Source organism: Bos grunniens, chromosome X, assembly GCF_055505025.1.
Source record: "Bos grunniens cultivar Pamir isolate PY7600 chromosome X, Bosgru_T2T1.0, whole genome shotgun sequence".
NCBI lineage: Eukaryota > Metazoa > Chordata > Mammalia > Artiodactyla > Bovidae > Bos > Bos grunniens.
The window spans coordinates 21,715,548-22,763,782 of record NC_141194.1 but is presented as its reverse complement, the minus strand read 5'-3'; the positions used below and the strand labels follow the sequence as shown (position 1 = coordinate 22,763,782).

Below are 1,048,235 nucleotides of genomic sequence, written 5' to 3'. Positions count from 1 at the left end.
ATGGCACCAGTCAGCTCCCACATTGGAGAAAGTAAGTGGGTAAACAATAGCTTTAAATGAAATAAATAGTTGGGGCTATGAGAAATTCAAGATGACCCCTTGGTTTCTCCCAGCTTTCTAGCAACTCTTTCCCTGACCATCATTTAAGATGACTCAAATTATAGACACTGGTAGGAAGATTTTTATAAAATTGTGCAAAGTCTACCAGCAATGTCTATCCTGCCAGGTCCATAACTCTGGAAAGGAAAGGAAAACAGATTTTTGCCCCAGAGGCCTCAGACCTCCTTTCCCTGGACACTTTGAACACCTGCAACAAAATTTCATTTATTTGCCGCTTAGTATGAGTCACAAATATTTGCCACTTCGTATGAGTCACTTAGTATTGCCACAGCCAGTCCCTCCCATCAGGAAGCTTCCACAAGCCTCTTAACCTTATCCATCAAAGGGCAGACAGAATGAAAACCACAATCAGAAAACTAACCAAGCTGATCACATGGATCACAGCCTTGTCTAACTCAGTGAAGCCATGTAGGGGCACCCAAGACAGACAGGTCATGGTGGAGAGTTCTGACAAAACATGGTCCACTGGAGAAGGGAAAAGCCAAGCACTTCAGTATTCTTGCCTTGAGAACCCCATGGACAGTATGAAAAGACACAAAGATATGACACTGAAAGAGGAACACCCCAGGTCAGTAGGTGCCCAATATGCTACTGGAGAAGAGTGGAGAAATAATTCCAGAAACAATGAAGAGACAGAGCCAAAGTGAAAGCAACACCCAGTGGTGGATGTGACTGGTGATGAAAGTAAACTCTGATGCTGTAAAGAACAGTATTGCATAGGAACCTGGAATGTTAGGTCCATGAATCAAAGTAAGTTGGAAGTGGTCGAACAGGAGATGGCAAGAGTGAACATGAACATTTTAGTAATCAGTGAACTAAAATGGATGGGAATGAGCAAATTTAATTCAGGTGACCATTATATTTACTACTGTGGGCAAGAATCTTAAAGAAGAAATGGAATAGCCTCATAGTCAACAAAAGAGTCCAAAATGTAGTACTTGGGTGCAATCTCAAAAAGTACAGAATGATCTCTGTTCGTTTCCAAGGCAAACCATTGAATACAACAGTAATCCAAGTCTATGCCCCAAAAATTAATGCCAAAGAAACTGAAGTTGAACAGTTCTGTGATGACCTACGAGACCATCTAGAACTAAAACCAAGAAAATATGTCCTTTTCATCATAGAGGCTTGGAATGCGAAAGTAGGAAGTCAAGTGATACCTGCCTGGAGTAAGAGCAAGTTTGGGTACCAGGCCCAAGGACAGTGTCAAATGCCACCCAAGTGTTCTTTGGGTATGCACAGCCTGGGCATACTCCTTGCAGCTCTTATGACACAGTGAGCTGATCCAGATCTTGCCCTGTGGGTCATGGAAAGAGAACAAAGCAGAGAGTGACAGCAAGCAAGTTTTCATGGGAGAGATAGGGTGAAAGTCAGGGGTCTCCAGCCAGCAGTTTGGGCAAGACCACTGGAGTTCACCATGGCAGCAATCCTAGTCACGGTACCAAATATGTCACTGGTAAAAAGAGATTTCCTCAGTGCTTGCCCTTGCAAAGAAAGGGAAGGACTCTGGACTAGTGCACATCAGGGGACTTGTCTGATGAAGGTCACTTTATCAGTCTTGTGAACTTGAGAAGACTGCAAGTTATCCATCTATAAATGGAGTCTGCTAAATCCCATCCTGCATGAATGCTGGAATTCATGTATACATATAAAGCAGTCATACTGATTAAGAAACACTGGTCTTTAATTTAATGGTGGTTATGATTATTATGAACCTCCAAAATACCACCTTCCTATCTGAGGTTATTTTTATCCAGTAGATAGCAGAGACTATGCAGTGCATTGGGACAAAAAAATAAATATTCTTAAAAGAGCTAAATTAAGGCAAAGTATATTTTATTTTTACCAAAAAAAAAAAATAGAGGAAATAAGGCAAACTACAAATTAAAAGCTTTTTCCTTTATATTTGCCTAATTGTTTTTTGGTTTTTCAATATTTTCTGTGGTCATGTTTCACATTACCATGAAAATCTCTCTTTCAGCGACATATTCAGTTCAGTTCAGTTCAGTCAGTCAGTCGTGTCCGACTCTTTGTGATCCCATGAATCGCAGCACGCCAGGCCTCCCTGTCCATCACCAACTCCCGGAGTTCACTCAGACTCACATCCATCGACTCAGTTATGCCATTCAGCAATCTCATCCTCTGTCATCCCCTTCTCCTCCTGCCCCCAATCCCTCCCAGCATCAGATCTTTTCCAATGAGTCAACTCTTTGCATGAGGTGGCCAAAGTACTGGAGTTTCAGCTTTAGCATCATTCCTTCCAAAGAAATCCCACTTCCAGGTAATAAAGACAATACAGATGGTTCATGAATTTCTTTTACATCTACCAAAACTGTAACTTTAAAAATCCTAAAACAGCAATAAATAAAACTGGAAAATCATTACCAAATCAATATTCTGAAGAAAAAGAATCTGGTAGAAGTAAAAGTATTCGATAAAAATGAAATAAATAACATGCAGAAGTTACTGGTTTAAGTCAGGAAGAAAATAGAGACCAAAACATGGTTTGCTCGACCCCTACTAACCTGCACTATCTAGGAGCTTGACTACTCTTTGAGAAAACTCTATTCCAGTGTCATCTTACCTTGTGTAGATGGTGAACAACATATTCAATACATTCAATGTGTTTTACATATACCCAGCGTATGGCTTATAAAACTTTAAAACAGCAAACAATGTGATTTATATGATTAATGCATTTGTATTCTGAAGCACAATAAACCTTATGAAAAGTAATTAATATTTGAAAATACTAGACTCCTCCCTCGTTGCCTTAATCTAATTTAAATCAACTTTCAATAGATATTTCTCCTATGGATAAAGGAAAAAAAGATATATATTTTGTTAAAATGAGTTGTACCTAAACTCCCTTACTACATAAAACTGTAAAAAACATACAAGTTTTGTTCCCTCCACCCTATTACTCTCTACTATTTAGAAGCTTGACAGCTCTGTTCCAACACAAAAGGGAAGAAAGTGTCCGGGCATCCTTCCCTAGATGTGAGAGGAGCTGTAGGACTTCGCCCTGGAAGGGGCACTGGCTTTAGCCGTTGTTGGAGCCCTGGCCACACCTCTCAGCCCTGCTCTCTCCGCCTGATCTCTCAGACCCTCATCATAGAGGTCTGGGAAGGAAGTCCGGACGGTATCTTGGATCTTCGCCAGCACCTCCAACACCTTCATCTTATTAGTTTCAAACAAGCTCTCGGGCCCCACAGGAACTCGTAGTATGGAAGATTGACATTGGGTACCTGTCGGTACCTCAGGTACTTTTTCTGCACCAGATGTTTGGTGATGAGCCTTCTGGGCTCCCCAAAGATCCAGTGCCTCCTCCCAGTATAGACCCCCAACACACTGAGGAATTCCCAGACCTCCTCCCTGGGGGCACGGTTACCCTTCATGAAGATAATGCCCAGGAGCACCATGAGGAATCCGGACTCGGGCAGACCCCCCTCATCACTCGGACCTTCATCACCCCCGAGGTTGAGCTTGTTGATGAGGGCATAGATGTTCCTCCTATGGTCGACTTCCGTCAGCTCCAGGCCAAATACCAGCTCCATATGCTTAGTTAGAGGCTCTCCTGAGGATTTCAGGGATGTGCTGCCTATACTTGCTGCAAACGACCTTCAGCAGGGCCTGCTGCGAGATGGGCTCCTTCTTGGTATACTTCTCCAGCAGGAATTCCATAAGCATGCTGGCCTTCCTGGTCAGAGGATCTTTTCAAGGGCTCTGAGTGGCAGGGGCTGCCTGGGAGGCACCTGCACTTTCCTCCCCTGGGCCCTGGGCACCTTCATCAGATCCTGCACAGGAAGGCCCTGCATCAGGAGAGCTAGGGACCATGGCTCCCTGAAGCTCTTGGTGATCTCCAGTAGCAGGGGAGCCTGGGGGAGAACCCTGAGGGACAGATGAGGGGGAAGAGGGGCACTCCTCTTTGGGGGCTGCAGCAGCACTGGCCAGGGCCTCTTGGGGACACTGAATGTCCCCCTGGACCTTTTGGCATTTCACACGGGCATGGTACTTGTTCCTGTGCCTCTGAGGCATGGTGACACAGGTTATGGATGACAGGCGCATGCAGGCTGGGTGGCAGGCAAAGAGGGCACCTAGAGGAGGGACAAGCAGATGTTGTGAGCAACTGCAGTGAGGAGATTCCTCCCTGGCTTGAACCAAAGCCGCCTCTGAGGGGTCCTTGAGGCCACTGCTCTAGGACCCACAAGTCTCCTGTTCTCCTGGTGAGCCCCGCCCTTGAGACCGCTGAGTAGGAAGTGAGAGTGATCTCTGGGGCACAGCCAGACAGCCCTCCCTGGGCATTAGAGGGAGGCCTGTGGGGCTGGCAGGGGAGGCAGGTCCTTTCAGTTCACATTTCAGAGTCATGATGAAAAATGGGGTAAGACTCCCTCATATCCCTCCCATCCCCAAACCACCCACCCTGTTCCCTCTCTTGCTTTGAAGTTGATGCTGCCACCTTCCCTGTCACCCCAGACGATGAGAGCAGGGAATGTACAGGCCTCCAATGAAGGGATCTGGGACCCGCCCTTCTGCTGTCTGGAGGCTGCCCCTTCACAAGCAAGCTGCAACCTCCCGTGGCAGACCACCGCCCCCGTCCCCGTTTTTGGCTGGGAGGAAGTGCTGGCCACAGGGGAGGGTCCTGAGTCAGCCATGTGATGCGGAGGATGGTCATTACCCTGACTCCCCCTGAGCCCTGACATCCTCCCTCTGCTGACCTGCTGCCAGCCCTTCTGAACGAGGTCCCCTCTTCCCCGAGTGTCCCGTGTCAGTGATCGCAGGCAGGGAGCCCTCAGACTTTAGAACTGCCAAGACGCTGACCAGTTGCTCTCCGGCCAAGTAACACTGGGTAAGGGATTAGGCGTTGCCACCAATCTGGGGTATGGAGACACAGTCCCCCAGCGGGTCCCTCCTTCACTCCACAGAATCCCGGATTTCCCTCTACTGAACAAAGCCAGGGTCCAGCAACCCCTGGACCCAGGTTATGTCCTGAGAACCTGTGTGCATAGCCGATGGACACTGCACCTGGCCCGAGCCTCCAGGCGTAGAGCAGGTGGGGGTTTGCCGGGGGCTGTGAAGTCCCCTCTTTTAGATGGAAAAGGTGTTGGGAATGCCAGGGCGTATCTTTGTAACTATCCAGTGCATTTGTAACTCATGTCACCTCCGACTTGGACCCCTGATGAGACCTCGGACTCATCCCTCTGGTCACAGCTACAGCAGCTCTCAAAGACAGCAGCCCTCTCAAAGATGGCATCGCACCCCAGCGTGGATAGGGTGCAGTCACTTCCTATCATGTGCATCTGGGCTCCAAGAGGACAGCAGGGGCGGGGCCTGGGTGGGCGGGGTTCTGGGCGAGTTTCCGGCAAGAGGGGGGATGTGTTCCCTTCTTCGACTCATAGTGGCTCCTGGGACGTCCCTGCTGATCTCAGTCAACTGGCCTCACTCCTTGCCTCTCACTTCTCTCAGTAGATCAAGCAGGAAGAATTTGTGAGCCCGAGCCTGAAAGCCTTCCTGGAGCTGCTGAGACAGACAGTGAGGACACTCTGGGGCTTCTTGTGTGCTGAGTGATGCTCTCTGTCCTCTATCCCTGTCTTCCCCTGAATGTAATGCTACGTTACGTCCCATCTGCAGACCTGAGGGTAATGCCTCACCTGGAAGATGTCAAATCCCCAGACTCCTGGTGAGAAGTGTACCAGCATCTCATCTGGACGCTTCTGCCTAAGGCTGCTGCAGGTAAGATAAGCGAGAGGCAATGATGGGAGAATACCTTCTGTGGTGTGGAACCCCTCACACTCACTCAGGATCTTCATATTGACTGCAGGCAGAGCCTGGAAACCCTTCCCTTTCTGGTATAAAATCACCCCTGTCCCCAACCATGCCCCACACAATCCCAGCAGAGAAAGTGAAGGGGCTCCTTAGCCTGACGGTTCTCACTATGGGCTCTTAGTCGACTGCAGGGGCATTGCTCAAAAGTCCTGAGATGAATTTCTGTCCTTTTGTACAATTACTGTGATACAAGCTTTTCTCTTTTAGTCCATGTGTGACAGTCTCTTAAGCTGGTCATTTACAAGAGCCAGTTGTCATCCACTAACAAAGTTTCTGCTGGTTATTGCATGACCTCTGGGCCATACTGCCATGTCCATCCCAAACTTTGGTGCCCCATGATCCTGGCATGGGGCTCTGAGATGCTGCCTCAGGTTCCTTCAGTGAAGCAGTAGAGGTTCATGGTCCCACGGCCCAGTGGAAGAATCAACCACTCTAGTTTAAAGCCTTTTCCAGCTGATCCTGTTGTCTGTTTCCTTTGTGGCCTGCACGCCTGTGTCAGCCTCAGAGTACTCCCCCACCTGGGTACTCATAGGGTCAAGTTCAATGGAGACTTATTGTTCCTCAGGGATTATTTAGTTTTGTGTTCTTGCTTTTGTTAGTAGTTGTCTTTATTCCTTGTGTAAGTTTTCCATGGTTTGTTCTGGGTACAGGAAACAGCCGCCCACGTGTGACTGTGGTCTCAGCTACTCTGGATGTGGTACTAAATCTGTAAAGGATTTAAGGAAAATGGACAGTCTTAAAATTTGTCCTCATGAAAACACATAACATAGTATTCTGTTTGAGATTTCTTTTTCCTAAGGCACTCAGGAAATTCTTCTTGTTGCCTTCGTGTAGAGTGCATACATTTTTCTAAGGTTGTTGCTTTTGTGTATGGTATGTTTTCTATTACATGGTCTAAGCATTGTCGATTCTTCCAGACCAGTCTCTTGATTTTGCTGTGTTGATCTTTTTTGTGCCAGATTTCTGAAGTTAGTTATATGTGGCAATGTTTTCTGTGCCTGTTTCCTAAGAATTTTAATTCGAGGATCAAATTCTTACCATGATAATTTGCTTTTCATTATTGCTGACATTTTTTCATTTTGCATTGGTGCATGTAACTCTATTTTGGCTCTGTGTTCTTATGATATTTTTTGTAGTTTTTAAATTAGTAGACTTTTAAAAAGTTGTTTTAATCGACAGATCCTTGCTTTATAATGTTGTGTTGTTTCTGCTATACAACAGGATGAATCAGCTCTACCTATACATATTCCTCCTGCCTGATGAGACTTCCTCCCACCCCCTCATCTCACCCCTCTAGGCTGTCACACAGCACCAAGCTGAGCTCCCTGTATTATATAGCAATTTCCCACCAGCTATCTTTTGTACACATGGGACTCGATATATGTCAGTGCCACGCTCTCAATTCGTCCTACCCATGCCTTCCCTTGCTGTGTCCACAGGTCCATTCTCCACATCTGAGTCACTATTCTTGCCCTTCAAATAGGTTCGTGAGTACCATTCGAACTTTCCATGTATATTCGTTAATGTATGTTACTTTTCTGTTTCTAACTTAGTTCGCTCTGTAAACAGGCTCTAGGTGCATCCACCTCACTACAAGTGACTTAAATTAGTTCCTTTTTATGGCTAATATTCCACTGTATGTGGCTACCACAACTTCGTTATCCAGTCATCGGTCAGTTGAAGTCTACTTTGCTTGCATGTCCTGTCTATTGTAAGCAGTGCTGCAGTGAACACTGGATACAGGTGTCTTTTCAATGATTCTTTTCTCAGTGTATATGCGCAGTATTTCTATTGCTGGGTCATATGTAGTTTTAATTCTAGTTTTAAAGGAATCTGCCCAGTGTTCTCCATCGTGGCTATATCAATTTCCAGTCCCACCTTTTCTCTAAACTCTCCCGAGCATTTACTGCTTGTACAAATTTTGATGATGACCATTCTGACCTGTATGAGGTGCCACCTCATTGTAATTTTGATGTGCATTTCTTTCATCATGAGCGATGTAGCTCCTCTTTTCATGTGTTTATGTGTTTGTTGCCCCTCTGTATTTCTTTTTGAAAGCACACATTTAAGATTGGAGAAAATTCAGCAGATAGTATAGAGAGGTCCCATACAGCCACTCTCTTCCTCCACTTGGTATCTTCTATTATTAACATCTTGTATTGGTTCAATGGATACAGGTTCGTTTTTTACAATTGACCAACTAATGTCAATACGTTATTATTCACTACTGTCCATTGCTTACAATACATTTTACTTTTTGTGTTTTACAGTTCTTTAGTGTTTGACAGATGCATGATAGTATCAACTCAGCCAACATGGTGTCTTGCAGAGGAGTGTGAATGCCCTATGGATCTCCCATGCTCCATCTGTTCATCCCTCAAAACCTCACTTGGAACCCCTGATGACTACTGACCATTTTACTCTTTCTAAAGATTTGCATTTTCCAGAATGTAACACTGATGGAATCATACAGTATGTAGGTTTTTTATACTGGCTCCTTCTGCTAATCAATATACATTGAATTTTCTCTGTATCTTTTTATGGTTTGAAATGTTTTCTTCTAGAACTGAATAGTATTCCATGTAGCTTTCCAATATTTTGTTTACCCACTCATCTACTGAAGGTCATCTTTGGTGATTTCGGTTTTTGGCAGCTATGACTCATTCTGCTGTTAAAATTTGGTTGAAGGTTTTTGGATGGGCTTAAGGTTTTGGCTCTTTTGAGTAAATACCTTAACGTTCATTTGCTAGATCATATGAAAAGACTATATTTAGCTGAAAAGAATTTGCCAGACAGTTTCCAAAGTATCAGTATCACTGCCTTCCCTTTAGCAGTGAATTCGTTTTCAGGTAGTTTGCCTGTTTCCTCTTCATTGATTTGGACTTCTGTGTTTCTGGTTTGTTCCTTCATTTGTGTAGTATTTCTCTGCCTTTTCCATTATTATTATTATTTTAGTTATCGTGTTTGAGGTCTCCTTTTCCCAGGCTTCAGGGTTGAATTTTTTCTTCCTTTTTGTTTCTGCCCTCTAAGGTTGGTCCAGTGGTTTGTGTAAGCTTCTTATAGAATGAGATTTGTGCTGAGGTTTTGTTTGTTTGTTTGTTTGCTTTTTCCTCTGAGGGGCAAGGCTGAGTAAGGTGGTAATTCTGTCTGCCGATGATCGGGTTTGCATTTTTGTTTTCTTTGTGGTTTAGATGAGGCGTCCTGCAGAGGGTGCTATCAGTGGTTTGGTGATGCCGAGTCTTGTATTCCAGTGGTTTCCTTTGTGTCAGTTCTCACTATTTGATATCCTAGGATTAGTTCTCTGGTAGTCTAGGATCTTGGAGCCAGTGCACCCACTCTAAAGGCTCAGGGCTTGACATTGAGTTTTGCATGGGTCTATATATTCTTTTCTGCTGGTCATGTACTCCTGTCCACTCTCAGCTGGTATTCTGCATGCACTTCTGTGTCTGAAGGTGTATTCCAGATGTATCCTTGGAGAGAGATGTATTCTAGAATGTCCACCAACTCCTCTTGCCATCTTGTTCCTCCTGGGCAAGATTCGTGAGAGTCCCTTGGACTGCAAGGAGATCTAACCAGTCAGTTCTAAAGGATATCAGTCCTGAATATGCATTGGAAGGACTGATGCTGAATCTGAAGCCCCAGTACTTTGGCGACCTGATGTGAAGAACTGACTCATTGGAAAAAACCCCAATGCTGGGAAAGATTGAAGGCAGGAAGAGAAGGGGATGACAGAGGATGAAATGGTGGGATGGCATCACCTACTCAATGGACATGAGTCTGAGCAAGCTCTAGGAATTGGTGATGGACATGGAAGCCTGGTGTGCTGCAGTCCATGGGGTTGCGAAGAGTCAGACACGACCGAGAGACTGAACAGAACAGATGAGTCATCAAAATATTCTTGTCATTCCTATATTTTCTGGACGAGTTGAAGCCTTACCTTGCTGCAAGGCTGATTCCCTTACGGTGGCAAAGAAAGTGTGAGAAAATGTGTTCTCTGCTTGGTTTATCAAGTGTGATCCAGGCACACATTTCTCTGGGCAAATTATACAAGCTTTAACCAAAACCTTGAAGGCTTCTTGAAATTAACCATTGTCCATATGAGCCACAAACTTGAGGGAGGATTGACAGAAACAATACAAAAACTGGACTCTGGCAATTTAAGAATTAGGAACACGGGGCTTTCAGTTCAGTCTCTCAGTCGTGTCCGACTCTTTGCAACTCCAAGAATCGCAGCACGCCACGCCTTCCTGTCCATCACCAACTCCTGGAGTTCACTCAGACTCAGGTCCCTTGAGTCAGTGATGCCATCCAGCCATCTCATCCTCTGTGGCCCCCTTCTCCTCCTGCCCCCAATCCCAGCATCAGAGTTTTTTCCAATGAGTCAACACTTTGCATGAGGTGGCCAAAGTACTGGAGTTTCAGCTTTAGCATCATTCCTTCCAAAGAAATCCCAGGGCTGATCTCCTTCAGAATGGACTGGTTGAATCTCCTTTCAGTCCAAGGGACTCTCAAGAGTCTTCCCCAACACTACAGTTCAAAAGCATCAATTCTTCAGCACTCAGCTTTCTTCACAGTCCAACTCTCACATCCATACATGACCACTGGAAAAACCATATACTTGATTAGACGGACCTTTGTTGGCAAAGTACTGTCTCTTCTTTTCAATATGCTATGTAGGTTGGTCATAACTTTTCTTCCAAGGAGTAAGCATCTTTTAATTTCATGGCTGAAGTCACCATCTGAAGTGATTTTGGATCCCCCCAAAATAAAGTCTGACACCGTTTCCACTGTTTCCCCATCTGTTTCTCATTAAGTGATGGGACCAGATGCCATGATCTTTGTTTTCTGAATGTTGAGCTTTAAGCCAACTTTTTCACTCTCCCCTTTCACTTTCATCAAGAGGCTTTTTAGTTCCTCTTCACTTTCTGCCATCAGGGTGGTGTCCTCTGCATATGAGAGGTTATTGATATTTCTCCCAGCAATCTTGATTCCAGCTTGTGCTTCTTCCAGCCCAGCATTCCTCATGATGTACTCTGCATATAAGTTAAATAAGCAGGGTGACAATATACAGCCTTGATGTACACCTTTTCCTATTTGGAACCAGTCTGTTGGGCTAACATGGGGCTTAATGAATTACAAATATAATGATAATTTTCCTGATTTTTTAAAAGAGTACTGTCTTTTAAAAATCTTTAATTTTCTAGATATAAGGAAATTTTTTAACACAGAAATTTGATAAATTGTACATTTGTCATTAGAATTGAAACACTAATTTTTCTCTCCCTACCGTACCACTCCAGAAATCAGAAACTCTCAGTGTTCTTATTTCCTTAGGGAAATAGTTATTTTTCAAAAGTTCAGTAAGAATCTGTTCTTATAGTGGGACACAAGTGGAAACATTGATTACACTACAGAGACTTTGACTGGAATGTCATATTTGACACACACAGGTGGACTTGGATATGACCAGATAACTTCAGGAAACTAAGGTTAACCATCAGTTCAGTTCAGTTCAGTCACTCGGTTATGTCCGGCTCTTTGTGACCCCATGAATTGCAGCATGCCAGGCCTCCATGTTCATCACCAATTCCCAGAGTTCACTGAAATTCAGGTCCATTGAGCTGGTGATGCCATTCAGCCATCTCATCCTCTGTCGTCCCCTTCTCCTCCTGCCCCCAATCCCAGTATCAGAGTCTTTTCCAATGGGTCAACTCTTCGCGTGAGCTGGCCAAAGTATTGGAGTTACAGCTTTAGCATCAGACCTTCCAAAAAACACCCAGTTCTGATCTCCTTTAGAATGGACTGGTTGGATCTCCTTGCAGTCCAAGGGACTCTCAAGTGTCTTCTCCAACACCACAGTGCAAAAGCATCAATTCTTCGGTGCTCAGCTTTCTTCACAGTCTAACTCACACATCCATACATGACCACTGGAACAACCATAGCCTTGACTAGACGGACCTTTGTTGGCAAAGTAATATCTATGCCTTTGAATATGCTATCTAGGTTGGTCATAACTTTCCTTCCAGAGAGTAGGCGTCTTTTAATTTCATGGCTGCAATCACCATCTGCAGTGATTTTGGAGCCCCCCAAAATGAAGTCTGACACCGTTTCCACTGTTTCCCCATCTATTTCCCATGAAGTGATGGGACCAGATGCCATGATCTTAATTTTGTGAATGGTGAGCTTTAAACCAGCTTTTTCACTCTTGTCTTTCACTTTCATCAAGAGGCTTTTTAGTTCCTCTTAACTTTCTGCCATCAGAGTGGTGTCATCTGCATATGTGAGGTTATTGATATTTCTTCCAGCAATCTTGATTCCAGCTTGTGCTTCTTGCAGCCCAGCATTTCTCATGATGTACTCTGCATATAATTTAAATGAGCAGCATGACAATATACAGCCTTGATGTACACCTTTTCCTATTTGGAATCAGTCTGTTGTTCCATGTCCAGTTCTAACTGTTGCTTCCTAACCTGCTTATAGGTTTCTCAAGAGGTAGGTAAGGTGGTCTGGTATTCCCATCTCTTTCAGAATTTTCCACAGTTTATTGTGATCCACACAGTCAAAGGCTTTGGCATAGTCAAGAAAGCAGAAAGAGATATTTTTCTGGAACTCTTGCTTTTTCCATGGAGCCATAAAAACCCATTGGAAAAACAGCCTGGGACCTTGCTGACAGAATTCCCATCAGCCTTACCAGGTGAGTTAGGATGATCACTTCTGGCAGGCACAGGAACTTTAGGATGTTTTGGGGACTTCAGGAAGAGAGGAATTCATCCAGATCTCTAGGTTTGACAACAAGTTTTTGCTGTGGCTTCCTAGCCTCAAGAGGCTATTAAAATGTCTTTCTGGAGACTCCTTATGAACTGTTCCAGCAAAGCAGATTTAAAAGCGCCTATTGGCAAATTGTTATTCTTACTGTACTCAGATAAATAATCAGGCCAAGTTTATTGAATTTAGACTTCCTTTGCAAACATATTAGGTCTTAGTTTTCCTGTCTACAGTAGAAATAAGGGAGATGATAGAAAAAATTGGTTCAATAGAAAGTGTACTACACATGTGTGGGTATTAGGTTCTAGTGGTATTACGTTTCCTTGAAGTTTTATTATTTACCTGCAAACTGGGTTCGATCCTGAATTTTTCTAGTGTCCACCCGTATCTAGCTGGACTACGGAATTTTCTTACTAAAATTCCCAATTTCTCCCATCCTTTTGATGTGTCTGTGGGAAGATGGTAAGCTCCAAGTGATACACCTCTGCCATCTTGATCCAGTCACTCTCCCATTCTTTTGACTTGAATCACTGAGAACTAACATTGCCATTTTCCTGAAGTCCTGCAAGGTGAAGCTAGATGACTTGATGCAAAGATCAGAGAAATTGTCACAACAGCTCATTTTTTTGTCATTGTTGTTTTGTTTTGTTTTGTTTTTTAATTTTATTTTATTTTTAAACTTTAGAATATTGTATTAGTTTTGCCAAATATCGAAATGAATCTGCCACAGGTATACCCGCGTTCCCCATCCTGAACCCTCCACCCTTCTCCCTCCCCTACCCTCCCTCTGGGTCGTCCCAGTGCACCAGCCCCAAGCATCCAGTACCGTGCATCGAAACTGGACTGGCGACTCGTTTCATACATGATATTATACATGTTTCAATGCTAATCTCCCAAATGTCCCCACCCTCTCCCTCTCCCACAGAGTCCATAAGACTGATCTATACATCGGTGTCTCTTTTGCTGTCTCGTACACAGGGTTATTGTTACCATCTTTCTAAATTCCATATATATGCGTTAGTATACTGTATTGGTGCTTTTCTTCCTGGCTTACTTCACTCTGTATAATCGGCTCCAGTTTCATCCACCTCATTAGAACTGATTCAAATGTATTCTTTTTAATGGCTGAGTAATACTCCATTGTGTATATGTACCACAGCTTTCTTATCCATTCATCTGCTGATGGACATCTAGGTTGCTTCCATATCCTGGCTATTATAAACAGTGCTGCGATGAACACTGGGGTACAACAGCTCATTTTGAAATAGACTTCATGACTGTTGCTATACGAGCCACTCAGAAAGTTAACCTGATCACCCAGAAATATTGCTAACTGTGATAGAGACATTTCAAACTACAATAGTTGCTTCGATCCTGACACCTAGAAAACTTCTTGACTGACTACCCCCTGGGCTCAGAAACTGGTTTATAACCAGCTCCAATCATTAATGTCTGCTTTTTTTTTGTTTCCATAGAAATGCCTCTTATTAATAACTACCTGATACCGCTTGCACCCTAGACCTAGCTTTGGGAGCCAACCTGCACCACCACCTATTGAAATGAGATACCACTGTTCAAATAAACTGACCTGTTCTCAGAATGATGCAACTGCTGCCATGAAATGGAGGACTCCACTAATCCATTCTCTCTCTCCACAGTGACCAGGTCAGCTTTTACCATGTGAGACTTGCAGGCAAGTTTCAGAGGAGGCACCTGTCAAGGCTTAGGGCACTCTGCCCCCAAATATACCACAGTGGCATATTGATTATTTTGATTTCAAGTAACTTAAGAAACAGCCAACAGAGGAGGGACATTCCACTGCCCCCCGATATCTGCCTCCCTGAGAGCAGGAAATGCATCTCATATGAAGGATGTACTGCCTGTATCTGGAGGCAGAGGGAAACCCTTCTAACCAGAAGTAGGCAGTTCAAGCAGAGAAGCCTGTATACACAAACCTTGTTAAGTCTTTCATTTACTACCCTGGGTACAGATTCTGTTTAGATTCCTTACTAGTTGAGTACCTAAAACCTAAGTTGATTTGTCCTGTCGATTCCTCACAAATTGTTTTGTTGTCTACAAAATAAAGAAGCTGCCTGCTTTGCCCACTTCTTAGGTCCCATTTCTATGACACTTCTTGTGCACATGAATTGCAATTTGTCTCTTTTTCTTCTGTTACCCTGTCTTGTGTCAAGTTTACTAGTAGTCTAACCACAAGAATTCAAAAGGGATAAAGGGAGGAATGTCCTTCTTCCCTAAACACCTCAAGGGAGTTCACCCTTACATCTCAGAAACTCCCTGGAGATGATGTGCATAGAATACCAGTCTGTGCCCTGGAATCTCCTGCATTGAGATAAGAGCAGAGACACCTTAGATTTCTGTCTGTTAGGGGCCAAATTGTGTCCCCTCCACAAATGCATATTGAAGGCATAACTCAGAGTACTTGAGAATGGAACTGTAGTTAGAAATAAGGTCTTTAAAGATATGGTTGATTTAAATATTTTTTTTAATTTTAATTGAAGGCTAATTAGTTTACAATATTGTATTGGTTTTGCCATACATCAGCATGAAGCTGCCATGGGTGTACACGTGTTTATAATCCTGAACCCCCATCCCACCTGCCTCCCCATACCAGCCCTCTGGGTCATCCCAGTGATCAAAAAAACCCAAAATAAACAAAAAAAAAGATAAATAAATAAAGATCAATGAGCACAATATAATAAACAAAAAATAAAGAGATCGTAGAGTTAAAATGAGGTCATTAGGATGGGCCATACCCCAATGTGACTATAAGAAGAAATGGAGACACAAAAGGAGACACCAGGGATATATGCATTCAAAAGGAATGCCAAGTGAAGAGGTGGCCACCTGGCAGCCAAGAGGAGAAGCCTCAGGATAAACCAGCCCTTATCTTGGACTTGTAGCCTCTAGCACTCTGAGAAAATAAATTTCTGTTGTTTCAGCCATCCATTCTGTGGGGTTTTGTTGTGGAAAGCCCAACAAATCAGTATGTTACCCCAGGTAGAGATTTCCTCCTGGATAGTCTTTCTAGTTTTCTGTCATTCCTAAAGGCTATCTCAAGATCTTGCTTATGTGATTGCAGCTCCTTGTTTCTAAAGTTGTATGGGCATAGGCTAGGTCTTGATCTTAGCCTCACCAGAACTGGCATAGAGCCTTTCAAAGAGCAGATGCTCAAAAAATAAATGAAGACAGTAAGAGGTCTAACTTGTTAAGGTTTAATAGCTCCTGCATTTTTCAAGAAGCATATCGAGGTATAAATTATTTAATTTTACAAAACAGAACACAGAAAAGATGGAGAACAATCATGGTTGATCATGTTTTGAAATTTTTTTCATTTTATTTTTTCATTCCATTGTCCCAGCAGTGTTATTGTGGGATTGCTTCCCGTTTTGGCAAAAGTCCCTATTTTGATGTCAAATTTTCTTATCTGGATGATTTTTTAAAAGTCTTGGTCTTCAATAGGGGTGGGAGAAGCTGCTGGACGTGGCCGTGGAACATGCCTGGAAGTGACAGTGGTGCCAGGCCTGGCTGGAACTGTGGCTCGAGCTCTCTCCTCTTCATCTCGCAAAGATTCTTCATATTGTGATGAGAAGGCACTGGGGACCGTATCATTGACTTTTGCCAAAAACTCCAAGACTTTCATTTTGCTGGTTTCCGCATGGGCTCGTGGGCCCCACAGGAACTCCTAACGTGGAGGATCGCTGTTGGCAACCTGGCGGTACTCCAGGTACTTCATCGTCACAAAGTCTTTGGTGATGAGCTTCCTGGGCTCTCCGTAGATGAAGTGTTTTCTCCCAGCATATACTCGCACCATATACAAGAATTTCCAGATGTCTTCCTCAGCAGGACAATTGCCCTTCACGAAGATCACACCCAGAACTGTCATCAAGAGACCAATCTTAGGTAAGCCCCTACCATCCCACACCCTCCCACTGTTGGGCAGGTTCAGTTTTCTGACAAGGTCATAGGAGTGGATGGTTGAATCAACTTCCTTCAAGTCAACTGCATAGACAGCCTTGCTGTGTTCAGAGGCTCTCTTGAGAATCTCGGCAAATCGGTTATGGTATCTTGGGTGGATAATCTTCAGTATGCTTTCCTTCATAATGGGCTGCTTCATTTTATATTTATGCAGAAGGAACTCTTCCAACAAACTTGTCATGCTGTTCAGAGTATCACTGTAGGTGTTCTCAGTAGAAGATGAGACATCGGAGGAACATGGATCTTCCTCATCTTGACTGGTATCTTCTTCCTCAGATGTTGTGTCAGAAGTAGTTGAAAAAGTGCTGGTAGTAGATGGGGCTTCCGAAGACCCCTGGGAAGTGCTATTTGACCCAGTAGCTGAGGAGCTCTGTGAATTATCTTCTAAAAGAGAAGAGGTAGAGGGAAGCTCTTCCATTACTGCAGCGGGCTGAACTCCCCTGTGACTCTGGGGCTCATATTGGGCCTGGTGGCGTTTCTCACGGATGCAGAGCTTATGATTCTGACGCCGAGGCATGATGCCTGAGCTGGGGGACAATGATTAGAAGTGTGAGTAGGAGGGCAGGTGATAAGGGCCCACAGGAAGACGAAGGTTGAGTGTACAGCTGCAGCAGGGAAATACCACCTTGGTTATCACGAAGGCTACATTTGTGGTGTTCTTGAGGGCACTGTTCTGAAAACCCCCAGGGTTCCTATTCTCCTAATCAGCCTGTCCTTTGGGAAACATATTGAAGGAAATTAGAGTGATCTTCAGGCTTCATCCTGCTACCCCTGCCTCAGGCATGCTGGGGTGACAGAAGGGGCTGGTAGTCTCCTACACAGAGGCATCTGTTATTTCACATTCAAGACCACCACCCAACTAGGGACCAGTCATAGGACCCATTCCCTCTGCTGTCCTCTAGTTGTCATCACAAATTTCCCTGGGATTTCTGAGAAGTGAAGATGTCCTCAGCTTATGACCCGTGTCAGTAGTTATCACCCAGTACTGAGTGCTCAGTGGGAAGTTTTCTGTGTGGCCTCTGGAGTCCTCAACACGAATTAAGAGTGCTTCCTTTGGTTCCCCCATAGGGCCTGGTGTCCCCACCCCTTTCGTGGAATAGTATTTGCACCTTCATACTAAGGGGTTTACCTCCTACACACCTGATGTAAATAAATGCTGATGGAACTTCAGCTTGATAGCTCTGCCCTGGTTCTTCAAGGGCTATAAGGAACAGGGCTGGTTTCATTATCACTTCTTTTTATTGGTAGATGATCCCTCAGTCCTTGCTTTGACCTCTGTTGTGGCCTGAAATTCTACACTCCCTTCCACTTAGGTCCACCCCGTCTACTACTATACTTTCTTACAGTAGGGCAAGCATCCCTGTGAGACCCCTAAGAGAAAGTAAGATTCTCCTCATCCGTCCATACCTGTCCTTGGTTTTCTGAGGCGAGGGTGGATGAGATGAATCATATGGTTATGGGCTGTGTGGTTCCCTTCGTCTTCAGGGTATTCAGTTGGTTTCTGGAAAACCTGGAAATAATCCCACTGCTGGCCCTAGGCTATACCCCTTGGACCATGTCCCAACCCCTCTTGTGACATCATAGAAGGAAATGGGCATGTCATGTCAACAATAAGCAGGTATCCCAGGGATGCCAGGAAGGGCAGGGTTCTGTGTGGTTTCCTCAGAGTTCTGAGATCAGGGGGTTTTGTAAGTCCAAAGCTGGACTCCTGGAAGCATTTGGGGCTCCTTTCTCTGTTTACATAAGGGAGCTCTCCTCAGGCCAAGGTCCTCACTCCCTGTGGTGCCAGAGAGGGAAAGTCTGGGAATGCCACATGAGGCTACTCTTACCTGTGCCTTCAGGGATGACATCAGGATTCAGGCTTCTTGGGGCTCTCTGTGTTCAGTGTAGGGGTATGCCCTCACTCAGGTACCTCACCTTGACTCCTGGGGGACTCTGGATTTCCTCTTTCAACCTAAGGTGACCCATGTAGACCAAAGACCATGTCCTTGCAAGCCCTGAAAAGAAGTGAGCGAACGTGCAGCCTGGCAACCCTCTCTTGGCCTTCTGAGAGCCGACACAGGCCAGTCTCTCTGTGACTTCAGTTCCTCATTCATCTGTCTTTACCTTGACTCCTGTCTCTTCTATGAAAGAGTTCTTGGTAAAAGCCACATCTTTGAAAAGTCTTAGTCTGCCTGCAACAAATCTCACAGAGAGTGGACTGAGTCCCAGGAGTGATAGGGAGGCTACAGTCTGGGAGGGGGCCCCAGCATAGGTGGTGTGCTATCAGAGAAAACACGCTGATCTCTTCCTTCTCTTCACTGACCAGACACAGCCTCTTGTAGAACCTTCACTCTTAACAGATTTACTCTCTGAAAGGAAGGGGCTGAATTAAATGATTTCCTGCACCCCTGATCTATTGCAGTTTACTGACATTTCCTTTGTAGATAAATTGTCACTGAATGCAGTCTCCTTCCTTATTTGTACTTCACTTTTATTTTCATTTTTTGTTACTTATTTCTGGGGCTTTTTATTCCAAAACTGTGTTTGGGGTATGAAATTCTGCTATTTCACATGTGAAATACCTTTTGGACTAATGTTCAGAAAGAGGAAGTGACCCAAGGTTAGCCTCATCCTGGAGGAGTGGCACAGTATGGGCTCTGGAGGAATTCAGTGCCGGGGTTCAGTCCAGCTCCTATCATTTATGAGCTTTGAGTCTGAGCTTCTTTTTTCCAGCTTCTTTATCTGCAAATTGTGTTTGAAAAAGTCTATAGTGTAGGACCACAGACATGTGTGATGTATGTAAATCACCTGGCACAGTATGAGGCAAGCTTTGGTACTTTGAATGAATAGCCGTTATTACGAAGGTGATTTTCACCCCAAATGATAACAAACTTCCATCACATAGTTTTATTTCCAGGCTATACTAGATAATATGCAACTCCAAACAATAATCAAATTGACATCAGCACTAATGCTCCCAAGCAAGTAAAAACTAAGCAGTATTTCCCTATTTGAGCACTTGTTTTAATAGGTGTTTGGGGTTATCTTCTCCACATGGATGCAAGGACAAGTTCATTTGTCTCAAGGACCAGCAACTTCCCTCTCAGATGCTTTTTTTTTGTCCAAACCACCCCTAATTTAATCCCACTGACAGTAAAAATTGAGCCCTCCCTTAAAGTTTGCCAAATTACACTAAACATAACCTAATTAAACTGTTTAACAGAGCAAGTTCTGGTGCTCCCATCCCAGAAAAAGAGAGACAGTCCAGTGACGTCTTGGCATCTCGCTTCAATGGGTATCACCTTTATTTCTCAGAAACTCTCTGGACAGCTTTTGATGAAAACACGTAGTGTCAGTGTTCACTTGCCCTGGCTCAAGTGCACAGGGCCCCTTCCATTCCCTATGGTTTTCGGATATCTCCAAATAATGGTGAATATATGGTTTAGATATATTCCAGGTTTACAGCCTCACCTCTGAGAACCATCATATGAGTGTCTGGCATCACTCCCACAGCTTCATCTAGCCCATCATGCATCTGGACTGAACAGGACCTCCCACCGAGGAACTAGACTTTTCCCAAGACCCAATGCCACCTTAATCAGGTAACTTTGCCCTCCTTGCTCTCATCTAGAACCTCCTCTTCCACACCTCCCCCATTTAAATTTATGATTTGTTTATTCCTTAGAGTTAGCTCACCACCTTCCTTATATGGTCCCTGCTGCTAGACTCAAAATTCCATGGGCAGTGGCTTGGGCTTCATTTTCTTATCAACCCAGTACTATAAAAAAGCCTTCTAAACACAAGATGGTCAATTAATTTGGGAGAAAAAAGGAATAATGAGCAAAGACTCTCTTTTATTATGATTTAAATGTCATACAGTTTGAATAAGCTAAACAAATCTAAGTCCATGTTATTAACTTTTACAAGGAAAAAAGAGGACAGATAAGAAGACAAAGAATAAACCAGCGTTTACTCTGAAAGCTTTGTGATTCCCAAATACTTATCTCTAAGATTCTTACACATTTCCAAGTAAAATTCTATTCCAATGTTATGTTACCTTGTTCTGGACCATAAGGAAAATATTGAAGTCTTTTCGACTTGTTTACAATGAACTCCTAGTCTTAAACCTAACAGCAGTAAACATGACATCCATGACATTAATTAACCGATACTCTGAAGCATAATAAACCTTATGAAGAGTAGTGACATTTAAAAATACAAAAAACCTCTACCTCCCTACCTAAATCATCTATTTTTGACTAGATATTATTCATATGGATAAAAAGAAAACATGTGTATTTTGTTAAACCTGCACCTAAACTCCCTTACTACTTAAAACTGTGAAGAACATATGGGTTTTGTTCCCCCCACCCCTACTACCCTCAACTATTTAAGAGGTGGACTGTTCTCTTCCAACACGAAGGGAACAAAGTGCCCTGATCCCTCTCTAGATATGGGAGGAGCTGTAGGACTTGGCCCGGGTAGGGGCACTGGCTTCAGCCATTGTTGGAGCCCTGGCCGCGCCTCTCAGCGCTGCTCTCTCCACCTGATCTCTCAGAGCCTCATCATAGAGGTCTGGGAAGGAACTTGGGACCTTATCCTGGATCTTGGCCAGAACTTCCAACACCTTCATCTTAGTGGTCTCAGCATAAGCTCGCGGACCCCACAGGAACTCATAGCCCGGAGGATCACTATTGGGCACCTGGCGGTAGATGAGGTACCCCTTCTGCACCAGATCTTTGGTGATGAGCTTTCTGGGCTCCCCAAAGATGGAGTGCTTCTTCCCAGCATGGATCCCCAACACATTGAGGAAATCCCAGATCTCCTCCTCACTGGCGCGGTTACCCTTCGTAAAGATGATGCCCAGGAGCGCCATGAGGAGACCAGACTTGGGCAGCTCCTCCTCATCACTTGAACCTTCCTCAACCCCGAGACTGAACTTGTTGACGAGGGTGTAGATGTTCCTGCTGCAGTCGACTTCCTTCAGCTCCAGGCCAAACACCAGCTCCACGCGCTCAGAGGCTCTGCTCAGGATCTCAGGGAAGTGCTGCTTGTACTTCCTGCCGATGACATTCAGCATGCCGTTCTGTGTGATGGGCTCCTTCTTGGTGTACCTCTCCAGCAGGAAATCCATCACCAAGCTGGCCTTCCTCATCAGAGGATCTTTGCGAATGCTCCGAGCGAGCAGGGCTGCCCGGGCGGCATCTGCACTTTCCTCCTCGGGGCCCTGGGCACCTTCCTCAGATCCTGCCCAGGAAGCCTCTGCAACAGGAGAGCTAGGGGCCATGGCTCCCTGAAGCTCCTGGCGATCGCCAGCAGCAGGGGAGCTCGGGGGAGAACCCTGAGGGGCAGAAGAGGGGGAGGATGGGCATTCCTCTCCTGGGACTGCAGCAGCACTGGCCTGGGCCTCCTGAGTGTCCCCCTGGACCTGGTGGCGTTTCCCATGGGCATGTTGCTTGTTTTTGTGCTTCCGAGGCATGATGACACAGGTCAGGGACTGCAGGCGGGCGTGCAGTTACGAAGGCAGGCTTTGAGTGGCCTTGAGGAAGGAAAAAGAAATGTTAGCACCTACACCAGAGAGGGTTGTCCCCGGTTTAAACCAAGCCTGCTTCATAGGTGGCCTTGAGTCCACTGCTCTAGGACCCACAAGTCTCCTGTTCTCCTAGTCAGACTGTTCCCTGAGAACCCTGAGGAAGAAGTGAGAGTGAGCCCTGGGGCACAGCCAGACATCCCTGCCTGGGCGTTAGAGGGGGGCCTGTGGAGGCTGGCAGGGGAGGCATGTCCTTTCAGTTCACATTCATAGTTAGGATGAAAAATGGGGAATGACTCCCTAGCACCCATCCCGATCCCTCTTCTGCTCTGAAGGCTGATGCTGCCACCTTCCCTGTGACTCTGGAGAAGGAGAGGAGGGAGTGCTCAGCCTCCCACCTAAGGGTCCCGGGACCCGCCCTTCTGTATGCAAGCTCTAACCTCCCCACTCAGACCGCAGCCTCCCTTCCCTGTGCTTGGCCGGGAGTAAGCACTGACTACAGAGGAGGGTCCTGATTCGTCCGTGTGTCCGCGAGGATGGTCCTCACCCTGGCTCCTCTTGAGCCCTGACATCCTCCCTGTACTGACCAGCTACCAATCCCTCGGACCGAGGTGCCCTCCTCCCTCAGTGTCCCGCATCCGAGATCGCAATGAGGGTGATCTGCAGCCGTTAGTTAGAGCTGCCCAGATCCTACCCGGATGCTCTGAGGCCAAGTTCGGGGGGTGGGGGTTTCGCGTGGCTGCTGTTCTAGGGTGAGGAGGCCCTCAGTACTCCCCGATGGTCCCTCCTTTAGCTACAGGGCTCGGGGCTTTCCCTCTAATGAGCAGAACTGGAGTCCACCAGCCCCGGACCGAAGCCTTCCTCTCGGAGACCACCTGGGTGAAGTGGATGGACTTGGGGCTTAAGATGCAGGCCCGAATCTTCCAGGGGAGAGCAGGGGCAGAATGGCCGGGGGTTGTCCGGCCCTCTCTTTTCAGAGGGAAAGGCTTGGGCGTGCTGGACGTGTGTCCCACACTTGTAACTCACGTCACCTCACACTCAGACACCTGTTGAGACCTGGGAGTCCTCCGTCTGGGCACCCTACACGGCAGTTCTCTAAGACGGCAGCAGCTCTCAAAGATGGCTTCGCAGCCTCAGCGTGGTGCGTTGTCGTCACTTCCGGTCATGTGGATCTGTGTTCCAGGCGGACAGCAGAGGCAGGGCCAGGGCGGGCGGGGTTCCGGGGGAGCTTCCCGGAGGATTGGCATGTGCACTTCTCCTTGCATCGTCGCGGATCCTGAGACCTTCCCTGTACCGAGCAGAGTCTACGGGCCTCCCTCCCAGGCTCTAGGTTCCATCAGCACCCCAGCAGGAATTGTTTCTGGCCTGGCCGAACGGGCTTCCTGGAGCTCCTGAGAATGACAGTGGGGGCACTTTCGGGCCCCGTCTTCCGGGCTGAGTGATGCTCTGTCCGCTCTCCGTGTCTTCCCTTAACCCCTGTAGGTGGTGCGCTACGTCCCATCTGCTGACCTGAGGCCAAGGCCTCCCATCGAAGATATCAAATCCCGAGACTCCTGCTGAGAAGTGCACGTACATCTCCTCTGGACCCTTCTGCCTGAGGCTTCCAGGAAATGGCTGTCGCAGGTAAGATGAGCTGAGAGGGAAGGATGGGAGACTGCTTTCTGTGGTGTGGAACCCCTCACATCTCACTCAGGATCTACATATTGACTGCTGGCAGGGCCTGGAAATCCTTCCCTTTCTGGTATGAATCCACCCCTGTCCCCCACCATGCCCCACACCATCCCAGCAGAGTAAGTGAAGGGGCTCCTTAGCCTGACGATTCTCACTGTGGGCTCTTAGTCGACTGCAGGGGCATTGCTCGAAAGTTGTGAGGTGAATTTCTGTCCTTTGGTATAATTTTTGGGGTACTAAGTTTTCTCTTTTAGTCCCTGGGTGATAGTCTATTAAGGTGATCACTTAAAAGGGCCAGTTGTCATGCACTAACAAAGTTTGTGCTGGTTATTTCATGACGTCTGGGCCATGCTGCCACATCCAACTCAGACTGGTTCCCCATGGTCTTGGCATGGGAGCTCTGAGATGCTACCTCAGATTCCTTCAGTGAGGCTGTAGGGATACATGGCCCCAGGGCACAGTGGAAAAATCAAGGGCTGCACTTTAAAGCCTTTTCCGGCTGATCCTGTTGCCTTCTTCCCTTGTAGCCTGCACAGCCCTTGTCCGTCTCTGAGTACTCCCTCATGTGGACACTCATAGGGTCAAGTTCATTAGAGACTTACTTTGCCTCGGGGATTATTTAGTTTTGTGCTTTTGCTTTTGTTAATACTTGTCTTTATTCCTTGTGTAAGTTTTCCGTGGTTTATTCTGGGTACAGAAAACAGCAGCCCATGTTTGATTGTGGTCTCAGCTGGTCTGACTGGAGTAGATCTGCAAAGGAGTTAAGCAATATTAACAGTCTTACAATATCTGCTCCTCATGAATACACATAACATACTATTCTGTTTGAGACTTCTTTGTCCTAAGGCTGTCAAGAAATTCTTCTTGTTGCCTCTATGTGGAACCTATACATTGTTCTGAGGATTCTTTGTAGGTATGTTTTTTTGGTATGGTTGCTTTTATTTGTGCTGGATTTTCTATTACGTGGTCTAAGTAATTGTTGATTCTTCCAGGCCAGACTCTTGGTTTTGCTATGGTGATCTATTTTATACGAGATAGCTGAAGTTATTTATATGTTTGAATACTTTCTGTGCCTGTTTCCTCAGATTTTTAATTCGAGGATAAATTCCTACATTATCTTTTGTTCTTCATTGTTCCTGTCTCTTATTCATTTGGCATTGTTGTATATAACTCTGTACTGGCTATGTGCTCTTGTCCAGATTTTTTCTACATTTTAAATCAGTAGAGAGTTTATGAAAAATTTTATTTGGAGGAGAATTGCTTTATAGTGTGTTAGTTTCTGTTGTACAACAGTATGAAGCAGCTGTAAGTATGCATATATCCCCTCCATGAGCATCCCTCACGCCACCCCCATCTCAGTCCTCCAGGTTATCACGGAACAGCAGTCTGAGCTCCCTCTGTTGTAGAGCACCTCCCCACTAGCTCTCTCTTGTACACATGGTAGTGCATATATGTCATAGCCACTCTCAGTTTGTCCCTCTCTCTCCATCCCTTGCTGTGTACATGTCTTTTCTCTACATGTGTCTCTATTCCTACCCTGCAAATAGATTCATCAGTGCTATTTTCTAGATTCCATATAAATGTGTTACTGCGCAATACTTTTTGTTCTCTTTCTGACTTACTTCACTCCATGAAACAGACTCTAGGTGCATCCACCTCACTGCCACTGACTTAAATTTGTTACTTTTATGGTTGAAGAATATTCCACTGTATATATCTACACAACTTCTGTATCTATTCATCTGTTAGTGGAAGTTGAGATGGTTGCTTCCATGTGCTAGCTATTGTAAATAGTACTGCAATAAACAGTGCAGTCCGTGAATCTTTTCACACATGGCTTTCTCAGTGTGTATGCCCAGTAGTGGGATTGCTGAGTCATTGGGTAGTTTTATTTCTAGTTTTTAAAGGACTCTCCATACTGTTCTCCATAGTGGCTATATCAATTTACATTCCCCCTCAAAGTGCAAGAGGGTTCTCTTTTCTCCATGCCACTTCAGCACTGATTGTTTCTAGATTTTTTTATGATAGCCTTTCTGGCAAGTGTGAGATGATGCATCATTGTAGCTTTGGTTTGCATTTCTTTCATAATGAGTGGTCAACATCTTGTCTTGTGAGCCTCTCTATTTTTCTAAAGAACAGATTTAGGATTATAGAAAATTTAGCAGATAGTGTACAGAGTTCCTATAGAGCCAGTCTCTTCCTCCACTTAGCATCTTCTGTTATTAACATCTTGGAATGGTTCAACTGATACAAGTTCGTTTATTAAAAATGAGCAACTAATATCAATATGGTGTTATTACTTATTGTCCATTGCTTACAGTATATTTTACTTTTGTTGTTTTGCAGTTCTGTGTTGTTGCTTTTGTTCAGTTGCTCAGTCATCTCTGACTGTGACCCCATGATCCGTAGCACGCCAGGCTCCCTATTCTTCACAAACTCTTGGAGTTGGCTCAGACTCTTATCCATCCAGTTAGTGATGCCATCCAACCATCTCATCCTCTGCTGCCTCCTTTTCTTTTTCCCTTCAATCTTTCCCAACATCAGGGTCTTTACCAATGAATCAGCTCTTCCCATCAGGTGGCCAAAAGTTTGGAGCTTCAACTTCAGCATCAGATATTCCCATGAATATTCAGCATTGATTCCCTTCAGAAATGACTGGTTTGGTCCCCTTTCTGTCCAGGGGACTCTCAAGAGTCTTCTCCAGCACCACAATTCAACAGCATCAATTTGTCAGCGCTCAGCCTTCTTTACAGTCCAGCGCTCACTCACATCCACACATGATCCCTGGGAAAATCATAGCTTTGACTAGTCACACCTCTTTTACTAATGTGATGTCTCTACTGTGTATTATGTGATCTACGTTTGTCATAGCTTCTCTTTCAAGGAAACAGCGTTTTTTAATTTCATGGCAACTTTTAATTTGGGGCTTCCCTCGTAGCTCAGTTGGTAAAGAATGTGCCTGCAGTGCAGGATATCTGGGGTCAATTCCTGGGTCAGATAGATCCCCTGGAGAAGGAAATGGCAACCCACTTCAGTATTCATGCCTACAGAATCTCATGAACAGAAGAGGTTGGGAGGCTACAGCCCATGGGGTCACAAGAGTCTGACACGACTTAGTCACTAAACCACCACCACCACCGTCGTGGCTGCATCCACCATCCACAGTGATTTTGGAGAAGAAAATTAAATCTTCCATTGTTTCTACTTTTTCCTCATCTGTTTGCCATGAAGTGTTGGGACCAGATGCCATGATCTTAATTTCTTGAATGTTGAGTTTTAAGCTAGCTTTTTCATTCTCTTCTTTCACTCTCATCAAGAGTCTCTTTAGTTCCACTTCACTTTATGCCATAAGGGTGGTATCATATGCATGTCTGAAGGTATTGATATTTCTCCCGGCAATTTTATTCCAGCTTGTGTTCATCCATCCGGGAATTTTCATGATGTACTGTGCATATAACTTAAATAATCAGGGTGACAATATGCAACCTAATGTACCCATATCCCAATTTTGAACCTGTCTGTTGTTCCTTGTCCACTTCTAACTGTTCCTTCTTGACCTGTACACCGGTTTCTCAGAAGGCAGGAAAGGTGGTCGGGTATTCCCAACTCTTTAATAATTTTGCAGTTTCCTGTGATACACACAGGCAAAGGCTTTTGCATAGTCAAACAAGTAGAAGTTTTTCTGGAATTCACTTGCTTTGCCTATGACCCAGTGGAGATTACCAATTTGATATCTCATTCTTCTGCCTTTTCTGAATCCAGCTTGTACATATTGAAGTTCTCTTTTCAGATACTGTTGAAGTGTAGCTCGAAGGATTTTGAGCATTCCCTTGCTTGCATGTGAAATGAGCGCAATTATATGATAGTTTAAACATTCGTTGGCATTGCACTTCTTTGGGATTGGAATGAAAGCTTACCTTTTCCAGTCCTGTGTCCTCTGCTGAGTGGTCCAAATTTGCTGGCATATTGAGTGCAGTACTTTAACAACATCATCATTTAGGGTTTGAAATAGCTCAGTTGAAATTCCGTCACCTCCACTAGCTTTGTTCTTAGGAATGCTTGCTAAGGCCCACTTGACTTCACACTCCTGGATGTCTGGCTCTAAGTGAGTGATCACAACATCACTGTTATCTGGGTCATAAAGACCTTTGTTGAACAGTCCTTCTGTATATCCTTGCCACCTCTTCTTAAAATCTTTTGCTTCTGTTGTGTCCCTATAGTTTCTGTCCTTTATTGTGCCCATCTTTGCATGAAATGTTCTCTTGGTATCTCTAATTTTCTTGAAGAGAACTCTAGTCTTTCCCATTCTATTTTTCCCCTCTATTTCTTTGCATTGTTCACTTGAAAATGCTATCTTATTACTCCTTGCTGCTCTTTGGAAATCTGCATTCAGATTTGTACACCTTTCCTTTGCCTTTTGCTTCCCTTTGTTGTCAGGTATTCGTAAGGCCTCAGACAACCATTTAGCGTTTTTCATTTCTTTTTCTTGTGGATGATTTTGGTTACCACCTATACCTTGTTCTGAACCTTCATATTTAGTTTTTCAGGCAGTCTTCCTACCAGATCATATCCCTTGAAACTATTTCTCACCTCCACTGTATAATCATAAGGAACTTGATTTAGGTCATATTTCAATGGCCTAGTGCTTTTCTCTACTTTCTTCAACGTAAGTCTGTATTTTGCAGTAAGGAACTTATGATCTGAGCCAGAGTGAGCTCCGGGTCATGTTTATGTAGACTATATAGAGCTTCTCCATCTTCAGCTGCAAGTTATTCCTTTAGTTCCTACTTTTCCATTCCAGTCCCCTATTATGAAAAGCACATTTTTTAGGGATGTTAGTTCTAGGCTGTGATGTACATCTTCATAGCACCACTGGACTCTACCTTCCTTGGCATCAGTGGTTGGAGCATAGACTTGGATTACTGTGATGCTGAATGCTTTGCCTTAGAAATAAACCAAGATCATTCTGTCCTTATAGACACTGCACCCAGTACCTGCAGTTTGCACTCTTTTTTTGACTATGATATACTCCCTTTCTTCTAATGGATTTTTGCCCACAGATACAATGGTAATCTCAATTAAATTCACCCATTCCTGTCCATGTTAGTTGTCTGATTTCTTAAATGTTGATGGTCACTCTTGCCATCGCCTGCTTGACCAATTTCCATTGATTCATGGACCTAACATTCAAGGTTCCTATGTAGTACTATTCTTTACAGCATCAGACTTTACTTTTACCACCAGACACATCCACAACTAAGTGTCGTTTTGACTTGGCCCAGTCTCTTCATTCTTTCTGGAGCTGTTTCTGGGCTCTTCCCCAATAGCATATTAGACATCTACTGACCTGGGGTGCGCAGGTATCTCCCCCTGGTATGATCTCTTGGTATCATATTTTTTGCCTTTTCATGATGTTCATGGGGTTCTCGAGGCAAGGATAGTGAAGTGATTTGCTATTCTCCTCTCCAGTGGACTGCATTTTGTTAGAATTCTCCACCAGGAGCCATCCACCTTGGGTGGCCATGCAAAGCCTGGCCCGTAGCTTTTGAGTTACACAAAGGTGTGATCCATGTGATCATTTAGGTTAGCTTTGTGTGACTGTGGTTTTCATTCTAGAGAATAGGGCATTGTAGTTCTTCTGTCTCCCCTCTGACAAAATGAGTTTAAGAGGCTTTTGGAAGCTTGTTGGTGGGAGGGACTGGCTATGAGGAAACCTGGCTCTTGCTCTATTGGGCGGGGTAATGCTCAGTAAATAAATAAATAAAAATTACAAAAGCATAAAGAAATATGTAATTATATCAATATAAGTAAAATCCTTAATGACATTCGTAGCCATTAGTTTGTTACTGAATACCTCATTAGGGATTTTGATCACAGAGAGAAATATGTGAGATGTAGCTAATATGGAGGAGCATGATACTTCCCTCTGCCCTTCTGCAGGTTTTTGCAGGTGGTCGAAGAATTAAACTGATGTGAGACAGATTAATAGGATAAAATAAATGTATAATAACACATAGACATGAGAGAGACCCAGGAAAACTGAATAGCTCATCAACATGGCCAAAGCCCAGAGCCAAAGAGAAAAGAAAATTTTAATGGTAGTTCTTTGGGACCTGAAATAATAAGAAGGAAGTTCACATGGAGATGGGAAAGGGAATGTTGGTAAAAGAATGTTTTCTGTGCCAGGCAGAGACCCCGGGCCACAGAGTGGACTCTCATCTCTAGGCCCTGCCAAGATTTCGCCACCACACCTTGCCCATAATCTTTGCAGCTATCTCTGGTCATAGTTCTCTTCAGGGAACAGGACCTTTGCCTAAGTTCTTTCAGCAGTTAGGCCAAAGGTCATGTTCCTTTCTGAGTATTTTGGCCTTGATTGTTTTCAGTTAGAATAATCTGTGTATCAAAAGAGACAGTTTGAGATGGCATGTTTTGCTCTCCCATACTAACTAGGAAAGTAAAAACAATTACAGTAAAGAAGAGAAATTTAAAAAGTTATTAACCCTAGTTTCCTTTGTATGACATTTACATTTTGAAAGATACATGTTAACATAAAAAAACACTGTGTGAAATAACAGCCTGTGAAGGAAAAATCTGATTTACTTTGCATTGTTCTTTGGAAAACCATGGAATGTTTAAATAAAAGTACATTTACAGTCACTGTTTTGAGTCAATGGCAGCAAATATTTCTTGCAGTATGTTGCTTTACAATGTTGTGTTAACTTCTATTCCATGCTAAAAATAATCAGACATACATATACATATATCCTCTCACTTTGGATTTCCCTCACATTGAGGGCATCCCAGTGAATTAAGGAGAGTTCCCTGTGCTATACAATATATTCCCAACAGTTGTCTATTTTATACATAGTATCAATAGTGTGTATGTGTCAATCCCAATATTTTAATTCCTCCCACCCTTACCCTTTCCCCCTTGGTACCATACATTAGTTCTCTATATCACTGTCTTTATTTCTGCTTTGCAAATAGGGTCACCTGTGCCATTCTTCTTGATCCCACATATATACATTAATTTTCAATCTTTGTTTTTCTCTTTCTGACTTCCTTCTCGGTATAACACTCTCTAGGTCCATCCATCTCTCTAACAATGACACAATTTTGTTCATTTTTATGACTGAGTAATATTCCACTGGGTTACCCTTGTGAGTCAATGGTAAATAATCTGCCTGCCAAGGCAGGAACTGTGACCAATCTCTAGGTCAGGAAGACTCCCTGAAGAAGGAAATGGCAACACACCCCAGTATTTTTACCTGGGAAATCCCAAGGACAGAGCATTCTGGTGAGCTACAGTCCTTGGGGTCTCAGAAGAATCACATACAACTTAGTGACAAAATAACAAGAGCAATATTCCATTGCATGTGCCTTCCACAGCTTCTTTATACTTGCATCTGTCGATGTACATCTACGTTTCTTCCATGTGCTGGTTGTTGTAAACAGTTCTGCAGTGAACATTAGAGTGCTTGCCTCTCTTTGAATTATGGGTCTGTGGTCTCTATGGCAGAGTTAATGCTGACTTGTAGGAAGGCTTACGCCAAGGAGGACCTCTAGGACTGCTTCTGCCAGTGCCCGCATCCCTGTGTTGAGCCCCAGCTGACCCATGAATCCACAGGAGACTTTCGAACACTTGGAGGTAGGTTTGATTCAGTCTCCTGTGGAGTAAATGCTCCTTTTCTCTGGGTCTTGGTGCATGCGAGACTTTGTTTGTGCCCTCCAAGAGTGGTGTGCCTGTTTCCCCTACTTCTGTGGGAGTCCTATAATCAAATCCCATTGCCCTTGAAGGTCAGATGACCAGGGAATTCCAAGTCTCTTTGTCAGAACCACAGGCTGCGTTCCTTGATGTGAGGTGCAGAGCTTTCACAATCGTGGGAGAACTTCTTTGGTATTTTTGTTCTCCAGTTACCTACTCAGAGGGTATGGGATTTGAATTCATTGTGATTGTACCCCTCCTATTATCTTGTTGCGACTTCCACTTATTCTTTGAATTTGGGGTATCATTTTTGGTGTGTTCCAGCGTCCTCCTGTTGATAGTTGTTCAACAGCTAGTTGCAGTTATGGTGCAGGAGGAGATGAACAGACATCCTCCTACACCGCTGTCTTGAAACAGAAGCCTCTGAAATACAGTTTGGAGTAGGGAGATGACAGGAGAACTGAAGGACACTAGGTCTGCCTCAGGCTGGGAAGAGTGGAACAGTGTGGCCTCTCGACAGATGCAGACCAAATGTCTATTTCCAGCTCTGTCACAAGTCTTATGAACTTGAGAATATTACCAAATTTGTAATCTGCAAAGTGAGTGTTCTAAACTCTATTTTGTAGAACTATTGTAATATATGTGATTTTTTTAAAAATTTTATTTTATTTAACTTTACAATATTGTATTGGTTTTGCCATATATCAAAATGAATCTGCCACAGGTATACATGTGTTCCCCATCCTGAACCGTCCTCCCTCCTCCCTCCCAATACCATCCTTCTGGGTCATCCCAGTGCACCAGCCCCAAACATCTAGTATCGTGCATCGAACCTGGACTGGTGACTCATTTCATATATGATATACATATTTCAATGCCATTCTCCCAAATCATCCCACCATCTCCCTCTCCCTCTCCCACAGAGTCCAAAAGACTGTTCTATACATCAGTGTCTCTTTTGCTGTCTCGTATACAGGGTTATTGTTACCATCTTTCTAAATTCTATATATATGCGTTAGTATACTGTATTGGTGTTTTTCTTTCTGGCTTACTTCACTCTGTATAATAGGCTCCAGTTTCATCCACCTCATTAGAACTGATTCAAATGTATTCTTTTTAATGGCTGAGTAATATTCAATTGTGTACATGTACCACCGCTTTCTTATCCATTCATCTGCTAATGGACATCTAGGTTGCTTCCATGTCCTGGCTATTATAAACAGTGCTGTGATGAACATTGGGGTACATGTGTCTCTTTCACTTATGGTTTCCTCCGTGTGTATGCCCAGCAGTGGGATTGCTGGATCATAAGGCAGTTCTATTTCCAGTTTTTTAAGGAATCTCCACACTGTTCTCCATAGTGGCCGTACTAGTTTGCATTCCCACCAGCAGTGTAAGAGGGTTCCCTTTTCTCCACACCCTCTCCAGCATTTATTGCTTGTAGACTTTTGGATCGCAGCCATTCTGACTGGCGTGAAATGGTACTTCATAGTGGTTTTGATTTGCATTTCTCTGATAATGAGTGATGTTGAGCATCTTTTCATGTGTTTGTTAGCCATCTGTATGTCTTCTTTGGAGAAATGTCTATTTAGTTCTTTGGCCCATTTTTTGATTGCGTCATTTATTTTTCTGGAATTGAGCTGTAGGAGTTGCTTGTATATTTTTGAGATTAGTTGTTTGTCAGTTGCTTCATTTGCTATTATTTTCTCCCATTCTGAAGGCTGTCTTTTCACGTTGCTTATAGTTTCCTTGTTGTGCAGAAGCTTTTAAGTTTAATTAGGTCCAATTTGTTTATTTTTGCTTTTATTTCCAATATTCTGGGAGGTGGGTCATAGAGGATCCTGCTGTGATGTATGTCGGAGAGTGTTTTGTCTATGTTCTCCTCGAGGAGTTTTATAGTTTCTGGTCTTAAGTTTAGATCTTTGATCCATTTTGAGTTTATTTTTGTGTATGGTGTTAGAAAGTGCTCTAGTTTCATTCTTTTACAAGTGGTTGACCAGTTTTCCCAGCACCACTTGTTAAAGAGATTGTCTTTAATTCATTGTATATTCTTGCCTCCTTCGTCAAAGATAAGTTGTCCATATGTGCGTGGATTTATCTCTGGGCTTTCTATTTTGTTCCATTGATCTATATTTATGTCTTTGTGCCAGTACCATACTGTCTTGATGACTGTGGCTTTGTAGTAGAGCCTGAAGTCAGGCAGGTTGATTCCTCCAGTTCCATTCTTCTTTCTCAAGATAGCTTTGGCTCTTCGAGGTTTTTTGTATTTCCATACAAATTGTGAAATTATTTGTTCTAACTCTATGAAGAATACGTTGGTAGCTTGATAGGGATTGCATTGAATCTATAAATTGCTTTGGGTAGTATACTCATTTTCACTATATTGATTCTTCCAATCCATGAACATGGTATATTTCTCCATCTATTAGTGTCCTCTTTTATTTCTTTTACCAGTGTTTAATAGTTTTCTATATATAGGTCTTTAGTTTCTTTAGGTAGATATATTCCTAAGTATTTTATTCTTTTCGTTGCAATGGTGAATGGAATTGTTTCCTGAATTTCTCTTTCTATTTTCTCATTATTAGTGTATAGGAATTCAAGGGATTTCTGTGTGTTGATTTTATATCCTGCAACTTTACTGTATTCCTTGATTAGTTATAGTAATTTTCTGGTGGAGTCTTTAGGGTTTTCTATGTAGAGGATCTAAAGCTCTTGCAAAAGTGCATTTCAAAGAATGACATTTATTCCTCTGATAATGACTACAGACCATAGTTTGTGAATTTTGTTTTTTTAGTTGCATGAGATATCAGAAATATGTGGCACTTTCAGAATGAACACAGTTCTGCTTAGTAAAACTAAATAAAATTTCCCCATTTGTAAATATGCCATTTGAATGTAGAGGAATCTCCCCTGCCTGGATGCTACTCAGAACTTCTAGAATTTGTGTCAAGGACAAAGATCTTCCCTTCCAGTTGCCTTTTCATCCATACCAACACCCCCCATTTTCATTAATTTTACCAGCACCAAAAGTGTAGCTTTCATTTGAAGTTCCCCCAAATTATGCTTAAAATAGGTAGTAGAACATTTCTGTAACATAGTGGCCTCTGACCCAAGTGTGGAGACTGCTGTTACAGTGAGTATCAGATATCTCAGTTCAAGGAAATACCATCCTTCTTTCCGGCAAACACCCTGGAGGCAGTGGGGTTAAATCCCCAGTTTGTGCACTGTGTTTCTCCATACTAGGGCAGGAGCACAGAACCCATTTTATTCCTGTCCGAGGTGGAGAGTCTCTCTGTTTTACCCACAGTCTCAAAGTAAGAATCAAGGATAATCTTCCATTCCGTTCTTCAACTTCTCAACTTAAACCCCCCATTTCAGGGTCACCCACTGCCCTCAATTCACTCAGCCTCATTTAGCCCACCAACCCACGTAACTTCAAATTACATCCTCAAGGGAACTGCAGTGTTCCAAAGCACCCACATGCCTCGCCTCAGAGCATTTACTTTTGACTTGCTCTAATCTGCAACCTCCTCTCGTTCTCATCCCTGGTTTCAACTTGTCACATGTTTAGGTCTCAAAGGGTATCTCTCCATCTGCTTGATATGGCAGCAACTTATAGACACTTAACTTCTATGGACAGTGGCTCAGGCTTCTTTTTATTACCATCCCCAGTTCTGCCATGGAGCATTCCAAGGAGTACTCAATTACTGGTTGGAAATAAGAGTGACAATGATAAAGTTGTCTACTTTATTACTACGTAATTTCTCCCACAATCTTGAATAAACTCAGGAAATACTTTTACTAAAAAGGAGTATTAAAAGAATTTCACCAAAAACTTACCAAAATTGACTTTTTCTTTTCTTTTTTACTTGACCTAAGTTATTTTACCTCAGAGTCTCTTCAAATTTGCATGAAAATCCCTCTTCCATTGCTGTGTTTTCTTGTTCTAGATCACACAGCAATCAAAAGTTTCTAAATTTGTGTTATAAAATATAAAAACTTTAACTGGAACCTGATGAACAGTAATAAATATGTGATCCATATTTTCACCAGCGGAATGCTGATTTCCTGTTTTTGTCCTCCCAAAGAGAAAGAATTTATTGGAGAAACAGAGCAGTTTTAAGTAGCAGTTTTATGAAGCAGAGCAAAATTACACTCCTGAGAAGGAGGAGAGCAGGCTGTCTGGAAACCAGAAGTGGTCCTGCCATGTGGTAGGGTCATGTATGTCCTGTGTCATTTGACTGGCAAGTTGATGGACAGCTTTAGGTTATATAACTTTTCTCCTAGTGTGCAGGCAGTTACCCATAAGTACCCACGCAAAATCCATGAAATGGGAAGAAAGACAGAAACCACAGTGCTATTTTTTATAAATATGGTATCATGAACCTTGGGTTACAGTAGTCACCGTTTAGGTCTTGGTGCACCTGTGACACTCCTTGCTGGCACTTTGTCTTGCTTGGTCCTGACATGGCTGGAAACCTAGTGGTGGTCATTGGCCAGAACAGGGAGCCTCTCTGGGTGTGCTCTGACCACCAGTGTTCAGGTGGGGAAGAGGAAGACAAAGCATCCCTGGCTGCTAACCTGGCTCAAGTATTATACTCCCAATTAGATTCTGAGCAGGGAACAGCCATCATTCCCATGGGAAATGGTTGGGACTTTGCCATGTGATAGCTGTCTCCCGGCTGAGTGCAGAATCTGTATATAGTTGTCCTTTCTGCCTGAGAGAGTGTCTGAGCAAGGATGATATAAATGTCCTTCTGGGTTAATTCAAAAGTCATAGATGTCTAAACTTGTCTAGATATTTTTTGGGGTCATCTGAGAATTTTCCCTAATCTTGTTTTATCCAACTGAGATCCTGCATGGAGAGGGGAACTTGGATTCTTATGGAAGTCTGGTGGGCCCTATGACTTCCTGAGGTGGATAGAGTTTAAGGAGTTCTGGAGCCCCAGGTTAGATGAGGGCCGGGAATAGTGGTGTTCAATGCTGAGTACAAATGAAGAAGAGGTCTGTGGTCCAAGAGGCTCCTTCTTTTGTCCAAAAAGAGTTCCTGTGAACAGGGCTCAGTGGCTGGCTGATGGTTAGTACCATCTGGAGAAGGGGAAGGGCTTTTGTAGGCAAATTAAGCATTGCCAAGCCAGCAGAGTCTACCTGGCAAGTCTTTCAAAGTTCAGAGTTTTTCCTAAAGGCAAGGAAGACTTGGACATAAGGGACCTCGCTGGAATCCTAAGGGCAAGTCTTCAACAATGGGCAGTCAGTTACCCATCTGAAAAGGAAATGACGAATGCTCATAAGGGGCTTTTGGTGTCACTGAATTCCCTTATGGACTTTTCATGGCTGTGGCATCCCTCACCTGTAATCTTGCTGGGCAGAATATGGTTCAGTTCTCACCCCAGGGGCCGTTGTGGCTTCCCTGAGTATTTTTTTTTAAGAAATTATTTATGTATTTCATTTTGGTTGGGCTGGCTCTTTCTGCTGCGTGTGTGTTCTCTAGTTTCGAGGAGCAGGGGCTACCCTTCATTGGGGTGCACTGGCTTCTCATTGTGGTGGCTTCTCTTACTGTGGAGCACAGGCTCTAGGACGCATGGGCTTCACTAGTTGCAGCAAGAAGTGGTAAAGTAGAAGAAGGTTTAGAAGACTGCTGTTGTTGTTCAGTCTCTAAGTCATGTCTGACTCATTGTGGCCCCATGGATTGTAGCCCTCCGGATCCCTGTCCATGGGATTCTCTGGGCAGGAATACTGGAGTGGGTTGCCATTCCCAACTTCAGGGGAGCTTCCCAATCCAGGGATCGAACCCCGATCTCCTGCCATTTCAGGTAGATTCTTTACCATCTGAGGCACCAGGACAGCCATATTTCAGAAGGTAGCCAGAAAATGTTTAGCTCAATTTCTTTTCTTTTCTTTTTTTGTCCATTCTCACCTTATCCTTTAGACACTCTCAGCTTGAATTTTATAAACACAAAGTGGAGGCATTCATGGCATACAGTGTCTGGATTTGGACACCCAAAGGCAAAGATATTGGGAGTCTACGTGCAGAGACATGCAGAAGAAAGTGACTTTCATACTAGCCCTATGAGCCAGTTTAACAGGCCGTAGTTTAAATTTTCGAAGGGGTGGCATGGAGACTTCCTCTAGATGAAACCTATCACACCAGGTTTTGACTCAAATCCACATGGCCAGGACTCCAACCCCCCAAAAATCCAGATTGGAACTTGAACCGTGGTTTTTTAATTAGAATCACTCACCTGGTAGCTGGACTTAGGGCAGCTCAGGTTGTTTGTGTCTCAGCACAGAAGGAATTCAGCAAGAGGCAAAGTGTTAGGCAAGAAATAGATTAATGTATATAGGATGCTTGTAAGAGATGCAAGCAGTCAGGTGTTGGAGCTCTGCCTGGAGGATTAAGTGGAATACATTCTATAGTCAATGGAAAGTGGAGGACTAGGAAAGACTGCCTTCTTTGAGTACAGGTCAGGCTTACATCACTGCCTCCCAATTCATTTGGAGCAGGAGAGTGTCTGACCTTATGAGGTCAAACTTGGATTATTGTAGAACTTCTTCAAATGGATAGAAGGGTCGTGACATTCCTCTTTTACCTAAAGGCCTGGGGAACATCTCATGTATTATTTATGCCTTTATATTTAAACAAACCTGCCTTCTTCCACTACATTCTGATGCCTTTCTTGAACAATGTTAACTTACAATGGTCTACCAATTGTTCCTATGTTTCTCTACCTCTATTCCCCTCCTAGACTTCTAGATCTACCAGTCTGACTGTCTGTGCTCAAGCCCTCATTCATGTCTGACTCTTTGCAACCCCATGAACTGCAGCACTCCAGGCTCTCTGTCCATGGGATTCTCCAGGCAGGAATACTGGAATGGGTAGCCACTTCCTCCTCCAGGAGATATTTCAGAACAGCGATCAAACCTTCATCTCCTGCATTGCACGAGGATTCTTTTCCACAGAATCACCTGGGACAGCTACCTGTATCCTATGCTATTCTATCCCTGTCATATGGAGGCAGGCTCCCCGAGCCAAGAGCTGTCGTTTCTCTTGGTGGGAGCCTTCTAATGAAGGTCTCCAGCTTGGACTATTGTCTGGCTTTTAGTGAGCAATTTTCTTCCCAAAAAGTGAAAGGGGCAGTCATACATGTGCAGAAACATCAAAGGTAAACTTGCCTAGCAAGGACTTTAGGGGAGGAGCACGCCACTTGGTTTGAAGCCTAACTTCAATTCCCTTTATCATGGAGGATTGGAAGGACAAAGGCCCAGGGAAATCAGTCTGCACAGAGTAGCTGACCCAGGTATGAAAGAACTATCCTCCCTGCCACATCAAGGGTTACCTGAAGCTCCTCTGGGGAAATGACCAGGGGTCCTCTGGGAACTGTTGGGAGGTCTTGCAGCTCCTATCTATTTACCTGAGGACATGTCCTCAGAGTAAGGCCCACAACTCTCTGAGACCCAATAGAAGAAAGCAGAGGTTGCTTAACTTACCACATCTACCCGTTGTCTCTCAGGACAGAAAGCTGTGACTGGAAATTGAGGCCTTCTGATGGCTGGCTGCACCTGTCCTCAGTCAGGCTCCTAGGAAGACCTGTATTTCTTCCCTCTCTTCATTATTAATGTCCTCTCTCCAGGTCCTCACACTGACTTCCCATCTCCTAACGAGACCTGTCCTCTCATGCGACAGCCTTAAATTCCCTGAGACCTCTTCGGAGGATGTGAGGGCTGCCAACCTGTGGTCACTCATGGCTGACCCTAGGGGAGGGATTCTATAAAAGTGGTATAGTGTGAGTGGTTCCTTTAGTCCTCATGGTCCTCTACGTGACTCTTGGCATGAACTGAAATTCATCCTGAGGTTGACCCCTGAGCCCCAGCACCTCACCTCCTGAGATTCTCTTAAAAAGAAATGTGTGGGGTGCATCATGCCTGTGTTCCCAAATGTGCCAGTGCGAGGTGTAGAGGGGCAGGGCTGTGTTCTAGGTGCAGTCCCTTTATTCTCATTTGGAGTCACTAGCTTCCACTCTGTACTGAAGTGAGGCTTCTCCCAGTAGACCAAGGCTCTCACCTCCCTGAGACCACTCCAGTGGAAAGAGAAGCTCTTCAGCCAGAAAGCTTTCTCCTGGGTCTCATAGGGCTGGCATCAGGGCTGGGCCTCCACAGTCTCCCCTGTTCTGGGCTGAGTGGTCCTCTTGCACCCCGTTCAGGGACCTCATCCTCACTCCTGACCAGACCCAGACTGCAGCCTCCACTCACCTGAGGCTGTGCTCCTCAGAACAAAGGCATTACTTTCTTGGAAGTTCTGGATTGGAAGACAGGATGAACCAGATGTGTGCAAAGCTACTGGGGCCTTCTGAGGAGGAGAACATTCTAGGGCTCCACTCTCTTCTGGAGTCAGTGGTCCCCCAGTCTTAGATCAGGTTTCTTACCTTGACTTCCAGTAGCATATGGGAATCCACCCTCTCTATTGGCTGAATTAGCTGGCCTGTGGCCAAGGCTTTTGCCTTCTTGAGACAACAGAAGGGGAGGTGAGAGAGCTACTCCCTGGCTACCCTTGCCTGTTCCTCCGTGCCATCCCCCTTGCTATGGGCCGGGGGGTCCACTCATCAGCCCCCAGTGTCCTCACTGTAAATCCTATGAAGGCCTCTTAGGATCTCCTACTTGGGCAGAATTGGAGATGCTGTCACAAGACCAAGGCACTCAACTCCCTGCGAACCCCTCCACCCTTGCCTTGCAGGAAAGGAAGGCACACCTCAGACAGACTGCTCTCCCCATGGCCACACAAGGCAAGAAGCAGGGTATAGTTTGTGGGACCCCTAGTGTTCTAAAATCTTCCCCTTGATAAGTATCAGAGACTGGGACTCTTCCATCCATTGACCTGAGGACACAGTGCTTAAGCTAAGGCTTTTATGTCCCTGAGAATCAAGAAGGATAAATGAGGGCATATTGATCTTTTCAGGATATCTGACATTGCATGTGTTCATGACCACATTGTCCCTGAGTAGTTTTGTCTTCTTTCATACCATTCATTTATCAGCATTTTTTAAACTTTATTCCAAAACAGTTCTTTGGGACAGGGCCCCATGTATCCAACCAGACACATTTTTTGGAGTGTTTAGAGGAAAAATGAATGAAAAGACATGATGTCTGGCTTAGGCTGGGAGAAGTGGCACATTGTGGGCTCTGCACTAATCCAGATCGGGGGACTAGTCCTTGGAAGGTCACTTCATCAGTTCGTGAACTTGAGAAATTTGCAAGTTATCCATCCATAAATGGAGTGCTAAATCTGATCCTGCATGAATGCTGGAATGCATGTTCTACATATAAAGCAGTGGCATACTGATTAAGTATTGGTTTGTAATAAGTGGAAGTTACGATTACTATGAACCCCTCAAATACCACCTTCCCATCTGAGTTAACTTTTAATCCAGGAGAGAACAGAGAATATGCAGTGAATTGGGACAAAAGAAACAAATATTCTTAAATGAGCTAAATAAGTCAAAGTATTTTTTTATTTTTCCTAAAAGAAAGTTTAAAAGAAAGAAGGTAAACCACAACTTAAAGACTTTTTACTCTATTCTTTTCTCCATTTTCTTTATGATTCTCAAAAGTTTCTGTAGTCTTCTTTCAAATTAACATGAAAATCACTCTTGCAGTGCTATGTTACCTACTTTCAGATCATAAAGACAATATAGATGGCTCCTGAATTTCTTTTATATCTACCAAAACTGTACCTTTAAAACTTTTCAAACAGCAATGAACATAACAGCAGTATCATTACCAAATTAATACTCTGAGGAAAAACAACCTCTTAGAAGTAAAAATATTTGAAAAAAAAAATGAAACAAATAATATGTAGAAGTTACTCGTGTGAAACAGAAAGAGAAACGTGATGGAAAGAAATGTGATGTAACCCCCACCACCATGCACTCTTTAGAAGCTTGACTAGTCTTCAAGAAAAATTCTCTTCTAATGTCATGTTATCTTGTTTTCATTGTGAACAATATATTCAGTACTTTCAGTGTGATTTACAAATACACAAACTTTTAAAACATTAAAACAGCTGAAAACTATGATTTATATGATTCATACATTTGAACTCTGAAGCACAATACACCTTATCAGAAGTAAGAACATTTGAAAATACTAAACACCTCCTTCACCTCTTTACATTTCTAATTTAAATCATCGTTCATTAGGTATTTCTCATGTGAATACAAGAAAACAGATATATATTTTGTTAAAACAAACTAGACCTAAACTCGCTTACCACTTAAACTGTAAGAAGATATGGGTTTTGTTCCCTCCACCCCTACTACTCTGCACTATTTAGGAGCTTCTCTGCTCTCTTCCAACACAAAGGGAACAAAGTGCCCTGCCCCCCTCCCTAGATGTGGGAGGAGGCCCTGGAAGGGGCACTGGCCTCAGCCTTGCTTCGAGCCCCGGCCGCACCTCTCAGCCCTGCTCTCTCCGCCTGATCTCTCAGAGCCTCGTCATAGAGGTCTGGGAAGGAACTAGGGACCCTACCGTGGAACTTGGCTAGAGCCTCCAGCACCTTCATCTTACTGGTCTCAACACAAGCTCTCGGGCCCCACAGGAACTCGTAGCGCGGAGGATCACTATTGGGTACCCGGTGGTAGTTCAGGTACTCCTTCCGCACCAGATCTTTGGTGATGAGCCTTCTGGGCTCCCCAAAGATGCAGTGCCTCCTCCCAGCATAGACCCCCAACATACTGAGGAATTCCCAGATCTTCTCCTCAGTGGCGCGGTTACCATTCATGAAGATGACCCCCAGCAGCACCATGAGGAGACGGGACTTGGGCAGCGCTCCCTCATCACGCGGACAATCGTTTCCCCCGAGGTTGAGCTTCCTGATCAGGGTGTAGATGTTCCCTCTACCGTCGACTTCCTTCATCTCCAGGCCAAAGACCAGCTCCATGCGCTCACGGACTGTACTGAGGATCTCAGAGAAGTGCTGCCTGTACTTCCTGCTGACGATTTTCATCAGGGCGTTCTGCGTGATGGGCTCCTTCTTGGTGTACTTCTCCAGCAGGAACTCCACGAGTATCCTGGCCTTCCTGGCCAGAAGATCTTTGCGAGGGGCTGCCTGGGAGGCACCTGCACTTCCCTCCTCGGGGCCCTGGGCACCTGCATCAGATCCTGCACATGAAGGCCCTGCATCAGAAGAGCTAGGGACCATGGCTCCCTGAAGCTGCTGGTGATTGCCAGCAGCAGGGGAGCTCGGGAGAGAACCCTGAGGGGCAGTAGAGTGGGAGGAGGGGCACTCCTCCTTTGGGGCTTCAGCAGCACTGGCCTGGGCCTCCTGAGTGTCCCTCCGGACCTGGTGGCGTTTCCCACGGGCATGGGACTTGCTCTTGTGCCTCCGAGGCATGGTGACAGCAGGTCAGGGACCGCAGGTGGGAGTGCGGGCAGGAAAGCAGGCAGGAAGGCACCTGGAGGAGGGACAAGGACATGCTGTGAGAACCTTCAGCGAGGAGAGTGGTAGCCACCTCTGAGGGGTCCTCGAGGCCAGTTCTCTAGGACCCACAAGGCTCCTGTTCTCCTGGTCCGCCTGTCCCCTGAGACCACTGAGTAGCAACGGAGAGTGAGCCCTGGGGCACTGCAGACAGTCCTGCCTGGGTGTTAAAAGGGGGACCAGTGGGGGCTGGCAGGAGAGGCAGGTCCTCTCAGCTGACATTCAGAGTCAGGATGAAAACTGGTGCGAGACACCCCCATATCCGACGCCCCCTCTCCCGGACCCAGCCTGTTCCCTCTCCTGTCTGAAATTGACGCTGCCACCTTCCCTGTCACCCCAAACGAGGAGAGGAGGGCATACTCAGCCCCTCACTGAAGGGTCCCAGGACCTTCCCTTCTGCTGTCTCTTGTCTGCCTCTTCACAACAAGGCTCCAAGCTCCCCTCTCAGACCGCCATCCCCCTTCCCGATGTTTGGCCGGGGAGAAGCGCTGAGCAGAGGGGAGGTTCCTGAGTCGCCCATTTGTCGGGGAGGATGGCCCTCATCCTGACTCTTCCTGAACCCTCACATCCTCACTCTACTGACCAGCTGCCAGCCCCTCAGACCAAAGTCCCCTCTTCTCCGAGTGTCCCGTGTCCGAGGTGGCAGTGAGGAAGCCCCTCAGCCGGATAATCCGCAGCCAAATTGCGGTGAGTGGGGGTTACACATGGCTGCCGTTCTGGTGTATGGAGGCCCTCAGTCCCCCCGAGGGTCCCTCCTTCACTCGACAGGGCTCGTGGCTCTTCCTCTACCGAGCAGAGCTGGGGTCCAGCAGAGCCTGACCGAGGCATTCTTTCCCGAGACCCCCCAGGGGTTAGTGGATGGTCTTGGGGCCTAAGAGCTAGCCTGGATCCTCTGGTCTGAGTGCAGGGGTAGGGTGGCCGGAGGCTGTGCGGCCCACTCTTTTCAGAGGGAAAAGAAAATGGGGGTACAGAGACGTGTCCCTGCACTCGTAACTCACGTCACCTCCGATCTTCACACCCGATGACACTTCGGACTGCTCCCTCTGGCAACCGTCAACGGCAGTTCTCAGAGATAGCGGCACTGTCAAGGATGGCGTCGCTCCCCCAGCGTGCTTAGGAGGACGTCACTTCCTGTCATGCGCATCTGGGCTCCTGGAGGACAGCAAGGGCGGGACCTGGACAGGCAGGGTTCTGGGCGAGCTTCTCACAGGATTGGCACGTGGACTTTACCTTGACTCTTAAGGGGTCCTGGGACGTCCCTGTCCTGAACTGTCAGCTGGCTCACTCCATGCCTCTCACTTGTGTCAGCACTCCCAACAGGAAGAATTGGGGAGCCCAAGCCTAACAGCCTTCCTGGAGCCCATGAGACCAACACCGAAGGCTCTCTTGGGCTCTCTTTGCTATTATAGTAAGCGATGCTCTGTCGTTTTCCATGCCTTTCCTTAACCCCTGTAGATGCTGGGCTACATCCCATCTGCTGACCTGAGGCCAAGGCTTCATATCGAAGATGTGAACCCCCAAGTCTCCTGGTATGAAGTGTACATACATCTCATCTCGCCATTTATACTGGAGGCTTCCTGGAAATGGCTGCTACAGGTAAGATGAGCTGAGAGGGAAGGATGAGAGACTGTCTTCTGTGGTGTGGAACCCCTCACATCTCACTCAGAAACTTCATTCATATTGACTGCTGACAGGGCCTGGAAATCCTTCCCTTTCTGGTATAAGTCCACCCCTGTCCACAACCATGCTCATACAATTCCAGAAAAGCAAGTGAAGGGCCTCCTTAGCCTGACAGTTCTCACTGTGGGCTGTCAGTCGACTGCAGGGTCATTGATCAAAAGTTCTGAGATGATGTTTGTCGTTTTGTACAATTACTGTGATACTAACTTTTCTCTTTTAGTCCCTGGGTGATAGGCTATTAAGGTGATCGTTTAAAGGGCCAGTTCTCATCCACTAGCATTCCCTGGTGGCTCAGACAGTAAAGAATCTGCCTGCGGCCTGGGAGACCTGGGTTCAATCCGTGGGTTGGAAAGATCCCCTGAAGGAGGGCATGGCAACCGAAGCTGGTAGTCTTGCCTGGAGTTTCCCCTTGGACAGAGGAGCCTGGTGGGCTACAGTCCATGGGGTCGCAAAGAGTCGGACACAACTGAGTGACTAAGCACACACACAACAAACTTTGTGTTGGTTATTTTATGATCTGGGCCATGCTGCCACATCCAAGCCAAACTTTGGTGCCCCATGGTCCTGGCATGGGGCCTTGGAGATGCTGCCTCAGATTCCTTCAGTGAAGCAGTGGAGATTCATGATCCCAGGGCAGAGTGGAAGAATCCAGGGCTCAAGTTTAAAGCCTTTTGCAGCTGATCCTGTTGTCTGCTTCCCTTGCAGCCTGCACATCTGTGCCAGTCTCTTAAGTACTCCCCAACTTGGGCACACATAGGGTAAGTTCAGTGGAGACTTACTGTCCATCACGGATTATTTAATTTTATATTTTCACTTTTGTTAATAGTTTTCTTCATTCTTTCCATAAGATTTCTGTGGTTACTTCTGAGTACAAAAAGCAGCACACCGTGTTTCACTGTGGTCTCAGCTACCCTGAATGTGGTACTAAATCTGTAAAAGAGTTACAGAAAATTGACAGTCTTACAAGATCTGTTCTTCATGAATATACATAACATACTATTCTGTTCGAGCCTTATTTTTCCTGAGACTCTCAGGAAATTCTTGTTGCCTACATGAAGACTGTATACATTTTTCTAAAGTTTCTTTGTAGGTAAATTTTTTCTATGGTGCTTCTGTTTATGGTGTATTTTCTGTTACTTGGTGTAAGTAATTGTTGATTCTTCCAGACCAACTGGATGATTTTGCTGCCGTGATCTTTGTTTATTCCAGATTTTTGAAGTCTCTTACATGTTTGAATATTTCCTGTCCTGTTTTCTAAGATTTGTAATTCGAGAATCAAATTGTTACTGTGATCCTTTGCTTTTTATCACTTCTGACTTTTATTCATTTGGCATTGTTGTATATAACTCTAGTGGCTATATGTACTTCTCCAGATTTTTTTTCTAGTTTTTAAATTCATAGATTTTTTAACAATTATTTTTAATTAGAAGATAATTAAATGGTGTGTCAGGCTTCTTGTATGAAACAGCTATAAGTATACATATATCTCCTCCCTCATGAACCTCCCTCCCACCCCCGACCTCACCCCTCTAGGTCATCACTGAGCTGATTCCTTGTGTCACCCAGCAACTTCCCCCTCATGCCTGTTGTCCACATGGTAGTGCATATTTGTCCACGCCACTCTCTCAATTTGTCTCACTGTCTGCTTCCCCCGATGTGTCCACATGCCCGTTCTCTACATCTGTGTCTCCATTCTTGCCCTGCAAATAGATAGAAGTTTTTAATATTAACAAGGTTCAGCTTATTATTTTCTTTCATGGACTGTGCTTTTGGTGTTGAGCATAACATCTCATTACCAAACTTATGTTTTGCCCCCGTGTTATCTTCTAGATTTTCTTGCCTATTGCATATGGCATGTAGAATCCTAGTACCTGACCAGCGATCAAACCTCTTCCCCCAGCAGTGCAAGTGTTGAGTCTTAAACACTGGACTGCCAGGGATGTCCCTGCAATTTCTTTTAAATTGTGAGTTTTTCATTCAGGTCTGTGATTCCCTTTGAGTTAATTATTTTGAAAGGTTTAGAGTTTGTATGTGGATTCACATTTCTTAGATATGGATGTCTAGTTATCCCAGGACTGTAAGTTTAAAAGACTGTCGTTTTCCATTGAATTGCCTTTGCGCCTTTGTTAAAAGTCGGTTGAGTGTTTGGGGTGTCTGTTTCTAGATTTTCTGTTCTGTGCCATTGATCTGTCTATTGTTCTGTTAATAGCATACAGTCTTGAGTATTGTAGCTTTAAAGCAAGTTTTGAAATCCCGTAATATCAATTCTCTAACTTTGACCTTTCATATTGACTTCAGTGGGTATTATGGATCATTTCATTTTTGACGTAAAATTTAAGTTGGTGGCTGCTATCTACAAGCTATCTTGCTGGAATTTTAAACAGAATTGCATTAAGTATCTAGGTTAAGTTGGAAATAAGTGACATCTCAACAATACAGCATCTCCCTATCTATAAACATGGTGTGTCTACTTATATAGATCTTCTTTAATTTTTTTCAGTGCAGTTTATGAGTTTTACTCATGTAAATCTTATACATATTTTTGAAGAATTATTTCTAATATATTTTGGTGCTAATGTGAATGGTATTAGGTTTTTATTTGCAATTTCCATCTCTTTATTGGAAAAGAATTGACTATTATGTATTAACCTTATTAATGTATTAATTATATAGTAGTTATATATTGATAATATATTAACCTTATTAACATATAGTCCTGGCTTACTAATGCCAGGAGTTTTCTTATTGTTGATGATTATAATTCCATTTTTCCCTTCCAAATATCTGTATCTTTTGCTTCCTTCTCTTATCTCACTGCATTGGCTAGGACTTTCACTACAGTGTTGAATAGGCATGGTGAGAAGGGATATCCTCGCCTTGTTCCTCACCTTAGTGTGACAGCATCTGTCTTCTCACTATAAAGTATGATGTTTTACCTGTAGTTTCAGATGTTGTATACGAAACTGAGGAAATGCCTGTCTGTATCTAGTTTGCTGAGATTTTTTATGATGAATGGGTGTTGGATTTTATCAGATGATTTTTTCCTTCATCTGTTGATCTCATCTTGTGATTATCTTCCTTAGACTATTGTTATTATGATTTGTGATTACCGATTTTCAAATGTTGCACATCTAAAATGCATCCTACTTAGCTATAGTATGTAATTCCTTCTATGAATTGTTAGGTTTCTTTTCTTATATTTTGTTGGGGATTTTGCTTCTATGTTCATGAGAGGCATTTGTGTTCAATTTTTTTCTCTTAATTTCATCTGATTTTGATATTCGAGTGTAATACTCACCTCACAGAAAAGGAATTAGGAGGTGTTCCTTTTCTTCTATTTTCTGGGAGAGATTGTAGAGAATTGTTATCATTTCTTCCTTAAATTTTTGTTAGAATTCATCAGTGGAAACATCTGGGTCTGTTAGTGTCTTTATTGGAAGCTTATTAGTTATAGATTAATTCTCTTTAATAGATACAGACCAATTCAGAGTATCTATTTTTCTTTGTGAAAGTGGTGCTAAGTTATACCTTCAAGCAGTTTCTCAATGGAACCTTTCCTTTTTGTAGGCGCAGAGTTGTTTATAATATTCACTCATTATCCTTTTAAAGTCTATGGAATCAGTAGTAATGGCCCCTCCTTCATTTCTACTATTAGTAATGTAATTTGTGTTTTTTCTCTTTGTTCTTCTTTAGCCTGGGGAGAATTTTATGTTCTTTTTATTTTGTATCTTTAAAGAAACTTCTTTGGGTTTTGTTTTTTTCTGCATTGCCTTCCTTTTTTCAGTGTCATTGGTTTCCACTTTGATTTATTCTTCCTCTGCTTTTTCTTTTCTTTCACAGGTTTACTAGTATAGAAGCTTAAGTTATTAATTGTAGGTTTTTTTGTTATAGGCACTCAATACTGTGTATACCTCTTTACTGATTTTGCTGTTATCATACACCTTCTGATAAGTTGTAATTTTGTTTTCATTTTGTAAAAATATTTTAAACTTTCTCATTAGATTTTATCTTTGGCCCATGTGTTATTTAGATGTTTATTGTTTAGTCTGCAAATTATCTTTAATTTTCCTGCTGACTTTTTGTTATCAATTTCTAGTTTATTTCCATCACACTTTTCTTGTAATCATGAGGGTTTTTTCTTTTTCTTTTTTTTTTTTTTGGTCTTTGTTTTAAATAGACAGTCTCAATAAAGGAAGATGAGGGGCTTATGTCAGATGTTGGCTGGAACTGATTCCTTTGGCAGCCTTGAAATTTTCTAAACAGGAACTCAGGGGTAGCTGAATTGTCCTAGAACGTGGCCTTGGGTTGCTGCTAGAAACCATGCTAGAGGTCAGTCAAGGTTCTTAATGTAAATGTTTGGACAGAGTTGTTCATGCCAATAGTTTTTGCAGTTCTCTGTTCCTAAGCTCAGCTTGCAGTTCCAGGACACATTGCCCTTTTTATAGGTAAAGTCTGCTTGAGATCCCCAGAAGGGAGGTGATCGCCCACAGTGTAAGGTTGGGGTGTGGTGAGTTATGCCAAAAATCTAGAGAAGGATGCAGACTCCCCCAGTTTTGGCCCCTGATGCAGTTCTGGTCCTGGAACCACACTGGGATTAAGAATGTGTGGGAGGGAATTGGGCTCGAGGACTTACAGAGAAGAAACTCACCCAGTCAAGTCCGTGATTATTTGTCCAGTCTTAATTTGAACATCATGCAGTCTTCTCGGTTAAACTTCTCACCTCAAAATGGGTAGAGCCATAGAGGAAATGACAAAGACTGAGAGGAGAAAAGTCTTGGCCTCAGTGGGCGCCTTCATCATTGGAAATTCTGTGTCTTCCAGGCCTAAGACAGTGTCAGCTGCCACCCAAGTGTTATTTGGGTATGTACAGCCTGGGTGTACTCCTTGCAGCTCTTAATTGAGGGGAGCCATGACACAGTGGGCTGACCCAGATCTTGCCCTGTGGGTCATGGAAAAAGAACAAAGCAGAGAGTGACAGCAAGCAAATTTTCATGGGAGAGATAGAGCAAAAGTCAGGGGTCTCCAGCCAGCAGTTTGGGCAAGACAACTGCAGTTCACCGTGGCCACAATCCTAGTTATGGTACCAAATATGTCACGGTGAAAAGAGATTTCCTCAGTGCTTGCTCTTGCAAAGAAAGGGAAGGACTCTGGACTAGAGCACATCAGGGGACTTGTCTGATGAAGGTCACTTTATCAGTCTTGTGAACTTGAGACAATTGCAAGTTATCCATCTATAAATGGAGTCTGCTAAATCCTATCCTGCATGAATGCTGGAATGCATGTACTACATATAAAGCAGAGTCATACTGATTAAGAAACACTGGTCTTTAATTTAACAGAAGTTATGATTATTATGAACCTCCAAAATACCACCTTCCTATCTGCGGTTATTTTTATCCAGTGGATAGCACAGACTATGCAGTGCACTGGGACAAAAGAAATGAATATTCTTAAATGAGCCAAATTAAGGCAAAATATATATATTTTTTAACCAAAAAAAAAAAGAGGTTAGAGAAAATAAGGCATGCTACAAATTAACAGCTTTTTCCTTTATATTTGCTTAATTGCTTTTTGGTTTCTCAATAATTTCTGTGGTCACATTTCACATTACCATGAAAATCTCTCTTTCAGCGACATATTACCTACTTCCAGATCATAAAGACAATACAGATGGTTCATGAATTTCTTTTCAGTTCATTTCAGTTCAGTTCAGTCACTCAGTCGTGTACCACTCTTTGAGACTCCATGAATCGAAGCACACCAGGCCTCCCTGTCCATCACCAACTCCCGGAGTTCACTGAGACTCATGTCGATCGAGTCAGTGATGCCATCCAGCCATCTCATCCTCTGTCATCCCTTTCTCCTCCTGCCCCCAATCCCTCCCAGCATCAGAGTCTTTTCCAGTGAGTCAACTCTTCGCGTGAGGTGGCCAAAGTACTGGAGTTTCAGCTTTAGCATCATTCCTTCCAAAGAAATCCCAGGTCTGATCTCCTTCAGAATGGACTGGTTGGATCTCCATGCAGTCCTAGGGACTCTCAAGAGTCTTCTCCAACACCACAGTTCAAAAGCATCAGTTCTTCAGCGCTCAGCTTTCTTCACAGTCCAACTCTCACATCCATACATGACCACTGGAAAAACCATACCCTTGACTAGATGGACCTTTGTTGGCAAAGTAATGTCTCTGGTTTTCAATATGCTATCTAGGTTGGTCATAACTTTTCTTCCAAAGAGTAAGTGTCTTTTAATTTCATGGCTGCTAGTCACCATCTGCAGTGATTTTGGATCCCAGAAAAATAAAGTCTGACACTGTTTCCACTGTTTCCCCATCTATTTCCCATGAAGTGATGGGACCAGATGCCATGATTTTCATTTTCTGAATGTTCAGTTTTAAGTCAAAGTTGACTTTGACTTAAAGTTTGACTTCACTCTCCTCTTTCACCTTCAGCAAGAGGCTTTTTAGTTCCTCTTCACTTTCTGCCATCAGGGTGGTGTCATCTGCATATCTGAGGTTATTGATATTTCTCCCGGCAATCTTGATTCCAGCTTGTGCTTCTTCCAGCCAAGCGTTTCTCATGACATACTCTGCATATAAGTTAATAAGTAAATAAGCAGGGTGACAATATACAGCCTTGACGTACTCCTTTTCCTATTTGGAACCAGTCTGTTGTTCCATGTCCAGTTCTAACGCTTGCTTCCTGACCTGCATACAAATTTCTCAAGAGGCATGTCAGGTTTCTTTTACATCTACCAAAACTGTAACTTGAAAATCCTAAAACAGCAATAAATAAAACTGGAATATCATTACCAAATCAGTATTCTAAAGAAATGGAATCTTGTAGAAGTAAAAATATTCAATAAAAATGAAATAGATAATATGCAGAAGTTACTAGTTTAAATCAGGAAGAAAATAGAGATCTAAACTTGGTTTTCTCGACCCCTACTAACCTGCACTATCTAGGAGCTTGACTACCCTTTGAGAAAATTCTGTTCCAGTGTCATCTTACCTTGTTTAGATGGTGAACAACATATTCAACATGTTCAGTGTGTTTTACATATACCCAACCTGTGGCTTTCAAAACTTTAAAACAGCAAACAATGTGATTTATATAATTAATCCATTTGTATTCTGAAGCACAAGAAACCTTATGAAAAGTAATTAACATTTGAAAATACTGAACTCCTCCCTCATCTCCTTAATCTAATTTAAATCAACTTTCACTAGATATTTCTCCTATGGATAAAGGAAAAATGATATATATTTTTAAAAATGAGTTGCACTTAAACTCCCTTACTACATAAAACACTAAAGAACATACCAGTTTTGTTCCCTCCACCCTAGTACTCTCTACTCTTTAGGATCTTGACAGCTCTGTTCCAACACAAAAGGGAAGAAAGTGTCTGGGCCTCCCTCCCTAGATGTGGGAGGAGCTGTAGGACTTGGCCCTGGAAGGGGCACTGGCTTCAGCCGTTGTTGGAGCCCTGGCCACACCTCTCAGCCCTGCTCTCTCCGCCTGATCTCTCAGACCCTCATCATAGAGGTCTGGGAAGGAAGTCCGGACGGTATCTTGGATCTTCACCAGCACCTCCAACACCTTCATCTTATTAGTTTCAAACAAGCTCTCGGGCCCCACAGGAACTCGTAGTATGGAAGATTGACATTGTGTACCTCTCGGTACCTCAGGTACTTTTTCTGCACCAGATGTTTGGTGATGAGCCTTCTGGGCTCCCCAAAGATCCAGTGCCTCCTCCCAATATAGACCCCAAAAGCACTGAGGAATTCCCAGACCTCCTCCCTTGTGGTGCGGTTACCCTTCATGAAGATAATGCCCAGGAGCATCATGAGAAAATCAGATTTGGGCAGACTCCCCTCATCACTCAGACCTTCATCGCCCCCGAGGTTGAGCTTGTTGATGAGGGCATAGATGTTCCTGCTATGGTCGACTTCCGTCAGCTCCAGGCCAAATACCAGCTCCATGTGCTTAGAGGCTCTCCTGAGGATCTCAGGGATGTGCTGCCTATACTTGCTGCCAACGACCTTCAGCAGGGCGTGCTGGGAGATGGGCTCCTTCTTGGTGTACTTCTCCAGGAGGAACTCCACCAGCATGCTGGCCTTCCTGGTCAGAGGATCTATGCGAGGGCTCTGAGTGGCAGGGGCTACCTGGGAGGCACCTGCACTTTCCTCCTCTGAGCCCTGGGCACCTTCATCAGATCCTGCACAGGAAGGCCCTGCATCAGGAGAGCTACAGGCCATAGCTCCCTGAAGCTCCTGGTGATCTCCAGTAGCAGGGGAGCTCGGGGGAGAACCCTGAGGGACAGATGAGGGGGAGGAGGGGAACTCCTCTTTGGGGGCTGCAGCAGCACTGGACTGGGCCTCCTGGGGACAATGAATGTCCCCCTGGACCTGGTGGCATTTCACACAGGCATGATACTTGTTTTTGTGCCTCCGAGGCATGGTGACACAGGTTATGGATCACAGGCACATGCGGGCTGGGTGGCAGGCAAGGAGGGCACCTAGATGAAGGACAAGCAGATGTTGTGAGCAACTGCAGTGAGGAGATTCCTCCCTGGCTTGAACCAAAGCCACCTCTGAGGGGTCCTTGAGGCCAGTGCTCTAGGACCCACAAGTCTTATGTTCTCCTGGTGCGCTTCTCCCTGAGACGTCTGAGTAGGAAGTGAGAATGATCACTGGGGCACAGTCAGACAGACCTCCTGGGCTTTAGAGGGAGGCCTGTGGGGGCTGTCAGGGGAGGCAGGTCCTTTCAGTTCACATTTCAGAGTCATGATGAAAACTGGGGCAAGTCTCCCTCATATCCCCCTGTCCCTAAATACACCCAACCTATTCCCTCTCTTGCTTTGAAGTTGACGCTGCCACCTTCCCTGTCACCCCAGACGATGAGAGGAGGGAATGTTCAGGACTCCAATGAAGGGAGCTGGGACCCGCTTTCTACTGTCTCAAGGCTGCCCCTTCACCACCAAGCTGCAACCTCCCCTGACAGACCACCGCCCCCGTCCCCGTGTTTGGCTCGAAGGAAGTGCTGGCCTCGGGGGAGGGTCCTGAGTCAGCCGTGTGATGCGGAGGATGGTCATTACCCTGACTCCCATCGAGCCCTGACATCCTCCCTCTGCTGACTGGCTGCCAGTCCTTCGGAACGAGGTCCCCTCTTCCCCTAGTGTCCCGTGTCAGTGATTGCAGTCAGGGAGCCCCTAAGCCTTTAGAACTGCCCAGATGCTGACCAGTTGCTTTCTGGCCAAGTCATGCTGGGTAAGGGGTTAGGCATGGCCGCCAATCTGGGGTGTGGAGACACTCAGTCCCCCCTGCGGGTCCCTCCTTCACTCCACAGTATCCCGGACTTCCCTCTACTGAACAGAGCCAGGGTCCAGCAACCCCGCACCCAGGTCCACCACCCCTGGACCCAGGTTATGTCCCGAGAACCCACGTGCGTAGCCAATGGACATTGGACCTAAGAGCCAGGTCTGAGCCTCCAGGCGTAGAGCAGGTGCCGGGTTGCCGGGGGGCTTTAAATCCCCTCTTTTTGGATGGAAAAGCTGTTGGGAGTGCCAGGGCATATCTTTGTAACTATCCAGTGCACTTGTAACTCATGTCACTTCCAACTTGGACCCCTGATGAGACCTCAGACTCCTCCCTCTGGTCACAGCTACAGCTGCTTTCAAAGATAGCAGCCTTCTCAAAGATGGCATGGCACCCCAGCATGGATAGGGGGCCGTCACTTCCTATCATGTGCATCTGGGCTCCAGGAGGACAGCAGGGGCGGGGCCTGGGTGGGCGGGGTTCTGGGGGAGTTTCAGGCAAGAGGGGGGATGTGTTCCCTTCTTCGACTCATAGTGGCTCCTCGGATTTCCCTGCTGATCTCAGTCAGCTGGCCTCCCTCCTTGCCTCTCACTTCTCTCAGTAAACCAAGCAGGAAGAAGCCCCCTTTCTAAAGGTAGCCAGACAATTTTTAGACCATTTTTTTCCTTCTTTTTTTTTTTCCATTCCAACCCTGCAGGCACCATCGAATTGAATTTTATAAGCACACAAAGTGCAGGCATTCGTGGCATACAGTGTCTGAATTTGTACACAAAAAGGGAAAGATACTGGGAGACTAGGTGCACAGAAATGCAGAAGAAAGTGACTTTAGTTCTAGCACTGTGAACCAGTTTAATGGCCAAAGTTGAAAAATTTGGGCAGGGTGGCATGGAGACCTCCTCTGTTTGAAAATATTCACCTCAGGCTGGGACTTGAGCCCACAAGGCTGGGACTGAAACCCACCTGGCCTGGACTTGAATCCAGCCAAAATCCTGTTTGGGACTTGAACCATGGTCTTTAAATTAGCATCACTCACCTGGTACCTGGACTTACTGATGCTCTGGTTCTTTGTGTCTCAGCACAGAAGGAATTCAGAAAGGCAAAGTGTTAGACAGGAAATAGATGTATTAATATAGGACGCTTGTAAGAAAGGCAAGCAGGCAGGTAATGGAGCTCTGCCCTGAGGATTAAGTGGGCTGCATTTTATAATCAAAGGAAAGTGAACGAGGGGGAAAGACTGCCTTCTTTGAAGAGGTCAGGCTTACATAACTCCCTCCTGCTTATATTCAAGCAAACCTGATACATTTCACGACCTTCTGATACATTTCTTGAGCGATCAGTAACTTATACTGGTCTCCCAAATGTTCCTAGGTTTCTCTATCTCTAGGCCCCTACTGAATGGTCTAGTGGTTTTCCCTACTTTCTTCAATTTCAGTCTGAATTTGGCAATAAGGAGTTCATGATCTGAGCCAGAGTCAGCTCTTGGTCTTGTTTTTGCTCACTGTATAGAGCTTCTCTATCTTTGGCTGCAAAGAATATAAGCAATCTGATTTTGATGTTGACCATCTGGTGATGTCCATGTGTACAGTCCTGTCTTGTGTTGTTGGGAGAGGGTGTTTGCTATGACCAGTGCATTTTCTTGGCAAAACTCTATTAGTCTTTGCCCTGCTTCATTCCCTATTCCATGGGCAAATTTGACTGTTACTCCAGGTGTTTCTTGACTTCCTACTTTTGCATTCCAGTCCCCTATAATGAAAAGGACATCTTTTTTGGGTGTTAGTTCTAAAAGGTCTTGTAGGTCTTCATAGGACCTTTCAACTTTAGCTTCTTCAGCATTACTGGTTGGGGCATAGACTTGGATTACTGTGATATTGACTGGTTTGCCTTGGAAACGAATAGAGATCATTCTGTCGTTTTTGAGATTGCATCCAAGTACTGCATTTTGGACTCTTTTGTTGACCATGATGGCTACTCCATTTCTTCTGAGGGATTCCAGTAGTAGATATAATGGTCATCCGAGTTAAATTCACCCATTCCAGTCCATTTTAGTTCGCTAATTCCTAGAATGTCGACATTCACTCTTGCCATCTCTTGTTTGACCACTTCCAATTTGCCTTGATTCATGGACCTAACATTCCAGGTTCCTATGCAATATTGCTCTTTACAGCATCAGACCTTGTGTCTATCACCAGTCACATCCACAGCTGGGTATTGTTTTTGCTTTGGCTCCATCCCTTCATTTTTTCTGGAGTTATTTCTCCACTGATCTCCAGTAGCATATTGGGCACCTACTGACCTGGGGAGTTCCTCTTTCAGTATCCTATCATTTTGCCTTTTCATACTGTTCATGGGGTTCTCAAGGCAAGAATATTGAAGTGGTTTCCCATTCCCTTCTCCAGTGGACCACATTCTGTCAGACTGCTCCACAATGGCTTGCCCGTCTTGGGTGGCCCCACGGGCATGGCTTAGTTTCATTGAGTTAGACAAGGCTGTGGTCCTAGTGTGATTAGATTGACTAGTTTTCTGTGAGTATGGTTTCAGTGTGTCTGCCCTCTGATGCCCTCTTGCAACACTTACCATTTTTCTTGGGTTTCTCTTACCTTGGATGTGGGGTATCTCTTCACGGCTGCTCCAGCAAAGCACAGCCGCTGCTCCTTACCTTGGACAAAACAAGACAAGGAGCTGACTGTGGCTCAGATCATGAACTCCTTATTGCCAAATTCAGACTTAAATTGAAAAAAGTAGGGAAAACCACTAGATCATTCAGGTATGACCTAAATCAAATCCCTTATGATTATACAGTGGAAGTGAGAAATAGATTTAAGGTCCTAGATCTGATAGAGTGCCTGATGAACTATGGAATGAGGTTCATGACATTGTACAGGAGACAGGGATCAAGACCATCCCCATGGAAAAGAAAGGCAAAAAAAGCAAAATGGCTGTCTGGGAAGGCCTTACAAATAGCTGTGAAAAGAAGAGAAGCGAAAAGCAAAGGAGAAAAGGAAAGATATAAGCATCTGAATGCAGAGTTCCAAAGAATAGCAAGAAGAGAGAAGAAAGCCTTCCTTAGTGATCAATGCAAAGAAATAGAGGAAAACAACAGAATGGGAAAGACTAGAGATCTCTTCAAGAAAATTAGAGATACCAAGGGAACTTTTCATGCAAAGATGGGCTCGATAAAGGACAGAAATTGTATGGACCTAAAAGAAGCAGAAGATATTAAGAAGTGGCAAGAATATACAGAAGAACTGAACAAAAAAGATCTTCACGACCCAGATAATCACAATGCTGTGATCACTGACCTAGAGCCAGACATCCTGGAAAGTGAAGTCAAGTGGGCCTTAAAAAGCATCACAATGAACAAAGCTAGTGGAGGTGATGGAATTCCAGTTGAGCTATTCCAAATCCTGAAAGATGATACTGTGAAAGTGCTGCACTCAATATGCCAGCAAATTTGGAAAACTCAGTAGTGGCCACAGGACTGGAAAAGGGCAGTTTTCATTCCAATCCCAAAGAAAAGCAATGCCAAAGAATGCTCAAACTACTGCACAATTGCACTCATCTCACACACTAGTAAAGTAATGCTCAAAATTCTCCAAGCCAGGCTTCTGCAATATGTGAACTGTAAACTTCCAGATGTTCAAGCTGGTTTTAGAAAAGGCAGAGGAACCAGAGATCAAATTGCCAAAATCCACTGGATCATTGAAAAAGCAAGAGAGTTCCAGAAAAACATCTATTTTTTTTTGCTTTATTGACTATGCCAAAGCCTTTGACTGTGTGGATCACAGTAAACTGTGGAAAATTCTGACAGAGATGGGAATACCAGACCACCTAACCTGCCTTTTCAGAAATTTGTATGCAGGTCAGGAAGCAACAGTTAGAACTGGACATGGAAAAACAGACTCGTTCCAAATAGGAAAAGGAGTACATCAAGGCTGTATATTGTCACCTTGTTTATTTAACTTATATGCGGAGTACATCATGAGAAATGCTGGGCTGGAAGAAGCACAAGCTGGAATCAAGATTGCCAGGAGAAATATCAATAACCTCAGATATGCAGATGACACCACCTTTATGGCAAAAAGTGAAGAGGAACTTAAAAGACTCTTGCTGAAGGTGAAAGAGGAGACTGAAAAAGTTGGCTTAAAACTGAACATTTAGAAAACGAAGATCATGGCATCTGGTCCCATCACTTCATGGGAAATAGATGGAGAACAGTAGAAACAGTGTCAGACTTTATTTTTTGGGGCTCCAAAATCACTGCAGATGGTGACTGCAGCAATGAAATTAAAAGACGCTTACTCCTTTGAAGGAAGGTTATGAACAACCTAGAGAGCATATTGAAAACCAGAGACATTACTTTGCCAACAAAGGTCCATCTAGTCAAGGGTATGGTTTTTCCAGTGGTCATGTATGGATGTGAGAGTTGGACTGTGAAGAAAGCTGAGCGCTGAAGAACCGATGCTTTTGAACTGTGGTGTTGGAGAAGACTCTTGAGAGTCCCTTGGACTGCAAGGAGATCCAACCAGTCCATTCTGAAGGAGATCAGCCCTGGGATTTCTTTGGAAGGAATGATGCTAAAGCTGAAACTCCAGTACTTTGGCCACCTCACGCGAAGAGTTGACTCACTGGAAAAGACTGTGATGCCGGGAGGAATTGGGGGCAGGAGGAGAAGGGGACGACAGAGGATGAGATGGCTGGATGTCATCACTGACTCAATGGACGTGAGTCTGAGTGAACTCCGGGAGTTGGTGATGGACAGGGAGGCCTGGTGTGGTGCAATTCATGGGATCGCAGAGTCGGACATGACTGAGCGACTAAACTGAACTGAACTGAACTGAGGCCCCTAATAGACTTCTACAGCTACCCGTCTCTCTGTCTATCTGTGCTCAGGCCCTCATTCATGGGTCTGACTCTGCAACCCCATGAACTGCAGCAGTCCAGGCTCTCTGTCCACGGGGTTCTCCAGGCATGAATACTGGAATGGGTAGCCATTTCCTCCTCCAGGGGATGTTCCACACCCAGGGATTGAACCTTCGTCTCCCGCATTGCAGGTGCTTACTTCTCCACTGAGTCACCTAGGACAGCTACCTGTATCCTATTCTATTCTATCCCTGTCATATGGAGGCAGGCCTCCCAGCCAAGAGCAATCATTTCTCTTGCTGGGTGTCTTCTCCATGAGGGTCTCCAGCTTGGACTCTTATCTGGAATTTAGTGAGCAAGTTTCTTCCCAAGAAGAGGAGGGGGCAGTCATACATGATCAGAAATTGATGATCAAAGGTAAACTTTCCTAGCAAGGACTTGAAGGGAGGGGTAGGTCACTTGGTTTGGGACCTTCCTTCCATCCCCATTATCATGGAGGATTGGAGGGCTGAGGGTCAAGGGAAATCAGCACCAGGTAGCTGCCCCACATATAAAATAACTGTCCTCCCTGCCACATCGAGGGTTACCTGAAGCTCCTCTGGGGAAATGAGCAGGTGTCCTTTGGGAGCCATGGAGGTTCCTGGGCTCCATCAGTCTTCGGTCCCCTCGGCTAGCTTGCTTTGGCAGCCTCGAGTCTCCTATAGGACTGGAGGGACTGTGGTCATGCTTCTGGAGGCCCTCTCATTTGTACATCTGTCGGGTAGGGTACTGGTAGACTTTTCCCAAACAGGGAACATTCGTCCTTCAGTCACCCCCCTGGCTGTAGGAAGATCCATGCTTTGTGCACAAGACAGTGGCTCTGATCCAGGCTTCCTGGATTCTGTCCCTGCCGTTGGTTTTGTTAAGGGAGAGTAACCCTAAGGTGGTGCAGGGGTTTGAGCTGTCACTTTGTGTAATTATGCTTTTTGCTGTTGTCCCTGAATCCTTTTTGCCTCCTCAACCCTACCTCTCTATCATTAAGTATGCCAAAGGCAGAATCCATGAGTTGATTTGTGGGGGCCTTGGGTCTCCTGCTGCCTAGATGGTACATTAGAGGAGGATGGTCTGGCAGACTGTTCCTCCCTCAGAACTGGGGAGGTAGCAGTTCCAGGTTGTGGTTCTTGGGGAAGTGGACTAATAAGCTGATCATATAAAATATTGGTCTCCTGTTGGAGAAGGAGGCACTTTGAAAGGGGTGTGAGTGCTTTCACAGGAGTTAAAAGGAGTTCTTTAGACATGGATTTTGGAATAGGGTCATGAGCATTTGGATGCATGGGACTTCCACCCTCGCCTCCCATTTTTGGGTTAGGGTGTCACAAGACAGGGACCAATGGGAGTTATTTGTTCTGGTGCACTCCCAGTGTCAACAGTGGGTTCCCTGTGAGCACCTGAAATCTACCTGATTGGTGAGCCTGAGGCGGCCCCTTGGGTTAGTCTTGAAAAGGAACAGAAGCCAGTGGGAGGAAAAATTACCAGCGTCCAAGAGCCTAAAGTCTTCAGAGAGGGAGGAACGAGACCTAGGCTCTGAGCCAACTAAAAAGTTTACCGTTATCACTGAAGTAAAAGAAAAAGACACAGAGCCGAAAGGTAGGACTGGAGTACCACAAGGCAGTGATAACAATACTAGGCAAAAGTTCCCCTCAGGGTATTGTCATTGTGATATTGAAGAGGGCTCCTCTTTGGACTCCTGAAGTGGCTCCTTGCTAAGAATCCACCTGCAAAGCAGGAGATGTGGGTTCAATCACAGGATTGGGAAGGTACCCTAAAGAAGGCAATGGTAATCCACTCAAGTATTGTTGCCTGGGAAATCCCGTGGACAGAGGATCCAGGTGGGCTTCAGTCCAAGGGGCCACAAAGGGTTGGACATGCCGTAGCAACTGACCACATTACTTTATAGAAGTGAAAGAAGCAACACCTAACCAGCAAGGAGGCTCAAGGATCAAGAGACAGTCTGAGAAGTCTGCAGAGCAGGATAGAAGAGAAATCAAGGATACGAGGGAAGGTGTAGAGCTATGAAGTGGAGGAGGTTGGAGTTCCTAATTGTTGATCCTGGGATAAGTGGACTGTCTCCTAGGCAGAAAGTCCTAAGCCTGCTGAGAAAGGTGCTCACTTACTGCCTCTGCTCTGGGGTTCATAAAGTCTGCTTGAGACCCCCAGAAGGGAGGAGATCGCCCACAGTGTAAGGTCGAGATGCAGCGAGGTAGGCCAAAAATCTATAGAGAAGAATGAAGAGTCCCCCAGTTTTGGCCCCTGATGCAACTCTGGTCCCAGAAGACCAGTGTGGACTGGGATTAAGAGCGTGTAGAGAGGGAAATGGGCTCGAGGACTTACAGAGAAGAAACTCACCCAATCAAGTCCCTGATTATTTGTTCAGTCTTTATTTGAACATCATGCAGTCTTCTCAGTTAAACTTCTCACCTCAAAAATGGAAAGAGCCATAGAGGAAATGACAAAGACTGAGAGGAGAAAAGTCTTGGCCTCAGTGGGCTCCTTCACCATTGGAAATTCTGTGTCTACCAGGCCCAAGGACAGTGTCAGCTGCCACCCAAGGGTTCTTTGGGTATGCACAGCCTGGGCGTACTCCTTGCAGCTCTTAATTGGGGGGAGACATGACACAGTGGGCTGACCCAAATCTTGCCCTGTGGGTCATGGAAAGAGAACAAAGCAGGGAGTGACAGCAAGCAAGTTTTCATGGGAGAGATAGAGCAAAATTCAGGAGTCTCCAGCCAGCAGTTTGGGCAAGACCACTGGAGTTCACTGTGGCAGCAATCCTAGTCACAGTACCAAATATGCCACTGGTGAAGAGATTTCCTCAGTTCTTGCTCTTGCAAAGAAAAGGAAAGACTGTGGACTAGTGCACATCAGGGGACATGTCTGATGAAGGTCACTTTATCAGTCTTGTGAACTTGAGACAATTGCAAGTTATCCATCTATAAATGGAGTCTGCTAAATCCTATCCTGCATGAATGCTGGAACGCATGTACTACATATACAGCAGAGTCATACTGATTAAGAAACACTGGTCTTTAATTTAATGGAAGTTATGATTATTATGAACCTCCAAAATACCACCTTCTTATCTGAGGTTATTTTTATCCAGTAGATAGCAGAGACTATGCAGTACATTGGGACAAAAGAAATGAATATTCTTAAATGAGCTAAATTAAGGCAAAGTATATTTTATTTTTTCCAAAAAACAAATGGTTAGAGGAAATAAGGCAAACTACAAATTAAAAGATTTTTCCTTTATATATGCTTAATTGCTTTTTGGTTTCTCAATATTTTCTGTGGTCACGTTTCACATTACCGTGAAAATCTCTCTTTCAGCGACATATTGCCTACTTCCAGATCATAAAGACAATACAGATGGTTCATGAATTTCTTTTACATCTTCCAAAACTGTAACTTTAAAAATCTTAAAACAGTAATAAATAAAACTGGAAAATCATTACCAAATCAGTATTCTGAAGAAAAAGAATCTGTTAGAAGTAAAAATATTCAATAAAAATGAAACAAACAATTTGAAGAAGTTACTGGTTTAAATCAGGAAGAAAATAGAGACCAAAACTTGGTTTGCTCAACCCCTACTAACCTGCACTATCTAGGTGCTTGACTACTGTTTGAGAAAACTCTGTTCCAGTGTCATCTTACCTTGTTTAGATGGTGAACAACATATTCAATACGTTCAATGTGTTTTACATATACCCAACGTATGGCTTTCAAAACTTTAAAACAGCAAACAATGTGATTTATATGATTAATCCATTTGTATTCTGAAGCACAAGAAACCTTATGAAAAGTAATTAACATTTGAAAATACTGAACTCCTTCCTAATCTCCTTAATCTAATTTAAATCAACTTTCACTAGATATTTCTCCTATGGATAAAGGAAAAATGATATATATTTTTAAAAATGAGTTGCACTTAAACTCCTTTACTACATAAAACAGTAAAGAACATACCAGTTTTGTTCCCTCCACCCTAGTACTCTCTACTGTTTAAGATCTTGACAGCTCTGTTCCAAAACAAAAGGGAAGAAAGTGTCTGGGCCTCCCTCCCTAGATGTGGGAGGAGCTGTAGGACTTGGCCCTGGAAGGGGCACTGGCTTCAGCCGTTGTTGGAGCCCTGGCCACACCTCTCAGCCCTGCTCTCTCCACCTGATTTCTCAGACCCTTGTCACAGAGGTCTGGGAAGGAAATTGGGAGGGTATCGTGGATCTTGGCCTGCACCTCCAACACCTTCATCTTATTGGTCTGAACACAGGCTCTCGGGCCCCATAGGAACTCGTAGTGTGGAGGATCGCCACTGGGCACCTGTCCGTACTTCAGGTACTTTTTCTGCACCAGATCTTTGGTGATGAGCCTTCTGGACTCCCCAAAGATCCAATGCCTCCTCCCCATATAGACCCCCAACACACTGAGCATTTCCCAGACCTCCTACCCGGTAGCTCGGTTACCCTTCATGAAGATAATGCCCAGGAGCACCATGAGAAAACCAGACTTGGGCAGACCCCACTCATCACTCAGACCTTCATCGCCCCCGAGGTTGAGCTTGTTGATGCGGGCATAGATGTTCCTGCTACAGTCGACTTCCGTCAGCTCCAGGCAAAATACCAGCTCCATGTGCTTACAGGCTCTCCTGAGGAACTCAGGGAAGTGCTGCCTATACTTGCTGCCAACGACCTTCAGCAGGGCGTGCTGGGAGATGGGTTCCTTCCTGGTGTACTTCTCCAGCAGGAATTCCACCAGCATGCTGGCCTTCTTGGTCAGAGGATCTATGGGAGGGCTCTGAGTGGCAGGGCCTGCCTGGGAGGCACATGCACTTTCCTCCTCTGGGCCCTGGGCACCTTCATCACATCCTGAGCAGGAAGGCCCTGCATCAAGAGAGCTAGAGGCCATGGCTCCCTGAAGCTCCTGGTGATCTCCAATAGCAGGGGAGCTTGGGGGAGAACCCTGAGGGACAGACAAGGGGGAGGAGGGGCACTCCTCTTTGGGGGCTGCAACAGCACTGGTCTGGGCTTCCTGGGGACACTGAGTGTCCCCCTGGACCTGGTGGCATTTCACACGGGCATGATACTTGTTTTTGTGCCTCCGAGGCATGGTGACACAGGTTATGGATCACAGGCACATGTGGGCAGGGTGGCAGGCAAGGAGGGCACCTAGAGGAAGGACAAGCAGATGTTGTGAACAACTGCACTGGGGAGATTCCTCCCTGGCTTGAACCAAAGCCGCCTCTGAGCAGTCCTTGAGCCCAGTGCTCTAGGACCCACAAGTCTGTTCTCCTGGTGATCCCCTCCCTTGAGACTGCTGAGTAGAAAATGAGAGTGATCGCTGGGGCACAGCCAGACAGCCCTGCCTCGGTGTTAAGAGGGAGGCCTGTGGGAGCTGGCAGGGGAGGCAGTCCTTTCAATTCACATTTCAGAGTCATGATGAAACCTGGGGCAAGACTCCCTCATATCCCCCCCCGCCCCCAAACCCACCCACCCTGTTCCCTCTCTTGCTTTGAAGTTGACGCTGCCACCTTCCCTGTCACCCCAGATGATGAGAGGAGGGAATGTTCAGGCCCCCAGTGAAGGGAGCCGGGACCCGCCCTTCTGCTGTCTCGAAGCTGCCCGTTCACAACCAAGCTGCAACCTCCCCTGACAGACCACCGCCCCCGTCCCCATGTTTGGCTGGGAGGAAGTGCTGGCCACAGGGGAGGGTCCTGAGTCGGCTGTGTGATGCGGAAGATGGTCATTACCCTGACTCCACCCGAGCCCTGACATCCTCCCTCTGCTGATCTGCTGCCAGCCCTTCAGAGCGAGGTCCCATCTTCCCCGAGTGTCCTGTGTTGGTGATTGCAGTCAGGGAGCCCTCAGCCTTTAGAACTCCCCAGATGCTGACCGGTTGCTCCCCAGCCAAGTCACGCTGGGTAAAGGGTTAGGTGTGGCCAATCTGGGGTGTTGAGAAACTCAGTCCCCCTGCAGATCCCTCCTTCATTCCACAGAATCCTGGACTTCCCTCTACTGAACAGAGCCAGGGTCCACCAACCCTGCACCCAGATCCACCACCCCCAGATCCAGGCATTTCTTACAGAGACCCCACGTGTGAAGTCAATGGACTTGGGACCTAAGAGCCAGGCCCTAGCCTCTGGGCTGAGAGCAGGGTTGGCTGGGGCTGTGTGGCCCCCTTTCTTGGAGGGAAAATGGATTGGGGGTTCCAGGGTATATCCCTGCACTGGTAACTCATGTCACCTCACACATTTACACCTGATTGAAACTTGGACCTCCTCCCTCTGGTCACCATGTACTGCAGCTCCCAGAGATAGCAGTACTATCAAAGATGGTGTAGTACCCCCAGTGTGATTAGGGGGATGTCACTTCCTATCATGTGCATCTGGGCTCCAGGAGGACAGCAAGGGTGGGACCTGGGTGAGGGGGGGTGGGTTCTGGGGGGGCTTCCTGCTGGATGAGATGTGGTCCTTTCATTGACTGTTAAGGGGTCCCTGTGCTGAGCTCAGTGAACTGGCCTCATCCCTCCATACTCACTTCTGTCTGCACACCCAGCAGGAAGTATTTGTGAGCCCAAACCTAACAGCCATCCTGGAGCCCCTGAGACCAACAGTGAGGCCTCTCTTGGGTTCCCTCTTCTGTGGTGAGTGATGCTCTTTTCTCTTTCCATATTTTCCTTGACCCGTGTAGGTGCTGGGCTACATCCCATCTGCTGACCTGAGGCTAAGGCCTCACATTGAAGACATCAGCTCCTGAGACCCCTGGTGTGAAGTGCATGTACATCTCACCTGGACACTTATATACCTGAGACTTCCTGGAAATTCCTGCAGGAGGTGAGAAATCTGTGGGTTTCAGTGTTCCCAGTTAGGGAACTTGCATCGAGTTCTAGGAATCCTGGAATCCTTTCCTTTTCTAACTTCAGACCCCTAACTGCACCAGGGTCCTCAAGAACCCATGGAGAAATAGAGGCAACTCCTTAGACTGACAGCTCTCTGTGGGTTCTTTCTTCACTGATACCAGTGTCATTAATGAAATTTTCTGATATGAAATTTTGTCCTTGTGTGCAATTACTGTGTTACTTGCTATTCTATTTTGATATTTTTCTTTATATTTTGACAAATGTATACTGTTTTATATATATATATATATATATATATATATATATATATATATTACAGTGTTTTTGATATTTGCATACATTGTGAAATTAGTGCCAGGATCTAACTACGTAACTTAAATCCTCCCATAGTTACCATATTTTTGTGTATGTTGAGAACTCCCATCATTTTTAACTAGGTAAATGATCGTAGGAGGACTTTATGCTAAATGAAATGTCAGACACAGAGAGACAAGTATTAATGATCTAACTTATATGTAGAATCTAAAAAACAAAGTTGAATTCCTAATAATAGAGAATAAAACAGTGGTTACCGGAGGCTGAGCGGTTAGTGAGTAGGGGTATACTGGTCAAGGGGTACAACTTTCAGTCATAAGATGAATAAGTTCTGGAAATCAACTATACAGCATGGTGACAGCAGTTAGTTATAATGTATTATATATTTGAAATTTGCTTAAAGAGTAGAGCTCAAGTGTTCTTACTATTCTGATTCATGCTTTATAGTCTTTTTAAGAGAACCATTAAAAAAAGCCCCATCCTCACCAATGAAAGAAGATTCAGGTGGTTTTTAGGACAATCTCTGGACTCATATTGTCTCAACAAACCAACCTTTGGCGCTGTCCTGATATCACCCCATTGTCCTGGCATAACCCAATAGTCCTGGCATACAGGCTCTGAGATGCTGCCTGAAGTTCCCTTAAGTGCTATGAGGCAGTAGAAATTCGTTTACTCAGGACACAACAAAAGATACAAGGGCCAAACTTTAAAACCTTTCCTTCAACTGATCCTTGTCTTACCTAGACCTCTCTTACCTGCCATCACACAAGCACTTAACAGTACAGACTTGTTATCCTCAGTTTTCTTTTTATCCTCAGGTTTCTCACTATTATTTCACTCTTATTGTTGATATCATTTGATTTATTCCTTCTTTAGTTTTTCCAGGGTTGACTTGGGGCACAGGAGATAGCACCCCAAGTTTGATTGTCATCTTGGAAGCTACATGTACAGCACTACAACTGTAAATAAGTTAGGGAGAACTGATATCTTTGCAGTATTCTGTTCCCCTGAATAAAAATATTATAGTGCTCTATTCAGGACATTTTTTTCCTCTATCAGTAAATGTTTGTAGTTACTTCCATAAAGATCTTCTACAATTTTATTAGTTTTCATTTTCGTTGTTGTTGGTCAGTCACTAAGTCATGTCTGGCTCTTTTGTGACCCCATGGACTGTAGTCCTCCAGGCCCCTCTGTCCATGAAGTTTTCCAGGCAAGCACGCTGGAGTGGGTTGCCATTTCCTTCTCCAGGGGATCTTCCTGACCCAGATACCGAACCTGCATCTCCTGCATTGGCAGGTGGATTCACCGAGCCACCAGGGAAGCACTTAATTTCAGGTATATTTTAGATATTGTTGCTGCTGTGAATGGTATTGATTAGCTATCAATTTTGTGTGACCAGGCTGCTGATTTTGCTGTATGATTTTCAATATGCTAGAGTTTTTATGCTCCTTATATATTGAAATATCATGTTTGCCTATTAGTTTAGGCATTTTACTTATAAAATCATCTCGGTATTATAATTTTTTAACGATTTTATTTATTATTTATTTGTTTTAATTTTGACTGTGCTGGGTCTTTGTTGCTGTGCGGGCTTTTCTCTAGTTGCGGCGAGAGGGGCTCCTCTCTAGTTGCAGTGCAGGAGCTTCTCATTGTGGTGGCTTCCCTTTTGTGGAGCACGGGCTCTAGGGCACTTGGGCTTTAGTAGTTGCAGAATGTCAGCTCAATATTTGTGGTTCCCAGGCTCTGGAGTACAGGCTCAATAGTTGTGGCCCTTGGGCTTAGTTGTCCAGTGACATGTGGGATCTTCCTGGACCAGGGGTCAAACCCATGTCTCCTTCATTGGCAGGTGGATTCTTTACCATGGAATCACAGGGAAGCCCATCTTGGTATTATTATTATGTTCTTTTTCATTATTCATATTGTGGTACCATACCTCTGTGTATTTTTCCAGACTTTATTTGGAATGTTTCTAATATTCCACATTTATGTATATTTGCTGACAACTTGATGATAATGGATATTCCATTCTTATAAGCTTTCTCAAAGTTATTACCATTAATTTATGCTGTTTTTTAATCAAAGCTTTTTCTTCACCCCTGCACATGAGCAAATGCTTTTTTTCTCCCTATAGTTAGTATAGTGACTTCCAATTCATGTTTTCTAATATAGTATCCTTTGCATTTCTTTGACAGTGTCTGTTTTTTTATTAGTACACCACTACATTGCATGAGCTATGAGGTTATTTAAGACTCATCTCTACATGAATTAGCTTGACTCAAGTGTTCTTTCTTCAGGGTAGGCTTACCTGGTCTTTGTATCAAGGAGCATTAGCCCATTAGAGTGGATGAGTCATTTCCCATTTTTTGGTATGATTTGCAACAGTTCATTTCTCTTTCATTTAGTGTAAGAAGCTTCCAGGAACATTTTGAGGATGCTGTGATTTTCACTACAATTTTAGTTTTTATTCTTATACTAATTTTCTGTTTCTTTATGGACCTATTTAGTCATTTATATTTTGCTAAAAAACCTTTAATTTCAATTGTATTTTTTTTTTCAAAATTTTGGCTGTTCTTGTTTCTTTTTTATTTATTTATTTATTTTTTACTTTACAATATTGTATTGATTTTGCCATACATTAACGTGAATCCACCATGGGTGTACACGTGTTCCCAATCCTGATTTAAAGACATGCTACTTACAATGAAATCATGTTATTAAAATTCTCAGACTTACAGGAGTACAGAGAATAGAATAATAAACCCAACATATCTGGTATTCAACATCAACAATCCTCAGTTGTAATAGGAAAAAGTTTGAACATGAAGGTTTAATTACTAGTAAATAACCTACTCCTAAGGTGACACTGTGCATTTCCATCAGGGAACACATTGTGTCTGTTATCTCCTTTGTGGTGATGTTGCCAGTCACTGAGGAACATTACCCTCAACCGTTAATCCATTAGGGGCTGCAGAATGGTCATTCTAGCATTCTTTTGTGATTATTAGCTAAAAAATGCTTTAGGTGGAATTTTTTTCCATATCCACCATTTGGTATCCTGAAAAGTATTTATAGTGTTCTATTATAGCCTTTAAATCTCTCCTCTGCAAGTGCATGTGTGCTCAGTAGTGCCCAACTCTTTGCAACCCTCTTTACGACGACTCTTTGCCAGGCTCCCCTGTTCGTGAGATTTCCCAGGCAAGAATATTGAAGTGAGTTGCCATTTCCTCCTCCAGGGAATATTCCCAACCCAGGGATCGAATCTGTGTCTCTTGTGTCTCCTGCATTGGCAGGCAGATTCTTTACCACTGCACCACCCGGGAAGCCCCAAATCTCTCCTGTAGGTATATCTTATAGAATTCTATTGACTAATAGCACTTTCATGCTTCTTTATTTTGTAATTGATAATACCTACAGAAAGTGTTACAGAAATAATTTCAAAGAACTGGCTTTCATTAGTTTGTTCTACTGTCTTCTAATTCATCACTTCTGCATTTATCTTCATCAATTCCTACCTTCTAATTACTTGAGTGTAATGTACTATTGTTTCTATAGCTCTTGAATTAGAAGGTTTTAAATATTTTAAAGGTTTTAAATATTTTTTGATAGATCTATTTAAGACTATAATATCCAAGTACCACTTGAACTGTTTCTCACAGGCTGTACTGTAGAGCTTTATGTGTAGTGCTCAAAATTTTTAAATATTGGATAAATCTCTCCCTTATACTGTTAGTGTTTTTTAATATGGGCTTCCCTGATGGCTCAGACAATAAAGAATCTGCCTGCAGCAGGAGACCTGGGTTCAAATTCCTGGGTCAGAAAGTTCCACTGGAGAAGGGAATGGTAACACACTCCAGTATTCTTGCCTGGAAGATTCCATGGACAGAGGAGCCTGCCAAATTTTTTTATGTGTGTGTTGGTGTATATACACATATGTGATAGAGTTAAGTTTTTCTTAGGACTGAAAGAAGGCTTTCACAGGAAAAAATAAATGGGAGAATTTAGTATAGGAGATTGGTTATTTCAAAAGCCTATTGGAGAGAGTTGAGCAAAACAATACAACTTGAAATAAGCACTCCCGTCTCTAGGCTAGGGGAACGAAGAGGAAAAGTATTGTTACTGAGGGAAATTGGAGCCATGGACATTACGTAGCCATTGAATGGAAACCACCTGCTTCAGAGAGTAAGAAGGTGACAAATTCTAGGCATGTTGATCCTCCTGGACTCTAATCTCTAGCTGTCACTCCTTGTTTATCTGAGCTGGCATCCAGGTGTTGGACAGCACAGAGCATGAGAAATGGGAGTCAGGCATTTTACACTAAAGAGCAGAGCAGAAGAGTAAGGAATTGATCTGACAGACGATAAATCCATGGCTGGCATATCTCGTGGATAGACTAAATGAGAGAAAAATCACATCTAAATTAATACAGAATAGTGTTTTATAAGATTTATTTTTTCTTTCATTCATGATAAAAGAAGTTATGCTATCAAGCAAGTAAAGGATATCTATGAAAACAATAAGTAAGAATAACCTATGAAATCAATAAAATTAGTTTTAAAAGCTGGTGAGTATAAAGTCAGTATATAAACATGCATTCTGCTTCTGCAGTAACAAACATGTCATCATGAAATTAAACAAAATGCAACTTGTAAATTACTAAATAAAATACCCATGCCTCATATATATATATGTATGTGTATATATATATATATATATATATATATATATGCATAATAAAATTTTCAAATGGCCAAGAAGTGTCAGTTTCCTCTTGATAAAGAAAGAAATATGAGGGTGTACTCTACTAGATAATGAGAATTACTTTAAAAAAAAGCACTTATTTTTGTTGTTCTGTCGTGAAGCCATACCCAACTCTTTACGACCCAATGTACTGTAGCCCACCAGGCTCAATGGGAGCCTGTCCATGTGGATTGTCCAGGCAAGAATACTGGAGTGAGTTTCCATTTCCTTCTCCAGGGGATCTTTGTGACCCAGGGTTTGAACTCAAGTCTCTTGGGTCTCCTGCATTGGCAGGCAGGTTCTTTACCACTGTGCCACGTGGACAGGCCCGTAAGTTGGACATCGCATATCAACTCCAATAATTAAAAAAAAAATTTTTTTTACAGTATGTCCTTGTTGGTGATCTACTTAAATATAGCAATGTGTACATGTCAATCAGATGGCTCAGTGATAAAGAATCCTGCCAGTGCAGGAGACGCAAAAGATGCAGGTTCAGTCCCTGGGTCGAGAAGATCCCCTGGAGCAGGGCATAGCAATCCTCTCCAGTATTCTTGCCTTGAAAATCCCATCGACAGAGGAGCCTGATGGGCTGTCATGGGGTCACAAAGTTCAGACGTGACTGAGCATGCATGGATGTGTCAATCCCAAACTCTCAATCTGCACTATTTGCAATGATTCCCTCCACCCAGTCTGTAAAATGCATACACACCAGGGGCCAACTGTCTACCCAAGAGAGTATCTGGTGTCAACAGACCACTGAAAAGACGTCTGCCTTATGGCTGCAAAGAACTCAGGAATCTAGGGAGGCAGTGGATAGCATCTATAAAACAAGGAGGTGCTCACTAAGTGTCTATCTTCATGTTTTCAGGCTGCTGCTGGATGGCTATCTTCCTTAACAAGTGGGAAAAAACTCGGGCTATATAGAACCTCCCAATGTTTGGAGGTAGCATTTTTGTTCATTTCCATTTGTCTCAGTTTCCAAAATGCCAGGGTATGGATGGTCCAGAACTCACTACCATTCCTCTTCTGACTCATCTTATTCAACCGAAAGAAAATGCGTGGTTGTAGTCTCCCAACTGAACTCTGGGGAGGAGGGCCCTGCTCGGGTTTCAGACTCTGCTTTACCCAACCATGGTGATCTTGCTTATTGTGGATACAATTTCATAATTGCTTCTCTCCCTTAGATCTACACTAGAATTTTTGATGTTGTTCAGTCCCTAACTCATGTCCAACTCTTTGCAACTCTATGGACTGCAGCATTCCAGGATACTCTGTTCTCTGTCTCTCAGAGTTTGCTCAAATTCATGCCCCTTGAGTCGGTGATGCCATCCAAATATCTCATCCCCTGACACCACCTTCTTTTGCCTTCAGTGTTTCCCAGCATCATGGTCTTTTCGAGTGAGTTGGCTCTTCATATCAGGTGGTCAAAGTATTGGAGCTTCAGCTTCAGCATCAGTCCTTCCAATGAATATTCAAGGTTGATTTCCTTAAGGATTGACTGGTTTGATCTCCTTGCAGTCCAAGGGACTCTCAAGAGTCTTCTCCAGCACCACAGTTCAAAAATATCAATTCTTCAGCACTCAGCCTTCTTTATGGTCTAACTCTCACATCCATACATGTCTACTGGAAAAACCATAGCTTTGAGTATATGCACTTTTGTCGACAAAGTGAAAAAATGAAAGGGTGCTCAGTCATGTCTCTTAAAGTAATGTCTCTGCTTTGTAATATGCTGTCTGCATTTGTCATAGCTTTCCTTCAAAGGAGCAAGTGTCTTTTAATTTCGTAGCTGCAGTCACTGTTGCAGTGATTTTGGAGCCCAAGAAAATAAAATCTGTCATTGTTTATGATTTTTCCCCTTCTATTGCCATGAAGTGATGGGACCAGATGCCTTGATCATAGTTTATTGAATGTTGAGTTTTAAGCCAGCTTTTTCACTCTCCTCTTTCACTCTCAGCAAGAGGCTTTTTGGTTCCTCTTCAATTTCTGCCATTACAGTGGTATTATCTGCGTACCTGAGGTTGTTGATATTTTTCCCGGCCGTCTTGATTCCAGTTTGTGAGTCATCCAGCCCAACATTTCACATGATGTACTCTGCATGTAAGTCAAATAAGCAGGGTAACAATATCCAGCCTTGACAGACTCCTTTCCCAATTTTGAACCAGTCTGTTGTTCCATGTCCAGCTCTAACTGTTGCTTTTTGACCCACATACTGGTTTCTCAGGAGGCAAGTAAAGTGGTCTGGTATTCCCATTTCCTTAAGAACTTTCCACAGTTTGCTGTGATCCACACAAAGGCTTTCACATAGTCAGTGAATCAGAAATAGATGTTTTTCTGGAATTCTCTTGCTTTCTCCATGATTCAATTTGATATCTGGTTCCTCTCCTTTTCTAAATCCAGCTTATACATCTGGAAGTTCTCAGTTCACTTACTTCTGAAGCCTAGCTTGAAGGATTTTGAGCATTACCTTGCTAGCATGTGAAATGAGTGCAATTATGCCTTAGTTTGAACATTCTTTGACATTGCCTTTCTTTGGGATTAGAATGCAAATGAACCTTTTCCAGTCCTGTGGCCACTGGTGAGTTTTACAAATTTGCTGATGTATTGAGTGCAGCATTTTAACAACATCGTCTTTTAGGATTTGAAATAGCTCAGCTGGAATCCATCACCTCCACTAGCTTTGTTGGTAACAATTCTTCCTAAGGCCCATTTGACTTCATACTCCAGTATGTCCAGGTCTAGATTAGGGACAGAATATTGTGGATATCTGAGTCATTAAGACCTTTCTTATATAGTTCTTCTGTGTATTCTTGCCTCCTCTTCTTAATATCTTCTGCTTCTGTTAGGTCCTTAGGTTTCTGTTCTTTATTGGCCAGTTGTTGCATGAAATGTTCCCTTGATATCTCCAGTTTTCTGGAAGAGTGATATCTCCAGTTTTCTGGAAGAGATCTCCAGTTTTTCCCATTTGATTGTTTTCCTCTATTTCTTTCCATTGTTTATTTATCTCTCCTTGCTGTTCTCTGGAACTCTTGCATTCAGTTGGGTATATCTTTTCCTGTCTAGTGTAAAAGTGAAGTCTGATGCTGTAAAGAGCAATATTGCATAGGATCCTTGAATGTTAGGTCCATGAATCAAGGTAAATTAATGTGGTCAAGCCAGAGATGGCAAGAATGAACATCGACATCTTTAGGAATCAGTGAACTAAAATGTACAGGAATGGGCAAATTTAATTCAGATGACTATTATATCTACTACTGTTGGCAAGAATACCTTAAAAGAAATGGAGTAGCCCCCCCCCCCCCCAAAGAGTCTGAAACACAGTCCTTGGGTACAGTCTCAAAAACAACAGAATGATCTTGGTTCATTTCCAAGGCAAACCATTCAACATCATAGTAATCCAAGTGTATGTCCCAATAACTAATGCCAAAGAAGCTAAAGCTGACAGGTTCTATGAAGACCTATAAGACCTTTTAGAACTAACAGCTAAAAAGATGCCCTTTTCATCATAGGGGACTGGAATGCAGAAGTAGGAAATCAAGAGATAGCTGGAGTAATAAGCAAGTTTGGCCTTGGAATACAAAATGAAGCAGAGTGAAGGCTAACAGAGTTTGCCAATAGAATGCACTGGTCATAGCAAATGCTGTTTTCCAACAACGCAATAGATTACTATACACATGGACCTCACCAGATGGTTAATACTGAAATCAGATTGTTTATGTTCTTTGAAGCCAAAGATGGAGAAGCTCTGTATAATCAGTAAAAATAAGACCTGGAGCTGAATATGGCTCAGATCATGAGCACCTTATTCCAAAATTCAGGTTTAATAGAAGAAAGTATGGAAAATAACTATGCCATTCAGGTATGACCTAAATGAAATCCCTTATAATTATACAATGGAGGTGACAAACAGATTCAAAGGATTAGATCTGATAGAGTGCCTGAAAAACTATGGATGGAGGTTCATAACATTGTGCAGGAGTCAGTAACCAAAATCATCCCAAGGAAGAAGCAATGCAAAAAGGCAAAGTGGTTGCCTGAGGAGGCCTTACAAACATCTGAGGAAAGAAGAGAAGCAAAAGACAAAAGAGAAAGGGAAAGATATACCCAACTGAAGGCAGAGTTCCAGAGGAAAAAACACTGCAGTTATTAAAAATTTGTGTTGCATATGTCAATATAAGCAAATAGACCAATAGAACTGAATGGAATGTCGTAAAAGACCCACTTGCATGTGAACCTCTAATTATTAAAACTGCCATTGCAGAGAAGTGGAGCAAGAACAGCCTTTTTACTAAGGTGTGATAATGGAACAACTGTATGTCCTCATTGAAAAATAATGCAGGAGCTTCCCTAGTGGTCCATTGGCTGCAACTCTGTGCTCCCAATACAGGGGGCCCAGGTTCGATCCCTGGTTGGGGAACTAGATCCCACATACTGCACCTGAGAGTTCATGTGCTGCACCTACAAATCTTTCATGCCTCAACGAAGATGGAAGACCTTGCATGCTACAAGTCAGACCTGGCACAGCCAAATAAATAAATATTAATATAACAAAAAAAATGCAACTCAAACACTCCCTCACATTAGACGCAAAATTCAGTTCTTTGGGGACTAAGAACCTTTTACATATATTAGGGTAATTTTCAAAGTTACATCCAGTGGAGATGTGCAAAAAGAATGTGTGTTTTCCATCAACTAGGGAGATACCAGCATTGTTCAGGTAGGGCATCTGGAAGGAAAAGGCTGGAAGGAAATGAGTACATTAGTCAACTGAGTAACAGAACTGAAGAGGAAGAGGAAATGGCAGCACCTTCAGTTCCCTCGTTTCCTGCATAGTTGGTCTGGGTACCATCTTGGGCTTTAACTTTCAAAGAAAAGTGCATGGGAATTTAGCAGTGCCTTGGGAGAACACTTCCTGGACCAATGATCTGTTCATTCCATCTACCTCTGCACCAGTCTCCCCACTGAGCTGTCAATCACTGGACTTTAAGGAAGCATAACCTGGATGATAGTGATAGACATAGTGGCTAGGGGATATGGTTCTGATTATAGACACACTGAGGAGAACCAAGATGTTACTGACTTAGAGGCTGTCCCAGCTCTCTCTGTTTCCCTGCTTCTCCTCATCTTTCCCAAACTCAAATCAGTTTCTGGAGAAGAGGAGGCAGTGACCTTTTGGATGCATAGTTCCTTTCATGAGTGATTCCTTTGCACAGAGGGACTAAGGCATAACTTTTTAACTGCTAAGAAGTTATTATTATCTGCCCTGTTGGAGGACACAGGTGTGTGTACTTCATGCCCTAGCCTGAGTCCACTTCATGTCTTAGCCTAATTTTACCTATAAGATTCCAGTATCCTCCCCACCAGGTTGGTAGGAGAACAGAAATATTAAAGCAACAGGATCATGTAATAATTGAAAATGTGGATAAAAGATTGTGTCCCCATCTGAAGGAAACAGGGTGAAAAGTAATTCCACTAGGCACTTGAAGCAAAGCAAACAAAAAAAGAGGTGTTGTGTTACACTAATAAATGTCAACATGGGAAGATTAGACAAAAGACCACATAATTTACATTTTTCTTGTTTCAGTATGAGAACAACAACCTCTTCCTATTGGATCACCAGCAATGCCAAGTGCCGAGGAGCCACCTAGGCCTCCGAGGGCATCTGCTTGCCTTTCTAACAAGCCGATGTGACTCATTTAAAGACTTTCTTTCACTGTATCCTAGAAATACTTTGCAGTGTGTTTTCAGTTGACAGCCCCCTGTGTGGGGATATGCACTGATTGGTGTGTGGAATTTTTCAACCAGCTGTCTTGGTGTGTTTGATGGAACAAGCATGTCAAGGTCCAGAAAATTCATGCATCAAGGTGTATGGTGGCCAAAGGAAACCTCTGCCCCCCTCCACTCCCCCTCACACAAGTATGAAAGAACCAAGGACATTAAAGACCTGCAGGAAGGGTTACTAATAGCCGTGCTTGAAGCCTTTCTGCTAAAGGTGAGCTGAGAGACATTGCAGAGGTGTAACCAGAAAACTGGTGAGTCCCCCCCCCCACAACTGATTTCAATTGGCTCTTTACTGAGGCAGTCTCAAAATCTATTGGCTCAGGCCCAAAGGCAGATCAGAATCACTGTCTGGCCTTCAGCACCTTTGTCTGGGCACTCTTGATGACTATCCATACTCAAGTTAGGCAGAAGCGGGAAGGATGGTAAGGACAGATTGTTACTGAAATCTTGGCAGCAGCCACCTCATTTTCTGCCTATCAAAAGAAAGATGAAGGAAAGAAGAAATTAAAAATCATTGTCTTAGCTGCTCAGTTAAAAATATTTAGTAGAGGACTAACCCCTAATCTGACCAACTTGTGAAAAGAGTGAAGAAGGGAAATTGTGTGTCATTTTTACAAGAAGCCAGGACATTGGAAGAGGAACTGAAGAGAAATTCCAAATGCCAAAGTTGCCAGAATCAGGGTATCAGGAAAGCCCAGGGAGATTGAGGGATAATTAGCAAAATAGCTAAAAATGGACAGATACTGGAATCTTGCAGGTGGGAATTGGTGGTACTGGTGCTGCTTATTCTGAAATTTCCTCAGGATTTTTTTTTTTTTGCTTTTTCATTTGGTGATAGATCAATACAGGTTTCTGGCATTTGGGGTCAGCCTTCTTCTTGTCCCTTTTCATCCATGATTCCCATACAGATAGTCCCATGACTAAAGAAAATCCTTTCTTACTTTCTCTTGATCCTCCTGTAAACCCACTGGAGAGAGACATGCCTTGGAAATTAAAGGTTACCTACTGCATTCTATACACTGGACAGACTATCTGTGGAGCACGCAAGGGGGAGAAAAGAACCTGATTGGGTTCATTGTGCCTTATGAATGAAATGGGGTGTAGCAGAAAGTGGCAGTGTCATACCATGCTGGAAAAGCACCCTAAGCTGAAATGAACTATGCATCACTTTGGACCCTAGGGAATAATGATACTGGGAATGGAACCAGTATCGTTATTGGATGTGGAGACATATGGAACCAATAAAAATAGCTCATGGAAGGGATGTCATGGCCATATGTAAAACAATATTCCTTGTTGAGAGGTCAGTTAGAAGGAATAAAACTTGTTATAAAAGAATTAGAGAAAAGGGGAGACAATAAAAAAGATGAACATGATACTTGCCCTGTAATACTCCCATACTTATAGTAAAGAAGGAAGGGAAATTTTAGGAAGATGTTTAACCACTAAATCATTTTGTGCAAGATCTTAGAGAAGTAAGTAAACCTGTTGTCCATTAATTCCTGTAGTCCCTAAGCCTCCCACTGTTCTCACTCATGACTTTCATACCTGCATCTGCAGTGTTTTTTCTTTGTAGTTGATCTGCATCCTGGTTTTGTTTCTCCTTCTCTGTTCCTCTAGCATACCGATCTATATTCTTATGTGTGTTTGCTTAAAAAAGAGTACAGCATTTATGGCAAAGGATTCCTCAAATGTTTTAGGACTCTCCCACTATTTTCTCTTATCATTTACAGGAAAATGTAGAGAAATTCGTGCCACTAGTAGAGGGATAATCATGCAACATGCAGATGATTTGCTGGCCCACTCAAAAACTAAAGAACAATGCAGAGATGACACTTTGTTAAAATTCCTCTCTTCACAGGGCCATAAGGCCTCCCTAGGCAAAGTGCAATATTGGCAAACTGAGGGAAAACAGTTAGGGCATCTGTTGTCAGAGGAAGGTGGCAAAGTGTTATGAGTGAGGAGCCAGCCAATTTTGCAGATAAAATCGCCAACTACAGAAAAATATCTTAGATAATTTGGGAACTAGTAGGATATTGGGGACAGGGGATTCTAGTTTTTTATAGGACAGTCGTAACTTCTGACAAAACAACTACATGGTTGTTCTCTAGATCCTCTGGGGTTTATCCCTAGAGTCTGAAGAGGCTTTTGAATAATTGAAATTGGCTACAGCTTCTCTCTCACCCTAAGCTTTGGAGTCTAAATTTTGAAAAATCTGGCATAATTTATTTGATATTTCTGTTTAAAAGGCAAATTTGTTAATGTTTACTGCTGAGTCATGTACTCAAGATAAAAGTGGCCGACTTAAGGCTTCCTCTGCAGCAGTGACATGAAATCTTAGATGTTTTGTCTGGAGTTAGGTCTGCAGAAGCACATGAGTTAACAGTTCCTAGAGCTTCAATTCTTGGTCCTAGACTTAAAATGGATACATATACTACTAATAAATATCTGGTTCGGCCATACGTGTATTCAGTTGCTCAGTTGTGTCTGACTCTTTTTGAATCCATGGACTGTAGCCCCCCAGGCTCTTCTGTCCATGAGATTTTCCAGGCAAGAATACTGGAATGGGTTGCCATGCCCTCCTCCAGCTTGGTTCTGCCATGCCACAGGGTAAATTTGGAGAAGGGGAATTTTTACTTTGATGAGAAAAAATTTTCTTTTGGAAAAGTGATAGCTAGTTTGTTAGAGGCTTTCCAACTGTCTACTCAGATAGCAGTAATTCAGGGTAGAACTCAGGGCAGAAGGATGAAGTTTCTAAAGGTAGTAAGAACTTTGCTGATAGAGCTATAAAATTTGCTCTTCAAACCTAGCAGACTCACTTATTTTTGCTTTTGTTGCTTGTGCTTTTGCTGTCATATCCAGGAAACCACTGCCAAGACCAATGTCAAGGAGCTTTTCCTAGTTTTCTTCTAGGAGTTTTACAGTTTCAGGTTTTAAATTTAAGTTTTTACACTATTTTCAGTTCATTTTTGTCACCAGTATAACATAGGAGTATAACATAGGGCATGAACCTCATTCCTCTGCATGTGGTTATTCAGTTTTTCCAACAGCTTTTTTTTTTTTTTTGATGACACATTGCTTTCTCCCATTGGGTCACATGTTATTGTTGGCATCTTGTCATATGTTGTTGTAGTTGCTTAGCTGCTAAGTCATGTCCAGCTCTTTGCAACCCCATGGACTGCAGCACACCAGGCTTCCTATCCTTCACAATCTCCCAGGCTTTGCTCAAACTCATGTCCATTGAGTCAGTGATGCCATCCAACCATCTCATCCTCTGTTGCCCCCCTTCTCCTGCCCTCAGTGTTTTCCAACATCAGGGTCTTTTCCATTGAGTCAGCTCTTCACATCAGGTGGCCAAAGTATTGGAGCTTCAGCTTCAGCATCAGTCCTTCCAATGAATATTCAAGACTGATTTCCTTTAGGATAGGTTGGTTTGATCTCCTTGCAGTCCAAGGGACTCTCAAGAGTTTTCTCCAACACTACAGCTCAAAAGGATCACTTCTTCAGTGCTCAGCCTTTTTTATGGTCCAAGTCTCATATCCAGACATACTGCAGGAAAAACCATAGCTTTAACTATACGGACCTTGCTGGCAAAGTGAAGTCTTTGCTTTTTAATGAGCTGTCTAGGTTTATCGTAGCTTTTCTTCTAAGGAGAAAGCATCTTTTAATTTCATGGCTGAAGTCACTGTCCCCAGTGATTTTGGAGACCAAGAAAATAAAATCTGTTACTGTTGCCACTTTCCTCCCTTATGTTTGTCATGAAGTGATGGGACAAGATGCCATAATCTTGGTTTTTTGAATGTTGAGTTTTAAGCCAGCCTTTTTGCTCTCCTCTTCACTTTCATCAGGAGCCTCTTCAGTTGCTCTTCACTTTCTGCCTTTAGAGTGGTATCATCTGAATATCTTAGACTGTTGATATTTCTCCCAGCAATCTTGATTCCATCTTGTGCTTCATCCAGCCCGACACTTTGCATGATGTACTCTGCTGCTGCTGCTGCTAAGTCGCGTCAGTCGTGTCCAACTCTGTGCAACCCCATAGATGGCAGCCCACGAGGCTCCCCCACTCCCTGGGATTCTCCAGGCAAGAACACTGGAGTGGGTTGCCGTTTCCTTCTCCAATGCATGAAAGTGAAAAGTGAAAGTGAAGTCACTCAGTCGTGTCTGACTCTTAGTGACCCCATGGACTGCAGCCTACCAGGCTCCTCCGTCCATGGGATTTTCCAGGCAAAAGTACTGGAGTGGGTTGCTATTGCCTTCTCTGATGATGTACTCTGCATATACATTAAACAAGCAAGGTGACAATATACAGCCTTGAGGTACTCCTTTCCCAATTTTGAACCAGTCTGTTTCTCCATGTAAATTTCTAACTGTTGCTTCTTGACCTGCATACAGATTTCTCAGGATGTAGGTAAGGTGGTCTGGTATTCCCATCTCTTTAAGAATTTTCCACAGTTTGTTGTGATCCACACAGTCAAAGGCTTTAGCATTGTCAGTGAAGCAGAAATAGATGTTTTCCTGTAATCCCCTTGCTTTCTCTATGATCCAATGGATGTTGGCAATTTGACCTCTGGTTCCTGTGCCTTTTCTCAATCCAGCATGTACATCTGGAATTTCTTGGTTCATGTACTGCTGAAGCCTAGCCTAAAGGAGTTTGAGCATAACCTAGTTAGCGTGTGAAATGAGCACAACTGTACAGTAGTTTGAACATTTTTTGATATTGCCTTTCTTTGGGATTCCCAGGTGGCTTAGTGGTAAATAACCTGCCTACCAATGCAGGAGACATAAAGAGACATGGGCTCAATCCTTGGGTCAAGAAGATCTCCAGGAGAAGGAAATGGCAACCCACTCCAATATTCTGGACTGGAGAATCCTTTGGACAGAGGAGCCTGGCAGGCTACAGCCATAGGGTCGCAAAGAGTCAGACACAAATGAAGCAACTTAGCATGAATGTATGCATTCTTTGGGATTGAAATGAAAACTGACCTTATCCAGTCCTGTGGCCACTGCTGAGTTTTCCAAATTTGCTAAAGTATTGAGTGCAACACTTCAACAGCATCATCTTTTAGGATTTTAAATAGCTTATCTGGAATTCCATCACCCCCATTAGTTTTGTTTGTAGTAATGCTTCCTAAGGCCCATTTCATTTCATACTATAGGATGTCTGGCTTTAGGTGAGTGACCACACCACTGTGATTATCCAGGTCATTAAGACCCTTTTGGCATAGTTCTTCTGTGTATTCTTGCCACCTCTTCTTAATCTCTTCTACTTCTGTTAGGTCCTTGATATTTCTGTCCTTCATTGTGCCCATCCTTGTATGAAATGTTCTCTTGATATCTCCAGTTATTTTGGAAGAGATCTCTAGTCTTTCCCATTCTGTTGTTTTCCTCTACTTCTTTGCATTGTTCATTTAAGAAGGTCTTCTTATCTCTCTTTGCTATTTTCTGGAACTCTACATTAAGTTGGGTATATCTTTCCCTTTCTCCCTTGCTTTTCACTTCTCTTCTTTCCTCAGCTCTTTGTAAAGCCTCCTCAGAAAACCACTTTGCCTTCTTGTATTTCTTTTTCTTTGGAATAGTTTTGGTCACCACCTCCTGTGAAGTGTTACAAACTTCCATCTATAGTTCTTCAGGCACTCTGTCTACCAGATATAATCCCTTGAATCTATTGGTCACTGGATCTAATCACTTGAATCTGTTGTATAATTATAAGGGATTTGACTTAGGTCATACCCTAATGGCCTAGTTGTTTTCCCTGCTTTCTTCAATTTAAGCCTGAATTTTGCAATAAGAAGCTCATGATCTGAGCCACAGTCAGCTCCAGGTCTTCTTTTTTGCTGACTCTATAGAGTTTCTCCAACTTTGGCTGCAAAGAATATAATCAGTCTGATTTCATTACTGACCATTTGGTGATGTCCACATGTAATGTCATTTCTTGTATTGTTGGAAGAGAGTTTTTGCTATGACCAGTGTGTTCTCTTTATAAAACTCTGTTAGGCTTTGTTCTGCTTCATTTTTTGCTCCAAAGTCAAACTTGCCCATTACCCCAGGTATCCCTCAACTTCCTACTTTTGTATTCCAGTCCCCCATGATGAAAAGGACATCTTTTCTTGATGTTAGTTCTAGAAAGTCTTATAGGTCATCATAAAACTGGTAGACTTCAGCTTCTTCAGAATCAGTGGTTGGGGCATAGACTTGGATTACTGTGATATTGAATGATTTTCCTTGGAAACTAACTGAGAATATTCTGTCATTTTTGAGATTGCACCCAAGTACTGCATTTCGGACTCTTTTGTTGACTGGTAGGGCTAGTCCATTTCTTCTAAGGGATTCTTGCCCACAGTAGTAGATATAAAGGTCATATGAATTAAATTCAGTCATTCCTGTCCAGTTTTGTTCACTGATTCGTAAAGATATCAGTGTTCATCTTGCAATCTCCTGTTTTACCATGTCTAATTTACCTTGATTCATGGACCTAATACTCCAGGTTCATATGCAATATTGTTCTTTATAGCATTGGACTTTACTTTCATCACAGACATATCCACAACTGAGTGTCATTTCTGCTTTGGCCTATCTACTTTGTTATTTCTGGAGCTATTAATAATATCTCTCCACTCTCTCCCAGTAGCATATTAGACATCTTGAGACCTGGGGAGCTCATCTTCTGGTGTCATATTTTTCCCCTTTTTATACTGTTTATGGGGTTCTCATGGCAAGAATACTGGAGTGTTTTTCCATTCCCTCCTCCAGTGGACCACGTTTTGTCAGAACTCTCCAACCTGACCCGTCTGTCTTGAGTGGCCCTATATGCATTGCTTCATTGAGTTATGCAAGCCTCTTCACCATGACAAGGCAGTGATCCATGAAGGGGTGTCAAATGTGAGTTGATCATATATGAGGGGGTTTATTTCTGGGCTACTGATTCCATTTCATTAGTCTATGTGTCTGTTTTTATATCAATACCATACTATTTTGATTACTACAGCTGTGTATTATGGTTTGTTATTCAGAAGTATCATGCCTCTGGCTTTGTTCTTCTTTCTCAAGATTTCTTGGCTATTTGGTTCCTTTCTAATAAAATACATGTAGCAAATCATACAGCAGTCCTACTTCTGGATATCAAAAAGAAATGGAAACAGAATATAAAAAAGATGTCTGCACCTCTTTTTTTATTGCAGCATTATTCATAGTTGCCAAGATAAAGAAACAATCCAAGTGTCCATCAAAGATGAATGGATAAAGAAGATGTAGTGTGTGTGTGTGTGTGTGTGTATATATATATATGTATATATATATACACAATGGAATATTATTCTTCCATGAGAAAGAAGGAAATGGTATCATTTTCAATAATTTGGGTGGACCTTGGAGACACTATGCTAAGTGAAATAACTCAGAGAAAGGCAAATACTGGATGATATCATTTATATGTGGAATCTAAAAAGGATAAACTCAAACAGATTCATACTTCCATGTGAAGCCAGCACTACAGAAGGACTAGGACTGTGATTCTCTAGAGGACATGAAACTTACATTTTCTAGAGTAACTAAATTGATTCTTAATACAACTGAAAGGAGACATCCTAGCAAACTTACTATTCTCACAGACCACCTTGCTGTCCTGTTCACAGTAGTGGCTATTTCAAGTTCTTTAAGAGTCATGTTTTACTATTTCAAGTTCTTTAAGAGTCATGTTTTACTGGAAAATAGACAGGTTAGTTGTTAAAATTTGTAAACATACCACTTGGACTATTTCATCCTGGAACAACAACAACTGCACAAAACTCTCAAGGCACTCACTCCAAGATATAATCACATGTTCAAAATTACAGGAATGTTCATATTTAAGATGACAGTTAAGTATGGGGACTATGACTATCCTGAAAGAAACAGAAGGATAATGTAAAAAAGCAAAGCATCAAATTAGTAGATAAATCTGTTACTTGCTGATAGAGACTTCAGAGGACAGGTCTGCTGTCACTTTGTTTAATTTGGGATACAGTCCCAATATATGGAGATAAACAAAAGTCATTGTTTGTGGACGTTTAATTGACTGCTATAATAATATAACTACTGATTTGGATGGATGCTAAAAAGAGCTTGGGTGTGTCCTCAAGGCTTAAAAAAATTAGAGCCATGTACATTCAGATGGTAGAGTAGAAGGACGTTTGCTCAACTCCTTTGAGAACACCAATATCTCAACTAGCTGCTGAACAATCATTGACAGGAGGATGTTGGAACCCACAGAAGAAAGATACTCCATGTCCAAGGATAAAGGAAGCCACAACAAGGTGGTAGGAGGGGGTCAATCACATGAAAATCAAACCATATACCTGCTGGGTGGGTGACTCATGAACTGGAGGACAATAATACCAAACAAGTTTTCATACTGTTGCAAACATTCTAGGGCACACCTCAGACTTCCCAACCTGGGTATACAGCAAAAGGACTGAGTCCCCAGGGAATCTGACTTTGAAGGACAGTGGGATATGATTACAGAGCTTCCATAGAACTGGGGGAAGCGAGATTCCTGGAAGGCACAAAAAAACCTTGTGCACACCAGAATACAGGCAAAAGGAGCAGTAGCCCCACAAGACACTAAGCCAGACCTGCCTATTAGTGTTTGAGGGTCTACTGCAGAGGTGTGGGTCAGCAGTGGCCTGCAGCAGGAGCAGGGGCACTGGCAGCAACAGTCCTGGGAGGTACTTGTTGGCATAAGTCCTTTTGGAGGTTGCCTTTAGTCCTACCATAGAGCCTATAGACTCTAGGACTAGAAATCCTCAGGCCAAACAACAAACAGTGAGGGAGCACAGCCCCAACCATCAGCAGACAGTTGGATTAAAGATTTACTGAGCATTGTGCTGCCCACCAGAGTAAGACCCAGGTTTCCCCACAGCCAGTCTGTCCCATCAGAAAGCTTGCACAAGCCTCTTATCCTCATCCATCAGAAGGCAAACAGAAAAAGAAAGGACTGTAATCCCACTCCCTCAAAAAGAAAACCACAATCACAGAAAGCTAGCCAATATGATCACATGGATCACAGCCTTCTGTAACTCAATGACGTTATCAGTCATGCTGTGCAGGGCCACACAAGAAGGACAGGTCATGGTAGAGAGTTCTGACAAAACGTGGTCCACTGGAGAAGAAATTGGCAAACCACTTCAGTATTCTTGCCTCGAGAACCCCATGAACAGTCAGTCAGTCAGTTCAGTCACTCAGTCATGTCCAACTCTTTGTGACCCCATGAACTGCGGTACACCAGGCCTCCCTGTCCATCACCAACTTCCAGAGCTTACTCAAACTCATGTCCATTGAGTCAGTGATGCCATCCAATCATCTCATCCTCTGTCGTCCCCTTCTCCTCCCACCTTCATTGTTTCCCAGCATTAGGGTCTTTTCAAATGAATCAGTTCTTCGCATCAGGTGACCAAAGTATTGGAGTTTCAGCCTCAGTATCAGTCCTTCCAATGAATATTCAGGACTAATTTCCTTTAGGATGAACTGGTTGGATGTCCTTGCAGTCCAAGGGACTCTCAAGAGTCTTCTCCAGCACTACAGTTCAAAAGCATCAATTCTTTGGTGCTCAGCTTTCTTTATAGTCCAACTCTCACATCCATACATGACTACTGGAAAAACCATACCTTTGACTAGACGGACCTTTGTTGGCAAATTAATGTCTCTGCTTTTTAGTATGCTGTCTAGGTTGGTCATAACTTTTCTTCCAAGGAGCAAGCATCTTTTAATTTCATGGCTGCATTTGCCATCTGCAGTGATTTTGGCGCCCCCTCAAAATAAAGTCTGTCACTGTTTCCACTGTTTCCCCCTCTATTTGCCATGAAGTAATGGGACCAGATGCCATGATGTTAGTTTTCTGAATGTTGAGCTTTAAGCCAACTTTTTCACTCTCCTCTTTCACTTTCATCAAGAGGCTCTTTAGGTCTTCTTTGCTTACTGACATAAGGGTGGTGTCATCTGCATATCTGAGGTTATTGATATTTCTCAATAATATGAAAAGGCAAAAAGATATGACATCAGAAGATGAGCCCCCTTGTTCGTAGGTGTCCAATATGTTACTGGGGAAGTGTTGAGGTCCTTTAATGGACTGGAACTTGGTGGTCTGGAGTCGATGATAAGAAAGTAAAGGAGAGAAAGAGGTTGATATTTTTTGGTTTACGCAGAAAGCCAATAAAGCCCCTGACATGGGACTTGTTCTGTTCACGGAGGCCTCAGGTGCCCTCTCAATGGGGTGAAGACACAGAGCGCCTTCTCGAGAGGGTCTTAGAATCCCGGGCAGGAAAGTGAACTCAGAGGGCCTCTGCACTCCAGGGGATCAGCCTGAAAAAGAGAGGGGGGGAGAGAGAGAGAGAGAGAGAGAGAAAGAGAAAAAGAGAGAGAAAGAAAGAAAGACACTGGGACCAGTGCTCTCATGGAGCAAAGGTGTTTTAATCAACATGGTGTGGGCATATATACTGTCTTACAAGGTAGCTATTTTCAGCAGAGATAAAATCAAAACTTAAAAATTATCAAGAAAGCATGAGGTCATCCATATGAAAGAGAGAGTTGTAAATAACCACTTTCACCATATGGTTCATAAAAAGGAAGAGGGTACTTATCACCGTATAGAAAAACTAATGAAGGAAATGTCTGGATTCCTCAGTCCCGGGGGAGGCTTGCCTCTCCTCTTAAAACCTGAATATTCAGGAATTAATAAGGAGCAGAGAATTCCTGACAGATCCAAAACAGCACACAGGAAGCCTGCTGTTAAATGCTTCCTAACAATTCCCCCTATTTTATTATATTTGTAAAAAAGGTCTTGACCAAATGAGTTTGGTTAGTATTAACCATCCTTATAGAAAGGCGATGGTAAACAACAAATATAATTATCAAGACAATTACCAAAGTTACATTTCCAGACCTGATACTGTGGGTAATACTTTGAAACTATCTTCGAGGGTCTAGCCCGGATAATTTGTTTAGCTAAAGTTATTAAATTAGGGGAAGAGGGCAGATTTTTAGAAAAAGTTTTAAAGATTTTCTTTTGTAGTAATTGTACATTCAGAGAGGCATTATCATGTATATTTTGTAAATGAAATTTGATTTGTTCCCAGTTGTAGGCACTATGATTGAATTGAACAGGAGTAACACAAAATTGAGTAGCTTAAAGAAATAGAGGAATTAAGACAAGTATATAGTTTGTAATTAATACAAGTTACAGAATGTAAAAGTCTTATTAAATTGTAAATTTTTTTATGGCTATAACAAAAGGAAGTGGAACACAGGCCTGTATAAAATATCACTGATTATAGCGAAAAAAATAGTTATTATGACCACAACTGGTTCCTATGAAATGTCCAGTCCAAGTCTCAAGTTTTTTCGTGCTCTGGTGTTCGCAGCAAGCTTTCAAATGTCCCATTGTTCAGGCCCACTCTGTTTATCAAGGATGATCCTAGGACGAGGTGGGGCTAATCCACCTTTAAGCCACTCAAGAAGTCTTTTGTCATAGTAATGTTTCATCGTAGTGTCAGTGACCTTCCATATCACACACAGTGTTGTTAATATATTCTGAGTAGTCAGATAACCACATACCTTGGGTTCCCCAATCAACAATTGTATAATTAGCCACAAACATTTATTTTTTTTGATTTGGTTTGATTGACATTTGTCTCAACGAACAGGAGTATAAATAAAGTTTTTATAAGTGAACACTTTGCATAATGTTCTTTGTTTTTTTCCTAACTTTTTTTCTAACTCTTTCCCTAAAGTCTCAGTAGTATAAACATGGTTTATAGACAAAGAAAGGGCAGTAAATAATCTAAGCAATATCTGAAAGTCTTTTTTTGGAGGCAGGACAAAAGCCCAAGTTTGTTAGCTGATGTTTATGTACAATTTTGTTAGGCCCATGCACAAGGGAAGGACTTCATAGCCTAGAGAAATGTTAATTAGTTTTCTTTTTTGCCCAGGGTGTGAGGGCCCTTTCCTCTACTAGGGAGAAGGCGTATGTATAGAGTCATTAGTTGAAACGATTGGTCCTCTCTCTGTCTATTCGACCACCTGTAATAGAGGGGGGGTTGGGTATTAGTCCGAGCTCGAGCATGGGGGAGGTACAGGTCAAAAGACTGAGTATTGTCAGGACAATGTATTCAGGACTCGGAGGCAATCTCTGTTGAAAGACCAAATTTTCAGCTTGATTAGTAAGGGTTTTTATTTGTCCCCAACTGGGGAGATCATAGGGGTGATGCCCCCAAAGGCGGTGTTTTTTGGAGATCTTTAGAGCAGACATAGCCCGTTTTTGAATTTTTCTTTTCTGGGGTTTTTGTTTCATCTCCATTTTGAATGCTGAGGGCCCCCTTGGGTCGAATCTTAAGAAGAGGTTAAAAAATTTAAAACAAGCAAAGCTGTATTAACAATAGTTATAGGTTTAGAAAATATGTTGGAATCTAGTAAAGTCTGTTTTAGATAAGGAAGACAGTAGTGTACCTGTGTATTCTCCCTTTTAAAATTTTTTTATTTGTAACTTTAGTGTGTGATGTGTTTGTTTGACTATGTCTTGTGTCTGTGGATTATAAAGAATACTTGTAATGTGTATAATAGGAAAAGATTGTAAAAATTGTTTAAAGTTTCTAGAAATATAGGAGAGGGGAGTGTAAACAATTTTAGAGGTAAATCTAGTTTGATGTGAGTAAGAAATTGTTTTTGTAATTTATTTTGCACCAAACAGAGTTCCTCTCATGCCTCTTAAGGAAGTGAACGAGGGCTATTTAAATCAGGATCTCCTTTTAAAGTATTAAATAGGTTATTCAGTTGATAATTTGGAGAAGGCAATGGCACCCCACTCCAGTACTCTTGCCTGGAGGATCCTATGGACGGAGGAGCCTGGTGGGCTGCAGTCCATGGGGTCGCGGAGACTCGGACACGACTGATCGACTTCACTTTCACTTTTCACTTTCATGCTTTGGAGAGGGAAATGGCAACCCACTCCAGTGTTCTTGCCTGGAGAATCCCAGGGACGGGGGAGCCTGGTGGGCTGCCGTCTCTGGGGTTGCACAGAGTCGGACACAACTGAAGCAACTTAGCAGCGGCAGCAAAGGTCTCCCGGAGAAGGTGATGGCAGCCCACTCCAGTACTCTTGCCTGGAAAATCCCATGGACGGAGGAGCCTGGTGGGCTGCAGTCCATGGGGTTGTGAAGAGTCGGGCACAACTGAGCGACTTCACTTTCATGCATTGGAGAAGGAGGTGGCAACCTCCTGTGTTCTTGCCTGGAGAATCCCAGGGACGGGGGAGCCTGGTGGGCTTCCTTCTATGGGGTCGCACAGAGTCAGACACCACTGAAGTGACTTAGCAGCAGCAGCAAAGAAGGTCTAATCCAATTAATATCACCTAAGAGCTTTTGAAAATCATATAAGGTTGATAATTTATCAGTACGGATCTGAGTTAGTTGGGGAGTAATGTGTTGCCTATTAACAACAAACCCCAAGTAATGGTAAGGTGTAGAGGTTTGAATTCTTTTTAGGGGTAATGATTAATCCAGAGTTTTTTAAGCATATTTGAGCTATATCAAACATGTGTTGAGTTTTTAAGATAGATGGAGCCGAAAACAATACATCATCCATATAGTTAATAACAAGAAAATTAGGAAATTGTTTTCTCACAGGCTCAAGGGCTTTGGCTACATAGTACTGACACATGGAGAATTCATCATCCCTATCAGCCCTGGGATTTCTTTGGAAGGAATGATGCTAAAGCTGAAACTCCAGTACTTTGGCCACCTCATGAGAACAGTTGACTCATTGGAAAAGACTCTGATGCTGGGAGGGATTGGGGGCAGGAGGAGAAGGGGACGACAGAGGATGAGATGGCTGGATGGCATCACTGACTCGATGGATGTGAGTCTGAGTGAACTCCGGGAGTTGGTGATAGACAGGGAGGCCTGGCGTGCTGCGATTCATGGGGTCACAAAGAGTCGGACACAACTGAGTGACTGAACTGAACTGAACTGTGGCAGTACAGTTCATTGGTACCATTTATAAGGTCTAATACGATTAAGATAAGGGAGAGAGAAAGTGAATCTCTCTTGGTCTAAAGAGTGTAAAGGTATATTAAAAAAGCAATCTTGTAAATCAGTAATAATAATATGCCCATTTTAAGGAATAGTGGTAGGTGATAGGATTTCTGGTAGTAATGTACCCATAGGTTTCATAGATGCATTAACTTTTCTAAGGTCTGTTAGGAGATGCCATTTGTTAGACTATTTTTTTAATTACAAAAATAAGAGAGTTCCAAGGAGAAAAAGATTTCTCAATATGCTTTAATTTTAGTTGTGTATCTATAAGTTCTTTAGTCGACTGTAATTTCTCTTTTGTGAGGGGCCACTGCTCTGTCCAAATAGGCTTGTCATATTTCCAGGTTATTTTAATAATTGTATTGTTTGTTAAATAAGCAGTGGCCCCAAGGAAAAGTGTGGAATATATATCTGAGTTTGTCATATCTTATATCTTTTTATTAAAAGCATATATCTTACTTTTCCTTAGCAACTATGAAGTGTCTTGTATATTAGCATTTTATAGATTGGTGAACATATTTATTATATCATAATATATATTATATATAAATATATGTCTATATTTATATATATCAATATATTATGCATTATATAATATATTTATTAATAGTTTAAAATCTCTTTAGTTTTTCTGTAAGAAAAACTTTTTGTAAGAGGAAGTTAATGTTTAGTAATTAATGTTTTAAAAACTTATTTTATTTGGAAATGACCTACCTATTTAATAAACTTTTATTGTTTAGTTTAGTACAACTCTAGAAATTTAAGTTATCTCAATCTTAAGAGATTATTTTAGATTATAATAACAGATTATAATAATAGATTATTCTATTAAAATATAATTATTTTTAATAGAGTTTATCTAAAAGTTTTTATCTCATTTATATATTTATATATACATATAGTTACCTTTTTGTTGACAAATTTAGTTTACCTTAAACCTAGGCATAATAATGGCACCCCACTCCAGTACTCTTGCCTGGAAAATCCCATGGGTGGAGGAGCCTGGTGGGCTGCAGTCCATGGGGTCGCTGAGGGTCAGACACGACTTAACAACTTCACTTTCACTTCTCACTTTCCTGCATTGGAGAAGGAAATTGCAACCCATTCCAGTGTTCTTGCCTGGAGAATCCCAGGGATGGGGGGGCCTGATGGGCTGCCATCTATGGGGTCACACAGAGTCAGACATGACTGAAGTGACTTAGCAGCAGCAGCAGGCATAATAAAAGTATTATATAATGTTGATGACTTAAGACATGTCTTAATTAGATTAGCAAACAATTATATTCAAATTATATTTAAATAAACATTATATATATATTTAATATTTTTCAGTTCAAGTGAATTTGAATTTAAATAGAGCTCATTAACTTCATATTATATAAAAACAAAGCTGGTATATTGATGGCAGCACTGCCAGATGTTGAGGGTTTTAGGTAAAAGATGGAATTTGCCCCAGGTTTTTGTTGAAGGGGATCTGGGGGGTCCCTGCTTGGAGTTTTCCAGAATAGGTTTTCTTCAATGTCAAATTTAGACTTACAATCTTTGGCCCAATGAATTCCTCTACGGTAGCGAGGGCAGATTTTTGGAGGTTTTTATTTTTATGTATTTTTTCTTTTTTTTTTTTTTTTTTAGCTTTCTTAGGGCCATCCCGTTTTAAATGGTTCTTATTTCCACATGTAAAGCATCCTTTATTTCCCTTTCTTAAGGCTGCAGCTATTGTTTCAGCTGCCATTTGCATCTTTTGAGTTTCTAATCCTAGACTGCAACAAGCCTTCAAATAATCAATAATAGTCCCTGTCTCACCAATTGGAGCTATAGCTTTTTGACATTCCTGAATTGCATTTTCATAAGCAAGTAATTTCTCTAGTTGCCTTTTGGCTTCTTTTCCAATTACAGTACGGGAAATAGCAGTTTATAATCTAGCTAAAAAATCAGCATACGTTTCATTAGATCACTGAACTTTAAATAAGTGATGAAGTAAAGTAGAAAAGTGATGGGGCTTTCCAGCCATTTTACCCATGTCTTAGTACTTACCGGCCTCAATAGGCCCTGGGGTCACTCCGTCCAAGAATCTGCCTATGTGTACCAAGTTCTTGTTCTGGGCGCCACTTGTTGAATTCCTTTAATGGACCGGAACTTGGTGGTCTGGAGTCGACAATAAGAAAGTAAAGGAGAGAAAGAGGCTGATATTCCTTGGTTTACGCAGAAAGCCAATAAAGCCCCTGACACAGGACTTGCTTTGTCCACGGAGGCCTCAGGCGCCCTCTCGATGGGGTGAAAATGCAGAGTGCCTTCTCGAGAGGCTCTTAGAAGCCCGGGCAGGAAAGTGAACTCAGAGGGCCTCTGTGCTCCAGGGGATCAGCCTGAAAAAAGAGAGGGAGAAAGAGAGAGAAAGGAAGAAAGACATGGGCACCAGAGCCCTGACGGAGCAAAGGGTTTTAATCAACATGGTGTGGGCATATATATACTGTCTTACAAGGTAGCTATTTTCAGCAGAGATAAAATCAAAACTTACAAGTTATCAAGAAAGCATGAGGTCATCCACATGAAAGAGAGAGTTGTAAATAACCACTTTTACCATATGGTTCATAAAAAGGAAGAGGGTACTTATCACCGTATAGAAAAACTAATGAAGGAAATGTCTGGATTCCTCAGTCCTGGGAGAGGCTTGCCTCTCCTCTTGATTCCTGAATTAATAAGGAGCAGAAAATTCCTGACAGATCCAAAACAGCACACAGGAAGCCTGCTGTTAAATGCTTCCTGACAGGGAAGAATAGAGAAATAGCTCCAGAAAGAATGACGAGGATGGGCCAAGGCTGAAACAGTGCTCCGCTGTGGATGTGTTTGGTGGTGAAAGTAAAGTCCAATGGAATAAAGAATAGTACTGCATAGGAGCATAAAGTATTAAGTCCATGAATCAAGGTAAACTAGACGTGGTCAAGCAGGAGGTGGCAAGAGTGAACATTGATATTTTAGAAATCAGTGAACTAAAATGGATGAGAATGAGTGGATTTAATTCAGATGACCATTATGTCTACTACTGTGGGCAAGAATCCCTTAGAAGAACTGTAATAGCCCTCATAGTCAACAAAAGAGTCTGAAATGCAATACTTGGGTATAATCTCCAAGACAAAAGAATGATCTTGGTTCATTTCTAAGGCCAGCCATTAAACATCACAGTAATCCAAGTCTGTGCCCCAACAACTAAGTCAAAAGATTCTATGAAGACAGACAATACCTTCTAGAACTAACACCAAAAAAAAAAAAAAGGATGTCCTTTTAATCATATGGGACTGGGATGCAGAAATAGGAAGTTAAGAGATACCTAGAGTAACAGGCAAGTTGGGCATGGAGTACAAAATGAAGCAGGACAAAGCCTAACAGAGTTTTTCCAAGAGTAGACACACTGGTCATAGCAAACACCCTCATAGACATCATCAGATGGTCAATACCAAAATTAGATTGATTATATTCTTTGCAGCCAAAGATGGAGAAGCTCTACACAGTCAGCAAAAACAAGACCTGGAGCTGACTGTCGCTCAGATCATGAGCTCCTTATTGCAAAATTAAGGGCTTAAATTGAAGAAAGTAGAGGAAACTACTAAGCTATTCAGGTATGACTTAAGTCATATCCCTTGTAATTATACAGTGAAGTGAAGTTTCTCAGTCGTCTCTGACTCTTTGTGACCCCGTGAACTGTAGCCTGCCAGGCTCCTCTGTCCATGGGATTTTCCAGGCAAGAATATTGGAATTGGTTGCCATTTACTTCTCCAGATTATCTTCCCAACCCAGGTATCAAACCCAGGCCTCCTGCATTGCAGGCAGACTCCTTATAGGTTGAGACATGAGGGAAGTCAGTTATACAGTGGAGGTGACCAATAGATTCAAGGGATTAGATCTGGTAGACAGAGTGCCTAAAGAACTATGGACCAAGGTTTGTAACATTATACAGGAGGCAGTGATCAAAACCATCCCCAAGAAAAGAAAATGCAAGGAGGCAAAATGGTTGTCTGAGGAGGCTTTAAAAATAGCTGAGAAAAGAAGAGAAGCAAAAGGAAAAGGAAAAAGGGAAGGATATACCCAACTGAATTGAGAGTTTCAGAGAATAGCAGAGAGAGATAAGAAAGCCTTCCTAAGTGAATAATGCAAAACAAACAAAAAAAAATAGAGGAAAATAGTAGAATGGAAAAGACTTATAGAGATCTCTTCAAGAAAATTGGATATCCCAAGGGAACATTTCATGGAAAGATGAGCACAAGAAAGGGCAGAAAGTGCAAGGATCTAATAGAAGCAGAAGAGATTAAGAAAAGGTGGCAGGAATACACAGAAGAACTGTACTAAAAATTTCTTAATAACCTGGATAACCACGATGATGTGGTCACTCACCTAAAGTCAGACATCCTGGAGAGAGAGGTCACATGGGCATTAGGAAACATTACTAGGAACAAAGCAAGTGGAGGTGATGGAATTCCAGCTGAACTATTTTAAAATCCCAAAAGATGATGGTGTTAGACTGCTGCACTCAATATGCCGCTAATTTGGAAAACTCATCATGGTCACAGGACTGGAAAAGGTCAGTTTTCACTTCCAATCCCAAAGAAAGGCAGTGCTAAACAATGTTCAAACTACTTTACAATTGCATTCATTTCACATGCTATTAAAGTAATGTTCAAAATCCCTTCAGCGAAACTTCAGCAATACATGAACCAAGAACTTCCAGATGTAGAAGCTAGATTTAGAAAAGGCAGAGGGACCAGAGATCAAATTGCCAACATCCGTTGGGTCATAGAAAAAGCAAGGAAATTCCAGAAACATACCTACTTCTGCTTCATTGACTACGCTAAATCCTTTGACTGTGCAGATCACAACAAACTGTGGAAAATTCTTAAAGACATGGAAATACCAGACCACTTTACCTACTTCCTGAGAAACTGTATGTGGGTCAGGAAGCAACAGTTAGAACCGGACAGACTGGTTCAAACTGGGAAAGGAGTATATCAAGGCTCTATATTGTAACCCTGCTTATTTAACTTATGCACAGAGTACATTATGCAAAATGTTACGCTGGATGAATAATAAGCTGGAATCAAGATTCCTGAGAGAAATAACAACCTCAGACATGTAGATGACAAAAATCTAATGGCAAAAAGCAAAGAAAACCAAAGAGCCTATTCATGAAGGTGAAGAGGGAAGTAGGAAAAGCTGGCTTAAAACTCAGGGAGGGGAGTTCAGGATGGGGAACACATGTACACCTGTGGCAGATTCATGCCAATGTATGGCAAAACCAATACAATATTGTAAAGTAATTAGCCTCAAAAAAATAAATAAATAAATAATTTTTTTAAAGGAAAAATAAACTCAGCATTCAGAAAACTAAGATCATGACATCTGGTCCCATCACTTTGTGGCAAATAGTTGGTGAAACAATGGAAACAGTGACAGACTTTATTTTTGTGGGCTCCAAAATGACTGCAGATGTTGACTGCATCCATGAAATTGAAATAACTTGCTCCTTTGAAGGAAAGTCAGTATACTAAAAAGCAGAAGGATCACTTTGTCAACAAAGGTCCATCTAGTCAAGGCTGTGGTTTTTCCAGTGGTCATATATGGATGTGAGAGTTGGACCATGAAGAAAGCTGAGCACCGAAGAATTGATGCTTTTGAACTGTGGTGTTGGAGAAGACTCTTGAGAGTCCCTTGGACTGCAAGGAGATCCAACCAGTCCATTCTAAAGTAGATCAGTTCTGGGTGTTCTTTGGAAGGACTGATGCTAAAGCTGGAACTCCAATACTTTGGCCACCTGATGTGAAGAGTTGACTCATTGGAAAAGACTCTGATGCTTGGAAAGATTGAATGAAGGAGGAGAAGGGGACGACAGAGGATGAGATGGTTGGATGGCATCACCAACTCAATGGTCATGAGTTTGAGCAAACTCTGGGAGATAGTGAAGGACAGGGAAGCCTGGTGTGCTGCATCCAGTCCATGGGGTCAAAAATAATTGGACACGACTTAGCACCTGAACAACAACAACCCATTAAACACTGGAAATTCAAACTTTGCCTTTCAACAGGTGCCTTGTAATAAAATCTTGTTACTAGATAATGGCCAAATGTCTTTGTGCTTCACATCTGGGAAGAACTATGTGGTGAGATAGAGCACTTATTTAAGAGTTCTAAGTGATCATATAAATATTATTTTACTTATGTTATTAAGGGAAACTCAGAAATTTATTGGCCCTTGCAAGAGAAACTCCTAATTAAAATTTTAGATTCTCAGACTCTGGAGTTAAGTTTAGGCTTAGAATGGGTACTGTTTTACAAGGCACTACTAAAGAATACTCAACTAGTTAATCATTTGGAAGCTTGAGCAACAAAGCATCACAACAGTTTTTGAAATTAATGTATGATGGAGAACTTTTGTACATTGCTAACCAAGAATTTGCTTTAACCATTCTCCTTTAGTGTGACATATTGAAAAGTTTTCCCCTCTGGGCAAATAATGTACTGAATTTTTCAATCCACCCTACTTTATTTTTATATTTTCATTGCTTTTGTAATTTACCATAGATTTATTGGTTATTTAGATGGTTATAATTTGCCCAGTGAAAGGTAGAAATGGCAGTGGAAATAAAAGTTAAAACTGTAGTGTTACTATTCTGTAGCAAGAAAGGGAGGGTATTGGAAAGAAAAATATAAATTAAAAAAATAAAAAATAATTCTTTTGGTGCCCCAAAAAAGGCATGAGACTTTCTCTTTTTAGAGCATTTACTTTAGAAAACTTGTAAATAGAAAACCATTCTCTTTTCAATATTCTTGCCAATTTTTCCACCTATGAATGTTTTCCTTTGGATAAAGGCTAATACATTGTACCACCCCACTTACCACATGCATTCAGGAAGAATTGTCTAACACATGGTGATTGTTGTTCAGTCACTAAGTCACGTCCAACTCTTTGTGACCCTATGGACTGCAACACACCAGGCTTCCCTGTCCTTCACTATCTCCCGGCCTTTGCGCAAACTCATGTCCATTAAGTCGGTGATGCCATCCAACTGTCTCATCCTCTGCCGTTCTCTTCTTTTGCCTTCAATCTTTCCCTGCATCAAGGTCTTTTACAATGAGTCAGCTCTTTGCATCAGGTGGCCAAAGTATTGGAGCTTCAGCCTCAGCATCAGTCCTTCTAATGAATATTCAGGACTGATTTCCTTTAGGAGTGATTGGTTTCATCTCCTTGGAGTCCAAGGGACTCTCAAGAGTCTTCTCCGGCACCCCAATTTGAAAGTATCAATTCTTGAGCACTCAGCTTTCCTTGGTTCAACTCTCACATCCATACATGACTACTGGAAGAACCATAGCTTTGACTATACTGACTTTTGTCTGCAAAGTGATGTCTCTGCTTTTTAATATGCTGTCTAGCATATTAAAAAAAATCTAGGTGTGAGTCGGACATGACTAAAGAGACTTAGCAAAGCACCAACGGTGATATTGAGTCCTCTTTCTTGAGGTCTAGCTATCTTTTATCTCGAGAATGTGAATGTAATGGGTTATATCTGCTTGGCTATATAAAAGGGTGAGATTTCTTGTTGACTTTGATATCTCTTTAGTTGCTTGCTTGTGATGCACCTCATATCCCAGTTTATGTTTATTTAATATTAAAATTATTTTCTTGCCTATATGATAATATTTTACCTGAACCCTGTGATTCTGGAAAACAGTGAAGGTTAAGAGATCCTCCTGCTTTGTGTTTCAGGAAATTGCTTACCTGAAAGAACCATTCTTCCCCATATAATTTAAATAAGACTCATGGATGTTCCTTTGTTTACCTATGACAAGGTCAGATACGGATACTCAGAAATACCACTTTTTGTTTCATAAGTGATCAGTTGAAACAAAATGCTTGTTATCCAAACTTGGGTTAAGCTTCTCTTTTTCTTCCAGTCTCCTGAATTTTGGCCTCCTCTCACCAGACCTAGCAAACAACCTGTCTTGAAAATAGGCAGGCCTCAGGGTAAAACATTCTCTGATTCAGTATCCAGTCACGCTACCCACTTCATGCCCTCTCCCCACACCCAGTCTTTCTAGTGTTGTTTACTCCCATTTAGAAAAGAAAAACCCTTTTTGCCTAATACTTGAGATTCTTGGAGATCTTATGGTTACAGCTTTTCTCTACTGCAATATTTCCCCTCCCCCTATTTCAAAATTCCCTTTGTACCTTGGTAATAATTTTTTCAAGAAAGATATTTCCTTAATAATCTATATTTGTTTTTTATTTTATGCATAATATGTGGAGAGGAATTTTTGAATCAGCAGGATGGTTTGTTTTTCTAATTATTTCTGTAACACATATAATGTAATGTCATCATAGAGGTGACATCTCATCACCTTTGTCATAATATATTAATTAGAAGCAAGTCAGAGGCCCCACCCTAAACCAATATACAAAGGCATGATCACCAGGAATTGGTGATCAGGGGGGTCACATGAGGTTCTGCCTGCCACAGTTTACTCTCCAGGCTTCAATATTTCCTGCCCCTACCTTATACAAAATTCATTCACCCTCTCTCAAGATCCCTCAGAGTTTTGCCTCATTACACAATTGACTTAAAATCCAAGTCTCATCATCTAAACCAGGTCCAACTGCAGATGATGAGACTCTTGGGTGGAAGTTCATTAAGCATACCACTTGGGCAGAATGAATCTCCGAAGGCAATGGCACCCCACTCCAGTATTCCTGCCTGGAAAATCCCATGGATGGAGGAGCCTGGTAGGCTGCAATCCATGGGGTCGCTGAGTATGTAACCAAAGATTTGACTAGTAAACTTATATTCTGAAGCTATTTAAATCTCCTGTTAAAAGACACATTTAGGAATTAATTAGAAAGAAGAAAGAAATTTAAAAAGAATGAAAATTTTATTTTATAAAAAGAAGGAAGAAGGAAGGAAGGGAAATCTCCAAGGTATCACATAAAACAGGAAGACAAAATGATAAACGTTGTTTCTTCTAGCCCAGCACCAATTCTCCATTAGTTGAAACATTCACTGCTCTCTTCAACAACAAATTAAAGAAACCAGCGCAGACTCATTGTGGGTAGGAGAAGAAACTGGACATGACCCTGGAACATGTGCTGTCTGTGTCAGTAGTGCTTACCCTCATTACAACTTGGTCAGGTTCTCTTTTCCTCATTTCTAAAAGCTTCCTCATATTGGTGTGGGAAGGAACTGTGGATAGTGTAAGTGACCTTGCCAAACCTCCAGGATGTTCATCTTGTTGGTTTCTGAATGGGCCCTTGGACCCCATAGGAATTCATACTATGGAGGATCACTGTTGGCACCTGCTGGCACTCCAGTTACTTTTCCTGCATAAATCTTGAGTGATAGGCTTTCTGGGCTCTTAACGATGAAGTGTTTTCTCCGTCTCACCCTCATTATATTCAAGAATTCCTTGATCTCCTCCTTAGTAGGGCAGTTACCTTTCATGAAAGGAGACTCATCAGAAGACTCTCTTGGGAAGCCCCTGCCACCATTTAGACTCCCAACGTTAGTGACATCCAGTTTGCTGACAAGGCCATGAAGTGCTTGATAGATTCTACTTCTTTCAACCTAAGGTAAAAGAGCAGCTCCATGTATTCAGAGGCTTTTCAGAAGATCATGAGGATGTGGTCCCTTTATTCTTTATTGACTTTTTTCAGTGTATTTGCCTTTGTAATGGGCATTCATTTTATAATTGAGCAAAAGGAACTATACAAACAAAGTCACCTTCTGGGTTAAGTCTCTGCATGGGTGCTCACACAGAAACAACTACCAATTGTGTGTATTTGTTAGTATAAGTGTTGTTATTGTTGTTCAGTCACTAAGTCATGTACAACTCTTTACCACCCCATAGACTGCAGCACGCTAGGCTTCCCAGTCCTTCCCTTCTCCCAGAGTTTGCTCAAACTCACGTCCACTGAGTCAGTGATACCATCCAACCATCTCATCCTCTACCACCCCCTTCTGCTCTTGCCCCTAGTCTTTCCTAGCATCAAGTATTGGAGCTTCAGCTTTTTTGTATAGTATGAGTATGACTATATAGGAATGTATATGTGTGTGTATGTATATATGCCTATATATTCCAACCAGAATGCTATGAGATTAGAAATCAACTACAAGGAAAAAAGCTAAAAAAAAAAAAACCCACAAGCACATGGAGGCTAGACAATATTTTGCTAAATAACCAATAGATCACTGAAGAAATCAAAGAAGAAATAAAAAATTACCTAGAGACAAATTAAAATGAAAACATGATGATCCAAAACCTATGGAACATAGAAGTTCTGAGAGGGAAGTTTATAGCAATACAATCTTACCTCAGGAAACAATAAAAATCTCAAACAGCCTAACCTTATACCTAAAACAACTAGAGAAGAACAAACAAAATCTAAAGTTAGTAGAAGGAAATAAATCATAAAGATCAGAGCAGAAATAAATGATATAGGATGAAGAAAACAATAGAAAAGATCAATGAACCTAAAAGCTGATTCTTCTAAAATATAAACAAAATTGATAACTTTCAGCCAGACTCATGAACAAAAAACAAGGGAGAGGACTCAAATTAATAAAATTAGAAGTGAAAGAGGAGAAATTAAAACGGAAACCACAGAAATACAAAGGAACCTAAGAGACTACTATAAGCAACTGTATGCCAATAAAATGGAAAACTTAGAAGAAATAGACAATTTCTTAGAAATGTACAGTCTCCCAAGAAAGAAGCAGGAAATACGAACAGACCAATCTTAAGTACTAACATTGAAACTGTGATTTAAAAAATTCTAACAGACAATAGCCCACATGCAGATGGCTTCCCAGGCAAATTCTATCAAACATTTAGGGAAATGTTAACACCTATCCATCTGAAACTATTCCAAAAAATTGCAGAGGAAGGAACACTCCCAAACTTATCCTGTGAGGCCACTATCACATGGATATCAAAACCAGCCAAAGATACCAAAAAAAAAAAAAAAAAAGAAAACAACCCCACAAACAAACAGTTATTTGGATACATGGGAATACTTAATACATAATTACATAATTACAATTAGGTTTATAATTTTGCTTTGATAGGTGAAAAAATAACATTATTTTTTCATGTTTAACATATTCCTATGTTTATTATTCATTTGGATTTATGTTTACTGTTTATTGTTCATGATTTTTGCCAATATTTGGTGAATTAGGATTTTAATGAAATTTTTATGTATAAAAATTAAAATCTGTTCTGAACATTTAAAGTAAATAAATGTCACAGTTGTTAAATCAAGAAATAGGTATAACTATTTTACACAGTTATTGAGAAGAAATAGAACTGAAAAGAATTGGGAAAAAAAAGAATTCAGGAACCATGTGGGACAGTCTGAGTTGGAGATGTCATCTAGATTATTTTTTCCAGACTCAGCTGGAAAAAAAAAAAAAAATTTATTTTTTCACACTCAGCTCTTTATATGCAGTCATTATGGTAATTAGCCTCAGGAGATCTCCCGCCAGTTTCTCTTTCTCTGCAGTTTTAGGTCCTCTTTCACTACTTACTGGTATTTGTGTTCTGTCTCAACTGTCACCACTTCCCGAGCCTTCCCACTCATACTGCCCCAAATTCAGTGGAGGAGGGCCTGTACACAGGGTGAAAATACCAGTCTCCAGCAGCCATTAGCACAGCTCCCAGCCAGGAACACTAGCAAGGATGCAGTGAACCACCAGAATAGCCAAGAGATATAGCGCTCTCCCAGCATCTAGAATCACTGGGTGACACAGAAAAGCTCCCTATACTCTGCCTGATGGTAGGCACAGAGAATTCAAAGGCATGTGAGATGTTTGGCATGCCTCTCTATGCCTTTCATCTAGTAGATATGCCCAGAGACTTCTCAACTTCCAGCTGCTGGTGGTAATTCAGAGATTTCCCAAGTTGATTAACAGAAGTGATCTTTAACCCTCTGCCCAGATTTTCTACCTTCTCCCCTTATAGTCCCTTCTCTCCCTTCTGCTAAACTCTAAATCCAGAATGCTGCCTGCCAGCCTGCCATGGGCTCTCTGGATGAGGTTTTTCATGTGGCCTCTCATGACCTCTGGCAATTTTTCTGATCACACATCTTCACTACCTAAGGGCGTCCTGCCCAGTTCTCTTGCCCAGCAACTGATCGTTCTCATTGAGTTCTTGCATTTCAAAGTAAAGGAAGAATGTCTTGTTGATATTTCAGAATGTAAAGTACGCCTAGGAGAATCCTGGCATTCAAGACATTAATGCTGAAGTCCAGCTCCATATGGGTGAGAGTTTAATTTTATACTCAACCTATTTGAAAATAAGGAACTAAAATAACAATGAGACAGTAACTTTCATCCCAAAATTTGGCCAAAATTTAAAAGACTAATGAAATAAAATGTCTGTGAGAATGTAAAGCATTCACACACATGAATCTGAGAGACTATAAATTGGTATGGCATTTTTGGAACAGAAGTTCAGCAATATTTGTAAAAATTTTAAGTCTTCACACTCTTCCCAGTTTAATCAAGTTTGCATGTTACTATGTTTTTCCTGAGAGAAAGTATGCATATCTGTCTAAGATTTCATATTCAAAGATACTGATTTCAGTCCTATTACTCATAGCAACAAATCTCAAACAGTTTTTAATGTCCATCAGGAGGAAAACGGTTAATTATCACACAAACAGAAGTAAGATAATCCTTACCTGTCTTTTTCTTGGAATGAAGGTTGGAACATGATGACTGGAGTTCCCATGATGTGCAATTAACATCTGTGCATAATGAATACTTGTAACACCTTGATTGCTCCTATCATATTCTTCCTGATGATCTTCCCTTCAAATGGCCAAAAGGTATGAAAAGATGTTCAATATCACTAATTATCAAGAAAATGAAAGTCAAAGCCACAATGAGATAATACTTCACACCAGTTAGGATGGTTATACTTTTTAAAAAGGATGATTAAGTGTTAGCTAGGATGTTGAGAAATTAAGCTTTTGTGTATTGTTTCTGCACTGCGTGCTTGCATAGTCATGTCCAACTCTTGGGACCCCATGGACTGTAGCCGGCCAGGCTTCTCTGTTCATGGGGTTTCCCAGGCAAGAATACTGGAGTAGGTTGCCATTTCCTCATTCAGGGTTTCTTTCCTCACCCAGGGATCGAACCCACATCTCCTATGTCTCCTGCATTGCAAGAGGATTCTTTACCTGCTGAGCCATCAGGGAAGCCCTGTATACTATTGTTGGACATGTAAAATGGTGCAGCCACTATAGAAAACAGTATGAAAGTTTCTTTAAAAAGTTAAATGTAGAACTACCATATAATTCAGCAATCTCATTTCTAGATATGTATTCAAAAGAATGGAAATCAAGATCTTGAAAAGATGTCTGCATTCATGTTCCTTGTAGCACTATTCAGCGAAGATATGTAAACAACCCAAATGTCCATCAAAGGTAAATGAAGAAAGAAAATGTGATTCATACACATACATACACTCACATACACAATGGAATATTATTCAGTCTTAAAAGAGGAAATCCTGCCATTTGCAACAATATGATGGACTTGAAGGACATTATGCTAAGTGAAATAAGCCAATCACAGAAGGACAAATACTTCATGGTTCTGCTTAAGGGAGGTACCTAAAATTATCAAACTCATAGAAGCAGAGAATTAAGTGTAGTTACTAGGGGCTGGGGTGAGTGGAAAATGAGGAGTTGCTCAATGGGCTTCCCTAGTGGCTCAGACAGTAAAGAATCTGCCTGCAATGCAGGAGACACAGGTTTGATCCCTGGGTCAGGAAGATCCCTTGGAGAAGCGAATGGCAACCCACTCCAGTATTCTTGCCTGGGAAATCCCATGGACAGAGGAACCTGGCAGGCTATAGCAAAAAGTCAGACATGACTAAGTGACTAACACTTTCACTTTTTTTTTCTTTCAATTGTTATACTGGTTCAGATACACAAAATGAATTAGTTCTAGAGATCTGCTGTACAACATAGTACCCACAGGTAACAATACTGAAAAAGTTTGAAAGAGCATAGATCTCATGTCAGGTGTTTTCACTCTGAAAGAAAAAAACAAAGGGACATGAGGACACTTTTGGAGGAGATGGATATGTCTGTTACAATGACTGTGGTGATGATTTCACAGGTGTATGTGCTGTGCTGTGCTTAGTCTCTCAGTTATGTCCGACTCTTTGCAACCCCATAGACTATAGCCTTCCAGGCTCCTCTGTCAATGGGGATTCTCCAGGCAAGAATACTGGAGTGGGTTGCCAAGCCCTCCTCCAGGAGATCTACCCAATCCAGGGATTGAACCCAGAACTCCCTCATTGCAGGCGGATTCTTTACCATCTCTGCCACCAGGGAAGCCCAAGAATACTGGAGTGGTTAGCCTATCCCTTCTCCAGGGGATCTTCCTGCCCCAGGAATTGAACTGGGTCTCCTGCATTGCAGGTGGATTCTTTACCAGCTGAGCTACCAGGGAAACCCTCACAGGGGTATGCAAATGTCCAAACTCATCCAATTGTACATTTTAAAATTGCAGTTTTTTATTAACTATATCTCAGTAAAGATTTGTTTTTTATTTTTTTTAAAGAAAAATAACCCTAGAGAGTAGTTAAAAGAGTATGGTGGATCTATGTGTGCTGTCATGGAAATATCCTGCATTCATTTTGTTAAGTGACAGGGTCAAGAAGCAGAACAATATGTACGTTGTTGATCATGTATGCTAAATTCAACATATATTTCTAAAATTGATTAATTTTTGGCTGCACTGGGTCTTTGTTGCTGTGTGTGGGCTTTCTCTCATTGCAGTGAGTGGGGGCTACTCTTCAGTTGTGGTGCTCAGGCTTCTCATTGTGGTGGCTTCTTTTGTTGCAGAGCACAGACTCCAGGTACATGGGCTCCGTAGTTGCAGCTCACAGGCTCTAGAGCGTGGGCTAAGTAGTTGTGGTGCATGGGCTTAGTTGCTCTGCGGTATGTGGGATTTTCCTGGAAGATTCCTGGGATGGAACCCATGTCTCCTGCATTGGCAGGCGGACTCTCATCCACTATATTACCAGAGTCCTCAGTATATTTTTATAGTGCATCTACATATGAGAAAGCCTCAGATTAGCTTTAAAGTGACACACATCAGGTTGTTGGGCTTCCCTTGTGGCTTAGCTGGTAAAGAATCCACCTGCAATGTGGGAGGCCTGGGTTCGATACCTGGGTTGGGAAGATCCCCTGGAGAAGGGAAAGGCTACCCACTCCAGTATTCTGGCCTGGAGAATTCCATGGGCTCTATAGTCCATGGGGTCGCAAAGAGTCAGACATGACTGAGCAACTTTCACTTTCACTTTTCATTTTCACGTTGTTAATTGTGGTTGCCTCTGAGGAGGGGGCTGGATTTTGAGGGAAGGGGGAAACTGTAATATATTTGTATTGTTAGAATTTTTGAAAGAAAAATACATGTACTATTTATTACCTTTGTAATTATAATATTTAAATACATCTGACTACCAAAATAGTAGGTATGCATTAATCCGATAAAGTAACTGATGCAACAGACAAAACCTGTGGACCTACAATGGCTTAAAGCAACAGTTTATTCCTATACATATGAAGTCTGATGTGGGTAGACAGGGGCCTCCACTGTCATACAACCCAGGGATCAGCTCCCATCAGTGCTTCCACTTCTCAACGAGCAGTCTCCATGTTTGCTGCTGAATGGAACAGAAAGCCTGGAGGTGGCGTACTTGCTTTCAAATACCTTGGCCCGGGGGGTGACAAACAATGTTTCTGTTCATATTTCAGTGTCTCTGTAGTCACATGGGTCTTCCCAAGTACAAGTGGATTGGAACGAACGTGTAGAACACATTTATAGGTGACATTAGGCACAAAGGAAAACTAGGATTTTTCTCTGGGGCATGAACTGAGATAAGAGGTGTATGAAAGATGGTGAATTCTTTTGATCTTTATTGTTCAAAGGCAGAATGTTTGCCAAGAAATCATTTTCCTCTCCTAGAAGGACTGTGGTTCTGAGGAATTCAGCCTCAGTAGATGTTCACTTGAGAGTGATTTCCATGGTCTTTTCTCATCCTCAACTTATAAGGGAGGCTTTTGTAAGCTCACTCACTGGTGTATGTATTCAGTGTTAGTGTTAGTCAGTGGTGTCTGACTCTTTGTGACCCCATGGACTGTAGCCCACCAGGCTCCTCTGTCCATAGAATTCTCCAGGCAAGAATACTGGAGTGGTGGCCAGTATCAAATAACACATCCCTGCAGAATCCTACCAACAATATTTGGGTCACTTACAAAAATCCCCCATGTGCCTTCAAACTGGTACCAAGAACCAGTATTCTGTAAGAAATAAGATTGTGATCACCAGCTTATTTGAAATACACGTTGATATTTGTGGGCTTGGAGTGGGGCTGTGGTAACCAGGTATCTAGACTTCATAATCAGGGTTCCACTGGCAGGGATGGGACCTTCATGTACAGAGAGTTGGAATGCTCTAATCAAGGGAGGGCAGGTGACTCTGGACTGCTTGTGTCACAGGGAGCTTGATGCAGCTCGAGGTCACAGTAGAGAGCTCGTCAGCATATGAAGTTTTATCTGGGCAAGAGGGCACACTGGGGAAGACCCGGGGGGAACAAGCTATAATGCAGGGAAGTGCTGGAACAGGACTTATGCCCGTATGTGAGCAGAGTCAGCTACCACAGATCCCTGGGGCTAGTTAGTGACAAGAGGATTCTCAGCAAATGAAACCCACAGACAAGCCCCAAACTGTGCTTCATTCTCATATTCACCTTCCTTCATCAGGATTGCTTTTTGTACTTTGATTAGAGCGTCTTATTTTTTAATCATATGTGATATATCTTGTAGTAGTGAGAATAACAGAGAATGAAGAGACAGGTCTGCCTCGGGCTGGAGGAGTGGACAACTGTGGGCTCTAGAAAAATGTGGACCAAGGGTCTAGTCCCAGCTGTTTTCACTTATCAGCTATGTGAGCTTGAGAAAACTACAAGTTCTTCATCTGCAATGTCTGATAAGCCCTACCTTGTAGGACTGTTGGAATATATGCAATGGATATGAAGCACTTGACTGAGTAACATCTTTAATGAATGGCAGGTATATGATTTTTTTTTTTTTTTTTTTACTGCAGATGGTACCACCCTCCCCTCTGCAAAGATTTTTGTTATATTAATTTGGATGGTATCACCAAATATGCAGTTTTCCACCTAATGATCCCATAATTCTGCTTAGCAAAAAAAGCAAAATAAATTCCCCCAATTGAGGACTACTTAATTTGTGTGTGTGGCTGTCTATCCCAGTTGGATGCCAACTCCAAGGTCCTAGAATTTGTGTCAAGGACCAACAACTTCCCCTTGGGTGCCTTTCCATCCAAATTGCCTGTATTTTTATTCATTTCTTCACCACAAGACATGGAGCCCTCCCTTAGAGTTTGCAAAATTATACCTAAGATAACCTAATTAAAATGCCTTTCTAATGCCTTAGGAGCTGGTTCTCAGCATTCCACCTCAAGGGAGTATCACCTTTATTTCTCAGAAATTCCTTGGAGATGATGTGCATAAAACAGCTAGGTTGTGCTCTGTGTTCAGCTGCACCTGAACAAGAGCACCAGACACCTTCCATTTCTGCCCAGGAGAAGCTTTTCCTCTGGTATATTGATACTAAAGTAACTTACAAGCAGGTTTGCCTTCCAGGGTTTTGTCCTCCAGCACTGAGAAAACACCATTTGTATACCTGGCCTCTGTTCTTCAGTCCCACAGCCTCATCTAGCCTACCACCCAGCTTAACTGAACAGGATAGCCCACTGAGAGACTTATATTTTCCCCAAACCCCAAACTACTATTCCCCAGGAAATTTGCACTCTATTGTTTTCAGCCAAACACCTTCCCCCTCCCACTTCTCCCAATCCCATATTTGTCCCCTCGCCTCTTTTACTCCTTTAAATCTTAAAGAGTATTTCACCATGTTCTGTATATAATTACTGCTCCTTAACTGTACAATTCTAAAGGCAGGGGTGTTTTGTATCCCCCTAGAAATGGTTTCACCATTTCTAACACAATAGTTTTCAAAGAGCAGATGCTCAATTAATATTTGGGGAATGAATGAGACAGACAGCATGAGTTCCAGTTTATAAACATTTTATTTCTCTTATGTTCCTTAACAAGCTAAGCAAAGCCAGGTATGTATCTTTTATTTTTATAGAATAACAGATTAAAATGATTAAGGGAAAGCAAGAACTGTATATTTTTTAAGATTTTACCCCCCTGCATGTTTTCATCCCAGTAATTTTGCTGTTGAATTTTTTCACATGGTCCAAAGTACCATGCCATGTTGTGTTGTTCTAGTTCAATATATACTAAAGGTTTCCCCATTTATGTTGCAAAATAATGAAACTCTTATATCTATTGAGTTAAATCTAACATGCAACCAAAATCACTAGTAAGTTTAGATTCTGAAATGTATATCTTCTTTAAAAGAAAACCTTTGAAATATAACAAAAGGAAAGAAAGGAAGGGAGAGAAAGAGAGAGGAAAAAATAGAAAGAAAAAGAAAAGAGAAAAGATTAAACTCTAAGTTTGCCATATAGAACAGCAACACAAAGATGATATTATAGTTTTCCCTGTGGGCCCACCCTGGTCATCCACAGCTTAGAACGTTACTGCTCTTTTTCAACCTAAAAAAGAAAAAAAAAGAGAAAGGTAAAATTTCAAGTTAGCAATATATACCAGGAACTCCAGGATGGTATACACTTCTCCAGTCCCACCCTGGCCCTCCACTGTTAGAATGCTGACACACCTTTTTGAATTTCACTTAGCCTGGGAGGAGGTGCTGGCTCTGGCTCTGGAGCGGGCACTGGCCAGGGCAGCAGTACGAGCCCTGGCTGCAGCTCTGGCTCGGGCTCTCTCTTCCTCATCTCTCAAAGCCTCTTGATACCAGGATGGGAAGGCAGTGGGGATGGTATCGTGAACCTTGGCTAAAAACTCCAGGACTTTCATTTTGCTTGTTTCAGCATGGGCTCTCGGGCCCCACAGGAACTCATAGCGTGGAGGCTCACTGTTGGCCACCTGGCGGTACTCCAGGTACTTGAGCTGCACCAGATCTTCTGTGAGGACCTTCTTGGGATCCCCATAGATGAAGTGCTTCCTTTCAGCATATACGCCCATCATATTCAGCACTTCCCAGATTGCCTCTTCAGGGGCGCAGTTGCCTCTCATGAAGATCACACCAAGCACAATCATCAGGATGCCGGTCTTTGGCATGTGCTCATATTCATTCAGAGCTGAATCATAGGAGAGGTCTAGTTTGTTGACAAGGGTGTAGCAGTGCCTGGTAGGATCTACTTCCTTCAAATCAACACCAAAAGCCAGCTCCATATGATCAGAAGCTCTCTTAAGGATCTCATTGAAATGATTCTTGTACTGTTTGATAACAAACTTCAGCATGTCTGCCTTCTTAATTGGCTCTCTCTTTTGATACTTCTGCAGCAGAAACTGCACCAACAAAACCACTTTCTTATTTAAAATCTCACTGAGTGAGCTCTCAGCGCCCCTGGGGAAGCTTGCGCTTTCCGCCTTTGGGCTATTGATATTTTCAGCTGAGTTGGTGCCTGAACTAGCTGCAGTAGCACCGGTGGCTCCCTCACGTGCCTCAGGAGTGCTGGGTGTCCCAGCAGCAGGCAGATTCTCAGGTCTGTCCCCAAAGACCGGGGAATGGGGCTTTCCTGCTGCTGCTGCCCCAGTGGCCTTAGCAACCTCTAGGCCCTGGGTCTCAGTACGGGCCTGGCGGCGTTTCTCACGGGCACGGAGCTTACTCTTCTGACCCCGAGGCATGATGACTGGTCAGGGACCGCAGGCAATTGCTCAAGCTGCCAAGGTTGATGAAGAGCTCACCCTAGAAGACAGAGGAAAAGAAGGCGTGTATAGCCTCCGTAGGGAGATTCTTCTATCTTGGCTCCAAGAAAACTGCCTTTGTTGATCCCCTTAAGGGTACCGTTTTAGGAACCCACAAGACAGAGGCCAACGGAACTCTGTGGGCCTCCTTTGTTCATCAGGGGCTTGTCACCTTAATTCTAACCCGGAATACTGAACTTGACTCCTGACCAGTCCTTTTACGACTCCCTCTGCTGACTTGAGGCTGCCCCTTCAGACCACGGCTTCCTATCCCACAAATTCTCCTGGTGGAAGTAGGGGGTGTTGGGCCTAACAGTCACTTTTGAGACACTCAGGGGTTGAGGGTCGGGATGGCGCAAGTTAGGATAGGGAGGGGCTCTACGGGACCACCTGAGTTCTAAGATTGTTCACCTGGACACTTGTCCAATCCTGGAACTCGTCCCTCTATAGATACACGACACCACACCTCTCCAACTGAAGCCTCAAGCTCCAAAGCTGCCGTGGCGGAAGGCAGGGAGAGCACTTCCGGTATCGCCCAACTGGGTTTGCCAGCATTGAGGGCGGGGGGGAACCGGTTCTGGAAGGGCCTCCCTGTCTGTCCTGGCAGGTGGAGAAATCGTGCAGAACTCACATGAGGGAGTCTTACCTGACTCATGACAGGGCCTGGGACTTCTTCCTCTGCTGAGCTAAGTCAGCTGGCCACAGACCAGGGTTCTCATTTCCCTCGGAACCCCCAGTAGGAAGTAAGGGGTAGCCTGAGCCTAGCAACCATGTCTAGGGCCTCCCAAGACTGATAGTGGGGGGGGAGTGGCTCTTTGTGGACTTTTATTTTGGAATGGGCTCTCCCCTCAGTCCTCACTCAGTTTCTTACCTTGATGTTTTGCAAGTGAGCTACTAATCTGATAGGGTGCCAGACCAATCAAGCAAGGCATAAATCTGTAAATTTAAGGAGAATTGACTACTGTACAATACTCTACTCACTATGAGTAAACATAAGATATGTTGCTCTATTTGAGATTTCTTTTACCTAAGTCTGTCAGTAATTTTTTTTACATTTACTTCCATAAACATCATGTGCATTGTTGTTAGTTTTCTTTTGAGGTATCTTTTGGATAGCACTGCTGTTTTAAGATGTATTTACCATTATATATCCTAGTTACTTGTTTTGTGATAAGCGTCCTCCTATTGGGACTTCCCTGGGAGTCCAGTGGATAAGACTCCGAGCTCCTAATGCAGGGGCATGGATTCAGTCCCTGCAGGGGATCTAAGATCCACATGCTACGAGGTACAGCCTTTAAAAAAAAAATCTTCCTTTTGATATAGTGATCTGCACCAGCTTTTGAAGTTTCTTATAAATTTGAATCTTTGGCAGCCAATTTCCTTGGGGTTTTTAATTAGAGAATCATATTACCTTTTTTCATTATTCATAACTTTGTTTTGGTATTGCTGTGTATGGCTGTATACTGGTTATGCAGTCCAGTCCAGGTTTGAACAGTAGAGTTGGTATCGTACCTCCATGCCCTCTTCTGGACTTTACTGGAAATGTTTCTAAAAGTTTCACACTTATATATGTTTGCTATTGATTTAACAATATGGAAATTGCATTCTAATGTAAGTTTTCTAAAAGTTATTACCATGAACTGGTGTTGAACTTTTATCAAAGGTTTTTTCTTTACTCCTACACTTGATCAAATGCTTTCTCTTTTCTGTCTGATAATATAGTGAATTCCAATACGCTTTGTTGGCAAAGCCATTCCAGAGGTGACACTGAAATTCTGTTTGGAGATCCATACCGTCTGTAGTTTCCATTGTGGTGATGTTGTCAATCATTGAGGATCATCACTGTCATCCATTAATCCACTAGAAGCTGCTGAGTTGTAATTCTCTAATTCTATCATTCTTTCTCAAGACTATTACCTGAAATATATGTATAGGTAGAACCCTCTGTTATCCTCTCTTTTTTTTTTTTTTTTTTTTTGAGGTGAGCCTTCAATAGCCCTATTTTACTGCCTAGATAGACTGATAAAGAAAGCTAAATCTCTCTGTCTAATCAATATCAGAACACTCTTTAGCTCAAAATTGTTTTGTTTTTTGTAATTTTAAATAGCAAAAAAATCTTGCTTGAGAACTAAACCAGTTAATAACTGGTTGAATAATTCATCTGCTATTAATTACTATTAACAAGCAGCATTGGGGTAATCAGTGTTTAGGCCCTAGAGTTTGTTACATGATATAGTATTTGTGCTTACAAATAGTTATGATTTTGGAAGACATAGAAAATATTCCTATGATTTATTCAAAGTCAGCATTCTTTGAAGGGGTATAATTTCTCTATTCTTTCTATATAGCTATACAATCATTATGCTAGTTGAGTTTTATTATTTTCTTTATAAATTCTAACATGGATTATGGCAAGTATTGTAAGTGTTATTACTACTTTAGTTTATACACATTTAGACATAAAAACAAATTGTGGCACTCTGTCCTCTGGGTTCACAATTTATTTAATATAGGCCTGTCCTAATGAACTTCATATTAGAACTCCATTAATGTGGTCAGTGCAAACTTATCTGCTTTTTTGAATTAATATGCTCTCTCAATTTATTAAAAATAATTTTTCCAACTTCTCAATTCACTCGTTAGTAATTTAAATATTTAGATTTTTTAATGAATATTTACTTCTTGAGTAGGTGACATTTTTGGTTGTTTCTAAGGTAATAAGTCTGGATATATAGAATGTTCTGGAGCAAAGAGACTCAAACTGTGAGTAAGGAGTCTTAAGTAAGAAACAAACTGTTAGAACTATTTTAGAGTTCTTTACTTTTTATAACCTCCCTCTCCCTCTGTGCTTCTGCCCATGCTGCTTCTCCCTGAATGGTATAATAATGCCTTCTCAAGCACAAGGCATTTAGAGTGATTCTGCCCCTGATAACAAGTGCAGCCTTTCAGTAGTTGAGGACTTTGTTCACCTTTACTTTCTGTTTCAGTTCAGTTTGAACAAATTGTCCACACTTAGGTCTGCTGCATCCAATACCATTTCAGCCATTTTAATGGCCACACTGCCCATGGAGGACTGAATTTCTGGAGTCTTCCTTATCCCTATACCTCATCCTCTAAAACATCCGCTCCAGCCAAGATAATGATATTAAGGAGGAACAAGACCATTTTAGATAGAGGCCATTTTAGAGGAATGGATGCACTGTCTTCAGTGAGCCAAATACCTATGACAGCATGCTCAGAATGACATAGCCAGGAGTCACTTTGTCAGCTTAAGTGAACTCTGTTTTTGAACACATAAGTTTGCTACTTGCCAGGCAACCAAAATAACAGTAGAGAGTTTATTTCAGAAATAGAATATGTTAATATGGCTTAGTAAATGGAAGATAAGGAAATGTTCTAAGGGTACATGTTACTGAGTCAGGACTAGAACTAAGGTGGAGGTGAGTGATAAAAACATTGTCTTTATTTTAAATAATTAAATAAATAAATACAAAGTTATACATAAAGACAGGATCTGAGCCTGCACTTGTATGACCCTGAGAGTGAGTGCTTCAGTTGTCTAACCCTGTTTTCAGCCAGTGAATGTTTTTTTTTTTATGTATGGTATTTTCTTATCATGGGTTTTGGCAATTATTTTGATTTTTTAAAATACTGAATTGAGACATAATTTATCTTGATTAATGAGATTTTTTGATCCTCCCTCATCCTCAAATTTTGAACTCAAAGTGAATGCCTGACTTTTCTCATCCTGGTCCTGGTGAGTCTTTAGTGTTTAATATTGATCATGGCCTCACACTTTTGAGCATTATTACTTATCACTTGCCTTGTTTTGAATTTTAGGTATCATTTCACTGTCTGCTTTTGTGATCTTGACCAATAAAATTACCCTATAAGAGACTCTGTTAAAAAAAATGTTTAGAGACTACAGATACTCTTTTTACTGAGTTGGTGGGATGATTAAATAAAAGTATATGTGAGAAAATACTTTGCAAACTTTACAAATTGTTAGTTGCTTAGAAATATTTATTGGGTTGAAACTTTGAGAAAGTCCTAAATTCAGTCTTGATCCATTCTTTGAGATACCCAGTGGCTTAACTTTCCATTGCTACATAGTAAGTTATCACAGACTCAGTGGCTTAAGATAACCCACTTATTATCTCCCAGTTCTGTTGGTCAGTTGTCTTGGTACAGTTCATTTGTGTTCTCTGCTCAGGTCCTCACTCTCAAAGTGTCTTGTTGGCTGAGCTGTGTTCTTATCAGGAGTCTCTGGGCAAGGATCCAGTTCAAGGGTTAAGGTTGTTGGCAGAATCAAGTTACTAAGTAGAACTGAGGTCTCCTTTTTATTGCTGGCTGTCAGACAGGGGCCATTCTTAATTCCTAGAAGTTGATTGCATTCCTTGCCATGTGGCCCTTTCCATTTTCAAAGTCCACCATGAAAAATCTCCTTCATGTAGAAGAATTTCTGACCATAATGGTAGCTGAAACTCCCAAGTTGCATATACTATACTAAATTTAGAATGAAAGGTTTTAAAGTCTCTAATGCTATGGGTCCTGTTTTTGCTTTTTACTTTTTTTTCAAAAAAACAATTGTGCCTGATGACTGTTAGCAAATATCAAATACTGGGTTATTTGACGCTTTTAAAATCTGATCAGTTGGGAGGTTTTGGTTTGTTGCTCATCTGTTTTATTATTTTCACTCTTAGTGGAATGTTAGAACTAACTCTCTCAGTATATGTATGTGCACTCATGGGGCAGATAAGAAGTCATGGGAAGACAAGTTATCAACTACTATAAAATAAGTGAGAAGTGCTCCAAGAAAGAAGCAATTGTGACTGGGAAAATGTAATTATCCTAGTGTCCCAGACTGTTTTAAATCTAAAGTGTGGCTGAACTATGGAATGGGACACACAGGTTTCCCCACCCCATTCTCTAAAACATCTGTTTGTTATTGAGTTACAGAGATATGAAGAGAAAGAGTAAGGAGGGAGGACAAATATTTTAAAGTAAAAATAATAATAACTATGTATCTGTTGAGGACCTATTATATTCAAGGAAGTGTGCTGTGTCTGTTTTACTTCACCTGTGGCATGGGTTTCACTTATTGGATCATACAGGCAAAGAAAGTGAGGCTCATAAGATTAAAAAGCTTTCTTTCATCCATTAGTTTTTATTTACTAAACCAGGATCTTGACCAAAGTCGTGAAGATACCAAAGGCTTAGACTGAAAAAGAGATAGAGAAGAAAGGTGTCAGAGAAGTTTTTTTTCCTGGTCAGAAGTGGCAGTTTCCTTGACAGTAGATAAGCAACTTTATACAGTTTTATTATTGAATTCAACCCTGTTCATTACTTTCTGTTTTAGCCTTTTCATTTTTTTTGTTTATACTATCACTTATAATTTTGATAAGCAAAATAATAGTTAAACATTGGTCTCAACTATAAATTAGTATTAAAGTCATTATAAAGAAAAAATTAACATGATATTTATTACAGGAACACTTAATGATAGGACATTATTCATGATAAAATTATCTTAAACATTCAGTTGAAGACCTTTAGGAAATATGCTCTTAATTTAGCTCTTTTTAAAAGAAACCATGTTATTTTTAATCTGGTAGACAATTAGATGTCTTTTTTACTCAAGTCAAAAGTGGAGTCTCAAGGTCAGATTTATGTATTCTTAGAGCAAGTGAAAATGTTATTATTCTATACACTTTGAATACCAGCTTGACTTCATGTATTTTGTTCCCACTTTAATATTTTTCTGAATGCAAGACATTATAATCCTTAATTCAACAGTATTGTATTGATAAGGAATTCAACCATGCAGTGTGCTGGGAGCTGAGATAAAATGATAAGCAAAATGTGGACAGACATTATATTGAATTATATATAATATATATAATTCAATATAATTATATTATATAAGGGTTATATTACATAATTATATATATATATATATGTATATATATATAAAACAGGGAAGCAAAGGAAGACAAACAAAAACCACATAGGAAAAAGAATTCCAGATACTTGAACCATATTCCAGGGTTGTGGCATCAGAGATGGAGAAATTTGGATAGATTAGAAAGCTGTGTGTAGGTACAATTTGCAGGACTCATGTGCTTGTTGGCACATGGCTCATGTAGGAGAACATAGTGTCAAAAATACCGGCTTACATCCAGGGTCTGCACAGCTACATTCATGACTGCAGTGTCTACTGAGATTGGGAATTCTGTGAGTGTACAATTTACCACAAGTGGGAGTCATAAAAATGGATGTAATTTGGAATTTTGGTTGTGCGTTCAGTTTAAAGAAGGTTGTGTTTGAGGCACTTTTGATAAATATTCAAGTGAAGATGTCAGATAAGCAGAAATATATATATGAAGCTGAATATTAGAGAAGAGATCTGGGCTTGAGATGTATATCTGAAGTCAGAAGAGGCATTTGAAAATGGAAGCATTGAACACGAATGGACATGACAAAGAAGAGAGTACAGAGTGAAATAAAAAGTATGAAGGCAACCCAACATTTTAAAAATGGATAGAGAAGCATACTCTTTGTAGAAGACTTAGAACATATAGAAAGCTATTTGATCACCCATAATTCTGTTGCATATATACATATATAGATATACATACAATAATTTGGTGCCACAGCTTGCAATTCCTATGAATATCCAATAAACATTTTACTTTTAATCAGCAGAGATAGTAATTTCTTATTCAATGTTGATGAACAAATTAATCCACCCAAAATCTTGTTAAGCTACAAGCATATGAAAGTAATGAATAAAGAAATAAATATGTCCTATATAAGGGCTTCCCTGGTGCCTCAGTGGTAAAGAACCACCTGGTAATGCAGAAGATAAGGGAGACTTGGGTCCAATCCCTGGGTCAGGAACATCCCCTGCAGAAGGAAATGGCAACCCACTCCAATATTCTTGTCTGGGAAATCCCATGGACAGAAGAGCCTGGACTGGCTCCAGTCCATGGGGTCTCAAAGAGTCTGACACGATTTAATGACTGAACAACAACAACAACATAAAGAGTTAAATCTATTAATATATACTCAATTACTCTAGTTATGGCATCTATAGAATTTGGTGAAATTCAGTTGTGTACTGTATTTGCTTCAGAAAAACTCATTATCACCATTTGAAAAATAGCATAAAGCATATGTTCTATTGATGATGGCATCATGTTGCTATGTGAAGGACAACACATTAGATTTACATTAAATGTATAAAATACAGCAACTCATCATTGGCTTTTCCTAGACTGAGTCATCTGTGTTCCTATTAAAATGAATATTAACTTTTTTTTCTAATTTGATTTCAGTTTGAACAGCTTTTAAAAATGCCAATATCTGCAAGCATAATACATTTTTAATGCACCTAAAATTTATTTAAAAGAAAATGATTATGTGCATTGTACTTATATATAAATGTGAAACTGATGGCAAAGCATATTGTGATTAATGTGTGATATTTTATATTTACATTATAATTGTTTTCTATTTTCAGTGATACATAGTTGATGGGTCTGTTGCAGTTGTATTATGTATAATGTAAGACACCAACTGAACCTTAGGATGACTAAGATATTTAAAAATTTATGTTTTCAGAATGAATCAATAAGCTTTGAAGTAATTAACTTCTTAATGGCTTAGAGTCATGTTTTTTCAAAACTTAAGAAACTCTCCAGAATTATTAAATTTCATGTTCCATTGCATCTACATTTAATATTGTGATGGTTATTGAGACATATGTACATTTATTGTCCTTTTAAGGAAGTTATGTGTAGAGGACACTGAGCTTTTAAATAAAAATAAGTAATCCCTATTAAACTTTAGTTTTAATCTAGGTCTTTAAATATGGGTTTTATCTTAGTGACTGGATAGTTTTTTTTTTAACTCAGTTTTTATGATTTGACACTTTTAAAGGTGTAGAGGATTTCACTAAACAATAAAAAATCTCTGAGATATTCATGGCAGTGAAGTGTAGGATATATAGATAATAAAATATAACCATTGTTGAGATTTTCATATATTGTCTCTGTACAGAGATAATATATGAAAATCTCAACAATGGTTTTAACCAACTCTTCCCTTTTATAATTCCATGCCAAACCATTTCCTGTTTGAATGAAACTAGTTTTTGTTTCCTTTTCCTGATTCTTGGACTGATGACTGGATAAATAATCCAAAGACAAACACCAAAAGAGAAGTCATGTAGCAGTGACCGAGCCATAGCTGAACTAAACACATCAACATCAAACAAAAACACTATGAAGAAATAAAACAGAACAAAACCAAATAAAGCAAAACAACATACATATTTTGTGAAACACTTATAACCCTGGTGCAGACATGTCAATCACAATAGCAATCTGTTCTTTGACACAGTGTATTCTGAACCATTTGCACCACTGTGTAGCAATAAACTCATGATCAAGTATATACATAATAGCCATGTTACAACAGAAATTTAGAAAAAAAAAGTTTTACATGTAAAATTTTTTTTGGCATTTTTATTTTTTTATTTTTGGCTTTTCCAGTAGTCATGTATTTTTTTTAATTTAATTTAATTTTTAAGCTTTACAGTATTGTATTGGTTTTGCCAAATATCGAAATGAATTCGCCACAGGTATACATGTGTTCCCCATCCTGTAAAATTTTTATCTGGCTTTTGTAAAGACGAAATACCTAGCAGAAGACTCTTTAAAGAGGTATATTATTGAAATAGTGAAAGGCTGCTTTTTTTGTAAGAAGAGAATTTGATATGGCTGAAAGCTGCTTTTAAATAAAGAAGAAAAAATGACATATTACTTCAGTGTTTTCAGACACAACATTTGATCATCTCAATACTAAAACGTGTGGTTATATATTGTTCTTTTTCCCAGAGCATGGATGAGAAAGGAAACTGAGGCACGGTTAAGCTAAGTGATTTGTTTGAATTGTGTAAAAAATACATTTCACAGAGTGTGAAAATGAAAGTCACTCAGTTGTGTCCGACTGTTTGTTACCCCATGGACTGTAGCCTGCCAGACTCCTCTGTCCATGGAATTCTCCAGGCAAGAATACTAGCCTTTCCCTTCTCCAGGGGATCTTCCCAATCCAGGGATCGAACCCAGGCCTCCCGGCTTGCAGACCGATTCTTTACCCTCTGAGCCACCAGGGAAGCCCTTCAGTATTTGAATATTTTACCATTCAATACTTCAATATTTGAATATTTTACCATTCTTTCCTTCTATTCCCAGGAACTAATTGCTCTAAATTAGAAAGATAGCTGTTCTGGGAGAATTTTCTTCATGGTGATACTTTGTTTAAAATGCTGTGGGGAAAAAAAAAAAAAGGAAAGAAAAAGAAAGTAGGAGGAAAGAGGTAGAGAAATGTAGTGAACAGTAATAGTAGTAAAACTGCTAGAATTAGCCAAGTCAGTGGTAAAGACTATAGTAAACAACTCAAGACACCATGAGATAAATGTGACAAGGAGAATGTGTCAGAAAGTTCCTAGATGGATCTTCTTTCCTGTGCTTATTGAACTGTTGACCAGTCCTTGTGCATACCTGGTTAGGGGTCTAAATGATGCTTGAATGTGCCTGATAACTTATGATAGACATTTTAACATATTTGCTGAATGTCAGGATGAACATATTGTTGATGGTACAAAAAAATTGAAAGTTATAAATATTTTAAAAAGAATGCTTAGTCATTTTGCATGAATTTTTGTAGGGAATGTCATTTTCAAGTAATTTCATGTTGTTTAAAGTCTCAGTTTAACAATTCTAGCAATGAATCTAATGTACCTTGCCTGAGTAGATATGGAACCAGATTTTGCCCTGGAAGAGCTACACTTGTTTAGTTCTTTGAATTATTTGTTGAATCAGTTAGCTTTTGTCACAATTGTGTTGTATTTTTAAAAAGCCCAAATTCAATGCACGCAGCAAGTGTTTATTTCTCTCTCATGCTTATGCAAGTTGGCTGAAATTTTGTGATTTTGGCTGAGTTTGTTTGGGCTTGGATCCAAATTGAAGCTAGGATCCAAGTCCGCTACATGTGTCTCTCACTGTCTTTGCTCCAGGGGCTACTTTGTAGCCTCTTCTCATGGCAGTGAGACAATATGCATGTATGAGAGCAAGTTGTAGGCCACAATCATATAAGCACATTTCCAGTCTCAGTTTGTCATGTCCACTAACATCCTGTTGGCAAAATCAAGTCATGGCCAACCCCAGCATCGGTGGATCATAGATACGTACTTTTCTCATCCAGGTCAGTGTGGAGAAGGTGGGGAGTGACTGTTTTAACAATAGCCTAATCTATCATCCATATCTTAATCAGAATGGAATCTGCCATTGAGTTTTTATTATGGATCCCCAGAACACAGACTATTTTCTTCTTGTTTCACAAAGAAAATAGCATAGTAGCTAAGTGTTTTAAGGTCAGAAAATCTTTAAGACATTATTTGTTCATAATGCAAAAACTTGAGGGCATTTTGCACCACAGGCCTATGTAATCAAAGCTCTCTCACATATATACAGATATTTTGCTCATTCTTAGCTTTTTGAAATTGTTTGTCAACATTTTTAAAAAGTGGGGAGGACTCTCTAGATGATTGGACTATCATATTAATATTTAGAAACAAGAAGGCATAAAATATAATCCACTGCCTCAGTAAGATAGTAAAAATTATTGTATTTTTAATTAGAGCTTTGTTAGGGAGGTGCAAAAATAGAATTCAAACTGCAGATTTGTTGATTGGGCTTAATAAAGGCTTGGGACTTTTGAATGTGCTAAAGATTGGCAATTTTCTTACCAGGGCTATCATTAGTTAGAAGCAAACATTTGCTAATCCCACTTCTATGATGGAGACTGAGTTATGATATTTCTGTGAGGACACAATGAAATTTGATTTACTAGTTTGTATTTTGAAAGCCATTGGAAACTATGAGGCCTCCCTCACTATCATGGCCTTTATTAAGTTGCTTAATTTGACAACTTATATTTTATCTTTTTAAGTTTCAAAATATGAAAATTTCTGAAAATCACCCAATGTTTTATATCAGAATGTTTCTACAGAAAGGAATTACTCTTGTTCATTAACCAAAGGAATTCTGAAACCACATACATAAAAAATAAGAGAATTTCATCATTCCTAAAGTTTATCATACTGTTATTAATATTATACTTAATTTTACTTGTAAAAAGAGAAAAAAGAGCTGCTGTTTTATGTCATGAAGATTGCCTTTGGCAGTTGAATCACTATATTCTACATGATGAACATTATTTTTCTGACGGTAAAAGTACTACCCTTGACTGCGTACGTGGAGAACTGAACAGGCCATGAGAGACACCTCTGGGTTGATACTTAGGGAAAAAGTGTCTACACGTCACTGGTCCTCTACCGAATAGTTAATGAGGAGCTTTCAAGTAACATCTGTTGGAACATTTGTCTTAGGAATCACACAACTTCTTGATCATTCTCTCTTCCTGAGAAAAAATATGTAAAATAATATACCAATAAAAAATGAAGTAATATATCCTTAATATAGGTATAAATCTGCCCTCAGTAGTTATTTGTTGAATGGCTGAATGACATTTTGTCTATAGGATACAAAATACATTGTGTCTATTGAATACTTTATGCATGTATTGGTTTACTCATAAGCACATATAAATAAATATATTAAAATTTCTCATCAGGATTATATGAATCTATAGTTAACAGTATATTGAAGTGAGGATCAGCTAAGTAATTTTCCAGGCCCAGTGAAAAATGAAAATGTAGGGCCCTTGTTCAGAAATTACTAAGGATTTCAAGATGGTGACAGCAGAGCCTTGAAGTAAGCATGGGGATTTCTAAGCATGGTCCCCTTTTCAATTGCAGCGGTAGCATGTCCATAAAGCTGGTTCTGATTGAGTATGTGCTGTGTATAGAATGCACTTTCTTTCATATAACAAAAATAATAAATCATTGTCTTTGGGAAGCTTAACAGAGTGAATTTCTTTTAGCATATGTATACATATTTGCATATATATGTAATAGATATGAATAAACACATATTTATTGTATAGTATGCCATATAATTTCAACATGGAGAGTCTACTTTATATACTTACTATTATTTATTTGAGCTATGTAGTCAAAGCATTGATAGAAGGTCTGTAGTATCCTAAATACATCTTTCAGGATCTTATCTGATTCCTATGTTGAAGAGGGGTGAAGATCAACAGTCTCCACAACTTTCAGGGTTGAACTAAAATTCTGAGTGTGTGACTTATCCTTCATTCTTTCAGATTTCCTCCCGTTTAAGAGGCTTCTGATGTTTGGAGGCCAGAGTGCTTCTGTGATTTGAGATGTCTCAGAAGAGCTTCACAGTTGTTTTTCACTTCCCCTTCTTAATAATAAGGATTCTAGGTAGAAGTATGCTAGAGAGCTATTCCCCATCAATCATCTAACAACAACAACAACAACAAACATTTATGAGCACCTGATATATGCCAGTCTCTATATTTGTCTCTAATTCTTATAACTATCCAAGGTAATAGCATTATCCCAATTTCATAGATTTTGAAAACAATGTTCAGATGGGCATTTATTACACTGCATTACTTAACTCAGAAGAGATGGAACCACAATGAAACTCTAGATCTGTTGCACATTGCTCTCTACTTGTTTATACCACATTGCCGGAGGACGTGCAAAGGTCAGTGAGCTCCTCTGGGAACAGAAGGAAGGCCAGTCTGGGACTCTGAGTAACCAACATAGAGATGCAGTGTTCAATTTGTTTTCAAAGTTGACCACTATCACTTCTTTATTGTATCCATACCATCAAGAGCTGGGGTCCTCTCTTCCTGAATCTGAGCTGGCTTTGTGATACTCTGACCAATAGGATTTGGCAGGTGTGACACCGGGTAAGTTCCAGGTCTAACTTTGACGAGGCATCTACTGTTTTCTCTTTATTAGGAGCTAGCCTCCATGATGTAAAGAAGCTTAGACCGGAAAACTGAAATATGAGACAGCATATGAGGATAGAGAGAACCAGCCCTCTGAATGAAGCCTTTCTGTATCTCCCAGACTAGCTCAACCACCAGTCAAATGCAGCTGAGAAAGTGACTGCAGCCAAGCCCTGCCGGAATTCCTCACCTAGAAAATTGTAAGAAATGATTCATTGCTGTTTTTTAAGCAACTGGTGGATTTATTTCATAGCAATAGATACTGAAACACAGGGAAACTTGGGGACTATCCTGTTTTAGCCTGGCTTGCAATTTCTACGGCTACAAAGCCCTGGCTGACTATCATGAATAGAGTTGTGCTTGGGCTAAAATTAAAATGTGTTCTAAGACTCCAATGGGGATTGCACTGTTATTGCTTAGGTCTCCTTTGGGAGAAAGTCTATCTGCAGAAGTTTTGATGTCACTTTAATTTTGCATCAGAGCAGCCCATGAATAGCTTTAATTGTTGAAGGAATGAAACACATAAGGAAGGATACTCTGCTTGCCTTAGGGTTAAATTCATCAATGCCATTTCCTTTCCAAGATGTCAAAGTCATTACATCTCTGTATTCTGTTCTCTTTGCCGTAGTTTCTGCTCTCGTAAGGAAAAAAAAAAAAAAAAGATTTAAGGTAATTTATATTAAAAAATGAACTTCTGTGGAGATACTTCTGAAATTCAATCCTATTCATGACGTTTTTCAGTTTCTAGGCATACTTAGTTGTGAGTCCTCTTTGATCATATTTTGCATCTACAATAGAGCACTTGGGGATAAGTACTTGATAACTTTAATATGGCCTCAAACTTTGACATAAAAGGCACAAGAAAAATCATCTTGAAAAACTTTTAAATATTAATTTCATTTGGTAGGGAATTATGTGATGAAGGCAGGCACATTTGATCAAAATTTAACCATTTTCAGTAGAATGTAATCAACTTTTTCTGTTGCATAAAGATGAGCACCTCATTCAGAAGATACAATTAGAAGCCTCACTTATCTAAATCATGATTATAAGGAAACTAACAGCTAAGTACAAGGTTGCTACCTACATGGAAAATGTATAACAGGAGTTTTAAAGAGTCTTTTCTCTTATATATTTGATTTGATAACTAAAGTTTCACTAGTATAAGAAAAAAAAAAACTTCTTTGAAACTGAGAGTATTTGTTCTGCAGTACATCATATATTGTTATCCAAAAATAGTTGCCTCTCCACTTAAATAGGTATTATTTGACATTAACAACAACAGTACCTTGATTTTCTCACTTAGCACAGCTGACCTTGATAGCCATGAGGGATTAGTTCCAGGATCCCTGTGGATACTGAAATTCTCAGATACTTAAGTTCTTTATGTAAAATGGTATGCTGCTGCTACTGCTGCTAAGTCACTTCAGTTGTGTCCAACTCTGTGCGACCCCATAGATGGCAGCCCACCAGGCTCCGCCATCCCTGGGATTCTCCAGGCAAGAACACTGGAGCGGGTTGCCATTTCCTTCTCCAATGCATGAAAGTGAAAAGTGAAAGGGAAGTCACTCAGTCGTGTCTGACTCTTCGCGACCCCATGGACTGCAGCCTACCAGGCTCCTCCGTCCATGGGATTTTCCAGGCAAGAGTACTGGAGTGGGTTGCCATTGCCTTCTCTGGTAAAATGGTATAGTGCTTGCATATAGCCTACGTGTCAGTTCAGTTCGGTTCGGTCGCTCAGTCGTGTCCGACTCTTTGCGACCCCATGAATCACAGCACGCCAGGCCTCCCTGTCCATCCCCAACTCCCTGAACCTACTCAAACTCATGTCCATCAAGTCAGTGATGCCATCCAACCATCTCATCCTCTGTCATCCCCTTCTCCTCCCACCTTCAGTTTTTCCCAGCATCAAGGTCTTCTCCAATGAGTTGGTTCTGTATCCTGCTGTAAACTCTAACTCATCTCTAGACTACTTACAATGTCTAATACAATGTAAATGTTATGTAAATAGTTGCTAGTGTGCCACAAATTTACATTTTGCTTTTTGAAACTTTCTGGAATCTAGAAAAAAAATTATTTTCATCTGAAGTTGGTTGAATCCATGGATGCAGAACACAGAGGGCTGACTGCATCTTTATGCATTGCTAAAGCATAAACAGTGGTTGCAAGCTTATGTCTTATAAGGTTTTTCAATTACCAAAGTTTTTCTCTGGCTTTAAATGCTTGTACAACAGTCAGTAGGATCATAATAATTTTATTTAATATCCCTAACAGTTCTGTCCAAAGGAGCCATATTAATTATGTCACACAGAACAAGACCAGAAAGAAATCACAGCATAACGCTCTCAGGAAAAATCCACAAGAATATCAAGACTCAGCAACTTCAATGAAAACTTTAAAACCTCCTTTGGCCTCCGGATTATAATAGCACTGGCACCCCTTTTTGCCTAGTGCATCAAAAACCAACTGCTCTATTTGCTATTTAAGGCCTTAAGTATCCCCATTCCTATGAAATCTCCCTCTGGCCAGCATAATCTCATAGCTCCACATATTTCTTCCTCATCCCACCCTGTGCCTGGTCTCAGACTGCTTCCTCTCCACTAAGTCAGGCCAGTTTATTTGTTGGGTTCAGATCAAACCTTACATTCCTTATAGCCTTTTCTGCCCTTTGTACCTTTTACTAAAGTCTAGTTCTAGTTCATTTACTTCTCTCTCTAGTCATCAAATACATAGCAAGCCCTCCAAGCTGCCAGGCATTCTGCTCAGTGCTGAAGGTATAGAAATGGAATACAGTCTTCCCTTCCACTTCTCAGGTTACTCATAGTCTCTCTGTGAGGGTAGGCAAGTAAACAGAAAGAAGAATGCCTGGGGAGAGTGACTTGATGGAGATGTTTACAAAGAACTAAAGCAGTACATTTTAGAAATACCTAACTCACGAGGTGAGAAGAGGGGTAGGTATAACTTTAGGGAGACTGTTATTGTGAGAATTGAAAAATAAACCAAGCAGAGAAGATAGGTGAGGTCATTTTGGGAATAGGGAACAGCTTGAGCAAGAATGGTATTTCCTGCGTGCCTGTATCTGGCTGTATTTTAATTCAGAGATTGAATATTTTTCCATTGACCAGGTACAAATAACTTTCCTAGTCTTTTTACCTTATTATTTGAATCTATTATTTTATCTTGCAAACCATATAAGGGTTAAACGTAAGTAGGATGAAAGTTCAGTAATTGAAAGTGAAAATAAATAAGGGATAACCAGGTAACAGAAAAAGAAAAAGAAAACCCACAAAATAGAATTATAGACATTAAGCTACAGTTCTATGATAAATGTAACTGGACTTAAGTCTTCTAGATGGATAAAAAGCAAAACTAAGAATATTTTTAGTTTAATGAGACAAACTAAAACAAGATAGTATAATTAAGGAAATGTTTTAAGTTAGATTGTTCCAATTCAGTTGATCTCTTCTTTAGATAAGCTCTGAAGCCTGAATATAATCCATGTTTCATTAAATTATTTGAGTTCTTAGGGTGTGATAGGCACTACAGCAGACACTGGTGATTGTATTAGTTATTATTACTATATAACAAATAACCACATAGTTAGCAGCTTAAAACAACCTCTATTTTTTAATCTTATAGTTTCCATGGATCTGGAGTTTGGGCACAGATTAGCTGGATCCTCTGCTCAGGATTTCACAAAGCTAAATCAAAGCTGTCTTCCCTTCAGAAACCTGGCATTCTCTTCTCTGCCCTTGTGATTGTGGGTAGAATTCAGTTTATAGTGGTTGTGGGGCTGAGGACACCATTTTCTGGATGGCTATTAGCTGAGGCCTGTAATTATATCCTAGAAGGCTGCCTTCATAGGCCCTTTCAAAATATGAGAACTTATTTCTTCAAGGCCAGCAGGAGAATCCACCATTCCAGTGTAAAGACAGAGTCTTGTAGCATGGAGCTCCATCACAAGAATGCCTGTTCCTTCACCTTTGCCATATATTAGAAGGAAATGGCAACCCACTCCAGTGTTCTTGCCTGGAGAATCCCAGGGACGGCGGAGCCTGGTGGGCTGCCGTCTATGGGGTCACACAGAGTCGGACACGACTGAAGTGACTTAGCAGCAGCAGTGGCTAGTTCAAGTCATAAGTTCTTCTCACACTTCAGAGGAAGGCATTATACAAGGGCATGACCCACTAAGGATAACCTTAGAGTGTGTCTGCAACAGTGGGCAAAGCAAATCCAGATTTTCGGGGCCTAATACTTATATTTGGGAACTCTCTTGAAGAAAATAAAAATAAGATACATTTATGAGTATAGCTCAAGCAAGTGCTTCTGAAGCTTACACTTCACTGGTGTCATGGTCATTCAAACTACACTTGAGATACAGTAGCTTTATAGATTTTATATTCCAAAGAGAGCCACACAAATTAAACAAGTAAACAAATATTGAAAAATTATAAGTAATATGGGGGAAAAAGAATAATGGGGTGCATGTGTATGACAACACTCACTGAGTCAGAGAAAGACTCTCTCTAAATATTTGCCATTTAAGTTAAGACCTGAGAACAAGAAAGAGTTGGGCAGAAGCCTTCTAGGCACAGGAAGGGGGACAGGAGGGTGGGCAGGAAGGATGGGGTGGGAAGGAATAGTTAGGGTGTTTGGGATGGGCATGTACACACTGCTGTATTTAAAATGGATAATCAACAAGGATCTACTGTACAGCACATATAACTCTGCTGAATGTTATGTGGCAGCCTACATGGGAGGGGAGTTTGGGGGAGAATGAATATGATGTATATCAATGGCTGAATCCCTTCACTGTCTACCTGAAACTATCACAACATTGTTAATGGGCTATACTCCAATACAAAATAAAAAGTTTAAAAAAAAAAAAAAACCTTCCAGGCACAGGAAAAAGTGTTTGTAAAACTTCCTGAATCTGGAAGGGGCATGCAGTATTCAAGAAACAGAATAACCAGTTTGTGTTTTCCATTGTGTTTAAAAAGAAAGAAAATCAGTTCTTGAAGCTTTCTAGATAAGTAGTATGAGAACCTGTCTTTTTCTTCATTATTTGAGGTTTGTGAAAACTGTTCTGGGCTGCACACAAGCATGGCCATTCTAGTGAACACATCTATTTCCTGATTTGATGATGAATAAAATTTAATATAATAAGATCCCAGAAATATAATGGGCACCAACACCTACAATATTTCACCCACATTTAACCTTTTAATTAATAATGGTTATTTTTTGGGTGGAGTCTGATTATGTTAAGAACTATATTATTCAAATAATGGCTACATAGCTGCTCCTGGGCTTTCTCTAACCACAGTTATATCAAAGAGGATAAAAAATATAAAGATTCAGCTCTTTGCTCACTTTGAAGTATATTTTTAATTTCCCTTTTGATTCTTTTAGTTTTACCAGTGATTCATAAGCCAAGAAGTAAATCGATAACTCTTCAAGGAAGACTGAGTTTATGGGAAAATCTCTGCTCAAAAAAATAATTTGTTCATTCAGGCAAGAGTGTTCTTTTCTGCCAACACCGAATTTTCAAGAAAGATTCTCTGTTAAAACGATGCCTAACAGAAAACACTTCATAACTCACTTCCTATGTACAATAAATCTATTGTAATCCTCTTTATGATGAAATCTGGGAGTTTCTGAAGGTCTCTGGCTCCTCAGAAGAGCACTATAGCACCAGTAAAGTGTTATATATCCACTCAGAGCTTCACAGTAGAAAACACAGGATAAGTGAGAATTTAGAAACCAAGCTTTTCCTCCAAAAAACTCTATACTGCATTAAGTTATCAAGAGCTTGGAGGCAAGAGAATTGCTTTGGTGTCCTACTGAAAAGGAATTTCCAGGAGTTCCAGTTCTTGGATGACTCAGAAAATTTGCCATGGAAAAAGAACTTTGCGATTGAATGGTTATCTGTTATGCTTTTTGCCAAATCTCAGTTTATGTTGTCAGTTTCTCTTGGTGGGGCACCATGGGACTTGGCAAAAGTAAAAACACCAGATATTTATTGGAACACATTCGAATGTATATGGCCATGCTGCTGCTGCTGCTGTTAAGTCGCTTCAGTCGTGTCCGACTCTGTGTGACCCCATGCTAGCAATGTTTTAATGGGCTCGAGGTTATATTTCTCACTTACAGGATTGCTAAGGCAGATACAGTGGTGAACACATAGCTCCCATGATGTAATGGCACTGGTCTGGATCCCACAACTATTTGCGATCTATTGAATACTTAGCATTCACACTCTGGTTGATTAATTACTTTGTCTTGCTTGACTCCTCACTCTGAGAAGGCAACCTACTGCATAATTTGAGGCACTCCTCTTACAGGGAATCTAAGTTTTAGCATTTCAGAGCCAGAAAGTATTTGCAGGACCGTTGAGGAGGCAAGATGTTAATGGGGAGGGCATGGTCTTTTTAACCAGGAAACTTGGATTTAAGTTCAGGCTGGGAGACTCAGGAATAGTATGTTAGTCAATTCAGTCATATTCACAGAGTAAGAATCTTGATTTTATCATCTGTAAAATAACAATGGGCTTCCCTGGTGACTCAGTGGCAAAGAACCCATCTGTCAATGCAGGAGACACGGGTTCAATCCCTGGTTGGAGAAGATCCCCTGGAGAAGGAAACAGCAACCCACTCCAGTATTCTTGCTTGGGAAATCCCATGGACAGAGGAGCCTGGCAGGCTGTAGTCCATGGAGTTGCAAAAGAGTTAGACACCACTTATTGACTAAACAACATCAGTCAACAAAATAGCAATATCAATACCTGTTTAGGAAATACAAATTTTAAAAAGTTAAAAACATTTCTTCTTTATGTATGTAATTTGTGTGTATGTTCATGTACACATATGCATATGCTTAAGCATCCTTGTGTCTTTGTCCTTGTAAAGCAGGCAGGATTGTTCCAGTCTCCTCTGTCTATGGAATTTCCTAGGCAAGAATAATGGAGTAGGTTGCCATTTCCTTTCTCTAGGGACTCCATTCTGGGTGTGTAACATAATTCCCTTACCCATTCTCCCTTTGTTGATTATTTATATTGTTTCCTTTTTTTTTTTTTTTTACAATTTTAAGCAATGCTATGATAAGAACCTTCTGCCTATGTCTCTGTCTATATGTGTAAATACCCATACACATATATTATGAAATAATTCAAATATAATTTGACTATTATATCCAAAAAGTTGTCAGTGATTACAAAATGCCTATTTCCCAACATTCAAGTCAACATTGGCTATTCTTTTTCATTTATTGGCAGTTTGATCAGCTGAAGATTTATATTATATGATTGTTTTAATTTTCATTTATTTGGCTAAGTGTAAGACTGTATCTGTTTTTGACCTGGTTATTAACCACTGATATTATTCCTATTAAACTGTGAATCTCCTGTAAGTTTCTAATAAATTGTTCATTTCAGACCTTCTGCTCTATTCCTAATACATAACAATATACTAGGCAGAAAGTAATACTCAATAAATATCTTTGTTTGTTTTCTAAAAATCTTAGGTCATTTTTTCTATTGGATAATTAATAGTTTTTCATTAATTATCAAAAGATATTAACTAGGTGGTATTAGTGGTAAAAAATGTGTCTTCCAATGCAGGAGAAATGAGACATGGTTTTGATCCCTGTGGTGGGAAGATCCCCTGGAGGAGGGCATGGCAACCCACTCTAGTATTCTTGCCTGGAGAATCCCATGGACAGAGGAGCCTGGTGGGCCACAGTCCATGTGGTCACAAAGAGTTAGACATGACTGAAGTGACTTAGCACACACGCATTAGTATATTAACATATAAATATAATGTATATCATGTTTTCATATAATTAATATATTAACCCTTTACGCTGGTTTTAGAAAAGGCAGAGGAACCACAGATCAAATTGCCAACATCCGCTGGATCATGGAAAAAGCAAGAGAGTTCCAGAAAAACATCTATTTCTGCTTTATTGGCTATGCCGAAGCCTTTGACTGTGTGGATCACAGTAAACTGTGGAAAATTCTGAAAGAAATGGGCATACCAGACCACCTGACCTGCCTCTTGAGAAACCTGTATGCAGGTCAGGAAGCAACAGTTAGAACTGGACATGGAACAACAGACTGGTTCCAAATAGGAAAAGGAGTACCTCAAGACTGTATATTGTCACCCTGCTTATTTAACATATATGCAGAGTACATCATGAGAAACGCTGGGCTGAAGGAAGCACAAGTTGGAATGCAGATGACACCACCCTTATGGCAGAAAGTGAAGAAGAACTAAAGAGCCTCTTGATGAAAGTGAAAGAGGAGAGTGAAAAAGTTGGCTTAAAACTCAACATTCAGAAAACTAAGATCATGGCATCCGGTCCCATCACTGCATGGGAAATAGATGGGGAAACAGTGGAAACAGTGTCAGACTTTATTTTTCGGGGCTCCAAAATCACTGCAGATGGTGATTGCAGCCATAAAATTAAAAGACGCTTACTCCCTGGAAGGAAAGTTATGACCAACCTAGACAGTATATTAAAAAGCAGAGACATTACTTTGCCAACAAAGGTCCATCTAGTCAAGTCTATGGTTTTTCCACTGGTCATATATGGATGTGAGAGTTGGACTGTAAGGAAAGCTGAGTGCCAAAGAATTGATGCTTTTGAACTGTGTTGTTGGAGAAGACTCTTGAGAGTCCCTTGGACTGCAAGGAGATCCAACCAGTCCATCAGTCCTGGATGTTCATTGGAAGGACTGATGTTGAAGCTGAAGCTCCAATACTTTAGCCACCTGATGCAAAGAGCTGATTCATTGGAAAATACCCTGATGCTGGGAAAGATTGAGGGCAGGAGGAAAAGGGGACGACAGAAGATGAGATGGTTGGATGGCATCACTGACTCAATGGACATGAGTTTGAGTGAACTCCGGGAGTTGGTGATGGACAGGGAGGCCTGGCGTGCTGCGGTTCATGGGGTCACAAAGAGTTGGACACGACTGAGCAACTGAACTGAAACTGAAACCCTTTGTACTCTGTTAACTATAAAATACATAGTGGTTTTTCATTTGGCACTTGCCTTCTAATTTATACATTAGATTCTTGCCAAACTTTTTAATTTATTATTTAAAACTTTTTGAAAATACATCAATTATTTATGTTATTATAATGCTTTGAAAAGTTTTTTCGAACCCTAAATTATAAAATGTGTGTCTATGTTTTAGTCTAGTAATTGTACAGATTAACTTTTTATATCAGAAGAAATCCATCTAAGACTATTTTATATGAAGAGGGTTTTGAGTTAAAAAGAAACTCATCTTTTGTCTTTTTACTTCCCACAGAAAGAGCACACCTGCCCCTTGGTCCTGATGAGCAGGCAGCAATGAAGCTAGCTTGTTTTCACCAAAGGTAAGAAAAAATGTCCTGGAATTCACTCTAGGTCCTGGTGCAACAATGCTCACCAGCAACCCGGTCTCCTTGTTCTGTTTTGACTTCTTGTGACTGTCCGGCAATGAAGGACCATACTGTCGATGCTCATTATTTGTTGCCAGTTGGCTTTCTTCCCCCTCATTGTTATTTCATCTAAAGACACAGCACTGCTCATTAACACCACTGAATATTTGTTGCCCTCTAGTGGAATAATTTTGGAGAAGGAAATGGCAACCCACTCCAGTATTCTTGCCTGGAGAATCCCATGGACAGAGAAACCTTGCGGGCTGCAGTCCATGGGGTCACAAGAGTCGGACACTTCTGAGTGACTTTGACTTGACTTTGAGTGGAATAATAACCCCACCTGCTGCCCACAGCTAGTGAGCTAGTCTTGTCATCCCTCTGAATGCACCATGGGAAGACTGTCACCTCACATGTAAACTAGAAAATTGAGCTCTGTTAAGCCCTTTCGGAGTGTTTGTGGTTAGGAATGTGGCCCTCTATACCTGTTAATCAGCAGGTATGGCCACCTTTGGTCTGGCTTCTGTTCCCAAGATCAACAGAGAAGAGCCCAAGGGTGGTACTAGCAGATATTGGAAGGAAACATCCAGGAAAAGCCAAAACACTGAGCCAGATAAGAGACAATATTTGCTTGACCTTGGCCACATGCATTGTACTGCATTGTACTGTATGCTATGCTAAGTCGCTTCGGTCGTGTCTGACTCTGTGCGACCCCTGAGATGGCAGCCCACCAGGCTCCCCCGTCCCTGGGATTCTCCAGGCAAGAACACTGGAGTGGGTTGCCATTTCCTTCTCCAATGCATGAAAGTGAAAAGTGAAAGGGAAGTCGCTCAGTCGTGTCCAACCCTTAGCAACCCCATGGACTGCAGCCTACCAGGCTCCTCCGTCCATGGGATTTTCCAGGCAAGAGTACTGGAGTGGGTTGCCATTGCCTTCTCCCAATATTGGTTTTTATTAGCATTCTTGAAATGACAAAATCATAGAGATAGAAAACAGTGGTTGTCAGAGGTTAGGTATGGGGGCTATGCTACTATAAAGGAGTCACACAAGGGAGCTCTGTTTTTTCTTCTTCTAAAAGGTAAGTGACCTCCAACAGAACTTATTGGGATCAGACCCCTCCTGGCAGAGCTGCGGCATAGCTTGGGGTGCCACAGAGAGCCAAGGCATGAGCAACACCCTGCTGAGTCATGGGGTGATGTTGCTTTCCCAGCAGGTCTGAGGGCAGAGCACTGTGTCAAAGAGATTGTTCTCAAGCCTTAAGATCTCATGGAGTTTGCCTTGCTAAGTTTTAACATTGTGTGAGACCTGTCACTCCTTTATTCTTTACTATGTCTTCTTTTTGGAATGGAAAATATCTATCCTATGCCTGTTTCATTTAGAATCACATAACTTGTTTGGTTTTACAGGTCAGAGCGAGAGAGAAATTTTGCTCAGGATTAATTATAGGGAGTTCCTGTTTTTTAAAAAAAAAATTATTTTATTTATTTTTCGTTGCACTGGGTCTCCGTTGCTTTGCATGGGCTTTTTCTCCAGTTGCGGTGAGCAAGGCCTACACTTCGTTGTGGTGCTTGAGGATCTCATTGCAGCGGCTTGTCTAATTGTGGAGCACAGGCTCTAGGTGTGCGGGCTTCAGTAGTTGCAGCACGTGGGCTCAGTAGTTGTGACACACCGGCTTAGTTGCTCAGTGGCATGTGGAATCCTACCGGATCAGGGATCTAACCAGTGTCCCCTGCATTGGCAGGCATATTCTCATCCACTGTACCACCAAAGAAGTCTAGGAGTTCCTTTTTAATGATGGAACATTTTGGTGTCTTGATCATGGTTGTGGTAACATGAATCTATTTATGTAGTGAAATTGCATAGAACTGCACACACACATATACACAAACACATACAAGTTCTTGTAAAGACTGGTGACATCTAAATAAGCTGTGTAGTCCTGGATTTGATATTATACTATAGTTATATAAGATGTTACTATTGGAGGAAGCTGGATGAAGGGTACATGTGACATCTCTGTACTATTATATTTTTGTAACTTCCTGAGACCCTATGATTATTTCAAAATAACTTTTTGAAAATCTATGGAAAAGGTCCTTCTAATGAATAATGATATTTTTGAGTAGTGATTTCCAGCTTTGTAAATGAGAAGGGATAGTTTTTCTACAGTGTGATGCAGAAGATAAACCAGATACCACAGCATCTGCAGAATACAGAAAGCACTGAGCTTTCCCCAGTATCCCGAATGCCTGAAAAACAGGTTCAACTCCAAGACTAGAAGCCAGAGAACCTTAAGTATTCAGTTCACTTTTTTACATCATGTGGGTTATGAACTGAATAAGTGTCCCCCCCCCCATATTTGTATGTTAAAACTCTAACCCCCAATGTAATAGTATTTGGAAGTAGGGTCTTTGAGAGATAATTAGGTTAGATGAAGTCTTGAGGATGGAGCTCCCATAATGGGATTAATGTCTTTTTAGAAAGAAGAAGAGAAACCAGAGTGCTACCCAACCCCCTGCCATGTAAGGACACATCAGGAAGGCGGCCATCCACAAGCCAAGAAAAGGGACCTTGCTAAGGAATCCTATTGGCCAGCACCTTCACCTTGGACTTCACAGCCTCCAGACTGTGAGAAATAAATTCCTGTAGTTTAAGCCACTCAGTCTGTGGTATTTTGTTACAGCAGCCTGGGCAGACTAATACAATCTGGGAAACCCTCCTGAAATCCCTAGCATAAATAAGTGATTTTTTTCCTTACTTCTCCCATAAGACTGTGTTCTTTACTACCACATACACTGTGATGGGATTTCTTTCTTTACATGTCTAATATTCTGCTGGATTGAAAACAAGAGAGGATTCCACTCATCTTCCTCCCTCCATGATATAGCATGGCTGAAGAGTGTACGTCCTGTCTTAGTCCCTTCAGGCCACTGTAAGTAATACCACAGCCTGGGTGGCTTTATAAAGAACAGACATTTATTTCTTACGGTTGTGGAGGCTGGGAAGTTGAAGGTCAAGTGCCAGCAGAATCAGTGTCTGTTGGGAGCCCACTTCCCAGAAGGTTGTTTTTATGCTGTAACTTCACATAGCAGAAGGGATAAGGAGATCTCTGGGGCCTCTTTTATATCAGTACTAATCCCATCCATGAGGACTCCCTCCTCCTGGCCTAATCAATACCCAATGGCCCCATCTCCTAAGACAGTCACCTTGAGGGATAGGACTTTAACATGTGAATTTGGGAAGGGACACAAACATGTAGTCTATCAGTTCAGTTCAGATCAGTCGCTCAGTCGTGTCCGACTCTTTGCAACCCCATGAATCACAGCACGCCAGGCCTCACTGTCCATCACCAACTCCCGGAATTCACTCAGACTCACGTCCATCGAGTCAGTGATGCCATCCAGCCATCTCATCCTCTGTCGTCCCCTTCTCCTCCTGCCCCCAATCCCTCCCAGCATCAGAGTCTTTTCCAATGAGTCAACTCTTTGCATGAGGTGGCCAAAGTACTGGAGTTTCAGCTTTAGCATCATTCCTTCCAAATCCCAGGGCTGATCTCCTTCAAAGAATGGACTGGTTGGATCTCCTTGCAGTCCAAAGGACTCTCAAGAGTCTTCTCCAACACCACAGTTCAAAAGCATCAATTCTTCGGTGCTCAGCTTTCTTCACAGTCCAACTCTCACATCCATACATGACCACTGGAAAAAGCGTAGCCTTGACTAGACAGACCTTTGTTGGCAAAGTAATGTCTCTGCTTTTCAATATGCTATCTTCTGCTGCTGCTGCTAAGTCAGTTCAGTCGTGTCTGACTCTGTGCAACCCCAGAGACGGCAGCCCACCAGGCTCCGATGTTCCTGGAATTCTCCAGGCAAGAACGCTGGGGTGGGTTGCCATTTCCTTCTCCAATGCACGAAAGTGAAAAGTGAAAGTGAAGTCGCTTAGCAGTGTCAGACTCTTCCCAACCGCATGGACTGCAGCCCACCAAGCTCTTCGTCCATGGGATTCTCCAGGCAAGAACACTGGAGTGGGTTGCCATTTCCTTCTCCAAATATGCTATCTAGGTTGGTCATAACTTTCCTTCCAAGGAGTAAGTGTCTTTTAATTTCATGGCTACAGTCACCATCTGCAGTGATTTTGGAGCCCAAAAAAATAAAGTCTGACACTGTTTCCACTGTAGTCTACAGAAAGTACTAATAAAATCTGGAAGAAAGCAAAAGTCTAGGACAAGCTGCTTTACCTCTAAGGAGATAATATGGTTGGTTTAATACCATGTCTTGGGCCTACTGAGCTGAAAGGGAGTCTAGGAAATATAGTCTGTACCTGAGAGACATTAGTGTTGTTAGTTGCTCAGTTGTGTCTTTGTGACTCTTTGGGACTTTTTGTGATCCCGTGGACTGTAGCCCACCAGGCTCCTCTGTCCATGAGATTTCCCAAGCAAGAATACTAGAGTGGGTTGCCATTTCTTTTTCCAAGGGGATCTTTCTGACCCAGGGATTGAACGTGGGTCTCCTATATTGCAGGCTTTACCATCTGAGCCACCAGGGAAGAGAGGCATTATGTCCAGCTCAAATTTTATAGATTCTGTTCTAGATGAACATGTCATAACACATAACTATGCATTTCTCTACAACATTTGAAAAGCATCGAAGTATATTTACTCAGTAACATATTTAATTGTGAAAGTGAAAGTGAAGTAGCTCAGTCGTGTCCGACTCTTTGCGACCCCATGGACTGCAGCCTACCAGGCTTCTCCGTCCATGGGATTCTCCAGGCAAGAATACTGGAGTGGGTTGCCATTTCCTTCTCCAGGAGATCTTCCCAACCCAGGGAATGAACCCAGGTCTCCCGCATTGTAGGCAGACGCTTTACCGTCTGAGCCACCAGGGAAGTCCAAGTGTAAGCCTATGTTTGAATTCAGTTCCTAGCTCTACAACTTATACGTATGTTGATCTTGAATCTAAACTTCAGTTGTTTTTCATCTTCAAATGGTTATGCTGACCCCTTGCAGGACTGCTTTGTGACAATTGAGATAATTAAGTGTGATAATTAAATACATCATGACAATTACATGTGATGTAAGTTGCTTATCAGAGATTCTGTGCTCAGAAATGGTATTTATTATTGGTAGGGGGTCACATTTCACTGTAATCTTTTAAAATGTTAACTAGATTTCCTTATTTGTAAAACCATTCCTGTGGCAAACAGATAACCTGTGTTGATTGACAAAACTTGTATTTTTGGCTTGCGAGTTTTAGTAGAAGGTTGAGGGTTAAATCCCTCAAACCAATGCATAAAAAACAACTAATTCACATGTCAGTTATGGATGCAAAACCAAATATGCCAGCAATCACTATATTTCACATACAGTAAAGACAGCCACATTTGAGAAATATTTTCTGGTAATTTTCAAAGCCTAATATATTCTTAGATTTTATCTATTTGAATATATAAAAGAAGGAGAGAATATATTCTGGGAAATTTTTAAGCTCTGCATTAATCATGTTGATGACTTTGCATTCTGCACTTTTGTAAATATATGAGGTGGATTAAAAGGAAGGAAAAATATGTACATGTTTAGCATATAACCTATAAATCAGGAAACAAAGAACTGTTATAATATAGTAATGCACATGTGATTAGTGTTTTAGTTAAAATGTGTATTTCTAGATTTAAATAAGAACTCTGATTTTTTTTAAATAAAAAATCTGTTTTATTTATCACACTTAAGTAAGGTTAAAATCTGGCATATGTACAATGCAGTAGATAAGAGATGAGAAATAGGTTATATGCTGCATTCTGATCAATGGGTAGTTGTGACCTGTTGGGTTGTGTTGGTAATGATTCTGAAGTCATGTTTGGCATGAATGGGAAGGAGGTCTGGAATTAATTAGTGATGTCTGTTACGGGCATTGCAGGACAAGCATAGGCATTCATTTGGGTTCCTGTCACCTTGCATTATAATACAGGCTGGATCGCCAGTGATTGGTAGGGTGCCTAGAACAAATGTGCTGATTGTCAGTTTGATGAGTGAACAAATTAATGCTCTCTTAGTGATTTCATGCTTCCCAAATAACTTATTATGATTTGACTTTTTAAAAAAGACTATATCTTTGGAGAAGTATTAAGTTCATGGCAAAATTGAAAAGAAGATACAGAGATTTCTCATATACATTCTGCCCCCACACACATGCACGGTGTCCCTCTTTTGAATTCCTGAACCCAATTTCAACATGTGTGTGTGTGTGTGTAGGCTTTCTCACACCAACAAGCAGTTCTTGGATGCCAGCACAGGTCCAAGATTTCAACTCAATTCTAATGCCATCTACTTGGAGCTAAAACCAGATACCACAGGTAAAGGGCTCAATCCCCCAAGACTTCCCTCTACTTCAGACACCAGTCCCAAGTCCAAGTTGTTTTCTGTGCTTCTGGCCGACTGGCTATAAATCAGAGATTTCCACAACCCTCTCCTCAGCTGATTAATTTTCTTATTAAACTTATTAAACCACCTATTTATTATAAAAGGATATTAAAGGATACAAATCAACAGCTAGATGAAGAGGTGCATAGGGCAAGACATGGGAAAAGTGAAAGAATTCCCGTGTTTTCTCCAGCGTGCTACTCTTCACGTGTTCACCAACCAGGAAGCTCTCTGAACTCTATCCTTTTGGGTTTTTATGAAGGCTTCATTACATAGCCATGATTGAGTAAATCATTGGCCATCAGTGATTGATTCAACTTCCAGCCAGTGTTTTTCAAAGTGACCCTGTCATTTTGCATTCCTACCAGCAATGATTGAGAGTTCCTGTTGCTCCACAGCCTCACCAGTATTTGCTGTTGTCCATGTTCAGGGTTTTGGCCATTCTAATAGGTGATAATAGTATCATGTTGTTTTAATATGTATTTACCTGATCATGCATGATGTGGGACATCTTTTCATATGCTTATTTCTCATCTGTATATCTTCTTTAATGAGGTGTCTGTTCATATCTATGGCCCATTTATGATTGTGTTGTGAACTTTCTTGCTGAGTTTTAAGAAGATTTTTGTTGTTGTTGTTGTTGTTGGATAATAGTTCTTTATCAGATGTGCAAAATAACAAGTATTTTTAATTCTACACACTTTTCCTGGACCTGGTGCCATAGATTGAAATGCTATCTATGAAATTTTGGGGACTTATTTTATTGCATCACTAACCCAGCTACTATACTGATAATAGATCAGTCTCTTTATTCCCCGCCATCTCCCACTTTAAAGACAATGAACTGTAAGGGAAGTCTTCTAGGGAGCTTTCTGATAAAAATAAGGAAATCTTCTTGGGCCCATATCTTCTCTTCCCTTTTCATTCATCCTTTGAACTTAGACGTGATGTCTGGATCTATGGCAGCTAGTTAAAAGAGACATTAAAAAATGTCTTAAAGGAGACATTAAAAAACAAGCCATTTAGGAATAGGAGAACAGAAACCTAAAAAGAAGCAAGATTTTGATAGCATTTTTGAGCCACTAAACTAGTGCTTGAAGCTGCCACCTCTAATTGTTTTTCATGTAAGAAAAATAAACCTGTGTCTTACAAGCTACTATTAGTCATATTTTCTGTTATTTCAGTGTTAACAGCCTTCATAAGACATAAAATCCAGTGTTTATTACCTTGATTGTGGTGATGGTAACACAAGTGTGTACAATACATATGTTAAACTCACAAAAGTATGTATATTAACTATGTGCAGTTTTTGTGTACTAATTATACTTCAATAAAGCTAGGGAGGAAAATGATATAAAATCCCAGTTGCTCCCCTGAACTCTAGAACTCAGCTGTCTAACATCTGCACTTGGATGTCTCAGAAATACTTCAAATCCAGCAAGCCCAGGATGGGTGTCATCAATCTCTCCCTGTAAGACTGCTCTTCCTCTTGTATCCTCTTGGTAGTAATTGGCACTACCATCTCTGGAAACTTTGGTGCCATTTTTGCTGTCTGTCTCCCATTTCCTCACTCCTACATCAAGATGAATAAGAATTGCTGATACTACCTCCTAAATATCTTCAACATTTGTCACCTCATCCCTACTTCTGCTAGCTTATTTTAGAACTTTTTATTGTATTTTTAAAATGTGGAGTATAATGAATATACAGACAAGGGAATATCAACACATGTGCAATACATTCTTAAGAAGCAAATACCTGTTTCCCATTCCCTTCTCCAATGTATTGCATGTGTGATAGCCTGAGTACTATTTCATAACAATGAGAAAGGAAAAAAAGAGTAAGATTAAGCTGTTGCCTATTTTAATGTTTCACAAGCATCCCATTGTGCCCAGAATCAAATTAAAACTTTTTTTCAATAATAGAACTATTTTATTAAACATATGAACGTACAACATGCGTTTCTTTCTTTCCTCTGCCCCAGGAAGCCAGCGCTCTAGAACCCCGTGTTTATAAAAACACACTTTGGCAGCTACTATGACAAGGTGAAAAAAGTGCAATTCCGAAAGTAACAACACATAACCAAAGTGGGGAACAAAAAAAGGCAGAGTTGAGTGGGCCCAGTGCTGCTCATCTTCTCTCAAGAGGAAACAGTTTAAGAATAGAAACTCTTGAGCATTATTTAAGCAGTACTGCCCAACTCTCTTGGTAGCATCTCTGTTTCAATTCCATTTATCTTGATGTTGTAACTAACTAATCTGTTACTTCTTTAAGAAATTCTGCCCTGGTTTATATCCTTTTCGGTGGCCCATATCCCTTTGAACTTCAAAAACACAGAAGTTGCTCAGTCGTGTCTGACTCTTTGCGACCCCATGGATTGTAGCCCACCAGGCTCCTCAGTCCATGGGATTTTCCAGGCATGAATACTGGAGTGGGTTGCCGTTTCCTTCTCCAAAATTAAAAGTTTTAAACATTCCTTACAATGCAATTCTTGGACTCTGCTCTGGTCAATTTCTCCTGCCTTGTCTCTGAAGTGACTTTGCGATCTGCTTAGCACCTTTCACTTAGCTGTTTAACAAAAAGAACGTAACAAACTTGGCTTTATTTTATATCCTCCACCAGACTCTGACCTCCACCAGGCTGGGGATAATATCTAATCAACTACTATATACCTACTGCCTAGTACTGCCTTGCCCAGTTAATCATTCACAAAATATAGGGAGAATCTGAATGGGAATATTCCAACCTTCTGAACAATTAGGTCTCTATAAATGCCTTTATACTTTAAAATTGCTTATTAAATACTAAGCTAATGTAATAATTCATCCCCATTATACAAAAAAGTAAAATACAGAAGTATATAAAGAAAAAACATCATATTCACGGAATCTGGAAATTATAGCAAGATAGCTTCTTAGAACATATTAGACATTCTGTTTACCATAGACTCATTGGCTCACAATATATACCATTCTCCAAATTCCATTTTTCCCATTCACAAAATATCTTAAAGATACTCCTTTTTAATTGGCACAGAATATTTCATGTTTCATATGGACAATAGTCTAACTTAATTATTTTCTTGTTGATAAGAATTTGAGTTTCTAATTATGAATTATTGCACAAAGATAACACAGTTGTTAAAACAACAGACTCTAGTATAACAATATTAAAGTATACTGAAGCAAATACTGAAGTATTTGCTCCATAGAAATTTACATTGTAGCTAATTGTTTACATGTCTGACTAGCCTAATTGTTTACCTGAATATAAGTACTGTCTCATTTGTTTTTGTGGCCTTCAGAGCTTCTTTTACATAGAGAGTAAAATTGTGATATAGTGTTCAGAGACTGTAATCAGATGGTTGGGGCTTCCCTGGTGGCTTCATGGTAAATAATCCACCTGCCAATCCTAGAGACTCAGGTTCGATCCCTGATTGGGAAGATCCCCTGGAGAAGGAAATGGCAACCCACTCCAATATTTTTGCCTGGGAAATCCCATGGAGAGAGGAGCCTGGTGGGCTACAGTCCATGGAGCCACAAAACAAGTCGGACACAACTTAGTGACTAAACAACAACAATCAGATGGTTGGTCGCATGCAAATAACAGAATTTATTATTTTCAACTTATGTCTCTCTTAACTTATAGCTCCCTTTACCTGCCTTTAGGTATCTAAAGGATCATGACACTCCATGGACTTTTTCCTCCCACTGTTCCAAATAGGTCAACCACATACTAGTTCTGGGATATCAATAATTTTTTTTATTTAAAAAATGAATGTAGATTTACAAAAAAAGTTGAAAAAATAGTATATACAGAGTTCGTATATATCCTTCATCCAGCTTCCCCTAATACTGACATCATACATAATCATGATATATTTATAAAGAGTAAGAAATTGACCCTGGTACAGTATTCTTAACTCTAGACTTTAACTCATTTCACCAGTTTTCCACTAAGGGCCTTTTTTTATTTCATCACAAAAAAGGAGAGACAGCAGCCCATTATGATCATTAGTCAGCCTTAACATTATTTTTTCAAGAGATACCCTAAGATGCACATTAGTAAATGTTAATTATGGACCTTACTTCACAGAAGAAATATGTTATCTATTCTTCCTTCTAGTCATAACAATGAAATGAAAAAAAAAAAAAAACTATTTATGCACTGTGCTTAGTCATTCAGTTGTGTCCAACTCTGTGACTCCATGGACTGTAGCCCTCCAGGCTCCTGCCTCCATGGAGTTTTTCAGACAAGAAGACTGGAGTGGGTTGCCATTTCCTTCTCCAGGGGCTCATCCCAACCCAGGGATCGAACCTGAGTCTCCTCTATCTCCTTCCTGCTTGCAGATGGATTCTTTGACCTGCTGAGACATCAGGGACACTAAATGGATATAAACTTTAGATTATCTCTAAACAAAAGTATATTTTAAAATAGGCTACTCTTGCATATTTGTATGTATTAGTCTCTATGGATTATATACAAAGTTATTGTTTGCTTTCTTGAAACAGTGCTTTGCCATATGACAAATACTTGAATAATTGCATTGTGTAATGCTGAAAGTTTTTATAATCCACTGCAGCAGGTCTTTCTTTCATACAGTTGGTCATCAGTGTAAATAGTGCATGTTTTCTTCATTCTTCTAATTTGGACCCCCATCACTGTATTTCTTAGATAAATGAAAGAACTTATGGGGAGCAGAAGATTTCACTCTGAAGTATGCCTCTTTGGCATAAAGATGATCTTAGACTGATTATTTTCAAGAAATAGCACAGGAGAAATTCTGAAAATCAAGTAAAAATTACCCTTTTGTAAGAAGCACTTACATATATATATATAGGGAAAATCACCATTTGTAAACTTGTCTTCCTCTCTCTTCCAAGGAGAGGAAAGTGATTAAATCTTTCAAAACACTTAGCAATGGAGAAAGCAGCAATTTAATTCTGCATCACAACTTTATCCTTGTTTACTGTGCCTTTCCTGGTCACCTCCCAAAACTGACTTCCTACCCAACCGACAGTTTTTTATCTTTAATTTGAAATGGTATTGAAATGGTTGACTTGGGCCATTTGGGGAGTTACTCCATTTTTCCTGGGTATCTCCCATGTATATAGGAGATATACGTGTTATTAACCTTTTATTTCTTATTCTCCTTTTAAAATGTCTTTTGTTATAGGGGGCCTCAGCCTAGAAGGGTAGAGAGAAAATTATTTTTCCTCCCCTATGATCTTTACACATTTTAAAACTCATTTTCTCTGTGGCCTCTGTGATGTTTCATGCAGAGGTCAACTATGAAGTACTTATTGGAAATTTTAGTAAAACTAATGAGTCCATATTTATTTCTACTACTGTTAATTTAGTATTAATAGATTTGTTCCCTATATGTTTTACATTGCAGTAGTAGAAGTGAATTTTAATAATTCTTGTTGTTGTTCAGTCACTAAGTCATATCCGACTCTTTGCGACCCCATAGACTGCAGCATGCCAAGCTTCCCTGTCCTCCAGTATCTCTATCTCATATATATATATATATATATATATATATATATATATATATATATCAATGTGGAATTCTACCATTGAAAAAATGTCAGAAGCATGGGGAAAATGAAACTGGATATCTCACAGATCCAGGTGTCCCGGGTGGCACTAGCAGTAAAGAACCCGTCTGCCAATGCTGGAGTTATAAGAGGCACATGTGCAATACCTGGGTCGGGAAGATCCCCAGGAGGAGGGCATGGCACCCCACTCCAGTATTTTTGCCTGGAGAATCCCATGGACAGAGGAGCCTGGCGGGCTACAGTCTATGGGGTCACATAGAATCAGACACGACAGAAGCAACTGAGCATGCACGCACGCATCTCACAGATCAAGAAATGGGTTATATTTGATGGTAAGAGTTTGAGTTTATTTTTATGGTGAATCATTGTTGTTGTTCAGTCGCTAAGTCATCTTTGACTCTTTGTGACCACATGAACTACAGCACGCCAGACTTGCCTGTCCTTCACTTTCTCCTGGAGTTTGCTCAAACTCATGTCCATTGAGTCAGTAAATGCTATCTAACCATCTCATCCTCTATTGACCCCTTTCTCCTTTTGCTTTCAGTCTTTCCCAGCATCAGGGTCTCTTCCAAAGAGTCAGCTCTTCACATCAGGTGGCCACAGTATTGGAGCTTCAGCTTCAGCATCAGTCCTCCAATGAATATTCAGGACTGATTTCCTTTAGGATGGACTGGTTTGATCTCTTTGCAGCCCAAGGGACTCTCAAGAGTCTTCTCCAGCACCACAGTTCAAAAGCATGGGAATTCTTCAGCACTCAGCCTTCTTTGTGGTCCAGCTCTCATGGCTGCTGGAAAAACCATATCTTTGTACTTACTTTTGTCAGTAAAGTGATGCTTCTGTTTTTTAATATGCTGTCTAGGTTTGTCATAGTTTGTTTTTTAATATGCTGTCTAGGTTTGTCATAGTTTTCCTTACAAAGAGCAAGTGTCTTTTAATTTCATGGCTGTAGTCACCATCTGCTGTGATTTTGGAGCCTAAGAGAAGAAAATCTGTCACTGATTCCACTTTTTCCCCATCTATTTGCCATGAAGTGATGGGACTGGATGCCATGATCTTAGTTTTTTGAATGTTGAGTTTTAAGCCAACTTTTTCACTCTCCTCTTTGACCCTCATCAAGAGGCTCTTCAGTTCTTCTTCATTTTCTCCCATTAGAGTAGTATTATCTACATATCTGAGACTGTTGATATTTCTCCCGGCAATCTTGATTCTAGTTTGTTATTCCTTCCACCCAGCATTTCTCATGATGTACTCTGTATATAAGTTAAATAAGCAGGGCGACAGTATAGAACCTTGACGTATTCCTTTCTCAATTTTGAACCAGTCCATTGTTCCATGTCCAGTTCTAACTGCTGCTTCTTGACCTGCATACAGGTTTCTCAGAAGGCAGTTAAGGTGCTCTGGTATTTCCATCTCTTTAAGAACTTTCCAGTTGTTGTGATCCACACTGTCAAAGACTTTAGCATAGTCAATGAAGCAGAAGTAGATGTTTCTCTGGAACCCCCTTGCTTTCTTCATGATACAACGAATGTTCACAATTTGATCTCTGGTTCTTCTGCCTCTTTGAAACCCAGCTTGTACATCTGAAAGTTCTCAATTCACATACTGTTGAAGACTAGCTTGAAGGATTTTGAGCATTACCTTGTTAGCATGTGAAATGAGCACACTTGTACGATAGTTTGAATTCTTTGCCATTGCCTTCCTTTGACATTTGAATGAAAAGTGACCTTTTCCAGTCCTTTGGCCACTGCTGAGTTTTCCAAATTTGCTGACATATTGAGTGCAGCACTTTAGCAGTAGCATTTTTTTTTAAATAGCTCAACTGGAATTCCATCACCTGCACCAACTTTGTTGGTAGTAATGCTTCCTAAGGCCCACTTGACTTCACACTCCAGGATGCCTGGTTCTAGGTGAGTGACCATACCATCGTGGTTATCCAAGTCATGGTGATTGAAAAATTTAAATTGTTTTTAGATGAAGAGCAAGAGGAGCAGAGTATTTTTAAGAATCAACTCACCCTAAATTGAACTGGTAAATATATATATCATACCGTGTGTCAACTACAAATTGGCACTTGCCATGGGCACTTGCCATCTACAAGGATTAAGTCAGGTGCTGATGCAGCTGCTAACCTTCAAAACCCCCTGAAGGAGTTCAAGGTAGAGAGCAGAAATGAAGCACTCTGTGCTCCAGGAAAACTATCAGGACAAGTCTTCAGGTAGTCAGGTATTCTCAGGAGCTGATTTTATGAGCCCATCTCTTATATCTCCTCATATCTAGGAAAGCACTAACATCCTTCATGGTGACAGTTGTTTCTCGTGACTAGCAGAAGCTTCCCGAGACCAGTGGAAACCTTCTACTAAAAAATGTGTGCTTGATTGCATGTATTCTCCTTTTACCAAAATCACGTGTATACTATCCTTCCCCCCTTCTTCTTTGGAGCAGTCTCTCAGAGCCATCTGAGGTGCTGTCTCCCGGGCTGCAGTTCTCATTTTGCCCCAAATAAAACTTAACTCGCTACTCTTACATTGTGCAATTTTTTTTAATTCAATATATGTAATTCTAACAATTTACTTCATAATGGAGATACTGTTGCCCTCATGTTACAAATAAGGAACAGTACTAGAAGCTCAATATTCTGAGTCAAACAGAGTCAGTCTGTTACCAAAACCTGTCCCCTTTCCCTACCTCTAGGCCATTTAGGATTTATGGGGAAGATGCAGTGGAGGACAATGAAGCTAAATATGTAGAGAATCATTAGAGGCTATTTTCTGTAGATGCTGAGCTCCTGAACATAGGCTATAGAGGTAGCTATCAAGAGAACAGACCAGATCCAAGAAATACCTAAGAGAATAATATCAGCAGATATGCAGAATGTTTGGATATTGGAGAACAGTAAAAAAAGAAAAATGGCATCTAATTTCAATTTGAGTGATGGAAAACATGTGATTGTTATAAAGATTTTAAACAATGAAGAACGCCTACCCCCTATCCCCACTCCCCATGGCCGAGTGGTAAATGATGATTTGATTAATGTTCTTTGTGTTGAATTTGAAGTGCCCATCTGATAACCAGATAAAGATATCTACTATGAAAGTAGATCAAAGTACCTAAAGCTAATGTAAAAAGTTCTGATCCTTTACACTGGTGATAACAGATCACATGTGGTGTGTATATAGACTGAAATGATAAGAGGATTGTGGCAGTACCCTGAGAAACATGAGCATGTAAGGCAAGGACCACCTTGATTTTCTATTTAAGAATTTTTTAATGCAGCATAAGACAAAGTGATTATAGAATACAGGACAGTGATTAATCTTGAGCTGGGGATGAGTAGAAACTGGAAGGGGACAAGAAACTTCTGGGGTACTGGCATGGTACTCTTTCTTGATGTGTTAATCCCATGACTGTAAATCAGTTAGTGCAAATTAGAGTCAGATGTACTTATTTCCACCTTTACCATGTGTAGGCTATAATTTAGTAAAAAGCTAAAGTATATAAAAGGAAAGCATAAATGCCAGTCTCATTATCCCTACTAATTTGTATTAGTGAAATGTAATTGATGCATAGTTTGATCAGCTGGTGATGAATGCAGAAGCATGTATGCACTGAGTCAAAATTTGCATTTGCAATTTAACACTAAACAAATTTAATTTTCTAAATAGTGACTAAGCTAGACATTCATTAGAATTATGTTTACACTTGCATTTATTTTTGAAGTGAACATTTCTTGCTGGTGACAGTCATTACTGCATACCTGAGAGGTAAACTGATTCCATTTCCTAGGTCTGTTAGAATGGAATTGCACCCATCTTTCAATTTCCAGTAAACTCCTTAATTCAGTCTGTATTTTCACTCTGCAAACGTTTCTTAAAAGTTAATTTCTTGGCTGGTTTAAAGATTCTCTTCACTTCAGTGTTGTGAAAGGATATTAATTAATAGTTCTTATCTGTTCTTATCCATTAATTCCAACCTCAGTATGAATGTGTTGTTGCTGCACTCTAAGAAGGTGCCAAAAATAATTTTTAATAGGACACAGAAAAGTTCCCTGAGGGATGGTTTTCCTTTGTTATCTATGATTCTCACTTAGTTTGAACAATTTACAGGAAAGTCTCAACACATCTTCTTCAGGGCACATATATAGCTGTAAGTCTATGGCACTTACACAAATATGCTCCCCTGTTAAATATAACAAATATGTCATAATGAATAAGCTGAACGTGCTTAACACTTTCATGAATTTGCCAAAGGAGTGAGTGATTCATTTCAGTTATCTTCAGCATCAAGACTGGCTTCTTTACACCTCCATGTAAAGTAGAGCAAATATTTCCTAGTTTCTAACAAAATAAGCAGTAATGAAAGTAAAAACAACTCATTTAATGCCATAATAGTGAGATGTACTAAGAGCCATATTACTGGAAAAGTACTTAAGCAAACGGCAACTTTTCTCTTGCTTAACACCGGGAAAAGGCTTTAAAGAATAGCAGATGAATTATGTGAGTAGTATAGGACATTCTTGCCTGGCCATTCCCTTAGTTCATTGTCTAGTCTGGGAGGAGGCTATCTTAAAATAGTAAAATATTATAACTACTTTGACTGTGGTAAAGTGCCTTATTCTACAGTGTAACCACTACCAAGGACAATCATTCATACTTTCATATACTCCTTGTTTGCTTTGGAGTTTAAGCTGCATTAATCACTACTCCTTGAATTGGAAAACACATTAAAACCAGTGAAGAATGCCTCCTCGCAGTGATATTTACTAGCAGTAGGCTGTGATCTGAAACTTCAGTTAATCGGCACAGACACAAACACACAGAGACTCCGGTTTAGATTAAAAAGCAGTGTTAATAAATTTAAACAAGGGGACATCTGGGCAATGAGTTGGGGGAGAAAAGGAAAAAACACAGAGTTCAGTTTTGAAGGAGCTTTTAAGTTACTGAATTCCAGTAAGTCAATGATCTTCTCCATATCAGAGGCAGCTAATTAAAATTGCTATACAGCTTGGTGTCCTGGTGGTGTGAAATTTCACAGGTTGAAATAGCTAAAGTAATGGAGCAGAATTCTTGAATTAAACCAATTGGTATCAAGGGATTTACTCTCAAAAGACATGGAACGAGTTAATGGCTGAATCGGAGAAGCACACTTAGGGCATTTTGGGAAACTCTTGAAATTTCTGGGTTATGCAAGTTAAAGGAAACCCAGGAGGCTCTATGGGATAAAATGCCCACTCTTTACTTTTTATAATGCAGTCAGCTCTATAATTCTGAAATTAGCAAATCTTTTTTTTTTTTTAATTAAAAAAAATTTCAGGTAAAGATGCTCTGAAACAGTAGTCTTTAAATGTTTTTCATGCATCAGAATCCCCTGGAGAGCTTTTTAGAATCCCAATGGCTGGGTCCCATGCCCAGAGTTTCTCTTGTAGCAGGTCTGGGGCAGGGGCTGGGAACTCACATTTCTGATAAATTTCCCGTTGATGCTGATTCTGCTTACCCAGAGATCACACTTTGAGAGCTCTGGAAAACAGCAGTTTCCACTAATGTTCTCTGACTTTTATGTAGATCTGAATCTCCTGGTTATCTTACTAAAATATATAGAAATCCCATGGGGATCTTATGAAAATACAGATCCTTACTCAGTAGATAAGGTAATACCACTTTCTCTGCTCTGTGGAACACACTTTGAGAAACAAGAATTTCTAGTACCTTAGTGTGGATCTATTTATCATGCCATTCTTTCCTTACATGGAGAAACTGTGTAAAACATGAACCTGTTCATGAGGGAAGGCTTGTAAGAGAGAAAGAAGTGATTGCTCAAGTTGGGGTTAAGCTGAGAAGGAGAAAAGTGAAAGTGAAGTCGCTCAGTTGTGGCCTACTCTTTGCGACCCCATGGACTGTAGCCTATCAGGCTCCTCCATCCATGGGATTTTCAAGGCAAAAGTACTGGAGTGGGTTGCCATTTCCTACTCCAGGGGATCTTCCTGACCCAGGGATCAAACCCGGGCCTCCTGCATTGTAGGCAGATGCTTTTACTATCTGAGCCACCAGAGAAGGAAGGTGTCATGCTAAAGGCAAACCAAGCCAACTTTATAGTTTCTTTTTAGTCTGACACTTTTTTCCCAAGTTAGGATGAAAGATAGACTTTTAAATATTTTATATCATATTTGCCTGACTTTGAAAATTAGGTGTTCAGAGGCCAGTAGAGTTGAAATAGAACATTCTTGAGTTACTTATATTCTCGGTTTATATTTCTTTCTTTTTAGAATTTCAAAGGGAAACAATGGGAACTACATAATTATTCCTTCTTTTTACAGAAGACTTAGTTACCTTTTGTTGTCCTCTGTTTCACGCTTTACAGCCATTAACTCTCTAGAGTCAATACTCAGTCTTAAAAGTATCTAGTGATTATAGATGAACCAGTGTGTAACTACTGTAGAGGGTAATTAGGCATTTGAGACTATACTTTCTTTCAAAAAAAATCTTAAAATTATACTTGGCTAACAATAAAGAAAGAAAATAAGAACTCTTATTCCAAACCCCACTCTATTGTTTACTGTGGTCTCTATGTTGACATATGTTCCCAATCTCCATTGGAGAATTTCTTGTGCATGTAACAGTTTTTTGTATATTTTGGATAATAATCCTTTATCAGATATGTCTTTGCAAATATTTTTTTCTGAGTCTGTGATTGTCTTGTTCTCTTGACATTATTTTTCTCAAAGGTGTTTTTAATTTTAATGCAGTCCAGCTTATCAATTATTTCTTTCTTGGATCATGCTTTGGTGTTATATCTAAAAAGTCCTGACCTTAACCAAGGTCTTCTAGGTTTTCTCCTGTGTTATCTTCTAGGAGTTTTATACTTTTTCATTAGTTCTGTGTTCCATAAGGTGTAATTTTAACAGTTATAATAAAATCAGGCTCATAACTCACCTTAAACCAGTAGATTGCTATAGGGACATATTAGCAATAAATATTGAGCAGGATCCCTTACCAGGTCAGTGATCTATGTGTAAAATAATACAGCATAGGTAATGTACTTCATAACATAGTGGTGGGTTGGTTTGTATGCTCATAGTGATAGAAATTTTAATTGATATCTGAACAAAGTCCATATTCTAGAGAGAATAACTGATTATAATGGGTAAGAGAAAGGAAGAAAATTACAAGAGAGGGTAAATTTCTTGAACATGGTATACCATGCTTATTTATCTTCATGTCTCCAATGCGTTGCCTAATGCTTGGTGTCAGATGTAAATAAATGCTGACTTATGAATGTATGATGTAGTTAACAGCATTCATTTCTTCTCCTCTACTAGGTGACATCTGTGCTAGAGTAGAACACCATCCTGTTTTACCAGTATTATATCCTTTATGATATCTAGCAACATATCCTGTTTATAGTATGAAAAAGAGAAAACAAATTTACCTATACATTATGTACTATACATAGTTTGTATATATTATGTTTTGACATATTATTTCATTGGTGTTTCTTGAAGTGGCTTAAGGCAGGACTTTGGTTAAAAGCTTAAACTGACAAGGTACTATAGTAGCCATAACAAGTTCACAGAGTATTCATAAAGGGATATAATGGTCCTCCACAGAAGTTGGAAAGTAGGAATGATAGAACCACCAGGTCAGCCCTGCTATGTTAGGCCATGCCTAGGCCAGTCTGAATTTCTGTGAGCCCACTGTTATATTTATTGACTCTCTATACACTGCCATCCAACTGTATTTCCTCAGTGTTTTGGTCTTTGAGTAAGAAGTCCTTCCCACTCTGCTTCAGCCTACAGCCAATGGTCTGTAGACTGAGACTGTAGACTGCTCAGGTACACTGAGATTTTTATCCAGTCCCCTTAATTTATTGCCTAGAACAGATCAATTAGCGGGCAGACAGAAAGAGGTAAGCCCTGATTGCCCATATGAACACTAACCAAGCTAACAGCCTAGAATACATTCATAATTGTAATTGAAATTGGAGGTAATAATTGTTTAGTTTTTAGGAACTCATTAAAATTTAAGGAAAATTATATTGTTAAAGAGGATCATTATGAAAAATTCTTTCAAAACTGACGATAGCTAAGAATCCAGTTTGGGTTTATAATTGATTCACATTTGAAAATCATCTATTAAACAATTCTATTAAACATTTTCAAATACCTGTTTTATATAAAGGACTGTTATAGAAGTTCAAAGATGAATACTCGTATTTCAGTAATAATTGTTTTAACATAATACTATTAAGCATTTACTACCTGCAGGGCACTTTGTACATTCTCTGATACTTTAAAACAACCCTTCACTGAGGGGTTTTTTAGTCTCCTTTTGCAGATACCATTGCAGCTTCAGAGAAATGAACTGACCCAAGTCTCCAGAGCTAACAAGCAACAGCAGTTGGGAGTGAAATACTCCTCTTCCTGACCCTGAGGTATTGTCTGTTTTGCCATCCTGCCTTTGTGAATTCAATTCCCAATTCCTCCATTGTTTTGGATTAAAAAAATAAATAAAACCACATACAGTTAACACTCATATGGTATATCAACAGGATGACCATATATATTATCCTCTAACCCAGAATACTTTTTAGAGTAAAAGGAGAGTATTAAAAATTACTTCAGGGAGTTATTGGTCAATGAATATAAGGTTTCAGTTATACTAGATGAATATGTTCTAGATATCTGCTGTCTAACATACTGCCTATAGTTAACAATATGGTATTGTGCACCTCAGAATTTAAGACAGTAGATCTCATGTTAAGTGTTCTTACTACACACAAAAAATAAAATAAAATAATAAATAGAGACAAAGGGACAGGGGAAAACTTTGGAGGTCATGGATATATCTGTTACCTTGACTATGGTGATGCCATCATGGGTGTTTGCCTATGTCCAAACTCATCAAACATCAAATTGTACACATTAAATATGTGCAGTTCTTTGTATATCATTTTTACCTCAATAAAGCTGTTTAAAAACAGCCTTAAAAACTACTCCAGGCAGTAAGTATAACCTGTGGCAGATAGTCCCTTTTGTAACACGGGCCAATAAAACTAACCTCAATAAGAGATAATATATGAAATCTACTTATCAGGTACCTAACATATAGCCAGAGGTCAAGAAATAGCACTTACTGCTATTGCCATTAACATTATTAGTATCATTAATATAGTATTTAGTTATTATCCTAGAAAATACAGTACTACATTTTTCCAGCGTCTTGTTCTTGGACTGACTCCCTATTAGCCTACACATCAACCATAACATTGCCCTCTGCTCGCTTACTGGGATGTCCATTTTGACTTCTCTGGCACCCCAGGATGGCTCCATTTATAAGATCAGCCCCTCCCTCCAACAAGAATTAGGCTATCCCTCACATATACCTATGCTTATATGACAACCACTAAGAGAAATCAACAGTGAAAATGATGACAATATAATAGCATCCAACAACAGCAAAGAAGTAGGTAAAATCATGGTTTCATTCAACCCAATGATTTCTTATTACACCTACAATAATTTGTGATTAGCTTAGATTTCTCATTCAATGCCAGGTCCCTTCATGTCTAGGACTTAACTTTTTAATATCTGTGGGGTTCATTCAATATACTTCTTTATTCAAACTTAGGTTTAAGAAAAGTGTCTTTTAGAAGCACATAAAGCCATCTTCTTGAATAGCTAGACCACAGCAAAGGGACTGGGTAGACACATTGGGCTATCACTCAATTATGGTTTTAAGTGAAGTGGAGTGAGAGTCTGTCAGTCATGTCTGACTCTTTGTGACCCCATGGACTATTCAATCCATGGAACTCTCCAGGCCAGAATACTGGAGTGGGTAGCCTTTCCCTTCTCCAGAGGATCTTCCCAACCCAGGGATCAAACCCGGGTCTCCCACATTGCAGGTGGATTCTTTACCAGCTGAGCCATAAGGGAAGCCCAATTATGGCTTTAATGTGAATACATATTATTTATGTATTCATTAAGGTTCTTAAGGATAACCTAATACACATTTTTAAAGATGTTTTCTCTTCCTGTCATAGTTGAGAAAGAAAATCAGAATTCCCAAAATGTATCCTGGTCTATGAAAATCAAGATCTATTAATTGAACAGAACCACAAAAAATACGTTTTCTTTTCAATTTGCAGCAACTGTTACCTTGTTGTGTAGTATTTTATGGTATTGACTTTCATGTTATTTCTACCCAAATTCCTCAATCTCACGCAGCACCCAGCTCTCTAAAAGCATACCTGTTAAACCACTAAAACCACGGCATTAACTGGCAAGGAGATGTGTCTGTAATATTTTTTAAAAATTATTTATTTATTTGTTTATTTGGCTGCACCAGATCTTAGTTGATTGCTGTATGTGGGATCTTCGATCTTCATTGCAGCATCCAGGATTTTAGTTGCAGCATGTGAACTCTTAGTTAGGACATGTGCGATCTAGTTCCCTGACCAGGAATGAACCCCAGCCTCCTGCATCAGGATTGCAGAGCCTCAGCCACTGGACTGCCAAAGAAATCCCAATAATATTTAAATTGAGCATCATTTCCAAAAGCTCATGGTTTCCAGTCATCCCTGACTTCTTTTATTCCTTTTCCATATAGCAAATGCATTGTCAAGTAGAGATTTGATTGATTTGATTGTTGTATTTGACCTCTAGATATGCTTTAAGAGTGCTTCCCAAGTGGCTCAGTGGTAAAGAATCCACCTGCCAGTGCAGGAGCCACAGAAGATGTGGGTTCGGTCCCTGGGTCGGAAAGATACCCTGGAGAATGAAATGACAACCCACTCCAGTATTCTTGCCTGGAGAATCCTATGGACAGAGGAGTCTGGTAGGCTACAGTCCATGGGGTCACAGAGAGTTGGACACAACTGAGCATGCATGCTTTAAGAAAAGGATTCTATGGAGCCCAGGTTTTCAGGAATTAATATTCACATTGTGTGGTAGATCAGTTGTGCTTATGGCTATTAACTTTTCCTTTTATCTTTGTTCTTTTCCATAGAATTTCACAGTTCCTTCTCACTCTTTTGGGTCATTCTGTTTCCCTTCTTGATTCTAGACTCTTCCATGTGAGTTACGTTGATCAATAGAATGATAGCATACTTGACCCAAACAGAAGCTCTACAGAGTACTTACACATTTCCCTTTCATCTCTTGCTTATCTGTCCTTATCTTAAGACCAAAGTTATTGGACGTGTGTAAGAGACACATGGAAAGAATTAAGTTATCACTCAAGAAGAAGTGACATGGACATCAGGAAAGGCCTAAGAGAGGAAGTGATATGAATATTAAGCTGTCTCTTAAATATTAATAGGAATTTATCAGGTGAACAGTGGAGCAAAAGGATATTTTAGGTGGGAGAAATGTCATGTAAAAAAACTAGGAAGCATGAAAAACCTTGGCATGTTAAAAAAAAAAAAAACTCAGTTGTATGGAAACCATCTGATCACAAAGGTCATCGTATGGCATGCTGGGAGCTTGGATTATATGTTACAGTTTTGCCAATGGGTGTTATTGAAGAGATTTTTAGTACGTATTGGTTGTTACCACTTTCAACTGAATATTTTGGCAGCAGGCCAAAAGATGGACTAGAGACTTCAGAGACTGAAGGAAGAGAGCCTGACTGAGACATTATTGAAATTGTTCCAGTGAAAGATGGTGGCTGTCATTTTTAAACTGTGAAAGGGGGAAGTGAAAAGAGATTGAATTCAAGAAATATACATGTCAGTGTATGGCAAAAACCACTACAATATTGTAAAGTAATTAGCCTCCAATTAAAATAAATTAATTAATTAAAAAATGAAATACTTAGCAGTAGAATTGACAGGCCTGATGAATAATTAAATTTGGATAAAGAGTAAGAACAATTGGTCCCCAGGTTAGTGGGAGTTTTCATTGAGATAGATAACATATTCAAGAGGAAGCAAATTTTGGTTGAAGCAGGGAAGAGAAAATGGAAGGGTTGTGTCATGAATTCAGTTGCACATTAACAGAATATGAGGCTCATCTTAGATGTCATGATGACAGTGGTCAAAATTTATGGAAGAGCATCAATTCCATTAAATCTGAGTATTTCATTATGGTATCTTTTAAAATGTTTTATAGCTAGAAGTGTAAAATGATAAGTGAAAATGATAAGGTTATATTATTCTTTGATCAGATCTCTAATAAACAGAATTTGAGACATGGGTTAAAAGAGTTGATAATTTATTTGGGACATGGAAACCTAAGGCAGCATGCATGAGGAAAGGCAAATAAAATTGTGAAACAAAGCTTGTGTTACCCCATTGGCTACTATTTCATGGCAAGCCAAGAAGAGATACAAAAGGCTGCTCAGCAAGTGGATTCACTCAGGATCTAAGATTTCTCTGGATAGGCCATGAGGTGAAGTTGTACCTCAGAGTAGTCTCTGAGTCATTACTAATCTTATAGTATATTGTTCCATCCAAGTATGGAAGCAGTGTGAGGAACTAGAAATTGGGTTTAGGGTCGGTCAAATGGCTGTGTGATATGAACCAAGTAGGACGGTCTAGCAGAGGCAAATGTCCTGGCCCCTGTTCTGTGCAGTATAGTCAACAAGACTGGGACACAATTGGAAGGAAAGAGGCAGTGAAGGAAATGTGAAGAGGCTCCTAAGCCTTGTATCCAACATGATCTATCAACATGACACAGTCTTAGAAAACTTAATTTTGAGTCAAAAAATAAAGTTAGAAAACTAGATATGTAATACCACTTTAACAAAGTTTAATACAACAAAGTAATGAAACATTTTAAAGTCAGTGCATGCATATGCTGTTAAAGCATTAAATAAATAATAGGATGATAAACATTAATACCAGCAAAGAGATTACCTCTGGCAGGAAGAAAGGGACTGTAATAAGGGAAAACAATAAAAGAACCTTGAAGTATATTTATAATGGTTTGTTTCTAAACTGGATTGGAGGAAGCTGGGTGTTTTAAAATGATTTTTGTATAACATTTTAATAGTGAAATAGTTTATTAGATAAAACGAAATAATAAGCTCTAAGACTTAGGAGCATTCATGTGAGAAAATACAAAAAAGTAAAGAAAAACAAATGGAATGAAAGTAAAACTTGAATAAAACCAATGAATGGCAGGAAAGAAGCTAAAGAATAAGAAATCATGTAAAGCAGGAAAAAATAGAATGGTAAAAATACATCCAAACATATCAGTGATTACTCTAAATATGTATAAGCTAATTTGCCTATTTAAAAGATAGCTTTTCAGATTGGTATTTAAAACAAGCAAGACTCAGCTATATTCTATTTACAAAGATATGTTAGATAAAATGGTGGTAAAGATTGAAAATGAAGAGAGAATTATATATTAGACATATGATAAGAAGGAAGGAAAAGCAATAGCAACAATATAAATAGCAGACAAAACAGTACTCAAAGTCAAACAAGGACAGATTGATAAAAGTTTTTAAAAATTCCATGAGTATCTTAACATAAAGGGAAAAGAACTTCCATGATTATATCTACATCTAACTGAACAACTGCAAGTATAAAAAACCAGTATAAGGAACTCCTCCCAAATACAGAGAAATTTGGCATACAAATAATACCAACAAGGGGCATTATAGATGGTAAGAAGAGAATTGCCCCCAAGAAATTGACAATTGGTATTCTTAAAGAAAAGAAAATAGTAACCATCAGAAGCAAGATCGTATAAGCATTCAGCAGAAATATTAAGTTACATACAGAAAAAAACCAGCCTGAATACTTTCAGTATTCTTTTCCATCATGGTAAATACTAAAACCACTAAATTTTGAGAGAAAAATATTTGCGACTCTATTATTTCTTTTTTTTTTTTAAATTTTATTACATGTATACCTGTGGCGGATTCATTTTGATACATGGCAAAACCAATACAATATTGTAAAGACTCTATTATTTCTTATAAACAGGTAACAATTCACCAGATGTTAACCTGTTAAAAACTTCACTTTTGACACTTGGGGCTCAAGCATATATTCCCAGAACACTGTTCCTGACCAAAATACTCTAACACTGAGAATGAAGACTCAGATTCAGGAATGAAATTTTGGTTTTAAAAACAGCATATTGGTCCCCTTGGGTTGCCATAACAAAATACCATAGACTGGGTGGCTTAAACAACAGATATTTATTCCTTCACAATTCTGTAGGTTAGAAGATCAGGATCCAGGTGCCAGCCTGGTCAGTTCTTGGTGAAAGCCCTCTTTTTGGATTGCAGATAGACCCTGTCTCCAAAACAGTCATATTGGGGATTAGGACTTTAGCAAGAGTTTGGAGGGGAACACAAACATTCAATTCATAATAGATAGGAAATGATTATTAAATCATTTAAACATAAATCTGATTAGGATTGCATATAGTCAATCAAAAATCAGTATCTTAACTCTCAAAATATAAATATACCGAGTTATATAATGTAATTAATAGATTTAGAGTTCATGCTATATTAATTAAAAACCCAAACATGAAATATGTTGAAGTGTTATCGTTTTGTTATTTTTCTTTATCCATAATTACTTTTTCTAACTTGATACTAGTATGTTTAATAATTTTTGCTTTAATCTTTTCATGCTTTTCTATAATCTTCTACTTCTTATTATTTTATTATGCTAAAAGGTTTACTGTTTAAATGATGCAGGCACATTGTAATGCACTGTAAGCATCTGATAATTACTCATGTTTCCCTTTTTACAACTTGTCTCTTGTAACTCTAAATTCATTTACTAATAACATAAGAAATCTCTTCAATCAGCAGTTTCATTGAATTGCATTAGTTAAACTCCCAAAGTATTTGTGATATCATTTTGGTTATTCAGCAAGCTTTTTGCATGAAACTTCTTGGTGCTTTTGCATACTCTAGGAAAAATGACAATTACAGTTGAATACCCAGGAGCACTGAAATAAGAGCTTGCCTTCCCCCCCACCCCTGGATTTTCAACATAGTTTGTCTCTTTTATTGAAATTTAGTTTTGAAGCTAGTTATTAAGCATAATTTAGATAGGCTCAATACCACATGATTTTTAAAGCATAAAAGCATGCTTCTATTAGAGCTGAAAAATATAAAATAGGAATCTATGTCATAAGAATAATCTACAATTTAACTTATCACTGAATCCTTTTTTATTTTCATTTTCCTCTTTATACTGCAGCAAGATATCCAAAAATTATTTAGTTGATTACCACAAATTTTAAACTAAATTTCAAAATGTGACTGTATTATTTGTTTTTTAAGATCAATCAGTTGATCCATTTTATTTAGAGCAATTTTTTTTCTAAAATTCCTGCAGAATGCAGAGGCTGAACATTATTCTATAAAATGAAATAAGGCAAATTATTTATGTCTGCTTTTCTGATATGAACTATTAAAAGGCAAAAAGTATTCCTCACATTGACACTTAAGAAGAAGAAAGATTGATAAAAAACTGAATTTATTACAAGAAGATTATATGGGTAGGATTGAACAATTTAGATTTAAACATTCTATGTGAAGTGAGGTCTTCCCTGGTGGCTCAGGCGGTAAAGAATCTGAAAGGATAATGGAAATCATTATCTATTTTCTGAGCTATAACTTGACACTTGTTTTAAATAGAACTCTAAGAAATTTATATAAAAATATAATGTACATATATATATATGTTTAGTACACATATATATAACATGTACTTTAATTTTTATAGATATAAGTATTTTATGTGATAGTAAATTAGAACAGAAAAGTTATATGCTTGGAAATTTATTTATCCTTTGTTCATATATTCCTCTTAAGATGTTACAACCTTGGCTGTTAAACCCAGTGACAGCCAAAACTCTCTTTAATCCCATGATTTCATGTTTCAGTCACTCTTGGGCCTTGGAGGTATCTATTGTAGTCTCTGTATATGGCCAGTAAATAAAGTAAGAAAAAGCATGGAAATTTCTGCAGAAGTCTTAAAAACCAGTCTTTGAAGTAATGTGTATAACTTCTGTCCATATTTCACTGGCCAGAATACAACCATATGTCCCCACATAATTTCCAAAGGGTAAAGAATTATATGTGCCTCAAAAGCAGAGAAGAAACACGAATATTTGTGAGAAACAATATTTTTTGTCACAACATTAAAAAAGTTTTTCTCCCACAAGGATTTATACATTATTCTTAAGTCACTGGCCAAATTAAAAAATTGGACTTTGTCATCTTCCTCAGGAACATAATAAGATGAACAATGGTCCTTACTTAGGTAACTTAAATCTTATTGATACATAGTTAGACTTTGTGCCAATCCTTTCGTATACCAACCCTGAGTACATCTTTGTCCTAAATCTCTCCCACTGAAAATAGGGGAAAAAAATCTTTTACCATTGTCAATCCATGCGCCTTCTTTACAGTAATTTTTTTTCCTATGATAAACTTTGTACCATGCATTTAAATAGTACTTTTTTAAAATTTTAGAGTAACAGTTATTCATTGTGGAAATGCTTAATATTTTTGATGATTTGTTAGTTTTAATCTTATCTAGTTGCCAGTACCTAACTATCTTTGTGATACGAAGGTCTTGTGTTCAAAGGATGATGAAACAACAGAAAATAAAGGATAAGTGGTATTTATTCTTTCAGGTAACAGAATTCATTTAAATTAAGGGGTACAGAAGTGGTCAGTAATGATGTCACAGTTAATGGCTTTCAGATGTAGAATCGACACTCCTGGCTCAGGGCTCAACTTCAATGTCAAAAATATAGCCATTTTACTCTTGTGTACTTGCATTCTATGTTTAAAGTCAGGGGTCAGGACACTGCCTTTTTTTTGTAAATAAAGTGTCATTGGAACACAGTCATGTCCATTTGTTTATGTACAGTCTATGGCTATTTCAAGTTATGATGGCAGAGTTCAGTAGTTGTGACAGAGACTGCATGTGGTCCCCAAAGCTGAAAATATTTACTATCTGGACTTTTCCAAAAAACATTTGCCCATCCACCCCTGCTTTAGACCCATGAGAAGTGAACATTAAACTTCCTTTTTCATTAAAAACCTTCCATTTTTATCCCACAGAAAACTACTAAAAACTATTAAAATCCAACCGTAACACTTGGCTCTTTGAAACTAATCAAAAAAGTTCAAACTGAAAGTGAATTAAGGAACACTGGGAAATTTTATTGAACAGCATTTCTTTGTAATGATTTCCTGCCTGTGGAGGCCAGTTTTGAATGTATTTATAGTCATCTTTTGGAGAAGGAAATGGCAACCCACTCCAATATTCTTGCCTAGAGAATCCCAGGGACAGAGGAGCTTGGTGGGCTGCCGTCTGTGGCATCTCACAGTTAGACATGACTGAAGCGCCTTAGCAGCAGCAGCAGCAGCATAGTCATCTTTCATTTACAAATATATGAACACAAAGACAAATTGTCTATAAAATTATACTTTTTAGTTTCAGATATTTTTTAATTTAATTTTATTTTTTAACTTTACAATATTGTATTGGTTTTGCCATATATCAAAATGAATCCGCCACAGGTATACATGTGTTCCCCATCCTGAACCCTCCTCCCTCCTCCCTCCCCATACCATCCCTCTGGGTCGTCCTGGTGCACCAGCCCCAAGCATCCAGTATTGTGCATCGAAACTGGACTGGCGAGAATGGCATTGAAACATGTATAATATCATATATGAAATGAGTCGCCAGTCCAGTTTCAGATATTTTATATTGCAGTGATATAAGTTTTAACATTTGTAAATAGTTTTAAAAAATAGATGTAAAGGGGCTGTAAAATGTGGAATAAATCCTACAGCTACCTGGGGCATGTTTTAAATAGTAGGCCTGTAAGGAGTTGCTAAAATAAGGCTTTGCATCCTCAAACCTATTTTTGCAATAAATAATGCATCATGTATTCCAGTCTAAATGGAGGATACTAAGGTGCTTAATTTCCATTTTAATCATAAGTATTAAAATTGCATATGATTTTATTTTTTAGAAAATATCTAAAACAAGATATAATGGTATAAGCTATTATTGTAAAATGATTTTATAAAAACACAGATTATCCCCATAAAGGGCAAATGTGCTCTAGTTGCTGGGATCATTAAAAAATAGGAAATTATATTTCATTATTTAAGGTTTTCCCATCTAACTTAAAAATTAAAATAAAAAATCATAGATGATGATTGCTGATTTCAGGTTCAAAATTACAGTGGATTGTTTTTGCTTCACTCAGAGACACATATATTTCATAATGTACCACTTATCTACCCCAGGTTGTGATTTTCTTCTTTTTCTTTTTTTTTTAACTTTTTATTTTGTATTGGGGTATAGCCGATTAACAATGCTGTGATTGTTTCAGGTGAACAGCAAAGGGACTCAGCCATACATTTACATGTATCCATTCTTCCCTGAACTCCCTGATTTTTTTTTTCCCCATTTAGGTTATGGCTATTCCATGATACATTTCAGTGATACAGTGATGAAAACAGTAGACCCAATCTCTCTACTGTCTTAGAGCTATAACAACCAAGGATTAAAAACAGATACCAAACTAGTCTTCATAAATAAGAGTTTTGAAGAGCTGAATGCTACAGAAGGGGTGTGCCAAATGGCTTATACAATTTATTTTTCCAACTTTCACATGGAAGCCATGTGAAAACTTTTACAGGAATTTCTCAGACCCTTTATAGTAGCAATAACAATTAAAATGAATGAAGATGGAAATAAAAATTTGAATATGGGCGTAAAAATTGTATTTAAAGTATATTTTACAAACTGCTTTGTTAATAGGTTATACTTTGTAGCAGTTTATTTATTTATTTTTTACTTATATACATATTCTTACAGAGCTTAGATACCATGAGGGATGGTCACACAGTGTATAAAGGACACCATCAGAGGTCATTTGAGGTAAAAACTACAAAATAGATGATTTGCTCTCAAAGATACTGCTGCCTATCTCATAATCACTTTAACTATTTGAAGTTTCTCCCAGCTGTTTATTAACTTTGTTCAGATTTCTTAGGCAGCATTTCTAAAAATATTTTCCCAGACCAACCACAGTAGACTCAATAGGGATGCTTGTTACAATATACAGATTCCTCAGCTAAGTTTCAGTCTTACTACATGAGACTCTGAGGACAGTAGGCCTGGGAATGAGTCTAAACCTAATCATAGAAAGTAGGGTAATGGCAGACGTAATAATGTGTTATCCTTCTGAATTAGGTATTACCATTTTAACAGAGTTCCTTATAAGAAGATGACTTAACTTGGAGGAGAGTGTTAAGTTGGAAGGATTTCAGGTAAATATGGGCTTCCCCAGTGGCTCAGTGGTAAAGAATACACTTGCAATTCAAGAGACACAAAAGACTTGGGTTGGATCCCTGGGTCCGGAAGATCCCCTGAAGGAAGGCATGGCAACCCAGTCCAGTATTCTTGCCTGGAGAATCCCATGGACTGAGGAGCCTGGTGGGTTACAGCCCATTGAGTGGCAGAGAGTCAGACACGACTTAAGCAATTTAGCACAGCACAGGGAAGGTTGTATAGATAGGTGGGAGTTTATTTTTTTTATACTTCTCTACTTTATGGTGCAAGGTGGGAATCTGCAGGCTGCATGCTTGCTCCAGCTATACATGTAATTTTGACTTAGCTTAGATTCCTCTATTGGGTTGCCCAATAGAGACTACTCCTAGAAAGTTTCATGGTAGGTAATGGCATATTTCCCTACAAATATATGCAGGAATTTGAAGATTTTACACACTTTTCCATTTTTAGGAAAATCATGAATGTTAGATGAATAACATTTCATATGAAGTCAGACTGGATACCTGAATGACTGGTTTAAATATTTTTTATATTTGGAAACATGGGTCCTATGATTTGGATATTGTTATTTCCTTATGTAATTCTTATTTTCAACAGATATATAGTATCTCTTAAAACAAAATCTTCAACTGCTTTTTGTTTAGTATTTAAATCACCTGGAAATATAAGAAGTGATTATCTATTGTCATTTTTTGTTTGAAATCATTTTTTTAAGAAAACCACTTACAAGCTGGCAAGTACCTATTAAATCTGAAACCTAGATCAATGTATTTTATGAAGATTCAGAAACAACAAAAAGAGGAGAGCTTTATCATTTTGCTTACAAGAATAAGAAGAGGAAAATCCTACAGTAAATGAAAACGGGGGGATGTAGATTTGTAATGTTGCTTAGGCAAACTAGAAAAAAAAAACTGAATGGAACAACTATACACCAACAAACTAGACAACCTAGAAGAAATGAAAAAATTCTTAGAAACATATAACCTACCAAGACTGAATCAGGAAGCAATAGATAATCCGAACATACCAATTACTAGTAAGGAGACTGAATCACTAATCAAAAATCTCCCAACAAAGAAAACCCCAGAACTGTATGGCTTCATTGGTGAATTTTACTAAACATTTAAAGAAGAATTAGCGCCAGTCCTTCTTCAAACTCTTCCACGAAATAGAAGAGGATGTAACACTCCCGAAGTCATTTTACATGGCCAACATTGCTTTGATAAAGCCAGAAAAGAGAACTACAGAAAAAGAAAACTATAGACAACATCTCTGATGAATATAGATGGAAAATTTCTTAATAAAATACCAAATCCATTAACATATAAAAAGGATCATTCTCCATGATCAAGTGGGATTTGTCCCTGAGATGGAAGAATGGTTCAACGTACACAAACCAATAAATGTAATACAGCACATCAATGGAATGAAAAAAAGTTTTATGATGAGCTCAACTGACTCATGAAAAGCAATTGACAAAATTTAGCATCCATTCATGATAAAAATCCCTAGAAAATTAGGTATAGAAGGAACATATCTGAACATAATAAAGGCTGTATAAGCCTGCAGCTAACATACTCCATGTTAAAAAGATTGAAAGATTTTCCTCTAAGATCAGGAACAATACAAAGGTACCCACTTTTACTGCTCTTATTCAACATAATAATGGAAATTTTAACCAGAGCAATCAGTCAAGAAAGAGAAACAAAAAGCATCAGAATTGGAAAGGAAGAAGTAGAAAGAGAAGATTTACAAAGAGAATTAGTGAACTGGAAGATAGATCAGAAAAATTATCAGAATAAAGCACAGTGAAAGAAAAATTAAAGAATACAAAACAGAGGATAAAAGTCATAGAGGATACAGTAAGAAGCTTTAATACACAGTTAATATCAGTTAGAAGGAGAGGAGAAAAATAGACGTGAAGAGATAATATTTTAAGAGATAAGAGTTGAAAAAAAGTACTGAAATTGATGACAGATATCATGCCATAGGTTCAAGTAACCCCCCAAAAATGTCCATCAAGATGAATTATACATGCATATAAACATACAAATATATACACACAACTCATTAGGCACATCATAGTGAAGTGAATAAAAGGAAAATTATAAATCACTAATGAAAATAATATAGATAATCCTCAGAGGGGAGGCAGACTGTTACAGTAGAAATCAGAAGATAATAGAATAATTTATTGAATTTACTTTTTTAAAAGGTAAATTAAATCCTTTATCTATATCCAGGGGAAAACTTTTCCATAATTAATATTAAATAAGAGTAGTCTTAGGCAAAAGGAGACAAAAAATAAAGCTAAATTTAGAATTTGCCAGAAGCAGACTCAGTTTAAAGGAAATACTAAAAACTGTACTTCAGAGATAAAGAAAACTCTGAAAGGTAGAGATGCATGAAGGAATGAAAAGTAAAGAAACCACACAAAATTAATAATGTATGATTTTTAAAAAAAGCAAAATACATGATAAAATAAGTCAAAAGATATTTTATAATAAAGTGTTCTAGGCTTTTTTTTAGTTGTCTGGGAGAAGGATAAAGATATTGATGAACATTGTATTCTAATAATATTTTTAAAAGCAAGATAAACTCAGCATTTAGAATAGTGTTTAAATCTTGTAAGAGGGTTAGATGAAGATATAAAATAGGGGCTATAGATAGAAGCAAGATATTGTTATGTTCTAGTTCTAAGTTGGATGGTAGGTTCTTGGGTACTTATTATCATGCTTCGTAATTTAAACATAAAGTACATAATATGTACTAAATATATTTAGTGCATGCATGCATGCTCAGTCACTTTAGTCATGTCCGACTCTGTGACCTTGTGGACTGTAGCCCACCAGGCTCCTCTGCCCATGGGATTTCCCAGGCAAGAATACTGGAATGGGTTACCATTTCCTCCTCCAGGGGATATTCCTGCCCCAGGAATTGAACTTGCATCTTTACCACTGAACACCAGGGAAGCCCAATATTATAAGCAGAAAATTACAGTGTTTGGGGGAATAAAGTAACTATTAGGGATGCAGTCATAGCACCTCTCTGAGATAGATGATGATCTAACAGGGAAGACTTAAAGAGCCTTTAAAATGCAGCATCCACTTTGAACCAAAGAATATTTTTCATTTCAAAGACAAGAAAGGGAATTAAGCAAATCCTAAAATTGAAAACATAGGTAAATGGACTTAGCTCTATATAGGACAGATTATATAATCACATAGGAAAATTCTTTAAAAAAATTTCCAGGACTATGACTAAATATTTAGTGAATAATTTTTAAGGATAAAAATCTACAAAGAAATATTTAATCTTACACAGCAAGCTTGTTGTTAGTAATGATATTGGCATAGTGATTCTAAACTACATTGTGTACATCGTAGGATAGTGCAGATGATTAATTGATGTTATTATAAGCCAAGAGTCTCACTGTGAGAAAAGGAAGAAACAACTATAAGGTGGGGAAAAGTCAAAAACAACCTATAGGATTTCTTTTTTATTTGTTTGTTTTTCATTATTTCTTTCTTTCTTTCTTTCTTTTTGGCTGCACTGGGTCTTTGTTGCTGCATGGACTTTCTCTAGTTGTGGTGAGCAGGCACTACTCTTCATTGTGGTACATGGGCTTCTCACTCCAGTGGCTTCTCTTGTGGAGCATGGGCTCTGGGCACATGGACTCAGTAATTGTGGCTCCTGGGCCTAGTTGCCCTGTGGCATGTAGGGAACACGGATTCTGAGAGCAGGGATCAAACCTGTGTCCCCCACACTGGCAGAGGACTCAAGCACTGGACCACCCAGGGAGTCCCCATTATTTTTTTTTAATTGAAATATAGTTGGTCTACAGTGTTGTGCTAATTTCTGTTCTACAGCAAATTGATTCAGTTATATATATATATATATATTATCAAAAAAGCAAGAGAGTTCCAGACAAACATCTACTTCTGCTTTATTGACTATGTGAAAGCCTTTGACCATGTGGATCACAACAAATTGTGGAAAATTCTTGAAGAGATTGGAATACCAGACCACCTGACCTGCCTCCTGAGAAACCTGTATGCAGGTCAGGAAGCAACAGTTAGAACTAGACATGGAATGACAGACTGGTTCCAAATAAGGAAAGGAGTATGTCAAGGCTGTATATTGTTATCCTACTTATTTAAATTATATGCAGAGTACATCCTGAGAAATGCCAGGCTGGATGAAGCATAAGCTGGAATCAAGATCGCTGGGAGAAAATATCAATAACCTCAGATATGCAGATGATACCACCCTTATGGAAGAAAGTGAAGAAGAACTAAAGAGCCTCTTGATGAAAGTGAAAGAGGAGAGTGAAAAAGTTGGCTTAAAACTCAACATTCAGAAAACAAAAATCATGACATCTGGTCCCATCACTTCATGGCAAATAGTTGGGGAAACAATGGAAACAGTGACAGACTTTATTTTTGTGGGCTCCAAAATAACTGCAGATGGTGATTGCAGCCATGAAATTAAAAGACACTTGCTCCTTGAAAGAAAAGGTATGACCAACCTAGACAGCATATTAAAAAGCAGAGACATTACTTTTCCAACAAAGGTCCATCTAGTCAAAGCTATGGTTTTTCCAGTGGTCATGTATGGATGTGAGAGTTGGACTATAAAGATAGCTGAGTGCCAAAGAATTGATGCTTTTGAACTGTGGTGTTGGAGAAGACTCTTGAGAGTGCCTTGGACTACAAGGAGATCCAAGCAGTCCATCCTAAAGGAAATCAGTCCTAAATATTCATTGGAAGGACTAATGATGAAGCTGAAACTCCAGTACTTTGGCCACCTGATGTGAAGAACTGACTCGTTGGAAAAGACCCTGATGCTGAGAAGGATTGAAGGCAGTTGGAGAAGGAGACGACAGAGGATGAGATGGTTGGATGGCATCACCGACTCAATAGACATGAGTTTGAGTAAGCTCCAGGAGTTGGTGATGAACAAGGAGGCCTGACGTGCTGCAGTCCGTGGGGTCGCAAAGAGTCGGACACAACTGTGTGACTGAACTCAACTCTCTCTCTCTCTGTATATATATATATACATATATGCATTCCTTTTTTAAACTATTCTTTTCCATTATGCTTTATCATAGGGTACTGCATATGGGTCTCTCTGCTATACAGTAAGACCTTGTTGTTCATCCATTCCATATATAAAAGCTTATATGTGCTAACCCCAACCTCCCACTCCATTGCTTTCCCACCCCTCTCCTCCTTGGCAACCTGTGGTCTGTTCTCTATGTTTGTGAGTCTGTTTCTGTTTTGTAGATAGGTTCGTTTGTCATATTTTACATTCCATATGTAAGTGATATCATATGGCATTTGTCTGAGTTACTTAACTCAGTATGATAATTTCCAGATCTATCCATGTTGCTGCTGCTGCTGCCAAGTCACTTCAGTCGTGTCCGACTCTGTGTGATCCCATAGACAGCAGCCCACTGGGCTCCCCCGTCCCTGGGATTCTCCAGGCAAGAACACTGGAGTGGGTTGCCATTTCCTTCTCCAATGCATGAAAGTGAAAAGTGAAAGTGAAGTCGCTCAGTCGTGTCTGACCCTCAGTGACCCCTTTGGACTGCAGCCTTCCAGGCTCCTCCGTCCATGGGATTTTCCAGGCAAGAGTACTGGAGTGGGGCGCCATTGCCTTCTTCGATCCATGTTGCTACAAATGGCATTATTTCATTCCTTTTATGGCTGAGTAGTATTCCGTTTAATTGTGCTTTGCTTTACTGTGCTTCATAGACACTGCATATTTTACACATTGAAGCTTTGTGACACTCTGTGTTGAGCAAACGTATCGGTGACATTTTCCCAACAGCATTTGCTCACTTCGTGTCTCTGTGTCATATTTTGGTAATTCTCTCATCATTTAAAACTTTTTAATTATTATTTTATTTGTCATGGCAATCTGTGATCATTGATCTTTTGATGTTACTACTGCAAAAAATATGACTTACCTAAGGCTAAGGTGATGATTAGAATTGTTTAGCAATAAAGCATCTTAAGATTAAGGTATGTATATTTTTTTAGACATAAGGCTATTGCAAGCTAAATAGGCTGCACTATAGTGTAAACATGTTTATTATAAACATGCACTGGGAAACCAAAAAAATCGTGTGACTTGCTTTATTGCAATATTTGCTTTATTGTGATACTCTGGAACCAAACTCACAGTATCTCTGAGGTATGACTATATTTCCAACTCAGTGGCTAGGAGAAAAGAAAATTATATCTTTTAAAAGAATAATATACCTGTATTCTTTAAAAAATTACTACAAACTTTTCATTTAAAAAAAAAACAGAAATATGTAATCTTACAATTCTGTAATCAAGTGTGGCACAAGTTTCATTGGGCTAAAAATCAAGGTTTTTAGCAAGGCTGTGTTCCTTCTGGAGACTCAAGCAGAAAATATATTTCTTTCCCTTTTTCAGCTTTTAGAGACAATCCATATTTCTTGGCCTCTGTTTCCTTTCCTATATTTTCCAAGGCAACTGTGTCACACCTCTCTGATTCCTAATGTTTCCCTCTAGCTCTACTCTCTTGTCTTCCAATTTCACTTCTATGACCTTTGTGGGGCTTTCCTGGTGGCTCAGATGGCAAAGAATCTGCCTGCAGTGCAGAAGACCTGGTTCAATCCCTGGGTCAGGAAGATTGGAGAAGGGAATGTCAACCCTGTCCAGTATTCTTGCCTGGAGAATGCCATAGACAGAGGAGCCTGGCGGGCTACAGTCCATGGGGTCACAAAGAGTCAGACACAACTGGGTGATTAACACACACACACATACACGCACACAAGATCTTTGTGACACCATTGGGCCCACCTGGAAAATACAGGCTAATCTTCCTATCTTCTGGTCAGCTGATGAACAGTCTTAATTCCCTTCTCTCTTGTAACATGACACATTGACAGATTCTAGGGATTAGGACATGGATATTTACACATGCAGTGATTAACCCTAATTCTAATCACATGGAAACCATTATAAAATTTCAAAAAATATATCTGCACAGCAAGAATAGCATTTTTAGTGATATTAATAAATTTTACCCTTCAGACGTGTTTTCTGTTCTTTTATAATACATGAATTTAAAGTAAAACATCTGTAGAAATTTAATCCTAAATTTATTTTCTTTTTTTAAAATTATTTTCTTAAATGAAGGAACAAATAAAAGTAAATTACACGTTAAAGTACTTATTGTAGCAAATATTTTAGTGGCATATCTTAACTAGCTTGGGGCATTATCACATATCCCTTGGATAGGGGAGAAAATATCTATGTCTTGTTTTGAACAACATGCTATGGAGGTAAATAATTTGCTGAGAATTGGCTGGCAGAAAGCAAGTCATTTTTTATAATAATCTAAGCATTTTAATGGAGAGCTATTTATCATGCTTTCCTATTATCACTTGGTATTTGAACCATAAAGGTAATTAACTAGGAATAAGTGAACCAAATAATATGCCTACACCTGTCCACCCTTTTTTCAGCATAACTTTATGATGCACAGTGGTAGGAGAAATGTTTTAGCTGGGAGGCAAAAATAAAATATTAATGCTTTTAATATTGAATGCCTTTATGCCTTTGCAACAATGATTCAATAATGTGAGCCAGGCCTTGGGATTTAAAGGTGTTAGGGTCACACCTGAATAGCATAGCAGTTCCTTTGCCAGCCTCAAGCGTTCTGACTCAAAACTTCGACCTGAAACTATCTCTAAAATCCTTCATATGTTTAAATGATACCTAGGATTACTTAGCAGCATTTCCATGCCCACTGGCGGTGAGGATTGATAGCTAGAATTTTATTTTTAAGCTACTTTCTCTGAGACTCTTGCATATTTATCAGATCAGATCAGTCGCTGAAGTCTGTCCGACTCTTTGCGACCCCATGAACCGCAGCACGCCAGGCCTCCCTGTCCATCACCAACTCCCAGAGTTCACCCAGACTCATGTCCATCGAGTCAGTGATGCCATCCAGCCATCTCATCCTCTGTCGTCCCCTTCTCCTCCTGCCCCCAATCCCTCCCAGCATCAGAGTCTTTTCCAATGAGTCAACTCTTCGCATGAGGTGGCCAAAGTACTGGAGTTTCAGCTTTAGCATCATTCCCTCCAAAGAAATCCCAAGGCCAATCTCCTTCAGAATGGACTGGATGGATCTCCTTGCAGTCCAAGGGACTCTCAAGAGTCTTCTCCAACACCACAGTTCAAAAGCATCAATTCTTCGACGCTCACCCTTCTTCACAGTCCAACTCTCACATCCATACATGACCACAGGAAAAACCATAGCCTTGACTACATGAACCTTTGTTGGCAAAGTAATGTCTCTGCTTTTGAATATGCTGTCTAGGTTGGTCATAACTTTCCTTCCAAGGAGTAAGCATCTTTTAATTTCATGGCTGCAGTCACCATCTGTAGTGATTTTGGAGCCCAGAAAAATAAAGTCTGACACTGTTTCTACTGTTTCCCCATCTATTTCCCATGATGTGGTGGGACCGGATGCCATGATCTTAGTTTTCTGAATGTTGAGCTTTAAGCCAACTTTTTCACTCTCCACTTTCACTTTCATCAAGAGACTTTTGAGTTCCTCTTCACTTTCTGCCATAAGGGTGGTGTCATCTGCATATCTGAGGTTATTGATATTTCTCCCGGCAATCTTGATTCCAGTTTGTGTTTCTTCCAGTCCGGCATTTCTCATGATGTACTCTGCATATAAGTTAAATAAACAGGGTGACAATATACAGCCTTGATGAACTCCTTTTCCTATTTGGAACCAGTCTGTTGTTCCATTTCCAGTTCTAACTGTTGCTTCCTGACCTGCATACAAATTTCTCAAGAGGCAGATCAGGTGGTCTGGTATTCCCATCTCTTTCAGAATTTTCCACAGTTTATTGTGATCCACACAGTCAAAGCCTTTGGCATAGTCAATAAAGAAGAAATAGATGTTTTTCTGGAACTCTCTTGCTTTTTTGATGATCCAGCGGATGTTGGCAATTTGATCTCTGGTTCCTCTGCCTTTTCTAAAACCAGCTTGAACATCAGGAAGTTGATGGTTCACATATTGCTGAAGCCTGGCTTGGAGAATTTTGAGCATTACTTTACTAGTGTGTGAGATGAGTGCAATTGTGCGGTAGTTTGAGCATTCTTTGGCATTGCTTTTCTTTGGGATTGGAATGAAAACTGCCCTTTTCCAGTCCTGTGGCCACTGCTGAGTTTTCCCAATTTGCTGGCATATTGAGTGCAGCACTTTCACAGCATCATCTTTCAGGATTTGGAATAGCTCAACTGGAATTCCATCACCTCCACTAGCTTTGTTCATAGTGATGCTTTCTAAGGCCCACTTGACTTCACATTTCAGGATGTCTGGCTCTAGGTCAGTGATCACACCATCATGATTATCTGGGTCATGAAGATCTTTTTTGTACAGTTCTTCTGTGTATTCTTGCCACCTCTTCTTAATATCTTCTGCTTCTGTTAGGTCCATACAATTTCTGTCCTTTATCGAGCTCATCTTTGCATGAAATGTTCCTTTGGTATCTCCGATTTTCTTGAAGAGATCCCTAATCTTTCCCATTCTGTTGTTTTCCTCTATTTCTTTGCATTGATCGCTGAAGAAGGCTTTCTTATCTCTTCTTGCTATTCTTTGGAACTCTGCATTCAGATGTTTATATATTTCCTTTCCTCCTTTGCTTTTCACTTCTCTTCTTTTCACAGCTATTTGTAAGGCCTCCCTAGACAGCCATTTTGCTTTTTTGCATTTCTTTTCCATGGGGATGGTCTTGATCCCTGTCTCCTGTACAATGTCACGAACCTCATTCCATAGTTCATCTGGCACTCTAATTATAAATAATTAAAATAATAAACTTTCAATACAAATATCAAGCTTTTGTTTATTTGTTTTCCTGCTTTCTAGATGATAGAACATCCAGGGGATTATTTTATTTTGTGATGCAACAAAAAACCTGCGGAATGAAAGCTATTTTTTTTGGACATGGAAACTAGGCATTGGGAGAACAACAAACAGATGTGGGCCATGGAGAGAAAACAGAATCTAAAACCAAAATAAATTAACTAAATAATTTAACAAGGTCCAAACAAGTAAATAGTATACCCATCTAAACTCAGCGATATGTGACATAGCATCTGTATCTCAAGCTAAAGGCCAGATATCAGCAGAGAGGAAAGGGAACAACAAAAAGGTACAACTCTAGAGCCGTCTTTCTGTCATGAGCACACACAGAGGACATCTGTAGAGCTTTATACAGGGCCCCATGCCTTGATTTTCTCTCTTATATGTCAGGGGGCAACTCCAGCAGATGTGTTTCTTGTGATTCCAATGTGTAACATTGGAATCAAGGTTGAGAATTTTTCCACTAATCTATAATTTAAAATTTCAGAGTCCAAGTCACAGAATACACAAGTGAAGAACAAGGTGTATCAATCAGCATTCACAAGAGTCCAATGGACAAGGGCTGTATCACATAAACTACCTATGATTTTTCAGGCTCTCTCTCTCATGTTTCACCCAGGCCAGTTGTTGGGATGGTAGTATTTTGACGAAGAGGTGTACACCCAGTCAGAGGTGTCAGAAGCAAAGGAAGAATATCCTGAGGAGTCATTTAATAGAACATGATGTAGGTAAAATGCATTACTTGATGTCATGGAGAAAAATCAATAAGTTGGCAAATTGCCTTTTTTTCATTTAAAATCTTTGGCTTTGTCCGTATCTAGCACCTAAGAAAATACCTGGCATATCCAGAGTCAACTTAGCAAAATGAATACAGAAACAGCTGCTATGAATTGGAGGAGGGTGTGCTATACATAAAAAAAAAAAAATCAGGCCATCTGGTTGTTTATTCACACGTCTATAACAAATGCTATATGACTACAATGATAATATCATTTAGTTGTAATATATGTCATATAGTTGCAATATATAAATATAGATTGCCCCATTCTGTTAACTGCCTTAATGGTTTTATTCTAATCTTTTGTTATATAATGATGAATATGGACACATTAAAATATATGCTACACAAAAAATATAGATGAATTAGCAAAAAGCAAAACAATACTATGAATGTTTGTGTTGATGTAAAGAGTTATCTAGCACTTTAAATCCTATGGACGGAGGAGCCTGGTAGGCTGCAGTCTATGGGGTCCCTACGAGTTGGATAGGACTGAGTGACTTCACTTTCACTTTTCGCTTTCATGCATTGGAGAAGGAAATGGCAACCCACTCCAGTGTTCTTGCCTGGAGAATCCCAGGGACAGGGGAGCCTGGTGGGCTGCTGTTTATGGGGTCGCACAGAGTCGGACACGACTGAAGTGACTTAGCAGCAGCACTTTAAAAGGGAATTTTTAAAATCCCAAATCTGTAGATTATTATTAGGTGCTTATTCATGTTATAAGGCAGCAACATACCTTCTTTAAACTTTTTAGTTTATATTGAAGTATAACCAGTTAACAATGTTGTGATGGTTTCAGGAGGACAGCTTAGGGACTCAGCTATGTATTTACATGTATCTATTCTCCCCAAAACTCCCCTGCATCCAGGCTGCCACATACACTGAGTAGAGTTCCCAGGGCTATACAGTATTTCCTTGTTGGTTATCCATTTCAAGTATAGCAATGTGTACATGACCATCCCAGACTGCCTAACTGTCCTTTCCCCTGATCCATCCCCTCTGGCAACTGTAAGTTCATTCTTTAAGTCTGTGAGCCTGCTTCTGTTTTGTAAAGAAGTTCATTTGTGTCATTTCTTTTTAGATCCTGCATATAAAGGATGTCATATGATATTTCTCCTTCTCTGTTTGACTTACTTAACTCAGTCTAACAATCTCTAGGTCCATCCATGTAAAACAGCAATATACTTTTGAACAAATATAATAGGTGGTTCTTAAAAAGGTCTCCACGGATTTACTTAAAATATGATTTAATTCACACACACGCATACATGCACACACTTTTAATCACACACACCTTTCAGTCAATAGCTGATCTTTACAAAAGCAGTCATGTTGTTCACAATAAGGCTACTCCCTTGGTATTTGTCGAGAATTGCAAAGTTCTTTTTTGAAAAACTCCTTTAGTCTCTAGAGATGTTTTTCCTTTATAAAGTAAAGGTAGAGTGTTTACTATAATAGCATGATACAACTAAAAGTGCAAAGTAATTCTTCTACTTGGCAAGCATAATTACACTTTGTTTTTATATTCTCTTACCCCTTTAAGGTCACCAACAGTTTTGGTTTTCATCAGAGACATACATAAGAGAAGACAGAACTCATATTTATATTTTCTAATGTACAAGGAAGACATTATATGTACAACTATTCATCTATGTTTTTCATTGGTTAAATACTGTAATCTACATTTACTCGCTTTCTGTGTATTATTTGCTTTTTTCACGTTATAATCACTGCTTTCTGTTTTGCCATTATTTTGCATGCCAAATATCAGGATTTTCCATCCACTGTTATTATGTTGGGATTTTTGATGTTTTAATCACACTTAATTTAAAAACAAAGTGGTACACATTTTTACGTTTGTTGATTTTTATCACATCTCTCAGCATTTTCTGATGCTAGGAGAAAAAAAAATGTTGCTTTGTCAATACAGTCTGTTTTGATGTTTAAACAAAAGAGACAATTTTATTTAAAATATTTTTAGGTTTCAGCGGGACTACACATTTGTAAATATTCTTAAACTTTGCCCTATTATTTCACTCCACTGAAATGTGAAATTCTCTAATGCACCTAGCATAATGTGCTCTGCTTCTGACATTTTCTAACTTAACATAAGAGACATCATAGTATGTGGGAAAGCATGAGCCAGATAGATTTTGGTCAAGTCCTTGTCTCTGACAATGAATAGTTGTGTAAATTAGGGCAAGTTGATTGACCTTTCTAACCTGGGGGAAACATGAACACTCTCCCAGACTTTGTGAAATTTAAATGAGAGAATAATTATAAAGAACTGAGCAACAGTAAAGCTTTATCATAATGCAATGAGTAAGGTCCAAAAAAATCAATCCATAGCGGATCCACATGACCAAGTGACTGCAAATTTAAGGAAATAGAGACCAGTGCTAACCAGCACCCAGCTGGGTGGAGTTCCTGAATTTCAATTGCCAGATTCAAACCACCCCCTCCAGTCCTACTTACATGTCACTGGAAGGGGTTTGTATATTTGCCTTAAATATCCATGGGAATACTTCCTGATCCCATGACCAAGGTGGACAGGTAAAACATAGGATAGATACCTAGTTAAATCTGATTCCAGATAAACAAGTTTGTTTTTTTTTTTTTTTTGTAGTAAAATCTGTCCCTCAAGTACTGCATGGGGAGGGGAGACAGATCAATGATAAAGTGAAAAGATCTTTGACTAGTTCTACAACTTGAGTTTGAAAACTAAGGTAATGTGTCCTTGGGATCATTGTTTCCAGGCCTAGACTGAGGGATGCTGCCAAACTTCCATACAAGCCCTCCATCCTATATGGTGCCATATATGCCACATCTTGGAAAGGACAGCAGAGTGTAGTGGAAGATGTCAGAGGATCTTAAACTTATTTTGTGTCATGGAGACAGTCTGGTGCCAGTAGACTCCTTCTCAAAACAATGTTTTTAAATACATAAATATAATACATGGGACTACCAAGGAAATAAGTTGTATTTTAAACTACTGTTATAAAAATGATTGGAAGCATATTGTGACATTGTAATATATTTGCTTTCATTAAGACAGTAAATAATAAGAACTAGTAGAGGATGTGAATAGCTCTGTAATTTCAGAATCGTGATGGGTATAAACAATAATTCTAGTTAGGTGAAATAATTTTAATGTAATATAAAAATTAAATCTCTTGGTGAAAAACTCATAGGTACTGTTGAAGCTACTATAGGATGTTGCCTAAATTCATAACCAAAGAAAATGCCAAATTTCAGTTGGATATTTGTGAAAATAAAGATTTAGGATTTTTTTCTAATCCAAGTATACAGACTCCATGAATTCTAGCCGTGATCTCCTTAGGGTACTGCTGCTGCTAAGTCGCTTCAGTCATGTCTGACTCTGTGCGACCCCATAGACGGCAGCCCACCAGGCTCCCCCGTCCCTGGGATTCTCCAGGCAAGAACACTGGAGTGGGTTGCCATTTCCTTCTCCAATGCATGAAAGTGAAAAATGAAAGTAAAGTCGCTCAGTCGTGTCCAACCCTCAGCGACCCCCTTGGACTGCAGCCTTCCAGGCTCCTCCGTCCATGGGATTTTCCAGGCAAGAGTACTGGAGTGGGGTGCCATTGCCTTCTCCACCTTAGAGTACAGTTATCCTAAATTAAAAATCCCTGTGGATGATGGTATTGTATTATAATTAGGCAATGGGATAAATATCACTGCAGTGGCAACCATAATACAGCATATAAATGTTATCAAAGTAATGTGTGTATGTTCAATATACATAATATTATATGTAAAAATTATTCAATTAAAAAGCAATCCCTTGGATAATATACTCGCTCTCTATGGCAAAGCAGACCCTGTAACATTTTATTATGAAAATTTTCAAATTTAGGGCAAAATTGAAAGCATGCTCTGCTAAGTTGCTTCAGTTATGTCTGACTCTTTTATGACCCTATGAACTGTAGCCTGCCAGGCTCCTCTGTCCATGGGATTTTCCAGGCAAGTATACTGCAGTGGGTTGCCATGTCCTCCTCCAGGGGATCTTCCAGACCCAGGGATCAAACCTGCATCTCTTATGTTTTCTGCATTGGCAGGTGGGTCCTTTACCACTAGCACCATCTAGGAAGCCCCTAAAATTGAAAAGGTTTTTCTAAATACCTGCATACCTCTTCCATGGGTATATCATGAACATTTGTCTACATTTATTTATCATCTCTTCATTAATTTTTCCAACCATCAGCCCCCTTTTTTTCTGTTAATGCATTGCAGAGTTCTGTACATTTCTTCCCTGAATATTTCAACATAAATATCCTTATTTGTTTGAAATTCATATTTATTTGGTGGTAATAGTCATGCACAATGAAGTGTACAGATTTTAAGTGGACACTTACTAAATTTTGACAAATGCATACATTTGTGTAACCCAATTCTTCATCAACATAGAGCACCACTTCCTTTGTTTTTCTTCACAATTTCTGACATGGCTTATTTTTTAATATGTGGGTGATTTGGAGGCTCCTATGTGCCACCTTGGGCTTCCCAGGTGGCGCAGTGATAAAGAATCTGCCTGCCAATACAGGAGACACAAGAGATGAGGGTTCGATCCCTGGGTCAGGAAGATCCCCTGGAGAAGAGAATGGCAACCCACTCCAGTATTCTTGCCTGGAGAATCCCATGGATAGAATAGCCTGGTGGGCTACAGTCCATAGGGTTACAAAGAGTCGGACACGACTTAGTGACTAAACAACAGCAACAGTGTGCCACCTTGCCACCTAATATGAAACAACAGAAAGAATCTGAAAGGGTAGGTGGACCATCAGAAAGCTGGAGTTTTAAAGATAACTGGATCAAAACTGAAGGCCTGGCAACAGGACATGATCATAGGACTAGACGATAGGGTTTTCCCCAAAAGAAGGTGATTCCAGCCAGTTCAAGGAGAGCAAGGCATTACATATAAAGGCAGGCAGGTCAGTCTGATCCCCTTTCTGTGGCCAAAACAAGGCTAAGACTAATGTAAGTGGTAAGTCAGAGAACTCTGGCTAGTAATGTAGCTTAAGATATGCAGCTTTGAACTGAGTAAAACCAAGAAGGGCATGCAGTCCAGGCTGGAGCAAGTGAAAAGGACTTAATTCAGATCAAAGGGAGAAAGCTTTTAACCCAGGGGAAGCAAAGAAGCTGTTTCTAGGGTATGTCAGGCCTGTGGACCCATATCAACTGGATGTATCTCTTTAAAGGCTCTACTTTTACTTAGAGTCATAGTAAAATAAAAAAAGAAAAAGCTAGAAATGAAGAAATTTAAATTTGTGCTCCATCCAGAGTTGATAAGAGCATAGAAACATATTCTGAGTTCTCTGGATCTTTTCCCTCAGTTATCTAATGAGAGAGTTGGACTGGACAGCATCAAAGTATCATCAAATGATTCTATAGCATCATTGACATCAAAGAACAAAGGACACAAACAACATGCCATTTGGCAAACACACACAGGAGCAATTTTTAAAGGCTTTGATATTTTTGTTTGCTTTGTGTGTAAGACAAAGTTATGAGGATTAAAGTATTTCTAAGCTGCTAACATTGCTTCCAGCTATGGTGCTATTTCCTCAAATACTCCTTTAGTGCACTATATCTAATACAGGTAATGATGTTATCATATACATAATTTCTCAGCAATAAGCAAGAAACATGAAAAACTCTATAATACTGAGCCCACAAGGAAGGGAGGTGCTTCCACTCTAGGCCAAGTGAATTGTCTAGGTAACTCAAATTTACCTTTAATTATCAAAGTCTTAAATTAAAAAAAAAAACTTTCAAAGTGACATTTTAACAATACTATGTTGACTTAAAAATTATAGCAAAATTACTTATGAACTCTTTATAAAAAATGATGGTTATAAACAAGCACATCAATTATTTCACTATTGTGAAAAGCATTGCAAAAAAGCAGCTATAACCTGGGGAGGTCGGAGGCAGGGGGATAGTTGAAATACACGTGACTCATTATCCCCACCTGAAATTTACCCATATTGCCCTGCTATAATGTTTTTTTCTCAAAATATTAAAATTGTTTTCTGATCTCTAATGCACTTTCAGTTTAGCAGTTATTATTTCTGAGAGTCATCAGCGTGCTGATATTTGAGCTTTAGCTCCATGCTTTTCTAATCTTCCTAACTAAAATAATCTGAAAACCAAATATTATAGAAAAATATTTAAAGAAAAAAGAAGTTATGTGTGATAGCCTGAGAGGATTTTCTTTACGTTAAGGATATTGAAATGTATGACATTGATTTCAAATGCTCAGAAGCTTTAAAAATACTTTCATATTTCTAAACTATATTGTGGATACATGAGCCTCTTGAAAAAATAAGCCTTGCACAAGTTAAATGTAGTGTGCTATATGATGTCACTAGTACTTATTTCCTTTGGATTCAGTGATCAAATGGAATAGGAACTTTCTGGTTTATATTTTATATCATTTAAACATTAGATTATCTAAACCTGAAGATGGAGAACAGATATATTCTAAGTGAAAGGTCACAAAATCACTTAAGATTGCCAGCCGTTACAAAAATAAGAGTCAATAAGAATGAAGAAGAAGTTGAATTTAAGAGGATTGAAACTAAAGGCCAAAACCCCTTTCCACTCTTGTGACTTCTATGTCTGTGAAGTTCACTGATCAGTATGAATGAAATTCATCATATCAGTATGGTCTTGAGATTCTGAAGGATGGTTGAGAACACACACACAGAGACACAAACACACACACATATATATAATGTATATAATGTATAATGCTTATGTGTGTGTGTGTGTATATACATGTATCCAAATGTATATATCCATATATATATATATATATATATATATATATATCCAAATGATGCCCTAACTTTGGCAATAAAATCTTTAATTATACAAATGCAAACTGATAGATTGACTACAAATATTTTTGCTTCTCAATTTTTTTGTAAGAATTTGTGTCATTTGTTCTCGATTCTTCACTTCTGTCATCCTATTTATAACTTTCTGTGTGAGTGGGGGCAAAAAAAAATCTTTTATATATTAGTACTTGTGAGATACTGTGGAAACAGAATAGTTTCAAAATATCATTATGCTATAGTGATGACATGAAATAACTAATCCCTGTAATTCAAAGTTATGTCCCAGAATCCAATCTGTTATCATTTTTAGAAGTGATTTTTTTCAAGTTTCAGAGCAGTTTAATATGCAGCATATCAGAACTGTTATCACCAGGAAGTGTTTATTGTTTCCAAAATTTAAAATATAAAGAACAATTTTAATTCATTTATGTCTTTCTCTTTTGGTAAGATGAAACGATTTTAAGACAATTCTAAAAACCGTTGTTTTTTTATGCCAACATAGTTTTCTTGAACCTTTTGAGTGCAAGCTAGAAATTTATTGTGTATAGGAGTCTGTCTTCATGAAGTAAAACTTATTAGTAGTTACAGAAGTTTATTAGATGATTTTCAAGCCTTCTACTTTGATCCAAATACATTTCATTGTAATTCAAACTAATGAGGCAGAATTGTCCCATTCATGAAAATTGTATCTTGATATATCCAAGTCTCTAGGAGATACTTTAAAAGAAACTTTAAAAGTATATGACAGTAAAGAATATTAAAATGTAGGGGACTTCCCTGGTGGTCCAGTGGTTAAGGCTTTGCCTTCCAGTGCAGAGGGTGCAGGTTCAATCCCTGGTCAGGGAGCAAAGATCCCACATGCCTCAGGGCCAAAAAACCAAAACATAAAATGGAAGCAATATTGTAACAAATTCAATACAGACCTTTAAAAGGGTCCACATGAAAAAAAATTTAAAAAAAAAGAACATTAAAATGTAAATATTTCTATACCAGAAAGAAAGTTGAAATATGCAGAACATTAAGAGTTGAAGAGCTATAATAACTTGCCTCAAAATCGTAGATTTTGTTTCTGTCACAGCCACTTTTATCACAGTATTTCTTTGCATCTCTATTTTTTATTCTTGAGTTTTGAATGACTACACTTTTAGTTGTCCACTGACAGTGGAGGATAATAAGTAATAATAGTGTTAGGAGAAGTGCACTGACTGAAATTGCCCACCTTGGCCAGGCACTCATTTGCATGAGTTGTTTTATGACAGGAGATCTTGGTAAGGAAAACAGAACTAATAAGCCACCACCAACTGGAAGAGTCAGAAAACACCAAAAGGAGACACCACATGTCTGACCACCTCCCAGAATCCTTCTCGCTGGCATCTGTCTTGGCTGAACAAGGAATGCACCACCAGGAGGGACTCTGAGTCAGAAAGATTGGCTAAAGACAACCTGGAAACTAATCCCTTACCCTGCTGCTCTCTGCCAGCAGGCCCTTTCCCAATAAAATCTCTTGCTCTGTCGGCACATGTGTCTCCTCGGACAATTCATTTCTGAGTGTTAGACAAGAGCCCAGTTTCAGGCCCTGGAAGGGGTCCCCCTTCCTGCAACAATAGTAGCCATGATTTGTTTGATGCTTACTGTGTAATAGAAACAATTTCAATTGTTTTACAGTATTAATTCATTTAGCCAATATGACAACCTTATGGGATAAGCACTATATCAATTTTTCAGATAAAGAAGTTGATAAATAGAAAAGTTAAGGAATTTGCCCTAAGCCACATAGCTAATAAGCCATAGAAGTGAGTCTGAACCCAGATATTTGGCTCTGAAGTCTATACTGTTAACCATGGTATTATTACAATAATGTTGTGATTGAAGAGATTGAAATGGAAATGTTTTTCCATTTCGGCATAATCCAGTATTGCATGTTTAATTCAAATTGGAAAGGAATATAAGATAATTCCATTTTTTTAATATCAGAAAGGAGCATAAACATCTCACCTTTTTTTTTTTTCCAGCTTGGCCATTGAACAACTTAATTATCATGGTACAATTATAGCTATCAACATACTAAAACTGTTGACATTGGATGGCTTCAGTATTTAGATTTCTAGGTGAAACCAAATGTTCAAGGAGAAACATATATATATATATATATATGTATGTATGTATGTATATGTATACATATAAGGATTATTTGTTTGAAGGAATTTTTCATTTTTTGAATGTTAATCTTGGTGTGTATATAAATCATACCCAAACTGATAGATCATGGAGCTAAGAATAACTTGAAATTTTCTTTTCACTTGTGCATTCTCCAGATTTCTGAGATAGTTTCTTTTTTGCAAAATCAAGTTTATTGAAGTAAAATTTACAAAAGCTCTCATCAGTTTTAAGTGTACAATATATATAACCACAACCAAAATAATGGCAAAATAATTTTCCAGGATAGGAAAACTTGAACTGTAGTTGATGACTTGCTGGAGGTTCAGTGTTGAAAACACTGAGACTTAAAAACCCCAGATGGACCCAATATGCAAGGCTGGAACTACATTTGAAAATTAAGGAATAGAATTCACCACAGCAACAAGCTTAAATCACATTATCATATCAATAGTTGCAGAAAAAGCACTTGGCAAAATCCAACAACAACCATTCATGATTCATGATAAAAACTCAGTAAACTAGGAAGAGAGGGGGGAATTTCCTCAATGTGAGAAAGAATATCTATAAAAAACCTACAGGCAACATCATGGTTAATGGTGAGAAACTCAAAGCTCTCCCACTAAGATCAGGTACAAAGCAAGGGTATCTCCTTTCACCATCCTTCTCAACTTTGTATTAAGAAGCTCTAGTTAAGGGGGTAGACAGGAAAAGGCCGGAATGGGAGAACTATAACTATCTTTGCTCACAGATGACACAGTCATCTATGTAGAAAATCTGAAAGAATCAACCAAAAAATTCCTGGAACTAATAAGCAATTAATAGTAAGTTTGCAGGAAACAAGGTTAAAATACAAAAGTCAGTCATTTTTCTATATACCAGCAATGAACAAAGAAATATGAAATTAAAACAAAATACCACTGCTGCTGCTGCTAAGTTGCTTTAGTCATGTCTGACTCTTTGCGACCCCATGGACTGTCCTCTGTCCATGGGATTCTCCAGGTAAGAACACTGGAGTGGATTTCCATGCCCTCCTACAGGGGATCTTCCCGACCCAGGGATTGAACCTGTGTCTCTTATGTCTCCTGCATTGGCAAGCAGGTTCTTTACCACTAGCGCCACCTGGGAAGCCCACCATTTGCACTACTCTGCTGCTGCTGCTAAGTCGCTTCAGTCATGTCAGACTCTGTGTGACCCCATAGACGGCAGCCCACCAGGCTCCCTTGTCCCTGGGATTCTGCACTACTAGCATCCCACAAAATGAAGTACTTAGGTATAAATCTAACAAAATATAGATAGTATCTATATGAGGAAAACTATAAAACTGATGAACAAAATTTTAAAAACTTAATAAATGGACAGACATTCCCTGTTCAGGGATAGGAAGATGCAATACTGTCAAAATCTTAGGTCTTCCCAACTTAATCTATAGATTTAATGCAGTCTCAATCAAAATCCCAGCACATTATTCTGGAAATACTGACAAATTGATTGCAAAGTTTACATGGAAAATGAATGACCCAGACTAGCCAATGTGACACTGAAAGAGACCAACAAAGTTGGAAGTGAAATTTATTCTTCCACAGGCAGAGTTTTTTCTCTTGGGAAACTTCAGTTTTGCTTTAGAGACTTTCAACTGATTGGATGAGGCTCACCCAGATGATCAAAGATTATCTCCTTTACATAAAGTCAACTGATTGTAGATGTTATTCCCATCTATAAAATACCTTCACAGAACCACCTAGACAAGTATTTAATTAACTAGGTATTGTGTGTGTGTGTGTGTGTGCGTGCACGTACTCATGCTCTCAGTTGCTCAGTCATGCTGACTATTGGCAACCCCATGGACTGTAGCCCACCATGCTCCTCTGTCCATGGAATTTTCCAGTCAAGAATACTGGAGTGGGTTGCCATTTCCTACTGCAGGGGATATTCCTGATCCAGGGATTGAACCTTCATTTCTTGCACCTCCTGCATTGGCAGGTGGATTCTTTACCACTGTGCTACCCTCCAGGAAGCCCCAACTAGGTAGCCTAGTCAAATTAGCATATGAAACTGTCACAATCAGATACATATTTCCAAATATTTTCTCCTAGTTAGTAGCTTATTTTTAGATTTTCTCATAGGATCTCTCAGAAGAAATTTTTAATTAAAAAATTTAAAATGCAATTAACTTTTTTCATTTGATGTTTAAATTGTAGTTTAATTGTATAATTTAAAAGTCTAACTAATCTTTCTTTTTCTTTCATGGATTGTGCTTTTTGTGGTCTATCCAAGATTTCTTTGCCTAACTCAAAGTCATGATTGCTTTCTCTTATTCTTTCTTTGAAGAGCCTTATAGTTTTTAGTTTTACATTTGTACAAACCATTGATTTTGAGTTAATTTTTGTGTTTAATAAGAAGTAAAATTCAAAACAATTTTTTCTGCAAATGGATATGCAGTGATTCCAGAAGTATTACTGAAAAGACTATGTTTTTCCATTATATTGCCTTTGCACCTTTGTCAGAAAATAATTTACCTTATGTATGTAGATTCACTTTTAGACTCTGTTTCATTGACGTTTGTGTTTCTCTTTTAAAGTTCTTATTCACTGCAGTTTTGTTCTAGATCCTATTATCAGGGTGTATGATTCCTCCACATTTTGCATTTTTGAAGTCATTTCGGCATTTTGACGTCACTTGCTTTTTCAAATGCAGTTATCTGAACTATCTAGGGGCTTTCCTGGTGGATCAGACGGTAAAGCATCTGCCTGCAATGTGGGAGACCTGGGTTCGATTCCTGGGTCGGGAAGATCCCCTGGAGAAGGAAATGGCAATCCACTCCAGCACTCTTGCCTGGAAAAGCCCATGGACGGAGGAGCCTGATAGGATACAGTCCATGGGGTCGCAAAGAGTCAGACACGACTGAGCGACTTCACTTTCACTTTCACTATCTGAACTATCACCATCCTGTGCTCTCTGTTGTTTGAAAACTACTGTTTCATATAGGCGACTTGGATTTCTATTTCTATTTCTTTCTAGGTTTTCCTTATCTTCAAAGCATTCCTCTTTCCCTGTGATGATACTTAAGCTATGCTGATACTAGCATTTCAGTGATTAGCACACTTTATTAAGGGATGGAGGTAAAAGAGTAATTACAGAATGAAAGGCCAAGATATTTTATATATTAGATAATATTTCTGAAGTCTGGCATAGGAAATTCCAAACTGGTAGATGTGGGTTTGTTTTTTTTTCCCCTCCCTGAGCCTTGGCTTCCTGTACGAGAACTCTTAGGAATTTCCTAGGATTCAAGAGATAGCTAATCACTTCTTTCAGATCCTCTTTAATCCACTTCCAGATTCCTTCGATTAGCTGATCTCTCAGACACCAAGGAAAACTAAAGCTATCCTTAAAAAAATTCTTCAAATAAAATAACCATGTTGCATTAGTATTCAGATTCTTATATTGTTCTGAACTTTGCCAATTTGTATTTTTCTTTTGCTTGATCTGACTCAAGACCCTTTTAACTGTATGTTCCTAAAGGAAAGCATTTTATACTATCAAAAATGATTTCATGGTTCCATCTTTAGCAATACCCAAAGCATTTGAAATGGCAATTTTTCTTGCAGAGCCTCTCAGGTCTCTGATAAATTTCTTAGGCAAAATTGAGGGTCAAGGCCCTTGTGCTTCTTTCCTTAAATGTGTGTGTGTGTGTTGGCCAGGGGTGGAGAGGTTTATTTTCATCTTTCCTAAGCAAACACCAGCAATAGAAGTTGTTTTTTTCTCTCATAACATTATATTACATCAAGACTCCACTTAGATGGGGAAATAAAAAATAGAAATGTCCTTTGTATAAATAGGATATTAAAATAATAGGATATTATTACACTTCTGACAATTTGCCAAATAGGTTTGCTTAAAAACTAAATTACCTATTAAACAATAGGATATTTGGAGTAACAATGTAAATAGCATTATGTATACTATTTTCTTATTACGTGTTTTCTCTCCCACTGGGAGGAACTTTGTGTGTTTGAAAATAGACCCAGCTGTCAAATAATTAACTTTAACACAATTGAAAACCAAATAAGCATGCTGTTGTTTTACTCAAATTTATTTGTCTTTTCTGAGATTGTTACCATTTAGTCATTAATTCTAATTCCAGGAAGCTTTTAGAAAATTATATAAAATCTGTTTCTGTAGTTATTTTATACACAGATTTTGATCCAACATGTCTACAAACCTGCTGCTGCTGCTAGGTCACTTCAGTCATGTCCGACTCTGTGCGACCCCATAGATGGCAGCCCACCAGGCTCCCCCATCCCTGGGATTCTCCAGGCAAGAGCACTGGAGTGGGTTGCCATTTCCTTCTCCAATGCATGAAAGTGAAAAGCGAAAGTGAAGTCACTCAGTCTTGTCCGACCCTCAGCGAGCCCATGGACTATAGCCTACCAGGCTCCTCTGTCCATGGGATTTTCCAGGCAAGAGTACTGGAGTGGGTTGCCATTTATAAAAGAATTAGTTTGTGTATTGTGTAGTTTTTCTTAATATTAGAGTGTAACCAAAGGTTCTGTCTTCAGCCTAGATGTCCTTTCGTGATCTTATCTTATCCACTTTGACATCACCTATGACCTCTTTTTCTCTACAGATCTTGACTCAAGTTTCCCAAGGCTTATTTTATGTTCCTGCTTCTTGAACAGCATTTCAAATGTTAAAACTCAGTATCTTTCCTCCTACAGTTACTTTTCCTCTTGACTTTCCTACATAGAAGCAGACAGACAGACAGACAGACAGAAGAATCAGCCTTTTTGCTATTACTCAGGTTTAAAACTTGAGAATCAGTGGTGAGTTTTTCTTTGATCTTCACACTACTAATTATCTACTCGTGTAGAATCTACTTTCATTAGCTCTCTTCATACTACTCCCTTCTTTTCTCTCTTGTTCCTCCTTGTGCTGCAAGACATTATTCTCTTCTAGATTATTTTAAAAACCTGGTTTCCAGATTCCATCTATATTAAATCAACTTGGTAAGCTAATTGTCCTTTGCTGTGTCTCTTCTACTGTTATAAATATGTTCAGGAATTTTAAGGAATGTAGTGAGGAGGGAAATGGATGACATAAGGAAGATTCAAATTTATGGAAATAAAAATTACAACACTTAAAAATTTCACTGAATTGAATTACAACATAATAGACCTGCATAAGAAAAGATCAAAGGATTGCGTTGAATCTATAAATTGCTTTGGGTAGTATACTCATTTTCACTATATTGATTCTTCCAATCCATGAACATGGTATATTTCTCCATCTATTAGTGTCCTCTTTGATTTCTTTCACCAGTGTTTTATAGTTTTCTATATATAGGTCTTTAGTTTCTTTAGGTAGATATATTCCTAAGTATTTTATTCTTTCCGTTGCAATGGTGAATGGAATTGTTTCCTTAATTTCTCTTTCTGTTTTCTCATTATTAGTGTATAGGAATGCAAGGGATTTCTGTGTGTTGATTTTATATCCTGCAACTTTACTGTAGTCATTGATTATTTCTAGTAATTTTCTGGTGGATTCTTTAGGGTTTTCTATGTAGAGGATCATGTCATCTGCAAATAGTGAGAGTTTTACTTCTTCTTTTCCAATTTGGATTCCTTTTATTTCTTTTTCTGCTCTGATTGCTGTAGCCAAAACTTCCAAAACTATGTTGAATAGTAATGGTGAAAGTGGGCACCCTTGTCTTGTTCCTGACTTTAGAGGAAATGCTTTCAATTTTTCACCATTGAGGATAATGTTTGCTGTGGGTTTGTCATATATAGCTTTTATTATGTTGAGGTATGTTCCTTCTATTCCTGCTTTCTGGAGAGTTTTTATCATAAATGGATGTTGAATTTTGTCAAAGGCTTTCTCTGCATCTATTGAGATAATCATATGGTTTTTATTTTTCAATTTGTTAATGTGGTGTATTACATTGATTGATTTGCGGATATTGAAGAATCCTTGCATCCCTGGGATAAAGCCCACTTGATCATGGTGTATGATCTTTTTAATGTGTTGTTGGATTCTGATTGCTAGAATTTTGTTAAGGATTTTTGCATCTATGTTCATCAGTGATATTGGCCTGTAGTTTTCTTTTTTTGTGGGATCTTTGTCAGGTTTTGGTATTAGGGTGATGGTGGCCTCATAGAATGAGTTTGGAAGTTTACCTTCCTCTGCAATTTTCTGGAAGAGTTTGAGCAGGATAGGTGTCAGCTCTTCTCTAAATTTTTGGTAGAATTCAGCTGTGAAGCCGTCTGGACCGGGGCTTTTGTTTGCTGGAAGATTTTTGATTACAGTTTCAATTTCCATGCTTGTGATGGGTCTGTTAAGATTTTCTATTTCTTCCTGGTCCAGTTTTGGAAAGTTGTACTTTTCTAAGAATTTGTCCATTTCTTCCACGTTGTCCATTTTATTGGCATATAATTGTTGATAGTAGTCTCTTATGATCCTTTGTATTTCTGTGTTGTCTGTTGTGATCTCTCCATTTTCGTTTCTAATTTTGTTGATTTGATTTTTCTCCCTTTGTTTCTTGATGAGTCTGGCTAATGGTTTGTCAATTTTATTTATCCTTTCAAAGAACCAGCTTTTGGTTTTGTTGATTTTTGCTATGGTCTCCACTTGTAAAAGAATGAAACTGGACCACTTTCTAACACCATACACAAAAATAAACTCAAAATGGATTAAAGATCTAAACGTAAGACCAGAAACTATAAAACTCCTAGAGGAGAACATAGGCAAAACACTCTCCGACATACATCACAGCAGGATCCTCTATGACCCACCTCCCAGAATATTGGAAATAAAAGCAAAAATAAACAAATGGGACCTAATTAACCTTAAAAGCTTCTGCACATCAAAGGAAACTATTAGCAAGGTGAAAAGACAGCCTTCAGAATGGGAGAAAATAATAGCAAATGAAGCAACCGACAAACAACTAATCTCAAAAATATACAAGCAACTCCTACAGCTCAACTCCAGAAAAATAAACGACCCAATCAAAAAATGGGCCAAAGAACTAAATAGACATTTCTCCAAAAAAGACATACAGATGGCTAACAAACACATGAAAAGATGCTCAACATCACTCATTATCAGAGAAATGCAAATCAAAACCACTATGAGGTACCATTTCACACCAGTCAGAATGGCTGCGATCCAAAAGTCTACAAATAATAAATGCTGGAGAGGGTGTGGAGAAAAGGGAACCCTTTTACACTGTTGGTGGGAATGCAAACTAGTACAGCCACTATGGAGAACAGTGTGGAGATTCCTTAAAAAACTGGAAATAGAACTGCCTTATGATCCAGCAACCCCACTGCTGGGCATACACACTGAGGAAACCAGAAGGGAAAGAGACACGTGTACCCCAATGTTCATCGCAGCACTGTTTATAATAGCCAAGACATGGAAGCAACCTAGATGTCCATCAGCAGATGAATGGATAAGAAAGCTGTGGTACATATACACAATGGAGTATTACTCAGCCATTAAAAAGAATACATTTGAATCAGTTCTAATGAGGTGGATGAAACTGGAGCCTATTATACAGAGTGAAGTAAGCCAGAAGGAAAAACATAAATACAGTATACTAACGCATATATATGGAATTTAGAAAGATGGTAACAATAACCCGGTGTACGAGATAGCAAAAGAGACACTGATGTATAGAACAGTCTTATGGACTCTGTTGCAGAGGGAGAGGGTGGGAAGATTTGGGAGAATGGCAATGAAACATGTAAAATATCATGTAGGAAACGAGTTGCCAGTCCAGGTTCGATGCATGATGCTGGATGCTTGGGGCTGGTGCACTGGGACGGCCCAGAGGGATGGTATGGGGAGGGAGGAGGGAGGAGGGTTCGGGATGGGGAACACATGTATACCTGTGGCGGATTCATTTTGATATTTGGCAAAACTAATACAATTATGTAAAGTTTAAAAATAAAATAAAATTAGAGGGAAAAAAAAAAAAAAAAAGAAAAGATCAAAGGAGATGAAAACATAGTGATAAAAATTATTCAAAATGAACCACCTCAGTATACCACTAAGGTATACTGAATAAATGAACAGTGTACCTTAGTGGAACTTCCCTGGTGGCTTAGATGGTAAAGAATCTGCCTGTAATGCAGGAGACCCAGGTTTCATCCCTGGGTTGGGAAGATCCCCAGGAGGAAGAAATGGCAACCCACTCCAGTATTCTTGCCTGGAGAATCCCATGCATGGAGGAGCCTGACAGGCTCCAGTCCATGGGTTCGCAAAGAGTCAGACATGATTGAGAGACTAACACTTTGATACCTTAGTGAACTGTATGATATTTAAAAGTCTAAAATATACATGTATACACACACACACACACACACACATATATATATATAATAATTGGATTCCCAGATAAAAGAAGGCAAGGTAAGAGAGAAAAATAATTCAAGAAATAATTCCAAAACATTCACAGATTTGGGAGAGTATAAACTAAAAGATATAAGAACCTCAATGAATCAGGTAAACACGCAGACATCCACACACACACACAGTTTCATAAATGCAGTGATACAAAGGTAATTTTTTAAATAGCAATACCATAGGCATTTCCTCAAGATAATTAAGACAGGAAGTAATTTCACTTGTTAGGTCAAAATTGCCTAATACTGGGCTGATGGAGGCTCATAATTTCTTGACCTAAGGACGTAAAGAGATCTATTCTTTGAAACATAGGACAACTGGAAAGATTATAAGTATATGAATCCTGTTACTGGAAAAGAGACAGAAAATAGAAACCTGCTTTCAAGGGTCAGGCAACAATCCATACTAAAAGCCAGGTTGTTTTAATGTTAAGTCACCCAAGTATCAACCTAGATAGAGTCCCATAAATTCTTCCTAACATAAGAGTCAAATGGGAAATTAAGTATGTTGCGTTAGGTTTTACCTAAACTTTTCCTGTACTCCCTAGGTGGTGCAGTGGTAAAGAATCTGCCTGCCAATGCAGGAGATGGATTTTGGAATCTGAATTGCAAAATTTGGGGAAAAGAAAAGGAGTACTTGAACAGTTGAGAGCAGGATGATTACTCTGAGTTCTTTGAAGGTAAGAACAGTTTTTAGGTTATCTTGAGTCAACAGTTCCTAATGTGCTGCTGATACAGTATATATTTGAAGAGTACCAGAGATGTATGATTACTCATCTGGCTGCAGGGTTGATCAGAAGAACATAGGAAGTCAGTAGTCAATAGACCCACTGTCATTCTCCTAGGAACAGTTCTGCTCTGTATTTATAGAAGTTGGTTGGATAGAGAATATTGATATGCCTCAGGGGACCTTTTCAATATGAAAGAGGACTCCAGACAAGTAAGTGGAGGTATCATAAAGCAGGGTCCAATTACCTTTTAAAATAATTCCTTTATTTTAAAAGTTCTCTTCAAAAAATCCCAGAAAAATGAGCATAGCATCCCCTGACACAAAACTATTAAAAAAAGTCCTGCTAAATGAACAAGTAAAGTAAAGTGAGAGTTTAGCAACTGGAGTTTGGCCAGTGTGGTGTGGCTCAGAACCATATAACACCAGTTCGAGGACAGTAAAACTCACCCCAACTTGCTTCCCTGGTGTCTCAGCTGGTAAAGAATCTGCCTGCAATGCAGGAGACCTGGGTTCAATCCCTGGATTGGGAAGATCCCCTGGAGAAGGGAAAGGCTACCCACTCCAGTATCTGGCCTGGAGAATTCCATGGACTGTATAAGTCTGTGGGGTCACAAAGAGTCAGACACAAGTGACCGACTTTCACTTTCTTTCACTGATACCCTCAGCCAGGATTGACTCCAGACTGAGTAATGAAATTGAATCTCCAGATTGGAGGTCTATAGACCCTGCAGTGGAGAGTGGAGTCCAGAGAAGGATGGGATGGAACTGAAGAGGACGAGCTTTGCTATGATCTAGGGTAGGCAAGAAATATATGTATGTGTGTGTTTCAGATCTCACCTAAATGTGATATACTTTTTAAAATTTGACCTCACTAACTTTTGCTTTTCTTCATTAGTCCCTCTTATTTAATTGTGAAATGAGCTTTGGGTACCTATTCTTTGTAAAAGAAGCTGCCCTTAACCAGCTTCTCCCATCTCCTTTGGAAATTATGGAACTTTTGACTAATGACTCATCTTGATTAAATAATTTATATCTTGAGATTTGCTCAGTGGGTGTTTTACCACTAGTACCACCTGGGAAGCCCTAAAATGACACAGATTATCACTTTTCCCTCCTAAGTCTCAATATATGAAGCTTATGTTACCACCTAATGTCCGGTATGGCCAATTGGGCTTTATTTTGAAATCTCTGGAAATCTCACAAGCTCAAAGGATCTCTGCATCTTGTCACATATGTATGTGAGAAGTTTCCATGGCATACTTGGTATTTGTTCTCTGCTATAAGAAAGACATAACAGCTTAAGAGAGCTGTTATCAATTCACAGAGCAGGAACTATATCCATTCAGCCTCTTTTCAACATGTAATTTTTCCTAATGGAGTGTAAAATGTAACCATGTATAATTAATTCCAAGGTCTTCCTTTAGAAAAAGCAAGTTTTTCATTTAATATATTTTCAGTAATTTTTAATCTTCTCATTACAAATTTTATTTTCTTCTTCTTTGTTACTATCATGAATGAAGTAAATGGTTGTCTTAATCTGTCTGCATGTTTCTATACATGTAATGATATGTAGAAAAAAAACTCTAAGATACAGAATTCCAATGCAGGCCTAGATACATTTTTTTTTTACATTACAAAGCCTATGTTTGCCATAAGGATCAATTTATAGTTTGTTTAAAAGTTTCATGCAACTTGATAACAGCTGTGTTTTTCACAATACAGGGATATAGGAGCAGCAAGATTTAGTCATCTTGAAGTTTTAAGAGATGTGTAACTGTCTTACCTTTTTGCTGAAATGTTAGTGATTCACAGCTGTCTTAGGCTATATATTATTCCAATCAAGCTGTGCCTGACATTTCAGACTGATGGGTAAGAGTCAGGAGCCCTGTGGAGCTCTGTTCCCAACAGATATTTAAGTTTCAAGACAAGAATTGAATGTGTTTATAGGATCCAATGTTTAACAATCAGGACATTTGTCTGCATAGGGATGGTGGAGCCTGGTGAGCTGCCGTCTATGGGGTCGCACAGCGCTGGACACAACTGAAGCGACTTAGCAGCAGCAGCAGCAGGACTTTATAAACTTTACTCCTGGATCCTAAAATTATTTATGCAAACAGATGTTACCGTTATTCAGATCTCTTTTAAATATATGACAATAGTAGTAATATTGATAATAATAAGTTGCACAACACTTTTGCATAATGCTTTTTTGCCAAGTCAACACACACTACATGAATTACCTTATTAAACCCACACAATAGCCTTATGAAGAGCTATTATGATGATCTGCAGTTCATTAAAAAAAATATTAAATCCAGGCATGAAGTGTACAGCATGGCAGTTATAGTTAGCATACTGTATTGCATATTTAAAAGTTGCTAAGACAGTAAATCTTAAAAGTTCTCATCAAAGAAAAAATACACTGTAACTATATGATGATGGATGTAAACCAATTGTGCTGATCATTTCACAACATATCTAAATATTGAATCATTATCTTGTACACCTGAAACTAATATAAGGTTGTATATCAATTATACCCCCAATAAAAATCAGTTAAAACTCCAACAAAATAAATAATACCAATACTTGAAGTACAGAGGGATAAAGTAATTTGTCTAGGACACAAAGCCAGTCAGTGGCTGTTTCAGTATTCATTCAGGTTTTTCCAGTTCTGATCTTGAGTTCTCAAAAATGTCTTCATCACTTACAGCATATTCTCACTTAGGATTATGGCAAATGTGAAGATGATAAAGGAGATTTAAACAATCTCTTTTCAACTTAATTATATTAATTTTAAGGGGCAGTGTTTGTATTGGCTTAACAATAAAGATTTATTTTACCCTGGTAATGCCTGGTAAAGCTTTAGAGTATGATCATGAATAAGATGTAATATTGCTTTCAAAGAAATTCAATATAAAACATATTGTTTCCAGTTAAATAAATCACTAAACAGTCTTCAAAATACATTATTTAAACACTATTTAAACTGAAATAATTTAAAAATACTTGTTGGTAAAAATTCTGGTTTAGCCACTAAAATATAAATCCAGAAAAAGCATGCTCTCCTTAAGAAACTTAACTGAATGACAAAAAAATTAAAGACTTGTGTGAAAGTTCTTAGTGGTAGAAAATATAGCATAACCTCGACAGCAAATGGCAGTTATTACAAAGCAATGCTGAGAATTATAGAAATTGCAACTCTAACTTAATTGCAAACAACAAAATTTAATTGGGTATATGGACATGGACTGAACCTTGTTAAGAGTAAAGAAAGATGAAACTGAGCCTATTTTGATATGGTCAAACTTCAGAAGCACTTGAAAACTCAGAGAAAGTAGTGGAAATCACTATAAATTCCAACAGAAGTCTAAGATGAATATGAGGCTAAAATAAGTTTTTTATTATAATTCTAAATAATATCATAAGGAATTTTAAAAAATAACTACTGTGAATTTATATTGTAACTCAAAGATACACACAAAACTGGGGAAAAAAGAACATACACATATATGTGATTTTTTAAAGCTATAATTCTAAAGATTAATAATACCTTGCATATTTTTGCATACATTTTAGGAGGAAAGTATGATATTGCTAATAAATGACAAAAACATGATAGTAGTTCAGTAATTAAAAGAAATAAGCTACTGATACACACAACAATATGGATGAATTCTTAAAGGATTATTTTGAACCAAAGAAGGCAGTCAAATAAAAGCACTTATTGTGTGCTTCAATTTACCTGAAGTTGTAGAATAGGCAAAACTGGTACGTGGGGACAGAAGTGAGAACAGTGGTTTTGGAGGGAGAAAGTAGGGATAGACTAGAAAGAGTTACTTGAGAAATTTTTGAGATAATGAAAATTCTTTATGTCTTGATTGGGGCATGTATCATATGGGTGTATGCATTTACCAAAATTCATTGAACTGTATATTTAAGAATTGTGAAAAGTGAAAGTGTTAGTCACTCAGTCGTGTCTGACTCTGCGACGCTATGGACTATAGCCCACCAGGCTCCTCTGTCCATGGACTTCTCCAGGCAAGACTACTGGAGCGGGTTGCCATTCCCTTCTCCAGGGAATCTTCTGGACCCCAAAATCAAACCCAGGTCTCATTGACTGCAGGCAGATTAATACTGTCTGAGCCACCAGGAAAGAGATAGAATTTCTTCCTATTTAAATTACACTCACTGAAGTGCTTGCCACTCTTCTGGAACTCTGTTTGATATATGTTTTGTCATCTAATTTCAAGTCCTGCAGCAACTCTTTGAGAAAGAAACTATTATTTCTTTTAACAAATGAGAAAAAAGGACTCATCTCAGACTCAGAATTGAAATCTTGGATAAGCTGCCTGCTGAATGCAAATTGTTAATCACCACCCTGTTCTATTTTATTTTTGTCTTCTGTGAGACACAAGTTAATTGCAATTATATTGGTAAATGTATTATATTATGTGAAGCTGATTTCAGGAAACAGAATTTTTTTATATAATTATGTACTAGAATAATCAAATAAGTTTTAATTCAAAGTTAAAGATGATGAGCACCATTAGTATAAATGAAAAAAACAATTGTTAAGTGTAAATAAAATTATCCAGTAGGAAGAATTTTATTTACACACACACACACAAAAGAAAAAAAAAAAAACAACTTGGTGATTATGCTTAGTTTGTGACTCAGAGCCTGGGTAAATATGTTCAAAATAAAGGATGGGTTTAAAAGGGACACAAATCAAAGAGATAGTATCTTGTTCACTGCACTTGTATACTCAATAAAAATAAGTAATAAAAATAAATATCATGGTGAAAATTAAATATATTCGGAAGTCCCTGGAAGTTTGATGGAAGAACCCAGAGAAATAGAATGTGGAGTCAGACTCTACATAAAATGTGGCCTCACATTTTTAACTTTCTACATGAAGTTTAGCTTTCTGCAGTACTACCCAAAGAGTTGTTGCACCTCATGTTAAATATACGGAAAACAAAGGCAGGGGATTTTGTTACCACTTTGGTGTTCTGGGTTCAACAATACTTCTTTGAAGTGAACATGCTAAGGTAAAATAAGAATTTCCTACACTGGGATATACAACAAAGGATTTTCCAAATATTTTTGAATTACCTTAAGGTAAAGGCATTTGTGGAATATACTTTAGAAATTTAGATGAATTGGCTGCTCTTAAGTAACCACTCATAGTGACTAAGATAACTAAGAATAAAGAAAGACTGTCCTAAACCATCAAGCATTTCTACATTTATCTAAAAGAATAGCTAATGAATATTTGAACGCTAGATAAAGCTTAGTAATTCATCCTCAATTGCTCTCTTTCAAGAGCACTTGCCCACAAAGGTAACCTTTTGTGTTTATTTTTATTTAGTACTGATTTTATACTTTCTAATAATTAACATTACATTCAGTTAAGTTATGACAAATAATACAAACTCAAAATCAATAAAAGTCAAAGGACAATAAAAGTAGGATAACAACTACCTGCTGTAAATGAGATCAAACCTCAGCTTTCAGTAAATTATATTCTCAGATAATGAAAGTACATTAGATAAGCTCAGAGATACACATTAAACATTTTTTTGAAAAATGAGACAGCGGAGGTTATCCATGAGAGTGAAAGAGACACATATTCTGATTTTCAAAACAGGAAAAGCAGATAGGCAGGGGGAAGTTCATTGTACAATTTCAACATAACTGGTGCATAGATTAATAATTAGTTAATAACAAACAACTATGCTAGAAAAGGGCTTCCCTGGTGGCTCAGATGGTAATCTGGCTGCAGTGCAGGAGACCCAGGTTCAATCCCTGGGTCAGGAAGATCCCCTGGTGAAGGAAATGGCAACCCACTCCAGTATTCTTGCCTAGAAAATTATGTGGACTGAGGAGTCACAAAGAGTCGGACACGGCTGAGCCACTAACAGAACAGATGCTTGAAAAAATGGTAGTAAACAGGAACCAAATGGATTATGAAAAACATTCTTTTTTTGTAAATCTACTAGATTGATAGGTGTTACATTTTTATTTCAGTGCAGCAGATTGTAGGACATGTTCCATGTTTGTTTCCCTCAAGACATTCTGTTTGCCAAGGCATGGAAACATATTGATGGGATTTGGGACAAGCTACACCCAAATATGGCACCTTGAGATACTGAATATTTTAGCTGAAGGAGTTTGAGAAAACAGCAGAAACAGGAAAGTCACTGTGACTTCCTCCCTCCTGTATCTTCTGCAACAGGTCTCAAAATCATGATGTGAGAGGTGCCCACACCTGTACCCAAAGGAAAGGAGTATCCTTTATCTCTGAAGACAAAGGGACTCTGAAAAAAATTCAAACAGGCCATGCTGTGGATCCCTAGCTTCCTGCATTCACCTTATACTCTTTGACATATCACTTTTCTACATGACTATCCACTGTTCATCAAACCCAGCATAAAAATACTCAGGTTTAACTATTTCTTCAGGTCTCATTTCCTTATAGAGGCTCCCATGAGATATAAAACGTACATTAAATGCCTTTCATCTGTTACTCTGTCTTTATCAGTTTAATTTTCAGACCAGGGACCTTAAGAAGGTTGAGGAAAACTTTTTACTCCCCTACAATGTGAAACAACATTTAGGTATAATATGCTATAAGTAATAATAATAAAACTGGCAGCAGAAGCAACATTAAAAACATACCAAACATACTGGAATGGTATACCAAAGCCCCCAAAGTAAGTTTAACTGAGATTAATGCATTGGCCAGTAATTTGGTTTTCAAATAGTAATCAACATAGAAGATAAGAAAAACATGGATAATAAAAAATTCAAAGATTAAAGTTCAATTTGAAAAGGTTCAGTGTAACACAGTTAAGAAAAAAATCAAACCAAAAACTAAAAAGGAAGACAAAACCTAAAAACCTAACAGCATATCACAGCATAAGGCTATACTAGTAGAATTATAGTCTCAAGAGCAAGTTAGTTAGCTGGTATCTCTGTTTTATATTGGTCTGACTGTGTTCATTTCTGTTACTTTTTTTAAAAAATTGAAGTATACTTGATTTGCAGTGTTGTGATAGTTTCAGGTATATAGCAGAGCAATTCATTTATATATATAATACATATTCTCTCTCTATATATATATTCTTCAGATTCTCTTCCATTATAGGTTATTACAAAATATTAAGTATAGTTCCCTGTACTGTACAGTAGGTTCTTGTTAGTTATCTCTAGTTCAACATTTTAAAAGGGTCTTTGAAAAGCCATATTGATAGAAAAGAGACAGCATAAAACATTGAAAATACATGTGAAGATCATTTAAAAACTTCAAGATAGTGAATATGTAATGAATATAAGTACAAGTTATGAAGTGCCATGAAGAGAGGGCAGAAAGAATGCCAGTGATGGAATGACTCTTTTTTAAAAAAATTTTTATTGGAGTATAGTTGATTTACAATGTCGTGTTAATTTCTGCTGTACAGCAAAGTGAAATGGCTATATGTTTACATATATCCCCCTCTTTTTTGAATTTCTTTCCCATTTAGGAAATGACCCTCCTTTTTATAAATTAAGACATGTTGCCCTAGATACCTCATCAAAATCACAAGAAGCCCGTTTCATGCCCAGTTCATGACATTCAGAGCACTGATTCCTCTACAGCATACTTTGTTTCTGGGCTTCCCAGGTGGCCTGCCAATGCAGGAGACATAAGAGATGTGGATTCTATCCCTGGGTCAGGAAGGTCCCCTGGAGGGCATGGCAACCCACTCCAGTATTCTTGCCTGGAAAACCCCATGGACAGAGGAGCCTTATGGGCTACAGTCCATAGTGTTGCAAAGAGTCAGACACAACAGAAGCAACTTAGCATGCATGCACACATACTCTGTTTCCAAAGAGCTTACAAATTGTCTTTTGGAAGCAAAATTGGACAGATGTAACTGGTAGGTAAGAGACTGGCAAAAGAATACAGACGTTTTTCCTGAATAGTACACAAATGCTTTGATCTGGCAATTCAGTGGCCAACATTTTTATCTTATGGATGTATTTGCACAAGTGTCCAGTGGCACCAGGTGGTCAAAATTGTCTGACAAAATCATCATCATTGTGAAAATAAATGAAGGAAACCAGCTGACAGTTGAGGTATAGTAACACCTGTACTAATGGATTAATATTTGGTAGCTGGGAAGCCTTGGTTGGAGAATATGTAGCTTTTTGCAGAGAGAAAAGGAGATTAAGAAACATAATATCTCTAGTGAGAAAAACTGCCTGAGGGGTGGGGCAGGGGCTAAGAAAAGTTGTTGAAAGCATGGTTAAAATATGTGAGTCATATGGAAGCAAAATAAGGCTGTTCTCTTTGGCTCCAAAAGGTCAAAGGAAATGAAGAAATGGAACATATAGAAACATAACTTTCAGGTGAACAGTAAAAAAATTTTCTAATTCTTAAAACTTCCAAAATGCTTTGGTTGCATAAGAAACGAGTGTTCTCCCTCTGGGTGTACTTAAGCATAGGTTAATATGCCTATTATGAAACCAATATTATGGAGAAGCTTTAAGAATTTAGCTATGTGGTTAGAGTAAGAAATTTATTCTTATATGAATAGTATATCATTCTGCCTTGGTGACTTGATATTATCGCTAATCAGTCACATTATTTTCAGAAATTAAAATTTTCATTTCTCAAATGAGAGTTTAAAATAAAGGAGGTACAGAATTAACAGGAGATTGTTTTTGTCCTTTTTGGCAGTAAGGTTTATTTATTTATTTTTTTATGTCATTGTTCAGTGTTAAATTAGTGGTAGCTCAACTGATTCCATTTCCTTAATGCCTATTCTCGTACACATGGAGCTCAACTATTTGTGTCGAAAGAGACAAAGATTCAACTTAATACATTCACCCTGGAAGCAATATGACAGGAAATCATTTAGTTGCCAGCACAGCTGCAACAAACAGCTTTAGGACCCCGAGGGAAGGGTGTTGTTGTCAGTGAAACTCAGTAGGGGAGAAAAGATGCTTTAGGGCAAGCAGCAGACCCAGAAGTAAAGATGGCAAAATTGGCATCTCTCACCCTCCCAGCACCATTTTCATACAAGTCCAGGAGTCCTGGCTCTCCTGGTGTTTCAAAGTAGTTTTCCTCTGTTCCTGGCTTTCTGCTGGTGCATTCCTCTTGCTTCCTTTAGTTTTCCAGTGCCCCTACATTGTGTGAGAAAATTATTTCATAATGCCAGTGAGATTACTTGCTAATTGCTGTGAGTGGAAGCAGAACAGAAGAAAGTCTTCTTAGTGGTGGTGGTACAGTACTGATCACGGACATGGAAATGAGCCTTCTTAAAGAAGGAGTTGGGCTTCCCTGGTAGCTCAGCTGGTAAAGAACCTGCCTGCAATGCAGGAAACCCCGGTTCGATTCCTGGGTCGGGAAGATCCCCTAGAGAAGGGATAGGCTACCCACTCCAGTATTCTTGGGCTTCCCTGGTGGCTCAGACAGTAAAGAATCCACCTGCAATGCAGGAGACCTGGGTTCGATCTCTAGGTTGGGAAGAACGTTGGAGGAGGGCATGGCAACCCACTCCAGTATTCTTGCCTGCAGAATCCCCTTGGACAGAGGAACCTGGTGGGCTACAGACCATGGGGTTGCAAAGAGTTGGACATGACTGAGCAACTAAGCACAGCATAAAGAAGGAGTTACCAAAGTGGGCAGGAAGATCCTGGGTCTTTAACCATCCTGTGCCCTTGGTTGACTTGTGGCTCAGAGGGTATACTTTTCTGTAGTTCAGATCTGATGTATTGTGGTTTTGTAAAGAAAAACAGGGAAGAGGGGGGAATCAGTAGGAAAGAGAAAAATGCGAAAAGGCAGTGCCTCCTTGATGTGGTAGTTCCCTTAAAAGTCATTTCCTTGTTTTATGGGCTATAAAATCTTTGAATACTTCTCTCACCGATTGCTCTTTAGATTTAAGTGTGAGCTCATAACAATGAAATATTTAACAACACAATGTCTTTTAATGGATCAGCTCACTGGTGGGTCTGCCACATTGCATACTTAATTAGAAAATGGTAGAAGAGAGGAAAGATACTATGAGCAGAGGGCAAAGTGTTTAGTAAATGCCTGTGTTTCTCATCCAAAGTCAGAGGATCACTTCTGGGGCTTTTCTAGGTTTGGAGTACTGAATGCAAGTGGATGAGAAAGAATTACTCAGTTGCCTAGGTTGAGGATGGTAAGTGGGGAGGGTGGCGGAGTTGAGAGATTTTTATGGCATTTGTTGATTTTGTTTCTTAATATGTTTCGTGAGAACAGGCTCCAGTATCACAAAATGCAAATAACTTCTAATAAGAAGACATTGACCTTGACATATTTTTGTAGCAGTATGACAGTGATTCACACTCTATTTAGCATATGAGATGTGTAGAAAATAATCAGTTAATTCGTTCAGACTATATAAGCCCTTGCATGTGCTAACTACTTGAATAACTGGTATAATTTTGCAACTTTTTGGAGTCTGAATGTTTTTCTCAAATGATTTTCCCAAGCAACATGAATAATTGCCTTTATATTTCATTTCTCTTTGTGTGTTCTTTTTTCCTGGCTCTTAACAATATTGAAAACACTGATAATTCTTAGTTATTTGGGACAGATCTTAAATAAGCATGATAATTAAATGACCCTACTACTACTGCTGCTACTTATACCACTGCTCCTAACTTGTACAGAAATGTAACTGAAGTACATACTCTCTTCTTTGATAAGCAGAGGCCAAACTTTATTCAGTTAGTGTCCCAAGCTCCCAATATGACATTTCTGCTATTGGGATAGTATTTCAAGAAGAGCCTGATAAATGAAGCTGATGGTGGTTCTTCTTTATTTACAAAGCTCTTTTACATTCATTATTTAAATTCATAATTACTACAGCCCTGAAAATTACAAAATGGTGAGATTTAAAAGGATTCATCCACTTCCTAATACTAATCATCAATCTGTCTTTCCTGCCAACTGCTCATCTAATTTATTCCCAAACATCCACCATGGTGGGAGACTCCCAACTTCCTGAGATGGACAGTTCTCTTTGGGGGATTTTCATTTATTATTTTAGCAGCCATGAAATTTGGTCAAATAATTTAATCCCTCTGAACTTCTGTTTATTCCCCTGGAAAAAAAAATATGGAGTTGAAGCCCAGCTCGTGTGATTATTGAAGCAATCACATCAAAGAAAATTGCATAAAGAAATTTCTGCAAAAAGAAATATTTCATCATCAATAGCATCAAGTTTGGACAGCTTTAATGGCTTTATCACTTCAGTCATGTCCGACTCTTAGCGACCCCATGGACCAAAGCCTACCAGGCTCCTCCGTCCATGGGATTTTCCAGGCAAGAGTACTGGAGTGGGGTGCCATTGCCTTCTCCGAGGAAGTTATGCATACTGAAGCCCAATTGCAGGGTACAGATAATAAGTGAAACTGGAGATCTAAGGATAACCATTTTAAACCATGCAATATGTCCTTCTAAATGCTGATAACAGCAACAACAGTTCTATAATGGAGTGTCTACATTGGCACTGTAGATAGCAAAAGTCTGGAGCAAAATATTAGATGCCCACTTTTCTTCTCCTATACATCCTATAGTTGCCATCCAGATAAGAACACAATTTATTTCTTTGTTTAAATGTATAGCTTTATGATATGTGAATGTATTTGCAAATATATATGCTTGGTTCTGTTTTTATACCTTTTCATAAATGAAATGATACTTAAGCCCTTTCTGTCTTTTTTATTAGCTCAGTAAAGTTATGGAGATATAACCATATTAATTCATATGCCGTGTCTGAGGGCACTAAGGCTGTCACCAAGTATACCAGCTCCAAGTAAATATAATATGCCTAGCCGCTGTTAATGGAGAAGGCAATGGCACCCCACTCTACTCTTGCCTGGAAAATCCCATGGACGGAGGGCCTGGTGGGCTGTAGTCCATGGGGTCGCGAAGAGTTGGACACGACCGAGCGACTTCACAACTTCACTATAATTCATATATTTTACTACTCTATTATACTTAAACAATCTAAATTATACAAATGTAATTATATAAATGCAATTATATAAATGTAATGCAGATTATATTTTCATTTTATTAGCAGTGTTTCATTGAGTTTGTACTAGTAACAATCTGCACGGGAATCAGATGGCTAACTCAAACTTAGCACATTGATAGAGTTTAATAAAGGGGCTATTTTTCAAAAGTGTGATAGGGTTTCAGCAAACCAATAATGGATAGTGCAATAGTGGATAGCTCCTTCCAACCCTGGAGATCTAAAGGGAGAGAAAGCAGTTACAGAAACCTGGAGAAGGTACAACAGACACAGAGAAAGTATAGGGAGAGGACTGCCTGAAGAGAACTGTCGTCTCCACAGAGGTAAAATGCAGCCAATTCACAATGACCTTGCAGGGAGGTGATTCTGGAACAAATGCACAGACCTCACCCTCCTTCAAACCTCTCAGAGTCTTCTAGAGCCTCCCCTTGGCTGGAAGGCAAGGGGGCCAAGTGATGATGTCCAAACTGATCCCATCCAACTCCCAGAGTAAATGTGGCTACTGGACATTTCTTGTGTTTGTCTACTGTGGACTTTCTTGTGTTTGTCTCCTGGAGCAGAAGGTAAGAATTTATATATACCTAGGAGTTGGTCAGTTGTGTCATCATTATCTGTACTATCACAATTGCTTGATAATGCCATGTCATTTTTTTAAATGTTTGTATGATTGTGCCATCCAGTCAGCAGTGTATAATTCCTATTGTCTTCCATTCTTAATGTCATTTAATTTCTCAGACTTTTATTTATTCTTAAAAAGTCTTAGCAGCTTTTATTTTATTTTCTTGGTGTCTATGAGATTTTTTTCTTCTGAAAACTATTGTTCGTGAGATTTCGGAGGGTCTATTTTTTTTATTATTATTTATCTGTCTTTTGATAGATGATAGGTAAGTAGACAGCTATTCGTTTATCAGTTATACAAATTGGAAATGATTTCTCCAAGTATGTACCCTGAATTTTCATTTCTTCTCCAGTATCTCTTGTTAATCAAATGTTCTTAATTTTCAGATTACAATTTTTTTTCTTATGGCTATGCATTTTTAGTCCTGTTTAAGAAATTTTTCTCTACCCAGGGTTCATAAATTAGTTATCTATACTGTCCTCTAAAAGTTTTAATTTTTTATTTTTATAATGATTTAATCCAACTCAATGTTTATAGTAGTATAAGGGTAAGGATCTAATTTGCTTTTCCTTGTAGATTACAAGTTGTCTCAGTGCCTTGTTGAATAATCCACTGTTGCCCAATTTCTGCATTTTCCAATCTCTGAATCAGGTTGTATATCACAGACCCAGGGATCAAACCCAGGTCTCCCGCATTGCAGGCAGATGCTTTACCCTCTGAGCCACCAGGGAAGCAGTATATATCGCAGTACCAAATCTATATGCCTTAATTAACACTGCTTTTAATGTCCTGCTATCTGGTTGGACCAAATCTTGGTTCTGTTCTTCTTCAGACTATTGACCTTTGCTTTTACATAAGCATGGTAGAATCAGTTTATACATTACCTTGAGGATCACTATTAGGATTCTGATTAAAAGGATTGAGATCTAAAGATAATTTAGGTGTGTATTTAGATCTTAACTATATTGAACAGCTTTCTTGAGGTATAACATTCACACATGTGTGTTGAGTATTTTTTAATATTCATTATTTTCATTTTATCCATAGGTTATTTGAAAGTTTGTGTTTTGAATCTCCAGGGATATGGATATTTAACATTATTTTTATTAATTTAAAATTATAGTCAAAGAATATTATCTGTGTTATAGCATTTCCTTGAACTTTGGTGAAACCTGCTTTATGACCTAATACATGATCAGTTTCCTTAAGTATTTCATGTGTTCTTGAGGAGAAATGAGAATAAAATTTTTGGTTTAGCACCCCATATATCACAGACAAAGCTTGTTCGTCTCTTTTATTTTTACTGATTGATCTTTATAGCCTTTATCTATATATTATTGAAAGAAGTGTTTTAAAATCTTCCACTATGTCAATGTATATGTGTATTTCTCCTTTTATTTCTGTAATTTTTTGATGTAGTTGTTTTAATACTTGTGTGTATTATACACACAAATCTAAAGTTTGCATGTCTTCTGGTGAATTGAAATTTTTATCATATGACCAGATCCTCTTTATTTCAAGTAATACATACTTTTTTATGTGTTGTCGAGTCTATTTTGTTTGTTATTACCTTGTCTATACCAACTTTTTTTTTTTTGTTAGTATATATTGGAGAAGGAAATGGCAACCCACTCCAGTACTCTTGCCTGGAGAATCCCAGGGACAGGGGAGCCTGGTGGGCTGCCGTCTACTGGGTCGCACAGAGTCAAACACGACTGAAGCGACTTAGCAGCAGCAGCAGCAGCAGCAGCAGCAGCAGCAGCCTGGTATATATGATTCCTCTCTTTGATTTTCAAACTTCTATATCTTAATGTTTTAGGATTATTTGGATTTGTCTTAAATTGAAATACACTTGACATGCAACATTATATTAGTTTCAAGCATACAACATAATGACTTGATATTTGTATATACTGGAAAATGATCACCACAGTAAGTCTAGTTAACATCCATCACCATGTATAGTTACAGAATTACGTGTCCTAATGTTTTGAGGGTCCCTTTTATAAAAACATATTGCTAGATATAGTGAACTTAGGACTGAATTTCTTTTACTTTTAATTGAATGAGTGCATGCATGTGTGTGTGCTAGGTTGCTTTAGTCATGTCTAGCTCTTTGCAACACTATGGACTGCAGCCCACCAGGCTTCTCTGTCCATGGAATTCTCCAGGCAAGAATACTGGAGTGAGTTTCCATGCCATCCTCCAAGGGATCTTCCCAACCCAGAGATCGAACCCACATCTCTTAAGTCTCCCGTATTGGCAGGAGGGTTCTTTACCACTAGCACCACCTGGGAAGCCCTTTTAAAAATTGAACACATTTGTCCATATTTATGTATTATGATTATTTGCTCAATTTAATTTGTTTTGATTATAAATTATTATATATAATCCTTTAGTGTTTACCATAGATTTAAAAGATATCTGCATTTATTTATTTGGCTGCTCCAGGTCTTAGTTGTGGCACATGGGATCTTTTAGTTACAACTTGGAAACTCTCAGTTGTGGCATGAAATTCTTAGTTCAGCATGTGGGGTCTAGTTCCCTGGCTAGGGATCGAATCTGGGCCCCCTGCAATGGGAGTGTAGAGTCTTAGCCACTGGATTGCCAGGGAAGTCCCTACCATAGATACTTTAAGCACTCATGTCAAGTAGGTAATTTCCTTGCTGCTGTGTTTCCATCCTCTTCTGTGTGACAGGCTTATTTCTCTTTAACATCACAAGGAGGAGGTAGCCCTCTTTATAGACTCTCTGGTAAAGGCAAACCATAGCTTTTCCTCCTGTCTTGTAATCCTGATCAGAAAAAAAAGCCGGTGTACCAGACAGCAAAAGAGACACTGATGTATAGAACAGTCTTATGGACTCTGTGGGAGAGGGAGAGGGTGGGAAGATTTGGGAGAATGGCAATGAAGCATGTATAATATCATGTGTGAAACGAGTCGCCAGTCCAGGTTCGATGCACGATGCTGGATGCTTGGGGCTGGTGCACTGGGACGACCCAGAGGGATGGTATGGGGAGGGAGGAGGGAGGAGGGTTCGGGATGGGGAACACATGTATACCTGTGGCGGATTCATTTTGATATTTGGCAAAACTAATACAATTATGTAAAGTTTAAAAATAAAATAAAATTAGAAAAAAAAAAAGAAAAGAAAAAAAAGCTCAGATTCACCTTGCTTCTGCAGTTACCCTTACCTCAAAAATTTATGTCAACACTGATCTTCCACTTTTATCATTTCCACTTTATTTTGAAGTTGAAATGTTTTTTCCTTGCCAACTTGGGTATACATTTAATTATGTTCATGTATTTCATTCAATTTTTTTTTTTTTTTTTTTGCTTTGCAGAGTTGTTTAGGGTATCTAACCCATCATACCACCAGGAACTGAAATCCCTTAGAAGATTTTTTTAAATCTTTGTGTTTGTGAGAATGGGGGCAGATATGTTTAAAATTTCAAACATAGTCTCTTCAGTGTATCTACAGCTCTATTTTATATCAACTTTGAAATGCTAGCATTCACAAATTAAAATTTCTAAAAAGATCTATTATAAAATATTTGCTTTAAGCTGGCCCAGGACTGAGCAAGGTAATATATTTCTGAATCCTTAAGAAAACAGAATCTCCTGTTCAATTCTTCTTTGACTATGAATGCCCTTTCTGATTCCAGGGAGAATCAGAAAAATGAAAGAATTTTGTGGAAGTTAGAATTCAGAAAGTAAAAGTTGACAATCTAACAGGAACTACTGGAATTACCACAAGATAATGTTTCTTGACAAAACTGAAAATCAACCATGTGGCCTGAGGAGATTACAATAATGTATTTTGGACTGCCACTTGCTCTGAATTTAGGAGGCTTTTGTAGATCTGCCCAGTCTTTTGTGATTAAGGTCACCTCATTGCTAATCCCCTTCTACTCCTGAGCAGGGAATAAGGATTTAGTGTAAACTTTGTGCTAGAATAATAGGAAGGTGACATTTTGTTCTAGTTAATATTAGATATACAAAATGTATCCCATCCCTAACTCCTATTAACTAGAATGCCTGTTTCAATCTACAGGATTTTAAGTTTGAGACCCTATATTCTTAGAGAAAGTGATTCTGTGTTGCTGAAGAATTTTTGGAGGTAAGATCTGCTGAAGTCCTGGAAATCAGTCCTAAAGGACAGGTAGTTGGTCGTGAAATCTAGCTGCTTTGTGATTAATGAAACTGGTTGGCAATGAAGAGAGAAGATGCCGGAGATTTCTGTGCCCCATAAAAACTACTCATTAAATCAACCTTCTTATAAAATTGATTTTGACAAGAGTTTTCTTTGCAGGTATTTTGGCACTTTCTGATGGGAGAGTATTACAATTGTAAAAGTATATATATATTTTCACACATCTCTAAGCTTCCTTTCCTGTCAAAGATAGACATTTACATGGAAGACTAATTTTCCTGAGGATAGATCAGTTCCATTATGGTATAAAGTGAAAAACTCAAATTCTTGTTTCATTTAGGGCATGTAAGGATGTGCAGAAGGCTTCTCAAGTTCCTTATAAAAAATATTATAAAAAATTTAATTCAAAATAAGATATTTGAAAAATTATATTAGTTGTATATATAAAGAACTTCTGAAATAGCTTAAGGATTAGCAGCACCAAAAATACATAAATGTTTAATAAAGATGGACTGTTAGCTTTACTACATGTGAAAGTGTTAGTCGCTCGGTCATGTCTGACTCTGTGACCCCATGGACTGTAGCCTGCCAGGCTCCTCTGACCATTGGGATTCTCCAGGCAAGACTACTGGAGTGGGTTGCCCTCCTCCAGGAGATCCTCCCAACCCAGGGATCGAACCCAGGTCTCCTACATTGAAGGCAGGTTCTTTATCATCTGAGCCTGTAGACATTCAATATAAGGTGCTTAATTTGCTAAAAAAAAAACTCATTTAAAAATACCTAGATCCATATTACTAAACCAGTATAATCAGTAATACCTAAGGTAGGATCCTGACTACATTTTTCTCTGTATTTCAACTTCTCCATCTGTATGACTGAGATGTGTTCAAACATTTCTATGATCTTTCCATCTTGAATACTCCCTAAATCCATGAATTTGGGTTCTTTTTCACATGCTGTCAGGGTAATAAGTGGTCTCTCTATTACATAACTTAAATGATCACATAACCTTTTATTGAATATAATTCAGTGACACGCAGACAAACTTTGGTCCTCCCAAGGGAGAACAAGACTCAGTATCATAAATCTTTGATGAATTAAATGTTGAGACATTAATAAATAAAAAGTCACCAAGAAAGAACCTCATACCAAGACTTTTTCTTTGTTTTTATTTGCTTTTCCTTTTCCTGAAGTCACAACATATTCAATCTAAACCTTTTATAGTCATATTTCCATGTCACACAGTAAGCCTTTAACGTATGCTTATGAATTGACTGTAGAAATGTAAATAAATCCTATTTTTACAAATTTCAAGATTTCATGCAAAAAAGGGGAAAATCAATGAAGAAAACATTTAAAAGGATGAAAATTGGCAGAGAAAGAGATTCCCTTTTTAATCTATGATGATGCTGCAAGAGAGGACAAATGAAAATGAAAGATACAGGAGTAGTTGCTCAAGGATGATTCATTCATTTAAAAACAAGTTTTGCCTTCTGACATTTGTCTTTGCTCTTGTATATGCTGTGTATGTATTTGTGTATATCTAGATCTAGATAAATATTGTGTAAATGTATAGATATAGTAGAGGGCTTCCCTCATAGCTCAGTTGGTAAAGAATCCACCTGCAATGCAGGAGATCCCAGTTTGATTCCTGGGTCAGGAAAATCTCCTGGAGAAGGGATAGGTTACCCATTCCATTATTCTTGGGCTTCCCTTGTGGCTCTGCTGGTAAAGAATACGTCTGCAATGCAGGAGACCTGAGTTCAGTCCCTGGGTTGGGAAGATCCCCTAGAGAAGGGAAAGGCTACCCACTCCAGTATTCTGGCCGGGAGAATTCCGTGGACTGTATAGTCCATGGGGTCGCAAAGAGTCAGACATGACTGAGCAACCTTGACTTTCACTTTCATAGATATAATAAATACCCCTGTTAATACAACAATGACTCAGCATGTTTACATATATTACCATCTAAAACTATATTGTTTTTTAAATTTTTATTTATTACATTTTTTGACTGTGCTGGGTCTTCATTGCTTCACAAGGGTTCTGGGAACCCGGGGCTGCTGTGTAGTTGTGTGTGTGGCTTCTCATTGCAGTGGCTTCTCTTGTTGTGGAGCACAGGCTCTAGGTGCGTGGGCTTCAGTAGTTGCAGCATGGGCTTAGCTGCTTCATCGCATGTGAAATCTTTCTGGACCAGGGGTTGAACCCACGTCCCCTGCATTGGCAGGCGGATTCTCAACCACAGGACCACCAAAAAAGTCCTGTATTACTGTTTTCTGATTCTATATGCTCCGCTACCTTTATTTTGGTGTTTTTTGTTTTGTTTTGTTTTGTTTTTTGAGAGAACTTGATACATAACATAATCTTCATTACCTGTGTTTTTAATACTTTGAATTTGCTGATTTTCTCTTTTCTTACTGATAGGAGAGGTCTCAGCTAGAAAGGAAATATATTTCTCAAAACTCTAGCTCTTTGAAGCCTATGTCCATTTTCTTAGATAATCTCATCATCCTCCTCTGACCACACTTTGTCTTCTATTATGTATGTTTTGTATCATTGTTGTTGGTGCTTTTCTTTTTGCTAATTGGTGCTATTTTTCAAAGTAAGAAGAAGGTTCTATTCCTCAATGCATTGCTGAAGAGGGACTGAGGAGGGACTGAGGCAGGCTAAACTGAGAGAAGGAGAGATCAAGCATGGACCTCCCTTTTCTAAGCAGCTACTTCATGAATTGGAGCTTTGACTTGGTGATGTTACACCGTGGTCTGCTTTGCTTTCAGCTACATATGTAACTGCTTCTGAAGTGGTCTCTGATTGTGAAAATTATTTTCTGGTTAGATGATACCAATGGTAAATAATCATTGGATGGAACAAATGAAAACACATATGTATTTCTGAGAATTGGGGAAGCATTAGTGAAAACAGCACTGTGTTGTGTGCATTTTTACACTAAATCCATGGAGTTTTCCTCTGCCAAGTTAAGCAATTTATACCTTTTGCTCTAAAAAGATTTTTGTAAAAACAAATGTATGTTTTGTTTTTTTTTCCAAACAAGAAATGTTGGAAAGGAAAAATAATCTGCTAGATCTCTCTATGTATGCTGAGTAATTAGTAGTTAGGTAAGAGAGGGAAGTTTGGGGAGAATGGAGTCATTTTCTCATTTTGGTAAAAATTACCAAAACACCATCTTGTTCTTTCTGTACCTGGCTGATCTCTGAAAGGGTAAAGTCCAGAAAAGGTATGAGTATTCTACTAGCATGATCTATGGAAGAAAAAAAAAGGCTTTATGACGGTCATAAATCTCCCAGCCTCTGAGAAAAAGTCCAGAGCGGGCACGTGATGCCGTCCAACTGACATATATAAATGATGCATTTTCCACTAGAGCCACAGCTCATCTCCATAATCCACACAACTGCTGGGAAGACAAAGTGAGAAATGCTGTCTAGCCAACGCTCTGGCTAAAACAAAATAAGCTGCAGTTAATCATTTATCGACCACCCCAAATAATAAGCACAGAAAGTAAATACCAACAGTAGACTACGATGATGCAGAGAATTTTTGTGGGAAATCTTGCATTTATAAATAAAACTGTGGACAGTGACCAATACTGACCTCTGTGTGAAAGTGTCAGTAATGTGCACTCCTTTTATTTCACTAGAATTTCATCCTCAGAAATGAAGGTTCACTTTATATGGGAAACTGTTACAGCAGTAAAAGAAGTTTTACTTAACCCAGATTTTCTTGAAAGAAACACCCCCCCACCCCCACTAAACTCCCACTTTGATTAAATTTTGTAACCAGGGAAAAGATTTTTGTAGAATTATCAATCAATTTGCTTAGTCTGTTAAGTTAACAGTTTAGGGTGCATGTGTCAGAGGAGATGGGAGATCATTTGGGAGCCTGTGAAAATAGAGCCGCATATAGTAACCTATGGAAGAGGCGTCTATTAATATAACGTCCCATCATCTCCTCCTTCCTTCCAAAGTTTAACTCCCATGTAAGGTCTCTGAGAAAGTGAACACTTAGGAAGCCAGTGGGTAACTGGAAGTGGCAGTTCTCTGCTTTTCTTCTTACAGAGTATAGTGTTTTTGTCTGTCTGTCTGCTTTTCCCCACAACCCTGATCTTCATTTTCCTGCCTGTCATGTTCTTGTGCAAATCTAATTGTCCTCTTAGTCTACACTTTTGAGGAAATAAATGAAGGCTGAGAATGGAAACAAAGAAAAGTAGCTGACCTCCTTTTAGACGCTCATTAAGTATGTATTCAAATGGACAGAATTGTACAAAATGACTTTCTGATTTACCGGCCGTCCATAACTTTTAATTAACCTTTCCTCATTCTAAAACAATTTGTCATTTCAGAGGTCACAAATATTTATGTTTTTAATCCTCTGGTCCACACTAACCACAGGAATACATATTTGATATCATGGAAAATATGTAATATTTACATACACATAGGAATACAACGGAGAAGGCAATGGCACCCCATTCCAGTACTCTTGCCTGGAAAATCCCATGGATGGAGGAGCCTGGTAGGCTGTAGTCCATGGGATTGCAAAGAGTCGGACACGACTCAGCGACTTCACTTTCACTTTCACTTTCAAGTGGAGGGGGAGAACGAACTTGTTTGGTAACAGAATTGCTGAATCATATGGTAATTCTATATTTAACTTTTTGAGGGATCACCATACTGTTTTCCACACCAGCGACACAATATTCCCAACAGCAATGCATAGAGGTTGCATTTTCTCTACATCATCCCCAATATTTATTTTCTGCTTTTGGTAATAATCGTCCTAATGTGTGGAAAGTGGTATCACACTGTGGTATTGATTTGCATTTTTTAAATAATTACTGATGCTGAGCATCTTTTCAGGTGTCTATTAGTGTCTGTATGCATTTTGATGAAAAATGTCTATTCAGGTCCTTTTTTCAATTGGGTTGTTGGATTTTTGTTGACTTACAAAGAGTTCCTTAAATATCCTCGATATTAGTCCTTTATGAGATTCATGATTTGCAGTTTTGTTTTTTAACCATTCCATGAGTCCATAATGATAATGGTAGCTCTGTAGTAAGTTTTGAAATCAGAAAGTGTGAAACTGCCAACTTTGTTCTTCTTTTTCAAGATTGTTTTGGTTATTTGTGGTCCCTTGAGATGCCATATGAATTTCGTGTGTGTGTCACTCAGTCGTGTCCAACTCTTTGCAACCCCATGGACTGTAGCCTACAAGGCTCCTCTGTCTATGGAATTCTCAAGAATACTGGAGTGGGTTGCCATTTCCTTCTCCAGATATGAATTTTAGGGTGGATCTTCCTATTTTCACATGAAAAAATGTCATTGAGATAACTGATAAAGATTACATTAAATCTGTGATTATTTTGAGTAATATTGACATCTTAACATTACTTAGTCTTCCATTCCATGAACACAAGATGGTTTCACATCTATTTTTGTGTCTTTACTCTCTTTCAGCAGTGTTTTACAGTTTTAAGTACACAAGTCCTTCACTTTTTCTTTAAGTTTATTCTTGAATACTTTTTATTTCTTGGTGCTATTAAAAATAGTTATTTTCTTAATTTCTGTCTTGAATTTTTTATTGTTTTGTATAGAAAGGCTTGCCAGATGGTGCTAATGGTAAAGAACCTACCTTCCATGTAGGAGACATAAGAGACACAGGTTCAATCCCTGGGTCAGGAAGATCCCCTGGAGGAGGAAATGGCATGGCAACCCACTCCAGTATTCTTGCCTGGGAAACCCCATGGACAGAGGAGCCTGGCAGGCTACAGTCTGTAATATTGCAAAGAGTTGGACACAACTGAAGCAACAGCAAGTACAGCATGCATAGAAATGCAAAAAACAGGAATTTTGTATTTTTATCCAGCAACATGGTCGAATTCATTATCCTAACAAGGATGTGTGTGTAATCTTTTTAAAAAAAAATTAAAAAAAATTTTATTGGAGTATAGTTGATTTACAGTGTTGTGTTAATTTCTGTTGTACAGGTCATTACAGAATATTGAGTGGAGTTCCCTGTGCTGTACAGTAGGTTCTTATAAGTTATCTGTTTTATGTATGTGTGTAATCTTTAGGGTTTTCTACATATAAGATATTGTCTGCAAACAGAATTTTACATCTTCCTTCCCTATTTCAGTGACTTTTGTTCTTTTCCTTGCCTAATTGCTCCATCTATAACTCTGCATATGTTGTTATTGAATATAGTTGGTAAGAGCAGGCATCCTTGTCCAGTTTCTGGTCTTAGAGGAAAAGTTGTGGGTTTATCTATGTGCACCCTTTATTTTTTTCAAATAGATATTATTTCCCTAGTTGTTTTTATTGTGAAAGGATATTAAATTTTGTCAAATCTCTTTTGTGCATCAATGGAGATGATTGTGTGATTTTCCTTAATTCTGTGTATGTGATGGATTATATTGGTTGCTTTTCATATGTTGAAACATTCTTGCAATTATAAGAACAAATTCCACTTGGCCATAGTGTATAATTCTTTTAATGTGCTCTTAGCTTTGGCTTGCTAGTTTCCTGTGGATGATTTTTGCATCAAAATTCATAAGTGATATTGATCTATAGTTTTGTTGTCCTGTAGTATGTTTATCTGACTTTGAAATCAGGATAGTGCTGGCCTTAAATAGTTTTTTAAATACAGTTTGTCTAACTTATTTACAAATTACTTAGATTTATCTATTTATATATATTATGCCATTTTTATATCTTTTTTATATCTTATTATATTTTTAGTATGCTGTTTTACCAAAGTCTCTAGAAATTGTTTTTCATTAAATTGTCTTGTGTTCTTTGATCATGTTATCTTATTTTTTGAGTTTACATTATTAAAATGGCTCACATTCTTTTTTAAAAATTTTTGTTTATTTATTGGCTGCTCCAGTTCTAAGTTGCAGAGTGTAGGATCTAGTTCCCTAACCAGGGACTGAGCTCAGGCTCCCTTCATTAGGAGCACAGAGTCTTAGCCACTGAACCACAAGGGAAGTCGCTGGCTCAAATCCTTAACAATATTAAATAACAGTAGAATTGGGCATTCTTTTATTGGAGGAACTGATTTGAATGGAAATTTTTCTTGCTTTGTCACTTGTTTGATTTTTAATTTTTAGTTTGAAGAAAATACTGTCATGATTAGTTTCTTTCTTCATTGATGAGATTATCAAGAACCTTCCTTTCTTTCCCTTTTCTATCTTAAGAGCCATGATTATATTTTTAATTTCTTCATGATTCTTTTTACTACTTCCTTTAAACTACTTATGCAGTTGATTATATTAACAGAATGCCTACACTCCTGAAATGCCAGCTTGATGTGTTCTGCTGATACTGAAACTTCAAAATACATTTTACATAGTGTGTGTACTCTGTCTCTAAATCCTGTCCAACTCTTTGCCACCCCATGGGTTGTAGCCTGCCAGGCTTCTCTGTCCATGGAATTCTCCGGGCAAGAATACTAGAATGGGTTGCCATGCCCTTGTCCATGGGCTCTTTCTGACCAAAGGATTGAACCCACCTCTCCTGAATCGGCAGGAGGATTCTTTACCACTGAGCCAAGACGGAAGCCCCATATTTTTCCTAGAGCAGAATGCAAAGGTTTCCTATATAAGCTAATTAGCATTATTTAGGGAAGTGATTGGGAACAGTGCCATGAAGAGTATAAGCCTTACACTGTCTTCTAAATTCCAAAAATAATTCCATACCATATCAGGCCTTAAGGGTTTTGGATAAGTGCTTATAAGCCTTATCCAAGCCTATACTTTTACAGAAGAGAAAATATAATAAACTTTGTTACTTTTCTTGTGAAAAAATGTCAAGCTGAATTCCTTTATGTGCTCCTATTTCTGTGTTTTTCTGTTTTTTTTCCCCCTTTTAATATGTTTACTTTCTTTTTTAGTTTAATGGTCTATTTTGCTTTATTTTTATCCTCAAATAATTTGTAAGTTATGTTACTTATTTTTGTTTATATTATACTTTTAATTTCAGGAAATATTTTCTTTTTCTTTGAGATGTTAGTAAATATAGTTGGTATTCTTATACTTCATTTTCTCTTGTCAACTGTAGTACATTCTGGAATTTTTCAGTTTATTTTAGTTAAATTTTGTAACGTCTCTTTAGGTGTTTTAATATGAAATCTGATTTTACAATAAGTAAAATAGTAATTTGAATTTCATTATTTTTAACTGAATTCAGGACTCATCATCAGTACTTATATATTTCAGTAATTCAGTTAGGCTGACTTTTGAATTCCCCAAGTTTCTAAGGATTGTCTTTGTTGTTGGATCTTCTGAGTCCTTGCCTACTTGAAAACTTTAGAAAATATTACATATGAATGGAAAGTTGCCTAAGTATAGAGTTTCTGGGTCACAGCATTTTCCCTTCTAATTTATTTAGAATCTGCTCCTTTTTTACTGCATTGCCTTTGCAGTGCACACTGTGAGTTGCCTTCCTAGTATCCATTGCTGTCTCTTCTCTGACCCTGAACCTGATCATTTATCTCATCCTTCTTTTCTCTTTCCTCCTAGCCAAATGGCTGAGGGGATGTTGAGCCTATCCTGAGTTCCATATTCATCTATAAGGATCATACTGCTATTGCCAGGGATTGGTTCAGAATTCAGCATGGGAATCAATTCTAAAAATTCATAAATGGAATTTACTGGAGACTCTTGGGGAAGATATTTTTACTCCTAAGATAGAATGCCAATAAGAGATAGTCTTTTATATTCCTCTGAATATCATCTTGTCTATATATCCATTGACAGCCAGCCATTTTGCATGTAAATCAATAATCAAGCCAACACTGACAATAGCAAAGAAGATTTGAAATTATGTGGGTCTTCAGTGAGATGAGTGAATTAATGAATGAGCTAACTTATCTATGGACTTTCTATCATTTTATATATGTAACATTTATTGTTTATAACTTGTTAAGTCATAACTCCTGTAATTTGCAGGGAAAAATTATCAAAGCTAATACAGTCTTGTGCTATGTTCAGTTGCTAAGTCGTGTCCAACTCTGTGTGACCCCATGGACTGTAGCCTGCCAGGCTCCTCTGTCCATGGGATTCTCCAGGCAAGAATACTGGAGTGGATTGCCATTTCCTTCTCCAGGGGATTATACTGACCCAGGAATGGAACTGGTATCTCCTGTGGCTCCTGCACTGGCAGGCAGATTCTTCACCACTGAGCCACCTGGGAAGTCCTATAATACAATCTTCTTTGTCTTTTTTACCCCATGGGTATGGCTGTCAAGGACAGTCATAAGTGCTTGTATGTGGAGATGTGTGGGCCTGAGTATGAGGAAAATGTGTTCAGATTTGTCTCCTCAAGGGGAGGTTAATCAGAACTGTCTGCCATCTTGAAGCTGTCCAGCAGGGAAGAAGGGGCTGTCTGAGCAAACGCTCTGAGATTCTGAGGCCCAATTTATAAAAATAACCCTCCAAGTCCCTCATGGGACAGATGCAGTAACTTCCCACCTTTTCCTGCTCCTAACACCTCTAGTAAGATTAGACAAGCACAGTCATTAATTATTCCAGAAATAACCAAGGCAGCACTTGCCACCATAACAGTTGAGGCTACCATTGCCCACTTGGTTTTAATTATTTTTCAAGGAAATAGTTGCATCAGTCCTGGGTGTTCATTGGAAGGACTGATGTTGAAGCTGAAACTCCAATACTTTGGCCACCTGATGCGAAGAGCTGACTCATTTGAAAAGACTCTGATGCTGGGAAAGATTGAGGGCAGGAGGAGAAGGGGATGACAGAGGATGAGATGGTTGGATGGCATCACCAACACGATGGACATGGGTTTGGGTGAACTCTGGGAGTTGGTGATGGACAGGGAGGCCTGGTGTGCTGCTGTTCATGGGGTCGCAAAGAGTCGGACACAACTGAGCGACTGAACTGAACTGAACTAATCAATACAGAGCCATTCCACTGAGTGCTCAGTGGTGGGTTGAGTGAGGAAATGGTACATTGTTCTGCCCTCAGGGAGCTCTTGAGGTGGTTGGGAGGAGTAAGGAGAATGTGTTGTGTTATGGATTAATTTAGGGAAACCACCTGAGAGTAAATCTGCCCTCTGCCCTGAGGGGCTGAGTCAGGGCAGCTGAGCCTTTTCCCCTGGGTAGGAGGATGACAGGTGGGGGCAGAGCCTGCATTTGCAGCCAGGCACTTTACTTCTTAGCCATAACCTTGAACAAGGTCATACATCTTGTCTCTATTTCCTAATTCTAGGATATTGGTCAGGAACTTGGAAACATTATACTGTGGAAGCAGTGGGAATATTGGGAAGAAGAAACCATGACTCAGGGAGGTACAATGGCTGCCTGAGGCCACCCAGTGGTCATTGGCAAGTGGGACCCTCAAGGGTCCCAACCCAGGCTTGTTGGCCCCATGCCTCCCAAGGCCTTCTGTGGTTCCCTCCTTTTCCAGGTCATTTCCAGGGGCCAGATGTGCTTGATGGCTGCTCTCTTCCCACAGTCCCAGAAACAGGCCTGGCACATGCCCAGCTGACTGGGGTGTCCCATGATGCTCTTTCCTCTCCAGCTCTTTGTGCTGAACCTAGTCGCTCAGTCATGTCTGACTCTTTGCAACCCCATGGACTCTAGCCTGCCAGGCTCCTCTGGCCATGGGGCTTCTCCAAGCAAGAATACTGGAGTGGGTTGCCGTGCCCTCCTCCAGGGGATCTTCCAAGGATCAAACCCAGGTCTCCCACATTGCAGCTGGATTCTTTACTGTCTGAGCCACCAGGAAAGCCCTCCAGCTCTTTAGTTTTGTTAAATATTCTCTGCTTTTCAGAATTCTCAGGTCAGGCCCAGGTGGTGGCTCACCCGCAAAGTAAGGAGACAGGACAAGATGAGCTCCAACCCTGGGGAATGGAAGGGATTCTCTTTTTATCCAGGAGCCCCATCTGAATCCTGTGGATTTCTGATCTACAGTCTTTCTTGTCTCGATGAAACAGACATAATTCAAGGGTGAGCCTGACATTTCCCATTGCTTTTCTGAAAGTATGCTTGCAGAATTTGTTCCTTATCCTTCACTTGTGAACATTTTTATGGAGTATAGTTTTACTTTGATCTCTGTTAATTATTCCTGGAACACGAAACATGCTGATTGTTTTAAAATACAGACTTAGGTCTCCCTTTATTTCAGCATGTATATCCTCTACTCTATTAGAATTTATTTATGGTCTTTTCTTCACTATTGGGAATGTTGCATGTTTGCTCTGCATTGTCCTGTTGTTCGTGTTTGCCATGTTTTCTCACTTTAGGTCTGCTCTTTATGTTTTTGATTTTATTAAGTCTGCTTTTCAAATTCTTTATACTAATCACTTTTTTGTTTTTATTTTTTAAATTTATTTCTTTTTAATTGAAGAATAATTACTTTACAATATTGTGTTGCTTTCTGCCATATACTAGTCACTTTCAATGAATCTTCATATTAGTTATTATACCCTCTATATAAAGTAGATACTTATATGAGAACCATTTATGGAAAATTAAATTAAGGAATTAGTAGATCAAATGACTTTTCCAAAGGATATGTATTTGATTAGATACACAAGATTCGGAATCAAATCTGAGCATTAATCTAACATCTTAAATAGTTAGAATATGAAAAGCAGTTAAGTGTAAGAGAGTAGATTCTAAAATCATGCTGCCAGAATCAAATCGTAATCTTAATATAAAATGTATTTTATGATGCATGAATGATATAATTCATACCAAAATATACCCTAATGTAATGCTCCCCCTGGCAAACATGTACCAAATGGGAAGCTGGTAGATAAGGATATTTCTTGAATATCTGCTTCTGACAGTGGCCGATTATTGAATTATAATGACTAGCGTGGCTCACTGTCTTCATTTCTCCCCAGCGTCTTTGACTGATTGCCTCATATTTAGCCTTACTTCTCTCTAGTCTCTACTGTTAACCTGATAACTACCATCATTTGTTGAAAACTTCAAGTATTCTGGAGTTAAATGTCCGTGGGTTCAAATCCTGACTCAAAAACTTTGTAGTAATGATCTTGGATAAGTCATTTGCCTCGTTGAGCCTCAGTTCTCTGACCTGTTTTAGCAGATGCTATCTGCTACATATGCCCTGACTGCCAGATCATGTGCATGTCTTGCCTGTTTCAAGTGTCTAGAACTCTGACCTGAAGGCTTTGTTGGACTAGCAGAGAATGTTTGATCTGTGAGTAAAACAGGACAGAAGTGTTTGGTTGTTGATGTTCCTGGAAACAGACTTGAGGTTGTTGATATTCCTGGAAAAAAGAGGGAATGCAAGTTGGAGATTAAGACCTGGCTTCCTATTCCTTGGGTAAATTCCCCTTAAGACATGTTCACAGTGAGGTGAAGTTTACTTCATTATAATGATGACCTGCTTGTTAACATCATTTTTAGTGGTGTCCTTCCCTATTTGACTTCTCTGCTCTCTAGTTGGTTATTGGGTGGGATCACATCCCAAATAAGCTATTTACACTGGAACCCTTATTTGAAGCTCAAATTCTGGAGGAATGCAAACTGAGACACCTGTAACTAAGAATAATAGTACTAATAATTACAACATAATTAATTGAGCATTTAAAAGTACATGAGAACGTGTGGTGAGGCCTTTTTATGCGTTCTCATGAGCCAATTAAGAAGAGTCTATTATTATCCTAATGTAACAGATGGTATAAGTGAATCACAGAAGGAAGGAACTTGTCAAATCACCAGACTTGCACTAAGATGAACCAGAATTCTAATTCTAGAGCCTTGCACTCTGCAGTCATTACGTTATATTTTCAGTTGTCATAATGAAAACAAACAGGAGTCTAGGATGGAGGGGTTAGCAAAACAAGGCCCTAATAAACCTTTTAATGATTTTTTTTTTTTTGCCATAAAAAAAAAGGAGAACAATTAAATTTGGAGAAGGTAGGGGCCGTGATGGGGCTGAGATTAGGATCCTATTTCTTCTGTTGGAAGATCACATGAGGGAGGCAAGAGGAAACTAGTTAGAGGCTGTTGGAATAATTTTAGGAATTGTTAACTTTATATGGAGATGGCATTGGAAAAAAGTAGATGAGTTTCAGAGACATAGACAAGATAGTATTCAGTTCAGTCAGTTCAGTCACTCAGTCATGTCCGACTCTTTGACCCCATGAACCGCAGCACAGCAGGCCTCCCTGTCCATCACCAACTCCTGGAGTCCACCCAAACCCATGTGCATCAAGTCAGTGATGCCATCCAACCATCTCATCCTCTGTCATCCCCTTCTCCTCCTGCCCTCAGTCTTTCCCAGAATCAGGGTCTTTTCAAATGAATTAGCTCTTTGCATCAGGTGGCCAAAGTATTGGAGTTTCAGCTTCAATATCAGTCCTTCCAACGAACACCCAGGACTAGTCTCCTTTAGGATGGACTGGTTGGATCTCCTTGCAGTCCAAGGGACTCTCAAGAGTCTTCTCCAACACTACAGTTCAAAAGCATCGATTCTTCTGCACTCAGCTTTCTTTATAGTCCAACTCTCACATCCATACATGACCACTGGAAAAACCATAGCCTTGACTAGACGGACCTTTGTTGACAAAGTAACGTCTCTGCTTTTTAACGTGTTGTCTAGGTTGGTCATAACTTTCCCTCCAAGGAGTAAGCGTCTTTTAATTTCATGGCTGCAATCACCATCTGCAGTGACTTTGGAGCCCAGAAAAATAAAGTCTGACACTGTTTCCACTGTTTCCCCATCTATTTGCCATGAAGTGATGACAAGTAGTGGTGAGCAGAGAGAGGCCTCAGACCTTTCAGGCTTCTGACTTGAAGTGACCAGGCACTAAAAGTTACATTTACTGATATATAGAGAACGGGGTGGGGGTGCGGGGGGACTACTTTAGGAGAGGATATAGGTTTTCTTACAAATTTCAGGTAAATGATCAGTTACAATGTGGAATAAAATGCATTAAAATAGGGTAAATGCAGGGGTGCTGCAGATACATTTGGCATCTAACTAAATCCTGGGCCAAGAAGAGATACCTAAGCTCAGAAATGAATGATGAGGAGATGCTATCTACATCCATCCATAGCATACATATATCTGAACTACATTTACTATTCTCGGGACCTGGGTTTTCCTGCTGTGAGGGAAGTCTTTAAATGCCCCTGCGGATACCTAGTGACCATACCTGGATATGGTTAAGATGATAGACCAAGGTAACTGGGTCATGCCCACCACAGGATCAATTTCAGTCATGGGCAACCCTAGAAAGAACCACTTTTCAAAATTCACACCTCAGAAGTCATTATCATTCAATTCTTAGGCAATATGTTTATTATACTCGCGTGACCGACAGAGTGATGGTCCTCCAAAAGATATCTTAATACCTGGTGCCTGTGAATCTGGTACCTTAAATGGCAAGAAAAGAAGAGACTTTGAAAATGTGCTAAGAAAAACCAATACAATATTGTAAATTAATTAGCCACTAATTAAAATAAATAAATTTAAATTGAAAAAAAAAAGAATCTTGAGGTTATCATGTGGCTCAGTCTCACCAAAAGTATTCTTTATAAAGGGAGGCAGGTGAAACAGAGTCAGACAGTTTAGTCAAATATACACTGCAGATGAAACAGGTGAAACAGAGTCAGATAATGTAGTCAGAACTACACTGCTGGTTTTGAAGATGGAGGAAGGGGCCACAAGTCAAGTAAGTTTTCCCCTAGAGTTGCTAGAAGGTGTGCAGGTCCACTAACACTTTGATTTTAACCCAGGGAAACTCATTTCAGACTTCTGACTTTCAAAACTGTAGAAAGTAAATCTGTGTTGTTTCATCCCGCTAAATTTTTGGTGTTTGTTCCAGCAACAATAGTAAACTAATACCAGTAGTAAACTGTGTTATCGTTTATGACAGACATCAGTGTAGTTCAGTTATTTTGGAAGAAAAGTCATTCTGTCTGCATTGATGCATCCTGTCTTTGGGAGGCAATCAACCATATATTATCAGCAACCTTTAATCCACATAGTTTTTTTTAATGTTTTCAATTTATTTTTTGGATGAAGGAACTAAGTCATGCTGCAATAAAATGTAATAAAGCACCCAGTGAAGGTACACAAGAGTATCTGCTGGCCTTAGAGCTACAATGGTAGCCACTCATATTTAAATTAATTAAAACTAAATAAAATTAAAACTTCAGCTTCCCAGTTGCACTGCTACATTTCACGGGCTCATTAGCTATGTGTGGACAGTGGATACCATATTGGAAAGCACATACTACAGACTATTTCAATCCTTGTGTTGCTTTTGAACTTTGTTAAACTTTGGACTTAAAATTTCTAACAAGTTTCCTCTTGCAGAATTGATACTAAAATTTTTTAAATGACAACACATTTACACTGCTTATTTCATTTTGTAAAATTTGGAAAAGCCTAAAAAAAAATCAGAGTATAAATTGTAGTGACGTTTTACTTTAGCAAAAAAAAAAAGATATCTAGAAAGTCAGAAGTATAACACTTACGAGTAGAAAAACACTTTTGAAAATTCAAAACAGAAATGAGAAATGAAGAATCCAGTAAGAATCAAAAGCCCTGACTAGAAGCAGTCATTGTAAATTAAGGAACAAGAATAAACTCCCACAAGTGTGTGCACACACAGTCACACACACAGCTTTCCCTCCCTCCTTGGAGAAGAGGGCAGAGGATCATTAGAAAGCATATAAACAACTGTGAATTCTATTGCAAAGAGAAATCATTAGTTCAGCTTGCTCCGAAAAGATAGAAAAATCTGCCTGTAATTAATTAAGTGAAACCAGGATCTCAAGGTATAAAAGAATAAATGCTGACTCCTGAAATTATGCTCCCAGACTGTAAACGTGATACAGTGCTAGTTTTTTTTTTAATTGGAAGATAATTGCTTTACAATGTTGTGTTGGTTTCTGCCATTCAATGTGAATCACCTGTAAGCATACATATATCCCTTCCCTGGGTTTCCCTAGTGACTCAGACGGTGAAGAATCCACCTGCAATGCAGGAGACCTGGGTTCGATCTCTGGGTTGGAAAGATCCCCCAGAGAAGGAAATGGCAACCCACTCCAGTATTCTTGCCTGGAGAATCCCATGCACAGAGGAGCCTGGTCCATGGGATCACAAAGAGTAAGACACAACTGAATGACTTAACACTTTTCACTTTTCATCCCCTCCCTCTTGAGTCTCCCTCTCACCCCTACTCCCCATCCCACCCCGCGTGATCAACACAGAGCACCAAGCTGAGCTCCCTGTGCTGTACAACAATGCTAGTGTTTTTACACACAGAATTGATATTGAAACTAAGTAGAGGGGACTCCCATCATAATGAAGGGAATGTGGGCAGAGCTGATTCTAGACTTACAGGTTAGGTTTTTAGTAACACAGATAGTAAACAAGAACATGCATTTCAATAAGAGGGAAACCTTTTTACCAAAAGTTTGAGAGGATGTAAAGGAGGCATACAAAAATGCTTCAGGTTGTCAGCAAAGGTGTAAGATGATTACAGCATCTTAAGAAGGAAATGGGGTTTTGTGTTTGAGAGAGAGGATGCATAAAGTTGTACTGAGGCAGGGAAGAGAGAGAACTTTTGTGAGGGAAAAGATGAAGACTTGGAATCACTAAGACGGAAATGCTAAAAAGGACACTGAAAGACATAGTGCAGAAGCAGCCTGTCACGTGTACCGCATAGTTAAACTCCAAAGGTTTTCCAGAGCAACAAACAACCTAACTGCTTCCTTTGATAACCCACCTAGCTGCCCAAGGAACTAGAACAAGCCATTTCCCAAAAGAGCCCCAGTTCCTTTTCTCGGAAGAAAAGGTTTAGAAACCAAGATCCCAACACTGGGTAAACTTATTGCTACTGGGGTGTCATTGTTTAGGCCTCTCGGCTGACAAAGCAAGGGAATATACATGTGTTTTAATACATTAACCCATATATACACACATATCTAAACTTACCATGAGCTCACATTTATGTCTCCAACTCTCATTACTACATGAACCATACCGGCTTCTTCTCTTTCTTCTCTGTAATTTCCCATTGCACTCTGATTGATCTATCAATTATTAAAATCTGGCTCTCACTATCTATGATTCATTTATTTAGTTGTTCAGTTCCAGTATATGTGTATAGCTGTATGAGGATGGTTAACCTTAACCCCCATGGGAAACATTGTTATCAACTAGAGTACTACACTTATGTACAGTTTCTTTTGCCTCAGTTTTACATATTAGGCTTATTTCCAGAGGGACTTACATCACCACCTTTTGGCTTATTCTCTTCATTGTATTTTTTCATACATTTGTAATACAGTTAGATTGTTTGTCAGTTCTGGATTCCTATGGCTGCAAGCATTGCATATCTGGATTAAATTCCACTTGCTTATGGTTTATAACTCTTTCTGTACATTTTTTGGGTTAGATTTTCTACTATTTTGTGGAAGATATTGCATGTATATTCATGAGAAATGCTGGTCTATAGCTTATTTTTAAGCATCTTTATCTAGTTGTGGTAAGGGATAATGTGGGCCTCATGAAATGAGTTAGGAAGCATTCCTGCTGCTTCTGTTTCATGGAAAAGATTGTGGGAAATTGATATAATTTCTTAGAAGTTTGGTAGAATTCATCAGTAAAATCATCTGAGTCTGGTGTTTTCTTTTTTAGGTTATTAACTATTGATTTAGTTTTAATAGATATAGGCCTTCTTAGATAATTTTTCCTTGTGTAAGATTTGTTAGTTTGTGTCTTTCAATCTATTGGTTCATTTTGGCTATTTTATCAAATTTGTAGGCATAGAGTTGTTTGTAGTATTCTTTATTATTCTTTTAATCATCATGGTATCAGTAATGATGACCTTTCTTTAATTTTTGAAATTGTTAAATGGTCACTGTACACTAATTTAAAAAGATACATACACCCCACCATTTATAGCAGCATTATTTATGACAGCCAAGACAGGGAAGCTACCTAAATTCCCTTTATTAGATGAATGGTTAAAGAAGATGTGGTATGTACATATACAATGAGATATTACTCAGCCATAAGAATGACATTTTGCATTTGCAACAACATTGATGAACCTGGAGGACACGCTTAATGAAATAAGTCAAAAAGAGAAATATTGTATTTTTTATGTGGAATTTTAAAAATGAATGAATATAGCTAAAAAGAAAACACAGATTTGCAGATATAGAGAATAAATTAATGGTTACCAGTGTGGAGAGGTAAGGTGGGGACAAGATAGGGTTAGGGGATTAAGAGGTACAAACTGCTATGTGTGAAGTAAATAAGCTATAAGTATATATTGTACAGCACAAGGAGTATAACCAATATTTTATAGTAACTTTAAATGGAGACTAATCCACAAAAATATTGTATCACTCTGTTGTATACCTAAAACAACGATATTGTAAATCAACTGTATTTCAATTAAAATAAACATAAACACAAGTTATATATCTGAAAATGATATGTGCTATGGATAAAATGGGTGTCCCATGTGGCTCAGTAGTTAAGAACCCTCCTGCCAATGCAGGAGATTCAGGAGACGTGGGTTTGATCCCTAGCCTGGGATCATCCCCTGGAGAAGGAAATGGCAACCCACTCCAGTATTCTTGTCTAGGAAATCCCATAGAGAGAGGAGCCTGGTGGGCTGGTGGAGAGTCCATGTGGTCACAAAGAGTTGGACATGACTTAGTGACTAAACAACAAATGGATAAAATAGGAGGGTGATACTTCTCAAACTTGAAAGTACATACTAATGAACCGGGGATCTTTTAAGAATAGATCCTAATTTTAGTAGTTCCATGTGGTGGCCTCAGATTGTGCATTTTTAAGAAATCCCAAGTTATACCACCTGACATTACTCTCCATTGAAAGGGAATCCCGAGTATTAAGAATGGACTAAGATGAAAAGATAGTATATTAAAATAATACTCTGAGAAATTGAAATGTTGGTGAGGAAACTACAAAAGAAAGTGTAAAATTAAAACTCGCAATACAAGGTACAAATTAGGATTGGCAATACACAAAATTGATGTAGAGAATAATATATATAAATGTTCTCCTGAAAAGAGGTCAGAAAAGTGAAAGATGGGGAAAAAAGGGATTGATGTGAAAATTGGAGTATAAAGCACTAAAATTTGGAGTATAAAGCACTGCTGCTGCTGCTGCTGCTGCTAAGTCACTTCAGTCGTGTCCGACTCTGTGCGACCCCATAGACGGCAGCCCACCAGGCTCCCCTGCCCCTGGGATTCTCCAGGCAAGAACACCGGAGTGGGTTGCCATTTCCTTCTCCATATAAAGCACTATTCTATAAATAATTGGAATATCTAAAGAAGAAATGCAGAGAGAGGGAACAAAGGCAATAACCTTGTTTGAAATCCTAGAGTTTTTCCATTGTTCTCAGATCAAAGAGACAATGCTTACTGTCATCACCACTGCAAATGCCGTCAGTTGGAGAAAAAAAAAGCAAGAGAAATCTACGTTGGATAGAGAACCATGCACTAGTTATCAATCCCAAAGGTGTAGACCATCATGTATCAGTTAGCAGTTCTAGGGGAAATCTCTAAACACTTCTGCCCATTGCATATTGGTATCAGAGTTGCCAAGAGAAACAGCACAGTCAAGCACTGTATAGAATGACAATTTCACTTACTTAGAGAAGAGACAGCAAAATAAACTTCAGTGGTGAGCGTCAGTCCCCCACAGCCAGTGAGTTCCTCGCAGTGACCAGATACAGGACAATTCACTTGTGTGCACCTCTCTGGTGCTCCAGCAGAAGGAACCTTCTCTATTCTCTTCAGAGGACAGAGGTAACAGTGGGCTTGGTCAGGTGCCATGTGACTCACACACTTTCAGTAGAAACAAAAGAGTGCTCGTTACATCTGAAACAAGGAAAGATATTCCCCCACACGGTGATATAGTTCACACAGCCTCTGTCCAGTTTATCTCTTGCTAAGGAAGTGTTCCAGGCCCAAGGCCCATGCCCATGTGGCTGAGTGGAGGTAGAAAGACTGCATGCAGGAGACTGCCTTTCCCAATAGTTGAAATACTGGAGAAGAGAAGACAAAGAGACATCATATGTCTTCATTATGTACTCAGAATATTTATGAGAAACAAATGTAGAATGCTTGAAAAATTAGAAAATTAAACATGGCTGCTGGTTTTTAAATTGATATAAAAGCATTAACTTTGATACCTAACAAAAAGATCATTTGAAAATACCACTGAAAAGGTAATTTTAAATAGTAATCTATTGGTTGTTATGTTTACAATCCATTGGTGGTAATGGCTCAGTATACTTAATACCACTGAACTGCACACTTGAAAAAAGGATAAGATAGAGTTAGAATAAATAACTTCACAATTTGTATGGAAATACAAGAAATCTCGAATAGCCAAAGCAATCTTGAGATAGAAGAATGGAACTGGAGGAATCACCCTGCCTGACTTCAGGCTCTACTACAAAGCCATAGTCATCAAGACAGTGTGGTACTGGCACAAAGACAGAAATATAGATCAATGGAACAAAATAGAAAGCCCAGAGATAAATTCACGCACCTATGGACACCTTATCTTTGACAAAGGAGGCAAGAATATACAATGGATTAAAGACAATCTCTTTAACAAGTGGTGCTGGGAAAAGTGGTCAACCACTTGTAAAAGAATGAAACTAGAACACTTTCTAACACCATACACAAAAATAAACTCAAAATGGATTAAAGATCTAAACGTAAGACCAGAAACTATAAAACTCCTAGAGGAGAACATAGGCAAAACACTCTCTGACATAAATCACAACAGGATCCTCTATGACCCACCTCCAAGAATTTTGGAAATAAAAGCAAAAATAAACAAATGGGACCTAATTAAAATTAAAAGCTTCTGCACAACAAAGGAAACTATTACCAATGTGAAAAGACAGCCTTCAGAATGGGAGAAAATAATAGCAAATGAAGCAACTGACAAACAGCTAACCTCAAAAATATACAAGCAACTCCTGCAGCTCAATTCCAGAAAAATAAACGACCCAATCAAAAAATGGGCCAAAGAATGGGTGATGCCATTAAACCACCTCATCCTCCATCTCCTCCTTCTCTTGCCCTCAATCTTCCCTAGCATTAGGGTCTTTTCCAATGAGTCGACTCTCAGCATCAGGAGGCCAAAGTATTGGAGCCTCAGCGTCAGTCCTTCCAGTGAATATTCAGGGTTGATTTCCTTTAGGAAATCATATACCTAGGACCTTCTTTTCTCTCCAGCCTTCAAGTTTCCCTTTAAATAGGGAACTTTATCCTATGTACTTGTATTTTAACAATTCATGTTCTTAGAATTGTTCCTTTCATCTCACTTTATGTTGACAAATAATTTTATTTCTTTATTCTTTTCCTAACTTGTGCTGGATTCACTGCATTATCATTAATTCTGTCTCTTTCCTTTGGTAATTTTATGTTATATTGGCTCTTATCATTCTACTAGTATTATTTTCCTGCCTCTTGCACTGAGTCAAATATTTATCTATCTCTAACCAAAAGAAAATGCTGACCATGCTTCTTGACTTTACTTCCTCTTCCAGTAAGATGAAACATTTTGAGTATTTGTACTTTCTTTACTGCTGCATGTTCTCACAACTGGCTCAGAATGCCTTTACTTCACTCCTTTCCTGTTCCACTTATTCCAAGGTTTTAATGAGAAAGTTATGTATCAAAAGTACTGAACTAGGATTAGTCTTTTCTTTGCAGCATTTCTCTCTTGTAAGAATCATTATCCCTTAGTCTCATTAGTTAATATTTATATTTCAAAGCTTCATTCCCAATATCACAATACAATCAGATATAAAAATGGCTAGACCATACATTTTTACTCTTTGCATACTCCCCTTTATCTCACTCCCTCTTTTGAAGGTTCTGTATTGATTTACTTGTTGTTTGGCTAGAATAATCTCTCTAGTAGTTTTTTGAGATAAGGAAAATGGGTAATATGTTCCATAATTTTTGTAACTACAAATGTCCATTGCTCACCCTGAGAAGTGAATTTATATCAGGCTAAGTGTAAATTTTTTGAGTTGTGGTAATGTTTTTTCCTCAACATTCTGCACATACTATATTTCCCTGTCTGAAGTTTTCAGATTGCATATGAGAAGTCTGATGGATAATCTGATCCTTTTTCCTATTCAGTAACCTGTCTTTTTTTCTAGAAATTTGTAGATTTTAATTTTCTCACATTGATCTTAAGACTTCTACCTAAATGCCTGTCATTTTCCACCAATTCTCTACAATATTTGTGAGCCCCTTGAATATGCAAACATATTTTTTCATACCAAGGACATTTTTATTGACATTGTTCCTCTATTCCTTTTAATTTTTCAGAAAATCATATGTATTCATATTTTGTACTGTGTTTTGACCCTCTAATCTTTCAGGTTAATGGTAGCTTCTCAAGAATGGCCATCATCATCTTCAGTTTATCTACTGAATTTTAAAATGAAGAAGCAAATTGTTATTCTCTTTTAGTTCCAGGAATGTTTTTTCCTTTGGAATGCTACAATTGAATTTCCTTAACATGATTATTAGTTTGATGTTTAAGATGTCATCTGTCTAGTCAGCAGCTTTATTTACTTCAATGGGAGTCACCTCATTGGTGCCTTGTTTGTTCTTCCAATTTGATTGTGGGGTTCACCTAAGCCTATTAAGATATACTTTGGCTACACAATGCTCTGTTCATCCTGTGTTGTCACATTAAGCTTTTAAGCAAATATAGCTACCAGGCTGAAGGCAAGTTTCAGAACTAATTCTGATGATAACAAGAATATACTTTCAGAGGGGTTCAGGATGGGGAACACGTGTACACCTGTGGCGGATTCAGGTTGATGTATGGCAAAACCAATTTAATATTGTAAAGTAATCAGCCTCCAATTAAATAAATAAATTTATATTTAAAAAATAAAAAAATAAAACCAGCTTGAACATCTGGAAAATAAAAAGAATATACTTTCAAACTGCACATTATATCAATAGATAGCAAGAAGTGAATAGGATAAGAAACAGAAGTAAAAGAATCCAGGTTTGATGCAGGATACAGGAAGCTTGGGGCTGGTGCACTGGGATGACCCAGAGGGATGGTATGGGGAGGGAGGTGGGAGGGGGGTTCAGGATGGGGAACATGTGTACACCTGTGGCGGATGCATGTTGATATATGGCAAAACCAATACAATATTGTAAAGTTAAAAAAAATTAATTAATTAAAAAAGAAGAATATGGCATTTTTTGCTTAACAAAGGCCTAATCCCAGAGAAATCATTCATTTTAGGCTTTGATAATAAAAGATATATATTCAAGTATATTATTAAGCAATCATAATTGTACCAACTAGTATGATCAAACACAAAACTTTCAGGTCATTGTGAAAAATAAGAATAAACAAAGTCAATACAATTTCTGGCAGACATAAAACACAAAATTGAAATATATGATGTTTGACAAAAACAGTATATCATTATCATTTGCAGATGATAGTTTTGTACCTAGAAATACAATCTAATCAAGAAGAAATGCCAGCAAAGGGATTTGAATAAATCAATAGATTTCCACTTTAATTTCAATAATCTGTAAAATTGTAAAAAGGAAAAAAGACTCCCTTTGGCTTCCCTGGTAGCTCAGCTGGTAAAGAAGCTGCCTGCAATGCAGGAGACACTGGCTCAATTCCTGGGTGGGGAAGTTCCCCAGGAGAAGGGATAGGCTACCCACTCCAGTATTCTTGGGCTTCCCTGGTGGTTGAGATGGTAAATGATCTGCCTTCAGTGCAGGAGACCTGGGTTCGATCCCTGGGTTAGAAAGATCCCCTGGAGGAGGACGTGGCAACCCACTCCAGTATTCTTGCCTGGAGAATCCCCATGGACAGAGGAGCCTGGCAGGCTAGAGTCCATGGAGTCACAAGGAGTCGGACACGACTGAGCACAAAGTAGCAAATACAAAACCAAACATTATCAGAACAGTAACAGCAGCATCAATAACCACAAAAATAAATGCTATGCCAAAGAATTATTTTAACAGCAAAAGGAAACTTTTGAATAACAGGAATAAAATTTTGCTGATAGACCAGAAAAAAAAGAAACAAAAAACCTTGTTGCTCAGCGGAAAGATAGATTATTGCAATGAGTTCTTTATAAAATAATTTACTGACTTAAATTAATCCTCATCAAAATTCATTTAGGAAGGCTCTTGAAATAATGCAGATGGAAAAGTCCCAAAGTATTAGAAAATCATAGTGGCACTAATGGTAAAGAACATGCCTGCCAATGCAGGAAACATAAGAGACACAGGTTCAAACCCTGGGTAGGGGAGATCCCCTGGAGGAGGGCATGGCAACCCACTCCAGTATTCTTACCTGGAGAATCCCATGGACAGAGGAGCCTGACAGGCTACAGCCCATGGTGTCACAAACAGTTAGACACAACAGAAGCAACTTGGTTGCTTAAAATGGTTGTCTGAGGCAAAATGGTTTTTTGAGGCAAAATTGTTGTCTGAAGAGGCCTTACAAATAGCTGAGGAGAGAAGTGAAAGGCAAAAGAGAAAAACAAAGATATACCCATCTGAATGAAGAGTTCCAAAGAATAGGGAGGAGAGATAAGAAAGCCTTCCTAAGTGATCAATGCAAAGAAATAGAGGAAAACAATAGAATGGGAAAGACTAGAGATCTCTTCAAGAAAATTGGAGATACCAAAGGAACATTTCATGCAAAGATGAGCACAATAAAGGACAGAAATAGTATGGATCTAACAGAAGCAGATGATATTAAGAAGAGGTGGCAAGAATACAGAGAAGAACTATACAAAAAAGATCTTCATGACCCATATAACCACGATGATGGGATCACTCACCTAGAACCAGACATCTTGGAGTGTGAAGACAAGTGGGCCTTAGGAAGCATCACTATGAACAAAGCTACTGGAGGTGTTGGAATTCCAGTTGAGGTACTTCAAATCCTAAAAGATGATGCTGTGAAAGTGTTGCACTCAATAAGCCAGCAAATTTGGAGAACTCAGCAGTGGCCACAGGACTGGAAAAGGTCAGTTTTCATTGCAGTCCCAAAGAAAGGCAATGCCAAAGAATGTTCAAACTACTGCACAGTTGCACTCATCTCACACTCTAGCAGAGTAATGCTCAAAATTCTCCAAGCTAGGCTTTAAAAGTATGGGGACCGAGAACTTCCAGATGTTCAAGCTGGATATAGAAAAGGCAGAGGAACCAGAGATCAAATTGCCAACATCCTTTGGATCATAGGAAAAGCAAGAGAATTCCAGAAAAAAACAACTACTTCTGCTTCATTGACTACACTAAAGCCTTTGACTGTGTGGATCACAACCAACTGTGTAAAATTCTTCAAGAGATGGGAATACCAGACCGCCTTACCTGGCTCCCGAAAAATCTGTATGCAGGTCAAGAAGCAACAATTAATACCAGATATGAAACAATGCACTGATTCCAAATTGGGAAAGGAGTATGTCAAGGCTATATATTGTCATCCTGCTTATTTAACTTATATGCCATGTACATCGTGTGAAATGTTGAGCTGGATGAAGCACAAGCTGGAACCAAGATTTCCAGGAGAAATATCAGTAACCTCAGATATGCAGATGACACCACCCTTATGACAGAAAGTGAAAAGGAACTAAAGAACCTCTTGATGAAAGTGAAAGAGGAGAGTGAAAAATCTGGCTTAAAACTCAACATTCAAAAAAGGAAGATCATTGCCCAGTCCCATCACTTCGTGGCAAATAGATGGGGAAACAATGGAAACAGTGAGAGACTATTTTTGGAGGGGCTCCAAAATCACTGCAGATGGTGATTGCAGTGATGAAATTAAAAGATGCTTGCTCCTTGGAAGAAAAGCTATGACCAACCTAGATAGCATATTAAAAAGCAGAGATATTACTTTGCCAACAAAGGCCCATCTTGTCAAAGCTAAGGTTTTTCCAGTAGTCATGTATGGATGGGAGAGTTGGGCCGTAAAGAAAGCTGAGCGCCAAAGAATTCATGCTTTTGAACTGTGGTGTGGAGAAGACTCTTGAGAGTCCCTTGGACTGCAAGGAGATCCAACCAGTTCATCCTAAAGAAAATCAGTCCTGAATATTCATTGGAAGAACTGATGCTGAAACTCATCAATACTCTGGCCACCTGATGCGAAGAGCTGACTCATTGGAAAAGACCCTGATGCTGGGAAAGATTGAAGGCAGGAGAAGGGGATGATAGAGGATGAGATGGTTGGATGGCATCACCAACTCAATGGACATGAGTTTGAGCAAGCTCAGGGAGTTGGTGATGGACAGGGACGCCTGGTGTGCTACAGTCCATGGGGTTGCAAAGAGTCAGATACAACTGAGTGTCTGAGCTGAAGTGAATTGTCTTAGCATAGCACACATTGTATGGAGGTGAATTCATTATAATACAGTATAACAAAAATGAGTATACTGCAGGATTGCAGTGGTAGCTTAACATTAGAATATGTGTAAAAACCATTCTCCACAATAGGAGGTGAAAGGAGAAAAGCGATGTTTTTACTTCATAATGTAGAAAAATCTAATAAAATTCTTAGCAAACTAGGAATACTCAGTAAACTAGGAATATAAGTGAACCTTCTAAAACTGACAAACAGAAACAACCAAAAAAAAATGAACAAAGCCTCTCATAATGAAAACAACTAGAAGCCTTTTTTCATAACATTCAAGAAAGCCATTTAGCACGCAGCCAGTTATTTTTGGAGACCAACAAAATAAAATCTGTACTTTTTCCACTTTTTCCACATCTATTTGCCATGAAGTGATGGGACCAGATGTCATGATCTTAGTTTTTAGAATGTTGAGTTTTAAGCCAGATTTTACACTCTCCTCTTTCATCCTCATCAAGAAGGTCATGAGTTCTTTTTCGCTTTCTGCCATTAGAGTGATATGATCTGCATATCTGAGGTGGTTGATATTTCTCCAGATAATCTTGATTCCAACTTGTGATTCATCCAGCCTGGCATTTCTCATGATGTACTCCGTATATAAGTTAAGTAAGCAGGGTGACAGTATACAGCCTTGATGTACTCCTTTCCCAATTTCAAACCAGTCCATTGTTCCATGTCTGGTTCTAACTATTGCTTCTTAACCTACATACAGGTTTCTCAGGAGACAGGTAAGGTGGTCTGGTATTCCCATCTCTTGAAGAATTTTCCATAGTTTGTTGTGATCCACACAGTCAAAAGCTTTAGCATAGTCAATGAAGCAGAAGTAGATGTTTTTTCTGGAACTCTCTAGCTTTTTCTGTGTTCCAGTGGATGTTGACAATTTGATCTCTGGTTCCTCTGCCTTTTCTAAATCCAGCTTGCACATCTGGAAATCCTTGGTTCATGTACTATTGAAGCCTAGCTTGAAGGATTTTGAGCATTACCTTGCTAGCATGTGAGATGAGTGAAATTGTGCAGTAGTTTGAACATTGTTTGTCATTGCCTTTCTTTGGGATTGGAATGAAAACTGACCTTTTCCAGTCCTGTGGCCACTGCTGAGTTTTCCAAATTTGCTGACATATTGAGTGCAGCACTTTCACAGCATGATCTTTTAGGATTTGAAATAGCTCAGCTGGACTCCATCACCTCCACTAGCTTTGTGCATAGTGATGCTTCCTAAGGTCCACTTGTCTTCATACTCCAGGTTGTCTGGCTCTGGGTGAGTCATCACACCATCATGGTTATCTGGATCATTAAGACCTTTTTGGTACAGTTCTTCTGTGTATTCCTGCCACCTCTTCTTAATATCTTCTGCTTCTGTTAGGTCCTTGCCTTTTCTGTCTTTTGCTGTGCTCATCTTTGCATGAAATGTTCCCTTGATATCTCCTATTTTCTTGAAGAGATCTCTAGGCTTTCCTATTCTATTGTCTGTCTCTATTTTTTTGCATTGTTCACTTAGTAGGCAAACCATTTTAGTATTCTTGCCTCAGGAACCCCATGAAGAGTATGAAAAGGCAAAAATAATAAAATATACTATTTATAATTACAATAATGAGATTCATAAGAAATAACTTATAAAATATTTGTTAAAGATGTAAATGTGAAAAAAAAAACAAAGCTTGAAAATCTTCAGAAGAAAATAGAGTTATGTATTTCTGACCTTGGACTAATAAATAATGTACTCAGATAAATGCAAATAAATGTGTTCAACTCAACCAAATAAAAATTGAGTTTCTTCCAGTGAAAAGATGAAGGTGTCCATTAAATACAAACAGCAAACAGAAAAAGGAAACCATAATGGATAGTGTACTAGTCATTAGTCTTTAGAATGTTTAAACAAATCTTACAAATGCATGAGAAAACAACAAACATCTTCCCTTTCCTCAATAAAAATAAAACACAGGAACAGGCATTTTACACTTACGACCAGTACATAGTATGTAATCAACAAATTGAAAATTCAGACCGTATCTTAATTGGATTCCCCGGAAAGCTACTTATAAGAGACCACAACCCCAAGGAGCAGGAGTGAGGGATAAGCATAATGAAGTAGGGAGAGAGAGCCAAGATGAGGGTGTGTTAATGACCTGGTTGCAGCTCAGTGTGCCTGATTATCCTATAGGATTGTCTTCTGAGAAGTTGTTTAATTATGACTCACGTCAGTCTAACTTAGAGGAGAGAAATGAAGGGGGTAGAAAAATGTACTCCATTTCTCATATTCCCTAGTCAGGATTCATCCCATGAGGCATATGTGGGGCTGCAGAACAGAGTTTCATAGCATCCCACATCTTGGCCTCAGTTCAAATCCCCAAGCTTAGCAAGGGCATGAGACCAATTGCTGTTATTTTGTGCCTGCTTGAAAATTCTAGAAGTCTTCACTGGTTATGGTGCAACTGGAACAGGAGATGGGGAAGTTGAGACTTTGAACTGGTTCATAAGAAATATCTGATAAAGATGCTAGATACCTTTTTCTACCTGCTGTATTTGTGGAAATTAAGAAGTCTGGCTACATCAATTGTTGGCAAGGATATAAAACAATGATGTTACATAGTGCTGATAGATAGCATATATTTGTTTGGATAAATGCTAATCAGAAAAGAAATAATAATTTCCCCTGGTACTAAAAAGGAAAGAAACCTTTCAGAGCAATTTTTTTTTTTAAAAAAGAAAACTTATAAATTCTTTCTCTGTTTCTTTGAGATGTCCATAAATCTTTTTAAAACTGAAGTAAGCCTCTTTATAGCCTTACAACCCAGGAATCTTTTTCTCTAAGACTTGGGAGCCATATGTTTGAAATGTAATCATTCAAAGAAGAGAGCGTCCCTTGCTCGCATTTTCTGTGGGAGACTAGGAGCCTAACCTCAGCACAAGTCTTGCTGAAAAATTAAATTATGTAATAAAGATAGGATAAATTTATTTTTCTTTTGGATAAAGCCAGTTAGCTAGATGGTCAGCCCAACTACCAAGTGAATTTTAGGATGAAGCATGTGTGAGAAATGTTGCTGTCAAGTCCTTTTACCTGCAGACTGGTGGTTTTTTCTCTTGAGAACATAAGTGTAACAGGTTGTATCTCCTTGACTATAGAGAAGTGGAGGTTTCTTTCTATTTGTGCAGCATTTTTAGTGGATTGCCTGTGATGTACATCACATTCTGGTTTCATGTTTATTAAATAATAAAACTGTTTTGTCTTCTATCTTTGTTGGAGAGGTTTGCTAGATTGGCAGGAGTTTTTCTTTTTCTTTCTTTATTTATTTTAATTTAAATTTATTTATTTTAATTGGAGGCTAATTACTTTACAATATTGTATTGGTTTTGCCATACATCAACATGAATCCACCACGAGTGTACACGTGTTCCCCATCCTGAACCCCCCCCTCCCACCTCCCTCCCTGTACCATCCTTCTGGGTCATCCCAGTGCACCAGTCCCAAGCATCCTGTATCCTGCATTGAACCTGGACTGGTGATTCATTTCTTATATGATATTATACAAGATTCAATGCCATTCTCCCAAATCATCCCACCCTCGCCCTCTCCCACAGTGTCCAAAAGACTGTTCTCTACATCTGTGTCTCTTTTGCTGTCTTGCACACAGGGTACTTCCCCATCATGTTTTCATTTTGGGTTTAGGTTTTAAGTTCATAAATATTCATTATATAATTATGATTTATAGATTACAGACACACACATTCTTTTGAATGTATCAAATAATATTTTAAAATATGGTATATTAAATATTTTTACTCTATCCAAAAATTCCTTAAAAGGCACAGACACAAGTTAGTCTGCTATGTTGTCAGAAAAAAGATGTAGTAGCACCCCTCTCCCCCACCCCTCTTTAGAGCTGAAATATTCCTTTATCTAGTGGCTGGGAGTATAGGCAATTACAGTACACAACTAGGTTCCTCCCTCCCTGGGAACTGTCAGAGGACAAAGGTTGTTACATGACCTCCCACCAAGGTCATGTCCCAGTCAAAGACAGCCTAGTTTTACGTGTTAAATATTAACAAACTTTATGTATTAATGTTATCAAAACTTAATTTTCTAGCAGCAGACTAACTTGTGTCTGTGCCTCTCAAGTTCAACTCAGAAGATGCCACAGAAACAAGGGTAATGAGACAGAGACACTACATAAGAAGGGACATGTGAATAATTGTATAAAGCTGAAATTAAAAGCAAAGGAGAAAAGAAAAGTAATGCAAATAGAAAGAATTAAATAAAATGACAAAAAATCCAAATGTGACAGTATTTGAAAAAAAGTAAATATGTTTTTTGAGCATTTGTAAACTCAGAACCCTAAGATTGGAATTTTTTCTTTAAAGTTTCAAAAATGTCTAGCAGTATATACCCAGAAATTTTTAAAATAAAATGCAAATATGAAGAACTCTAGATGGATATAGGACCTAAATGTTAACTTCTCAAAAAAACAAAAGAAACTGAGAGAGTATCTATTTATCTGGGGGAATGCAGAAGATTTCTTAAATAAGATAAAAATAAAGCACTCATGATTATGTTAACATTGATTTAATTATCTAAAAAATAAAGATTTATCTCAAGAATGTCATATGTATTGATATGTATCAATATGAAGCTATTTACAATGCTTATCACATTGTAAATAAATAGTGAATCCCTGGATATCAACAGGAAGATGGAGAAAGGATAGATATTTTGTACATGAAAAGATGCTCATCATCACTATCAATCAATAAAAAAGCTAATTTATTATTTTTTAATCTATTTATTGAGATGAGATGGTTGGACGGCATCACCAACTCTATGGACATGAGTTTGAACAAGCTCCAGGAGTTGGTGATGGACAGGTAAGCCCGGTGTGCTGCTGTCCATGGGGTCGCAAAGAGTGGGACTCAATGGAGCTACTGAACTGAATTGGTTTATTTATTTATTTGGTTGTGCCAGGTCTTAGTTGTGGCACACAGGGTCTTTCAGTTGCAACATGTGAGACCTAGTTCCCTGACCAGGCATTGAACCCGGGCCTCCTACATTGGGAGCATGGAGTCTTAGCCACTGGACCACCAGGGAAATTCCCCAAAAATGCAAATTTAAAAAGGAGATACTACTCAACAATCATCAGATGCATAAAATTAGGAGCTGATAGTATAAAAAGTTTTCCAAGAATGAGGAGAAATAAATCTAAACTGGTAAAGGAATATAAGTTGGTAAAGGCTTTCTGGTGGAGAAGGCAATGGCACCCCACTCCAGTACTCTTGCCTGGAAAATCCCATGGATGGAGGAGCCTGGTGGGCTGCAGTCCATGGGGTCGCTAAGAGTCGGACACGACTGAGCGACTTCACTTTCACTTTTCACTTTCATGCATTGGAGAAGGAAATGGCAACCCACTCCAGTGTTCTTGACTGGAGAATCCCAGGGACGGGGGAGCCTGGTGGGCTGCCGTCTATGGGATCGCACAGAGTCGGACACGACTGAAACAACTTAGCAGCAGCAGCAGCAAAGACTTTCTGGAGAGTAATTTGGCAGAATGTAACAAAATTAAGTCTGAATATTTTCTATTGGGAAGAAATTTCCCTTCTGAAATAGGCAAATTGTTTTCCAGTTTGGTATTGTCTAGTCTTCTTTGAACTCTCTCCTGTCAACTTGGCAAAATCACCCTTTTGGCCTCTTTTCCATCACCCATTCTGTTTCAAGCTTATTTGTAGAAGTTTATAAGGAAATGTAGCTAATCAGTGTCACTTACAAAGAGTGATCATCTAGCTCTTTGTCTGAAGGCACATTTCCTTTTTTAAAAAATTTGTTTTTACTGAAGTATAGTTAATTTACAATATTGTATTAGTTTTGAGGTATGCAACATAGTGATTTAATATTTTTATAAATTATTCTCCACTTAGTTATTTTTAAATATTGGCTATACAATATCAAGGAGATCCAACCAGTCCATTCTAAAGGAGATCAGCCCTAGGATTTCTTTGGAAGGAATGATGCTAAAGCTGAAACTCCAGTCCTTTGGCCACCTCATGTGAAGAGTTGACTCATTGGAAAAGACTCTGATGCTGGGAGGGATTGGAGGCAGGAGGAGAAAGGGACGACAGAGGATGAGATGGCTGGATGGCATCACTGACTCGATGGACATGAGTCTGGGTGAACTCCGGGAGTTGGTGATGGACAGGGAGGCCTGGCGTGCTGCGATTCATGGGGTTGCAAAGAGTCGAACACGACTGAGCGACTGAACTGAACTGATACAATATCTTGCTGTACAGTAGAACTTGTAGCTTATTTATTTTATACATAGTAGTTTGTACCTCTTCATCCAATATACTTATCTTGCTCCTCCCCCATTTCATCTCCCCTCCGGTAGCCACTAGTTTGTTCCCTGTATCTGTAAGTCTGTTTCTCTTTTGTTATATTCATTCGTTTCATTTTTTAGATTCCACATAAAAATAATAACATACAGATTTGTCTTCCTCTGCCTGACCTATTTAACTGAGCATAATGCCCTCCAGGTTCATCCTTGTCATTACAAATGGCGAATTTCATTCTATTTTATGGCTAATGTTTCATTGTAGATATATAAACCACATCTTCTTTATCCATTCATCTGTTTGACACTTAGATTTCTTTCATATATTGACCATCATAAGTAATGCTGCCATCAACAGTGGAATGTATGTGTTTTTAGAATAAGTGTTTTCTTTTTTTTGATAGATACCCAGGAGTGGGATTGTGGATCCTATGATCTAATTTTAGTTTTTTGAAAATTTCTGTACTGTTTTCCATAGCAGTTGCACCAGTTTACCAACAATGTAGGGGGTTCCCTTTTCTCCATGTCCTCACCAACGTTTGTTATATATGTTCTTTTTGATGACAGTCATTCTAACAGGTGTAAAGTGATATATCTCAGTGTAGTTTTGATTTGCATTTCTCTCAATATTGGCAGTGTTGAAAATCTTTTGTATCTGTTGGGCATCTGTACATCTTTATTAAAATGTCTATTCAGGTCTTCTGCCCTGACCATTTTTAAAAATCAGGGTTTTGTTTTGTTTTTTGATACTGAGTTGTATGAGCTGTTATATATTTTGGATATTAACCCCTTATCAGTCGTATCATTTGCAAATACTTTCTCCCATTCAGTAAGTTGCCTTTTTGTTTTGTTGATGGTTTCTTTTGCTGTGCAGAAGATTTTAATTAGGTCCCATTTGTTTGTTTTTGCTTTTGTTTCTTTTGTCTTCAGACACATTTCTTATGTAAGTTTTTTTTTTTGTTTTTAGTTGTTTGTTTTAACAAGATATATGCCCCTCTTAAAAGCAGCTACTTAAGACACCTTAGCATTTTAATTTTATTATTATTTTTTTTTACTTTACAATATTGTATTGGTTTTGCCATACATCAACATGCATCCGCCACGGGTGTACAAGTGTTCCCCATCCAGCATCTTTATTTTGAACTCTGAGAAACATTTCTTCCCTATACAATTCGATACAAAAATTTGAAACTACAAATGATAAATATTGACAAGTCTATATTTTAGAGTTTTAAAATTTGCCAATATGTTATTAATACAAGCAATAAAACTGCATATATAGTTTATCTGAATTTATTTTAACTGGGTGAGGTAGGAAAGGAGATGGATTACTTGTTATGAATGAAATATTCATTGAAAGGCCAAAGCCACCTTTCCTTCAAAAAAGAGATATTTTGTCACACTTTCTGGGGGAAGTAGATAAAATCAGAATTTAGAGCAAGTTGTGGGTTAGGGCATCAAGGGGTTACTTGTAAGAAGACTGTGATTAGGCATTTTACAAGCAATTTGTAGTGAAATTATTAAATAAATCTCATTGATAAATTGAAAATTTCTCAGTCATTTTTTGTCCCTCTCTTCTAGCAACAAGCTGAGTTATTGAATAATTATGAATATTTTAACAGTTGAAATCAGTTCAGTCGCTCAGTCGTGTCTGACTCTTTGTGACCCCATGGAAATGTATGCATGCCGACACAGAATGAAAGTTAAAACTCAAGGCAATTTTACTTATATTTTATTATTTTTAGCACTAAATGTTATACCCTGTTCAAAGCATGCATTTCTCTTTTTTTTTAATTTAAATTTATTTATTTTAATTGGAGGCTAATTACTTTACAATATTGTATTGGTTTTGCCATACATCAACATGCATCCGCCACGGGTGTACACATGTTCCCCATCCTGAACCCCCCTCCCACCTTCTTACTTGATAATATATGGGTCTGTGTTTAGAATTACTGCTCTAAACCATTCTCCATTTTTCTCCTATATGGAACCAGAGCTCTTAAAAGTATTCTGAGTGTGAATTTCATACCTGTTTGTTGCTGATTAAATACATGGAAATTGGTTTTTCACTATCTCAAATGACAGCTTACATGTTGTCAACCAGATAGAAAAGAAAACCTGTCAATTGTTGAGCATTTCCCACATAATGAGATAAATGTTATAGTGTGGGTAAAATATTAGCACACTTTAAAAACAATTATTTACTTGTCATTTGGAGGATTTGGTGTCATGTAGTCAACAGTTGGAGAAGGCAATGGCATCCCACTCCAGTACTCTTGCCTGGAAAATCCATGGACAGAGGAGCCTGGTGGGCTGCAGTCCATGGGGTCGCTAAGGAACGACTGAGCGACTTCACTTTCACTTTTCATTTTCATGCACTGGAGAAGGAAATGGAAATCCACTCCAGTGTTCCTGCCTGGAGAATCCCAGGGACCAGGAAGCCTGGTGGGCTGCTGTCTCTGGGGTCGCACAGAGTCGGACATGACTGAAGTGACTTAGCAGCAGCAGCAGTCAACAGTGATCAATGAATAGAACATATGCCTCTTGACTCCCGGTTCAGGGCTACAAGAAATGGCAGTTAGTTAGCATTATATTGAAAATACATACTATAAATGATTTTGAAGAAGTACATAAAGGACATTCAATTCATGTCAGAAAAAAATAAATGAGGAATCTAAAAAGATAAGCAGTAGAATAAATCTGAAACTTATGAATTGCTTCATTTTAAAAATCACTTCCTACTTAAATATGTATGAAGTGGGCCATAAAGTGCAGCTAACCATCACTGGCAAAAATGTAGATTTTTTTTTTTCTCTTTTGATGGCTACAGAATGCAGAGTATGAGGATTTCTTGAGATGTCCCACTTTTCATTCACAAACCTTGCATTCCCTGTACTAGTGTTTTGAAATCAGATTCCAGAAGAAGATTTAATTTTGGTTACTCAAGCTTTAGAGTAAATTATGGCAATATGTTACTACTCATCCTGCTATTATCTGTTAAAATAGTGTTGCCTAATTGAAAGAGCACAAGCCTTAGAGTTATAAAGATATGCACTTTATTTTTTAATTTATTTTTTCTTCCAGTTTTATTGAGATATGATTGACATACAGCACTGTACATTTCTGTGAAACATAATGATCTGACATGTACATCATGAAACGATTACCAAAGTATAGTGAACAGTAATTCCCTCAAAGTTAAAGAAATAGAAGAAAATATCTTTTCCTTACAATGAGAACTCTTAGGGTTTATTCTCTTAACAACTTTCAGAAATACAAGAGTAAGGATGTATGGTTTAATTTCAATTGTGACAATAAATTAGCTGTGAGACCTCAAGAAAATATGTTTTTTTTTTCCCTTTGAACTTGTTTACTTTCTGGAAAGGACAAGTAATAAGATCTTTTTTAGAGCAGTATTATAATTAAATGTAAAACTGAACATTGAATTTTTGTATAAAAATTCAGTAAGTGGTAATCATTGATATAATTTTACTAATATAGTTAACTTTATTCTTATTATATATTTCTAATTTTAGTTATTACAACCCTGGGCAAGTTACATGTTCTCTATTGCCACTATCTACAAATGTGTAAAATGAGGATAGGTTTCGTATGTATTCTTCGGATAAAGTAATGATTTAATACATGTAACTCACATAGCAGAATACCTTGCACACTAAAAGTGCCATGTAAATGTTAATCATTATTATGATTTGTGTTAGAGGAATTTCTTGTTCTTGTTCAGTTGCTTGTTCAGTACAGTTCAGTTGCTCAGTCATGTCCGACTCTTTGCAACCCCATGGACTGCAGCATGCCAGACCACCCTGTCCATCACCAACTCCTGGAGTTTACTCAAACTCATGTACATTGAGTCAGTGATGCCATACAATCATCTCATCCTGTGTCATCCCATTCTCCTCCTGCCTTCAATCTTTCCCAGCATCAGGGTCTTTTCCAATGAGTCAGCTCTTTGCATCAGGTGGCCAAAGTATTGGAGTTTCAGCTTCAACGTAATCCCCAGGACTTATCTCCTTTAGAATGGACTGGTTGGATCTCCTTGCAGTCCAAGGGCCTCTCAAGAGTCTTCTCCAACACCACAGTTCAAAAGCATCAATTCTTCGGCACTCAGCTTTCTTCACAGTCCAGCTCTCACATCCATGCATGACTACTGGAAAAACCATAGCTTTGACTAGATGGACCTTTGTTGGCAAAGTAATGTCTCTGCTTTTTAATACACTGTATAGGTTGGTCATAACTTTTCTTCCAAGGAGCAAGCATCTTTTAATTTCGTGGCTGCAATCACCATCTGCAGTGATTTTGGAGCCCCCCAAAATAAATTCTCTCACTGTCTCCATTGTTTCCCCATCTATTTGCCATGAAGTGATGGGACCAGATGCCATGATGTTAGTTTTCTGAATGTTGAGTTTTAAGCCAACTTTTTCATTCTTCTCTTTCACTTTCATCAAGAGGCTCTTTAGTTCCTCTTCACTTTCTGCCATAAGGGTGGTGTCATCTGCATATCTGAGGTTATTGATATTTCTCTCAGCAAACTTGATTCCAGCTTGTGCTTCATCCAGCCCAGCGTTTCTCATGATGTACTCTAAATACAAGTTAAATAAGCAGGGTGCCATTATACAGCCTTGATGTACTCCTTTCCTGATTTGGAACCATTCTGTTGTTCCATGTCCAGTTCTAACTGTTGCTTCCTGACCTACATACAAATTTCTCAGGAGGCAAATCAGGTGGTCTGGTATTCCCATCTCTTTAAGAATTTTTCAGTTTGTTGTGATCCACAAAGTCAAAGACTTTAGCTAGTCAATGGAGCAGAAGTAGATGTTTTTCTGAAATTCCCTTGCTTTTTCTATGATACAACAAATGTTGGCAATTTGATCTCTTGTTCCTCTGCCTTTTCGAAACCTAACTTGTCCATCTGGAAATTCTCGGTTCACATACTTCTGAAGCCTGCTGCTACTGCTGCTAAGTCACTTCAGTCGTGTCCGACTCTGTGCGACTCCATAGATAGCAGCCCACCAGGCTCCCCCGTCCCTGGGATTCTCTAGGCAAGAACAATGGAGTGTGTTGCCATTTCCTTCTCCAATGCATGAAAGTGAAAAGTGAAAGTGAAGTCGCTCAGTCGTGTCTGACCCTCAGTGACCCCATGGACTGCAGTCTTCCTGGCTCCTCCGTCCATTGGATTTTCCAGGCAAAAGTAATGGAGTGGGGTGCCATTGCCTTCTCCACTTCTGAAGCCTAGCTTGAAGGATTTGAGCATAACCTTGCTATCATGTGAAATGAGTGCAACTGTACTGTAGTTTGAACATTCTTTGGCATATCTGTTCTTTGGGATTAGAATGAAAACTGACTTTTTCCAGTTCTGGGGCCACTGCTGAGTTTTCCTAATTTGCTAGCATATTGAATGCAGCACTTTAACAGCATCATCTTTTAGGATATTAAATAGCTCAGCTGGAATTCTGTCACCTCCAGTAGCCTTGTTTGTAATAATGTTTCCTAAGGCCCACTTGACTTCACACTCCAGGATGTCTGGCTCTAGTTGAATGACCACACCACGGTGGTTATCCAGGTCATTAAGACCTTTCTCTTTTTTTGAAGATTACAACATATTTTTCATTGAATGACAAGAATAATTGTACTTAGAAGAAAGTTTTATAGCTTTAAAAGCCTATATTAGAAAGGCACAGAAGGTTTTACTGACTTTTCCTCCAAACATTTATAACACGTCTTTTTTTTTTTTTTTATAACACCAGTCTTAAAATCTTTTAGACAATAGAAAAAGAACACTTTCCAGCTCATTTTATTAGAACAGCTTCACAGGGATATCATAGCATAACAAGGATATTACAAGGAAGAAAAATTACAGGCCAAGCTCCCATATAAATAGAAGCAGAAATTCTAAAAAGAAAAAGTTAGTAAATTGATCCAGTAATTTATAAGAAGGATAATCTATGACAAACATTCAGGTTTATTCCAGGAATGTATGAGTGTTTTACCACTCAAAAGTCAATCATTGGTAGTCACACTTTTTTAAAATTCCAATTTCCTTATTTTTTTTCTTTTTTAAGTTGTATCCAGATATAACTGACATATAACACTGTATAAGTTTCAAGTGTACAACATAATGATTTTATATAATTATGCGATTCATGGAGTTGCAAAGAGTTGGACACGACTGAGTGACTGAACTGAGCTGAACTGAAATTATGAGATGACTATCACAATAAATTTAGCAAACATCCATCACCTCACACAGTTATAAAGTTTTATCCTTGTGTTGAGAACTTTAAGATCCACTCCCTTAAAAGCTTTCAAATATACAATACAGTATTATTACCTATATTTACCATGCTATGCATTACATCTCAAGATTATAACTGGAAATTTGTACTGTTTGATCTTCTTCACCCAATTCTCCCTCTGTCTTCTCTACCCCCTCTCCTTCTAACCCCTGGAAGCCAGCAGAAATTTCTATGAGGGATTTTTGTTTTTGTTTTAAATTCTGCATAAAAGTGAAATCATAGAATATTTGTCTTTCTCTGTCTGATTTATTTCACTTAGCAGAGTGCCCTCAAGATTCATCTGTATTTTTGCAAATGGCAGGATTTCCTTATTTTTTCAATGAATTGTATTCCATTGTATATACTCAGACTTCTTCTTTCTTTTTTTAGAAACTTCTTTATTATGACTACTTTTTTTTTTCTCCCAGTTTTAGTGAGATATAACTGAGATACAGCACTGTATAATTTTAAATTATATAACATAGTGGTTTGACTTAAATATATTTTGAAATGCTTACACAAAACTTAGTTAACTTTAGTTGTCATCTCATATAAATACAAAATTTCTCCTTTCAATGAGAACTGTTAAGATTTACTCTCTCTTAACAATTTTCATGTATTACCTGCTACAGTGTGATATTCTCATTTATAGGTGCTGAGAGACTGCATATGTGGACAATAGACCTTGTGTAAAAATGGAACTCTGACCCACAATCTGCAAGAACTTGCCAAAGAAATCAACTGTCTTATCAATAATAAACAGCCCAGGAAGACAGCCTTGTGTAAGTCAGACTTGTAGGAAGACAGAATGTTAGCTTTGATAACAACCTAGGAAGCCAATCACTTCTGTAAAAATAGGCCCCAAATATCCAATACCTGACAGCTTCCCTAATTTTTGCCCCACTTCCAATTTAGGACCAATCAGAGAAAGCCAGATATTTACCCTACCAATCACCCTGCTCTTTTTATTCCCCCAGGTCTTCTTATCTGTTTTTTAATTAAATTTATTTTTAATTGAAAAATAATTGCTTTACAGTATTCTGTTGGTTTCTGCCAAACATCAGCATGAATAAGCCATAGTTTTACCTACATCCCCTCCCTCTCAAACATCCCTCCCACCTCCTTCCCCATCCCAACCCTCTAGATTGTTACAGAGCCCCACTTTGTGTTCCCTGAGTCATATAGCAAATTCCCATTGGCTATCTGTTTTACATACGGTAATGTATATTTCCATGTTACTCTCTCCATACATCCCACCTTCTCCTTCCTCCCCCCTCCCCCAGTGTCCATAAGTCTTTTCTCTATGTCTGTGTCTCCTTTGCTGCCCTGAAAATAGGTTCATCAGTATTGTCTTTCTAGATTTCATATGTGTACATTAATATTCAATATTTACTCTTTCTGACTTACTTTGTGTTATAGGCTCTAGATTTACCCACCTCACTAGGACTGACTCAAATGTGTTCCTTTTTATGGCTGAATAATATACCATTGTATATATGTACCACAGCTTCTTTATCCATTCATCTGTCGATGGACGTCTATGTTGCTTCCATGTCTAGCTATTGTAAATAGTGCTTCAGTGAACATTGGGGTACATGTGTCTTTTTCAGTCTTGGTTTCCTCAGGCTATATGCCTGGTAGTGGGATTGCTGTGTCATATGGTGATTTTATTCCTAGTTTTTTAAGGAATCTCCATACTGTCTTCCATAGCAGCTGTGTCAATTTACATACCCACCAACAGTACAAGAGGGTCCCCTTTTCTCCACACCATCTCCAGCATTTATTGTTAGTTGATTTTTTGATGATGGCCATTCTGACTGGTGTGAGGTGATAATTCATTGTGATTTAATTTGCATTTCTCTAATAATGAGGGGTGTTGAACATCTTTTTGTGTGTTTATTAGCCATCTGTATGCTGGCTTTGGAGAAATGTCTGTTTAAGTCTTTTTCCCACTTTTTGATTGGGTTGTTTGTTTTTCTGGTATTGATTTGTAGGAGCTGCTTATTTATTTTTGAAATTAATCCTTTGTCATTTGTTTCATTTGCTATTATTTTCTCCCATCTGAGGGTGTCTTTCCACCTTGTTTCCTTTGTTGTACAAAACCTTTTAAGTTTAATTAGGTCCCACTTGTTTATTTTTGTTTTTATTTCCATTACTCTAGGAGGTGGGTCATAGAGGATCTTCTGTGTTTTATGTCAGAGTGTTCTGCCTATGTATTCCTCTAAGAGTTCTGTAATTCCTAGTCTTACAGTTATGCCTTTAATCCATTTTGAGTTTATCCTTGTGTATGGTGTTAGGAAATGTTCTAATTTCATTTTTTTACATGTAGCTGTCCAGTTTTCCCAGCAGCACTTATCTTTGCCCCATTGCATATTCTTGCCTCCTTTGTCAAAAATGAGGTGCCCATAGGTGGATGAGTTTATTTCTGGGCTTTCTATCTTGTTCCATTGGTCTATATTTCTGGTTTTGTGCCAGTACCATACTCTCTTGATGACTGTAGCTTTGTAGTATAGTCTGAAATCAGGAAGGTTGATTCCTCCAGCTCCATTCTTCTTTCTCAAGATTGCTTTGGCTATAAGACCTTTCTTATATAGCTCTTCTGTGTATTCTTGCCACCTCTTCTTAATATCTTCTGCTTCTCTTAGGTCCTTACCATTTCTGTCCTTTATTGTGCCCATACTTGCATGAAACATTCCCTTGATATCTCCAGTTTTCTTGAAGAGATCTCTAGTCTTTCCCATTCAATTGTTTTTCTCTATTTCTTTGAACTATTTGTTTCCAAAGGCCTTCTTATCTCTTCTTGCTATTCTTTGGAACTTTGCATTCAGTTGGGTATATCTTTCCCTTTCTGCTTTGCCTTTCATTTCTCTTCTTTCCTCAGTTATTTGTAAAGTCTCCTCAGACAACCACTTTGCCTTCTTGCCATTGCTCTTTCTTCAGGATTGTTTTGGTAACTGCCTCGTGTACAATGCCACGAACCTCCATCCATTGTTCTTCAGGCACTCTGTCTACTAGATCTCATCCCCTTGAATCTATTTGTCACCTCCACTGTATAATCATAAGGGATTTGATTTAGGTCATACCTGAATGACTTAGTGATTTTCCCTACTTTCTTTAATTTAAGCCTGAATTTTGCAAAAAGGAGCTGTTGATCAGAGCCACAGTCAACTCCTGATCTTGTTTTTGGTGACTGTATAGAGATTCTCCATCTTTAGCTGCAAAGAATATGATCAATCTGATTTGGTATTGACCATCTGGTGATGTCCATGTGTAGAGTCATCTCTTGAATTGTTGGGAAAGAGTGTTTGCTGTGACCAGTGTGCTCTCTTGATAAAACTCGGTTAGCCTTTGCCCTGCTTCATTTTGTACTCCAAGGCCAAACTTGCCTGTTACTCCAGGTATCTCTTGACTTCCTACTTTTGCATTCCAATCCCCTATGATGAAAGGACATCTTTTTTTGGTGTTATTTCTAGAAGGCGTTATTGGTCTTCATAGAACCCTTCGACTTTAGCTTCTTCAGCATTAGTGGTTGGGACGTAGATTTGAATTACTGTGATGTTGAATGGTTTTCCTTGGAAACAAACAGAGATCATTCTGTACCCAAAGTACTGCATTTCAGACTCTTTTGTTGACTATGAGGGCTACTCTGTTTTTTCTAAGGGATTCTTGCCCACAGTAATAGATATAATGTTTATATGAATTAAATTTGCCCATTCCCATCCATTTTAGTTCACTGATTCCTAAGATGTCAATGTTCACTCTTGCCATCTTCTGCTTGACTATGTCCAGCTTACCTTGATTTGTGGACCTCATATTCCAGGTTCCTATGCAGTATTTTTCTTTATAGCATCAGATTTTACTTTCACCACCAGACACATCCACAACTGAGCATAGTTTCTGCTTTGACCCATCCTCTTCATTCTTTCTGTAGCTCTTAGTAATTGCCAGGGCACTCTTCCCCATTAGCATATTGGACACCTTCCAACCTGGGAGGCTCATCTTTTGGTGTCTTATCTTTTTGCCTTTTAATACTGTTCATGGATTCTCATGCCAAAAGTACTGGAGTATGTTGCCATTTCCTCCTCCTGTGGACCATGTTTATCAGAACTCTTCACTGTGACCCATCCATCTTGGGTGATCCTGCATGGCATGGCTCATAGCCTCATTGAGCTACACAAGCCCCTGGTTAGAAGAATTCCATTTTCTTTATTTAATTTCATAAGTCAATTGGGGAGTATTTGGAGTGTATAAATGGTCACTCACCACAAACACTAAACACTTAATTCCTGCAGCATTATAGAGAAATGTGCCATCTCTTAGATCATAGTGAAACAGCAACAACAAAAAATATTCAGAACTAGAGATGTGAGCAAATCTCATGACGTAAAATATAAATGTAAAACATGAACATCTAAATCAGTGTTACAGAATTGAAAATTATTTAAAACAATTTGAAGAGTTTGACAGTGCAGCCCAAATCCAACCTCCCAGGAGATCATGCCAGAAAACCCTAGTGACATATTTTAATCTGTACCTCCATAGGCATTCTGTTATACCCTCCCCAGGGAGCCTTGCAACTCCCTCTTCTTAGTCCCTGCCAAGTAACATAAATGCTGTGGTGAGTCATGGTTACTGGTAGAAGTTAACTACGGTACAGTCTGAGAATCCCTGGTTTGAAGTCAAGATTGTCTTTTCACATTTGGTAGACATTTTCTTCTTTCTCATCTGAATAATCATATACTAAATATATACATCCTTGTTAAGATAGAAACTTATTTATAAAACACTTGAAGTAATATTTTATGGAGATAGGGTTAAACTGACCTGTTTGCAGCTGAGATTTAATTTCAGAGTTTAATGAGACTTTTTGTCCACTAGGTGTGTAATTTTTTCTTTCAGATGAATAAGAAATTAAATATCTCACCACAATTGACATAGTAAGGGAATTGTATTTTTACAGTGATACAGCTAAGCTTTCACTAAATGAATAGTTGAGAGTATTGGCAGACTGTCACTATAAATTTCTAAAATTAATAGTAAATATTTAATAACTCAATATGAAATCCAGCCTGGGTGTGTGGAATCATAGATGGTGTTTGATTCTTTTTTATCTAAGTTTTCTTGGAGGAAATTAACTTGACTGTTTGTTGTTAAGTAAAGGAAGATGACTTGCACCCTTTTCTTCTTGAAGGGTTGTCTCAATTCTGTCTTCTTTGGAAAGGAATTTCCGTTCCCAAGTTTCTAAATTATATACTTAAAAATACAAAGATTATTTTTTCTAAGCATGATATATAGATGTCACTGAAGACAATATAAAAATGTAAGGTTTTAAAATTTTCATCAGTTAACAGTTTTGAAGTTTAAGATAAGCAGATATTAATGTGGTTATCTCACTTTATCCCCACAGCAACCTTGCTGTTGTTTCTGAAATGATATTATTTGCATTTTGCAGATTAAGAAACTAAGAGTACTTGAATTATGTGTTCATGGTCACTCAGGTGATAATCTTGGTAGAACTAGGGTTTGAACTATGATCTGCTTGCATTAGAACCTCCATTCTTAACCATCAGAGCACAGGTTATGTGAATACACCAGGTTGTTTAAAGAAATTGGAAAGGGCCATTGCGAGTCTGATTCAGCCACTGAGACTTGTAGAAAAAGGGCAGTGGAGAGAGTTCTTATTTGGTCAGAAGTTCTTTGTTTATGCTCTTTAATCTTTGTGGGTGTTGTTGTAATGGCCCAGATAGTCTTGTATCCTTCTCCGCATTTAAGGAAAGATGATATGGCCATTTATATAACTAAAAAATGCAACTAAGATGAAAACAGAACATAGCACATGTGACAGTTTATTCAAAATCAAAGTGTTTCTTTTCTAGAATATGTTGAAAGTCATTGCTAAAGGAAATATATATATTTGTTTAGAAATCAGAGGTACCCATAGTTGCTTCATGTATGGTAATTGTCTTAATATGCACAATCTGCTTTCAGGAACTAAGTAGATATTCACTGCCATGTTACTTACCCCACCGTGAACACAATCCTGGGATCACTCCTACTAATTTTGTAAGGTTGAAAATGCATCCAATCAATTTGCAATACTAATAATATTAATAATATTTTTGAACACTTGATGCACTCTTCTAAAATCTCTATGTGCTGTGAAAATATGAAGAATTTACCTATTCAGAAAATCTCTGTGGATCATAGAGAAGGAAATACATAGGGCAGCAAGATAAAGGGTTTATTTTGTAGCTAAGTGCTGTAAAGTTTCCCTATTGCCTCTAGGATCTCAAGCAACACAAATCAATTTTGTAAGTATTACCAACAGGCCAGCTTTCCTTGCAGTTTAATGCTTTATATTACAGGTTGCCCTTTTCTCTCAGTAATGTGAAATCCTCTTAAGCTGTGCTTGTTTAGCAAATTCTGTCAGCATGATGACAAGGTAGTGTGAATGTGCACCGAAAGAACCCTGCAGTTTTAAAATATTTAAGAGTTGGTCTAGGTATCATTTATTCTTTCTTGTGAAAAATCTATGGAAGAAGTTACCAAAACTGTGTATTTTTGTCTGCCATTTTCTTACAGTCATGTCCTAAAATAGCTTGTACTTGCTATGATCATTGGTAGAATATAACTTTTTTAAAATTTTATGACTGTCATAAAATGATGCAAGTTTTATTTCACATTCTTTGAAATATCCCAGAAATTTAGAGTCAGAAAGGCACAATTTTTCTGAACAGTGTAGATTTTCTTTAAGTTAGCAAATTTTAAAGTAAGGCAAATTTGAGAGTAAACTGCGAACTAGTATTCCTCGGGAGATGCATAGATGCATAGCTGAGAATCCCATGTCTGCAGGCATCATTCAGCTTGAAAGTCAGACTGACAAAGGAGTTAATTTCCATTCTATATGGGACCTCAAACCTTGAAACAGATATGGAAGTTTTTGTCCAGGTCTGCATAGTCATTCAGTCAGTCAGGAAACAAACTTTCGCATCTACTCTGTGCCATGGGTGGGTGATATGTAGCACATGGTCATGGTGTCCCACCTGTATCCCTTTAACATGTGACATTTCAGTGCATATTGGCAAGTTTCCAGCTGCCAGGAACCTGTGACTTTGAGGGCTCTCTCTTGCCCCAAAGCTTGCTCTGCAATAAGTACTGATAATCACCCACCCACCCTATAAGCAACATTTAGCACAGCTGCTGGGAACTGCTGGATAAATACTCCATTTCCATAACCTCTTTTGTAAGATAACTCTGAGGTGTTGCCCTGAACAGTCTCCCCGAGTTCTCCAGGTGACTAAACTTCATTTACATATCATGATAAGTAGCTTGAAAAACTACCTTTTAAAATTTTTACTTTCCTTTCATCTAAATCTAATGTTCTCACTTTGCTGCTGGTTACCGTCTCCCAAACAAACCACTTGTAATCAAATCCTTGTCTCTGGATCAGCTCCCAGGGGATCCTAAATTAAAGGATAAATAATATAAAAATGATGAAATCAGGATCTGTCATGAAGTAATTTGAAAGAAATAGTCTGAACAAGGAACAGTAGTGATTCTGAAGAGGAAGGAGAATGGAGCTTTATAAGGAGTTCAAATAAGTCCTGCAATAAATTCCCTGGATTTAGCACTTTGCTTTCTAGGTGATCATTGTAAAAGTACATGGCAACCATGAACACTGGCTGCTCAGATCTTACAAAGGAGAAGCTGCTAAAAAGAATATAGTTGGCTGACAGCCTCCAGTTGTTATCACTTGGGAATTATGCATGGCATTCATGCCAAGGTCACAGTCTCCCTGGGCAGCTCCCTGGTAGTGACTGAGCATGGCAGGTGTATCAGTCAGGCTTTAACCAGAGAAACAGAACCAGCAGGATCAGTTTACATGGTTGTAAGGGATGCCTCGTTGTCGTTATTTAATCACTCAGTCATGTCCGACTCTTCGTGACATCATGGACCATAGCCTGCCGAGTTCCTCTGTCCATGGGATTTCCCAGGCAAGAATACTAGAGTGGGTAGCCATCCCCTTCTCCAGGGGATATTCCAAGCCCACATTTCAGAGGGTTGGGAAGATTAGCGTCTCCTGCATTTCAGGGGGGTTCTTTACCACTGAGCTGCCAGTGAAGCCCGGGGAATGCCTAGACAAGTTTGAAAATCCATAGCCCAATACTTGGCCACCTGATGCAAAGAACCAACTCATTGGAAGAGACTCTGATCCTGGGAAAGACTGAAGGCAGGAGGAGAAGGGGATGACAGAGGATGAGATGGTTGGATGGCATCACTGACTCAATGGACATGAGTTTGAGCAAACTCCAGGAGATAGTGGAGGACAGGGGATCCTGGCATGCTGCAGTCTATGGAGTTGCAAAGAGTCGGACTGAGCAACTAAACAACACCAACAGCAGGGGCAAGTCAGGAAGGCTGGAGCTCATGGGCACTAGTTGAAGTGACAGTTCATTTAACAGGCGGAATTTCCTCTTCCTCAGAGAAACCTAAATTTTGCATTTAAAGCCTTTATTCTGATTAGATGAGGCCCACTCAGATTATTGAGGCTAATCTTTATAGAAAGTCAGCAGATTGTAGATGATAGGGACATCTCCAAATGTACCTTCACAGCAACACCTAGAGTAGTGTTGAATAATTAGACCAATTTATATACTGATCATAGAGGGTATTAGAAGTAAGAATGTGAGATTTTTCCAGCGGTGGTTAGTATCAGATAGGAAAAATTAATAAATTGGGACAATGACTCTAATAAGGAAAACAAGTGCTCAAATGAAGACCAACTCTTTGTTCTGAAAGTAGTTTTCTTATTTTTGTTTTTGTAATGCATTACTACATTGAAAATATCATCAAAAGTATTATCAATAGGTACATTTTTCTTTTCATTGATAATCTATTTTAATTTTTAATCTTCTATTAATAGATTTAGAATTAACCTTTTAAACACATCAAAATTTAAAATGTATTTGTAAATCAAGTATATTCCAATACAAAATTTTAAGTTTAATATGTATTAACAACACCTTGTGATAAATTCCACAAACCCTAGTAAATAATTCCTCTCTGTTAATTGCATAAAATGTGGTGCCTGCTTTTCCTTATACTTGTGACAATTACAAGTATAATTGATATTACTATAATAACTACACCATGGAAATACAGAGGAATAATTTCCAACATTTATAAGTACAACACTATTAATCAGTAATATTATTAAATGTGAATTTCTGAAAATTAACTTCTTTTAGGCATTTATACATTAAACACTGCAGAATCACATGTTAACATTTATAAGCCATTATTTGTGCACTTTATTAGCAATTAGGTTCAAAAATTGCTCCTGTTATTATTTTCTTCACAATGTAAACTAAATCTCACCCATCAATTTAACTTCAAGAAAACGCCTCACTGAGCAAGGCACCAACTCAAATGGCTTGTTTTAGCTCATTATTACTAAAATTTGTTAAGTATTTTTCATTTTTTGAAATGGTGGTTTTATTTTCAGTAGGCCAAAGTTGGTTCATCAATATATTTAGTTTTGAATCTGCAATGAACTACTCAGGGTATTCCAGTTCCTGCAAACAACCACCTTGGTTGTAGGGGATGAATTATGGCTCTAACAAGATCAGGGTGGCCTGTTTAGCTGTCCTTATAAGGCCAGTTTCAGCCTCCTGTGGAGAAAGAGTATATATCTGCCTAGAGAGCCACAACTGAAAATTTTCATAGTCTCCTCAGTTTCGAGTATTTTGTTCATCCATCTTCATGGAATAGCCTTGGTTTGATCTATCCAAAAGTTCTATCATTATTAAGGTAGTCATTGTTTAGATAACAAAAGCAAAGACATATTCTCTAGACCTGTATTAGACAATTGCAGTAGCACTAGCCACATCAATCTAATTAAGATTAATTAAACATAAAAATTCAGTTCTTTGGTTGTAGAAGAACCTATTTCAAGTGTTGAATATCCACATGTGGTTGGTGGCTACCATCCTGGACAATGCATTTTATTTCCATCACAATAGAAAGTTGTCTTGGACAGCACTGCGCTGAAAGGTCTATAAAGTATCTGGTTAATAACTTAGGTCTTGATTAAGATTCAGGTTACATTTACTGAGCGCCTCAGATATATCTAGCATTACATATTCATGGATGTTATTCTTTGTTAACTGTCACAACAGTCCTGATGGGTAGGTATTGTTCTTCACATTTTAGAGATGGGAAGACTGAGGCTGGAAGACTAAGGCTGTGTATGACACAAGAATGAATGACAAGTTGATTCATGCTCTTTCCACTGTAACTTGCTGCCTCGAAGAGAGAAACATACTCCAAGACAATCCTCAAGAGCTAGCATGAGAGTAAACAATGCCTGAAAGAGAGCTCAATTTGGAAGAGTTTCTTCCTTCAGGTGAGAGCACAAAAATAAGCATATTGATGACTGAGAGGAAGTTCATGGGGAATGGCGTAAGAAAAAAGGTAGACGAGAGGGCCCTATCAAGAAGGAACACGTGCTTTTTTTTTCCCTTTTACTGTTCAGAACATGGCAGTGTTCTAGCCTAAGGTAAAATGTAAAATATATAAAACCTTTATGCATTAACATAGATTTCATAATGTTATTAATAGAGTGGGAAAAACTACTTAAATATCTAATAATATAGTTAATGAAACTCAATAGAATATGATCCAGCCACTGGAAACAGTTGTTAGGAACCTGATATAATAACAGAGAGAAGCATTTGACATCCTCTTCAGTTCAGAAAGTATTGCTAAAATCAAAAACATATATAAAGATGTATACATATATAATAAACATATATAATATAAAACATATATAATATAATATAAAAACATATATAATAAAGATGCTGCTGCTGCTAAGTCGCTTCAGTCATGTCCGACTCTGCGTGACCCCATAGACGGCAGCCCACCAGGCTGCCCCGTCCCTGGGATTCTCCAGGCAAGAATACTGGAGCAGGTTGCCATTTCCTTCTTCAATGCATGAAAGTGAAAAGTGAAAGTGAAGTCACTCAGTCATGTCCGACTCTTAGCGACCCCATGGAACGCAGCCTACCAGGCTCCTCCGTCCATGGGATTTTCCAGGCAAGAGTACTGGAGTGGGGTGCCATTGCCTTCTCCAATAATAAAGATGACAACAGTATTAATGAAAAGTGCATCAAAATTTACATGGAGAGACATAATGCTAATAGTTTGAGCCACGGAGTAGTTAAAATTTACTCTTCCTTCTAAACTGTAATACTTGAAATTTACATGAATCATACAATTAAGACATGTCTAATAACCCTAAGCCACAGAACAATTTGGAAATAGTCACAAATTAAATGGGAAGAGGTAGTACGTTTGAAGAAGTTTGATTAAAGTTCACTGGTTATATAATAAAGCAGCTTTCCTTATGTGTTCACCACACCTACACACATCCCCCCACAACACATACACATAAACCATCTCCCAACTTAGGAATTAGTGTTATTTAAAAATTTACCTATTGAATTTAACCTACATATGGCAGTATTATTGTATTTGGATGATCTATCAAAGGAAAAATTGTTCTATTACTCATTTATGTGTGCATGGTGTCTAGATATTTTTACAGCTATTGTGTCTGTAACGAAGGTGTTGTTAGGAATTAGAATTAGGGCTAGAAAATGTCAGACCTGGGACTATTCGAGAATATAATATAAGGGCTATGTTCCCTATGTTCCCCAGAAGAAAATAATTGCATGAATGATTGTCTAGCTTCAATTTATTTAGGGCTTCCCATGGGTCACACAGAGTCAGACACGACTGAAGCAACTTAGCAGCAGCAGCAGCCGTAGGTGGTCTTAGTGATAAAGAACTCACCTGTGAATGCAGTAGACATAAGAGATGCAGGTTCAATCCCTGTGTTGGGAAGATTCCATGGAGAAGGAAATGGCAGCCCACTCCAGTATTCTTTCCTAGAGAGTCCCATGGACAGAGGAGTCAGTGGGCTACAGTCCATGGGGTCGCATAGAATCAGACACAAGTGAAGCGACTTAGCATGTACACACCTCAATTTATCCCACTCACCTGCAAATTTCACCATAGTTTGAACACATGCAGGGACATGAATGCATTGCAGTTTAGGTTTGATTTTAAAGATACTGAAATAAATGTTTCAACATCAATTGTATTGGGCCTTATACTTTATATTTAAAACAAGTGTCTTCTGAAGGAGCAATATTTCTCATCCCTATTAATACAGAGAAATTCTGCAAAAGCAGTTAAGGTTTATGAACTTCAGTAACACATTTCATGAAAAGAATGTAAGTGTACATTTATCTTTAATGGAAAATAGGGCTTTTTTTTTTTAATTAATGGTCTTGATTTAATTTCCTTGCTACAAAATGAGAGAAGTAAAATGATATTGAAAAACTATGGTGGTGGATCTTCACTAAGGAATTCCTCCTACATGCACAGTGGGAATATTTAACTCACTCTTATTATTTTTGTTCATTATTTTGTTTTATTTAAATGATACAAAAATTATATTTACAAGCTACCTAGATACATGAAAACAATTTCTGTAAAGAATTCTAGATGTCCATTTAACCTTCATGGGTTTCTAAAATGAATTATCAGCTACATAACAAGATGGAATTTTGTACTTGTGGAAGGAGAGGCCTATATCTGGGTAGTTTTCACACAACAGCACCTGTTTTCTCACGTCTAGTTTATTGCAAATATCCAGACATGGATATGATAGCTTACAGTGAACGATGTCAGATTCGTGATCTCTGAAGAAGATTTAGCTTTGAAATCAGGGACCAGGCTTGATTACTCAGAGCTTTTGTGTGGCAGAAGTTTTATTACAGTGAAAAAGGACAGGGACATCAGACATAGACATCAGAATGGGAATGGAGCATGCCCTGAGAGAGTCAATTCCTAGGCAGGTTGATAAGAAGTCTGGGGGTCCCCAAGGAGAGAGGGGTCTGGAATTCTCAAGGAGGCTGCTGCTGCTGCTGCTTCAGTTGTGTCCGACTCTGTGTGACTCCATGGACTGCAGCCTACCAGGCTCCCCAATCCATGGGATTTTCCAGGCAAGAGGACTGGAGTGGGTTGCCATTGCCTTCTCTGTTTCAAGGAGGAGGAAAGAACAAACTTTTTTTTTTTTCCCTCTACATTCCTTAGTCTTAGTCACATAAAACATTTTTATCTTTAAGCCAGGAACTGATGATTACACAAGGAACAACTCAGTTTAAACTCTGTACTAAGGATATATAACAACAATGTATCCTGCTTGAAGACAGTTTCTCCTTCCTGAAAACCTTCTGGCTAATCCTGTTATCTTAAAATGTAAATTATGAGAGTGGGTCTAGTAAGATCTTTACAACCTCCAGACATTCTTTCCATTCATTGTAATAACTAATCAAAAAGTATATAACTCCCTTGCTAACACTAGGGAGGGGGTACTCTTTCTGCCCACTTCTGATGTCAATGTTGGAAGCTTTATCTATCCCTTTTATACTTTAATAAAACTCTATTACACAAAAGCTCTGAGCAATCAAGCCTTGTTTCTGGCCCCGGATTGAATTCTTCTCCTCCAGAGGCCAAGAATCCCAGTGTCTTCTGTGGTTCAGCAACAACCTTTCAATGGCAACCCACTCCAGTACTCTTGCCTGGAAAATCCCATGGACGGAGGAGCCTGGTGGGCTGCAGTCCACGAGGTCGCTGAGAGTTGGACACGACTGAGCAACTTCACTTTCACTTTTCACTTTCATGCATTAGAGAAGGAAATGGCAACCCACTCCAGTGCTCTTGCTTGGAGAATCCCAGGGATGGGGGAGCCTGGTGGGCTGCCGTCTATGGGGTTGCACAGAGTCGGACACGACTGAAGCGACTTAGCAGCAGCAGCAGCAACAACCTTTCAGCCCCCTCACTAGTCTTAGCAAGGGAGCTATATACTTTTTCAATTGGTTATTACAGTAAATCAAAAGAATGTTTCAAGGTTGTAAAGTCTTACTAGACCCATTTCCACAATTAACATTTTAAGATAACAGCATTAGAACTAACAATAGAAAGGTCTTACCAGACCCACTCCCACAACTTACATCTTAAAATAACAAGATTAGTCAGAAGGATTTCTCCTTCTGCAAGATACACTGTTGTCCTCAAGCAAGATACATTGATGTCCTCAAGCAAGACACATTGATGTCCTCAAGCAAGATACATTGTTGTTAAATAATCATTGGTACAGAGTTGAAGGAAAAACATATCCTTGACCAAGATGAGTTGTTTTGTTCTGTAATCATTAACTCTGGGCTTAAAGAAAAAAACTTTTATGTGTCTAAGAATGTAGGAAAAATATTAAGGAATGTAGGGGGGAAAATGGTTGTCCATTTCTCCTCCTCCTCCGGGGCTTCTTATCAACCTACCTAAGAATTAACTCCCTCAGATATGAATACTCTATACTCATTTCCTGTCCCTGTGCCTCCCTTGAGGTTCAGCTATAAATTGTTACCCTTTGACAAAGTCCCAGAGATAGTCTTTGCTCTCTGTTCAAGTTGATTCAGCTTGACATATATTCACTGGATGATTATTATGGCTGGAGTGTTTCAGTAGATGACTTCTTTTTCTTTTCCTCTTTATACTTTTAAAATTTTTGTTGGAGTGTAGTTGATTTACAGTGTTGTATTAATTTCAAGTATATAACAAAGTGAATCAGTTATACATGTCATATACCACTCAATTTGGGGATTATTTTCCCATATAAGCCATTACAGAGTATTGAGTAGAGTTCCCTGTGCTATACAGTAAGTCTTTATTAGTTATCTATTTTATTTCTAGTAGTGTGTATATGTCGATCCCAATCTCCCAATTTATCTCTCCCATGCTTGCCCCCTGGTAACCATAAGTCTGTTTTATACATCTGTGAGTCTGTTTTTGTTTTGTAAATGAATTCATTTCTCCGTTATTTTTTAGATCCCACATATAAGTAATATGGCCATTCTGACTGGTGTGAGATGATACCTCATTGTAGATTTGTTTTGTATTTATCTAATAATTAGTGATGTTGAGCATCTTTTCCTGGACTTTTTGGTCATCTGTATGTCATCTTTGGAGAAATGTCTATTTAGGTCTACCACTCATTTTTTGATTGGGTTGTTTCTTTTTCTTATATTAAGTAGAATGAGCTGTTTGTGTATTTTAGAGATTAATTCCTTGTCGATTGCTTCATTTGCAAATATTTTCTCCCATTATCTGGGTTATCTGTTATGATTTCCTTTGCTGTGCAAAAGCTTTCAAGTTTAATTAGATCTCATTTATTTTTATTTTCATTACTCTAGAAAATGGGTCAGAAAAGATCTTGATGAGATTTGTGTCAGAGTGTTCCTCTAAGCATTTTGTAGTGTCTGGCTTTACATTTAGGTTTTTAATCCATTTTGAGTTTGTTTTTGTGGAAGTGTTAGGAAGTGTTCTAATTTCATTCATTTACATGCTACTGTCCACTTTTCCCAATTTTTGAAGAAACTGTCTTTTCTCCATTGTACATTTTGCCTCCTTTGTCATAGATTAAGTGATAGGTGCATAGGTTTATCTCTGGGCTTTCTATCCTGTTTCATTTATCTATATTTCTGATTTTTTTTGTCAGTACCATACTCCTTTGATTACTGTAACTTTGTAGTACAGTCCGAAGTCAGGGAGCCTGAGTCCTCCAGCTCCATTTTTCTTTCTCAAGGTTGCTTTTGCTGTTCAGAGACGCTCATATTTTCATATAAACTGTGAAGTTTTTTGTTCTAATTCTGTGAAAAGATTGCTTTGGGTAATATAGTAATTTTGTTGATATTGATTGTTCCAATCCAAGAACATAGTATATCTCTCCATCTTTCTGTGTCATCTTTGATTTCTGTCATCAGTATCTTAGAGTTTTCTGAGTACACATCTTTTGCCTCCTTTGATAGGTTAATTCCTAGGTGTTTTATTCTTTTTGATGCAATAGTAAATGGAACTGTTTCCTTAATTTCTCTTTCTGCTCTTTCTTTGTCAGTGTATAGGAATGCAAGAGATTTCTGTGTGTTAATTTTGTACCCTGCAGCTTTACCAAATTCATTGATGAACTCTGGTAGCATCTTTAGGATTTTCCATGTATAGTATCATGTCATATGCAAACAGTGACAGTTTTACTTCTTTTCCAATTTGGATCCTTTCTTTCTTTCTTTCTTATTTTAATCACTGACTGCCATGCCTAGGACTTCCAAGACTATGTTGAATGATAGTGGCAAGATTTGATGAACTCACTCTTATTAAAGGATTTTAGAAGGAACCTTAGAAGGCACAGAGTTTTCCACTGGAAAAAATAAATAGAAGAAAAGAAACTTGACTGAATATTTGTCTCCATTTTTAATCCAATGTTGAAGTGTAAGGGCATCTCACATGCATGCCACTTCCAAGATATCCACTTGCCACAGGGGAGAGTCTTGTAAATGGGGAAATGCTTCAGGCATGGCATAACTCATGTGGTTGCTTTTCTTCCTGTGAAGTTAAAAGGAGAAAAAAAAATCTGTTTCTCAAAGTGGATACTGTTAGTATCTCTATTCCAGTAGTAAGTAATGGAATCACCCTTCTTCTGAGCCCATTGAATCTGAAACAAAGTTCAGAGTATCTTAGTCATCTTAGTATTTAATACTGTTTCTTTCTTTATAATATCTGCAAGGAAAAATTACTATTTCTACATGTAGATATTGTTGGAAAGATAACTGGGCTCAAAGGATAGATTATCATTTATTCAAGAATGTGAATTCCAAATTGATCTTCTTTTTCTGTTCTTGGTCATTGTAGTTCTTTTTGAGTTAGTATTTATGAAATATAGCATATCCATCCATTAATTCAATTAGGCTTCCTTGAATTTATAGGCCTTTCTGATTTAAGTTGCTATTTTGTTAATATTCTATACCTGGTAATGAATTCAAGCGACACTGAAAACTTTTATTTCAAAGATATCAATAGTTTCTGAATACTAACTTAAAACTTTCCATCTAAAAATAGAAGTCCTCTTTTCTTTTATATATACAATCTTCACTGCTCATGGTATGATTTGATTTAGTAGTTGATATTTCACCTAGAAATATCAGTGTTCTTCTAGACACACAGAAATGACACTGCCCTCTAGGTGCTCTTGAAATTCACTGTAACATCACTGACTAGATCATAGAATGTAGACATTATACAATTTTGCTTAATCATTACATTAATTGTACTTGGAATTAGGTAAAACATTTTTTGCCATTGAGTTTGTTACAATTGCATAGATCTCATCTTTCAAAGCATTTAAAACACTTGCTAATATCCTCTTATATCATCACCAGAGCTTGTAAGGGTGACAAGAAACAAATGAAGGTATATACTTTCTTTCACAGAAATGGGGGAAAAAAGCAAGAGCTTGGTACCAGTAAGTATCCAAACTTAAAAGTTGAGGGCTGTGTTGGACAGATATGAATCTGGAGAACTCAGCATCGTATGCAGTGACATAATTTAGAATACTGATATGTAACCTGTTTGAGTCTACCAGAAAGTGTTTTGGTAGGAGAAACAAACATTCACAGAATAAATTAGATCTCATGGACCAGTTCCAAATCTGATAGATATTTGTGATACTTTTATATTATAATTCTTTTCCTTCCTGCCTCTGTTGATAAAAACCTCTTTGTTTTTAATATTGGTATTTCTTTAGTGATACAATGTTTTCATTTTTTATATCCAATGTAGCTAATTCAAGTTCTTAAAATAGTTAGAGTCATAAACAGGATATTCAAGTAACATTTATCCTTGTCTAAGAGAGTATCTTGGAGAAGGCAATGGCACCCCCCTCCAGTATTCTTGCCTGGAGAATCCCATGGATGGAGAAGCCTGGTAGGCTACAGTCCATGGGGTTGCAAAGAGTCGGACACGACTGAGTGACTTCACTTTCACTTTTCACTTTCATGCATTGGAGAAGGAAATGGAAACTCACTCCAGTGTTCTTGCCTAGAGAATCCCAGGGATGGAGGAGCCTGGTGGGCTGCCGTCTATGGGGTCACACAGAGTCGGACACAACTGAAGTGACTTAGCAGCAGCAGCAGCAAGAGAGTATCTATAAGAAATCATTTGGGTTGAAAAAATGAGTACTTCTAGAGTGAGGAGAGATTGTCCCCCAATACTAATAGTTGATAGTTGAACAGGGCTAACTACAGAGAAAGAATGTGTAGAATCCAACTAGAAAAGAAGTGTTCTTTAGCTTTTTAGCTACTAGATGGCTTGGCAAGAAAGAGGCTGATTCCAGAAAGTTCCAAAAAGAGAAGTAAATGCTTGGCAGAACCATACTTAGGAATTTGTCCTTCTTTCTCAGACACAAAAGCATAAAGTCAGAATAGGGGTTAGGGAATTGTTACAGAAGAAAAGAGACTAGAACACTTAAATGTATTATGTGGCCTTTGTTTGGATCCTGATTGAAACCAACTATAAAGAGACATCTTTGAAACAGTCACAGAAATTTTAAAAAAGTCCAGTATGAAATAAGTATTAAGGACTTACTGCTGAGGGTAGTAGATGTAATAATGCTCAATAATAATACAGAAACAAATGTATTTATTTGTGTATCAACCAGAAATGTGTGATAAAGTATTTATGGGTGAAATGATACGTCTGAGATTTCCCTTGAGGATCCAGAAAAATTAATAAAGAGGAGGGTAAATGAAGCAATGAGAAAGATCGGTATAATATTGAAATGTTGAAGTTGGTTGATGGATACATGAGGTTAATTATATTATTCTTAGTTTATGTTACAAAATTTCTATAATAAATGTCTTATTTAATGTGAACAGCTCAATCCAGTAGTCAGAGAACAATTCTGTCAGATACTAGAGGAACAAACAGAAACAAGTTGATTGTAGAGACTGCCACTCAGGCAGATAAATGCAGAATAATCAGCAGTTAACCTCAGATATGCAGATGACACCTTATGGCAGAAAGTGAAGAACAACTAAAGAGCCTCTTGATAAAAGTGAAAGGGGAGAGTGAAAAAGTTGGCTTAAAACTCAACATTCAGAAAACTTAAGATCTTGGCATCTGGTCCCATCACTTCATGGCAAATAGATGGGGAAACAATGGAAACAGTGAGAGACTTTATTTTCTTGGGCTCCAAAATCACTGCAAATGGTGACTGCAGCCATGAAATTAAAAGATGCTTGTTCCTTGGAAGAAAAGTTATGACCAACCTAGACAGCATATTGGAGAAGGAAACGGCAACCCACTCCATTACTCTTATCTGGAAAATCTCATAGACGGAGGAGCCTGGTAGGCTGCAGTCCATGGGATCACAAAGAGTCAGACACGACTGAGCAACTTCACTTTTTGACTTTGAGACAACATATTAAAAAGCAGAGACATTACTTTGCCAACAAAGGTCTGTCTAGTCAAAGCTATGGTTTTTCCAGTAGTCATGTATGGATGTGAGAGTTGGACTATAAAGAAAGAATTGATGCTTTTGTACTGTGGTGTTGGAAAAGATTCTTGAGAGTCCCTTGGACTGCAAGGAGATCCAACCAGTCCATCCTAAAGGAGATCAGTCCTGAATATTCATTGGAAGGACTGATGCTGAAGCTGAAACTCCAATATTTTGGCCACCTGATGTGAAGAGCTGACTCACTGGAAAAGACCCTGATGCTGGGAAAGATTGAAGGTGGGAGGAGAAGGGGACGACAGAGGATGAGATGACTGGATGGCATCACCGACCTGATGACATGAGTTTGAGTAAGCTCTGGGAGTTGGTGATGGACAGGGAGGCCTGGCATGCTGTAGTCCATGGGGTCACAAAGAGTTGGATACAACCGAGTGACTGAAATGAACTGAACAAATTTTTCAGCAAGGTCCAGAATTTTAGGATTCTAATTGTCCACAAAATTAGGAAAAGGAATAAAAGGAAAATTAGAAAAAGGAATCAAAACTCTGCTCAGAGTTAGAGCAGAGCCAGCTTTTCACTCTCCTCTTTCACTTTCATCAAGAGACTCTTAAGTTGTTCTTCGCTTTCTGCCATAAGAATGGTGTCATTTGCAGATCTGAGGTTATTGATATTTCTGCCGGCAATGTTGATTCCAGCTTGTGTTTCATCCAGTCTGGCATTCCGCGTGATGTACTCTGCATATAAGTTAAATAAGCAGGGTGACAATATACAGCCTTTTCATACTCCTTTCCCGATTGGGAACCAGTCTGTTGTTCCACGTCCAGTTCTAACTGTTGCTTCCTGACCTGCATACAGATTTCTCAAGAACTAGATCAGGTGGTCTGGTATTCCCATCTCTTGAAGAATTTTCCAGAGTTTATTGTGGTCCACACAGTCAAAGGCTTTGGCATAGTCAGTAAAGCAGAAGTAGCTGTTTTTCTGGAACTCTCTTGCTTTTTCGATGATAAACGGATGATTGCAATTTGACCTCTGGTCCCTCTGCCTTTTCTAAATCCAGCTTGAAATCTGGAAGTTTACACTTTACATACTGTTGAAACCTGATTTGGAGAATTTTGAACATTACTTTACTAGCATGTGAGATGAGTGCAATTGCATGGTAGTTTGAGCATTCTTTGGGATTGGAATGAAAGCTGACCTTTTCCAGTCCTGTGGCTATTGCTGAGTTTTCCAAACTTGCTGGCATATTGAGTGCAGCACTGTCAGACCATCACCTTTTAGGATTTGAAGTAGGCAAGAATCAGAATTAATGCTGGTAACAGATCAATTGGAGCCAGTATTTCTCACCACAGCTGCCTCCTTTTGATTCTCATTTAAAAAAATGATGGCATCCAGATATTGACAACACCTTTGCAACCCTTACTTACCTGGAAACTGTGAACATATCCCAGGAGCCCTGTGCAGGGAGGTTTAGTATGACAGTCAACTAGCATGTAAGTGAAGAATCAGTTTGTCCTAGAACAGAAGAGTAGAGGTCCGTGGATGGTGCAGAGAGTGGAATAGATGGAATAGACATTCAATTCAGTTCAGTCACTCAGTCGTGTCCAACTCTTTGTGACTCCGTGAACAGCAGCACGCCAGGCCTCCCTGTCCATCACCAACTCCCAGAGTTCACTCAAACTCACGTCCATTGAGTCAGTGATGCCATCCAGCCATCTCATCTTCTGTCGTCCCCTTCTCCTCCTGCCCCCGATCCCTCCCAGCATCAGAGTCTTTTCCAATGAGTCAACTCTTTGCATGAGGTGGCCAAAGTATTGGAGTTTCAGCTTTAGCATCAGTCCTTCCAATGAACACCCAGAACTGATCTCCTTTAGGATGGACTAGTTGGATCTCCTTGCAGTCCAAGGGCCTCTCAAGAGTCTTCTCCAACACCACAGTTCAAAAGCATCAATTCTTTGGCGCTCAGCTTTCTTCACAGTCCAACTCTTACATCCATACATGACCACTGGAAAAACCATAGCCTTGACTAGATGGACCTTTGTTGGCAAAGTAATATCTTGGCTTTTGAATATGCTATCTAGGTTGGTCATAACTTTCCTTCCAAGGAATAAGCGTCTTTTATTGGCTGCAGTCACCATCTGCAGTGATTTTGGAGCCCAAAAATATAAAGTCTGACACTGTTTCCACTCTTTTCCCATTTATTTCCCATGAAGTGATGGGACCAGATGCCATGATCTTCGTTTTCTGAATGTTGAGCTTTAAGCCAAATTTTTCATTCTCCTCTTTCACTTTCATCAAGAGGCTTTTGAGTTCCTCTTCACTTTCTGCCATAAGGGTGGTGTCATCTGCATATCTGAGGTTATTGATATTTCGGCCAGCAATCTTGATTCCAGCTTGTGCTTCTTCCAGCCCAGCATTTCTCATGATGTACTCTGCATATAAGTTAAATAAGCAGGGTGACAATATACAGCCTTGACATACTCCTTTTCCTATTTGGTACCAGTCTGTTGTTCCATGTCCACTTCTAACTGCTTCCTGACCTGCATATAGGTTTCTCAAGATGCAGGTCAGGTGGTCTGGTATTCCCATCTCTTTCAGAATTTTCCACAGTTTATTGTGATCCACACAATCAAGGCTTTGGCATAGTCAATAAAGCAGAGATAGATGTTTTTCTGGGACTCTCTTGCTTTTTCGATGATCCAGCAGATGTTGGCAATTCGATCTCTGGTTCCTCTGCCTTTTCTAAAACCATTACTGAAGCCTGGCTTGGAGAATTTTGAGGATTACTTCACTAGTGTGTGAAATGAGTGCAATTGTGTGGTAGTTTGAGCATTCTTTGGCATTGCCTTTCTTTGGGATTGGAATGAAAACTGACCTTTTCCAGTCCTGTGGCCACTGTGAGTTTTCCAAATTTGCTGGCATATTGAGTGCAACACTTTCACAGCATCATCTTTCAGGATATGAAATAGCTCAACTGGAATTCCATCACCTCCACTAGCTTTGTTCATAGTGATGCTTTCTAAGGCCCACTTGACTTCACATTCCAAGATGTCTGGCTCTAGGTGAGTGATCACACCATCATGATTATCTTGGTCGTGAAGATCTTTTTTGTACAGTTCTTCTGTTTATTCTTGCCACCTCTTCTTAACATCTTCTGCCTCTGTTAGGTCCATACCATTTCTGTCCTTTATCGAGCCCATCTTTGCATGAAATGTTCCCTTTGTATCTCTAATTTTCTTGAAGAGATCTCTAGTCTTTCCCATTCTGTTGTTTTCCTCTATTTCTTTGCATTGATCGCTGAGGAAGGCTTTCTTATCTCTCCTTGCTATTTTTTGTAACTCTGCATTCAGATGCTTATATCTTTCCTTTTCTCCTTTGCTTTTCACTTCTCTTCTTTTCACAGCTATTTCTAAGGCCTCCCCAGATAGCCATTTTGCTTTTTTGCATTTCTTTTCCATGGGGATGGTCTTGATCCCTGTCTCCTGTACAATGTAACTAACCTCCATCCATAGTTCATCCTGCACTCTGTCTATCAGATCTAGGACCTTAAATCTATTTCTCACTTCCACTGTATAATTATAAGGGATTTGATTTAGGTCATACCTGAATGGTGTAGTGGTTTTCCTCACTTTCTTCAATTTCAGTCTGAATTTGGCAATAAGGAGTTCATGATGAGCCATAGTCAGCTCCTGGTCTTGTTTTTGCTGACTGTATAGAGCTTCTCCATCTTTGGCTACAAAGAATATAATCAATCTGATTTTGGTGTTGACCATCTGGTGATGTCCATGTGTAGAGTCTTCTCTTGTGTTTTTGGAAGAGGGTGTTTTCTATGACCAGTGTGTTCTCTTGGCAAAACTCTATTAGCCTTTGCCCTACTTCATTCCATACTCCAAGGACAAATTTGCCTGTTACTCCAGGTGTTTCTTGACTTCCTACTTTTGCATTCCAGTCCCCTATAATGAAAAGGACATCTTTTTTGGGTGTTAGTTCTAAAATGTCTTGTAGGTCTTCAAAGAACCGTTCAACTTCAGCTTCTTCAGTGTTACTGGTTGGGGCATAGGCTTGGATTACCGTGATATTGAATGATTTGCCTTGGAAACGAACAGAGATCATTCTGTCATTTTTGAGATTGCATCCAAGTACTGCATTTCAGACTTTTGTTGACCATGATGGCTACTCCATTTCTTCTAAGGGATTCCTGCCTACAGTAGTAGATATAATGGTCATCTGAGTTAAAGTCACCCATTCCAGTCTGTTTTATTTCTCTGATTCCTAGAATGTCGATGCTCACTCTTGCCATCTCTTGTTTGATCACTTCCAATTTGCCTTGATTCATGGACCTGACATTCCAGGTTCCTATGCAATATTGCTCTTTCCAGCATCGGACCTTGCTTCTATCACCGGTCACATCCACAACTGGGTATTGTTTTTGCTTTGGCTCCATCCCTTCATTCTTTTTGGAGTTATTTCTGCACTGACCTCCAGTAGCATATTGGGCACCTACTGACTCGGGGAGTTCCTCTTTCAGTATCCTATCATTTTGCCTTTCATACTGTTCATGGGGTTCTCAAGGCAAGAATACTGAAGTGGTTTGCCATTCCCTTCTCAGTGGACCACATTCTGTCAGACCTCTCCACCATGACCCTCCCGTCTTGGGTGGCCCCACACAGCATGGCTTAGTTTTATTGAGTTAGACAAGGCTGTGGTCCGTGTGATCAGATTGGCTAGTTTTCTATGATTATGGTTTCAGTGTGCCTGCCCTCTGATGCCCTCTTGCAACACCTACCGTCTGACTTGGGTTTCGCTTACCTTGGATGTGGGGTATCTCTTCACGGCTGCTCCAGCAAAGTGCAGCCGCTGCTCCTTACCTTGGATGAGGGGAATCTCCTCACAGCAGCCCCTCCTGACCTTGAATGTGGAGTAGCTCTTCTACTAGAGGTAGGGTAAACAGTGTTTTTGGATTTAAAAAAAAAGACCCATTTGAATTTGACATTGAAAACTTCCCTCACTAAGCGTCATAGGGGCATATCATTAGAGCAGTTAGAGAAGGAAATATTACTCTAGAATATTGCTAGATCTGGTGGTAAATAATAATTAAACCAAATACTGTGTGTTTATTATGTGTCTATGGGTGCATAAGAAGTTATTCCTCCGAATCAGTGGTTACAACAATAAGAAACGTTATCTCTCACAGTTTCTATAGCTTAGGAATTTGGAAGCAGCCAGGTGAGAGGTCCTGTCTTGCTGTTTCTTACAAGGTTGCTGTCAAAATGTTGCCCAGGGTGCTGTGATTGGGTAGCTTGACTGGAACGGGAGGATCAAATTCAAAGATAGCTTGCTCACATGACTGGCAAGGTAGTGTGAGTGAGGGCTGGCAGCCTCAGTCCCTCTCCAGATGGGCCTATCTCCAGGGTTGCGTGACAGCCTTCTCTACGTGGTGCCTGCTGTCATGGTAATTTTTAGTGTCAACTTAAGTAGGTCTCAAGGTGCCCAGAAATTCTGTGAAACATTATTCTGGGTATGTCTATGAGGGTGATTCAGGATGAGATTAATATTTAAATCAGTGGACTGAGTAAAGTGGATTGCCCTCCACAATGTGGGTGCACCTCCTCCAATCTTGTGAAGTTTTGAAAGAACAAAAAGGCTGACCATCCCCCAAGTAAGAGACAATTCTTCCTGCTTGACAGCCTGTAAATTTGGACACGAACTGAAACATGAACTCCTCCTGGGTCTCAAACCTACGGGCCTTCAGAATGGAACCTATACTCATTGGCTCTCCCAGGTCTCCAGCTTGCCAACTCATGCTACAGACCTTGCAATTTGCCAGACCTGTGATGGCACAAGCTGATTCCTGATAATAAATCTCCTTAAATATATATATATAAATATATATATATATATATAATGTTATAATTTGTGTATTGTGTACACCCATTCACACACACACACACACACACACACACACATGCATACATATATACTGTTAGTTCTGTTTCTCTGGAGAATGCTGATTAATACAATAAGTTATCCAAAAATGCACTTAGAGTAATGGAACAAGAAATGGAGGTTTAAAATGTTTGACAGGAAGGAAAAGGTGCATGGAAGAATTGAGATTATTGATATAAAACTGATTTGGCAGAAGCAGAAAGAGATTATAAGATGTTGTTAATAAGCCAGTGGGTCATTATCAACTGAGAAAAGCATAGATAAATTGTAAAATTAATAAGTAAAAGTTATCATATAACAATAGTGTTTAGAAACAGGACACAAAATTCTGTAAAGCAATTATTCTTCAATTAAAAATTTTTAAAAAGAGTGAAAGCAGAAACTATTCAATTTTTTATTCCTTGGGGTGGTGGGGTGGGTAGTAATACAAAAGTGGGATGATTACAGAAAATTATTGATTATATTATACATTGTTCTGTATACTATTTGATTTTCAAACATGCATACGTATGACTTTGCCAAAATTACAAAAAGGTGATTTTTTTATGAGAATGAGTAAGATAGGTAAAGTATTTTTCAGAAAAACAAACTAAATGAAACAACAAATAAGGCTAAAAATCTTTGTCTTATTTCTTTATGCAAGATTTTGTTTCCTGTTATTAAACAACTGCTTTCTGGGTTTTCCTTTGCTTCCTGATACTGAATGAAAGTCATGTGTATCATCCACATGGGTTCATTCATAAAAATAACTAACTTGCTTCTTTGAATCAAGGTTTCATAAAATTAATAATGTTTATTGATTAGCCAAGAAAATTTATTTTTTATTAGTGAAGTACAGTTGCATTAAAATTTATATTAGTGTCAAGTTTTTACAACATAGTGATTTAATGTTTTATGGATTATTTCATTGAAGGTGATTATAAAATAATGGCTATATTTCCTTGTGCTGTATAATATATTTTTGTTGCTTATTAATTTTATACATAGTAGTTTTTCTCTTAATACCATACCCTTATCTCACCTTCCCTCTGTCCTTCTCCCCACTGGTAACTACTTATTTGTTCTCTACACCTGTGAGTCTGGTTCTATTTTATTATATACATTTTTTGTTTTTATTTTTTAGATTCCCCATAGAAGGGATATCATACAGTATTTGTCTTTTTCTGTGTCACTTATTTCATTTAGACAAATGCCCTCCAAGTAAGTCCACATTGCTGCAAATGACAAAATTTAATTCTTTTTATGACTAATATTCCATTGTGTGCATATATACATCATCTTCTTTATCCATTTTTTCTGTTGATGGACACTTAGGTTGCTTCCATTTCTTGGCTGTTGTAAATAATGTTGCTATGAACATTGGGGTACATGTATCTTTTCAAATTAGTATTTTTGAATTCTTTGGATATATACCTGGTAGTTGGAGAAGGAAATGGCACCCCACTCCAGTACTCTTGCCTGGAAAATCCCATGGATGGACGAGCCTGGTAGGCTGCAGTCCATGGGGTCGCTGAGGATCGGACACGACTGAGCGACTTCACTTTCACTTTTCACTTTCATGCATTAGAGAAGGAAATGGCAACCCACTCCAGTGTTCTTGCCTGGAGAATCCCAGGGATGGGGGAGCCTGGTGGGCTGCCATCTATGGGATCACAAAGAGTCGGACACAACTGAAGTGACTTAGCATAGCATAGCATAAGCTGTTTATATATTCTTGATATTAACCATTATCAGTCATATCATTTACAAATATTTTCTCCACTTAGTAGGTTGTCTTTTCATTTTGTTGACCATTTCCTTTGCTGTGCCAAAGACTTTTAAGTTTAATTAAGTCTCAGTTGTTTATATTTGCTTTTATTTCTTTTGCCTTAGGAGACAGATCTAAAACATTTTGCTACCATTTATGTCCAAGAGTGTTCTATATTCTCTTCCAGGACTTTTATGGTTTCCAGTCTTACACTTTGGTCTTTAATCCATTTTGAGTTTATTTTTGTATATGATGTGAGGAAATTTTCTGATCTCATTGTTTTGTAGGTAGTTGTTGAGTTGTCCCAGCACCACTTATTAAAGAGATGGTGTTTTCTCCATAGTATATCCTTGCCTCATTTGTTGTACGTTAATTGACCATAGCATATGGGTTTGAAGTATACTCTAAAGTCAGGAAGCATGATACCTTCAGCTTTGTTCTTTTTCCTCAAGATTACATTGGCTGTTTGGGTCTTCTCTGGTTCTGCATAAACTTTAGGATTATTTGTCTCATTCTGTGAAGAATGTCTTTGGTATTTTGATAGGGATTGCATTAACTAATCGGAGAAGGCAATGGCACCCCACTCCAGTACTCTTGCCTGGAAAATCCCATGGACGGAGGAGCCTGGTAGGCTACAGTCCAGGGGTGGCTAAGAGTCGGACACGAGGAGCGACTTCACTTTCACTTTTCACTTTCGTGCATTGGAGAAGGAAATGGCAATACACTCCAGTGTTCTTGCCTGGAGAATCCCAGGGACAGGGGAGCCTGGTGGGCTGCCGTCTCTGGGGTCGCACAGAGTCGGACACGACTGAAGCGACTTAGCAGCAGCAGCAGCAGCAGCAGCATTAACTAATGGAGAGTGCTTTGGATAGTATGACCATTTTAACAATATTAGTTCTTCCAATCCAGGAACATGAGATAGCTTTCCATTTCTTTGTATCATTTTGACATTCCTTCATAAGTGTTTTAAAATGTTCAGAGTATAGGTCACTGACCTCCTTGGTTATGTTTATTCCTAGGTATTTTATTCTTTTTGATACAGTTTAATGGGATTGCTTCCTTAATTTATCTTTCTGATAGTTCATTATTTATTATAGAACAACAGATTTTGTATATTAATTGTATATCTTGCAGCGATTGCTGAATTCATTTATGAGTTCTAATAGATTTTATTAGAGACTTTAGGGTTTTTTATAAATATTGTCATGTCATCTGTAAATAGTGACAGTTTCACTTCTTCCCTTCCAGTTTAGATGTCTTTTATTATTTTTGTTTGTTTGTGTGACTGCTATGCCTAGGGACTTCCAACACTATGCTAAATAGAAGTGTCAATAGTGGGCATCCTTGTCCTTTTAGATGAAAGGCTTTAGGCTTTACACCATTGAGTATGATATTAGCTGTGGGTTGTCATAATTGCAGTTTGTTATATTGAGGTATATTCCCTCTGCACCAACTTTGATGAGAATTTTTATCATGAATGGGTGTTGAATTTTGTCAGATGCTTTCTCTGCCTGTATTGAGATGATTGTGTGATTTTTTTATCTTTCTTTTGTTAATCTGATATATCTCATTGATTAATTTGCAAAATGTTGATTCATCCTTTCATCCCTGGAATAAATCCCACTTGATAATGGTGTAAGATCCTTTTTGTATTTTTGGATTCAGTTTGCTAATACTTTGTTGAGAATATTTGCACCTGTATTCATCAGAGTTATTGGCCTATAATTTTCTTTTTTTGTTGTTGTATCACCTTGTCTGGTTTTTGGTATCAAAGAAATGGTGGTCTCCTAGAATGAATTTCGGAGAGTTCTGTCCTCTACAAAAACTTGTTTAATAAGGATGCTGTGCTGTGCTTAGTTGTTCAGTCATGTCTGATTCTTTGCAACTCCATGGACTGTAGCCAGCCAGGCACCTCTGTCTGTGGGGATTCTCCAGGCAAAAATACTGGAGTGGGTTGCCATGCTCTCCTCCAGGGGATCTTCCCAATCCAGGGGTCAAACCCAGGTCTTCTACATTGCAGGTGGATTCTTTACTAGCTAAGTTATCAGGTAAGCCCAGATATTCAGCTTCTGAGTCCCTAAATATCCATCTCTTAACAAGAAAATTCCTAAACTTTTTTCACATTTCATGCTAGTTTGAGCATCAAGATATGACCAGGGATCGATCCCATGTCCCCTGAATTGACAGCTAGATTCTTAACCACGGACCACCAAAGAAGTCGGAGATTGTTTTAAAGTCTATTTTGTCCAACATGAGTATCATCATACCCCCCACTTTATTGTTTCCAATTGTGTGTAACATCTTTCTTCCATCCCTCACTTTCCATCTGGGTGTGTCTTTAATTCAGAAGTGAGTTTCTTGTAAGTAGCCTATAGATAGGGCTTGTTTTATTATCCAATCATCCACTCTATGTCTTTTCATTGGAGTATTTAAGCCACTGACATTTAACATAATTATTGATAGGTTTGTACTTATTTCCAATTTATTACTTGTTTTCCAGTTGTTTTTATAGTTCTTGCCTGTTAATTCCTCTTCTTTTAGTTCTTTTCCCTTGCAGTTTGATGGTTTTCTTTAGTGGTACCCTTGTGTTCCTGTCTATGTTCTGTGTGTCTGTTGTAGGTTTGTGCTTTGTGGCTGCAATGGGCTTCATATATGTTGCCCTATAACTATACATATTTGTCTTAAATAGGTAGTCCTTTAAGTTCAAACACATTCTAAAATATCTACATTTTTTATTCCCTTCCCCCACGTTTTGTTTTTGATGTCATATTTTACACCTTGATGTCTTTCTCTTCACTATTTATTGTAATTGTACTTATTTACATTATTTTTCTTTTAATTTTCATACTAGCTTATTTAAATGGTGGATCCTCAGACTTTACTGTATATTTGCCTTTACTAGTGGAATTTTTCCTTTCCTATAGATACTTTTAGATATAGCTTTTAGGACTTATTTAGTCTTGATGCACTCACAGTTTTTGTTTGAGAAATTTATTTTATCTATCCTTCAATTCTCAGTGTTAATCTTGCTGGGTGAAGTATTCTAGTTCCCAGGTTTTTCCCTTTCAGCACTTTAAATATATCATGTCACTCCCTTCTGACCTACAGTGTTTCTGCAGAACAATCAGCTGGTAGCCTTAAGGGGGTTCCTTTGTATATGGCTGTTTAGTTTTTCTTGCTGCCTGTAGAATCCTCTCTTTATCTTTGATTTTTCCCATTTTAATTTTGTTATGTCTTGATATGGGTCTGTTTGAGTTCGTCTTGTTTGGGACCCTCTGTGTTTCCTATCTGAATATCTGTTTCCTTCAGGTTTGGGGAAGTTTTCAGCCATCATTCCATTAAATACATTTTTGACCCCTTAGTCACTTTTTTCTTCTGTAACCCCTGTAATGCAAATATTGGTACTCTTGAGGTTATTCCAGAAGTTTCTATATTTTCTAGTTTCTTGCTATAACTCTGGTCATCTATTACTTTTGCTCATTTAGTTAGCATTCTTATTACTAATACTTTGAATTATTTATCTAGTAAATTTATTGCCATTTCATTAGTTGTTATTTTGGGCTTCCCAGGTGGTAAAGAACCTGCCTGCCTAGTGCAGGAGACTTTAAAGATGCAGGTTAGATCCCTGGGTTGGGAAGATCCCCTGGAGGAGAGCATGGCAACCCACTCAAATGTTCTTTCCTGAAGAATCCCATGGACAGGGGAGCTACTGGCAGGCTACAGTCCATAGGGTCACAAAAAGTTGGAACCAAGAGAAGTGACTTACCACGCATGCAGCAGTTTAGTTATTTGAGGAATTTTCTCTTTCAATTGAGACATTTCTCTGCCTTCTCAGTCTCTATGATATGAGGTGAAGCAGTTGTCTGTGGTGGTTACAAAGGGCTATCCTTATGTGGGAGCTCCCTGTACAGTCTATGTGTACCCAGTGGCTTGGGGACAGAACTGGATTTGACATGAACAAAAGTGTGTGGTGACATGAACAAAAGTCTCAGGGTGTGTTGGTAGCTATCACCTTGATAGGAACTGGGGCTTCAGGGAGGTGATAGTGCTGAAGCCAGGTGTGAGCTGGGGCTTCTCCTGTGATCATTGGCCATCCTCGCCCTATAAGGGGTGGAGGCAAGTCTCAAGCTATTGAAACAAAAGTCCTCAGGGTTGGGTCTGAGCTGATTCAGTTCCCTTCAGCTGTGAGATCTCCCTCCCAGCACTGGTATCCTCACCCCAGAGGAGAGCAGCCCTGGAATAAGAAGGGATGGCATGGGCACTCAGTGAGGGTGGAGCATGGGCTATGGCAGTCTGGCTGTCATCAGAGATCTGCACTACCTCCAATGTGCTACCATATTTTGCCAAGTAGTGGCTGTCTCCATCCTGCTCATGTACCACTTTGGATTTGAACTACCTCAGTGTCTCACAGCTGAGGTCTTTCCTGGGTTGTGGCAGCTTTCACTCCAGTCTGAGCTGCAATGTGAGTTAAGTGGGATTAGTTGGACACAACTGAAGCGACTTAGCAGCAGCAGCAGAACATTCACATGGCCCAGGCTGGGGTATGCACCAGGACAGTTACAGGAAACCAGTAAGCAACCTGTGCATTCTCATTCTGCCCATTCTACCTTGCTTTTGGAGGAAGCTAGCATTTGTATGATACTCACAAACAAAGTTTAGGCTTCCTGCAGCCCTCTGGTTAGCCCCACTGCCCTCCAACCCGCCAAGGTGACTTGCTTTCCCTTGGTTGGACCCCAGGACTAGGGCACCCAATATGTGGCTCGAACTACTAATCCCCAGGGAGGATGTTCACCTGTGTAATCTTCGTTTTCCTGAGTACCCTCCCACAAGAGACTGACCCAGACTTGTCTGTGAGTGTCCAGGAGTCTCTAGTGGAGGCGTGGGTTGGTGGTGGCCTGCTGCAGGGTTGGTGACACTAAGTGTAGCAGTACATGCATGGGATCTTTTGAAGGAGATCACCATTATCTTCATTACCTCCACCATAGTTTAAGTGAAATTGAAGTCGCTCAGTCATGTCCGACTCTTTGCAACCCCATGGACTGTAGCCTACCAGGGTCCTCCGTCCAAGGGATTTTCCAGGCAAGAATACTGGAGTGGGTTGCTATTTCTTTCTCCAGGAGATCTTCCCGACCCAAGGATTGAACCTAGGTCTCCTGCATTGTAGGCAGATGCCTTCCCATCTGAGCCACCAAGGAAGTCACCATAGTTTGGCTCCAGGTACCTAACAGGGAGGGAACACAGCTCCACTCCACAGAAAATTGGATTAAAGATTTACTGAGCATGACCCCACCCATCAGATCAAGACCCAGTTTCCCCCTCAGTCAGTCTCTCCCATCAGGAAGCTTCCATAAGCCTCTTACCCTTCTCCAGCAGAGGGCTGCTGCTGCTAAGTCACTTCAGTCATGTCTGACTCTGGGCAACGCCATAGACGGCAGCCCACCAGGCTCCCCCGTCCCTGGGATTCTCCAGGCAAGAACACTGGAGTGGGTTGCCATTTCCTTCTCCAATGCATGAAAGTGAAAAGTGAAAGTGAAGTCGATCAGTCGTGTCTGACCCTCAGTGACCCCATGGACTGCAGTCTTCCAGGCTCCTCTGTCCATGGGATTTTCCAGGCAAGAGTACGGGAGTGGGGTGCCATTGCCTTCTCCATTGTCATAGATTAGGTGACCGTAGATGTGTGGGTTTATCCCTAGACATTCTATGCTGTTCCATTGATCTGTATTTCCATTTTTGTTCCAGTACTAAGCTGTTTTGATGACTGCAGCTTTGTAGTAGAGTCTGAAGTCAGGGACCCTGATACCTCTAGCTCTGGTTTTCTTTCTCAAGATTGCTTTCTCTATTCAGGGTCTTTTGTGTTCCCACACAAATTGTAAAATTTTTTGTCCTAATTCTGTGAAAAATGCCATTGGTAATTTGATAGGTATTGCATTGAATCTGTAGATTGCATTGGGTGGTATAGTAATTTTGATAATACTGATTCTTATGACCAAGGAAAAAAATTACTATTTTAAGACTCCAGAGGCAGGCTCCCAGTATAATTCTGTGATGTTAAAAAAGGCTTATTTTGTAGACCAAAGGGGAAAATCCAACTTTAAAAATATATTCAAAGTGCGAAATTTGACTTTTTTTGTGATAAAAGTAGGTAAATATTAAATATTTAATAAGTAAATCTTTTAAAAGGGTGTGAATATTTAAAAAGATCATGGAAGTTTATAAGAAACTGAAGTAAGATAACATCAATAAAATTAATTTGAAACTCTCAAAAGGAAAAATGTAACATTTGTGGTATAGATAATAGGATTTAAAAGCATATGATTGACCAAGACATGGAATAATTCAGGTTGTTTGGGAAAGCAATGACTCCTTTAGTCACAGTGAAATTTTCACATTATGTTTAACCTATATATGAGTATGATATTAGTTTCAATATTAGAGTTCACCTAAATTGTGTATGTAAAGTTATATAATGTAATTACATTTCTCAAAAAGGTTCTTTAATTTTAAATGTGTTTGACTTTGTTTCCATTTACTAAGGAATTATCATAAAGTCTACTTTTCGGACTTCAAGCTGTTCACCCCTTCCTGATTGGAAAAACATGAATGTGGACAGTCATTAATATTCACTAAAGATGTCCTTTTCAACATAGTGGATTGAAATGCCAAAGTAGGAAGTCAAGAGATACCTAGAGTAACAGGCAAGGTTGGCCTTGGAGTACAAAATGAAGCAGGGCAAAGGCTAACAGAGTTTTGCCAAGAGAACATACTGGTCATAGCAAACACCCTCTTCCAACAACATAAGAGACGACTCCACACATGAACATCGCCAGGTGGTCAATATTGAAACCAGATTGATTATATTCTTTGCAGCCAAAGATGGAGAAGCTCTATAGAGTCAGCAAAAACAAGACTGGGAGCTGACTATGGCTCAGATCATGAACTCCTTATTGCAAAATTCAGGCTTAAATTGAAAAAAGTAGGGAAAACCACTATACCATTCAGGTATGACCTAAATAAAATCCCTAACGATTATACAATGGAAGTGACAAATAGATTCAAGGCATTAGATCTGATAGAGTCCCTAAAGAAGTATGGATGGATGTTTGTGACATTGTACAGGAGGTAGTGATCAAGACCATCCCCAAGAAAAAGAAATACAAAAAGGCAAAATGGTTGTCTGAGGAGGCCTTAAAAATGGCTGAGAAAAGAAGAGAAGTGAAAGGCAAAGGAGAAAAGGAAAGATATACCCATTTGAATGCAAAGCTCCAAAGAATAGCAAGGAGAGATAAGAAAGCCTTCCTCAGTGATCAGTGCAAAGAAATAGAGGAAAACAATAGAATGAGAAAGATTAGAGATCTCTTTAAGAAAATTAGAGATACCAAGGGAACTTTTCAAGCAAAAAAAAGTGAAAGTGAAGTCCCTCAGTCCTGTCCAACTCTTTGCAACCCTGTGGACTGTAGCCTACCAGGCTCCTCCCTCCATGGGATTCTCCAGGCAAGAATACTGAAGTGGGTTGCCATTTCCTTCTCCAGGTTATCTTCCTGACCCAGGGATCGAACCCAGGTCTCCCACGTTGCAGGCAGACGCTTTAACCTCTGAGTCACCAGGGAAGCTTTTCATGCAAAAATGGGCACAATAAAGGACAGAAACAGTATGGACCTAACAGAAGCAAAAGATATTAAGAACAGGTGGCAAGAATACATAGAAGAACTATACAGAAAAGATCTTCATGACCCAGATAACCACGATGGTGTGATCACTTACCTAGAGCCAGACATCCTGGAGTGTGAAGTCAAGTGGGCCATAGGAAACATCACTAAGAACAAAGCTAGTGGAGATGATGGAATTCCAGTTGAGCTATTTCAAATCCTAAAAGATGATGCTGTGAAAGTGCTGCACTCAATATGGCAGCAACTTTGGAAAACTCAGCAGTGGCCACAAAATTGGAAAAGGTCAGGTTTCATTCCAGTCCCTAAGAAAAGCAATTCCAAAGAATGTTCAAACTATTGCACAATTGCACTCATCTCACACACTAGCAAAGTAATGCTCAAAATTATCCAAGCAAGGCTTCAACAGTATGTCAATCAAGAACTTCCAGATGTTCAAGGTGGATTTAGAAAAGGCAGAGGAACCAGAGATCAAATTGCCAACATCCATTGGATCATCAAAAAAGCAAGAGTTCCAAGAAAACATCTACTTCTGCTTTATTTATTACACCAAAGCCTTTGACTGTATAGATCACAATAAACTGTGGGGAATTCTTAAAGAGATAGGAATAACAGACCACCTTACCTGCCTCCTGAGAAATCTGTATGCAGGTCAAGAAGCAACAGTTAGAACTGGACATGGAACAACATACTGGTTCAAAACTAGGAAAGGAGTACGTCAAAGATGTGTACATTGTCACACTGCTTATTTAGCTTATATGCAGAGTACCTCATGCAAAGGGCTGGGCTGGATGAAGCACAAGCTGGGATCAAGATTGCTGGGACAAATATCAGTAACTTCAGATACGCAGATGACACCCTTATGGCAGAAAGTGAAGAACAACTAAAGAGCCTCTTGATGAAAGTGAAAGAGGAGAGTGAAAAAGCTGGCTTAAAACTCAACATTCAAAAAAATGAAGATCATGGCATCCAGTCCCATCACTTCATGGCAAATAGACGGGAAAACAACAGAAAGAGTGACAGACTTTATTTTGGGGGGGCTCCACAATAACTGAAGATGATAACTGCAGCCATGAAATTAAAAGATGCTCTCTCCTTGGAAGAAATGTTATGACCAACCTAGACAGCATATTAAAAAGCAAAGACACTACTTTGCCGACAGAGGTCCATCTAGTCAAAGCTATTGTTTTTCCAGTAGTCATGTTTGGATGTGAGTTTTGGACCATAAAGAAAGCTGAGCAGCAAAGAATTGATGCTTTTGAACTGTGGTGTTGGAGAAGACTCTTGAGAGTCCCTTGGACTGCAAGGAGATCCAACCAGTCCATCCTAAAGGAAATCAGTCCTGAATATTCATTGGAAGGACTGATGATGCTAAAGCTGAAACTCCAATGCATTGGCTACCTGAAGAGCTAACTCATTGGAAAAGACTGTGATACTGGAAAAGATTGAAGGCAGGAGGAGAAAGGGATGACAGAGGATGAGATAATTGGATGGCATCACCGACTCGATGGACATGAGTTTGAGCAAGCTCCGAGAATTGGTAACGGACAGGGAAGCCTGGCATGTTGCAGTCCGTGGGTTCACAAAGAGGCAGATATGACTGAGCAACTGAACTGACCTGACCTTATATTTTTAAAGAGTTCCACGAAACATGAATACAGCTGGGTACATAGTTTACTCTGTGGACTTTGTCCAAAGATAGTTGTATTAATAAAAATGGGGGGAAAAAACCTTATAAACTGATCAAACCGGAAATTATTTCTTGTTAAACTGTATTTCCTGGAGTATAGAGAGAACCAAAGGACCTTACAAGCAAAATTCATTGCATACCAAGGTGGTACCAATGAAGCAAAATGGCATGTATATAGAAACCTCCATAGTTATTTGTTTCTGAATTGAATCAATGGTCTCACCTAAGGGAACACTGTCCAGTAAGTGTCCTGCCTCCTGAAGTCATGTTAAAATGGGATTTGTAGAGTCCTTGGTAACTGAAAAAAAAAAGTGCTTCTACCTTTTTAGTCTATTTAACCACTGATATTTAAGGATAATCTTTCTTTTTCTAATTCCTTTTCCCAATACTGAATACTTTTACTTGTGCCTGTATTATCATATTGGTTTATTTATTGCTTCTTTTTAATGTGAACTTCTCTACTTCTGAATTGTGAATTTACTGCCTCTGTACCTGGCATATCATGAATGCTAAATAAATGCTTATTGAGCAAGGATATCTTGGGCAATCTGAACCTAAACATAATTATTCTAATAATCTAACCAGCTTTTATGGAGTGCAAGCTATGCATAAAATGCATTGCTAGGCATTAAGACAGAAACAAAAAGGAGATAAACTCGCATCCTTACAATTTGGTTTGCGAAGCAGAAACATAAAAAAGCACCTTTTGTACAGCAGAGTGAGAGAAGGACTGAAATACTCCTAAGCTTTGTTTTAAATACCTTTTTATCGGGGAGATATATGATAGACTCAGGGAAGAGGAAGGAGGACACATGAGTGTTGCTCATGATATTCCCTAGAACATTCTGTCCTCCTTTAAGGAAAGACTAGTTCAATTCATCATTTTCAGCATTTCCTCTGAGTTAATTATATCCCAGAATGCCTTATGTCTTATGTCTGCCAAAATTCACACTATGTCTGTGGTTTTACAACTGCTCCCTCTTTTAGATTTTTGCATCCCTTTTCCCAGTTTTCTTTTCAAGGTTATTGACTCAAAGCCTCTGCTCAGATTTACACAGAAAGATATTTGACTCTTTAGTGTGTCATGTATGACCGGTAAGCCACGAGACCGTTTACATCCGAGTATGAAAGGGAGGGATAAATTGGGAGATTGGGATTGATATATACACACTACTATATATGATAGCAAATTAATAAGGACCTATGTATAGTACAGGGAATCCACTCAACACTCTGTAATGACATAATAAGGACCTACTGTATAGCACAGGGAATTCTACTAATAACTGTTAAGGACCTACTATATAGCACAGGGAATTCTACTCAATACTCTGTAATAACCTACATGGGAAAAGAATCTAAAAAAGAGGGGACATATGTATATGTATAACTGATTCACTTTGGTGTACAGCAGAAACTAACACAACATTGTAAATCAACTATACTCCAATAACAATGATTAAAAATAATAATAGTACCTTTACAACAGCTCTAATGGTCCCTTAGTAGAAGCACAGAACTGCTTAGAGTACTCTCCATCTTTTTCTCTTCTCCTTTCCCTAGTCATAATTCTAAGAAGGTATATGAAGTTTGGCTTCAGTGTACAGTACCCCCTGGTCCACCCACAAAGGTGAAATGATGATGAAATATTGTGATGGTGTTAGGACGTGCTATCCAAAATATGGTACCTTGGCATATTAAATATGTTAAGCTGAAGGGGTTTAAGAAAATGGCAGAAGTGGGAGCATCACTGTGACCTCACATCTCTTGCCCTTCTTCCCTGAAACAGGTCATAAAACTCCTTTGTGAAAGGTACGGTCTGTACCTATACCAGAGGGAAGGAAGACATTCTTATCACCAGAGACAGGGAATTAGAGGGCCCAGATATCTGTATAAAGAAATGTTGTTAGACAATCTCTTGTGTTCCTAGTTACTTCTTTACCATTTACTATCTCTAGCCCAAATCCCTTTGTCTTTTCAGTTCTTCACAAATTTGCTGTTTATCTAAAAGATGTAAAAGCTTCCTGCTCTGGGTCATTTCTTTCAGTCTTCATTCAATAAAACTTGTATGCTTTTCTCCTGCTAATCTGTCTTTGTCAGTTTAATTTTCAGGGCCAATCAGGGACCCTAAGACAGTCAGGAAAAACTTTTTCTTCCTCTGCAGTTACTAAGGGAAAAATTCTGAAAGGGACAGGAGAAGTTCAAGGATAGTAGAGAAAACTGTTCCCTGATCATTATAAAGTTGCATTCTAACAGATTCTAATCTGGTAAATTAGAAGTACAGAACTATATCTCAGAAAAATATTATCAAGGATGTTGATCAGTGTGTTTTCATGATGACTAATCTCATATTCTATTTCCATATATATCACCTGGACCTCTGAAATTCATACTCTTGTTATGCACCACTAGTCATCACTGAATATTTCATGCCATTTTCCATAATCAAACTTTGTCTTAATTCACTCAGTCCTTCTGGGAAGCCAAATATGTGAGAATAAGATCAGTAGTAGTTAATATATTATCAGTTCATTTGAACCATGTCATCTATCACTGAGCAGAGTTATAAAATGCCTACTATGTGCCAGGCACTATTATTGGTATTGCTGCAGACTCACAAATGTTTTATCATCAGAAATTTCTTTGGTGAAGAGAACTTTTTTAGGCTTTTATGTTTCATTTGAAGATATGGTGTTCACAAATATATAACAAGAACTGTTTTAGTGGAAAATCTTTAATAGGTTGGCATAAAAAATATTAGTGCATTCTAAAGCACTTAGGGTGGGACAAACTTATTTCTGGCACAAAAATTTCATGTTATAAAATGAACTGGTGAATTACAGGAAGATGTCACAGATTTCGAGATTTGCTTCTTTTAAAATATATATATATATATATATATATATATACACACACACACATATGTATTTTAATTGCCAGTATTAGAAAACATGTTAAATTTGAAATTGTATTTAAGTATGAGGGAAAGAAGCCTATGATTTACATAAACATTTGGAGAAATTGCCTGCAGATAGTTTTTCTATCCCCTTAGCCTGACTCCCTAAGGCTAAACCATCAAGCCTGACCAGATCATTTTAGCTACTGACAAGAGATGTGGAGAATTAAGAGATTTTCTGGGTGTCTAAAAATATTCCTTTCATAAAAGTCAGCACTACATTTCTAGGACAGAGACCTGGAAACTGCATTTCTTTGTTTCTCCTTTCTCTGTTTTCTCTGTCTCATTGGTGATTTGGTTAATTAACACTTCATCCAAGGATTACATCTCTTAGAGATTCAGGAGAGTGTGAAATTGCTCTCCTGGCAATGACAAGGATGAAGGAATATCCCACTCTCATAGCTATTACTGTACAGCTGGATTTAAAATTTAATATTTTAAAGAACACTTTCTCTGGGAAAAGAGAACTATTACTCTATGACAGTGGTTCTCAAATTGTGGTCCTCAGATCAGCAGCATCACTGTCCTTGAGGAACTTGTTAGAAATGCAAATTATCAAGCCCCATTCCAGATCTACTGAGTCAGAATCCCTTGGATCAGGGTCCCTGTAATCTGTGTTTTAACCCCCAGGCAATTCTGATGAATGATAAAGTTTGGGAACCATTGGTCTATGCAACTCCCTCACTATGTTGTATATGAATATATTATTTAGTGATACAAGAAGACTTGGGTTAAATTATTAATTAGTAATTTAAATCTTAAATCATTGCCTTTGAATTTGTTAAGCAGACTAGTTCAAGTCCACAGGGCTCCATCAATGTTTTATTGCAGTTCACAGCATGTAGGTCTATTGGCACAAAAACGACTAATTATCTTAGTAGATCTGAAAAGCAGGAAATGCCAGCTGAAAAGTGGCAATGCTTGTTTGAACAAAGTCTCCAAGCTGAAAAAGTGCTCTGCTGCTGCTAAGTTGGCTTCATTCGTGTCCGACTCTTTGCAACCCCTCGGACCATAGCCCGCCAGGCTCCTCTGTCCATGGGATTCTTTAGGCAAGGATACTGGAGTGGGCTGCCCATTTCCTTCTTCAGGGGACCTTCCCGACCCAGGGATCAAACCCACATCTCATGTCTCTTCACCACTAGTGCCACCTGGGAAGCCCTTCATATTTATCTAATGGCCCCTTTTCAGAGTGGTGGAGCCACAGGAGGAAGAACCCAGGGTTCACACCCAAGTCAGGCTCAGAGCCCACATGGCCCCGGGCTCTCCCAGATGCTCCCCATCACAGTACCCATGACACCCAGGGCCATATCTGGTGGACAACTGAAAGCCACACCACAGAAGCAGGGACAGCTGTACTGTCCAGAGAGCTGTCCTGACTCTGGCTGTGTACCATCCACCCATGGAGCCCATACAGGCACCGGTGCTTTCTCTGCACACTTGTACTGCACCTTTTCCTTTCGTGTCACCACACTGGGGAAATTCAGTGCTTCCCAAAGGCCGGCTGCCCGCCTGCACAGTCTCACCTCAGTGCCTGGAGGGCGGCTACGGTGGAAGCCTCCTGACCATGGATGGTGGAACACACGGATGCTTCTACTTGGCCTTGAGCCCCACCTTCTAGGGGAAGAAGTTCACCCGCCACCAGGCTCTGCAGCTTTGCCCCAGTGGCCCACAGGCACCAGGGCAGGCCACCTCCAGGCCTGGGGAGGCGGACGGCAGTGCCTGCAGGAAGCACCTCTCTGTTCCGAACTCAGATCTGTGCCTCGGGTGGTTTGACTAGGTCACATGATAGGTCTACTGAGGCTGTTCCAACTCCCTAACCATGTGGGGCAGGAGGGAAGTCCTGGGATGTCAGTATCTGGGGGACCAGTGCCTCACCATCAAGGGGGAAGTTAGGATTTTTAATGTCATCATATTCATTCTTGGGATACTGCCTTATCTTACAGAATTTGGTTTAAAGTGTTTTTTTGTTTTTTTTTTTTTTTTTCCTTTTCACTATCTTGTGTTACGGTAATTTCAGTCACCACACTTGCCATTGTGGTTTTACATTGGTGGTGTTATTTCTTCCAGGTAATGCTATTTGTCAGGAGAATTGTAGGTTTTGATGCCTAAGAAGTCTTTTGGTGAAGAAGTAGGAGCTCCTGGATGAAGATAAAGGTGGGATTTTATCTTTATTGCCCCATTTTCCAGTCCTTTTCCCTTTTATATCCACACCTGATCAATTTCAAGGTTCTACAAATCATTTCTCAATCACCTCAACCTATTCTCCTCATTTTAATTTTTTGCCACTGTTACAACTTGGCTGCTGATCATTTCTCAACTTGATGATTCAAATTCAGAGACACAGAAAGGATTCACAGCAGCTAATTATCATTCTAACTTCTAAGGTAAAGTTCAGGTATTTAATAATTGTTCCTGTAATACTAAGTGAATTGAATGGGAAAACCAACCAGTGGTCGTTTGTGATGGTTCTGTTCTTTTCAACCGACACTCCCTCCAACTCTATGTACCTATATAATGCTTGTACTAATTCATTCAGTCAACTTTTTTAGGCTGTTATATGTCAAGAGCTATTTTAAACAAAAAGGTAACAATAGTCAACAAATACAAAACCTGGAGACTTCACTTATAGAATTCATAATATAATAATGGTTATGTGTGATTGAAGACCTACCATTATATCTGTATCTATAGCCATAGCTACAGCTTTCTGTATGTGTATCTACTTATTTGTCTGTCTAGCTATTTTAATTATGATGGTAAGGAGGTCCTCTGATGTACTGACATTTAAACAAAGACATGAATGAAGTGATTGATGTTGCTATATGAGGATGAAGTGTTCTATTAGAGCAAACCAAGTAACCTGGGGTAAAAAAAGGAGACTGGTATAACTGGGCAGGGTGGTGGTGATGAGAAAGGTGCTGGATGGAAGAGGATAAACTCAGAGGTAGCCAGGGAATGGGTTGCCAGGGACCATTTACATTGTACTTCAAATGAAATGAGAAGTCCTTAAGAGGTTTTAAGAAGAGAGGTGACTGACACTGTGGCGATATTTTAGAAAGACCACCCTGATTACCAGCAACTGAAGCAAGAAAACCCTTTAGGAGACAATCTGCAATAAACCTGATGAGATTTGATGTTGTCGTGAGTATGTCATGAGTGATTGGGGTGGGAGTAGTGGTATTTCTTTTCACGCTGAATGTGGAGAATGAGAGAAAGGAAGGAGTCTAACAGCAACTCAAAAATTTTAGGCCCGAAGGAACTAAAAATTGAATTGCCTTTCACTGAGACAGGGAGATAGCAAACACCCTCTTCGAACAATACAAGAGAAGACTCTACACATGGATGTCACCAGATGGTCAATACTGAAATCAGATTGATTATATTCTTTGCAGCCAAAGATGGAGAAGCTCTATAGAGTCAGCAAAAACAAGACTGGGAGCTGACTGTGGCTCAGGTAATTAACTTCTTGCAAAATTCATGCTTAAATTGAAGAAAGTAGGGGAAACCACTAGACCATTCTGGTATGACCTAAATCAAATCCCTTATCATTATACAGTAGAAGTGACAAATAGATTCAAGGGATTAGATTTGGTAGACAGAGTGCCTGAAGAACTATGGACAGAGGTTTGTGACATTGTACAGCAGGCAGTGATCAAGACCATCCCCAAGAAAAATAAATGCAAAAAGGCAAAATGGTTATCTGAGGAGGCCTTACAAATACCTGAGAAAAGAAGAGAAGCAAAAGGCAAAAGAGAAAAGAAAAGATATACCCGTTTGAATGCAAAGTTCCAAAGAATAGCAAGGAGAAATAAGAAAGCCTTCCTCAGTGATCAGTGCAAGGAAATAGAGGAAAACAACAGAATGGGAAAGATTAGAGATCTCTTTAAGAAAATTAGAGATACCAAGGGACCTTTTCATGCAAAGATGGGCATAATAAAGGACATAAACAGTATGAACCTAACAGAAGCAAAAGATATTAAGAACAGGTGGCAAGAATACACAGAAGAACTATACAAAAAAGATCTTCATGACCCAGATAACCACAATGATGTGATCACTCACCTAAAGCCAGACATCCCGGAATGTGAAGTCAAGTGGGCTGTAGGAAACATCACTAAGAACAAAGCTAGTGGAGGTGATGGAATTTCAGTTGAGCTATTTCAAATCCTAAAAGATGATGCTGTGAAAGTGCTGCACTCAATATGGCAGCAAGTTTGGAAAACTCAGCAGTGGCCACAGGACTGGAAAAGATCAGTTTTCATTCCAATCTCAAAGAAAGGCAATGCCAAAAAATATTCCAACTACTGCACAATTGCACTCATCTCACACACTAGCAAAGTAATACTCAAAATTCTCCAAGAGAGGCTTCAACCGTATGTTAACCGTGAACTTCCAGACGTTCAAGCTGGTTTTAGAAAAGGCAGAGGAACCAGAGATCAAATTGCCAACATCCATTTGATCATCAAAAAAGCAAGACAGTTCCAGAAAAAAACATCTATTTCTGCTTTATTGACTATGCCAAAGCCTTTGACTGTGCAGATCACAACAAACTGTGGAAAATTCTTCAAGAGATGGGACTACCAGACCACCTTACCTGCCTCCTGAGAAATCTGTATGCAAGTCAAGAAACAACAGTTAGAACTGGACATGGAACAACAGACTGGTTCCAAGTCAGGAAAGGAGTACGTCAAGGCTGTATATTGTCACCCTGCTTATTTAACTTATATGCAGAGTACATCATTAGAAATGATGGACTGGATGAAGCACAAGCTGGAATCAACATTGCCAGGAGAAATATCAATAAACTCAGATATGCAGAAGACATCAGCCTTATGGCAGAAAGTGAAGAACAACTAAAGAGCCTCTTGATGAAAGTGAAAGAGGAGAGTGAAAAAGCTGGCTTAAAACTCAACATTCAGAAAACTAAGATCTTGGCATCTGGTCCCATCACTTCATGGCAAATAGATGGGGAAACAATGGAAACAGTGACAGACTTTTATTTTGGGGGGGCTCCAAAAGCACTGCACATGGTGACTGAAGCCATGAAATTAAAAGACACTTGCTCCTTGGAAGAAAAGCTGTGAGCAACCTAGACAGCATATTAAAAAGCAGAGATATTACTTTGCCAACAAAGATCCATCTAGTCAAAGCTATGGTTTTTCCAGTAGTCATGTATGGATGTGAGAGTTGGACTATAAAGAAAGCTGAGCACCAGAGAATTGATGCCTTTGAACTGTGGTGTTGGAGAAGACTCTTGAGAGTCCCTTGGACTGCAAGGAGATCCAACCAGTCCGTCCTAAAGGAGATCAGTCCTGGGTGTTCATTGGAAGGACTGATATTGAAGCTGAAACTCCAATACTTTGGCCACCTGATACGAAGAGCTGACTCATTGGAAAAGGCCCTGATACTGGGAAAGATTGAAGGCAGGAGGAGAAGGGGACAACAAAGGATGAGATGGTTGGATGGCATTACTGACTTGATGGACATGAGTTTAAGCATGCTCTGGGAATTTGAATGGACAGGGAAGCCTGGCGTGCTGTAGCCCATGGGATAGTAAAGAATTGGACACGACTGAGCAACTGAACTTAACTGAGAAAGGGAAAACCATTTTGTAGGGATAGGGGCCAAAGTTGGGGAAAATGAGTTTAGCTTTGGATACGTTATTTGAGATAGCAACTGTCAATCAAGTAAAAGGTCATAAATTGTTGGTTCCATCAATTCAGGTGGGAAGTTTAAAAACATATACCTCAGGTCACTCTTTTAAATATAATCACCCATTTTGTTGTTGTATAGTGTTGTCTGGTATTTTTGTCCATATTACAAATCATGCCTTCTCATTCCTCAATAATAAAATATACAGACGTATAAAAGAAAACCAAAAATCACTGTCATCTAATCTTTCCAAAGGTGATAACCATTATCAACTTCTCAATGTATAAGTTTCCAAATTGTGTGTTTGTCTACATATATTTAGATATATATTAGTGTATACCATGTGAAACTATTGCTATTCACTTTGATCTACAAAAATAATAATTTAACATATCAGCTTAATATATACATATAGATATGAACACTATAAAAATAGAAGCATGCAAAATCTATTTGTCTATGAAGTGAAAGTCATTCTTTGCAACACCATGGACTATACAGTCCATGGAATTCTCCAGGCCAGAATATTGGAATGGGTAGCCTTTCCCTTCTCCAGGCGATTTTCCCAACTCAGGGATCAAACCCAGGTCTCCTGCAATGCGGGCAGATTCTTTACCAGCTGAGCCACAAAGGAAGCCCAAGAATACTGGAGTCGGTAGCCTATCCCTTTTCCAGCGGATCTTCCTGATCCAGGAATCAAACGAGGGTCTCCTGCATTGCAGGCAGATTCTTTACCAACTGAGCTATCAGGGTAGCCCAATACAAATAGAAGCATGCAAAATATATTTGTCTATGCTTTTGTTAAATACTTTATTTTGGCTGAGTCTCTTACGTTGCACATGACAGGAAAAAGCTAGAATAACTGATGATGTATTTTAAAGAAAGGAAACAGGTAGTGTGTTAAACCTGACAAATCCTACAAAATACAATATAACTATACAACATTAAGGGTTCCAAAATGGTCCTGCTGCTGCTACTGCTGCTAAGTCGCTTCAGTCATGTCTGACTGAAAATGTCATGTGCGAAAATGGTCCTAGGCAGCACCAAAATTACCAGTAGACAAATATCATGTTTTTGGGTACTTCTTTATTTTTCTGTTGAGGATTATAGCATAAATATGGCAAAATTCTTTGATTTACTTTAAAGCATTTTAATCAGAGTAACTGAATTCTGTGAGATGTTGGTTGTTAAATTAGGCGTTCAGCTCAATGGTGTTTTTATAACATTTTGAAAGAACAACATTGAACAAATTAGTAGTCAACAGTGGCTTTAATGAGATTAAATTGAATTTATGGGTTTAATACCTCTCTGGGTCAATTTTGGGACCTAGTGAATAATCTTAGCTGTATTTATCATTGGTCTTGAAGAGAGATGGAAAAAATATGTGTAAGCTAGTACATCTCTGTTTCAGGAAAAATTACCCACAGTAGATACCTCAGAGTTATTTAAGGATCAAATGTACAATTACACATTGTGAAAGTACTTAACAAACCACAAAGCACTAAATAAATTCAATAGATTGTTACAGTGACAAGATAGAGCTAGCAAACACATAACGGAAGAACAGATTGTTCTTTCAACTTCAGTCTTTTGTTGTTTGCTTCTGAAGGTATTGTAGGTTTTATTTTGTTGTTCCTTTAGAAATGAAAAGAAAAAAAATTTTAAAAGAATGCACTGTAAGGCAAAGAGAAAACTAATAATTTCCCAAAAAAACGTTTTAGTCTTTTCTTGAAATGTTGCTTATCATGTGTAGAGCAAGAGGAAGATAGATAATGATGGGTTTTCTTCCTTTTCATTGGGTCAATTAAGAAAGATACTGAAAACTCCTTCCAACTGCAGTTTAAATTAGGAACGATAGCTTTTTGTTATTTCGTAAAAAGTCATTACAGTGTGATGAATTTTCATTAAAAAAAACATATCTTACAAGATTGGACTTTATTTTAAGATGCAATTCTCTTGGTTACAGATTTAAAAATACAGCTTTTTGATGAGTTAGATATAAATGAATAAAGAATTTAAATGATTTTCCCTGGTAATTCATATAAGGCAAAAATCAAGTAGTAAATTATATTATGGCATAAAAGCACCTTTTAAAAACTAAATATTAATCAATTTGATAATATACCTACCTTTAACTTAAAATTTAACATACTTTTTTCAGCGTTCATCGAGGAAAATAAATGTGTTGGGCATGTCAATTTATTCTACAAATGAATAAAATATCTGCACTGACGTGAGTAGGGAAGACAAGAACTAACCTAACCTAAGTTACTTTGGGAATCAATACTTTGACTGGAGACTGTAAATCAATAAAAAAGGAACTATAAGTATTAAAAAAAATTATTCTAAAGAACTAAAATTGCTGTTAACTTCCATAATCCAAGAAGCTTTAAACATGACGCTGGCTAGAAAAACACTGGCACAGAAATACAGTGAAGTGGAAGGAGCTAGAAACTGGGTAGAGACGAGGCTAAGAGACCACCCAAGATGGAGGAAAGGGCCAGAGATTGAATAGGACTGGAAATCCACTTCTAGGAGTTGGGTGAGGATTAGTTTCAGGACCAGGTACTGAGTCCTTCACTGATGCTGTGACAGTAATCTTCCTGATAAAATTAAAGCCAGAAGGGCACCTGTTGTCATTCTAATGGTAAAATGGTGGACCACTAGGCTCAGAAACTTGAAAAATGAAGTTTTGAGTCATCCCACCAGGAGAAGTACTGTGACCAGTTGAGGTTTTATCTGAAAGTAAAGGGAATATAAAATGTGTAACAGAAGCAGGAATTTATAAATACTGTATGCAAGCACATGACTAGTTGTAGAAAGAAAAACTATAGTTATTATGCATTCTATTTATTAAATAAATTTTTATCTTCTACAGTTTTATATATAAAGTATGTATTTGGTGACTTACCTTATTAATTGAAATGTTAGAGGATATCATTAAAGGATAGTGACTGAGATAATAGTAGAGCATTCATCACTCACAGGTGGAGATGTTTACGAGCAGGGTGGCCATATGATTTATTGTCCAAACTAGGAAGATGATAAAATCAAAGGGCATACTAAAATAGTAAAATATATACGTTTAAAAATATTTGATTAGTGTTTATGAACCTAAAAATAGTTTTATTCAAAAGTTATTTTCCAAAATAATTTCTGAAAAATCATGTATGTTACACCCTTTTAAACAATTTCTGTATTCATATTCTGAATATAAAACTTAATGGTGATAAGTATTCTGGTTACGTGTCCATATACTTCTGTCAGGTTTTAACTATATATGTTTTTAATACTGTATCACTTGTATTTCTCTAAAGAATATATTTTTCCAATGTATCTTCCTTTCTATTAAAAAATAATTCGTGGGACTTCCCTCGTGGTCCAGCGATTAAGATTTCACACTTTCATTGCAGGGGCTGTGGGTTCAATCCCTGGTCGGGAAACTGAGACCCCACATGCTGCAGGGTGCAGTCAAAACAAACAAACCAAAAAAAAATTTCCAAAACAAAAAAAAACTTGCACCTTCCTCAAAATTGCATTTGATGACTGACAAACTAAGTTGTTGACATCTTCTAATGTCTCTTTACTCTAGACTTTAATCATTTTAATTGAGAAAAGTGTATCTGTACAGGTGCCAAGGTACCTGGTAAACTGCACAATCCTACTAAATGGCAGACATTCTTAGGCCTATTTTTCATATTGAAAGGTGTTAATATATAATTCCAAATATTTTATTTTTTCTCCCATACTGAGTAACTTTTGTGAACAAATACTGTCCCAGGGCAAAACTTAACAAATAAGTTGCTTTTTTTTTTTTTTTTTTTTGCACATTCATTTAAAAAAAAATTTATTTGACTCTGCCGGGTCTTTGTTTCAGCACATAGAATCTTCATTGTTCAGTTGCAGCTTGTGGTATAGATGGTGTTTTTAAAGTATTTCATTGGATTGAGATGCTACACAATCATGTTCTTTCAACTTCTCTCCTTTTCAGGACAATATAAGTTTTTTCAATTAGAAATATGAGTGCCATCAAAACGCTCTTCCAAAACACCTAGATTTCTAGGCACAACTATAAAATTTCAAAATAAGATGTTGTAATTCTTTTTTTTTTTCCTTAACTTTTATTTATTTTTTAAATATAAATTTATTTATTTTAATTGGAGGCTAATTACTTTACAATATTTTATTGGTTTTGCCATACATTGACATGAATCCACCATGGGTGTACATGTGTTCTCCATCCTGAACCCCCCTCCCACCTCCCTCCCCATCTCATCCCTCTGGGTGATCCCAGTGCACCAGCCCCAAGCACCCTGTATCATGCATCAAACCTGGACTGGCGATTCATTTCACATATGATAATATACATGTTTCAATGCCATTCTCCCAAATCATCCCACCCTCGCCTTCTCCCACAGAGTCCAAAAGACTGTTCTATACATCTGTGTCTCTTTTGCTGTTTCGCATACAGAGTTATCGTTACCATCTTTCTAAATTCCATATATATGCGTTAGTATACTGTATTGGTGTTTTTCTTTCTGGCTTACTTCACTCTGTATAATAGGCTCAAGTTTCATCCAAGTCATTAAAATTGATTCAAATGTATTCTTTTTTAATGGGTGAGTAATATTCCATTGTGTATATGTACCACTGCTTTCTTATCCATTCTTCTTTCTCAAGATTGCTTTGGCTATTCGAGGTTTTTTTTTGTATTTCCACACAAATTGTGAAATTATTTGTTCTAGTTCTGTGAAAAATACTGTTGGTAGCTTGATAGGGATTGCATTGAATCTATAGATTGCTTTGGGTAGCATACTCATTCACTATATTGATTCTTCTTATGTGTGAACATGGTATATTTCTCCATCTATTTGTGTCCTCTTTGATTTCTTTCATCAGTGTTTTATAGTTTTCTATATATAGGTCTTTAGTTTTTTTAGGTAGATATATATTCCTATTTTTATTCTTTTCATTTCAATGGTGAATGGAATTTCTTCCTTAATTTCTCTTTCTGTTTTCTCATTGTTAGTGTATAGGAATGCAAGGGATTTTTGTGTGTTGATTTTATATCCTGCAACCTTACTATATTCATTGATTAGCTCTAGTAATTTTCTGGTGGAGTCTTTAGGGTTTTCTATGTAGAGGACCATGTCATCTGCAAACAGTGAGAGTTTTACTTCTTCTTTTCCAATCTGGATTCCTTTTATTTCTTTTTCTGCTCTGATTGCTGTGGCTAAAACTTCCAAAACTATGTTGAATAGTAGTGGTAAGAGTGGGCACCCTTGTATTGTTCCTGACTTTAGGGGAAATGCTTTCAATTTTTCACCACTGAGGATAATGTTTGTTGTGGGTTTGTCATATATAGCTTTTATTATGTTGAGGTATGTTCTTTCTAGTCCTGCTTTCTGGAGGGTTTTTATCATAAATGGATGTTGAATTTTGTCAAAGGCTTTCTCTGCATCTATTGAGATAATCATATGGTTTTTATTTTTCAATTTGTTAATGTGGTATATTATGTTGATTGATTTGTGGATATTGAAGAATCCTTGCATCCCTGGGGTAAAGCCCACTTGGTCATGATGTATGATCTTTCTAATATGTTGTTGGATTCTGTTTGCTAGAATTTTGTTAAGGACTTTTGCATCTATGTTCATCAGTGATATTGGCCTGTAGTTTTCTTTTTTTGTAACATCTTTGTCTGGTTTTGGGATTAGGGTGATGGTGGCCTCATAGAATGAGTTTGGAAGTTTACTTCCTCTGCACTTTTCTGGAAGAGTTTGAGTAGGATAGGTGTTAGCTCTTCTCTACATTTTTGGTAGAATCAGCTGTGAAGCCCTCTGGTCCTGGACTTTTGTTTGCTGGAAGATTTCTGATTACAGTTTCAATTTCCGTGCTTGTGATGGGTCTGTTAAGATTTTCTATTTCTTCCTGGTTCAGTTCTGGAAAGTTGTACATTTCTAAGAATTTGTCCATTTATTCCAAGATTTCATTTTATTGGCATATAGTTGCTGATAGTAGTCTCTTATGATCCTTTGTATCTCTGTGTTGTCTGTTGTGATCTCTCCATTTTCATTTCTAATTTTGTGATTTGATTTTTCTCCTTTTGTTTCTTGATGAGTCTGGCTAATGGTTTGCCAATTTTATTTATCTTCTCAAAGAACCAGCTTTTGGCTTTGTTGATTTTTGCTATGGTCTCTTTTGTTTCTTTTGCATTTATTTCTGCCCTAATTTTTAAGATTTCTTTCCTTGTACTAACCCTGGGGTTCTTCATTTCTTCCTTTTCTAGTTGCTTTAGGTGTAGAGTTAGGTTATTTATTTGACTTTTTTCTTGTTTCTTGAGGTAAGCCTGTATTGCTATGAACCTACCCCTTAGCACTGCTTTTACAGTGTCCCATAGGTTTTGGGTTGTTGTGTTTTCATTTTCATTCATTTATGTGCATATTTTGATTTCTTTTTTGATTTCTTCTGTGATTTATTGGTTATTCAGAAGCGTGTTGTTCAGCCTCCATATGTTGGAATTTTTTAATAGTTTTTCTCCTGTAATTGACATCTAATCTTACTGTATTGTGGTCAGAAAAGATGCTTGGAATGATTTCAATTTTTTTTGAATTTACCAAGGCTAGATTTATGGCCCAGGATGTGATCTATCCTGGAGAAGGTTCCATGCACACTTGAGAAAAAAGGTGAAATTCATTGTCTTGGGGTGAAATGTCCTATAGATATCAATTAGGTCTAACTGGTCTATTGTATCATTTAAAGTTTGTGTTTACTTGTTAATTTTCTGTTTAGTTTTTCTATCCATAGATGTAAGTGGGGTATTAAAGTCTCCCACTATTATTGTGTTATTGTTAATTTCCCCTTTCATACTTCTTAGCATTTGTCTTACATATTGTGATGCTCCTATGTTGGGTGCATATATATTTATAATTGTTATATCTTCTTCTTGAATTGATCCTTTGATCATTATGTATTGTCCTTCTTTGTCTCTTTTCACAGCCTTTGTTTTAAAGTCTATTTTATCTGATATGAGTATTGTGCTATTTGTGTTTTGGGAGTCCAGGTCTTTGCCTCATTAAGTAGGTTTATTTCTAGGTAGTTTATTCTTTTTGATGCAGTGGTAAATGGGATTGTTTCTTTAATTTCTCTTTCTCATGTTTCATTGTTAGTGTATGGAAATGCAACAGATTTCTTTGTATTAATTTTGTATCCTGCAGCTTTACTGAATTCATTGATGAACTATAGTAGTTCTCTTTTTTCCCAGTTGGTTGGCAATTTATTAAAGCAGTAAGTCTCAGGAGATTAGCACAGGAGATTAGCACACATAATATTATAAGACAAAATGTCAGTGTCACAAAACAAAGAAGTTAGTATGAATCAGAATGCATTTGAGCTTTTCAAGACATATATTTTATTATTGGAATATACTTACAGTATTAGTTTCTGTTGTACAACAAAGTGAATCAGCTATATGTATACCTAAATCCCCTCTCTTGAGCCTCCCTCCCACACCTCCCCCCACATCCCATTCCTCTAGGTCATCACAGGACCAAGTTGAGCTCCCTGTGCTTTATTGCAACTATACAGCACAGAACTCCCTGTGCTATACACTAGTGATCTGTTTTATATACAGTAGTGTATATATGTTAATGCTAATCTCCCAGTTTGTCCCACCCTCCCTTCCCCTTGTGTGCCCACATGTAAACTCTGTATGTCTACATTTATTCCTCCTTACATAGGTTCATCTGCACTATTTTTTTAGATTTCATATATATGCATTAATATATGATATTTTTCTCTTTCTGACTTCACTCTATATGACAGATGCTAGGTCCATCCACATCATTATTTACCTTCCTTGTTATGGGTGAGTAATATTCCCTTGTGCATGTGTATGTATATGTGTGTGTGTGTCCACATCTTCTTTATCCACTCATCTGTTGATGGACATTGAGGTTGCTTCCATGTCCTTGCTATTGTAAATAGTGCTTCAATGAACATTGGAGTACATGTGTCTTTTTGAATTCTGGTTTTCTCAGGGTATATGCCCCTGGTGGTATTTCTAGATCATATGGTAGTTCTATTTTTATTTTTTATTTCCATAGTGGCTGCACCCGGAGAAGGCAATGGCACCCCACTCCAGTACTTTTGCCTGGAAAATCCTATGGATGGAGAAGCCTGGTGGGCTGCAGTCCATGGGGTCGCTAAGAGTCGGATACGACTGAGCGACTTGACTTTCACTTTTCACTTTCATGCATTGGAGAAGGAAATGGCAACTCACTCCAGTGTTCTTGCCTGGAGAATCCCAGGGACGGGGGAGCCTTGTGGGCTGCCATCTATGGGGTCGCACAGAGTCGGACACGACTGAAGCGACTTAGCAGCAGCAGTGGCTGCACCAAGTTACATTCCCACCAACAGTACAAGATGGTTCCCTTTTATCCACACACTCTCTGGTATTTATTGTTTATAGATTTTTTGATGATGGCCATTCTGACTGGTGTGAGGTGATACCTTATTGTAGTTTTGATTTGCATTTCTTTATTAGTGATGTTGAGCATGTTTTTATGTGTTTGGCCATCTGTACATCTTCTTTGGAGAAATGTCTATTTAAAAGGTCTTCTGCCCAGTTTTTGATTGGGTCATTTGGTATGAGCTGCATGAGCTGCTTGTATATTTTGGAGATTAATCCTTTGTCAGTTGCTTAATTTGCAAATATTTTCTCCCATTCTGAGGGTTGTCTTTTTGTCTTTTTTAGGTTTTCTTTGCTGTGCAAAAAGCTTTTCAGTTTAACTAGGTTCCGTTTGTTGCCCTAGTGGTTTTCTGGTAACATCTTTAGGATCTTCTATGTATAGTATCACATCATCTGCAAACAGTGACAGTTTTACTTGCTTTCCAATTTAGAGTCCCTTTAGTCCTTTCTTTGCTGATTGCTGTAGTTGGGACTTCCAAAACTATGTTGAATAAGAGTGGTGAGAGTGGACATCCTTGTCTTGTTCCTGATCTTAGAGCAAATACTTTCAACTTTTCACCATTGTGGATGATGCTAGCTGTAAGTTTGTCATATGTGGCCTTTATTATGTTGAGGTATGTTCCCTCTAAGCTCACTTTCTGGAGAGTTTTTATTGTAAATGGGTGTTGAATTTTGTTGAAAGCTTTTTCTGCATCTATTGACATAATCATAAGGTTTTCTTCAATTTGTTGATGTTATATATCACACTGATTGATTTGCAGATATTGAAAAATCCTTGCATCTCTGGAATAAATCCCACTTGATTATGGCGTATGATCCTTTTAATGTAATATTGTTGGATTCAGTTTGCTAGTATTTTGAGGATTTTTGCATCTTTGTTCATCAGTGATATTGGCCTGTAATTTTGTTTTTTCGTAGTATCTTTTTCTGGTTTGGGTATCAGGGCTATGGTAGCCTTGTAGAATGAGTTTGGGAATATTCCTTCCTCTGCAATTTTTTGAAACAGTTTCAGGTGTTAATTCTTCTGTAAATGTTTGATATAATAATAATTCATCTATGAAGCCATCTCTTCCTGAAATTTTGTTTGTTGGGAGGTTTTAAGTCACAGTTTCAATGTCAGTACTTGGTCTGTTCCTATTTTCTATTTCTTCTGGTTCATTCTTGGGAGATTGTGCTTTTCTAAGAATTTGTCCATTTCTTCTAAATTGTCCATTTTATTGGCATATAGTTGCTTGTAGTAGTCTCTTATGATCCTTTGTATTTCTCTGGTGTCTGTTGTAACTTCTCCTTTTCCATTTCCGATTTTATTGATTTGAGCTCTCTCCCTCTTTTTCTTGATGAGTCTGGCTAAAGGCTTATCAATTTTGGTTATATTTTCAAAGAATTAAATTTTAGTTTCATTGATCTTTTTTCTATTCTGTTCTTCATCTCTATTTCATTTATTTTTGCCAGTGAGTACTCCCCAGAGCTGCTTCTGCCAGTGTCCTAGTCCACATAATGAGCCACACCCATCCCCTCCCTCCACAGGAGACCTTCTGATACCTGCAGATAAGTCTGGCCCAGTCTCTTAGGAGGTTATTGCTTTCACCTCTGGGTCCCAGTGCACACCAGACCCTGTGTGCTCCCTTCAAGAGTGGAATTCCTGTAGTGAAACTCCATTGGCCTTCAGAGCCATATTCTCCGGGTATTCCTCCTCCCATTGCCAGACCCCCCCAGGCTGGGGAGCCTGACGTGGGGTTCAGAACTTTCACTGCTGTGGGGGAACCTCTGTGGTATAATCATTTTCTAGTTTGTGGGTTGCCTACCAGGCACGTGGGCTCCCTAGGTGGCTCAGTGGTTAAAAAAAAAAAAAAATCTGCCTGCAGTGCAGGAGACCTGGGTTTGATCCCTAGATCATGAGGATCCCCTGAGAAGGGAGAAGAAAATGGCAGCCCACTCCAGTATTCTTGCCTGGAGAGCTCTATGGACAGAGGAGCCTAGTGGGCTACAGTCCATGGAGTCACAAAGGGTTGGGCATGACTGAGCAACTAACAGTTTTACTTTTTACCTGGCCTATATGGGACTTAAGTTTATCACGATTGCATCCCTCCTTCCATCTCATTGTGACTTCTTTGTCTTTGGATGTAGGGTATGATTTTTGGTAGGTTCTAGCATTTTGTTTTATTTTTGTCACTGGTTATTTAGAAGGTAGTTGTTATTTTGGTGTTTGCATAAGAAGAGGTGAGCTCATGTCCTTCTACTCTGTCATCTTACCTCTGGACTGGAACTACTGGAACTTGAATTGACTGCTGATAGGAGCATAAAACAGTACAACCACGTAGGAAAACTGTTTAGAAGGTTTATAGAAAGTTACAAATACACATACCATATGATCTAACCATTCCACTTTTAGAAGAGAAATTAAATATACATATAAAGACTTAAACATTAATGTTCATAACAGCTTTTAACTGTATCACCCTCAGACTGGAAATAATCCAAATCTCCTTTACTAGGTGAGTGAATAAACAAATTGGGACGTATCACCCAATAGAATAGTACTCAACAATAAAAAGCAGTAAACATTCAGATATGTTGATGATTTTCAAAATATTTATGATGAGTTAGAAGAAGTAGACCAAAAATAGTACTCTGATTCCATTTATAGAAAAATTCTGGAAAAGGCAAACTTATCTACAATGACAGAAAGCAGATCAGTACTTGCCTGGCAATGAGGGCATAGGAAGTGAGGGGCAGAAGGGAGGAAGTACAAAGAAACATTAAGTAACTTTTAGAGGTGATGTTCATTATCTTATTTATGGTGATGGTTTTATAGGCATATACTTATATCAAAACTCATTCAAATTTTATAATTTAAATATGTCATGTTTGTTGTATGCTAAGTTATACCACAGCAAAGGTATTGAAACTGCAGATTTAGTCATCAAAGGTACTGGAAAGATAGGTGATTTCTGAGGCCAAAATAACAAATGAATTTACTTCATACATTTGGTTACAGAAACATAAGAATGTGTACATCTGAAAATACACTTGCAAAAGAGTTGAAGGTTATTAGCAGTGTGATCAGAAGTATTTGAGATATTTATTTCACACAGTGTGTTAAGGTCTATAACATAAGAAAAGTGTTTAAAGTATGTAAATCTGATAAAAATGTATAAGTGTGCAAATCAGTAGAAATAAAGCAGAAATCATCAATAAGCATATTTTAAAACTGTACATTAATAGTTTTAAAAATCCATACATAAAAAATAAATCATTTCTCAAAACTGTCAAACATATAGAAAACAATGTTAATACCAAATCTTGTCTCCACAAAGAATACTTGGTTGCTCCCACATATTGTGAGGAAATTAGGGCAAACTCCTAAGCTCCAATTGTCAATATATTCAAAATCCTTAAAACAGGTCCTGATCAGCAACTCTAGTTCTATAAAATTACTAAAATAAAGTCATATGAATATGTCAAGGTACAAAGATTTAATAACAAATACATGCTGTTAATATTAGGAAACAAGTTATATATCCAAAAGTAAAAGATTGATTGGGACATCTGTGGTGCTTCTCTGATCTCGTTGTGACCCATAAGATGGAATACATTGCTGCCTTGTGTTTCTTGATCCTCAAATAATAGCAAAATGTTTGGAGTGCAAGTTTTGAATACAGACAATCTGTGACATCACTTACTACTTTCAATCTTCATTATGAGGCATCAGTTGGTTAGCATACCCAAGTCTCAGTTGCTCATTATGTAAAGATAGTGATAATTACAGCACTTATCTACAGGCTTCTACTGAATATTATATTTAAGATAATTGGTAGAATATTTGTAGTCTACTGCCTGGCCCTAGTAGGGATCATGAATGTCACCTATTATCATCAAGTGAAAATGCTTAAAACAATATTGTTTATTTTCATTAAAAAAGTATACACATATATTAACAGTAGTTAACTCTGAGTCTTGGACTTACACATAATTGTCATATTCTTCTTTCCTCTGTTACTCAATTTTACAATAAACAAAGTAATTTTTAACATCTATGTATTTTCAAATTTGCTACATTTATAAATAGAATTCAGTAGTAAATATAAAATTTCTTGATATTTCAAACATTTAACTTGAAAATGCATTTAATTGAAAAATTATCTTATTTCATTAAAGAGATAAATTAGTGGTTAATGAATGCAGTAAAAAAAAAGAAGCCATATTTATTAAATTCTCCAAAAGACTAAGTCACCTTCTTAAAGTTGTGAATTTTCATTCAATATGGTATTGTGAGTTGACTTTAATATATAGTAAGCAAACCATATTTCCTCTGAAGTTGTATAGTTTCCTGAGATAATTTGGAAAGATCAAGATCCAGTTGCCAATGTTGTTGTCTCCTTTTTAGTGAAATAGGCATAATGAATCATCTTAACTGCCACCACAGGATTCTTTTGACTCTCATATAATAAAATATGGAGAAAGGTCCTGATAAAAGAAATATCCTATGGAAATATAAAATATTTTTATTTTAGAAATCATCAAATATTTGTTTCACATTCTTTTAATAAGTTGAAAGCATACTAAAAATTATTAATCAATAACCCTATCTGGTAAATAGTAGCTTCAATAACAAAGATAAAAGCATACAATGAGTAAAAGTGAATGGAAGTATATTTCCTTCGCATGCAAGTTCGACATCCAGACTGGAGGTGTGGCTTAATGCCAACAAGATATTCAGTGGTGAAGGTGCTGTCAACATTGGTGCTTTGCCATCCCCTAGTATACAGCCCTCCTCTGCATGCTCATAGCTGTCCCCTGCCTCGATTGGCTTCTAGCTTATGTGAAGAGGAGATAGAGGAATCCAGATGAAGCAAAAATTGCTTGTGCTCATATTTTATTAGCAAGAATTTAGTTGAGCGACCACATGTAACTACAAAGGAGACTGGGTACTGTGGTCCCCAGTTGGGTTGCCCTGAGTAACCAGGGAGAAAAGTACAATAGATTTAGAAGGCACAAGTAACAGTCAAATGTACACCCTACACAAGACATCTGGTCACTTGGAACCACTTGATGTAGCAATAATACTTGAAGTAATTTCCTAGATTTCATGATTAAATTTGCTTTGTATCAAAGTCATGTTGTTTATCTCTTTCTATGTGTTCACTTCAGTTTAGTTCAGTCGCTCAGTCGTGTCCAACTCTTTGCAACCCCATGAATCGCAGCACACCAGGCCTCCCTGTCCATCACCAACTCCCGGAGTTCACTCAGACTCACGTCCATCAAGTCGGTGATGCCATCCAGCCATCTCATCCTCTGTCGTCCCCTTCTCCTCCTGCCTCCAATCCCTCCCAGCATCAGAGTCTTTTTCAATGAGTCAACTCTTCACATGAGGTGGCCAAAGTACTGGAGTTTCAGCTTTAGCATCATTCCTTCCAAAGAAATCCCAGGGCTGATCTCCTTCAGAATGGACTAGTTGGATCTCTTTGCAGTAGGTGTTCTTTATTCTAAAAACTATACTTTAGTATAAGACAAAAAGAACAGTTGTGGCAAGTTTTCTGCATTGTACAGGGATTTCATCTCTTCTAGTCACAAAAGAACTCTGCTTCATCATCAGATGTCTTGCTTGTCAATAGCTCCCTGTGTGAAACTTCACAAGAGCTATAGAAGTAGTTAATGTTTGAAGTTAGGTAACTTTGATGGTGTCTGTAAGGAATAGTGGGGAAAAAAAGAGAGAGGAGAGTGTTTGAACTGTTTCAGAGAAAAACATATTTTGTACAGAAAGCCTGTAATACAACTTAAAGATTTGGCAAAATGCCCACAAGGTAGCTTAATATGCTTTAGTAATGGGAGGTTGCTTTAATACTGCTCATGAGGAAGCAATTCCTTTGTTAAAGGGCTTTCCAAGTGAATGAGTATGCCCTGTGCTTACCTTCAGAGGCCTTCCATTCCTCTAGAACTCATGTTAATTGCTTAATGCATGCCTGGAGACAGACATAACCTTGATTTCCCAAAAAAAACAACTTCACCTTTGATTTGAAAAATGGACTTAATAGGTCAACCCATTAAGCCTTTCCTTGTTGTTTGGTAATATTGCCAGGATTAGGAATAACCTCACACTACTGAAAATTCCATCTGTTTCAAGAAGCATGTGGTTTGCAACAGAAGGTCTTCAATCTAATTTCAAAATGTCCATGGCTGCTATAAATTACTTTGGGCAGAAAGGTGGTAGCAGACAAAGTTCCTGTGAAATACATAATTTTAAATGTCATGGAGGGAATCAATAATCAAGGTTTGTGACATAAAGTTTTTTTTAGCAGATACAAGAATGAGAAAAGGCTCTATAAATTCCCTAAGGTCTTCTCTCTGAGCCCCAAAAAGGAATTAATAGTAAGTGAACTGGATGACAGACCCGAAAAGATTACAATAATTCCTTCATGATTTGAAGTATGAAAAATAATGGGAAGTTGTAAGACTGTGTCAGAGTCATTAAGCAACTCTTTCAGAAATTGTGAAAAAGAAGGATGGCAGGAAGTCATCATATTGAGAAAGCAGATGTACTTTTCTGAAAGTAAGTCTTTTACAAAAATATAACATTCAAAAAAAAGACACAAGAAAACATTGGGAGGTGTTACATAGGTCTATTACCTTGACTGGTGATGGTATCACAAGTGTTTCAGTTCAGTTCAGTTCTGTCACTCAGTCGTGTCTGACTCTTTGCAGCCCCATGGACTGCAGCACACCAGCCTTCCCTGTCCATCACCAACTCCTGGAGTTTGCTCAAACTCATGTCCATCTAGTCAGTGATGCCATCCAACCATCTCATCCTCTGTCTTCCCCTTATCCTCCTGCCTTCAGTCTTTCCCAGCATCAGGGTCTTTTCCAAGGAGTCAGTTCTTTGCATCAGGTGGCCAAAATATTGGAGTTTCAGCTTCATATCAGTCCTTCCAATGAATATTCAGGACTGATTTCCTTTAGGATGGACTGGTTTGATTTCTTTGCAGTTCAAGGGACTCTCAAGAGTTTTCTCCAACCCCACAGTTCAAAAGCATCAATTCTTCTGCACTCAGCTTTCTTTATAGTCCAACTGTGACATCCATACACAACTACTGGAAAAACAGTAGTTTTGACTAGACGGACCTTTGTTGGCAAAGTAACGTCTCTGCTTTTTAATATGCTGTCTAGGTTGGTCATGGCTTTTCTTCCAAACAAGTATTTCCCTATGTCCAGACTTGTGTGTATTGAATTATACACATGAAGTATGTGTAGTTTGTACATCAATTATACTTCAGTATGCTATTGAAAATGTAAGATGTGCAGAAAAGTGCCCAAAACTTAATGGAACAGCATGGTACATTTTCAGAGAGTAAATACCTACATATACCCACCAATCTGATAAAAAAATATAGCATTACCAATACCTTTGAGGCCCCACTCATGCTCACTTCCACTAAGTACCATCATGAAGTAACCATCCTGATTTCTAACACTTATATTAGTGTCGCCTTGTCTTGGACTTTATATAAATGTAATTATATGCTGTATACTCTGCCCAGTTATTTTTAAAAACTTTTTTTTATATTGTAGTAAGTTAACAATGTTGTGATATTTTCAGGTGGACAGCAAAGGGACTCAGCTATACATATACCTGTATCCATTCTCCCCCAGATTTCCCCCCCCATCTTGTCACATAACATTGACCAGGGTTCTATGTGCTATACAGTAGGACCTTGTTGGTTATCCATTGTAAATATAGTGGTGTGTACATGTCCATCCCAAACTCCCTATCCCTTCCACCTATCCTTCCCACTATCCTTCCCCCCAGCAACCATAAGTTTGTTCTCTAAGTCTATTTTGTAAATAAGTTCATTTGTACCATTTCTTTTTAGATTCCACATATAAGGGATGTAATACAATATTTTTCCTTTTCTAACTTCACTCAGCATTACTATCTCTAGGTCCATCCATGTTGCCACAGATGGCATTATTTCATTCTTTTTAATGGCTAGTAATATTTTTTGTATATATGTACCGCATCTTCTTTATCCATTCCTCTGTCAATCAACACATAGGTTGCTTCCATGTCTTTTGCTTGGCTTCTTTTGTTGAATATTATGTTGATGCTCATCTGTGTTATGGAACATGGCAGTAATTTAATCCTTCTCATTGCCATATAGAGTTCAGTTGTGAATATTCCTCATTTTGTTTATTCTCTAGAGTTGATATGCATTTAGATTGCTTCCAATTTGGAGATCATATGAATAATACTTCTCTGAATGCCTTTGTATACATCTTTTGATGGATGTACCTACAAACATTAGAGTTATATACTTAGTAGCTGAGTTCCTGTGTCACAGAGTGTACCTGTGTTCAGATTTAGAAGCTACTGCCAAGGAGATTTGCAAAGCAGTTATGCCAAAGTAAACTCCCACTGGCAGGATACGAAGGTTCCAGTTACTCTACAGCCTCAACAATCCTTTAAATTGTCAGGCATTTTAGTTTTCTGCATTCTGATTTCCATAGGCTTATAACTCCTGTTATAAGCCTGTTAAAAAGCCTGCTTACAGGCTTTTTCCTGTAAACTTGCATTTAAAGATATAATAATAGATATTATTTATTTATAAATGTATATTTAAATATGATTTAAACATAAGGACATAAGAATAGGTTAATCTGTATATGATTTAGGGGCAGTAAATTAATTGTATAAATATCAATCATTGCAAATTTCACACGGTTCACGTGTATATAGAGAGAGTGCAAAAGTGAGAGAGAGAAATCTAAATATACACATATTTTCCTCTCTCTCTTTTGATATATAGGAATAAAGATTGATTTTGGTTGGTGACTTATTTATATACTTTATCTTAATAGCAATTTGTTTTAGTAAACATTTAATGACTTTCATTATCCTTTATTTAGGAGCCAAATGAAACATTTTCTACATTTACAATCCAATGATTGGTTATATCATAAAATAAAATCATTGAGAAAAACAGTTTAAATTAATAACACATGCTGGGTCTCTATCACAAAGTTTGATTCAAGAAGTTTATTTTCTTTTTCATTTAAGGAGTTGGATCATTATGCTGCAACTAATGGGAAATAAATACATTTTTAAAGTTTTGCAATAATGATCTCACACTGCTGCATTATTCTTAATTATAAAATGTTACAGTTGATTTCATTCAGTGTTTATCTATACAACAAGGGTTTAATTTTAAATAGATGTAAACCCTTCATTAAAGCTCAAAAAATTCAGCTTATTCCCATTGTTCAGCAATTATATAAAGTCTGTCATTTAAGACCCACAGGTATACTGCTAAAGAAGTAATTGATATAAAAAAAAAAATGTCCTTTATTTTACTATAGGGCTTCCCAGGTGGTGCTAGTGGTAAAGAATCCACCTGCCAATGCAGGAGACATAAGAGACACTTGTTCAATCCCTGGATTGGGAAGATCCCCTGGAGGAAGGCATGGCAACCCACTCAAGTATTCTTCCTGGAGAATTCCATGGACAGAGGAGCCTGGCAGGCTATAGTCCATAGGGTCACACAGAGTCGGACATGATTAAAGTGACTTAGCATGCATATTTCACTATATTGAGCCTTCCTAGAGGGAAGGGAAAGTGTTAGTGTTAGTTGCTCAGTCGTGTCTGACTCTTTGCAACCCCATGGACTGGGGTCTGCCAGGCTCCTTTGTCCATGGAATTGTTCAGGCAAGAACAGTGGAGTGGGTTGCCATTCTCTTCTCCAGGGGATCTTCCCAACCCAGGGATTGAACCCAGTTCTCCTGCATGCAGGTGGATTCTTTATCATCTGAGCCATGAGGGAAGCCCCTGAGGGAAGAGCGATAGACATTAATTATCACTGTTTGCATATATCTAGAAAAGGATCTTAGAAATAATAACAAGGGCTTCTTGTGTTGTTTTTATTCTTTGTTATGATGTAGTCTGATAATAAGGTAGGCTAATCTATGCAGCCCTGAAAGGATCTAAGGTTAGAACCACTGAGTATGGAAAATGGACCCACAGATTAGTACCCAGTCATATTCATTTATCCTTTGAACAAATGGAGCAATTTGCCAGAAGTGCAATATTTTGTCTGCTTTGTCCAGATCTAAGCTCCAAAGTTCTTGGTGTAGACTTAGGTTTGGTCACCACTTTTCTCCTTGTATCATGTCTTTTTCCCTGTTGACATTGTAATTTCTGCCACTAAAGACAGAGTTTACTTTCTCTTTGACTTTGGGCTCAACCATGTGACTCGTTTTGGTCAGTATGTTTTAGTAGAGGTGATATAAACAGGCATGTAATCTACATCTTTGATAGGGCTTACACTCTTGCAGTTCTGCCATAATAATGAGAAGAGAATGGGTCTCAGAATGAACACATGTTAAGTAAAATGGGGCAAGGAACAATATCTAGCAGAACTTGCAATTTGAAACAGTGAAGAGAGATTACCCACTTAGCAATCAACCTGTATACCCATGAATGTGAAAATAAATGCCTGTGGTTGCATGACACCAAGTTGTCTAGGAAGCATTGTTGTAGCAGTAAATAAGTGATACAATTCTTAAAGGCAGGTACCATGTTGAATTCAAGTTTGTCCATAGTACCTATCCAAGTACATGTAGTAAGTAGTCTACAAAAGATTATGGAATGAATATATGAAAAGACCTATTTTCAAAAGCCCAATCTTTGAGTACTTTTCTTCTCAGTATTTTATTATGAAAAGTGAAAGATAAGTTGAAAGAATTGCATGGGGAACATCCATATACCCATCATCTGAATTTGCAAACTTAACATGAACTTTCAGATGGCATTTATAGTAATTAACTGAAACCAGTTAAACTAAAGAATCAAGTATCATCATTTGTTTGTTATATCAATATTTCAGAAAGGAAATAGATCAAGGCTAGTGTGCTGAAGGATCGCTGCTCCATATATCTCTATCAAGATTTTAGGGAGATTAATTGCAATGCCTAAGACAAACTCCATACCTGTTTCTCATATACATGATTCAGTTAAGTGTACAGATTGGTAAGGATAGTTTCTGTCATTCACTATCTGTCCCTGGCATAGTTTAAGAAATGCCCAAATTAATCATTTTAATGCAAGGAGGAGGGGATTCTCTTCAATGGAGTGGAACTGGGCTAGTCCAGCCTTTTCTGGGCTTCCCAGAAAGAGATTTAGGGTCTCTTTCTGGCCTGCACTAGAACTTAGCAGGGCTGTGATGAAGGGGAAAATGCTATTTACATTTCAGAGCTTACCACTTCACCCAATAGACAGATTTAGTAGTAAATACAGACCTTCACGTGTAGAAAGCAAATTAAATGACTATTAAGCTGGGGTTGGAGAAGGAAATGGCAATCCACTCCTGTACTCTTGCCTAGAAAATCCCATGGATGGAGGAGCCTGGTGGTCTGCAGTCCATAGGGTCACAAAGAGTTGGACATGACTGAACAACTTCACTTTCGCTTTTGCTTTCACTTTCACTTATGAAGCTGGGGCAGTACAATCCCTCAGCACTGTGTACATCTCTTCCATGCTATGTGTATTTGTCCTTATACTGTTGGAGCATAAAAAAACATGCATTTAACTCATACTAATTCAAATATGTACATTCAGGACAATTGAGGGATGAGAGAGAGAGAAAAAATATTGCCAGTGCTTCTGCTAGTAATTCTGTTCATCAGATGTTCCCCAGGTAAAAGGTACAGTGGGAGTTATAAAAATCACTGCAGTGGTGACTGCAGCCATGAAATTAAAAGACGCTTACTCCTTGGAAGGAAAGTTATGTCCAACCTGATAGCATATTCAAAAGCAGAGACATTACTTTGCCAACAAAGGTCCGGCTAGTCAAGGCTATGGTTTTTCCTGTGGTCACGTATGGATGTGAGAGTTGGACTGTGAAGAAGGCTGAGTATCAAAGAATTGATGCTTTTGAACTGTGGTGTTGGAGAAGACTCTTGAGAGTCCCTTGGACTGCAAGGAGATCCAACCAGTCCATTCTGAAGGAGATCAGCCCTGGGATTTCTTTGGAAGGAATGATGCTAAAGCTGAAACTCCAGTACTTTGGCCACCTCATGCGAAGAGTTGACTCATTGGAAAAGACTCTGATGCTGGGAGGGATTGGGGGCAGAAGGAGAAGGGGACGACAGAGGATGAGATGGCTGGATGGCATCACTAACTCGATGGACGTGAGTCTGAGTGAACTCCGGGAGTTGGTGATGGACAGGGAGGCCTGGCGTGCTGCGATTCATGGGGTCGCAAAGAGTCAGACATGACTGAGTGACTGAACTGAACTGACTTTTTGGATCCACCCACCCCACCTCTGATTTCTTTTACCTATGTAAGCTTCTTTTTGTTATGGGAGTGATTTCCAGTGTTTAAAAACACATATTATTCATACAATATGACTTTTAAATATAAGCCAACTGCTTAATCTGTTGTCAAACTGAGGAAAGAGAGAGCTCTTCTGAAACTGGATGAGGAACTGTCACTGAGATGGGGTGTTTAGAGAAAACCAACCCTTACAATCTGAAGCTTGATCAAAGGTAATTTTCACTTCAAATGATATCATGTGCACAGTTTAAAAATCTAACCCTCATGTTAAATTGATTTCAGCCCCCTGAGATGAGAATAAAACCTCTGTCTCCCAAACTGAATCATGGAATCTCCAGTCTGTCATGGAAATAAGACTTAGGTCCGTCTAGTCAAATCTATGGTTTTTCCAGTAGTCATGTATGGATATGAGAGTTGGACTATAAAGAAAGCTGAGCACCGAAGAACTGACGCTTTTGAACTGTGGTGTTGGAGAAGACTCTTGAGAGTCCCTTGGACTGCAAGGAGATCCAACCAGTCCATCCTAAAGGAAATCAGTCCTGAATATTCATTGGAAGGACTGATGCTGAACTGAAACTCCAATACTTTGGCCACCTGATGTGAAGAGCTGACTCACTGGAAAAGACCCTGATGTTGGGAAAGATTGAAGGCAGGAGGAGAAGGGGATGACAGAGGATGAGATGGTTGGGTGGCATCACTGACTCGATGGACATGAGTTTGAGTAAACTCTGGGAGTTGGTGATGGATGGGGAGGCCTGGCATGCTGCAGTCCATGGGGTCACAGTCAGACATGACTGAGTGACTGAACTCAAACTGAAATATTTATCAAGTGTCGCTACTAATATACACAAATCATAGCTTTACTATTTATCATCTGTAAAATAATTTAAGTAGTTATTTGCCTAATGTTATCTCTTTTTAGCTAGTAGGATTCTGGACATTTTTCTCTCTTTGCTTCACTCTGAGTGTTAGCACATTTCACTGCACAGTCTTATAGATAAATGAATATCTTAATTCAGACACCATCCATGACTGCTTTCCTACTGGATCATATTGACATCCAAAAGGACACTACATGCAAACAGATATGTGACATTTGTCAATATGAATACTTTTTTTTAATGGCGTATAATTGCTTTACAATGTTGCGTTGGTTTCTGCTGTACAACAATGTGAATCAGCTATAAGTATACATATATTCCCTCCTTCTTAAGCCTCCTTCCCACCCCGCCATCCCACCCCCTCTAGGTCATCACAGAGCATCAAGCTGAGCTCCCTGTGCTATACAGCAGCTTCCCACCAGCTAACTATTTTATACAGAGTAGTGTATATATGTCAGCGCTACTCTCTCAATTTGTCCCACCCTCTCCTTCCCTCCCTGTGTCCACAAGTCTGTTCCCTGCATCTGTGCTTCTATTCTTGCCTTGCAAATACGTTCATCAGTACCATTTTTGCCAGATTCCATTTGTATGTGTTAATATATGATATTTGTTTTTCTCTTTCTGACTTACTTCACACTGTATTACTGACTCTAGGTTCATCCACATCACTAAGATGACTCAATTTCATTCCTTTTTGTGGTTAATATTCCATTGCATATGTGTGCCACAACTTCTTTATTCATTCATCTGTCGATGCACATCAAATTGCTACCATGTCCTTGCTATTGTAAGTAGTTTTGCCATTAACATTGGGATGCATGTGTCTTTTTGAATTACAGTTTTCTCAGGGTATATGACCAGTAGTGAGATTTCTGGGTCATATGGTAGTTTTATTCCACATTTTTTAAGGAATCTCCGTACTGTTCTCCATAGTGGCTGTATCAATTTACATTCCCACTAACAGTGCAAGAGGGTTCCCTTTTCTCCACATTCGCTCCAGCATTTATTGTTTGTAGATTTTTTGATGATGACCAGTCTGACCAGTGTGGGGTGATATCTCATTGTAGTTTTGATTTGCATTTCTCTAATAATGAGTGATGTTGACCATCTTTTCATGTGTTTGTTGGCCATCTGTATGTATGCCTTCTTTGGAGAAATGTCTGTTTGGGTTATCTGGGGTATTTTTTGATATTTACTGAGCTGCCTAACGGAGAAGGCGATGGCACCCCACTCCAGTACTTTTGCCTGGAAAATCCCATGGACAAGGAGCCTGGGAGGCTGCAGTCCATGGGGTCGCTAAGAATCGGACATGAGTGAGCGACTTCCCTTTCACTTTTCACTTTCACACATTGGAGAAGGAAATGGCAACCCACTCCAGTGTTCTTGCCTGGAGAATCCCAGGGACGGGGGAGCCTGGTGGGCTTCCGTCTATGGGGTCACACAGAGTCAGACACGACTGAAGTGACTTAGCAGCAGAGCTGCATAAGCCGCTTGCATATTTTAGAGATCAATTAGCTTTGTTTGCAATATGAATACTTTTATATTATTCCAAATAAATGTAAAGTCATAGTATCCTACCTGAAAAACAAAACAGGGAAAGTAATATGATACAACAGCCATAACACAGAGGTGATCTAATCTGATGAGAAATAAATCTTTTCTTATTTAATCTATTGAATTTTAAGGATTGACTTAGAAAATACCATAGTACTATATAATGCTAACATGTATTGACTGCTTAAAACAAGCCTATGAGGCAGGTACTATTCTTATCCCGATTGTATAGATGAGAAAAATGTCATGAGAAGATAAGTAACTTTTCTAATGTCATATAGCTAGTCAGTGCTAGAATTTGAATCCAAGAAGAGACTGTATATATAACCTCTCTGTCATAGACCTAGTGCCAGGTATATGACACTAATAAGCGAAATCTATACAAATGATTTTCCTTTTTGCCCAGCTAGGAATAAGAATTCTTATATGCATGAATGAGATTCTGAATATCAACTACCCTTTTGTGAAATATATTCCCAAAGCAATATGATTGAACGTGAAATAATAATGGAAAAAAAGAAAAACCTTTAAAAGCATTTTTTCATCTAACACTACCTGAGGAAATAATGCACCAATCAGCAAAATAATGTTCCTTAGATGGATTATCGGCTGCAGAAGTAGCTTCCAAGGCAAGGCATAATTCCTTATCACTAACAATTCATCAGTAAAGGTTTTATGAGTAAAAAACAAAAGCACCCTTTATAGTATCATAACTGTTTTATTAAAGTCCAGATAAAAATCTGAAAATACTGATAATCATTCTAATCATGAATATCTCAAGCATACAATTGCTTCCTGAACCCACATTCTAACTACAGTTTATTGGAGGCATCATTGTCTATTATGGTTTAGCATCTTTAGGACCGGCATTTCTGGAACCCCTGAAAAGAATGAATACAGGGGTTATCTTGCCAATTACTTAGGAAAGACTGAATCTTTGTGTTTTCCTTACACCTGGAGATAGATGTGGTTCTACATTTTTCTGTGTTTTTTATTAAATTCTTAGTACTCAGGGCTCATTCTGATGCAAAGATGGGGCTGGCTATTCTCCGTTTTCTCCCTTTCTCAGGTCTGTTTTTGAACTTTGCTCTGATGTTACCCCCCTACTATTTGAGTACCTATAACTACTCAATAAATATTTGTTGAATAATGAATAGCATCACACACACAAAAACAAAACCAAATTAGTTTTTGCACACCGTCCATGACCACTTTCCTGATGGGTCAAATTGACATCCAGAAGGAAAATTTCAATCCAGCTTAAGCTCTGATTTTATTTGAGGCAATTTTGATGCAACCCAGAACTTTCAGTGGATTACACAGGTCCTGTAATAGCTTTAAGGCTATCACATGTAGCTGGAGTCTGATTCAGATTAACATAGGTGATAAAGTTCTGAGGTAAACAAACAGGGTGTTGGTTATATCCCCATAAATGTAGGTTGAATAATGTATTTTTTATTTTACTCTTCAGTTCAGTTCAGTCGCTGAGTCGTGTCCGACTCTGTGACCCCATGAATTGCAGCACGCCAGGCCTCCCTGTCCATCACCAACTCCTGGAGTCCACTCAAACTCAGGTCCTTCGAGTCACTGATGCCATCCAGCCATCTCATCCTCTGTCGTCCCCTTCTCCTCCTGCCTCCAATCCCTCCCAGCATCAGAGTCTTTTCCAGTGAGTCAACTCTTCCCATGAGGTGGCCAAAGTATTGGAGCTTCAGCTTCAGCATCAGTCCTTCTGAAGAACACCCAGGACTGATCTCCTTTAGGATGGACTGGTTGGATCTCCTTGCAGTCCAAGGGACTCTCAAGAGTCTTCTCCAACACCACAGTTCAAAAGCATCAATTCTGTGGCGCTCAGCTTTCTTCACAGTCCAACTCTCACATCCCTACATGACTACTGGAAAAACCATAGCCTTGACTAGATGGACCTTTGTCGGCAAAGTAATGTCTCTGCTTTTGAATATGCTATCTAGGTTGGTTATAACTTTCCTTCCAAGGAGTAAGTGTCTTTTACTCTTAGACCTTCTATTTAGACCCCTAATATTTGGATCTTCATGTTTATAAACATTACTTTTTTTTAACTTAAAAATCACAAAATGTTTGTTTCACCTTAATTACAATATACCGTTAGAACTCCTAAGTACAATTTGAATGTTAGGTAAAAGTACTATTTTAAAAGTTTGAATGTTATGTCCACCTCTTGCTTTTTGAATCATCAGTGCCTGAAATAGGCACCATCTATATCAGCAAAGACACACTTGACACACTTACATTGTAAAAAAAAGAGCTTTCACCATGAAAATACTCAACTTTCAAACTTCCAAGTGGATGGTTTCCAATTGGGGAGCACACAGTACTTTCGTAGGTAGTAAGAATAGGGCCTGACAAAGGATTCTAGCTAAGTCTATGTGGGTAGAAATTTCAGTCAAGAGGGAAAAAATATCTCATGAGAAAGATATTATAGAGAGGAACACATTTTAAGTAATGCTGTAGGAAGTAGAGATAGAGCACCTTCCCAAAATTTGGCATAAACAAATGCATGTCACCAGATAAGGAAACACCTTTTTACTAACAGCTCCCATTGATGTGACCTGTTAGTAAAATTCAAACCTCAGGATGACGTGATACTCTTTTCTCATACATAAGTGAGAAAAACTTGGTAACAACATGAGATCATCCCATAAAAGAGATTAAAGGGGATCTGGGGCAACTAAGCCAGCAAAGCATATTGGCTGAGGGTATAGAATCTTGGATTGGATTGTCTGGATGTGATCCTGTTTTTTTTTTTTTTTTACATTTACCTTTATATCTGTGAGTAAATGGTTCGGCCTTTCAGGTCTCAGCTTGCTCATCTCTAAATCATACCAAATAGAACTCTCCAAAAGGAGGACACAAAAAGTAGGGAAAGCTCTTGCAATGGTGTCTGTGCTACAGGACAGTTGGAGGTGCAGGTTTGAGATGGCAACAAGATTCATAAGAGAAACACTGGCTTCAAGCTGATGCTGCATTTTCATAGCTTAATAGATGTTACCTGTTACTGTTCCAGTTAGCAAATAGGTAATATTATATGTGAGTGAGTGTGTACCCTCACCACCAAGGAAGGTACGTTGTTAATACATGAAAGTGAAGACTGCCAGAAGAATCTAAATTATCCACTGAGACAGTAACTATGTTGAGACTACTAAGAATGCTATTTTTGCCTGATAAGTTATCCAGTTCCCCCTTATTCTAGTAAAATGTATTGCAGTTTTTCTTGGGAGGTTATTCTTGGGAGGTCTATTCAGCCAAATTTGCCTGTTACTCCAGGCATCTCTTGAATGCCTACTTTTGCATTCCAGTGCCCTATGATGAAAACGACATCTTTTGGGGGTGTTAGTTCTAAAAGGTCTTGTAGGTCTTCATAGAACCATTCAACTTCAGCTTCTTCAACATTACTGGTTGGGGCATAGACTTGGATTACCGTGATATTGAATGGTTTGCCTTGGAAACCAACAGAGATCATTCTGTCGCTTTTGAGATTGCACCCAATACTGGATTTCAGACTCTTTTGTTGACTATGAGAGCTACTCCATTTCTTCTAAGAGATTCTTGCCCACAGTAGTAGATATAATGGTCATCTGAATTAAAATCTCCCATTCCAGTCCATTTTAGTTCACTGATTCCTAAAATGTCAGTGTTCACTCTTGCTATCTCCTGTTTGACCAATTCTAATTTACCTTGATTCATAGACCTAACATTCCAGGTTCCTATTCAATATTGCTCTTTACAGCATTGGACTTTACTTCCGTTGGATCATAGAAAAAGCAAGAGAATTCCATAAAAACATCTACTTCTGCTTTATTGATGATGCCAAAGCCTTTGACTGTATGGATCACAACCAACTGGAAAATTCTTCAAGAGATGGGAATACTAGACCACCTGACCTGCCTCCTGAGAAATCTGTATGCAGGTCAAGAAGCAACAGTTAGAACTGGACATGGAACAACAGACTGGTTTCAAATTGAGAAAGGAATATGTCAAGGCTGTATATTGTCACCCTACTTATTTAACTTATATGCAGAGTACGTCATGGGAAATGCTGGGCTGGATGAAGCACAAGCTGGAATCAAGATTGCTGGGAGAAATATCAATAACCTCAGATACGCAGATGACACCACCCTTATGGCAGAAAGGGAAGAGGAACTAAAGAGTCCCTTGATGAAAGTGAAATAGGAGAGTGAAAAAGCTGGCTTAAAACTCAGCCTTCAAAAAATGAAGATCATGGCATCTGGTCCTATCACTTCATAGCAAATAGATGGGGAAACAATGGAAACAGTGACAGACTTTATTTTCTTGGGCTCCAAAATCACTGCAGATGATAACTGCAGCCATGAAATTAAAAGACACTTGCTCCTTGGAAGAAAAATTATAACCAACCTGGATAGCATATTAAAAAGCAGAGACGTTACTTTGCCAACAAAGGTCCGTCTAGTCAAAGCTATTGTTTTTCCAGTAGTGATGCATGCATGTGTGAGTTGGACTGTAAAGAAATCTGAGCGCTGAAGAATTGATGCTTTTGAACTGTGGTGTTGGAGAAGACTCTTGAGAGTCCCTTGGACTGCAAGGAGATTAAACCAGTCAATCCTAATGGAAATCAGTCCTGAATATTCATTGAAAGGACTGATGGTGAAGCTGAAACTCAAATACTTTGGCCACCAGATGTGAAGAACAGACTCATTGGAAAAGACCCTAATGCTTGGAAAGATTGAAGGCAGGAGGAGAAGGGGTTCACAGAAGCTGAGATGGTTGGATGGCATCACCAACTCGATGGACTGAGTTTGAACAAGCTCTGGGAGTTGGTGATGGACAGAGAAGCCTGGCATGCTGTAGTCCATGTTGTCTCAAAGAGTCAGACACGACTGAGCGACTGAACTGAACTGATTCCTTCCTCAGACTCATGCACTTCAGATGGGAATAACTCACCTTTCTATCTAAGGGTGGGATTTACTTTGCAGGCTTGTGCACTCATGTTTAATTCAAGAGGAATATGTAACTCGGCTTAGGCCAATGAAGGTGACCTTGGATTTTTTACCAGAGTTAACGACAACAGAGAAGTATTTGCTCAGCCATCAGTTTATCACACTTAAGGTTGAGTGTCAGTGGCCTGGTACCAAATGGATAAAGTCTGCCTGAGAACAAAGGATGCACATAAAAATGTAATGACGAAAGATGAAAAGAGGGTGAAAATGAAGTCTCCGGTTGTCTATTAATTGCAGTCTGTAAGATTCCAGACCAATATAGGAAATGAATTGAGAGGGGAGATGCAAATGAAAAGACAGGCTGCTTAACCAGAAAGAGCAAAATCCACAACAAATAGTCCTGAGAAGCATATGCCAAGGTGAACCAATGCCGAAAGTGGATTAATGGCTGGGAGAGCTGGTCTAAAGGATTTACGATGTCCCTGGCACATACAAACAGTCTATGGTAAGTAAAGATGAACTGCATCAGGCTGTATTCCTGGAAAAGATTGGCAGAACTTTTGAGCTCAGAACATATTCCAGTCTGCTGGCTGAGATGTGGGCTTGGCTGCTCTGAGGCATTAAAAACCCAGTGGGGATGGAGAAACCACCTGTTATCCAAGAGCCAGAAGCCAAAGGAGATCAGAGATCACATGGAAGATGAAACTGATGTTTAAAAAGACTATTTCCTGATTGTGCTGAAAAGTTCTCCTTGGATCCAGTCTGAGCAGCCTGGAGATGGAGGAGGACCATGGTCTATATCTGGGATGATAGAGGTCAGGTTTTGCCATTTAATGTTGTTAGGAAAATACAAGAGAACTACTCATATGCTTTCCCCAAACTACTGTCTAAGAAAAAAGGTCAGTACAGACCATTTTTCATAATGCTTGTCATTCAAATGATATAAACTTTTAAAGAATGGTAAAAATGGAATAATTTCTCTTATTAGTAGGTGAAAATCTTATTATTCGGGACTTGTCATGTGGCATTAGATATTTGCATGGAAAAAGAATTCAAAGCAGCAGCATTATATGTGATATTAAAATATTTCTCATTTTTCTGGTTAATAGAATAATATTAATGAGATGAAATACTCTGGAGATGGTTAATCATGGTTAGACTAATACAAGCAAACATTATAGGGTTATGTGATGCATTCTGGGTAGAGTTTTTCTATAAATTAGGTAAGGTGAAAAGTGTATATGCAAAAGTGTCAATATATAGAACATCATCCTTAAGAATTGTAGAAGATTGAAAGCTGCATATTTAGTCATTTGAATACTTAAACATGAAGCCATGTGCTTTAGCAGCCTACTGTAACTTCTTCACAATTTACTACATGATGTTAATAATAAGCATACAATATTTAATGGGTGCTTACTAGCAATATATCAAGTGGTTTCACATATGCTTTCTTATTATCAGACTTTCCTCAGAGCCCAGCACACCATGAGTTCAAATGGTATCATATTAGAAGTAAAAGCCTCAAGTTCAGTGACTCTTACCCCAGGTACTGATAAAGGATATCTACTTGCCTGCAGAAATCTCACTCAGATCTGAGAGTCTGCAGGTATTAATTGGTGTGTGCTCACATATGTGCCTATACTTGCTGAGTACCGCCATATCCACAGACAGTAGATATACATTAGAAACTGCAATTAATTTCCAGTCATCGCTGGACACTTCGTTACTCCTCCAGACATCCAGAGACCTCTCAGTCTCTGATAGTCATACCCTAAGTGCCAACATGTCCTCCTGTGAAAGCAGACACTTAGAGTCGTTGCTGAGCACTGCAGATGAAGCATGGGCCCCCTTCTGCTGGCAGAGCTGTCCGGAGGTGGTGTGGTGGAGTGAGTGGTATGCCAAGTGCTTTCCTCTTCTTCTGTCCCCAAGTGTCCTAGTGTGTCGCCATGCTGTACACAATTTCTAATGGAAGTGATCTTTCTGGTTTTTGTTTTTACCTGTAATCCCCTACCCCCGATATTTTTATCCTGATATTCCACAAGACTTCTACAGGGAGAGGGGAGGCAGGGTGGGGAGATGAAATCAGATGACAAATATCAAAAAGGGATGGCGTGTTTAATTTAGGATCAGCTGTTCTTTCTAGTAACCAAGGCTTTACTGTATCAAGTTCATCTTACTTAGCTCCTACCCTAGTGGCTCAGACAGTAAAGCGTCTGTCTGCAGTGCAGGAGAACCGGGTTTGATCCCTGGGTTGGGAAGATTCCCTGGAGAAGGAAATGGCAACCCACTCCAGTATTCTTGCCTGGAAAATCCCATCGACCGCGGAGCCTGGTAGGTTACCGTCCATGGGGTTGCAAAGAGTCGGACACGACCGAGCGACTTCACATTCACTTTTCCTCAGAATTAGCTCTACTAAAAGCCCTCTCATCCCCTAAATCAGAACTTTTTTTTCATGGTTGCTCGGGCCAGAATCTTTATTTTTGAAATTTTTTTTAGTTTTTTTAAAATTTTGAGTATACTCAAATTGCTTTACAGTGTTGTGTTAGTTTCTGCTGTATAGCAAAGTGAATCAGCCATACATATAAATATATTTCTTCTTTTTTGGATATCCCATGGCTCAGGTGGTAAGGAATCTGCCTGCAATGCAGGAGACCCGGGTTTGATCCCTGGGTTGGGAAGATCCATTGGAGAAGGAAACGGCAACCCACTCCAATATTCTTGCCTGGAGAATTTCATGGACAGAGGAGTCTGGCAGGCTATAGTCCATGGGGCCACAAAGAGTCAGACACAATTGAGTGACTAACACTTGTCACTTGTAAATATAGGGATAATGGAGATATTACATTACGTTCCAAGCGTGGTTTTATCTTTAGACACAGCTTTGTCCAAGGACTTCAATGATATATTCAAGGTTTATCTCTCTTTTTTTTTTTCCATCTCTCTGTTGTTCTTTGTATTGTCCCTGTCTCAGGCAAGCCAGAAGGGGGGAAAAATGATAGCAAGATAGCACTTCTTTATTCTTGGTTCCAGAAAATGTCATTGGGATGAATTTGATGGCTCCAAGTTGAGTAACTGGGCCCACACCTTAGCCAGCCACTGTGGCCAGGGAGACAGAGTATGCTGATTGCCAACTCTTGTTACTAGGCAGGGAAAGCCATGTAATTAACATCTCTATGAGTTAGGGGGAGGATAGTTTACCAAGAAGAAAAATAAGCTGGGCAGTCACAGTCATTTACTAGACCCCTGCTCTCAACAGATATCTGCAGGGCCAATTTGATCACAAAATAGTGTTGTTGTTCAGTCACCCAGTTTTGTCCAACTCTTCATGACCCCATGGACTGCAGTACCCCAGGCCTCCCTGTCCCTCACCATTTCCCCGCGTTTGCCGAAGTTCATGTCCATTGCATCAGTGATCCCATCCAGCCATCTCATCCACTGACGCCCTCTTCTCCTTATGCCCTGAATCTTTCCCAGCATCAGGGTCTTTTCCAAGGAGTTGGCTGGTGACCAACTCTGCATCAGGTGACCAAAATATCGGAGCTTCAGCTTCAGCATCAGTCCTTCCAATGAGTATTCAGGGTTGATTTCCTTTAAGATTGACTGGTTTGATCTCCCTGCTGCCCAAGGGACTCTCAGGAGTTTTCTCCAACACCACAGTTCAAAGGCATCCATTCTATGGCGTTCTGCCTTCTTTATGGTTCAGCTCTCACAACTGTGCATGACCCCTGGAAAGACCGTAGTCTTCACTACACATACTTTGGTCGGCAGTGATTTTGCTTTTCAACACATTGTCTAGGTTTTTCATAGCTTTCCTGCCAAGAAGCAGTTGTCTTCTGCTTTCATGGATGCAGTCACTGTTCACAATGATTTTAGATGCCAAGAAGAGGAAATCTGTCACTGCTTCTGCCTTTTCCCCTTCTATTTGCCATGAAGTGATGGGGCCAGATGCCATGATCTTAGTTTTTTTTAACATTTAGTTTTAAGCCAGTTTTTTCACTCCTCCTTCACCCTCATCAAGAGGTTCTTTAGTTCCTCTTTGCTTTTTACCATTAGAGTGGTATCATCTGCATATCTGAGGTTGTTAATATTTCTCCTGCCAATCTTGATTCCTGCTTGTGATTCATCTGGCCTGGAATTTCTTATGATGTGCTCAGTGTATAAGTTAAATAAACAGGGTGACAACAAACAGCCTTGTCATACTCTTCCTGAACCAGTCAGCCGTTCCATACAGGGTTCTAACTGTTGCTTCTTGACCTGCGTACAGGTTTCTCAGGAGACAGATAAGATGGTCTGGTATTCCCATCTCTTTACGAGTTTTCCACAGTTTGCTTCCCAGGAAGTACTAGTGGTAAAGAACCTGCCTGCCAATGCAGGGTACATGGGTTCAATCCTTGGGTTGGGAAGGTGCCCTGGAGAAGGGCATGACAACCCATTCTAGTATTTTGCTTGGAGAATCCCATGGACAGAGGAGCTTGGCAGGCTACAGTCCATAGGGTCACAAAGAGTCAGACATGACTGAAGTGACTTAGCACACACGCACAGTTGGTTATGATCCACACATTCAAAGGCTTTAGCATAGTGTGGATGTAACAGAAGTAGAAGTTTTTCTGGAATCCCCTTGCTTTCTCCATGATTCAGCAAATGTTGGCAATTTGATCTCTGGTTCCTCTGCCTTTTCTAAACCCAACTTGGACATCTAGAAGTTCTTGGTTCGCATAATAGTGAAGTTGCTCAGTCGTGTAGATTTTGAGCATGACCTTACTAGCATGGGAGATGAGTGCAATTGTCCAATGGTTAGCACATTCTTTAGTACTACACTTCTTGAGAATTGGGATGAGGATTGACCTTTTCCAGTCCTGTGGCCACTGCTGGGTCTTCCAGATTTGCTGACATATTGAGTGCAACACTTTGATAGCATCATCTTTTAGGGTTTTAAAAAGTTCTACTGGAATTCCATCACATCCACTAGCTTTATTGATAGCAGTGCTTCCTAAGGCCCAGTTGACTTCACACTCTAGAATGTTTGGCTCTGGGTGGCTGACCACACCATCATGGTTATCCTGTTCATTAAGATCTTTTTTGTACAGTTCTTCTGTGTATTCTTTCCATCTCTTCTTGATCTCTTCTGCTTCTTCTAGGTCTCTATCATTTCTGTCCTTTATTGTGCCCATCTTTGGGTGAAATGTTCCCTTGATATTTCCAGTTTTCCTGAAGAGATCCTAGTCTTTCCCCTTCTGCTATCCCCTACTTTTATGCACTGTTCATTGAAAAAGGGCCTTCTTGTGTCTCCTTGCTATTCTCTGGAACTCTGTGTTTAGTTGGGTGTACCTTTCCCTTTCTCCCTTGCTTGTCACTTCTCTTCTTTCTTCATTTTTTTGTAAAGCCTCCTCAGACAACCACTTTGCTTTTCTTGCTTTTCTTTTTTTGGGGGATGGATTTGTTTGCTGCCTCCTGTACAGTATTATGGACCTCCATCCATAGTTCTTCAGGTATACTCTTTACTAGATCTAATCCCTTGAACCTGTTCAGCACCACCACTGCATATTCATGTGTGTGTGAGCACACTCAGTCATGTCTGACTGTTTGCAATCCCATGGTTCCTCTGTTCATGGGATTTCCCAGGCAAGAATACTGGAGCGGGTTGTCATTACTTTCTCCAGGGAATCTTCCCAACCCAGGGATCAAACCTGGGTCTCTTGTGTCTCCTGCATTGGCAGGCAGATTCTTTACCAGCTGAGCCACCAGGGAAGCCAGCATATTCATAGGGGATTTGATTTAAGTCATACCTGTCTGGCCTAATGGTTTCCTCTGCTTTCTTTAGTTTAAGCCTGAATTTTTTTCTATGACAAGCTGATGATCTGATCCACAGTCAGCTCCAGGTCTTGCTTTTGCTGACTGTATACAGCTTCTCCATCTTCGGTTACAAAGAATGTAATCAATTTGATTTTGGTATCACAGAGTATATCCAGATAATTCAGAACCTCAGAAGTAGGAATGACGGTTTAAATTCTTCCCTTAGCTCATCACAAAGAGGGTTGAAAATTGGGTCTCACTGCTCCAATTCCTATGTTCCTTTGGCCAGACTCTCCTTTCCTAATTATAATGTGTTTTCACATTTCAAAACAGCATTCCTTGCTATAATTATTCAGGCACATCAAGAGAAAATACAACTTTGAAGAAGTCAGAAAAGCACATTTGGGGTTCACTTCTGAACTCTTAAAGCAGGATCTTCGGGGTTTCCTCCCATGCCTGCTTTGGCTTGTACTGGTCCATTGTCATTGGTATAGTCCAGAAGGGTGAACTGTCTGATAAAACATTGGCTTCCCTGCTATAATGAAAGTTTCCATTCAACCAGATATGTGCATTTTTGTTCACACCAACTTGCACAAAAAGAACAGACAGCTATGTCTTATCAGGGATTTAGTGAGCCATCAGTGGAGTGCTATGTTCTGAGGTGCTGCCAATTCTATGGCTCAGATTCCCTATATTTGACCCAACCTTCTAGCCAGGGTATTTCCAGAAAGAAATGTCAGCGGTGCTTATGTTTTTCTGTGCTGAACCAAACACAGCAGTAGTTTCACGTCAGAGTGAATACAACACAGAAGCAGTATGTCATTAGCTTCGGCATGGCCACCTCTTAAAGTCACCATACTTAGGAGGCTCCTCAGCTACCAGTGTGATTGAATATAAAGTTAAAAGCCAAAAGAAAAAGAAGGGATTGTTTCTATTCTTAAGAAATTTAAGGCCTTAAATGATATATTAAAATGGCTATGCTTTTTAGTATGGGAAAGCTGGCAAGGGCAAGATGAGGAACAGTCATGCATCCACAAAGGACTGCTTGCCGAAGGATCAGCATCCTTAATATTTATGCACAGTGAGATTTGAGAAACGATTTGAGGCAGTTGTCACCAACCTCTGCAGGATATCGGGATCCCCTGGGGAGGATTAATAAACAGTGTTGCCTGGATCCTAGCCCTGGAGATTCTGACATAATTGGTCTGGGGTGCAGTCTAGGTACTACTCCCCAAGTGATTCTAGTGCACAGCCAAGGTTGAACCCCACCTAGGCCAGGGAACTATCATAGTGTTTCATGAAAATGCCTACAAAAGTGTTTTCAAAGCATTTCTCTTAGGAGAACTGTGAAGAAAGTGTTCATCAGTATAGTAAAAAGAAATTGGGAATGCTTTTCTAGGGGAAATGATAGTACATATGAAAACTCAGAGGCAACCCCAAGATATGAATGCTCAAAAATAATTAGGTTTGGAATTCAGAGGGCTGTGAACATGGCAGAGTGGAAAATAGGAACTTTTAGGTAAAGGAGAATGAAGTGGAGAACTTTAGACCCTGGATCAGAAAATTGAATTCAGCTTGAGAGCCAGTTGAGAGCCACCATAGGTATCTGCAGATAGCAGTGGCATGATGAAAACCATGACTGAAAGAGAACATGAATAATAGCAAAGTGAGGTAGTTAATCTGGTGTATCTTGGAAAGAATCAACTCCAGGGAGCTTTATTTCTGTTTCTCCCTAACAGGCATTTTTAGCTACAAAGATGAAGTAATTACTCTGACATTAAAGAAACTGCATGTGGGATCATTAGTTAGCTACTATTTGCTACTCTGAGTTTACATTATCTGAAGAGCTAGGTCAGACCACCACTGTTAGTCTCCAGTTAAAGAGTGGTAAGAATGAAGATTTAGAGTTCAGGTTGTCTTGGTTCGGTTTACCACTTAACCTACAAGCAAGCCTCACAAGAGGGTACGTGTGAGTGATCACGTGAGAAGAGTTTACAATCATGAACCTGCTGCTTTTAAAACTATTTTATTTAGGCTTTTACGGATGCACTCGAGGATCCAGTCAATAAAATAGGACATTGCTGCCGCACCACTTCAGTAACATACTTCCTCAGTTTAATTCACCCTCTGTTGTTGGGGCAGGGGTTGGCATAAAGTCTGCCAACCATGCCAGGCAACTGGATATGATGGTGCTTGTTACCATGGCTGAGGACGTGCAGTTGACGGTAGGTTCTATGTAGGAAACATGAAGGTACAGGATGGACAGTTGAGGTCATTCAGTTGAGGTATTTCTACTCTAAATATAAGAAACTAAAATTCGTTAGTGCAGGAGACCATCAGATTGTGGTGGCCCTAGCACCTTGGTAGCCAAACGTAAGCAAACCTAAACCTAAGCAAGAGCCAACACACTCTTAACATGCATTGAATGGAAACTTTAGAACAACCAATCACAAACGACCCTCTGGGCTTTCTCAAATAAGGCAACCACCTAAGCTATACCAAATCAAATAATTGCTTTGCTTCGCTTCCTCCTCTTCTCTCTAAAATCCATGCCCTGGCTCCTGTTTGCAGAGTGCTCTTAACCATTTCTGGTTTGGTGCCGCCTGATTCAAAATGATGTTTGCTCAAATAAACACTTGAACATTTAATACAGCTTAGTTTATTTATTTTTTAACACTTGTAACCAACTTGGTAGTAGCTGTCAGATCCTGGCCAGTACCCCAGGATTATATTCCCCTCTCCCAACATATTGGACATTTTGCCTCCTATCTTATGCTTCAAACTGTAGGACATGGTTTATGTGGCATAGTTCCTCAAGGTGTGATCCTACACCATCTGTATTAAAATCTTGTAGGCTTCTTTCCCTCAAAATGTTATTCCTCAGTCCTACCAGAGACTTATAGAAACAGAATATGTGGTGTGCAGAATCTATGAATCTGAATTTGTATAGGCCATCCAAGCAGTGAAGTTTAAAGACTGCTCCTCAGGTTACTTTCAAACCCAGTGTTTCCTAAAATCAAGAAGTTGGATGCTAAACAGATTGGATACCAGCATCCTCAGGTGTACCTGCATGGCACCAGGTATCCCGTCCTCACTAGACAGAAATCCCCCCTGGTCCAGCTGACCATGTTTGGTCCCTTCCCAGAATCAGGGTCACCATCTCAGACTCCCATGTGCTTTGACCATCAGTAATCCCTCTGCTCAATTCTGATCCTAAATCTCAGTGATTCCTATGGCCTCCACTAGCTTATTATGAACTTCTATGTATTCTTCCTTTGCAGTCTGAGGTAGGAAAGTGATGAAATATTTCTAGCCTTTTGTGTGTGTGTGTGTGTGTGTGTGTGTGTTCTTAAAATCTCAGCCTTATGGTCTGACAGTAATGAGAGAAGATTAAGAAACTTCACAAAGTAGACATACATATTTGGACAGGGATGTTCTAGACGATACTCTGATCTCAAGTAGTAGCCTAGATAGCAAATCTAAGCCCAGGGAAAAGGGGAACCACAATGGAAATGCAGGGATGTTACTCCATAAGAGAATTCTTTATTGGGAGATCCAAAATCAAACTGTGCTGATTTCCTAATGAATGGCAATGTCAGTGGAGAAAACAACAGTCCATACTGGGAAGTCAGGATTGACAGATTTGGGTATAACAGTGCTCCAGATATTAGTCTTTGGTTTAAGGGCAAAATTTCACCCTGTTGGAGTAAAGGTAGTATTTTTCTTTTAGTTTTTATCTCTTAGGAAAGTTACCAAATCAGGAATTCACAAACAGGGAGCCTCACTTTGGTTTATGATGTGGGAACATATCATAGCACCTTCTAGGAGAAAGGGTGACTTGATGGGCTGGAGCCTCCTCAATCCCTCCTGCTTCTAGTTAAGTGGGGTCTCACCTAGGCTGCCTGTCAGAATCATCTTCAGAGCTTCTTCCTTGTTGTTATTTTGTTGGTATAGATCCAAGAACCATCTAATGAGAATCCTGGACAACTGTGCATTTTAAAATTGCTCAAGCAATTCATAGGAACTACGAGGTTAAGAGCTACAGTCCTCAGAATCAGAATTGGGCTGAACCTGAAAGGGGGTGGGGCATCAGGTAATGGGGGCGGGGTGAAAGTGGCAAGTGGATGGAACTACTGGTCCAATCAAAACAGGCTTCTGGCAAAGTGCTGTGAGGAAAGTGAACCCTTAGAAAGCATAAGAGTGCTTCCTCTTTTCGAGTGCACCTACTTCTTAAGATTGTAAAGTATGAATTAAAAGAGTTCTGCATTGTATTCCAAAATTATGGAAACCACTACTATCCCTTGAATGGGGAGCCTTATCTGCACCTTTGCCTTTTTCCTTCTCCACCAAATATAGGGTACCTTGACACACAGAGCATTTTTTTTTTTACAACCTGTGGACCATTAGGCATTTAGGTCTAGTATTCAAAAGAATTTCCTACTATAAGAAATCTCTGAAACATCTAAAGAAAGTAATTTTGGCACTTTTCTATCATTCAAAAATTGTTAACTGATTCGATTCTCACCTCTCAGGTATATTATTTTAGATAAAGGAATTTCAGTGGCAGCAATTCTTTCATAGCTGTTCAGAAAACCCATTACAAACAACCACAGGAAGGCAGCCATCATTTCTCCAAAAGTGAGAGTAAACACAAGGCTTAATCTGTTCATGTGCAGTAAACAGTTTAGTTTTGAAGGAAGAATCTTAAGTGAAGCTTTTATTTCTCTCTGGTCATTTAGATCTCTGTGGTTGAAAGATATTACTGAGATAAGGAAGCGTCAAAACGTAGTGCCAGGTAATCAGAGTTGACGGAATATAGCTGTGTTGGGGAATTATTGTCTTAAATCTTCCCTGGCTCAAGACAGTAAAGTTGGGACCCTTTACAGACTTTCTTCTGAGGTGGCTTGAGCTAAGAATCAAGCCTTTAGGGACTTGGTATATAGATTAACCCATACAACAGTATCAATTCCAAGTAGATTAAATACAGAAATGCAGTTAAAAAACAATACACACAACATAATTATAATAACATGAGGGTAAATATTAATTTGATCCCTGGTCAATGAAGGTCCTTATAAATATATTTTTAAATAGTATTTGTGACTATGTAAAGACTTAAAATTTTATCATAAAAATAAACATGAGACAAGTAGATACATTGGGAAAAATACTCTGAAATTATATAGCAAAGTAGGTCTTAATATTGTTACATAAAAACACTCAAAACTAATAAAAGAACATGAACTAGGAACTTTAAGTGAAAAGTAAACAAGAAACATTAATAAACCTACAGATTCATACAATATCCAAGAAAGTAAATTAAAGCAACAATGAAACTCCACTGACCAAAATTTTTGTTCATTTATTTGTACTATAATGACAATGAGTGTGTTGGCACACAACCATTCCATAAAACTGCTTTCCAGAATATATCAAAAATGCTCAGAGCCTAACTCGGCTATTTAACTTTGGAAAGTTATTTTTTAGAAATCAGAAATACTCAGAAAGATGTAATCATAAGGTTGAACACTACAGAAAGGTGTACATCATGAAACTGGTAGAATATACAATAATGGTAGGGAATAGATCAATTGCATTATTAATTATAATTGCAATGAATATTGAGCAACAATTAGATTGTCAAAGAATAATGAGGAAAATCTTACAGTATTACAAGTGGTTAAACATAAAATAACATCCACAGTAATCTATAATAGTTTAAATTATGAAGTTTAAATAAATGACTAGAGTTATATAGAATAAAACAAAAAGTTCTAGATATAATAGGGTGGTGAGATTTTTGTTTTATTCTTTGTAATTTTTAAAAGTTCCCAAATTTTCCAGAATGAAAACAAATACTGGAATAAGTACAATCCATGCTAATACGGAAAAAGTAAAAAAACAAAGTAGCAGTAGTATCAACAATATAAAACAAAGAATAAAGAAAATAAAGAAGGCAGAAAAAGTCATATTAGACAAGAGGCCCATGTGCAAAAGCACCAGAGTGGAAAAGAGTTTGAGATGTTCTGGGAACTCCGAGTAATTTCATGTGGCTAAGTCACAGGCTATATAAGGACTCAATTCTTATGTTTAGATTTTTATTTTATATTGGAATATAGTTGATTTACAATGTTGTGTTAGTTTCAGATGTACAGCAATGAGATTCAGATATATCTGTTCTTTTGCAAGTTCTTTCCCATTTATGTTATTACAGAATACTGCCTAGAGTTTCCCGTGCTATACAGTAGGTCCTTGATGGTTTTATGTGAGGATCCAGGATGGGGAACACATGTATACCTGTGGCGGATTCATGTTGATATATGGCAAAACCAATACAATATTGTAAAGTTAAAAAATAAAAAAAATTAAAAAAAAAAAGAATAACAAAAATAAATAAATAAATAAATAGAGCAGTGTATATGTGTCAGTCTCAAATTACCAATCTATCTCTATACCACCACCCCCAATCCTTCCCCTCTGGTAATCCTAAATTCCTTCTCTAAATCAGTGAGTCTGTTTCTGTTTTGTAAATAAGTTTGTGTGTGTTGTTTTTTTTAGGTTCTGCATATTAAATGATGTTTGTCTTTATCTGTCTTAACTTCACTCAGTATGACAATCCCTAGGTCCATCCATATTGCTGCAAATGGCATCATTTTATTCTTTTGAATAGCTGAGTAATATTCCATTGTGTATACGTACCACATCTTCTTTATCCATTCCTTTGTTGATGGACATTTAGGTTGCTTCCATGTCTTAACTATTGTAAACAGTGCTGCAATGAACACTGGGATACATGTATCTTTACAGGCCTTGTTTTTCCTCTGGATATAGGCTCAGGAGTGGGATTGCAAGGTCATATGGAGCTCTATTTTTAATTTTTTAAGGAACCTCTATGCTATTCTTCACAGTGCCTATACCAATTTACATTCCCATGAACACTGTAGAAGGGTTCCTTTTTCTCTGCAGCCTCATCAACATATGTCATTTGTAGACTTTAATGATTGCTATTCTGACTAGTGTGAGGTGATATTCATTGTAGTTTTGATTTGCATTTCTCTAATAATTAGCAGTGTTGATCATCTTTTCATATGCCTCTTGGCCATCTGTATGTCTTCTTTGGACAAGTATCTGTTTAGGTCTTCTGCCTTTTTTTTTGTGATTGGGTTATTTGTTTTTATGATATTAAGCCACAAGAGCTGTTTATAAATTTTGGAGACTAATCCCTTGCTGGTAGCATTGTTTGCAAATATTTTCTCCCATTCTGTGGGTTGTCTTTTTGTTTTGTTTATGGTTTCCTTTGCTGTGCAAAATCTTTTGAATTTAATTAGGTCCCATTGTTTATTTTTGTTTTCCATTACTCTGGGAGATAGATTAAAAAGATATTTCTGCAATTTATGTCAGAGACTGTTCAGCCAATGTTTTCCTCTAAGAATGTTATAGTATCTGATCTTACATTTAAGTCTGTAATTCATTATGAGTTTATTCTTTGTGTATGGTATTAAAGAGTGTTCTAATTTCATTTTTCTACATGTGGCTTTTTCAGCACCTTTTATTGAAGCAACTGTCTTTCCTTTGTAGTCTTGCCTCCTTTGTTGTAGATTAATTAACCATAGGTATTTTTTTTTTAATTTCGCTACATGGTATGACATGTGGGATCTTAGTTCCCCAACCAAGGTTTTTACATGCAACCCTTGCAGTGAAAGTATAGAGTCTTAACCACTGAACTGCCAGGGAAGTCTCCATGGGTTTATTTCCGGGCTTTCTATGCCATTCATTACATTGATCTGTATTTCTGGTTTTGTGCTCAAGTACCATATTGTTTGATGACTACAGCTTTGTAGTATAGTCTGGAGTCAGGGAACCTGATTCCTCCAACTCCATTTTTCTTTCTCAAGATTGCTTTGGCTTCCCAAGTGGCGCAATGATAAAGAATCTGCCTGCCATTGCAAAAGATGCAAAAGACATGGGTTTGAAAAGTAGTTCTGATAGAAGGATAAAAAATAGGGACAGAAAGTGGTACAGCCAAGGATGCAGACTGGGATAGTAGCATCATGGTGGACCTTGGATAAGGAATAAGAACTTTATCTTATGGACAAAAAACATGCACTGAAAGGATTTGAACAATGAGGGAAAGGATTTGCATTTTTCAGTTATAAAAACTCTACATGATCATTGTAAAAGAAATCAAATCAAATAAGGTTAAAGTAAAAAAGATCCCCTCCTGTTCTGGTCTTCAACCACAAAACTACTACTGTTGGTATTTTATTTCCTTACAAATAGACACATAGACAGACACATATGTGCATTAGTTTCCTTTATGCACATGTAAAACCATGCATTATATATGTATACACACACATATATACTTGATATATTTTGAGTATTTTTTCATATCAGTACATATATATCTACATCTAGTCTTAAAAGAATTTATTTCCTTCTAGCATGTATCTTTATTTAACTTCCCATCTCTTATTTGACATCAAGGTTGCTCCTTTTATTAAACCAGTGTTAAATAGATGTGAAAAATTATAAATCAAGTTGTAAAACCCTCTTCTCACTAATTTTTATTTTGTTTCAGAAAAATTATTTTTCATAAAATGTGTTATTTATGTTAATGTGAATGGGTTGGAAGACAATTAACTAGGGGTCTCTCATGTTTGTACACTTTCTGGTGAGAGGAGGCACTCACGCCCTTTGTTCTGGGCTACTTTTTCAGTTTATTTACTGAACAGCCTGGGAGACAGAGATAGTGTCTTTCTCAACTGCAAAGAGAAGTTATACATTTTTATAATTATAAAATGATTATTAAAAAATGTCAGGATCCTAAACTAAGGTTCCTCTCCTAGAATACGACTGACTGCATGTGCCCATGTAACCTGGTACTCTTCATTTTTCCCTGTGGGAAGTGGCATTCAGAATTGGTGAAAGACAATTACAATACTCTGACCACTATTAATGTAAGTTATTTCCTTTCTCATTTCTTTTGCAGCATCCACAAAACTGTGGCAGGCTAACTTGTAAAATCTCAGATGTATCACAGTTCTAAACAATTTATTAAACAGTATCTCAGTTTCAATTTTAATAGTGAACATATAAATAGATATAACACAAATAAATAAAGGCTTTTTATTCTTTCAACAAGTGTAAGGCCTGATACATTTTTTAACTTTTTATTTTATATTGGAGTATTAGAGATACCAAGGGAACATTTCATGCAAAGATGGGCTCGATAAAGGTCAGAAACGGTATATACCTAACAGAAGCAGAAGATATTAAGAAGAGATGGCAAGAATACACAGAAGAACTGTACAAAAAAGATCTTCACAACCAAGATAATCACAATGGTGTGATCACTCACCTAGAGCCAGACATCCTGGAATGTGAAGTCAAGTGGGCCTTAGAAAGCATCACTACAAACAAAGCTAGTGGAGGTGATGGAATTCCAGTTGAGCTATTTCAAATCCTGAAAGATGATGCTGTGAAAGTGCTGCACTCAATATGCCAGCAAATTTGGAAAACTCAGCAGTGGCCACAGGACTGGAAAATGTCAGTGTTCATTCCAATCCCAAAGAAAGGCAATGCCAAAGAATGCTCAAACTACCGCACAATTGCACTCATCTCACACGCTAGTAAAGTAATGCTCAAAATTCTCCAAGCCAGGCTTCTGCAATATGTGAACCGTGAACACCCAGATGTTCAAGTTGGTTTTAGAAAAGGCAGAGGAACCAGAGATCAAATTGCCAAAATCCACTGGATCATCGAAAAAGCAAGAGAGTTCCAGAAAAACATCTATTTCTGCTTTATTGACTATGCCAAAGCCTTTGACTGTGTGGATCACAATAAACTGTGGAAAATTCTGAAAGAGATGGGAATACCAGACCACCTGACCTGCATCTTGAGAAACCTATATGCAGGTCAGGAAGCAACAGTTAGAACTGGACATGGAACAACAGACTGGTTCCAAATAGGAAAAGGAGTACGTCAAGGCTGTATATTGTCACCCTGCTTATTTGACTTCTATGCAGAGTCCATCATGAGAAACGCTGGGCTGGAAGAAGCACAAGCTGGAATCAAGATTGCCGGGAGAAATATCAATAACCTCAGATATACAGATGACACCACCCTTATGGCAGAAAGTAAAGAGGAACTAAAGAGCCTCTTGATGAAAGTGAAAGTGGAGAGTGAAAAATTTGGCTTAAAGCTCAACATTCACAAAACGAAGATCATGGCATCTGGTCCCATCACTTCATGGGAAATAGATGGGAAGACAGTGGAAACAGTGGCAGACTTTATTTTGGGGGGCTCCAAAATCACTGCAGATGGTGACTGCAGCCATGAAATTAAAAGACGCTTACTCCTTGGAAGAAAAGTTATGACCAACCTAGATAGCATATTGAAAAGCAGAGACATTACTTTGCCAACAAAGGTCCGTCTAGTCAAGGCTATGGTTTTCCCAGTAGTCATGTATGGATGTGAGAGTTGGACTGTGAAGAAAGCTGAGCGCCAAAGAATTGATGCTTTTGAACTGTGGTGTTGGAGAAGACTCTAGAGAGTCCCTTGGACTGCAAGGAGATCCAACCAGTCCATTCTGAAGGAGATCAGCCCTGGGATTTCTTTGGAGGGAATGATGCTAAAGCTGAAACTCCAGTACTTTGGCCACCTCATGCAAAGAGTTGACTCATTGGAAAAGACTCTGATGCTGGGAGGGATTGGGGGCAGGAGGAGAAGGGGATGACAGAGGATGAGATGGCTGGATGGCATCACTGACTTGATGGATGTGAGTCTGAGTGAACTCTGGGAGTTGGTGATGGACAGGGAGGCCTGGTGTGCTGCTATTCATGGGGTTGCAAAGAGTTGGACACGACTGAGCGACTGAAATGAACTGAACTGATAGTTGATTAACAATGTTTTGTTATAGGTGTACAGCAAAGTGATTCAGTTACACATATATATGTATCTATTCTTTTTTAAATTCTTTTCCCATTTAGGAAATATTGAGTAGAGTTCCCTGTGCTATAGAGTAGAATATTGAGTAGAGTTCCTTGTGCTATAACTAGATCATTGTTTTAAATATTAGCAATGTATACATGTCAATGCCAACCTCCCAATCTATCTGTTCTCCCAAACATTCTACCCCACCTCATAACCATAAGGTCCTTCTCTTTGTGAATGTGTTACTGCTTTATAAATAAATTCATCTGTATAATGTTTTTAGATTCCATATGTAAGCAGTATTATGACACTTGTCCTTCTCTGTCTGACTTTACTCAGTATGATAATCTCCAGGTGTATCCATGTTGCCAAAAATAGCATTATTTTGTTCTTTTTTCATGCCTGAGTAATATTCCATTGTGTACATGTACCACATCTTCTTTATGCATTCTTCTAATGAGGGACATTTCGGTTGCTTCTATGTCTTAGATACTGTAAACAGCACTGTAATGAACTTTGGAGTGTTGTATCCTTTCTACCCATGTCTTTCTCTCGATATATGCCCAGGAGTGGGATTGCTAGATCATATGGTAGCTCTGTATTTAGTTTTTTAAAGAACCTCTGTACTGTTCTCCATAGTGGCTGTACCAATTTACATTCCCACCGGAAGTGTAGGAGGGCTCCCTTTTCTCCACAACGTCTCCACCATTAGCATTTATTGTTTGTAAACATTTATTTTTTATTTTATATAATTTATATAAATTTATTTTATATAATTTTATATAAATTATATATTTTAATATATATAAATATATATTATATATAAATATATTTTTATATAAATTTATTTTATATAATTTAATAAATATAAAATATAATTTATTTTATATTTAATATTTTAATTGGAGTGGGCTTCCCTGGAAGCTCAGTGGTAAAGAATCTGCCTGCAATGCAGGAGACCTGGGTTCAATCCCTGGGTCAGGAAGATTCACCTGGAGGAGGAGATGGTAACCCACTCCAATATTTTTGCTTGGAGAATCCCATAGACAAAGGAGCCTGGTGGGCTATAGTCCATGGGGTCACAATAGAGTGAGAGTCGAGTGAGCATGAGCTCCAATCGGATGTTACTAAAAAGATAACAATAATCATAATTGAAAATTTATTTCTTCTATTAAGATTTAATATAAAATTTTAACCCTTTTTCAATGTTTAATAATGGAGTAGAGGAGATGATCCAAAACCAACCATTCAGCAAACATTCAATAAAGTTATTACTTTGTTTTTGGATTAATTCTACCCATGGGTAGTTATAATATTGAAAGCAGTCAAATATTTCAAAGGAACATTAATGCTTTTTAAAAATGAATTGTAACAATTACTAAGTGATTTCATTGTAGTAAAGCATGCTTATATATTCCTAGGGATAGAATTGTAAAGTTTTTGTATTAGGGAAATGAGATGGAATAAGTGGCAAATTCCATGTTTCACTGAATTGATAAGGGAGAGGGAAAACTCATCTTTAAACTTTTTGTTCTACATTTCAAAGTGTGACTACAACTACAGTATTGTCTCTATCAGAATTTGAAAACTGAAATGTGTATTCAGGATAATGGGGAAAATATGTCATAGAAGAAAGGTTAGTCTCCATGACATCTTAAAATATAGAGTGCCCCTGGGATTCACAGGAGGGCCGTGGGGAGCCTGAAATTGAGTCGTGAGGAGCACAAGTGCCAGGAGAGAGGGCACCCTGAGGACTGGTCCAGCAGCGGCCAGATTTCCTGAGGTGAGTGGCTGTCCCAGCCCCGCTTCTAGCACTGGATCTAGAACCTCCAGGAGCAGAGAAAGAGTTCAACGGTGGGACTCAGTGGTGCCTTCCTCCCGGGGCAGAGTCTGAGTGGAGTGGTGGCCATTGTTAGTGTTGACTCAAATGTGATCTGTCAGAAGCAGCTGAGAACACAGACAGCAGCTGGTATCCTGGCTCACCCCCCACCCGCCTAGAGGAGCCAAATGTGCATGGGGCTAAGGGCTGCCCAGCTGTGTCAATCCACAACGGGGGGCGGTGGGGGAGAAACGGGGGTAGCAGAGGCTGTGAGGGACCAAACAGTGTTGCAGGTGAAGCTCTGTAGTGAGCAGGAACAGAGGCAGCTGCCACTTACCCCTCAGGATTTCTGCTCTAGCAACTTGGGCTCTGACCCTGCGCTGAACACAGCAGTGACAGCCACTGCTACAGTAAATCTTCCCTGAAGCACCTCACCCATGAGTAAGTATTACTCTTTGGAGAAAAGGATGGAGGTTCTAAAAAACCAGGAATAAATAAAGACAATTGAGTGTTGTTAAGAAAAGCAGAGCTAAGGAGACTTACTTGCCCTGAACGTGTAGTGTTCTTCTCAGCTCTCCTTAGAACACTTGCCTGGGGTAAGTAAGTCTCCTTATCTCTCTTTAGCTGTCCTTAGAACAATATATGTCAGAGTAAGTAAGTCTCCTTAGCCCACTTTAGTTCTCCTTAGAACACTACAGTTCAGAGTAAGAAAGTCTCCTTCCCTCTCCTTAGAACACTATAGTTCAGAGTAAGTTTATCTCCTTAGCTCTCCTTTGCTCTCTTTAGAACTCTATAGTTCAGAGTAAGTACATCTCATTAGCTCTCCTTAGCATACTACAAGTCAGAGTAAGTCTCCTAGCTCTCCTTAGAAAACTACAGGTCAGGGTAAGTAGGTCTCATTAGTTCTCCTTAGCCCTCCTTAGCTCTTGTTCTCTCTCCTTAAGTCTCCTTAGAACACTATAGTTCAGAGTAAGTAAGTCTCCTTAGCTCTCCTTAGCCCTCCTTAACTCTTGTTAGCTCTCCTTAGAACACTATAGGTCAGAGTAAGTAAATCTCCCTTACTCTGAACTGTAGTGTTCTATAGTGTTCTACGAGAGGTAAGGAGAGCTAAGGAGACCTACTTTCTCTGAACTATAGTGTTCTAAGGAGAGCTAAGGAGACTTACTTAACCCAAGAAAGTAAGTCTCCTTAGCTCTCCTTAGCTCTCTTATAACACTATAGCTCTGAGTAAATCTCCTTAGCCCTCCTTAGCTCTCCTCTCAGAATCACTTTGACCCATAGTGTTCTAATGAGAGCTAAGGAGACTTACTTTCTCTGAAGTAAAGTGTTCTAAGGAGAGGTATGGAGAGCTAAAGAGAGGTAAGGAGACTTACTGACTCTGACCTATCATGTTCTAAGGAGAGTAAAGTAAGTAAGTCTCTGTAGCTCTTCTCAGCTCTGGAATCAAACTTATTATCCCTGTACTGCCAAGCAATGGCCTAATCACTACTAGGAACTCTCAAACGCTTAGCTTTTGCTTCCCTCCTTACTCTGACAAATACCCTGACTTTACAGAGCATAGGAATGGTTCCGTGAAAAGTAGAAATCATGCTGAGTCATAAACAAGACAGTAGAGTCATAAACAAGACAGACTTATACACATACAGCTTTAGAGGACAATTTGTGAGAGCAAAGCATATTGAGCACAGCTCAATTATTTTCATATTCTAAATTTGAAACTCATCACAATCAAACCCAGCTATGGAAACCTGTTCAGCCATTTTCCATACAGTGAGCTCCTTCTGGCCAGAACGGTACAAGCTCCTGTGCTTGGCAGAAACAACTGCAGAGGGAAAAATTGGTGTTTCTTGCTTACCTTGAACCATTCTCCAAAACTTACCTAAAATACCCAGCAAGCACAGAGGGTCCCAAACTGACCCACACCAGTACGTGTCATAATTGAAATGGCCAAAGTCACAATTCTACAGGCAGCAAGAGAAAAAGTCACATACAAGATAATTTCCTTAAGATTTTCAACTCAATTTGCTGTGGAAATTTTACAGGGCAGAATGGAGTGGCAGGATGGATATTCTAAGTGCTGAAATGGACACACCAAGATGATCTGCACAGTGAGATTACCATTTAGAATGGAAGGAGAAAGAACTTAACAAAGAAGCAAAAAACTAAAGTCTATCACTGCTAAAATTACCCTAAAGTAAAGGGTGAAGGGTCTTTAAGTGGAAAAGTAAGAATCCATGGAAAAGGGAAACTCCCACTAGGAAATGCAGATGTAGTAAGGACTGAGGATCACCCACTTCATTAGCTAATATCTACCTTAAAAGATAAAAAAATCAGCCATACAATAGGACATCAGAAACACAAAATGGAGGGGGTACAAGTGTAGATCTTTTAAAGTGAGTGTAAGCTTAAATGACTACCAGTTTAGGAGAAGTAGATGGTTACACGTCAACATATATGAACCCCCTGGTAAGCACAAATCAAACATCTCCAACTCAGAAATGGAAAGCCAAGGAACATCATCAGCATACTACTGAAGAAAATCAAACCACAAAGAAAGAAGAACTACAAAAGCTTGGGTATTAAGAGAGAAACTATGTATAAAAGAGCAACAAGTGTGTATTGTACAGCACAGGAATTAAAGCCACTGTCTTGTCATAACCTGTCATGCTCTGTAATCTGTAAACATATTGAATCATTCTGTTGTTCTGTGCTTCATTACAACAGTATGTAACAGAAAACAGAAACAACAGAACTCAGAGCTGGTTTCTTGAGAGACACACAAAATGGATAAACCCTTAGCTACTTTAAGGAAAACACAAGACTGCTAGAGGAAAACCCAGGCAGAGCAGCCTGACATACACTGCAGCAATATCTTTGTGGATCCATTTCTCAGAGTAATGAAAAAAGAATGGAAATAAAAACAAATAAACAAAGGGAACCTCATTAAATTCAAAAGCTTCTGCATAGCAAAGGAAACCGTACACAACACGAAAAGAGACCACAGAATGTGAGAAACTCTTTCTCAATGACATGACTGACAAGGGGTTAGTCTCCAGAACTTCCAAGCAGCTCATGTGGCTTCATGTCATCACAACAAACAACCCAAAACTATCACCTCACACCAGTCCAAATGGCCATTATGAAAAAAAAAATCCACATTTCTGGAGAGGTGTGGACAAAAGAGAACCCTCCTACATTGCGGGTGAGAATGTAATTGGGTACAGCCACTATAGAGAACAGTATGGAGGCTCCTTAAAATCCTTACCTAAAAGCTGCATGCACCCCAGTGTTCGTTGCTCCACTGTTTACAATAGCCAAGACATGGAACTAGCCTTAATGTCCATCAGCAGAGCAATGGATAAAGAAGATGTGGTGTATACATACAACAGAATATTACTCAGCCATTAAAAAGAATGAAATACCATTTGCAACAACATGGGTAGACCGAGAGATTGCCACACTGAGTGAAATAAGAGAAAGAAAAATATAATGATATTGCTTATATGCAAATTTTAAAGAAATGATAAAAATAAACTTATTTACAACACAGACTCACAGACTTTGAGAATGAACTTGGGATTATGAGAGGGGAAGGGTTGGGTGTAAAGCACAGGTAAATGGGTAAAGAATTTTGAAAAGAATGGATACCTATATGTTTATAGCTGGATCACTTTTCTGAGCAAAAACAATATACAAAATATTCAAGTACCTCCTAAAACTCAATAGCAAAAAATCAACCTGATTAGAAAAAGGTTAAAGAACTTGAATAGACATTTTCCAAAGAAGACATACAAGATGGCCATTGGGTCCATGGAAAAATGCTCAGCATCACTATCCCAGAAATGCAAATCAAATCAGAATGAGATATTATCTCACACCTGTTAGTATGGCTATTATTTAAAATGATGATAATAAGTGTTGGTGATGATGTGGAAAAACTACAATCCTTTCACTGTGGGAACGTAAAATCTTGAGGCCACTCTGAAAAACAGAATGGAAATTTCTCAAAATTAAAAATACAACTAATATATGACTCAGCATTTCCACTTCTGGGTATGTATCCAAAAGTCTTGAACTCCATATCTCAAAAAAATATCTGCACTTCCATGTTCATTGCACTATTAACAATAACATAGAGGTAGGAATACCTTAAATGTCCATTGATGGATGAAGGCATAAATGAAAGCTAGTTATAGTCATACAATTAAGTATTAATCACTCCTAAAAAATGCAATCCTGCCATATGTGACAACATGGAGGAAACTAAAAGACATCATGGTGAAATAAGATAGTCATAGAAGGACAAATAGTGAATAGTTCCACTTATATAAGATATCTAACATGATCAAACTCATAGAAACAGAGTGAAATGCTGGTTGCCAGGGAGTGACAGCAGTGGGAAATTGGGAGTTGCTATTCAATGTATGTGAACTTTGATGTACAAGATAAGTTCAATCTGCTGTACAAGACTGAACCTATAGTGAATGCTACTTTATTGTGCACTTAAAAGTTTATTATGAGGTTAGCTCCATTTTAAGTGTTTTTCCCTCAATAAAATTTTTTTAATTTTTGAAAAAATAATGCGTTGATACTGATTCATTAATCATGAGACTATATAACACAATAATATATTAACCAGGAGTTAGGTTCTGTGGTATTGGGAACTCTAACATCTTTGCAACATTTTTGTGAACATAAATATATTCTAAAATAAGTTTATTTAAACAAACAAAATTCCACCAGCATAAATAATTTTAATGTTACAATTGAGGAATTTAAAAATTATTTCAACACTTCATTATATAAAGATTAAAATAATTTAAACCCCAACATTTGACCTAACAAAATGAGTATTTTATTTTTAAATTATAGAATAGAAATGTCTCCTCAATCTAAACAAAATGGTTAATGGAAATTTAATTGTAATTTCTGACATCACATAATAGGATAGCCTTTCTGTAAAAGTGTATGTCTATACATTTTAGTCTAATAAGCAAGGAGATATTGTTTCTATGTAACTGAATGCCAATTGTAAATTTAAAATAAAAATAATGGAAATTCAAGCTCATTCATCCAAACTAATCTGAATCCACTTTTGAAATCTAAGAACTGCTGAATGCTTAGAAGAAAAGTTAATCCACTGATTAATGGTCAAATGATTATACACTAGAAGTGACAAATAGATTCAAGGGATCAGATTTGATAGACAGAGTGCCTGAAGAACTATGGACAGAGGTTTGTAACATTGTATAGGAGGCAGTGATCAAAACCATCCCCAAGAAAAAGAAATGCAAAAAAGGCAAAATGGCTGTTTCAGGGGGCCTTACAAATGGCTGAGAAAAGAAGAGAGGCAACAGGCAAAGGAGAAAAGGAAAGATATACCCATTATAATGCAGAGTTCTAAAAAAATAGAAAGGAGAGACAAGAAAGCCTTCCTCAGTGATCAATGCAAAGAAATGGAAGAAAACAATAGAATGGGAAAGGCTAGAGATCTCTTTAAGAAAATTAGAGATACCAAGGGATTTCATGCAAAGATGGGCACAATAAAGAACAGAAACAGTATGAACCTAACAGAAGCAAAAGAAATTAAGAAAGAGGTGCCAAATATACAGAAGAACTGCATGAAAAAGATATTAATGAAAACAATAAACATGATAGTGTGATCACTCACCTAGAGCCAGACATCCTGGAGTGCAAAGTCAAGTGGGCCTTAGGAAGCGTCACTATGAACAAAGGTAGTGGAGGCGATGGAATTCCAGCTGAACTATTTCAAATCCTGAAAGATGTGCTGCACTCAATATGTCAGCAAATTTGGAAAATACAGCAGTGGCCACAGGAGGAAAAGGTCCGTTTTTATTCCAATTCCAAAGAAAGGCAATGCCAAAGAATGTTCAAACTACCACACAATTGCACTCATTTCACATGGTGGAAAAGTAATGCTCAATATCCTTCAAGCTAGGCTTCAACAGTATTTGAACCAAGAACTTCCAGGAGTACAAGCCAACATCCTTTGGAACATAGAAAAAGCTAGAGAGTTCCAGAAAAACATCTACTTCTGCTTCATTGACTATGCTAAAGCCTTTGACTGTGTGGATCACAACAAACTATGGAAAATTCTTCAAGAGATGGGACTACTAGACCATCTTACCTGCCTCCTGCGAAACCTGTATGCCAGTCAAGAACCAACAGTTCAAACTGGACATGGAACAATGGACTGGTTCCAAATTGGGAAAGGAGTATTTCAAGGTTGTATATTGTCACCCTGATCATTTAACTTATATGCAGACTACAGTATGCAAAATGCAAGGCTGGATGAAGCACAAGCTGGAATCAAGATTACGAGGAGAAATAATGATAACCTCACATAGGCAGATTACAACACCCTTATGGCAGAAAGCAAAGAGGAATTAAAGAGCCTCTTAGTGAAGGTGAAAGAGGAGAAAAATTGAAGGCAGGATGAGAAGGGGATGACAGAGGATGAGATGGCTGGATGGCATCACCAACTCAATGGACATGAGTTTGAGCAAACTCCAGGAGATTGTGAAGGACCGGGAAGCCTGGTGTGCTACAGTTCATGGGGCTGCAAAGAGTCAGACACAACTGACCGACTGAACAACAATGGTTAAATGACTCTAGATCTACATTATTCATCATATTTAAACAAGAAAACCATAGGACTTACTCCTGTAGAATCAAAATGTTTAAAACTTAACATTTTACTATAGGATTTAGAAATCTTGAACAGCCTTAGTATAGGAGAGTGACAAATGACTTAAGAATTGGAGGGAGATGAAGTTCTAAATACCTTATACATACGTGTTCAGCATTTACATCAAAGCAGTCCTGTGAAGTTGAAAGAGCAGGTCCTACCAGCAACTTACTGGGAGCTGGGAGACTGAATCACCTGTCCAGAATTCCCCAGCTATCAGTGGCTGAGTTAACAGTTAAAGCCCCTGTTCTGTACTTCTTAATCAGAGGTCTTTTCAAGATAACATTTACTTTATGGCGGTGGGTGGGGTAGGTAGGTGGCTTTGAAAAACATCAGATCAGATCAGATCAGATCAGTCGCTCAGTCGTGTCCGACTCTTTGCGACCCCATGAATCGCAGCACGCCAGGCCTCCCTGTCCATCACCAACTCCTGGAGTTCACTGAGACTCACGTCAATGGAAGAAATTTGTTCTGGCTGGTACAAAAGGGCCTAACTATATTTTTGAGCATAAATTAAGATTTTGATTGTTTTTAAGTGAGTTTAAAAATGTTTCAATTGAAAATATGTTTTGTTGTTTTAGACTTAAAACAATAACAGCTTTAAAAATCAAGAGAAAACGTTTGTTTTTTTTTAACTTGAAGTAAAATTGATGTACAATATTACAAATATCCAATATAGTGGGCTTCCCTGGTGGCTCAGGTGGTAAAGAATCTGTTTACAATGCAGCAAACCCGGGTTTGATCTCTGGGTTGGGAAGATCCCCTGGAGAAGGAAATGGCAACCCACCCCAGTATTCTTGCCTGGTAAGCTATAGTCCATGGGGTTGCAAAGAGTCAGACATGACTGAGCAACTTCTTTTCTTTTCTTTGACTGACTTATTTCACCTAGCAGAATGCCCTCCAAGTCTATCTATGTTGTTGCAAATGGCAAATTTTCACTCTTTTTAAGATAAATTAAGTCACCTTTTATGAGATAAAATTTATGATTTCATTTCCTTCCAAGAACCTCAACTACTGATATAAAAAGTGGGTATTGGTTGGTTCATTTTGACAGGGCACCCACTGTCCATCACTGCAGATCCGACTTCCTTCCTAAGAAAAGGTAGTCGTCCTTCTGGCCAGGAAGGTAGAAACCCCTGTTCTTGGCAGAAACAGCTATGAGGGGGAAATTGTTCTTTCAGAGCTCTTCTGGAAGAGCTTTTTTGCATCATACGCATTTCTGACTCTGCCTTTATGGCAGCTACTGTTCAGAAAAAAGTCCATCCATTCCATGTAAATCTGGCTGCTCCCTGCTCCAGTACCAGTGTTAGAAAACTCATTTTAAATCAAACCTAATCACTTCTGCCAGCTGTAGTGCACTTCCCAGCACTTCTCACCCTCCCGTACATTCTAGCGTGACTTTTTCTTCTTCCATCTTGCAGCCTTCCTCCAATTCAACCACCTTCTAATTGGCTGGCCGGGGATTCCACTGTCACTCATGCTAAACCCCAGTTTCACTGAGGAAATTGGAAGCTGAGTTTGCATTTTGACTTTGGTTCCCAGGGTACATATTTCCCTGCCTTTTTAAAAAAAAACCCTTATAAGTAGCCAGCTATTCATAGACAGTAAGACAGTGTGTGAAACTATACCTTAAAATACAGCACATCATTTTTCTGACACATATAAATGTTTACTTCAATGCCTGTGGTCAAGAATGGAACTAGAGGCTTGTCTCCACATTTTGCCACAAATAAGTGACCCATGCATTGCTGGAAAGCCTCTTTCAACAGCCTGTTGGTTACCACTTTTTAAGTGACTTCATGTGACCTAAAGATTATTTGGTTTTTGGAGGAAATTTAGCCAAGTTTTCTGTGGGTACCAATCCAAACAACTCAAGATTAACTTTTCTGCTTCTATACTTGGGCTGTGAGCATCAAATTACTGATGTTTTTAAAAAATCTCAAAATATTTCTGGATTGTTACTAATGTACCTGATGCTTGATAACACAAGAGGAAAATTTCCAGGTTGTGATGTACAAATAAAAGGGAGATATGATTACTTCTGAATCACCAATTATGGATTTCACTGAGAGTAAACAAAGAAGGAGCTGGTAGGATTTTTGGCTGTGTGGTGACTGTGGGAGGGTTACAAAATAACTAACACAAAGCCCTTGCCCTCAAGTAGTTTCCATCTTATGAAGGAGACATTCAGGTAAAAAATGCATAATGTTTTTCTAAGTTCAGTTCAGTTCAATCGCTCAGTTGTGTCCGACTCTTTGTGACCCCATGAACTGCAGCACGCCAGGCCTCCCTGTCCATCACCAACGCCCAGAGTCCACCCAAACCCATGTCCATTGAGTCAGTGATGCCATCCAACCATCTTATCCTCTGTCGTCCCCTTCTCCTCTTGCCCTCAATCTTTCCCAGCATCACGGTCTTTTCAAATGCGTCAGTTCTTCGTATCAGGGGGCCAAAATATTGGAGTTTCAGCTTCAACATCAGTCCTTCCAATGAACACCCAGGACTGATCTCCTTTAGGATGGACTGGTTGGATCTCCTTGCAGTCCAAGGGACTCTCAAGAGTCTTCTCCAACACCACAGTTCAAAAGCATCAATTCTTAGGCGCTCAGCCTTCTTCACAGTCCAACTCTCACATCCATACATGACCACTGGAAAAACCATAGCCTTGACTAGATGGACCTTTGTTGGCAAAGTAATGTCTCTGCTTTTCAATATGCTGTCTAGGTTGGTCATAACTTTGCTTCCAAGGAGTAAGCGTCTTTTAATTTCATGGCTGCAATTACCATCTGCAGTGATTTTGGAGCCCAGAAAAATAAAGTCAGCCACTGTTTCCCCATCTATTTGCCATGAAGTGATGGGACCAGATGCCATGATCTTAGTTTTCTGAATGTTGAGCTTTAAGCCAACTTTTTCACTCTCCTCTTTCACTTTCACTCCTCTTGATAGAGACTCTTTAGTTCTTCACTTTCTGCCATAAGGGTGGTGTCATCTGCATATCTGAGGTTATTGATATTTCTCCAGGCAATCTTGATTCCATCTTGTGCTTCCTCCAGCCTTCCTTGTTTTTCTAAACTATGTACCAAACTTGTAACAGACACAACTGATAAAGCATTTTAGAGGTGGGGAGAGATGAATTAGTTTTCTGAGAATTAGCTAATTAGAGAATTAGCATTATCTAATACCATTTGCAAAAATAAACTGAAAATGGATTTAATACCTCAATGTAAGACCAGATACTATAAAATTCTTAGAGGAAAACATAGGCAGAACACTTTCTAACATAGATCACTGCAAGACCTTTTTTGATCCAAGTCCTAGAGTAATGAAAAAAAAAAAAACACACAAATAGGACCTAAGTAAACTTAAGACTTTTTGCACATCGAAGGAAACCACAGACAAAATGAAAAGAGCCTATCAAATGGAAGGAAATATTTGCAAATAATATGAACAATAAGAGTATAACATAGAGATGCAAAACTTTTATACATTGTACTCCATTTAAACTTAATACAAAACAATTGCTATATTTCCCTGTGTGTATGTAACAAAAGAGAAACAGACTCACAGATAAGGAGAACAATCTAGTGGCTACCAGTGAGGAGGGGAAAGAGGGTGTATCAAGAAAGGGGTATGTAATTAAGAGGTGCAAACTGCTATCTATAAAGTACATAAGCAGCAAGGGTATATGGTACAGCACAGGGAAATACGGCAATTATTGTGTATTACATTTAAATGGAGTATAAAGTATAAAACTTTTGTATTACTATGTTACCTGAAACTAATACAATATTATAAATCAACTCCAATAATTCTTTTTAAGTAAACACACAGTATGTCTATTACACACCTCATTTGAATAATGAGTGAAATGCAAATCTGGTTTATCCTCAAACCACAAATTTGCCAAATTGATTTAAACAATGAAAAGAAAGCTATTGTCCATGGTGTATTTGTTACTTCTTTCTAAACATGGTTGAAGTATGAATAACAACTTTTTACCACAAGTTTAAATTTATCTTAACCAGAATCAGACTGGAGTTTATTCCTAGGGAACCAAAGTGTCTTATTTTTCTTTCTTGTTTGTTTTTGTCTTTGTATTTGGTGATAGCATTTACTGCCTAATAGCTCAGTTGGTAAAGAATCCGCCTGCAACGCAGGAGACCCTGGTTCGATTCCTGGGTAGGGAAGATCCTCTAGAGAAGGGATAGGCTACCCACTCCAGTATTCTGGCCTGGAGAATTCCAATTACTGTATAGTCCATGGGGTCACAAAGAGTCAGACATGACTAAGTGATTTTCACTTTCACCTTTCCTCTCTTAAAGAGTAAAGATGCTAAGTGTATGCATACACATGTGTCTTTTGGTCAAATATTCTTTAAACATTACCTGCTTTCTTCTGTAAATGCCTTGTTTTCATTCCTTTTACATATTCTCCTTATACTCACCTTTTATTTCCAGTCTTGGTCGATTAACTATTATATATTTTTCAGCTGTTGCCTAGCTTTCCCCTTTTCACAATTACTGTATTTTACCATATTCTTGACCTATTTTGATTCTAGTAGACAAAATTCAGGCAACCTTCCCTAATAAAGAGATATTTATTGTTGCTCAGAGAAAAATATCTTTAAATGGACATGAACTTTATCTAGTATGTTCTCACTTCTGAGGAGCGGTCACTGAGTTGGCTTTGATTCACACTAGGAATACAAATTAGTTATCCCTTTAAAATGGGATGTCCATCCAAACAGTGGTACAAAGTACCTACCCTACTCCTACCATCACATAAACCTAGTAAATGAAATAGGCACTCATAAAGACAGAAGAGTGGGTCTCATTCTCTCATCTCCTGTTACAGAAAATCATATTCTATCCCTTTGTATTTTTTTTCTTTTCAGAAAAAAGTTCCTCAGAATCTCTGTCTGAAACAAGATATCTTATGAAATACCCTAAACAACTTCCTACACTTTAATTCTTGGATGATGGTAATGTTGGATTTGGGGGCCATCTAGTCCCTAGATACATGTCTAAGCATGTTACAGGATAGAGACCTATCTAAGACTTGATTAGTGTTTCCAGATTTGTCCCTGTCTCAGAAAGCTGCTCTCATCTCTTACAGTTATCTTTCTGAGTGACAGTTACTACAACACTATAGCTCAGATGGGAAAAAAATCAGTTCTTAAGGAATGCAAATTTAATTAGCGAGTTATTGTTGGCAGGCTTCTTAAATTCCCTGAACCTCAATTTACTCATCTCTAAAGTGAAAAGCTTGAACAAGATATTTTTAAAGATATATATATATATATATATATATATGTATGTATGTATGTATGTATGTAATGGGAATATCATAGAAAGCGCTGCCACTACTTGAGAGCAAACACTTTTTCCTTGTTTACTAAGGTCATATGTAACCCAGACCATTAACTGACTTCATTCCCCAAGTCTCTTCCTCTTGTCCTCATGAATGCCCATCAGATTGAACCATCCAGTGGTCTTATTCCCTCTACTTTATTCCATCATATTCCTTGGGTCTTCTCAGATCCCTTCCATCCTCACAAGCCCAGCTTCCTTTTCTTGTTAATCTCTTGGTTCAATCTGATTTCCCAACTGGGGTAAGGGGCTTCAGATGTGAATGAGGAGGGATGGATGAACAAAAATGATATAATGAAAAAAATCACAAATATTTATCTTAGTAAAACTGATAAGGATATAACGCCAATATGTTGTCATTCTAATAGTGTCTGTCTCTTTTTCCCATCTTACCAGTCTACTGTGGTCCCATCTTTGTTTTGATTACAATCTAAGAAGAGCTACAGTGATGTATGTTAATATCCCATTTCAGGAAAGAGGATAGGAGGTAAATAACATGCCCTACCACATATGATCCTGTGGTAGTCTCTGCATGATTTGTCATTCCTTTCAAATCCCTAAGCCTTGGTACCAGGCTTGTCCTGGAAAAATCTGTTTCGTTTCTTTTTTTTAAAATATAAATTTATTTATTTTAATTCGAGGCTAATTACTTTACAATATTGTATTGGTTTTGCCATACATCAACATGTTTCCTTTCTTTCTTGCTGTTCTCAGTGACTAGCAAACCCCACTGTAGTAGGATATTCAAACTTTTACTCACTGGGGGAGCAGCACTTTATGAAACTGTTTCTTAGTGATTTCCAGCCCTAATCAAAAGGATGTCTATCCTCTGCCTTGACTATTTAGGTCTCTTTAAATATAATCACTAACCTTTTTTTAGATAATATGCTAAAGATTACTCATTACTGTGCTGTCCATACTAGTATTTAATTTTTAAACAATATCCAATGACTATACTAAAAGAATCCAAATACACAACCGTGTGAAAATCATAAATTCAGCTGAAGGACTGGCAGGGAAGAAATATTTGGGATGTAGATAGAGAAGACTGAATAATTATATATGCAGTTTTTTCAGTATGAATGTGTATATATGTATCAATTGAGATAAATATTCATCTGTACCCTATACTTCTAAATGTTTTCACCGATTTTGCAAAGTTTTGTTTCTCTCTTCTCCCGTAAACAACAACAAAAAAATGGAAGTGTAACAATATTCCGTAAGGTCAGATTTGCTCTTTGAAGAATTTTGCTATCACAAAATCCCTAGTTTATTTCCCCCCTTCCTTTTAAGGTACCTATTTCACATTTTAGAGTATTTAGTGCTGAAACTAAACATAAAGTAGCTCTTGCTTCAGTTGTCTATCTTAGAATAAGTTATTTAAATAGACATCCAGACTGCTTGAGGATTTTGTGAGGAAAAGATGAGTGAACAGTGAAGACAAGAACCCATACGAGATTTAGAGGAAAAGTAGCCATAACTAAGAGAGATACTCGAACATCTTGACATTTAATGAATATGTAATGCTTATGCAGATGAACATATACAATTTTTTCATTGAATCAGTAACTCTGGTTCTCCGACTCTGATACCATTAGCACTTAGTTTAAACAGAAATATTTTGAGTTATTCAGTAACAATTCGGCTATTTAAATATATTATGCAGGAAGCAGAGGAGTTGGTATAATATACCAATATCCATAAGTTAACACTACACATCTGAATTTCTTAAGCAGATTACAATGATAGGATAGGTCCCGCAGTATAAAACCACTGAAATACAAGATAATTGAACTGGATTCTTCCCTCTATGATCGTTTGCTGATATTATAATATTTAAATGACACTCCATTATACCAGTCCCATTAATGCTCCCTCTTCAACACTGGTGTATAAAGAAAGGCATCACAGCCATTAAAAGAGCAAAATATAACTTCTGATTCTTGCTGTGCCCACCTGTAATAATAAAGCCGACTACCCACCAAATCGTACTGAGTTTGACCAACTCAGTTTGAGTTTGATTCTCCCAGTTTGCCTAGGACTCAGGAGCCTCCCAGGACACAGAACTTTCAGTGTTAAAACCAAGAAAGTCCTAGGCCTACCAGAACAGGCACCTTAACCCATCATCCATGTAATTGGTGAAACTACCCCCTAAGAGTCAACCTTGAGTCTTCCTTACCCTTAATTTTCCAGGTCAAAATTTTCAGTATATCTTGAAACCTCTACCATGAAAACATCCCCTGGGCTCAACACTTCTTAGCTGTCACCTGTAGCAATAACAACCCAAACCAGCATGGCCCCGCACCTAGTGTACTGTGATGGCTACTGAAGTGTTCCCTTTCCAGCGCTGCCCATTTACAAAACTCCCTAGCTCTGAATTAAGGCCAGGCATGATCTTGTTTCCACCTACTTCTCCACTCTCATCTCCTGCTTCTCTTGAAACTTTCACTATGATTCAGCCTTCTGGCTTTTCTCCTTCTCCTTAAACATGCCAAGCTTAGTTCCATCAGGAGGTCTGTGTGCTGCTGTTCTCATTGCTTCCAGTGGTTTTTTTCCCCTGCTCTTTATGCAGCTGATCATAGCACTTGCCATATATTCTAACAGTACATAGCACCTCCACAGAGAGCCTTCTTTGACCACCCTGTCTAAAATTCCAATCAGATAGTGTTGTGTCAGTCACTCAGTCATGTCCAACTCTTTGCAACCCCATGGACTGTAGCCCACCAGGATCCTCTGTCCATGGGATTCCCCAGGCAAGAATACTGGAGTGTGTTGTCATTCACTTTTCCAGGGGATCTTCCCAACCCAGGGATCGAACCCAGGTCTCCTGCACTGCAGGCAGATTCTTTACCATTGAGCCACCAAGGACAGTTAAGACAGAGATATTCAGATAAGTCAGAGACAAATACTGTGCACTATCACCTATATATGTCTTCCCTGGTGGCTCAGAGGTTAAAGCACCTGCCTGCATTGCAGGAGACCTGGGTTCGATCCCTGGGTCGGGAAGATCACCTATACGTGGAATCTAAGAAATACAACAAACTAGTGAATATAATAAAAAAAAGAAGCAGACTCACAGATACAAAGAACAAAATACTGGTTTCCAGTGATGGGGGAAGGGGCTATTAAGGGAGTGGGAGGTACAATCTGTGGGTGTAAGATAGGGTCAAAAATGTATTGTACACCGTGGGGAATACAGCCAGTGATTTTGTAATAACAAAATGGAAAGTAACCTTTAAAAAATGTATAAAAAAATTGTATCAGGGCTTCCCTGATAGCTCAGGGTAAAGAATCTGCCTGCAATGCAGGAGACCCCAGTTCGATTCCTGCATTGGGGAGATCCCCTGGAGAAGGGATAGGCTACCCACTCCATTATTCTGGCCTGGATAATTCCATGGACTGTATAGTCTATGGGGTCGCAAAGAGTTGGACATGACTGAGCGACTTTCACTTCACTTACAAAAATTAAATAAACCTCAAGATAAATTTCCATTCAGTGACTTTCCATCATATCACCATGATCTAATTCTCTCCATAAACAGCACTATCTGCTATTTTCTTATTTGTACTTGTTTATTTTGCATTTTAAAGTTAAATTTACAAAATAATTCAAAACTATTTGTTCACAATAAGCACAACACCATTTAAAATCCCTGCCATGCCATGCCTTGCTTAATCGCTCAATCATGTCCGACTCTTTGCGATACCATGGACTATAGCCTCCCAGGCTCCTTTGGATTCTACAGGCAAGAATACTGGAGTGGATTGAAAATCTATGCAAAATATGCAAAGAAACATCTAAAACTAATACTAATATGTGGATTTACCTGGTAAAATTATGGGTTGTTCATATTTTATTATTCATGTTTTCTGCATCTTCCAGACTCTATTATTTATTGTGCTTTCATAATTTTGGAATCAAACAAACTAAAAATCAAATTTATCCTGGAAGAGTTGTAGCCTCGGGTCTGGCCTCTGCCTAGAAGCCTTGCTGCCTTCCCCATCGGGGTTTTAGAGGCCACACCCCCTACTTCACTTGTTTTCTTTGTATATGTCTATCATGTTACTTCTTGGGTCATTCAGGATATCTTCTTTCCCTGTTGGTCTCTCTGTCTAGAGTGTGAACTCCCCTGAGGAACAGAAATGAAGGTCTGTGTCTTTGAGGTTGTATTCCTGATACCTACAGTACATATATATAAACTCATTCTGCCTTTAAACATTTATATTCATATCTATGCTATGCTACTCTCTAATCATAATGAAAAAAAGCTTTCAACATGTCCAGTTCCTATCTACATGATTGTCTGCATCATTTTTCTCAAAAGAAGAACATGAACACAGGTCAACAAATTGTCCACACAAGTCACTCATAATTGCTCAATCTAATGATTCATGCCTCTCTTAAATTAGAACAATCATACACAGCAAACCTCCAGGGCAGGTTGGGATTTCCTGGATTCTGTTGCATTATTTACATAAACAGATCCTAAGTGGATTGATTATGTGTTTCAATATCTGCCCTCTTTACATTTTGAGGGTGTACTATTACGACCGCTGAGTTGAATGACTTCAAATGAAATTCACAAATGATCTCTGACAAATGACTTAACACAGAAAAGAATACCACGCAGGTGTCAAGCTTCAGAATAGCTTTTGATGGTACACTGGAGAGTCTTACTGGTTTAGAGAAGCAATTAGAATTGCAAGGGTCCTGTAGACCTTAAAAGTTATCCATAATTCTCCTAAGAGTTAAAAGTGCAAGAATAAGGAGGATCCTTAGGGAACAATATCAAATCGTAAAGCATTCAGACACAAAATAGGTAATAAAATAGACAAGTTTGTCATCAGCATTGTTCTTTGGATGGTTTCTAGTTGCTAGTGGAAAAATCAACATGAGATACATATGTTTACAAGGAACTTGATCTATAGAAGAGTAAAAATAGAATGTGATCATTTCAAGCAGTCTATTAACACAGACAACAAAAACCCACTTGCTTACTGACACCTCACATTCTTCTAAAAGGATGAAAGCCTTTAATTACATATTAATAGGTAAAGTTCTCTGCTCCTAAAGATTGTTACAAGTCCATATAAATTCACAGTTCAGTTCAGTTCAGTCGCTCAGTCGTGTCCGACTCTTTGCGACCCCATGAATCGCAGCATGCCAGGCCTCCCTGTCCATCACCAACTCCCAGAGTTCACTCAGACTCATGTCCATCAAGTCAGTGATGCCATCTAGCCATCTCATCCTCTGTCGTCCCCTTCTCCTCCTGCCCACAATCCCTCCCAGCATCAGAGTCTTTTCCAATGAGTCAACTCTTCACATGAGGTGGCCAAAGTACTGGAGTTTCAGCTTTAGCATCATTCCTTCCAAAGAAATCCCAGAGCTTATCTCCTTCAGAATGGACTGGTTGGATCTCCTTGCAGTCCAAGGGACTCTTGAGAGTCTTCTCCAACACCACAGTTCAAAAGCATCAATTCTTTGGTGCTCAGCCTTCTTCACAGTCCAACTCTCACATCCATACATGACCACAGGAAAAACCATAGCCGTGACTAGACGGACCTTTGTTGGCAAAGTAATGTCTCTGCTTTTCAATATGCTATCTAGGTTGGTCATAACTTTCCTTCCAAGGAGTAAGCGTCTTTTAATTCCAAATAACTGATATTATAGTATTATAGTCTTTTCTGTGAACAATTTATTTTTAAAAAATCATTGGCTTCCTGCTTACATTTTTTAAACATTAAGGTCCATAGCAGAAAGTTTAGGGGAAAAAAAGAAAATGATTTCTAATCCTATCACACAAGATTAAAAATTTTAAATCTTGGCAGTAATATTTCTGAAATTAATATATCTTTGTGTCTGTGGAATTGTCTTTCTCTTCACCAAGCATGCACAGAAAATAACACAAAAACTTATAAAAATCTAGTGATGTGAACAGATATAAATCTATCACAAGACAATATTGCAGATCCTATGATTGCAGTGTAAATCATTTGCCACTGACTTAACCATATAGGAAATGCTAAAAATATTAGCAATTCTAATTCTATCATTCTAATTTATACCAAGTGTTGTGAATATAAAAGAGAGGTGGATAACTAAACTTTTCTTGGAAAATTAGGCAAGGTAATCTGTGTGTTGGGGCATACAAATGAGTAGGAGGTTCCTGAGTAAAGAGTAGGATAAAGACGATTTAAAGGTAGCAACAGCAATATGAAATGTAGAAACTTGGGGAGAAGCTAGAACATAGGGTTTCAGATGAAAATGGTAGTAGAGAGGGTTACAGATAAAGATAGGAGAGAATTACACTGTGAAGAAATGCATTTCGGTGTGGAAGTGGAGGAGTGTATTTTTTTTTTTTTTAACCAGGAAACTGATAGCCATTTGAAGATAAGATTAGAAGTTTTTAGATGATTAATTTGGGAGAAAATTAGAAGGAAGTGGAGGAGTGTATTTTTTTTTTTTTTTAACCAGGAAACTGATAGCCATTTGAAGATAAGATTAGAAGTTTTTAGATGATTAATTTGGGAGAAAATTAGAAGGTGAACTAAATAAAGGGACTTAATGTTAAGAAGATCAGATAAGTATCTTACAATATACCTATAAAAATTACTGCTGAAATAGCTCTGAATTCTCTCTTTAACATTATTTATATTTATCAAGCCTTTTATTATCAAACCATTTCTTTCTCATTTCATTTTCTGTTTGGTTTGTTTTTCCTGCTACAAAATCATGACATATTTTTCCAATCAAGCATACATGAACTAAAATCATCTTTTAAGACAGTATGAAATATCTTATCCATTTAGTAGTGAAAAATACTAACATTAAAAAAGACTGATACCAAATAAAACTTAAGCCCTCTAAATTCATCCATTCTATGCAATTCTGATTACCATACTAAAATGGCTGCAATTTAACATTTGTGTCAGCTAGATTCAAAATGTTTTTTTTTCCACAATAGTGATTGTAATTTTCACACACATAAGGAGTATTTTAAAAAGCCACTCAAGATCTAATATTACCCCTTAACTTGCCATATTATTCTTTAGAACTTTGAGTGAAAGTAAATATGAGACATAAATACCATTTCCTTTATTTCTAGGTGAGGTTTTTAATCTTACTTGCAAAACAGGAATTGTACTTACGCCCGAAGGTAATTAGCTGTATTATTTTAGAATGACAATAATAAACATATGGAGGCAAACACATCTCTAGGTCACTCCTGAAGACACTGGGGAGATACCAAGGCAGTTAAGACCCCAAGGGTTAAGACACCAGAGAGAAGAAAATTCTGAGTAAGAAGCCTCAAATCCCATGCTGCATTTCCTAGCTGAGAAGCCAAGCAGGAAGCAGTGAGTGAGAGGATGAGCAGATGAGCAGAGCTTCTAGTGGTCTTAGATAGCCAACTGGGCAAAAAGTGAGGTTGTGGCCCTGATAATCACTCGATATACAGTTGTGATGGCCAGAGAACTCAGAGTGAAACAGAAATAGAGTAGCCTATACAAACATTAAAGCCCTGTGATGAATCAGCTCAATTCACAGTTGCTTGTTTACTTGCCTCAAACATTACATGTGCTAGAACCTAAAGCAAGTTCTCTCAGAAGTATATCATCCAGCCATTCAAATCATTGCTACTGCATTTTCTATGTAATGTTCAGCCATCAATAAAAAAGAAACAAGCATATGAAAATTAGACCAAATGAACAAAAAAGTAAGAGGACATATGAAGTAGAACCAAAGAGATCCAGGTACTGAGGTTGTCAGAGGTTGACTTTAAAATGACTGTAATTAATACTCAAGAAACAAAAAGTGAGTGGAATCATCTGTAGCAGATATGCAATGATAAAAATGTCCGGGGAAGTACTTAGGTAGATAAAAATGAACTCATACAGAAGCAGAAAGAAATAGTCACCAAAACAATACATGAATGTGGATGAATAGTGGCCATTTAAAAAATAAAATACTGTGATGTGTGGTCTAAATATATATATAAATTATAAAGTTACATAAAAAGTTAACAAAAACATGATAGGATAGTGAAAGGAGTTAGAGTATTGTATGGTGTTTGTGTCATTCTGGAAGTGGTTAACGTACTAATTTATAATAGACTCATGACTCAGTGATCAATATGGTAATCACTAAAATTAATACTCAAGAGAGTTTAAAATAATGTATATGCTGACACAGGGAAAACAGGCTATATTTTAAAAATCGAAAGAAGAAGAAATGAATGAAAAAAAGGTGGGGGAAATTAGAAATTACATTGTTTGGTAGCTGATTCAAGTGCAAATATATCAGTAATGACATTAAATATAGTGAGTGAGTGAATGTGGGTCAGGTTTGAATCAAGTTTGGAAGCAAGGACCAACTGTGATGGTATACAGAGAGAGACAGTATACCATGATGGCAGAAAATACTAAGGAAGAGACAGTTCTGAGATGTAAAGCAGAAAACAAATCAGTTAGGCAAATGAAGATTTGTATGGCTGGCTGGGGAGAGGATGGCAAGAACATAAAGTAGCTATAAGACGTTTAAACTACTTTAAGATTGTACATTAGTCTGCTTGGGCTGCCATAATCAAGTACCACAGACTGGGTGGCTTAAACAACTGAAATTTATTACAGCACCATTCTGGAGGCTGGAAGTTGAAATCAGGGAATCAGCAGGGTTTGTTCCTTCTGAAACTTTGAGGGAAGATTCTGCTCCAAGCCCTTCTCATTAGTTTGTCAATGGCTGTCTTCTGCCTGTCTTTTTTCACATCATTTCCCTCTATGCATGTCTGTGTCCAAATTGCCTCTTACTATAAAGGACACAGTCATCTCTGACTACAATCCACCAGAATATCCTCATTTTAACTTGCTTATTTTTGTAAAGCCACTTCATGGATCACAGCCTTGTGCATGGCAAAGGAGCTGGCATAACTCAATGAAGCTATGAACCATATGCTGCAGGGACACCCAAGATGGAAGGGTCATAGTGGAGAGTTCTGATAAAATGTGGTCCACGGTAGGAGGAAATGGCAACTCACTCCAGCATTCTGGGCGAAAGCAGAAACAATGCCCAGTTGTGGATGTGTCTGGTGGTGAAAGAAAAGTCCAGTGGTGGAAAGAACAATATTAAATAGGAACCTGGAATGTTAGGTCCATGAATCAAGATAAATTGGATGTGGTCAAACAGGAGATGGCAAGAGTGAGCATCAACATCTTAGGAATCAGTGAACTAAAATGGACGGGAATGAGTGAATTTAATTCAGATGACCATTATATCTACTACTGTAGGCAAGACTCCCTTAGAAGAAATGGAGTAGTCATCACAGTAAACAAAAGAGTCCAAAATACAATATGTGGGTGCACTCTCAAAAACAACAGAATGATCTCGGTTTATTTCCAAGGCAAACCATTCAACATCACAGAATCCAAGTCTATGCCCCATCCAGTGAGGCTGAAGAAGCTCAAGTTGGCAAGTTCTATGATGACCTACAAGACCTTCTAGAACTGACACCAAAAAATAGATATCCTTTTCATCATAGGGGATTAGAATGCACAAGTAGGAAGTCAAGAAATACCTGGAGTAACAGGCAAATTTGGCCTTGAAGTACAGAATGAAGCAGGGCAAAGGCAGATAGAGTTTTGCCAAAAGTACGCACTGGTCATTGCAAACACCCTCTTCCAACAACACAAGAGCAGACTCTACACATGGACATCACCAGATAGTCAACACTGAAATCAGATTGATTATATTCTTTGCAGCCAAAGATGGAGAAGCTCTATACAGTCAACAAAAACAAGACTGGGTGCTGACTGGCTCAGATCATGAACTCCTTATTGCAAAATTCAAACTTAAATTGCAGAAAGTAGGGAAAACCACTAGGCCATTCAGGTATGACCTAAATCAAATCCCTTACAATTATACAGTGGAGGTGACAAATAGATTCAAGGGATTCAATCTAATAGACAGAATGCCTGAAGAACTACGGACGGAGGTTCATAACACTGTACAGGAGGCAATGATCAAAACTATCCCCAAGAAAAAGATATGCAAGAAGGCAAAATGGTTGTCTGAGGAGGCCTTACAAATAGCTGAGAAAGGAAGAGAAGTGAAAGGCAAAGGAGAAAGGGAAACAGATACCAAACTGAATCCAGAGTTCCAAAGAATAGCATGGAGAGGTAAGAAACCCTTCTTAATTGAACAATGCAAAGAAATAGAGGAAAAAAACAGAAGGGGAAAAAGTGGAAGCTGTGGCTGATTTTCTTTTCTTGGGGTCCAAAATCACTGCATATGATGACTGCAACCATAAAATTAAAAGACGCTTGCTCCTTGGAAGAAAAGCTATGAGAAACCTAGACAGCATATGAAAAAGCAGAGACATCACTTTGCCAGCAAAGGTGTGTATAGTCAAAGCTACTTTTTTTCCAGTTCAGTTCAGTTCAGTTCAGTTGCTCAGTCGTGTCCAGGACTGCAAGCACGCCAAGCTTCTCTGTCCATCACCAACTCCCTGAGTTTGCTCAAACTCATGTCCATTGAGCTGGGGATGCAATCCAACCATCTCATTCTCTGTTGTCCCCTTCTCCTCCTGCCTTCAATCTTTCCCAGCATCAGGGTCTTTTCCAATGAATCAGCTCTTTGCATCAGGTGGCCAAAGTACTGGAGTTTCAGTTTCAGCATAAGTCCTTCCAATGAATATTCAGGACTGATTTCCTTTAGGATGGACTGGTTGGATCTCCTTGCAGACCAAGGGATTCTCAAGAGTCTTCTCCAACACCACAGTTCAAAAGCATTAATTCTTCGGTGCTCAGCTTGCTTTATGGTCCAATTCTCACATCTGTACATGACTACTGGAAAAACAATAGCTTTGACTAGATGGATCTTTGTCAGTAATGTCTCTGCTTTTTAATATGCTGTCTAGGTTGGTCGTAGCTTTTCTTCCAAGGAGTAAACGTCTTTTAATTTCATGGCTGCAGTCACCATCTGCAGTGATTTTGGAGCCAAGAAAATAAAGTCTGTCATGCTTTCCATTGTTTCCTCAGCTATTGCTGTGAAGTAATAGGACTGGTTGCCAGGATCTTCGATTTTTGAATTTTGAGTTTTAAGACAGCTTTTTCACTCCCCTCTTTTAATTTCATCAAGAGGCTCTTTAGTTCTTCACTTTCTGCCATAAGGGTGGTGTCATCTGTGTACCTGAGGTTATTGAAATTTCTCCCAGTGATCTTGATTCCAGTTTGTACTTCATCCAGCCCAGCATTTTTTTCCAGTACTCAGGTACAGATGTGAGAGTTGGACCATAAAAAAGGCTGAGTGCTGAAGAATTGATGCTTTCGAATTGTGGTGCTGGAAAAGACTCTTGAGAGTCCCTTGGACTGCAGGGAGATAAAACCCCAGTCAATCCTAAAGGAAATCAACCCTGAGTATTCATTGGAAGGACTAAAGCTGAAGGTCTAATACTTTGGCCACTTGATGTGAAGAGCCAACTCATTTGAAAAGACCCTGATGCTGGGAAAGATGGAGGGGAGCAGGAGAAGGGAGAGACAGAGGATGAGATGGTTAGATAGCATCACTGACTCAATGGACATGAATTTGAGCAAGCTCCAGGAGATAGTGAAGGACAGGGAAGCCTGGCGTGCTTCAGTCCATGGGCTCAGAGTAAGACATAACTTAGCAACGTAACGACAAGAAGCTTTGTAAAGACCATATCTCTAAATTAGGTCACAGTGTGAGGCACTAGAGGTTAGGACTTCAACATATAAATTTGTGGTGGGGCACAATTCAATCTATAACACAGTGTTTATCATTATCGTCGTGGTTTGAAAGTCAAATGTGTTTGGAATGCTTTACAAGGCAACAGAAAATGTTTTTAGAAACATAAACATGTTAATAGAGATATATAATTCCTGTTATACTTGAGTATGAGCAGAATCTGCTATCAGCAGCAGTGAATCACCTTAAGGATGTTTTATTTGTGTTCAATTCTGAGTTGCACACATAGGAAAGATTTCAAAATCTTAGGAAGGATAAGTGAAGAGCCCCTAAGTATTAGTGAACATCAGTTAATATCATTTTCAAAGAACAAAAGATATGAATTAGTTCAGTTGTTTGATGAATGACATTTACCACTCCCCGTGCCCAGAATATACCTCATACCCACCTCAAAAGTGTTGGCTATATTTTTACAGTCCCATCCCAGACATCTTACTCTTTGTGGCATTTTAAATACACAACAATTAGGCACACACTGATATATACTGATTTTTCCTAAGTTATATTTTTGTTAAATAGCTGCTCAAATAGCTTGCTCCGCTTGGATTGTCACACAACACCTTAATTCAGCCATGTGAAATTATACTTTTGTTCTCCAGAGTGTATTGTGTTTAATCCAAGAGGTTTGCAAGATTCTCAGTTTGTGAAGATGCAACTTATATATTGCTATTTAATTGTAAAAATAAAAGAGAAATGAAGATTTATTGATAATTTTACATTAAGATGAATAACTTTGTCTACCCCATATTGGTCACATGTCATAGTTGGTATGTGAACTACTTTGAGGGCAATGTTTAGAGTTCCATGAGAGGGCTTATAGGCCCTATGCCCCAACCCCCATCTCCATCCATCTATAGCATCATGAGATGATTTGTAGACTTTGTATGCCTAGTTAAGATTCTTTGATTATTTGTCTAGTTTTAACCAATCAAACCCTTTGAAAATGGATGTGACCTAATAAGATTTCTGAAAAGTAACATTAGAGTGAAGATACTATGAAAAATTCCAGCACAAGAGAAGAGCAATAAAGAGAGTGCACTGGCACTTCTAGCAAGGATTTCTCAGCTGGGACAGGAAGGAAAACTATGTCAACCTAATTATTTCTGCTCAAAGTTTAAAAAATACAAATCCTGGAGAATACTATTAGAAAACTGAGTTTGACCTTTGACCATCTTTCAAGCCATAAAACACTGTAAGACTCTAAAAACTAAGCTTCTAGAACATGAAAATAAATCTCAATAATTGGAAGTAAAAAGTTTTATATGTATATTAATGAGAAAATAATGTTAAATGTTAACTCAATAATTATCTTCTTTTTTGTGTCTATTTTGGTGTTTTAAAAATGCATATATTATTATATTATATGTATATATTAAACATAATGAAATAGGTATACATATATTGAGATGCTCTAAACCGTTTTGCTAGCATTAGGGTCTGATAAAACAATTGGGAGATTTATACTCTACATATGCTTTATTTGGAAGTAGATATATCAAGTGAATTTCCAACTGAAATTTCTCCATTTTAAAAAATCACACTTACTTTGACAAAGTGAAGCTAGAGAGTTCTGACTAGTAAGTTTCTGAAGTTCCAAGATCAATTCAGAAGCAAATTCTATACAAATATAACTAGCTCATTAAAATGGACATAGGCCACAATGTGCTTAGCTAAAAAAAAAAAATAACAGAGTTGAATATACTTTTCACTTAATCACAGTATGTACTGAATGTTTATTGTATGTCAGGGACTTGTTGGACTCCTTTCTGGTGGAAATGACAAAACAATAAATACATGATGTGTCAAATGTGATAAATGCTAGCTAGGGAGATACCTATATTAGGATGCACTGGCTAAAGAATGCTAGTGAAGGCGACTATTCATCAAAGATGATCAGCAAAACCCTGACTGATGAAATGAGTTGAACAGTGACTGCAAGAAGTGCAGCAGAAAGCCATGAGCTGGCTGGCTGTTCCAGGCAGAGGGAAATGCAGGACAAACTCCCTGCATGATGTGTTCCAGTAACAGCAAGGATGCCAGTGGAAGAAGTGGAGGCAGCAAGGTTGGTACTAGTAAGACAGTAACAGGCAGCAGAAGACTAGATCAAGAGCAAGCCTTCAGCCACTGGAAGAGGTCTGTATTTAGCTCTGAATGAAATGGCAAAGCCACTGGAGGATAAAGAGACAATAAGTGACATAACTGAAAAGGATGGACATGTTTTAGAAGTATGACTCTGGCCTGTTGAGTCATAGTCATCTGAGGATAGAGAACTTAGCAGAGAGACCATTTCTGAAAATGTAATAATCAAAGTGAGTGACAATGATGACTAGACCAGGATGGCAGCCATGGAAGGGTGGGAAAAGGTTGAATTCTGGACATATTTTGAAAGTAGAACAAAAAGTATTTGCTGAGGAGTTGGGAGAGAAAGACCAAAAAATCAAAGCTCCCTCTCAAGTTTGAGGCCAAAGCAACTAGAGATTGGGAGGAACACATGTTGGGGGAGGGGAAGTTGGTAGAAGGGTAGCCTGGAAGTGCTGGTAAGGAACAAGGAGGGTCCCCATCCCTAGGACCATGGCACAAGCAGGTGGAGGGGGGAGGCTATGAAATAATGGAGTAGTAAAGAAGGAAGCTGCAGAGGAAGTATTTTCTCAGTGGAAATTCAGGCTTGGGATAGAGTAAAAAGGTAAATGGACGGTTTTGGAAAGAAAATTAGTATAAATGATTCACTTTGCTATTCAGCAGAAACTAACACAACATTGTAAATAACTATACTCCAATAAAAAGTAATTAAAAAAAGAGAATTAGGCTATATGGAGTTATGACATATGGAATTTTTTCTGGTTCAAGAATAACAGGAGTTCTGGAGATCAGTGGAAGGGATTGGGGGAGGTGGGTTTTGGGACATGGGGACAGACTGAGGGTGTGCAGACTCATGTGGGGATGAGAGTCAGGGTAAGGAAGTCAGTCACTGATATAATGAAAATAAAAGGCATCATTTAGTAATCCTATCTATCTAATATTTTGGTAATTGATATTAGGATATCATTCAATTCAAATATAATATATTATGGTTTTTGAAACATAAATAAATTTCCAAAGAACCCTTGATCCAGAGGGATGGTATGGGGAGGGGGGTTCAGGATGGGGAACACATGTGCACCCGTGGCGGATTCATGTTGATGTATGGCAAAACCAATACAATATTGTAAGTAATTAGCCTCCAATTAAAATAAATTTAAAAAATTTTTTTAAAAAAGAACCCTTGAGGATGAACCATGTGAAAAATTGAATGCTAGGGATAAGAATAACAAAACACAAATTCTCACCTTCCATGAAATCTTAATTTAGTTGGGGATTTAAGCCAAATAACTGAGAATTTCTATAACCTACTATTTTATAAAAATGAAAAACAATACAATTCATATACGGCTATATTTATTTAAACAAGTACCACACAGGTGGTATATTTTAAAAACTTTAAGTTCAGAGGAGAGATACATAACTGTGGCCTGGGTCAAGAGGTGTCTTGACAAAGCGATAAAGAAGCAGTAAAAAGGGGAGGATGCATTCCAGGCAGAGAGAAAAGATCAAAATTTAAGGAACTTTTCTGAGTTTCTTGGTAGATGTTCTTCCTTCTATCTAAAGCATACATTCTCCATAAATATCTAAATATTTCACTAGTATGGTTATTAACTATTGGATGATTATATTTCAGGGATATTAACCAGCTTGTCTCTACTGACAAAGCTGTACATTTTTATTTTTAATTATGCTACTGACATCAAAAAAAATCTGAAAGCAAAGAGAGCAGATGTGTACTCCACGGGATTTAAAGAGTAGCCCATCGTCCATTGCACCCACTTAGGTTCAGGCAGGAAGAAAACTTGCTAATGAGTCAGATGATTAGCAGCATTGAGTTTATTTAGAGGAATTCCATGTGTGAGGGTGGGCCTGGAGTGAGTACACCCAGAAATAGAAATGTGAATGCCACCCTGTCAACATTATGAAAGTACAGATATACTGACTCAGCTTCGTACAACGGAAGTTTATCAATTGTTACTGTTCTAGGCTGAAGCTTAAATCTAGATGTTCTCCTAACATGGACTCAGCTTATAGGTGCTGTTTGGCTAGGCTGCCCACACGGCAGAGGTATATACTATAAAAAGCTGAACTGAGATAATGCCATGCACTTGGAAAGTCTATGACAAGAATTCTACTGCCATCAAGAGCATCTTTCCTTCATAGCAGGTCAAACAAGAATCTAATTCAATTTGTGGGATGCTAAAATCTTTGGTAGAGAAATAACCATACCAGCTCCCTCGAAGCAGCAGGAAATACTCCCTCTTCACCAAGCTGCAAATTATTTCACAATCACTATTTGATTTTAGACATAAACTGAACTATTCACTGCAATGATTGACACTATTAATCATTAACTGGCTCTAAGTGTTAAGGAGAATACACACACAGTAACTGTCTGCCACAAAAATAAAGAAAACCATCCTTTTTGGTTTCAAATTGTAATATCTGCTTAACTATTCTGTTTCAGTGAAATGTTGAGTACAAAGTCACTGTGTCTGTTTTCAAAATATGTGGGTTTCTTTTTACTCTGAATTTTTTTAAACTACATTTTAAAATGCTGTTTTAATTTCTGTCTTTTCTCCAAATGATTGTCTTGTCCCTCTTTAAGAAACCTGCTGATTTCCAAAAATGTTTGAGATATCTGATAATCTGAAAGGGATTCCCAAGGTCCATTTCTGTCAGCATTTAATTCTAGTCAATCTCAGGTAATACTTACTGTTGTGCAGTTACAGTGAAAAAATCATTAACCTTCCCAGAGTAAATCAAACATATCCTCAAACAAAAGCTTTACGCGGGGGACCATCTCCTTAAAGATTATCGCATCACAGAGCTCAAAGTACAGTTACTCTGTAGTTTATACCACTAGGTGATTCTGAGCATAATCACAGATATTGACATTTGTCTGAGGATGTAGATTCTTTAAAAATTTTTAGGTTAATGACTATGTATATCATAATTATGCAAATAGTTGAATCCATTAACAAAAAAGAGTTACCTACAAGATTTTTTTGTGGTCAAAACCTATAAATAAGCTCTATGCTCAAAAGGAAAGAAGGTTCGACACTGGAATCCAAATACCTAGGTTTGAATCCTATGTATTTTGTCTTTTTTAAAAAAATTAATTTACTTATTTTAATTGGAGGCTAATTACTTTACAGTATTGTGGTGGGTTTTGCCATACATAGACATGAATCAGCCATGGGTGTACAGGTACACCCACATACACCCATGGCTGAATCCTGTTTGTCTTTAGGAAAGCTAACTGACCTCTCTGAATCTATTTTCTTTCCTTTGTTTTTTTTTTTATTGTGTGTGGGGGGTAATCTTTATAACAGTGATCTTACCTTCTGTTTCATGGTTGTTGAAAAAATTAAATAATTGCCTGTTAAATATGTGATAGGTAGTGACTAAAGCTAACTGCCAGTTTTGGCTGTAACCTCAGCAAAATTATTTAAATCTATTACATAGCTACAAGAGACAAAGGAAGGGAAATACTTAGTATTAGGTAATAACCAGTATCTGGGAAAATAATTATTTTTACAAGCATCAATTCAATATTATATGCTCTCCATCCTCGACTGTTCCATGTACCACCACAGCCTCCACACTATCAGAAGGCACCCGGTTCCCATTTAAAGGCAACACCAGTATCTTCAAAAGAGAAATAAAATTAGGATTTGGCTGGAGGGGAGGCAAAGATCTAAAACTAGACAGCATGACAGTCAAGAGATTACGACTGGGAAAGGGGACCTTCAGGGCAGTGAATAACCAAACTCTTCGGATTCTGTCTTTAGCAATCTGTGGAACCTCTGGAAGAGGCAAAGCCAATAGACAGTGGCTATGGATATCTGGAACTCAGGGATGAATTCTAGATTAGAAGATTCATGAGGAATTCAACAGCATTTAGGAAGGAGCTGAAGCCATGTGTCAGGGGGAGGTAACCCAGGAAAAAAACACAGGATGAATACAGAGGATTTAGGCAGTATCTACAAGATAGGATTTGGCCGGAGGGATACTTAAAATTGAGCTTACTCAGAGGAAAAAAACTCACATTGGGAAATACAATCACTGGCAGATATATACAAAGAAAACCAAGATGAGTACTCTCACAGAAATCTGAGAAGGAAACTTTTAAAGAGGAAACAGTAGAAAAGTCATTGGATTCAGTGATGTGTTGGGACATATTTCTAAGAAACCTAAGAACAAAAGCCACCCTTCTTTGAGTGAGGAACAAATTAGTAACTGAGAAACTGCAAAGATAGTAAATGTAAAATATTTCATGAGGAAGCTTGGTTGAGAAGGGAGGAGAGAAGTTGGACACTGCTTATCATGGGACATGTGCTCCAGATGTAATAGTTTCTGAGTATGTTTTAGGCCAAGGAAACATTTAGTGCAGAGAAAAAAAGTAGACAAGGCAGAGGAGACCAGACCTGACAGAGGAACGGAGATGATTCTTGAAGAGAAGGAATGGACTGAAATCTAATCCTTAATGTGATTTCCCTTGACCTCCAAGTGGGAACAAAGACAGTCTGTCATTAATGCCCAATTTGAAACTGTCAAGGGACCCAACACAGCAGCAGCATCTGGTCATCTGCTAGAAGTCACATTCCGTTAAGTGGAGATTATACAATAAATTCATGACTTTCAGTGTTGATAATTCCATTGCTCTGCCAATTGAAGAGACAGCATGCAAACATGCTCATTTCCATTCACTAGAAAATTGAGGGTAAAGTAGAAGAGATAAAACTGGGAGAAAGCGATGGATCAGATGAAAATTTCCAACTGAAATTAAAGGAATGTACTGAGCCTGAAATAGGCTATGTGTGCTGCGTGCTAAGTCACTTCTGTCGTGTCTGACTCTCTGGACTGTAGCCCACCAGGCTCTTCTGTCCATGGGATTCTCTAGGCAAGAATACTCAAGTAGGTTGCCATGCCCTCCTCCAGCTGATTCCCAACCCAGGGATTGAGCCTGAGTCTCTTACATCTCCTGCATTGGCAGCGGGGTTCTTGACCACTAGCACCACCTGGGAAATGGGCTATAGGACATGAGAATAGTTTCTAGAAAATTCAGGGTAAAAGGCACTGTGATGTGTTGGCTGGAGATTACAAACAGAAGGTTCATCCTAAAGGATAAAAGCTATCTGGGAAAGTTAAAGCTCAAAATTTGTTCAACTTATAATACCTGGGGCAAGAAAGAAGACTCTATGAATCCAGAAAAAAGCGTGGTGTCTGGAAGTCAGTGGTTTTATCTGAGAATGCGGAACCTCTCAACATTTATTTTGATTGAATCTTTGCTATCAAGGACCATGATTTTCAAACTAAAAAGAATAAAACAAACATGGTCCAGAGATATTTGAAGTACACAAGAGGTGATAAGATAAGAGAGAATGAGTTCAATTCACACAGGATACATAAAAAATTCGCAGAGCACAGAAAGAACTGGCAAACCCCGCAAATGGAACTTTTTGAGACCTTTTTTTTTAAATTTTATTTTATTTTTAAACTTTACAATATTGTATTAGTTAAGAAAAAGAAAATCACCTTAATTTTCAGGAAAAAAAAGAGATAGAGATCATAGAATCTAGGAACCATACTGACAAAGGCAAAAATACTAGGTGCGTCATTATACAGATATACAGATCATTTGTCCATATGAGAGATCAAAGTAGGAAAAAGTGAACATACATAGCCTGTACAGACATCTGCAAAGGCTCTTTAGGAGAAATGGCTTTTGAAGATTGGGGACATTTTAACAGATGGAAAGGAGGAGGGAGTGGGACAGTGGGTGGGGCACGTCAGACAAATGGGAGCAGCATGACAGAGAAGGCAGCAAGACTGGCCTTGTTAGGTTTGGAAAAAATAAATGGTATAAATATGGTAGAGCAGAAAGGAAATCTGGTGCCTAAAAACTTACCACTTTTTAAGTGGGTATATTATGCCAGAGGCCCCCAACCTTTCTGGCACCCAGGATGGGTTTCGTGGAAGACAATTTTTCCATGGATGGGGATGGGGGGAGTGGTTTCAGGATGATTCAGGCACATTACATTTATTGTGCATTTATTATTATTACATCAGCTCCACCTCAGACCTTCAGGCATTAGATCCTGGAGGCTGGGGACCCCTGCATTATGCTCTTCCTGCTAACAATAACAGTAGCAAAAGATAGGAGAATGTGAATGCCAAGCTAAAGCACACTTCATATTGACCTTTGGTTTTTATGTAGAGACTGCCTTGGTAATTTTAAAGTCTGTCTCTACCTGAACTCAACCAATCCAAGAGGGAAGAAGAATGTCACTATGAAGACATTCTTGCAAATTCTCACACTTTATGGATTCTTTAATTTAAAGGAAGCTTCACACCTCTATACTATATCTGGCCCTCCAGGTCAGTGATCCAAAACTTCCCACACACTCTAAAGGTTTTCATTACTCATTTCTTAATATGCCACGGGTCTTCTGTGACACATCACTTCAGAGTGTAGGTGTTCTGATGTGGAACAGATGTCAGCCCGGCAGGCAGAGCTGTGAAAACAGGATGGAAACTATGGTATTTGACGTTTGTATGACCTAATTATCAATTTTTAATGGTGTGCATTTTGTTGATTTTAAGTAAAAAATTCAGTAAAAGTCCCATATTTCAAAGACAGTCACCCATCAATACTAATTCCCTTATTGTCAAGATGCTGTCACCTGCCAGCCTTCTTAAGACCAAATGTGGAATGCAGTATGGCAGTTTTATTTATGTGTAAATAAACTCACACCATTGCCTTAAGGTTCCAGAGTAAAGCAAACAATATATTTTTCTGAGCAGTTGGGAACAATACTAGTACATTCCAATGGCAACATTCCAGCAGGTGTCCTGGTAGATATTTTACCAGCTCTAGCAGTAAATTAAGCAATGACAGTGATCACAGAGATGGAAAATTCAATCAAGGCTGCACACTGACCTCAACTTTTAAATCATATAAACACATAAATTGGATTTAGGATACTAGCAAAGGCTGCATGGTAAAGACAGACATAAATGTGGACAAACATATACCTGGTTTGGATACTAAAGACAGTACCTGGGGTCGAACTAGGGATTCCCAAATTTGAATCAGATTCTGCTTTCGGGTTAATCATCTCTAAAATGGGAATAAGTTGCATGATTGGGATAGTTCAGACAGAGTTTTCACAGCAGGGAAATATGCCTGGTGCATGCACAGTAGGTGAGCATTAATTTTATTGTAACATTTGTATTTTCGTCTGTTAATATTTCTTGATCCACCTTTGATCCACAGGCCTATTGTCTAAGTGATGATTTAAATGATTTGAAGTTTTTGGAAAGCCTATTAAATATGAACTTCAAGTCTGTTAATATCATTTTGTTATGAAATACCAATTTTTCTCAAACAAATAATATTAATTATCTCACAAGGGCTTCTGTTTTGTCTTCAGTACAGCCCATTTCTGCACAAGTAACTCAGCTTCTACTTGCAGGGAATTTTTCACCTAATCAAGTATTGACATAGAAAATGTATTCCTGTCCTAACCCAAGCAATAAACAGCTGACACAAAGAGGTTCAATATTTGTGCACCAAGTGTTATACAGATGATTTGTGATGACACAAAAGTGTAGTTTTCATCTTCTGAAAGCATTTCCTTGGCTTTCTGCTGAAAGAAGGGGAAAAATCTGCCATCACTCCTTTCTATTTAGACACCTGAATTTCATTGAGAAGGAGACTTGGTGACAAGAGTGACATGATTATATGCTGCCTCGTGCCTTGCTGAGCAGGCGGGGGTACCAAGGCCAGTAGAGATAAGGGAGAATGTGAGAAATGAGGAGTGAGGTCATGCATCTGGTGTTTGTTGATTCTCTAATAATCAGAAAGATTATATTTAGTTAGAAAAGACGCTGCTGTGTTTTTCTGCATTTTTTACATGGCCATATTTTAACCCCTAATTAGCTGAAGTTGCCTTGGTTTTCCCTAATGGCCAGCCAGCTGGCTTCAGAGTATAATATGGCCTGATGCCAAAGCCTGGAGTATGAGGCACCTCTGGGTCTAATGACCGCCTGTGGCCTCAGGTCACCTCCATCCACCAAGCATGAGTGACAATCTGATTTGTATATCTCTTGTCATTACAATAAAGCAGACTCACATCGCTTATGGCATCCATTTCCTGTCATTCAGAAAAGGAAATGGTGCCTTTTTTCTCCCATGTCAGTGTACTTGCCAATGAAAACAGGTTTTCCTGAAAGAGCCAATAACCTCAAGGCACCTGTATGGGACAAATTCGTTCAAAATACGGACATACTTTCTTCTCAAGCTGTTGAATCAGTGCAGCCTCAGGCCAGAGGAAACTTGGAATGCAAGCCAATCACCAAAGACAGACTCAGGACATAACCCTGCAGTGTAGAGACCTCATTGTACAACACAGACTTCTCCCAGTTCTTTTAAGTATGTGGAACAGCTACAGTTTTGCCCATTTCATATATATCGTCTCATCTCTATAGTCCCCAGTTTTCCTTAAGAAATTGATAAAAGGGGAATACCCATCCCAACAAAATGCTCCCCACAGTCCACAGTATGGAAGAAATGGGCAGCAAAATACAGTCATCTATCACTAACAGCCACCACTGAGCTACTTTTAGCTTATTTGGAAGCCAGCAGCGAATCCCACTCAGAACTCCCACGTGCAGAGCCAGGCTCCTACCTACACAGTAAAATCAAGACACTTTTTCTCCTCAGCTGATCATTTAACATTTCTAAAGTCTTCTGAAGCCTATCAAAAAGTTGAATAAGTAACATTTTCATTAATGTCCTTGATCTACAACTCTAAACACAGACACTGAATAAATCAAACCCCAAAGTCCTTTAGCACCAAAGTAATGTTTTTCATTTGAAATATCTTACTCTTCTTTGAAAATGGAAATATCTCTTGAAATGAAACACAGATCTAAACTGCTAAGGGTTACAATTACTAAGAGAGAGAGAGAGAGATGTGCTATTTCCTCAGGAGAATATATTTCACTTTTTTTCTGGAATCTAAAGAAAAATGTTAAGTTTCATTTTACTTTTGGTTTTGACTCCCTTCTCAATGGTTCTTTATTAGTATATATCTTTAGGAATAAGGGACTTCAACATTATGTAGTTATTCGTGTTTCCCCAATATAACAGGACTTCAAGCAAGTTCAAGGTTAAAAGGGCATCAATCCCAACCTGAGAGTCATTCTATATTTAACACAGAAAAAAACTAGTATGAAGAGAGGCAAATGTCTGTTCTCCCATTTTGCCTGGTGAGGTGTGTGCATTTCCTGTTTCTGTTTCTCTCCTTGTTCAATCTCTTATATATTGTGGACCTTATCTCCCTGAACTTTAACAGACATAATTCAGACCCTGCAAAGAGTGACCCAATGCCTTGGGAATTGGCATCAGGCCAGGCTGACAGATGGCTATCAGTTCAACAAGAAATATGCTAGGTTAGAGCATTACCAGCCAAATTCTTCTTTGAAACCACTCAAAGGGAAGCCTGTGAACACGTGCATACTTTTATACACAGAGATTTTCCAATTAGGCTATTCTAGTGTTAGCTTAAATAGAGGACTTAGAAGTAAATTTAGTTGTCTGTTTTTGTGGATTTGTTTCCTGGATTTTGAATTTATGTGGTTATTCATACACAGCAGGGAATGGTTTTTATATTTCTGAAATTCATGGAAGACACTCAGAAACTGCATCCAAAAGGCTTCTTCCTCCTGTGCAAGCCTCCAGCCAAAGCAGGAAAACAACTGCTCAGGATCGTTTTTTTCTAGATGCTGAAGCTTGCTACGGAACTGCTCGTGTATTTTTACCCCATCTTAGACTCGACTGAATCTGCTACACAAACTAAATGAAGATGAAATATCACCTTCTTTGATTATCAGTAAATAGTTCACAAATTAACACTAAACTGCAAATGAGGGAATAATGTGTCTTTTTGAGAAAACCAGATGCTTTCTCTTCTGTAGTACGTGCGATAACAGGGTGGAATGGTTAATGTACAATGCATGCCATCTGCTGACTAATACAGAGTATTTACAAGCATAAATTCTCCCAATAACTGTGTTTGGTAAATGGTTATGTGAATTAATACAACTATATTTGAACCACAACTTGGATCTTGCCAATTTTGTTTCACTTTCCTAGTCAGGACTCGGCATTCTAATTAGAAAAAAATGATAATAAAAGGCAGGGGCTCTGAGGTTAAATCGATGGTAAGTTTTCAAATGCCTCTCAGATATGCAATTTTTTTTATTTTATTTTTAAACTTTACATAATTGTATTAGTTTTGCCAAACATCAAAATGAATCCATCACAGGTATACATGAATAATGAATAAATCTGAATGTTTCTCCCTTTATCCATGTCAATTAAAGGAATAAAATATGTTTCTTAAAACCCCATAGTAGAGCCATGAATCTCTGAGCTTTACCTGTTCCTGATATATGTGTTGTGCTGCTTTACACATCAATTTGAATTAGATGTAAACCATATCGCTGGAGAAATGTAATTTGTATTTTTGTTTGGACACAGCAAGTACTATAGATAATTATTAGATATTGTGTACAATTTATATTCAGTAGAAACAGTTCAAAAAAATAATAAAGATTACCGATCTCTGTTGTTAATTTAATAGTTCAATCAGTACAACTGAAATGTGTTCAAATGTACACCATTCACAGGTACTAATCTCATGTACATAATAATTTCCATCTTTAAAAATAAACAGAATAACAGAATATTAATTTTGTATTTTTCTAACCTAAAATTTCACCTGTAATGACAGCCTCTGATTTACTGCCACAGATAACTCACAGTTTGATTTTCTAAGTTCAAATATCATTTTCAGTGTCTTGGAAACTTTATCACAAACTTCATTTGACTGGCATATAAGTTAACAGATAACTAATCTCACCACCTCTATTTTTTTTCCATTAGCATTGCAAATACTCCCTTTTAAAGGATCATAGGGAGAGCAAGTATGCACCAGGCAGAAAGTGATGATAGTTTGGATCTTGAAACAAGGGACTCTCACATCTCACTTTGTGAACAATTAAGCACCTTTCTACCTAAGGGCACTTTTCAGTCTGTACAATGAAAATAGTCTTAACTGGCTTGAGGAGTCACAAGACAAAGTTTGAGGCTGCCTGGATGGCTGGAAATTAAAGAGAAAATTTCCAGAAAAGAAAGCCAAATAGAAGGGAGCTCCAAAATCTGCATGGAAACACCATTCAAATACTTGGCTGACCTTCAGACTATCATGTGCATGGGAGACTCGAGGAGCAACATATGGAAGGCTAAACTAATTGAACAAAGACTTCAGCTGCTGTCCATTTCAGGCAAGACAGGGTTTGAGTCCAACAAAGGTAACTGCCTGCTACAAGAAAATTGACACTGTTCTGGGAAAGAAAACACCCTTCAGAGTCTCTAATATATAACTCATGCTGTCTACTAATACAGGCTTTCCAGCTGGCACTAGCTTCCAGGAAACACAAAAGATGCAGGTTCGATCCCTGGGTTGGGAAGATCCCCTGGAGGAGGAAATGACAACCCACTCCAGTATTCTTGCGTGGGAAGTCCCATGGACAGAGGCACCTGGAAGGCTAGTCTATGAGGTCACAAAGAGTCAGACATGTCTGAACAGGTCTACTAAAGAATCAAAATTTATTAGATGTGAAACACTGAAATGTGACTCATGTTCAAGAAGAGAGGCAGTCAACAGAAATCAACCTGGAAATGACCCAGGTAATGGAATTAGCAAGCAAAGATCAGCTATTAGAAATACATTCAAATACTTAAAGAAAAACTATGGTCATAATGAGCACACTGATGAGAAATGTCAGGAGAGAAATTGAAGTTTGCTTTCTTTTTAAAGGACCAAATAGAAAGTCTGTAAGGGAAAACAATATCTTAAATGAAAAATTCAGTGGATGGGCTTAAAAAGAGATTGGAAAAGCAAAGAAGGATTCCGTAAACTTGAAGTTAGATCAATAGCAATCACCTAGTCAAGTAAACAGGAAGAAAATACACTGAAAAACCAAAAGAGACTCAGTGATTTGTGGGACAGTAGTAAATGGTCTAAGATATATGCAATTAGTATCTTAGAAAAGAATATTATGAGAGAATGAGGCAGAAAAAAAGTTTAAAATGGTCAATTTTTTATGAATTTTATGAGAAATATTCACTTATAAACTCAAGAGGCCCAGAAAACCCAAAGCAGGATAACACAAAGAAAAACATGCCAGTCAAACTTCTGAAAACCAAACATCAACAGAAAATTTTAATGCAGACAGAAAAGGAGCCAAAACATTACACATACAGGGGCACAATTAATATGAATGATGACTAAGTTCTCATTAATGGAGGCTAGATGTCATATTTAAATTGCCCTAGGAGGAAAACAAAATAACTTTTATTCCACAATTTTGTATACACTGAAAATACCCTTTAAAATGAAGGTGAAATAAAATCATTCTTTTAAAAAATTTTTAAAAGACCTGAATTATTTTAAAAAATGCTCAACAGTATTTCTTCAACCTAAAGAGAAAGTATATCGTAAAAACCGAAATGTAAAGGAAATAAAGGTAGCATCAGAGGTTAATATCTGGGCAAATACAAATGATAACTTGTTCGTGCCATTTTTCTTAAATTTATTTAATAGACCTATGAGTGTTTAAATCAAAATAGAAAAAGTAATTGTGAGTTTCATAGAAGTATCAGAAAAATATAAGACAACAAAACATTAGTAGGTGTAAATGGAGTTGCAAAGGTGTAGTACGGTCCTTAGACTTCTTGTGAAGTACTAAAATACTATTTGAATTTTGCCTGTGGTAACTTAAAGATGTATACTGTAATCTCTAGATCAGCCACTAAAATAGCTAAAGACATACTGTATATTTGAACAAGAATGTCTATACACCTTATCTATGATAGGTAAAATTGAGATAAAACCAAAATGTCCATCAACAAGAAAAACAAATTATGACATATCCATGAAATGGAGGTATGTAATTACAAAACAGTGAACTAGGGATATACAATAACAATAATGAATCTCAAGTAGGCTATGTTAAGTGAAAGAAGTCAGACACAACAGAGTATATTCTAAATGATTCCATTTCTAGGATGTTCAAGGAATAAGTAAAAGTAATGTATGGTGACAGAATTAAAAAAATTAGTTGCCAATGAAGTATTGTGTGACTTTGGTCACCTGATGTAAAGAACTGACTCATTGGAAAAGACCCTGATGCTGGGAAAGATTGAAGGCGGGAGAAGGGGACAACAGAGGATGAGATGGTTGGATGGCATCACCAACTCGATGGACATGAGTTTGAGCGAGCTCTGGGAGTTGTTGATGGACAGGGAAGCCTGGTGTGCTGCAGTCCATGGGGTCACAAAGAGTCAGACCCAACTGAGCAACTGAACTGAACTGAACTGAGCTGAAGTATTGTTGGTTGACTATAAGTGGGTACGAGGAAACTCTCTGGGATCAAGGAACTCTCCTATTTATTGAATAGGTGAATCATTACAGAATTGTATACATTCATACAAACTTACCCTTCATAACTGAACTATACCCTTCATAACTGAACATTTCACTGTGTGTAAATATAGCCTCAATGAGGAACTGTAAACAAGTGCTGAACTCTAGTTAGTAGGTTTTCTTTTTGTACTGGCTGCTGCTGCTGCTAAATCACTTCAGTCGTGTCCGACTCTGTGCGACCCCATAGATGGCATGGGTTAGCAATTCTGAAACAACTTTTGAATCTCAGGTGTGAACAAATAAGTATACTAAAGATATTAGGTGAAAGATTTTTCATTGTTGAGAAGAGAGATACAAAGATGGAAAGAGAAGACTGTTATAGGGAATTGAAGTTGTCAGGTAAATGTGTGTCTTTCCTAGTTCAGGCCACTGAAAAAGAAAATAGCTCTCCAGCAACAGGACCATCTAGCACCTAGATCTTGGTTTCTGAATACTGTTTTCCACTAAAAGGAAATATAACTCCTTAGAAAACTGGCTGACACCAGCACTGAGATTATGCCAAAAAATAATTCTTGTTGTTTAGTCACTAAGTCGTGTCAGACTCTTTGTGAACCTATAGACTGTAGCCCATCAGGCTCCTCTGTCCATGGGATTTCCCAGGCAAGAATACTGGAGTGGTTAGCCGTTTCCTCCTCCAGGGGATCTTCCTGACCCAGGGATCAAACCTGTGTTTCCTGCATTGGCAGGCAGATGTTGTTGTTGTTGTTGTTGTTTTTTATCACTGAGCCACCAAAGAGCCCCCCAGAATAATGAAATGCTTAAAAAATCATGAGAACACATTAAAGCACGCAATAGCCAACCAGAAGGTACTCACACAAGCCAAATCTGAGGAAATTTGAGCATTAAAATAAACAATAACAGTAAAAGATTATAACCCATTGAAGAAAATAAGAATCTATGTTTGCAAATTAATATAATGAATGAGCAAATAAACAAATGGAGAAGGAAAAGCTCTTCCTCATAGTACAATAGAATGCCAACTAATAGATGTAAAGGAATAATGCAGTTAGAATGTCATCAATGAGAAATGAAATTAATGGATATAACGTGATGAAAGAGAGGATATTTCTATAGCTTCAATGCATCACTCCACAAATTACTTATGAATTACAAAGAAAAATGCAGTTACTTTATATTTATGAATTCTGGGAGATAGCACTTTAACCAAATTCAGAAAATAACGCATACCTATACATATATGCATACACTTACAGAAAGAGGGAACGATAAAGTAAAGGGGGGCAAAATAAAACATAAACAATTGGTGACCTTGATGAGGGATAATGGAAGATCTGCCAAAGTATAATTCTTAAACAAAAAACATAGGAGAAACAGAAGGAAATTTAAAAATCAAATATCAAGTATGTAAATTTCATTATTGGGGCTTCCCAGGTGCCGCTAGTGGCAAAGAACCCACCTGCCAATGCAAGAGACATAAGAGATGCAGGTTCGATCCCTGGGTCAGGAAGATCCCCTGGAGAAGGAAATGGCAACCCACTCCAGTATTCTTGCCTAGAGAGAGTCCCATGGACAGAGGAGCCTGGTGGGCTACAGTCCATGGGATCACAAAGAGTTGGACACAACTGAAGCAAGAAACAGAAGTAAATTTAAAAATCAAGTATCAAGTATGTAAATTTCATTATAGGTATTATTATTATTGCTTGGTTTTTACTAAGCATCGTGATCATAATTTTCATTTAACTACAGCACTAAGGATCACTCTGAGAGGAGATCTTGAAAATGTGCTATTTTCTTTGGAAACATATCAAAGTGCTGAACCTGGAGAAAGCAGTTCCCTTCATTTCCTGTACATTAATAGAGAGCAAGCATTAAGATGCGTATCATTGTAAGAACTGATCATAAATTGTAACCAAAAGTCCCACCTGCTTGTGGGAAGAGGATATGAAGAACTGAGTGAGTCTTCTCATGACAAGATGGAGGACAGGTTAGAGCAGGTTAAGTTCTAAAGTGATGTTTCAAAATACCTACGCATTTTAACTAATCATCATTATAAATGCAACATGAGGAGCTAGTCTATATTTAATTTAGATATTCTCTAATACTTGAAAACTGCCTGTTGCTTGGACCCTATATAAGATGACCATGATGAAGACCATGTACAGCTATCCAACTTACTTTTTAAAATTGTTTCTGATCCATGATGCACTGAAAAACATGCCAGCTTCTCTGCTGAACTTGATTGACTTGATTTCTATTACTAAAAAGAGTAGTACTTTTTTATAAATATTATTTTTAATTTATATTTTAATTGAAGGATAATTGCTTTACAGAATTTTGTTTTCTGCCAAACCTCAGCATGAATCAGTCATAGGTGTACACATATTCCCTCCCTTTTGGACCTCCCTCCCATCTCCCTCCTCATCCCACCCCTCTAGGTTGATACAGAGCCCCTGTTCGAGTTTCCTGAGCCATACAGCAAATTCCCATTGGCTATCTATTTTACATATGGTCATGTAAGTTTCCATGTTACTAAAAGAGCAGTACTTTCTAAAATCTAATTTTTACATAATTCAACACCCCTTTCTTTTATATATTCCTTATAATGTGCCTTCAAAAAATAGTCATCAGTCATGAGTTGTTTCAAATTCATTTTTCTTCATTCCTTTCTGCCAAAATGCCCCAATCCTCTGAGTTCCAATACTTCTAGGTTTGCATTTGAAAACCTCAGTAGCCCAAGTCTCAACCCCTGTAACTTTTACTTCCTTGCAACCCTCATTTATTCTGCTTTCCCTGGTGTACTTTTTCTGATGCTGGTGCTTCATGTCTTTAAAGTGCAACTAGATTTTTAACCCTAGCTCATCCCTCCAGAGCCTCCCTCAGCAAAGACTTCTAGAGCCACCTGGGATTGGTACAGAAGACATTCTCATAATATAGAACAAGCTCAAGACTTTTCACTGGGGCTGCATCTAAAGAGGGCCTATGAGCCTTTATCAGAGAGATGCTCATGGGGAAAATGGAGTTAGAGTTCTAAGAAAAAAGGGGAAAAAACTGAGCCCCCTCCAAGTCAGGGAAATAGAAAATATTCAAAAGGGTGACACATGTAAGTTAGATTTGAAGAAAATACATAAATTATATTTGAACATAAAAGATGGCAGAAAATACTTTTTTCAATTTCAGGAATAGAGATGCAGATGTAGTGACAGACTTTAGATGTGGGGTGGGGGGAAGGGAAGGGTGGGACTTGAGGAAGGGAATTAAGAGAGTAGCACTGACGTATATTTACTACCATGTATAAGATAGAGAGCTAGTAGGAAGTTGCTATATAGCACAGGGAGCTCAGCTCTGTGCTCTGTGATGACCTAGAGGGTGGGTGGGGAGGGAGTGGGAGGGAGGTCTGAGAGGGAGGGGATATATGTACACATATAGCTGATAGTCAAAGCTATGGCTTTCCCAGTAGTCATGTAGGATGTGAGAGTTGGACCATAAAGTAGGCTGAGCGCTGACAAACTGATGCTTTCAAACTGTGGCATTAGAGAAGACTCTTTAGAGTCCCTTGGACTGCAAGGAGATCCAACCAGTCAATCCTGAAGGAAATCAACTCTGAATATTCATTGGAAGGACTGATGCTGAAGGTCCAATACTTTAGCCAATTGATGTGAGGAGCCGACTCATTGGAAAAGACCCTGATACTGGGAAAGATTGAGAGTAGGAGAAGGGGGCAACAGAGGATGAGATGGTTGGATGGCATCATCAACTCAATGGACATGAGTCTGAGCAAACTCTGGGAGACAGTGAACAACAAGGAAGGCTGGCGAGCTGCAGTTCATGGGGTTGCAAAGAGTTGGACACGACTGAGCAAATGAACAACAAAAACAATAGCTGATTCATGTTGTATAGCAGAAACTAACAGAACATTGTGAAGCAATTATACACCAATAAAAAAATGTTTTTCTATGCAATGCTGAAATAAGGGTTGAAAACAAAACATTCAGTAAAAACATTTACTTGGTCAATATGAGAAAAACTGTATTTTTGTATACATATGTGTGTACTTATATATATATCATACACACACACACACATACCTTTATCTATGGTTAGTATTTAAATGAGGCATAAAATATTTCCATATAAAATATTATAAATATAAAATAGATTAGTGCTGTTAGCCACAAAAAGTATCAAAACACAAACATTTCACAATTATGAGACTTTGATGGAATCCATCCAAGGACACACCTACACAGAGTCTGCTAAACCTCAAAAAAACCTTAACTAATCCTTAAATTGAAAGCTGACAATCAAATTGTATTCCAGTGATTGGGTGCTTTATTTGTATATAAACTTTAAATTTTTTAAAAACTTTCTGTACATATAAGATACTATTTTTACCCTCAGGCCTCGCTCAAAAACTTAGCCATTTGTTTAGAACAAAATCTGCAGCATTTAAAATTAATCTCTCTCATCCTTAAATAACATTTGCTAAAATAAATATTTCCTAAGTGAAATAAACTATTCATTCACTATAAAAGACATATACCTCATGGTTAAATAAAACACAACAATATCAAGCTACCAATCTGTTCGGGCAATGCATTATTGTAATGATAAACAAATTACTGTCTTTGATAAATTCAATGAATACCATTTAAAAGGAGGACTGAAGCCAAATAGAAAGTACTAATAGAGGTAAAGCAGGGAGTTAGCAATGTCCTTTGAAATTGAACATACGCATTTTAACAGGCATTATCGGCCTTCCATGTTTTAAAGAATGATACATTAGGCACCACTCAATGGTCCAAGGGAAAACCTTTAAGTTTTATTAAGCATGATTTGGTATGCCTAGTTTTAGTGTGAATACTTCTTATGAAGTGTTAACATTATGCTTTAAAGCAATTGCAACAATAGAATAAACCATATTGATTCAACAACACACATTTATTCAGCAACTATGTATAATGTGTAAGGTACCATCAAAGTCTGTTCTAGATCTCAATTCTAAAATTTGTTTTGTTTTCCTCTGAACAGGAAGTTCTTCATTATGTTTTAGGATATCAAAAGCTAGTGCACTGGGACGACCCAGAGGGATGGTATGGGGAGGGAGGAGGGAGGAGGGTTCAGGATGGGGAACACATGTATACCTGTGGCGGATTCATTTTGATATTTGGCAAAACTAATACAATTATGTAAAGTTTAAAAATAAAATAAAATTAGGGAAAAAAAATTTGTAAACTGGTGATCAAGAGATTTTCTCCTTCCTAAAATTTATACTGAAGTATATTATAATATGTAAAAGGACACATTTCATAAGTTTGCTGTGTTGTGTTTAGTCGTGTCCGACTCTTTGTGACCCCATGGACTGTAGCCCACTGGGCTCCTCTGTCCATAGAATTCTCCAGGCAAGTATACTGGAAAGGGTTGCCATGCCCTCCTCCAGGGGATCTTTCTGACTCAGGAATTGAACCCAGGTCTCCCACATTGCAGGCGGATTCTTTACTATCTGAGTCACTGGGGAAGCCCAAGAATACTGGAGTGAGTAGCCTATCCCTTCTCCAGGGAAACTTTTCGACCCAAGGATCGAACCCAGGTTCCCCACATTGCAGGCAGATTCTTTACCATCTGAGCCACCAGGGAAGCCTATGAAACTCAAGTTCATTCTCTGACTCTGTGCTGTCCTTTTTATTAATAATTACATATCTGTAATTAATAAAGGCAGAACAATTATGAAAAGGGACAGCACAGACTTAGAGAACAAACTCACAGTTCCTAGGGGGAAGGGATAGATAAGGAGTTTTGGATAGACATAGTAAATTGGATAACCAGCAAGGACCTACTTACTGTATGGCACATAGAACTCTGCTCCATGTTATGTGGCATCCAGGAGGGGATGGGGGTTAGGGGGAGAATGGATACATGTATATGTATGGCTGAGTCCCTTCCCTGTTCACCTGAAACTATCACAACACTGTTAATCAGCTATGCTGCTGCTGCTGCTAAGTCGCTTCAGTCGTGTCCGACTCTGTGCGACCCCATAGACGGCAGCCCACCAGGCTTCCCGTCCCTGGGATTCTCCAGGCAAGAACACTGGAGTGGGTTGCCATTTCCTTCTCCAGTGCATGAAAGTGAAAAGTGAAAGTGAAGTCGCTCAGTCATGTCCAACTCTAGCGACCCCATGGACTACAGCCTACCAGGCTCCTCCGCCCATGGGATTTTCTAGGCAAAAGTACTGGAGTGGGGCGCCATTGCCTACTCCATAATCAGCTATACTCCAATACAAAATAAAAAGTTCAAGATATTGTTTAAATAAATTGCATTCCAAACAGTCAGGAGTGAAATTCTACCATGTATTAAGTGAGAATATTAATTCATGTTTCAAAAAACCTCATCACCAAAATAACAGGCAATATTTCTGACCATATCATAATAACTGAGCTAAGAAGCATACACCATAAGATTGGGAGGCTATTGTTGTCTTCATCAGTAGATAGCCAACAGCTCAAGAAATGAGTTTAGTGACATTTTAAAGTGCTTTCAGTGATCTCATAATTTGAATTGCACTCAACTATGATCTCTGATGGCTAGAGCAAAGTTTTAGAGTTTATGGGTATTGTACAAGCATCTGAATGAAAGCACTTCCAGCTCAAATTCTAAGACACACATTACCAGAAAAAATAAACTTTAATTCATCATTTTTAATATTTAAATCGAAGTATTTGGCACTATCTCTTCATATAAAGAAAATATATCTATATGAACAACGAGATCCTTAAATACCCTTCCCTCAAAAAAAAAAAAAAAAAACCCACTTCCTTTCCTGATACACAAGTATTTTGAAATATTCCTACCACTTTAAATTTGCAATGACCTCATCATTCTCATCCTGGTTTCTTGCAGTTCTCTTTTTTCCCACTATTTAAATCTTGAATAAATAATAGGTCTTTGTTGAACCTCACTTGATTCTCTTATTCTTCTCTATTCTCTTTTTCTCTACTTTGAAGTTTTCTAAATATTTTTAAATATCACAAGAAAACAGAAGACAGTATCTTACTTTTCAATTTTAGACTAAAATTGCAGATATTTTCAAGCATCTTTGTGCTTTCAGATAAACAACTGTATTGATACAGTTCACCTTAGAACAATGTGGGTTTGAACTGCCCAGGGTCCACTTATACGTGGATATTTTTCAATAGTAAATACTACAGTACTACATGGTCCATAGTTGTTTGAACTGTGGATGCTGAGGAACCCTGATGTCGTAAGCCAACTGTAAGTTATACATGGATTATACATTGTTCAAGGGTCGCTGTGCTGTGAAGATGGTTAATTCCTCCAAAGTACCCTTAAAAGGGTCTCAGTGTCTAAGATCCCTGTCTCTTTTTCCTGAAGTTACCAATACATGCAACTCTAAAGTAAAATTAACATCTTAAGAGCTTTAAAAACAATTCCCATGGAAACCAAATTGAAAAATATTTTTAAGAAAAGTATATTTTCCTTTATATCCAAAATTTATTGAGTGCTTACATATACCATATCTAACCCAAGAAGTTTGTATGTATCATCTCATTTATTCCTCACCTCAAAAAGGGAAGAAACACTCTAAGATAAATTATATCAGTATTGTGGTTGATATTCTTGTTTAATAAATAAAATATAGTGAGGTTAAGTAACTTTCCAAAGACCATGCACTATCAAATGTTGGGGCCAAGATCTGATCCCATGCAGAGTGACAAAGAAGTTCACCTACTTAACCACCATGCCCTGTTGTTTTCCAGATTTGTACACCTGCCTGCATATTCCAAATACTTATAATTTATTCACTGCTCCATCACAGGACTCTCAAGAATAATAAGAACTTTCTTCAACACCCACAATCTAGAGTAATTACTTTTAGGAAGCTCCAACTTCTCTAAAGCCTGGTCTGTCAAAAAACTAAGTTGACATCATTGACATCAACCGAACATCTTAAGACTAATGGTCCATGGGCATATTCCAAAGGAAGATGGAACAGTTTAGGCATGCAAAGTCCAAGGAAAAAATCAGTAACTTGGAGATGTGTGGTAGTTACAAAGGAAGAACAAAATATGTCTAAGATTCAGGGAAAGCAGGTACAAGAAAACTAGAAGTTGGAGCATGGGAAGCAAATAAGGTACAGAACATATCATCAGCACTTAAAGCTTAGAAAGGATGTCTTTGAACCTACAAGACCATCCCCTTATTTCTACCTTTCCTACTCAACCCCCTAGAGTCAATGCCAAATAAGCCTGTGTGAAGGCTGGTGGGAGGTAATCACATACTCATAGTCTGCATGGGCAGGAGGCCAACATCATTTAAGAATAAGTTTTCCTCATGGCAAGCTAGCATGGGAGCCCTGGAAAACAGGCAGTGACAAATCAAACACTGTAATACACTTTCAGTGGGAAAAGGGTAAAATATCAGGTATCAGAGTCTCCACAGGTAAACTTTCCCTACTTACTAGTTTCATATTGGGCCAGCCCTGGGGAATACTCAGAATTAATGGGATCACAATATTAACAGGATTTCACACAGTCTAGGGATGAATATCTCTAATTAACTTGCTTACCCTCATATCCCCACTGCTTTTTCCTTCTCCTTTTCCAATCAGAAATCAACAGAGAAAGGTAAGTAAAGAGGTGTAAAGTTGGAGAGACTGAATTCCTTGGGAAGTCTAGAATAGCTTCAACCAAATGGCAGAATGGAAGAGGATGAGGGTATGGAGATTAGACATGTGCACTCAATAAAAGGGGTGTATTCAGACCAATTAAGCACTGTGTCCAAGCTGTGCAATGTTCTAGGGCAAATGACTTCATAATTGTGTGCCTCAATTTCCTTCGTTGGAAAAATAGGTATGACAATGCTTTCTTCATGGGGTTATGAGGAATTGAAGTAAGACATGTGACAGTATCTGGTATATCTTAGGCACTCAAAGAACTCTACTATTCTTTCTCTGAACAACCACACAGATATCTATGCCTCTCTTAAGGCATTAATTTACTTCCTACTTGCACTATAGTTATTTCTACACACATCCTATCTCTTGAACTAGTGTGTGAGCTCACTGACAGCAGGATATGTCTCTGATTTACGAGTATCTTTCTTAGTTGGAATTTAGTAAATGTTTATTTGGATGGATATGTTTAAAACAGAAAAGATCACTGAATGACAATAGAGTGCATAATAATCAGCCAAGTAAAGATTGGGAATAGAACCTGTCAAATTGCCCATTCACAGAACTAGAACAAATAATCCTAAAATTCATATGGGACCATAAAAGACTCAGAGTTTCCAGAGGAATCCTGAAGAAAAACAAAGAAGGAAACATAACCATCCCAGACTTCAGACAAAAATACAAAGCTACAGTAATCAAAACAGTGTGGTACTGGCACAAAAACAGACATAGAGATCAATGGAACAGAAAAGAAAACCCAGAAATAAAGCCACATACCTACAGTCAATTAATCCTTGACAAAGGAGGCAGGAATATATAGTACAATGGGAAAAAGACAATCTCTCAGTCAGTGGCATTGGGTAAGCTGAACAGCTGAATGTTAATCAATGAAGTCAGAACATACCTTTGAACCATACACAAAAATAAACTCAAAATGGCTTAAAGACTTAAACATAACACATAACACTATAAAACTCCTAGAAAAGAAAATAGGCAAAGCATTCTCTGACATAAACCGTACCAATGTTTTCTTAGGGCTGTCTTCCAAGGCAATAGAAATAAAAGTGACAACAAATGGGACCTAATTAAACTTACAAGTGTTTGCACAACAAAGGAACCATAAGTAAAATGAAAAGACAACCAACAGAATGGGAGAAAATACTTGCCAACAATGTGACCAAGAAGGGCTCAATTTCCAAAATATATAAACAGCTCATAAAACACAACAAGAACAACAACAACAACCCAATAGTAAAGTGGGCAGGAGACCTAATGACACATTTTACCAAAGAAGATACAGATGGCCAATAGACAAGGGAAAAGATGCTCACCATCACTAATTATTATAGAGAAATGCAAACCAAAACTACAGTGAGGTACCATCTCACACCAGTTAGAATGGTCATCATTAAAAAAAATCTACAAATAACAAATGCTGGGGAGGGTGTGGGGAAAAGTGAACCCTCCTACACTGTTCGTAGGAATCTAAGTTGGTGCAGCCACTGTGGAAAACAGCATGGAGGTTTCTCACAAAACTAAAAATAGAATTATAAAATGATCAAGCAATCCCACCCCTGGACATATATCCAGACAAAACTATAATTCAAAGAGATACCTGCACCCCTATGTTCACAGCAGCACTATTCATAATAACAAGCCATGGAAGCAACCTAAATGCCCATAAACAGACAAAGATAAACAGACAAAGAAGATGTGGTGCACGTATAAAATGGAATACTACTCCACCATAAAAAAGAATGAAACAATGCCATTTTCAGCAACATTGGTGGATCTAGAGATTATAATACCAAGTGAATTAAGTCAGAAAGATAAATACCATATGATATCACTTATATGTAGAATATAAAATATGATAAAATGAACCTATCTATGAAACAGAAGCGGTGGTGGTGGTTTAGGCGCTAAGTCATGTCCAACTCTTGCGACCCCATGAACTATAGCCCGGCATGCTCCTCTGTCCATGGGATTTTCCAGGCAAGAATGCTGGAGTGGATTGCCATTTCCTTCTCCAACAAAAGTAGAGACATAGAGAACAAATAAGTGATTGCCAGGGGGAAGCAAAGTGCAGCAGGTTGGATTTGAAGTTGGGGTTGAGAAAATGCAATCTAGTATATACAGAATAGATAAACAGCAAGGTCCTACTGTATACCACAGGGAACTCTATTTAATATCCTGTGATAAGCCATATTGGAAAAGAATATGAAAAAGAATGTATATACGTGTATAAGTGAGTCACTTTGCTGTACCACGTTAAGTTATACAACATTGTAGTTCAACTATTCTTCAATAAAAACAAAAAAAAGGTTGGAAAGGGAGATGTTCAAGGCAGGAGATATCTAAACATTCAATCCAGTGGATAAAGAGCTAGAAAATCCTTATAAGTGATGGAGGGACTCAGAAAATGGACTGTGCTCATGGGAAGCAAGCAAGATGCTACAGTGGGATACCTGACTGGGTCTTAAGCTTGTGACTTGAGTACAGTTGAACTAGTACAAATTTAAACAAAAAAAATTCTGAACAAAATCAAGTTACTGGGGGCAATGGGAGGAAATAAGTAAACATATATATAATTTTAATGTTAATAAAAATTTTTAGAAGCAATGACTGTGCTTCTGGAGTTAGTGAATTCTAGGTTTGACTCTTATGTCACTTATTAGCTATTTAATTGTGGGCATATTATGTAATTTCTTATGTACAATATATGCAGGTTAACAGTACCTATTTCAGGGAAATGATTAGGGGATTAAATGACATAATTCATCCTAAAGCACTTAGCACAGTGGAAGCAATATAGCAAGTACCCAATAAATGTCAGCTTTAACAACAATAATAATTATCATTGTTACTTTCATTTTACAGGTGAAAAATCTGGAAACATAAAGTAATTTTTCCAAAGTCATATAGCTAGTAAGTGTTAGAACCTGGAATTAAGCCCAGGTTGGACAGCCAGCACAGGCCATATTGTTTAGACTTACAGTGAAAGCAAGATGTTTGGACACATGAACAAAACAAAACAGTACTCCTTAGAAGAGGAGAGTTTGCACAGGGCTGACCCTGTTGGTGGTGTGTATTCTCTTGCTCCACTCTGTCCTAACATAAAGATTAGTCTCACAGTCAGCAGAAGGGTGGCTTGAACCTGAGGGCTCTGGTCCCTGACTCAACCATGGGGGCTGGGAAAGGTATAAATAGGGAGTTAGTTTGGTCATTTCAATCTCCCTAAAATGTGTCTGATAATTGGGAAATCCATCAGTTGGGAAAATACCAACATAACTATTTATTGTTGGGAGGTAGAATAAAAACCCGGTCCTTAAATTAATACAGACATCGTCTTAATAATTCAAACTATATGTGAGTCATTTAACATTTTACTGTTCAGTTTTATCATCTGGAAAGTGGCGATATTAAAAGCAGGTACAGAGACTTACCTGCTGGTCCAGCAGCTAAAACTCCATGCTCCCAATGCAGGGGACCTGGGTTCAATCCTCGGTCAGGGAACTAGATCCCACATATTGCAACTAAGAGTTCACATGCTGCAACAAAAAGATACCACATGTCCCAACTCAATAAAAAAATAAATATGTAATTTTTAAAAAGTAGGTACAATATAAGTAGCTTTGAAAATTACATGTAATAATGTACATGCTGTGTATTCAATAAATTTAGTTATTTTGGACACATTGTTAGTACTCACCCATAACTGGTTCTCCTCTCCTCCTTTGACTCCTGGGAGGCTGACTTCCCAGCTGTCTTGAAGTAGGTGTGGCCAGGGAAATAGCTCCAACCAATGAAGTGTAAGGTGACAAGAGGTAAGTTACTTAGTAAGAGAAAGTGTGACCTCCCAGCTCTCCCTCCCTCTGCTGTGGCAGTCTATCCTGTCCAATACAGGTATTATTATAATCACCCAATATCATTGTACTGTTCATTAGCATTTTCATGATATCTATCACTGTACTTAGTATATTTTATGTTATGAATTTTGCTCTATATTTTGCAGCATATTAAATGTGAACTATAAAAAGTATGATTTTGATCAACAATAAGTATGTTTAAATGTTTTGTCACCTTGACCTAACTTACGGGACATTGAAATTTCATACTATGGACAATTCAAGAGGTGAGAGTTAATTTTTTTTAAAAATTTGAGTACCTTTAAAAAGTATGTGACATGTACAATATGACAAAAGCTCAAATTCCAAATGAAGGAAATCTTTTGAAATACTGATTATATATATAGATAGATAGATAGATAGATAGATATATGTCTAGGAATCTATTCCTAAGATACAGAATAAACTTACTTAATTTTTAAAGTAGCTACTGAAAACTTATAATGAGTAATGAATTGTTTTGGGTGCTGAATGATAACAATGATAATTATAGTAAAGGCATAGATAAGTAGACAAACTTTGCATCGTTCTTGATAACAGTGAAGTTTGAAACCATGAGATGAGAAGAAATGAGATGCAAGTAAGACTATGTTAGATTTTTACGAGATTTTTTATCTAGTACTATTAAATGTCAGCATTATAGTAGATATTTTGGTATAATATCTGCATTAGTTAATGAACACCAATTGCTTTAGGAAGTAACCCCCAAATCTCAGTAGCTCACCCAATCAATGTTTATTTCTCTCATGCAAAGTCCTGGTCAGGAGGTTCTCCTACAGGTGGTGACTCATGGATCCAGTCTCCAACCATCTAATGGCTGTTCATCTGGCTGGCTGATAAACAAAGAGAAAGAACATGCAAAATGGTAAGGAAACTTAAGAGCACAGGCCTAGAAATGTCCAGAGTTAATCAAATATCTTCACCCATATTCAATTACGTTGAAATAAGAATATTCACTAATATGCAATGATTATATATACAGAATTAAGGATTTTACATGGTTAAATATTGAATTTAAACTCTAGAAAACAACACTCAGAGTCATCCAAAAATATACAGCAAGTGATAATGTACTAACAAGTATGGGGGAAAAAATGCTAAGTAGAACACAGAATGAATTCAGAGCCTTCAATGTCCATCTAGTGGGACTTCCAAAAAGACAAGAAAGAATTGTGAGAGAAAATACAATGCTTAGGAATTTCTCTGAGCTGAAAATATTTACTATACTTGGCATTGAAACAACCAAAACTTGCACTGTAAAGCAGGATTTTAAAACCCATTCTTAGGCACATTAGAGTGTAACTTCAGACACAAGTTACAAGGAAAAGCCAGATTACTTATAAAATGTTTAAAAAATGGACATCAAGCTTCTAATCAGAAGTATTTGAAACAAAAAGTCTGTGAAGAAAGCTTAAAATTTTAAGAGATAAAAAGAGAAAAACTTTGAACATGGCCATTAAAGAGTGAGAGAAAGAAAAACATTTTAATACATGCAAGAAGTCAAAATTGAACAGTCTGGAGGTGCCTTAAAAAACTAAAAAGAGACCTATCATATGATCCTACAATCCCATTCCTGGGCATATACCCAGAGAAAAACATGATCCAAAATGATACATGCATCCCAATGTTCATTGCAGCACTGTTTACAATAGCCAAGATATGAAAGCAACTTAAATGTCCATCGAGGAATGGATGAGGATGTGGTACATATATACAATGGAATATTAACTCAGACATTAAAAAGAATGAAATAATGCCATTTGCAGCAACATGGACGGACCTAGAGAATGTGATACTGAGTGAAGTAAGAGTCAGATAAGGAGAAATATCATATAACATCCCTTATATGTGGAATCTAAAAAGAAATTATACAAATCACCTTACTTACAAAACAGAAAGAACTCACAAACTTAGAAAATGAACTTATGGTTGCTGGGGAGAAGGGATAGTTAGGGATTTGGGGAAGGTCATATACACACTGCTATATTTATAATGGATAACCAACAAAGACCTATTGTATAGCACATCAAACTCTGCTCAGTGTTATGTCCCAGCCTGGATAGGACAGGGTTTGGGGGATTGGGGGGAGAATGGATACACATATATGTATGGCTGCGTCCCTTCACTGTCAACCTGAAACTACCACAACATTGTTAATCAGCTACACCCCAACACAAAAAGTTTTAAGTTACAAAAAAATAAAGAACTCAAAATTATTACCATTAAAGAACACATTCTGAAAGAGCAAATAAAAGATGTATTCCAACAAAAAAGAAAAGAAAATTAGAAATAAGGGATGAGGACAAGAAGTAATGGTAAACAAAGTAAAAAAAAAAAATCAGGAACTGTTAAATTTAAGAATTTATTGCAAAATATCATGCTTATAAAAATCCAGAACTTAAATTCTAAATAATGACTGCATTAGAATTTTAAATGGTAAGGGGGAAAAGTAGACAATAATTTAACCATGTTCTTTTTGTCTTGTTTGCTGTAAAGTTTTAAGTACAGATTTATTGGAAAATCATAAGTTAAATATTTGAAAACTTAAGAGCAAATCACAGAAATATAAAAATTAGAATATTAGAAAATTGGGATAGAATAAAAAATTAAAATTTGAAAACCCAGAAGAAGGAAAGAAACAAATTCAGTAAATCCAACAAAAATCCAAAAAGAGATAAAGGAGAAAATATAGAAAATATACCATGATACACACAAAAATAACAGAAGTTGTCAAAATTCAATTAAAATCATAGAATATGTGGAAGGTTCAAAACTGCCCCTTGACTCCTCATAATATATAGAAATATTTGAGAGCTTTATCCTTATTTTCAGTATACTTTATTAATCCTTAATTATTCAAGTCATTCATTTCTAAAGATTTTTTACAGTTGTTTTGAATTGTGATTTCAGTATATTTTTGAAGTTTATGACAGTGAGGGGAAGACTAACCTAAGAGACACTAGTGTTAAGCAGAGAAGGATTTGTGGGGTAAGAGACAATGGCATAACTCTCTTTTCACCAGTTTTGAGATATAATTGGCATATTGCACTATGCAAGTTGAAGATATAAAACATAACAATTTAATAGATGTATACATTTCTAAATTATTAGAACTGTCTATCCTTCTCAAACTCTTCAAAAAAAAAATAACTGAAGAGGAGGGAATACTCCCCAATGTATCATACCCTGATACCAAAGCCACATAAGAACACTACAGGAAAACATCACAAGCAACAACAAGAAAAACCTGACAAGCCAATATCCCTGGTGCATACAGATGCAAAGACTGTCAACAAACTACTAGCATATCTAATTTAAAAATATATTTAAAAGATTGTATATTATGATCAAGTAGGAGTCATCCTGGGATGCAAGGATGGTGTAATATATGCACATAAGTATATGTGCTCTAACACATTAATAGAATGAGATAAAAATCATATGATCATCTAATGCAGAAAAGGCATTTGACAAAACTCAACAGCTACTTGTGATAAAATCTCTCAACAATTGATATAGAAAGAATATACTTCAACATAATGAAGGCCATATATGTGTAATTCTTTATCCATTCGCAGATACTTTAATATTGCAATGACTTTTGTTTTTCTATAGAATACCTAAAGAGGAGCCTTTGATGATCAGCCCTCAGATAACTAAGACTCAGTATATTCAGTTACTGTTGGCACATGTATATGCTTGTGCTTTACTGACTATGCCAAAGCCTTTGACTGTGTGGATCACAATAAACTGTGGAAAATTCTGAAAGAGATGGGAATACCAGACCACCTGACCTGCCTCTTGAGAAACCTGTATGTAGGTCAGGAAGCAACAGTTAGAACTGGACATGGAAAAACAGACTGGTTCCAAAAGAAAAGGAGTACATCAAGGCTATATATTGTCACCCTGCTTATTTACTTTTATGCAGAGTACATCATGAGAAATGCTGGGTTGGAAGAAGCACAAGCTGGAATTAAGATTGCCGGGAGAAATATCAATAACCTCAGATATGCAGATGAGACCACCCTTATGGCAGAAAGTGAAGAGGAACTAAAAAGCCTCTTGATGAAAGTGAAAAAGGAGAGTGAAAAAGTTGGCGTAACGTTCAACATTCAGAAAACTAAGATCATGGCATCTGGTCCCATCACTTCATGGCAAATAGATGGGGAAACAGTGGAAACAGTGTCAGACTTTATTTTGGGGGGCTCCAAAATCACTGCAGATGGTGATTGCAGCCATGAAATTAAAAGACACTTACTCCTTGGAAGGAAAGTTATGACCAACCTAGATAGCATATTCAAAAGCAGAGTCATTACTTTGCCAACAAAGTTCCGTCTAGTCAAGGCTATGGTTTTTCCAGTGGTCATGTATGGATGAGAGAGTTGGACTGTGAAGAAAGCTGAGCACCGAGAATTGATGATTTTGAACTGTGGTGTTGAAGAAGACTCTTGAGAGTCCCTTGGACTGCAAGGAGGTCCAACCAGTCCATCCTAAAGGAGATCAGTCCTAGGTGTTCATTGGAAGTACTGATGCTAAAACTGAAACTCCACTGTTTTGGCCACCTCGTGCAAACAGTTGACTCATTGGAAAAGACTCTGATGCTGGGAAGGATTGAGGGCAGGAGGAAAAGGGGACGACAGAGGATGAGATGGCTGGATGGCATCACCGACTCGATGGACATGAGTTTGAGTGAATTCCAGGAGTTGGTGATGGACAGGGAGGCCTGGTATGCCGCAATTCATGGGGTCGCAAAGAGTCAGACACAACTGAGCGACTGAACTGAACTGAAAGGCATAGAATCAAGATTGGAATCAAAAGCTGGAATCAAGACTGCCAGAAGAAATATCAGTAACCTCAGATATGCAGATGATACCACCCTTATGGCAGAAAGTGAAGAATTAAAGAGCCTCTTGATGAAAGTGAAAGAGGAGAATGAAAAAGTTCGCTTGAAACTCAACATTCCAAAAACTAAGATCATGGCATCTGGTTCCATCACTTCACGGCAAATAGAGGGGGAAACAGTGGAAATAGTGGCTGACTTTATTTTTCTGGGCTCCAAAATCACTGCAGATGGTGATTGCAGCCATGAAATTAAAAAACACTTGCTCCTTGGAAGAAAAGGCTATGACAAACCTAGATAGCATATTAAAAAGCAGAGACATTACTTTGCTGACAAAGGTCTGTCTAGTCAAAGCTATGGTTTTTCCAGTAGTCATGTATGGTTGTGAGAGTTGGAATATAAAGAAACCTGAGCACCAAAGAATTGATGCTTTTGAACTGTGGTGTTGGAGAAGACTCTTGAGAGTCTCTTGGACTGCAAGGAAATCAAAACCAGTCCATCCTAAAGGAAACCAGTCCTGAATATTCATTGGAAGGACTGGTGCTGAAACTGAAACTCAAATACTTTGGCCACCTGATGCGAAGAATGGACTATTTGGAAAAGACCCTGATGCTGGGAAAGATTGAAGGCAGGAGGAGAAGGGGATGACAGAGAATGAGATGGTTGGATGGCATCACTGATTCAATGAACATGAATTTGAGTAAGCTCCGGGAATTGGTGATGGACAGAGAAGCCTGGTGTGCTGCAGTCCATGGGGTCGCAAAGAGTTGAACATAACTGAGTGACTGAACTGACTCACTGAAAGGCACAGAATGTCATCTAAAAGGACATCTACCAATCACATATATGTGCATACTAATATGGCAGATATCTGTGTCAATTTGGGGTCAGTTTTGATTTATCTCCTCATCATGGGTCTTATTTTCCTACCACTTTGCATGCTTGGTAAATTTTGATTGTATTATAGATATTTCGAGTTTTACCTTTTTGGGTGCTGGATATTCTTCTATACCTATAATATTTTTCATCTGTGCTATAGGATGCCATTAAGTTCTTGGAATAGTTTGATTTTTTTCAGATTTTCTTTTTAAGACTTGTTTGGCAGGACCAGAGCAGAGCTCCAGCTAGGTTTTCTTATTCCTCTTTATTAAGATAAGACTTCTCTGTTTTCTACCTAATTCCCCGTGAGTCACAAGGTTTCCCAGCCTCTTTGGTGCAGACAGCCACATTTCCCAGCCCTGTGTGCATATTGAGCACTTCCACCTCCCATGTGAAATAGATCAATTCACCTGTAGTAATATAATTTAGAAATTTGATCTGGTCCTGTTGTGGGTCCTGTTCTTCTCGGTTTTGATTCCTGTTTATCTTTTAGCCCTTTAACTTTCCTTTGCATTTGAAAAAAGATTTACTTTACTTGTATCATCCCTGTCTCCTTTAGCACTTCAAACTTATTTTCCCATCACTGGTTACCTTTGAATATACTTGGTATCAAGTAAAGTACTGGTAACAATTGAAGAATTTATTTTATTTAGCTTGCCTTTTCCCTAATCCATTAATAATTGCCTAGCAGGCCCATAAAATTGAAAAGTGAGAGACTGAATAGCACATTCTTATTTGTTTTATCCACAGAGAAATAAATCTACTTGTAAGATTTAATCCTACAATCTGTTAAAAAAAAAACTGGTCCAAGCGTCACTGACTTCCAACTGAGAAGTCAATGCTTTCAATTTAGGAAGATAATGCACCATCTTTCATGACAAAAATCTTTTTCACTTTTCAGTTTTTAAGAGTATTATCAATAAACATCAACTTAAAGCACACTTAATGTCAGAGTGTACAGAACAATCAGGAAGAGTTATTCATCCCAGGTTCATACTATATAAGCTTTTAGATGATATGCTTGCATGTGTATATATGTATGTGCGTCTTGGCTATTATTTACAGAGTAAATAAAATCATTATAAGAAGATCTTTTCTTTTTGATGGGTAGATGGATCAATGAATGGATGGCACTCAAAAAGGCCGTAACTTTCTCTATTACAAAAGGCACTACACAGAAAACTTTGTATAGATTTACAGCAAGCCAGATTCACAGCAAATCCTGTTTTTACCACAGTCTTTACTACTGGGGGCTTCTCTGATAGCTCAGTTGGTAAAGAATCCACATGCAGTGTGGGAGACCTGGGTTCAATCCCTGGGTTGGAAGGATCTCCTGGAGAAGAGAAAGGCTACCCACTCCAGTATTCTGGCCTGAAGAATTCCATGGACTGTGTAGTCCATAGGGTCACAAAGAGTCGAACATGACTGAGCGACTTTCACTTCACTTACTATTGATTGAAACGGTAAATTCTCACCTTTGGGAGGCTAGAATAAGGGAGGTAAGTGGCCAAGGAACAGGCCTGACAAACACTGAATCTATTAACATGATCTGGATTCTGGAAACAAAGAAAGAATTAAGACCTGGCTGGGTGTCAAAACAAGTTTGAAATTAGGGGAATAAGAAATCAAAAAGAGCCTAAAATTACATGTTGGAATCCTATAGTATTAATAGACAGGGAATAATGAGAAGGACACTTGAGGGAAATGTGTAAAATTCAATTCCCCAGAGAATCATGGTGAGACCCTTGGAAAAACAAACCCTTTCATGAAGATAGTATTGAAATCAGGGATATCCATTTACTTGAACTGATCTGAAAGCAGTTCTGCCAAGAATCAAGAAAGACTAACTGGAAAATACTTACAATATTTTATATGCTTATCTTGCCTTTTTTATTGAGGTATAATTGACTAATATAATATTATATTAGTTTCAGGTACACAATATAATGATTCGATTTATCTATATATTGCAAAATGATCACTACACTAAGTCTAATTAACATCTGTCACCATACAGTTACATTATGAGAAAATTTAAGGTCTACTTCTCTCATCTATTTTCAAATATACAATACAACATTATTAACTATAATCATCATGGTATACAATACATCTCTATTTATTTTATAACTGGAAGTTTGTTAAAATATTTTAAATCTTATAAGCCTAAGTCATAAGTCATAGGTGGAAAATTCATTTTACTTCATTTTTATTTTTTTCAACAAGAACTTCTTAATGGTTTAAGAGAGCCAATTTGTTCAGAATACAATACAAAAGAGAGGTGGCTCATGAAGTAAGGAACTTCCTTTCCTTCATCAAGGCAGCACTGGATAAATAGCTGTATTTCATATGGGTTTAGGTTTAAACCATGTAAAATGAAAAATGGCACTGTCACCACTGCTAGGACACACATCAAACCAATCTCAAGACATACACACCCATGTACCACTGTACATCCCACCAAAACCCCTAGCAATTGCGGTGCTACATTTCCCTCTGAGTTATTCAAATGGTGAGGAACATTTATACAGGTAATGAAACCCAGTCCATCTCTCTGGTACACAGTCCCCCTAGTGACCACAGCATGCTGTTCTGAAGGAAATACCTAAATGTAGTCAGAAGCTACAGGAGAATTTAATTCATTGGTTCACAAGAGCATTAAGCATACCCCTGGAATCATGAGAAACTCTTAACATAAAAGCTAGTGAAACAGAAAAAGAGATCAAACTAAATAAAGCCTTCAGAGTTGGAATGGTTAAAGATTTTTATCATGATTAGTGAGATAGTCTATTTCTAAGATGCCTATTTAACCCTAATAGTTTAATCTCTCCAAAATAGAAGAGGATAATCTCTCAAAAACAGCAGAGAAAAGAGGGGGAAATTAGAATATAAGCCCCAGCTGTGTGTATGACTGTGTGACCTTGTGTATGTGTACCTTAGAAAGTGGACATGAGATATAAAACTTACTCTAAGATTGCAATCTTGATCACCTAAGTTGTAGGCTGAAGGTTAGTTTCCATATATATTTAAATTATTCAGTGGACATTCTTATGAAAAGGATTGTGTGGTCCAAAGGAATTCCTGCTGCTTATATTAAAATGCTTGCTATGATTCTCTATGATATTTCCAGTGGCATTTTTTGTTTGTTTCTTGGTAAAATATCTATAAGAGGGTGACAAACTATTATCATTGTACACATATTTGTTTCACAGCTGTGAAAGAAAGTATAAAACAAACAGAATAAATAGGATCACACATGAAACTCTGAAATGTGTCACCACTATAAATGAAATATGTATTCAATGATTCCATAATTATCATGATTGAAAAGGTAATATACATAGAAAGCTTTAAAAGAAGAAGCTATTGCACATTCTCCAGAATAAATAACTGAGCTAATACAAAATTATTCACTTTTCCAGTAGAAAATTGTGGGGAAATTTTTTTATCAATATCAAATTTTTATCAATATCATTTTTTATCAATATCATCTTTCTTCTTTGTTTTATACATTGTCATAAATGGAAAAATTTGAGAGGGAGTGAATTTCCCACTTAGAGCACTGTTCAAGTGGGATTAGCTACTTTATTCTTAATGAACTCTTGGTAGAATCAATATCACAGAAGGCCAAAAAGCAGAATGATACAGTGCCCACCCTCAAGACACACCCAGCTACATACAGTCTAGCCCAAACTCCTTGCAATAGTAGTGGTAGGTCTCCCAGCAGGACGGTGCCTCGCTCAGGTCATTTTGATTAACGTATCTCCATTTCCAACACACAGTAGTGAAATTTTACACGCCCAGTATTCTAGTCTGTACCTCAGGCTTCCTAGTAGATGTTCCCTAAGCTTCCTTTCTGGCCTATGTGGATTGCTCCCAACAAATTTGAAGAAGTATCTACACTCTGATTCACCAAGTAAATAGTCTCTCCATCTTGCCCTCAAGTCTCTCACTTCCCATTTGCATTTAAATAGTTCAGAGGGGGCTCAAACAGCAGTTACGGTCTGCCACTGGGAAATTTCTAGAGAGCTAAATATTATTAATAACAATAGCTACTGTTTATTAGCAATTTCTAGCTGCCAGAGACTTTGCCGTTTCACATATTTTATCAACCAAATCTTAGAAGAAACAGAGGATTAGAAAGATTGAATACTTTATTCAAAATCACTGCGATAATAACCATGAAGCTGGAATTTGAACTCTGTGTATGTCCTACTCAAGATAACAAGCACTTAAATACTCCTTCACTGCCTATTGTCCAAACAATATAGTGGATGTAAGCCAATTCCTGATGGCCTAAGGCAAAACAGAATATACTGAAGATGACTCAGAAGACTTCTAGAATCACACACAACACCCTAGGACCTAATTCATTACCAGAGATTTCAAGCAAGGTTACTTAAGCTTCCATAGGTGGCACATGCAAGGGGTAAAAAATTCAGGTAAAGACCTATGTCAACAAGAATAACATTTGTGGAGCCCTAACAGACAGCTTGTTCAGTACATGGTTCATTGGACATATGATGGTGGCCCTTAGTCCGGTGTCAGTCATAAGTTCAATATATATCTGTGTGAAGTCAGGCAGTGAAATATTGTTAGACCACTGGAGACATTCTGATCATGGATATCTGCTCTCATGTCTAAGTACTTAGAGTGTTTCCTATAGATACAAGTTCAAGATCCGCATCATTCCCTCGCCTAACTTTAAACTCTGTGACATCTTTATATTAGCTATATTTTGAAAAATGCAAGAGTCCCCTTTTGTATATTACAACAAAATTCTTTCTTATTTTACTTAGAAAAATATTCTCTTTGGAGGAGCACTAACAGATTTTTATATGCTTCAGGGGCTTTCTTGAAGATGTGGGGATATGGAAGAAATAGCTCAATGGCTTTTTTCCCACTTCTAAAGCTGCACCTAAATGCAAGGAGCTGTAGTCATTTATCTTACCATCATCCCAGAGAGCAATGTGGCCATCAGGTGTGGCCATCAAAGTAGATTCAATTATGCACCTATAGAACTTTCTTGACTCAGAGCACAGAAACGTCACTTAGTACAGATTTTAAAATCTATGCAGTAGAATTATAGTATATTAGAAAACTTTCTTCAAACTGAGCAACTCTGAAAGCTGTGAAAACCTTCCTACTCCACATGTCTCACAGAATATAAATGGAACAGAGATGTCAGTAAGAAAAGTCAATTTTCTTTTTCTGCAGATTCATCAGCATATGTTTGCTTAAAGTCCATTGGCAAGATTAGAAGTTTGTTGCTATTCATTTTCTATCTTCTCAAGAGGGACTTTATTCATGGTTTCCATATCACTAAAACTTAATCATTTAATCTTCTACCAGGTCCCGAGAAAACACAAAGTAAATAATGCTTTACTGAACAACAAGAGGAAAGTTAATGAAAAGGTGAGGGTGGGGAAAGGAAAAGAGCAGGACCCCACAGAGGAAAAAGAGTTGCATTTCTTACATTTAGTCCTGATATATCATGAAAACTAATGATGTAACGCCCATGAGCTGCATGCAAATCAGAGCATTAATCTCTAGCAAAATGGTTTATGTTATAGGAACCCAAAAACAGATCTCCTTCAACTGCAGTAAATCAAATATGGTGGGTAGTTTCCGTTTGACTGATGAGTACACATGTCACTGGCAGGAGAGCGGTGACATATGGAAGAGCAATAAATATTTTCTCTGACACTCCAGCGGCCCTCATTCAACGACACTAAAGGAAGATAGAAGACTTCAGGAGAAAATGCAAGCTTGTCTCTATTAGCTGTCGGGCCAGTGCCGAGGCAGCAACTCCAAGGTGATTTGGTGTTCTGTGGTATAGCCTGCACATTTAGTCTTAAACAAATGCATTGCCTGAAAGCCAAGAATCAATAGTTCTCTCGGAACTGTGTCTCAGTGTTTCAGATTATGGCATTCTCCCAATAACTTAGATTTCCTTTAAGGTTAGTGATCTTGGGCATCTTCAGATTGTCTGACCCAGTGCCCAACCAAACCTTGTTAGAGATTTTATTTGTCCCCCTCAACACTACAGTTTATGTGCTGTCTGCATAAGTTCCTTTTTCTCAGTAGGAAGAACATCAGAGGCAAATGTGTTAGAATGTATTATGTTACAATCCATGTCCAAGAGATTTTGAGGTATTTTATTCCAAACCACTTGTACTAATTTTTCAATTATCTTAGTATTTCCTCAAACCCCCTCAAATATTATGATTTTGGCCCCTACTGAGCATGGTTATTGCTTCCTGGGTACTCAGTGGTAAAGAATCCGCCTGCCAATGCAGGAGACACAGGAGACTCGGGTTCAATCCCTGGGTTGGGAAGATCCCCTGGAGAAGGGCATGACAATGTAGTATTGTCCAATATAAAAAGAAGTGAAGAATTGGACTTAAAATTTTCTTCTACTATTAACTTACCTTTATGACTTTGGGTAAATCACTTATCATTTGCAAGTATTTATTTTAACGTCTCTTGGTTGTGCTAAATTCAACTGATGGATGTTCCAGCTCTGAAATCCTCACTTTTTAGTTCTACTAATTATTGAACAAATTTACAACCATATCTTTCTACTGAGCTGCTGTTACAATCACAATTCATAATTAATGAGGCATTCATGCTTATAAATTATGTTATGCAGTCTCAGTTTTACAAAAGATATTCATAGATTGAAAGTTGACATGAATTGCAAGCATCTCTTCAATATCAGTTCAGTTCAGTTGCTAGTGGTGTCTGGCTCTTTGAGACCCCATGAACCGCAGCACACCAGGCCTCCCTGTCCATCACCACTCCTGGAGTCCACCCAAAACCATGTCCATTGAGTTGGTGATGCCACCCAACCAACTCATCCTCTGTCATCCCCTTCTCCTGCCCCCAATCTTTCCCAGCATCAGGGTCTTTTCAAATGAGTCAGCTCTTCACATCAGGTGGCCAAAGTATTGGAGTTTCAGCTGCAACATCAGTCCTACCCAGGACTGATCTCATTTAGGATGGACTGGTTGGATCTCCTGGCAGTCCATGGGACTCTCAAGAGTCTTCTTCAATACCATAGTTCAAAAGCATCAGTCCTTCGGGGCTCAGCTTTCTTTATAGTCCAACTCTCACATTCATACATGACCATTGGAAAAACCATAGCCTTGACTAGATGGACCTTTGCCGGCAAAGTAATGTCTCTGCTTTTCAATATGCTGTCTAGGTTGGTTATAACTTTGCTTCCAAGGAGTAAGTGTCTTTTAATTTTATGGCTGTAATCACCATCTGCAGTGATTTTGGAGCCCCCAAAAATAAAGTCAGCCACTGTTTCCACTGTTTCCCATCTATTTTCCATGAAGCGATGGGACCAAATGCCATGATCTTAGTTTTCTGAATGTTGAGCTTTAAGCCAATTTTTTCACTCTCCTCTTTCACTTTCATCAGGAGCCTCTTTAGTTCCTCTTCACTTTCTACCATAGAGTGGTATCATCTGCATATCTGAGGTTATTGATATTTCTCCTGGCAATCTTGATTCCAGCTTGTGCTTCTTCCAGCCCAGCGTTTCTCATGATGGACTCTGCATAGAAGTCAAATAAGCAGGGTGACAATATACAGCCTTGATGAACTCCTTTTCCTATTTGGAACCAGTCTGTTGTTCCATGTCCAGTTCTAACTGTTGCTTCCTGACCTGCATACAGGTTTCTCAAGAGGCAGGTCAGGCGGTCTGGTATTCCCATGTCTTTCAGACTTTTCCACAGTTTATTGTGATCCACACAGTCAAAGTCTTTGGCATAGTCAATAAAGCAGAAATAGATGTTTTTCTGGAACTCTCTTCCTTTTTCCATGATCCAGCAGATGTTGGCAATTTGATCTCTGGCTCCTCTGCCTTTTCTAAAACCAGCTTGAACATCTGGAAGTTCATGATTCACGTATTGCTGAAGCCTGGCTTGGAGAATTTTAAGCATTACTTTACTAGCATGTGAGATGAGTGCAATTGTGTGGTAGTTTGAACATTCTTTGGCATTGCCTTTCTTTGGGATTATAATGAAAATGACCTTTTCCAGTCTGGTGGCCACTGCTGAGTTTTCCAGATTTGCTGGCATATTGAGTGCAGCACTTTCACAGCATCATCTTCCAGGATTTGAAATAGCTCAACTGGAATTCCATCACCTCCACTAGCTTTGTTTGTAGTGATGCTTTCTAAGGCCCACTTGACTTCACATTCTAGGATGTCTGGCTCTAGGTGAGTGATCACACCATCCTGATTATCTGGGTTATGAGGATTTTTTTTATACAGTTCTTCTGTGTATTCTTGCCACCTCTTCTTAATATCTTCTGCTTCTGTTAGGTCCATACCATTTCTGTCCTTTTTCGAGCCCATCTTTGCATGAAATGTTCCTTGGTATCTCTAATTTTCTTGAAGAGATCTCTAGTCTTTCCCATTCTATTGTTTTCCTCTATTTCTTTGCACTGATCACTGAGGAAGGCTTTCTTATCTCTCCTTGCTATTCTTTGGAACTCTGCATTCAAATGGGTATATCTTTCCTTTTCTCCTTTGCTTTTTGCTTCCCTTCTTTTCACCGCTATTTGTAAGGCCTCCTCAGACAGCCATTTTGCTTTTTTGCATTTCTTTTCCATGGGGATAGTCTTGATCCCTGTCTCCTGTACAACGTCACGAACCTCCGTCCTTAGTTCATCAGGTACTCTGTCTATCAGATCTAGGCCCTTAAATCTATTTCTCACGTCCACTGTATAGTCATAAGGGATTTAACTCTTTAATGTACCTAATATGCAAATATCCAAACAACTAGAAATTTTTTTAAAAACCTGCTATATGAAAGTTTTAAACCTTGACAAAACAGATAGACAATTCTGCGTATTAAAAGTTGATGAGTTTCAGTCATAAATTCACTCATTCATTCAACCATCATTTATTGAACAAATACCATAAGCCAGATGCTATATCAAGGGGCTAAGAATAGAGGAGTGAATAACAAAGATCAGGGTCTTATCTCCATAGATCCCGCATTTAGGGCGGGAGGAGTTGAAACCAACTAGAGAACAATAATATCGTTATTTACAAATGTCCTGTGTAGCACAGCCCTTCCCTCATGGAACCTTCAGTCCAGGTGGGAGAAGATGTTAAGTAAGCACATGAATATTTCACTTGGACAAGTGCTATGAAGAAGTATTGGCAGCAGGGAGAGCATACACAATGGAAAGAAACCCACTCTGGGGATCAAAGGATGCTTTTCCAAAGTGACTTCCTCCTATGATCAAATTTGTTTCTTAAAAGTGAGAAAAGAAACTAGAGGTGGAGAAGAATGTTTCCCATGGGGAACATTTGCCAAAGCCTGAGGCAGAATGGTTTGTGGAGCTTTGCAAATCAAACTAAGATTGGCGAAGAGTAAATGAGAGCTAGCATGGCAGGCATGTCAGTCAGTCTCCCAGGGACAAGGGCAGAGACCAGGTCGGCAAGGGCCAGGTGGTCAATTTTCATAGTTTTTTGACTTTATAGTAACAAATACATTTTAACGAGAAATCAACTTATTGAAAGTATTGAGTTAAAATAATTTCACATGTATCTCTTGTATCTCACATGTGAAGAAGAATGATCAAAATGACTGAAATATTGATGTCAACTTGACCTAAATTGTTTACACAGTATCATTTCAAGTATGTGTGTGTGTGTGGATTCTATTGCTGATAATCTCAGAATTATATAAGCCCTTTCTCCAAACACACAGACTTCTCCTATAACTATTCAAAATAAAATGCTATTTTGTGGGAAAGACATTCTTTTTTAATATTAGGATAGTTATGATCCTGATGGGGAGATGATATGAATTGTAAAAACATGACTTCCATGTTCTAGGGCAGTGCTAAACATCACATATACTTAGTTCACATGCTAAATGTCAAAGAAAGAAAACTAAAGTTACTAACCCAGATTCTGACTCACATATTTCATTTTTCCTCATGCAGAGGCTTAATCAGGCCAACTGAACACAATAATGAATTCAATCTTATTTTATATGAGTCATCTTGAACAATAATAAATTATTCATAGACATAAGGGAAAAAATTATGCTCCTTAGTCATTTTACCATGAAGATATATACCCTTTCTGTAAACAATTAGTAGGATTCACCCTAAAATTGACTTAGATATTCCAAGGTTTAAACTTTTAAAAAGGACACTAGCAAAGCTAGATTCATTGATGAAGACTGAAAGAAACCAATGCTCCATCAGAGTAGTAGGTAACCCCTAGATCATTCTATTTTCTAAGTTCTGAAAACTTAATGGTTATGACATGAATTTGCACCCATTCTTTACATTAAGTGCAAGCTAGGAACATGCGATCATAAATTGATGAGGAAAGCACTGCACTTTGAGTGTAAACATTTCTTTCTGAGGTTTTTAAGCCTCCTGTTTCAATTCCACTAAGTCTAGCTATATTTCCACTTCCTTTTTTCATAGTTTTTTCTGATTCATCCCCCTATCACATACTGACAAATGGATGAGATAAATAAATGCATTAGTTTATTTTTCTGCAGTATAATGTCAAACTGTATAAACTATGGGTTCTCATTCCAACTTTGCCTCTAACACTATTTTCATTCTTCTTTTTTTTTTCAGAATTTTCAGGGCAGGAAATTTAGACTTCAAATGAATAACAGTTAAACTCAATCTAGTACATATTTTAGATTCAGCCTGTAAACTTTCAGAATAAGGTTTTTTTCCTCCTATGTTTTATTCTCCTTATTTCAGAGGCAAGATTAGAGAAGAAAAATAAAACCCAATTTAGATCCCTTATATAACAACGTGTTAAAATTAAAGTGTAAACCAAGTCATCAATGCCCAGTAAATGTTAAATTCCAAAGTGAGGTGTCAGATTAGTATATGCAGAAATTATAAAGGAAAGAGAAGGGGTTGTCAACACTTGGATGCACATAGAAATCACCCAAGGACCTCAAGGAACCACTGATGCCTGGGTTTCAGCTCCAGGAATTTGTATTACATTACATATGGTCTGGGCATTGAAAGTTTTTAAAAGTTATCTAAGAGATTCTGGTTGAGAACCACTATTTTATCCAATAGTAATGGTGGCTCAGTGGTAAAAAGCCACTGCACGGGCTGCCAATTGCCAATTGCCACCTGCCAATGCACGGGTTCAATCCCTCGGTTGGGAAGATCCCCTGGAGAAGGGAATTGCAACCCACTCCAGTATTCCTGGCCTGGAAAACCCCATGGACAGAGGAGCCTTGTGGGTTACAGTCCATGGGGTTGCCAAGAGTTGGATATGACTAAGCGACTGAGTACACACGCACAAAATGATTTACAGAACACTGAAGGGTTACACTTTCCAGACAAACACTGTGACTGTTCAAGAGTATTTGTTGATTTAAACCAGTAACATGATGCTTCAATTCATTAAGTCTAGTGAAATATTCATGTAGGAATTACATTTAAACTATTGAAGTAGAGACTGAAGCACCCCTCAGCTGATACTGCTATGGACTTTCTAGGAATAAAGTTTAGATGTCTTTATGGAGTCCTTTTCCTACAGAGATTCTAAGACCATAGCTAGTCCTTCTGTTACTTCCTGAATCCTAATAGTTAGGTTTGTTAATGTCTACATTGGCTAAAATTTGTTCACGTATAGAAACTGTTTTTTAAGTTTAAAAATATTATTTTTGAAGTAAATGTTATCTAAAAGTTCCAGTTCCAACACAGATCCTGTCTATTAAATCTGTCATTATCATGATACACAGAAGTAAGAGGTATTTTCCTGCCTGGGATCACAAAATAAGTTTCAGGTCAGGATTTGAGAAAGAATTTGAAACTGTTAGAAATCCCTGTTATTTCCGTGGTTCTAATAAAATGAAATAAATTAAGTCTGTTTCCCTTCAAGCCTTCTACAGCTTACAATGTACCTTTAAATGTGTGTGTGTGCATGTGTGTTTTACTGTCATCTCTCACATTTTGGCACAACCAGATTTTGTTTTACTTAAATTCTATTTGCCTCTTTTTTATTTAATACTAGTCAACTTTATTCACTTCATATATTTTAAGCAACTTCAAAACATTAATCTGACAGATGCTGTATGGTAATGGGATGGACAGATGTATCAACAAGAAAGCTGTAAACACACACACACACACACACACATCCCTCTGGACATTTAGAAAAGAACAGGGAATCAGTGAATGTTAATACCACCCATGTAGCAGCTTTACTAGACAGATTTCGTGTAGATGTCCTGTTTTATAGCCAATAGCCATATAAGTTCTTTCAAGGATCCCTCTGCTTCCAATATTATAGCTATTTCATTGATAGGCTCTCAGATCTCTGAGACTAGAGGACTTTTGAATTAATTAGCAGTTAATTTTCACCTCTCAATAAGCAAAGTGAGGACTTTCTTAGCTGGTGGACATTTGACAAGACTGTACATTCTTTAATGACACTGGTTGAAGACCAGTTAAAGACTTCAGTATTTCCTTCAGTTAAGATAGATGTATTATTACTTGTGTTAAGAAATTCCTCAGGGCTTCCCTAGTAGCTCAGTGGTAAAGAATCTGCCTGCCAATGCAGGGGACACAGGTTTGATCCCTGGTCTGGAAGGATCCCACATGCCACTAGACAACTAAGCCCATGCACCACAACTACTAAGTCAGTGCTCTGGAGCCCGTGAACCACAACTCCTGAAGCCTGCATGCCCTAGAGCCCGTGCTCAACCAGAGAAGCCACCACAATGAGAAGCCCGTGCACCACGAGAGAGTAGCCCCCACTAAAGCAACTGAAGAAAGCCTGCGTGCAGCAGCAAAGACTCAGCACAGCCAAAAATAAAAAATCTTGAAAAATTCTTCTCTTTCTACTGAGGTGATAACCCTAGAAAACATGAAATATAATGGTGGGAAAGCACTATGTTGTAAACTTGGTTCAAATATCACTGTAACATTTTAACAATTATTTATTTAGAGTCTCTATTGTCAGCCTGCACTTCACCATAGCTTTGCTTGTTCATAAATAAGGGCAAGAGCAGGGGGGACAAGTAGTTAAAAAGATGTTTTCCTCCCTGCAGTGGCCTCCTGGGATCCAGGAGGAGTGAGAATCTGGCAGAACTAAGGCTAGGTGGACAGGATTGAAGACATGAGTGGGAATTTGCTTATTGATTCCATATGCTTCCATCCTGATCTGCCTGACGGATTTGGTCAAGCAAAGTTCAGGAACTCCTGAAGCTAAGCTAAAGAATGTCTTCATGGATCTGTTAGTTAAGTGTAGTCAACCAATAAAGGAACAGCCCCTGATAAGGAGGATGTCATTACCCCACCAGCAAACAATCTTGATACTAAATGCTAAGTCTACAAGTTACTAATAATTGAAGACATCTAAGCCGCAGATTATCATTAGCAAAATAGAGAGGAGCTGCTGAGAAGATTGAGAGGTATTTTGTTGGGTCAGAAGGTCAGACTGTTATTCCATGAATATTTATATTTACTGTACTTCAGGTATGACACAAGGGCTGAGAAGATGAAGATAAAAAGACAGACCCTGCAAACAAGGGGTCTGTCGGGTGGTAGGGACACAGACCTGTAAACCATTACAGTAGAATAGTAATCAGTGTAATTATAATATGTAGAGGGAAGAGAGGAGGAAGATGTTCAGAAATGCCTAGAGAAAAAACAAGGAACTCATCATAAGGAAGATAACCTTGGGCTGAGACTTTTAGGACTTAGATAAGTCTTTATATTAGAGATACTAATGTAAGGATGACATCTTAGGTGGAAAGAATAATGGTGTACATGACATGAAGGTATAAGAATGCTCTTGGGTAAGAGGTTTGTGAGAGGATATGAAAGAGCAGTTACAGAAAATTTGGTTGATCAGGTAGGTGAAGGCCAGAGGATGAAAAGAACAGTATGTCATGCCAAGCAATTTTTTTTTCTCTAAAGGTGATGAGAAGCCAATGACATAGTTTGAACAAAGAGCTGATGTCATATTTGTTCTCAAAAGGTCATTCTTGAGAGATGCTGGAGGATGGATTGAAAAAGGGTAAAATTAAGGAGGAGAGAACAGTGAATAGGATATTCAATACTGTGGGTAGGGTCTGCTGAGAATGGTAGCAGAAGGGATGGAGATCGATATGTCAAGAATTTATTGTGGAGCACAGTGAATAAATATGCAGACAAATTGCGTGTGGGAGATGAAGATCTACAAGAAGTTTTACAATTGGAACTTGCATAACTGAGTGGATGGTAGCTGTTGCTCACCAATATAAGGAATTTCAAAAGAAGCATGTAGAAATGGGAAGATGATGAGTTTGCTGATAAGCCTCCAGAATATGAGGGCTTCATAAGATATTCATTTAGAAATGCAAAGCATCAGGAAAAGAGCCTGGCACATAGTAGATGGTCAAGAAATTATGGTTCACTTTCCTTTTGAAACAAGAGTAACTGTCATTAAGCAATTGAATATATGTAAATAAAACCTGAAGAGAAATATTTGGTCTCTTTTCAGTTTCAAAACTGATTCTTCCCTACTATATATTTGCACATGCTATTCCCTTCACCTAGATGATCCTGCCTACACAGGCCTCCAGGCCCTTTTCATCCTTCCAGTATTGGCTGAACATCATCTAAGTCAGGCCTTTTGTAATCACGTTCAGAAACCGTTACCTCCCAACTCAGTACACATCACATGTTACTATTGATGACTTGCACAGAAAATTTCTCAATTTTCAAATATATGATTCATATTAGCTTATTTGCCTATCCCTTTAAGTTCTATTCTAAGGTGTGGAAAGAAAAAGAAAAGGGCAGGAGAAAGAAAGGAGGAAGGAAAAAGAGAAAGAGGGAAAGAACAGAAGGAAGAAAGCAATAGACTGTGCCTAACTTGGAAATTAATTATCCAATTTGTAGATATAAAAATGCCATTACCTGTTCTTATTACAAATATACGCAAAACCCACATTGTTTTCAGTTTTTATATATTTCACTCCTTAACATCTCAGAATAAGGCAGGGAATAAAGAGGAAGTTTACAAAGCACACACACGAAATTGTCGAACAGCCTCTTTTACAAGTAATGATTGCCTGAGGTTTGGGCCCCACACTATGGCAAGTGTATTGCTGATTAGAATTCTAACAAAAATGATCGGCCAGAAAGGAAATCACTCGACAATAACATCAGCCAGCTGAATGCATCTACAGCCATTGCTGTTGTTTACTTGCTAAGTCATGATGGATTCTTTTGCAGCCTCATGAACTGTAGCCCACCAGGCTTCTCTGTCCATGAGATTTCCCAGGCAAGAATACTGGAGTGGGTTGCCATCTCCTTCATCAGGGGATCTTCCCAACCAAGGAATCAAACCCATGTCTCCTGAATTAGCAGGAGGATTCTTTACCACTGAGCCATCCGGAAGCCCCATCTACAGCCATACAAGTCAAGAAAATCCTATTCAAACATCTATTACAGGCAAATCAGAGTGCCATTTTTGGCAGGTGATAGAAAATGATTTAAAGCACAGGATCTTCCTTAAATTAATTTACAATTTAGTAATGAGGGTGAGGAAATTATGAAGAACTAAACTATATGGCAGATTATGAAACAAGCTATAGAGATGCTCAAGCGCAACACCGTCAGAAGCCATAAAACTCCTTTTCCAAGTCAACAGTGTCCTTTCTTAAATGATAGTGGCATCATTTTTAATTCAAGAATAGACAAGGAAACAAACCAGAGTGCAGGGGAATAATGCAGGTCGTGGGAATGTGATATTCGTCTTGGAAATATAAAGTACAGAAAGGAGAACAATCACAGGGTCAGAAACCACAGAATAGGTTAATGGCAAACAGTACCTATTTGAAATCCATCTCCTCATCAATTTTTTGTGACTTTTTAAAGCATCTATATGAAACTGGTTTTCATAAAATCTAACAGTGACTTAACGTATTTTAAAGAATTCTGTATTATACGCACGTGATACTGTTATTACATATGTTACAATCCTCTGCTTGTTAGTTTTGACTCTCAAATACCCATAAAAGACCCATAATGTCTGTATCCTGAGAAATTACACTTGAGATTTTTATACTTTATAGTCTGTTTAATGCTTACCTTAACACTTAAAGAACTAGAACCTGAATTCAAAGGCCAGTTCATTTTCCTTAATGATATAAGAGCAAATAAAATCCACTCCAATTGTCCTGGTTCATAAGCAATGGGAAGGAGTTTTGTCAAAGTAAATAGGATGTGAATGCACTGAATGATGATATATTAAATAAGACTCCAATCATATAGTTATTTTCTCACTAATTTCATAATTATTAATTATGATCCTTGAATTTTCACACTGAATTTTAATACATCAAGAAAAAATTTTAAACCTAAGGAAGAAATTCCATAGTAAAATATTTAAATCTAACTTGTTTAATTACAAAGCTATTCTCAGGCAAATATTTTAATAATGCTTATAACTCCCTAAGAAAATGAAATGCAAAAAGGCAAAATGGTTGTCTGAGGAGGCCTTACACTTACCTGAGAAAAGAAGAGAAGCGTACGACAAAGGAGAAAAGGAAAGATATACCCATCTGAATGCAGAGTTCCAAAGAATAGCAAGGAGAGATAAGAAAGCCTTCTTAAGTGAACAATGCAAAGAAATAGAGGAAAACAACGAATGAGAAAGACTAGAGATCTCTTCAAGAAAATTAGAGATACCAAGGGAACATTTCATGCAAAGATGGGCACAATAAAGGACAGAAATGGTACGGACCTAATAGAAGTAGAAGATATTAAAAAAAGGTGGCAAGAATACACAGAAGAACTGTACCAAAAAAGTGTTAATGACTGATATAACCACAATGGTATGGTCACTCACCTAGAGCCAGACATCCTGGAGTGTGAAGTCAAGTGGGCCTTAGGAAGAATTACTACAAATAAAGCTAATGGAGGTGATAGAATTCCTGCTGAGGTATTTCAATTCCTAAAAGATGATGCTGTCAAAGTGCTACACTCAATATGCCAGAAAATTTGTAAAACACAGCAGTGGTCACAGGACTGGAAAAAGTCAGCTTTCATTACAATAGCAAAGAAGGGCAAGGCAAAAGAATATTCAAACTACTGCACAATTGAAATCATTTCACATGCTAGTAAGGTCATGATCAAATCCTTCAAGCTAAGCTTTAACAGTACATGAATCAAGAGCTTCCAGATGTACAAGCTGGATTTAGAAAAGGCAGAGGAACCAGAGATCAAATCACCAACATCAACTGGATCATGGAAAAAGCAAAAGAATTCCAGAAAAACATCTGCTACATTGACTACACCAAAGCCTTTGACTGTGTGGATCAAAACCAACTGTGGAAAAATCTGAAAGAGATGGGAATACCAGACCACCTTACCTGCCTTCTGGGAAACTTTTAAGTCAAGAAGCAACAGTTAGAACTGGACATGAAACAAGGGACTGGTTCAAAATTGGGACAGGAGTATGTCACCTGTCATATTTAGCATTGTCACCCTACATATTTAGCTTATATGCAGAGTACCTCGTCCGAAATTCTGGGCTGGATGAACCTCAAACTGGAATCAAGATTGCTAGGACAAAATCAACAACCTGAGATATGCAGATGACACCACCCTAATGGCAAAAGTAAAGAGGAACTAAAGAGTCTCTTGATGAAGGTGAAAAAGGAGAGTGCAAAAGCTGGCGTACAACTCAATGTTCAAAAACTAAGATCATGGCATCTGGTCCTATCACTTCGTGGCAAATAGATGAAGAACAAGTGGAAACAGTGACAGACTATTTTCTTGGGCTCCAAAGTCACTGAAGATTGTGACTGCAGCCATGAAATTAAAAGATGCTTGCTCCTTGGAAGAAAAGCTATGACAAACCTAGACAATGTATTCAAAAGCAGCAACATTATTTTGCCAACAAAGGTCTGTACAGTCAAAGCTATGGTTTTAATAGTCGTCATGTATGGATGTGAAAGTTGGAACATAAAGAAGGCTGAGCACCAAAGAACTGATGCTTTTGAACTCTAATGTTGGAGAAGACTCTTGAGAGTCCATTGAACAGCAAGGAGATCAAACCAGTCAATCCTAAAGGAAATCAGTCCTGAATATTCATTGGAAGGACTGCTGCTAAAGCTCCCATCCTTTGGCCACCCGATGGGAAGGGCCAACTCATTGGAAAGACCCTGATGTGGGGAATGACTGAACTGCTGTACGTTAGATAACTGGAAGTTGGTGCCCCTTTGACCAACATCTCCTTTCCCCCACACCAATTCAGTTGCTCAGTTCTGTCTGACTCTTTGAGACCCCATGGACTGCAGCACACCAGGTCTCCCTGTCCATCACCAACTCCCAGTTTACTCAAATTCATGTCCATTGAGTTGGTGATGCCATCCAACCATCTCATCCTATGTTGTCCCCTTCTCCTCCTGCCTTCAATCTTTCCCAGCATCAGGGTCTTTTCCAATGAGTCAGCTCTTTGCATCAGGTGGCCAAAGTATTGGAGTTTCAGCTTCAACATCAGCCCTTCCAATGAACATTCAGGACTGATTTCCTTTAGGATGAACTGGATGGATCTCCTTGCAGTCCAAGGGACTCTCAAGAGTCTTCTCCAACACCACAGTTCAAAAGCATCAATTCTTCAGTGCTCAACTTTCTTTATAGTCCAACTCTCACATGACTACTGGAAAAACCATAGTCTTGACTAGACAGACCTTTGTTGGCAAAGTAATGTCTCTGCTTGTTAATATGCTGTCTAGGTTGGTCATAAATTTTCTTCCAAGGAGTAAGTGTCTTTTAATTTCATGGCTGCAATCACCATCTGCAGTGATTTTGGAGCCCAGAAAAATAAAGTCTGCCACTGTTTTCACTGTTTCTCCATCTATTTGCCATGAAGTGATGGGACCAGATGCCATGATCTTCGTTTTCTGAATGTTGAGCTTTAAGCCAACTTTTATACTCTCCTCTTTCACTTTCATCAAGAGGCTCTTTAGTTCTTCTTCACTTTCTGCCATAAGGGTGGTCTCATCTGCATATCTAAGGTTATTGATATTTTTCCCAGCAATATTGATTTCAGTTTGTGCTCTCTCCAGTGCAGCATTTATCATGATGTATTCTACATATAAGTTAAATAAGCAGGGTGACAATATACAGCCTTGACGTACTCCTTTTCCTATTTGGAACCAATCTGTTGTTCCACGTCCAGTTCTAACTGTTGCTTCCTGACCTGCATATAGGTTTCTCAAGAGGCAGGTCAGGTGGTCTGGTATTACCATCTCTTTCAGAATTTTCCACAGTTTCTTGTGATCCACACAGTCAAAGACTTTGGCATAGTCAATAAAGCAGAAATAGATGTTTTTCTGGAACTCTCTTCCATTTTCGATGAGCCAGCGGATGTTGGCAATTTGATCTCTTGTGCCTCTGCCTTTTCTAAAACCAGCTTGAACGTCTGGAAGTTCATGGATCATGTATTGTTAAAATCTGGCTTTGAGAATTTTGAACATTACTTTGCTAGTGTGTGAGATGAGTGCAACTGTGCGGTAGTTTGAGCATTCTTTGGCATTGCCTTTCTTAGGGACTGGAATGAAAACTGACCTTTTCCAGTCCTGTGGACACAGCTGAGTTTTCCAAACTTGCTGGCATATTGAGTGCAGCACTTTCACAGCATCATCTTTCAGGATTTGAAATAGCTCAACTTGAACTCAATCACCTCCACTAGCTTTGTTTGTAGTGATGCTTCCTAAGGTCAACTTGACTTCACATTCCAGGATGTCTGGCTCTAGGTGAGTGATCATACCATCCTGATTATATGGGTCATGAAGATCTTTTTTTGTACAGTTCTTCTGTGTATTCTTGCCACCTCTTCTTAATATCTTCTGCTTCTGTTAGGTCCATACCATTTCTGTCCTTTTTCGAGCCCATCTTTGCATGAAATGTTCCCTTGGTATCTCTGATTTCTTTGACGAGATCTCTAGTCTTTCCCATTCTGTTGTTTTCCTCTATTTCTTTGCATTGATTGCTGAGGAAGGCTTTCTTATCTCTCCTTGCTATTCTTTGGAATTCTGCATTCAGATGCTTATATCTTTCCTTTTCTCCTTTGCTTTTTGCTTCTCTTCTTTTCACAGCTATTTGTGAGGCCTCCTTAGACAGCCATTTTGCCTTTTTGTATTTCTTTTTCTTGGGGATGGTCTTGCTCCCTCTCTCCTCTACAATGTCACAAGCCTCCATCCATAGTTCATCAGGCACTCTGTCTATCACATCTAGTCCCTTAAATCTATTTCTCACTTCCAGTGTATAATCACAAGGGATTTGATTTAGGTCATACCTGAATGGTCTAGTGGTTTTCCCTACTTTCTTCAATTTCAGTCTGAATTTGGGAATAAGGAGTTCATGATCTGAGCCACAGTCAGCTCCTGGTCTTATTTTTGCTGACTGTATAGAGCTTCTCCATCTTTGGCTGCAAAGAATATAATCAATCTGATTTTGGTGTTGACCATCTGGTGATGTCCATGTGTAGAGTCTTCTCTTGTGTTGTTGGAAGAGGGTGTTTGCTATGACCAGTGCATTCTCTTGGCAGAACTCTATTAGCCTTTGCCCTGTTTCATTCTGTACTCCAAGGCCAAATTTGCCTGTTACTCCAGGTGTTTCTTGACTTCCTACTTTTGCATTCCAGTCGCCTATAATGAAAAGGACATCTTTCTGGGGTGTTATTTCTAAAAGGTCTTGTAGATCTTCATAGAACCATTTAACTTCAGCTTCTTCAGCATCACTGGTCAGGGCATAGACTTGGATTACTATGATACTGAATGGTTTGCCTTGGAGATGAACAGAGATTATTCTGTCATTTTTGAGATTGCATCCAAGTACTGCATTTCGGACTCTTTTGTTGACTCTGATGGCTACTCCATTTCTTCTAAGGGAGTCTTGCCCACAGTAGTAGATATAATGGTCATCTGAGTTAAATTCAGCCATTCCAGTCCATTTTAGTTCGCTGATTCCTAAAATGTCAACATTCACTCTTGCCATCTCTTGTTTGATCACTTCCAATTTCTGGAGCGGCTGTGAGGAGCTACCCCATGTCCAAGGGCAAAGGAGAAGCCCCAGCAAGATGGTAGGAGAGGCGAATTCACGTTTAGAATCAAACCCTGTTCCCTCCAGAGACGCTCTGAGGGTTCAAACAAACCTTGCACACCAGGACCCAGGGACCCCAGAGAGACAGAGACAGAACTGTGTTCGAGCATCTCCTGTGGAGGTAGAGGTCGGCAGTGGTCTGCCGCAGGGACAGAGGCTCTGGGTGTGGGTATGGCGTAAGTGCTCTTGGAGGAAGTCACCATTAAACCCACTTACATAGGACTGGGAAATAGACTCTTGGAGGGCATAACAGAACCTTGTGCACCAGGACCCAGGAGAAAGGAACAGTGACCCCACAGGAAACTTGCCTGTGGGTGTCCGGGAGCCTCTAGCAAAGGTGTGCATTGGTGGTGGCCTGCTGCAAGGTTGGGGGCACGGACTGTAGCAGTACATGCATGGGATCTTTTGAGGGAGGTCACCACTATCTTCATTACCTCCACCATAGTTTGGCCCCAGGTAAATAGCAGGGAGGGAACACAGCTCCACCCATCAACAGAAAATTGGATTAAAGATTTACTGAGCAGGAGTACCCATCAGAACAAGACCTAGTATCCCCCTCAGTCAGTCTATCCCATCAGGAAGCTTTCATAACCTCTTATCCTTCTCCATCAGAGGGCAGACAGACTGAAAACCACCATCACAGCAAACTAACCAATCTAATTACATGGATCACAGCCTTGTCTAACTCAGTCAAACTATGTGCCATGCTGTGTAGGGCCACCCAAGACGGATGGGTCATGGTGGAGAGTTCTGAGAAAATGTGGTCCACTGGAGAAGGGAATGGCAAACCATTTCAGTATCCCTGCCTTGAAAACCCCATGAACAGTATGAAAAGGCAAAAAGATAGGACACCGAAAGATGAACTCCCCAGGTCGGTAGGTGCCCAATATGCTACTGGAGATCAGTGGAGAAATAACTCCAGAAAGAATGAAGAGATGGAGCCAAAGCAGAAACAACACCCCGTTGTGTGTGTGACTGGTGATGGAAGCAAGGTCCGATGCTGTAAAGAGCAATATTGCATAGGAACCTGGAATGTCAGGTCCATGAATCAAGGCAATGTACAGCAGGGTGAGTATAATTAATAATACTGATATATGTACTTGGAAGTTGGTAATCTCATAAATCTTAAATATTCTAACCTTAAAAAAATGGTAATTACATGACATCATGCAGGTGCTAGATAACCTACGGTGGTAATCATTTTATAATACATAAGTGTATCAAATCAACATGTACATCTTAAATTTACATAATGTTCTATGTCAACTGTATCTCAATCAAGTTGTTGGGGGAAGTCATAACCTTTGAGGAAGCAAGTTTAGCTAACACCTTTACCTCTTTTATTCCTGTTGAATTCAGATAAAATTTAATGATTTCAAATTTGCATGCACAGTATAAGTTTATTTTTATAAGAATATTCTCTATCCTTCCAGATATCCTTCTCTCCATATCTATTAATAAGATATTTGGAATGAAAAATGTTATAGTTTAATTCCATTTATTAAGAAAATTTTTATTTCTTTCTATTTTGGATGAGTCTTTTTTTGTACTTTTGTTCTAATTTTGAGCATGTATAATTTATTTAAAAATTAACATCATTAATATAAAAGGCATAGACAACACTTTATTTTAAACAATTATCTTCATGCTTAAAAATTTATTTGAAAGATGTTTTGATTTGTTTTGGCTCTTCTATATGTTTTCAGGGAGTTTTACTTTGTTGTTACTTTTCTGCATTTACTTTTTTTTAAATTTTATTTATTTTTTTAAATTTAAATTTATTTATTTTAATTGGAGGCTAATTACTTTACAATATTGTATTGGTTTTGCCATACATCAACATGAATCTGCCACGGGTGTACACGTGTTCCCAATCCTGAACCCCCCTCCCACCTCCCTCCCAATACCATCTCTCTGGGTCATCCCAGTGCACCAGCCCCAAGCATCCTGTATCCTGCATCGAAACTGGACTGGTGATTCGTTTCATATATGATATTATACATGTTTCAATGCCATTCTCCCAAATCATCCCACCCTCTCCTTCTCCCACAGAGTCCAAAAGACTGTTCTATTTTAATTGTACACCATTAATTTATTTTTTCAATTTTATTTTATTTTTAAACTTTACAATATTGTGTTAGTTTTGCCAAATATCGAAATGAATCCGCCACAGGTATACCCGTGTTCCCCATCCTGAACCCTCCTCCCTCCTCCCTCCCCTACCCTCCCTCTGGGTCGTCCCAGTGCACCAGCCCCAAGCATCCAGTACCGTGCATTGAACCTGGACTGGCGACTCGTTTCATAGATGATATTATACATGTTTCAATGCTATTCTCCCAAATCTCCCCACCCTCTCCCTCTCCCACAGAGTCCATAAGACTGATCTATACATCGGTGTCTCTTTTGCTGTCTCGTACACAGGGTTATTGTTACCATCTTTCTAAATTCCATATATATGTGTTAGTATACTGTATTGGTGTTTTTCTTTCTGGCTTACTTCACTCTGTATAATAGGTTCCAGTTTTATCCATCTCATTAGAACTGATTCAAATGTATTCTTTTTAATGGCTGAGTAATACTCCATTGTGTAATTGTACACCATTAATTTAAAAAGAAAGTGATTATTGTTAAAAACGGAGATGTGAGATGTTATGCATAGTACAGAAAATATTTCCATTCTTAAAAATGATGAAGATGTTAATGGTACCTAAACGTTATTTCTAAATATACCCACCATTTTATCATAATTTTCTAATACCTGCTAATTTCTTTACAAAAAGTAATCTAAGTTATGGTCACAATGACTCTTTTAATCCACTGTGATACTTAAGATTTGTGAAGGATATATTTTAATATTCCTTAGAACACTGACAGGATATAGATTTATTGTTAAAAAATAAGAATAAAGTAAAATCAGAAGAAAATGGAAAATCCTGAAGTTAAAACAGAATTTGACAACTGAAAGTGATCACTATGAGAGAAATGGAATAAAATGAGATACTCTTTTTTTTTTTTTTTTCTAAACGTCCTTGACTATGCTTAATGACTACATTATTATTATTTGGTCTCCTTGACTGTTTGCCTCTGTTTTCGTATGTTCTCATTTCCCTGATTAAACTTATTCTTTTTTTTTAATTTTATTTTATTTTTAAACTTAACATAATTGTATTAGTTTTGCCAAACATCAAAATGAATCCATCACAGGTATACATGTGCTCCCCCTCCTGAACCCTCCTCCCTCCTCCCTCCCCATACCATCCCTCCAGGTCTTCTCATTGTCATCCATACTGTTATGTGAGAAAGACCAGCAAGTGTGCAGATAAAAAAAAGAAAGAAAGAAAGAAAGAAAAGCAGAAGGAAATTCCACTTCTACTGATTTGTGAGTAACTCCATGAGCTTCCACTGAATCCAAATCTAAACAGCATGGCAGGAGAAGACGTCTAAACCATAGATGGCTAGGACAGTGGGCAAGCTTATAGCTCATCCACTCCTGTGGTCCAGCAAAGACCACTTGCCCTTTGACTATATTCTCAGACAACAAATTATCTCTTCCTGGGTCAAATGAAGCTATTAACACATTAGCAGTATATGTTTTCTTGAAGATGAACAGCATGTTAAACGGGTAAAAATCTATTTCGATTGCACAATTGCCTGGAGCAGAGTGAGAATGGAACTTTCCAACTCCCTAACCTCATGCAGTAACCATCTTGCCAAATGCTAGTTCTCTTTCTAGTTTTATGGCCCAGCAGCTATCCTAGCAGTAAAAAGTTCTTAAGAAACCTAGTAAAACATTCAGCTGCCATTTCAAATTTCTGAGGGAAAAATCAGCACGACTGGCAGCAAACAAATTTTGCAAAGACGAAAACCACTAGACTTTATAAAATTAATCAAACAACTGTTTGACAACATCACTAAACTCCATCTCACTAAAGCCAAGATGTAGCTACAAAAATTTATTTTGATGTTAGAAGATCTTCATGTAAGCATAGAATTAACATCAAATTTATTCATGTACTTAAAAATCATTAATAAAAAAAGATCTTAGACTATGAATGGAAAAGTAAAACTCTTCTAGATAGAATGTTTAATCTTTACATTTTCCCACTTATTCCTTGCCAAGCTGCAATGACAAGAAACAGAGGCACAGTGTAAATATGAGACAAAAATGTAGAAAAATGCACTCATTAGGATGAGGGCAAAGATGATTCTGGCTGTTAAAGTATGAAGAATAGTCTCCAAATTTTACTTATTTTTAAATGAGTGTAGTAAAAAATGCAAAGCAAGCTAGTAGATTTAACTCTTTCTGCCATCCAGCTGGTCTTGGTTAGGCATGATTTATGAGAAGTATACTAATTACATGTAAATGTATCCTTCCAAAAATGCTTTGGAAAGCTATGAAGGACTTTTAACACAGTCCTCAAAATTCTCAAAATCTCAATCACAGTCAAGAATCTGCTAAGCAGGGATTTCCCTGGTGGTCCAGTGGTTAAGAATCCACCTTGTACGGTGGTTCACCTGGTAAAGAATCTGCCTGCAATGCGGGAGGCCTGGGTTCGATCCCTGGGTTGGGAAGATCCCTTGGAGAAGGGAAAGGCTACCCACTCTAGTATTCTGGCCTGGAGAATTTCATGGATTGTATAGTCCATGGAGTTGCAAAGAGTCAGACACGACTGAGGGACTTTCACTTTGCAATGCAGGGGACATAGGTTTGATCCCTGGTCAGGGAACTAAGATCCCACATACCGTAGAGTAACTAAGCCCTTGCACCACAACTACTGAGCCCACAGGCTTTGGAGTCTGAATGACGCAATGAAAGATCCCACATGAGGCAACAAAGATCCCATGCACTGTAATTAAGACCTGACACAGCCAAATAAATAAATATGTTTTTTAAAGAGTCTTCCAAACAAATCCAGTTGGATTGCCTGAAACTTTCATTGTGTAAGCCTCAGGCACCTGTTGAAGAAAGTGGTCAGACTCTAAGTACCTTCAGGCCAAGCCTGTGCCTGCTTTTTGAGTTTCGTACCCATAGTAGACATTTTTAAATCTTTATCAAAGGAAGACCAAAATAAGGAAGTAAAGATGGAAAGCAGGGAGGGAAAGAAGGAGGAAGGAAGGAAAAAAGAAAGGAAGGGAAAGAAGGAAATTAAGGAATCTGAAGAGCAAAATCATGTTCAATTTCTTCTGAGAACTGCTCAAAAATGATGTCTTATTTACATACATCTAAATACAAACTGATACAATGAGAGGAAAGCAGGATGAACTACATCAATTACAGGGCTGTATAAAGTGGGAAGCTGATACTGCAGTGGATAAATCCTAAGTACAGAATTTCTGGGGCTTGCTACTTCTCCAAGTTGTGTCATCCTTATAGGAAACCTCAGTACTGCCAATGAAGACCCTGAAGCAAATGTTTCACTATGTCTCCATACTGAAAAATAAATCAAGTCTAAAATAAAAATAACTTCATCGACCCATCCAAATGCCACATGTTATAATGAAACTTGTAAACAAACTGTAGAGACTCAGTCTTGTCTTTCTGGTTCCAGGCTGTCACAATGTCTAAGGGATCTGCATGTAGAAGGGGTCATCTTAATTGGGAGAAATTTTTATTTACCAAAAATCACAAATATTAATTTAAATAGAATATTTAAAAAATGTAAATATTCCCAGAGGTAGAGAGAATATATGAAGAGATAAAACTATAGGAACCAGGAACTAAATTTGTGAGCAGGGAGATGGTAGACTAGATTTCTGCAGACTTGTATATGCTCTTAGAAATGCAATTCTCCATGTCAACTCTTCAGTTTCTTTATAATCATGTAATATTTGCCAAGCATATACCATCTGATAAGCTGGAAGAGAATGGTTACAACTTTGATAGCTGAAAGAAATCAACCTGAAGCAAAATGCCACTTAAAACACAACACAATAAAGTGAAAAATTCTCATTGAGACAAATTATCTTATATACCCCTTTTTCCTCAATGTATTTTGGAAAGAATATTCAATGTACACTCTACCAGTTACCTTCTTTACTAGGAACTCGCTTTATGGTGTTTGTAAACTTGTTAATTTAATCCAAAGCCATGGAAGTTTTTTAAAATGACATGAGTAGCACAAAATCTCACTGAAAATAACAATTTTGTTCAACCAGCAGATTATTTTTTTTCCCATTTCTATTCAGGTAGTTTATATAGTCGGAGAAGGCCATGGCACCCCACTCCAGTACTCTTGCCTGGAAAATCCCATGGATGGAGGAGCCTGGTGGGCTGCAGTCCACGGGGTTGCTAAGAGTCGGACACAACTGAGCGACTTCACTTTCACTTTTAACTTTCATGCACTGGAGAAGGAAATGGCAACCCACTCCAGTGTTCTTGCCTGGAGAATCCCAGGGATGGGGGAGCCTGGTGGGCTGCCGTCTATGGGGTTGCACAGAGTCGGACACGACTGAAGTGACTTAGCAGTAGTTTATATAGTACATGTGAAAATCAGTACCATTAGCAGGGATATGAGAATGGATTGATGAATGTGCTAAAAGACAAATGACTGATTTTTTTTTTTCCCCAACTAAGCACAGCAGGAGCAAGGCCATTTATGGCTATTAGGAAACTTGGGAGAAATAAATGATTATCACCTTCAGTGAAGACAATGAGAACCATGCTAATATCAATCCCGGTTCCCATCAGGCTAATAAAGCAGCACTGAGACCACAAACTCAGAAACTCTCCAGTTTGTCTCAAGGACTTGCGCAAGTGACCATTGTGAGCTTAAGATGTGACACTCAATCCTGGGGCCCATGACCAGACAGTGTAACTACTGCGGAGGGTGTTAAATTCAGAAATTTGTTCCAACTATTATCGTCTGAATAAATACCTTCAAATCATGCTGAACCCCCAAATTCCATATGCTTGACATAAAATACTTAGAGAACTGGAGAGAAAATGCCCTCAACCTCCTAAATATTCTCTGATTAGCCTAAGTTCACACTTTCACCTGTTCTTGACTTCCAATAGCACTCTTTCAGACTTTGCCTATTCAGATTCAGCCTTAGTATTTCAAGTTTTGCCTAATTTCTCCCTGCAACTCACTTCCCTTCACTCCCCAAACACTGCTCTCACTTGGCTTTTCTCTTGCAGTCTTTCAAACTCCACTGTGACTCCCTCTGACAGATTCTTAAAATTTTCTCTGCACTGGCATTCTATCTTCACCTCTATTTTCTTTAGTTATTTAGTGACAGCTTTGAAATACCCTCTGCATAATTATGGAGAAGGCAATGGCACCCCACTCCAGTACTCTTGCCTGGAAAATCCCATGGACAGAGGAGCCTCGAAGGCTGCAGTCCATGGGATCGCTGAGGGTCGGATACGACTGAGTGACTTCACTTTCACTTTTCGCTTTCAAGCATTGGAGAAGGAAATGGCAACCCACTCCAGCATTCTTGCCTGGAGAATCCCAGGGACAGGGGAGCCTGGTGGGCTGCCATCTATGGGGTTGCACAGAGTCGGACACGACTGAAGTGACTTAGCAGCAGCTGCGTAATTATGAACCTTGCTTACTATTTCCAGACCTCTCTGTTGCCCTCCAGATCCATATATTCGATACATCTCTTAGACACTTCACTTGACTCAATCACAGATGGTGACACCTGCTATTCACCACTAATATTCAGCCTCCTTCTCTTTGGCCAGTAACACAAGAGAAATTAGAGAAGCCAGGTACTTTATCCTCTCTTGCAACTAGAGTTTTCCAAGTGACAAGTTCTGGCCGATGAGATACAAATAGTAGTTTTATGCAAAGACTTCTGGGAAAGCAAACTCTGTTGTTTGTTCCCCGCCCTCCTCCCTGTCTTCTTTTTTCTAATGCCTGGTGATAGTTTAGAGCCTTTTCACATATTTCTCAGCCTTTTAGATGTCCTCTTTTGTGATTTGTCTGTTCAACTCTTTTCCTTATTTTTCTATTATGGCACAGCTTTTAATTGATTGGTAGGAATCTGTCTGTATTCGAAAACAAGTCCCTGTTGGATATAGATCTTGAAAATATTCTATTATAGTCTCTGGGTTGCTTTTTCACTTTCTTACCAGTGTCCTTCAATGAACAAAAGTTCCTAATCCTAGTGTACTCTAATTTGTCATTTTTCTTTCCTTTATGGGTAATATTTTTCAAATCTTGTCCAGAAAATCTCTACTGACTCCAGAATCATGAAGATATTTTCTATTTCCCCTAAAAATTTGGTGGCTTTAATTTTGTTATTAGTACTGAAATCAATCTGGAATTGAGCACATATACCAAAATGGGAATGAAGCAGAGAAGATTAGCATGGCCCCTGTGCAAGGATGACACACATATCCATGAAACATTCCATATTTGGGGGCTTCCCTGATGGCTCAATGGTAAAGGATCCACCTGCAAGGCGGGAGACCTGGGTTTGATCCCTGGGGTGGGAAGATCCCCTGGAGGAGGGCATGGCAACCCACTCCAGTATTCTTGCCTGGAGAATCCCCATGGACAGAGGAGCCTGGTGAGCTACAGTCCATGGTGTCACAAAGAGTCGAACTTTTAAGCACACACACCATGTACCAACACCAGACTGTTTTAATCATCATAGCTTTATAATAGGACTTGGTATCTCGGAAGAACATCTTCCCACTTAGTTCTCCCTAAAGACTGTCTTGGCTAGTTTTTGGCCCTTTGATGTCCATATACATTTTAGAATCATTTTGTTAGATTCTTCAGAAGTAAAGAAATAATCTGCTCTGGTTTTGACTGTGATTCCATTGAGTCCACAGAAAAAAACTGGGAAAACTGCCATCTCTTAACATTGCATTTTCCAACCCATAAATTTATTATAGCCCTCCATTTATTTGGGTCTTGATTTTATTTTGAGAATGTTTTGTACTTTATGTTGTACATAGTTAGTTGCACATATTTTGGCATATTTTGTTAACTTTATTCCTAGGTATTTTATGCTATTGGAAGTAGTATATTTTAACATTTCATTTCCTATGTGTTTGCTTCTGCTATAACTGACTTTTGTAAATGTTGTAAGTTCCTAAGTAATTATGTTTGTTTGAAGATGCTTCTGAGTTTTTCTCATTTATACTCCACTTTTATTTCTTCAGTTACAACCCATATTTTTATTTCTTCTAATCTATATGCCTACTATTTCTTTTTCTTTACTTATTACACGGGTTCAAACTTCTTTTATAATGTTGAAAATAAGTGGTCAGAGCAGGTATCCTGTCTCATTCCCAGTCTCTGGGGGAAAGGTTTCAATATTTTGCAATCAATTATATGGATTACTATAGAATTTTTTTAGATATGCTTTATAAAATTATGGAATTTCCTACTGTTCCTGATCTACTAACATATTTTATAATCACGATTTCTCTCCCCTTTTCTGTTAATGTATTGAATCACATTGACTTTTAGATATAAATTACTTTTTCACCCCAATAATAAATCCTCCGTTTTAATCTATTATCCTTTTTCTTCATTGCCAGATTAGCAGTTGTATTCATTTGCTACAGCTGCCATAACAAAGTACCAGAAACTAGGTGATGCAATAGAAATCTATTATCTCCCAGTTTTGGAGACTGGAAGTGTGAAATCAAGGTGTGTGCAGAGGTGCTTCTTTCCTAGGACTTTGAAGGAAGGATATGTTCCAGGCCCGTCTCTTTGGCTTGCAGATAGCCATCCATGTGTTCACAGGGCACTCTCCCTGTATACTTGTCTCCAAATTTCCTCTTTATATAAGAATATCAGTCAGATTAGGGCCCATTCTATTGTCTTCCTCTTAACCTCTGTAAAAACCGTATTTTCAAATAAGGTCACATTCTGAGGTACCAGGGGTTAAGAGGTTAACATAGGAATGTGGGTTGCCAAGGGAGGTGGGAAGGTGGAATGGACAGTAATTAACCCATAACAGATATATAAACATATTTTGTTTAGAATTTGTCTGTCAGTTTTCATGAGAGATTTTACTGTAATATTCCCTTGTCTTTATCTTAATATTAAGGTTATACTAATTTATATTTGCAAATTCAAATTTTTCTGATTACCACAATGATTTGGGATTTTTACATGTTTTTGTATTTTGTGGATTACTTCTTCATGTCTCATATCTTTTGCTTTGAGGATACATATTTTTCTTATTACCTGGTAAGAATTTTTATTGTCAGTCTTTCTGTCTATTGCACTATGCTGTATTTTTCCAGGAGACTTTACCTGTATTTAGGTAAATAGACATTATTAAAACATAGGTATTCACGTTTATAATTCTCTTCATGGTATCTGTTGTTTACTGTCATGTCCCTCCTAATGAAACGCCCCCTTGTGTCAAAATTATAACATTTTCAATACGACTTTCACTACACATTTCATTGCTTAATTTTTGTATCTGTATCTTTAACGTGGGCCTCTGTGATGGCTCAGTGGTAAAGAATCCACCTGCCAATGCTGGAGATGTGGGTTCAGTCCCCAGGTTGGGAAGATCCCCTGGAGAAGGAAATGGCAACCCACTCCAGTATGCTTGCATGGGAAATCCCATGGACAGGAACCTGGCAGGCTACAGTTTATGGAGCTGCAAAAGAGTTGGACACGACTTAGCAACTAAATAACAACAACATTTTTAAACATATCTGCAATTTCTCTAAGGTAACATATAACCATCTAAATTGTATCTTATATACTTAACCTGTTGCTTCTATATCATTTATTGGAGTCCAACATTTAAAGCCTGATTTGAAATGCTAACTTCATAGTATGATAAATTTATATTCAAATTATGATTACTTTTATACTTTGACATCTTCTCAATTTTCTATCTATATGTAAACTAATACTCACTTTAATCGCTGTAGTTTTCTAATACATTATAATATGCTTTAGATTAAATATTATGGCAATGTTACATATTTCTCTATACATTTCTTTTAAAATTTTGCCCATGCTATTCTCATGTGTATATTTGTTCAGATAAACTATAGAGAGTGAAGGACAGGGAATCCTGATGTGCTGCAGTCCGTGGGATGGCAAAGATTCAGACACGACTTAGCGACTTAACAACAAACTAAAGAATCCCTATTGTCAAGATCAGGAAAAAATAACATACTATTGGGATTTTTATAGGAATTGTGTTACATGTATAAACTGATGAGGTATAATTATCATCTTTATAATTCTAAGGCATCCATTGGAAAAATAGTATGTATCTCCATTTAACAATTCTAAGACTCTGCTTAAAGTTTCATAATTTTCTTCATGTAAGTCTTGTACATTCATCATTTTGTTCTTTGGCTTTACATTTGTTTGATGGGAATAGAATATTTGGTTTCATTTTACTTCTAATTAGTCATATTTGTTGACTTTCAAATCGTGTTATTTTAAAATTTGTTTCTGAATGCTTTTATGATATCATCAAGGAAAGCTGCTCAGATTGTATAATGTAACGTTCTAATGTACTGATTTCATACACACAGCCACATATATGTTATGCCCTGGAGCTGTCTACAGCCTCAGTATTTTAATATACTTAATTGAATTCAGTTTTCTAGCTTAAAGATTGTATACTTCAACATCCTTTATTTTTAATTTTAAATGAGTATTATTAAGGGCAATTATTCTTTCTAAGTTTAAATGTTTTGCCTTCTTCATTTTCATCTCAGTAGTTCGCTCAGGACTGCAAGCTACAGAAATGTTACTGTTGCCAACAAAATGGTTATGTAGAAAAGGAAAGAACGTTCACAGCAGAGAGACATGCAGTAACATTTCTCATATGGCACACTGGTTTATATCACCATTTCTACAATCACATTAAACACATCCTCCTCATCGCAAATAGCCACTCCTATCAGCCTATCTTTTTCTATTCACTGGTCTCAGGCACACTAAATTTAAAAAGCTCACAGGCCCCTTCCCAACCTCCAACAAACCCACAAATTCAATCAATTCTTCCCTCATGATCCATTTCAAACCTACCTTTGAATTTTCTCTTTTGCTGCCAGCATCCTAGACAAGGCTCATGTTACAATAATCTGGCTTCTTTTATCATAATACTCTAACACAGGACTTCCCCAGTGGTTCAGTGGCTAAGAATCTGCCTGCCAATGTAGGTGGCACGGGTTGGATCCCTGGTCTGGGAAGATCACACATGCCACGGGGCAACTAAGCCTTGTGCGCCACCACTATTGAAGCCCATGCACCTAGAGCCTGTGCTCTGCAACAAGAGAAGTCACCACAATGAGAAGCCAATTCTGATGCTTGTTTTCCGGGCTGAGTACTAATGTTGTACTAGAGAGTAGCCCCCTGCTCACTGCAACTAGAGAAAGCCCACGTGCAGCAACAAAAACTTGGCTTGACCATTTGTTTTTTCTGAATCCTCAGTAGCTGGATTCCCTTCACTGTTCCCTGATCATATCTGATTACTTTCTACCACTGTTCCTGCGGCCACTCTTCTAACTTCACTGACTTTGCCTGCAGCCTAGTTTCCTAGAGTCTGGGTCCCCACAACGCCCCACCAGAGCTCCCCACTGAACACAACTGCTTGAGCTTCTGCTGTCTCTGAAAGGCTTCAGCCTCTGCCAAGGACCAGTCAACTATGATCTTAGAACTGGTTTGGATTCTTCTGTAACATAACTGGCCCCAGTTTCACGTCAGTCTTTGACCTTAGAAAAATGTCTCAATCCTGGTCCCATATTCAAAACACTGACCTTGGCTTTACCTACGGATGTTCCCAGAGCACTTAAATATTATAACATCAGCAATCAGTGATTGCTTAAAATAAAGAAAGAAACCTCACTTTTTTTTTTTTTTCCCCAAGGCAACTCAGTGTTTTACCTGTGTTGAAAGAGTAACTTCTTGCATGGCGGAAACAATTGATGTTCTATGTAAACTTTTGTACACTGCTTCTCACTTTTTGACCAGCCTTACCAATATTTAAAGACTGGCTTTGAACTTAGAATCCTTATTTCAAGGCAAAATTTCATTAATTTTTTAAATGTTATTTTATTTTTAATTGGAGGATAATTACTCTACAATGTTGTGACAGTTTCCACCATACACTAACATGAATCAGTCATAGGTATTCATACGTCTCCTTCTCCTCCTAAAACTCCTTCCCATCTCTCTCCCCATCCCACTCCTCTAAGTCATCACAGAGCACCAGCTTTGGGTTCCTTACATTACACAGCAAATTCCCACCAGCTATCCACTGGTGGGTAATATGTATGTTTCAATACTACTCTCTTAAGTCACCTCACTCTCTCCCTCCCCTACCATGACCATAAATCTGTAAAGAAGCTGACATGTTTAAAACAAACGGCTACACAGGGACACTAACCAGATTCAGTAATAGAAAAAAAAAATGCAGTTTTCAGTTTCCTGAAATAAGCATCTCTCATGATTCAACCATGAGAATCAATCAGCCAAATGTTTTCATTAATTTTTTTTATTTTTATTTTTTGTTAATTTATTATTATTATTTTTTTACTTTACAATATTGTATTGGTTTTGCCATACATCAACATGCATCTGCCATGGGTGTACAAATGCTTTCATTTATAAATGTTAAAACTGTGCAAATTTTTACTTCAAAGGAAGTGCTTAAAACAATACTGCAAATCCCCATGGACAGAGGAGCCTGGTGGTCTACAGTCCATGGGAGTCGAAAAGAGTCGAACGTGACTGAGTGACTAAGCACAGCACAGCATGGGATGTAAGACACCAAGAGTGAACCCTGATATAAACTATGGCCTTTGGGTGATTATGATGTGTCAATGAAGGTTCATTGATGGTGACAAATGTACCACTCAGTGCAGGATGCTGAGAGTGGGGGAGGTTGTATGTGTTGTGGGGGATGGTGGATAGATGGGAACCCTCTGTGCTTTCCACTCAATTTTTCTGTGAATCTAAAACTACTCTAAAGAATAAAGTCTATTTTTGAAAAAGAAAAAAAAAACAACATTGCTAATTGAAAACTGAAAATGTCAACACTTTCCATTGTATTTTATTATTTGAGACTGTGTTTTATGTCAAACATATAAATAAAACAATGAGAAACTTTTCATTTCTATGGTGATACTTGAAAATCACACAGAATTTAATCATGCCTACAAAAATGCTTGTTGGAAAACTGACCTCAAATATCATAGTCCATGCTCAGTCACGTCTGACTCTTTGTGACCTCATGAACTGTAGCCCGCCAGGCTCCTCTGGCCAAGGGATTTTTCAGGCAAGAATACTTGAGCAGGTTGCCATTTTCTTCTCTAGGGCAGCTTTCTGACCCAGGGATCAAACCCACATCTCCAGCATCTCCTACGTTGGCAGGCAAATTCTTTGTCACTCTGCCACCTGGGAAGCCCCTTGAAAGATACCTTTCAAGTATCATGAAAGCTCTCTAATCTGACACTTTGAAATTTATGTTGCTTGCATTTTCTTCTGTGTGGCAGAAATAGCAAGACTTTTCTAATAACCATCAACATTGATAGAAGATGGCATTAGTGCCAAGCTTTTTTACAGCATAAGTATATAGCTACATTTTTTATGTCTATAAAAATGTGGTATTTGATAGTAATGCAGAATAGAGAAAGGGACAAATGATAGCCATGTAACCCCTAGAATTTTACATAAAACTCTATTCTTCAAATAACGTTTTTCCTAAAATGTCAAGCATTTATTTTGACTTACAAAGTCTGTTTTCCCCCAAGAGTAATTGACGGTTGTTAAGGGAAATGATTCTGCATCAGTTCAAAGCTTCTCATAGAGCCCGGGTGAACATGACCATTTCTCAATGCTTTTTGGCATCACTGAATCCACTGGCCAGTCAAGACAGCTTGTTGTTGGTCCAGCTTATTAGAGGCAAGGAAATAGACTCTGAAGAAAGCAGTACATTCAGGATGCTCTGAAGAGCTTCCTGTCAAAAGCCAGGCCAAAGTCTTTGAGGAGAAGCCAAGAGTCAAAGCCAGGTAGACCAGAAAGAGGCACCAAGTCCAGAGAGAGAAGCAGGGTCATAATAGCAGAGAAAGAGCCAAGAGTCAGAAGCCAGATAGATAGTGAATTTGAGTGTGATCAAATAGAGGCAAACAAGACAGCCTTGGCACAACTGCTTTTCAAACAGGGCAAGATCAACATGGATACCAGTGCTCTTCCAATAGCTACCATTGATATTTGCAGAAAAGGCACCACAGCAGTAGCTTCTAATATGAGACACTCCATTTAGATGACCACTTATGGAGAAAAGGTTACTAAAAGAAAAAGGAAACTGTTCCTTCCAATAATGAAAGAAATTTTGTTAAGGAATTAAAGATGAATCAGACCACACAATACACTCTGCTGTATCCATGACTCTATTGATAACATTGACTCACCTACAAATCCATAATGCAATCATAACATATGGTTATAAGACCCTCAGGCTTTACAGCATTCTGAAATACTTTCATAGTAATTGATAAACAAATTATATTTCCAATAATCTGGAAGTGAACTGTAATCTATTTTCTTAAATGAGAAACTAAGTTAATTAAACATTTTAGCTGCCTACTTATTATGTACAACTGAATGATAGATATGGTACTTTTCTTAATCAGAGTATTTTATTCATCACACCAATACCATATGACAGAAAGTTTTCTGATTAGACAGAAAAGTAAAGATAGGACTAAACATGAGGAATAATGCTTTATTTCTGCTCTGAAGGTATAAAAGTAATACTCGACATTTGTTAAACAGCCAGGTCAGAGAAGGCAATGGCACCCCACTACAGTACTCTTGCCTGGAGAATCCCATGGACGGAGGAGCCTCATAGGCTGCAGTCCATGGGGTTGCTGAGGGTCAGACATGACTGAGCGACTTCACTTTCACTTTTCACTTTCACGCATTGGAGAAGGAAATGGCAACCCACTCCAGTGTTCTTGCCTGGAGAATCCCAGGGACGGGGGAGCCTGGTGGGCTGCCGTCTATGGGGTCGCACGGAGTCGAACACGACTGAAGTGACTCAGCAGCAGCAGCAAGTGCCAGGTACTATTTTATATACTTAATACAAGTTGCCTCCTTTAATCTGAATAGTGGTTTGATTTAGTATTTACTATTATTATTCTACAGTTGAAAATAAGGTTAAAAGTCTTGAATAACTTGGTCAACTTCACAGAGCCTGTAAATAAAGGATTTATCAGTCTTTATAGACAGACAAGTAGGAGATACATACAGAGGGATGTATAGACAAAAATATTCCCACTCATTCTTACACCTTTTAAATGGCAGACTATATCACACCCAACTTAAAATTGAGAAATTAGGTAGGATTTAGAGATTAAAATAATTAGCTAGGGTAAAGAATGGAAATAGAATTAATCTTTGGCCTTAATTTAGGCTAAACTACATGAAATTCCTAGTACTTTAACATTTTGACCTACAAAAATGGTCCTCATATGACTTAATCTAATATATCCTCTACAAAGCACTTACAAGCACAATTACACCCCTGAATATTAGAAGTCCTATTACCCATATTACCACTTTCTGTGAAATTACTAATTTGCATTGATATCTAAATTATTCATTTGGGCATGCACAGAATATTAAAAACTATTTAAAATTCAGATAGTATCTATTACTAAAATGATTTGATTCAAGTAGTAACTTAGTAATGATATTTAAAATAATCTTACATTTTACCCCAAAATTTCAAAGTATTTAAAAACCAATACATAAATCCCAGATCTCTGTGATGTGGGCAGGCGCTTATAATTATTCTTAAACAGCTTAGAAGCCAAATCATGAAAAAATGTAAGTGGCTTCCAGCTCTTTCCATGAGTCAGTGGTGTTAGTAACAGCCAGAGTTACAGAACATTATTTATTTTGTGCCATACAGTCAACTTCACAATGTCACATCAGGGGACATATTTTGTTTGGCTTTCATATAATAACTGATATCCCTCTAACACTACTCTACCTAAGTGAAAATATTAAAAATAATTTGGTGATTATAAGTAATGAATGAACCAGATGAAAATGATAAAACACTGGCAGTTCAGTTTGGCTCATCTGCATAGCAGCACCACAGCTGGTGTCCAGCAGCACCATTCTCTCCTTCAGTGCACAGTTACAGCCGCCTGCAATTGCTCTGTCTCATTTTATTCACAATCTTCCACCTGGCTCGCTTCCCTTTTAGACCTGGTCCACAGTCAGGTTAAGTGAAATTTCTTGGTTCCATTAACACTCATGAGTCATTCTGCATTTGTGAACTGTCAAGTATCTGAATTGTTTCATATTCTATTTGGCCAACACGGCATTCTAAACTTAGTACCTCATTAAATGTTATTTGAATAAAGGAATCTCTCATTATGCAAAGAGGAACTAGAAATACTGAGATGCCAGCAGGCCATAAAAGTCAAGCAACTGAATTTGTCATCTATTGAAATGCCTGCTCAAAAGCCTGAGAAAAGTGTCACTTCATGGTGACTTCACCAGCCTGTTTCACTCATGGTAAGAGATTTACACTCAGCAGAAAATACTTGTATTATACATAAAATTTTCCCTTCACATGGTCCTCTTACACAAAAATTTCCATTATCCCAGTTTAGTTAAAAAATACCAGTCCTAGACAAAACAATTCAAATTTCAGTTACCACAGTATATTAACTGTGAGAAATTGACTAAAGTACAAACCAAGATGCTAGCTCTTCAGTTCACAGATGATTCTGGAAAACAGCTTTATATAATGATTAAGGACAAATCAAGTCCCTTCTTTTAAATCTGTCAGTGATTAGTCACTGAGCATCTATTATTCAGTTCATACACATGGCAAAGTATATAGTTGTGTTGCCTCTTGTTTCCCCATGATAAATCCATGTAACATTGCTTTAATGGATTATCCAAATAGGGAATTGGGCAACAAAATGTAAGTGCAACAAAGAAATAGAAAGTTTGTTGTACACCTGAAACTAACACAACATTGCAAATCAACTATACTCCAATAAATTTTTTTAAAAAATGAAAGTGATATTAGAGCATGGTTCCCATCACACACAAAGCCTTTGACCAATGAAGAGGTAAGAAGAAGCCTTGTGGTTTAAGCCTCACCTCCCCCCTTAACTCCGTACATACACGTGAGCAAGTTACTTAACCCCTCCCTGCCTCAATTTTCTTATAAAATGCACAAAATATGTCCTATCATACAGAGTTGCAGTAAAAATAAACCCATTAGTATAAACAAACAAACAAAAAACCCACAAAGTGATCATCCTAGAAGTGAAATTCAAATAGAACATACATAGATTTATGAAAGAAATAGTTGACTGTGGGAATGGTATCACCACCACTGAAGGGACTCTCAAGATGCAGTCAGAGGAAGTTTGGGAAGGTGAACTTTGACATAATCAAGAGCAGTGGTTGTGACAAAAAGGATGCTAAGGTCCACGGGAAGTGATGCCAACAACAAAATCTTTACAAGAGTTCTAGGGAACTCTTGGAGATATTTCATGACACTGAATGAAAAAAGAATAAAACACTGGAAGTTGATCCACTCTTAGAAGAAAAGTATGATAATTCACCAAAGCATAGAAAAGACTTGTTCTGTGATACAAGTTACATGATAAGAAGAAAGCAAGGACTATTCAAATTGCTTTTGATAATCTGTTCAAGAGAAATGCAACACTTAATTCTCAATGTCTCCATTTTAAGTAACAGTACTACACAATTATTATTTTATCTCCATATACATTTAAACTGAAAATAAGACAGTTTTAAGGAGATCCAACCAGTCCATTCTAAAGGAGATCGGTCCTGGGTGTTCTTTGGAAGGACTGATGCTAAAGCTGAAACTCCAATACTTTGGCCACCTCATGCGAAGAGTTGACTCACTGGAAAAGACTCTGATGCTGGGAGGGATTGTGGGCAGGAGGAGAAGGGGACGACAGAGGATGAGATGGCTGGATGGCATCATTGACTCGATGGACGTGAGTCTGAGTGAACTCCGGGAGCTGGTGATGGACAGGGAGGCCTGGTGTGCTGCAATTCATGGGGTCGCAAAGAGTCGGACACGACTGAGTGACTGAACTGAACTGAATATTTTGATAAGAATTTTCAAAGGTGTGAGAATAATCACAATTTTCTCAACTGATTATTAAGATCATTTTTCATGATTTTGCACTACACAGTCATTTTTATGGTTCTGTACTCTGAAAAGACACAAAGTGAGTACAGAGTAGTTTTTAGGGGTCAAAAATCAATACTCTGCTAAGAACTAGAAATTTTGCATTAAAACAAATGGATACATTTAAAAATTATCTGGTCGAAGGCATGAGAGAACCATCAAAGCAATGATGACTATTTTGGACATGAGTAGAGATCCAGGTAAAAGGAAGTTCTAGGGAGCTACAGAGTCTCTGGAGCCCCAAAAGTGCTCAGGACCTGAGTATCAAATGAGTTGGTGAATGAATAATGAAGGAAAGAATTGAGCTTCCAGCTATTATTATTACCCAGGTTAGGAGAGTAGTGTTAAATAATTATTCTTTGTGCAATATGGAAATCTCCACAAGGGTTCTCAACTTACCAGGAATAGAAACAGCTGGTAAATTACCCTATTGACAGCATCATCAACTGGTAGGGCAGGGCGGGGGCAGAATGTCACAGAAAGCTTCATTAAAGAGTGTCAACAATAAAGACAGAATGACAGTTTGAGTTCTGATTTCTCATCTGATATTCTGATTACTGTCTACCATCAGTATGCTTTAAATAAAGAAGCAAATACATTACATCTTGAAGACACAATTCACTAAGGATTCACCCATATGTGCACATAGAAGAAACTTGCCTATCACAGTGGAAACTGTCATGATCTTCCTCTCCTGTTCCAATCCCTTATTAAATGAAATGCTCTTTGTTTCCTGCAACACCAGAGGAAGAAAGACCATAGCCTCTGATGCTCACCACTTCTAATTTGAGTTCAGCACTCTCTTCCTATGACTTAATCATCAGTTCAGAGTCTGGACCTGAGAAATCAATGAGCAGCGATTAAATCATGGCTCTCAATTCTCTATCCTCTCTGTACAAATTGTGATTCAAACTGTCTAACCTTTAAGCAAAAACCAATCCTTAAAGCTTTAAGTTCATTGTCATACAAGCCCATATATACTTGAGCATACAAGTGGCTGGTGCCTGAGTCTAAGGAGGAGCAATGCAAAACACATTTGAAATAAAAATGTAATAAGTCAATTTCAGTTATCACTTCAATAGTAGTCAAGAGATTTTTATGGGAAGAAATCACTTCCATATGATATCACATTTTGATACAATATGACACTGTGGTTTCACAGTCTACGTACTTTGATGACACTCTTTGGTTAGCTTAGAAATAAATCCAAATAACTTTATTAGGGAGAGAAGTAAGGAAGGATTTTTCCCTTTAAGTTCCCATGCTTGTACTGCAACATTTATCTAAGAAAACCCTAGGGAGAAATTAGAGGAGCGAAAGTACACTCTCCTAATAGAAACAATAAAGACTACATTAAAACAACACATTTTTAGTAAAATATGTAATATATAGTATAATATACAGAAATTAGTATATCATAAAACATTGAAAGAACAAAATTTATACTTATAACTTTTGACAGATGAAGAAACTAACAAATTACTGTGTTCTTAGATTTTCCTTGAATAACCCCATTAATTTGGGTTCTATTTAAGTTGTATTCCATAGATCTTGACTTCTAACAATGAGAGAATAGGTTGATTCAGAGCAACTTTTCTACCAAGAATAACCAGAAAATGTGGATAAAATCACTGCAGACGGTTTCCGCAGCCATGAAATTAAAAGATGCTTGCTACTTGGAAGAAAAGCTATGATAAATCTAGACAGCGTATTGAAAAGCAGAGACATTACTTTGCCAACAAAGGTCTGTATAGTCTAAGCTATGATTTTTCTAGTAGTCATGTATGGGTGTGAGATTTGGACCATGTAGAAGACTAAACACCGAAGAATTGATGCTTTTGAGCTGTGGTGTTGGAGAAGACTCTTGAGAGTTCCTTGGACTGCAAGGAGATCAAACCAGTCAATCCTCAAGGAAATCAGTCCCGAATATTCATTGGAAGGACTGATGCTGAAACTGAGCTAACTCATTAGAAAAGACCCTGACGCTGGAAAAGACTGAAGGCAAGAGGAAAAGGGGATGACAGAGGACAAGATGGTTGGATGGCATCATTGACTCAGTGGACATGAGTTTGAGAAAACTCTGGGAGATGGTGAAGGACAGGGAAGCCTGGCATGCTGCAGTCCATGGAGTCACAAAGAGTCAGACATGACTAAGCAACTGAACAACAAAATGGATAAAATACTTAACAAAAGTACACAGCTATTTATAGGCATTAGAACACTACCAAGGCAGTGAGCATTTGTAAAACTAAGATCCAGAAAGTGTGTCAGCTTAGAATTTGACGCCTCACAGAGAGGTAAAGTGGATTGAATCTCTGTTTGAAGACATAATTCCTGATAATTTTCCTAATTTGATGAAAATCATTAGCCACAGATTAAAGAATATGAATTTCTAGCAAGACAAATTCAAATAAAATTATCTATAGAAATATTGTAATAAAACTGATTAAAGTCAAGACAAAAAAGCAAATCTACTAAGTGTCCAGAGAGAAAATAATATATTATCTTCTAAGGAGTAAAAACAAGACTGAAAGCTGACTTCCCAACAAAATGAGAGAAATCAAAGAACAATGGGATGATGGGACCAAAGGACTGAAAGAAATGACTGCCAATTTGTATTTCTATTTCCAGTAAAATGTTCCTCAAAAATAAAAGATAAAACCATTTTCAGACAAAGAAAACACTATTCATCATAAACAGGTCTTCCCTCCTACAGAAAGAATTACCAAGGGGATTTTTTTTTTCCAGCATAATAAAAATGATGCCAATGGAAATCTCAAAGATGCAATAAGAGGGAAAGAGACATTCAAAAAATAAGAGGTTATTATGAAACATTTTAAGTCAGTGCATTTTAAAACTATATGGTATGGACTCAATTTCCTTGTAAAACAAAATTTACTGAAACTGCCACAAGAAATAGAAAATATGAGTATTTCCCATCATTAGGAAAACTTCTGGCTCAGATAAATTTGATCAGTAATTATACCATACATTTAAGAAGAAATAACATGCATTTCAAACCAAGTATTTCAAAGAACAGGGGGAAAAGGAATTTATTTAACTCATTTTATGACCATCATAATCCAGATACCTTAACAGAACAGAGATTTTACAAGAAAGGAAAATTAAAGGCCAATTCTTCTCATAAATATGAACACAAAAATATTAAACAATGCATTAATAAATCAAACCCAGTAATATATAAAGAGGATAAACTATTAAGTCCACATTAGAAGAATGCCAAGTTGGTTTAACTTTGAAAATTGATCAACATAAGCTACTATATTAAAAAAGTAACTACACAGCTTCTCAATACATGCAGTGAAGAAAAAAAACTTATAACCCAGAAATGCTGCTGCTGCTAAGTTGCTTCAGTTGTGTCCGACTCTGTGCAACCCCAAAGACGGCAGCCCACCAGGCTCCCCGGTCCCTGGGATTCTCCAGGCAAGAACACTGGAGTGGGTTGCCATTTCCTTCTCCAATGCATGAAAGTGAAAAGTGAAAGTGAAGTCACTCAGTCATGTCCGACTCTTAGCGACCCCATGGACTGTAGTCCACCAGGCTCCTCCATCCATGGGATTCTCCAGGCAAGAGTACTGGAGTGGGTTGCCATTGCCTTCTCCAGAAATAGAGGGACAAATACCTAATTAGATAAGTTATTGGGGGAACAGTCATTATATTTAGTGATACAATGATGGATGATTTTCCTCTGATAAAGGGATAAAATAAGAATACCTGTTAGCATCTCATCTAGTCAGTATTATACTGGAAATTTTAGTCAGTGCTAACAAGGAAAGAAAAAGAAACACATATTATAAGAACTGGAAATAAATAAATAAAATATTTGCTATATGTTTCTTTAGGAACTCCAAATGAAAGGGAGTGTGTGTGTACACACACACACACACACACATATATATAATAATTTAGCAAGATCTCAAATGTAAGATTAATATTTAAAAGTCATTTGAATTTCTATAAACCAGGACAATAAGTATAAAAGAACATTTTAAAGCCAATATTGTTTGCACTTAAGTGTAAAACTTGGAGTAATCTTGTCAATTTCTACAAACTTTGTCAACTTTAACAATAGGGACTTCCCTGGTGGTCCAGTGGTTAAGACTCCAAGCTTCCATGGCAGGGGGCATGGGTTTGATCCCTGGTTGAGGAACTAAGACCCCACATGTCATGCAGTGCAGCCAAACAAATAAATAAAAAATAATAATAAAGCCAATACTTTTTGCATTTCCACATAAAATTTAGAGTAACCTTTTCAATTTCTTGGGATTTTGATTGGGATTGTATTGAATCTATATATGAGTTTGAAGACATTTTCTAGTAAGCTTTCTATTCCATGAACATGGGACTTATTTACATTAATTCAGCAATTCTTAAATGTTTAAAGTAATTTATTATTATTACTATAAAAATATCCTGTTTTATAGAGGTATTAATGGCACCCCACTCCAGTACTCTTGCCTGGAGAATCCCATGGATGGAGGAGCCTGGTGGGCTGCAGTCCATGGGGTCGCTAAGAGTCGGACATGACTGAGCGACTTCACTTTCACTTTTCACTTTCATGCATTGGAGAAGGAAATGGCAACCCACTCCAGTGTTCTTGCCTGGAGAATCCCCTGGTGGGCTGCCGTCTATGGGGTCGCACAGAGTCGGACACGACTGACGCAACTTAGCAGCAGCAGCAGCAGAAACATTTTACATCTTGTGTTAAAATCGACCATAAGTATTTTATATTTCTTGATGCTATTTTATTTTTGTTCAGTCGCTAAGTCATGTCTGACTCTGTGACCCCATGGGCTGCAGCATAACAGACTTTCTTATCCTTCACCAACTCCTGGAATCTGCTCAAACTCATGTCCACTGAGTCCTTGGTGCTATCATCTATTTCTATAAATTATTAATTTTCAATTGTTCAGTCTATAAAAATAAATTGTTACACATTGACTCATTATTCTGAAACACTGCTGAATTCGTTTATTTGCTCTGTTTGCTATTTTGTAGATTTTGTTGATGTTATATACAGTGCAATGATTTTGGACAAAGGCATTAAAACAATTCAATACAAAAAATATATCATTTTGACCAACAACCGTAGAATAACTGAATATGTATATATTGAAAAAAATATCATGAAGCTTTGTTCTACCTAAAACACAACAACTAATTCACTATTGATCATAGACCTAGATATATAGGCTACAAATATAACTTCTAGAAGAAACTACTAAAAACTATCTTCATACATCTGAGGGACACAGTGCTTATTAAATAGGACAACACAAGCATTAACTATAACACAAGGAATTTATGAAGTGGGCATCATTTTTAAAATAATTTTCTTCATCAGAAAACATCATAAGAAAATATACACAGACTGGGAGAAAATATTCACAAAGCACATATCAAATAGAATTTGTATGCAGAATATACAAAGCATTCTACAATCCTAAAAATCAATGAAAAAACCGAGAAAAGACAATTTACAAAGATATTTACAAAGGTATATAGCAAATAAGCATGTGAAAATACTGAATATCATTACTGACAAAATGGAAATTAAACCCACAATGAACTACTACTTCAGATCAGCTAGGTTGGCTAAAATAGAAGGGATAATACCAGCACGTACACCAAGCTGAAAACTACCAAATGCCCATCAAGAGTAAAATGGATAATTAAATTGCAATAAATTTCATAAAGAAGCACTATACAACTATTAGCACAAATGATCTACAATTACATGTACTTATATGCACGAGTTATTAATAGTATATTGGGCAAAAGAGTAACCACCAAGAGGAGGACATACTATATGATTCTAGTTTTATGGCAAAACTAATTTCTGCTGGTAAAAATCAGGGTAAGGGATATACCTAGGGATATAGGTGCTGATTGGGAGAACAGTAAGGTCTTTTGGTAAAGTTCTGTTGCTTGGTATGGGTGCTGGCTACACAGGTGTGTTCAGTTTGTGAAAGTTCCTCTAGCTGTACATATATATTCAACTTTATGTATGTATGTTTTACTTGTACAAACAGTTTTAAAAGCTGTTTTGAACCAATACTGCTTGTAATATGACAATAAAATAGAGATAAATTAAAATAATGTAAGACCCCTACACAAAAATACTATTACTAGAAGTTAAAGAAGACCTAAATAAATGAAGGAATACATTGTGGTCATCAACTGGAACACTAAATGTTGAAAGATATTAATTCTCCTTCAAAATGATCTGTATCCGAGTTATTATAAACCTAGCATCTGTGGAAATTTATTTGTGGAAATTAATAAACGTGTTCTACATTTCACATCAAAATGTAAAGAGTCAAGAAAATCCTTGGGAAGTCAAATAAGTTGAAGGAATTACTCCACTTGCTATGAAGACTTGTTATGAAGTTTCAGTAATTAAGAGACTATGTTATTCTCCCAAGGATAGCCTATAAAACTCTAGAACATAATAGAAAGTACCTAAGAACAAAACATAAATGGACACCTGCATAGTCAAAAAGATGAAACTGAAGTGGAGAAAAGATCATTTTATAATAATAAACGATACTGTGTCAATTTGTTAAACACATGGATAGGGGAAAATATTCGCAACCACATAACTGACAAGGAACTCATACCATAATATGTAATAGATACAGAATCATTGTAATATAAAAATAATTCCTACATATAAAAAAGATATAGACCTAGAAGCTGATGTTAAAAAGGGAAAGAGAAATGAAGAGGCCCTTTTAAAATGATCCCAGAGTAGTAAATAAACATAAATATTTCCTACCTTCATTTGTAATCATTGAAGTGCAAATTCAGACTTCAGTGGCATACTATTACACACTCACTAGAAATGCTAAAATTACAAAGTTTGACAACTCTAAGACATACATATGTGCTAACTATAATGCACTACAGGTGGGAGTATAAATTGGTACAGTTTTTAATATCTACTACAGCTGACCATACTCACACACTTTGATCTAGCAGTCACGCTCTTATTACTATAACCTAGAGAAATAGATACATAAGCCCCTGAAAAGTCACACTCAAGAGCATGTGCAACAGCAATATTCAAAATACCCAAAGATGGGACAATCTAAATGTCCTTTAACAGTAAAAGTGACCAGGAATCTGGTGTAATCATTTAATGGAAAACTGAATAGCAAAGAAAATGAATGAACTACTTCCACATGCAACATCATGGATGACTCTCACAAAGTTGAGCAAACAAGGCCAAACAGAAATATATATGTATATATATCCCTGGAGAAGGAAATGGCAACCCACTCCAGTATTCTTGCCTGGAAAATTCCATGAACAGAGGAGCCTGCTGGGCTACAGTCCATGGGGGTCATAAGTCAGACACAGCTGAGCAACTTAGCACATCCAGTATCCAGGTCTGGATTCAATGAGCAAATAACTATTTAGGTAAAAGGTAAGGGCCTCCAAAGTGAGAGAGAGGACAGAAAGGAGGGAGGAAGAAAGGACGGAAGGAAGATGGTTGAACGGAGCAGCTTCCAGAACATACACACCATACCATCCCCTTTATAACATAAAGTTCAAAAACAGGCAAAAGTTACGCAGACATGACTTAGCAACTAAACAACAACGATGGTAGAGCTAACAAATAAGAAAAGGCTGAAGGAGGGTTTCAGAGGTGCTAGTACATATTATTGACTTTGGTAGTGTTTACATGTGTGTGCCCAACTTGTGATAATACACTGAGCTAGACACTTGCTTTCTTTCTTCTCTTTGGCTGTGCTGCTTGGCATGTGACATCTAGCTCCCCAACCAGGATTCAAACACATGCTCTCTGCAGTGGAAGCATGGAGTCTTAACCAGTGGACCACCAGGGCACCTACTTTCTTTTTGCACATTATAATTCAATAAAAGCTTATGAAAATATAATTCATAAAAATTAAAATTATGGTTTTGAGGTAGGTGTTTACCTTTGCAATTATTAAAGCAATTTTCACAGCAATTTGTTACAAAAAAGAGCAAGAGAGGTATTCAACATACTAAAAAGAACAAACTGTTTTTTAAAATGTTTGCAGTCCCTATATGGAATAAAATGCTAATTAGTAAATATTCTGATGTGAGCAATTTGGCACAACAAAAAATAAAAACACTGTATATGATGACTAGTTACTATGTTTTTCTGAAAGTAATAAAGTCCATTAATTTTAATTATATTTTAGAAATCAGATTTTCCATTAAATCAAGCTGGCCTCTCTCATTTGCCAGGACTAAATTTTGATGCATTTGGGTATTTCTACACATCATTAACGTGGTGAATGGAACCAACTTTGGTAAAATTCAGACAAATTGGTCTGTCTATGCAATTCTGACATAGTCATATTAATATTTCTCTTCTGATTTACTCTCTCTTTTCTAAGTCTTTGGTTGTCTTTGTGTGTACATCATTTCTATGTGGGAAACTGTTAACATTTAAAATGTCATCTTTAGATCACACATGAAGTCACTTGTTCTTTGTTAACATTAGAGGGGACAGAACACTGAACTGAAAGCCAAGCGGTGTGCTCTGCCCTGAACACATGGGTGATCTTGGGTGAATCATTTCACCACATCAGGCCTGGTGGCCATGCATGTTAAAGAAATGAACTCTGACCTGCTAGTGTTTAAGGAGCCTACACATCTATTCTGGTTTTGCCTTTTGCTATTTGATAATGAGGATAGTGAGAATACTGGGAAAGACTGAAAGCAAAAGGAGAAGAGGGCGGGCAGAGGATGAGATGGTTGGATGGCATCACCGACTCAATGGACTTGAGTCTGAGCAAGTTCCAGAAGTTGGTAATGGACAGGGAAGCCTGGCATGCTGCAGTCCATGGGGTCGCAGAGAGTCGGACACAACTGAGCGACTGAACAACAACAACAAACTGAGCATTTACTAAAAGACTTGTGATCCTTCTTCCCCTGTTCTACTTGACCCTATCTTGACTGACAGAATGAAACTCCCCTGCTTGCTTGTATTACTTTGAATTCAAGGCACATGACCCAGGTTTTTTCCAGGCTGAGTTCCTAAGGGATTCTTCAAGCAGTGAAGCCAACAAGTGTAATGTCTAGGACGATATACTACATTATTTGAAAATCCCACTAATTTGAGCAGAGAGAATAGGAGATGCAGGACTGTAGTACCTAGAAACCTCATTAAGCTTATGTTCATGTTTTTGTACATAACTCATATTCACCAAATGACATTACTCCTCTGTCTCCCATACAAATCTTTGCCAAATTTGGTCCTAAACCTTACATCTAGATCTCCAAAGAGAGACATCTATCCTTCCCAACAAATACCACTTAAATGTGATTTTTTTCCTTTAATCATGTTTCCATTAGCATGAGGATGGGGACCCACTGCCACAAAACTGGAACATACACAGTTCACCTCCTATCTGGTTAAGAACTCCATTTCATTTGACCTTTACTGTTAATATGTTTTTCACTGCCTTCATTCCTGTGGCCAAAAAAAATGCAAACCATTCCACAGCTATGCTTGTTTTCTTCTCTCTCTCCTCCCAAAGGTCAGCCTAATCTCTAAAATTTATTTTAAATGTATAAAGTCACTCCTTCTACTTCTATTAGGTAATATGTATGCTCTTCTCTTCTCTGGTACACTAGCTTGCCCTTTTAAATCCCCTTTGTTACTTCCCATTCTACTTCCCACTCAGCATTCTCATTTTAAAGTTTTTATTCCTCTATTTTTTAAAGTCTGTGTTTTACAGCCTAATAGTCTATTAGTCCAGTGTAGGAATTATATAGTTTATATTAATTGGCATATAACAGTTTATATACACTATTGAAAATGCATAACAATTACATTCAACACGTGTTGAATTCTCTTATTCTTTACAGTATCAACATGAAACCAGGACTTATAAACTCATTCTATTTGACTTTAATCATTCTATCCATTTTTAATGTCAAATTTTCACTACTTTGCAAACTGCAGCTCTTTCTATGATGACCACTTTGTCTTCTAAACACTCTAGATCAGGGGTCCCCAACATCTGGGATCTAATGCCTGATGATCTGAGATGGAGCTTATGCATTAATAATAATATAAATAAGGTACACAATAAATTTAATGTGCTTGAATCATTTTAAAGCCATACCCCCTCCCTGGTGCATGGAAAAATTTTCTTCCATGAAACACTTCCCTTGTGCCAAAAAGGTTGGGGACCACTGCTCTAGATGAATCCTAGCTTTCTGATGATAATAAAGTATTCAAAGGTCCGTCTAGTCAAGGCTATGGTTTTTCCAGTGGTCATGTATGGATGTGAGAGTTGGACTATAAAGAAAGCTGAGCACCGAAGAATTGATGCTTTTGAACTGTGGTGTTGGAGGAAACTCTTGAGAGTCCCTTGGACTGCAAGGAGATCCAACCAGTCCATATTAAAGGAGATCAGTCCTGGGTGTTCATCGGAAGGACTGATGTTGAAGCTGAAACTCCAATACTTTGGCCACCTAATGTGAAGAGCTGACTCATTTGAAAAGACCCTGCAAAGTCAACTAAGTTGAAAATAAAGATAAAGAAATCAAGAAAAAGAAAAGAAAAGACCCTGATGCTGGGAAAGATTGAGGGCAGGAAGAGAAGGGGACGACAGAGGATGAGATGGTTGGATGGCATCACCAACTCAATGAACATGGGTTTGGGTGAACTCCGGGAGTTGGTGATGGACAGGGAGGCCTGGCGTGCTGCGATTCATGGGGTTGCAAAGAGTTGGACACAACTGAGCAACTGAACTGAACTGAAGCTCATCTTTACTTTTTCTTCCCCAAATGAGAATTTTTTCCTTTTAGTAGGATATAAAGGTGGGTTCAAAAACAGGGGAAAATAGAGTACACAGGAGAATGTTGCATTTAATGACCTGAGTAGCCAGGATGGCATCAGAGATGACCGAGGTAACTTTATTGAAAAAGAAAGAGCTCCCTTAAAAAGGGAGAGTCAGAAGGTCAAGAGTTCATACTGATTTTTCAAACTTAACTCTGCCTTTACTTATCTTTAGATTCTACGATGAGAGTTTATTATGTCAGTCTTTTTATGTCCTTTGAGTGGTAAGTCTTTTAGAGTTACCCACTCTTAAAAATGCCATGCTATATAGTATGTATGTGATTAAAATTATAGTGATTTTTCCCCCTGCCCCATGAAAGACTTCATATCTCCTTTCCTAAGTATTTCTTTTTGTTTATTTGGATCTGTGGCCAGACTATCCTGAAGCTGGCCTGAAACTGCACAGGTTAAGGTAACCTGTTGTACCAGCTCCACCTGAGCCAGCCTCTCTAAAAAGAGAGATTCAAACTAGTCCCAGAGGAACACAAAAATATTAAAGACAGACAGCACTTAGATCAACAAATAAAACTCATGCACTCAGTGGGAAAAAAAATGAAAGAGTTCCAATGTTCTTCCATAAAATCTTCCAGTTTTCATTCTCAAGAACCAAAATATGTACATGAAACCCCATTTTTGAGACCTGTTATTTTAACTACTTTCTAATTTCCTGTCCTTTCATCAATGTTCATACAGAGCACAAGAATTCTAGTGAACTCTGAGTTTTACAGACAACCTTAGTCATATACTTTCCACTCAAAGTTGTCCCAACCCAGACAAAAGATACCTGCAGAAAAATCCAAATTAATACTCAGAATTATCAAATAAATATAAAAGCTCCAATACTTTAGCCACCTGATGTGAAGAGCCAACTCATGGAAAAGACCCTGATATTGGGGAAAACTAAGGGCCAGAGAAGGGGATGACAGAGGATGAGATGGTTGGATGGCATCACCGACTCAATGGACATGAATCTGAGCAAACTCCAGGAGATACTGAAGGACAAGGAAACCTGGCGAGCTGCAGTCTATAGGGTTGCAAAGAGTCGGACATGACTTAGTGACTGAACAACATTATTCTGATTAGAAAGTTGACATATTAGCTATCCAAAATACTTTCATAATGAGTATATTATATCCCACAAGATTTAGCTCATAAAATACAAAAGTACAAATAATTATAACACATTTCAGTTAGAATTCCCTGATAGCTCCCAATTCCACTGACCCATTTCCAAATTGTTTTAGTCTCCATAAAACAAATGTCAAGCATTGAAAAAGCTACATCTAAAGGAAAGCTAATTGATTGCCCAGCTCTGTGTTCCTAGGTTTCCTTCAATTAGAGATGAGAATGAATATTAGAATCTGTGAGAAAATGTAGAAAATCTACATTGTTTATTTCTTACAACAACTGACCAAAGTAAGTTGGAGAATTAGGAGATCTGCAGTGTCCAAAACTGTCATAAGTATGGCAGAAAGTGAAAAGGAATTAAACAGCCTCTTGATGAAACTGAAAGAGGAGAGTGAAAAAGCTGGCTTAAAACTCAACATTCAAAAAATTAAGATCATGGCATCCGGTCCCATCACTTCATGGCAAATAGATGGGGAAACAATGACAGACTTTATTTTCTTGGACTGCAAAATCACGACAGATGGTGACTGCAGCCATGAAATTAAAAGACACTTGCTCTTTGGAAGAAAAGCTATGACCAAACTAGATGGCATATTAAAAAGCAGAGACGTTACTTTGCCGACAAAGGTTCATCTAGTCAAAGCTATGGTTTTTCCAGTAGTTATGTATGGATATGAGAGTTGGACCATACAGAAAGCTAAGCACCAAAGAATTGATGCTTTTGAACTGTGGTGTTGGAGAAGACTCTTGAGAGTCCCTTGGACTGCAAGGAGATCCAACCAGTCCATTCTAAAGGAAATCAGTCCTGAATATTCATTGGAAGGACTGATGCTGAAGCTGAAACTCCAATACTTTGTCCACCCGATACGAAGAGTCAACTCATTAGACCCTGATGCTGGTACTGTACTACTATAGGAGGAGGAGAAGGGGACAACAGATGAGATGGTTGGATGGCATCACTGAGTCGATGGACATGAGTTTGAGCAAGCTTCAGGACATGGTGATAGACAGGGAAGCCTGGCATGCTGCAGTCCACAGAGTCACAAAGAGTTCGACATGACTCAGAGAATGAACTGAACTGAACACCAGTCCACATAAATCCTTTAATGTTTGTTGTAGTTGTTGCTTAGTTGCTGAGTCATGTCTGACTCTTTGCAACCCCGTGGACTATAGTCCACCAGGCTCCTCTGTCCATGGGATTTCCCAGGCAAGAATACTGGAGTGGGGTGCCATTTCCTTCTCCAGGGAATCTACTCGACCTAGGGATCAAACCTGTATCTCCTGCATTGTCAGGCAGATTCTTTACCACTGAGGCAAGGAGGAAGCAAATTTTTAAATATATGATCCAAATTATATTCCTGAGCATATTCCTCATCAATTTTTTTGTCTTGTAAACCCCTTCCAAATTTCTCTGGAGACTTACCCACCTGAGTGAAATTACCTAAATGTGTGTTCCTGCCTCTAGTTAATCTTTACTTCATCTGTGTATGATTGTTAATATTTCCATCCCCATATGATGTGGTCCCACCAAAAAGTATTTGTAATACTTTTCACACAAATGATACATAAAAAAACATGCAAAAAAACCCACTTTTTATAGTAGAGTACTTTGAAAAGTACAGTAGTACAGTAGAATAGCTAGCGTTTCTTAGCAGTACCAGCTACATAACCCTTCCTTTTACATTTGCTTCTGGACACCCTGTTCTTGAAGTAAAGATACTGTGCTATTGTACTTTACAGAGTACAGTAAAGTACACAAAAGCACAACCACTTGTAGAGGACGCACGCACGAGACACTGCACACCAGACATGTAAACTAACCGACATGATTGGTTACAGATGCACGTTCACATCTTTAAAAGTCATTCCATTCTCCAGGGGATCTTCCCAACCCAGGGACTGAACCCAGGTCTCCTACGTTGCAGGCAGATTCTTTATCATCTGAGCCACCAGGAAGCCCAAAGGTTCAGGTACAGGGGAGTTACTGTTCTTCTCTTTTCACAAGACTCAAGTTTTAGCTTCATATAACTACTGTGACAGAAAGGATATTATAAGAAATCTCAACTCTAAAATTCAAAACCTCTTTTAAGTCCAAAATTCTTGGAGAAAATATAGTTAGGATTCCCTGGGAAAGATAATGGTTTTATGTAATCATCATTAACTACTTCATTAAGTAATCTTGTCTGTGGTAATACATAAAGTAAGCCATGTAGTCAACTAATACCTCACAAATTCTGTCTTATCTGGGACGTTACTTAGGTATACCAATAATAATAATGATTAAAGAAACAAGAATTGCCTCAGAAAATTAGACAATGTAAGAGTTCAGTTCAGTTCAGTTGCTCAGTCGTGTCCGACTCTTTGCGACCCCATGAATCACAGCACGCCAGGCCTCCCTGTCCATCACCAACTCCCAGAGTTCACCCAGACTCACATCCATCGAGTCAGTGATGCCATCCAGCCATTTCATCCTCTGTTGTCCCCTTCTCCTCCTGCCCCCAATCCCTCCCAGCATCAGAGTCTTTTCCAATGAGTCAACTCTTCGCATGAGGTGGCCAAAGTACTGGAGTTTCAGCTTTAGCATCATTCCTTCCAAAGAAATCCCAGGGCTGATCTCCTTCAGAATGGACTGGTTGGATCAATGTAAGAGAGATAGTACTAATTAATAGCCTCAAAGAGAAGTTATTTTGTTGATTTCAGTGAGTCCAATTTGGTTAGCTGAGGTTGAACTTTATAGACATGATATGCATTCTTCTTTTTCTACACTGTTTAAACTTTGGCTGAAAAGGTTCATATTTCTGCCAGCTGATAGAATTACATACTGCCCATTCATCTTCATTATTGCCTTTATTTTAGATGATAGATTCTGTAGTACTTTGGCTGCTATCCATGTCACAGCTTCTTTGAAGTAATCAGTGTTTTGGCATCATTACTTAATTCATCTTTTTTTGTTTAATAGCTTTATTGATACTATAATTAACTTATCATAAACTTCACCCTTTTAAAGTATATAATTCAGTACCATTTCCTATATTCACAGAGTTATGTAAATAAATCCACTACTGAATTTAAGAACATTTTCATCACTCCTCAAATGAAGCCCTATTCACCCTAGCAGTCATCCCACACCCTGTTCCCCCTTAAGCACCACCCCCCCTTCCACCACAGCCCTGGAGAACCACTAATCTACTTTATGTCTCTATAGATTTGCCTACTCTGGATATTTAATATTAATATAAAAGAAATCATAACATGTGATCTTTTGTGACTGGCTTCTTTCATTTAGCAAAATGTTTTCGAGGTTCATCCATGTAGCATTTATCAGTACTTCATTACTTTTTAGGGCATAATAATATTCTATACTGTGGCTATAACACATTTTGTTTATATATTAATCAGGTGATGAACATTTTGGTTACTTTCTTTTTTTGGCTATTATGAATAATGCTGTTATGAGCATGCACGAACATATTTTTGTGTGGTCATAGATTTTCATTCCTCTTGCGTATATACCTAGTAGTGGAATCACTGAGTCATATGGTGACTGTATCTAACATTCTCAGGACCTATCAAATTTTCCAAAGGAGCTGCACCATTTTACAATTCCACCAGCAATGCATGAGTCTCCCAATACTTGGTTCATCTTTAATTACCATAAAACACTAATTATTTTCTCATTGATAAATGTGGATTTCATTAAAATCAAAATACTGCTTCTTTTTTTTTTTACATTGTCTGGGGCTTTTATTTCCTCCATGCCCTTTTCAGGTTTTTATAGCATGAAAATAAACCCCAGATTTTAATGCATAATAAAGCTTAACATGCCCTTCCAGACTTTTAGGTCCCTCTCATGCCCCCAGTCCTTCCTTAGCCCCAGCAAGCTTTCCACCCTCCTTTTTCCATTTCATTACTATCGCTCGCTGTCTTAAAGTAATAAAGAACTAGGAGGCTCGTGACTCTCAGCAATGTCAGGCTTTTAGAACCTCCATGAATTATGAGACAGAAACATTGAATGTTTTAGTTAGTGATGAATTTCAAATCACTGGGACTACAAACAGGGAGCCATAGTTTAAATTATATTCTGTCAATATGTCTTGTTTATGGATGCTTCTGTTCACATTTAATATGAGGTCTCAGAACCCAGACCTCTGTAACAATTGTTCCTGTTGTTTAAAGTAGCTTGTTTCTCACTCTTGTAAAAAGAATGCTACTCAAAGCTATAACTGCTGCTTGTTCAGTTGCTTCCCTTTTAATACTGAAGGTGGGCACATTCAAAGGCGAATATTCATTTTGTGGCTTCATATTTCTGTTCACTTTCAGCCCAACAGGCAGCAAGAGCAGGGGTGTCAGTGGCACAGTTGTAACCACATAAACTGGATCAGTGCTGCTCTTGGTTCACTCTGCCGAGGCTGCATAATCTAGACTGTGTTTCTGGTGCCTATTACGTGTGGGAAAGAGGCTACATGGCCTAGTGTATTTTACCCTTTGAGTCACTTAAGTCACAAATATTTGTGACTGTGAACAAATGCTTCCTATCCAGATTTTCAGATTGGCCCCCTCACTTCTCATGCTGCTCATCAACATCTGGGCCAACAGAGAAATTGTGCTACATGCATGCGAACGAGTAAAACTAGGTTGGTGCCACAGAAATACTTCATTTATTAAGCAGGTCCCTTTGCACCTGTTCGGTGATCAGCCCAGTTTAATCCAGCTCTTCACTAAATATTCATGAAGTCGAGCGGGCAAAATTTTTCAAATCCTTGGCATCCTTGAGAAAGGACTCCTCAAAGAATATTATGAAAAGTTAACACACTTAGAGCATCCTAATTGTGTCTGTGCTTAGTGTCCACATTATTGAGGAAAGACAAGTGTAATTACTTTACCATAAATTGCAGACAGACTCTTAAAAAGAACAGAGAAATTAAAATGTGAGTTCCATGGATAAAGGAAAACGGTTAATAAGAATAAGAGGTTTTTAATGCTTTTCCTGCTCAGTATGGGTACTCAACCCTGGCTCCATGTGACAATCACCTAAGGGACTTTTTAAAAATATTAACACCATGACTATAAGATGGTGCTTAGACTGTATATTGCATGTATAGTATGCTTCAGTAAAGCATTAAGAAAACATAACCAAGGCATGGGTTCCATCTCACAGAAACTGAAACCTAAGAAAGCCTAGTAATTGGATCCGGGCGGGGGTGGGGGGCGGCAGGGGGTGTCTCAGTGGTTATTCAAATGTAATGTGCACAGGAAACTGCTGGGGATCTTGAAGTGTAGAGTCTGATTGATTAATTCTGGACCATAGCCCAAGATTCCAGATTTCTAATAGGCATAAATGGAATTCCTACTGTTTCACCACTCACACTTTAAAAAGCAAGACTCTAGTCCAGCGGTTCCCAGACCTGAACATGTGTCAGAGCTCTCTGGATGATTTGTTAAAACACAGTGCTGCATCCCACTCCACAGTTCCTAGTCCATCAGATCTGAGATGGGATCCAAGATGTGCATTCTTAGGTGCAGCTGGGGAGGCTGGTCTGGGAGCACATGTTGAGACTCACCATGCGAGGGCATAGGTAAATCTTCCCATGCTCAAAAATAAAAGTCAATGAAACACAAAAATAGTTCAGAAAGTATGCATGCGTGCTTAGTCACTCAGTCATGTCCGGTTCTTTGCAACCCTATGGACTGTAGCCTGCCAGGCTCCTCTGTCCTTGGGATTCTCCAGGCAAGAATACTGGAGTGGGTTGCCATTCCCTTCTCCAGAGGATCTTCCCAACCCCAGGAATCGGACCCGCATCTCTTACGTCTCCTGCATTAACAGGTGGGTTCTTTACCACTAAGTCACTGGGGAAGCCCTCACAAAGTATAGATAGCACTACCTTGCTCAGAATATATTGTGAACAGGTTGAGTTATCTGATTTTCCACACAGATATGGAAATGAAAGCTTCAATTTGCAACAAAGTAAATACCCTGCTGGAACAGTGTTCCAGTTGTCAAGTCAGCAGTGAGAGAGGAGCAGAAATATTAGAAAGTAGGTGACAGTGAATGGTCTCTGCCAAGAAGAAAATCAGTTCCTTGGCCTCACTATGTAGCCAATTGTCATCAACTACCAGCGACCTGTAGACATCTACTCGGGGCTTAGTCAGGAGTGACACTCAGTAAGGTTGAGGGGTGGATGGTACACAGGGTCTTCTCTTCCCCTAGTAACTTGCATCTGTATGTCTATCTGCACAAATAAAAACAAATATTTGCCAAAATCCTAGAATAGGAGCTGCTCAACAAATGTTGGGCTTACCAGGTGACTCAGTGATAGAGAATCTGTCTGCCTATGAAGGGATGTGGGTTCAATCCCTGGGTTGGAAAGATCCCCTGAAAAGGAAATGGCTACCCACTCCACTATTCTTGCCGGGAAACCCCATGGACAGAGGAGCCTGGTGGGCTACAGTCCATGGTGTCGCCACGATTTGGACACAACTGAGTGACTGACACAGCACAATAAATGTCAGTGCTCTGGTTTCCATTATACATTTGCCAAGTGCTTACTGCCTGAACTGAACCCTGCAAGTAATTTCTGCACACACTTCCCACCCTCCCTAGCCTCCAGACATATATGCATCTTTTTTTTTCTTAATTTTACTTATCTTGCTGACCCACCACTAAAGAGACCCTTAAATTCAGTCTAACCATTTCCCCAGCCCTTCCTCCTTCTTTGAAGACCTAAGCTGATGGCACCTTTAACCAGCATGAAACTTGTCTGCAGTCAAAATGTGCATGTAGAAGTGAAGTTCACCTCCCTTAAATTCTGTCAGACTCAGAACATTTCTGCTTCATCGTCCAGAGGTAGGAAGTGGGGTGGGGAGGGGGGGCAGTATCACCAGGGAACTTCTGACCTTTTATCCACTTCTCCACTAATCACTTTTAGGAGGAGGAATGGGTCACCTGAATGGAGCCTGTTTAGAGCCTGATACTCCATGGGCCACATTCAGGCCTGCCTGTCTGCCCCTCTCTCTGAAACCACCTACCCCCAAGCTCCTGGCAGGCCCATCCCAGATGTTAACATCTTTCTCCATTCTCTCTGACATATTGATTCAATAGTTTACAGACAAGAAGGTCCCAAGATGTAGGCTAGGAAATGGAGGCCATAGGCCCTGGCCTGTTCTCCATTCCAGCTTTTCTTGTCATAAAGTTGAAATGTGAACCCTTTTTGATTCCAATAACTATTTTCAGTTGATCAGAATTTAAGAGGGGTAGAGGGTGTCTGAAATTTATATTTACTCATTCCCTGACTCTTGCATATATTTGCTGCTTGTCATATTTATTCCTATAAAATTGCTTTAATAAAAATCATTTCTCATATATCTCAGATATTTGATTTTCTCCTAGCAAAAGTTTCTATAAGTAGTATTACTGAATAAAAAAGTATAAGCACTGGGACTTCCGTGGCGGTCCAGTGGTTAAGACTTTGTCTTTCGATGCAGGGGGTGTGGGATCAAACCCTGGTCAGGAAGCTAAGATCCCATATGTCTCATGGCCAAAAATCCAAAACATAAAACAGAAACAATACTGTAATAAATTCCATAAAGACTTTTAAAAAAATCTTAAAAAAGTATAAGCATTAAAAGGTAAAAACTTCACTTATCAAATAAATAAGTCCTGGGAATGTGATGTACAGCATAGCAACTATGATTCATAATAGTGAGTTGTATATTTGAAATCTGCTAAGAGAGTAAAACTTCAAATTTTTCAATGCAAGAAAAAAAATTTTTAACTATGTGTGGAGATGGATGTAAACTAGACTTACTGTGATGATCATTTAACTATATATGCAAATATCAAATGATTGTGTTACATATCCGAAACTAATATAATATATGTTAATTGTATCTCAATTTAAAAAGCATGACTTCCCTGGTAGCTCAGACTGTAAAGAATCTGCCTGCGAGGCAGGAGACCTGAATTTGATCCCTGGGTCAAGAAGATCCCCTGGAGAAGGAAATGGCAATCAACCCCAGTATTCTTAGCTGCAGGATCCCATGGACAGAAGAGCCTGGCGGGCTGCAGTCCATGAGGTCACGAAGAGTAGGACATGACTGAGCAACTAACATTTAAAAAGTATGAGCATTATAAGGTCTTTGATAAATAATGACAATTTTTTTTCCACAAAATTTTCTACTAATTCACCATCTCACCAGTAATATAGGAATGCTACCTTATTTTATCCTCATCAGCATGTCTGCACTATTACTATTTTTTAACATTTGTCAATATTATGCGTGTGGTCAGTCGCTCAGTTTTGTCCAACTCTTTTGCAACCCTATGGACTGTAGCCCACCAGGCTCCTTTGTCCATGGGATTCTCCAGGCAAGAATACTGAAGTGGGTTGCCATTTCCTCCCCCAGGGGATCTTCCTGATGCATAGATTGAACTTGCATCTCCTGCACTGGCCAGTGGATTCTTTATCACTGAGCCACCTGGGAAGCCCCTATCAATATTATAGGAGAAAATAAAATTTCTCCTTTGATATTATCAGATTGAATATGTTGACTTAATATGTTTATTATCCATTTGTATTTCTTTGGTGAGTTATTGCTCTATACGTTTTGTAATTTTCACACTAGACACTGAAAGCTAAAAGTTTTAAAATTATTTTCAAGGGACCATTTTCAGATAAGATATGCTTGGCAATGACTGTGAGATTAGTTTACCACACCACTATTTGCCTCTGCACACAGGAAACTTATTTTCTTCATTGCACTTAGATTGGGGTGATATGACTGCTAGGTCATCAACTGTAACATGAGAAGAAGTCATGCATCACTTCTCATCTGAGGCCATTAAAAGTGGGAACTCTTCTCTCTCTCTCATCCATACAGCAAGAAGGGAAGAACACTTAAGGTTGTAAAATTGCAGTAAGACTCGATGGATGTGAGTTTGAGTGAACTCCAGGAGTTGGTGATGGACAGGGAGGCCTGGCATGCTGCAATTCATGGGGTCGCAAAGAGTCGGACACGACTGAGTGACTGAACTGAACTGAAACCCAAATTTGCAACACAGAGGCCTAGATAATCAATATGGAAGCTGTCCCAGACAGCCTTCTTTGGGGAAAAGGTAGAGAAGAGGGAGTTGACCTGCAAAGGACTGTGATGTGACTAAAAATTATAAACATTTTGCACTAAGACCTTACATCAGTCAGTTCAGTTCAGTTCAGTCACTCAGTCATATCTGACTCTTTGCAACCCTGTGAATCGCAGCACACCAGGCCTCCCTGTCCATCACCTTCTCCCAGAGTTAACCTAACTAATAAAACATAGCACAGCCTAGCTAACATAGGAGACTAGCTCTAAATCTGTGGTTCACAACTGGAGGTGGATATTGCACACCACATGAACTACTGGCATTGACATCTTTATTTGTGACAACTAGGGGTCTATGACTGGCATCATAGAGACCAAGGATGCTACTTGTAGAGACCAAGGATGCTACATTGTAGAGACCAAGGATGCTACTAAAGCATCCTACAATGTACAGAACCAAGCCCCACGATCACAGTTTATCCCACTCAAAATGTTGATAGGACTTCCCAGGTGGTCCAGTGGTTAAGAATCCACCTACCAATGCAGGGGACACGGGTTCAATCTCTGGTCTGACAGCTAAAGCCGGGCGCCACAACTACTGAAGCCCATGCACCTTAGAGCCTGTGCTCTGTAACAAGAGAAGCCACCGCAATGAGAAACCCACACACCATAACTAGAGTGTAGTCCCCGCTTGTCACAACTAGAGAAAGCCTGTGCGCAGCAGCAGAGATCCAGAACAGCCAAAACTAATAAAATAAATTAAAAATAAATAAAACTGGGAGCTTTATTTAAAAATAAATGTTGATAGTCCTTAAGTTGGGCCTGCCCTGATTCTATCATACCTGCAGATAATAACTTCCCAGTTTACCTTTGGCTCTTAAATTCTCTTTGTAGGAGGGTTTTTGAAGTATATAAAACTTTTCCCATACACTGTGTGTGTGGTCATAATAGATTATTTGGAAAATCGAGCATATCCTAGCTAATGAGCCAGCCTAAGAACAAGGAGGGAATAGTGACCTCTGTGCCCAAAGGGAAACAGAGTAGGGAAGATTCTTCCTCTGGAGCTGAACCAAAATAATTTCAAATGTATGACATGACTTTCAGCTTGGAGAAAAGTCACTTGGGGACAGTGCCACTCTGGCTAAGAGAAGGAGGGCTGGAAGGTAGTAAGTGAGTAAAAGAAGACCAGAAAACCCCGTCAGGGTGTCTGAGCCTGGAACGGAGGAAAGGTGGGGACTCTATTACAGCACTTTTTCCTTCTGAGGACAACTTCACTCACTGGCTCTTCAAGAGGGGGAGACTAACCCAAGAGAAAGCTTTCCAGCAGCACTTTCACAGGCACCCATCTCCTTAGCAGGCACTTAGCATCATTCTGATGTAGAGAAGCACTTCCTGGAATTAGAAGATTGCCCTGATTTAGAAGGGTAAGTATTGGAGGTAAAGTGTGAGTTACAGGTGAAGGTGAAAGAGGAATTCTTCTCCAAAGAACCACGTTTACTGTGGCATTCGGAAAGAACACAGTAAGTGAGAAAAGTATGTAGCAATTACAAACTGAAAGCAAAGAAGATGTGTTCTGGGTATCTAGTGCTGAGTGAGAAATGGCGATCGCATTTGTTGTTGGTGGTGGTGGTGGTGGTGGTGGTGGTTGAAAACATTTTCTCTGCTCGGGAATTTTCTGGGCAGGACTCAGTCAAGAAAGTCTGTCTCTGCTCAACCCAGCAGCCACCTGAGGTAGGAGACAGATGGGCCCCGGGCTGCTGCTGCTAAGTCACTTCAGTCGTGTGTGACTCTGTGCGACCCCATAGATGGCAGCCCACCAGGCTCCCCCATCCCTGGGATTCTCCAGGCAAGAACACTAGAATGGGTTGCCATTTCCTTCTCCAATGCATGAAAGTAAAAAGTGAAAGTGAAGCTGCTCAGTCATGTCCAACTGTTCATGACCCCATGGACTGCAGCCTACCAGGCTCCTCCATCCATGGGATTTTCCAGGAAAGAGTACTGGAGTGGGTTGCCATTGCCTTCTCCAGGGCCCCAGGCTGAGCAGCTCACATCTGTCTCTTGAGGACACACACATCAAGATAAAGATAATGGCTGGATTAGAGAGCAGTGGCGCCCTGCTTGGGTAAAAAGATCAAGAGGCTCTGTATTTCTCATTCTTGATCTCAAAACCTCCTCAAACTATGCATGCACAGAAAGGTTCCTGAGGGGTCAGAGAAGGGAGAGGGTACTAGCCTATAATATGTTCTGCCAACCAGTCAGAGACCCTTGTGCTGGAATTCATGCTCAATAACACATCCAGGAGGGCCCTGAGCCAGACCACTTATGGACACAGAGTCAGAAAAAGCAAGATGACTGGCCAGAGGGAACTTGGAAAACTGCTCTTATTGTTGTTTAGTCTCTCAGTCATGTCAACTCTTTTGGGACCCTATGGACTGTAGTCCACCCTATGGACTGTAGTCCACCAGGCTCCTCTGTCCATGGGATTCTCCAGGCAAGAATACTAGAGTGGGTTACCATTTCCTTCTCCAGGGCATCTTCCCCATTCCAGGGACAGAACCTGTATCTCCTGCATTTGCAGACTGATTCTTTACTGCTGAGACATCAGGGAAGCCCCATCATGATTTCAGTTCAGCCGTGAACTGAAATCAGAGATTTCAGTCTCTCAGCCGTGTCTGACTCTTTGTGACCCCATGGACTGCAGCATGCCAGGCTTCCCTGTCCATCACTAACTCCCGTAGCTTGCTCAGACTCATATCCATTGAGTCAGTGATGACATCCAACCATCTTATCTTCTGTTGTCCCCTTCTCCTCCTGCCTTCAATCCTTCCCAGAATCAGGGTCTTTTCCAATGAGTCAGCTCTTCTCATCAGGTGGCCAAAGTATTGGAGTTTCAGCTTTACCATCAGTCCTTCCAATGAATATGCAGGACTAATTTCCTTTGGGATGGACTGGTTGGATCTCCTTGCAGTCCAAGAGACTCTCAAGAGTCTTCTCCAAACACTACAGTTCAAAAGCATCAATTTTTTGGCACTCAGCTTTCTTTACAGTCCAACTCTCACATCCATACATGACTACTGGTAAGACCATAGCTTTGACTAGATGATTCTTTGTCAGCAAAGTAGTGTCTCTGCTTTTTAATATGCTGTCTAGGTTGGTCATAGCTTTTCTTCCAAGGAGCAAGTGTCTTTTAATTTCATGTCTTCAGTCAGCATCTGCAGCGATTTTGGAGCCCCACAAAATAATAGTCTCTCACTCTTTCCACTGTTTCCCCATCTATTTGCCATGAAGTGATGGGACCAGATGCCATGATCTTTGTTTTCTGAATGTTGAGTTTTAAGCCAACTTTTTCACTCTCCTCTTTCACTTTCATCAAGAGGCTCTTTGGTTCTTCTTCACTTTCTGCCATCAATGATTTAAACCACCCCTAAAGCACTCGACTCCCTTTCAGCCTGCCATGTATCTTTCCACACATTCTCTGCTCTTAATAAATGCTTTTATCTGCTTTACCAATTTCCACCTTTTTGCTGAAATTCTTTAAAAAAACAAAGAAGACAAGAGCCAACGCCCTGCTTCTAGCTGCTAGTCCCTGGTGGTCTAGTGGTTAGGATTCGGTGCTTTCACCACCACGGCCCAGGTTTGATTCCCAGTCAGGGAATTGAGACCCCATTTCAAGCCGCCACACACCACAGCCAGCCCAGAGCAAGCAAGGATGGTGCCAAGGCTGGGTGCTGGAATCATCTAAGGCTTGCTCACTCCCATGTCTCATGGGTGATGCCATGAATACAAAAACAGCTGGGACTAGAACAGTGGTCTGAGGCTAACTGTTGGTGCTCTCTGACTTCTAGTAGCTGTTCAGCTTACAGTTTTCTGGTTGATTGTTGCCCAGCTTCATGGAATTTCTACTCCCACACACGTCAGTTCTCAGGAAGAGACTCCAGGGGACTCTGGTGCAGGTTCCTGAAACATTTTCCTCATGAAGCTTCTCCTCATTCATGCCTTGCCCTGCAAGCCCCAGACACCTCAGCCTTTCTGTCTCTTCAAGTCATGGAAACTTCCCTGCTCTATTTGGGATTTGCATCACTATGAGTGAAAAGGACTGATAGGGAACATGAAAACTAAAATAGAATCAAGCTTAAATGATCAGAGCAATTACTACACACACACTCTCTGTCACCGTCTCTCTCTCTCACACACACAAATACACATGAATACATATGTATATGTAAACATACTCACATATATACACACATGCTGCTGCTGCTGCTAAGTCGCTTCAGTCGTGTCCGACTCTGTGCGACCCCATAGACAGCAGCCCACTAGGCTCCCCTGTCCCTGGGATTCTCCAGGCAAGAACACTGGAGTGAGTTGCCATTTCCTTCTCCAATGCATGAAAGTGAAAAGTGAAAGTGAAGTCGCTTAGTCTTGTCCAACTCTTTGCGACCCCATGGACTGTAGCCCACCAGGCTCCTCCATCCATGGGAGTTTCCAGGCAAGAGTACTGGAGTGGGGTGCCAGGGCCTTCTCCGTATATACATACATACATGTATGCATATTCATGTACACATATATGGCTTCCCAGGTGGCTCATTGGTAAAGAATCTGCCTGCCAGTGCAGGAGATGCAAGAGACACAGGTTCGATCCCTGTGTCAGGCAGATGCCCTGGCGAAGTGTATGGCAACCCACTGCAGTATTCTTGCCTGGGAAGTCCATGGACAGAGGAGCCTGGCGGTCTATAGCCCCTGTGGTCAAAAAGAATCAGACATGATTGAGCACAACCACAACACACACACACACATGTATTCATATGTGTATATGCACATTAAATGTTGTAAAGCACTGTGACTTAACTTGGAGATTAATATGTGTGAAAGATAAGAGTTAGTCACTCAGTTGCATCCAATTCTTTGCAACCCCATGGACGGTAGCCCACCAGGCTTCTCTGTCAGGCAAGGATGCTGGAGTGGGTAACCATTCCCTTCCCCAGGAGATCTTCCTGACCCAGGGATCCAACCCAGGTCTCCTGCATTGCAGGCAGATTCCTTACCATCTGGCCAGCAGAGAAGCCCCATAAGGTAAAAGTTACCCTTAAAAGTCCTAATAGAGTTCAACATATACAGCTTTGTGCCTACAACCTAAAATGGTAAATATTCTAAATACTGGCACTTATTTGAAAACAACTCCCTAGACACATGGAAGGAACAAAAGCAAATATATGTGCAGATAACGGTATTCTAACAATTCTGCCTTTAAGCTAGTTATCAAATACTTATGTGAATGGGGCATTGGGAGAGAATTCAAAACTATTTCTGATCTCCTGGAGTGTCGATTCCATTCTGTCTAAATACTGTGCATTGATTCACTCTACAGCTCTCTGGGAATTCAAAACAATAAAATCCAGGCGTGGATGGAAAAGAGATCAAGAATTCTAAAGAGTTTCTCCTTGTCTACAGATTTTACTTCAATTTGTTTAAATATCCAGCATTTGTAAACATAATAAATATTAGTAAATCTGCTTGTGATTGTAAAGATTAAAGGTTAGCCTGTAAAATCAGTGTTTAAAGATTCTACTGTATATCTTTGCAAATTTAAAAATAAATGCACTACAAAAATCAAAAGGTGGAATAATTTAAGAATGTTAACTACATTATCTTTAATAAAGAGGGTAAAGCTAATACCACCTAAAAATGAAACTTAGCTTCTAAAAAGGGCATAATAAAAGTCAATTATTTGCTTTATATAACCTTTAATCTAGGTCTTTTTAAATGGATAATTTAGGAACTTGTACATCTTGTCCTGAAGAATACAAACAATAACTTTAGTTTCACTTCATTTCCCTTGTGTTCAGTTAAATAAATCAAGTCAAATTTAACAGTTTTCTTTAAAGTAGTATATATAATATGATCTAGTTTTTATAAAGTTATTTCTCTCTATGCATTTTTCTATCTGTACATGTACAATTGTGCCTCGGTATCCACGGACCCCTCCACAGATATCAAAATTTGTGGATGCTCAAGTCCCTTGTATATTGGTTGGTTTAGTTGCTTCAGTCATGTCTGACTCTTGTGACCCCATGGACGGTAGCCCTCCAGGTTCCTCTCTCCATGCAATTCTCCAGGCAAGAATACTGGAGTGGGTTGCCATTCCCTTCTCCAGGGGATCTTCCCGATGCAGGAATTGAACCTGGGTCTCCTGCATTGCAGGTAGATTCTTTACCGACTGAGCTATGAGAGAAGCCTAGTATATAATGTTGCAGAATTTGCATATATGCAAATACACTCACAGCCTCCCATATAATGTAAGGGAGTCTCTCTTCTCCCTTAGGAAAAACAAAAACCAAACTCTCTATATAATCACCAGCTGATACCCAAAGAGACCTAGTTCAGGACTAACCAGGACATTATAAAAAATTTATACCCACAGGACAGATCTGTTTAAATCTGTCTTCATAGAACATGTTTGATATTCGAACTGTATAATGCAAAGATTAAAAGGTTAAAAACTGACATTTGCCATTTACCCATACCTGATTATAACAGTTCTCTGATATAATTCAGTATGTTTTGGTCAACTGGAGATTAATATAGTATATGCATGAATGACCACCTAATTATTTCACAAAGTTACAGAGCTTTTATTCTGTTGCCTACAATCAACAACATGGATGCTTCTTAATGATGACAGTTTATCATTTTTAAGCTTCATTTTTCTTCTTGGCTTTGTCATTTTCAGGACCATTAAAAACACACTTTAGTGGTGTTTACTACATCATGTTTTATAGACTGTCTGTGCTCCCACCTCCCAAATTCCTATGTTAAAACCTAACCTCCAGGGAACTTCCCTGGTGGTAAAGTGGGTAAGAATCTGCCTGCCAATGCAGACGATCCCACATGCTGTGCAGCAACTAAGCCTATGCTACAACTACTGAACCTATGCACCCTATAGCCCGAGCTTCACAACGGGAGAAGCCACCACAATGAGAAGTCCGTGCACTGCAACTAGAGAAAAGCCCTTGCAGACGCAACACAGCCAATAAAAAACAAAACAAACAAACAAACAAACCCCTAAGCCCTGATGGTATCAAGAGGTGGAGTACTGATTAGGGAAGTGATCAGGCCATGAGGTGGATTCTTCAGGAATGGGGATAGTGCCCTTATAAAAGAAAACCCCGAGAGCTCTCTCCCTCTCTCCACCATGTGAGGATACAGCAAGAGGAAAGCCATCTCTGAACCAGGAAGGAGGCCTTCACCGTATATCACATCCGCTGGTGCCTTGATCCTGGACTTCCCGCCTCCAGACTGTGAGAAATAAATTCTATTGTTTATAAGCCACCCAGTCTATGGCACTATATTATAGCAGCCTGAAGTGACTAAGACAACCCACACATCTTTCAGGAGAACCATTTCTTTTTATAATTAACTCCTCAACTAGTTCTTGTTCTCTCTGGATTCTTCTGTTTTAGTCTACAAAACTTGGCTTTATCTTTGGAACATAAGAGTAATATGGTCAGTTCAGTTCAGTAGCTCAGTCATGTCATGGTCAGAAACATCTAATATATTCAAGAGTATAGCTAGTTTCTTCATCTGAAGTGTATCATTAGAGAATACACATTTTTTTAATATATTACCCCTTATGTACAACTAAAACACTCTTTTTTTCCATAATTCATATTTTACTGTACTTGGAGGTGCAAATTTCCTTATTGGCACTTGCCACGACTGGGCAGTGCTAAACAAAAAGGTAATTGGCACAGCAAACCCCTGTGGTAATAATTAAAATAAAGTCATGATAGACCTTGTGGATTTCACCTTATTGTTAGCTTTTCACTGTGACCCTAAATTTTCTATATATTCTATGTGTAGCTCACCACAAGTTCACCATGCTGGGGCCTGTTGGGGAAAAAAGTTATGAACATAAAGCATACAGAGAAGACATAAGTGCATGCAGACTGTCAAGGATTTGATGGTAAGAAAGAGTTACACTAGACAGACTACATCCAGACCACGTGTCCTGTTTCGCACTCTATAGTTTACTAGGAGTATTGAACTAGAGAAAGTCAATTCACCTCATCCTGGAAGGTGAACAAAATGAGGGAGATCTAGCAATCATGAGGGATATGGAGTGACCCCTCAAGTAAGAAGAGCCAAGGTAAAACCATGGGAAGCTGGCATATAGGGTCCTTGATAGGAAGAATTAGAACCAATATGTGAATATTTTAGAAAACAGGCTTCAAGTTAGTAAAGAAAAAACTACTAAGACTAAGAGTCTTAATAGAGAATGAAGTTACATATAAAGAAATTAAATTCTCATCATTGGAACAGTTTAAAAGGAAGTTGAGATGATCTGCTAAGTTCTCAGAAAAATAGCATGAAGGATGCCTCAAGTGAACAGGCAGTCTTCCTACATGGCCCCCTAATTATTTTGTCAATCTAGGAATTTTACCACTCTATTAAGAAGGAAACAGAACTCCAGTTTTCAAAAGCGTAACAAAGACTCAGCTTTCCGGAAACTGTCCAATTATGAATAGGGACTGTGAAACTGGAATCCAGATCTTAGAGAACTACAAATATGTGCCACTTCTCTATGTGTGTGTGTGTGTTTGTTTATTTTTTTTAATGATAAAACCAAACTCTGTGTGTGTGTGTCTCAGCAATATATGAAAACATTTAACATCATGGTCATAGGAATACAAAGAGGAATTATTAATGTATCTCCCTGTATCTTAATATTACATAACCCAACTTTAACAGATTCAGCTTTTAGAGATTTCATTAAATCCAGTCTTCCTGAGCGAAGTACCTTCTGGATTTATCTCACAAGTACAGGCATTTGCAGTTAAGACAGTCTACTAATAGATTATTTAGATGATGCAAAGCCAGCCGCAGGAGCCTACTGAGTTTAAGATTCATGAGGGCAGGCATTTTAGACTGTCCCCTGATCTCTGGTGCCAAGAATACAGTTTTCCAAATAGTAGGTGCTAAATAAATATTTATGAATGAATGAATGGATGGAGGTCGAGGCATTTTTAGGTTCATTTTGGGTTGTCTCCTGGCTTCCTCAAGGGAAAGAGAGAATGGTCTTGACCTAAGGAGATAAGAAGCCACTCTTGCAGAAGCAAAGAGGAAGGGGTGTGGTCAGCAGAGAGGACTAGACCGAAGCTGGCAGCTACAGAGGGCGAGGGCAAGGAGACAAGGCAGGACACTCTCTCATTCCAAGCTCCAATAGTTCTTTGAATAAATCTAGGACTTACAAAGGCATTTTAAAACTTGAGTGATAAAAGTCAATGAATTTCAAACAGTGTCTGGCAACGTTAAGTTTATAAATAAAAATATGTATGAGCAAAATCCAGAGAAGAAATTGTCTGCTCTGAAGAATTCCTCTTGGAATTTTTTTTTTCCTTCTAAAAAGAAAAATGGGATGGTTAGTCAGCAGAGCCAGGGCTTTTATAACAATGTCCTTTCTCTAACCATTGATTTGTTTTCATTAGGTAAGTAGTTCGTTTTCTAAAGCTCTTTCCCCCACTTTTGCTCTTGGCCATAACAAAATTGGTGGTTCTGGCACTGTCATTAATTCCATAGTTGCGAAATTCCCTTAGGGAAACATAGTAACCTTAGTTTATTGAAAATACTAAGGGAAAGATAGTTTATTAGGTATTTGGATGACTGGATGTTGAGAAACATATCATTTATCACTTAAAGTATCTCTAGTGCAAGGACACTGTTAAGTGTGTGCATATAAAACATAGAACATCTGGATTAAAACAGAAAAAAAAAAAAAGCATTTAACAAAAGGCAATGAGATGTGCTATCTTCATTCTACCATATAACTGGATACCTAGGGACACATGGCTGAATTTTTCATATTTCAATCAGCATGTTTGTCAACCTACAGAAAGACCTTAGGTGCTCCCGTCCTGTCACAGAAGATGAACATTTTTTTCTTCTATCTTATATATCGGTAACTATTGGGGACAAACAGGGAAATGTCCCATGTCACAGCTGTATGAGATTCAATCAGGAACAGACACAAACGTGTCTAAACTGACAAATCATAAATAGTAGCCCAGCCACGTTGACAACCAAATCAGACCAGTCAATACCTATGCACTTTATCATTAAATATTGCCTAAAATGTCAAGTCGAGAATTACATTTATCTTGAAATTAAGAGCTGGGAGGAATTTTAGAGATCATCTCCTCTGCTCCATCAATTTTGTGGAAGATGTAATCAAAATGATGATAGTAACACACACTCCCTGTTCTCAGGGAGCTATCAGTTTCATAAGAAAAGAATCCCTAAACAGAAAATTACAAGATACTATAAAGGAGGGAAAATAGGTATAAGCATGGAATATTAGAGGATTACATGGAAATGACATTATGTCTTGCTTTGGGGACCATGTGAGAATCAAAAATAACCTCCGTGAAGAGATGACTCTGAAGCTCAATCAATATAGAAAGAATAAGAGTTGTGCAGGTCACGGGAAGCAAGGTATTTTGGGAAGCAGAGATAGAAATCACAAAAGGAAAGAAAACCCATATATGTTTTGGGAGATACAAGCAGTCTACTTGGGTTGTCAGCACAGAGAAATGACAGAAAGATGGAGGATTCTGGGTGTCAGGATAAAAACTAAATTTTCCATCTAGAGTCTCTACGTATGTATTGAATATATGTACAGGTGTGTCTATGTATGGATGTGTGAATCAAAAGGTCATGACATAATACTTAGCCAGACTACAAGCAATGCACTTTTTTCTTGTCCTATGGTTTTTCATTTAAAAGTGTCAGTCAACACCCAAAACACAAAGGTCATGAGATACCATGGTGTCATGACTTACTGTTTGAAAGACATGTGAAGGCTGAGAGGGTGATAAGCAAAGGTCAAATCACAATCAGCTGTTTAGATTAGACATGATAGACCAGGGAGTGGGGAGTCATGGAAGAGTTTTAAACAGGGAAATGAAGTATTATTATCTGGATTTAGAAAGATCACTCTAAATTGTTCAAAAGGGAAATTCTCTGGCAGTCCAGTGGACTCCACACTTCCACTGCAGGGGAGCATGGGTTCAGTCCCTAATCATGGAACTAAGATCCCACAGGCAGTGTGGTGTGGCCAAAAAAATAAAATAAAATAAAAAACCATTCCAAAAAAGACTGGAAATGTTATAGGAAAGAAGGTCAATATCAGGAATTTCTTACACTACTATGTATATAACAGATAATTAATAAGTACCTATTGTATAACACCAGAAACTATTCTCAATATTTTGTAATAACCTATAAAGGAAAAGAATAGGAAAAAGAATAAATATATATATGCAACTGAATACATATAGGTGTATGTATGTGTGTGTATAATATATAATTGAATTGTGCTATACACCTGAAACTTACATGATACTGTAAATCAACTATATTTCAACTAAAATTTTTTTTAAATGTTAAAGGAGTTCCTTGAGGCTATTTAAGCAACTGCTAATGGTAACGGATTCAAGAGTTGTTTTGAGGATGAAACCACAATGAGGTATCATCTCACACTGGTCAGAATGGCTGCCATCAAAAAGTCTACAAACAATAAATGCTAGAGAGGGTGTGGAGAAAAGGGAACCCTCTTACAAACTGTTGGTGGGAATGTAAACTGGTACAGCCTCTATGGAAAACAGTGTGGAGATTCCTTACACAGCTGGGAATAGAACTGCCATACAATCCAGCAATCCCACTGCTGGGCATATACCCCGAGGAAACCAGAAGTGAAAGAGATACGTGTACCCCAATGTTCATTGCAGCACTCTTTACAATAGCTAGGACATGGAAGCAACCTAGATGTCCATTGGCAGATGAATGGATAAGGAAGTCGTGGTACATATACACAATGGAGTATTACTCAGTTATAAAAAAGAAGGCATTTGAGTTAGTTCTAATGAGGTGGGTGAAACTGGAGTCTATTATACAGAGTGAAGTAAGTCAGAAAGAGAAACACAAATACAGAAAGAGAAACACAAATATTAACACATATATATGGAATTTAGAAAGACAGTAATGACAATCCTATATGCAAGGCAGCAAAGGAGACATAGATGTAAAGAACAGACTTTCAGACTCAGTGGGAGAAGGCAAGGGTGGGATGATTTGAGAGAATAGCATTGAAACATATATATTACCATATGTAAAACACAGGACCATTGCAAGTTTGATGCATGAAGCAGGGCACTCAAAGTCGGTGCTCTGGGACAACCCAGAGGGATGGGGTGGGGAGGGAGGTGGGAAAGGGGTTCAGAATGGGTGGACACATGTGCTGATTCATGTCGATATATGGCAAAAACCACCATAATATTGTAAAGTAATTATCCTCCAATTAAAATAAATAAATCAATATTTAAAAAATAAAGAAATAATTATTTATATACATTAACCAAAAAAAGATAGTCATTTTGAGGATGAATAAGAGCAATTAAGAAGCTGTAACTAACATACATCATTACTGTTTGGAAGAGGGGTTAAATGAGAGAGGAAAGATAGCGGTTCAGTTCTGAGGAGTCTGTCTTAGGAAGTATGTGGACAGTAATATTGTTCACAGAGAGAGGGGAAAATTAAGAAGAACAGGCAGAAAGAACTGAGAATAACGATTCAGTTTAGGACATTCTGAATTTAGGTATCTGCTGAATATCCAAGTAGAGATATCAAGTGAGAAGTTAAGTCTGATTCTGAAGAGAAATGAAAGTCACAGCTGGACAGATGTGGGATCTAGCAGCATACACAAAATAAAATTGAAGCCATCTGTGGTAGAGGGCAGAGAAGGCAATGGCACCCCACTCCAGTACTCTTACCTGGAAAATCCCATGGATGGAGGAGCCTGGTGGGCTACAGTCCATGGGGTAGCTAAGAGTCAGACACGACTGAGAGACTTCACTTTCACTTTTCACTTTCATGCATTGGAGAAGGAAATGGCAAGCCACTCCAGTGTTCTTGCCTGGAGAATCCCAGGGACAGGGGAGCCTGGTGGGCTGCCATCTATGGGGTCGCACAGAGTCAGACACAACTGAAGTGACTTAGCAGCAGCAGCAGTGGCAGAGGGAGTGGGTGGGATGATTTGGGAGAATGGCATTGAAACATGTATAATGTCATATATGAAACAAATCACCAGTCCAGGTTTGATGCATGATACTGGATGCTTGGGGCTGGTGCACTGGGACGACCCAGAGGAATGGTACGGGGAGGGAGGAGGGAGGGGGGTTCAGGATGGGGAACACGTGTATACCTGTGGCGGATTCATGTTTATGTATGGCAAAACCAATACAATATTGTAAAGTAATTAACCTTCAATTAAAATAAATAAATTTATATTTTTTAAAAACCATTTATGAACCGTAAACAGTTATAATATTTTTTCTGACCTTTAAAAATGCATAAAGCACCACTGATGTGTGTGTGATAAATTATTATCATTTTCACATACAAATCAGGAGCACGAGACTCAGTTTAAATCATGTGCACAGCTGACATTGTGCTGCCACAACCCAAGACTCAACCTGTTTTGTATACTGTATCTTTCAAAGCTTCTCCATCCTACCAGGATGCCGCTCTCCATCATGCCATGTGCTTTACTTGAGGTCATGAAAACAAACAAACCTCCCCTTGTTCAAATGACACTTACTTCATCTGCATTTATAAGTCATTAATCATTAGGCTGTTTGCTTTTGGTGTGCATGGGTTTGAATTAATCATACTCTATAATTCATTGCACATCATCATCGTTCCTCCCTGGAAGACCCATCTCTTCTTCTTGTATCGATTCTCTTTTATCCCCAATGTACTATTTTCATCTCCTACCACTGACTCATTTCCTAATATGTGAGATATTCATTCTTTCCTCTGTATTATATTATATGCATGCATGTTCGTTTGTTTTCTCTTTTTAACTCAGCACTATCCTTTTCAAGAGCTATTGATCACTTGGTAGGCTTATCTAGTTGGATCTAACTGCTACACATATCTTTCCACATGGTACTTATCACTTCCCTCTGGGGCCTGCATCTAGTAGTCTCCAGCTATTTTTTCCCCAGCTTGATCAAGATATAAATGACGTATAACACTGGGTAAGTTTACAGTGTACAATGCGATGATCTGATACACATACATACTGCAAAAGGATTAATTATCATGATAAGCAGCTATCTCTAACTGCCTGTTACCAAAAACAACCCTGTAACAAATTTCAAATTTAAATATCTTCTTGATGGACTTGCATGAAACTTCTCTGAGCTACACATCCTGGATACAGATGTAAGGACATAGGGTATGTTAACACTTCATTTTACTAAATGTTATCAGATTTTTCTTCAGAATGGCACATGAACTTTAGGAATTTTATTTAAGAAGCTCTTTTCATCCCAGGTTACCAAAATAGTCTTCAATTTTTCTCCTCCTAATTCTATAGTTTTACCTCTCATATTTAATTATTAATCCACTTGACTATATATATATTCATGATGTTTTACATAAAATAAGCTAGTTTTAATGTTATCTACAACCCAATCCAATCTATACTTTCTCCATTGATTTTCAGTCACACTATAATCATATATTAATTTCTCATATCAACATACTCTTGTCCTCTCTGAAGCATGTCTCCCAAGCCTTAGAAAGAATCATCTAACAGGTTTATTGGGCTTCCCTGAAGGCTCAGGCAGTAAAGAAACTGCCTGCAATGCAGGAGCCCCAGCTTCAATCCCTGGGTCAGAAAGATCCCCTGGAGAAGGAAATGGCAACCCACTCCAGTATTCTTGCCTGAATAATCCCATGGACAGAGGAGCCTGGTGGGCTACATTCCATGGGGTCACAAAGAGTTAGACACAACTTAGCAACTGAACAACAACAAAATGGGTTTATTATTTAGTTCAATCACCTTATCTCAAGTTTTCACATTTTCCTGGAATGAGCCCTCTATGGAAATGGTTAAGACACCTTATTTTAAAATGATTCAATGCAGTTGTGTCATGCCTCCATGAACCTTTGAATTTGGCAAAGGTCTCTATAACTGGAGAGATACAAACATGTTCCTGAAGAACAGCACAGGAAATGAATATAAGAATGGACACAGAGCTCTGGGCTGCAATACTACAACTGTTTCATTGATTTAAGGGGTAATATTCAGCCCTTTCTTCTTTCTTCCTGGGTAAAATTAATACGATAACTGCCACCTCCATACCTATAAAGATTTTCAGATTTCATTGACTGATACTTACTGTAAAGTACCACAAGACATTTCCTGGCATAAAATCTCTTGATTTCCAACTGATGAATTAGACATTCTGAACAATTACTGAAGATGTTTTATGACTCTTTCCCCTAAAACAAATCCCAGTAAAAATAAACACATAAAATTTTTGTACATAATGTTACTTGATGCTTTCTCTTTTCTAAAAGTCTACATCTCTCATAAGACACTTTTAAAATTCTCATTTAACTAACAAGATGTCCCCGAGTTATGGATAAACTTTAAAAGCAGAGTTTTACATATTGTCCTCTGAACACCTTCACTGTCTGAAAACTGTTTTGGACCAACAGGAAACATTGAACCTTCCTTACCTTCTTCTCTCACCACCAGCAGCCCCAGTAGTTGCTAGTTCTTGTGAGTTATCTCTGTTTGTAAACACTAGCTTAATAGCTGTTACTCCCCCAATACTTGCAGAAGACTATGCAAATTTATTCCAGATGAGGGCGGCCAATAGCTACTTCTAATGCTGCTGTTCTCTGTTTGTTATCATGATGCCCACCTCAGTTCTGCGTAACAATTTGAACTTTTCATTTGCCATAGGCTGCTAGAAACATCTGTTGACTTATTTCTCCCCAAATAGCTCTGGGCGTCCAACCTTAGTCACCTCTGTTCCAAAAGGTCAGCCCATTTCTACTTCCACTAACTGTCAGCATCACTTCGAAACAAACTATCCCTTCCTCTGCTCTCTTTATCATAATCCTTTGAGTAATTTTTATCCAATTTTTGAATCTTTTCAAGTGATTGATAGTATTCATTTGAAGAGGAATCTCATCTCCACTTTCAGATATTTCTCAATACTTCAGTTTTAGAAAAGTGAATGCAAAAGACGACACAAGCTGATTAATTTCCCACTCCTTTTACCTCTTTGTAAACATTTATGCATTATTTTTCCTAGAGAAATTCTATCACATGACAATTAATTCAAAACCACTCTCATTTTCTCTGCTTCATATCCTTATGAGAACAGTCGAGTTAATATCTCCCCAGCCAAACTTCAAATCTATCAAAATATTTATAAGTTATTATTAATAAAAGAGTTATCTTCCAATTATTTTTCCTGTCATTGTTCCTTTGAAAACATTATTTTAAAAGAGTTTTTCATTTCTATCCTTTTCATGGTGCTTGTTTTGGTTTCCTCAAGCACAGTTATGTCTGAAAGCTACAGCACTCTAAAATGCTGAAACACAGTAAGACAAAAAACAGCAGAGGAATGGCAAAAAAAAAAAAAAATCACATCTGTTTTCCAGCATTGTGAACAAATTTATTGATCTTCAGAATGCATGGCTGCGAGCAGATAAGGATGAAAGGGTTGGGTCTCATTTGTTACAAGTAAAGACAGGACCCAGATTACTGTAATTAATGTCAACATCCAAATGAAAAAAAGCAGTAAGTTATTTGGGAGATTGATTCAGCATTTTAGTTGTTATGTCTCCAGTAATAGGAAAAAAAAAAAAAAAACAACTAAGGAGTTATCTCTTGTGGAAAAGGAACAAATGACCTAGATAATTATAAAGGGAATGTTCAGGAAGGAGGATCACAGAAACGCTGATGAAAATACTTGGAAGAAGAAGAATTGGTGAAACAGAAGGAGAAAAATGGAAAAGCCAGAGTGTAACGGAGGGAAGGAAGAAGAGAAGGAAAAGGGGGAGAGAGAGGTGAAGAAAGAAGCAACAATGGAGGGTTGAAAAGAGTATTCTCAGAACCGCTGTGCGAGTCACGGTCCTGCTCACCAGACAAATGTCCTGCAAAGGGTCCTGTCAGAAGAATCTTAGTTCAACATCCTCAGTCATGTTCTAAACATACATCATTGATTGTACATACGCATGTGTGTGTGATAGAGAGAGAGAGAAGACTGGGTGGGTAGGGGGCAAGACAGATGCAGCTCACGGCATCTACCACGCAATTCTACATCTCATGGATTCAATCAGAGTGGACTATCTGAATGCTTAAGGGATTTATTTTATTACAGTAATTATCAACTAGGGCTATGACCTCAAGCACGACACTCGATCTCTTTAAATTTCAATCCCTTCACCTATAACAGGAGGATTATGATGAATCTATCCTGGAATCTGTGTGAAACTGAAATTAGCTAACATAGGTAAGTAATTGAGAACAGGACCTGACATATAGTGGGGGCTTTATCATTGTTAGTTAGAATTAGTAGTAGAGGTAAATAGTAGTAATGGTAGCACTGAAGAAGCTGTGAATGAACTGGGGTGTAGAACTCATTGATTTTCGTCCCAGGGAATGGAGAGAATGATATATACAAGAAGGATCCAAGAGGAGGAATCAGGGGATAAGGATTAGGGTTTGGATCTTCTACTATACCAGTATGTGACCTTTTACTTTAATTACCCTGAGCTTGGCTTTTTTCTTTTCTGACAAGAATGCACTGGGCTGATTTATCCCTAAGTTCTTCAGATACTGATCTTCAATGGTAGTTTTTATCTGTGATTTACGTTGTCCTGGGCTCCACAGTGTAGCAGATCCATCATGAAAGGGAGTGCTGGATGCTCCACACAACCCTTGGCTCTGGTTTCACAGGGTGGAATGGCACTTGCTCACCCAGATTACAGGATGAGCCACTTTCATGGACTCTCCCTGTGATCACTGCACAAAAGCCCTTCGAAGAGGGTCCTGCCTAGACAAGGTATGAAGAGAACTCAGATATTCCCACCGAAGGCATGGATCAAGTCTTTCCAGGAACCGCCATCTCATGCTCCCTGTCCTGCCCTCTTTGCCTATCTCTCAGTCTTCCCCGGGATGCATCCATAATGAGAGTTTGAACACAAGAGCTAATAATTGAGTATCTTTTTCCAAGTGTCTTAGATGAGTCAGACGTGATTTAAGACTCAATTGTCAGGACTTCTCTGGTGCTCCAGAGGTTAAGAATCCACTTTCCAATGCAGAGGAAACAGGTTCAATCCCTGACTGGGGCACTAACATCCCACATGCTGTGGGGCAACTAAGCCCATGTGTCACAACTACAGAGTCCACTTGCCACAACCAGGGCCTGACACAGCCAAATATAAATAAATAAATATTTTTAAAAATAAGAAATAAAGTAAAATTCGATTGCCTTGGGAAGCTCCCTTAAGCCACCAGGCTGTATGTACCAACCCCTTTTAAACATACATCACTATCTCTAAGGCTCTGAAGTATGCACCATATCTTAAGAGTTTCCATTCTTGTGTTCCAAATTATTTGTTAAAAATGAGGCAGACAGACCAAAATGAATCCAATATCTTATCCTTGAGTTAGCTTTGAATAGATAGCTATGAGTAGATAGGTGATATTATTGTTAAAAAGCCCATTCGTAAGGTTAGAAAAAAGGAAATGACTTTATTTTAAATTATACCATTGGTGCAAAAAGTCAGCTTGACAATAATTTTTAGTGACAACATTTATTGATGAAATCTAGCAGTAACAAAACCATGGAGAGAAAATTTAAGTGAAACTTTGAAAAAAAAAAAATAGAACAAACTACTAAAACCCTGGAGTGGTGCTAAAGATTTGACTACCATGATCTCAGAGGCCACCCAATATCTAATTATATGAAATTTCCATACTTATTTTTAAAGTTCATAGTTTGATCTCACACTCACACACACACACACACACACACACACACACACACACGGGCTTCCCTGGTGGCTCAGATGGTGAAGAATCCACCTGCAATGCAGGAGACCCAGGTTTGATCCTTGGATCAGGAAGATCCCCTGGAGAAGGGAATGGCTACCTACTTCAGTATTCTTGCCCAGAGAATCCCATGGACAGAGGAACCTGGTAGGCTACAGTCCATGGGGTCACAAAGAGTTGGAAATGATTTATGTGTGTATATGTACACATGCATGTGTGTGTGTGTGTGTGTGTGTGTGTATGCCTTATTCTAACTAGGCTTTCCAATACATATTTCCCATTGGACTTGAGAAACAAACATTTTTAATAACAATATATAGAGCTATGACTAGAAACATATTTTATAGCCCTCATTTCCCTGAGTTATTCACAAATGAGTAACATTAGTAAGTTTTTCTTATTAATTCAAGCAACTTTTAATATTACAACCTTAAATTATATTCCCATGAACTTCACAATATATTGTATTTGTTTTCTTGATATCACACATTGAAATTCAGCATGAGTTATCTCTTAATTTTCCACTTTGCCTTTGTTCACTCTTGTATTCTTTTCCTCCATCAGTACTCAAACTATGAAAATTTACTTTTTTTTCATTCAATAAGCATATATTGATTCCTTAGTAGTTACGTAAGTTTCTGGGAACCTTTATACATCAGACATCTCAGCCTTCTCTATGTTCTTTTCTTGACTAAGTCTGAAATCTGCTTCACCATTTCTTAAGCTTAATAAAGTAGAAAAGTGTTTAATGAATTCACTATACCCCTTCAAGCTAATCAATATTAGGAAGTATATTCAACTGTCAGTAATTAACTTTCCAGACAATAATTAGCACAATAGCTCATTCATCAATGTAAAAACAAGGTCCAGAGGAGGAAAAAATAAGCATGTGAGATTTTGCTTCTGAAACATACTTTTTTGGACACATACCCATTAGTTGGCCTTAGTTGGGGAGAGTTTGCTTTAAAAAAACATACATGCCATTACAAGTAAGTGGTTCATTATGTCAGCTATTGCTCAGCATAATGACTTCACAGATGACAAAGGATTTACTCAGACTGTTAACATCATAGTTTATTATCATCCTTTGGTGAGGGAGCTTCCAACACATTAAGAGAGTTTTAAACTTTTTTTTTCCCCCAAGAGTAGTATCAGAGTTTGGTGAAAATATTTAGTCAGACATAACAGTGACTGATGGAGAAGGCAATGGCACCCCACTCCAGTACTCTTGCCTGGAAAATCCCATGGACGCAGGAGCCTGGTAGGCTGCAGTCCATGGGGTCGCTAATAGTCCGACACGACTGAGCGACTTCACTTTCACTTTTCACTTTCATCCATTGGAGAAGGAAATGGAAAGCCACTCCAGTGTTCTTGCCTGGAGAATCCCAGGGACAGGGGAGCCTGGTGGGGTGCCCTCTATGGGGTCGCACAGAGTCAGACACGACTGAAGCGACTTAGCAGCAGCAGCAGCAACAGTGACTGAACAACAACAACAAATTTATGTAGCAAGCCTATATTCACATTATTGACATATTGAACATAAGTCAAAAATATAAACCAAATGTTTAAATGGAATGAATCAGAAAAATATGTTTGGTCACGAGGAGAGCTGAGCAAATGCACACAACTAGTTCCAAGCTACTCTAAGTGCACATATCACTGACTATGACGGAGCATCATCTTTTTCTTTTTTGGTTTTAAGGATCACAATTTTCCCTTTATTGAATTTAACAGCAAGAATATTAGCTTTCTTCTCTTTTCAAAGCAAGTCATAAAAAATCTATTATATTTTATATTCTCTCTTCTTTAGAGCACTGGAATTATGAAAAATTAAACTCTTCCTTATCAAAATTGTATGTCACCTTGTAGATCACAGGAAAAGCATAGAAAATAGAAGAAAATTCACACAATGAACTTCATGAAAAATGACTATAGAACTTAGCTCATTGTCACAGAACCACTTCTTTGCTAACTTCCTTTCACTAAAACTGGGATCTAAATTTTAAAAATAAAAGAAAAAATAGAAATAAAATAATAAAGATAAAAAAGCAAAATTCAATTAGGTTGAAAACAGATAAAATGGAAGCAATAAGCTTTTCTAAAGAAATTTACAGATCAGCCACTAGTTAACCTCATCAGGAAAATAATCCTTCCCTGGTAGTTCAGTGGCTAAGACTCCAAGCTCCCAATTCAGGAGGCCGGGGTTCTATCCCTGGTAAGGGAACAGGATCCCACATGTAGCCATGAAGATCAAGGATCCCATAGTGCCAAACCTAAGACCTGGTACAGTGAAATAAATGAATAAAGTTAGTTTAAAAAAAAAAAAAGAAAGAAAGAAAAGAAAGCACAAAATATACAAAATAAGAAATGGCATGGATAAAACAATAACTAAAAGACTAAATTTTAAAAATTGTGCTAGACTGCTCCCATCACCCCTCCCTACTTTCTGTTCCCTGCTCTGTGTAGAGGGAGGGCTGACTCATGACCATTGCAAGCTTTTTGGCCCCCCTGGTTTCCATCTGGGTTTGGCTAAATGGAGAATCAGAGAATGGTAAGGAAATGACATTGGGCTATTTATTCCCCTAAGGGCCCTCCCACTAGGCTGCATTCCTCTCAAAAGCTACTGCTCCTGCCAGGTGGCCAGCACTAGAAAACCACCCTCTCTGGGCTCCAGTAAACAGACCTTCTCTGTACCCCATCCCTGGATCACTGAGAGTTCCTCACTGTTACAAGCCCAGAGTTCTATACTCTTGCTCTTTGGTTTTCTTAAACTTTGCCCACATATTTGTACACTGCCCTTCAATTTAACTTTCTTCCAAATTGTTTGTTTAGTCACTAAGTCATGTCCGACTCCTTTGCGACCCCATGGATTGGAGCCTGGCAGGCTCCTATGTCCATGGAATTTTCCAGGCAAGAACAGTGGAGTGGGTTGCCGTTTCCTTCTCCTTCCTCAAAATACTCAGGTTAAACATACCATCTGTTTCTTGCCAGGATTAGAACTGATGGAAAAATCTTAACTAAGGTATTCTTTGCAAATATCTGAGAAATGTAGGTTAAATTTATAATTTTTAAGAAATATACTTTACTAAAATTAATCCTAACAGAGAAAGTTTAGAGAGACCAACAAAAGTAGAAGAAATAAAGACATCAAATAATGCCCCCTCCCCAAAAGATCTGGCCCAGATACAAGGGAATACAGTCAACTCAGCAAAGGCTAAAGAGATGCAATGCCATTTAATGGTTTCAGAGCACAGAAAAAGAAACATTTACAAAGTATTTTTACGAAGGGAATGAAACATTGATACCAAAACTTAAGAAAAAGTGGACAATAATGAAACGCATAGATCACTGTCACTTCTGACTACCAAGGCAAAATTTCTAAATAAAATATTAGCAAACAGAATTCATTATATGACAAGTAGAGTTTTCTCAAAAAGTTTAACTTATTAAAACAGTTCACTGTATTAACAGGGCTCAGTAGAAAGATTATGTGATAAACTTTACAGAGGCCAAAAAGGTACTCAATAATACTCAGCATCCCATTAATGATTAAATGATTATTTTTCTAAGTATGATTATACACAGGGCCCAAATCCAGCATTTTATTTAAGAAAGAAACACTATGAGCATGAAAGCTATAAGGAATAAGACAAAGATGTCCACATTCCCTTTACTATTTACACTTTATTTGAGGTATTAGAAACTTCTACAAAGCAAAGGAAACAAACAACAGAGTGTAAAGGCAGCCTACAGAATGGGAGAAAATATTTGAAAGGGGTCAAGATCCAAACTATACACTCATAAAACAAGTAACTCAATTAAAAAAATGGTCAAAGGATCTGAATAGACATTTCTCATGTGGCCAACAGGTACATGAAAAGATGCTCAGTATCACTAACCATCAGGAAAATGAAAATCAAAACCACAGTGAGTTATTACCACAAACTTGATTGGATGACTATTATCAAAAAGACAAATGAAAGAAATAGTTAGTGATGGCAAGTGAGTAGAAAAAGAGAACCCTTGTGCACTGTCACTGGGAGGATAAAGTGGTACCAATATTATGGAAAACAGTCTGAAGATTCCTCAAAAAATTAAAAACAGAACTACAGTTGGTCCAGCAATCCCACTTCTGGGTATATATCCAAAGGAAATGAAAACAGAGTATCAAAAAGATACATGTACTCGCATAATGGCTGCAACATTATTCACAATTGTCAAGATACAGAATCTACCTAAGTGCCTGTCAACAGATGAGTGGATTAAGAAGACATGGTTAATAGCTACAAGGAAATGCTATTCAGTCATGAAAAAGAAGAAAATCCAACCATCCATAACAACATGGATGAACCTTAAAGACATTATGCTAAGTGAGATAAGTCATACAGAGAAAGGCAAACACTCTATGATCTCACTTATATGTTGGCTTTAAACAAGCTGAGCTCATAAATATGGAGTAGAATGGTGGTTACCAGGGGGTAAGGTGAGGGGATAAAATGGATGTTGTTTAAGGATACAAACTTACAACTAGTAGACAAGTAACTCCTAGAGGTCTGATGCACAGTGTGGTGAATATAGAAAACATTCTGTTATAATCAAACTTGGAAAGAGACTAGATGTTATAATAATTATTCTCACTACAAAAAATTATAATTATGTGACATGATAGAGGTTTTTAACTATCATTACAATGGCAATCATATTACATACGCTGCTGCTGCTAAGTCGCTTCAGTCGTGTCTGACTCTGTGCTACCCCATAGATGGCAGCCCACTAGGCTCCTCTTTCCCTGGGATTCTCCAAGCAAGAATACTGGAGTGGATTGCCATTTCCTTCTCCTTTATTACATCAAATCAAATTTTTTTTAATTTTAAATACATTTCCAAAGGCAGGAAAGAGGGGAAAATACTAGGAAATTCTATAGAAGTTCAGATTTCTGAGGCTATGAATAGCAATCTAAGGTTTAGGGTAAGACCAAATGGAAGTTATCACTAGAATCTTTCATCAAATTTATCACTAAGGAGTTGAGCAGACAAATAAAATGTAAAATAAATTGTGGGTGAGTCCTTTTTCCTTGAAAATAAATGATTAACAGACTTGTCTGACATCTTAGAATAGATGGATGTTAGATTACTTGACCTCAAATACTGAAAGAATATAGTCACAGAATCAAAGAGATGAAATTTTTTTTCATAAATTATAAGACTAGGGCCAAAAAAGGGTTACAAATCTCACTAATATTCTTTGGAATAGTTATAGAACTTTTAAAATGATCAGCAATGTCTGGGTTTATGCCCCAAAAGACTTCCAAAGCAGGATCTCAAACAGATCTTTATGCACCTGTGTCCAATGCAGCATTATCAAAACAGTCAAGAGATGAAAGCAACCTAATGTCTGTCCCAGGATCAATAGATAAAGAAAAATGGTACATACATCAAGAGAATGTCATTCAACCTTAGGAAGGAAATCCCATCTCATGTTACAACATGGATGAAACTTAAAGGCATTGTGCTAAGTGAAATGAAGAAATAAGTCAGTCTGAAAAAGACAAAAACTGTATAATTCGACTCCTACAAGGTATCTGAAGTAGTCAAACTCTTAGAAACAAAAAGTAGAAAGGTGGCTACCAGGGGTTGGGGGAAGGGAGAATGAGGACTTGGTGCTTCATGGGGATAGAGTTTCAGTTTTGCAAGATGAGAAGTTCCAGAGATCTGGTGCACCATGTGAATATACTTAACAGTGCTAAACTGTACCCTTCAAAATGGTGAAGACAGTATGTTACATGGAGTTTTTTACTATAATCTTTTAAAAAGATAAACCATGGATTTGGCTCACCACATTTACTATAGTGATAAAAAATAAGGACTTTACGATTGATCAAAACTGGATCTGAACCCTGGCTCTATTGCATTCTAGCACTGTGACCTTGAAAACATGACCCAAGCTTTCTGTCCTATTATACTATCTATAAAATGGACCATTTAACAGCCCAGATTCGCAAGACAGAATGTCCAGATTTCAGTTACATCTCAACCACTGTTTGTAATTTTGTGAAATTTACTTAGCTTATAGCTTCAGTTTTCTAACATGTAAAATGTGGATAATAACATGATATTTTCTCTGTGAAGATACAATGAGATAATGTATTAATACTGTATCACAGTATGTCGGGCACATTGTATTCATTAATTAAACAAATATTTATTAAACACCCAGTATGTGCCAGGCACTGTTCCAGTGCTGAGCATGAAGCAGTGACTTTCGTCATGTCACAGAGCTTAAGAAAGGAATAAAGCGATACATTAATAAAGCTGACAGTGATAGATGCTATGGGGTAAGGACACAAAGAGGGAGCAGCTGGTGGCAAGAGAGTGGGGGCTGCTTTAAGCAGGTTGATCAAGGCAGGCAGGCCTCTCTGTAAGGTGACATTTATGCAGAGACCTGAATAAGGCACACATATTCCTGGCTGCTGTGCAAAGGGCCTGAGGCTGGAGCAGTCTTGGCAAAATCCAGAAACAGGAAGGGCGGGGGCGGGGTGCATGTCACAGCAGCAGGAGAGGAAGTTTAAGGAGTAACAGGGGCCAGATCCCTTAGGGTCTCAAAGTCCACGGTAAAGAAGTTGATTTTGATGCTGAGTGAGATGCAGAGCTATAGGAGGATTTTGAGCAAAGGACTAACAACTGACATACGCTTAACAAAAATCCTCTGGCTGCTGGGTTGAGAATAGATCATAGAAGCCACTAGTAGTGGCAGGGACTTGATTAAAAAAAATAATAACAACAATAGCTGCCTTCGATGCTGTATTTTATTCTCTTGTTATCATGTCAGCCTTACTGTACAACAGGCCTGAAATGCTCAGTAAGACCACATTGAAAATCCCTGCTTGCACAGAAGATCACAGGCAATAAATGCACAGTCAGTGTGGACAGAAAAACTAGCCCATGCCATAAGGACATTCTTTGCACTGGGGATGGACTCTGAATGTTTCTCCTCCAGGCAGAAAAGGAATCTATACACAATAAATACAGACTGCATGAAAGCACTGACCTGGCACTGTGACCTGGAATGCTGAGCTAAAAGACTTCTACCTTCAAAGGCAGAAGACAGACACGGGAGCTGACCTGCACCTTCCAGGGAGGGGGTGCGGGGGGTGCTTATCTTCCCTCTTCCAACTGAGATATGACCGGTCCAAAGATGCGCTGGTGAATGGTGGTGATCTAGTCTAGGAAGTGACTTAGGGAAGCTGTTTACCTTCTCAGTTTTGCTTGAGCTTCAAATGAAAAACACTACAGTTTTTCAGCCTTGATGAAGAAATAACAAAAGGCACACAACCAAACACTCTAGCTGCTTTTCCCCAATTTTTTAAACCTTAAACTTGTCAAGCAATCAACTCCTAATGAATAGCCCATGTACTCCTTCTAACTCAGAGTGACAGCCGGAGCCTGGACAGCGATCTCTGAGGCCCCATGTTATCCTTACCCTTTCTACTTGGATTCTTTTCCAACACCATCTCCTACTTCTCTTACTCTCCACCTCTCCAGTCCAGCCCTGCTGACCTCCGTCCTGCTGCCCAAACACACATGCAGTGGGTTGAATGGTGGCCTCAGAAAGATGTATCCCCCATCACCTGTAAATACAGCCTGATCTGGGGGAAGATAAAAAAGGAAAAGGCTCTTTGCAGATATAATGAAGGCAAGCATCTTGAGGTGCAATCATTCTGGATAATATGGGGAGACCCTAAATCCAATGATACATCCTTATAAATAACAGAAGAGGAGGAGACACAGATATACAGAGGAGAAGGCCAAGCCAGAGACACAGAGGAGAAAGTCATGTGAAGACAAACGATAAGATTCATGCAACCACAGGTAACAAACACCTTGAACCACCAGAAGCTGGAAGAAGCCAGGAAGGCTTCTCTTATGGAAACTTTAGTGAGCATGTGGCCTTGCTGGCGTCTTGCTTTCAGACTTCTGACTCCCAGACCTGTGAGAGAATAAGTTTCTGTTGTTTTAAGCCACCCTGTTTGTGGTCATTTTTACAGCAGCCCTAGGAAACTAATACAACACCAAAACTCTCCTGCCTCAGAACTTTTGCACCTGCTGTTTCCTCTGCCTGGACCAATCAATCTTTTCAAATAATTACATAGCTGTATCCATCAATTCCTTTAATTCTTTGTGCAAATGTCACCTTCTCAGCAAGGTCTCCTCTGACTACTCTATTTAAAATCGCAACTTGGGACTTCTCTAGTGGTAGAGTAGATAGGAATCTGCCTGCCAGTGCAGGAGACACAGGTTCAACCCCTGGTCCAGCAAGATTCCAAACACCCTGGAGCAACTAAGCCCATGCATCATAACTACTGAGCCTGAGTGCTCCAACTACTGAAGCTCATATGCCTAGAGCCTGTGCTCCACAACAAGAAAAGCCACCGCGATGAGAAGCCTGCGCACCATGACAGAGTACTAGAGAAAGTCCACATGCAGTAATGAAGCTCCAGCACAGCCAAAAATAAAATAAAATTGCAACTTGCCAGATACTCTCTATCCCCCTTCCTAGCATTATTTTTTGAAAACTACCTCTTAATATATTATCTAATTTGCTACTTTTTTCTTACCTGTTGTATTAGTTTCCCAGGATTGGTGTAACAAATTACCACAAACTGGGTAGCTTATAACAATAGAAGTCTAGTTTCTCAACATCTTGGAGGCTACAATTCCAAAAGCAAGGTGCTCAGGTACTCCCACCGAAAGTTCTAAGGGTGGATCCTTCCTTGCCTCTTCCAAGCTTCAGGGGTTTCTGGCAATTCTTGGCATTCCTTGGCTTCTAGACTCATCTCTCCAATCTCTACCTCTGTCCTCACATGGCGTTTTTCCCCTCTGGTTGGTGTCTGTGTCCAAATTTCCCCAATCATTGGACTGCAGACCACCCTATTGCAGTACCACCTCATTTTAACTTGATTACATCTACTCAGAAACTATTTCCAAATAAGGTCACATTCACAGATACTGGAGTTTAGGACTACAACCTATCTCCCAGGGGACACGATGCAACCCACAATTCCTGCCTTCTTCCACTAGACCGTATGCTCCATTAGAACAGGGATTCTATACTGTGTAGAACCTAGAGCAGTGCCAGTCATGAAATAGACATGAAATAAATATTTGTTGAAAGAACAAGTGAATGACTAGGAGCTAGTGAAACCAAGATATCTAGTAAGATACCATAAAATTCACTGGATATAGATTAAAATGTAGCAAATTTTAAAAAAAGATATGCCATGATATGAACATCAACATTCATAAAAATATCCAGTATATTGAGTAATTCTTGGAATTAAGATATTTTAAAAGGAAATATACCACCTCCCTGAAGCATTCACTGTCCATTTGTTTCCAAGCCTCTTATTTTAGGTAGAAATCACTTTTTGTCTTGATTTCATGTCAGTAGTAAATGTTTAGTCCCTATTTCCCTCCATTTTATTTCTTCATGGCCTCACATGAAAGGAGAATGGGAGAAGACTATTACAGCACTAGTTAAGAGGATTTGATCCACTGCTAAAACATCCAGCACCTCGACAGCTGAATACCAAATTTTACATTTCAGTGTGACGTTTCCAGGCATAAAAGAATGTTCAATCTCTGACATTTATTGAATATTTCACAGTATTAATGTAGTTAAGAAAAAGAAGTCTTTAAAACGTAAATAATTTAAAGGCATAAGCTCAAGTTTCAGTGAATGACAGTGTACACAGTTCATGCATTAAGTGAAACCATTGGTGATATCACTGTTTAAAGCAGAGTCACATATAAGGGGAAAGAAACTGGAAAAAAATAGATGCATGCATAACTGGATTGCTTTGCTGTATACCTGAAACTAACACAACAGTGTAAATCAACTATAATTAAGAAAAAAGTAAAAGCAGTTAAGACAGCTTCTGTGGGGCATCTGTGTCTCTAATATCAGACACTGCTGCCGTCTTCTCAAAAAGTATAACTATTCAGTCCAGTCATCAACTGAGCCCTGATGGTGACAGAGCAGCACAGAGGGTCTCCACCCCTTCTGCCTCAACACAATTCTTTTAATGAGTGAGCTGTGATTTCTTCTATAAAACTAAACATAAGGAAGAAAAGTAATACAGTACGTATTTTCAAATGTCATGTTTTAAATATATTTTTGCCAATATGGATGCCTGGTGTATTATTATGAAATGCTAAAATAGCCACCGAGGCTTTCTGTGTCCTATTTTATGATGCTCTTTTGCTGGCGAAGCAGCAGCAGCGCCATCTTCTGGAATAAATGGAGTAGAACATAATTATGATGTTTGTAAAAATCACGAGTCCTTAGGAAAAATAGATCTCAGAGCACGCAGCAAAATGAGAAGCCTGCATAAATCTGAGTTGTTAATCATCAACGAAGAAATTAACGTGGAATCAATTTCTGACATCAATGAGCAACCGCATGCACAAGGGCAGCAAACCTCTATTCCAGCAGCAAGATTATGTGTGTAGCTCATGCCATTTTGGAATTGTTTTAATGTATAAGATATACACAAAAAGGAGAGAGAACTACAGGGGGAAATATGTGCCACAAATTAACTGAATAAAAGTTAATTGTAAGATCCCAGCAAATTTGTCCCAGAGATGGACAAAAATGTTTTAAATGTTCTTCCTGCCTGCCAGGTGCAATACATATGTAATAGAATAAAGCAGCTGACAAAAGAAAATTACTGCAGCGGACCATACCAAGAGTCACTAAATGATAGAGCAGAGTTCTGTCTGGGATAGGTTAGTCAGGGCACTGGGAGATTAATGTGATGAAGAAACAAGAGATGCTTATGAGACAGTGCTATGCATGGCTCAATGGGACAAAGTCTGTGAAGCCGCCTATTGGACATGGCCACTCTGGGTAGGCAGAATTTGGAGATGCTAGTGCCAGATTCCTGGCTGCTGATGTTTGCTCGCCTTCACTCAGTTACTCCAGCAAACACTAACCCAGGCACTGCCGGAAAGTAATTTTGTAATGAGTTGATCTTAAGATACTGAGAGCAGGAAATCCCCTGGCAGTCCAGTGGTTAGGACTCCACACTTAGACCGCTGAGGGCCCAGGTTCAATCCCTGGGGAACTAGGATATGGCACGGGGAAGTCTCAAAAAAAAAAGAAAAAAGATACAGAGAGCACTGAAGTGGATCTGACATAATGACATGAGCCCTTGTAAAGCAGTTTTCCTTGACTGAGTGTGGAGGAGTCAGAGATCTGAGGTGCTGTTGCTGGGCTTGAGGATGGAGGGGACCACGTGTCAAGGAATGAACATGCCCTTAAGAACAGAGTGGCCCTGCTGATGGTCTGCATTGGGATGGGGATCTCCGCTCTCCAACTGCGTGTAACTGAATCCTCTGCCGGGGACAAGAACGCACTCGGGAGGAGGTTTTCCCTCAGAGTCTCCTGGTAACACAGCCTGGTGGACACCTAGACCTCGGCCCGTGATACCCTAGGCTGGGAACCCTGCCATGCTGTGCTGGACTGAGACCACCAAGAGACAATACATGAGGACTGTTTTCAAGCCACTAAGTCTCTGGCAATTTATTATTTAGCAATAGAAAATTAAGAGTCAGATAAGATCAATGTGTTAGTCACTCAGTCCTGTCCAACTCTTTGTGACCCCATGGACTAGCCTGCCAGTCTCCTCTATCCATGGGATTTCCCAGGCAAGAATAATAGAGAGGGTTACCATTTCCTTCTCCAGCGGATCTTCCTGACCCAGGTGATAGAACATGGCTCTCCTGCATTGCAGGCAGACTCTTTACTGACTGAGCCACCAGGGGAGCCCTGAGTCACCAGAGAAGCCCTATATAAAATTGCTTTCTAGAAGCGTAGTGTAGGTAAGTCCAAAACATGGCATGGACCCCACAGAAAGCAGTTTACCTCCAGCCAATCACCAAATATCACAAGAGACAGATTTAAAATGGCAGGAACAGTTACTGTTTGGCCGAAATTCACACTGCACTGAGCAGCCTATAATCTGTTGGGCAACTCTATCATCTTTACCTCTTCTTCCTCCTCACACAGGTCAGTTTTTACTTAAAACAGATCTAAGTTTCAGGTCCTTATCTCTTCCAAGGTATATTACATAAACAACCCCAGTCTTAACCATCCCAGTACCTGGGTACTCTAACTCTGCAGATGATTCTCTTAAAGAGTCGGCTTCCCCACCCCGGACTTGGACTTCACTCACGTTACTGGGAGAACAAGGCAGACATGACTGCATGCCATTTCCCAGCTTGAGTGGTGGCAAACCCTGTGGGCGTTTCTCCTGTCCACTTGTACCTCGGCATCACCTTGATTCCCAGAAGGAGGAGGCTGCTACCCACGCTGAGCCCAGTCTAGACTAGCTGCTTTGCAGCGAATCATCAACTCAGAGAAAAATCAATGCAGACTTGTTGGGGAGATTCTGAGGTTGCTTGTTACACGGCATGGTTGCTATCACAGCCAGTCATACTTAGCTTCTCACTTCATGGTTAAGGTGTTAAAAGAGAAGTGTAGGAACTCCCCTGGTGGTCCAGTGGTTAAGACTCTGCTCCCAGTGCAGGGGGCCAGGGTTCAATCCCTGGTCAGGGAACTAGATCCCACATGCTGCAACTAAGACCTGGCAACAGTCAAATAAAATTATATATATATATATATATATATATATATATATATAAATTCATATATATATATGAAGTTCAATAATCATGTATATATGTGTGAAATTCATATATATATATATATGAAGTTCAATAATCAAAATGCTACAAAAAGAAGCAAAAAAAATTCAGTTCCTGGACACATAAGAATAAACTGTATTACCCCTTGGTTCTCTCAGGTGCCTTGGAGAATCCCAGGGAAAGCACTGAGAGAAGAGAAAGTTACTGCATCTACCGCTCCAGGTTACTCTACCACTCCAAGAGTTACTGTCTTGTCACATCCCCATTTTTATTTTGAACTATCATGCTGAGATTTATTGAGAATTACAATGCTGGTAGGGAGGATTTGATAAAGTTTGTACAGCATTACTTTCCTTGAATTCTAGACTTTCTTTGTCCTTTTCATTTTACTGGGAATCTATCTGAATTAAGCACTTCTGATTTTTGTATATCCATCCAACGATTAGAGCTAAATAACTTTATTAAAGGCCAATGAACTGTAGTTCAATTCTCTCACACTCAGATATATTCCCCTACATATCTGAAGGCTTTACCATACACAAACACCCCCATGGTTTGATTTATTTTGTAGTACACATTTTAAGAATTGTGCAGTTGAGCATTTATTTGTAATATGATTGATACTGAAGCGGATACCCAGTCAATCTCTACGCAACACAGCGTTTCAATTACAGATTAATGGAATAGCTTGTACTTGTTCATTTGGCTTTTATGACACGGAATAGATAAACTGTGAATCTAACTGGATGGTTCAAAGACAGCTAATGGGTATTGGTCCGTGTATTCCTGGTGTGGCACCTCTCCAGGTGCACCTGGATATCATCACCCAAAGTACCCTGAAAGCCGCTTTACGTAGCATTCTATCAATTGGACATCTCTGTTAACCAGCTCTTGCTCTTTGCCACGGTAATGATCACAACATATCAACAAGACCCAAAAACGCCTCCATACCAGTAATAGTAAATTATATCCAGTGTAGCTTTTGTGCTACACTTGTATTACCGAACTTCGGTGCTCCAAACACTGGAAGGTCATGCAAGGTGCATACAATAGCATTCAGTTTGCTTAATTAGAACAAGCTGGCCTGTCTTTCACCATATGGATAAGAGTTTACTGAGGCTACATTGTTTTTCTAAAAAAAATCATTCATCTTTGCTCCCAGGAAGCAAAGGTCTACTGCCCTGAGGGCACTCCTCATAGGCCTAAGTGCAGCTCATATGCCGGATGTACATCTGGGACGTTAAGATGTTAAAAGAACGCTTTGCTTTTCAAGGTGCAGTCAACAGGGCAGCCCTGTCAGCATCACATGGAAGTTGTGAGAAAGGCAGGATCTCAGGCCTACATCAAACCTACTGAATCAGAATCTGCATTTTATCAAACTCCCAGATGATTCTTATGAACATTCAAGTTGGAAAAGCACAGCTTAGTACTTACTGCCATTGTGTCATCACCCCAAGCAGTGAGACACACTCTGGGATTTCCAGCTGGACACTTCAGAAGATCTGGGGAGCATATGTGAACTCAAATTCTCAGACTAAAAGGGCTTCCCCTGGCCCAGGTCTCAAAGTTATGAATATGACATAAGATCACACATTTTAAAACCATGAAAGACCTACAGAAGAAATGTTAGGTCTTGTTACTTCTCATTGAGTGAGCCCACACAGTTTCATTCCTGGTAGAGAGTTCAAAGAACATCATAATGATCACAAATAGTGATTAAATGTTTATCACGTGCTGGACACTCTTCCAGTGTTTACACAAGCCCAAGAGTCAGTGATTTCTCTTCCCGTTGTATAGGACTGAGGACAAAGGCACAGATTCGAACCCAGGCAGTCTTCTCCAGAGCCACTGTCTTTGGCCCTACCCCTGTCATGCATTCTGATACGCCTAAGAAATATTTGGTATATAAGTCCAAATTATGCTTGGCCTATTTTTGCTTTATCTTCAGTGTCACCTGACACACATACAGAAAATATCCATTGAAAGCCTCTACCCTAGATGTCTGTACACAGGCCTAGAAATTCATACTGTTAAGAAGTGCTCAGGGGATTTTTGTGATCACTCAGGTTGGAGAAATAGTGTTCCAAATTAGGGCTCCCTCTTCAGAAGCAGCTGTGGCTGCAAGCTGACAGCACCTCGGTCCTCTTATCAATGCCAAGGCCATTGCCGCACATGTTCTAAGAAGCCGGCCCATGCAACGCAGAGCCCGGCTCTCATTTGGCTTTTGCCATGGACCTTCATTACCTGCCCTGTTCTACTTGGTGACACAGGCTGGGATGAAACTAGCTTCATCTGCCTTTCAAATGATCAGAGGCCAGCAAGACAGGCCTCGGCCCATTGTGCATCTTTTCTCACACACACGCCAGCCATGGAGAGGCTCACGCTAAAGACACTTCTCTCCGATCTCCTTTGTCATTGCTTCTGTTCTCACAATAAAATCTAAATCTGACTGTATGTTCAGCTTTATTCCTGGCATACCCTTCAGGGTTCAGGTCCCTGGACTATGTTTGTTCCTGAGCAGCATCCACAACTCCAAACTAACTCTACCATGTCTCTCAGGATTTAAAGTCGCCTTCTGAAAAATATTAGATTCACCTGGCTCAGATGGTAAAGCGTCTGCCTATACTGTGGGAGACCTGGGTTTGATCCCTGGGTGGGGAAGATCCTCTGGAGAAGGAAATGGCAACCCACTCCAGTACTCTTGCCTGGAAAATCCCACGGACTGATGAGCCTGGTATGCTACAGTCCATGGGGTCGCAAAGAGTCGGACACGACTAACTTCACTTCTGAAAAACAGAGGGACTTCCTTGGCAGTCCAGGGATTTTGACTCCATGCTCCCAGTGCAGGGGGCACGTGTTCAATCCCTGGTCAGGGAACTAGGATCCTGCACACTGCACAGTGTGCCCCCAAAAAAAGCTTTTTTAAATTAAAAAATAAAATTTGTTAAAAAAATTAACAAGTAAATAGACAAAACACCCCGTGATTCCCTCAAGCAGGATTCTAACAAGGAAGAACTCCTAATTTGACCCAAATTTGAGCATCACATGCACATGAAACCGTATAGGGAACATGACGAGAAGGGTTAATTCTCTGGCTGGCTGGTCAGATTAGCCCTTGGCACTGATGAATGTACTACACATCAGGTGGTCTACTGAGCCATTCACCTTTGGTTTCCTTGTTTTATCCACAACAAACCTCGATTGCATTATTCTTACCTCTGCTTTTTCAGAGGAGAAACATAACTAGTTGGTGGAGGTGATGGGTCTCGAATTCACAACCACCATGTTCTGTTGCTAATGAGGCAATGATGACTGCCACAAGCAGACTGCACTCCCATTTAAAGGGCTATTGGATCTGATCTGGTGCCCATATAAGAGCAAAGTCTGTATGAATCCACCAGGGAAGCACACCTTCTAAGTTTACAGAGGCATCATCACCTCATCTACCATTTGTACAACCAGGAGCTCCTGATCTGTCTTGGAATGATGTACATGGGAGACTCCTTTTGAGGGCAATAGATTATGTACATATTAGTAGGTATAAAATAGAGAATTCATATTAAAATAACATTGTGATACAATACATTATCTTTCACCTAAATCTAAAGTTGAAAGTTGAAGGTATCTAACCTACCTGATGAGGGAGAAGGCAATGGCACCCCACTCCAGTACTCTTGCCTGGAAAATCCCATGGACGGAGGAGCCTGGTAGGCTGCAGTCCGTGGGGTCGCTAATAGTCCGACACGACTGAGCGACTTCACTTTCACTTTTCACTTTCATGCATTGGAGAAGGAAATGGCAACCCACTCCAGTGTTCTTGCCTGGAGAATCCCAGGGACAAGGGAGCCTGCTGGGCTGCCGTCTATGGGGTCCCACAGAGTCGGACACGACTAAAGCGACTCAGCAGCAGCAGCAGCAACCTACCAATGTATCTCTTCCAAGTAAATCTCAAGTCTATAACCACAAACTAAGACCAGAAAGACAAATTCATATAAACTGAACAGGTAACAGGCAAAGACAAAATTCAAGCTAAACAGTAAATGCTTATGTTATAAATTGGCTCATTTCATCATTTCATTCATAATATCTTGCCAGCTTCCTATTCTATTGACAACTATTTTCATTCCAAAAGCTATCACCATTACATCACAATTAGCTATGTATGGAATTGAATCCAGTTAGAAACAGGGTGGCCTATAATCCAGTTACAGGCTCCTTTGTTTCTAGCCATAATCGTTGCTTTTGATAAAATACTCCTTATGGGGACTAAATGACTAACTCTTTTGTAACACATAAAGAAACACAACTTATGCTTAATTGGAAAAATATGAACTAATGCTTAAGCGTCATCTACCCCAGCCCATGGGGCCCATGGTGCTCGGTAATGGCAGTGTTTCAGCCCCACACACAGCATGAGCTTCTTTCATTGCTCTGTTTTCCTACATTTCAACTCTACTTGCTGAGCAGAAAAGGTCTCCATAAGAACACTTCATTTCCCTGGCCAAAACGAATTGATAATTATAAAGTAACTAAGTTGCCTTGTGTTGTATTTAAAGTGCTTTGAGAACTTGTGTTGCCCTAAAAACAAGCCCTTTCAATCTTGATGTGAACTTGTTTGGTTTTAATCACCAGGATTCTGTTCTCCTATCTTCTTCCCTGTGGTCTCTCTCCTTCTGATGACTTTCCCACTAGAGAAATAGAACACTTCCATATTTAATTACTCAATACTCATTGCAAAGAAACGTTAGGGTAATTTCACCATTGCTGAGACACAAACAGAATACCTTACAGTACAGTTTAACAGGAACCAAAGGAATTCACCTCCTTGACAATTTTGTAGACTTTCAAATTTCCTCCAAATATATATATATATATATATATATATATATATGTATGTGTGTGTGTGTGTATATATATGAACTAATGCTTAAGAGTCATCTACCCCAGCCCATGGGGCCCATGGTGCTTGGTAATGGCAGTGCTTCAGCCATTATATAGGTCCTGTTCACTGGTGTTTAGTTTCTGATTTAAGTGGATTCATAACTCTTTCTAAAAAGCCAGCTACAAACTGTCTTATTCTCATTGTGAGGATGCTTACATTTCAGCTAGAGATACAGAGATTTCAAAGACTGAATAACTTCACCCTCTCATTTTACAAACCAGGAACTTAAAATCTGAGGAAGTCCAATGGCTTTGTCAAGATGATTCTGCAAGCCACAACTCTTACTTTTCTTCTCTGGTCCATTCACCTGATTAATCTTTCTGTCTTAATTCCACCATCCAGTATCCCATATCAGATTTCCAAATTACATTTTTAATATATTTAATGAACATGTGTAATTATTACTTTACCTGCCTGCTTAGTCACTCAGTTGTGTCTGACTCTTGTGACCCCAAGGATCACAGGGTCCTCTGTCCATGGGACTTCCCAGGCAATAATACTGGAATGGGTTGCCATTTCCTACTCCAGGGGATCTTCCCAACCCAGGGGATCTTCCTGACCCAGGGATCAAACCCACATCTCCTGTGTCTCCTGCATTGCAAGTGGATTCTTAACCCACTGAACCATCAAGGAGTAATGGCTTTTAGCTCCTCAAGGAAGCACACACAAAATACCTACTTGCCTGAGTAGACACATTCTCTTTAGGATAAACAATTGTGCGATGACACCCATTAATGTAGAATTTACTTTCAAAAAAGACCTCAGAGGCAGAGTGACTTTGCAATCTGCAACATTCACCAGCTAAGCTACAACTCCAGATAGTCTAATAAACTACTACACCATGCTTAAAAGTGTTAGAATTGGTCCTTTGCCTCGGTCAATACCTATTTTCTCAGTTCTATAGCAATTTCATAAAAATATGGGGTATACATATGGTTTATAGGTTACATTGAGGAAAATGAAAATTATTATTTTTTTCCAAAAGTATAGCCCTTCAGAGGTTCACAATTGAAGGCGCTGTGTGCGTGGAGATGGTTGTCGAATGGGGACTGAACTGTGGTTGGGTGGCAATTCAGTTTCTTGATCACAAGTTGAAAACTGCTGGCAGTTTTAGCTTCTGTCAGGTGGAAGGAGTCTGGCTCCAAATACAGACCATCTAAAATTATCAAAACTTCTTCATCATTAGCCCTTCCAAACGTCTCAACCATTCCATTTTCTACACACAATATTTCACTGAGGAGCTGAACAAATATTGTTTTAAGAAAAGAAAGTACTTCATTTCCTCAGAAGATTATGAAATATGATAGCATACTCAAAAATTCAACAGCTACTCCCATGCATTAGGAATAGCCAAAATGATTTGTTCATTTATTTATTAACTATTCATTAAGGGTCTGTTCTATGTCAGACACTGTTGTTAGTGCTGTGGAACCATTAATTGTGGTGAACTGGATACAGTGCTTGCCCTCATTTGAATCCATTTGCTTTGCAATTTGATGAAGAATTCTCTTGCCCCACTTTTGGGGATAAGTCCCTGTTACAAAAATGGCCTCAATCAAGAAGTGATGCGTGAGAAGACCTTAATACAGGTGCTGATCCTTCCCCTCGACTGCAAATTTGGCTGACAATTAGCTTCTCCTTATTTGGAATTCCATTGTGCAACTGCCCCTACAGAGCTCATTAGGAGTCTCGCTCAAGTTTCATGCATTCTGGTTCATAACTGGCATCTTTTCTAACACTACAAGTATGCCTTATTAAGCAGAATCTTGCTGAATGAGGCAGACACCCAGTCTCTTCATCATTTTTATAAGAGAAAAAGAAGATGCAATTGAATTTCCGAAACATAGGCCTAAGCAGTCTATGAAAATGTAAAGCCAGCCTACACCATGACCATAATTTCTGAGGGTGATAGCAAGTATACAGTGAAATACCTTGAAAGTTGTCTATATCAACATTACACATTTAAGGGGGCTGGGAAGATCCCATGGAGGAGGGTATGGCAACCCACTCCAGTATTCTTGCCTGGAGAATCCCATCGACAAATGAGCCTGGAGGGCTACAGTCCTTGGGGTCACAAAAAGTCAGACACAACTGAGGGACTTAGCACACAGGCATGTGTGTACTAGAAAATCTGATAAAGCAATGCCTTTCATAAGTATTAATATTGGTTTATTGTTTAATGAAAATAAGTAATTTATATGAAATTAGAGAAAGGCAAAATTAATGTGTGGCAATAAAATCTGAATAATGGTTGACAGAGGCAGACTGGAAGGAGGCATTAGGGAACTTTGAGGAGTGATCATAAATGTCTTACATCTTGATGGGGTGCTGGATAAATGAGTGCAGACATTTGTCAAAACTCATCCAATAGTTCAATGAAGACCTGTGTATTTCACTGTATATACATTTTAAAGATGAAAAGAACATAATAAAGAATTGAACATTTGGGGGAAAATTGTGATCAGAATTGCTCTTTAAGGAAGAATAAAACCCAGTGTTCAAGAAAGGTTTAAGAATAGTTTACTGGAAAAGTAGCAACAAGTAAGAGATGTGAAGAGTGACCCCAAATGAGAGAAAGGAGGAAGAGCGAAGGCTAGTCCAGGTGCTGAGGGAGGAACAAACAGCAAGGTAAGCTTCGGGTGAGGAACGATGAGAAAGGAGGCTGAAAGGCACATAAGAGCCAAGTCATGGTGGGTTTTAATGTCCTATTAAGGAAATTAGACATCATCCTGAAGGAAATCTGGAGGAAGTTTGAAAGATTTTAAACTGAGGAGTGATATATATATATATATTTACACGCACAATCTATAAGCAATGCAAAGAATGGATTCAAGGAATTCAGGTCAGAAGGTCTGCAGCACACTCTTTAATTGGCTATTTCCTAAGCCAGCTGAGAAACTGAGAGCCTCAACTAAATCAGCAGCAACAGGCATGGAGACATAGACCCAGAGGACAGATTCAGAAGTCTTTATTAAGGGAAACATATGATGGAATTTGGTGACCCATAAAAGAGAAGGTGAGGGATCAGGAAAAGTTATGGCTCTGACTGTATTTCTGGCTTGGGCAACTGGAAAGATGACTGTGTTGAGATGGAAAATGCAAAAGGAGCAGAAATGGAAGGGCAGGAAGTGGAGTTCACTCAGCTCATCAAATCTAGTGCCTGAAAGATATCCAAGTAGAGCTATCCAATGGGCTCCTGGGGACATGTAGGGTGACCATAGCTACAGATTTTCCCAGGATGCTTTTTGTTTATGGTAATTGCCCGAGGAAAAAAAAAATTAACAGCACTGATTTTCAACCCCCACAAATGTTCCAAGTTGTGTCAATAAATTCTATGGTCACCCTAATCATTATAGCATGGAATTTTAGGCCACTTTTCAATTTAGAGATAAGACTTTTTGTGTCGTCTGTACATGGGTGCAGGATCGCGCAAATGGAGATTTTAATTGAACCTGAGAAATATCAACAGCAAGAGAAAGGTGAAAGTGGAGGGCCCCTCAAAGAGGAGAATGGCTCAAAGTATCTAGAGAGCCAGAAAGAAAATCTAAAAAATAAGAGCATCCTGGAAAAGAAAGGAAGGTTTGCTCAAGTAATCCACACCAGACAATGATAAATCCCTCAATAGGAGGTGGGCTTTCTAGGGTCCTTGAAAGAGCACCAGGACCAGCCACCAACCCTCACGTGTAGGAAGTACTCAGTAGATGGCTGATGACGAATTAGGGGAAAGATGCAATTTCTGTTCCTAAGTGGCAAATATTCTTACAGATGCCCAGTTTCCAAAATGTGAAATTCTTTTCAAGTAAAACTTTACTTTCAGGAGCTATGATACAAATCAGCTGTCTTTTTCTGAAAGAGAGCACATACGCATTGCAGCTCCAACAACATTATATTCTCTGTGCAAGCCTCCCTTGCTTCAAATGATATACAGGGAGATCTGTCTTTGTCCATAATTCCCTCAAATACTGCCTTCTCTTAGCTTTTACTGCTCAGTATCATCTTTGAGAGTAGCGATTTCAATTTTACAAGTATTGTCCTTCCTATTGTTTGTATGTGCCTAACAACTACAATTATTTCCCCCTATCATTCTTACATTTTTCTGTCATTTCCACTGCAGCTTGCCAAAAACAAAAACAGCAACCAAAATCGTCTTTCCAGGAGATGCTCATCTCCCAGGGGGGAAAAAAAAAATCTAGAAATTAACTCTTTGCTATCCATCAGTAAATACAAAGCGTGCATAAAGACTAGCAAAAAGAAAAAAAGAAATGTAGAGTGATATAGCTAACTAAATCCTTTTTCCTCACTCTTAAAAAATGAACAGCCAAAATTTACTTGACCAGGTCTATATATACAGACCTAAACACTCCCAAGAATGATAATTTACATACATCCTCTAAGATTTGGAAGCTTGTCATGATTCAGAATGTACACTGGTATTTCACAACCTAAATCCTAAGTAACATTCATCTATGATCAATAGCTAATCTGTGCTGAGAGCATCCAGAAGAGGAAACACAAATAAGAGAAAAGAAGGGGGACTTCTTTCAGGGTCCAGAGAGGTAAAGACTCCCTGCTCCCAATGCAGGGGGCACAGGTTCCACCCTGGTCTGGGAACTAGATCTAGTACGTGGCATCAAAGATCCCGTGTGCCGGAACTAAGAGCCGGTACAGCTAAATAAATATATTTTTTTAGAAAAGAGACAGAAAAGAAGGACCTGATACCTACCACTAACAGGAAGCACAATGAGGATAGACTCTGTCAAATCCATGGGGTTGAAACTGTCATTCAGTCAGTTCTCAATAAATGTCCGTTTCCTTCCTTGTTAGAATAAATAAAAATGCTTCTGACAACAAGAAGAAGAATCCTGTTGGCTGACCAGCTCACGTGAACAAACTAGCATGAGTCACATGACTGGTGGCATCCTGGGAAAGGGTGAGCAGTTGCGAGCCCAGGGCAATGAAGAAAAGCCACCCAAATGCACTTGTCTGGATTATTCTGTGAGCAACGTCATATCCATACTCGCCTTCTGTATCTATTAGGGCTGGCTTTAATATAGGGTGCATTCTAGAGTCCACCATGTGCTTCTGGGACATCTTTTACTAGGTTCAATACCATATTACCTACCTCTGGGCCACTTCACATCCACATCATAGACTGAGCTTAATGACAGCCCACAGTAAACTTGTCACATGGAGGTGGTCAAACAGAATATAAAGAAAAAAAGGGTGTCTGGACCATTCTGTAGCAAATCCAAATAAACCTTTTGGTTAACCCATTATTTAATGGGTAATAACTGATGTACTTCTGGTTTTTAGCCAGTGGCCTGCTACTATGTAAAAACCGATGGAAGTTAATCTAACATCCTTCAAAATAGACCAGAAAATAAAAACAAAGTAAGTAGAGCACCAGAGACGATGACAGTGATTGTGGGACTAGATTTGGGGAAACAGGATACATAGGCAATTTAGTCTATTCTTCATGTGTACTTGTAGCTTGTTTTACTATAGCTATTGATATTTACCCAGTAATTCAGACTGGTGTTTCCTTCCATTAGTGTTCATGAAATTTTACAAAAGGGAATAAGAACAGTGACAACACAAGTGTGTAATTTTTGACACTCCACTTAGTACCCTTTCATCCATTACAAGTGAGTTTAGACATGATCTTTTTGCCTTAAATTCTGAAAATTGAAATTAATTCAGTGAAATTGCTTGGCTCAGCTAAACTTTCAATCTTCCAAGCAATCATCATAATCGGAATCAGCTAGAAATGGCAAAGTTTTAACTCGTAAAGCAGAGTATTATTTTGAAATGCTAATGAACGGGTTTTCTTCTGTGTAAGTTGGACATCCAAAAGGAACTTGGTGTCAGGCTAAAGAGAACACAAGAGTGTGCAGCCATCATGATCAAAGGGTATCATAGGAAATTTAGCCCCCGACTACAGATCTAAGCAAATGGTCAGAGGTTGAATAACAGGGGGCGGGGGCGGGGCAGGCAAAGTACATTAGAGAGAGGTGGGCAAGGATGGGAGTGTTACACAACAAACCTGAGTCTCCTCCCCTAGGGCAAGTGCAGTCAACTGATTGCAAAAACAGTCACAATACTTCACCCCTCCCTGTACTTACACTTTTTGCAATCTGCTTTTGTAACAACTCCCATTCAGAGGTGGAATTTATTTCCCCAACTCTTAAAACTGGTCTGGCTTTGTGACTGACTTTCTTTTGGTGACTTTTGGTGGCTCGGTGGTAAATCTGTTTGCAATGCAGGAGACTCGGGTGCGACCCCTGGGTCAGGAAGATCCCCTTGAGGAGGAAATGGCAACCCACTCCAGTATTCTTGCCTGGGAAATCCCATGGGCAGAGGAGCCTAGCAGGCTATAGTCCACAGGGTTGCAGAGTTAGACACGACTGAGCTACTAAGACTTGAAATTGGCTCACTGAATGAAGGGCATAGGAGTGAGTGATTCTGAGCCTGAACCTCAAGGAGTTATTCACTCTTCTATGTATTCTTGAGGAACCCTGCCACTACCACCTGAAGAAGTCCAGGCTACCCTGTGGGAGAATGCAAGATCACTCCCAGGAGGGCCCAGTTAGCCCAGCGAAAGTCATCCTAGATCAAACAACTGACAAATGTGTGGGCAAGCCCTAGCCCAGCGGGGCTGCAGAAACCTAAATGAATCCCCAAGACCATGAACAAGTAGCTAATGGCTCGTGAGCAACATGTTTATCATATCAGACACTGAGTTCCAGGGTGGCTTATCTCGTGGCAATAGCTAACTGATACAATCAGGAAAATGTAACAACTCTCTGTAAATTCTCCAAGGCCTTAGAATATCCATAAGCAGAGGTGAAAATAGGAACATGGAAAATATTAGGGTAACTAAGTTTAAATCCTGAGCTAACCACACTTAAATCTGGAAGTAATTAGGTTACTTTTGATTGGAAAAATTAGTAGAAATGGGGGTTTGTGAACTAAGGTTCTGCACAAAAGAAAGTCACATGCACATCTGAGATGCAATTGTAAATTACAAACTGGTGACACCTGCTAAAATAATTTCAGTTATACTAGTCAGGCAACTGCTTCAGAGAAATCAATGTTGTCATTAGTCAGCTATGCCCTTCTGGGACCACAGTACAGGGTAGACCTTAAAGTTTCTGAATCAAAATGTAATTATTTCATGAAATCTGTTACTGTTGCTTCCAAAGCACATTGCTTAATTTAAAAAGTGAGAGTGCTCTTTCTATATATAATGGATAACTTCTGGGAGGACAGTGTGCAATTCACAAGACTATAGCAAAGATCATGCAGCTTCCAACCCCATCAACAAGGCTGTAGATGTCCTCATCCACAACTACCATGTGACCTAGAGTAGGGGTTGGAAAATAGTCCTCTATGTGTTTACTACTGCTTATACAAACAAGATTCTTGAGAGTCCCTTGGACAGCAAGGATATCAAACCAGTTATATCCCAAAGGCAATCAACCCTGAATATTCACTGGAAGGACTGATGCTGAAGCTCCAATACTTTGGCACCTGATGAGAAGAGCTGACTCATTAGAAAAGACCCTGATGCTGGGAAAGATGGAAGGCAGGAGGAGAAGGAGATGACAGAGGATGAGATGGTTGGATGGCATCACTGACTCGTTGGACATGAGTTTGAGCAAGCTCCAGGAGATGGTGGAGGACAGGGAAGCCTGGCATGCTTCAGTTCATGGGGTTCAAAGAGTTGGACACGACTTAGCAACTGAACAATAATAAATACAAACAATACTTAAGAATCTACTATCCTTGACCTAGAATCTTGATAAAAGGGTAAGAACTGGGAATGAAGGGGGTAAATTGGGTTTCCGATAGTATTATTCAATACTACATGTTAGAAGTCAATGAATTAACAAGACTAGAGCCCAATTCAGGATCAATGATTCGAGACAAAACAAATGGAAGGAATAACAGTAGTGAAAATTGGGATGACTTTTCTGAATAATATTGCTTCTTTTTCCTTTGTTTCCTTAGAATAGTCAGGGCCACCGTACTTCACAACTCCACAAGGCAATGCTCACATCCTGGTCTATGCAAACAGCAGGACTGTCAATGTGCCATGTACAGCCCAGACTGTGTGTGGCTGCCATGAATAAGGACTGACCTTGCTGGTGTGTCACTTCAGGAGAATATCTGGGTTGATTAAGGATTTATAAATGAATTATTTGTAGCTTCTATGTGCTGGTACTTTCCTCATGTTATACCACTCGAGTGTGCAACTATTAGCAATTAAAGCTGTTATTTATTAATAACTATATTATAATATATGATAATATCTCTAGCAAGAGAAAGATCCATAGCTACAATAGGGGAAAACACTTATATTCTTGCTGCTCAAAGTGAAGCCAACCTCAGACTGGTAACAGCAGCATCTCTTAGAAACTTGTTAGAAATACAGACCCTCAAGACCAATTCCAGGCCTGCTCTCCACCCAGACCTAGTGATTCGGAATCTGCATTTTTACCAAGATCCTCTGGTGATCTGGACATACATTAAAGCTCAAGAAATACCAATCTATGTAACATCAAGCAGTATCATCTATCATACTAGTCCTTAATTTCCAAGACTGTGCCCTTAGGTGGGTGGTAAAGAAGTCTGCACCTCTCCATTGGGTCATGAAAATTGTTTCAATCTCTAAATTACTTTGAGAATCCTATTACATTATGGAGGCCACCCATAGGAAAAAGGAAATAGAAACAAAATCGGCCTATAAATTCAAGGTGACTCAAGAGTATCCATCCATTACTCATAAAGAGGTCGGATAGATGGCCCCTACCTTTGAATCTCAATGGGATTGTGACTTCCAAATCTGTCTTCCAAAATCAACAAAATGTAGCACCTCTGCCTTGTTCTATAAAATCAACTTCCATGATATATATTGCTTCTAAAAAATGGATATGATCAGCTAGACATTGGCTAATTAAAATTTTCCAAGATGGACTCTGATGGCAAATCACTAATGCTTAAGGAAGAAGAAATGTCAAGAAAAGATCAAGCATATCTAAGTAAATTGACTGGATTTATGACAATTTAATTTACAGAAAATCAGGTTGTAAAATAATTCTTCTAGAAACAAAGGCAAAGTATCTTTCTTAGAAATCATCTCTTCAAAGCCAAAGAGAGATTTAGGAAAAATGTGTCCCTTTCCTTTTTTCAATAAAACATGTTTCTTAGCTCATTTTTATTCAAGAGAGCATGGATGTCAAAATGGACAATTCAGTCAAGTTATATTCTTCCCATCACATAAATCTGCAAGTCTTAACAGCTAATCAAGGTGAACCAAGTACATCTTTATCCTGCATTTTAGGGATAATCCAAGAATTTTTTTTATTGGTTAAATTTATATAAAAGCGATTATGCTATAATTGGCCTTTCATACCAGTGATGTAGGTTATCTCTTCAATTCTTAAAAACATTAAGATCAGAAAAGAAGCATGAACAAATTGTTGACTCATTGTCTTTATGTTATTGGGGGAGGGGAGGGCTTATATTTATAAGGAATCTCTGAGAATTCAGTTCCCAGATCATAGTGTTTCTTAGCCCAGTGGAAAGAAAACAGTTAGGTAACATATGTGGAAACAAAGTAAATATCATAGAAGTACCTTTTTTTTTACGGTGGTACTCAAGGATCTTTCTTTTTTTGCAATGTTACCACAAAAGTCATCTCACTCATAAATTAAGAGTAGTGCTCTAAATCTAAAAACTATGATGGTACACAGGACATAAGGCCCTGAAAATCTACTTAAAACTATTTTTTAAAGTATTAAGTATGTAGATAAAGAGAGGGTTTTTTTAAGTGATCTAAAGATTAAATAATAATATAAAAACCAAAGTAAAAATATCACTATGACATAAAGCAGCATTATAATAGTATTTACACTATGAGTATCGCTTCCATTGTGTCCAACTCTTTGCGATCCTATGGACTGTAGCCTACCAGGCTCCTCTGTCCAAGGGGATACTCCAGGCAACAATAGTGGAGTGGGTTGCCATTTCCTCCTCCAGGGGAATCTTTTCAACTAGGGATCAAACCCATGTCTTTTATGTCTCCTGCACTGGCAGGCAGGTTCTTTACTACTAGTGCCATCAGGGAAGCCCTTAGCACACACACACATACTATGAATGCATCTGTATCTGTATTTTGGTTAAGCATTCAGTTCAGAAGAGTCTGTGTAATTAATCATGTCTGTGTTTATACATTCAACACTAAAATAGTAAAATCCCATACTGAAGACTACCAATAGAGGCCCTTTAACCTTTAGTATGTGGAGAATTGAAGTACTTACAGTAAAGTAATGAAAATGGCTAAAGATTTATGATAGGATTGAGGTATAACAGTTGAATGATTTAACATTATTTAAAATCAAAGAAAAGCAGGAGGTGTTTTAATCATGATCTCCAAAATATGAAGGCTTATTGCAAAAGGAGTGAGTCTCCATCTCTGGTATTGACAGAATAAAAGGAAATGATGAAAGATAAGTTAACCTCCTATTTCCTGGCAGAATGCTGTAATACATTCTGTCACAAGCTTAGAAAACACGGCTTTCAGATCGTATAATGGAAATTTTTTTTAGTTACATAAAAACAAAAATTACTATCAAAGAAGAGAGGCAAGCTCCCCGACAGAGCCCCTTCCAGTCCTTCCTTACCTTGTAGTTTCATTTTTTGCCACTAAGAGGAGATAACAGTGATATCCTTCCCTCTTCAATCCTAGTATCATGCACACAAAATATCTTAGCAAACTACCCTCGTCCTCACCATAACCACCAATCCATTTTTCACCCAGTAAAATCTATTAAAGCATGGAAGAAAAAAGGAGACAAACAAGTCATTAGGGAAAAGACTAAAATATCTGTCTACAATACATAAAAGTTGAACACTGGACAAGTGATGAAAACATGGAATGGTACTGCAGTTAGATCAAACTGAATTTACATTCCAATCAGACAGTTACTAAATGAAAGACCTGTGCTCAACGTTACCTTTCTTCATTCAATCAACAAATATTTAGTGAGCACCTAAAATAGTATTTAGCATTGTTCAGGCCCTGTGGAAATACCACTGAGCAAAATATAATAACTCCTGTCCTTGTGGAGCTTATATTCCACTGAAGAAAAATTGTTTAGAGTCTTGTATTCCATTGCAGGAACCTTAAGTTTTATCCTGAGAATGCTTTTCACAGAAGAGTGATATGATTTAACAAATATTTTTCAGAAGATTACTCTAGGTTCTATGTGAACACTGCACAGAGACATGAGTGAAAGTGGCCAGGTTACATAAAAGACTAATGCAGTAATCCAGGCAAGAGGTGGTGCTTTGGACAAGGGTGGTGGCAGTGGGTGTGGTGAGAAGCATCTGATTCTATAAGTAATATAAACATACATTCAATAGGATTTCTTGATAAATTGGATTTGAGGTCTGAGAGAAAAGTCAAACACAGTCCCAAGGTTTTGTAGCTGAGTAACTGGACAGACAGAACTGCCTTTAACTCAGGTGGGAAGACTATGGGTTAAAAAGGTTGTAGGGGATGAGGGTGGGTAGAGATAAGGCACTCAGTTTTGAATGAATGTTTGTGATGTCTGTAAGAACACAAGGTGGAGATGTCAAGCAAGCAATGAAATGATCATGTCTCTGAACTTCTGACTTATCACTAAAATTAGGTAATAATTATGTGAGAACCAGAGTAGCATACGGAATGAACCTTGCCCATAGCAGGGAACAGAGTGAATGGTATCGACCATTACTACCCACCAAATATACACTAATGTTGGAAGGGGTGACTAAGATGAAAAAGGCAAGGGGCAGTTCACTGTAGTCATAATCATGGTACAAACCAAACCACCATCATCTTGTGGCATAGCACAAGAAACATTTATATGGCTGACTGTCAGTTGGTCTAGGCTGGGCTCACCCATGTCTGCTGCCAGCTGGAAATTCAATTGATTTAGGCTGGTGTCCACAGGGAATGTCCTTTTCATCATGGGGACTGGAATGCAAAAGTAGGAAGTCAAGAGATACCTGGAGTAACAGGAAAGTTTAGCCTTGGAGTACAAAATGAAGCAGGGCAAAGGCTAACAGTTTTCCCAAGAGAACACAATGGTCATAGCAAATACCCTCTTCCAACAACACAAGAGAAGACTCTACACCAGACATCACCAGATGATCAATATCAAAATACGAGTAATATATTCTTTGCAGCCAAAGATGGAGAAGCTCTATACAGTCAGCAAAAACAAGACCAAGAGCTGACTGTGGCTCAGATCATGAACGCTTTATTGCAAAATTCAGACTTAAAGAAAGTAGGGAAAACCACTAGACCATTCAGGTATGACCTAAATCAAATCCCTTATGATTATACAGTGTAAATTAGAAATAGATTCAAGGGATTAGATCTGATAGAGTGCCTGAAGAACTATGGCAGGAGCTTTGTAACACTGTACAGGAGGCAGTGATAAAAACCATCCCCAAGAAAAAGAAATACAAAATGGCAAAATGGTTGTCTGAGGAGGCCTTACAAATAACTGAGGAAAGAAGGGAAGCAAAAGGCAAAGAAAAAAGAAAAGATATACCCGTTTGAATGCAGAGTTCAAAAGAATAGCAAGGAGAGATAAAAAAGCTTTCCCAAATGAACAATGAGAAGAAATAGAGGAAAACAACAGAATGGGAAAGACTAGAGATCTCTTCAAGAAAATTAGAGATACCAAGGGAACATTTCATGCAAAGATGGGCTCAATAAAGGACAGAAATGAACCTTTCAGAAATGAACCTAACAGAATCAGAAGCTATTAAGAAGAGGTGCAAAGAATACACAGAAGAATTATACCAAAAAAATCTTAATGACCTGGATAACCATGATGGAGTGACCACTCACCTAGACCCAGGTAACATGGAGTACAAAGTCAAGTGGGCCTTGGGAAGCATCATGAACAAAGCTAGTGGAGGTGATGAAATTCCAGTTGAGGTATTGAAAACCCTAAAAGATGATGCTGTGAAAGTGCTGCACTTAATATGCCAGCAAATTTGGAAAACTCAGCAGTGGCCACAGGACTGGAAAAAGTCAGTTTTCATTCCAATCCCTAAGTAATGCAATGCCAAAGAATGTTAAAACTACTGCACAATTGCACTCATTTCACATGCTAGCAAGGTCATCAAAATCCTCCAAGCTAAGTTTCAACAGTACATGAACCAAGAAATTCCATATGTTCAAGGTGGATTTAGAAAAGGCAAAGGAACCAAATTGCCAACATCCCTTGGATCTTAGAAAAAGCAAGAGAATTCCTGAAAGACATCTACTTCTGCTTTACTAACTACACTAAAGCCTCTGACTGCGTGGATCACAACGAATTGTGAAAAATTCTTAAAGAGATAGGAATACCAGACCATCTTACCTGCCTCCTGAGAAATCTGTATGGAAGCACAAGCTGGAATCAAGACTGCCAGGAGAAATATCAATAACCTCAGATATGCAGATGACACCACCCTTATGGCAGAAAGTGAAGAGGAACTTAAGAGCCTTTTGATGAAAATGAAAGACAAGAGAGAAAAAGCTCACTTAAAACTTAACATTCAAGAAATGAAGATCATGGCATCCAGTCTCATCACTTCATGGCAAATGGATGGAGAAACAATGGAAACAGTGACAGACTTTATTTTCTTAGGCTCCAAAACTACTGGGGATGGTGACTGCAGCCATGAAATTAAAAGACGCTTGCTCCTTGGAAGAAAAGCTATGACCAACCTAGACAGCGTCTTAAGAAAGCAGAAACATTACTTTGCTGACAAAGTTCCGTCTAATCAAAGCTATGGTTTTTCCAGTAGTCATGTATGGATGTGAGAGTTGGACCATAACGAAGGCTGAGCACTGAAGAACTGATGCTTTTGAATTGTGGTGCTGGAGAAGACTCTTAAGAGTCCCTTGAACTGCAAGGAGATCAAACCTGTCAATCCTAAAGGAAATCAACCCTGAATATTCAATAGAAGGGCTGATGCTGAAGCTTAAGCTCCAATACTTTGGCCACCTGATGAGAAGAGCTGACTCATTGGAAAAGCCCCTGATGCTGGGAAAGATAGAAGGCATGAGGAGAAGGGGACAACAGAGGACAAGATGGTTGGATGACATCATTTGACTCAATGGACATGAGTTTCAGCAAACTCTGAAAGATAGTGAAGGAGGGAAGCCTGGCATGCTGCAGTCCATGGGGTCACAAAAGTCAGACATGACTGAGCAATTGAACAACCACAGGGAATAGCTTTACTCTGTGTGGCTCTCATTCTCCTCCTAGGCCTAGCATGTGTATCTCTTCCATAAAGAGAAGAGATGAGAATAACAAAAATACTGAATAGTTAAGAATAGTAACTTCACTGTAACTTACCAATTGATTTCTTATCAACTAAAACTAATTCCAGTGTGAAGTGGCCTTAGCAATCCACCTCTAAAGCCCACTCATCTTTTTGAGAACTCCCACACTCTATTGCCTCCTAGTGACAAGGATTCACCCTGGAGACACATGCTCAAGGGCCATCTTGCTCAAAAACTGACTTAAATTGCATGTGATATAATAGGTAGTTTATCACAGATCTTCAGAACTTTTCCTTATTACTCACAATCACTCTTACCCTTAGCTTGAGATCTTAAAAAATTTGGGCTGATGATATATATGAGAAAGCAGGGGGAGGACATTAAGAATTGGGTGATGTTTCTTCAATTACATTTTTATGAGCTGATGTTTTCACTGATGGAATAAATGTACCAACGAGTACAAGTTAATACTAGGGTATGAAATGTAAATGCAGTTATCTGAGATACAAAAGATTTTGTTATCTCTGTTTAGTCCCACTCATATTATGTATACATACTTATAGCATATAGATTTAAATATAGTTTATGAGGATGGAATTATGGTTTAATTATTAATTAAGCAATATGTGGCAAGGCAACCGTTCTGACATTTATGAGAAAATTAAATTTCCAACATAGAAAGCATAAGACACAGTCGGGTGCGTCCAATCCCCAAGGATGTGATTATCTAATGATAAACCATGTTTCCTGCAGCTGCGTGATTGCCGTGACCAGAAAAAAAAAAAAGTTTATTATAAGACTCTGTTCTTTTTGTATAATGAATAGATGAAGTTGGTTGCACAGAATATCAAACAGATGTTTCAACCAAATTGTGTGTCTTCAGTGGATGAATTCCCGCTATTTAAACTGGACAACTTCTGAAAGCAGATAGTCTATATGAGGAAAATGTAAATACTTCTTGAGCAAACTGTGCATCACTACAAAATAACAAACCGCTAGTAAAGGTACAGATGCAGGCAGTTTGGAGCTTTCCAGCTTCATTTGGTATGTACATATACACAAAAGCCTGTGGCAATAATACTGACTCAGGATGATCTGGGACAAGCTTTCCATTCGTGGCACTAGTTCTTCTGTGGCTCCATCATCTGTGGAAGGGATTGAGAGGACTGGCAAAGAGAAAGCACATGGTTTTCTTTTCTTTACCTAGTTTAGAAAAAAAATCTAACCTTTGAAAAATATATATATAGAAACATGACCTCTTCATCTTATTAGTTCTCTATGTTAGACAATCTATAAGGCACATATATATGTACATCATTTAATCTTAATGATAATCTCAAAGAAGCATTGTTACAATGACTACTGAAGTCTAGACATGTAAACATGTTACCCACGATCACACACCTCGAGAGAATACAAACACGTGGATCTAAAACTAAGGTTTGGGAGACTTCAAAAGCCACGCTTCTCTTCGGTATGTCATGGTGCTGGGTATTTTCCAGTTACCTTATCCAGATCTACTTTCCATCCTTCATTCTAATTTTGGTCCTTGGAGCCTGATCTGTGGGGACCACATCAACATGCTCCATTTACTTCCACATTTTATTGTGTTCAGCTGAAGGGATCCCCTGCAGATCTGACCACTACTGTCTAGGAGCTGCCTCTCTCATTCTTTCATCCATTCATTCATTTATTCTCCCATTTATCCTCCCTTCTTCTGTCTGTCTCTGTCTCTCTACCCCTCACTCCACACCCCCCCCCCCAGTTTCTAGGTTCCAGTGACAGCTCCCACCCCGTTCTCATTCAGGCCACAGTGGTGTCACCTCCTGATATAGCTTGCCCAGATTCACTGCACTTTCTCTCCTGATTTCTATTCCCACATATAAAGTTCTCTCATTACGTTATCTTCAAATTATTTAATCTCCAAGTGTTGCATCTGGTTCTGGCTGACACTCCAATATAACCCCCCCTTTTTTTTTCAATTTGTTAAGTAATAATCTATAAAAATGAATAACTAATGAGAACATACTGTATAGCTCAGGGCTCTGTGGTGATCAGAGCGGGAAGTAAATAAAAAAAGGGGGGGGATATATGTACATATAGCTGATATTCTTTGATATACAGTAGAAACTAGCACAACATTCTGAAGCAACTATACCTCAATAAAAATTAATTAGAAAAATAAAAGCGTATTGGGCTGAGCAGGAACGAGAAGAATGATCAGCAGGTTTGCAGATGGCCTGGTGTCCTGGGAAGACAAAGGGCTTTTGAAGACTGAACCACCTTCACAGCCCAGCTCCATCTTTTATACCTGAGACATGTTTATTGTTAATTAATGGGGCCATTTTAAACAGTGAATTCACCAATTATAAACAAAAGAATAAATTAGAAAAATAAAAATGTAAAACTAAAAAGATAAATAAATATTAGTTTGATTTTATTCTTTTAACAAAGTACAATTACTGTGTTCCAGACACTGCTAGGTTCTGGGGACACTAAGATCTAAAATACAGCCCTGCTTTCAAGAAGTTCACAATCTAGGATACCAGTACTTTTGCTATTTTAGAGGAATTGACAAAGAAAAGGTATTTACTCTACACACAGTTACAGAAAGCTTCCCAACAGGCAATGTCTGAGCAGGACCTGAAAAGGATGACTGGGAGTTTCTGGGAGTGCATATCCGGATGTAAGAGGGCCCAGGGTGCCAAAGGAATGAAGACTTGAGAAAGCCAAGGATAGGAAGAGCACTCAAGCAAGGTAGACCTTCCAACACACCTGGAGCCTAGAGTGCAAATAGTTTGGGAAGAGGTAGTCTTCAAGAGATGCCCTTGTGGTTTCTAATGTTGAAGGCCTTTCTAGAGTTTGTCCTTAGCAGTTTTCATTTAATCTTGAAAGACTATAAGTAGATACATTTACAACCTTTCATTTTAGGAAAGTAATTCTGAAGACAGAAAAGATTATGGATTAGAAGGAGCAAGTTACAAAGATTCTTTCAGAGGAGATTGTAACTGTTGGAGGCTATAGTTATTTTGGCTTGAAATGATCATGGAAAGTGGAAAGGATGAGTAGACGAAAAGTTTTCTCTTGCTGGGTTGTCCTGTATGTAAAATCTATATATCATGGGGCTGGAGGGGGAATCAAAGATGCCTCCCATGTTTCTGGCTGGGTCACCAGGTAGAAATTACCTAAATATCAGGGTTTCTCAATCACAGTACTACTGACATTTGGTGCCAGAAAGTTCTGTTATGGGTGTGGGGGCACTGTCCTGTGCATCATGGGAAGTTTAGTAAAGGAGCACCCCTGGCCTCTACCCACTAGGTAACCAGTAGCACCCCCCTCTACCCTGGGTGTGACAACCAAAAATATCTCCAGACATTGTCAAATGTCCCCTGGCAGGCAAAATCACTCCTGATTAAGAACCATTGTCTAATGTGGTAGCATAAGGCTAACTGACTTGTGTAGCAAAACAACGAGTGCTTGCTTTGATCAAAGCATGTGGGAAGATTGTATGACAGATGAGCTGTCAGTAAAAATGAAGGGGACCTAAGGGGATCCTAGCTGTAGATTACCACTTGGAAGACATCACCACTCAGTGACCGAATCCCTTAGAGAAATTCAAGTTTCCTTGGCAGGACATGGCTAGTCCTTTAACATATCTCAATCATGAAATTTATGAAGGCCATCAAAAGTTTTATGAAAATAAATCAATCATGTTGTTGCGGTTTCATCACTCAGTCACGTCTGACTCCTTGTGACTGCATGAACTGTGGCCTGCCAGGCTTCTCTGTCCATGGAATTCTCCAGGCAAGAATACTAGAGTGGGTTGTCATTTCTTCCTCCAGGGGATCTTCCCAAACCAGGGATCGAACTCATGTCTCCTGCACTGGCAGGAGGATACTTTACCACTGAGCCACCAGGGAAGCCCTAAAGCAATCATATACACTAGAAATAAAGACTTAAAAAAATACTTCTCAAGATCTGTAATCTTTGATAAACAGATTTAAGTCTACATACTTAATCAGCTTTTGGCTTATCTGTGGAGAAAGTAACTTCTCAAACCCTGAAAACTGTATAGACACTGTCTAATTTAATCTTCCCCTCAAACCCTGGGGATACCATTATTATTTTCTTTCACCAATGAGGAAGGAAAGGTTTACAGAGTTAATGAACTTGCCCCAGGAGACAGAGTTGGTACACACCATAGACACCAGGACACCAGTCTCTCTCTTCACCATGCAACACATTCTCAGTCTCATATACAGAGAGATATATGGCAAATAAAAACGTAAAAAGCAAAGCGTTTGACTTAGTAAAACAAAATGACAAAACACAAACCGTCAAGCTTATCAGATATTTTATGCATGAGTATACTCAGTACTCAAAATACAAATTGTGCATCAAAAAGATGCTTGAATTCTTGCTCTGTTTCAGCTCTTATTTTAATCTGACCTGTACTTCATTTAGTTCTTTACCCAGTTGTCTTTCCTATTGGACTGTAAACTCCTTGAGAGCAGAGGCAGTGTCTTTGTAACTCTTACAACACAAAGTTGCCTTGACTGATGCACGGTAAGTGCCCCACAAATCATTTCCTGATTTCTTCATTAAAATAAAGGAATGGATTTGATTCTCACTGCCTGTGGGTGAGCTCATTTCTGCAGATGGTGGTAATACCCCCATTGTACTCAACTGTGATTCTGCTTGTTTCTCTTAAACAGCAAATGTTCTACTCTTACAGGCAGGGACAGTTTCCTAAATTTTAATTATTTGACCTGCTAAAATATTCCCTATAGACCTATAGAAAGGACAATTATTCCTTTTCTTTTCTGTTTTTGGCTTTGCCTTTTTTTTTTTTTTTTTTTTGAGCCGAGCTCTTTGTTGGGTAAACTCCTTTGGAAAGAAAAGAGTTGGGTAGATATTTTGCTTCTCCCCACCCCCAATTTACATGTGCAGATAACCGAATTGCAAGAGGTGGGGTATGCAGGCTTTAGGGCGAACAAAAGTGGGTTCATATACCACGTGTATACTTATCACTTAAAAGCTGTGTAATCTTGGGCCAGTTATTTAGCCATGCTAAGTCTCAGGGTACTTTTCCCTCATATTAGCAACCTTCCTAGGGCTTCCCTGGTGGCTCAGCTGGTAAAGAATCCACCTGCAATGCAGGAGACCTGGGTTCAATCCCTGGGTTGGGAAAATCCCCTGGAGAAGGGAAAGGCTACCCACTCCAGTATTCTGGCCAGGAGAATTCAGTCCATGGGGTCCATATACAGTCTATGGGGTCGCGAAGAGTCAGACATGACTGAGTGACTTTCACTTCACTTCACTTAGGTTGCTATGAACATCAAATGAAATCATGTATCCAGAGCATGTCCCCTAGCCTGGCACTCTCTCACATAAAGTCCACAGTTCTGGGGACACAGTGATGAACCAGGTGGAATACAGCTTCTGCCTTCACAGAGCTGGTAGGTATCATAGCAGAGGAGGGGAAGACAGCTACTAGACACTTCTTGAACAAAAATAATGACTGACTGAGGGCAAAAAAGGAAATAAAGAAGCTCCTGAGACAGGGAATCACAGGAGAAGTGTGTATTTTATCCTGAGGAAGATCAGAAGCCATGGAAGCTACCAAAGCAGAGGTTCATTGGGACTTCCTTGGAGGTCCAGTGGCTGAGACTCCAAGCTCCCAATGCAGGAGGCCTGAGTTGGTCCCTGGTTGGGGAACCAAATCCTGCATGCTGCAACTAAGACCCAGCACAGCCAAATAAACAAAAATATTAAAAAATAAAATAAAACAGAGACTCATTCATCTCTGATTTACATGGTTAAAAGTTCTCTGTGCCTACTGCATGGGTCATGAATTGGTGGAAAGGACAGAGGCAGGGAAGGAAAAATAAAAATACTGTAATAGTCCTGATGATATGTGATCATTGCTTTGTGAAGGCTTGTGGCAGAAAGAACACCAATGAATGGATGAGACTAATACTTATTTTGGACATGGAACCCATAGGATGGAGAGAGAAATAAAAGAAGACTCCTAGATTCCTGGCCTGAACAATCAGGGAGGTGGAGATGACCACTCCTGTGAAGAGTAATGAGCAGACAAACACATGCTAATACCCTGCACGTGCTGACCCTGACCTGCTAGCCATACATCTCAGTCATAGAAACGGAAGTGGAAAATTTGAGGAGAGGTCTGTGCTACAGATACGTACTTGGAAGTGATGACTGGAGAAATGGTTATAATGGGAGGCCTAGTGCCTCTCCTCATATTCCCGTATTTTCCTTTCTGCTCCATTCCCCTGGAGAGAACGATACTGGGAAAGTAACTTGGGCTCATGCCCAGTTTCCCTCCCTCACTTCTTTACAAAGGAGGTGAGATGAGTTTCTCGCTTAACGAAATTAGGATACAAAGATGGGCATGCAGAGCTGGAAGCCTTGCAAGGCTCCCTTTATGGGGACAGGATTCTGTGAAGAGCTTGCATGTTCTGCACGCCACTTGGGTGGCCCAGGTGGACTATAAGGAGGAGGTGGGTAGGCTCTTCTACTGTGTTGGTCTGCAGGGCTCAGCGCAGACTGGCTAAGTGTTTTACTGGCCTGCAAACGTATTCTCTGCCACACACCTCAGTGTTCAAGTAACAGGAGTCTGATTTTAGATTAGAACAAACCACATTATCTGTTATTATTTATTCCCCTAAAACAGCCACATTACTCTAAAGGCCACAAGAAGAGAATAAATCAGAGCACTGAGGAAGACGAGTGGCAGAGCTCAGGCAACAGGTAGAAGTCAGAAAAAAGAGGAAAAACAGATGAAAGAGAACAAGAACCCAGGGGGTTGAAAGGAATTATTCAAGCAGCTGAGACATCAAGGAAGATGATTCAAAGTTGTCCATCAGGCTAACAGGAAATACGAGGGAAATCTCTTCATATTATAGATATATCTTTGGAATGCCCCAAAGAGATCATACTAAATAATGAACTCTTAGAAGGAATCCCTTTACTGTTATGAAGAAATCAAGGATCTAAATGGAACAATTCATACTATAAAACTTCTAGAAGAAAACACAGAAGAAAAATGCACCACCACATTTTCTTTGGCTTGAAAGTCATTACACATTGAGCTACAGCACTTTTATTCATCAATGAGAGAGAATGATTAAACTGCTAACATGCCTGGAAGAGATCATGGCTGATGACATTCCCACGAAGTTATAATAAATTAGTAATGTATCATCTCTGCAGTAAGTTATAACAAATATTTCTGGGAGGAGAGAAGGCAAGCAGGGCAGTGGGTTGGCTGATCTGACTAAGAAAGCCTGAAGGTTATGACAGGACTATATATTTTCTGTAAACAAGAAATATACAAGCACTGACTTTTATGACTTTCTAAGGCACTAGAGCACTGAGTTCCACTTAGTTTGTTCTTCCTGGAGCATCCCCAATTGGCAGGGATATGTCTCCTCTGGATGGAATTGATTATGAGATGGCTGAGCTGAAATAGTTTCTAGTACAAGACTCAAAAGCTAGAGGACAAATGGCAATCAAACTTAGTCATCTTATAGTTAGGAAAAAACTGAATATGAAATTGTTTAAGTTAAGGGAAATAATTTGTGCTATTATTAATTGTCGCCATAGTGTCAAGCAGACACACATGGGGCCTTAACCAACTTAACAACAGTTTTCTCTTTTTCAGAAACAATGATGTAGCCACTAAATTTTATGCCTGAAAGACTACACTGTAGATAGAAGGACATTATTTGATCCCTAGTCTCCTTTATGGGCAGAGATGGTTCTTCAGATATTTTAAATTCCCTTAAGACTTTGGGTCCCCATGGGAGTGGGGACTGTTGCAAATTCTTTGTTGGGAAATCTGATCATCAGTGAAGGAAGTTCAGAAATCAAAAGTGAACACAGATCATCAGAACTCCAATAAATGTGGAAATTGGTCTCACCATGCATGAACAACGTCTTAGCTTGTTTCTTTTTCTTTGGCCATGCCACGTGGTTGTGGGATCTTAGTTCCCCAACCAGGCATTGAACTCAGGCCCTTGGCAGTTAAAGGGCTGAGTCCCTAACCACTGGACAGCCATGGAATTACGAGCAAATTCTTTATCTGTGATGCTCAACACGGTGACGACTAGCCACATGTGGTCCAATAATATGAAATGTGCTAGTGCAAATGAAAAACTGAATTCTGACATTTAATTAATTTTTATTTATTAAAGTTTAAATTTAAATAACACCTGTATTAGTGGCTACTATATTCAACTGCTCAATTTTGGATTATTCAGTTCAATGATCTGGGTTTCTTTGAATGTTAAGGATATGATATTTTCTTTTACCAGTCAGCTGACTTTAAATAGAATGAATCTCAGTTTCCTGCTCAGACAGAGAAGGACCTGGGCTTAAGCCTCCATTACAGGTGGGACCAAGACATAGAGCAGAGAGAGCACAGAGCCCCGTGGCATGAAACTGTAATTTCTTCTTCTCTGTGACCCTGATCTGTAATAAATCAGCTAACTTCCCTTTTTAAATGTCTGTCTTTGGTTCCCTCTCCTCTGTCATAGGTTTCTGATATCTGCTGCCAATAGCACTCCCTGGGAGGTGGACCTAAGCTGGCATGGAGATAATATTGATAGACATTAAAGTATTTTCCTCTCAGGTAATCCAAGTCCTGAGAGTCCCTTGGACAGCAAGGAGATCAAATCAGTCAATCCTAAAGGAAAGCAGTCCTGAATATTCATTGGAAGGACTGATGCTGAAACTCCAATACTTTGGCCACATGATGTGAAGAACTGATTCATTAGAAAAGACCCTGGTGCTGGGAAAGATTGAAGGCAGAAGGAGAAAGGGACGACAGAGGATGAGATGGTTGGATGGCATCACCAACTCAATGGACATGAGTTTGAGCAAGCTCCAGGAGTTGGTGATGAACAGGGAAGCTGGCATGCTGCAGTCCATGGGGTCACAAACAGTCGAACATAACTGAGTGACTGAACTGAACTGAAAGATTAAGGTAAAATGACACCATTAGGGCGGGCCCTAATCCAGTCTGACAGGTGTTCTTATAGGAAGAGGAAATTTGGACACACAGCAACAAGATCATGTGTGGACATAGAGAAAAAAAAATCCACCCTGCCAGCAACTTGACCTTGGACTCCAAAGTCATGAGAAAATAAATTTTTGTGATTTAGGCCACTCATTCTGTGGAATTTTGTTACAGCAGCCTCAGCAAACCCATCAACCACCTCGCAGGCCTTGATGGATTGTGAAGCAGAAGAAAAAGACTGGGCAACAAACATCTCTCACATACACCCACCCCAGCCTCTCCTCCCAACTCAAGCTAAATTTGAGGCAATGGAGAGAAAGACAGGTTTTCAAAACATGAGGAGTTTCAGCTATCTACTCCAGATACAGGATGGGGTATGTGGCAGGCTGTAAACCATTAGGAGAGCCTCAGTGATGGCCTGGGCTCCACACCCTCGATGATGCAGGGTGGAAATAGAAAGAAACTGCAGTGCAGCTGTACTGTCTCTCCATAACCTCTCTGCATAAACCAGAGGTCTCAGCAGACATAATTCACAGTACACTCCTGCCCTAAAGCAGTGAACCTGACAACCAGCATCCTAGCCCTATGGGGATCATCTCTATCCAACAGGGAGAATGTCATGACTTGGAGTCCTTGCAGGGTGTCTCTTGTCCCTGATGCTCTAGGATGACTCGGAGTTAAGGATGAACAAGACAGAAAACAGACTGGTTCAACATTTCCAAACCAGTATCCCAACTCAAGCTATTAACAGGAAGTATCTATCAGGAGAGTTCCAGGGAATTTAGAGTAGGCAAACAACAAAGGCTAATTAAAACTTTAAGCTTCCCTTGTTCATACTGAATGCACAGATATTGTTCAAAATGTCAAAGGCATTAACCAGTTCATTAAAGGAAGACACTTGTGATTGGAACCTGGGTAGGAAAAGTTCTTCAGAGGTCAGAAATAAGCCCCAGTAAACATAAATCCAGACACACAAAAAAAGGAACACCACGGCCTACTGCATGAATCAGGCGAAGTCACCCTCTACAGCATCGAAGAAACCCTGTTCCCTAACGAAAAGATGACTGAGAGCCGTCACCTGACTGCTAGAGGGAGGCAATGAGCCATTTAACCTACGCTTTCTGACCCCACAGGCCCTTCCCCTGCAGTCGATTCTCCTATACTCAGCAGCTCAAAACACACGCCCTATTTCCCTTCTGGGTCTGACTCCTTACCCCTATTCTGCAACACAAATACACTGTTTTCAGGTCAGAGCTGGGTTTTGCGTGTGCATGCACTGCCGCTGCTGACTTTCACCCTGGTCTTGAGCCTCATCCAGGCCCTAAGAACCTGCTGGGCTGCAGGTTGCAGGCCTGCAACGCCTGCACTTGCCCAGTTTCGAAACCAAAGAAAGAGTCTGGAGTCAGCAACAGAGACATTGGTGGCTTAATGGATGAGGGAGCCTACCTGTCTGAAGCAAGGTCCTGGAGGACACCCCAGAGCTTGCAGCAGACGGCGGGCAGGACAGGACGGCAGGCAGTCTTCGCTCCTGGAAGTGAGGAAGGAGAGGTCAGCAGTTAGAGGGGAATTGACCTCAGGTAGGCTCACTAGTAGGAGAAGGCAATGGCACCCCACTCCAGTACTCTTGCCTGGAAAATCCCATGGATGGAGGAGCCTGGTGGGCTGCAGTCCCTGGGGTTGCTAAGAGTCAGACACGACTGAGCGACTTCACTTTCACTTATCATTTTCATGCACTGGAGAAGGAAATGGCAACCCACTCCAGTGATCTTGCCTGGAGAATCCCAGGGATAGGGGATCCTGGTGGGCTGCTGTCTATGGGGTCGCACAGAGTCGGACACGACTGAAGCGACTTAGCAGCAGCAGCAGGCTCACTAGTTACCAGGGAAACCAGTAGAGGGCACGCCCCTCACCGTCCCTTTGATGAGAACAATCACCAGCTGGGACCTGGGGCAAGTACCTTCCTAGAAGGTCAGCCCTTTGCAGGGTGAAGCAGGCTCTGGTGGGCCAGGGGGTGTACACAGAGCAAGACAACAGCCATTTGAGTGGCCTGACTATGCAGAACCTCATTAAATATCAGGTAGTCCTCAGGGCCATGCCCCACTTTTAGAAACATCTTCATTTTTGCATTCTCAAAATGTCTCATTTTAGCTGACTGTTGACAAATGTGGTGGCTGAAAGTATCTAATATCTTCCATGCTGTTATTTTATTCAAACAGAGGATAGTAAAGAATTCAAATATCTGAAACTCACTCCTAGAAGTTGTAGACAAGAGAAATAATATTTAGAAAGCCCTGTCTGGTACCTCCACAAATAAAAGGGAAATCCAAAGAAATCTGAAGAAATTCAAAATTGGCCACACTTGGACACTGGTTTTGCTTTTTAGGCTACCTCTGAGCTACAGAGGCTGGGGGAGTCTATAAATGCAGTCCACATTTTCAAATACCCTAACTATTAACAGTTGAAGCCACTTTGTCAAATTATTTCCATGGCAGCTGAATTTCACAGGAGATTAAGCGTCTGGCAGGAGATTAATTAGATGAAACATCTAGTGCATGATTTTTAAATACTGCACACAACTCTGCCAGGGTAAATACAGTCTAAAATTTATTGTATTATTCCTCCCAAGGTCACAAGGTTAAAAGTATATCAACACAAACAAGAACCTGCTGTATAGTACAAGGAACTATATTCAGTGTCTTGTACTAACCTATAATGGAAAGGAAAATCTGAAAAAGAATATATATGTAAAACTGAATCACTTTGTTATATACCTGAAACACTGTAAATCAACTATATTAAAAAAAAAAAAAAAACAGGATAATGCAGTAGTAAGTGTGGGAAGTTGGTAACTGGACGAAAAGCCTAGGTGCTCATCTTTCTTTTCCTTTCTTTTTCCAGTTCCAAATATCTATCTTTAAAGTTCACAAAGTATCCTTTGTCTATTTGGAAAGAATTTTAAACTTACAGAAGAGATGCAAGAATGAAACCAAAAACATCTTCACAGCCCCCAGTCAGATACATCAATTGCTAACATTATATCCCTAAAGCATTTGAGTGTAGGCTGTACACATCAGGATCCTATACACATGAATGTTCCAGTGTGTATTTCCTAAAGGTGAGAACATACTGATACACAACCACAGCACAATTATAAAACTCAGGAAACTTAATACATCTATAACATAAATATATAATACAGAATCTGTCCTCAGTTTTTGCCATATATTCTAATAACTCCCACCAGGATCATTGATATCCAGTTTATATATATCCTAGGTAAATTTTCAGAAAAATAAGGAGATACTTATATATTTTATTATTTCCCTTTTTGTTATGCAAAATGCAGCATACTATCCATACTTCTTTTACACTTTGTTTTTATTTCACAACAGACACTAGAGACTACTTATCCATTTACAAACATATGAAATGCTTTATTTTTTCCATATCATTTCAATTTTAGAATAAGTGTCACCAAAGTGAGCACTAAACAAGGTGTTTTATGAGAGGGCAATAATTGTATAGGATAGTACTAGTTAATGTGGCTTCATGGACTAGTGGATTGATATGGGTACCCTGGTGGCTCAGATGATAAAGAATCTGCCTGAAATGCAGGAGACCTGGGTTCAATCCCTGGGTTGGGAAGAGCCCCTAGAGAAGAAAATGGCAACCCACTCCAGTATTCTTGCCTGGAGAATTCCATGAACAGAGAAGCTTGGTGGGCTACAGTCCATGAGGTTGAAAGAGTCAGACATGACTGAGTAACTTTATTACCAGTCTGCAAGGAGACAAGGATATAAATTGAATGTAAGTGTACTTACAAATTTTCCTTAGTAATTTAGCAATGCAGTTTGATGTCTATCGAATCAAATAATCCTTTTTAAAACTCAGATTGTATTTTCTATCTTTGTTATTTTATTTTTCTAGTGATTCATTTTTATTGTATTTTACAAAAATATCTGTCCATGATAAGTTTCAAATTAAAAAGACACGTCTTCTGCTACTGTTTAAGAGGAACTGTGTGTTAAAAGAGAAGAAAAAAGTGTTTAAAATTACATATTCTTCCAGAAGTAATTTTAGTAGAAAGTAATGTAGAAGTGTGACGTGTTAGTCGCTCAGTCGTGCCTGACTCTTTGCGACCCCATGGACTTCAGCCCACAAGGCTCCTGTGTCCTTTGGATTTTCCAGGCAAGAATACTGGAGTGGGTAGCCATTTCCTTCTCCAGAGGATCTTCCCGACCCAGGAATTGAACTCACGTCTCCTGCACTGCAGGCAGATTCTTTACTGAATCATCTATGAGGGAAGCCTGAAGGTAATGTAAGTAGTATATTAAATCAGCCAAGGTGATAGATATTTAAAATGAAAATTTAGTTCGATTTAACATACAACTGCTTACCATCTTCTGCATATGGAAGATAGGATATGTTTACTGATTTTTATGGGAAACTAGAAGTAAGCAGGAGAAGGCAATGGCAACCCACTCCAGTACTCTTGCCTGGAAAATCCCATGGGCAGAGGATCCTGGTAGGCTACAGTCCATGGGCAGCAACTTCAATTTCACTTTTCACTTTCATGCATTGGAGAAGGAAATGGCAACCCACTCCAGTGTTCTTGCCTGGAGAATCCCAGGGATGGGGGAGCCTGGTGGGCTGCCATATATGGGGTCACACAGAGTCGGACACAACTGAAGCGACACAGCAGCAGCAGCAGCAGTAAGCCATGGAAAGAATATCATCAGGTCTCGAGTTCAAATCACAGCCTCACCACTCCACCAGCTCAGAAAGAATGCTTACTTTCTTTGAGATTCAGTTCCTTCTAGAAAATAGGGGGAAATTATCAAATTCACTTAATTGTTATAAGGATAAAAAGTCTTTATGTTCCAAATTCATATCTGTAGATATGATCTGCAGGTTTTTTTCACTATTATTTTTAGTGTCTTCAGAAGAAGAATCCTTCAGAAGTTTAGACTGGCCAACTAGCTCCCACTGAGTTCTAGCTGGATTCCTTCACTAACATGTACCATTGCAAAGCTCCCTTGTGAATTATCAGATCAATGCTTGGTGAACACCAGCCTGAATAAGAAAGTGGTATGAGAGGACACCAAATGAAGGACTGAATCTAAACATATATTTTTAGATCAACATGCTAAGACAGAGAGCCAAAGTATTGATGCTTTTGAACTGTGGTGCTGGAGAAGACTCTTGAGCATCCCTTGGATTGTTAGAAGATTAAACCAGTCAATCTTAAAGGAAATCAACCCCAAATTTTCATCGGAAGGACTGATGCTGCAGCTGAAGCTCCAATACTTTGGCCACTTGATGCAAAGAGCTGACTCATTGGAAAAGACCCTGATTCTGGGAAAGATTGAAGGCAGGAGAAGGGGACGACAGAGGATGAGATGGTGGATGGCATCACCAAATCAATGGATATGAGTTTGAGCAAGCTCTGGGAGTTGGTGATGGACAGACAGGGAAGCCTGCTGTGCTGCAGTCCATGGAGCTGCAAAGTTTGACATGACTTATCGACTGAACAACAGCAAGACAGAAATCAAGTCGATATAATTCATATTCAGGCAAATGAGCTGATGGTATAGTTTTCTTGCGTTTCTAAATATACATTTCCAGAGCAACCTTGAAAACTTTTTAATCAAAGTTTCTGAGGTATCTAGTGATAAATAAGAAACTACCACAGGAGAGAAAAAAAAAGGCACCTCAGAATAAGAGTCCCTCTTGAAATTCTTATTACAGTTCCTCATCTGCCCATTTTTAATATAAATATAATGTCTTCGTTTCCTTGCCTCTTCAAAAACTGCTTTTCTGGCATCCAAACTGATTTTGAGATTGAGTTTCCATTTAAAAAGCCTAAATTGGAAGTTCACATGGAAGCAGAGCACAAATAGAAGCTCAAACTTGAAAGCTGCCTGGGCCCCCTGTTGAGCAGCTACGGAAGCAAGGGTAGCGGGCGTCTGGGCTGCGGCTCTTGCCCAGCAGTGCCTCGCTGCTCTGCCTGCTGCGGTCAGCAATTCTCTGTTGATGGCTAGTCCACAGGCAGTTTTTGTTCCTTTTAAAAGGCTAATTTAAGGATTTTATTTTTGAGAGCAATCTGGTTGCATAGTCTCCAAGACTTACTGGTGTTTCAAAGAGCAAGGGGTAAGAAATCAACATCACTGTCTTCATTCTGAAGCATGCTACTGGTCTGTGTGTTCTTCATCAAGGATACTGGGTTTCTGTTAGATGACACAAAATATGTGTGTGTGTGTGTGTGTGTGTGTACTGGAAAGGACAAGAGTGACTTAGAAGATGAGGTAGATGAGATGTTAATTTGAGGACCTGGAAACAAAAAAATTCCAGAAAGAAAATATTCTCCAAACAATAGAAATTTTAGTGGTAGGATGTTGCAATAATGGCCCACAATGTGTTGCCTCTTCCTCTGTATCTTTTGGCCTTCCCCTCTCACACAATCTCTGGGTTGCATCACGTGACTTGCTTTGGTCCTTGGGAGATTTGAAAAATGCCTGTGAATCAAGACTTTTCGTTTTGTTGGAAACTGCTGCCATGTGAACAAGCCTGGGCTAGTCTTCTGGGAGATGAGAGACCCAGAGTACAGTTGTTCCGTATCACCCTGACTGACGGCCAACCCGCCTTGAAAGCAGGACTACATAATGGCTGTTGTTCAGTCACTCAACCCCATGGACTGCAGCACACCAGGCTTGCAGCCACACAATGGACCTGCATCTAAATGCAGATGCTTCTGGAAGCCCAGGTAAGACCAAAAGAAAAAAAAAAAAACATTACTTACACAGAAGGACAAATGCTACATGATCCCAGTTATATGATACACCTGAAATAGTCAAATTGTATCAGCAGAGAGGAGAATGCGGCTATGGTGGTGGGGAGGCAGGTGGAGCTGGAAGGAGGAGGCAATGCCGAGGCATTAATCAGAGCTTACACAACTTTAGTTATGCAAGACCAGTAACTCAGAGAGATCTACTCTACAGCACAGAGCCTATAATTAACAACACTGTATTGAAGGACTTTGCCGGTGGCCCAGTGGTTAAGAATACACCAGGCAATGCAGGAGACATGGGTTTTATTCCTACTCCAGTAAGAGTCCACATGCCTTGGGAACTCTAAACCCTGTGCTCCACTACAAGAGAAGCTACGGCAAAGAAAAGCCCATGCACCACAGCTAGAGAGTAGCCCCTGCTCACCATAACTAGAGAGAAGCCTGCACACAGTAATGAAGACCCAACGCAGCCATAAACAAACAATGTGGTATTGTATGCTGAAAATTTTGCTGAGGATATATCTTACATTAAGTGTACTTACCACTATAAACATATGTATAAACATATAATTTTTTTAAAAACTGAAGAGGGCAGAAGGAAAAAATATTTACCCAGCTTGGCCTGGCCCAGATTACCAATTTATAGCATCATGAGTCAAATTAATGGTTGTTGTCTTAAAACCGTAAGTTTTAGGCTGCTTTCTTACACAGCTCTACCTAATACAAGCCCATTTCAGTTTTGTTTCTTAAAAGCATTAGATAAATGTAAAATAATAGTTTTCTTATGTTTCCAATGTCACTATTATTGCCTATTGTAGAAGTGCTGAAAAGAAAAATCACTTCTATTCACTGTAGCAAGTGAAAGTTATAGCCACCTACTTTCACTTCTCTGAAGACTTTAATACCATTATCTTAAAGGGCTTCCCTGGTGGCTCAGATGGTAAAGAATCCGCCTGCAATGTGGCAGACCTGGGGTTCGATCCCTGGGTTGGGAAGATCCTCTGGAGGAGGGATTGGCAACCCACTCCAGTATTCTTGCCTGGAGAATCCCCATGGACAGAGGAGCCTGGCGGGCTACAGTCCATGGGGTCGCAAAGAGTCGGACACGACTGAGCGACTAAGCACAGCACAGCACAGCAAAGGTTGTGAAGGGGAGCAGAATCTGTCATCCCCAAATATGCCACTTCGGCATGAGGATGATTTTGAACTAGATGATCAAAACCATGAAGATTCAGGAAAAGCTCCTCACCTCCCCCTCATCTGCCTAAATTTACATTGGAAAAAGGCCCTGTACCAGGAAGAGAGTTATTATCAGATTCCTTTTAACCTAAGAAACTTCCTTGTGTAACAGGGCAATCTTTGTTTTCCAAATATCTCCTTTTCCAAAAGGCTTCCTTCCCTTTGTATTCCCAGACCCCTGCTTCTTTGTTAGTTCGAATGGTATTTGAGCCTCAAATTACCTTGCTGCTGTTTGGGTCTCCTATTTTCATGGGGCTCCCATAATTATCAGGGCTTTCCTGGTGGCTCAGACAGTAAAGAATCTGCCGGCAATGCAAGAAACCTGGGTTCAGGAAGATCCCCTGAAGAAGGGAATGGCTACCCATCCTAGCATTCTTGCCTGGGAAATCCCATGGACAGAGGAGCCTGGTGAGCTACAGTCCGTGGGGTCTCAAAGAGTTGGACACAGCTTGGCGACTAAACAGAAACAACAACAACAGATTATTAGATCAGCCCAAGAACCTAGAAGGGAAGAAGGGAAACATTTCCATCCCTACAATTTCAAGTGTTGAGTCTTTAATGTTACACGGAAATAACTTATGAAAAATACTTTGTACAGGCCCTGGAACATATTAGGCTCTCAGACAATACTTGTTTAGAAAAGGGAAACACTGAACAAGGATAATAAAATATATAATTAGGCAACTCCAAGATTAACGATCAATTCCACGTTGAGGGAAAGGCTTTCAAATGCAAAATTTCAAATGACAGAAAGTATCTTGCAATCTTGTCAACTCCTGCAGTCCAATAGAGAGCCACTGAAGAAGTAATTTCAAAGATGTAAGAGGAAAAGCCCTGTGCAGGAAAGGTTTAAAATGAGGTCTTTAATTTACTCCCCACCTGCCAGATGAATGAATGATATTGCCTGAACCTCCTTATAAACAGGCCAATGATATAGCCAGCAGATCTTTAATATATAAATAAATGTAGAATTTGTGGGCTTGTGAGATATAGCCACCTGGAGATGAGTAGTCCAGTAAGCTATAATTAATAAGTTACCTTTATGACCTATTTCTTCATATGCCATTATAAATGTTATAGACAAAATATGCTTCTCAGACACTATTGACCAAATATCCGTTTCAGACATCCAACAAAATTTCCTCCAAATTTTATGTTCCTATAACAGTTCCAAACACACAGTCATCACATCTCATTATGATGATTGTCTATATATCTTGATTCCCCACTAGACATGAATTTCTCAAGCACAGGAAGTGTATCTTTTGTAACCCCATGGACTGTAGCCTGCCAGGCTCCTCTGTCCATGGGATTTCCCAGGCAAGAATACCAGAGTGGATTGCCATTTCCTTCTCCAGGGGATCTTCCCCATTCAAGGATCAAAACTGTATCTCCTGCATTGACAGGCAGATTCTTTACCACTGAACCACCAGGAAAACCATTCGGTTGTATACCCTCATCAAAATACCTCATAGCCAGTGGGCATTTAATAAATATGTTTAATTCAATTAAATAACAGAAAACTCCTCTTCATATTAGCAGTTGAGCAGAAATACTTCTAAAATATAACCACTAACATTTTTAAATTGTTTCAAAGGATCAGAAATGCATTTTAATGTAATCTTCAGGGTTAAGAAGGCCCTTTCTAATAATAAGCCCAAAAGCAAAAATAATAAAGGAAAAATATTGAGATTTTATAACCTGAAAATTTTTAATGTTTTATATAAAGTGCTACCACATAAACAAATATATAAGGGCAAATGATAATCTGGGAAACATACTTAAAATACATACAAAAGACCAAGGTGGAGAACCTTTTTATATAGATAACTCCTGTAAATTAATTGTAAAAATAAACATTTCAATGGAAGAATGGACCAAAAAAAAAACAAGTAATTCATAAAATAAACAGACATAAAATATATGAAAAAAGTTTCAAAAAAACCTGTGAGCAAACAGAGAAATAATGAGGAACTTTTGTCTATCCAGATTAGCAAACATCAAACAGAATGATAAATTTTAACAGATATCTGAAAACATAGCTGATACAGAAAAATGACAGAGAAGATTTGATAAAGAAAAGTTAAAGAAAATCTAAGCCAGAAAAATGTAACTTCACCTAAGTTTTCTCCAGAAAAACATCTACTTCATTGATTAAACTAAAGCCTTTGTGTAGATCACAATAAACTGTTGAAAATTCTGAAAGAGATGAGAATAACTGACCACCTTACCTGCCTCCTGAGAAACCTGTATGCAGATCAAGAAGCAACAGTTAGAACTGGACATGGAACAACGGATTGGTTCAAAATTGGTAAAGGGGTATGTCAAGGCTGTATGTTGTTGCCCTGATTATTTAACTTGTATGCAGAATACATCATACAAAATGCCAGGCTGGATGAATCACAAGCTGGAACCAAGACTGCCAGGGAGAAATATCAATAACCTCAGATATGCAGATGATACCACCCTAATGGCAGAAAGTGAAGAGGAACTAAAGAGCCTCTTGATGAAGGTCAAAGAGGAGAGTGAAAAGCTGGCTTAAAACTCAACATTCAAAAAACTAAGATCATGGCATTTGGTCACATCACCTCATGGCAAATAGATGGGGATAAAAATGGAAACAGTGGCAGATTTTATTTTCTTGGGCTCCAAAATCACTGTAGATGGTGACTGCAGCAATGAAATTAAAATATGCTTGCTCCTTGAAAGAAGAGCAATGACACACCTAGACAGCTTATTAAAAAGCAGAGACATCTTTCATCAACAAAAGTCTGTATAGTCAAAGCTCTGGTTTTTCCAGTAGTCACATATGGATGACAGATTTGGGCCATAAAGAAGGCTGAACACCAAAGAATTGATGCTTTCAAATTGTGGTGCTGGAGAAGACTCTTAAGAGTCCCTTGGACTGCAAGGAGAAACCAGTCAATCCTAAAGGAAATCAACCCTGAATATTCATTGGCAGGACTGATGCTGAAGCTGAAGCTCCAATACTTAGGCTACCTGATTCGAAGAGCCGACTCATTGGAAAAGACCCTGATGCTGGGAAAAATTGAGGGCAGTAGGAGGAGACAACAGAGGACCAGATGGTTGGATTACATCATCAACTCAATGGACATGAATTTGATCAAACTCTGGGAGATAGTGAAGGACAAGGAAGCCTGGTGTGCTGCAGTTCAAGTGGTTGCAAAGAGTTGGATATGACTCAGCAACTGAACAACAACAATGACATTCATATATTTGATATTCATTTTCCTGTTGATACACAACTGCTATTTCAGGGTTAATTTTTACTATTACAAATAGCATGATGATGAACATTTTGGTTTAAGAGTCATGAAGCACAGGTACATAAGTATATATGAGAGAAATGACTAAATCATATACCATGTATATATTCAAAGTTACTAGATGTAAAATTTTCCAAAGTGGTTGTACACAAATTATACTCACACCAGTAAACCAGTCATGTCCCCATTGCTCATGATCCTTGCCAATACTTAACATCCCTATACATTTTACTTTTTGCCATTTTAGTAGGTGTATACTATTATCGCATTGTAGTTTTAACTTACCTATCTCTAATCATCAAAGAAGTTTAGCACATTTTCATATGTGTAATAGCTATTTAAATTTCCTTTTTCAGAAATACCTGCTAAGCATTTGCTCATTTTCTATCAACTGTTGACATATAATTTGATCATTCAGCAAGACCACCAAACCTGCTTTCAATATCACAGCTGTTTCTTCCAGACTGGCAAATGCTGTCAATGCAAAAACATAACTGAAGGTCACTTTTAACTTTCTGCATTCTCCACTTTCACTCATTTGGGCCTGATGGTTCTTCACTAACTTGTTTGCTCTCCAGTGTACTTAAGAGGTTTTTGTTGTGATTTATTTTTATTATTTGTAGTTGTCCTTAATTAGCCAGTTGGTCTGCTTTGCTATCCCATGATTCCAAAAATAATAAATGTAGGCAATCTTTATGACTTAGTTACACTGATTTATTTTTCTTACAGGGCTTTGTTGCCTGGGATCAATGTGTACAAAGATCATTCCGTGTAAAAACAAACTACATGGATTTCCACCACTGCCTACAAAAAAAAGAGCTGCTGTAACAATTGCTCTCCCATAATCAACAATGATAAAACTGAGAAAAAATATAAGAAATACCTGCTTTACAATACTGAACAACAGACAGCACAAGAATGTGATCCCTGTGAAAACGGAAATGAGATGAGCTCTATGACTGACTCAGCTCTCTGCCAGGAGGAAATTTCCAAACTAATAAAGGGAGGGGAAACCAAACAATGTTTTTTTTAGTCTCAGTAAGTTGAGGAGACAAAAATGTAATTTGGAGAGGCTGAGGTGGCTAGAATTTGGGGAACAAAGTACCAAACTGGGATTCCCAGGAAGCGCAGTGGTGAAGAATCCACCTGCCAATGCAGGAGATGTGGGTTCGATCCCTGGGTTGGGAATATCCCCTGGAGGAGGAAATAGCAACCCACTCCAGTATTCTACCTGCCGAATCCCATGGACAGAGGAGCCTGGCAGGCTATAGTCCATGGAGTCACAAAGAGACTGGACTCAGTGACTAAATAGCAATCAAACCAGAAAGTGCTACACAGATAACACATTCTAGAAATCTTTGTATTTGTCCTCTTGACTCTTAATGTGAATACTAATCTGAGTACATACAAGATAGAATTCCCTGAGGTCAGGCAAAGAATAATTGCTACCAAAGAACAATTATGGGAACTGTCACACAAGGGGCTGAGAATTGTTCAATTACCTACAAGCCCAGGAGGAAAGACCTTGTTAAACACATGAAAGTATTTCCTATAAACCCCGAAGGATTTAGTAGTGTGGCTAAACAAATTCTAGAAAAAAGGCAACTTTTAAGACCTGTCCAAAGAAAAACTTAAAACAAGCCTTTAAAGGATCAAGCAGATATGCAAATGCCAAAACTGCCTGCCAGGACAAATCTAACACTTAACATAAAATCTTAAATGTCTGGAATTATTTTAAAAATTAGTACTTATGTTAAAAAGGCAGAAAAATATGGCACATAACCAGGAGAAAAATAAGTCAAAATAAGCAGATCTAGAAATAAGAGATGGTAAAATTAATAGACAAGGACTTTTAAACAGTCATTATAAACATGCTCAAGAATTTTAAAGAGAATATGAACATAATTGAGAGAAGTAGAAGATAAAATAATGAGCAAGATGGAAATTCAGAAGATTAAAACTGCAGCATCTGAAATGAAAATTTAACTGGAAAGAATTAGCAGCAAATTAGACACTGCAGAATACAAGATGAATAAACTTGAATATCTGGCATCAGAAACTATTTAAAATGAAGCACAAAATGAAAAAGACTAAAAATAAACATAGTTTCATTGCTCTGTAGGACAATATCAAGAACTACCTACCATCTGTGTAATGATAGCCTTAGGAAGAATGGGGGGTTGGTAAGTCAAAAACAATATCTGAAGTAATGATGACCAACAATTTTTCAGTTAATTAAAATTATAAACCCACATATCCAAGAAGCTTAACAAGCCCAAAGAAAAACACAAAGAAAATAACATGAAGTCATTTCATCAACTGATGGAAAACCATTGATAAATAGCAAGTCAAGGGACTTCCTTGGTTGTCCAGTGGTTAAAGCTTCACCTTCCAAAGCAAGGGGTGCATATTGGATCCCTGGTCAGGGAGCTAAGATCCCACAGACCTTGTGACCAAAAAAAACAAAACATAAAACAGAAACAATATTGCAACAAATTCAAAAAAGATTTTTAAAATGGTCCACATCAAACAAATCTTAAAAAAAAAAGAGAGAAAGTAAAAAAATCCTCTAGAGGAACAAAATCACAAAATTCATTGACTTCTCATCTGAAATTATGTAAGGAAGAAGAAAATTAGATATTTTTTTAAATGTGGGGAGAAAAAATATCAGTTTTGAATTCTAGGTACTATGAAAATACCCTTCAAAACTTAAGGTGAAATAAGAAAGGTAGCTGAGCTGGTAAAGAATCCATCTACAATGCAGGAGACCCTGGTTCAATTCCTGGGTTGGAAAGATCCCCTGGAGAAGGAATAGGCTACCCACTCCAGTATTCTTGGGCTTCCCTGATGGTTCAGACAGCAAAGAATCTGCCTGCAATGCGGGAGACCTGGGTTCAATCCCTAAGCTGGGAAGATTCCTTGGAGGAGGGCATGGCAGCTCACCTCAGTATTCTTGCCTGGAGAATCCCATGGACAGAGGTGCCTGGTGGGTTACAGCCCATGGGGTCGCAAAGAGTGGGACATAACTGAGCAACAAAGCACACACATACACACAAGTAAATGTCATCACATACAAAACCTGAGAGAAATGATCACCAACAAACCCATACTACAGGAAAACGTTATATCAGTTTTAAAGGCAGAAGGGAAAGAATAACAGATTAATTCTGTGATGGTTAATTTTGTATGTCAACTTGACTAGGCTTACCAGATGCTCAGATCTAGCTGGCTAAACATTTTTAGGTGTGTCTGTGAGGGTGTTTCCAGAAGAAGAAGAGATGAGAATTTGAATCAGTACCGAGTAAAGACAATCACCTTCACCAGAGCACATAGGCAGCATACAATCGGTTGAGGGCCTAAAAAGAACGAACAGGCAGAGAAAGTGGGAATTCGCAATCTCTGCTACAGCTGAGAAATCCATCTTCTAACCTGGACTTGGACTGAATTAACCACAGGCTTTCCTGGGCCTTTAGGTAGCAGACGACAGATCACAGGACTTGTCAGCTCCATAATGCATGAGTCAATTCCTATAATAAATCTCTTATATTTATATATCCTTGTGGTTCTGTGTCTCTCAGTTCAGTTCAGTCACTCAGTCATGTCCGACTCTTTGCAGCCCCATGAACTGCAGCACACCAGGCCTCCCTATCCATCACCAACTCCTGGAGTTCACCCAAAGTCATGTCCATTGAGTCAGTGATGCCATCCAACCATCTCATCCTCTGTCATCCCCTTCTCCTCCTGCCCTCAATCTTTCCCAGCATCAGGGTCTTTTCCAATGAGTCAGCTCTTCGCATCAGGTGGCCAAAGTATTGGAGTTTCAACTTCAACATCAGTCCTTCCAATGAACACCCAGGACTGATCTTCTTTAGGATGGACTGGTTGGATCTCCTTGCAGTCCAAGGGACTCTAAAGAGTCTTCTCCAACAACAGAGTTCAAAAGCATCAATTCTTCAGCACTCAGCTTTCTTTACAGTCCAACTCTCACATCCATACATGACCACAGGAAAAACCACAGCCTTGACTAGATGGACCTTTGTTGGCAAAGCAATGCCTCTGCTTTTGAATATGCTATCTAGGTTGGTCAACTTTCCTTCCAAAGAGTAAGTATCTTTTAATTTCATGGCTGCAATCACCATCTGCAGTGATTTTGGAGCCCAGAAAAATAAAGTCAGCCACTGTTTCCACTGTTTCCCCACCTATTCCCCATGAAGTGATGGACCAGATGCCATGATCTTAGTTTTCTGAATGTTGAGATTTAAGCCAACTTTTTCACTCTCCTCTTTCACTTTCATCAAGAGGCTCTTTAGTTTTTCTTCGCTTTCTGCCATAAGGATGGTGTCATCTGCATATCTGAGGTTATTGATATTTCTCCTGGCAATCTTGATCCCAGCTTGTGCTTCTTCCAGTCCAGCATTTCTCATCATGTACTCTGCATATAAGTTAAATAAGCAGGGTGACAATATACAGCCTTGACATACTCCTTTTCCTATTGGAACCAGTCTGTTGTTCCATGTCCAGTTCTAACTGTTGCTTCCTGACCTGCATATAGGTTTCTCAAGAGGCAGGTCAGGTGGTCTGGTATTCCTATCACTTTCAGAATTTTCCACAGTCTCTGGAGAACCATAATACAAACTTGGAGCTACTCAAAGGAATTAAGACATATATAAGGGTAAATAAAAAAGAATTTTTTTTCTATTTTTAAGATGAAAAAAATTCTTAAAAAATAGTGAAATAAGGTACTATTATAGAGTTTTAAACATACATAGAATAAAAAGTATGAAAGGAAGAGCACAAAGGACAGTAGGGCAAATCAAAGTGTACTACTGTAATGGTTTTACATTATTTGTGAGATGGTATATTGTTATATGAAAGTAAACTATGATAAGCTGATAAATTAACATGCAGAAAAAGTGGGGGAGGGAGAACTCCCTGGTGGTCCAGTGGTTAGGACTCCACACTTTCACTATCAAGGGCCTGGATTCAATCCCTGGTCGAGGAACTAAGATCTTGCAAGCAGGGCATGTTGCAGCCAAATTAAAAAAGCATACTGTAGGCCCTAGAGCAACCACTGAGGAAATAAACCAAGGAGTCACAGCTAAGAAACAGATAGTGGAAATAAAATGGAAAAACAAATCATACTGTATTTATCTAAAAGCAAATGTGGAAAGTTGAGGGAAAAGGACAAATTGCAGATGGGACAAATAAAAATGAACAAGATGGCAGATTTAAACTTAGATGGATATGTAATTACATAAAATTAAAATGACCTGAATATTCCAATTAAAAGGCACAAACTGTCAGACTGGATAAGAAAATGAAAGAACCAACTATGTGCTTTCTTTAAGAAACCCACTTAAAAGATATGAATTGACTAAAAGTAAAGAATGGAAAGATACTATGCAAATATGATTAGGGATTTACCTAAGAGATTATTTTGAAGCTCCAATACTTTGGCCACCTGATGTGAAGAGCTGACTCACTGGGAAAGACCCTGATGCTGGGAAAGATTGAAGGCAGGAGGAGAAGGGGACGACAGAGAATGAGATGGTTGGATGGTATCACCAACTCAATGGACATGAGTTTGGGCAAATTCTGGGAGATGGTGAAGGACAGGGAAGCCTGGAGTGCTATAGTCCATGGGTTTCAAAGAGTCAAACATGACTTAGCAACTAAACAACAATGAGAGATTATTTTAATGATTGGTTCTAGAGATTATTGGTGATATTTATTGCTTTCCAGTTAGTACAAAAACACATGATATTTTATAGGTATATGCCACCATCTCTTAAAAATGTTAGTCAGATCTCTTAATCTCTTCATAATATAAAATACTCATCTTTTTATACCTTCTGAATAGAGACTGAACCAGTAGACAGAATTTTCTAGCACCTTTACATTAATGTCAACAACCTTGTGTTTTCTTTCTTCATCTTTCTTAAAAGCCGCCTATTTTGGTTTGACAAAACCCGATTTTGGTATTCAAGGCTGACACCATAAAACGGGGGCACAAACATCTGGTGGGTGTGGAAGAGAGTCATCACTTTATACAGGGCAGTGGCAGTTGCAGGAGAGAAGCAAAACGACAGCTGTGAGGAGGTTCTGAGCAAGTTCCTATTTTCAGGATGTGCTGAACTCATAATTCAGGCCTAATGAATGTGTCTTTGAGATGTAACAGCCTGTTTAGAGCCCTGCTTCCGCCACTGCAGAAAAACTGAATACAGAAATGGTAATGATTTCATGTAAAATTCATAAATAAAATGCAAAGACAAGGGGACTGTTGCGCCCTGGTGCTACACAATGGATTGTCATGTGGTTTAAGGCTGAGTCAATGGAGCTGTTTTTAAAGACTTAACGGCAGTTTATTTCAGCTGAAATATATGTAGAGCCAAAATATTTGTAAGGGCCTCTGACACCATACTGGATAATAAACTGATATGTTCTGTTCTTCCTACAAAAGTACTAAGTTAACATTGCCATCAATATAAGAACCTGGTTAAATCACAGGGGGCAGAGGCCAGTGATCCAAGTTCATGATGGATTGCATGGAGAATGTACTATATGTAAGTCTTCATTTAGACCAGTATCTTTCACATTACAGGTTTGGTTGGACATCAAGTACATATATAGGTAAACATTCAGAAGCCCATAAATAGTTACTTTCTATGAATGGTTTTGGAGAAGGAAATGGCAACCCATTCCAGTGTTCTTGCCTGGAGAATCCCAGGGATGGGGAAGCCTGGTGGGCTGCTGTCTATGGGGTCACAGAGTCAGACACAACTGAAGCGACTTAGCAGCAGCAGCAGCAGCATGAATGGTTTCCATAAGGAGTTTAGGAAACAATATTAGTATGCTGGGACACTGGTTGATAAGCACTAGCAAACAATGAAAAAAGAAACATGATGAAAACCTCACCAAATTCTTACTTGTCTAGTTAGCTGGCTATAGACACAGATGTGGAAATAGATGTAGATATAGATACAGATGTTGATATAGATGAAGGAAATCCAATACTTGGAAAATTTCTCACAGATACTTTCTCTTTATTCTAGTCATTTGCACAAGTGATAAAAAAAAAAAAAAAACTAGGAAAAAAATTAGGTAGGCAAAGGACACACCAATCACAGATAATGATGTGGTTCATAGAACAAGAGAAAGCTCCCCATTTGAATTTTAAATCACAGAATGCAGCAATCTTTGACCTTTCTCATTTCTTGAAAATGAGAAAGTAGACAGACTGAGGCAGTATACTGCACCTGACTGAATATTGTCACAGGACCACTAAGTTATACAATGTTTTCTGCACTGCAGCTGGCATCAGTACTGAGTGAAAGGTCATTTTCCACTGCGAATAGGAGAATAAACACATTTATGCAAAGTACAGCATAACTTTATTCAAGGTAATGAAATCAAAATGTGTAGCTAGTTCCACACAAAAATTGTCACTTGAAACTCTTTGCCTCCATACTTTGTCTAGTTTAATAAAAATTTGTATATGCACAGCAGATTTAATCCTGGAATATGTCTTTTTTCTCCCAATTTCCAGTGAGCAAATAGGACAGTAAGTGTGGTACTGGTGAGGGGAAAGTTGGTGATTGATAGAAACCAAACCTTGACATAGTGTTAGAAGTGGTCCCTTTTTACAATGTAAAGACATTTTCAGCCCTTACTGACAGAGACATTTGTATTTACATTGTACTGAATTATGGCCTCAAAGGAATCTCTCACTGAATCTGTCCTCCCATCCCAGAGTGCTTGAACCCTTTCCAGCCACAGACAGACTAATAAATGGCTAATAAAGGGCAGCCCTTTTAGGCCTTGTGGTCAGTAAATTTCTACCTCAGGGACAATCCTTTTAATTGAGTCTTAACAATAGATAATGAGGACACCTTGACTATGAACTTTAAGCATTTTTATGGTGCACCAGACTCAAAAGCCTAAGAAACACCAGACAGCCAACATTCAAAATTTACCTATTTTACCATAGTTTCCAAATGTAGCCTCTAAATTGTATCTTCCATTAAAAGGTCTAAGGAATTCTTGGAGAAATGGCTAAATTCAGGAGTGGAACAGGAAATGTACACAATTAGCTTAGGATACTACTGTGTCAGCAAGCAAGAAAGCTGTTAAAAACCAATGAGTTAATATCAAGATGAAAGAGCTTGTGGTGGACTAAGATGAGATAATTAGAGCATCAAAGAGAATAATGACTTCAATAGATTTGAATATGACACATGTATACAAATTCATAAGTTCATAATGATACTAAAAATAATAATTAGAAGTTGTCAGGGTAGTAAATTCATCACTCTAAAACTTGATAAATTAAGAAAAGAAACATTTGTCCTGCCTCTCTGATGCTAACTATATTTCAGGGTAACCCCAAAAGCTGATGAGTCAAGTCCTTCTGTATATAAACCTTCTATCTAATAAATGCAAAATAAACTCTAAAATTTGAATATCACCATTGTGCAGTTCTTAATAAAACAATACATCTAGGGAGAAGGCAATGGCAACCCACTCCAGTACTCTTGCCTGGAAAATCCCATGGACAGAGGAACCTGGTAGGCTGCAGTCCGTGGGGTCGCAAAGAGTCGGACACGACTGAGCGACTTCACTTTCACTTTTCACTTTCATGCATTGGAGAAGGAAATAGCAACCCACTCCAGTGTTCTTGCCTGGATAATCCCAGGGACGGGGGAGCCTGGTGGGCTGCCGTCTATGGGGTCGCACAGAGTTGGACACGACTGAAGCGACTTAGCAGCAGCAGCAGAGAAATAGCATGAATGGCCACTAAAGCCGTTAGATAAGAAGATGATGGCAAACTATAATGGTTGGAGAAAGCTGATAACATCTGAACTCACTGATCAAACATGTTGCTTAAATGAAGTACTGCCATTTGCAGCAATGTGGATGGACCTGGAGATTATCATATTGAGTGAAGTAATGAGACAGAGAAATGCCATACGACATCACTTATATGTGGAATCTTAAAAAAAAAATGATACAAATGAACCTACTTACAAAACAGAAACAGACTTACAGACCTAGAGAACCAACTTATGGTTACCAGGGGGAAAGGGTTGAGTGGGGGTTAGTGACAGATTGGGAGTTTGGGATGGACACGTACACACTGTTGTATTTAAAATAGATAACCAACAAGGACCTACTGTAAAAATTAGTTTGAAAAAGAAAATATTACATTTGTTAACTCTTTTACCAGAATACTGATATTAAAAACAAAAAGATCAGTTACACATACATCAAGAAAAATTCTTATTTTTTTATGGTGGGAACACAAAATTAGAACCAGTTTGACAGTTTTTACAAAATTAAACATAGTTTTTCATGTAAGCCAGCAATTGTGTTCCTTGGTATTTACTCAAAGGAGCTGAAAATTTACACCCACACAAAAACCTGTATGTGGATATTTAGAGCAGCTTTGTTCATAACTGCTAAAATGCAGAGGCAACCAAGATGTCCTTCAGTTAGTAAATTTTTGGTCAAAATTTTGATCTAGATGTGGCACATCTAGACAATGGATATTATTCAGCACTAAAAAAGAAATGAGCTCTCAAGCCATGAAAAGATATGGCGAAACTCCAAATACATATTATGCTGTGAAGATACCAATCTACAAAGCCTACATATGATAGGATTTCAAGTATATGACATTTAAGCAAAGGTAAAATGATGGAGATGTTTTAAACTGATAAAAATCCAGGGGTTGCCAGGGGTTGGGTGGAGGGAATGAACTGGCAGAGCACAGAGGATTTTTAGCTCAGTGAAACTTCTCTGTATGATAGCATAATGGCAGGTACATGTCATTATACATTTGTCCAAACCTATAGAATATACAGCACCCGGGTGAACCCTAATGTAAACTATGGACTCCGGATAATAATGATGTGTGAATGTAGATTCATTGGTTTCAACACATGTACCACTTTGGTGGCAGATGTTGATAACAGGGGAAGCTATGCATGTGTGGGGGCAGGGGGTACATGGGAACTCTACACCTTTTGCTCAACACTGCTGTGAACTTAAAACTGCTCTAAAGAATAAACTCAATTTTCAAAATAGCAGCAACAACTATTCTCATTCCCCACACGCCTCTGTGCAATGTGACTCTGCCCAGTTCCCATCTAGAGATGGAATCTATTTCCCTCCCCTTGACTGTGGGCTGGCCCTGGAAAATGCTGTGATCAATAGAACCCAGCAGGAAGTGGTAGTGTATGATTTCCAACACTAGAAATTAAGAGACCTTTTATCTCTCTTTTGGACTCCTGAGACAACTTTGCAATGAAAAGGCCAGGTTTAGCTTACCAGAAGGTGAGAAGCCATGTGAACAAAAGTGAAAGTGAAAGTGAAGTCGCTCAGTCGTGTCCAACTCTTTGCGACCCCATGGACTGTTGTCTACCAGGCTCCTCTGTCCATGGGATTTCCCAGGCAAGAATACTGGAGTGAGTTGCCATTTCCTTCTCCAGGAGATCTTCCCAACCCAGGGATTGAACCCGGGTCTCCTGCATTGTAGGCAGACGCTTTACCGTCTGAGCCACTGCCAAATAGATATATAAGTGATGTCATTTGGATCCCAAAGCTCAAATTTAGCTGACACCCAGCTGAAAAGGCAGAAGTGAGCCCAAAGATTGAAGCAGGAGGAGAAAGGGATGACAGAGGATGAAATGGTTGGGTAGCATCACCAACTCATTGGACATGAATTTGAGCAAACTCTGGGAAAGGGTGAAGGACAAGGAAGCCTGGTGTGCTGCAGTCCATGAGGTCAGAAAGAGTCGAACATGACTGAGAGGCTGAACAACAACAAAGTCCAAATGACATGATATAGAAAAGCCACAGTGCTGAAGCCAGACGAAGCCATTCAGTATTGGGACAGCTTGTTACACAGCAACCAATAACTGCAACAGAAATATAATACTGAGGTATTCAATGGAAAAATGGCAATAACTATAAATGCTGAGGTAGTCAAGGGTGAAATGACACATTATCTGAAATTTAAAATATGCCTAAAAAAGGAGGGAGTAAATGAAAAGGCAAAGTATTGAAAAATGGTGAAGCAAGTTTCATTGGATTTTATCATATTATTCTCTTTACTTTTGTGTATGTTTTAAACATTCTACAATAAAATGGTTTAAAATTTACTTGTGCTTTTAAAATGATTATAATAAAATTATTTATGTATTTATAATATAAACAACAATAAAACACAAATTAAAAAATAATGAATTCAGCATAATCTTGTCCAAGTAGGGCAAAGGAAAATAAGAACATCTTAAGTTTCCAAAAGGTTCATTTAAAATCTTTTGATCTATGCATAATTCTAGTTTCAACTGGCTTCATTAAGTCAGAGTTGTTCCATACACAAAACAACTTAATATTTTTGTAGTTTCTATACTGAAGACTAATGCTGGCTTTTTTGTAATTGAATCTACCTGTTTATGATATTTTAGCTACCTTAACAATAAAGAGGTCAAATGGTAAAAAATAAATAAATAAATAAAATAAAACTAAAATAAATGAAGGAAGAAGCAACATTTTGAGCACAGGAATCTCAGCTTCAACTGCCTGAAGCTCAACCCCAGCTTTCTGAAAACAAAAAAGGTCTCCCCTTGAATCTCCTAGGGAAGAGTATCCTTTGGCTGTTTAGTTGATCATTCAGTTAAAGAAAGAATTTGCATGAGCAAGCATATATGAAATCTTTCTATTAAATTCAAGATATTGACATTTTCTGCAGAAAGCCATTCATATCCGAATATGGACACCTCTCAGAGCTCAACATCATCAACAAAAACAGAGAAGAATGATGATGTGAGTTCATCATCACCCGCAGAGTCTGAAGTTAGAAGAGCACCAGCAGATGAAACAGGGGATACAAAGGCATGTTACATACACATGTAACAGGAGATAGAGATGGTAGTGAACTTATCTTGAATTGTTAGATTCATTCTCATTTTAACCTGGCTATTTGGGGATTCAAAAACCAACAAGAGGCAGTACAGATAAAAATATTCAAGCAACCTAGATTTATTCACAAGAACATAATTAGAACCATCAGGGAACCTTTTAGAAGCACAGGAATTTAAAAATAAATCAATAAAAGTACAGATGAAGAATGGCCATAGATAGCTATAATTTTTCAGAACTCAAAATGTGACTGATATTTAGCAAGGTTGAGAACTACTGTAAAATAAACAAGTTAAAAAAGAAATAGAAATAACTTAATTCATAGAAAGCCAAGCCTCCTAGTCAAAATTAAACTTCAATTAAAAACATTAATTTTATTGAAGTATAGCTGATTTCGGAGAAGGCAATGGCAAGTCTGCCTGGAAAGTCCCATGGACGGAGGAGCCTGGTAGGCTGCAGTCCATGGGGTCGCTGAGGGTTGGACACGACTGAGCGACTTCACTTTCACTTTTCACTTTCATGCATTGGAGAAGGAAATGGCAACCCACTCCAGTGTTCTTGCCTGGAGAATCCCAGGGACAGGGGAGCCTTGTGGGCTGCCCTCTATGGGGTCGCACAGAGTCAGACACGACTGAAGTGACTTAGCAGCAGCAGCAGCATAGTTGATCTACAATGTTTTAATTTCTGCTGTACAGCAAAGTGATTCAGTTATACATACACACATATGTTCTTTTTCATATTCTTTTCCATTATGGTTTATTACAGGATATTGACTATAGTTCCCTGGGCTATATGTTGTTTATCCATCTTATACATAACAGTTTTCATCTGTTAATCCCAAACTCCCAATCCATCCATCTCCCACCCTGCCTCCCCCTGGGCAACCAGAAGTCTGTTCTCTATGTCTGTGAGTCTGTTTCATTTTCATAGATAGGTTCATTTGTGTCATATTTTAGATTCCACATGTATTTGTCATTCTCTTTCTGACTGATTTTACTTAGCATGATAATCCCTAGGTCCATCCATGTTGCTGAAAATGGCATTATTTTTTTCTTTTCATGGCTGAGCAATATGCCATTGAACATGCATGCATACCACATCTTTGGTGGACATTTAGGTTGTTTCCATATCTTGGCTATTGTGAATAGGGCTGCTATGAACATAGGGGTCCATGTATCTTTTTGACTTAGAGTAAAACTTTTAATTTTTTAAAAAGGCAATATATTTCATATTCAGGGAATTATCTAGTGCCCATTATGTGCCAGTCCCTGAACAAGCCACATTTCAAAACCGTGTCTTTTAATGCAGAAATCACTTCAAACTAGATTAAGTTATTTGCATTTGAGAAATGAGAAAAGTAAGGTTCAGTGGTAAAAAATGATCTCAGATCTCTTCGAGCCACTGTCCTCATTGTTCTGAGGACACTGCAGACTTTTGTGCTCAATTCAGAAATTACTATTATATTAGGAAGTCTCAGTTAAAATGAAATCACATTAGCAATGTAGTTTCTCTGTTATCTACAAGTGTCTTATTTAACTAACATACCAAATTTGAGACTTATAAACTTCAAAAATGGAGAAAGAGGGTAATAGCCCAGGAAGTATCATGATGATGTGTGAAAGATTTGTCTTTAATCTCCTTCTATAGATAATCCAACAATTGTGCACCTCTCATATTCTAGAGCTTCCCACTGCTCTCTGCCCAGTGTTTTCCCAATGCTCACTGTATTATTTGCCCCAAGGTACACCACACATGGTCTGGATTCCATCTGACACCCTCATCATCATTAGTATCTGTCTTTTGTCTATTTCCTAACCCTTTGTTTAGTAACTGGCTTAAAAAATTTTAGTTAATTTCTACCCCAAAGAAGGAAGAGGGAATTACTGGGAACTATGGGAATTTTACCATCTGAGCCACCAGGGAAGCCCAAACAATATTAAAAATAAAGAACTTACACTACTTGATTTCAAGATTCATCTTACATTTTTATAATCAAATATTATTATTGATGTAAGGACAGATAAGTGGCTTCCCAGGTGGCGCTAGTGGTAAGGAACCCACCTGCAGGAGACAAAAGAGACGCAAGTATGATCCCTGGGTTGGGAAGGTCCCCTGGAGGACGGCATGGCAACCCACTCCAGTATTCTTGCCTGGAGAATCCCATGGACAGAGGAGCCTGGTGGACTACAGTCCATAGGGTCGCAGCGTTGTACATGACTGAAGCAACTTAGCATGCACATATGCATGGGAATTTTAGACAATATAACACAGTTAGTTGGAAAAATACTTTGGTTTCAAATAGGGTTAGAGATAGTACAGCTTTTCTTAAAGCACACCAACCCTGCCTATCAGGACACATGAGTGGATTGGAGCTAAATGAGCAGTTTTTTGCCGAGCCTATGTATTTCTATATAAGACCAAATAAGAAAAACTCACTTTCACCAGCACACACAAAAAAATGGTTTGTTGAGAAAATTCACTTTCTGTGGGCAGGCAGTTGAGAAGGTTTATAGATAATCATTCTGAAGAGTTATATCAATCCATGATATACATACTATTTTACACATTAGGAAAGCAAGGCTCAAAGAGGCTTAAGCAAATAACCCAGGACACACGGCTTGTAAATGTTGGAGCTAACACTTCTGCTATATGATCTGCTACAAAGTTTACAGAATAGCAAACATTTCCCAACAAATGAAGATGGAAAGAAAAAACAGGAAAAAACACAGAAAGAAAGACAAAAGAAAAGTGACAAGATATGAAGTATCTAACTCAGATCCCAAAGCATTCTTTCATTCTGTCAAGCTTAATAAAGAGGTAAACTTGAAGCAAACTCAAATTCTGGTAATTTGAGTTTATTCAGGAATAGCAGAGAAATTATATTTCAGGAAATGGATGCTGTAGCAAGCTACAGCTGAATCCATTGAGGATTTATGGTGAGCTGTGTTTACAGACAAGGAATACAAAGAGGGCGCAGTCCAGCCAGAGTGTAAGCAGTTAAGTACATTGGTTTGATGATGGGGAGAGATGGTTCTCCAACACCACAGTTCAAAAGCATTAATTCTTTGGTGCTCAGTCTTCTTTATGGTCCAACTCTCACATCCACATATGACTACTGGAAAAACCATAGCTTCAACTATATGGACCTTTGTCAACAAAGTAATGTCTCTGCTTTTTAATATGCTGTCTAGGTTGGTCATAGCTTTTCTTCCAAGGAGCAAGTGTCTTTTAATTTCAAGGCTGCAGTCACCATCTGCAGTGATTTTAGAGCCCAAGAAAACAAAGTCTGTTACCGTTTCCTCATCTATTTGCCATGAAGTGTTGGGACGAGATGACATGATCTTTGTTTTTTGAATGTTGAGTTTTAGACCAGCTTTTTCACTCTCCTCTTTTACTTTCATCAAGATGGGAAAATATTCTTAGCCTTTATCAGATTCTCAAGGGGTATGATGATATGAGATTGTAGGGGAGGAAAAAAAATTTCCTTCTACTCTTCTAGGTTCTTGGCTGAAATGCCCCCTGTAATAAAAGACAGATTAGCCAGAGGAAAACAAATATAAGTTTAATGACATGTATCCCTCCTATATATACGGGAGATATCCAGGAAAACTGAGTTACTCCTTGAAGTGGCCCAAGCCACCATCTTAAATACCATCTCCAGCTAAAGACAAAAGAAGATATCAGAGGGTGGGGAAGGCCAGTTATTGGAGGTTTTCAGGCAAAGCCCAGTAAACAAGGGTAAAGTTGTAATGCAGATTAATTCTCTGCTTTTTCCATTAATATGAGTTTCTAGAGACTTAGAGCCATCTTTCTCTTCCTGGTAGAGAGAGGCAGATGCCCTTACAAATGGAGATTTCCATATACATGTAAATATTTCTTATAAATGGGTAACTTCTCAGTTTTCGAAGTCTCTCCTATGTCTGCTTTTTCTTAAAAATAATTACCTTAAAACAATCATCATGCCAAGGAAACATTTTTGAGGTGGAAAATTCTGCTCCTCTTCAAGATTCAAAATAAATGAAGAGATACATTCAAATACATCTATGAACTCAGTAACAAGCTGCGTCAGGAATCTTAAATATTATTTTCCTATATAAGCTCTTTAAAAGAACAATTTCTCAAAATCAATTGAGCAATAATTTGTTACTATTTTTACAGCATAGGAAAATTGTACAAATCGTTGCAAAGACAGAAGATATAATGATCTATCAAAAACTAAATTACAATCTTATATTTAACAAAACCCTTTCAAATAATTAAAAGCATCTATACACAACAAGATTGTAAGAAAAAATGGTCTTAAATGTCTTTTAAAACATCAAAGATGGTTTATTTTTGTGAGAGGAAGATAAAAAAACTGTTGTGGTGAACTGAATTACCTTAAGAAAACAGTCACCCATGCTTCTTTGGATAATGATATACTTTCCAACCCAAACAGGAACATTTTTGAAAGTGAAAAGAAGCACTAAAAAAAATCAACAGTCATAAATCAGGATATATGGTCAGCCCAGAGTTATTCAATATATTACAAATATTAAACCTGAGGTTTTTTGTTATAGTTGTATTGGTAGGCTGCCCCCCTCCCCCATTTTAACTGCTTTGCTTTGTTTTATTTTTTACTGAAGGACCCAGATTATAACAAGAAAGAGCCAATTCTGACTCCATGTTGGATCTGTTTCTTTGACTGTAACCTTTGCTTTTCGTGGCTTTTGTTATTATAATCATACATAATGTCCTGCTTCAGGGGACCCTGCCCCTCTGCCAGGATGTTAAACTAAAGCGCCTTTGTTCAACTCACAGGGAGACAATGTGACCCTGTCCACCTGTGAATGACTGCAGAAAAGAAGAAATTAACACATGCCCTCCTATTTTGCCAGATAAATGACCTTTTTAACTTTACTTCCTCACCTCCTCTCCTTCTCTGTTCTAGAAAAGAAACTGGCATCCAAATCCCAGTAAGATGGCTTTTGACTTTTTTTTTTTTTTTGAGACACTAGTCTGCCATCCTCTCAGTCTTCCAGCTTTCTGAATAAAGTCGTATTTCTTGCCTCAATACCTCATCTCTCACTTTATTTGCCTGTGCTGTGGCGACTAGAGCAAGCTTGGACTCAGTACCAAGATGTACAGTCCTATAATCATATATAAACCAACCTTACATGTTGGCTGATTTATATAACTTTAGCAATGAAATTTTCATGAGACTGTAATTTTAAGTTCTTACCTACAAATTTTACTTTGTCACCAAAGAAAGAGTTCATTCTGTAAAATCTAGTTGCATGCAAGGATCAAGCTTCTTGGAAGATCCAGTAGGCCAGATGATGCATAAACCTCTCTATAGCAGAAACCCACAGAGAATCACAGAGTGTTTTTAACTAAACCTTTAAACTAGGAAATCTCCAGACTCTACTATGATGCTTAGGAAACACAAAGAAATCATTTAAACATTAAAATGTTTATCTTTTCTTTAATTCTTTTATTTCTTGTTGCCCATGGCTTTATCATACTCTAGGGGTGCAGAATTTGCCAGTCTAAAATATGTCTCTTTGATATATTAATTATTTTAAGCTGGTTACTTGCTAAGAAACAGTAGACAAGGGAAAGATTCTGAAAGCCAGACAAGAGTTACTTTTCTGACAGAAATTTACATTTTTATGGGTGTCTTACTCTTGTACCAGAAGGTGGAAGATGGTCAAATCTCTACAAATTCTTATCGTTGGAGAAGACAAATGACTTGCATCTGTGTAACAACCATACCCTTGTCTACTGTGCTTTTCCTGGGAACCTTATATAACTAACTTTCCCCACCTTCAACATCTTTTGTCTTTAGCTGATGGTATTTAAGATGAGGGCTTAAGCCATTTCAGTGCGTTACTCAGTTTTCCCAGATCTCTCTCATGTATACATATTATTAAACTTTTGTTTGATTCTCCTGTATTAATCCATCTCTTGTCAATTTAATTCTTAGATAAGAAAAAATGTCCAAAAATCAGAGGCAGTGGTTGAAAATGTCAGTGGAAACTCAGTAAGAAATAATATTATGTGTACTAACAAGGAAAAAAAAAACTAAAGAACACTGATGCTGCCAGAAATAACTGCACACCCTAGAATGATTATTTTGGTAATCAACTGAATAGAAAACAAACTAAAGCCTCAGACAAACTAAAACCTTTAAGAGATCTGGTCTCCAAAGTAACCTAAAGATCTTTTGCTTTGCACTGAATCCAAAATGAAATATTTCTCAGTTTTTCTCTATGCTGGCTCAGGAAGAACCTTCCTAAAATTAAAGTGGGAGTTCTAAGGGAAAAAATACTATCTGTTGAGTTCATGACGTAGTTAATAATAATTTCCAGAACAAGTTTAAAGTAATAAAAAGTCAATGGGATGGGTGCTGTAAAATCTGTCACATAAATGCAAAGAAAACATAACCCCCTCAAATAGCTTTCACATAAAATCTTGCCACCAGATTAAAAAAAATAGCTTTTGGGTTAAAAAAGAGACAGCAAGTGAGTCCTATCTCCAGCAATATCCATAAATAATTTACTGCTAGCTTGTAAACAATAGAGCAGCACAGTATGAATGCCAAAGAGGGTCTTTATATGTCGTAAAGCTCCTCAGAAGTGCACTAGCTGCTGCAAGTCTGACTGTGAGCTTTGATGGGCTGAAAAAGAAACTGCTAAGCTGAGGTCATCAGTTAGTAGAAAACAATTTTCCTCATACAGAGAAGCAGACTGACTGCTGTGTGTCTGACACAGACAGATTGGAATTTAAAAACAGGCTTGCATAATGTGAGTTAGCAGGGAAAATGAATCCTGGATGCTCCTTCTGAATGACCAGAGCTAAAGCAAAAGTTGGTGCTTCCCCCAAGGCAGGGTTTCTCAACTTGGCCATTCGGAGCAGGCAACTCTGCTGTGGGTGCTGTCCTGTGCACTAGAAGATGTTTAGCAGCATCTCTGGTCACCACTCCTCAGAGGCTGGCAGCACCTGACCCCTCTGCCCCCTAACCAGTTGTGCCAAACAAAAATGTCTCCACACATTGTCAAATGTCCGGTAGGTAAGAAAAATCACCCCTGGTTGAAGAACCACTGGTCTAGTGGCAGGCAGAACATTATGAAAATATGGTAAGGTTCGCATGGTGGCTTTATTTACTCTTCTAATTTGATTCTGGTATAATGAGCTTTCTTTCCTAAATCCAAAAACACTTGGAAAGTAACACTATTTACTGTTAACTGTCACATCCTTCCCCCTCAAGCCTCTACCCCCAATCAAAAATACAGAAATAAGTCTGTATTGTATTTCAGATCATAGAAAACATTTTAAAAATGACAGAGAAGCATCTAAATCCCCTTATAGTACTTTTTCTTTTAGTCTCTTGACAAATACTATACATAAAGCAGTGTACTAGGACACAAAGGTGGAGAAATCTAATAAAGACCAACCCTTTATTAGTATTGAATGCAGCCAACTATTCAAATCACAGAGCCCTGCTGTGAAGAATATATATTCACAATTATAAACAATGCATAAAGGAGGTGGATGCAGGAGGAATGAAATTAAATATTCTGATGAAAAAGTATTGGCAGTAAACAAAAAGGCATAAAAATGTAATTGTACACAAATGCCTTTAGTCTGTCAGGTCTCTAAAATGTATGGGTTGAAAGTACTAGGGAGAAAGGATTTTCCTCTAGCCTTCAAAGGTCCTTCTGTTGGTCTAATAATCAAATCGACACAAGTAACAGGAGAAATAAAAATTGATAAATTTTGTATGTACAGAAATCCCACATACACGAAAATTTCAATATAGAAGGGTAAAGTGACAGATGGGCTTTCCAGGTGGCTCAGCAGCAAAGAATCTGTGGGCCAATGCAGGAGAGACGCAGGTTTGATCCCTAGATTGGGAAGATCCCCTGGAGGAGGAAATGGCAACCCACTCCACTATTCTTTCCTGGGAAATCCCATGGACAGAGGAACGTAGTGGGCTACCAGGGGGTTGCAAAGTGTCAGGCACAATTTAGTGACTACACAACAACAACAACAACAAAGTGAGGTATATATGCCAACCTGAGCTAAGGAATGGGAAAGGGGCCTGGGGCTTCCAAGGGGAGGAAAGCAGGACAAGAAGAACAAGAGCAGATGTTTGGTAATTAGATTTTTCCCCCTGCTATATAGATGGGTAACTCAGATAAAATTTGTCTCTGCTAATAATTATCCTGGAAAAGACCCCCCAATTTAAACTCTTCTAGGTAGTTAAGGGAGGGGCAGTGGTTTCTCCTGATCTCACAGGGTCTCCACCGCCTTCAGTTCAAAATAATCCACATGTCGAAGTGGCATGTCTTGGGGAGGCTCCCTTCAAAAATCTCATCATTTTAAAATGCTGCCATCTGTATCCTTACCCATTCTGCAGCTTGCAATGCTTGATGTCAAAAGCTCTTCCAGAACATCTTTGAATTCAGTTTAATTCTATAACTTTGCTAAAACTCAGCTTCAACTTTCTATTCAGTCAAGGCCAGAATCACCAAGTCAAATGAATGACAGAACTAATGTAGCTAACAAGATATCGCCTTGAATCGCTTCATAAAGCTTTCAATCCAATAAGTCATTAATGTCTGAATATAAATTTATTGACTTCCATTGAGATTAATAGCAGGTCGATCATATTGACTGAATCCAAATGAGTAAACTGGATCATGTTGGTCAATAAATGTTGATCCAAATTGTAAAGAGCAGCCAGGGTCGAGTGTAACGAAGCTTACAGTATCCAAAACAATACGTCTTTTGTTAAGGAACGCTGCCTCTGAGACTAAAAATAAAGCTTAAGGTAACAGCCTATTAATGTTCACATTCAATCACAAAGAAAATTGTGGAAAACTTGTTTAGGTACAATCAGAGAGGTGCTGATGGAGCACTTAGTGATAGTATCATTAACTTGTTCTAGAGTGTTTTTTCACTCTCAAAATAATGAAACTGTTTGAGTACTGTGGACACCAACATCTATATAATCAATTTGGTGGGCATTGCCAATGGTGAGTTTAGTTAACTTCCATGCTGAAAAAAAAAAAAAGAATTCACAGAGATAATAAATACTTTTCAAATACTTAAATTACACACTGAGGGCCACCCTGGTGGTCCAGTGGTTAAGAATTCGCCTGCCAGTGCATGGGACATGGGTTTGATCCCTGGACCAGGAAGATCCCACATGCCATAGGGCAAGCAGGCCCCAGAGCCACAAGTACTGAAGCCCATGTGCCCTAGAACCCCTGCTCCAGAACAAGAGAAGCCACCACAGTGAGAAGCCTGCACACCAGAACTAGAGAGGAACCTCTGCTCCCCATAACTAGAGAAAGTCCATGTGCAGCAACAAAGACCCAGCACAGCCAAAAATACATAAATAATACAGTGAATAAGACAAAGAGTGAACAAGTAACTAACTTATGAACGACCATAATAACTAATAGCTATTATGTATCACAAACTATAGATTTAATTCTCATAATTCTAGGAAATAAGTGTATTTCTCTCCATTTTATAGATGGCAAAACTGAGGCATAGAGAGGCTACATAACCCTGCTATTTAGTGGTGGAGGCAGTCTCTGAATCCACAGAATCTGATTCAAAATGTACAGTCTCAATGATTATATGGTGCTGTCATTTACAAGAAGGAATGAGATATCCAATAACCTGGTGGCTCAGACAGTAAAGAATCTGCCTGCAATGACAGGGACCCAGGTTCAATCCCTGGGTCGAGAAGATCCCCTGGAGAAGGGAATGGCTACCCACTTCAGTATTCTTGCCTGGAGAATCTCATGGATGGAGAATCCTGGTGGGTTACAGTTCACGGGGTCGCAAAGAGTCGGACACGAATGCATGACTAACACTGACAGAAGGATATTTGGAGTAGAAGGATCAGGCCATGCAAAGGCTCAGGCAAAAAAGAAACTTAGGCAAGCCTGAGAAATGTAGAGTGAACCATGGAGGCAGGGAGGTAAGGAGTAAAGGGGAGAATGAGATGAGAAGGGACATATTAACTTATATTTTTCTATCATTGCTGAGGATTAACTTAGTATCTCTAGCCTTTATTTCCTCTTTATTACCTTTATTTCTGCTTTGAGTTTGTTTTGAAAGCACCTGGAATTTTATTTTCAGATTTTAAACACTTTCCCTTTTGTTTATTTGGAATTATGTCTTTAACAATTAGGAAGGAAAATACTAATAGCCTGTCCATATTCCATCCCCTCTTTCCTGGGGAGAAAAACAATCTAGCCAAATCTTCTACACTGATATTATTTGCTAAGAGAATTTGGAATGTTTTCACAGGATACACCTGATCTGTCTTGGCTGCTTATGGTAAACAAACCTGGAATTTATGACTTCATGGGGCATGGCCTATGGGTAAATCTCACAGGCAGCTGAATTATTGTCAGAGTACAAAATCAAGACCCATTGTAATCAAAACAACTCCCTTTTGATCCTCCTTTACATAAGGGATGAGCATTAATTATTCACTGGTTTTGAATAGGTGAGTTATTTTATAACACACACACACACAAAATGTTGAATCTCCAAAATTGAAACTCAATTATTAAATTAACATGAAATGTTTACAAAATTTTATTGAATCACCAAAGATCACCAAAGTCTTACAAGAATAGAAACTATGCAGGCCTCATTCTCTTAGTTCAGTTCAGTTCAGTTCAGTCGCTCAGTTGTGTCCAACTCTTTGCGACCCTATGAACTGCAGCACACCAGGCCTCCCTGTCCATCATCAACTCCTGGAGTCCACCCAAACCCATGTCCATTGAGTCGGTGATGCCATCCAACCATCTCATCCTCTGTCGTCCCCTTCTCCTCCTGCCCTCAATCTTTCCCAGCATCAGGGTCTTTTCAAATCAGTCAGCTCTTCACATCAGGTGGCCAAAGTATTGGAGTTTCAACTTCAGCGTCAGTCCTTCCAATGAATATTCAGAACTGATTTCCTTTAGAATGGACTGGTTGGATCTCCTTGCAGTCCAAGGGACTCTCAAGAGTCTTCTCCAACACCACAGTTCAAAAGCATCAATTCTTTGGCGCTCGGCTTTCTTTATAGAGCAATCAGTAAAACAAGAAATGTATAAAACAAAGTCTGTTTGTTTAGAAATTTAACACTTCCAAAGAACCCTGGGGTTAATGAAAAGATCAAAACTGAAATTACTGTCTCTTTAGCTGGGAAAGTTCATAGGTCCAAGCACACAGTATACTATGAAAGGCAATCAAAATTCACATATTAATACACAAAAGAGTGAAAGCAAAAGGCCAAATGTTAGGTTCAAGAAACAAGAAATATGAAAGAAAAAAGATTCCCAATTAGAGAAGCAGTCAGGATTCCCTGGTGGTCCAGTGGTTAGGACTCGACTCTCTCACTGTCAAGGGCCACAAGCCCTGTGGCAAAAAAAAAAAAAAAAGTTGATAATGGTAACTGAGAAGACAGAATATCAGTACAACAAAAAACATGTTTTGTAAAAATAAAGGAGATAAATCTTACCAAACAATTTAAATCAAGTTAATTATACCAAATATTACTTGAAAAACCTAGCCCAGTACCAGACAATTTTATGTTTATGCAATACTATATGGGACATAAAATTCTTATATTTTTTTCAAGCAATACTAAATGGACATAAAATTCTTATATTTTTTTCAACTATATCTGATCAGACTAGAGGAAGCAAAGCTCCTCAATTCGTTTTGACTCTAATACATCTCTGATCCTAAAGCTTTGCAAAGAAGCACATGGACATGCATACATGCACATGCACACATACAACCGAACAAACAATTACTATATCCAATAAAAAGTCCCAGTAAGTCATCAGCAAATCAAATTAAAATATACTCTATGGAAAACAGACATTTCAAAAGAAAAATCTTCCAAAATAGAGTTTTATTCCAGAAATTTAAGGATTATGTAATATGAAGACCTTCTACCACCAGAAACTGCATGTGTATCCACACAAATACCAAAAGGTCAAAGTTAAGTGTTAATAGCTATTTTTGATGAAATAAAAACCAAAGTAATTTTAGGTAAGCTAGGTAAAGGACATAAATTTATAATCATTTACAAAATTGTCTTTCCAGAAAACTCCAAAAAAACCCTATTAAAACTAAAGAAAGAGTTGCATAAGCTGTCATTCGTATTATATACATGCTAAAAAATTAGTTTCTCTGCATGCCAGCAGTAACCAGCTGGAAAATACAATGGGCAAAAATTCCATTTATACTAGCAAAAAACTAAACCTGTGTGTCTGTGATGTCTAGAAATAACACACCCTCTGTTTTGCTCCACAATCTTTTATTTACCTATTTTTCATTGCCATGCAGAGTGCTCAGCCCCTCCTTTCTGCCCATATGAACCTGAACTGTCGCTATGCAGTGTCCCAAGTCAAGACCCACCTCTACCCAACATCTCCTATATCCACACATTTATTTATACTATTGATACTTATTTTTGTTTCTGGTAACAGGAATCTTCCCCAAAGCAGCTGAGACCTCCTTGAGTTCTCCTGGTAATCTTTTGTGGTAGGACAAACTTTTTCAGTATTAACTGATATGCCTATAAACTCCACCACATAACCTCACTCCATCCTGTATTCCTTTTGATCAACAAGATCCCCATACCACCATGATTTGAAACATGAAGCTTCATTTTAAGACATGAAGCTACCATTACATAGGTAGCCCTACATACATTTATAGATAAAGTGGGTTACTTACATTTATAGATAAAGCAGACACGAGAAGAGAACAATCATATTCTAAAATCAACAGCAGGAAAAACAGAAGAAATAATAGAAAAGATGTATATTATGCAGATGCCAGGTAATCATGACATTCTGCTTGAAGATGACGTCAGATACCTAAAAATTTCCTTCTAGTTTGCCTAATTTCCTTCCATCTCTCTTTGCATATTAACCTATGTAATCCTATATAAAATTTGTGTTTTCTTAAAATCAGTTACAGATTTTCACACTCAATCACAAGGTTTCTAAAGTTATTTCTTGTATCAGATAGATTCTAAGTAGCGTTTTGATATCTTTCTTTCCAGTTATCCACAAGTAAGGTTATTATATCTACATCTCTTCAAGAAAAACAAACGTAACTCAAGAGACCCAACACTAACACCTTAAAAACTAAGAAGATGACCACTTAATCTGTATATGGAGTTCTGAGAGGAGGCAAGAGTAAGCAATTAAATTAAATTAAATGTGAGCAGTTGTGTTGGCCAATATTCTACTTCTGTGGATTCTGCCAACTAAAGGCAGGTGGTTTATTACAACTTGGAGAGGACTCCTGGAAAGCTAACTATTTCTCTGGGAATTTTAACTCTGAGATAAAAATTTTGGATAAAATTTTCCTATTTATTCAACACACACTGCCAGGTAAATTGGAAGCTTCACAGCTAGCTAAACGCAGGAAATCAAACAGCTGTTAGATTTGCTTCATTCCCCAGACTGGTTCAGTTCCAGATGAACTTGTTAGGCTCCAGCAAACCAGGCTGTCCCAGACAACAAGCCCCATTATCATAAGACCTGCTGGAGCCAACCTAACCCCTAAGCCGCCTGCATTTCTCCAGCCATCTCCCCCAGAAAATAAGCCTGATTAAAAGTTTCTAGCAAGTTGCAGAATCAGTCTTCAACATACCCATGATTATGCCCAAAGATTCAGTGACTAACATTGGCTAAGGGCTATTCCCAGATAACTCCCCAACCCCAGAAGAGGCAGAAGTGCAGGTGTATACCACTCTCACATTCTAAAGAAGAGCTCTGGCCTGAGGAAGTCTTCCATTACCAAGCATGGCAGAAAGATCACACAAGTATTGCAGGCCAGGGCTGCTGCTGCTGCTAAGTCGCTTCAGTTGTGTCTGACTCTGTGCAACCCATAGACGGCAGCCCACCAGGCTCCACCATCCCTGGGATTCTCCAGGCAAGAACACTGGAGTGGGTTGCCATTTCCTTCTCCAGAAGGCCAGGGCTGGTTCTAGTAATAACACAGATTATTTTTACAGAAAAGTACTGGGCTCTGAAAATCTGTACACATGTGTACATGTGTGCATACACACACACACATACACACACACACCCAGTCATTTAGTCCTTAGGTTCCTATCTGTGAACATCTGCCTGGTTCTGAAATTTTGTGTGTAAAATCAATTTGCCATTTGGGTTTTACCTTGTGAGCTACATTTAGAAAAATGTATAACCTACACACACACACACACACACACACACAGAGTCAAAAAAAGATTTCTTCCTTTTATCAGCTTAATTTTGTGAAAATAAACAATGCTCATAAAAGACAAATTTCTGATCCCTGGATTAATTGATGAGTTCACATTAACATGTATAGCTTACTTTTGCCCACTACTGAGTCTTCTGCACATGCGTTTTTTCCTGCTTTTTTTGCAGTGCTCACGTCCACTCCTATTTATACGTGCCAAGCAGTAGAACATATTTGGTAATAAAGTAACACAATGTGTGGCTCTATAAAAATACACATGATTTTTCAAATAGACTTATGATAAAAACTCATAAAAACCCAAATTTGGAAAAGTGAAAGAAAGTGAAGTCATTCAGTCCTGTCTGACTCTTTGCAACTCCATGGACTGTAACCCACCAGGTTCCTCCATCCACGGGATTCTCCCGGCGAGAATACTGGAGTGGGCTGCCATTTCATTCTCCAGGGGATCTTCCCGACCCAAGATCAAACCCAGGTCTCCTACATTGTAGGCAGACGCTTTACCATCTGAGCCACCAGGGAAGTCCAAATTTGGAAAGAAACCTATGTCTTCAACAGTCACCTTAAAAAATTAATAATTAAAAAAAAATAACTCTGCTGTTTGATTCTACAGGTTAATGTTGGTAATATCTCTACTCAAGTTATATTTCATTTGTGCCAAACATCTTATAATTTTTTTATTATTATGATATTGGATCTGTAATAGATCCTTTGAAATTGAACTTAAGAGTACTGAGACACCTATGATTGATTACTCTGGGTTCAAGGACAGCAGAAAGAATACAAGGAAGGTTCATCATTAAAAGCTATGTCTAATGAAAAAGCGGCCACAGAGCTGGACAAAGTCAGTTTTCATTCCAACCACAAAGAAGAGCAATCCCAAAGAATGTTCAAACTATTGTACAGTTGCACCCATTTCACATGCTAGCATGATGATGCTCAAAATCCTTCAAGCTAGGCTTCAACAGTATGTGAAAAGTTTAGAAAAGGCAGAGGAACCAGTGATCAAATTGTCAACATCCATCAGATCATAGAAAAAGAAAGAGAATTCCAAAAAATCATCTGTTTCTGCTTCACTGACTAAGCTAAAGGCTTTGACTGTGTGGATCACAACCAACTGTGGAAAATTCTGAAAGAGATGGGAATACCAGACCACCTTACCTACCTCCTGTAAAACTTGTATGTAGATCAAGAAGCAACAGTTAGAACCAGACATGGAACAAAGAAGCTGAGCACAGAACAATGATGCTTCTGAACTGCAGTGCTGGAGAAGACTCCTGAGAATCCCTAGGACAGCAAGGAGATAAAACCAGTCCATCCTAAAGGAAATCAGTCCTGAATATTCATTGGAAGGACTGACGCTGAGGTTGAGGCTCCAATATTTTGGCCACCTGATGGGAAGAGCCGACTCACTGGAAAAGATCCTGATGCTTGGAAAGACTGAGTGCAGAAGGAGAAGGGGAGGACAAAAGATGAGACTGTTAGAGAGCATCAGTGATTCAATGGACAAGAATTTGAGCAAACTACAGAAGACAGTGAAGGACAGGGAAGCTGGTTCATGGGGGTCAGAGAGTCTGAACTGAATTCCCCGGAAAGAAACAAATTTCTGTTGCAAAAACTCACATATCATGGAGTCGAAAAGAGTCAGACATTAACCTGGAGAATCCCATGGACGGAGGAGCCTGGTGGGCCGCAGTCCATGGGGTCGCTAAGAGTCGGACACGACTGAGCAACTTCACTTTCACTTTTCACTTTCATGCATTGGAGAAGGAAATGGCAAGCCACTCCAGTGTTCTTGCCTGGAGAATCCCAGGGACAGGGGAGCCTGGTGGGCTGCCGTCTATGGGGTCGCACAGAGTCGGACACGACTGAAGCGACTTAGCAGCAGCAGTACTTTGGCTGAAACCTAGCCTGAACTTAGCCCTGATTGGCTGACTCCTAGTCTGTACCTTACCCTGATTGGCTGAAAGCTAGCCTGTACTTTGCCCTGATTGGTTGACCCCTAGCCTGTACCTTGTTCTGATTGGTTGACTCCTAGCCAATATCTTTTTATGACTGGCTGACTCCTAACCTGTACCTTACTCTGGTTGGTTAATTCCTAGCCTTTACCTTGTCCTGATTGGCTGGCTCCAAGCCTGTACACTGCCCTTAATTGTTGACACTCAGCATTACCTAGTTCTGATTTGCTGACTTCTAGGCTGTAGTCCATGTGGTCACGAAGTGTCGGACACTTACTGAGCGACTTCACTTTCACTTTTCACTTTCATGCATTGGAGAAGGAAATGGCAACCCACTCCAGTGTTCTTGCCTGGAGAATCCCAGGAACAGCGGAGCCTGGTGGGCTGCCATCTGTGGGGTCGCACAGAATCGGACACAACTGAAGTGACTTAGCAGCAGCCACTAACTTGCTCTGATTGGCTGACTCTTAGCCTCTACGTTGCCCTGACTGGCTGACTCCTAGCTTGTACTTTACCTGATTTGCTGACTCCTAGCCAGTAACTTGCTCTGATTGGCTGACTCCAAGGCTGCACTTTGCTCTGATTGGCTGACTCCTGAAAGTGAGTGACTTAACACTCAACTTTGTTTCACTTAACACTCACCGAATCTTTGCTAAGCCATGGACTATAGCCTGCCAGGCTCTTCTGTCCATGGAATTCTCCAGGCAAGAATACTGGAGTGGATTGCGATGCCCTCCTCCAGGGGATCTTCCCAACCCAGGGATCGAACTGGGGTCTCTTGCACTGTAGGCGGATTCTTTACCAGCTGAGCTACCAGGGAAACCCAACTCTCAAATACTACTATACTGTTTGAGTTACCCAGGAAGTCCTAGCCTATACTTTGTCCTGATTGTCTGACACCCAGACTCTACCTTTATCTGATAGGCTGACTCCTAGCCTGTACATTACCCTGATGGGCTGACTCTTAGCCTGAACTTTGCACTAATTGGCTGGACTCAAGTCTCAGCATTGCCCTGATTGGCTGACTCCTAGCCTGTACTTTGCACTGATTGGTCAACTCCTAACCTGTACATTGCCCTGATTGGCTGACTCCTAGCCTTGCCTTGCCCTGATTGGAAGGTGCCAAGCCTGTACATTGCCTGATTGGTTGACACATATAAAGTAACTTGTTCTGATTTGCTGACGCCTACCTAGTACCTTGGAGAACTCAATGGCAACCCACTCCAGTACTCTTGCCTGGAAAATCCCATGGACCAAGGAGCCTAGTAGGCTGCAGTCCATGGGGTCGCTAGGAGTCAGACACGATGAGCGACTTCACTTTCACTTTTCACTTTCATGCATTGGAGAAGGAAATGGCAACCCATTCCAGTGTTCTTGCCTGGAGAATCCCAGGGACGGTGGAGCCTGGTGGGCTTCCGTCTATGGGGTCGCACAGAGTCGGACACGACTGCTTCAGAAGCAGCAGCAGCAGCTAGTACCTTGCTCTGATTGGCTGACTCCTAGCCTATACTTTGTCTTGATTGGCTGACTCCTAGCCTGTGCATTGCCCTGATTGGCTGATACCCAAACTGTACCTTTAATAGGCTGACTCCTAGCCTGTACAGTGCATTAATTGGCTAACTCCTAGCCTTACCTTGTCCTGATTGGCTGCCTCCTGGTCTGCACATTACCCTGATTGGCTGACACACAGAAAATATCTTGTTCTGATTTGCTGACTCCTAGCCTGTACTTTGCTCTGATTGGCTGACTCCTAGCCTTACCTTGCCCTGATTAGCTGGCTCCTAGTCTGTACATCGCCCTGATTGGTTGACACATAGACAGTACCTTGTTCTGATTTGCTGACTCCTAGCCAATATCTCACCCCCTCCAGTGTTCTTGCCTGGAGAATCCCAGGGATGGGGGAGCCTGGTTGGCTGCCGTCTATGGGGTCACACAGAGTCGGACATGACTGAAGCAACTTAACAGCAGCAGCAGCAGCCAGTATCTTGCATGACTGGCTGACTCCTAGGCTCTACTTTGCTCTGATTGGCTGACTCCTAGTCTGTACTTGTCCTGATTGGCTGACACTCAGCCTGTACCTTTCTGTGATTTGCTAACTCCTAGTCTATACTATGCTCTGATTGGCTGACTCCTAGCCTGTATGTTGCCCTGATTGTGACTCCTAGCCTGTACAGTGCCCTGATTGGCTGACACCTAGCCAGTACCTTGTTCCGATTGGCTGACTCCTAGCCTGTACCTTACTCAATTGGATGACTCCTATCCTTTGGTGCTCTGAATAGCTGACTACTAGCCTGTACTTTCGGAGAAGGCAATGGCACCCCACTCCAGTACTCTTGCCTGGAAAATCCCATGGACGGAGGAGCCTGGTAGGCTGCAGTCCATGGGGTCGCTAAGAGTCAGACAGGACTGAGCGATTTCACTTTCACTTTTCACTTTCATGCATTGGAGAAGGAAATGGCAACCCACTCCAGTGTTCTTGCCTGGAGAATCCTAGGGACGGGGAAGCCTGGTGGGCTGCCGTCTATGGGGTCGCACAGAGTCGGACACGACTGAAGCGACTTAGCAGCAGCAGCAGCAGCCTGTACTTTTCATACTGTTCATGTGATGGAGAAGACTCTTGAGAGTGCCTTGGACTGCAAGGAGATCCAACCAGTCTATTCTGAAGGAGATCAGCCCTGGGATTTCCTTGGAAGGAATGATGCTAAAGCTGAAACTCCAGTACTTTGGCCACCTCATGCCAAGAGTTGACTCATTGGGAAAGACTCTGATGCTGGGAGGGATTGGGGGCAGGAGGAGAAGGGGACGACAGAGGATGAGATGGCTGGATGGCATCACTGACTCAATGGACATGAGTCTCAGTGAACTCCAGGAGTTGGTGATGGACAGGGAGGCCTGGAGTGCTGTGATTCATGGGATCGCAAAGAGTCGGACACGACTGAGCGACTGATCTGATCTGATCTGAGCCTGTACTTTGCCCTGATTAGTGGCTCTAAGCCTGTACTTTGCTGTGACTGGTTGATTCCCAGACTGTACATTGCCCTGATTGGCTGACTCCTAGCTTGTACATTGCTGGATTTGCTGACTCCTATCCAGTACCTTACTCTGATTCGCTGACTTCTAGACAGTACCTTGTTCTGATTGGCTGAACCTATGCTATACTTTGCTTTGATTGACCTACTCCTAGCCTGTACTTTGTCCTGATTGGCTGACTTACAACCTGTACCTTTCTCTGATTAGCTGACTCCTAGCCTGTACCTTGCTCAAATTTGCTGACTCTGGAGAAGGAAATTGCAACCCACTCCAGTGTTCTTGCCTGGAGAATCCCAGGGACGGGGGAACCTGGTGGGCTGCCATCTATGGGGTTGCACAGAGTCGGATGTGACTGAAGCGACTTAGCAGCAGTAGCAGCCTATACTTTGCTCTTATTGGCTGACTCCTAGCCTGTACATTGCCCTGAATGACTGAATCCTAGCCTGTTCATTGCCTTGTTTGGCTGACTCCTAGCCTGTACAATGCCCTGCTTGGCTGAATCCTAGCCTGTTCATTGCCCTGACTGATAGACACCTAGTAAGTACCCTGTTTTGATTCACCGACTCGTAGCCAGTATCTTGCTCTGATTGGCTGAACGCTAGCTGTACTTTGCTCTTATTGGCTGACTCCTAGCCTGTAGTTTGTTCTGAGTGGCTGACTCCAAGCCTGAACCTTTCTTTGATTGGCAGACTTCTAGCCTGTACCTTGCTCTGATTGGCTGACTCCCAGCCTGTACTTAATTGAGTAAAGAAGGTAAAACCACTAGGCCATTCAGATATGACCTAAATCAAATTTCTTATGATTATATAATGGAGGTGAGGAATGGATTCAAGGGATTACATCTGGTAGAAAGTGTCTGAAGAACTATGGACAGAGGTTCATAACATTGTATAGGAGGCAGTGACCAAAAGCATCCCAAAGTAAAAGAAATGCAAGAAGTCAAAGTGATTGTTCCAAAAGGCTTTACAGAAGCTGAGGAAAAAGAGAAGTGAAAGGCAAAGGAGAAAGGGAAAGATATACCCAATTGAATGCAGAGTTCCAGAAAATAGCAAGGAGAGATAAGAAGGCCTTCTTCAATGAACAATTCAAAGAGATAGAGGAAAACAATCGAATGGGAAAGACTAGAGATCTCTTCAAGAAGACTGGAGATATCAAGTGAACATTTCATGCAAGGATGGGCACGATAAAGGACAGAAATGGTAAGGACCTAAAACAGAAGCAGAAGACATTAAGAAGAGGTGGCAATAAAACACAGAATAATTGTACAAAAAAAAAAGTATTACTAACTGAGATAACCACAATAGTGTGGTCACTCACCTATAGCCAGACATCCTGGAGCATGAAGTCAAGTGGGCCTTAGGAAGCATTACTAAAAACAAAGCTAGTGGAGGTGATGAAATTCCAGCTGAGTTAGTATTCTTTAAAATGATGCTGTTAAAGTGCTGCATTCAATATGCCAACAAATTTGGAAAACTCAGCAGTGGCCAGAGGACTGGATTAGGTCAGTTTTCATTCCAATCCCAAAGAATGGCAGTGCCAAAGAATGGCAAGGTAGGCTTCAGCAATATATGAACCAAGACATTCCAGATGTACCAGTTGGATTTAGAAAAGGCAGGGGAACCAGAGAATTGCCAACATCCACTAGATCATAGAATAAGCAAAAGAATTCAAAAAATAATAATAATAAATCTAGTTCTGCTTCATTGACTATGCTGAAGCCTTTAACTGTGTGGATCACAAAAAAACTAGAAAATTCTTAAAGATGTGAATACCAGACCACTTTACCTGCCTCCTGAGAAACATGTATGCAGGTCAAGAAGCAACAGTTAGAAGCAGACGTGGAACAACAGACTCATTCAAAATTGGGAAAGGAGTACATCAAGGCTGGATATTGTCACCCTGCTTATTTAACTTATATTCAGAGTACATCATGCAAAATGCCAGGCTGGATGAAGCACAAGCTGGAATCAAGATTGCTTGGAGAAATATCAATAATGTCAGATATGCAGATGATACCACTCTAATGGCAGAAAGCAAAGAGGAACTAAAAAGCCCCTTGATGATGGTGAAAGAGGAGAGTGAAAAAGCTGGCTTAAAACTCAGCTTTCAATAAACTAAGATCATGACATCGGGTCCCATCACTTCCTGGAAAATAGAAGGGGAAAAAGTGGAAACACTGACAGGTTTTATTTTCTTGGTTTCCAAAATCATTGTGGATGGTGACTTCAGCCATGAAATTAAAAGAGACTTGCTCCTTGCAAGAAAATCAATGATAAACCTAGATATCACATTAAAAAGCAGAGACATCACTTTGCCAACAAAGGTCTGTATAGTCAAAGCTATGGTTTTTCCCATAGTCATATACAGATGTGCGAGTTGGACCATAAAGAAGGCTGAGCACCGAAGAATTGATGCTTTTGAACTGTGGTGCCAGAGAAGACTCTTGACAGTCCCTTGGACTGCAAGGAGATCCAACCAGTCCATCCTAAAGGAGCCCAGTCCTGGGTGTTCTTTGGAAGGACTGATGCTGAAGCTGAAGCTCCAATACTTTGGCCACCTAATGCGAAGGGCTGATTCATTAGAAAAGACCCTGATGCTGGGAAAGATTAAGGGCAGGAGGAAAAGGAGGCAACCAAGGATGAGATTGTTGGATAGCATCATCGACTCAATAGATATGAGTCTGAGTAAACTCTGGGAGATAGTGAAGGACAGGGAAGCCTCGAGTGCTGCACTCCATGGGGTTGCAAAGAGTTGGACAGGACTGAGCAACTGAACAACAATGAGGCAAGATAGTCCAGAACCCATATTGCCCCCAGCAAGGTGATAGTGGAGGCGGTGACAGAGTGCAGTGAGCAGCTGAACTCAATTTCCTCTCAAGTGGTTTCTACCCAACCTGCACATGATCCCTACTAGATTCTCCATGGACCCTCCCCAGCTCTGTGATCTTCTCTTGGGCCCCTCCCTTGTGCTTCTCTGCACGTGTCAGCAATCCCTCACAGTGTCTGCGCACACATTCCCTCATCCTCTTGCTTCTGCCTGGCCAATTACTTCTCCAGGTTCCTTTAACCACTATAGTAAGAACAGTGCACATATGGAAGATATATCCAAGCTTCAGCTGGTTTCTTGAGCAGAGCAAAGGGATTAACAGTTTGTGGGGGCTACCATAATGAAGTACCACATACTGAGGATTTTAAATAACAGGCTTTTATTGTCTCTCAGTTTTGGAGGCTAAAAGTCTGTGACCAAAGTGACAACAAAGTCACGCTCTCCCTAAAGGCACCATAGACAGAACTGTTCAGGCCCCTCTCCTAGCTCCAGGCAGTACCTTGGCTGACAGCAGCATAACTCTCATTTTCCCATGGCATTCTCCCTGTGTGTGTGTCTGCTTCTGGGTCCAAATTTCCTTTTTATAAGAATATAGTTATATTGGATAAGGACCCACCCTAATAACATCAGCTTAATTTGATCATCTGCCAAGACCCTATTGCCAAAAAGGTCACATTCAAGCTACTAGGGGCTAATACTTCAATATCTTTTAAGAAATACAATTCAATACACCCCAGCAAAGCATGGGTGTACACATTCTCAATTTGCATCCACACCTTCTTCCCTGTCTCTGCTCCTCTCCTTATTCCTTGACAGTCATCGTTAAGAACAGCAAAAGTAAACAAATGGGACCTAATTAAAATTAAAAGCTTCTGCACAACAAAGAAAACTATAAGCAAGGTGAAAAGACAGCCTTCAGAATGGGAGAAAATAATAGCAAATGAAGCAACTGACAAACAACCAATCTCAAAAATATACAAGCAACTCCTGCAGCTAAATTCCAGAAAAATAAATGACCCAATCAAAAAATGGGCCAAAGAAATAAACAGACATTTCTCCAAAGAAGACATACAGATGGCTAACAAACACATGAAAAGACGCGCAACATCACTCATTATCAGAGAAATGCAAATCAAAACCACAATGTGGTACCATTTCATGCCAGTCAGAATGGCTGCTATCAAAGAGTCTACAAGCAATAAATGCTGGAGAGGGTGTGGAGAAAAGAGAACCCTCTTACACTGTTGGTGGGAATGCAAACTAGTACAGCCACTATGGAGAACAGTGTGGAGATTCCTTAAAAAACTGGAAATAGAACTGCCTTATGACCCAGCAATCCCACTGCTAGGCATACACACCGAGGAAACCAGAACTGAAAGAGACACGTGTACCCCAATGTTCATTGAAGCACTGTTTATAATAGCCAGGACATGGAGGCAACCTAGATGTCCATCAGCAGACAAATGGATAAGAAAGCTGTGGTACATATACACAATGGAGTATTACTCAGCCATTAAAAACAATACATGTGAATCAGTTCTAATGAAGTGGATAAAATTGGAGTCTATTATACAGAGTGAAGTAAGCCAGAAAGAAAAACACCAATACAGTATACTAATGCAAATATATGGAATTTAGAAAGATGGTAACGATAACCCTGTATGCGAGACAGCAGAAGAGACACAGATGTGTAGAACAGCCTTTTGGACTCTGTGGGAGAGGGAGAGGGTGGGATGATTTGGGGGAATGGCATGGAAACATGTATAATATCATATAAGAAACGAATCGCCAGTCCAGGTTCGATACAGGATGCTTGGGGCTGGTGCACTGGGATGACCTGGAGGGATGGTACAGAGAGGGAGGTGGGAGGGGGGTTCAGGATGGAGAACACATGTACGCCCGTGGCGGATTCATGTTGATGTGTGGTAGAACCAATACAATATTATAAAGTAATTAGCCTCCAATTAAAATAAATAAATTTAAATTTAAAAAAAAGAACAATCTTTGAGAATAAGTTCAAAAGGTTTTTTGGGAACAGTGAAAGGTTATTAGTGGGACCATAATAAAAATTTAAATTAGATCTTTGGATTACTTAATAGCAGTGCACCAATATTAACCTTCTGGTTTTCTAATCATACTCCAATGATATTAATCTTATGGGAAACTAAGTGAAGGGTATATGGGAACTTTGTACTATATATGCAACATTTTTATAAATCTAAAGTTATTTCAAGGTAAAGATAAAATAAAAAGTCAGGTGAATCCAAATCTAGGAATTTAGTATTTATATATACTGTTCAGTTCAGTTCAGTCACTCAGTCGTGTCTGACTCTTTGTGACCCTGTGGACTGCAGCATGCCAGGCTTCCCTGTCCATCACCAACTCCCAGAGCTTGCTCACACTAATGTCCATTGAGTTGGTGATGCCATCCAACCCTCTCACCCTCTGTCATCCCCTTCTCCTCTGCTTTCAATCTTGCCCAACATCAGAGTCTTTCCCGATAAGTCAGTTCTTTGCATCAGGCAGCCAAAGTATTGGCATTTCAGCATCAGCATCAGTCCTTCCAATGAATATTCAGGACTGATTTTCTTTAGGATTGACTGGTTAGATCTCCTTTCAGTCAAAGGGACTCTCAAGAGTCTTCTCCAACACCACAGTTCAAAAGCATCAATTCTTTGGCACTCAGCTTTTTTTATGGTCCAACTCTCACATCCATACATGACTACACTGTACTGTTCCATGCTTTAGAGGGACAAGCTAATTAATTTATTTTTTTAAATATTCATTTATTTGGCTGTGTCACGTTTTAGTTACAGCATATAAACTCTTATTTGTGGCATGTGGGATCTAGTTCCCTGACCAGGGATTGAACTAAGGGCCCTTGTACAGGGACCATGGAGTCTTAGCCACTGGGCCACCAGGTAAGTCCTGGGACAAACTAATTTAGATACATACATTTTGGTAGAATATAATCATTTATTTTCAGCACCATTCTTTATTAGGAGATTGGGCTTCCCCAGTGGCTCCGTGGTAAAGAATCCACTTGCAATGCAGGAAACACAGGTTTGATCCCTGGGTTGGAAAGATCCCCTGGAGGAGGTCATTATAACCCACTTCAGTATTCTTTGCTGGAAAATTCCATGGATAGAGGGGTCTGGCGGGCTACAATCCACAGGGTTGCACAGAGTCAGACACAACTGAAGCAACTTAGTATGCACACATAGACATACATCTACATTCATCCAACCTTCCTTGGCTAACCAACTCCATTGCCTAGTATACTGGCAATGTTAATTTGCAATCAGTCAAGTAAGTGGCAAGTGGAATTATTAAATTGTATGGTTGTTCAAATACATTATTCTTTTCTAAATAATACTGTAAAACCTTGTTTTCCAAGGTGATGCCAGAGCTGAGAAGGAAACACAAGGGCTTAGATAACAATGAAAATGTCTTTGGTTCCTGAGCCTCTCAAAATAATGCTACTTGGACTACAAGTTCCCAAGATTATCTGCTTCTTCTTCTTCTTTTTTTTTTTTTTTTTTTTTTTAATTATTTGGCTGTGCCAGGTCTTAGTTGCAGCATGTGGGATCTAGTTCCCTGACCAGGGATCGAACCTAGGCCCCCTGTTTTGGGAACACAGAGTCTTATCCATTAGACCATCAGGGAAGTTCAAATCCTCTCCTTCTTGATGGTTCTCAAATAACTCGAAAATACTCCATTGTGACTGTTGGAGCTTTTTCTCTGTTATTACTCCAACCTTGTTCTCCTTTGGAGTCACACAGTCCAACTTTGAATCCCTACCCTAACACAAATAACTCTGACCTGGGTAAATCATTTTCTCTCTCTGAACCTTATTTTAGGTTTAATTAAATATTCCTGGCACATAGAAAGCACTTAAAAAATAGTTGGAAGCATGAATTCTATAGTCATCACCCTGGTTTGAATCCTGAGTAGTTGTTTGTGATCTTGACACATCACTTATCCTCTAAATTTTAGTTTCCTTATCTGTAAACAGTAGATAACCCTCTTTCACAGGGTGGGTGTGAGGATTAAGATGAAACCTTCGGGGACTTCCCTGGTGGTCCAGTGGCTAAGATTCCATGCTCCCAATGCAGCGGACTCGGGTTCGATCCCTGGTCAGGGAACTAGATCCCACATGCTGTGACTAAGAGTTCGCATGCAGCAACTAAATGCCACATGCCTCAATGAAGACTGAAGATCCCGCATGCCGCAACTAAGACCTGGTGATGGTTTAGTCATTAAGTCGTGTCCGAATCTTTGCCACCCCATGGACTGCAGTCTGCCAGGCTCCACTGTCCATGGGATTCTCCAGGCAAGAATACTAGAGTAGGTTGCAATTCCCTTCTCCAGGGGATCTTCCCAACCCAGGAATCCAACCCAGGTCTCCTGCACTGCAGGCAGATTCTTTACCAACTGAGCTACAAGGGAAGCTCTTTCCTACTAAGACCTGCCACAGCCAAATAAATTAATTAATTAAAAAGGAAAAGATGAAAACTGCATGTAAAGCACTTAGCATCATGTCTGGGATTCAGCAACCCTCATGTAAACATAAGCCACTATCATCACCATCATTACTTTTATTATCATTACTATTATCCATAAGCCTGTGAGACAGCCCAATGCTGCCACTACAGGGGTTGTTGGCACTTCCATCATTGCTCCTGTGCTCTTTCAACATTCATAGGAGTGTCTGAAACGGGAGAACGGTTTCTCCTCAGCCATATTCAATGGCTTAGGCATCACCGACTCGATGGACATGAGTTTGAGAAAGCTCTGGGAATTGGTGATGGACAGGGAAGACTGGCGTGCTGCAGTCCATGGGGTCACAGAGTCAGACTGACAAATTGAACTGAACTGAAAAAGTGGGCTTCTGCTGCTCATAGTTGGTCCTAGGATCAGCGGCATCAACAGCTCCTGGGATCTAGATAGAAATGCACCCCTGGTCCTACCCCGCATATGGTGAGTCAGAATCTGCATTCTAATTGGATCCTCAGGGGACTCACGCACAATAACATGGGAGGAAGGCCCACTAGTCCTGAGCTATTTTAGGGTTCTGGTTCTTTGAGAGCTATAACATCCTGTTGGGTTTCAAGACATATTCTCTAACTCTACACATTAATCTATCCACCTCAGCTTCCTTAGATGTCAGAGTGGAGTTTCCATGTTGTCTGCCTTCTTGGCCCCTATCTGCCACCCACTTCTGTTCTCCAGATTGTTTCAGCTTCTCTTCATCTTGATTCCAGTGTCTTGCCTAGTATATCCCTACAGTGGGATGAGATTTCTAATATATAAATCAAATTTAGGCTCCCCACTCATTCACTGAGCATTTTTAATGTTTTAAGTCTGAGAACAATTCCACTGCTTCATTTAAACCAACACAAGCAAAGTCCTGAAACTAATAAACTGTTGTAGAAAAATCTCATATTTTACCTTGAAAAATATTTTTAATGTACTTTCAGATATTACAATCTACTCAGTCATGCTTTGTTAATACCTGCATTATTAATAGGGGAATAAATACTTTGTGTTGTTATTCCCCAAAACATTCTTCCACAATTCAAGTCACTTAAATATCTATTAAGTCTAAATGCATTTCTACTTTTGAAATGTGTTTTTTGACTATACATCTCATAGTAATTTTTCAGTGCATATGTATATAATAATGTAGCTAAATTGGAAGGTTATATAAAATGGTATAATATCTAAGCCATGTTTATTCAAGGGAAATATAGAAAAAAGATTTATTTTTGCATATATTCATCAGAGAGCCAGTAAGGCTATTTTCCCCTACCCTTTCCACCCCTGTCAAGTATATTCATTGGAGAAAAAAGATAACGCATTTGAAGAGATCACTTACACTTGTTTTCTTTTTTTTTTAAACTTTACATCATTGTATTAGTTTTGCCAAATATCAAAATGAATCCGCCACAGGTATACATGTGTTCCATAGAGACAAACCCCATCATATTTCACTAGCTGCAGAATCTTATCTTGAAAGGTTGCCCGAAGTTCAATGACAATTTCAAGGACATTCTGCTACCAAGGCCTGGAAATCTCAAGCTTCTGGAATTATTAACATTATCCCATGTGTATGTATCTGCATTATAACCACACTGACATCCCAGGTAGAGATGGAAGAACCAAACATAATGAAAAAGATTCTCTATGTTCTATACACCAAGGCAAAATAGAGTATATTGAAATGCCAATGTCAAACCAACAACCTGAAAGAGAAAATGAATAAATAAATTTGTAGAGCAAAATGTATACCTTTTCCTCTAATGCAGGAGTTCAGAGATGAATAAGCAGGGTGGGGATGAGAAAGGAGGAGGGAGCACACAGCTTCTCCCCTACCCTCCTAGCCTCAGTTAAAGTAACTGGGGGTTGATGGAGAGGGAGGAGATTGGAATGGACAAGGAAGGCTTCCATTCTCTGAGTTATTAATGTCTTCAAGGAGTAAGCAGGCACACCTGTAAGTCTGAGATATTTCTGATTTATTTTTTAACCTAGAATCCATAGGTAACATGTGGTAAAATCTACTTTACAAACTGAAATGTTCAGAGTCAAAGTGGTAGGAATAAAAGAAAAATGCCAGAATTCTGAAGGTCAGTTGCAATAAATTTAAAGAAGTCTTACTCAGAATGTTCACGGGATGTTCTAATCTGTTCACATGTTCAAGCTAAGCAGAGGCTAATTCTGGGTCTGGCACCTAAAACTAGATACTGGCTCTATTCCTCACAGGCTGGAATATGTGATGAAGGATTTCATTTTGTCTCACCCTCTTTTTCTTTACCTGAACAAATCATTTTCTAACTAAATTCTAACCATCTCTACATATTCTATCAATATTTGTGTTCACGATCTCTATATTTAGTACTTTGGCTACTCTTTTCTAACTCCTTAAATCATTCAAAATATTTTGGTAAGTAACAATTCCTAAAGTGCTTTACCACTAGATTTATTACACGTGAAAAAATATATGTATTTTAGATATGCTTCCTCTCTTTTACCTAATGAATCAGTTACTGTGGTAAAGAATCCACCTGCTAATGCAAGAGATGTAAGAGACAAGGGTTCAATCCCTGGGTTGGGAAGATCCTCTGGAGGAGGAAATGGCAACCCACTCCAGTATTCTTGCCTGGAGAATCCCATGGACAGAGGAGCCTAGCGGGCTACAGTCCATGGGGTCACAAAGAAGTGGACACGACTGAGAACAGCACAAAGCCAAAATTTCACCCAAGACAAATCTGTCTTTTCTCTGCCAATTCAGGTTAATTCAAGAAATTTACCTTGAGATATACTATGCATCATGTTTTTTGTGAATAAAGATATAAATGATATGTCCCTACCTTGAAGATGACCATGGTCTCTAACCTTCTCTGATTACTGAAAAAAGAAAATTAATCATGATAGATAAGTGAGTCAAATACAAAATTCTAACAAAACTTTCAAGAGCTTCTGAGGCCCAGAAAATTACAAGCCTAAAGGAAATTAATCAATATATAAAAGAAAATTAACAGATAAAACTTTGCTTCATATTTGGTGAGATTTTAAAGAGGGGAAAATAGCAATCAAGTGTTTTATTATCTTTGTATACCCCCACAGAATCTGGTACAGAGCTGGTCACATAGTAAGTACTTGACAAAAATTCTAAATTGAGAAGAATGATCATGGAGTTGCAGAGGGAAAGAGGACTATCTGGAAGCACTTTCTGCCAGCAAATAACAGCATTCTCTAAACCTTACAGAAGGAAAATGGTGAGTCTGGCAGGCGGGACAAAAGGATGGCCAAATAGGCAGGCGTGTGGCCAACCAGTGGAGAAATTTCAGGATTTTCAGACACTGAAAATGTCTGAGTAGATAAAATTGCTTGGCTTCCATTTTCCTGGGGGTCATTTAAGCTTATCATAAAATCTGTTTATATGACCATACATCTCCTTTACATTATTGACTTTTCTATCTAAACTTTGTATTTGCTTTTTAAAAAAGTTGAAACTATCAAATGGATAAGAGAAAAGCTATTAGGAGTCAACTAGGAAAAACATGGCCTCCTCTTTTCAAAAATTTTTGTTGGAGTATAATTGCTTTACAATGTTGTATTAGTTTCTGCTGTACAGAAAAGTCAATCAGCTGTACATATACATATATCTCCTCTTTTTTGGATTGCCAAACATGGTCTATCTCTGGAAGGATAAGTGAAATCAAATAGATCTTCTTTCTACATAGAGAACAATGTCTCCTCTTCTACCCAACTCTGATTTAGGTGTAACTACATTCAGAAAACGAAGATCATGGCATCCAGTCCCAATACTTCATGGGAAATAGATGGGGAAACAGTGGAAATAGTGTCAGACTTTATTTTGGGGGGCTCCAAAATCACCACAGATCACCGGTGACTGCAGCCATGAAATTAAAAGACGCTTACTCCTTGGAAGGAAAGTTATGTCCAACCTAGATAGCATATTGAAAAACAGAGACATTACTTTGCCAACAAAGGTCTGTCTAGTCAAGGCTATGGTTTTTCCTGTGGTCATGTATGAATGTGAGAGTTGGGCTATGAAGAAGGCTGAGCACCGAAGAATTGATGCTTTTGAACTGTGGTGTTGGAGAAGACTCTTGAGAGTCCCTTGGACTGCAAGGAGATCCAACCAGTCCATTCTGAAGGAGATCAGCCCTGGGATTTCTTTGGAAGGAATGATGCTAAAGCTGAAACTCCAGTACTTTGGCCACCTCATGCAAAGAGTTGACTCATTGGAAAAAAAACTCTGATGCTGGGAGGGATTAGGGGCAAGAGGAGAAGGGGACGACAGAGGATGAGATGGCTAGATGGCATCACTGACTCCATGGATGTTGAGTCTGAGTGAACTCCGGGAGTTGGTGATGAACAGGGAGGCCTGGCGTGCTGCGATTCATGGGGTCGCAAAGAGTCGGACACGACTGAGCGACTGAACTGAACTGAACTGAACTGAGATTCTTCTTGGGATGAACATTTCAGACCCCAACTTACTATTAGCAAGATTCAAAGTTTATATGTAAATGAATCATCAAAAAGTTAACAACAACTTATCACTGCTGAGACAAAGTTCTCATGTATATGACCTGAACACTGGAGCAAAAATCTCCTTTCACTGTAGTACAAATTGGCACCAGAATGCTGAAAGGCAAAGCTACCCACACTCCTCTGGACTGTTCTCAGAAGGACTTCCTGGTGATGATGCTAATTCTTCCTGCCTATAAACCTTGCATTTTTAAATAACTAACACTTTTAAAAATTACTCAGGTTGCTTCCATGTCCTGGCTATTATAAACAGTGCTTCAATGAACATTGGGGTACATGTGTGTCTTTCAATTCTGGTTTCCTCAGTGAGTATGCCCAGCAGTGGGATTGCTGGGTCATAAGGCAGTTCTATTTCCAGTTTTTTAAGGAATCTCCACACTGTTCTCCATAGTGGCTGTACTAGTTTGCATTCCCACCAACAGTGTAAGAGGGTTCTCTTTTCTCCACACCCTCTCCAGCATTTATTGCTTGTAGACTTTTGGATTGCAGCCATTCTGACTGGCATGAAATGGTACCTCATAGTGGTTTTGATTTGCATTTCTCTGATAATGAGTGATGTTGAGCATCTTTTCATGTGTTTGTTAGCCATCTGTATGTCTTCTTTGGAGAAATGTCTATTTAGTTCTTTGGCCCATTTTTTGATTGGGTCATTTATTAGCAGATGAATGGATAAGAAAGCTGTGGTACATATACACAGTGGAGTATTACTCAGCCATTAAAAAGAATACATTTGAATCAGTTCTAATGAGGTGGATGAAACTGGAGTCTATTATACAGAGTGAAGTAAGCCAGAAAGAAAAACACCAATACAGTATACTAACGCATATATATGGGATTTAGAAAGATGGTAACAATAACCCTGTATACGAGACAGCAAAAGAGACACAGATGTATAGAACAGTCTTTGGGACTCTGTGGGAGAGGGAGAGGGTGGGATGATTTGGGGAAATGGCATTGAAACATGTACAATATCATATATGAAATGAGTTGCCAGTCCAGGTTTGATGCATGATACTGGATGCTTGGGGCTGGTACACTGGGACGACCCAGAGGGATGGTACAGGGAGGGAGGTGGGAGGAGGGTTCAGGATGGGGAACACATGTATACCTGTGGCGGATTCATGTTGATATATGGCAAAACCAATACAATATTGTAAAGTTAAAAAATAAAATAAAATGGAAAAGAAAAAAAAATTACTCAGGATATATGAAGGCCATTCTGAGGGTGTCCAGCCTTCTTTTCCTTAGCTCTCACCATTACCAATTCTCATTTGCTTAGCATAGCTAAATGCAGAGGAGCATCTCCACTCAAGGCTGTCTTTAACTTCTGAAAAAGGTGGTATAAGCAGAGGAGCTATTTCCCACAAAATGGATTTATACCATTCGTCTAGACCAGGGTTCAGCCAAACCTGACCCATCATCTGGTTTGTTTGGTTGTTTTTTTTTTTTTTTTTGGTAAATAAAGCTTTATCAGAACACACGGGTATACAGTCTATGGCTGCTTTCATGTTACTATATCAGAGCTAAGTAGCTGCAAGAATACCCAGGTGATGCTAGTGGTAAAGAACCTGCCTGCCAATGCAGGGGAAATAAGAGATGCAGATTCCATCCCTGGGTTGGAAAGATCCCCTGGAGGACGGCAGGGCAACCCACTCCAGTATTCTTGCCTGGAGAATTTCAGGGACAGAGGAGCCTGGAGGGCTACAGTTCATGGGGTCACAAAGTGTTAGACATGACTGAAGTGACTTAGCACACAGCACATATGGACCTCAAAGGTGGAAATAATTGCCGTCTGATCCTTTACAGAAAAAGTCTCCTAGCCCTGCTCTACATATAAAAATACCCTACCATTGTTATATCTGGCAGTTACCTTAGAAAAGGCAGGTCCACCTTCATGAAAGAATATATACAAATAGCCAACAAGGAAAGATTCAGATCATTATTCAGTGGAGAAATGCCGACTAAAGCCTCAGTAATATAGCACTTCATATCCATTAGAATGGTTGAAATTAATAAGACTGACCATACCAAATGTTGACAGGTATATGAGAGAACTGGACTCTCATATACTACTGCTGGGTATATACACTGGTACCTGACCTGCCTCCTGAGAAATCTGTATGCATGTCAAGAAGCAACAGTTAGAACTAGACATGGAACAACAGACTGGTTCCATATCTGGAAAGGAGTATGTCAAGGCTGTATATTGTTACCCTGCTTATTTAACTTATATGCAGAGCACATCATGAGAAATGCTGGACTGGATGAAGCACAAGCTGGAATCAAGATTGCCAGGAGTAATATCAATAACCTCAGATATGGAGATGACACCACACTTATGGCAGAAAGCAAAGAAGAACTAAAGAGCCTCTTGATGAAAGTGAAAGAGGAGAGTGAAAAAGTTGGCTTAAAGCTCAACATTCAGAAAACTAAGACCATGGCACCCCGTCCCATCACTTCATGGCAAATAGATGGGGAAACAATGGAAACAGTGGCTGACTTTATTTTTCTGGGCTCAAAAATCACTGCAGATGGTGATTGCAGCTATGAAATTAAAAGATGCTTGCTCCTTGAGAGAAAAGTTATGAACAACCTAGATAGCATATTCAAAAGCAGAGACATTACTTTGCCAACAAAGGTTCGTCTAGTCAAGGCTATGTTTTTTCCTGTGGTCATGTACGGATGTGAGAGTTGGACTGTGAAGGAGGCTGAGCACTGAAGAATTGATGCTTTTGAACTGTGGTGTTGGAGAAGACTCTTGAGAATTCCTTCAACTGCAAGGAGATCCAACCAGTCCATCCTAAAGGAAATCAGTCCTGAATATTCATTGGAAGGTCTGATACTGAAGCTGAAACTCCAGTACTTTGGTCACCTCAAGCGAAGAGTTGACTCATTGGAAAAGACTCTGATGCTGGGAGGGATTGGGGGCAGGAGGAGAAGGGGACGACAGAGGATGAGATGGCTGGATGGCATCACTGACTCCATGGACGTGAGTCTGAGTGAACTCTGGGAGTTGGTGATGGACAGGGAGGCTTGGCGTGCTGCGATTCATGGGGTTGCAAAGAGTCAGACATGACTGAAGAACTGAACTGAACTCAGACAGCATATTAAAAAGCAGAGACATTACTTTGCCTTCAAAGGTCCCTCTAGTCAAAGCTATGGTTTTTCCAGTATGGAGAGTTGGACTATAAAGAAAGCTGAGTGCCAAAGAATTGATGCTTTTAAACTGTGATGTTGGAGAAGACTCTTGAGAATCCCTTCAACTGCAAGGAGATCCAACCAGTCCATCCTAAAGGAAATCAGTCCTGAATATTCATTGGAAGGTCTGATACTGAAGCTGAAACTCCAATACTTTGGCCACATGATGTGAAGAACTGACTCATTGGAAAAGACTCTGATGCTGAAAGATTGAAGGCAGAAGGAGAAGGGGACAATAGAGGATGAGATGGTTGGATGGCATTACTGACATGAGTTTGAGTAAACTCCAGGAGTTGGTGATGGAAGTTGGTGATGGAAGTTGGTGATGGAAGCCTGGCACGCTGCAGTCCAGGGGATTGTAAAAAGTCGGACACAACTAACCAACTGAACTGAACTGAACAACTACTTTGGAAATTAGTTTGGCGTTTTCTTATAAAGTTAAACATAACTTTCTCTATGACTCAAAAATTCAACTTCTAAGTATTTACCCAAGAGAAATGAAAACATACATCCACAAAAATATTCAGACCTGAATGTTCATAGTAGTTTTACTCACAATGGCCAAAAACTGGAAACAATGTAAATGCCCATCAAATGATGAATGGATAAACAAGTTACAGTATATCCATACAATGGAATACTATTCAGCGATAAAATGGAATAAACTATTGAGGGAATTCCCTGGTGGACAAGTGGTTAAGATTCAGCACTTTCACTGTAGGGCCTGGTTCAATCCCTGGTTGTGGAAGATCCCGCAGGTCACATGGCCTCCCCCCAAAAAGGGAATGTACTATAATACACACAGAAATACATGAAGATCTCAAAAACATAATGCTGGTGTGAAATGAGATTTGAATGGGAAAGGGAACAAAGGAAATTTTGGGGGCAAGTGTAGAAATCTCCTGTATTTTGTGGGGATGGTTACATAAATGCCTAAATCTGTCAAAACTCATCACCATGTAAACAAAGTTGGTCTATTTATTTTACATATTATATCATGATAAAACAGATTTTTAAAAAAATTACTATTATATTAACTTTCATGAGCCAGATCATCTATCTTAAATTTACCAACTTATTTTTCTTCTCTCAGTCTCCTCTAACAGTTCTCCATTATACTCCCACCTCATATTTCATAGCTATACAATATTATATATCTTCTAAATATATTACTATTTTTTAATATTCCTGTTAGATTTGTAACAGTTCTATAGCTCCTTGTGATCTGATAGTCACTCAGTCATGTCTGACTCTTTGTGACTTCATGGACAGTAGCCTACCAGGCTCCATGGGATTCTCCAGGCAAGAATAGTGGAATGGGTTGCCATTCCCTTCTCCAGGGGATCTTCCCAACCCAAGGATCAAACCAGGGTCTCCTGCATTGCAAGCAGATTCTTTACCATCTGAGCCACCAGGGAAGCCCATAGCTCCTTAGAAGTCACCAAATCCAACTATTCAATCTGAGATGCTCTCCTAATGAGGAACAGGTCATGTTTATCATTTGGTTAATCTATAGACTCTGCCTGCCACTGGTTTCCAGCCATTGGTTCCAATTTTGCCTTTTGGGGACATATTCAAAAAGCTGAATTACTCTTCTACCCAATAATCATTGGGTACACATGTGACACAAAATTGATGATGTTTTGCTCAGTCCTTACTATCTTCAAGTTGAACATCCTAAAAAGACTCTAACTCTCCAGTGCAAAATTTGAGTTGAGTTCTTTTGTTTTTTTTTGTTGTTGTTGCTATTGTTTTTCAAAATATAAATTTTATTTCCTTCTTATATGGAAGAGAACCAAAGGTCTACTTTCAGAGCTGTTACGAAGGTTCCTTGGTCATATGGAGTTTTTTGTTTGGTCTTTGATTTTGATTTTTTTTTTTTTTTGACAGCACAGCATGTGCAATCTTAGTTCTCCAACCAGGGATAGAACTTGTGCCTCCTACAGTAGAAGCACAGAGTCTTAACTACTGGACTGCCAGGGAAGTCCCTCTTTTTTATGTTTCTGATTCACCATCTTGGCAGATGCCTCCAACACGAGTTGAGTTCTTGATAGGCTTGCTGTGTCAAGGTGTTAAGGTTTGAGTTCACAGTCCTTAATTATGCAACCAAGTGGGATTATTCTGTTAGTGCAGAGGGTAAAACTGTAACTATTAGGTAATGGCTCAGCTGGTAAAGAATCCTCCTGCAATTTTGGAGATGTGGGTTCGATCCCTGGGTTGGGAAGATCCCCTGGAGAAGGGAAAGGCTACCCACTCCAGTATTCTGGCCTGGAGAATTCCTTGGGGGTCACAAAGACTTGTAACAACTGAGTGACTTTCACTTTCACTTTGGGGGCTTCCTGGGTAGCTCAAATGGTAAAAATTTCCAGGTAAAACTATTTTTTGTTTAATAGGAGAGAAAATTTATTTTCTAACAATTAAAACTGTCCCTAGATGTAATGTCTGAGCAGAGATTAGATCATCAGTCAAAAATAGGAGACAGAAATGTGTATTTAATAGAAGCTGGACAAGGAAACTTTAAAAATGTACTCTCTACCTCATTAGAACTGATTCATGTTGATGTATGGCAAAACCAATACAATATTGTAAAGTAATTAGCCTCCAATTAAAATAAACAAATTTATATTAAATATATATATATATATATATATATATATATACACACACACACACTCTCTAGCACTCTGATTCTATACCCAGCAAAGGCCCCCATGGTGATGAGACAAGAAACTGGTAAGTGTCTAAAAAAGATAAAAGTTACAAGAAAACAATGTCATTGACTGGGTCTGTCTTTGGCCTGGTTTGGGCCCTTGAATAAGATTAAACAAATATAGAATTGAGTAGGATGAAGAAGCATAGCACAGTCAAGAGAGAAAATCATTTCTCACACATTTTCCCTAAGGCCAGAACTGTATAGTCCCATCAGACACTAGATGACATGCTTTGTTCTACCCGGGTAGTTAAACAATGCCCAAACTAACACATGAAATAAAGAACGATGTCCAAAGTGTTTTGGCCAGAATATCACTCTCAACAAGTAGACCCACAATAAATCGTATGTCCTGGAAAACAAACACAAGGGCAGCTATTCAAAACATCTTTCAGTCTTGCACTAAGTCACCCCAACAAAAAAATGAAACAATGCAATTGGTGCATTTGCAGAATTTACACTGTTACCCACAGATTGAGGATGCAGAGTTTCCATCTGCTTTGTAATTCCCTCCTTCCCTCATTGAAATGATCCTACCCTAGGATCGCTCTAGGTTGTGGGCTTTGCAAAAACTGCTTTTGCTTGCAATTGATAGGATTTTTCCCTTTTTTTCAAAGAAAAAAAAATGCATTAAAGATTTTGTTCTTTATAGTTTCCCAAACAACATGAGCTCAGCAAACAGATTTCGTTTTAAAAGTAACTTATCAACATTGACAGCGTCCTCTTAAGAACAGCTGTTGCCTCATAGACTGCAGTGTGAACATACCCCTGAATTTAGAAACAATTCTGCTTAGAAGGAATATTGCACATTTAGCACCCTCCCCTTAATTACCAAAGACATTTGCATGAAAGCCCCATCTTTGTTTGCCAACTTCACCTTATTATTTTTTCTAGGATTGAAAATTTCAGTCCTGAAAGGTGTCATTCTGTAATGATGAGTTTTGCTTGCAAAAGAAGAGCCTCATGGCCTGCCTCAGTCTAACGGCCTGTTTTTGACTTTTAGAATTGCTCTTTTCTTTCTCTTATGGCGTTGGCTGCCTGTCAAAGCGAGTTCTTTTGCAATCCTAATTGTGAGCGGCAAGGTCATATGAGTCTTGGCTCTGACAGTAGAAAATGAATTTATAAAGAAAGATACTATTCTTCATTCTTTTAATGTTCAAGATGCTGAGGAGGATTTGCATAATACGTGTTTTGCAATTTTTGTAAAATGCCATGCCATACTTTTACAACTGACATTAGTCTTAGGGTACTGGGTACATAAGCCTATGTATCATAATGTGTGAATGGAAATAGGTTGGTGAGAGAGTTAGAGGAAAGCAAAATAAAAGAAAATATTGATGCAATAAACACTAAAATCCTTCTACTGTTCTTTCACAGTAATCGTTTATAATATAGAATGGTTTCTGTAAACTCTTTGTCTTCTATATGTGTCTCCAAAGAAATTTCTACTAATCTTCTAGAGTTCACTGTTCAGTGGAGCTAAGTTAATATTCACAAATGATTGGTTCAAAGCCTCACAAATGTTATCATTTAATCTATTAATGGACTGTATGTGCACACAAGAACTACACAAGCATCTTTTTTAACCTTTCATTTAATCATGAAGTACTTTAGGAGTTCAATATTGTTCAAAGTGAAATAGAAATAATTAAGGACATAATTAAGACAGGTATGAAGGATTCTTAAGGTCTCAGTGCATTAAATGTACTTATCTCCTGCTAACAGGAACTCAATAGCTTTTTCAGGAATAGCCATAAGTAGAGAAGTAAAATGAAAGTCAAAGAAGAGGAAGATGAAGGTAACAGGAAGGAGAGGCTTCAGGTGCCACAGATCACTTACTTTTCCATCTGCTTGGAGTCAACCCTGAGTTGCAGTATTTCTGGTGATGTATCAATATTGATGAGGGATTCATGTGGCAGAAAAAGAGGAATATGGTTCTTCACAAGACAGTTCATTTTTGTGATCACTTACAGTTATCACGATCACTTGCAGTATTTTTTTTAAAGCAGGCAAATTGGCATAGCTTATGCAAAAACACAGTTCAGTTCAGTTCAGTTCAGTTCAGTCACTCAGTCGTGTCCGACTCTTTGCGACCCCATGAATCGCAGCACGCCAGGCCTCCCTGTCCATCACCAACTCCCGGAGTTCACTCAGACTCACGTCCATTGAGTCAGTGATGCCATCCAGCCATCTCATCCTCTGTCGTCCCCTTCTCCTCCTGCTCCCAATCCCTCCCAGCATCAGAGTCTTTTCCAATGAGTCAACTCTTTGCATGAGGTGGCCAAAGTACTGGAGTTTCAGCTTTAGCATCATTCCTTCCAAAGAAATCCCAGGGCTGATCTCCTTCAGAATGGACTGGTTGGATCTCCTTGCAGTCCAAGGGACTCTCAAGAGTCTTCTCCAGCATCACAGTTCAAAAGCATCAATTCTTCAGCGCTCAGCCTTCTTCACAGTCCAACTCTCACATCCATACATGACCACAGGAAAAACCATAGCCTTGACTAGACGGACCTTTGTTGGCAAAGTAATGTCTCTGCTTTTGAATATGCTATCTAAGTTGGTCATAACTTTCCTTCCAAGGAGTAAGCATCTTTTAATTTCATAGCTGCAATCACCATCTGCAGTGATTTTGGAGCCCAGAAAAATAAAGTCTGACACTGTTTCCACTGTTTCCCCATCTATTTCCCATGAAGTGATGAGACCGGATGCCATGATCTTCGTTTTCTGAATGTTGAGCTTTAAGCCAACTTTTTCACTCTCCTCTTTCACTTTCATCAAGAGGCTTTTTAGTTCCTCTTCACTTTCTGCCATTAGGGTGGTGTCATCTGCATATCTGAGGTTATTGATATTTCTCCCGGCAATCTTGATTCCAGTTTGTGTTTCTTCCAGTCCAGTGTTTCTCATGATGTACTCTGCATATAAGTTAAATAAGCAGGGTGACAATATACAGCCTTGACGTACTCCTTTTCCTATTTGGAACCATTCTGTTGTTCCATGTCCAGTTACCCCAAAAATGGACAATATATATACAGTGCAGCATCATGAAGGATTCTTCCTTTCTTCTTTTGTGCTTATCTGTGCTTTTTGGAAATTATAAAAGGAATATTGAATCATTCAGGATGGGGTAGATGATGCTGTGGTAACAAAAAACCTCTCAAGTCTCTAGTTGACCATTACAGAGTTTGCACCGCACTTATCAGTCACTCAGAAACTAGACGAATGAAAGCAACATTTGGACAAGTGCTTCTACAACTAGAGTAGCAACTGGAGGGAAACACAAGTCTTGAGATAGCTCTTAAAGTACCATTTGGAAATGACACATATATTCCACTGCCATTTCATAGGCCAAAGCAAGTCACGTGGTCACAATGTCAAAAGAAAAAACCACGTACAATCCTACCATCCTCCCAGAGAGCCAGAATATTTGCAAAAAAGCATTAATATTTGCTAAAAACACTTATTACCCACTAATTATATTTGGTAACTATGCTTGTGCTTTTAAGAAAACACATGTATTCATAATATTTTTATAAAATGGAGACAATATTATACACATTATTTTATTATCTGATTTTTCTTTTGGCATATCATAAACACTGGTTAAGTACTCTAATACACATTATTAAATCCTATGAATGTTGTATATTTTATTTAAACAGTTCACTCCTTTGGAATTTTAGCACTTTCTAATTGGGTTGAAAAGAAAACTAGAATAGCGAATTGGAAGATCTGAAAGAAAATACACGTAGGAGAGGAGGGACTTAATCATAAGGTTAAAGTCTCCAAAAGGAGGTCAGGAGGGAGCAAACCAGGTCTGGGAAGAGGACGTAGTCACATAAAAGCTTTTAATGGAGCCTTAGGTGGTAGATTCCACACATGTAGATTTAAGCTAGGAAGTTAACAGAGAAGAAACTTGAAAGGACTTCATACGGAGCCCAAACAACACTAGCAAAAGGAAATGCATACTGATTATAATTTAGGTTGAGGATACTCCACACTGGAAATACATCTGACATTGGAGGCCAGCTACATTTACCCAGACTATGGCTAAAAGTCTTAGTTTAATATCGATTCAGATCTAACCCCTAAAGTAGCAGTCAGCCAATCAGAGCAAATATAGGCTTGGAATCAGGCAATTAAGGCAAAGTACAGCCTGTTGTTATTGTTATTCAGTAGCTAAGTCATGTCCCACTCTTTGCAACCCCATGGACTGCAGCACGTTAGACTTCTCTATCCTTGGATGAAATATTATTGAATTAGTTTATCACTTCCTGTAACATTCTCCACAGATGGGAAATTAAATTATAGTATGTTGACAAGAGATTCACAGCAAACAATTTTTAAAGTTTCAGATAGACAGTCAGAAATAGTTCCAAACAATGATGGGAAATGAAATAATTTTTATTCATTACATTTTTTCATTTGGAACACAAAGCCATTGCCCTTGTGGCTTTCTCCCAATCATTAGCCCTTCTGATTTTTTCCATTTTCCTCCTTCAGTGGACAAGAGGATCACAATTAGCATTTCAAAAGAAAAAACAGGTAAATACTCCATAGTTAATCACCCATCTGTCTTTCTTCATATCAATCTAAATAAACCCCCAATCTGGATGAAACTGAACATTTGCTGTCTCTAAGCCTGCACCAGGTCAGCTGGGTGCTGCTGGAGAAGGTCACACAATGGAGCACACTGTACCATAACTTGAGTTGGAACCGCCACAGTTACCAGAAATCCTCTCATGTTTCTCAGCTTAATTCCCACTCCGAGTTTAGGTTTTTCAAACCTCTCCTCTTCAAATCTCTGATCCTCACTGCTCTTCCAGTTCTAAAAGATGGCCATGCTTAATCATTCACATAAAATGCTGAGGTTATCAACCAACCTGAATGGAGCAACCTACCATAAATGTACACCTCTACCCCTTCCTGTTGCTTCAAAAGAGAATGTCAGCCATGCCACCTTCATCTGATACATCACTCCCTCCCTCATTTTCAGGAACCTCATCCCCAGAGACTATCCTCCTCTCTACGCTCATCTCTTCCTCTTAACAAGATCTTTATCATTAGGATTTAAACATGCACCTATATCGTCCACCTCTTACAAAGAAGTGTTTCACATACATATAATTATTCACGATTAAGCCAACTTGTAACAAAGAAGAACAAAAGATAATTCCGTGTTGATCTGTTTCTTTCACTTTAACCTTTGCTTTGGTTCTGTCTAGAGCTAGAGCTATAATCATACATAATGGCCTGCCTCCGGGAACTCTGTCCTTCTGCCTAAATGGTAAAGTAAAGTGCCTTAGTTGGATGGCATCACCGATTCAATGGACTTGAACTTTGGCAAACTCCAGGAGATGGTGAGGGACAGGGAAGCCTGGCATGCTGCAGTCCATGGGATAGCGAAGAGTCATACATGACTTGGCCACTGAACAACAACAACAAAAGTGCCTTTGTTCAGCTCACAGGGAGATATTCTGACCCTGGTCATTTGTGAATGGCTGCAAGAAAGAAGAAATTAACACATCTGCTCTCTGAAGCTGACCAACCCAGGAGACATTTTGTAAGACTTATGGCCTTTTTCCTTTACTTCCTCACTTCCTCCCTCTCTCTGCTCTATGAAAGAAACTAGCATCCAAATCCCAATTAGATGGTACTCTAGGACTCTAGTATACCATCTTCTTGGACACCTAGCTTTCTGAATAAAATAACTATTCCTTGCCTCAACACCTCATCTCCTGATTATTTGCGAACTGCAATGAGCAGACCGAGCTTGAACTCGGTAACAATCTTTTTCCAATGACACCTTATTTTTTAATGAGGGTGTATTGTGTAGTTCTGGAATCTTTAATTTTACTAAGAACTTTTTCTAAGAACTAATGGCATTTCAGGGCTTCCTTGGTGGCTCAGGCAGTAAAGAATCTGCCTGCAATATGGGAGACCCGGGTTTGATCCCTGAGTTGGAAAGATCTCCTGGAAAAGGAAATGGCAACCCACTCCAGTATTCTTGCCTGGAAAATCCTATGGGCAGAGGAGCCTGGTGGGCTACAGTGCATAGGGCTGCAAAGAGTCAGACACGACTGAGTGACTAACATACACAGTGACATTTCATCCCCAGCACTTCAGCCTTTGGCATGCCTGACAACTGCATGAAAAATGGCTGGAGGTATGTAAGCTTGGAGATATTATCAGGTAGCTGACCTCAAATTCTCCATATATGAAAAGAAGAGAGGGTGATGGCATCTGACAAGAAGCAAGATCTAGCAACTCAGAGAAACATTGGGTGCAAGGTCAAGGAGAGACAACTTTGAAAAGAGACAGAAGACTTCCCTGAGAGAGTGAAAAAAGCTGAGATGGAAAGGAGTTAACTCTGGAAAGAAGAAAGAAAAGAATGTCCCAGTCAGAGAGAATATCATATGCAAAATCCTTGGACAGAAAAAAAGTGTCATGAGACTAGATTGCTGAGATTATGGGAGAAACAGGTGAAAAGGGAGACTGGGAGGGAATGGAGAAAATATGCAACACAGGTCTTGCAGGCAAAGTTTAAAAAAAAGCAAATAACAAAATCTCCTGCCTTTATCCAAAAAGAGTTAAAAAATTATTAAAGAGTTTTGGGCAGAGAGATAGAGAGATGACAGATCCCATTTGCTACTGAGGGGAAAATGCATAGTTTCAATGTGAAGAACAAATTGGAGAGAAACAAATTGCTGTCTGGGAGGAAGTGGATAGATTCAGAAGACACTGGGGAAGTACAGTAAGACTTGGTGAAGGACTGGCAATGGAGTTGATACAGGGGGATATAAAGTACAACTCTGGATTTCTGGCTTGCACAACTGAAGTTAAGGAGCTAGAAAAGAAAAACAGATTTGGAAGGAGGAATGTAATTTGGGTTTCGTTGGACATTAGGTGTTTTTAGTGTCTTTGGGTCATCAACAAACACATGTTAAGTATTCAGTTGGACAAAATAAAGCTTTGTATTTCAGAGGGGGTTTCTAGGCTACAGTTAAGATTTGTAAGTTATCTGTATTGAGGATAAACTTGAAGCCACAAGCTTACAATAGATCATCAAGGGAGAGTATAGAGTGAGAGGTGGACATGACTGAGATTTAAGCATTAAATAACTCTAACATTTAAAAGCAGGAAAGAAGATGATGAACTAAAAAGAGAAAGAGAAGTGACTGAGGAAATGTGAAGAATAGAAGTTGAGAGAAGAGATGGTTTTGAGAAACAGTTAACATACAAGCTCAAGTAAAATGAGAACTGGAACATGTCAATTGGATTTTACAACCTGTTTTTAAGGATGTTCTGTTCTCAGAAAACTAAAAAAAGATTATAAAAGCACTAATTACATTTTGTCTCTTGAATAGAGTCTTCTCACATATTGTTTATCTTCTTTAGTTGTATTCTTTTTCTTTAGATGGTCTGCTGGCATAAATCCATGAGCATGCTGTTAAGGCAAAAGAATCACCATTTTCAGCTCAACTAAGTTTATGAGACCAAAGCATCTTGCCAATGTTAACAGCATTTTTTTTCAAACTTTCTTCTCATTTTAAAATACTAGTAGCAAAACTGCAATGAAGAATATATTGAAATAACTGCTTAAAATAAAGAAGATGGTGTAATGCAAACTGCTGCCTAGTAAGCCAAGTCATTGTTCAATAGCTTGAAATGTTTATCAATTCATGTATAAATGTATGAATTTATTAATAATTATTGAAATACAGAGAGGTGGTCAATATCTAATACACAAAATGTAGGTGGTTAAAAAGCCAAATATTTGAAAGTTGAAGTTTACTTGTATTCTATACAGGTTTCCCTGATAGCTCATTTGGTAAAGAATCCACCTGCAATGCAGGAGACCCAGGTTCAATTACTGGGTTGGGAAGATCCACTGGAGAAGGGATAGGCTACCCACTCCAGTATGCTTGGGTTTCCCTTGTGGCTCAGCTGGTAAAGAATCTGCCTGCAATGTAGGAGACCTGGGTTCGATCCCTGGGTTGGGAAGGTCCCCTGGAGAAGGGAAAGTGTACCCACTCCAGTATTCTGGCCTACAGAATCCCATGGACAATATAGTCCATGGGGTCGCAAAGAGTTGGACACAACTAAGCAACTTTCACTTTGTATTCTATACATAAAATTTAAATTCACTGAAATGTCTTCAAAGGGGAATTTAAAGAAAAAAGGAATTCAAACATTTTCAATTCTAACTTTAATATGAAACTAATTAGCATGCACTTTTGAAAATCACCCTCTTTTCTATACCACATCCTTTTTTATTACAGACAAGAAAATAATATTCAGTGTATAAATATGGCTTGAGATACAACTTTAGTCATGTACAAAAACCATTAAGGTAGGTTTGGGATGTATTTTTCCATTTGGAGGAAATGGAAAAGACACAAATGCAGGGAAAGCACACTTTTACAATCCAAAACACAAATTTATTGATTGACATGGAAAAGTCTCATTAGTACTGAAGGAAGATATTAGTACTGAAGGAGGGGAGATGCATATTTACAATGCATATTAATTAGGAGGTCATAATGGTATGCTTACAATTAATGGTAACCAAAAAGGATTATTCAATTAACTATGTTGGATAATTGATCAATAGTTTGGGGAAAAAATTACATTGGATCCCTACATCCTACATTATATAAAAATAAATTCCAGATAATTAAACATTGTAAATAAAAAAATATAACCATGATAAATTTTTAAGATGTAAAAAGTAAAATATAGATGTAAGATGTAAAAAATGAAATCATAAATAATTCTTTAAAACAGAAATAATGAACTGAGTGCTTTTATAAATACAAGTTAAAACAAGCATATGTTTGTTCGTCTCATTGTCAGTTAACAAATTCGATACTGGTTAATGTCATCAAGTTTATAGGAGCAGGGGGGAATTTTCTTATATTTTAAAGTGAGTCCCATTCTTCTGAACATCAATTTTATAATATTTATCCAAGACCCTTAAATGTGTATACCCTTCTAGAAATACATGCTTGATAAATTTTATCAAGGAAATACTGGATAAATGCAGAAAGAAGACCGACCAAGGATGATTATCAATAGTTTTTTTATAATTGTTTAAAAAAAGAAAGAAAAAGAAAGTGGGAGAGAGAATATAATTGATCAAAGGCATGGAATAAGATAAATGCTGATACATAATAACGTCATGAAACCATTAAAATGATCACGTAAGTCTGTCTTTATTGGCATCAAAATATGATCGTACTGTGAAAGAGAAAAGGAGATGTTAAAAGAGCATGGCTAGTCTGATCATATTTGTGAAAATGTGTGCATGCTTGTGCACATGTGTATTTTTATGGAAATAAAATCTAGGGAAACAGCATAATTTTAACAGTTACTGTGTTGAGGTGGTCATTTTATGGATGATTTTAATGTTTTTCTTTATTTCTTCCTCATTACTTGAATATTTTAAGAATGAGTTTGTGGCATTTCACACACACAAAAAAGATTAAATAAAATTCCATTTTGAGACAAGCAACAAATCAGTTCTTTGCCACTTTCCAAAAATGCATGAAGAAACTACATAAAGTTTTCTCTGTAAAAGATTAACCTAACTTCCATCACCAGCTGTGGATCAGAGAAATACAAAGCTCCTAGTAAACCATCCTCCACCAAGGAATCAGTATAGAAGGACTGATTTAAAACCATACCACAGAATCCAAAAAACAACCCAAACTCATGGAAAGAAATCAGAGTTGTGGTTACCAGAGACAGAAGGGTGAGAGGAGGGAGAATTGGAGAAAGGTAGTCAAAAGATACTGATTTCCAGTTAGAAGATGAGTAAGTACTGGGTAACATACAACATGATGACAAATGACACTGCTATATGATATATTTGGAAGTTGCTAATATAGTAAATACTAAAAGTTGGCATCACAAGGAAAAAAATTTTGATAACTGTGTGAGAAGATGAATGCTAACTAAACTTATTGTGGCAATCACTTCACAATATATGTATGACAAATCTCAGTGTGGTATACCTTAAACTTATACAGAGCTGCATGCCAATTATATCTCAATAAAACTGAAAGCATAAATAAGTAGAAGCACACCATGGGCACTCAAGTGGACTGTACTAGCTATCTACTGCTGTGTAAGCCATCACCCGAAAACAATTACTGGAAACAACAAACATTTATTGTCTCACATTTTCTTGGTGTCAGGAATCTAGGAGCATCTTAGCTGGGTGGCTCAAGCTCAGAGTATCCTATGATGTCGTAGTCAAGGTGTCAGCCAGGGCTGCAGTCATTTCAAGGCTCAACTCAGAAAGAATCAGCTTCAGCGCTCATTCACGTGGCTATTGGCAAGGCCTGAGCAGTTCATCTCCCAAACTGACTCACATGAGCCTTTCCCTGGGGCCATCTCATGACATGAAAGCTGGCTCCCCTGAATTGGCAGGCCAAGGGAGAGTGAGAGATAGAACCCCATCTCAGAAGTAGCATCTCATCTCTTCTACTGTATTCTACTCATTAAGACTGAATTAATCAATGCAGGTGACACTCAAGAGCAGGAAAACCAGAAAGTGGGGATCTTTGAGAGCTATTTTAGGAACTGTCTTTCAACACGCACCAAAAGCAAAAGAAGAAAAGAAAAGGAAGTAAACTTAAAGTTTGTATAAGAATGTTCATAGCAGCTTTATATGGAATAGCCCCAAACTGGAAAACAATCCAAATATCGATAGGAAATGGATTAAAAATTGTGATCTACCTATACAGCAGTATATGATTCAGTGATAAAAGAAACAAACCTTTGATTTAGTCAATACCATGAATGAATCTCATGGATACTGAGCAAAAGAAAGCTGGACTAAAAAGATCATACTGTATAAGTCCTTTTATATGAAATTCTAAATAGGAGTAAGCAACTGATGGTGAAAAAAATTGGAAAAGTTGTTGCTTTGTGGAGGGAACCTTAACTGAAAAGACCGATGAACAACATTTCGGGGTGAGGGGTGGAAATTTCTATATCCTGGTTAGGAGTATAAATTACACAGTTGCATGCATTTGTCAAAACTCAGCAAATTTTGCACTTAAGATCTGCACACCTCTTTGCATACAAGTCATACTTTAAAGTGTAAATAAATATTAAAGTCAAAAACAAAAAGAACAAAAACTGAAAGTTTGTTGAATATTGGGATGAGTTTAAAAGGAAGAGTAAATTATCACCTCCTTTGAAGTCTTTCAAAAAGAAATGAAAATTCCAATCTGTCTGAAGACAGTGTTGAGTGTATCTACTGGGAAACAGCTGGATGAATAGCCATTTTTCAACATAGGGAGTTAAATTTGGTTCAAGTTAAGGACAAAGTAGAGGATCAAGGGATTTCTCCCTGCCTAGTGCCATGCTGAAAACAAGTCATTTTTGTGAAAAGAAATTTTGGCACAGGAGATGGGAGAAAAAAAGCAGAAAGAGAGAGAAGAAGGTCACCAATTGAGTTAAGAGACTGAAGTCAAAAGATGAATGATATTCACTCCAAAGTCATTAAACAAATTACAAATGGGGTCAGAGCTCCTATTCTGATGTTCTAACTTGGTCCCATTGCTCTGGGAATTTGTTTATCTTATCTAAAAATACCACTATAACTAAAGTATTGTTTTCACTTGAAACCTACAAAGGAAATTTGGATTTTTTTTACCTTGCTTTCCACACACTGAATCTAAACCCTTAATGATATGATTCCTTCTGGTTTCAAGAGTTTCATCCCCAAACAAACTTTAATAAAGAAGAAAAAGATTTGTCTAAAGCTAGGGGGAAAGTTTTAATTGAAACCACTCTCCAGAGTCTGCATAGACTTGAAGTAATCAAGACCAGATTTTCTCTCCCATAAAGAAATCTGCAATGATACTGCAGCCTATCTGTTCCAGTTGGTGCTGCTTAAGCCTTGAATATGCATTTGAATAAAACCACATATTTTTGTTTTCTGAAAGCATCTTGTTTTAATTCCAATAATTTTCATTGTTTTTCCCCAGCAAAGAAGTGATATTCTGTGTATGATTCAGTCTCACTAGAAATGTTCCTAGTGGAGTTACCAATGCCTTCACAGCCATAAAAATAAAACCCTCTATTAAACGCTTCAGGGGAAGAAAACCACAATGCAATCAACATTCTCCAAAAACAGTAGCAATAATTGAATGACCAGCTTCTGCCCAAGTTTCAGTACCTTATTTCTCATGTCAGTAAATAATACAGGGTCATAAACACTGCAGACAAGCTACACATATGCACACATGCATGCATGTGTGTGTGCATACACACACAAACATACACACACACACACTTTTCTCTACACTTTGTCTGGAAAATCTGGAAAATGTAGATTTAAAAAAATATTGCTAATATTGAATCAGATAGTGTGCCTTATTGAAGGTTTCCTCACTTCCAGTGTATCAAATAGTACTTACCATAGAGAACGGTTAGGAATGCAATCTGTCAAATGAAGGGGCCAGCCTGGATTGTCCCTACCGTCCCTTGCAGTTTGTATTCAATACATTTGGTCCATAAACTGCCAACGGCCTTAAAATGTCCCCAACCCAAAACAGTCTCATCAACAGTTTTCCCACTCCACATAGCTTTCCCACTCTTCTTTTGCCATGCTAGTTGCCTTTCTATTTCCTTTAAATATGTTTTTTTTTTTTTTTTTTGGCCATACCCTACCCTGAACTGTTTCCAAATTGGGAAAGGAGTATGTCTATATATTGTCATCCTGCTTATTTAACTTATATGCAGAGTACATCATTTGAAATGCTGGGCTGGGTGAAGCATAGCTGGAATCAAGATTGTCTGGAGAAATACCAATAACCTCAGATATGCAGATGACAACATCCTTATGGCAGAAAGCGAAGAGGAACTAAAGAGCCTCTTGATGAAGGTAAAAGAGAAGAGTGGAAAAGCTGGCTTAAAACTCAACATTCAAAAAACTAAGATCATGGCATCCAGTCCCATCACTTCATGGAAAATAGATGGGGAAACAATGGAAACAGTGTTTATTTATTTATTTCCTTGGGCTCCAAAATCTCTGCAGATGATGACTGCAGCCATGAAATTAAAAGACACTTGCTCCGTGGAAGAAAAGCAATGACAAACCTAGACAGTGTATTAAAAAGCAGAGACATTACTTTGCTGACAAAGGTCTGTATAGTCAAAGCTATGGTTTTCCATAAAAAGACACTTCCCATAAAAGACTCTTGGAAGAAAAACTATGACCAAACTAGACAGCATATTAAAAAGCAGAGACGTTACTTTGCCAACAAAGGTCCATCTAGTCAAAGCTATGTTTTTTCCAGTAGTCATGTATGAATGTGAGAGTTGGACTATAAAGAAAGCTGAGTGCCAAAGAACTGATGCTTTTGAACTGTGGTGTTGGAGAAGACTTGAGAGTCCCTTGGACTGCAAGGAGATCCAACCAGTCAATCCTAAAGGAGATCAGTCCTGAATATTCACTGGAGGGACTGATGCTGAAGCTCCAATACTTTGGCCACCTGATGCAAAGAAGTGACTCATTGAAAAAGACACTGATGGTGGGGAAGATTGAAGGCAGGAGGAGAAGGGGATGACAGAGGATGAGATGGTTGGATGGCATCACTGACTCGATGGACATGAGCTTGAGCAAGCTCCAAAAGTTGGTAATGCACAGGGAAGCCTGGCGTGCTGCAGTCCATAGGGTCACAAAGAGTTGGACACTACTGAATGACTGAACTGAACTGAACAGATGGTTTTTCCAGTAGTCATGTACAGATGTGAGAGTTGGACCATAAAGAAAGCTGAGCACCAAAGAATTGATGCTTTTGAAGTGTGGTGTTGGAGAAGATTCAAGAGTCCCTTGGACTGCAAGGAGATTAAACCAGTCAATCCTAAAGGAAATGAGTCCTGAATATTCATTGGAAGAATTGATGCTGAAGCTGAAGCTCCAATACTTTGGCCACCTGATGCAAAGAACTGACTCATTGGAAGAGACCCTGATGCTGGGAAAGATTGAAGGCAGGAGAAGGGAACAACAGAGGACAAGATGGTTGGATGACATCACCAACTCAATGGACACAAGTTAGAGCAAGCTCTGGGAGATGGTAAAGACAGGGAAGCCTGGCATGCTGTAGTCCATGGGGTCGCAAAGAGTCAAACACAACTGAGCAACTGAACAACAACAGTGAGGCATGTGGGATATTAGTCCCCCAATCAGGAATAGAATTCATGCCCCTGCACTGGAAGGCAGAGTCTTAACCACTGAACCGCTGAGGATGTCCTTCCTCTAAATATTAATATCTTAGTTAAGCAAATCCAGGTGAGGTTTTATACTAAAGATCAATATATTTTACACAGAGTACAGAACTATTGGACTAAACCAAGATTATAATACAATTAACTGGCAATGAAAGGCTTATTCATTCTGCCTTTTTACCTCTTTTCTCCCATGCGTCTCATTTTATTTTGTCTACCAGCTTTGACAATGGACAAATATTTTTTGGAGTTCAAAGGAAAAGTCCAGTCTGAATAACATCAAAAATACCAAGTGCGCCTCCATATACACACACCCAAGCATGCACAGATGGAAAATTTTCACTGACCTAGAAAGAAAGAAAAATATTCTGCAAAGTCTGTCTCCTATTAATTGGACTTAGTATTATTATAGGAAAAAATAAGCATAGAGGACTTTGAATTCTCACTCACAATCAAGGGTGCTATAATGAATATTTCAACAGGCATACATTTGGAAGTTTTAATTAAAATCAGTAGTGCTATTGATATCGTAATGTCTTAGACTAAGGCTCAGGCAAGTAATCACCTGCCTCCCAAGTGAATGGCAATACACATGCAATTAATTATAGAAGACTTTGCTACTGGAACCACCTTGGGATTGCCAAGATTTAGAGCAAGTGTTCACACATTCAACTACAGAAGGCAACTCTGCTGGTGATGGAATGAGCAGCTACTTAACCCAGATTCAGCGTCTCTCCTTATTAGGCCCAGTGCCTGAAAGCCTGACATCAACTCTGCTCTTCTTCTCTGGCACCACAAATAATCCTCCTGCTTCCCGTGATCAAGGCTTTTCTATTGCAGAAGTTTACCAATAGATGTTGGTAAAGCCATTTGGGCAGATCATCTTACTTTTGAAGTGTGCCCTCCACCATCTTCCTGCCTTATGAGGGTTTCAATAGAGCCAAGTATTAATTGTTACCATCTCTTCCATGAGACATCACTCTTAAGTTCTCACTCTCAAGACCTTTTCAGGCTCCCTTGTTTCCCCATCAGAAAAAAAGAAAAAAAAAAAAAGGACTCTTGGGATAAAAGAATAGGAGAGAATTTGGGAAGCTGCCAGACCAAAGCAGAGTGCTTTAAAGTACACTTAGGGGGACTTCCCTGGTGGTCCAGTGGCTAAGACTCTGCACTCTCAATGCAAGGGGCCCCAGTTCGATCCCTGGTCAGGGAACTAAATTCCCACATGCCACAACTAAGAGTTTGCATGCCACAACTAAGACAAGGCACAGTCAAATAAATAAAAAATTATAATTTTTTAAAACTACATTCAGCTGCCAGAAGTTTCCTTCAGGATTCTTTGGATACCAGGAAACCAAACCACATTCACAAAAGAGCAAGAGAGTCACAGCTGACTTTAATGACTGTTTTCTAAATGATCTTAATGAGAAGTATTTATACTTCATAAAACAAAAGCCAGAACAGAATGATTCTTGCCTAAGTTTTTATGGAAAATCTATACTTCAAAAGGAAAGGAAGGAAGAGAGAGAGATGGAAGGAAGGAAGGGAGAGAAAGAAAATTAAAAATTGCCCCAAGTTCTTAGGCTGTTTGGGGGCGGGGAACCACGAGGATTTTCTTGAGCTTTGGATAAGTCTGGCGCTAAGTTTGCTTCAATATCCACAAATGCAAGTTTAAAAGGTTCTAGCCTCTCACAGTAAGGACTTGTCTTTGTAATATCTTAAGTCCTACCACCCTAAGGATGTGACCATAGTCCCTGGGGACTTGGACAGCCCCTCTTGCTGACCTCTCTGTGTTCCCCTAAAATTCACAGAAATACCTCACAATATCGAGGAAATGACAAGATTTAAGATGGTAACTACAGTGATTTTTCTGAGCAGAGTTAAGACAGTTTATCAGTGTTGTATTCAAACCAGCCCTAATGTCATAAGCAGTCATTAGCAAGCTTATAAATAGCATCTTTCCCTTTTTACAAAGCACTGCTTAGTCTGGTCTGCAAGGAAGCCAGGTAACTGTGACATTGATAAAGGAAGTGAAGGTAGCTCAGTCCTGTCTTACTTTTTGCGACCCCATGGACTGTAGCCCTCTGGGTTCCTCTGTCCATGGAATTCTCCAGGCAAGAATACTGGAGTGGGTAGCCTTTCCCTTCTCCAGGGGATCTTCCCAACCCAGGGATCGAACCCTGATCTCCCACATTGAAGGTAGATTCTTTACTGTTTGAGCCACCAGAGAAGCCCACACAAGGAAACTGTACCATAAAACACTAATATTTAGAAATCTAAAAATAAGCAACATGAAGTTCACACACCTAAACAGAATGTTAACTTCCCCCTGTATCTTTTACAAGGTTTCACTTTATTTCACAAAGTCCTGAGTCACAAAAAGATAGTTAGGCACAGTTAACTAATTTTTTCTTCAAACGCATCTCCTTAGCAGATGGAAGGAATATGCTTTTAGCTTATTCTTCTAATTTTAATGCTTTCAATATGACATTTTTTAACAGTTTTAAACCATTTCCATGTTGAGAACATGAGCTGAATGTGGCATACTTCTGAATGTGAATGTGTGATGTAACACTGTTTTGATGGTGTTACATCAAGACACTGTAAATTATCTGGTTGGAAATTATTTAATCCTCTTAAACCAGCACTTACAATCCACAGATGAAGGTAACAGGTTTCAGTCCATATTGAAAACAAGAAAAAGGGCCATGTCAACTGGATTCAATCCATGGTTCTGCTCTTCTCCTCGAATATCTTGGATACCAGCAACACCTCACCTTTACTGAACACTTATTAAGTTCCAGGCACTATGCTAGTCATTCTATGACCATTAAATCATTTAATATCCCCCAGACCAAAATGATTATTACGTGCATTTTGTTCTCTTTTCAACACATTTCTTAAATGTGGAGACTGAAGGGTATCAATTTCCCTAACTTATACAGCAAGTGATGAGGGAGGCCACAATTTGAACTTCACTTTATTATGCTGCACTGTCCCACATACCTGCCCCCCACACACACCGATCACAGCTCCTATGGTGTTTTCGAAGTCGGACGCTCCCTCTAACCTCCAATTAGTGAAATATGCCAATATTGACCCCTCTTAAAATTTTCCTCCCTCGGTCCTAACCCTTTCATTCTGTAAATAGGCCTCACCTCCCTCTGCAATCCAGCCACTGCTGTCATGAGCCCACTGCATACCTTGCTGCTACTGCTGCTAAGTCGCTTCAGTCGTGTCCGACTCTGTGCGACCCCATAGACGGCAGCCTACCAGGCTCCCCCGTCCCTGGGATTCTCCAGGCAAGAACACTGGAGTGGGTTGCCATTTCCTTCTCCAATGTATGAAAATGAAAAGTGAAAGTGAAGTCGCTCAGTCATGTCCGACTCCTAGCCACCCCATGGACTGCAGCCCACCAGGCTCCTCCGTCCATGGGATTTTCCAGGCAAGAGTACTGGAGTGGGTTGCCATTGCACTGCATACCTTAGAAGTACACTTTATAATCTTTTCGTTTTACCCAGTCATCTGAGAAATGAAAAGCTGCCCTAACATATGAGGTTTGTTACTATTCCTATTGCGTGTGCCTGAAGTCTGTTCTGGGTTCATGAGAATGTAGGACAAGGGGGCGATGACAAGGAGTACATCTAAAGGAGCAACTGATATGTGGAAAGCGCAGCATACAAGGGGCAGGTTTAACCAAGGAAAGCTTAATTCCACTGAAGACCTCCTGAGGGCACGAGGCATGGACAGAGTATACACACCATGACCACTGAAGCCAAAGGGTGGCAATCCAGATGAAATGCATGAGCTCTTATCTCAATGTCCTACAGTGAAAATTTAGATTTTATGGAAAAGGACAAAGAGGAAAGAATGAGGAAGGCCCAGACTTAGAGAATGAACTTATGGTTGCCGGGGGAAATGATGGGGGAAAGGATACTTGAGTTTGGGATGCACATGTACACACTGCTATATTTAAAATGGATAACCAACAAGGACATACTGTCTAGCACAGGGAACTGTGCTCAATGTTATGTTGCAGCCTGGATGAAAGAGAAACTTGGGGGAGAATGAATACATGTGTATGTATGACTGAGTCCCTTTGCTGTCCACCTGAAACTATCACAGCATTGTTTATTAATTGGATATACTCCAGTACAAAATAAAAAGTTAAAAAAAAATTGTGTGTGACCACTGTGTGCGAGGCAGTATTCTTTATTTCATAGACAGAGGCATTATTCTCCGTATTTTACAGGTGAGGAAACTGAGGTCCAGAGGTGTCTCATAACACAAACACCACAGCTAGCTAGTCGAATAACTGGATGTAAACCCCAGTTTTCCTCTTCTGAAGCCTGTGCCCCTTCCTTTATAGTGAGCCAGGATGACAAACAAAGATCATATGAATGGCGTGCCTGTGGCTGGAGGTAGCCAGGAATTGTGACATAGATAGCACCGAGGAGACTGGAGCAGGTGTGTCTACAGTCAGTGGGGGAGTGTGTACTGCAGCAAAGTGTGTGTTGTCCATTTGATCCTTTGTCACAGTTGGGGCAGTTCCACCTCATTGGTTTTAGAGGCTGATTGGATCATCTGCCTGTTCATATGAGGTTATTTCCCTTGTATTCATTTTTCAACCCCATGGTTAGAATGTTGTTTTCCTGAATACCACTTTTAATTATTAAGTGAAAGTAACACAACAGTACCCCATAATCCTCCATGATATAGAAGGGGCTCAGGGGCCCTGTGTGCTCAAAAAAATGTTAATTTTTTTTTACCCAGTATAACAGGTATATGCTCCCTTGAACTGAATAAAGCAAAAACTGATGTTTTAACTTATGCAAAATAAACTTTACAAGCAACTCACAATGGTGACATGGTCACTTGGATGTATTCTCCATAAACCAGCATTTGGATAAGGAGGTTAAACCTCAGATTAGAAAAATAAGTAGTGCAGAGCCTTTGGGTTGCCTGGCAGGACATCAGAGCAAACTGGCATGACCACAAAAACTCAAAATTGGCCAAACTGCACTTCTGCCCAATTGTCTTCAAGGATTGAATGGGATGGCCATTGTTTGCAAAAAACACTGAGAAGTTAGCTGTGTGCACAGAAACAGCAGACACTTTATATCAGTAAGCGTGGTGTGGTCGACCTACGAAACCAATGAATATCATCTCAGTTCACAAAACAAACCTTTAAGTAGAATCGCTACCCCAGGAAAAGGCAATAACTAAGATTAATCAATGCTTTTAAGGCACATATATTTGCAGATGGTAACCGTCAATGACCATCTTAACAAGAAATACTGCCTTGTTGCATGAAGGACCATAGTACTATTTGCTATTCAGAAGCCATAGAGAACAGACGGATGGACATGGGGGTGGGGTGGGGAGAAGAGGGTGGGACAAATGTAGAGAGTAGCATAGAAACATATATACTACCATATGTAAAATAGATAGCCAGTGGGAATTTGCTATATGACTCAGAGAAAAAAGAACCCAAACCAGGGCTCCGTGACAACCGAGAGGGGTGGGATGGGATAGGAGGGAGAAAGGAGGTTCAAGAGGGAGGGAACATATATATATACCTATGGCTGATTCATGTTGATGTATGGCAGAAACCAACACAATATTGTAAAGCAATTATCCTTGAATTAAAAATAAATTTTTAAAAAAGAAATCAAATTCTTACAAAAGCCAAAATGCTATATTGTTGAAAAAGAAGTCAGTGATCTAGAATTTTTTGTCTATTAGATTATCAAAGACCAATTTCAGAGTAATTAGCAGGATAAATTTGGAAAGATGAACTGATTTTGAATATCCTTGGGTCAGATCCTACTAAATTTATCCTCCTTTAGTAGACTGGCAGTATAAATGATGGTTAGTTCAAATTAATGTATCAGGACACTCTACATTTTAAAACCCACACTGTATATTGCCAAAGTAGAACCAACACTTTGCATAGATGCTAATAGACTGTGGTTTCTTTCAGTGAATTTGTTATGGTGGGAGTTGTTTTTTGAAAGTGATCAGAGCCTATGGATCATAACTTGAAAGGAAAAAAAGTATTTGTCATAAATAAAGAGCAGTAGATCTTTTATCTGGAAGGTTCTTTGCTTGCTCGTTGGCAATGGGCATGTTTAGAAGTAAAAGCTTGGACTGAACTACTCTCTCCATGATAAAGAGGAAAAGGCATATGAAGAGTCAAGGGAAAAGAGGCAAAGGATAAGGGCAAGGGGTGAATCTCAGTAAGACAGTAAAGGACTCAGAAAGGCTGTTCTCAAGAAGGGCAAAAAGAAAGAAATCTTGGCGTGCAGTAGGGGCTGGAAAATTCAGAGCTAAGGCGTGATGGTTTCTTTTCAAAGTAAATGCTTGTGCTCTATAACATGAGGCGACTTCATGAGCCTCCAATCATTAAGCTATGCTTCTTGTGATCAGCTTTATTGTGGAAGGCAGGGAAGGGACCCAGTTATACATCAGGGTTGGCACAAAACCAAACAGTGTCAGTCCTCTTGAACATAGGGACAAAATGTACAGGCAGCATAGATCTGAAGGTTCAGGCAGGATTTCTAAACGAAGGCCAGCACTCAGCGACATCTTTGATTAAATCATCAATCTAGAGCCAACAGACTTGAGCCAAAAGCCTACCCGAGATTGCCACAGTGTTGAGCAGACACAAGGTGCCAGAAAGGAAAGTTTTATCAAAGGTGAGTTGTGATGGTACTGGGAATACCATGCCAAAGTCAGAATCACACGGGGAATTCTAAGCGCTAGAATTCTCTGAACAAGAGGTGAAAAGTGTAAAATTGAAGGCAGATTTGAGGTGAGGTGAAAACTTAAGTTCTATTTCATTAACGGCTCAATCAACTATGTCAATGCTGCTTTCATTTTAGTGTGACCAAGAAGCTCTAAAGTCACAGTGACACAGTTCTCATATACACGAGGAAAACTGAACTTAATAAATAGACCAAGAGACTACTATTTATTTGTAAATACTAGTTTTTCCCCTAAATTAATTTATTATCCTGCCACATGATCATTTCTACAAGTCTATTTTTATAAAAATACATTTTATAATACTCCAAATATGGTATTTATATTGTCTTCATAACAAGGCAATACCTGATTTGACCTTGACAGAAAAAGACAAAATAATAAGATGGTAGAAAATTCCCACTAAAAAACGTCTTATATACTATACCAAAAAAAGTTAAAATAATAAGTGAAAATGATTCTTGGGAAAAAGTTTTTGTTCCTGTTTAAAAAGACTTTGCTTCTTTTTTTAATTAGCATTTAATTTAAAAAACATGTCACATTTTTGTTCAATAACTCTTCCTGATAACTAAATCAAAATGGGAAGTCGATCTCTATAAGCATCATTTTCAGAGTAAGTACCTACTCAGGATTAGAATTTCATTTGGCTTTAGACCACATGTACTTTCTTAGTGCAGTAATTCAAATTCTATTGCACACTACTTTTAATAAAAAAATTAACAATGACAACAAAAAAAGGTCTGAATGTTATTAATCTTTTGATTTAGAATCTGTACTGGTTTCTTAGGTAAGGCTGCCGTTAAAAGTAACCACAAACTGGGTGGTTTAAAGCTACAGAAATGTGTGCTCACAGCTCTGGAGGCTACGAGTCTGAAATCAAGGTGTGGGCAGGTAGGTTCCTTCCGGAAACTCTGAGGAAGAAACTGTGCCATGCATCTTCCTAACTTCTGGTGATTATCAGCAACCCTTGATGTTGCCTGGCCTGTAGACACAGGACTCTAATCTCTGCTTCTGTTTCCACATGGCATATCCTCTACATCTCTGTGAATCTGTGTGTCCTCTTCTTTTCTAATAAGGATATCAGTGACCTTCAATGAGGTCCCATCCCAATCCAGTAAGACTTAATCTAAATAATTTTATCTATAAAGACCTTATTTCCAGGAGTTCCCTGGTGGCCTAGGGGTTAGAATTCTGGGCTTTCCATGCAGTGGTTCAGGTTTAATCCCTGGTCAGGGAACTGAGATTCCACAAGCCATGTAGCACAGTTTAAAAAAAACCAAACACCTATTTCCAAATGAGGTCATATTCTGAGGTTCAGAGTGGACATGAATTTGGGGGGCACTCATAACTTAGACTGTAAACTTTTGCAGGGTACTTTCTATATGATTCAAATTTTAGCTCTGTTGGCACCTAGCCTGTATAGAATGAACACCAAGGAAAAAATGTGAAACCAATTACAAAGGCAAATACACTAAAATGTTTCAACTAAAGCAGCTCGTCCTGCAACTTTGAATACTTTATGGATATTTTCCACTATTTTAAGCATATAAATCATATATCAGTCTCTGGAAGCCCATTCCCCAAAAGTCAAGTTTTCCTGTGACTCTTAATTATTAATAGAAGAACTAAGAGCTTCAACTATTCCTCACAGCAAAATTTATTCTCCCAATAGCTCTCCCAAGTTCATCAGGACTTTAAAAGCACAATTACAACCCATTGAGAGGTCACAAGTTTACTCTTATACTACAGAAGGCAATTTATAGATTCAAAGCAATCCCTATCAAATTGCCAATGGCATTTTTCACAGAAAGAGAATAAATTATTTTTAAATTTGTATGGAACCACAAAAGACCTCAAATAACCAAAACAATCTTAAGAAAGAACACCAGAGCTGGAGGAATCATGATCCCTGGCTTCAGACTATGCTACAAAGCTACAGTAATCAAAACAGCATGATATTGGCACAAATACAGACACATTGATCAATATGGTCAATTAATCTATGACAAAGCAGGCAAGAATATATAATGGAGAAAAGACAGTCTCTTCAATAAGTGGTGCTGAGAAAACTAGACATCCACATGTAAAAGAATGAAATTAGAACATTCTCTAACACCGTATACAAAAATAAACTTTAAATGGCTTAAAAACTTAAATGTAAGACCAAATACTGTAAAATTCCTACAGGTAAACATAAGCGGAACACTCTTTAATATAAATCACAGCAATAATTTTTTGTCCCTGTCTGAGAGTTAATGGAAACAAACGCAAGAATAAACAGATGGGACCTAATCAACTTACAAGCTTTTGCACAGCAAAGGAAATCATAAACAAAATGAAAAGACAACCTATGGACAGGGAGAAAATATTTGCAATGATTAATCTTGTCAAGGGATTAACTTCCAAAATATGCAAATTGTATAGCTCAATATCACTGTTAAAAAAACAATACAATAAAAAATTGGCAGAAGACGTAAATAGTAGATATTTCTCAAAGAAGACATAGATGGCCAAGAGGCACATGAAAAGATGTTCAATATCATTAATTATTAGATAACTGCAAATCAAAACTACAATGAGGTATCACCCCATAACCAGTCAGAATGTTCATCATCAAAAAGTCTACAAATAAATCCTGGAAAGGGTGTGGAAAAGGAATCCTTCATACACTGTTAAGTGGGAATGTTAACTTGTGTAGCCACTATGGAAAACAGTATGGAGGTTCCTTAAAAAACTAAAAATAGAGTTATCATATGACCTAGCAATCCCACTCCTGGGCACGTATCTGGAAAAGACAAAAACTCTACTTTGAAAAGATACATGCACACCAATGTTCACTGCAGTACTGTTTATAATAGGCAAGACATGGAAGCAATCAAACTGTCCATCTACAGATGACTGGATAAAGACGTGGTACATATATATATATAATAGAAATTACCCAGCCATAAAAAAGAAAGAAATACTGCCATTAGCAGCAATGTGGATGGACCTAGAGATTATCATACTAAGTGAAATACGTCAGAGAAAGCCAAATATCATATGGTATCACTTATATGTATAATCTAAAAAATTATACAAATGAACCTATTTACAAAACAGAAATAGACTCACAGACACAGAAAACAAATGCATGATTATCAAAGGAGAAAGAGGGCGAGAGGGATAAATTAGGAATTTGGGATTAACAGATACACACTACTATATATAAAACAGATAACCAAGAAGGACCTACTGATAGCACAAAGAACTATACTTAATATTTTGTAATAACCTAGAATGGAAAATAAAAAGAATACACACATGTACAAACACATATTGTACTAAAATAATATCACCACTAGGTACAGATACATATCAGTCTAAAATACTGCTTTCTGCAGTGGGAAATGTGGTTATTATAAAAAACCAAAGGAGGTAGTCCATAAAGCCTACCTCAGAACACAGTCTTGGCCTACCTTTCCAGTTCCCTAGGCCATATGACCCACATGCTCAGATGTCACCAAGGACCACTGGATATAACCATTAAATTTCTCCCCTGAAAATAAATCTCTGCTCCATTGTTCTTTTCATTCATCTTCCCCTTTTTAAGCTCTTAAAGTCTTCTTCTATCTATAAAATTTTACTCAATCTCTTCTATACTCTCTAATATTGTTTCTTACTTGCCTAAATCTAGTCTATATGCCAAAATACTCCAAACAATAAACACCTTATTTAAATATGGAAGCTATGTAGTAGGAGAAAAGAGTAGTAGATTTGATTGTCAGATACAGTAGATTTCATGCTCTGATACAGCTTTTACCACTAAGTAAAACACCCTAGGTCTTAATCTCCTTCAAAACTGAAGTTTATGTTCTTAGAAAATGCATGCTCAAGTATTTAGGAATAAATTTTTATTGCTCCTTCAAGTCATTTTCAAATAATTCACTCAAAAACATAGGTAGGGAGGTAGATGGATGGATATAAAACTAATAAGGCAAAATGGAAGTTGTTGGATGTAGGATCTAGATGTATGGGATATATAGGTGTTAATTGTATTAGTCTTTCAACTTCTCTGTATATGTGAAAATGGTGATAAGAAAAACCGCAGGTGGGAGAATGAAGTTGAAATAAATTTAAATTCTTCTATTTCCAAATTCCATAACTGTATATATCTAAATTATACCTCATCAACAACCCTCCCAAACTATCTTCCATCTGGACTTCTCCATGTGTACTAATGTCACCTCATTATCTTACAACTGAGGTCTGACATGCTAGAATGATCTTTGATTCCTCTCCCTGCTTCTGGCTTCATGTACACTAGTCCAAAGCCTATTGAGTCTTCCTTCCAAATGTTTTGTATGTTTCACTGACTTTGCATTCCCACTGGTAACACCTTCAGTCTGTCTGGTATTTTTCAGCATCCTACTTCCTGATTTGATTTCCATATCAACTGTGCTAACACCAGTCTTATCATGTCACTTCACTGTTCTATCAATATCTACTTCTTAAATGTTGTCTCTCACTACTCCTATATACAAGTCCCAGACACCAGACAGATAAGCTCACTCCTCATTATACCCTGTGCTTGTGCTTTTGTTCACAGAGCTCTCCTATCTGAAATCATCTTTTCCTCCTTGTTGTAATTATTCAAGCTCTATCAGCTGGCCCTTAGTGTGTACTAAACCTATTAATGCTCCTCTCTATAAAAACATCCTCTCATCCCCATCTCTAGTCTTGGCCCTTATTACACCCAAAGATTTCCTAAGAATGTAACCTTCATGAGGGCAGAAGCCTTGCCTGTCTTGGTCACTGATTTATCTCCAGCATATAATAAAGACAGAATGTTATTTGGGGGATAAAATAATACTGTGTTCCTGGAAACATTCATTTAGTTAATTTTACATTTTGTGTTGTGGCATTTTCCAGATACACACACACACACAATTGTTTCCCACACACACACACACACACACAAAAAGCTGAAATGTTCTTTTAAAGACTTTATATTAGGGATCTTCAGAGAAACAGATCCAGGAGGATACATAGAGATGTCTGAAAGGAGATTTACTCTGAGAAATTGGCTCACTGATTATGGAGGACAGAGCTTAGACAGCTATCTGCAAGCCATAGTTCCAGGAAAGCTGGAAGCATACTTCCAGTCCAAACTTGAAGGCCTGACAACCAGGAGCACTGGTGTCCAAAGGCAGGAGAATATATGTCCCAATTCAAGCAGAGAGGGTAAATTTGCCTTTCTCCCATATTTTTGTTCTATTGGGTTGGCCTAAAAAGCTTGTTCAGGTTTTTCTCCCGGGAAAACCTAAATGAACGTTTTTGGCCAACTCAATATTTAGGTCCTCAGTGGACAGGATGATGCCACTTGCACTGGTGAGGGCATCTTCTTTGCTCCTTCTACCAATTGACATCCTAATAACTTCCAGGAAACACCCTCACAGACTCACCCAGAAATGATGTTTTGCTGGCTATCTGGGCATCCCTTAGCTGAGTCATGCTGACACATAAAATTAACTGTCATAGACCTCCATGACTGTCAGGAAAGCACAGGAAAGGGAAAGAATAACTGTCTGAGGTATGAGAGGTACTATATAGATCCTCTCCCTTAAAAAGCAAATTCTGGGGCAACTCAGCCAAAATGCACACAGATATATAAACACACAGTGAGTTAAAGTATTTGGGGAAAGTCCCACTGTTAGTGCCGTAAAGACAAGGTCCAGGGGGTGATATCTGTTGGTAACTATGACAGTGAACACTATGTTTCCTCACCTTGACCCTCACATCTAACCTTCATCGCTGAGAGCCTCAAAGGCCACCTGTGTCAGCTCCTCCATGCCTGACTCAATCCCATCACGTTGAGGGCGGGGGGACTGAAGAATGCCTACTTGAGGACCCTGCTGATACAAAATCAAGATGTTCTCATTGTTGGCTCCACTCCTATCCTTTTCCTCATTTTCCAGAAAAATTTGTTCCTGTCTGCTCACTTCATTTTGCTCACTCTTCTTTATCTCATCTGGATTTCAGACAATAAAATGCTCAAAAGAAGTCTCTGTTTAATAGAAGAAAACGAGGATCAAGGTGTGGAAAGTCAATTTAACAACCCATCTCAGTGCCTGAAAGTCCTGGCCCTGAACATCAAAATCCCAGGAGTTCCTGAACTTGAAACTTTGACTAATTAAACAATGATATTCATAAATCTGTCCTCTTCTGTGTTCTCTATCCTCGTATTAATGTGTATGTGCACACATGCATACACACACACACACGATTTTCAGACCTCATATTCTAACTGACACTCAGGCTTATATCTTTCTGTAGCTCAGCACAAAGAAACAATACCCAGACCTGCCTTCACAGTTAGTCACCTGTTATCACCACAGCTTGGTCATTTCTCTCATGGTGACCACACTCACGTCACATTCACTTAAATTCCCTTCTTTCCATCCCCCACCTCAAAGTGCTTTCATTACTAGAGTCTCCCTTCTACCTCTTATTGGAAGGAGAAATAAAAATCATTCTAGTAAACAGAATTTCTGCCTCGGTCCTATAAACATAATGCAAAAAATTGGCTCTAGGTTGACTTAATGTCATTTATACACAATAAATTTCTGCCTGCTCCTTTCTGTTCCAACTGCCAGGAGAGCCAATTTTGTTTAGGGAAATATTTCATCTCCTTCAATTTATGTGTGGCCATTGGGCTGTCAAAAAAAATAACATTATCAAATACATTGTTTCCTCTGGAGCCTTCACTTTGAGAAACTTTAGAAATATACTTTCTCCCATGTATTATAATCTGCTCATTTCTTGGGCCTGATGTTATTTACTCTCTTGCTTTCTTCAGTAAGACTCTGTTTTAACCTTCTGTGTCCTACCTTTCATGGTGCTCCAGTTTGCAAACTCCATAGAGGAGATGGAGTATAAATATTAAATTCAGGATACCATGATAACCTCTCAAATTAACAAACTGAAAGGTTATTCTAATTACATATTCATCATTGCAGCTAGATTAAGAGACTGAGGTACAGTTAAATATCTGAAAGCAACATCAACCCCTAACTGCCTATTACAAAAGAATGTGGAGGCCACAGAGAATCTGTGGGTCATGTCACACTGAAATTGGCTGGGGGAAAATTAATGGTAAATAATTCAGAATAAATATAGTCAGAAATGTACTTAAAATGTTTCCATAAAGTTTCATTTATGTCTCAATCATAGTGCCTTCTGTAAACTCCTGGGGCTCTTGAAAAATAACTCAGACCAGCATGAGATAGATACTTCAATAGCATATTATATTTTAAAACAAGGAGTTTGTGTTCACTTCATTTTCAATTCAGCTAGACAAAGAAATGGAAAATAAATTCACACAAATCTCTCAAAATGTAAAGAAAAAATCATCAAGCTACAATTTAGTACTAATCATGACACTTTTCTTCAGTCAATAGCACTGGTGATATTTGTATTATGCTTTCAATCCAAAGCCTAAAACTTGTCATGATCATTAGAAGCTCACTATTTCTATAGTGAGTACACTTGAAAGACAGAACTCATACATTTTTTTCATGTAAAATATAATTCATGATGGGAAGATGGTTTCTGCAAACCTAGCCACTACATTCCTTCCCAACCTTGCAAAATATTTACCACCCATTAGGGCTCCCGATTTCTTCTTCACTGTTTATATTAAGGCATTTCAGTGTTTTAAAGTAGGTGATCTTTCAGAAGAAGACCAAGAAAACTAGAGAATCCTAACAGCTAAGCTTGAGGAGCAGGACCAAGTTAGAGTTTTAGAACCACTGGCTTTATCTGAGTTACCTGTAGAGAAACAATTCAGGGGGTAGCAGGGTCTCTGCTAAACCTTTCAAAGTGCACCTCTCCTTGAGGGGACAGTGTCATGGGAATGCACAGGCTTGTTTGGAGTCCAAAGGGGTCTTGGGACATGCCAAACTATTAAAGAAATATTCTTTATTTCCAAATTAAATGAGACTCGTTAAGAGTAGATTTCTGTTTCTTGATATTTATTGAAGTTGCTTACATTGTCTTTGTATCTCCTGAGGTTGTTCCTCATATAGTTCAAAAGGTCATAGGTTTCTCTAAGTCACATTACAAAGAAACAACAGTCTTCTTTTCCCACATTTCATAGTACATAGAGACAAAGTACTTTCAACAATTGTAGCTGAATTTTGTAAAAACAGACATACAAAAAATCTCTGTAAGCCTGAATAATATGCTTATTTTGCTACTTCTAGATATTTTCTTCATGTTAGATGTTGTTTACTCATAACTCCCTATGAAATCTAAGAATTTGGATCACTTGCACCCAATTTTTTCCAAAATGCAAAACAAACACATCTACAGCATAATTTTGGTTGTATCAATAATCAGTATTTCCATGACTTTGACTTGTAAATGATTTCCATAGCTGAATCATAGACCGCACTAAGGTTAGTTTCCATTTCTTACACAACATTGTTTCTCCTTGGAGTTAAGTGGATTGCTCCTTTACTTAGTTATCTACATACTAATTATCAATTTATCCCCCAAACTCTCCTTCAATTGTATAAAATTCCTCTCAGTATGGCCAATCACTTCAGCTATTTATCGGTTTATTTGGAGACATAGCTCTAGAAGGTTCTAATTGCCACAATGTGGATCAGTCTGGTTCTTCTGTTGTCTTAGGAAAAGTCTGGTTGTTCTGTTGAGAATAAATTTTTAAGTTTCCCTTCCAGTAATGGTGCACTAGAAAATTTAACAACATCCCCCCGCCACCCACCCTCCACCACCACCACAACCTAGGCCCTCTGTTTTACTTCTCCTGAAAATAAAACCTCGCAACTATAATCAGGGTAGAAGAGGGGCTTTGGGGATTTAATTGCTTCTCAAATACAACTACCTTCAAATCTCCAATTTTCAACCTTGCCTTCACCCTTAACTTTCAAGGTGTCACCATTCCCTAAGACCTTTGGCAGTCCTCAGGTATAAACTTGTTTCTCAGCCTCCCCCTCCATCAAGTTAAGGGTTCCATTCAGTTCTCAGACCAACTAAGTCAGTTACCAGGCAACCCGCTTCCTAAGAGCCAACATTTTGTCGTATTCATCTTTTAGGCTATTCTCTTTGTACTTGCCCTCTGATGTGCTCTCTCTCCGTGCCTACCGTCTTTTTTGGTTTTCTCTTACCTTGGATGTGATGGAATTCCAGTTGAGCTATTCCAAATCCTGAAAGATGATGCTGTGAAAGTGCTGCACTCAATATGCCAACACATTTGGAAAACTCAGCAGTGGCCACAGGACTGGAAAAGGTCAGTTTTCATTCCAATCCCAAAGGCAATGCCAAAGAATGCTCAAACTGCTGCACAATTGCACTCATTTCACACGCTAGTAAAGTAATGCTCAAAATTCTCCAAGCCAGGCTTCAGCAATACGTGAATCATGAACTTCCAGATGTTCAAGCTGGTTTTAGAAAAGGCAGAGGAACCAGAGATCAATTGCCAACATCCGCCGGATCATTGAGAAAGCAAGAGAGTTCCAGAAAAACATCTATGTCTGCTTTATTGACTATGCCAAAGCCTTTGACCGTGTGGATCACAATAAACTATGGAAAATTCGTGAAGAGATGGGAATACCAGACCACCTGACCTGCCTCTTGAAAAACCTGTATGCAGGTCAGGAAGCAACAGTTAGAACTGGACATGGAACAACAGACTGGTTCCAAATAGGAAAAGGAGTATGTCAAAGCTGTATATTGTCACCCTACTTATTTAATTTATAAGCAGAGTACTTCATGAGAAATGCTGGGCTGGAGGAAGCACAAGCTGGAATCAAGATTGCTGGGAGAAATATCAATAACCTCAGATATGCAGATGACATCACCCTTATGGCAGAAAGTGAAGAAGAACTAAAGAGCCTCTTGATGAAAGTGAAAGAGAAGAGTGAAAAAGTTCGCTTAAATCTCAACATTTAGAAAACTTAAGATCATGGCATCTGGTCCCGTCACTTCATGGCAAATAAATGGGGAAACAGTGGAAACAGTGGCTGACTTATTTTTCTGGGCTCCAAAATCACTGCAGATAGTGACTGCAGCCATGAAATTAAAAGACGCTTACTCCTTGGAAGGAAAGTTAGGACCAACCTAGACAGCATATTAACAAGCAGAGACATTACTTTGCCAACAAAGGTCCGTCTAGTCAAGGCTATGGTTTTCCCAATACTCATGTATGGATCTGAGAATTGGACTATAAAGAAAGCTGAGTGCCAAAGAATTGATGCTTTTGAACTGTGGTGTTGGAGAAGACTCTTGAGAGTCCCTTGGACTGCAAGGAGATCCAACCAGTCCATCCTAAAGGATATCAGTCTTGGGTATTCATTGGAAGGACTGATGTTGAAGCTGAAACTCCAATACTTTGGGCACCTGATGCAAAGAGCTGACTCATTTGAAAAGCCCCTAATGCTGGGAAAGATTGAGGGCAGTAGGAGAAGGGGACAACAGAGGATGAAATGGTTGGATGGCATCACCAACTCAATGGACATGGGTTTGAGTGAACTCTGGGAGTTGGTGATGGACAGGGAGGCCTGGCATGCTGCAGTCCATGGGGTCGCAAAGTGTCAGACGACTGAGCAACTGAACTGAACTTTGTACCTGTGGTTTTATCTTATTGTTATCTCTTTACTCTCATTTTATAGGGATGTCAGGGGGACAAGAAAAGAAATGCATGTTCACTCTGGCATCTTAAATATGTTGAAGTACAGCAATTCTGCTATATTTCCAAAGAGCCAAAATAAAGTAAGGGAGCAGATAAATATGAAGCCTCTGAACCCAGGACACCTGGTTTCAGAAATAGCTCCAGAGAAGTTATTTCACTTCTCTGTCCCTCAGTTTATTTTTAAGATAAAGAAAATAACAAACCTGCCTGAGACGTGCTGTGATCATAATGTGAATTAATACATGCAAATTAGCTGACTGCCACGTGATAAGTGCTCAATAAATCTTAGTTATTATTAGTGATTTCACTAAATCTGTGTGCACGTTTTCATAATAGCAAGGGGGAAGTGGAAAATTTTTGCATGAGCTTTTGCAAAAATATTTGTTTCATATAAAAAACAATCCACTAAAATATATCTAATATAGTAAGAATTTCTCTTCTAAATCTTCCTATTTTTGTGCTCTTCATTTTTTCTTTTTGTAAAGATTTTTTTTGACATGGACAGCTTTTGAATTCGTTATTGAATTTATTACAATATTGCTTTTTAAATTATTATTATTTCTTCCAGCCCTGCTGCTGCTGCTAAGTCGCTTCAGTCGTGTCCGACTCTGTGCGACCCCAGAGATGGCAGCCCACCAGGCTCCCCTGTCCCTGGGATTCTCCAGGCAAGAATAGTGGAGTGGGTTGCCATTTCCTTCTCCAATGCATGAAAGTGAAAAGTGAAGTCGCTCAGTCGTGTCCGACTCTTCGCAACCCCATGGACTGCAGCCTACCAGGCTCCTCCGTCCATGGGATTTTCCAGGCAAGAGTACTGGAGTGGGGTGCCATTGCCTTCTCCGTCTTCCAGCCCACTGCCCTCTAATTCACAGTCCAGATACAGGGTTTTCCCTAAGGCTCCCTTTGCCCAAGAAACCAGTTGGGCATGAAGAAATGCTGCCCCCTTGTGGCCACTTCCCGTAACAACTTTAAAACCGGTGCTGATTGCCATTCAGTTGCTATGCTACTTCATGTCTGATTCTTTGTCACACGATGGACTGCAGCATGCCAGGATTTCCTGTCCTTCACCATCTCCCTGAGTTGGCTCAAACTCATGTCTATCGAGTTGGTGATGCTATCCAACCATCTCATCCTCTGTCATCCCCTTCTCCTGCCTTCAGTCTTTCCCAGCAACAGGGTCTTTTCCAATGAGTCAGCTCTTTGCATCAGATGGCCAAAGTATTGAATCTTCAGCTTCAGCATCAGTCCTTCCAAGGAATATTCAGGACTTATTTCCTTTAGGATTGACTGGTTTGATCTCCTTGCAGTCTAAGAGACTCTCAGGAGTCTTCTCCAGAACCACAGTTCGAAAGCATCAATTCTTCAGCACTCAGCCTTTTTTATGATCCAACTCTCATATTAGTATATATGACTACTGGAAAAACCATAGCTTTGACAATATGGACCTTTGTTGGCAAAGTGATGTCTTTGCTTTTGAATACACTGTCTAGGTTTGCCATAGCTTTCCTTCCAAGGAGCAAGCATCTTTTAATTTCATGGCTGCAGTCACTGTCCAAAGTGACCTGAGCCCAAGAAAATTGTCTGTCATTGTTTCCATTGTTTCCCCATCTATTTGCCATGAAATGATGGGACCAGATGCCATGATCTTAGTTTTTTGAATGTTGAGTTTTAAGTTGGCTTTTTCACTCTTCTCTTTCACCTTCATCAAGAGGCTCTTTAGTTCCTCTTTGCTCTCTGCCATCAGGGTGATATCATCTGCATTTCTGAGGTTATTGATATTTCTCCTGGCAATCTTGATTCCAGCTTGTGATGCATCCAGCCCAGCATTTTGCATGATATACTTTGCATAGAAATTAAATAAGCAGTGTGACAATATACAACCTTGACATACTCCTTTCCCAACTTTGAACCAGTCCATTGTTCTATGTCCAGTTCTAACTTGCTTCTTGAACAGCAAGCATACAGGTTTCTCAAGAGGCAGGTAAGGTGATCTGGTATTACCATTTCTTTAAGAATTTTTCAGTTTGTGGTGATCCATACAGTCAAAGGCTGTAGAGTAGTCAGTGAAGAAGACTGATGCTGATGGGCTCTTAATATTCACAAGCCCTTAATCGGAGGTCTTCTGGAATCTGAGACTGAGCTATGTGAGCTTTCTGCTGAGTCTGTTTTTGCTGTCCTGGTTTCCAGCACGTTGGGCTTCTCGTCACTTCCACTGTGCTCGGTTTCCTTCACATTCAGCTTTCACAGAGTGAGCTTTCACCGAGTTGGGCTTCTGCTGTGCTTGGTCCCCACATCACTGGGGACAAGCCAAGGTTTCTTTGGCCAGGTTATATCCAGGTCATAGCACCAGATATGTCGGGAGAGTATGTAATTTCCTCGGTTCCGTCTTGCCACAACAAAGATTTGAAACTGCGGACTAGTATTACAGCTTGGTTACAGCTCAGAGTTTTATTCAGCAAACAAAGGATAGTACACCCTTGAGACATAAGGGCGAGCTGACCCCAAGGGAGAGACCTGCTTCTGTTTTATGGTGTTGGTTTTTTGGCTGTGAGGCATGTGGGAAATTAGCCCCCCTACCAGGGATCAAACCCACATCCTGTGCACTGGAAGGCGAAGTCTTAACCACTGGACTGCCAGGAGAGTTCTCACTTTTTCTTCTTTTATTTGTTCCTGTTTGCTGACACCACATTCATTCTCAGTTCTCTTCTAATAACACATAAAGTAATGAATGAATCTGTTACTCTGGCACCAGTTGGCCTCGCCTACTAGCCTCCTAATCCCATTCATTACAGGTTTCCCATCAACTAGTACCCAATCCTTTCTTTGGGTTTTCTTTCGTAGCTATGCTTGGGTCTGTATCAGAACATCAGCTGTAAGTTTTCGGCCCCCATTTCCTTACAGCTTGTTTTGCGCTCTTTTTTACCTCTTATGCATGCTTGCCATCAAAGGACATGCTTCCCTTCCTTATTAGCAGAAGTCAGTAACTAGAAACCATTCAATTTATGTGTTCTGAAGAAAGTGATCAATTTTATACCATCATTTTGCTGATATTTGATAAAGAAAGAGGGCTATTAAGGTAGTTCCCAGCTATGAGATTTTCTCTCTACAATTGCCTTTTTCGGCCCATGGGTCTGGCTGCCCAGTTCTGGGACTGCAGCATCACTCTCTACATAGCCAGTGCTTCAGAGGCAGAAAAGGGCTTCAAAATCATCCATAACCCTTGGTTCATGCAAGTGTTTCAATAAATGAATGTTATTGCCTTTCTTCACAGAAGTAAAACACTACACACTAATTTTATTTTCTAACTACTCAATCAAGTTTCTAACTATTCACTTGTGTGTTATATAAGTATGGGTATATTTAATTATATATGTGTGTATTTTTAAATGACTGGAAGGAAAAGTACTACATACAACATTTATCCTTACAAATCTGTGGTTTTCTATTTATTATATATTTGGATTGAGCTCTTGCCTTTCATCTTCCATGACTAACCCATTTAGAAACCACCCCCCCATCCCTGTATTTTGTTTACTGTTTTATTGGTGGGTCCTTACACATTCTTTTCCCATTTGTCTGCTTGGGCTTATTTTGGCAGCTCCTAAATTGGATTCCACTGAAAATAACTTCCCTCAGAAACTTCAAGACCTCTTTTTCACAGGTCAGAGGTCGAATCCTACTTAGATCAGAGCGACTTGCTAGAGTAACAGAGCAGAGGCTTGTTGGCTGTGCCCCAAGCAAACCTTGTTCTTTTGCTTTAGAGCTAGAAAGCACCGGGCTTACTATACATTCTTTGGAGCAGATGAAAACACCATTGAGTGGGCAGCTTTTATTTCTTTTCTCTATTTGTATCAGTTTATCAAAATCTATAATCCTTTGGTGGGGCAGAGGGATGTAAAAATGCAATGTCTTAGTGCATTTATGTAAAATCATTTTGTAAACTTGAAAAATGCTACATGACTATCTATCAGTAATTATTATCTTCTCAGATATGGGGTAGTTTCTTCAACCAGCTGATACTTTTACCATTAACATCCTTTAGAGAAGGAAAAACAATCATAAGTATAAGCTTACTTGGTTTCAAGAAAGGTCAAAGATGCCTGCTCATGATGTCAGTCAAAAGCCTCAAAAATCTGGGTCATTGATCACAGTTCTTTCAGTTGAATGATAAATATTAGAAAGTGACAGGACCTTCTTAGTCATTAAGTGTCCAGCATCACCAACAGTTGAGTTCATTTGCTCAGTCATGTCTGACTTTTGCGACCCCATGGACTGCAGCACGCCAGGTTTCCCTATCCATTACCAACTCAAGGAGCCTACTCAAACATGTCCATTGAGTCAGTGATGCCATCCAATCTCATCCTCTGTCGTCCCCGTCTCCTCCTGCCTTCAATCTTTCCCAGCATCAGAGTCTTTTCCAGTGAGTCAGTTCTTCGAATCAGGTGGCCAAAGTATTGGAGTTTCAGTTTCAGCATCCGTCCTTCCAATGAATATTCAGGACTGATTTCCTTTAGGATTGACTGGTTTCATTCTCCTTGCAGTCCAAGGGACTCTTTAGCATCGTCTCCAACATCACAGTTCAAAAGCATCAATTCTTCAGCACTCAGCTTTCTTTATAGTCCAACTTATATGCAGAGTACATTGTGCAAAATGCCGGACTGAATGAAGCACAAGCTGGGATCAAGATTGCCGGTAGAAATATTAATAACCTCAGATATTCAGATGACACCACCCTTATGGCAGAAAGAGAAGAAGAACTAAAGAGCCTCTTGATGAAAGTGATAGAGGAGAGTGAAAAAGTTGGCTTAAAATTCAACATTCAGAAAACTTAAGATCATGGCATTTGGTACCATCACTTCATGGCAAATAGATAGGGAAACAATGGAAACAGTGACAGATTTTATTGTGAGGGGAGGGCTCCAAAATCACTGCAGATGGTGACTGCAGCCATGAAATTAAAAGACGCTTGCTCCTTGGAAGAAAAGTTATGACCAACCTAGACAGCATATTAAAAACCAGAGACATTACTTTGCCAACAAAAGTATGTTTAGTTAAAGCTATGGTTTTTCCAGTAGTCATATATGGATGTGAGAGTTGGACCATAAAGAAAGCATCACCATACTGTTCTGTATATGAGACTGTCCCTGTACTTATTTCTTCAAACACACTTTGCAAACGTTTTATCCTCATGATATAATCAGAGTATCCCTAAATGTTATTATGGGATGTGTATAAGCCATCTTTTGAAACTGATAAATCAAGTAGAGAGAACTATTTTCTGCTCTGTGTTAAAATGACTTAAGGATACCACGGGGTTGTCCATCGAAGGCCCATAGGTGAAATCTAGCCTGCCTTTAAATAAAATTTTATTGGAACAGTCATGCTCATTCATTTCCATATTATCTATGGTTGCTGTTATACCACAACAGAAAAGCTGAGTAGTTGCAACACACACTGTACAGCCCACAAAGCCAGAAATATTTAGTATGTGGCTCCCTCAAACAAGTGTGCATTCCAGAGCATCAACATACCTACTAAAATCCCCATCCTATAAAGCTTTAGTAAAGAAACCTCTTTCATGGCATGGACTTTCCAGCAGGAATGAAACAGTTAATTAAGGTAATACTTAACTCTTAAAAAATTACCTTTTTTGATTTTAGTTACCTTGAGAATACAGAGGTATTATTTGTTTGCTTCAGTTTTGTGTTTCCGATCTTAAAAAGGAAGGAGACTGAAGTCTCCACAGGGAGTAAAAGTCATTTTGAAAACAGAATATATCTTTTTTTAAACAGACAGATGAGCTTTTGTTGGTTGAATCTCATGTCACTAATAGGAGAGTTTTAATAATTTATAATCTAAGTATATAAATAAAAATCTGAGTTTTACAAAACTCTGGCAAAGATTTTCTTGAAAATAGAAAGTAAAAATTTAGTAACTATAATTTATAGCTATTGGAGACTTACCACGTGGTCTATGCTTTCTAAATATGTATACCAGTTTATATATCTTTGACCTAATTTCTGACTGTATATATTGATTATTGATTGTTGTATGACAAGTTACCCCCAAACTCTTCATATACATGCCTGACTGCTTCAGTATCCTCATGATACAATGGTTGGCTTCCCCAGAGCTAGTGATCCAGGAGAAAAGGGCAAGGTAGAAGTTAACAAGTCTCCTATGACATAGCCTTGGAAGTCACACTTGGCCATTTCTACAATATTCTCTTGGATACACACAGATCAAGCCTATTCTGTGTGGAGATAAGAATTCATGAAGGGCCATCTCAGAGGCTGGCCACCACACTATAATTCTTTGTTCATATATTCCTTATAGTAACTTTAAAGAGTAGTTTCATATATGTCTATATTTCCTTATCTGCAATTGTAAAATCCATCAGGCCCTGGAAACAAATGGTTCCCTTATAACTCTATTGCCAGACAAACTTTACCCAACTTGCATTCATCTGCCAATAAAACCTGGTCTAAAGTGCTAAGAGGCTAGTCACAGTCTCTACTTATCTCATTTGGTGTTAACATTTCAATATTTGACAGCATAAATGCATTTGATTCATGTGGTGTGATCCCAGACTCTCCTGTAGTGTTATGTAATATAAAATATCTGAACCATATTATTTTTCTAAACGAAAAAAGTATGAAGTCTAAAAGATACTTGGCTCCAAAGGTTCCGTATGTTTAACTTAAGAGGAAGGAATGCTGAACTGTTCGGCTTCAGTACTGAGTTTATGAGAACTCTTCTGATGCTAGAGGCCACATATAATTAGTTATAATTCTCCTGGAGAAATCAACACACAAACACAAAGCAAGTGTCCAAGAAGAAACAAGTCATCTCCTAATTGGTAGCTGCAAAAACAATACCTCAAAAATGAGAACCAACACCCTTTCTCTTCAGTCTCTTCCCCTCACCATTGTCTACAGTCCTCTCTTTCTTTCTGCAGTTTTCTTTCTCCTCTTTCACCTACACAATTTTGTTACTCCATGTTCGTCTTCCATTTATTCATGCCATTTCCAAAATAAAACAATTACTCCCCCCAAAGTGTTAACAAAACAAATAAACAAAAAGTATCTGTGGTACCAATAACTACCATATGCACGTATCTGACTGTCTGATTCATAGCAGAGACTACGCCATGTTCATAGGTCCACCTCTGCCTTCAGCCAGAGCCAACAATTCACATAAGTGATAGCTTCTCACTTAAACCACCCAAGTTGCTCTGTTTCTACACCTGAGGATTTATCCAGTGATGGCACTTTGGCAGTCCAGTAGCACCAGGGATTTAACATCTTCAACCAAGGAGGAAAGGAAGTTGACCGATAAACATTCCAGCTTCCCCAACACCTCACAGAACCAATTCTTTTTTTCTCACTGACTCCAAGTCAGCTGCAAGTCCAGGCAACTCCTCAGGGTAGCCGCCCCCCACCATCTGACCTCCACCACACCTCCACATATCACGCACCTCCACAGTCACCAGCTACACCTTCCTAGGTAGAGGTGAGTTCTGCACCAGCAAGCAGCACTTAAACGCTCCCACGAAGTGCCGGATGCCCCTGCTGCTCACATTTTATTAGCCAAAGTGTGTCATGTGTCCACGCCTAACTTCAAGGTAACAGGAGATGAAATCCTGCCATGTTCCCCACAGGAGAAGTGAACGAGATGCTGGGGAATAGGGGTAACGCCAGCCATGTGTACGGTAAGCCTCCCTTTGCCATTGCTTTTTTCTCCACGTGGCTCTGAGACTGCTCCATGTCCTAGTGCATGTAGCTTCAGTCCCTTCTCGTTGCTGTCCAGTATCGTACAACAATGACTCTATCATAATCTATTATTTTCTGCCAATGGTTATTCCATTTAGGTTATTTCCAATTTTCTGTTCAAACCAACAAGCTTGCTATGAATATTTAATATGTGTAACACAAATTTCTCTAGGTTGCTATTCTAATTTAAATCCCTATTTTATGAGGAAGCCATGCTGCATCATAGGAAGGGGTCAAGAAAAGACTGAACCACTTGGTGTACAGGCTTATCATGGAAAGCTCAGAGATGTACAGAAATCTAAACCACCATCTCCAGGCTGTGTATTCATGTTTGTGCTAAAGAAATAAAGTGATATTATTTTCAGACTGCTTTTCTTTCCTCACTGAACAGAACAAAAAGCCAAGGTTATTCACAATGCAGCATTTAGCTAACAAGCACCCAAATCAGATAGTCTAGTAATTTTCTGCATCCTACTCAAACTCTATTGAAAATTATGAGAGCAATTGCAATTTAATATTACTAATAGAAGACACACCTTTGAAGCTTTGTGCAAATGTCAAGATGAGTGAAGTGTTTGACAAGACAAAGAAGATGAATCGACTACAATGCTTTCCACTTGAGAGTGAAACAACCCAGTGCTAATGCCATAAAACATATCCCCAGAACAAAATGTGCTAGGGGAAAAATTGATGAGATGGAAGGAAGGGAAAAAAAATTCCTCTTTCTAAAAGTCGAGGACAGGGACAAAATAATAATAAAATTCAATTGAGTGAGACTAACTTTGTAACAACTATCAAACAGGAAGGTCAGCAACATAATTGCTTATGTATAGCTGGACCTAAAGTTAGAACTGGGAGATTTTTCATAGCGCTTTCCATTCAAGGTGAGTGCAAAGCTTTATCTGAGTCATTTTTACTAAATGGCACCTCCTGCTTTGTTTTTTGCTTTCTCGTTCTGTTTGTCTTAGCTATCATTCCTTACATCATTTTCAATATCACAGGTGAACTTTTGTTGAGTCACTAAGTTGTGTGCGACTTTTGCGATCCCATGGACTATAGCCCACCAGGCTCCTCTGTCCATGGAATTTTCCAGGCAAGAATACTGGAGTGGGAAGTTCCTTTTATGCAGTGCTAAAAACTCATTCTTTAACATAGATACAAAATGCCAGTTAATTCAAATCACCTAAAAGAGTTCTAAAAGTACCTCACTGAAGAAATGATTTCTTTTTCCCAATCATCGTTCATAAATGATCAGATTACCGTTAGATGCCATGCAAGTGTTCACTATTTTTGTTAAGTGATCCTGGGGTGAAGTCAAAAGACGATTTGTCTAAATAGAGACTTAACCGACACCTGGGACGCCGACACATCTCACTGAAGGAAAGCCTGGCTCCCAGTGTCATCTTATTACTTTTGAGCAGCAGTTTGTGATCGCCATTCAAGAAGAAAGAAAACCATAGGTAAATATTAATAAAAGAAAAAAAACAGAATTTTTGGATTGTTGCTGACAGATTCTTCCCCAGCATTTGCAGGGTTGGGACAAGAGTACCCACGAAGGCTCACTTATCACATGTCTTTGTAACAACCTGGAAAGCCAGGTTTGAATGGAGAATTCTAGGAGTCCTTGAGGGAGAACATGGCCCCATGGGAAGCCTGGGGCCTGCTCCCTTCTATTCTTTTCCCTCACCTCTCTCAACTCCCCGTGGCAAATTTGTACACATGTGTGTAGACACCCTAGACTGCACCTCAGGTCTGTCCCAATCCCCCACAGTCACCCTTCAGCTACTCTCTGGGTCTATGTGTTCATGCTAGTTTCATCATCTGCTCTCAAGACGACGGACTGGGGGAAGATGACCTTGCAGGCCCTCAATGCAAGTGTAAGCATGGGGCTCTTTAAACAAGCACACAACAGGGAGCATAGGTCCTGATTGACACATGTCCATGGGCCACAGACTCCTCTCCCCGTAGACAGGGCGCAGTGGAGGAGGACCAGAGTAGAGCCTCTAGATTACAGGCCCAGTTTAGGGGTCCTCTTAGCAAGCCTAAAGCCAGTACTGACCAATGAAACTGGTTTCTTTTCTTTGAAGAAAATTGGCTATCAAGAAAGGACTACACATTCAAAATCATCTTTGCCAGAGCTTCATTCAGGGTGATAGTTCCAGCCTGCATGGGATAGAAAAGTTAGAACAGGTGAAAAAAGATTCATATGAGGGGTGTTTGAAAAGACAGAGATGGATCGTGGGAAGTTTCACAGGGGATGATGGGATAAAAGAAAGCTCTCGAATCTAAAGAAAGAAAGAGAATGAGGGTGGGAGGACTCTTCCTTCATATCGCTTACTTCTTTTTATTATACCTCCTCTCCTCATTAATTCATATCACTCATAACGAAGTCTTAAAAGACCTGCTATGCAGTGACACTTAGACAATGACAAGAAGGGGACAAAGAGAATGTCAGTGTAAGAGTTCCTATCTTCAGCAATTTTGGAATCTGCTTGAGAAAACCAGACACTTAAATGCAAAAGCAATAGAGCGGAGAGAGGTGGTTTGTGCTCAAGCACTAAAACACAGAGTGTATGCGTTCAGTAAAGGTAGAGAGCGCCAGGGTGAAGTGGCTGGGGAAAGGCTGCTTCAATTCCAGGGCAGTGTTGTCAGAATTAATAAGATTTTACGGTTTCTGGAAAAGAAAAAAAAAAAATCTTTGTTTCTCAAGAGCAATTTCTCAGTGTTCACTTTCTAGTTCTACTCTAAGTCATTTCTATTAAAATCAAAATAAATCGGACAGACAATCTAAGTAGGCAAAGATAGAACCAAATGTCAGAAACTCTACTGCTAACTATGCTCCATTTCCTCGCGTGGTAATTCAGACACACACCAAGAGGGGTAATAAGCACACACACCATCCATCTCTTCCAGAGGGTTACATGCTTAAAATGAGGAATATTAATACTGACATGTACTTAACACATTGTCTTTGAGTATTTCAGTCAGGATAGAGGAGATACAAGGTAAGAATTGTTGCCATTAGATACAGTTTAAGTGTCACTTACTGCAGAACACAAAAGGTCATTTCTTTAGTTGTGTGACTCAGAAACTCATTTCTATTAGGCTCTGTATTAAACATTAAATAATCATGGAAGGAAGTTGGCACTCTAGGGAATAAAACTGAAAATTTTAGGGTTCAGATTAGAGACTATGAGGGGAAAACACACCCCTATGTTTCTCTTCTACTTTCAGTCTTCTAGTACAGCACTGCTTTATTTCTGAACCCATGGGTTTTTTCACATATCAAGCAAGTCTTCCACACCAGCTAGCTGTTCAACAGTTTAACTCAATTTTGACACTAACTATCTTAAGTGTTCAGTTCTAGAAGACTACCACACACTCCCCCTTCCTTCCCCACCACTTCAGGTGCCAATTTCAAGCCCAGATTGTTACCTGTACTTCCAAGCAACTAGCTGTAAATCAGAGATAGCCATGACTGAGAATTCAGTAAAATAGTCTATGTACTAGCTTACTGGTTTATTACAAAGGATTTGAACAGCCAGATGAAGAGATACATAGGATGAGGTCTGGAAAAATCTGGCGAACAGACGCTTCTCTTTGTCCCCATGGAGTTTGGAATGCACCACTCTTGCAGCAAAGGGATGCATTCTTGTTCACCCACCTAGAAGCTCTCTGAACCCCATCCTTTTAGGTTCTATCAAGGCTTCATTATGTAGGGACAATTGATTGGTCATTGATCGTTAATAATCGATTCAAATTCCAGACTCTCTCCCCTCCCAGGAAATCAGATCAGAGGGTACGGATGAAAGTTTCAACCCTCTAGTCAGCGGTTACACAAACACACACACACACACACAAACACCAGTCTCCCTCATCCTTTCCCAAAGTTACCTCATTAACATAAATTCAGGTGTGGTTGAAAGGGGCTTGTTATAAGTAACAAGATAACCTTTTCCCCTTTATCATTCTGAATCTATTTTAGGAACTGGAACTATTTGAGGACAAAAGTCCAAGTGTTATAACAAAAGACTCTCCCATTGCTCTTTTGGCTTAGGAAATCACAAGCAATTTAAGAGACAGGAAGAGAGATCAAGATCACATATATATTCCTCCTTATAAATCATGATATCACAGGGACCAATGGATTCATCAAGAATAGAATCCAGGGACTCCTCTGGTGGTATAATGCATAAGAATCCATCTGCCAATGCAGGGGACATGGGTTTGATCCCTGGTTCGGGAAGATTACACATGCTGTGGCGAAACTGAGCCCATGAACCACAACTGCTGAGTCCATGTGCTTCAACTACTGATCCCCAAGTGCCTAGAGCCTGTGCTCTTCAACAAGAGAAGCCACCACAATGAGAAACCCAAGCGCCACAACTAGAGAGTAGCCCCTGCTCGTTGCAACTAGAGAAAGTCCAAGTGCAGCAACAAAGACCCAGTACAAGCAAAAATAAAATAAATTAATTTTTTAAAAAAGAATAGAGTCCAGGGACTTCCCTGGTAGTCCAGTGGCTAAGACTCCGCACTCTCAATGCAGGGGGGCTGGGTTCCTTCCCTGCTCAGGGAACCAGATCCCACATGCCGCAACTAAAGATCTGGTATGCCACAACTAAGACCTGGTGCAGTCCAATAAATTAATTACAAAATAAAAGAAGAATAGAGTCCAGAGAGCAGGTGACACAAGTTTTGCCTTATCACAAAGTAGCACATATGGCTAAGTGAAGTTGCTCAGTCGTGTCCAACTCTATGCGACCTCATGGACTGTAGCCTACCAGGCTCCTCTGTCCATGGGGTTTTCCAGGCAAGAGTTCTGGAGTGGTTTGCCATTTCCTTCTCCAGGGGATCTTCCCATCCCAGGGATCGATCCCAGGTCTCCAGCATTGTAGGCAGATGCTTTACCATCTGAGCTACCATATGGCTAAGCAGCACCTATACCAGAGAAGTTGAAACAGCATTCTTTGGGAAAAACTCAGAGAAAGGATCATTAGCAGATGTACAGGTCCCCTGATGCCCATCCATCCTAGGGCAGCCCACAGAAATCTAACAAGGCTTGAGGTCAGATTCTGAGACTGATTACAGAAGCACCAGCCCCTGGCTAAGTGTAATGATAAACCAGAATTTAATAGCAATATGACTTACCAAAATATTGCCCCCAACTGTATCCTGTCAATTCCACATGAGGGATTCGAAGAAGCGCCAGGATCTCTACTACTTGGGTCAAGTATTGGGATCTAAGCCTCTGATTGCATTTAAATGACAGCAAACAGCAACAGGATTCACTACATCAACCATCACAGCTGTGGAAGCAACTGTCACTCTTCTTACATGGGTAGGGGTCAGGGATGGCAGGAACCTACACCAGCTTTGTGGTTGATCTGTATCATATCTATTTTCCATAGAAGTTTGCAGACTATCTCTTTTCTCTTTTTCTGGGAGGCCAACTTACAGGGTATAAGTGTTGGATAAATGAACCCTTACCTTAAGGAAGGCTATTTAGATAAAAATCACTCTAGGTAACATGATTTGGAATTCATCTTAATAAAAACAGATGAATAATATACTGGAGTAGAGTCCAAACAGAAGGCAATTATAGTTCATTTCAGTTGCTCAGTCATGTCCGACTCTTTGCAACCCCATGGATGCCAGGCAGCACACCAGGTTTCCCTGTCCATCACCACCTCCCGGAGTTTGCTCAAACTCATCCTGTCCATCAAGTTGATGATGCCATCCAGCCATCTCATCCCCTGTTGTCCCCTTCTCTTCCTGCCTTCAATCTTTCCCAGCATCAGGGTCTTTTCAAATGAGTCAGCTCTTCACATCAGATGGCCAAAGTATTGGAGCTTCAGCTTCAGCTTCAGCATCAGTCTTTCCAATGAATATTCAGGACTGATTTCCTTTAGGATTGACTGGTTGGATCTCCTTACAGTCCAAGGAACTCTCAAGAGTCTTCCCCAACACAATTCAAAAGGATCAATTCTTTGGCACTCAGCTTCCTTTACAGTCCCACTCTCACATCCATGCATGATTACTGGAAAAACCATAGCTTTTACTAGATGGGCCTTTTGTTGGCAATAATAGTGGATTTAATCAATGATGCTAATTTTTTCAGCCCTCCCTGTAACCACACCCTTTGTCATGTGGCTTGGCAGTTCTCCCTTTAAGAAGTAGAGAATGTTTCCCTGCCACTCATTCCATGATTCAGCCATTTGATTGTTTTGATGTTAGGATGTTTGCAAATATTAACAAGCAGACACTTGTTAAAGTGTCTGGGAAGTTAGGTTTGCTCTCAAACTTCTGCATTGCCAAGAGAAGGATGTTGAGGAGGAAACATTTTCCCTTCTTCCCTTCTAGATTCTTTGGTTGGTCTAATAAATTGAAATAAGACACATTAACAAGAGAAAAACAAATTTAATTTTGTGTGTATGGGAGCCCCGTAAAGCCATGAGACTCCCTGGCAGTCAGGCAACTGAGGCTTGTGTATCATCCTGAGCTAAGGAGAAGTGGGTAGGGGTGTAGGGCTTCAGAGGCAAGAAAATTCACAGGAAGATGAAAAGAGCAAATGTTTGGTAAGCAAAAAATTATTTCTGATATAAAATGTTATGTCTGGTAATAGCTCTCTCCCTGGTTCAAATCTCCTATCTAAATTGTTTCAGGCAGTTAAGGTGGAAGTAAAAAGCTCTACCTGAGTCTGCTGGGTACCAATTATCTTCAGATTGAAATAATCCACATGCAAAAGTGGTACATTCTGGCACAGCCTGCCCTGAACTCCCTCAAGGACATGGCCAGCTATTCTACTCATCGCAGGAAGAGGACTAGATCAGAGCCCCCAGGCAAGCTCAGTCTGAATTGGCCAGACACCAGTGGAACCACTCAGCTGACCCCAGTTTGGATCAGCCAACTTCCAGTCTGAACCACAGAGTTCAAATAATAATGATTTTTATTTTAAGCACCAAGTTCTAGGGTGATGGCAATAACTGAGTGGTACAATGTTCAAAACTACCTTGAGGAAGTGTTTTCACTTTCAGCACACTAAAAATGGTATAAGAGATGACACTGAAGGGCTAAGAGGAAATTCTTTAGCAATGGCATCAGTGCATATAAAGAAAGGTATCACAAAGCAATTAAGTCATCTGAAAAATGTCAGAAATACATAAGTATTGCTAATTAGGGGAAGTAAAAGAAGTAAAACAAAGCTCAAGAGCCTATCCATAGTCATATGTACCTTGATGCTAGTAATATGCCCAACAGAGCAGTCTTCATTTTGTCTTCACTAAACTTTTTTAATGGAGAAGGCAATGGCACCCCACTCCAGTACTCTTGCCTGGAAAATCCCATGGACAGAGGAGCCTGGTAGGCTGCAGTCCATGGGGTCACTAAATTAACAAGGTTCTTCATTTTATATTATAAAATATATTTATCTTCCATAAAGATGTGTAATCATGAAAATAATATTAAGATAATTTATAAGCTAAAGGGAGTAGAAATAGATCAAATATGCTCATATTTCTGTATCTCCAAATTTCCATCAAATTCATAACACAATTCCATCATGCTGATGGCACTTAATATATATTAGTTGGTGAACATTTTCATAAGGTGGAAGAAACAAAATCTAATAAAAAGAATTCCACTTTGAGGCAAAATTGGTTTATTATTCAGGACACCATCAGTCTCAGAAATTAATTCAACAACTTTTAGGTCTAGTACATTCAGAGCTTCTTCCTTTGTTGATCAATGAAACTATTCTTTCTGGACAAAACCTTTATCTTACTACCTCTATTTACACCATGAGATTAGAAGAGTCCAGGCAGATATCTAGAATCAGATCAAAACAGATCAGATGTACCTGTGTGAGCTCTATCAGAAATGGGAATTATAAAAGAGAGAGAGTTGATGGCTCTCACCAAGAAGTATATAGTCTAGTTGTATCTTTCAGTGAGATGAGTATTCAAGGAGTAGAATGGGTGGGGCGAGGCAGGGATGAAGCTGGGGGGATATTGGGTCATGTAGCAGTTAAAAGAAGAAAAGGTAATTTCTAGAGTCATTAAGAAAAGCTCCATACAGGAAACAGTACATACATTAGGCTTCAGATAGGCTAACTGGCCAGCCAGAGGAAGACAATGATTCAAAAACCCACAACAACAAAACAAGAAACATAACAGAAATAAATGTTATTGAATGAAGACTAATGAAAACTCTTATACTATTAGAATACCTTTTAGACTATGTACAAATATTAATTTCAATCCAATCATGCATCTGAAAATAAATGCCCTCTGCATGATTTATAGTCTCTTATTTTAGAATCCCAAGGACTTCTTCCTATTATGAAACACTTATTGCCCCGTCAATCAGAGTGAGGATTAACAATATTTTAAGAAATAAGTAACAAGAGATACAGGACTACTGAAACCCAGCAGGTACCTATGGGGCCCTTCTGGATACAAACAGTTTCTGACCACGCCCCCCCTCCTTACTTGTTTGTAGGAAATGGGCTTCATTCAGCTTCCCAGACTTTCCCTGAGTTCCAAAAGGTCAGATTCAAACAGTTGTTAAATAGGGAAAGGAGAGGATGTGGAGACAAGGGAGTCACAGTCAAGAAGCAATAGTACAGCCTAGGGGTTCCTGTCAAGCAATGAGTTCTTCTACAGTTAGTAAGCCCCTCACCCAGACTTTTTTTTCTTGGGCTCCAAAACCACAGTGGACAGTGACTACAGCCATGAAACTAAAAGACGCTTGCTCCTTGGAAGAAAAGCTATGACAAACCTACACAGTGTCTTAAAAAGCAGAGATATCACCTTGCCAACAAAGGTCTGTATAGTCAAAGCTATGGTTTTTCTAGTAGTCATGTATGGATGTGAGAGTTGGACCGTAAAGAAAGCTGAGCGCCAAAGAATTGATGCTTTTAAACTGTGGTGCTGGAAGAAACTCTTGAGAGTCCCTTGGACTGCAAAGAGATCAAACCAGTCGATCCTAAAGGAAATAAGTCCTGAATATTCATTGGAAGGACTGATGCTGAAACTGAAACTTCAATACTTTGGCAACCTGATGAGAAGAGCAAACTCATTAGAAAAGATCCTGATGCTGGGAAAGATAGAAAGCAGGACGAGAAGGGGATGACAGAGGGACAAGATGGTTGGATGGCATCACCGACTCAATGGACATGAATCTGAGCAAGCTGCGGAAGATGATGAAGGACAGGAAAGCCTGGTGTGCTGCAGTCCATGGGGTCACAAAGTATTGGACATGACTGAGCAATTAAACACCATCCAAGTAGAGAATGTTAACTCCCAGCAAAGCACAAGATTTCTTGAGCACCATCTTGTTACCTCACCACCAACCAATCAGAAGGAACTCACATCCTATAGCCCAAATTTTGCCTATAAAAACTTCCCCCTGAAAACCATTGGGGAATTCGGGTCTTTTGAGTACAAGCCACCCATTCTTCTTGCTCGGCCTTCCAATAAACCTTTCTCACTTCAAATTCCTACACTTCCATTTGTTTGACTTCACTGTGTCTTCAACACTCTCCTAAGGTCACCTAACTTCTGTCTTCCCTTTTCCTGTTCTCCTAGTACCTAGTTCTGCCATCCCTCTGGTTCCAGAAAAGCAGGACTGCACACATTTGCTGCCTTTAAGAAGCAGAGCCATACAAATGAACTGAGAATACCAATTGTTTAGGTTGGTGAAAAAGTAATTGTGGTTTCAGACCGTGAATTTTAAATCATTATAACTAGGCTCAAACACAACTTTATTAATCAAAATAGGAACCATTACAATCAACATATTTTTGCCAAATGAAAAATAAGCTGGTTTATTCTTGTAGGGTAAAAATCCATGCTTTGGGATTCAATGAGCTCTTGGAAAGAATTTTCTGCCTCCTGCTAATTGTGGAAGCCTTTTCCCTGCAAAAAGTTATCAAGATGCTTCTAGAAGTGGTAGTCAGTTGCTTAGAGGACAGGTGAATATGGCAAATGAGGCAAGACTTCATAGCCCAATTTGTTCAAATTTTGAAGCGTTGGTAGTGCAACATGGAGTGGGGCATTGTTGTGGAGAAGAACTGGGCCTTTTCTGTTAACCAGTAACAGCTAGGCACTGCAGTTTTCAGTGCATCTGATCGATTCACTGAGCATACGTCTCAGATGTAATAGTTTCACCAGGATTCAGAAAGCTGTAGTGGATCAGACTGCAGCAGACCACCAAACAGTGACCATGACCTTTTTCAGTGCATGTTTGGCTTTGAGTAGTGCTTTGGAGCTTCTTCTTGGTCCAATCACTGAACTGGTTGGTTGTCATACATAATTCACTTTTTGTCACATGTCACAATCTGATGGAGAAATGGTTCATTGTTGTGTAGAATAAGAGAAGATGACACTTCAAAATGGTGATTTTTTTTTCAGTCAGCTCATAAGGCATCTACTTATCAAGCTTTTTCATCTTTCCAGTTTGCTTCAAATGCTGAATGACTTCAGAATGGTTGACAGTGAATTGTTTGGCAACTTCTCATGTAGTTTTAAAAGGATCAGCTTCAACGATGGTTCTCAGTTGTTGTCAACTTTGGATGACTGGCCACTATGCTCCTCATCTATAAGGCTCTCATCTCCTTTGTAACTTCTTGAATCACCACTGCATTGTATGTCTGTTAGCAGTTCCTGGGCCAAATGTGTTGCTGATGTTGCAAGTTGTCTCCACTGCTTTACAATCCATTCTGAATTCAAATTAAAAAAATTGCTTGAATTTGCTTTTTGTCTAACATCATTTCCCTAGTCTAAAATAAATATAAAATAAACAGCAAGCAATAAGTCATTAGCAAAAAAAAACATAAAGTGAGAAATGTGCATTAAAATCATGTATAACATAACCACTTTATGTAAGAATGTATTCCGATATTAAATGGCAAAGTTCAGCAATGAAAAAGCACAATTAATCCTGTACCTGATAGCAAGAATTGACCCTCATACCAATAATAGACTTCATTAGACACCAAATAACCTGAAATTCCTTTTCCACCTTTGAAAAAAAAAAGCAAAACCTAAACTTTTAGTTAAAGCTGTGTCAATAGCTTTTCCTTTCTTACTTTCTTATCATATACAAAACATCTAAATCTTCACTATTAAGGATCCATCCCCTGAACATTTCTGCATTTTAAGCACATCATTATTAATTAAAGAAAGGCTATGGTCATGGTGTAAATAAGCAGTAGGCTTTAAAGCACACTTCCCAACACCCGCTCATGGCTGCATGGGCGGGCAAAGGCAGGTGGTATGGGCTGAACAGCATGGGGCAGGGGAATAGAAGGACAGAAGAAAAGCTGAGGTCCTATTAACCAAAATGTCTCCTCTCTGTGTGACAGTCCCACACCTGACAGGGAGCAGAACTCCACTTTACAAACTTCTGAAAACCAAAGCTTTCAAGCTAATGCTGCGTCAAGGTCCATCATTCTGCCAGAGGTGGCAATACCTTAATTTGTCACTGTCAAGCAGGCAAATTTCTTTAAGGTCTTGCTCACTGTTATTCCATTCTGCCATGTCTGGACACATGAGCTTGCTGATACAACAACACGCTGGAGATAACTTCTGGGACCTCAGACAGAGCACATTACTCTGAACCACCTGCCATGTTAACTGTCCTGGAAAGAGTGATGTGACACAGGTCAGGATATTTGATAGGGCACAGGCTGTCCAAATATTTCTGTGGTCTTAGCCGTGATGCCTTCAGAAGAGATATATTCAGCAGATATATATTTCTCTGATACTGAACATTGAGTTTGAAACACTAATTCATAACACGTGAACTGCTTCATCCTTCTTCCTACTAGAGGACACAAATCAATCTCTCAATGCACAAGGAGAACTGAAGTATGAGCCCACAGGATTTCTCTCCAGAAGCATCCAGAGAGACTTCCCTCGAGGTTGGGTCAAAAGTCCCCTGTAGAAAATCCCACTAGAGGTTTCCAGGGTCCTTTCCCTGCATCTAATTCAAGGGACTCTGGATTGGTTAAGAGACAAGTACAACCAAAATCATTAGGCTCCACCCTCTCCCTGCCATGCATATGCTTCCCCGTGCACTTCACTAGCTCCTATTTTGAGAGGTTTTCACTAAAGAACAGAACCAAGACAAGATTTTTTGTGTCATTTCCCAAAAGGCTCTGGGGAAAATAATACTTAACTCTGACATATGATGGAGGAGTGTGCAGTTAAAGGTTGACAGAAGCCAATATTTACAGTGTTATTTAGAAATGATAGGACACTTACTTACAAAATCTTCAAAACCTTTATAATAACTCTCTTCCAAGGGTCATTGCTGTGGCATCAGCTTATGGTCGGAAACTGCCTTACAACCAAGACATTCAGCACTTGGAAGATGGCAGCCAAATAAGACATTCAAAACTTCCCCTGCAACCACCTGAAGAAGCTGTCTCTGTGCCAAGGGGTAGGGAAAAAAACTGGCCCTTAAGGATCAGGGTCAGACAAGTGAATGTTGTCAGGTTATCAGATTCCATAGGAACTCCACCACCAGTATGAGGATAGACATAAGTCAGACTGCATTTTTACAGACCCCTATGTTTAAGGGCTTCCCTGGTGGCTCAGACAATAAATAATCCACCTACAATGCAGGAGACCTGGGTTCAATCCCTGGGTTGGGAAGATCCCCTGGAGAAGGGAAAGGTTACCCCCTCCAGTATTCTGGCCTGGAGAATTCCATGGACTGTATAGTCCATGGGGTTGCAAAGGGTCAGACACGACTGCGGGACTTTCACTTTCACTTTAGCTTTATAAGAAACTGTCAAAGTGAGTTGTAGCAATTTTAGTCTCACCAGCAATCTGTGAGAGTTCCTGTTGCTCCACATCCTTGCCAATTTCAGTGTTGTCTTTTTTTCTTAATATTTTTTAAAAATATTTATTTATTTGGCTGTGTTGGGTCTTAGTTGCAGTACGTGAGCTTAGTTGCCTCATGGCGTATGGGAACTCAGTTCCCTTACCAGGGAATGAACCAGCATCCCCTCCATTGGAAGGCAGATTCTTCACCACTGGACCACCAGGGCCCTGGTGGTATTACTTTTTTTTATTTTAGTTGCTCTACTGGGTGTGTAGTCCAGACATCAGTAGTTATTCAAGATTCCCAGGTGTTTCCAATGTGTGGCCAAGGGCATGTTTCCAATGTGTGAGAACCAAGAGCATGTCTAGGTCTAAACAATTCCAAGTGTCCAAAGAGAAAGGGTTACTTTCTGAGCTAATAAGCTCTCCTTCACTAGAAGTAAGAAAACAGTGCATACAAATCAGGAATGGTGTACAGGAAGTACTTCTTAATGTCCACACAAATCCCCTGAGGCTCTTGTTCGCGTGCAGGTTCTAACTCAGTGGGTCGGGGATGGGGCCCAAGTCTTCATTTCTAACAGGTTCCCACATGATGTCAATGCTGCTGGTCTAGAAACCATACTTTGACAAGTAAAGGGATAGCGGCTGTTTCTATTATTAGGTAAGAGATTGGAATAAAACTGCGAGTCCTTCCCAAGCTATGATTCTAAATTCTAAAGACATTCACATCCTCCATCCTGATACTTTGCATGGGCTGCAGTCTCTGAACATTTCCATTTGGGTGCCCAGACACTCCATCAATGCCACATGTAGAAGTAAAATCATTACACTCCCAAATGGTTGCCTGTCCAAACTTCCCTGTTTATACTTAACATTAACACTAACCTTGAAACCCTGCCTCTCAGAACTATCATTCTCCTTGTCATAGAGACACCTTTGAATACAATTTCTCCTTTCTCCTCCATAACCAGTCATTGCCAAGACTTTTCAAATCTCCTTTAATTCAGCCCACATTTACTGCACACCCACCTGTCTGTAAAAGGCACAGTAGTAGTTTCTGTGGAATCCAAAGGAACAGTGTCCACCCTCTAGTGTGGGAAGGGGGAGGTCACATGCAAACAACCATGTAACACAAGAAAGAGACATGAAATACCCTTTCTATAAGGCTGGTCTAGTCTTTACTCCAACTGCACCCGATGCAAGACACACTGGTGTGTCTACTACTGGGACAGCCTCTTGACATGAAGCAATGAGATCACATTTTTTACACGCTGACTGCCTACCTACTTCTGGGCTTTTCTCCCCAAAAGCCTGAAATATTTTCCCATCCTAATGTTAACCACTTCCAGTCTAAATTCCTCCACCTCATTTTCAGGCTTCTTTATAAACTGTTACCAGCCTTCCAGAAAAACAGAAAATTTTGCTGGAGAACTAATTAAATCTCAACTATTCAGAGAGGTCCTCCCTGACCACTAATGGCCCCCAGTGATCTCTTCTTCTGGAACCCTCAAGTGCCAAAAAGTAAATATAAAAAGTGCTATCTTAGTCCATTCCAGCCACTACAACAAAATTCTACAGACTGGTTAGCTTATAAGCAACAGAAACTTATTTCTCAAAGTTCGAGACACTGGAAATCTGATATCAGGGTGCCAGCTTTGTCAAGTGAGGGCTGTCTTCCTGCTCTCAGACTTCTGGTTGTGTCCCTACATGGTGGGAGTGGGCAAGGGAGCTCTTAGAGCCTTGTTTATAAGGACATTCATCCCATTCATGAGAGCAGACCTTCCAAAGGCCCCACCTCCTAACACCATCACCTTAGGGAGAAGATTTCAACACAAGCATTTTGGGGGACACATCAGACCATAGCTAGGGATTTAGTAGTTGTTTAAGAATCTCCTTGTTTTTCTTTTTTTTTTTTTTTCCTTTTTAATTTTTTTCCTTCCTTGTTTTTCATAATTGTAACATATGTGTTATTTCTTTCTTATGTAATTAAAAGATACATGAAGATAGGGTTCTTGTCCTATTCATCCATCATATGGAACATTTTGTTAATATTTATTGGAAGAAGAGGGGAGATAGAGAAGAAAGGAAACAAATACTAATTAAAATTTTCCTATTTGTCAGACACCTTGGGATTTGCTTCATAGAGAGCAACTCATTAGTACACACACCCATTTCAGGAGGTATTATTATACTCCTCTGAAACTAACTTAGGAGACTGACTCTGAAAGTATTCTCCCAGGACCAGGATCATTGACATCAACTGGGAGCATGTTGGAAATGCAGATTTGGGGGCCCCACCAAAGATCTGTAAAAGAGAAACTCTGGGGGGGGCCTAACAATGTGTGTTTTAATAAGTCCTCCAAGAGATTCTGATGCATCCTAAACATGAATCAGAGTTTGAATTCAACAGTCCAAGTCAGAGAAATGTCTAGTGACAGAGTTGGTCGGTCTGACCAAAAGCCATTCTCTTAATATTGCATCATAGTGTTTCCTTGGCCAGTGAATAGGCCCTTCTGGATAACATCTGAAGTGATAAGCATGAATAGATTTTCCATTTGAAGACTCCAGAGTAAAATCTTCATGAAAAAAGTGATTAAAAGAAAACTTAATTCTTCCCCCAAACGACTGTTGCTATAGAAATTATTACAAGACAAAAAAGTTCATACTGTTGCTGTTGATATAAATTTGAATTTCCAGAAGTACCCAATTACTAAGAAAATTGGAATTCAGTCTATTCTAAACCTTGTGTCCTACAGGTAGTATATACAAATTGGCATCAAAATGATATAATACCAGCATTTAAAAGTAACAAATACTAAATGAGGACTTTGTTTCCATTTTAGTCAAATATTCCACAGAGTAAATGTTAAAAACTGAGTGAGTCTTTAAGGGGTACAACAATCTCACTTGTAATAATTAGATGAAGGAAAGCAATTTGTATCCACTAATCAAGTCCTACTGCCTTGCCACTCTCTTAGAGGAAAGACTCCATAGTCTCTAAGGTCTCCTCAGAAAGTCCACCAGAAAATTCAGAGCCTGTGAATCATCTTTCCAACATATGAAACCAGATAAGGGAGTCAGTGTCTTACAGTCATTTTCATACTTAAAAAAATATTATTGTTTATTTTATAGGAGTAAGATCAAGTTGATATTTTATTAGAATCTAAAAAAGACATTATAATAATACAAGAGTCCATCTTTTTTCTTTTTGTGAGGACTGTTCTGCAAGTTTTTGTGTGTACATGTGAAAAATGTACAAGTGCATTCCGTGTGAGCTGCTGCTATTAAAAATCATTTTAAGATCACAGCAGTGTGTCAGTCATGCTACTTGGACCTTTCACTAGGCAAGGCTTTAAATAAATAAATAAATAAAATTGAGAACTTCTCTTCATTAAAAGATACCATAAAGAAAGCAGAAAGGTAACCTATAAGTTTCATCAATCTACAAGGACTGATATCCAGAATACATAGGAAAAGAAAACTTCCATGAATCACTAAAACAAAACAAATGAAAAATGTGAAAAGATCCTAAGGCATAGACACTGTAGAAAATAGGAAATCTAAATGACAAATAAATATAAGAAAAGACGCTCAGCTTCAATACTATTAGGAAATGTAAATTAAAGCCACAATGAGAAGCTATTCAATACTCATGTGTGTGCATGCTAAATCACTTCAGTAGTGTCTAACTCTTTGTGACCCTATGGACTGTAGCCCGCCAGGCTCCTCTGTCCATGGGATTCTCCAAGCAAGAATATTGGATTGGGGTGCCATTTCCATCTCCAGGGGATCTTCTCCACCCAAGGATAGAACCCACATCTCTTATGTCTCCTGCATTGGGACTGGCAGGCAGGTTCTTTACTACTAGTGCCACCTGGATAGTACTCAGCTAGTACCTTTGCTGAGTACCCATTCAGGACTCAGCAAACCAGCAAAATTTAGAAATCTAACTGCCAAGAGCTGGGAAGGAAATGGAGCAGTCAGAGTAGATCTTGAAGAGCAGAGACCACATGGAGAAAGAGGTCTGGTCGACAGCCAGCACTGTTCGCCAGACTTATGAATGAGGCCATCTTGAACCACCACAGTCTAGCTGAGGTGCCAGATGACTGTACCCACATGAATGGGCCCCAGACAGACAAGTAAAAGAACTGCCTAGCTGAACACACCCTAAATTGCAGAATTTATGAGCAAATAAAATGGTGGTTGTTTTAAGTCACTATGTTTATAGTGGCTTGTTACAGAGAAACAGATAACTGATTCACTAACCATATCCTTTGAAAGTCTACTCCTAGTTTTGTAACCTAGAGAAACTCATAAGAGAAACACAAATGTCCTCAGGATAGATATACACAAAAATGTTCACAGAGGCGTTCTGGATAAAAGTCCCAAACTGGAAAAACTCAGATATTCATCAGCAGAAGAAGAGCTCAATCTGTTGTGCTATATTCATAATTTAGAATACAGCTTCAGAATTAGTCTGTATCTATACATGTATTTTATATACTTTCTTGTATTTATGAAATATTTCATAATTTTTTCAGAATGAAAATAGGCATCTTTATATTTGGTGAAATAGGTGAGCAATTTAATTTCCAAGAGCAACCAATACAGCAGACACAGATGCCCAAATATCACCAATGCCTTGGAATGGCTCATAAATTAAATTCAGCAAAGATAGATGAGGCTGACTTATCAGGAAGGGAAAAGGTTCTGATGTAATAGAATTTGTCACCTAACTTGACATCAGGCCAGGGAAGGCATCTCCCAGGTTTTTGGCCTCTCGCACAATTCTTTACATCATTAATATACCTGGTGGCAGGGATAAGAGTCAATTTTCCTTACATAGCAAATGCTTAAAGGCAAAGCCAGAAGATTCAATCTTGCCCCTTCTCTGCAGGTGAGAACAGAAGGTAAAAATGAGATGCCATGTTCCTTTGCCATTCCCAAGAAAAGGAGTTTGTCCTCTGAGAACTAAACTATGAAATCAACATATAATGGATTAGAGTGTCTATCCAGAGTTATTATGGTGAATAGGATCATTGTTCCCAATTCTATACCCCTTCCTGTCTTTTCTTAGAGAGTTTACATTCATGCTCTTTTCAGTTCACCTCCCTCTTTAAGAAGCATATACTTCCCCACTCTATTGATGCTGGGCTTGGCCCTGTGACTTTAGTCACCACAGTGTGGGGGACCTCACAGTCCCAAGCTGAGGCCTTATAAAACATCACATGTTTCTGCTTGCCTTCTAGTGCTCCAGGTAGCCATGGCCCCTCCAGCCTTGGTCCCAGAAGACCTGAACCTAAATAGAAGCCTGGTGTCCATCCTGGTCCAGCCAACTTCAGCCTAATCAGCCAAATCATGGCTGACCTATAGACCTAAGAAATTGAAAACAAATGCTTGATGCCATAACCACAGAGATCTTCCAGCTATTTGTTTCACAGTAAAAACTAATACAGTCATCTTAAAGAAACAATCTCTCCCAGGACAGAGCCTATTAAATGGGGTGGTCAGCAACAGAAACAAAGAAAAGAGAAAGCCTGCAAGGCAAATGGACCTAGCCAGTATGGGCCTAGCCAGTATCGACTGATTAATGTGATGAACCACACCCAAGGACAGAACCTCTCTGATCTGTGTGTGCAGGCATGTATCTAACAAGCAGTTGTCACAAATATTAAACATTCATATTATGCAAACAACAATTTTTGTTTTGATTCCATGCTCACCAAAGAACCCTGTCATTTGGCTTCATGTGTAGCTTGCTTACAGGGACAGAATTTGCTAGTCGTTGAAATAAGCAAACGACATGTAAATAAGGATGTTTAGAGCCTTGAACAGAGCAGAGCTTGGTAAGTTTTAGTTTCCTTATGTTCTTTCCAAAACTCTAGAGCCCTCTCCCAAAGGAAGGCAGTATTTTCCATGCTCCACCACAGGAACTAGTTCTTGCTTGAACTCAACATTTCAGGTTCTATCCTTCACCACAAGAGTCCTGTTTTGACAAAAGACAGGTCAAATGACTTTCTTGGAATCACATCTTTATTGTACGCTTTGCCTTTTAGAAAGAAGACGAAAGGAACATGGACATATTGTCTGTATCATATTCTAATGAGAGTCGCTGGAAATATAAATAGATCTGAAATCAAACCCACAGTTTCCCAAATGCCTGATGAAAGGCTCCTTCCTTACTTAATGAAATGATTTCATTAAGGCTGAGTCTCCAGTCTCAGAGCATGTTAACTTCAACAATCTGCATATGACCAAAACCTTTTTCTGTCATTCAAATTTAATTTTTGTCAAAATAAATGAGTTGCAAAAAGTCATGAAGATACAGTGCACATTTTCTAGTTCTAAAATATGCAACAGTGTGGGTCACAGTTTTGTAATCTTCTGGTGCCCAAGTAAAGATATATATACTGATTAATAAAGCCTTAGCTTGATTTTATAAATGATTTTCATTTGGTTAGTCCTCATTATAATTCAAATCTGGGAAAGGGCAAATACTTCCCTTTTATGTGTGTAGAACCTACAACCCAGGGGAGCTAAATGAATTCATATATCAGAATTGCCATGATGTCATAGATAAAATCCACAACTCAGACACTCTTTAACGTGACTAAATAACCCCTGTGCACTTCTGAAATTCAGCTGCTTGGGGATCAGACTGTGCAGGAACACTGGTGAGTAACAGTTATTAAAGTGAAAGTTCCTACTACATGTACACTTTATATATCACTAAAGCTTACTGTAATCCAAACTGGCATATCAGTAAGCTCCTGGGAGTGCACAGCAGCAAACACATTGAACACATTAACCAGGAGGGAGCTCACATCAAGTAAAGAGAGACCATGAGACAGTGGTCAAAGCAGAACTGTTATATGGAAAGGAGAGATGTGTCATTGCTCTACTGAGGCATTATGATGAAACAGAGATTTAAACTGTTCACAGGGACTAAGTCAGTCTAGTTCCATGAAGCCCTGAGAAGCATACCACAACTACAGAGCCCATAAGCCACAACTACCAAGCCCACATGCTGCAACCACTGAAGCCTCCATGCCTAGAGCCTGTGCCCTGCAACAAGAGAAGCCACTGCAATGAGAAGCCCTGGCACCGCAATTAGAGAGTAGCCCCAGGTTGCTGCAATGAGACAACAGTTCATGTGCAGCAATAGACACTCAGCAGAGCCAAAAATTAAAAATAAAAGAAACCATCCAGTCTGTCCTCTCGCTTACCATTCAGAACCTGATCAGAACATTTCAGATAAACTAAGAATAGCAGATGTTTTCTCCAAAGTGACACTTTTAAGGTTTGCTGTAAGAGATGGCAAGAATACACAAAAGAACTATACAAAAAAGATCTTAATGACCCAGACAACCACGGTGGTGTCATCACACAACTAGAGCCAGATACCCTGGAATGCGAAGTCAAGTGGGCCTTAGGAAGCATCACTATGAACAAAGTTAGTGGAGGTGATGGAATTCCAGCTGAGCTATTTCAAATCCTAAAAGATGATGGGTTAAAGTGCTGCACTCAATATGCTAGCAAATCTGGAAAACTCAGCAGTGGCCACAGGGCTGGAAAAGGTCAGCTATCATTCCAAACCCAAAGAAAGTGAATGCTGAAGAATGTTCAAACTACCACACTATTGCACTCATCTCACATGCTAGCAAAGTAGTGCTGAAAATTCTCCAAGTTAGGCTTCAACAGTATGTGAGCCAAGAACTTCCAGATGTTCAAGCTGGATTTAGAAAAGGCAGAGGAACCAGATATCAAATTGCCAACATATGTTGGATCATAGAAAAAGCAAGAGAATTCCAGAGAAACATCTACTTCTGCTTCACTGACTAAGCTAAAGCCTTTGACTGTGTGGATCACAACAAACTGGAAATTCTTAAAGAGATGGGAATACCAGGCCACCTTACCTGCCTCCTGAGAAATTTGTAAGCAGATCAAGAAGCAACAGTTAGAATCAGGCATGCAACAATGGAGTGGGTCAAAATTTCGAAAGGAGTACGTCAAGGCTGTATACTGTCACCCTGCTTATTTATCTTATATGCAGAGTACATAATGCGAAATGCCAGGCTGGATGAAGCACAAGCTGGAATCAAGATTGCCAGGAGATATTTCAATAACCTCAGATATACAGATGACACAATGCTTATGGAAGAAAGCAAAGAGGAACCAAAGAGCCTCTTGATGAAAGGGAAAGAACAGAGTGAAAAAGCTGGCTTAAAACTCAACATTCAGAAAACTAATATCATAGCATCTAGTCCCATCACTTCATGGCAAATAAATGGGAAAACAATGGAAACGGTGAGAGACTTTATTTTCTTGGGCTCCAAAATCACTGCAGATGGTGACTGCAGCCATGAAATTAAAAGATGCTTTCTCCTTGGAAGAAAAGTTATGACCAACCTATAGAGCATATTAAAAAACAGAGACATTACTTTGCCAACAAAGGTCTGTCTAGTCAAAACTTTGGTTTTACTAGTAGTCATGTATGGATGTGAGAGTTGGACCATAAAGAAAGCTGAACACCAAAGAATTAATGCATTTGAACTGTGGTATTAAAGAGGACTCTTGAGAGTCCCTTGGACAGCAAGGAGATTAAACCAGTCAATCCTAAAGGAAATCAGTCTTGAATATTCATTGGAAGGACTGATGCTGAAGCTGAAGTTCCAATAATTTGGCCACCTGATGTGAAGAACTGACTCACTGGAAAAGACCCTCATGCTGGGAAAGATTGAAGGCAGGAGGAGAAGGGGACAACAGAGGATGAGATGGTTGGATGGCATCACTGACTTGATGGGCATGAGTTTGAGCAAGCTCCAGGAGCTGGTGATGGACAGAAAAGCCTGGCATGGTACAGTCCCTGAGGTCACAAAGAGTTGGACATGACTGAGCTACTGAACTAAACTGAAGTCTGCACAGCAAACAAATAAGGTTGCTATATCTTTCAATATATAATCATCAAATGCTCAGGGAAAATAAAGATCACAATATAACTTTTATTCAGCACCCACTAAATACCATGGCAGATATGATCTCTGTTTCACAGATAAGAAAACAGAGGTTTTAAAGTTATATTTCTCAGGGACATATTAATCACTGGCCCAAGAAGTTTTGAACTCAAAGTTGTTTGTTGTTGTTTTTCTCATTAGAATGTGCTCATTGTCAATAATTGTTTATTAATAGATGAAATTTCATTTTAGAATCTGCAAGTTCACCTTTCTCTTAGATTGCTTGTTTTAAATCAATTTTAATAGTAACTAAATAGATTTGAGGAGTGGGAGAATCATTTTTTGGTGGTGCTTAGTGCTATCGAGTGTCTAAGCTTGCTCTGCTCACCATACGACAGGCCAATAAATTTACAAATGAGGTGTTGAGTCAAGAAGTAATGACTATTTGGAAAGCTGGTGGACTGAGAAGATGGCAGACTAATGTCTCAAAACAACCATCTTATGCAGGAGGGCAGGTGTCTGACAGTTTTTTCTAGGACAGAGTGGGAGAGGAGGTGAGGAAGTAAAGTAAAAAGGTAATTTATCTTGCAAAACAGGAGGGGATGTGCTAATTTCTTTTTTTCTGCAGCCATTCACAGGTGTGCAGGGTCAGACTGTCTCCCTGTGAGCTGAACAAAACCACATTAGTTTAACATTCTGGCAGAGGGGCAAGGTTCCCTGAGGCAGGCCATTATGTATGATTATAATAACAAAAGCAATGAAAAGCAAAGGTTAAAATCAAAGAACAGGTCCATCATGGAATCAGAATTGGCTCTTCCCTGTTAAATTAGCACATAAGCTAATTTCAATTACTCTTTCATTCCTTTCCAAATAAAAGCACCAGAATTTTTTTTACGTAATTTTAACACCTCTGGTGACTGTTTCCTGTCTGGAAAAGTTCACTGTTCTTCGAATGTCACCTTTGATCAAATGATAAATTCTGGGCTACTCTCTAAGGGTCTTGGTAACAATCAATACATTTTTTCAGCTATTGACTTTTTGAAATCTGTGGTATGCCTGATTGGCTTGAGTTGTAATCACAAAATCCAGGCACTATTTGTCATTATTTTCCTATGCAGAATTTAGCTGGCTCTTTCTTTTCTTCCTAAGCATGTCACATAACACCCTCAGGGACAGAAAGCAACATGGAACGTTGAGAACCTTTTCTGTCTTCCAGGAAACCTTCAACCTTTTGGCAGTAATAGCACTGAAGTTCACAAAACTTCCTTAAAAGAAGCCAGTACAAAAAGGGTATTAGGGCTGCAATTTTTAAAGACAACATTACACCAAAGAATGCACTTCTTTAGAGTTACATGTAAATTACATCTGTCTATATCACCCACATGACGGCATATCAGCATATATCTGTTGGGGAAAGACAGTTCAATGCCCAGCATAGTGTGGTCATCATCCCTACTAAAAGCAAACATGGGACTCATTCTCATTTTTCATATCCTAACTGCCAAGCATTTAGTCATATTTGTCCCAATGCCTCTTGACAAACTGAAAAACAGCTAATCCAATTATCTCCAGACTTACAGGGTGCTAGCCATATCTTGAAAGAAGTGGTCTCTGAGTCAATATCACCATAGGCAATTTTATTTATTATTATTTTTAAAACACTTACTTATTTGGCTGCACTGGGTCTTAGTTGTGACATGCAGGATCTTTCGTTGCAGTATGTGAGCTTTTAGTTGCAGCATGAAGGAACTGTCTTGATCAGGGATCAAATCCAGGCCCCCTGCATTGGGAGCATGGAATCTTAGCCAATGGACCACCAGGGAGTCCACCATAAGCAATTTTAAAGAGAGAGGGCTGCTAATGAAAATATAGGCTAAAGGGTGATACAGGATGACACAGAGAAGAGAGAGTGCAGAAGGAAGTGATGGAGGAAAAAGTATAGAAAAGGAGAAACACAATGAAAGTGATTGATTTGATAGATGGCAGGTATATAGATAGGATGAAAGTTCCATTATTTTCCTACAATCATATCTTGAATGTATTTTGGCCCTTGGAAAGAATACCAATTATAGAGCTCTGAAGGAGGCTGTACATGCCTAAAATCAGTTCTCCAACAAAACTCTTGCTACCTAATCAGAATAAATGAGAGCAAAATTAATGGGAATGTCCCTTCTTTTGTCCATTTGTATTGCTACCCTTATGCTCTCAAGTTGCATATTTAATGACTTAGTTTCTGTTTCAAAACCCCATGATGTTGTTTTCAACATGATCTTACCCAGAAAAAGTTAGATATAAGAAGAAACAAAAGCCACAAGATCATTTATCCAAATTTTCATTAAGGGTACTCCAACCAGTCCATTCTAAAGGAGATCAGCCCTGGGTATTCTTTGGAAGGAATGATGCTAAAGCTGAAACTCCAATACTCTGGCCACCTCATGTGAAGAGTTGACTCATTGGAAAAGACTCTGATGCTGGGAGGGATTGGGGGCAAGAGGAAAAGGGGACGACAGAGGATGAGATGGCTAGATGGCATCACCAACTCGATGGACATGAGTCTGAGTGAACTCCGGGAGATGGTGATGGACAGGGAGGCCTGGCGTGCTGCGATTCATGGGGTTGCAAAGAGTCAGACACGACTGAGCGACTGAACTGACTGAACTGAACTGACATATGTAAATACATTGACATGTAGAGGAAGGACAAACATGCAAACAACCCAATAAAACCGTAACATCCAGAGGAAATGTAACTTTAAAAATGAAAATAAATTGTCAGTATAATTTTCACATTTATAAGTGACACCATTCTTCTTATTTCTGAAATATTTGAAGGCTGTTGTATCCTTTTAAGAGTAAATACTGTGATTTTGTAGTCCATAAAGATTTAATATCATCATCCTCTTGGGCTTCCCTGATAGCTCAGTTGGTAAAGAATCTGCCTGCAATGCAGGAGACCCCAGTTTGATTCCTTGGTCAGGAAGATCCGCTGGAGAAGGGATAGGCTACCCACTCCAGTATGCTTAGGCTTCCCTTGTAGCTCAGCTGGTAAAGAATCAACCTGCAATGCGAGAGACCTGGGTTCAATCCCTGGGTTGGGAAGATCCCCTGGAGAAGGAATAGGCTACCGACTCCAGTATTCTGGTCTGGAGAATTCCATGGACTGTATAGTCCATGGGGTCGCAAAGAGTCGGATGTGACTGAGCAACTTTCACTTTCCTTTTGAGCACTTTATTAGGCTGGGAGTACTTTATATTCTATGATGGATTTTCCCAATATGCTAATTTCTGTTAAGACAAAACAGACTTGTAGATCTTCCAGAGCTAGAAGAAGCTAGAAGACAGGTGTTTAACAGTAAGAAATAAAGCTGAATTTATTTGCTTGCCTTGCAAGGGAGAGCCAGGTCCTTTAGGCATGCATTCAGCAGGACTCTCTGAGAACTGAAAGTGTTAAACATTTAGGGAAAAGAGACTACAAGGGAGGAAAAATTATTATTTTTCTTCTGCTCTTCTAGGTTCTTGGCTGAAACGTAACCTGTAATAAAAAACAGATTAACAAGAGAAAAACAAGCATAAGCTTAATAGCATGCATGAAGTGAAATGAAGTGAAGTGAAGTGAAAGTCGCTAAGTTCTCTTTGCAACCCCATGGACTATACAGTCCATGGAATTCTCTAGGCCAGAATACTGGAGTGGATAACCTTTCCCTTCTCCAGGGGATCTTCCCAACCCAGGGATCAAACCCAGATCTCCCACACTGTGGGTCGATTCTTTACCAGCTGAGCCATAAGTGAAGCCCAAGCATAATGGAGTGGGTAGCCTATCCCCTGTCCAGCAGATCTTCCTGACCAAGGAATCAAACCAGAGTCTCCTGCATTGCAGGCGGATTCTTTACCAACTGGGCTATCAGGGATGCCCAATAGCATGCATACCTCCTGCATACATGGAGAGACCTAGGAAAACTGAGAAACTCTCTGAAATGGTCCAAGCCACCACCTTCAATACCATCTCTATCTAAAGACAAAAGGAGAAATTGGGTGTGGGGAGGCCAGTTATGGGAGGTGACCAGGCAAAGCACAGTAAACTAGGGTAGGGTTGTCATGCAGATTTAAGCCCATATCTTCTCCACTGATAAGAGTTTCTAGAAACTACCATCCTTCACTTCTTTGGACAGGAGGGAGATGCCCTTTCAAGTGGAGATTTCCTTTATAAACTTACATGTGTCTTACAAATGGTAGCTTCTACTTGGTTTTCAGATTTTCTCCTGTCTGCTGTCACTTGAAAATAACTGGCTCAAAATAATGCTTATGCCAAAGAGGCATAACGGGGTGGCCAGTTCTGCTCCCCTTCAGGAGAACATACTCTGAAGGTAATATTCTGGATTTAGTCCTCTAGTTGTCTTAGTCCTCTAGTTGCCCAAGAATTAAAGTCTCTCACTGTTTCCATTGTTTTCCCATCTATTTGCCATGAAGTGATGGGACCAGAGGCCATGATCTTGGTTTTCTGAATGTTGAGTTTTAAGCCAACTTTTTCACTCTGTTCTTTCACTTTCATCAAGAGTCTCTTTAGTTTCTATTCGCTTTCTGCCATAAGGGTGGTGTCATCTGCATATCTGAGGTTATTGAAATATCTCCCGGCAATCTTGATTCCAGCTTGTGCTTCATCTGGCCCAGCATTTTGCACGATGTACTCTGCATATAAGTTAAATAAGCAGGGTGACAATATATAGCCTTGACATACTCCTTTCCTGATTTGGAACCAGTCTGTTGTTTCATGTCCAATTCTAACTGTTGCTTCTTGACCTGCATACAGATTTCTCAGGAGGTGGATAAGGTGGCCTGGTATTCCCATCTTCTTAAGAATTTTCCACAGTTTGCTGTGATCCACATAGTCAAAGGCTCTGGCTTAGTCAATAAAGCAAAAGTAGATATTTTTCTGGAACTATCTTGCTTTTTTAATGATCCAACGAATGTTTGCAATTTGATCTCTGGTTCCTCTGCCTTTTCTAAATCCAGCTTGAACATCTGGAAGTTCATGGTTCATATACTGTTGAAGCCTGGCTTGGAGAATTTTGAGCATTACTTTACTAGCGTGTGAGATGAGTGGAATTGTGTGGTAGTCTGAGCATTCTTTGGCATTGCCTTTCTTTGGGATTGGAATGAAATCTGACCTTTTCCAGTCCTGTGGCCACTGCTGAGTTTTCCAAATTTGCTGACATATTGACTGCAGCACTTTCACAGCATCATCTTTTAGGATTTGGGGAGATAGCTCAACTGGAACTCCATCACTTCCACTAGCTTTGTTCATAGTGATGCTTCCTGAGGCCCACTTGACTTCACACTCTAGGATTTCTGGCTCTAGGTGAGTGATCACACCATCATGGTTATCTGGGTCATGAAGATCTTTCTTATATAATTCTTCTGTGTATTCTTGCCACCTCTTCTTAATACCTTCTGCTTCTGTTAGGTCCACACCATTTCTGTCCTTTATTGTGCCCATTTTTGGATAAAGCGTTCCCTTGGTATCTCTAATTTTCTTGAAGAGATCTCTAGTCTTTCCCATTCTATTGTTTTCCTCTATTTCTTTGCACTAGTGCCAAGCAAAAAAAAATTTGGATACTAATTATATAAAATGTGTTAAGACATATTTCATTTAACTCATACCATAATCCAGTAAGGTGCTATTAGTTCAGCAAGATGCATATTATTTCCCCAAAGTGAATTTGTTAGGTTAGCACAAATGTCTACTTACAAAGGTAAATTCACTAATATTAGCAATAGAAAACAATAACCTGGTGATTGGAGGCCCATTTTCATAGTGTTATTGGAGACTGAATGACATTTCCATTCTGTCTCATTCACTTTAACAGAAGTCAATTTTCATGCGACAGGCCCGAGTTGCATTTTCTGTAGTCACTTGCTGACACTGAGCACAGGGAAGGTTTTTACTCTAGAAAGGATTATTTTTACTCTGTGTCTGAATCTCTACCTTGTATTATAGTCATTTATGACCTACAATCTATCTCTTCTGTTAGGACAGTGAATTCCTTGAAGCCAGAGTCTCTATTTTCAATTATCCTCTCACAGTATCTTTCAGGAGAGTTCTTCAATAGACATTTGTGAAATGACTAAATAAAGTATCTCCTGGTAATCCAGTGCTTAGGACTCAGTGACTTCACTGCCAAGGGCCTGGGTTTAATCTCTGGTCGGGGAACTAAGATCCCACAACCTTCATGGCACAGTCAAGAAAAAAACAGTCTCAAACTATTTAACCACTCAGATAGACATTACAGTCTTACTGTGTGATTAACACTGGACTTGTCTGTGTATATACGTAGGGCAAGCTCAGTTCTGCCCTTAACTGTCCTTATATCCTGGTAGAGAGACATACATGCCAGAAAACAAGAAGAAAATAAGATGCTTGCTATGATGGAGATCTTCATGTGCAACAGGAGCCCTTAGTTTGAAAGAAATTGAGGGAAAGCTACGCAGATTGAAGGGGAAAATGAGAAGAGCTAATACAGGGTCTATGCAGTCAAGGCAGAAAAGCTCACACAGTGGCAGCAGGAAAAACCCAGAAGGACAAGTTAATTTGGTGAATAACAGAATGGGATGAATAGTAAGGTACAGAATTTTATAATATGGAAAAGAAATGCAAAAAAAGCAAAATGGCTGTCTGGGGAGGCCTTACAAACAGCTATGAAAAGAAAAAAAAGAGAAAAGCAAAGGAGAAAAGGAAAGATATAAACATCTGAATGCAGAGTTCCAAAGAATAGCAAGGAGAGATAAGAAAGCCTTTCTCAGTGATGAATGCAAAGAAATAGAGGAAAACAACAGAATGGGAAAGACTAGGGATCTCTTCAAGAAAATCAGAGATACCAAAGGAACATTTCATGCAAAGATGGGCTCGATAAAGGACAGAAATGGTATGGACCTAACAGAAGCAGAAGATATTAAGAAGAGGTGGCAAGAATACACAGTAGAACTGTACAAAAAAGATCTTCACGACCCAGATAATCATGATGGTGTGATCACTGACCTAGAGCCAGACATCCTGGAATGTGAAGTCAAGTGGGCCTTAGAAAGCATCACTACGAACAAAGCTAGTGGAGGTGATGGAATTCCAGTTGAGCTATTCCAAATCCTGAAAGATGATGCCGTGAAAGTGCTGCACTCAATATGTCAGCAAATTTGTAAATCTCAGCAGTGGCCACAGGACTGGAAAAGGTCAGTTTTCATTCCAATCCCAAAGAAAGGCAATGCCAAAGAATGCTCAAACTACCACACAATTACACTCATCTTACACGCTAGTCAAGTAATGCTCAAAATTCTCCAAGCCAGGCTTCAGCAATATGTGAACCGTGAACTTCCTGATGTTCAAGCTGGTTTTAGAAAAGGCAGAGGAACCAGAGATCAAATTGCCAACATCTGCTGGATCATCGAAAAAGCAAGAGAGTTCCAGAAAAGCATCTATTTCTGCTTTATTGACTATGCCAAAGCCTTTGACTGTGTGGATCACAATAAACTGTGGAAAATTCTGAAAGAGATGGGAATACCATACCACCTGATCTGCCTCTTGAGAAATTGGTATGCAGGTCAGGAAGCAACAGTTAGAACTGGACATGGAACAACAGACTGGTTCCAAATCGGGAAAGGAGTATGTCAAGGCTGTATATTGTCACCCTGTTTATTTAACTTATATACAGAGTACATCATGAGAAAAGCTGGACTGGAAGAAACACAAGCTGGAATCAAGATTGCCAGGAGAAATATCAGTAACCTCAGATATGCAGATGACACCACCCTTATAGCAGAAAGTGAAGAGGAACTAAAAAGCCTCTTGATGAAAGTGAAAGTGGAGAGTGAAAATGTTGGCTTAAAGCTCAACATTCAGAAAACGAAGATCATGGCATCCGGTCCCACCACTTTATGGGAAATAGATGGGGAAACAGTGGAAACAGTGTCAGACTTTATTTTTCTGGGCTCCAAAATCACTACAGATGGTGACTGCAGCCATGAAATTAAAAGACGCTTACTCCTTGGAAGGAAAGTTATGACCAACCTAGATAGCATATTCAAAAGCAGAGACATTACTTTGCCAACAAAGGTTCGTCTAGTCAAGGCTATGGTTTTTCCTGTGGTCACATATGGATGTGAGAGTTGGACTGTGAAGAAGGCTGAGCGCCAAAGAACTGATGCTTTTGAACTGTGGTGTTGGAGAAGACTCTTGAGAGTCCTTTGGCCTGCAAGGAGATCCAACCAGTCCATTCTGAAGGAGATCAGCCCTGGGATTTCTTTGGAAGGAATGATGCTAAAGCTGAAACTCCAGTACTTTGACCACCTCACGCGAAGAGTTGACTCATTAGAAAAGATTCTGTTGCTGGGAGGGATTGGGGGCAGGAGGAGAAGAGGATGACAGAGGATGAGATGGCTGGATGGCATCACTGACTCGATAGACGTGAGTCTGAGTGAACTCCGGGTGTTGGTGATGGACAGGGAGGCCTGGCGTGCTGCGATTCATGGGGTCGCAAAGAGTCAGACACGACTGAGCGACTGATCTGATGCTCATCTCTGAGTCAAAAGACCTAATTGGAGCTCCATTCTGTTACTAAATTACTGGATTATCTGAGGCAAATCACTTATACCATCTAAAACTGTGAAAGTGTGACTAGTAAACATGCCTAACAGTGAGTATGCATTGTCCAAGTTAGGATTCAGTGTCCTGTATTAAAAAAAAAAAAAAAAAAAAAGAAAACATTACAACAGGCCTAAAAGACTCGCTAATGCTAAAGAAACTATGTCCCTCTAAAACTGAGTTCCCCTATTGGGTTTACGGTTAACCTCTCTACCCAAAACTTTATTCCCTTTCTTATCCTCTCTGACCTCAATCCTGTGCTAATTGAACTCTCATCAGAGTCAGATGGCCTGTTCCTGCAGGGCAAAATGAGCTCAGAGACACACAAACCATGGACCACCATAAACCACAGACATGTTACTCCCGAAACCACAATTATTACAGAATCATGAGTAATCTTAGCTTCTATTTTCTTCCCCCTCATAAACTCCAAACTCAAAAACCAAGTTGGAGTGGATCTGAGGCTTGTCTCTCACTCCCTCACTTGACGCTTTGCAATAAACCCTTACTTCACAGTAAACGTCCCCTGTCAAAGCCCTTGTGCTCGGTTACACTAAGCTCCACATTGCCAAACCAAAACTTAATTACAGCTTCAGCTCTCCCAGAAATGGAATCTTTAACCAGTCAGTCAGGAATCAGCACTACTTAGGTCATCAGCTTGATAGACTCCTGCCATCCCCAACAGGGAAGTAACTCTGCAATAACTCACCTGTCTTATTTACCTGGTATGACTTTCTCATTCCTGTCCCCTTCTGCCTAAAAAAGTCTTTCATTTTTACAGCTCCTCAGAGCTCCTTTCTAGCTGCCAGATTGGATGCTGCCTGATCTTTACCCATTTTTGCTCAAATAAACTCTTAAAAATTTTTAATATAGCTCGATTTATCTGTTAACACCTGATACTGTATTCTCTGCTCAAAACAATATATATTGTTATATATATACATATGTGTGTGTGTGTGTGTGTGTGTATGTAACTGAGTCACTTGGCTGTACACCTGAATCTTTGTAAATCAATTACACTTCAATTTTTAAAAGATTCAATATCATATTATTCTAGGGAAAAATATATTGTATATGGGAAGTAGGTATTATTGTTACCATTATATTATCCTGATAATAATATTACACCCTTATAATGCTATACTATTCTTGATTGGCAACATCTAGTTGCTCTAAGCATTTATAATTCTTCACGTTTTGACTTTATTCTTCAGATATTATGACCCTTTTATTTCTCAACTCTAAATCTTCTAAGCCACAGCTAATCTAGTTATTCTCTATGCATGAAGAATTATTATTTTTCTTTTATAGGAACACAGTTACCTACATCTAGTGCCAACAAACGTATTATTCAAGCATTTTGATACACAATGTGAAACTATTTTGTCTTGACTTACTTGGATACTTACCTTATTTGTTTACCTTTTTTCTTGTGGTGGTTTAGTCACTCAGTCGTTTCAGACTCTTGTGACCCCATGGACTGTAGCCCACCAGTCTCCTCTGTCCATGGGATTCTCCAGGCAAGAATACTGGAGTGGGTTGCCATTTCCTTCTCCACGGGATCTTCCCAACCCAAGGATTGAACCTGGGTCTCCTGCACTGTAGGCAGATTCTTTACCGACTGAACTACAAGGGAAGTCCCGTACACTCAGACGTGGATTAACTGGCTAAATGACTTGACTCTATTAGTTAATATGAATTTACTACATAAGTTTTAGATCTCTAATAATGTATCAGATATTTTGGGCCAAATAATAATAATCTTAACAATAGTAACTAACATTTAGGGATAATAAACTATGTGTAAGGTTTTAACATACATGATTTTTTTTTTAAATTGAGATATAACTGACATATAACATACTGCTTTCAGGTGTGCAACTTAATGATTTAATATTTTCATATACTGCAAAATGATCTTCCCAGTAAGTCTGGTAAACATCCATTACCATATATAGTCACAAAATTTTTTCAAGGTTTAATTAACAACTTTCAAGTGTGCAATGCAGTATTATTAACTATAGTCACCATGCTGTACATTACATCCTAATGACTTATTTATTTTACAACCAGAAGTTTGTATATTTTGACTGCCTTAGATACGCAGATGTTACCACATTAATGGCAGAAAGTAAAGATGAATTAAAATGCCTCTTGATGAGGGTGAAAGAGGAGAGTGAAAAAGCTGGCTTAAAACTTAACATTCAATAAACTAAGATCATGGCATCCAGTCCCATCACTTCATGGCAAACAGATGGGGAAAATGTGGAAGCAGTGACAGATTTTCTTTCTTGGGCTCCAAAATCACCGCAGACAGTGACTGCAGCTGGGAAATTAAAAGACGTTTCCTCCTTGGAAGCAAAGCTTTGACAAACCTAGACAGCATATTAAAAAGCAGAGACATTGCTTTGCCAACAAAGGTCCATCTGGTCAAAGTTTTTGACTTTTTGGTTTTTCCAGTAGTCATGTATGGATGTGAGAGTTGAACTATGAAGAAGGCTGAGCACCAAAGAATTGATGCTTTTGAATTGTGGTGCTGGAGAAAATTCTTGAGTCCCTTGGACTGCAAGGAGATCAAACCAGTCAATGCTAGAGGAAATCAGTCCTGAATATCCATTGGAAGAACTGATGCTGAAACTCTAATACTTTGGCCACCTGATGTGAAGAGCCGACTGACTGGAAAAGACCCTGATACTGGGAAAGATTGAAGGCAGCAGGATAAGAGGACAACAGAAGATGAGATGATTAGATGGTGTCACCGACTCAATGGATATGAGTTTGAGCAAACTCTGTGAGATAGTGAAGGACAGGGAAGCCTGGCATGCCGTACTCCATGGGATTGCAAAGAGTCAAGACACGACTGAGTGACTGAACAATAACAACCACTCCTTGGCTCTGGCAACTCCCAATCTGTTCTATCGAGGAGCTCCTTTTCTTGTTTGGATTCCACATATAAGTGAGATAATATGTTATATGTCCTTCTCTATATAACTAATTTCACTTAGCATAATGCCCTCAAAGTTTGTCCATGTTGTCACAACTGACAAGATTTCTTTTCAATTACTGAAAAATATTCTTTTGTATATACACACTACATTTTCTTTATTCATCAACGGACACTTAGGTTGTTGCCCTTTCTTGGTTATTGTAAATAATGCTGCAGCGAACATGGGGTACAGGTATATTTTCAAGTTAGTACTTTAATTTTCTTCAGATAAATACACAAAAGTGGAATAGCTGGATCATATGGTAGTTTTACATCTTTTAGCTCTCCTTTTAATGTTAAAAAATTTTAAACTATAATGTGTTTGGAACACCATTTACAAACCTCACATTTCTCTAAGTAGGTTCATTTCTTGGCCTAAGGGCCACAGGAACCATTGTAAATACCTATACAAATTAAAAATAATGAGTCTACTAATAGACATAGGGTAAAACCTGAATCGGTGCTTTGACTTCTTATTTTCACTTTTTAAAATAGTTGGCTGTCTGTCACTTGTAAAGTTCATCTGCAACAAAAAAAATTTTTTTCACATTAAAATATCCATGTTAAAAATTTATTTTCAAAAATTATTTCTCAATAGAAAATGAAAAAGTTCTTTAGTTTTTAAATATTTATTTATTTAGCTGTGCTTATTTATTTATTTGGTCTTAGTTGTGGTACTCGGGATCTTTGATCTTCATTGCAGCATGTGAACTCCTAGTTGCAGCATACAGGATCTTTAGTGGCAGCATATGAACTCAGTTGTAGCATTTGGGCTAGTTCCCTGACCGGGGATCAACCCTGGGCTGAGAGCACAGAGTTGTAGCCACTGGACCACCCAGGGAAGTCCCAAAAAAGTTCTTTAAATAAGTTTTCAGTGTACAATGGAGTTATTAATAAAATAACCACTTGTCTCTACGGAATTCATCTTCTGTTAGTGGTTCTCCAATTTTAGCCTGGATAATTACTTGGAGGACTTAGTACAACACAGACTGCTGGGCTCCCCCCCACCCCAGATCTTCTGATTCAGTAGATTTAGGGTAGATTTAACTGTGGAGGAGGCCAAGACTACTTTTCTAACAAGCTCTCAAATGATGCCAATGCTACTGGGCCAGGGACCACACTTTGAGAACCACCGTCTCACGTAATTAATTCTAAGGAAACAATAAGCCTAAGGAACACTAAGCTAAGAAATGTCAGCTTTACCTTGTGACTTTATTTCTTGTTTAAAGGGCAAAAGCACATAGTTAAAAGATAAGTTTTAAATGCCCTCTGTCCCACAATTTCTTTTGCCATTGCCTCCAAAATACATGCCTTTGTTTTTCCTGTGATTTCAACGGGATGCTTAAAAATCAGTATTTACTGGTTAAACAGGTCAAGAAGCAACAATTAGAACTGGATTTGGAACAACAGACTGGTTCCAAATAGGAAAAGGAATACGTCAAGGCTGTATATTATCACCCTGCTTATTTAACTTATATGCAGAGTACATTATGAGAAATGCTGGACTTGATGAAGCACAAGCTGGAATCAAGATTGCCAGGAGAAATTTCAGTAACTTCAGATATGCAGATGACACCACCCTTAGGGCAGAAAGTGAAGAACTAAAGAGCCTCTTGTTGAAAGTGAAAGAGGAGAGTGAAAAAGTTGGCTTAAAACTCAACATTCAGAAAACTAAGTTCATGGCATCTGATCCCATCACTTCATGGCAAATAAATGGGAAAACAGTGACAGACTTTATTTTGGGGGGTTCCAAAATCACTGCAGATGGTGACTGAAGCCCTGAAATTAAAAGACGCTTGCTCCTTGGGAGAAAAGCTATGACTAACCTAGACAGCAGATTAAAAAGCAGAGATGTTACTTTGCCAACAAAAGTTTGTCTAGTCAAAGCTTTGGCTTTTCTTGTAGTCACGTATGGATGTGAGAGTTGGACTATAAAGAAAGCTAAGCACCGAAGAATTGATGCTTTTGGACTGTGGTGTTGGAGAAGACTCTTGAGAGTCCCTTGGACAGCAAGGAGATCTAACCAGTCCATCCTTAAGGAAATCACCCATGAATATTCATTGGAAGGACTGATGCTGAAGCTGAAACCAATACTTTGGCCACCTGATGTGAACAGCTGACTCATTGGAAAAGACCCTGATGCTGGGAATGATTGAAGGCAGAAGGAGAAGGGGATGACAGAGGATGAGATGGTTGGATGACATCACTGACTTGATGGACATAAGTTTAAGTAAGCTCTGGGAGTTAGTGATGGACAGGGAAGCCTGGTGTGCTGCAGTCCATGGGGTCTCAAAGAGTCGGACATGACTGAGCAACTGAACTGAACTCATTTATTGCTGATGATAGCATAAATAGCTTTTGAAGAGCAGTAAAGCAACACATAAAGATGCTCAGATTTTTTAAAAGAGTAATTCCACTCCTGGGAATATTAAATGGAAGGAAAAAAGTATGTAGACAAAGATGTTAAGGTTTTATCTATAGCAGCCATAAATTAGAAAGTATATAAATGCCCAACTTTTGGGGAACTATTTAGTTAAATTATGGTACCACCAAACAGTGCACTATTATGCAATCATTAACATAGATTAACATAAATATAATGTAGAAACATGAAAAATTATTATGACAATATCAAATAAAATAGAACAATGTCAAAACTATATAAAGATGAAGTCACATATGAAAGTTAAGCTGCAAAAATTTTAGAGACACAGAAGTAGAGAACAAATATATGGATACCAAGAAGGAAGTGGAGGGGAGGGGAGGAGCTGGGAGATTGGGATCAACACATATACACTATTGATAATATGTATAAAATAGATAACTAGTAAGAACCTACTGTATAGCACAGGGAACTCTTCTTAATTCACTGTAGTGACCTGAATGGGAAGGAAGTTCAAAAGGGAGGGCATGAATGTATATGAGGATATATGTATAGTTATGGCTGATATGAAAGTGAACGTCACTCAGTCACGTTCAACTCTTTGCGACCCCATAGATTGTACAGTCCATGGAATTCTCCAGCTTTTATATATGGCTGATATATCTTGCTGCATAATAGAAACTAATAACACTGTAAAGCAAATATACTCCAATAAAAATTAATTAAAACAGATGTTTTATGGTGGGTGGTGTGCTTTCTTTTTATTTTCTACACTGGATATGAAGGCATTATCTCTGAGTTTCAAACCTGTTTTGGGGGGAGTTTTTTTATTATTTTTTTTTATTACTTTACAATATTGCATTGGTTTTGCCATACATCAACGTGCATCTGCGTCAGGTGTACACGTGTTCCCCATCCTGAACCCCCCTCCCACCTCCCTCCCCATACCATCCCTCTGGGTCATCCCAATGCACCAGCCCCAAGCTTCCTGTATCTTGCATTGAACCTGGACTGGCGATTCGTTTCTTATATTATATTATACATGTTTTAATGCCATTCTCCCAAATCATCCCCCCTCCCTCTGCCACAGAGTCCAAAAGACTGTTCTATACATCTGTGTCTCTTTTGCTGTCTCGCATACAGGGTTGTCATTACCATCTTTCTAAATTCCATATATATGCGTTAGTATACTGTATTGGTGTACTCTGCTGGGACAGAGACTATGGAAATCCTACTTCGGCTAGGTCCATTGCTCCCTGTTAGGCTCCACCACTAGGGGGTGCTACATGCTTAGTCGCTCAGTCGTGTCCGACTGTTCCCCATGGACTGTAGTCGTCCAGACTCTTGTCCGGATTTCCCGGAAAGAATACTGGAATGGGTTGTTGTTTCCTTCGGGGGATCTTCCTGACCCAGGGATCGAATCCGAGTCTCCTGCATTGCAGGCAGATGCTTTACCACTGAGCCACCAGCGAAGCCCAAGGGGGTGCTAGAGGAAGCCGGTAAGACTGAAATACGTAGGACCTCACTGTTTTCTTGTTCTTTTGAGTTCATCTTAGCAATGATTCTTAATCCCAGCAGCAGCTTTTAGTTCTAGTCTCTTTTTTCCTCACGCACCCAGAACCAGCCCGATCCCATCTTTTCACAGATGTCACTATCAGATGGTCCATAGCTCATCTTCATGGGTCTGAACTGAGTTCAAGAGGACTCCTTTAAGGTCTATGGGTTAATAATCCCAACCTCTTTCCTTTGTTCCCACAGTCCTAAGAGTATTGCCAGTTGATAAAAATCCATGTCCTCATTTTGCCTTTTTTGGTTCTCTAATACCTGATTAACAATTCTTTTTATTAAACTGTGTCAGTTAAAACAACTGGTGGTCTTTGCACTGGAACTTGATGGATAAACTTTTTTTTACTATTGTATTCTACTGCCTTTCAAATAAAAAACAAAAAGAAAATACAACTCTCACTAGCTGTAGTCTGTTGCATGAAAAATAATTCAAAGAAAGAATATTTAGCCAAAATGCTTTTATGTACTGGAGAAAAATTAAAACTCTGATACTCAGCCTTGCCTTATGCCAGATAAGTAATATCAGATAAATAATAAATAAATTTTGATCTTCCATAGGTTGACTTTAGTATTCACATTCACTCTTAAATTAATGCATAGACCTGATCTGGAACTCAGTTCTAACCCACAAGAAAATTAATAGTTAAAAAACCATGTGATAAATGCAGTGATAGAAATAGGCCCAGGTTGCCATGGGAACAAAAGGCATCTTTTGTTTGTTCAGACCACTTTCTCTGCTTCAACAATAGTAGGAAGATTTTAGCCAGAAGGAGAAGGGGCAAAAAAAGCATTCTAGGAAAGGGAACCCACTGGTAAAGGGCACGAAGGTGTGAAAAAGCATAGCATAGTTGAAGATCTGAGAATAGCTTATGGCAGTAGCAAGGTTGGCATGTAGCAAAGACATGGGCCTGGTTCAGCTGGTGAAAGAATCTGGACTCACTGATGGATTTTTAAACAATATCTTGATACTTTAAGGACATTGCCTGCCTGGCATGGGTTTTGACAATTGGCACACTGAGAGGATTCTATGGCCTGCTGTCAGCATAAGTGGGATATACCTCTGGTTGGTTCTTAAACTGCCTTTCATCTACCCATTCCTTGATTACTCTTCCCTTGCTCTATATTGATTGCTGCTTGATATCTGCAAATCCTTGTTTACTCTGGCCTTTATACTTTGACATCTTTATTGATTATACTTTCTTTGCCTGTAAAGCTTCCTACTTCTTTCCTCTCACATCTTGCCTCCTATTTTATTGTGCTAGGCTTGTTCTAGGCATGACTGTTTCCATTTCATCTATTTAATTTGGTCCTGTTAGACTCTCCTGGGGGCTTCCCGGGTGGCTCAGATCGTAAAGAATCTGCCTGCAATCCATTCGGGTTCAATCCCTGGGTTGGGAAGATCCCCTGGAGAAGGGAATGGCTATCCACTCCAGTATTCTTGCCTGGAGAATTCAAAGGACAGAAGAGCCTGGCCAGCTACAGTCCATGGGGTCACAGAGTCGGACACAACTGAACGACTAACACTTTCACACTTTTCACATACTCTCTTGATGGTCGACCCCAACAAGCAGCCCTGATGAGTGAAATTAAAAGCATCCAAGACTCTCCCTGACACCTGAACTTGATTCCAGGAAACTTGTGGCAGAGGGTTATGTGTGAATGTGATACAGGATTTGAGATTAAACAGAACTCTCTCTGGCGCAAGGCTCACTAGTGTGATAAAGACAGTGCTCACCAAAAAGTCTAGTCGCAATCTCTTATTTCCAGCCTCCCTTCCAGTTAGACTGGGGTGACTAGTTCTGGTCAATGAGAAGCGGTTAAGAACAGTGTGTCCTGTCCATTACTTCTACCTTTGCTTTCATGGAAACCTGTTCCAGGTGATGGAGATACAAGGTTGCAGAGCATCCGTCATCTTGGTTCTCTTAGTAAGTGAATGAAGTCGAGCCCCAGCTAACCCACGTGGGCTATGTACCATGAGGGAGAACAAACAAACACAATAAGTACAATAAACCTTTGTTAAGTCATTTGGGTTTCAGAGTCAACTGTTAACACATAATCCTAGCTTAATAAATCCATTAATCATGTGGTTTTGGAAAAGATACATAAAAAAATTTTTTTTGACTGCACCGCATGACTTGCAAGATCTTAGTTTCCAGACCAGGGATCCAACTCATGCCCCCTGCAGTGGAAGTGCTGAGTCTCAAACACTGGACCACCAGTGAATTCCTGAAAATACATTGCTTCTTTAGTCTTCTTCTTCTCTTTTTTTTAATCGGAGAAACAGGAGTAATACCTTGTTAGGGGCTGAATGGATCCACCTCAAATTCATATGTTGAAACCTAATCCCATTTGTGAGGGCATTTGTAGGTGGGGCCTTTGGAAGGTGATTATAAGGATTTGTGTGCTCATAAAAGAGACCCCAAAGAAATCCCTCACCCCTTCTGCCATGTGAGGACACAGTGAAAAAAAAGGCTATCTATGAACCAGGAAGTGGGCCCTCACCAGAGTCCAAATCTGCTAGCACTTTTATCTTAGACATCCAATATCCAGAACTGTGAGAAATACATTTCTGTCGTACATAAGCCACCTAGTCTAGGGCGTTCCATTACAGCAGCCCAAATGGACCAAGCTTCATTGGACTGGATAAAGATTAATAAGATAACAAATAACCAACTGTTCTATTACATGTGTTTCTGTAGCATGGATTAGTTCATATGTAATTGGTAAACTGGGGAATAATATAGAATACAGAAGCCAGGTTGGCCCATGTACCATTTTTCCCAGGACAGTAATAGTCTGTCTACTGAGCACCCAGACCTCAACACCCACTATACTACATAAGAGAAGAATGCTAGAGCTAGAACCAAGTCTTGGTCAAATCCTTCAACTGTCCTTTCACTTGCCTAGACCTGCATCTGCTTCAGATCAGATCAGATCAGTCGCTCAGTCATGTCCAACTCTTTGTGACCCCATGAATCACAGCACGCCAGGCCTCCCTGTCCATCACCAACACCCGGAGTTCACCCAGACTCACGTCCATCGAGTCAGTGATGCCATCCAGCCATCTCATCCTCCATCGTCCCCTTCTCCTCCTGCCCCCAATCCCTCCCAGCATCAGAGTCTTTTCCAATGAGTCAACTCTTCGCATGAGGTGGCCAAACTACTGGAGTTTCAGCTTTAGCATCATTCCTTCCAAAGAAATCCCAGGGCTGATCTCCTTCAGAATGGACTGGTTGGATCTTCTTGCAGTCCAAGGGACTCTCAAGAGTCTTCTCCAACACCACAGTTCAAAAGCATCAATTCTTCAGCGCTCAGCCTTCTTCACAGTCCAACTCTCACATCCATACATGACCACAGGAAAAACCATAGCCTTGACTAGACGGATCTTTGTTGGCAAAGCAATGTCTCTGCTTTTGAATATGCTATCTAGGTTGGTCATAACTTTCCTTCCAAGGAGTAAGCGTCTTTTAATTTCATGGCTGCAGTCACCATCTGCAGTGATTTTGGAGCCCAGAAAAATAAAGTCTGACACTGTTTCCACTGTTTCCCCATCTATTTCCCATAGCTTATGACAATTTCCTTCTTCATTCTTCCAAAATCCTTTCCTACCTCTTTGCATTTGATATCCAAATGGTTTTGCTTGCTTAGGTTTCTGTTTGTCCTTGATACACACCTGGCCTTCCAGGTTCCAGTGTAGGATTTCTTTTAGGGTATTCCCCTGGTAGCCACATTCTTGTGACCTGGAACCGAGGCCAGGTATCTTGATGATATTCATAACATAATATTAGATAAGAAATACAGGAGGAACAAGGTAAGGTAGAGACAGGTGGTGTGAAGAGCTATTGGATGAAATTTTTAGTAAAGACAGTTGGTTATCAAGTAAGAAGCTCAAAGGAAAAATGACTAGAGGTGTGAATTGGATTTGGGAGACACTGCTTTATGGGAAGTAGTTGAACCCATGGGTGAAAAAGAAGCTATTCCATAGGATAATGAATGCACAAGAGACCAAGATGTAGGGAACATCAATATTTAAGGGGCAGTGTAAAAAGTGTTAGGTCATTTGAACATGATGGAACCCAACATTTAGGAAATCTGAGTTATAAGTACTCTACCTATGTTAAAGCAAAGCAGACAACCCACTCTCTTTCTTAGATTTTAATAATCTATAAATTTAGGCCAGCATAAATCAGCCTATAAATAAAAAACAGAGACTGTATTATGAGATGTAAAGCAAAAAGAATTCCAGAAGGTTCTTTATGAAAACTGATTCACAGCCAACTGAAGAAGGATTCAAAATGAGAGGCTAATAGAATGTGTACTTCCCTTGTCCTACCATCAACTGGCATCCCACTGAGGAGCAGACCCACAAATCCCAAAAGATAAGCCCTCGGGCCTTCCCAGGACCTTGGGATCCTTTGACAACAAATGCCTCCAGGCTTGCATTGCCTTCAGACATCTTAAGGACAAAGCAGGTGCAAAACTTTGGTACCACTGTCTATCATATTTGAAAATTCTGGGACAAGAGGAATTTGCTACAGTACTTGAAATTCAAATGTCCCAGTACTCAAAGGTGAGTATCATGGCTATTGGGAGGGACAGGATAGCTAGTTTGATATTAATCTGTGAAAAAGTACTAGAAGTGATTAAGAAAGACGAATTATAAATACTTAGGTCACAAAGTATCAACATGACTTCATTAACAAAGCAGAGCAAGCAAATCTCATTGCTTTTGACAGGAAAGCAAAGTAATAACTCAGGGGATTGACATGGACATTATCTATGTAGCTTCAGAAAAATACCCCACGTCAGGGTAATATCAACTGTCCTGATTTATTCAGGACAGAGGGTGTCTCAGACACAGGGCTTTCTGTTTTAAAACCAAGAAAGTCTCAGGGAAACCAAGGCAAGCTGGTTAGGCTACTATAATGCTCTTGTGGATAAAATACTCAACTATGACCTAGAGGATTTTCTTGTTAGGGCAATTTACAGTTACTTAAATAAGTAAAGCCTATAAGTGTTGATTATTTGATTTAATTCAGTGGGAAGGTTGTCTCTAGTGGTATGCCATAGAGCTCTTTCCTCCTCTTTATGCTGCTGAACAGTATCATCTATGATATGAAGAGAAGGAATTTTTATCAAAATAATAGATGATGCAAACATGGGGGATTCTGCAAATATCCATTTGTCTAAGAAATGTTTACTGAGCATCTATCATGCTCTAAGAACTTTCTTAGGTCCTAGATGCAGCAGAGAACAAGGCAGACAAGGATCCTACCCTTGTTGTAGACAAACACAAATCTAGCAGATGAGTGACATCAGCATCATGGTGATTTGATATGTTCCCTTTCTCTCCTCTTCAGTCTACAACTAGTAAAACATCTTTACCTCAACAAAGGGGACTTTGTCCAACAGGCCAGGACACCAGAGAATGCCACACATCTGTACATCTAAAGATAGGTGAACTGGAACACACAGAGCAGGCAGAACTGGGGGGACAGTGGAGGAAGTGCCTGTGATCGTGGACCCCCAGCCATGGCAGCTAAGCTCACAGCCCCAGAGAACACAGTAGCACCAGAGGAGGTAGCACAGATGACAGCAGTCTCCTGGCCACAGAAGCACTCACCACCACAGGGAAGCAGACAGTGACAAGGCCTGTGGCCCTCTGTCCACTTGCGAGGGGCCCTGAGACTCTGCCTCCACCCCACACTCAGCAGCGATGCCTGAAAACCCCACAGTCCTGGTTGTGGCAGAGACATCCGTGACCCCAGCTCTCTCCCTACCCTCCTCCTGCCCTCACTGCAGAACAGCCTACAACTGAGAAGACCCCAGACGTGGCAGAGGAGCCAGTGTCCAGGTGGCAACACCAGCAACGCTAGCAGCAGCAAGGCACCAAGGACCCCAGAGGCACAAGCAGTGGCAAGAGGTAGTGGTGGACAGAAAGCATTGGCTCTCAAATAGAACCAGAGACAGCTCAGGAAAGAGAAGTGAAAACTTGTGCTATGGGGGACTTCCCTGGCAGTCCAGTGGTTAAGACTCCATGCTTCTACTGTAGGGGGCATAGGTTCAATCCCTGGTCAGGGAACTAAGATCTCATATGCTGTGCAGCATCACTTGGGGTGGGAGGGGGTAAGGAACTTGTGCTACAGTGCCATGTACTTGAAAAGAAAAGAAAGGCTTCTAATTAACCAGTTGAATCATTATAGTCAAGTTTTTTTTAAAAAATAATAAAAGCTTTACCTAAAGAAGCACAGTGCTCACTATTTCAAATGTACCAGCAGAAAAACAAGTCATCAAGCACCATGAAGATATGTAGTAGCACAGTGTCACAAAAATAAAAAGACAATTCTCAGAAACCAAATTTAAAATCAGGGAATACTGCATTCTAATGGATAAAGAAAAATAGCTGTTATAAAGGGCCTACAAGAAAACTCAGAAAGGCTCAGGAAGAATACTTTACCAAAGAGATTGAAACTCTAAAGAAGAACCAAACAAAAATTTTGGAGCTGAAGAACTCAATAAATGAGATGAAAATGCATTAAAAGCACTGGAAATAGAGCAGATCATATGGAAGACAAACCTAGAAACGATACAGAGAGAAGAAGAGAGAGAATTAAGGCCTAAAAAGAGGAGGAGGAAGCGGCAAAGGTGAGTGAGGAGGTGAGGGAGGAGAAGAAATTCTATGAGAACTATCTGACTCTATTAGGAAGGGTAGGATTAAGATAATGGGATCTTAGAAGGAGAAGAGAGGGAGAGGGGAGCAGAAAGTTTATTTAAGCGAATAATAGCTGAGAACTTCCCCAAACTGGAGAAAGAACTGGATATGCAAGTTCATGAAGCTGAAAGGACACCTATCTACGTCAATGCAAAAAGACCTGCTCCAAGACATATTATACAAAAACTGTCAAAAATCGACAATGAAAAAATTTTAGACAGCCAGGGAAACAAAAGATGGTAACCTACAAAGAAACCCTCATTAGATAATCAGTAGATTTCACAGCAGAAACTCTATAAGCCAGGAGAGAGTAGAATCATATTCTCAAAATATTGAAAGACTAAAAAAAAATGTCAGCCAAGAATATTCTATGTAGCAGAGTTATCATTCAGATATGAAGGGGAAATACGGGTTTTCCCAGACAAGCAAAAGCTAAGAGAGTTTATGAACACAAGACCCATCTCACAAGAAATGTGGAAAGGAGCTCTTCTACCTGAAACAAAAAGGTAAAAGCATGAAAAACTTTGAGTTAGGTGATAAATAGAGTCAGAAAATTCCAAGAGTATATCAAAATAGATTATTCAAGAATTACACCATAAATGTTAAAGGGGAAAAAAGTAAAAGTAACTACAGCTACTTCAATTTGGCAATAAACTCACAACATAAAAAGGGAAAATATGAGACCAATTTCCCTTTGTTGGGAAAACTGGACAGCCACATGCAAAAGAATGAAGACTACTATCTCACAACATACACAAAAATCAACTGAAAATGGACTAAAGGCTTGAATATAAGACCTAAAACCATAAAAGTTCTAGAAGAAAACATAGGTAGTATGCTCTTTACATTGGTCTCAGCAATATCTTTGGGGATATGTCTCCTCAGGCAAGGGAAACAAAAGCAAAACTAAACAAGTGGGACTACATCAAAGTAAAAAGCTTCTGCACAGCAAAGGAAACTAGCATCAAAATGAAAAGACAATCTACCAAATGGGAGAAGATATTTGTAAATTATATATCCAATAGGAGGTTAATATCCAAAATACATGAAGAATATAACTCAACCACAAAAAAGCAAAACCAGTTAAAAAATGGGTAGAGGATCTAAAGAGTTTTCTAGGTAGTTTTCCAAAGGAGACATACAGATGGCCAAGAGGCACATGAAAAGATGGTCAACATGACTAATAAGGAAATGCAAATCAAAACCACAATGAGATAGCATCTCATATCTGTCAAAGTGGTCATTATCAAAAAGGCAAGAAATAACTGTTGGTGAGGATGTGGAAAAAAGGGAACTCTCATACACTCCTGGTAGGAATGTAAGTCAATACAGCCACGATGAGAGAGAACACGGAGGTTTCTCAAAAAATTAAAAACAGAACTGCCATATGATCCAGCTCTTCCACTCATGGGTATTGATCTAAAGAACATGAAAACACTAACTTGAAAAAATATATGTACCCCTATGTTCATCTCAGCATTATCTACAAGAGGTGAGGTATGGAAACAATCTAAGTGCTCACTGATGGATGAATGGATCAAGAAACTGTGGCATTTATTTATTTAATACAATTCAGCCATAAAAAAACATGAAAATTTTGCCATTTGTGATACATGGATAGGACCTTGAGGGTATTATGCTATGTGAAATAAGTCAAACAGGAAAAGACAAATGCCCTATGATTTCACTCATGTGGAATACAAAAAACAAACACAGAGATACAGAGAAAACAGCAGCAGTTACCAGAGGGAAAGGGGGTCAACTGCATACTGATGGATGGAAACTAAATCTTTGGTGGTGAGCACACTATAGTGTATACAGAAGTTGAAATATATTATTGTACACATGAAACTGATACAAAATCACTGCAGATGGTGACTGCAGCCATGAAATTAAAAGATGCTTACTCCTTGGAAGGAAAGTTAGGACCAACCTAGACAGCATATTCTTGCCTGGAAAATCCCATGGACGGAGGAGCCTGGAAGGTTGCAGTCCATGGGGTCCCTGAGGGTCAGACACGACTGAGCGACTTCACTTTCACTTTTCATTTTCATGCATTGGAGAAGGAAATGGCAACCCACTCCAGTGTTCTTGCCTGGAGAATCCCAGGGATGGGGGAGCCTGGTGGGCTGCCGTCTATGGGATCTCACAGAGTCAGACACAACTGAAGTGACTTAGCAGTAGCAGACAGCATATTAAAAAGCAGAGACATTACTTTGTCAACAAAGATCCATCTAGTCAAGGCTATGGTTTTCCCAGTAGTCATGTATGGATGTGAGATTTGGACTATAAAGAAAGCTGAGTGCCAAAGAATTGATGCTTTTGAACTGTGGTGTTGGAGAAGACTCTTGAGAGTCCCTTGGACTGCAAGGAGATCCAACCAGTCCATCCTAAAGGAGATTAGTCCTGGGTGTTCATTGGAAGGACTGATGTTGAAGCTGAAACTCCAATATTTTGGCCACCTGATGTGAAGAACTGACTCATTAGAAAATACCCTGATGCTGGGAAAGATTGAGGGCAGGAGGAGAAGGGGACGACAGAGGATGAGGTGGTTGGATGGCATCACCGACTTAATGGACATGGGTTTGAGTAGACTCTGGGAGTTGATGATGGACAGGGAGGCCTGGCGTGCTGCAGTTCATGGGGTCGCAAAGAGTTGGACACGACTGAGTGACTGAACTGACTGAAAAAAATAAATATTTTATATATACACATGGTCATGAAGTGAAAAGATCTCGGGGAAAAAAATGATCTGCTTGAGAGACTAGAGACTGATTGGACGGAAAGTTAGTGATCAAGGAAGTGTTCTTCATGGAGATGACATTTGAATAGAGTTGTGAATGCAGTGCAAAAACCACAGAAAGAACAGAAAAATAATAATACAAAGACCCTGAAATAGGAATGAGGCTTACTCCAGATTTTAACATATTCTGTCTCAAAATAAACAGTATTTTAAAAGCATTATTTACTTGTTTTAAATTTCCTTTCTACATCAAATAGGATATAACCAAGATCCTATGCTATCCCAGGATTAAAAATAACTGTATAATTTTAATAACAGTACAAGAGTCTCCTGAGGAAAGAAGATAATTTGAGCCCTGGTTGTGAATGTAGAGAACAGTCCATGTCATCGCCCTGACCTGGTGAGGGGAGATGACAGCACAGGTTGTGGTTCATCCTGGAACCAGAGTTGAGTAGGGAGGTGACCCATTGTGGAACTAAGTGCAATCACATTTAAGCCCCAGGGCAGGGGGGAATGGGAGGCTAAGGAGAAAGGGTGTTTATATTGCTAAACAGAGAAGGTTGGAAATCAGGGAACACTGGAAACATCAAGATCCTGAAAGAGGTCAAAAGCAACAGAAAACTGGGACTTTGAGAAGAGGCAAGTAAGAAAAGATCCCCTTGAGCAACACTTTGTGGAGTTCTTTGGCTTTTAATACTGCCAAGTCTGGGGTGGGGAGAGGGCCCTTAAAGGCTCTGAACTGTTTTCAACAATCAAAGAATCCAACCAACCAAAGAAGAATTTCCAAAGCCCTATATCCTGAAAGGTACTCTTTTAGAAAGTTGCTTGGATGACAAGCCTCCTAGTAACCACGCAGAGGAGGATTTATCCCCTTCTTAATCCCCAACACCCAATCCTTGTCCTATAGGCTTTCCAAACAAAGGAGTTTCAAATCTGATTGGTCAGATTCCAGTGCATTAATTAGCCAACTATTAGCTGATGTTTGCATTAGTGATCTATGATAGGGCCTACATGGGGGCTCCTTGTTAAAATGACTCATTATGTTGACGCCTCAAACAAAGAACAAAATCACAGTGACCCTTGAGACTGACCAAATTGCGCAACTGACAATCTCTTTTCCTGCTAGCGCCTACCTTCTCTAGGCTATGAGACCACCGGATTCCAGACCTCCAGCTAAGTGACTGCAGGACTCAGCTACAGGCTAAAAATTAACCATCCCTTCAGAGAATTTTTCATTGGCAGGGTATAAAAAAGACCTCTCAGAAAGGGAGGAAACTAGTTCTCCTTAAGAGCCAGTGACCCTCTCATTTCCCTCTAATAAATTTCTTCTTCTCTGACTGCCCAGCTTGCTCTCTTTTTCTCTGCACTCGCCTTACATTCTGATGCCAAAACCCAGGAGGGAAGATCCACCACAACTGAGCAGACTCCTCTCATAAGCCCACCTTCAGTGGTCTCCTCCCTTGGACCTTGCCAAGAAACTGAGACGAGCTCCGGGATGGGACTTGCCACTTGCCTTGCTGGACTGACATCCATACACTGGCCCACATTTCATTCATCGGTTACAAGGGTGAGTGAAATCCCATTCTCTCGGATCCTCTCTCTCTCGGCTCGTTTCCAAGTCCTAGGTGGGAGGATCCCCACGGTCCTTGGGCCCTCAGCCTTGTGCCCCATCTGACTTTGAAATAGGGGATGCCCATTTCAAAGCAGACTATTACTACTCTCTGAAAAAGTCCTGAAAACAGGGATGCCTTTTCTCTCGGACCTTTCTCCTTGCTTTCTCTTGCCCTTGTCTAACCTCCCTATTTGGACACAATGGGAAATTCTCAATCCCAGCCCTCAAAATCTACTCTTCTAGGATTCCTTTTCTGAAACCTAAAAGCCTTTGGCTCCCAAGGGGAGAAAAGACCAAAAAGACTGATTTACTATTCTAACACTGTCTGGCCACCATACAGACTTGATAATAGGTCCCAGTGGCCAGAAAACAGAACTCTTGATTACAATACTCTATGGGATCTCGGTAACTTCCACTGCCACAACGGCAAGTGGTCAGAAATCCCTTCTGTCCAGGCTTTCTTCATTCTTCACTCTCAACCCTCCCTCTGTGAATCCTGTTCTACTTCTCAAATACTCTTAGCCCACTCTGGGCCACATCCTCCTAATACAATGTCTCCCGATTCCTGTTCAGACTTTGCTTCTTCCTTCGACCCTTTCAACCACAGCCCACCCCCTATCACTCCAAATCCTGTTGCAGCCCCTCCAAATCCAGTTCCACAACCTCCACTTTACGCCCCCTCCTTCTCAAGCGCAGGCCACTGCCACTGCTTCCAATCCCCCTGCCCTGCCTGTGCCAGAGGCAAGCTCTGAAACTTTAGCCCCACCTTCTAACCCGAGGGTCCCAAGGCTTTACTCCACCTCCCTAGATTCCCTCCCCATACCTGGTCTCAAACAACATTAAAGCAGAACACTTCACCACAGGACCCTGCTCCTTTCCTGCTTCACTCCTCCCTTTATGGGAAGTAGCTGGAGCAGAAGGCATTGTTCAGGTTCATGTCCCATTCTCCCTTACCAATCTATCTCAAATTGAAAAGTGTCTGAGCTCCTTCTCTTCAAACCCTGATAATTATCTAAAAGAATTCAAATATCTTACCCAGTCTTATGACTTAACCTGGCATGATATTCACATTACACTTCCTCTACCCTTCTCCCAGAAAAGAAGGAACGAGTATGGCAAGCCTCTCAGGTACATACAGGAGATACACAGGACAGATGACACTAAGCCTGTAGGGGCCACGGCTGTCCCCTGAGATGATCCCAACTGGGATATCAGGCAGGGAGATCTGGGCAGGCAGCCCATAATCATATGGTTGCTTGCCTCATTGTGGGCCTTCAAAAGGTAGGACCTAAACCCGTCAACTTTGATAAGCTCTGGCTAATAACTCAGGGACTAGACAAAAAACCCAACACAATTTCTAGCCAGGTTAACAGAAGCCCTACAAATACATACAAGATTAGACCCCACTTCAGCAGAGGGCACCATTGTTCTTAACATCCATTTTCTCTCTCAGTCATCCCCAGACATCCGAAAGAAATTAAAAAAGGCAGAAGAAGGCCCTCAAACCCCTCAACGAGACCTTTTAAATTTAGCCTTTAAGATTTTCAATAATGAGGAAGAACAGGCAAAGCTAGAGAAGGCCCAGTGAGATCAGGCCAAATATCACCTGTTAGGAACTGCCGTACATGGCTCCTAACCTCCATTAACCAACAAAGACAGGAAGTCACCTGGGCCCTGCTTCAAATGCAGCAAAGGAGGCCACTGGGCCCACTCATGCCTAAAGCAGAGGGCCCCTCCAGGCCTGTGTCCCTGCTGTGGCATAAAGGGACATTGGAAGGTCAACTGCCCAAATCCCTCTCCAGGGATCCAGACATCCCCTCCTGGACCAGAGCAGGAATCCTCCAACCCAGCTCTGCCAAGCCTCCTCTGACTCGCCACTGAAGACTGAAGGTACCCAGGGCCCCAGGCCCCGACTCTCATCACCTCTATGGAGCCCAGGGTAACTCTCACAGTGGCAGGTAAGCTGATCTCTTTTCTCATCGACATGGGGGCCACTTACTCTTCTATGCCTGCCTACTCCAATGGTGTGATCATTCACCTAGAGCCAGACATCCTGGAATGTGAAGTCAAGTGGGCCTTAGAAAGCATCACTACGAACAAAGCTAGTGGAGGTGAAGGAATTCCAGTTGAGCTATTTCAAACCCTAAAAGATGATGCTGTGAAAGTCCTGCACTCAATATGCCAGCAAATGTGGAAAACTCAGCAGTGGCCACAGGACTGAAAAAGGTCAGTTTTCATTCTAATCCCAAAGAAAGGCAATGCCAAAGAATGCTCAAACTACTGCACAATTGTACTCATCTCACACACTAGTAAAGTTATGCTCAAAATTCTCCTAGCTAGGCTTCAGCAGTACATGAACTATGAACTTCCTGATGTTCGAGCTGGTTTTAGAAAAGGCAGAGGAACCAGAGATCAAATTGCCAACACCCGCTGGATCACCGAAAAAGCAAGAGAGTTCCAGAAAAACATCTATTTCTGCTTTATTGACTATGCCAAAGCCTTTGACTGTGTGGATCACATCAAACTGTGGAAAATTCTGAAAGAGATGGGAATACCAGACCACCTGAACTGCCTCTTGAGAAATCTGTATGCAGGTCAGGAAGAAACAGTTAGAACTGGACATGGAACAACAGACTGGTTCCAAATAGAAAAAGGAGTACATCAAGGCTGTATATTGTCAGTCTGCTTATTTAACTTATATGCAGAGTACATCATGAGAAACACTGGGCTGGATGAAGCACAAACTGGAATTAAGACTGCCGGGAGAAATATCAATAACCTCAGATACACAGATGACACCACCCTTATGGCAGAAAGTGACAAAGAACTAAAGAACCTCTTGATGAAAGTGAAAGAGGAGAATGAAAAAGCTGGCTTAAAACTCAACATTCAGAAAACTAAGATCATGGCATCCAGTCCCATCACTTCATGGCAAATAGATGGGGAAACAATGGAAAGTGGCAGACTTTATTTTCTTGGGATCCAAAATCACTGGAGATGTTGACTGCAGCCATGAAATTAAAAGACGCTTACTCCTTGGAAGAAAAGTTATGACTAACCTAGACAGCATATTAAAAAGCAGAGACATTACTTTGCCAACAAAGGCCCATCTAGTCAAGGCTATGGTTTTTCCAGTAGTCATGTATGGATGTGAGAGTTGGACTATAAAGAAAGCTGAGCACCAAAGAATGGACGCTTTTGTACTGTGGTGTTGGAGAAGACTCTTGAGAGTCCCTTGGACTGCAAGGAGATCCAACCAGTCCATCCTAAAGGATATCAGTCTTGAGTGTTCACTGGAAGGATTGATGCTAAAGCTGAAACTCCAATACTTTGGCCTCCTGATGCGAAGAGCTGACTCAGTGGAAAAGACCCTGATGCTGGGAAAGTTTGAAGGCAGGAGGAGAAGGGGACTACAGAGGATGAGATGGTTGGATGACACCACCGCCTCAGTGGACATGAGCTTGGGTAAACTCTGGGAGTTGGTGATGGACAGGGAGGCCTGGTGTGCTGCAGTCCATGAAATTGCAAAGAGTTGGACATGGCTGAGCAACTGAACTTAAATGAACTGACTCCAAAAAAAAAAAAAGTGTCTCAGGTCTCTGTTATGGGGGTTGACAGTTTAATATCTATGCCACGAACAACCGAGCCCCTATGTTGCACACTTCAAGATACCCCATTTTCCCATTCTTCTCTCATACTCCCAAAATGCTCCACTCATATTCTTGGGAGAGACCTTCTCTCAAAATTCAAAGCCTCTACTACTATCCCAAGCCCACCTTCTGATTTAGCCTGGCTACTGCTCCTCAACCCCACCTCATCTTCCCCTGCTCCATTGCTCTCCTCGTCCATAAACCCCATGGTTCCGGATATAGACAACCCATTTGTCACCTCTCACCATCTCCAATTCATATCTGACTCAAAGACCCCTCTAAATTCCCCAATCAACCACAATACCCTATCTCCCAGAAACATCAACAAGGGTTAAAGCCTATCGTCACTTAACTCCTATGTCAGAGCCTTTTGCACCCAACCCACTCTCCCTATAACACCCCTAACTTAGCTGTCAAAAAGCCAAATGGCTTCTATCACCTGGTCCAGGACCTGAGACTTATCAATGCATCTATTATCCCCATACACCCAATAGCTTCAAATCCCTGTTTTCTCTCTCTCATTCCCTCTTCCACTACCCACTTTACTGTTATAGACCTCAAGGATGCCATCCCTTTAAACCCAGACTCTAAAGACCTCTTCGTCTTTAACTGGACCAATCCAGACAATCATCACTCTCAACAGCTGACATGGACAGTCCTCCCACAAGTCTTTTGTGATATCCCTCATTTCTTGGGCCAAGCTCTAGCATCAGACCTAACCTCTCTTGACCTTACTCTGAGTACTATCTTCCAATATGTGGATGATCACCTCCTTTGTAGTTCTCCCCTTTGTCGTTCTTCTCAACAACACACTATACAACTACTCAATTTTCTAGCTGATTGAGGCTATCGAGTTTCTCCCACCAAAGTTCAGGCCTCTCTTCCTAGAGTCACCTATCTTGGAGTCATTTTATCACCAACCAAAAGATGTATTACTACTGATAGAAAGTCCCTTATGTCCACCCTACCACTCCCTACATCAAAAGCAGAGATCCTGTCCTTCTTGGGGTTAGCTGGATATCTACACCTCTGGATTCCTAATTTCGCCCTCTTGGCACAACCCCTATATCAAGCCACCCAAGGAGATCTTTCAGAACTTCTAGAGCTAAAATCAAATACCTGTTCAGCCTTAAACACCCTTAAGCAAGCCATTCTCTTAGCCCCAGCGCTAAAACTTCCTGAGCAGTCTCACCCCTTTATACTCTACACTACTGAGAGACACAAAATTGCCCCAGGAGTGTTGGGACAAAATCCGGGACCCTCCTTCACCCCTGCTGTTCAGCCATCAAAGCAATTAGATACCACAATTCAAGGATGGCCAGCCTGCGTACGTGCCCTGGCAGCAGCTGCACTCCTCACTCAGGAAAGTAAAAAACTTACTTTTGGAGTACCCACTGTCATTCGCTTACCACATGACTTTAAGGACTTACTTTCTCACAAATGCATGACCCTTCTATCTCCTTCACACATCCAACTAATTCACGCCACCCTTCTCAAATTTCCCAAGTTCTCCTTTGAACACTGTCTTACTCTCAAGCCCGCCACCCTTATCCCTAGTACTTCTGAGCCCCCATCCATACTTGCACAGAAGCATTAGAAGATCTCATGCCCCATTTCTCCTACATTTCCTCAACCCCTTTAAATAACCCTGACTTTACTTGGTATATTGATGGCAGCTCCTCTACGACATCAGAAGGAAAAGAGATAGCTGGATATGCAATTGTCTCTGACACCAAAATTATTGAGTCCCAATCTCTCCCCTCAGGAACCTCTTCCCAAAAGGCAGAACTTATTGCACTAACTAGAGCTCTTACCCTTGCAGGTAACAAGAGAGCAACATATACACTGATTCTAAATATGCTTTCCACATCATACACTCATATGCTGCCATCTGGAAGGAACAAGGGCTCCTATCTATTAAAGGCTCTCTCATAACTAACACCTCGCTTATACTCCAACTTTTAAAGGCAGCTATCATGCCAACTGAAGTAGGCATCATACATTGCCAAGGTCACCAGGTGGTCTCAGACATGATTTTATGGGGAAACAATGCCGCAGACAGGGAAGCAAAACAAGCCTCACTCCGATCAACAACTTACAGTAATTCCCAACATATAGACCCTTTACCTCCCCAAAGAAAACACATGATTATTATAAGAGGGGAGCTTCCCTGGTGGCTCAGAGGATTAAGCGTCTGCCTGCAATGCGGGAGACCCGTGTTCGATCCCTGGGTTGGGAAGATCCCCTGGAGAAGGAAATGGCAACCCACTCCAGTATTCTTGCCTGGAGAATCCCATGGATGAAGGAGTCTGGTAGGCTACAGGTTCGCAAAGAGTCAGACACAACTGAACAACTTCACTCATTCACTCACTCACCCACTCACTCATTACAAGAGGGAGCACAAAGAGATTGGTTACCACAAGGAGATTGGTTACAAAAACAGGGCCGCTATGTCCTTTCCCAGACTCAGGCCACACACATTCTTAAGCACTAAACCTCTTTATCATCTCTTAAGACCTCTTATCACCTGTTCTAACCTTCCTTCACTCCTTCAACAAATCACTCACTCTTGCATTATCTGCTCCTCAGTCTCACCACAGGGAGCCCTAAAGCCTGTTCCCTCATTCCCAACATCAGGCTCAAGGGCATATCCCAGGAGAGGACCGGCAAATTGACTTCACTCATGTGCCTCCAATAGAAAAACTAAAACTCATGCTCACTCTAGTAGACACCTTTTCAGGGTGGACTGAGGCTTTTCCTAGGAGATCAGAAACTGCCTCAGAGGTAACACAATTTCTCATATGAAAAATCATCCCTTGCTTTGGCCTCCCACTCTCCCTCCATCTGATAATGAACCAGGTTTTATCTCCCAAATCACTCAACAAGTAGCCCAATCTCTTGGCATAACCCAGAAACTACATATTCCTTACAGACCCCAATCCTCAGGAAAACTAGAAAAGGCAAATTCTATTCTCAAAACACACCTAACCAAACTCTCTCTAGAACTACAAAGGCCATGCATGGACCGAACTCCCTCCCATGGCTTTGGCTCGCATTAGGGGTACTCCGCAGGCCCCGTCTTTCCTCAGTCCTTTTGAGCTTATGTATGGACGCCCGTTTCTCTTTGGTCATTTCCCCACTGTGAGCCCCTTGCTGGGAGATTATCTTCCTACCCTTAACATTATTAGATACTTCATGAGAGAACATGCAGATCACTCTCTCCCAAATCCTCATCAAATGAATCCAGCTGACTTAACACTCATACCCAGGGATCGAGTCCTGCTTAAGACCTTACACCACAAGGATCTCCAGTCTCGATGGACTGGTCCATTTGAGGTAGTTCTAAACATACCAACAGCCACTAAACTAGCAGGTCATTCCTCTTGGTTTCTTATCTCTAGATTAAAGCGGGCCCCAGGAGACTCTCCATCTCTGCCAAGAAACATTCCCTGATCAGACGCTCCTTGCTACACCAGTACTGTTCTGGGACCCATCAGGCTTCGACTGGATCAAATTCCTGAAGAAACAGAACAGCCAAATAAGTAAATAAGTAAAACAAAAACAGATATATTCATTACTAATTGGACTGGGTTTTCCCCTACTTACCCTATTCACAATAGGACTTTACTCTGTCTCCCCCTGAGTGGACTATCAGACATTCAAAAGTTTTCCCACTGTTTTACCTACTTCTCCATAGTTCTTGTTTTCTGGGGCATGGCCCTACTCTTACTGTGATCAACCTAGATGAATTCATTATCCACTTTCCTTCACATAGTAACACAAGCCCTTACCTTTCCTGGAAACACCACTGTTACTGATCTCCCTTTACACCTTGACTTTATAACCGATTTTTGGCTCCAGGGAGATTTCATAGAGCTCACACCAAGCCAAATTTATTTCTATACCTGGATTCTTATTCTTATCATTTTCTCCCCTTAGACATGAGATATCACATCATGATTTTACTCTTTACTCCCTCTTCTTTTACAAGCCAAACTTCACATTAATACCCTGCCTATAACTCATCCTGCCCCAAACCTTGCCTACCTATTCAGAACTCTAAATCTGACCCATCATTACTCAATACCTCAAACCTGACCCTAGCCAATGATTGTTGGATCTGCTTATCCATCTCCTCACCCAGAGGATCAGTTCAGTTCAGTTCAGTCGCTCAGTAGTGTCCGATTCTTTGCCACCCCATGAACCACAGCACACCAGGCCTCCCTGTCCATCACCAACTCCCAGAGTTCACCAAAACCCATGTCCATTGAGTTGGTGATGCCATCCAACCATCTCATCCTCTGTCATCCCCTTCTCCTCCTGTCCTCAATCCCTCCCAGCATCAGGGTCTTTTCAAATGAGTCAGCTCTTCACATCAGGTAGCCAAAGTACTGGAGTTTCAGCTTTAGCATCAGTCCTTCCAATGAACAGCCAGGACTGATCTTCTTTAGAATGGACTGGTTGGATCTCCTTGCAGTCCAAGGGACTCTCAAGAGTTTTCTCCAACACCACAGTTCAAAAGCATCAATTCTTCAGCACTCAGTTTTCTTTATCCATGAGCTACTTCTAACTCACTCAAATTATCAAAAACTTCGACCCCACACAAATCCCCTTGACCCACATTCCAGCTTTTTCTTACCTCACCCCAGTCCCACAGGAAGCAGTTAAGAAGATTGACCTTCGGCCCTTACCTGAAATAAAAAAGGCTGGAATGATAGGGGCTACATGGGGGCTCATTGTTAAAATGGCTCATTATCTTGACCGCACAAATAAAGAATAAAATCACAGTGACCCTTGAGACTGACCAAATTGCGCAACTGACATTCTCTTTTCACGCTGGCGCCTACCTTCTCAAGGCTATGAGGCCACCGGATTCCAGACCTCTGGCTAAGTGACTGCAGGACTCAGCTACAGGCTAAAAATTAATCGTCCCTTCAGAGAATTTTTCATTGGCAGGGTACAATAAAGACCTCTCAGAAAGGAAGGACACTGGTTCTCCTTAAGGGCCAGTAACCCTCTCGTTTTCCCTCGTTTTTGTCTTCTTGCCTCATTGCCTGGCTCACTCTTTTTTCTCCATGCTTGCCATATAATCTACTGCAGCAAAACAGGCCAGCTCAAAAAATGCCACTCGGGAGTCTCTGGCTCAGATGGATGGGATGGTCCATTATGGCTTCACTCACCTGCCTGGCATGCACTGTTGCCTGTCAGCTAGGTCCCTCTCTCCTCGACGTGGTCTTTCATCCACAAGGAGTTTCACCTGACCCCTTCAAATGACTATTTTTGGGCTCCAAGAAGGGAGAAGAAACTACAAAGCCTCTAGAGGTCTTGAGTCCAGAGAGCACGCATTGCATTTCTGCTACATTGTATTGGTCAAAGCAAATCAGGCTGACCCAGAGGCAAGAGCTGGGGAAATAAACACCCACTTCTGAATGCAATGAGTGGCAAAGTCATGCTAAACAGGGTGGGACCCCTATGAACAACTTTGCAAACAATCAACTGCAGAGTGAGAGGTCACTTATCTCAATGTGGTCTTCCTTTCTACTTCCTCCATCCAAGGGGCCAAGTAAGATGATCTGATCCCAGGCTCCTTCCTCTCTCCCATGCCCCTCTGGCACTCTCCTGCAGGAAAACCCTCTTACAGCCCCACTGTTGGGAGGATTGAGGGTTTCTCCTCCTCCTACAGGAGCACCAGTATAATCAAGAGAGCCCACATATTTAGAAAGTCTGGAGACTTCAGGGGTAGGTAAATGACAGGTGCATCCTCCACTACTTAAAGAAGCCAGCTTTGCAGGTAGAAAACATGTATCCAATGGGGAAAAAAAGATGATTTTCATAGTCTTTTGTTCTCTGGAGCACAGCCTCCTTAGGAACCTCAGGGAGGAAGGAATTGTCCAATTATGAATGAAGGCAGAATTCTAGTTTTGCCAATCTCCTTGGCTGTAATGCCATCTAATGAAACCAGGTCGCATCCTTACTCTTCATAAATAAAAATGAGGCCTCCTTTGTGAAGACCACCCTTAGCATCTCGCCTCCCACTAAAGCCTACACCCTACCTGCTCCCTGCCTGCTCCCTTGGACCTTGTGCACATCCTATACTCCAATGTACTTCTTTCTTTTACATGACTATCTCCCCCAACAGACTGCAAGGCCCCCCAGAGGGGGCTACACTGTGATTGGCACAGGTAGGAGCTCTATAGTCTCTGTGAAATATCAACAGAATTGAATTGAATTGATTGTAGTCATGGATAAAATTTCCAAATTTTCAGGGCTTCACTGGTGGCTCAGTCGTAAAGAATCCTCCGGCCAATGCAGGAAGCATGGGTTCGATCCCTGGTCTGGGAAGATCCCACCTGCTGTAGAAGAAGCCCGTGTGCCACAACTATTGAGCCTGTGCTCTAGAGCCTGGAAGCCGCAACAAGAGAAGGCACCACAATGAGAAGCACACACACCACAACTAGAGAAAAGCCCACTCAGCAATAAAGACCTGGCACAGCCAAAAATAAATAAAATCAGGTTTTAAAAATTCCAAATCTTCAAAACTACAAACAGATATGCTAGTGCAGCTTAGAGCATCTCCACAGGTGAAGGGAATTTGGGCAATATCGCTGGTGCTGCATAAACTACCCAAGAGAAGAAGACTTTCTGGGATGTTCCAGAGAGACTAAAATTCCCCCTCACCTTTCATTTTACTAGAACAAGTTTCTCAGAGAGCGAGAGAATGTGAATGAATGAATGGGAGTGTTTGTGTATAAGAAAATGGATAAACTTTGCGATTAATAAACCCTTAAGGGATTTCCCTGGCAGTCTAGTGGTTAGGACTCTATGCTTCCACTGCAGAGGGCCTGAGTTCAATCCCTGGTCAGGGAACTAAGATCCCGCATGCTGCGCGGCATGGCCAAATAAATAAATAAAGCCTTAAAATAAGCCAGATGTCAATGTCCATTAGTGATTTGTCTTAGAAATGTTCCTTTCTGATATCTGGGTTATAAGAGATGTTTTATTTAACTGTGCAAAGGGCATTCCCTGAATAATTTAGATTTTAAAGGTTCATATACTTAAAATTGAAAAAGAAGAATGCAGCTGTTGAGAATTGCCAGGAACAGAATGGATTCATGAATATCAGCGCCAAAAACTCAAGTTTGCAATGACTAAGGCATGAGAAAAAGGGCAAGAAAAGACAAACTACATCCTTAGCATAGAATTCAAATGAGTAAGGAAAATCTCTCAATTCTTACATTAGTTGCAGCTTTTCCATCATAAAAACCACCATCAAATTGGAAAGAGTCGAACAAACTTCATTTAAAGGAAACTGAAGGCCAGATAAGAAGTAAGAACAACTGTAAATGGATATGTGTCTCCAGGCCATAAATAATTGAATGCAGTACAGGGGAGAATGTGGACAAACACTTATTAGGCATGTCCTTCATTCTAGGATCTCGTCACTCTAAATGTGGTCCATGGACCACTAGCATCAATACCACCTGGGAGCTTTTTAGAAACAGAATTCTGGGCCCCATCTCAGACCTGCTGTATCAGAATCTGCATTTCAACATGACTCTCAGGTGATTTTTCATGTACACTAGATTTTAAAATACTGGTTGAAAAACCATGTTGGGAGATTTATATATACCATCTCATTTAAAACTTTATAAAAACCCTATGAGGCAGATTTTAATTCCTTTTATTATAGATAAGATATTGAAATATCTTATCTATATCTTTATAGATAAGATATTAAAATATCTTATCAAGCTCAAATAAAATAAGTAATTTGCTTTAGTGTCAGAGTCAGTAAATAATGAGACTAGGATTCAAACCCTTGTGGAGTCTGGCATTTCCAAAGTTCATGTTACAACCAGGACTTTGTAATGTAATGCTTTCCACAAAAATTAAGGCATAGATATAGACATGTAACACTCCCACCTTCAGTTACAGTTTACTCCTGGAAAACATGAAGAAAAGTCCAAATGTGCCCCAGGATGCACTTAGGATTTTCAAGAAGAAAAATGAAGATCAGTTCCTAAAATCCTACAGAATGAAAAGCGCAATATCCATTAAGAAAGGGCTGAGAAGAATTATAAAACATTTCTAAGTTCATTCAAAGCTTACTGATCATGTGCCCAGCAGGCACAAATCTAGGTACCTGGGCTACATTAGTGAACAAAATAGGTGAATAGTCCCGTCCTCACTGAGCTCACACTCTATGGGTTGTTTTCAGAGGGGGAAGGGCAATAGACAATGAATAAGCAAATTAAAGCGTAAAGCGTTAAAGGGAGAAATCTATGACGGGGCAGTGGGGGTGGGTGGTGGCAAAGGGAACTGAAGCACAGGAAACAAGGCAGTGGGCAGTTTGCAATAGGAAATAGGATAGAAAAAGGTGGGCATCATTGAAAGGGTGAGATTAAGGGAAAGTGAGGGTGGAAACCAAGGAGACTCCTGGGAAAGAACATAGTTTCAGGCAGAGAGACAGCTCGAATAAGGACCCTCGGGGGACGGCGTGTTCCAGAGACTGCAAGGCAGTCAGTGTGGAAGGAGCAGGGGCCTGGCGAGGGGGACACAGGAAGAGAAAAGGTCAGACAGGTAACCGGGGATAGATCACGTAGGGCTTAGGAGCCATGGTGAGGACTTTGTATTGCATTCTGTGTAAAATACAGAGCCACTGACAGGTTTTCAGCAGAGGAAATGACATGATCTGCCTTCATTTTTTAAAAGTGACTAGAATAACTGGAAATTAGTGCCTTTTGACCCCATTATATATGTCGATAACACCTCAATAAAAATTTTTACATTAGAATTAGCTGTAATATAACACAAATTAATTTTAAAAATTAAGTTAATTGTAGCAGCCAGGTTGAAACTATTCTGTATGGAGCATAAACAGAAGCAAGAGGATATAAGTTATTGAGAGAAGAGTCACATCTTATTGGGTTTCCCTGGTGGCTCAACTGGTAAAGAATCTGCCTGCAATGTGGGAGACCTGGGTTTGATTCTTGGGTTGGGAAGATCCCCTGGAGGAGGGCATGGCAACCCAATCCAGTATTCTTGCTTGGAGAATCCCCATGGACACAGGAGCCTGGTGGGTTACAGTCCATGGGGTTGCAAAGAGTGGGACACAACTGAGCAACTAAGCACAGCTAGGCACAGCACAGGTTTGAAAGGTAAAAGTTTCAGATCTTTTCACTTGTTTCGTCACAACAGAACAGACACACCAAATAACTTGTGTTTAGGAATCACACTGTATGAAAAATTTAAAGAACCAATCTTTGAGAGATTCGACTGTTTCATTACGACTCCAAAGGACCCATTGTTGATGTTGTTGAGTCACTAAGTCACATCCCACTCTCTGCGACACCATGGACTGCAGCCCACCAGGCTCCTCTGTCCATGGGATTCTCCAGGCAAAAATACTGGAATGGGTTGTCATGCCCTCCTCCAGGAGATCTTCCTAACCCGGAGCTTGAACCCACATCTCCTGGACTGGCAGGAGGATTATTTACCACTGAGCCACCAGGGAAACCTGGTAAAGGACCCATAGAAGAAGCTATAGGATGAGAGAGCTCAGTTCAATATATGGCAGGACTTTGTGCAGTAAAAGTCTCCTGTCACTAAGAATCTTGGACAAGATTGGACTTAACTCTGTGACAGAGGCTGCTTTATTTATTTATTTATTTATTTTTGGGTTTTTTTGGCCATGCCAAGTGGCATGCAAGGATTTTATTTCCCTGAACAGGGGTCAAACCCACATCTCCTGATTTGCAAGGTGAATTCTTAACCATGGACCACCAGGGGAAGTCCCAGAGGCTGCTTTATAAAGGGAATTCAGACACGAGTTATACACGATGCCCTTTTCGTTTCCTTCCAACCTTCCAAGTGCGCCATCCTAATCCACAGCTAACTGAGTTCATTTCCAGAGTTCTAACAAGGGCAGGGACACAGGCGATTTCTCACAGAAAACACTGTGCAGTAGTTTCAGGGGATTATTTGAAAGCCATCTCCTCCTTAGAAAATGTACCTTCGCTTCCAGTCCCATGGTAACAAGCTTCTCCCAGGACAACCATTCAAGATAAATAGAAGGAGACAGAAACCTAAGATCAAAGACAGAGAGCTCACAGTCCCTGATGCCCCTTTGTGTGAGAAGTCATTATCTCTGTGCCTCTCTCCTTTGTACTTTTCTTCTCACTCCATCTTGGTTTTCTTGACAAATATTATAATATCCTCATGTCTCAGAGGGAAGAAATCAGGCTTATGGGTATATTAGATGGGTTCACAGTTGAATTAATTGGTAGTTGATTAATGGCTCCTGGCCACATAAAGTCCCCAGGGGCATGCCTATGGTTCCTAGATCTGATCAGATCTTTCACAATGCTAGAAGTACATACATAGGACATTCCAACCTTTGCTTGCTGTGAGCGACAAAACTGTTCTTCCTTGGCATGTAAGTGTAAATAGAAGCCCTAACTAACAGATTCAAACTGGCATCTGAACAAGTGAAACATATTCTCTGCTTTCCTCTGTAGCATGATAGTCACTCATCCAAGAGAGGGGCTTTGGGAACCAGTGTGACAGCTGTTTCTCAGTTTCAGAATCCATGATTCTCAGGGGACATCCATTTCTCCCTGAGATCTGTCACCATCCCATTCAGGCAGTAGTTCTTAGCACTCTACATCCATAAACCAAATGATATAATTAACCCTATATATAAGTGTGGGCTTCCCAGGTGGCTCAGCAGTAAAGAATCTGCCTGCAGTGCAGGAGACATGGGTTCAATCCCTGGGTCAGGAAGATCCCCTGGAGGAGGAAATGGCACCCTACTCCAGTATTCTTGCCTGCAGAATCCCATGGACAGAGGAGCCTGGTGGGCTGCAGTCTATGGGGTTGCAAAGAGTTGAACATGATTGAGCAACCGTAGCAAATACACAAGAGTGAATAAAAGCCAGAACAGTATTAACCTAGCAATAACTAATAATACTAAAATCCAAATATTCCAACTAGTTAAGTGGGAAAAATAACTCCAGGCCTTCATATCTCCAAAGCTCATTCACTGGTCCTCATGCCTTCAACCAGCATCACAGGTGGGAGTGAGAGAGGGAGTGTTTTAAAGGAAGGGGATTCAACTCAACCAAGAGGCCTGAGAATGTGGTAGCATGTTTGCTCCTTTCTGTGGAGATGCTGCTACCCCACTGCAGTCTGAGATTCTGTTTCAGCTTCCCATTACACTGGCAGCTTCTCTCTCCTGCTTTTTTACTTTTGCCAAATCAAGTACAGAACCATCCAGCTAAGCTCCTTCTACATCCCTAAGCCACAGAAAACTGTGAGATAACAAATGTATTTTTTTGGTTTGTTTGTTTGAAGCTGCTAAATTTGTGGGTAATTTGTTATATAACAAAATGTAACTATTGGATTAGGGTTTCAGATGGCCCAATTTGGTCAGAGTTGAAGGAATCACTTCAGATAATAATAAGGGACTCCCCTGGTGGTCCAGTGGCTAAAACTTCAGGCTCCCAATGCAGGGGGTCTGGGTTCAATCCCTGATCAGGGAACTAGATTCCACAGTGAAAGTGAAAGTCACTCAGTCGTGAGCAGCTCCCTTGCTGCGATCTATTTAAAGTCCGCTCTCCCTGGAACCAAGAGTTTGTTGCGCCGCTGCCAAGGCCGGGGAGCCCCGCCGGTGGGCTGGGCCATCCATTCCACCCTTCTTCCCTCTACGGACTCTGCCTGTCCGTGGGCGGCAGTGTCCTTGGGCCCAGTCTCGCTGGCCGCGCCGCCGACCCCGACCCAGTCGAGTGACTTTGCGACCCCACGGACTATACAAACCATGGAAAACTCTAGGCCAGAATACTGGAGTGGGTAGTCCTTCCCTTCTCCAGGAGATCTTCCCAAACCAGGTCTCCCACATTGCAGGCAGATTCTTTACCAGCTGAGCCACAAGGGAAGCCCAAGAATACTGGAGTGGGTAGCCTCTCCCTTCTCCAGGGGATATTCCTGACTCAGGAATTAAACCAGGGTCTCCTGCATTGCAGGCAGATTCTTTACCAATTGACTACCAGGAAAGCCCAAAGTGAAAGTGAAAGTCGCTCAGTCGTGTCTGACTCTTTGTGACCCCATGGACTTAGCCCCCAAAGCTCCTCTGTCCATAGATTTCCCCAGGCCAGAGTACTGAAGTGGGTTGCCATTCCCTTCGCCAGGGGATCTTCCCAACCCAGGGACTGAACCCAGGTCTCCTGCATTGCAGGCCTATTCTTTATCAGCCGAGCCACAAGTGAAGCTCCACATGCTGAAACTAAAACTCAGCCCAGCCAAATAAATAAACAATTAGAAAAAACAGCATTAGGTTAACAATAAAGGCTAAAAGCCTTATTCCAGGGTATCGAAGGCCAGGCCAAGGGAGTTTAGACTTTATCTGAAGAGGTGGTGAGGATCCTATGAGTATTTTTGAATAAGGGAGTTATCAAAAGAGTGCGTTAAAAAGATTAGTTTAGCAGACCTGCATGGGATAGATTAGAAAAAGAAAACACGAAGGTAGGAAAGATGGATCATTCACATAAATATTCCATCCTGGTCCCATGTGCCACCTAATCATATCAAACTCATCCTGCTCTATATGTTTTTCATAGACTGAGTTAACTTGTGATGGATGGCAGGATTCATGGCCAATTCATTTTTGAATCCTCTGAACCATTTAGCACTGCCTGGCACATAGTAAGCACTTGCTAATATGGGAATCATGGAGAAAGCCTTCCTAAATTCGCTCCTCTTCCCTGCAGACAGAATAATGCCATTCCCTTAATATCTTGTTTATATAGCTAATAGACCACTTTTTAAATCTCAGTATTCCATTACTGATGAGACTTTATTCCTCTGTCTCTCCCCTACAGTGTAAACCCTTTCAAGGCAGTCAGGACCAGCTATATAATTTGCCAGGCCAAAGCAAAATGAAAATGCAGTTTTAAAAGTATCAGAAATTTCAACACAATGCTGGGGGGTGAGGAGATACTTCTGAGCTGAGAACCCTCTGTACACAGGTCACAACCCAAGAAACTGGCCTTGATGACAATAATTCTGCCTTATGCATTGTTTTAACCATGACTACCATCATAAGAATGTTTGCTAAATCTTGATTCAATACATCAAGTAAACAGTCAAGGTCAGGCGGGTTAGATGGAAAAGAGAGGTTTACTTAGAAGTTTAACATGAGCAGAGAACATGTACAATGGATTGCTAACACATACCAGGAGGGCCATTGGCTGCCACTCCTCCCACTCCCTGCCTGGGCTGCTACCCTGGGTGTCTACACTGCAGGGCTTGCTCATACATACCCTCCTATGGAAAAACCATGGCTCTGAATATTCACTGGGAGGACTCATGCTGAAGCTCAAGCTCTAATATTTTGGCCACCTGATGAGAAGAACTGACTCATTGGAAAAGACCCTGATGCTAGGAAATAAAGACTGGGGGCAGGAGGAGAAGGGGGCAACAGAGGATGAGATTGCTGGATGGCATCACTGACTCAATGGGTATGAGTTTGAGCAAACACTGGGAGACGGTGAAGGACAGGAAAGCCTGGCGTGCTGCAGTCCATGGGGTCTCAGAGTCAGACAAGACTTAGCAACTGAACAACAACCCTCCTATGGCCCCAAAGTCTGGTTTGTCCTTTGTTAACTCCCACTCTTGGCGTCTCTGACTTCGGTTTGGTTATTTCTTAGATTTCCCTTATGTAATGACAGTGGCAGTAATTTAATACATAAGAAGCAAGCAGCAGAAGGAATTCTCTAGGCAGAAACAACATATTGACTAATAACATAAGACAGTAAGGGTTGGTACTCATAAAATCAAGAAAACAAGGCTGAGTGATTTAAAACATGCTGCAGACAAATCCTAGTTAAATTTTGGAAAAATAAGAAGGGCAGAAAAATGCATATTGATCACTCTCTCTGAGGAATGGCACAGACCTCAGAGATGCTATAACCATGAAGAACTGTCTTATCTATGAAACAGACAAGACAATTTATTGAATCCCTTCTTACCACAGGTGAGTATCCTACCCACAAAACACAAATATTTATCTTTGTATCTGAACAATGCCTCTCTGAGATACTGAGGAAAAGAAGCTACTGAAAAGAGATTAGTCCTCCCATCCTCCCCCTCATTTGAGGCAAGTCGCCATCAGGGTGCCCGAGCTGCTGGCAAAGCTTAGCTATTGTAATGGTGACCCCCAGTGGCAGCTGTTTGCAAGTGAAAGACTGGCACCGTTTCTCTGCCAAGGATGTCAATTTTATTAAAATGCTTTCTTTAAGAAGGATATTGGCAATTTTGTGGAACTGTAATAAAAACTAATTGTGTGTTAGTTTCAAAAAAATCAATATCCTCTCTTCTGCTTTATTGTCACTAGTTAAACCCATGAGTTTTCCTTTCAAAACAGACTCTTTGTAAAGTAAGAAGTACAGTTTCTGCTCAGCAATGGTGAGCTGGCAATTTTCTCCAAGAAAGAGGTGAAAAGGAGGCCTAAATCAGACCTGGGTTCACTCTGAAGGGGTTCAGCAGGAATCTCCTCCAGTGTGCCATGCTGGCTTGTGGATTATTTTGAGCTGAAGACAATCAAGGCCCAGGGACTTTCCTGGTGGTCTAATGGCTAAGACTGCGCTCTCAATGCAGGGGGCCTGAGTTTGATCCCTGGTCAGGGAACTAGATCCCACATGCTACAACAAAGACAGAAGATCCCATGTGCCACAATTAAGACGTGGCACAGACAGATAAATAAATAAGACAATCAAGGCCCAAAAGACTCAGAATTGCTTTTTACCTGTAGCACAGGGCCTGGCTCAGAGAGAGAGCTATTAGCAAGAGAGAACTCTTATCTGAATGACCTATCTGTATGGCAGGACAAACATCTGATTACCAATATCCACTCTTTTTATCATCCTGTGATTTACCCTCTTCCTCTTTGAAACCCCAGGTCCCAATCCCATAAGCATATAAGCCTCAAATGCCTGACTTACTTTTGGTCTCCTATCTTTGGGGAGCCCAAAGATGTACATAATTACATTTGCTTTTTCCCAATTAATCAGTCTTTTGTCAGTTTAATTGTTAACCAGCCAAAGAACATCGAAGGGTAGAAGAAAAAATTTTCCTTCCTCCCCTATGACCCATACCCCTACAGTGGCCACTGGGTTCTGAGAGTCAATCTTAGTGAGAATTTAACCAGCAAATGTTTATGTAAGTCTAACTGAAATTTGAAAAGATAAGTCACCAAGGGCTCTATTAGATGAAATTCACATTAGAGTACCCTTAAGAACTTTAATATGATGTGTAACTATTGAAATTGACTAAATAGATGTGTTTGGTAGACAAATTGTGGTTATCAATCTTTGCTGCATATCAGAATCACCAGGGAAGCCTTTGAGAGTCTTGAAGTCCAGGCTATAAGGCAGACTAATTACATCATAATTACTAGGGCAAGGGCACGGGCATTAGTATCTTTCTTTAAAGCTCCCTGATACCCAGCTACTCCCACATGCAGCGAAGGTTGACTGGCTGCCAGTGGAATTGCTGGGTTTTCGGCCAAATTCCATGGACAGAGAAGCCTGGCAGGCTGCAGTCCATGAGATCACAGAGTCAGACACTACTGAATGACTGATCATGCACGCATTACCTAACAGGTAATTTACTGATCTTGAAAATACTGGGGACTTCCCTGGTTGTCCAATGGCTAAGACTCCGAGCTCCCAATGCAGGGGGCCTGGGTTCAATTTCTGGTAGGGAACTAGATCCCACATCCTGCAATTAAGATGCCAGCACAGCCAAACAAACAAATAAATAAAAATAAATATTTTCAAAAAGAAAATACAAGAGATTTTTTACTAAGAGTCTACTACACTATCACTTGGTGAGTCTCTAACATGTGAAATGTCATGTATGAAACGAGATGCCAGTCCAGGTTCAATGCACGATGCTGGATGCTTGGGGCTGGTGCACTGGGACGACCCAGAGGGATGGTATGGGGAGGGAGGAGGGAGGAGGAATAAAGAGAGAAGAAATTTAAAAAAATAAATAAATTAAATTAAATTAAATTAAAAAAAAAAAAAAAGAATTCCAATGTCCAGGCTGCACCCCTGACTGATTTGATTAGAATTTCTAGGGACTGAACTCTACCAGGACATCAATGTTTCTTAAAGTTTCCAGGCACAGTCAAGCACAGACAAATATAGTCAGGGTTGAGAAATACTGCATACTCAAATACTGAGAAAGAGCAATAAAAAACCCTAACTTGGCAACATTAAATCATTTTAAAGTATTCTTGTTGTTTAGTTGCTCAGTGGTGTCTGACTCTTTGGGACCCCATAGACTGCAGCACATCAGGCTTCCCTGTCCTTCACTATCTCCCAGAGTTTCCCCAAACTCATGGCCATTGAGTCAATGAGGCCATCCAACCATCTGGTACTGGAGAAAGGAATGGCAAACCACTTCAGCATTCCTGCCTTGAGAACCCCATGAACAGTATTTTAAAGTGTAGCATTTGTCTATTACTGACTGTTCTTTGAGGCTACAAGTCCCCAAGGACTTGTAAATACAGAAAGACTGTCTTCTGAAAATAAACACAGAAAGGTGATAAGGAGAGTTTTAAGTTAGTTAACTCTAGGGGCGGGAGTGGGAGACAGTCTTCTCCAATGCTCTAACCCAGTGCTTCCAACTCTGGCTACACATTAGAATCACCTAGGGAGTTTTTGAGATGTGCCAATGCCTGAGTCCCAGTCCCAGGGCTTTTGATTTAATTGATTAAATTGATATATTTAAAAACTCCCCAGGTGATTCTAATGTGCAGCCAGCATTGAGAACCACTGCCCCAGGCAAACCAGGGTGCCAAAACTGCAATGCAGACTACGGCACCAGTGCTGAGAGCAGGAAGAGAATGTGGCTATTTACAGAACATCACAATGAAGTATAAATAAAGACGATGGATAAACATGAGATACCAACAATAGGTACACAGTCCTGTCAGAGCAAGTGTTTGCCAAGGGGACTTCAAGTATCCTGATTCCTGTAGTAAATAAGTAAGAAGATTTGTTTCTCTATTTTAGTTGAGGGACTTTCCACGACATCATCTTTGGCAAAGAAAACTTGGGATGATGAACTGAAATGATCACAGTTGTGGATGCCGACACTGGGTATTCCTAGGGCTTGGACAGTTATTTCTCATGGGCTCTTAATTAACTGGAATCCTGCAGTGCCTGTCTCCATTTTTTTTGTGTGCATTTACCTAAAAAATATTCCTGACCAAGGTCATGGCTAAACCCAGTCAACCTTCCCTCCTAAACACTTGGCCACTTCCACGTACAAATTTCAACATTTATAACTGCAGGCTTTTAAATAATGGCTCATGTATTATTCATTATTTTTGAAAAAATATAAATACTAAAGATTCTTATTAAATAAGTCCTTAATTTTATTCCCACAAACATGAATAATTGTTATCAGAAAACCTCCCCCCCCAAAAAAAAAGAAATTAAGTTGCAGGCAACTGATAATCTCCGCCCTTAATTATTTTCTATTATCTTTTTCATGCTTTTATGAATTTTTATAAACTCAAAACTTCTTATTTTGTGGAGGGAGTTTCTTTCCTTTCTACTGGCACTCTGATTAATTTTCAGTTTTCAAAATTAATATTTCCCACCTGCAGATCTGATAATGGTAGCCATGCACAGCTTTCCTCTCAAAAGCATAAACTGGTTGTTTTGAGGGCTCTCATCAAAGCACTCAATCTTACACTCAATGTTGTCCAGCTGCTAGTTGAAACAATGGATATAAATGCAGAATATTTCTTCATATTTTAAAAAAACAATATCTATAATCTTGATCACTATCCTTATAATGTTTCAAAGCAATCACTTCTTTTTAAAATTTAGTTATAGGATCTTTTTCTCTTGTTGAACAGAAATTTCTTTCTAACAGTCATTGAAAACAGTGTCCCTGTTTCTACTGTCTTGTCTTCATTACTGGGAAACACAGAACCCTAGGAATAACTTTAAATGTCTCAGTGATTTGAGGAGTTAATGGTATATAAGGGAGTGAAACAAACAGATATCAGTAATGTCATTATGAAGTTTGGCTCTGAAAGGAAGGAGAGATTATAGTGACATAAAGGGAACAAATGGTCAAGAAAGGGTTTGGGGGTTTTATTGTTTCTAAGATAGGGCACAGGAGAGCAGACAAATATTAGAAAATGTACTTCCTAAGAGGTCAGGAGTCACTGGCATCCAGAGGATGGGTGAAAGCGTAGTTTCAGCTACAAGAAGGTACACCCTCCATTCAGACAGACCAGAAGTTTTCATCCAACTCAGTGTGAAGCAGAAGCTGAAGAATTTTCCCCTATGAGATGCACAGCAGTAGGCAGAATTATATACAAAGTGAGTGAAGAGATGATGGAGTAGTACATTTGAGCAGAGTGCTGATGTACACAGATGCTGAAATGCCAAATGGGAAAGAGTCAATGTGGACAGCCAGCTAAGGATGGAAATCATGAATCTGTAGCAGCACCAAGCTTAAGGGAATGAAAGCACCTCTAGGGGCGCCCAGAGGCCCAGATTTAAAGTTCCAGTGGCATACAGGGACTTGCCAGGTGGTCCACTGGTTAGGACTCTGTGCTTCCACTGCAGGGGGCATGAGTTCAATCTGTGGTCTGGGAAATAAGATCTTACATGCCTCACAGTTCAGTTCAGTTCAGTTCAGTCGCTCAGTCGTGTCCGACTTTTTGCAACCCCATGGACTGCAGCACGCCAGGCCTCCCTGTCCATCACCAACTCCCAGAGTTTACTCAAACTCATGTCCATTGAGTCAGTGATGCCATCCAACCATCTCATCCTCTGTCATCCCCATCTCCTCCTGCCTTCAATCTTTCCCATGCCTCACAGTGCAGCCAAAAAAAAAAAAGGAAAAAAAAGTTCCAGTGACCATAGAGAAGGTTTTTGGGCTTTTGCTTGATTAGTGTGCTTGTTTTATCCTGGTGAATACAATGGGACAATGGTACAAGAAGATCAAGAATATTGGCGAGAGAGTGGAGGAAGTGATAGTCTATGAATCAGGAGCTCTATCACAAGAGGGATGGGAATAAACTAGAAGGGTTTGTGAATCTCAGTGAGATCAAAGAAAAGGGGAGGTGGGAACATGAAAGCAGAGAACTGGAAGAACTATACAGGGTAGGATGGTAAGTTGAGGTATGCAAAAGATTTCAGAAGAAAAACAATTCTAAGTGGGGACAGGTTATCTTCATGAGAGTAGGTAGCTGAATGGGATGGAAGTGAAGTACAGGAGATCAAGATAGGAAGAGATCTATTTATCGTGTAGTTCATCCTTGTTCACACAATGAAGACAAGGTAGAAAATCATGCAGTGAGCCTGCCATGAAATAGTCAGTGGAAGACAGTATGGACACAGGTCCAGGAGAGCGACAAGAAAAGCATCAAGTGAGGCAGCAAAATAACACAAGCTCCGGAGGAAAAGGCACAAAAGAATTGAAAAGCCCAGCAACAAGATCAGAATCTCCACTTAGGAAGCCAATCTCAACAGCCAACCCTTAGTGAGTAGGTAGTTGGCAAAGATACACCCACTAGGGACAAGCAATAGCTCTGGGGGGCAAAATGGATTTGCCAAGCAAGTGCTACCAGTTGTCTATGATGGGGGTGAAGAGATCCCAGTACTTGTGCCCACTGCATCTTGATATCGGAGTTATAAGGAAAGCCATCTAGTCCAGTACTTGATAAAGCAACATCTTGCTCACATAGAGCAGAGACATCAAGGTCAGCTTCAGTAGTGGGTGCCAGTTTCCCATAGCCAGCAGATTCCTCTTGGCTTACAAGTGCCCTTCTTGTGCTGAAGAATGAAGATACAGGAGTGGGGGTGGCTGGGGGACCATGTGATGCACAAGGTTAAACCCAACAAAGAGGCACACTCCGAGTCGGAAACAGAGAAAGATATGCCCAAACAAGGTGATAAGGCCATCGCAAACTACAAGGATGCCTTATCTCCTGGTAAGGAGGTGTTCCAGCCCCAAGGTCCATTATTATGTAGCTGAGTGGAGGCCAAAAGACTGCATGTGTGAAAACTGTACGTACTTGTTTTCCCAGCAAGAAGAAACATTCTGTGAGGAGATAAGAGGATGCGATGAAACAGTGTTTGGAGGGCTTGGAAGGCCACGTGGAAAGGTTTAGACTGAATAGGAGGGATGAGAGCCAAGGGAGAAGACAGCAGTGTGAAAATCACAACAGAGGGAAGGATGGAGCAGAGCAATAGAGGGTATTTGAGGAGCACTGTCAAGTTCCCCCCAACAGTAACTTCATGCTCTCTCCTGATGAAAAAGTGGTTTCTGTACCTATGCGGAAGAGTCAGCTGTGGCCATGATCATGTTTCTGAGGCGAAACTTTTAATTTTCATTCCTGTTATTGACCCTTACTTTTAATATGCCTTTAATGGTAAGCCTTTTCAAGTTCTTTTTGGAAGTATGGTAGAAAATTTTCTTTAAAAAAACAATAGACACTGGAGCAAAATAAAACTTTAGGTAGCTTAAGATTGGGCTTATTTTATAACATTATTGAATATTAATAAGAAGAAGAACAATAAGAGCTGGCATTCCCTGAATCACGCATTGGACTAATAGCTTTACGACTATTGTCTTATTTACTTCTGACAACAGTAGGAGATCATATTTTTATTCCTAGTTTTCAGAAAAGGAAACTAAGACATAAAGAAGTTCTCTAATTTATGGTAAGCAGTGCCCAGGGCAAGATCTACTTACAGGCAATGGGAGAACTTTACAAGGACAGAAAAGAACAGAACAGTAAGTAAGTTCAAAGTGGAATGAGTAATTTCAGAACAGAGGAGGGGGCTGATGAATAATGACAGCAAATTGGGTAAGTGGTTAAGAATTGGGACCTACCCTCAGAATACTTTAAAGAGTAATAATCATGACAACTATTAAACTAACCATGAAAAGTTGGGTTTATGTGCCTCCTTCCACAGAGCTCAAAGTCCTTGAAGAAATAGCTTTTCTGGAAAGCCCACACTATAGAGCTATGTACCCTGCAGAAGTCTGTTTTGAGACTGGTGGTGTCTCCTTACTTAACAGTTAGAAATGCAAAGCGTAGAGAATTGATATTACTGCATCTGTTTCGAGGCTGCAAAAATGAGGTCACCTTATCCAACTGGATGGGCTTCCCTGATAGCTTCGTTGGTAAAGAATCTGCCTGCAGTGGAGGAAACCCTAGTTCGATTCCTGGGTCAGGAAGATCCACTGGAGAGGGGATAGGCTACTCATTCCAGTATTCTTGGGCTTCCTTTGTAGCTCAGCTGGTAAAGAATCTGCCTGCAATGCAGGAGACCTGGGTTCAATCCCTGGGTTGGAAAGATCCCCTGGAGAAGGGAAAGGCTACCCACTCCAGTATTCTGGCCTAGAAAATTCCATGGACTGTATAGTCCATGGGGTCACAGAGTCAGACACAACTGAGAAACTTTCACTAAGCAGACTAAGCAGAATATCCAACTGGATATCTTGGTAAAAGAGCTGTCTCAAAGGACAAAGGAACAAATGGTGGCCATATTGCTGATGTAGAGGGTCTTCCCCTAATATCCTCCACAGCCATGTTTCTTTGTTTTCTCTACTTATCCCTCAGCTATTTCAAGGAAAAATTAAAATGGAGAGGAATTATTTTTATAAAATAAGTGATATAAAATACAAACAGTAGTTGCAGCAATGTGGTCTTCTCCCTACAGTTAATGGGTGTGTTCTCTATAGGCTCTGAGTTGGCAGCTTCTAAAGAAACATTAAAAGAATGGCCTTCAAAGACAGAAATACCTGAGGCTTGAATCTCAGTTGTTCAACCTTCTAGATCTTTAATCTTAGGGGAATTTTCCCTCAACTGTCTTGAGTCTTGGTTTCTTCATCTATGAAATGTGAGGCAAAAAATAACTTCCAAAGTTCTTGAAAGATACAGAGGGCCAGAAACAGAGGAGGCATCCATACATGTGAGAGTCTCAGATAAGAGTCTTTCTTCCATCTCCTAACTGGTTTTAGAATAACAATTATTGTTCACAGTTGATTCAAACTTATTTTTGTTTTTGTTTTAGATTTGATTTTGCTTGTGGCTTTGCTCACCTCCCTGTCTCAAATTTCTATTATATATTATAAATATGTATTTATCTGATTACCCTAGAAACTTTGCAAATGTAGTTTCTGTCTCTCATTCATTTAGAGCAATTGGACATGTATAATTCCCTATACATGTGTGTGCCTAATTTGCTTCAGTCATATCAGACTCTTTGCAACCCTAAGGACTGTAGCCCACCAGGCTCCTCTGTCATGGGATTCTCCAGGCAAGAATACTGGAGTGGGTTTCCATACCCTTTACTTTAGTTTGTGTTCATTATTGACCCAGATTTCTTGGTTTATCCTCTGCCCTCTAAAAATAGTTGCAAGCTTTTTTTTGCCACAGGATCCTATAAACTCTTAAAAACAACTGAGGACCTCCAAAGAGCTGTGGTTTATGTGGGTTATATTTACTAATATTTGTTATATTCAAAATTAAAGGGAATTTTTAAAATATTAATTCACTTACTAAGCCCATTACATGTTAACAAAAATTACATATTTTTATGAAGAAAAAACTTAGCAAAAAGAGTGGCATAATTTACACTTTTGTAAATCTCTTTAATGCCTGGTTTAATAGAAGACAGCTGGATTCTTATATGTGCTCCTGTATTCAATCTTTTTTAAAAACTTTTTATTTTATATTAGGGTATAGCCAATTATGGGCTTTCTTGGTGTCTTGGATGGTAAAGAATCTGCTTGTAATGCAAGAGACCTGGGTTCAATCCCTGGGTTGGGAAGATCCCCTGGAGAAGAGAATGGCAATCCACTCCAATATTCTTGTCTGGAGAATTCCATAGAGGAGTCTGGCAGGCTACAGCCCACAGGGTCACAAAGTGTTGGAGATGACTGAGCAACTAGCATAGCCTATTAATAATACTGCATTCAATTGTTTATGATATCTATATTAGTTGAAGTATACAAAGAAAATACAGCCTCACCCAGATATGTCGTTAGAAAAGGGAGGATTATTTTGAGAATCTTTTCATATCATTGTGGATATTATTCTTTAACCCTATACCAAAAATATAGGAAAACTCAACAGATGGTAGTTTCTTAGACATTAGTTGCAATTTGAAACAAAAAACTATACAGCTAAACTTATTTTTACTCTGTTATATTAAAATCCATTAGTCTATCTTGCACTTTGAATGGATATTTTACCTATCTATGATTAATATGTATCATTCATTTGAAAAACCCTGCATCAGTGAATTATACAGATTTTTCAAATGCTGACACATTTTATGATACCATATTTAAAAATTACTCATCTAAAGAGTCTTTTAAGTGTTGGGAAACTATCACCTTAGTGGATAGAAGTTTTCAAAAAATCAAAATCATACTTGAAAGCTCAAAGTTTTCCATTGGCAACAAATCTGTCAGTCATTTTCCTTGAAGTAACATGCTAAGTTCATTCATTTATGAGAAATGGCCAAATACCCAAGTCTGGGTAACCATCATTTTTTCTGTCCATCTTTCTTTCAAGAACAGTCTTCAGAGTAAAAAAAAAAAAAAAGTTGTTAGTTCAGGTGGCAGCTCAACCAAGAGCACCCATGCTTTTTTTCAAGACAACCACTAGACCTCAGTATGCAGAAAAAGTGTTTTATGCATTCTTCCCAGTTAATGACAATATACTGAATAGATAAGCAATCAAAGGTTGAGACTGAATACACTGCTGTTCTAGAACTTACAATCGATCATCAACAAAACCTACTGAATATTGTCTGTACAATAAAAGTGATGTAAGGGCTGTTACAAAGGCAGCTAGAATTGTTACAACATATTGACACAATCTTATAAGCTCTCAATAAATCTCCCTGTAAACTTCAGAAATGAGTTTGAGGGTCTTCCTAGGGGTCCAGTGGTTAATAATCTGCCTGTTTCTAATGAGGCAGATGAACCTAGAGTCTATTACACAGAGTGAAGTAAGTCAGAAAGAGAAAAACAAATTTTGTATATTAATGCAATACCATCTGGAAAGATGGTTTGATGAACCTATTTGCAGGGCAGCAATGGAGATGCAGACAGAGAACAGATTTGTAGACACAGGGAGGGGAGGAGAGGGTGGGACAAATGGAGAGTAGCAGGGAAACATATACACTACCACATATAAAATAGATATCCAGTGGGAATTTGCTGTATGACTCAGGGAACTCAAACCAGGGCTCTGTGACAACCTGGGGGTGGGGGGTGGGATGGGGTGAGGGGTGGGAGGGAGTTTTAAGAGAGAGGGGACATATATACACCTATGGCTGATTCATGTTGATGTATGGCAGAAACCAACACAATATTGTAAAGCAATTATCCTTCAATTAAAAAAAACAGTAAAAAAAAAAAGAATCTACCTACCAATGCAGGGGACACGGGTTCAATCCTTGGTCCAAGAAGAACCTACAGGCTGTGAGGCAATCAAGCCCACGAGCCACCACTGCTGAAGCACACCCACTCTGGATCCTGTACTCCACAAGAGAAGCCAAGACAAGGCAAGCCTGTGCACCATAACCAGAGAAAACCCCTCATACAGCAAGGAAGACCCAGCGTAGCCAAAAAACAATAAAAAAAATGTCTTTATCCTTGTACCAATTAGGAGGTCTTTGGCTGCAGATAAAAATAAACCTTATTCAAAATGATTCAGATAATCAGGAAAAGTTGTCCTCTCCCAAACTGAGAAATCTCAAGGGAGGTTAATTCAGGGTCTATGGTCCCAAGATAGGTGTCACATTTCCAAAGGATTCATGACTATGCGACGGGTTCAGTGTACAATACAATGCTGCCTTTCCCTATGTGGTAGTCACTCAGTCATGTCTGACTCTTTGCAACCCCATAGACTGTAGCCTGCCAAGGTCCCTTTATCCATGGAATTCTCTAGGCAAGAATACTGGAGTGGGTTGCCCTTCTCTTCTCCAGGGACCTTTTCCCATCAGTCTCTCTATAAGAAGGAAGAAACCTTTCCCAGAGCCCATCTAGCAGACCTCGTCTCACATTTCATACCACCTTGAACCACATGTGCACGTCTACGCCAAAGAGCAGACACAAGAAATGGGGTCTCCATAAACAGCTAAGATTAATCCAAATTTTTTTAAAAAAGAATGTCAATGTGTGTATAACTGAGTCACTTTGCTGTATAGCAGAGATTGGCACAACATTGTAAATCAACTATACTTCAATAAAAATATGCAAAGTGAATAATCAAAAGCTTAAATAAGAATGCTTCTCTTCTGAATGCCTATGATGACTTGAACCAGCTCACAAATTGGGAGGAGGAGTAATGAGCAATGAACACAGAGGGGCCTCAGTGAATGTTTCTATTCAATTAAGATTGATTCTTCCTGAAAAACCAAAGTGATCGATCTTGAAGATCAATGTTGAACGGTCCAACATAGTGTATTAAATAAAGAATTTATCGAAATAAAACTGCTGATAAAAAAGAAAAAAGATTAATCCAAATTTACCCTTGAGCTTCAGATAAGGCAAACTTCCCTAAGGGGTGAATACATGAATAAAATCAGGTTTCATTCAAGAAAGGAGAAAACAGGAGGGGGACTGGGGGTGTCCAGCCCATGGGCTCTCTTGCCTTTACATGTTAAAGGCTGCTGCCGGCAAGCCTTATAACTCCTGGCTTGAGGGCTTTTTACTGGACCTGGAGCTATAAACCACACACAGGGCAGGCCAGAAGAGTCAGAGAATTCACAGTTCAGGAGCAGCCCTCAAGCAGTGATCCACGGGAGCTGGTGGATAAATATTTGGCTTCCTGGGCACCCATCTGAGATGACTTTGATATGCACTGTGCATTCCCCACAACCAACCAGTGGAATCACTTCTACTGGCTTTCCTGGTGGCTCAGAGGTGAAGAATCCACCTGCAATGCAGGAGACCTGGGCTCAATCCCTGGGATGGGAAAATCCCCTGGAGAAGGAAATGGCAACCCACTCCAGTATTCTTGCCTGGGAAATCCCATGGACAGAGGAGCCTGGTGGGCTATAGTCCACGAGGTCGCAAGAGTCAGACACAACTTAGTGACTAAACCACCACCAACCAGTTGAATAAGCCACAGTGGTAAACACTTAAAATATTGTACTTTTTATTGGATGCCCTCCTGCACCTCTCTCATTTCTTCTCTTCCCTTAGCAGTGTTTCATGTCATCATCTTCCTAATAGACTAATTGCAATAGCATTCTTGTCTCAGGGTCTGCTGCAGAGGGAACCCAAACCAGGAAAACAGTCCCTCCCTCAAAAAAAAATCCTCTACATTCAGAACCTCAGAAGCCCTTTTTCAAGTCTTTGTTCTCAGAGGGTCTTTTTTTTTTTAATTTGATTTTATTTTTAAACTTTACAATATTGTATTAGTTTTGCCAAATATTGAAATGAATCCGCCACAGGTATACCCGTGTTCCCCATCCTGAACCCTCCTCCCTCCTCCCTCCCCTACCCTCCCTCTGGGTCGTCCCAGTGCACCAGCCCCAAGCATCCAGTACCGTGCATCGAACCTGGACTGGCAACTCGTTTCATACATGATATTATACATGTTTCAATGCTATTCTCCCAAATCTCCCCACCCCCTCCCTCTCCTACAGAGTCCATAAGACTGATCTATACACCAATACAGTATACTAACGCATATATATGGAATTTAGAAAGATGGTAACAATAACCCTGTGTCAGAGGGTCTTTATTAGCATTCTTCTCCTATAAGAGTTCCTGCTTTCTGTCAAATGCTCAAAAATCAATAAAGAAGTACTTATTCTTGTGACGCATGCAAACAAAATATCTGTATTAAGTACATAAAATTGATCATGTTGCCTGCTATACCCAGGGCACCTTCTCAGGAACCAACTTCCCCCAGTCTCTGCTCAAAGGCAGCCATCTGTAGCTACATTTTGACCCACGTATAGCCAATCCTTTGGCTGACAGTGCCCACGTGGTATGAAAAGGTAAAAGAAGATAATCCAATTTCCTCTCTTGAAACTTTAAATTAGGAAATACCAATACCAAGAGAATGAGGAATTTCATAGTGTGAGGATGAGTCGGAGTTATGAACAGTTTGTCAGAGCCATAAGGCAAGAAATAGAAACTATAAGGAAACCCAAACTCTGATGGGTAAAGAAACAATACATGACGGAGAGGAAAATAGTAAGCAGACAGCAGCAGTTCCAAAAGAAGTAGGCAGACTAGGAATACTTGAGTTGTGTTAATAGGGAGCTGTGGGATGGAGGAGACTCATGAAGCTGTGTCAAGAGTTGTTTCTGCACTTCTCTCTCCTTGCAATGACAATCTCCATGAGGCTGGGTGCCGTTACAGCTACTGAACTGAAAATTCAGGAGATTCTGTCTCCTTATGGGCCATGTCTGTCCTGATACCAGTTCCCCGTACAGGAAGAAGCTTGAGGAAGCATCTAACAACCAATATTATAATCAAAATGCTTTTTTAAAAAAAGCTTAATCACAGAAAGAGTAGGATTGCTTTCAACATACAGTGAGATGTTTCAAACGTGGTCCATGATGTACAGCAACGAGAATATACTTAACCATTGAACTGTACATTTACAAATTGTTATGAAGGTAAGTTTATGTCATGTGCTTTTTACCACAGTATTTATATATCTCTATGAGATAATATAAAGAAAAAATGGGACTTGGTACACAGTTATAAAAGAGCTAAAATAAAGCATCTTGTCATGTGATACACCCACAAAATAATGGTATTTTCCAGAAAAACAGAATGTTACCCCTAAGTTAAGAGTCAAAGAAAAATAACCTATTTACCTCTTCTTAACCCCACAACAAAACTGAGGATATAAAAAGATTAAAAGTAGTGAGAGGAATTTGGGGAAAAAAATTGACTTGCTGTGATGGCTTTTCCCAAACCTAGAGAAAGAAATACATTGAGACCACCTGAGAAGTTTCACCTATTTCTCACAGAGGTGCAGCAACAACTGGATAAGACTCAGACTCCTCCCTAAGTGATGTTCGGGTCCAGCATCTGGCTAGTGCGCTGCTTTAAAACAGGAGTAAAAGAAAGGTCGCTTCACTGTGGGTCACATACCTTCCTGGAATAATTTGGGAGAAACACGTCTATACATGAGAGACCTAGTGTAGCTTCATCTCCCGTCTTACCCAAGAGAGTCCACTGAAGGAACAGATAGAAGCTGAAAGTGCCAGCAGATGACTAGGTGCTAAGGAAGGTGTTGCCGGTCAGCCAAGGGTAATCAGATATGCATTTGCCCTCTCAAAGGAACTGAAAGTGAGAGAGAGCCCCTTCAATGAGATGAAGAGAGGCAAATGGCCCCAGGGTCTCTGACGAACCCAAGAAGTTGCCCCTCAAAGACTCAGCTTTAAATGCCTGCCAGATTTAGAGACCATGGAGGCTAGATCACCAAACAGTAGCAGCCAAGCAAAAATATTCCTGTCCTCATTACCCTCTGCCTCTTCAAGCTGTCAGAGGGGTCTGGAATTTCTTTGGGGGAAGTGGGATTAACACACAAGAGAAAAAGAAAGAACAAATCAACCAGAATCCCCACCCACCCACCCACTGGCAACCAGCCTGCAGCAAGCAAACTAGAGGAAAAGAGAAGCTGCACCTTCAAATGTAATGTAGTATTTTGACAGGAAAAATTAATTAGTGACAAAAGGTTGTTTTATTACCTAAAAGTGGACATCAAAATCATTGGACTTCCCTTAAGTTTTCTCAAAGGCTAATGAAAGAAGCAGCCCCAGAGAATAAATTTAAAGAGATACTGGGAGACAAAAATAAAGTTGCTTTATAATTACACCCCATGAACCCTGCTTATTCAATGGAAAGGTTACAGATATTTAATTTTAGGAAACAGGCTGGATAAAAGTAAAAAGGGCTCAGTCTGATCATATAAACTTTACATTTTAAAAATAACCAAGGAAAATACCAGGCTTATTTGGCTAGGGACAATATTTTTTTAGCACAAGCAAAGGTACAAGAAGAATGAAAGAACATATGAGAATATATCTTGACTCAGTATCTAGATAGTTCAAGCAACTGGACAGCATTAGAACATCACACGCTATTCCTCACAGAAAATGTTGTAAATTTATATTTTCCAAATTGCAGACCCATTATTTTGCAATGTATATCATCACGTTTCAAGGCTTAAGCCTATTCTCTTCTTAATACTATTTAAGTTTGGGTATCTCTTTCTAACATGTATAATGAAGCAGACATAGATTTTAAGCATAACAATAAAAATATTAATAAGAAGTGTCATTTATTGAGCATTCACTCCACATAGGCTTGGTGCTGTATGACTGCAATATATCATCTTCTCGTAGGTAGGTAGTTGCTACTGTTACTGCCATTCTTACAGATAAAGACACTGAGGCAGAGAAAAGTGAAGCACTTTGTCCAGAACCATGGAATAAATAACTGCCAGAGCCAAACCCAGGATCTTCACCGCTAGAGTGTTTTTCATTTTGCTGAGAAAGCATTCAGAATGATGAGAGGTGTTTTACAGTATTGATCTGTCACCAGGCTTTGATTTCTGACCTTGCAGGGGTCCTAGGTTCTTTTTAACACCTATGCCACTTGGACAGGCACAGGGAGTGTGTTTTTTCCTGACCGATAAAATCCCAGTTTCCCAGGGGCCAGCTAGTGAACTCGCTGGAAGTACTTAATCCTCTCAGCTCCCAGCTCTGTCCCTTTAATAAGTCCTAAAATTATTAAAACAAATCCTGTTTACAATTCCCATCAGCAACAAAATTATTAACAACTGAAAATGATTTCTGTATGTTCTTGGCTTCCCTTGAGACAGAATTCAACAATCTATTAAAATTACTTCTGGCCATCAAGTAGAAAAACATGCTTTCTGCAATTCCTTCATTATTATTATTATTATTATGTTTTGGCTGTACCTCACAGCTTGTGGGATCTAAGTTCCCTGACCAGGGATCAAACCCACACTCTCGGCAATGAAAGTGCAGAGTCTTAACCACTGGACCCACCAGGGAATTTCCTGTAATTCCTTATTAGCACTGGACCAGTTTACCAAGCACCAAGACCTGCAAACAACTACACAGTTCTCCCCAGTGACAGCATGCTGGCACCATTTGGTCTGCTTTAAAAATAAAAAATTAAAAAAAAAAGCATCTTCCTCATTACAACCTTGAGGCTTTCCACATTGGTAGATTCTAATATTTTAAAAGTGAACCCTCATACCTGTAGAAAGTGTGTGAGGCTTGTGCTACATCTATAAATAAATAAGATATTCTTCTTCACAGCAAGGAAATAACATACCCAAACCATGTAATCATTCCTATACACGTATTATCTTCAGAATAACATTGTTGCTTCCACTGAGATTTTTGTCAGAAAATCCAATTGGCTGATGTGATCGGCTGCATCCTAATGCGCTGAGGGTCACAGGGAGAAGCTTTCACTTCTCCCCTCACTTCCAGGCTCCAGGGTGCCCCTCTTGGAGGTCATAGCCTGCCCCCTTTCCCTGTGCTTCTCAGTCTTGTGCTTTTTTTCCTTCTCATCATCCTTCCCTGCTTCTCTTCCTTTTCGTGTCCTCATTAACTTCACTGTCCTCATCAGATGACTCAGAGTGATCACAGAGGGATGATTGGGAAATGAATTGCATTAGCAATCAGTTTACTGAAGGCTGACTCTGCCTCCTCATATGTGTGAATTAGGGAATTATAGAGTCAAGGGAATGGAGGTGGGGGGGAGGGGTGGGGAAGGAGAGAGAAGGGTGGGTGGGAACATGACATCTCAGATATTTGTAGCAAGCACTTAGAAGAGATGTTATATAATAAAATGTGTTATGTCATTCTCACTGTGATAATAGAGTTTTAGAAAATAAAAACATATATTTTTGAATATATATTATTTATATTATATATGTATATGTGTATGTATAAATAATACATATTATTTTATGTATATATATGTATGTATGTATGTGTGTGTATATATATATATATGTATAAAATGATGCTTTAGATGAAAGCCTGGAAGAGTTTTAGGAAGAGAAATCTGGAGTTTCTCCTTGATTCTTCTACTCATAATTTTTTCCCCAAGTAATTCTGTCTCAGTTGGTACAGGGTGGAGAGTCGGAAAAAAAATATCTGGCCTTTATTTAATGTGGGTGTAGAAATTCAGGCTGGCTGTCCAATAGGATTGGACTACCTACTAAATGTGTTGGAGTATCTAAAACACTTTTTTAAATGTCTGAGGCACTTCTGGCTTGCCAACCATATGCTGCTGCTGCTAAGTCGCTTCAGTCGTGTCCGACTCTGTGCAACCCCATAGACGGCAGCCCACCAGGCTCCCCTGTCCCTGGGATTCTCCAGGCAAGAACACAGGAATGGGTTGCCATTTCCTTCTCCAATGCATGAAAGTGAAAAGTGAAAGGGAAGTCGCTCAGTTGTGTCTGACTCTAGCGACCCCATGGACTGCAGCCTACCAGGCTCCTCCATTCATGGGATTTTCCAGGCAAAAGTACTGGAGTGGGGTGCCATTGCTTTCTCCGTGCCAACCGTATGTTGAACCACAAATATTTACATCAATGTGATTCAGGAAAAATAAAATGACTTGAAACAGATATTCTTTCTCTACAGATAAAGTGGCCTAGAGAGTCTTGCACGATGTTGGTGAAAGGTGTGTGTGTCACAGACTGAACTGTGTCCTTTCAAAATTCATATGCTGAAGTCTTAATTCCCCAGATTACCTCAGTAACTGGATTTGGAGACAGAGCCTTTGAAGACATGATTATGGTAAGACTGTATGGTTAATATGACCAGTATCCTTATAAGAAGAGATTACAACACAGACAACCATAGAGGAACACACCAAGTAAAGGCCCAGTGAGAATTCAGTCATCTACAGACCAAGGAGAGAGGCCTCAGTAGAAATGAACCCCACCAATACCTTTATCTCCAACTTTTAGCCTCCAGAACTGTGGGATGACAGTTTTGTTGTTTAAGCCACCCAGTCTGTGATACTTAGAAATGGTAGCCTGAATCGACTCACACAGCATGCTACACAGATCCCAATCCTTACCCAAGTTCCTCAAGCTCAAAGGTCAGAGACTGGGCTTGTTTAACCATGGATATGGTAAGGATATGAATAAACTCTGAAACTGTAACATGTCAATGAGAACAAAGGGTAAACTGATGCACAAATATCACATTTTACTATTCTTTACCAACTCTGATGGTTTTTCCAGTGGTCATGTATGGATGTGAGAGTTGGACTGTGAAGAAAGCTGAGTGCAGAAGAGTTGATGCTTTTGAACTGTGGTGTTGGAGAAGACTCTTGAGAGTCCTTTGGACTGCAAGGAGATCCAACCAGTCCATCCTAAAGGAGATCAGTCCTGGGTGTTCTTTGGAAGGAATGATGCTAAAGCTGAAACTCCAGTACTTTGGCCACCTCATGCAAAGAGTTGACTCATTGGAAAAGACCCTGATGCTGGGAGGGACTGGGGGCAGGAGGAGAAGGGGACGACAGAGGATGAGATGGCTGGATGGCGTCACCGACTTGATGGACATGAGTTTGAGTAGACTCCGGGAGTTGGTGATAGACAGGGAGGCCTGGCGTGCTGCAATTTATGGGGTTGCAAAGAGTCGGACACAACTGAGAGAATGAACTGAACTGAACCAACTCTAATAATGGGTGGTGAGTTACAGGTTGGGGTCAACAATATTATGAATATTAGAGACCGAGAAAAACAAAAAGCATAGCCTTTTTGTAATTTTGATTTATTTTTCTAGAACACAGAACATGAATTCTGGGGTTCCTTTGGGATTTGGGGGACAAGAACGATAGTTAAAGCATGGAGATGTCCATAGGCAAATAAACTGCCTGGTCTTACAACATGGCCTTCTTATTCCATACCGAATAAATGCCTTCATAAAGAGCAAGTGTAGTAGGATTCCCTGGTGGTACAGTGGTTAGGACCCCAGGCTTTCACTGCCAAGGGCCAGGGTTTAATTCTTTGTGGGGAACTAAGATCCTGCAAGCTAGTGGTCAAAAATAAATTTTAAAAACCATAAGGGTATTTTTATAAAAGAGCAAATATGTTGCCTGATAAGTCACTGAAAACTGAGAGGAAATCAGGAACAAAACTCTCATTAAAACATCTATATTTCAGTCAAAGAAAGCATGATGCATTATTTTCCAAATCACAAGAGGGTGTTTCAATATTAATAGTTAGAACTCTCCCATTTGGATACAGGTATCTTACTATAAGAATCAGCTTCCTCCATTATAGCCACCTTTGTTTTTTTACTACTACTATAAGTACTTTTACAATTACTTATACTAATTCACATTTTATGGAATTAGCTATCCTTTCAAGTTGATGATGTGTTTCATTATAGAAGTCAAAGGCCCGGTATGTGTGTGTGTGTGTGTGAGTGATTGAGCCTGTTGAAGTGAAAAAGACACTCACAGGAGTTCAGACACTGTGCAAAATAAAAATGATCTATTTGGAGGAATGTGTAACTATCTCAATGAAATTTTAGATTTTCACTAGGGAACAAAGACAAAATAGCTATCCTAAACACTTAGTGGTTTCTTGATGTTTTTTCTTTTCACTTTTCTTTTTCTCCAAGCTGCTTATCTATTTTTAGCTCTTGGCCTCCATTGATCTTTACAGATTCTTAACCTTCTGTAACTCCACTTCATTTCTCTAGAGGCAGATTTGTCTACAGGCCTCATTTCTATGATTCTGTTGTTATTAGCCTAATAAGTATTCTCCCTCATGCTCACTGCAAAGTGGTTTTCTAACACCACAAACAAATAAATGAATCAATAAAAAAAATGGGACTTCATTTGAAGCATGCAAGATTTGTACTTAAAAATAAGCAGCAGTTTTTATTTTCTATGCTGGTAAGAAATTTGCAAATCCATCAGGTCAAAATAACCAACACATGGAAAATGCCTGTTACTTACCATCAATTTTATTTTTAAGTGACATTCGAATAGCTAGAAGAATTATCAATCTGTACATTTTCCTTTGATTATATAGGAGACAGCCTGCCATTATACCATAAATAGTTAATATTACAGCAGTAGGCAGCCCCAAAACATACAACTCCTGCTTTCCAATTTGTATTTATTTGAAAAAGGTCTAGGCAGTGTAGTTTATGCCAAATTATTTACGAAGGTGTTGTATGCTTAAAGCCAACTTTTATTACAATCTTAGATTAAGATCTCAGCAATTATAAGATTTCTTTACTGCTAGGAAATGTTTCTTATGTGACTTCTACAAATACATCTAGGCTTTTATTGGTATCTAATATATACCTATGTGCTCACAACTGTTGTAGGACACACACGAAATACAAAGAACCCCTATGCATTTTTAACCTGGACCCAGCAGGATGGCTCTTGCAAAGAAGTGGAGCAGGAAGGGCCATCTTGCAATGAACAAGATAGTGACCAGAGAATACACCATCAACACACACAAGTGCATCCAGAGAGTGGCCTTCAAGAAGTGTGCTCCTGGGGTACTCAAATGGATCCAGAAATCTGCCATGAAGAAGATGGAAACTCCAGATGTGCACACTGACACCAGTCTTAGTAAAGCTGTCTGGCCCAAAGGAATAAGCAATGTTTCACACCATGTCCACCTCCTCTTGATCAGAAAATGTAATGAGCATGAAGAGTCACATCAGCGCTATACACTGGTTAGCCATGTACCTCTCACTACTTTAAAAAACCTACAGTTAATGTGGATGAGGACTAACCAATGACCGTCAAAGTTGTGAAACCTCAAACACACACACACACACACACACACACACACACAGAGAAGATATGATTCTCATATTAAGTTATGTACAATTTAACTGAACAGAAGATTAAGAAACGAACAACGCAAGACTAAATGCAACTACATCCGAAGGATGAGTTCTAGAGAGAGAGGAGGAGGGTTCAGGATGGGGAACACGTATATGCCTGTGGCGGATTCATTTCAATATATGGCAGAACCAATACAATATTGTAAAGTTTAAAAATAAAATAAAATTTAAAAAAATAATAAAAAAATAAAGAGAGAAACTTGAGTGAGAATGGAAATAGATAATGAAAAGCTCGGAAAGGAGGTTAATGGAACCTAATCTTTGGATCCACTGACTGATGACTTTCTTTCAGAGGACATTATAATTCACATTTTCTAAATTCATCAACTGTCATTCTCAGCCATGCTTCCATTATTTATATGTCACTAGAAATAACTGAAATAAAACTAATGTACTGAGCACATACTATGTGCCAGGTATGATATAAAGTCTTTTACACGGATTTTCTCATTTAATTCTCAGAATAACTCTGCAAGTTATGTTATAGTGCCATCCTTTTTCATAAATTTTTTAAAAATTGGCACTTACACAGGATTAAGTCCCACTAAAAGAAACTGGAGTTCTTGGAAGAAATGGCTGATCCAGGGTAGAGGAAGGTAAAGTAAAGAGTGTACCTGGAATATTTTCTGAGGCAAGAAAGTAAGGAAGCACACAAAATCTGAAAAGAACATTGGAACCAGATTAAATGGACTCCTCCTGGAAAAACTGGGGACAATTTTGGCATCAAAATAGTGTCAGAAATGGTTGATAAAACAACTGAACTTTTCTGTTTGTTTTGAAAAGTCATTTTTTTTAAACTTTTCATTTTGCGTTGGGGTATCAGTTCAGTTCAGTTGCTCAGTCGTGTCCGACTCTTTGCGACCCCATGAATCGCAGCACACCAGGCATCCCTGTCCATCACCAACTCCCAGAGTTCACTCAGACTCCCGTCCATCGAGTCAGTGATGCCATCCAGCCATCTCATCCTCTGTCGTCCCCTTCTCCTCCTGCCCCCAATCCCTCCCAGCATCAGAATCTTTTCCAAAGAGTCAACTCTTTGCATGAGGTGGCCAAAGTACTGGAGTTTCAGCTTCAGCATCATTCCTTCCAAAGATATCCCAGGGCTGATCCCCTTCAGAATGGACTGGTTGGATCTCCTTGCAGTCCAAGGGACTCTCAAGAGTCTTCTCCAACACCACAGTTCAAAAGCATCAATTCTTCAGTGCTCAGCTTTCTTCACAGTCCAACTCTCACATCCATACATGACCACTGGAAAAACCATAGCCTTGACTAGATGGACCTTTGTTGGCAAAGTAATGTCTCTGCTTTTCCATATGCTATCTAGGTTGGTCATAACTTTCCTTCCAAGGGGTAAGCGTCTTTTAATTTCATGGCTGCAGTCACCATCTGCAGTGATTTTGGAGCCCCCAAAAATAAAGTCTGACAGTTTCCACTGTTTCCCCATCTATTTCCCATGAAGTGATCGGACCAGATGCCATGATCTTCGTTTTCTGAATGTTGGGCAATCACAACAGAGTGCAAGCTTGGACTTAGTTAATCAGAGCAATATACAGGCCAAGAGTCAGCCAACCAGAGCAAAGTACGGGTTAGGAGTCACCCAACCAGAGTAAGGTGCAGGCTGTGTTGTGTTTAGTCACTCAATCCTGACTGACTCTTTGTGACACCATGGACTGCAGCCCATCAAGCTCCTCTGTCCATGAGGATTCACCAGTCAAGAATACTAGAGTGGGTTGCCATGCCCTCCTCCAGGGGATCTACCCAACCCAGGGAGAGAACCCAGGTCTTGTGCATTGTAGAATTCCACCAGGGAAGCCCAAGAATACGGGAGTGGGTAGCCTATCCCTTCTCCAGGGGATCTTCCCAACCCAGGAATCAAACTGGGGTCTCCTGGATTGCAGGTGGATTCTTTACCGTGAACTATCAGGGAAGCCCAATGTACGTGCGGCAAGACATCTAATCAGGGCAACATACTGGCTAGAGTTCAGGCAATCAAGAAAGGTACAGGTTAAGAGTCAGCCTGTCAGGGTTAAGCGCAGGCTCGAAGTCAGGCAATAAGAGAAAATTACAGAATAGGAGTCAGCCAATCAAGGAAAGCTCTTCCCTGGTGGTTCAGACCCTTAAGAGTCTGCTTACAATGAGGGAGACTCAAGGCTAAGAAGCAGGCAAACAGTGCAATGAGGTGCTAGGAGTCAGCCAGTCAGAGCAAAGTATAGACTGAGTCATCCATCCAATCAAAGCAAGTAGGGGATAGGAGTCAGCCAATCAGGGTAAAGTACAAGTTCAAATCAGCCAATCACAGTATGGTACAGTCTAGAAGTCAGCGAATCAGAAAAATGCACAGGCTAGAGTCAGAGAATCAAAGCAGAATACCGGCTTCAAGTCAGCCAATCAGTGGCAGATAGAGACATGGAGTCTGCCAATCAGAGCAATATACATGCTAGGAGATAGCCAATCAGAGCAAACTACAGGCCAGGGGTCAGCCAATAAGAGTAAGTAGAGGGGATAGGAGTCAGCCAACCAACGTAAAGTACAGGCTCAAGGAAGCCAATCACAGTAGGCAGTCTGCTGCTGCTGCTTAGTCACTTCAGTCGTGTCCGACTCTGTGCGACCCCATAGACGGCAGCCCACCAGGCTCCCCCATCCCTGGGTTTCTCCAGGAAAGAACACTGGAGTGGGTTGCCATTTCCTTCTCCAATGCATGAAAGTGAAAAGTGAAAATGAAGACAGTCATATCTGAATCTTAGCGACCCCATGGACTGCAGCCTACCAGGCTCCTCCGTCCATGGGATTTTCCAGGCAAGAGTACTGGAGTGGGGTGCCATTGCCTTCTCCGAGGTACAGTCTAGGAGTCAGCAAATAGACCAAAGCAAAGGATGGAATCAGACAATTGGAGCAAAATACCAGTTTCAAGTCAGCCAATCAATGCAAAATACAGACTTGGAGTATGCCAATCAGAGCAACGTACATGCTAGGAGTTAGCCAATCACAGCAAACATAATTCAGAAGTCAGCCAATCAGAGAAAATTAACAGATAGGAGTTAGCCAATCAGAGCAAAGTACATGCTAGAAATCAGCCAATCAGAGAAATGCACAGGCTAAAATCAGCCAATCAGGACAAAATAAAGGTAAGGAGTCAGCCAATCATGAAAGAAAAAGGCCAGGAGTCAGCCAATCAGAGCAAAGGACAGGCCGGGAGTCAGCCAATCAGAACAAACAACCGGGTAGGAGTCAGCCAGTCAAAGAAAAGTACTGGTTATAAGCCAGCAAACCAGACCAATATAAAGCCTGACTTAACCAATCAGGACAGCATGCAAGCTCTGAGTCAGCCAATCAGTGCAAAAGTGCAGTACGAGTCAGCCAATCAGGGCAAAGTACATGCTCGAGCCAGCCAATCAGAGCAAGGTTTGGGCTAGGAGTCAGTAACTCAGACCAATGTAGAGGCTCAAGTCAGACAATCAGAGCACAGAGCAATTTCAAGTCAGCCAATCAGTGCAAGGCAAGGCCAGGACTTAGCCAATCAGAGAAAACTACCAGATAGGACATAGCCACTCAGCGCAAAGTACAGGAGTCAGAAAATCAGAGCAATGCACAGGCTAAGGATCAGCCAATCAGAGTAATATACAAGTTAGGAGTCAGGTAATAAGGGCAAACTAGAGCCTACAGTCAGCCAATCAGACCAAGGTACTGGCTAGGAGCCAGACAATCAGCGCAATGTACATGCCTGTAGCCAGCCAATCAGGGGAAAAGACAGGCTAGAGTTCAGCCAATCAGAGAAATATTCAGGTTAGGACTCAGCCAGTCATGGCAAAGTACAGACTCCGGCTAGGCCAATCAGAGCCAAGGACAGGTTAGGAGTCAGTCAATCAAAGCAAAGTGTTAGTTAGACTTCAGCCAATTAGAACAATGTAGTGGCTAGGAGTCAGCCAATCAAAGCAAGGTACAGGCTAGAGTTTAGCCAATCAGAGAAATGTACAGGCTAGGACTCAGCCATTCAGAGCAAAGTACAGGCTCGGACTCAGCCAATAAGAGTAAAGAACAGGTTAGGAGTCATCCAGTCAGGGCAAAAGACTGGCTAGAGTTCAGCCAATCAGAGAAATGTTCAGGTTAGGACTCAGCCAGTCATGGCAAAGTACAGACTCCAGCTAGGCCAATCAGAGTCAAGGACAGGTTAGGATTCAGCCAATCAAAGCAAAGTGTTGGTTAGACTTCAGCCAAAGAGAACAATGTAGTGGCTAGGAGTCAGCCAATCAGAGCAAAGTAAAGGCTAGAGTTTAGCCAATCAGAGAAATGTACAGACTAGGACTCAGCCAATCAGGGCAAAGTACAGGCTCGTATTCAACCAATAAGAGTAAAGAACAGGTTAGGAGTCAGCCAGTCAGGGCAAAAGACCGGCTAGAGTTCAGCCAGTTAGAGAAATGTTCAGGTTAGGACTCAGCCAGTCATGGCAAAGTACAGGTTTAAACTCAGCCAATCAGAGCTAAGGACAAGTTAGGAGTCAGCCAATCAGAGAAATGTATAGGCTAGTGTTCAGCCAATCAGTATAAGGAACTGGCTAGGAGACAGCCAATCAGAGCAAACTACCTGATGGGAGTTAGCCAATCAGAGGAAAATACAGGATAGGACTCAGCCACTAAGGGCAAAGTAAAGGCTTGAACTCAGCCAATCAGAGCAAGGAACAGGCTAGGAGTCAGCCAATCACAGCAAAGTACAGGTTAGAGTTTAGCCAATCACAGAAATAAATGTACAGACTATGACTCAGCCAATTAGGGCAAAGCACAGACTTGGACTCAGCCAATAAGAGAAAAGAACAGGTTAGGAGTCAGCCAATTAGAGCAAAGTATAGCCTAGAGTTTAGCCAATCAGAACAAGGTATTGGCTAGAAGTCAGCCAATCAGAGCAATGTACAGGCCAGTAGTCAGACAATCAGAGCAAACTACCTGATGGGAGTTAGCCAATCAGAGAAAAATACAAGATAGGAGTCGGCCAATCAGGGCAAAATGTATGCTAGAGTTCAGCCAATCAGAGAAATGTACAGGCTTGGACTCAGCTGATCAGAGCAAAGAATAGGATAGAGTTCAGCAAATCAGTCACCTGCTGCTGTTGCTAAATTGCTTCAGTCCGACTCCGTGCGACCCCATAGACAGCAGGCCACCAGGCTCGCCCGTCCCTGGGATTCTCCAGGCAAGAACACTGGAGTGGGTTGCCATTTCCTTCTCCAATGCATGAAAGTGAAAAGTGAAAGGGAAGTTGCTCAGTCGTGTCCGACTCTTAGCGACCTCATGGACTGCAGCCCACCAGGCTGCTCCATCCGTGTGATTTTCCAGGCAAGAGTACTGGAGTGGGGTGCCATTGCCTTCTAGTGCTAGCAACCATTAAATGTTTTAACTATTTGATCTCATTTAATTCCCACAGTAACTCTGTGACAGGGATTCTATAATTAATCCCTCCTGGTGGCTCAGATGGTAAAGCGTCTGCCTGCAATGCGGGAGACCCGGGTTTGATTCCTGGGTCAGGAAGGTCCCCTGGAGATGGAAATGGCAACCCACTCCAGTATTCTTGCCTGGATAATCCCATGGATGGAGGAGCCTGGCAGGCTACAGTCCCTGGGGTGGCAAAGAGTCAGACACGACTCAGTGACTAACACTTTCACTTTCAATGGGGAAATTACAAGCAAAGAGTCAGCCAGTGAGAGCAATGCACAGGCTAGCAGTCAGCCAATGAGAGCAAAGTACAGGTCTGAAGTCAGCCAATCAGAGCAAAGTACAGGCTAGCAGTTAACCAATGAGAGCAAAATACAGGCTAGGCATCAGTCAAAAAGAGCTATGTGCAGGCTAGCAGTCAGCCAATCAGGGCAAAGTACGGACTAGAATTAGCCTATCCGCATTAGGTACAGGCTATGAGACAGCCAATAAGAGCAATGTACAGGCTAGAGGTCTGCCAACTAGAGAAATTTATAGGCTAGGAGTCAGACCATCAGGGCATAGTACAGGCAATCAGAGTCAGTCAATCAGAGCAAAGTGATATGGAGAGGAACCCTGAGGTCCTTACCTCCACACACCATGTCCTCTGCCTGCCCTTGGTCTGTGGAAAACTTTAGACAAAGAATAAGTTTAATCAGAAAAATGAGAACATGTGAAAACCAAGGAAAGCAGTCAAAGGAGACCGAATAACAATAATGTATTGATTAAGCATAGTCAAGGACCTTTAAATCTTTCTTGAGGGCTACAGATAATATTCTGAGCCACATCCTGTAAGCTGTCATATAGATATTAAAACACTAGGGTGAAGAAGTTAACTTCATGATGACCAGACTGTTCTCATGACATAAGCTGCCACAATTCTGAGAACTGGCTTCAAAGAAATTGGAACAAATGGACCCTGGAACTGAAGATTAACTGCACTTAAGACAACCAAGATGATTCAACGTTGACTGTGCCTTTTCTGCATATAGTCCTCTCCTTCTATCTAAAAAAGTTCTTGCTTCAGTGGTTGCCAGTGGTGGGGGTGGGGGTGGTGGTCCATCTTTGGACAGACATCCGCCCTCCTACCACTCAGTTGCAGGCCTCTGAAATAAAGTAAACTTTTCTTTACAACAACCTGGCCAGTTTACTGGCTTTTGAGAGGAGAGCAGCCGGACCCCACACACCTTTTGGTAACAGATTTTGGTGCCCATATTGGGGCTGCCTACTGCTGGCTCTTGAGCTTTCATGGCACCTGGTTCTCCTGGGTTTTCCAGGGGAGACCTGTGGCCATGACAACGTATGAGCCTGCTGCTTATGGCTAGCTAGCCCAGAGTAGGGGATTTCGGGGACGTTCCTAGCAGCTGCCAAAACCATCTGTTTTGAGAATCCTCCCTGTTTCTCCCTTGCTTGGCACTGGCTGCCAACTTATGCTTTTCCTTGGCAGAATGGAAACTTAGACTTGAGATGAGCTGACGAGTTCCAAATCTTGGTTAGTCCACCAGTGTGCACATGGGCGATCTTCTCATTTGTGAGTGCTAGTGCTATTTAGGCAGTCTTCAGTTAGTTCTGATGTTGAGAACTGTTTGGGGCTTGAGGTGCTATTTCAGCATTTTGCAAATTGGTTCTGATGTGTGTCTGATGTTGATTGTTTGTGAACAGTGCTATTGGTGCATTGACAATTGGTTCTGACATCTATCTACCATTGAGGACCGTTGGTGAGCACCATGACACTCACGTTGGTGAGTGTCATTTGGGCATTTTGCCAGTTGGTTCTGATGTCGGCTACCACTGGGAATGCTTCATGTTGGGGAGGGGTTTGTCTGGGAATCTGTACTAGTCTCCCTCGGAGAGGGTTTGTGACTGACCTGTTGTTTGGTGCATGTGTGTGTATTCCATTTGTGTCAGTGGCATTGTGTTGCCTTATGCAAAATGGGAAATTCAGGTTCAATTCATTAAGAAAAATTTTAGCCATGGAATCATGACTAACAAAAAAGAAACTTTTTTTTGGACAATATATAGCAAAGTAGTCTTTAGATTCCTAAGAAAATTGGTTAAGATGAAACTCTTGCAATTCTAAAAACCGTTTCTCTTTGCATGTGCAGTTAGAGAAGGCTAGCTTGATAAAACAATTTTTTCAGACCACACTAAAACAAAAATATGCCTAGAAGAAAGTTGGAAGTTGACTCTCATCGTGTCCTTGAATTACAAACACGTCCACTTTGCCTGAGCCTTCATCTTTGTATTAATAAGTAAAACTTCAAGCCAAAGGGAAGAAAAGAGAAGGCTTAAAATTGCGTGTGTAAAATTGGCTATTCTGTTATTCATAAATGGATACATTTAACTGCAAAGTCTAATTCACGAAATGTAAAACGATGAAACCATGAGATATCCATTTGTCTGGAGGTCTGCATGGGCTTTTGACTTTGGATAGTATTGTCGAGGTTAACTTTTAAAGGAGTTCTATTGAATTGGCCTTAAAAAATATAAGCACTTACAAATAAAACAAATCTAAATATATCTACCCTTGTCTTCTTGTAAGAACAGGAAGGAAACTAAAGATGTTTGGGTTTTTAAACATGCATGTTGTATCATTAAAGAAAAATTATGGTTTGATAAAATGAATGTTTTTAAAGTTTATGGAATATATTCTTTTATTTGCCAATCCGAAAATGTTGCTATAACATTTCAGTCACTTGTGTCTTGGATTTGTTATGCTTTTCAGGGTTAAAACTTGTGATGTGAAAAGTGATAAGGAAACCATTGCAGTGTGTAAAGCAAGTAGGATATGTGTTGTCAGCAAAGAGAAGGTATAAAGAATGGAAATATTTTTGTCGAGAAAGAATGATGATAACACTTCTGTCCTACAGGTCTTTCTTTCTGTATAGGGAAATGCAGGACAAATTTGTGGGGATTTAGGAGATTATAGGAGAAGGCAATGGCAACCAACTCCAGTATTCTTGCCTGGAAAATCCCATGGATGGAGGAGCCTGGTAGGCTGCAGTCCATGGGGTCGCTCAGAGTCGGACACAACTAAGCGACTTCACTTTCACTTTTCACTTTCCACTTTCATGCATTGGAGAAGGAAATGGCAACCCACTCCAGTGTTCTTGCCTGGAGAATCCCAGGGACGGCAGGGCCTGGTGGGCTGCCGTATATGGGGTCACGCAGAGTCGGACATGACTGAAGCAACTTAGCAGCAGTAGCAGCATCAGGAGATGATAAAAAAAAAGGTTTCTGAAAAAGGAATTTTGAAAAAACGAATTTTGTACCTCGGCAGGATTAAGATTACACTAAATTTAATTAGGCAAATGAATTTTATTGATAGTAAACTGATTCTCGATCTAATTTTTTTCCTTCTATCTATGAAGAGAGCAAAGTTCTAGTGGAATATTGATCTGAATTTGGTAACAGACTTCTAAAGGAAAGTAATTGTCTTGTTTCTAATCATATTTTGACCCCAATGTTCAGGATGGAAATATTGTCCAGTAACGTGGTCACAGAGTATAACTACTTGTGATACGTAGCACTGCTGGCTTTAAGTTTATGACTTAAAGCACATGTACAATATCTGTATGACAACTGGATATAAATGATAAAATGTATGGCCTAGAAAGCATTTCCCTGTGAACATACCTCTGAGCCTGTTCATGATATCTGATTAGTTTTCCCCCAACATGAACAACTAGGCAAATATATAAACAAAAACAAGGCCAAGCACCCAGAGAAATGGATGGACCCAGAGCAGGGAAAAGAGCCACTCTGCCAGCGTCAGAGAAATAACTGATGATCAATGCTTTCTTTGAAAGGAGTTACAATTAAAAGAGGCAAATGATGGAAGAAATTTTCACATACTGAGGTATGGGGAAATAATTCTGGCCTACACATGATTTATCTTGAATTTTAGGCTAGCAAGCACAGCCTGTTCGTGGTCTATTAAACATACACTGTACATCTGCTTTAACCATTAAGGAAAAATACATTCAGAAAAAATACAAAGATGCATTTTGATTATTATTCTCATTGTAATGTCTAATAATTTTCAAATGCTTGTCCAGGTACTATGACAAAGTAATATTCCCTTTTTCCTTCTGTACCTGTCCCTATTCATGACTGCAGAGTAATCAAGAAAAGGGAGGTTTGAAACAGAGCAGAACCCTATGATCCTTGCCTTCCTGCACCCACCATGTCCTCAGTCAGCCTTTTGTGTGTGGAAAACTTTAGTCAAAGAATAAGTTTAATCAGAAACATCAGAAACTGTGAAAACAAAGGAAAACAGTAAAGGAAACCAAATAATAATAATGTACTCATTAAGCATAGTCAAGGACCTTTAGTCCTACAGATAATATTCTGAGGTACATCCTGTGATGAGTACAGATACCAAAAACCAGGGTGAAAAAGTTAGCTTCATGATGACCAGGCTGTACCCAACAACATATGCTGCCACAATTGCAAGAACTTACCTCAAACAAATGGGAACAAACGGACCTTAGAACTGAAGATTAAGGGTACCTAAAACAAGCAATTTGACTCTGATCAGGTCACCGATGAGAAATCGGAAGATGAATGTCAGAGCTGAACATGCTGTTTCTGTTCGTAGCCCACTGCTGTCCATGAAAGGTCTTACCACAATAGTTGCCAGTGGTGGGGAGTTGGCCTTAGGCCAGACATTCATCTTGCCACCACGGCTGCCAGCGTCTGAAATTAAGAAATCTTTTCTAGCCACTAACCTTGCTTGTTTTTTGGCTTTTGAGGAGCAAATAGCAGGAAGCCACATACATTTCGGTAACTAAAGCACAGGCTAGGAGTCAACCAATCAGAGCAAAGAACAGGCTAAGAAGCAGGCAAACAGTGCAATAAGGTGCTAGGAGTCAGCCAGTCAGAGCAAAGTACAGACTAGGAGCCAGCCAATCAGAGCAAACTATGGGCTATCAGTCAGCCAATCAGATCAATTATAGGCCAGGAGTCAGCCAATCAGAGCAAGTAGGGGATAGGAGTCAGCCAATCAGGGTAAAGTACAAGTTGAAACCAGCCAATCATAGTAAGGTACAGTCTAGGAGTCAGCGAATCAGAAAAATGCACAGGCTAGAGTCAGAGAATCAAAGCAGAATACCGGCTTCAAGTCAGCCAATCAGTGGAAGATATAGACACAGGGTCTGCCAATCAGAGCAATATACATGCTAGGAGATAGCCAATCAGAGCAAACTACAGGCCAGGAGTCAGCCAATAAGAGTAAGTAGAGGGGATAGGAGTCAGCCAACCAACGTAAAGTACAGGCTCAAGGAAGCCAATCACAGTTGGTACATTCAGCTGCTGCTACTTAGTCGCTTCAGTCGTGTCCGACTCTGTGCGACCCCATAGATGGCAGCCCACCAGGCTCCCCCGTCCCTGGGATTCTTCAGGCAAGAACACTGGAGTGGGCTGCCATTTCCTTCTCCAATGAATAAAAGTGAAAAGTGAAAGTGAAGACGCTCAGTCGTATCCAAATCTTAGCGACCCCATGGACTGCAGCCTACCAGGCTCCTCCGTCCATGGGATTTTCCAGGCAAGAGTACTGGAGTGGGGTGCCATTGCCTTCTCTGAGGTACAGTCTAGGAGTCAGCAAATAGACCAAAGCAAAGGATGGAATCCGACAATCGGAGCAGAATACCAGTTTCAAGTCAGCCAATCAGTGCAAAGTACAGACTTGGAGTATGCCAATCAGAGCAACATACATGCTAGGAGTTGGCCAATCAGAGGAAATACAATTCAGGAGTTAGCCAATCAGAGAAAATTAACAGATAGGAGTTACCCAATCAGAGCAAAGTACATGCTAGAAATCAGCCAATCAGAGAAACGCACAGGCTAAAATTAGCCAATCAGGACAAAATAAAGGCAAAGAGTCAGCCAATCATGGAAGAAAAAGGCCAGGAGTCAGCCAATCAGAGCAAATGACAGACCTGGAGTCAGCCAATCAGAACAAACAACTGGGTAGGAGTCAGACAGTCAAAGAAAAGTACTGGTTATAAGCCAGCAAACCAGACCAATATAAAGCCTGACTTAACCAATCAGGACAGCATGCAAGCTTTGAGTCAGCCAATCAGTGCAAAGTGCAGGCTAGGAGCCAGCCAACCAGAGCAATGTACAGGCAAGGAGTTAGCCAATCGAGCAAAGCAGGGGCTATGAGTCAGCCAATCCGGGCAAAGTACAGGCTCTAGCCAGCCAATCAGAGCAAGGTTTGGACTAGGAGTCAGTAACTCAGACCAATGTAGAGGCTCAAGTCAGACAATCAGAGCACAGAGCAATTTCAAGTCAGCCAATCAGTGCAAGGCAAGGCCAGGACTCAGCCAATCAGAGAAAACTACCAGATGGACTTAGCCACTCAGCGCAAAGTACAGGATCAGATCAGATCAGATCACTCAGTCATGTCCGACTTTTTGCGATCCCATGAATCGCAGCACGCCAGGCCTCCCTGTCCCTCACCAACTCCCGGAGTTCACTCAGACTCACGTCCATCGAGTCAGTGATGCCATCCAGCCATCTCATCCTCTGTCGTCCCCTTCTCCTCCTGCCCCCAATCCCTACCAGCATCAGAGACTTTTCCAATGAGTCAACTCTTCGCATGAGGTGGCCAAAGTACTGGAGTTTCAGCTTTAGCATCATTCCTTCCAAAGAAATCCCAGAGCTGATCTCCTTCAGAATGGACTGGTTGGATATCCTTGCAGTCCAAGGGACTCTCAAGAGTCTTCTAGCAATGCACAGGCTAAGGATCAACCAATCAGAGCAATATACAAGTTAGGAGTCAGGTAATAAGGGCAAACTAGAGGCTACAGTCGGTGAAGGCAATGGCACCCCACTCCAGTACTCTTGCCTGGAAAATCCCATGGATGGCGGAGCCTGGTAGACTGCAGTCCATGGGGTCACTAAGAGTCGGACATGACTGAGCGACTTCACGTTCACCTTTCACTTTCATGCATTGGAGAAGGAAATGGCAACCCACTCCTGTGTTCTTGCCTGGAGAACCCCAGGGACGGGGGAGCCTGGTGGACTGTCATCTACGGGGTCGCATAGAGTCGGACACGACTGAAGTGACTTAGCAGCAGCAGCAGCAGAGCCTACAGTCAGCCAATCAGAACAAGGTACTGGCTAGGAGCCAGACAATCAGTGCAATGTACACGCCAGTAGCCAGCCAATCAGGGAAAAAGACAGGCTAGAGTTCAGCCAATCAGAGAAATATTCAGGTTAGGACTCAGCCAATCATGGTAAAGTACAGACTCTGGCTAAGCCAATCAGAGCCAAGGACAGGTTAGGAGTCAGCCAATAAAGCAAAGTGTTGGTTAGACTTCAGCCAATGAGAACAATGTAGTGGCTAGGACTCTGCCAATCAGGGCAAAGTACAGGCTCAGACTCAGCCAATAAGAGTAAAGAACAGGTTAGGAGTCAGCCAGTCAGGGCAAAAGACTGGCTAGAGTTCAGCCAGTTAGATAAATGTTCAGGTTAGGACTCAGCCAGTCATGGCAAAGTACAGGTTTGAACTCAGCCAATCAGAGCTAAGGACAAATTAGGAGTCAGCCAATCAGAGAAATGTATAGGCTAGTGTTCAGCCAATCAGTATAAGGAACTGGCTAGGAGACAAACCAATCAGAGCAAACTACCTGATGGGAGCCAATCAGAGGTAAATACAGGATAGGACTCAGCCACTAAGGGCAAAGTAAAGGCTTGAACTCAGCCAATCAGAGCAAGGAACAGGCTAGGAGTCAGCCAATCACAGCAAAGTACAGGTTAGAGTTTAGCCAATCAGAAAAATAAATGTATAGGCTATGACTCAGCCAATTAGGGCAAAGTACAGGCTTGGACTCAGCCAATAAGAGAAAAGAACAGGTTAGGAGTCAGCCAGTCAGCACAAAGTATAGCCTAGAGTTTAGCCAATCAGAACAAGGTACTGGCTAGAAGTCAGCCAATCAGAGCAATGTACAGGCTAGGACTCAGCTGATCAGCGCAAAGTAAAGACTCAGACTCAACCAATCAGAGCAAAGAATAGGATAGAGTTCAGCCAATCAGTCATCTGCTACTGCTGCTGCTAAGTTGCTTCAGTCGTGTCCAACTCTTTGACCCCATAGACTGCAGCCCACCAAGCTCCCCCGTCCCTGGGATTCTCCAGGCAAGAACACTGGAGTAGGTTGCCATTTCCTTCTCCAATGAATGAAAGTGAAAAGTGAAAGGGAAGTCGCTCAGTCGTGTCCGACTCCCAGTGACCCCATGGACTGCAGCCCACCAGGCTCCTCCATCCATGGGATTTTCCAGGCAAGAGTACTGGAGTGGGGTGCCATTGCCTTCTCCACTGATATTTTAACTACATAGGAAAGTGAGTACCTTTACATTGGAGAAATCTGCTGGTAACAGCTTAGCCAAGTGATCCAAGTCAACATTACTACAAATGAAGGAAACAGACATCAAGCGCCTCCAGATGCATGCACTAAGCAGGATACAACATCATTTAGGTGGTATTTTTGACAATCATGAATGACCTGAATCAAATCATTAGAAAATTTTAATCCAAATTGGGTGACAGTCTATAAATGGTTCAGACGTTTCGAAAATAGCAATGGCATGAAAAACTCCAAAATTTAACAAAAAGTTTGTTTAGATAAAGTGGAGGTCAATAGACTCAGTTCTAGGTCAAGAGACTAATGAGACATGAAAACTAAAGCCCCATAACATACAATATAATATCCTAGACCGGATTCTACACCAGAAGAAGAAAACTATTACAAAGGTTATTTGTAGAAGACATTGATTATATTGAAATTGAGATTTTTTTATACTAGATGATCGTATCAATATCAAATGTTCTGAGTTTGACAGTTGATTATATTTACATAGGAGATTTTTCTTATTCTTAGAAGGTACATAATGAAGTAGGGATGAAAATTGACTCTTAAATGGTTAATAATAAGATTAGAGTATGAGATAAACCAAATATGGCAAAATATTAATTGTTGATAAATCTAGCTGAGGGATGTAAGAGTGCTCATTGTACTTTTCTTTCACCTTCTCTCTAGGTTCAGGAATTTTCAAAACAGACAGCTAACAAACATGTGAAAAGATGCTCAACATCACTCATTACCAGAGAAATGCAAATCAAAACCACAATGAGGTACCATTTCACGCGGGTCAGAATGGCTACAAGCAATACATGCTGGAGAGGGTGTTGGAGAAAAGGGAACCCTCTTACACTGTTGGTGGGAATGCAAACTAGGACACCCACTATGGAGAACAGTGTGGAGATTCCTTAAAAAACTGGACCCAGCAATCCCACTGCTGGGCATACACACCGAGGAAACCAGAATTGAAAAAGACACGGGTACCCCAATGTTCATCGCAGCACTGTTTATAATAGCCAGGACACGGAAGCAATCTAGATGTCCATCAGCAGATGAATGAATAAGAAAGCTGTGGTACACATACACAATGGAGTATTACTCAGCCATTAAAAAGAATGTATTTGAATCAGTTCTACTGAGGTGGGTGAAACTGGAGCTTATTATACAAAGTGAAGTAAGTCAGAAAGAAAAACACCAATACAGTATACTAACACATATATATGGAATTTAGAAAGATAGTAATGATAACCCTGTATGCGAGACAGCAAAAGAGACACAGATGTATAGAACAGTCTATTGAACTCTGTGGGAGAAGGCGAGGGTGGGATGATCTGAGAGAATAGCATTGAAACATGTATATTATCACATGTGAAACAGATCGCCAGTCCAGGTTCGATGCATGAGACAGGGTGCTCAAGGCTGGTGCACTGGAATGACCCAGAGGGATGGGATGGGGAGGGAAGTGGGAGGGGGTTCAGGATGGGGAACACATGTACACCCATGGCTGATTCATGTCAATGTATGGTAGAAACCACTACAATAGTGTAAAGTAATTAGCCTCCAATTAAAATAAATAAATTTTTAAAAAACTAAAAAAAAAAAAAAAAGTGGGGAGAAAAAGGAGTTTAAGCAACTTGCCAAAGAAAGGCAGTGGGTGAGGGGTGGCACTAGGATGAAACCAGACAATGGGCAAAGCCAGCCAGGGCTTTTGACCACACCTCATCATCACAGCAGCCAGAGCTATCATTTCAACACACCCTTCTGCTCCCAACCTTCCTGCGGCTCCCCATTTCACATATGGTCAAATCCAACACCGTTATTTACAATGGTTTATGTGGCCCTGTTCTGCTTCTATTCAGTGTGGTCTGCAGACCTGAAAGAAGTTCAAAATGCAGACTCACACTCCAGACTCACTAAATCTGAATCCATGCTTCAACAACATCCCCCCCCCCACCTCAGAGGATTCCTAAGCCTATCAAAGGACACAGTTGCCTCCGTGACTTTGCCTCATGACTTGGCCTTACTGTGACTTCATCGTCTACCAGACACTCACTCATTTTCTCTACCTCAGTGCCTTTGCACTTGCTATGTCTCCTGCCAGATACAAACTTTCAATGTGTATCTACCTGGCTCAAGTGTCCTAATTCCTTTAGGATTCTTCTCAATTATCAATGAGCTTCTCCTGATATAAAATCTCAATATTGCCCTAAAAATCTGCATTCCCCTAGAATTCCTGTTCTATCTGCTTTGCTTCTTCTCCAAAGCCCTTTTCAACTTTCTGGCATACTGTGCCTTTGCCTGTTAATCTGCTTATTGTTCTTGTTCTGCTCTACCCTGTAAGTTCCAGGAAAGCTGGAGATTTTGTCTGCTTTATTTTTTGCTTTATGCCTAGTTCCTAGAATAGTACCAGCTTCATATTAGTTACATAACGAATATTCATTAAGTGAATCTATAAGAAAATTATCTCTAATTCTCACACCAGTATTGTAATTGTCTACAACTAAGAGAAAAAGAGATTTAAACAAGTCAAAGAACTTGCCCAAAGCCACTCAGCTAGTAAGAAGTGTAACCACGGGTAGTTACATTTGGTATCTGTGTCCAAATTCTATACTTGCTGCCACTGTTGTACCACTGACAATACCCTGAAGAAGAGCTCACCCTATAGAGTGACTGCACTGGAGGAGGAAGATGGATCTTTACCATTGATACGGCTCCTCACAGATAGAAAGGAAGGATTGTCACTTATGAATTCATTCTTTCTTATTCTTATTTTATTCCACAAGGAGGACTATACTGCCTCATCAGAACCTCTCAGCACCCATGCATCACAAGCTAGCAGAGTCTGATTCGCTTGTTGCCCAGCTAAGGTTCTCCCCTTGATCAAGGAACAGGAAGTTGAATGCCAGTGACTACCTCACACCTGGTGTAATGGCACTGTGAAGTCATTTATTGTTCCTAAATGTGTCTCAGTGGCTGTGACCTGAGCACTAGCTTTCTTTGGTCAGGACTGTGCTGTCTGAGACAGCAGCTACTTCTGTATACAAGTTCCCTTCATGTCCTTACTGTTCTATCACCCAGAAATGTATTTCATTTGATTTTAAACTCAATGACCTGAACTCTGGAAATGCATCTTGGTTAATGACTTCATTTAAAGCATCTGACAGAAATATGTGCATACAAATCAAGGCATTTATACTCTCATGAGAGCTCGGTGGATCTCAAAATTCATTGAACTTTAGAGGCCCTGAAGAAACTTTTTAAAAAAATGTATACTGGTATCTGGGCCTCAGCACAGAAATTTTTATCTAAATAATTTCAGGTGAGTCCCAAGCACCTGTATTTTGTAAAGACCCCAAGTAATTATAATGATTTTCTAGGTTTAAGAACCATTCTGAGACCTCAAGAAAATACACATGTGTATGTGTATGTGCCCATACACACACACACACACACACACACACACACACACATCTCAGTCTGTAGCCCCAATAGAGAGGAATACCGAGCAGATGATAAAACAAAGAACAAGCTACTGAACTGACCCTCAACAAACAGAACAAACAGTGTGGACCTGACTCAATGACCAGTGAAAGTCAATGAGGTGCCAAGAGTCCATTTACACCATTGATTTAACGGCTCACTGAGCTCTATTTCTTTATTTGCTTTTAGTCCTTTTATAGGATCAGGAAGGTCCCATAGAGAGGGGTCAAGCAACCTTGGATATACCAACAACTTTGATTCACCTTCAAGGAACACTTTTTAAGAGATGCTGTAACACGTAGCTGTGTACATAGGGCCCAGTGACCCCAAGTCATCTCCTTCACTGTAGAAGAAATGGGGTTAATATCAACAACAGGCATTATTACATTACATTTCTCTTATTTCTCAATATTGAAGGAGGTTATATTTGTTTCTTCTGTTTGCAATAGTGAAGCATCATGAAAATGAAAAATTAATACCTTGGGGACTAGCATTTTCTTCACAGAGATGCTATCTGGAGGGATAGGAAGCCTTGTTCTCAATAACATAGCAAGAAGATCATTCCTGTAAGGAAAGTCTCACACTACTTCTTAATGATTTAGGTATGTATTTTGATTGTGGCAAAAACAAAATCAAGTTATGAGAACTCTATTCAGTATCATGGTATGAAGAAGGAAGAGGAAGAAAGACCATAACAAGTATTTGATGTGTGACTGCTCCCCAAAACTCCTTCTCATTACCACAAACCCACCAGCCTCTGGTCGCTTAGTTCTCCCTTCCAATTCCAAGTTCATTTCCTTCCAGAAGCCACTCTGAGCACGGTGGTTTGTCAGCTACCTTGCCTTCCTCAAGATCACTCATGATTGATTCATTTGGACTTGGTGTGACACTGTGTCATTAGTTATCTTTTTATGGGCTTATAACTCTTCTCAGTATTTCAAATCATCTTGAAGATAAAAGTTCTATCTTATGTGACTACATTTTTCTCATAGAGACTATACACAATACACACAGCACCCAGTAGGTGTTCAGTATACAGCAGTTGCTTGATTTGTTACTAAGTTGCTTATCTATTTTGTGAAAATTAAATTTTCTCCCTAGTCATTTGAAATGTGTTTAACATTTCAAGAGTCCTAATCAGATTAGAATTTTTATTAGTGAACTTTCAATATACAAGCACACCGAGACCATTTAATAGCATGAGTTTATACTTTTTTTAATGTCAAATTAAATATCATTTTAGGCTTTTCTCTAATGGCATTTGACCATTCCTTGCTTACCTTGAACATAAACTGTGCTCCCACCTCAGGGCTTTTGCACATGCTTTTCAGTTCAGCTAGAACATTCTGTCCTCTCAACTATTCATATCTGCCTCTTACTTGCCATTCAAACCTCAGCTTAAATATTCCCTTCAGAAAGGGCCTCCAAGACCACTCAATTTCAAACAGCTCAGGGACTTCCCTGGTAGTCCAGGGCCCAAGACTCTGTACTCCCAATGCAGGGGGCCCAGGTTTGACCCCTGGTTAGGGAACTAGATTCCACATGCCGCAACTAAGAGTCTGCATGCCCTAACTAAAGATCCTGCACGCCACGAGGAAGATCGAAAGTCCAGCATGCTGCAACTAAGATCTGGAACAGTTAAAATAAATAAATAAATAATAATAAATAATAAAAGAGCTCAAACACATGCTCTCTAACACACTACCTTACTGTTTTCTTAATTACACTTAAATATCAGTATGCTCCTTCTTTTATTACAATGAAAGAATCTCATGGATCTATTTGTTTATTACCTAGTTTCTGACATTCAGGTGCATGCTCTCTGAGGGTAGGAAACTTCTCAGTAATGTTCACTCTCTATTCCTGCTGCTCATAAAGTGGTACATAGTAAACACTTGATAAATACTTACTGCAGATACAGATTCTGAATAGACTGAAAGTTGAAGGGCAGCACTCTTTTACTCAGAAACAGGGTAAACATTTGAAGCTTAAAATCAATTCTCATTTACATGTCTATTTCCTATGGGATGCCTAAGTTCTTAGAAGATAGAGATCTAAAACCAGTTACAAGGAGCTGATGGAGGACAGAACTGGCTTGAGAAAAGAAATGGCAACACAGGTTGTTAAGAAAACCTGGGACTCACTTCTCATTCATGTAGCAGTTGACTGCAGGTAATATCAAAATAATCATTATTTGTTGAACTGAAATCAATAAATATTTAAATCAGCCTACCTTGTCAATTATCATTTCTCTCATTTCTCCTTCTACTATCTTGGGATCATTCACTCATGTTTGACAACTCCCTGCCAAGAAATATCAAGTTCATATATTAAATTAAAATAATCCAGAGTATAAATAACACTTATGTGTCTATGAGCAAGTGAGTAACATTTATAGTGCATCACTCAACTTTGAATTTAATACCATCTCTAGCTTTAGTAACCTGGGGATTTTTTTTAATAAGCTTTAGTATCCTAAGGTCAAAGGATATACATATCTTAGGACCATGCAACCTCTTTTCTTCCTTCCTTATCTCTAGCAGAGCTTTTTTTTTTTTTTTGCTCAACCACAGGATGAAATCATCAGGTTTTCTTTATATTCTCTCAAAGCAATTGACACTTCAAGTGACTTTGATGTTCAACAGCATTTGCTCAAATATCTTTCTGACACTGATCCACAGTGTTGTAGTACCTTTCAATCCCAAAGCTTTTGACCAACAGAAAATTGTTTTCTTTACTATTATATATGTCAACAGACTTTAATTCAAATCAATTCCATTTGAACTTTCACTAAAAACATTTTCTTGGCTTTGCTACCTTAGATATGCCCTGATATATACTTTGTCACAACTAGGTGAAGAGCTAGAGTGCTGGAAGGAATCTTTGCATGGGGGAGGGAAGGTTAGTAGCACTAACTGAAATTTAAAAGACAGGGAATATGAAAATAAAACTACAACATTTTTCTAGAGACAAGCAAAATTTCTAAACCATAGGATGCCTTTCCAAAGGAGTAATTGAAATGCAAAAAGCTGTAAAACTGGTTTTAGATGAAATAGTGAATCATCCTAGTCAGATCTTGCCACGTGCCAGCCACTTATCAAGCCTGCTACGTCCTCAAAAGTCCTATTCCTCGCATTCTTGAATGATGATGTTTCTAATGATAGTTCTATATTTGGTTAGCTGTAACCAAAAATTTTGATGAATAATCAGAGTACTATTCAGTAGGATCTGCATGGAAAAATCCATGAAGATCCTCTCTGGTGAGTGACTAGGGCAATGATGTGCAATATTTGGTGTTTATGGCCCTGCCATTTTGGTTTTCCAAATTCCTAACACAGTGTGTTAGGAACCTGAGAGATGCCAAGAAGTGGTCTCAATGGTATGATGCTTGCACTCATCATCACTTGTGATCACTGCTTGTCACCTTTCCAGATGCACTCTCAAACATTCTGCATTTGTCTCTGTGCCCTAGAAAGGTGATACACATGAATCACATCGATGGCTTCACTCATCTCCTGGCTTCTGGATGGGTTTGGCCATTAAGAAGTATCAGCAAGCAGTGAAATGGTTTCCTGAAGGCTGTCTGTGCACAGCACGGCTCTTGTCATGTGGCCCTCTCCACATTGCTGTCTCTGCCTCTGGGTTGTGGTGACCACTCTCCCCACTCACCATCTGGGGCCTAGAGGAGAGAATGCTGTTTCTAACACTAAGGATACCGCATCACAGTTTCCTTCTATCTTCACACAGTTGTAAATCCTCCTTCGTTAAACTCTTCTAAAATGACCCTCCTTAAGCTTCCTTGGAATTTCTCATGAGCCCTTCAAAGTTCACGTGCTTGTCTTTGACGGATTTCCCATGTGGTAGAAAAGAAAAAGATAATACGTTAAGATAGTGATAGAATCAAATTACTCAAGAAAATGACAAAATCAAATATGAAACTATGACATCTCCATGAAATGTTACTGGGATTAAGAGAAATGACAAACTAAAGATGGACCCGAGGAGATTTTCACCTAATGATGGAACTTCAGATGGAGTGGCAAGACAGGGGAATATTTGGACAGTGGAAAAAGAGTAGATCTTAAACATTTTCACCACATGAAAAACTTGCTAATTATGTAAAGCAGTGGATGTGTTAACTAACTTTACTGTAGTAATGATTTCATTCAATATATACATACATCAAATCACGTTGTAATCTATAACTTACACAATGTTATATATCAACATATCTCAATAAAGCTTGGCGGTGGGCTTCCCTAGTGGTCCAGGGGTTAAGATCCCATGCTTCTACTGAAGGGGGCGCAGGTTTGATCCCTGGTTGGGGAAGTTCCATATGCCTCACAGTGTCGCCAAAAAAATAAATAAATAAAAAATAAAGCTGGGCTGGGTAGGAAAAGAAGGGGTAAAGAATCTCTGCTGGGAGAGTGACTTTGGCAAAAGGATAAAAAGTATTATACACACACACACGTAATTTTTACTTCTATAACAGAATGTGAGAGGACAATTAACTGAATGGGTAACTGGTTCATATGATCTCAAAAACCTCCAGTGGAGAGGTAAATTTATGATCTATTAAAATACTGGCATAAACCATGCACTCTGGATCAGGCAACATATGGGTGAATTCCACCCACAGGAATCAAGGTGCCCCAGTGATGATGAACAGAGCAGCCACGGCACCTGACATGGACACACTGAAGAGGGGCTTCAGTTGTGAGCTACTATGTTACCCAAAAGAACAAACTGAGATACGAAATAATCCTTCCTGAGGCTTACACTGTTTTGTTTTCTTTTTTAAGATAGCCTCTGATCAAAGGTTTTTCTGAACTGTCATCACATCAGACATCGCTGCAATGTGAATGGATGGTTAACATCTTTTACATAATCTAGAAGTCCCAGATACACCACACTTTAGATTGGCAAGTAGCAGCATGAGCTAAAGACCCATGCGCTACTTGCCCGTGGTGATCATCGTAACAAGAGCAGCATTTGGTGCTGAGACTCTGAGCCAACACACCCTCAGCTTTTAGTCTATCCTTGTGCACTGTCCAGAAGCTCTGAGTTTCTGGTTTCCGATGGTGGCTAAAATTGCCATGAGGAATAGCGTAGGTAATGTCCATGACAGCACTAGATAAGCTGAATAAAAGGTCATTCAAGTGAGAAATGTTGCTTAGGAGGATGGAGATGGTGGAAAGGCAAAGTAAAAATACCTCCTGCAGGGGCTTCCCTGGAGGTCCAGTGGTAAAGACACTGCACTTCCACCACAGGGGGCACGGGTTTGATCCTTGGTCAGGGAACTAACATCCCACATGTCACATTGTATGGCCAAAAAATAGAATAAAAATATCTTCCTCAAATACTTAGCAACATAAATGCATAACTTTGGTGTTCCTCCCATAAAATGATTTAACAGGGTACTAAAGGATTTAAATATCTCAAATCTATGGGCTCCCCAATTTGCTTTAGTACCAATATTATTATATTAAGAACTATATTAAAACGTAACATTGCCTTTTGTACACTGTTTCACAGTTCCTTTCACATCAACTAAGAATGTTTCCCATACTTTGTAAAAACTCTTCTGTCTAGCATTTACTTCAGAGAAGCTTTTGACGACAACTCAGCCATATTAAAATGTGAATCAAGTTTCTCTTGCTTGCCAAAGCAATGTCTGATAGAAGATGTCAGTGAATCACATCAGGAAAATTTCCCTGATCTACTATGGAAACTCACAAGGGTGACTTTCTTTCCCCTGAAGTAACTCCAGTGCCTGCATCTGTGCATTGGAATAATTATAATTATAAAAAAGTTTTTAATTTGTGGGAAAAAATGACCCCCAAAATGAACGTGCCTCTCCCATCACACCAGTTCTCAGGAATGGGAGAGATGAATGAGTCAGAGAGATAGAAGAGACACAAAAGAGAAGCATAAGGACAGGATTTTAAAAGCTTTTATAGCACAGGGAACTTGACTCAGTGCTCTGTGGTGACCTAAATGGGAAGGAAATCAGAAAAAGAAAGGATGTTTGTGTATGTATAGCTGGTCCATTTTGCTGTACAGCAGAAACTAACACAACATTGTAAAGCAACTATACTACAATAAAAAAAATTTTTTTTAAGATTTAACTTCTCAAAAAAAAAGTTTTGATGTCCAAAAGCAAAGCTCAAAATGACACTGCAGAAGCACTGTATTTACCTAATATTAACTGGTTAACTACTAGTTATACCATCAAAGAAACATTAACCACAATTAATGATGCCCTACTTTATGTTACAACAATTATTCACAGAATGGCTTTTATACAAAAATATCATGTGGGTCACTCTTGAAAGAAGGCAGCATCCATGGCATTTCACATCTGTTTGTGCCTATTCTACTGTGGGGAATTGGAAGGTATTTTCCCTATAAAAGAATGCATTTATGGCCATTTCCCAAGCCTATGCTTAAGTTACAGCTTCTTCTATTACAGCTTCTGTAGCAGCAGCTCTTTCATTCCAGAATCCTGGCCATACATTTTATTGCAGTAATAAAGTAGTAAGAACCTAATCTCCTTGGAAAGGGCTTGCAGAAAGGATGAGTGCAAAATTGGCACAGGACAGAGCTTTTGACCTTTCCCCAGTGAAGTACAGATAAAGTAGGTCACAGACCATCTGATTTTTTTCCTAAATGATCTTGATTCCAACATGTCCTTCCATGGTATGCAGAGATCACCAATATTCATGATGATTTCATAATAAGACAGAGTTCATACAATATTGGAGTCAGTTCCACAAGGTTGCTGAATGAACTCTAAGTCTCTTCAGGAGTCCTCAGCTGGATCCCACAAGGCTGCAGCTTCTGGCACACCACAGCTTGTGAAAAATGCTTTTCATCAAAGGGAACACAGCCAATGGATGCAGACAGACTTTTCAGAGATCTCAGAAACCTGTGCCTTTGAGTGAAGGACAGAACCCACATGAAAGGCAGTCAAGTACAGAGCTCCTCCTGGCTCCCACTGCCCTGTCCAGGCCATGTTTCCATGTCCAGACGATGTTTCCATGCCTTGTTCAGATGATGTTTCCACTTGACCAAATCTATAACTACATTATCTGATTATAGTACCCTTATCTCTGTTCTTGTTATATTTTAACCAACTGATTGCCAGAATATTGCTTATTTTGGAACCTAAAAAGTCTTCCTCTTGAGTAAAAGCCCTGACCTGATACTGAAGGTAGAGTCGTACAGTAGATATGAGTGGATTCCGAAACCGGGCTCAAACTGTGTTGAAACTAAACCCTGAATAGCTGTACAATTTTAAAGAAGTCAGCTAAACTCACCAAGCTTTTGTTTCCTTATCTATATACCAATGGGCACAATAATGGGGGGTGGGGGGAGGCTGTATAAACCCACATAAACTGTTTAATTCAGTGACTGTCATGTGGTAAATGCCCAATAAAGATTTGATGTGATAATCATGACTGGAGATAGCAAAATCCACCTTAAGAAGCCATTCCCAAAACCTCAGCTAAAAGAGGGTACAGTGAAAGCAAGTTTACTCTACACCTCCTTTTGAAAACCCTCAAACAGAATAAATGGGAAAATATCCATCTACACGAACCTAGGAAAGAGCAAAGAACCCCAACCCGAAGTTCATAAACACTGTCTGTCAAAAGTCAGTGAATCATGGGCTTCAATGAAGAAGGATGCTGAAAGCCAACACTCTCAATGTTATGGAATCTTGAGAGGCTACACTGAGACTCCTATACTTGAACCAATGAAGACTGTGGATATATGTAGGCTATGAAAGAACTGTAGGGTCCAGTTCTGAGTCACAAAATGTCATGGGAGGCAGGTTGATTGATGAAGGGAGCACGCAATTCTACTTTATTCTTTTCTGCCCCCAAAGTTGAAATTGAAAGAAGTGAGACCAGAAGAAAAGGAAGAACATCAGTTGGTTCTGCACCAAAATTCTTATAAACAAAGGTGAATCAATACCAAACAGTAAAATAAAAGACTTAGGAGCTCAGAGGCTCCACTTTGGTCCATATTGATCTCTTACACAGTTTCTGAGCTCTGTCTCAGAGGAGATGTGCTTTCAAACCAGGATACACATGTGGATAAGTGAAAAAGCACTCTTTAGAAGAATACTAAAATAATATATAAAATAGTGCATGGCATACACTTGTAATAATAAAAATATATTCATTTTCTATTTCAAATGCAACTTTAACTGGATGTCTTGTATTTTTATTTGCTAGATTTGGCAATCATACCTCACTCACAGATAATAAAGAAATAAAGAATTCAACAGGACCTGTATACATAGGTACTAAAAACATAGGGAAATTAGCACAGCAAGCAAAAGATATGAAAGATGTACTTCAGATGCACTATTCCCAAGAAATTGAAGAAAAGTTCAGATAAGCATCTTTATAATCTCAAAGTAAAGGGATAAGGACTATTGGAAAAATATTTCAAATAATAAAGTAACAAGAGATGAAGTGATTTGACAAAACTGAGGAAAGGAATTGAAGAAGATAATAAAGCTACTCCAAAATAAAAACAATGAGAAGGAAAATACATTCTGCTAAGAAAGAGCTAACTATGTGGAAAAGAGATGTGAGAAAATAACAAAGTCCAGAAGATAAAGGCAAATGAATGAAAAGCAGAAGGAAAAAAGGTAAAAGAAATCCAATGGCCAGATGGTGATGGTGAACTCAGGTCTTAATCCCTAAGCAAAACTGTCTACCTGACAGGGACATACTCATTCCATGAAATGTCAGTGGTCAACAATCCTATCAGGCATTTCTTCTTTCTCAAATGGCTCCCACATGTTGGGAGTCCAACCCTTCTGATTTTTATTAAATAAAATAACTAATCAGTGTCCCTATAACAAAGAGCATTTGAGAGTCAGGTTGTGATGGAAACTTTGTATCTGCAAATATCGAAAAATAAGTTACAAGATAGTTCTAAAATATGACTGCCTGTAAAAAGAAAACATGATGAGCACTTAGGAAGATTTAACCAACTTAAAAAAAAAAAAAAAAAAAAAAACACTCTGCTGAAAAAGAAGCTTTATAACCGAAAACTGTAAAATGTAGTCAAAACACAAACTATTCTCTTTGCTGAATTTTATACATTTAAAACAGAGAACATTTAATCCCATCAAAATATAGAACTCTACATTGTTTTTGTATTTTTTTGTATATTTTCCTTTGCAGTGAAGATGTGAATTAGAGATTTGTGAATCCTATCAATCAATCAATAAATAACACCTTCCTAGAGGTTTGCCACACTTGACGTGGGTAGTTCATATAACCTCTTTGTCCAAACAGAACCCAGCATTGCTGTTTTCTTTCCCCACATTCAGTATAGATATATGCCCTTAGTTTTGCTGGTTGGCAGCAACCTTATCCTGAAGGTCTTAGTGTCCTTCAATCAAAACGTTATGTGAACTGTTTTCCTGAGTCAGCTTTGATTAGGAATTAATTTGAATTTTCTAGGACTTCTATCAAGAGGATAATTCTCTCTTTTGGTGATGTTATTTTTCTCAAATGAAACATTCTAGACTTAAAGAAACAATAATATTTTCATTCACAAGCCTAGACCTTGGTATACAAACATGTAGAACTTAATTCTTGGGAATTGTGTGGTACCTACATAAAGAGAAAAGTGAACCGGGGACTAACAAAGGTGGCGAACAAGCTTCAAAGAAAATAAAGGAAAAGCACTGTGCTTTTTTCCCCTTCTCCCTCTCATCATTCAATTAGCATTGCTCTTGTCTCCCAGGTACTCTGAGCAGTTTAGTGTTAGTGATGAGGTTGCTGTCAGATTTTGCAGGTGAGTTGAGATGGATTAGGTATTAAGCAACATAAAGCTCTTTGAAAAAAACAGGGCATGATCTTTGTACTCTTGGGAGAACATAGGCAGAACCTTATAATCGCTTGCTAATTACCCTGAGTAAAGTAATTTGTTTTATCTGTCTGCCATTTGGTTTCCTGCAAAGTGTGAAAAAAACTATTATGGGATTTTGCTCAAACTAATTACTACTATTTTATCATGAAGACTGTTCAAGCGTAATCCTCTTTCCTTGGCTTGCTTTCTCCTTGAATTGAAAGTCTTACGGTAAGCCAAGAAGTAGTTTAAACATCCTAGACTGTAATAGATATTCCTGATTTTTAGCCTCCCACTATAATAATGTGCAATGATATCTCAGTACTCAAAGTCAACAGCTGCTAACAAGTGTTGTATATGGCTTTTTTTGGTAGAAGGTTGTGGAATGGGTAGCAGGTCAATATCAAATGAAATCTTCTTCTAATTTATAACAATGGAGAATTTATAAAAGTCATAGTTACACAGTGCCTTATACTTAACAAAGAGCTGTCATATACATGCATAACTGCATAGACTCCTCCAATCATCATATGAGGTAGTAAAGTAGATTAAATTATTGTTCATAAAGGATTCACTCCCTACTCTTTCCTACATCATAGAAAGAGCAATTCCTCACACCTCAATTTCTCAATATTAACATGTGTTGATATCGAGCTTGTGACTTTCTTTGGTCACTGGGATAGTAACAGACATGACAAAACCAAAAGTTTGAAACATGCTTGCACAATTAGGCTTTTCCCACTGCTGTGAGAAGAAAATGTCCCAGGAAGCTGGACTTGGAAGCGTGAAGGACATATGTGTGGAGCAGACCTGGACCCAACATGGAGCCTGGAGGCAAGCCCAGCTGAGCCCAGTCTAGATCAGCTTCACCTCAGCTGACCTGTTGACAAGTAAGCCAGAATAAATGTGTACTGTTGTAAACCTTGGAAATACTGTGGCTGTCTGTTACACAATGAAAGCTGACTGATAAATCGATGCTATTATTCCGACTTTGCAAAGAATGAGAAAATAAGATTCAGAGGAGTAATTACTTTACTCAGAATTTTCCAGAAATTAAGTAAGAGCTATAATTGCCTATTTGAAAAACAAAAGAAAAAAGGTCAATGACATTTATGAGGCTGTGTGTGATATGTGTTTTAGGACTATGAAAGATAAATTGACATGTTGCTAGATAAAAAATAACATATATAAATCCTGTTTTCCCTTTTGTCTTAGCTCTTCAGGATGAGCTCTAAACATTGTGGCTCTGAGAATGGATACTGACAGTCTCAGTCACAATATTAATGGAATATATTGGCTAATAGAAACCCTGAAGTTTTATATTCTTTATCAAGCCCCATTAAGATGAAATACAGCTCTGGCAGTATTTTCTCATTTGAATGGCTGGTGTGGTTTCCTTGATTGAAATGACTGCTCTGTTGAGTTGAATGAATGGCACTGCTAAAAAGTACACTGTCAAATATTATAGCTAATTAGATGGATTTTATCATAATAGTCAACTGTACTCACACACACAAAAAGAAGAGCTATTAAAGATCTTGACAAGAAAATAAACTGAGCCCCAGAACCTCACTGTTTATTCAAAGCTCACTGCTAAATTGAGTACTCAGAGAAGGAAGATTTGTACAAAACCAGTGAATGATAATCCTGGGGATTAGATACATATTTTAAGAAAAATCAGTACTAAGGTTAAGTCTACTATAGACTATCTAAGATTCTTCACCAACTGGATTTTTAGAGGCTCTGGATTCTTCTACTAGTTAGGCTGTTAAAAATTTTCAGGAATAACCTGAGGAAAAACTTCTAATAAGGAAGTGGTCCAATGACAAAGAAAAAAATTGCTGATACTTGAGGCTAAAAGCAGAGACATTACTTTGCCAACAAAGGTTCATCTAGTCAAGGCTATAGTTTTTCCAGTGGTCATGTATGGATGTGAGAGTTGGACTGTGAAGAAAGCTGAGCACCAAAGAATTGATGCTTTTGAACTGTGGTGTTGGAGAAGACTCTTGAGAGTCCCTTGGACTGCAAGGAGATCCAACCAGTCCATTCTGAAGGAGATCCGCCCTGGGATTTCTTTGGAAGGAATGATGCTAAAGCTGAAACTTCAGTACTTTGGCCACTGCATGGGAAGAGTTGACTCATTGGAAAAGACTGTGATGCTGGGAGGGATTGGGGGCAGGAGGAGAAGGGGATGACAGAGGAAGAGATGGCTGGATGGTATCACTGACTCGATGGACCTGAGTCTGAATGAACTCCAGGAGATGGTGATGGACAGGGAGGCCTGGCGTGCTGCGATTCATGGGGTCACAAAGAGTCGGACACGACTGAGCGACTGAACTGAACTGAACTGAACTGAGGCTAAACAAAACACTGTGGGTAATCTTTAAGCCTCGTTGGACAAAGATGTCCATATCGGGTGATGTTTGAGAAAACAATGTGGAGATAAAGAGTACAACTGAGCACAAATAGGGCATAAACTAAATTAGTCTGAACACAAGAAGAAGAAAAAAGGACAATGCTAAAGAACTTCAGTGGTTTCAGGAAGAAATGACCATGGTGCATTCAGTGGAAGTCCAGCCCAGAACTAAAGTTATTAAGTCTGTGATGACCTGGATGTGTGGGGTGGGGGTGAGGGGGTAGGGGGGAGGTCCAAGAGGGAGAGGATATATGTACACATATGGCTGATTCACTTGGTTGTTTGGCAGCAACTAACACAACAATGTAAAGCAATTATCTTCCAATTAAGAAACAAACAAACAAAAACCAAGTCCCAGGGACAGTAAAGGAGGATGGGCCAGGAGCAGGGATACCAGCTCTATGGGGGTAGGAAAGGGGGTTGGTAGATATTCAGATTATTAAATAAATTTCTGTTCTCATAAAATTTGACTTGAGTTAGCATAAATAATTGGAGAAGGCAATGGCACCCCACTCCAGTACTCTTGCCTGGAAAATCCCACGGATGGAGGAGCCTGGTAGGCTGCAGTCCATGGGGTTGAGAAGAGTCGGACACAAGTGAGTGACTTCACTTTCACTTTTCACTTTAATGCATTGGAGAAGGAAATGGCAACCCACTCCAGTGTTCTTGCCTGGAGAATCCCAGGGACGGGGGAGCCTGGTGGGCTGCCGTCCATGGGGTCGCACAGAGTCGGACACGACTGAAGTGACTTAGCAGCAGTAGCAGCAGCAGCATAAATAATAGCATCAATAGCTATTACCCTGACCACTATACTAGACTGAGAGGAATTAAAAGCAGCAATCCCCCCAAAATATATCAACTCATGAAGACATTGAGATGGCTCATGTTGATACTGTTGCTTCCTCAAAGATTCATGAATTCCTATTGGCAGGTGCTCATGGGTTATTTAGCTAATTTGCAAGATTCCTTTCAACATTCCTTTGTTCACCTTGTTCCTCTCTGCCCTCTGTACTTCCTGCAGGCTGATACTTTTCCAAAGGACAAACAGAGGAATGAAAACAATGTAGTTTAACAAAAAGTTCGGAGAGGAGCAAAGATGGCGGAGGAGTAGGACGGGGAGAACACTTTCTTCCCCACAAATTCATCAAAAGAGCATTTAAACGTCGAGTAAATTCCACAAAACAACTTCTGAATGCCGGCAGAGGACATCAGGCACCCAGAAAAGCAACCCAACTCTTCGAAAGGAGGTAGGAAAAAATATTAAAAACAAAAAAAAAAAGAGACAAAAGAGGGAGGGACGGAGGTCCGTCCCGGGAAGGGAATCTTAAAAAGAGAGAAGTTTCCAAACATCAGGAAACCTTCTCACTGCCGAATCTGTGCCGAGCTTTGGAAGCACAGAGGGCAACATAACAGGGAGAAAAAATAAATAAACAATTTAAAACTCGCAGATTGCGAGCCCTACGGTAACTCCCCCAGCAGAGAAGCAGCGCAGACGCCTGCATCCGCCATTAGCAAATCGGGGCTGGGCAGGGAGGCGCGGCGTGGGCTGCATCGCTGAGAGTAAGAATCTGGCCTGAATACCCTGAGCGCTATCTGAGCGAAATAATTTGGGCTAGCAAACCAGACTGTGGGATACCTACCACGCGAAAAGCCAGCCCTAACCTAAGACCGCCAGGCCCGCGCACGGAACAAAGGACTGAACAGAGATAGCCGGCTGCAGACCTTCCCCCTCCAGTGACAGGCAGCCAGAGCCGGAAGGGGGCAATCGCAGCCCCAGAGAGACATTATCTATAAAATTGGAAGCAGGCTTCTTTGCTAACTAAAACTTCTTGGGGGTCTGGACGGTCAACATCTGCCTGAGAAGGTGCGCCGGTTTTACATCCAGATAACCGAGTGGCAGGGAGGCGATAAGTCGCAGCATTGGTGCTCGCCTGGGAAGAGCAAATTGGCGCTCGGACCTGGGAAGAGCACAAAACGCAGGCCCAACTGAGTCTGCGCCTCTGAGGACTACCCGAGTGCCTGAACCTGAGCGGCTTGGACCTGGGAGGTGCATGCAGCCCAGGGCCAGCCTCGGATTGTTCCCGGCGGAACAACCTAGAGTCCGAGCAGTGTGGACAGGGAGGCTACACGCGCCGTGAGCGGGGGCAGACCCAGGGTGGCTGAGGCACTGCGAGCCCACGCCAGTGTTATTTGTTTGCAGCATCCCTCCCTCCATCCCCACAGCGCGACTGAACAAGTAAGCCTAAAAAAAAAAAAAAAAAAAAAAAGTGTCCTCCACCGTGCCCTTTGAGTCAGGACAGAAACCAGATACTGAAGAGACTAGCAAACAGAAGAAGATATAACAGAGGGAAACGCCTTGGAAGCTACAGGCAATAGATCAAAACCCTGTGGTTACTACGGACTACATAGGAAGGGGCCTATAGATCTTGAGAAATATAAATCTGACCAAGGAACTAGCCAAAAATGAACTGAACCCACAACACCCACAAAAAAAAAAACAGAAAAGTCCTAGATATATTTTTATTATTTTTACGATCATTCTTTTTTTTTTTAATTAAAAAAAAAAATTTTAAGTCCTCTATTGTTCCTTTAATTTTCACTTTTATAACCTATTACTTTGCAAAAAAAAAAAAAAAAGACCCTATTTTTTTCTTCTTCAGCAAACTTCATATATATATATTTTATAATTTTTTGACCTTTTTTTTTTTTGTTTTGTTTTGTTTTTGTTTTTTTCTTCTTTTCTTTAACATTGTATTTTTGAAATTCCAAACTCTACTCTAGATTTTTAATTTTCGCTTTTTGGTATATGTTATCAATTTTGTACCTATAGTTTTTTTTTATATAATTTCTGTGACTTTTTTTTTTCTTTTCTTCTTCTCTGTTTCTTTCTCTTCTTCTTTTATATAACATTGTATATCTGAAATTCCAAACTTTACTCTAGATTTTTAATTTATGCTTTTTGGTATTTGATATCAATTTTGTACCTGTATTTTCTTTATAATTTTTGTGACATTGTTCGTATTTGTTTGTTTGTTTTCTCTCTTTATTTTTCTTCTTCTTCTTCTTTTTTTTTTTTTTTTAACATTGTATTTTTGAAATTCCAAACTCTACTCTAGATTTTTAATTTTTGCTTTCTGGTATTAGTTATCAATTTTGTACCTGTACTTTCTTTATAATTTTCGCGACCTTGTTTGTTTTTGTTTGTTCGTTTTTTCTCTCTTTCTTTTCCTTCTTCTTTTCTTTAACATCGTATTTTTGAAATTCCAAACTCTACTCTAGATTTTTAATTTTCGCTTTCTGGTATTAGTTATCAATTTTGCACCCGTACTTTCTTTATAATTTTCGCGACCTTGTTTGTTTTTGTTTGTTCATTCTTTCTCTCTTTCTTTTCCTTCTTCTTTTCTTTAACATCGTATTTTTGAAATTCCAAACTCTACTCTAGATTTTTAATTTTTGCTTTTATGTATTTGTTACCAATTTTGTACCTTTAAGGACCCAATCTTCAGGACCCATTTTTCACTAGGGAGTGAGATTACTGGCTTGACTGCTCTCTCTCCCTTTGGACCCTCCTTTTTCTCCACCAGGTCGCCTGTGTCTCCTCCCTAACCCCTCTCTACTCTACCCAACTCTGTGAATTTCTGTGTGTTTCAGACGGTGGAGAACACTTAGGGAACTGATTACTGGCTGGATCTGTCTCCCTCCTTTTCATTCCCCCCTTTTATCCTTCTGGCCACCTCTGTTACCTTCCTCCTTCTTCTCTTCTCTGTATAACCCCGTGAACATCTCTGAGTGGTCCAGTTGTGGAGTGCACATAAGGAAGTGACTACTGGCTAGCCCACTCTCTCCACTATTGATTCACCTCATCTCATTTGGGTCACCTCTAACTCCCTCCTCCCTCTTCTCTTCTCCATGTAACCCTGTGAACCTCTCTGAGTGACCCTCACTGTAGAGAAACTTATCATCTTTAATGTAGATGTTTTATCAATGGTGCTGTATAGAAGGAGAAGTTTTGAAACTACTGTAAAAATAAGACCGATAATCGGAAGCAGGAGACTTAAGTCCAAACCCTGACTCCAAGGAACTCCTGACTCCAAGGAACATTCATTGACAGGAGCTCATCAAATGCCTCCATACCGACACTGAAACCAAGCACCACACAAGGGCCAATAAGTTCCAGGGCAAGACATACCAAGCAAATTCTCCAGCAACAAAGGAACACAGCCCTGAGCTTCAAGATACAGGCTGCCCAAAGTCACCCCAAAACTATAGACATCTCATAACTCATTACTGGACATTTCATTGCACTCCAGAGAGAAGAAATACAGCTCCACCCACCAGAACACCGACACAAGCTTCCCTAACCAGGAAACCTTGACAAGCCACCTGTACAAACCCACACACAGTGAGGAAACGCCATAATAAAGAGAACTCCACAAACTGCCAGAATACAGAAAGGACACCCCAAACTCAGCAATTTAAACAAGATGAAGAGACAGAGGAATACTCAGCAGATAAAGGAACAGGATAAATGCCCACCAAACCAAACAAAAGAGGAAGAGATAGGGAATCTACCTGATAAAGAATTCCGAATAATGATAGTGAAATTGATCCAAAATCTTGAAACTAAAATGGAATCACAGATAAATAGCCTGGAGACAAGGATTGAGAAGATGCAAGAAAGGTTTAACAAGGACCTAGAAGAAATAAAAAAGAGTCAATATATAATGAATAATGCAATAAGTGAAATTAAAAACACTCTGGAGGCAACAAATAGTAGAATAACAGAGGCAGAAGACAGGATTAGTGAATTAGAAGATAGAATGGTAGAAATAAATGAATCAGAGAGGATAAAAGAAAAACGAATTAAAAGAAATGAGGACAATCTCAGAGACCTCCAGGACAATATTAAACGCTACAACATTCGAATCATAGGGGTTCCAGAAGAAGAAGACAAAAAGAAAGACCATGAGAAAATACTTGAGGAGATAATAGTGGAAAACTTCCCTAAAATGGGGAAGGAAATAATCACCCAAGTCCAAGAAACCCAGAGAGTACCAAACAGGATAAACCCAAGGAGAAACACCCCAAGACACATATTAATCAAATTAACAAAGATCAAACACAAAGAACAAATATTAAAAGCAGCAAGGGAAAAACAACAAATAACACACAAGGGAATTCCCATAAGGATAACAGCTGATCTTTCAATAGAAACTCTTCAAGCCAGGAGGGAATGGCAAGACATACTTAAAATGATGAAAGAAAATAACCTACAGCCCAGATTATTGTACCCAGCAAGGATCTCATTCAAGTATGAAGGAGAAATCAAAAGCTTTTCAGACAAGCAAAAGCTGAGAGAATTCTACACCACCAAACCAGCTCTCCAACAAATACTAAAGGATATTCTCTAGACAGGAAACACAAAAACGGTGTATAAACTCGAACCCAAAACAATAAAGTAAATGGCAACGGGAACATACTTATCAGTAATTACCTTAAATGTAAATGGGTTGAATGCCCCAACCAAAAGACAAAGACTGGCTGAATGGATACAAAAACAAGACCCCTACATATGTTGTCTACAGGAGACCCACCTCAAAACAGGGGACACATACAGACTGAAAGTGAAGGGCTGGAAAAAGATTTTCCATGCAAATAGGGACCAAAAGAAAGCAGGAGTAGCAATACTCATATCAGATAAAATAGACTTTAAAACAAAGGCTGTGAAAAGAGACAAAGAAGGTCACTACATAATGATCAAAGGATCAATCCAAGAAGAAGATATAACAATTATAAATATATATGCACCCAACACGGGAGCACGACAGTACGTAAGACAAATGCTAACAAGTATGAAAGGAGAAATTAACAATAACACAATAATAGTGGGAGACTTTAATACCCCACTTACACCTATGGATAGATCAACTAAACAGAAAATTAACAAGGAAACACAAACTTTAAACGATACAATAGACCAGTTAGACCTAATTGATATCTATAGGTCATTTCATCCCAAAACAATGAATTTCACCTTTTTCTCAAGCGCACATGGAACTTTCTCCAGGATAGATCACATCCTGGGCCATAAAGCTAGCCTTGGTAAATTCAAAAAAATAGAAATCATTCCAAGCATTTTTTCTGACCACAATGCAGTAAGATTAGATCTCAATTACAGGAGAAAAACTATTAAAAATTCCAACATATGGAGGCTGAACAACACGCTGCTGAATAACCAACAAATCACAGAAGAAATCAAAAAAGAAATCAAAATTTGCATAGAAATGAATGAAAATGAAAACACAACAACCCAAAACCTGTGGGACACGGTAAAAGCAGTCCTAAGGGGAAAGTTCATAGCAATACAGGCACACCTCAAGAAACAAGAAAAAAGTCAAATAAATAACCTAACTCTACACCTAAAGCAACTAGAAAAGGAAGAAATGAAGAACCCCAGGGTTAGTAGAAGGAAAGAAATCTTAAAAATTAGAGCAGAAATAAATGCAAAAGAAACAAAAGAGACCATAGCAAAAATCAACAAAACCAAAAGCTGGTTCTTTGAAAGGATAAATAAAATTGACAAACCATTAGCCAGACTCATCAAGAAACAAAGGGAGAAAAATCAAATCAACAAAATTAGAAACGAAAATGGAGAGATCACAACAGACAACACAGAAATACAAAGGATCATAAGAGACTACTATCAACAATTATATGCCAATAAAATGGACAACGAGGAAGAAATGGACAAATTCTTAGAAAAGTACAACTTTCCAAAACTGGACCAGGAAGAAATAGAAAATCTTAACAGACCCATCACAAGCATGGAAATTGAAACTGTAATCAAAAATCTTCCAGCAAACAAAAGCCCCGGTCCAGACGGCTTCACAGCTGAATTCTACCAAAAATTTAGAGAAGAGCTAACACCTATCCTGCTCAAACTCTTCCAGAAAATTGCAGAGGAAGGTAAACTTCCAAACTCATTCTATGAGGCCACCATCACCCTAATACCAAAACCTGACAAAGATCCCACAAAAAAAGAAAACTACAGGCCAATATCACTGATGAACATAGATGCAAAAATCCTTAACAAAATTCTAGCAATCAGAATCCAACAACACATTAAAAAGATCATACACCATGATCAAGTGGGCTTTATCCCAGGGATGCAAGGATTCTTCAATATCCGCAAATCAATCAATGTAATACACCACATTAACAAATTGAAAAATAAAAACCATATGATTATCTCAATAGATGCAGAGAAAGCCTTTGACAAAATTCAACATCCATTTATGATAAAAACTCTCCAGAAAGCAGGAATAGAAGGAACATACCTCAACATAATAAAAGCTATATATGACAAACCCACTGCAAACATTATCCTCAATGGTGAAAAATTGAAAGCATTTCCTCTAAAGTCAGGAACAAGACAAGGGTGCCCACTTTCACCATTACTATTCAACATAGTTTTGGAAGTTTTGGCCACAGCAATCAGAGCAGAAAAAGAAATAAAAGGAATCAAAATTGGAAAAGAAGAAGTAAAACTCTCACTATTTGCAGATGACATGATCCTCTACATAGAAAACCCTAAAGAGTCCACCAGAAAATTACTAGAACTAATCAATGATTATAGTAAAGTTGCAGGATATAAAATCAACACACAGAAATCCCTTGCATTCCTATACACTAATAATGAGAAAACAGAAAGAGAAATTAAGGAAACAATTCCATTCACCATTGCAACGGAAAGAATAAAATACTTAGGAATATATCTACCTAAAGAAACTAAAGACCTATATATAGAAAACTATAAAACACTGGTGAAAGAAATCAAAGAGGACACTAATAGATGGAGAAATATACCATGTTCATGGATTGGAAGAATCAATATAGTGAAAATGAGTATACTACCCAAAGCAATTTATAGATTCAACGCAGTCCCTATCAAGCTACCAACAGTATTCTTCACAGAGCTAGAACAAATAATTTCACAATTTGTATGGAAATACAAAAAACCTCGAATAGCCAAAGCGATCTTGAGAAAGAAGAATGGAACTGGAGGAATCAACCTACCTGACTTCAGGCTCTACTACAAAGCCACAGTTATCAAGACAGTATGGTACTGGCACAAAGACAGAAATATTGATCAATGGAATAAAATAGAAAGCCCAGAGATAAATCCACGCACATATAGACACCTTATCTTCGACAAAGGAGGCAAGAATATACAATGGATTAAAGACAATCTCTTTAACAAGTGGTGCTGGGAAATCTGGTCAACCACTTGTAAAAGAATGAAACTGGACCACTTTCTAACACCATACACAAAAATAAACTCAAAATGGATTAAAGATCTAAACGTAAGACCAGAAACTATAAAACTCCTAGAGGAGAACATAGGCAAAACACTCTCCGACATACATCACAGCAGGATCCTCTATGACCCACCTCCCAGAATATTGGAAATAAAAGCAAAAATAAACAAATGGGACCTAATTAACCTTAAAAGCTTCTGCACATCAAAGGAAACTATTAGCAAGGTGAAAAGACAGCCTTCAGAATGGGAGAAAATAATAGCAAATGAAGCAACTGACAAACAACTAATCTCAAAAATATACAAGCAACTCCTACAGTTCAACTCCAGAAAAATAAACGACCCAATCAAAAAATGGGCCAAAGAACTAAATAGACATTTCTCCAAAAAAGACATACAGATGGCTAACAAACACATGAAAAGATGCTCAACATCACTCATTATCAGAGAAATGCAAATCAAAACCACTATGAGGTACCATTTCACACCAGTCAGAATGGCTGCGATCCAAAAGTCTACAAATAATAAATGCTGGAGAGGGTGTGGAGAAAAGGGAACCCTCCTACACTGTTGGTGGGAATGCAAACTAGTACAGCCACTATGGAGAACAGTGTGGAGATTCCTTAAAAAACTGGAAATAGAACTGCCTTATGATCCAGCAACCCCACTGCTAGGCATACACACTGAGGAAACCAGAAGGGAAAGAGACACGTGTACCCCAATGTTCATCGCAGCACTGTTTATAATAGCCAAGACATGGAAGCAACCTAGATGTCCATCAGCAGATGAATGGATAAGAAAGCAGTGGTACATATACACAATGGAGTATTACTCAGCCATTAAAAAGAATACATTTGAATCAGTTCTAATGAGGTGGATGAAACTGGAGCCTATTATACAGAGTGAAGTAAGCCAGAAGGAAAAACATAAATACAGTATACTAACGCATATATATGGAATTTAGAAAGATGGTAACAATAACCCGGTGTACGAGACAGCAAAAGAGACACTGATGTATAGAACAGTCTTATGGACTCTGTGGGAGAGGGAGAGGGTGGGAAGATTTGGGAGAATGGCAATGAAACATGTAAAATATCATGTAGAAAACGAGTTGCCAGTCCAGGTTCGATGCATGATGCTGGATGCTTGGGGCTGGTGCACTGGGACGGCCCAGAGGGATGGTATGGGGAGGGAGGAGGGAGGAGGGTTCGGGATGGGGAACACATGTATACCTGTGGCGGATTCATTTTGATATTTGGCAAAACTAATACAATTATGTAAAGTTTAAAAATAAAATAAAATTGGAAGAATAAAAAAAAAAAAAAAGTTCATGACTGCTTAGACCATGTGATGACAGTAAGAGTAACAACATTAGCTACTATATGTTGAATATGAGTATGCTCCATGAAAACTTTTGCTTTATAGTCAAGGAAGAGCAAAATATAGCATTGTCCCTGCCCTCAGAAAGCTTACAAGAGACTCTGTGCTGTGCTTAGTCACTCAGTCATGTCCAACTCTTTGCTACCCCATGGACTATAGCCTGCCAGGCTCCTCTGTCCATGGGGATACTTCAGGCAAGAATACTGGAGTGGGTTGTCATGCCCTCCTGCAGGGGATCTTCCCAAGCCAGGGATCAAACCCAGGTCTCCCGCACTGCAGGTAGATTCTTTTACCATCTGAGTCACCAGGGAAGCCCTACAAGAGATTCCAATGATAATAATTAATGAATTAATACTTGTGTGTATTAATTCATGTTATCCTCATAAAAAAAACCTCTGAGATGGGAGCTATTATCATCTCCATTTGATAGCTGAGGAAAGTGAAACCTATAGAGGTGTAAGTAACACACAGAGTTCATACAAGTTCACAGAGTCTGGGTTTACAACCCATGTTCTTAACTTCTATGCTATAATGCTCCTTGTCATATCATAAATAGGGATGAAACAAAATATAACGCCAAGAATGGAGGCATTCTTTTCAACTGAAAGACTGCAGGAAGTGTCACAGAGAAACTAGCATTTGAGATGAATAGAAAGAAAGTGAATTTAAGTCAGTCCACTTGGCTACCCTTAATTAACTGAAGTCAAAAAGAAGGATAATTAAAATGACAGTTGGACATTTCTTCAAGTATCACCCCAATATGCACCTTCAAGATGCCAAACACCCAATAATATATTAGAAGAAAGCTCTTAAAATGTTTAAAATACATGGACCAAGTTACTTCTGGCCTTTTAAAAAACTGTAGAACTTCTATCTTTCAGATCATGGTAACCACATATGTTATTCTTCTACTGTAACATACTGATCCCCCAAATGATTACATTTATAAAATACTCTGCATCATAGATTAGACCAGCAGTCAGCAATTACAGTCCATGAACCAAATCCAGCCTGCAGCCTATTTTTGTAAGTAAAGTTTTATTGGAACACAGACATCCTCATCATTTACATATTGTCTATGGCTATTTTTGTACTACACTGGCAGAGTAACTGCTGGCAGAAACCTCATGATCTACAAAGCTAAAATATTTATTATGTGTCCTTTTACAGAAAAAATTTTCTGACCCCCGGATTATAAGAGGACTTAAGAATGACTCCCAATTTCATTTAAAAAAATGTTCCTACCCATATCAGAAACTGTCCCCATTACTCTATTCAAAACCTTCTGTAACATTAAAAGTGACTAGAACGTCAATATCATCTTTTCACAAATAAAGTAAAACCCAATCAAGCCAGATTCATAGCTGCTTGTTCTTTCACAGTTTCTTTCATTTTTTGAAAACAGTTCTAACTTACTGATGCCACAAGAGTTATTCGCCATTTTCAAGTAGTAAGTACCTACAAGTAGAAGGTACTCTCCTGTGAACTATAAAATTGGCTTTATAGGACCATTCTCTAACACTTTATACTCTGACGTGGACAACATGAGCACAAACAGGTGCTATGATAGATTGAACAAAAAAATCCACGAAGGACATAATATATGTTCCTTTTTCCCATATCCCCCTTGAAAACTTCTCTCACATCCCCATCTCCACCCTGTTGCTGATCTAGCCAGCATTTTTCCAGGCTCTCTTCTCTGCAAACAAAAGCTGTGGATTGAATGATGGTGTCCCCCAGAATTCATATGCTGAAGCTCTATGAGGTCATAAGGGTGAGGCCCTAATCAGATCAGACTGTTGTCCTTTATAAGGAGAAGAAGAGAGATCAAGGCACGCCCTCTCAGCCCAGTGTGCATATAAAAGTGCCATGTGAGAATAAAGCACACAGGCCACCATCTGCACACCAGGAAGAGAGCCCTCACCAGGAAGCACATCAGCCAGCACCTTGATCTTCCAGCCTCCAGAAGAGTGAAAAACCGAAATTTCTATTATTGAAGCCATGTAGTCTGTGACAGTTTATTACAGTAGCCTGCGCAGACTAAGACCACACAAACCCTAAACATCACCTAGAGATTACATTTCAAAAGGGCATTTTAGGCCTGTCACCTTCTTCTCAAGAACACACATTTTGTTCATGTGATTGTCTGTCCCTGTGTAAATACAGTGCTGTCCGAATTATAGCCCTCAGCCAGCATCCAAAGTTTTCCATAATCTTAGGACCTCTAACTTTATCTCCAACACTAACAAAAGTTAGTGCTTTGCTCACTATGCCTGAATACACCTTTTTCATGCCTACAACTCTACCCTGAAGTGCCAGACACATTCTCATCTTTTTTGTCCAATTTTAAAATCCCCCTTCTTCCTTATAACTTTAGTCTCCTCTGACAACCTATATTGATTCTTCCCCTGAATTAAGCCTACTGCTTTTACTATTTGTTTTGCACTAAACAGATATATATTTTAAAAAGACCAAGTATGTCTTCACATACTTTTTCAATTTACTGGCAATAGTCTTGCCTGGAAAATCCCATGGACAGAGGAGCCTGGTAGGCTACAGTCCATGCTAAGGGTCGGACACAACTGAGTGACTTCACTTTCACTTTTCACTTTCCTGCATTGGAGAAGGAAATGGCAACCCACTCCAGTGTTCTTGCCTGGAGAATCCCAGGGACAGGGGAGCCTGGTGGGCTGCCATCTATGGGGTCGCACAGAGTCGGACACGACTGAAGTGACTTAGCAGTAGTAGCAGCAGCAACAGTTAATTAAAACACAAAACAGAAAAATAAATTAAGTTGACTTTTGCTATAGTAACAGCAAAAAAATGCCTAATTTGTCTAGAAATATTCTTAACCAAAATGTATAGGATCTATAGGAATAATGAATAATGAAAAAATTCTGAGATGGCATATTTTTATATGAACACTGAATAAATATATACAAACATTATAATAAGTACATTTCACATATATGCCAACTGTTTCCAAATTAGAGTAATAAAACAATATCAGAATAACCATATGATCACTTGAATCTTAATAAAAATTAGTTCAAAATTTATCAAGTATCAGTTCAGTTCAGTCACTCAGTTGTGTCCGACTCTTTGAGACCCCATGAATTGCAGCACACCAGGCCTCCCTGTCCATCACCATCTCCCGGAGTTCACTCAAACTCACATCCATCGAGTCGGTGATGCGATCCACCCATCTCATCCTCTGTCGTCCCCTTTATCAAGTATGCTGCTGCTAAGTCACTTCAGTCGTATCCGACTCTGTGCGACCCCACAGACAGCAGCCCACCAGGCTCCCCCACCCCTGGATTCTCCAGGCAAGAACACTGGAGTGGGTTGCCATTTCCTTCTCCAATGCAGGAAAGTGAAAAGTGAAAGTGAAGTCGCTCAGTCATGTCCGACTCTTAGCAACCCCATGGACCCCAGCCTACCAGACTCCTCCATCCATGGGATTTTCCAGGCAAGAGTACTGAAGTGGGGTGCCATTGCCTTCTCTGATGAACTACATAGTTAACTCTAAAAACTGAAATTTTAAAAAATAGATGAATAGAAAGTAAATATATGTACTCTGTGTGAAAAAGTCACTTTTTAAAAAAAATTATTTTAATTGGAGGCTAATTACTTTACAATATTGTGGTGGTTTTTGCCATACATTCACATGAACCAGCCATGGGGGTACATGAGTTCCCCATCCTGAACCCCCCTGCCACCTCCCTCCCCATCCCACCCCTCAGGGTCATCCCAGTGCACTGGCCCTGAGCACCCTGTCTCATGCATCGAACCTGGACTGGCGATCTGTTTCACATATGATAATATACATGTTTCAATGCTGTTCTCTCAGATCATCCCACCCTTGCCTTCTCCCACAGAGTTCAAAAGTCTGTTCTGTATATCTGTCTCTTTTGCTGTCTCGCATATAGGGGCATTGTTATCATCTTTCTAAATTCCATATATATGCGTTAGTATACTGTATTGGTATTATTCTTTCTGACTTACTTCACTCTGTGTAATAGGCTCCAGTTTCACCCACCTCATTAGAACTGATTCAAATGCATTCTTTTTACTAGCTGAGTAATACTCCATTGTGTATATGTATCATAGCTTTCTTATCCATTCATCTGCTGATGGACATCTAGGTTGCTTCCATGTCCTGGCTATTATAAACAGTGCTACAATGAACATTGGGGTACACGTGTCTCTTTCAATTCTGGTTTCCTTGGTGTGTATGCCCAGCAGTGGGATTGCTGGGTCGTATGGCAGTTCTAGTTCCAGTTTTTTAAGGAATCTCCACACTGTTCTCCATAGTGGGTGTCCTAGTTTGCATTCCCACCAACAGTGTAAGAGGGTTCCCTTTCTCTGCACCCTCTCCAGCATTTATTGTTTGTAGACTTTTTGATAGCAGCCATTCTGACTGGTGTGAAATGGACCTCACTGTGGTTTTGATTTGCATTTCTCTGATAATGAGTGATGTTGAGCATCTTTTCATGTGTTTGTTAGCCATCTGTATGTCTTCTTTGGAGAAGTGTCTGTTTAGTTCTTTGGCACATTTTTTGATTGGGTCATTTATGAAAAAGTCACTTTTAAGCCTAAAAGCAGTGAAATAATGCAACAACAGATTTGATTGCACAAAAAGGAAAAGTCTCTATATTTAAAATATTAAAACCAAAGTTTAAAGGCAAGTATTAAAAACAAATCAGTTTGAACTCCCCTGGCCACCTAGTAGTTAAGAATTCATGGTTCTACTATAGGGGGGAACACATTTGCTACATGGTCAGGAAACTAAGATCCCACACACTGCACAGTGTAACCAAAAAAAAAAAAAAAAGGCAAAGCAAATGAGTGAAAAATCTGTGAAGCAAAGAAATAATAGCCAGGACATGGAAGCAACCTAGATGCCCATCAGCAGATGAATGGATAAGAAAGCTATGGTACATATACACAATGGAGTATTACTCAGCCATTAAAAAGAATACATTTGAATCAGTTCTTATGAGATGGATAAAACTGGAACCTATTATACAGAGTGAAGTAAGCCAGAAAGAAAAACACCAATACAGTATACTAACACATATATATGGAATTTAGAAAGATGGTAACAATAACCCTGTGTACGAGACAGCAAAAGAGACACCGATGTATAGATCAGTCTTATGGACTCTGTGGGAGAGGGAGAGGGTGGGGAGATTTGGGAGAATAGCATTGAAACATGTATAATATCATGTATGAAACGAGTCGACAGTCCAGGTTCGATGCACGGTACTGGATGCTTGGGGCTGGTGCACTGGGATGACCCAGAGGGAGGGGAGGGGAGGGAGGAGGGAGGAGGGTTCAGGATGGGGAACGCGGGTATACCTGTTGCAGATTCATTTCGATATTTGGCAAAACTAATACAATATTGTAAAGTTTAAAAATAAAATAAAAGTTAAAAAAAAAAAAAAGAAATAATAGCCTTACTCTATGGGGACTCAAACAATAGGCAGTATGGTGGTATGAAAACACACTCAAATGTTAATGGGGCTTCATCTCTGCATGTTTTTCTTTCTCTCCTCTGCTGCTGCTACTACTGCTAAGTCACTTCAGTCGTGTCCGACTCTGTGCGACCCCACAGACGGCAACCCACCAGGCTCCCCCATCCCTGGGATTCTCCAGGCAAGAACACTGGAGTGGGTTGCCATTTCCTTCTCCAATCTCTTCTCTAAGTATATTAAAAAATAATAATAATAATAACAGGACTTCCCTGGTGGCTCAGTCGGTAAAGAGTCTGCCTGCAATGCAGGAGACCTGGGTTTGTTTCCTGGGTCGGGAAGATCCCTTGGAGAAGGAAATGGCAACCCACTCCAGTATTCTTGCCTGGAGAAACACACGGACAGAGGAGCCTGGCAGGCTACAAGTCCTTGGGGCCGCAAGAGTCAGACGTGACTTAGCAACTAAACCAAACCAAAAAATAACAAAATGACTTAAAAAAAGAATTTTGAAAAATGATTAGACAAAAGAAGAAGGAAAATAAAAATGAAAGAAAGAAAAATGGCCAAGAAAATTCTAATTAGCAGAGAAAGGTTGTTTGGGGTTAAAAATTCATAGATTTTTAAAGTAGAAGACAAGTTATCCAAGAATCAGTGTATAAATGACAGCAAACGAATCTGCTGGAATGTATTTAGTATCTGATTCTAGAAGGGGCTTTGGTCAAAAGAACAAGGCCAAAGGAAAAGATCTTGGGAAAATACTAAAAGCAAAAGCAATTTCATAAAGTATAATATACTGCTCAATCAATTATATACTCTTAGACTGAATAAAATGCTATAATCCAACTGAGAGCCCTCTACTTTCATCCCATGGTTTATGAATAGTCACAAAATTCTATAACTGAATTACTGTGTCAGTATTCACTTTTGGATAATAGCTTGATAATGTTAATACATATAAACTCAGGATAGTTTGAAAGGGAGAAGATCATATTTTTAATATGGAACATGTATCAGCAGACAATCAGAAGCTGCAATAAGAAATTGCTTAAAATAATCTGTGTCAAAAATTAAGTGCTGAATTTGAGATTTGAACAGTGATATTTAATTAACCAATCTAATAATTATTTATAAATAGACTACCATGTGCCCCTGTCATAAGGAAGGGTCACAAGGAGCAAAATAACTATTTCCCATCTTGAAGAGCTTTCAGCCCACTGAAGGTTACAGAAAAGTAAACAGTGGGCAGTGATTACACAGCGTGATAATGGCTGCTCAGGTGAAGGGATGTAGGGAGCTCAGACAGTGTAAAAGGAGCATTTATCTCCAATATCAGAAATCCAAAAATAATTTCTGAAAGAATATACTTTTATTAAGCCAAGACCAGGAAGCCAAGCCAAGTATTATTAGGTCAATACTTTTATTAAGCCAATACTAGACCATTCAGGTTTGACCTAATCAAATCCCTTAAAATTCTACAGTGCAAGTGACAAATAGATTCAAGGGATTAGATCTGGTAGACAGAGTGCCTGAATAACTATGGATGGAGGATTGTGACATTGTGCAGGAGGTGGTGATCAAAACCATACTCAAGAAAAGGAAATGCAAAAAGGCAAAATGGTTGTCTGAGGAGGCCTTACAAATGGCTGAGAAAAGAAGAGAAGGGAAAGGGAAAGGAGAAAAAGAAAGATATATCCATCTGAATGCAGCGTTCCAAAGAATAGCAAGGAGAGATAAGAAAGCCTTCCTCAGTGATCAGTGCAAAGAAATAGAGGAAAACAATAGAATGGGAAAGACTAGAGATCTCTTCAAGAAAATTAGAGATACCAAGGGAATATTTCATGCAAAGATGGGCTCGATAAAAGACAGAAATGGTATGGACCTAACAGAAGCAGAAGATATTAAGAAGAGGTGGCAAGAATATACAGAAGAACTGTACAAAAAAGATCTTCATGACCCAGACAACCACAATGGTGTGATCACCCACCTAGAGCAGAGATCCTGGAATGTGAAGTCAAGTGGGCCTTAGGAAGCATCACTATGAACAAAGCTAGTGGAGGTGATGGAATTCCAGTTGAGCTATTTTAAATCCTAAAAGATGATGCTATGAAAGTGATGCACTCAATATGCCAGCAAATTTGGAAAACTCAGCAGTGGCCACAGGACTGGAAAATGTCAGTTTTCATTCCAATCCCAAAGAAAGGCAATGCCAAAGAATGTTCAAACTACCGCCCAACTGCACTCATCTCACACACTAGCAAAGTAATGCTCAAAATTCTCCAAGCCAGGCTTCAGCAGTATGTGAACCATGACCTTCCAGATGTTCAAGCTGGATTGAGAAAAGGCAGAGGAACCAGAGATCAAATTGCCAACATCTGCTGGATCATCAAAAAAGCAAGAGAGTTCCAGAAAAACATCTATTTCTTCTTTATTGACTACACCAAAGCCTTTGATCGTGTGGATCACAACAAACTGTGGAAAATTCTTAAAGAGATGGGAATATCAGACCACCTGACCTGCCTCCTGAGAAACCTGCATCCAGGTCAAGAAGCAACAGTTAGAACCGGACATGAAACAACAGAATTGTTCCAAACTGGGAAAGGAGTACATCAAGGCTGTATATTGTCACCTTGTTAACTTATATGCAGGGTACATCATCAGAAACACTCGCTGGAAGAAGCACAAGCTGGAATCAAGATTACCGGGAGAAATATCAATAACCTCAGATATGCAGATGACACCACCCTTATGGCAGAAAGCAAAGAGGAATTAAAGAGCCTCTTGATGAAACTGAAAGAGGAGAGTGAAAAAGTTGACTTAAAACTCAACATTCAAAAAACAAAGTTCACGGCATCCAGTCCCATCACTTTATGGCAAATAGATGGGGAAACAATGGAAACAGTGAGAGACTTTATTTTCTTGGGCTCCAAAATCACTGCAGATGGCGACTGAAGACTTGAAATTAAAAGACGCTTGCTTCTTGGAAGAAAAGTTATGACCAACCTAGACAACATATTAAAAAGCAGAGACATTACTTTGTGGACAAATGTCTATCTAGTCAAAGCTATGATTTTTCCAGTAGTCATGTATGGATGGGAGAGTTGAGCCATAAAGAAAGCTGAGCACCAAAGAATTGATGCTTTTGAACTAGGGTGTTGGAGAAGACTCTTGAGAGTATCTTGGACTGCAAGGAGATCAAGTCGGTCAATCCTAAAGGAAATCAGTCCTGAATATTCATTGGAAGGACTGATGCTGAAGCTAAAACTCCAATACTTTGGCCACCTGATGTGAAGAACTGACTCGTTGGAAAAGACCCTGATGCTGTGAAAGATTGAAGGCAGGAAGAGAATGGGATGACAGAGGATGAGATGGTGGTTGCCATCATCAACTTTATTGACATGAGTTTGAGCAAGCTCCGGGAGTTGGTGATGGACAGGGAAGCCTGCTGTGCTGTAGTCCATGGGGTCACAAAGAGTCAGACACAACTGAGTGATTGAACTGAACTGAAGCCAAGACCTGAAAGAGGGCGAAAGCTGGCCAAATTTATATGGAAAAGAAAAAAAATTAAAGGCAGAGAGGACAGGTATGTGCCCAGATGCAATAGAAAGCACATACGGTTGCTGAGCATAGAAAGTGAAGGAAAAGCAAAGAAATAGCTAGAAGGGTTGAACCAGGCTTCAACCTGGTTGAAGGACTAGTTGAAGGACTGGTTGGACTTCTCCTGAGGGTAATGGAAAACCATTTACAGAGCAGTGAGAGAGGTGATATAATCAGGCTTCTACATTTTGCAAATCCTCTTGGCTGCTATATAGAGGGGAAAAAAAATAGAGAGGGGCAGGGAGAGTCAGTGGGTTCAGCTAAGGGTTTCATACAATGAGATAAGATGGTGACCTAAGCCAGAATATGATACAGAAAGATGGTGAGACATTAACACATTTCAGAAATATTCAGGGGACAGGTCTTTAAGACTTAGTGATTATATGTGGGGAGAGTAAAGCCTTTGAATATCTGTAGATTCTTAGGTCATCAAATTTATTGATATAATTTTTCATAAAATTCTTTTCTCCCTTTGTTATCTATAGAATCTGTAGTGGTACCACCTTTCACTCCTGATTCTGGTGATCAGCGATTTCTCTCCTTTTTGTCTCATGAGTCTGGCTAGGGGTGTATCAATTTTACTGATCTTCTCAAAAAATTACCTTTTGGTTTCATTCATTTTCTCTACTTTTGTTTTCTGTCATTGATTTCTACTCGGATCTTTGCTTCTTCTGCTTATTTTTGGGTTCATTTGCTCCTTTTCCCCCCTATCATTCTCTGTTTTCTGTATCAGATGACTTGCTTTTAACCTTTATTCCTGGGGATTGGAGCATAATCTAGGGTTCATTTTTTCCCACTTCTGAGTGCTCTACCCAACATCTTGTGAATTACGAGGTTTCTTACTCTGGTTGGTAGGAATAGTAACTATTCCTGGCCCCCTGTGAGCGCTAAGGGTTATCTTCTTTAAAATCCTCCAGTAATTCCTTCCACAGCTTCCAGGAATTCCCTCACAAGTCAACTGAAGAGTCAAAGGGAACCGTCTGCAGACTCTCTGGAGTTCTCTCTCTCTCTCTGTACTGCTCTCTCCTCTCCCTTACTCTACTCTACACCCTCCAGCCTCTTGGACGTGGAAAATGGGAAAGGCTGGAGTGACCATCTCTTAGCAAGTCCTCCATAGATATGCCCCCTTTTTCAGCATGGATGGGTATGCATCATCCCCACTGGTCTGACTTCTCCAACAAGAAAAAAGAAACATTCTGATTTTCTTCCTGAGTCAACTGCCTTTGGGGTCAGGAAGGTCCACCTTTGGCAAGATGCAGGGAGAGAAGTTGAGAATCCATATCTCAGCATCACCATTGATAAGACCTGCATTAGTCTGGGGGTTAAGTGAGGTAAGATCCAAAGTTCTCTCCAAGTCTAATATTCTATGACTTTAGGCATGATGTTAAAGGAGTTATTTTGAAATGCAGTGGGAGAAAAAAGTATGCAAAAAGGACAAAAACAAAGGTAATTTCATCATATTAAAATGAATGGCTACATGACAGAAATGAGTGAAGGAGGATGGCAACTGTTTCCTTAGTGTAAGGGGAGTAAAAGTCATTATGTCACTGATGTACTGTACTGTTTTCACATTTAAGGAACATCTCAGAAAAGCTAGCAACCTCGACTCTGGTTCATTCTGTGTATCCTTAGTGGGCCATAGCACAATCAATATTAGTTATAGTCATTAGGGAAGAAGTCTCTAAAATGCCTTCCACTTAGGGTCTCTCCCAATGAAGTCTAGAGAACAAGATCTGATGGACATTTATAATCCTCTGTCTGCTCCAGATTCAGCTTTTGTCTTAATAAAAGGGAAAAAAATTATAGGGCTGCAACACGTTACCCTTTTGAAGAGTTACTGACAGGACAGTATCAATACCTACTCCCACCTACTGAAGCCTGTCTTTCTCCTAGGAGATGGCTTTGCAATCCCCATGTATAAAACAGAGTGAAGGCTATTATTCTGGAGTTTCTCCAAACTGTGAGAAAATACAGGTCAATCCTTCCAGTGTGACGTTTCAGAACATCAACCCATTTCATCACTTGACGTAAAGGAGTGGCCCAATAGGTAGGTAATTGCCAAGTTATCTTGGAAATGTGGTTTCTACAAAATCAGAAGTGAGTTTGACTGCTTTCCCCTAACATCTTTGCTTTTGCCTAGTTTAATTCACACCTGCTTCCAGCTGAGAGGTTTCAAGACATAATACAGTCATCAGTACTGTCCAACCAGAACCCCTGTCCTGGGTTCTTTAGAGGGACCAGCTCTGGAATTTCTCCAGCCATGATCCTCTGTGCAGTATGAGGAATCTGAAGGTCCAAGGGGACAGGTTCACTTGGAAACCATTCCCTCCCTCAACCTGGGATAGAGAATACCTGGAATTCGCCAAGTCACTTCTCTGAATCTAATCTCCCGAGCACTGGCAGGGCTACATCACTCACGCCCCTAAGCCTCAGGGCTTTATAAGATGTGGAAGGGGTCTAGATGGAATGTGCATGGACCCACTTCCTAAGAGACAAGCAGGGGTGATGGGCAAAACTGATGAGCAAAGACCTCAAGTTTTACTCTCTCCTTGGGTGGAGCATGCCCTCCCAGAAACCCCAGGCTAGAAGCACGCCAGCCACCATAAGAAATCAGTCAAGCTGGCGAAGTCTGAAAGTTAAATCACATATGCACTGGTAAAGGGAAAACTGGGGGGACCATCAGCCTTTACCCTTTTGTGCTACCCTTCCCTCTTCTCCATCCTCTCTCCCCCAGGTAGTAGGCTGATGAATATGGTGCCTCCAAAGCAGCACTAGGGGGTCCCAGGTCCTTCTTCCCCTCAAGTCACAGTGGCTGAAGCCTCAAACCACAAAGGAAAATGCAATAAACTCCCAAATCGAAATCCATCATCTTTTCCATCACATCTTCCCATCTCCCCTTCTTAGTCAAAAAGACATCAGACTCATTGAGCACTTTTGTGCTTAACACAGAATAATGGCTGCAGACGGGGACATGGGAGGCTGCTGGATTCCAATTAACTTTGCCACTTAACTTTGACTGTTGTGCTACTCTGGATGAACTCGCTGTTTTTGACTAAATGGGGGTGAGGATCTCAAAGATTAATGGCGGCACTGAGTGTCGCTACACAACAGGACCCAGATGTTCCTACACTTATTGCTTCCTCTTCTTGACTCTCTTTCCTGTAGTTACTAGAGAGAAAACGCAGATATGGCATTTAGGAAACCTGACACTAGCTTAAACTACTGAGAGGGTACAGGGCGAAACCTTGAATAACACATTGTCTTATACTCAGATTTCTTAAGACATAATACCATAACAGAGATACTAAAAGGGGGAAAAAAGTGCCACACTACATACTGGAAAGTGAGAATAGACAAAAAGTTTAAGACACATTAAATTTTTTGATATCAATTGTGTGTAATTGTTTGATATCAAAACCAAATTTTGATGCAAAAGATACATTCTGCTATGTATCAAGTTCCTTTATCACAAAGTGAGTCATAGAAAATAATCCATACTGAGTGCTCTGCAAAGAATAAACTACATACATGTATTATCCATTTGGGAGCTAATCTTACTGGTCAGTCATTTCTTTCACAGTATAGAAATTTAATCAATCACTTCCATTGCTCTTAATTAATTTCCTACCTACCATAGAATTTTCGTTGGGAAATCTTAGAAGAACGTTAGCCTAGTCTAGAATTGTAACTTGATCAAATTCTTGCAAAACTAACAGATCAAAGACCAATTACCATGTAAACCTCACAGTACACTCTCAGGATGAGGAGGAGAGATGACTAGTTCTCAACAAATCTGGTCCCTTTCTTCTTCCTGTGGACCTGACTCTCATAATTAGGCAAGACTGTGATTAATTCTGGCCAAGGGGCTGAGTGAAAGGGAATGGAAGGGATGGGACCCTTTCACACTAAGGCAAGGAGAAAGCCTGACATCACCCTGCTTCGCCTGTACCCATCTTCAGCAAGTGTGGAGCCATGGTTGCTGAAGGTGGCATCACAAGATGGTACCCACCTGGATTTCTGAGTCACTTACTGCCTTGGAAGGAAGTGTCCCTGGAGCATCTCTAGAACTGCAACAGACTTTATGTGAGTAAGAATGAAGCCATGGGCAGTGGTTCTTACTATAGCATTCCCTACTGTATCATAACTAGGATAGGTATATTCTCAAAGTGAAGATATTTAATATATTAAAGGTGATTTCATAAATGTAATCATTAGACCAAGAAAGAGATCACTGCGTTGATTTGACAGCACATCTAATATTAACATATATATAACTGAATTTTTATATTCCTAATCCCAAAAAACTTACTAAATTTATGATCAAATCTATGTAATATTTATTTTGTCTGAAACTTAATTTGAGGGCATACTAGCTACAATTACCCTGAGGAATTTCTGGCATCAGACATCAAGTCATTGAATCACTGAATCATGAAGATGGGGAAAAAAGAGGAAAAACCAAAGACAATCTTATTTTTCCTAGCCCAGGCCCACAAATAGTCCTTACCTCTTCTCACTCACTCACTCACACACACACATACACACACACACACGGAGGCACAGAAACAGATACTTAATCCACTCTATGCCTGAGCTCTGCTAAGTATCAAGAATAGCTAAGAAGACATGATCGCTACCCTGTGGGAGGAAGTAAGGGGGGAGAAAATCACACAAATAATTCTGGTAGAGTGTAATAAGATTCATGATCCAGGCTATGTTGGGAATTCAGTGGAAGGAGAAACCAATTCTACCCAGGGGAAGGTGACAATGTCATCAGAGAAAAGGTGACACAAGGGACTTTCCTGGTGGTCCAGTGGTTAAGACCTTGCCTCCCAATGCAGGGGGTGTGGATTTGATCCCTGGTCAGCGAGGTGAGATTCCCACATGCCTTGTAGCCAAAACACCAGCACATAAAACAGAAGCAATATTATAACAAATTCAATAAATACTTTAAAAATGGCCCAATCAAAAAAAAATCTTAAAAAATAAAAGGTGGCACAAAATAAAGCATGAGGGGAAAAAGAATTTTCTAGGTGGACAACAGGTAGAAAGGTATTCCACAGAAAAGCACAGCACATGCCAACAATCGAGTTACAACAGAGTTCACCAAGTATTTAGAGTCTTGCTGGAATATACTGTGCTTGCAGGATGAACGTCAGCTGTAAGTTTAGAAGAGCCAGGCAAAACAGCATCGCAAAGCACATTTTAAGTCAAGCTCATAAAGTGATCTATTGGCTGCATAAAATAAGCCACTTCAAAACTCAGCAACTTAAAATAACAGTTCACTAACACCTCTCCTGCTTCTTGATGGTTACTGGGCTTACTCTGTGCTTTTCTGAGGTCTAGGCTTTGTAGGCAAATGTTGGCTGGGGATGCAATCTATCTGAAACATCAGTTGGGCTGGAAGTTCAACAAAGCTCACTCTCACGGTTGGTAATGGGTGCTGAGAGCACAGATGGAGTCATCCACAGGAGCACCACACTTGGCCTCTCCATAAGGCTTGGATTTGTCATGGGTGGCAGCTGGTTTCAAGAGAAAGTGTCCTGAGAGTGGTCCAAGAAACAGGAAGTACCCACAGACAATCTCTTAACTCCTGGTCCAAAAAACTGCAATAGCATTACTTTAATCATATATATATATATATATATATATATATATATATAGTCAAAACAGTCGCAGAGCCCATACATATTAAATAGGAGTTAACAAAGATCCCATTTCTTAAGGGGAAGAGAAAGAACACATAGCTACCTTTAATCTGTCACACGGTGCAGTAGCTTGAACTGAAGCCAATGAATGGAAAGCTAACAGATACTTTTGAACAGGAGATGGATGGGACAGCATTATGTTTGACTCTGATGGTAAAGATGTATTGGATTGTGGAGGTGATGAGAGTAGAATGTGGAAGCTCAACTAAAAAGAAATGAGCTCACATAATTAAGACTAAGGGTTTGAAATACTGATAGCATCTAAAAGGCTGTGGGACACGGAAGGGGAAAAGAATCAAGGAAACTGTAGGAGGCATAAATGACAGGATGGGGTGGCTAGTTTGACAAAGGGATAAAAGAGGAAAAGAGAGGAGACAAAAATCAATCCCAGGCATCTAGGTTCATATCTAAGTTCAGTTCAGTTCAGTCGCTCAGTTGTGTCCGACTCTTTGCGACCCCATGAATCACAGCACGCCAGGCCTCCCTGTCCATCACCAACTCCTAGAGTTCACTCAGACTCACGTCCATCGAGTCAGTGATGCCATCCAGCCATCTCAACCTTTGTCATCCCCTTCTCCTCCTGCCCACAATCCCTCCCAGCATCAGAGTCTTTTCCAATGAGTCAACTCTTCACATGAGGTGGCCAAAGTACTGGAGTTTCAGCTTTAGCATCATTCCTTCCAAAGAAATCCCAGGGCTGATCTCCTTTAGGATGGACTGGTTGGACCTCCTTGCAGTCCAAGGGACTCTCAAGAGTCTTCTCCAACACCACAGTTCAAAAGCACATTTCTTTGGCGCTCAGCTTTCTTCACAGTCCAACTCTCACATATCTCAGTTACAGTATATGAAAAAAAGAATAAAATTTTCCATCACAGGAAAATGAAAACTTCAGAAAAAGATAGAAGAATGGAGAAGGGCATGAAGAAGATGAATCATGAATACAATTTTTAAAGCTATATATAAATTTCTTCTAATGGACAAAAAACAAGTTTGTTTTTTAGGGAACAAACATTAGATAATCCATCTTTCTAGCTCTCAGAGTTCTCTTCCTGATCTTTCCTCTATTCAAAGAAGTAAGTGTGCACTGTGAAAGGAAGAAATACTTTTCCTTCTCCTTTTAAATTTTACTACAGAGTATCCCTTGGCAAATTTGTCAAGAGTTTGGCAGAAATGAAATTTAATATGCCTGCCTATGTTATAAGAAATACGTCATTTTGGACACTTCTAAGTTTGTTGTTCAAGATTCAAAACATTAATGTTCTACAAAGCAGTTCTCTACCACCTTCCATTTTTCAGAATCATATTTCAGGATCTAATTAGTATACATTTTGATCTCCTAGAAGTGACTGGCTTTAGCCATTTCAAGGGAGCCCCTACTTGAATTCCCTGGCAGCACTGAACTGAGATTAAGTGTCCATAAACGTCTACTCAGAGGACCCAATAATCTCCACTGTGCATATACAATGGAATGTTAGCTACAGATGCTCCCTCACCAAGCACAAAAACAACATCAGTGCTCCTACTGCTAAGCATTACTGCTGTCCAAGAAAGACTAATGGTAGATGGGAACCAAGCCCAGGCCTCACAGCAAGTACACATTGTTGAGGAAACTCTCAGTGATCCAGTGTGTCACACAACTGATCTACTGACTCTGGGATTATACCCACCCTATGAGATAGAAAACGGTTTAAAAAATGTTTTCATAGGATCTTTATTTTTTTAATTAATTTTATTATCACACAGTATCCTCAGACTTCACCTGAGTCTGGAAAATCCCACTAACGTTAGAGAAGCAAATTGCTCTGGATCTCACCACACCTCTAAGATTTCTAGCCCCATATAGGTATAGACTAGTTGTTGAATCCATTCCTTCCTACAAAATTCATCACATTCCAGGTACAATTCCTAAATTCTTTACCTGTGTTACTTCATGTAATCCTCTCAACTGTATGAGGTAAATACTATCATTTCGTTCTTCAAAATGAAGAAATTCAGACATGAGATTATGCAACTTGTTGCATGTCCCACAGCTAAATGAGGCAGAACCAGGATTTGAGACCTAATCAGTTCAGTTACTCAGTCGTGTCTGACTCTTTGCAACCCCATGGACTGCAGCACGCCAGGCTTCCCTGTCCATCACCAACTCCTGGAGCTTGATCAAACTCACGTCTATCGAGTCAGTGATGCCATCCAACCATCTCATCCACTGTCGTCCCCTTCTCCTCCTGCCTTTAATCTTTCCTGGAATCAGGGTCTTTTCAAATGAGTCAGTTCTTCATATCAGGTGGCCAAAGTATTGGAGTTTTAGCTTCAGCATCAGTCCTTCCAATGAATATTCAGGACTCATTTCCTTTAGGACTGACTGGTTGGATCTCCTTGCAGTCCAAGGGACTCTCAAGAGTCTTCTCCAACACCACAGTTCAAAAATACCAATTTTTTGGCAATCAGCCTTCTTTATGCTCCAACTCTCATATCCATACATGACTACTGGAAAAACCATGACTAGACAGATCTTTGTTGGTAAAGTAATGGCTCTGCTTTCTAATATGCTGTCTAGGTTGGTCATAGCTTTTCTTCCAAGGAGCAAACATCTTTTAATTTCAAGTCTTCAGTCACCATCTGCAGTGATTTTGGAGCCTAAGAGCTCAAAGATAAATTTTATGCATATTCCTTGAGGAGGAACCAGGACCAAGCCCCAGGCCTGCACTATTCTTTCTTTCTTTCTTTCTTTTTTTTTTTGCACTATTTTTTTTCTTGACTGCTTCTCCTTTATTTCTACATTCTCTCCTTTTCCTGATTAGCAACTGTTTCAATCTGCCCTTTGAAACTCAGGAAACCTCTAGGAGGCTGAAGTCTTTTTGCTACAAATAAGAAATGATGGACACAGAAAGGCTTTTGTGCCCAGGAGGGCCCCACAAGGTCCCACTAGGTTTCACAATCAGACCAGAGAGCAAGCTTTAAACTGTAGGTTAGACAGTCATCAATACAGAGATGATTGCTTCAAGCTGTGGGAAATGATGAGCTGTGCAAGAGAAAAAACAGAAAGAGAAGAGCAAAAGGTCAGGATTGTGAAGAGAACAAAGATCTACATTTAACAACCAAACATGGCACTTTCAGTCATTCACCAAATACAGATATTGTTAAATATAAAAGATTGTCCCCTGTACAATTTTCTAACATTGTAAATTCATTCTCAATTTATCTGCTCTTTTTAAAATCTTTATTAATGCCTAACAGGTACAAAGCATGGGTCAGGGAGTAGGAACAGAAAAGTACCTGGTTCCTGTGCTCAAGTGTTTCTAACTTATTGAGCAAGGGCATGAATATGAAAAGAACTGTGACACTGAATGACAATTGGGGAAGAATGAAGATGAAGTAGGTCTAAGAAGTAACCAAGCTCAAAGTTACATGTTAAAATAGAGAAGTTACATATATAATGCATATGGGATACTTTAAAATCTCACTTTATTGCTCTATAGTAGCTATAGAGAGTATTCTCAAGCCTGCGGGATGGAAGCGACAGCTCTTAAATCTTACTCCTCTACTTTCCACCATTGAATAATGCAAGCATTAAGTATGTCCAAAGGGGTACCATGGTAAAATCAATACACCTGGCTTTGACTTATGATTACTCCACTCTCTACAACATGCTATGAGTAATCTTTTTCAATGTTACTCCACTGGACAAAATCAGCTATCCATTGTGCTACTTATACATGGAGAAAAGTAAATTTATCAGTAACATCTCCTAGACAAATTTCCTCTCATATATCAGAAAATTTCTTCTCATCTATCAGATGTCCTTTTCATCATAGGGGACTGGAATGCAAAAGTAGGAAGTCAAGAGATACCTGGAGTAACAGGCAAATGTGGCCTTAGAGTACAAAATAAAGCAGGGCAAAGGCTAACAGAGTTTTGCAAGAGAACACACTTGTCATAGCAAACACCCTCTTTCAACAACACAAGAGAAGACTCTAAACAAGGAAATCACCAGATGGTCAATACTGAAATCAAATTGATTACATTCTTTGCAGGCAAAGATGAAGAAGCTCTATATGGTCAGCAAGGAAAAAAAAAAAAAAAAAAAGACCAGGAGTAACTGTGGCTCAGATCATGAACTCCTTATTGCCATATTCAGACTTAAATTGAAGAAAATAGGGAAAACCACTAGACCATCCAGGTATGACCTAAATCAAATCCCTTACGATTATACAGTGGAAGTGAGAAATAGATTCAAGGGATTAGATCTGATAGAGTCCCTAAAGAAGTATGGACAGAGATTTGTGACATTGTATAGGAGGCAGTGATCAAGACCATCCCCAAGAAAAAGAAATACAAAAAGGCAAAATGGTTGTCTGAGGAGGTCTTACAAATGGCTGAGAAAAGAAGAGAAGTGAAAGGCAAAGGAGAAAAGGAAAGATATAGCCATTTGAATGCAGAGTTCCAAAGAATAGCAAGGAGAGATAAGAAAGCCTTCCTCAACAATCAGTGCAAAGAAATAGGAAAACAATAGAATGGGAAAGATTAGAGATGTCCTCAAGAAAATTAGAGATACAAGGAAACATTTCATGCAAAGATGGACCCAATCAAGAACAGAAATGGTATGGACCTAACAGAAGCAGAAGATATTAAGAAGACGTGGCAAGAATTGTACAAGAAGAACTGTACAAAAAAGATCTTCATGACCCAGATAATCATGATGGTATGATCATTCATGTAGAGCCAGACATCCTGGAATGTGAAGTCAAGTGGGCCTTAAGAAGCATCACTATGAACAAAGCTAGTGGAAGGTGATGGAATTCCAGTTCAGCTATTTCAAATCCTAAACGATGATGCTATGAAAGTGATGCACTCAATAGGCTAGCAAATTTGGAAAACTCAGCAGTGGCTACAGGACTGGAAAATGTCAGTTTTCAATCCAATCCCAAAGAAAGGCAATGTGAAAAAATCTTCAATCTACCACACAATTGCACTCATCTCACATGCTAGCAAAGTAATGCTCAAAATGCTCCAAGCCAAGCTTTAGCAATACATGAACTGTGAAGTTCCTGATGTTCAAGCTGGATTTAGAAAACGCAGAGGAACCAGAGATCAAATTGCCAACATCTGCTGGATCATCGAAAAAGCAAGAGAATTCCAGAAAAATATCTATTTCTGCTTTATTGACTACGCCAAAGCCTTTGACTGTTTGGTCACAACAAACTGTGGAAAATTCTGACAGAGATGGGAATACCAGACCACCTGACCTGCCTCTTGAGAAACCTGTATGCAGGTCAGGAAACAACAGTTACAACTGGGACATGGAACAACAGACTGGTTCCAAATCGGGAAAGGAATATGTCAAGGCTGTATATTGTCACCATGCTTATTTAACTTATATGCAGAGTACATCATGCAAAATGTCAGGCTGGAATCAAGATTGCCAGGAAAAAATATCAATAACCTCAGATACACAGAAGACACCACCCTTATGGCAGAAAGTGAAGAGGAACTAAAAAGCGTCTTGATGAAAGTGAAAGAGGAGAGTAAAAAAGTTGGCTTAAAGCTCAACATTCAGAAAACGAAGATCATGGCATCTGGTCCCATCACTTCATGGGAAATAGATGGGGAAACAGTGGAAACAGTGTCAGACTTTATTTTTTGGGGCTCCAAAATCACTGCAGATGGTGACTGCAGCCATGAAATTAAAAGACACTTACTCCTTGGAAGGAAAGTTATGACCAACCTAGACAGCATATTCAAAAGCAGAGACATTACTTTGCCAACAAAGGTCCGTTTAGTCAAGGCTATGGTTTTTCCAGTAGTCATGTATGAATGTGAGAGTTGGACTGTGAAGAAAGCTGAGTGCCAAAGAATTGATGCTTTTGAACTGTGGTGTTGGAGAAAACTCTTGAGAGTCCCTTGGACTGCAAGGAGATCCAACCAGTCCATTCTAAAGGAGACCAGCCCTGGGTGTTCTTTGGAAGGAATGATGCTAAAGCTGAAACTCCAGTTCTTTGGCCACCTCATGTGAAGCGTTGACTCATTGGAAAAGACTCTGATGCTGGGAGGGATTGGGGGCAGGAGGAAAAGGGGACGACAGAGGATGAGATGGCTGGATGGCATCACCGACTCAATGGACATGAGTTTGAGTGAACTCCAGGAGTTGGTGATGGACAGGGAGGCCTGGTGTGCTGTGATTCATGGGGTTGCAAAGAGTCGGACACGACTGAGCGACTGAACTGACTAAACTGAACACCCAAGGGTAAGGAAGAATTGTGCTAAGGCAAAATTCACACTGCAAAAGTAAAAAAAAAAAAAAAACTGTTTTTAGACAAATCCCCTGATCCAAAAAAAATTCAGACAGAACAGTTAAGAAAAATATCTGCTTCTGAAGAGAACAACCTTGGGGGAAGCTTTCACAGATGATAAAGTTAGCAGTCACCATGATTGAAAAGGGACATTATACTTTAAAATGTAACGCTGTTAGGACAGATGTGGTTAGGAAAAGAAGAAAAAAAAACTATACTGCATAGATCTAGAAAACTAAAATAGAAATAAAAATGCCTACTTAGCCATATTTTCCTAGGAGTTAGTCTGTTTATCCCCTTTAAGTTAAGCAGGGAAAGAAGATTTGGGTTGAAGATGTCCTCCCTGTCAGCAGGTTAAAAAGTGATCAACAGTCAGACGAATTCTCATAAGCTGATGGGGTTTTATTACACTCAATTATTTACTGCTCCTTGAAGGTCCCTTCTCCCAATTGCCTTTCTTAGAAATGAAAAACATCCACCAAGCTACACAAGTTTTACAATACACATAAAAATCCAGATTTTACTCCCAGCCAGTGTTTCATAGGGGCACAAGACTCTGTCTTAATAGTAGTAGAATTTAAGAATTAAGAAGGTATTGAGTGTTTATATAAGAAAAAGCTTCTTGCATTTATTTTCAATTCACCAGCTATCTAACAAATGAGTTACCTATGGAATCCAGGTACAAGCAAGCCTTGGTTTTCCAATTCCTTTAAGACTAAACATTTTCTTCCTCAGAGTACGTTAGAGTTAACCAGGCTTTTGTTAGGGTAGGGACTGGTTTTGCGGTGATCATCAAGGAAGGTGCTTTCCCTGGGTTTAGATAACTGCTGCTTCATAATCAAGACTAGTGCCATGTAGTAAGAGATACCTAAAAAGAGGATTATTTAAAAATCAGAATTCTAAGGAAAGAGAACACATATTTGAAATTCTGCAAAACCTGAAGAAAGGAGCAGTTGAAGACAGCATATAAGTAATTAGACAAGTCTTTCATTCGTCCATGAAACATTTATAGCACAAAATCATATAAATTCTACTCCACATAACCAATGTGACTGAGTCCCTAAACCATCCAGCTGGATTTGGAAGTAATTTGGCTGCCGTAGAAGCCATACCATGGATCACAAGGGTTGATTTGGTGAATCTGATGCTTTGCAAGTATTTCATTCTTTCATGTGAATTTCCCTAGAAGCTGTGTAATTGACAAAAAGTGTAACTGATAGGAGGCATGCACTCTTCAGACAAAGATACACAAGTACTAAGCTTCAGGCCAGACTGTGCTTACCAACCCTCCTTGCAATCCACCAATATCTCACCTTTCAAAACTCATCAGCAGGAAATTTATCATCATTTTCTTGACACTATTAATTAAATGGATTGTAGTGATTTATACCTGCGACTACTTTGAGTGGATTATTTTTATAATTTTCTATCATGCTATCCACAGGACTTCTAAAACAACCACCACTATAAGGAGCACTATGTAAATATGTAAGCGGCCACCGACTTTGGAAACTTCTGTAATAATGAAGTTTTCATTGTAAATGCAGACTTTTTCTAATCAAAATTATAAATAAATCCTGCCATAGTCACCTTCAAGCCTTCCAAGCTTTAAGTTTACACTAGCCCTGTTCCATCATGTCCAATTTTAGATATTAAATATTTAATACTAAGATTTCTTCTATTTGCATGAGCAGAAAATGTGTTTCCTGGGTCCTAGAACCCAAGCTATTAACCTTATTAAATAACTAAGCAATTTGTTCTCTTCAAATACTGACATAACATGAACTGACAGCTTAACCATTCCACCTTAAAGACTATCTTATTTTTTAATTTGCCTGGACTCCATGCCTTTTAGGTTTATCTCACTGAGTAGACACAAGTCAACAACTGCTGTTCAGAGCAATTGAGCATTTCTGAGTGTTTGCTGTGGAGACAGAGGGTTTACTTGGAAGTTAACCTAAAACCACATTTAGTGAATGAGAGACATCTTTTATTCAAAAACTAAACTACACTTTAAATGTCCGTAATTATCATTACACATTTTTAAAGTCTTAGGACTTTAGAAGCTGCAAGGTTGATAACTGTCACTTTATTGCCTCAGAAATAAGTTATCTCAAAGCAAATAGGAAAACAACATTCAACAATCCAATCAAGATCAAATTTAATTGGGCACATCTTAAGGGTCAAGCATCCAACAAGACAACATTGATTAAACTCTCTCAGCCAAGATCAGTCGAAGAGATGTCAGCAGAGTTACCACAAGAGAGAACAATCCAATTCTAAAATGTCAACAAACAGAATTCTGTGAGATCTGGGTTTTCACATTGCAATGGATAGATCCTGAATATACTGATTTCTATCTTACACAAGTTTGGGGGAAATCTCTGTGATTATTTTTGCCTTATATTTGGGAAAATTAATAATTACTCACTTATATGAGTAATCAAAAAAGATGACCCACTTTGGGTTTGGTGTTGGTTAGCTTTACTGGGCCAAAGGAAGACAATCAGCAGAGTCAAGCAGCTGAATAAATATCAGGTATCATTTAAGAGACTTCAGAAAGACTACAAACATCTTATTTGCCAGCTTGCCTCATGTCTGAATTTCCATCAACATTAAATCACTTTTTTGTCCTCACTGTCTCCAGGTATCTCCTTAAAAATGCAAATATTCTTGGAATGGAAGGTGTACTCAGGGCTGCACTTGCTGTTTTTGAATTAGAAGGGTTCTCTGTTGGGCCAATGCTGCTGCACTGGAGCAAGGCTGTGGTTCTAGGTACAGTTTCAGCCCTCACCAGTCCCCACAGCCTGCAGCATTCATGTACAATAATACTAGATTGCTTGTGTGTATGTGCTTAGTCGCTCAATCATGTCTGACTCTTCAAGACCCCATGGACTGTAGCCCATCAGGCTCCTCTGTCCATGGGGATTCTCCAGGCAAGAACACTGGAGTGGGTTGCCATGCTCTCCTCCAGGGGATCTTCCCAACCCAGGGATTGAACCCAAGTTTCCCACATTGCAGGCAGATTCTTTATCATCTCAGCCACCAGGGAAACCAAAGAATACTGGAGAGGGTAGCCTATCTCTTCTCCAGGGGATCTTCCTGGCCCAGGAATCGAACCAGTGTCTCCTACATTGCAGGCAGATTCTTTACCAGCTGAGCTACCAAGGAAACCCACTAGGTTGCTTGCTGATGGTCAATAAACTGTGCTCTTATTTACTAGAGAGCTTTCACTATCACTGTTGATGCTTTTGAAATGTAATCTCCTACTTACCTCAGGCAAACATCTTGAGAGACACCAGTATGAAATTTCACCAGTATCATATTAGCAATTCTGAGAAAAGGCAGGTTTCAGGCTGAACTTGCCTGGTACCTCAAGGACAACTGTTCCAATGAAACCTCTTATCCCTGACACCCTTGATGGATGCAACAAAAAGAGACCCTAATGTTATTTAGTTATTTAGTTTCACTCCTCACCATCTCCTCATCCCCAACCAACTCTTTCTCCACCTGAAAATCTTCCAAAACTTTTATTTCTGGAGCTGTGATTCAATGGTGTACTGAAGCTGGCTCCTCTGGGCCTGCTAGGCAAGTTGGGCAAATCTTCTCGCCAGTTTATATATTCAGTAATGTTGGTAGCCTGAAATCAACCCAAGGCACAGTACTTATACTATAAAAATCAGCAAACAGTACAAATCACAACCTTTTAAAAATGATGAGCCAATTTTTTAAACATTTACCAGCACACCATTGCTATATTTACGAGAAGAAACCTCACACTCTCGCAAAATTAGTTTCTTCCTTTCATTCTTATTTTTTAAATCAGCTAAAATCTGCTTCTCCAAAGATATCACCATTTATCATGAAACCCTCTCAAGTTGAAGTAGGTCATTTTACCATATTCCTGTTACAGAATTCCTCCAGAATTCCTCCTGTAAAATTTTATTTTCCGCTTTAAAGCATTTTATTGAAGGAATACTTTCTCTTCACACTATTATATCATCCATCTGTAATCATTTGCCTCATTGTATTAAATTTTCTAATGCATCTGCCTCCTTAATTTCCTGAAAGCTACTTGAAGACAGGAGCCATGTTATACTCATCTTTGTATATCCAGAAGATTCTTCTTGCTTCCTCAGTTCAGTCCAGTCTCTCAGTCGTGTCCAACTCTTTGCAACCCCATGGACTGCAGCACACCAGGCTTGCCTGTCCATCACCAACTCCTAGAGATTGCTCAGACTCACGTCCATTGCGTCGGTGATGCCATCCAACCATCTCATCCTCTGTCGTCCCCTTCTCCTGCCTTCAAGCTTTCCCAGCATCAGGGTCTTTTCAAATGAGTCAGTTCTTCACATCAGGTGGCCAAAGTACTGGAGTTTCAGCTTCAGCATCAGTCCTTCGAATGAACACCCAGGACCGATTTCCCTTAGGATGAACTGATTGGATCTCCTTGCAGTCCAAGGGACTCTCAAGAGTCTTCTCCAACACCACAGTTCAAAAGCATCAATTCTTTAGCACTCAGCTTTCTTTATAGTCCAACTCTCACATCCATACATGACTATTGGAAAAAACCATAGCTTTGACTAGATGGACCTTTGTCGGCAAATGTCTCTGCTTTTTAACATGCTGTCTAGGTTTTGCTGTCTTGCTTCCTATTGCTGTCTTGCTTCCTGTTGCTGTTTAAAAACCACTGCTCTTCTCATCCTCCTATAGAAACATTTCCACTTTCAAGACTGTATCCCCTGGTTCTACTTCCCTCTGCATCTCCTCCTAGTCATATGTGCATCTTGTGCAGCTCCCTCATACTCAATGAGATCTTACTGCTCTCCTTTCAAAACTAAGTTTGCTCTCATGCTGACAACTTCCAACATCCTTTAGGATGTCTCATGCAACTTAGATAACAAGGATCCATAATTTTTTCAACTCCATTCTCCCTTAGATACTATCTCCTAACACCATGCCCCAGACCTTCATTGCTTTGGGAAATTTTCTACTTAAAATATACTATGTGGAAGGAAGAATAATTTTCCCTCTGCCCTTCCAGGTTCTTGGCTGAGACCCCTTGGAAAAAAAACCGAGTAATAGCAGACAAACAAAAGTTTTATAACATGCATACCTCTTGTATAAATGGGAGATATCCAGGAAAATGAAATAACTCTCTGAAATGGTCCAAGCCACCACCTTAAATACCATCTCCAGCTAAAGACAAAAGGAGATGCGGGGGTTGAGGATCAGTTAGGGGAAGCCATCAGGAAAAGCACAGAATCAATATAGCTGTTATGCTGATTAAACTCATTGCTGTCTCCATTGGTAAAAGTGTCTAGAGATTTAGAGTCATCCTTCTCTCCCATCACACAGAGAGGGAGTAAATTTTGAAAATGGTGATTTTCCTTATAAATGTAAATATCACTTAGAAAAGGGTAACTTCTGGTGGGTCTTCTGAGCTTTTCCTGTGTCTGCAGTTTCTTGATCATCAGCTCAAAATAGTCTACACTGAAGAGACATATTTTAGGGTAGCAATTCTGCTCCCTTTCAATGCCAAACTCCATGTTTCCACTGAATGAAACAACATCTTACACTTACTGTTTATTTTAGCCATTTAGCCAGGGTACCTACAATATTTCCTTCATTCTTCCTTTTTCTCTCAGGATATCAAACTCTTTCAGTTCAACAAATTTCCCTATAAAACTTAAATTTCATGAAGAGTCATTTCAGTCACTTTCTTGCCAGCACTTCCAACTCATTTAATCTGTTATCCCTCACTGATATTGACCCTGACTTCTCGCCACCATGCATGAGTACTAGCAGCCATCTTCTCTCCTCCTATAGCTAGTCTACTAAGCCTGCAGAGAGCAAGAAGAAGAACACTGTACAGATAGCTTCCATAACAGAGTCATGGTCTCCAACTGCAGGTGGCCTCCAAGTGCCTCTCAGCAATCCTTCTATAAACACCTAATCTGCTCTTGCTTCATTAAAATTTTTTTTATTGTGGTAAATTATACATAATATTTATCATTTCAATCACCTGTGTCTTACTTTGATTTTTACAAAAGCTCTTCTGAGCATTTAGTACTCTGCTAGAAATTCCTACCCTTTCAGGGGACAAACTTCTCCCAAATTACAGCTATAAATAAGGTTCTTATGTAAGGCCACCACTAAAATGCACAGAGTCCAGAGGAAGAGTATACATGGAGGCCTTAAGGTACAGCCTATACATTCTTTTTCTCCCCTAGCTGGCTCTTGCCTATACCATGGGGAACAACAAACCTATGGACAACCCAACCAGCATGGTTATGCTCCATTTACATGCCCCAGACAGATGCCTCTTGGCCACTCCTCAGACCCAAAGGTACTAATACCAGTGTCACAGCCCTCCCTCAGGAAGACAGCCTTTGGGAATAAAACTGTGCAGACCCTGAAAGTGGGTGGAGGTATCTGAGAAGAAAATTCCAAAGTCTCAGGTACCTAGAATATGGTTGAAAATGGGAATCTCAGACTCGGGGTGAGCATATCCCATTAGCTGCATGGACTTCTCACCTCATAAAGAGGGTATGTTTGTGTGGGCTTAGTCGCTCAGTTGTGTCTGACTCTTTGTGACCCCATGGACTGTAGCCAACAAGGCTCCTCTGTCCATGGGATTCTCCAGGCAAGAATACTGGAGTGGGTTGCCATGCCCTCCTCCAGGGGATCTTCCCAACCCAGGGATTCAACCCAGGTCTCCCGCACTACAGGCAGATTCTTTACCATGTGAGCCACCAGGGAAGCCCAAAGAGAGTATAGGGGAGTGGTACTTGCCACCCCAGAATGTGTCTCTTGGGCCTGAGTTTTATTTCTAGGCTGGATGTTTTTAAGAAACGAATGGCTCAGGGAGAGTTTTTACCTCCTCCCCCTTAACTGCCTGGGCTTCCCAGGTGGCACTAGTGGTAAAAGAACTTGTCTGCCAAAGCAGGAGACATAAGAGACGCTAAGGGTTCGATCCCCTGCAGGAGTCTAAAAGAATTTAGATACAGGGCCCAACCTAGGAACAATCGCCAGAAGTAACTACAAAGAATAAGAGCTAAGTGTGGATGAAGGGGGAAACTTGGAAAGGCCTGTTTGATCAAAGTCCTCTCTGTATCCCATTGTCTCTGCATAGCATGGCAAAATTTGCTTAATGACATCTGTTTTTCCCATCTTGCTACAAATTGTTCTTCTCCCCTGTGAAGTCTCAAGCCCAAAGCCCCCTTTCCTTCTCTCAGATGGCATATTAGCCTCAACTGCTTAATTGGTTTTTGGGTCTTGTGCTGCATATGTTTCATATGGCGCCCATGTGTGCTCAGTCCTTGAGTTGTGTCCAACTCTTTGCAACCCTATGGACTGTAGCCTGCCCGGCTCCTCTGTTCATGGAATTTTCCAGGCCAGAATACTGGATTGGGTATCAGATATGGGGTCCCTATATATGATGGGGCCCTTATATGTACATAATCAAATTTGCTTCTCTCATATTAATCTGTTTCATGTCAACTTAATTCTTAGATCAACCAATAAGGGTCTAACCATAAAAAGATCAGAACAGGCCACTTTAAGCACAGGGCCCAAGGCAAGGTTTCTAGCTGCCTGGGTTCTCCTTATTTCTTTATACTGCACCATATATACCCTCTGCTTCAATCATACAAAAATTTTTGCTATTTCCAAATGCTTCATGGTCTTACAACTTTTGACCATTCCATTCTCCCTCTCTGTAACTTCTTTCCACATTAGGTAGTCTGTCAAGCTAACACCTCTCAGATTCAGTTTACTCATCATTTCCTTTGGGAAAACTGAGTTAGTTACACATTCCCTGTGCTCCTTAGCTCAGAATGGCATAGAAGCCTCAATTACCCAGCTGGCCCTTGGTTCTCACATTCTTATGGGGCTCCCAGACATATGTAATTAAACTTGTTTTTCTCCTGTAAATCTGGTGTCACTTTGATTATTAGATCAGACAAAGAACCAACAAAGGTAGAGGAAAAAAATTTACTCCTCAACATTTCCTTCACTGATTGTAAAACTTTTTCTTCATTATGTAATGAACACTGGGAACATACACTCAAAGTGGTAGACAATAAACAGTGGCTGAATAATTGATGGATTATTCCTTATTTCTGATATTTCTTCAGTAATTTATATTAAAATATGACTATTCTTTCTTAACAGAGAAGGCAATGGCACCCCACTCCAGTACTCTTGCCTGGAAAATCCCATGGATGGAGGAGTCTGGTAGGCTGCAGTCCATGGGCTCACTAAGAGTTGGACACGACTGAGCGACTTCATTTTCACTTTTCACTTTCATGCACTGGAGAAGGAAATAGCAACCCACTCCAGTGTTCTTGCCTGGAGAATCCCAGGGACGGGGGAGCTTGGTGGGCTGCCATCTCTGGGATTGCACAGAGTCAGACGCGACTGAAGCGACTTAGCAGCAGCAGCATTCTTTCTTAAAATTTACTAAGAGATTCTTCTATTCAGTCATTTTTTTAAATTTTATTTTCAAATCCACACAATTGTATTAGTTCTGCCAAACATCAAAATGAATCCATCACAGGTATACATGTGCTCCCTATTCAGTCATTTTTAAAATAAATTTCAATTACAAAACAAAGACTACATTCTTCTCTATTCTATAGGATTCCTATATCAATCAGGAAAAAAAGTCAGATTAGAGTGCAAATTAGAATTTTGGGTCCCCTCAAATGCAGACCCTAGGACAAGGTGCAATTAGTTTAGGAAGTGATCCCAAAAATCACTGTGAGAGAGTAAAAAACAGCAGAAGGAGGAAAGATAATAAAAGGTGTGCTAATAAACAGTTTCTGCTATGGGTATCTGCACCAAGAGTGTCTGCTATATTACCTCTGTGCTCTCTCAGAGGGACACAAGAAAAGCTGTTTAGCTTTTGAGGAAAAATTAACTTAAAAAAAAAAAGCTCAAAGATGCTCTGGTCTCATTCTTCTAACCTTCAGATTCACCTACTTCAAATTTCTGGTTCCTCTACTGCATAACCAGGTCTTTGAAGCTCTCCATGTGACTCCCTGTTTCATACAGGCACACTTCATCATTTACATCAATGAAGAAAAATTAGGCAATGAGACCTTCTAATCTGCTATGCCAAATGGAGGGTATACAGTTAAATAATATAAATTGCAGATTCTCTACTTTAAAGTTAAGTGTATGGTAAACCTTCGATATTTGTAAAAGTTAAGACCAAATGTTTAATTCTCAAATATGTGCTTAGTCACTCAGTCATGTCCGACTCTTTGCGACCCAATGGACTGCAACAGAGGCCAGGCTCCTCTGTTCTTGAGGATTCACCAGGCAAGAATACTGGAGTGGGTTGCCATGCCCTCCTCCAAGAGATCTTCCTAATCCAGGGATCAAACCCAGGTCCCCGCATTGCAGGCAGATTTTTACCATCTGAGCCACCAGGGAAGCCCACAATACTGGAGTGGGTAGCCTATCCCTTTTCCAGGGTATCTTCCCGACCCAGGAATCAAACTGGGGTCTCTTGCATTACAGGCGGATTCTTTACCAACTGAGCTACCAGGGAAGCCCAACTCTCAAATACTTTAGAACAACATTCCCCTCCCCCATAAAATATGCATGCAATGAATAGAAAACAAAATCACACTGGAAAGGAAGTACCGGCCTCACTTGCTAGATGAGTGCTCAAAACTCAATTCCAGGCTGTAGCAAAATTCAAGTTTTTCAATTCCATGGACATGTGTGAGGAGAGATGAAATTTGTAAATGTTAAAATTGCTAATGCCAAGTGTCTCCGTTAACTTTTCCTGTATAACAAATCACTCCCAACTCACAAAATATAACAATAGGCATTCATTTCTTGCTCATACATCTGTGAGATCAGCTGTGAATGCTAATGATCTAGACTGAACTTGGGCTTAATTCTAAGCTGCATGTTGGGTTCAAGTCTGTTTCACATTAGTAGCATCTTCTTTGGACTGGAAGAGGGCTAGCCAGGAGCATGTATATTTCACAGCAGAGGCACAGAACAATAGGGCAAGCACAACTACACTGGTATATTTCAAGCTTTTATGCACATTACATTCACCAGCATCCCAATGGCCAAAGCAAGTCTGCGTGACCAGGCCAATATCAATGGGATAGAGTAGTATGCAATCTTCCCATGAAAATAGAAAGGAAAAGGATGATTGTTTGCTGAATAATAATCTAATCTACCACACAAAGTCAAGTTGGTTTCATGTTCAATTTTTCCTAGGAATAGAAACATCAAAGTAAGGCTGCTAATAATGAACCAAAATCAGATTGTATTCAACAGTTACATTTCAAGGTAGAGTTTTTCCTACTTTGGTCCATGAATATTTTGTAAACAACATTTAATGCATCTTCACATTTCTATGTTTTATAAACAGTTCAACAAATTAGACGTCAAAGAATCCTAAGGGTGGAAGCTTCCTGATAAGAGGAATATCATAAAGAAATTACGGTATATTTAGAAACCAGAATAACATTTCCATCCTTTATTTGTTTACCACTTGAAGTTTAGCAACTATATGGCAATGCATTAAAAGTCTCCTTAGTCATTTTCTTGGTGATTTTCCAGCCTCCTGAAAAATTATAGACCCAACAATAGTTCAAGGACTTCATAATTCACCAAAATTGTCTAAACTTCTGGAAAAGCTCTTTTTTTGTGCAATGCTCAGGACTTACAGCCTATGAAGCTAAAGCTGGCCTGCTTTCAGCTTGAGGTCTTTTTCAATCTGGGGAATTTATGAATAAATCCATTTGGCTATAGAATCTGTTCATGGTAAAGAGATAAAAAGTGATTCTCATTTTTGAGATACCAACAATAACAGCAGTACTAGCAGCAACAGCTATTCCAATTACAGCTCTGATCAGTGGCTATAAAAGTACCACTTTATACAGAAGCCTCATGAAAGTATCCCAGCATGGCAGCATGATTCAAGGGGCTGTTTTTCTCCTCCTGATGTGTACTCTTACATTTGGGGGGATTTTTTATGTTTTTCTTTTCCCAGATGCTCTTAGGTTTCTGGTCAGTGATATTTTATCATAGATAGGGGGAAAAACAATACTTAATTAGGTTTTTAAAAGGTCTGACTTTAGCTTTAACCATAGTGATTTTATCACAGCATGGGCAGAGAGAGGAGAGAAGCCAACACAAAGTAGTGAAAAGGAAGTCTCAGCAGGCAAGATGGCAAAGTTTTTCAGTGAGAAAACTAGCTTGGACAGGATACACACAAAGCATCCTCTGGCAAGCAATTGATAATGTAAAACTTGGTATTTAGAGGCTATCTTTTATTCTAAGAATGCAAGGAACTTTCCAGGCTTGGAGTAATCACTCAGAACAACATTCACATGTGTTAAGAAGCAAATACTGATGGGTCCAACTTGCGAAGGAGAAAACAAGAAGGTGGGGCTATCTGGTCACATTGAAATATTGTCAACCAGGGTCTGTAAAACTAGATCGAGACATATATACAACAAGATATATGAAACTGATAAAATCAGGTGGTCCTATAATGTCAGAGAATGACAAATGAAGGGGCTGAGAGCACATTAACTAGCAATGGGCTTATACCCAATGGCTATGGTTTGGACTAACAGAAAGCACACATAACACAATATTTTCCCAAGGGTGTTGGTTTGATATTTGCGGATACTAAAATCCAAGGTAAAAGACGACTTCATTTTTGGTACTATTTCTGACAGGAAACCCCCAATGCACACATGTGCATCCCAACGCACAAACATACATGCATACACACACATACACAGAGTCACCTAAGTATATTACCTTTAGAATAAAAAAAAACCTTTTTTTGGCCATGCTACACTGCTTGTGGGATTTTAGTTTTTTTGCCAGGGATTGAACCTGGGCCCCAGCAGTGAAAGCACCAAGTCCTAACCACTAGACCACCAGGAAATCCCCATAGAATAAAATATTTAAACATTGAAAATTACAAAGTCTAAAAAGAAATTAAACATCAACAAAAAATGTAGATATAAAATATATAAGCAAGGATCCTCACAAAAATAATGAAATAAACTTATTATCTACTGTAAGATATTAGCTTTAGTTATTGCAATATTTAGACTTCTTTGATAATTCTATGATAAATGAAAACAAACTTGATAATTGATTTAAAAACATAAAATATATCTAATAATGCTATTTCCCATTCTGGTCTTATTAGAACTTCAAATATATGTTAACAACTATGAGAGTAGAAAAATACTTTCCCCTCTACCCTTCTAGGTCTTTTGGCAGAACCCCCTCCCTGACCCAGAATAAAAGACAGATTAACAGGAGACAATAGAGTGGATACTCCTGTATACATGGGAGGTATCCAGGAAAATAGAATAATTCTCTAAAATGGCCCAAGTAAGTAAAGTAAAGTCACTCAGTCGTGTCCAACTCTTTGCGACCCCATGGACTGTAGCTTACCAGGCTCCTCTGTTCACAGGATTTTCCAGGCAATAGTAGTGGAGTGGATTGCCATTTCCTTCTCCAGGGGATCTTCCTGACCCAGGGATTGAACCCGGGTCTCCCACATTGTAGACAGACGCTTAACCGTCTGAGCCACTAGGAAAGTGCTGAAATGGCCCAAGCCACCCCTTAAATGTTTCTCCCTCTCTATACCAGGAAGACAAGGATGACTCTGAAGCTCTAGAAATTTTTATCACTGGATCTGACAGTGACTTAAATCTACATAAAAACCTTATCCTAGTTTACTGTGCTTTTCTGAGTGACCTCCCATAACTGGCTCTCCTTCCCCAACCATGTTTCCTCTCAAATACCCATCTCCAGCTAGAGAGGAAACACGGTTGGGGAAGGAGAGCCAGTTATGGGAGGTCACTCAAAAAAGCACAGTAAACTAGGATAAGGTTTTTATGCAGATTTAAGTCACCGTCAGATCCAGTGATAAAAATTTCTAGAAATTCAGAATCATCCTTGTCTTCCTGGTATAGAGAGGGAGAAACTCATATAAACAGGAGATTTTCTTTGTCAGTTGCTTCATTTGCTATTCTCTTCTCCCATTCTGAAGGCTATCTTTTCACCTTGCTTATAGTTTCCTTCATTGTACAAAAACCTTTAAGTTTAATTAGGTCCCATTTGTTTATTTTTGCTTTTATTTCCATTACTCTGGGAGGTGGGTCATAGAGGATCCTTCTGTGATTTATGTCAGGAGATTATTTTGCCTACGTTTTCCTCTAGGAGTTTTATAGTTTCTGGTCTTACATTTAGATCTTTAATCCATTTTGAGCTTATTTTTGTGTATGGTGTTAGAAAGTGTTCTAGTTTCAGTTTTTCACAGGTGTTTGACCAGTTTTCCCAGCACCACTTGTTAAAGAGATTGTCTTTTCTCCATTGTATATTCTTGCCTCCTTTGTCAAAGATAAGGTGTCCATAGGTGTGTGGATTTATCTCTGGGCTTTCTGTTTTGTTCCATTGATCTATATTTCTGTCTTTGTGCCAGTACCATACTGTCTTGATGACTGTAGTTTTGTAGTATAGTCTGAAGTCAGGCAGGTGGATTCCTCCAGTTCCATTCTTCTTTCTCAAGACTGCTTTGGCTATTTGAGGCTTTTTGTATTTCCATACAAATTGTGAAATTATTTGTTCTAGTTCTGTGAAAAATACTGTTGGTAGCTTGATAGGGATTGCATTAAATCTGCAAGCAGCTCATGCAGCTCAATATCAGAAAATTAAATGACCCAATCAAAAAAATAGGCCAAAGAACTAAACAGACATTTCTCCCAAGAAGACATACAGATGGTTAACAAACACATGAAAAGATGCTCAACATCACTCATTATCAGAGAAATGCAAGTCAAAACCACAATGAGGTATCATCTCATACTGGTCAGAATGGCCATAATCACAAAGTCTACAAACAATAAATGATGGAGAAGGTGTGGAGAAAGGGGAACCCTTTTACACTGTTGGTGGGAATGCAAACTAGTACAGCCACTATGAAGAACAGTGTCGAGATTCCTTTAAAAACTAGAAATAGAACTGCCATATGATCCAGCAATCTCACTGCTGGGCATACACACCAAGGAAACCAGAATTGAAACAGACACATGTACCCCAATGTTCATTGCAGCACTCTTTACAATAGCTAGGACATGGAAGCAACCTAGATGTCCATCAGCAGATGAATGGATTAAGAAAGTTGTACATATACACAATGGAATATTACTCGACTATTAAAAAGAACACATTTGAATCAGTTCTAATGAGGTGGATGAAAACAGAAAACAGAGCCTATTATACAGAATGAAGTAGTCAGAAAGAATAACACCAATACAGTATATTAATGCATATATATGGAATTTAGAAAGATGGTAATGACAACCCTATACACGAGACAGCAAAAGAGACACAGATATAAAGAACAGACTTTTGAACTCTGTGGGAGAAGGCGAGGGTGGGATGAGTTGAGAGAATAGCATTGAAACACATATATTACCATATGTGAAATAGATGATCAGTTCAAGTTCGATGCATGAAACAGGGCACACAAAGCCAGTGCACTGGGACAACCTGAGGGATGGGATGGGGAGGGAGGTGGGAGGGGGGTTCAGGATGGGGGACACATGTACACCCATGGCTGATTCATGTCAGTGTATGCCAAAAACCACAATATTGTAAAGTAATTAGCCTCCAATAAAAATACAATAATTAATCTAAAAAAATAGGAGATTTTCCTTGTAAATGTCTCTGACAAAAGACAATTTCTACTGGGTTTTCAGAGCTTTTCTTATCCGCAGTTTCTTAAAAAAAATAATCAGCCTAAAACAAAGTCTCATGCCAAAGAACATAATTTATGGTGACAAATTCTGCTCCCCTTCACATCTAAACAAGTAAATGTCCACTCATCATTCTCCTCCAAAAGCAATAAAATCTCATCTCATCATGAATAATAGTAAATATATAAACTCTTTTAGAAATAATTCCCTTGTGTCATTTAAAAGCAAATGGCTCCTTACCTTTAGAATATGTAAATTCTGCCATTCTTGCTAATTATATAGATTTGAGCAACTGATCCCACAAAAGAATGCTTTGAAGACCACTATTTCATGTATTGATTAAATTTCTTCAGAATTTTTTAAGACCTAAAATTATTTACAAATACTCCCCAGTTATTAACATTTTGTTGTTTAATATTGAGAACTCAAAAATTATCAGATTTGTTTTTTAGGGTTAAATTGTGAAATCCCTATAACCTTTCCAACACAGTGACTTACCCTTTTGGTAGCTACAGAAAACCATGGATAAAATCAAACCTAGAGGACTTCCCTGATGGTCCGATGGATAGGAGACTGCCTGCCAATGCAGGGAACTGGGGTTCTATCTCTGGTCCGGGAAGATCCCACATGTCATGGAGCAACTAAATCTGGGCGAGCCACAACTACTGAGCCCATGTGCCACAACTAGTGAAGCCTATGCACCCTAGAGCAAGAGAAGCCATTGCAATGAGAGGCCTGCACACCACAATTGGAGAGCAGTCCCCACTTGCCACAACTGGAAAAAAGCCTGTGTAGCAATGAAGACCCAACACAGCCAAAAATGAATAAATGAATAAATAAAATTTAAAAACTCAAACTTAGGAAAACATTAGATATGCCAATAGAAATATGAAGAACCATTTTTTTTTAACTCTAGGGAAAAGGAAGGATATTGCAGCTACTGTTGGAATTTTGTATGCTAAAACACACAGAGAGAGAATTTTGAAAAAGAACTTACAATGCTGGTGTGGTGTCCACAGAAGTAGATTAGCAAAATAAAGACAGATGGCAATGAATTAATCTAACACCCAACTCTAACACTTAACAGCTATGTTGCCATCACACACTTCTCTACTGTACTAATTCAGACTTCAACTTGACATAGATCACAAAAATATATGCATGTGTTCAACACCATCTGCTGCATAAGTACAATTAAAGGGAAAGGAGCTTGCCACCACGGGATGTCAGTAGTAATAGCTCATTCTAGGGTAACACTCTTTTAATGGGAAGAAGTAAAGAGCTTGGGTGGCCCAGTTGCTGACTCAGGTATATTTGCCAAAAGCCAACTGACACCTCTCCCAAAATATTTTCCTGAAAACAGAGTGGCACGATGCACAGACCTTCACATGAAGTAACCCTGTTGTGAACCCTGTTGTGAAAATTTTAAATAAATTTTCAAAATGAATTAAAAATCAGGCTGTATAAATAGACTTTTCATTTGCTCCTGTCAGTAAAGTCCTAAACTAACAAAAATGGGATGTTCAATGTACCCAGTGTGGAAAGGAGATTTTAATGTTCTGTATAGACATAGCTAAAAACATACAGGGAAATCAAATGCCATGCTACTGTAAGGAAGCAAAATTCACCACTCTAAAATGTGCCTCTTTGACATGAAGATTAGTTCAGGCTGATTATTTTTAAGAAATAGTAGACTCAATAAAATTTTCTTGTTACCTGATCCTTAACAGCATAAAAGAATTTAGATAAAGGTCCTGTTCCTGGAATAGAGGTGTCACCAATCAACTTTTTCACCTCTTAACCCTAGATCAAGAGGCTTGAGATCTCTCCTAGTTGGGATGTAAGGAGGGGGTCACAGGCATGTCGCCAGCATCCAACCACCATGCATTTCAGGAAGGCCATCATGGGGAGAAGAAAATGAAACACTGGATCACGATGATTCAGATTTTAAATTAATGCACTGTTCTGACAGACTTCAAACTCTTAAAAGTAAAAGAAAACTTCTTAATAATAAATCAGAAACAAAGGCGACTAAGCAACCAAGAATGTAACAGAGGATATTTGATGCGATTTTGACATATTCCCCGAAACAGTACATTTTGGGTAAATTTGTAAACTAAACCAAATATATTTATGAGGAGAGGAGAGAAAATAAAAAAGTTTTAGAGAATAAGTTGTTTTCAAATTACACCAAGCAGGGCTTCCCTGGTGGCTCAATGGTAAAGAATCTGCCTGCCAGTGCAGGAGACACAGGTTTGATTCCTAGTCCAGGAAGATCCCACGTGCTACAGAGCAGCTAAGACCATGAGCCTGTGTGCTAGAGCCTGGGAACCACAACTACTGAGCCTACGGGCCCCAACCACTGAAGCCCATGCACCTAGAGCCCGTGCTCCACAACAAGAGAAGACACTGCAATGAGAAGTCAGCACACTGCAACTAGAGAGTAGTCCCCACTCACCACGACTAGAGAAAAGCCCTCACAGCAACGAAGACGCAGCACAGCCAAATACATTTTAAAAAATCATATCAAGCAGTTTATTTCTAACATCAACCCTAAGACTTAAATATAATTAAAAATAAAACAAAAGGAAACAAAAAGCAACATGAACATAATGTGGTTTGCCCTTACCATAGCTATGAATGTTCAAAAACCCCAAAAAGAAGGAAAACAGCCATAAATGATGATTCAAGCCTTTAATTTCCTGATAATGTAATGGAAGTTGAAGATAATTAATGCAATTAACCAACATCAAAGGAAAATAAACTTTGAGATAGCTGCACCTATAGTTATGCAATTCTGCTTCCCAAATGCTCCAGGACATTCCAAAATCATGAAAGGAGGAAACAGATAATGGGTTCTCACTTTTACATGGAATATATGAGATGCTGTGAGATTTAAATACAGAGTGCTTAGGAGTGTTTTAACTCTATGAGATGCTACATTCACTACCATGGTAATCCAAGTCTATGCCCCGACCAGTAACACTGAAGAAGCTAAAGTTGAACGGTTCTATGAAGACCTACAAGACCTTTTAGAACTAACACCCAAAAAAGATGTCCTTTTCATTATAGGGGACTGGAATGCAAAAGTAGGAAGTCAAGAAACACCTGGAGTAACAGGCAAATTTGGCCTTGGAGTACAGAATGAAGCAGGGCAAAGGCTAATAGAGTTTCGCCAAGAGAACATACTGGTCATAACAAACATCCTCTTCCAACAACACAAAAGAAGACTCTACACATGGACATCACTAGATGGTCAACACTGAAATCAGATTGATTATGTTCTTTGCAGCCAAAGATGGAGAAGCTCTATACAGTCAGCAAAAACAAGACTGGGAGCTGACTGTGGTTCAGACCATGAACTCCTTATTGCCAAATTCAGACTTAAATTGAAGAAAGGGAAAACCACTAGACCATTCAGGTATGACCTAAATCAAATCCCTTATGATTATACAGTGGAAGTGAGAAAAAGATTTAAGGGACTAGATCTGATAGACAGAGTGCCTGATGAACTATGGACAGAGGTTGGTGACATTGTACAAGAGACAGGGAGCAAGACCATCCCAATGGAAAAGAAATGCAAAAAGGCAAAATGGCTGTCTGGGGAGGCCTTACAAATAGCTGTGAAAAGAAGAGAAGCAAAAGGCAATGGAGAAAATTTGAACACAGAGTTCCAAAGAATAGCAAGGAGAGATAAGAAAGCCTTCCTCAGTGATCAATGCAAAAAAATAGAGGAAAACAACAGAATAGGAAAGACTAGAGATGTCTTCAAGAAACTTAGAGATACCAAGGAAACATTTCATGCAAAGATGGGCTCGATAAAGGACAGAAATGGTATGGACCTAACAGAAACAGAAGATATTAAGAAGAGGTGGCAAGAATACACAGAAGAACTGTACACAAAAAGATCTTCATGACCCAGATAATCACAATGGTGTGATCACTCATCGAGAGCCAGACATCCTGGAATGTGAAGTCAAGTGGACCTTAGGAAACATCACTGTGAACAAAGCTAGTGGAGGTGATGGAATTCCAATTCAGCTATTTCAAATCCTAAAAGATGATGCTGTGAAAGTGATGCACTCAATATGCCAGCAAATTTGGAAAACTCAGCAGTGGCCACAGGACTGGAAAAGTTCAGTTTTCATTTCAATCCCAGAGAAAGGCAATGGCAAAGAATGCTCAAGCTACCGCACAATTGCACTCACATGCTAGTAAAGTAATGCTCAAAATTCTCCAAGCCAGGCTTCAGCAGTATGTGAACCATGATCTTCCAGATGTTCAAGCTGGTTCTAGAAAAGGCAGAGGAACCAGAGATCAAATTGTCAACATCCGCTGGATCATCAAAAAAGCAAGAGAGTTCCAGAAAAACATCTATTTCTGCTTTATTGACTATGCCAAAGCCTTTGACTGTGTGGATCACAACAAACTGTGGAAAATTCTTCAAGAGATGAGAATACCAGACCACCTGACCTGCCTCTTGAGAAACCTGTATGCAGGTCAGGAAGCAACAGTTAGAACTGGACATTGAACAAAAAACTGGTTCCGAATAGGAAAAGGAGTATGTCAAGGCTATATATTGTCACCCTGCTTATTTAACTTATATGCAGAGTACATCATGAGAAACTCTGGTCTGAATGAAGCACAAGCTGGAATCAAGATTGCCGGGAGAAATATCAATAACCTCAGATATGCAGATGACACCACCCTTATGGCAGAAAGTGAAGAGGAACTGAAGAGCCTCTTGATTAAAGTGAAAGAGGAGGGTGAAAACATTCGCTTAAAGCTCAACATTCAGAAAACTAAGATCATGGCATTCGGTCCCATCACTTCATGGCAAATAGATGGGGAAACAGTGGAAACAGTGGGTGGCTTTATTTTTGGGGGCTCCAAGTCACTGCAGATGTTGATTGGAGCCAGGAAATGGTAACCCACTCCAGTGTTCTTGCCTGGAGAATCCCATGGACAGAGGAGCCTGGCAGGCTACAGTCCACGGGGTCGCAAAGAGTCAGACACGACTGAGCGACTTCACTTCACTTCACTTTACTTACTCCTTGGAAGGAAAGCTATGACCAACCTAGACAGCATATTAAAAAGCAGAGACATTCATTAGTTTGCCAACAAAGGTCTGTCTAGTCAAAGCTATGGTTTTTCCAGTGGTCATGTACAGATGTAAGAGTTGGACTACAAAGAAAGCTGAGTGCCGAAGAATTGATGCTTTTGTACTGCGGTGTTGGAGAAGACTCTTGAGAGTCCCTTGGACTGCAAGGAGATCCAACCAGTCCATCCTAAAGGAGATCAGTCCTGGGTGTTCATTGGAAGGACTGATGTTGAAGCTGAAACTCCAATACTTTGGCCACCTGATGTGAAGAACTGACTCATTTGAAAAGACCCTGATGCTGGGAAAGCTTGAAGGCAGGAGGAGAAGGGGACGCCAGAGGATGAGATTTTTGGATGGCATCACCGACTCAATGGACATGGGTTCTGGTGAACTCCGGGAGTTGGTGATGTACAGGGAGGCCTGGTGTGCTGCAGTTCATGGGGTTGCAAAGAGTCGGACACAACTGAGCGACTGAACTGTACAGTAAGGAAAACATAAAGTAAAAATAAAATATGAAAAACTTATAACTCATGGTCTTATAATTCTTTATTCTAGAATCAATTAAAAAATTTTTTTCACCTGATGGATAGCATTAACTAGCTTTATAACAGATGCTCACCCAAAGAAATGCAAATCACATTAAGAAAAAGCCTACTTTAGATGTTTCCTTTTCATCACATGGAGCCAGACTGAAGAGCTAAGAAGAATGTCCCATTTCTACATAATAGCCACTAATGGTAAAGTTTGCAAGTATTTGGGTAAATTTTGTTAAAAACATGGCTTGGCTTTAAGACAAGTTTAGATTCATCACCTACATGCGCAATTCACAAAGGTTATGCAAAAGACTAAAGGACAGTTGTAGTAGTTTGGCATGAGAAACTGGACAGGTAACTTATCACTCCCTCAATAAAGGAGGGGAATTAATGGTTTCCCTGGGTATCTCCATGTATACAGGAAGTATAAACTCTATTAAACTCCTGTTAATCTGTCTTTTCATCCCAGCCAAGAACATAGAAGGGTAGACGGAAAATTAATTGTTCTCCCCGACAACAGAAACTCATAATGAAAGAAAATGTACAGTGCTATTCAAGTGCAAAATTCTTGGTCAGCCTCCCTGCTTCTTCAGCAGAGGGCACTCTGCAATGAAAAGTGGCCACCTTCCCACTATAGTACCCAAGAGTACAGTTGAATGAAGTGAAGTTTCCCACCTTCACTGGCCTATCAGTGTGAAGCTCCAAGGGCCGGGCTACAGTGGTCAGTGGTGGTGAATACACAGCTATTCAGGGTTTGCCTGATGCTCAGCCTCCACCCACACTGTCTTCTTGATCTGTTCTAAGCAGGTATGTGTAGCAAAATGATCAATCCTAGGAAAGCTGAGAAGTTACTACAAATTGCTGAAAATATCAGTGGTCTGGCCTTCACACCCCTTACTTAAAAACTGATGGTTTCAGAGGGAAAACACCACGGAAATTCAACCTTCCTTTCTGCTCCAAGATAACGCTAAAAGTCAGATAGCCCTTCCTTCTACTTCCTCAGCACCATAATGGGATCATGGTTACCAGGTTCTAGGAGACTTAGTTACCTAAACAGGCATCTCAGGAAGCTGGGGGAAAAAAGTGCAGCTTAGCAGCTACCAGCACAGACTGGGGAGTCTGACCTGGGTCCTGCCACTTAGCTGTGTGTGAGCTGTGTCATCTGGTACAAGTTACTCAACCGTGCAATGCCCCGGCTCTCTAGTCTGAAATCAGTACACAGGTGTGAGAAATTAAAGGAGATAATGTATGTTCAGTGTTCAGCTTGTGACATAGTAAACACTCTGCATACTTCCATTAAATCATCATTAATAAGAGTAGTTTCTCTTTGTTAATGCCATCTGCTTCTCATTATTTCATTACTCTCTAACTCTCAGAACACAGTCACTTGTTTCAATATTTTAGACTCACAAAAATCAGTTATGTAAACAACTTAACAGTAAAGGCTCTAAAATAAGAATAAATGGTTCCACTTCTCTCTGTCCCTACAGTCCTACTTTATTGAAATAATATTGCTAAAATATAGCAGTAAAACTTTTATAGCTTATTGTTCCATAAATTCTCCCTGCATTAGCGCATATGGCATGCATACACACACACACACACACACACACACACACAGTATACATCTTTTCTTTAACTTTTTAAAAAAAACTTCTATCTGACCTCTTTCACGTCTTGCCATGTCCTCCTCCATGGGGTCTTCCTGACCCCAGAAATGAACCCAGGTCTCCTGCATTGCAGGCAGATTCTTTACTGACTGAGCCATACCAGGGAAGCTCCCAGTTACCTATAGTGCTATCTTATTTTTTCCAATATAGTATTCTGGGCTAGACTATGATTTAACTGGTCCCGCATTAATGAATACTCAGGTTGTTCCTGTTTGTATTATAAATAATGCTGCAAAGAACCACCTCTCACATAAATCTGTGCTTATGTATGTAAATATATCCATACAGTAAATTCCTAACAATGGCAATGCTCAGTCAAAAATCATGTACTTTTTAAAAACGTTTTCTCTATACTGCCAAATGGGCACACAAACAGGTTATAACTCTCATACTTGTCAACCACTTAAGAGGATGACTACACATTCACTTTGCTAATATTCTTATTGAATTATTATTTGGGAAATACAAGCTATGTCTCAAATTAAAATGAACAGTTGAACAAGAGCAAGGACACTGCCTTTCCTGTCTTATCTATCCTTTTCTCCTCAACACACACAAATGACAGACTGTTTCACCCATAGGTGCCTTTTAGAACATGTGGATTTAGTGAGTGGTAACCCACCCCAGTGTTCTTGCCTGGAGAATCCCAGGGACGGGGGAGCCTGATGGGCTGCCGTCTATGGGGTCGCACAGAGTCGGACACGACTGAAGCGACTTAGCAGCAGCAGCAGCAGCAACACTGGAGACATGAGAGAGGAGAGTGGGTTCTATGGGTCATCTAGGAAAATTCCATACTCATCACAAGCTTTCCTCCTGTTTTCTCACATTTTCCATCTATCCATGGAAGTATTATTTGCCAGCAATTTCAGAGAACTGTTGTCACAAAAGCTATGGTTTATAAATAAACTCCTTTTTAAACTCAGAGTTCTAGTGTGCATTTTCTATGTCACTGTAGCGCACTAAGTCTTCAGGTGGTGGCACCTTAGTGGCTTCAGAAGTCTTACCAAGACTAAATTACTTCCCCAAAATTTTAGATGGGGAAATTACTATCAATTAATGCAATTAAGATCAATCTGAAAGCTAGCATGGGGTAGCATTTGAATAGTTCAAACCCCAGTAATTCAGATTTGGCAAAAAGTTAAATGGAGCACCAAAAATAGGCCAGAGAACTGTCTGTGGGTCTTACAGAACATTTCAGCAATACTGGGCATAGTACAGTACTGTCCCACCAATTACACAAGGTGGCAGCTAATGGTTTAGGGAGCTGCGGTATTTGGTGACAAGTTGCAGCACTTAAAATGCCAGCTATTAATTTTGTTGTCTATTATTTATTTTAAATATTAGTCATAGAATGTCAACTGGACTTTAGGCTATTAGAAATCCCCTAGATAGTATAATTTCTGTGAAGGGAAATGTACCTATCAGTTTATCCTTTAATGACATTTGTCATTTCTGAATGATGGGAAGGGGTGAAATGTTTTGACTCTTATAAGAGCACTTATTTGTGCTCTCCCATTTTCTTCAGGTAGAAAATGCTGCAAGGCATTCTTCTTTGAGGCATTTTCATATAGAACCAATGACATTTAATACCCATTAAAACCAAGGAATGGAAGTAAACATTTCTGAGCACCTGCTATGTCCCTGACACCATCCCAGGCTTTGTGTTCTAAAGGAGATCAGCCCTGAGATTTCTTTGGAAGGAATGATGCTAAAGCTGAAACTACTTTGGCCACCTCATGCGAAGAGTTGACTCATTGGAAGACTCTGATGCTGGGAGGGATTGGGGACAGGAGGAGAAGGGGATGACAGAGAATGAGATGGCTGGATGGCATCACTGACTCAATGGATGTGAGTCTGAGTGAACTCCGGGAGTTGATGATGGACAGGGAGGCCTGGCGTGCTGTGATTCATGGGGTTGCAAAGAGTCGGACACGACTGAGTGACTGAACTGAACTGAATTTCATTTAACCCTTATGTATGTACTATTTTGTGTGTGTATTTTTTTACATATATGGAAGTGGACACAGAGAGCTCGAGTAACTTGCTCAGGGATTCAAAGCTTGTTATCTGCCTCCAAAGTTTATGCTCTTTCTACTGTATGGCTGCTTTGTCTGCATCTGTCAAAACTTCAAGAAAATGTTTTCAGATAAGAGCCTAAGCAAAAAAAAGAAACAAAACAGCATTTTCATCCCTGGGAATTTTTAGCATTGAAATGAGCCAGCTTTTCCAATCAAGAATGAATGATAAAGAATGATGAATGCATGCCAATGTCTGACTTATAAACAGACAGAAGAACACTGTACATCATTAGTCAATTCTGGATTGCCTATACTAACAGCCAAGAGTGGACATGTAGACAATCTGGAATTGAGAACTTTTAAAAATTATATTTGACTTTAGACTGCATTTTTGGCCTACGAATTATTAAAAATAGTAAATTATCACTGCCTTATTATTATGAGATGTTATTTCCTGGACATCAGCTTCTAAATCATAAAACACCAAAACATTAAATTTAAAGACAAAGAATTCCACAGGAAAAATTTTACGTGAAACCACAAAGCATATAATTGAAGTTTGGACTATATGACTATATAAATTGGTAGCATATGAAAGATTTCACACTCTGGTGTGCTACACTCAGTTCTCTGACCCATGCTTCTTATGAACACAGACTCAATTTATCTTCTTCAGGCACTGGAATTACTTTATTCAAAGATAAAATAACAAATCTATATATAACTTGCATGCCTTTTTTAAGTTGCCCTATCAGGCTCTTAAACTTTTTACTTTTAAATCTGTGTATAATAGAAAAACTTCTTTAAAAAGAATTTTAAGTAGAGATACAAACTGCAGTGCCAATATGAGTACAATTAGCAATATTTTCTTCATTCTTAATTTATTCCTTTACAAATATAAAGTGATCATTAACTCAGGTACTATTCGTGCTAAGTCGCTTTAGTCATGTCTGACTCTTCATGACCCAAGGGACTGTAGCCCACCAGGCTCCTCTGTCCACAGGATTCTCCAGGCAAGAATACTGGGATGGGTTGCCATGCCCTCCTCCAGGGGATCTTTCCAACTCAGGGATCGAACCTGGGTCTCTTATGTCTCCTGCCTTGGCTGGCAGGTTTTTTACCACTGAGCCACCTGAGAAGCCCCAGGTACTATTAGTTACACAATTAAATTAAACAATAATTTCCTGTGGGCAAAGGGCTTTGAAAGAAAGAACATATTTGTTGAGTACTATGGAGAAATTAATAAACAACATGGCATCAGTCAGGCTCTCCTGTCCCACTCTCTCATGGCCTCATACCTTATGTTCTGCAAACAGTGATGTTGCTAACCTTGGTAGCACTGCGCCTGAGTGCCCACTTGGCCATGGGCCACTTTTGTATATCCTAGTATATCAGTAGTCTTTGAAGACTCGCTGCTGCTGCTGCCCAGAGAAAATAAACATGTCTGCAGTCCCCACAGCTCCTTGAGTCTTCTTCCATCTTCCCTGGCTGCACCTTATCTATCATGGGTTCAGTGAACAGTGTGAGTGGCAAGACAATTGGTATAGCCAGGAGCATACCTAGCAGGTAGGGGAGCCTGAGGCAGGGAGGAAGCCAGTGGCCACCACAGAACATGTGGTATCTGGTGGCCACTGTCCTCTCAGTATGGGCCCTGATGGAAGACTGGGAGGTGGTGAATGGGTCATTGGATAATATTGAAAAGACACTATAGGCACTGAGCTCTCACTTGCCAGACAAATCTCCACATACTGCTGCTAACACCATGAGGTGGATTTCATTGACTGCCTTGAAGGCAAACATGGGGAATGCTCTCCCTGATGTTGCACAAGTGCACAGAGAGTATTATAAAGACGTTACAAGTGGTGAGCTTTCGGAAAAAAAAGTGGTGCGTGCTGCCGCTGACACCATGGGGTGAACTTTATTGACTGCCTTGAAGGAAAACATGGAGAATGCTCTCTGTGATGCTGCACCAGTGCATGAACTGCAGAGATGTGCAAAGGAACTAGAGCAACAGATGCAGATGCTAGGACGAGAGCTGCATGGCCTTGGGGACCATGGTGTCTCAGAATGCCAGGTGACTCACATAGGGTGCACCTAATCAAACACACAGCCTGATGAAATGGATCAATGCTGCCATCTGCACCATGCAGACCAACACAGGAGAGTTTCCAAATACCATAAGTAAATGGCATACTTGTGCCAAGTTAACCCAAGTGGTGAGAGAATTGGGCATGAGACAGGCGATGTTTAACCTAAATGCCTGGAGCCCAGATGATAAGCCTTTTACCGGTGGTATGTGAGACACCATTTTAACCAGTGCTCCATCTGCCTATTTTGGATCCCTATCTGCTATACTTACACCCTATGTGGGGCACCTCATCTGGCCAGCTTGAGAAACACAAAAAGGCAGCAGCAGCAGGCTAAAGGGATTAGAATGGTGAAAGCCCCCAAGCGGGGTTGAGCTGGTAAAGGCCCCACCTGGGTAACAGCAGTACAAGTGTGAGCTGATTCGCTAGCAGCAGGTCTTGACAGAAACAAAATTGATAAGCAACCTAATGCTGTACTCCTAGAGCTGTGGAAGCAATTGAGCCCAGAGCAGCAGTTTACTAAGTGTGGAAAGCACCCACAGCATGAGGTAAGGCAGTTCAGATAGAGGACTTTATGCCAACTGGAGATGTCTCTGCTGATGCCATTCTGTTTTGAATAGGGCTCAGGTCAAGGTACCCATCCAGAGAGCCCAAGCAGGGACTGGAGGCCCCATGTGGAACATGTAATTCACTGGTCGCTGACCAATGTACAAAGAGTAATGGCCCTCGTTGACCCTGGTGATGAATGCAGCCTGGTACATGGCAAACCAGAACAGTTTCCTGGCCGCAGTACATATATCAATGGCTACGGTGCCCAAAGCATTGAAGTAGAGGCTGTGTCTTTACCACTGGAAATTGGGCAGCTTCCTGTGCGAGTATACACTGTATATGTGTCCCCAATTCTGGAATATGTTTTGGGGATAGGTGTCTTGCAAGGTCTTGTGTTGCAGACCTCTGTGGAGGAATTCTGTCTCCAAGTGTGTGTTGTGAAGGCAGTCATGAGGGGATATGCAGAGCATCCCCCACAGATGTTGCTGACACCCTGGAGGGCAGAAACTGTGAGACAATATCGTCTACCAGGTGGCCACAAAGAAATAGGCACCACCATTGCTGAGCTGGTGAAAGTGGACACGTACGTCCTGCACAGAGCCCATTCAACTCCCTGTGTGGTCCATCCAGAAGCCCAGTGGCTCTTGGCAGATGACTGCAGACTACAGGGAACTGGATAAAGTGAGGCTGCCTGTGCATGCCACCGTGCCATCCATCCACGACTTGATGGACCAGTTAACTACAGTGCTGGGCACTTATCACTAAGTGGCGGACTTAGTGAATGCTTTTTCCTCCAAAGCTATAGCTGCTGAGAGTCAAGACCAGTTTGTATCCACTTGGGAAGGGTGTCAGTGGATGTTCCAAGTCCTTCCCCAAGGATATCTACATAGCCCAACAATCTGTCATGGGCTGGCTGCAGGAGATTTGGAAAAATGGAACTGCCCTGCATTGATGAAACTCTTTCATTATATTGATGATGTGCTACTAACCTCTGATTCTTCTGCAGATGTAAAACAGTGTACTGTGAAGGCTGTGTCCCATGATGTACACTGTACTGTAAAGGCTATGTACTATGACGTAGACAGTGAACTGTGAAGGCTGCACCCTCCTACTGAGGTAGTAGCTTGGCTACACCAGCGTCTGCATCACACAGGGACAAAATCCATGTGGGCAATTGCCAAAGGGTGGGATCTTCCTATTTCTTGGAGAGAAATAGAAGATGCCTGCCATGATTGTTCCACACGTGCCTGGGAAGCTCTTCACCCCCACAGGCTGGCAGCCACTGATGGACAGGTGGTGAGGGGGAGAATTTCTTTGACTCAGTGGCAAGTGAAATTTGTAGGGCCTCTGCCACTAGCAAAGAATGCCAGCTTTACTTTAATAGCTATAGATGTAGCTACAGGTTCGCTGTTTGCCTGGCCATGTAAGGCTGCTGACTAACGCTGTACACTTAAGGTGCCTGACTGCCTGACAGCCATGTATGGCCATCCTCTGATTATAGCGAGTGACCAGGGTACCCATTTCACTGGAAAAGAAGTCCAGCACTGGGCACAGAGGCTGGGAATTCAATGGGTATTTCATGTCCCTTATCACCCACAGGCAGGGATCTGATTGAGCCATATAATGGTTTGTTAAAACAAGGCTTGAAGCTGTCTATTGATTCCCCGCTTCTTGAAGGGGTAGACCCGACACATATGGGGGGTTTTACAGATTCTCAATGAAAAACCACACAGGGGTGGAATCACCCCGGTGGAGGCTCTTCTGCATCGTGCTACTGCACCAATACAACTGCAGGTGGTAATAACAGATATTCGCCTAAATCCTGGCTATGGAACCCAAGGTAATATCCTGTTGCCAGCCCCAACAGAGACTGCACAAGGACAGATGGTGGACTGGACTTGGCCATGGAAGATAAAGACACCCCACATGTGGTGGGTAGCTTTCCTAGCCCCATGTGGGCAAGGGCTGCAACATGACTTTCAGGTTGTACCCTGGGTGACAAGCACCTGGTCCCCTCATGTGCAGGTCACCTGGCCAGGACCACAGGGAACTGCCTCAGTGTTGAAAGGTGTATTTGTACTCTCCCTGAGGTCTATCATGAGTTCCCCTGTTATGCTCCGTGTGGAGCCACAGGATGTGAGAAATCCATGACGTGCAACGCCTAACTGGAGACCCAGTGCAAGAATGGTGGGCAGCCTGTCCAGTCCCTGGCATTGGAGTTTTCTCTGTGTTGGGTGTGTAGCCTGCACTCTAGTGGTTTGTTATTGTAGCTTTCACTGTTGTTGTGGAATATGGGTACAAGCAGCAGCGGTGTTCACCAGAAAGAAGCCACAGAGGGCCGAGCCTATGTAAACAGTGGGACAGGAGACCCTGAGGGGTGGATTGTGGAGAAGTTAACTGACAACACGGAGTCAGTCAGGCTCTCCTGTCCCACTCTCTCACCGCCTCATACCTTACATTCTATCAACAACGATATTGCTGACCTTGGTAGCACTGGGCCTGCGCACCCACTTGGCCATGGGCCACTTTTGTCTGTCCTAGCATATCAGTAGTCTTTGAAGACTCCCTGTGGCGGCGGCTGCTGCCCAGAGAGAATAAACATGACTGCAGTCCCCACAGCTCTATCAAGTCTTCTTCCATCTTCCCCGGTCACTCCTTATCTACTCTGGGTTCAGTGAACAGTGTGAGCGGCAAGACAACTACTTACCATGAACACGGGATTCCGAAAGTACTTTATATCCATGATTTTCTCCAACTCTCAAGACAATTTCTGTGAGGAGAGCATTATTATCCGCCATTGTTGGAATGAGAAAGCCAAGTCTGTAAGAAGCGCCAGGTTCCAGTGATTATAACCAGCCACCTGGGTTCTATCTTCTAAACCACGCAGCTGCTGCTTCTAAACTTCAGGAATCCTGAGAAGCACCAGCTGAGAGTGACAGAGGTGAGTTTCAGCCCCTAGTTCACCACTTCATATTTGGGGGACCTTTAGGAAGATGAGTCATCTGACTCTTCATTCTCTTATCTGTAAAATGGGAAAAATAATGAATTTAAAACTTAGAGTGGAATGAAAAAGATTTATATATATAAATATATTAAAAATATATATTGGAATCACTTTGCTGTACCTAGGAAACTAACACAATATTGTAAACTAACTATATTTCAATGAAAAAAAATTTTTTAACTTAGGGAGGATGCAAAGGTTAAATGACTGCTGGGAGGGATTGGGGGCAGGAGGAGAAGGGGACGACAGAGGATGAGATGGCTGGATGGTATCACTGACTCGATGGATGTGAGTTTGAGTGAACTCCTGGAGTTGGTGATGGATAGGGAAGCCTGGCGGTCGCAAAGAGTCAGACACGACTGAGCGACTGAACCTAACTGAACATGCTGATTAATATTATTAATTTCCAGAAATGTACAGTACAAATACAAAAATAATTTTGTAAAATGGAGCAGGACCATCCTATGAAGGAATAAATGTAGGAATACAAGGAGTCAGTATAGTTGTGTTAATCGAGACTATAAGCCTTCCAGAAGCCAAAACAACATACCATACCACTCTCTTTCTCCCAGAACGGATCTTACATCAGTTTCTTAGTGAAAACAGGGTTTTCAGAGTGGAGGAATTCAACTGGGGCCTTATGTAGAGGAAACTATGGCAAATAGCAGAGTCCATAAAATGAGTCACAGAAAAGCCTGAAGCAAATATCAAAGGTTGTTCCTTGTAGCAATCCTAACTGAAAGATAAAGGCCCAACACAAACTGTAATTCTGAGGCAGCAGTTGAACACAGAATTAAGCTAATGCCACTAAGGTGTTTTGAATCTATGGGCACTGCAGTCAGTATCAATGTGCTCAGTCTTGTCTGACTCTGTGACCCCATGGACTGTAGCCAGCCAGCCTCCTCTGTCCACGGGATTTTCCACGAAAGAATACTGGAGTGGCTTGTCATTTCCTTCTCCAGGGGATCTTCCAAAAGAGAGATCAACCAGTCTCTAGCGTCTCCTGAATTTGCAGGCAGATCCTTTACCACTGTGCTACCTGGGTGATTTGTTGTTTTTCAGTCACTCAGTTGTGACTTTTTGTGACTCCATGGACTGCAGCACACCAGGCTTCCCTGTCCTTTACCATCTCCTGGAGCTTACTCAAACTCATGTCCATCAAGCAGGTGATGCCATCCAACCATCTCATCCTCTGTTGTCCCCTTCTCCACTTGCCTTCAATCTTTCCCAGCATCAAGGTCTTTTCCAATGAGTTAACTCTTCGAATCAGGTGGCCACAGTATTGGAGCTTCAGCTTCAGCATCAGTCCTTCCAATGAATATTCAGGACTGATTTCCTTTAGGATTGACTGGTTTGATCTCCTTGCAGTCCAAGACACTATTAAGAGTGTTCTCCAATACCACAGCTCAAAAGCATCAATCCTTCGGCACTCAGCCTTCTTTATGGTCCAAGTCTCATACATGACTTGGAATTCATACATGACTACTGGAAAAACTATAGCTTTGACTAGATAGACCTTTGTTGGAAAAGTAATGTCTCTGCTTTTTAATATGCTGTTTAGGTTTGTCATAGCTTTTCTTCCAAGTAGCAAACATCTTTTAATTTTAGGGCTGCAGTCAACATCTGCAGTAATTTTGGAACTCAAGAATACAAAGTCAGTCACTGTTTCCATTGTTTCCCCATCTATTTTCCATGAAGTGATGGGACTGGATGCCATGATCTTTTTTTTTGAATGTTGGGTTTTAAGCCAGATTTTTCACTCTCCTCTTTCGCCTTCATCAAGATGCTCTTTAGTTCCTCTTTGCTTTCTGCCATAAGGGTGGTGTCATCTGCATACCTGAGGTTACTGATATTTCTCCCGGCAATCTTGATTCCAGCTTGTGCTTCATCCAGCCCAGAATTTCACATGATGTACTCTGCATATAAGTTAATTAAGCAGGGTGACATATACAGCCTTGCTGTACTCCCTTCACGATTTGCAACCAGTCTGCTGTTCCATGTCCGGTTCTAACTGTTGCTTCTAGATATGCATATAGGTTTTGCAGGAGGCAGGTAAGGTGGTCTGGGATTCCCATGTCTTTAAAAATTTTCCACAGTTTGTTGTGATCCACACAGTAAAAGGCTTTAGGGTATTCAATGAAACAGATGCTTTTCTGGAATTCTTTTGCTTTTCTATAACCCAACAGATATTGGAAATTTGATATCTGCTTCCTCTGCCTTTTCTAAATCCAGCTTGGACATCTGGAAGCTCTTGTTCATGTCCTGTTGAAGCCTAAATTGGAGAATTTTGAACATTATTTAGTTAGTGTGTGAAATGAGAGCAACTGTGCACCTGCTGCATTGGTAGGTGGATTCTTTGCCACTGACCCCTGCTGCTGCTGCTGCTAAATCACTTCAGTTGTGTCTGACTTTGTGCGACAGAGATGGCAGCCCACCAGGCTCCCCCGTCCCTGGGATTCTCTAGGCAAGAACACTGGAGTGGGTTGCCATTTCCTTCTCCAATGCATGAAAGTAAAAAGTAAAAGTGAAGTCGCTCAGTTGTGTCCAACTCTTAGCGACCTCATGGACTGCAGCCCACCGTGCTCCTCCCTCCATGTGATTTTCCAGGCAAGAGTACTGGAGTGGGGTGCCATTGCCTTCTCCAACCCCTAAGGAATTACAAATCACCTCGAGGGTTTGTTAAAACTCTGATTTCAGAGCTCCACCCGCAATGTTTCTGACTCAGTTGTCTCCAGTAGGGCTGTAGGATTTGCATTTCAACAAGTCCTAGGGGAGGAAGATCCCCTGGAGAAGGAAATGGCAACCCACTCCAGTATTCTTGCCTATGAAATCCCATGGACAGAGATGCCTGGCGGGCTACAGTCCATGGGGTCACAAAAGTCTGGGAAATGACGAGGTGACTAAACAACAACAACAAGGTGATTTGGATGTTTGCTCACGTGTGACACAAGAGTGTGTAAGACCTGAAATATCTCTGAGAAGAGGTGGGAGCGTGTGTGCTTCAGTCACGTCTGACTCTGTGCGACCCTATGGACTGTAGCCCACCACTGGTAGCAGCAGTAAATTAAAATTTCAGCGCCTGTAATTCTGGCCATCTCCCAAGACAAAGAAATTGCCCTAAAGAAGAGTCTGGTTCTAAGAAATAGGGCCGCCCATTTTGCCTACTAATATGTTAGCCACAAAATACACGTCTCTGAGTTTACTGGTCAAAGGAGCCTGCCAAATGCACTTATGATATTAATCACTTTCCGATTAGAAGGTTTGCCAATGATAATGATTTTTTCTATTACAGTTAAAATTCAGTCTTTCCTCCCTACACCGTAAGTGTGGAGTCACTTTCTTCCAAAGACCACAGTATAGAAAGAGCAACTTTACAATGAGGAAACAAAAATGGCATTTTACCTCTGTGGTCTTCTTCCCAAGGATACACAACCTCAGCCTATCCCTAAGATAAACGTCAAACACATCCCAAGTAAGGGACATTCTACAAAACACCTGAATAGTATTCAAAACGGTCAAAAGTCATGAAAAACAAGAAAAGTGTGAGAACCTATCATAGTCTAGAGGAGACCTGACAACAAAATGTCATGTGATAAACCTGGGTGGGATCTAGGAACAGAAAAAGGGTATCAGATAAAGAAGAGCAAACAAATCTGAACAAAGAATGCACTTCAGTTAACACTAATATATGAATCCTGATCCGCCCATTGTGAACAGAGTACCACACCAAGATAAGATGTTACAAAATGGAAAACTGGTGTGGAATATTTGAGAACCCTTTGTACTACCATAATAATTTTTCTGAAATCTGAAACTCTTCTAAAATTAAAAGTTCATTTTAAATTTCAGTCTTTCTTCTTGATAAGAAGCAGGTATCCAGACCATTTGCACATCAAGTTTTCTAATTAATACTGAAATTAGAATCTTCCTCTCCTTTGCATGTGTGCATTAGTCACTAAGCCCTGTCCAACTCTTTGCCACCCCATGGACTATAGCCCGCTAGGTTCCTCTGTCCATGATATTCTCCAGGCGAGAACCTGGAGTGGGTAGCCATTCCCTTCTCCAGGGGATCATCCCAACCTAGAGATCAAACCAGGGTCTCCTGCATTGCACTTGGACTCTTTACCATCAGAGGCTCCAAGGAAGCCCCGCCCCACTCCCCCAAGTTCCACGCGTTCCCCACCCCCAACCAAACACTGCGTGCTCCCCCCTCCTGTCCTGCACACATCGCAAACCAACCACACGCTACTGCAAAGTTAATCTGGTCCCTTCAGCCAATGGCAAATGGGTGGTAGGTGGGACTTTATTTGTTCAAATGAAATAAAGAAACAGAGGCTCAATTAGGGGTAGCATGGCCAATGACTGTGGGGTCGCCCCAGTAAAGTGGCTCAGGCATCTTCATGCCTTTCTTTACTCCTTCCATTCCACGCATTCCCTATCCCTGTTTTAGCAAAGCGCTGGCTGCAGTCTGAGAGGAACTGAGATGGCGGAGCCTGACAGCGATGACTCGCTCAACCCCATGTCGATCCTCATAGACGAGCTCCAGAATGAGGACATTCAGCTTCGCATCAACAGCATCAATAAGCTGTCCACCATCGCATTGGCCCTTGGAGTCGAAAAGACCCGCAGTGAGCTTCTGCCCCTCATTATAGACATTATGTACGACGAGGACGAGGTCCTCTTGGCCCTAGCAGAGCAGCTGGGCACCTTCACGCCTCTGGTCGGAGGTCCCGAGTATGTTCACTACCTGCTTCCACCCCTAGAGTTGCTGGCCGTGGTGGAGGAGGCCATAGTGCGGGAGAAGGCAGTGGAGTCCCTGAGGGCCATCTCGCATGAGCACTCACCCTCCCATCTCGAGGACCACTTTGTGCCACTCGTGAAGCGGCTGGTGGGCGGCGACTTGGTCAACTCCCGCATCTCAGCCTGCAGCCTTTTCTCCGTCTGCTACCCTGGCGTGTCCATTGCCATCAAGGCAGAACTTCTACAGTGCTTCCGGGACCTGTGCTCAGATGACAACCTCTTGGTGCGGTGTGCAGCAGCCTCCAACCTGGGGGATTTTGCCAAGGTGCTTGAGATTGACGACATCAAGAGTGAGATCATCCCCATATTCTCCAACCTGGCCTCTGACGAGCAGGATTCGGTGCGGCTGCTAATGGTGGAAATGTGCGTGAACATCGCCCAGCTCCTGCCCCAGGAGGCCCTAGAGGCCCTGGTGATGATCACTCTGTGCCACGCTGGCGAGGACACATCCTGGCGTGTCCGTTACATGGTGGCTGACAAGTTCACAGAGCTCCAGACAGCAGTGGGGCCTGAGATCACCAAAACGGGCCTGGTCCCTGCCTTCCAGAACCTGATGAAAGACTATGAGCCTGAGGTAAGGGCCGCTGCCTCCCACAAACTCAAAGAATTCTGTGAAAATCTCTCAGCTGACTATCGGGAGAATGTGATCCTGACCGAGATCTTGCCTTTCAGCCAGGAGCTGGTCTCAGATACCAACCAGCATGTCAGGTCCGCCCTGGCCTCCGTCATCATGGGCCTCTGCCCCATCCTGGGCAAAGATAACACCATCGAGCACCTCATGCCCCTCTTCCTGGCTCTGCTGAGGGATGAGTGCCCGGATGTGCGGCTGAACATCATCTCTAACCTCAATTGCATGAAAGAGGTGATTGGCATCCAGGAGCTGTCTAAGTTCCTGCTCCCCACCATCATGGAGCTTGCGGAGGATGCCAAGTGGCGGGTGCGTCTGGTCATCGTTGAGTATATGCCTCTGCTGGCTGGACAGTTTGGGCTGGAGTTCTTTGATGCGCAGCTCCACTCCTTGTGCATGTCCTGGCTTGTGGATCATGTCTATGCCATCCGCGAGGCGGCCACCAACAACCTGAAGAAGCTGGTGGAGCAGTTTGGGAAGGAGTGGGCCCTTGCCACTGTCATCCCGAGGGTCCTCACCCTGTCTGAGGAACCCAACTACCTGCACCGCATGACTACACTCTTCTGCATCAATGTGCTGTCTGAGGTCTGTGGGCAGGATATCACCACCAAGCACATGCTGCCCACAGTGCTGTATATGGCTGGGGACCCCGTCGCCAATGTCCGCTTCAACGTGGCCAAGTCCCTACAGAAGATCGGGTCCATCCTAGAAAACAGCACACTGCAGACTGAGGTCAAGCCCATCCTGGAGAAGCTGACCCAGGACCGGGACGTGGATGTCAAGTACTTTGCCCAGGAGGCTCTGACTGTCCTGTTTCTCGCCTGATGCTGGAAGAGGAGCCAACGCCAGCCTCTGGTATCCACTCTCCCCCTCCCTCCCCCCAAGTCCCTTCCTTGGGGAGACAGTGCCCTTGGCGGTCACTCCCTGTGCATGTTCTGACCCCAGGCCCCTCCCCCAGCATGGTTCCTGTCCCCAGCCTGGGAATCCAACTTCTCACCGTCCACTCCCACGGGACTGGGGGTGCCCAAGGTAGGACAGGGCAGAGACCCTAGGAGGAAGGGTTGTTCATGCTGTGCTGTGGGAAGATGCTGGCATCCCAGTTTGCAGGCTCCTGTTGATATAATGGGGACCCCTCCCCCATCGATATCTCCACCTCCCTTCCTTCCGCCTAAATGGTTGTTTGTGTCAGTTGTGCCATTTTTATTTTATTCCTTTTACCCCCTTTCCAGAGAAATAAAGGTCTAGAAATTTAAAAAAAAATAATGAAAATAGATTCATGGGAAAATACATATTTCCGCCAAAAAAAAAAAGGTAGCTCTTTCTACAAATCACAAGGATTCTTACTGTTTTAACACCTTCTAAACTTCCTAATTTGCATCATTATTGTTCTAAAAATATTATGTGAAAAGATTGTCACGTTTTCATATTTTTCTCCCTTGCTTCTCTTTAGCTGGACATGAATATTCACCTTTTTTCTATTTGAATGAGTTATTGCCTGTTTTCCCACATCTGCTTAAGTGAATAATATTGTAAGCCTCAATTAACTGTATCTTGAATCTGCAGATTCAATTTCCTTATCTTGGATCCTTTTATTTAATGAACCTAAATAATTCTATTAAACATGAGGCATTCAGCTTCCCTCTAATTATCTGGAGAACTCTGGGAGAGAACTGGGACCACTTTGTTCCAGCTAACCTTGGACTGAGGTGGAAAGTCATCCTCCAGCTCTTTTTGCTACTTTGTGGAAGCAGCTATAAAAGGGAACCAAACACCCAAGAATTTCACAAACATTTGGCAAGGTAAAATGTGAGTGGGGAATTCTATATAGTCTATTAAATAAGAATCAAAAATAGAAGCCTCTTCTGCAGTGCTTGGCTCCAAATAAATTACTTTTTTTTTCCCTGCACCACGGAGCTTGAGGGAACTTAGTTCCTGGACAAGGGATCGAACTGGCACCCTGGGCAATGAAAGCTCAAAGTCTTATCCACTGGACTGCTGGGAAATTCCCCCAAATTAATATTTAAAAAAAAAAAAGATCCATGTAAGAAGTGTGTTGTAAAATTATGTTATGAAGCTGATTTAAGGCAGGGAAATACCACTCTAGGTATAAATTGCAGATTTTTAGCATGGCATAACTGGTAAAAAGTAGGAAAAAAAGGACTAGCTTAGGTGGTTTAGGCCACAACAGACAGAACAAGACCCATCAAATTAAACCAGTTGCTTCCTCTTACCCACAAAATGACATTACTAAGTAAGATTCAGAAGTTCAGGTCTTTATGGAGAGTGGCATAACTTTAGAGTTCTGGTAAGGTCTCTGAATAGCTAAGCAAATGAGCACATTTTAAAAGTTATACTCCAGTTTGAAAGACTATCAGACTGATTTAGGAGACCTGGTTCTACCACTGGTAATGGTAGCTCAGCTGGTAAAGAATCCACCTGGAATGCAGGAGACCCCAGTTTGATTCCTGGGTCTGGAAGATTCCCCTGGAGAAGGGATAGGCTATCCACTGCAGTATTCTTGGGCTTCTCTGGTGGCTCAGATAGTAATGAATCTCCCTGAAATTAGAGAGACCTGGGATCAATCCTTGGGTTGGGAAGAACCCCTGGAGAAAGAAACAGCTACCCACTCCAGTATTCTTGCCTATGAAACCCCATGGACAGAGATGCCTGGCGGGCTACAGTCCATGGGGTCACAAAAGTCTGGGAAATGACGAGGTGACTAAACAACAACAACAAGGTGATTTGGATGTTTGCTCACGTGTGACACAAGAGTGTGTAAGACCTGAAATATCTCTGAGAAGAGGTGGGAGCGTGTGTGCTTCAGTCACGTCTGACTCTGTGCGACCCTATGGACTGTAGCCCACCACTGGTAGCAGCAGTAAATTAAAATTTCAGCGCCTGTAATTCTGGCCATCTCCCAAGACAAAGAAATTGCCCTAAAGAAGAGTCTGGTTCTAAGAAATAGGGCCGCCCATTTTGCCTACTAATATGTTAGCCACAAAATACACGTCTCTGAGTTTACTGGTCAAAGGAGCCTGCCAAATGCACTTATGATATTAATCACTTTCCGATTAGAAGGTTTGCCAATGATAATGATTTTTTCTATTACAGTTAAAATTCAGTCTTTCCTCCCTACACCGTAAGTGTGGAGTCACTTTCTTCCAAAGACCACAGTATAGAAAGGGGTAGAAAGAGCAACTTTACAATGAGGAAACAAAAATGGCATTTTACCTCTGTGGTCTTCTTCCCAAGGATACACAACCTCAGCCTATCCCTAAGATAAACGTCAAACACATCCCAAGTAAGGGACATTCTACAAAACACCTGAATAGTATTCAAAATGGTCAAAAGTCATGAAAAACAAGAAAAGTGTGAGAACCTATCATAGTCTAGAGGAGACCTGACAACAAAATGTCATGTGATAAACCTGGGTGGGATCTAGGAACAGAAAAAGGGTATCAGATAAAGAAGAGCAAACGAATCTGAACAAAGAATGCACTTCAGTTAACACTAATATATGAATCCTGGTTCGCCCATTGTGAACAAAGTACCACACCAAGATAAGATGTTACAAAATGGAAAACTGGTGTGGAATATTTGAGAACCCTTTGTACTACCATAATAATTTTTCTGAAATCTGAAACTCTTCTAAAATTAAAAGTTCATTTTAAATTTGTCTTTCTTCTTTATAAGAACTAGATATCCAGACCATTTGCACGTCAAGTTTTCTAATTAATAATGAAAATAGAATCCTCCTCTCCTTCGCATGTGTGCATTAGTCACTAAGTCGTGTATGACTCTGCCACCGCATGGACTGTACCTGACACCCAGAGGCCAGGCTACTCTGTCCATGGAATTCTCTAGGCAAGAATACTGGAGTAAGTAGCCATTCCCTTCTCCAGGGGATGATCCCGACCTAGAGATAAAACCACGGTCTCCTCTGAAGCAGGTGCGCTCTTTACCATAGAGGCTCCAGGGAAACCCCGCCCCACTCCCCCAACAACCTCTGCGCGTCCCCCACCCCCAACCCTCCGCTGCGTCCTCCCCCGTCCCATCATGCACTCCTCCGAACCCCACCACAGGCTCCTGCGAAGTTAATGTGGTCCCTTCAGCCAATGGCAAATGGGTGGTAGGTGGGACTTCGTTTGTTTGGACAAATGAAATGAAACGCAGGCTCAGGACAGCGTAGCATGGCCAATCACTGTGGGGGAGTCCCTATTAAGGGGCTCAGGCTGGCTGCAGTCTGAGAGGAACAAAGATGGCGGCGGCTGACGGCGATAACTCGCTCGACCCCATGTCGATCCTCATAGACGAGCTCCAGAATGAGGACATTCAGCTTCGCATCAACAGCATCAATAAGCTGTCCACCATCGCATTGGCCCTTGGAGTCGAAAAGACCCGCAGTGAGCTTCTGCCCCTCATTATAGACATTATGTACGACGAGGACGAGGTCCTCTTGGCCCTAGCGGAGCAGCTGGGCACCTTCACCCCTCTGGTCGGAGGTCCCGAGTATGTTCACTACCTGCTTCCACCCCTAGAGTTGCTGGCTGTGGAGGAGGAGGCCATAGTGCGGGAGAAGGCGGTGCAGTCCCTGAGGGCCATCTCGCATGAGCACTCACCCTCCCATCTCGAGGACCACTTTGTGCCACTCGTGAAGCGGCTGGTGGGCGGCGACTTGGTCAACTCCCGCATCTCAGCCTGCAGCCTTTTCTCCGTCTGCTACCCTGGCGTGTCCATTGCCATCAAGGCAGAACTTCTACAGTGCTTCCGGGATCTGTGCTCAGACAACAGCCTCGTGGTGCGGTGTGCAGCAGCCTCCAACCTGGGGGATTTCACCAAGGTGCTTGAGATTGACGACATCAAGAGTGAGATCATCCCCATATTCTCCAACCTGGCCTCTGACGAGCAGGATTCAGTGCGGCTGCTAATGGTGGAAGTGTGCGTGAACATCGCCCAGCTCCTGCCCCAGGACATCCTAGAGGCCCTGGTGATGATTATTCTGTGCCAGGCTGCTGAGGACACATCCTGGCGCGTCCGTTACATGGTGGCCGAGAAGTTCACAGAGCTCCAGACAGCAGTGGGGCCTGAGATCACCAAAACGGGCCTGGTCCCTGCCTTCCAGAACCTGATGCAAGACTATGAGCCTGAGGTGAGGGCCGCTGCCTCCTACAAGCTCAAAGAATTCTGTGAAAATCTCTCAGCTGACTATCGGGAGAATGTGATCCTGACCAAGATCTTGCCTTTCAGCCAGGAGCTGGTCTCAGATACCAACCAGCATGTCAGGTCCGCCCTGGCCTCCGTCATCCTAGGCCTCTGCCCCATCCTGGGCAAAGATAACACCATCGAGCACATCATGCCCCTCTTCCTGGCTCTGCTGAGGGATGAGTGCTCTGATGTGCGGCTGAACGTCATCTCTAACCTCAATTGCATGAAAGAGGTGATCGGCATCCAGGATCTGTCCCAGTTCCTGCTCCCCACCATCATGGAGCTTGCAGAGGATGCCAACTGGCGGGTGCGTCTGGTCATCATTGAGTACATGCCTCTGCTGGCTGGACAGTTTGGGCTGGAGTTCTTTGATGCACAGCTCCACTCCTTGTGCATGTCCTGGCTTGTGGATCATGTCTATGCCATCCGCGAGGCGGCCACCAACAACCTGAAGAAGCTGGTGGAGCAGTTTGGGAAGGAGTGGGCCCTTGCCGCTGTCATCCCGAGGGTCCTCACCCTGTCTGAGGCACCCAACTACCTGCACCGCATGACTACACTCTTCTGCATCAATGTGCTGTCTGAGGTCTGTGGGCAGGATATCACCACCAAGCACATGCTGCCCACAGTGCTGTATATGGCTGGGGACCCCGTCGCCAATGTCCGCTTCAATGTGGCCAAGTCCCTACAGAAGATCGGGTCCATCCTGGAAAACAGCACACTGCAGACTGAGGTCAAGCCCATCCTGGAGAAGCTGACCCAGGACGGGGACGTGGATGTCAAGTACTTTGCCCAGGAGGCTCTGACTGTCCTGTCTCTTGGTCCTGTCTCTCGCCTGATGCTAGAAGAGGAGCCAATGCCAGCCTCTGGTATCTACTCTTCCCCTCCCTCCCCCACAAGTCCCTCCCTTGGGGAGACAGTGCCCTTGGCTGTCACTCCCTGTGCATGTTCTGACCCCAGGCCCCTCCCCCAGCACGGTTCCTGTCCCCAGCCTGGGAATCCAACTTCTCACCGTCCACTCCCACGGGGTTGGGGGTGCCCAAGGTGGGACAGGGCAGAGACCCTAGGAGGAAGGGTTGTTCATGCTGTGCTGGGGGGAAAGGCTGGCATCCCAGTTTGCAGGCTCCTGTTGATACAGTGGGGACCCCTCCCCCATCGATTTCTCAACCTCCCTTCCTTCCGCCTAAATGGTTGTTTGTGTCAGTTGTGCCATTTTTATTTTATTCCTTTTACCCCCTTTTCCAGAGAAATAACGGTCTAGAAATTTTTAAAACATGAAATAGATTCATGGGAAAATACATGTTTCCGCCAAAAACAAAAGGTAGCTCTTTCCAAAAACCACAAGGATTCTTACTGTTTTAATACCTTCCAAACTTCCCAATTTGCATCATTATTGTTCTAAAAACATTATGTGAAATGATTGTCACGTTTCATATTTTTTCTCTCTTGCTTCCATTTAGCTGGACATGAATATTCACCTCTTTCTATTTGAACGAGTTATTGCCTGTTTTCCCACATCTGCTTAAGTGAGTAATACTGTAAGTCTCAATTAACTGTATCTTGAATATGCAGATTTGCCAAAGTAAAATGTGAGTGGGGAATCCTATATAGTCTATTAAATAAGAATCAAAAATAGAAGCCTTTTCTGCAGTGCTTGGCTCCAAATTGATTACTTAATTTTTTTTTTCCCTGCACCATGGAGCTTGAGGGAACTTAGTTCCTGGACCAAGGATCGAACTGGTGCCCTGGGCAATGAAAGCTCAAAGTCTTATCCACTGGACTGCTGGGGAATTCCCCCAAATTAATATTTTTAAAAAAAAAAGGTCCATGTAAGAAGTGTGTTGTAAAATTATGTTACAAAGCTGATTTAAGGCAGGGAAATACCACTCTAGGTATAAATTGCAGATTTTTAGCATGGCATAACTGGTAAAAAGTAGGGAAAAAAAGGACCAGCTTAGGTGGTTTAGGCCACAACAGACAAAACAAGACCCATCAAATTAAACCAGTTGCTTCCTCTTACCCACAAAAAGACATTACTAAGTAAGATTCAGAAGTTCAGGTCTTTATGGAGAGTGGCATAACTTTAGAGTTCTGGTAAGGTCTCTGAGTAGCTAAGCAAATGAGCACATTTTAAAAGTTATATTCCAGTTGGAAAGACTATCAGACTGATTTAGGAGACCTGGTTCTACCACTGGTAATGGTAGCTCAGCTGGTAAAGAATCCACCTGGAATGCAGGAGACCCCAGTTTGATTCCTTGGTCTAGAAGATTCCCCTGGAGAAGGGATAGGCTATCCACTGCAGTATTCTTGGGCTTCTCTGGTGGCTCAGACGGTAAAGAATCCGCTTACAATGTGGGAGACTGGGTTCGATCCCTGGGTTGGGAAGTTCCCTGGAGAAGGAAATGGCAACCCACTCCAGTTTTCTTGCCTGGAGGATCCCCATGGACAGCAGAGCTGGCGGGCCACAGTCGATGGGTTCACAAAGAGTCGGACACAGCTGAGCGACTAAGCACAGCACTTAGTTTGTTTTCTCCTTCATAAAAAAGTAATCATCATACATTTGAACAGGAGCTCATAGTTCGCAATAGACTTTTTGTATACTGTATCACTGTATCATTTCATCCTGACAAAAACAATACAATTTATAAGGCAGGGATTTTCTTACTTTCACAGATGAGGAAATAGAGTTTAAAGAATTTATGCCATGAGTTGGGTCACACAATGAGAAAGTGGAAAGCAGGAAGTCAACCTCAGGTTTTCTGACTTCCGTTCTCTGGTCTTCACACATCACCACAAAGCTATCTAAAGATGCCTTTTTGCTCTAAATTTCCATTACCCTTTGACTAAAATATGGCTTTGAAATTTCAATTCATAATCTCTCTCCAGCTAACTAAATATGAACATTCCTACATCTCCACTTCCCAAAAGTCAATATGTTTTTCCATTTTAAAATGAGAAAAAAGATTGGAGATTTTTAAAAGCATAAGAATCAATCATAATTTTAGCATCTTTTATAGATTTAAAGGGCTTTGCCTGCTTTAAAAAAAAAATCAAGGCAATTCTTCAGAGGAGCGTAGGGATCCTTAATAAAGCTGCAGTCTAAACATGGACCAATATGTTATCACAAAACAACATGAGTTATAGAGTCCATGAGCTTGTTTTGTTCCTCAGTCTAAATTGTGGTAGGTGATAAATAACACATTCCTACAAAGGTTAAAGTAATGAAGAGCAAATAAGTAGTTTTTTTTTTTTTTTTCATAAATCATGTTTAAAAGCTCCAGTAGACAATATTCCCCCACTTTTGGCACTTTAACTGTGAAATGAGAATATAAGTGTTGAAAATTAGATTATGAGAAGTGAAAGTAAGATTTTGGTAAAATTCTGGCACTGCCACTTCTCTGTATAAGTATCAATTACACAAGTAATGATTTCAAATTATGTTGAGGGGTAATCTAAAAAAGAATTCTAAATATTACCTCAGAAATGAGAGAGGCAGACGGGTCTTTAAAATACTAGATTTATCTCTATCTCCAAGAGATATCCACACTTCTACGCTGATCACAGCATCATTTGCAATAGTCCAGATATGGAAACAACTCAAATGTCCATCAACACTTGATGAATGGATAATGAAAATGTGGTACATGTATGGAATATTATTTATTCCGTAAAAAGAAGGAAATTCTGTCATTTGCAACAACACATGAAAGTGGAAGACATTATGGTTAGTGAAATAAGCCAGACAGAGAAAAATACTGCATTATCTCACTCATATGTGGAATCTAAAAAGTGAACTCATAAAAGTAGAAAGTAGGATGGTGGTGGCCCGGGGCTGGTGGTGCGAAGGGTAGGAGGGAATTGGGGCTATTGGTCAAAGGGTACATATTTTCAGTTAAGCAGGATGATTATGTTCTGGAGATCTAATGTACTATATAGTGACTATAGTTTAAAATATAGTATTTCATACTTGAAATTTGCTAAGAGAATAGATCTTAAGTTTTCTTAATGAACACAAATGGTAACTATATGAGTTGATGGATATGTTAATTACCTTGATGGTGGTGATCATTTCACAATGTATACATACATCAAAACATCATGTTGTAACTTTAAATATATATAATTTTTAGTTGTCAAATATGCTTCTTTAAAGCTGATGCTGCTGCTGCTGCTGCTAAGTCGCTTCAGTCGTGTCTGACTCTGTGCAACCCCATAGATGGCAGCCCACCAGGCTCCCCCGTCCCTGGGATTCTTTAGGCAAGAACACTGGAGTAGGTTCATTAAAGCTAGGGAAAATATTATAGTTCTCCTAAAATAGCTACAAACTTGGAAAACCAAAATTCTTTCACTAGTCATACAGAACACACATACGTACAACTGCCTCTGTTTTTGAATCCTATTAAAAGTACAGGAGAAAGAGAACATACAAATAAATCTATATTAGTGCTAGAAAGTTGAGGAAGGTATCAGAGGACCAGAGCAGTAAGGAAAGACATAAAGCAAGTCAAACTAACAAAAACTCTAAACACTATTAAAGAAATTGTAAACTTATCAGGACAAAAGCAAGGAACATGCAAGAAAATGTGGATTTTCTCAGAAACCTGAAATAATCCCCAAACTAGACCCATGGAGGCTTGGAAAAGGAAGAGGCAGTAAGTAAACAGGTGATTAAAGGAATAGAAAGGAGCTGGACTGATCCCCTAACCACAGAACCATGACTGTGGCATTTGCTACAGACTCTAAAGTATTCTCACCTGGAAAATACTATGGACAGAGGAACCTGGTGTGCTGCAGTCCAGAGGGTAGCAAGGAGTCAGACATGACTGAGTGAGCACACACTAAAGAATTTAGATCAACTCTGCATATAACACTAGAGTTTTGACAAGTACCCTCAGAATGTCCCTTGTGGTAAGAGAAGGAGGACGCTGCCATGAGTCATGTAAGGCCATTAGGAGGGAACAGTAGACTCTGCATCCAAGAAACAAGCTCCCCATACACCCTAAATGAAAGGGGACGCAGCCATATAGCCCCTGCCTCCCTCAGTGAGTGCTGGATTGAGAATCCCTATCGTTAAAACATTTACCCATTGTCAAGGAAATGGAGATTCTCTCCTGGGATGCAGAAACTAAGCTTGAACTAACCAATAAGGATCAATCAAGGGCAGTTATGTATAAATATGGACGGAACACCAAGAACCCTCATACATTAGAGGAAAATCAACAAAATGAAAGAAAACTACCAAACTCAACAACCAGAAAAATTAACTTCACGAGAAACAGTGTCAGCATAGGAAATAGAAATGTAAGTTTTCAGTGTGGTTTAACTCCATTTAGAAATAACAGGCTTCTCTAAAAAAGGAACTTCCCTGGGTGAAATCTGAAAACAGTCCTGGTACAGGGAGGGCAAGGAGAGACAAAAAAAAAAAAAACAAAAAAACAGGCACTCCAGATTGGTAGGGGGCAGGGTTAAGCAGCAAGGGAATTACCCAGGAGGCTTGTCTGGGCACCATGAAATGACTAGATCTCCATTCCCACTCGCTGGAATCTTGACTCTATATAGAGACCTTAATAGGTTTGGTCATGTATGCAGTCCAGCCTCAACACACCTGACTCTCTCAAGGCTGTGTCCTTGAAATGGCTTGGGCGAAAAGACCAGAGGATGGAGCATATATTGAAAGGACAGAGGAGGAGCTTCAGACAGCCTGGGTCAAGCAGCAGTCATGCCCTCTCCAGGTCCGCTTCTAATAAGAAGCAACCGAGACCTTGAAAATGTTAAATATTATGGCCACTTTCAAAAAGCTCAGTGGATGGGCTGAGGTCATAATAAAAAAGCAGGACAATAAAATCAGGAGTTCTCCTGGAGTACTATGCAGAAAAATAAAGCTGAAGAGTGTGAGAAAAACTAAAACGCTAAGAAGGGTAGGTAGATTCAGTGGTTCCATTGCACTATTAACAGGGGTTCCAGAGAGAGAGAACAGAATGGAGTTGAGAGAATCATCCAAGAAATAAGGGAAATTTTTCACTGAGCTGAGGAAACATGACTCTTTAGTTGGTAAAATCCACTAAGTGTCCTGTGGTAATGGAGGACGTCAGCATAGGCAAGTACTGGTAGAACTTCTGAACAACAGTAACGGCTTTCTGAGAGGTAAACCAAGTTAGTTACCAAGAAAGGAGAATTGGACTCACATGTACTTCCTGTCCATACCAGGGGAGGCTAAAAGAAAAGGAGGGGGGAAAAAAAAAAACGTGTCTAAGTGCTATGAATATGTTGCTCATGGAAATGTAAATTGATCCAAACTTTATATCAAGCAACTTGGCAATAACTATGGAAATTAAGAAAGCACATACACTTTGACTGTGCAGCTGCATTTCTAGGAATCTACCCTACAGGTAAATTTGCACAGGTACAAAATGATAACCGCAGATGCATACTGACTGCTACCTACAGTCAACCCCAACCCACCTTGGCAACTTGTCTCCTCCACCTAATCACCATGCCTATTCCTCTCCCTCTTTAACTCTCTCAATTTCCTCAGAGGTCCAACAGGCTGACCGTAATACTATTTCTTCCCCCTCCTAACCACCCCAGGATCTTACTTTTCTAAACAATTTTACATTTCTGTACATCTACAAGCAAGGTTTGGGCTTCCTAGGTGGCGCTAGTAGTAAAGAGCCCACCTGCCAATGCAGGAGATATAAGAGATACAGGTTCGATCCCTGGGTTGGGAAGATCCCCTGGAGAAGGTAATGGCAACCACTCCAGTATTCTTGCCTGGAGAATCCCATGGACAGAGGAGCCTGGTGGGCCACAGTCTATAGGGTCACACATAGTTGGACACAACTGAAGCGAATGAGCATGCATGCACAAGCAAGGTAATGATATATATTGGGAAAGTATTTTTATGCCCAAATACTTCTCATTTCAATATAACCAGTGTATGGGGTGTGGAGAGTTTGGGGGAGAATGGGTACATGCATATGTATGGCTGAGTCCCTTCACTGTTTAACTAAAACTATCACAACATTGTTAATCAGCTATGCTACTGCTGCTGCCAAGTCTCTTCAGTCGTGTACGACTCTGTGCGACCCCATAGATGGCAGCCCACCAGGCTCCCCCATCCCTGGGATTCTCCAGGCAAGAACACTGGAGTGGGTTGCCATTTCCTTCTCCAATGCAGGAAAGTGAAAAGTGAAAGTGAAGTCGCTCAGTCGTGTCCGACTCTTAGCGATCCCATGGACTGCAGCCTACCAGGCTCCTCCGTCCATGGGATTTTCCAGGCAAGAGTACCGGACTGGGTTGCCATTGCCTTCTCTGGTTAATCAGTATACCACAATACAAATAAAAAGGTGTAAAAAAAAATAAAAGATAATCGGTGCTATTGGAGAATGCCAAATGGGAAGATTCCAGAAGCCAAGTTTTTCTTATTTTGAAGAAGGTGTCTTTTTTCTCTCTAAATTTCTGACTTTCTTAACTAATGTCACACATAAGATGTGTCACAGTTCTCCCTAGAAGTGTAAGATGTGTTACAATTCTCCCTAGAAGTGTAAGATATAGCTAGAAGTAGTCCATTCAAAGGGAGAAAAGAGCACAACATGAGAAAAGAGACAAAGAAGAGACTTTGAAAATTAAGTCTACAAACTACAGGTTGCCTGGAAAGAGTAGGAGGGTCTCCTCTATGAGCTCAGCATGGGTCTGTTTAAAGCTAATTCAAAACCCTTCCAAATGAGCTTATTAGATTCTAATTTGGTGGCTCAGAACCTAATAAGAATTCAGATCAAACTGTTCTTCTTTCTCAAAGAGAAAGCATTGTCAAAGAGCCAAAATTGGAGTGGGTGTTGGGGGAACTGAGTTATACAGCTTTCACATTATGATTCACCTCTCTACCAGCAAACCCTCCTCCATCTCAGTAGCATCTGTCAGACATTTTTATTCAAATTCCTTTCCACTAAGGGCAATCAGAAGCTGAAGAGATGCTCCTACAGAAGTGACCTCCACAAAAATAAAAGTCAATAATGTGGCCAGCTGACACAGAGGATGTCAGGAAGTGCAAACTGACGATGACAAAGAAAAAGGCAAAACTGTGTGAAGCGGGAAAAAAGAAAACAATCACAGGCCAGGATGAAAAATTAGGGCAATTATCTGGATAAGTCCACCTCAAAACGTGCTACCTGATGATTGACATAAATGTGTTTTCTTCTCTGGTCTCCATTTTCACAATAGATGGAACAGTGGAACTGCAGTAACAGCTTTCTATTTAAATTTAAAGGGAATATACCTTCTTTGCTCCTGCTTTACACTTTATATGTGGTGTGAAGGAATGCTTTATAAATATAATGCTAACTAACAGCTTGGCTTAGAAAATAATATTCGTCTGGATTATCCAGATATCAGTTCCAATTCTTCAGTTAGACTTCTAGAATTGGGTTAACTGGAGTGACTGATTCAGAAGCAACTTAGAGATCACTGTAAGTGAGCTAGGACCGGTACTGATTTACCATTTCATCTGAATTTCGAGTTTACACCCATACACAGGTAATCACAAGCACACAAACTCACACCCTCACCACGGAAACACACAAACACACAGTCCCCTGTTTAACAGAATTTTGGGAAAGGTTATTCATATTTAGCAATGTTTAAAATTCTTTCCAAGGTAACTACGATATTGGCAAATTATAATCCTACTTAACAAAAATGAGGAAGGAGAAGGAAACCACTATTTGTTGAGCACCTAATTTGCACCATGTTTTACACTGCGCATTACTTTCTTCATTTCATTAAATCTTTATATAACCCTTGTCAGGAAGGCATTGTGAGATGAGAATCCTGAGGAGGCTTAGAAAGGTCTAGTACACCTTGCCCAAAGTCAAACAGCTAAGAAAAGGCAGGCCCAAGAGACCAAACTAAGATTCATCTTGTTCTGAAATCAGACCCACTGACACTCCACAAATTTAGACTTTATTTACCATGAGGCTGGTACATAGGAGTGAGTCACTTAGTGAGTAAGGTAACCTACTGAGGAAGGAAACCTGACAGGGCAATCCCAGAAAGGGAGCTCTTCCTTTGTCAAATATTGTATTCTCTCTCTTCATTCTCCATAACGGGCCTATTTAGACATTTCCACCACCAAGTATAAGATTTGAGTGCAGAAAGAGACCTAAGAAAGCACCTTGGCCAATGCCTCCCTGTGTCCTTCCCTACATCAGTCAGCTATTTGCTGATGCAGCTATAACCCCAATATTTATCCCTCCATTTCCAGCTACAGGTCACAGCAGACAGAAATTCAGACCATGGCAAGGGACATGAAGTCAACAAGACATAATTAAGATGAGCACCCATCAAAATAGTTCAGATCTACCGGCCACGATCTGGTTTTATTTTCACTAGTGTTTTATCCAGAGAAGAAAACTAACAGTGCTCTAAGTACACCCACAAGCTTAATTACAAACACCAAAAATAAATTTTAATCAAAATTGCAGATATATAATAAAATACTCAGAGGAAGTTTATAATGCCATTTTGCCACTATCCCTTATATGCAATAATGAAAAAAGGCAAATTTCACTTTCTCCCACTAATTTTTAAATTAACAGGTAATACCTCTGTCCTGAGTTCTGATTTCAATTCTCTGTACCTGATCCAAACATGATATTTAAACTAGAAAAGGAAACAGCCCTGCTCTAACTCTTGTGGTTAACTAACTAGCTTCACAAACAAGTGGGGAATTGTCCTTTTGGTCAAATACTGTATAAACTCTTTTAGCTATAATTCATAAAACAATGCACCAAGATTGGCATTATGGTACATTAAATGCAGACTCAGTTCGTAGTCCTCTTTTCATTGTCAAGTGAGAAATTTTGAAGATAAATGAACCCTGGGAATTTCAAGATCTAGAATGTGATACCAGCTGGTGCAAGGAGGAAATAAATTATATCAGGCTACCTGACGTCTCCTGCTGCTGCCTGGAGCTGGGCAGTCTGCAAGGTTGTAAGAGGGAAAAAAAAGTCTGCAGTTTGTCCATGTCTCTCACAGTGTAAGTGGCGGGGGTAGGGGTGGAGGAATGGTCTCTTTAATTCTGTCTAAAGAAAGAAAAAATAGATAAGCTGAAGGATACTTTATAGCAAAGCTAATACACTGGATTTTAGAGACTGAGGTGGAATTTTGACGATTGATTCTAGCTATTATAGTTTAATAGATAGGAAGGCTGACATCCTATGATGGCTAGTTTCTAAAAACAGAGATGCATTTTTAAAACCAGACTTGTACTTTTAACCCTCTGGATCTCGGTTGACAAAAGTCACAGTTCAACAAGATGTAAAATCAGTATTTCAGAAGTTTGAATGAACTACTTACTGTTCTATGAATCATTGTAATTCATTTTACATATTTTCAATAGTGTCTCCAAAGTTCATTTGTGGGAGAAACATGTAATAACTACCTACTCTGTAGTGAATTCTGTGCTAAATGCTGGACATAGTTTTAAATAAGATAAACTCTCTCCTTCAGGGGCCTTCAATTTCTATAACATAATGGCGAAAACTAAACCACAAATATCCATCTGCCCTTTTACAAAATCATCTGGTGACAACAGAAAAATATGTAATGATTATATTAGTCCCTGAACTTCAAGAATGGTGTGAGATAGAGCTACTGTTTGATCGAGGATGGAAATGAGTAAGATATGTCAGGGAGAGGTTATAATTAAAAGGTGTAAAGCTGGGAATAATATGCATAATTTTCAATTTAATCATAATATGCATAATTTCAATTTATACATCCCCCTTAAAGATCTGGTCCATTTTCATGCCCTCAACCATAACCTCTCTCTTGGCAACTCTGAGGTAACCTCATTCTCTGTCCTATGCTGAAAAGTTCTACTAAGATATCTATTACTTTTTGTTTGTTTTAATGTATTTATTTTAACTGGAGGATAATTACTTTACAATGTTGTGATGGTTTTTGCCATACATCAACATGAATCGGCCATGGGTATTCATGTGTCCCAATATCCTGAACCCCCCTCCCATCTCCCTCCCCACCCCACCCCTCTGGGTTGTCCCAGAGCACTGGCTTTGGGTGCCCTGCTTCACGCATCGACCTTGCACTGGTCATCTATTTTACATATGGTAATGTACATGTTTCAGTGCCCTTCTCCCAAATCATCCCACCCTCATCTTCTCCCACTGAGTCTGAAAGTCTGTTCTTTATATCTGTGTCTCCTTTGCTTTCCTGCATGTAGGATCATCGTTACTGTCTTTCTAATTCCGTAATATATGTGTTAATATAAAGTATTTGTCATTCTCTTTCTGACTTACTTCACTCTGTATAATAGGCTCCTCATTAGAACCAATTCAAATGTGTTCCCTTTTATAGTTGAGTAATACTCCATTGTGTATATGTACCACAAGTTCCTTATCTATTCATCTGCCAATGGACATCTAGGTTGCTTCCACGTCCTAGCTATTGTAAAGAGTAATGCAGTGAACATTGGGGTACACGTGTCTCTTTCAATTCTGATTTCCTTGAGGTATATGCCCAACAATGGGATTGCTGGGTTGTATGGTAGTTCTATTCCCAGCTGTTTAAGGAAATCTCCACACTGTTTTCCATAGAGGCTGTACCAGTTTGCATTCCCATCAACAGTGTAAGAGGGTTCCCTTTTCTCCACACCCTCTCCAGCATTTATTGTTTGTAGACTTTGTGATGATGGCCATTCTGACCAGTGTGACGTGATACCTCACTGTACTTTTGACTTGCACTTCTCTAATAATGAGTGATGTTGAGCATTCTTTTCATGTATTTATTAGGCATCTGTATGTCTTCTTTGGAGAAATGTCTGTTTAGGTCTTTTGCCCACTTTTGTATTGGGTTGTTTGTTTTTCTGGTATTGAGTTGCATGAGGTGCTTGTATATTTTTGAGATTATAAAGTTTTTTAAAAAATCAGCACCTCAGTCTTGCTTTCTCCATTTTTGTTATTAAGGCCGTTCTTAAATTCACTCAAATGCAAAAATTTGATATCATCTTTGACTCCATCTCCTTCTTGCACAATTAAATATATCACTAAGCTCTCTCAGGTGTCCTCCAAACTGCCTTAATTTTTCCTTCCACCCCACCACTCCAGTTCAAGTACATACAACATCATAGTTACACTGTGCTAACAACATAGTTACTACTTCATAATCTCCTTCTTGGTTCCTGGGCCTTCAGTGTCACAACTCTCCAGGCAGTCTGCACACCAAATTGTCCTCAACAAATACTTGCTAAATAAATATATGCCAAGTTAATTTCCTAAACCATCATTTCTCATCTTCTTCTCCAGACCATCTTTGACAATTTATTCACTAATTTCAAACAAATAAACTGGAACTCCTTAGTCAACCACTGAAGATCTTCTTTAAACATATGACCAAGATACTTTTCATGAATCTTCCCTCCTGACTCCTGAACATGGACTTACATCTTCAGTGAAATTCATCCCTTCACTACCCACCCCCAAATACCCATCACTTTTCAGGGTCTTCTTGAATCTTTTCCATCTTTTAAGATGCAATAATTCTCATCTGAAGTTTACTATGTAGCCCCTTTTATTGTTAGAAATCTATAATATCACCTTCTAAATTCCAGTGTAACCTATTAGGTTGAAGCATATGAAATTGTCACTTTTTAATATTTTACCCCCAAAAAATAGCAGTTTCAATATAGTAAGTGGTGTATCTTTCTGCTCCAGAGTTCCTAGGATATGCCATCCATAATGGATATTCAAATCTATTTGATCCAGTTTTCTTTACCATTCTCATTTATAAGCTGGGTGAGGAAGTAGGTAGATAAGAATTTACTAGTACAGAGCTGGCAGTTTCTTTCCAGCTTGATGTTCCTTCAAGACTCATCTTCACTTTGACTTAGCAGTCACATTAGCATGTCTACACTGAAAAGACGGGAGAAGGCAATGGCACCCACTCCAGTACTCTTGCCTGGAAAATCCCATGGACGGAGGAGCCTGGTAGGCTGCAGTCCATGGGGTTGCTAGGAGTCAGACACGACTGAGCGACTTCACTTCCACTTTTCACTTTCATGCATTGGAGAAGGAAATGGCAACCCACTCCAGTGTTCTTGCCTGGAGAATCCCAGGGACGGGCCTGGTGGTCTGCCGTTTCTGGGGTTGCACAGAGTTGGACACGACTGAAGTGACTTAGCAGCAGCAGCAGCAACTGAAAAGACGATTTCCAGCTTCACTTAGGATAGCCTCACCCGTGGAGATAGGATGCTTCAGTCATATCGCTCTGGTAAAATTAATAGGTTCTGTGTTGATTTCCTATTGGCTGGCTGCTATACAATAGAAACTTATTTCCCGGCTGTTCTGGAGGCTAGAAGTCCAAAAACGAGGTGTCAGCAGAGCCATGCTTTCTCTGAGACTTTGGCTAGAATTCTTTCCTGGATCTTCCTTGCTTCTGGTAGTCTCTATCAAGCCTTGGCGATCCTTGACTTGTAGCAGCAGCACTTCAGTCTCTCTCTCCACTGTCACGTAGCCTCTCCACTTGTGTGTCATGTCTGTCGTCTCTTCTCTTCTTATAAGGACACCAGTCATACCAGATTAAGGACTCATCCTACTTTAGTGTGACCTCATTTTAACTAATTACATCTGCAGTGATCCAATTTCCAAATAAGATCATATTCTGAGGTGCTGGGAGTTAAGGATTCAGTGTATCTTTTTGTATATTTTGGAGGGGAAAACAGGTCAACCTATAGGAGGTTCATTCAAAGCTGTAGTTTATCTGAAATGTATACTTTTATAGGATTTACATTTAAATAGCTGAAAATTTAAAATAATATATAAATTGAAGTACACATTTAAAGTCAGCAAGCATGCTGGCAGTATGCAGTAGCCTTCTGAACTATTATAAACTTATTCCAGTCCATAATCTTATGCATAGAATGAGTTACAATGTCCTCTTGTAACTTCCACAGTGAGGACTTCAACCCAGGCTTAAGGGGCTCCAGACTCTCATTTACTACCTGGCATGACCTTTTTTGCAACCTCTTTTCTGAATTCATGAGTTTTTACTCTCCTGTGACTGTTATTATCCGTCCTCTACAAATAAATGGAGAAAAGACATCATTTTACCTTTTAACCTTCCTGTTCACTTCTGTTTCTATTTAATTCCCCTGATGTTTCCAAGCACATTCTAACTGAACTCTCCACCATCTGTCTGCATGGATCTCACTCTGGGGCCCTCTTGTCTGCTGTCTGCCTGTCATTCATCTATCCTATTCTCCTTTAGCACCTTAGCCAATGCACTAGACTGTTTCTACAATCCCTTTACACTATATACTGAAAAGAATGTTATCCAATGGAGAGAAAACTGTTGATACTCATAAAGAGAAGACTGCTGTCACACAAACTCAATCCAGAAAATTAATGTACTGAAATAGAAATTCTACAGGCACAAATATATTTACCACAGCATTAGATATCATAATCATTTTTAGTCAATCATTTAAATAAAATTACACATAGTAGGGGAACAGATATCTGTGTGCTTATTTTAATTTTTTTTTTAATTTATTCCTTTATTTCTCATGTGTTCCCCATCCTGAACCCTCCTCCCTCCTCCCTCCCCATACCATCCCTCTGGGTCGTCCCAGTGCACCAGCCCCAAGCATCCAGCATCGTGCATTGAACCTGGACTGGCATCTCGTTTCATACATGACATTTCACGTGTTTCAATGCCATGCTCCCAAATCTTCCCACCCTCTCCCTCTCCCACAGAGTCCATAAGCCTGTTCTATACATCAGTGTCTCTTTTGCTGTCTCGTATACAGGGTTATCGTTACCATCTTTCTAAATTCCATATATATGCGTTAGTATACTGTATTGGTGTTTTTCCTTCTGGCTTACTTCACTCTGTATAATAGGCTCCAGTTTCATCCACCTCATTAGAACTGATTCAAATGTATTCTTTTTAATGGCTGAGTAATACTCCATTGTGTATATGTACCACTGCTTTCTTATCCATTCATCTGCTGATGGACATCTAGGTTGCTTCCATGTCCTGGCTATTATAAACAGTGCTGCGATGAACATTGGGGTACACGTGTCTCTTTCCCTTCTGGTTTCCTCAGTGTGTATGCCCAGCAGTGGGATTGCTGGATCATAAGGCAGTTCTATTTCCAGTTTTTTAAGGAATCTCCACACTGTTCTCCATAGTGGCTGTACTAGTTTGCATTCCCACCAACAGTGTAAGAGGGTTCCCTTTTCTCCACACCCTCTCCAGCATTTATTATTTGTAGACTTTTGGATTGCAGCCATTCTGACTGGTGTGAAATGGTATCTCATAGTGGTTTTGATTTGCATTTCTCTGATAAGGAGTGATGTTGAGCATCTTTTCATGTGTTTGTTAGCCATCTGTATGTCTTCTTTGGAGAAATGTCTATTTAGATCTTTGGCCCATTTTTTGATTGGGTCATTTATTTTTCTGGAGTTGAGCTGTAGGAGTTGCTTGTATATTTTTGAGATTAGTTGTTTGTCAGTTGCTTCATTTGCTATTATTTTCTCCCATTCTGAAGGCTGTCTTTTCACCTTGCTAATAGTTTCCTTTGATGTGCAGAAGCTTTTAAGTTTAATTAGGTCCCATTTGTTTATTTTTGCTTTTATTTCCAATATTCTGGGGGGTGGGTCATAGAGGATCCTGCTGTGATGTATGTCAGAGAGTGTTTTGCCTATGTTCTCCTCTAGGAGTTTTATAGTTTCTGGTCTTACGTTTAGGTCTTTAATCCATTTTGAGTTGATTTTTGTATATGGTGTTAGAAAGTGTTCTAGTTTCATTCTTTTACAAGTGGTTGACCAGATTTCCCAGCACCACTTGTTAAAGAGATTGTCTTTAATCCATTGTATATTCTTGCCTCCTTTGTCAAAGATAAGGTGTCCATATGTGCGTGGATTTATCTCTGGGCTTTCTATTTTGTTCCATTGATCTATATTTCTGTCTTTGTGCCAGTACCATACTGTCTTGATAACTGCGGCTTTGTAGTAGAGCCTGAAGTCAGGTAGGTTGATTCCTCCAGTTCCATTTTTCTTTCTCAAGATCGCTTTGGCTATTCGAGGTTTTTTGTATTTCCATACAAATTGTGAAATTATTTGTTCTAGCTCTGTGAAGAATACTGTTGGTAGCTTGATAGGGATTGCATTGAATCTATAAATTGCTTTGGGTAGTATACTCATTTTCACTATATTGATTCTTCCAATCCATGAACATGGTATATTTCTCCATCTATTAGTGTCCTCTTTGATTTCTTTCACCAGTGTTTTATAGTTTTCTATATATAGGTCTTTAGTTTCTTTAGGTAGATATATTCCTAAGTATTTTATTCTTTTCGTTGCAATGGTGAATGGAATTGTTTCCTTAATTTCTCTTTCTGTTTTCTCATTATTAGTGTATAGGAATGCAAGGGATTTCTGTGTGTTGATTTTATATCCTGCAACTTTACTATAATCATTGATTAGTTCTAGTAATTTTCTGGTGGAGTCTTTAGGGTTTTCTATGTAGAGGATCATGTCATCTGCAAATAGTGAGAGTTTTACTACTTCTTTTCCAATTTGGATTCCTTTTATTTCTTTTTCTGCTCTGATTGCTGTGGCCAAAACTTCCAAAACTATGTTGAATAGTAATGGTGAAAGTGGGCACCCTTGTCTTGTTCCTGACTTTAGAGGAAATGCTTTCAATTTTTCACCATTGAGGATAATGTTTGCTGTGGGTTTGTCATATATAGCTTTTATTATGTTGAGGTATGTTCCTTCTATTCCTGCTTTCTGGAGAGTTTTTATCATAAATGGGTGTTGAATTTTGTCAAAGGCTTTCTCTGCATCTATTGAGATAATCATATGGTTTTTGTTTTTCAATTTGTTAATGTGGTGTATTACATTGATTGATTTGCGGATATTGAAGAATCCTTGCATCCCTGGGATAAAGCCCACTTGGTCATGGTGTATGATCTTTTTAATGTGTTGTTGGATTCTGATTGCTAGAATTTTGTTTAGGAATTTTGCATCTATATTCATCAGTGATATTGGCCTGTAGTTTTCTTTTTTTTGTGGGATCTTTGTCAGGTTTTGGTATTAGGGTGATGGTGGCCTCATAGAATGAGTTTGGAAGTTTACCTTCCTCTGCAATTTTCTGGAAGAGTTTGAGCAGGATAGGTGTTAGCTCTTCTCTAAATTTTTGGTTGAATTCAGCTGTGAAGCCGTCTGGACCTGGGCTTTTGTTTGCTGGAAGATTTTTGATTACAGTTTCAATTTCCGTGCTTGTGATGGGTCTGTTAAGGTTTTCTATTTCTTCCTGGTCGAGTTTTGGAAAGTTGTACTTTTCTAAGAATTTGTCCATTTCTTCCTCGTTGTCCATTTTATTGGCATATAATTGTTGATAATAGTCTCTTATGATCCTTTGTATTTCTGTGTTGTCTGTTGTGATCTCTCCATTTTCGTTTCTAATTTTATTGATTTGATTTTTCTCCCTTTGTTTCTTGATGAGTCTGGCTAATGGTTTATCAATTTTATTTATCCTTTCAAAGAACCAGCTTTTGACTTTGTTGATTTTTGCTATGGTCTCTTTTGTTTCTTTTGCATTTATTTCTGCTCTAATTTTTAAGATTTCTTTCCTTCTACTAACCCTGGGGTTCTTCATTTCTTCCTTTTCTAGTTGCTTTAGGTGTAGAGTTAGGTTATTTATTTGACTTTTTTCTTGTTTCTTGAGGTGTGCCTGTATTGCTATGAACTTTCCCCTTAGGACTGCTTTTACTGTGTCCCACAAGTTTTGGGTTGTTGTGTTTTCATTTTCATTCGTTTCTATGCAAATTTTGATTTCTTTTTTGATTTCTTCTGTGATTTGTTGGTTATTCAGCAGCGTGTTGTTCAGCCTCCATATGTTGGAATTTTTAATAGTTTTTCTCCTGTAGTTGAGATCTAATCTTACTGCATTGTGGTCAGAAAAGATGCTTGGAATGATTTCTATTTTTTTGAATTTACCAAGGCTAGCTTTATGGCCCAGGATGTGATCTATCCTGGAGAAGGTTCCATGTGCGCTTGAGAAAAAGGTGAAATTCATTGTTTTGGGATGAAATGTCCTATAGATATCAATTAGGTCTAACTGGTCTATTGTATCGTTTAAAGTTTGTGTTTCCTTATTAATTTTCTGTTTAGTTGATCTATCCATAGGTGTGAGTGGGGTATTAAAGTCTCCCACTATTATTGTGTTATTGTTAATTTCTCCTTTCATACTTGTTAGCATTTGTCTTACATACTGTCGTGCTCCCGTGTTGGGTGCATATATATTTATAATTGTTATATCTTCTTCTTGGATTGATCCTTTGATCATTATGTAGTGACCTTCTTTGTCTCTTTTCACAGCCTTTGTTTTAAAGTCTATTTTATCTGATATGAGTATTGCTACTCCTGCTTTCTTTTGGTCCCTATTTGCATGGAAAATCTTTTTCCAGCCCTTCACTTTCAGTCTGTATGTGTCCCCTGTTTTGAGGTGGGTCTCCTGTAGACAACATATGTAGGGGTCTTGTTTTTGTATCCATTCAGCCAGTCTTTGTCTTTTGGTTGGGGCATTCAACCCATTTACGTTTAAGGTAATTACTGATAAGTATGATCCCGTTGCCATTTACTTTATTGTTTGGGGTTCGAATTTATACACCATTTTTGTGTTTCCTGTCTAGAGAATATCCTTTAGTATTTGTTGGAGAGCTGGTTTGGTGGTGCAGAATTCTCTCAGCTTTTGCTTGTCTGAGAAGCTTTTGATTTCTCCTTCATACTTGAATGAAATCCTTGCTGGGTACAATAATCTGGGCTGTAGGTTATTTTCTTTCATCATTTTAAGTATGTCTTGCCATTCCCTCCTGGCTTGAAGAGTTTCTATTGAAAGATCAGCTGTTATCCTTATGGGAATTCCCTTGTGTGTTATTTGTTGTTTTTCCCTTGCTGCTTTTAATATTTGTTCTTTGTGTTTGATCTTTGTTAATTTGATTAATATGTGTCTTGGGGTGTTTCGCCTTGGGTTTATCCTGTTTGGGATTCTCTGGGTTTCTTGGACTTGGGTGATTATTTCCTTCCCCAGTTTAGGCAAGTTTTCAACTATTATCTCCTCAAGTATTTTCTCATGGTCTTTCTTTTTGTCTTCTTCTTCTGGAACCCCTATGATTCGAATGTTGTAGCATTTAATATTGTCCTGGAGGTCTCTGAGATTGTCCTCATTTCTTTTAATTCGTTTTTCTTTTATTCTCTCTGATTCATTTATTTCTACCATTCTATCTTCTAATTCACTAATCCTATCTTCTGCCTCTGTTATTCTACTATTTGTTGCCTCCAGAGTGTTTTTAATTTCATTTATTGCATTATTCATTATATATTGACTCTTTTTTATTTCTTCTAGGTCCTTGTTAAACCTTTCTTGCATCTTCTCAATCCTTGTCTCCAAGCTATTTATCTGTGATTCCATTTTAATTTCAAGATTTTGGATCAATTTCACTATCATTATTCGGAATTCTTTATCAGGTAGATTCCCTATCTCTTCCTCTTTTGTTTGGTTTGGTGGGCATTTATCCTGTTCCTTTATCTGCTGGCTATTCCTCTGTCTCTTCATCTTGTTTAAATTGCTGAGTTTGGGGTGTCCTTTCTGTATTCTGGCAGTTTGTGGAGTTCTCTTTATTGTGGCTTTTCCTTGCTGTGTGTGGGTTTGTACAGGTGGCTTGTCAAGGTTTCCTGGTTAGGGAAGCTTGTGTCGGTGTTCTGATGGGTGGAGCTGTATTTCTTCTCTTTGTTCAGTCGCGCTCCTTTCGAAGAGTTGGATTGCTTTTCTGGGTGCCTGATGTCCTCTGACGGCATTCAGAAGTTGTTTTGTGGAATTTACTCGACGTTTAAATGCTCTTTTGATGAATTTGTGGGGGAGAAAGTGTTCTCCCCGTCCTACTCCTCTGCCATCTTGGCTCCTCCCTCCTTATTTTAATTTTATATACATTTTAAATATATAATCATTGCAGATGTAATTAGTTAAGATGAAGTCATATTAGAGTAGGGTATGCCCTTAATCTGATATATATTTTATATTATAACAATCCAATAGAATGTTAAATAGCTATTAAAAAATAACTATGAAGGTGTTTAACAACAGTGAACATATATATATAATATTAATAAAAATCTATCATGAAAATGTTTCTCTGATTTTAGTATAGCTATGAAAATATTTTAAGAAGAGAATAGTGATACTAATTGATTCTAGAAGTGGTAGAAAATGTTTAAATGTGTGGTGAATTTTAAAGCTAGCTAATAGAAGAGCATAAATAGCATATGCAATTATCAAACTACTAGAGATAAAAACTGAAACAAAGGAATTTCAATAAGTAAAACAAAAGGCTAAAAATTAAAAGAGAAATCATGGTTAAGAGAAAACATGAAATAAATCAGATGGCAAGAATGCATCCTACATATCCAGAATAACAGTAAACGTAAAAGTGATTAAATAACTATGTTGAAAGACACAGTCTCAGGGGAAAAACACAAAATAAATTCTAGACAATTGTTTACAACAGACATTCTTTTTCTTATTTCACTGAAGTACCCTTGGACTGCAAGGAGATCCAACCAGTCCATCCTAAAGGAAATCAGTCCTGAATATTCATTGGAAGGACTGATGCTAAAGCTGAAACTCCAATACTTTGGCCACCTCATGTGAAAAGCTGACTCATAGGAAAAGACCCTGATGCTGGGAGGGATTGGGGGCAGGAGGAGAAGGGGATGATAGAGGATGAGATGGCTGGATGGCATCATGACTCAGTGGACATTAGTTTGAGTAAACTTGGGAGTTGGTGAGGACAGGGAGGCCTGGCGTGCTGCGATTCATGGGGTCGCAAAGAGTCGGACACGACTGAGCGACTGAACAGTTGATTTACAATGCGTTAATTTCTGCTGTACAGCAAAGTGACTCACTTATAAATATATTCTTTTCCATTCCAGTCTATCACAGGATATTGAAGACAGTTTCCTGTGCTATACAATAGGACCTTGTTGTTTATCCATCCTATATATAATAGTTGACATCTTCTAATTCCAAATTCCTAATCCTTCCTTCTGCCCTCCTTCTCCCCCCTTGGCAGTCAAGGTCTCTTCTCTGTGAGCCTGTTTCTGTTTTATACATATGTTCATTTGAGTCATATTTTAGATTCCACATATAAGTGATAAGTGATATCATATGTTACCTGTTTACTTCTTACTTCACTTAGGATGATACTCTCTGTGTCTATACATGATATTGCAAATGGCATTATTTCATTCTTCTGAAAGGCTGAATAGTATCCCATTTTATATGTGAACCACATCTTCTTTATGCATTCATCTGTCAGTGGACATTCAGGTTGTTTCCATGTCTTGACTATTGTAACTAGTACCGCTATGAACATAAGGGTGCATGTATCTTTTTGAATTATAGTTTTGTCTGGATACATGGATAGGAGTGGGATTGCTAGATCATATGGTGATTCTAGTTTTAGTTTTCTGAGGAACCGCCACACTGTTTCAATAATAACTGCACTAATTTATAGTCTCACCAGTAGTGTAAGAGAGTTCTCTTTTCTCCATAATCTCTCCAGCATTTATTATTTATACACTTTTTAATGATGGCCATTCTGACCAATGTGAGGTGGTACCTCATTGTAGTTTTGATTTGCATTTCTCTAATATTTAGTGATGATGAGCATCTTTTCATGTGCTTATCAGCCATTTGTATGTCTTCTCTGAGAAATGTCTATTTAGGTGTTCTGTTCATTTTTCGATGGGGTTGTTTGCTTTTTGTCATTGAGTTGTATAAGCTGTTTCTATATTTTAGAAATTAAGACCTTGTTGATTGCATCATTTGGAAATATTTTCTCCCAATCTGTAGGTTGTCTTTTCATTTTGTTTATGTTTCCTTTGCTGTGGAGAAGCTCGTAAGTTTGATTAGGTCCCATATGTTTATTTTTGCTTTTATTTTTATCGCCTTGGGAGACTGACCTAAGAAAACATTGGGAATGACAGGGAATGTTTTGTCCATGTTCTCTTCTAGGAGTTTTATGATGTCATGTCTTATGTTTAAGCCATTTTGAACTTATTTTTGTGTATGGTAAGAGGGTATGTTCTAACTTCACTGATTCACATATGGCTGTCCAACTTTCACAGCACCACTTGCTGAAGAGATTATCTCAAAAGGTATTCTTAAAATGAAAAATAATGCTTTAAAATACAAGGATGTAAAACGATATCCAAGCTAGATGAAAAGTGGAATGGATTTCAAGGTAAACATTAAAATGCACAAAAACTTTATATTCCTTTTTATATTGGCTAATGATATAATACAACATGGAGATACAATTATCACAAACTTTTTGTGCATGTAATAAAATGGCTTCAAAATATTTAAATGGTAACTACTTACAAAATGAATAAACAATAAAAGGATAAATTTTGAGTCATGAATTTCAGTGGAACACTGTAATCACTTTTTGAAGAAGTTCAGTTTATAAATTAAGTCAGAAGAGTAAGATGACTGACAACTGAATGCCATATACTAAATATCTTATATACTATCTTTTTAAATATCCATAAAAATATTTACAAATGACCATGTTAAGCCATATGAAAATTTTCAAAAAAAATTAAAAAGAACATTTGAATCAAATTCTCTGAAAAGAGTGGAAAGAAAACAATTTTAATTATGAAAACTTTAAGAGTAGCCTTCTATGAATTCCAACAAATTTATAGATCCTTTCCAACAAAAAAAAGTAATTTTACTACATGCTACTTTACTAAAAGTTAAATGGAAAAAAATCTTAAGATGCATTGAAAAACTGTATTTTAAAATCCTCTAGAAATGACTGATAATCAGAGTACTACATCTCAAAACATTGCATTAAGGGCTAAGTGATACCCAAAGAAAAATTTATTGCATTGAAAGTGTTCATTAGAAAAACACAGGCTTCCCTGTGGCTCAGTGGTAAAGAATCTGCCTGCCAACTCAGGAGACCATGAGTTCAATCCCTGATCCAGGAAGATCCTACATGTTGTGGAGTAACTAAGCCCTTGTGCCGCAGCTGTTGAGCCTGTGCTCACGAACTGCAATTATTGAAGCCCACATGCCCTAGAGCCCATGCTCCCCAACAAGAGAAGTCACTGCAGTGAAACACCCACACACTGCAACTAGAGAGCAGTACCCGCTTCACAACTAGAGAAAAGCCCAGGTAGCAAGGAAGACCCAGCACAGCCAAAAATAAATGAAAATTTTATTAAGAAAAGAAAACCAAAAAGTTTCATGTAGTTGACCTGAATAACACTGCCAAACAGCTTGACCTGACTTTTATAGGACACTCCATGAAACAACAGCAGAATAAACATTTTTGTCAAATATACATGGAACATTCACCAAGATAAGCTATCTTCTAGGTTATAAAACAAATCTTAACAAATTTTAAACGACTGAAATAATACAAAATATATTCTCTGAAAATAGTGTGCTATGCATAGTTGCTCAGTTGTGTCCGACTCTTTGTGACCCCATGGACTGTAGCCTGCCAGGCTCCTCTGGCCATGGGGATTCTCCAGGCAAGAATACTAGAGTGGGTTGCCATGCCCTCCTCCAGGGGAGCTTCCTGACCCTGGGATCAAACCCAGGTATCCTGCATTGCAGGCAGATTCTTTACCATCTGAGGTACCATAGGATTAAACAATTTTATAGAAGACAGAGTATATGCCTCTTATTAATTTCTAAAAAAAAAGCAAAAACAAAATAAGCAAAACAGTTAAATCCATGACAGTTATGGAATTTTTTAAATAGTTATATATTCCAATGACACAAACAGAAGAGCAAACTGAAACACAGTTCTGGAACCTGAAAAGCAAATGAACAAGTTTGCTTTTCATAGGTAAAGTTTGTTTACATAGGTAAACAAAATGGTTTACCTATGTAATAGAATTGAGAAAGCTGAATCCTATGCAAGCAATAGAGAACACCAAGGAATAACTTGATTTATACCACAGATCCTCCAAAATGCTTCAAAATGTGTTGTTCCAGCTATTTCTGAAGTAGAGTGATGAAGTAGCTAAGACAAGAAGATAAAATCAACATCTGGTGAGGGAGAAAAAAAAAATCTCCCTTCTCATTTCATGCTGCCAAGTAAGCTTCCTTTCCTATCCAGAAGACAAGAGTTTATTCTCTGGAGGGGAAAAAAAATACAGGTTCTGTAGACTGCAGGATACTATGCACAGTTAAGAGAAAGAAAACCACACTAAAACTGTGGTATGTTGTGAAAGTCTGCATGCTGAATGTTGAGACTTCTTTCTTCCTCTCTTGGCTCTCAAAATATGGCAACCAGGATTATACACCACTACCACCCCTCCATCCCCACCCAGCAGGGAAGTGGAAGAGTATTTTTCTAGGAACTCTGACCACTAAGAAAAAATATACTCAATAAAATGACACTGTGGAGTTTCTCTACAGAAAGGTCTAGCCAGAAGCTATACTCAACAAGTCTCAGCTATCTGCAAAGAAATACCCTGATGAGCATTTTAGTGCTCAACTGTTATGCCCTAGACATTAGAAGACCTCTCTCTCTCTCTCTCTCTCTCTCTCTCTCTCTCTCACACACACACACACACACGCACACACACACATGGGGGTGGGGGGAAAACAAAGCAAAAGTTGGAATGGATAGATTATACAAGGGAAAGAAAGCTTAAAGAAAAACTATTGTTATTTTCCTCATAAGAAAATGAGATGTTGCTTCTACGAAAGAAGGGAAGGATGCTACAGAAGAAACATTTCAAGAATTAAAAAGAGCTCTTGGAAACAAAAGTTAAATGATAGCTGAACACTTCCAAGAGGTCTAACACCCCAATAAGAGAGTTCCAGAAAGAGAGAAGACAAAATGGAGAGGAAGAAATCATCAAAACCATTATCCAAAAATACTTCCCACAACTGAAAGACCTGAGTTTCCAGATTGAAAGGATCCACCAATAGATAAAAACAGATCCTCTCCATGTCACATCATCAGGAAATTTCAGAACACTGAGTAAAGAGAGGATCCTCAAAGATTTCAGAGAGAGAAAGAAAAATAGGTTCTCATAAAATATCAAAATGACATCAGACTTCGCAGCGGCATCACTGGAAATTAGAAGACAAGGAGGCATTTTATTTTAAAATTCTGAAGAAAAAATGATCTCCAACCAACATCTGTATAGCCAGCTAATTTATTATCGTAAAGATAATTTCTAAAAAGTTACCTTCTCTGAACTCTTCTCTCTAGGGAAGTCATTAAGAGAGGTGCTCTACCATAATGAAATAGTAAACCAAGAGGACAAGAAGACATAGGATCCAGAAAACCAGGAGCCAAAGCAAGAGAGGAGAAAGGAATTCTCAGGAGGCCGGTCAACTAAGATACTGAGATGACAATAGGTAGCTTAGAGCCCAGCTCGGTAAGGCAAGAACTGTTCTGAAGGCTACCACAGTGATCTCTTCCAGAAGATGACAATGAATGAACACTTGACAAACATGAATATAATGAGAGGAATTTTGAGTTGATTTAGGGATAAGAATATAGAAAATAAAGCAAATATAGAAAGATAATTAACAGCTCCAAGGCAAATTAAAAATTTTTCTAGAAAGGAAAGTTAAACTGAGTAATCAGCTGTGAATAACATTTCCTTGGTTCTCAACACTGGACAGACATTAGAACCATCTAAGGAGCTTTTAAAACTTCAGATACCCAAACCACATCTGGACCAATTAAATCAATAATAGGCATCAGTATTTATGTTTTAAGCTCCCCAAGTGATTTAAATGGGCAGCCAATGTGAAAACCACTGATTTAGTCATAATAATGTAAACAAGAAATATTCATGTAAGCAAAACAACAACAAATCAGGAGCCTGGGAGTATGGTTAGAAAATGGGGGGGAGGGGTGATAAAGATGAGGAGTAGGTGGACAGAAAATTAATTCTTCCTTATATATAAAGGGAAGTCAGTTAATAATGCTTGAAATTGAGACAAGAAGTAGCCACAAACACATATTATATAGAGATATGGAGATAATATCAGATGAATCTTCTAAAACACTTGAGAGTAAGAAATACGAGCAGGGGGACTCCGTGTTTCTTATAACATGCCATATAGAACTGCTTGATTCTTTAAACTATGTGCATATGTGACTTTGACAAAAATGAAAAACAAGTTTTAAAAATAAAAGCTAAAATAATAATGTAGAAAATAACCACAAAAAAAAACAAGTCTAGTTTTTTCAAAAAGCTAATTAAGTAACAAAAACATAGCTAAGAAAAAGATAACACACATACATACATACTTGGATTCTGAAATGAAAACATAACTAGAGATAGAGATAATACTAAATAAAATTGTAAAAAAAAATATGTATCACTTTGTACTTAATAAACTTGAAAGCAAGATGACCTGAATGATTTTCTAAACTATGTAAGTTAGTTACCGAAATAGGCTTGAGGTAAAAAACATCAAGACACTGATAACCATGAAAGAAATTTAAAAACCTACCATGACAAAAGTTACCAGGCAGAGAAGGTTTCACAAAGGAAATATTCCTGTACTTTGTATAAACAGTTCAAGATCATAGGAAAATAAAATCTTCTCAAATTATACTGTAAGCTTAATTTAACCTCATTACTATATCAGACCATGGTGACAGTAACGTGGAAACATACATTACCATATGTAAAATATAGCCAGTGGGAATTTGCTGTATGACTCAGGGAACTCAAACCAGGGCTCAGTAACAACCTAGAGGGGTGGGGTGGGGAGGGAGGTGAGAGGGATGTTCAAGTGAGAGGGGTCATATGTAATCTATGGCTGATTCATGTTGATGTTTGGTAGAAACCAACATAATTCTGTAAAGCAGTTATCCTTCAATTAAAAATAAAAAACATAAGACTGCTATAAATATAAGTATCAATAAAAATTCTAAGTAAATATTTGCAAATTGAGTCTGTGATTAAAATACTATCATCAAGTAATAAAAATAAAAACAATTTCTATCCTTTTGACCCATCAGATTAGCAGAATATTAAGAGATTTATTATAGTCAGTGTTGGCAGTGGTAGTGGTACTCTCTTGCACTACTGCTGGGAGCATAAACTTTATAGTATTATAAATGAGAAGTTGACAGTTTCAATCCAATCTAAATTTTATTAAGCAGAAGATAGATTTCACCCAACAATTCCACTTCTAAATATCTATTCTAGAAAAGAACAAATACATATATTCAAGGATACTTACTTCAATATTATTTGTAAGAATAGAAAATCAGAAACAATCTAAATGTCCATCAATAGAGGAGTGGTTAACTATCTTATGCTTCATATATATTTTGAAATACTGTGTAGCAGTTTTAAAAATGAGACAGATTTCAAAGGAAAAATATGTCAAAACCATAATAAGTGAAGAAAATGTGTTGCCCCATTGGTATAGCTTAAAATTTTATTTGTGTTTGTATGTGTATATATGTATATTATTAAAAGAATTAATTGGATGCATATTAAGCCTTTAAGAATGGTGAGGTGAAGTGAAGTGAAAGTCACTCAGTCCTGTCCGACTCTTTGCGACCCCATGGATTATACAGTCCATGGAATTCTCCAGGCCAGAATACTGGAGTGGGTAGCCTTTCCCTTCTCCAGAGGCTCTTCCCAACCCAGGGATCGAATCCAGGTCTCCCGCATTGCAGGAGGATGCTTTACCAGCTAAGCCAAGAATGATTAAGGATGATCTAATAAGGATCATGAGATTTAAGAGGAGAAGAGTAAAGAGGAGAAGAGAAGAGTAAAGAGTGGAATTTCTGCGTTTGAATTTTTCCAATGAAAATACATTCATGTAACTGTGTGATTAAAGTGTAAATATTGGGACATCCATGGTAGTCCAGTGGTTAGGACTCCATGCTTCCACTGCAGTGAGCACAGGTTCAATCCCTGGTTAGGAACTAGAATCCCACAGGCTATGCACGGTGTGGCCAAAAAAAAAAAAAAAATTAATAAAAATTTTTTTAAAAAATATAAAGATCACATATGCATGTGGAAATATCCTTAAAAGAAAGAAAAAAAAATTTAAACAATTGTACATTTTGATTTAAGGTGGTATGATCCTGAGCATTTAAAAAAAATATTCCAAGGTTTTAACATGGATCTGGGTTGTATGGCTGCTCCAACTCAATGAGAGAGTTTAAAAATTACCAAACATGGCAAGAAGATTTTGGAAACAAAAGTCTGAAGTGACTAACAAGCTAATCTCCCATTTCAAAATGTGTCACTGTTTCACTACTTAGAAAAAAGACAAATATGTCCTTGGAATATTTCAAATTTCAATTGAACTATTTCCTCACTCACAAATTTTGACAATCCAATGAGACACTTGCCTGATGTAAAAATGCTACTGGGTCCAAGCAAGCCTTCCCAGAGTAGATAAGAGGGATTCTTTTTGTTAATCAAACAAGCAACTTATTACATGATTAAAGAGAATATGCAATTGGTCCCAAATTGTTTCCCATTTCTCCTGATAGTAAACAAATCCTGTGACATACATAGACATTTTAGAAATCAAATAACTGAGTGTGATATAAAATGTTTCACCTTTGAGGTACATTAAAGAGTAATCAGTTTGATAGAATCAAATCCTGACTTTACTAGCCTCAAAAATACAACCTTCATATACTAATTTAAGTATCTAAGATATAATTTCTGTCCTGTGGTCCTAAAAATAAGTAGTTAAATATGAAACTTTTTGGCATAGCTTTGTAATAGAGACTTCTCTGTTTTTATCTTGTTTGCAACTTGGTGATATTATTTCCCTTAATTTTTCTGTTTCCTTTAGAGGTAGGATAATCAGGCCATCATTTACTTTAATGAAATTCAGAGAACAGAATTTCCACATAAAACACTGCCAACATACCTCTACACACTTAAGGATCCTTGTTTCTCACCAGAAATATTACGTGGCTACTCCATAATAACAAATTAGACAGCAAAAGCACTTAGAGCTTTACATTAATGCTTTGCACTTTGCAGACTCCAGGGGCCCCTTTAAAGTACTGTAGGACTACTATATATAACATATGAAACAAACAAGAACCTACTATACAGCACAGGGAACTCTACTCCACACTCTGTAGTGACCAATTATGGGAAAAGAATATTAAAAGGGTGAATATATGTGTGTATATATATATAGCTGATTTACTTTGCTGCATGACAGAAAATAACCTAAGACTGTAAATCAACTATATTCCAATAAAAAATAATTTAAAAAAATAAAGTACTGTGTGAAGGTGGGGCAGAAGACAATGAGTTGTGAGGTTACTTCCCTGCACCCCCCTCCTTGTCACTTAAATCACCTTTCCTCGCCTTAAGGCTTATCCACTCCCATGTTCCAAGATAAATCCTGACCTTAGTCTTCAGAAATTTAAGTCTATTGCAATGACTTAGGATCAAGTCACTCTACACCTCTGGCTTTGTTTGACAGGGTGCCTAATTATAATTGGTAGGTTTTCCACCATTTTCACAAGGTAAGGTTTCTCTCAGTATCCTTGTTCTAGCAGCTAAGTACATGACTTGTTCTCTAGTTCCAGAATCCCTGAGAACCTAGAGGCTAAACCAGACAGATCTTGGTGTGGATCTCAACTGCAGTACTTGAGAGCTCTCTTACTTTGGGCAAGTTTCTTAGTTTCTCCAAACCTCAGTTTAAAATGGCAGGATAACAATACTTAGCACACAGAAAATGTAGCACAGTGTATGTCACAAAGTAGACGCCGGATAAATGTTAATCCCCACCACACACATCTTTTCTGCTGATTTTTCTTTGATAACTGAGCAGTTTATCAGAACCTCTGGAACTAGGAATTTGTCTTGCTGCTCTTTCAAATCTATATGCCAGGCCTAGGGCTAAGCCTCTGAAATAAGTCAGCAACATCTTCTGCCTACTCAAATTTGCAACTTTGCTCAACACTGACGTCTATGGGACCTGTGCTTCTTGAGACACATGACTGATTTTCTTTTCTCCTGATGCTCTTTCAGAATACTATGCTTCATCCTGGCTCAACAGCTCTGTACCACGGGACCTGAGATTTGTACCCCAGTGCCTGCCCTGAACGTCGGGTAATTCAACTGAGAAGTGTCTCCAAAATCCTGCTGAGATGACTCCTGGATCTACCCATGGAATGCCTTCTGAAACTCATGTATCACAAGTGTTTCTCATTTTCAAAGCATAAATAAAAAATAAAAAGTAGTGGGTTGACTTTGCCCCAGGTCCCTTCCCTGACTTTGAGAGAGCTATTTGGATAAGATGGAATCCTACTAAATTATTGCCTGATTCCTATTATATATACCAGCATTATGCTAAAAATTCCATATTCATTATTGCAAATGCTCATAACACTGTAAGGTAGCACTGCACCCCACCTCTTACTAGATGGAAAAATTTAAGATTAAACAATGTTCTCAAGTTGACAAACCAGCAAGGAACAGAGCTCAAAATGTAAACCCTTGTTTGTTTTACTTCAAGGTATCTATAAGAGCTCTTCAAAAATGGTAGATTCCTTTCTCACTCTATCACATTTCCCATCACTACACCATTACCTATAAATTAACAGACTACTTCAAAATGTTTTTTTTAATGTTCAAATTCCCAAAGTAATATACTCCTTGATCAACAAAAACCAGCTCACGAATCTGTATACATATTCCTTTTGTTTAAATGATAGTAACAGCTAGCACTTACCGTTTAGGTTTGCCACCATTCAACGTATGTGTATTAACTCATTTAGGCCTGTGAACTAGGTAATGTTAACATCCCTATTTTATAGTTGAAGAAAGCAAGCACAGAGAGGTTAAGTAAATGGCCCAAGACCATACTGGCAGACCTGTGATGAGAATCTAGGCAGTCTGGCTGCAGAGCCCAAGCTCTTAGCACCATGTTTTACTGCCTCTCATCAATCAGAATAAATGTGTAAATTCTCCACTTAACTTTTCATGTATAAATAACTTAAGGATCTAATCAGTTCCTTTGATATCTGAAGCTACCAAAACCATTTACTGAAAAACAAGGAGTAACATGTTGCTTGTGCATCATACTCTGATTACTCATCACACTTTAGTGTCTGGCTCTTTTTCACCTTAAAGATGGAAGACATAAAATTCTTCAAGTTACTATAGAGGTCACACTTGTCTGAAAAGGGTATATTTCAGTATAAAGTTAGAATCTTTTTCCAAGAAAATAATCTCTCCTCCCATAACAATAAATACTGTTTTACTCCATTTGGTTAGCATTCTTTAGATTCTGGCAGGAATATAGTATACCAAAATCAGGGTTTATCACCTAAAGCCTGTAGTAAAGTTATTTTTAAAAATTTATATACTACATGTTCAACAATCCTGTACATTATAACTTTCTGGTGAGAATAATCAATAAAGCATTTAATTTCTGAAAAATCAGGCTTGTTTTGCTTTTCTATTGAATGAGTCAGTGTCTGGCACATGTAAAGTAAAATGAAGAAAATGAGCTTATAAATCACAGTAATCTCCCAGATAATCACTACTCATTTAGTGAAGGGACAATGTGCTCACTACATGAGGCATTCTTATAAAAGACACCAAGCTGCAATTAACGATCTATAGATCTCATTTGCTCTGAATTAGTAAGTGCTCTGATTCTAATAAATTCTCGATACCTAAGGACCTTTTTCTGATTATTTTTATCTCATGTTTCTTGCCCACAGAGAAAGGAAAAAGAAAATGACTTCTCCCTAAATACCAGCTCAGTACATTCCTTTTCCTCTATTTCTCATATATCTAACTCAGAAATGTACTCCAACCAAAATACTGTCAGAATACATTTAATTTTTTAAAAAGATTACAATATTATTTCTTCCAAGTCTTGTAAATAAAACATTTAGTTATTTTGGGAATACCATGATAATGTTCAAAATATACTTAGCTAATGAAAAAAAGTGCTGGAGAAGACTCTTGAGAGTCCCTTGGACAGCAAGGAGATCAAACCAATTATAAAGGAAATCAACTCTGAATATTAATTGGAAGAACTGAGGCTGAAGCTGAAGCTCCAATACTTTGGCCACCTGATGGGAAGAGCCAACTCATTGGAAAAGACCTTGATGCTGGGAAAGATCAAAGGCAAAAGGAGAAGAGGGTGGCAGAGGATGAGATGGTTACAGTATCACCGACTCAATGGATATGAATTTGAGCAAACTCTGGGAGATCGTACAGGACAGAGAAGCTTGGCATGCTGCAGTCCATGGGGTCGCAAACAGCTGGACATGACTTAGTGACTGAAAAACAATGGAAAAAATCCTAAAGTACCTTCTAAATTACATGGGAAAAAATTAACTGATTTAGCTTTATTTTAAAATATTTATGCTATAAAACATATATTCTAATATTTGAAGTTAAATGATTACCTGTATGCTAAATGTTACACATAAACCAGAATTTGATTCCCTGAAAGATACCATTGCCTGGGTAGAACATATAATACTAATAGCTTCATCATTGCTTTTCTTATAACAAAAGAAATATAATTTCACATTCCTGGAAGGCATTCAGTTCAGTTCAGTTCAGTCGCTCAGTAGTGTCCGACTCTCTGTGACCCCATGAATCGCAGCACACCAGGCCTCCCTGTGCATCACCAACTCCCAGAGTTCACCCAGACTCACATCCATCGAGTCAAGGCATTAAGGGTTAATAAATGCAAAGAGGAAAAATCACCAAAGACTCAGGTTTGAGATACAGAAGAATGAATCTAAAACAAATTTCAGAATCCAAACACTCATTAAGTGAAATCCAAAGAAAATCTAACCCACTGTTAATAGGTTTTGTTTCAGTCAAGGGCCCAGAGATGAGGCACTCAGAACAATGCAAATCAAGTTTAACAGGTAAATTTTTTTTTTAAAAAAGACTTTAATGTTTATAAAGATTGGGCAAGATGGAGTTACCATCCCGAGAGTATCCCTCCTTATCTTAAGCAAGGCTGAGAGAATCTTATGGCTGAACGAAGGCATAGGTCACTTAGTCATATAAAGTGTTAAAGGGAGTGTCTTTGAGCAAAGAACAAAACAAGGACATTCTAGGAACAAATGGATTCATCTCAAGTAAGCCGGCAGAGCAGAGGTGTCACTTTGAGAGGTGCCCCAAAGACTCAGCTCTTGAGGAAGTCTCTTAAGTATGTAGATGATGCTAATCTGTGCTCAGTGATGAGGGCCTCGAATCTACCAGGTTCCAGTACACCGCTGTGGACACTGGGGAAAGAGAAATCAGAACACAAGAAGGTAACTCAGTTGCAGTCTGGTAAGTGTCTATCGAATCCAAGAAGAGAGAAGGGCCGCAATCAGATACCTGAGTTGTGCTAAAGGGCAAATATCCCATTCATGCCACATAAAGAAAACAGATGAGAAGATCAGACCTCAAATGTCAGGAAGGCTGGTATGGAAAAATCCTTTCTCCAGGACCTGTGACATTCAGAATTCTTTGTAGAATTCTGAAGGCAGGATCACTGATGGCATTTCTGTTACCATAACCTCCCAGTTGCATTAGAAATGCATCTGCCAAGCAAATCAAAAGAATGTATTTTTCTATGACTTTGGTGAGAAGTGAACTCACATTACAGTAAAAGTAATTAAAGCTTTCTGGCTATTTCAATCTCAAACAAGAGAAGAGGTATTTCTTCCCTGCCTTCTCAAGCAAAACAGTAGTGATAAGTGTTTAGTCTTCATGATGAGATGTTGTCATACTGAATACCAACTTGGGTGAGAAGCTATAAAACACAAGGCAGTTTTCTCTTTGGGGATCTCTCTTCTCCATCTAACATGAAAAATAAATGGTCACCTCTTGCTGCTGCTATTTTTTCCTGTCTCTATCATCCTTCCACTCACCTTCCAATTTAGACTTTTCATTTGCTGTCTTCAGAGAAAGACACATAAAGAAACTTGTTAAGAATTATATATTTAAAATACATTATCTGAATGTCATACGTTACATGTTTATGGCACTTTTTTGCATCTGTTTTCATTGTTTACTCATTTAAGGATTTTAAAATTTCTCACCACCAGCACCATGCTCTACAAAGATTTTGATGTAACATACAAGAATCCATACAGCAAAGTAAGACAAATAAAATTGAGAAAGAAACACAGTAATGAGATCAGGTAAAATATAAATTAGAATTGATATATAAATTCCAGGGAGCAATTCAGGATGCATATCAGCCACCCATGGGAAACTTCACTATAGTGTAGAGCACAGAGAAGGCAATTTGTACTTGAACTCACTGGAAGCTAAAGAAAAAGAGGAATCTGGTCTTTTACCTGATTTATAATGCCCAGAATATTTACCTATTGCCCTCTAATTTGGGGTCACTGAGAACACCAGAAATCTGACCTCTGTTCTATGTTAGAATAGGTTATCTGAGCTGAAAAGGACTGAAGATCATCTAACCCAAAGAGTACTAGAGGGAGGGATCAAGTGAGTTTACAGTCTGACAAAGAATAGAAGAGCCAGCTGTAGAACCCTGACAGCTGGAGTTGAGTGAATTTTTCAATCAGCAAGTTTGCCACCTCTCTCTATTGTAGAGCAGGTTACCAAGAATCTAAGAATCTTCTGTTTGGGCCTCTTTAAATTTAAACAGGGCTTCCCTGGTAGCTCAGATGGTAAAGCATCTGCCTGCAATGCAGGAGACCTGGGTTCAATCCCTGGGTTGGGAAGATCCCCTGGAGGATAGGGGATTGCCCTAGGTTCATACTTACAATTAAGAGAAAGTGTAAAGTGAGGAGGTGAGCATCATATGTATATTTTCTAGAGCCTTCTTAGAATCAAAAGGGAGACAAAAGAGTTCCCACGTCAGGTAAATACAAACTGTTTTCATATACCAGTTCCTACTCTATTTAGTAGTGTATCTATCTCTCTCCAGCTTCTCCAATGAATTCATTTTTCTGGTTAGAAGGAATTATCAGAAATTGGTGAGACAAAAATTCCTAGAACACACATGGAGCTAAGAATCACTAGTATTTTCAACAACCAAAGTAAACAGAGTTCAGAGAATAAAAGGATCACTCAGTAGTGAAATCAGAAGGACTATTTCTTAAAAGTCAGACTAAATCAGCATCTTTTGTTGCTTTTTTGTATTTTTTAATTTATTTTTTAATTGAAGGGTAATTGCTTTACAGAACTTTGTTGTTTTCTGTCAAACATCAACATGAATCAGCCATAGGTATCACTAAACCGTGTCTGACTCTTTGCGACCCCATAGACTGTAGCCCACTAGGCTCCTCTGTCCATGGGATTTCTCAGGCAAGAATACTGGAGTGGGTTGCCATTTCCTCCTCCTGGGGATCTTCCTGACCCAGGGATTAAACCCGCATCTCCAGCTTGGCAGGTGGATTATTTACCATTGACCTACCAGAGAATCCCAATTGGCATCTATATCTGCCTTTTTAAAAGTTTAAAAACAAGCTCTGGAATGGTAAAACTGATCCACAAGCGAGCTAACTGTGGAACAAAGCCTGACACTATCTAAAGGAATACAACTAACCCCAACATTTAGTGTAAACTTCACACAGTCCAGCAGCCAATAAAAAAACTACTAGACCTATGAAGAAGCAGGAAAACTTGACATATAACCATGAAAAAAATCAATTGATATATAGAGATCAAGATTCGACAAAGAGGAAGGAATTAACAATTATATTAAAATCACAATGGAAAATATAATTGAGATGTTCTAATTTTCTAATAAAAACATGAACATAATGAGGAGAGGACAGAAAATATAAAGTCAAATGAAAGTTTTAGGAATGAACAACATAATATGTAAAATTCACTGAACACAGCAGATTGGATACTACAGAAAAAAATATGAAACTTGAAGACATTAGCAATATAAACTAACCAAACTGAAGCACAAGCAGAAAAAAATCTGGAAAAAAATGAATAAAAACTCAACAACCTATGGAACAATATTAAGTGGTCTAATGTACTTATTGGAGTCACAGAAAGAGAACAAACAGAAGGAAGAACAGAAAACTTATTTGAAAAAATAATGGTTGAAAAATTTCCAAATTACGTAAACTATAAGCCCCCAGAACCAAGAGTATCAATGAATCCCAAGAAGAATAAACAAAAAGAAAACCAGAGAGAGGCATATCATAATCAAATTGTTTAAAAGAGAAAATATTAAATGCAGCCAGAGGAAGGTGGAGAAAAGGTGCTTTATGTACAGAGGAACAAGACTAAGAATCATTGCAGAGTTCTTGTTAGAAACCATTAATGCCTAATGACAACGAAATGACATCTTTAAACTAGTCAAAGAAAATGTCAACTTAAGAATTGTAATCCCAGTGAAAATATCTTTCAAAAATGAAAATGAAGGAAACTTCTTGTTTCAGCTCCAATATGTAAAGAACTTCGAAGATGTCACACCTGTCCTTACAACAAAAATACACTGAACAAACTGAAAAATCAAGATTTTACTTGGAGCCATCAGAGAATTGAGGTCACAGGGCAAACATCACCTTGAAATCTGGAGAGACAGATGCATCCAGAGAGGCATAGCCAAGATTCCCTAACCTGGAGCAGAAGCTGTGGGAGCATAAGCTACTAGGAACCCTGAATGGGAGGGCTGACCAGTTGCTGGAGACTGAGAATGCACGAGTGTGAGAGTAGGAAATTTTTGAGGGTCACTTCTTGGGGGCCCCCACCTTCTCACAGGCTTTACCTCCAGGAAACTGACCAGGTTCTCACAGTGAAGATCTAAGAAACACTCATGACTCTGGCAAGGGAAAGGGAAGAGTAATCACTAAGAAACATGCCTTCTCCATGATGAAGGTCCACTATCCAGAGGAAAAGACTTTTCCAGAGCTTTATTACAACTGGAGGAAGGGAATTTCTCCCACTCCAGCCACTTATCTAGCATTCCTGTCTCACTGAAGACAGAATTTTTTATAGGAGCTATACCTCTTGGATTAAGAATCTGCCTGCCAGGCAGGGGACATGGGTTTGATCCCTGGTCCAGGAAGATCCCACATGCTGTGGAGCACCTAAGCCCATGCACCACAACTACTGAGCCTGTGTTTTAGAGCCCAGGAGCCACAACTACTGAGCCCATATGCTGAAACTACTGAAGCCTGCTCATAGAGGATGCTCCACAACAAAAGAAGCCGGCACAATGAGAAGCCCACACACCACAACGAAGAGTAGCCCCTGCTCGCCACAACTGGAGAAAGCCCACACACAGCAACGAAGACCCAGTGCAGCCATCAGTAAATAAATACATAATTAAAAAAAAAAAAAAAGCTGTACCACTGGGTAGATAAATGTGGAATACCTATGCAGAGGAATACTACTCAGCAATAAAAAGGAATAAATTACTGACAAATGCAACAACAAAACAGATAAATCTTAAAAACTTTATGCTGTGCAAAAGAATCTCAATACAAAAGAGTATATACTGTATAATTTCATTTATCTGAAATTCATTTGTTTTAAAAGGCAAATCTAACTTATAGTGATAGAAAGCAGATTAAGTGGTTGTTTCTGGGCACAGATAGATACAGAATTAACTAGGAAAAGCTCAAGAAAACATTCTTGAGTTATGGCAACATTCTAAATCTCTTGTAGTGATGGATACATGGGTGTATATATTTGTCAAAACTCATCAAAAATGAACACTTAAAATAAGTGTATTTGGGTGCCAAATCTTTTTTTAAAACTTTGAAATTTTTCTAGTCTACATGGTAAGCATATTTCATCTTGCTCCTTCTTGAGCAGAACTAAGAATGTCCCCTTCACCAATACTCACCAGACTGATCCCCAGACTTGAAACCAGCAACTCTATCATCCCATATTCTTCTCTTCTGAAGAGAAAAACAATAGGAATTACACTAATCTTTTGTCATCCCTTGCATTTACTGGCCCTTAAATTATTTTTTTATTTACCACCATAAATTAATATTTATCGAAGATTCATAGAATGCTTTCCAACTCCTCTTTTTCTCATGTCACATACTTAGTACTGCCATAATGTTATTTTAAATAAGTTAATAAATTAGTTAAATGAAGAAATTATTATAATTTCTTTATTTTAAAAAACTGATCTTTAATTACATATAAAAAAGGTGGCTGAGACACTGTTCTTTGTCATATCTTAAAAATGTATTGCTTTACCTCCAAGTTCAACCTCACAGTCCTTGTGAAATAACCTGGCCCTCATCTTCCAAACCTCTACCACAGAAACTTGCTCAATAATACCTTCTTTCCTGTTTCTAATTAAAAAGAAAACAAACCCTTGCTCATAAAGCCTTCTTCTTCCCCTATGAAATCCAAAACTCTTTCCTAATGTATTCCCTGATGAATTAGGACAGTGACACAAAATGTTCCTTAGCTAAAGAAGCAATTTTCTCCAGTTGTCACTACATTTATCACTGTTCTCTTTTGTTCACTGACTAGTTGTGTAGATGAATACATGTCATATTGGGGTCCGGGAGCATCTGATGCTTTTCTACTACTCAGTTTGCACATGTTACTTCTTAATGAAGATGGTGATAAACAAAATCAACATAGTCATCCTACATCCTAAATGTAGCCACATGCTACGTTCTCTTGAGTCAATCTTGGCTTACCATTAGCTAAATAGAGATATTAATTTATAAATGCTGATAATCAGCCTTACTACAGAACTGTGTGCAGTAGCTCTACAGAACACAATATACATCTAGAGCCTAAGAAAAGAAATTAAAGTAACCATTTATTCAGTCTGCCAAGGGACTATGGAACCTTATAATTATCTGGCTTTAGATAGAAGAGATAGATTGCAATTGGATACACATGAGGGCACAGGTTTATGCCTCAGCTGACAGACGGCAGAGAAAAAGCTCAAGAGTGCAAGCTTTCTACCAGACCTTTTTAATTTATTTTCCCCAAACGCATCAAATTTTAATGCTGCCTCTCTGACCCAGTATGTTAGCTTCTTTATGAACTTATGATTAACTAGTTCCAAAGTAGCAGGAGCTAAATTTTCTTCCATTTAAAACTAAATTTTACTCATAGAAGTTATAACCCCTAAATACTGGGTGAAAGAGACCAAATGAGGAATGAAAGTATTTTAAAAAGACAAATGAGAACAGAAAATTTAGTCTTGCACTATAATTACCAGAGCATCTAGAATTCTATAAGCCAAATCTAGTCAGGTCCAACCCTGGGCAATTCAACCTAAAGACCAGGGTTCAAGAATTAGCCATATCAGCTACAGCCCAGCAGCTTGGTCCCCCAAATGAAGATGATCTCTTTCAGACCATACAGTAATTCATAGCCTTGGATGGAATGGAAACAGTGCTTATAACATGGATATCCCTTTTATTCAAAGACTGTAAGATGTAACACTGTGTTCAGGTGCCGAAATTATGTGGGCAGGATCTGGACTTCCACATATATGACCAGGATATGAGCTTGGTTTGGGGCTGTCCCAGAATGAAAAGCAGGGCAAGGTTAACTTTTCAAACATATGGCAGAGACCTCTGGTCAGGTAGCTTCAATCACTGTGAACACTCTTCCTACTCATAATGCATGCTCTGACTACTGAGAGAAGAATTTGGAAAAAAAGATTTGCTAAAGCTGATGACTATATGCCTCTTGAGAAATCTGTATGCAGGTCAAGAAGCAACAGTTAGAACTGGACATGGAACAACAGACTGGTTCCAAATAGGAAAAGGAGTTCGTCAAGGCTGTATATTGTCACCCTGTTTATTTATTTATTTTTTTGCATTTATTTTTTTTCTTTTTTTTAAATTTTATTTTATTTTTAAACTTTACATAATTGTATTAGTTTTGCCAAATATCAAAATGAATCCACCACAGGTATACATGTGTTCCCCATCCTGAACCCTCCTCCCTCCTCCCTCCCCATACCATCCTTCTGGGTTGTCCCAGTGCACCAGCCCCAAGCATCCAGTATCGTGCATCGAACCTGGACTGGCAACTCGTTTCTTACATGATATTTTACATGTTTCAATGTCATTCTCCCAAATCTTCCCACCCTCTCCCTCTCCCACAGAGTCCATAAGACTGTTCTATACATCAGTGTCTCTTTTGCTGTCTCGTACACAGGGTTATTGTTACCATCTTTCTAAATTCCATATATATGCGTTAGTATACTGTATTTATGTTTTTCCTTCTGGCTTACTTCACTCTGTATAATAGGCTCCAGTTTCATCCACCTAACTTATATGCAGAGTACATCATGAGAAACGCTGGACTGGAAGAAACACAAACTGGAATCAAGATTGCCGGGAGAAATATCAATAACCTCAGATATGCAGATGACACCACCCTTATGGCAGAAAGTGAAGAGGAACTCAAAAGCCTCTTGATGAAAGGGAAAGTGGAGAGTGAAAAAGTTGGCTTAAAGCTCAACATTCAGAAAACGAAGATCATGGCATCCAGTCCCACCACTTCATGGGAAATAGATGGGGAAACAGTGGAAACAGTGTCAGACTTTATTTTTCTGGGCTCCAAAATCACTGCAGATGGTGACTGCAGCCATGAAATTAAAAGACACTCCTTGGAAGGAAAGTTATGACCAACCTAGATAGCATATTCAAAAGCAGAGACATTACTTTGCCAACAAAGGTTCGTCTAGTCAAGGCTATGGTTTTTCCTGTGGTCATGTATGGATGTGAGAGTTGGACTGTGAAGTAGGCCGAGTGCTGAAGAATTGATGCTTTTGAACTGTGGTGTTGGAGAAGACTCTTGAGAGTCCCTTGGACTGCAAGGAGATCCAACCAGTCCATTCTGAAGGAGATCAGCCCTGGGATTTCTTTGGAAGGAATGGTGCTAAAGCTGAAACTCCAGTACTTTGGCCACCTCATGCAAAGAGTTGACTCATTGGAAAAGACTCTGATGCTGGGAGGGATTGGGGGCAGGAGGAGAAGGGGACAACAGAGGATGAGATGGCTGGATGGCATCACTGACTCAATGGACTTGAGTCTGAGTGAACTCCGGGAGTTGGTGATGGACAGGGAGGCCTGGCGTGCTGCGATTCATGGGGTCACAAAGAGTCGGACACGACTGAGTGACTGATCTGATCTGATCTGATACACTGATTAAAAAACTTCCCCTATGAATATTGGTCAAGGAGCAACTCAAAGGATGCAATATGACACTGGTAAAAGAGAACAAAAGCCCCAGAAAAAATTCACCCTCCTCCCAATTTTTATTGATACCTTTGAAGTATATTTTGTAGTAATAAATTTATGTTTAAACCAAGCTCAGTCCACTCACTCTCATCAATACCATTACAACTCATATCTCAACACTTTACCTTAAAAAAAAAAGTCCTTGCACAAGTTAGTAAAAGTTTTAGATTATTTAAGTTCTCTCTCAATAATGGAATGACCTCACAATAAATCTAAAGCAGGAACTCTGTGCTTCTTGAATGTCTAACAAACTTTGGTTTTTCTCTTGTAAAACTTTAGCTCATTTTCTCACATGCTCTACAGGGGAGCTAGGCATGCTGAATGTTCCACAAAAGTCGATTATCCTATATTCTTTTACATGATACCATTTGCTATCATCTCTATCTTCTTAGAATTTAAGCACTTGTCCTCAGTACTGATTAATCTAGACCTTTATCATTTTCAGATAAATTAATGTGTGTGTGTGTGTGTATATATATATATGTATTGGAGTATATATGCTGGTGAGTTTCTGGAGGGACAGGGAAAGACCTTGGATATACATCTTTGCAGCTCTCACTGCACCTAAAAGAGCACTAAAGAGTATTAAATTAATTGGTAGTTCTCTCCCACGTAAGCCTGGAATTTGGCAATAGTGACAGAAGGGTCATACTCAAATCCCAGATATGGCAAGTCAAGATCCAAGAAATGAAGTGTAATTCCATCAACAATGACAGAGCACTTACTATTTATCAGGCAGAAGGACACAAAAATAAGTAAAACATGGCTTCCGTCCTCAAGGATCTCACCATTTAAAAGAAAGAGTAGGGGTAAGCAATTAGATACCATAAGGTAGTGTTATAAAGACAATGCTATGGAGCATCATCACCACCACCATTTATTGAGTACTTACTATGTACCAGGCTCTATTCTAAGAACTTCAAAAGTGTAACTTTAAATCACATGCCCATAACAGCTCTATGAGGTAGGTTAATCCAGGGAAAGATCAAGCCATGTGCTGGAGGTCACACAGCTGATAAGTGGCAAAGATGGCTTCGGACCACAGCAGTTTGACTCCAGGAGTACAAACTCATAACCACTAGGTAATAACGTCTCTCATAACTTCCAGGAGAGTACCATAAAGTCTGTTACTGGACTAGTATGTAATGTCACATGGAAGGATTTTCAGGGAAGATGATACTTACTCTAGTTAATCTAGGAACAAAATCTGAGTTGACTTTGTGGTCATCTTTTTAAATTCAAGCAAATTTAATTATTTTTTTATTTTGGAACTTTTTAGATAATAAAGAGAGTTCTCATATCCCTCACCCACTTTGTTGTTGTTGTTGTTGTTTTTAGTCACTAAGTCGTGTCTGACTCCTTGCGACCCCATGGACTATAGCCCACCAGGCTCCTCCATCCATGGGATTTTCCAGGCAAGAATCCTGGAGTGGGATACCATTTCCTACTTCAGGGGATCGTCCAGATCCAGGGCTTGAACCTGCGTCTCCTGCATTAGCAGGTGGATTCTTTACCACTGAGCCACCCGGGAAACCCATAGGGAAAGAACTGGATTAAAAATCTGGACTTCTCAAACTTGTGACCAAACTTGCATGAGTCTACATGAAATCAGGTATAAAGTAGTACTGATAATTTACCTTTGTCTCAGAGTTATTATTGTAATCAAATACTATGCTTCATAATTCACATATCTTGAGATGAAAGTTACAGGCCTTATTCCCATAAAACTTATTATATATCTATTCCTTATATTATATATACCTAATATTTCATCCATTATTAGGATGAAATCTGAATCTCCAATAAGAGTCCCTGCCCTAAACCAGTGGTCCGTAAGTGTTAAGTATGATCATACTAGAGGCGACACCATTTCACGGAACTAAGTTTCCAGGGAAACAAAGCAAAATAGGGATAAATCCAAAATATGAGAAGCCTATTTCATCTCACTGAAGGCCTGACACTAGAGAGAACCACAGAAAGATGTGAGTCCATCAGGGGTTAACTTCACATATTCACCTAGCTCATCTGATGCCTGATTTGCAAGCCCATGTCAAGGCACAGGCACTTGGGTGGAACTGGGCAAGTAGGGAGCATATCACAGACTTAAAGGCCCCAGCTTTCTTGACTTCAGCATTTGAGGAAGTATAGTTGATGCTGAGGCAACCACTGTAGCATGATTTAAGCCCACGTTATTTATAGAAAAAGATCTGTAGGCAGAAATTAGTTTCTGAAAGATAAAGATACTTATTTTAATTTTTTACTTAGATGACTATAGTGTTTAATAAAACTGTTCTTTTTCAAAGTATTTAAAACAAATTAATGCTTATAATTCTTCAGGCTCTGCCCACAGATGACATGCATATTAAGACTTTATCTGCTAAAGCGAATGAGTAAATTGCATTTAAATACCAACATTATAGGTCTGTTTGTTCTAAAATCTTCCTCCCAAAGATTCCTCCACCCTCTCGCCTCCCTCTTCCAAGCCCAGAAGGTCACTCATTCTTACTGTAGTGCAGAATCATACTTTTGCTTTAGATATTACTGTTAGTCATTGCATTAGTCATTTTCAACTTCCTTGAAGCAATACTGAAACCTTCTTTGCCAACTCCATTACCTGTTATGACTAGAGCTGAAATCATCCTTCTCCACTCTCCACTGCCAAACTCTCAGCCCAATGACTTCAAGGATGTGTGTGTGAATGGGGCATGCCCAGAGGAAAGAAAATAGCAGATAGAAACAAGTCACACAGTGTATTATAGCATCTCTGCTGAGCATAATCCCTCATCAGGAAGAAATTTTCTTTCCTCTGCACAATTTTCTCAGTGGTTAAGCCACTTTTTTGCAAAATTAAATCAGAGTTACCAAAAAAAAAGGAAAAAAACCACACACAAGGGGTTCATAGACCAGCAAGGGATAGGTATTGTGGCCCATAGTAGCCTTTTTTTTTTTTAAGAAGAAGAAAAAACTCATCTCTGTACCTTTCCTTCCTATGACCCCAGAGCAATATGATTGTTTCAGAGGATATAATTTTACATTTCAATATCTTCCCAACACATGATGGAAAAAACTGCAAAACTGGAGCCTGAAACCAGAAAGCCATGCAGAGCTGTGTGTGTGTTTTGGAGGGAAGGGGGAGCAAGGAACAGAAAGGAAGCAGAAACCCATTGTGCTATTCTGGTCTGCAGCCAAACCACCCTGCTTACTCCTGCTCCTGGTGCCTCAGGGAGTTTGTTTTTCAAGCTTTTTATGGCAAAAAAAAAAAAAGAAAGAAAAACGTATTGGGAAATGGGAAAAAAAATATTGTCTTCAAAGTGATATTATTTAGTCCTATCCCTGTAATCTATGACATAAAAGATGAAGGCATGCAATTGACTTTTTCAGAAAACTCTTACATGAACGAGATTTTTGTATGTAATTGCTGTATCCTCTAAAGATCAAACAACCTCAATTCTTTGATGTTAAAATCTGGAGTTAGTGTTTAATTTTTTTCCCCACCAATCAAGTAGGGGTTTCTTGTCCCCATTTGGCACATTTGGAAGTAAAATAAATGACCATTTCTGCAGGCATCTCAGGAATAAGTGTTTTGGCGTCACATGCTTCATTAGCCCCTGACAGGACAGTGGAGTGCCGGGGTGGAACACAGAGGGTAGCAGTGAGCAGATGCCTTAGAAAAGGTCATGTCTCAATCTGCTGACTCCCTGAAAGCTGGGGAGCTTCTTTTTAGGAAACTCCTCAGTCTTAGAAAGCTGAAAGCTTTAAGAAAGTCGGCTTGCCCTTCTGTATGTCAGACTATTTTCTTTGCATGGAAGAGTGAATGAAAAAATGTCAGAGCTTAGCTATTAATGCTCTCCAAGTAACTGTTATCAAAACATAATAAAATTTTAAAGTTAATCATATGACTTGGTTGTGGTCTTTCCAATGGTGGTCTCTTTTGAAAGATGAAAGACTGATTAGGTAGACAGATTTTTAAACCTATATAATAGATGATTCATAGTATCATATGTAATAAATGTATGTAATATACAAACATCTATATCTAACATAATACATAACATTCATATATACATATATTATTAATTTCAAGCATCTAGCAAGAATTTGATCTCTGGCTTTCTCAAACTTAATGAAAATGAAGATTATTCATAGTGAGAACAAATATATATATTGTTAGGAACCCAGTTTATATTCCTGTGATCATGGTATTATATTAGGAATAAGGAATGGCACCTTTGGGTTTAAATAAATAAAAACAGGATAAGAATAAATGATCCTTACTGACAAAAAAAAAAGGAAATTCATTGGTTTATTGTTAAACAACTTTTTGTTAGTCTAGCAGATGCTCCATTTCTAAGTGGGTTGATCCCTTCCATAGCCAAATAACACTTTTATATTTTATCAATAAGGATGCTGGATGTCAAAGCTCCCAGTACCCAGTACGTCCTTTTAACTTTTTGCACTAAAATACTCATGAGTATATCAAATCCAATTAGACAAATAATTATATATGGCGCTTCAAGCAGTTTTAATTCATGACAATACTTTCAGGAATGTGGAAAATTATCAAACCTCAAGGCATTGACAGAGAATGAGTCATTAACTTTTCACTAAAAAAAATTCATCCATTTACCATTTATTATACACCTAAGACATGCCAGACATAGTGACAGGTGAAAAACGTCAGCACTAGGTCTAAACTCTGTCCCTGTATGTTTTGCTTGAACATAATTATTTCTTATGGGTTCAACTGAGGACTTTAAGCTCTGTAAATTCAGGAAAAGTACAAAGTCTCTACTGCTTTTCATTACTTACATCAATAAAATTTCATAACCATAAATGTTAATTTGTATTTATGAAGAATGGTTAAAATACTGGAGTCCCCTTAAATCTACAACCTTCCTTTCTTTTAATAATTCAAGAGGGCGAATCTTCATCAGCATCTCTGCCTTTGTTTTTCTCAAATTGTTGTTGTTGTTCAGTTGCTAAGTCATGTCCCACTATTTTTGCGATCCTATGGACTGTAGCCCACCAGGATCCTCAGTCTATGGGATTTCTAGGCAAGAATACTGGAATGGATTGCCATTTCTTCTCCAGGGCATCTTCCCAACCCAGGGATCAAACCCATGTCTTCTGCATCTCCTAAATTGGCAGGCTGATTTTTTTTTTTACCACTGAGCCACCTAAGAAGCCATATAGCTGTGGTATTTTTGCTTAACTCCTCCTCTCTTTTAATCCATTAAAGTTACCAGGAGCTTGGCTATTCACCTTGTGAAATTTTACATTACTGGAGGTAAATACAAATCCAGCAACCACAGAAACCCCAGCTTTCAATCCCAGAACCGAGGAGACAATAGCAGTAGAGGTAAGAATAAGGGAATTTTCTATCTTATTTCTCTAGCCAAGTTCAGAAAGTGCGATCAGATTGCCTACTTTCCAGAAATGAGAGCCAAGGGAGCCAGCCAACTTCTTCAAAGGTACTTTAAAAGGAGCATTTGTTCAGTCTCTGCCTCCTCTCAGAAGTATCTTAAAGCCAAAGAAGGAGCCATAAGAAAATATAGAAACTTAAGTTCACCTGTTCTGGCAGAAGACTCCATTACAAATGGCTGCATTTTTACTCTTAAGCAACTATCTCAAATAATAGATCTGAAAAATCTAAACTCTTTAACATTCTCTAAAAAGTCACAAAGAACTGCTGAAACAGTGACATTTTACTATAAATTATTTTCTACTATTCAGTTTAGCATCTTCTTAGAGACACAAGAATTTTAGCCACCAGTCTCAACGTCATATTCACTCATATTAACAGCAGTTAATTCTGGATTTTTGCTTGATATGTTATTAAGAATTTGTTTCTATCAATTCTTTTTTTCCCAATTCATTTTTTTACATTTTTGTCACACTTCTCACATTTACTCCTATTATGTCTTCCCTCCAATAATTACTATATAAGCAAGATACACATATATGTATATGTGTGTGTGTATATATATATGTGTGTGTAATAACTTGGCTGTTCAAAATACAGAAAGACTAGATTTTGGCTTGGATAAAGTGTTCTCTGTAGAGAAGTTTGAGTTGTGGCTTGGAAGTTTGACGGGGAACTGTTCTCAAATAAAATATAGGTTTGATCTCCAGATTGAACTGATAATAAAATAAATGAACATGAGATAAATAGGTTACTGGTATCCTCAGATACCTTGGTTTACTCACGTGATGAAGACCTCACAAGTCATAAAGGCATAAGCGTGCACAAGAACATTTCAGTTTGGCAAATTCCACTCTCCATTTTTTGGGTGGGGTGGGGATCAGCACTAAACCTTTTTGACATGCCTGAAGAGAAGGATTGAAGTCGAGTTCATTATCTCTTTAGTGCAGAAGTCTGGGAAATGAAGCGCCTAGACCAGGGAGACTCAATCCAGCTAGCATTCCTTTTTGTTTTTCAAGCTGCCCTGACAATAATGTGGCAGGGTGAAAAGATCACGAACACTTTATACACATTGTGCTAATTACTGCAAGTACTTAAAGTTGTAATTAGCTTATTATACTGCAGAGATCCTAACATGGCATGTCTTTCAAAAGAATTTCTCTCCAGATCATTAGTGGGAAAGCTAACAACATCTGCTTCAAATAAAATCAACCAATTAGCACAGGCAACTCCACATAGTTTGCAATCAGAGAATTATATTGTGCCAAGTGCTAATTTCAATGTGAATGCTATCTCCTTCTCATATCCCACGCTTTTCTGCCAGCACAGCTGGTGTTTAACACCACTGACTTCAGCGAAGTCTCCCAAAACTTATGTTAATTTGAAATAACCTAATCAGAAGTGTGCAATACAGACTGAGGTTGATCTCAGCTTAATTAAAACTGACCTTGTCATTTCACTGCCTGTAAAACACCATTATCTCACCATTTATCGTTCAACTACCACAAATATTCCATTTATGCGAAAAGCCAGAAAGATGAGTTCCAAACCACTAGAGCTGTTTTCAGAAGTACTGTTAGTGCTGGAGTTTAATGGAAGGAGAGGTCTGCCTGTAAGTACCGGGCAACAATAAAGGTAATTCAGAAGACTCAAAATAACTTGTCAGCCCTACCCATGAAGGCTGCTTCTGCCCACTTCCATTGGCTCGAATGGCACATTCACTCCAGAGACTGACAGGCATTAGCAGATGTGAAGGCTTTCATTTTAAAATTAATATCTCACCCAGTACCTTTCAGCATGCTGAATCGTTCAGTCAATAAGCATGACATGGCAGGTGTGATGTGTACAAGGCACTAAATTCTTCTGCCAAAGGTACTAGAAAACATCTGCTCACATGCGTGTGTGTGCATGTCAATGGATGAACCGCTGAGAAAATGATTGCAAGTGGAATATGTAATATGCTTGTATTCACCAAGATAAAATTAAAAACAAAGATCATATTTTTATGTGGTATACCTGTCATCAAATACACTGTGTTTAACCTGCCTTAAGTCTAGAAGCCTGTGCTTTTATACGGACATGGTCGACTGTCTATCAAATTAAGTAGCCACCATTCTGGTTTTCTGCACATTAACATGGTTTACAACATATCTCCAGGTTCTCCTTCTAGGCGTGCTTTATTTTCATACTATCTTAGTCCTTAAAGTATTCAAGGCCTTGGTACTAACACTGAAAAGCATACCTCTGAAATAATTCCAAAGACTGACACCAGGAAGACTTTTTCTTTGTCCACAGACCACATGCTTAGCCATAACTCAACACATTTGCTGATGCTTTTATTCCAGCCAAGCAAGCCACCACCTTGTGCTTGTTCTACCCACCCAGCCAAACCCAGTCTGATCACCAGAGCCCATGATGACTTCACCCCATAACACTTATTTGCTAAGCCAACCCTTCTGATCAGATACTGGCTATCTTGATTATTTAATGTTTTATTTCAGCCAAGTTATAGAGTTATAGAGACTATAGATAGTCTCATTTCATTTGTAAGAAGACCCTCTGGTCTTGTGGAACAGGGGACATGGTATCAAAATATTTGCATTCTTGGGCTTCCCTGGCAGTGGTAAAGAATCCACCTGCCATTGCAGGAGACACAGGTTTGATCCCCGGTCCAGGAAGATCCTACATGCCACAGAGCAACTAAGCCTGTGTGCCAGAACGACTGAGCCTGTGTACCCTTGAACTCATGCTCTGCAACAAGAGAAGCCACCACAATAAGAAGCCTGTACTCCACAACAGAAGGGTAGCCCCTGCTCAGCACAACTAGAGAAAAGCCTGCCCTGCAACAAAGACCCAGTGTAGCCATAAATAAATAAATACAATTTTTTAAAAATTTGAATTCATAACTTGGCTCTGTTAACTCTATGACATTGGACAAGTGCAACCTTGAACAATACACCAAATTGTCCAAGGCCTAGTATAAATTATTTTACAAAGTTAATTTTAAGGGTTAAAAGAGATATTATAGTAGATGTGACTGAGTCTAACAGTCCAACAGATGTCTACTGAGGGAGGTTTGAGGGAGGTAACCAAACATTTGGTGAAATATTGGTTGGAAAAATGTTATGGCCAGCAGGAAAGAAATTTACAAATGAGGAAATAGGAACTGCTGTGTTATAATATTCATATGACTAACGTATGTGCAAACCAGACAGGTTATTTATATTCAAGTCACTGTTTTTAAAAGTAAGACAAATTATATTCTGTCACAAGACAACAAACAAAATCCATTTTGATTTGATTTTGAGTGGAGGTGTCTCACTCTCTGAACTCAGGAGGTTAGGGCCCTGTGAGGAGACGTTGGTATAACTGGCAGACATGAACACATTGCTGCTAAGTGCTACCTTGCCTGATGGAGGATGAAGAGCTTCTGATTCTTTCCCAAGAAAAGCTGAAATAACTTAGGCCATGAAAATTGTTTAGACAGTGTTGTACCACTCACATGGCCTCTCTTATGATCTTATAATTTGATGGTGAGATACTTCAATTCCAGATTTATGACTGTTACATGATTTCAGTCACTCATTTATCAAAAATTTATTCTTTCCTACCTATATGATCTTGGGCCAGTTACTTCACTTCTTAAAGTTTCAGTCTTTTCCTCTGTAAAATGGTAATATAAGTATCTGCCATTTTGGTTGGAGAGTATATCATATGAAGATAGCTCATGCCAAATATTTAGTGCTTTGCCTGGCACTTAGGAAGTTGTTGTTTAGTCACTAAGTCATGTCTGACTCTCTGTGACCCTATGGCCTGTAGCCTGCCAGGCTCCTCTGTCCATAGAATTCTCCAGGCAAGAATACTGGAGTGGGTTGCCATTTCCTTCTCTGGGGGATCTTCCCAACCAAGGGATCAAACCCGCATATCCTGCATCTCCTGCTTTGGTAGGTGGATTCTTCACCACTGAGCCACCTGGGAAGCCCACTTGGTAAGTACCCTGTAACTAATAGCTGGGCTTCCCTGGTGGCTCAGACAGTAAAGAATCCACTTGGTAATCTTATCTACTTCTATCCCTGCTACTACAGAAAGGAGTAATTTGTACTTCCTAGGATTCTCTTGAACACTGCTCCTTTTCAGATACCTGACGTCACCTTCCCTTATGGGTCCTACTCCCAGGCTAAATTCTTCACCCTCTCTTTAGTTTCACAGACAAAGGTGACAAAGGGCACTATTTGTATTGTACCATTTAGTAGAATGGTACAATATTGGTACCATTCTACATACAACAATGGTACCATTGTACAGGAATAATCTGTTTTGGTCATCATTTTCTTGGCAAATTTTTTAGCTCCTCAAGTGTAGGAATTTTTAACTTATTAACATTTTGGCCCTAGTGTTGATCAAGTTCTGCACATAGGAGGAATCCAAGAAGTATTTGATTAAACAAATGAATGAATAAATATACTGACATGGTATATAAAGGCATAAACATTAGAAGCATTATTCTGAAATACCATGGTCCTCTGAAGTTTTAGAATACCAACTTCAGAAATCTGTGAACTTTAAATATAACATAAAGTGTTGGTTTCAAAATTTAGACATTGGGAATTCCCTGGTGATCCAGTGCTTAGGACTCTGGGCTTTCACTGCCATAGGCCTGGTTTCAATCCCTAGACTCAGAACTAAGATCCTGCAAGAGCACAGAGCAGCATAACAAACACAAACAACAACGACAAAACTGCAGACATTTCTGGAGCTTATTCCTCTGTTATCATGGTTTCATTAGTGTCCTTTGCGGACCAAATGAATTCAGTCAGAAGGATCTTATTAAAGTTTTCTGCATTTCTTACCACCAGGTAAATTAAATAAGGGACTTTGTAACTTGAGAACTCTTTTTCCCAAAGGCCCAGGTTTGATGAGAGTACCTTCTGTAGGGCAGGACAGCAAGTGGACAAAATGGAGAGAGAATATGTAGACAGGATAGTTTCTTCTCTGTTTTCACTGACAGTCCTGGATTATTTTCACTATTACTACTACTATTATATAGGTTACTTTGGAAATCCATATGAAACAGATTCCAAATAAGAAATTAATTTACAATTAAGCCCTTAGACATGGTAGAAAGCTTTCCAATGAAAATCTTCATCATTTCTCAGAGAACCATTCAGAGAGAAGTACACCTGCACTCAGAATTAAAGAACCAAAAACAAAACCAAACCAAAACTGTATCCACAGATGCACCATTTATCCAAAATAGATATAAACTAAAATAGCTTAAGAGTTAAAACATTTTAATTGGTGTTGATGTGACCCTGAGGTCATTGAATCAACAGATAACTATGTTCTGTATGTTAGGACTAAAACTGTTTTATCATCTCATAATTTTAGCATTGTTAAAATGTGCGTAACTTAACCATATGTTGAGCATTCTGGCTTTCCCAGGATTATCTCAATTTCATATTTTCTGTTGTATAAATAAACATGTATTTGTCAGACTGTATATATTCCAATTTGGGATGCAAAAATTCTGGTCTCCATATTTAACTGTAAATTTTCAGTTCATTGGAATGTGTATGGAACCAGAAACTCCAGTCTAGATCACTGGGCTTGTGTTTACAAATGGAAGTATCCAATTGATGCTTCAAAAGAAGTATTGCTCAATCATCTCTGCGTTACTTCACACAGGGACTTATGAAACAAAGAGAGAAAATTCCTAAGAGTGAATGTGGGCCAAATTTGCTTCAGCACAAATTGATAATCCTAGAAATCTCCTCATTGCCCTTTTTCTTATTAGCTCTTTATCCCTTCTTCTTTGACTGCATGGTAAACCCATGCAGTCTTATTGCCCATGTTATAATAACTTCATTCCTAAAAGCCCAGACAATGGATGATGTTTACTTGCTGTTTGCAAACAACAGAATCCACAGCATTGCCAGAAGATGCCCTTGATTCACTTTCAATGAGGAAGGGAATTATAGCAAATCAGAATGCATTGTGTCCAGCTGAGATGGATGCTGACAGAACAGATTCCAGGCAAAATTTCAAAGCACAGAAGTGTATCTTCTGGGCCTTTCCTATAGGGCACCACTCTGAGGCCGACCATTTCCATTGTCCTTCTTTTCAAGATATGTCCACTTCCTGACTCTTTAAAAACCACCTTTTGGCAAAACTAATACAATTTTGTAAAGTTTAAAAATAAAATAAAATTTAAAAAAATAAAAATAAAAACAGTAAGAAAACAAACAAAAAAAACCACCTTTTGTTTTCTCAAGACTCGCTAATTCATCTGATAAAATGAATTGAGACTGATAGCTAATGTCATACTTCCCAGATAATCTTGAATTTGAGTAAGGAACGTCTAGAGGTTCAATATCTTAACCAAAAGCAATGGATTGTGAAAACAAAAAATTCCTTGTACCAAGTGACATTAGTGAAGAACTATTTATCAAGAATTGGAAAAGGTCTGAGATTTTACCCTCGTGGCAAGCTGACAAGTTACTCTGCCACAGTTTCTTGGGTGCTGGCAGAGGACAAGAGATTCCTGGACCAGAGACAAAGGACTTTATTACAGCACAGCCAGCAGAATGAATATCATGCTCGTGTCAATTCTTCTAAGTGCCCCATTGGGTGATACAGAGGAGATCCAATGGATGTTCTCCTGCAATGGGTGTGAGTCACAGTTGATGAGCCCCAAACTTAGGGAACCTGATTCTTTTATAATGGGGAGTCAGCATGTCTACTGTTTGCCTCATTAGGAGAAACCTTTTTTTTAAATCATACTAGACAGTGTAAATCTACCTTCTTCTGAAGATTGTTGTGAGCTCTATCCTCCAAGACTATTTGCTATACAAACATCCTAGGAAAAAGAGTCCAGAGCAAAGGCCAGTTACTGTCTCTGCTCACAAGCTATGCAAAAATAAGACATCCTTGGAGAATTGTCTCTCAACACCTATTCAGAAAGATTGTCACCAGCTATCCCAAATGATATCTTGTATACTGCTGGTTCACACCTGGAAATAAACACGCATCTTCCTGGGCTTTACCCCAGAGATGCTGATTCGGTAGGGGTGGGGTGCAACAAAATGCACTTCTAACAGATCCCAAGTGAAACTGATGCTGGTGGTTCCTGGACCAACCTTTATGCACTAGTGTAGATGACAACTTACTTCACAGGTGTGTAAAAGCAATTGAAATGAGAATCAGAGGAAAAGGTGGTGACAAAACCCACAATTGGAAAGGAGAGGAGATGGTCTACTGTCACTCAGGGGGAACAGTATTAGAAACTGGATATCAGGACTAGGTACATAGCAGTGACTTTGTACCTTTGACTTTCAGCTTGGAGGTAACAAAGTCATTTTGTTTTCCTAGGCTCAGGACTCAGAACTGGGAGGTATGATCCTACATGAGCCCTATCTGAAAGGCGAAGTTCATGCTAAACAAAATGCCTTTGTTCTCATTTGTTTCCTTCTTCTACTGAACTTCATTTTACCTTGCACTTGAGAAAGTTTCCTGAGTAGGTGATGTTGCATTTTTCCTCCCCCAAAACATTTATTTATTGATATGGTATAGTCAAGACATGCATGTTAATATTCACATTTGTCACAGATTATACAATAAATGGGCTTCCCTGGTAGCTCAGACGGTAAAGAATCTGCCTGCAATGTACAATAAATACAATAAAAAAATTTTTACTTGAAAAAAATTTGTTTATGCTATTCTGATAAAATAGGCCAAATTATAGCTTTATTTTTATAAACAGAGTTTTCATTAACCTCAGAGACAGTTGCAACATTTGATTCTCTAGAGATACCAATAAGTATCTTGTTATTTATTAGATTTTAAATATGACATAGTGTATGTGTAGTATATATTTAAGTCTCTCTGAGATCAAAATTAAACTTGCCAATTAAAAACATAAATGTAGAGCCTACAATTGGAGGAAAAATCATTCTTTTTCAGTCTTTATCCTCTTCAACTCCTCTACTTTATTGATGTTATTTATGCTCTCTTTGAGGCTTCCTACTCAGTTTCCATGACATCAAATTTTGTAGGTGTTGGAGGGATAATGATTTCATCATTTTAATAAAATGTATCCATGTTTATTACTTTAAAAAAGCAACACAGAAACATATCAGAAAGCAAAGAATTAACCCAAATCAAACAGAAATAAACAGTGTTAATATTTGGTGAGCAATACACATTTCTCTCTATGCCTGTAGAAACAGGATAAAGAAATGGATAGGTATATGCATAGATGAGAGAAAGAAAGAGAGGTGGGGAAACATAAACAGGGAAACATAGAATGATAAAGACCACCTCATAAAATGGGATAATATTTTAAATGTTGTTTTGAATCAGATGTATTAAAATTTATATGCATTTAAAAGAAAAGAAACTGAAGGAATTTCCAGTTTAAGCTGGTAGAATGAACACATGAGCTTACCTCTAATACATCTTGAAACCTCATTGAAATGAGAGCAAACGGATAAAGGAGAAAAAATATACATATATGACAAATAAAGAGAATGGGGAAAGAACGACAGTGCACGGTTTTGGAGAGGGGAAAGCCAAGAGATGAGCAGAAGCCAATACCAGCCAGTGAGAAACACTGAAATATCACAGAAGCTGCAGGTGCCTCAGTAGTGACAGGAGAGGTGACAGGGAAGGCAAGGCTTAAACACTGCCTGAAAGTCCACTTAAGAAGTAGTTAAAAACTGGAACCCTCATCCACTGTAAATGTAAAATAGTACAGATACTTTGCAAAGCAATCTGACAGTTCCTCCAATGACTAAACACAGAGTTACCACAGGACCCAGCAATTCCACTCCCAAGACAAACAAAAACACATCCACACAAAAACTTGTACAGGAACGTTGATAGCAGCATCATGCCTAACAGCCCCCAGCGTGGAAGCAACCCAAATGTCCATCAACTGCTGAATGAGAAAACAAGATGTGCTCTATCCATACAGTGGAATGTTATTTGGTCATAAAAGGGAGCGAAGTTCCGATACATGGAGCTACAACATGGATGAACCTTGACAACATCCCAAGTGAATGATACCAGTCACAAAAAGATCGTATACTGTATGATTTCAGTTATGCGAAATGTCCAGAATAGGCAAACCCATAGAGGCAGAAAATGGATTAGTGGTTACCTAGGGCTGGAGTCTGAGTGAACTCCGGGAGTTGGTGATGGACAGGGAGGCCTGGCGTGCTGCGATTCATGGGGTCGCAAAGAGTCAGACACAACTGAGCGACTGAATTGAACTGAACTGAGGGCTGGAAGGGTGAGGGAGAATGGGGAATGACTGCTAAGGGGTACAGGATTTTATTTTCTAAAAGTGTTCTAAAATGCACTGTGGCGATGGCTGTACAACTCTGTGAATTCAGTAAAAACTCTGAATATAATACTTTTAAGTGGGTGAGTTGAAGCTCAAGAAAACCATGTTTTAAAAACAAGTAGTCAGTTACATTCCCAGACACCCTCCCCAACCTCAGCACAGTCAAGGCGCTGGTCCTCCCCTATTTCGTCCAAAGATCAGAGACCTGTTCTCTGGTGAGGGTAAACCTGCAGGCCTCTGAACTGAGTGACAGCAGGCCAACTGATTGACAACAGACGAATTCAACTTCATGGGCTGAATGCTGAAATTCTCAGCCTTTCCCCCTCAGAAACTAACGTGCTCATGGTTCTAGCAAGAAAGAGAAAACCCAAAATTTGAATTTTGCGGGTAGGGAGACAAAAAGCAGAGAAGGAAAATCTAGTAAGGAATTCTACATAATAATGATGTGCCACCTAGCATGTGGTCTCCCACTTAGTGCTCAATAAATATTTTGTGAATTAATAAATCAATAAATGACTAGAGCTGCTGGAGAAGCAACAAGCCATGCACTGCTGAGAAGTGATGTGCTGGCATACTAAATCTTTTCTGGAAAGCAGTTTGGCAATATGTCTCAGGAATGCCCAAAAAAGTTTCCCCCGTAATTAGATTTTTAGTAATTTATCCTTGACAAATCCTCTCAGAAATGGAAGCAAATGTGTATATGCAAAGATCTTCAGCACAGTGTCATTCCATAACCATAAATTTGGGGAAATCTAAATATTCAATAACAGGAATATTATTAAATATATTCAATGTATCTATATATTAAATAAATTCATTGAAATGATTTTGAAGGCCATTTTGCCATTTCATTATAATGTGGAAATGTTACCAACGATTGGTGAAAACATTAGGCCACAAACGCTGGGACACAGAAACATCACCAGCTTTGAAATTAACTCTTGTTTAAACCTAACCTTCTCGGCCCCAATCCAGATGCCACACTGTTTTTGCATCTCTCTCTAGCTCTCTGCCTGCTCTAATCATGCATGATCTCTCTGTCCATCTTCTTCTGGATTCCACTAGTAATTTGTCTGGCCTTTCTTATTCCACTTAATGAGTATTAGTCTTATCCCTTCTCTTCTTTTTAAGCTTCTGGAAGGCAAGAACTGCATCTTTAGTATCTAGTAAAATGCTTTGCACACAAGTAGTATATCTGTCATTTTTCATCAATTCAATAGACAACTATTATATGTTAGTGACTATCTAGAACTACAAAGGAGAAGTTAAAAAAACATAGACGCAGATTCAAGAAATCTGAGTACGGAATTAGGCTGTGTATTACTTTGGACACACTGGTCAGGCCTCAGTTTCCCCAGAGTGAAATAAGAATGCCTTAAGTCGGTATTCCCAACAAATCTTAAGATGAGGACTCATGTGCCAGCGATTTATGAAGTGCTCCCAGGAAAGATGGTAGGGGCAAAAGAGAAGGGGGAAAAATAGACAAGGGTGTGACTTCAGGTGAAGTCAGCCTGAGTCTGAGCAGGGGAGTTCTGGATCACACAAATAAAGCCTCAACACGGTCCCTACTTGAGTCAAGGGGGTGGACTTTCATAGTCACACCTGTCAGGCACTGGCCAACGTTCCTCGATGCAGGACCAGGGCCAGCAGTAGGTATGGTAATGCTCAACTCCAGGCACTTGCAGCTCTGTGTCTGGACAACGTGTCTCCAGCAGCCCAAAGCTATGCCTTAAATCACAGAAAGCCTTTGGAAACAAAAGAAGGCAGAAGGTGTGGGAGGGGTGGCACGTGGGTGGAGGTCAGTGGCCACTATAGAGGGTAGTGGACTAGGTGACCCCTAAATTGGTTTTCTGAATCAAATTTCAACAATAGTCTAATGTATTTACTACAGAAGACACAATCCTTAAATCTATTTGGGGATACAAAATGAATATATACTAAATCACTGAATGCGAAGTCAATGTACATGCAAACATAAACACCACTAAGAAAAAAGGAAAATGCAGAGCTTAATTTGAAAGATATACAGGAGGTAAGTCTGTGAGTTAGCCATGAAGGAAATGCCCTGAACAACAAAATGTTTCCTTGGAATCCAACTTTCTGTCTCCTCTCTTCATATTCTTTCCAAATCTAGGCTCTCAAATCCTCTGCCTTCTACCCCTTATGCCATTATTTCCTCATCTGTTCCCTCCACAAACACAGACATTTATCCCTGTGTGTTTTCTATTTAGTTCTTCTAGCCTAAAATTTTCATCTCTTTTTCTCCAATTTATCTAAATCACAGTTCCACAACAAAACTTCCACAAATACTTCAGTGACTCTCCAGTTCATAAACTGCCTCCAACACCCACGAAATGATTAGAAACAATATGACAGTGTATAATTAATGTCTAAGTCCTCTGGTACTAAATCTGGCAGCTACAGGCATCTATTCTTTCTCCTTAACTAGACTGTAATCCTCCTAGGACAATGTATTATATCCCTTCACACTACTTGACACAATTCTAGACAAACCAAAGACTAACATATGTGAGAGATGACATCTCTCCTTGATAAAAATAATAACTACCAAATCTAATCACATAAGATAAACATCACTTCATAAAGTAATACATGAAGACAATGCTGAATCATTGTCCTCATCAGTAAACTGCATCACCAGTTTACTGATGCATTCTCACATGTGACTTTGGGATAATAAAGGAGAAAATGAAAAAAAAAAAAAGAAATTCAAAAACATTTTACAAAATACATATGTTTAAATACATCCTCAGGCTGATTCATTTAGGTGTTTTTTTGTCTGAGGATCATGATTCATTATTGTGATAAGTAGGATTCTATGTAGAGACTTAACAGCTCTTAAGAAAAACAGCAAACAAGGCAGCCTTGGGAAGTAAGAATAAGAGCACAGCAATGTCAAGTTTTTCTGATACAGGAGATGTCTGGTTATAACATAATGACTATGTTCTAAGATCTGGATATCAATATTCAATTTTTTCATATGCTATCTAGAGTCAGTCTTAGGAGAGATTTAAATTTCCACTTTATAGAATACTGCCCCAAATGAGAAAAATATCCATGCTTCCTAGGATTGTGGCTTTTTTTTTTTAATTTTATTTTATTTTTAAACTTTACAATATTGCATTAGTTTTGCCAAATATCAAAGTGAATCCGCCACAGGTATATGTGTGTTCCCCATCCTGAACCCTCCTCTCTCCTCCCTCCCCATACCCTCCCTCTGGGTCATCCCAGTGCACCAGCCCCAAGCATCCAGTATCGTGCATCGAACCTGGACTGGCGACTCATTTCATACATGATATTATACATGTTTCAATGCCATTCTCCAAAATCTCCCCACCCTCTCCCTCTCCCACAGAGTCCATAAGACTGATCTATACATCAGTGTCTCTTTTGCTGTCTCGTACACAGGGTTATTGTTACCATCTTTCTAAATTCCATATATATGTGTTAGTATACTGTATTGGTGTTTTTCTTTCTGGCTTACTTCACTTTGTATAATAGGTTCCAGTTTCATCCATCTCATTAGAACTGATTCAAATGTATTCTTTTTAATGGCTGAGTAATACTCCATTGTGTATATGTACCACAGCTTTCTTGTCCATTCATCTGCTGATGGGCATCTAGGTTGCTTCCATGTCCTGGCTATTATAAACAGTGCTGCGATGAACATTGGGGTACACGTTTAGGCTGGTCAAAAGTTTCCTGTGGGTATTTCCATAAGGTGTTATGGAGGAACAAACCTTTTAGCTAACCCAATACAAACAGAAAGAGAGCATTTGAGGAAGAAGACAAAAATGAGTTAAGCAGGATACACAGACTGGATTATCTGTGGTTCACTTCTGCTGTGTCAGAGACACTCACCCACCTTCCTCCATGATTCCAACGTCTGCTTCGTAATCGTCCCACTTTGGAGTTGATTAGGTCACCAGGGGAGAGCCCTCAGGATGGGAATTGGCGTCCTTATGAAACAGGCTTCATTGAGTTAGCTTGGTCCTTCTGCCACGTGAGGTCACAGTAAGAAGACAGTCATCAATGAGGAAGCTGGCTCTCACCAGACATCAGATCTGCCAGCATGATCTTGGACCTCCCAGCCTCTAGAACTGTAAGAAACAAATGTTTGTTGTTTCTATCAGTCAGCCACTTTATGGTCTTTTTGTAGCAGCAGCCCAAAATGACTAAGACACCTCCTATCAATGCTATAAACGCTAATCCTTCCAGCAAATGTCTTTCTCCTTATGAGGCCTAACTTGGTTTACGTCTCTTACAACCAAGAACCCTGAAAGGCTCAAAGCCCAATCCAAACTTAACATCTGCCTTCAACACATGTAGACCCATCACCTTCCAAATCATTTACACTCAAACCCAGCATCACTTTAACAACTTCATCTGCCTCATCACCCTGTCATTTCTACTGCTTTAACATGTCACATGACTGTCTGAAATAAATGTATACCTCTGTGAAATCACAACAGATGAACCTGTTTAAATCCTACTCATCCTTCAAGAACTATTTCAAAGTCAGCTCTTGTCTTATCCCTGGCTCCTATGCCTACCCAAGTATGACCACTCTTCCCTCTCAACTGTTATTGCATAATTGACCTATTTTCCTGCCCATATGAGTACATTCAACTAATATTTATTCTGAACCTATTCCATGTCAGATATTGTTATAAGGTCTAGAAATACACCCATAAACCATACAGATATTAATCTTTGCTAGTAGGGAAACAGAATACAAACAAAATAATAAGAAAAATGTAGAGTAGGTTAAAGAGAGGTGTTGGGGAGACACAGTAAACAGAGAATGGGTTAGTCAATGTTATGGCATATGCTACTTAGAGAAGATGGGCACACAAGGCTCACAGAAAAGGTGACATCTGAGGAAAGACCAGAAGCAGGTGAAGGAGTGGACCAAGATGGTATCTTAGCATCACTCAAGACAGAGAGAGCAGAAAGCACAAAGTCCCCAAGTTTGAAGCGGGTGACATTCTTTGTGGAAAACATAGAAAGAAAGACAGGGCAAGGGGAGAGAAGAAGCAAGAAAGGCTAAGAGAGTGATGAGGGCCTGGATGCTGGAGGCCTTCTCAATCCCAGTAGGACCTGGGCTTTTCTCTGAATGAGACGGGAAGCCACTGAAGAGATTTAAGCAAACACGGTCTAACTTCCTTTTAGCAGACACGTTCCAGGTGGAGTATGCACCTTAGGGGTGAGGCTGAGCAGAAACTGTGAGACAAATTAAGAGGTTGTCCTTTGGCAAGATGCTGGTGGAGACAGTATAGCCTTTTCAGCTCCTTACACTCCTCTTGAGAATACAAAAATCAAGTAGATAACACAAGAAAAAGTAATTCAAATGAATCTCCACAAATCCAGAATACAAGGTAGATGCAAGAGGAATGTGGGAGCAGCAGCTCTGTACTACAGGAGGGAAGACAGAGGGGATTCTGGTCATCCTGAGAGCCAGGGAATCCAGAAACTACAGGCACAGCATCACTGCGCAGAGAACGCGTCCCTTCTGGGACTGGAAAGCTCAGCAGGCTCATCTGAGAAAAATGATGGTGACAGGAAGAGGCTCCTCAGACCCCCATCTGAGGTGCATGCGGGAGCACTGCAGGGAGACTGACCACAGGCTCAGAGAAAGGAGAGTCCCACACTGAGGACATATCTCAGGGCAAGGACTTTGAGGGGGAAGAGAGCCCAGATTTGGGAGAATGCGTGGGATGGGAAGCCAACAGAGGCCCTTCTCAGAATTAACTGGAGAGATGGCTACCGTGAGAGACCATGAATGTGAATATTTCAAAGGAACACTAGAGAAGGAGCCCAGAGGTCTGCAGCGTAGAGAGCTGTTCTGGTCTAACGCACAGGAACTTATCTCACTTCAACGTGAGTAGCAAAAAAGGAGGTCATTCAATTCTATAGGCAAGACTCCACTTTTTAAAAAAATTCGTTCTTTTCATGAGAATATGGGTGATGTAGATGTTCTACGCTCTGGCAATGGGGCTATTAATATAACACAGCTATCAAAAGTGGAGGAAGAAGGGGAGACTGTGAGAACAGCAGAACAAGCTTGCTGATTGCCTTATAAGTGTCAAAGGAGATTATTCTATAACAGACATTCACGGACAGAGTGAGGGGCAAGAAGAGGTCAAAAGCTAACTCACTATCGCTAGTGGTAGAGAACCCGTAGACAGTAGTCAAGAGGCTCTGTCCCTCCAGCATATGGAGGCTGGAAACTCTTTGCATTAGGACCCTAGAGCCTCTGCAGAATGACAAGAACGACCATGGAAGAGTGAGTGGCACTTTCAGACAAGGAGCCATGTTCCCAAACACTTGAACAACTTGGGTCAATTCCTTACTTTCTCTGAGCTTCAGTTTCCTCATCTCCACAATGCCCCTAATAATAAGTATTTTATAAGATCACTGTAAGGACTGGCATGCTAAGTCATCCCTGACCCGCACAAGAGGTCTTGGTTCCCCCTTCTCTCACTCTTCCATCCCTGATCCACACCATTCTTTAAAGGCATCAAGATAAATCCTCTAACCCCCTCTGGAGATCAAATATAATAAGATCGTTATACATTGTTAGGCTACTTCATGGTCTGTCCTTGGAACTTAAAACAGCTAGCACTCACTCCCTAAAAACTTACTTTTATGAAAATTTAACTTCATATTTTCAGTAAGACTTTCTATTTAGAATATACATTAATGATGTTTTCAATAGCTTTTTACAGTTCCTGCCCTCCTGTTTTGTCATAGACCATTAAGCAGTTGTTACATTCCATTTGTGGCTGGAGTTGTCTTACTTTGCTTTTACTATGCCATATTGGTGTATAAACCATGTGGGAAAACTCCCAGATGAAAGGCCCTTCATCAATGCAAGACATTAGTATTCTATCTTTTGAGAAGAAGAGTTTACTCTCTAGGCATATGGAATTGAATCTAATTAAGGGCATTTGCATCATTTAGTTCTAGCAAAAGCAAGACTGTCATTCTGTCATATTAATTTTATCTCTGGCACCTTAGTATTTAACAACTACATCTAAAAAGCTGGGATGCTTGGCCATGAAGGAGAACAGCAAGGAAGGAGTTGTGAACAGTATCTTCATTCAATTCACACTTGTTGGCAGTCTGAGGGGGTCCCTGAATACAGCTCTGGTGTTCATACAGCCACAGGGGCCCCAAATCCCTGTTTTCCACAATGGGGTGCAGCCCCAGGAGACAAGAAAAGCACACTCAGTAGACAAATATACAAAACAGGCTGGTTATGTGCAGTTAGACAGAGTGTGACTCCTCTCTGGCCAAAAAGTGAAGGGGAGAATCACAAACCTGCCAGTCAGCAAATACATATTACCTATGGCTTGAAAAAAGTAAATTGTGTGAACAAATACTTACTCTTACAGGAGCTGAAAATAAGCCAGTCAAATTTCCATGATGCCACACCATGTTACCCCACCCTTACTTAAAACCTTACCAGTTGACCTAAAGGTTAAAATCAAAATCCTCAGTAGGACTGAGATCAAGGATTTCAAACTCAGGCCCTGTATTAGAACAAATGACAACTAGCAGGACACAAGGCCCATACTGCAAGGATTCCATAGGCTCAGTTCTACTTGATTTATTGTTGTTAGGACGATAGTATTGTCAGGACTTCTGACTGGTCAAGAGAAGCCAGAAAGCTGGATTTTAAAATCTGATTTTTAAGTAATTCAAACTTAAAATACTATGTAAACCAACATTCTACAGAACAAACAAAAGCAAATCTGGACTAAAGACCAGCATTTTGTAACTTCTTCACAGGCCCAGAACTAGAGAGAAATAAGGAGAGATAATACATTACATATACTTATATGTTTGTTATCATAGCGCTGTGTGCTCAGTTGTGGCTTTGCACCCCATGAACTATAGCCCACCAGGCTTCCCTGTCCATGGAATTTTCCAGGCAAGAATATTGGAGTGGGTTTCCATTTCCTACTCCAAGGGACTGTCCTGACCCAGGGATTGACCCCAGGTTTCTTGCATCTCCTGCACTGGAAGGTGGATTCTTTATCACTTCAACCACATGGGAAGCCCCATATTATATATAACTATATACAACTATAACTATACAGTTATATATGGTTATACGATTTTATTATAGTTACACAACTATTTATAGATATATAGATACACAGTGACACACAGAAGAATATAAATAATGGGAGAATCTTCAAACTAAGACAAGATTTAACCAGAAAAGTTTGCATCATATAGCTACATTCTATATTTTTAATCATTTGGGCAGGAACTGAGCTGAAGTATCACTTGGTACTGATTATAAAAAGAACACCTTACTAAGCAAATTTACAATATCAACAAGACTAAATTAAATCTTAACTTCTTCAGATTAATTGATTCCAGAAACATGAGTATACACTAACACAAGGCAATTATGTATGAGCCAAGATAAAAACTGATTCTTCATTAAATTAAAACATAGATTGCTGGTTTTGTCCTATGTACAGAATATATCAATATTCTCAATTGTCATGATTTTGAAAATAGCAACAATTCAAACATTTCGTTACTTTACACAGACACTTCTAGAAATCAGTTAAAAATAGAGGCTTCTAGCTAACATGATTTTCCTACTTTCAACTTACACTTATTATGCTTAAAATACAAAATTGTTTTGAGTGACTTTGTTTTTGCTTCTAAAGATTGGAAAACTGTGCTTCAGTCTGATATATCAGTATATCATTTCACTAGTTTCTTGCATGACACATAAACTAGCTTCAAGGAAATTCTGGAAAATATATTCAAAAATGTTTGAGCAATGGTAACATTCATGTAATAAGTACCTTCTCCCAGGGTAAAACTTTTGAACAATAAAGTTATTTGGATATCTAAAATATAGAATATTTTTAAACATCTTCAGTTCAGTTCAGTCACTCAGTCGTGTCCAACTCTTTGAGACCCCATGGACTGCAGCACGCCAGGCCTCCCTGTCCATCACCAACTCCTGGAGTTTACCCAAACTCATGTCCATTGAGTTGGTGATGCCATCAACCATCTTATCCTCTGTCATCCCCTTCTCCTCCTGCCTTCAATCTTTCCCAGCATCAGGGTCTTTACCAATGAATAGCTCTTCACATCAGGTAGCCAAAGTACTGGAGCTTCAGCGTTAGCATCAGTCCTTCCAATGAATATTCAGGACTGACTTCCTTTAGAATTAACTGGTTTAATCTCCTTACAGTCCAAGAGACTCTCAAGAGTCTTCTCCAACACCACAGTTCAAAAGCATCAATTCTTCAGTGCTCAGCTTTCTTTATAGTCCAACCCTCACATCCATACGTGACTACTAGAAAAACTGTAGCCTTGACTAGGCAGACCTTTGTTGGCAAAGTAATGTCTCTGCTTTTTAATATGCTATCATGGTTGGTCGTAATTTTTCTCCCAAGGAGTAAGCATCTTTTAATTTCATGGCTGCAGTCACCAATCTACAGTGATTCTGGAGCCCCCCAAAATAAAGTCTGTCACTGTTTCCCTATCTATTTGCCATGAGGTGATGGGACCAGATGCCATGATCTTAGTTTTCTGAATGTACTCTGCATATAAGTTAAATAAGCAGGGTGACAATATACAGCCTTGACATACTCCTTTTCCTATTTGGAACCAGTCTGTTGTTCCATGTCCAGTTCTAACTGTTGCTTCCTGACCTGCACACAGGTTTCTCAAGAGGCAGATCAGGTGGTCTGGTATTCCCATCTCTTTCAGAATTTTCCACAGTTTCTTGTGATCCACACAGTCAAAGGCTTTGGCATAGTCAATATAGCAGAAATAGATGTTTTTCTGGAACTCTTGCTTTTTCGATGATCCAGCAGATGTTCGCAATTTGGTCTCTGGTTCCTCTGCCTTTTCTAAAACCAGCTTGAACATCTGGAAGTTCATGGTTCACGTACTGCTGAAGCCTGGCTTGGAGAATTTTGAGCATTACTTTACTAGCGTGTGAGATGAGTGCAATTGTGTGGTAGTTTGAGCATTCTTTGGCATTGCCTTTCTTTGGGATTGGAATGAAAACTGACCTTTTCCAGTCCTGTGGCCACTGATGAGTTTTCCAAATTTGCTGGCATATTGAGGGCAGCACTTTCACAGCATCATCTTTCAGGATTTGAAATAGCTCAACTGGAATTCCATCACCTCCACTAGCTTTGTTCGTAGTGATGCTTTCTGAGGCCTACTTGACTTCATCTTCCAGGATGTCTGGCTCTAGGTGAGTGATCACACCATCGTGATTGTCTGGGTCATGAAGATCTTTTTTGTACAGTTCTACTGTGTATTCTTGCCACCTCTTCTTAATATCTTCTGCTTCTGTTAGGTCCATACCATTTCTGTCCTTTACAGAGCCCATCTTTGCATGAAACATTTCCTTGGTATCTCTAATTTTCTTGAAGACATCTCTAGTCTTTCCCATTCTGTTGTTTTCCTCTATTTCTTTGCATTGATCACTGAGGAAGGCTTTCTTATCTCTCCTTGCTAGTCTTTGGAACTCTGCATTCAGATGCTTATATCTTTCCTCTTCTCCTTTGCTTTTTGCTTCTCTTCTTTTCACAGCTATTTGTAAGGCCTCTCCAGACAGCCATTTTGCTTTTTTGCATTTCTTTTCCATGGGGATGGTCTGATCCTTGTCTCCTGTACAATATCACAAACCTCCGTCAATAGTTCATCAGGCACTCTATCTATCAGATCTAGTCCCTTTTATCTATTTCTCACTTCCACTGTATAATCATAAGGGATTTGATTTAGGTCATACCTGAATGGTCTAGTGTTTTTCCCTACTTCCTTCAATTTAAGTCTGAATTTAGCAATAAGGAGTTCGTGATCTGAGCCACAGTCAGCTCCCAGTCTTGTTTTTGCTGACTGTATAGAGCTTCTCCATCTTTGGCTGCAAATAATATAATCAATCTGATTTCAGTGTTGACCATCTGGTGATGTCCATGTATAGAGCCTTCTCTTGTGTTGTTGGAAGAGGGTGTTTGCTATGACCAATGAGTTCTCTTGGCAAAACTCTATTAGCCTTTGCCCTGCTTCATTCCGTATTCCAAGGCCAAATTTGCCTGTTACTCCAGGTGTTTCTTGACTTCCTACTTTTGCATTCCAGTCCCCTATAATGAAAAGGACATCTTTTTTGGTTGTTAGTTCTAAAAGGTCTTGTAGGTCTTCATAGAACTGTTCAACTTCAGCTTCTTCAGCGTTACTGGTTGGGGCATAGACTTGGATTACTGTGATATTGAATGGTTTGCCTTGGAAAGGAACAGAGATCATTCTGTCGTTTTTGAGATTGCATCCAAGTACTGCATTTTGGACTCTTTTGTTGACCATGATGGCTACTCCATTTCTTCTAAGGGATTCCTGCCCACAGTAGTAGATATAATGGTCATCTGAGTTAAATTCACCCATTCCAGTCCATTTTAGTTCACTGATTCCTAGAATGCCGACGTTGACTCTTGCCATCTCCTGTTTGACCACTTCCAATTTGCCTTGATTCATGGACCTAACATTGCAATATTGCTCTTCACAGCATCAGACCTTGTTTCTATCACCAGTCACATCCACAACTGGGTATTATTTTTGCTTTGGCTCCATCCCTTCATTCTTTCTGGAGTTATTTCTCCACTGATCTCCAGTAGCATATTGGGCACCTACCAACCTGGGGAGTTCCTCTTTCAGTATCCTATCATTTTGCCTTTTCATACTGTTCATGTGATTCTCAAGGCAAGAATACTGAAGTGGTTTGCCATTCCCTTCTCCAGTGGACCACATTCTGTCAGACCTCTCCACCATGACCTGCCCGTCTTGGGTGGCCCCACATGGCATGGCTTAGTTTCATTAAATTTCATTCATTCATTTATACAAGGCTGCGGTCCATGTGATTAGACTGACTAGCTTTCTTTGATTATGGTTTCAGTCTGTCTGCCCTTTGATGCCCTCTCACAACACCTACCAACTTACTTTGGTTTCTCTTACCTTGGATGTGGGGTATCTCTTCACAGCTGCTCCAGCAAAGCACAGCCGCTGCTCCTTACCTTGGATGAGAGGTATCTCCAAGGTCTAAATTTACTAATAGAAAACCAAAAAAAAAAAAAATCACTCTCAGAATGACAAAGTGAACACTAAATGCAAAAAAAAAAAAAAAAATGAAAGAGGCTCCATGTGGATTAGTATAGACAGTAATACTAGATGAAAGTGAAGTATAAGTTTCTTATAGAGTTTAAGTCTGAATGACTGGAAATACACTGTTCGTTGACACAAATAGATAATTAACATGGAGAATCAGCATTGTGCTTTTTGATCATTTCTCCAAATTGGTCTTCCTGCTTTCTTTGAGATTCTCATTTCTGAAACCCACATTCCTACTTTCTCCAGAATAATCTTCCAAAAAGGACTTTGAACTTTTCATATTCCTCAAAAATATTATTAAATGGCTGCTTGAGGACAGGTTTTAGTCAAATCCACTTAAGTTAGCACTCCAGGACTTTAGTAATCTGGTATAAAAATCCTTTCTCCCTCTCCTCGTATAATATTTCAGACCTTCTGTTCAGTCACATGAGATCACTCAGCTGGGTTTCTGCAGTGCAGTCTCCTAAGCCTAGAAGATCCTTCCTCTTTTTTAAAAAAATCATTGCGTCTAACACAACACTGTAAATCAACTATACTCCAATCATTTTTTAAATAAATTAAAAAATGGCTATTATGGACCACCAGGGAAGTCCCCACTTCAGAGTATACATCCCAAGGAAATTAAATCAGTATCTTGGATAGATAGCTGTACTCTTTTGTTCAGTGCAGCCAAGTCACAGTGGCCAAGACATGGAAACAACTTCAGTGTCTGTCAATAGATGAATGGCTAAAACAAATGTGATATATATATATATATATATATATGGATGGAATATTGTTCAACTTTTAAAAAGATGGAATGCCTACCATTTACAGCAACACAGGTGATCCTGGAAGACCTCATGATAAGAGAAATAAGCCAGACATAGAAAGAAACATACAATATGATTTCATTTATATGTGAAATCTAAAAAAGTCAAATTTTAAAACAGAAAGCAAAATGGTGGTTGCCAGGGACTGTGGAGAGTGAGAAATGGAGAGCTTTATTCAATGTGTGTAACATTTTAGTTATATACAATGAATAGTTTCTAGAGATCTGCTATATGACATCATGCCCACAGTTCACAATATCATATTGTAAGTTAAGGACAATGTGGAGGAAAACTCCAACCCTTGACAAACAGTATGAATGAGAAATAAGCCCTTGCTATATAAAGTTTTGCAAAAATTGAGAGATAAAGAGACCAAAAACTTGATGGGAAGAAAATAAGCAAAAGATTATATTAAAAGGGCCCTTAAATACATGACAAGATGTTTAACTCCACTCAAACCAAAAGAAAAGTAAAATAAATCTACACTATCTCTCACCTAGCAAACTAACCAAATCAAACTAAACCAAAACTTCTCTGTAACACATTCTGTACAGGTTGTGGGGAAACACAACCCACACTCTCTCATTTCCCCAAGGTTGGGATCCTTTTAACCTTTTAGGTATCAACTCTGATATGATCTTTTGAGAGTAACTTTCCTTAATCACCCAATCCAAAAAAACTTTGTTTACTTGTTTATTTCACTTATTCATTATTTCTTTCCCTTAACCCAGAAAATTAGCTCACTGGAGGAATGGACCTTATCAGTCTTTAATTGCTGCAACTGCATAATAAATATTCAACAGTGATACAATATATGAATTAATGAATGATAGATATGTAAAGGCAAAAAAAAACTCTTTACAGAATAAAAAACATATCTAAGGTATGACAACTTTAGAATAGAATGTATTTATAAATTCTAAAAATATGGATTCTCTTAGAATTTTAACTGTGGTTTGATTTATCAGCTTTCTATAGATATTAAAATGTAGCAGAAATGAAATTCTACTCTCTGTATGTTACCTTTAACATTCTTGTTTTAACTTACAATTACTTTTTCTCACCAAGTGGCCATGATGTATTGTAACTATAACCCTCAAGAAGCACATATCACTACATCTTTAGAAAACACGTAGCAAGGTTATCTCTGGGTGGTGAAATTATAGATTTTTGTTTTCTGTTTTGTTTGGGATTTTTGACATTGAGCATGAATTATTTTCTGTAATTAGAAAAAGGCAATAAATGTTATGTTTTAAAGGGGAAAAAAGAAGTATAGATCAGGAAGGAGCAAGAAGAATGATTTTTTTTTTATGTGAATACATTTCATCCTCAACAGTCTACCAGCCCAAGCAGCATAATTGGGAAGAAAAGACCAGGTGTTTGCCTTTCAGCTGCTCAATTCAATACAGGGAGTTGGTTTTTGTTGTTGTTTTTCATGTTTTCTCCCAAATGCTGAGCCCAGTGTTCCCAAACCTTAAAAAATATATTTCTGCAGGTGAATCATGCCAACCTAAATCTGGCTGGACAAGGGCATCAAATTGCATTTAAAAATAAACTTCACTTTTGAATATATACATGGGAAAATGATGTTTTCCAAACTGGCAGAATCAAATTTGCAATTTAAGTAACTATTAAAACAGATTCCTGGGTCCCCTCACAGAATTCCAGTCAAAATCTCCAAGATCAGTCTCATTTGAAAAACCCAAAGCTAGAACTTGGGTTAAGCTTATTCCTATTCCCCTGTCACCTCAGAAACCCTGAGAGGATTAATTTTTTCAAAAGTCTTTCTCTCTCTCTCCAAATGGAGTGTTCTGTCATCATGCCAGAGCTCCACACTTACTGTCAAATGGCATTAGCTCAGCCAATGCCAAAATGAAAACAGACATGAAATAAAGACTCTCAACTCATCTCCCTAGATACCTCATCACAGAAGTCATGAAAGTCATTTTCATGCATCTTATTTTCTCTGAATTCTTTAAAATAGTTACTTGAGTATTTGGTTACATTTCCTGTGAGCATTTGGAGCACTTTGGATTCTGTAACAAATCAATATTATTTTCTCAATAGCTCTGAGAGATTGTAAAAAATTGTGATTGGTATCCACAGAGCATTTTGCCTCAGGGTGACCACCCTCTCAAACATCTACTGACAAAGACTGTGCATCCAAAGGCTTATCGTTTCATCTGTCGCCAGAGCTGCTCAGGAGGAAAAAACGTTGAGCTTTGCCCATTTCTTCTTGCTACCATGATATATTCTTTCAAATCCATGTGTTTGCATGTGCCCTGAAAGAAAACTAATGAATTCTATTTTCTCCACTGACGGCAATTCGAGCTGAGCACAGACGGCAGTGATGCAATTGGTGCTTGATTCATCATGCCCACAGTTCTGCACCTGTGTCACTGCCAGCAGGAGCAAGGCAATGTAACAAAACACTTTGCTCATCCACATCCCCAGGGATGAGTGAATGTACACACCAAGGAAAACAAACCCATAATACAAATTATTTATATTAACAATCAGTATGTACAATTTATACAAACCATTTCCTAAAATGCTGTATCTTACAATGTTTAAAGAGTATCACAGAAATATCTGTAGCTTGTCTGCTCATTAGAAAGAATCCATCGGGGCTGTGGAATAGCTCTTTTTGTGATCATCAACAAGGTAAGTAGTTGCTTATGGGTAGCAGCAGATGGAATATCATAGATGCCCTGGGTGCTTCTCAGGATTTAACCAGTGACCCTGACCCCATCTGGACTTGCTAATATGGTTCATCTTCTTTTGGACAGTAATTGAGAAGGTTTTCCTCTCTGCTATTTCAAGCCCACCACATCTCAGATAGTGCAACCATGCACCTCTTCCAGCCACATCTCCAGAATAGAATCATGAGGAAGGAGTCCTCAAAAATGCTGGGTACCATTTGCTCCATATACCAGTTAGTACTGCTCACATCTCACACACCTAGTCAGCCAAAACACTCAAGTCACTGACAGAACTACTGTGCCTGCTGCATGGCCAGGTGCCCTTTCCTATACTCTATGGCCCCTCCCCTCAAGTCCAATCACAGAATTTCAGTTGGGAGATTACTTGAGAGTTCAAGTTAACCAAAAATGTATAAGAATCTGTCATTCTAGTCAGGAAACAGAAACAAAGTCTGTCTTGAAAAGGGGAAAATTCAATATAAAGAATTGTTAACTAGTAAAAGTTGGTTAACTACTAATGGGGTAAATGGAACTCAATAATAAAGGACTAGTAAACAGAGGGAACGGGAGAAGGCAATGGCACCCCACTCCAGTACTCTTGCCTGGAAAACCCATGGACGGAGGAGCCTGGTAGGCTGCAGTCCATGGGGTCGCTAAGAGTCGGATACGACTGAGCGACTTCACTTTCACTTTTCCCTTTCATGCATTGGAGAAGGAAATGGCAACCCACTCCAGTGTTCTTGCCTGGAGAATCCCAGGGACAGGGGAGCCTGGTGGGCTGCTGTCTATGGGGTCGCACAGAGTCGGACACGACTGAAGTGACTTAGCAGAAACAGAGGGAACAGCTAATTCCCCCCGCTAAGACTGAGGGAGATTATCCAAGGAAAGAACAGACTTGGAAGAACCCCCATTCCCAACCAAGACTGAGATTTTTATCCCACTGGAGAGGGTTTGACTATGGCCCACTGTATGGCAAAGGAGATCACTGAAATGCCACAGGCAGAGCTGGTTCACAGCCAGTAGTCCACTATGATGAGTAAGAAGCCATTCACCTTAGTGTTGGAAAAAGAACAAAGCTGGAAGATAGACTCCACCCAATTTTAAGACTTATTATAATGCTATAGTAGCTATAATGGTCATCTGAGTTAAATTCACCCATTCCAGTCCATTTTAGTTCACTGATTCCTAGAATGTTGACGTTCACTCTTGCCATCTCCTGTTTGACCACTTCCAGTTTGCCTTGATTCATGGACCTAACAGTCCAGGTGTCTATGCAATATTGCTCTTTACAGCATCGGACCTTGCTTCTATCACCAGTCACATCCACAACTGGATATTGTTTTTGCTTTGGCTCCATCCCTTCATTCTTTCTGGAGTTATTTCACCACTGATCTCCAGTAACATATTGGGCACCTACCGACCTGGGGAGTTCCTCTTTCAGTATCCTATCATTTTGCCTTTTCATACTGTTCATGTGATTCTCAAGGCAAGAATACTGAAGTGGTTTGCCATTCCCTTCTCCAGTGGACCACATTCTGTCAGACCTCTCCACTATGACCCACCCATCTTGGGTGACCCCACACAGCATGGCTTAGTTTCTTTGGGTTAGACAAGGCTGTGGTCCATGTGATTAGACTGACTAGTTTTCTGTGATTGTGGTTTCAGTCTGTCTGCCCTCTGATGCCCTCTTGCAACACCTAGCGTCTTACTTGGGTTTCTGCCGGGAGCCAGCACGGGAGTCCCCACCCATGACAAGGTCATGTGGGAGAGTTCTGGTGGGCAAGGCGAGCCAGAACTCGAGGGGTGCCCCTCTGGGCCTGCCTGAGCATCTACCCCAAAACCAGAGTCTGTCTGTTTTATTGCTTCATGACTCACTAACTCCTCTGACAGTCACGGGGGGCTATCCCCGATCACCTTTCTCTGAAGGAAATCAACTTAGAGCTCTAGCTAATTAGCCTCTTGGGCATAATAGGAGTGTTTCGATCCAAACCCCTCAGATGGCTCTCTAACTTGCCTGACAGGTTTCCCCAGACTCCTACAGCTACACATACGATTGTTTACAGTCTCCAAACCACGAGAGGCACGGGAAGCTTAACATATTCAAATAGTATAGAGCCTCTCGGAGAGTTAGAAATTGTTAGAACTAGTAGAAGATTTCATTGTTGAGCCAATGCTTGCTGCCAAGTTTCCACATCCCCTGTATTGTATCCTTGGAAGTGTATAAATTAATATAGTTGGTACATAGAAAACATAAGTAGTGGCTTTGGTGTTAACAACTTTAGACCCTTAAGGTAATAAATTCTTCACTTGTTGTAAACCCACTGCACCTCTGCCCTATAGGAATGCAACTTTATCTAACACCTTTGGAGGATGGCGCCAAACTTTAATTACTTTTAGAGAAAATAAGTCTTATGGTTGACAAACCTTTATCAGAGTCATAAAATGTTAACAGGCCTTCTGGCCAGAAGATGATGTAAATCACCTAAACCATTTGTATACGATAAGTTTGCAGAAAAGAAAGCCTGGTCTTGATAAGGATCAAAGACTGCTGACTTTGCATGATTTCACACCCCCTATTATCCTCTATGCACAACTTAAGGTATATAAGCTCCCTTTAAAAATAAAGCTATGGGCCTTGCTCAACAGGCTTGGTCTCCCTGTGTCGTTCTTTCTTGCTTCCTTTTCTCTCCTTTTCTTCTCTATCTTTTCAGGCCAAAATAATTGGAGCGTGGAGGTCCTCTGGGACCACTTACTTGCCTGGGCTTCTAAGACCCACTTGAGAAGGTGCCTAAGCTGGGGCACCTTCAGCGATTCAAGAGGGTGCCTGCAGCCTCCGTGGTCAGAGCTAACCTGATGTCACAGGTTATATTGATTTTCCGCATAAACCGGTTATAAAGAGCCTCTAAAATCTCTCAGGCTTTGCTATTCTTTTCACCAACGCTGTCCTCCTGAGGGAATCAATCCCTGGATCCAACCAGGGCTGGACCCCGGTAGGTTTCTCTTACCTTGGACGTGGGTATCTCTTCACAGCTGCTCCAGCAAAGTGCAACCGCTGCTCCCTACCTTGGACGAGGGGTATCTCCTCACCGCTGCCCCTCCTGACCTTGAAAGCGGAGTAGCTGCTCTCGGCCCTCCTGCACCCGCACAGCCACCGCTCCTTGGACCTGGGGTTGCTCCTCCCGACCACTGCCCCTGACCTCGGGGTTGCATTAGCTGCTCCCAGCCGCAGCCCCTGACCTCGGGCATGGGGTAGCTCCTCCTGGCCACTGCCCCTGGCATCGGGGTTGCAGCAGCTCCTCCTGGCCACTGCCCCTGGCATCGGGGTTGCAGTAGCTCCTCCTGGCTGCTGCCCCTGGCCTCGGGCATGGGGTAGATCCTCCCAGCCGCAGCCCATGGCCTCGGGTTTGGGGTAGCTCCTCCTGGTCACCGCCCCTGGCCTCGGGGTTAAGGTAGCTCCTCCCAGCCACCGCCCCTGGCCTCAGGGTTGCAGTAGCTCCTCCAGGCTGCTGCCCCTGGCCTCAGGCGTGGGGTAGCTCCTCCTGGCCACTGCCCCTGGCCTTGGGGTTGCAGTAGCTCTTTCCGGCCACCGACCCTGGCCTCGGGGTTGAGGTAGCTCCTCCAGGCCTCGACCCCTGGCCTCAGGGGTGTGGTAGCTCCTCCCGGCCGCTGCCCCTGACCTCGGGCTTGTGGTAACTCCTCCAGGCTGCTGCCCCTGGCCTCGGGCGTGGGGTAGCTCATCCTGGGTGCCACCCCTGGCCTCGGGGTTGCAGTAGCTCCTCCCGGCAGCCGCCCCTGGCCTCAGGTGTGAGGTAGCTCATCCCGGCCACCGCCCCTGGCCTTGGGGTTGCAGTAGCTTTTTCCGGCCACTGCCCCTGGCCTCGGGGTTGAGGTAGCTCTTCCAGGCCCCCACCCCTAGCCTCAGGGATGCACTATCTCCTCCCGGCCGCCACCCCTGGCCTCAGGGTTGCAGTAACTCCTCCTGGTCACTGCCCCTGGCCTCAGGTGTGAGGCAGCTCCTCCCAGCCACTGCCCTTGGCCTCAGGCGTGGGGTAGCTCCTTCCAACAGCAGCCCATGGCCTCAGGCGTGGGGTAGCTCCTCCCGGCCGCTGCCCCAGCCTCTGGGTTGCAGTAGCTCCTCCTGGCCACTGCCCCTGGCCTCAGGTGTGAGGCAGCTCCTCCCAGCCACTGCCCTTGGCCTCAGGTGTGGGGTAGCTCCTCCCGGCCACCACCCCTGACCTCAAAGACGCTTACTCCTTGGAAGGAAAGTTATGACCAACCTAGATAGCATATTCAAAAGCAGAGACATTACTTTGCCAACAAAGTTCCGTCTAGTCAAGGCTATGGTTTTTATAGTAGCCATGTATGGATGTGAGAGTTGGACTGTGAAGAAGGCTGAGTGCCGAAGAATTGATGCTTTTGAACTGTGGTGTTGGAGAAGAGTCTTGAGAGTCCCTTGGACTGCAAGGAGATCCAACCAGTCCACCCTAAAGGAGATCAACCCTGGGATTTCTTTGGAAGGAATGATGCTAAAGCTGAAACTCCAGTACTTTGGCCACCTCATGCGAAGAGTTGACTCACTGGAAAAAGACTCTGATGCTGGGAGGGATTGGGGGCAGGAGGAGAAGGGGACGACAGAGGATGAGATGGCTGGATGGCATCAATGACTCGATGGACGTGAATTTGAGTGAACTCCGGGAGTTGGTGATGGACAGGGAGGCCTGGCGTGCTGCGATTCATGGGGTCGCAAAGAGTCGGACATGACTGAGCAGCTGAACTGAACTGAACTGATAATGTTATAGTAAACAAGTTAATGTGGTATTGGCAAAGAATAGATAAACATATTTAATGGGTCAGAATAGGGAGCACAGAAATAGACCTCACAAGTACAGTCAACCAATCTTTAACAAAGGAGCAAACACAATTCAATAGAGAATGGAGAAAGATGAGTCCAACAAATGGTACTGATCAACCGGGCATCTACATGCAGAAAAGAAAAAGAATCTAGGCACAAACCTTACATCTTTCACAAAAATTAACTCAAAATATATCATATACCTATGGGTAAAATGCAAAACTATAAAATTTCTATAAGATAATGTAGGATAAAATCCAAGTGATCTTGGGTTTGGCAATGAGTTGTTAGATACAACATCAAAAGCACAATCCATGAAAGAAAAAACTGGTAAGTTGAACTTTATTAAAATTCAAAATTTCTGCTCTGCAAAAGACACTGTTAACAGAACGAAAAGACAAGCTACAGACCGGGAGAATATTTTTGTAAAACATATATCTGATAAGGACATATATCTATAACAACATATCTAAAGCACTCTTAAAACTCAACAGTAAGAAAAACAACCCAACGTGAGCAAAATATCTAAATAAAAACCTCACCAAAGAAGATATGTAAATGGCAACTAAGCACAGGAAAGGAGGCTTGATATCATGTGTCAATAGGGAACTGAAAATTAAAACAACAATGAGGTACCACCACACCCTTATTCAGTTCAGTTCAGTTCAGTTGCTCAGTTGTGTCTGACTCTTCGCGACCCATGAATCGCAGCATGCCAGGCCTCCCTGTCCATCACCAACTCCCAGAGTTCACTCAGACTCATGTCCATCGAGTCAGTGATGACATCCAGCCATCTCATCCTCTGTCGTCCCCTTCTCCTCCTGCCCCCAATCCCTCCCAGCATCAGTCTTTTCCAATGAGTCAACTCTTTGCATGAGGTGGCCAAATTAACTGAGTTTCAGCTTCAGCATCATTCTTTCCAAAGAAATCCCAGGGTTGATCTCCTTCAGAATGGACTGGTTGGATCTCCTTGCAGTCCAAGGGACTCTCAAGACTCTTCTCCAACACCACAGTTCAAAAGCATTAATTCTTCAGCACTCAGCCTTCTTCACAGTCCAACTTTCACATCCATACATGACCACAGGAAAAACCATACCCTTGACTAGACGGAACTTTGTTGGAAAAGTAATGTCTCTGCTTTTCAATATGCTATCTAGGTTGGTCATAACTTTCCTTCCAAGGAGTAAGCGTCTTTTAATTTCATGGCTACAGTCAACATCTGCAGTGATTTTGGAGCCCAGAAAAATAAAGTCTGACACTGTTTCCACTGTTTCCCCATCTATTTCCCATGAAGTGATGGGACCGGATGCCATGATCTTCGTTTTCTGAATGCTGAGTATTAAGCAAGCTTTTTCACTCTCCTCTTTCACTTTCATCAAGAGGCTCTTTAGTTCTTCTTCACTTTCTGCCATAAGGATAGTGTCATCTGCATATCTGAGGTTATTGATATTTCTCCCAGCAATCTTGATTCCAGCTTGTGCTTTATCCAGCCCAGCATTTCTCATGATGTACTCTGCATATAAGTTAAATAAGCAAGGTGACAATACATAGCCTTGACAGACTCCTTTTCCTGTTTGGAACCAGTCTGTTGTTCCATGTCCAGTTCTAACTGTTGCTTCCTGACCTGCATATAGGTTTCTCTAGGGGCAGGTCAGGTGGTCTGATATTCCCATCTCTTTCAGAATTTTCCACAGTTGGTTGTGGTCCACACAGTCAAAGGCTTTAGCATAGTCAATAAAGCAGAAATAGATGTTTTTCTGGAACTCTCTTGCTTTTTCAATGATCCAAGGGACATTGGCAATTTGATCTCTGATTCCTCTGCCTTTTTTCAATCCAGCTTGAACATCTAGAAGGTCACAGTTTCCATACTGTTGAAGCATGGCTTTGAAAATTTTGAGCATTTCTTTACTAGGCTGTGAGATGAGTGCAATTGTGTGGTAGTTTGAGCATTCTTTGGCATTGCCTTTCTTTGGGATTGGAATGAAAACTGACATTTTTCAGTCCTGTGGCCACTGCCGAGTTTTCCAAATTTGCTGGTATATTGAGAGCAGCACGTTCATAGCATCATCTTCCAGGATTTGAAATAGCTCAACTGGAATTCCATCAGCTCCACTAGCTTTGTTTGTGTGATGCTTCCTAAGGCTCACTAGACTTCACATTCCAGGATGTCTGGCTCTAGGTGAGTGATCACATCATCATGATTATCTAGGTCATGAAGATCTTTTTATATTCTTGCCACCTCTTCTTAATATCTTCTGCTTCTGTTAGGTCCATACCATTTCTGTCCTTTATTCATAACTACCAATGTTTGGAAGCAACCAAGATGTCCTTCAGTAGGTAAATGGGTAAAGCATCTGCCCACAGTGTGGGAGACCTGGGTTCGATCCCTGGGTTGGGAAGATCCCCTGGAGAAGGAAATGGCAACCCACTCCAGTACTCTTGCCTGGAGAATCCCATGGACAGAGGAGCCTGGTGGGCTACAGTCCATGGGGTTGCAAAGAGTTGGACACAACTGAGCGACTTCACTCACTTACTCACTCACACCAATGGACAGATCATCAAAACAGAAAATTAATAAGGAAATACAAGTTTTAAATGATACATTAGATGAGATGGATCTCATTGATATCTTCAGGGCATTCCATCCAAATGCAGAAGAATACACCTTCTTCTCAAGTGCACATGGAACATTCTCCTGGATAGACCACATCCTGGGCCATAAATCAAACCTCAGTAAATTTAAGAAAACTGAAATCATATCAAGCAACATCTCCTAACACAACGTTATGAGACTAGATATCAATTACAATAAAAAAATTGTAAGAAACACAAACACATGGAGATTAAACAATGCGTTTCTAAATAACCAACAGGTTACTGAAGAAATCAAAAGGGAAATCAAAAAATTTCTAGAAACTAATGACAATGAAAACATGACAACTCAAAACCTATGGAATGCAACAATAGCAGTTCTAAGAGGGAAGTTTATAGCAATACAATCTTACTTCAAGAAACAAGAAAAACAGCTAATAGACAATCTAACTTTACACCTAAAACAACTGGAAAAAGAAGAACAAAAAAAAATTAGTAGAAGGAAACAAATCATAAAGATCCGAGCAGAAATAAATGAAAAAGAAATGAAAGAAACAATAGTAAAGATTAATAAAGCTAAAAGCTGGTTCTTTAAGAAGATAAACAAAATTTACAAACCTTTAGCCAGACTCATCAAGAAAAAAAGAAGAATCAAATCAACAAAATTAGAAATGAAAAAGGAGAGGTTACAACAGACAATGCAGACATACAAAGGATTATAAGAGACTATTATGAACAACCATATGGCAATAAAATGCATAACCTGGAAGAAATGGACAGATTCTTAGAAAAGTTCAATCTTCCAAGACTGAACCAGGAAGAAATAGAAATTATGAACAACCCAATTACAAGCACTGAAATTGAAGCTCTGATAAAAAATCTCCCCCCCCCCCAAAAAAAAAGCCCAGAACCAGATAGCTTCACAGGAGAATTCTATCAAACATTTAGAGAAGAGCTAATGCCTATCCTTCTAAAACTCTTTCAAAAAATTGCAGAGGAAGGAACACTTCCAAACTCATTCTATGAGGACACCATCACCCTGATACCAAAACCAGACAAAGACAACACAACAAAGAAAACTACAGGCCAATATCACTGATGAACATAGATGCAAAAATCCTCAACAAAACTTTTAGCAAACAGAATTCAGCAACACATCAAAAACTCATACACCATGATCAAGTTGGGTTTATTCCAAGGATGCAAGGATTCTTCAATATATGCAAATCAATCAATGTGATACACCATATTAAGAAATTGTAAGATAAAAACCATATGATAATCTCAATAGATGCAGAAAAAGCCTTTGATAAAATTCAGCACCCATTTATGATTAAAACTCTTCAAAAAATGGGCATGGAATGAACCTACCTCAACATAGTAAAGGCCATATATGATAAGCCTACAGCAAACATTATTCTCAATGGTGAGAAACTGAAAGCATTCTCCCTAAGATGAGGAACAAGACAAGGGTGTCCACTTTCCCCACTATTATTCAACATAGTTCTGGAAGTCCTAGCTTCAGCAATCAGAGAAGAAAAAGAAATAAAAGGAATCCAGATCAGAAAAGAAATAAAGCTCTCACTGTTTGCAGATGACATGATACTGTACATAGAAAACCCTAAAGATAGTATCAGAAAATTACTAGAGCTAATCAGTGAATTTAGAAAAGTTGCAGGATACAAAATCAATACACAGAAATCACTTGCATTTCTATATACTAACAATGAAAAATCATAAAGAGAAATTAAGGAATCAATCCCATTCACCATTTCAACAAAAAGAATTAAATATCTAGGAATAAACTTACCTAAGGAGACGAAATAACTGTACACAGAAAATTTTAAGACACTAATGAAAGAAATCAAACCAACATAAACAGATGGAGAGATATTCTATGTTCCTGGGCAGAAAGAATCAATATTGTGAAAATGACTATACTACCTAATACAATCTACAGATTCAATACGATCCCTATCAAATTACCAAGACATTTTTCACAGAACTAGAACAAAATTTTCACGATTCATATGGAAACACAAAAGACTCCAAATAGCCAAAAGCAGTCTTGAGAAAGAAGAATGGAGCCAGAGAAATCAACCTTCCGGACTTCAGGCTATACTACAAAGCTAGAGTCATCAAGACAGTATGGTACTGGCACAAAAACAGAAATATAGACCAATGGAACAAGATAGAAAGTCCAGAAATAAACCCATGCACCTACGGGTACCTCATTTTTTATTTTTTTATTTTTATCTAATCCCGTCCTGAACCCTCCTCCCTCCTCCCTCCCCATACCATCCCTCTGGGTCGTCCCAGTGCACCAGCCCCAAGCATCCAGCATCGTGCATTGAACCTGGACTGGCATCTCGTTTCATACATGACATTTCACATGTTTCAATGCCATTCTCCCAAATCTTCCCACCTTCTCCCTCTCCCACAGAGTCCATAAGCCTGTTCTATACATCAGTGTCTCTTTTGCTGTCTCGTATACAGGGTTATCGTTACCATCTTTCTAAATTCCATATATGTGCGTTAGTATACTGTATTGGTGTTTTTCCTTCTGGCTTACTTCACTCTGGATAAGAAAGCAGTGGTACATATACACAATGGAGTATTACTCAGCCATTAAAAAGAATACATTTGAATCAGTTCTAATGAGGTGGATGAAACTGGGTACCTTATTTTTGACAAAGGAGGCAAGAATATACAATGGGGCAAAGACAGCCTCCAATAAATGGTGCTGGTAAAACTGGACTCCTATATGTAAAAGAATGAAATTAGAACACTTCCTAACACCATACACAAAGATAAACTCAAAATGGATTAAAGACCTAAATGTAAGATCAGAAACTATAAAATTCTTAGAGAAAAACATAGGCAGAACACTCGATGACACAAATCAAAGCAAGATCCTCTATGACCCACCTCCTAGAGTAATGGAAATAAAAACAAAAGTAAACAAGTGGGACCTGATTAAACTTAAAAGCTTTTGCACAGCAAAGGAAACTATAAGCAAGGTGAAAAGACAACCCTCAGAATGGGAGAAAATAATAGCAAATGAAACAACTGACAAAGGATTAATTTCCAAAATATACAAGCAGCTCATACAATTGAATACCAGAAAAACAAACAACCCAATCAAAAAGTGGGAAAAATACCTAAACAGGCATTTCTCCAAAGAAGACACACACATGGCTAACAAACACATGAAAAGATGCTCAACATCACTCATTATTAGAGAAATGCTTATCAAAACTACAATGAGATATCACTTCACACCAGTCAGAATGGCCATCATCAAAAAGTCTACAAACAATAAATGCTGGAGAGAGTATGGAGAAAAGGGAACACTTTTGCACTGTTGGTGGGAATGTAAATTGATACAGCCACTATGGAAGATGATATGGAGATTCCTTTAAAAAAGTAGGAATAAAACCACCATATGACCCAGCAATCCCACTCCTAGGTATATACCCTGAGGAAATGAAAATTGAAAAAGACACATGTATCCCATTGTTCATTGCAGCACTATTTACAATAGCTAGAACATGGAAGCAACCTAGATGTCCATCGATAGATGAATGGATAAACAAGCTGTGGTACATATATACAATGGAATGTTACTCAGGCATAAAAATGAATGCATCTGAGTAAGTTCTAATGAAGTGGATGAATCTAGAACCTATTATATGGAGTGAAGTAAGTCAGAAAGAGAAAGATAAATATTTTATTCTAACACATATATACGGAATCTAGAAAAATGGTACTGAAGAATTTATTCACAGGGCAGCAATGGAGAAACAGACATAGAGAATAGACTTATGGACACACGGAGAGGGGAGCAGAGGCTGAGATGTATGGAAAGAGTAACATGGAAACTTACATTACCAAATGTCAAGTAGATAGCCAATGGGAATTTGCTGTGTGGCTCAGGAAACTCAAACAGGGGTCTGTATCAACCTAGAGGGGTGGGATGCGGAGGGAGATGGGAAGGAGGTTCAAAAGGGAGGGGATATATGTATACCTATGGCTGATTCATGTTGAAGTTTGACAGAAAACAACAAAAGTCTGTAAAGCAATTATCCTTCAATTAAAAAAAATTAATTAGAAAACCAATTTGCATTCCTAACAGGTTCCCAGGTGATGCTGCAGCCGCACTGAGAGAACTACTATTAATCTGTAGCAGCAACACTGATGCACACTGTATTTTTAAAATCCCAATTTCCAAGTGACAGTCTGGGCCAATCAAAGCCACATTACTGGGGGTGGGACCCAAGCATGAGTGTTTGTAAATCTCCCCAAGTGGTGCCAATTCCAACATGCAGACAAAACTGTGGACTATAGCCCACCAGGCTCCTCTGTCCATAGGATTTCCCAGGCAAGAATATTGGAGTCAGTAGCCATTTCCTTCCCCAGGGGATCTTCCCAACCCAAGGACCAAACCTGTGTGTCCTGCATTGGCAGGTGGATTCTTTACCACTGAGCCACCTGGGAAGCCCCACCATCACCCTTATTCCTTCCCTCTTCCAAAGGATGCGGGTCTTTCCACCCATATGCTATCCTCTCAGCCTTCAATGCCCTTTCACCTCTTATAGCATGTTTAGTTAGTTTATGTCCACCCACAATAAACATAATGAATAAAGCAGGACACTAAAAGTAGTAAAGATTTTTAGTGTTAGATTTACACTTGATCTTAGCCAAAAGTCAAGAAGCAACTGTTAGATTTTAGAACTTCTATATATTAAAGCTTTTTTAAAAAATGTAGTATTAGGCAAAGAATAAGCAGCTTACATGTCAGGCAAATTATTACTATTCTTAATTTTAAAATAAAAAGTTATCTTCAATTATCCTTAATTTTAAAAGAAAAAAATTCTTACAAGGCAACAAGAAAATAACAGAAGCCAAAATAGAGAATGGGCAAAAGAAAAAAAGAGGTGATTCACAAAATAAACACAAATGACCAATGAGCACGTAGAAAAAAAAATGTTCGGCTTCATTAGTAAACAAAAGGAGGCAAGTCGTCCAGTTGGCAGAGACAAAAATGCAAAGCATCCACAGATAGCAAGGAGGTAAGCAAACAGATATTCAAATACATTTCTGATCTGAAGAGGAAATTAGTATTAACTTTTAGATAGGAATTTGGCTACACCTTTACCAAGTTATTTCCTCTAGGAAATTTTCTGACAGAAATAATCATATACTTATGCATGGCTTAGTCAAATAGGATACTTCTCAAAGAATCATTTATAATAACCAAAAATCAAAAACAGTTTATCAACAAGAGGGGATAGAATGCTGTCAGTCCAGGAAAGAACAATGGAAGCACCTAATGGCATAGGACAGAGGCCCATAAACTTTCCATACAATTCTCAAGCACATATTTCAGGGTTTGTTTGGACCCTAAGGTCTTGATCACAACTACTTAACTCTGCCATGTGAAAGCAACCACAGACATTACATAGACCAAAGGACATGGCTGTATTCTGAGAAAAGTTTAGGCAGGACACTGTAATTTGACTTTCACATAATTTTCAAGTGTCATAAAATAATCTTCTTCTCTTGATTTTTTCCAACCAACCATTTAAAAATTTTAAATCCATTCTTACCTGGAAGGCTGTACAGAAACAGGTGGCAGGCTGGATTTGGCCTGCAGCTATGGTCTGTCAACCTCTGGCAGAGAAAAATACTCAGAAAATAGTGGTGAGGGATGAAAGTAGATTACATAAAAGAATGTAAACAGAGAAAAGACTGGAATCTGAATATCTGAGATTGGAGCCCCAAGTTTTTTCAATGCTCCACAGACACAGCCAGATTTGAGAGTCACTGCAATAAAATGTTTAACAGTGCTAATTTCTGAAAGATGACATTATGGCTAATTTATTTCTTTTCTGTGTTTTCTTGGATTTTCCAGATATTACACAATAAATAAGTATTAATAATCAGGAAGATGTTAAAATAACTAAGAAAAATTTCTTGCTTAGCATTTTTCAGCCTCAATCCTCATGACATTTTGAGCCAGATAAGCTTTTGCTGTGGGGCTGTCCTATGCACCACAGCAGGTTAAGCAGCATCCTTAGCCTCTACCCACTAGAAACAAGTAGCATGTCCCCAGGTGTTAAAACCAACAACCAAAAATATCTCTCGATATTGCCCAGTGTCACCTGGGGAACAAAATCATCCCCAGTCGAGAACCACTGGCTAAGAAAAAAAGATCTGACCTTGAGCAGAAAAGTATAACCTCCTCATATTTTTGTGAGAGGAGAAAAGATGGAGTGTTGTACTCATCTTTCTAATCTTTAGGCCTCTATGAAAGGCTCTGTTTGTCCCAACCATACAGTAATAAAAAGATACTGTTTATGAGAATAAACATTGTAACTGTGAGTGCAGGGGAGTTGGAACATAATTTCTCATTTTCACTTTTTCACAACCCTCTGATTCATCAATGTTCTGGACCTAAAACCCTTCAGAAAGGTGAATTTGTTGACTTATTGAGATACTGAGTCACATGAGTTTTGTACCCATGAAGAGGTTACTTAGGCTCCTATAGTTGACAGTGTGAAGGGGAGTCTTATAAGCTTATTTTTATACAACGTGAGGAAAAGTTTTGCACTTGACCCTTTTCATTATGAAATGTTTCTTGCTCGGTCATATCTGACTTTTTGTGGCCCCATGGACTGTAGCCCACCAGGCTCCTCTGTCCACGGGATTCTCCAGTTAAGAATACTGGAGCGGGTAGCCAGCCATACCTGTCTCCAGAGGATCTTTCTGACCCTGGGATCGAACCCGGGTCTCCTGTATTGCAGGCAGACTCTACCTGCCTACCAATGCAGGCAGCCACCAGAAAAGCCCCTTAACTTCAGACATACAACACAGAACTGAGAATTATGTAATAACCAGGTACTAGCCACCAGAGAAGTGCAATAAAATCTTATAATACTATTGCTGTGCTGCTCATCTAAAACATTCCCAAACTCCCCAAAGTAAAAACTTTCCCAAAGTATCGTCCGCATACATTTCTTTATAATTTTTATTAATCAGCCTTGCCAAATGACCAGCAAGGTAGGAAAGACCCTTGAGTAAATTGATGCTTCAGCTCCCCTGAGGCCAAGGTACTGCACACATACCTTAGTGGTTTATAATCAAAAGATAAAGCGCCTCCTGTGCAACTGAGAAAGGGCCCTTGGGAGCCACATCTGAAAGGCTCAGTCCTCTCTCTGATTGTCCACACTTTCTTTCTCCTGCTGCATCCTTTACATTTCTTAAAGCCATAGATGAGTAGAGTCTTGCGAGTCCTTTCAATTATCCAACCTTTATATCTTCACTGATATTTGATCTATGTTCAGAGAACAGGATTACATTTATTCCTGATAGAAAAAGATGTACTGTTTTCACACACCTTTTAGAAAGAGGCTTTCAAGTTTTTTCTCATCTCATACTCAAAACGGATTAAAAACGTGTACAGCTGCTAGAAAACAACAGCAGATAGCACGGGTGATAGTGACAGATTTGCCTCTTCACTAATTTATAGCATTTTTCATTTTTGAAAACCTAAATGAAGGTGCTTTCCCCTAATAAATTGTTTCTATAAGAAATCCTGCTTTTAATAGCTCCAGATATAAAAATTGGGGGGTTTTGTATACTTCTTCTAATGTACATAATTTACATTCATGACTAATCCATTATTTTGTAAGATGAAAATCAGGGAAAAAATCATTTTAACAATGTTCAGTGATACTCCCGGGCCATGCCTTGATCTCCCAACCTGTGTTTGGCTCATGTCATGTTCCTCCTGTGCCTTCTGCTCCTGTTGAAATAGCTTCCTCCATGTCTCTGCTGATATAAATTCTACTTTTCCTTCAAGAGCTAGCTTAAATCTGGCCTGCTCCATCAGAGTCTGCCTGGCACGCTTCAAAGCCTTCCTATAAATCCATTCCCACAGGACACTCTGCCAGTGTTACTCAGTGTGGATAGCACTATTATTCCATTAGATGGGACTGTGGTTCTTCCAGAAAAATTTTAAGTTCTATAACAATATAAATCTTGTTCAAGAGCTCTTGCTTTATATATTTTTATTCTGAATGCCTAAAAACAATGCCTAAAAAATTACTTTGCACATATTGGGAATTGGATGAGTATTTGTAGATCAGTTTGATAATGAGAACACAGAAAAGACCATCATGTTAAAGAGTTTGGGTTCTAGATCACATACTGGCTGTCCACCTTACTGTGGACAATTTACTTAACCTCTGTGACTCCATTTTCTCATTCACACAATAAGGATAATTATAGAATCTATCTTGTTGCACTGTTATAAAGATTTGTAAAGATTAAATGAGAGAATGCAAGGCAGCTACAGGAAAAACTTCCTGTGTTTCTCCTTTACTCTCACATTCACAATATTTCTGACACCAGGCAGGTGGGCTTTCCACAAACACCAAGCAATCCGGCAACACCAGCTGGGTGCCCTACTGTTCAGTTCATTCTTATGCCATCTACCTGTAGTCAGCATCAGATCAACAGGTTAAGGGCTCAGTCTCATAAGACTGCCCCCACTTTGGATGTCAATCATCACTCCCAGGTTGTTACCTATACCTTCGACTGACCTGCTACAAATTGGGGTTCCCCAAAATTTGCTACAAGAGCTCATGGAAATCAAGGAAATACTCACTTATACTTGCTGGTTAGCTATGTAATAAAGGATATGATAAATGCTATAGATGAACCTGTTCATCTAGAAAGGGTGGGATCTGAAATGGCGCTGAGCTCAGGAGCTTCTGTCCTCATGGAGTCAGGATGTACCACCCTCCCAGCACTTATGTGTTCACCAACCCACCAGGCCCCATCCTAAAGCTACTTAAGAGTCCACCAAGAGTCATCTCATTACAATAAAACACATTGCAATCACCTGAGAAATTTCAAAAGATTTAGGAGCTCTGTGGCAGGCACCGGGGTCAGAGAACAAGCATTAGAACAAAATATCTTCCTAGTGCTCTTACCACTTAGGAAATACAAGGAACTTGGGATCTCTGTGCCAAGAACTGGGGTCAGAGACCAATATATGTCTATTTTCTGTTATTTCACAGTGGCATAGCACACAGCAAATTTCAAAAATGACAGATATTTTAAAAATTATCATCAGTAGGATCAAAAAGGATATTCCTTCTTGCCTCACAATTGTACTGGGGCTTCCCAGGTGGTGCTAGTGGTAAAGAACTTGTCTCCCAATGCAGGAGACATAAGAGACACAAGTTTGACCCCTGGGTTGGAGAGATCCCCTGGAGGCGGGCAAGGCAACTCATTCCAGTATTCTTGCCTGGAGAATCCCATGGACAGAGAAGCCTGGTGGGCTGCAGTCCATGGGGTCACAGAGTCGGACATGACTGAGTGACTGAGTATACACATGTGCACAACAGCTGTACTAACTTTTGCAAGATAAGAAGCTGTTAACATAAAATAAGAGCAACTCTCACCAGAGTGCTGTCTCATTCCACATACACAAATGGGTTTGCAAAATCCAACTTTTAAACTCACTATTATAATGTGCAAATAGGCATCAGCAAATCTGAAATAGTTGCATTCCGTGTGCATTATACTGGATAATACTGGTAATATATTCTTCCTGGGCAATGCTGCTTTTCTTCTATCATAAAGAAAGTTGTTGTTGTTGTTCAGTCGCCAAGTCATGTCTGACTCTTTGTGACCCCATGGACTGCAGCACGCCAGGCTTCCCTGTCCCTCACCGTCTCCCAGAGTTTGCCCAAGTCTACGTCCACTGAATCAGTGATTTCATCCAACAATCTCATCCTCTGTAGCCCTCTTCTCCTCCTGCCTTCAAACTTCCCAGCATCAGGTTCTTCTCCAGTGAGTCAGATCTTCACATCAGGTGGCCAAAGTGCTGGAGCTTCAGCTTCAGCATCTGTCCTTCCAAAGGGTATTCAGGATTGATTTCCTTTAAGATTGACTGGTTTGATCTCCTTGCAGTCCAAGAGACTCCCAAAAGTCTTCTCCAGCACCACAGTTCGAAAGCATCAATTCTTGCTGCTCTGCCTTCTTTATTGTCCAGCTCTCACATCTGTACATGACTACTGGAAAGACCATGGCCTTGACTATATGGACTTTTGTCGGCAAAGTGATGTCTTTGCTTTTTAACACACCGTCTAGGTTTGTCATAGCTTTCCTGCCAAGGAGCAATCATATTCTAATTTCATGGCTGCAGTCACCATCTGCAGTGATTTTAGAGCCCAAGAAGAGGAAATCTATCACTGCTCCCACCTTTTCCCCTTCTATTTGGCATGAAGTGATGGGCCTGGATGCCATGATCTTAATTTTTAAATATTGAGTGTAAAGCATACATTATGTCTAATACATAACAATCCCATCAAATCAATCCATATCAGAAAATCATAATTATTTAATTCACTAATTGAGTGTTTTTGCACTTTATTACCAAATATGTTATTTTCTGTTTTATATTTTTTACTTCTAATTAAATCCACTGCTGGCCAGAAATACATTAAATTTATCTTTATTTTCTTGCATTTATACATTCATTCAATGACTACTGAGAGCAAACTAGGCTCAAGACACTGGATTAAGCTGTCTGAGGCATTCAAAGATAAATAAAATATATTTGATTCTCTTAAAATCTGTATTCTCTTACAGGAGATTAAACACATACACAAATATCCATAACATAATGGAGAGTGGGATATGTGCCAAGGAAGAACTGCTGCTGCTGCTGCTGCTAAGTCGCTTCAGTCGTGTCCGACTCTGTGCGACCCCAGAGACGGCAGCCCACCAGGCTCCCCCGTCCCTGGGATTCTCCAGGCAAGAACACTGGAGTGGGTTGCCATTTCCTTCGCCAATGCATGAAAGTGAAAAGTGAAAGTGAAGTCGCTCAGTCGTGTCCGACTCCTAGCGACCCCATGGACTGCAGCCTACCAGGCTTCTCCGCCCATGGGATTTTCCAGGCAGGAGTACTGGAGTGGGGTGCCATTGCCTTCTCTGTGGAAGAACTAAGAGAATTCAAATAAAGAAGAAATCATTTCCAGGTGAAAGGGCAGGGAAAAGCAGCAGCGGCATTTGAAGTGGCCTTCAATACTCAGAGAGGTATGCAAAGATAGAGGGCATTTCACAACCAGGACAACATTTCAGATAGTATATCCAACTGTTTAAATTTGAATATATTCAATTATTAATACCTGTTGCCAACATATAGGTGCTAAGTGAAACTAACAAATTTTTTCAATAGAAAGTAAACAGAACAATAATAATGAATTCTATCATCCCCTATTATGGATCTGATATTTCAAAGCTTTTAGCAGTAATTAGTAAATACTCAGATCGCAAAGATGAATAACATGTTCCTGCTAATAGCAGTTTTGGGATCTGAGTGTACACACACACACAAAACTTCAATTCTTTGCACATAACATCTAAATGCTGAGAGGAAATTCCCCAAGAGGGAATAAGAGGCAATAGTCTTATTCCCCAATCTTCTAGTGCTTCCAAACATACTATCCCCACCAGGCAATGAGCCATGTATTATACAGATCATATTTGGAATATCATGACTAATTCTGGACATGCTGCAATTCAAGAAAAACAATGACAAGCATTTGTCCAAGGAGGAGAGACCAGGGCAGTGAGGGTCTAGAAATCACAAGTTATAAGAAATGGATGGGATAAAAGGGCAAGGATGGTCCACAGCAAGAAGACTAAGGATGGATATTAGAACGATGTGATGGACTCTACTGTTTTAGAGACGGGTGGCATATGGATCTATTATTTATAATGGTTAAAGTGCAGATTTTGCAAATGATTTATTTTTATATAAACTAGAAAGGGATCAATAATATCAAGATACTCACTCTCCTTCATTTACATTTCAGTGTTTTCTTAAATGGTCCATAAGTATAGTTATATGTACACCCAGTTACCTATATTATCTATGTTCCCACACCTCATACGTCTCCGATAAGTCAGACAGTAACTTCCCTAAGGCTCAAATACCATGATACGAAAGAGTTGACATCTGCTACTCTAGAGCTAATGAGAAGAATTAGAAGCAAGAAGGCAGATTTGAGCTCAATCAAAAAAAAAAAAATCGTAAGGTTGTTCCATCAAGGAAATAACCTTCTTAGAAGAGTATTGATCCATCTGATACTAAAAGTACTCAAGGAGAACCTACAGGATTTTTTGAATCATTATAGGAGAGGCCACCACAATGAGGAGGGGCATAATCTCTAAAACCACTTTTAATACTGAAGATCCAAGCAACAGAATAGGTCTGAAAATATCTGGAAACACACCACAGTTATGTAATTCCAAAACAAATATTTTCCAAAGCCCAGAAACGAAATTGCAACAATCTTTCCTTTTTCTGAAGGAGTTTTCTATCCCTTCAATAAGGGGCACAGTAGAGAAAACTTGAAGGACAGGGAAGCCTGGCGTGCTGCCATCCATGGGGTCACAAAGAGTCAGACACGACTGAGCGACTGAACTAAACTGAGAGATAACTTGGACAATTGTGCGCCCCAACCCCAACATGTAAAATTCTTCAACTCAATTACAATTCTAGGAGCATAGGAATTACTATCACTCACAACTGATGAGAAGAATGAGAACATAGTTTCTCTCAGAAAAAGTCATACACAACTACATAAATAAGCATTTGAATAAGGGGCAACCCATAGATAATTTGTTTAAAATCTTAATTGTTCTGTCAAGCATGGAGAGCTGAATTAAAGACAGGCAATCAAAGGCAGTGATTACAAAGCACTTATCCAGTTGGAGTCATGCTAACAATGGGATCCCCCAGCCATCATGCTAGCACAGATATTATTTTGACATTTTTATAAACAATCTGTTAGACGGAGACATCTCCAGATTCAAAGAATAAATTTAGCTTCCTCAAGTACTAAGCTATCAAACTGGTTAGGGATAAACTGCCTTAAAATGTTACATGACTGAAGGAGTGGGCAGCAGAGAAGAGGCAGATGGACTTCAAGGTGAGTGCCAAGTATTGCTTTTAAGCAGAAATTACCCCAAAAATTAGACACTTAATAATGGGATGACTCTCCAATTGAATATCTCTAAACCTGATGTCCCTTAATGAAAACCAAGCTTGTACAACCATCTTCCAATTACATATTCCCATCTGAATGTCCCACGAGCACATCAAACTGAAGATATTCCAATGTGAACTTTTCATCTCCCTTTCTTCCCCACTTCAAATCCTCCTCTTGTAGTCTCCTATACATTTGCTAATCCCATCCATCATCAATTGCTCAAGCCAGAAACAGACATCACCATATTTCACCTGTAGCAGAGACAGCCTGCTGATCACCAAAATCTCTGTTCTCCTACACCACCCATGTGCTATGCACTTTACAAGCGGTCTTATGGCAACTTTCTCTCCTATGAAATGAGAACAAAGGTGATGGAGGCCTTTTTTGGGTCTGGCCCATAAAACTCCTGTGTTCATACCTTCATGCATTTTCTCCCTTCCTAAGGATTAGGAGGACAGCAATAATCAAAGCAATCTTGGAAGATATCTATTGAAGATGGTCCAGGTATGATGAACTGAGATCCCTGAAGGATGAAGCAGATTCCTCTATCACCAATATCAGCAACCTAGAAAACTCTAAATGTGAAAAAGAAACTTGGTTCAAGCTATTACATCTTGGGGTCTCTTTAGTTCACATGCCACAATGAAGATTTCATATGCCACAACTGAAAGACTCCACATGATGCACAAAAGACCTGGCACAGTCAAACTAAAAACAAGGCAGCACAGCTGATAAAAGTTCATAACAAATTCTCTTGTTACATAATTCGAGTGTGACTTTCTATTACTTACAATGCAAAGGGTACTAATTGATACACTCTTCATTCCAACCCTAGTTCATCCCCCATATAACTCAACAGAACAATATCTTTAAAGTGAAAACCTGATCAAATAATTTCCCACTCAAGATCACTGAAAGATTCCCTAAGGCTTTAGCCCAACATAGTGGGTCCTTTAGCCCATCTAGGTCTCCAAATTCATTTCATGGTCTTCAAATCTGCAAAATTCACATACAGAAATAACAAGGACTCTTTTGTTTCAGAAACACTGAACTTTTCCCTTACACCAAACTTTTCCCTTACACCACACTCCCTTCCCAGAACTACTTTCCTTATGATGCAGCAAGTTCCCCTTCCTGGATAGATGTAGTGGTTTTTGGAACCACATATATCCTGATCCATGATCCATGTTGAAAGACAGGCAGACACATATTATTATGAGACATCTGTCACAGAATTGAGTATAGTAAGAGAAAGCTGGCAACAACTCGAAAGTCCATCCACAGGAGAATGAATAAATGAATTATGACCGTTTAGATAAAACTATGAGGCAATTCTTAAAGAGATGGGAATACCAGACTATCTTACTTGCCTCCTGAGAAACCCAAATGCAGGTCAAGAAGCAACAGTTAGAACCGGACATGGAACTACAGAGTGGTTCAAAATTGGGAAAGGAGTAGATCAAGGCTGTGTATTGTCACCCTGCTTATTTAACTTCTTTGCAGAGTACATCATGAGAAATGCCAGGCTGGATGAAGTACAAGGTGGAATCAAGATTGCCGGGAGAAATATCAATAACCTCAGATGTGCAGATGACACCACCCTTACAGCAGAAGGCAAAGAGGAACTAAAGAGCCTCTTGTTGAAGGTGAAAGAGGAGAGTGAAAAGAGCTGGTTTAAGCTCAACATTCAAAAAATGAAGATCATGGAATTTGGTCTCATCACTTCATGCCAAATAGATGGGGAAAAAGTGGAAACGGTGACAGATTTTATATTATTGGGCTCCAAAATCACTGTGGGCAGTGACTGCAGCCATCAAATGAAAAGATACTTGTTTCTTGGAATAAAAGCTATGACAAACATATTAAAGCTAGACAACATATTAAAAAGCAGAGACATCATTTTGCCAACAAAGGTCCATATAGTCAAAGCCATGGTTTTTCTAGTAGTCATGTAGGGATGTGAGTGTTGGACCATAAAGAAGGCTCAGTGCTGAAGAACTAATGCTTTTGAGCTGTGGTGTTGAAGAAGACTCTTGAGAGTCCCTTGGACTGCAAGGAGATCAAACCAGTCAATCTTAAAGGAAATCAGTCCTGAATATTCATTGGAAGGACTGATGATGAAGCTGAAGCACCAGTACTTTGGCCACCTGATATGAAGAGCTGACTCACTGGAAAAGACCCTGATGCTGGGAAAGATTGAAGGCGGGAGGAGAAGGGGTCAGCAGAGGATGAGATGGTTGGATGGCTTTACTTACTCAATGGACATGAGTTTGAGCAAATTCTTAGAGATAGTGAAGGACAGGGAAGCCAGGCATGTTACAGTCCAAGAGGTCACAAAGAGTCAGACATGACATAGCAACTGAATAACAACAACAATATGAGGCAATTAAATAAGTGAGATATATATGAATAAATCCAAAGCATATGATGTTGATGAAAAAATGGGTCACAGAAGAACTCACTCACCATGAAAAAGCTGAACGGAACTGAAACATGAAAAACGAAAGATTTACTGTAGAAGTAAAAATACACTTGAGAATGGTATTTCTGGGGAAAGAGGGAGGTAAATTATATCAGGGAAGTATCTACAGGAAGATTCAAATCTGCATACAATGTTTCACTTCTAAAAGAGGATTTAAAGCAAATATTGCAAAAAGAATAAAGCATGGTACAGTGAGGTAATGTTGTACAAGAATGTTCATTCTAATATTCTTTATACTATTTTGTGCACTTGAAATATTTTATATATTATGTAAAATATCATGTTTAGAAACCTTTCTTATCTTCCTTCTCTAACTTCATTAACTTCATTAAAGCTGATTCCACAGTGTATGGTCTACAACCAGAATAATGATAAACATCTAGTCACCTTACTTTAGGAAGAAAAGTTATGACCAACCTAGATAGCATATTGAAAAGCAGAGACATTACTTTGCCAACAAAGGTCCGTCCAGTCAAGGCTATGGTTTTTCCAGTAGTCATGTATGGATGTGAGAGTTGGACTGTGAAGAAAGCTGAGCACTGAAGGATTGATGCTTTTGAACTGTGGTGTTGGAGAAGACTCTTGAGAGTCCCTTGGACTGCAAGGAGATCCAACCAGTCCATTCTGAAGGAGATCAGCCCTGGGATTTCTTTGGAAGAAATGATACTAAAGCTGCAAGTCCAATACTTTGGCCACCTCGTGCGAAGAGTTGACTCATTGGAAAAGACTCTGATGCTGGGAGGGATTGGGGGCAGGAGGAGAAGGGGACGACAGAGGATGAGATGGCTGGATGGCATCACTGACTCGATGGACGTGAGTCTGAGTGAACTCCGGGAGTTGGTGATGGACAGGGAGGCCTGGCGTGCTGCGATTCATGGGGTCGCAAAGAGCTGGACATGACTGAGCGACTGAACTGAACTGAACTTTAGGAAAGATATAATCAAGCTAAGAAAGGTTCAAAAAAGCAACTGAAATAGTACACTGTATTGGTGCAACTGTGGAAATACAGTGTAGTGTCTCATACACTGCTGGTAGAACTATGAATTAGCATAACTTAAACACAAAAACAATCTAACAATGTCTATTAAAGGAAAGATGCCAGGAAAGGAAGACAGGGAAGAAGAAGGGAAAGAGCCCAAGTCAGTTTACTAGGGTTTCTGGTACTGCCTCCTGAGGAGCTGTTTGAGCTATTAATAAAGATTCTGGCCACACCAAATGTTTAAGTTGCTAACCAATATGGCAAGAGATAAGAAAATTCTATTTCGTTACTGATTCTCTTTTCAAGCTTTACTTTAGTTTTCTTGTAACAATAAATGTCCTTAACCATAAGGTTTGCCTATAAAAGCTCTCATTCTTGTATTTCTACTTACACAGCAGCCAAAGATTCGCTAGGCTGCTGGAGGACAATTTTTCCTAAGATTGAATCTGGCCCACCACACTTATATCAAAGAATCTCAAAAGACCTACATGAAGTTAATAAAAATCACACAAGTAGAGATTTCACACTTTGTTGCCAAAAGCAGACAGATGACAGAATGAATAAATAAGTGTGTGTGTGTGCATACAGAGAGAAAAAGAGAGATTGATTTGGATATACAGAGGCAAGAAATTTACAATAACAACTAATCAGGCTTGTTTCTGAAAGTAAAGAATCACATGCCAACATGAAATAAGGCTCTCAACAATTTTTAAGTTGGCAGTTGAAAATTTTCCTAAACACAAATGTCATAGTTACTATGGTAATGTGACTATATCAATCATTAATGTTGAGAAATCACATCATAAATTAGGATTATATTATGGAGTCAAAAACTAGGTGAATTATAACCTTACTGAGCCTTTAAATCATTAGGGAGGAAAGGAGATTTTAAAGGAATTCAGAGAAGAAACAAATGTAAGTTTCTAAAGGGAGACAAGATACAGAATTCCTTTGTATGAGGAGATGGAGAAAGCAGCAAATCTATTTCTGAACACTGATTAGAAGCACTACTTACTACAAACTTCAATTTTCTTAAATATCATTAACCTTGGTATTAACTGGAAGCCTAAATATTATATTTGTTTTGACTCATAAAACATTCACTTCTCTTAAAAACACTGGCATGCCACAATCAGATTTGCAATTACTTATTAACCACCGCACTGACCACAATTTACAATATTAAAAAAAAAAAAACAAACCTGACATTCACAGAACGTGTTTTTTTTTAACGGGCTGGTGCACTGGGACGACCCAGAGGGATGGTATGGGGAGGGAGGAGGGAGGAGGGTTCAGGATGGGGAACACATGTATACCTGTGGCAGATTCATTTTGATATTTGGCAAAACTAATACAATTATGTAAAGTTTAAAAATAAAAAAAAAAAAAGTCGTTGACTGGTTGTCAGTAAACTGTCAAACCAAAGCTGTCCAGGAAAGCAGAAGGAGAGAGGTCATGAAAAATCAAAACATGTGTGGGTGTGAGGATGGTTTGTTTACTAGAACCCATAATTTATACTAGACAGTTTTAAGCTATTCTTGTGACTGCATTAAGAAAATATTTGCTAAGCACCTGCCCTCTGCTAGAGATTGGAAGGACACAGCAATACAAAGTTTGTCTCCCTCACCTATCGCAGGCCATCAGTCACAACATTTCACAACTCAGCCTCCTTGCAAGCTTGCTCTCTCTCACACTTATCTCCCTCTAGGTTGCTATTGACTGATTGACTTAGTTTAAGACTTTATGACATGTTCATATCTGGGCAATACATACGTTACATTTTTATATTTTTATTTCTATATAACTTATATATGTATATATACACACATATATAATTCACTATAGCACTATGTATAGAAGCAAGAAACTGAAAAAGCTTACATATCTGTGAATAGGGAACTGGTTAGATAATTTGTGGTCCAACAATCAAATTCTATGAAGCTGTTAAAAAGAATGAGATAACATTCTATGAAGTGATATAAAATTATCTCTGCTGCTGCTAAGTCACTTCAGTCGTGTCCGACTCTGTGCGACCCCATAGACGGCAGCCCACCCGGCTCTGCCGTCCCTGGGATTCTCCAGGCAAGAACACTGGAGTGGGTTGCCATTTCCTTCTCCATTGCATGAAAGTGAAAAGTGAAAGTGAAGTCGCTCAGTCACATCCAACTCGTAGCGACCCCATGGACTGCAGCCTACCAGGCTCCTGCATCCATGGGATCTTCCAGGCAAGAGTACTGGAGTGGCTTGCCATTGTCTTCTCCGAAAATTATCTCTAAAATATATTAAATGAGATTGAGATGAAAAACTAGTTTATAGTATGCTACAATTTAATTTTAAAGTGATATTGTTAAAATAAAATGTAGACCAGCATTGAAAATCCCCCAAGCAGACAAAACCATTTATGCCACATAAGTAAAACTAAATCTAACTTATTTCATAAACACAAGCAAAACTTAACTTAGGTTACTCCTTATAAATGCCTCTAACAATCATAAAAGAAACTTGAGTCATCTTCCTAAAATGGTATAAGATAAGTACTCTTAACCAATACCCTGCTATCTAGAAATGTCTTGCTGTAACAACCAATCACTGTAAAGGCTGAACAACTTCATCATTTCCACTTTATAAGCTATTCTGTAACGACATCCCTCTGAGCTTCATCTCAGTATTGGATTAGAAGACTCCTAGTTCACAAACTGTTCTTTTGTGCACAATCAACTCTTACTAAATATTATTTTACTATTCTACTGATCTGGTTTTAACTGTTATTATTTCTGGCTTTTTGACAATGTATGTAATATATTGAATACACACTTACATATGTATATACACACACACACTACACACATACACAAACACATGGATCTTCCACTTACAGTGGGGTTACATCCCAAGAAACCCCATTTTAAATTGAAGATATTATAAGCTGAAAATGCACTGAATACACCTAACCTACCAAACATCATAGTTTAGCCTAACCTACTTAAATGTACTCAGAACACTTACATTAGACTGCTGCTGCTGCTAAGTCACTTCAGTCATGTCCGACTCTGTGCGACCCCATAGACGGCAGCCCACCAGGCTCCCCCGTCCCTGGGATTCTCCAGGCAAGAACACTGGAGTGGGTTGCCATTTCCTTCTCCATACATTAGACTACACTGGGGCAAAATCATCAAACACAAAGCCTATTCTATAATAACGTGTTGAATATCACACTTCAGTTGAAGGTAATTTATTTAATATTGTACTGAAAATGAAAAACAATGGCTCTGGGGGATAGAATGATTGTAAGTGTATTGGTTGTTTCCCCTCAGGATCAAGTGGCTGAATGGGAGCTGCATTTGCCTGGGAAAAGGTCAAAAACCCAAATTCAAAGTACAGTTTCTACTGAATGCAGATCACTTTTGTACCATCATAAGCTGAAAAAATTGTAAGTTGAAATATCATAAGTTGGCAACCATCTGTATACACAAATGCACACATTTATGCATAAACTCAAAATACCTAAGAATCTGGGAACAATGCTTTCCTCCAAGGGAAGGGAACCAAGTGAGTGGAAGATGGGGAAGGAAGGAGACTTACATTTCACTTTACCTCTTTGTCCTTTTTTGAAACTTGTTCCATATGCATGCCTATACACCAACTACGTAAATAGAATGTTTTGAAAGCAAATACTGTAAAATGTATCTCACATCAGGACTACTACTGTAGTAATCTCCGAACTGCTCTTCCTGTCACTCTCTTCTTTCTATTCAGATAGAATTTACATAACATAAAATTAAGCATTTTGAGGTGTACAATTCCTTGGCTTTAGTACTTTCATAATGTTCTGCAACCATTGCGACCATCTAGTTCCAGGACACTTTCATCACCCTAACAGGAAACCCTGCAGCCATTAGCAGTCACTCCCAATTCTGCTTTCTGTCTCGACTGATTTGCCTCTTCTGGATGCATCATATATATATTGTACCACACAAAATGTGCCCTTTGATGTTTGCTCCTTCGGTCCACCCTTCACTCTCCTCCAGAGTTAAATGACCTTCTCATGCTCCACCACAGCATGCTGCACTTGCCTTTCATGTACACTTGTCTGTGTACTTTGATAGAGTTTAGATGTAAGAGGGCAGGGTCCATGCCCACCTTGTCTTCAGTGTGTCCCCACTGCCTAAAACATATCAGTAAATACACGAAATTGAAGGAATGTTTCTGAAACACAATCTGATCATATATTCCCTCACTTATGTAACGAGTTGACTGAATAGACTGGACTCGGTAGGGTGAAAGCAAGAAGTGACTTTTTATCCTAGCATTATTTTCAGATCTGTTTCCATCCCTAGATGATGTCTCAGCTTTGGGGGGAAGCAGAAAAGCCCAGTCTATTTGAGGAAAGAAGCATGGATTGGGGACCTTAACACAGAACAGAGGCAAAAGGAATTTCTAAGATGTCTTTAAAGGGCATTTCAAAGATGGAGATGATGCAGTAGACCTGGAGAGCAAGATATCCAGCTGGAACTGGACGTGACCTTCCAGAAAGAATAGTGCAAAAGGAAAAACCACCATCTGATGGATTTCCTCACTGACTGTACCGATCATCATGTTCAAAAGTTTGTGGCAGAAATAGTGAAAGGTACATAAAAAACTAAACAATTATTAACACCAGGAAGAGTAAGAAATAATACAAGGGAATAGAACTTAGTCAGCTGCAATCTTCCCTGTTTACCACTAAACATAATGATGTCAACATGGAATGATGATTTAATAAAAATAAATCAAAATATAATTATATTGGGAAGATAGAGGGGCGATGAGTACATCTGTACGATGGGGGAAGAGGGCAAGCCAGGGTAGTAATGACAGATAGCAGCTAAATCCTCATTTAGAATAAGACAAAGTTAACAGAGAATGTTTACAATTGAAAATGCCAGACATAACAGGAATTTAGAAGTAAATACTAGACATAGCAGCTGAAAGTATTCAGGTGAAAGTGATTGTCTGTAGAAAGTAGAAATCAAAGGGGCAGAACAGAGTGGGGATAGGGGTGTATTTTGGTTTTAAGTGTGATAGTACTGTTTAAGTCACTGGTGGTCTAAGTACATCACTTTCATAAACACAAACGATTTTTAAAAGCCCAACTGAATCTAAATTGAAAGATCCAACTCCCATTCAGTTTAAAGCTTCTCCCTTCTCCAGCTCAACCCTGAATCTGGCTTATAAATTTAGAGGAGTGAGGCGTATGTTCCCTCTGGGGATGGGCAACAGCCCCTTGCCTTGGAGTCAGCTGAGTGGACTGTATTCTCTGAGAGTGACCCTCTCCCATCTCTGTCCCCATAAGCCTTGGTCCTCTTCTTCACTCAGCCTATACTTCAGTGTAACAGACATCTTCTGTTACCTAGAATAAATGATGCTTCTCTGGCCTGTGTAGACCCCGGGCTTGAAAAACTCTTTCCCCCATCTCCTTTGCCCAGTAAGTTTTCCTCACACTTCATATCTCAGCTCAAACGCTAGTGCTTTCCTCCAAAGAAATGTTCAAAGTCTTAGTAGTGACTCACCTGTGCTCCTTCATGCTTCCCCTAGCACAGCACCGATCACACCATCTTCCTATCAGAGTGTAAGCTCCATGATGGCATAAAACGTCAGTGCTATGCTCAACAAACACTTGATGAATGAATGGTCATCACATTCTCTCTGTAGACAAAATGTTATAGGGAGGCCAACTGTAATCAAAAGCTTGCTTAGCAGACACAGCATCAGAGTTGGGGGAAATGAATTAGTATTTACCCAGGACATTCCTATTTGCACTGATGCCCTGAATTTATCATTAATAGCACCTCCATTTCTCAATCTATAACAATGTCTCAGTTTGGATGATAAATGAGATGGGATGGCACGACATATACCTGATCTCGGGGCAGAAATTGTGCCAGGGCATCGTCTCCTCAGGATCATGCTGAAGACACAGTCACCATCTCCTCCATCAGTGTTGCCTATGTTGTATAACCACTTAGTCCCCTCCACTCTTGATCCCATGCCCAGTGATCCAGTAATTCATTAGCTGGCCTCAAGTTTAGCCTCAATGAAAAGGCAATATACCATATCTTTATGGTGTTTCTACATAACTCTGCTACGATCTATTATGTTTCTTTTACAGTTTAACCCTTCAGGCCATCCTATTTTCCTAGGGAAGACAAAATAGTGAGCTGTGGATACTGTCACCCTCAAGGTCTATCTACAGAAAGCTTGTTCGCTGGCGTCCTTGATACCTCAGTCACAGTGGTGCAGCGCCTGTGTCAGTCCATATATACTCTATCTATGAATAAGAAGGTGACCGCAGTTTCATATTTATCAGACAAGGAAAGGACATTTGGATTTTGTGTGAAGAGCCTCATACGGCGAAAGATAACCTTTGAACTTCTCCCAGCAAAATTCAAGCACTGAGAAAAAAAGGAAGAGGGAATTCCAATCTAAGTCTCCTTGAAAATTGTATATCTGGAGCGAGAAACCAAAAAGGTTTCAATCTGGCCCCCAAACTACAACTTGTTTCTCAATCATGGGATTCAGTTTCCAGCTTAGTTGGATCTATTTTTGAAATGTTTTAAACTCTTATTTGTTGTTTGAATCCTTCTTTAAGGGAAAAGAGTCACATTATGATATAGAAATCAAAATGGGAAGAGTCACATTATGACTGAAGCTGAAGCTCCAATACTCTGGCCACCTGATGTGAAGAGCTGACTCATTGGGAAAGACCCTGATGCTGGGAAAGACTGAAGGCAGGAGGATAAGGGGGTGACAGAGGATGAGATGGTTGGATGGCATCACCGACTCCATGGACCCTTTGGACTGTAGCCCACCAAGCTTTTCTGTCCATGGAGTTTTCCAGGCAAGAATACTGGAGTGGGTTGCCATTTCCTTCTCCAGGGCAATGGACATGAGTTTCAGCAAGAGATGGTGATGGACAGAGAAGCCTGGAGTGCTGCAGTCCATGGGTTGCAAAGAGTCAGACACAACTGAGTGACTGAACAACAACAACATGACATGGAAATAAGAACTTCACAGTTGGTAAAACTTGGCATGTCACAGCAGTATGCAGAGGGTTCACAGTGCCAGAGAACCTGGCAGGACTCCACGAGTAGTCCTGCGTTCCTTCACTCCCTTTCTCAAATGCTTCTAATTCTCACTCCCTTGGCTACTGGTCTTGTAACCATCTTCCTCTGTCAGCCACCTTGGCTCCAAGTCAGCAGCAGTAGCAGCCACCTGTCCCTTTATAAATGTGGGGTATAAGGCCGCCGTGACTGTGATGAGCCAAGATTAAAGCTGTGACTTCAGTCAATCCTCCTTCTGCAGCTAGGCCAGACAGGGCTCCTTGTAACAACGTGATATTGTGTGACCTCCTTGTAAAGAGAGGATTCAGTCCTCTAACTAGGATCTTCATCAGACCTACTTTCTTCAAGACTCTGGCCATTTGCAGTGATGGTACACAAATAACACATTAAAAAATGGAGCTCTAAACAGTAAAGAATTAGCTTGCAGTGCAGGGGACCCAGGTTCATTCCCTGGGTTGGGAAGATCCCCTGGAGAAGGAAATGGCAATCCACTCCAGTATTCTTGTCTGGAGAATCCCATGGACAGAGGAGTCTGGCGAGCTACTATCCATGGAGTTGCAAAGAGTTGGAAATGACTGAGAAACTGACTGTTTTTCACTGGTGCAAAAAATGACCTGAAAGACTTCACTGTTCTAGGAGAGCTGCAGACTGAGGGAAATTTCAAACTATCAACCCAACCTAGCTACCTATTCAAATTCAATAAGCAGACTGATGTTAAACAAAGTAATACTTATTCCCCATATTTTTTGGCCTCACAAAGGGATTATATGTTTGCATATATTGTAATTAGTTCCCATACAATGCTAAAATTTGGTTACAGGTAGGGAATAGGAGGACAAATATAAGTCAAACATTTTGAAAAACAAAGATTAATGGGAAATTGCTTCTCTAATATTTAACAAAAAGAAGAGGAAAAATAGCAAAAAAAGAATTTATGAGTTTAAACCAAATAAAGAATCCACAAACTTCATAAACTGATAGCAAAACAAAGAAGCAGAATTCTAAACCAAACCAACATGTCATAGGAATGCTTTCCACTTAATTTTCCCCCTGCCCCTCAAACAATAAATTGTGTATCATCAAAATCATGTAAATTCTCACTCATAACCCCAAATCTGGAGAGACTCCAACTAAGCTGGCATCTCTAGCTTTTCCTTCTGTTGACAGGACCACAGTGGAAATGACTGCTGGAGAAATAAGTAAAATAGAGGAAGTTTTTAAAAAGAGGCTCACCTTTGGATAAAATGAGGGCTCCAGAGCTGCAGGTTGAATTAGGGAGCAAATCCGAAGTCTATGGTACCCAGTCCCTCCCACCATGTGAATAAGATATATCTCTATCCAGGTGAAGGAAACCTGGTTCAGAGCATTTAACAAAGTATCAAAAGCTGAAGGATATAAAGTAAAATACACACCTTTATGGAGTCCCCCATTCTCTGCCATGTCAACAGAGTGTAAAAAGAGATTAGGCACTAAATGGCTAATTTTCAACTGGGGCTTACAACACAAATAACACTGATCTCAGATAAAGTGGAAAATGACAAGGAAGTTATCTATACTGTATAAGAACAATTAAAAATCATAGATAGAGCTGTCCAGGTAAAGTATTAGAAAATAAAAATAACAAGGTAAATATGCAAGCATGCCACAGCAAAAAAAAAAAAAAAAAGCAGACGGAAAGAAAAGACAAAGAAATTCATCCAAGCAAGTTTGTATGTTACCTAAGAAACAGAAGAAAGTTACTTTAACAATAATTAAACTATAGAACAACATATTATGGGCTCCATAAAACAAGAGCTTTTTTAAGACTATATTTTTATCTTTGCTTGAACATTCATATGTCCAGAAGAGTATAAAAGTCACCAATAACATGGGTTATATATAGGGGAAGTTAACTGGATGGGTAGAAGAGAAGAGAAGGTACTCTCACATGGAGGTTTTCTTTGATTTCTGAACAACGTAAATACATTATCTAGTTTTTTAGATGAACGAGAAATATATTCTGGTTGATAACAAAAGAACATAAGCTCAAAAGCAGGATGATAAAAGGAGATGAAAGGGGAGATTGCAGACATAAACAAATCGAGGATCAAATTCCTGCAATACAGAACTAATAAATAAAATGGATAGAAAGGGCACAGAATTGATAAGACTGAGATTCGCTCAACCGGAAAAGAAAAAAATAAACTCGAGACATCACAATGATCACAAATAAAAAAGTTAAGATATCAGAGAAAAACTAACAATTATAAAAGTTTTTTTTGGAAACCCAAAACAAAGGTATTACTTTGTTTTGGGAACAAATAAAAGGTGTTCTATACCAGAGAACTCACTAAAAATAACAGAAAAGTATGCAAAGTAACAAAAGAAACTTTTCCTGAAGTTAAGCAAGATGTGAATATGCAGAATGAAAAGCTTCACAAGTACAAGGAAAACTGATGCAGAGCACTCCTCATATTCTATTTAAGTTTTTTAACGTTAAAGATTGGGAAATAATTCTTTAGGAAATCCATGGGAAAAGAGCAAATTGGTACATTGGGTACTGAGACTAATAATGAGAATCAGGCTGTGATCAGTCCTTCTCAGAGTAACATTCAAAGACACAACAGTGGAAATGTGACCATGACGTTGTAAAGGAAAGTATACCCAAGGGTATTATACTCAATCATGATGATATTCAAATAAAAAGGCAACAGGCAGACGTTTTCAACCATTTAAAACTCCAGGAAACAAGCCTTTCTTAGAAAACAAGATTACATGAGTATGCAAGCTATCCAGTTAAGAGATATATTAGAATGAAGAACTTGGGAATGAAGAATATGTGGTAAAAAAAATTGATGATAAAGGACTCATTTAAATTTTAATTATTTGTTGTTGTTGTCCAGTCCCTAAGTCATGTCCAACTCTTTGCAACTCCATGGACTGCAACGCACCAGACTCCCCTGTCCTCCACCATCTGATGGAAATGGCTAATATGGATTAATTTTAGGTAGTGGAACTTAAGAGTGATTTCTTTTCCTTGTTTACTGCTTAAATTTTATAATTAGGAAGTATTCATTTTATCAAAACAAAAGAAGTAATATTTAAATGTAACAAATATAAACTTTAGTAACTCAAAAATGATAAGATAAAGAGGAGCTGGGGCAGTTGAAGAATAAAAATGATAATATCTTCATACTTCATATCAGGAATTTAAATTAAAACTAAAGAATATATATGTATACACACACACTCACCCAAAAAACTCTTAATTCTTCATAACCTAAAAGGAAGCATGGGATCATTTAGGAAATAATAACCCTTATGGTAATGAAACAATGATTTAAATGGCAACAATTCTTTGGGGTTTATTTCACTGAATTTTAACTTTTGTTGAGATTTTAAAACAAATGGTTCATGTAGTCTTATTTTAAAGTATTATCTTTATCCTTTCTATACAGTTACACAGAAGAATATTTGGAATCATGGTCACTAATACTAACATGGATTAATTTTAGGTAGTGGGACTTAGAGTGATTTCTTTTCCTTTTTTACTGCTTAAATTTTATAATTAGGAAGTATTCATTTTATCAAAACAAAAGAAATAATATTTAAAAATACATAAGCCAAGCTGTACAAAGACCAAATGCACTTTCAATTTAATTCCAGGAATATTTTTATGAGCACTTACTATGTACCAAGTCTAATGTTAGTCTAACGCTGAAAATAAAAGGGAAGAGTGGAAAGCTAAGCATGAATTCACATCCTAGCTCAGGCAGGCACTTAAAGCCAGTGAGACCTTGACAAGTCATTTAATGTGAGCCTGTTTCTTTTTCAGTAAAAACTGGGAACATAACTATATTACTATGAGGACACAGTGAAGTGTTAAAGCATATAAAGCACTTGTAACAGCATCTGAAATGCAGCAGAAACAAAATGTTAGTGACTGTGATTTTTTATACTTGCATTACTTCTGTCAAAAATCATGATTTATTGATAAAAATTCTGCCATCATTTTTGGTTCCATTATCATCAAGGTGGTCTAAAATTCATAAAACTCTTTATAAAGTGTGTGAGCAGATAATAAAAATGTTTCAAAGCAGGGGAAGTTTTTTTTTGGTTATGAAATTACATAAAGTAAATTAGTTCTTTAACCTTTTTGATAAATGAAACTCAACGTAGTCACATTACAAATGACTAAAGCCATATGATAAAAGCTTTGTATTTACCAAATTATAAGCTATTATTACCAAAGTATAGAGTATGTTTCATTAGCCCTGAGGCAAGGAACTTGAAGTATCTTAATTGCTTGTTGCTTTTCCTCCACCTATTGATAAACTTGAAGATAAAAGGGTAAGTTTGATTTACTCAGGCAAAGAGAACAGATGTTGTATGTTGTAAATTTTACTAAAGGCCAGTAAGATAAGAGAATGCATTTACATGCTTGTCTAACTCTTTGCAATTTAATTTATATGGTACAAGTTGAAAAATCAGGGAACTTTTGCTTCTTCCTGCCCGGTGCTGATTAAATCAATTTGAAGCATTCCACTAAATTAATCACCCCCAAGACAGTGTTCTTTATGGTTTCTAATGTTCCTATGACAAGAAGAAGACTAGGAGCCATAGATTTCTGATAACAAAATCAGGGAACAAGTCAAGAAAATAGAAGGACACATAAGTGAGAAGAAAAATAATTTCTAGATTAGATAACTATGCCTAGGGTTAAAAGTCTCAACTCTCTGAAGGAGAGACCGTCGTTGCCAGTCGGTGATGAGTCATCAGTGACACACTGCTTGAAGGGGGTAAAAGGTACAAAGTAAATAAAAAAAAAAAATGTAACAGAGAGAGAGAGAACATTTAAGAGGATGGCTTAGCTTTTATTGTAATCGAAGCTTTATAAGGAACTTTCCATCCCCAAATTTGCCATACTCTACAACTCTCCTCAAAGGCTGGACTATAACCTATCAGTTTCACAGCTACAGGAAAAAAGAAAAGCCATCATTCTTCCCTCCTTTGATTTTGGCCCAGACTGAAAGACCGTCCTGCCATGTTAAACACTCAAACAGGAGCAGGTTGTGGAGATGCAATATAACTGAAGTTATTCAATTCATACCAGAAGTTGGATATTGTTATTTTTTCTGTTGTCCTCTAGGAATTTTAAAAACTCCTAGTTTCAATTAACTTTGTTCCAGGTTTTAAACAGTTGAGAAAAACCAAGTGCAAGCTGAGTAAGGGATCAGGCCAAGCTTTTATGATAAATTCAGAAATAATAATACTAATTACCATTTATAGAACACTTAGTATTCTCCAGATAGGGGGCTGAACCCTTCACATACATCATGTATTTATTTTCTCATAAATGTCCTAGGCATCCATGCTTAGTCACTCAGTCAGATCCAACCCTTTGCGACCCTTTAGACTTTTGGACTGTAGCCCACCAGACTCCTCTGTCCATGGGGTTTTTCAGGCAACAATACTAGAGTGGGTTGCCATTTCTTTCTCCAGGGGATCTTCCCAACCCAGGGATCGAGCCCACATCTCCTGTGTCTCCTGCATTGCAAGCAGATTCTTTACTTGCTGAGCCATTGGGGAAGCCCTAAGGTAGATATTCTTTTTGTTTTACAAATGAAAAAGCACAGGATCATGACAATTCAGTAACCAGAGATTACATATCTGCCTATGACAAAAGATTCTTTGTTTTTTTGACACAAGATTCTATCTCTCAGGCCCTGTTCTCCTTCTGGGTGACACCTTGGAAGGCCTACCTGGCATTGAAATGCTCAAATTCTCAAAACAAAACAAAGCAAAAACCACAACATTCTCTAAAGGGGGTTTTCTTTGCTGCTTATTTTTGTCCATTCTGTGCTCAGGAATTTCAGCTTATATAGTCTGTCGTTTCCTCCCAATCTAAACAACTATTCAATAACTTCTAGAGGACTCGATGAAGCAGGGTTTAGTTGAATACAACAATAAAGACTGGATTCCCCACCATGGAATGAAACAGCTGAGCAACAATCCAGTTGATCAAACAAAATTATATAACAAGCCACAAATGGAATGTTATGGTTTCCATTTTAATTTCAAGTCCTTTCAAAATACTAGCAAATGTAGATGAGAAAATTGTCTCTGCTTTGATCCTGTCCATCCTTCTCTTCCATGTTGCTCAGGTTCTGTCCTTTTGTATGACTTATACTTTTCTGGTCCCAGACCAGTTTTCAGGGATGAGATTTTATTTTATGTGGACCTACAGGTGGCGCAGTTGTAAAGCATCTGCCTGCCAATGCAGGAAACACAATCTCTGGGTTGAGAAGATCCCCTGGAGAAGGAAATGGCAACCCATTCCAGTCTTATTGACTGGGAAATCCCACGGACAGAGGAGCCTGGCTACGTTGTCAGAGTAGTCGTGTCAGAGTCAGACACGACTTAGAGACTAAACAACAACAACAATACAATTGAATACAGTTCCTGTGCTTGAAAAATTCATGTCTAGTGAGGAATCCAGATATAGACCATCATCATAATGAGATGTGATAAATATGTGTTTAGAACTGTGCTGTGCTGTGCTTAGTCACTCAGTCATGTCTGACTCTTTGCAACCCCATGGACTGTAGCCCACCAGGCTCCTCTGTCCATGGGGATTCTCCAGGCAAGAACACTGGAGTGGGTTGCCATGCCCTCATTCAGGGGAATTTTCCCAACCCAGGGATTGACCCTAGGTGTCCCATATCGTCGACATTCACTCTTGCCATCTCTTGTTTGACCACTTCCAATTTGCCTTGATTCATGGACCTGACATTCCAGGTTCCTATGCAATATTGCTCTTTACAGCCTTGGACCTTGCTTCTATCACCAGTCACATCCACAACTGGGTATTGTTTTTGCTTTGGCTCCATCCCTTCATTCTTTCTGGAGTTATTTCTCCACTGATCTCCAGTAGCATATTGGGCACCTACTGACCTGGGGAGTTCCTCTTTCAGTATCCTATCATTTTGCCTTTTCATACTGTTCATGTGGTTCTCAAGGCAAGAATACTAAAGAGGTTTGCCATTCCCTTCTCCAGCGGACCACATTCTGTCAGATCTCTCCACCATGACCTGCCCATTTTGGGTTGCCCCACAGGCATGGCTTAGTTTCATTGAGTTAGACAAGGCTGTGGTCCTAGTGTTATTAGATTGACTAGTTTTCTGTGAGTATGGTTTCGGTGTGTCTGCCCTCTGATGCCCTCTTGCAACACCTCAGATATGCAGATGACACCACCCTTATGGCAGAAAGTGAAGAGGAACTCAAAAGCCTCTTGATGAAAATGAAAGTGGAGAGTGAAAAAGTTGGCTTAAAGCTCAACATTCAGAAAACAAAGATCATGGCATCCGGTCCCATCACTTCATGGAAAATAGATGGGGAAACAGTGGAAACAGTGTCAGACTTTATTTTTCTGGGCTCCAAAATCACTGCAGATGGTGACTGCAGCCATGAAATTAAAAGACGCTTACTCCTTGGAAGGAAAGTTATGACCAACCTAGATAGCATATTCAAAAGCAGAGACATTACTTTGCCAACAAAGGTTCATCTAGTCAAGGCTATGGTTTTTCCTGTGGTCATGTATGGATGTGAGAGTTGGACTGTGAAGAAAGCTGAGTACCGAAGAATTGATGCTTTTGAACTGTGGTGTTGGAGAAGAGTCTTGAGAGTCCTTTGGCCTGCAAGGAGATCCAACCAGTCCATTCTGAAGGAGATCAGCCCTGGGATTTCTTTGGAAGGAATGATGCTAAAGCTGCAAGTCCAATACTTTGGCCACCTCATGCGAAGAGTTGACTCATTGGAAAAGACTCTGATGTTGGGAGGGATTGGGGGCAAGAGGAGAAGGGGACGACGGAGGATGAGATGGCTGGATGGCATCACTGACTCGATGGATGTAAGTATCAGTGAACTCCAGGAGTTGGTGATGGACAGGGAGGCCTGGCGTGCTGCGATTCATGGGGTCACAAAGAGTCGGACACGACTGAGCGACTGATCTGTCCTGATCTGATCTGTCCCATATTGCAGGCAGATTCTTTACTGTCTGAGCCACCAGGGAAGCCCTTAGAACTGTTACAGCAATATAAAATTTGGAGAAAATTTTGTTGGATGTCTGAAAAGGATTTGGGGCTATAACATTTAATATCATATATATTAATGTAATAGGAATATAATGTATAGGATACAATAAAATAGAAATATATATATATATATGTATGTATGTATATATATATACTGGGCTTGCAGGTGGCTCAGTGGTAAAGAATCCACCTGCCAACGGAGGAGACGCAGGTTTGATCCCTGGGTCAGGAAAATCCCCTGGAGAAGGGCATGGCAACCCACTGCAGTATTCTTGCCTGGAGAATTCCATGGACAGAGGAGCCTGGCAGGCTACAGACCATGGGGTCACAAAGAGTTGGACACCACTGAGCATGAGCACGGTCACAATTGCAGATGTGCTCAGTCTCTGTCTGGAGTCACACAGAGATCACCTGAAGTACTGCATCTTGATCAATGACACATCTCCACTGTGCTCTGCAAATTAATTACTCACTAGCATGTCACCCTGCTGGCTTGCCCTCTGGATCCTCTAATCTTCATGGCTTCAGTATTCTGTCTGGCAACCACCCATGGGAGGGGTGTATGTGGTTCTGGTTTTCTCAAGGGAAGAGTAACCTTCCTGACAGAGGGCCAGCATGAAAGACTCACTGGGTCAGATTTCACAGGCTGTGGCACCTCTTATGTAACACAGCTGCCCAGACTTTAAAGCTTTTCCCACACTATCTTCTGGGTTTCCCTCTTGGCCCACCACAGGCTCCTGCTTCGAATGGTCTTCAAGATGGCACAAGATTTAAATCCATTCCAAATGTCAGAAAATCCTCTTAAATGTTGTTAAGTATGAAACAAGGAAAAAGAGAGGGATAAGAAGGAAGAGAGCAAGCAGGCAGGCAAAAACAAGGAGAGAGAAAAGGGGGAAATTATACCAAAAAGAGAAATACAAACATCACGAGTCAGTCCAGGAGTGAAATGTGATTCTCATAGCACTAGAACTGCAAAACCTATATGAGAGAGACTGTGAAATAATCTTAAAGGGCAGAAAAAAGTAAACTTCAAAAAATATATATTGGTATTTTTATGAGGATGATATTAAATTTATGGATTGATTTAGATTAACTGATATATTTATAGTGCTGTTTTCCTTTCCAAGAACATGGTGTATCTTTCCATTTTTCACATCTACTTGACCCTTAAACATGTGTTAATAAAACTCAGTCTCACTCATAATATCCCAAAATGTGACAAGAGACATAGTCTGCTGGCAAAGCTGTGAAGATAAATTATACATGTCGGCTTAGAATGCAAAGTGGGAAAATTCCTCCAAAGAACAATTTGGCACTATCTGTCAAAATTGCAAATGCATCTGCTCTCTAACCTGGCAATCTCACTTCCAAGAATTCATTCTGTAGGTATACCTACACGTAGAAGAAATATTGTATGTACAAGCTTATTTTCTCATAGTATTGTTTGTAATACCGAAAGATTGGAAACAATCCAAGTGTTCAACAAAAGGATGCTGATTAAATAAACTATAGTACATTCACATAATAAATGTGCAATTAGGAAGCTCTCTATGTACTTAGTCAGAAAGATTCTCATAATATACTATTAATGAAGAAAGGAAGATGCAGAACAGTTCATACAGTACACTACCTTCTGTGTTAGGAAGAGGAGAAAAGAAAATATTTTTTTAGCAGCATAAATATTGGAAGAGCAAATAAGAAACTAAAGGGAGCCTCCTGGTGGCCTAGGGGTTAAGACTCAGTGCTTTCACTGCCGTGGCCCAGGTTCAATCCCTGGGCAGGAAACTAAGATTCCCACAGGCTGCACAGTGCGGCCAAGAAAAATAAAAAGTCCCTGAGAACATTCCAGAATTGAAGACATGACTCCTTGGGTCTAGAAAGTCTTATTGAGAACATCAAGGATAAATAGGAAATATATTTTAAAAAAAAAAGAAACTAAAATAAGTGATCATTCATAGGAGTAAGAGTGGGGATCAAGGAGGACAAGGACAGGGGTGGGAACACAGCTTTTTACATTTTGAAATTGTGAACCATGGGAATATACAGAAATTTGAGTGTAAAATACAATAGATGATATTTATTAAAATTTTTAATGTTGTGAAAGATCTCTTTGGCTTGATTTTGTATCACCCATAATTAGGTTATAAAAGATAATACTTTTTTTAATTCCCCCAAATATCTTAACACTTGATAAGAAACTGTATTTCATGAGTTCCCTTAGCAAAGTGAAATTTCCAACCTTTTGCTTTTTCTACAAGTTAGCCTCAAATCATTTACCCAGCTCTAATCCCCCCAAATGTACCCTTCATTCCAGCCAGTATGCCACCTATAGAGATGTATGAAAGAGTCTCATAGCAGTGGAAAAGAGAAAGAGTTATAAGTTATGAAAAAGAGAGAGAGCCAAGTCCAGACAGGGAAAGAATTATCTAGGAGAGATATTGAGTGAGTCTGTATTAGGACAGTGTAGGTCCAGATTCCCAAATATTTATAACGAGGGTGGTCCCACACTCTTCAACAACATTAACCATCAGGGTATATTAGGCCTGTGTCTTTGGCACTAGAGCTGGTCTCAGTTCTTCTATTAATACTAGGAACAATCTTAAAGCTAAGAACTTGTAGACAGTCGCTACAAACCCCATCACTCAGTACACACTGCATCACTGGTCCTAAGTTTCTTTCTTCCCTTCACCTTGGCCAAGTTACTTAACAGTTTCTCCCACTAGAGGCACAGTGAATTACCAGGGCTGAGGGGAATGTCTGAAGAACTTGGCCACTCTTTTAGGATTACCACATAGAATACAGGACATCCCAGTTAAATTTCAGATAAACAACTACTGTTCAAACATAAATACATCTCAAATACTGCACACAACATTTTTATACTAAAAAAGTATTTGTTGTATATCTGAAATTTGAATTTAATTCAGAATCCTGTGTTTTTATTTATTTAAATATGGACAAACTTTCCTCCCCTTCATTTTTACCCAGGATTGAACCTATAATTAGAAAAAGTGGGGAGTGGTCTCAGGCAGTTGCTGATCAAGAAAAGGGGGCAGAAGAGAAGGAATGTCCCAAAATGTACATTTCTCATCAACAGAGGAATGGATAAACAAAAGGTAGTATGTGTGTGTGTGTGTGTGTGTGTGTATATATATATATATATATTTATTTTTTTTTTAGATGAAAAATATATATTCCTTATAAAGTCTGAGTACAATTCCATTGTGTGTTTATATATAAATATGTATGAAGATGAACTAAAAAGCCTCTTGATGAAGGTGAAAGAGGAGAGTGAAAAAATTGGCTTAAAACTCAACATTCAGAAAACGAAGATCATGGCATCTGGTCCCATCACTTCATGGGAAATAGATGGGGAAACAGTGGAAACAGTTTTGGGGGGCTCCAAAATCACTGTAGATGGTGACTGCAGCCATGAAATTAAAAGACGCTTACTCCTTGGAAGGAAAGTTATGACCAACCTAGATAGCATATTCAAAAGCAGAGACATTACTTTGCCAACAAAGGTTCATCTAGTCAAGGCTATGGTTTTTCCAGTGGTCATGTATGGATGTGAGAGTTGGACTGTGAAGAAAGCTGAGCACCGAAGAATTGATGCTTTTGAACTGTGGTGTTGGAGAAGACTCTTGAGAGTCCCTTGGACTGCAAGGAGATCCAACCAGTCCATTCTAAAGGAGATTGGTCCTGGGTGTTCTTTGGAAGGAATGATGCTAAAGCTGAAACTCCAATACTTTGGCCACCTCATGCGAAGAGTTGACTCATTGGAAAAGACTCTGATGTTGGGAGGGATTGGGGGCAGGACGAGAAGGGGATGACAGAGGATGAGATGGCTGGATGGCATCACTGACTCGATGGACATGAGTCTGAGTGAACTCTGGGAGTTGGTGATGGACAGGGAGGCCTGGAGTGCTGTGATTCGTGGGGTAGCAGAGTGAGACATGACTGAGTGACTGAACTGAACTGAAATTGTAAACATGTATATTTGTATATAAATATGTATATTTATATATGTATATATTTAAATATATAAACACACAATGGAATTTTACTCAGACTTTATATATTATTTTACTCAGACTTCATATATATACACATACATATATATTATTTATGTATATATTATATGCATTACTTATTTATATAATATACAAACACAGTGAAATTTTACTCAAACTTTATATGTATTATTTTACTCAGATACTATATATATGATAATATATATTAAATATTTATATAGTATACACACAATGGAATTTTACTCAGACTTTAAAAGGAATGACATCCTGACAACTTGGATGAAACTTGAAAACATTTTGCTAAGTGAAACAAAGACAAATGGATAAGAAAGCTGTGGTACATATACACAATGGAATATTACTTAACCATTAAAAAGAATACATTTGAATCACTTCTAATGAGGTGGATGAAACTGGAGCCTATTATACAGAGTGAAGTAAGCCAGAAAGAAAAACACCAATACAGTATACTAACGCATATATATGGAATTTAGAAAGATGGTAACGATAACCCTGTATGCAAGACAGCAAAAGAGACACGGATGTATAGAACAGTCTTTTGGACTCTGTGGGAGAGGGTGAGAGTGGGATGATTTGGGAGTATAGCATTGAAACATGTATAATATCATATGTGAAATGAATCGCCAGTCCAGGTTCAATGCATGATACAGGGTGCTCGGGGTTGGTGCACTGGGATGACCCAGAGGGATGGTACGGGGAGGGAGGTGGGAGGGGGGGTTCAGGATGGGGAACATGTGTACACCCGTGGCAGATTCATGTTGATGTATAGCAAAACCACTACAATATTGTAAAGTAATTAGCCTCCAATTAAAATAAATAAATTTATATTTTAAAAAAATTAAAAAAAAGAAAGAAAACATTTTGCTAAGTGAAACAAGCAGACACAAAAGAACAACTATTGTATGGTTCTACTTAAATGAAGTACCTACAGTAGGCAAATTCAGAGGCAGAAAGCAGGATAGAGGTTAGCAGGGGTTGGAGAAAGAGGAGAATGGCAAGTTGTTTAATGGGTACAAACTTTCTGTTTGGAAGGATAAAAAGTTATAGAAATGGATAGTGGAGACAGTTGCACAACACTGTAAATGTTCTTAATGCTACCAACTTGCACACTTTAAATGGTTAAAATGGTAAATTTTATGTTACATATGTTTTACCACAATCAAAAAAAAAAAAGAGAGAGAGAGAGAGAAAAACTCCCCAAGGCTCCTTGCCACTGGCTGGAACGATTTTTCCCAAGCCATTCAGCCATTTATCAATAATATACAAACATCCATTAAGGGTTACTGAATTGTTTTTTAATGATTAGCATGTAGGTATACATGACTAGATCATAAAATCCTTTTTTGCCTCAAAGTCATGCTTCTTTATGTCTTCTTCAGTGTAATGCAGATAAATGTTGAAAAGTATTTATAAAAATAATTAATGCCTTTGGCCATCTATTTCTTTTTCTGTCAGTACAAATTAGCTTATGTTAGGAACTTTCTACATATTGAACATTTTTCCCAATGATTCATTATGACTTCTGAGAGGCTATTCTGGATCCGGTTTTACTATGTGAACTGATTTTAAGATATTATATTAAATTAGTTTCATGAAGTCCATATCACACACAAAATCCCAAGCCTTAAGTTTAATCAAGCATTAAGCTGCTTGATGCTATTAGTGTGGTTAGTTTATAGAGCAATAAAGAATTTATACATCAAATACCTGAGAGATGGATGTTGAGCAAAAGAAGTTAGTTAGAACTTTGAACCTGGAAAATAATACCTATAATATCCTTGAAAACATTGATCTTTTCAATATTCAAGTAATAATTCTTCACTCTTCTGCGAAGCTAACACTAGATGAAGGCTATAATAAAATACCAACTAAATAAGCTTATTATACCTCATTTTAAAAATCTGATAACAGTATCCTCTGTGATATAACTTAAAAGAAGGATTGTGAACATAACTGTGAATATAACTTAAAAGAAGGATTTATCAAACTGTATTGACAAGTGGAGAAGTACTGGATGATTTTCTTTAAGCACTGAGTGAGTATCTACCCACTCATTTCTCAGTTTCCATGTGCATAAAAAGGATATAAAAATACCTACTCCACAAGGTCATTCTGAGAGTCAGATGAGACAGTAACCTTATAAAGTACTATGTGATATCACATTGACATTATGAATTTCAAGAGTGAAACTGAACTCATCCCAACCGCAGACAAGGAGCTGAACTGTCAGCAAAACTTTCACATTAAAAAGCCCAACATGATGTCTAATCCTTAGGAAACTGATTCATATTTCAGAAAATACGTTAGGGTAATAATTAATAAGATGGCAAGTGGAACCACGTGTCTGGACCAATTCCCAGGGCTTATTCAAAAAAATTCACTGAAGTAACCAACATTTGGTTTGGGAGTATTTGAAGAGAGCATTTGACGTATTCAGCAGATAAGAGGTACATAATTTTCTCAAGCTGAAGTTTTAAAAAAAAAAACATTTAAAAAAGAAAAAACAGAGAAATAATGAAGTCATCAAATAAGTTGTAGACAAGCTTGTAAACTCCCTAGTGTCCCTAGTACAGACAGCTAACATTAATATCTAATGAGATCTTTCTCCTTGGTAAAATCTAGGTACCATGATAAAGGTCATGTTCATTAGAAGTCTGAATGTTCCAGTTGGAAACAAGTCCTGCTAACTGAGCCAAAAATCCTAACTGGTTCCTAACATAATTGTATTGCCTTGGCCTCATCAACATTATGTTCCAGTCAGCTAAACTGAGAATCTCCCTCCTTCTCCAATGACCTTCAAGAATGCAAGCAAGAGGTTCCTCTTTTTTTTTGAGAGCATTACATAGGGATGTGAGGACACAGAAGGAAACAGCCTACAGAATCACAATTGTAACCTTGAAAAAGAAAACTTCAAAACTCTTGGGTTCGCTGGATTCCTAGGAAGGAAAAAAAAAAAAAAGGTATTTCCAGATTCTGCTAAGGAAGCACAGAACATGGTCTAACAGATTTGGAAATTCTATCTGTTCACCACAAAAGATAAATACGGAGGATCAGATCAAAATATCCCAACTTTGGGTGTTCTTAGTGACTCTCCAATTTGGTTGCAAAATTAAATTCATTTACTTCAAGATTCTCAGGGTTAAAAGATTTACTCTTAAGAAGCTTTCTACTTGAAATTGTTATTGTTGAGGACAGATTTAAAATGCATTAGGTATATTCAAAAACCTAAACGGAAAAATAACAACACTAATTGGGCTGACCCTCCTGCCTCCAGAAAGTTAAGATATATGTTTGACAGGTAATTAAATGCAATATTCTAAAATGGGAGCAAAATCAAGAGAGAAGCTCTGCAGAATACCAATGGCAGAGTGGCTTAGGTTTCTCTTACCTTCTTTTGACTCCCACAGAATGTTTTCTACTAAAAGGAATGTTTGAGCCACTGCCAAAATGAAGAGCTTCTTTTGGGAAATAATGCATATTTTGTATGGAGAGAGAGGCAATCTCAGGCTGAAGAAAACATGGCTTTTAATATCTGGTAGACAGGGGTCCAAATTCTGGTTTCGTCTCTCACCAGCTCATGATGTTAAGTTATTTAATCTCTCCAAGCCTCAGGGTGCTTTTTCTCTATAAAATGGGGACAATAATATGCCAGACTGTTAAGAGAACAGGAAATTTCATAAATATTTATATAGCCCATTACAGTGCTGGAGCGTAGTATACTCACAATAAAAGTTTGTTGAGCTGCATATATATTAAGAATGTCAATCTCAGACATTATCTCCAAAAGAGAACATCATCATTGCAAAGATGATAGCCATTATTTTCCTGAAAAGGATGTAGTTAATTCCTATTGGGACTGTTCTTAGTGCTAACAGCTTTCAAACACAGATCTCACTTTGTTCTTAGCACTCACGCCCAACCACAAGCAGATTTAATCCACATCAGTCTTCTCTTTTAAAAGGGTTATAATGGTATCAAACATTGAAGGCTTTGATTGGGTAACTCAAAGAATTTTCCACCCTGCTGTGATTCTGATTGGCTGAGTGGAAACAATAAAACAGCTACCTGTGCATTGACCTACAAAACTCACTTTTCAACAACAAAAAAACTGGCATTTAAGAAAAAGAATATCATCTCCAAATAGGAGGAGATAGTTGTTTTCAATCCCATTATTCATTTTCATCCTCTTGTATTTCTTTAGAGCCACTAGAAATAAGATTTGCAAATAAACTGAAAAAGGGAACCCATGGTACATTTAAGGGCTTGGAGAATGCTAATGAGATTTTTTTGACTTAAAAAATGTCACAGAAATAAAGCATATATTAAAAGGAAATCCACAAAAAATAATCAAGATGAATGCAGGAAAAAAACAAAGATATATTTTAGTCCAATGAATCAGTCTGCTTGGGTTTAACAACAATAATACACACACACATATATAGCCTATTTGTGGTGACTTCCTTCAGTTTGAGCATGGATAAATTTTCTCTCCACTAAAAATGGGTTCTTTTATTCTTAGTTTCATTCAAGTAAGAGTGGACTCAACTTTTCCTTAGTATTGTGGGAGACCATGCTGTGGAAATGGCTTCAAATAATGAGCACTGGGGGGGTGAGTGAAATGCTGCTCGTGTTTACACCGGCACACGGGCACAAACAAAAGCTCCAGCACACCAGCAGCATTCTGTTGATCTGCTGATTTTCTCCAATATGGTCCCTGCTGAGGCACAGTAACAAGGGAAAATAATAAAAAGTCAGGTAAAAGATCTGTTATGGGAATGGAGAGGAACATCTTTTTAAAATAAGACTATAATATGCTCATAGAGTGTTGAAATTCATCCATGCTGGTCAAAATAATTCATAAAGTTGACGTTTCAAGTCTATTCAAAATACTGCCATAGGGAGCTGTACTGGTGCATGTCAAATAATAGAGTCCAAGGGCGTCAGCCAGTCTAAAGGAGACACTTACTATCTATACCATCCCTTCTCCCCACCACCCAACTCAAGGGTATTGTTGGAGGCAGCCAACAGTAGGTCATGTGGCCAGAAATGGACACAGCTCATAATGGGTATGTAGAACACAATATGAATAGAGTAATTTTATGACATGTGTGCTCTACCACTATGCCTCCTATTTTTATGAAACAATAACAATTACTGATTAACTTATGAGGTGTCTCATCAGAAGACTAAAATCAAAACTGGTTTGATTTTTGATCAACTGCATCTAACTGGTCTTCCCATCCCAAGGAACATTAATTTTGCATAAGAATTTATCAGGAATTAAATTCCATAAACTTTAGGAAAAGGAAAGGGAATGACTTAATCGGAGATTCCCTTAATTAGTTGCAATTTTCTGTATTTCCACAAATAATTTTACATCAGATCCTCAAAATCAGTTATCATGGAAGGCATAGTAGATAATGCAATGATTTATTCTTCTATCTTAATAATGAATCAACAGCATTTCTGTATGTCATGGTGCTGGTAGGTGCATTACAAAAAGAAATCTAGGCATAGGGAAATGGCTGGCCTTAATTAGTTGCAATTTTCTGTATTCCCACAAATAATTTTATATCAGATCCTCAAAATCAGTTATCATGGAAGGCACAGTAGATAATGCAATGATTTATTCTTCTATCTTGATAATGAATCAACAGCATTTCTGTATGTCATGGTGCTGGTAGGTGCATTACAAAAAGAAATCCAGGCATAGGGAAATGGCTGGCCTTAACCCCGAAATTGTCAGGAGATGGAATAAAAGTGAGAGCAACGCAAAAAGGCATATAATGAATTTAATGACACTCAAATAGCTTGGTCTCTGCTGGATGCCACTGGCTTCCCTCTAAACATCCTATTCATGGCAGTCACAATACAGGTAGCATCACTTATACTGACAATTTTCAATTTGCCGTGACTCTTCTGACCAATTCCAACATCTAACCACTGCAATTGAAGAGCTGGAACAAAGGTAAGTTAATGGCTCAAAATTTTTTTTATATTTAAGTACTTCTTCCTCTACCACCATGACTCCCCACCCCAAACTTCTTCCTATCCTCCTTTCTATATTTGTGTTTTAGGTGGTAGAAAGATTCGAGAGAAATGGAAGAATTGGGACAGAAAGAAATCCGGTAACAACTTGTGTCCCCTAAGGCCCACTGCCAGAACCTGTGGTATCATTCCATCAAAAACATGAAGATTACAAAAGACTCAAATTTGTCAGCGAGGCTACAATGAGAAATACTCTTAACCTTAGACGACAGAATTTGAATTCATACACTCTGAGATGGAAAAGGAATGAGACCCAAAGGAAACAGAGTTTAGTCAGGATCGTGATGAGTGGTTTAATCATAAATCTTTCAGTTGTGATTGACAGAAACCTAATATAAAAATGACAAAAATAAATGGAATTTTTGAATTATGTAATTTAAAAATCAAGGGAGAGTCTAGGTTCAGGAATGGCTTGAACCAGAGGCCCAAACAATGTTTTCAGGACTCTCATCTCTCTCCACATCTCCATTCTTCAGCTCTATTTTTCTCAGTAAGTTCTTTTCTGTGTTTCATTCCAACAGCTGAAATTACCCCAGCAGAAGAAAAAGAAAGCTTCACCTTCTCATTATTTCCACTAAAAACACCCAGATTTGGGTTCCACTGACCAGGACAAGGTCACATATCCATCCTTGTTGTGAGGGGAAGTATAGTGAGGAGGGGCATATTGACCCAACCCAAACTTCATGATCTGAGAGTTTTCTGAAGGAAAAACTGAAGTGCTATTAACCCAACAGAGAACAAACACAGAGCAGCACAAAACAAAAGATATCTACCATATTAGGGCTATGTGTTTAAGGATGCAATGTAATTTACATATGTACAATTTGGTTAATATAATGCTATGCTATGCTAAGTCACTTCAGTCGTGTCTGACTCTGTGTGATCCCATAGATGGCAGCCCACCAGGCTCCTCGTCCCTGGGATTCCCCAGGCAAGAACACTGGAGTGGGTTGCCATTTCCTTCTCCAATGTATGAAAATGAAAAGTGAAAGGGAAGTCGCTCAGTCGTGTCCGACTCTTAGCGACCTCATGGATTGCAGCCTAACAGGCTCCTCCATCCATGGGATTTTCCAGGCAAGAGTACTGGAGTAGGGTGCCATTGCCTTCTCCAGGTTAGTATAATAGAAATTGCTAATTTCCCAATATCATTTTCTCTTCCTTTCTTCAGTAATAGAGTTGCCAGGTTTTATCCAGTACACTACCACCCTTACAGGCTTCCCTGATAGCTCAGTTGGTAAAGAATCCGCCTGCAATGCAGGAGACCTGGGTTCAATCCCTGGGTTGGGAAGATCCCCTGTAGAAGGGAAAGGCTGCCCACTCCAGTATTCTGGCCTGGAGAATTCCATGGACTCTATAATCCATGGGGTCGCAGAGTCAGACATGACTGAGCGACTTTCACTTCACCACCCTTACAGCTAGGTGTAGCTGTTTGACTAAGTTTAGGAAGGTGGGATGTGAGAGAAAGTCATGTGCAACTTTTAGTTCATCTCAGGGATGAAGATGTTTCTAGAAACTTCTTTCTCCCTTCTCGCTCTCTGAGAAATAGCCGGAATTACAGCTGCCAACTTGTACCAAGATCTAGAAGCCACTTACTAAAAAGATGGTAAAGCTGACGCACTAGCCAGAGTCACTGAATGACTCAGTAGACCAGGTCAACCTAACTATCCAACGTAAACTACCCATCTAACCTTTGGACTTTTCCCTGAGACATAAATAAGCATCTTATCCATCTATCTTATATGTCTTGATTAAGCTACTATATTTTGGAGTCTTTCTGTTTAACTTGTGCTTTAATACATGAAAAGACTCATTAAGGCCAAGTTCTAGAGAAAAATGGTAAAAAGTATTTTTAAATAATGGACCCACAAGGGTTTGTGAGTATATTTTATCACATATATATAGCATTTCATGTAACTATAATATAGGATATATAATAAGAGCATATTTCTTAATCTTTATAACATTAGATCCTTATACAAGTAAGAAGATAACAGCTATCTCTGAGTGGTAGAATTAGACATTATTTTTACTCTCTTCTGCATGCTTGTCTTCATTTCATAAATTTCTAAAATTAACTTATAATATGTTTCATGTAGAGGTTATTATCAATCTTATGAAAAGTAAAGGAATGGGTTTTCCAAAGAAATTCTGTTCAGGAAATTAATATATATTTACTGCTCAGTGAGAGATGATGTTGCAGTAGTCAAAAGGCAAATACATAGCCTAAGATACTATGGGAGATTGCAAAAATGGCACACAAATTCTGTCCATTTCTGTATCTATGGCCCTTTGCAATGTGACTTTACAGCTCCTTCCATCAAAAAGTGGAATCAATTCCCCTATTCCTTGAAATCTGAGCTTGGCCGTGTGACTTGCTTTGGTCAATGAAGCATCAGTAAATGTGACCGAAGCCTAGACTTGAAAAATTCTTCAACATCAGACCTTGTGCTCTCTTGTTACTCTTGGGAACCCTGAAACTACCATATATCAACAAGCCTAGGCGAATGTGCTGACCTGTGCCCAAATTATCCCTGTCTGTCATCCTAGATGATATGAAGCCAGCTATCAGATATGTCAGTGAGGCCATACTAGATCATACAGCCCTGGCCATGCTGGCCCAGGCAAGAAGAGCTGTCCAAATGATCCACAAAACTATGAGAAAAAAAATCACACTTGTTTAAACATAAGTTTTGTGATTGAGTGTTACACACTCTGTAAATACAAGATGCCCTCTAGTTTATTCATTTTGAAGGGTAAAGCACATGTTGCACAGGTTTTATTGGTAAAAATGATTAATTTACCAGTAAATACATACCATTATTTGAGCTTATTTGTCCTGAAATATAGGAAAGAAATGACTAAAGCAGGAAATAAGAAATCAGAAGCAATATATAAAAGCAACTACGAACATGGTATTTTTAAAGCTACAAGATTCAAGTAACATTATACAGTATTTTTCACTCATAAAATTCTCAGAAGAAATGTAATGGCTGGGAGTATCATTTATGTTTTGAACTGGAAAAAAATTTACAGTAAATAAGATTCATGCACTTCACTTAACAGTTGAGGAAACCAAGACTTAGAAAGCCGAATTTGTTTCCTATGTTTTTCACAACTTATGCCAACTCCAGAAAAAAAGGATGCTTCACTCTGTTGTGTAGGCCCTTTGATTCTAATTTCAAACTTAGAACAATTTCAAAACCTGAGAGACAATGGGCTTAGGAATTCCAAATCAGAACACTGCCTGAGCAGTGTAACAAATTTGGTTAGTCCAAAGAGCTCCCCATAAACATTGGCTCGGTTACAAAACAGCACTCGTGTGCTCCTCCTCAATAATCAGTTCAGTTCAGTCGCTCAGTCATGTCTGACTCTTTGCAACCCCATAGACTGCAGCACGCCAGGCCTCCCTGTCCATCACCAACTCCCAGAGCTTATTCAAACTCATGTCCATCGAGTCGGTGATGCCATCCAACCATCTCATCCTCTGTCATCCCCTTCTCCTCCTGCCTTCAATCTTTCCCAGCATCAGGGTCTTTTCCTGATGAGTCATTTCTTTGCATCAGGTGGCCAAAGTATTGGAGCATCAGCTTCAGCATCAGTCCTTCCAATGAATATTCAAGACTGATTTCCTTTAGGATGGACAGGATGGATCTCCTTGCAGTCCAAGGGGCTCTCAAGAGTCTTCTCCAACACCACAGTTCAAACGCATCAATTCTTCAGTGCTCAGCTTTCTTTATAGTCCAACTCTCACATCCATATATGACCACTGGAAAAACAATAGCTTTGACTAGATGGACCTTTGTTGGCAAAGTAACGTCTCTGCTTTTTAATATGCTGACTAGGTTGGTCATAGCTTTTCTTTCAAGGAGCAAGCGTCTTTTAATTTCATGGCTGCAGTCACCATCCACAGTGATTTTGGAGCCCAGAAAAATAGTCTCTCACTGTTTCCATTCTTTCCCCATCTATCTGCCATGAAGTGATGGGACCAAATGCCATGATCTTCATTTTCTGCTTCTTTTTTTTTTTTTTTTCAAAAATTTTATTTAAAAAAAAATCACATGCTCCCCATCCTGAACCCTCCTCCCTCCCAACCTCCCCATACCATCCCCCTGGGCCTTCCCAGCGCACCAGCCCCAAGCATCCAGCATCGTGCACTGAACCTGGACTGCCATCTCGTTTCATACATGACATTTCACATGTTTCAATGACATTCTCCCAAATCTTCCCACCCTCTCCCACAGAGTCCATAAGACTGTTCTATACATCAGTGTCTCTTTTGCTGTCTCGTACACAGGGTTATCGTTACCATCTTTCTAAATTCCATATACATGCGTTAGTATACTGTATTTATGTTTTTCCTTCTGGCTTACTTCACTCTGTATAATAGTCTCCAGTTTCATCCACCTCATTAGAACTGATTCAAATGTATTCTTTTTAATGGCTGAATAATACTCCATTGTGTATATGTACCACAGCTTTCTTATCCATTCATCTGCTGATGGACATCTAGGTTGCTTCCATGTCCTGGCTATTATAAACAGTGCTGCGATGAACATTGGGGTACACGTGTCTCTTTCCCTTCTGGTTTCCTCAGTGTGTATGCCCAGCAGTGGGATTGCTGGATCATAAGGCAGTTCTATTTCCAGTTTTTTAAGGAATCTCCACACTGTTCTCCATAGTGGCTGTACTAATTTGCATTCCCACCAACAGTGTAAGAGGGTTCCCTTTTCTCCACACCCTCTCCAGCATTTATTATTTGTAGACTTTTGGATCGCAGCCATTCTGACTGGTGTGAAATGGTACCTCATAGTGGTTTTGATTTGCATTTCTCTGATAAAGAGTGATGTTGAACATCTTTTCAAGTGTTTGTTAGCCATCTGTATGTCTTCTTTGGAGAAATGTCTATTTAGATCTTTGGCCCATTTTTTGATTGGGTCATTTATTTTTCTGGAGTTGAGCTGTAGGAGTTGCTTGTATATTTTTGAGATTAGTTGTTTGTCGGTTGCTTCATTTGCTATTATTTTCTCCCATTCTGAAGGCTGTCTTTTCACCTTGCTAATAGTTTCCTTTGATGTGCAGAAGCTTTTAAGTTTAATTAGGTCCCATTTGTTTATTTTTGCTTTTATTTCCAATATTCTGGGAGGTGGGTCATAGAGGATCCTGCTGTGATGTATGTCAGAGAGTGTTTTGCCTATGTTCTCCTCTAGGAGTTTTATAGTTTCTGGTCTTATGTTGAGATCTTTAATCCATTTTGAGTTTATTTTTGTATATGGTGTTAGAAAGTGTTCTAGTTTCATTCTTTTACAAGTGGTTGACCAGATTTCCCAGCACCACTTGTTAAAGAGATTGTCTTTAATCCACTGTATATTCTTGCCTCCTTTGTCAAAGATAAGGTGTCCATATGTGCGTGGATTTATCTCTGGGCTTTCTATTTTGTTCCATTGATCTATATTTCTGTCTTTGTGCCAGTACCATACTGTCTTGATAACTGTGGCTTTGTAGTAGAGCCTGAAGTCAGATAGGTTGATTCCTCCAGTTCCATTTTTCTTTCTCAAGATCGCTTTGGCTATTCGAGGTTTTTTGTATTTCCATACAAATTGTGAAATTATTTGTTCTAGCTCTGTGAAGAATACTGTTGGTAGCTTGATAGGGATTGCATTGAATCTATAAATTGCTTTGGGTAGTATACTCATTTTCACTATATTGATTCTTCCAATCCATGAACATGGTATATTTCTCCATCTATTAGTGTCCTCTTTGATTTCTTTCACCAGTGTTTTATAGTTTTCTATATATAGGTCTTTAGTTTCTTTAGGTAGATATATTCCTAAATATTTTATTCTCTTCGTTGCAATGGTGAATGGAATTGTTTCCTTAATTTCTCTTTCTGTTTTCTCATTATTAGTGTATAGGAATGCAAGGGATTTCTGTGTGTTGATTTTATATCCTGCAACTTTACTATAATCATTGATTAGTTCTAGTAATTTTCTGGTGGAGTCTTTAGGGTTTTCTATGTAGAGGATCATGTCATCTGCAAATAGTGAGAGTTTTACTTCTTCTTTTCCAATTTGGATTCCTTTTATTTCTTTTTCTGCTCTGATTGCTGTAGCCAAAACTTCCAAAACTATGTTGAATAGTAATGGTGAAAGTGGGCACCCTTGTTTTGTTCCTGACTTTAGAGGAAATGCTTTCAATTTTTCACCATTGAGGATAATGTTTGCTGTGGGTTTGTCATATATAGCTTTTATTATGTTGAGGTATGTTCCTTCTATTCCTGCTTTCTGGAGAGTTTTTATCATAAATGGGTGTTGAATTTTGTCAAAGGCTTTCTCTGCATCTATTGAGATAATCATATGGTTTTTGTTTTTCAATTTGTTAATGTGGTGTATTACATTGATTGATTTGCGGATATTGAAGAATCCTTGCATCCCTGGGATAAAGACCACTTGGTCATGGTGTATGATCTTTTTAATGTGTTGTTGGATTCTGATTGCTAGAATTTTGTTTAGGATTTTTGCATCTATGTTCATCAGTGATATTGGCCTATAGTTTTCTTTTTTTGTGGCATCTTTGTCAGGTTTTGGTATTAGGGTGATGGTGGCCTCATAGAATGAGTTTGGAAGTTTACCTTCCTCTGCAATTTTCTGGAAGAGTTTGAGCAGGATAGGTGTTAGCTCTTCTCTAAATTTTTGGTAGAATTCAGCTGTGAAGCCGTCTGGACCTGGGCTTTTGTTTGCTGGAAGATTTTTGATTACAGTTTCAATTTCCATGCTTGTGATGGGTCTGTTAAGGTTTTCTATTTCTTCCTGGTCGAGTTTTGGAAAGTTGTACTTTTCTAAGAATTTGTCCATTTCTTCCTCGTTGTCCATTTTATTGGCATATAATTGTTGATAATAGTCTCTTATGATCCTTTGTATTTCTATATTTTCTGTTGTGATCTCTCCACTGTCATTTCTAATTTTATTGATTTGATTTTTCTCCCTTTGTTTCTTGATGAGTCTGGCTAATGGTTTGTCAATTTTATTTATCCTTTCAAAGAACCAGCTTTTGGCTTTGTTGATTTTTGCTATGGTCTCTTTTGTTTCTTTTGCATTTATTTCTGCTCTAATTTTTAAGATTTCTTTCCTTCTACTAACCCTGGGGTTCTTCATTTCTTCCTTTTCTAGTTGTTTGAGGTGTAGAGTTAGGTTATTTATTTGACTTTTTTCTTGTTTCTTGAGGTGTGCCTGTATTGCTATGAACTTTCCCCTTAGGACTGCTTTTACTGTGTCCCACAGGTTTTGGGTTGTTGTGTTTTCATTTTCATTCGTTTCTATGCAAATTTTGATTTCTTTTTTGATTTCTTCTGTGATTTGTTGGTTATTCAGCAGCGTGTTGTTCAGCCTCCATATGTTGGAATTTTTAATAGTTTTTCTCCTGTAATTGAGATCTAATCTTACTGCATTGTGGTCAGAAAAGATGCTTGGAATGATTTCTATTTTTTTGAATTTACCAAGGCTAGCTTTATGGCCCAGGATGTGATCTATCCTGGAGAAGGTTCCATGTGCGCTTGAGAAAAAGGTGAAATTCATTGTTTTGGGATGAAATGTCCTATAGATATCAATTAGGTCTAACTGGTCTATTGTATCATTTAAAGTTTGTGTTTCCTTATTAATTTTCTGTTTAGTTGATCTATCCATAGGTGTGATTGGGGTATTAAAGTCTCCCACTATTATTGTGTTATTGTTAATTTCTCCTTTCATACTTGTTAGCATTTGTCTTACATACTGCGATGCTCCCGTGTTGGGTGCATATATATTTATAATTGTTATATCTTCTTCTTGGATTGATCCTTTGATCATTATGTAGTGACCTTCTTTGTCTCTTTTCACAGCCTTTGTTTTAAAGTCTATTTTATCTGATATGAGTATTGCTACTCCTGCTTTCTTTTGGTCCCTATTTGCATGGAAAATCTTTTTCCAGCCCTTCACTTTCAGTCTGTATGTGTCCCCTGTTTTGAGGTGGGTCTCCTGTAGACAACATATGTAGGGGTCTTGTTTTTGTATCCATTCAGCCAGTCTTTGTCTTTTGGTTGGGGCATTCAACCCATTTACGTTTAAGGTAATTACTGATAAGTATGATCCCGTTGCCATTTACTTTATTGTTTGGGGTTCGAATTTATACACCATTTTTGTGTTTCCTGTCTAGAGAATATCCTTTAGTATTTGTTGTAGAGCTGGTTTGGTGGTGCAGAATTCTCTCAGCTTTTGCTTATCTGAGAAGCTTTTGATTTCTCCTTCATACTTGAATGAAATCCTTGCTGGGTACAATAATCTGGGCTGTAGGTTATTTTCTTTCATCATTTTAAGTATGTCTTGCCATTCCCTCCTGGCTTGAAGAGTTTCTATTGAAAGATCAGCTGTTATCCTTATGGGAATTCCCTTGTGTGTTATTTGTTGTTTTTCCCTTGCTGCTTTTAATATTTGTTCTTTGTGTTTGATCTTTGTTAATTTGAGTAATATGTGTCTTGGGGTGTTTTGCCTTGGGTTTATCCTGTTTGGGATTCTCTGGGTTTCTTGGACTTGGGTGATTATTTCCTTCCCCAGTTTAGGGAAGTTTTCAACTATTATCTCCTCAAGTATTTTCTCATGGTCTTTCTTTTTGTCTTCTTCTTCTGGAACCCCTATGATTCGAATGTTGTAGCGTTTAATATTGTCCTGGAGGTCTCTGAGATTGTCCTCATTTCTTTTAATTCGTTTTTCTTTTATTCTCTCTGATTCATTTATTTCTACCATTTTATCTTCTAATTCACTAATCCTATCTTCTGCCTCTGTTATTCTACTATTTGTTGCCTCCAGAGTGTTTTTAATTTCATTTATTGCATTATTCATTGTATATTGACTCTTTTTTATTTCTTCTAGGTCCTTGTTAAACCTTTCTTGCATCTTCTCAATCCTTGTCTCCAAGCTATTTATCTGTGATTCCATTTTAATTTCTAGATTTTGGATCAATTTCACTATCATTATTCGGAATTCTTTATCAGGTAGATTCCCTATCTCTTCCTCTTTTGTTTGGTTTGGTGGGCATTTATCCTGTTCCTTTATCTGCTGGCTATTCCTCTGTCTCTTCATCTTGTTTAAATTGCTGAGTATGGGGTGTCCTTTCTGTATTCTGGCAGTTTGTGGAGTTCTCTTTATTGTGGCTATTCCTCACTGTGTGTGGGTTTGTACAGGTGGCTTGTCAAGGTTTCCTGGTTAGGGAAGCTTGTGTCAGTGTTCTGATGGGTGGAACTGTATTTCTTCTCTTTGTTCAGTCGCGCTGTGGGGAGGGAGGGAGGGATGCTGCAAGCAAATAACACTGGCGTGCGCTCGCAGTGCCTCAGCCACACTGGGTCTGCCCCCGCTCACTGCGCGTGTAGCCTCCCTGCCCACACTGCTCGGGCTCTAGGTTGTTCCGCCGGGAACAATCCGAGGCTGGCCCTGGGTTGCATGTACCTCCCAGGTCCAAGCCGCTCAGGTTCAGGCACTCGGATAGTCCTCAGAGGCGCAGACTCAGTTGGGCCTGAGTATTGTGCTCTTCCCAGGTCCGAGCAGCTCAAGTGATGAGGTGTTTGGCGAGCGCCAATGCTGCGACTTATCGCCTCCCCGCCACTCGGTTATCTGGGCGCAAAACCGGCGCACCTTCTTAGGCAGATGTTAACCGTCCAGACCCCCAAGAAGTTTTAGTTAGCAAAGAAGCCTGCTTACAGTTTTATAGATAATGTCTCTCTGGGGCTGCGATTGCCCCCTTCCGGCTCTGGCTGCCTATCACCGGAGGGGGAAGGTCTGCAGCCGGCTATCTCTGTTCAATTCTTTGTTCCGTGCGCGGGCCTGGTGGTCTTAGGTTGGGGCTGGCTTTTCGCGTAGTAGATATCCCACAGTCTGGTTTGTTAGCCCAAATTATTTCGCTCAGATAGTGCTCAGGGTATTCAGGCCAGATTCTTACTCTAAGCGATGCAGCCCGCGCTGCGCCTCCCTGCCCAGCCCCCGCTTGTTAATGGCGCCTGCAGGCGTCTGCGCTGCTTCTCCACTGGGGGAGTTACCGTAGGACTCGCAATCTTCGAGTTTTAATTGTTTATTTATTTTTTCTTCCTGTTATGTTGCCCTCTGTGCTTCCAAAGCTCGGCACAGATTCGGCAGTGAGAAGGTTTCCTGGTGTTTGGAAACTTCTCTCCTTTCAAGACTCCCTTCCCGGGACGGAGCTCCGTCCCTCCCTCTTCTGTCTCTCTTTCCGTCCTTTACATCTTTTCCTACCTCCCTTCGAAGAGTTGGACTGCCTTTCTGGGTGCCCGATGTCCCCTGCCGGCACCCAGAAGCTGCTCTGTGGAATTCACTCGACGCTCAAATGCTCTTTTGATGAACCCGTGGGGGAGAAAGTGTTCTCTCTGTCCTACTCCTCCGCCATCTTCTGAAGCTCTCTCAGTCGATCTTCATTTTCTGAATGTTGAGTTTTAAGCCAACTTTTTCACTCTCCTTCTTCACTTTCATCAAGAGGCTGTTTAGTTACTCTTCCCTTTCTGCCATAAGGGTGGTATCATCTGAGTATCTGAGTTTATTGATATTTCTCCAGGCATTCTTGATTCCAGCTTGTGCTTCTTCCAGCCTGGCATTTTGCATGATGTACTCTGCATATAAGTTAAATAAGCAGTGACAAAATACAGCCCTGATGTACTCCTTTCCCAATCTGGAACCAGTCTGTTGTTCCACGTCCAGTTCTAACTGTTGCTTCTCAGCCTACATACAGCAGGTAAGGTGGTCTGGTATTCACATCTTTTGAAGAATTTTCCAGTTTGTTGTGATCCACACAGTCAAAGGCTTTGACATAGTCAATAAAACATAAGTTGATATTTTTCTGGAACTCTTGCTTTTTCGATGATCTAACGGATGTTGGCAATATGATCTCTGGTTCCTCTGCCTTTTCTAAATCCATCTTGAATATCTGGAAGTTCATGGTTCATGTACTGTTGAAGCCTGGCTTGGAGAATTTTGAGGCAACAATAGAGCCTCCCAAAATATAGAGTAGACTAAATTTTGAAAATAGAGGACAGATACATTCTTATCGGGAGAGATAACAAGAACTCTGTTAAAGCCTTAGAATTCTTTCTTTTCTGCCACATACTCCTGATGGAAACTTTGCTGGAGACAATGTTTGTACCACCAAAGTTCATACTTTGAAACCTATCCCTAATATTGATGGTATTTGAAGGTGGTGCCTTTGGGAGGTGATTGGGTCATGAAGACAGAGCCCTCATGCATGGGATTAGTGTTCTTATGAAAGAGGCCTTCCACCACATGAGGATACGGCAAGAAGATGGCCATCCATGAACCAAGAAGCAGGCTCTTACCAGACCATGAATCTGCTGGAGCCTTGATCTGTGACTTTCCAGCCTCCAGAAGTATGAGAAATAAATATTGTTTAAGCCATCTAGCCTATGGTGTCCTTGATACAACAGTCTGAAGTAAGACAACAGTGCACAGCTAAAATGAATCCTCTAGAACTGCACACTCAGTTTATTGCTACAAAATAACCACCTCAAAACTCAGAGACTTAAAACAACAACGTATTATTTCTCACAAGTTTGCAGGTTGACCGCATGATTCTTCTGCTCTCTGCCAGACTCACTCACATGGCAGATTAGGTGGGGGCTGCGATCAACTGAGACAGATGGCATAGCTAAGCCTCTCTCTCCATGTGGCCCTATATCCAGGACTTCATGGAATGATGATCCTGGGCAGTGCTCAAAGAGGACAAAGACTCTGGAGCTTACCTATCACAATCTATCAGTCAAAGCAAGTCACATGGCCAGCTTAGACTCAAGGGGTAGGGCAGGCAGCACACTCTACTTTCTGACGGGATGAACTGCAAAATGTTGTAGCCATGGTTTTTGTTCTACCACGAAAAATCTGATCCAGGCTCAGATATCTACTTTTCTGCCATTTACACCTATTTAAAAATGACACCACTGAAATTAACATCCCCTTGAATTGTACTCCTAAATATTTTAGCTGCACCAAACTGAAATTTTCCAACAGAGAGACACTGTGTTATTTGCCTTATTGTAATTGTCAGATACATTAACAAGCTTCCTGAACAACATGCTGCACTAGGAAATATACTGAACAGTTACCACCATGTCATGTCCAAGATGGATATAAAATCAACATTGTCAATACACAATGCCACAAAAGGGAGTGCTAGGCTTTTTTTCCCCTATCAAATTTAAGATTTAAGATTTGAATGCTTAAAAGTGTGCATATAGAAAATAAGGGGGACATTTTAAAAAATAATATTTGGGTAAAGATCTTTTGAAGCACAACCCACAGGCAGAAATCATAGATGAAATGATTGATAGCTTTAAATATATACAAGTTTAGGACTTCTGTATGAAAAATACACATATGACATCACACACATAAAAATAACAAGTACTTACTAAGAACCAAGTACTATTCAAAGAACTGGTGTATCTTAATTCATTTGATCCTTACACTAGCCCTATGAGGTAGATACTATTATTTTCCTCATTTTTAGGTGAGCAAACAAAGGCGCAGAATGGTTACATAAGACACCAAACTCAGGTAGTACGTAGCAGAGCCAGTATTTAAATGAAGCAGTTTAACTTCTAACTCACTACGTTCTACAGAAAATCTGGAAAACAGAGAAAAATAACTTTGACAAAGGCTTAATATCACTGATACATTAAGAACTCTTGCAAACAAAAAAATAAACAGAAAAATATACCATTTTCTGTGGACAAGGGCTATGGACAAACAATTCACAAAAGGAAAATGTAAATGGTCTATAAAATATGAAAAATGTTCATCCTCACTAGGAATTATAAGAGCTCTAACGAGATACCATTTCTCTCTTGGCCAGTTTAGCAAAAACAAAAACAAAACACAGATAATACCCATGGGTGTTATCTCCTTGCTGGTAGGAAGGTAAACTGATAAAATATTCTGGGAGGATAATTTATATATATATATATATATATATATATATATATATATATATATATATATACACACACACACACACACATACACACACACCATTCAACCACTCAAACACACATATGGTTGATCCAGCTATTTTACTCCTAGTAATTTTTGCAAAGAAATAATCAGACAAGTACATGAGATGTAGGTTAGAGAAATTTATTGTAGCATTTTTTATAATATTTACTTAAATACTGGAAAAACAGAAGACTGATTAAATATGCTGATTCCTCCACAAATAGAAGAGTATTTAGCTATTAAAAACAATGATGCATATTTCCATTTCCTGACATGAAAAGAGTAGGTTTACAAAACTGTTTAAAGAATACAGTTTCATCTTTTAAAATCTGTGTATGTATAGATTATATATTCTCTCTGGGTCATGGAGGGTTTTTTTTTTATATCTTTACAATATTATACTTTACTTCTTAAATAACTCATGTATTTCATGTCTCACTTCTGTAATCATAAAAAAGCCAATCACCTTCTCTGTATTAGTTTAGAGTACTGAAACTCTCCCCAGGCCCTAATATGACTCCCTTCAGAAAAACCTACCAGCAAGAAGACAATTCTATTGTCTCCATCTCAGAGAACAGCTATGTGACTGATTTTGCTAGAAATATGAAGAGAATATTTACTGTAACACAGTAAGGGCTATTTGATACTCAGAACTACCCATAGTCATTGCCTCATGGCCTCCAACACTATATTCCCCGACTCATTCAGCTTTTTAATCACCTGTTATCTGAGAGCTGAAAATAATGACAGAGATGACAAATCACAGCTCCCCAAAGCTTATCAGCCAATCCAACAAAGGGGGAAAAAATCGACTTAGATACTTTTAAATGGGTTTGAGGAAACAGGATGAGAGCTCAGGAAAACTCACTTCATAAGCACAGGCAATTAACAGTCACTGAGTCGTGGGCCTTAAGTAAAGATGTCACATGCCCAGAGTCAGGGACAGTCAGAAGCTGCGGAATGTCCTCACCTGCTGACTGATGAAAATGACTGACGCTGGGGTGCCAGCTGAAAAATCAATTATTCCCATCTACTAGGCAACTGCCCCCTACACAGTCAGCAACAGCAGGTGGCAGGCAGGAGAGACTGCTGGTTTGTTGTTAACATGTATTATCCATTTCTCTGGCCTTGGTGCTTTACAACAGCAAAACCAATAGGCTGCTTCAGACTAAGAAATGGAGAAAGTAGCACCAGCTCCATGCCAAGTGCCCAGACCCATCCTAAAACTCAGCCACAGACAAATGACAAGTGAGAAGATTCCTTGTCCCACCATCTTTTTCCATATACTGTGTCTTTCCTATTTCTCATGGTAATAAGAAAGAGAAACCAAAGTTTTGTGTATCCTAATAATTAAGGCCATTTTTGTTACAAAGGGGAAAAGTAGGGATTCATTTTCAAAGGCTCCTCAGCTGTTTTTCAGCCTACTCACCACTTGCCTTAAGTCCTGGTGGCCCCAGAAGTCCTCTTTCAGTATGTGGAGTTACCTTTCCAAAGGGCAGAACCTAATAAGTAAAGATAAGTAGTTCAGAAAATTCATTTCAGTACTTGCCAAGCACTGTAAATAAAATATAGAGCCTCTTTTGTCAAATCATTTATGTTTAAACTGTATTTTGAGAAAATATTTGTCTGGTTCTAATGTCTGCTTATTTAACTTATATGCAGAGTACATCATGAGAAGCGCTGGGCTGGAAGAAGCACAAGCTAGAATCAAGATTGCCAGGAGAAATACCAGTAACCTCAGATATGCAGATGACACCACCCTTATGGCAGAAAGTGAAGAGGAACTAAAAAGCCTCTTGATGAAAGTGAAAGGGGAGAGTGAAAAAGTTGGCTTAAAGCTCAACATTCAGAAAACGAAGATCATGGCATCTGGTCCCATCACTTCATGGGAAATAGATGGGGAAACAGTGGAAACAGTGGCAGACTTTAGTTTTGGGGGCTCCAAAACCACTGCAGATGGTGATTGCAGCCATGAAATTAAAAGACGCTTACTCCTTGGAAGGAAAGTTATGACCAACCTAGATAGCATATTCAAAAGCGGAGACATTACTTTGCCAACAAAGGTCCATCTAGTCAAGGCTATGGTTTTTCCAGTGGTCATGTATGGTTGTGAGAGTTGGACTGTGAAGAAAGCTGAGCACCGAAGAATTGATGCTTTTGAACTGTGGTGTTGGAGAAGACTCTTGAGAGTCCCTTGGACTGCAAGGAGATCCAACCAATCCATTCTAAAGATTAGTCCTGGGTGTTCACTGGAAGGACTGATGCTGAAGCTGAAATTCCAATATTTTGGCCACCTCATGCAACGAGTTGACTCATTGGAAAAGACTCTGATGCTGGGAGGGATTTAGGGGCAGGAGGAGAAGGGGACGACAGAGGATGAGATGGCTGGATGGCATCACCGACTGGATGGACATGAATTTGAGTGAACTCTGGGAGTTGGTGATGGACAGGGAGGCCTGGTGTGCTGTGATTCATGGGGTCTCAAAGAGTCGGACATGACTGAGGGACTGAACTGAACTGAATGTCTGCTTCTGTTTATAAAAAAAAGTTACAGAATTGTGGGGATGCAAAATACAGCCATTTTGGAAAAGAGTTTGGCAGCTTCTTATAAAGTTAGATATACAGTTACCATATGACCTAGCAATTTCACTCTTAGATGAAATGAAAATTTATGTTCTCATAAAAACCTGTTCATGACTGTTTATGGTAGTTTTGTTCACAATATCCCAACCTGGAAACAACCAAAATTTTCCTCCACTGGGAGACGTGGAATGGGTAAACATGTTGTGGTACCTACATAGAATGGAACATTGGTCAGTAATAAAACAGGGACAATAATAAATTTACACTAATATATTAAGGGAGACAAATAGAAGGACACATATACCTGTTCAGGATAGAGTCATAATGGTGGCAATTTTCCCTAATCCATAGATTTAGTGTAATTCCATCAGAATTTCAACAGTTTTTCATGTAGGTTGATGAGCTAGTCATAAAATTTTATGGAAAAGTTAAATTCCAAGATTAGCCAAGAAATTCTGAAAAACACCAGCAGATTTGCTCTGCCAGCTACCTGAAATTATTATGAATAGAATAGAGTTGAGAAAGGGTCCCAATTTTTTAATTAATTTTTATTGGAGTATATTTGCTTTACAAATCTAGGTAGAAAAAAGAACTCAAGGAATTCCTCTTCATTGGTAAACTACTCAGTCTCTCATCCTGATTACTGATACATTTTCTTGTTTCAACATTTGCTTATGCCACATTCTCTCCTTTTACTTCCATGCAATCTGGAGAAGCAGCAGACAGGACTCTGAAGAGTACATCACTCTTTGCAAGACCTTAGTACCATGGACAGAAGCACTAGCCCTGCCTATTCAAATAAAAATACACTCATGTCTGTTCAGTTGGCAAAACCTTTCCTCCAAAAGCTTCCTGAAAGAGATCAAACAGGCACGGATGCTGCATTGAGCACTAGACAGCAAAATCAGGAGACCTAGGTAGAAATTCACGAAATCTGCCACTAATTCATGACATGATCTTAAATGAGTTACTTCACATTTCTATCTGTCAAAGTCTCAGCAGGAAAAAAGTCAAATCAGGCAGCTCAAGAGACTTCCAAAGTGTTGGGAGACTGAAGAGAATCAATGAGTGTTGAAATCCCCAGACATTAGCAATAATGGAAAGCTATTTCCTCCCTTAGTCCTGAAGATGTTAAGAGGAGAAGGTGAGGGTGTAACAGGGACCCAGTGAAATAGGAAGCTGTAAAGGAGGGAAAGAATGAGCCAAAGCCAAAAACCACATCACAAAACATGGCAACATCAATTCTTTCCTCCCCTCCTCAATTTCCTCTTGGTATCTTCCATTAGCTAAACTCACCAGGCTCATTGGAAAGAGAGCGTAAGTGATGGTGGTCAGCCTGTACAACACAGAGGGACCACGAATTGATCCTAGAAAGAGTGGAAGGAAGAGAGCAAACTAAGCATTGCAAGGACCATGCTATTTACTAAAGGTATGTAGACTGACACCTTCTAAAATCCCTGATACATAAAAGAGTCTAGGAATCTACCTAACTTTTGAAACCTCCCTCCATGTTCTCTAGAAACCAGACTTTCACACAGAATAATTCTTATTTCCTCAAGAATGGAATTCTCTTCAGTCTTTGGGCTAAAACCTGTTTCTCATTCAGCTAAATTGAACTTTACCCAGTGGGAGACATTCAATATCTTTAGTTAGGCACAAGCACCTCAGTTGCCTATAAAAACTTTGACCAAGATGCTTGAAAGGAATAAGTGTATGACTAAATTTTGATTTCTGATTTCTTCAGTTAAAGAGCTAAAGATTTTAGAGATTGGTTCTAAAAAGAAAAAAAGAGTACAGCCTTCAGGTAGGGCTTCCTTCTTCACTCTGCCATCTTAGGGTATAGAATTATGAATAAATATCTGAATATAATACAGACAAGAAGTAAAAACAGTCTGAGATTCTCCACTTTTTAAAAACTTATCTTTTACTCTGTATGTAACATATTTCTGTCCTGACTTCATAACTATACAAGGGGTTATAAGTAGGTATGTATTTATATACAGTCCCAGAATTGAAACAATTACATGGAAAACTGGGTCACTTGAAGATAAATACAGTTTAATTTAAGTTCTTAGGACACTGATTAGGACATATGACACCTGTTTTACTTTGATTTTTTCCCCCAATCCCCCAAAGGACAGATTTTATCCTTCCCTTAAACTCAGAAAATGTTTAATCTCTGTGTATGTTTCCAGCTGCAATGAGAGTAAAAACAACTCTGCCAACATGAAAAAGAGAGCTACAAAGTGGGAGCAAGCCAAGCATGGCCTTAAGCAGTTGTGCTTAAGTTGTGCTTTTAAGTTCACCAACTATATATTCGACATGGCACTGGTGTTGCCACCCAACAAATCCTAAGTCCTGGAGCTGCCCCACTCAACTCTCAGTGGTAGCTGTGTCCAGGGTGCTTCCTGGGAGGATGTAGACGGTATTGAGGGCTTCCAAGGCGGCTCAGTGGTAAAGAATCTGGCTGCTGATGCAGGACATGCAGGACATGCAGGTTTGATCCCTGGGTCAGGAAGATCCCCTGGAAAAGGGAATGGCTACCCACTCCAGTATTACTGCCTGGAGAATACCATGGACAGAGGAGCCTGGCAGGCGAGTCCACAGGGTCACAAAGAGTTGGACGTGACTTAGCAACTAAACAGCAGCAGAAGCATGGGGTATTGAGGGTGCTCTTTCTCTGTCAAAACCCTCATGTTGTTCAACCATCAGGTGCTGAGTTGTTAGACTGCTGCTTCAGTGCGACAGTGCACTAAGCAGGTCATCTGGGGCTCCCAAATTGAAAGGAAGGGGTTGCATGTGAATTGCTGACACTCTTACAATTTACGGTGTTCTTCCCATTTAAAGACTGCCAGAAGCTATTTCCTGGATATACCATTGGACAGGTGGCTGAGTTTGAGCCAATTTTCTAAGCTGTTCCATGTAGTGACCACATAGCTAATTTCGGGCTCTCTGGCAGTATTCAAAGGGCTGTACTGAGCAGATTCTCAATATCACACAAGAATAACTGCAGCTCTGACCCACCTCCAAGGCCTGAGGCAAAGTACAAAATAGATAGACCCTTCTTGGAGCCTTTCCTTCCTTTCTAAATCGCCTTTCCTTCTACCCCCGACCCCCATCATGCCCTCATAAAAAGCCATCCTTTTTCATCTGCTTCCCATTCTGCCCTCAAAATGATCTATGACTCTCTAAAGCCCCAGTCTGTAGGACCCATCAGTGGCTATCTTTCCCCCAAAGAGTCTCTCAATCCAAAATCATTTCTCCCTCCCAAACACCTCACAAGAAGTGGATGATGGAGAAACTTAACATTCTCTAGAAATACCTTGATTTTGAGGGGAAAACTGTTAAGTCAAAATAATACAGCACTCAAAGACAATAACTAGGAAATGTGCTTTTCCATTTTCAATTAACTTTGCCTCCCTAAACTGTCCAGAGGGAAGACAGTGGAGAAAGTGGGGAACTCTCTACCATTTTAAACTTCCTTTAGCAAAGGGAGAAGTAACTTCCTGTCTGACTCCCTCCAGGAAGAAGAAATGAAGGCAGGCACGACTCTTCCTCCTTCTGGAAGCCATCAGCCACTTTAGGACAGCTTATGTCTACCTTACAAAAAAGGGTTTAATGAGGTCATTAAATCTATTTTAACAATTTCTATTAAAATATCCTTTTTGGAAATAAGTTTATGAAATGTTTGACACAGACTCCTCGCCTCCAAATTTATGCCACTAACTACATAATTTGAAATTACTCTTTTTAAACTAAATTTAATTACTCTAACTACTCTTTAGCTTTGGGGATATCATCTTGCTCTTGTAATTATCCTAGCTTTCAGTTTTACTCCATGTTATCTACCTTAATACTTTTTTGAAAATAAATGTACTGTAAGTAAATGTCAATAAAGATATATTTGAAAGAATTCCACAGATGACGAATATAATTGTTCTGATTCTTGAAACCAGCACCGAGTTAAATACTCATGTGGGGCTAAGATATTAACCTCTAAGCTATAAGAGGACCCAGGACTGAAAAAGTTAACATTTCACTTACATGTTAGCAACTTACTCCATAGAATTGGCCTCATCAGCGATTACAATAACACACACATTCAACAGAAAGACCTTTGCAAAGCTTATGGCTCAGACCAAACTGTCAACTCTCTTCCTTGAAAGATGGCTCCATCTAAAATATTATCTCAACTTTCCAACTGACTCCACCCCATTCCTACTGACATACTAGAATACAGGAAGACCATTGTAGGTCATTTCTTATTGCATTGGGTGCTTTCTGAAAGAAGGAGCAAGACTGGCAGACAGCAACTGAAAAATCCATTAAATAAATCTATCGACAAAATGCAGAATAAGCTTGAAAAATAATGAGACCATTGCTGAATGAGGCAGATGGCTTGGCAACCCCAAAAGACTAATATCAAACAAACATTCATTTCAGTCTTTATCTAGCTTCACTAAATTAGTACGTGAATTCAAACAAAATTTGTCTTTTGATATTTCTTTCCCAGTCATGGGAACTATGTGAGTAAGGACCACTAGCAAGAGAGGAGGAAATGCTAGCCAAAGAAAATGGCACTTGTAAGTCATGCTGACACTAAGCCTTATATGGGTATAATAGAATCTATTGGAGACCTTCCATCTATACCTCAAAGGCCTAGGGACATATCTGAGTTCTTCTCTCATATGTAATTATCCATAATTATTGCCCTACGTTTTTCAAACTTTACCACCACATTCTTTGTGCACTGCAGTAGAATCCTTGCCATGCTATTGGTGAACTGATCTTCAAAGATACTCACAAACAGGAGAGAGAGACTTACTCTATGGAAGTTCAAAAAGGGGTGGTAATTGAGAGGAGAAAAATCTCTTGCTAATCACATACATAAAATGAGAGATACAGCCATATTAAAAGACACAGCCCTCAAAAAGTTTACTATTCAAGAATATCAGAACTTGGTCACCAGACCATACAAAGACTATACTAAAGATAGGTATGCACATCCCACAAGATTCACTTAGATTTTCTACTCAAAAAATGAAAACTTCAACACACTGAATATTTATAGGAGACCATAAAAGAAAATTAGCAGTTAAAAAAGGAAGCCACTACAAAGGAAAGGATTTGCCATTCACTCTGGAAAAGTCAATGCTAATCTCTCTTTTAAATGACTCATTATGAAAATAAAAGATGTTCAAAATGCATCAAAAGAATATGTGAGCAGGATTAAAGACAAATTTAAGACTGGCTTTATTCTCTTTTCAGGGCTGTCAGTCAAAAGTATTCCTGTTCCTGGGGAACTAGGGGAAAATTACCTCTCTAGTCATCCCACAGAACTCATAACCCTAATGAGAAGAAAAATGATGATTCGTAAGCATAAAATACTGACACATGATGTGAGGCTGTCTTCAGTGAAGAAGTATTTCCAGTTAGACAAGAACTGAACCACTTGTATAAAGGATTTATAAGCTTTTTTCTTGGTATCCAAGCTGAATCTGTGTGCTAAAATCTAGGCCACAAAACCTGAAAGACTCACCCAAGTGTGTACAGTATAGCCCAGGAGGAAAAATTACCTGAATATTTTAGGGACTTCCCAGGCAGTTTAGTGGTTAAGACACTAAGCTCCCACTGCAAGGTGCGTGGATTCAATCCTGGTCAGGGAACAAAGATCCCACATGCCACATGAAATGACCAAAAAATAAAGAATAAAATGATACTTTAGAGTAAAGACCCTCCACTGGGTCATGCATTAATCTTGAACAACCTTCTGCAGTTTCCATTATTGTTATAATGAGCATATACTAATTTTATAATCAGAAACAACACTCTGCATGTTTTCCCAATGTTAAGATAAATTATAGAGATCAGTTCAGTTCAGTTTAGTCACTCAGTCGTGTCCAACTCTTTGTGACCCCATGAATCGCAGCACGCCAGGCCTCCCTGTCCAGCACCAACTCCCGGAGTTCACTCAAACTCATGTCCATCGAGTCAGTGATGACATCCAGCCATCTCATCCTCTGTCGTCCCCTTCTCCTCTTGCCCCCAATCCCTCCCAGCATCAGAGTCTTTTCCAATAAGTCAACTCTCCGCATGAGGTGGCCAAAGTACTGGAGTTTCAGCTTTAGCATCATTCCTTCCAAAGAAATCCCAGGGCTGATCTCCTTCAGAATGGACTGGTTGGATCTCCTTGCAGTCCAAGGGACTCTCAAGAGTCTTCTCCAACACCACAGTTCAAAAGCATCAATTCTTCAGCGTTCAGCATGGTTTTCCCTATTTTCCAGTTAGGTAAATAAGGCCAGCTTCATCCAGGAGGCTCTCACAAGAAACATTCTTCTCCCAGTATCACTTAAAACTGCCATTTCTCTTCCTTTTAAACCCACAAGACCTGTCAAACCAAGAAACTGTTTCTCCATTTTAACTTTAAAAATGTATAAAATATCTTTGCATATAGAGTTATTAGTCAAAGCCTAAAATTACAAAGTGTTTCTTGCTTTAGCTCTATTTCTCAGGGAACATAGAACCAATAAAGGAGGAGTTAATAGATAAAAGGTTTTTCCTCTAGATACCAATTGTGTTACATCGATTATAATGTAAAATTCAAGTGTATAGAAATTCACTTGACAGCTACTAAACAAGACAGCATGAACAAGAGTAATCTAATATATACTAATTTCAGTGGAGAAAATAAATGTTTGTGGGAGGGGGGAGTTTAAAGTGGCATTTAAATATAAGTACTATTGTAAGTACTATTTCACTGTAAGTTCCCACTGTGCCTTATACAATGCTCAGCACACAGTAAAGAGTCAAGTGGTTTAGTGGAAAGAACAGTGGATTAGAAGTCAAGAGGACTGGATTCTCGCTCCAGCTTCACCACTATGTAATTAGCTAACTTTGAATCTATCATTTTATCCATTTCCTCATCAGTAAAACAGGAATTGAATCTACCTCGCCTGCCTCAGAGGCCTGGGTGAAAACGAGAGAATGAATGAGAAGGAACATTTTATTTAAACTATAAAGCATTTTTCAGCTCACTAATTTACCCTTTTATATAATCCTGCTATGGAAAGAAAAGCTTTATTATAAAATTGCATCTTATCATCACTAAAATCACCCAAGATCAATGATAATCAACTCTACTTGCTTCTGTAAGTACATTTTGGGACATGAAATGGTTGGGTGTTAAAGCATCAAGGATATTTGAAAGGCTGTTCTCTAAGTTCTTTGAAATTCTTAATACAATTTTAAAAGTTCCCTCTTCTGAGAATCAAGCCATAGTTGCTTAGAGTTTTGACAACTGATACATCTTATGGGGCCAAGGAAGAACTTTGTTTCTTCTGTCAGCCCCCCAGTGTTGAAAGAAGAATGGTGCAGGAAAATTCAAAATAATTCATTTTTATTCCTCCCTGGAGTGACAAAAGGATACTGAGTAAAATTTAAGGACACTGAAACAACTTATAGACTGATGGGCAAGTAGATCAGTGGTGTCAAAGCTTTGAAACTGCTCAGAACATAACCACACAGAGTTGGTTCACTTTATACCAGCAGTCAACAAGCTCTTCCTGTAAAGGGTCAGGAAGTAAATAATGAAGGCCTTGCAGACCACGTAGCAACTGTCACAGCCACTGAACTCTGCTCTTGTCATGAGAAAGCAGTCATAGGCAATACACAAAAATACACTCTAATAAAACTCATTTATGAATGGTGAGTTCCATATAATTTTCAAATGTTAGGAAACTTTATATATAATTATAAAAATTATTTTCCCTTCGATTTTTTTTCAGTAATGTAAAAGCATAAAAACTATCCTTATTAATAGCTTGCAAGCTGTAAAAAACAAGTCATAAGCTGGATTTGGCGCAGAGAACGATCTTTGTTTTAGACAAAGAAATCGCATGAATTTAGGCCAGGCTCCCCAGAAGCAGATCTGAAGAAAAGAATCAGTGTACAAGTAATTTATTAAGGAAGTCCTGCCATGGGAAACCAGTCAAGGAGAAGAGGGAGCAAAGAACAGAGAAGAAAGAGACACTGTAAGAGTCACCTCTCAAGATGGCCCTCAGTAGGGACCTCCCTGGTGGTCCAGTGGAGAAGACTCCACACTCCCAATGCAGGAGGCCTGGCTTCGATCCCTGGTCAGGGAACTAGGTCCCACATGCCATAGCTAACAATTCCACATGCCACAGCTAAGGAGCCTGCATGCTGAATGAAGACCTAAAAATCCTGTGTACTGTAACTAAGACCTGGCTCAGTCAAATAAATAGATAAATGTTAAAAAGAAAAGATGGCCCCCAGTGGTTCCCACCTACTGCTATTCACACCATTGTGTAGTTCTCTCCCACAATGTACCAGAGTTGGCCTCTGCAATGGAACACGACAGAGATTATGGTATGTCATTTCCACAATTAAGTTATAAAAGACTGCTGATTTTGGTCTTGGGCACATTCTCTCTCTGTGTGTCTCGCTAGCACTGGAAAAATGCAGCTGTCATGTCCTGAAGACATTCAGGCAGCCCTGTATAAAGGTCTACATGGCCAGAAATTGCCTTCTCCAGCCAATAGCCATATGAGTGAGCAGGAAAGCAGATTCCCCAGCTTCAGATGACCATTAACTCCAATTTTATGAGAGATCCTGAGCTGGAATGACCCAGTTAAGCCACTCCCAGATCTTTGACCCTCAGAAACTGCGTGTTAAAATATTTTTGTTGTTTTGAAATGCCAAGTCCTATGCTAATTCTTCACTCGGTAATCAGAATTTCAAAGCCATGCAAGCAGGTGGTCTCTGAAACCTCAGGGGGCCGCTGGAATTTAAGTTCCTCCTCAGAGTTGCCCAAACAGGAGAGACAAGGGGGCTGGAGATTTACAAGTCTATCACCCACGAGGCAAGAGCCACCCCAGGGGAACATAAATTCCCAGGCTCCTCTTATCTCTCAGCATGTGAGGGGCAAAAGCTGGGCATACCACAGAGAATGAGTCTCAGGTGCTGTTTTGGTCGTTAAATGTTTAAAAGGTTTTTGGTGGGAGGGATCTGGATACAGCACTGACATTATTGACTATAGGCCATTTCTTTTTGGAGATACAATTGACATACACATTTGTGTGAGTTTAAGGTGTACAACATGTTGATTACCACCATAGCATTAGCTCACACCTCTCTCACATCATATAATTAGCATTTCTTTTTTTGTGGTTAGAATGATTAAGATCTAGTCTCTTAGCAACTTTGAAGTTTATAATATAGCATTGTCTATAATCACTATGTTGTGCATTAGATCTCCAGAACTTATCTATAGTTGCAAGTGTTTACCCTTAAACAACATGTGCCCAACTCCCCTACCCACCCTCTCCCTAGCCCCTTAGCCCCTGGTAACCACCATTCTACTCTCTGTTGTTACAAATGTGGCTTTTCTAAATTCTACATATAAGTGAGATCATATAGTACTTGTCTCTTTCTGTCTGACTTAGCTCGCTTAGCACAACACACAATGCACTCTTGGCCGTTTTCATGAGTTTGTCATCTTTAATGCATGTTTACAACATGTTGTAAATGAAACTTACTTACCAACAAGGTTCAGCATTCCAATTCACATTCCATCCATGCCCCAAAGACAAGCTGAACATAAAGAATTCTCACCAGGACAATCAGATATTGATGCTTTAGATAACCTAGCATGAAGACAATCAATAAAATCACTTTGCCAGTTACAGATGTTAAATGATGAAAAACTGTCATAAAGTTCTTTGCATGGCCACAGATAGCAATTTTCCTGGGTACAGAATGCTAGCCTCTAAATTCCTACCTAAACTTTTGTTGTTCAATCGCTAAGCTGTGTCCGACTGTTTGCCACGCTATGGACTGCAGCACACCAGGTTTCCCTGTCTTCCACTACCTCCTGGAGTTTGCTCAAATTCATGTCCATTGAGTCAGTGGTATTCAACCATCTCATCCTCTGGCGCCCCCTTCTCCTTCTGCCCTCAATCTTTCCCAGAATCAGGGTCTTTTCCAATGAGTCAGCCCTTTACATCAGGAGGCCAAAGTATTAATAAACTTAGGAAAATAAAACTTTATAACAAATCTTTTAGTAAATCAAATAACAAACTAAGTATCCATTCCCTAACCAATATTAAAATTTTAAAATCAACCCTGGCATTTTTCAAAGGAAAGTGGAAATAGTGACCATCTCTAAATCCTAAATATCCCTTCTCATCTCTACAAATTAATCCACTTTTCTTCTAATTTATAATGAATTCAAACTGGGCCCCAAACATGGCACAACTGTAATCCTGCTGAGCACTGACTATACCTGAGCCTGACTGTTTTAAGCTGCCACAAGGGCAAAATGAAAACAGCATGGACGGCTGGACAGCAGAGCCACAGAGCTGTCAGGACATGGCTCAAAACTCAGGTCCCCAGTTCAGTATAGTTCAGTCGCTCAGTCGTGTCCTCCTCTTTGCAACCCCATGAATCACAGCACACTAGGCCCCCCTGTCCATCACCAATTCCCGGAGTTTACCCAAACTCATGGCCATCCAGTTGGTGATGCCGTCCAGCCATCTCATCCTCTGTCATCCCCTTCTCCTCCTGCCCCCAATCCCTCCCAGTATCAGGGTTTTTCCAATGAGTCAGCTCATTGCATGAGGTGGCCAAAGTATTGGAGTTTCAGCCTCAGCATCAGTCCTTTCAGTGAACACCCAGGACTGATCTCCTTTAGGATGGACTGGTTGGATCTCCTTGCAGTACAAGGACCCTCAAAAGTCTTCTCCAACACCACAGTTCAAAGCATCAATTCTTTGGCACTCAGCTTTCTTCACAGTCAAACTCTCACATCCATACATGACCACTAGAAAAACCATAGCCTTGACTAGACGAACAAAGACATTACTTTGTTGGCAAAGTAATGTCTCTGCTTTTGAATATGTTATATAGGTTGGTCATAACTTTTCTTCCAAGAAGTAAGCGTCTTTTAATTTCATGGCCGCAATCACCATCTACAGTGTTTTGGAGCCCCCAAAAATAAAGTCTGCCACTGTTTCCACTGTTTCCCCATCTATTTCCCATGAAGTGATGGGACCAGATGCCATGATCTTCGTTTTCTGAATGTTGAGCTTTAAGCCAACATTTTTACTCTCCTCTTTCACTTTCATCAAGAGGCTCTTTAGTTCCTCTTCACTTTCTGCCATAAGGGTGGTGTCATCTGCATATCTGAGGTTATTGATATTTCTCCTGGCAATCTTGATTCCAGCTTGTGTTTCTTCCAGCCCAGCGCTTCTCATGACGTACTCTGCATATAAGTTAAATAAGCAGGGTGACAATATACAGCCTTGACGTACTCCTTTTCCTATTTGGAACCAGTCTGTTGTTCCATGTCCAGTTCTAACTGTTGCTTCCTGAACTGCATATAGGTTTCTCAAGGGGCAGGTCAGGTGGTCTGGTATTCCCATCTCTTTCAGAATTTTCCACAGTTTCTTGTGATCCACACAGTCAAAGGCTTTGGCATAGTCAATAAAGCAGAAATAGATGTTTTTCTGGAACTCTCTTGCTTTTTCGATGATCCAGCGGATGTTGGCAATTTGATCTCTGGTTCCTCTGCCTTTTCTAGAACCAGCTTGAACATCTGGAAGGTCATGGTTCACATACTGCTAAAGCCTGGCTTGGAGAATTTTGAGCATTACTTTACTAGCGTGTGAGATGAGTGCAATTGTGCGATAGTTTGAGCATTCTTTGGCACTCCCTTTCTTTGGGATTGAAATGAAAACTGACCTTTTCCAGTACTGTGACCACTGCTGCGTTTTCCAAATTTGCTGGCATATTGAGTGCAGCACTTCCACAGCATCATCTTTCAGGATTTGAAATAGCTCAACTGGAATTCCATCAGCTCCACTAGCTTTGTTTGTAGTGGTGCTTTCTAAGGCCCACTTGACTTCACATTCCAGGATGTCTGGGTCTAGGTGAGTGATCACACCATCATGATTATCTGGGTCGTGAAATTCTTTTTTGTACAGTTCTTCTGTGTATTCTTGCCATCTCTTCTTAATATCTTCTGCTTCTGTTAGGTCCATACCATTTCTGTCTTTTACTGAGCCCATCTTTTCATGAAATGTTCCCTTGGTATCTCTAATTTTCTTGAAGAGATCTCTAGTCTTTCCCATTCTATTGTTTTCCTCTATTTCTTTGTATCGATCACTGAGGAAGTCTTTCTTGCTTTTCTTTGCTTGCTATTCTTTGGAACTCTGCATTCAGATGCTTATATCTTTCCTTTTCTCCTTTGCTTTTCGCTTCTCTTCTTTTAACAGCTATTTGTAAGGTCTCCTCAGAGAGCCATTTTGCTTTTTTGCATTTCTTTTCCATGGGGATGGTCTTGATCCCTGTCTCCTGTACAATGTCACGAACCTCCATCCATAGTTCATCAGGCACTCTATCAGATCTAGTCCCTTAAATCTATTTCTCACTTCCACTGTATAGTCATAAGGGATTTGATTTAGGTCATACCTCAATGGTCTCGTGGTTTTCCCTACTTTCTTCAATTTAAGTCTGAATTTGGCAATAAGAAGTTCATGATCTGAGCCACAGTCAGTTTCCAGTCTTGTTTTTGCTGACTGTATAGAGCTTCTCCATCTCTGGCTGCAAAGAATATAATCAATCTGATTTCGGTGTTGATAATATGGTGATGTCCATGTGTAGAGTCTTCTCTTGTGTTGTTAGAAGCGGGTGTTTGCTATGACCAGTGAGTTCTCTTGGCAAAACTCTATTAGCCTTTGCCCTGCTTCATTCCGTACTTCAAGGCCAAATTTGCCTATTATTCCAGGTGTTTCTTGACTTCCTACTTTTGGATTCCAGTCCCCTGTAATGAAAAGGACATATGTTTTGGGTGTTAGTTCTAAAAGGTCTTGTAGGTCTTCATAGAACCGTTCAACTTCAGCTTCCTCTTACTGGTTGGGGCATAGGCTTGGATTACCATGATACTGAATGGTTTACCTTGGAAACAACCAGATATCATTCTGTCGTTTTTGAGATTGCATCCAAGTACTGCATTTCAGACTCTTTTGTTAATCATAATGGCTACTCCATTTCTTCTAAGGGATTCCTGCCCACAGTAGTAGATATAATGGTCATCTGAGTTAAATTCACCCATTCCAGTCCATTTTAGTTCACTGATTCCTAGAATGTCAATGTTCACTCTTGCCATCTCCTGTTTGACCACTTGCAATTTACCTTGATTCATGGACCTAACATTCCAGGTTCCTATGCAATATTGCTCTTTACAGCATCAGACCTTGCTTCTATCACTAGTCACATCCACAACTGGGTATTGTTTTTGCTTTGGCTCCATCCCTTCATTCTTTCTGGAGTTATTTCTCCACTGATCTCCAGTAGCATATTGGGCACTTATCAACCTGGGGAGTTCTTCTTTCAGTATCCTATCATTTTGCCTCTTCATACTGTTCATTTCTGCTTTATTGACTATGCCAAAGCCTTTGACTGTGTGGATCACAACAAACTGTGGAAAATTCTGAAAGAGATGGGAATACCAGACCACCTGACCTGCCCCTTGAGAAACCTATATGCAAGTCAGAAAGCAACAGTTAGAACTGGACATGGAACAACAGACTGGTTCCAAATAGGAAAAGGAGTATGTCAAGGCTGTATATTGTCACCCTGCTTATTTAACTTATATGCAGAGTACATCATGAGAAGCGCTGGGCTGGAAGAAGCACAAGCTGGAATCAAGATTGCCAGGAGAAATATCAATAACCTCAGATATGCAGATGACACCACCCTTATGGCAGAAAGTGAAGAGGAACTGAAAAGCCTCTTGATGAAAGTGAAAGAGGAGAGTAAAAATGTTGGCTTAAAGCTCAACATTCAGAAAACTAAGATCATGGCATCTGATCCCATCACTTCATGGGAAATAGATGGGGAAACAGTGGAAACAGTGGCAGACTTTATTTTTGGGGGCTCCAAAACCACTGTAGATGGTGATTGCAGCCGTGAAATTAAAAGAAGCCTACTCCTTGGAAGAAAAGTTATGACCAACCTATATAACATATTCAAAAGCAGAGATGTTACTTTGCCAACAAAGGTCCGTCTCATCAAGGCTATGGTTTTTCTAGTGGTCATGTATGGATGTGAGAGTTGGACTGTGAGGAAAGCAGAGCACCAAAGAATTGATGCTCTTGAACTGTGGTGTTGAAGAAGACTCTTGAAAGTCCCTTGTACTGCAAGGAGATCCAACCAGTCCATTCTGAAGGAGATCAGCCCTGGATGTTCTTTCAAAGGAATGATGCTAAAGCTGAAACTCCAGTACTTTGGCCACCTCATGCAATGAGCTGACTCATTGGAAAAGACTCTGATGCTGGGAGGGATTGGGGGCAGGAGGAAAAGGGGACGACAGAGGATGAGATGGCTGGATGGCTCACCAACTCGATGGACGTGAGTTTGAGTGAACTCCGGGAGTTGGTGATGGACAGGGAGGCCTGGTGTGCTGCGATTCATGGGGTCGCAAAGAGTCGGACACGACTGAGTGACTGAACTGACTGATGGGGTTCTCAAGGCAAGAATACTGAAGTGGTTTGCCATTCCCTTCTCCAGTGGACCACATTCTGTCAGACATCTCCACCATGACCTGTCCGTCTTGGGTGGCCCCACACAGCATGGCTTAGTTTCATTGAGTCAGACAAATCTGTGGTCCCTGTGATCAGATTGGCTAGTTTTCTGTGATTATGGTTTCAATGTGTCTACCCTCTGATGCCCTCTTGCAACACCTACCATCTTACTTGGGTTTCTCTTACCTTGGACGTAGGGTATCTCTTCACGGCTGCTCCAGCAAAGCGTAGCCACTGCTCCTTACCTTAGAGGAGGTCACCCCTCCTGACCTTGAACGTGGAGTTGCCCCTCTTGGCCCTCCTGCACCCATGCAGCCGCCAGTCCTTGGACATGGGGTAGCTCGTCTTGGCTGCTGCCCCTGACCTCGGACGTCGGGTAGCTCGTCTCGGCCACCACCCCGACCTTGGACGTTGGGTAGCTCCTCTTGGCAGCTCCTGCGCCATTGCAGCCTGGCACTCTTGGTCGCCGCCCCTGGCCTCAGGCGTGGGGTAGCTCCTCCCAGCCGCCACCCCTGACCTTGGAGGTGGGGTAGCTCCTCTTGGCCAGTCCTGTGCCATTGCAGCCTGGCCTTGTCGGCCGCCGCCCTTGACCTCGGGCGTGCGGTAGCTCCTCCCAGCCGCTGCCCCTGACCTCGGGCATGGGGTAGGTCCTCTCAGCCGTGCTTCTGCGCAGTCCATCGCAGCCACTGTGCTTAGTATAGTACTGAGTATCCCCGCCTGTCACGCGGGAGACCAGGGTTTGATTCCCTGACCAGGAGGCAACACACCCTTTTTGGTCTTCCCTGGTGGCTCAGATGGTAAAGAATAGGTCCCCAGGATTTTGCAAAATATAAAGGGATACTGAAGCACCAGGGAGGATGCCAGTTCATAGAGACCCTTTGAGATGTTTCTCCATCCTCAAGTAACACACACACCGTGCCAGTGATTTTTATTTACCCCAGATCCATGTCTTGTTCTTGCCCAGCTGTGTGCCATATTACAGACCAGCTGACCCCTGTAGGCTGATCTCTGCAGCCAACTGGTTCTTGGCTTGTTCCCGCCAAGAAGAGGGACAGTCAGAAGACTGGAGGGTAGGAGAAGGGGAAAAGTCAGGGATCTTCTCCTTAACTCTTTCTTTGCTGCAAGGCAGTAACTCTGTCTCTGTGGCTCCAGCTCCAGTGGAAAGTCCCTACCCACTAGCTCCTGCCAGAGCTCCTCAGCTTCTGTGCTCTCCTAACTCCCAATTCCTGCTGCCCTTTAGCCAAGGGGTAGGAGTAGCTTCCTCATATTGTTAATTTCCGTGTTGCCTCACAGTCCCCTATTTGACTTCTCAGCTCTTCAACCTCCTTTGTAGCCAATTCCTCATACTGATTTTCCTCTATTTGAAGTAACTAAGGTGGTTTCTCTTTTGCCGACTGAACCCTCATCCAGCTACTGGGCATGTCTGGACTCAAATGGGGATCTCAACACTGGTACACAGGTTTCAACAGTCAAACTATCCCTATTAATTTAATATATATCAAACAAGGAAGCAGGAAGCTGTTTTTGAGCCCCAGCTTTGTGTGTGCCTGCCATTGTACAGGACACAACAGGTGGGGGTGGGGGTGGGCCTCAGAGACTCTGAGGATCACATCCATTACCTAAAAAGCTTTTGAGAATAGCTCACTTGGTGCTTCCATTGAGGTCTCCAAGGTCTGCTTCCTTGGCTTTCCTGGAGGCTGCAGCTTTGTTCTCACAGTTTCTCAATATTCACTTAAGCTCTTATTTCTATGTTAAACCACTTTATTAATTATCTAGAAAGGCTCTGTTTTATTGACCAACTCCAAATACACCATGTAAGTGTACTTTAAGTATATTGTGCCAAAACCTAACCAAATAGTGAGATGTGAAATTGGAGTTGCTTTTATTTGACATTCCTTTGTCTCTCAAAGTAACTAACATGACTAAAGCAGATACTGTAAATTTGTCCAATTTGACATCATTCCAACCCTCTCTTGTCTCCTTTTATTATAAAGTCAGGAGTGCTGAAAGCTCACCTTTTCAGACTCCCTCACAGCTAGTGGTGGCCACGTGACTCAGTTCTGTCCAATCAAACACAAGCACAAGTCAAGTACCGGTGCTCCTGTACTGACGCTCAAGTACTGGCGCTCCTTTCCCTCTTCCTCTTGTCTGGATCTCCCTCAGTGCGCAAAGTGAAACAGCCACTGGTTATGATGGTACAGCACAAAGAAAAGAAGAATTTTATTCCTTCATGGCATCCTCAAGCTGCTTTCTCCCAGACTTCTGAAGTAGTAGACAAATAATCCCACTAATTTTTTTAAAACACTGTTTGTCAGTTTTTCTGGGATTTTTCTGCCAAAATGCAATCCCTAACTGATACAATTATGTGTAAAGAAGAAACTGTGCTATTTTTTAAAAATAATATTAGCTTAAATTTATTGAGTCTCAAAATACACTCCCTGCTGGGTAAAAGCCATGTGTGTCTTGTAATTTTCCACTGCAATCATTATTTAGAACAATGCATCTTTATCGAGCATGAAAATAACTTTCTTTGCAGTTGGAATTTACTTTACAAAATAGACATGTTGCTAGTAAAGCCTACTGAAAAGTTAATTATATTTTAATGTACATCAGAAAAAGTTACTATTTAAACTGTTGGTAAATATTTTTATAATGGAAACAATATTTTAATTTATCTTAAATCCAAATGTTCAAATATCAGATTAGTTTTACACAGGACCTAAGTATATAAATCTTTTTTTAATTTATTTATTTTTAATTGAAGGATAATTGCTTTACAACATTGTGTGGGCTTTTGCCATACATCAACATGAATCAGCTGTAGGTACACTATGTCCCCTCCCTCTTGATCCTCCTTCCCACCTCCCACCTCATCCCACCCCACCCCTCTAGGTTGTCACAGAGCCCCGGGTTGAGTTTCCTGAATCGCATAGCAAATTCCCACTGGCCATCTATTTTACATGTGGCAGTGTATACATTTCAATGCTACTCTCTCAATTTGTCCCATCCTCTCCTTCCTTATGGACACCTAAGTCTACTCTGTATGTATGACTCTCTTTTACAGGTTTCCATACTGAGCTAAGAATTAAATAGAAACAAGTTTTCTTCATAAAGGAATATCACACAGGTAAGGACATGTGAAGTGGTCCAAACTCTACAGCAGGAGAGATTTTCCCACCTGAGAGGCTTCTCAAGCTCAGAGGCAGATGTCAGGTGCTGCTGGATGTCCCCACCTGTCATCATGGGGCAGCAGTTTCTCCTTTGGTTTTTCCATTGCAGTGAGTTGAAGCCCATGGAAAAGGGAGAGAGAGTGCAGGCAGGGATGGTGCTGTTTATGTCTCATTCTTAGATCTTCCATCTCCCGCTTCCCCAGACATTCGTCTCTCTTCTTGATAAACCAGCAACCTGCTCCTTGACAGCATCTTTTATATGGAAAACTTTGTCCAGATGATGTACGTCCTGTCTCACTAACAAGAAGCTCTCCTCCAGCAAGCCTTACAGGAGACAAGAGAAAAGAAGGGAAAATTACACCAAAAGTACACAGTGATTTCCACTAATAACAAGACTCTGGTCCAGTGTCTATTGTTTCATGCCTGGACCACTGCCAAATTTTTTAGCTGGTCTTCTTAAATTCAGACTCTTTCATTCATTACTTTAGCCATCATATTCTCAAATGATTCTTATCTAAAACACTACATTCATCAAGATCTGTTTGTTCAAACATTTTCTGTAGCTCCCTGTAATCTACCACACCAAGCTTCAACACATCTTTCTGGTTTTCAAAGCTCTTAATGGCATTCCTCCTTCTAACTGAACCACATTTGCTTCCCAGTCCACTCAAACATACATTTGTCTCTCCTGAATCATTTTGCATGCTTTTGGGCTGCAAATTTTTTAAAAAGAAAATCCACACAGTTCCACTGGCTTTATTAATTAAAGAAGTCTAATGTGGCAGAATTCGTAGGGTTGATTAACTCAGTGTCTTCACAACATCATTAAGTACCCTGGTTTCTTCCTTTCCTCTCTAACCTCCCAGGCCCATCAGCCCATCATCAGCAAGGAGCTCATTCTCAGGATCGCACTCCTGTGCTCAAGCCATTCTATACAAAACTGTCCAGTGCAAGAAGAGAAGGCAATTCTGCCTCCTGTTCTCTTCTCAACAATTAGAAGATCTTTCCCAGAAGTCCCCACAGTGTCCCTTCGTGACTCCTTGGCTACTGTATCATGTGTGTATCAAACTTGGTAGGAGGAGAGGGACCACCACGTATAAGGTAGGGTAGAAACAATTGGACTCTTCCAGCCAGGAAGAAGAAGGAATGACTGTAGGATAGGCAACCACAACATGAACAACACCCCACTTTGTTTTTATCCCTACAGGTCGGCCTCTTTCCAATGTTTGTGCCTTTGTTTTCAACATTCTAAGTCTTCCCTCCTCCTTTTCACCATACAAATGCTTTCTATTCCTAAGAGCATGGAGATGTAAGAATGAGAGTTTGACACTGTGGGGTCAAATAGTCAGGGTTACATAACCAGGAAGAGGCCTACCTGGGATTTAATCCCGAACTTTCTAACCCAAGATCACATGTGCCCCTTCTGCCCTCTAATGCCCCGTCTTCTCTGTAAAAGTTTCCAGCTGCCATATCACTTCCCCAATTTTGACTTGATCCCAAGCAATTAACTTTCTCTCTCCCAAATTTCCACTATAATAAGCAAAGAAATAGATAATATGGAAACATTCTTAGGAATCCTAGGAAACATAGAAGGGTGGTATATTGTGTAGATGGATTCTATTAAAGAAAGGATTATCTAATGGGTCAACTCATGAGAAATAATAGATGGAACTTCACAGAAGCTCTCATGGCTAGAGTAGCTCTAAGTAGAAACAGATAGGCAGTGGGCCAAATGGGAAAGAAAAAACTCAAACATTTTATAGGCATATATAAGCAAATATATATGGGGCAGGGAGAGACCAGTGGACATCACTTCCAGTTATGCTCAACTTGGTGAGACAAAGGAGTTAAGAAAAGCAAGGGCATTGCCCTTGGGGACTATTAACAAGGACAAGCATGATTTTGGAAGAAGTGGGGCAGGACTCACCATTTGCTGCAATAAACGTGAAGGAGAAAACACTGAGCCCAGCAGTTCGTTTTCCTGCCCCATGTCCATCTCCTTTACAAAACACTCTTTCTATTCCTTCCAGTCAAGAGCGTCTAAACCTTCCAGTCTAAACCCCTATTTATCAAAGCAAAACAACAAACATATATAAACTTTTCCTTGTATCTTGTATTAAGCTATTTAAACTGAGATCCACACAGCCTCTGACATATCAACCCCAGTAATGGTTAAGCATAAATATCAGGAAGAATAAATAGGAAAAACTTATTGAACGGAGAGAGCGAGTTAGAAGTTTAACTTATAAAGACCTTCTAAGGATTCAGGAAAAAAAGTTGTTAGGGACTTCTTTTAAAACATAAAGGAGAACAATATAAAAATCTGTCATTTGGATTTAGAATAAAATTTGAAATGACATTTTATTTCTAAAAACAGAACCACCCTCAGGTCAGGAAACATTGCTTTCAGATGAAAAATATACTGGAGCTAGACAGTCTACTGCAGAAAACTAAACTAGAGAATTAGAATGAGTTTGATAAAATTTCCCCAAACTCAGACGAAATTGATAAAAAGTTCAATGCCATGGGCAATGTGGGGGACACGGGAGATGAATCGAGGAAACTACATATCTGGATTATAAACTGCATGTCATTTGCCCTCTTGCTCTTGGGGATCTGGGTGCAAGCAACTTGGGCCCTGCTATTTCCATGACCCGTGAAAGGCCAATGTAATCACCTCAATTTCTACTCACTGGGAGGTAAAGCTCGCAGTGCTCTTCTGGCCCAATTTCCGTATTTGGTCCCTATTTCTTGCCACATCAAACTGGACAGGATTCAGCCCCTTCACCAGCTCCACCAGAAGTCCACTCAGGATATTTGAAACTCGTTATCACATGTCTTTTTCAATGCCTTCCTTCGCTTTTTCCTTCTCCCACCACTGTTCCTCATCCCCACCCTTCAAAACTGCCCTCATCCATCCATTCATTCATTAAGTATCCATTATGCTGGCTAAACAACAGTGACCAGGAGAGGCAAGTCCCTGCCCTCATGGAACTTACATTCTAGTGGAGGATACAGAAGACAATTAACAAACAGATAATGTCAGATGATGTATTACTGGTACAAACTGAGTAGCTTAAAGTAACAGAAACTTATTCTCTCACTGTTCTGGAGGCTGGATGTCTGAAATTCAGATGTCAGCGAGGCCATGTTTCCTCTAAAGGGTCTAAGGAAGAATCCCTCCTTGTTTCTTCTCTCAGTAGTGGCCAGCGGGCATTGGCGTTCTTTTCATTGTGGCAGCATGACTATAGGCTCTGCCTCTATCTTCACATGGTCCCCTTTCCCTGTGTATCTCCTCTCCCTGTGTATCTCCTCTCCCTGTGTATCTCCTCTCCCTGTGTATCTCCTCTCCCTGTGTATCTCCTTTCCCTGTGTATCTCCTCTCCCTGTGTATCTCCTCTCCCTGTGTATCTCCTCTCCCTGTGTATCTCCTCTGTGCTCTGTATCTCTCTCTCCTAATAAGGACACCAGGCATTGGATTTAGCACCTTCCCTAATCTGGTGCAATCTCAGTTTGATTATGTTCGCAAAGGTCTTATTTTCAACTAAGGTCATATTCACAGGTACCAGAGGTGAGGACTTTGTTATGGGGCGAATTCTGTTGCCACCAAAATTTATATATTAAACTCTTAACCCCCAGTACCTCAGAATGTGACTATCTTTGGAGACAGGGCCTTCAGTTCAGTTTAGTCGCTCAGTTGTGTCCAACTCTTTGTGACCCCGTGGACTGCAGCATGCCAGGCCTCCCTGTCCATCACCAACTCCCAGAGCTTGATCAAATTCACATCCATCAAGTCGGTGATGCCATCCAACCATCTCATTCTCTGTCGTCCCCTTCTCCTCCTGCCTTCAATCTTTCCCAGCATCAGGGCCTTTTCCATTGAGTCAGTTCTTCACATCAAGTGACCAAAATATTGGAGTTTCAGCTTCAGCATCCGTCCTTCCAATGAATATTCAGGACTGATTTCCTTTAGGATGGACTGGTTGGATCTCCTTGCAGTCCAAGGGACTCTCAAGAGTCTTCTCCCACACCACAGTTCAAAAGCATCAATTCTTCAGCACTCAGCTTTCTTTATAGTCCAACTCTCACATTCATACTTGACTACTGGAAAAACCATAGCTTTGACTAGATGGACCTTTGTCAGCAAAGTGATGTCTCTGCTTTTTAATATGCTGTCTAGTTTGGTCATAGCTTTTCTTCCAAGGAGCAAAAATCTTTTAATTTCATGGCTATAGTCAGTCACCATCTACAGTGATTTTGGAGCCCAAGAAAATAAAGTCTCTCACTGTTTTCATTGTTTCCCCATCTATTCGCCACGAAGTGATGGGACCAGATGCCATGATCTTAGTTTTCTGAATGTTGAGTTTTAAGCCAACTTTTTCACTCTCCTCTTTCACTTTCATCAAGGGGCTCTTTAGTTCTTCACTTTCTGCCATAAGGGTGGTGTCATCTGCATATCTGAGGTTATTGATATTTCTCCTGGCAATCTTGATTCCAGCTTGTGCTTCATCCAGCTTGGCATTTTGCATTATGTACTCTGCATACAAGTTAAATAAGCAGGGTGGCAGTATACAGCCCTGATGTACTCCTTTCCCAATTTGGAACCAGTCTGTTGTTCCATGTCCAGTTCTAACTGTTGCTTCTTGACCTGCATACAGATTTCTCAGGAGGTAGATAGGGTGGTCTGGTATTCCCATCTCTTTCAGAATTTTCCATAGTTTGTGGTGATCTACAATCAAAGGCTTTGGCATAGTCAATAAAGCAGAAGTAGATATTTTTCTGGAACTCTCTTGCTTTTTCAATGATCCAATGGATGTTGGCAATTTGATCTCTCACAGAGGTAATTAAGGTTAAATGAGGAAACTGAACTGGAGTGGACCCTGACCCAATAGGACTGGTATCCTCGTAAGAAGAGGTGATGAGGACACAGGCACATGCAGAGGGAAGACCATGTGAAGACAGGGCGGGGGGGAACAATGGCCATCTACAAGCCAAGGAGAGAGTCATCAGAAGAAATCAACCCTGCCTACACCTTGATCTTTGATTTCTAGACTCCAGAACTGTGAAGAAATAAATTTCTATTGTTTAATCCACCCCGTCTGAGGTATTTGTTATGGTAGCCCTAGCAAACTAATACAGATTTCAACACATCCTTTCAGGGGATACAATTCAACCCACAACAGTACGTGATAAATGGTATAAAAACCAGCAAAACAAAGAAGGAGGCTAGTGAGAGGGGAGGAGTGGGCAAAGGAATTCAGTTCTCCCCACCTCTAATCCCAAACTGGCTCACCCCAGAACTACCAGGGTACAGCAGAACAGAGAGCTCTTTCTATAACTGGATCTACTTTTCTTGGAAGGTAATTGGGAGGAAAACAGTGAAAAGTTCTGTTAAATGATATGAACAATTGTTAAGCACTTATTGTCAGCCAGCGTGCCAAACTTTAACTGCATCATCTCAATGCATCCTTATCACAACCATATGCATTGAGTGCTATTATTTTCTCCATTTTATAGATGAGAAAACAGAGACTCAAGAGGGTCAGGTGACTTACCCAAGTCCAAAAATCTAGAACATAGACCCTCTAATCCCAAAGTCTCCATTTGCAAGCACTATGACATACCACCTCCTCTTTATGTATAGGTTTTAAGTGAGCACTTGTTATATAGAACTCTTCTTTAGGATTAAGAATTTCTTTCAACTGTTAACAATACTGCATAACTGCATATCAGATATGTTCATGACTCACCACAGCTCTCCCTGTTTTCTGTCTTCAAATAAGAAAGGAAAGGGGCCTGTTGTTTTGGCTTCCATACCACTAAGCCACTGATATTTTAGGGGAGCAATTGAACTCAGTACTAGCTTGTTTTCTCTAGTATCCCCCAAAGATAGGTGACTTTTCAGGGCACACATGAAAGTGACTGTAAATTCAGTGCCTAAATGACACTTGGAGTTTATCAGCCATCAAGGGAGAAGGAGGCTGCCTAGCTATAAAGCAGTGGTTTAAATCTAGTCTTATATACAGGCATGCACATCTTGCAATTTGGCATTTTTTAAGAATGAGGACAGAAAGGAGGGGTGGTATTTTTGTAAATAACAAGTGATATTTCTCCAAGAGAACTGCCATGATCGGTTTGCCTGCAGTGAAAAGTCACTTCCATCCCACACAGTCCAGCTATTATTCTCAGGTTGCTGAAATAATGAGAAACATTAAAAAACAGAGTCAAAATCAGCCACCAAGACACATGACCACGTTCGGACCCACGCAAATTAGAGCCTCCGGCAGAACCGCGGTGTTCCCATCAGCCAGCACCCCCTCGCCTAGCACCCACAGTATCCTCGTTTAAGCACCATCATGTTATTAGGACAGAGGGGCAAAGCATGGGTCAGTGTTCCCTCCACACTTCCCGCTGGTAGAGAAGAATCAATCTCAGTCTTACCTCTGTCTGATGTCTTCCCTCATGCCTCAGCAGCAAAGCGGCCAGTTTCTGAGTTCATGAAACAGCACTTCTTACAGACTGCACTTTTCATCCAGAAGGACCACTGTTAGGACCCCACCCTCCTCCTAGCCACGTGACCAGTCCTCTTGTCACAGGGAGTTCAGCAGCATCAGTCAGCCACTGTATCCTCAGTGCCTATGACCCAGCAGGCCTTGTGCTACAGGCCAGGCCTAAGCATGTTCCCAACCTCCCTAACCATATGGTCCCTGATCCTCAGAAAGCAGACCTTTCAGAAGGAGACAGGGCCAGTCAGACAAGCATTTACAACAACATGGACTGTGTGGTCAACAGAATGAGGGTGGCCATGGAAACATACCTTGGGCAGCTTACTTCTTTGACCTAAGCTGAGACCTGAAGGGCGAGTAGGAATCATCAGAGGAGTGTTCCAGGGGTAACAACATAGGTGAAAGTTCAAAGGAGAAGGTGTATCAGTAGGTTGCAGTCATTAAAAGAAGTTTGATGTGTCTGAAGCAAGGAGTTCAAGAAGCCATGGCTCACTGTGCTTCCCTGGACAGTCCATTCTCCTGCTTTTTACAGGATCTGCTTCCTCCAGCTTCACAGTGCCCCTTAATCCAATATTCATCACCTCCCCTTAACTCTCACAACATGAAACCATGTACTATTTTATAGACAAAATAGAGGCCACTCGATAGGAATTCCCTCAGCTTCCTGCTACCAAACATCGAAAACTCCATCTATCTGTGTCCATCCTGAATGTTTTCCCCAACCTCACCCGTTACAGTGCATTGAGGCCTGCCTCTCATTCAAGGCCAATCTCTTGACGCTTTGGAGCCCATTTTCCTTTGGCCATTCCTAGAAACTTCCTTTTTCATCATTTCTTCCTTCTCTTGTATATTCAACTTCTTTCCTCAAATAGACCAGGTCCATAAAATTGTTAAACATGCTCATATTTCTTCCCTTAAAAAAATTCTTTCTATGCCATAATAAATAATGACATATCTCCATCTTCTGCTTCTTAGTACAAGTTCTCCCAAGAGTTGTCTATACTTAGGATCTCCATCTCTGCACCTCCTAGTTATTCTCCAATTCATTCTAACCTGTTCACCACATCTCCACGCCACCATGTGGCTCATATAAAAGTCACTAATGACATCCATGTTGCTAAACCTAAAAAGGGCATTTTTCAGATTTCATCTTCTTTGAATCTCAAGAACATTTGACACTATGATCCAATCAATTTTATAAATACTCGCCATCCTTGGCTTCCAGACACACTCCTTTTTCTTATTTTCCTCTTACATTTCTCTTCATTCCTTCTAAGTCTCATTTTCATAGTCTATCCTCTACCAAGCCATTCAATGTCTGAGTTTTCCAAGACATAATTTGGGGCCCTCTTTTCTTTCCAATACTCTCTATGTAAAATCATAATCATGACTGTGATTACCATCTTTAGGCAGCTAACTCAAAATTCATTCAATTATATTTCTAGCAGTTTCCAAAACTATATACACATATCTGTTTACTTGGCATTTCACTTCTTAATAGTTGTCTCAAATGCACCCCAAACTCTACATATCCAAACTCAACATGTCCAAACTCAAACCCTTCCATGCCTTTCCTTCCACACAAAAACACACTCAAATAGTCCTTTTCAAGCATTTCCTACCTCAGCAAATGGTACCATCATCCATTTTCTCAAACCAGAATTACATGCATCATCTCTTACATTTCCCCTTAACTCCCTGCTTCCAAATTATTGCTGAACCCAATTAATTTAGTCTCTGCCATGTCTCTTGAAACCATACTTTTCTCATCATTTCAGCTGTTGCCTTCCCAATCCACTCTATCACCATCTGTTAACTAGACTATTACAGTGACTACACATTAACCTCACTGCATCCCCTCTCACCTCGCTGCTTAGACTGATCTTTTCAAAACTCAAATCAGGACTTACAGTGCTGGCCAAGTAAAAGTAAGCCCACTACAGTCTCTCTCTCCCAGTGATTATAACTAAATTATAACTAAATACTTGCAATACAGTGATTACAACTAAATACTCTGGGCACAGAAGGCAACTTTCTGAGGACTGTGCAAAATGAACAACAGCATGAAAATTGGGGAGAGAACTCAAAATTTGAAAAAGCCATCCATATGGTAGTGATTTTCACACATTTCCCCCTGTTAATATCCCCAGCTTTGATACCAATTACAAAACTGTACATGCATCCAGGCAGCAAAATGTCTGGGAGGAACTCTATATTCCTGACCACAGGACCAGGAAAGGTGGTGCTTGCAAGTGGAAGAGTATAGGAAAATTCCTGCATATTTTTCTGTTTTCTCTCCTTGCCTTCCGCTATGGAGGATCTCCGTCATGGAACTAGACTTTGGCATCATAGGCAAAACTCCAAGACAAACTCTTGTCTTTCTAGATAGAGGAATTTTAAAAGAAGCCTATGGTGTAAATACTGTGAAAAATCCTTGAATTCTCTCTCTCTTCTCACCACTTTGTCCTAAAGGCAGTTGTAATCACACAGAAATGCATGGCAGCAGCACAGGAAATTAAAACATTCAAAGAAAGGCTGCCTTTCTAGCCAAATGACCAGAAAGAGGGGTATCTGAGGTCTACAGGTATGAGAAGAATACTGCAAAGGGGAGAACTGGAAAGAGAATCCCTTAAGTTTGTGTATAAATGCCTCAGCTGTGCATGTATGGGACATATCCATAGCAACGAGGATCGAAAGATGTGAACAACATTATCAATCAACTTGACCTAACTGACATTTATAAGACACTCAAAGCCAAAACTAAAACCCCAAACCAGCAGATACTGCTGTAGACCTATTAGAATGGTTAAAACAAAAAGCTCCTTGACACTGGTCTTGCCAATGATTTTTTGGACATGACACTCAAAGCACAAGCCACAAAAGGAAAAATAAACAAGTAGGACTACATCAAACTAAAGAAACAATCAACACAAAAAAGAGGCAACCTACGGAATGAGACAAGGTATTTCCACGCCAGGTATAATCAGGTAACAGTTTAATATCCAAAATATATAAGGAACTCATACAACTCAGTAGCAAAGGACATAATCCAATTAAAAAATGGGCAGAGGACCTGAATAGACATCTTTTCCCAACACATATAAATGGCCAACAGAAACATGGAAAAGATGCTCAGTATCACTAATTATCAGGGGAATGCGATTCAAAATCACAATGAGAATCTGGCTCACACCTAAATGGACAGCTATTATCAGGGGGAAAAAGGAGTAACAAATGTTGGTGAGGATGTACAGAAAAGGGAACTCTTGTGTACTGTTGGTGGGGGTGTAAATTTGTACAGCCACTCTGGAAAACAGTATGGAGATTTTTCAAAATATTAAAAATAGAACTATCATGTGATCCAGCAATCCCACTTTTGGGTGTACATCTGATGGAAATGAAATCCCTATCTGAAAAGATAGCTGCACCCCAATGTTCGCTGCAGCATTAGCCACAGTAGGTCAAGACATAGAAACAACCTAAGTGTCCATGGACAGATGAGTGAATAAAGAAAATGTGATACACACACACATAATGGAGTATTATTCAGTCATAAAAAGAAGGAAAATGCTATTTGCAACACCATGGATGGACCCTGAGTGCATTATGCTAAGTGAATGAGTCAGAGAAAGACAAAAACTGAGAGAAAGACAAATACTATATGATTTCACTTCTATGTAGAACCTAAAATAAAACAAAACTCATAAAAGTGGGGAGTAGAATGGTGGTAGCCAGGGGTTAGAGGGTGGGGGAGATGGGCAGAAGCTGTTAAAGGTCACAAACTTGCAACCAGTAGATGAATAAGTCCTGGAGATCTAGTGCACAGCATGGTGGTTACAGACAACAATACTGTATTATAAACTTCAAAGCTGCTGAGAAACTAGATCTTCACTGGTCCCACCACAAAAAGAGAAATGGCAAGTTTGTGATGTGATAGAGGTATTAGCCAATGTTACAGTGGTAATCACACTGCAATATACAAATGTGTCAAATCAACACAGCAGGGAGACGTCAGTCAAAGGGGAACAAACTTCCAGTTACAAGATGATTAAGTTCCAGAGATCTAATAAACAGCATGGTGACTACTGTTAACAACGCTGTATTATATACTTGAAAGTTACTAGTATATCTTAGGTATTCCTACTACAAAAAAAACTGGGGTCATGTGAGATGATGGATATGTCAACTAACCTTATTTTGGTAATCATTTTACAAGTTTTATGTATATCAAGTCATCACCTTGCACATCTTAAACTTATGTAATGTTACATGTTAGTTCTATCTCAGTAAATCTGGGGGGTAGAATATGAGTAAAGCAAAAAATCTGACAATACCAAGTGCTGGTGACGATGCCAGGCAACTGGAACTCATATATTGCTGGTGGGAATGCAAAATGGTACCACCACTCTGGAATGACAGCTTCAGGTAAACATACACTTACCATAATTTCTCTAGTTTAAGAGCAGGAGTGGGGGTTGAGTGAGTTTAGAAAAATACATGACATGTACTGGTCAAAGAGGCTAGATGGTTTAATGTGTGTATGGATGTTTTGAAGCAGCTGAGTACAGATGAACAAGAAGACAAGTGTAAACAGAAAAAATAAGAGACCAGGTTAAGAGTATCTTCCATACATGTAAGGAAAGTGAAGAAATTTATAATTAAAGAGGTGATGGTTCCAGGATCAAAATCAAGACTGAGTCTTAAGATGGTGAGATACAAGGTGTATCTACCTTTGGTCTCAATGCCCCAACAGATAATGTGCTCTGTTATAAGTTGTGAAGGTTCAAAGTTGCCTAGCAAGACATTTGCTTAGCAGAACTGGTGTGACTAGTTCCTGCATATAGTTATAAATTGTTGTTTCTTTGGTAGTCTTTCTCCCATTTGTTTCCTACCCTAATTTCCATTTTGTGTATGGAAATGAACCTAAATATTGATTATAGACTCATCAAATATATAACATCTTCAATGTATTGTATGTAGTTTATTTATAAATAATATAAATATACAACTTAAGAATGTCATACACATCATGACTTTCCAAAAAATAGAAATTGTTTTTTCAAAAGAGATAAAAATTATAAATATTTCAAAGTAATTTTTTTCTTTTTTTTTCAAAGTAATTTTATGCCATTTTTTAATGGTACCAAAATCCTATTTCTCTCCCCAAAATAATATGCTATAACTGTTCTAAGAAAAGTGATGTGATTGATTATGCTTTATCTTTTAAAAATTTAGTTTAACATCCTCTAATGTAGCAATTTTAAGTTCTAAGTTCAGCTTATTATACTTCTTAGTTGTAATAGCTGCCATGACTAAAGAAGACATATCACAAAAATATGTACTTATAAATGAAACAAATGCAACGTTGCCCATGCTTACCAAAGAATGATACTTGCTTTCTGTTCCCAGTAACCAGTTATACACAGTGGGTTTGGGGGCAAATGAAGTGAAGTGAAGTGAAGTCGCTCAGTCGTGTCCGACTCTTTGCAACCCCATGCACTGTACCCTACAAGGCTCCTCCATCCATGGAATTTTCCAGGCAAGAGTACTGGAGTGGATTGCCATTTCCTTCTCCAGGGGATCTTCCCCGCCCAGGGAAATTTGGGGGCAAATAGGCCAGTTAATTTCCACCCTCCTTAATACTAATCCATTTTTCTTACAGAGTAATCAGAATGTGCCTAATTTGTACATCTTTGACAAAGTGTCTCAAATCCCACAAAAATTCTGTTTTGAAAAATTTAAAGGAATTAGAAATTTCTGTCTCTGACATGTACGTGCATGCATGAGTGTGTGTGTGCTTGAGAGAGAGAGAGTTATATGTGACACTGGTTTTCAGCGACAAAAACCTCATAAGGAAGAAACACATTCCCAAACATCTATTTTCAAATGCAGTCTCCATACACAAGTTCGTTTTGAAAACCAGTTACTTTCTCACACAGTGTTAAAACATCAACTTTATATTGAACATATAGATTGTGTAGGCATGTGTGTGAATAAATACATGGAAATATTCTACTGCCAGATGTGATTAGGCATCATTGCTCATATCTGACAATGAGGCTAAGGAAGAATTCACACAGGAGCAGGAGAATCAGCTCTGCCATTTCTTATGTTTTGCTCACACTTACATTCTAAATATTTCCTTAATCCTCAGTTTCTTGGCAGAATTCCTTTTAATCTACTGGTCCATTTGGAGAACATAGATCAATTAATACATAATATAGGTAGCATCTACCACAAATCCACTAAACAGGGCACAAAATCAATTTAAAAACAGAAAACACTGAAATAAGTGAGTCACCACCAAGCCTCCTGAATTCCCCTTGGCCAAACAGAACCCATTATCATCTCATATATGAACTGAATAGATACATCTATATCAGCCTATATATTACATAAGAAAGCCAAATTTCTTACTTATTTTTATATAAAAAATAGAAACTAAATTTTTGCTCCACAAATGTTACCTCTCTGGTGCACACATGCCACTATGGAGAGATTCATGAAATTTATCGTAAGATCCATTTAAGGAAACATTTTACAACCAATAAAATCATATGACAGAATAATAATTAAATATGGGGAAAGACAATATACCATTAGAGTGAAAAGTGGTTTACCAATAGCATTTTTCCTATATGTGGGACAAAGGAAATATTTTTACATATGAGTGAATACAGTCAACGAAAAGTTACTAGAAGCATACACACCACAATGTTAGCAGCAATTATCTCAGGATGGTAAGACTATGGATAATTGCTACTTCCCTGTCTCTCTGATGCTGGGAGGGATTGGGGGCAGGAGGAGAAGGGGACGACAGAGGATGAGATGGCTGGATGGCATCACTGACTCAATGGACGTGAGTCTGAGTGAACTCCGGGAGTTGGTGATGGACAGGGAGACCTGGCGTGCTGCAATTCATGGGGTCACAAAGGGTCGGACACGACTGAGCGACTGAACTGAACTGAACTGTCTCTCTTTCTCTTACATTTTCCAAAATGTCTCTAATCATTTTCTAATCAGAGGAAGATGCATTACTGTTTTCCCACTACTTTCACAAGAAGTATGTGCTACCCTGTTATTCCATAACAAGATTGTTATGAAATACAATGACTATACAGTGTCCATTCCATTCATTCATCAAAAGGTTGATAGTTCACTGTATACCAGGCATTGCTCCAGACCCCAGGGGATACAACAATGAGCAGAAACAGACTCAATTCCTGCCCTCAGGAGAGAGAGGCAGACAATAATCAATAGATTGAAAACACAGCAAGAGTAAGTATTATGAATGGAGAATACACATTGCCATAAAAACCAAAAAATGGAGATCTAATCTAGAATGGAGGGGAAAAGATACTGGAAGTATTTGGTGGATGTCCAGACTTCTTATTTAAAACATTTTAAATGATAATGTCATAATTTTTCATTCAAAACCAAACTGTAATAATCTGTGGGTTATTTGTGGCTTTCTATTATTTATATCTCTATTCTTTTCTATTAGAATGAATAAGAAACAGTTGCTTGAACTTTCCAAAGTGTCAGAAAGTAAGAAAACTGAGGAAAAAATACTTTGGTAAAATCAAAAGTATTCTAAACAATTGTTAAGTCATCCGAAGGGTAAGAATCAAAAGTAAACTTTTAATCTAGCATAAGAAATTATGAGAAGACAGAAATTCTAACAGAAGTAGAATTTCTAGTGAGCCAGTCCCTAGAGAGATGGGTCCCATTTACTGGGTTTCCTTGGTGGTGGTGGTTTAGTAGCTAAGTCATGTCCAATTCTTGTGACCCCATGGACTGTAGCCTGCCAGGCTCCTCTGTCCATGGGATTCTCCATGCATGAATACTGGAGTGGGTTGCCATTTCCTTCTCCAGGGTTTCCTTGGTTACCACTAAAAATTGGTAAAAGACATTTGGGAACAGTCAGGTTTAATGGGAAAGATGTGACAAGATTGAATTTATCTCAGATAAAGTTAGACAGACCCTGTCAATTTCATGGTCCTGCCCTCCCCAATGTGTACATTTCACCAATGGACAAAATGACTCAGAAGAAAGATGCACACAAATCCGGCTTCTATACTGCACTCCCCCAAATGTTAGGCAACTGTAAATTAATGCACATGATCACCTCATCTGGTTTTCTAATACCGCTGTCCTAAGGACCTAGAGGGTCAGTGATTTTTCAGTTCCTTAAATCATTTCTGCCAACACTGTTGCTTATGATAAATTGCTAAGAAGCCTAAATCTGCCAGGTTCCTTTCCTTGATGAAAATGTAAATCTTTCCAAACACATTGATTTTTATCGTTGTAAAGTAGACTTGTAAAGCATTTCGCAAGGTTCTGAGTCACACTGTATAAAAGAAATTTTAAAGAGAGATGCCACCACTTTGCCCACCATTACCATTTCTTCTGGAGAAATGAAATGATTCTGCACAGTGCACCAGGTCACAACTGGGATACACCAAAAGTACTGGTCATTCTTCTAAGAAGACTTCATGATTAAGAGCCCATGTGACATACAGCACTGGGACACTATAGACAATTGAGCTGCTGAATTTGGGGGCACAGCTGAATGTTGATTAGTGTCAGTTATCTCTTTGGGTGAAGAAAGATGCTGCTAAGGTGTTCTTTTTCCTGCCTTTCCCAGAAAGATGAGCAAAAAGGCAACGTGTCATAGCTAATGACTTGCTCAGCTCCATTACTCCTGGCCTAGCATCTGAGAGAGATAAATGATTTCACTGATTAGAAAATGAATCTTGAAAATGCAAGAGCTGCACAGAATGCTGGCCCAGAATTGCACAGGTATTTGAATGAACATGGAGAATAAATTCATGTAAAATTACTCCCCGTGAAAATGCACCATTAAAGATGTGTGTTTTAGTCCAATGATCATCACTGATAATATCATTAAGTACTCTTTCATGGTACTAAATTCAAGAATAATTTGGACATTTAAATATGTACATTTTTAAACATTAGAAATCTAGCTCAATTCACACAACCCACAGGGATAAATATGCCTTATTTCTGCAACCAACCCCCCTTTTTCGCTGAAGAAGTCATATCTTAATTGCATAACAAAGCTGAAGAGAACCTGCAGGAATGAAATGTTGACAGTGATGGTCACAGTGACATTTCTATAAGACACTGAATGTGAGAGTACAGGGAATGAGCTGCTCCTCGGGTAAAAGGTAGGCATTCTGAGAGATACATTAATTTGTTCAGTCTACTAATGTACTATTTAGTAAACTGTATCTCCAGGGCATTAAATAGCATCATAATGCTCATGAGGGAAGCTAGGATTGGAAATGCATTATCTACTGTGCTGAGAGGAGTTCATTCACCCCAGGAAATCTGGCCCAATGATAATTCAATCCAGTGCATTAACTTGGTACACAAAATTATGTAGTATATTCTTTTGTCCTTGGTACAGAGACAAATATTCCCTTTAATAGACATTCCCACGTGTAGTACACAGGAAAGACATTGTGCCACAAATGCTAAGCAAGATATGGTTAGAACTAATGGGCTTTGTTTCTAGCCCGTCTCCACCAGTCATCCCTTTTGTCCTCTCTCCTTTGTGGAGGGAGCTACAAGAATATTTCCTTAGGATTCTTTCCTCATTCAGGGAAGACCTGCTGCTGCTGCTGCTGCTGCGTCGCTTCAGTCGTGTCCAACTCTGTGCGACCCCAGAGATGGCAGCCCACCAGGCTCCCCCGTCCCTGGGATTCTCCAGGCAAGAACACTGGAGTGGGTTGCCATTTCCTCCTCCAATGCATGAAAGTGAAAAGGGAAAGGGAAGTCACTTAGTCGTGTCCAACTCTTAGCGACCCCATGGACTGCAGCCTACCAGGCTCCTCTGTCCATGGGATTTTCCAGGCAAAAGTACTGGAGTGGGGTGCCATTGCCTTCTCCACAGGGAAGACCTAGTCCCAAAGAATGAACCAAGTACAAACACCACCCAATAAACATGGCCACACACACACACAAAAAAAATCAGTGGTATATCAGTAGCAGTTGTACTACTTGCCTTAAATGAAGTTATTATGTATCCACTGAGATAGATGCCAAATGACAGTTATTTTGTGGATTACCAATGAACATCAAATGATATAAAACAAAGATAGAATACAGCTTAGGTGAATAAAAAAGAATATGGAGTGGAGTAAGATTACAAATAAAAATGCATTGGTGAGCCTTGATGCCAAAGTTATATGGATGGCCAAACACAGGGGTTTAGATAAGAGAACAAAAGCTAGCGATGGAGTTGTAGTCAGAGTTCTAATACCAGACAGGGCTTCAGGGAGCCCTATCATTTATCAAACGAAGAAGCTGAGGCCCAAGGGGACAGAACAACTTGTTCAAAGTCACATGGATTATCAGTTACAGTTAGAGGACTAGAAGTCAATACTATTGGTTGGCCAGAAAGTTCATTCAGGGCCCTAACATCTTATGGAAAAAGCTGAATGAACTTTTTGGCCAACCAATAGTTCTGTCTTTTCCTCTTTAGCATAAATTGAGAAAAGTAGCCCCTAGTTCTAGAGAAGCTAAGCTGTTCTGACAGAGTTGAAAGACCTCAGACTCCTTCAAGATCACTATTCCATATGAGGAAAAGCAAAAAAAAAAAAAAAAAAACCTGCATATCACACCTCTATTTACACATAATCTTTAAAACACAATTCCAATGTATTAATAAATCCCTTGAAATGAACCAAACTGCTGTGTGAAACAATGCTGTTTTATGGATTTGTTGCTATACTGTGTATTTAGCCCTGGAAAACAAACAAAATAATACTGTTCTGTGAACAGAGCCTCCAGATTGTATTATTTAATACTCCTGATAGATGATAGTCGTTTTTGCAAGTGGCATCTGGCCAAGATTGTGGGTCTCAAAGAGTGTCTCAACTGTGCTCAATCATTGCATCTTCTTCTATTAAAAACCCGTATTGGGGTTTTTAGAACCCACAGCAATCAATCTGCTTGATTAATGAAATTTTTTTCTAAGGCTTTTGTTTTTCTGGCACTGGCTCTCAAAAAATTAGACACTCATTTCCTCCTCCATTTGTGGTTGCTAGGAAAGAGAGATTTTGTGATAAATATTTATTATCTTCCAATTCCTGTCTCCCTTATGGTGGGGTTATTGCTTTATTCAGCTCCAGAGCTAAGGAAAATGTCTGCCATGTCATTAATAATAAACAAAGCTGTACTGTGTGTGCAATAATGAATTAAGCTCATCCCAGCCCATCTGTGCATCACCATTCACAGACCTCTTGTCAAAGGAAGGTTCTGCAGGATCCACAGGTCCTTGGTCCTCTCATTATGTAAGTAATCCGTGGGAGGAGTTAAGTTGTAAAATATTTTAATACAAAGTGAGCAACCTCTTTTTCCAAATATTTGTCTGGCAATGAAGCAAAATTCTAGCTACTGTTGTCCCAGGGCTGAGGGTGAAAAAAAGGGAAAGTTACCAAGGCTCATTTGATCTTGGAGAATCAACTGAGCAGCCTCCTTATGGAAATTAGGCAGCTGGAGTGGGTAAGAATCAGTCTGGACTTTTTCACTTTTTCTACTTCTTAGCCAATTTAGAATGGTCCCCCTCAATGTACTGGTGAGCCTTTCCCAAACGGCCTCATAAAAATTTCACTAACATTTCTTCTGTTTCCCTACACTAATTCTTCTCTGGTAAACAGCACTGTATGTATTGTTCGGACAATAAATTCCTGTTCTCTTTCAGATAAAGGTTTCTACACTTCCATAACTTATTTCTAACATAATAGATTCTCTAAATTCGTGCTTCTCAAACACTGATAAGCACACAAGCTGCCCAGGAATCTAGTTAAAATGCAGAGTCCAATTCAGCAGGTCTGGGATTGGGACCTGAGATCACATTCTTAGCAACCCCTCCAGGGATGCCAAGGCTGCTGAGCAATAAGACCTAAATGATACATCTCTCCCCTTGGAACCTCAAAGAGTCAAGCAAAGACAACAAATTAAGAAGCCCACACAATGACAAGATTTTTAAACATTTTATATATAATATTTTATACTTTTTATATAGATGTATCTGATGTTTTAAGGCAGAGTTGACTATCAACACCTGGCTTCTCTAAATTATAATACCCTATCACTGGATACCACAATCACAGAAAACTAACCAATCTAATCACATGGACCACAGCCTTGTCTAACTCAATGAAACTATGAGCCATGTCATGTAGGGCCACCCAAGACGGACAGGTCATGGTGGAGACTTCTGGCAAAATGTGGCCCACTGGAGAAGGGAATGGCAAACCACTTCAGTATTCCTGCCTTGAGAACCCCGTGAACAAGATGAAAAGGCAAAAAGATAGGACACTGAAAGATGAACTCCCCAGGTCGGTAGGTGCCCAATATGCTACAGGAGATCAGGGGGAAATAACTCCAGAAAGAATGAAAAAATGGAGACAAAGCAAAAACAACACCCAGTTGTGGATGTGACTGATGATAGAAGCAAGGTCCGAGGCTGTAAAGAGCAATATTGCATAGGAACTGGAATGTCAGGTCCATGAATCAAGGCAAATTAGAAGTGATCAAACAGCAGGTGGCAAGAGTGAACGTCGACATTTTAGGAATCAGTGAACTAAAATGCACTGGAATGGGTGAATTTAACTCAGATGACCATTGTATCTACTACTGTGGGCAGGAATCCCTTAGAAGAAATGAAGTAGCCATCATAGTTAACAAAAGAGTCCAAAATGCAGTACTTGGATGCAATCTCAAAAACGACAGAATGATCTCTGTTCGTTTCCAAGGCAAACCATTCAATATCACAGTAATCCAACTCTATGTCCTGACCAGTAATGCTGAAGAAGCTGAAGTTGAACAGTTATGTGAAGACCTACAAGACCTTCTAGAATTAACACCCAAAAAAGATGTCCTTTCCATTATAGGGGACTGTAATGCAAAAGGAGAAAGTCAAGAAATAGAGCAACAGGCAAATTTGGCCTTGGAGTATGGAATGAAGCAGGGCAAAGGCTAACAGAGTTCTGCCAAGAGAATGCACTGGTCATAGAAAACACCCTCCTCTAACAACACAAGAGAAGACTCTACACATGGACATCACCAGATGGTCAACACCGAAATCAAATTGATTATATTCTTTGCAGCCAAAGATGGAGAAGCTCTATATGGCCAGCAAAAAACAAGACTGGGAGCTGACTGTGGCTCAGATCATGAACTCCTTATTGCCAAATTCAGACTTAAATTGAAGAAAGTAGGGAAAACCACCAGACCATTCAGGTATGACCTAAATCAAATCCCTTATGATTATACAGTGGAAGTGAGAAATAAATTTAAGGGACTAGATCTGATAGACAGAGTGCTTGATGAACTATGGATGAAGGTTCATGACATTGTACAGGAGATAGGAATCAAGACCATCCCCAAGAAAAAGAAATGCAAAAAAGAAAAAATGCTCTCTGAGGAGGCCTTACAAATAGCTGTGTAAAGAATAGACGCAAAAAGCAAAGGAGAAAAGGAAAGATATACCCATTTGAATGCAGAGTTCCAAAGAATAGCAAGGAGAGATAAGAAAGCCTTCCTCAGTGATCAGTGCAAGGAAATAGAGGAAAACAACAGAATGGGAAAGACTAGAGATCTCTTCAAGAAAATTAGAAAATTAGAGATACCAAAGGAATATTTCATGCAAAGATGGGCTCAATAAAGGACAGAAATGGTATGGACCTAACAGAAGCAGAAGATATTAAGAAGAGGTGGCAAGAACACACAGAAGAACTGTACAAAAAAGAGCTTCACGACCCAGATAATCACGATGGTGTGATCACTCACCTAGACCCAGACATCCTGGAGTGTGAAGTCAAGTGGACCTTAGGAAAATTCACTACGAACAAAGCTAATGGAGGCGATGGAATTCCAGTTGAGCTATTTCAAATCCTAAAAGATGATGCTGGGAAAGTGCTGCACTCAATATGTCAGCAAATTTGGAAAACTCAGCAGTGGCCACAGGACTGGAAAAGGTCACTTTTCATTCCAATCCCTAAGAAAGGCAATGCCAAAGAATGCTCAAACTACTGCACAATTGTACTCATCTCACATGCTAGTAAAGTAATGCTCAAAATTCTCCAAGCCAGGCTTCAACAATACGTGAACCATGATCTTCTTAATGTTCAAGCTGGTTTTAGAAAAGGCAGAGGAACCAGAGATCAAATTGCCAACATCTGCTGGATCATTGAAAAAGCAAGAGAGTTCCAGAAAAACATCTATTTCTGCTTTATTGACTATGCCAAAGCCTTTGACTGTGTGGATCACAACAAACTGTGGAAAATTCTGAGAGAGATGGGAATACCAGACCACCTGACCTGCCTCTTGAGAAACCTGTGTGCAGGTCAGGAAGCAACAGTTAGAACTGGACATGGAACAACAGACTGGTTCCAAATAGGAAAAGGAATATGTCAAGGCTGTATATTGTCACCCTGCTTATTTAACTTATATGCAGAGTACATCATGAGAAACGCTGGGCTGGAGGAAGCACAAGCTGGAATCAAGATTGCCGGGAGAGATATCAATAACCTCAGATATGCAGATGACACCACCCTTATGGCAGAAAGTGAAGAGGAACTAAAGAGCGTCTTGATGAAAGTGAGAAAGTGAGTGAAAAATTTGGCTTAAAGCTCAATATTCAGAAAACTAATCATGGCATCCAGTCCCATCACTTCATGGCAAATAGATGGGGAAACAGTTGAAACTTTATCTTTTTGGGCTCCAAAATCACTGCTGATGGTGATTGCAGCCATTGAAATTAAAAGACGCTTACTCCTTGGAAGCAAAGTTATGGCCAACCTAGACAGCATATTAAAAAGCAGAGTTATTACTTTGCCAACAAAGGTTTGTCTAGTCAAGGCTATGGTTTTCCCAGTAGTCATGTATGGATGTGAGAGTTGGACTATAAAGAAAGCCGAGTGCCTAAAAATTGATGCTTTTGAACTGTGGTGTTGGAGAAGACTCTTGAGAGTCCCTTGGACAGCAAGGAGATCATACCAGTCCATCCTAAAGGAAATCATTCCTGAATATTCATTGGACGGACTGATGTTGAAGCTGACACTCCAATACTTTGGCCACCTGATGTGAAGAACTGATTCATTTGAAAAGACCCTGATGCTGGGAAAGATTGAAGGCAGGAGGAGAAGGGGACGACAGAGGTGAGATGGTTGGATGGCATCACCAACTAAATGGAAATGAATTTGAGCAAGTTCCAGCAGTTGATGATAGACAGGGAGGCCTGGCATGCTGCAGTCCATGGGGTTGCAATGAGTCGGACACAACTGAGCAACTGAACTGTACTAAACTGATGACTGGATATGTCCCTTAAGCTAATAAGGCAAATATCAGTGTGTTCTTCTGAATGGTACTGCTCTAAAAGGGTTCTTCTATTGTTCATTGTCACTGTAGCTTCACCTTCTCCTCATCTAAGCCCTAAGCTCCCTAAAGCTACAAGAGACATCTACTATTATATCTTAACAGCCCCTCACTTAGCATGTTGTCAAATCCAATCCAACCACCATTAATAAATGCCTACTATCTGATTGGCACCAGGTTGAGCTCTAGACATGCTGAAAAGAATAAGGAAACATCACCATGATCTCAAGGAAATTAAAGTCAACACTAAGCAGGTAAGACCATCTTATGATATAAAATGGAATATGTTCATTTCTAACACTATTAAGTCCAAATCTTCTATGCAAAGTCTATGTAACTTTTAGAATTCTTTGGAAACTGTAAATAAACTTCAAGGACCATAATTTTTTGTGTGAATCCAATGCTTTGTCATGTCTTTTATACATTGCTAAATGACAGCATTTCAACTGACCAGAAGTAAACAAATGAGGAAAATGAAAATAACAACAAAAAATGCATTCTTAATTCCTGAGAACATTTGACAGCTCTAATAAGGATGAATTCTATACCACTGGAGTGGAAAGCTTTCACAGACAATCAAAAGAAAGATGTTTTCTCCTTCTTGTTACTTAGCAGTCCAGTCACACCAAGGTTAAAAATATAATTTCCATATTCCTTATCTAAGGGGACTCAATCAAGCAAGACTCCTTTCAACCCTCATTGGGACAGGAAGGAACAGATGCAAAAGCATCTGCCCTGCTTCAAAATGATGAAAATGCTACCGTGATATCAAAGACAGCTCTGGGTCACTCCACAAAAGTCTCTAGTCTCAACATGAAAGTGTTCTACTGACTATCATTGTGGTGAAAATAAAGAATGATACAGACTAACATTTTAATTATCAACTTCAAAACCTAGCTGTTGGTCTTCTCTGTTCCATCTCACAGCATTATCACTTATATCCCTAATTGACACTTCCTTATGTGCCTTTTGGGGGACTGAAAAAATGCTCGAATACTTGACATCTTTGGTGCAGCAACAGTGACATCCAGTGGGTAGCAAGATTAACCCCAAAATTCTGTATCAACTCAATGAGGGTTAGGATATGCAAATAAAAAAACAGTGTTTTTGGTTACTCATAGCCACTTACTATGAGAACCATACACTTTTAGCTCTCTCAAGATAACAGTCTATTTAGCTGTTATAGTAGTTAATAGACAAAGCAAAGTGGCCTCCTCTCTCACCAATCAAGACACTGCTAAAGTCTCTTTGCAAGTCTATGCCCTTCATTGCAACAAAAAACAACTATTAGTCAGAAAAGCCTTATTAATTTTATGAATAATATTCTTTCCACATTTGCTTAGATTCTCAGTAAGTTATTTAAACTGGTTTGCCACCTGAAATGCTTCCAATTACCAAAAACTTTCTAAAATTCAAGTGAAGAAATGTAACTCTTAGGTTTTCTTTATGTATACTTTCAGTATGCTTATACTTATGAATACATTCATATAATACATATCTAAATGCATGTATATAAAATGAAGCTGCCCCTCCTTGGCGTTGATGGCTAATAGAATTACACAACACAAATACAGTATTCTTGGATTTCCAGACTTTATTTCAGTACTCTGTTTCTATCACTATTGCCCGCCATTGCCCTCATTTCAGTTTGAAGTCACTAAGTGTACTTCAATCTAACTTCTGGCAAATAGACACCACAGAAGTATAACAGCTTTGGAGAAAATAATTGCCCCAGAGATATGGATCCCTCAGGCTTAGTGGAAAGAAGTTAATTACCTAGACCCCCAGAACCTATCAGAAGAAACATCAATATTGCTAAAATTCCTCTGAAAGCAGAACTAGATTTCCAGGCGGAAGAAAGGAAAGAGACCAATAAATTTGGTTCATTAGCCCACATTGGTTCCCTTAGCAAGAAAGCAAGCAGGGGCTCTGAAATGAAATAAATAGAGTACCCGGCAATTAAAGTGATCTATCAAAAAACAAGATCAGACTCACCATACAGAAAAATCAATATCTCTGCAGTTTCAAAAGTAGCAGGAGGTCCAGAATTCCTGGGCTCTGTTATTAACACAATAGGATTCATAATACATTGGAATAAGTCCATCAAATCTTTTAGACAAACTAAATGACACTGTGTGATGTTCATGCAAAAAAAAAAAAGAAAGCAAAGAAACTCACAATAATCTCAGAATAATGCATGGAAAGCAAAAGTAAGATGGTCGTTCCTAAGACATTTAATCTGCTAAACCAACACTGACCAACAGGGCTGCTGCTGCTGCTAAGTCTCTTCAGTCGTGTCAGACTCTGTGTGACCCCATAGACGGCAGCCCACCAGGCTTTCCCGTCCCTGGGATTCTCCAGGCAAGAACACTGGAGGGGGTTGCCATTTCCTTCTTCAATGCAGGAAAGTGAAAAGTGAAAGTGAAGTCGCTCAGTCGTGTCTGACTCTTAGCGACCCCATGGACTGTAGCCCACCAGGCTCCTCCATCCATGGGATTTTCCAGGCAAGAGTACTGGAGTGGGGTGCCATTGCAGCTAGCAACTAACTTTGGCTGTTGAACACATGACATGTGGCCAGTCCAGATTAATATGCACTGTGAGTATGAAATACGCATTGGGCTTTGAAGAGTTATCATGAAAAATAGTTTAAAAAATAAGCTAATAGTCTGTATATTGATGACATGCTAAAATAATAACATTGGATATATTTAGTTAAAATACATTATCAAAATAATTTTATCTGTTCCTTTTTGCTTTCTTAATCTTTAAAGTTATATATGTGGTTATTTCTATAGACAGTGTTTCTCTAAGCAAATATGCAAGAATGAACATGTTCACAAAAAAACTCCACCATTTTAAATACTACCCTGTCTTAACAGATTTATCCACTCCTCAACTGTTGTAGCCTTCTCTCTTACCTTTTCAAATCCACATACATAACTTACATATGTTTTAATGATTACAGTTGCTATAACTACCCACTGGTCATATAGCCATACTATAAGTAGAGAGGCATAATTCAGGTGTTAAGCTTGCAGATTCTGAAGCCAAATCTGAATGCCAGGTCTGCCCCTTCCAAGCTATATAACTATGATCATGTTATTCAAATGTTTTTGTGTCTCAGTTTCCTCAAATGTAAAATGAGAATAAAAATAGGGTTATGCTCAGTTGCTCAGTCATGTCCAACTCTTTGCGACCCTATGGACTGTAGCTCACCAGGCTCCTCTCTCCATGAGATTTTCCAGGCAAGAATACTGGAGTGGGTTGCCATTTCCTACTTCAAAAAATAGGATTATTGAGGGGATAAAACAAGTCAATAAATTAATCCTTTCCTGACAATGCCCAGCAATTAGAAAAAATTATTATCAATGATACAGTTGATTTACTCTGATTGACAGTTTAAAAGAGAACAATGAACACCTGATACCTTCAACTATTTTTAGAATGTTAAAGAAGCATCTACTATATGTGCTTCAAAAATTATATCATACTCTTCAAATAATGATTCATACAACAATCTTTCTGATCAAGTCACTTACAATATTAACAATTTCTTCATTTTTTCTTTTTAAGAAAATCCATAATATATCTTCTTCATTTTTTTTCTAAGTCCTTCTTGCCCCTTCCTTTGGTTAATCTATTGTAACCATGTTTTCCCTCCCCATTACCGAAAATTCAAAGCTCATTCAGACTCTTAATTCTTTCATCTAGGTCTAAAAAGCAGTTTCTCCCTATTCTTTCCCTTTCTTTCCTAGAAATCTCTCGTTCCTAGTCACATCTGCCGTTTTTCAGACATGGCTCAAGTTCCAACTTCCCCACAAGGCCATCTCCGTCTGCATTAGCCTGCGTTATTCCCATTCTCAAACTCCCACATTGTTGCCTATTCATTCCTTCAAGTAATGTTTACTGCCTACCTACATGAGAGAATTAGGTCCAGGGATACCAAGGAAAATGAAACACACTTGAATCCTCACCCTCATGAAAATTACAGCCTGAGTGGAAAAAGAGACATCAGATAAGTCCTCCTAAGAGAGACGAATGTCATGATTCATGAGCCAGGGAGCTAAGGCACTGATGTGAGGACACATGACAATGTTTGCTTCCCTGTATCTTTCATTTCTTTAATAACCTCTCCAGCATCCTACTGGACACATAGTAGGAATTTAAATATTGGTTAGACAAACAAATATAAACAATATATTTTTATGAATTACATCCTATCTCTTTCACAACACCTACCATTTGACTCCCTAAGGTTCAACTTTTACCCTTTATTACTGCATGGTATAGAGAAGAGATTGTTGCCACTCAGGTGACCTAAGCTAGATCCCTGCACCCAAACCCAACTATACATTTACATCTGTTAACCAAAGTGCTGTGCAAATTCAAAGAAACTAGCATTTTTGGTCCATTCCTGAAACATCTTCACCTCCTTAAAATTCAGCAAAATTTCCCCAATGTCCTTTCCTTACATAACTGTAAAAAATTTAACTGCAATTCAATAGCCCAAATATAATCACTGTTGATAATTTCATGTAGACCTTTCAGTTTCTTTTTTCCATGAACATATATCCATGTATTTTGCTTTCTAAAATTGGGATCAAATGGTACATACATTCTTATAACCTAATTTTCATCTAATATACAATGAGTGTTCTCCCATATCACTATAATTTCATCTATAAAAACACAATGGTATTTAATGGTCACATAATATGGATAGAGAGTAATTATTGAGCATTAGCGTTGGAGGTGATGGAATTCCAGTTGAGCTATTTCAAATCCTGAAAGATGATGCTGTGAAAGTGCTGCACTCAATATGTCAGCAAATTTGGAAAACTCAACAGTGGCCACAGGACTGGAAAAGGTCAGTTTTCATTCCAACCTCAAAGAAAGGCAATGCCAAAGAATACTCAAACTACCACACAATTGCACTCATCTCACACACTAGCAAAGTAGTGCTCAAAATTCTCCAAGCCAGGCTTCAGCAATACATGGACCGTGAACTTCCAGAGGTTCAAGCTGGTTTTAGAAAAGGCAGAGGAACCAGAGATCAAATTGCCAACATCCACTGGATCATGGAAAAAGCAAGAGAGTTCCAGAAAAATATCTATTTCTGCTTTATTGACTATGCCAAAGCCTTTGACTGTGTGGATCACAACAAACTGTGGAAAATTCTGAAAGAGATGGGAATACCAGACCACCTGACCTGCCTCCTGAGAAACCTATATGGAGGTCAGGAAGCAACAGTTTGAACTGGACATGGAACAACAGACTGGTTCCAAATAGGAAAAGGAGTACGTCAAGGCTGTATATTGTCACCCTGCTTATTTAACTTATGTGCAGAGTACATCATGAGAAATGCTGGGCCAGAGGAAGCACAAGCTGGAATCAAGATTGCCGGGAGAAATATCAATAACCTCAGATATGCAGATGACACCACCCTTATGACAGAAAGTGAAGAGGAACTGAAAAGCCTCTTGATGAAAGTGAAAGAGGAGAGTGAAAAAGTTGGCTTAAAGCTCAATATTCAGAAAACTAAGATCAGATCATGGCATCTGGTCCCATCACTTCATGGGAAATAGATGGGGAAACAGTGGAAACAGTGTCAGACTTTATTTTGGGGGGCTCCAAAATCACTGCAGATGGTGATTGCAGCCATGAAATTAAAAGACGGTTACTCCTTGGAAGGAAAGTTATGACCAACCTAGATAGCATATTCAAAAGCAGAGACATTACTTTGCCAAAAAAGGTCCCTCTAGTCAAGGCTATGGTTTTTCCAGTGGTCATGTATGGTTGTGAGAGTTGGACTGTGAAGAAAGCTGAGCGCCAAAGAATTGATGCTTTTGAACTGTGGTGTTGGAGAAGACTCTTGAGAGTCCCTTGGACTGCAAAGAGATCCAACCAGTCCATTCTAAAGGAGATCATTCCTGGGTGTTCTTTGGAAGGACTGATGCTGAAGCTGAAACTCCAGTACTTTGGCCACCTCATGCGAAGAGTTGACTCGTTGGAAAGGACCCTGATGCTGGGAGGGATTGGGGGCAGGAGGAGAAGGGGACAACAGAGGATGAGATGGCTGGATGGCATCACTGACTCGATGGACGTGAGTTTGGGTGAACTCTGGGAGTTGGTGATGGACAGGGAGGCCTGGTATGCTGCAATTCATGGGGTCGCAAAGAGTCGGACATGACTGAGCGACTGAACTGAACTGAGCATTGCTTTTATTTTCAGTTGTCTATTTTCCATTGAATTGGGCTTCCCATCAGCAGACAAAGCGGGGAGTAGGTTACAGAAAACAGAGGTATATTTCTTCCTTCTACCCCTCAGTTTAACCCAACAGGTAAACCAGTATTTCTTCCCTAAAATTTGATTCCCCAGCTTATGGTAAACAGGCTATGCACCATTATTTTCTAGCTATCGTTATTCAAGCTACTTCTTATCAAATGAGATGATGGCTACGAAGTACTTTATAAAGTACTTAAAGATACAGAATTAGAAGCATAAACACTTTTTTCTGAGTTAAAAAATAATGGCATGTTTACATAGCTAAAGATGTAAAAACTATAACCATATGATTGTTCTGTTGTTACCATGGTGAAGTTTGGAACCATATTCCAAACCTAGGGTCCTGTTCCTTATGTGCTTTCAGGTTAGAGTAGGCCAAAAAACTTTACAAAACTAAAAAAAATAATAGCATGTTTAACATGTATTGCTAAAAATAAGAACTGTTCACAAAGCCAGTGTGTATGATATACTCCTATTTGAGAGAAAAGTATCTATTTTACATAGATATATTGACAGGCTATAACAAAAAATTTGACAATGATTATTCCTTAGAACATGTGGTGAGCTCTAATTTCTTTCTTTCCTTTTTTTTTTTTTTGCTTTACTTACCTGTGAATTACCTCCCATAGCTACATTATTTGTATAAAGAAAAAGATTATTTTGAAGTATTATCTAAATATGATTTTGATGTCATTATTTTTTCTAATTTGATATTCCCTTCTCAGGGGGTCTTCCCGACTCAGGGATTGAACCCAGGTCTCCTGCACTGCAGGTAGATTTTTAACCATCTGAGCCACCAGGGAAGCCCAACTTTATATCATTTTTAATTTATGTGCTTATACTATGTATCAAAAAGGGTGATTATTGTCAAATTCTAATTACTGATTAGATTAGTTTCTTAGAGCTTCCTTAACAAATTACCACAAAATGAGTGGTTTAAAAAAATAGAAATGCATTGTCTCGTAGTTCTGGAAGCTAGAAGTCCAAATTCAAGGTGTCAGCAAGACCATGCTTTCTCTTTGCTGGTGTTAAAAGCAATCCTTGGCATTTCTCGATGTGCAGTTATATAATGCAAATCTCTGCCACCATCAGCAGATAGTGATCTTCCTGTGCGTCCTCAAGCTGTCTACCTTAAAGACACCTGTCATACTGGATTAAGGACCCGCCTACGCCAGTATGATCTCATCTTAACTAATTATATCTGCAACAACCTTATTTCCAAACAGGGTCACATTTTGAGGTACTGAGGATCAGGCCTCCAACATAACAATACTATTACTACTACTACCTCAACCCATATTACTAATCAAGGGATTTTGTCTTTTATTTCAAAAGCTACACATTAAAATAAATTATTCCCTCAGTTTTTTTGTCTTGCTTTTCAAAATTTGATATAGAAAATCACTTGACTACTCTTCTCAGAACACCATTCCAGGAGTGTTTCCACAATTGTAAAATTCATCATCTCTACATGATACATTGGAAAATTATCATCTATACAGAATGAGTTTGAAAACAAAAAGCCCCATGTATGTGAACCATTTATCAGTGCCCTGCCAGGAACAGATACAGCTCTTCTGTCACTTGAAAGACTGAGCATTTCATAACACAACGCCTTGTGAATTTGAGATAGATTAACAAAACATTTTTTCTTCTTTTACCAAGACTAAATTGTGTTGTTCAAGTCCATATGAAAGTATCACAAGAAATAAAACACATTTCTTCTTTTATTTTACACTGTACTCGGAAACTGTTTCTTGCAAAGAAAAAATGGAGAACCATAACCCTTAAGTAATCAAGATGAGCTCTTGAAAGGCAAAAAAAGCTACTGAAGTCTAAAAAGCAGTGGATCCACCACACTGAGAACAACTCCTAAGGTATTTGAGCAATCTTTTGAAAAAGTACCTTTTCATGTACAGCTGCTGCTGATCATTCTCTGAAAAAGTGAAACCTCTATTAAAAAGATACCTTTTGAAAAAGTATTAAAGGCCAGAATAAAAATTGTCATAGTGTTGTTTCATAAAGTAACAAGTATCTTATTCCCCCCAAAAATAAGTTTTTCTCACTAAGGGCTTCCCAGGTGGTGCTAGTGGTAAAGAACCTGCCTGCTAATGCAAGAGACATAAGAGACATGGGTTTGATCCCTGGGTTGAGAAGATCCCCTGGAGGAGAGCATGGCAACCCACTCCAGCTTTCTTGACTAGAAAATCTCATGGACAAAGAAGCCTGGTAGGCTACAGTCATGGGGTCACAGAGCTGGACGCAACTGAGCACAAGCACATGATGGCCTTGGTGACGAGTAAGTGATAATGCCAAGTGGTTGAGAAATTCAATCCTAGGTAGGTACAACTGGTAAGACTTCAGTTTGGATTATTCCAGCGAGAAATAAAATCACTAAGACAAGTAATTCTGCAATGATAACATATCAGTTAGCCATTGCCAATAGTAATAGTACATAGCAAACATCTACACAAATCTCCATGGCTTTCAACAACAAGCATTTATTTCTTGCTCGTGCATCTATGAGATAGTTGGGGTTTTACTCATAATGGCTGTGTTCAGTTGTGATTAAAGGTATGAGTTAGGTCTACATCTGTTTCACACAGCTCTCCTCTGTCTTGGACAAGAAGCAATCCAAAGCCTATTCTTCTCATGGTGAAAGGCAAAACTAAATACATAAGCACATTTCAAATCTTTGTCTATATCATATCCACTAACATCCCACCCACCTACACAAGTCACAAGGAGAAACCCAAAGTCAGAGGAGAGAGAAGTCTCTTGTCTTCCATGAGGCCATGACAAAGAGATCAAAGGACAGAGACCAGTGATCCAACCCACCACAAATAGCATATGAACTTTATAGTACTAAGCAAGATGATTCTTCTTGAAATATACAGCGCAAATAAAAACCTATCCCTTGAAAGCATCTCCGGGAGTTGGTGATGGACAGGGAGGCCTGGCATGCTGCGATTCATGGGGTCACAAAGAGTCAGACACGACTGAGCGACTGAACTGAACTGAAAGCATCTTGCCCACCACGAAGCCAGCCACAAGACCAGGGTAACCTATACCATTCTTATAGATTATTTTGTTTAGCACTACGAGTGTTAAGCACCTCAATACAAATCTTGACGGTATAGTTTGTTGTTGTTGTTGTTTAGTCACTAAGTTGTGTCCCACTCTTTGAGACCCTATGGATAATAGTTCACTAGGTTCCTCTGTCCATGGGATTTTCCAGGCAAGAATACTGAAATGGGTTGCCACTTCTATTTCCAGGGGATCTTCCCCACCCAGGGATTGAACCCATGTCTGCTGCATTGGCAGGCCAGTTCTTTACCACTGAGCCACCAGGGAAGAATGATGGTATAATTTAGCCTCTATTATTTTGCCTTGTACTTTTATTAAATGATTATCCATTCTGTTGTTCCAAAATGTATTTAATGATCTCTCTAAATCTGGCTGGCATACTCTTATTATTCATATTATCTACCACTATCCCTATTTAACTGTTGAAGAGTTCTTAAAAATTGGTCTGTACAAAAATTAAAGTTTTTACATCCATCAGTAATTATTATAGTATTTTAATCTTACAATACCAAATACACATTTATATTTCAACTGATGATATTTAAACATTTCAATATATCTGCTATGGGTTGTATTGTGCCCCAAGAAAGATGCTATGGTCCTAAATGTGAGCTTGTTTAGAAAAAGGGTCTTGACAGATGATCAAGTTAAGATAAGGTCATTAGAGTGGGCTCAAACACAATATAACTGGTATCATTATAAAAAGGGGAAACCTGGACACAGAGACAGGCACTTCCAGAGAGAACGCAATGTGAAAGCACAGGAAAACTACCATCTCCAAACCAAGAACTGCCTGATGTCAGCAGTGTAAGGGGAGGGCACAGAACAGATTCTCTCTCATAGCTCCCAGAAGGAATCAACCCTGCAGACACCCTGCTTTCTGACTTCTGTGAGAGAATACCTTTCTGTTTACGCCACCCAATGTGTTACTCTGTTTTATGACAGCCCCAGGAAACTAATGTAATCCAATATAAGGAGAGTCTATATTCTTAATTAAATAGAATACTAGCTATTACTAATAAATCCAAATGATGTACCTTTTTATCTTACTGATGTTGTATGCATTTATTTAATGGCAATCTATATGATCACATGATCAGCAAGCTCGGACGTGTCAGAAATTACACTGAAGTAAGTATTTCGCTATTTGCACTTCTAAAGCTCAAAGACAAAGCCATTTTGGGATAAGCAGTGGAGCCGAGCTAAAAGCTGGTGCATCCTCATTTATCACTGTCTAATACGTCATGTATCTTTACTTCTTTATTTTGTGTGTGGTCTACTTCCCTACTCCTCCTGTTACAGTATAAGCACCATACAGGCAGAGAGTTTCTTATGCTTTGCACACCCTGGTATTCCCAGTGCTAGAACAATGCCTGATATATAACAGGTACTTAATAATTATTTGTTCAAAAAGTGAAATGAATCTCCAAGCAACAATCTAATAATACTCCTCTTTAATAATTCTACAGCTATTTTCTGTCATGTCTTCACTTCTGCCCTTGGATGACCAATGATATACACAAGCTTGGCTTAATTTTTATCCTATTCAGAGGAAACAAGGAAACCCTAAAACAAGAATATATGCTTATTTTCCAATTCCCCAAGTATAAACTGCAAAAGTAAATCCACCATAAGGAAACTCCCAAGAGAGTCAATTATTTCAATACTGCTCTCAGCTTGCAATATTCCTTGGAAACAAATTCTTTCAGATGAACAGCAAGAACTGTAAGGTAGTTGGAAATACATAGGCCTTGAAGTCAGACTAACCTTGGTTAGAAGCTCACTCCTACCATTAAAAATCTCTCCAATTCCCTGGTTCCTCCCATGAAATGTAAAGAATAATGCTTCCTTCATAGGGTGTGGTACCATTAAACTGGATGTATATGAAGACCCTAGCATTATGCCTGGTAAGGTGAAAGATTCAGGAACAATCTGAGGAGTCATAGCATTATAGCCAGTTGAAGAGCAGCCAGTTCTGTCAAGACAAAACATATGCCATCAATAAGTTCCTTAGGGACTTCCCTGGTGATGCAGTGGTTAAGAATACCTCCTGCCAGTACAGGGAACACAGGTTCGATCCCTGGTCTGGGAAGATTCCATGTGCTGTGGAGCAACTAAGCCTGTGCGTCACAACTTCTGAGCCCACGTGCCCTAGAGCCTGTGCTCCTGCAACAAGAGAAGCCACTGCAATGAGAAGCCCTCACACTAGAGAGTCGTCCCCACGCGCCACAACTAGAGAAGAGCCCACGCAGCAATGAAGACCCAGCAAAGCCAAAAATAAATAAATAAATATTTTTTAAAAAATACGTTTCTAAAAGTTTACTGTGTAATTTCTGGCTTTACTTAAAACTGGTATAAGCAAAATCACTGTGAGAGCTATTTGCCTCAAAGGTCAAAGGAGAGTGTTGTTTCCTCCAGTTTCTAGAGACTCTGTAGATTGCTCTGTGTTGAATGGTGGCATTAGCTGAAGCAGCATTTAGCAGTTCAGCACATGGTTGAGTAAAGCCTGGGGGAGAATTAGATGATAACATTTCAAGGGGAAACTGCCAATGGACAAAAATAGCAAGGAGGCAGGGTAGTCTAGGGTTTAGCAATAGAATTTGTAAAGAGGCAAAGCCACATAGTCCTATTCTTTTCAGTGAGTATGCTCCTGAGAGCCAGCTCTTTACCACCAATCAGTGCTGTAACAGCTGAAGACTGTGGCCTTTAAAAGCTACAACAACTGCTGAGACGCAAGATGAACTAACATTTAATTCTGCATTTGCCGTTTCTTCCACTCAGACTGTAAGGCGCAAACCCTGTCTGCCACCAGAACCAAGGATTTCATAAACCTATCTAGTATTTCCCATCACAGAGGTTTCAGGGAGTAAAAACTCTGTAGACTACAGCTCACACTGTTACCATCTTAGAAATGAACGCTATAAACCAACAACAGCTTGGAAGATGATTATCCAATGTGAGGATGATCCTAGTCTTCCCACTGCTCGTTTCTGGCACTTTAATAATTTTGCCAAGTCTTCACAGAGGTTATGCACTGGCCTCCAAACAAGAACTTCAAATAACACATTCTGCTATTTATTAGCAGTTCCAGGAGTGTCTTTAATAGAGGTCATTCCTTGAGTTCTTGTTCACTCCACTTATGAATAGAGACATGATTATTATCACCAAGAGTCAAAAAGTAGTCATTTTACATTTGACTTCCCCTTGCCCTTTAGTTGTTGGAAATGGTTTAGGACCAAGCATGTAAGCAGCTGAGCTAACACCTACAAGACATAATTATTACATAGTTTAAGATTAATGGCATCAGTATGCTTTCCCTCTAGCACTTCATTAGAAGAAATACTCTAAAGTCTCTAGCACTGGCATGGCACATAACTGAATATTAGTTCACATTCACCCCCTCCCCAAATCAATCCTCTAATCTCCCCAAACCTTATTCTCCACATCTACCCTTTCATCAAATGTCATTATTGCTAAAACTGCTAGAAGAGCCTAATACCAGGACCACTACTTTCTCATCTCCAATCCTTCAGACATTCACCTGGCTTATACACCATCTCTTGAGAGCAGGATCGCTGCTTCCTGAAGTACCACCATGCAATAGAATAAATCAATCTGCATTAAGGTAAAAATAGTAAAATCCTAGAAACAGGCAGAGGGGGGTATTCATACCTCTCAGTGGCCATTAACATGCCAGGTGGGCAAGAGTTTCTTTGAACACAAGGAGAAGAGAACTGAGAGGAACTTAATCAAATCCACTAAGGCTTGAAGAATTGTGTGTAACAATGTCTTAGAAATTAAATATATATTTTCTTAGTAAATTCACCAATACTCTGTACTCAAAGAGACTGTAAATACAAAGTAGGACTTCTTATTTCTAGCCATGGTTTGCAAGTTTATTCAGATAAAACTACCTTTTGAAAACAGGTGGGGCAGGAGCTGGATAAATTTATTTTTAATCTTCTTAAATCATCATCAAAGACTAAATTCTAGGTGAAAGCCATTGTTGCCCAGAGTGCATTTCCCCATGTAAAACTACACATTTATTTCAGAGTGGACAGAAAACAAGGCCAGGGGCATCCAAACGTGAGAAACCTTACAGGAGAAGCTCCACATACTAGGTTGTAAAACAAAGAGTTACACACTCTGATCCAATATCAACCCCTGGTTCCCAAGACCACCAGAGTAAAGAGAAGTCTTCCATGGAATAGAAAAGAATAAGTAGGAAAATAATCCATGAGACATTTTTCCACAGACAAGTGCTCAAATGGATTTCCACCATTTGAGCAAAGAACTTGGTTTTTTATCAGCTCTGACTGATAGTGTCTGAGCACCTGGCAGAATTAAAACCAAGGTACCTCCGGAGGATGGCACACCATCCTAGGCTTCAAAGAATCTCACACATAATTTTGTGAGGTCAGAGACCCATTAGCAATCAACGAGAAACAGATATGCACAGACTTCAGACGCTGTAATTATCAGAAACAGATATTAAAACAGTAACGTTCAAAGAAATAAAGAATGAACTTGAAAATATCTGCAAGGAACAGGATGTTTTAAAGTGATAGAGTAGGTTAAAAAAGAACTTTTAAAAACAAATATATGATTTCGATGTTGGGCAAAACTAATACAATATTGTAAAGTTTAAAAATAAAATTAAATTAAAAAAAACAAACATATGATTCTGAAATTAAAAATACAATGGATGTACTGGGCAGCAGATTAGACAGAAGAAAAAATGTGAACTGAAAGATATGCCAAAAAGAGAGAGAGAGAAAGAGAGAATGAAGGACAATTACAACCTACTCCAATATTCTTACCTAGAGAATCCCACGGACAGAGGAGCCTGGTGGGCTACAGTCCATGGGGTCGGAAAGAGTTAGACATGATTGAGCAACTTTCACACATGTAAAATACACAATTAATGAGAACATACAGTATATCACAGGGAATTCTACTCAGTGCTTTGTGGTGACCCAAATGGGAAGGAAATCCACAAAAAGAGGGATATATGTGTCCATATAGCTGATTCCCTTTGCTGTACAATAGAAACTGACACAACATTGTAAAGCAACTATACTCCTATACAAACTAATTTTAAAAGAGAGAGAATGAAGCACAAAGAGAAAAGAATGAAAAATAAAGAGTGTAACGGGTATGGAATACACAGTGAGAAGGTCTAAAACATATAAGATTCAAGAAAGAGGAGAGAGAATGGAGCACAGGCAGTATGTGACGAAATATTAACTGATCATTTTCCAAAACGGATGACAGAATCAAGTGCCCAGGAAATCTCAAATAGGGTAAACAAAAAGAAGTCCATTCCTAGACCTATTAGGATGAAATGGTAGAAAATCAAAGGCAAAGAGAAAACAAATTAAGCAACAAGAAGAAAGGATGGCAGTATGCTTCAAAGGACAGCAGTTAGATCAAGAGTTATCTTCAACAACTGAAGCCAGAACACAGTGGAATGATATTTTCAAAGTGCAGAAAGAAAATAATTACCCAATCAGGAAACAAAAAGAAATATTTCAAGCAAAAATAAAATAATTCTAAATGGAAGGTATATAATTAAAGAATGAAGATCAAAACTAAGTGGTAAATATGAGGACTGATATAATTGAACATTCATGACATAAAACATTACCAACAAAGTCAAATGACACTTAGGAAAAAAAGACTTATAAATCTTAAATATTTATATTAGAAAAGAGGCAGGATTGAAAATGAATGAACCAACCATCCATATCAAGAAGTTAGGGGAAAAACAGCAAAATATAACCAAATAAAGAAGTATGGAGGAAATAAAAGAGGAGAAGTGAAGGAAATAGAAAACAAATATGTAACAGACAGAAATACTAAATCCAAAAGTTGATTTTTCAAAAGGCTAATAAAATTGATAAACTCTAAGGAGGCTTACAAAGTAAAAAGAGACAAGACACAAATACCCAAAGTCACAGATGAAAAAATGATCATGAAAGCAGACATTTTTAAAAAGACAATAAAAAGGTATTAAGAACGTTTGAAATAAATAGGTAACTTCCTAGGAAAAAATGTAGTCTCAAAACTGACTTAATAAAATCTGAAAAGTCCTATAATAATTAAAGAACCTGAGTCTTCAGTCAAAATCTTCTTACAAAGAAAACCCAAGGCCCAGTTCTCCTCATTGGTGAGTTCTATAAAACATTCAAAGAAGAAATATTCCAATTTCACACAAATTCTTCCGGAGAAAAGGGAATAAAGGAGCACTACTCTGCCTAATTTTATCAGCCTAGGATAATCCTGTTAAAAAAAATATGAGAAAAAAACCTCAGGACAATTTCAAACTCAGGAACTCATGCAAACATCCCAAAGAAAATATATCAAAGTGAATCCAGCAGAATATGAAAGAAACAATACATGACCAAACTGAGTTTATTCCTGGAATGCTGGAAAAGTTTAATATCAAAAATGTAACTAATGTAATTTGCAGCCATGAAATTAAAAGACGCTTGCTCCTTGGAAGGAAAGTTATGACCAACCTAGATAGCATATTCAAAAGCAGAGACATTACTTTGTCAACAAAGGTCCTTCCAGTCAAGGCTCTGGTTTTTCCAGTGGTCATGTATGGATGTGAGAGCTGGACTATAAAGAAAGCTGAGCACAGAAGAATTGATGCTTTTGAACTGTGGTATTGGAGAAGACTCTTGAGAGTCCCTTGGACTGCAAGGAAATCCAATCAGTCCATCCTAAAGGAGATCAGTCCTGGGTGTTCGTTGGAGGGACTGATGTTGAAGCTGAAATTCCAATACTTTGGCCACCTGATGTGGACAGCTGACTCATTGGAAAAGACTCTGATGCTGGGAGGGCTTGGGGGCAGGAGGAGAAGGGGACGACAGAGGATGAGATGGTTGGATGGCATCACCAACACAATGGACGTGGGTTTGGGTGGACTCCGAGAGTTGGTGATGGACAGGGAGGCCTGGTGTGCTGCGGTTCATGGGGTCGCAAAGAGTCGGACACGACTTAGCGACTGAACTGATCTGAATGTAATTTTCTATATTATCAGATTACATTTTGCTGAGCATTTTGCTGAGCACACTAGTTGGCATATTAAGGCAAGAAAAATAAATAAAAGGAATAAAGATGGGGGAACTGTTATTATTTGCAAATGAAATGATTATGTCAAAAGCAAATGCAAAATTATTCATACTATTAGGATAATAAAATAATTTAGCAAAGTTGTTGGATATAAAAATTAACATGCCAAAAAAACATAATATAGAAAGTAAACTGAGTTTCTGTATGCCACAACAAGCATTTCATTCAAATTCTAAAATGATACCACTTATGACAACATGAAAAAATATTAAACACCTTAGAATAAATCTATCAAAAGATGTGTAAGACTGCTATGGGGAAAAATATAAACATTATGGAAAGACTTTAAAGAACTTTATAAATTGAAAGATACTACATTTATGGTGTGGAATAGTATTTTAAATTGAATTTGATCTACATATTCAGTGCAATCCCAATCAAATTCCCAACAGATATTTTTCACTGAATTTCACAGGCTGACTCTATAATGTATATGGAAATACTAAACACAAAGAGAGGTCTAGACACACCTGAACAAGTACAGGTGGAAGGACCTCACCTCCTAGATATCAACTATAAAGTTATAGCAATCAAGACAAAGAGACCAAAGCAACAGAGTGTAGAAAAATAGACCCACACACATATGTACACTTGATATACAAGGGAGAACACTGCATAGAGGCATGCAGAGTGTTCATCATCACTAATTATCAAAGAAATGCAAAACAAAATCTCAAGGGTACAGAGGCATGTGAATATCTATATAGCAAAAAAAAAAAAAATGAATTTGGACCTTGAGCTCACATATGCAAAAATCAATTCTGGGTGAATCAAAAACTTAAGTGTAAAAGTTAAAGATTTTAGAAAATAATACAGAAAAATATCCTCATGATCTCAGTGTAGGAAAGAACTTATGATGACAAAAAGCACTATCAATAACGAAATGAGCTACATCAAATTATGTTTAAAAGGATGTCATCAAGAAAGTGAAAAGACAACACATAAAATTGGAGAAAATATTTGCAAATCATATATTTAACAAGAGGCTTGACCCTGTCTATAGGAAGAACTCTTTACAACACAATAACAAGACAGCAAAATTTTTTAATAGACATTTCTCCAAAGAACATATATAAATGGCCAATAAGTACATGAAAAGATCCTCAATATCACTAGTAAGGAAAATCAAATCAAAATCAAAACAATGAACTACTTTACCTCCACTCAGTTCAGTTCAGTTGCTCAGTCGTGTCCAACTCTTTGCAACCCCATGAACTGCAGCACACCAGGCCTCCCTGTCCATCACCAACTCCCAGAGTTTACCCAAACTTATGTCCATTGAGTCAGTGATGCCATTCAACCATCTCCTCCTCTGTCGTCCCCTTCTCCTCCTGCCCTCAATCTTTCCCAACATCAGGCTCTTTTCCAATGAGTCAGCTCTTTGCCTCAGGTGGCCAAAGTATTGGAGCTTCAGCTTCAACATCAGTCCCTCCAATGAACACCCAGGACTGATCTCCTTTAGGACAGCTATAATAAAAAAAAAAGGCGGGGGGGGGGGGGATTAACAAAGAGGAAGAGGAGGAAGAAGAAAGAAAGAGAGAGAGAAAAAAGAAATCTAAGTGTTGGTAAGAATATAGGTCTGTGAGTAGCAGACCTATGAGAAGGGAAAGTGTCAAGGTAGGCAATTGCTTTATATTTATTATAAACTTATTATGGTTTTTTTTTGTTTTTCAAACTATGTGCATGTATAACATTGATACAAACAAAAATTTAGTTTAAAGATAATCATAAAGGAGGGGGAAGAAACCCCAACCATGCCCCATTTCAGTTTAGTTCCTTGGAAAGACTGATGCTGAAGCTGAAAATCCAATACTTTGGCCACCTGATGCGAAGAACTGACTCACTGGAAAAGACCCTGATGCTGGGAAAGATTGAAGGCAGGCGGAGAAGGGGACAACAGAGGATGAGATAGTTGGATGGCATCACCAACTCAATGGACATGACTTTGAGTAAGCTCCAGGAGTTGGTGATGGACAGGGAAGCCTGGCATGCTATAGTCCATGGGGTCGCAAAGAGTCGGACACGACTGAGTGACCGAACTGAACTAGTAAGTCCCAGAAGAGATTAACTTCTATGGTTTTGGGGTGGGGGTGCAGAAGAGGGGGAATGAGGGTAAAAGGCAATAGTAGCAGAGCAGCTATGAGTTATAAAGCACTGAGAGCAGACATTCTCCTGGGTTATTTGTCTAAATTACTATATGGAATTGTCACAGTGACCCTACATATAGGAAGATATTATCATTCCCTATCAAGATAAGAGGAAGTTGAGAATCAGAGAGGTTAAGTGACTTGTCCACAGTCTCAAAGCTGGGAAGTGACACAGCTAAGATTCAAATTCAGATGTCACAAAGCTGGGAAGTGACACAGCTAAGATTCAAATTCAGATGTATTTGCCTCTACATCCTGCTTTTAACCTAGCACTCAGGAATATGACCCCACCTGACCTCCTCCACATCTTTGTCCAATAGCTCACTAGGACCCACATCGTTCACTAAGTCCTGTAACTTCTTGGTGAAAGCCTTAAGCTAACTGGGGGAAGATTTTTCAGCAAAGTATTAAGGGAACAAAACAACTCATTAGCCTATAATGAAAATAAAAAGCTGTCAAATTGTTGGATTTCACTTGTATTTTCCAAAGATTTCCATCTGCCTGGCCTGGTGGTATTGTTACAAGGCTACACTATCAAGACAGAAGTGACTGGGGAAAAGCAGAAACAGCAGTTTAGGGAGAGGCCAACATGCAACTGCCAGGATCTCACCTTCATCTCTTTTCTCTCCTGTCTCACCTTCCTCCCCTCTTCCCCCAACTCACAGTCTAGCTGTGCGTGTGTGTGTTAGTTGCTTAGTCGTGTTCGACTCCTTGCAACCCCATAGACTGTAGCCCACCAGGCCCCTCTGTCCATGGGATTCTCAGGCAAGAACACTGGAGTGGGTTGCCATTTCCTTCTCCAAAAGTAACTATAGAAAGAAAGAAAGAAAGTGAAGTCACTCAGTCATGTCTGACTCTTTGCAACCCCATGGACTGTAGCCCACCAGGCTCCCCCATCCATGAAATTTTCCAGGCAAGTGTACTGGAGTGGGTTGCCATTTCCTTCTCCCACATTCTAGCTACATTTAACAATTTGCAATTTTCCGACCAGCACAAATCATAGCATGCCTCTGTTGCCTTTCTTCCCTTTTTGTTGCCAGAAAGCTCATGGCACCTGCTTTCTCATGCCTCTTCTAGTCCACTCAGGGAACCACTCATTCCTTGGTTTCTATCATACCTTGTTTACCCTTCTAGCATTATAACACTTTAATGCACATATTCATAAATGTGCCTATTTTTGACTCAATAAGTTATAAGCTCCCTGGAAGCAGAGAATGTGTGTTCATAACTGTGTCACTAAATATTTGTATAAATATGTATAACGGTGATCTCTCTTTCACAAAGGAAATGTCAAGCTGCATATATATGCCATTAAAATGATCAAAAGATATGCTAACCTTATTTACAATAGCCAAGATATGAAAATAACCTGTGTCCATCAACAGATGAGTGGATAAAGAAAATGCAATATTATATATGAAAGTGAAAGTATGAGTTGCTCAGTCATGTTTGACTCTCTGCAACCTCATAGTAGCCTGCCAGGTTTCTCCATCCATAGGATTCTCCAGGCAAGAATACTGGAGTAGGTTGCCATTTCCTTTTCCAGGGGATCTTCCTGACCCAGGGATCGAACCCAGGTCTCCCACATTGCAGGCAGACTCTTTATGGTCTGAGCCACCAGGGAAGAACCCTAAAAAGATGGAAATCCTGACATTTGAAACACCATGGATGAACCCAGAGGGCATTGTGCTAAGTGAAATATGCCAGACATGAAAAGACAAATACTGCAGGATCTCACTCCCATGTCAAATCTAAAAAGAAAGAGCCAAACTCATCAAAACAGAGTAGAATGGTGGTTGCCAGGGACTGGGCTGTGTATAAACTTTCAGTTACAAGATGAATAAGTTCTGGAAATCTAATATGGTGACTACAGTTAATACTGTATGCGACACCTGAAATTTGTTAAGAGAGTAGATCTTAGTCATTCTCATCAAAAAAAAAAAAAGGTAATTATGTGAGGTGATGGCAGGGTTAATTAACTTGATTGTAGTAATCATTTCACAACATATACACATATCAAATCATCACATTGTACCCTTTAAGTATATACAGTTTCATTTGTCAATTAAACCTCAGTAAAGCTGGGGAGAAAAAAGACATGCTAACAATGGCCATCTTTGGGTGGTAGAATTATGAGCTATTTTTTCTTTATTTATTTTTAAAATTTCTGTAATTAAGAACTTGTTCATCAAAGATATAATTAAAACAGTAAAAAGGCAAGCTACAAAATGGGAGAAAATATTTTTGCAAAACACATAAAAGGAACTCTCACAAATCAATGAGGAAAAGAAAAACAAACCAATAGTAAAATGGGCTTAAACTTTTAAAAAGAAGAACTGAAATGGCCAAAGAATGCATTTGTATGTGTATACATTTTTACATGTATACATACACATGTTCTTTAATATGTATAGATGAAAATATGATTAAAGTTATTAGTAATTCAAGAAAATGCAAATTAAAGCCATAATAGCATATCACATGAGTTCAGCAAAAAACATTAAGCCCTATAATACCAAGTGTTTCAAGGATGTTCAGGAACAAAAACTCTTGCACACTGCTGATATCAGTATATGGGTTTGACTGCTTTGGAAAATAGTTGGACATTATCTAGTGACATGGAAAAATGTGTGCTCTTTTATATCAAGATGTATACAGAAGAATGTACATTATTCATAATTTCCCCAAACTAGAAATAACTGTCCATCAAGAGTAAAATGGATAAATAAATTGTGGTATAGTCATACAATGGAATGTTATACAGCAGTGAAAAGCCACACATCAGAGCTACATACAAGAACGTGAATGAATCTAACAAACACAACGTTGAGTAGTAAGACACAGAAAAATGCATACAGTATGATTTCATCGAAATAAAGTTCCAAACTGGGAAAAACTATATTGTTCAGGAGTAGCATACACAGATGATAAAAACCACAAAGGAAATCAAGAAAGTCACTCCTTGGAAAAAGCAGTGTGACAGTTACATCTGATGGAGGGAAGTATGGGGTTACTAGTGGGATTGGACATTTGAGGGGTTTCTAGGATGTTGCAAATGTTTTCTCTGTGAAGGTGGTGATTAACATGGCTGTTAGCTTTGTTAAGTTCCTGCATGTGTGTGTGCTAAGTCGTTTCAGTCGTGTCGGGATCTTAGTGACCCCATGGACTGTAGCCCTCCAGGCTCCTCTGTCCATGATTCTCCAGGCAAGAGTACTGCAGTGGGTTGCCATTCCCTTCTCCAGAGGATCTTCCTGACCCAGGGATCGAACACGTGTCTCCTGCATTGCTGGCAGATTCTTTACCACTGAGCCACCTGGAAAGCCCATTCATTTCCCAGGGCTGCTCTAATAAATGACACAAACTTGGTGGCTTAAAATAACAGAAATCTGCTCACTCATATTTCTGGAGGCCAGAAGTCTGAAATTAGCACCATTATGCTAAAATCAAGGTATAAGCAGGACCACACTCCCCCCCCCCACCCCGCCCCGCCACCCTCCAGGGCCTCTAGGAGAGAGTCAGTCCCTTGCATCTTTCAGGTTCTGGTGGCTGTCAGCATTCCTTGGCTTATGGCTTCATAACTCCAGTCTCTGACTCTGTATGTGTCAAATCTCCCTCTACCTCTCTCATATAAGGACACTTGTGAAGCAAGTAGGGACCACCTAGATAATCCAGAATTATCTCCCATCCTAAAATGCATAACATAATTACATCTGCAAAGACTCCAAATAAGGTCATATTTATAAGTTCCAGGGATTAGGACCTGATATCTTTGTAGTGGGCTGAATGGCAGCCCCAAAGTCCAAATGTAAAATTCTATCCCACTCCTGATGACACCGTTTTGGTGCTCATTCTGCCAAAAACAACTTAGCCAGTTTTCTTATGCTTAGTCCACAACTCATCAAAACTGTGCCCATGAACCATCTTCCATGAATTTTGTTGTTGTTGTTTATAAATATGTTTGTTCCATGAATTCTTAATGAACAGCCTCCAAACATTCTTGATGGTGTGTCTCTATTGGAAAATAAATTAAGCATGCTCTTCTAAGATATGATGCTCATTTATAAATTATGATTGCCAATGTATCAGTGTATTATTATATTATCATACATATAAAAACAAAAATTTGGAAGATATAGGGAAAATAAATGTAAGTAGAACTACTACCATCTCCTTCCAACAACAAAATGAATCATCCTGTCAGTTCTCTGGGTTACTCATCCCACTACTCAAAACACTCTTATTGTACATCCTTGCTCCCCAAAACTCCAAGGAGGCCTTTAAGGACTGCTGCTTAAGATGGGAAAGATGAATGAGTACTGGGCCTCCCACTCTAACTTCATCCACTCAGTCAGACCGGATCTCTGATACACTGGGGGTTTTTGCACATGATTTCAATAGGAAGATTATCCTCCACCAAAACAAAATGCAAAAAAATAATAATAATAGGTCTGAAAGCCACTTCTCTGGAGCACTTTCTTTTGGTGTGAGTCTCTGGGCGGCCTTTCATGCAGGTGGCGCATGACATCACTCGGCCCCAGCTGTTCCTTATTAACTCAGCCTCTCAGCGAAAGATACAGCCTTTTTACAACTTGACATTTTTTAAGGAGACAGCCCATTCTGCGAATCAACCAAATACATTAAATGCAGTTAAGACTGCTGCATTCCGCAAATACAAATTTGACAAGAAAACCTTACGTCTTCACAGGCTCCACTGAAATATGGATTGATATGAAGTTCTGAAGGACACCAGGCTTGGCAGCAAAGCATCCCTGTGTTATCACCCTGAAGGAAATGCCTGCCAAGCCAACTGCACCTCCAGTGGGTCAAAGCTCAAGAACCCCGAAGCCTATAACCCTCACTGAGGCCTCGACACCATCTCCAGCATGAGCTGACTTTGTAAATGTGTTCTTTGCCTGCTCATAATGCCTAATTAGGCCCTGACCATGAGGCTAAGAGGTGGCGAAGAAAAGCCAGGACGCCTGCAGGCTGCCACTTGGGTTCACAGCAAAATGACAGGCAGTGAGCGTGATCCAAGTAGAAGAATCTGACAGTCACACTTCAGTCTTTCAGCCGCATATTTTTTTTAACATGGGGAGGTTGTAGCATCAATAGTGTCATCCTCTAATAGAAAGGACAACTACATATAATGCATAATTGCCAGTCTAAATGACTTGTTATTTTGACTGCCTATTTTAAAATGTCTGTAATTGCCTCCAATGAGACTTGGAATAAATGATAAGTCAGCACAGGCAATCACTGGTAGAGACATAGCATGGCTTTGGAAAACTTAGTGCAAATTATTTTGTCATGTGTCAATTACCACCAAACCCTGATTATGATCACAGGGCGTTTGTCCTGCTTTACTGGGTGTTTCTTCCAACTGTGTCCCACTTAAGCAACAGAAGGAGTATCACACGCAGGTGTATAAAAGACAAGGCAGTCTATTTTCAAGGGCAATGAGCAGAAGCTGCCTGAGCCTGATAAATTAGTTTCACAGAATTTTAGCTTGTGCCAAATCCTGGCCCTTTCTGTAAAGCAAAAGTGAGGCAGAAGCACACCTCGCTGAGAATTACTGCCATCTCTCCAAATGAACTTTTCCCCCCCCTCGTATGCTTGTTTGCCAAGACTTAAAATAACAAATCACTTTTTTATAACAAAATTTTCTCCCTGGAATAATAGGCTTCAGTGTGAGTACTGATAGAGCAATAGCTCCTCTAAATGACAGCAAAGGCTTGCAGCAGGGCTGTGAGGCACATCTATTTCAGGGCTTCCCATTAAAGAGAAAAGTGGTTAGGTAAGAAATGAAGTCATTTCCTGACTCATTGGGATGCCATGTTTAAACCACAGTGTTTTGCCTGAGGATACAGAGGTTAGAAAAAAGTGACTGAGCCTAAGAGATGAATCATCCCTTAAAGATTCAGGAAAGCAACTTGTTAAGATCCTTCACACACTACTAGAACATATAAGATAGGGAAAGAGGCTTAGGGAGAGCCTTCTCCCATTCTTACCACAGGAAAAAGAAGGCTCTCCTGCCTACATACTTGAGGGCTTAGTCACTAAGTTGTCCAACTCCTTGCAACTCCATGGACTGTAGCCCACCAGGCTCCTCTGTCTATGGGATTTCCCAGGCAAGAATATCAGAGTGGGTTGTCATTGGCAGGTGGATTCTTTACCACTGAGCCACATGGGAAGCCCCTCTCCCTCCTATACACTTCATTAAAGCCAGTTCCTGAAATAATTTAAGTATGATTACATTTTTAAGTAGAAACATCAATATTTAGACATTAAAAACATCAGGAAATAGGGGAGAAGATGGATTCAAAGTCTGTTAATTTTGCATATTTCTAAAATAAGTGAGTCAAACTACTCCAAAAATCCACTTTTGAAGGATGATACACAACAATTAAGGATTCCAAGAATTTATTTTACTAGAAAAAAATTTAATACTCAGTTTCACTAGTAATCAAAGACAAATTCTATAATTTTAAAATAATAGTGAGATACCATTTTCAACTCTCAAACAGTTGGTGAAATAAAGGAGGGGTGGATATTACTCAGAGCAAATGAGGGACTGCAAATTGGCTCAATTTTCTGAAAGATGGTTGGGCAAGACTTATTAAAACCCTTTAAATGTTCACACTCCTTAATCCAGTAATTCTGCTTCTAGGAAACTACCTTTTTTTTTTTTTTACTTTGAGATATAGTTTATAATCTTAATATAATTAAGATATAACTTTAAACACTATTGCAAAATGATTACCAAAATGATGGAGGTGTTAGTGTTAGTTAACACCTCCAGCAAGTCACACAATTACCATTTCCTCTCTGTAGTGAGAACATTTAAAGGCTACTTCTTTGTCAACTTTCAATTATATAATAGAGTATTGTGAACTATAATCATCATGCTGAACATCAGCTTCCCAAAACTAATTCAGCTTACAACTGGAAGCTTGTATCCTTTGACCAACACCTGTCCATTTCTTCCACCCCTCAGCTCCTCATAACCAGGGTAGAATATTCCATCAGTTTGATTTTTTAGACTCCACAAATAAGTTATATCACACACACAGTATCTGTCTTTCTCTGACTCATTTCACTTAGCATAATACACTCAAGATCCACCCATCTTGTTGCAAATGGCAGGACTTCCTTCTTTCTCATGGCTGAGTAGTATTCATGTGTGTGTGTGTGACATCTTCACTTTTTCATCTAGGAGTTTACCTTAATGCAATAATATGATATTTGGACAAAGATACATTCAAAAACTATCCTCACAGCATTGTTTAGAGTGGAAAACTCAAATGTAACTTAAATGACCAGCAATAAGAGAATAATTATATTGTTACAGAACACTAATATGATGCCGTAGTATACAATCAACTTGAACTATATTTAGGGATTATCTTTAATGAGTCATACCAATGAAAAAAGCAGTGTGGAGAACTATATATACAGGAAGAAAAAATATGCAAAGGATTTCTTAACTGGGTATCACTCTGGAGACTGGACTAGAAAGATCTTCCCCATTTTGAATATACCAGGACATTATTGATGTCATATTGGTGTCATCACACACAGTGAACCTTTGAAACCCTGGTGATGTTTCTTGATGAACTTGAATCAATAAGTATCTGCATAAACTTCTCAAAGAACAACTGAGTTGAGCTATCTACTGGTTGACCCTGCCTCCAGGGCTCTGGAAGCTCATAGCCAATAAGAAGAAGGTAGTGTTGGAAGAAGCCAGTCTGCAGACTGGCCAATAGATTATAGTACATAAAGTATCTATATACCCTTTTGGAAATACTTTTACTGTACCCCAGTATCACCATAGATGCCAAAACGTCACTTAATGGATGTTTGTTGAGTCTTGGCTGAATTCTTATGAAATATTAAATATTTAATGGACATGGGAAGAGGGATATTAGAGAAAGATATATAGAAACAGAGACCAAATCTGGAAAAAGAAGCAAACTGAGTGAAAAAGATATAAGAAATGTAGTAGAAAAGAAAGAACAGGAAAAAAATAGAAAATAATGAATTATGACTTCCTCAAGACTATCCAATTAGAGCAAATTATTTTACTGATTAAAAAATTGCTTTTTGCACTCAAGCTCCCTCAACATCCAGAACAACAATTTCATGGACCTGTACATGCCACAGAAATTCTCCTCTGGGAACCCCATCATTAGCACCAAGGACCATGCGCCCATCCAGATGAATGTGGCCAAGGTTGACAAAGTGACAGTCAGGTTCAATGGCCAGTTTAAAACCTACTCTATCTACTGGGCCATTCACAGGATGGGTGAGTCAGAAGATCCATTCTCCAACTGGCCAAGGCCAAAGCCATCATCTCAAAGAACTTCTGACTGGAAAGGATCACAGATGTGGAATATTTGTTACAAATAAATAGTGAACTCTCCTCAAATTAAGTTAATATATCAAAATACAACTCTAGAAAGTTGTATTTCCTAACAGTGACTAAAATGTATAGGAGATTGTTTTAAGATGGCAGAGTAGCAGGATGTGGGCTCATTTCCTCCTGCAAGAACACCAAAATTACAACTAGCTGCTGAACAACCATTGACAGGAGGACATTGGAACCCACCAAAAAAAGATATCCCATGTCCAAATACAGAGGCGAAGCCACAAAGAGACACTGGAGGGGCACAAACACAATAAAATCAAATTCCATACCTGCCGAGTGGGTGACCCACAAACTGGATAGCAATAATACCCAAGAAGCTCTCCCACTTTGTGAAGGTTCTGAGCCCCTCATCAGATTTCCCAGCCTAGGGATCTGGCAAAGGGACTGGGACTCCCCAGGGAATCTGAATTTGAAGACCAGCAGGATTTGATTATAGGACTTCCACAGGACTGGGAAAACAGACTCCACTCTTGGAGGGCACAAAGAAAATGTGATTGCTTTTCATACATATATGGCTTTCCATGTATCAGGCACTGGTAAATGAAGACAATACATATAGTGAGATATTTACATTAATTCATTTAATCCATATCATTGCTTTACAGGTTAGGCATTTCTGTTGTTCTCTTTTATAGAAGAAGAAACAGTGAGGCCCCAAGAGGTTAAATAACTTCTATAAGCACTCACAGCTCTTAGGTAGAAAGGTAGAGATTCAGCCCCAGGGGTTCTAGCTCCAGATCTTCCTCACTATAGTAATAGCCCCACCTACTCAAGCCACCATCAGATCAGATCAGATCAGTCGCTCAGTCATGTCCGACTCTTTGCAACCCCATGAATCGCAGCACGCCAGGCCTCCCTGTCCGTCACCAACTCCCGGAGTTCACTCAGACTCATGTCCATCAAGTCAGTGATGCCATCCAGCCATCTCATCCTCTGTCGTCCCATTCTCCTCCTGCCCCCAATCCCTCCCAGCATCAGAGTCTTTTCCAATGAGTCAACTCTTCGCATGAGGTGGCCAAAGTACTGGAGTTTCAGCTTTAGCATCATTCCCTCCAAAGAAATCCCAGGGCTGATCTCCTTCAGAATGGACTGGTTGGATCTCCTTGCAGGCCAAGGGACTCTCAAGAGTCTTCTCCAGCATCACAGTTCAAAAGCATCAATTCTTCGGCGCTCAGCCTTCTTCACAGTCCAACTCTCACATCCATACATGACCACAGGAAAAACCATAGCCTTGACTAGACGAACCTTTGTTGGCAAAGTAATGTCTCTGCTTTTGAATATGCTATCTAGGTTGGTCATAACTTTCCTTCCAAAGAGTAAGGGTCTTTTAATTTCATGGCTGCAGTCACCATCTGTAGTGACTTTGGAGCCCAGAAAAATAAAGTCTGACACTGTTTCCACTGTTTCCCCATCTATTTCCCATGAGGTGGTGGGACCGGATGCCATGATCTTCGTTTTCTGAATGCTGAGCTTTAAGCCAACTTTTTCACTCTCCACTATGGTGCCTCCTTTTTAAGTCCTATAGTTCTTACCATCAATCATGCATATTTAATATTGAACACTTACAGTTTTGCATGTTTGTTGCATTTTCATCTTAGTACAACATGTCTTCCCAACTAGACTCTAAAACACTGAACGCAGGAACTGTAAATAATACTTCTCTATAATCCTCACAGTACTTAGCACAATTCTCTACTCATTAAATAAGATTTAATTGGACCTTCAGCAAAGAGATAACTTTCAAAACATTTATTCCGATAATTTTGCAATCAAATAAACTCTGCCAACATTCTTTTGCTAAGAAGCAGTCATCTTTTGAGATTGCTGGAAATTTAAGTTTAGAGAAAAAAAGAAGTTAATGCTTTTTTATCTCATTCTATTCCCTTTGATGGATGAAACCAAAAATAATCACTTTGCATCTCCAAAGTGCTCCACCCCCATGAAAGCAGGGGGAGAGTGAGCCATCACTGGGACACAAATGTGTTCTGTTCAAGGCAAGGCAATCAAATAAATCAAGCAACCCCCAAAATATAGTTAAAGCAAAGTGACTCAGACATAGTTCATGTTTTTAGTCACTTAGAATCCAAAGTTACTCTGAAATGCAAATAGTTTTTCAAGCATTACTCATTTTGCTTTCTCTGATAAAACTAAAATAATCCAATACAATTATCTAGATGGTTATAATTTAAAGATTTAAAATACATGCTCAAAACGTAACATTTCAAATTAGTGCCACTCTTTAGGACAAACTCTAACTAATAATAATGATCTGGTATAAAAGTATCCTGGAGAAACTAATTTCCTACCATTTTCTTTTTATTAAGCTAATCTGAAAGGAAAAAAAAAACACACATTCTTCTATGGGGCTGTCCTAGAGAAAGCACAGCACTGGAGAAACCACACACCTAAAAAGTCATTATTCAAAATTGAAAGCTGTTTTCCTATCTTATCTAAGGAAGCATTTATTCTCACATTGGAAAATTAAATAGAGTTCAGAACATTCGTTTAGAAATAATTGAGTTTCACCAAATCAATATACTAAAATAATTTCTAAGTAACCTTATCTGTAGCTCAAATAGGTTTAATCATATATGCTAACTCCTGCTGATTGGTAGTGGAGACCTAGATACTGTGTTGAGAAGGATTCTGAGGTCACATCCAAGAGAAAACATGTTTGCATCAATCAGCAATAAGCAATGTGTATGTACCAGTACCAAAAACGTGGGCTAACTGCAATAATTTACGGAAAGTAAATACAGACCCTCAATCTGAAATGAGAGATGTGGGCCAAAGATGCTACTGGATTATTTGGTAGTTTAAGAGAGAAAATTCACTGCTTAGTAGTGCCCCAGATTTATGGTGCTCTAATCAAATAAGCAAAAGTCAGACACGACTGAGCGACTGAACTGAACTGAACTGAATCTAATAAGCAGTAAAGAAATAGGAGAAGGACTAAACATTTACTCACAGTCTACTACATGTCACACACTGAGCTTCACCTTAACTTCCATGGCCGCCTCCAAGATTTTTGTCATTATTAATAACAACACCTCTCCATTATCTTAATTTTAATCATTCTATCCCTCAAACACCATTTCCTATCTTTCTGGCTCACTCCCTGTGGTATCCAGTCTCCCCATTATCCCTCCACTCCACTGATATATCCAATCATTGGTCGTACCACTCTTTCACTGTCTGTCACCTCCCTACAGGGTCCTCATCTTTCCTACTTAGCCATCATACACTCCATGATCAACTTTCACTCCTTTGCTTTCACCGTCAACTTCATTGCTCTTTTCTCTTTTCAACATAATTGCCAAGCAAAACCCTGCACATTGTTAAATCCAGATCTCTGACGACTCCAGATCTGTATCTATGGAACCTAAATGTTGCTGGGGCCGGGGGAGGGGGTGGGGAGGGGCGTGGAAATGTAGTGACTGGTCTCATTCTAAATTTGTGATTACTTGAAGAGGGTCCTTGGTAAGACTGGCCATCCACTATATTTCCTTCATCTATTCGCCCTCCACTAGACATCCATTTCACAGCTTCTCTCTCTTCAAATCTCAATGCCTCTTCCTCCTTACACTCCTTGATGGCCCAGTTTTCAGCTACATACAGAAACAAAAGAGAATCCCCACAGGTTGTCACCACACATTCCGTCCGCATGTGTGCTCCCCTCTCTTCTGATACGGTGGGTGGGCAGTACTGACTCCAATTGAAAGCCAAACCCTCCACTTGCACATTAGATCCCATCCCTCTTCCTTAATCAAGAACATCTCTCCAGCAATTCTCCCCTTTCTCAGCATCATCAATGTTTCCTTTTCTACTGAATCATTCCCACCAGTATTCAAATATTCTAGAAATAAACCCATCTAAAACAAACAAAAAATTGTTTAACCTTTTCTTGAGCCCACATACCCCTCTCCAGGTATTGTCCCATTTTTCTGCTCCATTTTTTATGGGGATAGAAATACCTACTCAGCAGGATTAGAAATGATGTATATGCCGCCCCAGCACAGTGTCTAGCAGAGAATGGAAACTCAAGAGATAAGTGTTTATTTATAGTAATGTTACGATCCTACAATAGGTGCTAAGAAACAAGCTGGATTAAGAAATATACTCCAGACATTTTTATTACTTTTTACTTTGATAGAACTTCAAACTTACTGGAGAGTTGCAAGGAACTCCCACATATCTTTTACCAAGATTCTTTCATTCTGCATTTGGTCTATCACCATCACCATCTCTTTCTCTTACCATCTCTTATCTCTGTTTTCCCAAGAATAAGGACACTCCTTTTACATAACCACAGTTCATATCAGAATTAGGAAATTTAACAAATTCCCTAAGTAATTTTCAGATTCAAATTCCAGAAGTATTTTTATTCAATTTTTGATATTTAAACTAAAAACCAAAATCAAACAATTAAAACAGTTCATCCATTTCTGCTCCATTTTATAACCAAAATCTTCAGGGAAACTCTTACTGTTTTCATTTCTCTTTAATCTACTCCAAACAGGTTTTGCTCCTAACTCCTGTCCTGCCCCACATACACCACTGAAAGAATTCTTGTCAAGATCACAAATAGCCCTTTCATTGCTAAATTCAGTAATGGTTTCTCAGAACTCATCTCTCTTGACCTACCATAAGCATTCAATATGTTTGATTACTCCTTCCTTAAAAAACAATCTTTGTGGCCTCCAGAACACCAGACTCCTGGTTTTCTTCCTATCCCACAAATGACAATTTCTCAATACCTTTTGCTGGTTCCTTCTCATCTCTCCAACCTCTAAATATTGGAATGTTCCAGGACCTCATCTCTTCTCTATCCAAATCCAATCTTTTTGGTAATCTCATTTTGATATCTTCATGTTAATAACTTCCAAATATGACCTCCATCCCAGACTACTCTCCTGAACTTCAGACTAGCATGTGCAACTGCCAATTCAGTAACTCCACTGAAATATCTAATCTGCATCTCAAACTTTTCATATCCAAAATTAAACTCCTGTTATTCCCTACCAAAAACCCACTCACCCCATAATCTTCCCCAACTTAGTAAATAACAGCTCTATCAATCCAATTGCTCATACCAAAATACTCTGAGTCATTCTTGAATCCTCTCCTCTCAAAACCAATACATCAATAAATTCTGTTGGCTCTACCTCTAAATTTGACCATTCTGCATCTGACCACTTTTCACTACTTTCTAACACAAGCCACCATTATCTCTTGCCTGGTTTCATTGATAGTAGCTTTGCCACTAGGGTCTATTCTTAATACAGCAGCTAGAAGGACCCTTTCTAAAGAGTTAGTCAAGTCATGTCATTCTTCTCCTTAGGCCCCTTCAATGACTTCCTCCTTCACTCAGAGCAAAAGCCAAAGTCCCCTCAAAAGCCAAGACCCTACAACAACCTCCCTATGGATGTCTTTTACTTCAGCCCCCACTGTTTATCCCTCCTGACTCCACTTGAATTGCATTAGCCTCCTTATTTGTTCTCTGAACACAGTATTCATCCTCCCACCTCAGGGCCTTTGTACTTGCTATTCCTTCTTCCTGTAATGCTCTTTATCTAGATGCCCACTGTTTGCTGCTTTACCCTCTTAAGGTCTTTACTCAAACGTCATCTTCTCAATGAAAATTCCTTCAGATGTCAACACTTGTCTATGTGGCAAAAGCTAAAGATAATGTTGCACATGTGAAACTTAGATACTGTTATAAATCAGTGTTACCTCAATAAAAAATAAACTTTAAAACAGCTTCAAGATAAAAGTAAAAAATTTTTTTAGTTAAAAGCCCCTAAATCTCAATCATGTGGTATGGAATAAACATAGGTATTCTGAGAAGACAGTGGTGGTGATGGTATGTTTTATTTGACTCTGCTCAAATCTCCCCCATAAAATCAGATAAACTTAGCAAAACCCCAAGCCTATGGACAACATTTATAAGAAACAAGGTGGCAAGATGTTCCCAAGAAACAATATAAGGTGAGGATAATGCACCAACATTCACAGGACCTACATGGTATCAGCATCTGCACAGTATGCACAGGTAATATATTAATAATAATATTAACATAATTGTGTTGCCTTTAAAGGCAACAATTCATTATCTTGAAAACTATTAAATGAAAGGAAAGAATCAAGTATGTATGCTGCTCTTCTTTAATGAATTGTACCACTGGTTAACCAATGAGATGAGGAAACTGTCTTATATTAAAATATTCCAACTAACAAATGAAGGAGAAATTAGAGACATATGACATCAGTATCTTGCAACCACTAACCCAGGCATTGAGCATCAAAAGTTGCTAATATCATAAAAATAGAGGTATAGAGATGTTATGTGCCTGCTGATGAAAGATCATGACACCTATAGTGTTGCCACACATGCAAAAAAAAAAAATGGAACCAAAATCTGAACAAATTTCTAAATTGGGATTTCTCAACCTCAGCACTGATGGAATTTGGAGCCAGCTAAATTCTTGCTGTGGGGCTCTGTCCTGTGCGTTGTAGGATGTGGCAATAGCACCACCCACCTTATTGTACAAGTAAAAAAATTTTAAAAATAAAAGTATCTCTGCTGCTGCTGTTGCTGCTAAGTCACCTCAGTCATGTCCGACTCTGTGTGACCCCATAGACAGCAGCCCACCAGGCTTCCCCGTTCCTGGGATTCTCCAGGCAAGAACACTGGAGTGGGTTGCCATTTCCTTCTCCAATGCATGAAAGTGAAAAGTGAAAGTGAAGTCGCTCAGTTGCGTCCAACTCCTCGTGACCCCATGGACTGCAGCCCACCAGGCTCCTCTGTCCATGGGATTTTCCAGGCAAAAGTACTGGAGTGGGGTGCCATTGCCTTCTCCAAAAAGTATCTCTAAACACTACCAAAAGTCCCCAAGCAGGGAGAGCAAAAGCACTCTCCACTGAAAACCACTACTCTAGATGAAACTACCATTCCACAGGTTACAACAAGAGGACAGAAGAACGTGTCAAATTAAACCATATGGATGCAACCAGCAAATTACAGACTATAGGAAACTTCAAAGATCAAATGACCCAGATTCTTCAATGAATAAATTTCCAGGGGAAAAGGCAGCAGTGGAGGGGGGAACCTTTCAATCAAAATAGACTTAAAAGACTTTATTTTCTAAAAACAGGCAAAACTAAACCACAGGGTTTAAGGATGAATTTTGGGGTTACAAAACTATAAAGAAATGGTAGAAAGTAATTACCATAAAAATCCAACAGGGAAAAAAGTAGGTAGGTGAGGTTGGGATGGGACATTTGATCAGCCTTGGGACTTCTTAGGTGACTAGTGATGTTCTGTTTCTTGACTTTGGTGTCATTTTAAAAGGTGGGGACCTTATAATAATCCATTGAGTTTTGAATTTATTGTATCCAGTTTTCTATGTCTGTGTTTTCCCAGTAAATAAATAAGAATCTGCTTTCCTTTCTACTTCACTTGAGTCAAAGTTCTATGGGAACTGTCCTTGAGCCAAGAACTTTGAATTTATTAAGTTCAGGTCGATGTTTATGTTTCCTTAAGCCCAGAGGTGTAAATCCTGATCATTGCTTCAAAAACAACTTTGGAAATCTCAGCAGGACTTATCACAACCCTCCACAAACCATATGCATGATGTCCGTATCTTGGCCTACTGTTGAAAGAACATCTTGCATCGAATCACCAAATACCTACAAAGGAGCCTGTGGTGATCCAGGCGATCTGCCAGGCAGTGCAAGGAAAGCAAAATGCAAAGCAGTGAAGTGTTTGCAAATGCAACCATGGCTCATGAGAACTACGTGGGCTGAGTCGAGATTTGTGGGATGATGACTTTTAGAAGGATTTACAGACCCGCTAGGCAGAGACACTCCACAGGTGTTATCTCCTTTTTTGCAAAAGATATGTTCCTGAAGAGTTCCATGGTGATTAAATTTTTATAAATTTAATTATATTTTCTCATTGACTTACATTATAATCAGAGAGCGGCTTTATCTACATTTTGGATTAATCTTCAACTGGCAGTGGCTCCCAACAGTTCAAGTTTCCCTGCTTCTCTGTCAAGTAGTTGATAGTTTATAAACAAACATTTAAAGGCACTATTTAAAGGAACCCTTGAGTGAATCCTTCTGAACAACAAAGGATTCTTTCATAACATTAATAAATAATCATTAGACTGAAGGTTCATCAAGATTTCTTAAATTATTCCCAAGACTCAGATGTCCTTTGATGAAACTTCATTGAAATTACATCACTTTACCAAGGACCAGAATCTATTTTATGTGTTTTAGGACAGTATCTTGCATTACTGATGTTCTTTTTCCAATAGCATTCAGAAGAGCATTTTGTCCAGATACTCACAAGAAACATTACTAACTGTAGTCTGTATTATTGAGTTATGTGATGTAATAGGACTTTGGTTGGCATGACTCAGTTTAAATTATGCAATAAACGCAAAATGCAACTAAGTCCAGGACAGAGTTAGTATGAAATGACTGGCCTTCTGGTTGGATTCTTTGGGAGAGAAGATGCTTAAGCTGCTCACTTCAGAAATGTCTCTTGAAGACTGGGCTGCCTGGAAATCTCAAGCAGATCACTGGAAGGCTTAAACTGAGGATGGAGCTCATTGGCCCCACCATTCCCAACCATGTCACCACCATGCTCCCCTGCTGTCTGAACACCACAATTCCTTCTTAATACTCTGTTATTCCTGTCAACACTTGATTCTCACTAGGCTCCCCTGATAACTTCTCCTGGACAAGTCAAAGAAAGACGCCATCCTTGGAGCCAACAGCATGAAAGTCCATCACACGTCACAGTGGTCGATCACAGTTGGTTCTAGAACATGATGAGTGACCCCCTGGCTCCTAGAGAATGGCAAAACTCTAGACACTAAGGCTTCTCCAGTTGGCTTAAAGATGCTCCTCTTGACTGGGATCTGTGGACTGGTTTTTAATATAATAGCTCACCCTGCTGGTTACGTATACCCAAAACAATGTGATTTATGATCAGTTTCAGTCTGAAGAACTTTGCTATTTCTGATTAAATTCCCCATTTATTTGGAGTAAATGGGTAAGGGTTGGTTTACTTTCTTTGTCTTTGGTAACAAGAATATAACTTATAATTTGCTTATGTAGAAAATGCACTAGAAGTAAAAAATTGAATGCAGCATAGAAGAATAAATGAAGACTCTGTTTTACCAAAGAAGGGAAAAATGATGCTCTTGCCAAATCAATTACTTTCTGTGGCTTATAGAATTGCTTCCCAAGGACTAGACACTGCCTTCCACACGATGCTCAAGAAGCTTTATCCATAAGGCATTTATCTGAACGCAGTGATATGGCCTCGAAGTTACAGTTCTGGAGTACCTTTGGAATTCTGCAGCTTTTGACATGTATTTTGCTATAGTCTTTGTGGCAGGTAAAATTCTAAGATGTGCTCAAATGATCCATTACCTCTTAAAGATCTTCTCTACTGAAATGTAAGCAGGACCTGATGTGCATATAACCAACAGAATGTGGTAATGTAGAGGATTTTACATAAGTAATCAAAGTCACTAAGCAGCTAACTTTACACTAATTAAAAGGGAGATCTTCCTGGGTAGGTCGGATCTAATCAGGTGAGCTGTTTAAAAGAGAATCTAGAGGTCAGAGCGGAGAAGGCAATGGCACCCCACTCTAGTACTCTTGCCTGGAAAATCCCATGGACAGAGGAGCCTGGTGGGCTGTAGTCCACGGGGTCACTGAGGGTCGGATACGACTGAGCAACATCACTTTCACTTTTCACTTTCATGCATTGGAGAAGGAAATGGCAACCCATTCCAGTGTTCTTGCCTGGAGAATCCCAGGTACGGGGGAGCCTGGTGGGCTGCCGTCTATGGGGTCGCACAGAGTCGGACACGACTGACGCAACTTAGCAGCAGCAGCAGCAGAGGTCAGAGACTTGAAGCAGCTCTCTCTCTCTCTCATCTCTCTGATTTTGAAGAAGCAAATGTCCATGAATTCTACAGTCTCCAAAGTATGAATTTTGCCAACACCTGCTCTTACAAATGGATCCTACCCTACTGGAGCCTGCGGATAAGAACTCAGCCTGGCTTACACCTTAATTTCAGGCCTTGGAGACCCAGAGCAAAAACTTCTGTCAATCTGTGCCTAGACTTCTCTTCTACAGAAACTTGAATATAATCAAGGACATTTGTTTTAAGCCTCTGAGTTTATGACAACTTGTTAGGCAAAATAGAAGATGAATACAGTCATGAAAAAATCAACAGTGGAATAAGAAGTCTTCCCCTACGTGCATCCCTAACCCCCAACAGTCAGTGAACAGAGAAATCAGAGGATCATAAATTAGAACAAGTGCTTACACTCCCAACCAACCTCATCTATTTGTCCACATCTAAAAGGATCTAGAAGGGAGATCTAATGTGCATTTCAGAAAGGTTTTCCCTCCCCCAGCATTGTTGGCTGACTACAGACCATCATTCTGGGTCTACCTTTTCCCACATATACAGCTCCTAAGTGCAAAGAACCGTATGAACCAAATATGCCTCAGAAGAAATAAGAAAATGCTAAACACAGTAGGTAACTATGAGTGCCAAACTAAAATGCATGCCAATGTCAAAATCAACCTCCACAGGCAAAGGCTAAGCCAGGAATAGTAATGAAGGGAGAAAGCAGCTACTGCCAATGGTGTTCAGATTGAAAGAAAGATTTAATGGAAGAAAGACACAGGAACACTGCCCCCAGCACGTATCAGGTGCCTTGGAATTGTCTACAAATAAATGGATGGATTGATGAATGGATGGATGGATGAGTTAGAATCAAAAGGAAAGGGTATATCATTACAAAAGAGGAAGAAATGAGAGGGAAATGTAGTGGCAAGGACAGGGACAGTGTTAGAGAAATTCTGAAGGCAGCAAGTCATCAGAGTTCACGTAGCCCATAGAGCAGTGGTTCTCAAAATGTGGCCCCGTGACCAGCATCATCAGCATTACCCAGGAGCTTATTAGATATGCAAATCCTCCAGCTTCCACTCAGTCCTAGTGAATAGAAATTCTGCGGATGGTGCCCAGCAACCTGTCTTCAAGCCCTCCAGGGGACTCTGTTGCACACTCAAGTACAAGAACCACTGACCGAGAGAAAGGAAGGAATCTTGTTAGGGTGTTTAAAAAAAAAGTCTAAAGGTCTGAACCCTGGACACACCCTAAAATCAGCTGAGGAGCTTTGCAACTACTGATGCCCAAGCTGCCCCATCGTCAGAAATTGATTTAATTGGTGTCCAAATTATTTCCCAGCTCTCCAGGATATTTAAAGGTGCAGCTGGGGCTGGGAAGCTCTGATGTAAAAGGTGAAGCGGTGTGGGAGGACATGATTCAAGATTGCTACATCAATGACCTCGAAGAGAAGGTTGGACTCCTTCTGATGTGGTGGTCTGCTGCCTTCAAAGGATTCACACATATACTCTCAGCTGTCAACACTGCTGTGCTTTTTGCACCCGCAGGGAAATAGCTTTTATTTCAGCAGTACAGAAAAACAAATTAGCGGCCAGCCCTCTTTGCCCATCCCTTGTTCACCCTGGGAGCTGGTTTTGTACAAGCAAGGCTTCCCTGCACTGCCCCCACTATATGGGAGCCAGGGAGGAGGAGAGGCTGCAGTTTCTTCTACTGCAGAGGCAGCAGCCATCACAGGGTCGTTGGTGTATTTGTCCCCCAGACTTCACTCAGGCCCCAGCATACACAGGCAGAGGCCCCAAGAGGTCGAGATATCTCACCACCAACTTTAAGCCATGCAACCCCTCAGCTAGTCTCCGGAGACCATCTTCTCCCAAACCCAGCCGGTGAATAAGGGTCTCCAGTGGGAGAAGAAAGGAAGCTCTAAGTCCACTCCAGCTGCCCAGGACAACAAAAAAAGGCTTTCAACTATGTGGGAGCACACAACCCTCTCCTCCTCAGGGCTTAGCCTCAGAAGCAGCTGTCTACATAACCTAAGTCCACTTGCGTCCATGGGTGAGAGGGAACACTCAGGAAAGGACAAGCCTCCAGATAGAAGGTTTCAATTGTCCCAAAGCACCATAGAACCTGCGTACCTTCATGCAATGACAGCCAGATGTTTCCCCAGTTCTATGCCTGTGCATGTGACCTCTGAGGCTACACCTAGCGGAGACGGCTTCACCATTCAAGAATACGGTGGTGACCTGACTGGTAGGTTCACGTTACATGGATATAGTAGGAACAAGCAGTAATGCCTGGTCACAGAGCCTCACAATGTAAAGTGTAACAGATGACAATGACAGTGATGATGGTAACCAAATCCCCCACTGGAAATTTAAGCTCTCCATAAAGTTCAATTTAGCATTCCTTAAGAAGGCTAAAAGAACCTCTAAGCATTTCTGAATCTGTATGCATGTCACCTCAATGAAAAAGTGCAGGAGCACCCAAGGGTGGATGTCAGGGCAGGAAAAGGAGATAGAGCAGGTAGAGTGTCAGGCCTTACATTTGTCAGGATCTGAATGGACAAGCTCTCAGGTGGGGATGGCTATCCAGAGTAGAGTTCTCAACTAGGGGCATTTTGCATCCCAGAGGACATTTGGCAATATTTGAAGACATCTCTGGTTTTCATAACAGAGTGGGGGTGGGGTGCAGGCCAGGGATGCCACTATACATCATACAATGCATAGGACAGCCTTCCACAGCACACAAGCACCTCACCCCCAATGTCATCAGTGCCAAGGTTGAGAAACCCTAGTCTAGAGAAATGGCCCCACAACAAACAAAAACTGCTGATGCATTTTTTTTCTATTGAGGCCCAGATACTAACCATAGTTTCTATTATCATCCTAGAACAGAGTTGTTCTCCATGTTCTCCTCAAGGAGACAGACAAATAAATTAATCTTGACAGATTATCCTGTCCACCCCCAGCTTTCAAGGGAACTCAATGTCTAAATCACCCAGGACAAATACTTGTCTAGTCTCTTGTCAAGTATTTTCAGGAGTAAAAACCCCACACCCTCCCTATAGCAACTCATTCCAATTATTTGTCTTCCTAATGGACAAATTGTTAAGTTGAATCATTTGAAATTGCCAATATTTGAGTGATTCCGGCCTTCGAAATGGCAGTTTCATGTGGTTCACCCTAACATTACTCTCTTCAACAAAAATGCGCCCCACTTCTGGAGACCATTTTCCTGAGCTGACTCTTCAGTCAGCACCACAGTTTCTGGTGACAGTGGTAACCAGCCACTTGCTATCTGGGACACCTCCCTGCCCCTTCCCCACTCCCCACCCAAAATCCTCACACCCAATCTTCAATGACTCTTTCTCCAGCAAAACTACTAGGTTTTTGTCCCAGTCAAATGTTACTTCTTCTTTTTTATTTTTTGCATTTTCAGTTCTAATTCATTTAATCCTATGGGAAGGAGTGGAGACAAAAATTGCTACACACAGAGTCTTATTATTTGAGCAGATATGAAAGAAAAGCCCATATCTAGGTCTCTGGGGTCTTGTTTTCATATACAGTGTAGGTCTTACAGGTTCATATAGGTCTTATATACCATGTATCCATTTAAGTAACCTGACCTCAACTTCCTGCTATATAATTTGAAGGGAAGACTCACAGTTATTAAATGGCTACAATGTGCCAAGCAGTGTGCTATAAGCTTTCACATATATTATGAACTTAATCTCTAAAACAAGGCTGTGAGGAAGGTATTCTTATTCCGCATCACAGATGATAAAACTGAGGCAGCTCAAGGTAAAATAACCTTCAGTGCCAGCATTTATGAGCCAGGATTTGCATCCATGTCTGTGGGAAACCAGCGCCAACACCGTCACCATTATCTAAGCAGACTGAGTAAAGCTCTGTAGAGATTTAGAATTTCGAAGTGACCACTTGAAAAGTACACAACATTGTTACAGGCGAACTCACCTGACGTGTTATCTTTACTCTTCATTCTAGCAGAGTCCCCCTTCCCCCAAAACACAAAATTACTTCATGGTAGATATGATTTCTTTTAACATAGCCCCATCATCTCCTTTTCTCATTTCAGGATAAAAAACAAAGCAGCCAATAAATCCGCCTGTGAGCTTTTTTTTAAAAAAAAAAAAAAAAACAAGTCTTGCTGCATCCCTTTTCAGCTGAAAAACATTATCTGTTGCTTTTCATTCAGCTCTTTCATAAAGAATCATAAATTCACTGATTAAAGATGAAATCATGTTTATTCTTGTCTTCCAAAAACACTGCTTAACGTACTTAAAATTCCCTTCCTGAGAGACGTGGGGAAGGGGGATGGGGTGGATGGAAAGGCAGCAGCGGGCGGGTGCTGAGCAGGTGACGGGTGAGCTGCAGCCACCTTGTGGCTAATTGCTTCGGGGGAGCGATGACCCGCCAGCGGCGCTCCCGCATGTCTGTGGGACAAAGGCACCGGGCCCCACCCTTCAGTCCCAGGCATCTGCTAACTGCTTCTTATTCTTCCTTTACTTCCGAGTGCAGTCAGTGGGCATTACTGACCAGGGCTATGCTCTCCATGATGGGAGAGAGAGAGAAGCAACACAGCTTCTTAAAGTTCTTCTACAGTAGTTACCTGTTCAAAATTTCACAATTTAGTGTTAGAGGCAGACTCGAAGGGGCATTGAAAGGGGCATTCCAAAGCAAATGAAAATTTATCCTCATGGCTGCTAAGGGCAAATTCTGCTCATGGCTGGGGACAACTTTTCTCTTTTCTAGAATAGCTATGTGTTATTTGCTTGAAATCTCAAGTATATGCTCTGCACAAATGTGTAATACAGTCATCCTAAAGTACATTAATTTGCTTCTAAATGTCCGTTAGACAGAGAATCACTGCATCTGTGCAGAACAGAGACTCTGACTTCTGCCACACCCTTCACCACTATCAATGTGATTTTAACCCATTCATCCTCAGTTACCTTATCTGTAAAATGGGATTACAAGATCAATAAGTTTTCAATTATTTTTCACAATGAAACATTTTTATTCTTTTCAGAATTTCCAGAATCCTAATATGCCAGTGATCAATAGGCAGTTGCTATCACAGCGTCTGGATAGGCAGGCCAGACTCAGCCACCATCACCACCGCCATCCCCTCCCCTCCATCAGTCTCCAAGCCAAGCCTCTTAATGCACCTCTGCAGAATGGTGGGCATCAGAACTTGAAGCTCACTGGACCAAGTGATTTCTAAAGTCCTTTTGTGCCCCACATGCCTATCAGGTTAAATGGCCAAAGTTTTTAAAAGGCAAACATTTTATGAAGACATTTTCTAGACATATATCAAACTTATCACCCTGGCAGGAAAAAGATTTCACACACTGAGCAATTAGAGAGCAATTTAATTCTCTACATTAAGCTCTGTGGCCCTGGCTTAGAATATAAGAGAAGGTCCTTTGAAGAACACTAGATGAATCACTCTTACAGAGTACCCAGAGTACTTGTAGCCCATGCAGAATCACTGAGTGTTTCCTCCAGCAGCCACTCTCATTGGCCTTGTGGCCCTCGCAGGACAAGTGAACTGGGCACAGGTAGGTCTCCATCCATTAGTGTTGAGCTCTACTCAGAACCATGCCTGTGTTGATATCTCCTTTAAATCCAGTGCTTTCCCTACCCTACTGACAACTGCTGCCTTTATTAATGGCTGTTTTCCTGCCTGAATCATAAAATGTTGTCTGCATTTGCCCTTTAGCCCAGAAACCTAATTATTGAGTGACCTGGGGTGGGGAGAATTATAGTCTTTTTGATGGACTATGAGGCCCTGAGAAAGACAGTGATATGAGAACAAAATCAACAGAGCCTTGATGGAAATTAGCAAAACTTCACTTGAAAAAATATCTACCATTAAAGTAAATTAAAAATATTTTTCAAAAGAAATTACAATTCAGTTCAGTCACTCAGTCGTGTCCAACTCTCTGCGACCCCATGAATCACAGCACGCCAGGCCTCCCTGTCCATCACCAAGTCCCGGAGTTCACTCAGACTCATGTCCATCAAGTCGGTGATGCCATCCAGCCATCTCATCCTCTGTCGTCCCCTTCTCCTCCTGCCCCCAATCCCTCCCAGCATCAGAGTCTTTTCCAATGAGTCAACTCTTCGCATGAGGTGGCCAAAGTATTGGAGTTTCAGCTTTAGCATCATTCCTTCCAAAGAAATCCCAGGGCTGATCTCCTTCAGAATGGACTGGTTGGATCTCCTTGCAGTCCAAGGGACTCTCAAGAGTCTTCTTCAGCATCACAGTTCAAAAGCATCAATTCTTCGGGGCTCAGCTTTCTTCACAGTCCAACTCTCACATCCATACATGACCACAGGAAAAACCATAGCCTTGACTAGACGAACCTTTGTTGGCAAAGTAATGTCTCTGCTTTTGAATATGCTATCTAGGTTGGTCATAACTTTCCTTCCAAGGAGTAAGCATCTTTTAATTTCATGGCTGCAGTCACCATATGCAGTGATTTTGGAGCCCAGAAAAATAAAGTCTGCCACTGTTTCCACTGTTTCCCCATCTATTTCCCATGAAGTGATGGGACCAGATGCCATGATCTTAGTTTTCTGAATGTTGAGCTTTAAGCCAACTTTTTCACTCTCCTCTTTCATTTTCATCTACAGGCTTTCACTTTCTGCCAATAAGGGTGGTGTCGTCTGCATATCTGAGGTTATTGATATTTCTGCCGGCAATCTTGATTCCAGCTTGTGCTTCTTCCAGCCCAGCGTTTCTCATGATGTACTCTGCATATAAGTTAAATAAGCAGGGTGACAATATACAGCCTTGATGTACTCCTTTTCCTATTTGGAATAGAATTACAAATCAAAACTACAATGAGGTATCACCTTACACCAGTCAGAATGGCCATCATTCAAATATCTGCAAACAATAAATGCTGGAAAGAATGTGGAGAGAAGGGAACTCTCCTACACTGTTGGTGGGAATGTAAACTGGTGCAGCAACTATGGAGAACAGCATGGAGTTTCCTTAAAAAACTAAAAACAGGGCTACCATATGACCCAGCAATCCCACTCCTGGGCAAACATCCAGAGAAAACCATCATTTGAAAAGATACATGCACCCCAATGTTCACTGCAGCACTATTTACAAAAGCCAGACATGGAAGCATCTTAAATATCCATTGACAGAGGAATGGATAAAGATATGGTACATATGAACTATAGGGTATTAGCCATAAAAATGAACAAAATAATGCCATTTGCAGCAACATGGATGCAACTAGAGATTATCATGCTAAGTGAAATAACTCAGAAAGACATAGACAAGCATCATATATTGCTTAGATATGAAATCTAAAACAAATGGTACAAATGAACCTATTTATAAAACAGAAATAAAGTCGCAGATATAGAAAACAAACTTGTGGTTACGGGAGGTGGGGGCAGGGCGAAGGGGAAGAAGGAATAAATCAGGAGACTGGGGTTGACACATACACACTGCTATATATAAAATAGGTAACTCATAAGGACCTACCATATAGCACAGGGAATTCCCCTCAATACTCTGTAATGGCCTATATGGGAAAAGAATCTAAAAAAGAGGGGCTATATGCATATGCATAGCTGAATCACTTTGCTGTACACCTGACACTAACACAACATTGTAAATCAACTGTACTCCAATGATTATTTTTTAAATTACAATGAATTCTTTCAATAATTAACTCAAGCAATTTTTATTGAGCATTTACTCTGGGCCAAGCACTGAGCTAGGTGTCAAGGATACCATTGCATCCTGAGGACATTGTCCCTGTCCTCAAGTCACTGAGTGTCCCACTACCACTCATGTAAAGAACTGAGTAAGGGTCTTCCCTGGTGGCTCAGTGGTAAAGAATCCGCCCACCAAGGCAGGAGACTCAAGTTCGATCCCTGATCCAAAAGATACCACATGCCATGGAGCAATTCAGCCTGTTGGCCACAACTGCTGAGCACACATGCCGCAACTACTGAAGCTCGGTGCCCTGGAGCCCGTGCTCCACAACAGAAGAAGCCACTGCAGTAAGAAGCCTGCACAATGCAATGAAGAGTAGCCCCGCTCTCTGCAGCTAGAGAAAAGCCCATGCAGCAACAAAGACCCAGCACAGTCAAAAATAAATAAACTTTTAAAATTATTTTTTTATCTTTTTTAAATTTTATTTAACTTTACAATATTGTGTTGGTTTTGCCATATATCAAAATGAACCTGCCACAGGTATACATGTGTTCCCCATCCTGAACCCTCCTCCCTCCTCCCTCCCCATACCATCCCTCTGGGTCTGACTAAAACACAGTATGGCATGTGCCACAATTGAGGTGAGCGGGGTGCAGTGGGGTGACAAAGGACGGAGTGCCTGGCTTGGTCTGAAAAGTTTGGGAAGAGCGACTCCTGAACTAGTTCTTAAAGGGTGAGCTGGCAAAGATTATTTTCCTTCTTCCCACTGTAGCAGAAACTGCTCATGTTCCCCTTCTTTGGGGGAACATGGCCAGATTGTATTCTGAAGTCTCCCTTGCAGCCTGCAGTTAGATGTTGCCATGTGGCTGAGTTCTGCATCTAAGCAGAAGTGATAAGCATCACTTTCAGACCTGGCCCATAAAAACCCTCTCATAGGAGCTCCCCAGTGGTCCAGTGGTTAGGACTCCACGCTTTCATTGCCAAGGTGGGTTCAGTCCCTGGTGAGGGAACTAAGATCTTACAAGATGCACAACTGAAAAACAAAAACCCTCTCACCCTCAACCCTCATGTTCTTTCCCTATCTGCCATCTGACTGAATGGAGAGGACTCCAAGGATCTCGAGCAAGGTGATCTTCTCAAAATAGGAGAAGCAGGGATCCCTGAATGCATGGAACAGAGCCCCCTCCAGTCTCAAAGTGTTCAAAAAGATGGTGGGAGATATTTATAATTCCAGTAACCAGTCGTGTCTGACTCTCTGGGACCCCATGGACTATACAGTCCATGGAATTCTCCAGGCCAGAATACTGGAGTGGGTAGCCTATCCCTTCTCCAGGGGATCTTCCCAACCCAGGGATCAAACCCAGGTCTCTTGCATTACAGGTGGATTCTTTACCAGCTGAGCCACAAGGGAAGCCCAAGAATACTGGAATGGGTAGCCTATCCCTTCTCCAGCAGATATTCCCAACCCAGGAATTGAACCAGGGTCTCCTGCATTGCAGGCAGATTCTTTACCAACAGAGCTACTAGGGAAGCTCTTTCACTTTCACTTTCAACCAAAAAATACTGGCAAGTGGAAACTTTGTTTTCCATTCCTGACTCTTAATGAGGCAGTAGAAGCCTTTAAAAGGCATTATAAGAAATAATATGATCAGATTTGGGTTTTCTGTTAAATTTGTTTTTGAGAAAGTTCACCCTGGTGGCAATATGGAACATGGATGGAGAAGTGGGGCAAGACAGAAAGCAGAGAGAACAAAACAGAATAGTTTCATAGTAAAGGCAAGAAAAAATGTGTGCCCATTAGCAGTGGAGATATTAAAAGAGGGAAAGACTTGAGTGAGGCCATTAGAAATAAATACCCATTAGATAATTACTAGGGTGGGGCAGGAGAGTTAGGAGACATATACAATTTTTGGACTCCTGGCTTGTGTCAGGTTTAAATCCCACGAAATATAGAGCGTGAAGGTTTGCGGAACAGGCTAAGGAACACTCAGTTCAGTTGTGTCGGACTCCTTGTGGCCCCATGAACTGCAGCACACCAGGCCTCCCTCTGTCCATCACCAACTCCCGAGGCCTATCGAAATTTATGTCCATTGAGTCGGTGATGCCATCCAACCATCTCATCCTCTGTCGTCCCCTTCTCCTCCTGCCTTAATCTTTCCCAACATCAGGGTCTTTTCAAATGAGTCAGCTATTTGCGTCCGGTGGCCAAAGTATTGGAGTTTCAGCTTCAGCATCAGTCCTTCCAATGAATACCCAAGACTGATCTCCTTTAGGATGGACTAGATGGATCTCCTTGCACTACAAGGGACTCTCAAGAGTCTTCTCCAACATCATAGTTCAAAAGCATTAATTCTTTGGTGCTCAGCTTTCTTTATAGTCCAACTCTCACACCACACATGACTACTGGAAAAACTATAGCCTTGACTAGACGGACCTTTGTTAGCAAAGTAATGTCTCTGCTTTTGAATATGCTGTCTAGGTTGGTCATAACTTTCCTTCCAAGGAGTAAGCGTCTTTTAATTTCATGGCTGCAGTCACCATCTGCAGTGATTTTGGAGCCCCGAAAAATAAAGTCTGACACTGTTTCCCCATCTATTTCCCAAGAAGTGATGGGACCAGATGCCATGATCTTCGTTTTCTGAATGTTGAGCTTTAAGCCAACTTTTTCAGTCTCCTCTTTCACTTTCATCAAGAGGCGCTTTAGTTCCTCTTCACTTTCTGCCATAAGGGTGGTGTCATCTGCATATCTGAGGTTATTGATATTTCTTCTGGCAATCTTAATTCCAGCTAGTGCTTCTTCCAGCCCAGAGTTTCTCATGATGTACTCTGCATATAAGTTAAATAAGCAGGGTGACAATATACAGCCTTGACTTACACCTTTTCCTATTTGGAACCTTTGGACATACTGAATCTGACATCCAGGTAGAGATATCTAGGAGACAGCTGGATATACAGGTCTAGAACTCAGGAGAAGGATCAGAACTGAAGCTCAAACATGAGAATCACTTGATTAACACCTGATGAGGTGGCCCAAGGAGAATATGTAAAGGGAAAAGGTTAAAATCCAGAAAACAATGAAGAGAGCATGAAGGAAGAGAAGGCAGAAGGAAACTGAGAAGGAATGTTCTGGGGATAGGGGAATAATCAATAAAGTGACAACACAAAGACCAGAGAAAGAATTTCACAAGATTAAACATAGTGTTCAACAAGGTTAAATGCCATCAAATAAGAACTGAAAATTAATGACAACTGTATCAGGCAGGGTCTAATCAGGAAAAGGGAAGCCACTCCAGGTACTTTTGTCAGCTTGGACTGCCATACCTAAATACCATAAGCTGGCGGGCCTAAACAACAGAAATTTATTTTCTCATATTTCTGGAGGCTAGAAACCCAAAATCAGGGTGTCTTCATAGCCAGGTTCTGGCCTGCAGATGATCACCTTCTCACTGTGTCCTCACATGGCAGAGAAGGAAAGACCAAACACTCTGGTGTCTCTTCTTACAAGGGCATGAATCCCACCATGAGGACCCTACTCTCATGACATCATCCAACCCAACTACCTCCCACAGGACCCAACACCAAACACCATCACAGCAGGGTCAGCGCTTCAGCAAAAGAACGCGAGAAGAGAGGAAGCAGGCAGAACACAATTCAGTCCATAGCACCAGGCATTTCAAACACGGAATGTAATACAGTGAAGGAGTGATGGAAAAGTTGAGAAGCCAAGTAGGGAATGATGGGCCATTCCAATGATTATCAACAGCAAGAAGCTGCAGTCATCCCTAGAACTGCAAGACAATGAGAAAAGTGCTGCTGCTGCTGCTGCTAAGTCACTTCAGTCGTGTCTGACTCTGTGCGACCCCTTAGACGGAGCCCACCAGGCTCCCCCATCCCTGGAATTCTCCAGGCAGGAACACTGGAGTGGGTTGCCATTTCCTTCTCCAATGCATGAAAGTGAAAAGTGAAAGTGAAGTCGCTCAGTCATGTCCGACTCTTAATGACCCCATGGACTGCGGCCCACCAGGCTCCTCCACCCATGGGATTTTCCAGGCAAGAGCAAGAGTACTGGAGTGGGGTGCCATTGCCTTCTCTGCTAAAGTGGTGCTACCTAAGCCCAAATCCGAGATCACCCCAGCTGAATTTGGAGCACTGTGCAGTTGCCCTGGAGTAACTGATACCCCAGAGGGAGAGGCTCTGTGAGGGGCCTGGAGCCAAAAAGAAGACATGGTCACCACCAGAGATAACACATGAAAGAGAGGGCAAGAAAGTGAGAAATACCCTGACTTCCCTCTTCCTCCTCTCCTCTGCTAGGGCCACCCACAGGCTGAGCCCACCTGGCGGCCAGAGGGCGATGGCAGCTGTTTCCTATGAAGTAGGTCTGAGCATGAAAAGGGGTTGGAATAATTAAGAGAAGAGTAAACTGACAAGTCAAAGGATTGACAAGAGGCATTAAGGCATCAACCAAAACTAGAGGGCCTAAATTTCTGTTAGTAACAGTCAAATGTGTGATGCCCATGAGCCTCTAAATGTGTACCTAGCACAAAGCCTGACATACAGTAGGTGTTCAGTGTTTCATGAATGAGTGGATGGATGAATAGAAAATCTTAACTAGAGAGCCCTTGAGGCTGACCTTAAGTCCACAGGATTCTCATCAGACCCAAAGAGAATCTGCATTTTGGGGTCTCTACGAATGTGAAAAACCAGGTGGTAGCATCGTGACCCTCTTAGGTCCTTCCCATTCCTGATGCCTTGACTTCTAGGTCTTCCTGACAGCAACACTTTCGCTAAGTCTGAATGGCTTCTTTTCAAAATCTCCTCCTGGAATGCTCATTCTAGACTGAGGCTCACTCCCCACAGCCTTTCCTTCTCAGCTCCTGTCAGACAGTCTCTAAGTGCAGTGAATTCTGAGGCCGCTCCTGCCTTAGTTTACCCATTTCTCTTGCTTCCCTGGGTTTTCCAAGTGAATCCTCCAAGAAAAGCATTCTTGGAGACTTCAAATCAGGACTTCTTCAGAAGCACATAACTCAATACAGTTAGAGAAGAGTTCCTGAAAGCATGTAAACAGAAATCTGCAGACTGTCTCATACACCAGTAGCTAACACTCTCCACCTGGAGTGTTGGGATCTCCATTCAACATTGTAAGAAGCAACCCCCAAAAGCCAATATAACCTCACCTGTAGGTGGATCACACAAAGCAAAGTGGAGACGAACTGGAGGAAAGAACATTATAGGAGGAAAACCTTTACAATGATGTTGCTATAATTTTTTGACAACAATGCAGAGGCTCTTTCAGTCAAGGATATCTACACCTCAGTCCTCTATCTCCTTTCCCCCAAGGTGTTCTCTTGGCTGTCAATTATTGGGAAAGAAGGCTGTTCTTTAAAAGGGTTTTAAGTGGTGTTAGAAATTACTAAGCTCACCTAAAAGCTCTTGGGGAAAAAAAGAAAAGAAGTCTTCATCTTCTGCTTGTGTTGCTTAAATGCAAGGCCCTCTTCTGTTTGTGTGAAAGCTGGAAGCAAAGATTGAGTACAGCTCACTAGGTTAAGTGAGAAATGAATCACCAGTAGTGTTTCTGACCTAAGAATTCAGGGCCCTCTCTGACCTTTTTGTGAGACAAAAATTCAGCACCATCTGTGAGTACACCTCTCTTTAGAGTATCAGTGTGTCACTGGAATGTCTCATGCAACCCTGTTCCCATTGAGGAGCACCTTGCATTTTAAAACATTTACTTTATTTAAAAAAAATTCATTCACTCAAAACATTATCCAAGTAATCACCCTCCTAACTTGTGTTTTAGTCCAAATTTCCATCCATCGGGGGAAGGGTAGTATCTGCTTTGTCAGTGTACCACCACTGATAGGTACCACATTGACAGGGTTTGCAGTTAATTTTGCATCATCACCGTTAAGTGTGCTATTTTCCACTACTGATGCTCACACTACTACTTTCTTCTTGTGATCAACATCTTTGAGAGGCCTGACAGGGTTTTAAATGATGCAGATTCTCTCAAGGATACTCACTGGACTAGCCCTTCCTAGCCCTTTTGTCCATCCAGCAAGCTTCTCCTTTTATGAGACATCAAAGATTGCCTTCAGGCCTCTGGACAGATCATTCAGGAAGTGTTGGGCAGCTCGTCTTCTGTACTTGAATACAGATCTCGCGAGCATTCACTGCCTAGCTGCAAGCACTCACTTGGTTGTCTGGCTTACCCACTGGACTTCCTGGGGAATGATTTTGACTTCTCCTTTGAATCCCCATAGCTAGCTAGCCCTTTAGTGCAGGCAGAGAAAGCCCTCGCACAAGGTAAAAAAGGCTGGCCTGACCCTTCCTCTGTGATGAGTGGGTCCCCATTTCTTGCCTGGCCCCAGAGTCAGCCATGCTGGCTGGCAGCTCCAGACTAGAGCAGAGGGAAGCTGCAGCATGAAATAAATTGCATACCTCTGCTGAGAGAGATGATGTGCGTTTCATTGTTACCTCAAACGTTCTGTTGAGAAGAGCTGGGCAGTGTAAACCATCCAGGTCCACCATGGCTACTAACGTGCAAAAGTTGCCCACAGAGATAGTCCTATTTTCCTAGGAATACAATGGGTGCCCCAGTGTGACCTTCAGAGCCATGGAGAACACAAAGGATATGATGCATTTATTAAACTAACATCTAGACAGATGTTCATTCATTCATTCCTTTATTCATTCAACAGATATTTACTAAGCAGACTGGACTAGAGTCATGATAAATACTGAAGATATCAGAGTAAGCAAAGTCTCTACCATCATGTGCTCACATTCACAAAGGCGGCACCTATGCCAAAATGTACACCTGTCTCATACAACCAGGACACTTTAGGACTGGGGATACCAGAGTCCAGCTACTGAAGCACACTTGTTCTGAGAATTCTCTCTTCGTCACACTATTAAACATTCTAACTTTTATTTTAAACTTTGATTCCATATTAATAATTAAACAATATGTCAAGATGATGAAACCCAAATCATAGAGTGGAACAGAATAGTTTTAAAAGCAACTTCTTTGGGTCCAGACACTTTGCAAACATCATTTAACTCACTCCTCACAACAATCCCAGAAGATGATACTGAATATGATATTTGCATTGCACAAAATAAGAAAAAGTGACTCAGAGGGAGTGAGGCTGCTCTCCACACGTCATAGGAAGCTAAGATCTAAGATTCACACTCAAGTCCATCTGGTGCCGACGTCTTTGCTTTTTCCACAACACCTTTCAAAAAATGACTTTCAAATAATCCATTTTAATGCTCCCTTTTATCAAAAAACACCACTAAGTGCTTCTAATGTATATCTAATTTGCTTCAATTTCCTATTTAGTTACACCAGTTTCATGAACTATACCTTATAATCTCCTCCTAGCTCTACAATCAATGAGAGTATTAAATGGATTGAGCATCTGCCCTCAGCATTATTATTCTAGATAGGAAAATGATTACCAATGCCTATGAGTTCACCTTTCAACATTCATTTAATCAAGATGAGTAATTACCCTAGCGGGCAGTAATTAGGTAATTAGTAAAACTAGTTAATACAAATAGCATATTAATATAACCAAATAAATGCTAGTATAATTTTTATAATTATAATGGCATATAGGTCTACTTGATTTTTTTTTAAGTAAAAGACACATAATTTCTGGGCTATGTATTGCACAATTTCAACTTGCATGTGGGAATGCCTTTTGACATCTGTGACCCTGCAGAGTAAAAAGGAGATTGAGACAATTATCTCGGGTACTGAAGCAAAAGCCTGCTTGTACTAAAATTATCTGCCTAGTCTTTGCCTGATTTTTCTCTAAATGGTTACTCCATTTTTGAAAAAGAGCCACCTTATAGCATTGTACCTAAATATACTTCTCTGCTTAGAAAATGAAAACATTCTAAGAATAATTTAATCAAGATAGACAAACAGTTTGGCACATATACAGAGTATTCTGATTCTGTAATGCAATCCTTTGGGGAGGACATTTATCCTCCCCAAAAGAAAAGCTTTCTCTTTATCAACAGCACCCTGTGGATTTCCTAACCACTCCACCCCACACACATACACTGAAAAACCTAAAGCAACTCTAATGAATGAACATGTTCCTGAAAAAAAACTATCTCTTGATATCATGGTATATACACAACATCAGTCTGTTTGTATTTTCAGAGGTAGATATTATTAAGCATTATTAAGGTATCATTAAGCATATCTTATCATGATCTGGGGCTTCCCAGGTGGCTCAGTAGTAAAGAATCTGCCTGTAATGCAGAAGACACAGGAAACCTGGGTTCGATCCCTGGGTCAGGAAGATCCCCTGGAGAAGGAAATGGCAACCCACTCCAGTATTCTTGCCTGGAAGAGAGTCGGACACAACTTAGCGACAAAACAATAACAATGTTGATTTCACTCAAAATGGTTATCAGTTGTAGGACAGTCTGGTGATAGACACTGATCCATATCCAGGATATGTAACAAATTATAAACATCATGTAGGAAAAACTTTCATCTCCCCTAAAGCACAACCATCAACTGGTTTATATCATTTATAAAGCCTCTAATGCCCAAAATATTAGAATACTAGCAGCACAAAGTAATTGGCAAACCCTCTAATTGGGGTCTAGTTTATAGTTCTTCTGTTTGAGCTAACCTCTTAATGACTGAATTACATTTCACTACTGTTTATCAATGTAAGAAAACAGCCTGATACCCAGGCCTTTCTTTTATGGCAGAAACTCAGGCTCAGACAGTATTTTTACATGCTGATATTCATAATGAGGTCATACACATGAAAACTAATTCATTAATTTCCTTGATAGGTGTTATTCCTTCCTATTATCCTAGGAAGGATTCATCTTTAACCACAAGGGTTCATCTTTAGCCACAATTATATATATGACAATATACCTCAATTGAATTAAAAACCCTTTTACTTTCTTACAAATTCTAATACAATTACATCTGATGGTTCAGTTGTGATTTTTCTAAAAGCAACTGATGCCGTCTCTGCAATCCAATCTCATCAGTTAACTTTCCCTCCGATCTCACTAATACATAATAAACCCAGAATTCTGCATGGCTTCCCACGCCCATGCAGTTCCATTTTCACACGGTATTTCTGTTTCCAAGAAGTGATCATTTCTGGAACTCTAAGCTCTTCGTCTGAATTTCCAATCTGTAAACTGTGAAGAAGGCTTGTGGGTATGAAACAAAAGAAGAAAAATTACAAATTGGAGCTACGCAGAAAATAAATACAAGATTTTAGTGGAATCTAATTGTTTTCCACATATCATAGTAAGAGCTATTATCCTGCCTTCTAAATTTATGTAATCTGCACATTTATTTATATTCTTATTTCTCTGTCATCTGTCTGTCTTCCTCCTTTCTGTTAGTGTCTATTTATTTGACATGGCAAGTTGTGCTGTCTTTGTCTGCAAAGAAAAGAAGGGGGAAAATGATGAAAAATCTTGGTGTAGCGTGAATAGCAAAGAGGTGAGGCTGATGCCTGATGTGCGGATGAATCCTGTAAATGAAGTGGCCCTTGAATTAAATTAATTTAAAATCTGGCAAATATTACCCGGCATGTTTGTCAATGTGCTGTATAATTATTAATTTGTTCATTGAAGCAACTGTATAAATAAATAGAAAGCAGAATGCCATGATTAAGCAAGCATTGAAAACCCAGGGTCAAGGAGCCCCGCAATATGGGGATCTCAATAGCTTTCCTGGGTCCTACTTTTACATCTCCTTGTAAACCTGTACGTCGCTAACAGCAAATTAATTGGCCCACATTTAGATGCCAACAGGGCTTTTGTATTCTCGGTACACATTTTTGTCTTCTTGGAGTGAGATGCTAGTAATGGGGGTTTTAATATTACCCCTAGGGGAGCACCAGAAAACCTTAACAATTTCCTTCACTAGAGTATTTTCATTAGCGCTAAATGCCGTGCAATTTACATTTGAAATCAGGTGTAGGGGTGAGCAGAACGTGACAAGACACGTTGCTGTGGTGCCTTTTTTTTTTTTTTTTTTTTTGTTCCAATGTTCTTTATTTACTGCCACAGAGCCTCAGAAGAAAAGCGTGCAAGTCAAAAAGGAAGTATTCCTTGATTTCTCTTTGCCCTTACTTTTAGGAGATGAAATCTCTATCTTATTCAAACACTCAAAGCACACATTTGAAACAGAAGAAAAAAGTACACTTTTAAAAAGTAACAATAATGCATCTAAAGTAGAATTAAACTAAATATCACCTGACAGCTGTGAGCAGGTATTCCAATAGGGGCAAAAACCCTCTAAGGGAAGGGGTTAGAAGTTAAGTCAAAGACTAGGCTGCTAAGTTTATGTCTGTGCAGCTCAACTGCCTAATTCAAGCCTGAGTTAATGCAAAATTCCCCTAGTATTATGTTTATTGTAAATCTAGACTACAAGTAGATTTCATATTGAAGATGTGAAAGTAAGTGAAAAAGTGAAAGTCACTCAGTCGTGTCTGACTCTTTGTGACCCCATGGAGTATACAGTCCATGGAATTCTCCAGGCCAGAATACTGGAGTGGGTAGCCTTTCCCTTCTCCAGGGGATCTTCCCAACCCAGGGATAGAACCCAGGTCTCCCACATTGCAGGCAGATTCTTTACCAGCTGAGATATCAGGGAAGCTCTTTGGATATCAACAAATATTCAAAGACCTCTCCTGGAGAGAATGGCAATTAGCATATGTTAAATCTGGGCTCAGTTTATACCATTATTTTGCACACAAACCTCTTGTTAACAAGAGTTAGATCTTCTGCTTTAGTTGGATGTTTCTGTTACTGAATGCCTCAATAGAGCCTAAACCCTAAGGAGGAAAATAAAGCCAGATGAACAGTTGGAATACGGAGCTCTTTAAGGAGCTGCTTAGTGCCAGGGAGGGTTCCAGGTGCTCTACACAAATATATCCCAGCTAAATTTCCCACTTGCCCAAGGAGGTTGGTGTGGTTCTTCCCATTTTACAGGAGTTGAAACTGAAGCACATATTTGTACACATTCAAGAGCTACTTATTGCATACACTAATAGCTCTCATCGAGACAAGGCCTCAACTGCCACTGCATTAGAAAAGCAAAGGAAAACCTCACTGATGGAAGTTAGCCAGCCTGTGAACTTCAGTTATGACAACCTCAGGATGGTCTCTGGATGAATGAAAGATGCAGATAGTCTCCAAATTTGACTGAGTGTCAGATTTATATCTCCCGGCTGTCAGTGTGACTTAGGCTGCTCTCTGGCCTGCTATCATGCTAACAGATTAATGAGGGTACATTGTTTATAGCCTCAAGTTCCTAAAAATGTTCCCTAAAGAAGGCAAAGGCAAGATAATAGAGCAAGAGGAGACTTTTCTAGTCCAGTGGTTCTCACTTTACTGCACCTCAGAATCAACTTCTAAAAATCCCAGGCCACCTCAGGCAAACCTGAATCAGAATCTCTAGGCTAGTACTCAGGCCTCAGTAAAGTCTTATTTAAATACCAAACAAACATTAACCAGCATTCAGTTCAGTTCAGTCGGTCAGTTGTGTCCGACTCTTTGCGACCCCATGAATTGCAGCACACCAGGCCTCCCTGTCCATCACCAACTCCCGGAGTTCACTCAGACTCATGTCCATCAAGTCGGTGATGCCATCCAGCCATCTCATCCTCTGTTGTCCCCTTCTCTTCCTGCCCCCAATCCCTCCCAGCATCAGAGTCTTTTCCAATGAGTCAACTCTTTACATGAGGTAGCTAAAGTACTGTAGTTTCAGCTTCAGCATCATTCCTTCCAAAGAACACCCAGGGCTGATCTCCTTTAGGATGGACTGGTTGGATCCCCTTGCAGTCCAAGGGACTCTCAAGAGTCTTCTCCAACACCACAGTTCAAAAGCATCAATTCTTTGGCGCTCAGCTTTCTTCACAGTCCAACCCTCACATCCATACATTACCACTGGAAAAACCACCAGTTAACACAAAAGAGATACACAATTTATAATAAGACTTAACTATGTACAAATTCCTACATATGTTTAGGTACTGTGGTGTGAAAAAAAAAAAAAAAAAACAGAAGATTCCAGTTAGCTCTACTATTCTACCTACTATCTCTACTATTCTACTATCTCTATGAACTTGGGTAAATTACAGAAACTTCTTAAGCCTCAGTTTCCTCTGGAAAATAAAATCATACTTGTCTTACCTCACAGAGAAAGCAACATGTCAAATAAAACTTTTCAAATTTTACAGGCTTTTTAAGTTTCTTCATTTTTTTTCATGCAGTTCAAGTGTGACCAATCACTTCTTAATCTAAACACAATTCCTTCCCCAGACCTTAGTTGATCTAACTAACCCCTACTTTTCCTTTCTTGGACTTTGCACCTCCAGGGACCAGGAGCCAATTAGCAATAAAACTACATCCAGGAGAGCTGATTCATGTTGATGTTTGGCAGAAACCAACACAATACTGTAAAGCAATTGTTCTTCAAATAAAAATAAATAAATTTAAATTTAAAAAAAAGAAAAAAAAAACTGCATCCAGGATGATTTCTTCAGCTGTCAGCTCATCTCTTTCACAGCCACTGAAAGTTTATTGACTCTGCTTAAACTATTTGTGGACAAAAATAACCTCATCTACCTTCTGATCAACTACCTCATCTTTACTATCTTCCTTCTACCTTGGTTCCTTCACATATTGTGACTTCACCAACTTGCCACAAAAAACTTTCAATGCTATTTTTTCTCAATCACAAAATGGCACAGAGAAGAAACAAACAAAAACCCTACATTCAAAACCCAGGTCTACCATTTAAGTATATAGCTAATTCACTCAATTTCTCAGCTTCCTCATCTGAGGAGGGGGATAAATATACCTATCTCCCAAAACTGTCTGAAAGAGTCAAAGAGAGCACATAGCTTTGTGGAAATTAGAGCTGCATTGTTACTAATTTTAATTTTTGTTATTAATTTTGAAACTGATAAGATCTACCTAAATACAACCATCTCCAATGAATCTTGCAACTAATTTTAGCTACTATCCAAAAGTAGCCTGAATGTAAACATTAATGATATATTTTACTAAACCAAAAAGAAACTGAAATAAAAATGAAATTGCTTCTTTACATTATTCTCCATTTCTCTCCTTGTCTTAACGTAAGATCAAATACTTAGGAAAGATAATACTAGAAGATTTCCAGTTTGTATAGCTTTTTGCTGTCTTCAAATCCAGGACCAAGTTGAGTGTTCATCTAGAATTTCCAGGTTTTCTGCTAGTCTCCCTGTGGTTTGTTGAAACCTACCAGTGGTTATTTTTGTCAGAGCTTGATGAGTAGTACAAAGAATCAGCTCTGGATCAAAAATGTCTCTCTAGGATTTATCTAAATCATAATTGTCAAGTCCCTCCTCCTCCCTGAATTAATTCAGCAGTTAAACAGGTGTTGTTGAGAGTGGTATGGAAAACTTGCTATAAAGGTAGCTGTCCAGCCTATACCCCTTCCACCTCCTCAAATCTGACTCAATAAGAAGTGGAGCCCAAAGCTCTGCATTCTCATTGGTACTCCAGGTGCTTCTGACCTAAGGGTCATTGTGTTTGGAAACTACCAAGTGAAACACTTTCCTATGGCAGTATTTTACTGACAATCCCACAAAAGACTGCCGTTAGAGGAATCTTATGTTGGACTAATGAGAGCCAAAATTGGGATTTACTGATCTTCACCACAAATCGAGATTTCAGACTTTATTTCATCTCAGCCTATCAACCTATGGACATGACTCTACCTCTGGATGAATCATCTGCAATCCCTATAAGCAAGGGCAGAAAACTGGGACCTTCTATTAAGCTATTAACCCTCTGGTTTTCAACCGTAGCTGCACTTCTGAACCACCTGGGAATTCTGTTTTAAGCCCAGATGCCCACATCTCACCCCAGAGCAGTGGTTGTCAAACTTTAGTTCCATCAGAATCACCTGGGGAACTTTTTACAACACAGATCGCTGTGCCCCACCTCCAGAGTTTCTGATGCTGTAGATCTAGGGTCGGAGCCTGAGAATCTACATCCCTACCAGGTTCCCAAGTGATGCAGATGTTGCTGGTCCAGGGACCACACTTCAAGAATACCTTGTCCAAACAAACTAAATCAGAACTTCAGTGCTTGAAGTGCAACATTAGTAATATTTAAAGTTCTTCAGGTAATCAATCCCACGGTGCAGTCAAAGGTGGGAAACACTGATCTACACCCATATCACATGACATTTTCCTTAGATGAGTGATACATAACAGCGGGAGAAATGCAGGGGGTACAGATAAATAGCCATCTTGATTCAGCTCCAGCAGGAATACCTAGTTTCCAGGGGAAGCAGGGCCAGTGGTACCAGTAATGGACTCACTGCTGTGCGCACTGATAAAATGAACCAGCTCTCAAAAAATAAAATAGCCCCCGATTCATAGCATTTGCTGATTTTCATGCTGTAAAAACTCCTACCACAGCTGGTACCAAGCTTCCAAACAGACTAGACATGAAAAACTAGAAAGAGAGGCAGGCAGTCGGCCCTTACAAGTGGGTACAGGCCAGCTCCAACACACCACCACCTGTGGTACCAGCAGAGGCCTCAGTGAGAGTGGCAGCAATGTTCTCAGCAAACCAGTTCTCTGGTGTTGGAGGTCCTAGCTAATTAGCATCCCTTGCTGCAGTTTCTCAACCTGGTTCCCCATCCTTCTCAGTCATTCTGAGAACAATGAAATAGCCTTTCTAATCAATTATTTGAATCAGCCCAAGAATGTTTCTGTTGCTTACAGCTAGAACTCTGACCTTCTAAAGGTAACAGCTGGAGGTCAAGAACCTAAGACCTAGAGTCTAAACCCCTGCAGTCCTAGGAAGGATTTCTCTTTAAGACATTTGCATCTTAAGAGGGATAAAACTCTTAAACCAGTGTGTCTCAGAATTAAATGAGAATCACCTGGGGATCTTGTTAAACTGCAGAGTCTGATTCAGTAGGACTAAGGGGAAACAGAAAATGTACATTTCTCACAGGCTCCTTGGAGATGTTAGTCCCGGGACACACTGTGGAGCAAGTCCTGAAACCACAGACCTAAAGTGCTAAGAGTGGGGCCTTGGGCCTTGATCCTTCTGGGCATTCTTGAGTTCAAGCCACATAAGGGCCTGACTGCCCTCCTTATTCTGGTCAGGGCCTCAGCTGACTCTATATATTTGCATGGTTGATGCAGGCTGGTCCTAACCGCTGGGACAGTCTACCTTGGAATGCCTGAGATGCCATGGAGAATGTCACCGGACCATCTCTGATCACCTCTCTTGGAAGACAAGCCATAAATTTAAATTCACATACTCGTTTATTCAATAAACATTTGCTGTTTACCTCTTATGTGTAATGCTCTCAGCTAAGTTCACGTCATTCTAGACTCTCCGTCTGCGCATTTTAAATAAGCTGAATTGGGAGCATTCCCAGTGCCATTAAATGAGAACTGGATTTAGCACATGTAACAAGAAGTTAAAGGTCAAAGGGATCTGTGTGGGCAAGGAAAAGTTCCAAGCCCGTCAGCAGTTTGGCTGTGGGAAAATGCAACCTGATAATCTGTCAACTCAAGTTGTCAATCAAAGCTCATTATTATACCACCCATCTGACACTCGATCAATAGGATAAGTACTTTCTGATGTCAGATCAATGGTATGACTAAGTTTGGGGGTGACAGCTAAACAATTGCATCCATCCTAAGTATGTGAATGTTATTGCCAAGAACATCAACTCAAAGTAAAATGATAAACCACTTCCTGCACAGTGTTGTGAAAGAAATGTTCAAATCCCCAGAAATGCTTGGTGCTCCCACCTACTAAGACAGACAAGGTAAAGTGCGTGTTTGTTTCTAAGATTTATAAAGTACTCATTTTTCAACTGAGCTTATGGGGAAGATACATTTCACAGAGCCATAAGCTAACAATTGAGCCCCCAGGGCTGATAGAATAAGAGATTTTTGTCATGCCATAGAATTTGAACAAAATTCACAGGAACTGTGAAAATATCTTTTTTTCTCCCCCTTTTCCAACTGCAACAGTATCCCCTTCTTGAACAGCTGCTATCCTAGAGATCCAGGAATGATTTTTATCATGATGGAGAAGTCAACTAAAGGAATCCCTTCTCACAACTGTGACCATCCACGTAACAGCCACTTCCTTATTCAAGAGCAAATATCAATATAGCCCCCATCTAAGCTCTGTGTTAAGCTCTGGGAATAGAAGGGTTAAAAATTTTAGGACAAAGTATTAAGGGGCCCTTAGGTAGAGATACATCCATAGTGTGGGACAGGCCAGTGAAGTGATATCTGAGCTAATACCTGAAGGGTAAGTAAGATATAGGCAAGCCAAATGTGTGAGATGAGTATTCCAAGGAGAAAAATCAGCATGTGCAAGGGCCCTGGGTAGAGAAACTGTGGCATCTTGAAATAAGACCCATGATGTAGGAGTGCAGTTAGCAAAGAGAAGAGTGAGACCTGCCAAAGCAGCTGAAGCAGACAGCGGCCAGATGGCCAAGGTCTGTGCGATTCCATGTGCACTCCCCTACTCATGTGACTAAAGGGGATGTGCTAGGAGACAAGACTCTAAGAGACAGAGAAAAGATCTCGTTAAGAGTCAACAGGTACCATAGGACAATGTAGCCTCCCATCTACTCTGTGACAGCCCTGAGCACATGGTGAGGAGGGCAGCACCACCTTGAATCTGCTTCTGTAGCCCACTCCTATTCTCAAATGCCTTCCTACAACCACTGTGCCCATGAAGCCCGGTGCTTGGACTGTCCCCCCACCACCCCAAATCAGAGTGAAGCTCAGATGGGTCAAGTGACCAATCCCATGGACATTAGTGCTTTAATGCGGACAACTGGTCACCATAAGGTCAAAGTGACAATGAGTTGGGACAGGTATAGAGGGAAAGAAAGGAATAGTGTGAGGTACACTCTGATCTAGATTATTCCTGTTCACAGAATGCCCTATTATTCCATGATATATTAGTATATGTATTTATATGTGTATGTTTTATATGTATATGGATTGTGGTGGTGGTGTTCAGTCACCCAGTCATGTCTAACTCTTTGTGACCCCATGGACTTCAGCATGCCAAGCCTCCCTGTTTCTCACCATCACCCAGAGTTTGCCCAAGTTCATGTCCATGCATCATTGATGCTGTCCAGACATCTCATTCTCTGATGCCCTCTTCTCCTTCTGCCCTCAATCTTTCCTCAATCTATGCATGAATATATGTAAATATATATTTGTGAGTGTGTGTATACATGCAGAAGCATATATGTTTGAGTGGTTATGAATGTATGTGTGTATGTGTGTCTGTAGTCATATCCACATGTATAAATTTGATATATGGTTCCTGATTACTGAGCTTACCAGCTTGCAAACACTCTGCTAAGTACTTTCCATAAATAATTTCTCTTCATTTTCACAAGAACCCTAAGACATACATTCCTTATACTATACTCACTTTTCAGATAAGGAAACAAAAGCCTAGAGAGGCTCAGTAACTTGCTCAAAATCATAAGCTATTAAGTAAATCCTGACTCAACATCCATCTCTTCCAAAAAACATTTCTTTTCCTTAGCAGCTCCACACATTTTCCAGCCTACCAAAATTTTACTTCAACATCACCATTAATTCCATGTCTGTTAGACCCCTTGGTGGGGGAAGGGGAGCAGGGCGGGGGGGAAGGTGTGTGTACCCTAAGTGAAAGTGAAAGTTGCTCAATCATGTCCAACTCTTTGGGACCCCATGGACTATACAAGTCCATGGAATTCTCCAGGCCACTGGAGTGGGTAGCCTTTCCCTTCTCCAGGGGATCTTCCCAACCCAGGGATCGAGCCCAGGTCTCCTATATTGCAGGCAGATTCTTTACCAGCTGAGCCACAAGGGAAGCCCAAGAATACTGGAGTGGGTAGCCTGTCCCTTCTCCAGCCAATCTTCCTGACGCAGGAATTGCACCGGGGTCTCCTGCATTGCAGGCGGATTCTTTACCAACTGAGCTATCAGGGAAGCCCGAGTATACCCTAAAGTGTATCATAAATGCTGAGGCCAGCGTTCCCTGGTGCATGTTAACATTCACAAGGTGACCTTTGAGAAAACATCTTAACTTTAGGAACAGTGAGGTCTATGCTCCTGCCATATGGTCACCAAGTCAATCCAGATTCACAGGATGCCTCCGAAACCATGGCCTGCTACCATGTTGCAATCACAAAACATTCTGCAAAGCGTAGGGTGAGATTCCAAACCAACTGAAAAGACACAGACATGAAATGTTCTGATTTGGACAAGAGGGGAGACTTAATCAGAGTGAATATTGTAGCCACACAATCACAGTAGCTAAAAGATGGATACTAACGAGCCTGTCTCCCTTTATTTATATGGCTTTACATCTCTACTTACCGAGGAACAGTTTTTACTTACCTTTTAAACAGCCAGAGTGCCACTTCATCATTAAGCAGAGATGCCAGGGAAGAAGAGAGTATTATTTAAAATGCAAACAGAGTGTAAAGGATGACTGCCAAGAAACAGCTCATTCCGAACGCCTCACAGCTACCGCTGCTGCTACTACAAAATGTCTGCAGGAGCTGAAGTCCACACAGGCCTGTGGTGCGAAAACTGCGGCGTGCATCAGAACACCTGGAGGCCGAGTTACAGCACCGCACCCTGGCCCCTCCCCCAGAGGGCCTCATCCGGCAGGTGTGGGATGAGACACGCGAACTCAAGTTCCCAGGTGTGCTGCTGACCCCAACACACTTTGAGAGCGTTGGCGGACAGCCTTAAGTCCAGCCCGTTGGCAGTGCTAACAGTTAAAACTAAAAGGTGACTAGAACTTTCCTGGACAAAAGGATCCCTGGACCTGAAGGGAAATGTCCAGGTCATAATAGAGGCTAGAGATCCCTCAGATAAAAAGTAAACTGCTTCCTCCTAGAGGCCCAACATCCTTTAATACCCTGGGTTCAGCCCTTTCAGAAGGATAAAGAAACCCTTTGGGCTAGATAAAGGCTGCTGATGACATCAGGTCACCAAGGGGAAAGTGGTCTCATTGAATTACAGATGTCACATAGAAATCCCTGGAGTGATCAAGACAATTGTTCTACGTAGTGCAGAGAAACGCCAGCAAGATAGAGGTCTGCCTCTCTTCTCTGCTCAGTGAAAAAGAAAATTGTGTCAGAGAGACTATTGTGCCAAGAAGGTATCTGATAATGAACTATGTATCCTCCCTACCTCTTTCCAATAAAGCTTGTCAAAACAAACTGTGCCTGATGGCCAAGGACAGGCTTGGTCCCTGGCAAACAACAGAAGAGCTAAATTCAGGAAGATTGGGCTTTTACTACCAGCCCTTCCGCCCACAGTCCCCAAGTGGGATCACATTCCTATCTTGTTTCGCCCTGTTGTCCATGAATTAGCCAGTCCCGGGGTTAAATCAGTGGCAAAGATGCTAGGCTTGAAATACTGTCTTAGAGTATTGTCCTCATGGAGAACTACAAAGGAGGGGCCACCACGAATGGCCACAACTGGAATCCTGGCGGAATTCAGAGAACCACACATCGCCCCGGAGACCTAGGCTAAGTGTGACACCCCTTGGATTTAGCTGAGCCCAGTGAATCCTCCCTACCCTGAGTGTCTATCCTGTCAGGATCTGTGATTGAGAGCTGCTTAAACAGGTGAGAAAATTTCAGGAAGCTAATATGCCCCACCTAATCAAGGCTAAGTGTTCCCTCTTTGCCCAAGCCCTCTTATTTGCACGAGTACCACATGGTAATGGGTAAATAATTTTTTTCAAGCTTGTTTCAGATGCAGGCCCTTAAATAAGTGATCAGTGCTCAGTTTCATCTAAAGGAGTGGTT

The 1,048,235-nt window shown here is 39.6% G+C and overlaps 6 protein-coding genes, 5 long non-coding RNA genes, 1 other non-coding gene and 6 pseudogenes across 19 annotated transcripts; 9 read left to right on the top strand and 9 right to left on the bottom strand.

The window, feature by feature from the left end:
- Positions 1-3,114: 3,114 nt before the first annotated feature.
- LOC147339942 (melanoma-associated antigen B17-like) lies at positions 3,115-4,158 on the bottom strand (annotated as a pseudogene).
- Positions 4,159-16,368: 12,210 nt separating this feature from the next.
- LOC147339941 (melanoma-associated antigen B4-like) lies at positions 16,369-18,952 on the bottom strand. The gene is given in 2 exon segments (XM_086386854.1): positions 16,369-16,401; positions 16,403-18,952. Coding segments are annotated over 2 exon segments (855 nt in total). The 5' UTR covers positions 17,225-18,952.
- Positions 18,953-20,523: 1,571 nt separating this feature from the next.
- Positions 20,524-23,334, bottom strand: LOC147339940 (melanoma-associated antigen B18-like). The gene has a single exon (XM_086386852.1). It carries the CDS (start codon positions 22,166-22,168, stop codon positions 21,137-21,139), a length of 1,032 nt encoding a protein of 343 aa, XP_086242978.1. The 5' UTR covers positions 22,169-23,334; the 3' UTR covers positions 20,524-21,136.
- Positions 23,335-41,074: 17,740 nt separating this feature from the next.
- LOC147339939 (melanoma-associated antigen B4-like) lies at positions 41,075-50,829 on the bottom strand. Its single transcript, XM_086386851.1, has one exon. The coding sequence runs from the start codon at positions 42,979-42,981 to the stop codon at positions 41,977-41,979; it is 1,005 nt and encodes a 334-aa protein (XP_086242977.1). The 5' UTR covers positions 42,982-50,829; the 3' UTR covers positions 41,075-41,976.
- Positions 50,830-52,157: 1,328 nt separating this feature from the next.
- Positions 52,158-53,209, bottom strand: LOC147339938 (melanoma-associated antigen B17-like; annotated as a pseudogene).
- A 9,804-nt stretch (positions 53,210-63,013) lies between these two features.
- LOC147339937 (melanoma-associated antigen B4-like) lies at positions 63,014-64,054 on the bottom strand (annotated as a pseudogene).
- Positions 64,055-65,634: 1,580 nt separating this feature from the next.
- LOC147339934 (uncharacterized) lies at positions 65,635-132,707 on the top strand. Of its 2 annotated transcripts, XR_015158513.1 has the most exons (4): positions 102,917-102,985; positions 103,430-103,554; positions 123,574-123,763; positions 131,434-132,707. It is a non-coding gene; the product is annotated as an uncharacterized LOC147339934 (long non-coding RNA). The 2 variants fall into 2 exon arrangements; XR_015158514.1 differs by lacking the exons at positions 102,917-102,985; positions 103,430-103,554 and adding an exon at positions 65,635-65,777.
- Positions 103,386-103,519, top strand: LOC147339936 (U8 small nucleolar RNA). The gene has a single exon (XR_015159992.1). It is a non-coding gene; the product is annotated as a U8 small nucleolar RNA (small nucleolar RNA).
- LOC147339935 (melanoma-associated antigen B18-like) lies at positions 108,841-110,634 on the bottom strand. Its single transcript, XM_086386850.1, has one exon. It carries the CDS (start codon positions 110,547-110,549, stop codon positions 109,527-109,529), a length of 1,023 nt encoding a protein of 340 aa, XP_086242976.1. The 5' UTR covers positions 110,550-110,634; the 3' UTR covers positions 108,841-109,526.
- A 60,219-nt stretch (positions 132,708-192,926) lies between the features above and the next one.
- LOC147339933 (uncharacterized) lies at positions 192,927-249,769 on the top strand. Its single transcript, XR_015158512.1, has 3 exons — positions 192,927-193,058; positions 193,774-193,904; positions 249,640-249,769. It is a non-coding gene; the product is annotated as an uncharacterized LOC147339933 (long non-coding RNA).
- Positions 249,770-304,840: 55,071 nt separating this feature from the next.
- LOC147339927 (uncharacterized) lies at positions 304,841-855,221 on the bottom strand. 6 transcript variants are annotated; one of them, XR_015158508.1, is made up of 8 exons: positions 854,808-855,221; positions 796,404-796,718; positions 726,152-726,222; positions 521,271-521,352; positions 393,539-393,647; positions 392,619-392,702; positions 392,353-392,457; positions 304,841-308,202 (listed from the first exon to the last, which is right to left on the bottom strand). It is a non-coding gene; the product is annotated as an uncharacterized LOC147339927 (long non-coding RNA). The 6 variants fall into 6 exon arrangements; XR_015158507.1 differs by having other exon boundaries at positions 854,822-855,221; XR_015158509.1 differs by lacking the exon at positions 726,152-726,222 and having other exon boundaries at positions 854,822-855,221.
- On the top strand, positions 392,779-399,623 carry LOC147339932 (uncharacterized). The gene is made up of 3 exons (XR_015158511.1): positions 392,779-393,041; positions 393,569-393,679; positions 396,430-399,623. It is a non-coding gene; the product is annotated as an uncharacterized LOC147339932 (long non-coding RNA).
- On the top strand, positions 427,928-428,026 carry LOC147339931 (U6 spliceosomal RNA; annotated as a pseudogene).
- On the top strand, positions 706,137-706,508 carry LOC147339930 (large ribosomal subunit protein eL31 pseudogene; annotated as a pseudogene).
- On the top strand, positions 801,184-803,388 carry LOC147339929 (serine/threonine-protein phosphatase 2A 65 kDa regulatory subunit A beta isoform-like). Its single transcript, XM_086386848.1, has one exon. It carries the CDS (start codon positions 801,184-801,186, stop codon positions 802,951-802,953), a length of 1,770 nt encoding a protein of 589 aa, XP_086242974.1. The 3' UTR covers positions 802,954-803,388.
- On the top strand, positions 805,794-838,850 carry LOC147339928 (serine/threonine-protein phosphatase 2A 65 kDa regulatory subunit A beta isoform-like). Of its 2 annotated transcripts, none has more exons than XM_086386846.1 (3): positions 805,794-808,199; positions 808,791-808,856; positions 837,438-838,850. In XM_086386846.1, exons 1-2 carry the CDS (start codon positions 806,387-806,389, stop codon positions 808,820-808,822), a joined length of 1,845 nt encoding a protein of 614 aa, XP_086242972.1. In that variant the 5' UTR covers positions 805,794-806,386; the 3' UTR covers positions 808,823-808,856; positions 837,438-838,850. The 2 variants fall into 2 exon arrangements, with proteins under 2 accessions (XP_086242972.1, XP_086242973.1); XM_086386847.1 differs by having other exon boundaries at positions 808,791-808,868.
- A 105,051-nt stretch (positions 855,222-960,272) lies between the features above and the next one.
- On the bottom strand, positions 960,273-1,047,994 carry LOC147339925 (uncharacterized). Its single transcript, XR_015159504.1, has 3 exons — positions 1,046,809-1,047,994; positions 961,716-962,031; positions 960,273-960,720 (listed from the first exon to the last, which is right to left on the bottom strand). It is a non-coding gene; the product is annotated as an uncharacterized LOC147339925 (long non-coding RNA).
- On the top strand, positions 1,010,402-1,010,649 carry LOC147339926 (small ribosomal subunit protein eS21 pseudogene; annotated as a pseudogene).
- Positions 1,047,995-1,048,235: the final 241 nt, after the last annotated feature.

Coding starts and splice junctions, on each gene's coding strand:
- LOC147339940 (XM_086386852.1), bottom strand. CDS start 22,168: ATGCCTCGGAAGCACAAAAACAAGCAACATGCCCATGGGAAACGCCAC.
- LOC147339935 (XM_086386850.1), bottom strand. CDS start 110,549: ATGCCTCGGGGTCAGAAGAGTAAGCTCCGTGCCCGTGAGAAACGCCGC.
- LOC147339929 (XM_086386848.1), top strand. CDS start 801,184: ATGGCGGAGCCTGACAGCGATGACTCGCTCAACCCCATGTCGATCCTC.
- LOC147339939 (XM_086386851.1), bottom strand. CDS start 42,981: ATGCCTCGGAGGCACAAGAGCAAGTCCCATGCCCGTGGGAAACGCCAC.
- LOC147339928 (XM_086386846.1), top strand. CDS start 806,387: ATGGCGGCGGCTGACGGCGATAACTCGCTCGACCCCATGTCGATCCTC. Junction 808,200..808,790: donor GGAGCCAATGCCAGCCTCTG/GTATCTACTCTT, acceptor GCTTCCATTTAG/CTGGACATGAATATTCACCT.